This window comes from Leucopleurus acutus (genome assembly GCF_964270905.1).
Source record: "Leucopleurus acutus genome assembly, chromosome: 3".
Classification (NCBI taxonomy): Eukaryota; Metazoa; Chordata; class Mammalia; order Artiodactyla; family Delphinidae; genus Leucopleurus; species Leucopleurus acutus.
In genome coordinates, this window is record NC_139145.1 from 55,637,929 (window position 1) to 56,506,534 (window position 868,606).

Genomic DNA, 868,606 nt, shown 5'->3' on the forward strand with positions numbered 1-868,606 from the left:
CACAGACTTTGGCTCTTTTTTATTTGCTTATTTTCTCTCAGTCTGGAGGCTAGAAGCCTGAGATAAAGGTGTTGGCAGGGTTGGTTTCTTCTGAGGCCTCTCTCCTTGGCTTGTAGACAGCCATCCTCTCCTTGTGTCTTCATGTGGTCTCCCCTCTGTACCTATCTGTGTCTACTTTTCTTCTTTTTATAGGGACACCAGATATATTGGATTGGGGCCCACCCAAATGACCTCATAATTCATGCTTTAAAAATCCTATCTTCAAATACAGTCACATTCTGAGGTACTGGGAGTTAGGGCTTCAACACACGGATTTGAAGGGGATACGATTCCGCCCATAACAAGCACCTAATTTGGATGCAAAGACAAATAAAAAAGGATTATTGCTATCATTGAGCATACAATCTACATAAGACTGCAAAAATAACCATAATACATAGCTAAATAAGTGAAACATACACATTTATTGAGCACACTGCTAGAAGCTGTGGATTTGTCATTTCAGATAAGACACTATGCCTGTGAAATCACTAGTATTAATGGAGATAGTGTACATTTCCGGTCTTTGACGAAGAGGTCACTTCCAGGTAGTGTGGTATTTGCAAACACTTTGAAGAATGGTAGAATTTCAGTAGAGACAGCCAGGGTAGATGTGCCACATTCCCCCACATCACCCAAACAGACTAAGTCACTGTTTACCATCTCTTTCCACCTTCTTTCCCATTTCAGTGCATCACACCATTTTAAGATTTTGTTAAATGCTTTTTTTAAGGGTAACTTTTACTTAATGATTCCTTTGATTAGTTTGTTGTTCCTCATTTGCATTCCATTTCTGTCACTGTCAAAAACTGTAAAAACTCTGAAATGTTTCCCTATGTGCAAGCTAAGAAGTAAACCTGCCAGAGTTTCATGGATGTTGACAGGTGACTTGAGACTGCCGGGTAAGAGATGAAGGACAGCTTTTTACTCATGGCCTTTGTTCGCATCAAGAAGAGGGTCAGTGATACCTGCTCATGCAGTGGGGTGTGTTACAGGAGAAGAACCTTGAGTTTAGGGAAGCCAGATCTTTTATAATATGAGGTAATCATGCATGTTCTTTGCTCTTGAGGGAGACACTATCTCTGTCTTACAAGGCTGTTCACTATACAAATATCCTTCAAAAGACAGCCTGGAACAAAGGGGCAGTGAGGGCCTTGCTTGCAAGATGTGCAGAAACCCAAGAGGCCCACAGGGAATTATCTTCCAATAGTCATAAGCAGCTTTGGCCAAACAAATTTCCTACTGCTTTCATGATAAATAAGTCCCAAGACATCTATGTGTGGAAAGGTTTCACCGGGTCTTGGATTTAGACTCTGGGTTTTCCACTTTTCTGTGGTTTTGATGAGTCTAACCACCCATTCCACAATTCTCTCTCTCACTTATCAGCAAATATGTTATGCTCTCACCTTTAACTTCAGCTATTTGTCACATCTATCTTCAAATTTCTCTAAAATATAGTAACTGATTTTACCATGGGTCAGCAAATCTTGGCCATTGGACCAAAGAATGGTTTTTACATTTTTTAAAGAATTGTAAAAGACAAAATAAAACAAAAGCAGAAGAACATGGACAGACACTGCATGTGATCCATAAAGCCTGAAATATTTACTTGGTGGCCCTTTACAGGAAAGGTGTGGATAACAGCCATGTTCTAAACCTTTGGAAATGCTATAATTGAGCACTGTCGTCTTCCCTCCCTCTATTCCTTAACTATTTAGGTAAAATCATGGAAGGTTTAGGGTTAGCTATTGAGTCAGGCAAAATTTCTCTGATGATATATATATTCATTGCATTTTATTTCCTTCATAATAAATCAGGTTTTATTTTCCCTCTTCTCCCTCACTTATGTCTTACCATCACCTGCCCTGTGCACCAAATGCAACAACCCATTATAACAAGTGGTATTTATTATATGTTTCAGGCAGAGTCCCAAGCACTTTACGTACATGTTCCTACTTAATCCTCATCCTGACCCTTTGAGGTAGTTACTGGTATCTTAATCATACAATAAAAAAAATGAAGGCACAGTTTGGTTAATAACCTATCCAAGATCATGCAGCTTCTACGTGGCAAATTAACAAGTATATTTTACTGCTCTGTCCATCAGTAGTGTCTGCCTTTTGAGGAGCAGTGATCTATTGTGATAGAAGCCTCCGGTGGCCACCAGCAGAGCAGGTGAGATGCTGACAGGATACAGGAGGAAAGATAAGAAGGACTCTTACATGTCAGGACTCCCATTAGGCGCTTTAAAAAAGTCACTTTGTTTAGTGCTTGACAACAAAGGTGAAAAGGCTTTTTCCATTTTTCTACAAGAAGAAAATGGAGCTTAGAGAGCCCCCGAGATTTGCCATATACTAGAGCTAGAATTTGAATGCATATTTGTCTGAGTCAAAATTAATCTGTGAAATTGGTGCTCTGTCATTTGGAGGAGCAGCTACCAAGGGCCAGTAGGCATCTCCTTATATAGTTTGTTGATCATGTAGACTGGGTTTAAGCAAACATTTATAAAGCACCCACTTTATAAGTAAGATGCTGGATGCTAGTGATACAGAGCAAAAACAGGACCCAACTGCTTCCTTTCTACAAGTTCTTGGTTAAGACATTACATGATTTAGGAAAGAAACTAGTATTTTTCAAATGTCGTACCTTGCACTTAAAGCTGGCTTTCTTACATTTTTGAGTCACCTGTTTGTTTTCTGCCAGTCAATGACCTAGAGCTGATTAGAAACAGGATTTCCCACCTTACCTTGGGAGATAAGTGGATTTCTCAGGGGAGTTAATTTTCTTTAGAAGCCATCAGTATTTTACAAATACTTTCTTTAGAAAAACTTTGTATGTCTGTATTTAGCCACATCATCAGGTAGATGCAAGTAAATTCCACCTCAAATATTTGACAGATATTTTATTGTCTCTGTGTGCCAGGTGCTGTTCTAGATGCTGAGGAAACATTAATGATCAAAATACAATTTTTAAAGTGCTTTCATTAACTCTGGTATTCTTCCACAAAATTCATAACTTCAGTTTAATCATGAGAAAATATCTGATAAACCTCAACTGAGGGACATTCTACAAAATATCTTATCAGTATCCTTCAAACCTATTAAGGTCATGAGAAACAAGGAAAGACACAGAAACTGTCACAAACTGGGGGAGATTAAGAACCATTATGACTAAGTGCAATGTGGATTCTGAAACAGAAAAAGGACATTAATGGAAAAACTGGGGAAATCTAAATAAAGTCTGTAGTTTAGTTAATAGTATTATGCTGATGTTAGTTTCTTAGTTTTGATAAATGTACCACGGTTTTGCATAAGATGTTAAGATTAGGGGAAGTTGGGTAAAGGGTATACGTGAATTCTCTATCCTAGCTTAGCAGCTTTTCTATGAATCTAAAATTATTTCAACATAAACATTTTTAGAAAATCCATGCCTTCACAGAGATTAAATTCTCGTGGGAGAAGGAAAACAAAATACAGTGAGTAAATTGTAAGTCAATATCAAGACTGGATGATTTTGAAAACTCTCAGACACTCTAAATGGCAAAAGATACTAAAAGTCAGAAACAGCTGCCCAAACAGCGGTATAGAGAAAAGGCTGAATGTGTGACTGTACCTTTTGTTAAAAACCTCAGAAAGACAAAAAGATCGGAGTATTTAATCATAAAACAGCCCTTTTGCTAGTTTGTTCATCGTGCATTTTTGACATTAAATTTGATTTTTTTTTAATTTGGATTTTTAAGAAAGTATCACATTGAAATATCATTTATCTCTATTACTGAGTTTTGTGGCCCCCCCCATTCCATTTTGCCCAAGGCGAGTGCCTCACTCACCTCGCCCATGTCCTGGCACAGCTCACCACAGCCCTAGTGTTATTATCCCTATTTGACAGGTAAGGGAACTCAAGCATAGACAGGTAATGCAGGGCCAGGCAGCAATGATGTGGTCAAGCCAGAATCCAAAATCTATGTACTAACGCTATACTATACTATACCATCTCTTCCTTATACTGATAATTCTTAAAGACTATTTCAATATGGCCCCAGACAGCAGAATTTGGTGATTCTGTTACCTCTACTCTCACTGGTTTACCTGAATATGCAGCTTTTCACTACCATCATCTCCAGCAGAGCTTCCTGACTGATCACTAGCTGGGTGACCTCCACGGTGAAGCAGATCATCAGACACACTGGACTTTTTGCTGCAGTATCAGTTAGTAACCCAGTTCTGTAACTCCACGACTCTTCTATGACATAAGGGGCCTAGGCTTCCTATTGCCTATTTTTCTCCCAGTCTCTTTTATGTGAGCTGTTTAGTTGGCTATAAATCAGATGGTTAAAGTAACAGTGTAGTGACAAATAATGTTGATTGTGAACCCCTAATCACTCCCAGAGAAAAGTTCAGGTCCAAAAATTGCTTTGGCTTATTATGGCCAGTCATCAAGAACACCAACAGTACATAGCATTTTTCAGTGTACTGTGGAAGGACTGCATTTTTTTAACACAGAAAAAAATAACATAACATTTTCGTTTAGAGTCGAAGAGAAAAAAAAAAATGCCTAGATTGTTGTTAGGGAATCATAGCCATAGCCATTATCCAAGTGGCTCCTACATCCTTCATGGTTAGTGTGACACATGGTCAAAGTATACACAAGCGTACTGGAAAAGATTCTCAACCCAACCCAACCTTCCACCCCGCAAAACATCCACAATTTCTTCCCCACCTATTGACTGCTTTCTGAGACTCTTAGACTATGAAGCCTTTCAGTCTACAATAGGAGTTAAATCTAGAATGCCATACCCCTGGAAGAAGGAGCACACAATTTAAATTCACCTCAAATTCTAAATGGTATCTATTAATCCTTTACAAAGAAAAGGAGAGAAATAGGGAAGTTGGGCTATATGGAGTCCAAATCGTAGGCTAGGTGCTGACTTCCTTCAAATCATTGTCTACTGCTCTTCTTATAAAAGATGATACTGCCTGAGAGCATTGGAGTTGTAACTACATTAGTGAGGTTTGCAAAAGGTTCCGGCAGCATGTTCTTTGCTGAAATAGCACAATAATGTGCAAAAAACTTTTGCAAGGTGTGAGACGTTCACGGGCCCATGTGGAATTAGTCAAGAACCCTAGAGAAGCCTCAGATGATAATACTGCTTTTGTAATTGTTAATCCAGAAGGATCCAAGTTAAGACCTTGCCAACTAGGGCCTGTCACAATTTGGAGGTAAGGATAGAGAAAAGAAAGTTCCCTTAATCAGAATTACTGTGAATTGGGCTTCCCTGGTGGCGCAGTGGTTGAGAGTCCGCCTGCCGATGCAGGGGACACGGGTTTGTGCCCCGGTGCGGGAGATCCCACGTGCCGTGGAGCGGCTGGGCCCGTGAGCCATGGCCGCTGAGCCTGCGCGTCCGGAGCCTGTGCTCTGCAACGCGAGAGGCCACAACATTGAGAGGCCCGAGTACCACAAAAAAAAAAAAAAAAAGAATTACTGTGAATCTTTTACCTCCAATTAGATTGCTCCCATGGATGGCTTCCCTTTGCCACTGAAGGAGGCTGACCTCTCCGTGGCCTATGATGTACCGCTTGACTGGCTGCAGCCGGCCTCTCTAACCTCAGCTCACGTGACTGCCCAGCCCCTCGGTTACTCTTAGTTCTCAAGCACTCGGCTTCTTTCCTGTACTTGGATCAGCCTTTCTACAGTTCTTCCCCTGGGCCACTCCTACTCATCTTTCAGATACCAGCTATCAAATATCACTTCCGGGGCTTCCCTGGTGGCGCAGTGGTTGGGGGGGGTCCGCCTGCCAATGCAGGGGACGCGGGTTCGTGCCCCAGTCCGGGAGGATCCCACGTGCCGTGGAGCGGCTGGGCCCGTGAGCCATGGCCGCTGAGCCTGCGCGTCCGGAGCCTATGCTCTGCAGTGGGAGAGGCCACAGCAGTGAGAGGCCCGCGTACCGAAAAAAAAAAAAAAAAAAAAAAAAAAAAATATATATATATATATATATATATATATATATATATCACTTCCTCTGGGAAGCCTTCCCTGATCTCTGGGACTATTCTAATGCCTTCCAAGTAGATATACTCACACTACCCTGCCCTTCCTCATCACACTTAGTGTAAGCACACTTGAATCATTATTTGCATAATCATTTGTGTTATGCTTACCTCTGCCACCAGACTAAAAGTTCCAATGGAACAAAGATTTAATCTTGTTAACGATTACCTATAAAGACCTAACACAGTGCCTAGCACATAGTAGATACTCAATAAATATTTATTAAGTGGATGAATGAATTAAAGGTAGTTTATTTGATCTGGAAAGATTCTTGGAGAGCCTAGTCCAAAAACCTGATTTATAGAGGAAGAAACTAAAATCTCAGGAAATTTGCTGTCTTGTCCAAAGCCCAACCCCAAAGCAAAATTAGCGCTAGAACGCACATTTCTTCACTTTCTCTGTACTTTTTTTTCCCCCTGTCCTGATGGAAAGTTCATAGTCTAGTGATTCATCACACTGGAGGGAATAGCAATTCCTGGCAAGTTCTTCAGGACCTTAATGAACTCGCAGGTTTGTGTTTTATTTAATATTCACTTTATTTAAAATGAGTCCACAGTCTATGTTTATTTCCCCATTTCTCAGTTAATTGTCAAATGTTAATTGTCATGAAGAAGAGACAATGTGGCAGTTTGGCAAGGTTCTACTGAACTAACGAATGTTTAACAGGATCACAGATGGAGTCATTTGCATACAGGAGATATTTTTTTCCAGGGTTTTGTCCCAATTAAAAGTTACAAGTTCAAACCAGGTTACCAGTTCCAACCAAAAGAAGTTTCCACATTTCAGAGCCTGAAGACATGCTACTCTTTCTTCAATATATTCCCTTTTTCCTTTCCCACATTTGACAAGCTAAGAAATATTTAATAGTGATGGCCTTCTTAAGTAAAACAGGATAGCTACAAAGTTCTTCATGCCTGCCCCCATCGATTGGACAGGCAGCCGATTTTAAGGGTCCAACAAGAAGAAACATTGGTTTAATTTCTTATGCAGCCTATAGTAAGATCTTATTTCAGGTAAACAATTGAGTGCCTTCTTTATGCCAACCACTGTGGTCAGTGCTGGGGTTGCAAAGATGAATAAGGCATGGTCCCTGCCCTTGAGGAGCCCCAGAAAAGTAGGGGAGAGAGACACACAATCCTTTAATTCCCATACAAAGTGCTAAGTACAGGAACAGAGGTGTAAAGAGGATGCTTTTCGAGGCTGGAGGAAAGATTACAGAGATTACTTTTTCTCAGATGAAGCCTTGTGTGATCCAAAATTTAAAGCATGGGCAGGAGTTACCCAAGTAAAGACAGTGGAAAAGGATCTCTAAGCCAGAGTTAGAGTGAGAAGAGGGGCATGGATTGTTTCATGTAAAGGAGACAGGCTGAGCTATCTCAGAAGAGAATATACTGGTAAAATAAAGAGGGTAATAATAATAAGCAAAGCTATTCTGAACTGTCAAGCCCCTGTAATCTTCAAGGTATATTAAATTAGGGCTCCCCCAAACTGATTTGCATTCCATCTTCACAGTTCTCCTTGTAATTGATTGCATGCTGCCATTGCTATTATTAGCTTAAGGTTCTTTTAAATCAACCTATTTTAGCTTCATCCTAAGCAAGATTATCCATTAAATCAGTGATTTTATCTTAGTTATATTTTTCTAATACTTACTAAAAATAAGTACATAACTATTAAAATATAAAAATGTGTTCCTTCTGGAATCATCTTAAATATAACCAGGGGCATACACACATCACCTTGGTTAAAAGATTGGATCTTTTGGTTAAAAGATGTTTTAAGCAATCTTTTTGGTTAAAAGATTGGAGTAAAGAAGAGGCTGGCTAGTCCATGAGTCCAGCTCATTGGATTGATTTGATTAAGGAGGGCAATAGGGAGTTCAGCACAATGCTGAGTTTAAGGCATGATTCCTACCATCCAGGTGCTCAGTGACAGCTTGGTTTAGTTTTCCTGTTCATAAATTAATTACATTGCTATGGTCTGAATGTTTTTGTTCCCTCAAAATTCATGTGCTGAAATCCTAATGCCCAGTGTGATGGTATTAGGATGTGGGACCTTTGGGAGGTGCTTAGGGCATGAGGGTAGAACCCTCATGAAAGGAATTAGTGACCTTATAAAAGAGTTCACCCCTTTCACCATGTGAGGACACAGTAAGAAGTCTGCAACCTGAAGAGGGCCCAAACCAGACCATGCCAGCACCCTCAGACTTCTAGCCTCCAGAACTGTGAGAAATAAATTTCTGTTGTTTATGAGCCACCCAGTCTGTGGTATTTTGTTATAGCAGCCCAAATAGACTAAGACAAACAACAACAACAATAGTAGCAGCTACCATAGGATCAGTCCTTGTGTGTGTCAAGCACTGCACTTGGTACTTTACCTTCCTTTGCTTATGTAATCTTTACAACCCTCTGTGAGATAAGTTTGATTGTTACGCCCATTTTAATAGGCTCACAGAGGCTAAATGTCTTGTGGGAGTTCTGACCTTTTGTTTAAGAGAAAAGATCACAAGAAAGCTGCCCCATGTAGTTGAAAGAAAGCTTTGTCCAGACTCTGGAGGCCAGGGCTTTGGTCTCAACACAGCCCCTGGTTCACTGTGGACTTCAGAAGAGTCTATTAAACTCTCCAGGCTGCAGGTTCCTTCTATGAAGTGTTTACACTCCATGATGTCTAAGATCATTTGTAAGCTGGAGACTCTTTCTAGGTCTGTTTCTTTATCTGTAAAGTAGGGCTAATAATACCAACTTCATAGGATTATTGTGAAGATAAAATGTAGGTAAAGTCCTAGCCAAGGTCTGAGACATGGTAAGAATACAATAGATGGCATCATAAATAAATACACTATTAACCATAATAATCTTGAGAACCACCCTGATGATTTTCAAAGTGGATAATTCATCCACAGATAAGTAAGACTGAATGAATTATACCACTGTATAGAAATGAGTGTGCTATCTGCTTTTCATTTCAGGCGGACAGTTGGGTTTCTCTATGCTTCTGTATCTTTAAGTCAGAGACTAATAACATACTCTTCCCTGGTGTGGTAGTTGGTCTCCAAGATGTTCTCCATGATTCTCCATGCCTTTCGTAGTCCCTCCCATGTTGAAATGGGGTGACTTGTGTAACCACTGAGATATTGTGGAAATGCTGTATGACTTCTGAGGCTAGGTCCTAAAAGACATTGTAGCTTCTGCCATGCGTTCTCTTGGATTCCTCATGAGGACACTCAGGCAGCTCCATGGGGAGGCCCCTGTGATGAAGAACTGAAGTCTCCTGTCAGTCAGTGAGGAACTGAGCTTTTTACCCACCGGCCACGTGAGTGAGCCATGTGGCACGTAGATCCTTCAGCCACAGCCAAGCCTTCAGATGACTGAAGCCCCTGGCAACATCTTGACTGCAACCTCATGAAAGACCCTGAGCCAGAACCGCTCAGCCACGCCACCCCCGAACTCCTGACCCCAAGGCCAAAGAAAGTCTGAGATGATAAATATTTGTTGTTTGAAGGCTCTCTGCCTCAGGGTAGTTTGTAATGCCGCAAGAGATAGCGAATACAAGTGAATCATCGCAAAGATTCGAGAAAATATTTTAATTGAAAGCATATAGCCACATTGGTATAATCTAATTCAAGCCATCAAAGAGCTATGAATGCTCAAAGGGAAGGAATAAAGAAGGGGGAGAGGAGAGGCATGAAAGAGAAGGAGACTGTAGGCTGCAGGACAGAGGTCTCTAAGAGCATCTTCTCCCTAGCAGCAAAGGACAGCAGAAGATTTCACCAGGCATGACTCACCAAGTTTAGGGACTCATTCAGAAGCAGCGTGGATGGTGGCAAGGGAAATGCATCTGCAAACACATCAAATCCACCAAAAGCCTTTTTCGCAGTCACAAAGTCCAAGGCAATAGTTTGGAATGGATCTCATTTGAATAGCCGAAGCTTCATCTCACCAGCTATTTAGTCCTGATTCCTTATGAATAATAAAATGTGTTAGAATCATTTTCCACTTAGCAACAACTATTCATGAATGGCCAGTGTTACTATTCATGCTTCTCTGTTAAAAACAGGCCTATTTTCTTGCTTTCTAAAAGTGAATTGTATACTGTGAGCATGGATTTGGAACACAGCAAAACCTGGTTAATTCTGTACTACTTTATACTGTGCCAGTTTTTAATAATGCCTCTTAGGAAACTGACCTGAAGATATAATGCAAAAGATACTTTGAGGACGGTGGGGAGGGAGGAATTGCAACTTCTTCCTTTTTCTTTCAGCTCCTGTCTCTACTGTGTAATTGAGTGTCCACTGCCTGGTTTGCCCTTGTCTATTTTGTCCTTGTGAATACCATCCCTGGTCTCCTGGTTTGAAAATTACTTTCCCCTAGAATGCTTTTGAGGAAAGCGAGCATGCCTGGTGTCTAGTCCTGGTAGGCTTTCTCTCTATCCCTAGCAACTTTACTCACCCTTTTTTATGGAGGATCTTTTGGCCATAACCTCAAAGCCCCATTACTGTCGAGGCTGTTGTGTATGGCCAACTTGTCGTGTGTGGGGATAATGAAGAAAAATTCTTCTCAATTTAGAAATGTCTCCTATTCTTCATTTAAATTTCAATTTAAATATTACCACCTAAGGCCTTCCAGGACCAATCTGTCAAAAGTGGATTCTTCCCAGTTACTCACCAAAATCCTCTGCATACGCCTTTCCTACCATTCACTATAACCTGTCATTGCCTTTATTTGCAAATCTTAGGGGCAGCCTGCATGAGTTCTAATCCCAACCCCATCATGTGCTGGCTAAGGGGTCTTAATGCAAGTTATGTAACTTTGTTTTCAAAAAAGTTTTGCATCAGTAAAATAAGGAACTCAGAGAATTGCTGTGAGGATTGAAGGAGTTAATACGTGTAAAGTACTGAGCATGGTGCTGGGCACATATTAAGTGCTACATAAACACTAGCTATTGTGATCAGCCCCCTCTCTAGGACATGAAAGGCACAAGAACAGAGGTCTTGTCTCTCTCATTTTCAGAGCCCCACCCCAAGCACGTGGCCTGGCCCACAGGAGATGCTCTGTTACTAGCAGTTAACATGGAAACCCGAACATTGCTTTTCTCAATGATTTCTAAAATCCCCATCATGAGAAATTTTTCAGTGTCATTTTATTTTCTTGGGTCTGCCTCTGCCACTTTATTCAGGCCTTCCCCTCCCCTCCCCTCCCCCACCCCTCTCCCACCCCTCCCCCTCCCCCCCTCCCCCACCCCTCCCCCTCCCCCCCTCCCCTTCTCTTCTTTGTCTCTCTCCACCAGATGCAGGTGCAGACTCACACATCTTATTGTTTACTTATGTAGGACAATTTCAGCTTTCAACTCCACCTTAGACTATGCTCCCAGTCTTTCTTTGCAGATCCAAAAGCAGGCCTTTTGAGGAGATTATCTATATCTATATTATATAACCATTATATTTATATATAATATATAAAACCATGTGTCATATATATATTAGCCATCAAAAGCATTCCTTTCTTCCCTTTGTACATGACTTCTTTTGATTTAAAAAACGTTTATGTTAAAGAAAATTACATGAAAAGACAGAAGATTAGAAATAACAGAAATATATATTAGAAAATATATATCTATATTATGTATTAGAAGATACAGAAAATTAGAAAGAAAAATATAGTTTAAATACACCCACAGACCCACCACATAATGTATATAATCACTGTCAATGTTTTGGTATGTTTCCTCTGTTTACTTCCAGACTTTGCTTCTCTTGACAGCTCCGGCTTCTGTGCATGTGTGTATGTGTGCATGAGAGAGAGACAGAGAGAGACAGAGAGAGAGAGAGAGAGAGAGACAGCAGAGGTATAACCAGCCATATTGCACCATGCCCTTTTCATTCAAAACTGTTTTTTTTTTTTAAACATTTATTTATTTATGGCTGCGTTGGGTCTTCATTGCTTCGTGTAGGCTTTCTCTAGTTGCAGCGAGCAGGGGCTACTCTTTGTTGTGGTGTGCGGGCTTCTCATTGCGGTGGCTTCTCTTGTTGCAGAGCAAGGGCTCTAGGCGCATGGGCTTCAGTAGTTGTGGTGCGTGGGCTCAGTAGTTGTGGCTCACGGGCTCTAGAGCGCCCGCTCAGTAGTCGCGGCGCACAGGCTTCGTTGCTCCGTGACATGTGGGATCTTCCCGGACCAGGGCTTGAACCTGTGTCCCCTGCATTGGCAGGCGGATTCTTAACCACTGCGCCACCAGGGAAGCCCTCAAAACTGTTTTTAAAAGAAGTGTCATATTCATTTATCTGTCCCACAGGTGTAATTGAGTAGCTATTGGGCAGCAGGCACCAGACTGAGGCTGCACTGTGAGTAAGACAAGGCTTATCAGATCCCAAAGTTTGATCTCTTACTACTTACCCACCCAGCCTCCATCTGTTCAGACTACTGATTTGTGAAGCATTTAAAGCAGTACCCCAGGAGCAGTTTACTGTATAAATTCCACACGGGACCTCGCATTAAAACTGCAGACCTATATCTTCCAAATGTACTCCGGTTACTGCAAAACTTCAAGGTTGACATGGAAAGTGTTTTCCCTCCTCCTCGTAATGACTGTGGACTTAGACCTTTTCCTCCTTCCCTCTCCCAGTGATGGGTACCTCCAAATTCCTGCCACTAGAAACAGTATTTCTGTGAAAACACCAAATGAGTCCTTTTGTAGACCTGGGAGAAAAATCCACTGGCATGTATACACTGAGTCACTGGGAGTGCGGTTTGTGTAAAACTAAGTTAACTGAGTTGGGCCAAATTTCTCCCTCAGAAGCTGCAGTGGTCGATACCCCCAAGCAACAATGCACGGAGGTCACTGTTACAACTCAGGAAGTGTGTATCAGATTCCGTTATCTAGGTACTCAAGAGAGGAGCTAAAGCAGAGGATATGGGGGAGGGGCCTGTCCCGGGAAGGCCCCAAAGGGTCCTGCGTTTACAGCATCTCCTGACGCACGGGGATGTTGTAGAATGCTTCTCCAGCTGTCTCTTCAGTGTTGTAGATGTTTAGGGGCCAGGCCTTGGAGGTCAGCCACTCCCAATTCAGACCTTGGCCCTGTCACTTACCAGGTGTGTGACCCAAGGTGACAAGCTTGTTTTCTCTGAGGTGCTGCTGTCTGTACCTCAGAGGCTCTTTGTGAGGGTGAAATAGGATAGGGCGTTTCAAATGTAAGCCCAGAAACTCACACAAAGGGCGGGCTCAGCAAACCCTGGGGAGCGAGTACTGCAGGGCATTTCCTGTGGGTTGGTCCCTGCACAGGCTGAAAGGCCATGGTTTCTGCCCTCTACAAGCTCAGCCACGTGAGGTGAAAAGACTACCAGATAGTCACGTGGTAAGTTGTGTCATCCCCACTGGAAATGCAGGCCTGACTGGGGGCCATAACCCCAACCTGGCCCCTCAGGTCTGCAGCAGGGGCAGCTGGACGCTACTCCTGAGACAGACGCTGCCCATCTGCAGCCAGTCCAGTGTGGACCCAGCCCACAGCCGGGGTGGAAGCAGCTAGTCAGCACCACAGGGACTCTGCTTTCCTGCCACTGACAGAGGAGGTTTGTTGTCTTTTTCTGTAGAAGACCCACTCCTCCCTCATCCCCACAGAGCCTAGACTCTGCTTGGCAGGAAAACCTTCCTACTCACTGCTCAGTCTTAAGCGCCTTACTCTGTATAATTTTCCCCGAGTTAAGATGGATGTTTACCCAGAGCATTATAGGGGAGACGAACTCGTACAACCTGAGGCTTAGAGAGCACCTAGTACCGGATGACAGGGAACAAGTTTTGTTTGATGGAGTCGCCATTTTGACTCCCCCGTAACTTGAGAGCACGTTGCACAGAAGTAAGTCATTTAGCCAATCAGTGAGCCTGTCCAAGCACCCAGCGCCCATGTCTCATCACGTCGTTGTTAGTTCCTGCTCGCTAACAGAATTTCGCATTGACGGTGAGAATGGATACGTTAATTTTTTTCCACTGTAGTTCATGTATTTGAGATGCAGATTTGTATATTTTTGTGGTGGGAAAATATTTGGAACTGCCTGCTGTGTTTTCACTGGTATTTCCTGTGAATCCCTTGACTCTTCCCTAAATTGGGCCACCAAGCTGAGAGATTGCCTCAGGAAGGAGGAGACACAGCAAAGGCTTTTGAGTTTTTAAAACTGTGTGTTTGCATTTCAGATTGTAGGATCTGAGGGGGCGTAGAGAAGTTAGGAGCAAAGCTTCCTAGCCTTCCAGACTAGAAAGTTGCTCCAATTAAGAGCAGGTGAGGAAGAGAGTGAAGTAGGGAAGCTTAGACTCAAGGATATATCTGAAAAAAAAAAAATGGCCCTTTAATCTTTCTTCCCCTTCGACCCCACCCTGCCAACCTATGCCCAGGTGGATGAAATTCTAGGAGTGGCTGACAAAAATCCAGCTTGGTTTGGGAGATCTAAGAGAAGAGAGGAGCTGTGCCCTGCTTCTGGTTTTGCTCCGGGAAAGGATGAGACCCCCGAGAAGAAATAGCTACATGGTACTTGTAGGAAGATGGACCCAGGACAGAAAAGGGCAGGGCTTCTATGCGTGGCTTGAGAAGAGCAGGACATTCCCCACACACCTGGCAGGGCTCAGCAATCAGATAGAGACAACATCAAAGAAGCCCCGGGCCAAGAACAAGCCCACCCAGCAGCCCCTTGGGGCCCGAGGGACTGGGATCAGGTGGGGCTGAGGGTATCAGAGGAGAGGAAAACGGAGCAGGTAAGCCTGTTCCACAAAGCCTGGGTGCTACGCTACCCCTCCCCCAGGAACACAGATACCACTCTCGAAAGGAGGGGTGCACCCGGAATTGACTGATCCTGGGTCTCATGATGGAAAGAGGCTCTTAGGAGGAATCACGTTATGGAAAAATAGTTAAACTTCTTGCTCACTGGAGTTTGTGTACTGAGATTCCTACCTGCTGTACTCAGCGGCATTTATAAATTTAGATAATTACAATAGCTTTGGAATCTCTTCTGTGGATGTCAGGTGTCTGGTATTGCTCTATATTGCATAGCTTAATGTGTGTGGGTTGGTGGGGGAGTACAGCCTTGGATTCTCTTCTTAGAATAATGTTTTTAAATGTATAAAAATACAGGCTTACAAAGGAAATCAAATAGGAAAATAAAGTTAGCAAAATATTTAGAAAACAAATTTCTGATGTAGTAATTATGTGATTCTTTACTCATGCACTAAATAACACGATCTAGCAGTCTAATAAATATAATATCAAAGTGGTGATAAGTATATACAATATTAACAGACGCCTATAGCAAGTAATACGAAAAAGTCTGATTTGTACTGATGACAAGAAACAGGTTGTTTATAGTACTGTGGCTTATTACCTACATGCATAATTAAAGAAAGATTCATTTTAGTTAAAGGTTAATGAAAATAAAGATAATTTTTCCCATCCAAGTTCAAAGATCTCCTGGATTCTACCCATGAACTCTTGAAATCTTCAGACCCCTGTACCATCTAACTTTCTTTATTGACCAAAGATTTCATCTGAACCTTTCAAAAAACCCCACCAGACTCCATGTGAGAGAAAAAGGTCCGGGGGGGGGTGCGTTGCAGAGACAATATCACCTAAAATAATTTCCTCTTAACAAAGTGTCCAAGAGATTTAGGGGTAGGTAGTCAGGTCTCACAAACCCTTCTGCATTCATTATCACCCAAGATCATAAATTGAGGAGATCATAATCCTAGGTGAGTGTTGGGAGTATAGACAAAAATATCCCAGTTGGCCAGGGGCTGAGTTTTAGATAAAAACTAATCCCCTGGCCTTGTAAGCGGGATAAGTTTCTTAAAGATAAGATACTTTGTTCCCCAGTGTCCCTAGGGCAGTAACTAGAAAATGGCAGTAGTTGACGAATGCTGTTTGGATGAATTAATTCACTGATGGATCAGGCAAAAACATTGAATTTCGGTCTGGGCAAAGTGATGAGCACCCAAGTGTCATTTCCTTAGCAGCAACCTTGGCAAAGGGAAAGGGCTTGATTAAAGTCAGCTAGTGTTATTTTTCTTTATAAGGCATTCTTTCTGTATCCTGGTATCTAGCCTTGTAGCCTTAAAAAAACGAATGTAGCTTTCCAAGGGGCTTCTTTATCTCTAGGGTTTGGATAGGGATTAGGTAAAAATAAATGGCACAATGAGCATGAAGCAAATAGCACAGAGGCTGTATAATCCGTAAATGCACAATAGTTGGTATTGTTACTATGATCTGATGTAGTAAATGTAGTTTTATTATTACTGTTAATATTACTGTTAATAATATCAAGGTATTGAGTCCAATTTAGTAATGTATTGGAATCACAAGAAGAACATTTAAAAATACTTCTTCCCCAATATCTCACTGAATCAGCATTTCTGGGGAGGGACCCAGAATCTACCTTTTGAAAAAGCTGGCCAGGGATTTGGAAAGGAAGTAAGGAATAGGAAATTGGAGCCCAGAGGGAAACCAAGTTATTATTGTCAACATATTAAAACATTATTTTAACGCAAACAGTGAGCACTTGTCAAGGTTTCACGTATTCGTGGGAGAATACAAGAATACATTTAATGTATCCATGAGAGCACTACAAGAATGACACAGCAAGTTCCACAGATGATAGGAAAACCTGGGATTTTATAGGGAGTAGAAAAAAATAAGTAAGGCTGAGAATAAGAATGCTCAATTGGTTACAAAACCGGTGATTGTCCTTTAGGATAATAAAGCCATAGATTTCTGGATTATTTTTTTCTACCAGATGGAAGAGAAAAACATTGTACTTGATCATTTTTCTGTAAGTTAACCTCTAACTCAACAGAGTTGTAAAATGACTGGTTCTTAATCAACAGTAAATAGAAACTCAAAAAAAAAAATTGATTCTCAAGTAAAAGGTCATTGTGGGCCCCTTAATTGCATCTGCAAAACGAACACATCCACCCGACTGATTTCCTTCACCTTGAAAGTCTAAAGTACTTACATATACTCAGGTATAAAATACAGGCCACGATTTGTATGTGATGTCATATTTTGGTACTGGGAAATGAAGTGACAATTACTCCTTGTGCCACCCCCTCAGAAATAGTTACTATGGGTGGAGGGCAAAATGGGTAAGGGAGGCCAAGCGTATGGTGACAGATGGAAACAAAACTTTTGGTGGTGAGTACCCTGTAGTGTATACAGAAGTCTAAATACAGTTCACCCTTGGATAAAGCGGGGCCTAGGGGTGCTAACCCACCATGGATCATGTAGTATTGTATTACATGTTTTTTGAAAATTATCCACATACAAGTGGGCCTGCACAGTTCAAACCTGTGTTGTTCAAGGGTCAACTGTATAACGTCCACACGAAACTTATATAATGTTATCTATGTGGAAGTAAGAGAATGGTACAAATGAACTTATTTACAAAACAGAAATAGAGTCACAGATGTAGAGAACAAACTTAATGGTTATGGGGAGGCAGGGAAGGGGAGTGGGGAGGGGTAATTGGGAGACTGGGATGGACATATACACACTGCTATATATAAAATAGATAACTAATAAAGACCTACTGTATGAGCACAGGGAATGCTATTCAACACTCTGTAATGACCTATATGGGAAAAGAATCTAAAACAGAGTGGGTATATGTATGTGTATACCTGATTCACTTTACTGTACACTTGAAACTAGCACAACATTGTAAATCAACTATACTCCAATAAAAATTTAAAAAATAAACCAATATTACCTCAATTTAAAAAATAAAGAGATAAAAATCAAAATGAAAAAAAAGTTACTGTGAAATATTCTCTAGTCGTCCTGCTCTGATGCAATATCTCCTTAGTTTTCCTATCCTGCTGTGATCTGAGGAGTGACTGGAGGGTTCTGCCTTTTGCTCATTCAAATCATCACCACGCCGCTGCCTGCTGATGACACCTGAAATCCTACCATTTGAGATTCATTTCCTAAAGCCCTTACTTTTTGTCTAAAGTCTTTCTTCTTTTTTTCAATGGAAAATACCCTGAAAGGGAATGTTTGTGAGGACTAAGACAGCAGTTGTTTAAATATAGCTCTTCTCTGACCATGATTCCAGCAGAGACTTAGCTTTTCCTCATTTCCTTACAGTGAGCAGTATCTTTTTCCTCCAGAGATTTAGAGAAGGGAGGGGAGAAGAAAGAACCAGCTGGAACTCTCCAAATGTTGTGAATCTGATACCATGAATGAGCTTTAATCACACAGGGGTAAGAAGCTGAGAATTTGGGTACTTCACACAGATGCCTTTGATGTACCTCCTAGCAGACGTGCAGGGTCTGACTTTCCTCGTTTTACTTTGTCAGTGTTTTCTCTCTACTGTATGGAGGATTGAGATGGTAGGGACCATGGCAGAAACATGAAGGAAGAGGTGGTATGTGTATACATTGGCTAGATACATTGTTTTGTCTGCCCCTCATTTCCACATTACATCCCTATACATTGTTCAAAGTATTCCACCTGTCACAGTTGATTTGTCCAGAGGAGACATGTGACTTGCATTAGCCAATCAGAACAGCCTTGGGTATTTTGGACTTGAGTTCTATATAATAAAGTCATTTTCTCCTGGAGGTAAGTGAAGCTCTTAGCCATAGAGCTTGAGGAATATCAACAGCCATGCTTCTACTATGTGAAAAAGCCTGCAGGCAGTAAGACAAGCAAAATATAAAAAGAAAGAACAGAAATGGAAATTGAAGAGAAAACATTCAACGGTGTATGATCCCAGTTCCAGCTGAGACACAGATTCACCCGCTTCTTAGGTTCTACAGTGGCCTTGCAAGGTCACGTGAGTGCCATAAATTATTCCAACCCAAGGCTAAATCAATGGTAAATTCCTTTAGAACAGGAAACATGTCAAGGCTAGTCACATGATTGTCACTTAGGAAAAAAAGAATATTGAAAAGAAGTTTGGAGAGTCTATCAGGTAACAAGAAGACAGCATTTCTAGTTCCTCCTGTGGCCCAGAAGGGACCACAATGAAGAAAGCAAACCAATTTAATGAGTGAGAAGCTAAGCTGAAGATAAACCAACTGTATCTCTCAATGAATCCACCTTACTTTCTGAAGAAGCACATGGGAGGAATATGTGTGATAAGAAGGTGAACCTTGAGTGATGAACTGTGTTAATATTGCCCTTCAATTTGGGAAAAGGTGACTACAGGCTTGCAAGCTCACCGTCATCTAGTTCCTGTTTAGAGGATACAACTCAGGCCAATCAGAGCCTCTTTTCTGGGGATGTGGAATTGGGACAGAGAGCTAGCTTAGGTCTGCCTGGGGTGCTGGATGCATACATGTCAAATCAGGAGTTGGGTACAGCCACATTCTGCCTGCCATGGGACCAGAGGTTCCAAGGAAGCTGATCTGATAAGAAAGAGCCAGGATCCACGGAAGCGACTCACACAGAGAGGTGGAGTTCTGAGGGTTCTGGCTCATAGCTTCAACCCCTACTGACCACCAAGCAACTCAGGCCATCTTGTGCCATCCACAAGACCCTGTTGTAACTGGAAAATAAATCCTCATCTGGAAGGTAAGGCAAGCAGAGTTGATTTCTGTTACTTGCCACCAAAAGAATCCTAATACTGCCGGCAAATGTCTTTCAAGATACTCTCAAGAAAGGCAGTTAAAGTGTACTTGCATTGTTGAAATGCCTAGAAGTTATCTAAATTTCCGTGGGGCAAATGTTGGTGTGTGCATGTACTTCACTCCAATGTAGTACGCTACAACTAAGAGGCTGAGAATTGCCTCATGAGAGGTCCCGCAGTTTTGGAAATGTGCTACCTGCTCTGTTTCAACAACTTGATTTGCATTCAAAATAGAAACCTGGAATTCAGATTAAGAGTGATCTCTTGCCCCTCAGTGTCACTTTATAGAGCCCAAAGTGAAGATACGGGTCTGCTTTTCAACAACAGTAGCATAACAATGACAATAATAATACTAATAATCATTTGTTTTGTGGCTTACGAAATGCTTTCACATACGTTTTCTTGTTCCGTTATTTTCTACTCACCCTCCCAGAAAGAGGTGATGTGAGGCAGTCGTTATTAGCTCCATCTCACGGAGCAGGAAATTGAGTTAGAGAGATGAAGTGACTTGCCCAGGTCAGTGTGGCTGAACAGTACTGCTGGGGCCAAATTCAAACCTTCTGACCTGGGGTCTGGTGTTTTCTCCAAAACCCTGTGTTGCTAGGAAAAATGCTCTTACAGAGCTACACGGGACTATCCACCCAGAGGGAAACAATGTTACAGGAGTGCATCAAATAAGGTAACTTACCTTTCTGCAGAGCAAGGAGAACCTCTTTCCCAGTGCACAGAATGGCACTGTGTCAGAGCACAGGGAGTGACACTCACCCCTCCAGAGCCTGTGGGTCCCCACAAAATCACCTGGGTGCAAAAGAAGTTCACATGACTGCAAAGGACTTAGGACAGTGTTTGGTGTATCATGAGCTACATATTTGGCTGGGTGAATAAATGAGTGAGTGAATGAATGAATGGATGAATAAAATGGGAAAAAATGTATGAGTCTATAATCTAGGAATATATATATGTATATACACACACACACACACACATATATATATATACACACACACATATATATATATGTTTTTTTTTTTTTTTTTTAGCCATGCGGTTTGCGGGATCTTAGTTCCCCAGACGGATTGAACCCAGGCCCTTGACAATGAAAGCACAGAGTCCTAACCACTGGACCACCAGGGAATTCCCAATAATCCAGGAATCTTAACCTAAAAAGACTATGCGTAGGCTTCAGAGGACCCATGAAACACTGAAATTTGAAAAAAATTTCTTGTATTATGTGCATTTTTCTGGAAAGAGGGTCTGGGTTTCATCAGTCTCAAAGAGCTGGCTGAGACAAAAGGTTAAATATGACCGGTATTAATTATAAAGGGAAAAGAAAATGTTGTAGAAGAAAATTCTCCCTTTTGTGACCAAATAGGCACATTGCTAGTATGTTTTGGGATTGAGGAATCAAGCCCAGCCATGTTTGATAAGGGCTGGAATTAAGAAAGATTATTTGGGTCACTTTTTTTGGCATACTGAGGGAAGACCAAATCAATGAGAGAGTTACTTAGGATGGGATTGCACAGAGAATGCCTACAAGTTAGGCCATTTCCACCTTGGTTGCCGAATCCTGAACCGAAGTTTGAAATGAGATAGTAGGATTTTGATTCAAGCTTTGTTTCCTTCTTTTTGGTCCTCATTCTTTTATTCTCAAATGTGGTGAGACGCTGAACTGTCACACAGATGAGTGATGCCTGTTTAACACACTGTCAGCCTAACTCTCAGGGAATTTCCTCCAGGGGAGCATAAGGCAGTCGAGGGTCCTTTGGGAAATCTTTCCTCATTCCAGATGTTAAGTATAAGACAAGATGTGTTCTACTGTGTTATTGAAGGCAAAGACTCTGAAGAGAATGCAAAAATGAAAAATCCTAGCTAAAATCAAAGTTCCTTCATCAGATCAGAGGCATCTGACAGATGTTTAAGTGTCAGAATAAGTGCTGACTTTTTTCTCTTCTGTTACCCTTCAAGCATGTCCACTCTAGACCCCGATTGTCAGATTAGGTGAATAGCTGGAAAGTAACAAGAGGGTTAATTAAAGACGCTTAAAAGAGAACGGAAAGCATTCTCATCATTCTTAATTGCCTTATCACACTTTCCTTGTCGCAAGGGTGTTTTGATTGACACTTCTAGTTTAGGCATATTTGAAGATGTAAACTCGTATTTGTCATATTTGAAATCAAATGTATGTATAGTATTAAATGTATTAGATGATCGTATTATCTTTCCTCTTTGAGTCTCAAATTCTATTTTGAGAATTTAAATTCAAGCTTTCAACATTTTAGAGTTGAGAACAGGAAGTAGAACAGAGGATGTATCAATATGAGGGCATTTTTTTCTTGCAAGTGGTATCCCATAAATTCGGTGACTTAAGCAAAATGAGAATGATTAGTTTATAGATATAAATAATACAAGGGTAAGGCTAGCTTCAGTTATGGTTTCATCCTGGGTTCAAGCAATATCACCAGCCTTTCTTTCTTTCTTTCGTTCATTCTTTCTTTCTTTCTTATAGTGACTCAATTCCCAGGTTTCTCATAGTAGCAATATGGCTGCATCTGCTCCAGCTCCTGCTTATTCTCAAGTCACATCTAGTGAAAAAGAGAAACTGTCTCTGCTCAAGGACTGCCAGCCAACATTTTATTGTATCTCATGGGTCTGTTAGGTTCATGTGCTCATTCCTGAATCAATCACAATGATCATGGGAATAAGAGCCACTGATGGGCTTCAGTTGAAGGAGAAGTGAAGTGCATGTCCTGTGAGGTGGGCGCAAGGGAAATTCCCTAGTTCAAATTAGGGGCTTTATCCAGAATAAGCAGGGATGGATTTGGGGAAGGCAAACAACAGCGGTCTACTCCTTTATTCTAATAATTAGATTACTAACAGGTTTAATAAAAAACAAGAGGCCTAGAATCCAGCACCCAGCACAATGCATAACATATGCTGGTTGGCTCAGTCAGTTTTGGTTGAATGAATGAATGAATCAATGAGTTACTAAAAAATGTGTCCCACCCCAACACATGTTGTACCTCCAAACTCCAGGGGAGGTAACAAGTTCTCTGTGCTGTCCTCTTGGAGTCCCCCTCTTTCACTTGTTGTAAGATGGAGGTCAACTTCCTCCCCAGTTCTTCCACAAATGGCCAAGAGAAGAGGCCCCATGTTCCCTGCAGCAGCAACAAGTTCCCTAAATCTTTTCAACCTCACATCCTTTATACCCTGGAGGGGATGAAGGGCTAACTTTCAGTGGCTGCCCTTGCCAGTCCTGTGGAGTACCTAGTACATAGGGTTTTATTCTTGGCCTTGGGGGGCCCCAACCAGAACCCAGATAGAACATTCTATCAACATGGTGTTACGTATACTTCAACACATTCACACATACAGAAGAAAATGCACACATAGAGAGGAAAAAGAAAGAGAAAACCAAAGAAAAAAAGAAAGAAAAAGTGGCTCCTGCCAGCTAGAGCTCAAAGATGGTACCTGTCAGCTGGGATGAGGCAGAAGGAAAGCATATAGATAGTGCCCACAGGAAAAAAGAAAAGAAAAGAAAATAAAGGTTAAAAAGCGTAACGTTTTTAAAAAAAGACGTTTTTTAAAAAGATGCCTCCACTGCCTAGAGCTTGAAGATGGTGCCTGCCAGCCAGCAGGCCCCTACGTGTGTGCTGAATTAGATTCATGTTCCTCAGACCGACACCTTACGATGAGCAAATGAGCCTCCTTCCCATGAAGTCTGGGCTGCTCTCCATAGGCTGCCTCTTCGCTGAGCCCTAACTGGGTGAGTTTGAGCGTGAGCCCTTTAAGAGCTGTTTTGTTGCAGGAAGCGGAACCCCCTTCCAGGGCCCAGAGTGGGCTCTAGTCTAACACTGAGAAATGAACTGTCCGAGGAGACACATGTGCTGACAAAGCAAGAGACTTTATTGGGAAAAGGCGCGCGGGACGGAAAGAAGCGGGGTCAGGGAACCCAGGAGAACTGCTCTGCCACGTGACTCGCAGTCTCGGGTTTTATGGTAATGAGGGTAGTTTCCGGGTTGTCTCTGGCCAATCATTTCTGACGCAGGATCCTTCCTGGTGGTGCGTGCGTCGCTCAGCTAAGATGGATTCCAGCGAGAAGGATTTTGGGAGGTTGTAGGACATACGGACTGGCGTCTCGTCTCTCCTTTTGACCTTTCCTGAATTCTTTCGGTGGGCGGTAGCTTGTAAGTTCCGCGTTCCTTACCAGGACCTCCTGTTGTAAGGTAACTCCTGCAAGTGGTTACTGTCGGGCCTGGCCAGGGCGGGAGGATTTGGTCAGTGTTTCCCCTAACAGTTTCCCAGATGGGTATAGCCTTGCGGTCTCGTGGACAGAAGCCCTGTTGGTTTTCTAAGCTAGATGTTTTGGGGGACTGTCTCTCAGGATCAGGTCTTGAAAGCTGGGTTGCTCTATGTGGGGTTCAAACTCTGTTCCACATGGAGAAGCTCTGGGTTTTCAGTTCCCTCCTGATTGTGGGTGGCCGTGCCGCGGACGGGGTTTTTGGCGAGATTGTGTCCCAGCCTGTCCTGTTTGATTTGATGTAGCTGCAGATTCGCAGTTTCCATGGGAGGAGGTGAACCCAGGCTCCTCCTGTGTCGCCATCTTGAACCAGAATCTCTCTTTCTTCTCCATCTGGGACTTCCTTCTTCTCCTGCCCTAGGACATCAGAGCTTCTGGTTCTCGGGCCTTGGACTCAGAAAATTACACCAGAGGTCCCTCGATTCTCAGGGTCTGAGACTCAGCCTGGATTATACCACTGGCTCTCCTGGTTGCATGTGGCAGATCGTGGGGCTTCTCAGCCTTCATTCATAACACTTGAACCAATTCCGATAATAAGTCTACTCTTATTTTTTTTTTTGCGGTACGCGGGCCTCTCACTGCCGTGACCTCACCCGTTGCGGAGCACAGGCTCCGGACGCGCAGGCTCAGCAGCCATGGCTCACGGGCCCAGCCGCTCCGCGGCGCGTGGGATCTTCCTGGACCAGGGCACGAACCCGTGTCCCCTGCATCGGCAGGTGAACTCTCAACCACTGCGCCACCAGGGAAGCCCTATAAGTCTCCTCTTGAATACACCTCTATCCTGTTGGTTCTGTTTCTCTGGAGAATCCTGACGAACACACTGCCATTATAAAGTAAGGCAAATCTAGTGAATTGAAACAACACTCATTTATTATTTCAGAGTTCTGTAGGTAAAAAATCCAATGGGTTTGGCTGGTTTCTCTGTTTTGAGTCTCAAAAGGCCAGAACCAGGTGTCAGCAGGGTATGTTCCCTCTTGGAGACTCCAGAGGAGAATCTGTTTCCAGGCTCCTTTGTGCTGTTGAGAGAATTCAGTCCCTCACAGCTGCAGGACTAGGTCCTTGCATTCTTGATGGCTGTCAGCTGGGGCCTCTCTTAGCTCCTAGAGCTCACTCACCAGTACCTGCACGGAACCTGCCATATCTCAGAACCAGCGATGGCGGCAAAGCCTTCTCACACTGTCCGCATCTCTCTGTCTCCTCTTCTGATTTTCAGGGCTCCTGTAATCACATTGGGCCCATCTGATAACACAGAAGAATCTCTCTATGGGAAGGCCAACTTATTAGTAGCCTTAATTCCATTGCAAAGTCCTTTTCGTCATGTTCGGAGCAAAAGCCATGGAGACCAAAGTCCTGCCTACCAGACTTGGTATGTGTTACCTTCTAGGATGTTAGAATGCGTTTATGCTGACGCCAGCATTGTATAAGAATTTCCATTTCCTCATTCTCCTCAAGCATAGGTCGTCTCAGTCCAGCAATGAAAATTGCAAAAAAACTTTACATATGATAGGTGAAAAGCCATCTCAGTGTTGCTTGAATTGTGTTTCATAGACTATTAATGAAGTGGGATTTTAAATCCCACTTCGTGAAATGGTCAATATGCTGTAATGCAGAGATGCAGACAGACAGTGGGGCTGGCAGCTATGCAGTGGGAGTGTAACGCGGTGATTCTCTGCCCCGCAGCTGGGCGTGTAGGAGGTGCAGCTTGGAATGGCAGCGGGCAGCCTGAGCAGATGGGCAGCAGCTGAAGCTATCAAGAAGCCATCGCAATCGATGGTAAGTTCACCAGGACTGCTTTAGCCAAGTGCTGGTGTGTGTTTTGACACAAAGCCCGCAAACCCCTGTCTTTTTGTTTTAGCATCTTGTGCCCAATGTGCCATAACATACTTCACAGACTATTTATTTCTCACTTAAAAAAAAATTGATGCCAGATTCAGGTTGCTTTCCAAACAAAGGATGTGAGGACCAGAGAATTTAAACTGCAGTATGACTGCTGAAGAAAGAAAAGACAAACATACTGAGAAGGCAAAGCAGAGCAGGGCTTTTGATGGTCTGACATAAACTTGGTAAGATAAATACATGCATTGCAGCAAAGTCCTGTATTTTATACATAGAGCTGATTTCATGAAAAAAATGGTGATACTCATTTCAGAGACTAGAAGACTACACATAGATTTGGATTTTATCTACACATGTAGCTAGGGAAGCATTTGGCTCAAATAACCTGGATTAGGTAACAAAAAGACTATGAATTCAAAGCCTTTACCTTGGATTTTCTTGTACGGACAAAGTAAATGGAAAAGTTGGTGGAGGCTGTTATTTTAAACCCTGCTGATACATTGTTTGAAATATCAGACCAAGGTTCCTAGCATGGCGATTATATACATGTACTTTGCCTTTTGGCAATCGTAGTTTGCATTACTATAACTAATTCATGAGCAGCCAGTATTCATTTGATGCATTAATTTGACTTTACTTAGAAAAAAGGTAACAGAAAAATGTCTGCAACTGTGTTAATCTTGTAGGGGTGGGTAATGACTGGAGGGGGGCTCCCAGAAGGCAGATCATATTCTATTTCCAGAACTGAGTATTAGTTTTACATATATGTTCAGTTTGTGAGCCTGTGCACTTATGACATATGCACTTTCCTGAATGCATGCTATAATTAAATAAAATATATTAAAAAAGAAAGGTGCATGGCAAGGGTGGAAGATTCAATTTGGCTACATTTCTGAGTTGTGGCAAAATCTCCAAAATTACAGATGATTGTAGAAAGTAGTTCTGTCAATTCCAGAGATTACAAACTTGTGGTCTGCATGCCAGGTTCAAACCCACAGATGTGTGTGGCCTATGGGCTTAAACAAAAATTAATTGTGAACCATTAAAAATTGAGAGACTTTACATCAAAATGTAGATTGCAGGATTCCTTTGAAAAGTTAGCAGATCTTATAGCACTTGGCTTACATTGTCACATGGCAACAATCTGGGGGAACAAAGTAGAAGCTGCCTCCGGTACACAAGGCCTGTGCTTTCCACTTCGTCACAGTCTTCACCACTCCCTGTGGTCCCTCTGACTAACTATGTGACCTCTATTGCCTGTTAGCCAATCTAGTTGAATGTGCAATTACTGATATTCTGATGGAAAATTACAGTGGGCCTCACAGACCCAGATACCTGGTAGCTTTTTGATGTGGAGTGAGGTTTGGTTTACAAAGGACACAGTGAAGTATGGATCTGGTCATTGTATGATTAACCTCTAGGAAGTTAGTCTGAGTGGAGAATCTGAGTCTCTCGATCGATCTGTCCAATTTGGGCTCTGTAGACACAGACAAAGTCTTCATCACAGCCCACCATCCATATGGTCTGAAGACCACTAAGTGTTGCTTTTGAACTAAAGTCAGAGGAATGAATTCCAAATGAAGCCAGTGCATATGTTTGGAACAACCGCAAAAAATAGATTTTCAGGTTTCAGCTGTGGTCCTTTCATTAATCACATCTCCAATCCCTGGGAGGTAAGGCTCACTTGAAAATGAAGTGAGGCAAGACTTGGAATTGCTGTGGTTTGTGCTGGCGCAGTCCGAGCAGCCTGCCCACACAGATCATATCAGAAGAGGCGAATGGAATCAGGATGACTGTGGAAAGAGAGCCTCAGCAGAGTCAGCTGCAGACCTCAGCCTCCTCCGTCAGAATCAGGGAACCCAGGGACACAACCTGAAAACACAGATCCTGGCCGTGGGTCCCATTAGAAAGGCAATTACAACTCCAGGGTGTGAGGATGATGACCCATGCATTGGTCATCTGTGTTCTTGCAACAACTGTTTCCTGATGTTTTTAGCTAGTGTGTGAACAGGTCCCAGTTAACAGGTCCTAGTCGTTGTCTCCTTTACAAAGACAGTGGGCGTTAGAAACGAGCAGATGCCTGCAGATGTGACTGAAAAATCTCTCAAGTCCTGTAAGTCCCAGGATTTGTCTTCGTTTGTGAGCTATTTTAGAGCTGCTGACATTTTCAAAAGGCCATCCACATGGCATTCGCGTTCCTGTCCTATCTTGGTTTTAGAATAACGTGGATTTTATAGGTATTTTTTAAAAATTTTTTTATGTGGGCCTTGCTAGATTTTTAGTTCTAAGATGGGCCTTCTCTAAATGGTTCTAGGGTTTGGAAAATGGGAGTAGTGTATGGTAGGCCTGAACGGAATTCCATCTTGTCATTTGTGCCTGTTGTCTGAGAGGCCCCACTGAGGGGGACAGAAAAGAGGCACTTTACCTAAATAAAACTCTTGTGACTGGAGGGGTTTAGTAGTGAAGTACTGACATTGACATTCCTTGGGTCATTTAGACACCAGTACACAGAGAATCAAGTCACTTGCCCATGGTCCCAGGACCAGTTAGCAGCAGGAATGACACTAGAACCCCAAACCTTTAGTTAAATCAGGCTCTCTTTTACCAAGTAAAGTGGAGAAGTAAAACAACCATCTAAATACTTTGGCCCAAGGACCATTTGGAGTGTGTCAACAAGATAAATATTTCTGCAGAAAGTGAGGATTTCTATCAAAATACATATGTTTCCAAGTATCTCCATCTTTGGTGTCAAATATATCACAGCAATTCTATTCTTTCTTTCTGTTTTCATGTCGGGGTTAAGTGACTATTCTTTGCATTAATCCAGCACCAAAAACATCCTACCTTCACCCCCCTATAACCGTACTTCTTACCCTGTGTTAAAATAGTCTGTTTATTTGTCTGTGTCCCCCCTAGATGGTAAGCATGGAGGGCCCGCAGCCCAGGGTTGTGCAGAGCTGGTCACGAAAAACAATTGTCAGATTGTCAGGAATTTTGCAAGCCATTTCACAACAAGCTAGCAGCTTGAAATCCTCCATGGGGGAAGTATTTACACCATGCAAATCGGCACATGGTACAAATCAGAGCTTCCTCTACCTCCACAGAGCCAGTTTTCAACATTTTCCACCATCCCTGTGGTCAGAGACCTTATTTGTTTGGTCCATCACCACATCCTCAGTTGTGCCTGGTCCATAGTAGGTACTGAGTAAACGTTTGTTAGAGGAGTGAATGATACTTGAATGAAAGGGTGAGTGAGTGAAGGTGTCTCTCGGTTTCTTTCCCATCCTTATTTCCTATAATTTACTGAAAGCTAGTATGGGCATTGCACGGGACTCCCTTTGCGAAGATTCTAGGTCCTAGGAGAAACTGGAAGTCCTTGGCCCTTGGAGACAAGTGAATCTGGATTTGACTCCCAGCTCTGTCATTAGCAGCTATGAACTATAGGCATGTGATCTTTCTTCTCAAAGCCTCTAGGAATTTTTTTCCTCTTCTATAAAAAAAGCGTAATAATACAACTTGTGGTGTTGTCATGAGGGGTAAAGATAACGTTATATAAGGCACCAGTGCACAGACACATAGCCTCTGTGCAAAGTCACTTTCTTGGACTCATATCACAAATACCAGGCACGTTTTCCTGCAGGCCTCAGATACTGCCCATCACACATTCGGCTTTAATATATTCAAAGCAGTTACAATTATCCAGAATTATTTGTTTACTTATTTATTGTTTGTCTTTTGTCAAGAAAGTAAGTTTCAGAGACCAGGGTCCTTACCTGTCTGCTTTGCTGCTCTGTCTCCAGTGCCTTGAATGGTGCCTGATACACATAGTAACTCTTGATAAATATTCTTTGAATAAGTAAATGAAAAAACAAATAAATAAATGATATTATTATTTATTAGGTGATGGTCTATAGCATTGCTCAGAAACTACATCCCACAGACCAAATCCAGCCTGCCACCTATTTTTTTTTTTATTGGAGTATAGTTGCTTTACAATGTTGTGTTAGTTTCTGCTGTGCAGCAAAGTGGATCAGCTATACATATACATATATCCACTCCTTTTTGGATTTCCTTCCCATTTAGGTCACCACAGAGCACTGAGTAGAGCTCCCTGTGCTATACAGTAGGTTCTCATTAGTTATCTATTTTATACATAATAGCGTTTATATGTCAATCCCAATTTTCCAATTCATCCCCCTGCCCCTTTCCCCCCTTGGTGTCTATACGTTTGTTCTCTATGTCTGTGTCTCTATTTCTGCTCTGCAAATAGGTTCATCTGTACCATTTTTCCAAATTCCACATATATGTGTTAATGTACGATATTTGTTTTTCTCTTTCTGACTTACGACACACTGTATGACAGTCTCTAGGTCCATCCACATCTCTGCAAATGGCACAATTTCATTCCTTCTTATGGCTGAGTAATATTCCACTGTATATATGTGCCACATCTTCTTTATCCATTCTTCTGTTGATGGACATTTAGGTTGCTTCCATGTCCTGGCTATTGTAAATAGTGCTGCCTAATTTTAAAAATAAAATTTTATTGGAACATAGTCATGCCAATTCATTGATGAATTGCTATGGTGGCTTTTACACTGCAGCAGCAAAGTTGAGTAATTACAACAAAGATCATATGGCCTGTAAAGCTGAAAAGATTGACTACCTGGCCTTTTATAGTAAAAGAAAAAGGCAAAACTTTTCCGACCTCTGATCTATAAAATCATCGTGGAAATGTACTAATTTAAAGCTCAGAAAATTGAAGAATTTCTTCAGCATCGCTAAATAAATTGGTGGTGACAGGGAAGAGGAAATGGGTCTCAGGGCACTGAAGTATAACATCCTAAGACCCAAGAAGATGAGGAAGGCACCAACCATCCCCCTCCTCCAGGCAAAACATCTCAACTCTCAAACAGATGAATGTCTGTACCGTTTCAACATATCTCAGTACAAATCTCTTTTCTCTGAGTTTGGATGATGATTATATTTTTCCATAGGTTTTTTTTTTTTTTTTTTTTTTTAAATACTGGCACCAAAGGAAAATATAGTGAGCTTCCAAAGGGGAGGGTGAAGTTTGAGATGGCAACAGCATTGCAAAAACACACCCGGCTGAGCTCCAAACTCTCATCATGACAGCAGTATCTAATTATTGCACTAAACTTTGAGAAACCTGATATTATGCAAATAAACTCCAGCTGCATTTTATGACAGCACATGCAATTTTTATAAAAAATTTAAAATCCTTTTTATATGGAAAAAAATCTTTCTCTTACACTATTTAGAATTCACCAAAGATACAGTCTCATAGAGTCTAATAGCTTAATGCAGTACAAATGTTGGAGTACATTGAAATGCTCCTTTACATAAAGAATTCTGTCTTTCTGGCATATGTAATATTTGCTGCTGCTTGCTGTTTGGAGGCGGTAGGAGGGCTGTAGAACTTGCTATGGTCCTGTGGTGATGGTGGTGGTGGTGGTGAGTGTTCCATGTTTCAAGGCAGCAATATATAACTTGAGAGTTAAGGAATAAGAAGGAGTTAGCTACTTAAAGGAAGGCAGCAGTGTGTTCAGGGCAATGGGGGAAGTCTTTGCTAAGGCTGGAGCACAGGGAGCAAGGGGGAGAGAGACCTGGGAAGATGCTGGGAGACGGGGGAGCTGATATCTATAGAGTGCTTATTAAGTGCCAGGCACTGTTGTAAGTACTGTGCATGTATTAACTCATTTCACCCACACAACATACCTGTGAGGGAAGTGCTATTATTATCCTTATTTTATAGGTGAAGAAATGGTGAAAAAAAACACCTGAAAAAAAAAAAACTTGCCCGGTGTCCTATAGTTAGCAAGTGGCAGAGTTGGAATTTAAACTCAGGAATCAGGCTCAAGAAGTCACACTCTTGGGCTTCCCTGGTGGCGCAGTGATTGAGAGTCCGCCTGCCAGTGCAGGGGACACGGGTTCGTGCCCCGGTCCGGGAGGATCCCACATGCCGTGGAGCGGCTGGGCCCGTGAGCCATGGCCACTGCGCCTGCGCGTCCGGAGCCTGTGCTCCGCAACGGGAGAGGCCGCAACAGTGAGAGGCTCGCGTACCGCAAAAAAAAAAAAAAAAAAAAAAAAAGTCACACTCTTAACCAGTGGAGCTGAGGTTAACTGTCCAGGTTCTTGAGAGCTTCCTTGTATGCGATTCTCAGAAGCATCTAGAGAACTATTAGAATTAATAAGGAAATTGAAAAATGTTACTGGATACAAGCTCAATATACAGAATCAGTCGTATTTCTTTTGAGCAGCAAGAAGGTAAAAGTAAACAAAATACTATTATCGAGTGTTGCACAGCTGCCTCCTGAAGTCCGGGGGAGGGGCAAAGTAGCTAAGAAAAATCCTGTTGAAGTATATTGGGCCTTCACTGAGTCCGTTGCTACTATTCTCCAAAGAATGGAAGCAGGACAGGGGTCAAGAGAGATTCTGAGGTATGTAGAAAGCTGAAACTCTGACTGGAAAGTAAAGAGAACTCCTGAGTGACCCCAAAAGCTGGCAGCCAGGCTGTAAAGCAAAGTGAGATCTCCCCCATGGTTCAGAAAAATGGTGGTTCAGCTCTAAAGTATAAAAGAACCTTTGGTATCTGCTAAGGGTCTGCCCTTAAACCTTGCTGGATGGAAAGTCCTAATCCCTCCCTTACAGCTGTTTAATCAATGGTGAGCAGAATTTAAAGTGGCAATAAACCAGACCCAGTTTACCTACAGATCAATCCCCCTTACTGTCAGCCTCTCAGAAGTGATATGGCCTTTTCTAGGAATTAATAGCATTAACTTCTGTTTCTACTGTCTTTTAACATATAAAAATTTGACACACATAATGGAACAATAAAATGTAATCCATGGTCAAAAGGGAAAAAAGACAATAGAATCAGACCCAGAAATAGTTACGTTATTGGAATTCTCAACTGGAACTTTAAAATAACTGATACATATGTTAAAGGAAAAAAACTATTAAAAAAAGAGGGCTAAGTAGAGTTATACACAGTATTCATAGGTTAGATGACAAAATATTATAAAGATGTCTTTTATAATTGTTCTATATATTCAATGAAAAATTAAAATCCCAGCAAGTTTTTGTTAAAACTTTCCGGGCTGATTTTGAAATTTGTATAGAAATTCAAGGGACCAAAAATATTTCAGACACTTTTAAAGAATAAGACAGTTGGGAGAACTTACTTTATCAGAAATCAAGACTTATTTTTGTTATGTAATTATTACAATGTGGTATGGGCACCAGAATGAACCAATAGTCCAATAGAATAGAGTCCAGAAAAAGACCCACATACATGTGGACATGAGATTTATGACAACGAAATTCTTATACACTCCTAAAGAAGGTGTAATTTAGTTTAGCTTCTTAGTAAAACAGTTTAGCATTATCTAGTGAAGCCAAAGTTACATGTATTCTATAATTTGGCAATTCCCACTCATAGGTTTATACTTAGGGTTGCCAGATTTAGCAAATAAAAATGCAGGATGCCAGTTAAGTTTGGATTTCAGATAAAGAATAAATAAATCTTTAGGTAGACTCCATACATTATTTTGGACATACTTATAGTAAAAAAAAAATGTTTATTGTTTATCTGAAATTAAAATTTAACTAGATGTCCTTCATTTTATCTATCAGTCCTAAATATACTCCTCAGAAATGTGTGCACAGACACACCAGGAAGCAGGACAGGAATGTTCATGACATTATTTGTAATCACCAAAAGCTGGAAACAGCCCAACATCCATCAACAGTAGAATGGAAAAGTAAATTGTGGTATGTTCATACAATGGAACATTATGCAACAATGAAAAGAGATGAACACTAGCTAGACTTGACAACGTAAATAAATCTCAGTAATGTAATGATGTCTAGAAAAAGAAACCAGAGACCACAATCATCCCTACTGTAATTACATTTGTAGTCAGTTCAAAAAAAAATAAAAATGAGAGAGAGAGAGAGAAAAAGACAAACTAAACTGGTGTTTAGGAAGATATGTGTAGGTGGTAAATTATAAAGAGATTTTCGTGAAAGCCAAGATAGTGGTTACCTTTACACAGAAGAAGGAGATCATATCTGAGAGGGGCCTGAAGCTGGTTTCTGTAGTGCTGGCAAAATTCTATTGTTTGATCTGGATGGTGGTTACCCAGGTGTTTGCTTTGTGTGTTACATTTCACTTCAGGCAGATTTTAAAAAGGAGTAAGAATATAATACATTCTCCTACTACCTCTTCTTGTAATAAGTGCTTTGTAATTCTCTTTCTCTTCTATCCTGAAATGAAATTCATAGATAGTATAATTTATTTATACACATAATATTAACAATAGCAAAAAATTAAAATGTCTTAACGACAATATAGAGAAGAAATAAACGTAATTTACTATGAAACACTATGTATTTTAATCTGCCACATGCTCAGTCCTATCTTCACTTGAAGACATAAGGAAGTAGTTGTGTGCTTACCTCTGTATATTGAATCATCATGAATGTGACAGGGAAGTTGTACTGCTGATTCAAATACCATGAGATTTTTCTGAAATGGGTGAACAGCTCTTGGTAATGTTCAGGAGAAAGTAAAAAAGAAAACAAAAGCCCTTCCCTCAATTTGCATTGCTGGAAAATTGCTTTATATCAAAACTGTACCGAAAAACCCGCTTTAAATTTATGTGAAAACAAAGATTCTGTGCTAAGGTAGTTATAAATAGATTTCTCAACTACAGGATTGTCCTTTTAGAAGATGAAAAATCTTGCAAATTTTGGGACAGTTCTCCCTTATGCTGACTTGCCAAAATCAGCAGGATGTCTGGAACCTCCAGCTTCCCTGAATGCAAGCGGTGCCCTCCAATCATTGTGTAACCGAGACACCACTAGAAATTTCCAGAACACCCTTTAAAGAGCTATACCATCTCCGCTTAGAACTACTAGCCCAAATCTTTGACCTTGTGAAACTGTTAGAGTAGCCAGAGTTGCCATAGAACTAGAGTCCTAAATTTTTGTCAGTAGCTTTATTTTATTGCATTTCTTAAAAATTTCATTGAACGGCAGCAAAATACACGCAGATCCATTATGAAGGAAACGGCCATCTGGAGCTTTATCTGGTAGCCTAGAGTTAACTTAGAGAAATTCAACTCTCACTTCGTCTTTCAACTTTCGTGATGCCCAAAAGAGAGGCGAAAGGGAGACATAGATGGTACAGAGCAGCAGGCAAAGTCAAAACCATTGTTTTGGGGAGCTAAGAGAAATGACAGAGCCCATCTAATGCCCTCTCCAACCATCCGCTGCCTGATCGGACTTCCGCTTTTCTGACCTTCTTGTCAGAGACCCAGTTGTTTCTCACTTTTTTTTTTTGGAGGCAGCTGTTTTTGGAGCTAACCAACATCCACCTACGAGTGGACAGGAAGTCCTGCCTCCTTACAGGACTTCTGAGGCTTATAATGGGCAAGGGACTGGTGAAACAGGATGGGTTCTCGTTCTGACCGGTAGCTCCCAGGTAGGACTTTTAACATTTCTCATAAGAAATGTTATCAGTGTCTATCACTGTTTAATCATCTGGGAAGTTTGTTATTTATTTCTCAGGTACGCTGAGTTGGAATTTGCTGTCTCTGCCTACGATAAACGGTAGTTAGAAATATGCTTGATTTGAAGGAGAGTAGGTCCTGGAAAGTTTTGCCATTTGGCGATGGTGGTGTGGAGGAGGGCAGGAGGAATGCAGATAGGAAAGGAAACTGAGTTATTTTCTAGCATGTTAGCTGGTTTATTTTTGAGATCCAAGGTTTCTCTGTTGGCTTATAAATGCTTTGAAGAAATTTTGCTTTTTCTTCCTTTGCAGAGAATGAAGTTCAGGTCTAAGAGGTTCTGTTATGTATTGCTAAATAAAACTAAATGTTACCTTTACCAAATGCTTTCTGAAAGCTCTCAGATCTTATACAGGTTGCAATTATATACCAGATTGTCAGCTCCCTGAGTGCAATGTCTGATTCATCTTTGTAGCACCCTTATTAGCTGAATACAATTTGTTGAATACAGAAACTAATGAACAAATTTACCTCCAGACATTGCAAACATGGGGAGCCCATTAATTTGGCAATTAAAGGACAAAGTACACTTTCTGAAATTGCTAACCAAGGGACAATTTAAGGTGGAACTTTACATTTTATTTTTTTTATTCTTCTTTTCATACCAAGTTGTTTAAAGAGGAATATCATTCTTCCCTTCCATAAATTTTTAATGAACATCTATTAAGTGCCAGGTATTATATTAGGCTTTGAGAATATGAGATGAAAAATGCTGACGAAGTCCCTGTTTTCCTCATGGAGGCTGTAGTCCAGTGAATATTTGGTGTAGGATGTAATAACCTGTCTTTACATTTCCTTTATAACAATGATTCAAAAAATGGATGACCAGTCCCCAGGTCGTGTGGACTTCCACCTATTGTATTGATCTACATGCTGAGTCTTTTGAGGTAACCCTATTAAGAACTGGGAGGAGGTAGGTCTACAACTATTCCCAAGCATGTCTTTTAATCTGGCTCAACCTCAAGTCGAGGTCTCCCCCAGATCTCTCCCCCGCCTCAGTTTTACACTTTCTGACTTGAAAAGTGATATATTTTTACATTATCAGATATTCATCTCTCAGTCTCACTGTCCACCTTTTATTGGCAACCGAAAACCCACCGGGACGAAAAGGATTTGAAGGGGGATGGCTTTAAATCAGAAATAATCCTCAGTGGTGATAACAAACTTCAGGAAAAATGAATACCAGTGTCCTTGTGACCAAACCTTGAAAAGGCAACTTTACCGTTGGAGGGATCTTGAAGGTCATAGGGAGGTCAAGGAGTGGTCTGAGGATCACCTACATCCTGATCATCTGGGAGGCTTGTTAAAGATGCAGGTACAGGCACCCATTCCCAAGAATTGGCACTTTTAAGATGCTCCTGGTCGTTCTTTAGCGCACCTTCACTTTGTGGGTGGGAGTGCTACAGCGAGGTCTAAGGACCCAGCAAGTTAGTTTTAGAGGCTACACCGGAACCAGAGGCTGGATTCCAGCCTAAGTCTTTCTCCTAGTGCTACGTCACGTGGCAGTGAAATGCCGAAGTAAAACAAACCAAGTTCCTCTCCTTCCCCTAAGTCCCCTTTCTCTCTTGTGTCTTGAGGTAGAATAATCAGTGATTATAAAGGATAAGAGGAATTTTATCCTTTCTTCCTAGCATGTGCCAAATATTTTTCCCTGATGAAGCACATATGAAATTTAAATTCCATATATTTCCTTCCTAGACAAGTGGCCGCCCTGTGCTCCAGATCTTTACCAGTCTCTACACTGGAACCTGGAAGGAGATCTGATCTGGCCCTGCTCTAACCCACATAGGAAGCTGCTGGCGATGGGTGGTTGATGGGCCAGGGACTGGCCAGGTTTCTGTGAAATCTATACATATTCTGGGATTGTGAGGACTTCCCATGTAGATTATAGTTTCTCCTGTCTTCTCTTGTTTCTATCCACCCCAGCCCAAACCACGTATTCACAAGCGCATGAATGTGCTTGGAGAGGAAACAGTTGGTGGCCAAAGCTGATGTATTTCCTTCCTCAGGCCCATTTCCATGCCTCATAGACACAGGTACTGGCCAGGAACTGAGCTATTAAGAAACAGAAGCTTATGCCTAAAGGATACAAGAGCTACTGAAGCTTGGGTAATTACAGGCATCCCTTGGTATCAGTGGGGGATTGATTCCAGGACCCCTTTGGGTACCAAACATCCGTGGATGCTCAAGTCCCTTATATAAGATGGCATAGTATTTGTGTATACATCTTCTTGTATGCTTTCAATCATCTCTAGATTACTTATAGTACCTAATACAAAGGAAATGCTATATAAATAGTTGCTGGACTGTGGCACATTCAAGTTTTGCTTTGCTTTTTGCAACTCTGTGATTTTTTTTCCCAAATATTTTCAATCTTCCATTGGTTGACTCCATGGATGCAGAACCCATGGATACACTGTATAAGAATCAACTATATAAGAATCAGCAGAGCTAAGGCACTTCATAAATCAGACAAGGATTGCTATAAAGAGAAAAAATGGTACCCCAGTGGAGAAAGATGGGTCTTGAGATTCAGCTGCCCCAGCTGTCACTGATTCCATGTCTTGTTACTAAGACAGACCCTTCACAACTCTGCCTTTTTGTGAGCCATGTGAGGTATTGACTCTAAGAACCCCCCTGAACAGATTTGAAGTACCTACCGCAGGGCTGGGGCAGCTCAGGGCTTGGAGGAGCTCCATCTACAGGCCCCTTTCTGTGGGCGATCAGTACATGTCCACAGGGACAGGGATGTGATGGAGTCAGGGAAGAAAGGTATTTTTAACTTGCTCCTGGTTTGGGGATTGGTATAGCCTTTGTGTAAAGGCAGTTGTTTTTGTTCCAGGATGGAGCTGAACTCCTATCCTAACACATTTAATGATAAGCCATGCTATGCTAATTGTTTATATTGTAGAAATGCTGGAAATGGATTCATGTTGCTAAGATATCATACTGATTACTGAGGAGTTTCTGTCTGTTCATTTGGTGAAGAACAGTAGCCTTCCCCGTCTTAATTAGATTAACTACAGTTATCATCATCACCATGATAGTAGACATTTATTTAGCACTCCTAGGTATCAGAAGTACTTGACTTTGATTGTCTCATTTGAGCCTCATAACCATCCTATGAGGAAAATGGAATAATTATCCTCATTTTACACAAGAAAAATGTGAGGCACAAAATGGTTAATTTACTTCCAGTAAATTACACATCTAGTAAGTGGAGAAGTTGGGAATCAAACTCAAGCAGAGTCCAGAGCCCATGTTCTTAATCTCCTATACCATACAGCTTCCCTAATTGTACTATTAGTGTATAAGAAATAGTGGTGGCCTTTCTTTCCGTTGTCATTCATTCATTTATTCAGTAAGCATTATTTAAGTATCATCTCAATATGCGATATGAAGCTCTGTCACAGACATGAATAGGACAGTTTTTGCCCTCAATAATCTCACTTTGTGGGAGGAAGACATGCATCTAAAAAAATGATTATGAATGGAGTGTGATAACATAGTAAAAGCGCTTACAATGTGTTTGGTGAGGACACAGAGAGAGTTAGGGAAGGCATCCTGGAGGAAACTGTTTTCCATCCGGGTCCTGAAGGTGAGGAGTTAGGCGCCGAAGATGGAGGAAACAAGCAGCCCAGGCAAGAAGAAGGTCCATTATGCACTGCTGCATGCAGGGTCCTGCACTGGCTTTTGGGAGGGACACAGACCAGTTTCTACTCTCCAAGAGCTAAAGTCGAATGTGAGAGTTGCATTGACAAATAACCAACGAAGAGTGCGTTCATAGCGCAGATCCAGACAAACCTCTGTGGAAGTATACGGGAAGGAGAGCTATTCCTAGCTCTGGGAGACGGAGGGGGAAGCTGGGGGCTTCTCCATGGAGGACCAATGTGAATCGGGCTTGGAAAGATGAGAAGAGTTTTTCAAAATTGAGAAGTAGAGGAGTGAAAGAATGTGGGCTATTTAGGGAACAATCTGTTATGAATGGAAGGGGGCACATGGAGGTGGGTAATGGGAACTCCGAGGGGCATGGTGCCAATGCTTCAAAGGCCTGGAGTGCTACTTGAAGAGTTTTGGACAAGCATTGATGAAAGGTGGATACTTTACCAGCAGAGGTATTGCTAGGAATTAGAGTTTATCCTAGATCAGTCATTTTCAAACTTGCTTTTCTCTACAGGACCTTTCTTTCAAACACAGTCTGAGATAAAACCCTAAATAGTAAACCATTAAGAATGAAGCCACCCCCTTGGCAAGGGGTGGAAAGGGCTCGGGATCCACGCTGCTCAGCCTTCACTGAGGACTCTATGCAACACAACTTAAAATCATCCTACAAATGAGAGGTCTGAGCCTGGAGAACAGGGTGTTTCCAGGCCCATTCCCAGGCCAACTTGTTAGTCCATCATCAGGCACACGGCTTTTGTTTCTGGCAATATGGCAACACCAATGTCAGGTTTGCCCATCAGTGCTGATCTGATATATACATAAAACAAAACAGTGGTTCACAGTTCATCAGTGATGAGCTGAGCTGAGAGTTTATCCACACAGACATCCACATTACTTAAATGAGGCCCTTGAACGAAGCTGTTCACTGCTTAGAGTTCCTGTCTCGAGGATATCTCTTCCTCAGTGGAATCCTGGGGGCTTGAAGGAGTTAACACAACTTCAGAATTACCTCTCCCTTTCCCACAGAAGAACTTGCCCACAGGGAGAATCTGGCTCCATGCTGAGAATTCACTGCCAGAAAGTGAAATGAAAGCCTTCACTGGATCTGTGCACCTGGATACCCCCAGGAGAAAGGAGAGAGGGAAGGGATATTTCATTTCTAGAGTTTCTAGCAACATATCCCAACAGGCCAGGCTGCAAGGAGAAACAATGATCCCTGAAAGCAATAAGCCAGAAAAGGCCCAAGATACGTCAAAGAGAAGACCCCCCAAGAGAGTGAGTCAGATAAAATACAGGACACCCAGTTAAATGAATTTCTGATAAAGCACAAATAACTTTTTAGCATGTCTCGAATGTTGCGTGGGACATACTTATAATTAAAAAAAATTATTTGTAATTCAAATTTAATGGGGTGTTCTTTCTTTTATTTGCTAGATTGGCAAACCTATCCTCAAGCTGCCTCCCTCATGGAGGTGTGCCCCCTTTCTATCTGCCCTTGAATTGAACTTCAGCCCAGTTTTTGGTCCAAGGGCTCACTCCACACCCTTTAAGCATGAACTCAAGCTTCTCCACACCGCAGTGGCAGACAGCCTGTCCAACAAGGGAAAGGGGCTGCACCCTCCAAAGCCCTCATGATTCTCCCAGCATGCTCCTTTTGAAATCCTGGCTGGTTGGTCAGAGGCCAATAGGGGGGTTTGGCAGGGCAGGGGATTAAAGAGGCCTAGTGCCTGATGAATAAATGTTTACAATAACCACATTCCCTCCTTGACTAGCTGGGGAGTTTCCATCAGAGCTGCATTGCCATTAGGCAAGCGGTGTGCTTTTTTGTTAGAAGTAAGTTATTGGTGCCTTGCTGCTGCAAACAAAAAACATCTGTGGAGAGCCCACAAACAGGAAACTCTGGAGGGGAAAGGGGGAGAAATCTCATATTGTCTGCTGACCCTGCTATATGCATTTTTGCAAAGGAAGAACCTAAGTTAAACCAACAACCCTCAAGTATAGGTATAAGCTAGGACCAGAGCATGACAAAGACTGAGTGGCACTGAGCAGGCTTTGTCCTGTGTTTCCCTTTTTATCTAAGCTGGCTGCACTGAAGAGAGGTCTAGCTTCTGCTAGGTCTGGTTCTCCAGGGATGGTGGCAGCTGCCAAAATTATCTTGCTCTGATGCCCCATATGCAAGTACAGCTACAGGACAGGGATGCTGTTGCAAATTACAAGTGGTCTGTTTTCATTGGAGCTTCCAAACATATACCATCCTGAATTGCTGCAACTAGAGGAAAGCCAGCAAAAGAGCAGACCTGACCAGTTTCCCACAGAGGAAGTGTTTGAGCTTCGTGTGTATTGGCTCTGAGAATGACTTTCAGACTTCTGCTTTCCCCTGGGCTAGTAGGTTGAGAAAATATTTAGGAATGAATGTCTAGTAGCCTAGAAACTATGAGGTGCCCCAAATTGAAAGGACGTGGCTAGAGAAGGGAAGCAGGTAAGAAATTTACTCTCCATCTTTTCCCGGAAAGAAAGGAGGATGATGAGGAACAGATGGAGCAGGGAGCGGGGGAGGGAGGGAGGGGTGGAGCCTGGGAGGCAGAGCTGGAGACACACAGCCCTCTTCCTTGGCCCATAGCCAGCTTGCATGCTCCTCACAATTGATGTGCCTACGGGGTTATATAACTCATCCAGAGGACCTGGCCCTCTGTGACTTCTTAATGACCCAGACTAAGGAAAAACTGAATCCAACTGGATGAAATTTCCAGTGGAGTATAAAGGTCAGGGGGAAGAGTAACCCCAAGTCACCACAGGAATGTGTCCTGGTCGTCAGTGAGGATGATATAAAGTTACGATTTATGTTTGGCAGTGGAAGAGTAAGAAAAAAAAAAAACAAACACCTGAAAATGGATCGTTAGCAATTCTTATAGAAAGAAAAAGCATATGAAGGTGAGATTTGGCCAAGGTATATTCCCTATTCCTGCCATATAATTTGATTGATGAATCTGTGGTTCTTAAAAGTCAGAGTACATTAGAATCACCTGGGGAAAAACATTTTAAAAAAGCAAAGAGAACACTGATTCAGGGCTCCATTCTCGGGTTCTGGTTGTGAAGGTAAATCTGGTGCAAGCACCCTTCAAGAAACAATATTTAGAAGGTGTTTGGGTAATTTGCATCCTTGGGTATCAGGTAAGTCACACTTACTGACTCCTAGCTCAAAGGAAAAAGAACCAATAGGTGTTTAAGAGTGGGAGCTTGGGAGTCAAATTTAAGCTCCACTCCTGGAGTCTGTTACTTGCTGATGATGATCTCCAGTAGTTAGTTAACCTCATTGAACCTCAGTTTCCTCATCTATAAATTCAGGATATTATAATATATACTATAGTACATGCCACTTCAGGTGATTCCACAGATAAAATGAGATGATGCATGGAAGGGATTTAGCAGAGTCCTTGGCCAAAGAAATGTGAGTTGCTACTATCATTGTTTCCACTCCATCATCATCACCATGACTATCATCATCAGCAATAATTTGTCCATTTATTGAGAACATGCTGTGTGCCAAGGCAGTAAGCTAGTGGTTATTTTATTTTATTTTTATTTTATTGTCAAAATAAATGTAAGGGACAGATTATTCTTCCCATTTGACATATGAATAAGCAGAGGTTATGTAGCCTGACCCCCATCACCCTGATGAGACTGAGAAGAATCATAACTCGTCTTTTGGTGGGGATGTGAAATGGTGCATTGGCTTTTGGTAGGGATGTGAAATGGTGCAACTGGTGGTTCCACAAAAAATTACAACTAGAACTACCAGAAGTGGGATCACTGGATTATATGGTAGTTCTCATTTTAAGTTTTTTGGGGAACCTCCATACTTGTTGCACAATGGCTTTACCAATTTATATTCCCACCAACAGTGTACAAGGATTGCCTTTTTCCACATCCTCACCAATGCTTGTTATCTCTGGTCTTTTTCATAAGAGTCTTTTTAACAGCTGTGAGTTGATATCTCATGTGTGGTTTTGGTTTGCATTTCCCAGTTGATTAGTAATGTTAAGCACTTTTTCATGTACCTGTTGGCTATCTGTTTGTCTTCTTTGGAAAAGTGTCTATTTAGTTCCTCTGCCCTTTTTTAAATTGGATTGCTTGTTTTATTGCTGTTGAGTTATATGGGCTCATTTTCTCAGTCTCTTGCCAGAACGATGATGGTGAAAAAAAAAAAATCAGTGTTTTAAATTTGCATTTCTATAATTTCTTGTGAGATTCAGCGTCTATTAATGTTTTTATTGGCCTGATGTATTTTTTCTGTGACTTGTCTGTTCATAATCTCTGTCCATTTGTCTACTGTGTTGTCTTTTACTGATTTATGGATACTCTTTATGTATTCTGGATATTAATACTCTGTATATTGTATATGTTGCAAATTATTTCTTCAGGTCTTTCACTTCTTATTAAACTTTTCTTATGACTTATTTTTCATTTAGAGAATTTAAACTATCAGGCCATTCAATAGTTTCTGACGTCTTATATTTTTCTAAACCCTAAATTTTAAAATTACTATACATTTTTCTAATATTTCTCTTGTTCTATATTATATGCTTAGCTCTTGAATCCATAAAGAATTTGTGTATAATGCTTGGTAGAGATTTAATTTTATTTTATTTAAAAAAATCAATAGCTAATTTTCTCAGCACCATTTATTAAACAGAATTTCCTTACCCATGATTTGAAATATTACATTTTAAAAAAACTATTTATTTATTTATTTAATTGGCTGAGTCAGGTGTTAGTTGTGGCACGTGGGATCTTCATCGTAGCATGTGGGATCTTTTGTTGCGGTGCTCGGGCTTCTCTCTAGCTGTGATGCGCGGGCTCCAGAGTGCACAGGCTCAGTAGTTGCGGCACGCAGGCTCTCTAGCTGTGGTGCGGGCTCTAGAGTGCGGGGGCTCAGTAGTTGTAGCGCACAGGCTTAGTTGCCCCGCTGCAAGTGGGATCTTAGTTCCCTGACCAGGGATCAAACCCATGTCCCCTGCATTGGAAGGCAGATTCTTAACCACTGGACCACCAGGGAAGTCCCTGAACTATTACATTTATTTTAATACAAATTCTCTTGCATACATGGATTCTGTTTTATTTATTTTGTCTATTCTCATGCTAGTTCTACACTATTTTAACTTTTAATTTTTAAGTGAATTCTAGCTTTTAAAAATATCAGAAAAAGTGAGACTTCCCTCTCAATATTCTTTTCTTTAAAAAAGTTTTCTTAGATATTCCAATTTTTCTTCTCCAGATAAATTTCAGAAACAACTTGTTAAGGGCTTTTTAATCCTTTTAAGATTATTATTGAGTCTGACTTGAATTTGTAAATTTATTTTGAGAACTTGGTTTCTTTAATCCCACCCAGGAATATAATATGTTAGTCTACTTACTCAGATTTTCTCTTATATACTTCAGTTAGGCTGTATAGTTTTCTTCAGATAGATTCTTGTGTATTTCTTGTTAGGTTTATTGATAGGGGTTCAATAAGGTTTTGTTGCCATTGTGAATGAGAGTTTTAAAAAATCTATTGTATTTTCTAATTGCTATTACTTGGGAAAAGGAACACTACTAAAGTTTACCTATTGCTGTAGTATCTGGTTACCTTTTTGAACTCATCTATTAGTTCTAATAATTGGACAGTTAACACCTTAAGTTTTATTAAAAAAATAATTATTGAGCACCTATTATGTGTTGGAGATATGGCTGGTCTAAGCCCAGAGAGATTGCATTCTAGTGGAGGATTATGAGTCACAAACAGGGAAACAAATATACAAGCACAAGAACTGTAATGCTGTGAAGGAAATAAAAGAGAATGATGTAACAGAGAGGGAGTAGCACACTCTAAGTATTACCAAGGAACGCTTCTCTGAGATGGTGCTGGAGACCGGAGACTCAGCCATGTCAGGAGCTTTCCAGGCAGAGTAAACAGCAAATGCAAAAGCCCTGAAGCTGGAAAGAGCTTGGCAGTCCAAGGAACAGAAAGTAAATCCAAGTGGCTGGAGTGGGAGTGGACAAAGTGGGAGTTGGGAGAGGTAGATAGGAACCCATATAATATGAGGTGTTTTAGGCTGGGACAAGGAGTCCAAATGTAAGTGTAGTTTGGAGCTATTAAAAGGTCAGAATAGTGCAGCCAGCTGATTTATGTTTTAAAACAATTGCTCAGACTATGTGGAGGAAGAGCTTCCAGTGAGCAGGAGTAAAAGTAGGAGGAGGTTGTAAATGGCCCAACCGTTAGTGGGCCACTCAGCCATTGGTCGATGGTGCAGTGGACCCCGCCCCCAAGTGAGCAGCTGTCAATGAGCAGTCATTAGAGGGGCACTGAGCCAGGGGTCGGGTCATCAGGTAGGGAGTGAGGTAAGAGGCAGATCCCGGCCTTCTCCCAGGGCCCTCCAGCTCACCCGCCCTCGGGTGAGGGGGGTGTGAGGGGGGCCCAGGGAACAGGCTGGGGCTGTGTCCTGCAGGGCTCCAGAGCCCTCGCCAAGACCGCCCACTGGCCAGGCCCAGGCCCAGGCCCTAGGGCAGCGGTGACCCTCTCCCCCAGCCCTGCCTGTGCAACCTAATGGCAGCGGCAGCCTGCATGGGACACAGTGTTGGGGCCCTGGCCCCCACTGTTTGGGGGGCCTGAGGAGCCTGAGGGTCCGTTGGGTCCTGGGGACCTGGCTCCCTCAGCGTTGACAGCTGGGCAGGATCTGGGGACCTGGCCCTGAAGGAGCCAACTGAGCTCTGCCTCTTCAGCCAGGCCTGGACACTGGCAGGAGGACCCAGACTGGGTGCTGGATGAACGCTCCGGGGCAGGGTAACTGCCACCACCCCCACCAGCGCCCGCAGGGACCCCCTTCTCTCAGCCAGGCCTGGACCTCGAAGGGTGAAAGTTGTGCCTTGGGACCTTCCCCTGTCTTGTCAGAACAGAGAGTAATATTTGTTTGGTGGAGATTTGCACAACACCGTTACCTGACTTTGACCTGACCTCGAGAACAAAGGATCTGACACCAAGAAGTTTGCAGCAACTAACCACACCCCTCCCTCACCTTACCTATAGAAGGGCTTTGCTGAAAGCTTTCAGGGAGGTTGGGTTGTTTTTATAAGGCAGGAGCACCCACCTTCTTGCATGGCCCTGCACTAGAACCTTTCTCTGTTCCAGTCTCCGGTGTTCTGGTATTGTTTGGCCTCACTGTGCATCGGGCACATGGACTTGTGTTTCGGTAACAAGGTGATGGTGGCTTGACTAGTTTGCCGGCAGTGGATGGAGAGAAATGGTTGCATTCAAGATATACTATGAAGTAGAATGAATCAGACTCACTGGTGCATTTAATGGAGAGGATTATTAGGTTTTTGGCTTGAGTAACTGGGTGGATTGTGGTGCCATTTTCTGAGGTAACGAACACTGGGGAATAGTGTTTTGTCAAGGTAGAGGGAGGATCAAGGATTCTGTTTGGGAAATGTTTACTTTGAAACATGGAGTTGACATCCAAATGAATACGTCAAATAGATGGTTGCATGGATTCGTCTGGAGCTCAAGGGAACAGTCAGTCCTAGAGACATAAACTTGGAATTTGGAAGCATGTAGATAGAATTTAAAGACGTAGGACCAGATGAGATAATGTAGGGAGAGAAGAAAGAAGAACAAGCTTTCAGTCAATGTGGCATTTAGATGTCAGTTACGAGAGGAAGAGACAGCAACCCATAGAAAACTATAGGAGTAGGAGATAGCAAAGGAGCCTGAGAAAGTGAGGAAGGAGGAATTGCAGAAAAGAGTGATGTCACAGAGGCCAAGAGAGGATGGAGTTTTAAGGAGAGAGCTCCAAGAATGCCATCAAGCGCTGCTAAGAAGTTGCGAAAGAAGCAGCAGAGTTGATGACCATAAAAACAACTTCAGGGACTTCCCTGGTGGCACAGTGGTTAAGAATCCACCGGCCAATGCCGGACATGGGTTCAAGCCCTGGTCTGGGAAGATCCCACATGCTGTGGAGCACCTAAGCCTGTGGGCCACAGCTACTGAAGCCCGTTCGCCTAGAGCCCGTGCTCTGCAACAAGAGAAGCCACCGCAATGAGAAGACCGTGCACCGCAACGAAGAGTAGCCCCCGCTCGCCGCAACTAGAGAAAGCCCGCACGCAGCAACCAAGACCCAACGCAGCCAAAAACAAACAAATAAATAAATAAATTTATTCTTAAAAAAAAAAATAAAAAAATAAAAACAACTTCAGTGAAAGCCAGAGGGTAAAAGCCAGGTTGGGGTGAAAGCCGGGTTGGAATGATTTGAATAATAATGGAAGATGAGGAGTGGAGGCAGCTGGAGTGGACAGTTAACTCCTTAAAGAAGTTTTCCTGCAAAAGGAGTGAATAGATGAAGTTGTTGCAGGAAGGGCATAGGGAGGCAAAGAATGGTTTGCTTGTTCAAAAGATTTTAGCTATCAGAGCTTCTTTATCTGCTGAAATGAGTAAGTAATCCAGAAGGAAGGAAAAAAATCAAAGATGCAGGAGAGGGAGGAGGAGAAAAATGCATGAGCAGAGTCTTTGCGAGAAGAGAAGGGAGGAGACCCAGGGCTTGAGTGGAATGGGAGTGATCTTTGATAAGAGGAGAGGCATACCTTCTGTCAGAATTTGCGAGAAAACAGAAAATATGAGTACCTCTACAGATAAGTTTATAGATTTTGCTGTGGTGGAATGGAGATGTTTCTCTCTGAAAAGGGGATTCAGATCAATTGATCATTTCTAGGTAAATGATCAAAAGATCTGGAAATAATTATAGGATCCCCTTTTCTTTTACAAATAAATATCTTATTACATTGGTTACTGACTCCAGTCCAATACCGAATGCAGTGATGATAATAATCGTCCTTATATTTCATTTGCTTTAAAGAACATAATTCTACCACCTGACTACTAAATAAGATACTTACACTTGTAGGTTTCTGGTAGATACGGTACAGCAAATCTTTACATTTACATTTTTATATTTTATTATATTACATTTACATTTCCTAGATTGAATCATACTTGGGATTGTTTATCTTGGTATAAACTCAGCAAGATGGTGCTGTCTTTTTCTTTAAATGCACTTCTTGATATCAGTTGCTAGTAGCTTATTTAGCTTTTTAAAAAATGTATATTCATAAGTGACAAGGGCATAGAATGTTTTTATGTATGTGATATTCATAAATAAATTTTGGTTTCACGGCTATGCTAGTTCCATAAACTGATGTAGAAAGTTTTCCATATTTTTCTAAGCTTCAGAACAATTTTTTCAAGGAAGGAAAATTATCTGTTATGAAAGAAATCTCTTGTAAAACCATTTGAGTTTGGTGAATTTGTTTTAAAAGGAAGTTATCAGAATACATACATACATACATAGTTTCGTCTATGATTTCTTCTGTGATTATTTGTCTATTCAAGTTTTTTACTTCTTTTGTGGCCAATTTGGGTCATTTTCTTTTCCTGGAAAATATTCATTTCATCCCAATTTTTAAATATGTTTTAAAAAGTTTTATATGCGATGATACAATTTTTAAAATCTCTGTATCTGAAATTATGTCCTTTATCTCATTTCCAAAGTGGTTTATTTGTGTCTTTGAATTTTCCTTAACTGGATTTGCCAAAATTTTGATGTCAGATAAGATTTTATTTTATCGAATAATTCTTCTAACTTCGTAAATTCAAGGTTTTAAAAAAATTATTTACTTCTGCCCTTGTAACTTATCTTTTATTTCTTTGAGTCTATGTTCTTTTGCTACTTTCTTGCACTAAATTCTGATTTATTTTCATTCTTCCTCATTTTCTAATAAATGCATAAAAAGCTATAAATTTTCCACTGAATACCACTTAGACCATAGCCCACAAGTTTTAACATGAAGTGTTCTTATTATAAATCATTTCCAAAGAGCTTATAATTTTAATTTAGATTACATCTTTAAGACTTATTTTGAACGTTGGTTTTAATTTTCAAGTGATTATTATTTTTGTCATCCTTTGTTATTAATTTCTAATTTTATTGTGTTATATTCAGGGAAAATATATTTCAGTATTTAAAATTTTTTGAGGTTGTTACTGTGGTTTCATATATTGTACAATCAGTTTTTGAAACGTGTTTCATCTATATTTTAAAATGCTCTACATTCATTTTGAATGGCCCCATTTTAATATATGTACTTTTTAATTAGTTTAAGCTTGGTAGTGTTTAATTCAAATATAAGTTCTTATATTTCTTACAATACATTTTTAAAATTTAATATTAGATCCACTGTAGAAAACACAGAAAATTATAAATAAGAAGAAAAAATCCAAGCCCTATTAACCTAGAGATAAATATTAATATAATTTTGGCATATATTTTCAAAACTTTTAGCCTTCTTACATGGTTAAGATAATGCTGTACATATACAGTTGCATCCTGAATTTTTTCCTTTTTTAGCTTCTGTATTTCTGCATGTCAAATAATTCTTCATAACTACCATTTTAATAGCTAAATATTCCATAATAAGAATCTACTATGATTATAAAGATGTTTTACATACTTTTCTATTATAAATAATTCTGTAGAAAATAACTTTGTAAGTCTTTTCCACATTTAAGATTATTTTCATAGGATGACTTCACAAAGGAGAAATTAAGTCAAAAAGTATGAACATTTTTAAGGCTCTTTGTACTTACAAGCATTTTATATATATATCAAACAAAATCTGTGTTTTTTTATATAAAGTATACAGTCAAACTACTAGAGATCATCAATCTGTCTTCCTCAATCTATCTCTACTGCTGTAACAGTCAGAGAAGAAGTCATAGTTTGTATATCCTTCCAGACCTTTCTACATGTGTTTACATACATGTGTCTACATGTCTGTTTAATGTTTCTGTATACATGTGTAAGAGAATACATGCATGTACAAGTGCATAATATACACTAAGCATTCACATTTTCATATAATTTGGAGCTTGTATGTGTATGTGTGTGTGTGTATATATATATTACATGTTAAGAAAAATATATGCTAGTTCAAGTAAGAAACTTTCACATTGTCAGGTGCCTAATGATTAAAAATAGACCTTCACAGTATGGATTCTCTCATTTCCTCATTAATGTTTTATAAAAGATTTAACAAAATAGTGAATTTCTCTGACTTCCCTTCATTATCTGGTAAATAATTGTCAGTATTCTCTAGTTTCTTTATCAAGTTTGAACACTAGTGTAAAGGCTTGCTACTCTTGCCACTCTTTCCTTAAATGTCTTTTAATTAATTAAGAGACAGGAGAACTTGTCACAGTGGAGGAATATCTTCTCCTTGGACAATCAACTTCAAGAGAGTGGAACTCAGAACACAATAAGTTCTCCTAAGATGCCAAGAAAATGGAAATTAATAGATATTCACTAGATGGTTGGTGGTGGTGTACTAAAATGAGCATAGCATCTTCCTTCTCCCTTTGGGTTGATGTTATTATTTGGGGGGCAACCCCTAAAATAGCTAAATAGTAGTTTGACTATCAGGTGCAGTCAGGCTGCAAGTTACAGAAAACCTCAATTTCAATTGGCTTGAATACTAATGAAGGCATGGTTTCTGCTAACAAGAATTCTCAAGGAGCTTAACTCCAGAGTTCATTAGTCCTGTGGCTCATGACGTCATTAGGAGCCCCTCCTTCTCCTGTTCTTCTTCCTCAGCTTGTCTGATTTGTCCTCTGCTAATTCCTTGCCTGTGGTCTCAGTACGATTGGCACAGTTTCAGCTGTCCCACGCAGACACTGAAAATGTCTAATAATGAACTTGTCCTTATAAAATTTTCAAATAAGAAAGACCATTTCCCAGAAAGTCCCTAACTGACTTCTGCTCTTGGCTCATTGGCCTGCCTCACATGCTGATCTAAATCAACTGCATGAGTAACTTGACCAGTCAGCATCCGTTCTCCCTTGAAGCAGGTGACACTATTAAGGAGGGTGGATATCCAAGCAAAATTAGGGATGCAGTAGGAAGGAAGAAGTTGAGGAAAGGGAAGAAATACCATGTATGCAACTGACTGTGTCTACAAAAATGTGGATAATACTGCCCTATTCACTCTATCTCACCAGTACAATACGTTCTCAGTTAGGAAAACTTTACCACCCCTTTATATGATACTGTTAAATACAAGAATAACTCATTTGTATTCAGTATAATTGATTTTATTTTTCAGTTGGTTACATGGCATAAAACAGACTTGGTCTCTCTTTACGGGGCAATTCTTATGTCTGAAGAATAAATTAATGATACTGTTCTAGTTTCATTTTCTCCCTTGACCAAAGGCCACAGATTACGTCACTTTCCAAGTATTCTCATGATGTAACAATCTATATCCACGAATTCCTCAGAAGCCTGGTACTTGGAACCTTTATTTAGGCATTAATTTACTTTTAATTTATTTTTATCACCACCATTTATATTTGGAGGCTTGTGCCTTGATGGTAATGTCAGCCTCTCCTGCTGCTGTTTATTAAACTCTATGAAATTACAATATGCAGCATTAAATCAGGGCAGGAAATGAAATTGAAAACCACGTTAAGTACTGCTGATGTCTTGTTGGCACAGGCTGAGCCTCGCTACTCTTTCTGTTCTGGTCTGTAATTCACAGGACCCTGGAGGCAATTACTCCTCCCTCACTGAGAAATCAATGAAAAGGATACAGCAAAGAGTGATTAACACACATGTATCTCCATTTGTAAAGCATCCCACAACACCACCACCATAACTACCCCAGTGTATCTTCTGATCACAGATTAAAGAATAAGCCCTCACAATTTTATTTATTGGAGTGTAATTTACACGTGAAATGTTCATATCTTAGGTGTGCTGTCCAATCAGTTTTTTTTTTTTTAAAGAAGATGTTGGGGGTAGGAGTTAATTAATTAATTTATTTTTGCTGTGTTGGGTTTTCGTTTCTGTGCAAGGGCTTTCTCTAGTTGTGGCAAGCGGGGGCCACTCTTCATTGCGGCGCACGGGCCTCTCACTGTTGCGGCCTCTCCCGCTGTGGAGCACAGGCTCCAGACGCGCAGGCTCAGTAGTTGTGGCTCACGGGCCTAGTCGCTCCGCGGCATGTGGGGTCCTCCGAGACCAGGGCTCGAACCCGTGTCCCCTGCATTAGCAGGCAGATTCTCAACCACTGCGCCACCAGGGAAGCCCGTGTCCAATCAGTTTTGATAAACACATACTCTTTTGAAGACTGTGCTCCTATCAAGACACAGAACATTTCCATCAACCCAGAAGTCACATGTGTACCTGCCCAGACAATCCCCCTAACAGAAACAACCACTAATCCTATTACTTATCACTATATGATATTTTTGTATATTCCAAAGTTTCATATAAACTGAATCCTATAGTATGTCATCTTTTGCATCTTGCTTCTTTCTTTAGCATAATATTTTTGAAAATGACTCATGTTATTTCAAGTATCAGTAGCCGATTCCTTTTTATTGCACAGTAAGATTTCATTATAGGAAAATATATAGTTTACTAATCCATTCTATTGATGGACATCTGGGATGTTTCCAGCTTGGGACTGTTATGAAAAAAGATGCTATGAACAGTTTTATTTGGCTTTTGCTGTACATATGTTTTTATTTTTCTTGGATAAATAGGAGTAGAATTGCTGGGTCATAGAGTATATGTATGCTCAACTTTTGAAGAAACTGTGAGGTTTCTGAAATGGTCATTCCATTGAACACTCCCACCAGCAATATATGAGAATTCCAATTGCTCTAGTATTTGATATTGTCAGTATTTTACATTTTAGCCATTCTAGTAGGTGTGTAGTGGTATTTCATTACGGTTTGAATTTGCTTTTCCTGGATGAAGGATGTGAACACTTTTTCATATGCCTGTTGGCCATTTGCATGTCTTCTTTACGCAAAAATGTGAAAACAAATATGTGGATTGTCTCTTGAATCTTCTGTCCATTTTTCAATTGCATTGTTTGTCTTATTATTAAGTTGTGGAAGTTCTTCATATATTCTAGACAGCAGACTTTGGCAGATATACTTGTTGTGAACATTTTCTTCCAGTATGTGACTTGTCTATTTTCTCAAGAGTGTTTTGAGGCCACAAATCCCTCCACTTTTTTTTAATTAACCAAAGTCCACAGTTTATATTAGGGTTCATTCTTTGCATTGTACATGCCATGGATTTTGATAAATGTTTAATAACAGGTATCCATCATGATAGTGTCATACAGAATAGTTTCACTGCTCTAAAAATCTCCTATGTTTCACCTGCTCTTCCCTTTCTCCTCCCAAAACCATTGTAACCACTGATCTTTTACTGTATCCATAGTTTTGCCTTTTCCAGAATGTCATATGGTCGGAATCACACAGTAGGTTGCCTGTTCAGATTCACAGCTCCCTTTTGAAACGTATAATATCTTACAGATTCTAAGCAGAAATTGATTTTTAATGGATTTTTAATTATCTTTTTTTAATAGAAAGTATGTTGATAAAAAAATTATCTATAGGTTTTTTAAAAAAATTGACAGTTTGAAAGTAGAAAGAGTCCAGGAGGAAGAAAAGTAGTTGGCCTTAATTTAACACTTGTCATGTAAACTATCAGCCAAGGAGAAAAACAAATCTTAGAAAAGACTGAAGAGCATTGTTACCAAGAATCCGGCTCTCAGGTCTAACCTGGATTTGAGCCTTGGATCTTCCACTTACGAGATGTGTAACTTGAGCCAGTTATTTAACCTCTCCAGGCCTCAATCTCCTCATTTTATCATGAGGATAATAATAGTATCATAATAATAAGGTTAAATGAGAAAATACATGGAAAGTGCTTAGCAGTCATATAGTTAATGCTTAAGAAATGCTTCCGGTTCTTATAATTACAAACCATTGGAGACACACCTGAAATGAATTCAGGTTAAATACTAAGCCTGTCATTAGAGAGACTGTCTCTGGAGCTCTGGGCAACATCTGACCTTAAGGTGAGATCTTTGAGCTACATTTTCCTGCTTCTGGCCTCCAAAAAGTGTAGAGAAATATCAATATTATAGAATGACAGTGATGTGAAGTTGGTGGCACTCAGGGTGGGAGGGGAGGATCTTGAGGCAGCTCTTAAGGATAGATCAAGCACTACGCTGGTATTGGCATGCTCAGTTGGATATGTCAAATGATGTTTCAAATAAAATTTTTGGAGCAGGGGAAGCAGAGGTGCTGCTGAAGCCTACAAAAGAAAGATGTCTTCTTTGTTAACAGTTTATTCTAGAATCTACAGAAAGAGCATTATTTTTTTGAGAGCCTAGTTTTGAACTTACCCAACACCATGTGCTCTGCTCAAACTTGAATACATGAGCAAGAAGTATTTTGGAATTCATTGCAAGAACCTCTAAGGAACTGTCTTTATTAACCATTTTTGCCTGGACTTCCACTAATATCTAAGGATATTTCAAAGGTCATAAATCCACTGTGTTTTTGAACTGGTCTAAAAGTAGATACACATCCTCATCACAGAAGGTATCATTGTTACAATGGTAGGACTTGGCCTGTAATACATAGTTGACCCTTGAACAATGAGGGAGTTAGGAGCACCACCTCTCTTCTCAGTTGAAAATCCACATGTAAGTTTTTACTCATCCCTCTGTACCTGCAGTTCCACATCTGCAGATTCAACCAACCAGGGATCATGTAGTTTGTATTTACTGAAAGAAATCCACTTGTAAGTGGACCTTGCAGTTCAAATCTGTATTGTTCCAGGGTCAACTGTAAGGCGGTTTTTCTGCTTTAATTGCAGGAAAGAGGCTAAGAGCATGCATATAACTCTTGTCATCTAGATCTTTGGTCTCTAAATTCTTTTGATAACACATCTACCAATTTTTAAAAAATAGGTCATACTCACTATAAATTTATTTACTAATAAATTAAAATTATTTAAGGTACTGTTATAGAATAGTACAGTATATACCTCTAATATATTGGCACTAATATATTATGTATTTAGAAAATGTACACAAAGTACCTATTAAAAAGGACAAGATAAAAAGGAAATAAATACTATTTAATATTAATACAGCAGTGTAAAAGCAGCCATCTTGCTCTTCCTAAACATATCATTAATAATACTTTTAGAGAGAGAAGTGTCATTGACCAAGCTTCATTATTTATTTTATTTTTTAAGATCTCGGTTTAATTATCTGTGATAAAGTGAACCACTAGAGTGATTTTAATTTAATTCTATTTTCTATAGTTCCTATCATAGTTGAAAATGATAGCACCAAAAGATTTGTAGAACCAAATGGAGGAAGGATATTATTGACTGGCATTATTGAACTGTGATACACATTTTTTCATATCTACCCACTAATTATGTAAAAATTTTTATTGAAATCTGACAAATTTCCATCTCCTCTGATGCTAATAATTTATTCTTTTAAATAAAAAAAGGTTTTGTTGAAATCAATTCTTTAGTTGGAAGATTTTTACAACAGGTTAGAAAAACAGGGCAAGAATGAAATAGAATGCTTAGATTAGGAGTAGAGAATTTGGGGAAAGTATTGGGTAGATTTAAATATAGTAGATAAATTCTGTTTAGAGGGCAGGGCAGAACTGGCCATGCACATATCAACAGTAAACAGGTTTAAGTGTACAGATATGAGAATTTTTAAAGGAGACATGTTCACACATATTTTCAGCAAGAAATCACATCATGACAAAAACATTTCCAAATATTTATTTTCAAAATGCTCTTTCCTTAGCATGAGTGTCTTTTGAGAAGCAGTTATTTTCTCACTTGTTATTAAAATATCAAATTGTGCATCGAAAGAACAAATTAAATATGTGGCTCATTAAGAACTCATGCTAGAGACTTCCCTGGTGGCGCAGTGGTTAAGAATCTGCCTGCCAGCGCAGGGGACACGCGTTCGAGCCCTGGTCTGGGAAGATCCCACATGCCGCAGAGCAACTAAGCCCTTGAGCTGCAACTACTGAATCCCATGCTCCTAGAGCCCGTGCTCCACAACAAGAGAAGCCACCGCAATGAGAAGCCCATGCACCACAACAAAGAGTAGCCCCGTGCCGCTCGCCACAACTAGAAAAAGCCCATGTAGGTTGCTTCGCTCGCCACAACTAGAAAAAGCCCATGTAGGTTGCTTCGCAGCAACGAAGACCCAATGCAGCCAAAATAAATAAATAAATAAATTAATTAATTAATTTTTTAAAAAAGAACTCATGCCAGAAGTAGGAGAAATGTCAGTTCTGCCATTAATATACTTGAATTATTGATGTGATCTTCCAAATTCTCTTTACAAAATTGTCATTTGTCCATTTTGTAAAGGTCAGTTTAGTTTAAGTACTTAATAGTAAGCTTCAAAAATTCCCTTAACCAGATCAGTGTCACTGTATGTGAGACATTGGACTGACCAAATGAAGATGCTTATGTCAATCTGTGTTATAAATATCAGTAGGTCTTGATTCCTTTTTATTTTTATATACAAATAAGTGCAAATGGAAGTTCTAATATTTTCTAGAATTTTCTTCTCACACTCTGAGGATCATCATGGCACACCCCCTGGAGCCATTCACTCCCCTGTTTGGAGACCACTAGGGCAGACTGTTACTCTCCTGGGAAAGAGGAAGGCACTTCATTTCTCAAATACAGATTTCCCTGTCCCAGCTTGGCTACACCCCTACTGTTGGCCCCTTCCATTAAGAACATTCCTCTTCACCCTTCGTAAACTTTTGGTTACATGTCAAGATTCTGGTTTTGTAAGATCATGTTTACAATGTAGTCTAATTTCTTTGTTATCCATATCACATGAAAAGCTCAGCAAAGGAGAGAGTTGAGTTCCAGCGTGTCCTGGGAGAGATCAGAGGAGTGAATGAAATTGATGGAGTTTGGCAGATGGATGGATGGATAGTGTGTGTGTGTGTGTGTGTGTGTGTGTGTGTTGTTTGATGAATTTATCTAGTATTTTTTTCGCAGTGAAATTCTGTCTTCTTGCTCCCTAAGCTTAAACATTAAAGGGTTTTTGCATGTTTGTAAACAAAACAAAACACTCTTTATGGCTGAAGGTTTTAGAAGCAATCGATTTCTTCTTTACATAATTATGTAGCTCTTTTTTTCTTAAATCAGGAGAAACATGGAAGGCAAATCCCATATAACCAAATAAACTATCCTTTGCAGTGTAGAATAATAGAGCAACCGTGTAGTTTTATGTTTCACCTATGGTTTATTTGGTCTTCAGAGATGTGCGGACTCTATGTGTACTAGTCTGGGTTCTTTACAAAGAAAATTACTCCATGTAGAAAGTGTCCATGCCTACAGTCTAAGTAAGGAAGTACTGATATAAATAAGACCATTTCTTATCAGTATAAAAGTAGGTGACATACATGTTTATAGTTGAAAGGAACCCTATCTTACAGATGAATAAAATGAGACCCAGAGGGATTAGGTAATTTCCTCAGGATCACAGAGTTTGCTAATAGGAGATGGAACTGGACAATGTCTTTTGACTCCAGGTAGGTGAGCTTTCTACTAGAATGCTCTACTGGTGTTTGTTTTTACAGGGAAGTATAGACATCAACTATATTTGGAGGTAGCATGAACAGGTATTTACTTAGAGTGAAATGGAGTATCTCTGGCAGGGCCAAGACTGGGGCAGCTGTAAACTGCCTTCTTGTTGTACTAGGAAGAGTTTCCATAGCAGTGACCATGACTGGAGAGAGACTACTTCATGTACACGGCACGAGATGACGTCCCAGAAACATGGACAAGGAACCGTAGCATTTTGGTTTCCTGGAACGTCCAGGGTCTGATCTGCTTTGGATTAACGATATTACTGGAGTTAGCTCCAAAGGAACAAGGTGATAGAAAACAGGTGGTCTAGGCCTCACTATGTTCTAGACGTCCCCTTAGGGTTTTCTTCTACTATAAGGATGAAGGAATAGGGTATAGAATGTCTATATACATAATTGTAAATCAATGCCTTTAAACTCTTTTTTTACCTGTTGAGATATAAAATAACCAGGGACTGTTGGAGTTACCACATTACTAGCATTCGTCTTTTACGATCCATCCTACTCTGTCCACCCTGGCTGTACCACGTACTAGGCTGGGTGACAACTCTAGCTGCTCCCTCGTAGCTCAATAGAGCACACCTCCACTGTGTCCTACCCACAGAAGATTCCTTTCCAATTATCATATCAATAATAACTTTTAAAAATGAATGTCCATTCAAAAGACATTTAAACAGTAGCTCCATTGTTTGATTAATTTCTGTATTTAGACTCTCAAGTAAACACTGTTGCCCTGTGATTTCAGTTCTGAATGTAGACCCAGGATATCCAGTAAACTTTTAGCAGCATATAGATAGTGCTCAGCGTTGCAGACTGCCTTTTATTCATTCAAGACATAATTACTAAGTGAGTCTAGACAATTACTTCAAGTAAGGGGATGTCAACTCAAATAAGGCATGGTTGGGTCCTGCTTTCTTTGAGCTTACAGTCTAGTGGGGCAGGCAGACAAGCAACAACCTGGAAAGGGGTATTCTGGGGTCAGTCTGTGCAGATTATCTGTAAGAGAACAGAGAATTTGTCTTCGGGACCATCTGGAGAAGCCCTACCCCAGGTGCTTAAGAAAGACTTTGTTAAACTCTGAAGATCATCTGTCTTTGGAAAACCCTTCGGAGTGTGGTGAGTAGCTGTGTGGATGGTACCAAGATGGCGAGCCCAGGACTGGTGAGCAAAAACAGGGCTATAGATGTGAGGACACTTCAGGTGACTGGATTAAGGAATCAGGGAGAAAACAGTCATGGTCACAGAATTTGTTTAGTTTCTAACTGTTGGCCTGAAGCTCCTACCTAGCTGAGGATAGATGGTTTTTTTTTTTTTTAATTGATGAGTTTTTTTAATTGAAGTATAGTTGATTTACAGTGTTGTGTTAGTTTCAGGTATACAGCAAAGTAATTCAGTTATACATATATAATCTGTTTTTTTATTGAAGTAGAGTTGATTTACAATGTATTGGTTTCAGATGTAGAGCAAAGTGATTCAGTTATATATATATAGTATATATATATTAAATATACTATATATAAAAAAATATATAGTATATATAAATATATATACTATATATAAATATAGTATATATGTATTTATATATAGAGTATATATACTATATATATTTATATATAGTATATATAAATATATATACTATATATAAAAATATATAGTATATATACTCTATATATAAATACATATATATATATATGCATATATATATACACACACACTCTTCTTCAGATTCTTTTCCCTTATAGCTTATTACAAAATATTGAGTATAGCTCCCTGTGCTATACAGTAAGTCCTTAGGTGGGTTTTATTTTTAAAGCAGTGTAAACTTTTTCTAATTGAATGATTTCACATAACAATCCAGATTTCTGACCTTGAAAAATTGGCAGATCTATTAATACTGCTTTAATTTTCCAAAGTGGTAGCAATGGAGTGAGGTGTATAGTGACGGCTCCCTGTGGCTGGAACATCATAGGAGCTGGTTCTCCCTAGGCCTCACTACTTCCTCCTCTCTCACCCTATTTATCACCTAACCCTGAGCCTATGTCATCCCTCACTCCTTAAGATTCCTGTCCCTTTTGTTTAGTTTCAGTAAAACACAATCGAGGTACTGCTGTGAAGGGATTTTTCAGGTGTAAGTGAAGTTCCATGTCACTTGATCTTAAGATACAGAGGTTACCTAGGCTGCCTGATGTAATTGCACAAGCATGGGAAGGACAGGATATGCCCTTGCTGCTTTAAGGATAGAGGGGACAAGTGAAAGGGAATGCAGGTGGTCTCTAGAAGCAAAGATCAGACTCTGGCTGACAGCCAGTGGGAAAACAGGGACCCCAGTGCTACCATCATAAGCAGCTGGTTTCTGCCAACAATCTGAATGATCTTGGAAGTGGATGCCTCCCCAGAGCTCGCAGATAAGAGCCCAGCCAGCCTATACCTTGATTTTGGCCTTGTGATAAATACCTTGAGCACAGCCCAGCCAAACTCACCCAGATTCTTGGCCTATAGAACTGTAAGATCTGTAATCCAAAAATGGATTTGTGTATATCACTAAATTTGTGATAATTTGTTATGCAGCAATAGAAAATGAATGCATGGGCTTTGGGATCAGGCAAATAGGGGTTTTACTCTGGATCTGCCGCTTGCTATCTGTATGACCCAGGGAAAGTTCCTTAAGTTTCTTTCCTCATCAGCAAACTGGGGATACAAATACAACCCACCTCATAAAGTTGTTGTGAGGATTAACTGAGCTAACACAGTGTAGACCTAGCCTGGCACACAATAAGTGTTCAATAAGTATTAGCTCCCTTTAAATAAACCTTTCAATTTCCTGGCATCTTCAGTAAAAACGGAATTTTTGAAAATTCTTATAAAGCAAACAAACCAATTGGAGAAAATAGTAAAGTGCTGGCATGTCGTCACAGAGACCAAAACTGTTGATTGAAATACTTTGTCACTGTTTGCCTATTATGAGATCTTTTGGGCCACAGAGACCCTAAGACCCTGCACTGCCAACTTACTGTAGGATGAAAACTCCATACTTGGAGAAGGGATAAAACTTGGGTTCCTGTTTCCAGTCCTGTAAATAGCCAAAGCATCTTGGGAATACCCTTCCATTTTTCTAGGCTTCGTTTTTCTTATCTATAAAATGAATGCAGGCTTTGTAAAGTCCCCAGGATCCTCCTTACTCTCCCTCTGGAAATGTTCTAAATGAAAGATATAAAAAAGGTGCTGCCTGCTCTAGGGAAACAACTGTGTGTACGCATTTTGAAAGCTGGCAGAGGGGTGAGATCCAGAGTAGAGAATGGAGGCTTCTCTGTTTTCCCAGGTGGTCATTTCCTTCCCATTTTCTCGTACTTCTTAAGGGTTTGGAGAGCTGAAGAAAACCTTGGTGAATGGCAGAGTAATTCATCTATCAAAAAGACTGCTCTTCCAGGATGTGCCAAATATTCATCAAGTTAGCTAGCTTCTTCTTAATCTGTACACAGTAATAATGACTTCCAGAATTAGAAGGGAATTAGGGCAAGATTATTATTAACATCTCCATCTTGTTGCTGGTACGCTCCTTCATATATTATGAAATCTATCTTTTTGCAATTTTCAGCACTCAGGAAGCCTTACCAGGTATCATTTCAGCTAAAGCACAGTGATGAACAATGCCAACCCTAACACTGGGGAAAACACTTCGTAGATGAAAGCATTGGCATTTGGGACCACTTATGCTGCTGTCCAGTTCTGAATGACTGCTGGTGTTCATATTTATTCAGCAAAGATCCTTGGAGACCTGTTTGAAAGGGCACGTGTTCCCTGATTAGGGAAGACAAGCCACTCTGCTCTCTGGAACAAAAAGAAGGGCAAAGAGGAGGTCATCAGTGACCTTAATTATCTGCTACGTGTGACCTACCTGCTGGGAGCTTATTAATGAAGAACTCACAGAGGAGATGGGGAACAGGCTTTGTTTTCAAAACAACTACTGGCTGTGTGCCTTTGAGCAAGGTACTTGACCTCTCTGGGCTTCATCTGTAAAGTGGGTATGAAGTAAAAGAGGAGACTCTTCCACCAATCATTCCTTTCAAAACTTTCCTCCATATTATTAGAATGTGAGGAAGTTCACCTATATTATTTTTCTCAATCTAAATGAATCCCCTTTGTCAGGATTGACAAGAAATCCAATATCAGTTGTTACTGGATAGTGGCATGGGCAGCATTCAGCAGTCCAGCTGAGTTAATGCAGTCCTGAAGCATGGGGAAGGGGCTCTGTTCTTCAGTCCACTGTGGTGCCCATGAGATTTTCATTGTTCACATGGGCCATTCCAAAGTGAACAGCTCCTGTGTTCATGGCATCTATGCCTTCAGTACCTATCCGGGCTCCTGGAACCTTCAACATGGCTCCTGACACCACAGAGCATGAGTTCAGGACCCAGTTAGCCAGACTCTGTTCCCACTCTACCTTTTCTCATGTGTGGTTGCAGATTCCTGTCATTCTTTTTTTTTTTTTTTTAATTTAAATTTATTTATTTATTTATGTCTGCATTGGGCCTTTGTTGCTGTGCGGGCTTTCTCTAGTTGTGACGAGCGAGCGAGCAGGGGCCACTCTTTGTTGCAGTGCACAGGTTTCTCATTGTGATGACTTCTCTTGTTGTGGAGCACAGACTCTAGGTGCGTGGGCTCAGTAGTTGTGGCTCGTGGGCTTTAAAGCGCAGGCTGAGTAGTTGTGGCACACGGGCTGAGTTTTCTAAATTTGCTATAATTAATTTGATTTGTCATTATATTAAAAAAGGCCAATTTAAAAGAAAAGAAAGACACAAGAAAATCTCTAACCATTATTAAGTTCATTTGAGACTCTAGCTCCTCAGTGAAGATATTTCTAGCTTTTCCTCCACCTACTCCGCCCCTCAAATAATAAGGAGCTTTCAACCCTCTGAACTGGGGCCGCACCACCACCTCTGCAGGCACTGAGCCCTCACCAAATGCTGGCTGTCTGTTGAAAGTACCCAGCCTGGGGCCTTAAATTAGTCATGTAATGGTTCCAACTCTTTTCATTCAATTAAATTTAATAACATTTGATTAAATGTCCAAGTGCTATGCTGGGCCATGGCCCTGTGTATATACAAAGTGTAGTTAATGGGCCCAGCAGGAGTGCCTGAAGTACATTAAAGTATGATCCCACCTTCCTCATTTAATCCACCTTGGTGTTCCCAGCTCCTGTCCCACTCCACCCCCATCTACATGATTCCTAACCTCTTTCCAGATCTAGGTCCCTATGCTGTCTGTTGCCTATCCTTTTCAGTAGGTTAATTCTGTCTGTTCTACAGGGGTTATCACTTGTCGTGTTCAAGGAATACTAAGGGAAGAGGATGATTTTTGGCCCACGAAGAAGTTGACTGATGCCCTCTGAATTAGTCAGCACAGGCTTCTATAACGAAATATCATAGAGCGGGTGGCTTACACAACAGGAATTGATTTCTCACAGTTCTGGAGTCTGGAAGTGTGATGTCAGGGTGCCAGCATGGTTGAGTTCTGGTGAAGGCCCCCTTCCTGGCTTGCAGACAGCTGCCTTCTCACTATATCCTCATATAATGGAAAGAGAGAGCTCTGGTAACTCTCCCTCTTCTTAAAGGGACACTAATTCCATCATGGGGCCTCACCTTCATGACCTTATCTAAACCTAATTAGCTCTCAAACGTTCCACCTTCAAATACCATTACATTGGTGGTTAGAGCTTCAACATGTGAAATTTAGGAACACATAAACAATACCCTCAGTGCATTGGCTTTCAGTTTTCACAATTTAGTTTGGTGAATTTGAGATTATATTATCTGGCTCTGTATAGAGTATCCCTCACAAAATAGAATACTGCCTCAGAAAAGTTATCGATATAAAGAATCCCTCTCACAAAGCATATGATCATATGACCATCTCAGTAGATACAGAAAAAGCTTTTGACAAAATTCAACATCCATTTATGATAAAAACTCTCAACAAAGTGGGTATAGAGGAAGCATACCTCAACATATAAAGGCCATATATGACAAACCCACAGCAAGCATCATGCTCAATGGCAAAGAGTTGAAAGCATTTCCTCTAAGATCAGAAACATGACAAGGATGCTAATCCTCATCATTTATTCAACATTGTAGTATAAGACCTAGCCTCAGAAATCAGACAAGAAAAAGAAATAAAAGGAATCCAAACTGGATAGGAAGAAGTAAAACTGTCACTGTTAGCAGATGACATGATACTATACATAGAAAATCCTCAGGATGCTACCAAGAAAACTGCTGGAACTCATCAGTGAATTTGGTAAAGTTGAAAAATTAATATACAGAAATCTGTAGCATTACTATACACTAACACCAGACTATCAGAAAAAAGAAATTAAGAATCCCATTTATAATTGCATCAAAAAAATAAAATGCCTAGAAATAAATCTAACTAAGGATGTAAACAACTCATACTTGGAAAACTACAAGACAGTGATGAAGGAAACTGAAGACAACACAAATGGATGGAAAGATATACTGTGCTCATGGGTTGAAAGAATTAATATTGTAAAAATGACCATACTACCCAAGGCAATATTCAGTGCAATCCCTACCAGAATACTAATGACATTTTTCACAGGACTAGAGCAAATAATTCTAAATTTTGTATGGAGACACAAAAGACCCCAAATAGCCAAAACAATCTTGAGAAAGAAGTACAAAGCTGGAAGTATCATGATCCCTGATTTCAAACTATACTACAAAATAATCAAAACAGTATGATACTGACACAAAAACAGACACATAGATCAATGGAAGAGAACAGAGAGCCCAGAAATGAACCCACACTTAAGTGGGCAATTCATCTATGATATAGGAGGCAAGAATATACAATGGGGAAAAGACAACCTCTTCAATAAATAGTGTTGGGAAAACTGGACAGCTATATGCAAAAGAATCCAACTGGACTAGTTTCTCACACCATGTACAAAAATAAATTTGAAATGGAGGCAAGACTTAATTGTAAGACCTGAAACCATAAAACTTCTAGAAGAAAACATAGGCAATAAGCTCTTTGACATGGTCTTAATAATATTTTTTTTGTATGTTTCCTCAGACAAGAGAAACAAAAGCAAAAATAAGCAAGTGAGACTATGTCAAACTAAAAAGCTTTTTGTACAGCAAAGGAATCTATCAATAAAATGAAAACCCTGCCTACTGAATGAAAGATGATATTTGCAAATTATATGTCTGATAAGGAGTTAATACCCCCAAAATACAAAGAACTCATACAACTCAACATCTAAAGAATAAACATGCAAATTAAAAAATGGACAATGGATCTGCATAGATATGTTCCCCAAGAAGACATACAGATGACCAACAGGCACATGAAAAGAAGCTCAACATCACTAATCATCATGGAAATGCAAATCAAAACCACAGTGAGAGGGACTTCCCTGGCGGTCCAGTGGTTAAGACTTCACCTTCCAATGCAGGGGCTGCGGGTTCGATCCCTGGTCGGGGAGCTAAGATCGCACATGTCTTGCCGCCCAAAAAGCAAAACATAAAACACAAGCAATATTGTAACGAATTCAGTAAAGACTTTAAAAATGGTCCACATCAGAAAAATCTTAAAAAAAAAAACACAATGAGATATCACCTTACACCTGTCAGAATGTCTGTTATCAAAAAGACAACAAATAGTAAGTATTGGCAGGATGTGGAGAAAAGGGAACCCTCGTACCCTGTTGGTGGGAATGTTAGTCGGTGCAGTCACTATGGAAAACAGTATGGAGATTCGTAAAAAAATTAAAAATAAAACTACATGGGACTTCCCTTGCGGATCAGTGGTTAAGACTCTGCATTTACACTGCCGGGAGCACAGGTTCAATCCCTGATCGGGGAACTAAGATCCCACACTCCACGCAGTGCGGCCAAGGAAAAAAAAAATAATAATAAAAATAAAAATAAATAAAACTACCATATGATCCAGCAGTTCCGTTCCTGAATGCTAGACAGTATTTGTCAATTACCCGAAGAAAATGAAAACACTAATTAGAAAAGATATATACACCTCTATGTTCATTGCAGCATTGTTTACAACAGCCAAGATATGGAAGCAACCTAAGTGTCCATAAGAGTCCATAGATAGGTGAATGGATAAAGATGTGGTGTATATATACATAGATGTATATACAGTGGAATATTACTCAGCCATAAAAAGAATGAAATCTTGCCATTTGTGGTAACATGAATGGACTCAGAGGGTATCATATTATAGCAAGTGAAATAAGTCAGACAAAGAAAGACAAATACTCTATGATTTCACTTATATGTGGAATCTAAGAAACAAAACAAATGAACAAACATAACAAAACAGAAACAGAGTTGTGGATACAGAGAACAAACAGGTGGTTGCCATAGGTGAAGTGGGTGGGGGGAGGAAAAGAAGGAGGTGAGGGAGATTAAGAGGTACAAGCTTCCAGTTGCAAAATAAATGAGCCACAGGTATGAAATGTACAGTGTGGGGAATATAGTCAACAGCTATGTAATGTCTTAGTATGGTGATATAATTAGACTATGATCTATCATATTGAAATGTATAGAAATATCAAATCACTATGTTGTGTAACAGGAACTAACATAGTATTGTAGGTCAATTATACTTCAAAAATAAACAAACTCATAAAGAAAGAGATTAGATTTGTGGTTACCAGAGACAGGAGTGGGGGGAGGGGGAATTGGATGAAGGCAGTCAAAAGGTACAAACTTCCAGTTATAAGATAAACAAGTATTAGCGATGCAATGTACAACATGATAAATATAATTGACACTAATATGTGTTATATATGAAAGTTGTTAAGAGAGCAAATCCTAAGAGTTCCCATCACAAGGAAACATTTTTTTCTATTTCTTTTCTTTCTATTTTTTTCTTTTTCTATTTCTTTTTCTTTTGTGGGTATATGAGATGATGGATGTTCAGTGAACTTATTGTGATAATCATTTCATGATTTATACAAATCAAATCATTATGCTGTACACCTTAAACTTGTACAGTGATGTATGTCAATTATATCTCACTAAAACTGGAAGAAAAAAAGAATCCCTTGATTAAAGATATTATGAAAAGTCTAGACAAAAATAAGAAATCTATATCTCTCAATTTCTACTCTTGATCTGAATCCTTTTATAGCCACATTCATTGATGATTGAATGCTATTGATAAAACATCTATAAATATATATTTCACTGACATTAATGGTAATTTTTCCTTAAGTATATTGTCACACAAGTTTTTGGTGTTCTGATATTCTGGTAAACAGTATTTTTCTCAAGTGTTGAAATGTCAGTATTTTGGGGGAGGGGTCCAATATAATTATTTTATATCTAAAATCTGAATTATTTCTGTCCTAAGAAATTCCTGGAGAGTAACAAAGTATATTAAAATTTCAAATCAAATAAAGATACATCTGTTTAGGAAATGTTCTTCAGTACCTTCAAAACCCTCAAGAGGAGGAATAAAAGCAAAGTTTCTATTAAAAGAATCATTCTTTTTCTAGTTCAAAGACTTCCTGAACAAAAGGGAAATAAATTGACAGTACTAAAACTGATACAGGGAACTTAATCTCCATTGGAATCTCAGTCTATATATGATCAAACTAGCAGAAGAGGAATCAGTAGAGCTTTCTTTAAAACAACAAGTATGGTTTACCATCATTTAAAAAATTACAGTTCTTGAAAAAAACGATTAATATGTTCTCAAAATAATAAAACAGTAGAGGGGATAGTTGGAGAGGAAAGAGTCAAAGGAAAACATTTAGAGTTATATCTGTCTTCTCAGTATTTGTCAATTAGAATCATAAAACTTTTCCAGAAGCTGGAACAAATTTGTGCTAACAATTATAACACTTTAGGATTGCCTTCTAAAAAATCAAATATATTCCACTTTCAATGTTCTTAATGTATACTGTATTGGTTTATATTTAATATTTGGGTTAGTTTTGGATAATGCTTTATTTTACCTGTAAATTTTTGTTTGAATAATATATGTTTTTATTTATCTTTTTATAGATTTGCTTTAACTTGTTGCTTTTTAATATATTTATGTTTTTGTTTGCAATATGGTGAATATTTAGCTTTACTGACTTTTTATATTATGAATTTTGAACATGTAAATTAAGAACATATCTAAGTGAATATCCATGCTTTTATAATATACAAAATGTGTACCAAAATGCTTTATTGTCATTTTGATATTTTTGTACTTTGAGGAGTTGGTTAATAAAAGTGTGAAACTGTCACAATTAGGGAGATTTTAAAATACTGGGTATTTTAACTTTGTCTCATCCTTTGAAAGTTTCAAGTTTTTAATGTTTTATAATGAAAGCAATATATTAATAGTCCATTCAGAAAATGTATAAATAGATTCATATATTGAAGGTGGGTGTTCAGTAAGTTTTTACCAATGGGAAGCACAGCGCAAAAAGCTTAGAGACTGTTAACTCTACAAAACGATAACATATTTATGTTGTCTGGGGATTTTTTAAAGAAAAGCTAGCATTCAGCAAGTAAAAACAATGAAAACCATCTGACGATATAAAAACTATTTTGGAAAGATTTCTGGGGCTCCTAAATTTATCACAGTTAGTCCAAGCCATGCTTTCTCCACCTTAAAAACGATCTGCTCCTGCCCCACTACTCCCCATAATACTAGACAGACCCAAGGAAAGTCATTTGATTGCTTCCATTTTCCATGGCATCTTGTAGCATACTTGTCATTACTGGAAGGGGAAAATGAGAAAATATTCCTTGACTTTTGTTCAGGAGATGTTTCAACTGTATGTATCTGAATAGCCTTACCTGAGTGTCTGGTGTATGAGGCCATTTAGCTGAAATCTTCCCTCTGTCACAGGGTGCAAGCAATAAACCTACCAGAGAGCAAATAGAGTCATTCCAAACATGCATTTCTCTGTGTTGCCTTAAACAAAGAAACAGAACGAGCCTGTGTTCCTAAAGAATAGAGGATTTTTTTTGTAAAACATTTTTTTAAATTGAAGTATAGTTGATTTACAATGTTGCATTAGTTTCTGGTGTACAGAAAAGTGATTCAGTTAGATATAGATATATAGATACAAATATAGATATAGATATATAGATTCTTTTTCAGATTCTTTTCCATTATAGTTTATTACAAGGTGTTGAATATAGTTCTCTGTGCTCTACAGTAGGACCTTGTTTTTTATCTTTTTTTTTTTTTTTTTTTTTTTTTTGCGGTACGCAGGCCTCTCACTGTTGTGGCCTCTCCCGTTGTGGAGCACAGGCTCTGGACACGCAGGCTTAGCGTCCATGGCTCATGGGCCCAGCTGCTCTGCAGCATGTGGGATCTTCCCAGACTGGGGCACGAACCCGTGTCCCCTGCATCAGCAGGCGGACTCTCAACCACTACGCCACCAGGGAAGCCCTTTATCTATTTTATATATAGTAGTTTGTATCTGCTAATCCCAGACTCCTAATTTATCCCTCCCCCTCCTGCCTTCGGTAACCGTAAGTTCGTTTTCTATGCCTGTGAGTCTGTTTCTGTTTTGTAAATAACTTCATTAGTATGATTTTTTAGATTCCACAATAAGTGATATCATATGATATTTGTCTTTCTTTGACTTACTTCACTTAGTATGACAATCTCTAGGTCCATCCATGTTGCTGCAAATGGCATTATTTCATTCTTTTTTATGGCTGACTAATTTTCCATTTTATATATATATATATACACACACACACACACATACATGCATGCATACACCATATCTTCTTTATCCATTCTTCTGTCAGTGGACATTTAGGTTGCTTCCATGTCTTGGCTATTGTAAATAATGCTGCTATGAACACTGGAGTGCATTATCTTTTCAAATTCGAGTTTTTGTCTTTTCTGGATATATGCCCAGGAGTAGGATTGCTGGATCATATGGTAACTCTTTGTTTAGTTTTTTAAGGAACCTCCATACTGTTCTCCATAGTGGCTGTACCAATTTACATTCCCACCGATAGTGCAGGAGGGTTCCCTTTTCACCACACCCTTTCCAGTATTTATTATTTGTAGACTTTTTGATGATGGCCATTCAGACTGGTATGAGGTGATACCTCACTGTGGTTTTAATTTGCATTTCTCTAATAATTAGCGATGTTGAGCATCTTTTCATCTATCTTTTGACCATCTGTATGTCTTCTTTGGAAAAATGTCTATTTAGGTCTTCTGCCCATTTTTTGATTGGGTTTGTTGTTGAATTGTAGGAGCTGTTTGTATATTTTGGAACTTAAGCCCTTGTCGGTTGAATCATTTGCAAACTTTTTTGTTTGTAAGTTGTCTTTTCATTTTGTTTATGGTTTTCTTTGCTGTGCAAAAGCTTGTGAGTTTGATTAGGTCCCATTTGTTTATTTTTGCTTTCATTTCTATTGCCTTGGGAGACTGACCTAAGAAAACTTTGCTATGATTTATGTCAGAGAATGTTTTGCCTCTATTCTCTTCTAGGAGTTTTATGGTGTCATGTCTTATATTTAAGTCTTTAAGCCATTTTGAGTTTACGTATGGTGTGAGGGAATGTTCTAACTTCACTGATTTACGTGTAGCTGTCCAGGTTTCCCAACACCACTTGTTAAAGAGACTGTCTTTTCTCCATTGTATATTCTTGCCTCCTTTGTCAAAGATTAATTGATCATAAGTGTGTGGGTTTATTTCTAGGCTCTCTATTCTGTTCCATTGATCCATATATCTGTTTTTTCATGCCATACCATTCTGTTTTGATTACTGTAGCTTTGTAGTATTGTCTGAAATCTGGGAGGGTTAGATGTTCTCTTTGGGAAATATTCATTTGCTGGTGGAAAAGTGGCTGATTGCTCACATCAGTTACAAATGATTTAAAGCCTCAAGTGCCAAGAATTTATCTCATACATGAAGTCCAGCGCCACCGTTATCCACATTAATGTTTGTAACTTTGAAGAGACACTGGGTCACTGCAGGGAAAGAGAATACTTCAACTACATTGGCAGTCCTGGTATTTGTGCTAAATCCCATCCTACTGGGATTGAGCCTGTGGGCAAACATAGGGATGGTGGTCTTGATTTGTCACTTCTAAAGGTATGTCTTTCTATATATATTGATTCACAAACATTGTCTCCATCCTTTCCATGGAAGCCTTCCTCAAATAGGACTCACACTTAGACCACATGTAAATGTGGATAATGATCGCTTAAGTGTTGTCAGATAATTTGGCACAATGCCCTGCAAAATCAATGGAACTGTAGGAGAGACTGCTTTTATCTTCAGCATGGATCAAATCAAGACATGAGAAGGAGCATGCCTTCCAAGAATGCTTTTCTAAAACATTGCTGGGGAGAAATACAATTGAAGGGAAATCTGACATGTGGCTGGAATATGTTAGGTAACTTCTCAACTTCATAATCAAAAGCAGTTGTCATTCGATTGAAGTAGAAAACCGAGGAGGAAGTTGGTTTGTTGTACTACTTGAATCTTTTGAAGTTACAATCACCTATACCTACAAATTCCCAACAAAGACCATATGTTATTAGACGTCTTAATTGTGACTTCATTTTTTAATTTTAAATTTGAGTCTTTTAAAAATAGTGAGAAGGAACAGGAGAGATTAATGGGAAAAAATGAACATCTAAGAAACAGGTAAATAAGATATTTGAAAGTATGCAGTGAATTTGATTCATAAATGTTTTACTGTCCCAATGCTGTTTCTTAAAATTGTAGCTCATGATTCCAGTGGAGGTAGAATCTATACTCAAATAATATTCAATAAATTGAATTGAACGTAAATGAAGCTCAATTTCTCAGGGAATATATATATATATATATATATATATATATGTAACTTTCTATCAGAAGATGAAATGGAAATGAATATAGATAACTAGTAAAAAATAAATGACAACTTATTTACTAATGTATTTTTATTAGCCTTATTTTTCATGTCTTTTTATTCTGTATTTTTGATGCTTTTGCCATCTTGGAGCCTTGCTAACCCTGGAGGGACTGCCTGTCTCAGAGTCAGCTAATTCCTAGAGATAGCAAATAACCTGCCTGTGAATGTGCCTTTCTTATGCAGACCAACCAATACAGAGCTTATACTTCTAACCACCAACTTTACTGAGCTCTTCCTCTCCAAGCCCCTATTTCCCTAACTTAATCATCCCAGGGTCTGACTCCCAAACCACCAGGAATACCCCCTCCACCACAGAGCCTGCTGAATTATTCAAACTAGCCTGTCCTAGTCTCACCAATTACTTCCTGAAGCAACCACAATAAAGGCTCCTGACACAATATTCCCCTCCCTCTCTGCCTCCTGAGCAATCCTGGCACTTCCGCCCTATGGCATGGTGTGCCCCTTCCTCTTGGGATCTGTGAGCATACAAACTATCTTTTCAGTGACCGTAATAAAACTTATATTTTAAAGCACAGCCTGGTGATATAAATGCTTCCTGTGTTATGGCAGACTAGATTTCTTCCAAATCAACCTCCAGGTACAAATCATAAAAACGCTGAATGAAACATAAAAACATACTTTAAAATGCAAAGCTAGTTCACTAGCTAATAAAGAAAAGCCACATTGATGAAAAGTACAGCTCCAGACAGGTAACCAAGTTGATGGCTGGAATGCCTCCTGGGGGTATTCACTAACCTCTGGTGCCTAGAGCTTCAGTTTTAGTTGGCTTTACATGGGAAGCAGAAGGCAAAGCCTAGACATTGCACAAGGTGGGGAGTTACTCTCGTAAAACAGGGACCCCTCAAAAGTGTTGACCTTGGTGGATGAACTAGAAAAGGCTACAGCCCACAAACCGAGATAGTCTTGGTTTGGGGTTGGGAAGGGGAAATGGTTAATGATCTCTCTTGAGGATTCATAGTATTAACACTGACCTCAAAGAAAGGTGGGGCTGGAATTCACAATGTATTTGCATCCCCCCAAAACCTCAGGCCAAGAAGTTTGTTTAAGTGGTCCTAGATTGGAAGAATATCCGGCTGCCTGGAAGAAGCAAATGGAAGTCATATCTAGAGAAACTAACCTCAACCTTGGTCTCCAACACTTCCCACAGATAAAATTCCAAAAACTTTAATGCACATCGGCACATACACAAAAACATTGAAATACATGATAGCATCTAGGTACACTGTCATAGCCAGAAGCACAGTAGCCTACTGAGTACTCCAATAGTAGTGTTTCCTAAGTGAATTTTCAAAATAAAGAGCCTGGGGGCTTCCCTGGTGGCGCAGTGGTTGAGAGTCTGCCTGCCGATGCAGGGGACATGGGTTCATGCCCCGGTCAGCGGAGCGGGCTCGCTGAGCCTATGCTCTGCAATGGGAGAGGCCACAACAGTGAGAGGCCCACGTACTGCAAAAAAAAAAAAAAAAAAAAAAAAAAAAAGAGCCTGGGCTCGATGACCCTTGAGGTCCCTTTGATCTCCGCAGTTCAGACACCTAAAACACTAAACTGTGAAACAGAAAAGAGTTGCTGGAAATGCACAGCCACATGAGAGGGCGAGGTTGAGGTTTTCAGAAGGAAGGTACGGAGTTGCTGACTCAGCCTTGACGTTTTCTGGGCTCTTCGCCTACATAGGCCGAGGAGTGGTGTATGGACATCCTACTCATGTTTGGGACGGTGTTAGTCATGCTGTCTTTTGGATGGGGATGAGGATTTCCTATTTCCTTTCACATTCCCCTCGAAGAATCAAGCATGTTCCTTTACTGCCTGAAGCAGTGTTTTGACCACAGAGAACAGCCAGGAGAGCTCTGTGTCATGGACTGTCTCAGTGCTCTGTGCAAAGTTCCCATGCAGCTGAAGAGAATTGCTCAGATGTACAGAAACGCCACAGGCCCTGATTCTTCCTCCCCCTCCCCCTCACATCGGCCTTCTCATCATGGTGGTTTTGCTGTGATTATCAGTTATTGCTTGGTTAAGCACCACACTGCCGCTTAATGTCTCTGAACCTATGGAGAAGTTATTCACCTCTTTGAGCCTCAGTTGGCATCCTTATTATCCAAGTAGGCATATTGCTAGTACCTACCTTTTAGGGTTGCTGTAAAGATTAAATAAGATAATCTCCCTGAAGCACTCAGCACAGCACCTGGCGTGATGTGTTCCACAATTGGCAGTCAGTGTCACTGCCTTCCCAACTGGGGAAGATAAAATTAAGAATTTGATGAACACATCACCCCTGAGGTATGATGAGAATGATCAGATATCTGAGCTATCTAGAACCTTCTGCACATTATTAGTATGCACTGAAGTTTCAAGCCATGTTTAAGAAAGGGAGTTTTGAGCTGAACCAAATTACATATTTGTTTGTTTATTCCATAGCAACTTCTTATTCTAAAAAGGATTTGAAGCACCCCGAAGAGACTGTATATCATGCAGCAAGATATAAAATGAGATGTGGAAAATAAATTTCAAGAGGAAAATCAAGGTAAGAAAATTGAAATGTATAGTACATGACAGAGAAAAATTTGTAATAGAGTCTTAAACATCTGGTATCTAATGCATTTCAGTTGTTCTTAAACCCAGAGAAACTAAATCTGGAACAGAGAAAGAAGGGCATCAAAGGTTTTGAGTCTGTTTCCCTAACTCAGGAGATTATCCATGACTTATGGCAAAGCCTCCTACAAAAGGTTAATTACATGCTTCTTTAAAGGATGGGCAGATGACACCTTTAAGCGTCTAAGAGGCCTCAGAAGGACCTTTACGATGCCTTTGTTAGCCTGTAGGTCCCCGAGGTGTAGCTGGAGGGTCAGAGTGTTGGGTCTTGCTCAGTAGTGGGCATTTATTTTGTTTTTGTGATTTCTCTGTGCTCTTTGAACACCCATCCTATATTTGTGGACATTTCTGCCTGTAGGGGATGCTCAGGGAGAAGCAGTTGACCCTAACATTTATTCTTTTCCTTGTGCTGTTTTCATAGTCCCTAAATCTGATTCTAAAGAAAAAAAAAAAGCTATATTTTCAGGTCATAGAGCTTAAGCATAATGTAAAGCAGAATAATATAAAAACATAGTCACAATAAATGTTATTATTTTAAGGCTGTGTTTAATGGAGCTTTGTAAATGCATGCAATAATGTTTCCGTTTTTGAAATTAATTCATAAAGAGGAGGCTTTTCTAATATCTATTCTCAAACTATTTTGCTCCTCAAATGTACATAGGTTCCCATAAGGTATTAAATGAACAATGTATAGTTAATTTTCTAGAGTTGCATTTGTATAGTTCTCTAGTCATCTGGGTATTATTAGATGTATTATGAAGAATTTAGTACAATAACTCCATTGTTTTCATCTTGAATTGTTGGAGTTAGCAGTTTAAATGGACCACCTATTTTTCCAAATTAATTTTTCAGATTTTCTGCAGTCTCATATACTCTTTACACTTCACACTTTATCCCTCTTCTACACAGTTATAAAAAAAAAAGGTGTCATTTGATCATCAAAGCATGGAGAAGATTGTCAATTAAAACAGGAAAATCTGGGGCTTCCCTGGTGGCGCAGTGGTTGAGAGTCCGCCTGCCGATGCAGGGGACACGGGTTCGTGCCCTGGTCCGGGAAGATCCCACATGCCGCGGAGCGGCTGGGCCCGTGAGCCATGGCCGCTGAGCCTGTGCGTCTGGAGCCTCTGCTCCGCAACGGTAGAGGCCACAACAGTGAGAGGCCCACGTACAGCAAAAAAACAAAAAAAAAAACCCAGGAAAATCTAAACAATATTCCTTAAATACTTTACTTGCTTTGGATTGCGTTTTCCTTCACTGATTAAAAAGTCATTGCGTTACTGGATTTTAACCATTCTAAAGCACGTATCTTTTTAACAGAGCTGAAATACATACATGTTTCATAATCAGTGGCATGTCATGGTTTATTTGACTGTTTTTTATTATCTGAAAATAGAAAATAATGGCATATGTTATAATTGATATGTCTTAAATCCAGTGAAATATGATGGAGATGTTTATAAAGCACTGTTTTCTGGGTATTCTATACGGTACTAGGTGCTGGAGAAATGCAACAGCCCCTGACTGAAGGCAGCAGCTTCCACATGTGCCCTAGGAGCTCTAGGGCTTCTTGTGAGGAGGGAGCTTGGGCTCACCCTTGCAGAAACTCTGTCCTTTTGTTCTTTCTTTCTTTCCAAACAAATGGGACTTCTCTACAAGCTTTCCTTAGAAGACAGGCTGTGTTGCTACCTAAAACAAAACAGAATTTTGAAAATTAGTAACCAGAGAGATTGACTACCCACAGCAGAGTGAACATAGCTCTTCTTGAGCTCCTGCTGTGGGATGGACCCAGAACTAGATACGGTACATATGGAGCAGGGGATTTTATTGAGGTACTACTTTGTGCTTTGTTGTGTACAATTTTACCGCTCTTCCTCCATATCTAGCCACGTTTCGTTCTCTTTACCCCCGGGAGGTTCGTGGCAGGGCCAGAAACAAGAACACCTCTTCCTGGTTCTTATAAACAGTTCAGTCCTTAAAAGATGATGCTGGCTGTCCTCCAACTCCCCGCCTCCACCCTGGGGAAGGGTGTAGGTATGAGCCCAGCACTGTGGCCCCCTCTGTGAAGGTGGTCTCAGGAGATGGCTTCCAAATACATATAGGAAGGTGGACCCCACTTACAGGACTCTAATTCTCTGTAGTAATCTTGACAAAGACTCTCTCCTGGACCACATTTTAGTCAGGCTCCTCTGAACCCTCTGCTCGACTAGGCCCAAACTTGGGCTACTGTCTCTGTCCTTGTAGAGTCCAGTTTTAGCAAGAATCCTGCTACGGCAGTTTAGCCAGAATCCTCCACTTTTGAAATCTGAGCACCTTCAGTATCTGCCCCAGTTCCTCATCTGCCATCATCCCGCTGGTAACATCTAAGCACCCTGGCTGGCCTTCAGTAAGAATCCAGTTAGGTCAGTTTAGCAAGAATTACCCGTCTGTCTTAGTAACCTTCCATCCACCACCCCCTCTCCCCACTCTGCTGCTTGGCTATAAATCCCCACTTTTCTTTATCATATTTGGAGCTGAGCCCAATCTCTCACCCCTACTGCAAAACCCCATTGCAGTAATTGCTACACCAGTCCCGACAGTCCTGAATGAAGTCTGCCTTACCATCATAACAAACGTCAGAATATTTTGTTTCTTTGACAGTCTGTGCCCCAAGAGTGCCAAGACAGAGCACAGCCACCAGACCTGCAGAGACAGTGAATGTCTTCTTGGCACCCAGGGTGGGCAGATGTCTGGAGGGGTCTTTGGTGCTTTGACAGGTGCAGCATAATGAAAGGAGAGGAGGAAGATCTCTAGAGGTGGCTGTACTTGAATTTCACACCAGCCTGCTAGGTGGACGCTTGGAGAAGATTTAAGTTGATCTAAAAAAAAATACATTTCCTGCACAGCAAAATTTGGTCTTGCAAATTTATATCATGACATATTTTATCCCATTCTGCATCACAGCATCTGAAAGGTTAGTGTTATAGCCATTTTCCCATTGAGATCTTAGAGTCTCAGAAAGAAGAGATTTGCCCAACTTTTCAGAGTAAGGCCATCAATGTAGAACATATGTGTACTAAAAGGCATAACAAGGATACCTTATTTCCTGGCAGAATTATTTAATTCCCTACTTGACAATTACTTGCTTGTCTAGTCATTCTTTAAAGGTATGCTTTCTCATTGCTTTCGTTTTAAGGGTGTTGAGTCATTCAGGAAATGAAGCCAGATTTGAGGAAATATTCTTAATTATCCCCCAAATATCTGGATACAAAGTAAACAAAAAATAAATAAATAAAAGGAAACATTCAGCTTCATCTGGAGGATTAAGAGCCCTGTAGGCAGAGTCAGCATGGGAGAAAGATGAAAGACATTCATTTAAATTGTGGTATAGTGTCCTGCTCTGTGTTTATTCTTTTTCTATTCAAGTGAAATCTAAGATGGAACCTCAATATTTAAAAAGAACAAAAATGAATGGGATCCTCAGGCAGTTTAAATTTTGACAGAGGCTGAAAATATACCATTGTTTATGCAATCTATGAGGCATCTTCCTCGGAGCTCTGAGGGCATCCTAAGCAAAGCTGAAAACTATTTTTGGGAGGAGGACCCTAGTAGAAGGACAGTAGGATAGTGATAATTAGCATGAACTCAGCAAAGTGCTAACAGATGGCAACCCATTTTTTAAAACTGTTCGGGAAGGCTGAACACAGGCTTAGGAGTCTAAATTAGTCTCTTCCACTTAGCAGCTGGTTAACTTATGGCGCATCATTTAACCTCTGAGCATCAGCTTTTTTTTTTTTTTTAACATCTTTACGGGAATATAATTGCTTTACAATGTTGTGTTAGTTTCTGCTGTACAACAAAGTGAATCAGCTATATATGTATACGTATATCCTCATATCCCCTCCCTCCCACCCTCCCTATCCCACCCCTCTAGGTGGTCACAAAGCACCAAGCTGATCTCCCTGTGCTATGTAGCCGCTTCCCACTAGCTATCTATTTTATGTTTGGTAGTGTATATATGTCCATGCCACTCTCTCACTTCGTCCCAGCTTACCCTTCCCCCTCCCTGTGTCCTCAAGTCCATTCTCTACATCTATGTCTTTATTCCTGTCCTGCCCCTAGGTTCAACAGAATGTTTTTTTTTTAGATTCCGTATATACGTATTAGCATACGGTATTTGTTTTTCTCTTTCTAACTTACTTCACTCTGTATGACAGACTCTAGGTCCATCCACCTCACTACAAATAGTTCAATTTCATTACTTTTTATGGCTGAGTAATATTCCATTGTATATATGTGCCACATTTTCTCTATCCATTTATGTCGATGGACACTTCGGTTGCTTCCATATGCTGGCTATTGTAAATAGTGCTGCAACGAACATTGTGATACATGTCTCTTTGTGAATTATCGTTTTCTCAAGGTATATGCCCAGTAGTGGGATTGCTGGGTCATATGGTAATTCTATTTTTAGATTTTTAAGGAACCTCCATTTTGTTCTCCATAGTGGCTGTATCAATTTACATTCCCACCAACAGTGCAAGAGGGTTCCCTTTTCTCCACACCTTCTCCAGCATTTATTGTTTGTAGATTTTTTGATGATGGCCATTCTGACCGGTGTGAGGTGATACCTCATTGTGGTTTTGATTTGCATTTCTCTGATGATTAGTAAGGTTGAGCATCCTTTCATGTGTTTGTTGTCAATCTGTATATCTTCTTTGGAGAAATGTCTATTTAGGTCTTCTGCCCATTTTTGGATTGGGTTGTTTGTTTTGTTGATATTGAGCTGCTTGCATATTTTGGAGATTAATCCTTTGTCAGTTGCTTCGTTGCAAATAATTTCTCCCATTCTGAGGGTTGTCTTTTCGTCTTGTTTATGGTTTCCTTTGCTGTGCAAAAGCTGTTAAGTTTCATTATCTCCCATTTGTTTATTTTTGTTTTTATTTCCATTTCTCTAGGAGGTGGGTCAAAAAGGATCTTGCTGTGATTTATGTCACAGAGTGTTCTGCCTATGTTTTCCTCTAAGAGTTTTATAGTGTCTGGCCTTACATTTAGGTCTTTAATCCATTTTGAGTTTATTTTTGTAGATGGTGTGAGGGAGTGTTCTAATTTCATTCTTTTACATGTAGCTGTCCAGTTATCCCAGCACCACTTATTGAAGAGGCTGTCCTTTCTCCATTGTATATTCTTGCCTCCTTTATCAAAGATAAGGTGACCATATGTGCGTGGGTTTATCTGTGGGCTTTCTATCCTGTTCCATTGATCTATATTTCTGTTTTTGTGCCAGTATATACTATTTTGATTACTGTAGCTTTGTAGTATAGTCTGAAGTCAGAGAGCCTGATTCCTCCAGCTCCGTTTTTCTTTCTCAAGATTGCTTTGGCTGTGTGGGGTCTTTTGTGTTTCCATACAAATTGTGAAATTTTTTGTTCCAGTTCTGTGAAACATGCCATTGATCGTTAGATAGGGATTGCATTGAATCTGTAGATTGCTTTGGGTAGTAGAGTCATTTTCACACTGTTGATTTTTCCAATCCAAGAACATGGTATATCTCTCCATCTGTTTGTATTGTCTTTAATCTCTTTTATCAGTGTCTTATAGTTTTCTGCATATAGGTCTTTTGTCTCCTTAGGTAAGTTTATTCCTAGGTATTTTATTCTTTTTGTTGCAGTGGTAAATGGGAGTATTTCCTTAATTTCTCTTTCAGATTATTTTGTCATTAGTGTACAGGAATGCCAGAGATTTCTGTACAATAATTTTGTATCCTGCTACTTTACCAAATTCATTGATTACCTCTAGTAGTTTTCTGGTAGCATCTTTAGGATTTTCTATGCATAGTATCATGTCATCTGCAAACAGTGACAGTTTTACTTCTTTTCTGATTTGGAATCCTTTTATTTATGTTTCTTCTCTGATTGCTGTGGCAAAAACTTCCAAAACTATGTTGAATAATAGTGGTGAGAGTGGGCAACCTTGTCTTGTTCCTGATCTTAGAGGAAATGGTTTCAGTTTTTCACATTGAGAATAATTTTGGCTGTGCGTTAGTGATATATGGCTTTTATTATGTTGAGGTAGGTTCCCTCTATGCCTACTTTCTGGAGAGTTTTTATCAGAAATGGGTGTTGAATTTTGTGGAAAGTTTTTTCTGCATCTATTGAGTTTATCATATGGTTTTTATCCTTCAATTTGTTAATATGGTGTATCATATTCATTGATTTGCATATATTGCCGAATCCTTGCATTCCTGGGATAAACCCCTCTTGATCATGGTGTATGGTCCTTTTAATGTGCTGTTTGATTTGTTTGCTAGTATTTCGTTGAGGATTTTTTTTTTTTTGCAGTATGCGGGCCTCTCACTGTTGTGGCCTCTCCTGTTGCGGAGCACAGGCTCCGGACGCGCAGGCTCAGCGGCCATGGCTCATGGGCCTAGCCGCTCCGTGGCAGGTTGGATCTTCCTGCACCGGGGCACGAACCCGTGTCCCCAGCATTGGCAGGTGGACTCTCAACCACTTAACCACCAGGGAAGCCCTCGTTGAGGATTTTTCCATCTATGTTCATCAGTGATATTGGCCTGTAGTTTTCTTTTTTCGTGACATCTTTGTCTGGTGTTGGTATCAGGGTGATGGTGGCCTCTGAGAATGAGTTTGGGAGTGTTTCTCCCTCTGCTATATTTTGGAAGAGTTTGAGAAAGATAGGTGTTAGCTCTTCTCTATATGTTTGATAGAATTCGCCTGTGAAGCCATCTGGTCCTGGGCTTTTGTTTGTTGGAAGATTTTAAATCACAGTTTCAATTTCAGTGCTTGTGATTGGTCTGTTTATATTTTCTATTTCTTCCTGGTTCAGTCTCAGAAGGTTGTGCTTTTCTAAGAATTTGTCCATTTCTTCCAGGTTGTCCATTTTATTGGTGTATAGTTGCTTGTAGTAATCTCTCATGATCCTATGTATTTCTTCAGTGTCAGTTGTTACTTCTCCTTTGTAATTTCTAATTGTGTTGAGTTGAGTCTTTTCCCTTTTTTTCTTGAGGAGTCTGGCTAATGGTTTATCAATTTTGTTTTTCTTCTCAAAGAACCAGCTTTTAGTTTTATTGATCTCTGCTATTGTTTCCTTCATTTCTTTTTCATTTATTTCTGATCTGATCTTTATGATTTCTTTCCTTCTGCTAACTTTGGGTTTTTTTTTCTTATTTCTCTAATTGCTTTAGGTGTAAGGTTAGGTTATTTACTTGAGATTTTCCTTGTTTCTTGAGGTAGGATTGTATTGCTATAAACTTCCCTCTTAGAACTGCTTTTGCTGCATCCCTTCGGTTTTGGGTCATTGTGTTTTCATTGTCATTTGGTTCTACGTATTTTTTGATTTCCTCTTTGATTTCTTCAGTGATCTCTTGGCTATTTAGTAGTTTATTGTTTAGACTCCATGTGTTTGTATTTTTTACAAGGTTTTTCTTTTTTTTTTTTTTTACTGTAATTGATATCTAGTCTCATAGTGTTGTGCTCAGAAAAGATACCTGATATGATTTCAACATTCTTAAATTTACCAAGGCTTGATTTGTGACCCAAGATGTGTTCTATCCTGGAGAAAGTTCCATGAGCACTTGAGAAGAAAGTGTATTCTGTTGTTTTTAGATGGAATGTCCTATAAATATCAATTAAGTCCATCCTGTTTAATGTGTCACTTAAAGCTTGTTTTTGTATCCATTCAGCCAGTCTATGTCTTTTTGTTGGAGCATTTAGTCCATTTACATTTAAGGAAATTATCTATATGTATGTTCCTATTATCATTTTCTTAATTGCTTGGGGTTTGTTTTTGTAGGTCTTTTCCTTCTTTTGTTTTTCCTGCCTAGAGAAGTTCCTTTAGCATTTGTTGTAAAGCTGGTTTGGTGATGCTGAATCCTCTTAACTTTTGCTTGTCTGTAAAGGTTTTAATTTATCCTTTGAATCTGAATGAGATCCTTGCTGGGTAGAGTAATCTTGGTTGTAGGTTTTTCCCTTTCATCACTTTATATATGTCCTATCACTCCCTTCTGGCTTGCAGAGTTTCTGCTGAAAGATCAGCTGTTAACCTTTGGGGGATTTCCTTGTATGTTATTGGTTGCTTTTACTTTGTTGCTTTTAATATTTTTTCTTTGTATTTAATTTTTGATAGTTTAATATGTGTCTTGGCATGTTTCTCCTTGGATTTATCCTGTATGGGACTCTCTGTGCTTCCTGGACTTGATCGACTATTTCCTTTACCATGTTAGGGAAGTTTTCAACTATAATCTCTTCAAATATTTTCTCAGACCCTTTCTTTTTCTCTTCTTCTTCTGGGACCCCTATAATTTGAATGTTGGTGCATTTAATGTTGTCCCCGAGTTCTCTGAGACTGTCCTCAATTCTTTTCATTCTTTTTTCTTTATTCTGCTCTGCGGTAGTTATTTCCACTATTTTATCTTCCAGGTCACTTATCCATTCTTCTGCCTCAGTTATTCTGCTGCTGATTCCTTCTGGAGAACTTTTAATTTCATTTACTGTGTTGTTCATCATTGTTTGTTTGCTCTTTAATTCTTCTAAGGCCTTGTAAACGTTTCTTGTATTTTCTCCATTCTATTTCCAAGATTCTGGATCACCTTTACTATCATTTTTCTGAATTCTTTTTCAGGTAGACTGCCTATTTCCTCTTCATTTGTTTGGTCTGATGGGTTTTTACCTTGCTCCTTCATCTGCTGTGTGCTTCTCTGTCTTCTCATTTTGTTTAACTTACTGTGTTTGGTGTCTCCTTTTAGCAGGCTGCAGGTTCATGGATCCTGTTGTTTTTGTTGTCTGCTGCCAGTGGGTGAGGTGGTTCGGTGGCTTTTGTAGGCTTCCTGGTGAAGGGAACTGGTGCCTGTGTTCTGGTGGGTGGGGCTGGATCTTGTCTTTCCAGTGGGCAGGACCACTTCTGGTGGTGTGTTTTGGAGTGTCTGGAAACTTAGTATGATTTTAGGCAGCCTCTCTGCTAATGGATGGGGTTGTGTTCCTGTCCTGCTCATTGACTGGCCTGGGGTGTCTAGCACTGGAGCTTGCTGGCCCTTGGTTGGAGCTGGGTCTTAGTATTGAGAGAGAGAGAGATCTCTGGGAGAGCTACAGCTGAACGATACTGCATGGGGCCAGGGCACCTCTGGTTGTCCAATGTCCTGAACTCGGCTCTCCCACCTCAGAGGCTCAGGCCTGACAGCAGGCCGGAGCACCAAGACCCTGTCAGCCACACGGCTGAGAAGAAAAGGGAGAAAAAAGAAAGAAAAATAATTCTTTTTAATAAATAAATAAAAATTATTAAAATATAAAAAAAAAAGTAAAAAAAGAAGAGAGCAACCAAACCAATAAACAAATCCACCAATGATAACAAGCGCTAAAACTATACTAAGATAAACATAAAAATCGGAAACAAATCATCACAGAGAGCAAACCCCAAGTCTGCAGTTGCTCCCAAAGTCCACCGCCTCAGTTGGGGTGATTGATTGTCTATTCAGATATTCCACAGATGCAGGGTACATCAAGTTGATTGTGGAGCTTTAATCCGCTGCTCCTGAGGCTGCTGGGAGAGATCTCCCATTCTCTGTTCGCACAGCTCCTGGGGTTCAGCTTTGGATTTGGCCCCACCTCTGCGTGTAGGTCGCCCTCAGGCATCTGTTCCTTTTGGGAGGTCTGAGGTCTTCTGCCAGTGTTCAGTAGGCGTTCTGTAGGAGTTGTTCCACATGTAGATGTATTTTTGATATATTTGCGGGGAGGAAGGTGATCTACACATCTTACTCCTCTGCCATCTTGAAGGTCTCCCTCCTGAGCATCTGCTTTATCTTCCAGAAAATAGGTGTCGTAACAGAATATACCTCATGGGTTGATGTGAGGATTAAATGAGATGATGGGTGTAAGCTTTTAGCCTGAGGTTTCCACGTGTTAAGCACACAATAAATGGTTGCCGTTTTAGGAAGAATTATTCCACAACAACTGCTGTTAGTTGCACCCAGGAGTCTACAAGTACTTTGAATTAAGCTCTGGCAGCAACCGTTCTCTCCTCTTCCTCCTCCTCTTCCTTTCTGTCTTTCTTCTTCTGATCTTTTCCCTCCTCCTTCTGCTCCTCCTTCCAACATGATTTGAATTGAGCTAATGTCAAAGGTCTAGAGCCCACATCTTTTCAGCATGAGCATGAAAAATGAGAGTTTCACAGTCTCTGCCTAAATTCATTTAGAGGGAAAGCTTAGATCTGGAGGAGGATGACTCATTATTATTCACAGCTCTGTAAAAACTAGAAGGTAAATATTGGCCTTCTGGATGCAAAGCATTACATTTCCTCTAAAATTTGTGTGAAGTGGTTTCCCGCTAAGAATATAAAATAGATGATTTTGTTTTGAGAGCAGTTATTATTATGCAGATTAGAGATTAAACACCCAAATATCTTATTTGCTAATTCACCATTCATGAGAAAATTAGACATGCTAAAATTTCTCCTTTTTAGAGCAAAGAATCTTCTAAATTCTCAACTCAAAACGAGGGCTGCCATTTGAAACAGATATTTAAATGCATGCAGATCTTTCTCAAAATCTTCAATGCAGATGAAAAGTGTAATTCAGTTTTCAGTGCTGCTGCTTTTTGACAAAGCACTATGATTTCTTTCTTGTTTCTTTTTTTATACGTATATGCAGACAATTGCAGTGAAAGCAGTCATTAATTTGTAAGACAGATGAATTGAAAGTTCAGCATTCTAAAGAGGTATTTCAGTGTCTCAGAGCAATCACAGCATTGTGTTTCCTTCTCTTTCTTAATGGGTCTCAACTTCCTGTGGCCTTTGTTGCTAGGAAACTAGTCTTTACTGAATTGAAAGCCACCTTTTTGTATTGTTGTTGACTCTATGGAGGCTGAAATGAACCAGGCAGATCTCTGCTCTTTCAAGATTATCTGTCAGTGCCTATGGATGATGTGAAAAACCCTGAGTTCAACATTATTTCTGGAGCCATTGCTGAAAACCCCAGGAGCCATCCAGTTCTCTTATAACTTCCCTTTGGAAATTTCCATTAGCCTACCCTGTGTGAAGTCAAGTATCCCAGAAGTAGGTAGATAAAAAGAATCTGTGGTCCATTTCCCTTCATTTCCATATTGCATTCAGGTCCAGGCCACCTTAGGAACACTGACTGATGTTTAGTGAGGTAGAGCTTCAAAGGAATGAGGCACTCCTGGGCAAATTGCATACTTTCAGTTTAGTCCTTCTTGTATTCACAGTACAAATTCAGAATCTGAATGTATGCTGGAGGCTTTTCAGCTTCCTCAGTGGTATTGAAATTACCAAAATGCATTTGCAAGATGAATAACTGTGTTTTAGATGTCTTGGTCAGAGGAAGAAGATAGTGAACACAACTTGTTTCCTCCCTGGTCCAGCTCAGAAATACAGATTCTCTTTAACAGCATTTTGATTCTGATGCAATTTGAAGAGTATATATTCAGAGGCAGAGGTCATGCCTGTAAGAAGCAAATCATCTGATGGTAGAAGTAAAGGTTCAAGGTAGGGCGTTAAAGCAGCCCTGAAGTCCAATATGACCAGAAATGGACCATCAGCCAGTGGGGGAATGGGGTAAGAAGCTCCTAGAAGAGCTCAAAGACTGCCTGACTCTATTCTTTGAAGATTTTCTGTTTTTCTTTTCCCATTCAATTATGCTCCCTCCCTTTTGTTAGTGTGTGTGTGTGTGTGTGTGTGTGTGTGTGTGTGTGTGTGTGTGTGTATGAGAGAGAGAGAGAGAGAGAGAGACTGCACTATATTTCAAGCTTGAATTGAGCTAATGGCAGAATTCTAGAGCTCACATCTTTTCAGCATGAGCATGGAAAATGAGGATTTCCAAATCTTTGCCTAAATTTTCTTGGAGAAAAAGCTCTTCCCACTACACCTTGATCTCCTGTTGCCTTAAGCATATAGATGGTATATAGACGGCATGCACCAACAGTTACTAGATTTACTTCAATGGTCCCTCACAGATGACTCTGAATATATCTAAATTATACCCCAAATTATGCATGTCTGTTGTTAGATGCAATCAGTCAGATCGGTTGAAAGAAAAACCAAATATAGACACAGCCAAATAGCTGATTATACAGCAAGCCATTTTAATATGATTGCATCAGCAGTATTTTCATTTCTGCTGTCATCAGAGCATCCCCTCAGTTTAGGTAGCTGGAAATGGAATAAGAACATGTCATCTTCAGCTGTGACCATGAGGAGAGGTGCTGGCAGCCGGGTGGCAGCTGGCCCAGAGGAAAGCAGTAGGGGAGCTGAGGGGACCTCCAGCCACTCTAGAGGAACATGGTAGCACTGTGTATCTTCTATTCTGGCTTCTGCCACAGGTGCTAGTGCATGCTCATTTCTAGCCTTCAGAATAACCCTTGTTAACCGAGCCACCAGCCTGCTGATAGATGCTGGGCTCAGACGGACCAGGTCAGGATTCCTGCATCTCATGGACCAAGAGCTCTACCAATTTTCCTTTCTCCCAATCCCTTCCCAGGGGACTGGGCAGAGTCTCCTTTTCCATCCTCAAACACAAAAGCTCTGATGCTGCTGCCTTTCCTTGGCAGTGGAGCCGTTTTCCCATCCTCCTGATACACCCAGTTTTTTGAGTTCTGCCCTCAATGACTCAAAGGAAAGTTACTCTCCTAAAGGCGGTAAATGCTTCCAAAGAAACTTTCTGAGATATAGCTTGTGGATAGGAAAACAGAACTCTGGCAGGGCATCAGTCCATACTAAATAAGGATAAAACCATTCTTCCATTTCAGAAGTTACGTCTGCCTTTTCATAGTGGGATATTCACAATAAGGCAGTGTTTCTTAGTGCCATAGAACTTGGACTTTGGAAGAAAGCCATCCGGATTCAAACTGTACCCTACTGGGAGCCAAGGGCAATTACTTTACCTCTCTAAGCCTCAATTTCCTCACTCATGCAAATTATAGCAATTAGAGGAATATTCATCTTACAAGATTATTGTGAGGATTCCATGAGATAATGCATATTCTTAGCAGAGAACCTGGCATAGAATAAAATGTACAATAAGTAGTTTCTATTATTATTATCATCATTATGTCTCACTGTAGTATCCTATGAGCACTTTCCATGCATTACTGGGTACTGGGGAGGGAAGATGAATAAAACAGACATTCTACTCTCAAGGAACTCTCAGTTCAGTGAAGAAAACAGATATGTGAAGAGTAAGTTACAGGACAAAGTGGTGTTTTAACAGAGGAAAAAAATACACTGTCATGAGAGTCTTGAGGAAGTCTAGAGATAGAGATTCCGGAAGTTTTCACAAAGGCGGGACATGTGATCTGGCTATTGAAGGAAGAATAATAAGGGGAGAAGGAAAAAATTTCAGGCAATGGAGAATTTATCTAAAGGTAAAAGACTCTTTCTTGCTGTGTTTGGGCAACTTGAGTCAGCTTGGCACTAACCTTGAGCTTGGTGTGCCTATGGGTAGGGTGTGGTTTGGAAGTGTGACAGCCTAGAAGAGACAGTCTTGGTGTATTTCCTTCCTCCAGTAGGCACTTATGGAACTTTCTGGGCTGTCTTATCTGTACTAAGACTGTCAGCTAAATGGCATAATCCAAATTTAGTAATTCATTAGCCCTAACTAGTAGCAGTTCAACAAGCAAATGGGCAGGCTTTCATTGGGATTGCTTGTATTCTCAGATATTGGTAAAGATAATAAATATTTCAGGCAACTCTCTTAAAAAAACCTACCCGTGGTAAATTAATATAAATCCCCACCTAAAGTTTCTACTACCCAATACAATACATCTGGCTTTCAACAAAAATTACAAGGCAAAACCTACCCAAAACCTACCCTTGCCTCTGTGTTTGGAATATTTCATGTGAAAATTTCTCTAGCTTGAATGATCTGGGATTTTGGTTTTTGTTTTAACTTCATTCTTCATACTTACAGCTTAACATTTTCTTTCTTAAACAAAACAATTGTCATCATAAGTTATTTGAGGGGCATTAATGCCTTTTTAACAAACTCTGTAGTTAGGATGAGAAACTCTTTCTTATGGTTACAGAACTATTGAGTGTCTAAAAAGTGTTGAGGTAGACTAACATTTGAATCCTGCTTCCACTGCCTACTGTCCTTGTGTCCTCAGAAAAGTTAGAGCTCCATGTAAGCTTCATTTATTCATCTTCAAGTTGGGAACACTTCTTCACTTAAAAAAATTAGTAGACTTCTTTAGAGCAGCTCTAGATCCTTAGCAAAATTGAGCAGAAGGTACAGAGACTCCCATATACTAATATGCCCATATATGCAGAGCATACCACACCATCAACTCTTCACTTTCGAGGGATAATTTTGCTGGGCCTAAGATTCTAGGTTGGTGGGTTTTTTTCTTTCACCACTTTAAACAATTCACTCCATTGTCTTCTTCCTTACATAGTTTTTCATGAGAAGTTTGCTGTAATTCTTATCCTTTCTTCTCTCTATATAAGGTGGTCTTCCCATTCCATCCCCCAGCTTTTCCCAAAGTTTTCTCTTTGTCGTTAGTTTTCTGCAGTTTGAGTATGATATGCCAAGGTACTTTTTGTTTTTTATTTTTCCTGCTTGGTGTTCTCTGAGCTTTCTATATATGTTATGTGGTGTCTGCCATTAATTTTGAAAGCTGTCAAACATTATTACTTCAAATTGTTCATGTCTTCTATTCTCCTTCTTGTATTCCAATAATGTGTATGTTGAAACTATCTGTTAGTTCTTGGATGTTCTGTTTTTTTTTTTCTTTCCCCATTCTTTTTCTCTTTGCATTTCTCTTTGGGAAGTTTCTACTGACCTAGCTTAAAGCCCACTGATTCTTTCCTCAGCTGTGTTCGGTCTACTGACGAGCCCATCAAAGGCAGTCTTCATTTATGTTACAGTGGTTTTGATCTCTTAACATTTCCTTTTGATTTTTTCTTAGAGGTTTCATCTCCCTGCCTGCATTACCCATCTGTTTTTGAATGTTGTTTACTTTTTCCATTAGAGCCCTTGACACATTAATCGTAGTTATTTTAAGTAATCCCAACATCTGTGTCACACTAGAGTCTGGTTCTGATGATTGTTTTGTTTTTTTGAAGTGTTCCTACCAATTTATGGTTCCAGTAGTTTCTGCTCCAGGTAAGCAGTTCTGGCAGTGACTCTCTCTGTGTGCCTATCTCTCTGTACTTCAGGGCAGCTGTTTGTCCTTCAACCTTGGTTCTCTGGAAAATGATTGATCTTTAGATTGCCCAGATTTTTGTTGTTGTTCTAAGGACAGGAGTGATAACTTACAAAACTCTTTGCACACTGGAGATGAATCAGAAGTCCAAGTTGGGAATAAAAATAGTTTGTGTGTCAGAGTTCTTTGGGGGAAGATCCAGTGAGATTGTGCATGTAAACTGCTTGGCATAGTTTCAAGCACAGAGTAAATGTTTAGTAAATTTTAGCTTTTATTATCATATCAGAGAAGATTTACAATTGTATTCCTATTAACATGCAACAAAAACTAAGTATTTTACTACAGTACATTTCTTAAAAAAAAAAAATAAAAAAACTTAAAGTAAAAGAAACTATTTTAACCAGACTACACGAATCCAGCCAAGTAGTACAAGATTAAAACTGAACACCATCCAAATTCTAAATTATATCTCCAGTTCCAAAAATACACAACAATTCAGTCTTGTCATGCTTCACTTACCAAAGCATACTTGCCATTGGAAATAAACATCTCAGTTTCTAGGATCCAATGATTTTTATATTCCAGGTGCTATGTGATATAAAATTGATTTTCCCTTTGTGCTTTCTCTGGAACTATTCAATATGTAATGAGAGAAACAGCCAGGTGAACAGCTAATTGTAATACTCTACAGTGAAAGTGTGGTAAAGATATAGGAGGACTGTTATGGAGTGATTAAGGCAAAGCCTCTGAACTCATTCTAACTGCATTCAAATCTCATTTCTGTGATTTCACCTTGCAGTGAGATTTTAGGCAAAGTATTTAGCCTCTCTCTGGGTTCACTCAAATATGAAATGGGACTAATGAAACATGTAGGTTTCAATGCCTGTAGAATGCTTAGCATAGAGCCTGGAGCAAGCGAGGTATTTGGCAAACTTAGCTCCAACAATTAGCTATAACAAAATGTTGTGAAGAAGAGTAACTTAAGATTGATGGCGGGAACAAAGTTTTGTTTCTCAAGCTCTCCCAAATGCCAGGCACGTAGTAAGTTCTCAGTACATCACTCAAGTCAGTGAATGACTGAATGAATGAACGAGTCATTAATTCTGCAGGGTGTACAGAAGGTGTCCCAGGGCTGCGTTTGAAACTGGTTTGTAGGGTAAAGAGGGAATCTCCAAGTGGAGAAAGGAGAAAACAACAATTGTGGGGAAAGATAACCTGTCCTGAAAGAGCAAGCTGGGAATTATCCAGTGTGGCTAGAGCTTTGGGTACAGAGGGCGATATTACCTATTTAGGAAACATGGAGGTTCCAGAAAAACTTTCTTAGAAATTTTGCTTTAAATATGAGAAATAAGCTTTTGAGTCAGTGTCCCCAAAGTCTTATTCACCTTTTCTTAAAATTGCCCTGCCCATTCCTGACCTCAAAGACCTGAAAACTAAACTAAACTAAAAGAACCAGGTAATGGAATCAGCAATTTGGGACTGTATTTAGGTTTTGATTTCCAAGATTTTTAGGAAATGGAGAATTTTTTTTAAAATTATGTGGCCATGTAATTCTACTCCTCTGGTTTTGCTCTCTCAAATTCTACTTCTGTGATTTTTCGATCTCAAGTACACCTAAAGAGCTGCTAAAATTCAGATTCCCAGGATCTCCACCAGACTCACTGAGTCAGGATTTCTGGATACAAGAAACTAAGAATATATATTGTAAACATGTATCTCAGCTGAGATACATGTTCAGAACCTCCACAGATGTGCTGAAGGTGAAAATACAAGACCTGCATACATCCTGCTCTGTTTTCCCTTCTACCTTGTGCTCAGCTGTTCTGGGACACAGAGGACAGGGGGGAGAGGTTGTGGGATGATACTGGAAGGGATAGAGCCTGAACTAAAGTCACAGCAGAAGTAGACAGGAGGAGGGATGGGAGGGATGGGAAACGTTAATGAAATTTCTCTTTCAGTGGAGTGATTATGTGTAAACTTATTATTTATGCCTTCTATATTCTTCCCATTCTTTACAATAATTCAGTAGTACTACTCAGGGACAAAAATTGTAGTAGTTGATATTTACATTATCAGATTTTTAAATCTTATTTTGATTAAATCAACTTTCTCAAATTATTTAGCAAATATTTATCTCTTTGAGGAAACTTCTTAAAGGCAAGGAAAGATATCAACACTCTAGACCATGGGTAACAAGACAAACTAAATCACAAATGAACTCAAGAGCAATGTTATATAGATGACAGAGAAGTATATGACCTTAAGTATACTTTATACAAGAATATAAAAAATTCATGTAAATAATAACTTAGAGGTAATATGTTGTTTTTCAAAAGGATCCAACATAGGTTCCCCTTTATTTAAAATTTACCAATTGATTTTCCTTGAGTGCTAAATAGTATGTCAGTCATTATGCTAATTGTCATATATAATCCTCAAAAACATATCCTATGAGATACATGTTCTATTAGCCACATTTTACAAATGAGAACATTTAGTCTTAAAAAGACCCAAGAGCTAGGAAGTGGCAGTTAGGACATAAACTCATGTCTCTAACAATCCAAAGGCAACACAATACAGAGTGCCATCCCCAGACATTTCGATGAGGATGTCATACTTTAAGTTAAAACATTTCAGTATTCAATAAACTGAGGAGTGACATAGTTTACCTGGAAAAAAATGCTTGGGAAAAAAGTAAATGGGCGTCTCCCCTGGTGGTGCAGTGGTTAAGAATCCGCCTGCCAGTGCAAGGGACAAGGGTTCGAGCCCTGGTCCGGGAAGATCCCACATGTCACGGAGCAACGAAGCCCGGGTGCCACAATACTGAGCCTGCGCTCTACAGCCTGCGAGCCACAACTACTGAGCCCACATGCCACAACTACTGAAGCCTGCGTGCCTAGAACCTGTGCTGCACAACAAGAGAAGCCACCACAATGAGAAGCCCGCACACCGCCACGAAGAGTAGCCCCCGCTCTCCACAACTAGAGAAAGCCTGCGCGCAGCAACGAAGACCCAACGCAGCCAAAAATAAATTTTTAAAAATCAAGAAAGAAAATAAAGTAAATGGGTTCTCTTTGTTAGTTGCTCTGATTCGTTTTCTCACTTCCCTTCAAAAACAGACCTACACTACCCTGTAGATATAGTCAGTGGATAGACAGATGCAGTCTTGATGGTGAGACTCTGAGTGTCCTGGGATTTCTATAGTCTTCACAGCTCATGTCCAAGTCAGCTTTCATTGTCCCTAGGAAGATTCTTGATCAGGACTCAGCGACTGCCCTAACAATTCTAGTTCTAATTCTGTCTTCAAACTGGAGGAGACCAGGTAGGGAAGTACTAGTTTATGGTATCTAAGAGGAATTAATTAGGCAAAGCTAACTCTGCAGAACACTGGAAGTCCCTGCCTTCAACTGAGACAGGTGTCACTGTCTTAGACATCTCAGTCTGAAGAGGGATGATTTCAGGAATCACTAACATTTTCACCTTGTGAGATAGCAGGTTTGCTGACCATGTTTTAGGAAGTGGAGGTTTAAATGTATTTTGGAGTGACAACTGACTTAGAGGCATTAGTATTTTACCATAACACTCTAGGATCAAGTTTTCCTAATAAAGAAGGAAAAACTAGATTCTTGGGCATTGAAGCAGCTAACCTAGACATTGAAATCCTCTCAAATTACCTGAACACACATTTCTCTGAACTCCTACCATGGCCAGTGGATAATTGTAACCTCTCCATGTCCCTGTGGCTGGACTTGCAACACTATAGATTTTCATAGGAAAAGCAGAAAGGCAGGTCAATATTCCAGATGTTTCCAGTGATCCAGATGTCTGGTGTGATGGCAAGGCCTATCCAGATGGTCACTGAATATATAATCCTTTGCCTGGATGTTGGCTGCCATCTGTACACCCAGGCTTAGAACCTAACAGGGCATCAGTCAATACCACGTTGTCTGGTGATTAGAGATTTACTTGGGTACATTTTGTCTACTGGGAGCCTGCTGTTTCAGTAATCTTCCAGCCAGACACATTTACCTGAATATTCATGGTCACTTAGAAGGCACTTGGCACTCACGCGCTGACTAATAGTTTAATTTCTCCCACCTACCCTTCAACGTCTGATCTTTCTGTCTATTCCCTAGGCTTTTATTATTGCCCCTTTCAAATTTTGAAGACCTCTGGAGGGGATGCCGCAAACATGCCGTGGAGGCTGCCTGAATTTGTATTTGACCCATCTGAGCAATTTCTGTTTGCTGGAGAGTGAGGTCACCTGTCACACTGTTGCTCACATGCAATATGGTGGCTTTTCCTGTTATCCACTCTGGTTTGTCTGTCCTCCTCTGGACAGCCAGAGATCTTTTAAATATTCCCCTTAGGAAAAAGCCTGAAATCTTTACCATGGCTTAGAAGTCATCCAAGGTCCTATCCTTGGTCTCTTTTTAAACTTTTGTCACACTTGCTTTCTTTTCTTCTTTCTTTACTTCTAAAGCAGCACTTTTCCTCTGTCATCTAAAGCTTCACACATTCATGGATCCCAGCTTCCCTCTCTCTCTGACTCAGTAAATTTCACTTAGATCTGAGACGAAACCTCCTTTGCTTAGAGAATATGTCCAGAAAACACCAAGCAATGTCAGTGTGCCTTATCTACACCCCTGAAGAATCCTAGTTTCCCTTTATATATCCCACCTTGTCTGTAATTATTTCTTGACACTTTCCTCTGGACTGTATTATCCTAAGGGTCAGCAACTGTGTGTGTTTTTAAGTGCATATCCCAGTATCTGGCACATAGCGGCACTCACAAATATTTGCCAATTAGTGAATGAAAATGAAAGTAGAGGTTTAACTTGGCAAGTTTAGGATCAATGTAATAATATGACAATATTGAATCAATGCTTCAATTGAATCAATGATTCAGTATCAACAAATATTTTCTTGAATATTTCTCCTATTTGCCAGGTACTATGAGAGATACAAAAATAGTAGTATATAGTCTCTTTGGCCAAAGAATGTATCTAGTTAAAATACTTGCTAGAGGATGACCACTATAACAGTATATAACTTTTGCAAATTTAGCCTATAGGCATACAGTAATATTAATGACTGGATGAGTGATTATTTTCCATTCTTTTTTCTCCCTTGTTGGTTTCATCATGACTACGGTTTATATGAAGACTTAGGATGTTGGGTTCTCAGACTTCTCTTTTGGGATCTGTGTTTTCTCTCCATTTTAAGGAGTAATTGGTCCTTACTGGCCTTTATTGCCTCAGCCTAAGATGCTGTCTCATCCAGCTCCACTGTTCTACTCTCTTCTGTGAAGCTATGGGACAGGGAAGAAAAGCTGCTCCTCTTTCATGGTGCCTGGGTTCCACGCCTGCCACTTCCTCCTTGGGTTGAAGATGTTTGGAAGTACGGGAGGCATAGACCGAGATCAGGCTTGAAATTCCTCCTGAAGCCAAGCACCTGCTAGGGAGGGGAGAGGACGGTTTTCCTTTGTGGTCGGACAGGCATGGGGTGTGGTGATAGAGATTTTGGAAGAACTTTGTCCAACCTGTTCCGCTGGCCTGGCACTTGGCTTAAGGTTTTACCTTTCAAGTGTTATTTCTTCAGCTTAAATCCCATGTTAAATTCTGTTTTTCTGGACAGGTTAACACTTAACTCTTCACATGAATTGGTTTTGCAGGTTGATTTCTAACTAAAGACCAGTGTGAGACTCAGAACACACTCAAAATGTTTCACTAGGATAAGGACAGTACAAAGAGAAATAAGTGACAGAGGGCATCTATGGGGTGTCTCTGGTAGAGTGGGGAGGAGAAGAAGGATGGGGTGGGATCAGGGTAGTTACAGGCAGCTGTGGTATCGTAGGAAGAGCACTGGACTTGAAGGCAGACAGACCTGCTTGGTCTTGGCTTTGCTACTGATCAGCTGGGTGACCTTGAGCACGTCCCATCTTTGAGGCTCAACTTCCTCCTTCATTAAATAAGAAGAAGCATCCTACTTGAAAGGATGGCAGTGAGGCTCAAAACACAAAATATGAGAAATGTTTATAGATGGTAGCACATGAAGCTGTCATGAGGCGTTATACTGGCACAGTATTGAGTTGATGGGCTCTAGAGCCAGACTGCCTGGATCTAAATTGTGGCTGGACCACTCAGCAGCCTGACCTTGAGTAAGGCACTCCCTTCCTTTGTCTGTAAAATGAGCATGCTAAGTGTACGTACTTCTTAAGACTGTGAGAATTAAACACGTTCATAGACATAAAGCTCTTAAAACAATCCTGAAAGACTGTAAGTGTTTAGCTCAATAAAATGTAGGTGTGATGATGATGATAATGATGAGGGGGATAATGATGGTGGTGATGGTCAGCAGAAGCAGCAGCAGCAAGAGGCACTGAGTTGTTAAGAGCAAAGACTCGGGCTTCCCTGGTGGCGTAGTGGTTGAGAGTCCGCCTGCCGATGCAGGGGACACGGGTTCGTGCCCCGGTCTGGGAAGATCCCATGTGCCGCGGAGCGGGTAGGCCCGTGAGCCATGGCCGCTGAGCCTGCGCGTCCGGAGCCTGTGCTCCGCAACGGGAGAGGCAACAACAGTGAGAGGCCCGCGTACCGCAAAAAAAAAAAAAAAAAGAGCAAAGACTCAGGAGATATCCAGCTGAGTTCAAATCCTGGTCCACCCCCTGTTAGAGTAAACAAGATGCTCCATGTCTCTGTGATCCATTTCCTCATCTGTAAAACAGGCATCAAATACTGCCTACTGAACAGAAATGTTTAGAAGATTAACATAACTCATCTTTAGCTCACACAGTGCTTGGCCCATGTAAGTATTCAATACATTTTGGCTATTATTATTGAAAGGTCAGTGTTAACAAAGACTCAGAGTTAACAGGGCTGGGGAAAGATGAATATCAAACCATGAAAAATCAAAAGGGCATTAAGATCATTTCCCAGGGATCCCAGCTTTCTCCAGCCTCTGGGGCTTAACCCAGCACAACTCGTGGCTGCTCCTGCTCTTTGCCAGCTCTTCTCTCTCCTTTTTGTCCATTTAGGTGACATATTTTGAGTGTTTACCACATACCAGGCAGGGGGACTCCATACTTTACAAGGACTGTCTCATTTAATCCTCCCCATATCTCTGTATGATGACCACAGTTTATGAATGAGAGGCACAAGGCCACAGAGCTAAGAAAAAATAAAGCCTGGAGTAGAACCCTGTTCCCAGCAACTCCTTGTCATAAGGCCATACTGCCTTCCATTCCACCTTCCTACGGCGCTTGTGACCCTGTTGGGGCCATCAAGCTGGCCTCTCCCAGCCCAAATTTCAGTAGCGGTATTTTCTGCTCATTCCCCAGTGTGGCTGGCAGCCTCTTAGAAGCAGAAAAACAAAATGTCTAAGCCTTGCCGAGAACCAAAGTAGCTGCTTGAGCTGATTAATGACTAAGGCGCTCTGGGGTTATAGAACAATAGTCATTCTATTAGAAGGCAGAAGTGCACAGTTCTCAAAAGAGTTCCAGAAGCAGACAGCCCTGAGATGCCTGTGACACTGCAAAAGTGAAGTATACTGAGCCCCAGCGTCTCAGCTATAGAATGTGGATAATAATACCTATCCTAAGGAGTTGCTGTAGTCATCCAATAGTATAACATGAGTAAAGTGCTTATGCCTAGTGTTACCAGCATTTCTGAGGCACACACTGCAGAACATGGCAAATCAGGGTTAATTTATCTTGCTACCAGATAGTGTACGAGACTGGAAATCCAGAATTTGGCCTGCGTTTGGGTGTTAATATCTCCTCTGAAGGGAGACATTGAAGAACTTGTAGTGTCCACAATTTTGCTGACTAATCTCTGAGCCTCTCTTCTGGTTCAGCGAGAGGACTCCTGCACGTTCCCAGGGATGTTGCCAGAAATGCCAAAAACAGCCCATCTGATGCTGATTCAGTGCGGCTTCCTGTGGGATTCAGGCATGCTTCAGAGCCTTGTGCAAGGTGAGGGGCAGGGGAAGAGGGTCAGCCTGGGAGTCAGGAGCCAGGGCTAACTCCAGCTTGGCTACTACCAGCTCTGTGTCCTTGTGCCCCAGTTTCCCCATCTGTGAAATGGACATCGAGAAAAAACAGACACAACCCTCCCAGAGTGATTGCAAGCAACTAACTCTTAGCAGACATTTGCTGAGCACCGACTGTATGTCCAGGCACCATGTTGGGCTCTAGAAATCCAAACATAAGTGAGGCCTTCTCTGCACAGTAGACAGCAAGCTGCCCTTCGCTGGAGGGGAAGCCACATAGAGCACCATTCTTCCTACCATGCCTATGTGGTCACACCTGAAGCTGTAGCAGTTTGGCAAAATCACTAAGCACACAGCAAAATAAACAGCTTTGTGGTCTTAAACATGGCATTAAGCCTCTCCACCTCTCAGCTAGCTCATCTGTAAATACCACCCCTCCCTTAGAGCTTCTGTGAAAATTTGGGGGATACTGTATGCTTCACAGGAGTTATATTTTTAAATGATTAATAAGTTTTTCCTTTCAGCCTTTCAGAGTGCAAGGTCTTCTCCTTAGTTGCATGGGACATCTATCTTGGGAAGTACTTGTAAGGGGGTGTAGGTGTGAGGAAGAATGTATTAGCATTTGTTTTAGAAAAAGAGAGAAGGGGTGATATTTAACCTCTGACATTCAAAATACGATTTTCCAGAAAGGTTTGACTTGCTTCCTGGATGTTGCCTGAACACTACCTAAGGGACCATTTAAACTATAATTATTAAGCTTGAAATGGAATTGGAACAAGAATTGTTATTTTTTTCTTCTTAAGCAGAGCATTGGGCCTTGGAAGGGACACCAGATAAGTTGGAGACAAATTGAATAAGCTATATTTGCTCTGCACATCTGGTTTGAAAACGGAATTAAATTTGTACCTAGCACAGTTTTGGGAACATAGTCAATAGTTAAAATTATTATGTTTGCTGTCTGAATTTATAATAATTACAATGGAAGTATGCATAGCAAAAAAAAATGATGCACAGTCCAAAAATCATTTATATTTAACTTTTCCTGGTAACACATAAGGAAAGGAAACCACATAAGGCTGAGAGCTCATTGCAGGCAGGAGGTGTACCTTATTCATCTCCATATCTCCATCACCCAGCAGAGTCCTTAGAATAGAGTTAGCATTCAATAAATGAGAGAATTAACAAATTACTCCATATGTGGACATACCATGGTCCAGTTTTGGAGAAGCAAAACTATCAACTTACCCAGCTTACTGGAGATGGTATTTGGCGGTTATAACAAAAAAATCACAATCCCTGGTGGGCAGTCCTAAGTCTCTGAACAAGTTGTGTAACCCTGGCCAAGCTATTTAGCCCCTCTGCACGTCAGCTGCCTCTGTGTGCAGAACGGAACAGATTATCTGCCAGCCTCACAGGTTGATTGTGAGAACTGAATGAGAACATTGTATGGGAAAGCAGAAAAACGCTAGAAATATGAAATGCTGCATTCCCAAGAAACCTTAAGATGAATAGGCCACCTGTGGAACGCTGAGGCTTGGCTGTTGTTTCATACCCAGGAGGACCAAGGCATTTTAAGAGATTATTTCATTTTTCTTCCCTGCCTACGATTTAGATAAGGTACAGTCTTAATGGCACCTGTTTTTATAAAATTGAGCAATTAAAGCGTCCAAAGAATCCATGAAGTCAGCTAGAGAGTGTGATTTGAAATTATTTCTCTTATTTTTAATCAAGACTTTATTCTTATTAACAGTTCCTAAATTTCTGGCCTCGGTTGGCTTCTTTTAAGATCAGAGTGAAATGAATTTTATGACTTCATGACAAAGCCAAGCATTTATTATTATAACTTCAGTCAAAAACAGATGAGGCAATCTGAGCAAATTCCAATGTAGATATTGGCCCAGAACTAACCAAATTGAAACCTCCCCTAACAACCACATAGCATCTGCCTTCTCCACGTCTGTGGCTGAGCTGAGTACAATACCTTTGCCTAGGAACAAGAGTGAGCAATTACAGAATTCAGAAAATTTCACTTTCCTAGTAGAAGCAATAGAAGATCTCTAAAAAGCTATCCTAAAATCAATAGCATCAGTGTTAATGAATAATCGATGTGCACCTACCCTTTCTGCCCAGCTGTGCTATCCATCTCCCTTAAGTCAACTGTCCCTCCCAATCAACATTCCCTCTCCCAACTACAAGGCCTTCTTAAACCAATAGTTCTCAGTGGATCTGTTCTCCGTAATAGTGATTCAAGAATGCCACCAAATTTTGTTGCATGAATTGTTAATATATTTTTGGCTTCCCAGAATCTACTTTTTTCTACTTTGGGGTTTCCTTTGGAGGACCTGCCATGTATTCCTTCTTAGTTCCCATGGTTTGGGTGGGCCTGACCCCAGTCTTAGATGTATAAGTGGGCATGTGACCTAGGCCTGAGCAAACCAGCATTTCTTTCCCTTTGGCTCAGGATTTGGTTCAAGAATGGGCACATGACTCAACTCGGACCAGTAAACATTAGGCCCTTGTTCAAACTGTTGGGGATAGAAGAGAGAAGCATTCCTTTTTTTGCTACATTCAAATCTGGGAGGTTTTCGGCCTGGAGCTTACATGCTACCATGTGGGATTTGAGATTAAAGCCAGCTCATGATTTTCCTTTTAAATGGAGCCAGTTTGCATTGAGTTTCCTATCTATTGTGAGGGACTTCCCTGTTTTGTCATTTAAAGTCCTGCATCCCAGGAAACCTCTCAGTTCTGGGCAAACCGGGATGATGGTTACTCTATACATTGCCCACAAAACAGCCCAAGCTGACGCAAATGTATACGATACAGTTCCTTACAGTTGGGACGACATCACCTTACTGTGCTGTGCACTGACGGGACATTGAACTAATGCCTCGTGTGACACGGGCAGTGTTTGGCACAATTTGACGTAAGAAATAAGGTGGTAGAACAAAGTCAAAGAGGGTAGGACAAAGTCAAGGCATGAAAGAGGGATTCCTCTTCACTGGAACCTCTGAGGACTTTGCCTCTGAGTAGCCAGAAAGGACAGGGTCAGGCAGTAAACCTTTCCGATCAATCAGCAAAAACTGAAGGGTTGACAAGGAATGGTAATGCTCTTCTGTGAATGGGTTCCCGTACACTGGTAGACATATTTTTTCCTGTGCTGTGTCATTGTAATTACCGCTCACTAGTTTTACTTTGAATCTTTTCATCAAGCCATTAAAAATGCTAGTTTTCAAACGTGTGATGTGACAATTAAAGGATATAGAATAATTGCCCTGACGCTTAATGCTTTCTCCCTTTGTGTATAGACCTTACTTCCTCTTCTTAATTTTAAGACTCTTAGGGGCAGACGTAAGTCTTACTTATCTTAGGTTCTCCTTCCACACCAAAGTCAGTTTGAACATGGGTGGCAGTTTAATATTTTTGGAACAAATTGATCTGAACCCTTTTAGGGCATAGTCATTTTACTTATCATTTTACGAATAGAATTTGAAGGAGTTTAAAACTCTTCACTGAATATGGGTTCTTTTCAGACATTAAATTCTCCGGATGTTTTGAGATAGCTGGATCACATTTGGAGGGGTTCGAGTTATCTGCTGGGAACTGGAAAAGGTACAGATGAATTTCCAGTCTTTGATTCTTAGTGTGCAGAGAAGGTTTGTGTCTGCAACAAAGAAGCATTTCAGAAGTGGCAGATTTGTTTGATGCCAGTGGGGGTGAGAAGTGTTAGGTAAAGGAATTATAATAAGATTTCTTTTTTTGGAGAGAGGGAAAATAAAGATGGCTAGAGATCCAGGGAGGAAAAGAGAAATACGTCACTTTATAAAAAGTCAAAGATCTCTCTTTCTATTCTTATCAGCTCAGTAGATGATTCTGAAGCTGAAACTCAGAGACTGTAACCCCATGACTGGAGGGGTATTTTATTTTTTATCTTTACTAGAATTTAAATGTGTCAGATCTTAATACCTTTAAATTTAACCTTATGTGATATTTGGATTCAAGAATTCCCATGGAACTATACACAGCCACACAGCTCACAGCATAAGGCATTTATGCATATAAATTATAAACATATATGCATAGGACTATATATATCTATTCATATAAATGCATTTATCTAAATACATGTATATGTATTCAGAACAACTGCCTACAGATAATTGTATTTAAGAACTTAACAAAATGCAAATTTCATCATTGTGACTCAGTAGTATTGAAACTCTCTGTGATTCTAGCAACTCACTCAATGTCCACAGTGACATAAGAGTCAGATAATTCTGCTTCTTGGGGTTTCAGGTCACATCAGAACTTAACATCTGTTCACATAGACAGAGACTCTGCTTTCTTCAAAGACGTACTCGTTCAAGGTTCTTCTGAATAAGCAAGGCTAGTCATTCCTCCCTGTCTACAGTCCCCTTCTTATTAAACCTGTCTTTGCTTCCTTTCTGAGAGTCAGCATCCTTCCTGATACTGAAACTATGAGTGAAACTATGAGGACCTAGTTCAGGCCATGGGTCTTGTGCTCAAATTTTGGTTCTGCCATTATTATTTCCATGACTTTCATTTCTTCATCCTAATAGGCCCTCATTTTTAAAAAAATATTTATTTATTTGGTTGCACCAGGTCCTTAGTTGCAGCACGTGGGCTCCTTAGTTGAGGCAGGTGGGCTCGTTAGTTGCGGCATGTGGTCTCCTTAGTTGTGGTGTGCGAACTCTTAGTTGTGGCATGCATGTGGGATCTAGTTCCCTGACTAGGGACTGAACCTGGGCCCCTGCACTGGAAGTGTGGAGTCTTATCCACTGCACCACCAGGGAGTCCCTAGGCCCTCATTTTATAAATGAGGTTATTCATAGTGACTGCTTTGGAGTTGGTATGAATTATTAAGTGTTAGTTCTTAGAACAGTACCTGTCTTGCAGTGATGTGTTAGCGTCTGCTAATATGACCCCAACGCCATCCCCTTTAACCACTGATAATTGGACCAGGAGTGGCTACCTCCCTGGGAATATGGAATTCATAGTATTTAAGTCATAATGTCATTTCAGCATTCAGTTTGGTAGTATTTTTTTCCTTTAAAAAAATGTATATTCTGAGTAGTTTCAATGGGTAAAAAAAATGTAATTGTGATTTAATGCTGCACAGGCTTTTGGGTTTTTTTTTTTTTGGTCACTTAGTATAGCAGAGTCAGTTAGCAGAGAGCTCTAGACCTTATAAAAAACAGAATGGGCATCACCATCCTTGAGTCATGAGTACTGATAAACAGAGAAAGCTTAGTTTGAGGGGAGCTTAATAGATACAAAGTGTTGAGCAAAATACTTTATGTGTAGTAACTCATTTAACCCTTACAACACCACGAGGGGTAGGTACTGTTATTATGTACCATTTTACAGAAGAGAACACTGAAGCACAGATTATTTAAGTTTCAAACCCAGGAAGTCTAGTTCCAGAGTCCACACTCTTACCTACTACATATATTGATGTTGTGTACCTGAGCAAGTGAGTGAGAGAGGTGAAGAGAGGGAGGGATAGAGAAAGGGGAAGGGGAAAGCCCATGCCTGGCCCCATGTCTCCTAAGGCCCAGTTCCTACTCGTGGATTCAGTGAGTTACTATTACAACATTTCAAGAAATATTCTGTACAGCAGAAACTAACACAACAGTGTAAATCAACAATACTCCAGCCAAAAAAAAAAAAAAAAAAAAAAAAGCAGTGTTCTGCTCTATCTGGTTTGAATGGCTTATTCTTTTTTTTTTTTTTTTTTTTATTTATTTTTTTTGCGGTACACGGGCCTCTCACTGCTGTGGCCTCTCCCGTTGTGGTGCACAGGCTCTGGACGCGCAGGCTCAGCGGCCATGGCTCACGGGCCTAGCCGCTCCGCGGCATGTGGGATCTTCCCGGACCGGGGCACGAACCCGTGTCCCCTGCATCGGCAGGCGGACTCTCAACCACTGTGCCACCAGGGAAGCCCTGAATGGCTTATTCTTATTTGCTGATTCGTGGCTCTGACTTACTTCTGCTTAGGGACAAATGGAGTCTACACTGACCAAGGGGACACCATACTTACTCATGCAGCAAATTGTTCTTTATGGCCCTGGAGGCACCTGAAGACTGTGAACCAACCCTCCAGCATAGAAGGCTGGAGGAAGAACTCAGATGCCTGGTATCAGTTTAAAGTTAGGTTCAGGATTCCTCCAGCCGCAGAAGGAACGAGAGGCACGGGTTATTGCTGAAAGCAGGATGACATAGTTCCCTCCAGGTTAGAACTAAGGTTTATTGAAGAACAGATGGTGCCAAGAGGCAGTAGCTCCCTCGCAGTGTCACCTCAGATCATTTGCATTCTAGCCTTTTGGCTTCTCAAAAATATTCTCTCAGTGACAGCTTTCACTGTTCAAGTAAATAAATAGTTGAAATTGGACAGAAGATATTTTAAATTAGGAATTCAGGCATCTCCATGGAGATCCAAGTCACCAAAATAGGTCAGAGGCAGCTATGTTTTAAAAAAAAGTTACTGGGAAGTTAGGGGAAAAGGAGAGAGACAGCTGTGATGTCCCAAAAAGAAAGAAAGAAGAAGCAGCCTTTTTCTTTTTCATATGAAAATGAGATTCACTGAAAGCTTTAAAGCATTGAAAATATTACCTCCAGTGACCTGACTGCCTCTCAGTGATGACACATGTCATTTGAAGAAATGCCAGAGAGGAAGAGGAGAAAATTACATTTGACCCATCAAATATAGGTAGCCGTTGAAGGGAAAACACTGACACAAAAGTCTCTGAGTCCACACAGTTTGTTCTGATTGCCCCAATATTTTACTTTTTATCTAAGCTTTACTCAAGTCCTAGATGCACTGAAAAGAGCCGAATTCCTGGCCTGCTGGCAATGAGCTCGGCTTCATTCCTCATGTGTGAACTCAGTTTCAAAATGAATCTCTCCCAGTGGAAAGAAACAGGCAAAGAAACAGTGGAAATTTGTACAGCTCAGTTTGGGTACGGATTAAGGAAAATGGACTCAGTGAATTTGGAATAACAAGATGGATTTTTTTTTCCTCTAGGCAACATAAAAAAGGTGAAATTCGTGACCACAATAAATGTCAAGCTAATTAACTACTACAAAGCACCATTCTTACTATGGGTCTAATCCCTTTTATGAGAAAGCTAATTGGGAGGATTGTAAAGACATCAAAATGTCAGAATCCAGAGATTTTTAAGCTGTGGGTGATTGTTCCCTGCCACAATGTGAGCAAGCGTTTTATTTTCCTACCTGCCAGACTTTGTTTCACCCCCATTCTCTGATTTTTCAAGCTCCAACTCTCTCTGCTCATTATTCTCTCCACTTCAATGTTTTACCTTTCACACATAGGATTAGTGTTGTATTTGGGACAGGAATCAAGAAAGAAAAGTCAGGATGGAGGGAGGATGGGGGTGTGTTAGAAGATGCATCGGAGGGCCTGTAGGCAGAGAAGATGGACCTAAAGGACTAACTTCAAGGGCACGTTACCTATGCGGTGACCAGGGCCCTCTGCTTAGAAGGGACCCACCCTTGGTTTAATGCTCTGCTGTCACCATCTTGAAGTTCTTAATAATTTTGAACAAGGAGCCTCACATTTTCATTTTGCATTGGGCCCCACAAATGATATAGCTGGCTCTGAGGGCTGGTGGGAGAAGAATTCCCAAGGAGATGTCCTGAGGAGTGGCAGGAAGATAGCAAGTAGAAAGGTTTCCCAGAAGATTATGGAGAACTGGGCTGACATGGGAGGTCCCAGTCGTCTACTCAGCGGGACTGAACTCCCACAAGCAAGAAAGTGAAGGCAAGAAACAAGAAAACCAGGAAAGTGCATGTGGTCTGGTTGGTCCTGCCGAGAAAGCTACGATCCTTCTCCTTCTCCTCCATCCAGCATTCCAGCACCCTCAATTCCATGCGTAAAGTTAAATTCATTGGGCTTAAGATTTTGCCTGCTCTGAGAAAAAACACTACATGATGCAATTATTGATAGTAATAGTAGTCATTTACATTTATTCAATCAGAGAAGAAATATTTACTGTGTATTTCCTATAGCAAGCCATTCTTCTAGGTACTATGGATATAGGGGTGAGTAAGGCAGTACAGAAGACTTGCACTCAAGGAGATTACATTCTAGTTGGGAGACAGAAAATAAAACATATAAATAAATACACAAAAATGATAATAGGTGATACTGAAAAATACTACATAAAAGATAAAGTGATAGGTAGAAACGGGCTTTAGAGTGATCTATAGTGGCCTCTCTGAGGAGGTAGCATGTGTTTGACAGCTGAGTAAATAGAAGCCCACTCTGCAAGGATCTGGAGAAAGAATGCTCCAAGAAGAAGAAGCCACACATGTGAAGGCTCTCAGAAGAGAACTAGTTTGGTGTGTTTGAGGGGCAGACAGAAGGCCAGTTTGGCTGAAAGCTAGTAGATGATGGAGAGAATAAAGAAACATGAGATCAAAAAGTCAGTCGAGGTCAGATCACCTTGTAGTCCAGAGGAGGAATTTAGATTTTATGCAAAAATAATGGAAACCATTAGAGAATTTTATTGTAGGGGAGTGGCATGATCCAATTTACATTTTAGAAAGCCTGCTGTGTAGAGGATGGACTATAAGAGGTATACTGGCAAGAACGGGGACAGGAAGATGACTTAGAGCCATGGAACTGACCAAGGGGAGAGATAGGTGGCTGCAAAAAGAGAGGTGGTGTGGAGATGGTAAGAAGAGATGGGATTCAGGATAGATTCTGGAGAAGGACTGGTAGGACTTCCTGATGAACTGGATGTAGAATGTTAGGAGCAAGGAGGAAATCTGGGTGACTCCTACATCGTTGGCTTGAGTAACTGGTGATATTGTGGCCCCATTACTGAACACGGAATGATTGCAAAGAAGAGAGTTTTGCTGTACTGAAGGTGGGAGTGGGGAGCAAGAATTCTCATTTGGTCCTTTTACATTTGAGAAGCTACTAGGCATCTAAGTGGAGATGCTAGATAGGCAGTTAGATATACGAGTGTGGTCATGAGAGAAGAGATCTGGCCCAGAGATATAGGAGAATTATTAATGTTAAAGTGGTTTTTTGTTTGTTCATTTGTTTGTTTTGGCCACGCCACCCAGCATGTGGGATCTTAATTCCCCACCAGAGATTGAACCCACACCCCCTGCACTGGAAGTGCGGAGCCTTAACCACTGGACCACCTGGGAAGTCCCCTTGAAGTGGTTTTTGAAGTCAAGATGGGATGAGAATTATTAATATATTGAGGACTGAATGTAAGCAAAGATGATGAGAGAGCCAAGGACAGAACCATGGGCACTTCAAGATTGGAGGTCTAATGTGATAGCAGGGGATAAAAACAGGAGAAGGGTTGTCACAGAACCAGAGATTAAAACATTTTTAAAAGAGGGGAACAATTGACTTTGTAGACATCCAAAGAGAATTCAAGATAGAACAAAAGATTAGCCATTGACTTTGGCAAGATGAAAATAATCAGTGACCTTGAAAAGGACCATTTATGTATAGTGGAGTTAGAAGTGGGGAAAAAATGCCCAATTAGAATGTATAGCATAGAATGAGAAATGCAAATGGGTGTGCAGACAGCGAGTGTGGACAGCTTTTTTGTGACTTGACAGAGAGAGAGAGAGAGAGAGAGTAGATGGGATGGGAGGGATTGGGAGAGAAGGAGGGAGAACAGAAATAGAGTAGTAGTAGGACACAGGGCCAAGGAAGGGTTCATTTTTTAAATCTCTAAAAAAATATTATTTTAAGTCATATTTGTACAGAATTGCAGCTCATTTAGTAGAGAGAAGGAAACTGATAATGCAAATAAACTAGGTACAATCGAAATTCTCTTAATTAACCTCTACTTCCGACTGGATTAGCTGTCTTTCTCCTTTTTTTTTTTTTTTTTAATAAAGCAATGACCCCCATGGTGGTATTTTACACTCTGAAACCCATGAATAACTGTGTTTTCCAGTTTGATCTATTGTTTATAAAGAAGCAATTGTGTTCACCTTCAAACCTGCTAAACCTAATTTATAGACTGAATGTTGCCCTCCACCCCAATCCATTATGTTGGAGTCCTAACCTCTGATGTGATTTTTAATTTTTATTTTGGGTTCAAATTTTATTTACTGGAAATTATGTGACATTTTCAAAAACACCTGTGTTTGTAGACTAAGACATATTACAGGAACTAAAAGTTATGCTGCTAAGTGACTTTCATATGAAATAGTAAGTCAAAATTATAGAGTATTTACAAAAAATGAGCAATTATATCACTAAATATCAAAATTTATAGAGTTCGGTTACAGTTATACTCAAATGAAATTCATAACCTCAAATATATTTTTATTAAATAAGCAAGAATGAAAATAATTAAACTGGACATTCAAATGGAAAAGTTAGAAAACAAAAAAAAAATGTAAGGAAAATAGAAGGAAGGAAATGACAGAAGAAAAGCAGAAATTAATGAATCAGAAAACAAATAATTTTCTGAATTATTTACTTGAAAAGACCAATGCAAACAGGTTTCATGTATATGTATGGCCTTGTGCTCAAAATAGCTCCGCCTTGGTTTAAAGCTCTGTTGTTGCTGTCTTGAAGTTCTTAGTAATTATACCTTTCAATTTGGGTATTATGAATAAAACACCATGAGACAATGGAGCACATACATGAGCAAAGGAGACTGGTGCAGTATGCATGCTCCCTGCTGTTCCTTACCACATCACGTGCATATAGCATTTGTGGGTGATCCATGAGTATAGAATTTCAGTAGACTCATGATATGTGGCAGTTCAGCAAGACACTGAGTACAAGGTAGGTGTGTTTTATCTGTTAAGTAAGCAAGCAAGGAAGCTGACAGCTCCCAAAGACCAAAACTTAACTCCAAATGCAGAAGAAAGACAATGACATTTAAAAAAACTGGAACAATCAAGGAATCCTACCATATCCTGTCATACTTATGTTATATCCCTAATTAGCCAACTACTTAACATTGAAAATAATTTTTTTCAAAAAAGTAAAGGAAACTAAAATCTCTTTTCTGTTCAGTCCTTCTCACTCAACAGTAAGCCAGAGTATCTATAGCATGTGCACATATCAATAAGTAAAACAAAAAACAGTTTAGTTACTTTTGTGCAGCGTTTTCACAATTGTGGTAATGAAATTCATATGTATGCATGAACTAAAGCAAATTGTATAATTTCTGTGATTTCATATATGATTTAAATGCTCTTATACTTGCATTTAAACCTGGCATTGCACAATACAACAATGAACAGTAAAATTTATATTAGTAGCTTAAGATTTTAACTCTTTTTTTTTTTTACATCTTTATTGGAGTATAATTGCTTTACAATGGTGTGTTAGTTTCTGCTTTATAACAAAGTGAATCAGTTATACATATACATATGTTCCCATATCTCTTCCCTCTTGCATCTCCCTCCCTCCCACCCTCCTTATCCCACCCCTCTAGGTGGTCATAAAACACTGAGCTGATCTCCCTGTGCTATGCGGCTGCTTCCCACTAGCTATCTATTCTACGTTTGGTAGTGTATATATGTCCATGACACTCTTTCACTTTGTCACAGCTTATCCTTCCCCCTCCCCATATCCTCAAGTCCATTCTCTAGTAGGTCTCTGTCTTTATCTCTGTCTTACCCCTAGATTCTTCATGATACTTTTTTTTCTTAGATTCCATATATATGTGTTAGCATACGGTATTTGTCTTTCTCTTTCTGACTTACTTCACTCTGTATGACAGACTCTAGGTCCATCCACCTCACTTCAAATAACTCAATTTCGTTTCTTTTTATGGCTGAGTAATATTCCATTGTATATATGTGCCACATCTTCTTTATCCATTCATCCAAAGATGGACACTTAGGTGGTTTCCATCTCCTGGCTATTGTAAATAGAGCTGCAGTGAACATTTTGGTACATGACTCCTTTTGAATTATGGTTTTCTCAGGGTATATGCCCAGTAGTGGGATTGCTGGGTCATATGGTAGTTCTATTTGTAGTTTTTTAAGGAACCTCCATACTGTTCTCCATAGTGGCTGTACCAGTTCACATTCCCACTGGCAGTGCAAGAGGGTTCCCTTTTCTCCACACCCTCTCCAGCATTTATTATTTCTAGATTTTTTGATGATGGCCATTCTGACTGGTGTGAGATGGTATCTCATTGTAGTTTTGATTTGCATTTCTCTAATGACTAATGATGTTGAGCATTCTTTCATGTGTTTGTTGGCAATCTATATATCTTCTTCGGAGAAATGTCTATTTAGGTCTTCTGCCCATTTTTGGATTGGGTTGTTTGTTTTCTTGTTATTGAGCTGCATGAGCTGCTTGTAAATTTTGGAGATTAATCCTTTGTCAGTTGTTTCATTTGCAAATATTTTCTCCCATTCTAAGGGTTGTCTTTTGGTCTTGTTTATGGTTTCCTTTGCTGTGCAAAAGCTTTGAAGTTTCATTAGGTCCCATTTGTTTATTTTTGTTTTTATTTCCATTTCTCTAGGAGGTGAGTCAAAAAGGATCTTGCTGTGATTTATGTCATAGAGTGTTCTGCCTATGTTTTCCTCTAAGAGTTTGATAGCTTCTGGCCTTACATTTAGGTCTTTAATCCATTTTGAGCTTATTTTTGTGTATGGTGTTAGGGAGTGTTCTAATTGCATACTTTTACATGTACCTGTCCAGTTTTCCCAGCACCACTTACTGAAGAGGCTGTCCTTTCTCCACTGTAACATTCCTGCCTCCTCTATCAAAGATAAGGTGACCATATGTGCATGGGTTTATCTCTGGGCTTTCTATCCTGTTCCATTGATCTATATTTCTGTTTTTGTGCCAGTACCATACTGTCTTGATTACTGTAGCTTTGTAGTATAGTCTGAATTCAGGGAGCCTGATTCCTCCAGCTCCGTTTTTCGTTCTCAAGATTGCTTTGGCTCTTCGGGGACTTTTGTGTTTCCATACAAATTGTGAAAATTTTTGTTCTAGTTCTGTGAAAAATGCCAGTGGTAGTTTGATAGGGATTGCATTGAATCTGTAGATTGCTTTGGGTAGTAGAGTCATTTTCACAATGTTGATTCTTCCAATCCAAGAACATGGTATATCTCTCCATCTATTTGTATCATCTTTAATTTCTTTCGTCAGTGTCTTATAATTTTCTGCATACAGGTCTTTTGTCTCCTTAGGTAGGTTTATTCCTAGATATTTTATTCTTTTTGTTGCAGTGGTAAATAGGAGTGTTTTCTTGATTTCACTTTCAGAGTTTTCATCATTAGTGTATAGGAATGCCAGAGATTTCTGTGCATAAATTTTGTATCCTTCTACTTTACCAAATTCAATGATTAGCTCTAGTATTTTTCTGGTAGCATCTTTAGGATTCTCTATGTATAAATATCATGTCATCTGTAAACAGTGACAGCTTTACTTCTTCTTTTCCCATTAGGATTCCTTTTATTTCCTTTTCTTCTCTGATTGCTGTGGCTAAAACTTCCAAAACTATGTTGAACAAGCATGGTGAGAGTGGGCAACCTTGTCTTGTTCCTGATCTTACTGGAAATGCTTTCAGTTTTTCACCATTGAGGACGATGTTGGCTGTGAGTTTGTCATATATGGCTTTTATTATGTTGAGGAAAGTTCCCTCTATACCTACTTTCTGGAGGGTTTTTATCATAAATGGGTGTTGAATTTTGTCGAAAGCTTTCTCTGCATCTATTGAGATGACCATATGGTTTTTCTCCTTCAATTAGTTAATATGGTGTATCACATTGATTGATTTGCATATATTGAAGAATCCTTGCATTCCTGGAATAAACCTCACTTGATCATGGTGTATGATCCTTTTAATGTGCTGTTGGATTCTGTTTGCTAGTATTTTGTTGAGGATTTTTGCATCTATGTTCATCAGTGATATTGGCCTGTAGTTTTCTTTCTTTATGACATCCTTGTCTGGTTTTGGTATCAGGGTCATGGTGGACTCGTAGAATGAGTTTGGGAGTGTTCCTCCCTCTGCTATATTTTGGAAGAGTTTGAGAAGGATGGGTGTTAGCTCTTCTCTAAATGTTTGATAGAATTTGCCTGTGAAACCATCTGGTCCTGGGCTTTTGTTTGTTGGAAGATTTTAAATCACAGTTTCAATTTCAGTGCTTGTGATTGGTCTGTTCATATTTTCTACTTCTTCCTGATTCAGTCTTGGCAAGTTGTGCATTTCTAAGAATTTGTCCATTTCTTCCAGGTTGTCCATTTTATTGGCATAGAGTTGCTTGTAGTAATCTCTCATGATCCTTTGTATTTCTGCAGTGTAAGTTGTTACTTCCCCTTTTTCATTTCTAATTCTGTTGATTTGATTCTTCTCCCATTTTTTCTTGATGAGTCTGGCTAATGGTTTATCAATTTTATCTTCTCAAAGAACTAGCTTTTCGTTTTATTGATTTTTGCTATCGTTTCCTTCATTTCTTTTTCATTTATTTCTGATTTGATCTTTATGATTTCTTTCCTTCTGCTAAATTTGGGGTTCTTTTGTTCTTCTTTCTCTAATTGCTTTAGGTGCAAGGTTAGGTTGTTTATTCGAGATGTTTCCTGTTTCTTAAGGTAGGATTGTATTGCTATAAACTTCCCTCCTAGAACTGCTTTTGCTGTATCCCATAGGTTTTGGGTCATCGTGTCTCCATTGTCATTTGTTTCTAGGTATTTATTGATTTCCTCCTTGATTTCTTCAGTGATCACTTCGTTATTAAGTAGTGTATTGTTTAGCCTCCATGTGTTTGTATTTTTTACAGATCTTTTCCTGTAATTGATATCTAGTCTCATAGCATTATGGTCAGAAATGATACTTGATACAATTTCAATTTTCTTAAATTTACCAAGGCTTGATTTATGACCCAAGATATGATCTATCCTGGAGAATGTTTCATGAGCACTTGAGAAAAATGTATATTCTGTTGTTTTTGGATGGAATGTCCTATAAATATCAATTAAGTCTATCTTGTTTAATGTATCATTTAAAGCTTGTTTTTCCTTATTTATTTTCATTTTGGATGATCTGTCCATTGGTGAAAGTGGGGTGTTAAAGTCCCCTACTATGAATGTGTTATTGTCGATTTCCTCCTTTATGGCTGTTAGTATTTGCCTTATGTATTGAGGTGCTCCTATGTTGGGTGTATAAATATTTAGAATTGTTATATCTTCTTCTTGGATCGATCCCTTGATCATTATGTAGTGTCCTTATTTGTCTCTTCTAATGGTCTTTATTTTAGAGTCTATTTTTTCTGATATGAGAATTGCTATTTCAGCTTTCTTTTGGTTTCCATTTTCATGGAATATCTTTTTCCATTCCCTCACTTTCAGTCTGTATGTGTTTCTAGGTCTGAAGTGCGTCTCTTGTAGACAGCATATATATGGGTCTTGTTTTTGTATCCATTCAGCCAGTCTGTGTCTTTTGGTGGGTGCATTTAATGCATTTACATTTAAGGTAATTATCGATATGTATGTTCCTATTCCCATTTTCTTAATTGTTTTGGGTTTGTTATTGTAGGTCTTTTCCTTCTCTTGTGTTTCTTGCCTAGAGAAGATCCTTTAGCATTTGTTGTAAAGCTGGTTTGGTGGTGCTGGACTCTCTCAGCTTTTGCTTGCCTGTAAAGGTTTTAATTTCTCCATCAAATCTGAATGAGATCCTTGCTGGGTAGAGTAATGTTGGTTGCAGGTTTTTCTCCTTCATCACTTTAAATATGTCCTGCTAGTCCCTTCTGGCTTGCAGAGTTTCTGCTGAAAGATCAGCTGTTAACCTTATGGGGATTCCCTTGTGTGTGTGTGTGTGTGTGCGTGTGTTTTTTTTTTTTTTTTTTTGCGGTACGTGGGCCTTTCACTGTTGTGGCCTCTCCTGTTGCGGAGCACAGGCTCCAGATGCACAGGCTGAGCAACCATGGCTCATGGCCCAGCTGCTCCGCGGCATGTGGGATCCTCCTGGACTGGGGCACGAACCCGTGTCCCCTGCATCAGCAGGCGGACTCTCAACCACTGTGCCACCAGGGAAGCCCCCTTGTGTGTTATTTGTTGTTTTTCCCTTGCTGCTTTTAATATGTTTTCTTTGTATTTACTTTTTGACTGTTTGATTAATATGTGTCTTGGCATGTTTCTCCTTGGATTTATCCTGTATGGGACTCTCTGTGCTTCCTGGACTTGATTAACTATTTCCTTTCCCATAATAGGGAAGTTTTCAACTATAATCTCTTCAAATATTTTCTCAGTCCCTTTCTTTTTCTCTTCTTCTTCTGGAACCCCTATAATTCGAATGTTGGTGCGTTTAATGTTGTCCCAGAGGTCTCTGAGAGTGTCCTCAGTTCTTTTCATTCTTTTTTCTTTATTCTGCTCTGCAGTAGTTATTTCCACTATTTTATCTTCCAGGTCACTTATCCGTTCTTCTGCCTCAGTTATTCTGCTATTGATCTCTTCTAGAGTATTTTAAATTTCATTTATTGTGTTGTTCATTGTTGCTTGTTTCATCTTTAGTTCTTCTTCGTCCTTGTTAAATGTTTCTTGCATTTTCTCTATTCTATTTCCAAGATTTTGGATCATCTTTACTATCATTATTCTGAATTCTTTTTCAGGTAGACTGCCTATTTCCTCTAAATTTGTTAGGTCTGGTGGGTTTTTACCTTGCGCCTTCCTCTGCTGATGTGTTTTTCTGTCTTCTCATTTTGCTTATCTTGCTGTGTTTGGGGTCTCCTTTTTGCAGGCTGCAGGTTCATAGTTCCCGTTGTTTTTGGTGTCTGTCCCCAGTGGCTAAAGTTGTTTCAGTGGGTTGTGTAGGCTTCCTGCTGGAGGGGACTAGTGCCTGTGTTCTTGGTGGTTGAGGCTGGATCTTGTCTTTCTGCTGGGCAGGTCCACGTCTGGTGGTGTGTTTTGGGGTGTCTGTGGACTTATTATGATTTTAGGCAGCCTTTCTGCTAATGGGTGGGGTTGTGTTCCTGTTCTTGCTAGTTGTTTGGCATAGGGTTACCAGCACTGTAGCTTGCTGGTCGTTGAGTGAAGCTGGGTGTTGGTGTTGAGATGAGATCCCTGGGAGATTTTCCCCCTTTGATATTACATGGAGCTGGGAGGTCTCTTGTGGACCAGGGTCCTGAAGTTGGCTCTCCCACCTCAGAGGCATAGCACTGACTCCTGGCTGCAGCACCAAGAGCCTTTCATCCACATGGCTCAGAATAAAAGGGAGAAAAAGTAGAAAGAAAGAAAAAGAAAGAAAGAAAGAAGGAAAGAAAGAAAGAAAAAAGAAAGAAAGAAAGAAAAAAGAAAGAAAGAAAGGAAGGAAGAAAGGAAGGAAGAAAGAGGTTAAAAGAAAATAAATAAAGATAAAATAAAGTTATTAAAATAAGAAATAATTATTAAGAAAAAAAATTTTTAAAAAGTAAAAAAAAAAAACAACAAAAAACCGGACAGATAGAACCCTAGGACAAATGGTGAAAGCCAAGCTATACAGACAAAATCTCACACAGAAGCATACACACTCACAAAAAGAGGAAAAGGGGAAAAAATAATAAATCTTGCTCTCAAAGTCCACCTCCTCAATTTGGGATGATTGGTTGTCTATTCAGGTATTCCACAGATGCAGGGTACATCAAGTTGATTGTGGAGCTTTAATCCGCTGCTTCTGAGGCTGCTGGGAGAGATTTCCCTTTCTCTTCTTTGTTCGCACAGCTCCCGGGGTTCAGCTTTGGATTTGGCCCCGCCTCTGCGTGTAGGTCGCCAGAGGGCGTCTGTTCTTTGCTCAGACAGGATGGGGTTAAAGGAGCAGCTCCTTCGGGGGCTCTGGCTTACTCAGGCCGGGTGGGAGGGAGGGGCACGGAGTGCAGGGCGAGCCTGCGGAGGCAGAGGCTGGCGTGACCTTGCCCCAGCCTGAGGCGCGCCGTGTGTTCTCCCGGGGAAGTTGTGCCTGGATCCCCGGACCCGGGCAGTGGCGGGCTGCACAGGCTCCCGGGAGGCGAGGTGTGGATAGTGACCTGTGCTCGCACACAGGCTTCTTGGTGGCGGCAGCAGCAGCCTTATCGTCTCATGCCCGTCTTTCGGGTCCGCGCTGTTAGCCGCGGCTCGCGCCCGTCTCTGGAGCCCCTTTAAGCAGCGCTCTTAATCCCCTCTCCAGGTACGTGGGGAGTTTCTTGCCTTTTGGGAGGTCTGAGGTCTTCTGCCAGCGTTCAGTAGGTGTTCTGTAGGAGTTGTTCCACGTGTACATGTATTTCTGATGTATCTGTGGGGAGGAAGGTGATCTCCGGGTCTTACTCTTCTGCCATCTTCCCCCTCTCTCAAGATTTTAACTCTTTACACAGAATGATATTAAACTGCTAGTGTTGGAGGGTCTCCTGCGGAGGTGGGGGGTGGCTGTGGCTCATCATAGGGACAAGGACACTGGCAGCAGAAGTTCTGGGAAGTAATCCTTGGCGTGAGCCCTCCCAGAGTCTGTCCCCCTCTCATGTGATTATATTTGGAGATAGGGCCTTTAAGGATGTTCTAAAATTTTAAATGAGGTCCTAAGGGTGGGGCCCTTCCACTAGGAGTGGTGTTCTTATAAGAAGAGGAAGAGATGCTGGGAGCATGCACACTGAGGGAAAAGACCTTGTGTGAAAACAGCCAGAAGATGGCCATCTGCAAGCCAGAGGACATCATCCCATCCTATCATATGGCCTCAAGGGAAGCCATATCTGTCAATATCTTAATCACGGACTTCTAGCCTCCAGAAGTGTGAGAAATAAATTTGTTTTTTAAGCCACCCGGTCTGTGGTATTTTGGTATGGCAGCCCTAGTCAACCAGTACAGCCTATTGTACTCATTACTGTAATTATGTAATTTAATGAAATACTATATAAAATGAAGAAAGCATGCAAAAAAATTGTATGAAAAATTAGCTGAATGCTTTGGAAAGACTTTTTAGTAAGTTACTAAAAACGTTGTTCTATTGTTATGAGCAACACAGCTGTAAAAGATTGCAGGAAATCGTAACAATCAAGGATATTGACCTTAGATCATCTTTAAGTGTCTTTCTGTTCTCACTGTACTGTAAAGAAACAAAACTAATATTCATAGATGACACAATGTATGCAAAAGCAGAACCAAAACTGCAATTTTTGTCCTGCAAAAGATTGGCAAATAAACGAATAGGTATACGTTAGTTATAATTATTTTAATGATACCCAGTTTTAGTTAGCATTTTTGATTTATGGATCAAGTGTGGTTCCTAGCTGTATCAAATTAGAGGACATTTGCCTCAAAGTACTTGAGGAGGTGAGATAGGATGGGATCCAATGCACAAGGAGAAGTGTTTTCTTTGATAGGAGAAGGGATACTGCTTTCATTTTCACAGGCAGAGATTTAGAACATATGATGTGGGTAAACTGGTAGAATTGATAGTGGGAAGATGAGACTGTTCTGATCTTAATGCATCTTCTTCCTCTTTAAGTCTGAGGCAAAGTTATCAACGGAGAGTAGAGAGAAGGGTGTGGTGGAGATTTGAGGAGAAAAGAAAGTATGAAATAGCTGTTTTGAAGAGTGGGAAAGTTAATCTACTGAAGAAGTGTATAGGATGGTCTTGTAGTATTGAGTGCCCATCTAAGTTTTGTGGTCATAAATTTTAAGTGAGTCCAGTTAGTCCAGTTGCCTAATTTTCTCCAGTAAAATTTATCTGCATAGGAGACCATTTACATTTAAAGTATATTTGAGTGTAATTAGGGTTGGTGTTTGCCAGGCTAGTGTAACAGAAAGAGTGGGGCAAAGAAGTTAAGGTGTTTTAAAGGCAGTTATTTTTGTAAAGCAATTATGGTCCAATAAAGATGTTAAAAAAAAAGAATTTATCATTCATTCAGCTCTGAAGTCCTAACATTCTTAAACATGGAGTGATCCGTAACACAGCATTCACAATGAATTCTGACATGTTGCGATGGATTTGGGTGGGCACACAAGTGTGAAGAAATTATGAAAACTAAAATAGAAAATAATAAAGGCAATTATTTGAGTGGCGCACCATGGGATTTGGGCTGGATAAGGAGGAAAGTTAGGCCATAAAGCAGTGGCAGTTCATAAAAATGATAGTAATGTGATAGAGCACTCAGTGGGGTTAAAGAGCTGTTGGAGACGGAATATTAGCTTGAAATTACTGGAAGGGCGAGCAGCAAGGTCAAGGTTTGAAGTAGAGATTCTCCAAGTGGCACAGTTTCTGATGATTAACAAAAATCTGAGAAGTGACCACATGAATGGGCGGCTGAGGTGAGGCGGAGAAACAATCACTTGAGCTGAGGAACTGAGAAGCCAGCACGGTGGACGGGCCATGGTGTGTATGCTGGGGCCACCAGTCACGACGACAGAAGTAATCCTGAAGGAGAGGCGCGTTAGGTGCCCATCACTGATGAATGGGAAAGAGTTACAAGAAGTTCAGAAGATAACAGAAGGGGCAGGGGGCATCAAGTCTCAAAGTTTTAGTGTGGATGATTTTTCAGTACTGAGAGGAAGTTTCAGTTTGGTCAGTGAAAGGGGAGCTTGAGAAGTTACTTAAAGCGTGTTACTTAAAATTGAGGGCCAAGTCAGAATGCAGGAGGCAGGGGGAGGAGTCGCTGAGGACGAATTTCTCTACATGTGGACCAGCAGACTGGCACAGTTTAATCCTGTGTGTGTGTGCGTGTGTGTGTGTGTATGCACAAAAAGGCACTCTCTGGGGATGGCAGAGCACCTGTGATGGGACCAAATAGTTCACTGGGTAGTGAGAGTCCACTCTTAAATCTCATCCCCAGAACGTCTGCCTCAAAACAATGGTGTAGACATCCTCTGAGATGTTGATTCTAAGAATAGATGGGATGGCCATCCCTAGCTACTGAAAGCTGGGTACTGGAGGGTTTCTGAGTCTGAGCTCAGCTTGTGGTCTTCATCTGCAAAGCCCTTCTTTGCCCTCAGCATCTTCTCATGGTGCCAAGTGGCATCTGTGTCAGCCCACGTTCATAAAATAAGAAGATAACTTGGTGCTCGGAAAGCAACTGTGGTCGCTGACTGGGAGCCTTCAACTAGGAAATTAGAGCCCACAGTAAAAAAATCTTAGGTAAGAAAAGGGACATGGCCTCTGTGTTACATTTAGTGGGAAATGCTACCCAGGGCAAAGGACAACAATTCAGAGAGAAGTGTGTAATTATAAATACAAAGGAAATTTTACGTAGAAGCTTTCTCCAGGCAAGTTAGTCAGTAATTCATTTTGGAGAAATTGCCTAAGGTTCCATTAGGAACAATTTGGGTTATACAGTTTGTATTATTACCAAGCTTGGATCTTTTACCGGTTCTGTTTGAGCTGTTAGATAACCCCTTGTCAGTGAAGGTGACAGTGATTGGCAGAAGTGAAGCACCAGGCAAGCTTTTCTCAGGGAAATGCCCCATGAGATTGTTGTCTACCATATTCTGGAATGGGCGTTTGGGATGAGCTCTTCCAGTACATGAACTACTACTAATGACTGCAGTCCGTTTATCAAGGGTACTCAAACTAGGTGACATGTAGACAAATACAAATAATTTCAGGTTTTGCTGCACATTTGTGGCAGAAAGCAGGCTCAGGATAAGTTCAGCTTTGGATGGATTGGAAATATAACATCAACATACGAGTTCCCAGTGTTGACTTGCCATATATCAGATGAGTGGCTGAGCTAGAAATTCTTTAAAACCCTACACTGCCCCCAGATTCTAGGATTCTGATTCACTGCATCCTCTTCACCCAAATTAGCACATCTTTGCAAATAGGAGGGTTAGGGGCAGACATAGTCTAGTGAGTGTGACTTTCAACTGAGAATGAGGAAAGCATTTGTATTGCCTTAGTGGAATATGAATGGGGTCTTTGAAGTAGGCAGACTCAATCTCATAAGGTTATTGTGGTCATCAAATAAGATATGATATGCAGAAACTGAGGCTGAGAGAGAGTATAGGACTTCTTTTGATAACTAGCAGAACTCAAATCCAAGCAGCTTGCTGGAGCCAACGCAGAATCCATCCTAACTAGTTTAAATAGAAAAGCAATTTATTTAGTTGACTGTTAGGTAACTCACAGGCATGGAGACTACACAGAAGGGGAAAACAGTCTCAATTAAACCCCTGACTGCCCCAGTGGACTCCCCACTGCTGTAGCTGCCAGGCACATTCCTAGCAACCAGTTTTGCCCATGGACCCCTCCTTGACCCTCCTCCTCTGATGTCCCTGGAAGCTGTTCTCCTTTATTATACCAGAAGGAATTCCTCTCAGTGCTGGTTCTTTGTACCCCTAGCTTCCAGTTCAAGTGTTGTGTGGATGCATCTGACTGACAAAGCCTAACGGCAAGAGAACAGACTGAGAAAGTGAATTTCCTGTGTCTACCTTCCAGTGGAGAGGTGCTGACTCAAAAGGTGGGAAATTCTTTAAACAGAGAGAGAAACTTCAAAGTGTGCTGGAATCCCCAAAATAATAACAGACGGCTCCCAAATACAGTGCTTCACATTCGTGAAGCTGACAAATTACAAATACTTTCATGTTACTTTCACTTAATCCTTTGGAAAGGAGTAATACTGAGAAAGAAAGACAGGAGTCCCCATTTTCCTAAAAGGAGAAACCATTTTTGGGGTGTGGAAAGTCTACAAAGGTTAAGGACTAGACATAAATTCCTCTAGTTAATGAGGGCAGAGCCAGTGCGTAAACTAAGCCCTCTGGGTCAATGGTCCTTTATTTATTGTCATTGGTCTTCTACTTACTTAGGATGGGACTTGCTATTGATTTACAAAAAGCAGAAGAATTTAGAAGTAAAACAAAAGTTCACCTGAAATCTCACCACCCAGAGATAACACATATTTTTATCATAAAAATGGGGATCAAGTGTTATGTAGGGTTCCGTTTCTTACTCTTCCTCTTAACATTATATCAGGGACCTTTCTCCACATCATTAAAAGTCTTCCAAAACATAATTTAAATGACCATATAATTTCATTGTACATACCAAACATAATTTACTTAACTATATCTTAGTTGTCAGACACATCACTGCAGTTTTGCTATTATAAATAACACTGGGGGCTTCCCTGGTGGCGCAGTGGTTGAGGGTCTGCCTGCCGATGCAGGGGACACAGGTTCGTGCCCCGGTCCGGGAAGATCCCACATGCCGTGGAGCGGCTGGGCCCGTGAGCCATGACCGCTGAGCCTGCGCGTCCGGGGCCTGTGCTCCGCAAAGGGAGAGGCCACAACAGTGAGAGGCCCACGTACCGCAAAAAATAAATAAATAAATAACACTGATAAATGTCATTTTTACATAAATCTTATATGTAAATATAAATATATAAAAATAGATTTATAGATAGATTATTATAGGTTATAGATATTTGTAGTATCTAAATATATGGAACCAGCAATACTGGGTCAGATGGATTTTTGTTCTTGGTAGATGACTTGCTTTTGTTTGTTTTTGTTTACTTTTGCTTGAGTATTTTTGTCAGATTTTTTTTTCTGTACCTGGGTAACTACCAATGTTTGCCAAGATTTATCTAGACATGGACTTCTCTTCATGATTACAGGGCAGTGGTTAGAAGCCTTGGCTCTAGAAGCAGACCAGGTGGCACTGAGTTCCCTGATTTGCAGTATGCTTATGTGACCGTAGGCAGGATAGCAACCTCTCTGGGAGTCAGCTGCCTTATCTATAAAGTAGAGATCATAATTTTTTATAGTTGTGAGTTAATTAAATTAATATGAATAAAGTCTTTAGACAAATGGTCAAGAAATCTTTATTATTACCAAATTATCCATTATTTTCTATTATGCTAATCCATTCTTCTCTCATCTCTGAAATTTTTTCCTCTACCCCTCATCCTTTCTTACTGTAACATGTAGGCTGCAATTGCTCTAGCTTGCTCCTCTAGAATTCCTCTAATTCTCAGGTATATCTCTCTATTCTTTCTTCCTTCTGCCTACTTACCCCCTTCTTTTCATCTCTTGATCTTTTTATATTTTTCTCCTGTATCCTCAGAAAGCATTTCCAAGTGTGTCCTCCACGTTACTGATTCAGTATTCTGTCCTGACAAGCCTGACTTTACTACCTCCAGTGTGGATTTTGATGATCTTGTTACAATTGAACAGTCTCCTGGCAATTCCTAATGATATTATCCAGCTTCTTTTTTATCTTGGCTCGCTCTCTTTACACTGTACCCTGTTTTCTTCTCAGCTTATTCTCCTAATAACTTTCTTCTCCTGTTTCATTTAGATCATATCTTGTAGTATGATAGAAGTAGTAACCCACTAACAATGTCACGTGATATTTTAAAATTTTCTTCTGAGCTCTGTACAGATCATTTTTAGAAGTCTGTTCTTCCAAAACTTCAGAATGATGTTTTTCTCTCCATTGTTTTCCAGTATGTTTTCATAAGATCCTTGGGTGTGTTTTGTGTCCTCTGTATTCATCTTCAAACAAAGAGAGATCTTTTGGAACTTGGCATTTGTCCATAGACGGATTCTCTGGATCTCCCTTGACCCTATCATCCTCCCCTTGGGTATGCATCAAATTCTTTTCTAAATTCTTCTGGTGGTTGTTTCTAATTTGCATTTCAGTCCCCAGTGTCAAATAGCTGTGTATCTAGTGTGGCTCTGTTGTATGGGACAAAGATTTCCCCCACATACACTGTCTGGTTCTTTGATATTCTGAACTAATACGGTATTTGGAAAACCAAAATTCCTAGCATGCAGTTTTCCTATCTTTATTGGAATCATATTCCAGGATGCAATGTAAAACAAAAGTCCCAACCACTCCTTTCTAGCCCATTATTTTATAGAAGTTGTTTCCGAATGGATACAGAAAAGTGGGAGCAAGGAAGACCTTCAAAAGTTGTAGCCATGCATTCAAAGCTGACCAGTTTTCCATTTGCTAGAGATTCCAGGTCTTTGAACCAGGTAACTGACAGTGGTAGAAGGATAGTTTTTTCTGCCATCTTTCTGTACTTGAAAAGGCTATTTCAAGAGGTAAAATACAGATATAATTCTTCCTGGTTGAGTTTCCTAAGCCAGCTCAATTGATCTTAGGTATAGTGGAAAGTCATCCTAGATTCCAGCCATGGGCTTCCTTTTAGTATTAGTCTTCAATGTGGCTAGTCTTCATCTTTTCTTTTCTTCTTAGGTACCAAAGTGGGAGATCAGGATAAGTTGCATCAGGGACTGCTGGCTGTGCCCTTTTTATAAGTGAAAGTTTCACCTGTTTATCTTTAAAATGTTTAATGTAAATACTTTTTCTAAATGACAACTCCCCTTGATATAGCAGTCTCCTCTAGCTCTTAGTTTTACCTCTTTGCTACCACATGACCACATTTTGCTATATCTCCTGTTTATCTCTATATGTGTGTCATCTTCTTCCCACCAAGCAGTGAACTTCTTGAGGGCAGCAACCTTGCCTGGGTCATCAGTATATATCTGTTGCCCTGCCTTGCAGAGAGTAGTGCTCTGGAAATCTCTGTGTGAGCAAAGACAAGGGAGCACAGGGAGACTCTTCATGGGTGCACTTATGACAACAGAAGGAAAGGTTGGGCATCAGCTCCCCCTAGGGCCACACTACAGGGGTTTTAAAAGTAATTTGAGCTAACACAATTGCAAAAATATGTACTATGCTCCTACTACATGAAAGGTATTTGGGATTCCAAGATGACTAAGCCTCGTCTGCTGCTTTTTCCAGCATGGATAGAAAACAGCCCGTGCCTGAGTAACTCTAATAGAGGGCAAACCATAGTCATGCTTTATTAGAGATTCAAATCAAGCATGGAACTCCACTGAACTAGATTATTTCCACTTGATCACCCAACAAATTTATTGAAGAACAACTTAAAGCAAGGTAATAAGCACGAAACCTTCTCCTAATTCTGAGTAGCAGACTCTGTGAGAAGGCGCCAAAAGACTGTATTTGATTTGCCTGGATAATGGAGAGGAGCACCCATGGCACCCATATTCCCTTGTAGTGACCCGTCGTTGGGAAACCTTTGCCCTGGATCCTCAACTCATAGTTAGGCAAACAACTACAGCTCTGGAATCAGGTGTCGGCCTAAACGTATCTATTGTGTATGATGTTCTCTTCTTGCTTCCCACTCAGTTAAGAAAAGCCTTTTCATTTTTTAGCAGCAGTGCTGTTCATTACAGGAGAAACTAAGGTGCCACTCAGGGTATCGGTATGTGTTACTGGAAATAGCCTGTGCTTTCTTAAGCAGTTCTTAGTTGTAACTAAGTTTTGTTGCTGGAAACAGCTTTGCCTATTTTTCTGATGCCACAATTTGCTACATTTAGCATTTAGCTGATTTCTCCTATTTCCTTCTTCCTAATTAAAAGATGAAAGATTTTTCCAGAGGCCTAATTCTAGCTAATGATGTGAAGGCAAGGAGTGATTGATAGTATCAGGAAAATAAGGCATATGAATAATACAATCGTTTTTAATCACCTTGCATATTTGTAAAGGAAGCAGGAAGTGATACATTGCCCATTTTAAAGATCTGTAAACCAGGGCACAGAGCAGGAAAAGTACAGGTCATGGGTGAGTCAGTAAATTAGAGAAATGAAGCATCATGGTTTCTATTTCACACTTGTTCAACTGCATTATCTGGTTTTCCCTTTATGTTATAGGTACCACACGTTTTCTGAAGGGCAAGGATGCACAACATTCTAATGATGATAGTAATAACCAACTAGACTGACCTCTTATGATATGTCAGGCACTGTGCTAAGTGCTTTTTATACATTATCTCATTTAATCCGTACAACAGTGCTGCAAAGTAGGAATTATGTCCATTTCAGTGGTGAGACAATGAAGGCTCAAAGATGGTAATTGCCCCAGCTAATAGCTAGTACGTGGTAGACTTGAGATTTCTGTCTGACTGCAGAGCCCATGTGCAGCCATGCTGTGCTGTCTTGAGACCATCAAGTCTCAATCGCTCATTTTACTTTTGCCAAATCTGTGGCCCAGAGAAATTATAGCTCACTGAAAGCCTTCCAAAGGGTTGGTGAGAGAGGTGGAATAAAAATGCAGATTTCTTGATTTCCAGAAGGCCTCTTGCTAAGAGTGAAGGGGAGCGTTTCTTTGTTGTAGATAAGTGCTCCAATCAGTACTGTTTTGCTGAATGTCAAAGCAGAAACACACTATTTCTAGCATTTTTACAGATAATATGTGGAATATCTATATTTAGGAAAGTTACTTCCAAACTTTGTCACCTACTTCAAATTAAAAGCGATTAGCAGTTAAAAAGTGTGGTCTGAAGACCACTTGCTACAACCTAAGCTAATGTTCTTGTGTTGAGTCTGATATAAGAAATTTCTGAATATCAGTGGGAATAGCACTACCGATCTCCCGATCAGCACGTACATCCCTGAGAACTCAGTGCAGTGAGAAGGGCTTGGTATTTGGGGTCAGGAGTCTAGCACTAAAGCCCCAGTCTTCTTTTCCTCTCTGTGTTGAGTTTGGTGAGGTGGTCTAACCTCTCTAGCTCTCAGTTTTCTCACTATAGATATAGTTATGTCTTTTATAGATCACTTACTTAAGGAATGGTTAAAATAAGGCATGTGAAAAGAAATTTGCAAATGGGAAAGGGTATACAAATGTTAGTTTCTATTCTTAAGAAGTATCATTTTCATCCTAAGTTTAAAAAAAGTCATACTTGTTTTAACTATGTTTTTTCTACTTACAGTCATTGATTCGTTCATTTTTATATACATCATTTGTTAAGACATCTGCCATGCCTCACAATGGGAGGTTATAAGGAATATATAAATATTAGAAGGCAGAATCTGACTGCTTATTCATCCTCTACTCTGATGCCTAGTAGACTTCTCAACATATTCAAAACTGAACTCCTGACCCCTACCCCAAATCTGCCTCCTTTCACTCTTCTCCATCCCATTTGATAGCAACTTCATCCTTCTCGGTGCCCAGAACAAAAACTTTGGAATCAAATGTGACTTCTCTTTTTCTCACATATCCCACATTCAACCTTTCAGAGGACATTATTAGCTCTGTCTTCAAAATATACTGAGAATCAGAATGCATCTTTCCATATCCACTCCTGCTACCCTGGCCAAAGCTACTAGAGTGGGTTGGGTTATGTCTCCCCAAAAGATACATTTTGGGGAGTCCTAACTCCCAGTACCTGTAACTGTGACCTTACTTGGATAGGATCTTTGCAGAGGTCGTCAAGTTAAGATGAGGTCATTCTGGATTAGGGCAGGCCCTAAACCTCATGACTGATGTCTTTATAAGAGAAAGGAAAGGGAGATTTGGATACAGAGAGACACGCAGGGAGAGGACAGCCATGTGAAGATGGAGGCAGAGATTGGAGTGAAGCAGCCACAAACCACGGAGTGCCTGGATCCACCAGATGCTGGAAGAGGCAAGGAAGGATTCTTCCCTGGAGCCTTCAGAGGGAGCCTGGCCCTGTCCCAAATCTGATTTCATTTCAGAATCGTAGGCTTCAGAACTAGGAAAGAATAAATTTCTATTGTTTTAAGCCACTAAGATTATGGTAATTTGTTATGGCAGCCCTAGGAAACTAAGAGAGCCATTATCACGCTATGCCTGGGTAAATGCCATAGCCTCTTAACTAGACTCTGCTCCCAGCTGCATTTCCTAAATACATTCTCAACACAACAGCCAGAGAATCCTTTCCAAAGCATAAGTAAGATCATGTGCCTCCCCGGTTCAAAACTGACTTCTTATCTCAGGGCAAAACCCAGAGTTCTTCCAGTGGCCTTTGAGGCTCTACAGAATCTGACATTTCCTCCATGCCCCCCTCCTTCTCATCTTTTTTATTCATTCTATCCCAGCACACCTGGCTGCCTGCCTCCTTGTTTCAAACACCCAGGTGCTCTGCCTCAGGTCATTTGCACTTGCTGTGCCAGAGGTGATAGTCTGATATATAACCACCATGCAGGCATGGACCAATCAGAATGAAGGCTGGCCGGAGGGCTGGAGCTTAATCCTAGAAGCCCTCTGCTGTGTGAGGAGTTCACCTTTAGTCTTCTCCTCCCTGGAGAGGTGGCTATACCATATAGTGCAGACATATTTCAGTATTTTAACAACCTGTTTAGTCTTACTAACCTTCCTGGATGAACGTCAGCTTCACCTCTGCTATATTTTCTGCTTTTTTTAGAAACTTACAAGGTTTAATCTCTTACCACCTTCAGGTCTTTGCTAAAATGCTACCTTCTCTGAGAGTCCTATTCCAAGCACGCTATTTTAAATTATACCCCTACACTCCTTAACTAACTCCTCGACTTTCTATTTTTCTATGTAACTTACTGCCATCTGACATATAGATATATTTTTTGCTTATTTATCTTATTATATATAATAGAATATAAATCACACAGGACAGAGGTTTTGTTGTTTTGTTTTGTTTGTTCTGTTTTGCTTTGAATTTTTTGTTCTGTTTAATCATCTGCTGTGATCCCAGCACCTAGAACAGTGCCTGGCATGTCATAAAAACTGAGTGAACATTAGTTAGATGAATGAACAAAGGCTTTCAAACAGCTTACAGAATAGCTGTAAGTACATCTGTGGAAACAGTCAGAGAGGAGTCCTGAGCAGCCCACGTACTACAGGAACTGTCATCTGTATCAGCATCTCATCTGGAATGTTGAAGCCTAGGCCAAGGGAAGATGCTCCCCACTCCGCACTCTCCCGTCTCCCTCCCTCCCCTCTTCCTTCACCAGGGAGAGCCAGTTGAGTGTGATAGGCCCAGATGGGTTCTCTCCAGCAGCCCTCTTCATTTTTATAATTGTGATTAAAATGGCTTTTGTGCACAATCCCAGCATCCTCCTTCATGGCAAAATAGTTTTATTTCTGTTTTGTCAGGTAAAGTATCATTAACAATTTGCCTTGTTTTGACAGCATGGAGCTATAATTAGTTTCTACAGGAAAATGCTCCAATTAACACAGTGTTTACTCCTTGGCTTGAATCTAAATGGAGACTGGAGGAAGCTAACTGAGAAAATTTTAAGAGTATCATTGACATTAGCAAGAAATTCACCTGTGGGTGAATTAAGATGCTGTGTGACAGCTTAGCTACCTCTTTCTTCCAGGAATAATGTCCCCTCTCCCTGTCAACCGCCAAGACATTTTACCAATGGCCATCTCATCTGTGATCGCTCCATTCTCTGAAATCCTATCATATTTATATTATCACTCCTAACACTAGGAAATAGGTACTAGTTTTTAAAAATTTTTCCATATGTTTCCTAGATAAGTTAAAGTTAAAAATAATTTACTATGCAGTAGATGGATGATAGACAGAAATGGACAGCCAGAGACAGATAGATAGTAGGTAGGTAGATAGGAAGAGATCTCTAGGGTAAGTTTAAATGAAAAAATTAGTCTGAAGAACTGTGTATGGTATCTCTTGTGCTATACAAGTGGGAAGAATAAGAATATATATATTTGTTTATCCTTGCATCAAGAAGCACTGGAAGGATGTGTAAGAAACTATTAATGAAAGAGTTATCTGTAGAGGCGAGGGGGAACAGAGAGAATGAGGATGCTATAGGAATAAGGTTCTCAGTGTTATACCTTTTATATCACCTTGATATTTGAAGCAGGTAAATATATTACCTATTCTTTTTTTTTTTTTTTTTTTTGCTTTTTGTTTTGTGAAAGGACTATGGTGTTAGACATACGCAGGACCTAATGCAATGCTGCTGACACCAAATGCTCAGAAGCTGAGGTTGACTGATTGCAAGTAAAGCAATAGGGCAGGTGTGGCTAAGTGCGCTAAACCAGCACGTTACTCTATGTCCATGTGGACATGCTTCCACAAAAACAAGAATTCATTGTGTTCACTGAGATGATCTTTTCTCAGCTCCCTGTCAGGCTGAGCCTCCCTTTCACTCCGTGTCCTATAGAATTACATAAAAGCTAAAACTTTACGCCACATTCTTCCTCTTATAATAATAATTAGCAGGTATGCACTGCTTCACAGTTTACATGGCTCTTTTGTAAAATTGTTCCTTTGGACTGTTACTTGTGGAGCCTATGCCTTTGTTCTCTTAGTCTAAGCAGTCACGTGTCATCGATGTTCTGGGCCAGGCTTGGAAGAAACATGCAGCAGAGCATAATTGGTTAAGTGGATGAATTCTGAATCAGAAAGACTTTGATTGGAATTGTAGATTCATCATGTATTTGCTCTGTGATCGTAGACAAGTTCCTTAAATGTCCTGAACATTTGTGTCTACACCTATAAACTAGGTATAATGATTCCTACCTATTGAGATTTTTGTGATGCTTCTATAAGGTAAGAGAAGTCAAACATATGTCACTATGTCTCATATACGTGAGTACCTAATAAATATTAAGAATGACTTGTTATTATTGCTTTTATTTGTATGTATTCATTTCAAGCACATCTGGAAAGTTTCCTCCCACCACCCTAAGTATCTTTCATGCTCGTTGGCACAATGCTCACTAGGGCATTAAAGATACATTACTTTGGTGTAGGTATATTCTCTACCAAGGTTTTCTCATTAACAATGCAAATTTACTTAACTTAGTTTAACTTCGATATTGTTTTTCTTTCCCCCGGGATGACTAACCAAAAGCAGGTACCAAATTGAATGGAAACTGGGAGTAGTTTTAGAGCATGGGCTTCTCCTCCTTAGGAATAACAGACCATGGAGGCAGAGGTATGGGAGTGAAGGGGATCTGCACAGCCTGGGAGATCAGACAGGCAGGAGACACTCAGAGCAGTGACTAAAGCTGAGAGCAGGACAGGAACAGGGGCTGGAGGGCCTGAGAGAGAGCCCTGCTCCACAGACCTGCCAAGCCACGCCACAGGCACCACATGGTGAAAGGTGTCAGCTCAGATCCTTGGCACCTGCATCTCGGCCTGTCAGAGCGTACCTGGTCATGAGTTTGAGTCTTGCCACTGCATCTGAGCAGGTGTGACTGTGAGACTGTCCACTGTGTACGTAGCTCCCTTTGCCCTTGTAAATCACAAGCTTTGGAGCATGCGAGTCTGGGGCCGTGTTTCTGCATGACCACCAAGTTTACATCCCAATGTTGATTCATTTTTGTCACCATCTTGAGAATTTCCCATAATAATCAGCTTCGTCTTGAAGTTCTTTTATCTTGGTGTTTAGGGTTGATGCCTGTAGCCACCATTTCCCACAATTAATTCAGTCTTATAGTCATTTCAGACGAACAAGTGTCTTTCTTCCTGAGCCAGCAGGTGTCACTATTGATCATTGGAAAGAAACATGGTAGACTCACCTGGTAGGAATAGATCCATCTCTGATTAGGGAAAAGAGAATGAGTTTTTCATTTCAGGTTAAAGAGCTACTACCTCAGATCCACTGGCTTCCTGGTAGATAACTGAGTTCTCAAAAGTGTATATGTTTCTTCAGCACTGACTACCTGCAAGGACAAGGCAAGTAGAGGTCTTCATGGAGAATGGAGTTGAAGAAATGGTGCTCTTGGTTTCACTTACTAGTATCAATGCTCTGAGAGTTACTTATAGCCTTATTTTCTATATTCTTTTTTTCTCTATTTAGTTAAATGTAGCCAATTCCACTAAATGAATCTTCCATGGTACATTTTAGTTCCAGATTCCAGAATTGCTTTCTTCCTTTGGTCTATTCCTCAGTTGTTAGACTTGATTTCAGAGAATTCTATGCCAGAAACAGTCAGGTGTGTAAATCATGGACTGCACTTCAAAATCAAAAGGTAAACTTGGGGAGAGGTATTTTTTGACTATGCGTCATCCAAGGTACTGTTCTCTCCTCCAACACATAACTCAACATAAGACAGTTTGTTAAATGTGTCCATGCCTATCTTTCTCCTCCTGAAATATATACTGAAATATTATATGGTGACTAAACTATGGTGATTCTTCTGTGAAGCCTACCCCAACCTCCTTCCCCTCTAGAGAATTAATTCTCTTACGTAAGAGCCCTCCATTCTTAAATCTTTATTTTCTCTCACTATTTCTCTTGTTTAGTTTGCTGTATGTGTATTTTTCTATGGCTGAACTGTGAGTTCTACATTTTTTAAGAACACCAAAGATGTTAGATATTATCTACCCCAGACCCGCCTCATTTTACATGTGGATTATGACAATAGCTAGCATTACTTGACTCACTTTTGTAATTGAAACTTCTAGAGTAAGCCTTGCATAGAAGAGGTACTCAGTAAATATTTGAATGTCAGGCATTTCAGATGTCAGTGATGTAATGACAAAAGCCCTCCTCTGCTCCCTTAATGAGAAGCTTATAGTCTGGTAGGGGAAATAAAACATTCATATAAATAAGATTTCCTACCTTGTATTAAGTCCTATAGGAATAGTGCACATAAAGTGCATTGGGAACTCAGAGAGAAAATGTTTCTGAGTGGCTGGTCATGGAAAGTTTGTGGGAAAAGTAGTTTTTAATCTAGAAAAAAAAATATATATATATATATATGAGAGAGAAAGACAAGTAAGATGAAAGTATGTGGGATGAAGCAAACAGCTAAGCTGAAGCACAGGGACAGAGAAGCCTAGAAGATATATTATGTATGTTGTTCAGTTAGATGAAACCTTGACTAGGTTTAAAACAAAGAATGAAATATGACAAGAAAAATAATTTAGGCCTTGAATACGTAGCATTTTATGTAGACAGGGAATTATTGAGTTTGAATCAGAAAAATAACATCTAGAGAACGGGGTATATGATATTCCACATTTTTAGAAAATGCAATATTATAATTTAATATTTTAAATGGCACTATATTATCACCTTTGAAATTCTTCTGGTGCCTGCAATAACTTAACTTCTTAGACTAATTCTAGGTAATTGCCTGGGAAAATGAGAACACTTTCTATTTAAACCATGCACTCCCAAAGATTTGGGGGACAAGAATTTCAGATAAAGGGAAGGACAAGTGCAAAGTCCTTAAGTATGCTCGAGAAACAGGGAAAAAACAACTATTGATGGAAAGTTGGAGACCTTTACCTGGAAATGGGAAGGGAGCAGGAAGTACAGGAATGGTCTTCTAACAGGGAATAGCAGTCTGGCCAGGGAAGCACCACTGATTGGCTTTGGGAGGGAGCTCTGTTTGGCTGGGCTCTGGTCACCTGGCCGTCTCCTGGCTGAACCAGAGTAATGAGAGGAAGAATTCATGAGAAAGGGCTTCCAGGGACCTCTTGGTGTTTCTTTTGTTGGTGGCAAGCCTGTGGATTTAGCTTCACCACAGTACCCAATGGAGAAGAGTCAAATCTCCAATGGAAACTGAAGCATTGTTAGGAAGAGGGGGAAGGATTTCTAAGTGGCCTGAAAACAGCAAAAACCTACTTCAAGGGGAGAAACATTGATGCTTGCAACAGAAAGAAAATGGCTAGTGGAAAATGGCTAGTAGAGAGGAGTGGAGTAGAGTGATTTCTTTTTATGAAAGATCATATTACTCAAGAACCATAAAAAAAAAAGAACCATATAAAAGGAATCTTGACTTTCACCTGCTCTTATCCAGACCCTCTCAGTCCCAGTATATTCAGATTTCCATTGAGTGAGACATTACACTATGTGTTCGGAGCTCATGTATATTTGAAGAGTGAGGCTAAAGAGAATTTTTAAGATCAAAGAGGCGTTGAATAACTGGAGTTCGGAGGAAATGCATTAACAGTGACAATAGTGCGAGTATATTATAAAATCGTAAACCTTGAGCAAATTGTGTACAATGCTGACCCAGAAAAGAGCCAGATGGTGCTAAATAAAACCTGAGCACTTTACCACTTCAGCTATTTTCTCTTCCGCTGCTGATTTATGGAATGGGGAGGATTTATAGGCGTGGTGAATGATTACTGACCAAAGATATCCTAGGAGAAACTTCCTCAACTTGAGGGTTCTAACGCTCAATCCAAGTAGACCTCTTATAACATTACCTAACATTCATACCTGCATGTTGTATGATCTTTTACTATCTGTCACATGATTTTCTCCATCTGTCAAAGACCTCATCTTGTCCGAGTGTCAGCCTCCCTGTGATTTATTCTATAATTGATTCCACCGGCTAAAAGCTATTTTTTTCCTCTAAATTTCCGTACAGTTATAAATGCCTTTCTCATAAAGTGCTCACTGTATTTTTGGCGTTTTTCTAGTTAACTTTTTAACCCTCACATTTCCCAAGAGTAAATAATAACTATCTGGAACAGACTAATCACAATCTGTACTTATGAGAAATTTGCACATTTGTTTAACTATGTGAGTATACATTTCTATAGTAGATCCATTTTACCTCAGTAAACAAACGAGTCAGTAGCTCAGTCTAAAACATCTGCATTCAGGTCAGTAATGACCTTATAGTTTTTGTTTTTGTTTTTACAAGAATTGTAAAATTTCACTGGGTTAACTTAAGTACCCAATAAGGTGGCCTCCCCAAAGCAAAGTGAGTTCCATAGTGTGTCCATGTCTGAGTAAGAACTGCTGACAATTTTTAAATGAGGCTTCCTCCACTTTTATCAAGATTACAAGTGTATTCTAGACTGCAGACCCTTAGGGATAGGGACCATGTCTGCATTAGCTCTATACAATGCCTGCCTGTGGTAGCGACTTGCCTCAGAATTGATAAATAAATAGTCCCTAGTGTTTCTGAGGAAGACTCTCTGTTTGTTGTGGAGTAACCAGAACTTTAATCTCTATCTCAGGCTGGGGGTAGGTTCTGGTAGAAGGCCCATTAGAAGCCTGAGGGTATTGGAGAAGTCCCCGTGTAGGGGTAATGGCCCAACCTTCCCTAAGGAGGTTGAATTCTTTCTGGTGTATCTTTCTGGGGGAGCCTTTCAGAACTGCTAGACTCTTTTTTTTTTTTTTTCCGGTACGCGGGCCTCTCACTGCTGTGGCCTCTCCCGTTGCGGAGCACAGGCTCCCGACGCACAGGCTCAGCGGCCATGGCTCACGGGCCCAGCCGCTCCGCGGCATGTGGGATCTTCCCGGACCGGGGCACAAACCCGTGTCCCCTGCACTGGCAGGCCGACTCTCTACCACTGCGCCACCAGGGAAGCCCTGGACTCTTTTTTAAGGAAAGCTCTAGCAGAGAGTGGTGGTTGGCCAGTCTGAATCACCTGTACCCATAGTATTAGTTACCTGGATGGTAGATGGCAGAGGTATAAGAGACTCATGGGGTTATTAACCAAGCTGACTCTGATGAGCTATCGGACTGGAAAAGGGATTTCACGTTGAGAGCCAGAAGAAATTGCCGGGATGCAAAACTATTTCACTGTACCTGGTCCTTCAGGAAGCCCAGTTCTCTCTGAAGGGGGTTTTGGTGGAGACAGTGACATAAAAACCACTAGTCAAAGGCCCCAGGCTCAATTTTCCCTCTGTTTGGTATGAATAACATATATCTAGAACAAATAGGAGAATAACATATTTACAGATAGTTAATTAAAGTTCTGGGGTAAGACTTGGGTTTGAATCCTGCCTCTGCCATCACTTACTTTATAATAAGAATGTTTTTAAGCCTCCGTTGCTTTGTTTATAATATGAGGATGATAATAATAGTATCTTCTTCACTGTGTTGTCATGAAATTAAAAAAAATAAATTATATAAAATGTTTAGCATTGCGCTTAACTGTTGGTGTCGATACCGCTGCTACCGTTCTGTTGCTATTCCATAATCACAGAAAACAACCCACACAGTGCCTTCAGGTGCTCAGATTTTTAAAAATTTATGGCAGCTTTCCTTCAATGGATCCTCTCCTTTTCCTCTTCCTTCCTTCCTCCCTTCCTTTCTTCTGTGTTCATATACTGAGTATCTGGCCAAGATCTGTGCTAGGTGCTAGGGGTGCAATGATAAACTTAGTATCTGTTCCTCAGGAGGTCATAGACAAGTAAAGAAGAGAGATACATAAATAAGTGATTACAGTGCATTGTGACAATTACAGTAGTGGGCACACAGTGTATAGTGTAGCATGATGGAAGCGATGCATAACCTTAATAAGGAGAGAACGTTTAGAGGCCAGGATGAATGATTGTTTGCCAGGATGATTGAGAATGCCATTTCAGCAGAGAAAAAAGCAGGCATAAAAGTGCTTTGGGTATCCTACGTGGTACATTTGGGAAATTATGAGCAGTTCCATGAAGGTAACACAGTGCAGTCAGAGAAATATTGGGACATGAGGCTGGGATACTGGCACAGTATGTGAAGTTTGGAATTTAGGGAAATGACATAGGTTGCTACATGTTAGGATAAACACTCTGGCAGGAATGGGGAGAAGGAACTGTTTAATTCCACGTATTTCTTTTTTTTGTTGTGTTAGTTTCAGGTGTACAGCAAAGTGATTCAGTTATACAGATTAATAACAGATGTCTCCTCATTTGATTGGCCACGATTGCATCACACGCCCATTCCTGAACCAATCACTTGCAAGGGGAATGTGTTATTGGCTTTGCCTAATCAAAATTCACCCAGTGTTTCCTGACGCGCACATGGCTGATCAGTACTTGAACAAAGATGGAATTTTCTCGGCAAGAAAAAAGGAAGGCCAGAAACACCTGTTGAGTAGACAATCAGTATGGTCTGCCACTGAAGTCAAATAGATAGGCCTTAGTGTCCAAGGGCATGTTACAGCTAAGGAGGGAGAGATGACTCCCAGCCTTCTGTCTTAGGCCACTCAAATAAGTCTAATAATTATCTATATAGACATGTTTCAATAGGTTTAGATTCAGAAGAAGGACTGTATTACAGTGCCTTAAGTTCCTAAGGGACAAAGAAAAGCCTTGAAATGTGAGTTTATCTTAACTGCTCTATGGAATTAGTTCTGTTTTGTATGAAAACTGAATATTCGCCAAACTGTTGCCCTAAATTGAGCCCATTTGGGGACAATATGTGCATATCCAGTGGTTGGATCTCATTTGTCAATAAAGTAAACATGACTATGAATGTCAGGATTAATGCAAAATAAATTATTCTGCTTAGAAAGAAATTCTTTTTAAGGCAGAAAAATTGAATTTTCTTTTATATAAGATCCCTAAATAAATATTGCACATATTGTTTCCTCCTTCTATACTCACTAAAAATTCTTAAGCTTGAAAGCTTTTTTTTTTAACCATGAACTAAACATCCAGAATTCTATTTCCAAAGCAGTCAATCTTTGCAGTCATTCTCATCAGAGTCGCTGAAAAAATGATCTTCAATAAGGGCACATTTGGCCTCTCCCTATAGTGGGAGGCCTGTCTATTTTGTTGCTATGTTACAAATGCACCATCCTCGTACTATAGGCAGGAAGACGGCTGTTTGAAATTAGCCTATACAAAGCCAATAATGGGAAAATAATAAATCTGAGACTTCTGAAAGCACCAGGCCTTGTTCATGTTTTTCTTCTCTTCCTTTTCAAACAAATTTAATTTTTCTTCCTTTATCCCTTCCTTCTCTTTCTTTTCTTTTCCCCAGGAAAACATATTCAGTGTTCTTCAGTAACTTAACATAAAGAGAACTAGATGATAGATTAAATTTCAGGTCAAAAGCCTTCCTAACCTGTGAATTTTCTACCACATCTTCCATAAAAGAAACTTAACTTCAGCGCTTTGTAAATAAAAATTATGCCCAGCAACATGCTAATTTCAATTTGTGGCTCAACCAGTACAAGGGACATTCTAAATATTGATTCATGTTGGAGGCAAACTGCAATTAGTGTAAACAGCATGGAGAGATTTGACACTAATTTACAACAAGAGTGTTAAACCTTAGAGGAAACACTGAGCCCTATAAAGTAAACTTTCACAGTGACAGCCTGAAGGATCAGTGATGTGTTCAGCATGATTCTGAAGTAGATGAAACGGGACAGGATTCCACTATGTCTATGGCATGGAGAAAATAAGTTATAATTCTATAGCTTTCTAATTAAATAACATTATAATCTACTTTGTAGAATATCACATAGTCTTCTTAGAACATAGTCAATTTGGGACATTTATGTTTATAGGTGTGAAGGTGCTTCATCCCCTTAACAGACATTTTCTAGCTACCTACTATGCATCTTTTTATCCCAGAAGCTTATAACCCCCTATGTACTGCAGCAACCTCCTGGTTGGCCTTCCTGATCACTTTCTCTCACCCAACCTCGATTCATTTTATGCTTTATTATAGGGCAACATTGACCATATCACTCAGATGCTTTGTCCCTTAGCAATGCCTGTCACCTGCCTCATAAAGTCCATACTCCTCAGCCTGACATCCAAGGTCCTGTGGTATATGGCCCCAATCTCTCAGCCCTATATGCCATTGTTCTTCTGCTTTTGTTATTGGCGTCAAGGCCCTCACTTGAAGAAGGGGTCAATCATGCTAACCAGATGTCTGCTTCTTTGAGGATAACCTATAAATATGGGACCATTTGTTTTCTTTGACTGCACTACATATTCTTCCTGCCTCTGCATATGTTCTTCATTCTGCAAGGGGGAAATCCCCATCTCACTCTACCTCCATCTTTTCTGAGTTTAAAGACTCGTGGAATCTCAGCTTACAGACATAGCAACTCCTACATCTTATTTCCCTAACAGTAAGTATAGTGGTTCCTTACTCATGTTCATCTTTATGGCACGTATATGGCTGGTACTTTGAGCAGAGAATGAGAATTCACTGTCTTGATGGTGAAAATAGCTCAGTGTTATTCTTCTGTTCAGTTGGTAACTGAATGAGAGAAACTGAAGAATTCCAAGCATATAACCAGCTCACTGAACATTTTTAGAGGGCAAATATGAAGCTGAGGTTCAGAGCTTGGTTTCTGAAATCATGCAGACATGAGTCAAAGCTGGCTCTACCACTTACTACCAGTGTGATCTCAGGAAAGTGTTTTTAATGTACTGTAACCTCGATTTTGTCATAGAGGAATGAGAATTGAAATTGTATGATTGTCACAAAATGGGAATGTGATTTATGGACAAATACTAACAAAAACACTTAAAGGATGGAAACTCTATTTATGGAATAAGGGAATAGAAAATTATGGACATATATTACATGAAGCTAGAGATGAGGCAATAGGCTCCCAGTTGGAGATATTGACTCTTTGCAGGTCTTCAGCTCTTGATGACGTTGTAAAAATTGCCAAAGATTTCACCCCCACAGTGAAAAGATTTTGCAAATTATGACACATACTCTTACCATTCTCATGAAGGTTTATGTCTTCCACTTGATTCTTCTGCTTTGATAGTATCCGCCTGCCCGCTAGTTGCAAATCATGGGTGTAAGGCAACCACAGCCTGTTCCTAAGTGTTTATTGTGATATTAGATAGGTCATTTTCCTTTAGATATTCCTGAAGTCTATTCGTGTTCTAATATTTCCTACTTCATTTGATAGAGAAAAGGATTAAATGAGATAATATGTGTAAAGCATTTAGCATGGTACTGGACATAGGATAAGTGCTCATTAAATCATAGCTGGAGTTATTATTTGAGCTTCTGCACGTTACTCTTTTTCCTCCAGTGGGGAAATTAAGTGGAGTGATTTAGAGTAAGCCATCCAAATCTTTTGCAGGTGGAACTGCTTTGGATTTTCCCCAAGTGTTACCATGACCAATGGGGAATAGGAAGTAGAATGGGAGACATGATATTTTTAATATTAGGAAGTAAAGTTGACCCTTGAGCAACATGGGGGGTAGGGGGATCAACCCACACACAGTCAAAAATCCACATGCAACTTTACAGCATGTCCTCTGTATCTGCGTCCTCATTCAAGTAAAGATTCAACTACCCATGGATCACGTAGTACTGTAGTACGTATTTATTGAAAAAAAAATCTGTGTATAAGTGAACCTACACAGTTCAGACTGTGTTGTTCAAGCGTCATCTGTACATATTGTTTAAGAGGAGTGTGGAATCAGTGTCATCCTCACTTACCCCTTAAAAGAACATGCTCTTTGTTAAGGTGGAGCCAGAAAGGGTGGAGAAAGGCAATGAAGGGACAGGCAGCTGTGATAGTGTGATTTGTAGTAAGAAATATATTTTTGATCTTCGTCTCCATTTCTGGCATACAGCTCCAAAAACTTTTGGAATTTCCTGCGGTGAGAGCCATAAGGTGTCTTTTGTTATGTTAATGAGGTGATTTTTGGACCTCACCTAAGGATGGGGGCTGGTTGCCAAGAGAACCAACCATGAGATTAGTGAGATGGAAGCGTTAGTCCCACCCTCTGACCTCTGGGGTGGGGAGAGGGGCTGGAGGTTGAAGCAGTCTCCAGTGGTGAATGATTTAAGCAGTCATGTCTATGTAACGAAGCCTCCATAAAAACTCAAAAGGACTGGGTTCAGAGAGCTTCTTGGGTTGGTGAACGTGAAGAGATCTGGGGAGAGTGGCACACTCAGAGAGAGCACGGAAGCTCTGTGCCCCTTTCCCCATACCTTGCCCTATGCATCTCTTCCATCTGGCTGTTCCTGGTTATGTTGTAAGTTAAATGTTTCTCTGAGTTTTGTGAGCCACTCTGTCAAATTAGTCGAACCTAAGGAGGGCATTGTAGGAACCACTGATGTACATCCAGTCAGAAGTACAGGTAACAACCTCAATTTGTGACTGGTATCTGAAGCCTGGAGAGGAGTTTTTTGAGGCTGAGCCCTTAACCTACGGGATCTGCTGCCGTTCTCCCCGTAGATAGTGTCAGAATTGAGTTGAATTGTGTGACGCCCAGCTAGTGTCTGGGAATTGCTTGGGAAAACCACCCACCACACATACATGTTGAGCTTGGTATTTGAACCCTTTGTCAGTCATTTGAAATCTACAGCTCCTCTGTCTGGCTACTGGAGAACTCATCTCTACTGTAGTAAATTCCCATTAAGCAGCACATAGTACTGGGCACTTGCTGTGTGTTGAGTGTCCTGCTAAATTCTTTGAGGGAATAGAAGGAAAATATTTGGCATGCTGCTTCCTCCTGTTCAATCTGACCTCTTACCAATTGGAACGCTCAGAGCTCAGCTTTTAGTTTTGCTTTTTTTTCTTCTTTATCCACACTCACACCTTTGGTGAGCTCATCTAGTCTCATGTCTTGAAATTCCAACTATATGCCAATGACTTCCAAACTTACATCTCCATCTAAACCTCTCTCCTAAACCGCAGATTCATATGCCCAGATGACTTCTACAGATCTTCATTAAGAGATCTAATAGATTTCTCAAGTCTGACATGGATTTTAGTCATAACTAAATCCCTAATTCCACCCCCCCAACTCAGCCATCCTCATCACCCGCAATAAAATCCTATCCCACGGGCACCTCACCCTCTTAGTTAGCAGTAACTACATCCTTCTAGTTACTAGGACCAATAAGTTTGGAGTTTTTGTTTATTCCACTCTTTCTTCAGATTCCCCAAATAATTTGTCATAAATCCTGTTGGATTTACCTTAAAAATTCATCCAGGGGCTTCCCTGGTGGCGCAGTGGTTGAGAGTCCACCTGCCGATGCAGCGGACACGGGTTCGTGCCCCCGTCCGGGAGGATCCCACATGCCGCGGAGCGGCTGGGCCCGTGAGCCATGGCCGCTGAGCCTGCGCGTCCGGAGCCTGTGCTCCACAACGGGAGAGGCCACAACAGTGAGAGGCCCGCGTACCGCAAAAAAAAAAAAAAAAAAAAAAAAAAAATTCATCCAGAAGCTGACCACTTTTAATTATTTACATTGTTACCACTAAGGTCTGAGCGATTATCATCTGGATTACTGGGTTACAATAGCTACTTAACAGGTCTTCCTGTTTTCAGCCTTGTCCCCAATTTCATGGTCTATTCTCAGTTCATCAGAGTGATGCTCTGAGAACCTAAGTCAGACCATGTCATCCCTCTGTTCAAGATCACGATTATCATTCAGATTAAAAGCCAGAGTCCTTACAATGGCTCATGGGACACTATGCTTACCCTATCATCCTTCCAGTGATTTTCCATCAAAATCACATAAAAGCCCAAAATGCCACATATGATCTGACTCTGATCACATTCTCTTCCACCCTCGCTTACTCTACTCCAGTCATACTGGCCTCTTTATAATTCCCTGAAAATGTTGAGTATGCTCCCATCTCAAGGTCTTTGCACCTGCTGTCTCCTCAGCCTGAAAAGTTCTTCCTCTTGTTCAGCAGCTCAATCTCTCACTTCCTATAGGTTTCCTCCAATCAAATGCCACCTCCTCAGGGAGCTCTTCCCTGACTGTGCTATATAAAACAGCATAGTTAATGCCTATCGGCTCCATGTCCCCCATCCCTCTTACCCTGCTTTCCTTTTCTCCATGTTACTTCTCACCATCTGAGACCTTACATACTAACTGTCTATCCTGGATTTTCTTTTTGCCCCTCCAGATTCACTCTCTTCTCTTCCACACCCATTCTGTTCACTGGGAGGCTCACCAGTATGGACTGCATCACATGGGCATTCTGGCCCACGGCCTTCTAGATTCCAGTTAGGTTCAACCACTGGTGGACACTGGCAGAGACTGCACCATGGGAGGAGGGTGAGGTTGAAGTGTTAGCACCCATCTCCCTTCCCACCATACTGCTTTTTGGAGTGTCTGTTTCTTCTCCCATGGCCACAGCTACTACAGAACAGTGGTCTCCCACAGCTACAGGTCTCGGTTCTTGTGACTGACTGCTCCCTTCTCCTAACCCTTGAGGCCTAGAGGGTTAGCAGCTGTCTACTATTGCTAGCCCCAGGGTACATCACCACGTCTTGTTGGTTTCCCTTGATCCTGTAGCACCTTTACAATCAGTCCCTTCCTTAAACTCTCCCCAATCTAATTACCCTGCTTGACTGAGCCACGTGTTTCCTGTGGACACCTCAATTTCTCAATTTGTTTACTTGTTTGTTGGCTGTGTCTGCCTCTACACACACACACACACACACACACACACACACACACACACACACACACACAAATGTATGATTCCTCAAGAGTAGGGATTTTGTGACTAGAATACCTATCACATAGTAGGCAATTGATAAATTTGTTGATGGATAGATAATGAATGTGTTCTCTTCCTTATTCTCACAAGAAATTCATGAGATAGGAATTATTGTCTCCATTTTGCAAATAAGGAAATCAAGGGTCAAAAAGAAGTAACTTGCCTAAGATCATGCACCTGGTACAAGACAGTACTGATTGGAATGTGCTGTGTTTGCATCGCTACCTTGCATTTTCTTTTCATTAAATTATGTAATATCTTTCATATTGCTATTAAATGAAAAGTTGTTAATTTTATCATGGTTCCATAATATTGGATTATGTCACATAGTTGGTGAATTAGTCAGTTGCCACGGTAGTTAAATATCCACAGAGAAGTACCTTAGCTTTTAGCATACAGTAGAAGGCTTACTGATCCATCAACTAGTAAAGAGAATATATTTTAAATCTAGCAAGTACATTAAATCCAAACCATATGTAAATGGCCTTGACTGATAAGGCTGTTTCTTGAGCGTACTGCTAGAACTGCTCCAGCAAAGTTGTTTTTAAGTCTCCAGTCAGATGAGAGATGGGAGTCTGGGCTAGAGGAAGGCGGATTCAAAGCCAGCTAGCAGGAAGTGCTTTCAACCCTGGAGGAGTTTGCTGATGTAAGGCAGAGAGGGACCCAGTTCCCACAACGGAAAGCAAGGGCTCTAGTCCTTGTTTTGCGCCACACTAGCTAACTCTGAGGGCCATGAACCACGTTCCTCTGAAAATCAAACACTTTACCTTCTTACTCTTCTAAAACCTACCAGAAATACTCTATTCTCCTCTTTCTTTCTCCTCCATGACAGCTAGGCCTCTGGAGACATGGGGTGGTAAGAAAAATATGCTAGCAGGTTAATGTCTTTTGAGGGAAATAGATGAAGAAAATCATTTAGAAAAAAACCCCAGGCAACTACTGTGCATACAATTTCCAAATGAAAATAAGCAAAAGGTCCTCATTGTAAAGGGAACATACTTTTCAGGTTCAAACTGCTCTCGTAGGACTTGAGCTTCTAAACCCATTAAAAAGTGGCTTGTCTTCTCTTGGTTGCCCCGTGGGAAGTGAAGGAGTCATCACCCCAGTGTCTTCTCCAACATAAAAAAAAGCAGACTAGAGGGAGGCTGCTTCCAGTCAGCGAACCACCAAATGCCTGTTGAACATCTGTCATGTTCCCTGTGGAGCACAGGATACAGAGCACGTAGTGCTGAGCTCAACGTTGTGGACCCTGCCCTCATAGGGCTTACATCCTACCAGGGGAAACAGATACGAAATAAATAAAGAGTTACTTTTGAGGACACAAAGGGCTATGGGTGGAGAAGTAAAGAGTCTTGTTAGAGCTTATTAGAGGGGAAGCTTATTTGGTAAACAGAGTCAGGATATCCCTCTGAGAAGGATGAGCCTGGAAAGATGTGGGAGGCTGTGGACCATGCCTAGTGTATTTTTAATTATAAACCCAAAACTAGCACAGGGCCTGGCAGATACTCAGTTTGGGTTATCATGGCTATGTAACAATCCACTCTGAAAGTTAGTAGCCTAAAATGACAACAACTTATTCTTCTTTCATAATTCTATGGGTTGGTGGGACTCCACTGAGGATTATTTTGCTCCACATGCCATTGGCTTGGGCTGCAGTCATCCAGGGGCTCAAATGGGCAGGCATGTGCAAGGTGGCTCACTCTCATGTTGGGTACCTTGGGAGAGATGGCTGGAAGGCTTGAGCTCAGCAGGGATGGCTGGAACCACTGGGCCTCTCTGTCCATGCAGTGCCAGGGGCTCTGCTACTCCATATGGCCTCTCCATGTAATTTTTCCAGCAGGGTCACTGGACTTCTTACATAACAGCTAAGATATCCCCTAAGTACAAAAGTAGAAGCTGCCATGACTTTGTAAAGCTTAGGTGTGACGCTGGAATGGAGCCACTACTGCTGTATCATGATGGTCAGAGTGAGTCCCAGGGCCAGCCCAGACTCAGTGAGGGAGAGGATCACACAGGGTATGACTCTCTGGAGGTGTGGTTCATTGCGGGAGGTCATCTTTAGAGTCTAGGTGTCCCTCTAGGTGCTCAATAATTTTATATTTAGTAAGGAGGGAAGAAATGAGTAGGAATCAATGTGGAGGGAGAGGCATAAGCAGCATCTTTGATGATAGAAAGGCAGGTACAATTACTTTTTGAAGGACCTGGGAGAAGTTCAGCCGGGCTGGAGCACAGCGAGAGAGGAGGAGGGTTATGGATGAGACTGGAGAGTGAGCTGGAGCCTGACTACCCTTGAACTTTTCAGTTATATAGCCAAATAAATTCCCTTCTCCCGGTGCCAGTTTGAGCTGGGTTTCTATCTTTAAATTAAAAGGCCTGACTAATGGTAGGGAGGCAGCAAATCATGCTTCCAAGGAGAGGAAGGCCCTGGGGGTGACCTCAGCCCTGAATGCAGAGCCATTTGGAAACAACCTGTTCTGTACAAATGTGGAGCACTGTGATTATCCCAGATGTGCAGACCAGAGATCGGATAGGATCTGCCCCTGACATCAAAAAGAGAAAGGTCTGTGGGTGGATGTTCCAATGGCTTCAGAAATTCCTTTCCACAAGCATAATTAACATCAACAGCCAACTGCTGCTCAGTATTCCTGCAGTAACTGGTCAAACGCTTTAAGGGCTCTTCTCAGATCCCCACAATGTAAATTTGCTTGTGTCAGTTTCCACAAGCCACAGTTCCAGCTTTCTGAATCCTAGACCCACACTGCCTTGGGGGTTCCTATATTACAATTTATTGAGCAGATTCAATAAGATAATTCATGCAAAATGCTCAGCAGCACGTAGTCAGAATATAATAAAGCCCCAATAAGTGTTAGTTTTTATTTTTGTTGTCTGATTTTATTTCTGGAATCCCAAGTGGTTTGATGAATGTGGTTTAAAAAAATCCCTGGCTTTAGGCCCCCAAAAGATCTAAAAGGATAGGGGGAGCTAAATCAAATGGAAAGAGAGCTTCTCTAGGGCCCCCTCTGTGGGCCAAGCTAAAACCCAGAGGTTACCCATCATCTTAGAGATGAAGTCCCAGAGGGCCGCAGAATAAGGGTATGTATGTGTGTGTATATATATATATATATATATATATATATATATATATATATATATAGAGAGAGAGAGAGAGAGAGAGAGAGAGAGAGAGAGAGAGAGAAAGAGAGAGAGAGAGAGAGAGAGAGTGATGGATATAGGTATGGATATAGATATAGATATATCATCCCTCCCTGACCTCTGTGTTTAATCAAGGCCTATGCAGGGCTGTGGGGACAGTGACCAGGGTTCCTGATGAGGCTTCAAGCCTTCCCAGGTGGCCTGACTCCCTCTTATGGCATACTGTGTGTTCCTTAGATGTGTCATGCTGCCGCCTGCCATGTGGTCTTTGTGCCATTCTCTCTGCGTGGAGTTATCTCACCTCCATCACATTCAGATCTCAGCTCAATTTTACTCCCTCTGCAAAGCCTTCCTAACCCCAGTCAAGGCCTATTTATGATCCTACATGGTATCATATCACTCCGGTCCTTTCCTTCAGAGTTCTGCAACACAATTTATTAATATACTCCTACCACTGTGATTCTTTGATGAATAATGGACCCCCTCACTTGACTATAAGCTTCAGGAGAGCAGGATCCATGGGATTTCACTGGTTTCTTTTCCTTTCTCTTAAGCACCCAATATAGGGTGCTGACACAAAGTACATGCTCAGTAAATTCTGGTTGAGTCAATGGAGCGTGAGAACAGTGGATGCCATCTATTGGGATTATAGACTGAACTCATCAGTTTATTCAATCAAGCCAGGCCATCCCAGAGAAATCACTGAGTTCCCAGAGGGGTGGGAAATCATTAATTCCAGAAATGATCCATTGCTCCTTGTCTAACCCTGAAATCAATTGCTTGTCGTTTGGGGATTGATCTCTTTTTAAGTGTTTCCCTCCTTAAAAGCTGGCTTTTCCTAGAAGAGTACTTCTGGCTTGCAGGAGAGATACATACAGAAGCTAAGACTTTTTCCTCTTGCCAAAATGTGCAAAACAAAGTCCACTGTACACTCCATACAACATGTCCGCCTTTTCTCTGAAGCACTCGAGAAAGACATGATATAAAGATTAATAGACTCTGGTTTAAATATAGCAGTTGTCTACAAGGAGCACTCATTTTCGGCTGTGTTTAGCTGCCTACTTCAGGGTAGAGGCAATAAAGTGTAGTGGTTTAAAGGATGCACTTTTCAAGATCACGTGAGGTCATTCAAACCCAGGATCGGTCTTCCCTGTCTGTGCCACCTTAGGCAAATAAACTTACCCTCAGTTTCCTCACTCATAAAATGGAGATATTTACTTCAAAGAGTTTTTGGATGGATTGAGTGAGGTACTAGCTATGAAGCAATCTGTGCCAGACACATAGTAAGGGCTCAGTTATATCATTATTCTTCTAGAAGGTTCTCTTTTTCATATCATTGACAAAGAGTGGTGATGAGGTTGTGAAGGGGCAAATAGATTCAATTAATTCCCTCCTAGGCTGAAAGAGACTTTTCCCTCCGAAACAAGAAGCACTTCTATGGATAAGCTGGAATTGTTACAACCTAAAGTAACCAATGGTTTTTGCAGTCACCATATCCTGAGCTTTCTAGCATGATCATAGCCATACCTCTCTTGTTTTTCACGTCTAGTAGAAAACTACTACTTAAGGCTTTTACTTAAGGCTTTTACTACTTAAGGCTACTACTTAAGGCTTTTAAGGCTGGCTTAAGGTTTTAAGGCTGGCTATTCACATTATGGCCAAGACTTTGGTGATTCCTCTATGTATTGGAAGCAGCATGTTATTATGGAATTCTCCCAGGTTTGAGTCAGAAAAACCTGAGGTCAAATTCAAAGTCTACCAGTTGGTAGCTGTGTGACCTAGGGCACATTTCTTTGCCTCTCTGAACATTGGTCTCCTTCAAGGGATTGGCAGAGTGAGGTGAAATGATGGAGATAGAGTGGCTGGCATACAATAGCAGATGATTGGGGTAGGGTATTAGTGGGGGCTATCTAATTCCCCTCTTGGGGTACACCTTCCCATAAAAATGCTGCCTAAGGCAGAACAACTTGCATGGAGTCAAAACTTGCCTGCTGGGTCAAAACTTGTCTTGTTCTCCTTTTACCAGGGCTTTGATAGTTGTACGTGACGAAAAATTTCTAAATTCTTTAAGCTTCTGTTGTTACTTGTAGAAAATGAATTATTCTTTGCTTTTTCTTTTCAGTCCTTATTATTTTGTTTATTTGTTCATTGTTTTAGTTTTTTTATAACATCTTTATTGGAGTATAATTGCTTTACAATGTTGTGTTAGTTTCTGCTGTATAACAAAGTAAATCAGTTATGTATGTATACATACATCCTCATATCCCCTCCCTCTTGTGTCTCCCTCCCACCCTCCCTATCCCACCCATTTAGGTAGTCACAAAGCACCGAGCTGATCTCCTTGTGCTATGCAGCTGCTTCCCACTAGCTATCTATTTTACATTTGGTAGTATGTATATGTCATTTGCTGCTGTCTCTTTGTCCCAGCTTACCCTTCCCCCTCCTCATGTCCTCAAGTCCTTTCTCTATGTCTGTGTCTTTATTCCTGTTCTGCCCCTAAGTTCTTCAGAACCTTTTTTTTTTTTTTTTTAGATTCCATATATATGTGTTAGCATACAGTATTTGTTTTTCTCTTTCTGACTTACTTCACTCTGTATGACAGTCTCTAGGTCCATCCACCTCACTACAGATAACTCAGTTTCATTTCCTTTTATGGCTGAGTAATATTCCATTGTATATGTGTGCCATATCTTCTTTATCCATTCATCTGTTGATGGACACTTAGGTGGTTTCCATGTCCTGGCTATTGTAATTAGAGCTGCAATGAACATTGTGGTACATGACTCTTTTTGAATTATGGTTTTCTCAGGGTATATGAGTAGTGGGAGTGCTGGGTCGTATGGTAATTCTATTTTTAGTTTTTTAAGGAACCTCCATCCTGTTCTCCATAGTGGCTGTATCAATTTACATTCCCACCAACAGTGCAAGGGGGTTCCCTTTTCTCCACACCCACTCCAGCATTTACTGTTTGTAGATTTTTTGATGATGGCCATTCTGACTGGTGTGAGGTGATACCTCATTGTGGTTTTGATTTGCATTTCTTTAATGATTAGTGATGTTGAGTATCCTTTCATGTGTTTGTTGTCAATCTGTATATCTTTTTTGGAGAAATGCCTATTTAGGTCTTCTGCCCATTTTTGGAGTGGGTTGTTTGTTTTTTTGTTATTGAGCTGCATGAGCTGCTTGTATGCTTTGGAGATTAATCCTTTGTCCGTTGCTTCATTTGCAAATATTTTCTCCCATTCTGAGGGTTGTCTTTTTGTCTTGTTTATGGTTTCCTTTGCTGTGCAAAAGCTTTTAAATTTCGTTAGGTCCCATTTGTTTATTTTGTTTTTATTTCCATTTCTCTAGGAGGTGGGTCAAAAAGGATCTTGCTGTGATTTATGTCACAGAGTGTTCTGCCTACAGTTTCCTCAAAGAGTTTTATAGTGTCTGCCCTTACATTTAGGTCTTTAATCCATTTTGAGTTTATTTTTGTATATGGTGTTAAGGAGTGTTCTAATTTCATTCTTTTACATGTAGTTGTCCAGTTTTCCCAGCAGCACTTATTGAAGAGGCTGTCTTTTCTCCATTGTATGTTTTTGCCTCCTTTGTCATAAATTAGGTGCCCATATGTGCATGGGTTTATCTCTGGGCATTCTATCCAGTTCCATTAGTCTATATTTCTGTTTTTGTGCCAGTACCATACTGTCTTGATTACTGTAGCTTTGTAGTACAGTCTGAAGTCAGAGAGCCTTATTCCTCCAGCTTCGTTTTTCTTTCTCAAGATTGCTTTGGCTATGTGGGGTCTTTGTGTTTCCATACAAATTGTGAAACTTTTTGTTCTAGTTCTGTGAAAACTGCCATTGGTAGTTTGATAGGGGTTGCATTGACTCTGTAGATTGCTTTGGGTAGTATAGTCATTTTCACAATGTTGATTTTTCCAATCCAAGAACATGGTATATCTCTCCATCTTTTTGTGTTGTCTTTAATTTCTTTCATCAGTGTCAAAATTTTCTGCATACAGATCTTTTGTCTCCTTAGGTAGGTTTATTCCTAGGTATTTTATTCTTTTTGTTACAGTGGTAAATGGGAGTGTTTCCTTAATTTCTCTTTCAGATTTTTCTTTGTTAGTGTACACGAATGCAAGAGATGTCTGTTCATTAATTTTGTATCCTGCTACTTTACCAAATTCACTGATTAGCTCTAGTAGTTTTCTGGTAGCATCTTTAGGATTCTCTATGTAGAGTATCATGTCATCTGCATACAGTGACAGTTTTACTTCTTCTTTTCTAATTTGGATTCCTTTTATTTTTTTTTTCTTCTCTGATTGCTGTGGCTAAAACTTACAAAACTATGTTGAATAAGAGTGGTGAGAGTGGGCAACCTTGTCTTGTTCCTGATCTTAGTGGAAATGGTTTCAGTTGTTCACCATTGAGAACAATGTTAGCTGTGGGTTTGTCTTATATGGATTTTATTATGTTGAGGTAGGTTCCCTCTATGCCCACTTTCTGGAGAGTTTTTTTCATAAACAGGTGTTGAATTTTGTGGAAAGCTTTTTCTGCGTATATTGAGATGATCTTATGATTTTTATCCTTCAGTTTGTTAATATGATATATCACATTGATTGATTTGCATATATTGAAAAATCGTTGCATTCCTGGGATAAATCCCCCTTGATCATGGTGTATGATCCTTTTGATGTGCTTTTGGATTCTGTTTGCTAGTATTTTGTTGAGAATTTTTGCATCTATGTTCATCACTGCTATTGGCCTGTAGTTTTCTTTCTTTGTGACATCTTTGTCTGGTTCTGGTATCAGGGTTCTGGTGGCCTCATAGAATGAGTTTGGCAGTCTTCCTGCATCTGCTATATTTTGGGTAAGTTTGAGAAGGATAGGTATTTCCTCTTCTCTAAATGTTTGATAGAAATCGCCTGTGAAGCCATGTGGTCCTGGGCTTTTGTTGGAAGATTTTTAATTATAGTTTCAGTGCTTGTGATTAGTCTGTTTATATTTTCTGTTTCTTCTTGGTTCCATCTCAGAAGGTTGTGTTTTCTAAGAATTTGTCCATTTCTTCCAAGTTGTCCATTTTATTGGCATAGAGTTGCTTGTAGTAATCTCTCATGATCCTTTGTATTTCTGCAGTGTCAGTTGTTACTTCTCCTCTTACATTTCTAATTGTGTTGATTTGAGTCTTTTCTCATTTTTCCTGATGAGTCTGGCTAATGGTTTATCAATTTTGTTTATCTTCTCAAAGAACCAGCTTTTAGTTTTATTGATCTTTGTTATCATTTCCTTCCTTTCTTTTTTATTATTTCTGATCTGATCTTTATGAATTCTTTCCTTGTGCTAACTTTGGGGGGTTTTTGTTTTTCTTCCTCTAATTGCTTTAGGTTTAAGTTTAGGTTGTTTATTTGAGATCTTTCTTGTTTCTTGAGGTAGGATTGTATTGCTATCAACTTCCCTCTTCGAACTGCATTTGCTGCATCCCATAGGTTTTGAGTCATCATGTTTCCATTGTCATTTGTTTCTAGGTAGTTTTTGATTTCCTCTTTGATTTCTTCGGTGATCTCTTGGTTATTTAGTAGTGTATTGTTTAGCCTCCATGTGTTTGTATTTTTTACAGTTTTTTTCCTGTAATTGATATCTAGTCTCATAGCGTTGTGGTTGGAAAAGATACTTGATATGATTTCAGTGTTCTTATATTTACCAAGGCTTGATTTGTGACCCATGATATGATCTATCCTGGAGAATGTTCCATGAATACTTGACAAGAAAGTGTATTCTGTTGTTTTTGGATGGAATGTCCTTTAAATATCAATTAAGTCCATCTCGTTTAATGTGTCATTTAAAGCTTGTATATCCTTATTTATTTTCTTTTTGGATGATCTGTCCATTGGTGAAAGTGGGCTGTTAAAGTCCCCTACTATGATTGTGTTACTGTTGATTTCCCCTATTATGGCTGTTAGCATTTGCCTTATGTATTGAGGTGCTCCTATGTTGGGTGCATAAATATTTATAGTTGTTATATCTTCTTCTTGGATTGATCCCTTGATCATTATGTACTGTCCTGCTTTGTCTCTTGTAACAGTCTTTATTTTAAAGTCTATTTTATTGGATATGAGAATCGCTACTCCAGCCTTCTTTTGATTTCCATTTGCATGGAATATCTTTTTCCATCCCTTCAGTTTCAGTGTGCATGTGTCCCTAGGTCTGAAGTGGGTCTCTTGTAGACAGCATATATGTGAGTCTTTTTTTGTATCCATTCGGCCAATCTGTGTCTTTTGGTTGGAGCATTTAATCCAGTTACATAATTATCGATATGTATGTTCCTATTACCATTTTCTTAATTGTTTTGGGTATTTTTTTTTTTGGTACACGGGCCTCTCACTGCTGTGGCCTCTCCCATTGCGGAGCACAGGCTCTGGACGCACAGGCTCAGCGGCCATGGCTCACGGGCCCAGCCGCTCCACAGCATGTTGGATCTTCCCAGACTGTGGCACGAACCCGTGCCCCCTGCATCGGCAGGCAGACTCTCAACCACTGCGCCACCAGGGAAGCCCCTGGGTTTGTTTTTGAAGGTATTTTCCTTCTCTTGTGTTTCTTGCCTAGAGAAGTTCCTTTAGCATTTGTTGCAGAGCTGATTTGGTGGTGCTGATTTCTCTTCACACTTGCCTGTCCGTAAAGGTTTTAATTTCTCCGTTGAATCTGAATGAGATTCCTGCTGCATAGAGTAATCTTAGTTGTAGGTTTTTCCCTTTCATCACTTTAAATACGTCCTTCCACTCTCTTCTAGCTTGCAGAGTTTCTGCTGAAAGACCTGCTGTTAACCTTATGGGAATTCCCTTGTATGTTATTTGTTGCTTTTCCCTGCGGCTTTTAATATTTTTTCTTTGTATTTAATTTTTGATAGTTTGATTAATATGTGTCTTGGTGTGTTTCTCCTTGGATTTATCCTGTATGGGACTCTCTGCATTTCCTGGACTTGATTGACTATTTCCTTTCCCATGTTAGGGAAGTTTTCAACTGTAATCTCTTCAGATAGTTTCTCAGACCCTTTCTTTTTCTCTTATTCTTCTGGGGCCCCTATAATTTGAATGTTGGTGCGTTTATTGTTGTCCCCGAGTTCTCTGAGACTGTCCTCAATTCTTTTCATTCTTTTTTCTTTATTCTGCTCTGCGGTAGTTATTTCCAGTATTTTATCTTCCAGGTCACTTATCTGTTCTTCTGCCTCAGTTATTCTGCTGTTGATTCCTTCTAGAAAATTTTTAATTTCATTTATTGTGTTGTTCATCATCGTTTGCTCCTTAGTTCTTCTAGGTCCGTGTTAAACATTTCTTGTATTTTCTCCATTATTTTTCCAAGATTTTGGATCATCTTTACTGTCATTACTCTGAATTCATGTTCAGGTAGACTGCCTATTTCCTCTTCATTTGTTTGGTCTGGTGGGTTTTTACCTTGCTCCTTCATCTGCTGCATATTTCTGTGTCTTCTCTTTTTTTTTAACTTACTGTGTTTGGGGTTTCCTTTTAGCTGGCTGCAGGTTCGTCATTCCTGTTGTTTTTGGTGTCTGCCCCCAGTGGGTGAGGTTGGCTCAGTGGCTTGTGTAGGCTTCCTGGTGGAAGGGACTGGTGCCTGTGCTCTGGTGGGTGGGGCTGAATCTTGTCTTTCTGGTGGGCAGGCCTGCATCCACGGGTGTGTTTTGGAGTGTCTGTAAACTTAGCATGATTTTAGGCAGCCTCTCTGCTCATGGGGTTGTGTTCCTGTCTTCCTAGTTGTTTGGCATGGAGCATCCAGCACTAGAGCTTGCTGGCCGTTGGGTGGAACTGGTTCTTAGCATTGAGACAGAGATCTCTGGGAGAGCTCTTACTGATTGATATTATGTGGGCCCAGGAGGTCTCTGGTGGTCCAATGTCCTGAACTTGGCTCTTCCACCTTGGAGGCTCATGCCTGACACCAGGCCAGGGCACCAAGGCCCTGTCAGCCACACGGCTCAGAAGAAAAGGAGAAAAAAAAAGAAAGAAAGAAAAAAAATAATAAAAATGAAGAAAACAATTTTTAAATTAAAAAATAAATAAATAATAAAAAAAGAAGAGAGCAACCAAACCAATAAACAAATCCACCAATGATAACAAGCGCTAAAAACGATACTAAGATAAACATAAAAATCAGAAACAAATCAGTTGCCGACAGCAAACCCCACGTCTACAGTTTCTCCCAAAGTCCATCACCTCAATTTTGGGATGATTTGTTGTCTCTTCAGGTATTCCACAGATGCAGGGTACATCTAGTTGATTGTGGGGATTTAATCCGCTGCTCCTGAGGCTGCTGGGAGAGATTTCCCTTTCTCTTCTTTGTTTGCACAGCTCCTGGGGTTCAGCTTTGGTTTTGGTCCCACCTCTGCATATAGGTCACCCTCAGGCATCTGTTCCCTGCCCAGACAGGAAGGGGTTAAAGCAGCAGTTGATTAGGGGCCTCTTGCTTACTCAGGCTGGGGGGAGGGAGGGGTACACTGGTCATAACTGGAATGTGGGGTGAGCCTGCAGCAGCAGAGTCCCTTGCAACAGCTGAGGTGCACCATGTGTTCTCCTGGGGAATTTGTCCCTGGATCACGGGACACTGGCAGTGGCATGCTGCACAGACTCCCGGGGTGTGAGTCGGGGGCTATGTGTAGTGATCTGTGCTTGCATACAGGATTCTTGTTGGCAGCAGCAGAAGCGTTAGCATTTCATGCCTGTCTGTGGGGTCCAAGCTGATAGTCACGGCTCGCGCCCATCTCTGGAGCTCATTTAGGCAGTACTCTGCCTTATATGAGCACACAGGGAAGGAATCCCCTCTCCTCGTGCACCCCAAAACAATGGGTTCTTGCCTCTTCAGCATGTCCAGACATTTTCCTGGTCTCTCTCCTGGCTAGCTGTGGTGCACTTACCCCCTTCGGGCTGTCTTCACGCAGCCAACCCCAGTCCTCTCCCTGGGATCTGACCTCCAAAGCCCAAGCCTCAGCTCCCAGCCCCCACCCGCCCCGGCGGGTGAGCAGACAAGCCTCTCGGGCTGGTGAGTGCTAGTCAGCACAATCCTCTGTGTGGGAGTTTTTCTGGTTTGCCCTCTACACCACTGTTGCTGTGCTTTCCTCCACGGCTCCGAAGCTTCCCCCCGCCACCCCCTATCTCCTCCAGTGAAGAGGCTTCCTAGTGTGTGGAAACCTTTCCCCCTTCACAGCTCCCTCCCACTGGTGCAGGTCCTGTCCCTATTCTTTTGTCTCTGTTTTTTCTTTTTTCTTTTACCCTACCCAGGTATGTGGGGAGTTTCTTGCCTTTTGGGGAGTCTGAGGTCTTCTGCCAGCATTCAGTAGGTGTTCTGTAGGAGTTGTTCCACATGTAGATGTATTTTTGATGTATTTGTGGAGAGGAAGGTGATCTCCACGTCTTACTCCTCCATCATCTTGAAGCCAGCGAAAATGAATTATTGTTTGAATAAAGATCTCACTGAGCCTAATTTTTCTCTCATTTCTCATTTGAGGGTAGACAAGGAAATGGAAAAGACACTGGTTACTATAAAGTTTTACAAGGATCTGAATAGTTCTCCCTTACCTAATGTCCAGGTATCAGGATCTGTAAAAATTTCTCTACCTCCTGATGGCCCAACTCCCAGTGCTCACATTCCTTCCAAAAAATTCACTGCCAAGTGCTCATTTAGGACTATGTGCCATACACCCTAGTAGAAATGGGACAGAGAGAGGAACGATATGGTCTAATAGAGAACAGGCAAGGAAAAACAGATGATTGCAACATAGGATTACAACATAGAGTGGTAAAGGCCAAGATGAGTACAGTATGGGATGATAAGGAAGAGATGAGAGTAAGAGGATGAAGGTAGAGGATGTTGGCTCTTGAGCTCAGACTCAAAAAGAAAAGAAAGGGAATGTGCAAAAAGATACTGAGGCAAGACAGACCCCAATAAGTGTATGCCAGAGTAGTAGTTTTGCAAAGCTTGAATGCAAGGTACAATCACCCTTTCTGCAGAATATTCCTGCTATCTGGTAATTGCCACTTTCTAAAATATCCCAGGAAGAATCAGATCTAGAACAAGGGTAAGTGGAGGTTTGTTTTTATCTTGCTAGTTTACTCAGTCAGAAAAAACTGAGCTGGACTATTTAGAAAAGAAAACCCAACTGGTAAATAATAATAATTTGGTTATTCTGTTGATCAAGATACACATTCAGTTACATATTTGGAACACAATGTGACTGAACACCAAAATACTCGAAACTATTTTCTGGGAAGTTTCCCTCAATTGGACATTTTTCTTTAGCTTTAGCATAAGCCTAGAAATATTGTGTGATCAATAATTACTTTGCCACTTGGTTCCTTTCAGTGAGTAGAAGAACAAACAATGTAAAACTCTAGACCATTGCCGTTCTTCCAAACGATGTAAAAAAAAAATAAAGTCCATCTTATTTCCGTATATTCACAACCTAGTTTTAGGGTCCAGGAAACAAAATGTTCTAATGACAGTTCTTGAGAGAGCTCCACGCGGGCTACACATTAAAATGCTTCATTAAGCCATGAAAAGTAAGTAGACCTTTCAGCAGGAAAGAATATCTGGTACAAGGGTTGGAGACTTTGTGATCCCAAAGTCACAAATTATTCAAGAAATACAATTCTGATATTCAATAAAACAAGTTAATATGAATTTTATTCTAATGCCACCATGATGATGTGATAAATACAACTTGCAGAAGATGTTTAATTCTGTTTCTCAGAGTGTGGTCTGTGGTCCTATTTCAACAAATGTAACAGCTATTTATTTAGAACCTTGTAGGCATTGTAATAGGAACATGAGATACATCAACAAGCCAAATAGACAGAACTCCTGTCCTCGTGGAGCTAATACTCTAGTGGGGAGAAATAACTAATAAAGGGTAGAGATAATAAATAAGTAAACAATAGTATTTATTAGAAACGGAGGGCTTCCCTGGTGGCCCAGTGGTTGAGAGTCCGCCTGCCGATGCAGGGGACACGGGTTCGTGCCCCGGTCCGGGAAGATCCCACATGCCGCAGAGCGGCTGGGCCCGTGAGTCATGGCCGCTGAGCCTGCGCATCCAGAGCCTGTGCTCCACAACAGGAGAGGCTACAACAGTGAGAGGCCTGCGTACCGCAAAAAAAAAAAAAAAAAAAAAAAAAAGCAGGAAAAGGGAATGAAGGGTGCCATGGGCACTGGGTGAGGGCTGCATTTTCAATAGGTTAATTGGGATAGGCTTTATGGAGAGGGTGGCCTTTGAACACAGGGAATGACAGAGGTGTAGATGTCTGTAGAAAGAGCATTCCGGGGAGAGGGGACAGTCCTAAGTCAGGAGCAGTGTGGCTGATACAAAGAGAACAAGGTGGGAGTAGGAGGCGATGAGGTCAGTGAGGTAATGGCAGGATGGGGGCAGATCATTTAGGACTTGTAGACTTGCAGGTGGAATGAGGAGCTACTGGTGAGTTTTGAGCAGAGTTGAGAAATCTGATGTTTTTTGGTATATTACTCTGGTTTCTGAGTAGTTGAGAATAGAATATGAAGAGTGAAATGGAATCTGGGAGACAAGTGGAGAGGCTGTTGCAGTGGTCCAGTATTCCAATTTATGACTCAGCTAGGGTGGTGGATGGGTGATTTCAAATGGTTGGACTCTCAGGATATTTTGGAAATCTTATCAATACAATTTGGTGTTGGATTAAATATGGGATATGAGAAAAAAGGGGGAAGAGTCACCAAGGATGATTCCATGGTTTTTGTCCTGAAACAGTAAAACCTAGATGCCTTCAATTGAGATGGGGAAGTTTGTGAGTAGAGAAGATTTTGGGGGCAGAGGAGACATTAGTAGTTTGGTTTTGGACACGTCAAGCTTGAGGTGTTTATATTAGACTTCCAATTGGAAATGTAGAGTAGGCAGTTGGATACGTGAGGCTGGAGTTCAGAAGAGAGGTTTGGCAAAGAGTTTAAATTTGCAGATTTTTGGCATAAAGATGGTGCTTACAATCATTAGATTGGAAGAAATTACAATGAGAATGCAGACCTCTTTTTGATTGGGGGACATTATTCTGCCTACAGTATTGTGGAAGCCTATCAATAATGCAAAATCCTGGGCTTCACCCCAGACTTACTGAGTTAGAGCCTCTAGAGCAGGGTGTCCAAGAATATGTTTTATATACAAGCCCCTTAGGTGATTCTTATGTGCTCCATTGGCTTGCTGATGAAAATAGGTGGTGATGAAAGGGAATGAGTGAGCATCTGGTTCCACTCCTTGCCAAGGCCATGGTCCCTATGTAATATAGTGACCCTGTGTATAATCAGAAATCCCCCCGTGGTCACCATTGCTGGTCATCCATGTTATATGGCAGTATGGGCAATTCTCAACAAAGGACAGGCTACAGTTCAGAACCTTAGTGGTTACAGGACCTTTAGTAAATGTTGACTATTTTTAATGTTACAAACAATGCTCTAGCAAACGCCTTTATACATATTTTTGATACATATGTAATTATTTTTGCAGGATAGATTACTAGAAATGAAACAGCTAATCATACTGAATATGAATTTTAAGTTGCCTTTGGTAACACCAAATTGCCTTTCAAAAATCCTTTCCTAGTTGATACTACTCTCAGGATTCCAGTATCTTTATCAAGAAGGACGTTAGTTAATTGGGGCTATTGAAAAATTTTGGACACCTTTTCTATGCTTTGATAATGTATATATTTGAATCCTTCCTTTCCAAAGAAGTTAAAAACTACATTTCCCAGTTTCTTCTGCAGTTAGGAAACCACCAATTAGAGTCAGTCACATGAAACTTGGATCAGAAAAGAATTACATAAGAGAAGTGGTTAGGCACAGGACATTGTTTTTGCTGGTGCTGGAGGTGGCAGACCTTGTGATTCAAGGTCCAGGATGGCAGCAGCTCCTTCATTAGGACGGTTCTGAAGCCTTGCAGTGAAACCTATTCTGTAACACAGCTTAGAGCCTGTTTCTGCAAGTATGCTAATTTTCTGAGCATCTAATAATTTTTAATGTTTTATTTCTGTTTAAATTAGCTATAGTAGATTCTATTGTGTGCAACTAAGAACTGTGATAGAGTCACAAAAAAAACAACAAATAGCATCTTTCAAATTTTTGCCAATCTTATGGGCAAAGTGAGTTTCATTATTACTCATATATTTAAATAATGACTTTTCACGTCCTTTAGAGGAAGTCAGATCTGGAAGTGATATTATCAGAGCCATGGTTTTGCCTAGGAACAAGATGGCAAAACTACAGTGTCTCCAAACCTTTTATCATTTCTTTAATGGCATTATTGTTATTATGAAAGCATTCTGAGCAACTCATTTAAAGCTGAAGTGCTTCATTATTTATCTGAGATCACTGAGGTATTGTAATTTTCATCTTCATTACATTAAAGAATTTATGTGCAAATATTTCTTCTATCTATGAGATAAGAGGTTTACTCCCACCCTTAGAGTTTTCAGGGAGATTTTTTTAATAAAATCATTTATAAGGAACTCTAACTCTCTTTGTTGTACCTAATGAATGCACTGGCATGGCATCGTATCATCCATTCTTGAAGAACATGGTTGGATAATCCTCCCTCTTTATTACCTGTTTAAATCTTTCTACCATTATTATGCATATTTACCAAGCATGCAGAAAGTCAAAGTATGTTAGCATAAAAATCAGGAAGTGCTGTTTAGTGTTCAATGGGGCATAAATCTGTCATTTTCAATGGTAAAATCAATCTATAACTTCTCATAAAGCATGAAGTAACCCTATAAAATATATGCTGCTTCCCCCTAGTAGTACATGCAAAAATTTTCAGAAAGCCAAGTCAAATCAATATTTACTAATTATAATTAGTATTTTAAATGTAACTTTTAAATAAAATAAATAAGCTAGCATTTTAATCAGCTCAGGCTGCTATAACAAAATACCATGGACTGGGTGGCTTAACACAACAGAAATTTATTTTCTTACATTTCTGGGTGCTGGGAAATTCCAGATCAAGGTGTCAGCAGATTCGTTCCTGGTAAGAGCCCTCTTCTTGGCTTACAGAGGGCTTCCTTCTCACTGTGTCCTCAACTGGCAGAGAGAGAGAGACTCTGGTCTCTCTTCCTGTTCGTATAATGACACTAATCCAATCAAAGAGTCTCCACTTTCATGAGTTCATCTAAACCTTCCCAAAAGCTCCACCTCCAAATACCATCACATGTGAATTAGGGCTTCAACATATGAATTCTGGGGGGACACAAATGTTCAGTATATAGCAGCTAGATTGCAGGCTGTAAATTCCAGCTTTTGACGAAGCTTTTGAATTTATTCCCAGTTGACCAAAGTAATTTAAGTCCCTTAACTTCACTTTGCATTTGTTTTAACAATATATTAAATTAGAACATTGGTAAATGTACTTTAATAACAAATGTCTAATTTTTTATTCAACTATCAGATTTCCAAATGAAATAAATGATCTATTTACATGCATCGCTAGACCATCTGGTTCCATGTGAGGACCCAACACAGAATCAACTAATTGTCACCCATGTTTATTCATCACGCTTAACTCATTTCTTATAAATAATGAAAATCTAGGACCTTTAGTAAACAAAAAATTTTCACCACTAGTTGAAAGATTGACCTCCTTAACTATATAATAGAACAGGACAAAAGAGCCCAGCAAAATATGTACCTAAGAAAATTAATTGCTAGTCAACTTCATTGTGTCATTCCAATTTTACAGAGAGGGAAAAAAGGGGCAGGGGCAGAGTATGGATTTTAAAGGATCTAATGGAATTAGAAGCAGAGGTCAGTATTCCCAAGATTTGAGCTTGTTGTTTAGTCAATTCAATTCAATTTTTCAAGGGCATCTTTGAAATTCTTTCTTCTGGATTATTTCCCTGACCATCTTAGAATCCAGGATCACCCTCAACATTTACATACACCAGGATTGCTGAGCTCACACTTAAGCAACTGGTAGGCTGATGAGGAGGAAAAGGTACAAAAAATCCAGAAGAGCAAATAATTTTTAAAATGTGATCTTTGTTTGAATTAAAATTATATGCAGAAAACCCCCAAAAGCCTAACGTATTACAAAAGCATTATAACTCATCTTTTAGAAGAGATCAGTGTGAAAAATTATGTGGTGATTCTCTTAATTTAATGATTATGTGGCAGGCAGTCTTGAAAGCTACCTCCTACTCCATTTTCACCTTAAACATTACTTTTCCTAATCCCCTGGACTGGGTTAGTTCTCCTTTTTAGACACACCACAACACCTTCCGCTGATTCTTTGTATAATTATTTATAGTCACGTGCTTTGTGATGCTACTGTAAGTGCCAAGAGGAGCAGTGACCTCTGTTGTTTTCTCCGCAGATAAATGGTTCTCAATAGATATTTGTTAAATAAAAGAACAGGACAGACATGGCGCGTCTTTCTGGAACACACGTTGTACTCCATGATTTGGGGTGTTTTTAAATTAAAACAGGCATAATCGTATCATGAAATGAAATTCCAATTCATGTGTTTTTAAGTTAAAACAAGCATAGTTGTATCATGAAATGAAGTGCAAAATTCAAGATAGAATTGAAAACTTCTCCGTGAGAATGTTCGCTTTCCTCTGCCATTAATGCTATTTCAGAGGAAAATTTAACGATGTGGTGAGTTTGACTGTGACGCTCCAACGATCAGGTAATCGAAGCTAACAAAGGTCAGTCATTTCATTAGGAAAGGAGAAGGGACACCTTCCCTTCCATGGAGAAAACAGGAAGAGACAGAGTAATGAAGTGCAGAGTGTGCCTTAAATGAGCTATTTTAATGCCTCAAATTTTCCAACTGTAAAATGAAAATGGCCCATGAATCTCTAAAATTCTGTTGTGCATAAATTCTTGGGTTTTTTTGGCCTACCATCATTCTTATATCCACAAAAAGGAAAAAGGTAGGAAGCAAAAGTCATATTTCTTTTTCCTTCTTAAGCTTCTAAGTGTTGCATTCATCTTTTAAATGACATCTGTAAACACTATGTAGTTGTTTTTGCCCCTTTTTATGAACTTGTAGACCCATTCATAGATCTAAAAGAGAAGGGATAGTAGAACCAGTATCAAACCACAGAAGCATGTTTGTATGGACCAGCCACTCACTGGTTGTCAGCTGAGTTGTTACATATTTCATCATTACAACTAGATGTAATGGAAAATATTAATTTGAAATGCTACATTTAAAGAGGGAAGGTCTATTTTATAGCATCCCTTTCCTATCCCATCCTTTTACCCTCTTTTTCTTTCTGTGGGCTTGACAATTTATCTTTGTGTGAAAAAGTTTCTCCAGACTGTGTACATAGTAACTACTATACCATTAATACAATCCCTCAGGGGTAGTTAGATAAAACAGTTGCTATGCCTCTGTACCAAGCAAAGATGGTCTGAATACAAATAGAAGGGAATAAGTCAATGTCAGTGTGGTGCCAAGTGCTGATAAAAAAATAAGTGGTTGATATTGCAAGCAAAGGAAAGTAATGTAAAACACCAATTATACTTTTCCAAGTCTGTGCGCATTGCCTAGTGATTGCTTGATTCAGTCAAACTCCACAAAAAGAAGTACTTGTTTTGTTCTATTATATGGTGTCATAACCAAATGCATTTAATACATATCGGCTACAAATATGAGTTTAAGACATCAGTGCTGTGCTCTTATGTTGTGCTCTTTGTTAATAATAATGAAAATGCCTGCCAACAGCTGCTATGATATACCCCATACACAACCTAAAGACTGGCAAAGTAAGAAATTAAAATCAGGATTCCTAATTCAAAACTCAGACAATTTGAAGTGTTTGTAAGTCTCTTAGAAATGGGAACTCTAGTGCACTGCTGGTGGGAGTGCACCGCTGGTGGGAGTGTAAAATGGTACAATCACTTGGGAGAGCAATTCGGCAATTACCCAGTAAGGTTGAAAATGCGAACGCCTACAATGCAGCAATTTCACTTCTAGGTGTGTACCCTAGAAAAACACCCGTACATGTACACAAGAAGTCATGTCTGTAATAGAAAAAATAGGGGTGGGGAGCAGTAAACGTCATTGATAAAGCAGTGCATAAACTCTGGTATAGTTAAATGATGGAATACAGTATAGCAGTTAGCATAAATAGATCTTCCTGTACTAAGCTGGACAGATACCACATTAAGTTAAAAAATGAAAGTGATAGAATACACAATGTAAAATAGACCATTTTTGTAAAATTCAAAATCACAAACAATAGTAATATAATATTTGGTTTCTGGCTCCCTAGTAAAATATAAAAACGTGAATTAGAAGGATACCCACAAAGTTTCAAAAAGAAGCTGTTTCTGGAGAGGCAGAGAAGGAAGGAAGGGTGTGGAATCGTGGAAGGATACAACATACTTCAGCTTTCCCTGTATTGCTTTATTTTTCCTTTATTAAAAACAATTTTAGAAGCACATATGGCTAAATGTTACTATTAGTTAATTCTGGTTTGAGGACACAGAGGTGTTTTTATACCATGTGCTTTTCTGTATTAATTGCTTTTCCAATTAAAAAAACAAAACTTCCGTCACTTTTGGTCACTCGGTACAACTGGAATACTGTATTTCTTGAACTTAAGGAACCAAGACTCTATATTTAAATTGTTTAATACACTGTATTTTATTCATTTACAGTGTTTATCCTAGTTCATGAGTAAACTAGGAGCTTTGGGAAGCTTTCTATGGAATTTCAGTTTAATTAATTCTCACTTATATGCGTGGTAGATGTAGGCAAACTAAAGTTTTAAACATCTGTTTATACAAGGTTTACAAACCAGAAAGCATTTTCTTTGGTTTGTCCATGTTTTCGTTTTCCAATGTGAATATTAGCATCAGTTTACAGGTTTTTTCCCACTGAGAGATTCAGAGTTAATGTTGCTATGTAAATGTCACATGAATTCCATTTTGGAACAATTTATGTAGCCACACAAAGTGCGGAAATGAGAGAATTTTAGTCCAGAGGGTCTCATCCAAGTATAAACAATAAGAAAATCACTTTTCATGCTGTGGAGTTTTAACGCTCTCTCTTTCTCATATGTCAGACATGTGTAAATCGTCTTGTCTGAGCCCCAGAACTGATATGGACAGTTACCTAGACCCTGCAAAGAGCTAGAAGAGGACATGGGGAAGGGAAGGAGGAGGAGTAAGCTTTGACCTTAGACAGACTTGGGTTCAAAGTCTGGCTCTGTCACTGTCATTCACTCCTTGTGTGACTTTAAGTGGACTTACTGAAGTCCAGCTGTGCATTGGGATAATAAGAGCGACCCCTCAAGGATTGGGTGAGGACTAACATGAGATCCTGTGCTCACAGTTCATGCAGAGCTGAGACATGGCACACATGACGGGTGGGTGCCGTTATATTTATTGCTGTCATCACCACAATCTAAAGGGCCTAAATCCCTGCTGCCTTTTAGCTGATGCAAAACCATTTCTACTTAGAATAGAATTCAACAAGTTTGTGCTTCTTGGATACGCCTGCTGCTGCCTATAAGGGAAAAAGGCAAGAGAGTTGTAGTCTTTGCAGAGAATATTAGGGATGAGTCTTACCAGGATTGTTATTTTTTCTTTCTCTTTAAAAAATTTTCTTTACTTTGTTTGCCTTTTTTCTTGTACTTTTTAAAAGTTTTTTTTGGGGGTGGGGTTATGTTTTAAGAAGCAAAAAAAGACTATTGTTACCAATTGATTTCCCCTTCATTTCTCTCTGCCCACTCAGTTCATCCTCCTGACTCTCTCCTTCTAATAAATTTATCCCATATTTCAATACAAAAGACCATTTCTTTCATTCACTGCTATTGAAAAGCAGTCTGATAGACTGTTCCCTTTTTAGATGTTTACTGATAATGGCTTAAGCTCATTCTCTTTCCCAGAATAAGGAAAACAATTGTAGTATGTACATAGTATGTAGAAAGTGCAACCTTCCCCCCAATTTTTTTAATAGTGAAAGTTCTCAAAAAGTCTTCATGAATTTCTAATCCTGGATTTTCAGTATTGTGACAAGATGGCAAAGTAGCTACTTTTGTGCCCAAAGCCCTAATAACCCACCATTCAAATGATGCCATGCAGATGCCAAACTCTTCTGTCTGCTTTAAGATTGACCTTGATTCTTGTTTCGACCCAGGATGACATGCAAGTCATCAGCTGTCCTTCTCAAGGCAAAAGCAGACCTCACTAATTGACCACAGTACTCTTTCTGGCAGAACCTGGTTGTGACCAACAACCCTTCCTGACATATCACTCCAGGTAGCAATTAGCAATCTTAGCTGATGAGGAAAATGAAACCTGTTTGCCCTCACTGACATCAAATACATTTGTTGTTTTGTTGTTTTTCCAGTTGTAGGAAAGGGAAATGAAAGGTGGCTCATTTAAAGAAGAATTAGAAAAAAAAAAAAAATAGGGAATTCCTCGGTGGTCCAGTGGTTAGAACTCCGTGCTTTCACTGCCAAGGGCCCGGGTTCGATTCCTGATCAAGAAACTAAGACCCCACAAGCTGCGTGGCATGGCCGATAAGAAATAGAAGGGAAATTATGGGTTTTGCTTTGGTTTTATCCAGTACCCCTGAACATTCAGGATTGCAGAAGGGGCTTAAATGTGAAATGAAATAATGTAATCGTACACAAGTTTATATATATATACACACATACATACATACAGCCACACACATATATATATATAATTTGGGAATGGCTGTTTAATGATTAGGGTACTAAGAAGGATTATCTTTGTTTAAAAAAATAACGGAAAATGCTAAAACCATTTGCCTTTCCCAATAAGCTCCTATTATGTTTTAGGTTTATTTTAAGCTAGAAATAGAAAACTATTCCTAACATGATGCCACGCTGCATTTATTTCTGGCCTCATCAATTGGTCAATCAAGTGACACTCTCTGGATGCCTTCCTGGACAGAATGAAACTGTGGAGTAGGGTTAGAGCCCAGCAAGGCAGATTTACACATGGTTGAATGATATTAAACCTTCATGGTGATTGCATATGTAAGATGAGGACCAAAGAAGGAATCCAAGGTGCTCTTGAAGTTTTGAGTCCGGGTACATTGGGAAAACAGTGGATTCTAATAGACACAGGAAGTCAGGAGGAGAAAATAGCAGTTTTAGGGGACAGAAAAAGAGTTTATATTTAGATTTGTTTGACTTAAGGGACTTCAAATGGAGACCCTCTTGTGAGAATTTGGTGTTACAGGCCTGGCCTTTGAAAACCTAGCGATAAGGATTTTGAAATCATTGTCCTTGAGCAGGTGGGGGGAAGAAATGTTGACCCATTTCAACTTCATTTGTTACCTGAAACATCTTCTGAAGGGTGCCAGAAATTGAGAAAAGGCAGATCTGACCCTGTGCTGAGTCACTGGGATTCTGAAGAAATATGAGAGTGGCTGCTACAGCGTTTCCTTATGAGGAAGGGGAGGCAAGTTACAAATGGGAATCTGGTTGTAAGGTGATGTCATAAGCTTGTGTATATAGAAGTTTACAACAGATTGAAAAAAATAGATGTTTATTTTTAGAGTGGGAGTGGGAAATGATTATGGGAGGGCTCCTAAGGAACTGCCACTTTTGTATGCGTTGATCGGGTAGAAAGGAAGTCCTTTTAAACAAACTACTCAGGCTCCACTAGAATTATAAACATTTCTGTGTAAAAACATAAAATTAACAAGTCACTGAAAGAAATTATCAGAGCATAACGATATTAGATAATATGTAAAATATTCGATAAGAACAGTTCAAAATTTCCTTGAATTTTTCAGTTATGTTGACACTACTCTTAGTTGGGAAATAGAGATGTGTTTATTTTAAAGGAAAGGTGACATACCTTGACCAGTGTTCTTTGGAGACTCTAATATTTACCGAGGACAGTTAGCAAAAATGGCAATGAAGACTCATGTAGGTCTGTTGAGATTCATTCTAAGCCCGGTGAGAACTGTTCTAATCTAAACCAGGTGATCCCAGCACAATGTAAATCACTGACCCTCTTAAGCTATATGGGATTTGAATGTTGAAGAGCTGCTCGTTCAGTGGTGACTCATGCTCAGTGCAGAAGATATTAAATGGACTTTCCTCTTGAACATTTTAGATACCAGCTCCAATTATACCAGTCACAAGGTGATTTCAATTAACTCGACCTATGGTGAAATACATTTTGACTTGTGACCCAGAGTGTGTCCATGCCTGTGCACACCCACACATAAATTGTAACCAAAGTTTTACGAAGCAGTTAACTGCATCATATGTGTTGCACTTTCATATGTTCTATGCTCTTTCCTTTTCTTAAATTTGTCATGATGCTCGAAATTGATTTCATGACCCACAAATAAATCATGACGCAGAGTTTGTAAAACATGGAGCTGCACAGTCATATCTCTTATATATAGTCTTTTTCAATCTCCTTTTTTGTTAATGTCTTATGTACTCTCAGAACTAATAGGTAGTGCTGTTTCTTAGTCTCAGCATGTGAGAAGCTATATTATCCCCACAACTGTAATGATTGATTATACTAAGTAGATGTTAGCTTGACAAGAGTTGTCTTAGATTTATTTGCATTTTTTTCTTTTTATTTAACGTGATATTCTTACCACACTGAAATCAGAGCAAAAAAGGCGAGAAAACGGGGTAAACCTGCTGATCTACAGGTGATTTAGTGATTACTGTGATTTAGTGATTACTAAAACAGAATTAGAATGGTAAATGCACTCTAATCCCATACCCTAATCACCTGCCCTGATTTCATGCCCATGACCCAGACCTGGCGCCGAGCACAATCTACCTCTTTGGTTAGCCATTGGTTCAGAAATAGCCTCTTAGCCCAGTCAAGTTAATTAGACCCCGTTGGGGGACCTTTATTAGAGTCATGAGGAAGGAGAAGTTCTCTTTCCATCTAAGATTGCCTAAACATGAGATAGAAGTCAGGACCTGCTGCAGCCGTTTTTGCCACCAAGAGGGAAAAACCTGCCTAAAGATGGAAGCAGCATAAAAGCAAACAGAGCCAAGAGTTGGAAAACCTCAGGATGAGTCCTAAGTACAGCACTGCAGTCCCCATTTCTGGTTGTACCTGAAGCTTGCAAAGCCTCAGTGAGTGCCATTTATAATCAAGTGTCCTGATTAAGAAGAACAAGAGCACTGAAGGCAAGTTGATATGTATATTTGAGTGGTGGCATTATAGGTGATTTTATACTTTCTGTTTTTTTTAAAATAATGTAGATGTATTGCTTTTCAATAAGAGGGTTAAAATTACAAGGTAGCATTCCTCCAAATGCTTTTTGGAAAGTTGGACAAGTGAGTCAATCTTATTTGGAGATAATATTCAAGATGCACCCAAATTCTGTATTCATAAAATGCTGAAATGATCTAATTTAATCATTTGATCATGCAGATTTTTCCTCCTGAGTTCCATTACCCTCACTGTTTCTATGAACTAAAATCAACAAATATGGGAACTTTTGTCATCCTCCAGCATGCATTTTCCAGAGAACACTTTCCTGAATGTTGTGGAGGAATGCAAATAAAAGCAGTAAGAGGAATTATTAATGTCTTCAGTACACAGAAACTTGGGGGTAAATGTCTTAAGTCAGACTTGATCCCAGGAATAAAGAGGGAGTGCATTCTGCAGTAACACCAGGTTTGCCCCCACTGGAGGAGCATGGGGTAGAGAGGGAGTGGAGGGGAAGGACAACAGTCAGTGTTGGCATAGTCATTTTCATGTGATTGAATCACATATGTTTTTAACTTTTTATTTTGAGATAATTATAGATTCACATGCAAGAAATAATACAGTGATCACCTGTCCCCTTGTGTAGTCTCCCTCAATAGTAACTCTTGCTTAATTACCCAATATCACAACTAGGAAATTAACATCCATCAACCTCATTTTGATTGGCCAGTTTCACATGCATGTGTGTGTGTGTGTGTGTATTTAGTTCTATGTAGTTTCATCACATGTGTAGATGCTTGTGACCACCACTACAATCAAGATACGGAAGTGTTCCATCACCACAAGGATCCTTTTTGTAACCACATCTACCTACCACACATCCCCTGACCCATGGCAACTACTAATCTGTTCTCTTTCTCGATAATTTTGTCATTTGAAGCATATTTTTCGTACCTGTATCTCATATTCTAGAAATATCTAGAATACTTGAATGTGAGGCTTAGGAGGACCCTTACATCCCTGTAGTTCACCCTCTCTTAGAGAAATCTTTTGACAGCCATCTCTTCAGCCTTTATATTAATGGGGAGGTGGTGGGTTTCATAATAGAGAGGAGCATAGTCAGTCATATCGCTGTTCTTCTGTGTTGGAACTGCAGGATTTCTGACCTTCAGCTGCCTTATATGTAAAATGGGGTTAATATTTATACTTATAGAGCGGTTTAAAGTTTAATTGAAACAATGCAGGTCAAATGCAGCATCCAGCTAGTTAAAAAGGGAGAGCCCACTACCACATCACCTCAGACCATTTATCTCACAACCAGACACTCAGAATTTCTTGGAATCCTTCTCTCGCAGACTCTACTCATTGGCCTTAATTTAATTTTTAAGTACTACAGAATAAATTGGGTCCGTGTTCCTACTGACAGCATTTCAGCTCCATGAAGCCAGCTCCTATGCTTGTCTCTTCTCCAGGCTCTACTTTCTTTAACTGATCCCCATATGGTTCCTTGACGACAGAACGGGCTCTGTTTACCATCATGTCTTCATCTCCTAAAACAGCGCCTTGGTCACAGTCCATGCTCAAAAATATTTTAATGGACGGCATGCTTTATATTCATGATTGCTGTGTTCCAGACACACTTCATTTGGCCGATTTCCCTTTTTTTAAAAAAATGGCACCTCAAAATGGCATTTATTAATCTTCCTGAATAGAAAAAAGGTCACACAAAAAATTTCATTTCTGAGCTCCAACAACAAATAGCAATGTATAGTTTTATTTTGAACATAAGAAAAAGAAACAGACTTATATACAAACTTCTGGAACTGAAGTTACTTCATAATAGAGGAAATCCTATATTTCTGGTTAGTTTTCTAATCATGCTTATTAAGTCTCAGCTAGCTTTTTTGGCTGGCTGGTTAGTCAGCTAAACCACTAGACTTTTGCATAGGAGTAGCCAGCATAGCATCAAATGTTTCTTCCATATTGGTTAAAATTAAATCCAATTAATTGGATTAATTGTGTCCTTCTTGCTTTCTCTACTTTTTCAGAAAGAAATTGTCATCAAACCAAGTCCAGGACTATCAGATGATCTACTTCCAAATAAATGAGACTCCCAGCTTAAGCTTGGAAAATTGATTCCATCTCTTATTCCCCATCTCCACTACCATTTCCCTAGTGCAGGTCATTATCATCTCACCTGAAAAATTGGCAACAGCCTCCTCATTTTCTCCAGGTTCCTGTTCTTGCCCAGCTCTTACTGCACCTGGCATGGTCTTACAGAAGCAACAATCCCATCCTGTCCTTTCTTCCTAGCCTGATCTCTCTCATCCTCGTCACCCCTCATTTACCATGCTCCATCATTTAAGCATCTTCTAATGCCTTAATGACTTTGTGTTCTTTATTACTCCTTGATTTTTGAGGCTGTATCCTCTGCCTGGAACAATTTTCATCCGACTATAACTTGTCCCTCACTTAGACGTCTCTGACCCACAAGGTCTTCCCTGACCCCAAGTCAAGGCCAGATAGCTCTTTTCAGGGCCCCTGGACTTCCCCATTACAGCACTCATCACACTGCATTATATTCCCTTATTTCCTCACTGAAGTCAGGGTAAGGCGGAGGGTAGGAAGAAACTATATTTGCACATATGCTATATACCGTAGCATGGGGGTTATAAGAAGGCTTCATCTTTGAAAATTGAAGGAACGAATTGTTAAAATATGCAGGTTGTCATTTTTATATGGTGAGTAAATAAGATGGGGGGTACAGAATGGTGTAATTCTATAATAGTCTAAAAGGAAATGTTCCCATTATGAGTATTTTTCATAAGCATACATTATGCTTCAAATTTTAGTTCCCAAACAAGTTTTAAGAATCCTTTCTGTCACACAAACGTTTTGAATATAGGACAAACAATTTCTGCATTCCCTGTGGGCTTTCCTTTTATGGAGTAAGAGCTATACATTATCTGCCCTCTTTCCACTCCAGTTATAGACTTTCTGCTAGGCAGCTGGATGTTTGAAATCTCTCCTCCTGTGTCACGAAGATCCAAGGAGTCTGAGTTTGTGATTAGCAAGAGGAATTGTGCCTTAAAACATACATCATTCCCAATGGAACTGGAACATTAAATGTTTCATTTATTTTGTAGTAAAACAATATTTTTCAACAAGGAAAAGTTGCCATCCAACTCATTCTGTGTCTCTATTTATATTTTCCTTGAAAAGAAAGCTTTTGTTTTCATTTTGATTAGTTTTCTTTGATGGTGTGCCCAGTACCACAAGGTGAAATTAGAAACTTTAAAGTCTCATTTCAGCTTATATTATAGCAAAATTTCATGTTCTCTTAGAAATGAGTTGAAATGCCTTATCTCCGTATTAGGAATCTTATTTTGTCCTGAGTAAAGAACTTCAATGAAAAGGAGTCCCAACAATTTCTTATTTCTGTTATCTCTGGAAGTTTATGGAGCAAATGATAGGAAATTTACAGATACATGTGCATGCATGTGCAAGTGTGCACACACACAAGAATATTTATTGCAGCATTATTTGAAATGGCAAAGAACTGAAAACCAAATGTCCACTTAAAAATAGTTGAATATATTATAGCACATCTATACTATAGACTATTAATAGTAGCCATTAAAGAAATCAAGTTCGACTCATATCCACAATTCATGATTTATTGTTAAGTGAAAAAATAACTCTTCAGAATCATGTGTATAATACAGTTCCTTCTGAGGGCAGCATGGGAAGTTGGGGGAAATTCTTCTGTGTCTATGGAGAGAGAGAGAGAGAGAGACAGAGAGGGAGAGGGAGAGAGATGTGTATGTAGTTTTGAGGACATTGATAAAAGACTGGAATATCCTAAGCTATTAACATTGGTTATTCAGAAGGTATGATTGGAGGAGGGATATTTATATATGTTTAAACCATTTCATTTCTTACAAATAATATGATTTCTTTTTAAACTAAAAAAATTCCTGACAGAAAATAAATGATCAAAAAAGAAGAGTAAAATGAAGAGAAGCCATAATATATCAGGGCTATCCATCTGTTATTCTGCACTCTATCAGTAGGGGAAAGGAGAGCCTGTGGTGCATGCCAGGGGAAGATACGTAAGACACAGGCAGTGAGAGGGTAGGAAAAGCTGAGGGGAGAGGGAAGATGTGAAAGAGAATGTTAAAGAACAATAAAGATTTCTCCAAGGTTTACTGTCTGCTGAGAATGCCAGCCCTACATTTAATTAACATGTGCTGAGCACATACTTGGTACAAGGCGCTATGGGGTGCTGGGGACAAACACACAGCACCCCTCCCTCCCCCCCAGTCTGTAAATGATAGTGAGGAGATAGGGCTCTGAATGGCATGGGGGCACTGGTCCACATTATCACGGGAGCTAGGAAGCATTCAAGAACAATTTCATTGTGGGCGAAGGAAGAAAAGAAGGAGAAATCTATATTGAGTAAACTGCCAAGACTCTTCCTAGTTTTTACTAGGATTTTTTTATCTGGAAGATTTATTGTCAACCTCCTTTCAGAGCAGATAACATGTTACCCCAAGTCAGACTGTAGGGATGCCACTAGAAGAAAAAGTTGACATAGTCATTACACAATAAGTTTAAGAAACATGCTTTTAAAAAATATATCTAGAAACCTTGATAATTGAAGAAACATAAAATAGGGCCATTTGTTGTCCTGGTAACATTCTGTATTTTAACCAGGGTAGTGAATACATGGGTGCTTCTTGTATTATTATTTCTAAAACTATGCATACACATTGCAAATATTCTTTGTCGCATCATGCATATGAAAAAAGAAACAACAAAAAAGTGAATTATCTTTGAGAAGTTAACCTTTCTGTAACATACCAGTTTACTTTGTGTATCAAACTTTCTTGAAGACATCTGGGTAAGAATGTTAATTTTTTCTCCCTTTTTTCCCCACCAAATATGCTATTTCTACCCACAATAATTCATTTAAGCAAACAAAGCATGATTTTTAATGAAGTCTCCTGGAAATTTTAAACAGAAAGCAAACAGTTAACATTAAAATGAGTTGACACATCATGAATCCTCTGATATTTATGTATTAAATTTTGGTTGAACTTAGGCAATGACAAGATAAATGGTGAATATTCTAACAATGTCAAAATGTTGTGAATATGCAGCAGCTGAACAAGTCCTAAGTGCTTCTGGTTTCTTTTGGAGTGGGGAAGGGGTGTCAAAGAAATTTTCCTGGAATGAGTGACCAACTTCTCCTTGAAGGTGTTGAATGCTGGCCCCACTGAATACACAAAAAACACAACTTGTTGACAAAGCGGAGTTTATTGCTTGGTGCAATGAGAGAAAACACCCCTCAACAGAACTTTAATAGCATCTCAGAGGGAGATGGACCAAGATGAGATATTTACTGAGATTTTCAAGTCTGGGTGAAGGTAGGTGTTCCGAAACAGGGAGGGTTGGGTGAGTATCACGCTTTGGAAGAAACAGCAGGGTGAAAAATTTGAGACAAGGATTTCAAAGAGTCTTTGGGATGTAAATTGTTGTTTGATGCTTTCCATTCAAAAATGGATCAGTCTTTCAATTCTTGGTGTGAACAACAAAGTGTGTTGCAACTTTTTCTTCTGGGAAAGAGTCTTGTGGAATAGTAAAACTATGTTGATGAAGACAGTGGAATAGTAAAGTCAGGCTAATCATTATAGATAGTAAACTGTGTGGATGATTTCCAGTCTTAGTGAGCAGAGAGTCAGAGGCAGCAGGAAAGAGGCACCCATCATTGCACCCACACATCTAAATACTTGACATCATGTAGCCAGGCCTTAGTAGCCTCCTCCTAGAGGAGGTTGAAAGTGATCTGTTATTGGTAGTCATTGGGTGTTTGTGATCTGATTCTTTCTCTGGGGCTTAGTCTGGTCCTTGTTTTGGTCATTCAAGGGCTATGCTAAATCATCTTCTTGGTGCTTTCATTCTCATGAGTATAGACAGGTGGGAGATGGTAGAGGATAAGAGCAAGGAGTCTAGAGTCAGATGATGTTGGTTCAAAGCCCATCTCTACCACTTAGTAGCTGTGGGACCTATGTCAATTGCTTAACTTCCCAATGTCTTCATTCTCTTATTTTAAGAGTAGGCATAAGAATAAAACCAACCCTGCTGAGGTAACTAAAACACATTAACTCATAATAATTGCTCATATGTTTGCAGTGGTGGTTGTTGTCATTGTTACTATTCTCACTTTGTGGGGTCAGAGGTTTCCTTCAAACGTGGACCACTTAAAATATTTTAGGCTAGAGTCAGAGAGTTTTTACTTATATATCAATAATTGATATGGGTTGAACCAGTATGTATTCCTGTATGTTAAGTTCAAACAGAAAAATAACCAAGCATATAACTAAGAACTCCTGGTGTTTAAAGTTATTAAGGTAAACATAATGGGAAAAAAAATTAGGTCATTAGTTTAAATTTTTTAATGATATAAAACAATCATAAAATAATTCTAAGAAAGATTTTCTTAGCCTTTATAACTTAACATGCAGGTGTTCGATTGCTGTGTATTGAAACTGTGTTTATTAACTGGTCTGGTTTTTCTTTCTTTCTGTCATGAAAATAAGGTGGATTCTGTATAATCTTAACCAATCAGATTTAGGACTGTAGAATTTGGTCACTTCACCAAATTCCTTCCTTGTTTTGCACCCACCACTCTTCAAGGTCCAGCTGGCAGTTGCACCTTTGTTTGTTGACTTGTGGCACCCCTGGACCTTTTTTACTTCTCCAGAAGTGGCTGAGAGCAGCATAAGGTACTCGCTGTTGGCTTGGCATTGCAGAAAAGGCATCGTGGCCTGGCTTGCCTTCTGAATGTCAGTCTACACAGGATAGCAGTGGAAAATCAGAATGAGGGTTAAAATTGAAAAGTGAATCACATTTGGAGGGGAATCAGCTCCCTGCACTAGCTAAATTTTGAGAGGTATTTCTACCCACGTGGCATAAGCATCCTAACCCCATGTATTTATGGCTAGGTATAGAGGCTGGATTTCTGTTGTGAATTTGTCAAAGATATATTTTCACCCTTAAGAATGAGAACCAGCTGAAATACAAATCAAGTGTCTTAGTCATGATTCTTTGTGTGTGTGCTCAGGCTTGATTTTCATAGATACATTGAAAAGAAAATTTGAAAGAAAGGTGCAGATATGTTTTCTCATAAACCGTCAAGGTAATTGATGTAAAACTTGTCAGGTAGCTAAATTAGACTATTATAGAATATTGGCACTTATTTAGTTAAATCTTCCATCCAAAACGAAATTATAATAACTAACCAGGATTTATTTGAACTTTTATTTCTACTTTTAATAAACTTTATAAGCTGCCTCTACTCTTATGAACCAGTGTTGAAAATTCTCCCTTATATTAAGACAGAATTTGTAGCTAAATAATTCTGTCTTTACCCCTACCTCTGCTTCTCTGAGCTGTATTAAATATAGATAACCCCTTTCTAACTTGATTTCCCCCCAAAACCCCAATCCACAGATAACTGCTGAATATTTATTTTACGCTAGGATGCATAGGAGAATAAAACAGAGATGGTCCCTGACCTCATGGGGTTTGAGGTCACTACCTTATTTTCACCACACCTCTTCTTTTTCAGGCACACTATCACTGATTGCTTTCATTTCCCCCAGGTAACATTTATCTCTTACCCCCAGGTCAGACACATAAAGCAAGAAACATAACACTGTACACATTTCTCCAGATGTGATTTGACTAATGCAGAGTACTGAGGTACTTATCTTCACATCACTATCATCATTGAAAGCAGGCCTCACAGTTGAATGCTCAATAAATATTTATGAAAGGCTCTGGGTACTCCACTCCTTCTCATGTGGTCTCAATGGTTTTAGTTCTTCTATTAACTTCTCATGGTGGATGTGACCATAGAGTATGCGCATGATTAAAACAAATGCTTGGGGAATAAATAATGAACCACATATGACTTAGAAGTCAGTTTCTTAAAGAAAAAATTAAATCCACCTTACAAATTTCCTAGGAAAATATTTGCATTCAAGTGAGTCTTTGGCCACAGTAAAGTGAGGTTTTTAGTCTAAATGATTCACGTTTTAATCTGAAATGATATCCCTGCATTGGTACATGATTCAGGATAAGTTTTGTCTACCTACTATCTGTTGACTATCACATGGTTGTACTGAACTAAGTTGATCAGGTCAAAAAAATTTTATTGGGAATTCCCTGGCAGTCCAGTGGTTAGGACTCAGCACTTTCACTGCCAAGGGTGCAGGTTCGATCCCTGGTCAGGGAACTAAGTTCCCACAAGCCACGTGGCATGGCCACTTTGAATCTAGGTTTTAGGAAATGCTATGTTAACATACTCTCTCAACCTGTAGAACTCACTCTCTTAGACTTCATACTGACACACACAGAGTATTGGACCTAGAAGTCTTTCCATGTGGTATTTCCCATGCTTAATTATGTCTCAAAGAGTAATCTTCAAAGAGGACAGAGAATTCCAGGCATTTATTTGCAAATGCCTCATTTGATTGTAACTAGCAATTAAAGGTAGACAAGTGTGAAAAGGGTCTTTGCTACGGTAATATGATTCTCTCTCTCTCTTTTTTATTTTTGGCTGTGTTGGGTCTTCGTTGCTACGTGTGGGCTTTCTCTAGTTGCAGCAAGTGGGAGCTACTCTTCGTTGAGGTGCGTGGGCTTCTCATTGCGGTGGCTTCTCTTGTTGCAGAGCATGGGCTCTAGGCACGTGGGCTTCAGTAGTTGTGGCATGTGGGTTCAGCAGTTGTGACTCGTGGGCTCTAGAGTGCAGGCTCAGTAGTTGTGGCACATGGGCTTAGTTGCTACGCAGCATGTGGGATCTTCCTGGACCAGGGCTCGAACCCATGTCCCCTGCATTGGCAGGCGGATTCTTAACCACTGCGCCACCAGGGAAGCCCAATTCTCTTCTATTGGTCTCACCAAAAGACTCTATCTCTCTATTTCCTATCCTGGTACATCAAACATCTTTGTTTAATTCAGTCCTTCTCATATTTCCTAAAAAGTAGTATTTATACTAGTGAATCTTAGCTTTTCCAAACAATAATATTTATGTTTGTGATTCTTATCCACAAGCTTATGAGCTTTAATTTTCTTTCTATGGTGAATCTTATTTGGTTTAAATAGTACTCTCAATCTCTCCAAATCATGTTTTATTTTATTCTCTGACTTCAGTAGTATAGATGACATCTTAACAATACAGTGTCTGTAGGCTTTTTAAACAGATGTCGATTCTTCTCCACAAATCATTTACAATACTGGCAGAATCAGAACCAAGTCACCCACCAGGATCTGCGGAACATCTCTCAGCTGCGTGAATTGGTGGTATATTCTTATCTAGGGCAATTTGCACAAACTCTAACATGGTATAATCAATCCATCCATTATTGAATCTATCAAAGCCTGTGGTCATCAGCAGCTATTAAGATGCTCTCAATTAAGTGGGCTGGTCAACTCAAACTCCACTCATATAGTGCTTATAGACACTGTCTATGCTGAAATGACATAATTTCAAAACCCAGACACAAGTACTAGGAAATGGGGAATAAAATGAGCCTTTGTGTTGGGAGTCTGACCTCTTTGTAGATTAGTCCTTGAGAAATAATTAAGCATGGGGAATACTGCATGGAAGGAGTCCTGGGTCTGATGACAGGACAAAGAGCCTGACCAGCAGTGAACCTCCACCTGTTAGGCACCGATAATCAAAATGATTTTAGGAAATCATTTGTCAAAAATACAAAGTATTTATAATTATTTTGAGTTATAAAAAGATGTTTCAGCGATAAGAAACTGTTTTTTAACACTTCTTTTAAAATTGTTGAATGTTGTTTGTTTCCCCTACTCAAAGCTTGATCATTATGAATGCCAAAGAACTTCTCATTTTGCTTTTGATTTGCTGTACACTCCCTGTTCTTTCCGAGTAATATTTTAAATTAGCTTGTATTACCTCATCTCTAAGATATCAGTTTCATTTGAGAGAGAATACAGAAGAGCTTCTGTTATTTTGCTGTTCTTATTCCTACTTCGATTCTCTTTTTAAATTCACTTCTATTTGCAATTGCTGCTTGTCACAAATGAGCAACGACCCTTATGTGAAAAAGAGGATGAACATAATTTCCGATAAACTTTAATTTAGACAAATATAGTTTGCTTTTGAAGCAGGCTGCCCATGTGACTAAGTACATCAGGCAGAGTCCTACTCACATTGACGTTGGTGCAGACAATAACTGAGGGTGTGCTTGGGTAGGAGGGAAGAGCCAGGAGATTCAGGTTATGTGAACATGTTCACTATCAGCTCTCTGCAGGGATCCAGCCTCACATGAATGGCAGGAAGAGCCTCTTCACAAAAGAAAGGAGCAAGTTCATATTCCTTATTAGTTCTGAAGTGACCTGAGAAGTCAAATGGGTCATCAGTTCATTTTGCTGTCTACAAAACGAAAGCCCAAGGAGGGGGAGTGATTTGTCCAGGTTCCCATAGCTGGTTAGAGACAGGCTGGGACTAAGACCCACTCCTCCACTCTCTCAATCCAACACATCTTCCACTTCACAGTGACCTGGTAAGGACAGTGGCCCTTAGCGTATGACACACTGTGGAGCTTTTCTTTCCTAACCCCCTGGTGCCTATGAAGGCCCATACAATGAGCCAGCAGAACAGAAGATCATCTTTATGATATAACATAAAGTATCAAAACACCTCTACAACAATCACTCCCTGGCCTTTAGCACATCAATCCTATTGAAAACAGTGTTTTCCTGTACCACTGTAGGTGATCTTGTGGAGAATGCCCAAGCAGACGATAAATATACTGCATGTAAGTTTCTTCAAGGCAAGGATCAGGCCTTCCCTTTGGGTTCCACCACAAGGGCCTAGAATCATAAAATGTATAAATTGACACTCATTCCACACTTTGTGAATGCTAAATGTTGACCAGATTTTTCAGCATTTTATGCTTCTTTATAATCAGATATTCTAATCCTAATGCTGGGCTACCTTTAAAGGATACAGAAGGAAAATCTTTGGGTCTAAAGAATGAAGGATAGAACTGAGATATTTTGGCCTCGAAGAGCCAGAGGAATCTTCTCACCTTCTCAGTTCTACTGCAACTAGTGTCAAGCTATTCTGTAGAGCTGGAAGTGGATGAGATAACAAAAGAATTTCAATAAAAACCGCCAGTACCACCTACAACATGGCCACAGTTACCTAGCTCTAAATGACATGTCATGGAAGACAGAATGGCATAGTTTTAAAATCAGACAAGTCTGGATTCAGGCTCAGGTTCACCACCTACCACTGTGACCTTGGGCAAATGACTGAAGTTCCCTAGCCTCAAAATTGACTAATCTGTGAAGTGGGGATGAGAAAGCCTATCTTGTCAAGTTGTCATTAATGGAAATAATGTGCATAGAGCATTCACCTCAGGCTCATACAAAACGTTTGTTAAATGGTAGCTCAGACTGTGACACTGAAGCAATTTATCACACAGTATTGAGGAGCCTGGCCTTGGCAGTCACAACAGACACAGGTGAACCACAGGCCCCTTCTTCAGTAGCTCTGTGACCTTAAACAAATAATGTAGCCTCTTTAAGCCTCATTTCACTCATCTATAGAATGGGGATAATGATACTGTACGGTTTTCATTTTATTTTATGATTGATATAAGTAATAACTGGTGCATAATGAAATATCACCAAATAGCAATAATGTTACTGCTATCTCATAAAGCCTTCACATGTGTCCTATTAAATAGGTATCGTTTTCCCATTTTATACAAGATTTTATAGAAGATTTATAATCTTCTATTTTATAGAAGATTAAAGCTTGGAGAGTGTAAGAAACGTGCCCAGGATCAAGGTTCTTAAGTGGCTGAGCTGAGATTTGATCTGGGACCTAGGTCGCTTCCAAAGTCTATGCCTTTTCCGATATGTCAACCTCTCTCTCCTCAGCACGTCGCCCTCCCTCCCTACATACACCTTCTACTTGTTTCCAGGGAACCTGTCAATCAGCTTCCTCTTCCTTTTATTCCTGTCACTTTTTTTTTCAGGCATAATAGAAACATTTGTGGTAAAATAATAATTTATTAAAATTTTCAATGGAAAATTGAGCTTTTTAGAGCATCATCTAAATTGACATATTTCTCCAGAATTTTTAATTCTCCCCATTTCTTCTACTAACATGATGCATGTTAATGGCTCTCAAAGGCTCTGGGTTTCACTAAGGCTATCTCCAAGTATCTTCTGTTTGTATCATAATGGTTGTGAGAACATGTTAGTCCTTAACTAAGCCAAGTGCGTTTAAATACCTTTTATTTAACCTAAGATGAGTGTACAAACTAAAAAAGATAAAATTTTTAAAATTAAAAAATCATTAAGAAATCCACTGGTATAATAAAAGGAAAAAAATTAAATAATAATATGAGCTGCTGCCTGTAACTGGCCCCACTTTACTAATGAGGAAAACTTCTGGCAGTAATACTACGGAATGATTTGTGGGATTTTTGTTTTGCCTTTCACAGATGCACAGGGCAAAGGTAGTGATTTAGATGCAGACCCTGGACCTAGACCTGAGGCCAAATCCTGACCCTGCCAATTTTTAGCTGTGATCTTAGGCAAATCAATTATTCTTTCTAGTTCTCATTTTGTCTTGGTAAAATTAGTGTAATAAAAGCATATATGTTATAAATTTTATATAAAGATTAAATAAGTTGGATCTTATAAAGTACATAGCACAGTGTCTGTCTTCAGTCCATGGTAGCCACATGACTATTTTTTTATTATGCCACAGACTCCAAACCTTTATTATTATTATTATTATTATTATTATTATTTTTATTATGCCACAGACTCCAAACCTTCCAAAATCTCCTTAGTTACAGAATATGGGATGCAATTCCATGATCCAAGGGCACATTTCAAGGTCACCAAACCAGTCAGTTAATCATTTACCCAGATTTTCCCCTTCTACCCTGTACCATTTGAATCTTGTCTTTAAACAAAGAAAACCCCATGAGTCTTTAAATGTTAGAGAACTTGTGTCAATATAGCACCAAAACAGCTACTCAGATTGGTGAATTGGATCATGCAAATGGTGATTTCACTTCAAAACCAAGTTTGGAACTGAACTTAAACAATAAACTTTGTCTCAGCAGCCCTGAAGTCCTAGACTGAAAAAGACCACACAATATTTTATTTTATCTGATACCTGAAGTAGAAACTCATCTTTTCTGCCTCTGCTTTTTTTTTTCCCAGTCATGATTTTTTTTCATTTTTGCTTATTTATTTCTATTCTTTGTTGACTTGCAAAAAATATTTTTACATAGTTATGATCAAGTTGTACAATCAATTTTATATCCTGTGCATGTGTTTTTTCCATGTAATCTTTTTGTGAGGCACTGTTGTAGACTGTATTCTTCTTCCCAGTACTTCATCACTCCCTACACTGTACCATGTGTAGTTCCTGAGATTACAGCTGGAGTATATTTTCCACCCCCTTGATGTCAGCTTGGCTGTATGACTTTATTTGGCCAATGAAATGTTAGTAGTTGTGATGTGTACAGAGGCTTTACCCATTTCAGTGCTGGGTCTGCTCTCTTGGGCTTCTGCTACCACCTTGTGAAGATGATGTCTTGGGCAGCCCACCAGTCACGGAGGAATGAGAGATGTGAACTCAGCTCATGGCTGGAGCCAAGTTCCACTGATCCCGACAAGATTAGCCAAAATCCAGCTGACCTTCTAGCTGAGGCCAGGGTTGCAGGATTCCAGCCAGACACCCTGACAGAGGTCTGAGACAGTGAGCATTGATGTGGGGAAAAGAAATAAGTCAGAGGAGGTCATCTAATCCTGAGCAGGTCATAACTTCTCTGGTTTGAGTCTTCATCTTTGAACTACAAGATAGCATAATGCCTGGTGCAGACAGAGCCAGGTCTGAGCTTGTGGGTCTCCTCTGTCCAGGGTCTGATTGTTTGTTTGTTTGTGGATTCCAATTTTCTCAGCCCCGGGGACTCATAACCCTTCCCCATTCCATTCTTCCCCTTGGGCCCACACGCAGAGGCTCTGCTTCCCTTCTTAGACTATCATTTCCCCTCTGCCTCTGCTTTTGACAGACCAGTCTGGGTATGTAAAATACGCTGGGTTTATATTCCATTCTCAAATTTTGTGGGATTTATCAATTCTGTGGTCTATAGCAAACCGCCATCAAACTGCATCCATCCCTACATCATGGGTTGTAACCACACTGTGTAATGCATGAACTTATTCCTGCCTCTTGGTTTGGAGTATCTGGGAGGAAGTCGGTTTAATGGCTGGGTCACACACTACATGGACATATAAGTAATAATAACACCAGCTTCTGCATCCCCAAAACTGGTCCAGGGGTTTGGGTACCTTCTTTGCTGGGTGGACCCAAGCACAACGGCCTTCTCCCCTGCCTCCCTCTTAGAGCCAGTGGTTCCTGAGAGCAGCACAGGAACTCTGTCCTAACAGTGGGAGAAGGGAGGGGAAAGCAGTGCTTACTGCTGCCAGCAATCCTACTTTCTAAACCTCTCCCAGGTCTGTGTCCTAAGGCCTCTTCTCTGCATCTCCATCAGCTCCCTGATCCAGACCCCTTCTATCCATTCTCCACACTGCGGCCCATGGGAGCATTTAGAATGCAAATAGTATCCGATCATTTCATGACTTAAAACCCCTCAGGGGCCTCTTATTACGCTAAGGATCGAGTTCAAACTCCCACAAGTGGCCCTCCAGACCCTTCCTCATCTGAGGCCTTCCCCCCTAGAGTCTCCACTCAACCACATGGCACAGGCACACTGCCCATATTTTCGGTCCTCAAACCCCATCAGGGCATTCAACAGTCCATCCCCTCCACTTCCCTGAACCTCAACTTTTTTCTTCGCTGGCTAGCTCCTACAGGCCTCAGTTTGGCCATTTTTACTTCCTTTTAAAGTTTTCATGATTCTCTCAGACCAGATTCAGTGTCCTCCCCCCATCCCCTTTGTAATCTGTACTTCTTCTCTGAAGCTCTTATCACAGGTACCGTTACTGAATGCAAGTTCCTGTGCCCGACGCGCCAACAGACCGAAATGTCAGGGTCTAGAGCAGAGACAGGTTTATTGCAGGGCCATGCAAGGAGACAGGTGGCTCATGGCCAAAAAACCCCCAACACCCGGAAGGGTTTAGCAAAGCATTTTTAAAGGCAAGGTGAGGTAGGGTCATGGTTAGTTGTTGCAAATTTCTTGGTTTTGGAATTCTTTGTTCTTGTAGCTGTCCAGGTAGGTCAGGTCACCATGTTCCTGTAAACCTCCAACAAGACAAGTGTTATTCTCTGTTCTGCAACTTTTTATCTCTATATGATGGACTCTTAAAGGTCAGAGCCCTGTGAATAGGCTATCCTGTATATTTCAGGCTGTAGGTAACGTTCGTTTACAAAAGTGCAGAGCCAGCAGGACTAAGCACAGGCAACAAAGCACAGAAGGTTCAAGTAAAAGGAACAGATCTAATATGGAGTCAGATTTGTTCTTCCTTATCACAGATACAGCTTATGAGTTGTGTGATAGTTGCTAAGTGTCCATTTCCCCCATGAGAATGTAAGTGTCATGACTCTTTCTGGTTCACTGCTCTGTTTTCAGCTCCTCACACAACTCCCATTTGGTTCAACACCCAATGCACTACTTCTCACCATGCCCAACAAGAATTTGCTAAGTGGACATGTGGATTAGTGAAGGGATGGAAGGATGAACAATGCATACTGAGAGGAGCCTCTGTCTGCTCTCCCAGATCAAGACTCAGCAGGTAGGACTCTCTTACATGGACTTGGTTACTGGGCTAAGTTTGCATTGTGATGCAGCAGTTACAGGTGGAGCCTGGAAGCTGGTAATTTCACATTCAGACACCCTCAGAGCTTTTCTCACAGAGCCCATACACGCCCTTGGCTGTGGTCTGATGTGTGTGAGCACCACGAGACCCTCATCTCCCCAAGACCAAGGACCATGAAAGATTCTGATTTTTTAACTCCGTTGCACCTAGCTCAGAGATTTGCACATATCAGATGCTACAGTATGTTTAATGAATATATAAAATGTTTAATGAATATGTAATAAAATACACAGACAGTTGTTTTTCTGTAAAGGCTATAATAGAAATTGACCCTCTTGGCCCTGTGCTATTTATGTTTTTGTGTTCCCATTACTAACCTGTTAACCCTTTTTCCTTTCAAGTCAGGCATTAAACAGACCCACTCCTTTCCTCCTATTGATTCAGCTACAATGTCTCCGAAGCACATGTAGTGCTTGGGAAGAAAGGGACAATATATAAAAACATGATTGTAATGAGTATTAGGATCTTTCTTTCAACTTTCCTCAGATGTAGGTTCTTAGAGCAAATACTGTAAGTAATTAAATATAAATTTCAAAACTTATTACAATTTCAAGACAATTCCTTATTAATTTCTAACCATTCCATCTTGTATTCATCTTTATTTTATAGTTCAGTTAGTGGCATCTTGTTCTCAACTAAGCCACCTAATTACATGAAAGAATCAAAAACTGCTAGAAGCTCTAATATTAAGAAAGAAATTCAGGTTAAAACATATTTATGTCCCAACTATTTAAACACTATAATAACTGTGATGATAGACAGCATTTACTTGGGATTGTATAAATCAAAAGAAATACATGCTGTCTTAACATATCAGTGTGAAAAGTCATGGCTAAAAAAGAAAAAAAAAAACCAGTGCATTTTAGACTCCATTGACTATCTTGTATTTGACATTTAAAAAAGTGTCATAGGACATATGTAATAGGGCATAACTCCTATATGGTCATTTTCCAAAGTGAAGAGTACTAAAATGAACTAAATGTGGAGGGGGAAAAATGCAAAAATAAAATGAAAGTGTAGAAGTGATTCAGTGTGAGTTCACACACACACACACACACACACACACACGCACACACGCACACACACACACACACACACACACACACACACACACACACACACACACACTGCTCTCACCATGGGTAAGATACGATCCCCAACCTCAACACGTCAAATTCACCCAGTGCTGTGCTAATTTCTGTCTGCTTTCTGCCGGAATCCAGGAGAAATTTCGCTCCTTTTCTGTTTTATTCACTTAAGTTATGGCAGACCTCAAAAGGAGCCCAGGAGACTGTGAAACCCTGAACTTGCACTGAAAGAGGCAGAATGAAAAAAACATTTTTTCACAAAGATCAAGGGAACTGAAAGCACCATTTACATAACAGGGTTCAAATTCTGCTTTACCCTCAAGTTCATCCCTGCTATCTAGGCTTGCTTTCAGCATGCAGGCTTTCATCATAGCCACGTTCTCATTACTGTGAGCGGTGCCTGCAGAGGGCCAGGTGTGGACTTTTGACATGCAGGAGACCACTAACCTGCTCAAGATGACACCTTGATGGAAATTCACAGCATGGCACTTAACATCAATTCGTGGTTTGACAAGACATGTATTGCAGCACGCACCTTACAATAATATATGCAGGGATCACAGTGCTTTAATTGGGAAAAGCAAGGTTATCATTATTAGAGAAGTTCTATTATTGGACCTTTAAATAGAGGAATAACATATCTGTCCAGTAGAGTCCACAAGCAGTAAATAATACCCCTTTGGGTGTCTCTGCTGTCTGCATGCCAGAAAATGATAAGCAGGAAAGAAGCAAAAAGAGAAAGGTTATAGAGTGCTAACTAGGCATGAGCTGAGTGCTTGATGAACATTTTCTCATTCAATTCCACCGCTACCCTGTATAGTAGATTTACGGTATCCCTGTTTTACAAATGAGTAAACTGAGGCTCAGTTCAGTAACTTGTCCAAATTTATCCCTAGAACAGTGCCTGGTATATAATAAACACTCAAATATTTGTAGAAGAGAAGAAAAGAGGGAGGGAGGGAGGGAGGGAGGGAGGGAGGAGAAATCTGGTAAGAGCTCTATTTAATCAAAATAACAAGTAACGAAAGTTTAGCCTAGAGCAATAGTGGTGGGATCAAAGAGGAGCAAAGAGATTCATGAGATATTTAGAGAAGTAATATTATAACATTAATAAAACCAAATACTTAACACCTGCTATATGGCAGGCACTATTGTGTTTCACTTATATTAACATGTATTCAATTTTACTTAATTATGTCAGCTGATTTTTACTTATTTGTTACTTACATTAACGTTTAAGCCTTACAACAACCCCATTTTTCAAATCAGGTCAAATGTCTTAGGTCAGGTTCCCTAGAAGCAGAGCCTGAGATGGGTTTTCTTGTGCAAGTGATTTACTGAGGAAGTGATAGAAGCAAGGAATCTTGGGAGAGTCCTAGAGCATGAATAATAAATACCACTGTTTTAACTGATATAAGGCATGGGGCCTTGACATTTATACTCTACATCAGTCAGTCATTGGTTGCAGGCAGGGGTTGGGGTTCAGGCAGTTCTCTGGTAAAAGGGCAGCTATGAGCTGTAGCAGCCAAGAGTCATCATCAGTATCACCAACATCATGCACATCATTCTCATCAACATTAGCGGGGGAATGCTTGCACCTACCTGGGGTAGGGAGTCTGGGTGAGGCATCAACAGGGCCCCCTACATCCAGTGATGTGCCTGAGTCACGCAACTGGTGCCAATGCCCTTAAACTTGATGACCAGGGTATGTCACCTTCCCTAACCTTATCCTCTGATTAAGTCTCAGAACTGTTTCAGAAATTCATTGCTCAGGTTTTGCCCCTTTTGCAGGAGTGGGAGGGGATGCCAGGAATAGATAACAGAGGCAATACATTGAATTGGGGAGGCCAGGGAGGCCATCCTCCAGAAAATTATGACTGAGCCCAGGGCAGGAGGTAGAGTTTTCTTCCTGAAACATAGATCTGATCATGTTAATCCTATTATGGAAAACAGCAGCAGCTCCTCCCTGCTTATAGAATAATAGCTTTACTCCTTAGAATGGTTTCCAAAGGGCACCAATATCTGACTCCAGCCTACTGACTACCTGTCCAGACATACATCCACATACACTAGGTCCTGCCCCATTGAACCACTCATCAGTCCTCTAACATGCCAGGCCTTTACCCACACTGTCCCTTCTGAGCATGATGCCCTTTCTCACTACTACTTCCTTCCACTCTCACCTCCTCGCCACCATTGGAAATTCTACGTACTCTACAATGGCCAGCTGCAATCTACCTCTTCCTTCACTGCAGCTTTCCTCAGCGTCCTCAGTCAGAATTAATCCTCTGAGTTGTATGCCCCCTGCGTGATTTCTGCAGGTCCCTCCCATTCACTTTTCACAGTCTGCCTTTCTCTGTATTGATGCATTTCCTTACTAGACGGCTAAATTCTTAAAGCAGTAAAAGAATCTGGGCTCTTCTGGTTGTAAGTAACAGAAACTCAAACAAGCTTACACTAAAAGATATTTTGTTGTTGTTGTTTGTTTGTTTGTTTTTGCGGTACGCGGGCCTCTCACCGTTGTGGCCTCTCCCGTTGCGGGGCACAGGCTCCGGACGCGCAGGCTCAGCGGCCATGGCTCACGGGCCCAGCCGCACCGCGGCATGTGGGATCTTCCCGGACCGGGGCACGAACCCGTGTCCCCTGCATCGGCAGGCGGACTCTCAACCACGGCGCCACCAGGGAAGCCCTAAAAGATATTTTGTTGGTTCCCAGAACATGGAAGTTGAAGATGAGCAGTTGGCCCCAGACATGGCTGAGTCCAGAACTCAAATGAAGTGAGGTTTCCCTCTTGCAACTTTGACTCTGACCGTAAATATGGTCATAGCAGCTTTGGTTTTACCATTCTCACAGCGAGTTTCCAGTGAAGGAGGTGAGCTGCTTGCCCAGCAAGCACGTGACTCTCCATAGCTAGTGATTCCAAATAGCTTGAAACTCTTTCCCCAGGTCCCTATTGGTCCTGCCTCCATCAGTGCCCACTCCTGGGACTGTTATCGGGTCCAAAGCATGGGTATCCTGATTGGGCCATTTTTCCACTTCCATGTGATTGATAGCTGTACCAAAATCACATGGATGGATCACCAAATGCAACAAAAGAGGTTCTGCTACCAGAGCACAGAGAGGATAGACAAGCAAAATCAAAAGATACCCAGTCCAGCTGTAAGTATTATTACCCCTGAAGAAGAGAGGGTTTGGGAATGCACCAAGAGCAAGGGAGAGGGGAAGCAGGAAGGAAAATGAATAAACAAAGGATGGGGAGAAGAGGCGACAGAAAGGAGCCCAGGGCTAAGTCTGACCAATGGGCAGCCTCGCAGGAAGCTGGAGAATGAAGCCTGAGGTCTGTAGGGCAGTGTCCTTGGGGAGTTCTTGCTCTGCAGAGGAGCAATAAAAAACTCTGTCTTGTGTTAAGACGAGTATTCTTACTTTGCGGGGCTTCAAAATAAGGAAACTCATAAAACTTTATGGATATGGGAAGAAATGTCAGAGGGACTTTGGCTTTAACAAGCAGTTAAAATATATTCTCTTCAATCTTTTAGGAACCTAATAAAAATTACAGGAGCCCAGAAAGGCAAGAGGAGAACATGTTACGTGTTTTCCCCTTCTTATTAAGCTTTGACCAACTTACATTTAAGGAGAAAAAACAAAGAAATCAGTTCATGAAATAGTAGAGTATGATTATTTTGTGTCCAAGGTTTACATTTTCCTTCTTGAGTTTTTCTTTTCTCTTTTTCAAAGACTTCCATTTCCACGACCCCCCCTCCCCCCAATGTTGAAGCAGTTTTGTCTTTGTCTTAATACATCGTTTTCATTTAAACAATGTTCTTAGTCACACTGGGGCATAGTACAGGAAAGGAAAAGCTGAGCCTCGGCACACAAAGAGAACACTGGTGAGTCACCAGCCTCACAAGCAGGATTCTCAGAGCTGTTCTCTGAGGAGCAGAGAAATAGCCAACCCAGCTTCCCAGGATAAAGGGAACTCACTCATGACATAGATCACTAGAGGAGAATGTTATCGTCACAGACATAATTGGTTGTGTGGGGAATCATACTTGCAGTTTGGCCGCTGACACCTTCATTATACAAATATATACATGTCAGCCTTGCATGAGTTAATTCACTTTCTCACTGCCATCATGTGATGCTGGAGAGTCACTGTCTGATTATGTTACTACAGGTAGTATTCCAGGTGGAGAAAATGCTATCCTAAGCCTCCATTATAGCAAAAGTTAAAAAGAGAGAGAGGCTTTAGAAATAAGACTGCTCAAGAGAAAAGAGACTGGATGGAGCAAACATGCTGGCTACTTTGAGGACCAAGACACACTCATTCGCAAGCAGTGACCAGGTCACTTCAAAACATCAGACTGCCAGAGTATTTTTAATAGAATGTACACATTGAATTCGTAACTCTCAGTTCTAATCAGCTAAGACTAGACTGAAGTAGAAAAGAGGGCTAAAGCAGAATTGTTATATCCAAATTCAAATTAAAAGAAGGCATAATACGACACATACTAGGAAGAGACAAATTTTAAATACAAACCAAACAAACAAACCCCCTGAAGCGTTATCAGGAATGTCATTGGCAGTAATGAGGCTTTAATGGAAGTAGTGATCAGTAAATAATGGTAATTATAATGGGCTCAAAAAGTACATGACACTAATTTGAGGTTGTGTGTATCACATTTTGCAATAGTTCACCACTTAATTTTAAACTCTTGAAGATTATTATTTTTCAATAAAGATTTTAACTATTTTCAATAGATGACCTATTATAGTTTACTTTGGCTCTTATTTATAATTACTATGTTTTGAGCTACTGTATGCTAAGCATTTAAGTGCTCATTATTTTAATTAACATTCACAATAATTCTACAAGATAGGTTGTCACCATCTCCATCTTACAAATTATAAAATGAAACTCAAAACTCAGAGCATTTCTATGACCAAAGTGACCTAGTGGTGATAGAGATGTGACTTGAATGTCTCCCAGCTGTGATGTTCTTTCACTATACTACACTCTCAGGGGTGATTAGTGGGTGTCCTTACCTAACTAACAGATGGGGCCATGGACCTCTGCATCACTTCTGGCCTGCCCCACACCATGACACTTCTCCATAGAACCCTTAGTTTTCAGCTCTGTCTCCCTATGATGATTAATTGAAATAGACAGTTGCCCAGTTTATACATGGCTTTAGGCAAATTACATAATCTAATTGTTCAAAGTACTTCTAGTGACCCAAAAGATTTGAGCAATAGGAGGCTTATATCTATGGCCATCACTTTCATATTTCCTCATTTATATTAAAAAGAGAAGTAATAAAAGGGTTTGGACAGGCTTGTTCAATAAGAACAACATTCACGATAATAGTGGTTAATATATATGAAGTACATATGTGCCAGGCCTTGAGCTAAGCACTTTACATACAATATCTTATTTAACTTTCCCAACACTGTGGTAAAGTATTATCTCTACTGTAAAGATAAGTAGATAAAGATTCAAAAGCCTTAAGTGATATGAGCAGAGATTCACAACTTTAAGTGACCAAACGAGAACTGGGCCAGGAAAAAGGGGTTCATGGCTTTGTAAGCAAGGAAGGTAACACAAATGAGTAAAACAAGCCATGAAGGGGTCATGGCAAATGCCAGAGCAAACGCAGGGGTGGCTACTCAGTTCCATTTTGAGGCTGTGCAGAAGTGTGCGCCTTCCGATTTTTTTCAAGTCAGTAATCTGAATATTTTTTATGTGAAATCTCCTAATTTTAAAATGTCAGCATCTATTTATTTCAAATGTGTTTCTTTAAACATTTCAAGTACCCAATAATCATATCTGTGGGCTGAGGGTCGTCGCAGCCTTTCTGATGCCACCTCTGATCTAGAGCACGTGCCCTTAGCCCTCGGCCTATTGCAGTTCCAATGTCTCCTTAGGTCATCTCTGCGAATATCTATTTCCAGGACTATCATTTTTTAGATCTGCATCTTCCTCTTCCTTCAATAAATGGAACATCATTCCCTGAACTCTCTCTTCCCAGGAGCAAACTTCCACTGCTCTGGCCGTAAGACTGATAAATGTTTGCATCTACAAAGTACAAGGGCCAACTTTTTATTAAAAGAAATATATGATGCCCTTGAGGGTTCCTTGCCTTTTGCCTTGGGAGAGATTAAACAGATATACTTTCAGGGGCAGAATTCCTTCAAAGTTTGGAAACTGTGACTGTATGTGTGGTGCCCTCGAATTTTTCGTTTTGCTGAAAACCATCTGCCTCTTGTTATCCTGATGTGCCCAGTCCTGATGGCAGTGCTGTAGCGTAAAAATTGGTTCCATCTAGGTTTCCATCTTGGGATCCAAAAACTTGTTTCAACTGATGGATTCTCCCTTTAGGGTTTTTCCCTAAGACAGCTGGGCTCCCAGTGTGCCTAATCTTCACCTCATCTTCAGCCAAAGCAGAAGAGGAAAGCTCCAAAGGCTTAAAAAGACTGAGCAGCAGCACTTCATGCATTTATTCTCCTTCCCACTCATGTTATTAATATCTGGGCAGAAGTGTGACAATGAGAAGTTTTGATGTGCACAAGGAGGGTGGCTACAGCAAGTGAGCATTTTCAGTTTAATATAGTATCAGCCAATTAGGCTGTGCTGGGAAAAAAGGACCATAGATCCTAAATCTATTTGCAGATAAGGATTTAGGTCCTAAATCTATTTTGCACAAAATGACTAAATGCTGGTTTGAATTAGAAAATAAGCTAAAAAATAATGTAGAAAGCTAAGAGCTGTGATGAAACATTGCTCTAATCTTGGCCTATGGATTTATAAATGCCATTCCTCTCTGGAAGGTAAAAGTTCTTTTGTAGATAGATGTATGCTATTTGAAAAATAGGATTTTAGTGGACTCTTAAAACTACTGTAGAATTGGGAGCAACACTCTAGTTAGGCACGACAGTCAAGTTATGACTGAAAGGATGAAAGTATCTTTCTGTACATGTCCACAGCCTTTCCCCTCCTCTCTGGGTGCAGAACAGTTTGGACTTTGCCTACTCTTCCCCTCCCTCATCCTCCACAGAGGGCTTTTCCACTGGTGATGCTGAATTAGGAGACTAGATGAAGGAAAAAAGCAAAAAAGCTCAGAGGACATCTTATTCTGTAGAGAACCCTAAGCAGTAGGGAAATAATCTACTGGGAGTCCTTTGTGTGGGAAGGCAAAGCATGGAGATGAGGAAGAGTTGTCAGTCAAGAGGGATTACAGAGGCTGAGTGGAGTAGGTGATGAGGGAGATGGCTCTGGAGAGAGGAAGAGATGTTCCAGAGATTTCTGAGTCCATAGGAGAGAACAGAGAATTTTAATACTAGTCCCATTTATGTTGCTTGAAAGATGCACACCTTATTAGGACTCCTATTTGAATGATAGCACTTTGAATTTCAAGTTTCTCATGGACTGAACCACATGGACCATGGCTTTAATAGGGTTACAACTGTAAATAATATTGCCTGTCTACCCCTCCTTTCCTCTCTATCAGGCCCTCTACTTCCAAAGAGACATAGATACTTCACACAGAAGCACAAACACATGCGACTTTTTCTCAGCCGAAGGTCAGGGGACCTTTCAATAAATATAACACTATTCCCAGATTTCAGTGGTGGTGACCTCAAGTAGTTTATTGTGATCTTTTTAGGGAGACAGACACCTTTGTGACTCTTTAAACCTCTTATTCATCCATTTAATCAATAAATATTTACTGACCACTTACCATGGAGCAGGCACATGTTCTTGGTTCTGAGGATATAGTAGTTAATCCCCCTCTCTCACAGAGCCTACATTTCTTTTTTCTTTTTTTTTTCTTAATACAGCAGGTTCTTATTATCTATTTTATACATATTAGTGTATATATATCAATCTCAATGTCCCAATTCATCCCACCCCCCCACCCCCCCCAGCTGTCCCCCCTTGGTGTCCATACATTTGTTCTCTACATCTGTGTCTCTATTTCTGCCTTGCAAACTGGTTCATCTGTACCATTTTTCTAGATTCCACATATATGCGTTAATATATGTTATTTGTTTTTCTCTTTCTGACTTACTTCACTCTGTATGACAGTCTCTAGGTCCATCCACATCTCTACAAATGACCCAATTTCCTTCCTTTTTATGGCTGAGTAATATTCCATTGTATGTATGTACCACATCTTCTTTATCCATTCGTCTGTCAGTGGGCATTTAGGTTGCTTCCATGACCTGGCTATTGTACATAGTGCTGCAATAAACACTGGGGTGCTGCATGTGTCTTTTCGAATTATGGTTTTCTCAGGGTATATGCCCAGTAGTGGAATTCCTGGGTCATATGATAATTCTATTTTTAGTTTTTTAAGGAACCTCCATACTGTTCTCCATAGTGGCTGTATCAATTTACATTCCTCCCAACAGTGCAAGAGGGTTCCCTTTTCTCCACACCCTCTCCAGCATTTGGTGTTTGTAGATTTTCTGATGATGCCCATTCTAACTGGTGGGAGGTGATACCTCATTGTAGTTTTGATTTGCATTTCTCTAATAATTAGTGACATTGAGCAGCTTTTCATATGCCTCTTGGCCCTCTGTATGTCTTCTTTGGAGAAATGTCTATTTAGGTCTTCTGCCCATTTATTATTATTATTATTATTTTTTTAATTTATTATGTCTGTGCTGGGTCTTAGTTTCTGTGCGAGGGCTTTCTCTAGTTGTGGCAATCGGGGGCCACTCTTCATCGCGGTGCGCGGGCCTCTCACTATCGCGGCCACTCTTGTTGTGGAGCACAGGCTCCAGACGCGCAGGCTCAGTAGTTGTGGCTCACGGGTCTAGTTGCTCTGCGGCATGTGGGATCCTCCCAGACCAGGGCTCGAACCTGTGTCCCCTGCATTAGCAGGCAGATTCTCAACCACTGTGCCACCAGGGAAGCCCCTCTGCCCATTTTTTGATTGTGTTTTTTGTTTTTTTAATATTGAGCTGCATGAGCTGTTTATATATTTGGGAGATTAGCCCTTTGTCTGTTGATTCATTTGCAAATATTTTCTCCCATTCTGAGGGTTTTCTTTTCAACGTGTTTATAGTTTCCTTTGCTGTGCAAAAGTTTTTGTTTAACTAGGTCCCATTTGTTTATTTTTGTTTTTATTTCCATTACTCTAGGAGGTGGGTCAAAAAAGATCTTGCTGTGATTTATGTCAAAGAGTGTTCTTCCTATGTTTTCCTCTAAGAGTTTTATAGTGTCCAGTCTTACATTTAGGTCTTTAATCCATTTTGAGTTTATTCTTACGTATGCTGTTAGGAAGTCTTCTAATTTCATTCTTTTACATGTAGCTGTCCAGTTTTCCCAGCACCACTTATTGAAGAGACTGTCTTTTCTCCATTGTATATCCTTGCCTCCTTTGTCATACATTAGTTGATCATAGGTGTGTGGGTTTACCTCTGTGCTTTCTATCCTGTTCCATTGATCTATATTTCTGTTTTTGTGCTACTGCCATACTGTCTTGATTACTGTAGCTTTGTAGTATAGTCTGAAGTCAGGGAGCCTGATTCCTCCAGCTCTGTTTTTTTTTCTCAAGACTGCTTTGGCTATTCCAGGTCTTTTGTGTCTCCATATAAAGTTTAAGATTTTTTTGTTCTAGTCCTTTAAAACAAATGCCATTGGTAATTTTATAGGGATTGCATTGAATCTGTAGATTGCTTCGGGTGGAATAGTCATTTTCACAACATTGATTCTTCCAATCCAACTTTACCAAATTCATTGATTGGCTCTAGTAGTTTTCTGGTGGCATCTTTAGGATTATCTATGTATAGTATCATGTCATCTGCAAACAGTGACAATTATACTTCTTCTTTTCCAATTTGGATTCCTTTTATTTCTTTTTCTTCTCTGATTGCCATAGCTAGGAGTTCCAAAACTATGTTGAATAAGACTGGTGAGAGTGGACATCCTTGTCTTGTTCCTTATCTTAGAGGAAATGGTTTCAGTTTTTCACCATTGAGAATGAAGTCTGCTGTGGGTTTGTTGTATATGGCCTTTATTATGTTGAGGTAGGTTCTCTCTATGCCCACTTTCTGGAGAGTTTTTATCATAAATGGGTGTTGAATTTTGTCGAAAGCTTTTTCAGCATCTATTGAGATGATTATATGGATTTTATTCTTCAATTTGTTAATATGGTATCTCACATTGATTTATTTGCATATATTGAAGAATCCTTGCATCCCTGAGATAAATCCCACTTGATCATGCTGTATGATCTTTTTAATGTGTTCTCGGGTTCTGTTTGCTAGTATTTTGTTGAGGATTCTTGCATCTATGTTCATCAGTGATATTGGTCTGTAATTTTCTTTTTTTGTAGTATCTTTATCTGGTTTTGGTATCAGGGTACTGGTGGCCTTGTAGAATGGGTTTGGGAGTGTTCCTCCCTCTGCAATTTTTGGAAGAGTTTGAGAAGGACGGGTGTTAGCTCTTCCCTAAATGTTTGATAAAATTCACCCGTGAAGCCATCTGGTCCTGGACTTCTGTTTGTTGGAAATTTTTAATCACAGTTTCAATTTCAGTGCCTGTGATTGGTCTGTTCATATTTTCTATTTCTTTCTGGTTCAGTCTTGGAAGGTTATACCTTTCTAAGAATTTGTCCCTTCTTTCCAGGTTGTCCATTTTATTGGCATAGAGTTGCTTGTAGTAGTCACTTATAATGCTTTGTATTTCTGCAGTGTCCATTGTAACTTCTTTTTCATTTCTAATTTTATTGATTTGAGTCCTCTCCCTCTTTTTCTTGATGAGGCTGGCTAAAGGTTTATCAATTTTGTTTATCTTCTCAAAGAACCAGCTTTTAGTGTTATTGATATTTGCTATTGTTTTCTTTATTTCTATTTCATTTATTTGTGCTCTGATCTTCATGATTTCTTTCCTTCTACTAACTTTGGATTTTGTTTGTTCTTCTTTCTCTAGTTCCTTTAGGTGTAAGATTAGATTGTTTATTTGAGATTTTTCTTGTTTCTTGAGGTAGGATTGATTGTATTGCTATAAACTTCCCTCTTAGAACTGCCTTTGCTACATCCCTTAGGTTTTGGATCATCGTGTTTTCATTGTCATTTTTCTCTAGGTATTTTTTGATTTCCTCTTTGATTTCTTCAGGGATCTCTTGGTTATTTAGTAGCATATTGTTTAGCCTCCATGTGTTTGTGTTTTTTACATTTTTTCCCTGTAACTGATTTCTGATCTCATAGCGTTGTGGTTGGAAAAGATGCTTGATACGATCTCAATTTTCTTAAATTTACCAAGGCTTCTGGGAGGAGTCAAGATGGCCATGTGGGAAGACGCAGAGTTTGCATCTCTCCACAACTAGGGTGCCTGCCGGATGCTGGTTGGGGACCCCAATGCCCAAGGAGATGGGAAGAACCCCTAAGTGAACCAGTAGGATGTGGGGGGACTGAGTGGGAGGAGAAGTGGAGGCCAGACAGGACAGGCACCCCTGAGGGGTGGCTGAGAGGGGGGAGGGTTTCCCACACCTGAGGGACCCTCAAGAGCTCAGATCGGGGGGAGTGGGCCCAGCATTTCCCATGCCCAATTAGCCAGGGAATTCTGCCTGGCTCTCGGGCCAGGGGCTGTGCCCTCAGAGGTCCCCTCCAGGATGGATTTGTCCTGGGGGCATAGAAGGGAGGCTGGGAGAGAACAGGAGAGGCCGGCAGAGGGGCCCTTCAGGACCAGAGGAGCTGGAAAGGAGCAGAGGGCATTTCCCCTGCCCACTGGGGCCCAGGGAGCCTGCTGAGCTCCCAGGTGGATCTCCCGCCCTCCATAGCCCACTCCAGGCTGCATGGGTCCTGGGGATATAGGATGGAGACTAGGGAGATCAGGAGAGGCAAGCGGGAGGGGCCCTCTAGGACAGGAGGAGCAGGAGAGGGTTGGAGGGCGTTTGCCCACTCACTTGAGCCAAGGGAAGCCTGCTGGGCTCCCAGGTGGTGTGCCCTGCTCTCTGAGACCAGAGATGGGAGGCATGCCTGGACCCCTTCTGTTCTGTTGAGCCTAAACTCCACCCCCACCCCCCATCCCCTCACCTTTTCCAGCCCTGTGGGTACTAAGCATAAGCCCTGCCCACCGCCCAAACCTTACCCCTGCTTACACCCTGCCATCCACAGCCAAGGCCTTTTCCACGTTTTTGTTTTTTCTCTTCCTTTTTTTTTCTATTGTGGTTCTGTTTTACCTTCCAGTTGTTGTTTCATCTATATTTTTACTTCTATTTTCTTCTAACATAGCTTTTAGTTTCCTAGTCTAATTTTATTTTTTACTTTGTTATTGTACTCCTTTTTTAAATTTTTGCCACCCTGTGTGGCTTGCAGGATCTTGGTTCATGAGCTGGGAGTTGAGCTGAAGCTCCTACAGTGGGAGCTCCAAGTCCAAACCACTGGACTAACAGAGAACCTTAGACCCCAAGGAATATTCATCAGAGTGAGGTCTCCCAGAGGTCCTCATTTCAGCACCAAGACCCAGCTCTACACAACAGCCTACAAACTGCAGTGTTGGAAACCTCTCGCCAAACAACCAGTAAGATAGGTACACAATACCACTCATAAAAAAAAAAGAAAAGAAAATGAGATGGCAAACAAATATGTCACAGTTGAAGGAGCAAGGTAAAAACCTACAAGACCAAATAAATGAAGAGGAAATAGGCAGTCTACCTGAAAAAGAATTCAGAGTAATGATAGTAAAGATGATCCGGAATCTCGGAAATACAGTGGAGGCACGGATTGAGAAAATACAAGTGTTTAACAAAGATCTAGAAGAAGTAGAGAACAGAAAAACAGAGATGAACAACACAACAACTGAAATGAAAAATACACTAGAAGGAATCGATAACATAATAACTGAGGCAGAAGAATGAATAAGTGAGCTGGAAGACAAAATGGTGGAAATATCTGCCGAGGAGCAGAATAAAGAAAAAAGAATGGAAAGAATTGAAGACAATCTCAGAGACCTCTGGGACAACACTAAACACACGAACATTCGAATTATAGGGGTCCCAGAAGAAGAAGAGAAAAAGAAAGGGTCTGAGAAAATATTTGAAGAGTATATAGAGGAAAACTTCCCCAACATAGGAAGGGAAATAGTCACCCAAGTCCAGGAAGCACAGACAGTCCGATACAAGATAAACCCTAAGAGAAACACATCAAGACATATTAATCAAACTAACAAAAATTAAATTCAAAGAAAAAATATTAAAAGCAGCAAGAGAAAAACAAAAAATAACATAAAAAGGAATCCCCATAAGGTTATCACCTGATTTTTCAGCAGAAACCCTGCAGGCCAGAAGTGAGTGGCAGGATATACTTAAAGTGATGAAAGAGAGAAACCTACAACCAAAATTATTCTACCCAGCACGTATCTCATTCAGATTTGATGGAGAAATCTAAAGCTTTTCAGACAAGCAAAAGCTAAGAGAATTCAGCACCACCAAACCAGCTCTACAACAAATTCTAAAGGAACTTCTCTAGGTGGGAAACACAAGAAAAGAAAAAGAACCACAAAAACAAACCCAAAACAATTAAGAAAATGGTATAGGAACATACATATCAATAATAACCTTGAATGTAAATGGATTAAATGCCCCAACCAAAAGACACAGACTGGCTGAATGGATACAAAAGCAAGACCCACATATGTACTGTCTACAAGAGACCCACTTAAGACCTAGTGACACATGCAGACTGAAAATGAAGGGATGGAAAAACATATTCCATGCAGATGGAAATCAAAAGAAAGCTAGAGTAGCAATACTTGTATCAGATAATATAGACTTTAAAATAAAAAATGTTACAAGAGACAAGGAAGGACACTACATAACAATCAAGGATCAATCCAAGAAGAAAATATATCAATTATAAATGTTTATGCATGCAGCATAGGAGCACCTCAATACATAAGGCAAATGCTAACAACCATGAAAGGGGAAATTGACAGTAACACAATAATAGTAAGGAACTTTAACACCCCACTTACACCAATGGACAGATCATCCAAACAGAAAATAAATAAGGAAACACAAGCATTAAATGACACAAAAGACCAGATAGAGATCATTCCACCCCAAACTGGCAAAATACACTTTCTTCTCAAGTTCGCACGGAACATTCTCCAGGATATATCACATCTTGGATCACAAATCAAGTCTCAGAAAATTTAAGAAAATTGAAATCGTATCAAGCATCTTTTCTGACCAAAATGCTATGAGATTGGAAATCAATTACAGGAAAAAAAAACTGTAAAAACCAAAAATACATAGAAGCTAAACAGTGTGCTACTAAATAACCAAGAGATCGCTGAAGAAATCAAAGAAGAAATTAAAAAATACATAGAAACAAATGACAACAGAAACACAACAACCCGAACCCTATGGGACAGAGCAAAAGCAGTTCTAAGAGGGAAGTTTATATCAATTCAATCTCACCTCAAGAAACAAGAAAAATCTCAAATGCACCATCTAACCCTACACTTAAGCAACTAGAGAAAGCAGAACAAACAAAACCCAAAGTCAGTAGAAGAAAAGAAAACATAAAGATCAGAGCAGAAATATATGAAATAGAAATGAAGAAAACAGTAGCACATATCAATAAAACCAAAAGCTGGTTCTTTGAGAAGATAAACAAAATTGATAAACCCTTAGCCACACTCATCAAGAAAAAAAGGGAGAGGATGCAAATCAATAAAATTAGAAATGAAAAAGGAGAAATCACAACTGACACTGCAGAAATACAAAGGATTATAAGAGACTACTACAAACAACTATATGCTAATAAAATGGACAACCACAAAGAAATGGACAAATTCTTGGAAAGGTACAATTTTCCAAGACTGAAGCAGGAAGAATTAGAAAATATAAACAGACCTATCACAAGTAATGAAATTGAAACTGTCATTAAAAATAGTTCAACAAACAAAAGTCCAGGATCAGGTGACTTCACAGGTGAATTCTCTCAAATATTTAGAGAAGAGTTAACACCCATCCTTCTCAAACTCTTCCAAAAAATTGCAGAGGGTATGAAGCCACCATCAGCCTGATACCAAAACCAGAAAAAGATATCATAAAAAAAGGAAAAAAATAGACTAATATCACTGATGAGCAAGATGCAAAACTCCTGAACAAAATACTAGCAAACAGAATCCAACAACATACAAAAAGGATCATACACCATGATCTAGTGGGATTTATCCCAGGGATGCAAGGATTCTTCAATATACGCAAATCAATGTGATACGCCATACCAACAAATTAAGGACTAAAAACCATATGATCATCTCAATAAAGGCAGAAAAAACTTTTCACAAAATTCAACACCAATTTATCATAAAAACTCTACAGAAAATGGGCATAGAGGGAACCTGCCTCAACATAATAAAGGCCATATGTGACGAACTCACAGCAGACCTCATTCTCAGTGGTGAAAAACTGAAAGCGTTTCCCCTAAGATCAGGAAGATGACAAGGATGTCCACTCTCACCACTGTTATTCAACATAGTTTTGGAAGTCCTAGCTACAGCGATCAGAGAAGAAAAAGAAATTAAAGGAATCCAAATCAGAAAAGAAGTAAAACTGTCACTGATTGAAGATGACATGATACTATACATAGAAAATCCTAAGGATGCCACCAGAAAACTACTAGAACTAATCAATGACTTCGGTAGAGTAACAGGATACAAAATTAATGCACAGAAATCTCTTACATTCCTATTCACTAATGGTGAAAAATCTGAAAGAGAAATTAAGGAAACAATCCCATTTACCATTGCAACAAAAAGCATAAAATACCTAGGAATAAACCTACCTAATGGGGCAAAAGACTTGTACTCAGAAAGCTATAAGACACGGAAGAAAGAAATCGAAGATGACATAAACAGAGGGAGAAATATACCATGTTCTTGGATTGGAAGAATCAATATTGTGGAAATGACTATACTACCCAAAGCAATCTGCAGATTCAACACAATCCCTATCAAACTACCCATGGCATTCTTTACAGAATTAGAACAAAAAATTTTACAATTCATATGGAAACACAAAAAACCCCGAATAGCCAAAGCAGTCTTGAGAAAGAAAAACAGAGCTGGAGGAATCAGGCTCCCTGACTTCAAACTATACTACAAAGCTACAGTAATCAAGACAGCATGGTACTGGCACAAAAACAGAAATATAGATCAATGGAACAGGATAGAAAGCCCAGAGATAAATCCACACCCATGTGGTCACCTAATTTACAACAACGGAGGCAAGAACATATAATGGAGAAAAGACAGCCTCTTCAATGAATGGTGCTGGGAAAACTGAAAAGCTACATGTAAAAGAATGAAATTAGAACACTCCCTAACACCATACACAAAAATAAACTCAAAATGGATTAAAGATCTAAATGTAAGACCAGACACTATAAAACCCTTAGAGGAAAACATAGGAAAAACACTCTTTGGCATAAACCACAGCAAGATCTTTTTTGACCCACCTCCTAGAGTAATGGAAATAAAAACAAAAATAAACAAATAGGACCTAATTAAACTTCAAAACTTTTGCACAGCAAATGAAACCATAAACAAGTTGAAAAGACAACCCTCAGAATGGCAGAAAATATTTGCCAATGAAACAACAGACAAAGGATTAATCTCCAAAATATACAAAGAGCTCATGGAGCTCAAATCAAAAAAGAAGACCTAAGTAGACATTTCAACAAAGAAGACATAGAGGCACATGAAAAGATGCTGGACATCACTAATTATTAGAGAAATGCAAATCAAAACTACAATGAGGTATCACCTCACACTGGTCAGAATGGCCATTATCAAAAAGTCTAGAAACAATAAATGCTGGAAAGGGTGTGGTGAAAAAGGAACCCTCCTTCACTGTTGGTGGGAATGTAAATTGATACAGCCACTATGGAGAACAGTATGGAGGTGCCTTAAAGAACTAAAAATAGAACTACCATATGACCCAGGAATCCCACTACTGGGCATATACCCTTAGAAAACCATAATTCAAAAAGACACACGCAGCACCCCAATGTTCATTGCAGCACTATTTACAATAGCCAGGACATGGAAGCAACCTAAATGTCCATCGACAGATGAATGGATAGAGAAGATGTGGCACATATATACAATGGAATATTACTCAGCCATAAAAAGAAATGAAATTGAACTATTTTTAGTGAGGTGGATGGACCTAGGTTCTGTCATACAGAGTGAATTAAGTCAGAAAGAGAAAAACAAATACTGTATGCTAACACATATATATGGAATCTTAAAAAAAAATGATACTGAAGAACCTAGTGGCAGGGCAGGAATAAAGGAGTAGACGTAGAGAATGGACTTGAGGACATGGAGGGGAGGGGATGGGGAGCTGGAGCGAAGTGAGAGTAGCATTGACTCATATACGCTACTGAATGTACAATAGATAGCTAGTGGAAAGCAGCAGCATAGTACAGGGAGATCAGCTCAGTGCTTTGTGATGACCTAGAGTGGTGGGATAGGGAGGGTGGGAGTGAGGCTTAAGAGTGAGGGGATATGGAGATATGTGTATGCTTATGAATGATTAACTTTGTTGTACAACAGAAACTAACACAGTATTGTGAAGCAATTATACTCCAATAAATATCTTTTTAAAAAAAAATTTACCGAGGCTTGATTTGTGACACAAGATGTGATCTATCCTGGAGAATGTTCTGTGTGCACTTGAGAAGAAAGTGTAGTCTGCTGTTTTTGGATGGAATGTCCTATAAATATCAATTAAATCTATTTGGTCTATTGTGTCATTTAAAGCTTGTGTTTCCTTATTAATTTTCTGTCTGGATGATCTGTCCATTGGTGTAAGTGAGGTGTTAAAGTCCCCCACTATTATTGAATTACTGTCAGTTTTCTCTTTTATAGCTATTAGCATTTGCCTTATGTATTGAGGTGCTCCTATGTTGGGTGCATATATATTTATAATTGTTATATCTTCTTCTTGGACTGATCCCTTGATCATTATGTAGTGACCTTCCTTGTCTCTTGTAACAGTTTTTATTTTAAAGTCTATTTTATCTGATATGAGTATTGCTACTCAAGCTTTCTTTTGGTTTCCATTTGCATGGAATATCTTTTTCCATCCCATCACTTTCAGTCTGTACGTGTCCCTAGGTCTGAAGTGGGTCTCTTGTAGACAGCATATATATGGGTCTCGTTTTTGCATCCATTCAGCAAGCCTGTGTCTTTTGGTTGGGGCATTTAATCCATTCACTTTTAAGGTAATTATCGATATGTATGTTCCTATGACCATTTTCTTAATTGTTTTAGGTTTGTTTTTGTAGGTCCTTTTCTTCTCTTGTGTTTCCTACTTAGAGAAGTTCTTAGAATTTGTTGTAGAGCTGGTTTGGTGGTGCTGAATTCTCTTAGCTTTTGCTTGTCTGTAAAGCTTTTGATTTCTTCATCAAATCTGAATGAGAGCCTTGCCAGGTAGAGTAATCTTGGTTGTAGTATCTTTCCTTTCATGACTTTAAGTATATCATGCCACTCTCTTCTGGCTTGTTGAGTTTCTGCTGAGAAATCAGCTGTTAACCTTATGGGAGTTCCCTTGTATGTTATTTGTCATTTTTCCCTTGCTGCTTTCAATAATTTTTCTTTGTCTTTAATTTTGCCAATTTGATTACTATGTGTCTCGGCGTGTTTCTCCTTGGATTTATCCTGTGTGGGACTTGCTGCGCTTTCTGGACTTGGATGGCTATTTCCTTTCCCGTGTTAGGGAAGTTTTTGACTATAATCTCTTCAAATATTTTCTTGGGTCCTTCCTACTCTCTCTTCTTCTGGGACCCCTATAATGTGAATATTGCTGCATTTAATGTTGTCCCAGAGGTCTCAGGCTGTCTTCATTTCTTTTCATTCTTTTTTCTTTATTCTGTTCCGTGGCAGTGAATTCCACCATTCTGTCTTGCAGGTCATTTATCCGTTCTTCTGCCTCAGTTATTCTGCTATTGATTCATTCTAGTGTATTTTTCATTTCAGTTATTATATTGTTCATCTCTGTTTGTTCTTTAATTCTTCTAGGTCTTTGTTACACATTTCTTGCATCTTCTCGATCTTTGCCTCCATTCTCTTTCCGAGGTCCTGGATCATCTTCACTCTCACTATTCTGAATTCTTTTCCTGGAAGATTGTCTATCTCCACTTCATTTAGTTGTTTTTCTGGGGTTTTATCTTTTTCCTTCATCTGGTGCATAGTCCTCTGCCTTTTCATTTTGTCTTATCTTTCCATGAATGTGGTTTTTATTCCACAGGCTGCAGGATTGCAGTTCTTCTTGCTTCTGTTCAAGCCTACATTTCTTTTTACACATATAGTTTTCTCAAGAAGCTATTCCCATTAAGTACACAAAGCAATGTGAGTGGCAAGTTATGAACCTGATATTTAAGTAACTGGGAAAATTAAATCATATTGCAAAATCCTCATGTTACAATTATAGGGAAATAAGGATTATACCAAATATTTCCTTCTTTATCCATTCCAAAATAACTAAACTCAAAGGGAATTAAAAGCATTTACCCTCCACTAAACAGAGCCTGGCATAATTTAAAGAAGCAGAGGGAGACAGGGATGCAAGCTGAGGTCCATTAGGCTACAGTTTGATCGCAGCTGAGTCCCTGTGCTTTGGGCAAGTTGCATAACCTAGGCCTTTAATCATCTATAATATGGGGTTAATAATAGTAACTACCTCATTAGCGTTTTTGTGTGGATTAAATGAGCTAATACATGCAAAGTATTTAGCTCAGTGTCTGCCGGAGTGTGTGCAATCAATTGTTATTATTATCTATTCTTATTCTTTTGTTTCCTTGCCTTTAAAAAATGAGCTGGAGGCATTCAGATCCTCTTAAGGCAAGACTTTTCACAAAAGCAATGAAAAAGAAAATTATGGATGACAAAACTCACTGACAAGTGAAGAGATACACTGAGCAACTCAAATAATGATATGTAAGGGTGGCAGCAGGTCCGTGCAAGATTTAGAACAGATAGAACACCCTCAGAATAAGAGCAGAGGGTTGTGGTTTCCCCACACAGCATGTGCGTTTGTGTCTCTGTGTGTGTCTGTATAACCAGAAAAATTATTTTCTACTAACCACAGCTAACTCTCTGACAATAAATGACAACTTTGACAAGCTTGCATCACCAAAGAGGCAGCAAGACTCCAGCTATACTAGTTCTGGGTCCAAGAGTCTGAGAAATTTCCCCTGATGGAACAAATTATGATCAGATTGACATGGGCAAACAATGCAAGATGCCAGTGTTGAGCCAGCCAAGTGATTTCCTAGGCAGAGGCCTCATTGAGTGAAGAAGCATATGACATCTCTATACTCTAGGGTCTTTCCAATGCTTGGATCAACATCTAGGCTTTCAAGCAAATTTTCTCTAGCTGTGTTTTCTTGATGGGGCAGGGAGGGCATCAGACATTCTAATTCCCAAATTTGTCTGCACCTTCTTTATGGGAATGTTGCCGAAGGATAAATTATCAGGCAAATGGTTATGCTGAGTGATCTCTAAGATTGTCTAATTTTGATATTCTCCAGGAAATTGTAGTTTCATCTTAGGAATCTCAGCAGTGGTCTCTCATTTGGAGACAGAATTTGTCTTCATGCTCTGTGCAATTCTGCTTGTCACCAGGAAGCAGGATGGTGCAGTAAAAGGAGCACAAGGAGGGAAAGCTGATGTGGATTCAAATCCTGGTTCTGCCGTATCCATTTCCTCATATGTAAAATAATATCCATCCAGCAGTGAGGCTCTGAGGATTCAAGATCATCTCTGTACACTCACTGAGTGCTGACGATTGCTATGATTTTTCGCCTAGCCTCTTTTCCCCGTCTCTGCATCAGCTTCTTTCTTATCTCTTCTTGCAAGATTCTTTTTAATGGCAGTATTTATCAAACAGACAGTGTACAGCAGTGGTTGTTACAATGTGCTTTGAAGGGAAACTGCCCGGTTCTACTACTGATTAACATTTTAACTTTGGGCTCATATTTTAACTTCTTGTGCCTCAATTCTCTTATGTAGAAAATAAGGAGAATAACAGAAACTACTTCAAAGGATTGCGACAGGATGAAATGTGTGCTACGTGCAGAGCTTTTATAGTGTGAGCTATTATTATTTTTTATTAGTATTTAGAAATTGTCTAACACTGGATCAGTATAAAGTCATCAACCAGTCAAGTAGGAGGGAGGGATGAGACCTGGGAGACAAAGCATCAGAGAAAGAGAAAAGTGAAAACCTATTTACTCCACATCATGCCCAGCCTGAGTGGCAAGGAGCAGAGGACAGGAAGCCCTCTCTCAGAGCTCATGGAGCTTCAGTTTCCTCAGTGTGATCTCCTTGAGGCAAGCGATCATGCTTTGTTTGTGCGGGTACCCTTACTGACTGGCCCAAAGAAACACTCAAGAAAAATCGTTGGAATAAATAAATGTAAGACAGAATATAGAACTTTGAGTTATTGTGAGGCTGTCAAGCCTTCTGACTTATTTGGCAACCTGGGCAGTTTACAAACTGGTAACACACAAGGTAACCTAAAGCCATTTACAACTTGTCGACAGGGGACCCGGAACTACATCTGCCTGCTCCAGGTGAGTTGTAGTACACTCTTCAGGGCCATTAAAATACCTGGAAAGGCCTGAGCAAACAGGACATCTGATCAACTTTATAAAGCATGTGCTCCTGGGCACAGTTCAACACAAGTAGCCCAGTCCCCTTGCTGCAGCAAGAATTCTTTTAGATCATCTTTCTGGCAGCAGAGTGTCCTCCCCAAAGGTGGGACTGTTACCCATGTGACCTCTCAAAATCCATTTCTCTACTGTGATGCATTCAGTGACCTCCTCCAGTGTGAAAAATGGTATCCTTGTGGCTCAAAAGCGTTCCCCCCCCACCCCCGCTCCCTGTTCAACATGAGTCATCTGTTTCTTCTTGCCAGTAGGACACTTCCCGTGTTCATCCCCAAAACTTCCCTGTAAAGAAGGCAGTAGGGTATAAAAATAAACCCTTCAGAAGCAGAAATGGCTCACTGGGTAGCTTCCTGGCTGCTCTAAAGTCCTGTTCTAATACTAGCCCACCAACCAGCCGTCAAGTAGAGAGCTGTTTAGAATGTCAGCTCTGAAATTAGACTAAGTCCATACCCTTGCTCCAGACTCACCAGCTGTGTTACCCAGGGCAAATTTCTTAACCTCTCAGTGGTTCCATTTTCTCTCTGTAAAATGGGGTTAAGAACAGTACCTATCTCCTAGCATTTCGTGAGGATTTAATACGTTAATTCAAGCAAAGCATTTTGAAGAGTATCTGGTTCATGATAAGAACACAATAAAAATCGCCTAGGGTTTTTATTTCTGAGGCCACTGTGAATTCTCAGCATTGAATGCACATGTAAATGAATGGAGCCAAATTACTTGCAGGGCTGAGAGTGCAAATGTATGAGGGCCGTAGCGCTCAGCCCACTCTTAGTTCCTTCTTTCTGATCTGGTTATTCACTAATGTCAGTAGCCAGTTTTGAGAAGGAAATTCTTCTTTTTTTACACTCAATGAAATATCAGTCCCCAAACGAGTCTGAAGTGAATGAAAATATTCCATTTTCATTCACCTTTAACTCTGAATCACTGTCTGTTTCACCTAACGGGAGAGGTTGATTCTTTTAAGTAGGATTTAGAAAGAGACAGGACGTAAGTACTGTGACAGTTTAATTCTTGTTTTAAAATGTGTCCTTAGATCGTGTGCCCTTGCTTTCTTGCCTTGGCACCCAGGAGTCCACTGGCACGGAGCTGTGCTCTTAGTGGAGAGCGCTGAGCTCTCAGTATGCGAATGCGGCTTGGGCCGCCTTCCCCTCTTGTTTTCAGTTGAAAATGAAGTAAATTTCTGGAAACCACTCACCACGTATTGACATCTGTGAATGGAGACAGGAAAAAAAAAGATAGTATAATCATCTCCCGCCGAGTACAGTAAACTGATCTGAGACTTTTCAGGAGAGAGCTAGGATTACAGTTTATAACTTTGTCTAGGTCCTTCTGATTTTACATTTTTCCTACTCAGAAGAGAACTGGCAGGAGTGTTTGACCATTAATGATGGATTCAAAAGCATTTGGTACCTGCTGTCATTTGTGTTTCGGAAACACGTTGGTGGAAGAAGTGAGCCATTTGCATTTTGCCGAGGTTCTGCTGCCACGTGCACCAAGGGACAAGGATAAGAGGAAGCTGATGGCTGGAACATCTGCTGAAAGTGTCCAACAGCAGTGTTGGATGGAGAGGAGCCTAGAAATTCCTACTAATGTTTTCCGCAGAGACGATCTGATACATTCACTTTGTTCAGGCCATGAGGAGGTGCAGGGGAGATGAATGAGGCTCTTTCTGTGCAGGTCTTTTCCCTGGCAAAGAAGCCCACCATCAAAGAATACAGTGTGGCTGCCTCTACCCGGAGTGGTTTGGCAGACACATTTTGTAACCAGTGATGGTGCCAGCTGTTTGTAGCAGGCTCTGCCACAGCAAATCAACTGTGATATTAAAAAGAAAAACAGCCTGGCAATGTGGAAATTATCCCATCCAGCAGTGTTTCCCCAAACAAGAGGCTTGATTTTGCTGCCCAAGTGAGAGTGACAGAACTGATTAATCCTTTATTCCCCATCTCATTCTCCTCCATCAGATTTTGGTTGTCTATTTGTTAATCTTTTATATAAAAAGGCAACATTGTGACTATTTAAATAGCCCAAGGAAAGTGAGGATTTGGCAAATTGCACAGTAAAATTAAGCCAGCCAAATGAAGAAGCAAAGAAATCGGGTCATGCAAGGTAAAGAAATCTATTGTCCCCTGAACTTTCTGGATTGGCTCTATCTATGATGAAACCACTTTCTTTTCTGCTATAGTAACTCACATAGCCATCTAGATTATTTAATCTGTGCAGACAACTGGTCCATATACTTTTAGACCCAATATAGATTTTTTTTGGCAATCTGAATAATTTACAAGGCTGAAATTAACAGGAAATGTCCAGCTCTTTCTTCATTTTGTGCCAGTTCACCCCAGGGAGCAGCATCAGGAAGAACAGGGACAAGGAAGAGGTTTGCGCCTGTAGCTGTTGAGCAGTTCAGCCAGCCAGGTGCAGAGCAGTGTCAGATGGGACAGCTTCATGTGTCCAGCCCTTGGTGCCCAGATACTGTAGAAGCTCGATAAGCATATGTTTTCTTTCTCCTTTGTCTCCACAGAGCTGTAGAGGTGCAAGCTCTTCATTTACAAAGCCGAGGCCCATGCCTCAGGAACCAGCAAAAGACCAGGAGCTAATGGAATCCAAGAAGAGGCCAGTCCACCCAGTGACCATTGGGCTCTCGATCTCTTCACCAAACTTTGTAAGTAAGAGAGTCACAGCTAGTACCATGCTACTCTATCAAACAACTAACTAATTGTACAGCCTCGGGTACCAACAAGCTGAGAGCTTCTGGGTTGGTGAACCCATCACCCATGCTAGGAGGGTGGCATGCCTGGAGAGGGCCTGGGAGCTCTGCATCCCGCCCCCATCTCTTCCATTTGGTTGATCCTGAGTTCTATCCACCCACCCCATACCTTGCCTTATGCATCTCTTTTCATTTGGCTGTTTCTGAGTTGTATCCTTTATGATAAAAATGGCAAGTGTAAGTTAAATGTTTTTCTGAGTTCTGTGAGCCATTCTAGTGAATTATCAAATCTTAGGGGGGTCATGGGAACCTTCAAATTTGTAGGCAGCCAAGCAGAATGCAGGTAGCCTGGGGACTCTATTTGTGGCCGAAGTCTAAAGGAGTCTTGTGGACTAAGCCCTTAACCTGTGGGGTTTGTGCTAATTCTGAGTAGTGTCAGAATTAAATTGAATTGTAGGACTACAATGTACCTATATAACTAGCTGTAAATGAATAAACATACTCCTCAATATCCTTGCCAGCCAATACCGAGTGAGGTAATTTGCAACTTAACATTTTTCTAAAGTGAAATTTAGGGAAATAGGCTACGTATCTTTTGATCATTGTGCTGAGTGTGAGGAAACACAAGGAGAAATTTCCATTTCAGTTTCCACATCTATAAAATGAGCATCATATTGGTACCTACGTCATGAGGTTGATGTAGCATTAAATACAATACTACAAGTAAGGTGCTCAGTACCGTGTCTGGCGCAAGAAGCACTCAGTAAACAATAATGATAACTACCATTTGTTGAGCACTTACTATATGCCAAACACTCTCGGAACTTTACAAACAGATTGAAGGGCGTATGACAATCTTATGAAGTAGATATTGTTATACCTATTAAACAATAAATGCTAATTAAAGGTTAGATGACCTGATAATTTCTTCTTATACAATCAACAATCAGTTAATAGACAGTTGTTGGGCACAATGCTTATTGGATGTGGGTTCTGGACACCCTGCGATGTAATCTCAGCTTTCCTACTTAGCAGCAGGCGACCTTGGGCAAATAACTTAATGTCACTGAGCCTCAATTGTCTTTTCTGGAAAATGGGGCTAATATTCATAGCTAATAGGGTTGTTGTGAGGCTAATTTGACAATATAAATGAAGCACGTTTGGCCTGTAAGGAGTTGGTAATACCCCAGTTCAAAACATGCTGTTTGTTTTGAATCCCCGGCCACTCCACTTACTAGCTGGGTGACCTTGGGTAAGTCACTTAACCTCTCAGGCCTGGCCATGGTGAAGATTGAAGAGCTTAAAGTACATAAAGTGCTTATTTGGTAAGTGTTCAATACATAAATAAGCGTGTTTATAGACATGAGTTTTTACAATTGACAGGGTCAAGCAGGAAACAGTATCAGACTGAGATCACAGGCAGGAAAGTCTCTAAGGGTTTTAAGGAGGCAGAGGCTGGGTGCTGAGCAAGTCTAAGTTGAGCCTCAAATTCAGTTCAATGCAACATTTAGTATGGCAGGCTCCGTACTGGGTTCCAGGAATTTACACATGAATATGGGCAGTCCCAGCTGTCTGGGGGAGCAGTCTGTCTGGTGGGATAGATGGGTTAGGAAGCATCAAACTATGAAAATGTCCTGGGTATTACACTAGAGAAAGGCAAACGAAAAGGAGAAGCCAAGTAAGAAAGATGGGAGCAGTGGCCTGTGCCTGAGGGAATGACATGAGGCTCAGAGGAAGCAAAGGAGAAAACTGGGTAAAGATGCTGGTTATCGACCTGCCAAGACACCATGCTGTCTTGAAAGAACCCAGAGGCCTGCAGACATGAAAGATGACACTGTGAAAAGTTTGAGGGTTCTTTGGAAGGGGCTTTGATCAGATCACTGATATCATGTTCTTCCCTTTTGTCAACTGTAACTGCAGTGTCCCAGGTATTCCTTGTTTTCTGACATTTAACTGAGCTAGGGTTGTCTGAATTCCAAGCTGAGAACTTCCAGCTCTGTTCTGTACTTCTGTATTAGGTAAGACTTTTTTTGGCAAATGGCAGAACCCTACTCAAACTGCATTAAGCAAAAAAGGGAATTTATTGTCCCACTTAATTGGAAATCCGAGGATGTTTCTTGTTTAAGGGAGATATAGGGCCTCCAACTAGACAACCACATGCTCACCCTCCCTCCTCATTGTTCGGTTCAGCTTTTCTCCCTGTTGGCTTTGTTCTCAAGCAGTCTCCCCTCTGAAGAGAGTTACTTTTTTGCCAGTAGTTCCTGCAGAAGTTGCCAGGGTATTTTCATTGCCTTGGCTTGGGCACATGACCATTGACTGGGGGGGTGGAGTGTTCTGACTGGTCATGTCTGGCCGGGCATAGCCTGAAAGCCATTGGGTAAGATCCATGATACTCAAACTGAATGAACTGAGAGTTGCGAAGAGGTGGTTCCACAAAAAAACGATGAGCCAAGAAAAACTTTTATCCACTACAGTGCTTTCTAAAGGAAGAAGGAAATAGGGAGAAGAAGGTAAGGAGATAGAAGGGGAAAGGGGTTATTTCTGCAAAACCAGTATTTCCAGATCAATCGACTCAGTCGTGGATCTGCAGTCGCTCTCGTTATGGATTGAACTCTTTTGACTTTTAAAGCTATTTCATTCCCCGTTTTTTAGAATTCCAAGCCTTTTATTACATTCTTATATTGCCTCTTGTTCTTGATTTCCATAGACAGTTTTATAGTGATACAATGAAAAAATACTTTGGAGAAAAATATTTTAGGAAGAGGTTTCCTCTGTACCTGGAATAGCAGAGGCTGTGTGTGATTCGGACTCTTCAGTGTACTGCTTTTGGTTCTTAAAGCTGCACCAATTTGGAACTCTTGGGATATTTCTACTGAACGGTAACAGCAGTGGATTATTCAGATGTTGAGCACTGGGGTCTCTGACCTGGACTTTGATCTCTCTCTCTCTCTCTCTCTCTCTCTCTCTCTCTCTCTGTGTCTCTCTGTCTCTCTGTCTCTCTGTCTCTCTGTCTCTCTCTCTGTCTCTCTCTCTGCCACTGAATACAGATGTGACAGTATGTTTACCTAGAAGCAAAGATCGTTCTCTTAACCAGACCCAAAGATCCTGGGACACATGGACTTTTTGTCCAGAATATTTGGACGTGTTTTCAGTTTTTCTCCATGTGCCCAACCTTTTCTCCTTTTCATTTTACTTGTGAACAGTTGACTTTGATTTTTCAACCAGCTCACTTGTTCCAAAGAAGGGTGCTAGGCACCATGGAAAGCCTTAAAAGTAGAACTGTACAGCACAGCTTAACCTTTTTTTTCCCCACTTACCCTTCCATTGTAATTGTTATTTAAAATAGCTTCAACCCCAAGACTGGAACCCCTTAGCTGTCACCATAGCTGCCTCCACTCTCCTTGCATGTTTGATGGTATGAATTTAATGTGCCATCAGTTCCCAAAGCCCTGTTTTCCTGCCCATTCAAGACCTCTCCCCCACTATCCTGAACCTCAAAGAGTTCATATTTAGTAATTGAAGGAGCTAAGAACCTTCCCATGTGAATCTACAAAGGGAGAGATCTACGGCGCCAAAGCCTCAAAGCCATAGGCTTAACCAGTAGGGCTGCCCCCAGAAATCTCACTTGGATGTAAGGTAACCTCTATAAATGATGCAGCTCCTTTCCACTTATAGGGAAGACTTCTGGTGTCTGTCCTGTGGTCACACATGGCCCTGGCTGACTTACGCATGTGAATTCATTTCCTCTGTGAGCACTGTGTTGAATAAGCACTGTAGGCGGTTGTGGCCAAAATGTATTTCTCCTGAATTTCATTACTGCAGTTCTTCACTCAGAAAAGTGGTTGCAGGCAAAGAGAAGCTGAACTGAAGTAACAACTCCAGGACAAACCCCACCAGACAGTGTTTTGACAGCTTAAGAGCTGCCACGGAGTCCGTCATGTGGTCAGGCTTCTCATGGGTTGTCTAGATGCCTGGCCATCCAAGCTGCCATTTTTCACTGATTCATGGTCAATTCTGAAGGTCTTTATTTATAACCCAAAGAAACTTTCACACACACACACACACACACACACACACACACACACACACCCACCCCAGAAAGAAGAGGGAAACCTTTCAAGGAATTTTTATAAATAATGTTCCTTAATGGACATGGCGCTTCCCACAGTTCCCCAGGCTCTGTCTAAATGGATTAATATTTTCACCTGGTCATCAAATTTCCTACATAAAGAGAGGAGAGCTCAAACATCTTATTTGAGAAAGACCCTGCAGCTGTGCAAATACAGTTTGCCTGAACATTAATCCATCTGTCAGGTGAGATTTCCTTCTTCAAATAGCAAGAATTCCAAGTGCGGTGGATTAGTGTCTAAGCTAGAAGAGTTCTCAGCTATGCAAAAGCTGAGTTATCGTGAAATCCATTCAGGATCCTCTGGGTATTCGGATTCTGAGTTTTCATGGGAACCAATGGACATTCCTCTCTGTCACTTGGCCCAAGAGTTTCAGCATCGTATTGAATTCTGACCCACTCCGTGAAGGGTCCCTTAATGATTCTATGCATCTTTCATTTATTCAAAAACATCAGGTGCATGTTGTGTGCCAGCCACAGTGCTGAGAGCTAAGGAAACAAAGATGAAGAATACCTCCCTTCAAGGAACTTGCAGTTTAAATGAAAGACGGGTATTACAACACAGTGTGATAGTGCTTTGCAAGTCAAGATAAAGTAATACCCCAAAATGGGAGTGGGATCAACTTTGAACAGGGAGGTGTGTTTCAGGAAGGCTTCTCAGAAGAGAAGATACCTGAGCCTGGGATTTGAGGAACAAGTAGGAATGGTGAGGGTCAGGAATTCTAGACAGAGGGACCACCATGTGCGAAGTCATTGAGATATAAAAGAAGTGTGAAAAGGGAGCTCCAAGTGGCTGGAGAGGACCTAGTACAGGGAGCACAGGGCAAGCTTGATAGGAGGCAAAACATGTAGGGCCTCTGAATCATTCATTCGTAAGTGTGGAGCCATTAAAGGCTTTCCATCAGAGAGGTGATTTGAGCAGGTCTGTATTTCCGAAAATTTGCTTTTGGCTCTAGCATGACGGATGGCAAGTCACATTATACTTATTTTCTGTGTCAAATAATTAGTAATTTATATAGCTTCTCTTCTTTATTAATTTATCCTAGAGATGGCATGTATACACTACAGTTTCCCCTCTTCCTGAAGCCATGAGAGATATTGCTAATCAGTTTTAATATCTTTCTCGCTAAATTCAGATGCAGACTAAACCTCTTCTCTCAACCCTAATATTCAAGCGTTCATTATCAACTACCTGGAGTTGGCATCAAATTGAGTCTTGTTCTCCACCCCTGGCCTGTTGCTTGCAGGGCCTCATTGCTCTGTATGCCATTTGATATCTGTCTTCCTCTTACACTTGCCCTATCCTCAGCATAAGGCAGCTCATTCCAGAGCAGCCCCTCTCCTCCTTTATCCCTTTCTCTCTCTCTTTATCTCTGTCTCTTTCTCTTTATCTCTATCTCTTTATCCCTTTCTCTCTTTCTCTCTCTTAGCATAACTAGCTGCCTCTAGTTCTTTGCTTTCTCTGGCCTGAGGGTCCTGAGTCCATTCTGTTTCCTAAATCCAGAAGCTATAATTGAGTTGTTAGGTGAGTTTGACTTACGGCTGCTCGCAGTGCCTATAGCTTCCTAAACGCTTCTGAGAGGAGCCTCATTATAGGTAACGTCAGCTCTCTTTCTGTGCCAATTATAATTTATCCCAATCTTTACAGGAGCATGTTTACCCTTTTTGTTCTCAGGATAATAAAGCAAATCAAACTGTCTTCTTTAGTTCTTTCTGTTGGCTTCCCCAGATGAATTCCTATGTAGTATACTATGGCTGCCATCATAAAAGGCCATCTTTCAAGGTTAGGTTTACCTTGCAATTCTGCTGTGACCATGCAGGGGAAAGAAAGAAGAGGAAATAAAAGAAATATACTAGGAAACTGGTAGGTTGCCGACCTTTGTCAAGATCTGAATTTTAAGTCAGCAAGCTATTATTTGAGTTTCAGGCTCTGAAATGACCTTAGATATGTCACTTCTTTCCTCTCTCTGCCTTCGTTCCCTTATCAATAAAATGAAGACATAGGGCTTCCCTGGTGGCGCAGTGGTTGAGAGTCCGCCTGCCGATGCAGGGGACGCGGGTTCGTGCCCCGGTCCGGGAAGATCCCACATGCCGCGGAGCGGCTGGGCCCATGAGCCATGGCCGCTGAGCCTGCGCGTCTGGAGCACAGGCTCTGCAACGGGAAAGGCCACAACAGTGAGAGGCCCGCGTACCGCACAAAAAAAAAAAAAAAAAATGAAGACATAGGACGAATTCTCGTTTTGTCCAAAATTTTCTTTAGTTCCATGCATGGAGTTTCCTGAGAAATGGTATTCCTGTATGGAATAGAACACTAAAATTGATAGGCAGGCAGAGGAATAAGAGCTAGTAACAAATGTTGGGAAGGAATGACCAGGAAGGTAGGAGAGAAATGAGAAAAGTATAAGGTCATGAAAAACAAGAAAAGAGAGGGTCTTGAGAAAGATGAATGAGCCATGTCCAATGTTCTTTAGATGTCAAATAATATAAGGACTGAAAAGAAATGAATATTTGACTTTAGTGACCAATAAGTAGTCTGAAGAGTGATTAGACGTGAGAGTAGAGAAAGGTATAGAGAGAAACACCCCAAAATATTATTATCGGCTCCCTTGGTGGCGGGAAGAGAGTACTAGAAAAGAAGGCAGTAGAGAATATTAAGTTTTTTTAAAAAAATTATTTACTACTTGACCCTATATTAGTTTTGTAATTTTTAAAAGTCCAGATCAAAGAATGAATGAGAAATGAAAAAGTAAAGACAGCAATTATAAGCTCTACTTCCAAGAAGTTTGTCTAGTGAGTATAAACGTTTGACACAAGATTTTTGTGGTCAAACAAAAGGAGCCAAAGTGAAAAAAATCTTTTCATTATTCACATTTGACTCAAATTTTACCATTCCACAACCGTAGCTCTCCTCCAGAAGTCTTTTCACTGACGAAAGAAGAAAGAGCAGGGTGAAAAGAGAAAATAGCACCTGATATATAATAAACTCCTTCCATTGACGAAAGTCATTCTGGAGGCTGCATTTGTACTACTTCCAGATTTCTCCACGCCAAAGTGTCATTGCAGGTGTGGGATTTGGAGCTCTAATCTAAGTTGGTTTTGTATTATCGTGCAGCCCCTACATGTAATCTTAATGAAGGACACCTCCAAAGAGCGTGGTACAGAGGTAAGCCCGGAGCCTCTCCTTAGCCACTCTTTCTAACTGCCCTCTATAGCTTCAAGAAGCTTTAAAGCTTTAACTCTGAATGAGCTGGGATCTCACACTTGGGACCAATATTGGGCATCATCCATAAACCTAACTGGGGAAAGAAGATGTAAAGATAAGCAGAAAGAAACTACTATCTTAAGCCATGTTTTAAAAAGGTTTTTTGCATAGTTAAAAAAAAAACAGTTGGCATTTTGTCAATATCCTAAGACTACTGGGAAAACACGTTTTACTGTATAAGTGTATTTGGAGGAAAAAAAGGAGAAAAAACAAATAGAAAAACCTTTTGAGCTCAGGAATGAAAGACAGTATTGCAAACTTGGCAACTACTGGAGCTTTGAAAAGAATGAGACAAAGACAAAGGTGTGGGGAGGTGGTGGGAGGAAAGCTCAGTCACTTAGCAGTGGAATTTTCTCATATTCTTTTAGTGAAATGCTTGAAAAATTTTTTTCTAAAATTTTATTCTGTATAACATGAGGTAAAATGCCCTTTCTGGTCACAACAGTGCATCACATCATCTAAAATACCTCTTTCCCATAGAAAACTTTCCTCCAATCATCAAGGCCACACATGCTTTGGCTGAAATTTCTAGCTTTCAAAGTGAGGACACATTGAAGCAACAACCGGGGGCTTCCCTGGTGGCGCAGTGGTTAAGAATCCGCCTGCCAGTGCAGGGGACAAGGGTTCGAGTTCACTGAACACACTATTTGCTCAAGTCATCGATGACCCCCTAACTGCCAAATATGATGGACATTTCTCAGTCCTTATTAGTATCTCTATGACCTTAGACTCCAATCATAATTCCCTCTTGAAAGACTGCCCTTCTTTGGATTCTGCACCATCAAAACCCTGTTTTGACTCTTTTCCCTCTGACAGCTCGTAGTTCCTATGTAGACTTCTCTTCTTTCAAGCCCATTGCAGCCCCTTGACTTCTTTCTCTGTGTGCCCTCTCTCTGGCTGGTCTCATCATCCATTCCAATGGCTCCAGACATAGATGTTCCTACCTACTGTTCATATCCACTGGAATGTCTCATAGACTGTTTAGACCCAATATGACCAAACTGAACTCTAATTGAAGAAGCTTCTCTTCCAGAATTGCTTCCATATCTCATTGAATGGCACCGTTGTTCCCCAAGTTCCCCTGTCCAGCAACTTGAAAATCACCCTTGAAAACTTTCGCTTCAACTTCTTCTATCCTAATTCTTCCTTCTTAACAGATAGATGTCCATTCAACCCAGCTGCCTCTACCTGCTAAACAGAACTCCAATCCAATCACTTTTCTCCACCCCTTTTACCACTATCACAGTTCTCTGTTTCCAGTCTTGCTCCTGGCTAATTCATCACACTGCAACCCATAGTGTAACTTTAAAAGCCCTTTAAAATGTTTCACTTTGTCCAAATATCTATTCAACAATCACATGATGTAGTAGTTCTCCCTGTTCTGGGATTCTCTAAGCTCTCTATAGCTTTTCTCTCTACTTTTTTTGCCTATGACTGGTCCTTGGGGTCCCTTTTTTCAGGGCACCTCCTGTTCACTGTAGGAAGTCAAATCAGGGTGGCGAGAGATGTCTCCCTACTCACCTCCACGTGTTCCCTCTGCCATGACTCTCCCACATTTATGGTCATTATTTAATTCTCATCTCCTCTGCTAGAGTATAAGCTCAGAAAGGACAAGAAAACTATTTAACTTGTTTTCCACAGTATCTTCTGGGACGGGAACAGCATTCTGTTCATTGAAGCTGCTCAGTTTGTTTAATACTGGGTAAACGAATGAATAAATGAATGCCCTAAAATCTGTTTGCTAATGCAACAGTGGCTTTTGGTCCTAGTCATTCTGCTACTAAAATAAAATAATAGAAATATTTTCTCATTTTCAGGGAGAACTGAAGTCCAGAATTATCTTAAGCTCAAAAAAACGTGCCATAAGGTTTCCATACCTGCTACTAGTCATGTGTATACCACACTGTACAAAAGCCTTTGAGATCTGAAACAAGTTTGAACGTCCCAGCTTGAGCTACATTTCACACTCTTCTTCTCTGTCCTGAATATCTTATCTCTCTGCTTAGACTCACCCCCACCCCCTAACCCTCACATATATTGGTACATTACTCTGCTCCACACAAAGGCACCCAGCCAGGGGGCCAGTGAGAGGGAAATCGGTCTCAAGCCCAAGGTCTGGCAGAAGGTTGCTGAGAACCCAGAGGAAGGGATGCATTTTTCTAATTTGTGTTCTCAGAAGGAGTACATTTTTGCGGTTTGCACAAAGGCTACCCAAAGTGCTAACAGATGGCAATGTGCCAGCTTGCCCCTAATTTCTTGAACTCCCACTGCAAAGCTCACCTTGATTCATGGAAATAGCCAAAAACAGTGATCTCTGAACTGGCTTTTCTATTCCAGTTTCTAATTCAGATAGTCCAAAATATTGATCTAGTTCACCACTAAGAAGCTCACTGTTTGTGTGTGTGTTTTTTTTAACATCTTTATTGGAGTATAATTGCTTTACAATGGTGTGTTAGTTTCTGCTGTATCACAAAGTGAATCAGTTATACATATACATATATCCCCATATCCCCTCCCTCTTGCATCTCCCTCCCACACTCCCTATCCCACCCCTCTAGGTGGTCACAAAGCACCGAGCTGATCTCCCTGTGCTACGCGGCTGCTTCCCACTAGCTATCTATTTAACATTTGGTAGTGTATATATGTCCATGCCACTCTCTCACTTCGTCCCAGCGTACCCTTCCCCCTCCCCGTGTCCTCAAGTCTATTCTCTACGTCTGCGTCTTTATTCCTGTCCTGCCCCTACGTTCTTCAGAATCACTTTTTTTTTTTAGATTCCATATATATGTGTTAGAATACAGTATTTGTATTTCTCTTTGTGACTTACTTCACTCTGTATGACTTACTCTAGCTCCGTGCACCTCACTACAAATAACTCAGTTTCGTTTCATTTTATGGCCGACTAATATTCCATTGTATATATGTTCCACATCTTCTTTATCCATTCATCTGTCGATGGACACTTAGGTTGCTTCCATGTCCTGGCTATTGTAAATAGTGCTGCAATGAACATTGTGGTACATGACTATTTTTGAATTACGGTTTTTTCGGGGTATATGCCCAGTAGTGGGATTGCTGGGTCATATGGTAGTTCTATTTGTAGTTTTTTAAGGAACCTCTATACTGTTCTCCATAGTGGCTGTATCAATTTACATTCCCACCAACAGTGAGAGGACTCCCTTTTCTGCACACCCATTCCGGCATTTATTGTTTGTAGACTTTTTGATGATGGCCATTCTGACCGATGTGAGGTGGTACCTCATTTTCGTTTTGATTTGCATTTCTCAAGTGATTAGTGATGTTGAGCATCCTTTCATGTGTTTGTTGGCAGTCTGTATATCTTCTTTGGAGAAATGTCTATTTAGGGCTTCTGCCCATTTTTGGATTAGGTTGTTTGTTTTGTTGATACTAAGCTGCATGTGCTGCTTGTAAATTTTGGAGATTATCCTTTGTCAGTTGCTTCATTTGCAAATATTTTCTCCCATTCTGAGGGTTGTCTTTTTGTCTTGTTTATGGTTTCCTTTGCTGTGCAAAAGCTTTGAAGTTTCATTAGGTCCCATTTGTTTATTTTTGTTTTTATTTCCATTTCTCTAGGAGGTGGGTCAAAAAGGATCTTGCTGTGATTTATGTCATAGAGTGTTCTGCCTGTGTTTTCCTCTAAGAGTTTTGTAGCCTCTGGCCTTGCATTTAGCTCTTTAATCCATTTTGAGTTTATTTTTGTGTATGGTGTGAGGGAGTGCTCTAATTTCATTCTTTTACATGTAGCTGTCTAGTTTTCCCAGCACCACTTATTGAAGAGGCTGTCTTTTCTCCATTGTATGGTCTTGCCTCCTTTGTCATAAATTAGGTGCCCATATGTACGTGGGTTTATCTCTGGGCTTTCTATCCTGTTCCATTAATCTAATTTCTGTTTTTGTACCAGTAGCATACTGTCTTGATTACTGTAGCTTTTTACTGTAGTTTGAAGTCAGGGAGCCTGATTCCTCCAGCTCTGTTTTTCTTTCTCAAGATTGCTTTGGCTATTTGGTGTCTTTTGTGTTTCCATGCAAACTGTGAAATTTTTTATTCTAGTGCTGTGAAAAATGCCATTGGTAGTTTGATAGGGATTGCATTGAATCTGTAGATTGCTTTGGTAGTATAGTCATTTTCACAATGTTGATTCTTCCTATCCAAGAACATGATATAACTCTCCTTCTGTTTGTATTGTCTTTCATTTCTTTCATCAGTGTCTTACAATGTTCTGCATACAGGTCTTTTGTCTCCTTAGGTAGGTTTATTCCTAGGTGTTTTATTCTTTTTGGTGCAGTGGTAAATGGGAGTGTTTCCTTAATTTCTCTCTCAGATATTTCATCATTAGTGTATAGGAATGCAAGAGATTTCTGTGCATTAATATTGTGTCCTGCTACTTTACCAAATTCTTTGATTAGCTCTAGTAGTTTTCTGGTAGCATCTTTTGGATTCTCTATGTGTAGTATCATGTCATCTGCATACAGTGACAGTTTTACTTCTTCTTTTCCAATGGGAATCCTTTTATTTCTTTTTCTTTCTGATTGCTGTGGCTAAAACTTCCAAAACTATGTCGAATAATAGTGGTGAGAGTGGGCAACCTTTTCTTGTTCCTGACCTTAGAGGAAATGGTTTCAGTTTTTCACCATTGAGAATGATGTTGGCTGTGGGTTTCTCATATATGGATTTTATTATATTGAGGTAGTTTCCCTCTCTGCCCACTTTCGGGAGAGTTTTTATCATAAATGGGTGTTGAATTTTGTCGAAAGCTTTTTCTGCATCTATTGAGATTATCATATGGTTTTTACCCTTCAATTTGTTAATATGGTGTATCACATTGATTGATTTGCATATATTGAAGAATCCTTACATTCCTGGGATAAATCCCACTTGACCATGGTGTATGATCCTTTTAATGTGCTGTTGGATTCTGTTTGCTAGTATTTTGTTGAGGATTTTTGCATCTGTGTTCATCACTGATATTGGCCTGTAGTTTTCTTTTTTTGTGACATCTTTGTCTGGTTTTGGTATCCAGGTGATGGTGGCCTCATAGAATGAGTTTGGGAGTGTTCCTCCCTCTGCTATATTTTGGAAGAGTTTGAGAAGGATGGGTGTGAGCTCTTCTCTAAATGTTTGGTAGAATTCGCCTGTGAAGCCATCTGCTCACCAACAAACTTTTGTTTGTTGGAAAGTTTTTAAATCACAGTTTCAATTTCAGTGCTTATGATTAATCTGTTTTTATCTTCTATTTCTTCCTGGTTCAGTCTCGGAAGGTTGTGTTTTTTTAAGAATTTGTCCATTTCTTCCAGGTTGTCCATTTTATTGGCATGGAGTTGCTTGTAGTAATCGCTCATGATCCTTTGTATTTCTGCAGTGTCAGTTGTTACTTTTCCTTTTTATTTCTAATTCTATTGATTTGAGTCTTTTCCCTTTTTCTCTTAATGAGTCTGGCTAATGGTTTATCAATTTTGTTTATCTTCTCAAAGAACCAGCTTTTAGGTTTATTGATCTTTGCTATCGTTTTCTTCATTTCTTTTTCATTTGTTTCTGATCTGATCTTTATGATTTCTTTCCTTCTGCTAACTTTGGGGTTTTTTTTTTGTTGTTGTTGTTCTTTCTCTAATTGCTTTAGGTGTAAGGTTATTTGAGATTTTTCTTGAGGTAGGATTGTATTGCTATAAACTTCCCTCTTAGAACTGCTTTTATGCATTCCATTGGTTTTGGGTCATCTTGTTTTCATTGTCATTTGTTTCTAGGTATTTTTTGATTTCCTCTTTGATTTCTGCAGTGATCTCTTGGTTATTTAGTAGTGTATTGTTTAGCCTCCATGTGTTTGTATATTTTACAGTTTTTTTTCCTGTAATTGATATCTAGTCTTATAGCCTGTGGTGGAAAAAGATACTTGATATGATTTCAGTTTTCTTAAATTTACCAAGGCTTGATTTGTGACCCAAGATATGATCTACCCTGGAGAATGTTCCATGAGCACTTGAGAAGAAAGTGTATCCTGTTGTTTTTGGATGGAATGTCCTATAAATATCAGTTAAGTCCATCTTGTTTAATGTGTCATTTAAAGCTTGTGTTTCCTTATTTATTTTCATTTTGGATGATCTGTCCATTGGTGAAAGTGTGGTGTTAAATCCCCTACTATGATTTTGTTACTGTCAATTTCCCCTTTTATGGCTGTTAGCATTTGCCTTATGTATTGAGGTGCTCCTATGTTGGGTGTATAAATATTTACAATTGTTATATCTTCTTCTTGGATTGATCCCTTGATCATTATGTAGTGTCTTTCTTTGTCTCTTGTAATAGTCTTTATTTTAAAGTCTATTCTGTCTTATATGAGAATTGCTACTCCAGTTTTCTTTTGATTTCCACTTGCATAGAATATTTTTCCATCCCCTCACTTTCAGTCTGTACATGTCCTAGGTCTGAATTGGGTCTCTTGTTGACAGCATATATATGGGTCTTTTTTTGTATCCATTCAGCCAGTCTATGTCTTTTGGCTCAAGTATTTAATCCATTTACATTTAAGGTAATTACTGATATGTATGTTCCTATTACCATTTTCTTAATTGTTTTGGGTTTGTCATTGTATGTCTTTTCCTTCTCTTGTGTTTTCTGCCTAGAGAAAAGTTCCTTTAGCATTTGTTGTAAGGCTGGTTTGGTGGTGCTGAGTTCTCTTAGCTTTTGCTTGTCTGTAAAGGTTTTAATTTCTTGGTCGAATCTGAATGAGATCCTTGCTGGGTAGAGTAATCTTGGTTGTAGGTTTTTCCCTTTCATCACTTTAAATATGTCCTGCCAGTTCCTTCTGGCTTGCAAAGGTTCTGCCGAAAGATCAGCTGTTAACATTATGGGGTTCCCTTGTATGTTATTTGTTGCTTTTCCCTTGCTGCTTTTAATATTTTTTCTTTGTGTTTAATTTTTGATTGTTTGATCAATATGTGTCTTGTCATGTTGTTTCTCCTTCGATTTATCCTGTATGGGACTCTGCGCTTCCTGGACTTGACTATTTCCTTTCCCATATTATGGAAGTTTTCAATTATACTCTCTTCAAATATTTTCTCAGTCCCTTTCTTTTTCTCTTCTTCTTCTGGGACCCCTATGATTCGAATGTTATCGTGTTTAATGTTGTCCCAGAGGTCTCTGAGACTCTCCTCAATTCTTTTCATTCTTTTTTCTTTATTCTGCTCTGCAGTAGTTATTTCCACTATTTTATCTTCCAGGTCACTTATCCGTTCTTCTGCCTCAGTTATTCTGCTGCTCATTCCTTCTAGAGAATTTTTAATTTCATTTATTGTGTTGTTCATCAGTGTTTGTTTGCTCTTTAGTTCTTCTAGATCCTTGTTAAAACTTTTTTGTATTTTCTCCATTCTATTTCCAAGGTTTGGGATCATCTTTACTCTAATTATTCTGAATTCTTTTTCAGGTAGACTGCCTATTTCCTCTTCATTTGTTAGGTCTGGTGGGTTTTTACCTTGCTCCTTCATCTTCTGTGTGTTTCTCTGTCTTCTCATTTTGCTTAACTTACTGTGTTTGGGGTCTCCTTTTCACAGCCTGCACATTCATAGTTCCCATTGTTTTTGGTGTATGCCCCCAGTGGGTAAGGTTGGTTCAGTAGGTTGCGTAGGCTTCCTGGTGGAGGAGACTGGTGCCTGTGTTGTGGTTGATGAAGCTGGATCTTGTCTTTCTGGTGGCAGGACCACATATGGTCATGTGTTTTGACATGTCTGTGAACTTAGTATGATTTTAGGCAGCTTCTCTGCTAATGGGTGGGTTTGTGTTCCTGTCTTGCTAGTTGTTTGGCATGGGGTGTCCAGTACTGGAGCTTGCTGGTCATTGAGTGGAGCTAGGTCTTAGCACTGAGATGGAGATCTCTGGGAGAGCTCCCGCTGATTGATATTACGAGGGGCTGGGAGGTCTCTGGTGGACCAATGTCCTAAACTCAGCTCTCCCACCTCGGAGGCTCAGGCCTGACATCTGGCTGGAGTACCAAGACGCTGTCAGCCACAGGGCTGGGTCAACCTGGAGAAGATGGACTGAAGCCAGGAGAAACCTAGAGGATGGGAGACCTGTCAGAAGGCTTGTTTGATGGAATCCAAGGCAAATGATGGTGACATTCTGTATCTAGGCTCCACTTGCAAAGGGGAAAGGGGTGCCTCGGGAAACCAAGTGCTCTCTTCCACGACGATGGCTCATAAGGGCACGGATTCAAATCCTCACTCTTTCAACACATTTAAATCAGTCCCAGTTAAGTGTTTTGTGTAAGGGTTAAAGTGTTATTTTCTCAGCATTGTTTTCCAGTGATAGTTTTACCAAGGAAACCATTTCTGCTTTAGCAAAGGCAGCGAACAATTTGTCTTTTGGTTTGTGGGTTCACCTACATGACCAATTTGTGCCATTCCAGGGGTGGGATGAAGGGAGCAGTAATAACCTCAGCACTAGGGATTTAGCTCAGTGACCCAGCAAGTTGGGAATGTGCCCAGGCTTCTTTAAGGAATCATCCAACCGTGACTGTTTTATTCAATTCTCTAAATGCAGTGCAAATCATGCAGTTATTTTTCTTGATTCTAAAGATCTTTGGTTTTCATCTTTAATTGTTTAAATGCGCTTTCTAAATTGTTCTTTTGGGGATATTAATATGCATTGCTTGGGGTGAAATAGAAGTACATGTTGGATTTGAGAAACGCTAAATCAAACACAGTTGAACAGGTTTCTCTCCAGTAGGATTTATTGAAGATTTTATTTTCAAAAATAAATTATGAATCTCTAGGGATTGGAGTCTGTAATGTGAAATGTTTTCAAACATAATTGGCCAAGAAGCCACCTTCAAAGTGCAACTCTTCAAGGACTGATGTTCCACAGAATCCACTCTGGAAAACGTTGGCCAAAGTGTTGCCTTCCAGAATTGCTTCTGCAACATTCCCTCCAAGTTTGTGGAGAACCAACACACAGGTCATAAGATTTCTTTTCAATCACCATAATGTGGAATCTTACCAAATGACATTTTGAAAGTTTAATTTCTTTAAAATCTAGTAATTAGATCTCCCTATGTGATGGACAGAGACACTTAATTTTGTGGGTTCAGGCATGTTAGAATTTAAAATCTAGCTAGATCTAGGAAGATTATGAGAAAAAACCATTGGATTTGGAGTTAAATTCCAGACTCAGGTAGGACATTTTCTTTTTTTTAATAAATTTATTTATTTATTTTTGGCTGCATTGGGTCTTCATTGCTGCATGCAGGCTTTCTGTAGTTGTGGTGAGCGGGGGCTATTCTTCGCTGTGGTGTGCAGGCTTCTCATTGTGGTGGCTTCTCTTGTTGCGGAGCACGGGCTCTAGGTGCACAGGCTTCAGTATTTTTGGCATGTGGGCTCAGTAGTTGTGGCTCGTGGGCTCTAGAACGCAGGCTCAGTAGTTGTGGCACATGGGCTTAGTTGCTCTGCGGCATGTGGGATCTTCCTGGTCCAGAGTTCGAACCCATGTTCCCTGCATTGGCAGGCGGTTTCTTAACCACTGCACCCCCAGGGAAGTCCCTGTTTGTTTTCAATTCTAGGGTTTTGTTTAGTTTTGCCCTAAAATTCTCTATTTTGACTTTACAAAATTCTCTATAATTGCCTTTCCTTTTCCCTCTCCTAATTTTAGGAAACCTAATTTTAGTATCTCTGTCGGACTTCCAATCCTTGGTTTTCAAACTTTGATATATATTAGAATCACAGGTAGGCATAGAGTGTAGAGGGAGGTGGGGGACAGTAGTTGGGGAGGGTGGTTGAGAGTTTCTGATGCCTAGTCTGATCCCAGGCCAATTACATCGGAACCCCAGGGATTGGGGATTTCAATTTAGTCTATACACACTGTGAGGTTAGTTTTATGTGTCAACTTGTCTGGGCCACGATATTCAGTTTTTGGTCAAACACTAGTGTAGTTGTTGTGAAGGTGGTTTTTAGATGTGAGTAACGTGTAAATCAGTAGACTTTAAGTAAAGCAGCTTACTCACCATAATGTGAGTGGGCCTTATTCAATCAGTTGGAGGCCTTTAAAAAAAAAAGGCTGAGGTCCCTCAAGGAAGAAGGGATTCTGCCTCCAGACTGCAGTGGCAATAGCAGCTCTTCCCTGACTCTCCAACCTGCTGGCCTGCAGAATTCAGACAGCCCCCATAATCGTATGAGCCAATTCCTTAAAACCAAGCTCTTTATATATATAGATAGATAGATAGATATAGATAGAGAGATACATACATATAGACACACCATACACACACACACACACACACACACACACACCTATACTCATATACTCTCTATCTGTACGTATGTATATATATGTACATCCTATCGGTCCTGTTTCTCTGAAGAACCCTAAGTAATACAGTCTCATTATCAAGCTTCTTAACTACTTTTACCAGGACTACAGCCTCCCTAATCTTCAGCTGCATCTGTCTTCCTCGTTATAACTTATGAGTAGAATAACTATTTTTACAAAGTAACATACTGAATTCAAGCAATAGAATCCTTTATATTCAAGCATGGAGAATAATACATCTTTACTTGACCAAATTAGTTTCTTAATTGGCCTTGCTCTTGTAGCTAAATGTATCATGTTAATCTTGAACATTTTTAATAAGTAGATTTATATTAGAGACCAAGTGTTAAAATTGTTTAAACTTGAAAGGCCCAGTTCACAATGAAATGAAACAGATTCTGGTGGATGTCACTGAGCTGCCAATAAGGATTAATTGTAACTCAAATGTTCTTTATTATTCGTTAATTATGTAATTGTTATTCATCCAGGCTTCTTGATTTTCCATGTTAAAGAATCATGCTTCTCTTTCACCCAAGCCTTTCTGTTTAGTTAACTAATTAATTAAGGATGGGGATGTTCTGCATTTATTAGCATCCTAATGGGAGATTGATTCCCTGTAGCCCAAACATCTACATATGTTCAATTTTTGAGCTCAGCTTTCTCTCCTTTTAAGTGATTATCATTTTAATTGCAGATACTAGGAATTAAAAAACATGCCCTTAAACATCCAGTCCAGTCCAGATCATTAAAACTGTCCCTTGTAGACAAATGCAAATGTTGGTACAAGCACTAGAAAGGAATCACACATAACCAGAGCAAGGTATAAATCATCACTAGCGAAGGATACCTGTGGTCTTTTCCATTCCTGTCCTTGAGGTCTGAGGGCCAGCAACTTTGTAGGAGCATCCACTGGCCTAAGGGTCATTCAAATCTAATTCTTTTTCTTTTCCCAACAGGCTTGGAAGCCAAAACCATAAACATTTATTGAGTTGAACTGTATCAAATATTAAAAATTAGGACATTGTCCCAGAGCCAAAGACATATCATCCATGTTTTAAAGAACCTCGGGAACGTGGGCTACAGGGTCTTGCATTATATTCAGTTAACCACAGCATGTCACATACTGGTAAAAGAGGGTTCTCTGGTTCCTGGTTGGGGGAAAACCATTTTAATCAGTTGCGTAGGTGGATAGAAGAATGCTTAGTTGCTAGTTATGCGTTAAAGCCTACCTTTTTTAAAATTTATTGAAGTATAGTTGATTTACAATGGTGTGTAAATTTCTGCTGTTCAGCAAAGTGATTCAGTTTTATATATATATATATACACACACACATATATATATATATATATATATATATATATATATATACACACATTCTTTTTCATATTCTTTTCTAATATGGTTTATCCCAGGATACTGAATATAGTTCCCTATGCTGTACAGTAGGACCTTGTTGTTTATCTATTCTATATATAATAGTTTGCACTTGCTAATCCCAAACTCCTAATCCATCCCTTCCCCACCTACCCCCATCCTTGGCAACCACAAGTCTGTTCTTTATGTCTGTGAGTCTGTTTCTGTTTCGTAGATAAGTTCATTTGTGTCGTATTTTAGATTCCACATATAAGTGATATCATATGGTATTTGTCTTTCTCTTTCTGACTTCAGTTAGTATGATAATCTCTAGGTCCATCCATGTTGCTGCAAATGGCATGATTTCATTCATTTTTATGAAAGCCTACCTTTCATTGTGGGAAAGTGTAGAACCAGCTACAAAACTTGCGGGACCCAGTGCAAAATGAATTGTGGACATGCATATTGCACTTATCTCCTCTGCTCACCATAACACTCCATTGTCTCCTTGACCTTCACTTACAAAACACAAATTCGAAGATTAAGTTATTAAGAATTTCAAAACTGACAGCAGAGTTTTAAACCAAGTGGTTCCTTCTTAGTGTGGGACCCTGTGCAACAGACAAGTCCTGTTGCATGATGTTGGCCCTGAACAAGGATGAAACTGTTCACTCCTTTAGGCGGGGTGGGGGAGGGGGAGCTTTGATGTTAACCTTTTTTGGTACTGAGCTGGGTTTCTTTGCAAATAATCCTTTTCCTTTAAATTCAAAGATGCCAGAAACATTATTTAGATAAACTGGCTCTACATTCTCAGGTGTTAGTAAGTTAACTCTGATGACTTTGGCTTACACATATGACTTTGACTTACCACAAAGGATCATATCCTACAAAGAGGCAAATTTACCACTAGGACTTTAGGGGCCATGGCTGGAAGTGAAGCAGCAGAGTTTAGGAGTTAAGAACGTGAGCTCTAGAACCATACAAAGCTACATTCAAACCAAAACGTTTTCATTTCTTTTTTTTTTTAATTTTTATTTTATATTGGACTATAGTTGATTTACAATGTTTTGTTAGTTTCAGGTGTACAGCAAAGTGATTCAGTTATACATATATCTATTCTTTTTCAAATTCTTTTCCCATTTAGGTTATTACAGACTATTGAGTAGAGTTCCCTATGCTATACAGTAGGTCCTTGCTGGTTATCTGTTTTAAATATAGAGTGTGTATATGTCAATCCCAAACTCCCAATTTATCCCTCCGCCACCCACCTTTCCCCTTTGGTTATCATAAATTTGTTTTCTGTGTCTGTAAGTCTGTTTCTGTTTTGTAAATAAGTTCATTTATACCATTTTTTTTTAGATGCCACGTATAAGTGATATCATATGATATTTGTCTGTCTCTGTCTGACTTACTTCACTTAATATGAAAATCTCCATGTCTATCCATGTTGCTGCAAATGGCATTATTTCATTCCTTTTAATGGTTGAGTAATATTCCATTGTATATACGACCACATCTTCTTTAACCATGCATCTGTTGATGGACATTAGGTTGCTTCCATGTCTTGGCTATTGTAAACAGCACTGCAATGAACATTGAGGTGCATGTATCCTTTCGAACCATGGTTTTCTCTGGGTATATGCCCAGGGGTGGTATTGCTAGATCATATGGTAGCTCTATTTTTAGTTTTTTAAAGAACCTCCATACTATTTTCCATAGTGGCTCTACCAATTCACATTCCCACCAACAGTGTAGGAGGGATCCCTTTTCTCCACACCCTCTCCAGCATTTATTGTTTGTAGACTTTTTGGTGATGGCCATTCTGACTGGTGTGAGGTGATGCCTCATTGTAGTTTTGATTTGCATTTCTCTGATAATTAGTGATGCTGAGCATCTTTGCGTGTGCCTCTTGGCCATCTGCGTGTCTTCTTTGGAGAAATGTCTGTTTAGATCTTCTGCCCATTTTTTGATTGGGTTGTTTGTTTTTTTGATATTGAGTCTCATGAGCTGTTTGTAAATTTTCGGGATTAATCCCTTGTCAGTCCCATCATTTACAAGTATCTTCTCCCATTCTGTGGGTTGTCTTTTCATTTTGTTTCCTTTGCTGTGCAAAAGCTTTTCATTTTCCCGCAGTGCTGACCCCAGCTAGACAATCTAGACATGGAGCTAGACTCCATGCCTGGATTTGCACATGCATGTACACAAAAAGTTCACTAAGACTTTTGTGTGTGTAGCCAAAGTTATGAAGGCAGGAAGTGAACTATGTTGATGTTATAGAACTATAAGCAGTTGCTCTTAAAATATTCTTCATTTTCACCAGTTTGGACTCCAACCTGCCTCCATCTCAGGAGAAAAGACAAATATCCTCCCCTGTGTTTTTCTTACTCAGATTAATCGAGGCTTCCCTTGGTTTCACTCTCTCTTTCCAGTCTACATGCAACCCTGTAGATACACCCACATTTTTCTGAATGGAGACCCCAAGCTCTATGTTGTGCTTATTTTCAAATTTGAGGATTTTCTTTAAACATTCATTATATATCAGTCTCTGTCCTAAGAGCTTGACATAATACTTAATCCTCACAACAACCTTGCTAGGTATTATTATTGCCATTTGACAACGAGTTATCTGAGGCACAACGAGATTAAGTAATTTGCATAGCTAGTAATAGTAGATTTGGATTTCAAGTGTAGATCTATTGGACTTGGGCTTTTAAGAATTGCTAAGTCAATACAGTGCTCATGGGTAACTTCTTGTTTGGGGGTGTGTTCACTCACATCCTCATCCATCATAGCATCCCCTCTCTTCATTGTCCTTCCTGCCTGTATAATTTCACTGCTGCAGTTTTATAACCAGGATACATACCAAAGAGTCATAAAAAAGGGAAGAAACAAAGGGAGAAATGAAACCAAATTAATACTTAAGAATCTTAGTGTATGAGTTAGCAGGAAAATAAATTCAGAATGTGGGATTTTATATATATTTGAGAATGTTTTAGTTTATTTTAGTAAATTTATTTGAAAATCATCTACATATTTAAAGGCCAGTAAAAAGGATAAGAAGGGAAATATGTGAAACCACAGAAGAAGGAGAATGGCTTGATTTCTTTCCTTGGTTTCTGGAGATGTGTAACAGGGAGTGAGACCAAAACCTCAAATCCTGTGTCTCCTGAGCATTTTGATTTCACATAAAATAGCTGTTGTATCTCAAGGAACATTGTTGCTCCATGATTTAATGAGATATGTGCATATACTAAGATATCCTTTGGATTTAGGATATCTTCTCAAAGAGCTTAGACTCAGCATTCTAGAAGAAGCAGATTAACAAGTATAACACTGTTTTAGCTTGCAAATTTCCCCTCCTTGACTTGATTTTCCCCACCATTCATTTATCCATTCAACTGTGCCAGGCACTATTCTAGGCTATGGGGCTACAAGTCAAGTGATATGTTTGTTCTTATTGTGTATATTTTCTACTGCAGGGTGACAGCAATAATACTCAAATTCCCAGTGACACAAGAAATAGTGTTATAAAGAAAATGGAACAAGATTAGGGTTAAAGAGTGCCTGGGGGTTACTTTAAGCTGTGGTCAAAAATGGCCCCTCTGAGGAAAAGACTTTTAAGCAGAGACCTAAAGGATAAGACAGGTCCTGGATCTGGGGTCTTTGGTGGACAGGAAACAGCACGCTCTGAGGGCTGAAGGAGGTAGCACTGATAGTTCTGTTTTTCCTACATATAATTTCTCTCCAGAAACCTCTTGTGATGTCATCAGACCTGGGAGTGCCTCTGAAGTTCGGGGGCCTTGTAAAGTACATGGCTTTACAACTATCCGTCTCTTCCCATTGCTCTCATTAGGTTTTCAAATGGGCCAATGGGCCAAAGATTAAATTATGATAACAATAAAGAAAATGTGGTAATGAATGTTAAAAAGTTATCACAGAACTGACTTTTCCTTCTCCTTCTGTTAATGCTGCGATTAGAAAATTTCTGTGATTAGACAATTTTGAGTGTACCAGCAACAAAGAGAGGCTTCACTTCCCACATGTATATGTGAAACCAGCATGCCAGGTGAATACACACATGCGCACACATGTGCCAAATAATAAGGTTTCCATTCCATTAAAATGTAATGTAAGGTTTGGATGTTTAGCTCTCTTCCCCACTGGCCCTCATTTCTATCTCATTCTTGCCCTGTCTCTTTATAGCATTGTATAAATTAAGGACTAGGGCTCTTGGAAGCAAACAAGGATGAGATTGATGGGTGGGAGAGTAAGTAGGATTGTTTTGGAAAAAAATTGATGAGGGTCAATTATAGTGCATCCAATGACTTCTTTAAAAGAACTGGCAAGATGTTATAATTCCCTGCTCTTTTCTAGATAAAGTCAGTGGAAAGATATTCCTACAAAGAGAATTCATGAATCTGGGGTAGAGAATAAAAAATATATATATATGTATATATATTTCATTTAATACATACAGTACCTGACTATTTCCAATGCCCCTGTAGTTTAATTCTATTCAGTCTTAGTCAGAAAATCCAAATGTTTTGGACCTCAGTCATTAACAGGACAGCCACCAGATAAAGTGTTTGATTTCCTATAGGAAAATATGAATAACTGGTTACTGGTCATCACAATGAACTTCACATAAAGCCATGTGCAACCAGCTCTAGAACACATAGAGTGATGGCACGTTTGAGTCTGAAACATCCTTTGAGAATATCTTTGGACAACTCCTTATTTCACAGACCACAGAGCTAGTCAATGTCCCTAATGTCTATTTGGGTGAAATTGAGAACTTAACAGAGGGAAAATGTACATCAAGCAACCAGCAGAGTTTCATGAGCTGTTTCAAAATCTTGTTTGTTTCAAAAGCTGTTTCAAAATCAAGTTCTTCTGCTTCATTTCTTACTGATAAAGCTACTTTACTGACACATTGAAATATGACTAAGAGTTGAATAACTTTGGTCACCCTAGGAAAAGTTATTTATGACATTATGATGTAATCAGAGTTTATTTCTCCTCTTTCTTTAACCTGAACCATGAAAAAGGTTTCCCTATAGTGATGTCTGTTCTCATCACTTCGCAGGACAGTCTCTACTTTCCCTTCCACATCCCCTTCTACCCTTTCCCCACTCCGTGCCCCCAGAAAAATAAACCCCTGTTCACCGCAGCAGCCGGACTCCCCTGCCCTCCGATGCAATTGGCTAAGACAGTGGGTATTAGCAGAAGATAAAAGAGTTGGAAGACTGAAAAATGCTGGGGTGTTTTGTCCCCTGGTTCCTTCCCTGCATGGACCACAACGCCTGCAGAAAGGAACATCTCTTTCCCTACAGCTACAGCTCTCTCTATGCTCCGGTAACTGCTTCCTCCCCTTGCCCCTTCTGGCTGTTAGGTGATAAGCGCCTGCTTCTGCTCATCCTGTTATTATTCATTCCTGGTTTCCCTTAAACGCCCTCATATCTTTGTAAACAGTCCCTTTGTTAAACGCTCTTCCCTTACCCCATCTGTTTCTTTAGAATCTTAACTGATATACTATTATTTCTCTCCTGCTATTAACTAATTTCTTCCCAGCCTACAGCACGTGTATAGGTCAGTCAGGACAGAAACCCCTCTGGGTATTTCAAACTAGAAGGGATTCAACCTAGTGATTTGCAGAATCTTTAGAAGAACTTGGGAAGGAGGATCAGGAAAGATCCTTGCTAGCTTTCCTAAGGTCAGGGTGCTACAGAAATTTCACAAAACAGCAGCCAAAACCCCCAGCAGCATCTAAGTGGATGAATCACATCAGACTGCCCCAAAGCTGATGCAGACCTCAAGTCAGCCAACAGCCGTCACAAGGAGACAGTAGCTTCCCCTCTTGGTCGCCTTCCAAATCTCATACTGTGCCTCCTTTTAGCAGGATCTTACCTAGAATCCTCCTTTTAAGGGATTTGGGAGAATGTATTATTCCCCTGCTTTTTCCATGGGATACAGGGAGCACAGACAGGAAAGAGAATGATACTGAGCTGGCAGTAAAGAATTCACACAATGGGCGCTCAGTAAATATCGGATTCACCTTTTCAGCACAGATGATACTCTGCACTATCTACAGCATCTGCAGTGTGCTATGAAAATATCTAAACTCTGTGGGCGACAGAGCCATAGGTACTGCTTATACTACTGTAACTTGTCGTCTGCATCTATAATTGAATGGCGTGCTAAACTGCAGGAAGGCAAATGAGAACAAGGTATAATCTTTTTTCTGTCTGCATTCACAGGACTCCAGAATTAGAGAGGCCAATGCTCCCTCCAGAAACAGTGGGACTTCCTTATAGAGCTGGAGTGTGGCACAAAGCCCCCGTCAACCCAGCCTTTCCTTCGGGTGCCCAGGTCCACTTGTCCTCCTAAGGACGTGGAGTGGAAATCAGCCCTCCCTCTTTCTCTACTTCCAACAGTTGTTTTTTTTTTTCCTCCCCACCGAGGGGAGAATCACTTAAAAACCCAGCACCAGCTCATAAAAACCTGTGGGCTGCATCAAGATCATAGGAAAACGTTTGGAGACAAATGTGAATGCGATAGATGTTAAACACTGAGGCAAAGAGTGAAGCAACCAGAGCAGAAGCAGACCCAGGGATTCCCACATGTGGCACTGGTGTGTGGAGATAATGGTAACGGTAGGATCTCATGGGGAATAATAGCCCAGGCTTGAGTGTCAGACACATTTGGGTGTACTTCTGCCTCTGCCACTAACTCTGCCTCGGGGCAGATGACTTCATGTCGCCAAACCTCTGCCCCACCTGCAAAACTAAGATAATCATAGTACCAACCACATGGGGTTACTGTGAGGTAAGCCATACAAAAGGATTTAGCACAGTGATTGATGCAGAAGAAGTTTTCAGTTCATGTGTGTTTTTAGAAGGAGCATTGCTGTGTAAATTCTTCTTTTCTGTGTTGTTGATCAGGTTCTTCTGGCAGAGCCTCAGATGTAGCCTATCACCTGCACAAACATGCTGCGAAATTACCGTCCTGACTCCAGCGAAGGGAATCGAGAGGCAGGCTCACGTTACTTTAAATACGGTGATATTAAAGGAGAGCCCGTGGGTGTCCCTTCCATAAAAGCAGAGTGTCTCACCAAAGTAACGACCCATTGCAATACTTCAGTCGCTGGGCTGAGCTGACTCCATTTTTGCTTTGCAGTAGACCTGTTAAATCCTGTCATAGCTGTCTGCTTTGCAAAGAGTTCGGTCCCCTGCCAAACTCCAAAATAAGATGCTCAGTAGCTTTACCCCAGCTGTTCACTTCAGTTAGCACATGTCAATACAAGTGAGGTCTAATATGGTTCGGTGATTTTCCATCTCTTGTCAGTCAGCACAGCCTTCTGCTTCCTGCTCCCTGTCTGCTCCTGGACTTCTTAAAGAATTTCTTACCATTTTGTTCTGTTTCTGTTTCCCTGATGCCTTCCTTCTCATTTTCCTTTTGAATGTTTTATCAAAAACTGGCAGCAAGTCTGAACACTGGCCAGAAGATGAAAGGCACACAAACTTGGGAACAGAAAAATACACACAGTGCCCATCTGACCCGCTCCCTCACCCCACCCACCGCCAAAATAGAGTCTCGAGCCTAAAACTTTAATCCCTAAGAAACTATTGTTTACTTGCCCAGAATTAATTAAGCTAATAAATCTACCAGCTTCCCAGATAATAATTTGTAGTCCGAAACAAATTCCTAGTTGAGGCAAGATATTTGCCAGGTAAGGCCTGGAATCTACTGACTGGGTGGTATCAAGAGGCATCTGAGAGCTTTTGGCTTATGTGCACAGCAAAGCTTACAGCCCACTTTAAAATGACATGGGTGGGACTTCCCTGGTGGTTCAGTGGTTAAGAATCCGCCTGCCAGTGCAGGGGACACGGGTTCGAGCCCTGGTCTGGGAAGATCCCACATGCTGCAGAGCAACTAAGCCCGTGCGCCACAACTACTGAGCCTGCACTCTAGAGCCCACGAGCCACAACTACTGAGCCCGCGTGCCTAGAGCCCGTGCCCTGCAACAAGAGAAGCCACCGCAATGAGAAGCCCCCACTCGCAGCAACTAGAGAAAGCCCGCGCACAGCAACAAAGACCCAATGCAGCCAAACATAAATAAATAAATTTATTAAAGAAATGACATTGGTGCTTGCTGGGGGAGATAAGGGGCCATATGACAGCACCCCAAATTTGCCAGAGGGTAAAGCTAAGAAAATTTGTGTCACAGAGGAAGCAAGTATGGCCTGGAGGTTTCCAGATTCCCACAGATAACTATACATTTATATAGGATAATTATGTAGGTTTTGACTTGATATTTTTTATTAGTTTCCTTAATGACTTACATAGGTGGAAGTTATTTGAGCTAATTTAGAGCAGAGAGAACTGAAGCTTAGAGAGGTTATGAGCTGTCCAGAGTCACATGCTAAATATGGTGGAGCCATGTCAATTTCTTCTTTGTTAAAATAAATTTTATTTATTTATTTATTTATTTATTTATGGCTGCACTGGGTCTTCGTTGCTGTGTGCGGGCTTTCTCTAGTTGCGGCGAGCAGGGGCTACTTTTCATTGTGGTGCATGGGCTTCTCATTGCAGTGGCTTCTCTTGTTGTAGAGCACAGGCTCTAGGCACGCAGGCTTCAGTAGTTGTGACACATGGGCTCAGTAGTTGTGGCTCACGGGCTTCAGAGCGCAAGCTCAGTGGTTGTGGCGCACGGGCTTAGTTGCTTCGCGGCATGTGGGATCTTCCTGGACCAGGGCTCAAACCCGTGTCCCCTGCATTGGCAGGTGGATTCTTAACCACTGCTCCACCAGGGAAGCCCCCATGTCCATTTCTTTATGATTTATTTACTATAAGGAGAAAGTGAAAATCCTGTTGGATTTAATTTGCCCGGATAGTTGTATAATTCAATTAAACCACTTTCCCAGAGCCCCTGTCTACGGCACTTTGCTTTTTTTTTTTTTTTTTTGGTGACAGAAGGCAGTCCATCAGAACAGGAAAACCTTGAAACTCAGTGTCATTCACACAGCCATTTCCCCAGCAGCAGAGCAGACATTGTGAATTTGGGTTTATTCTTGGAATACCTCTGCCTTTAGTCCTCCAGACAGCTATAATCTATCAGTTCATATTGACCCACATGATATAAACCTAGTTGCTATTTCTAACTAGTCCAGTGCTCTTTCTATTTCAAACCAATGAAACATCTAAATATAAAGGGGAAAAAAACCTTTTGAAAAGGAACTTCTTCAAGTTCTGCATACAATTTTTTGACCATCATTTTCAAGACGGCAGTGGTGCTTAAGGACCAGATATCTGTCCTTCAGACAGTTATCTGAGCTTCACAGATAACTGTTTAAATAACCTGTCTTTCTATCGGCCATGTATTGGATGCCACCATGTTTGTAGAGTCTTGAATGTAAACTAGATGGCCATCCTCTCTCTTTCCCATATGATTTCAGCTTCTCTGCCTATGACACTGTGGGATAAGGCAAGGTGGGAGCTGCGTTAATTGACTGCTTGTTGAATACCCACTAAATGCCAGGCCTCCTTTTAGGAGTTGGGAATGTAGTGGTGAACAAGATGAGATCTCTGTTCTCAGAGAGCTTACATTCCAGAGGATCAAGACAGACAATAAGCAAATAAAACCAGAAATATAGAAGATAACTTCAGTTATTGAAATCTGCTGTAGAAGAAATAAACCACCAGCAGCTGTTTGTTACTCTTCACAGACCATCCCTAGCCATTAGCAGCAAATGGCTTCACCTGACAGACTCCTTAACTTCTGCTAAATTTAGAGTGAGGGTCAGAGCCACCTCCGCTTGAAGAGGATGTTCAAGTTATGCTTCAGGGACCACATTTAACTGTTGGCAAGGGATGGCTTTACCTGACAGGCTCTTTAACTTCTTGTATATTTGAAGTACATTTAGTTAAAGAGTCATCAGCAAACAAATGTGAATTGTCCTTAAGGAAAAAAAAAAGAAGTAAATGTGGGTGGAGGTGATAGAGTGTGCTTTGAAGACCTCTCAGAGGACATATTTGAACTGAGACCTTAGTGGTGAGAAAGGGTCATTATCTGAAGATCTTGGAGCAGAGCATCCCTGGCATGCAGCATCCGCAGAACGGGAGCAGCATCCGCGGACACCAGACAAGCCTGGCATGTTCAAGGACCAGGGAGAAGGCCCCAGTGACTGGAGCTGAGTAAGGAAAGAACAGCGTAAGCGTAAGCCACAGGGGTGGCTGGGCTAGATTATTTTAGTGCCTTGGAGGCCATGGTAAGGAGCTTGAATTTATTTTAAGTTCACTTTTGAAGTCACTGGAGGGCTGTTAGTACAAGAGAGACCTGAAGGGATTTACATGCTTAGGAAGCAAGTAAGAATAAAGCACAGCTGCTGCCCTCAAGGAGCTGACAAACTACAGCACTAGTTATTATGATTCAAGGCAGTAATTGAAGGATGAGTTCCAAATGCTGAGCATAGGCTCCAGGAACCTCTGGGATCCAGCTGGTAAATGGTGTTCCGATCTGTACCGAGTTTATCATCTAATATCAGGAGTTTAGCATGAAAGAGTAAACTTAGCTGGAGTCTCTGCATTCAAGGGGAAATATTCGTCACTTTTATTTTCTTTTTGAAATTCAATCACTAACTTTCATAGAGCACAATAAAATCTTTCAGTTCCTTCAGAAAAGGCTTGTGTGGTGCAAGTTCTGACACCCAATCTTTCATCTCTTTGATCTGTGCAAAAGGGGAAGCATAATCCCCTGACCATTTTGTACTCAAAGCAATCCCTCTTCTTTTGTGTTTCCTGATGGGGGCATTGAAAGAGGAGTGTTTGACAATTTTAAATCTAGTTAATAAAAAGTAAAGTCATTACTGAAGCAATATCCTTCGTCCAAGAGATTGTAAGGTCCACAAGGAACAGAGTTCCATTAGTTAAGATCTCTGAGTTCCTGCAGTTGCTCTGTGGTGTTTTTTTTTTTTGTTTTTTTTTTTTTTTTGCTCTGTGATCTTAAGCAAACATTTTCACTTTGGGGGTTGGCCATGGAACACATGGCCAAAATGAGGGAGTTGACTTAGACCATCCCTGAGTTCTTCAACATCACTTTTACTTCCAATGACCTGCTAACTCCTCTGTATTTGCGTTGATTTTAGTCTGCCATATTGGCAATGATCCTGTACATTGAGAAACAGAATAGAGGGCAACTGAATTTGGGAATTTTGTTATCCTGGGCTTTAGAGGAGGAACTCTGTAATTTCCCCCAGTGGGGCTTTGGGACCTTCATGAAGGGGAGGCAGATAAACTTGCACCAGCTATTTGTAGTCTGCTGAACAATGTTAACTTGCTTTGAGCGTTTGAATACTGAGCGGCTTATAAAGGAATATAAGGTCTGCTTCAGAGGACTCATGATCCATCTTAGAATGTAAGACATAAACATATGAGCGGTGAAATAATACAGTACAAGGTGAAAATGGGATATGCCACAGGGACTTATGTGATTAATTTTTAAATGAAAAATGTATAGAGCAAACTAAATGCAGGAAAAACTGAGCTGATAACTTCTGAGGGATGTATTCATTTATTTATCTAATTTTTTCAATCATCGAACAAGTAGTTATTGTGTGCTCACTTGGTGCCAAGAGCTCCACTGGGTGCTGGAGGGGAAGAGGAGAGCTGACATGGACATGTTGTTGGACAGATAGATCAATAACTGGAATCTCTGGGAGGGACTCAGAGCTGCTGATGTGTCAGATTTCTCCTCTCTTCTGTTTGCCCCCAGGATGATGTGCGTAGATCTAACTGTGAACTTAGGGTATCAGAGTTTCCTGTGAAACCATCTGGTCCTGCACTTTTATTGCTGGGAGTTTTAAAATCACAGTTTCAATTTCAGTACTTGTGACTGGTCTGTTCATATTTTCTATTTCTTCCTGGTTCAGTCTTGGGAGATTGTACCTTTCTAAGAATTTGTCCATTTCTTCCAGGTTGTCCATTTTATTGGCATATAGTTGCCTATAGTAGTATATTATGGTCCTTTGTATTTCTGTGGTGTTGATTGTAACTTCTCCTTTTTCATTTCTAATTTTATTGATTTGAGTCCTCTCCCTTTTTTTTCTTGTTGAGTCCAGCTAAAGGTTTATCAATTTTATCTTTTCAGAGAATCCGCTTTTAGTTTCATTGATCTTTTCTGTTGGTTTTTTTTTTAGTCTCTATTTCATTTATTTCTGCTCTGATCTTTATGATTTCTTTCCTTCTACTAACTTTGGGTTTTGTTTGTTCTTTCTCTAGTTGCTTTAGGTGTAAGATTAGGTTGTCTACTTGAGATTTCTCTAGTTTCCTGGGGTAAGCTTGTATCACTATAAACTTCCCTCTTAGAACTGCTTTCGCTGCATTCCATAGGTTTTGGATGGTCATGTTTTCATTTTCGTTCATTGGGAAGGTGGAGGAGGGATAAATTAGGAGGATGAGATTAACATATACACACTACGATATATAAAACAGATAACCAACAAGAACCTGCTGTATAGCACAGGGAACAATACTCAATATTTTGTAATATCACGTAAGGGAAAAGAATCTGAAAAAGAATATATATTTGACTGAATCACTTTGCTGTACACCTGAAACTTACATGACATTGTAAATCAACTATACTTCAATTTTAAAAATTAATTTAAAAAAAAAGAATTTCCTGTGACTTCTCCCAAGATTTGCAGAATCAGAGACGTAAGCAATCATCAGCTACCTATTACCTTTCTCCAGTGTTCTGTGCAGAGATCACACATCATCGATTAGAATGCCTCTAAGGATAACGAGTTCCTTTCTGAGATGTCCATTTTCACTATTACATGGCTGTAGCAGTTACCCTGTTTCCTTCATACTGAAACAGACTCTGCTCCCTGCCTCTTTTTTTTTTTTTTTTTTTTTTTGCGGTACACGGGCCTCTCACTGTTGTGGCCTCTCCCGTTGTGGAGCACAGGCTCCGGACGCGCAGGCTCAGCAGCCATGGCTCACAGGCCCAGCCGCTCCACAGCATGTGGGATCTTCCCGGACCGGGGCACGAACCCATGTCCCCTGCATTGGCAGGCGGACTCTCAACCACTGCGCCACCAGGGAAGCCCTTTTTTTTTTTTTTTTTTTTTTGGTGGTACCCTGCCTCTTTCATATAGTTGTCTGCCTCTTCATAGGGAAAGCTGTTGGCTCTTGCCCCAGAGGAAGACTCGCAGACCTACTTCTCTGCTGGGACCAAAGAAACAATTTAAAACAGTGCAATATCAAAGAAATAATAGTATTTTAAAGATAAATAACTTAATTAAACTACTCCATTACCTATCAATATCTGCGATTACGTAGTAGGTAAGGTACAGGCAGACTCTTTCAGGCATCCTTTAGCTCTGACTGTTCATTTCGCAAAGACTACTACGTTGTTCATTATGTATCACACACGGGTGTGTTTAATTTAGTAAGTAGGACATATATTCACATTAAAGCCAAATTCCCAGACTTAAAAGAGACTATGAATTTCAGAAGCTATTTTCTGGAAGTTTGTCATAGATTCTGCTTTCATTAGCTCAATTAGGATGACTTGGCAGTCGTTAAAAGTGATTTTCTGCATAATGACTTTACAGTGAGCTGTGTTTCCTAGCTCTCAGTGACCCCTGGGACCTGAAATAGATCTATAAACAAAGAAAATCGTTTGCATATTTTCAGAAATGCTTTATCTTGCACCACTTAGATTTGCATCTTGTAGTGACTTTGTGACAAAGCACTCTTGCATTCATTAACTTAGTGTCTACATGCAGCACCCTGCCATGGACCTGGGATCTAGTGGTTAACAATCCCCATTACTGCAAGAGACAGACACCCAAATCAGTAGGCTCAGGGCCTGATTGGTTCTCATGACATTTATGTCAGGTTGCAGGCACAGCTGCTCATGCAGGGGCCCACACCATGTGCTCAGGACGAGGTCTCTCTTCATCTCTCGGTTGACCTTCCTCTGGGTTGGCTCTGTCCTCGGGCAGGTTTCCTTCATGGAAGCAAGATGATTACCAGCATCTCCAGGCCTACCTGGAGAGATAGTGCCAGAGGAGAGAACCACTACTCCCTAAGTCCGATAATCAAATTCCATTGGCCTAGTTGGGCCATAGGCCCATTTCTGGACCAGTTTCAGATTGTTCCATGCTGATTGGCCAGGACTGAGCCACAAGGTCACTCTGGACCAGGGGTTGGAGGAGAAGTGGGATCATCCCCCTGAACCTAGAAATCACTTAGAATGGGAGAAGGAACAGCGCTGGAAGAAAACTGGGGAGGTGGATGCTTGGCAGGCAAAAACAGTAGATGTCCTCTATAGAAACCTTTTTCTAAAGCAGGGTTGCAAAACTTTTGAATCAGAAGAGAGAGTCTTTTAGGTGGGGAGATAAATGAGCATTGATTTTTGTATTTAGCTAGTTAGTGGCAGAACTTGGGACAGAACCCAGGTCTTCTGACTTCTAGTCCAGTTGACCTTTCATAATGTTTCCCTTTTCAAAGTCAGTCACACAATTTGTGGGGTTCAGTGCAAAAGGAAAATGTGAATCCCTTTGTTCAAACATTTAAGACAGGGCTTCCCTGGGGGCGCAGTGGTTAAGAATCCATCTGCCAGTGCAGGGGACACAGGTTCGATCCCTTGTCCGGGAAGATCCCACATGCCGTGGAGCAACTAAACCCATGCGCAACAACTATGTAGCCTGCACTCTAGAGCCCGCGAGCCACAACTACTGAAGCCTGCGCGCCTAGAGACGGTGCTCTGCAACAAGAGAAGCCACCGCAATGAGAAGCCCGCACACCGCAACGAAGAGTAGCCCCATCACCTCAACTAGAGAAAGCTCGCGCTCAGCAACGAAGACCCAACTCAGCCAAAAGCAAATTAATTAATTAATTAATTTAAAAAAGAAATTTAAGACAGCCACAGCCAGGCATTAAACCAAGTACACAGATCACACTCCCATGAAGCCAGCCAACACCACTCCTTGTATGCAAGTCACAGTGTTTGTCACAATATAGGCATGCAAAGACTTAGAAGACATTATCTTCTATTCCACCCAGCTTTCAATCTTATCTGGAAATGGAAGAGTTACACAGACATCAACAAAGATACAATGGTTTTAAAGAAATGCATAAAGCTGGGCTCTGTTTTATGTGAAAAAATCCACAGATCACAGGAGTGAATGTTATCTTGGCTAAATAAATAGGAGCATAAATTCCAAAAAGAGAGAGGAGATAGTCCCCCTCCATGTTGATCAGGTTCCGTCTCTAGTATTGGATTATGTTCTAACTTCCATATCCCTTAAAGACATTTTTCAAAGATTTGAAACCATGTCATCTGTCCAAAGTAGCAGAGATTTGTTTTATTTTCTGCCGTTTTGTGTAAGCATCTCTTATAGATTGAATGGTGTTTCCCCCCAAATTCAGATGTTGAAGACATAACCCTCAAAGTGACTATATTTTGTGATAGGGCCTTTAAGGAGGTAATTAAAGTTAAATGAAGTCATAAAGACAGGGCCTTAATCCAGAAGAAATGGTGTCCTTATAAGAAGAGGAAGAGACACCAGGAGCATGGACACACAAAGAAAGGCCATGTGAGGGCACGGCAGGAAGGCAGCTATATGCAAGCCACGAAGAGAGGCCTCAGGAGCCACCCCCGCCCCCGCCAGCACCTCGAACTTGGACTTCTCGCCTCCAGGATTGTGAGAATTAATTCTGTTGTTTAAGATACCCAGCCTGTGATATTTTGTTATGGCAACCCTAGTAGACTAATATATCATCTGATAAATATCTATTTAGCGAGTAAGAGGAATACTTAGAGAAACTGAGTATCCCAGAGGAGAGAAGATTTAGAAGAAATATTAGAATTAACTGTGGAAGAAGGAGTGTGTTCTGTGTATCCCTACAGGGGAGACCTAACAGCAGTAATTGGGAGTTATAGGAAAGTAGGCATTGCATCAACATAAGAAAGACTTTCAACAGCCAGACTTTATTATAATTCCTCCAGGGAGGACATTATCACAGGCTCCTAGAGATTAATAACAGCTCAGAGGGAGTCCAGTTGCAGGGAAAATACCTGTGAGGAGAGACCAGTCAGAAGAAACCTCAAAGCATGAGACTTTCTGAGAAAGGAAATGGGGGGCAAGATTTTCTCCTTCCAGGATGGTTACTGCAAGAGGCTCAGGCTCTAGAGAAAGGATACTTCCTGAAATTTAGGGAAGAAAAGTGAAGATTGTATATTTCTTAACAGAATAGCCAGTTTGCAAAGGAAATTATCAGAGATTAGACTGGGCTATTTAAAACTGTGGTTTAATGTATTACAAGGCAAGTTTTTAAAAAAGTATACCTCAGGTACTTGGCAGAATCTTCCTATTGCCTTGTTCTGTATTTGGCACAGTTTAATAGTTAATAAGGAGAACTCACTGTACTGCATTGATGTGGATACATTTCTACAAACACACACATGCAGTTGGGATATTTTCCTGAAGGTACTTAGCTGTTAATCCTAAAATGAAAGTCTAAACTGCTGTGTTATCAGAGGAAATAGTATCAGTTCATCTGGTAATGACAAACAGAGCGGAGGGTAGAGTCCAGAGGGGAAATCAGTTCATTTCTTTAAGACTCTGCTTCAACCATTAAAGATATTAAAATATCACACTAACCACTACTGATGAGTGAGGGAAAAAATAGCTACAAGAGCATGAAGCATAGCAAATTATTTCAGGTAAAGGCCAGGACTTAACCTACAAGTCACTTAGATTAATCCCATTGCTGCTTAGCGCAGAAAATACAACTAAGCAACCTTCCGTTTTTTTTCTAACACTCTTTCAAGTTCTCAAGTTCTCTAGGATAGTGTTATCTGATAGATAATGTGAACCACATGTGTAATTTTAATTAAAAAAAAGAAAAGAAACAGGTGAAATTAATTTTGATAATACATTTTATTTAACCCAGTATATCGAAAATATTATCATTTTAATGTCATTAATATAAAAAAATCAAAGATATTTTAGGTTTTTGTTTTGGTATGAGCCTTAGAAATCTGGCACTAGCCTCATTGCAAGTGCTTAATAGCTGCACGTGGCTAGTGCCTACTGTACTGCACAGCACAGGGGGAAAGCAGTGGCTGCCAAACTTGCTTTAGGATACATGCCCATTAGGAAAAAAGTGAACATGCATCTCAACATGTGCATGTGTATTTCTTTAGAAGTTGTGCACATGGAGTATATTCTAAATACATAAAAAACATCTTTTTTAAAAAAATCTGTATCTCATTTGATTTGTATTTTTGTATGTTTTAGAATGTATATATTTATAATATAACCCATGTGTGCAATTTCTAAAGAAATAAATACGTATATGCTGGGATGTACATTCATTTTTTTCCCTCATAGGCACATCTTAAAATTTTTCACTTACTGTTAATTTCAAAATTTTATCTCACTAATATGACTGTTATTAGTAAATACAATGTGATAAAATAAGCCTCATTATCTTTGAAAATCTCGATTTAACATTTGTAATACTTTTTTTTTTTTTTTTTGCGGTACGCGGGCCTCTCACTGCTGTGGCCTCTTCCGTTGCGGAGCACAGGCTCCGGACGCGCAGGCTCAGCGGCCATGGCTCACGGGCCCAGCTGCTCCACGGCATGTGGGATCTTCCCAGACCAGGGCACGAACCCGTGTCCCCTGCATCGACAGGCGGGCTCTCAACCACTGCGCCACCTGGGAAGCCCATTTGTAATACTTTTAATTCAGCAACCCAAAGATCTGTCACTATGTTCAGTTTATTTTGATTGATTTTAATGGCTGTCAAAGCTGAAAAAAAAAATGATATTCCCAAAGAGAAATAGATCTAAATTAAAGAATTGCATTATTGGTTGTGCTTGAAATCATGATACTAAGTTTTCATCCCATCCACCAATTATGCAGAAGTGTTTGCTGTAATTTAACATGTAAGTTTCCACTTCCCTGATGTCAGTTTCCACTTCCCTGATGTCAGTCAGTGGTTCCTTTAGTTGCATTCTTGCATTTTTAATAAATGGAGTCAAAGCCAACTGAAACTCTGTACTATGAAGATTTGTAAAATCATTGGAAAATTCTGTGTGTCAGGCGCTAAGAAACCTTCATGGTTTCCTCCTCCTGAAGTCCAGGCCTTGGTAGAATCCCCCTTCCTTGAGTATGGGTGTGACATGCGACTGGCTTCCAGCCAATAGAATATGACAATGGTGATTTGATGTCACTCTCATGATTATGTTTGGTTATATTAGATTCTGGCTTAGCAGACTGAAATGAGAGACTCTCCTTGTGGTCTGGAGGAAATGAGTGGACATGCTGGAGAAGCCCACATAGCAAGAAACTGTGGTGACCCTGAGGTCCTGTGCACAGCTTCGAGGACCTACAGGCGGTCTCTAGTTAACAGCCAGCAAAAATCTTGGGTCGTAACAGTCAGAAGGAAATGAATTCTGCCAACAACCTAAATAAACTTGGAAGCAGATTCTTCTGCAGTTGAGCCTCCAGATAAAAACACAGTTCAGCTGCCACCTTAACTGCAGCATGTGAAACCTTAGGCAGTAAACCCTAAACACTGCCCACACTCCTGACCCAGGGAAACTGTGAGATAACAAACGTGTGTGTTGTTTTATGCTGCCAAATTTCTGGCAATTTGTTGTACAACAATGGGAAGCACATCCTGCTTCTAATTTGTCTAAGTGTACAGATAGGAGATTTTTTATAGTTGGCACAGATCGTGTTTACAGAATCAGAAAGCAATGGAAATATATCCAAATATCTATTTTCCAAATGCTCTATCCAAATCAAGAATTTCCTTTGTAAAAGTCTACTCTGACGAAAGTAGGTATAAAGTCTACTGTAATTTAAAAGTCTTGCTTTTTGAAAGTTTTTAATTTTTAAAATTAATCACGTGGGTGTAGCCATGTGTGCTTTTGTGAATTTGACTTTTTGACTGTATTAGCTTACTTATGAATGATATGATGAATGAATTTCAACTTTAGTACTATGTATGTAACGTTTTCCCAGAAACTTCTTAAAAAATTTCTAATCAGAGTGTTGTAGGAAAAAATGGGGCATGAGAGGACGGTCACGTTCCAGTGAGTCCCTGGGATGGGACGCTGCGTGAGGGTCCTTGACTTCACGAAGGAAAGAATTTAAGAGTGAGCCATAGTAGAGTGAAAGCAGGTTTATTTAGAGAGATACACACTGCATAACAGAATGCAGTCCATCTCAAAAGGCGAGAGTAGACCCCAAGTGTGGAGGTGGTTAGTTTTTTACGGGCTGGGTAATTTCACAGGCTAATGAATGGGAGGAGTATTCTAACTGTCTTGGAGAAGGGATGGATATTTCTATGAACTGGGGCACCACGCACTTTTTGCTTTTATGGTGGGCCTCAAAACTGTCATGGCACCTGCGGGTGTGTCATGAAGCATATGCTAATATTCACGATGAGCGTATAATGAGGCTGATGGAAGTCAAATCATCTGCCGTCTTGGGCCTAGTAGGTTCTACTATTTTTTCAGTATCCTGTTTTTCTCAATGATGATGTCATTCTTTTAATGGTTGTGCCCTGCCTCCTTCCTTGCTGTCTCAAGAGAAGCCACTCTATCAGTGAATACACTTAAATATTTCCTCATAAAACATTTTTTTAATTATAGAAGTTATCTGCTCTAGAAAATATATCTTCTCTAGTTACCTTTAATTTAGTGACACACCAAAAATAGGCAATTCTTCATGTTGTTTATTATTGAAACCTAATCTAGCAAATGGCATACATCAAGACATTTAGAAATATCTGTACTTTCATGTTAGCTGTAGGATAAAACTCCTGTCATGTATCATCTGTTCTAGAAGTTATTTCTTCCAATCTTCAGCAGTATATTCTATGTATATTCCAAAAGTGTTTTGCTACTGTGGTGTAATAAAAACATAATACTTGATCTTTGGCCCTGGTTTCTGGCACAGAGCTCCTAAAACCCTTGGAATTTCCTAAGTGGTAGAAGTCCTTTGTTATTCATAACAACCCCCTTTCTGACCATACCTGAATTTATGCTAATGAGGTGACTAAAGGCAGGACCCCTAAATAACTTCAAGTTAGGAGCTGGTCAGCAGAAAGACCAAGCTTGTGATTAAAGGACTGGAACATTCAACCCCACACCTTGACCTCTGGGAAGGAGTGGGGGCTAGAGATTGAGTTCAGTCACCAGTGGCTAATGATTTGATCAGTCTTGCCTATATAAAGAAACTTTGACAAAACTCTTGAATGAAAGGGTTGGTGAGCTTCTAGGTTGGTGAACACATCGACATGCCAGGAGAGGGCATGGAAGCGCTGCACTTTGGCCTCCTCTGTTCCATTTGGGTGATCCTGAGCTGCATCCTCCCTCCCCATATCTTGCCCTATGCATCTCTTCCATCTGGCTGTTTCTGAGCTGTATCCTTTGAAAGCTAAGAGGAGATAGTGTATTCAAAAGGACAGACTGTTATGCTGAATCCTGCCTAAAGAGCCACTAAGATGAGGACATTGCATTGGCAAAATGGAAGTTACTGGGAACCTTGACAAGAGCAGTTTCAGTGGAGTAACTGGGAAGAAGCCAGCTTGTGAATAAATAAGAGTGAGTTGAAGGTTAGAAAGTGGATTCCACATATGTAAACAACTCTTTTGAGAAGTTTCATATAAAAGGGAACAGAGAAATGGGGCTGTGTCTAGAAGAATATGTGGGGTTAAGGGAAAGTTTGGTTTTGTGATTTGTTGATTTTATGATGAGAGATCCTGGAGCATGTTTGTTTGCTGAGAAAAGTGAAACAGTACAGAGGAAAGAGAGAAACAAATGGAAGGGAAGGGGATGAAATCTGGAGCACAGAGGAGGAGCTGGCTTTGAGAGGAAGAAGGTCTTGATTTCAATGTGGTTAGAGAGAAGTAGGAGAGAGTTCAAGATTGTAAGTATAGATTGGTTTGGTCCTTTGTCGAAAGATGAGGAAGTTTTCCCTGGTGACTTCTAATTTCTTGATGCAGCGTGAGGGGAGCTCATCATTAGTGGAGGAAAGAATGTGGGAAATACAAGGAAATAGGAGGAGGCATGAAATAGTCTTCTGAGAAAATAGGGAATCCAACCTACTGGAGAAACAGTAGGATTACTGGAGTGCATTGAGTACCTCATGGAGGTATAACAGGAATTAAAATGAAAATAACTCTGTTTGTGAATTTATCTCATACCATTCATGTGCTCAGCTGTAATCTTAAAGAAGGCAGATGATGTTCATGTGGGCTGAGGTTTTTCCAGCAGAAGCTGGAGAAGGGAATGATGGACAGTCAAGCTAAGTGGATTTGTAAGGGAGTTATTATAATGATGGATGATGGAATCAAGACTAAGTAAGATGGTAAACGAAGCCAGAAGGGGCTTTGGGCAGCGGGTGGGGAAAGGAGCAACATGTTATGTCCTATACATTCTCTCAGATATGAAGGGACTGACATTAATCAGTTGACAAGCCAAAAGCTTGGATCACAAAATGGTAGGTTTGCCTGCTCAGTGTCATGCACCTGGTTTGGATTTTTCTTTTCTCTACAGTGACTGGCTTGAACACTTACTTATCTTCTTACTTAATCCTATGAGTACTTGTTTAACTAAAAATTGGCACTGGTTTTCCCCAGTCACCTCGAGGTGAAGCCTTCATTTTCGTTATATTAGTAATGCCTCTGAAGTAAGATTCCTTTCTTTGCTTTCTTACAAAAAGCATTTAACTCAAGATCATTTCAAAGTCAGTCATTTTCACCTTTTCCACTTAGTGTTTAATGTGCAGAACCAACAGACCAGCCATGTTGCTCTTACACAGCCTCAGTATCATTTAAGATATCTACCTCATTAGTCCATTTACAGTCTCTGTCAGCACATAAAGTGCTTGAGACATGACAATGAAAACACACCTGTGATTAGCATCTAAATTAAATCATCCAATGTCCTATGATTTGCTTCTTAGCATAAATCATGTCTAACCACTAGTATGCTTTCAAGGTCAGCAAGTTTAGACTCTGGTTGTTCTACAGAAGCAGTTGAAAATAAAAATACCTTGGTGATCAATTACTTCTTGAAACTTCTGCTTTTACAATGTCCAAGACTTGAACTTGGACCTCATTCCAAAAAACGGGAGGCCCAACATTTATGGAAATGTATAAATATCTTTTGAGTATGGTCCTGCACCATCACGTTAAGGTCCAAGACCCACTCTTGCACAGTGCTTCCATGATCACAAAAGAGTCATCCTCAAATATCCACATTGACCATGGTCTTCATTCTGACCTGACCCAGCCTGTGCTTTGCTTCCTATATGTCCTCACTTCTCACTTCTCTCTTTTACATAACATCTGGTGCTGTTGACCCGGCTTCATCTTTTTGCTTTTTCCTTCAGCCTCAATGAGACTCTCCCCTGACTATGTCATGTTTTGGACATGCTGTATAATGAGCATCCTCTCTGGCTTGGAGTGGCCTCTGGAAGCTCAGACATTGACATTGGTATTCAGAAACACCACACTCCCTGGGTTTGCCTCGACCGCAGTGTAGACAATATGCGCTAATCAGTATTGTATTCAAGTGCTGAAAGTCTTACATGTCTGCCAAGAGTCAGTCTTCTATGCATAGGCCCGTCTGTCCTGAAGAAGCTCCAAGGATAGTGTTTGCCACACAGATGCCGTTTAATGAACATTTGAATGCATAATAATAATAGCTAATACATGGGCTGTTTACTCTATGGCAATATTACCAAGCGTTGTGTGATTTATATAACTTAACCTTCAAAATAGCCGCATGAGGAAGGTACTGTTATACCTTCAATCATTCTGTTAATACAGTACAGGGGAAGATTTTAACTCAACTTCCTCCTTCACCCCCATTTCTGGTCAGTGAGGAGACTGAGTTTTTGGACAGTTCTAAGTCTCGTGACTATAATCATAGCATCCACTGCAGCGCTCCCATTCCTAGCCTTAAGCAGTGGAGCAAGCGCTAGACCCTGAAGTCAGGCTAAGTGTCAGTGAACCTAAGACCTCACATGGATAACTAGTGTGCATTGAGCATTTTCTACAAGCCAGGCCTTGCGTATTATCCCATTAAATCTTCACTGCCTCCTCTAGGTATTGTGCTTCTTCCAGTTTTAACATGTCAAGTAAGGCTCCAAGAGGTAAGTGATTCATCCAGAGTTACCCAGCTAGTAAAGTGGTGGAGCTGGAACCAAACCCAGTTCAGTCTGGCTCTGAAGCCAGTAGTATTCTTCGCCACTGTACTCTACTAAAGGAGTGAAACTTTATGTTGTAAAGTCATGTTTCAAGACTGCTTCATCTTGAACTTTTACAAAAACTCAGTTGACCAAATGTTTACCTAAGGTGCTGCCTTGTGAAGTCTTACAGTTGGATCAAAGTTGAAGTATTGATTTAGAAATTGCCTCACCAGTTAATAGTTCCCTTTCCTCTCCCAAATATAGTCAATACTAAGAAAAAGGAGGAACAGAGTTTTTCACACACAAGGGAAACCTTCTCTGGAGTGGAAATGGGGCCATTGTTTGACCCTGCTCATTGATTTGTGTGAACTTTTCTTCCACTCTTAATGTGAGTTATAGCTGGGAATTGAGATAACTGAAGCAAATTCTGAAACTTTGGGTTTTTTCCCAGCTATCATTCCTTTTGTTTTTATTGAAGTATAGTTATTTACAATGTTGTGTTAGTTTCAGGTGTATGGCAGAGTGATTCAGTTATTAAATATATATTCTTTTTCAGATTCTTTTCCCTTATAGGTTATTATAAAATATTGAGTATAGTTCCCTGTTCTATACAGTAGGTCCTTGTTGGTTATCTATTTTATATATGATAGTGTGTATATGTTAATCCTGAACTCCTAATTTATCCCCCCTCCTCTTGCCCCTTTGGTAACCATAAGTTTGTTTTCTAGGTCTGTGGGTCTATATCTGTTTTGAAAATAAGTTCATTTGTATCATTTTTTTTAGATTCCATATATAAGTGATATCATATGATATTTATCTTTCTCTGTCTTGCTTACTTCGCTTAGGATGATAATATCTAGGTCCATCCATGTTGCTACAAATGGCATTATTTCATTCTTTTTCATGGCTGAGTAGTATTCCATTGTATATGTGTACCACATCTTCTTTATCCATTCATCTGTTGATGGACATTTAGGTTGCTTCCATGTCTTGACTATTTATTGTAAGTAGAGCTGCAATGAACATTGGGGCACATGTATCTTTTCAAATTATGGTTTTCTCCAGATATATGCCCAAGAGTGGACACTTTGTTAGTAAAAGAAAAACAAAGCTGTCAATTGAGGTCTTGAGTTAGGCAAAAGGGTTTCCTCTGGAATGAGTGGGCTGCCTGACTCCTGTCTCAGTGGATCAGGCTCCTCTGCTGGGGTTTCATGGCCATCAGAACTTTTCTCCTGCCAATCTGTCCAATTCCAGTCCTCATACTTTTTGATGATCCAACAGGCCAGTCCCCACTTCTATACCTGCACTCATGTTGTTGCCTTTTTGTCTCTGTCCTGCTCACTTATTCAAATTTGCCTGCTACTTCGTCTAACAGCAACCGTGATCTCACCTTCTGCACAAATTCTTACCTGTTTTGTGTACTAAGGGTACAAAGTTTGGCGTTCAGAAGACCTGAGTTCAAATCTCAAAGCCTCTACTTACTGTATGCCATTGAGTAAATTGAACTTCTCTAATATTGTGACTGATCAGACCTTCCTCAGGAGTTGTAAGAATTAGATTAAATCACACATGTAGAACACTTAGCTCAGGGTCTGGCATGTAGCAAGTGATTATTAAATGTTATTTACCTCTTATGATTTCCACTAAGAGCCCTTTATTCTAAGCTGTACTCTCAAGGGAAAGGGAAAGACTCATAATATTTATTCGGGCTGATAAGGCGGGAATGGTCTTAGGAGGCAGTCTATGGTAACTTGTCTCCAAGAGGGCTGCCATCCATCCTTTTCTATATTCCTATATTTTTATGCCGCTGTACCATCTAAATGTAAAATCTATTCGTCTCCCAACCCTCTGAACTTAGCTAGCCCTTAGTGATTTATTTGACCCAAAAAATGTAGCAGAAGTGACATTTTCTTACAAGAAGAGGTTCTGTGAAGACTTGCAGCTTCCTCCAGGTCTCCTGAAACAATCCCTCTAGGAGAAGTTGACACCAGGTAATAAATTCATCTATTCCAAAATTAACTGTTGTGAGAGACCCAAGTCACATGGAGAACCCCAGGAAAATAAGAAACAAAATGAAACATGTGAAGAGAGGCAGAGACATCAAGGAGCATGGTGACTCCACTCACGTGAGTAAAGACTCATCTTGGAAGTGGCTCCTCCATACCCAGCTACCCTAACTGATAATCTGTAAGACCTGAGACCTTGAAATTCCTGGGAGAAAACAAGGGAAAGTCTCCTTGACATTGGATTTGGCAGTGATTTTTTTGGATATGACACAAAAAGCACAGACAACAAAAGCAAAAGTAAACAAGTGGGACTACATCAAACTAAAAATTTTCTGTGCAGCAAAAGAAACAACAGAATGACATAGCAACCTATGGAGAAAATATTTGCAGACCACATATCTGATAAGGGGTTAATATCCAAAACATATAAGGAACTCATACAGCTCGACACCAAAAAAAAAAAAAAAATTAAAAATGGGCAAAGGATCTGAATAGATTTTTTTCCCCAAAGAAGACATACAGTTGGCCAACAGATGTATGAAAAGGTGTTCAAAATCACTAATCATCAGGGAAATGCAAATCAAAACCACAATGAGGTATCGCCTCACACCATTAGGATGGCTGTCATCAAAAAGACAAGAGATAAAAAGTGTTGGTGAGGATGTGGAGAGAAGGAAACCCTTGTACATTCTTGTGGGAAAGTAAATTGGTGCGGCCACTATGGAAAACAGTATGAAGGTTCCTTAAAAATATAAGTACCAGGGCTTCCCCAGTGGCGCGGTGGTTGAGAGTCCGCCTGCCGATGCAGGGGACACGGGTTCGTGCCCCGGTCCGGGAAGATCCCTCATGCCATGGAGCAGCTGGGCCTGTGAGCTGTGGCCGCTGAGCCTGCGCGTCCGGAGCCTGTGCTCCGCAATGGGAGAGGCCACAACAGTGGGAGGCCCACACACCGCAAAAAAAAAAAAAAAATATATATATATATATATATATATATATATATATATATATATATATATATAAGTACCATATGATCCAGCAATACCACTTCTGGGTTTATATCCAAAAGAAATGAAATCAGTACTTCAAAGAGATATCTGCACTGCCATATTCACTGCAGCATTATTCACAATAGCCAAGATATGGAGACAACCTAAATGTCTGTCAGTAAATAAATGGATAAAGAAAATTGTGTGTGTGCATATGTATACATACATGCACACACACACCCAAACTCACACATACACAATGGAATATTATGCAGTCATAATAGGGAAATGCTACCATTTGTGACGACTTGAATCAACTTGGAAGACATTATGCTTCCAGGTGACATAAGCCAGACACAGAAAGACAAATACCATTTGATATCACTTATACGTGGTATCTAAAATAGTCGAACTCACAGAAACAGTGCATAGATTTGTGGTTGCTAGCAGCTGGGGGAAATGGGGAGATGTTGGTCAAAGGATACAAACTTTCAGTTATAAGTTGAATAAGTCCTGGGTATCTAATGTACAGTACAGTGATCATAGTTAATGATACTGTATTGTATGTTTGAAGTTGCTTAAGAGAATAAATTTTAAGTGACCTCATTACACAAGAAAAAATACTAACAATGTGAGATAACAGAGGTGTTAGCTTGATTGTGATAATCATTTCACAATGTATACATATATCAAATCATCATGTTTTACTCTTTAAATATATACAATTTTTATTTGTCAATTATACCTCAATAAAGCTGGGGGGGAAATTAAAAATGTATTTAGAAAATAAAAACTTTTTTTAATTTTAAAAAAGAAAGAAACCACCCGAACAAATTCTTCCCAAATTCCTGATCCACAAAGCTATTAGCAAAATAAATTGGTTGTTTTAAGCCACTGTGTTTGGGGGGTAGTTTATTACGTAGTAACAGATGATAGAGCACGGTCTTAGCCTCTTGAGGTTGACATAATGGAGGATGGACAAGGCAGTGTTGCAATGACATCTCCCTTGATGGCTGGTGTGGGAAGCAAAACAGGATTAGGTACCCCCTTGAGACTGTCCCTTTTCTCCTGTTCCTAAAACTGACCTGGGAGTTATCTCTGTTATAAAGAGATTTTAATATACTGTGTGGTAGAATGTAAAATAGTTAAGAACAAAGCTTTGGCGTCCTAAAAATGTAGGTTTACAATGTGACTTTGCCACTTATTAGCTATGTGACCTTAGACAAAGTGCCTAACATTTCAGAGCTTCTATTCCCGCATTTGTAAAATAGGATAATTCTTACCTCTTAAGGTTTTATACAACTTAAGTGAGACAACGAGCATAAAGCACCCAGCAGAGATCCAGGCACAGAGTAAATGTTCAATAGATACTAGCCACGACTACTAATATGCATGTACTGTATTCACTTTGATGATTCACCTTCTCTCCGTGATCCCACAGCAGAAAATTTTGAACTTAATACCATATCTTTAGAAAATCTAATTTGTACCACAACATCCAGCCAATATTTACTTATATTGACAATATTAGTTCTCACGGACAATGATTTTCCCAATCTGAACAAGGGGAGCTGGTAGATAATCCAATTGCTAATGGCTTGAAATCAGAATATTCACTTTATCGAGGTCAAGCTGTCATTTTAAGGGGAATATTGAAGTAAGAAGTTTCCACTTGTTATTCACACTTCCTGCCAGATTTGGACTGCCTTTACTTGCACTCACATAGTGGATTCCTGTGATTATTACATCACAGTGTTAGCCAGTGATCACAAGAATCAAAGGATACACAATGCTACATGGGAGTTCTTCGACTCTTACTGGCTTGTCACACCCTGCAAGCACTAGTCTGCAGCACTTTCCAGTAGTTTACTGCGTTCCCCAAAGTCCACAGCCAGGGCCCAAGAGCCCCACAGGCCAGACGGTTCCCCAGTTCACTCACATTATAGGGCCATTATATGTTCATTTTGGCTTGTAGGTCCTACAAGTTTAAGAAGAAACCTCGTAGGGAGGAAGAAACCTGCTTTTCAAAGACTGAAACAGGGTTATTTCTTAGAACATGGAGAATATAGGTCCCAGAGGTGGTATTTATTCATTCTACAGACATTTGCTAAGGCTCAACTAAGTGCCAGGCATGATGCTAGGTGCTGAGGACATAGCAGTGAACAAGCTTGAGTGTGCACAGACAACCACAAATAATTTTTAAGTAAGACAGACACTTCAGAAAATCACTCAAATAACCTTTAAATAAGTGCTATGAAGGGGAAGTAGAAGGTGCTCTCCATTAACCAGGGAATTAAGACTGAGTGTCCAGGAATGCCTCTCTAGGAAAAGAACATCTAAGTGGTAGCTTAAAGATTGAGTAGGAATTAGCCAAGAGAGGGGAGTAAAGAGCATGTGCTAAGACCAGGCCTGCCCCTTGGCTGGCTCTAGGACAAGAGTGCAAATGGAGGGTCCAGGTCCAAAGTCCACCCTCTTCCTTTCTGCCTCCATTCTGTACTGTGAGGGGATTTATGCTTATATGTGGACACCCAGCCTAAACATTCAGGCTTTTAACTCGTCACAAGGCAAACAGCCACCCAGAGTTATGTACTCTGTGATGTGGTGTGCCTTGAAGGTGGCAAACTCTGGGGAGAGGGCTCTAACATGCTCTAAAAGTTGGGTCCCCAGAGAGTGGCCTAGAAGTGGATACACGACCTGGGCTCCAGGCAAGCACATCATCTTGCTCTGTGGACTCCTTATCCCATTGTGGAAATAAAGCCAGAAAAGAGCCAGAGTGGGTGTTTATAAAGTACAGGCCTGGCAGGGCCCTCATTGTCAGGCCTTTGGACAATACAAGACCAAGCCCTAGGCAGGAACTCATCTGCAGACTCTGTGACTTAGAAGTCTGGACATGCATCAGTGAGTTCTCCTGGAACCTGGTGCAAAACTGTGTCTGAGCCTACACGTGTATGCATGTTTCTGGGAGGTGTTTCACAGTTTCCTTCAGCCTCATGAAGAAATCCCTAACACCCCAAGTGTTAACAATCACTAGAGCTGTTAGACGTTGTCCAGATGACTCTGAGATCTCTTGGAACTCATAGCTTCTGTGATTCCCAGACAACCTCTACTCACAAAGCTGGCTCTCTCACCCGAGCCTGGCTGTAAAGAACCCAGGAGAAAGAGGCTGGATAAGGAAATATTTGAACATTAATTGAAATTCCTTTCAATTGTATGTCCTTCATACTCACATAAGACTTCTAAACATTTTGGAAAAGCCATACGGCCATCCGTTGGAGAACGTAACCAGCCTTCTTCCAAAGCACTAAATTTCTCAGCAGCTAGGAAAGGCTATCACCAAAATTTTATTACTTCTCCCACAGTCTAGAAAGAATGCATTTTCTAGACTGAAAAAAAGAGTGTTGGCAGGGACACATGAAAATGTGGAATCTAATAGCCAGGCATCTATTTCACTTAATTATTTGGCTGACAGAAAAAGTTTTAAAGTATCTCTTTTGAGTTTCTTTTGCTGGTGGTAAAGAGTGTTTACCCCATTTCTTCATTCTTTTACCTAGAGGGACCACTTGGAGTTGTTTTCCTCAGTTTTGTATAAAAGTAAGAGTTAAACTTATTGCACAAAATTATGAGATTGTTCCAAAGAGCTCAAGTGGCTTTGGGGTTTTAGAATTGGATTATCCTACATAGATGATAATACAGTGCAGTCATATCTAAGGATAGTGGGGGAAGTGTTCTCTGACAGTAGCTTTTTCAGCCCAAAGAGAATTCGTTCTCATAACCACGTCTTTGCCCACCACCACTGTTTAGGAAGCAGGATCTCAGGACAGAGTTAATGTTTATTTAGTGTTTATTATGTGTCAACTCTCTATTAAGCCCTTTACACATGTTAACTCTCTATTTCACCGATGAGAAAAACAAAGTTCAAAGAAGTTCGGTAACCTAGATGGTAAGGGGTAGAGTGAGTATTTGAAGCCAGATCTAGTTGACTCCAGAGTCATTGCTCTCCACCTCCGTGAGGATATAAGGAAGAAAGAGGCCCTCTTTTAAAAAGGCAGACTCATGCGAGGAACACTATGTGAGCGTAAATTCATACAGTGCTTGTAGTGTACATGAGCACTCAAGAGACAGGAAATGGGCTGATTAGTACCAGATGGGGCTCGTAAGACAAGTTTCATGTGCAGTCCTGCAGGGGGTGGACGGCAGAGTTTCTGCCTGAATGCACACCCTTGCTTCTTACTGCTCTGCTCTGCTCTGCACTGAGTCTCCTTTGGGAAACATTTGTCCAGAGCAGTTTTTCAGGTAAGGATGGGGTCGGTGTTTTTTTTTTTTTTTTTTTTGCTCAGGCACAACAGGAAGCAATGGCTTATTGTGTTCTCATGAATACACTATGATCTCCAGATGGACCTGACAGACGATCATTCTCAAGAAAGACGAACTGGAAAATATCGGGTTGCAAGAATCCTATTACAATAATATTCAACAACCTTTGACTTCATCAGTCTCAGGAGAAAGGCGGCTTTGGGGTAGTAGCTAATTATTACAATAATGATGATGACTGACATTTGTTGACGATGTCAAGCCTTATGTGCATCCACTCAGAGAATCTGCAAAACAATCCCAGGAGGTGGCTCCTGGCATCCCCGTTTTAGAGATTAGGACACTGAAGCTAAGGAGGTTAAGTGGCTACCAGCCTAAGGTCGGTCAAACACTAGGAAGTGGCAAGGCTAAGATTGGAAACCCAAGCATGCTAATTTGTAGAGCCGCAGGCTTGAGCACAAGCTGCCTTATAATGCCTGGTCCCTGACTATTGGGAAATTAATCATTTATCTTTCCTGATGAAATCACAAGGTGAGGTGATCACTTTGGAAAATGGAAGCATGGGACCACAAGGTGATGCTTATCACTAAGTTTCACCCATTTCCTTTTTAAAGTATTGTCCCCAATATACAGAGAAAATAAATAAGTCCCTAAAAATCTATGTTGTTATCTATGGAGGATGATGCTTGAGGGAATTATTGAATGGAATTGGGAAAATCACAGATATTAAAATGAGCCACTAGGTCTCTTGTTTTACATGTTCATAACATTAAGGGCTATCATTGATGCTAAAGCCACCGTCTAACACCAGCATCCTATGGTCATCCCTCACAGAAGAAAAGAGAGAACCCCAGAAGTGAGGATCTCTCCACCCACCCTTCCCCCACCCTCTGTCATGTCTTTCCACTGGCATTCCTCCAGTATATTTGGAAGAGAAATCTATGGAAATCTATGAAAATTCTCAACCCAGAATCTTGGTATATTCAATATGTCAGTCCATCACTGAAGAAGTATTTCTGTACTGAGCACTTGGCAAGGCACTTTGGGCACACACAAAATAGTATTTACCTACTTTTCATGCTTTTTCCACTTAATACAATTCAATCCTCACTATAGCCTTTTGAGTTACTATTGTGTGACCACCCCCTTTTCCAGAGGAGGAAACTGAGCCTCAGAGAACCTAATTAATGAGTTTAGGGTGACAACCTAGTAAGCAGCAGACCTGAGAATAGAAACTTGGTCTGGGTGCCTTCAGCTATCTGCATGCCTCCCAACTGTACTTTGTGGCTTACTATGTACCCTTCACATACCTGAATGCATTTAGATATCACTGCTCCCTAAGATGTGACTCAATGATAAGGAAACTGAGACTCAGAGAGGTCACCCAGAGACTGGACCCTAACCCCAGATGGGTCTGACCTCAAAGCTTTGCTCATTATGAATGGCTCTGTCTTGGACATTCGTGGGTATCTCTGAGCTGTGCCCTTTGCTATAGCCAACCAGTTTAGGTTTCTCCAGAAAATGTGGAGGGTCCTCAGTCTGCACAGTGGTTCTTCACCTGAAGAGTGTTTGAACAGGAATGGTTCAAATGTAATTTGACTTTAAATCTGAAGATAAATGTGTTCATTCATTCCTACTGCAACTCTAACAGCTACCAAGCTGGGTAGTGGCTTCATCTCAGTTTTATACATGGCAAAAATATCAACCATGTTCAACACTTCAAGTAAACAACTAACCAAAGGCAAACATATTTACTTGAAATTTTGCAACACAGAATCAAAAAAGCATTTGGAAAACTCCAGGGTTGACAGTATAGCATCACTCTCAAGCTCTTTGAGGCAGAACTCACAACATTTTATTAGATGCTCCCAAACAGGAACCATGCCTGGCTTCCGTCATGTGCAAGATCTGACATAGTGTTTGTAACCAAACACTATTTATTATCATCACTATTTTGTGTTTCGCTTGACATCAATGTAATTATGTTTATTCTGAAGGCCTCCAACATCATCTAGAGCTGACTCCAAAGAGACTTGACAGAAGTTGTTACAAAGATACTCTTCAGTATATCTCAGTGAAAACAAAATTTCTGAGACTAAATGAAAGGACCCAAACTTTCCCCCTTCTTTTGGACAATAGTAATTGAATAATGTGCTACAAGAGACATTGCATAAGGGCTACTGGAAAGGGTTGGACTGGATGCCCTCTAAAATTTCGTCCAACTCCTAGGGCCTCTGCTTTGTTTTCCATTTCACCTAAAATTTGTCTTCTATTCATTGTGTCCCACAATGACGATGCTTTGTTGAAATGCCCCATGAACTGATTCCATTTGAGGTCTCAACTTTAAAAATTGGATTTAAAAGTGCGAGTTGCTTATAGCAAATACTGTAATTTTTATATAATTGGAGTTAATTGGAGAAATGATTGAGTTAGTGTGACATGGTATCAGCCTAACAGTGTACTCCAAATCCTAGAAAATACATTAGAAAACTGACCCAATTCTCTTGAGTCCAGCAAAAGCATGTAGATCTACCTAAGTAGATCCCAAATGTTTCTCATTAATATTTCCTAAATATCCACTCTTAAGCTAGGTGATATTTGCATCCTTTTTGTCTAGCAATTATAAGCTCCACTTCTACCATAAGTTAAGCATTGGAGACCAGTGAATGATATTTTAAAAACAAAATAAAAAGAAATATTCATACTACCCATTTGAAATACTCAGGGCTCATGGGTGAAACATTTGCTTATAAGGCATGACTATAATATGTGCACTATCGCACCTATTATACTATGTTGTAATAAGTGCTTAGAGAGCAAGTGTTCTGTTTCACTGGTCCCAGACAGGATTTGCTGTATTAACGATTCCACATCGCACATTCACAGGCAATTAACCAGATTCTTACAATGTCCGCCTATTCTCCAGGAAGCAGGAAAGAACCAAGCACAGTACTAAGCACGGAGTAAACATTCCACAAATACTCTCAGTTTGGTTGCTTAATTGGACTGGAATCTGTTTCCATTCTTTCTGGAAATGAGGGTGCCAACTAGCACAATGGGCCGGTGAATTACTAAATATTACTGATGCCGGAATTCACTTTATATCAATACAAGCTTCCATGAGGGCTTACCTACCTGCTAGAGATGAGCTTAGGCAAAACACAATCTGCCTTAGTCAGTATTAAATTCTAAGTCCTTCGAGTACAGGTTTGGGTGTATTCCTGTTTCTCTCTGTGTGTGTCATCAGCACAAAGTGTCTAATTTTGTGACTTAGAGTCCAGCACACCCAGAATGATTGTGAGGAACCAAGAATGAGGAAGGCGAGAAGAGCTTAGTCGGCTGAATTTGAGAATGTTTGACTCATTTCTAATTCTGTGCCTCTGTATGTACTGCCCATCTGTCCCCACTCTCTTGCCCTTCCTTTGCCAATCTGTACACATTAAAATTGCTAAGATCCACATGAAAACCTTTCACCTCAAGAAGATCTAACATCTAATTAGTGCTTCCTGTGTACCAGGCTTTACATATATTATTCTGTTTGGTCTTCCAAACAACCCTCAGTGGATGTGTACCAGCATCTGTATTATTGATGGGGACATGTGACATAGAGGTGAAGGTGACAGAGGTGGGTGGTAGGGCAGCATTTGAACCCAGATGATTCCAAAGCCTGTACCCCTTGTTGTTGATTGTAAAGCTGCAGAACTTTTCAGGACCTGCCCTGTCCCACCCAACCACACCTTATACTGCATCCCTTTAGAACTACTTTTAAACTACAAACCACAGTTCTGCACACATGACTCTGAAAATACCTTCTATTTGTCTTGTGTTAGTAAATGTTGGCTTCCCAGATCAATGTTAAGGTCTTCTAGAACAGGAACTTGGCGTTCCGCCTTCTCCAGAATACAGTTTGTGTGGTGGGCTGTAGAACAGCTCAAGTTCAAACCTAGATCCACCGCTCACTAGTAGTGTGACCTTGGGCAACTTACTGTGCTGTGTTTCCTCACCTGCAAAATGGGTATCAAAAATATACCTACCTTAAAGTTAGGCTTTTCTCTGGGGTAATGTAAAGAAGATAAATGTCTACAAAACTGGTAGTATTATCCTATAGATCTTCATTAAATATTAGCACCATGCTGCCAAGATTGCTGTGCTCCCAAAAAACTTCCCAAAACACATAATGTCTTTTCAAATTATCTGAATTATGTGAAGTATAACATCCATGATAATGGCAAATTTTATTGGATATGCTGATCCTGAAGATGATGAGAGAAGCCAAATGTTTTGATTTGGTTCACAGGAATGATGTAGATCAGTCAGCTTCCTATGTTTATTGTGAGGTTAGAGGATCAGACGAATAGTCCACAGGGAAGATTTTATCACTGTAAACAGAATTAGTTACATCTTAGAGGCGGCTATTCAGAAAAAAACTGTTTGTCTTAGTCTTTGCAGGAAATTGGTTTCTAAGACCATAGTTGCCCATGTGTAAGGAGTTGGCTTTGCTGGGAAACTGTTTATTTTCAACAGCCAATAGTTTCTTAATTGTTTTGCTGTTAATTAGCTAAGGATGCGGTTTAACTGAGATCAAAGTATTCAAGATGCAAAGCGTATTTAATAGAGGAAAATGTCTAATTAGCTTCCTCTAGTACATAACTCCATTGCTTCCTAGCCAACGGGGACAACACAAGACAGAAATCAGATGTGCTTACTTGTTGCCTAATTCAATCAGAAGGAGGGGCCTGAAGAGCCTCTTTGGGTTATTAAATGACAGTTACAGAAGCTGAGGAACGTATATGTGCAAGCAAGGATGCAGGTAGGGAAGAGTTTGTTTGATGCAGAATGAGAAAGGATTTTTCAATAAGGGGACCTCCTTAAGCTACCTGAAGTTGGACCGGAAAATAATTTTCCCCAGATGGTAAGAGAATCACTGAATATTCTTTTTTTTCTTCCAGTTTTGGTTGAGAGTTAAAGACAATGATAAAAATCATAATCATTAATTACATTAAGGAAGTATGGTTGGTAGGGATGCGTGTGTGTGAGAGAGAGGGAGAATTACTGAATCACTCTGCATATTACATTGAAGTGGGAGGAAATAAAACAGCAGTCACATACTGGAGCTGAAAAAACTCTGAAGGCTACTGTTTCTCCTTGGTCCCCTCAACAGGTCTTCCAGAATTAGCCCTTTCCTCTTTCGTATTTCCCACACACCTGGAGATCACAAGCTAATTGAAAATGAGCACAGATCTACCTTGTCAGAATCCAGACAGGGTTTCTTTTAAAAAATGGATAAAGGTGAGTTTTACTTCTAAAGCAAATGCATAACCCATGTGGAGTAAGGTCTTCACAGTGCCTTAGGTTTGGACACATGGAGTAAATGGTTTGAATGCTTATTCAGATAATTTACTCTTGCAGGCAGGGTCATGTCTTCACTGCTCTCTGCTGTGTCTCCAGCTCCTAGCAAAATGCATGGCTTGCAGTACAAAGGCTACAAATCCTGTCAAATGGTTGAGTATTTTATGGATGAATGAATAAAATAATTTGAAGTTCAAGTAAACTATTCAAATCTATTTTTTAATGATTAAAAATAGTAGTTAAGCCTACCATTTGCTGAACATGGGCCATGTTTTGTGTTCTGTGCTAAGAGCTTTACCTGTATCATCTCCCTGGTGAGCCTGTTAAGCTCTTGGCCTTATTCAACCTGGAACTCCTTGGTAGTAAGATTATAAGCCCCATAGGACAGAACGAACTGATGACAGGGGAAAATCTTAGTTACTAAGATTCATTTTTCAGTTCATTTGACAAAAGAATTGATTCACTGCTTGCCATATACCAGTCCTGGTACTAGGGATTCAGTAGTAAACCAGAACTCAGCTTCTGCGTATATGCCTGTCCTTGCAGAGCTTCTAGTCTGTAGGGGAGATTCACAAACAAAATAACGTTTGTAAGTTGTTCAGTAACAATGAAACCACCACAGTAATCAAGATAGTGTAGTATTAGTAAAGGGACAGGCACATAGATCAGTGGAACAGAAAGGAGAGTCCAGAAATAGGCCCACACAAATACAGCCAATTGATTTTTTAAAATAAACTTTTTATTTTGGAATAATTTTAGATTTATAGAAAAGTTGCAAAGATAATACAGAATTCCCATATACCCCTCTTCCAGTTTCCCTTAATGTTAACAGCTTACATTTCCATGGTACATTTTACAAAACTAAGAAATTGACATTGGTACAATACCATTAACTAAACTCTAGACTGTATTTGATTTCACAAACGTTTTTCTATTAAGATCCTTTCGGTGTCCCAGGATCTAATCCAGGATACAACATTCAAATGGCCAGTTCATTTTTGCCAAAAGTGCAAAAGCACTTAAATGGAAAGAGAATAGTCTTTTCAACAAATGGTGCTTAAACAATTTGCATTTACATATATAAAAGAATAAACCTTACACTGTATATGAAAACTTAAAATGAATCATAGCTCCACTTACATAGATCTACATGTGAAATGTAGACACACAACACTTTTAGAAGAGAACTTTTGAGAAAATCCTCATGAACTGGCATTAGGCCAAAAGATATTAGAAATAACACCAAAAACAGTATCTATAAAAGCAAACATTTGGAGTTCAACAAAATTAGAAATTTTTAGTTGCAAAAGAAACTGTCAAGAGAATGAAAAGACAAGATGCAGACTGGGAAAAATATTTCCAAATAATATATTCAGAAAGGACTTATGTCCAGAACATGTAAAGAAATTTCAAAATTTAACAGTAAGAAAACAATCTACCCAATTAAAGACTGAACAAAAGACTTGATCAGACACTTCAGCAAAGATAATATAGGGATGGCCAATAAGCACAAGAAAAGATGTTGAACATCATTAGCCATTAGGGAAATGCAAATTAGTGCTGCTATGAAATACCACTGAGTGAGTACCCATCAGAATGGCTAAAGTTAAAGACACTGACAATCCCAAGTGTTGGCAAGGTTGTGTAACAGCTAGAACTCTTATACATGCTGATGGTAACGCAAAATAGTACAGCCACTCTGAAACAACAGTGGTGGCATCTTATCACAAAGTTAAAAGTATACCTATAATATGACCCAGGAATCCCACTCCTGGTTATTTATAATAGAGCATGGATTGGCATATTGTGACGAGCATGAAGTCCAGTACTCTGCTTATTTCTGTAAATAAGGTTTTACTGGAATGCAGCCATCCTTATTCCTTTATGTATTGTCTATGGCTGCTTTTACGCTAGTTGTAACAGAGACTACATGGCCCACAAAGTTAAAGTATTTACTCTCTGGCCTTATACAGATAAAGGAGACCATCCCCTGCTCTAGAGAAATGAAAACATATGTCCACCCAAAAACCTGTATACAGTGTTTTTACAGCAGCTCTATTCATAATCACCCAAAACTTGAAACAACCCAAATGCCCTTCAACAGATAGATGGCTAAACAAATTGTGTTATGACCATACAATGGGAATATTTGGAAGGAATTATATTTAAAAGAAGCAAGCTATTAACATAGGCAACAACTTGGAGACTCTGAAAGGCATTATGCTGACTGAAATAAACTAGTTTCAAAATGCTACTTAATGTCTGATTCATTTATATGACTTTCGAAAAGACAAACTTCTAGTAATGGAGAACAGCTCAGTGGTCACCATGGATTATGGATGGTGGAAGGATATGATTACAAAGGGAAAACTTGTAGAAGTTTTATGGGGTGATAGAATTGTTCTACATCTTAATTGCAGTGTTGGCTTCATAAATCTATACACGTGTCAAAATTTGTAGAACCGTACCCCCCAAAATGTCAATTTCACTGTATATTAATTTTAAATAATTTAAAATCAGAACTTAAAGGTGAAGCTGCCTGTCCAAGGCCACACAACTAGCCAGAAGTAGACTTTAAACCCAAGGTACCCAGAAGGGCTAAGTCATTTGCTTGGTATCACATTCTGAACGTTTCATCATGGCTGTGTTGAAACTTAGATGACCCTGTTCCTTTGGGCTTGGGCTTGGGTACTTACTAAGCATTACACCTGTGGCCAAAGCCCCTTGCCTGTTCTCCACAAGGTTACTAACCTTGACTTTTCATTGTCACTGGTGTCCCTTCCCAAATGTATCTTTGAAACAAGTTTTCCTAAAGCATTCAAATCTTGAATTAGAAAGTATGTATTTCTCATTAGGAGGTTGGGATTAACATATACACACTACTATATATAAAATAGATAACCAGCAAGGATCTACTGTATAGCACAGGGAACTATAGTCAATATTCTGTAATAATCTCTAAGGGAAAAGAACCTGAAAAAGAAAATATATATATATATTCAGTTGTGTGTGTGTATATATATATATATATAACTGAATCATTGTGCTGTATACCTGAAATTAACATGATATTGTAAATCAACTATAATTTTAAAAACTTAAAAAAAGAAAGCATGTATTCCTCACATATTGAATAGCAGACATTTAAATGAAAATGTAAAAGGGCTTCCCTGGTGGCACAGTGGTTGAACATCCGCCTGCCGATGCAGGGGACACGGGTTCGTGCCCCGGTCCGGGAAGATCCTACATGCCGCGGAGCAGCTGGGCCCGTGAGCCATGGCTGCTGAGCCTGTGCGTCCCGAGCCTGTGCTCCGCAACAGGAGAGACCACAACAGTGAGAGGCCCGTGTACCGCAAAAAAAAGAAAAAAAGAAGGGGTAAAAATTATTTGGAGGCAAAAAAAAAAAAGAGTATTTGACCATCACCTAAGCCAAAATAAATGCTTTTTTACTCTAAATAGAAGATAAGACCCAGGAAGTAAAACCCTGGCGTCATTACTGGGCTAACGAGGTGGATGAGATAAACAAGTCTAGGAGACTGTCATTAATTCCATTCCTCCCCCTCTCAACTTACCTTCTTTTCACTTTGCATATACCGTAGAGAAGGATGTACAGATCCAAGGGAAATGGTGCAGGGAGAGTAAATTGCGGTCTGCATTTGAGAAAGCAGTTTGCTCTGAAGAGAGGCTGGCACAGTCAAGTGATGTGTGCTTAGTGAGCCAGACTAATTCTGTTATCTCGCTGCTGTCTGTGAAAGTGCTAAATGTCTGCAGCTTCCCCCCCGGCAGGTGATTCAGCACCTTTTACACTGAGGACCAGATCTGACTGAAATATCACTCTTGTGTAACCGTATTATTCTTGCTGACTCAAAAGGAGACATGACGCTGTGTGTACGTATCAATGTGCTTCTGCATATTTCTTTACTGGGATGTTTATGTTTTTAACATGGGCATACTTTCCTACCCAGTCTTCTTTCTTTGGTGGCACATGCTATCGTGTCTAAAGACACTGGCTCATTATTTCTGACTCTTATGACTTTTATTCATATTACTCACCCTTAAGGTCCTGTTTCCAGTCATTGCTGTAGGTGGAACCAGAGAAGGAAAACACACGCAAAATGATTTCTGGTTTTAATTTTAATGGCAACTACAGTCTCTTTCCCCATTCAGTTATTTTTCTTGGATGTAATTCCTGGATGCCTAGTTTCAGGGAGAAACAATCACCAAATAAACATAATATCAAGTTTGTATTAATGTACTGGGATGGCATTTAGTGTAACATCTTGTTACTGTGACTTACAGTGAAGAATAAGAGAAGGAATACAAATTTCACTATCGTAAATTACAGCAAGGCAGAAATGTCATTTGTGTAAATATATAAAATTTGGTCTGTGCGTGTATAAACACGCACACAAGGCCTGCTATGGAGGAAATGAGATCCCTTCTACGTGTTCATTCACTCAGTCAACCAACGTAAGAGCACAGTCTGATTAAGATGGTTTCGTGTTGTTGGACGTGGCGGGGGGAGCAGCTGCAAGTGGTGGAAGGTTAGCCAGTTCCACAAGATCTACAGGGCTGTTTCTCCTCCCAACAAGCACCTTTTGGAGCATCTATGATGTACCAGACATTGAGAATACAGCAGTGGGAACAGCAGTGGGAAGGGGAGACCTCTTCTCAAGGATAGTCATTAAGCAAAGAAAGAACATAATTACAAGTGATTACTGCTGTGAAGGAAATTAATAGGGAAACATGATCAAGCATAATGAGAGTGTGGTGAGGAGAGAGGCTACTTCAGGTCGGCTGGTTATTGCAGGCCCCTCTAAGAGATGAAGGAAGAGGCAGAATCAGTCATAAGAAGAGAAGGAATATTCCACAAAGAGAGAACAGCAAGTACAAAGGCACAGGCTAGCCTTGTTGACGGCAGAGAAGAGGGGTCATGTTGGTTGGAAGGTGGACAACTGAGAAGGAACAGGTATGTGATGAGATTGGAGTCACATAGGGACGCGTAGAACGTGGTGGAGGGTTGGTTTTTTCAAATGCAATGAGACGGGTTTTTTGTTTTGTTTAACATCTTTACTGGAGTATAATTGCTTTACAATGGTGTGTTAGTTTCTGCTGTATAACAAAGTGAATCAGCTGTATGTATGCATATATCCCCATATCTCCTCCCTCTTGCCTCTCCCTCCCTCCCACCCTCCCTATCCCACCCCTCTAGGTGGTCACAAAGCACCGAGCTGATCTCCCTGTGCTATGCGGCTGCTTCCCACTAGCTATCTGTTTTACGTTTGGTAGTGTATATATGTCCATGCTACTTTCAGGACTGATCTGTGATCTGATAGCAGCTCATTCCAGCTGCTAGGAGGAGGGAGAGTTGTGAAAGAGATAGGAGGAGAGAGAAAGCAGAGGGAGTCATAAGGAGAACACTGTAGTCATCCAAACAAAAGAAATAGTGAATGGTGTTACTTAGTAGCAGATGAGGTGGTGCCCAGTGAGCAGATACATGACATGGGAAACACAGAGTCTGCTTGTTTATTGGATGTGAAGCATGAGGGAAAGGGAAGAAATAAAGATGGCTCCTGGGTCTACTATGGTCATTTAGATTAATTTCAGCTGAGGCAATGCTGAAGGACATTCTATTTTATGCTGAGCACCTTGACTTTTCCTTACAGAAGGAAAGTGGTCTGCAGGTGGGCTGTCATTCAGGACCTGAGGCCAGAGTCATCGTTTAGCAGTGTGTGTGATCTTAGGCTAGACACTGCCCCTCTCAGAGCCTCTGAACCACTTCCACTGAGCTCCAAGACCCTATAACTCTTGAAGATACTGACTTTTTCATTGGTGTAGACTGCACATCCTCATAGTAACCTGAGTAGAGATGGGAATATGGCATTAACAGGAACTGAGGCAAATAGAACAGTTGGTGCAGTGCACCCCTCGTCACCACCCTGTAATCTTCAGGGAGTCTCCTTATTGGTGCTCTTTCTATAGTTTATCTTTGGACCTTTCTGTCAGCACAGCACTGAGAAAAGTCCAAAGGCAGGGAAGGGGCAGCCTGAAATACCACCACCAGAGGGCAGCATGGAGCTGTTCACACCCAGAACAGCCCCTGAGGTCATCAGCACCTCCCCTCCCCTCTGCCAGAGCGTGCAGACCAAACTCATCCTAGGAAAGAGTGGTGCTGGGGTGGAATCACTGCTGCTAAAGCAGAACAGGAAAGGAAATGTTCCTTTCAACCAAGGTACCAAGAAGAGCATGAGAGTATCATTGCTGGAAAAAATGACAAACCCTAACTGCAACTGCATCTCACAGAGTCTAAACAACAGATAAAAAATCATTATTATCTTTAGCTACCATGCATGGAATGCTATATAGCCGGCACTAATAAATGGTTATATACACTATCTCATTTAAGTTTTATATAAACCCTGGGACCCATATCCTGGGTTTTGCCCCTGTTTTGCTGATGCAGAAACTGATACGAAGACATGAAAATCAGTGGAAAAAGCAGTTTTGTGTAACTACAAAAGTCTGTTTAACTGTAAAACCTCCCTTCAAGGCTGCTGTGCATCTCCGTACTATGTCCTAGCACTGGGCTGGGTGCTCTAGGGATAGAAATGAAGTGTTATATAGGATTTGGAGGACTCAAAGAGCATACACTTTCAGAGTAGAAAGAATGAATTAAGCAACTAAGGAATGATACAAATACATCTATAATACAGAGTTTGATAGCTTGGTAAAACTATGACTACACAACTCTCAAATGTTTTTCTCTCATACCACATGACTTCTATAAGCAGTCACCTTCAGATATAAAAGGATGAATGAGAGAGTGAGGTACACTCAGTAACCCTAACCCTTCAATCATTCATTTATTCTCCAAATAGTCAGTAAGTATCTCTGATTACGATAGACACTAGATATCACACTGAAACATACCTGGTCCTTGCCTTTGAGGGGATTGTAATCTAGCTGGGGTGGTAAAAAAAAAAAAAAAAATAGACGATAGCAAATAAACCAACCAAAAAATGTGGACTTGCAGTTATATGTACCATAAATAGGGTCCAGTGGCGAGCTATTATCCCTGGTGACCTCAGTGCTCTGTCCAACAATTTCTTGACCTTGATTCTTATGACCTTCTTCTCCACTCCAGCCACCTGGAGCAGGTCTTCTCTGCTGTGATCCTGTTTCCAAATCCTTCTGTGATGGTAGTGTCACGAGCACGTGTCTCTCACACGCCCCTGGATCCTAGTCAGTCTTTGCTGTGCTCTCAGGCTGTATCCCCTTTCTGACGTCTCTTGCCCAATCTGGACTCCATGGAAGGTCAGTTTAGCGATGGCCTTGTTCCTGCTCTAAAATCCTCCTGACCTTCCTCAGAATCTTTCTCTATCTGTGCCCATTTGTCTTTTGCTCTCTAGGCAGAACAGAGAGTCTCTTGCCCCTGTATGCATTCCATGATGAGGGTGAATGGTACTTGAGATGAATTTTGTCAATATCACTCATTCATTCATACCTGCCTGCGTGCTCTACTTTATTCCGCGGCTGTGTATTGACCACTTGCTATTTTTCCAGCATTGCAATTGGCACAGAGACACCACAAAGCAGTCTAGGATCAGGAAGGAGCAGCTCAGGTGCACTGAAGCATTATGAGAGAGACGGGGTGTCTTGCTATTAAGATGAAGGCGGCTGGGCTTCTACCCTGCAGGACCTCGAGGTCATGTTAACATTTTGAACTTAGAGAGAGAGCGAGACAAAGGAAAGATACTGGGAAGAAGTGTAACATGATTTGATTTGCAGTCTCCAAAAGGCCACACTGACTGCTGTGTGGGGAGCGGATTAGAGAGTGCCAGAGTGGGAATGGAAAGAACGGTTGAAAGCTGGTGCAGTAACCTGGGTGAGAGGTGACAGCTTCCTGTGGATAAAAGCTCTTCTAGATGAACACTAAGTTCTCTTCAACCTCTGCGGCCCTTGGACTGTGTGATTCTTCACAAGTGCCTCGAGGCTCTGGTCCCAGTCTCCCTCCCCTAATTTATGTCATGCAGAGAGTCTTGTCCCCCATCCTGTGCACTATGCTGTAGAAGAAATGAGCCACTGTTTTCTGAACATTCTGCCACATTCCCCCCTCCAGGCCTTTACTCAAGCTCTTCTCTCAGCCTGAATCCACCCACCCTGCACCTCGGGTCTGTTCTAGTGATCTGTTCTGATCACCGCACAGAGAACGATGATACTCTTCACAATTTGGGTTTATAACTCTGTTATATCACTAGTGTAATATGAATTGCATTTCACTTACTCCACTCCTGCTCTCTCCTGAGTTGTGAATCTGTGCATGTTTTATTAGTGTTTTTATTTTCCTCTTCAAATCCATACTACCTTGCTCAGTGCAATATGTTTATGGATATTAAATGTTTGTCATAGCAAATCAGAAAGAACACAATTCAGCCTAATCCAATTCAGTTCGATTCAATTCAGTTCAATCCAACGCTTGTATATTAGATACTTCCTTTATAAGGTGTAAGCCCTTTAAGCTCAGACATTTGTATTATGCTTCTGTGTATGTCCTACTTAACTCATACAGTAGGTAATTAATAAATATTTATTGACTGGTTCACTTAAATTTAAAGACACTCATTTCTGTCTATCTTATAGATACTGATAACTTTCTTGTGTCAAATATGACATGTGTAAGCTTGAAAGGTATAATTCCATACAGTTAAATGGTCAGGAAGTGTAATATGGACTTCTGAAGAATTCCAGCACAGGTCTAATAAGATAAAATGAGTTTAGGCAGCTGTGTACGAAGGTGTAACATATTACATTATTATTGGCAGGCTCAGGTTTAGGAGAAAAAACAGCCATTACTGAAGTGGGGAAGGGGATTGTGGTTATGGTGATATACGTAAGAGATATCATGAAGAACCTGCCCCTAAATATCTACTTTACCAAAGGGAACCCTCCTGTGATGCTCACAGCTGAAGGTGACTTTTATCTCATCCTAATTGCTCAAGGATAAGCAATCTGTGACTCCAGGGACCCTATCCAATTCACTGGCATCACATTACTTTACAAGTAGGTCCAGGCTCACTTACCTGAGCTTACCTGAGAACAGGTGGCTCATCTTTAAGGCCACCCACTGCCTATTTCTTATGTAATGGAGGTGTTCCTGTGAAGGACACCATATTTTTTTATTCTGGTAAATACATAACATAAAATTTACCATTTCAACCATTTTTAAGTCTCCAGTTCAGTGGCATTCGCACGTTCGCATTGTCATGCAACCACCAACACCAATCATCTCTAGAACTCTTTGATCATCGTAAACTGAAATTCTATACCCTATCATATTTATTTTTTAATTATAAAGTAATGTCTTCTAATAGTAGGAAATTCAATGATATCAATGTATAGAGTAAAAAGTGTAAGTTCTTTCACCATCCATTACAGGCCCATTTCTTGCTGTTAACAGTTTGTTGTGTACCCTTTGGATCTTTGTGTGTGTGTGTGCATTACATACAGACACACGGTCATAGAAATATACTGTTTTATCAAAATTAAATCATAATATATGTGCTCTTTTGCTTTCTTCATTTAACCTAGTATTATGGACATTTTCCTATTCCTAATATATGGCTGTATGGTATTCCTTTTGCTGGCCACTTAGTATTCCATCATGTGGACATACCATAATTTATTTAACTATTGTCCCAATTATGGGCCCTTAACTTTATTTTTAAGTATTTTTCCTTTTAAAAACAGTGTCACAATAAAAACTCTGATATACTCAAGCAAACATTCCTTAGGACACATTTCTAAAGGTTGTATTCCTAAAAATAAAGGTTGGCACAGGAGAGAAAAAAAGGTGATGTATACTGACTGTCGCATCACTCTACACAAATGCTTTAACTGCTTGTTTCCCAGTAATATGTTAGGAAGAAGGGCTCTGTGCTTACCAACCGTTAGTAACTCCGGCTTAGTGTGGATTTGCTTGAAGTCACTGCCCTTTTTGATAGGATTCTAGATGCTCTCAGAGGAGGAGTTAACAGAAAGGAAAGGAAGCTGCTAGTCCATAGAGCACAGTGGGTTGATCCAGTTTGTAAAAATGAGAGACACACAAGCTCATACGTGGACTTTTCTACAGAGCAAAGGCGATGGGCATGTTTCCTGCTTCCTTGATTTAACCCCCTTCACAATCAGCTCATCACCCTCGTGCATCCACATGAAAATTCTAGGCTTCCAGCTAGACCGCACTAGTGTCAACATTCATAAGTGGGGGAAGACCTGTGCCATAGATACACATAATTTTCAATTTAATCAGTTCAGAGGTATCTAAACATGAAGAGAGACTATGGAAAGAATGGGCCACTTGAGAATTGAGCTTCAAACTTCTGAGCAGTATTTTCTGCTTATTATTAGCAAAACCCCAAAGCAGAGCTGACATCATCTGGGGTAAAGGAGACTTGTGTTAAGGGTTTTTTGGGTTTTGTTTTTGTTTTATACGGTGATAAACTGGGGCCATACTTGGAGCAATGCATGACTCTTCTGTATTTGCATAGCATAAACTTACATCCATTAGAAAAGCATGTTGTTCATTTAATTTTCCACTAAAATCAGTGGTTTTAATTAAGGAGAAAATGATGAAATCTAAAACTTGAAGAGGCCATTGGCTTTGCCAATAACAGACCATGCTAAGTCCTACCAAAAATTTTTTTTCTATAATTAGCTCACCTGTAATTCATTCGTTAGAAAGGCAGCTATGTATACAAGCAGAAAACCAGACTGCTGAGCTGGGGAGTTTCTAATAACTGGACACTGGGAATAACTATTGAATAGCAGAAAAACATGAAGCCAATATTTGTCCTGACATAGTATATTTCATGGCAGCTTTCCATAGCAACTGCGTGAAAGGGGCCTTTTATTTTAGAGCCAAGCCTATCTAAAATGAGATGATTCTTTTAAGAGCAGTTTTTCCATAAGCCCAGGTTTTAAGAGCAAGAATATCCAATCCCACCCTCCTCATGACTAAGTGAAGGAAAGAGATTTGAGAAAATCTGTTCTGTGGTCATGACTCTGGGTATTTAAAAAATCAACACGGAGCTTTGGAAATAGATAAAATCTAAATTCTTAATGTACCCACACTGATACATAGGGTATTGCCATTGTGGCAGTACCTCTCTAAACTATACGTTAAGCTGGAAAATTTCAAACACGATGGGGACTCCTCTCAGATTATCTACCAACCAGTTGCCGGCACATTGTAGTAGATTTTCATGTTGTCTCTGCTCAGCTTACAGGGACCCGCATAACTGTTCTTTTAAGCTTGAATGGTGAGTGCCTGGAAACTAATTTATATTGTGTGTCTCTCCTGGCCCTCTCTGCCACTGGCCAGCCAGCTTCTCTTTCCAAGGAAGTTTGGCATTTAGACTAAAAAATATGATTGAGTCTGGGCTGGTAAATGGGAGAAATCTGTTATGAATTGTGAAATTCCCATCTTCTATTACCGTGTATATAGAGGAGAGAGACAGACAGACAGACAGAGAAGCAGATGAAGAGAGGCGAGCAGAGAAAAGAGATAGGAGAGAGGTCTTCATCGTTTCTGGTTCTGGTGATTTCCTGAAGCCCGGCTGAGTTCTTGACTTTGGGTCTTCATGATAATCCTCTCTATCCTTATAACAGGTACCCCACTTTTACTTACGTTAAGCTGAATAGAATTCCGTTACTTGAAACAAAAGTTCTAACTAATGCTCATGTTAGAGTATATATTTAAGGAGAGATCAGCTAGGTATAGAGGACAGAAGAGGAAAGAAGAAAGAAAAAAATTTATTGAGATCCCTCCATGTGTCAGGCAATTTGCTAGATACCTTAAAAATTATCTTATTACTCCTCGAAGTAACTCTAAAAACATGGATGTTATTTTCCCTCATGTTTTCAGGTAAAGGATCTGCATTTCAGACCTTCATTCTTGAGTTACATGGCTAGTTGGTGGCAGATATGGGATGTGTATTCAGATTTGGGTGGCTTGGGCTGGGCTCTGGTCTAACTTTGATAAATAACAGTTATCTTGATATTTGTGCGATTTTGAGCAGGACACTTTACCCCATTTGTGTCTTTGTTTTCCTTTTTGAACGTGGGGAGCTTGGGTTAATATAATATTCTCTAAGGTCCTTTCCAAATCTATTAGCATAGTATCATTTGAATGATTTATTTAGAACCATGCTTCTCGATCCTGGTGGTTGGTGGGGGTTGGAGGCAAGGGTGAGTGATATCCAAGCCTCCTTGGTGCCCTTTTAAATTATATACATCTTTCATCCCTTTCCCCTCCCCAGAAGCTCTGCTGAGTGTGGGAAAGTTGTAGGTAACAGAGTTGGGATTTGAACCCAGATCTATCTTGTAATTTCATTATGCTGCTGCCCTCTCTTCTACTATACCTATTAGAACATAGAAGAAGCTCAATATTTTTTTCAACTGAATTGCATTAGTATTGACCATAAATGACTAATGTGTTCTATTTTGAGTGCTTTGCACATTTTAGAATTAGCTTGCCAATTTCTAATAAAAGTCTCGCTAGTGTTTTTATTGGAATCGCATTGAATCTATAGATCAGTTTGAGGATATTGCTATCTTAAAAATACTGAGTCTTCTAATCCATAAACATAATATACTTCTCCATTTTTTCAAAGGTCTTCCTGAATTTCTCTTAGCACTGTTTCATAGTTATCAGTGTAGAATTTTTGTATGTCACTTATTAATATATTTCTGGGTATTTGATGTTCCTAGATGCTATTGCAAATAATATTATGTTAAGTTCATTTTCCAATTGTGTGTTACTAGTATACAGAAATATGATTGATTTTTATGTATTAACTTTTTTTTCCTGTGACCTTATTATACTAGAAATTTGTTGATTAATGACATGGGAGACTTTGGACGTGAAAAATCCCACTTTGGGGTTCAATTGACAAAGTATACTTGGTAGGCAGAATAACTCCACTCCCTCAAATATGTCCACGTCATCCTCAGAACCTGTGACTATGTTAGGTTACATGGCAAAGGATGATTAAGTTTGCAGATGGAATTAAGATTGCTAATCCACTGACTTTAACAGAAGGGGATTATTTTGGACTATTTGGGCAGGTCTAATGTAATCAGGAGTCCTTTAAGTGGACTAGGAGAGCTAGAGGGATACATAACCACAGAAGAAAGATTAGGGAGATGAAGTGTTGTTGGCTTTAAAGATGAAGGATGGGGCTATGAGCCAAGAAATGCACGAAACATCTAGAAGCTGAAAAAGGTGAGGAAATGGAGTCTTCTCGAGGCTGTCCAGGAAGAAGAAATGTGGTCCTGCCAACACCTTGGTTTGGGCTCAGTAAGGCCTCTGTTGAACTTTGAACCTCCAGAACTGTAAGATGATAGTGTTGGCTTAAACCTTTAAGTTTGTGCTAATTTGTGATATCAGCCATAGAAAACTAATGCAGTATAGTTCAGAGTCACCCTCTGTTCACGGAACCCGCCCCATCCTGGCATCCTGCAAGTTGCCAGCTTTGGGTCAGGAGGAAACAGTAACAACATTCACATTTTTGCCACCATCTGTGCTGCAAAGCTGAGTGAGCTTCAGGAAGGTTTGAAAGCAGATAACAGACATCAACAACATGGGAGCTAGATCAGGAGAAGAAAACTTGGTAGATGCCACATGGTAATAGCACTAGCCAGAGGGATTTGTAGGAATAGACGAAGCACCACTTGAGAGGATTTCTTTTAGTGAGGGCAGATCCTATTTTGAGAAAGTAAGAGTCTGAAAGACATTGTATGTGACCCTATACGTAGCCTCCTGTAGATGAGACCAAATGACTTGGGTTATACTAATGATTATAGTTAATTACACTAATGTTTGTTAAATGTTTTAAGTGTTCACATGTAATTAGGGAAGCTTGAAAGTTGCCCCTATAATGAGATCATCCTTGCATATTTGTATTCCAATATCTTGAGCAGGGAAAAAGGGGGTAGAATGTGAGGGGTTGGGCTGGGAATTACACTCAGCCCTCAGCCTGCCTGTAAGTCTGAGTGAGCTCCCACCGTGGGGGATTCCTTGGCAGGTGTGGTGATTATAGATTATTGTCATGTGTCTAAGTTGTGATTTCAGTATGCTTACCGCCATTTCCTTTTTGGTCCATGTCTATATTTTTAGTAAATAACAAGGCAAGGATAGATGAGGAAAATATAGTTATTTTTGTCTTCAGTGCATGTCAGTGAGAATGATACTGTCCATGAAGTTTCAGTTAACAATAAAACAGGAGCTACACAGACCAAATCAGAAGTAAAGTGAATTTGCAATAATGTTACTCATAGTAACATGTAAAAATGTGTCAGTATCACGTGTCATATGACATTTGCCTCTAAAATGAGTTGTATCTGTACATATTCTTCAATATTATAATTGGTCATCTTATTTCTATTGCCTGTGGAGCAAAAGTCTGAAATTAAAAAGTTTAAAATGAAAAAGAATACACGTATGTATGTGTATATATATGTATATACACATATTTATACACATACATATATATACACACACATATATACATATATATGTGTATATATATACATATACTTATATTTTTTCTTACAAATTGGCAATTTGGAAATAACAAATGGTCAGTTTTATAACTCACATCCTTATAAAATACTTTCATTAGTTATTCTCCCAAAAGAATCCCATATGCTCTTTAACCTTTCACCGTTGGAAAAAATATGGATGTGCTTATGGGAATGAGCGCATATGAGTTTCTGAGTTAAGGAAGCATAGTTGGAAACAGCTGATTTATAGTGGCCTCAACAAATTCCATTTCCATTCTTTGCTTTTCAGTTTAGTTAAAATGTATTGACTGCTTCCACTATGCCAGGCACTGTGCTAGGTGCCAAGTATACAGAAATGATTAAAACACAGTTCCTTTCCTCAAGAAGTCCAGGCTGTGAAGAAGGAGGCAAACAAGTGCCTCAAACCAAAATGCAAGACTGTGCGGGCGCCAAGGAGGGAGTGATTTATCTTGCCTGGAGAGAGATTAAACCTTCATAGAAAGGGCGACATTTGAAAGGACCTTGAAGGAAAAGGAGAAGGTCAATAATTATACATTTTAAACAATGAAACAGCATAAAAACTCTAAAAGAAGGTTCAGTTTGTATCTTGTAAGCTGCCTGTATCACTGGAACTCAACATTCATCCAGGGTGGGGGTGGCTGTAGGACCAGACAGACGGTTGGAGGAACGAAGTTTCATCTGGCCCCATCAGCCCTGTCTTCCCAGGCCAAGTGTCCTCCATTTGTGGGAAGAGAGAAAGCACAAACACCTCTTGCAAAGTCTGTCCAACACTTCGTGTTTCCTTACAAAAAAAAAAAAAAAGATAGCAGGGCCTTTCTGCCACTTCCTGGCTCTGAGATGGCATCATACAAGTTACTTAAGCCTTAGTTTCTTTATCTGCAAACCCAGGCAACTAATCCCTCCCTCAAGTGTTTTTGTGAGGATGAAAGAGAGAAATGTAAGGAAAGCCTATGCACGTTGTCTTACCCAGAGGAATGGTAGCACGGTGACAGCATTGACTGGTGGTGATGGTGATGGTGTAGAATGGTCTGGTCTCTGGGCTGCCTTGGGAAGACTCTGAACATCCCACGAGGTGGGTAAGAACACCGTGATCCAGCCGAGCCTGGCTCTGACCCAGGGCGACTTCCTACCCATCTGTACTTCCCTTGCCACTGTTCCTGTGGCTCAGATGTGTCAGGCAGCTGCTCCAACTGCTGCCACTGGTGCCCTGACAGCTGCGGTGAGCCAGGCAATGGTCTATTAAACCAAACCCCAACTGGAAACCATCAGCCCTAAATAATCCCAGCAACAGGGTCCCCTCCTCCACTTCACTCCTCTCCCCTGCCTCTTCCCATCCTTTGATTCACCCGCTCCATCACGATCGCCTTCCATCCTGACCCTTTGCTGCCCCTTTCCCTCTCTTTTCTCCCGCTTCCTCACTCCTTCACTTTTCTTGTCCTTATTCCTCCCTGCATGCTTGCTCCTCCTCCAGGTCTGGTTTGGCCAGCATGGTATACAGAAGGAGTGCTGGATGTGAGGTCAGGAGGCTCAGAGACTGGTCATGGTTCTGAGATCGGCTTCACCCTCTTGGGATGTGGTTTTCTCATGTGCAGAAAATAAGGGGTTGGACCAGAATGATCTCCAAGTGTTCTTTCCACTGTAAGCTCCCATTCTGTTACCTTTTGTTCTGTTTGCCTTTGTGCCTGCTTTTCCTGTTTCAGCTGGCTCATCTCTCCACCTGCCTCTCTCATCTGCATCCCCACCACTTTGGTCCAAGCCACCATCACAAGACCCACAGAAGTAGCCTCCTGCTGGTAGAGTGTCCCTGCTTCTGTTCTTATCCCTGCTCGAGATGTTACCCAGGCAGAAGCCAAAACGACCTTTAAAAATGTGGATGCAATTGTTCACTCCTCTACTTAAATTCCTCCAAACTCCTTCACCGTCATTGTCTATCTCATTACCCTGTGTATTCTCTTCAGAGCAATCAGTACTGCCTGAAATGATCTTTATTTACTCATCAATTGCTCTTTGTGTTGGTACTTGTTTATTGTTTTTCTTCCCTACTGGAACGGAGGCTCCGTGAGAGAGGGAACTTGTCAGTTTTATTCGCTCTGTATCCTCATTGCATGTAGTATTCTTTCAAGAAATGCTGAATAAAGAACCTCCCTCTGCCATAAGACCCATCTCCCCTCTTCTTGAGATTATCTTCTAACTACACAATTTTTTACTTAGAAATATCTCTGCTGGCTAGAAATTCTACCTATCCTTCTCCATCAGCTCTGGGATAATTACCCTCATTCATTTTTCTCATCCACCCAGGTCCATGTTCTCATAGGATATGGTAGCAAACAACGGTGACTTTGAAACTAATTCTTCTCTCATTTTCATTTCAGTCAGTGTTGTTGGGTGATTTAGGATAAAAATTACAGAATAACCCTTAGGTTCTAATCTAAATAACTCTTTTATATAATGCCAAAGAAGAAACTTATTTAAGAATATTAAAACCTTCAAGATTCTGTGCTTGGTTCTTGGGGAGATGTTAGGAATGGCCAGGTTCTTAAAAAGAAAAAACCACTTTGAAATTGGTAATGTTAATATGTCCATTTTACAGATAACAAAAATTGGGAATTAGAGAGGTTGTGTAGCTAGATCAAGGTCACGGAGCCAGTGAGACATGAAGCCAGGGTTTGAACCAAGGGAGTGTGATGCCAGAACCAAGCTCCTAGTCACCATGTTATTTCTTTTTGCTCTTTAGAGTATCACCCCACTTTATTTTCATCGGAGCACTCATAAATATCAGATGTTGTCTGATTTGTTGATATTTCCTGACAGTTTTGTGGGTGATTCCTTCCACTGTAACATCAGTTTCATGGGTGTCCTGTCCGGCTTATTACACATTGCTAAGTGCTTACAATAGTGCCTGGTACCTAATGGACCCTCAACAAATATTTGCTAAATGAATGAATTATTTGTATGTTAGAAGATGAGATATAATAGAAAGCCTGATAATTCTGTATATAAAACTCAATCTCTGTCGACAAACTTTCTCAAAATATTTCCAGTGGTGGCATATCTTCATCCTTTGAGAGTACATTTGATTTTTGCAATTAGCCAAAATGTTAAAGAACTTTTTTTGAAGAAGAAGAACATATGGTCATAAATTATTATGGCTGTTTTCTTGCCCTAAGGTTAGACCTGTTTGCAAGGACCTAACTTTCTATGCAATTGGAACCTTTGGCACTGTGGTGAAGCCTTTGCACTCCATCACAGAGAAGAGTTTTTAAGAGCATAAAATAAAATTCATGGGATTACAAAGGAACCAATAATATTGAATGCAGTTATCAAAATATAAAAACTTGTGGTATATTATTTGCTACTTTATTGACACATTAAATAACAAGATCTAAAAAATTGGTCTAATATCTAATTTCTATTGGCAGCAAAGTCATAGGAATTACTAACGCTTTCATAATGAAAAGAAATATTAAATTTCATAAACAGGTTAATAAAAATAAAAATATATGGGCTTCCCTGTTGGCGCAGTGGTTGAGAGTCCACGTGCCGATGCAGGGGATGTGGGTACGTGCCCCGGTCTGGGAGGATCCCACGTGCCGCGGAGTGGCTGGGCCCATGAGCCATGGCCGCTGAGCCTGTGCGTCCGGAGCCTGTGCTCCGCAACAGGAGAGGCCACAACAGTGAGAGGCCTGCGTACTGCAAAAAAAAAAAAAAAAAAAAAAAGATATAATTTTCCCCCATGCAGGTATATAGGTCCCCTGAATTTTATCCGTAGACCCCATGGACCCCAAATTTAAAAATCCTGTTTTAGAGGAATTCAAAATAGACTCAACAATAGCAGCTACATTTAAATGAGTGTATTACCTCAGAAGGAGACAACTAAAGGGGTTATTCTTCATTGGTGCATAAGTTCTGACATACATGGTTATTTTCTAAATTTAGCTCCACATTTTTCATCCCATAGCAACTTTGTAACTATTGATAAAGAGCATATTTATCATAATTTTAATATATTTACTCAGTACTTATCTACATACCTATAAAGTGAAAATCTGAAAACATAATCCTTGGCTCTTATGCACTTATAATTTTTATTGATTGATTACAAATATTAATTTAAAATAGTTAATGTACCCATGTGATTCAGAAATTCAAATGATATAAAAAGGCAGAAAATCTCCTTCTACCTCTGTCCACCAGTCACTGGTTGTCCTCCCAGATGACAACCACTGTTATCCAATCCTTATACATTCTTTCACTGATAGTTGATACATACAAGCAAATATGTTTACGTATTCTTTTGCCTCTTACCATAAAGTGTAGCATGTTATTCACAGTATTTTCCATATTATTACTGTTTTCAATTAAAAATATGTCTAGAAGATAATTCTATATTGGTACATTAAGAACTTCTTTGTTTCTTTTTGTGGTTGCACAGTCCATCTATTGGAAGGATTCACCATAATCACTTAACAAGTTGCTTATGGATGGACATTTAGGTTGTTTCTAAATGATTTACTGTTATGAACAAAAAGAGGAGCAGCAAAAACATATCATTTAATATGGGCATTCTGTCATGGACACCTCCATATGTGGGACTCAGAATCATGAAACCCAAATGTAAGTAGGCAGTAAAAGATTTACATCACATAGAGGCAAATATACTGAGAATCACAATATTATGGACAATTCTCTAACAGGACTGAGGGGAACAATTGGACACCGTCAGCTATTTTCTAGCAGTCTCAGACAAGTTCACTGTTTTTCAGGACTAAAGGAATGGTTACTGTGGATAGAGAGGATGCCCCAGGTTCGAGAGCCTGATTTGGAGAAAGTGTGGAAATAGCAGCCAAGCAAATTTGTTTTGTTTTTGTTTACTGTGGCTTTCAGAAACAGAGGCTCGCTGGCATTAATAATACTCTTTGGGGGACTGCCCTGGTGGCACAGTGGTTAAGAATCCGCCTGCCAATGCAGGGGACACAGGTTCGAGCCCTGGTCTAGGAAGATCCCACATGCCGCGGAGCAACTAAGCCCGTGCGCCACAGCTACTGAGCCTGCGCTCTAGAGCCCGCGAGCCACAACTACTGAAGCCCATGTGCCACAACTACTGAAGCCCACGTGCCTAATAAATAAATAAATAAATAATACTCTTGGTTCATGGCATGGCGTCACCATGGATCCGTGGGAGGCTCCTCTCTTGTTGCACTGATTTATTCTCATTCACTTCCATTTTCCATTTCCACACCCCTCTCCCCAGTCAGTCTAGTTGAATGCATTTAAAGTGTGTAATCTTCTTTAGCTACAAAATGAATATAATGATATTTTGTGTATGTGCTTTAGATTTACATAAATGATGCTGCATTATAACTCATTCCATTTCTTCTTTCTCAGTCACTGCGATTTACGGTCCCTCTGTGTCGCTACATGTACCTCTAGTCCTTTGCCTCTCAAGGCCATGTGGTCTCATCCATCACACTGTACCCACCTGCTTTCTCAACGACGGCCAGCCAGGTTGCCTCCAGCACCTAGCCACCACAGATTATAGTTCACATCCTCCTACATAGCTCCCTAAGGGTCCGTGTGAGAATTTATTTGGTATACACACTTGGAACAGGATTGCTGGGTCATAAAATGTAGTGCCAAAATTACACCCCCAAAACAGCTCCCCCGTCAGCAACAGCAGAACACGTAAGGGTTTCTCAGCTCCACATCCCCGTCAGCTGCTGACATTATCCTGCTGTCTAATCTTTTCCAGTCAAGTGATATATTATTATTATGTCAATTTGCATTTATTTGTTTACAGATGATTTTGAGCATCTTCTCAATGTTTGTGAGTCCTTTTAGTGTACTTTTCTACAGATTGCCTGTTCATATTCATTGTTCATTCTTATAGTGGGGTTTCTTTCTTTTTTTTTTTTTGTGCTACGTGGGCCTCTCACTGTTGTGGCCTCTCCTATTGTGGAGCACAGGCTCCGGACGCGCAGGCTCAGCGGCCATGGCGCACGGGCCCAGCCGCTCCGCGGCATGTGGGATCTTCCCGGACTGGGGCACGAACCCGTGTCCCCTGCATCAGCAGGCGGACTCTCAACTACTGCGCCACCAGGGAAGCCCTAGCGGGGTTTCTTTTGCTTTATGGTATGTAAGAGTTTCTTATACCATGTAAATAAAAATCCCTTGTCAGTTTTAAATGTGACTGGTATATTTTCCAATTTTGTCATCTCCCTATTAACTTTGCCTTTCATTGAACAGAAATTCTTACTTTTGAAGTAATCATATTCACCAGTAATTTGGCTTTATGCTTTTAATGTTTTGTTCAATAAATTATTTTCCCAACCTAGGAAACAAAGGTATTCTTCTACATCTTATTCTCTTACATTTATCATTTTATCTTTTACATTTAAATACATCTGGAGTCCACCTCTAAATATGGTGTTAGAAAGTGATCCAGTTTTATTTTGCTCCAGAGACAGAGAGAGCTTTGACCCAATGTGCCTGAAAGAAACAGAAGATGCAGGGTGGGAGAGATGGAAAAGAGGGAGGGAATAAGATATCTGGGACCCATACAGAAAGGACAGAGAAGCAGAATTCAAAGATTCTGTCCGACCTGCCCTAGGAGGCACCCTGCTCTCTGTTGTGTGTAATCAAATACTGAAAAAGCCAGCATTAAATACTCTTCTCTTACAAATAAAGCCACTTTCAGGAGGAATTCCCCAGCTGCATTGACGTTCCGGTACATGGCTTTAAATATTATATACCCTGTACACAACAGAAGGACTTTCCCAAGTGAGAGGGAGAGTTGGGTGGGTGGGGGGAGAGGAAGCTACAAGAGGGAGAAAAGCCAGCACATTCAGAAGCAGAGAGTTGAGAACTGATTGTGCCCATGATGGCCCGGATGTTAGAAAAGTCAATCATTTCTTGCTCTCAGAGATGAAAATTCACCTGTTTACGAAAGGTAACTAGTTCCTGTCCAGTGTCTGAGTCTTGAGCATTCTTTTATTTCCAGTGTACTGTTGGCTGCCTGTGGTTAATTCAAGTGCCTATCAAACAAAGAAAAACCTGTGGAAGTAATCTAACCAAATTATAGGCAAATGGTTAATATCTTCAGGCTTATGATCTACATATATTGTAAGAAACTCAATGTATTATTCTGAGTTTTCTTCTTTGTAACCCAGTGGTCAGCCTTTCATTCCTCTGCAGTTTTACCCCTACTGAGGCTTTCCATCCTACCTGCTGGGAGGCTGTGAAATTGTCCTAAGACCACAGTTCAAGAAGTATAAGAAAAAAGAAAAAATTGGGGGAAGGAAAAGAGGGCAGGAAAAAAATGTCCATTTTCAAATCTATAAAAGTGGCTCTAAAAGCTGGCATCTTCTTGTCCAGAGAAAAAAAAAAAGAAAAAAAAATTGATTACCCTGTGGGAGGAAAGAGCAGAAAGGAAGTAAAGGTCACAGGGAGTATTTTTTGCTTGTTTGTTGTTCTTTCTGTTTTTGCCCAGAATATTTTTTTTCACTCAAGAGAAAATTCAAATCACTGTCTTTAATCTGTCTCCTGGGCCCTCTCTTACTACCTCCCCAGAGGAAAGACTATTTGAATAGAAGACATACTCAAGCTTCTTCACAAAAGTCACAATTATATGAAATATACCCAACTTGGAAAAACATCAACAAGGTGTAACAAAGCATCATGATTTGTGAATAAAAGTCACATGTGGAGACACATGTCTGGTCAAAAACATTGCTTCTGTACCACAGTGTGAAAAGTTTCTAGAATTCTGGGGTTAGACAGCCTGGGTTCAAATCTTGTCTCTGACTCTTATAAAATATGAGGCCTCCTGTCATTTACTTTGTTTCTCTGAGCCTTGTTTTTTTCACCCATAAAACTGAGGTAGTAATGGTACCTACTTTATGGTATCATTAAAAGATTACATGCTACATACCTATTAAATACCTAAAATTAAAAATACTGACAATGCCAAGGGCTGATGAGGATGTGAAGCAACTAAGACTCTCATATGTGGCTGGTGGGAGTGCAAAATGTTGCAGACTTTCTGGGAAATAGTTTGGTAGTTTCTTATATATAAAGTTACCATATGACCCAACAATCTCATCTTTGGATATATTTACCCAAGTGAAATTAATACTTATTTTCACATAAAAAAATGCATGCAAATGTTTAGAGAAGTTTTATCTATAATCACCAAAAACTAGAAATAACCCAGAAGAGTGGGTGAATGAATAAATAAGCTGTGGTATATCCGTACAATGGAATACTACTCAGCAATAGAAGGGAATGAACTATCGATACATGCAGCCATTTGGAGGAATCTCAAGAGAATTATGTTGGGTGAAAGAAACCAGTCTCAAAGGTTATATATTGTATGATTCCATTTATTTGACATTCTTGAAAAGACAAAACTCTAGTGTCCTAGAACAGACCTGTGGTTACAATGGATCTGCTCGGGGTTAGGGGTAGGGGAAAAGTGTGACTACAGGAGATAGTGGAGAGGTTTATGGGGTGATGGAGCTGTTTTGTGTCATGCTTATGGCATTTCATAAGTTTATGCCTGCATTAAAATTTATAGAACTGGGGCTTCCCTGGTGGCGCAGTGGTTGGGAGTCCGCCTGCCAATGCAGGGGACACGGTTTCGTGCCCTGGTCCGGGAGGATCCTGCATGCCGCGGAGCGGCTGGGCCCGTGGGCCATGGCCGCTGAGCCTGCGCGTCCGGAGCCTGTGCTCCGCAACGGGAGAGGCCACAGGGGTGAGAGGCCCGCGTACCGCAAAAAAAAAAAAAAAAAAAAAAAAAAATTTATAGAACTGTATACCAAAAAGTCAATTTTACTGTATGATTTAAAAAATAAAACTTTACACAAGAGTATATGAAATAATGCATATTTAGTATAGTTCCTGGCACATAGTAGATTTTAGCTATTAGTTGTTTCAAAGACTGTAGTATAGAGTACATCTCCATGTGTCTAATTTAATAGAGTCAACTGATACAGTTCACAGGGTTTGCCCAGGTCAAAGATGAGAGAAAAGAAAATACGATAAATTGTGTAAATAGTGCAGGGGATTCTGTCTGATCACCTCTCTCAATTAGCATATGCTTGGAGAGCAGGAGAGATGGGAAGAATGAATACGATCTTCTCTCACTGGGCTCCAGTTCCCACATGTACCTCTCCTAGCATGGGCATCTCTCTACCCTGTATGTGCTACCAGTGTTTAAAAATAAAGATATTTCCTAACCTACAACCGCCAAACACAAGCCAACTGCTTCATCTGGAAGTAAACCAAAGAAGCAGGAATGGCTTTGGGCAGTGGAGGAAAACTGACTGTTTGGGGCTTACAGGTATCCAGTTTGTTGTCTTCCTAAGGGACTGTCAAGGGTAATTTGGGCTATATATACCTTTTACTATACACACTGAAAATGATTTAAGATCAGCTTTGTCTTTCAGAAATCACAAAACCAACTGATGTTTAATCCAGGCTGTCATATACACCTATTGGATTGGCTATTTGCTTATCGCCCTTATGCCATGTTCCTTGAGCATGTATCAGCCATTATAGTTTTCAGTAGTGGACAGCAGAGATAGTTAGATCCAACAACAAATGTCCACATCTCCCATTGTTTCAATTTAATGGAGGCCAGACAGTCTAATGTGTTACCCTTCCCCAAATAAATGAGTCCTGACCTAAAAGAACTTCTCTTTGGGAGTGGCATTTAGAATCTGGAACACACTCTTTCCATTGTTCTCTATGAGTCTACAAAGTCTTCATCTCTTAAATATGGATTTCATTTCCAGGAAAGCAAATGTCATTTTGAGCTAAATCTTGTGTTTAAGTTAGAAAATCCTGTTGGAAATACCAATTTTGGAAAAATTGGGAAAAAATTGGGAAATTTTTTGGGAAAAAAAGGATGTGGCTACAAAGCAACGAGCTGGTTTTGGGAGGGCTCCCAAACTGGTGAAAGCCCATTATATAGACTGGGAAAATGTTAACAAACTGGGAAATTGTCTTTTAAGTATCCTCAGCCCAGCGTGTTACTCTTTCAAGTTGACTTGCTTAAACGAGGCAATATTAATTTGAAAGTATACATTCCAAATCACTTTTAAGTCTCATGTTTCTCGAGTCCTTGTTTTGTTAAGAGGAGCACAGTCTTCATATAAGTGCCAGAGGTATTTGATTGAAAAAGCCAAACTGCGTATTGCATAAGCTTGAATAGGAAAACAACAATTGCTAATATTTTATTGCACTGTAACCATGTGCAAGGCACGCTCGTTAACATTTGACACGTGTTGTCTTATTTAATCCTCACATTAACTTTGTACGAAAGCTACTACTGCTGTACCCATTTTATAGTAGAGGACTGGGAGCCAGAGGCTAAGTAACTTGCCAGTGGTCTGACAGGTGGTAAAGTGCAGCTCAAAGGCCCCTGATGAGGGCAGCCTGACACCTGAGTGGCTGTTTCCCAACCCCTGTGCTAAGCTGTCTTCCTGGGAGTGCATGGAAAAGGATCAGGATAAAAGCCCAACAATCTAAGACAGGAAATGAGAAGCAAGAGGGACAACAGAATGTGAGAGGGGCTTCAAAGTCATGACTTAGGGAGAAGAGGTGCAAAGTAGCTAACAACCCCTTGCTCTGACTCTCTTCAACACTGGAAAGTTGTCAAGAGTCATCCAGCATTTACAACTTTACCAAAATATTTAAGTTAGTAATCCACTCAACCAGTATCACTGATCCCTGATAATGTGCTAAGCTCCAAATGAGCTGGGCACGCAGAGCTGAACTTAACAAGTCCCTGATTTCAAGGAGTTTTTGGTCTATTATGTGGTCTATAATTTACTTTAAAAACACTTCATCATAGACAATGTATTGTAGATGCATATGCGTTCATCCACATCCTAATCAGAAATGCACACTGCAGGGTGGTCAGCCAGCATCTAACCATTAGGGCCACACCCCAGAAGCTGGGGTGCTACAAGAGTTTCAGCCTTCTTTATCTTTGCTTGTATCTTTGTATCTTTATCTTTGCTTGCTTCTGTATCTTTGTATTGTAGCAAAAGCTACAATAGCTTTTGCTTATTAGCATAATGGATGCTAGAAAGGCATTCATTCGTGAAATTAGGGTGTTCAGGATGTCAGTTGGCTAAAATAGTCTAGAAACATAACACCATCCATGCATGGCAGAATCTGAGCATCTTCTGACCTCAGTGGTCTTTGCATTTTGATTGAATGATGTAAGCTGTGTACAGAAACTTACGGAAGCTCTAGATAATGTTATCTTCCACCAGAAAGTCAAACCTTTCTTCTGCTGGGTGGATAGATTGGGGCTGAAGGAAGTACCTCAAACCTGTGACTGGGCTGGGTCTCTCTTGGGTTTGCTTCTTTGACCGGTATGGGACCCTCCTTTCAAGTGAGAGCCTGCCGTGTTGACCAGGACTCCATTCCCCTGTAAGTCCTTGACTTCTCAGTACTAACAAAATACAGAAAATTCTGCTCTGCTTTTCAGAGGCTTTTGATTTTCAGTCTCCCGCATCTTGAAGCTTTAGAATTCTACACGTTTCTTGAGAGGAAACCAGCTGTGTATTTGAGGCCCCTCAACTCTCCAGTTTTGTCCTTCCAGTCTCACATGAAAGTCAACATTTCTGGTTTCCTATCCCCTCGCAGTGGTCCTCTGCTGGACCGGTCTGGATTCTCAGCTCTGGCCACACCTGGAATCGGCAAATGCTCCCGGACAGGTCAGCTCACCACTGCCTCCGGGGCCCTGTTAACCAGTGTTCCTCCCCTAGCAGGTCTAAGTCTTCTCAAAACCATGAACTTAAGGAAAATTCTACTCTCCTTTTCAGAGATTTTTCAATTTGTTTTCTAAGCCTCATGCTGCACAGCTTCAAAATTCAGGAAATGTTAGTGAATTCCCTGGTGGTCCAGTGGTCAGGACTCTGCACTTTCACTGCTGCGGGTGTGGGTTCGATCCCTGGTGGGGAACTAGGATCACGCAAGCCACTGCCAACAAGAACAACAAAGAATTAAGCAAATGTCTTGCGCTGAACAATAGCTGTGTGTGGAGACCATTCAGATCACCAGTTTTGGTTACCCCAGGGCGGCACAACTGCCACAGTTTGCTGTTTTCTCCCTCCCAGCAGGGGCCTTTGCTGGAGCCCAATTAGGCTGTTCAGCCTCTTGGTCACACCCAGACCTGGCAAATGCCCCCTGGGAGAAAGCTGCTGAAGTTCTTTAGATCCCCCCTCAGGGAGGTTCCCACCTGGAATTTTAGCCCATCTCATCTTCATTGTTTTTGCAGCTCTCTGATGCCTTGAAACAGATTTTATTTTTAATTTTATCTAGCTTTGTTAAGTTACACTCAGATGGGAGTTTTAAGCTGCCACAAACCACTCCATTCTAAGTGGAGGCCCTATCTGTACCTTTTGAGATGACAGCAAATGCTGGGTCCATTAGGTTGCTGATTTGGAGGACTCCATGTGCACAACGCCAGCCAAGAGTCAACTATATCCTGCTCCATACATGAACTATATCATCAGTGTATGTCCAGCGAGACTTTCATGTAAATTGTGATGCTAAAAGGACAGAATTGGGATTAAAGTGATGGGTTCTAGACTGTCTGGTGTCTGCTTTCTAATACATTGTATATGTGTGGAAGGTTCTAGTTTAAGACTTTTAAAAATTTAAACCTAGTAGCACAGTTGTAGAGGAGGAGATCTTTAACTGTAAACTAGCTCTACATTTGTTAAGGGTACCAGTTCTATAAAGAAGCTAATAATTGTGAGTGACCAAATTGATTTGGGTCCGTTCTTAACATGGCTTATATTGTTACTGAATCCAAGCTCAGTCTGTTCACCTCATGACCAGCCAATAATTGGGAGATGAGGTGCTGAGGCAAGGAATAGTGACTTTATTCAGAAAGCAGGGCATCCGAGAAGATGACGGGCTAGTGTCCTAGAGTACCATCTTACTGGGGTCTGGATGCTAGTTTCTTTTATAGAATAGAGAGGGGGAGGAGGTGAGGATGTAAAGTAAAAAGGCCGTAGGTCTTGCAAAATTTCTCCTGGTTTTGGCCAGCCTCTGAGAGGGTATGTGTTAACTTCTTCTTTTCTGCCGCCATTCACAGGTGGGCAGGGTCAGGGTGTTTCCCTGTGAGCTGAACAAAGGCACTTTAACATTCAGGCACAGGGGCAGGGTTCCCTGAGGCAGGTGTTATGTATGCCTGTAGCTTATAGACAGAACAAAAGCAATGGAAAAGCAAAGGTCAAAGTAGAAGAAACAGATCCAGCGTGGAGTCAGATTTTGTTCTTCCCTGTTAAAATATATAGACCAATTTATAGTTTTTCAACTTATATCACTTCTTGGGGAGTAAATGCTATCAATCCACAAAGTGGTATATAAAGCATTATTTCCTATTTCTTTTTCTTCTGAAAATAACTTTCTGTCCACTGAGCAATTTAATTGACCTGGTTCTAGAGGTCCACAACTGTAAATACATTGTTTTTCACCTCTGGGCCCCTTGGTTTTTGAAAACATCAATCCTGGGTCTTCTCAGTCTTGCTCTTTCTTTACTGAGTGCTTACTTTCTCACTTATATATTTACCCAAATCCCTAATTCTGGACCTTATCCAGAAACTTTTCTTCTCAAGCTCTGTATTCCTTTATTCATTCATTCAACAAAGACTTACTAAATATTGCTATATTACATCCACAGCTACAAACTTTTTGTAACAGTGAAGCCGAATCCGGCCTCTGTACCCTAACACTGAATTAAATCTTAGAGACAGAGTTTTGGGTGAAGTAGAAAAGAATAGCTTTATTGCTTTGCCAGGCAAAGGGGGCCACAGTGGGCTAATGCCCTCAAAACTGTGTGTCCCCCGGGGGGGGGCGTGGCCCATAAGGAGTCTTATAGCCTGGGGGTTGGATGTGTTGCTGATTAAGGGTCAGGGTGCGCAGTGCCTGCATTCCTTCCATCCAGAGATCATCTGGTGTCAGGTGAGGATAGGCAACTGTGATCTCTGGAATGAAGAATGCTTCATCGGGTCTTCCACTGGCTGGGGGTTTTAATTCTGCAGAAGAGCAAAAGTTCCCTTGAGGCAGAACCAGGACTCTGCCCTCAAGGCTATACTATTGTTTCTTTGCTGCTCCTCGCTTGTCTCTTCATCTCCTTCCTTCCCTGATTAGCAATTGTTTGAACCTGCTCTTTGGAACTCAGACAAGGGGACACAGAAAGGCTTTTATGCCCAGAAGCCCACAGGGTCCTGCTTGGTATCAATAACCAAATCATGGTTTTGTAGCAGAGGAAAACAATGATATATGATTCCTGAAGATAACTGGTATTTGGTTGTACAATCACCCTCTTCTGTTAAACAGAGAGTCTGATGCAATGTGTACCTTTGTTCATTTTGTCGCCAAACCTTAGCATACTGTCTTGCACATAGTAGGCATTTAATAAACCTGTTACATTAATAAATTAGTCAGTGAATAATGCATTAAATTCATCCAGGGAATAAGTAAAAGGGCACACACAATTTATAATATCTTGCATGATCTACTCCTGAAACTTATCTAAAATAAAAACCTATGTTACAGCGTCAGAGATCTGTTTGGTATTTCAGGACAAAGAAAGCAAGGAGACATCAGAAAAAAAAAAAAAAAAAAAACTTTATCTAAAAAAATCAGTCTTTGCTTTTGAAAGAACAGAATAATGAGGATCCAAGGCTCATCAAAACAGAGAGGCTTGCAAGCCACTCTTGAAAAGAAAAAGGAGTACAGGTGAAGGTTTACATTCAAACCAAGAATGAGAAAGACCTGACAAGACAAGAATATGGAGGTGTTGAAAAGCCCATTTAGGTTAAACAAGACAGGAAGTTGAATTGGCTTTCTAAATAGAAACTACAAAAAAAAGTTATATTGAGGAGTCCTGAAGCAAAATAGAAGGAAGCTCATTTTACTAACTTCTCCTTCAGACTCTAGTGAGACCCTTGGTGAACTACATCACACCATCTGTACATCCTGAGTGTTCTAAACACTGTGCTGGAAGGAGTAGTTGAGAAACAGAGTATGTGAATGCACTTCGATATTTATGAAGATCTTTTGGAGGCCATCAGTATGCTGAAGAAATGATTTCTTTTGCCTGTGGGCTTTTTTCTCTCTCACTTTTTTCCCCTTTTAAACGGGGATAAAAGGAAGAAAGAAATGTTTTCTAGAAACCATTTCTCTAATCAAAGCATTTGTTTCTTACCTCAGCTTCACTCACCTTCCCTGGGGAGAACTTTTGCCCACGTTGATATAATAAATGATCAAGCATGGTGGGAACACATTTAACATAACGGTGATGTGTGCAACACACCTGATGCAGGAAAGTTGATGATGTCGGTGAGTTGCAGATGGTTGCAAATTCATTTGTAGGTAGATGCAGAGGATGAAGGCCAATGCCAAGCACAAAGCAAACATTTGGTAAATACAGTCAAATGAAGGGAACAGTCAATAAACCACAAGTATGTGGAAAAACTGTGTGTATACAGGGAAAACATTATAGAAGGGGTCCAAGCTCTCTGCTAGGTCATAGATTTATTGCATCATCAATAATCTACTGCATCAAGAAACGAAACAGTAAAATGAATCCAGATTTGTACTGAACATCTAAAAAACTGCTTGCAGATAAAGGTGTCTCCGATTGCAAGAAAAGGACCCAGAACCTTTAAGTCATATATATAGACCCTGAATAAAAAACAAAAACACTGTTCCATGCAGTTCATATCGTGAAAAACAAATGAGGTTTGATCTAAGTGTGGACTCTGGCTTCATCTCTACTAACTTTTTATTTAGGATGTTATTTCACTCTTTTGAGCCTGTTTCCCCATCTGTGGAATGACATCATCATACTTACTTGGAAGTATGAGTATTAAATTAGTGTATATATATATATATATATATATATATATATATATATATATACACACACTAAGCTGAGTTCATGAAGGTAAAGGTCTTGTGGGTCCTTCTCATTTGATAGGAATTTTCTATTTAGTTTCTTTCCTCTTGAAACATGTTCACGAATGATCCTTTTTTACAAAATACTGTGCTTAAACTATTTTCCAGGAGAATTGGGAATTTATTAGGTTGATCACAGAAGCACGCAATAGGAGTATAGCAAGTACATTGATGCCAAGGAAAGGTTTCTTCTTATCTGACTACTGTTCTTGTTTTCCTTGGACATTCCATCTCTGCATCCCCATCACATTCACCCTAGATCTGGATATGACAGTCCTCTGGAACATAGATGGAAGGGGCCCAACAGAGGTCTTATCTGGTTGGGTTAGGCCCCTTCTTCCCCCTGGTTGCTGTGTCGTCGGCCTAGAGATTTCTTTCTGGCTGACTGTGTATGGTCTCTGTAGATGTGCTTTTACTGTTCTATTCAAGAATACTGCAATTCTCATGCTCTTGGTGAATCCAGACAACCAAGTGTATCATCTCTTTATTCTCTTGGGGCAAAGAGCCTTAGATGGTTTAAAATAAGGCTAAGAGATCATAAGGCCAAACAGAACAGTCATTGTTCCCTTTTAGCTAGAGCAGTAGTTCCCAAAGTTCAGTCATTTTAATTTAATGAATTTGATTTTTGCTGTATCAGCAAACCAACTCATATTATCCTCATATGTTTTTATCATAGTTGGCTAATATTTACTTACTATTCTTTTAAATCACCTCTCCTTTTTAGTCAAAGTTATTTAAAAGAAAACTTCATATTATTTTAATTATATAAAATCACTGTAAAAAGTAATTTTAAAAATTAAACTGTAACTAGACAGTTGTCTGACTAAGGTTCTGAGCTTGTGACCTCGTTAAGGATGAAAATTATGAAGTGTAAAAGATGTGTTAAAGATTTAACAACTCCAAACTGAGACTTTCTGCTTGATGAGATCAGCACTGGAAAAGAATTTTCAAAGGAATCACTTCCTCACTCTATTGTTCAAGGAGATTTAATGCCTTATCTAAGGACTGTCAGTAACTAGGAAAAGTATGTTCCAATTGGGTGCTAAAAGCAACGCTTTTTCTCTGGTTATAGGGAGCTACCAACTCTCTGGGGCCCAAGGAGAGTACATGTGTCATGGCCAACATACAGAGTGAGAAGACACACTTTTTGGTGAATAAACTGGCAAATAGAAGACATTTAACAAATGTTAGTTCCTTGGAAGCCTTTCCCACCTTCCCTTGCATTCGTGTAAGTTCCATTTCATGTCTCACCTTAATACAAACAACAACAGGTCCTTCCTGAGGGCTCTGTATATACCAAGCAGTTCCAGGTTTCATTTCAAAGCACTTTTATAATTTTTTTACTTGAGGAAACTTTTATAATACATATAAAATATCTATTAATTGAGAAAAATGTTATAATTGAGAATCAGAGAGGTAAAGCAACTTGTCCCAAATCACCCAGGGCATGAATATCTTACAGTTTGGGTATTCCAGATACAATTAGAAATAAGGACATTAGTCAGCTAATTAAGTCAAATAGACAAAACAAATCATAATTAGTCCAATTATCTGAATTTTGGCTTGACGGTATGAAAGTCTGGCTCAGAAATGATACTGTTCGTTTTTCCAGGAACAGTTTTGTTTTGATTTTGGCTTGGGTTATCTGGCTTATTGCCTTGGCTTCTCAGCAGTGACTACCATAGTATTGTTCACAGAAGCATTTCATAAATATAGGTTGAGGGAGGAAGGAAGGGATAAAGGGAGAGAGAGAGGGAAAAGGAGGGTGGGTCTTTGTAAGCAAACCCACTTGAAATACCCAGCAGAGTTGAGGTCCAAGCCGAATGACTGCAGATCAGTCTCACCATTTTCCATCTCTTTCACCACTTTAGAAAGCTCATTCAATTTTTTTTATCCTCTAGCCCCCAAATGGAGCTCACGGTGCTGGCCATATTCTCCTTACAGGGCTGTATGATGATCCAATGAGACATGTTCCCAGAGGTACTTATACACATAAACACATTGCTTCACGTGGGGTTTTGCTCTTTCCTGTAGACCTAACAGAAGCTCTTCCCTCCTGGGAAGCTGCAACTCTGCAGGACTCTTCGGAACTATGGTCATACCTGGCAAGGCTTTAGGGATTGAACTGAACAAGAAACTCAATCCTATGTAAATTCTCCATGCCTTGTATTTGCAACTGTAAAAATCCAGAAACACCATTTCCAGCTTCATGTTGTATTAATAATATTCTTTCAGCCCCCAAACAATTCAGTCACTCTGAATAGATTTAAGATACAATCACTCAAATTCAGACGTGGCCTCCCTGAAACTAAACAAAACAAGACATACTTCCAAAAACCAAAACCATGTTTGAACTCAAGTATCTGATTTGACAGTTCGGAGGGTAATAATTAGGTAGATGAATGTCTTGATTGTCTACTTCATCTTATATATGTGTTTGAGTACCCACACTATAGTTATAAGTATAAACCATGGAGATTTTTCTCCTATATACTGATTTTTTTTTAATCCTGAATTTCTGTAATACTTGCAAACAAGAATGTTTGACCCTTAGCACTTTTCCATTTAGTTTTAAAACCTCAGGAGTAGCTTAATAAATATTAAGTCTATGTTGTTCTCATATGTTTATGGGCAAGTTATCACAATAGGACTTCTAGTTTCTAGTTATGAATAATCTCTTGAAAATGCCCTTTGAACCTTCACTCAGAGCTTATGGAATTAATGACAGTTTGTTTTTAATCTGCAAACTAAAGCACTGAACCAACAAAAGTCATGGGTTTGCTGAATTTAGGTTTTCTCAACTCTGATTTTCGATGTCAGGTAACATCCACCAATTTGCCAAGGGCCTTAGTACTGCTGTCTGCAGGTTAATTATATGCTTCCTAAGCCCTGAAGCCCCTGGGGGAAAGGGTAAGCTGTGACAAAGCGAGAAAGAGGCATGGACATATATACACTACCAAACGTAAAATAGACAGCTAGTGGGAAGCAGCCGCATAGCACAGGGAGATCAGTTCAGTGCTTTGTGACCACCTAGAGGGGTGGGATAGGGAGGTTGGGAGGGAGGGAGACGCAAGAGGGAAGAGATATGGGAACATATGTATAACTGATTCACTTTGTTATAAAGCAGAAACTAACACACCATTGTAAAGCAATTATACTCCAATAAAGATGTAAAAAAAAAAAAAAAAAAGAAAGAAAGAAACAGCGTCTCTCAAACTATCCCCACCGGGAGGACGGATAACTAAGAGTGAACTCCATAAACCTCCAGGACTTGGGGACATAGACTAGAGCAACTCAGGGTGTATACATTTAAAGACTATATTTTATCATATGAATCTATGGGAATTTTGCACATATAGCTGGAGTTGAATACAGAGCTACCATATACACTTGAATCCATCCATTTGTCTCCGTCTCCAGGGCTGCCACTCTAGTCCAAGCCCTCCTCTAGAGGGCAGCAGTGGTCTCCCAATGGGTCTCCTCACACCACCCTGCCCTCCTGCATTCCAAGGTCCACTCAGCAGCCAAAGTGATCTCTGAACTCTCAAATCTAATTATGTCACTTTCCTAGTTTAAGAAAAAATTATTCTCAAAACTCGTAGAAGTAAGGCCAAAGACCTCAGCATCAGCCCTCCCTGCCTCTGGGGTTTCATCACAGAGCGTTCTCCTCTGCTTTCCGTGCGTCAGCGTCCAACTCCTGTGCAACTGTTACTCCTGCTGTCTGGAATGCTTCCCCCTCTTCTTCTCCAACACAGAAAGTGGTAGGGTAGTGGTTAAGAATACTGGTTCTGGGAAATAATAGGTAGGGTTGTATTGAGGAGTCAATGAGTTCCTACATGAAAAATCTTAGAACAAAGCCGGCACATACTAAACACTCCACAAGTGATGGATATTATTTACTGGCCGTTATTCATCCCCAGCTCTCAGCTCACAGAGCACTTCCCCAGGGAGGCCTTCTCCAGTTCCCTCAGAGGATGTCAGAACCACCTGTTATTCATAACTTCCTGCCCTTCCATATTTATAGGACTTGTCTCCATTTGTAGTTATATATGTACATGATTATTTGATTAATTTATGTCTCTTCTCTTCTGCTAGACTGTAAGCTTAATGAGGACAGGAACCATGTCTATTTTGTTGATTACCTATTCCAAATAGGTAACTCAGTGCCTAGAGAATATGGGTGGTCACTATATATTTAGCAAGGGATGTTGAAGGAATGAAAGGATGTATGGATGGATAAATGTATGTAGTAAAGTATGAAACTGATTAAGATAAAGTGCCAAAAAGATGATTAGGGATCTAAATACAAAACAGATCATTTCTCTGTGGAAATAGAGATGAATGTTGGGTGGTAACATATTACCAATTATTTAAAAGAAGGAGAGTTATCTGAGATTTGTTTAACAAATATTTATTTCCTGCAGAAGGTAGCACTCGGGCTGAACCGCATAGGGTGGGTAGGGTTGCAGGAAGAGGATGGTTCTAGCGAGGCCTCACGTGGTAACGCTAAAGGGCATAGACCTGGTTTGAATTCCAGCCCCACCACTCCCTACTAGCTGACAGGGAGCATGCTACTTTATGTCCCTCTCTTCCATTTTTGTTCTGTAAAATAGGGTAACGATCGTGTATCCTCACAAGGATATTTTGAGGCTTATGTGAATTTTGAATGTGAAATGTTCCACTCAGTGCCTGAAGCATAGTGATAGGAAGCTGCCATGCTGGACTCGATCTGAAAATAGCCAAGGGAGGAGCACAGTGTGTGCTCTGTGCTGCAAGGGGCAAGAGGGATTGAAAGTGAATCACGGCCCTGCAGAAAATCTGCTTCTGCTTCTGCGAGATTGGACATAGAGCGGCCATATATTACAGGGACAGGTAGCTCCATCTACCTGGTACCTAATCCTGTTCTCTCCTTTCACCCCCTGTTATGAACTCCAGGTCCTTAGGGTCTCAGCTGATATTTTCACTGTTGACAAAACTGACTTCCTAATTACTTAAATCACTTGAATTACTATAAGTTGATTTCTTTCAAATATGTATACTTCTAGAGACACCACTAATTGTCTCTTAATAAAACAAAATCCTAAAACAATCTCATTGTTCTTTCTTCCCCTAGGCCCTGCCAAAAAGAATGGGGAACATGTACTTTTGAAATCACCTCATGTCTCCTTGATTTCCTCATTCACCAGACAAAATTTAATAATGAGCCCAGCACCATTCACAGGGAAGGGAGAAAATTTCCCATACCAGTCCTCAGGAAAAGAGACAGGAGACTGATCGCAGGGTGAAAATTTAATAGCTGCCTGACGTTGTAAGGAAAAGACGGGCTGAACCATTTGAGCAGTTGTGAGCTTAGGAAATGGGTGATTGTGTTATCCCCGCTGAAAAGGGACCTCAAGCCAGGTTTTTACTCTTGTGTTCAACATGTGTGGGCTGCAAAGACCACACAGATGACAGATGACACAGAAGGGTCTGCTTCTCCATGAAGGCAATAAATAAGTTTTTTGCTTGGTGATAATATAAGTTGAATGATTATGGCTGGTGGACAGAATTAGTTTTAAGCTTGATGGCTGTGGGCAGTGAGACTTCCTTAATATGGAGAGACATTAAATTATACTTGAAATTCTCCCATGAGACTATCCTTACTTGTGAGCATTCAGTTTCCTCCATAAAATTCAGATGATTTCAGATCCTTAGTGATTCTATGCCTGAGAGACTAACATTATTCACGAAACTACTTTTCTCTGGCTAAGAACAGATAATTCCAGTAACTGTGTAGCTTAACTCATTTATGTCATTTAATTTTCCAATAATCCTTTTACTGATGTCACCTCAGTAGGAAGTAGTGGAGACAGGATTCAAACCCAAGTCGTTTGGATGCCTAAACTTCTCCTGCCACAGTATTGTCTTCCCAATTCAGGGCATTTCAAAGAGCACAAAGGCCTTTGATGTCCAGAAGTTTCTACCATTTTCCAAAAGTCCATTTAAAAAATTAAAAAGGCATACCTATGAATGTAATTTATGCCTGGTATTTCCACAGTAAATTTTAGTTTAAAGAATTACCCATTCATTATACTATTTAATCCTCAGAATAACCTGGAAGGTAAATATTATTTTTTCTTATTTTACAGACAGAATACTGAGGCTGGGAGGGGTCAGGGAACCCACCTTGGGTCCCACAGCCAGTAAGTGGTAATCAGGCCCGGATTCAAACCCAGTTTCTGTGTCTCCACAGCCCTCTCTGCCTTGGCCTTATCATGAGTTCTCAGACCTCGAAGGAAGGCTGCTTTATTTTCTCTGCCTTTCCCGTCTTGCCACACAGTCTTTGTGTTCCTTTACGCTTCCTGATGAAAGATCCAAGTGCAAGTAGGCAAGTGCTCGATGCCGCAAGCCTGTGATTCTGGACAATCTGATGCAATCATCTTTCTGACTGTATCCTCAAGGAATAAATCACAGGAGAGAGAGCTGCTGGGGTTTTTTGTTTTGTTTTAAACAATAATAGATATTCAAGTTGCTATCAGTGTTTGAGATTTCTAATCAGCCAGAAGTGTCTACTCTATAATATATGCTGACCTTCTAGGCTGATAAACCTGCATAATTATTGACTTCTGCAGAAGTTGGTATTGGCATATTATTTTGGGGACATAGTTCTGACAGCCTCGGGAACAGCAAGGATGATAAATCATTACAGGGCAGGCTGGCTGTGAGAATGTTACTTTCAATTGTACCAAGCAAATGGCAGATGGGTTTATATCAAGGCTAGAAGTAAATTTAGGTCTTAGCCACATGTTCAATCCCAGTCGAACCAGAAGGGCAATTTTTGTTTCCATCAGTTAGGGGAAGCAGTCTCTAAGGGGTTTGTTTGCCATGTCTGTGACAGCATTTGTGCCAGCTAAAGCTGGCACACCCATTTAAATGAAAATCACCCATTTAAATGAAAGCGTAGGGTCCTGGTTTGATTTAGTGAGACCTGTCATCATACTAGAAAGTTAAAAATCGATCAGCTGTTTCTTTTTTTATGTCATGGCAAACCAGATAGCTCCCCCAGTTTTTTTAGAATTATTTAACCTATAAATGATTGACCATTACTTAGCATGGTGTCTGATATTAGTTCCTTTATTTAAGAATAACTATTGAGTTTTACCTACTATATGGTAAGTACTGTGCTAGCACTCGGTATACAGCTAAGTATAGTAGAGGTGATCCCCCTGCCCTCATAGGGCTTACATTCTAGAGAGGAAGACAGAGAAGTAAATTAGCAAAATAGAACATGTCCTTAAATGCTCAGGGAAGGCCTCTATGAAGAGGCAGTATTTGATCCCGCACTGAAGGATGAAGAGAAGCTGGCTATGTGATGACACGGGGAAGAGCCTGCCAGGCAGAGGATGGAGCAAGTGCCCCAAAGCAGGAGGTGCTGGCTTGTTTGAGGAGCAGAAAGGAGGCTGGAATAGCTGCCAGGCGGTTAGCAAGTGTACAAGGATGGCATGGGGTACAGGTGAGAAAGAATGGGAGGGCTGAGTTCAGGAAGGTAGACAGGCACCAAATCATGTGGAGCCTTGCATGTTTCAACTCAGTCAGGTATGTGTACCTTTATCCACTTCTTCTCCTTCCCCTGAACACTAAGGAGGCACTACTGGCTCCTTCATGTTTCCTTGGGTCTTCTCAGAAATAAGTGGTGTTCTGTAGAGTAAAGCACAGGTAGTTCTAGTGTAGAAGGACTTCAGGACACCAGGAGTAAACTCCATCTTGAATTTTGGAAGGAACCTCAACTCTCGTAGATGGTTTTCTCATGAAGAAAATGACTCTAGAAGTTTTGTTTGTTTTGTTTTCATATCAAATTTGACAGAGAAAGGACCCTTCCTTTTGAGTAATGTAACAGATTAGCATAGAAATAAAACAGTTATAGACACATATTGTTTGACTTGGTGCTACAGTGATGGTAGCCCTTCCAACATGAGAAAAAATTACAAATACGATATATTGGATTTGGCAATATTGAGTTTTATGAAATCTCTATAGTTGAATAAAATGGTAAAAATCCAGAAAACCCTGGGGCAGAGGTGAGCATTCATGGTGAGCCCCTTAACTCTTCTCCTGGACAATTCCTACTCATCCTTCAGATCTTAGCTCAGTCAGCGTTGCTTCTCAGAGAATGGAGAAGGTTACCATGTTGCCAGTGGACAGTGAATATCAGACAACAAAGGACAGTGATCTCTGAGAGAAGGAAACACATGAAGTGAGTCCTGCAATTCTGCCAGCTTACTGTCTAGAGTTTCCAAGCAGCAGTACAGGAAGAGGAACCCAGATAAAGCCCAGGGGTCTCCCTGAATCAAGATGTTGTTGAGAGTCCGGGGAGAACAAGGTGGCTAGAATTCAGAAGAGGAGAGAGCTGCACTGAAGGAGTTCCCCGGAGATATGCAGAGGTTCCCCCTTAAGAAGTACTCAGCACAGGACTGGCCGGCACATGTGTGTGAGGAATCTACCTGAGCATGAAGAAAGAATCACCCAAAAGGATTAGAGGAATAGTATTTGGGACTCACACAGGGCCAAGTATAGTGCCTGTTCCTTTCAGCTAGATTGGAAAACCTCCTGATTCATCATTCATTGGGTAGAGCATTCAGAAGATCTTGCCTTAGAAACGGTGAACCTCTAGACTGATCACTGCTCTCCTGTCATCTAACAAATCCTGAAAGCAAAAACCCAATAGGATCAAACTGTTTCCACATTTGTGATTCAGAACAAAACTCAGCAATATTTATAGGAATACAAAAATATTCAGCACCCAAGTTAAAATTCATAATGTCTTGCAATGAATAAAAAAAATTACTAGACAAGCAAAGAAGCAGGAAAATACTACGTGTGATGATGAGGAAAAAACAATCAGTTACAACCAACCCTGAATTAGCAAACAAGGATTTTAAAACAGTTACTATAACTATATTCCACATTTTCAAAAAAAGTAAGTGGAGTCAAAGAAGATATAAAAAAGACTATACCCTAATTTTTTGAAAATTGAGCTTTTAGAAATGAAAAACACAATGTTTTAGATGAAAAATACCTCATAATAGCAGATTAGACTTTGAATAAAAAAAGGTTCATGAACTTAAAGACACAGCATAGAAACAATACAAAATGAAGCAAAGAGAATTTTCTTTTAATGAAAAGAGCATCTGTGAGCTGTGGAACAACTGCAAGCAGCCTAATATTTGTGTGTTTGGAGTCCATAAAGGAAACAGGGGAGGACAGACAAAAAATATTTAAAGAAATAATGGCCAAAAATTTTCCAAATTTGATAAAACTAAAAATACACAGATCTAAAAAACTCAAAGGAAAATATACTCATTTGACATCATAGTCAAATTGCTAAAAACCAATAATTGAAAAAGAAAATTCTAAGCAGCCAAGAAAAAAAAAAGACATGATACATGGAGAAGAGCCAAAATAGAAATGTCAACAGCTTTCTCGTTGTATACCCTGCAAGCAAGAAGACAATGGAGAACCAGCTTTAAAGTACTGAAGATATTGTTAACCTAGAAACCTATACAAGGGGAAATAATTTTCAAACATAAAGGCAAAAATTGAAAGAATTTATCACCAGCAGACCTGCCCTTCCAGAAATATTATTGGAAGTCCTTCAGGAAGAAAAGAAATACTAGGTGAACTGTGTGCAAAGGAATGAAGAGCATTGGAACTGGAATGATGACCTAAACAAATTGAGAAAGATATGCTGCTCATGGGTTGGAAGACAATATTTTTAAAGAAGTCAGTTCTTCTCAAATAGATCTATGGATTCAATGCATCCAAAAAAAATCCCAGCAGGCCTTTTTATTGAAATTGACAGGCTGATTCTAAAATGTATATGGAAAGGAAAAGAACCTCCAGAATAACCAACATAAGGCTACAGTAATCAAGACAGTGTGGTAGTGGTATAAAGATAGACATACAGATCACTGGAATAGAACAGGGTCCAGAAATAGACCCACATATATATGGACAACGAATTTTTGACACAGGTGTAATGGTGCTTCAGTAGAGAAAGTGTAATCTTTTCAACAATAGTACTGGGTCAATTGGACATCATATGCAAGAAGGAAAGGAAGGAAGGGAGGGAGGGTGAACAGGAGGAAGGAAGGAAAGGAGGGAAACACTTAAATTCATACCTTACACCATAAACAAAAATTAACTCCAAATGGATCATAGACCTAAATATAAAACCTAAAGTTATAAAACTTCTAGGAAAACACATGGAAGAAAATCTTTGTGATTTGACTTAGGCAAAGATTTCTTAGATAAGACACAAAAATTACAATACATAAAAAAAAAAGCAGTTGATAAACTGGACATTGTCAAAGTTAAAACTTTCTCTCTTAAAAAATATTATAACGGGCTTCCCTGGTGGTGCAGTGGTTGAGAGTCCGCCTGCCGATGCAGGGGACACGGGTTCGTGCCCCGGTCCGGGAATATCCCACATGCTGCGGAGCGGCTGGGCCCCTGAGCCATGGCCGCTGAGCCTGCGCGTCCGGAGCCTGTGCTCCGCAACGGGAGAGGCTACAACAGTGAGAGGCCCGTGTACCGCAAAAAAAGGAAAAAAAAAAATACTATAAGGTAATGAGAAGAGAAGTCACAGACTGGGAGAAAATATTTGCAAGTTGTTTATCGAATAAAGTACTTACATCCAGGATAAAGAACTCTGAAAACTCAATAATAAGACAAACAAGCAAATTTTTTAAATTAGCAAAATATTTGAACAGATGTCTCACCAAAGAAGATAACAGATGGCAACTAAAGCATATTAAAATATGTTCAACATCACTAGTCATTAAAGAAATGCAATTTAAAATACAGTACGATATGACTACATACTACCAGAATGGCTAAAATTTAAAAGACTGGCTATAAGAAGTCTTAATGGGGGTATGAGAAAACCAGCACTCTCATACTCTCTGGTATGAATGTAAAATGGTAAAACCACTTTGAAAAATGTTTTGACAGTAACCTTAAACATATACCTGCCATGGGATTAGCGATACCACACCAGGATATTTACTGAAGAGAAAGAAAGCATATGTCTATACAAAAACTTGAACGTCAGTGTTCATAGTAGCTTTATTTGTAATAGCCCAAAACTGGAAACAGGTCAACTGTCCATCAAAGGTGAAGAGATAAACAAACTGTGATATATTCATATAATGGAATACTATGCAGCTATAAAAAGGAATGTACTATTGACACAACAATGTGGCTGAATCTCAAAATAAATATTAAGTGAAAGCAGTCAGAAACAAACAAACAAAAAGAGTGCACACTGTATTATTCCATTTATATAAACCTCTCAAAAGTGCAAACTAATCTCTAGTGACAGAAAGAAGGTCAGTGCTTACCTGGGGGTCAGGTGTGGACAAGAAGATTCGAAGGGAAGGGATCACAGCTGGTCACAAGGAAACTTTTGGGGTGAGGGAAATATTATCTTGACTGTGGTAATGGTCTCATGAGTGTACATGCTTGTCAAATCTTTTCAAATTATACCCTTTAAGTATAAATTTGTTTTATGTCAATTATTTCTCAATAAAGCTGTCAAAAATATTCTGTTGCCTGAGGGCTGTTCTTTCTTTAATATAAGGCAGATTAGCTCGGGTTAGAGTGGTGTTAAAGGCACACCAGCAGATGATACTTTCACCTTGAAGCACAAAGAATGATTAAAAACGAGAATTCAAAAGGGAATCACTTTTGCCTCATGTGATTCATTCAGTGTTATTAAATTCTCTTTCCATGGATCACTTTAAACCATCTCATATATCAGCAGGTGGTAAACATCCACCCTATGCTTTGGGAAACACTGGACCAGGATAAACATTGTAGGAGTATAGAAACTATTATCAGGTGACTTTATTTAATAAACTTTGAACTGAAACTGGAACTCTAGACTTGCTTTTAATCTTGATGCAACAATGACTCTAGACCAACCCTGCTTATGTGAGGAACCAGGATACCCTTCCAGGTTCCCATTAAGCCACTGAGTGATTATGACTTAGAGTTTCTTCATACCCCCAAATTCTGCAGATATTAACAGCCCATTGGTCTCCCCCAAACAAGGTGGATGAAATGCCTGTCTTCAATGTAAGATCTACAGTCAAAAGTAAAATGTGAAAATAAGTTTCCAAGAGCAATGGAGAATGAGTAAGAGAGTCAAGAGAAGGGGATTACTGTGAGCAGTGCTCTAACAAAACTATAATGGCCAAATCTTCTCCCAGTCTGTGGCGTCCTTCAAATATATATGTTGTGCATGGATTCAAAATCAAATCATGATGTCAGCCAGTGGGATTTATTCCAGCTATAAGAAGAAGTGGTCTCCCCAAGCATAGAAAGCTAGCCCTCTTCAAAAGATGACTTGAAAGCAAGAGTCGTAACACTCTTGGGATACCACGGGTCAGCATAAATGAGGAAATTAGCCAAGGTTGAGAGCTGTAAAATGAGGCAAGTACTACAGAAGATTTATTTGAGCTATGCTTGCCTGATAAAGAGAGAAAATTTCATATGTCATTGTATTGGTTTTCTGTTACTGCTGTAACAATTTACCACAAACTTAGTCGCTTAAAACAACAGAAATTTATTATCTCACAATTTTTAAGGTTAGAAATCTAACATGGGTCTCAGTAGGCTAAAATCTGGATGTCAGTAGGGCTGTGTTCCCTTCTGGAGGCTCTAGGGTAGGGCCTCGATTCCAGAAGTTGTCTTTTCTGGCTTCTAAAGATGGCCTGCGTTCCTTGGCCCACAGCCCTCTTCTCTTCAAAGCCAGCAAGGGTAACTTGAGTCCTCGTGTTGTATCACTCTGACCTTCTCTTCTGTTGTCACGTCTCCCTTTGCCTCTCTCTTCTGCCTCCCTCTTCCACTTTTAAGGATCATTTTCAATTTATTTTATTGAAGTATAGTTGATTTATAATGTTGTGTTAGTTTCTGCTGTACAGCAAAGTGATTCAGTTATACATATACACATTCTTTTTCATATTCATTTCCATTATGGTTTATCACAGGATATTGAATATAGTTCACTGTGCTATATAGTTGTTGTTTAGCCACACTATATATAATAGTTTGCATGCGCTATTCCCAATTCCCAATCCATCCCTCCCCCACCCTCCTTAAGGGTCTTTGTGATTACATCGGGCCCACCCGGCTAATCCAGAAAAATGTCCCCATTTCAAGATCCTTAATCACAAGCACAAAGTCCCTTTTGCTGTGTTAGGTAATATATTCCCGTGTTTCTGGGATTAAGAGGTGAATATTTGGGAGGGGGTGCACTTTATCCTACCATAGGCATTGAGTCACTGATATGTGTGGAAACCATTGTCTGTATGGGGACAGGAGCGATTCTAACTCTAGAGAAGGATTCTTGGCGCAGGAACAGAAAGCAGGTCCCTTTGTGGTGTCCTACAAAACAGGGCAAGAATGTCAGACAAGTGGGAGAGCTGATAGGGAGAGCTCAGATTTGAATTATGCAGGAAAATCACGAAAGAAACAAGGGGTGGAACTTAGCAATGAGAAAGAAAAGGAAGAGAAGGCTGCCTTGGCGAGCGTGCTTTTTCAAGATCTTTTATCTCCATGATTTCTAGATGAGGACAGCAAGGTTGCGAGGCTGCCTTACAGCTGATTTAAGGATGGATTCTGGCCAAGTTTGCTCACAGGTCTGTGCTGAAAATCCACCCCTCCCCAGTATCACCACTTTCCCTAATTCATCAGTGAAATATGCACCTTATTCCTTACTCAACATTTAGGCTCTGGGTCTGTGAAAAATGCATGTCCCCTCTGGATGTGGTAGAGCTCTGAGCTGTCATCATTGTTAGAGGAAGGAGGTCTTTCACTCTCCTCTAACTCCCTGTTGAATTTCCACCAGCCCCTGGCTCCAGGGTGGAGGGGTTCCAAATCTCTCCAGATTCCAGAACTTGGGCCACATTTATTAGCTAGTGGGGTCAATATGATTTCAAAAGTTATACACAGATGAATAGCTTTCCTTCTTCTATGCAGAATGTATAAGCTGAGTCGGACACCCTTTAAGGTCTCACTTCCTCAAATGAGCCTAAACACATCTTCACATCAAGTTCCCATGTCAGGACTCCAATAGGAATGGAGTGTGATCCAAAGGTCTGAGTCACATGTTCCGTCTCAGCTTAACCAGGAAACCATTTGTAGTTTCTCACCTGTAACTCTGTGCTTTCCTACCCTCCTCTTTGAAACTCTTCTAGGAAACCAACTCTGAATACACACACACACACACACACACACACACACACACACACACACACACACACACACACACACACACACACAGAGACACACAGCTGAATCCTAAAATACTAAGTATCAGTGAGACCCTGGACAAGGGGCAAGTTCTCAAGCTTTCGATGGTTTAGTTTTCTCACCTATAACATTGAGATACTGTGATGTTTATCTCATGTGATTGTCATGAGAATTAAATTAGTTCATATATGAAAGGTGCTTAGAACAGTCCAAGACACATAGCAAACACTCAATAAACATTTTTTTTTAATATATTAGAGACTCTTCCTTTCTGCTGCCTTAATTCTATTCTCTGTCACTCTGCTGACACATTTTCTGTGTCATTATCTTAGTCATTACCTGCTTAGACATCTCTCCTTCATGAAACTGCAGTTTCCTGAGGACAGGAACTGTGTCATGTCTGTCCTTTTATCCCTAGCATTGAGTACAGTGCCTGACACACAGGCACATAATGAATATGAATGAATAAATACGTCACAAAGTGAGAAATATAAGATCTGAACATACTAAGTATAACCTTTAATGCTATAGGAAAAAAAAAAAACAAAACGAATGAGAGGAAATATACCCCCGATTGTTAAGAGTGCATATCCCTGTAGGGTTGAAATGATAGATAATGTGTTTTCTTCTTTCAACTTCTCTGTTTTTCTTATAATGAGGGCGTAGGTAGGGACAGAGTGGACACACAGCAGTGCATACAAAGGACTGAGCCCTGCTCTAACCAGAGAGGTTCAGGGATTATGTTAGTGAAGATGTCCTAACAGCTAACAGATGAACTTGGAAATTTGGGCATCTTAATAGAACAGAAATGTATTTCTTACACACACGTTGAAGGGGATGTGTATGTGTGTGTGTGCACATGTGTGTACTCCATTCAGGGACCCAGCCCCGTGGAGGTTCTGCCATCAACATATGGTTGCCGGGTTACCCTAGTATCTACGTCTGGCCGGGAGACTGAGGAAGGGAGAGCAGATGGAGGTTCATATCGGAGGCTACACATTGTGTACTTCGGTTCTGCCTACGTTCCCCTGGTCCAAATTCAGTAACAGTGCCCCACCCAGCAGTGGAGGCTGGTAAATGTAGTCTAGTTGTGTGTCCCAGCAAAACGGAAATGGGTCTGGTGAACAGGCAGTGGGTGAGTTAGCTTGCCTCCCCTGCATTCCCTCCAACCCAGCCTGTTGACTCAACTTCCTAACTACTTCCTAACTGGTCTCCCCATCCTCTGTCTCTCCCTTTCAATTTATCTTCTACACTGCTGCCCAAGTGACTTCTCTAAAATAAATATTTGACTTGTCATTTGCCTTACTTAGCTTCCTGTCATCTACTGAATAAAATTCAAATCTCTGTAAGATAAATCTTTCAGTCCATAAACTCAAGTATACAAGTAATATTTCTGTCTATGATTGAATTTAACTTCAGTGTTGAGCTCCCATCCTGCCAGGTAGTAGAAGCTTAACCTTCATTCAGAGTATCCACCCCCCCCCCTTTATCTGCGGTAAAGCCTCTAAGAGTTTAGGGGTATCACAATGCCAAAGCCTTAAGTAGGTATAAGATTCTCAGCGGTTGTCTCGGAGGGGTTTTTTGAAAGAAGCCAAGAGCATCTCCTATCCTTAGAATACTCCAGGAAACCATCTTGAGTATCTCATTAAAATAGTCTTTGAAAGGAAACAAAACAAGTCCAGCAGTACTGAAAACCAAACAAGCAAACAAAGTAACATAGGAAAATTAGAAGTCACTGTCATGGGAGGGGTGGGGAACCATTTAAAAAGTTCATGGCAGAAGGGGAAATCTCTTGTGCACCTATCTTAATAAAAGAATAGAAAAGCAACTGGAGATGAGGAATCTAGTATAGTAGCCAGCTAGCCAGTTTGCAGTGTGAATGAATGGTAGCATGTGTTTTAATGCTTTTAACTGGTATTTTAATTTATCTCTAAGCACCATATTTACATAGTATATATCTCCATTCAAACCTAAAATAAAACTTTCACTTTAATTTTTACTGGCCTGCAAAATAATTTCAATAAACATTATAGAGATATATCTGCTTTACTGACTTATAGTCAAATGTATGAAGGAAGGGGTTGTGTCCAGATAGAGAAATGACAAAACGTTCTATCTGGAAGGAACCTTTATCCTATATATGGACAATCTGGGGTCTGTAGAAGCAATGGGTACCCAAGATCATGCAGCTAATAAGTGACAAGCTGGGGCCCGGATCCAGACACCACACCTGCTTTCAGCTGGAACAGTGTGGATAGTTGAGGAAACTGGAGTGTTCCAGTGAGAGTTGCAGAAGGTAGAAGCCTTCAGAGCTGATGGGAAAGTGGACGTCAAGGCATAAAGCAACAGTCAGCAGCTGAAGGCTTCCTTGTCCTTCACCTTCTTCTAGACAGAATCAGGACTCACTTCCAGGGCTCTAAATCTCCCCAGGGCTAACGTCGCTTCTTGCTCACACTCATGGACCTAGGTTCACCGTGCACATTCCCCCTCCTCTGGTAAGCACCTCTGGCGGCCTTTGCAGAATGACCCCTCCCCAGTGCGTGCAGTCTTGGGGGTGGTCCTTTCTTGGGTCTGACGTTCCTTGGTTGAGGAGAGTCCAAGTGACCCATAGGCCAAACAGAGTCCCTCTCATGGCAATGTGAATCTCAATCAGAATGACACAAAGATGAAGAAACAGTTGGAGCCCGTCATCCAGTGACACACCCTGAAGAGACTGTCCATCCATGCCTGCTGCCAAGACACCCAGTGCATCCCTAGTTCCCGTCTTTCTGAGAACTGGCTATTTAGCTTTTCCTCCAATCTCAGATCCTTCCAGTAAACTCCTTTCTTTGCCTACATTTGTTAGACTTGCCTTTGGTTACTTGCAAATAACCCGAATTGATAAAACATACAGTGGGCAGTCTTACTGATCAACCTCCACCTAACTGACTTTTTATTAACCACATGGATTAACTAGCGTCTCAGCATCCTGATCACTGATCTCTAATACGCCGTACTCCAGGATATCCACATACTGCATTTGAGTTCTATACTTAACAAGCGTCATCCTGTTCATGGCAATTACGCATATTGTTACAGTTTGGTAACATAATTAAATGTACATTAACTAATGAAATGAAAAGGCAAAAATGGTGTTTATTCTTGTGAAAAATGGGTTGAATTCTTTGGAGCCTTGATAAAATTAAGCAACTTTAAAATGCTGTTATAAATTAGGTGTGTGTGAGAAGACAATCAGAAAATGGTACCAAATTTTAAAATTCTAGGAGCTTTTAAGTTGCATTGCTTCTCAGCGATTTTAAGTTCTTGTTCCAATGTAAGCAAATCAAAACTGGAGATCACAGAGAGTTCCTAGTGGGTGATACAATCAGCAGACCGAAAATCAAAGAAAAGGCTTTGGCCCTATGAAAAATGGGGAAATCAATGAACGTTTTTGTGTGCTAAGTTAAAATACTTAAGGGATACAGTCGTCCCTTGGTGTCCTCGGGCGATTGGTTCCAGGCGCCCTCACAGATACAAAATCTGCAGATGCTCAAGTCCCTCCCATAAAATAACGTAGAATGTCGGCCCTCTGGTATCCATGGGTTCCGCATCTGCAACCTCCTCCCCCACAGATACAGAGGGTCTCCTGTATACCATTAATTATGATTTTTTGGTTTAACTATATTTTTTCAATTTAATTAAGTGATCAAATTGAATAGGAGGTCTTTGTATATAGAAACCAAGAGGGAACCACATACTGTAATTTATCAAGTGTTAGTACTCAGTGGTACTGGCCTGTCTTGAATTTAGGGCTCCTTCCCACAAGTCTTTGCCTCTCAAAAGATAAGAGTGGCAAAATATATGAGGGGTCATCTAGTTCACATCTTCTCTTTACTGCTGTGAAAATTGGGGCCCAGAGACGGGAAGTGACTGCTGAATCATCCAGTGGTTGATGGCAAGGTTGAGACTATGACCCAGGTCTCCTTAATGTATGAGCTCATCCTGCATCACAGAAATTTGGTGCAAAGGATTTTATCCATTTATTTATTCCCTTGTAGCTAGAGCTCTAATACAAAAAGGAATTATTATAAGAAGACAATGTGAAATAAATTATCAGGTCGTTTTAGAAATAGTAACCACTCAAAAAGATATGAAGCTCATTATTCAGAAGTGAAGGGAATGGGAATGAATTACTCCGGGAACACTGAATAAATTGCAGTTAACTTACCTGCAAGCTTTTTAACTATCTGAATACTGATGATGGGCCATGCTATCCCTGGTCTGCTTTCTTCTGTGTCACAGAAGTTCCTGCATCCCCATCTCACTTACCTGATGCAATTCTGTAGCAAGAAAGCTACATTTTACAGTCACTGACCAGACCAGCAAGGTCTTTTCCTTAATTATCCCAGAAATAAAGATGTCCTTTTCACTAAACTAGATGTGAGCATGAAGGTTAGTGGTCGGTTAGGTCAAAAAAGTAGGATTGGCTGATCTACTTTTCACCGACTCAACTGACTGCATTTTGGGCAGAATTGACAAGATTGACTGATGGTATGGTGTTGGGTAGTCAAGGACAAAGAAAGTTTATTTCACATCTATTCTAGACACCACGTTGGCCTCCAGTGGGGTCAATACTCTTTTCCAATCTTCCCTCCTCCTCCGCCTCCTATGAAGATAGTTGCCAGATTTTACTTCTCTTCCTTCACAAAGGAAACACAATGCTGCTCAAAGCCCAAGATTCGAGGACAGACTGCCAGAGTGAAGACAGGAAGGAGTCTGCCTCTTTGCTTGGTTTGACTTCCCCGGACTCTCCAGCAATCTAGACCAGACAGGAGTGACAAAGTCAAATACTACAGAGCTAGTCAGTTAATATATGTAGTGAGGTGGACAGACTGGGCTGGGGAACTCCGTATAAACTGGAAAGTCCGTAATTCATCAGAGGGGCAGCCATGGTGTGGCTCCAGCCTCCTGGAGGCATGTGGGCATCCCAGTCAGCTAGATCTGCTAACTTAATTCTTTTATTGGAGTAGAGTTGATTTACAATGTTGTATTAGGTTCAGGTGTACAGCACAGTGATTATATATATATATATATATATATATATATATATATATATATATATATAGAGAGAGAGAGAGAGAGAGAGAGAGAGAGAGAGAGAGAGAGAGAGAAAGAATATATTCTTTTTCAGATTCTTTTCCATTATAGGTTATTACAAGATATTCAATATAGTTCCCTGTGCTATACAGTAGAACCTTGCTTATATATATTTTATGTATAGTAGTGCGTATCTGTTAATGCCAAACTCCTAATTTATCCCTCCCCGTCCCCCTTTCCCCTTTGATGACCATAGGTTTGTTTTCTATGTCTGTGAGTCTGTTTCTGTTTTGTAAGTAAGTTCATTTGTATCATTTTTTAGATTACACATTTAAGTGATATCATATATTTGTCTGTCTGGCTTACCTCACTTACATACTTCATAATCTCTAGGTCCATCCATGTTGCTGCAAATGGCACTATTTCATTCTTTTCAATGGCTGAATAGTATTCCATTCTCTGTCTCTCTGTCTCTCTCTCTGTCTCTCTCTGTCTCTCTGTCTCTGTCTCTGTCTCTCTCTCTCTCTATATATATATATGTATATATACCACAACTTCTTTATCCATTCATCTGCTGATGGACATTTAGAGGGACATTTAGATTTCCATGTCTTAGCTATTATAAATAGCGCTACTATGAACACTGGGGTGCATGTATGTTTTCCAATTAGAGCTTTCATCTTTTCCACATATATGCCCAGGAGTGGGATTGCAGGATCATATGGTAACTCTATTTTTAGTTTTTTAAGGAACCTCCATATTGTTTTCCATAGTGGCTGCACCAACTTACACTCCTACCAACAGTGTAGGAGGGTTCCCTTTTCTCCATATCCTCTCCAGCATTTATTATTTGTAGACTTTTGATGATGGCCATTCTGGGCTGGATCTGCTAACTTTCTAAGAGACCTAGAAGTCTAATTGTTTCATGTAAAAATCTCTTTATATTAAAATTACTTGAAATTTTAAACACTGTTGAAGCTAAATAAAACATATCTTTGAGCCAGCTACAGTCCATGGGCTTCCAGTGGGCAAATCCTTGCTTCCCTAGGTCTCTCTTACTGGTAGGTGTGCTTCAGACCTGCCAGCTCCACATGGAAATGGTAAAATTGAGGAAATAAGGCCTTGAATTTTGGAGAAAAAGGTGAAGCTTCAGCCTGCTGAGTTTTAGACCACTTGAACCAATCTAGGATCAGTGAAAAGAATCCTTCCTTTGACCCAGCCTAGCTGGATTGATCAAGTTCAACGTTAGGATCTGGGCCAAAATGTCAGTATGGTAAAAAGTACCTATTTTCTAGACTAATTTTCTTGTTCTCTATTGATGAATTTCCCCCATGGTCCTCTGGGATACTGGTATGGCAAGAATCCCATGCCCTGGATGTCTTTCTTTCCTTTAATTATTTGCAGGTAATCCTGTTACGCCCCCCAAAGCCTCCTTTGTATGTGTGTGGATGAGGGGAGTAGGCAGAAGATGAGGCTCAGCATATCCTGATAAGCCATGAATCAAACGAACTATACTGTCCATTTCATTGACTCTATATAGACGTATCAAAAATTTTGGAAGGCCCCTCTGTAGCTCACTATTACGGCTGCAGTAATCCTATGTAAGAAAAAAATATTCTATGTATTTTCCACCTCTAGTGTTTCAGGTATCAAGCATTCCTGTAAATAAGTAGAATCCAATAGGACTAATTGTTCATTATAGAAAGATCAAAATACTTTACATAGCCTTTGGTTCCAAAGACTTCTTCAGGTAATTGAAGAATGCCATATTTTGGCATTTGGTCTATCTTATTACCTCAGTACTTGGTTAATAATATTTTAACTGAAAATCATCTCAATGAGTGAAACTACAGTATGTTAGCTGAACCCACCAAATAGTCTGATACTCATCATTAACAGTGTGAGAAGTCACAGGCTCTGTTGTGTTAACCATTGAATACTTACGTGCAACTCTGTATACTAATATGAGTAAGAGACTAATTGATCCACTTCTTTGGAAAGTACTCAACAAACCATCAGGAAAAAATCTTTGGGCAAGATCAGCTACTTTGATAAAGTAAATTCAGTTGTGCTTCCTTTGTTTTCTGGACCTGTTTCCCTTGTGGTGGAAAGGGAGGGTTAGGCAGGTTCTTCTCTAAAAATACTTTTCTCGCCCCTCCCAGCACTGTGAAGTGGGCTGGACTCTGGACTCCAGTGTCTGGGTTTGAGTCCTTGCTCTACCCTTCATTTGCTGAGTGCCATTGGATAAGTCCTTTAGGCATCAATTTTCTCATCTGTTAAATGGGAATAATAATATGACCAATCTCACTGTGTGTGTAAGGATTAAATGTGAGTGTAAGGATAACACCTGTGCTTGGAAACGTGTTTGTTATGTAATAAGCACCCCAAAAATGTTAACTAATAATATCCCAACACTAAAGTAAGCACAGGTCCAAATGAAGAGGCCACTGGCTCATTGAGAAGGAGCCCTGCCTTCTCTTCCTAGCTCACAGTTAGCCAACTCTGATCCTGAGTAAGTCAGTCTTTCAAGGCCCCTGATTCTGCATCTGTAAGTAATGAGTAGGTTGAACTGGTGGTGTTGATTCTCAACAACTACTAACTAACTTATAACTTGCCAGAGGTGAGATTTGAGAGCTCCTGGCAATGCTAAAGAGTGTATTTCTATTTAGATTAACTAACCACACCTCTAGGACGTGGATTAAAATGAATAGATCCATCACATTGTCTAGGATGGAGAATTTAACAGTCAAAAATTACAGACAATATAATACTTTTTGTATTTCAATAGAGGGAAACATTTCCCTAGGCAGGAAAAATGTGGGAGAAACACTTGGGCCATTCGCTCCCTCCCCCTCCCCCTCCCCCTCTCCTACCCTTTCCCTCCTCCTGCCTGAGCAGTTGAGTGAGTGGGGGCCTGGGGCTCAGCATTCTTTCTATAGGGAGCAGCTACGCCTCCACACACATGTGCTGAGGGGACTGTCCGATAAGAGGCCGGCAGCTGTCTGCCTCCACCCTGGCCGGGTGGCAGGGCTTCTTTCATTCAGAGAGAAAAGTGTTAGTGGTTGCAGATCCATGCTCTGTTCCAGCTCAACTTTCAGTACAAGCTGGCATTTTAACCTCGAACTATCTCATTTCCAGTGATATATTTCTCAATGAGATCTGGACCCAGAGAAGGAAGTGAGCTGTTAGTTATGTGGGCCCCAAAGTTCCAATAAATATCTTGGGATCTATTTGAATTACTTAGAAGAAAAATGTTCAAGCTCAATATGCCTTATTTATACGACGATGCAATTCCCTAGCCAGGCCAGACCACAAGGATCCAAAATTTTCAAGGACCTATATACAGACTTTCCTGGTTAAAAGGTGCAAGTCTTAGGACTCCAGCTGCCTGGCCACTGTCTTCTGAGCCAAACCTCCCTGGTTGAGGACTTTTTCCTTGGAATGTGACTGCCTCTCCAGTTCCACCCTGCCTCTAAAAGGTTCTCTGTTCCAGCTCTGAAATCCTGAGGAACTATCCATCTTGCTCTTATTTAAACATTCTAGCCCAGAAATAACTTGCAGAATGAAAGGGAGTCTTATGTCAGCTCTGCTTAGGCAGTAGCACATGGCGACAAGCATTTTCTCTGCTCTCTTTTCCATACTCCCTATACAGCACTAATCAGGAAAAAGTTCTCTCCTTCTTGACTTCACATGCCAGAGTTTGTTTGAATGTCCCAAAGTATTCCAGCAGCTGAAGCAATGGCACACATCATTGCCAGAGTGACTGTATTTTGTATCCTTTCACTTTTTCTGCTGGTCCTTGCAAGTGAGTCGTGATGGATTTAAATTTTCTTATAAGGAATCTATTAAGCGGTCCAGATAATAAAAGTAAAACCAGCATTTGTTTCCCTATGAGACAAATTAATGTCTAGCCTCCCATTGCGTATAATAGCCATACTTAATAACCAGTGGGATGCATTTAACCAGGGATGATGCACTGGGCTGTGGAATTTAGGTTCCATCTGACTCAGGTATCTGAGAGTAATGAAGATATATATCTTTGAACAACAGTTGATGGGCTCTGCCAGGCATCCATTGATTCTACAAATGGTTTCTTTTCCAGATTGTAAAAAACCTGATAAGCCATTTCCTCTAATTACCACAGCTCTTCAGGCAGAGCTGGGATGGCTCCCGTATTGATCCACTCCACTCTCAGCCCTCACTCCAGCCCTAGACAAGACAGAGTTTCCTTTAAAACATTTCAAAACACTCCAAATCATTCTTGTGAAATCCAGAGAAGTGCAATTCTTTCCCCTGGATTTTTTTATTTTTCATAACGCTCAGTCTCTTGCTTTAGCCGTGCAAAAGGAGGATTGTTAGACGTGGAAAGTCAGAGAAATGTGTGTCTACCTCCCATGTCACTGAGTTTTAAAACAGGGAGATCACAATCTACTTTGAGAATTGCACACTCCTGAGAATTCCAGCTAAAGTGGCAGGTGAGACAAATAGGAATAATGTGTGAGTACAGAAATAATCTCGAGTTGTTTTATGTTTAGAGAGTATTCTAACATTTATCCTAAAGTATGAAAAATAATAAATCACCACAGATGGATTGCAATTTTAAAATAGTTTCTTCTGTTGCAGCTGGATTGACACTGTCTTTTAAGGTCTGTGCCACTGAGCAGAATGCTACCAGAAAAGCCATGTCTAGACTGAATCAAGGTCTAACCAAACAGCTTCCAAGGTACAGAGAGGAGAGGGAAGCCCCAGCTCATCTTCCAGGTGCTCTGGTACCCAAAGCCCCTCAAGGGATTCAGTGACAGGATACAAGTACCTGGAGGGTAAACTCTGAAATATTTTTCATGAAAAAAACAACATTTACAGAGGTTAATACAACAAATACTGATGCACCCACCACTCAAAATGAGCGATGTTTTGCCATAGTTAGTTTAAGATTTTTAGTTTAAGATTTTTTTTTTTTTTTTTTTTTTTTTTGCGGTACGGGGGCCTCTCACTGTTGTGGCCTCTCCTGTTGCGGAGCACAGGCTCCGGATGCACAGGCTCAGCCGCTTTGCGGCATGTGGGATCTTCCCGGACCGGGGCACGAACCCGTGTCCCCTGCATCGGCAGGCAGACTCTCAACCACTGTGCCACCAGGGAAGCCCCAAGATCTTTTTTATTTAAGGAAATAAACACACACACATTACAGAGAAAGCTGACACCTACTCTGCAGGTGTCAAATATTTACCTGGTTCCAATCTCAGAAGCAACTCTCATCCTAAATATGGAATTTGTCTAACCCAGCCTTTTTAACTTTTACTGTGTGTCTGTCTACACATATCCAAAAATGCTATACAGCATTACCATGCTCACCATTTTTCATTTAAATAAACAGCATCAAAATGTAACTTGCTTTTTCTCGTTCAGCAGTGTTTTTAAGATCTGTCCATGCTGACATATGAAGACATTCCTCATTTATTTTAGCTGTTGCACAACATTCCATCTTTATCAATATATCACAATTTATTAATCCCCATCCTCTTACAGATGGACATTTGAGTCAATTCCAATTTTTTGTTATTAAAAACATTGCTGCAAAGAACATTCTTTGGCATGTCTCCCTGTTGCACATGTGTAAAAGTTTCACTAGGATATAAACCCAGAAGTGGAATGGAGGGTAATAGGCCATGGGCATTTTCAACTATGCTTAGTATCGCCGAGTCACTTTCCAAAGTAATTATACCAGTTGGCACCCCTACCACTGATTATGAGTTTCCTTTTCCCCACTTACACTTGATGTTAGCAAACTTCTTAAATTCTGCCAATTTTATGATTATGAAATATCATCTGGTTGTTTTAACTCCCTGAATATTAGTAAGATTGGGCATCTCTTCATATGCTTATTGACCATTTGGATTTCTTTTTCTGTGAAATTTCTACTTGTATCTTCTGCCCATTATTCTGTATGGTTGTTTGTCTTTATCTTTTGATTTGTAGGAGTTTCTTACCTAGGCTGCTTACCAATCCTTCTTCTTAAAACATACGTTACATCTAGAAGCTCCGCCATGCCTTGACAATTAATTTAGATTAATTATGGACATTCATTTACTCAGGCCTTTTTCGGAGCACCAAAGGTTAATCTAAAGAATTTGTGCAATAGTTATCATAAGAAGTTTCTTGGTCTGGGCATAAGGTGCTCAGGAGAACCAATAAATGATGGGGAAAAGGGTAGAACCTAGAGGTTTGATGAAAAGGCTTTGGAAGACAGTTGTGTCATCTCAGGGGTACGCAGTTATGACCTAACTAGAAGAGGTTTCTCAGGAAATGATTAGAATTTTAGCATCATCACCACTCCAGACATTTCTAATGCTCTTAGAATTGCTCAAGCTTTGTAACCAGATACTGATATTCTATTTTTAACATTTACATTGGTAACTTCTCCCTTAAAGGCAGAGAGGCTACCCACTGACCTGCCACAGTGACCACTGTAAATGGTATTCCACCTGAAGTTTGCTGCTGTACAATGAGAATGCCAGATTTTCCTAAGCAACGTCATCATTAAAGTTGTTAGACTGAGTATCAGAAGTATCATTTTACAAAAGCTGTATTTCTAGGAATTTTCTATGGTCTTTTTTATTGGTAGGAGGGGTCTTTCTACTTAAAATTGTAGGAAGGCAATTCAACAACAATTAAATTTAACAAATACTTATTAAATAAATAGACAGGACCCTCCCTATACCCCTGAATAGAGGAGGGAGGGTATTGAAGGCTAACGTAGAAAGCAGAAGAATAAGGAACTCGCCATTAGCAACTGCTGCACCACCGTGGATGGAAAGCTTTCCACGCAGCTGTTTGGGGGAAGTTAAGGATAATTAAGACTCCATTAAAGGAAAAACCCAGAGTGGCTGGCATCTCCTGGATGTGACAGAGCTCTTCCAAGACACTGAGCAGCAGTAAAGAGACCAGAAACAGACACCTCAAGTATAGGGAGTGCAAGGTGGGCAAAGTGGTAAAATAGAAAGGTGACTGCTGGTTCCACTTCCTCACCAAAAACAGGGAAGAAATGGTTCAGAGATAAAGTGGTTCCTTTGGATCTACCCACAGCCCTAAATCTTTCCGCGTTCCCAAGGAGCTAGGGGAATCGCTGAACTAATCATGGAAACTTATACCAGTTGGGCCTGCAACTTAAACATTGCAGAGAATATACTTACTTACATGGTTTAGGTGAGGATCCTAAATGATGAGGATCCGCACAGAACCTGCCCACCTGTTTTGGACTTAATACTAGGCCTAAATCAATCTCTTCATGTTCGGGAATGGGTAAACAATACAGAATCTATAAAAAACATTCTGGGGCTTCCCTGGTGGCGCAGTGGTTGAAAGTCCGCCTGCCGATGCAGGGGACACGGGTTCGTGCCCCTGTCCGGGAAGATCCCACGTGCCGCGGAGCGGCTAGGCCCGTGAGCCATGGCCGCTGAGCCTGCGCGTCCCGAGCCTGCGCGTCCGGAGCCTGTGCTCCGCAACGGGAGAGGCCACAGCAGTGAGAGGCCCGCGTACTGCAAAAAAACAAACAAAAAAAAACATTCTGGAAATTCAACATAGATAAGTTGAAATCAAGAAATAGAACACCCATCTGAAAAAAATACTACATCAAAGCAAAAATAAAATTCACATAACACCTGTTTTGTGCTCCACAATAAAATACAATGAAACATCGTCTATGAGGCAAAGAAGAAAGATTAGATGAAAGTCTCAAACTAAGAAAGAAAGGGAACTATGCAGATAGTGAAAAAATATTAAGAAACTATTACCGTAACTAAAATTTTTAACTAAATTATAATCAATAAAGAATAGAATTACTACTGTAGAAAACTGAATTAGTCATGTAAAGGAAAAGATTGAATCACTTTCCCAGATTTAAAAGACAAGTGAAAAGGGGAGAGAAGCACATGAAAATTGAAATAAAAGTTAGACACAATAGAAAAATACTTTCCTGAGCTGAAGATCTGAATTTGCAGGTCAAAGGAATTTATCATGTAGCAAGCAAAATTATTAAAGTGAGTTTGGCACTTACCCATGTCCTGGTTAAATCATTGAATTTCAAAAGTAAAGACTGTTTCCTACAAAGAGAGAGGGTTGGGTTCTACGGAGGGAGAAGGATTACTTGTAAAGGAAAAAAATCAGCTTGCCCTCAGAGGCCTTCTATACAATATTAAAAGTCAAATAATAAGAAAAAATATATTTAAAATAATATATGTAAGATAGTATAATAAATTAAAATAATAATAAAACAAATCCACAAGCTTCTGAAGACAAAAGTCCTAAGGAGCAAAAGACATGAATCAAAACAAAGAACCCAAGAATGACTAAGTTATTTTAAAAATGATTACTAAGGAAGATTAATACTGTTTCAATACAGAACTGTTCATGTAATTGTCTTAAACATTATTACAAAACAGCATGAGAATTTAATAATTCTTAAAGAGGAAAATGTGTAATACTAGAAAAATAATAATTAACAATAATAAATTTTTGTGTCAAAAGTCCAGAATATGCAAAGAATTAAAGAGGGACATTGAGGTAGTTAGAGAAATAAGTAGATTTCTGAATTTTTATGAGGGAATACAATATATAAGATTTCATTCATAATGTTGATAACCATACTTTTTTAAAATTTAAGAATAACAATACAATTGCAGCAACATGGATGAACCTAGAGATTATCATACTAAGTGAAGTAAGTCAGAGAAAGACAAATATCATATGATATTGCTTACACATGGAATGCAAAATATGATACAAATGAACCTATCTATGAAACAGAAACAGACTCAGACATAGAGAACAGACTTGTGGTTGCCAAGGGGGAGGGGGGTGAAGGAGGGATAAATTAGGAGTTTGGGATAACATATATATACTACTATATATGAAATAGATAACTAACAAGGACCTACTGTATAGCACAGGGGATTATACGCAATATATTTTAATAACCTATACAAGAAAAGAATCTGAAAAAATATATGTGTGTATATATATATACATATACGTACATATATATATAACTGAATCACTGTGCCGTACACCTGAAACTAACACAACATTGTAAATCAACTATACTTCAATTAAAAAAAAAGAAAGAATAGGGCTTCCCTGGTGGCGCAGTGCTTGAGAGTCCGCCTGCTGATGTAGGGGACACAGGTTCGTGCCCCGGTCTGGGAGGATCCCACATGCCACGGAGCGGCTGGGTCCGTGAGCCATGGCTGCTGGGCCTGTGTGTCCGGAGCCTCTGCTCCGCAACGGGAGAGGCCACAACAGTGAGAGGCCCGCGTACCGCAAAAAAAAAAAAAAAAAAAAAGAAAGAATAACAACCAGGAAAATTTAAATCAAGATACACGCCATTCAAGTTATCAAAAGGAAAAATGATAAAATACATCATACTTTCTCTCCATCCTTATCATGGGCCAGTCCCAAAGCCTACTGTAACCGAGAGCGTTAAGCCACACTTTACAGTAGTAGTTCGTGGTTAACAACATCTTCATGAGAAGATTTACAACAAATTAATAGCCACGCTAGATACATGCCATAGGAAGTCACTAGCAAGCTATGGTTTGGATTAAGAAAAACACTTTGGTCTTGACAAGCAAACACAGTATAAGTAGCAAACTATTCTAAGTGCTCTTTTCTGAAATGAGATGAATTTAATGCTTACAAATTTCCTTGGCTTGCACTAACGTTTCAATGAGTTTTTATTCCTTCTGTAGTTAACCTGTTGAACTCCTGGCTTTGAATTTTATTTTTCCAGAATTTCTTTACTAATAAAACTACCCCATAAGTCTCATGGGCTTAAATTTCATTTAGATATTCAGAATCATTAATTCCAGAAGGGATAATAAATGAGCACTCAAGTTGAATGAATTTTAACATCCTAGATTAATGAAGACTCACTCTCCATACCCTTGGTTCCATCTCCGTTAATATATATTCAGTGTATTGATACTTTGCTATATATGGAGATGCTGAATGCACCGTTTTATTTTGTTTTTTAAATCAGTGAGTGAAATTTACAGTGTCTTCCAAATATATGTATCTTTGGTATAAGGGGAAAGCAATGTGATAAATAGAGAAAAAATAAATAAAACCCAAAGGAGTGAGTAGACAGAAAGTTAACTTTTGTATCACTGCTGAATTTATAACCTATGTTGGCAGTTCCATATAAGATACTACAAAGATGGAGTTTAAGGAGAGAGAGCTAAACTTGAGAAATATCTAAACAGTATATACTTCTTGTATTGGGGGGGCATGATGACCTCAAACCCCACCTCCTCACCAAAAACCTACATTGTTCAGGCCCAGTGTAGGGCAACAATCTCCTTTTGCCACATAACAACACCATCTTTCTCTCCCCATATAGAACACAAAATATTTTTTTCACATTTAGAGAAATAAGAAACTTACAAGATAAACTCATGTTTTAAAGTCTATTTTTGGTTAATTTGCTCCAGTCATAAGAAATAAAAGAAGGCACACTTGATGATAGTGTAGCTGAAAATGGTAATAAATTTATTTACAATTATATAGAAGGATTGGATTTTAATTTTTGAATAAATTTTTAATGTAATGGTTTGCTCTTTCAACAATGATCATATCTTTGACTTAAGACCTCATTGATTATAATGGTTGTTATTGCCTGCCTAAATGTGCCAGGCACTTGTGACCATTACTGCCCTTTTCTTTCTTACAGCTTATAGTTTTAGGTAATAGCTACCATTAGTAAACATTATTGAAGTTAATGACTATCTTTTACATTATAACTATAACTCTGCTAATAATTAATATATTTGTTAATCATTATTTCTTGGATTTTTAACCCAGTTTGTTAAGGATCTTGACTGTCAAATTAGGGCCATGTTACTTTATTTTTTACGTGGTGTTGAGTGTGAAGATGAGGCAGTAATGAGTTGGAGTCAAGCCCAGTTCCTGACACATAGTAGAAGATAAACACAAGTTGAATGACTAGGATTAGTGTCTATTGAGTATCTACTAGGTGCCAAGCAGTGCTCGGTACTTCACATCATTGTCACATTCTATCCCCCCAGTCCTTGTGTGTATTACGATTCCCATTTTTCCAATAAGGAAGTAAAAGTTTGGATAAATTAACCTACATGTTGGTTGCATTGCTAAAATTTGAATCCCAATTCATTCAACTCTAAGTCGCAGCTCTTTCTACCATGTTCCTCATACCTAAACATATGCATCACTGAAAATTACTCACATGCTATGTAATACATAGGTTTGAAAAAGTTCTAGCAGCCTCAGTTCAATCATGAGCAATAATGCAACTATTTACAGTTCACTCATTTCTTTAAAGTAAAATTATTTCTAGTGAAAAATGATGCAAGTTTATATTACAGTGGAGCTAACACCAATAGCACTTTAAGAAAACGTTTAACAGAATCATAGAAGCTGAGGGTCTGAAGGGACTTCAAATTTCATATAGTCTAATCATAGTTGGAGATTTATGTCTGTTGCTCTATTAGGATGTTAATACATCAAGTTGTAAATTCTCTAGGATTACTCTTTGCTGAAGAAAGAGAAACCATGGGTAGAGTGAGTTGCCAGGGAATCAGTGGTAAGTGCTGAAGACAAATTGAGTGAGAAATGGAGAAGTAAATTCAAGTACTTCAATTTCCATCTCCAAACCTGAAGACCAATAGTAATAAATATTCAACTGATGCTGGGCTGGAAGAAACTTGAGGTCCCTTTATACCATGAACTTCTGTGATGAGACCAAAGGCCTTTTCAGAATGATGGTGATGATGATGTTGATGAAGAATTTTTAAAAACCAACATATAACCTCATGAAGCTGAGAGGGTGGAGGAAGTGATATTTAAACACTCACATTGGTTCTGTGTATTCAGCTGGGAGGGCAGTGACTTGGAAGCATATAGGGTGGATTTGTATGCAGTTGGATTTGGGTGAACATGGTAGGCTGAATAGTGGCCTCCCAAATAGGTCCATGTCCTCTTCCCAGAACCTGGGAATGTTACCTCATATGGCAAAAGGGACTTTGCATGTGTGAGTAAGTTTAGGATTTTGAGATAGGGAGTTATGCTGGATTAGCCTGGTGGGTGCAATGTAAACACAACATCCTTGTCAGAGAGACACTAGAGGAGTCAGAGTCGGAGGAGAAGACGATGTGAGGAAGGAAGAGAGATTGGATCGATGTGCTGAAGATGAAGAAAGAGGGTACAAATGAAGGAAATTAGGTGGCTGCCAGAAGTTGAAAATGTCAAGGAAACAGATTCTCTTCTCAGAACCTCCAGAATGAGCCAGCCCTGAAGACACTTTGACTTGAGCCCAAAGAAACAGATTTTGAACTTCTAACCTCCGGAACTATGAGAATAAAGTGGCATTGTTTTTAGCCACTAGGTTTGTGGTAGTTTGTTATAGCAGCAATAGAAATAGGATATAGCAAGTCACTAGGCAGAACTGAAATCCCCACCTGAGCACTTTTTCTTCAGAAGAACACTTCAAAGAAAAATGAGTTTTAAAAGACAAGTCATAGCGTTAACATGAAACACTTGTATCTGCAGGATTCGTGTTATGAATAAGTCACAGAAATGTCTTTCCTGACACTTTCCAGTAACATGGTTGGCTCCAGGGTGTCTATGGCCTGTTTGTCCACTTGTGTGGACAGTTGGGCTGCTCTTTACACTTGACCTCTCCCCTGACATCTGGACTCACATCTGATTGCCCGCTCAGCATCTCCACTTGGATGTCCTACCATAACCCCGTGTCAACAAACCACTCCAGTCTCATCATCTTCCTAGCAAAGTATACAGTCATGCCCTGTGGTTATTTCTGATCCTATAGAGTCTGCTTAGGAAAGCCATACCTCTGTTCCCCGGTGCGCCTTATTTCCCTTTTGATTAATAACATACCATTGCCCAGACCCAAAATGGTGTTTCACCTTTGGCAACTCCTTCTGAGTTCCTATCTCATGTACTTAATTACCAAGCACTGTAATATCTGTCCCCGACTTTCTACTCCCACCGTTCTGTTCAAGTTAAGATCGCTGCAACCTGATTGCAAAGAGAACGGTCTTCTAATGATTTTGGATTTCACTCTCCAATGCTTGACTCCATCTTCCCAGATAAATATTCCTAAAGAAATGCTCTTTCTAATCATGTCATTCCACTGATTTCCTTTGTCCACCATTGCAAGTTAAAAAGCTCATCAAGGTCTCCTCCCTCTTCCCATTTTGTTTTCCCTCTCTTCTCTTCTTCTTCTGTCCTTCCTCTACCTTCTAATTTAGGATACCTGCAGTTCTCCAACAAACCCTGTTTCTCTATCTGTGTGTCCTTACTCTGTATTTGTTCCCTGCCTAGAAAATTCTCCTTTCTGGAGCCCCATGCCTGTTGGCTGAAATATTGCCCATGTAAGATAAGGTTAGAAGGTATGGTAATTGTAAAATAAGTCCACAAATTCTTTAATAGGTCTCTCTACAAGAGGGGGAGTCTAATTTCCTTCCTCTTGAATGTGGGTTAGACCAAGAGACTTGCTTCTGAAGAATAAAATATGGCAGAAGTGACACAGTGTGACTTTTTATATGTCATGAAAAGCATTGCAGCTTCTCCCCACCCCCTTGCTTCCTGTGAGAAAGCTAACTGCTGTATAGTGAGGACACTCTATGAAGCAATTCTGTGTGAAGACAAGGAACTGATGCTTGCTACCCTGTGAGTACTCCATCTTGGAAATGAATCCTCCAGCTCCAGCAGGCCCTTATATGACCGCAGCCGCAGCTGACACCTTGACTGCAAATTTATGAAAGACCCTGAGCCAGAAGTGTCCAGCTAAGCCATTCCCGAAGTCGTAACCCACAAAAACTGTGAGAAGATAAGTATTTGTTGTTTAAAGCCACTAAGGTTTAGGGTAATGTTTTATGCAGCCCTAGATAATTAATACAATAGTCAATCATTCTTTTTTTTTTTTTTTAATTTCAACAAGAATTTCTTGAATGCCTTCAATGTGTTGGATTTGGACCTAGGGACTGGGGATGCAGGGGTGAACTTACAGATCTGGTCTCTCCTCTTATGCTACTCATAGTCTGTCGGGGAAACACATTAAACAAGTAATTACCCTAATATTTATCTAATTACCATTATGATAAGGTCGATAAGGTCAAAGACAACTGGGCTATAATAGCATTAACGGATCTGCTCTAGCAGAATGGAGAAGGCTTCTAAGCACTAAGGAATTAAGAGTCCCAACTGATGGTCCAGGGCTTTGAAGACGCCTTTGGGCAGCAGTAGAGTCCAAGGTTAGGAAGGTGGGCTTTAGATCCAGCTGCCTTGATTTGAATTGTCTCTGGTTCTTACTAATTGCATGACCTCCAGCAACTTTCTTACCTCTCTGACTCTCAGTGTCCTCACCCAAAGGAAGTCATCATAATAATACCCCCTCACAGAGTTTTTGAATGGAATAAATGAGCTAATACGTATGAAATAGCTATAGTAGTGCCTGGCATATTGTATATGCTCAACAGAAATTAACTACTGATTTCTATTTTGAGTGTCTCTGTCTGGTCCATTATTGTTTTCTAAATCAATGGAATCAGCCCATAACTTAAGCCCTAGCTTTATCTCTCTATGAAGGAGAATTAGGAATCCTGCTTCATTAGCCCTGAGCTGTAAGCAACCACCTTCTCAGAACCTAACTTTAAGCTCACATACCAAATTGACACCTGGGATTGAGGCTTTTAGGGTGGTAGAAACAGAAGGGAACCTGTGAAGTCCTCAGAGAAGTTCTGGTAGCACACGGGCTCGGGTACAAACTACACCAACACCACAAATTATTTACTTCCAGACATACTGTTTGTTCGATTTCTAGTCTTATACAACTTAAACTTCCAATATGGCAGGAGTCTTCCTTTAATATCCAACTAAAGGCTTTTTACTGTCATCACTGAATTCTCCTCTAAATACTTTTTAAAATGCTTGTCATACAGCCCAACGAAATAGGGCGCAGAAGGAAAAGGAACTGGTCACAAACACTTTGGCCTATACAGATGAACTAAGACTTTACAAGGATATATCCAGGTGAGATGAAATCTCAGAAGAGCCTAGATGTAAGATATGAGTCAGCACCACACACATAATATAATGGTGAACTGTGCATTTCCTACCACATGAACCCAAAGTGCCTGCAGAATATTCCGAACTGATAGTGGGTGTATGTGGCTGAGGCACAAAACTGAAACACACACACACACACACACACACACACACACACACACACACACACAGCAATAGATGATGGTGAAAATATCGGTCATCAAATCCTGATGTTGTGCAGATCAAGTGTTTGATTTCAGTTGAGCTTAAAGCTACTTTTCTACGTCTCCCATCATCCCTCAACCATGCTTACCCTACAATTTAGACAAGTATTTATCAGAAAAGCATTGACTGAAGGAAAATAGAAGTCCAGCTAATACTCTGTGTTGCTAATTTGCTGATTTTTTTTCCCCCACTAATATTGTTTGCTGGTTTCTCTTCCCATTACCTCTTTTATTGCCGGATTTTGTGTTGAACAGTAAATCCTGCCTAATACAAGATCTGAAATAATTGTTCTTGATGAGACAGGGGAACACCAGTGTTTTTCTGTTCAAAACAATTCCCAGATGAACATTCATGACTTACACCACTACAGTGTTTACAACAGCCTTTTCTAGGCATTTTTGGCACCACAGAGAGTTGACGATAATGATGCTGAGACTGTTAGATGCACCAAAGTGTTGACTGAAGTGAACCACACCACGAAACCTGGCATGCAAAATGAACATATTTTGTTAGCTCACTCACTTTAGAGGGGGCTGACATGCTCTTTAAGAAATTAGATATTTCCTTTGATCAGCCTTGTAAGGGTGAGGCAGAACTAAAGGTTGTCAATGAAAGGATGCAACTTGCTGAGATCATTCTGCATAGTTTTACATGCATGGTACACTCAAAGAAGCAGTGGGAATAGTTCCAAAATTATGGATGTGTTTCAATAAATCCCAGTAAAGTGTACAGACAGTATCTAGGGTCATGTCAGAATTTATACAAGCAAAACTTTGTATAAAACCCCATTCCCTGAGCTTAGTGCAACATTTAGCGTGGGGTTTTAAGATGCATGGTCATGTGGAGTTTGGTGGTGTGGCAAAAAGTACATCACATTCAAGCAAGATGTTACTTTGCTTCTCTGATTCACTATATTTGTTTTAGGTAAGACTTTTCCCCCAAGTAATAGAGAGTCTAGTTGGCTTAAATAAGAGTGGAGGATTTATATTAAAGGCATGGATGGGGTTGACTTGAAACTCAGGTCAAGATGCAGCCAGTTCTTGAAAGAACCAGAACTAGGAAGACAGGTAGCATTCTCTGTCCTGTCTCAGAGGTGGTGGTGGTGCCTTCCAATAGTAGTAGCTGAATCCAACATGCAGCTGTTTGAACTTAGATAGAACCAGCTTCATTGTGCCCCATCAGTACATCAGCCCCAGCCCAAGCCAGCCAGTACCTCCTCTTCAGAGTCTAACACCAGCCCCATGGGGCTTCCTCTCCTCTGAGCTCAGAGAGGACTGAGGGCTCTGAAACTAGGTCTGGGTTTAAGCTCTAGGGCCCCTCCTTCAAGCTCCTCAGTTTTAATAATTCCATCCTCTTCCTTTTGTTCCTCCAGCCTTGGGAGTGATAGCTGCTTCCTGCAGTTGTTACCTTCAAGTTTATCTTTGTGGTTACAAAGCTGACAACCTTATACCTGGTTAACAATTCTTTGTATTAGATTATTTTTGTTCAAGTAACTGGTGGGTTTTCTGTCTCCTCATTGGACCCTAACTGATATAGGTGTCTGTTATTGAACTACATGGTTTCTGCAGTCCTACCAGCTTTAAAATTTCCTAATACACAAACGCACTTCGGTAAATCACAAATATTACACAAATATAACGCCAGTAGTTGACCATTAATGACAAATGCCTACACACTAAGCACCATGATAAGAGGCTTCCTTTCATTATCTCCCTTCGTCCTCCCAGTAATCCTATCAGGCATGTGATGAGATTATCCTGGTTTTATAGAGGAGGTAACTGAGCTCAGGGAAATTTCATAACCTGTGTAAGGCAGAAGGCTAGTAAGAGACAGAGCCCAAGATGCAAGTCTGGTTCTTCACTTTGCTTCTTTCAATCAGCTGTCATAGCAGTTATGCATGATGTCGTGCAGATATTCATATCTATGGTATTTCCCCTCGGACTGTAAGTACAGAGTGGAGGGTACTATTTAGCTTTATATGTCTAATGTAGTCACTGGTGTAGATCGATACACAATAAATGTTTGTCGAATTGAAACTTGAAGAAAACGATTCAGATGAAAAGACAGGATAACTCATGAAGAGAAGCCAAGTCCTAGAGTTGTTTGGGGCAACCAAATGAAATGGCTTTCATAGCAGATGTGGGACTTGGCATCTAAACAGTATGATTGTGTGCCCAAAAAAGGAGAATTCCGTGCAACATATTCTATATGCAGAATCCAAGTGAGTGCTCAGATACTGGTGTCACCCCAAGAAACATAGACCTAAATTCTGAGAGAAAAGTCATTCTTCTGTGGCCATCAAACTACAAGGGATCTCTGGTTTGAACTAAAAACCAGAGTATTTAATTGGTATTTAACTGGTATTAAATTGAGGACACATAACTTGCCTAATTCAAATGTAATTTTTGTCCTAAGATGTCCTCCTGCTTTAAAACAGGTGGTCCACTTTTACGTGGCCATGCAGGGAACCCCAGTGGCTCTGTCTTTATGGGGAAATAAACCCTAATTTCTGGAAAGTGATAGCATAGAGTTATCCCAACTGTAGTGACATTGGCAGAAACCCTTCTAATTAAGAAGTACCCAGAGACTTAACGCAGTTATGATGCAGCATTTCCTACTGAGAAAAATATAACTATCTTTCTATAATTTGGAAGACTTTACTTTAAGCATGCTGGTGTGTTGGTATGGTAGTCGGAAATTTAAATATTTCAAATTCAAAACACCCAAATGATCTTTAGAATCAATTAACTAGTCCTGCTTTTCGGCAAAAATGTACTATAATTTCAGGCACACCATAATGCTTATTATTGACAAACAGAAAGAAAAAGAACTACTTAAGAAATTTTAGAGCCTTCCATATTGAAGCACTTGGGAGATTATTTTGCCTTTCCTAATGTACCCATTTGTTTGTTATTAACAAATGCTCAGGCACTCAGCTGCTCACATATTTTTTGCAGCTGTTTCCTAAGAGACCTTGAGAATGTTTCAAGGTTCAACTTAGTGTCAAGCTGTTGGAAGTTTCCAAATCCAATTTCTAGGCATAAAAGGTCACAGTCTTTCAAGCCTGGTGTCATGGATTTTTTGGTGATGTTTCAATGCAAGAAATTCACTTTTTGTTTTGTTTTATGCTACAAGTATATTATACTTTATTATCCATTAAACAGTGAGTCTCTAAGAAGGACTAAATGGCCGTGAAAATATGAATTCTTCAATTTGCATTACAGTGAAAACTTTTCCCTATGGAAATATGATTCAATATACTTAAAAAGATTAAGACTGCAGTAAAATATCCAATATCTGGTCCTATCCAAGTAAACTAAAAATCTTAACTAATCTTTCTCAACAATCTGGGCCTTAGTTTACCCATGGATATAGAGCAGGAAACATAAAATAATAAAACAAATTACTGTTTTGAAGTCTGTCTCTCCAAATGCCAAGTGGTAAAGTAATGGTCTTCTTCTGAAGATTGAAAATCTGCACATGAGAATTTATAAACATCTGAGATCCCACCAGCTGGCAAAATTGACTTTAGCCTACACGGCAGTTTTTTTTCTTAATAATTTAACAATTTAGTTTAACATTGTGATATTAGAGTAGGAAATCTCAAGTACTTTATCTAATATTTAGAGCCTGTTAGCTATTAAAAAACACCCCTTTGAGTTTCAGTTGGTTCCAAACAACATCTGTGATCCATATTCCTAAAGTACACAGAAACATAAAATCCACACATTATTTGGTTTCACAACTGAATATTTTGATATTAGGCTATATTAATGAGCCCAATTATTAAAATGATCTTAAATTATTTTCCCAGGGACCAACAATGCAGTGTGTTAGCCATATCTTCCTTTCTCTGCCAACTATCCTGCACTAGTCTGCGCTATAAATTAGTACAGTCCATGATTGCAGCATGGAGTTGTCTGCAAATTTCCTTAAAATAGGTACTTTATAGTAACTATCAATACGCACATTGACAAAAAACACACATTTTGAGGGAATTCCGTTGCCAATTTCAGTCAATTAAAGGTGGAAGCTGTGAAATTGCTGAAGGCAAATGAGGTACTTAAAAAAATGTTTTTTCCCTCTTTTGTTCTTGCCCATTGCAATTAACAGCAAGGGGATATTTTAAGATATCAAAAAGTTGATCCCTAGAGCCATCCAAATTATTAAAATAACGTTGATGTAAAGTATAATAAAGTACATTAGAATATTGTGTGTGAGTGTGTATATTTACAAATAAGAATACCAGTATTAACAAGAGCTGGAAAAATTGACTTCTTGGGATCCTTCCAATTCTAATATTCTATCATGATTCAGTACCTTGCCATTATTGACCAAATTTCCAGTTTGTCCTGAAATTGTCAACTAGAACCGTTACACAATTAGGTAAGCAAATCATTTCCCAATAAGATGCTGGCTCACTAAACCACTGGTTATGAAAAAAAGTCCCAAATTGCCAATTTCATAATTTGATGATCGAGCTTCCCTTTAACAAAGGAACAATTTGGCTCTTCCTTGAGAACAAGCTGCTGCCTGAATGTTTCCGTTCCCCGCCCCCAAGCTCCCCACTACTCACCACACACATCTATACACACACGTCATGGACACTTCCTCCTCACTAGGGGCTAGCCTCTTCTTGGATGATGTTAAGACAAATGTTAACCTGCTGCTGCTTAAAAGAAATGGTTTGGGTTTGGTTCTTATCAGTGCCTGGCTTAAAATATAATTAATACAGAACAATATAAAAGGAGAGGGAGTTTCAGTAACACCGCCAAAAAAAAAAAAAGTTAATGCACCTAATTCTCTCAATTAAGCACACAGACCTCACATATGTAGATTATGCTTGTTCATCTTATCCCTGTCTTCAAGTTTATTGCTCACAGTAGCCCACTCAAAAGTTTAATGTGTGCCTGAAATGGTAGAAGAAAGGAAACTTAACATTTGTTGGGTACCCACTATAAGCTAGGCATTAAGGATGCTTTCACATACATTCTCAATTAATGAGCCCTCCAATAGTCCTTTGAGATTGGAATTATTATAACATCTCCATTTTACTTATAGGGAAACTGAGACTCAGAGAAACTAAATGCCTACTTGATATTGATCATAAGTGGCCTGGATCCGAGTTTCTTTTTTTTTTTTAAAGAAAAACAAAATCTGATTCCTGGGCCAGTAGTCTTCTGGGAAGATACAAAATGGTACCTAAATGGGTAAAGTAGGCAGTGGGTGTTTTGTAGTATCTAGCAGTTGTGCAATTGATAATTATTTGGGTAATTATTTCTTCAGTTATCTGCTTTCCCCTTTCCTTACAAGTTCTGTGAGGAAGATGTTGGTTGTTCTGTCCATCACTGTATTTCCAGTGTTTAGCACGTAGTAGATGTTCAGGAAGTATTTGTTGACTATCTAATGTGCTCTGTCTCTCCTGTTAGCTTTCTCAGAGACATCTTCTAAGGAGGTTTACACAAGGACAGAATAATCATTGATATGCCCACCAACACACTTCTCCATCAGTTTAATCCTGCGCATAACCAATGGTCATTATCCTTTGAAAGCAGACTACAGCCAGCTTTTAGCTAATTGCTTTCAAATCGATTAGAAGTGTTTTCCGAGTAGAATAATAATGTATTTAATGCTTATTGAGCCTGTACTATATGCCAAGTTCTGTACGTGCACCATCTTACTTAATTCCTACAGTAGATATTGTCATTCTCCCTATTTTAAAGATAAAGAAAATGTGGTTACTTTTCCTAGAAGGAAGAATAATGAAGAGTGAGGAGGCAAAAAAGCAACAGAAAGGCAAACAGCTGCTCTGGGGATGGAGAGCCCAGGAACACAGAGACTCACATTTCTCAGACTTGTAACCACAGCACCCTGACCTCCTGCCCCATCTGCCACAGCTGCCTCAGGGAGCCCACACTCATAGGGACAACCCACTCATGATCCTTCACTCTGGCCTGCTCCCCATTTCGGCTGCCTGGAGCATGATACCTCAACTCTTCCTTCTCCGAAGTGGTTCCTCTTCCCACAGAGCAACATTCAGGAGCACTGAAAGCCATAGAACCTTCCAGACACTGCCAAGAATGGCCACATTCCCTCTGGTCCCCGCTGCTCCACAGCCCTGTCCTAGGTCGCACCCAGATGTGAGGACTCAGACCTATGCTGTGAGGCCTTAGACAAAACAGCACCGGGGTTCCTTCCCTTCACCACTGGATTTGCCAGTATCCAAGCACCTGCACGTAAAACTTGTTCTCTCCAACTCTCTCTCTCTCCCCATGAACTAGAAGTCCGGGAGGCACGTACACTGATGCACTGAGTTTCCTGGTTAGGCTTCAACATCCGGCTCCACAATCCACAAAGAAAGATCACTCTTCTTTACGAAAGGGAAGGCAGCGTGTTTTGTTTATTTATTTTGCTGCATAATAAACGCCCCCAATTTAGCGGCTTACAAGAACAACCACCTTATTGCTCGTGATTCCATGGGCTTCCTTGGCTTTATGGCTTTTGTGTCTTTCTTGCTTTGATTCTCTCATGCGCTGTAGTCAGCTTAGAGCTGGGCTAGAACATCCAGGATGGCGTCACTCCCTCCCTCCCTTCTTCCCTTCTCCCTTCATTCCTGGAGGTTCTATGGAACCTCCAGGTCTCAGCAGAAATGCTACTTCCTTCAAGCAGATAGCCCTGACTTCAGGAATGTGTCTCTTCCCTTATAGCTGAACTTCTCCTTCACAATCCTCATCACACTTCGTGCTGTCCTGTCCCATTTGCTGTCTATCTCCCCCATAGGTTATGAGCTTGATGAGGGCAGGACCATGCGCATTTTATTCATCAGTGTTATCTTAGTATTGAGAGTATAGCACCCGCCTAGAGTAAGTGTCCAGTAAATATTTCACTGAATGACTGAATGAATGACCACTAGGAAGCCATTTCTTAATTTTCAGAAGTCATCATTTCTCCTGAATCCCAAGCCTATTCTATTTTTTCTAGGATCTATAAAGTAGGTCCACACATATGAAATGAAAAAGAAAGATGTATTACCTGAATTGTGCCAACAATACAAAGCACCCCATTCTCAATTACTTATAAATTGAAATTGATCTGTGAATATTATAAGATTATCTGGATAATTCCTCCAGTTTCTGTTCATTTGATTATATGTATAAACAGAAAAACAAAAATTCTTACACTTGATAAAGGTTTGTTTTTTGTTTTTTAACATTTATTTCTCCTTGTTAGCAGACAGCGTTTTAGGGGAGTAATAAAATCCATGGTCAAATCTATGTATTTATAAGCTGGGGGAAATGTTTCTCAATTCTTAAAAAATAAGGTTTCCTAGCTCATTGGCTTTTGACAGTTTCCGGCTTTGCCTCCAGAAATACACAGGAAGTGTTTAATTTGACGTCTATTGATACAAATGCTACAATCTGCCTTGGGAAAACCAGCTGATAGGGAAACTTGACTTGTAAAACAATTTTGCTTGGATGATCTCAGCTAATCTACTGATATTTTTTCCAAGAGTTTTATTCAGAAAAAAAAGTAATATAAAAGGTAAAGTCAAGCAGATCAAGAGTTACTCAAAACACATTAGAACCCAGGTTTGTCGAGTTTCTTTGCTTGAGCTATTTCGATAAGCAGGCACCATCTTTAATATTTGTTTATATCAGTACTGGCTTGTTTTCTGTCCTATTGCCTCTTAAAATTAAACTGTGATTATTATTTGGACATTTTTACTGACTTATTTATTCCAACAGGGATTTTCTTTAAACTCTGCCTAGGAAATACAGTTACTAATGCAGCTACAGTGAACCACAGCCTCAACTTCACAAAAGTAGCCATTTCTTTTAACCAATTTTTAATTCATGAAATACAAAGCTGAGAACCAGAGATACATAAATGAAGTCCCAAGACTCTTTCCTAGCTGATCACCTGCTTTTGTATGTGTCTTAATTTCACTATCTTCACTATTATCCTTTTTTCATTGTCTTTTCTTTCCTTCTCTATGCCTTATTTCCTCTTCTTCCCAGGATGGCTACCACTGTTTCTTCTATCCTTTGAGAAGAGGGTAGTCTGTGATTTTAGATTTGGTTCTATAGAATACATATTTTATACTTCTGCTTTGAATATATGTATTAGACATGGCATGAAATGTATTATTGCATATTTGATTTGTACTTACAGGAATTTAGGGGCTTTGTTTCAGTCTCTGCTGTATCCCCAGTTTGTAAAATAGCCCCCAGTACATTACTGGCATGCAGGGCATATTTTTTGCAAGAAGAAAAGAACAGAACACAAGCGAGGGTTCAAATGTGAAAACTCTCTTCTTTAACAACTTTACAAACATGTTGCCAAACAGTTTTGCTCTCAAGGAAATGAGGGAAAACATTCCGTCATCAAGTATTTGTCATTTGTTAACTGAACAGACTGATTTCACAGGTTCTGTTGGCCCAGTGAAATATGCAGTGTTGAACATTCAGCACCTTATATAAACTCTGGGAAGTCTAGGTAAAGGGAATGGAAAGAGGATGATTTTCAGTTGAGGATTCACTTTGAAAGGAGGAGTTTTATAAGGCCCTAAAATTGGTCCTTGAGTATCCATTTACATTTGCTCCAATCCAGTTTAATTTCTAATGCAACTAGCCAAAAACATTAACAAGGGCAGGAAGAGATTTCTGGTTTCCAGAAGTGAGCCCTTGGGCCACAGCCAAAGCTATCACCTCGGATGAAAATAAAATGATTTACCACAGGAGAAGAGTTTCTGTCTCCTTTCATCCAGGGTTAGGAATAGGGGGCCATGTGGGACAAGTTTGTTCAGGATGCTAATAACTGCCGTCAGATTCTAAGTCACAGGATGCAAAGTGATGGTCCAAGGACCGAATCTGGCCCACATGTGTATTTGATTTGATCTATGCTGTTTTTTTCATTGAATTATCTGCCAATATGGAAAGGCAGGAGAATTCACATAAAACTCTGGTTTTCTTTTTTTTCCCCTTGAGAAAAAAGATTAAAAACAAAAGCTATGGCAACACTGGGCCTACAATCCCAAATGTGGCAACAATTAGCTGGTGTTGAAGTACAAATTCCCATTACTGCCTATTTCCCTACCATCGTCCCAGCCTTGCCTATTTTCACACTGAGACCGAAAATAGTTTCAGTTTGCCATTCCTCATCTTGCATTGTTTTCTTTCTTAGAGTCTGCCTATCTCACCTATTTATTTTATCTGTCTGGGCCCTATGTACAACTACCGTCCTAAACTATCCCACAAATGTTGTTAGATTTCCATCCTTCTCGCTGAGAGTGAGTGCGCAAGCATTCTGATTTGTCGCTCTACTTTTGTGGTTCCAAATCAACTGGCTGATTGTAGTAGTTTCTCCAAAACCTCTGTATACATGTGGTCACTGGAGAGGTGGGAGTGGGCTCAGCCAGAGGACTAGCTGAGTGAAAGAATCAGTCATTTCTGTGACTGTAGATATAGACAGGGTTTCCTAGCTGACTGCCTCATAGTAACCCACTAGAATCTATTTAACTTGGGTGGACTTGATATGCCTTTGGCAAAAGAGGAAAAGAAGTAGGGTTGTCAACAGAAGAGGAAGACTAATCTGAATGTATACAATGCCTATCGTTTTTTTCCAGCACACATTATTTATTTACATATACATATATATGAATATGAGCATACACAAAAGCATTTATGCTGTCCCTCAGGGCTATGTAAGGCAGTTTTAAAGTTAATTTTAGCTATGTAATTTTTCCCTTGATTTTCTTAATTTTTTTTTATTGACTTAGATTACTTTTGTTATAAAATATAATCCTAAATATATACCTAAATATTATAAACATAAAATTAGACATTAATAGTAAATGTATATAGCTTCCAATACGTTTAAACCCAAAATACATCGCCAAATAAATAATGCAACCCAAATAACACAAACAACACAAGTCAGATGTCTAACACCAATTTAACATGATTGATGTTGCTTTGCTGAAATAAACACTAACAATATAAAGACACTTACTACATGATACAGGTTCTTTTGATGAAATCATACTGTACAAGTTCATAGTATCTTATCTGAAATCCCTGGGGCAAGATATAATGTATAATTTTGAAATTTCATACTTTAGAAAGAGGCAGTACACAATAATCAAATGCACAACTATTTTATCATGTAATATATGACTATTCATAGTAAATGGGATAATTAAAAACTATAAATAGCCTAATATCAGCGCAGGTCAGTTTTTATCACTCAGTGAGTTTGTCACAAACTTGCTAATAAAATGGCTGGGCCATTTAACAAGTCCCACAACCTTGGGAGAATTATTTAATTTCAATGATCTCACCCACGAAATAATTTAATTAGATTAGAGTAACTAAGCCATGACCTGCATCCAGAAAGAAAACCTGAATATTTATTCATGGCCAGCAAAAGTTGCAGAATAAATACTGTACTTATCAGGTGTCTTCCTTCACTACAGTGAGCCAAACTCTATGTTAAAACAAGGACCCAGAGATAACTGAAGCCGATGGCTGGACTCCAGTAGCTCCTGTCCAGTAGAGGACATGTAAATGAACACATGACAGTTCACCACGGTAAGAGTAACAATACCTGCATGCAGAAAAGGTAGACTAATTTTGTAAGCAGGGAGAGATTAGGGAACACTTTCTTGGCTAGTAATGTAGGTATCTAAGTGGGTTTTGAAGCATGAGTAGGAATTCATAAGACAGTGGGCTATTATTAAAATAGCTCTAACATTTTGGAGATAAACAATACTGTAGAAGGCACTGGAGGGAAAATCGATTCTCCTCTGTTGTTTACCAGCTTAATCATTTATAGTCTCCTCTGTGACACTGTCCAACTCAGTCTCAGTGCTTTCCTACACCAATCATGAAGTCTGAGGGTGCATGGCTTTGTAGAATCTCTCTTCTCTTGATAGGGAAGAGCGTGCAGTTCTCAGGCCCTGCTTTGGTCCTATTTGTGTTCTAATACTGAAAATGCCAAGTGAACAAGATTCTTATCTATTTATTAAGACATTCGCAGTGTTCTCTGAGAATGTGGTTTCTCCTCTCTCTCCCTTCCTTCCCCTCACACCCCTCAACCAGTTCCTGCTGGTGGGAACTTGAAAATCCTAAACCGAATTCTTCCAGGCTCTTCTAACTCAAACTTTTCATTGATTGCCCTCCCTCTAAAGGGATGAGTTAATGAGCGTAGTTCCTTCAGTGGCATGGGAAGCACTGCTTGCACCTGGCTGGCACACTTGTAGGGCACCCCTTATCACAGTCCAGATCCATGATGGCATCGAGACCCATGTGGGTGCCACAGAAGAACTGATCACTAGCGTTCACTTAAATAGCCTTCAAATAGTTGTTCCACATTTACTTATCAGAGAGGTGGAAAACTGCTCAGAGACTGGGCAGGGAAAAAGACCTTGGTGGCAGCACTCAACCTCTCCACTGACATTCTGAGCTATTTAACTCCAGCCCCCAAACTTGCCCTCTCCCTACTGAAAAAGTGAGGCCCTGCAGAGAAATGGGACCGACTTTTTAGAAGGCCATTTGGTGATTATATCATGTGACTGCCCATGTCCCTTTAGAGTCCTACCCGCTCCATCCTCAACTGGCTCATTAGAATATTCATCCAAATATATACAGTGGGCTCCTGACTCTCAGAGAGGAATCCGGGAAAGTATGACTGTCTTCCTATTGTTACACTGCAGTGCCATTTGGGTGACCCCATTAGCTGGCACCACACTGACATTCAGTCTGTAAGGATCAACGCTAATCTCTCCTAGAATCTTATGAAGAGGGCTTCCAAAGAAATAAAGAACACCATATTAACATTTCTATTCTGAATCAAAGTAGGCTGCTTTCCAAAGTCCAGCAAATTCCTTCTGAAAAGGGAATCATATAGCTGACTTGCTGAGTGATTAACCTCTTTCAGGTTGAATACTTTGCTTGGTGCTAGTGTCAGAAAGATGAGGACATCAGCATCCCTGACTCACATTCTAGATTCATCACTGACTGGACATTGTGGTTTGACTGAATTCCTGATGTTAAAAATGACAGTAGTGGTACTTACCTGGCTGTCCAGTGGTTAAGACTTCACCTTCCAATGTAGGGGGTGAGGGTTCGATCCCTGGTCAGGGAGCTAAGATCCCACATGCCTTGGGGCCAAGGAACAAAAACATAAAACAGAAGGAATAGTGTAACAAATTCAATAAAGACTTTAAAAATGGTCCACATCAAAAAATCTTAAAAAAAAAAAAATGACAGTAGTATAACCATTCTTTTCCAGGGTTACTTTAGGAAGTTCAGGAGTGTGATGGGTCAAGTGTCAACTCTGCTCATGCAGCACGGTTTAGGGATTCAAGCGATCAGGAAAGGCATAGGAGGCATGTTCCTTGTGATGCTTTCATGTTATAGCTCACAGAGGGTCTGGAGAGCTGGTGTGGCATCTAGAGCTTAAAGTACGTCTGTTTTTTAGCAACTCGATTGGTACTCACCTCACTGCTCTCTTTACTGTTTGTAGTATGGTTCCCCTCACCACATTCACACCTGTCTGTGCAAAAGGCTTCACGATGCAGAGTGTGGATTAAAATGTGTGCAAACTTCACTCCAGTCCTCAGAGCTTGTCCATTTGTCTTTGATCTCGAAGCCAATCAAGGAGAAAACCCATGTCTGTTTCTAATTCTACCTGGATGTAAGCTGTAGACAGACATATCATTATAGAACAAAGCTCAAGAAAAAAAGGAAGATAAATTTTCTTTCAAGTACTTAGTCTCAAAATTTTCCAGTTTAAGGATGTTTTAGATCAAGGGTGGTGTAAATGAAGGAGGCAAAGGCAGGGTAAAGTAATGAAAAAGCCTGAAGACTTTATTATTTATACAATTGGAGAAAATACAAATACAATTTGACTCTTCGGTGCAGCATTGTTCCATATTTACCCTGAAACAATGTTAATGGGGAGACAGAGTTGTTTCTCGGGGCTCTGTAGAAGTTTGCAGTGGGTCTGATGTGGGGAGAGGTGGTGGAAGAAAAACGGAAGGAGAGGGTTCAGGAAATGTAGCCGGCAAGGACAGGTAACAGCCAGCCTTATGGACTTCAGCCTGGAGTTCAGTTTCGTCCTGAAGGTAGTGGGAAAATATTGAAGGGTTTTCATTAGAAGAGTGACATTTTTTAAAATACAGTTTTTTCCATATATACATACAATGATTATCTTGCTTTTCAACATAACATTATCTCACAAGTGTTTTTCAAGTTTACATTTACAAGTGTAATTTTTTTTTTTTTTTTTTTTTGCGGTACGCGGGCCTCTCACTGTTGTGGCCTCTCCCGTTGTGGAGCACAGGCTCCGGACGCGCAGGCTCAGCGGCCATGGCTCACGGGCCCAGCCGCTCCGCAGCATGTGGATCTTCCCGGACCGGGGCACGAACCTGTGTTCCCTGCATCGGCAGGCGGACTCTCAACCACTGCGCCACCAGGGAAGCCCTACAAGTGTAATTTTAATGCTAGTCCACTAAGAAAACTTTCCTTAATTCGTCAACAGCTGGAAATTCATATTATTTTATCATGTATTTTTAATTATCCATTTACCTCTCTGAATATCCATCCAGACTATGAAGTCAAGGACTGAATTTCCTTTCCACTTAACCTTTGTCATCTGGTGTAGAGCTTGATATAAATAGAAACTAAACCAGGAGTCTTCCCGCCAGTATCTTCCAGAGATTTGGAGGACTCTCTTCCAAATATTTCAACCTTGGGAGGCAGCCTTTCCTCCTTACTTTAGTGAGCTCCTGTGATATCCTCAGCCCCATATATGTTCAAGCAACCAGTTAACCAGTTCAAATCAACTCCAAGAATCGTTCTGACTTGCAGTATGCATTGGCCCAAGTACTTGATATACAGAAATGAGAAGTCACTGTCTCTCCTGCTGCCACACCACACCACACAAACTGGGTGCAGATGTAGATCTTGTATATGTGATTAAATTACAGGCTAACCATCTGGTCACTCAATTCAGGCTTACCTCTCTGAATAAGTCAATCCAGCTTCACGAGGGAAAGACCCACCTTCCGTTTTCCTGTGCCACCTGGGGCTGAAGCAGGGAGTTTAATTGTGTGAAGCTGAGATCAAGTTCCGTCGTCCTAAAAAACAGGAAGTTGCCGTGGCTTCTTCTAGCCTCGCCTTCCTTTTTCTCTGTTTAATTCACAGCCCTTCCTCAATCTGGGCCACCCCCAATATGAAATGGGATAACCCTGTCTGTAAGGATCAACCCTAATCTCTCCCAGAATTCCACAAGGAGGCCTTCCAAAGAAATAAAGATCTCCACATTTCTGTTTCAGTTCTGAATTGAAGCAGACTCAATCCCAGGTATATTCTTTCTGAAAAGGGAAAAGCTACACTAGGAGGATTACAATTTACAGGGAGATGACTATTCAAAAAAAAAACAACAACAACTTTTGGAGGGACAAATGACGCCCATAAATTAATTTTTGCCCTGGCTAAGGAAAGGTGAAGTTAATAGGGGAGAGAGAATCTCAGAAAGGAAAATTAAAGCCAACATGCTTCTGGCTTCTTGAGGATGCCCCCTAAGTTGACTAATTACCTACGAGGAGATTATGAAGTGATTTGTGAACTTCTCTTGCTTTATGGGGGGAAAAATGGAAGAACTACCATGTAACTCTATTGGGTGGGCTAGAAATTGACTTGAGAAAAAATCACCGAGATACTGGGAATGAAAAAGAAACAGAGGGCAAAATCCTACTCAGCAGTAATAAGCAGGGGGACAACTACCTTAGACAGCGGTCTCTCAGCTGGCGAATGGAATCATGATGTGGGTCCAGGACAAGTCTGGGGATTTCTTTCCTCTTCTGCCTTTTCCTTGCTTTCTCCCTTCCTCCCTCTCTCCCTCTCTCTCTCATCCAATGGGTAAACATCTTGTTCTGTGATGGGTACTTCCCAGGCACTAGGAACATAGAATAAGACAGCCCAGTAACAAATGACATAGAATAAGAGGGAGAGGGCTTCCCTGGTGGCGCAGTGGTTGAGAGTCCGCCTGCCGATGCAGGGGACACGGGTTCGTGCCCCTGTCCGGGAAGATCCCACGTGCCGCGGAGCGGCTGGGCCCGTGAGCCATGGCCGCTGAGCCTGCGCGTCCGGAGCCTGTGCTCCGCAACGGGAGAGGCCACAACAGTGAGAGGCCTGCGTACCGCAAAAAAAAAAAAAAAAAAAAAAAAAAAGGAGAAAACTTTTTCACCAAATTTCTCTCAGGAAAGAAACGGTATTAGTTTGTAAAAGCCATTCTTGATGAATGGGTAGAATAGAAAGTGATACCCTGACAAGCCTAGATACGGCTGAGGACTACATATGAATGAGGCAAAGGGAAAAGTGCTTTTGATGCACCAGAGAGGAGGAGGGGAGGTGGAAGGGAGCGACTAATATGGTGAAAAGTCAGGCTTCACAATGTGAACCTTCACCAGAGTCCCAAAGTATTCAATGTAGATTTCTCGTGAAAAATCAGTAAAGGGGCTGAGTTCTATGTATGGGACGTCGCAGAGCACAACAGAAACAGTATGCAAGGGGCCAGCAGAGACCAGAGCGGAACCAGAGAGAAAGGTGAGAGTGACACCATAAGGACTCATAGGAGAAGTTCTGTCCCATCACAGGCCACGTAACTGGAGTCAGGCTGATTTTGACCAGATTTGCAAGATTCAGAGGGCTTATGGGCTTATGGGTTTCACATTCAGTTAGTCCCAGAAGTACATTTGAAAGTCCACACACCCATCATCTGAGAATACAGGAAAAATATGTACTGCAAAGCCCAACTCACTGGATGGTGAATCAATAACATCATACACTTTATATCATATATAATTGTATGGCCCCAAGTGTCCATGTATGCATAGATAGGCTTCAAAGAAATCCATGATCTCCCTGAAATTACATGCAAAATGTAATTATACATACATGAAATAGATATATGAAATATAAATACATATGAAAATAGCTCACAGTAAAAATAACTACCATCTATTGAGTGTTTAATATGTATTTATGAAAAGTTTCATACACAATTATTTCATGTTTACAACCCTGTAACAATAAAAAACAAAGCTGAAAATCGAAGACCATGAGTCACCCTCTCCAGGTCACACCACTAATGCATGGCAAACAAGGACTTGGACTCATGGCACAGTTATTAGCCTACAGCCTTAACTGCCTCCACCGATGTGCCCTCTGAACTTTGCTGAATCCCAGGTCAGACTTTGTGATCATTTCACATGTTGTTTTTGCGCAGAGAAAAAGATTAGAGCATTGGACTTAGGTGCCTTGTGGGGCTCAGATTCTACTTATATTTTCTTTTTTTTTTTTTGTCCTTGAAATATCAGATTTGCCTTTTTATTCCATCAAAATATTTTTTTTACATCTTCATTGGAGTATAATTGCTTTACAATGGTGTGTTAGTTTCTGCTATATAACAAAGTGAATCAGTTATACATATGTTCCCATATCTCTTCGCTCTTACGTCTCCCTCCCTCCCACCCTCCCTATCCCACCCCTCCAGGCGGTCACAAAGCACCGAGCTGATCTCCCTGTGCTATGTGGCTGCTTCCCACTAGCTACCTGCCTTACATTTGATAGTGTATATATGTCCATGCCTCTCTCTCGCTTTGTCACAGCTTACCCTTCCCCCTCCCCATATCCTCAAGTTCATTCTCTAGTAGGTCTGTGTCTTTATTCCTGTCTTACCCCTAGGTTCTTCATGACATTTTTTTCCTTAAATTCCATATATATGTGTTAGCATATGGTATTTGTCTTTCTCTTTCTGACTTACTTCACTCAGTATGACAGACTCTAGGTCTATCCACCTCATTACAAATAGCTCAATTTTGTTTCTTTTTATGGCTGAGTATTATTCCATTGTATACATGTGCCACATTTTCTTTATCCATTCATCCGATGTTGGACACTTAGGTTGTTTCCATCTCCGAGCTATTGTAAATAGAGCTGCAATGAACATTTTGGTACATGACTCTTTTTGAATTATGGTTTTCTCAGGGTATATGCCCAGTAGTGGGATTGCTGGGCCATACGGTAGTTCTATTTGTAGTTTTTTAAGGAAACTCCATACTGTTCTCCACAGTGGCTGTATCAATTTACATTCCCACCAACAGTGCAAGAGGGTTCCCTTTTCTCCACACCCCCTCCAGCATTTACTGTTTCTAGATTTTTTGATGATGGCCATTCTGACTGGTGTGAGATGATATCTCATTGTAGTTTTGATTTGCATTTCTCTAATGATTAATGATGTTCAGCATTCTTTCATGTGTTTGTTGGCAGTTTGTATATCTTCTTTGGAGAAATGTCTGTTTAGGTCTTCTGCCCATTTTTCGATTGGGTTGTTTGGTTTTTTGTTATTGAGCTGCATGAGCTGCTTATAAATTTTGGAGATTTATCCTTTGTCAGTTGCTTCAATTGCAAATATTTTCTCCCATACTGAGGGTTGTCTTTTGGTCTTGTTTATGGTTTCCTTTGCTATGCAAAAGCTTTGAAGTTTCATTAGGTCCCATGTGTTTATTTTTGTTTTTATTTCCATTTCTCTAGGAGGGGGGTCAAAAAGGATCTTGCTGTGATTTATGTCATAGAGTGTTCTGCCTATGTTTTCCTCTAAGAGTTTGATAGTGTCTGGCCTTACATTTACGTCTTTAATCCATTTTGGGCTTATTTTTGTGTATGGTGTTAGGGAGTGATCTAATATCATACTTTTACATGTACCTGTCCAGTTTTCCCAGCACCACTTATTGAAGAGGCTGTCCTTTCTCCACTGTACATTCCTGCCTCCTTTATCAAAGATAAGGTGACCATATGTGCATGGGTTTATCTCTGGGCTTTCTATCCTGTTCCATTGATCTATATTCCTGTTTTTGTGCCACTACCATACTGTCTTGATTACTGCAGCTTTGTAGTATAGTCTGAAGTCAGGGAGTCTGATTCCTCCAGCTCCGTTTTTCGTTCTCAAGATTGCTTTGGGTATTCGGGGTCTTCTGTGTTTCCATACAAATTGTGAAAATTTTTGTTCTAGTTCTGTGAAAAATGCCATTGGTAGTTTGATAGGGTTTGCATTGAATCTGTAGATCGCTTTGGGTAGTACAGTCATTTTCACAGTGTTCACTCTTCCAATCCAAGGACATGGTATATCTCTCCATCTATTTGTATCATCTTTAATTTCTTTCATCAGTGTCTTATAATTTTCTGCATACAGGTATTTTGTCTCCTTAGGTAGGTTTATTCCAAGATAGTTTATTCTTTTTGTTGCAGTGGTAAATGGGAGTGTTTTCTTGATTTCACTTTCAGATTTTTCATCATTAGTGTATAGGAATGCCAGGGATTTCTGTGCATTAATTTTGTATCCTGCTACTTTACCAAGTTCATTGATTAGCTCTAGTAGTTTTCTGGTAGCATGTTTAGGATTCTCTATGTATAGTATCATGTCATCTGCAAAGAGTGACAGCTTTACTTCTTCTTTTCCAATTTGGATTCCTTTTATTTCCTTTTCTTCTCTGATTGCTGTGGCTAAAACTTCTAAAACTACATTGAATAAGAGTGGTGAAAGTGGGCAACCTTGTCTTGTTCCTGATCTTACTGGAAATGCTTTCAGTTTTTCACCATTGAGGATGATGTTGGCTGTGGGTTTGTCATATATGGCCTTTATTATGGTGAGGAAAATTCCCTCTATGCCTACTTTCTGCAGGGTTTTTTTTTATCATAAATGGGTGTTGAATTTTGTTGAAAGCTTTCTCTGCATCTATTGAGATGATCATATGGTTTTTCTCCTTCAGTTTGTTAATATGGTGTATCACGTTGATTGATTTGCATATATTGAAGAATCCTTGCATTCCTGGGATAAATCCCACTTGATCATGGTGTATGATCCATTTAATGTGCTGTTGGATTCTGTTTGTTAGTATTTTGTTGAGGATTTTTGCATCTATGTTCATCAGTGATATTGGCCTGTAGTTTTCTTTCTTTGTGACATCCTTGTCTGGTTTTGGTATCAGGGTGATGGTGGACTCGTGGAATGAGTTTGGGAGTGTTCCTGCCTGTGCTATATTTTGGAAGAGTTTGAGAAGGATAGGTGTTAGCTCTTCTCTAAATGTTTGATAGAATTCCCCTGTGAAGCCATCTGGTCCTGGGCTTTTGTTTGTTGGAAGATTTTTAATCACAGTTTCAACTTTAGTGTTTGTGATTGGTCTGTTCATATTTTCTGTTCCTTCCTGATTCAGTCTTGGCAGGTTGTGCATTTCTAAGAATTTGTCCATTTCTTCCAGGTTGTCCATTTTATTGGCATAGAGTTGCTTGTAGTAATCTCTCATGATCTTTTGTATTTCTGCAGTGTCAGTTGTTACTTTTCCTTTTTCATTTCTAATTCTATTGATTTGAGTCTTCTCCCTTTTTTTCTTGATGAATCTGGCTAATGGTTTATAAATTTTGTTTATCTTCTCAAAGAACCAGCTTTTAGTTTTATTAATGTTTGCTATCATTTCCTTCATTTCTTTTTCATTTATTTCTGATCTGATTTTTATGATTTCTTTCCTTCTGCTAACTTTGGGGTTTTTTGTTCTTCTTTCTCTAATTGCTTTAGGTGCAAGGTTAGGTTGTTTATTCGAGATGTTTCCTGTTTCGTAAAGCAGGATTGTATTGCTATAAACTTCCCTCTTAGAACTGCTTTTGCAGCATCCCATAGATTTTGGGTCGTCGTGTCTCCATTGTCATTTGTTTCTAGGTATTTTTTAATTTCCTCTTTGATTTCTTCAGTGATCACTTCGTTATTAAGTAGTGTATTGTTTAGCCTCCATGTGTTTGTATTTTTTACAGATCTTTTCCTGTAATTGATATCTAGTGTCATAGCGTTGTGGTCGGAAAAGATACTTGATACAATTTCAGTTTTCTTAAATTTACCAAGGCTTGATTTGTGACCCAAGATATGATCTATCCTGGAGAATGTTCCATGAGCACTTGAGAGGAATGTGTATTCTGTTGTTTTTGCATGGAATGTCCTATAAATATAAATTAAGTCCATCTTTTTTAATGTATCATTTAAAGCTTGTGTCTCCTTATTTATTTTCATTTTGGATGATCTGTCCATTGGTGAAAGTGGGGTGTTAAAAGTCCCCTACTATGAATGTGTTACTGTTGATTTCCCCTTTTATGGCTGTTAGTATTTGCCTTATGTGTTGAGGTGCTCCTATGTTGGGTGCATAAATATTTACAGTTGTTATATCTTCTTCTTGGATCGATCCCTTGATCATTATGTAGTGTCCTTCTTTGTCTCTTCTAATAGTCTTTATCTTAAAGTCTATTTTTTCTGATATGAGAATTGCTACTCCAGCTTTCTTTTGGTTTCCATTTGCATGGAATATATTTTTCCATCCCCTTACTTTCTGTCTGTATCTGTCTGTAGGTCTGAAGTGGGTCTCTTGTAGACAGCAAATACATGGGTCTTGTTTTTGTATCCATTCAGCCAATCTGTGTCTTTTAGTGGGAGTATTTAGTCCATTTACATTTAAGGTAATTATCAATATGTATGTTCCTGTTCCCATTTTCTTAATTGTTTTGGGTTCTTTATTGTAGGTCTTTTCCTTCTCCTGTGTTTCGTGCCTAGAGAAGTTCCTTTAGCAGTTGTTGTATAGCTGGTTTGGTGGTGCTGAACTCTCTCAGCTTTTGCTTGTCTGTAAAGGTTTTAATTTCTCCATCAAATCTGAATCAGATTCTTGCTGGGTAGAGTAATCTTGGTTGCAGGTTTTTCTCCTTCATCACTTTAAATATGTCCTTCCAGTCCATTCTGGCTTGCAGAGTTTCTGCTGAAAGATCAGCTGTTAATCTTATGGGGACTCCCTTGTGTGTTATTTGTTTTTCCCTTGCTGCTTTTAATATGTTTTCTTTGTATTTATTTTTTGACAGTTTGATTAATATGTGTCTTGGTGTATTTCTCCTTGGATTTATCCTGTATGGGACTCTCTGTGCTTCCTGGACTTCATTAACTATTTCCTTTCCCATATTAGGGAAGTTTTCAACTATAATCTCTTCAAATATTTTCTCAGTTCCTTTATTTTTCTCTTCTTCTTCTGGAACCCCTATAATTCGAATGTTGGTGCGTTTGACGTTGTCCCAGAGGTCTGTGAGACTCTCCTCAGTTCTTTTCATTCTTTTCTCTTTATTCTGCTCTGCAGTAGTTATTTCCACTATTTTACCTTCCAGGTCAGTTATCCGTTCTTCTGCCTCAGTTATTCTGCTATTGATCCCATCTAGAGCATTTTTAATTTCATTTATTGTGTTGTTCATCATTGCTTGTTTCATCTTTAGTTCTTCTAGGTCCTTGTTAAATGTTTCTTGCATTTTGTCTATTCTATTTCCAAGATTTTGGCTCATCTTTACTATCATTATTCTGCATTCTTTTTCAGGTAGATTTCCTATTTCCTCTTCATTTCTTAGGTCTGGTGGGTTTTTATCTTGCTCCTTCATCTGCTGTGTGTTTTTCTGTCTTCTCCTTTTGCTTATCTTACTATTTTTGGGGTCTCCTTTTTGCAGGCTGCTGGTTCGTAGTTCCCGTTGTTTGGTGTCTGTCCCCAGTGGCTAAGGTTGGTTCAGTGGTTTGTGTAGGCTTCCTGGTGGAAGGGACTAGTGCCTGTGTTCTGGTGGATGACGCTGGATCTTGTCTTTCTGGTGGGCAGGTCCATGTCTGGTGGTGTGTTTTGGGGTGTCTGTGGACTTACTATGATTTTAGGCAGCCTCTCTGCTAATGGGTGGGGTTGTGTTCCTGTCTTGCTAGTTGTTTGGCATAGGGTGTCAGGCACTGTATCTTGCTGGTCGTTGAGTGAAGCTGGGTGCTGGTGTTGAGATGGAGATCTCTGGGAGATTTTCGCCATTTGATATTACGTGGAGCTGGGAGTTCTCTTGTGGACCAGTGTCCTGAAATTGGCTCTCCCTCCTCAGAGGCACAGCACTGACTCCTGGCTGCTGCACCAAGAGCCTTTCATCCACATGGCTCAGAATAAAAGGGAGAAAAAGTAGAAAGAAAGAATTAATAGAAGTAGAAAGAGAGAATGAAAGAAAGGAGGGAGGGAGGAAGGAAGGAGGGAAGGAAGGAGAAAAAGGAGATAAAGTAAAATAAAATAAAGTAAGATAAAATATAATAAAGTTATTAAAATAAAATAATAATTATTAAGAGTAAAAAAAGAAAAAAAATTAGAAAAAAAACAAAAAAACGGACAGATAGAACCCTAGGACAAATGGTGGAAGCAAAGCTATACAGACAAAATCTCACACAGAAGCATACACATACACACTCACAAAAAGAGGAAAAGGGGAAAAAATAATAAATCTTGCTCTCAAAGTCCACCTCCTCAATTTGGGATGATTCGGTGTCTATTCACGTATTCCACAGATGCAGGGTACATCAAGTTGATTGTGGAGCTTTAATCCGCTGCTTCTGAGGCTGCTGGGAGAGATTTCCCTTTCTCTTCTTTGTTCTCACAGCCCCCAGGGGCTCAGCTTTGGATTTGGCCCCGCCTCTGCGTGTAGGTCGCCGGAGGGCGTCTGTTCTTTGCTCAGACAGGACGGGGTTAAAGGAGCCGCTGATTCGGGGGCTCTGTCTCACTAAGGCCGTGGGGAGGGAGGGGCTCGGAGTGCGGGGCGGGCCTGCTTCGGCAGAGGCCGGCGTGTCGTTGCACCAGCCTGAGGCGCGCCGTGCGTTCTCCCGGAGGAGTTGACCCTGGATTCCGGGACCGTGGCAGTGGCGGACTGCACAGGCTCCCCGGAAGTGGGGTGTGGATAGTGACCTGTGCTCACACACAGACTTCTTGGTGGCGGTGGCAGCGGCCTTAGCGTCTCATGCCCGTCTCTGGGGTCCGCGCTTTTAGCCGCGGCTCGCGCCTGTCTCTGGAGCTCCTTTAAGCAGCGCTCTTAATCCCCTCTCCTCAAGCACCAGGAAACAAAGCGGTAAGACAAAGTCTCTTGCCTCTTTGGCAGGTCCAGACTTTTCCCCGGACTCCCTCCCGGCTAGCCGTGATGCACTAACCCCCTACAGGCTGTGTTCACACCACCAACCCCAGTCCTCTCCCTGTGCTCCGACCGAAGCCCGAGCCTCAGCTCCAGCCCCGCCCGCCCCGGCGGGTGAGCAGACAAGCCTCTTGGGCTGGTGAGTGCCGGTCGGTACCGATCCTCTGTGCGGGAATCTCTCCGCTTTGCCCTCCGCACCCCTGTGGCTGCGCTCTCCACCGCAGCTCTGAAGCTTCCCCCTCCGCCACCCGCAGTCTCCGCCCGCGAAGGGGCTTCCTAGTGTGTGGAAACTTTTCTTCCTTCACAGCGCCCTCCCACTGGTGCAGGTCCTGTCCCTTTTCTTTTGTCTCTGTTTATTCTTTTTTCTTTGGCCCTACCCAGCTACGTGGCGAATTTCTTGCCTTTTGGGAGGTCTGAGGTCTTCTGCCAGCGTTCAGTAGGTGTTCTGTAGGAGTTGTTCCACGTGTAGATGTATTTCTGGTGTATCTGTGGGGAGGAAGGTGATCTCCGGGTCTTACTCTTCCGCCATCTTCCCGGAAGCCCTACTTATATTTTCTGAGGGTCTAAACATTCCAAGCACTTGGGGAAAAAAATCCCATTCCATCCTCTCAACCCATTCCATTGAGGGCAGTAGGTAGAAATATCTCTGTTGACAATTGGAAATGCTGACTTCAGAGTGGTCAAGTCACAGTGCTTTGGTCAGTGGCACAGGGGGTCTGGCACCCAGGTCTTGTACTCCACCAGTCATTGCCCAAGTAGGAGCCAGGCTGATAGACGCTTGAGTTGGAGGGGAGTCATCCAGAGGTCCAGCTGAACTGCTGTTATGAGATCCATCAAATCAAACTGCAGTTTGAATGCTACAAAAGAAGGGACCTCAGAGATGTGGCTTTATTGCTGGGGTCAGAGATCTGTACAATGTGCACAAAGCAGCAGGAGAGAACAGACAGAGTCGCTGGAGACGTTTGACTCTGAGCTTGCCAACTTAGGTGTCCCAAGAGAATCGCCATCGCACCCTTTAGAAACTTCACAGGGTCATCCTGCTTGCTTGACCCTGCCTGGTATTCCCTCACCTTGCTGGAGGGATAGCTTAGCAAGCCATACATGCAATTCCTGGGGAAGAACAAAAGGTCCTGCAGACGAAATGTACCCTCCTTACAAAGACGTCTGTGCTCTTGGTTAGGGTGAAGGCCTTGGGGGTGAGTGAACCCCAGAAGTCCCAGGAAGAGAACCACATGGCCATCAACAGAAAGGGAAGGCCTATCCAGACCCGAGTTGGCATTCCATCACCAAACTGAGAGAGGAAGGAGATGCAGGGACTGGATGATTTCCTTAGTACCAGGTGGGACAGAAGTGGTTAGGATGGCATTTCACTGACCATTGCTTACTTAGAATAGAAACACAGTTGAGCATTTTTCAAGCAAGAAATAAAAGAGCAGAAGAATTCTTAGGAAAGACCCACCACAAAGGGACCATTGTTCTTTCTGCTTGAGGGGAGAGGATGACATATTACAACTTCACACCCTCCCAGAAGTAACACCTGAAGTCCCTAAGGACTGGCTTAACAGTGACTTTATTGGCCCCTTGTCATGTACTTATTGGCTGAGCAACAGGGGAAGAAAAAGGAAAGCTTTTCTGAATTATCCTGGGTGAGTAGCTAGGACTGCTGAAGACACACAGCATCAGACTTCTAGAAAAAGACCCCACAGCTGACTCTAGTGCCGTAGTTTTCGAAGTCCACCATCAGCAGCAGCAGCTGGGAGCTTGATAGAAATGCAGATTCTCAGGTCCCACCCCAGACATACTGAATCAGAAATTCGGGGGGTGGGGCCCAACAATCTGTTTTAACAGGCCCTCCGGGGGATTCTAATGTATGCTAAAGTGTGAGACGCTCAGCATAATAGAAAAGACTGACTCAGGGTCCAAAAGACATGGGATAGGGTCCACTTTGGACACTAACTCATGGTAAAACTTTGGGCGAGGTTCTTAAACTCTCTGAGTCATGACTTTATTCTACTCTGTGAGGATAAGAGTCGTAATAACAAGGTGGTGTAAAGGATAATAAACAGGAATAGTTAACACTTGGCCCCTGCCCACTCAGTGAACGGTAGCTTCTATGGGGTCATTCAGAAGACCACAGTTAGATCACTTCACACTAACCAAGGTTCAGGCAGCTGTTCCTCTTAAGCCTGCACCATATCTCAGCATCATTCCTTACTCTTAAAACGCTTCATTTCTCAGAGAATGGACCACCTGCTTCAGAATTACCTGGTGTGTCAGTGTAAAAACACAGACATCAGTGCTCATTTCAGTCCTACTGAAGCAGCATCTTGAGAAGTGTGGTCTGGGTATCTACAAGCTTTAAAATTGTTCCCAGAAGATGCTTCAGCAGACGGAGGTGCAAGAATCATCAATTCAAATGAAGAGATAAGACTCAGCTTGGCTGTGGTTTAAGCATCGCAGTCACTCTCCTACAGACTGAGGCTGAAGGAAGCAGACACATGGTCTCAACATTATGCAAGGAAGTAGAACCAAGAAGTGAACCTGGTCCCTTGTTCACCACCCTTACTTGTGGTGGCCGATGAGCTACTGTCTGGATTTCTCTCAGCTGGCCAACCTGGAACTGAGTCATTTTTAGTGATTTCTGAGGGAAAATGCCCCTGGAGGTGGCAGAAGAGAACTGAGTTCTTGCGAGCCTGTGATTGCAAAAGATGCATTAAGTGGAAAATTCTGGAGTTTGGTTTTCCAGGAAGATGTGGTACCTCTTTAAGGAGGTTGTAATCTGTTAGCCTGGGTACAGCTCGAAAACTGGGTACTATCTCTTTATCTCCTCCTCCAACAAAGATTGCTAGTTAATTAGCTATTCTCCAGAAACCTCTGGTTTCAGAGGAAGGAATGGCCACCTGGGTATGTTCAGGATGTGCTCCTTGTGGGGAACGTAAGGAAGAGGGGCTGGGAGAGAGGGGCTTGGAATTCAAGTGACCCAGCCAAGCCACCAGTTTGCAATTCTGTAAGTCCCCTTACTGACGAATGTATATGTCAAGCAAAACTCAAAGCATAATATCCCAAAATGACAATACTGGCTAACGTTTGTTAGGCCTCCCTGTAAACTAGTAGCTTTACATTTATTATCTCATTGAAACCTCACTACCGTCATAAGCAGTGACTACCAACAGTGTGGTCCATTCGAGGATGACAGAACTGGGCACAGAGAGCTTAAGTAACTTTTCCAGACCCACAGTTAGTCAAGTGCAGAGCTGAGTTTTGAACCCAGGCAGTATGACTCATTGCTATGTCAGAGCCCTAAACCCTTGCTACTCAAAGAGCAGCTCCTGGACCAGCATCCTCCAAGAGCTTAAGAGAAATACAGATTCTCAGACCACACCCCAGATCTACTTAAGCAGACTTTGCATTTTAACAGAGATTTGTGGGTACAGTAAAGTTTGAGGAGTGTTGTAAAGCAAATGGGTTTTCTGCAAGTGTACTCAAGTACCACCGACATCAAAAACACCTGTGGGTGCTGGTGAACTATGCAGATTGCAGGCCCACTAGAAGTCTCTGAAGCTAAGGTCAAAGAGGCTACAGCTGCAACAGTTCCCCAGGTGATTGCTATATATGCTTAATTTTGAGAATCACTGCCTTTGGTTCTTCTGCCTCTGTTCCTGCCTTGCCAGTTAAGAGAACAAGAAGGTCATATTGGAACAGGTGAATGCTCTCTGTGCAATGATGACAAAAAGAACCGGGAGAATAGCTCAGGCAGCCAAAGTAGGAAGAGCCAAGGAGAAACTTTATCTCCCCTGACTTTCATGTTTTCCAACCCAGACTGTGCCATGGACATTTTAAGTCCAATTTCTTTTTTGTTTTGTTTTTAAAGAATGCCTTTGTGAAAACCTATACCTTTTCTGTCTCTGACTCCAAGGCCAGTGCTGAGGTTATTTCTTTACACTGCAGTGATTTACATAATATTTTCCTCCTCCACAAACCTATAAATGGAAAGTGGAGTCTCAACCTGTTTCAAAACACTCCAGAGGAAGGTACCAAGTTGAGGAAGGTACCAAGTTGAGGAAGGGACCAAGTTGAGGAAGGGACCATGTTGATCAGGCCTGTATGGCACACCTGATAGATGGATTGATGACTGATATTTGTGTCCTTAAGGACGACTCAGCAGGATCAGTAAACAGTGCTGGTCAAGTTCTTGTCTAAGTTCTATTGTTGACACCACAGAAACCCCAGAAGTGGGGGGGCGCAGCAAAGCATAAGGAAGTGACCTTGAGCCTTGAGTTGTCATTCTGAGCAAGTGGCACAGGCTACCACGGTGCCTCCTGGGAAGTTGCTTAATTTATTCAAGCCATGGTTTTCCCGTTTGTTCAGGTGTTTCCATTTCAGCCATCTCGTGCGACCAGGCAAGTCATGTAAACGGGCGGTCAGAAGCAAGTCAGCAGGAAGTGCGCTGCGGTGGACAAGCTTCTCCTGAGGGCTTGCCGGTGCGGGTCTCCCCATGCACTGTACCAGCCAAACAGAACGCGGCTACAGCTGAATTTGACTCCAGATAGACTATCTCTCGGGGGCCTTACAGCGCATAGTCACAACGTTTAGAGTTTGTTGACCATTGGGGATCAACATGTCCGCTGCCTGCTGGGAACTAGCCAGAATCAGGAGGAGATGGAAGAGACCCGATAGAAGTTGATGATCTCAGCAGTCCTGTTACTTCAACTGAGGATGACTGGCAAATTGCTGAGCTTCCCAAGGACAAGCTGAGGACACCAGGCCAACGAGGAACTGAGATTTTTCCTGAAGGTAATGCGGCTGAAAAAAGATTCTAAGGAAGATGCATTATTATTCTGGTAAAACTTCCAAGAAATTTGTGATGCTAGGATATGGGAAAGGGTGGTCACTTGTTATTTTTTTGATGCGAGAAAAGAAGGTGAAGATTTTAAATAAATGTATCCCTAGTTTTATTTTCCAGCAAAAAAGGAAGAAAAGAATGTTCATATTTGTATAATTTCATATTTGTATAATTTATTTTACTTACTGTTTAATGTTCATATTTGTATAATTTATTTACTCGATTTTTACTCTCATAAATATGTGTATTTAAAAGGTATTAAATCATTAGTTTCCCTTGTTTTAAAATTTTATATTGTGAACTCTTACAGATTACTGTTAATACTAGCATTTTATTCAAATTTTTATTTTATACAAAATATTTTAAAAGATTTTAAATATTGATATGACAAACACTAACATGAAAGTACAATGGTTTGGGTGACATCTCTGGCTCTTTAAGGGCAAAAATCTACTCTGTATTTCCAGGTATATGGAGGGACTTCAATTAGGTGTTTATCAGTTTAATACTTTAGTTCTCAAAGTGTGGCCCCAGGCCGACAACATCAGTATCACCTAGGAACTTGTTGGAAATGCAAATTCCCAGACTCCACCCCAGATCTCCTAAATCAGAAACTCAGACTGGGTTTTAGTAAACAATCCAGGTGATTCTGATGACCCCCTTAAAGCTTGACTGTCTCTGATTTAAAATTTACTGTTAATTGGAGCCACTAGCTAGGGAATGGGTCTGAGCAGTACTTCAATCCTGACGTTCTTACATTATATTCCTCATGTTTATAGGTATTAAATGAGAGCACTTACAAGTATCACGAGCCCCATGACCAACAACTAGGACTATGGTGATCTAGATGTCACAATCAAGGTGAAGGTACAATCGACTAAAACTGTCACTGAATAAAATCCAGGTACATTCTGCAGGTAAGTGGAGGACGATTCTGGTTTTTTATTTATTCATTCTTTGTTTTGGTGCCTGTAGATGGTATGTTTCATTCTGTAGTAACAGGTTAAATGGTTCAGAAACAGCCTGTTTAAGCAGTGACTTGATGCCGTATGACTTACCTATGATAGTTATCAAGGGAAAAAACAGCACACTCCTAAATAAAAGGGATCTGCGACTTAATTTTTTGGAGCATAGAAGGGGGAATGATTTCATGAGTTTCTTTGGTGTGCAGGAGCAATCCATCTCCACAGAATCCTGGTTTGCTAATGCCTATTATTTGGGGATAATTAACATTTTTTGCGTATTAACCTACAGTTCTCTTATGATCTTAAAAATGTAGCCCATTAGTCATCATTGTTGTCATATTGTGCCTGAATGAATTAAGCACATCTCCAGAGCTCCTATATCGGTGTTCCTTTCTCGCAAGGTAGCAATTCTTAAAATTGGAACACAATGTGGGCCACTGCCTAGCAGCGATTGATTTGTGAGAGCTTATAAAGTGTTGCTAGGCTTTCTGGGTGACATGCAATAAGTCCTTCATGGGAAACTCAAAACAGAATATTTTTTCCCATTTATTCCAAAGTTTCTTGTACCAAGATACTGAATTTATGCTCTGTTTGCTCATGGTAGTGTTTACATGTTCTCTCTTTGGTCTCAGAAAACCACATGAAATCAAATTTTCTTCTGTACATTTACACATGCAAGTAGCTTATAAAATCATAAGTGTGTGTGTATAAACTGATTATTTAGAAGGTTAACAAAAACTGAACAATTTTAAGTGAATTGCTGTAAATTGTCCTTGATTTTTGAAATTCGCAAGCAAATGTTAGAAATTCATCAGCATTCATGGAGTCTAGTGAGTCTCCTTTTGGATTTTAGCAGATTACGTCTTACCTCTAAAGTTAAAGTCTTTGAATTTTATTCTAGGCCCAATTCTTTCCTTATTGTTCATAAGATGCTTACTTCCCATCGGTGGCTAATGTTGACTAGAACTCGACCGTGTATGAGGTACTGTACCGAGCACAGATCTTTGGCAGTGACAGGACTGAGCATGCCTTGCCTTGCTGGCTCTAACCATCTGGTGGGATAATACAAATACTAATTAGCCACTAACGTCTGTTTCCCCTTCTTCCCGGCTGGACATTTAGTAGCTTCCACTGCTGCTGCATGTGACACATGGCTGAGTTCTAGCAATGAGTGGTACCGAGAATGAGCAAAAATGAGGTGTGTCATTCCAGGCCTGGCCCAAAAACCCTGCCATGTACCTAACTCTGCACATAATTTCATGTGCACTTTAAACTTCGTAACGGGTATACTAGGGAAGAAAGTCATTGAAAGAGTTATTGAAAGTGTTTTCAGTGACAGGAAGGTAAACTATTGGACATGACCTTGTATGTGGGGAGCCTTGGTCTCAGGAAAGTCCCCAGAGAAAGATAAGAAAAAAAAATATTTACACTTGGTTTGGTCATTTCTTGTTAAGAGTTACTAGTTTTACCTAAATAAGAGGAGACCCCAAAAGAAGTTCAGCTGGGTATAGTGGAGACAAAACTATCAAATTAAAGGGAAGTGTGAGATTTTATAGACTCTAAGTGGTGTACTTTATTTGTGTTAACACAGAAGGAATAAGCTAGGGCATGAAAGTCCACACAGGTGTCTTCTGCAATCTTAGATCTACATAAGAATAACAGTAATTGCCTGTTGTACAAGTGTGTGGCTCTTTTTCCTATAGTCTTTGAAATCTTTGGCTATTGGTTAAAACGGGTGCTCCAGTAAGGAGGATCTTAAAGAATTGCTTTGTCTTTGAATAGAAGTTGGTCATTTTGGACTTTCTTTGAAGAATGGCGTACAAAGATGGGGTGGGAGCACTCTGCCAAAGGTAACATAGGATAAGGGGGTTCCTTGTCTGTAGAGAATTTTAGAACAATAATAAAACCAACTAAAAACTGGCCTACTTTTCACTATGGCTATGCAACAGTAATTCTAAGCAATGCCAGTAACAAAATACTTTTGCTACCAGAGCAAACTGCCCACACAACCCACTACGTTTATCCCCCAACCCAGTTTGATAAACTGCTAGGCACCTTAAGTATCTTTTTTTTTTTGAATTTTATTTTATCTATTTTTTTATACAGCAGGTTCTTATTAATGATCTATTTTATACATATTAGTGTATATATGTCAATCCCAGTCTAGCACTTCATCCCACCACCACCCCATCACTCCCACTTTCCCCCCTTGGTGTCCATACAATTGTTCTCTACATCTGTGTCTCAATTTCTGCCCTGCAAACCGGTTCATGTCTACCATTTTTCTAGATTCCACATATACGCATTAATATATGATATTTGTTTTTTTATTTCCAACGTACTTCACTCTGTATGACAGTCTCTAGGTCCATTCATGTCTCTACAAATAACCCAATTTCGTTCCTTTTTATGGCGGAGTAATATTCCATTGTATATATGTACCACTTCTTCTTTATCCGTTTGTCTGTCGATGGGCATTTAGGTTGCTTCCATGACCTGGCTATTGTAAATAGTGCTGCAATGAATACTGGGGTGCATGTGTCTTTTTGAATTATGTTTTTTTCAGGGTATAGGCCCAGTAGTGGTATTGCTGGGTCATATGGTAATTTTATTTTTAGTCTTTTAAAACCCTCCATAGTATTCTCCATAGTGGCTGTATCAATTTACATTCCCACCAACAGTTCAAGAGTGTTCCCTTTTCTCCAACCCTCTTCAGCATTTGTTGTTTGCAGATTTTCTGATGATGCCGATTTTAACCAGTGTGAGGTGATAACTCATTGTAGTTTTGTGTTTTTTTAATTAATTAATTTATTTATTTGGGGGTCTTCGTTGCTGCATGCGGGCTTTCTCTAGTTGCAGCAAGCAGGGGCTACTCTTTGCTGCAGTGTGTGGGCTTCTTATTGCAGTGGCTTCTCTTTGTTGCGGAGCACAGGCTCTAGGCACGTGGGCTGCAGTAGTTGTGGCACATGGGCTTAGTTGCTCTGCAGCATGTGGGATTTTCCCGGACCAGGGCTCGAACCTGTGTCCCCTGCATTGGCAGTCGGATTCTTAACCACTGTGCCACCAGGGAAGTCCCTTATTGTAGTTTTGATTTGCATTTCTCTAATAATTAGTGATGTTGAGCATCTTTTCATGTGACTCTTGGCCATCTGTATGTCTTCTTTGGAGAAATGTCTATTTAGGTCTTCTCCCCATTTTTTGATTGGGTTGCTTTTTTTTTTAATATTGAGCTGCATGAGCTGTTTGTATATTTTGGAGATTAATCCTTTGTCTGTTGATTTGTTTGGAAATATTTTCTCCCATTCTGAGGGTTGTCTTTTCATCTTGTTTATGGTTTCCTTTGCTGTGCAAAAGTTTTTCAGTTTCATTAGGTCGCATTTGTTTTTATTTCCATTACTCTAGGAGGTGGGTCAAAAAAGATCTTGCTGTGATTTATGTCAAAGAGTGTTCTTCCTATGTTTTCCTCTAAGAGTTTTTTAGTGTCCAGTCTTACATTTAGGTCTTTAATCCATTTTGAGTTTATTTTTGTGTATGGTGTTAGAGAGTGTTCTAATTTCATTCTTTTACATGTAGCTGTCCAGTTTTCCCAGCACCACTTATTGAAGAGACTGTCTTTGCTCCACTGTATATCCTTGCCTCCTTTGTCATAGATTAGTTGACCATAGGTGCATGGGTTTATCTCTGGGCTTTCAATCCTGTTCTGTTGATCTATATTTCTGTTTTTGTGCCAGTACCATATTGTCTTGATTACTGTAGCTTTGTAGTATAGTGTGACGTCAGGGAGTCTGATTTCTCCAGCTCCGTTTTTTTCCCTCAAGATTGCTTTGGCTATTTGGGGTCTTTTGTGTCTCCATACAAATTTTAAGATTTTTTGTTCTAGTTCTGTAAAAAATGCCATTGGTAATTTGATAGGGATTGCATTGGATCTGTAGATTGCTTTGGGTAGTATAGTCATTTTCACAATATTGATTCTTCCATTCCAAGAACATGATATATCTCTCCCTCTGTGTCATCTTTGATTTCTTTCATCAGCATCTTATAGTTTTCTGAGTACAGGTCTTTTACCTCCTTAGGTAGGTTTATTCCCAGGTATTTTATTCTTTTTGTTGCAATGGTGAATTGGACTGTTTCCTTGATTTCTCTCTCTGATCTTTCATTGTTAGTGTATTGGAATGCAAGAGATTTCTATGCATTAATTTTGTGTCCTGCAACTTTACCAGATTCACTGATTAGCTCTAGTAGTTTTCTAGTGGCATCTTTAGGATTCTCTATGTATAGTATCATGTTATCTACAAACAGTGACAGTTTTACTTCTTCTTTTCCAGCTCGTATTCCTTTTATTTCTTTTTCTTCTCTGATTGCCGTGACTAGGACTTCCAAAACTACGTTCAGTAATAGTGGCAAGAGTGGACATCCTTGTCTTGTTCCTGATCTTAGAGGAAATGCTTTCAGTTTTTCACCATTGGAATGATGTTTGCTGTAGGTTTGTTGTATATGGCCTTTATTATGTTGAGGTAGGTTCCCTCTATACCCACTTTCTGGAGAGTTTTTATCATAAATGGGTGTTGAATTTTGTCGAAAGCTTTATCTGCATCTATTGAGATGATCATATGGTTTTTATTCTTCAATCTGTTAATATGCTGTATCACACTGACTGATTTGCATATATTGAAGAATCCTTGCATCCCTGGGATAAATCCCACTTGATCATGGTGTATGATCCTTTTAATGTGTTGTTGGATTCTGCTTCCTAGTATTTTGTTGAGGACTTTTGCATCTATATTCATCAGTGATATTGGTCTGTAATTTTCTTTGTTTGTAGTATCTTTGTCTGGTTTTGTTATCAGGGTGATGGTGGCCTCGTAAAATGAGTTTGGAAGTGTTCCTTCCTCTGCAGTTTTTTGGAAGAGTTTGGGAAGGATGGGTGTTAGCTCTTCTCTAAGTGTTTGATAGAATTCACCTGTGAAGCCATCTGGTCCTGGACAGTCCTCTGCCTTTTCGTGTTGTCTTTCTTTCTGTGAATGTGGCTTTTGTTCCACAGGCTGCAGGATTGTAGTTCTTCTTGCTTCTGCTGTCTGCCCTCTGGTGGATAACGCTATCTAAGGGGCTTGTGCAAGCTTCCTGATGGGAGGGACTGGTGGTGGGTAGAGTTTGGTGTTGCTCTGGTGGGTAGAGCTCAGTAAAACTTTAATCTGCTTGTCTGCTGATTGGTGGGGCTGAGTTCCCTCCCTGTTGCTTGTTTGGCCTGAGGTGACCCAGCACTGGAGCCTACCAACTTTTTGGTGGGGCTAATGGCGGACTCCGGGTGGGCTCACACCAAGGAATACTTCCCCAAACTTTTGCTGTCAGTGTCCTTGTCCCCTCAGTAAGCCACAGGCACCCCCCACCTCTGCAGGAGACCCTCCAACACTAGCTGGTAGGTCTGGTTCAGTCTCCTATGGGGTCACTGATCCTTCCCCTGGGTCCTGATGTGCACAGTATTTTGTATGTGCCCTGCAAGAGTGGGGTCTCTGTTTCCCCCAGGCCTGTCAAAATCCTGCAATCAAATCCCACTAGCCTTCAAAGTCTGATTCTCTAGGAATTCCTCCTCCCGTTGCTGGACCCACAGGTTGGGAAGCCTGACGTGGGGCTCAGAACCTTCACTCCAGTGGGTGGACTTCTGTGGTATAATTGTTCTCCAGTTTGTGAGTCACCCACCCAGCAGTTACGGGATTTGATTTTATTGTGATTGCGCCCCTCCTACCATCTCACTGTGGCTTTTCCTTTGTCTTTGGATGTGGGATATCTATTTTGGTGAGTTCCTGTCGATGATTGTTCAGCAGTTAGTTGTGATTCTGGTGCTCTTGCAAGAGGGAATGAACACACATCCTTCTACTCTGCCATCTTGAACCAATCTCCCCTGGTTTTCAGCATCTTCCTTAAGTATCTTTTAAGGATAGTTTTCAAGGCTTTTAGTATACCAGGAGATGTGTCCTACTAGGAAATACAATCACAGCATTTCTGACTGAAACATAGGCTATTATTTTTGGACTGAAAAGTGGAGCCAATGATTCCAGGAAAGCTTTATGCAACAGTTTGTTCTTAAGATTTGTAAAAGGACCTGAGCAATACAATATAATTAAGAAGAAAACCATTCCGTGCATTGGATAAAGAAGATGGCAAACCCCCAAACTAAGTAAGTGAACCAAGAATGGGAGATGACCTTAGGTAGAATGTAGTAAACGACAGGGTAGCAGGCATGTTGGGGTAGCAGGCATGAAACTCAGATGACGAGTGTCAAACTTTTCTGTTGTGTTTGGAAGGAAGTTATCAGGTCCCTATGAGTATTCATACCACATGGTCAAAGCAACAATAATAGAAATACCACCACTCAGCTATGAATAAGTAGTGCTGTGGTTTTGGGTAGGGAGAAAATCGGAGGTACCCTCATGATTCATATGGAACACGTGATCAGTAGTATTAAGGTTGTGGGGTTTGTAGGCAATGATTGCAGAGCCCTGCTACTTTCAACAGTAGTTGTTTCATACAGGTGGAATGTGGAGAACCAGTCATGACTTTGTTGACCTGCCAACAGCAGGTCTGAGCCCAGGAATGCTTTCAGGGGTGGCTGTAGGGCTCCAAATGCTAGATTCCAAGTCTCAATCAGTTTGACCTCTACCTTTTACCAGAGCTCCACAAGCTCCTGGTTTTGACCATCTCTTTTCCCATCACTGGACCTCATTCAAATGAAGTGACATTTAAGACTGACACCTCTCTTCTGTGCCAACCCAGATCAAAGCATTAACCCAGAAGCATGTGGGCATTTGAGGGGCGAGTATGACTGCTTGGTTAAGACACACATGAAAAGGATTAGGAGATAAGATGGGATTGAGAAAAATGAGTGTTGAGTACCACTTTAAATAATGGGAACTACTTCAATAGGTAATGAACCCTCATTTGCCATGGCATAAACCATAGTCATCAGATCTCAGCAAGAACAGAAATGATTCTACTTCTCACCCCTGAATACTGTTCATGAGTCCTCCGTGAGCTGTTACTTTGTGCATGCTGCTGTCATGAATAAGCCACTCCATCATTATATTGGCTGATTTCAAAATGGGAGATGTCGATAATGAAAGTGAGCTTGCTTCTGGTGTGGTCCTTGCCCTGCTGCAGATACATGTTGCAGTTCTTTAGAGTCAACGTAGGATGGAAGGAATAGTCATCTAATCCATTGTTACTTTCCTCCACTTGAGGCACAGCATTAGAACTTCGTTGGCAGGGAGCTAAGGAAAACTTGCCCAACAAAAGTTCTGTGCAAATTCCCATCCCTCTGTGCCAACTAAACGACCAATGTCTTTTCTCTTTCTTTTCCTAAGTGTGGCTCCAAAAGCTAAGGCAGAGAGGAGAAACCACCCAGGAGGGACACTTGAGGGAGTGATGAGGGACCGCATTTGTTATTAAGGGAAAGCCCTTAATAAATGGGCCCTACATCTGAGCCAGAATTGCAGTTCTATCAAGGTCTCCACTGGTGGGTCCAAGGCTCCCAGAATTTAAGGACAAAGCTTTGCACACTAAGAAATGACAAAGCCCTCACCACTCCAACTCTCTAGGCAGACAAACTTGCAAGTGGAATGTTAAACAAGTTTTGGCAAGTTTCCAAGACCCTTAAGTTTTAAAAAATCCATTAAATAAAATCCTTTCCGAAGATCAGCATTTCTTTTAGCATTGCTGAAATTTTTTATTTAATGTGCCTCTTAGAGGCATAAACAATCTATGCAACGATTAATTTGGAGGCCTTCCTCTCTGGCAGTGGTGCAAATTGAAAACGAATCATTCAAAAGATGTGAATAGCGTTCCTCATAGTCCAGCCGGAGGCTTTGTTTTGCTGTGAGTTTTAATTTAAGGGAAAAAAATGCAAGGAGTAAGAAAGAACAGAAAATGTCAGTACTGCTTTTTCCATTGACGCTTTGGTCAGCTTTGCCAGTAATGATATTTATATTGGATTTAAATATCTGGGGGCCCTTTTCATTTATTGTAGCCCTATTTCCTTTTGTTTTCTTTTGCGTTATTCTATATATACCTATTACATGTTGGAGGATAGAAGTTTGTGTAAGTCTTCAGTGCTTGGAATGTATTTATATAAGTGCTTTTCTCAATTTCTGAAGCTGTACCGTTGCATTGCAGAGCTGGTAAATTTTTTAAGTTGCTGGTTATCATTCAGGTTTTCTGCCTCCCAGTGAATCAAGTTATGGTCAAGGCTTCTACACTTTCAGTCGATCTAAGACCTAACCTTCCATCCCAACTTGGAGTTTCTCTTTCTGGGTGGTGACTAATAGCCAATGGACAGAAAAAAGGGGGCCTCAACAACATTTTATAGGAGGGTAAGTATATGAAATACTCTCCACAAGCCGGAGTATAGACGTGTATAAAGCATTGAAACTTTAGACTGCTTTCTTGAACATCAATCAGGTCACAGCACCACCTAGTCTTTGGTTTTAAGGAAATGCCTGGTGGAGTCAAAACTAGTATTTTTTTCCCAACAAAAAAATAGGGTTAGAGGGAAGGTCCAGGAACTGCTGCAATTTATAGACCAATGGCCCACTGAAAGCTCAGACCAACAATTAAGAAACATGGAAATTGGTTTCTAAGACATTATTGAACCATGAGGCCTTAAAATTATCACTTATAAAATCACTCTTTATTTTCTAAGTTCAAAACCTCTTCAAATCCTGGGATCTGTGGATGTGTTAAAGAGATGTGTTGGTGGTGGGTCTCCATTCCTTCTCACAGTCATTAGGAGAACTTATTTCTCATTTCAAGGTTGCCAGCTCCGAGCTCTTTGACCTAGCATGAGGTCAAGTCTTTAGTCTTTCTGGCTTCTATGACTCACCATTACAGGTTGAGAAGCCTTCATGGATCTCCTAGTGCAACTTTCTATCCATGAAAGGCAAGTCCTTACAAAATGTAGGTACCACCCACTTGATGTTCCTGCTGCCTTAGGGTGGTAATTTGGTCACTTCAGCTCATTAATGGTGAGAAAGAGATTAGCTCAAATGATTCTCAGTGATGGAAGTAACCTGCAGGGAGTGCCAGGGATCAGGGAGGGGGGAGTTTCTCAGTCTTACCGTCACTCACAGTGAAATAGAGCTCTGGAATATGTAGCCAACGGCCTAGATAGAGGCACCACCTTCTGTGACCGACTCTCTCTTTGTTCAAATAGCATTTGTGTTCCTAAAAGGTAGAGTCTACTGGCATAGGCACCATTCAACACTGGGCACTCCTGTTGGGCAGAGTTAATACCAGATAATTGTAGGGGCAGCTACCTTCCCTAAGCACCTAGTGTGACCATATAAGTTATCATTCAAACCAGGACACTTTAGAGAGGGAAAGGCGGCAGTATTAATATCCAGGAGGGACTTCTCTGGCAGTCCAGTGGTTAAGACTCCATGCTTCCAATGCAGGGGGTACAGGTTCAATCCCTTGTCAGGGAAATAAGATCCCACATGCTGTGCGGTGCAGCCAAAAAAAATTAAGAAAAGAAACAAGAGCAAATAATATCCAGGAACAATAGCCCAGGACTTCCCTGGGAAAACTGAAATGTCTTGCCCTCCTACTTATGACCTACGTATGGGTACCATGTGCCATACATCACTCCCTGTACCAATCAGCTGCAGTCAGTAGCAGGCTGATTTCACTAAAATCTTATTAGTCATGTAAACTTAAGGAGGAAGAAACCTGTTTGGGAAATTCAGTGTAAAGGGGGAAAACTGGATGCTGGCCCTATATCTCCCTTATCCGACCAATTATCAAGCCTTGCTGATTCTATCTTCTGAAGAGTTCTCTCATCCATCCTCATTTCTCTATCCGCATTATTCTCACTTGGGTTGCAGCCACCATCATCCTTCCCCTAGATTATGGCAGCCTCCTAAACGTTCTCCCCACTCCAGCCTTGCCCCCCTCCAATCAATTCTCTAGGTATCAGACAGAACAATTTTCCTAAAACCAAAATCAGGCATCATTCTAAGCACAGGGAATCCAGAAGTAGATTAGCAAGTCAAGGTCATGCTTCCAAGGTACTTACCTTCTAACATTCAAGACAGATGATGAACGAGTAAACTGGTGAATGATGATTTCAGACTTTGATAAGAGCCACGGAGGTGTGCAACAGAATGAGATGATTGGGAGTAAGGGAAGCAGGGAGGAGGCTACTTAAATTAAGGTGGTCAGGGAAATCTCTCTAGGAAGATAATGTTGGGTTAGATTTGAAGGATGAGACGAGACAGCCATGTTGAGCACCAGGGAAATGGCATTCCAAGCAACAGGAAGAGGGACATTAAACACCTGAAAGCAGGATGCACTCAGATGTTCTCAAGAAGCAGAACAGGAGACCGGTGCAACCGGCACACGGTGACCAAGGGACAGAGTAATTTGTAAACAAGTCAAGAGGGTAGACAAGGGCCAGGTCACCTAATCCCTTGTCAGCCAAGGTAAGAAGTTTGCATTGCTCTTAGAATAAAAGTCCAAAGCTGTTCAATCTTAAGCAGAGGAGCTGATGAAACTAATTATCTTTTTTTTAATTTAAGCCTACTCATTTCTACGTGAAGAATAGATTGTAGGTAAAAGGGGTACAGATTAGAAGCCTGTATCCCCGTTCAGATGAACGAGGATGGTGGCTGTGGGAAAGGAATGAAGCTTTTTGATATTTTACCATATTGGTGGCATTTGTGGCTACTTAGAAAAACTTTTACAATGAAACATGTATCTTTCAAATGTGTCCCAGTCTCCTTTTATTATTCTCTTGAATGCATAATTCTTGCCATACTTTTATTTCATTTAGTGTTTGTTACAGCTTTATCCTTTGAAAAGCAGGTTTTTGATTTGTGGTTTTTGTTCATGTAGCTTTGTATACATTTTTATACTAGCAAACTATGAGGTATTTAATTTTAGAGGATGAAAGTTGAAATTCTAGAAATTCCTACAGACATCTAGAAAATGGCTAGAAAATCTATCCCACTGTGTCTAAAACTTGGCTCCTGACTGATTTTTTAATTAGGAAAATCATGAGTATTTAAACCCACTGCTTTCCAGTGTTTAAGTCTACCTCCAATTACAGTTGTAGTGGCTTTCTGATTGCCAACACAATAAATAATTTGTTAAATTTGGGGGTAAATACTCTAGTGTTCCGAAGTGAAGGGACTATAGTCTTCAGTATCTGCAGTATCACTTCAGGTTCAGTGAGTTATACTCATGCCTGGTGGATGGATGTAGATAGGATTAGAGATGCAGAAAATGGGGGTTGATGCAGATATCCATCAGTTCATGCAGATATCCATCAGTTCATCAAATATACAGATCCATGCCATGGAGAGCAGTCTCTTGCTTTTAAAGGCTGTGAAACAATGTAGAGTCCTGCTACCTTCCATTCTTTAAAAAGTTAAGATCTATGTTCTTTGTGTATTTGTTCTCTCTAAGGAGCAAAGGCAGTTAATACTTGGCTGATCGAATCCTAGTTTGATCTTGTTCAAGAATTGGGCATTAGCTTGTTTGCAGAGCAACAGAAATGCTTTCCTTAGTGTCTTGATATGTGTCCTTCTGTGCATGGAAGACACATGCGGTACAGATGCGTCTGGACCATTTTCAGCATGCTCCCTATGGGAAGTCTGCAGGAGGAAATACCTTCTTGATTAAATTCTCGGAGGCTGACATTTTTTGTTGTTCAGCCTGCTGAATGATTTCACATGTATTTTTTGCAGAGTCAGAATTCTTTAGCGATGTACAGAATAGTTATTTTCTTGGCAGTGTGAAGTTCTTTTGGCCACTAGGGTGGGGAAGTCATTTTAATTGTGTGAATAACAGGCAATTTCAGTTAGGCAGAAAGATATGTTACCTCTTGGTCATTTAAAATACATTTTTAGGTCAAATAATTATGACATGAGGGAAAGATTACACCATCATTTAATGAATTTCAGACTTTTACAAGCATTCTACCCACCCCACACCACCACCCCAGCCTCCCACTTTTCTTCCTAAGGAACAGCTCTAAAATAGAGTTTCAAAGGTTTCAACTCTCTTACCCAGTAGGCCCCCGAGATTCTGCCTTTTTGTGGGCACATGGCATTGACCTTATCTGCAGATCATCTCCGTGGATTATGTTTTCACTAGACATGCCCCTGGGGAAAAATATTGTCCAAAAAAAGGTCCTGTTCTGGACCCACCCAGAATGACATAATATTAAGTGTTTTCCATCTTCAACAGTGATAGAACTCACAGCCAGTTTGAATTTAGTTAAGTCCAATGTTTTCTTTCTCTTTTTGGTTCATAATTTCCCAGGGGCCTGCTACCTTCATGCTTAGCTGGAAATGCAGCATTCTCCAGCAGAGAATGCTGTCTGGTATATTTAAAGAAATTAGGGCCTGGGACTTCCCTGGTGGTGCAGTGGTTCAGAATCTGCCTGCCGATGCAGGGGACACGGGTTCGAGCCCTGGTCCGGGAAGATCCCACATGCCGCAGAGCAGCTAAGCCCGTGCGCCCCAGCTACTGAGCCTGCGCTCTAGAGCCCGCGAGCCAGAATTACTGAGCCCGTGTGCCACAACTACTGTAGCCTACGTGCCTAGAGCCCGTGCTCCGCAACAAGAGAAGCCACCGCAATGAGAAGCCCGCGCATAGCAACAAAGAGTAGCCGCTGCTCACCGCAACTAGAGAAAGCCGCGTGCAGCAACGAAGACCCAACGCAGCCAAAAATAAATAAACTAATTTAAAAAAAGAAAAAAAGCAATTAGGGCCCTGAATGAGAAGTTCAGTTATAGACAAAGATAAAAGATCAAATTTTAATTAGCTATGGAAATGTTATTTTGTTAAAGATAATTATAAATTATTATAAAGTTATTTTATAAATTGAAAACAAGAAAAACAAAACCTTTCATTTTATGGGCTCTATCTATATTTTGCCTTTACCTCATCATTTCACTTAATTCTCTCAAACACTGAGTTGAACACTCTTATTCCAGTGTAAGGTATTTGCAATTGTGCTACACATAGGTGACCAGCTAGGGCTGAGGGGTTTCTTGGGATGTGGGACTGGCAGCTAAAAGTGGGCAAGTCCCAGGCAAACTGGGACAAATTGGTCACCCTAGAAACTACCCGTCTATTTAGTAGCCTAAAACAGAACGATCGTTTCTCACAGTTCTGTGGGCTGAATGGGTGGCGGTTCTGCTGTTTTCACCGGAACTCTCCATATGGCTGCTTGGCTCAGGCTGGATGGGATGAGATGTCTGGGGCCTCAGCAGAGATGGCTGGCCCTCTTCCTCCATGGAATCTTTCATCACAGCGTGGGGGCCTCAGGGTTCCACAGGTTAAGTGGGGAAGCTGCAGGGCCTCTTGAAACCATGCTCAGAAGTTAAATATTGCCACTTCGACCACATAGAGTGATGAAGACACAGCGCCAGCCCAATTCAAGGCATGGGAAAATAGACTTCAACTTTCAGAAAATCTTATTGAAAGATTCATTATTGATGAATTGGAAGATTGGGATTGACATATATACACTAATATGTATAAAATGAGTAACTAATAAGAATTTGCTGTATAAAAAAATAAATTTCAAAAATTCAAAAAAAAAGGTAGACTATATACATTATGTATAAGGAGTGAAAAAAGAATATCACTAGAGATCTACATCATTAGAAGGATTAAGAGAATATAATAAACAACTTTGCTAAAAAATTTGATTACTTTCTTGAAATGGGCAAATTCCTTGAAGACAAAAACTCCAAAGCTCACTCAAGAAGATTACTTGAATTAGCTCTATGTGTGTTAAATAAATTGAATTAATTAAAAAAAATCTTATTGAAAGATAGTTGACATACAGTATTATGTTAGTTTCAGGTGTACTACATAGAGATTTGACATGCATACATTATGAAATGATCACACGAGAAATACAGTAACCATCTGTCCACATACAAAGTTATGACAATATTATTGACCATTATTGTGCTTATTTATTTTATAACTGGAGGTTTATACCTCTTAATCCTCTTCAGCTATTTCACCCACCCTCCCCTCTGGCAGCCATCCATTTATTCTCTATATCTATGAGTCTGTTTTCATTTTGTTTAGTTTTTTAGATTCTGCATGTAAGTGAGATCACATATGGTATTTGTCTTTGTCTGACTTATTTAGTATAATGCCCTCTAGATTCATCCATGTTATTGCAAATGGTAAGATTTCTTTTTTATGGCTGAGTAGTATTCCATTGCATTCCACACTTTTGATGGGAGGAGTTGCAGAGAATATGGTCATTTTTAGTCCATCACAATCCCCATCATATACATGAGATTCAGTAAATTTAAGTAACTTCTGCAAGACTACATAGCTCTTACATGGCAATTCTAGCATTTGAACCCAGGTCTGTGTGTTTGAAAAACCCATGAGTTTTTCTGAGTTTGAGTTGCCATGCCCTGGTGGGGTATAACTACAACATTCGATAATCCAGAGAGCAAATGGGTATTTTCCTGCAATGCTGGGGTGGAGTGGTGGAGAATGGAGAAGAGACATAGAAGCAGTGATCTGTGATGTCTGGATTACTGGCATCACAGAAGTTTGTCCAGTCTGTTTGGAGAATATATTTGCCTGATACTTGCCTGATTCTGTAAATATGTTCGGGCTCCTGCTGTTCTCCTGCCCCCTACTTAAGTACAAGCTTATTTCTAAAAGTAAATTCTTCAGTGGGACTCAGACATTCTATATTCTTGGCCTTGATGTTTCTCTTTCCCTCATGCATTGTATCATTCTTTTTCTACATAAGCCTTTGGATCACCTTTTACAGTTTGAGAGTTTGAAAGACAGTTGTCCCAAGTCGGTTGTTTTCAAAGCGTGGGGGTCCCTGAGTCCCTTTCAGGAGTCCATGAGGTCAAAACTATTTTTATAATGCCAAGATATTATTTGCTTTTCTCTACTTTCATTCCGTCTTGGGTGTAAAGTGGAGTTTTCCAGAAGTTATGTGATGTGTGATACTGCAACAGATTTTAGTGGAAGCAGATATGAGAATTCGACTCCTTCCTACTAAGATATTAAAGAGACTTGGAAAAAAAAAACAAACAATAATGAAGTCTTCTCTTTTGTTCCTTTTTTAAAAAAAAGTTACTTTTCATTAAAAATGTATTTTTATGTTAGCATATAAAGAGTTTGCTGTGATTTTTAAATTAATACACAAATATTTTTAAAGTTTCTCATTTGGTTTCTCATAGTAATAAAATAAATTTTAATTTACTTTTAATTAAAAAGTAATAATAGTCACAGAAGCTCTTTGGTGTCCTCAATTTAAGATAGAGTTCTGAAAGCAAAAAGTTTTCATTATTTTATTAGCTGCCATTTGCAAAGCTTGGGCAATTTGCTCTCTTTGAATCCTCCCAGCAAACCTATCAGGAAGGTTCCCCATTAATCTCCTCCCAGAGGCATAAACTAGGGCTCAAAATCATTAGCCACACAGCTTGCATGCTGTGCAGCTAGAATTTGAAGCTAGTTCTGTCTGACCCCAAAATCAAACTTGAAGGAATCAGTAACCTCCTTGCATGCAGTATACCTGTTTGCTTTTCTGGACAGAGAGGTTGAAGCAGAGGTCAAGAAGACTGGATTAATTATTTGAGATGGCTCAGGCAGCTAAAAGCCAAGACCCTCTGCTGTCTGTTCTACTCCTCATAGGGACTTGTCCTTTCAAATGGTAATTCCTTTTGTGAGAAAGGAATGCCTTCAAATTCAACCGATACTATGAACCTGGTGGAGGTCTGTTCCTCTTATAACAGGCATTTCTAATAGCACAGTATGCAGACTCTGCTGGGCACTCAACAAGGAAGAAACGTTTGTCCAGTTGTCACATTCTAAACTGCCAAAATACATGTGCATTGCCTTCAGTTTTTCAATTATGTTACAGATCAGCTCGTGCATTTTATTTGTTCGAGTCTCTTTTGTAAAACAATTACAATGGTAAAAACAAAGAAACTATTGAGTACTTAACTATGTGTCGGTCACAAGAGGAAGACTTGATACCAAGGTCTCTCTGAATCCTCAGAAGAATACTCCCAGGCTGGCAGTGGGGTGTCCCACCTGCTTTACAGATACGGAGATGGGCTTGCGGAGGGGAAGCTACTTACCTGAGGTCACCCAGCTAGTAAGTAGGCGGTGAGTCAAGTATCAAACCCAGGTCCGGGTGGTTCGCAGACTAAGATTCTTAACCAGCATTCATTGCAAGATCCTAAAAGGCAATGTCAATCTGTCTATGGAAAGGAGTTCCCCAAAGTAAACTTGAAGTAGCCCAGGTAAATTAGGAAAGTGTCACAATTTTATGGTCAGAGATTTTAAGGAAAAACCAAGTGATGCAACCTCTTCATGTAATGAGAAAACAGATACAATTCTTTAATTTTGTCCTTAGCTTAACCCTTCACTAACATCCAGCAGCTCGGAGTGTACAGAGAAAGGCAGTAAATTCCTCATCTGTATCCCAGCGTGCCAACTGTTTTGGTTTTAATTGTGTCAGGTGTGTCTTCCTTCTGCCTGGAGGTCCTTCCTTAGGTTTGAAAATATCATGATCACATCAACAGTGTGAGAGGTGGTGGGAGAGCTGAGGTTCCACATGTGTCAACAACAGATGTGCACGTCTCCTGGAGCACTGGAAAAAAGAGTAATAGGAGTTCCCTTAGGGCTGTGCTCCACGTGCCCCAGGAGGGGATAAGGACAAAAGCCTCTCGTAATTGTAATTTATATTGACTGCTGAGCTAACCAGGTGCTTTCAGCAAGCGTTCCAGTTGGAAATTTGGGTTTTTAACAACCTTCCCAACAACCTGTGATTCCCCTTAAAAGTTCAGGTTGCTGCTACTGTCGTAAAAAGCTGAGAATTTTGGCCTAGAAAAGGATCATCTCTAGGCCAGCCTCTTACATAATTTGAATAGCATTTGTAAATTCTTTGAGCAATAATACAGGGAAATTAATATATTGTGAAGACCTATCTGACCAGACATCTTGTTGTTGCTTAGAAACCTAACATTAGAGACACACAACAGACAACTTTTGTCATTCTAAATCCATGCACTTAATTATCTCCACCTTAAATTAGCTCCAGAAACACAACAAGCACCTGTATACAAGTCTAGATAATGCAGGAAGATGACCAGAAGGTAGACAGTTGTGCATGTAAACTCCTTTCTGCGGCCTTCTACCCTCTCTCTGATCTCCTGGCCCAGGAAGGCAATTAATCCATCTGAGCATTCTATTTCCAGTATTGCTCTCTGGCCATAAAACAACAATGCCTGCGCGTATCTCTTTGGCACTCTGTTCATTTGAGCAACTTTATTGAATCCCATAATTCTTGGTAACTTGTGAGACTCAAAACTGCAATCAAAGGCAGGAGAGTGCACTCCTCTTAAATCTTCCACTAGATTATAAGGTCAGAGCTGGGTTCTTGTCTCTCTGTCACCTTAATAATGCCTTCCCCCCAAGGGCCTTGCAAATGGTGAACAAGTAAATAATATTACAAATAATGACAGTAACAGCTCGGGGGCTCTGTGTCTCAGATAGTACCCCAAGAGCTTTATCCAGCTCCCCTAAGAAGTAAATACTAGTCCTATCCCTATGTTTTTCCCCTTTTACAGACTGAGGAGTACAGGGCAAGGCCCAGTCTCCCAGCCAACAGGCATTGGAGCCCACGCATTCAACTGTTGGCACTCTACTGCTTCCAAATGCTTGTTGACTGAATGAGTGTCTTTGTAATTCATATTTTCTTTTCCTCTCTCCTTCATCCTCTCCCCTGGCTATCTCTGTCTCCTCCATGAGTCTCAGCTGTCTGTCTTCCTTTTTCCCTCTGAATTCACTGGCTGGCTTGGAAGAGTACAGGGAAATCATCTTTTTGTTTGCCACTTGAAGTCTTCAGTTACTTTCAGACTTGTCAGTTGTTGTGGAATCATTATTTCATGCCCAGCAATTCATCTGGGTTCTAAGATATGCCTGTCATTTCTGTACCAGCACCATATCCAAGCGCAATGAACCGGGGGACACCTCGGTCCTCTGTTCTTTTTTGTTAGTTTTGCTCCTCTGTGCCTGAAGTCAAGACAAAGTGGCTTTGTTTGTTCACCTTCCTGTACCCCTTCCCAGGTGCAATGAGCCTGGAGGAAACCAGGCTTTTTTTAAGTTTAGCTTTGTTTTTGCTTTGGAGCCATGGGTAACATTTTTCAAATTCTGTTTGCTAAATTCAAGACTAGTTAAATTCTTAAGCACTGACCAGGTAAACATTATTTTGGTCCAAAGGATGGCTTTGGGTAGGGGCTTGGGGACAGTCAGGCCAGGGTGGTGAGGAAGCAGAGGCCTGGAATACTGGAAAGCATGTAATGCGGTGGACACAGAAAACTGTAAACTGCGTTATATTTCAAGGGGGGTGTGGGGCTGAGCTAGCTACTCTCCAAAAACAAAACTTCCATTTGGATCCATGTACCCTGTTTGGTTGCCCCATAGTGCACCCATTTGCAGATACCATGAGCGTAATTCAGGGGGATCTCTCACCCTGGAAACCTCATTTGGGAAGAGTATAGAAAAGCCCCTACTGACAGTGACAGTCACGTGACTTGACCAATAATGTAATCTACCAAACCTCATTTATCTCATCTCTAGAAAGGAAGTAGTGGTAGCTCTACTTCATAAATTTGTTGTGGGGATTAAATTAGAAAAGACATGCAAAGCACTTGGCATGTTATCTGGTCCACAGTACACAACGAAAAATGGGAGCTCTTTCTAACATGAGCCTGCCCTGCTATTTGACATTCCCAGCATTAGAGGACCAATTCAGTGGGTTTAGGCATTTAAAAATGCTCCTCCCAAGGGTATTTATAGAGTACTCCTTTAACACATTACTGCATATTAATTTATCAGCATTAGCCAATGCTCCAGGAGCAGAAAATATTAATAATGACTATCATTGTTTGAGCACACACTGCCTCCTAGGCAAGAAGCTCAACACGCTCTCAACAACCTTATGCTCTTAAAAAGGTTGGACAATTTACCCAAGGTCATTGGACTTGAAGTGGTGGAAATGAAGTGTTAAGCCCGGGCTGTCTGACACCAGGGCCCATGCATGCCCTTGTTACTATGCTCTGTGACCCCCAATATGCTTTAATGAGATAGAAGAGGTCCAGAGAATGCCAAGAAAGGCTGGGCCTCTTCAGAGTGCCAAGGCAAAGGGCATGGAGTCACTTGGCAGAAACAAAATATAAGGGTTCCAGCAATAGAATGGCAGTGAGAAGTACAAAAGAGTCAGTCGGGGAAACTGTTTACAAATTGTACTTCTTCAAACACCCTTGCCTTGGCTTCCAAGCTCTGCCTGTTCTCTCTTTCCCACCTCTCTGAGCCTCTGGCCTGGTCCTACAGCTCACCATATTCCCGTGGGCCTTTGCATATGCTGTTCTTTTTCAAACAGGGACCCTGTCTTCCTTGTATACCATTGATCCCCAACACCAAGCCTCATTCCTTGCAAATAGTAGTTGACCTATAGATTTAAATGGGCAAATGACTAATGAACAAATGAGTAGGAGTTTTTAGAGCTTTATCTTGTGCTGGATCTAACCAGCTTCTGCGTCCAAGCTCCACAACTTGCAATTGCTCTTTTTCTTGTGTCTTATAACCTCATTTAAACACCCACATTCATATGTTTGTGCCATTTAAGCATCTGTTCCTGCCTAGTCAACCAGACAAAGGGAAGATGCCCAAACAGGCTCTGTTGTCATCCCCCTCCCACCAGTGCAACTTGAAGAGGCAGTAAGAACTGGGCCACCTTGTCATGAGGCCTTCTGCTCCTCAGCCCCCTGCTGCCCCCATTCCCCTGGGTGGTATTCGCCACCTAACGAGATATGTAAGGGGTCTTCAGGGATCAGTGGGATTAGATGCTGTGGAATTTGGTGCAGAAAGTACTCTGTAAACAGCAAGTCCAGCCACTTGTGCATTCCGTGCCCTACTTACAGAAAGTGACTCTCTCCATCAGCCCAAGGGCATATTAGATGGCATAAGATAAACCATTTAGATGTTTTACGCTAACATATAATTTAATCCAGGGAAATAAAAAGGCAACAGTAAGGGCATGCTCTCTCTGCCCTGATGGCTTCTGCTATTTTAAAACATAAAATTAATATGTATGTGTCAGGTCAGAAATGTTTCATTCTGATTTTTGACTCAAACTTACATTTTCAGAACTATGCTGTATCATACAAGAATATATTTTTGTTTGGAGAAATTATAAAATTCGACTGATGATCGTTTTTAATCAAAGGGCTTTGAACGGTGGAAAGGCAGGTCACGTACATCCATATTAACACCAATGAATGTGGTATAGACCAGTCTGTTTTCCCATAACCATAGCGTACAGTTGGCTGCCCAAAGTAGTGATACTGGTCCATTCTTTTTTTTCCCCAGAGCTGTGGGTCATTTAATATCTAGAATTAGTTAAGAGTATTAGTTATCTATTGTTGTTTAGCAATACTACCACAAACTTTGCAGCTTGAAACAATACATATTTACTATCTCATGGTTTCTGTGAATACGGGATAAGATAGAAACAAGAGGAAAGGCCAGCGCAAGGAAGCTTTGTCAAGTCGGCACCTGCTATAGACTTTGAGTACTCAAATCCATTAGACCTCTGGAGGACATTTATGAAATGCATTTCCTAAGGAGAAAGGGGAGAAGTATGTATCCATATCCTCCATTGCCCAATGTTCAACAGTGGTTCCACAGGCATTAAGTCCCCTACAGTTTGGGTCTGTGCATTTGTGAGTGCAGAGTGGGTTCCCGTGGACACCCCATGCCACAGCATTAGAAAAGACCTAAGGCTTAAGTGGATCATCTGCAAGGCTGCAGTCAAGGTGTGGACCAGGGCTGGGGTTTCATCAGAGGTTCAACTGGGGAAGGATCCATTTCCAAGCTCGCATGGTTGGTGACAGAACCCAGTTTGCTTACAGACTGTCAGAATGAGGGCCTCAGTTTTCTGCTGACTGTCAGCTGGAGGCTTTCCTCAGTTCCTTGCCAAGTGGCCCTCTCCACAGGCAGCTCACAACATAGAGCAACTTACTTCTTCAAAGCCAGCAAGGGAGAGAGCTCCTTGCAAGACAGACATTATAATCATAAGTATTGTAACCACTTATATACTGAAATCTTTGCCGTATTTTATTGGTTAGAAGTAAGTCAAAGTTTCTGTGTACACTCAGTTGGAAGGGATTACAGCATGACATGAACACTAGGAAACAAGAGTCCTGGGGCCCACATTAGAGTCTGTCTGCCATGGTGGCGAAGGGGGTGCAAAATATGATGTCATCAAATCAGTACACATTTAGTTGTTTTATGAAAAACGTTAGTGACTCACCTAAGCCGACATAAATTCAGTTTTATGCAAGCCTTTACAACTCCAACAAAGCACTCAAGTTTAAAAAAACACACAAAAAACCCTACTATACTATTGTATTATCAAATACCCAAATCTGCTCCTTAACAAAATTTGTGTTTTTTTTTTTTTTTAATCTGAAAATATTCTTTCCCAATGACATTACTTCTAGCATTTAGGCTCCCTAAGGATAAATTAAGTCACTTTTAATTAAGCTCCTCTTCTCCATATAAAATTATTCTGTGGCATTTTCCTTATCACTTCAGTGTTTGGCTATTTAGCATAACTTTAATTAGAGCATTAACAAAATTACACAAATATACTAGTTAGGTCAAATCACTGAAACTTAAAAAAAAAAAACCAAAAACAAAATTTCCTGTCCCTGGTCTTTCCCTTTAATTAGAACGAGGCAAGCCACTGTGTAACATACTTAGTTTTAATAATGTTGTTTCCGGGAGCATGTTTTTTTTTCCTTTGTTATGCTTAACGTGGCACATCTTACAGATGTTGAGAATAGTTCCGAATGTCTTGAAGGGACAATGAAAGGCTGTGGTTTAACAACAAAGCGCTCACAACACTGAGAGGCCTGTCGGTCACAGTTGGCTTGTTGAAGTGTAAGGTCCTTGTTTAGTCTTCAGAAGGAATGTGTTCCTGGTGGGGCAGAGCCACATATGTTTGTATGCACTCCGGTGTCCTTTATGGTTAGTTTCCCCAAAGGCTTATTGTACTTATTACATCATTTGTTTTTATTTGTAAGAGTATTTTGGAAGGTTCAGAGAAGTTGTAGAGTCATTACCGTTTCTAGCTTTCAGTGGTTATGACTGCCTGTGGAAATTGTGTTAAAGGCAAACAAAAGTAAATAAAAGTCCCTCTTCTGTACCTTTCCTCTTTATCTGCATTTCCAACCCCTCAGAGATGGGGACCCAGCTCTGTGGGATAATACAGAGCCGAGCTCCTTCTGCTTTATGACATTTGTCTCCCGAGAAGGGCTACCTGGATTTTTGGATGTAGGTGAACCATCTGCATGAAAAATTAAAGCTGGCATATTTATTTGGAAAAGCAGAATGAAGTTAATGACCCTACAAAATTCCTGACAAATGAATTTATTTTTCCCATCCTTCAAATGAGGTAACAAGGCAACTCTGTATCCAGTCCTGGGGAAGTTGATGCCTCTGACTAAAAGTCCATGACATGGGTAACCTGCCAGGGCACTGGAAAAGCAATCCATCTTAGGAAAATGAAATTAGTTTTAACTTTACTATTAAGTACTATAAATTACCCTCCTGGGCCCAGCCATTTAAGCACCCATTATTTTTCAACATGCTGATGTTTCCTTTTCCAATATCAAATAGAACTCAAAAGAGAGGAGTCTTACTATTCAAAACATATTTTTCATAAGATCCAAAAACCATTAATGGTATCTCCTCGATATACATATGTGTAGTTTTATATGTGTAGCATGGTAAAGCTGTTATTGTTTGTGCTTCTATTCATGTTTCGTGTGGTGTTGTCATTTATTGTTGATTAACCATCTGTTTAGTACAATGTGTTAGAGCAGGCACTGTGAGAAAAGAGAGGAAACCCTTTTTCCTCAGAAAGATTCCAGTCTGACCAAACTCGTGACCTTGACCTTCTTAACTGCTCCAGTGAGTTCCATTGCCTTGGGAGTGAGATTGACCTCCTAGCCAGAGCTCAGATTCTAGATGATCTGGCTACCACCAGCTTCTACATAAGATGCTTCAACAGTTCAACCAGACAGGTGTTACTATTGCCACCGGGTGGATGCAGAAACTGAGGCTCAAAGAGAATAAGTAAGCTTGGAAACTTTTCCCAGGTAGCAGAGGGAGATTCAAGGCCAGAGCTAGTATCCCCTAAGTCCCTGATCTTCTTTCATTCTCCTAATCTGTGATTATGTAATAATACAACCAATCAATTTAGTGAGATGAGGAGCAAATACATATTTTACGAAACTGGGATTGTACAGTAGCCTCTGCGGGAAAATACTGGATTCAAAATGAAAACACTAAGTCCCGCTCCTGGCTATGCCGATAATTAGCTGTGTGATCTTGGATAAATCACTTTACCTCATTTTCTTCTTTTATAAAAAGTGATGAAAGTTGACTAATAATTTCTAGGCAATATTTCCTAAATCTGGTCCAAATAGGGAAGGCTGCACCTTATAGGTCCACACTTGGAGATTCTTTGCCATGTATATTAGCATGTTAAAGGCACCATGGGTTCATGCATGAAGAAACCTGTTAACAGCACTTTTTTAAACTTATCTGACCCCAGAGCACTTAGTCATATCTTACAGAGCTTTGTTCCCTAGAAAATAATTTGGAAAATGGTTTTCCAAATTCTCTTTAGACTCTAAAGTTTGATAGTTGACGTTTTCGCTTGTGAGATGTTCCCTATCTACAACCCATGTGTTCTCTTTTAATTGTGACTTTCCATCCCCTCCTTGGGACTGAACACAGTGGGCAACAAATAAATGCTATTGACGGATTCATTCAGCTCTTCATGTTAATGTATTCTAAAGAGTGCTTATTTTATGTTTGGCAAAATTTAGTCTAACTCAGAACACTTCTGGGATGAGAAGTACTGTGTTCTGAGAACTGGGTGAAAACCACCAACTCTCCCTAGAGCCATCTAGAGAGACGCCAGGTGACATTTCAGTACCATTAGGCTATGGAAGTTTCACTCAAATGCAAAAACAAAAGACAAATTCTCTCGTTAGCAGACTTGTGATCTAGCTGTTCCACCTGAATTTAGTCTGTAGAAAGTCGAAGTATTTGGTGTTGGGTGTCACTGAACAGTCACTCTGATGTGACATTTTTTTTCATCCTCTCTCCAGTAGCTTACAAAATGTGTTGGCTTAGTTAGATTCTCCCAGGGAGAGAACCCTCCTTTTCACCATTCAAGAGTGCCACTTGGTGTCTACTTCAACAGTAAATTACCAAACACCGCCCTCCTGGTTTGAAAGAGCTTATTCAGAATGAAAGTACCAAAGAGTTTCCCAGGAATTAACTTGACGATGTGACATTTCTTATTTGTGTGTGCCCAAGAAAACAAAGTAACCTTAATAGTCGATATAATAAATACACAGAAACAGACTTTTCAAAGGGACAGTTGTTTTTAATAAATTGTCTTAAAATAGCATTGTTTTTCATCTTTGGAAAGCATGTGTGTCCAAGCAATTTAATATGGTAATAAAATGTTTTACAGTCTAAAAAAGCATAAAGACGCATAACACCTTAAGAGCTATATAACTCCACCTGTACCTATTAATAAAAACCTCTTTTATCTTTACGTTTAAAAACCAAACAAGGGCTTCCCTGGTGGCGCAGTGGTTGAGAGTCCACCTGCCGATGCAGGGGACACGGGTTCATGCCCCGGTCCGGGAAGATCCCACATGCCGCGGAGCGGCTGGGCCCGTGAGCCATGGCCGCTGAGCCTGCGCGTCCGGAGCCTGTGCTCCGCAACGGGAGAGGCCACAACAGTGAGAGGCCCGCGTACCGCAAAAAAAAAAAAAAAAAAAAAAGATCCTATGTAGAATAGATGAGAAAATAATTTTAATATTATAGGCTCATAAGTAAGAACACTGAGAAAAATGTTTTGGTTTCTTATATCTTTTACAAGTGCAAATTGTCAAAAAAGGGCCTCTCCTAAGCATGTTATATAGTGTTGCATGTAACACAGTTGTATAGATCTGAAAGCTGCAGCATAGAATAGTGATTAAGCGTAGAGAATCAACTTTGAAGTAGAACCAGAGTGTGGATCATAGTTCTGCCACTTACTAGCTACAAGCTTATTTTTAAAAATCTTTGTGCCTCATTTTCCTCATATGTCAGTGGAAGTATACCTTCTTCACAGGTTGTTTTAAAGATGAAATGCGATAAAGTCTATAGAACAATTACCCAGTGACTGCCACATAAGCAAGTAATAAATAGTTATTGTGTTATGGAGACCTATCAGTTCATTTGACAGGAGGGCCAGAGGTAAGGTTGCTTCATCCGAGGAGCACCATTTCCCTGTGATCCTCTTGGCTGCAACTCTAGTTGGCTTCATCCATAGCAGTTCTGGGCCTCTCATCCATGCACAGTGATTGCATCTGAAAGCTCTTGTCCAGAATCCCCTAGAAAACTTCCTTGTGTATCAGTGGCCCAAGTTGGTCATTCGCCAAGTTGAGGCACATGGACCATGGTATTGAATCACAGTCAGTACTGTGAATTCTAGATAATTCAAACCAGCACATATTCAGTTTAACCTAATGCCCATGTCAGACATTCTGTTAGTCTTTGAAGATAAAATGATTTAAACCAGGGGTTCAGAAAACTTTATTCAAGAGTCAAAAAGTAAAATTTAGGCTTTGCAGGCCAAGAAATAAAATCATGGATATTATGTAGGGACTTACATACCCACATAAAATGTACCCATTTAAAATGTGAAACCGTTCTTAGCTTGCAGGCCATATGAAAACAGATGGCCCATGGGCCATAGTCTGCCTATCCCCAATGTACCCAGCTCTGGTCTCTGTCCTCATGGAGCATGTAGTTTATTCCAAGTGACATGACCTATTGCTGCTTTTTCCAACCTTCCCTCCCAATCCCCTTTGTCATTTGAATGAAGCTGAGCCTATTAGTAAAATTATTTGTGCAGAGTTACCTACCCATCTACCCAAATCTCAGAATCATTGGTCAGGGGGTATGCCACAAAGAGTAGCTGTTGATGATGATGATTTTCAAGTGTTTAGGTGAAGGTCATGGCATGAAAACATAGGAGCACCAGGTCACAGATTCTTAAGAGCTGAGTACGGAAAGAGAAAACATTAACCAGGAAATTGTCCCTTCAAAGACTTACCTTTAAAAGATCATCCTGTGGGGTGTATAATGCATATATAACCAAGTCATCCTACCTACACATAAGTGAGCTCCTGCACATACAAAGCAAACATTGCTTAGCCACAGATGTTTCCCAAGAGGCCATGCCACTTAAAGCCTAGTCCACATCTTGGACCACAACGTAAACTTCTCTCAAACTCTGAATTTCAGTTGAAAATAAAGCTACTCCTCAACAGGTAGAAGGACCAGAAAAAAGATGTGCACACTGAGCCACACAGGAAGTGGGAGTTTGCTCCCAGCACAGGGCTCAGCCATCCGTTTTCCAGTAATGCTGTGATGTCCCCTCAGAGAAGGAGATGAAGCCATGTACTGCCTAACTGTGCCCCACCCCATATCGTTTGCTTTTGCAGCTTGACTTCACCACCTTCAATTTTTTGGTGCCAGATAGCCTTTTCTGTGTTAAGACTGTCATTTGGGGATTGAAATCTGCAAAAGACTCGTTTGCTACTGTGTGTAAAGTCAAAGGGAGGGTGATGGCTGGGCAGGGCTGGTGCTGCAAATCGGATTTAGCAAGTTGTTTCCCTTTTTTGAAGTAACTCATGATCATTAAACCAAATTGTTTTTCTTCTGATATTTTCTGTCCCAAGAACAGTATTCAAAACGCATGAGCTGCTCTTGTTAATTCCCAGCTGACTGATTAAAATCTATCCCAGGGATCTTCACGCTTAAAGACAGGATGAAAAACGAAGCCAGGATCTTGAAGTCATTATCTGCTTGGTCTTGTAGTTGTCTCTTTTTCTGATAGTCAAAAACCTTTCAGATCCATGAGTTCATAGTTGGCGTGTAATTATCTAAGTGGACCAAACAGTATTTATTTGTTTGTGTATATTAGGCTGTACAAGCTCCTAACAAGGGCTACAGAAAGCAAAATAAATAGTTATGTCTTTCTTTACTTAGCTTTCAAGGACTGGAGAAATTTTAAAAAGCCAAAGTGATCTAAGCATCCAAAACCCCCAGTGTCTTCCACAGCATATCCACAGCTACTCCATCAGGAAAGCTCTCTTTTCTGATGTTCTATAGCCCTTAACAACGTGGGTTAAAAAATAGACTGTTCTGTCATTTTTCTAATTGAGTCTTGAGTCAATGAGTCTTGGCATCCCCCTAGAACGTACATTTTTCTCAGGGTAGAGAATTCAGGTTTAGGTAACTCTTGTGTTTGCTAGTATTATGGCTAACTAAATCGTGGTCATTTTTATTTGGGTAATATCAAGCAGGTAAGGTCATGTTTAAGGGCTTTGAGTCAAAGCTCTGAGTCTCAAAGATAATAGCTTTTATCTTGGGCTCAGTTTTCTCATGTATACAGTGGGGATAATAATCACACTTACCCCTGTTCTAAGGACCTTGCTTGTGAATGTACATACTACATTTGACATGCTTGACAGAAGCAAAGCACAAAGCTAACTGCTCAGTTCATGGCTGCTGCTGGTTTTTTTTTTTAAAGCACATTCTCTGCATTCAAAGACCTTATTCCTTTTTAAAAAATTATTTATTTATTTATTTTTGGCTGTGTTGGGTCTTTGTTTCTGTGCGAGGGTTTTCTCTAGTTGTGGCAAGCGGGGGCCACTCTTCATCACGGTGCGCGGACCTCTCACTATTGCGGCCTCTCCTGTAGCGGAGGACAGGCTCCAGACGCGCAGGCTCAGTAATTGTGGCTCACGGGCCTAGTTGCTCCGTGGCATGTGGGATCTTCCCGGACCAGGGCTCGAACCCGTGTCCCCTGCATCAGCAGGCAGATTCTCAACCACTGTGCCACCAGGGGAGCCCCTGCTGCTGGTTTTATTGCTGCTGTTCCTCCCTCACCCGCAAACAAAATACCCTCAAAAATTGAGTAACAGTCTGAGTTTAAGACAACTTGGAATAAACAACACAATAAAACCTGATACCAATCCTAGGAACAAGCCTACAGCCAGCCAACGTTTTCTCATTTTCAGAAAACACGATAGGGGATAATAACCCAGTTTGGCCTCAAGAATAAAAATTAAGGCTAATTGTTCATTTTTCGAAGGAAGTCAGAATATGATCCTTGAAAACAGTTTGCTTTCTGGGTAAAAAGTCTTACACAGAGACTTACTTTCCAGGGACAGGGTCTAGATCGAGCCAACCCTGTGCAAGTCCCTGGATTGCCTTTTCTCTGAATCATCCCCTCCCCTGGAGGGCTGCTGTGAGTATACTCTGATTGATGAGGATAGAAATAGGGACACAAAAGCAAGCCATTGCCAGGCCTCAGGTCCAGGCTTTTAACTGATAACAGAGTATTTGCTAGTGCTTCTCTTGTACTCTCCCCTTGAGCCAAAGTGGTTTTGGACATTCTTCTGCTGTATTCTGCAGGGTTTGGCCGGGCAAGAAGTATAAGCTATGGTAGCTCAACTGTGTGCGTCTTGCCAGTTTCCTTGTGCAAGATGTAAACACTGGTCTTGAGGACATTAGGATTCTGCTGGTTGCAAGAGGCAGAAAACAGAACATAAAGCCAGCTTAAACAAAAAGGTCAACTTATAGGTGCATATAAATGAAAAGTCCAGGGTTTGGGAGGTTTCAGGGATTTAACTAACGTCCCTAGGCCTTGTTTTTCTTCTCTCTCCTAGGCCTTGCATGGGATCTGGGGCATTCTCGGCTGTGCCGTGGTGCTTTCTGCAAGATGTAGGCCTGAATTGAGTTGGTGCCCCTTCCTAAACCAAGGCTGGCAGAAGGGAATTTTCTGGTGGGCTTATGCCTGGGCCAGGCATGTATCCCTAGGGAACTGCTTGCAGTACAGTTAACTCTACTGCAGTACTTGAACTGTGAGTAGAGGAAGAGTTATCCCCTAACAGGAAAAGGTAGTGATACTGTTTCTAAAAGAACACTTAATACCCAAACACTATTGTAAGGAGACTAGTAAAGAGGAGGGACATTATGTCGCCACCTTGGTGATGTCACTGCCGGTAAGAAAAACTGGCTGCCTGCCAGCCACTGAGGGTCTGGAGAGCACAGAAGCATCTGTAGGTTTCTCCCGTCATCCTACTTACCAGTCATTTGCTTCCTTCACATTCATTTCCTAGAACTTCTGCCAGTGCACAGAGCTGTCCACATACTAAAATTAGAGTCCTGTGCCCAAGCAGAGCTTTGGGGGTTGGAAGGGAGGACATTAGGGGTCAGTGTAGCATAGTATATACTCACCTCGATGCTTTTGAAGGTGTTTTCTGTAACTTGAGAAGAAAACTTCTAGGAAAGTTTGGCCATTTAAGAAGGTGGTAGGCAAGAGTCAGGACTTGTCACAGCCTGTACTATCCTATGAAAATACAGAGGCAGCAACTCTCAAATTTTCCATAATTGAATGTTCTGTTCAAACTGCACAAACAAGATGCCACTGATCCGTGATCCAGAAAACAGGTGCAGAGTTGTTTTCACAGCCATGAAGGCAGATGGCTTTGACCCCTGCACTGCAACCAACAGCACACGTTTTTGAGTGTCATCTTCTCTGCAAAATGTGTTCTGGCACTGTGGGTGGTTGCCTTTGTTGTTTCAGTAGCCACAGCAGCTGAAGTAGTGCGGTTGACATTTATTGAGTTTACATGGGCCAGTCATCATGCTAAGAGCTTTACATGTTTCACATCTTTAAGTCTTACAACAATTATTCGCGTTAGATAATACCTCCATTTTGCAAAGCAGAAACCTGAGGGATAGGGAGGGTAATAACTTGCCCAAGGTCATAGAACATTAAGTGATAGCCACTTTTGTGCTTAACCAGCAGGCTTCTGGCAAAGCTGCCCTTCTGCTGACACATAACAATAGCTGACAGTTAACCAAACTCTGAAACATTCACCACGTGCCAACTGTTAATGCTAATAACTTTCGAGCCGACATCTCTTTAGTATTCACAGTAACCATGTGATGCACACCCTAGTAGTACCTCCACTTTACAAATGTGGAAACTGAGGCTTGCGAACTCTCAGTAACTCACTCAAAGTCACACAGTGTGAGTCCAGAATCTGGTGCTCAAGTTCATGCTCTCACGTATGAGCCAGTCCTGCCTGTGCCCTTTACACTTCATCCCGCTGAGCTGGAGTTAACTTGTTTAGATGCCAGCTTTCGCCCACCAGACTGGGAGATCCTTAAGAGCAGGGATACTGCCTTAACCACCACCTGGCTCATAACAGGTGCTTAATAAATGTCTTATCCATTTGTTTTCTCAGTGCCAGATATAGTGCTTAACACATAATAGGTGTTCTTGTTATGAAATAAGTATAAATGAGTGAAAGAAAGAGGGTGTGAGTGATGGCTACTGAGGCCAAAAAGAATAATCTTTCTCCATAGAATAGTAATAAGATAATTAGTCTCTTGAGAGGTTGAACCTATAGCCTGTACTTTGCAAAACTCAGTTTAATCCAAGTGGGTTAGTCTTACAATGGAAATGACTTGGCCTTGGCCAGTCCTCCACAAATATCACAGAACTTCAGTCACTTCCCTGTTGCTGTAATTTCCCCTATTAAAAACAAAATCAAACAAAACCAAGACTCAGATATTATAGAAATTCATCTAATAAAGCACAGCTCAGGGCAGTTCTTTCTGGTCTTGTCTTTGCTGGGTTTCAGCTCTCCTGACCTTTAACATTTTTCTCTACAATAACTTTTCAGCTGTCACAGAAAATGCCATTAACACAGCAACTAATTCAGCCTCCTGAGAATCAGACTTTAAGCTCCCCGAGGGCCAAGTACTAGGCACTCTAAATACATGGGGAATAGACATGAGACTGAAGAAGCGAATGTAGCTTTTCCCAGGAGGGGAGTTTTTCCAAAAAAATAAATAAATAAACCCCGATGTAGACAATTAAAGGAGGCTGTGGTTTCCGGCCAGCTGGAGAGGTGAAGAATGCAAATAACGAGAGATGTGTTTGAGAAGAACCTGTTTGGGAACCAGAGGGAAGCCCAATATGGTATTAAGCCCCTACTTGCAAAACTCAATTGAAACAAGTCCACATTCAAACAATTGTGGTTTCTTTGCGCTCAGAAGACAGCTGTCCAGAAAGATGACTCACCAGAGAGGCTAAATGTATATGTTGCCTTGAGAGCAAGTTTTCCACATGAGAGAATGAATTACTCAACCTGTTGTGGACACAATAGATGATATTTACATTAAATGGAGGAACTGAGCAATCAACCATATTCCACCACTGCTCACCCACCTCCCAATGGGAGGATTTGCTCAGTTTCTGTTTCTCTGCTGATCTCTACCTTTCCCATTCATTCTCTGAATAGACAGGGACACAGGATTGTTTTACGAAGATCCCACCCTGTGGCAGGTACCCTTGGCTGCCCAGCTCTCAGCCTTTCCTGCCTACCTTCCTTACTGGTGGAAGCCTGACCTTGTTTTGGCATTCATTCTCCATGTATGTGTGTAGGCTCCCAGGTGATGAGTGTTAGGTAGCTTAAACCAATCATGGTAAGCCCATTCTCCCTACCGGACACTGGTGTGCACACAGCCTGATCTAGCCGATGAGATATAAGTAGACGATATGAGCGGTGGGTCAGGGAGGATTTTTCTTCCCTAATAAAAAGGCACGTGAAAGGAAATACCCAACCTATTTTGTTGCTAGATAGCTCACATCTTGTCTGCAGTAACTCCTATAGTTAAACCGTCTTTGGCTCATGGTAGCCATCTTGCTACCAGGAGGAGTGAGCTTTCCCACACCTTGAAGGTGGCAGAAAGATGGCGAGCACCTGGATCCTTGAGGACAGTGTCTTCCCACGGAAATCGTCAAACTTGCCTACAGACTTCTTGCAGTGTGAGATAGCTTCTTGCTGTGATGAAACAGACTGTGGCTAGCTAGTTTACTTGTTAAAGTGATACAAGTGAGCCTGATCCCTGTTTCAAGGCAAATTTTTATTTTCTGAAATATTCCTGCTTTAGCAGTTTTATCTAGCGTCTTTTGAGAAAATGAAGCTAACACGGTAGTCAGTTTTGCATAAACCAAATGCAACATCCAATAAAACCATTAAGAATGCAGACTTGAAAGTACAAGTTGGTATACTTTCTCTGTCAAAGGCCAGGTAGCTCATTAAAATTTTTCATCTTTATGGGCCAATCTAGTCTCTGTTGCAACTACGCAACTCTGCCATTTCAGTGCAAAAGCAACCATAGACATTACATAAATGACTGGACATGGCTATGCTTCAGTAAAACTTTATTTTCAAAACATGCAGAGGGCCAGACTTAGCTTACAGGGTGTAGTTTGCCAGCCCTGGTTTAGAGTTCCCAAAAGATGCATTGCGACACCATGAAAAACCACCTGATGGCTTCGTTTTGTGACTGGGGATTGCCTACCTTTCTGACTTTGGTACCGCTCTTCGCCTTGATGCCAGCCACTCTGGTCTTCTTCTTGTTAATCTGCCAAGCTTTCCGCCAACCACCCTCCCAATTTCAGGGCCTTTACATTTGATGTTTTTTTTTCCCAGAATGCTTTTCCCTTGTCATGGCTAGCTTTTATTTTTTTTAATTGGGGTATAGTTGTTTTACAATGTTGTGTTAGTTTCTGCTGTACCACAAAGTGGACTTCCCTGTGCTATATAGCAGGTTCTCATCAGTTATCTATTTTATACATATAAGTGTATATAGGTCAATCCCAATCTCCCAATTCATCCCACCCCTCCTCCCCCCCGCCGGTGTCCGTACGTTTGTTCTCTACATCTGTGTCTCTGTTTCTGCTAGCCTTTTTCTCATCATTCAGGAGTAAACACTGATATCATTTTCTCAAAGAGGATTTTCCTCAGCACTTAATCCAAGAATCCCACTTTCTCCCAGTCACTTCCCTGTCTATTATCTGCTTCATCTTCTTTGACTGTATCAGTGTCCATCTCCCCACCATCAACCCCTGTACCCCTTAGAAGTCAAGTTTCTGAAGGGCAAGGCCTGTGATGATCTTGGTCACCACTCAATTCCACACGTCCAGAAATGAAGTAGAAAGTAAATATTTGTTGATTACTGCATGAATGAAACTCTTGTGGGCTATTGTTGGCTTAAGGAAATGTTTTTGTTTGTTTGTTTTTAAATTTATTTATTTTATTTATTTTTGGCTGTGTTGGGTCTTTGTTTCTGTGCGAGGGCTTTCTCTAGTTGCGGCGAGCGGGGGCTGCTCTTCATCGCGGTGGGCAGGCGTCTCACTGTCGCGGCCTCTCTTGTTGCGGAGCTCAGGCTCCAGACGCGCAGGCTCAGTAGTTGTGGCTCATGGGCCTAGTTGCTCCGCGGCATGTGGGATCTTTCCAGACCAGGGCTCGAACCCGTGTCCCCTGCACTGGCAGGCAGATTCTCAACCACTGCGCCACCAGGGAAGCCCAGGAAATGTTTTTAAACGTTTTCACATATTTAATACAAAACAGTGCTTTCCTAATCTTACAGTATACTGCTTTCTGCAAGATGGCTCACACATGACTCCCTGTAAAGTTTTATCTATCAGTAGCAAAAGTATGTTATCTCTAAACATGTAGCTGGACGACTAATAGAAATGTTAATAATTACTGACCACTTGACACTCTGGGTCAAGAAGTTAAGAAAAGTTGGGAGGAGGGTACTTTCTTATTCCACCTACCAAATAATTCTGGAAACACTAAAATGGCCTGTTTGTCATATTGTGAGCTTATTAGGGCTTGCTTTCCAGGAAGAATCAAAGCAGGTAGCTGTGGCCTAGATCCAGGTTAAGACCTGAGACCACATTATACTCAAAGGTTGAGCTGTGTTTTGGGAACCAGGAAATATCTGCGTCATTGAATAATACAAATAAGGGAGAGGAGAGTCCAAGCTTGTGTGAAGGATCCTTTTGCTTTTTAAAATCTTGCACAATGATTTTCAACCAGGGCTCTGACCATATGAAAGGACTGCCTTACTCCGCTGACCCATAAAGGACTTAGAAAGCCCCAGTACACTTACAGATAGGATGTAACACAGTTGGAAGAGGAAGGGGAAAGTAGGGGTGGAAAGTATATTTGTTCGGGGCTGTTTCCTAATGTGAGTTAAGACTAGATTTTCCAAAGTTTTGGGTCATCTTCTCCACACCCCGCAGAGTGAGTCATCCCCACCCTTAACAATCGCCTTGCCTGGCTGTGGGCCACTTGCCGGCCCTTCTCAGACCAGGAAATCGAGTTAAACTACAAGCCCTGGCACTTGACTAAATTTTTCTAAGCCCTCTCATTAAAATCTGTGACTCTCCCATGAAACTCGCTCCCAAATACTCCTTTTAAAATCCCCCAAGGGATACGATAGAGAAGAAAAATGTCCTCGAGAAAGGGAAAAAAATGAACAGAGCTCTCATTAGTACTTTGCTTTTCATTGATCTCAAACTTATTCACCCACCTGAGGATCACTCCCCAGTGTTTTGAAAGTCAGCTCTCTCAGTTTCCAGTGGAAGCAAGAACCGTCTCTGTTGCTCAGGGAGTAGAGACGGAGCCAACCTATGCATGAGTGCTGGCCGTTTCAGCTGGCCACAGCCAGCTCTCCCGTGTTTATGTGGCAGGCATCGTGAGCCACAGTGGAAAAGGCTGACTGTTTTGGTCCAGCCCGAGCAGCAACAGAGAGAGCAAACAAAAGTGTGTACAAAATAACATAAATACAAGGTGGGTATTGCATGCAGCTGGGACAGCCGCTGCTAATTCCAGCCAAGTATGACCACAGAAGAATGTAGGCCCAAAGTTGCCAGATCTTCTGATATTTTTTTCCCCCAAATCCATAAACTTGGATTATTCTTCCAATTTCTAAATGTTAGAGCAATAAAAAAAAAAGGGGGGCCCCAAGCCAAGTGTGTCCACGAGGCTAGATTGGGCCTATGGGTTGCCTGTCCGTGGCCACGGTGAAGCGGTCTCATAAGTCCATATAGAGACCTATGAGCTGGGATGTCCTCAGAGAGCATCATCCAAACTCCCTGTTGGAAGGGGGGTTTGTAGCATGTTAAGGTATGAGTCCAAAGCTTCTGAGTTGCTACTCCCATCTTGACCATGACCAAGAAACTACTCTCTTTTTTAATTTAAGAAAATGTAAATTAAAGCATAATTTTTAAATTGAAGCCTAATTGACTTACAATATGTTATTAGTTTCAGGGGTACAGCACAGTGATTTGGCATTTTATACCTTACAAACTGATCACTGTGGTAAGTCTAATAACTATCATCATACAAAGTTATTGCAATATCATTGACTATATTCCCTGTGCTGTGCATTACATCCCTGTAACTTATTTTATAACTGGAAGTTTGTACCTCTTAATCCCCTCCACCTATCTTACCCAAACCCATTCCCCTCTTCTCTGGCAACCACCAGTTTGTTCTCTGTATCTCTGAACCTCTTTCTGTTTTGTTTCGTTTGTCTTGTTGTTTAGATTCCACATGTAAGTGAAATTATATGGTGTCTGTCTTTCTCTGACATTTCACTTGGCATAGTGCCCTAGGTCCATCCATGTTGTCACGAGTGGCCAGATTTCATTCTTTTTATGGCCGAGTAATATTCCATTGTATGCATGTTCCACGTCTTCTTTATCCATTCATCTGTCGATGGACACTTAGGTTGTTCCGTATCTTGGTTATTGTAAATAATGCTGCAGTGAACATAAGGGTGTGTATATTTTTTCGGGTTAGTGATTTCATTTTCTTTGGTTAAATACCCAGAAGTGGAATTGCTGGATTCTATGGTAGTTCTATTTTTAATTTTTTGAGGAACCAATCTCCATACTGTTTTCCATAGTGGCTGCACCAATTTATATTCCCAACAGAGCACAAAGGGTCCCTTTTCTCCACATCCTCACCAATGCTTTTTTTATTGATGATGACTATTCTGACAAGTGTGAGGTGATACCTCATTGTGGTTTTGATTTTCGTTTCCCTGATGATTAGTGATGTTGAGTATCGTTTCATGTGTCCATTGGCTGTCTGTACATCTTCTTTGGAAAAAACATCTGTGGTCCTCTGCCTATTTTTAATGGATTTTTTTGTTGTTGTTATTGAGTTGTGTGTGTTATAAGAAGGTTCCCTGCTTTGCTCATTCCCCATCTTTGATGCACATGAGAGCAGCGTATAAAAATGGGGTTAGGGCTTCCCTGGTGGCACAGTGGTTGGGAGTCCGCCTGCCGATGCAGGGGACGCGGGTTCGTGCCCCGGTCCGGGAAGATCCCACATGTCGCGGAGAGGCTGGGCCCGTGAGCCATGCCCTCTGAGCCTGCGTGTCCGGAGCCTGTGCTCCGCAAAGGGGGAGGCCACAGCAGTGAGAAGTCCGTGTACCGCAAAAAAAAAAAAAAAAAAAAAAAAAAAAAAAAATGGGGTTAACTATTTGAGATTTTCAGTCTCTTTTCTATCATGGTTGACACGCTGGGAGTGGGAGGGATAAAAAGCTGATTTTTACGAGTTAAGAATTTTTTTGCCTCTATATAGAAATGTCTAAAGTTTGAAGAAATGTCTAAGTTTGTCTAAACTTAGACTTCAGCTCAAATCCCTTGCATTTTCTTTCCTCAGGCTCTAGCCAAACATGACCCTCAAACTGATGAAAGTTTTATGTTTCCAGTTTTGCCCCTGGTTCCCAGAAAATAAAAATTAAGACACAAGAGTATCTCTTGTTGGCATAACATATACTTTCAGATAGTTAACAGTTTGTGTTTTCATTAATTAAATTTCCTTCAAAAGCCTATGATTTAAGTTAAAGACAAATGAGTTTTGTTAAACTAATGACTTCTAGTTAAACTATTTCTGCGCATGTCATGAAACTAGAAGTGCCACCGAGTTCTTTATCAGTAAACCTCTCCCTCTACCTCGCTTCCCTCTAGCAGCTCTGTGTGCCTCCCTCGGTCTCCTCTTTGTGTTGAGAACGGAATTCCCTCCAGAAAGCAGCATCTGACCCCAAGGACTCCCTGCAGAGGTGGTCCCTGTGCTGTGGTCCCTGCTGGCACGAATTGAGGCCTGGATGTAAGAGGAGTCCCGCTGTGCTCGCTTGACTCTGCTGCCCTTGCTCCAACCCCTAGAGAGTTCTGTCTGTCACACTCTGTGTTTGGGGACTTCCCTCAGATCCTCAGGGTAACCCCTCTCCAATGCACAGTTATTTTGAGCTGGTTAAATGTTGCTTACAGGGATCTAAGTTTGCCTTTGTTTTGAGCCCTGTATCTCCTTCTAGATATACGTTGAGTTCTTCTTTTAAATATTCTTCTCTTTCTTAAAAATGTGGAAAACTATGCAGTGGCAAATGGATTCTCAGGTTCTAATTTATATCCAGATGTAACCACTGTGGCTATATTGGTTTAGTTCCTTAAGACATTAAACATAGATATAATTTTGGTTTTGCTTCAATGACCCCATTTATGGTAAAAACACACCATTGATTTAATTTGTGCTCCTAGAACTTAATGAGGCTGGCTCCTTCTTATCATAGCTCTTCTTAACTCAGATGTTACCACCTCAGATAAGCCTCCTTGATGACCTTTTCTAAAGTAATCATCCCCTCACCTGTTGCCCCCTGTCACATCCCGCTATATTGTTGTATTCTTAAGACAATACTGTGTGAAGTCATCTGTGTCTCTACTCATCTGCATTTATATATTAACAACCCTCACTAGAACATAAACTCAGGAGAGTAGGAAACTTCTCTGTCTTGTTCACTGCTCTGTCCTCAGAGCCTAGAATAGTGCCTCTTCTCTCTTCTCAAACCCTGCTAAAATGACAGTACAAGGATTTTTTAAGAGTTATCGATTGGCAAGGACAGGAAGCAGGAGTGAGGAGAAAAGTGTAGTGGAGGGACTGCCCTGGTGGTCCAGTGGTTAGGACTCTGCACTCTCACTGCTGTGGGCTCAGGTTCAGTCCCTGGTCAGGGAGCTAAGAGCCCACAAGCCACACAGTGCAGCCCAAAAATAAAAAGTAAATATAATAAAGTAATACGCATTTAAAAAAGAAAAAAGAGTGTAGTGGAGGTGAGGGGTGGTGCTAGAAAAAGGAAGTGCTGATGGGTTCCTGTACCAGCCCTCCAGGGTCCTGGTGAACGCACACCTTCCCAGAGTGTGCACTCTAACTCTGATTTAGTATCCTTTCATCTAGCCCGTGCTGATCCTGGATCTGGTCTAAGGATCATGAGCTTAAATATGTTTTTCTGCCAGTAAAAAGATGAAAGAATCAATTCCTTTAGCCCCATCTTTTCAGAGATGCATGTTGTTAACATTTGAGCAAACTTCTAATCTTGTTTCCATACTTTCTGTTTTTACATAATTAACATTGCACTCATCTAAATAGATACTGATGCTGCTGGCAAGCTAATAAGGTAGACTTCACGCTTTCGCCTCTTAAATCCACCAAATAGTGTACTTAAAAGGAAAGTCACGTCAATAATATTAAAAGAGATACAGAAGCCAAACGGGAAACTGGTAGAGAAAAGTTCCTATTAATTTATATCTTTAATATTTCTTATTCTTTGTGTCTTATTACAAATGACATTTATGTGATTAAAAACAGGTTATTTCCTAGTAGCCCTTCTCCTCCTATTACATATTTTTCATCTGAATGTATAACTTTTCAGCTTGTGACACAAAAGTTGGTGACTGTGGAAATGATTATAATGTCATGAAAGATTGTGGCTTTAGAGGGAAAATAACCAGCAGGGACAGAACCTAAGCCACAAAGTTCCAGTGTTGCTGCAAATCTCATTAGAAGAAATCAAAAAGGGCATTGACCCCATAATGTGAACTGACCCCATAAATGTGAACTGGTTTAAACCCTCTTTCATGCACATCTCTGAAACTACAGGCTGGGCATCTGTTGGGAACCAAAAATGAAGGTTCTAACTATTCCACAATCTTCGAAGTGAGTCAGGGATAATTTGGGGAAATGGATCTATAGCCAGATGAATTTCTGAAAACCAAATCCTGTCAAATTAAAATACTTCTGTTATAACTTTGAATATGGTAATTAAGGATGGAGTAAGTCATCTTTAAATGGTTGTGATATTTCTAAGTGAAGAGGGAAAAAATGTTAGTTGATATTCTTTTAAGGGAATGGCTCAGATTTTAAGCAATTCTTAGGTTCATGCTCAGTATCTTTTCAATAGTGGGGCTTCCCAGCTTTCCACATTCATAATGAATTGGTGATATGTCTTCTCCTTCTGGAAATGATGGAATGAGACCTTCTTGGATGACTTCCCTGCAGAAAACCACTTTAAACTTTGATATAACGTAAAAAGCTGGAGATATTGGAGAGTGAACAAGAGACGCTCCAATAGGAAGGACGCACTTACAGGAGGGTAGAAGGGGAGCTGTATAAATTAAGTTCCATGTTCACAGCTTAGGCTAAGGACAGATGACACAGCATACTCAAGGCAGCAGGGGTTCTTGTGAAAAAAACAAAGTCTTTCTGGCCAGGAGAACCAAGATACGCTGAAAAGAGTGGAGGAATAGCCAAAAGGAAAGTTCTGGAGAGAGAGATGTAGGGAATGCCCCAATTCTGTCTACCCATATCTGTGACTGTCTCTTAAGCTATCACGCATGGTGTAGACTCAAGGCAACTAAGCTGAAGACAGAAGAGATGAACAGAGACTGCAGCTGCCACCTAAGAAACAGTTTGGTGTTGAAGTTCATAAGATAATTACCACCCAAAACAAAAGAAATAACACTTGATGGAGGAAAATAACAACATCCAGAATCTCCCCTACTTAATATTCACAATGTTTAGGATACATTCCAAAATTATCCAACATACAAAGAATCAAGAAAATGGGACATGTTCTCAAGTGAAAAGAAGATCAGTTGAGTCTGACCCCAGAATGATCCAGATGTTGGAACTAAATGCCAAGGATTCGAACATGGTTATTATAACCTAAATGATGCATAGGATGAATGAATAGATAAGAAATTTCCTCAGAGAAATAGAAACAATAAAAAAGAATCAAATGGAAAAAAAAGGACCAAACGAAAATCTAGAACTGAAAAATATAATATCCGAAATTAAAAATTAACTGGACAGACTTCAGAGTTGAATAGAGTTGTAGAGTAAAAGAGCAAGTGAATTTGAAGATAGCTTAGTAAAAAATTATCCACTGTGAATAATGGAGAAAAAGACTGAAAAACAACAAAAAATGAGCCGCAGAGACCTGTTAGATAATATCAAATAGTCCAATATATGTGTAAATGGGATGCTATAAAGAGAAGGGGGAGAGAATGAAAGAGTGAAATATTTGAAGAATTCTTGACTAATTACTAAATTTGGTGAAACAAAAATGTAAAGATACACAATCGTCAATGAAAACCAAGCAGAATAACCATAAAGCAGCCCTCACCAAGGCTCATCGTAGTCAGACTAAAGAAATCCCAAGATAAAAAGCAAACCTTTAATGCAGCAAGAGAAAAGTGACACATTACATACAAGGGGAGAGTGCTCTGGTTACTGGATGGTTTCATGGCAGAAACTATGGAGACCAAAAGAGGGCAGAGCATTACCCAGCAATCACCCCGCAAAATAAAGACTAAGTAATGAAATTTTCACATAAAATGAAACTAGAATAAATTATCACCAGCAGACCTGAACTTCAGGATACCCTAAAGGACGTTCTCCAGGATGAAAGGAAATGATATAAGATAGAAACTCAAATCCCCAGAAAAGAATGAAAAGCACTGAAAATGGTAAATGAGTAAACACAGAAGACTTTTAAAACATTTGCCTTTTTCCTCAATTTATTTACAAACCATGTAACAGTTTAAAGCAAAAATTGTAACATTGTCTTGTGAGATTTATAATGTATGTAGATGTAATACAAATAACCCTTTAGCATAACGGAAAGAAGGGTGTAGATATGGACCTATCTGGATACAGCACTTCTACAATTTATCTGAAGTGGTAAAATGTTAACTGCACATAGACAGTAAATAGTTATGGATGTATATTGTAATCCCTAGGGCAGCCACAAAAAATAATAATACAAAGAAATATAGCTAAAAAGCTAATAGATTCAAGGCACATATGTTAGGAAAATATGAGAACTCTATGCTGTTCTTGATGACATTCTCTAGTCATTCCTTGAATTAGACTAATTATTATTATTATTAATGATAATAATGAGTGAAGCCTAACTCATGGAATGACCAAAGGATGGCACCCTCGTTCTGTCATCTTTAATATTTTACATTATAGATGCCACAAGTAAAGGCAACAAAAGCAAAAATAAACAAGTGAGACGACATCAAACTAAAAAGCTTCTGCACAGCAAAGGAAGCCATCAATGAAATGAAAAGGCAAACTACAGAATGACGGAAAATATTTGCGAATCGTATCTAATAAAGGACTAATATCCAAAATATATAAAGAACTCATACAATTCAACAGAGAAAGACAACACAATTAAAAACTGGGCAGAGGATCTGAATAGACATTTCTCCAGAGAAGACATACAGATGGCCAGATACATGAAATGTCCTCAACATCACTAACCATCAGGGAAGTGCAAATCAAAACCGCAATGAGATAATCACCTTACACCTGTTAGAATGCCTATCCTCAAAAAGGAAAAAATAACAAGTGTTGGTGAGGATTTGGAGAAAAGGGGACCCTTGTACACTGTTGGTGGGAATGCAAACTTGTGCAGCCACTATGGCGCACAGTATGAAGTTTCCTCAAAAAATTAAAACTAGGACCCCCATATAATCCAGCGATTCCACTTTTAGGTATTTAACCAAAAGAAATGAAATCACTATCTTGAAAAGATATATGCATCCCCGTGTTCATTGCAGCATTATTTACAATAGCCAAGACATAAAAACAACTTAAGTGACCATTGATGGATGAACAGATAATGTGATATATAGGGAGATATATAGATGTACACAGAAAATTGCATGTGTATATGTGTGTGCGTGTGTGTATATACATGCATATACATAAAAATACACACAAAGGAATATTAGCCATTAAAAAAAAAGGAAATCCTGCCATTTGTGACAATATGGATGGACCTTGAGGGCATTTTGCTAAGTGAAATGAGTCAGACAGAGAAAGACAAGATCTCACTCACATGTGGAGTCTTTAAAAAAACAAAAAAACAAAAAACTGAACTTACAGATACTGAGAGCATATTGGTGGTTGCCAGAGGTTGGGAATGGGTGAAATGGGTGAAGAGGGTCCAAAGGCACAGACTTCCAGTTATCAGATAAGTAAGTCCTGGGGATATCATGTACAGCATGGTGACTATAGTTAGCAAGGCTGTATTCTGTATTTGGTAGTTGCTAAGAGAGGAGATCTTAAGCGTTCTCCTCACAAGAGGAAATTTGTAACTATGTGTGGTGACAGATGTTAACTAGACTTATTGTGATCATTTGCAATATTTGCATATATCAAATCCCTATGTTGTACACCTAAAGTGAAAAGAGTGTTATATGTCATATACGTCAATTATTTGTCAGTTTAAAAAATGTTACAGTATAAAGCATTACGTGGTATACTGTGGTGTGGACTTTCACATACATATGGTAAAGGCAAGGTAAGACCCCCCCCCACCGTTTTAGAAAGGAGAAAACTAACTATGCAGAGAGTAATGAATTGATGATTCCCAAAGAAACATTAGGTCAAAGAATCTTGCCCCAACACCAGTCTGTGGACCTCAGCTGCCTATCTAGAATGGACTAAAAGAATCTCTTCCACTGATGACTACTGAGGAAGACCTAGTTTCAGGGAGAGAATAGATAGGTTATGGGTAGAATGACATCAGAAACAGAGCACATACCTATGGGTCATGTGTTTATGTGGAAGAATGCCATAGACCCCTGACGCTAGTTGATTATGATGAATTTTATTTTCACAGGGCAAAATTCACAACTGTTAGTAACAAAAGAGGAAGTAATCTGTAAGCAGGGCCTCTTTCAGGAAGGAGGTACAATTATCCCTATCAAGACCTCAATCTTGAAAGCCTCTTCTGCCCACATAGTCGAGACTATGAAATACCCATCTCTTTGGGACGGCCTTTGAGTAATCTTAACAGAATTTTACCGTAAATGGTCTCGTATTCATGGCAAAGAATAAATTTCTTTGTTATCTTGAGCTCAAGTACATAGAGAATGGGGGGATGTTCTGTATAGCAGTTTGGCCCTTAATATGCTGAGCACTAAAATTTTTAAAAAGCCATCTTTGAAAATAGATATCATATCTAAGCTGGCCATCCATTCTGTTTTTATGACTCAGCAGTTTGGTTGGGCAGGGGGAGGGAGATGGTTGTGGGGGGGAGAAGCTGATTATAAGTTTCAATAAATTAAACTTCATATGCTTTCATATTTTGCTTTGACTCTTAAGATATTCAGGTCACCAAAATAGAATTAGTTACCATTGATCAAGACAGGAACAATATGGGAACAATATGGGCTTAGAATTTTTCGTTCATCATCTACAGAAGAGGTTTATATAGATAGTCTAATGGAACATTTGACTTGCTGACTAGGTTGCTTTCAATTCTTAGGTCCTAGGACTTACTGAAGAGTTCCCAAGGAAAATGGGATGATGGTGATTTGTGCATTTTGTTTGGTCCCTGTTGTATGCTAGGCATTCTACAGAGGGATTTACACTTGTCATTTCATTTCATCCTCAGATCAGCTCAGCGAGGCAGTTGATATTATGCCCATTATACAGAGGAGGAAATTGAGCTTTTCCAAGTTGGACAGCTAGTAAGTGGTAGAACCAAGGTGTGGACCCAGATCTACCTAACTCTAAAGCCCATCTCTCCTCCCACTCCTCTAAATCAATTTGTTCTCCTTCTCTTTTATAATACATACTCCTTATGGGCCACCAGACACCTAAATTGATTTTGAGGACACCAGCATTGCATTATAACCACCTCAGTGATGTTATAAGAAAGGATCAGGGGTATTTCAGAATTTCAATTCAAAGAAATCATTTGATGCCCTGCGTGTCAAGGTTATGAATGCCAATTTGTTAAATGCTCTCATCTTAATGCAGATTGCCCTCCAAGAGGAGGCAGTCTATGCTTCCAGATGGTCAGGTCCCTGAATTTCTTAATCCACATGATATCTGGCAAAGTGATGTCATCAGGAAGTGTCTCAAATATTGGAATGAAAATGATCTAAGCATAAACAGGATTGTTTGATAGGTGGCTGACTAAATTAAAGTACAATCAAATAGAACACCTTTTTCAGACTATCACATCGCTTAACATAGAAAATCTTCACTCCACTGTTCTTATCTAGTACAGCAGGAAATCTCTTTTGTTTGTCTGAATTGCAGACAGGTGTTGCTTTATGCCAATGATTCTTGTCTCCATCAAACCCAAAGTTCACTTTTCTAACAAAATAACATCTTCTTGACCATCCTATATAGAAATTCATAGATTTGATAACTCATATAAAATTTTAGAAAAGAATACAATACCCTATATATAATGTAAAAAGGGAAATAAAAGTCATAACATTTAATCAGTAAAAATCTCAGGTGTGACAACCATAGAAGAGATTTTTTTAAAAGACACAGTGTATTACCATAGATATTGCTGTTACTAATACTGATAGTATGTAGTACCATGAATGCAACCACAATGCAGCTTGATACAGGTGTGTACACTGGTGACTCAAAAACTACTTAGTGTATTGCTATCTGTGGTGTGAATTTTTTTTTTTTTTTTTTGCTCTTCCCTCCCACCTTCCCAATGATGACAGCCTCTTGGTAAAGTTCCAAGGAAATCAAAAGCCAATCTCCTTCTTTGATTTTTACAGTAGTTGCATTCCTGGAAAATTCAGACTGCATTACAACTGTATAAAAACATTTCGTGATTATGTCTAAAAGAGTTGGTTTTAGGCTCCACGATGTCTGTCGGGACAATGCTTTGTTGTATAAGACAGTCTAATCTAGTCTACCTGGACCCCATTCGCTAAATGCCAGCCACATTACCTCAATCACTGGGGCTAGCAAAAAATGCCCCCACAAATTGCCAAGACATTTCTAGGGAGGTGGTATCCCCCTCCTTGAAAACCACTGCTTTGGGCAGCCCACTGAGTTCCTGAAAAGCTGTGTGTAAATTTAATTTTCTTACCTGGACCTGCATTTTCACATATTAAGCTTTCGAAAAATGAGGTACATTTTTTAAAAAGACAAACCGGTTTCTGTAGCATGAACAAAAATGTCCCTGATTCACTGTAAGTAACGTTCTTGATTCACCCTAGATATGACGTGAGACACTACACACTGATGTCTGCCAAGGGAGAGCTCAGAGTTAACTTACATATGTACAGAAGCTGGTAAACAAAGAGCAGATGGGCCACAAGTACTATAAAGATGCACTGGCACAGGTACAGGCATCTGTATATTCATCTGACTCAAGGGCTAGGCAAAGGCCCCCTGGCTGTCTCACAGGTCCCTGGGGTCAACTCAGGAAAAAGGTGAGCCCAGGGAGAGGTGGATGTCTCCTAGCCCAGAGTCGCTAGGAGACAAAAAGTCTGTGAAGGAAACAGAGGATGTGAGTCAGGGGTAGAGTTTGAATGTGTAAATGTAAACGTAGGGTTAAGGGTAGCAGTGATGTCACTGTCAGCCCAGGTGAAGGTGACCAAGGCTCTGAGATCTACCTGGTAGATATTGCTTCCTGAGTTACATGCTCTTGCATCTGGATCTTGAACTGGACGGAGCTACTGATGGATGACCCAGAAGGATATTTGAGTCCCCATCCTGGAATGGTAGCGGTGCATGGTTTATTAGCTTCTTTCCGTCACTGTTCGCAAGACACCCTCTGCTACCTTTACATCTCAGGAAACCCAACCCACTTCGGCTGTGTGAGGCAGACATCTGTTCACCATATTGCACGGACCAGGGGAGTGTCTGTTTTTCTGTCTCTTTGGGAGAAGGAATGGTGGGCATGACTCCACACAGAAATTCTGGCAAGCCAATAAAGACCACCGTCCACGCTCCTTCAAGCTAACCACACACGGCTCAGTCTTACTGTAGTTTGCATGCCTGCCTTAGATTCCCCTCTTTAAGAAGCCTCCAAAAATCAGGCCCAGACAGACTCCAACACCTATTCATCTGAAGTTAACTAGGCAATGTGCCTGGTGTCATTTGAGAGAGCTGTTTGGCAGCCAGCAATTTTTTTTTTTTTTTTAATGACATGATTGCCCAGGCTTTCAAATCCCATTATGAAACTTTTTATCCTTTACTTGGGGCTTTTTCTTTTTTTAATCTGCCATTTTAGTTTGATGGAAAGAGATGATGAGGAGAAATATTTGCAAAATTGCTCTTTGGTGCCAGGTGATGCAGTGAGGCATGATTGCTGGACACATTTGGGGGATCTGTAGGTGGCCCATTCTTTCCTGTCCTGAAGCTCTTAATGACTGACAGAGTTGGCTATCAGGGAAGCCAGCCCTGGCGTGGATAGGAAGAGGGTAGGACTAATTTCAGGGCAGCTTGGAGATTCATTAGACGAGCTCTAGGGAGCTGCCTTGGGGCTAGCTCCACCCTTGGTCACAGAAAACAAGGAGACCCCTAGCTGTGTCCTGCTATGCATTCAGAACCCTGCATGGAGACAGCCCATCTGTTATTAGAAACGGTCATCGGCCAACGGCAGTGTTATGCCTGCTGCTTCACTATGGTAACACATAACTTCAGGGCTGTAATATGATCCACTTCACATCAAGGGGAATATATGGTACATCATACCTACCCTAAGTCAGAACATGGGCTTCAGAACTGGCTTTAAGAGAAACAGTCATATCTTCTCATGAACATTCTCTTAGGTGTTTCCAGGCATCAGACAGTTCTCTCATATCAGCTTGCCTATACAAAGCTGTAGGTGATGTTACAGCATGGTACTCACATCTTCTCAAGTGTTCATATACATTCGGTTTGCTGGGAGAAGTAGATGCAGGATTCCTGGGGCACTCGGCCTCATAAGAGCCAGAAGGTTATTTATCTTCACAGCTGTGACTGAGCATCTAGCATTGTACCTGACTATGTAGTAGAAATGAATAAACATGGAAGGCAAACAATGGCTGAGTGGACAAGCCATTCTTCCATCCTCCCACCTCCTTCTCTCCCTGACTCCCCCATCCCACTCCACCCCACTCCCATTTCTCTGAAAAGCTGGGTCAAAGTCACTATAAAATCTAGTCATAGAATAGACATAGTCAGTGTTAAGTGGCTTAAAGAAGTGGTGTACATATTGGTTATGAGTTTGGACTTGGGAGTCAGGAAGACCTGCATTTGAGCCTTATCTTCTACCACTTGTTGTTTGGGTGACCTTGGACAAATTGTTTAATACCTCTTAGCCTATTTCCGAATCTAGAAAGTGGAGATAATAAGAGTCCCACCTTATCCATTTGTTATGAGGATTAGAGATAATTCACGTAAAGTGCTTGGCACTGTGCCTGGGATTTTAGTATTCAATTTATTATTTTTCCATAGGCTGTTCATTACCACTATGTGGGTATCAGTCCAGCTAGGTGACCACAGCTAGGCCTGTGCCTCTCCGAGGAAAATAACTATCTCCTTCATCTCTGGAGCAACTGGAATGATTCTTTGTACTGACTTGACCATTGATTTGCTTGGTTGCTATGGTTACGTTACTTAACCTTTGGGACTTCTTTGTTGTAGACAGAGATGGCTGCTCTATCTACAAAGATATTCACACGTGAAAATGATTGGGAAGGGTCCTAAAGAATGAGTTTTTGGTTTATGCTATTGTCTAGATGCCTGACATTTTAGGATTAAGTTAGGGAGTGGGAAGGAACGTAGAAGTCTGGGGGTCCTGTGGAACGTACATTAAAGGCAGTTATCCCAACTTTACTGACTCACGCATCAATGAATTGAAGGATTCGTGATTCATAACAATAAGGCCAACTGCTCTAGCTATGTGTAGACCAGTAAACATGTCCTTTTGGGAAAACTAAATAAGTCTCATGACATCAGTTTTTATTTCAGTGATACTCCATGATGTTAAAAAGAAAATTGTTTTAGCTTTAGACAGTTAAAGAAAAAAAACTCAGGCCATATTATTTTCCACCAGTATACAGTTTTTCACTCATACACAGTAAAACAAAATCACGAGAGTGGAAATGAAATGGCAAAGAAGGTAAAAGAAAATAGTGGATCCAATCATCTTCATTATTATGTGAATGTTATTTGAGCTTACCATGCTAAGCTCTTTGCATATATTATCTCACTTAATTCCAGAATATAGACACCGTTATCTCTGTTTGTATGGGAAGAAGAAATTAAGGCTTATAGATATGAAGTAACTCGGCCAAGTCACAGGCTGTGAATTGCAGAGCATTGCCCTTTTTATGATGTCTGCTTTCCTTGTTTTGTTTTCTCAATGACGGTTGAGGTCATCCCCTCTTGGTGACAGAGCATGAGGTAGAGTGACGTTTATAGCACTGGATGACTCAGATTGCTATTAATCTCCTCCTGAACTGGCAAAAAGTCAAGATGATCTTGTGCCGTTGACACGGGCTATGGTACCCCATACGCTTGCCTCCACAGCCATAGGTCTGCATCACTCTGCAGTGACTGAGGTTCTACCCCGCTTACATACCATCAGTCCCTTAATCCCTACAATGATCTGTTGGGTGGCCTTTTGTCCATTAGTCTACTGTTCACTTTCCTTCCTCATCATTTATGGAGCATGTCTTATAAGTAAAGCCCACCCATACTGGGCATATGGAGTCAGACAAGTGAAAAAGATTGTCCCTGTCCTCCAAGAGCAACTGCTTTAGTGAAATTGCCATAAATGACTAACTAGGTAGGTCAGTAGGTAAGTAAAGAGATGCATAGATAGATGAGACAGTGACAAGTACAAGAATAAAAGCCAGAATAATGTGAGCAGGGATGGAAGGGTGACTAATTCCAGCTGAAGGCTGGAGATCTGAAAATCCCTCTTAGAAGAAGTAGAATTTGATATGGGCTTTGAAAGATGAATGAGGGCTGAATCTGGGAGAAGGATCATGCTACTAGGCAGAGAAGGCTGTCTTAACTGTCAGATCCAGAGATGGCCATCTTATATGGTTTTTCCACTGAGCCCAGGTATAGTATGAATTCCCTTCCCTATACACTAGTCTAAGGGATCACCACCAATTCAACAGAACTGATTGACTTATGGGATGAATCCTCTTGACCGTTCCTGACTTAGCACTTTAGTGACTTCAAAGGCAGGGCTGTTACGCTAAGAAACGGGAATGGTTACATCCCAGTAGACTCAGGTAAATGGCCATTTGGGTTCAGAGAGGGACAAAAATAAAACACACAACACATGTAAGTACCTATTTAGAGATACGTCCTTGGAACCTCTTATCTCCTACCTTTCTCTCATCTATACCTCTCTGGATGCTTTATTTAACAGAGACATTTCTTGTGCATCTATTTTGTGCAGGGCGCTTCGCTAGTTACCATACAAAGAAGTATAAGATATGGCTTCTGTTCTCAAAGAGCCATCAACTAATGGGAGTAACAAGGCCAATGTTCAGAAAACTCTTTTCAAGTCCATATAATCAAAATGTCATCTGCATAAGCGTTTTGAAGTTCTCCATTATCCCATCTACCACAAAGTGAACTGGCATGAGAAAATTCTGTCTCTAAAATGTAGCATCTGGCTTCAAGAGGAAGGGACCCGCACAATAAGAAATGACTTTTTTCTCTCAAGTTTTCTCAGCTTTAGTCCATCTATGTGATTTCACATTCAAATGCAAGTTTTGAGGTATATCCACAATTTCCCTTTGGACTGGGCAGCACTGTAGGCTGTGAATCCCAGTTGATCATCTTACCTGTAATAATGAGCCTGTAGAAGTAGGGAGAAAAAATGACAAGATAGAAATCCCTTTCCAAATTAATGTTGGAGCCAAATGGAATAAACTACGTTTATATCTGACCCTGAATGTGTAGAAGAAGAATACAGAAAGTGTATTTTCAACTAATTTAAATAAAAGATGAAATTGAAACAGAAAGCCAATAGCCAAATTAGTCATCTGGTTACAGAGAAAACATACTCTACTTCATTGTTGTAATAGCAAACATCAGTGGAGTAGAAAATTGACTGGTCTTCTTATACTGGGGTAAAATCTGATGCTTGGTTGCTAGGGAAGCTCTGCTCATATTAGCCTTGACTACATCCTCTGTAATGAATTAGAGCCTTTAACATCTCATCAGCACATCACGAACACAAGTTTTAAGAGCCATATTGAAAAATGTGAGATGTTGCAGTATTGTTAATGTTGTGAGAACAAGTGGTAAGAGGTCAAATTTACAGTTCTGCAACGGTTCTTTTGCATAGTACTTTATACTTCTGTTCTTCTTTATGTATTTTCACCTCGCTTCACATTTTACCATTTCAGTCTTTAATCATCTCTAATCCATTTTTTGTAAATGTTTTTATACAGGGGTATGTTGATTATTCTTGACCGAAGCATTTGCATAAACAAGTTTGAAGCTGTATTACCAATCTGCGTATGGGTCATTCTGTCCACTACAAATGTGGTGATGGAACACAAATAAAATTTGCATTTCTATCCATATTAAAAATTATTTACAGATCTCCTGTCTCTCTTTTACATAGAGAATTCATGGCACTTAGATGTACAGCAAAGTGATTCCGTTATACATACATACATATACTTTTTTAGATTCCTTTCCATTATAGTCCATTACAAGGTATTGAGTATAGTTCCTTGTGCTATACAGTGGGTCCTTGTTGGTTATCTATTTTATATACAGGAGAGTTCTATAATGTTTAAAGTGAACCTATTTTGTTTTGAAGGCTTTTGACAAAGTGAAAGAGCAGAGAGCAATATCCAAGATCAAACAGCAAACTGGAAAGTAAGGGATATAAGGAAAGAGGGAAATGCTTACCATTTGTATCCAAAGCAAGACTTCCCAGATAATTCCCCTGACTGGTCCAGTCGTGGATCAAGTAGCTTGATCCTAGCTTCATCAAATTGGATTACAATTAAGACGCCAACACACAAAATACATATTTTAAAGTTTCTTCATTAACTATCTTTCTTTCCACACAACGTTCTATCACTGTTTTCTCTCATTGTGATTTTCCGATCTTAGAGTGGTGTAAATCAAATATAATAGCAAGAGTAAAGAAAACAAAATCACAACATGGAGAAAGGGAGCAGTCGAGAGTCAGGACATGCATGAGGATAAGCACTCCAGGCACATGCACTCAGATCCTCTCTATTGAGATGGAATGTGCCACCACAGCATTCCAGGACCCCCTTTCCAACCTATAATTAACGTGTGTCTCCTCTGTGGCATGAAACTACAAATGTTCTCAGAGGTGAGCGGGCATTTCAGAGCATGGCACAGGGCTGGGAGGAGAGCAACGTGGGTAGATGACCACACAGCATCATTTCCTTTTCTGATCTCACCAGAATGTCATCAGCAGAGCCACAGCCCAACAGGCGGGTAGTAGAAGGTATGGAGATGCATTTTAGACAGAAAAAGGCACTCTATGCATATACAAGTATGGTAGATGTTGAGTCCCATGTGTTACTGTCTTTTCTCCTAATTTGTTTCAGTCCTTGAATGTTTTATTATAATTGATGTGTTCATTTTCTGTACTTATGCCCAGGAGTGTTGCAGTGAACATAATTTTAAAATTCAAGAAATCCATTAAACAGATGGTTTATGTTGATAAAATAGATTAATTCAAATGATTGAAAACACATAGTACCAGCTCTGAATGAAACAATTCTTTAAGAAAAAAAAAATCACATTATCAAAACTCTAGCCCCAGATTGCCACTTGATTAGTCTAAAAATACAAGGTTGGCGTGAAGCCCAGAATGTTGGCAAGTGGAGCTTTGATTGACCTAGACAGACAAGGGATTCCAGAGCCGAGGGCCCCTTGTTAAACAAGGCCTGGCTGCAGTTGCCCAGGGTCTAAATTGGGGATCCATTAGCAGAGATCCACAGTGGACTTCAACTGTCACGATTTGTGTATACAGAGAGAACTTCTCTTTAGTCAGGATGGTGACTACCTGAGGCTTTCAGTAGGTTGGAATTTTAGGTAGAGTTCATGTTGAGGGGAGAAATCAAAATTTAATTTGGTTGGGGGTGGGTAGAATGTGTGTGAGAGTAATACAGACATAACTAGAGTTGTTGGTCACTTTCTTTCATGCTAAATGTTTGAGGAATTGATTTCTCATAGATCTCTGTGTCATGTGTAGAATGTTGAAAGATACATGTCATTTATCTATCTATAACCAAGTGAGCCTGACTTGTACCAGCTAGCTAATCATGGATGACTATAATAGCAGTGAACACTTGGTCTTCATAGCTAAGTATGCCTTCTATACACTTTGCCCTATACACTTTGTGACTTTAATTGGGCAATGAGAGTCCATTGTGATCTGAGCCCCTCCTGATCCTATGGTTTTTGTTTCTTCGTTTCTTTCTTTTGCCTGTCCCAAAGACTCTTTTCATGAAGGCTGATTTGTCAGCCACAAAAAAAGTGAGATTTTGTATGATAATATTTGTGAAATTGTGTGTGCAAGTGCACCATAAACGTTTATTGTTTATGCAGATCAAAATTGGTATATTAATCTAAAAGTACAAAGAGTGTGTTTTACTGTTTGTCTTATAGATTCAAACTGGTACTTGGAGTTTATAGTATCGACTAATTTCATATTTTGCATATTCAAATTCTGATGACTGCAGTTAAATTTAATTCGTTTCAAAGGAAAAAGAAGCATCCTTTTTATCTTCTTCCACTGACTTGCTTTACCCTTGTTTATTTTTCTGGGTTGAATTGAAGATAGACTAGTTTAAAAAAACAACAACCCTCTAGAATCTCTTGACCATTTTTTCCATAACCCCAGTTGCTGCAGAGAGGATCTTTTTATTTGATTTATCATATAATCTCAGACTCCGACACTGTTTTCTTATCCATAAACTGGGATAAAAATACCCTTCCTGCCTTCTTTTCCCAAGTAATGTGAGAGTGTCCCTTATTGGTACTGAAAATTTTTTTCAAATATGCTGAGTGATACATAAATGTATCTTTTTTTTTAATGCCTTCAGTGTGTTCAGGAGTTTTACTAAATGTCATGTCATATTTTCTGAATGATTTTGTTTCAGTAAAAAAGCACCAGATTTAAATGTAATTGAGTCAATTAAAATCTGGGTTTTGTTTGTTTAGTAGGATTTATCTGAATTACATCTATCTATGCTTATTCTCTGTTCCTATTCTCTCTTCCTTCTTCTTTATGTCCTTTGGACTTAACAAACAAAAGGATGGAGATGATAAAAAGAGGCCGTAGTCCAGTTGTCTGCTTTGGGGGTTGGAGGGGTGATTGGGAGGAAACAAATCCCTGAGATCTTCAGTCCTGTGTCTCACTTTTGCCTGTAAACAGTTGGGGAAATGGGAAACCCTATTCTCTAAGGAACAGAATTGATTGAGCTTCTGGCCTCTCCACACACGGAGGAGACCACGCAAGGGAGGTGAAAGGGGAGTAGCATCAGGTCTGGCTGCCTTGTCTTAGTGGGGCTTGTTTTCTTTCTATGTTGTCAAGTACGGGCGTCATAAAACAATCATCTTTACTGAACACTTGAAGAGCAGTTGGTCTGAACACAGAAGGAGGAATTGGAATTTAAACCCTACAGAGCCATTTCTAAGCACAGCCCTTTCCTGACAGTGCCTTTCTTCATAGAGCTTCGTGGAGTTCATAGAGTCAGCTTCAAAAGGGCCCCCGACAGAGAAATGGGTGGCCACTGTTACAAAGCCCACTGAGAATTTGAGATGTCCAAGTGAAGTGGCTTTATAAAAGATCCTTGTTTTTGCTTAGGTTCTAAGTTACCTGCAGGAGGAAGGAAAAGTTACAATATAAAGCCAGAAACTTGACTGCCCTCTTTTTGCATGGGAAGGGAATGGCAGAATCTCCCTCAGAAGAGAGAGCTTTTCATTCTGGAAAATACCTTGCTAGGATTCCTTGAGTATGATATGGGAACCCCTGCCCCCTTTCTCAGGGGTCATATTTCCAAAGAAATAAAAGAGGAGCTAAAGCATCACACCTGACATAACAGGAGTGAAATCTATTTATTTATTTACTTACTTACTTATTTTTGGCTGTGTTGGGTCTTCGTTGCTGCGCGCGGGCTTTCTCTAGTTGTGGCGAGTGAGGGCTATTCTTCAACCCGGTGCGTGGGCTTCTCATTGCGGTGGATTCTCTTGTTGTGGAGCACAGGCTCTAGGCACACAGGCTTCAGTAGTTGTGGCACATGGGCTCAGTAGTTGTGGCACACGGGCTCTAGAGCGCAGGCTCTGTAGTGTGGCGCACGGGCCCAGTTCCTCCGCGGCATGTAGGATCTTCCCGGACCAGGGATCAAACCTGTGTCCCCTGCATTGGCAGATGGATTCCTAACCACTGCACCACCAGGGAAGTCCCAGGAGTGAAATTTAAAAATGAGGACCCTGGCAAAGCCAGAGGGAGATGAGGAGAAAGCCCAGGAAAGTAACAGGAGACAGAGATGTGGGAGAAACAATGGCAAGTGGTGGAAGGACCACTGGCTGCGTGTTGCCTCTGTCCTTTCATCATTCACAACAGCCTTAGGGGCAGTAGAGGGAATCCAGGGACAGGTCTGAGGAAAGAAAGCATGCCCTTTCCATGTCACCCTTCTGTTCCTATAGGAAAAGAGAAAAAGTGCTATGGGAACAACAAGAACCAACTGACCAGCCCTCACTTTGGGAGTCTGGACCTTACCAACAAGGGGAAGGATGAGTGGGTGCTTACCACTTGTTCAGGAACTGCAGGCAGGGCATTCCTTAGAGGGAACAGGGTATGCAAAGACTTGGGGGTCTGAAAGGACCTGAGCAGCTTGGAGGAAAGCTCTTTAAATTGTGATGGCCCTTTTCAGGCATGCTAAGACATTTTTTCTTCACTGTTAAAAACTGGGGAACTCAAGAAGGAATTTAGACAGGAGAAAGACAATCAGATTTGTGTCTTCAAAAAAGAGCTCTGGTGCATGCCTTCCAACCATTTATTTATTCAACAAATATTCATTGGGCTCTGATGTGCCAGAACCATACTAGGCGCTGGGAATACAGTGATGAATTAACTAGTTCTTGCTGTTATGGCACTCACAGCTTGGTTAGGAGATAGATGTGTTCAAATTAGTCACAGAAATTAAAGTTTAATTATAAGTAGTGGAAAACTATAGAAGAGGGTGAAGAAATGCTTTGAGAATTAGAAGGGAGAACGAATTTTGTTTGGAGGTTGAGTGGGAATTGGGTGACATGAGGCCACCCAGCTGGAACTTGACAGATAGGCAGCCATTGGCCAAGCTAAGAGAGAGGTAATGTCTATGTAGACTTTGGGGGAGCGAGAGGCTTAACAGTTAGGAAGCTGTTCTAATGGTCCAGGCAAGTTCCTGTTGCCTCACCTACAAAAATTCAGGGATTGGTCTCTGTTGGTCTCCAAAGCCACCTACAGCTCTGAGTTCTGTAGAATTAAGAGTCTGCTATGTGTTTGACATTGTGCTAGGTGCTGATTAGGAAGAAAATAAAAGATATATAGATATGAATCCCCAACAGAGTGACCGTCCAACAAATTGGACATTTGGTGCAGGTTCAGAGAGTTTAGCTCTAGGTTTGTGTTATGTTTTATAGAAACTTAACAGAATTCTTAAAACACTTTTAATTATTTCTTGTTGAAATGACAGATCCATCTACCACTCCCCAGGGCCCAGCTTCTGTTTCTTAAGCTTTTTCTCTTGAATTGCCTCCAGTCATGATGGATGGATGGATGGATGGATGGATGGATAGATAGATAGATACATAGATAGATACATAGATAGATACATAGATGAAGAGATACAGAGATACAGATATATTTGAAACGTAGAATGTCTAATACAGTACTGAACACCTGTAGGACTATACTGCTCATCTTTACAGTAGAGATAAAGGTGTTATTAACCATCTGAAGAACTGCCATGTAATTGGTGACTAACTTACAGAAACAGTGCCTTGCACATAAAAGGCACTCGAAAACATTTGGATGAATGAATGAAATATTCATCTGCCTCAGTGTGTTCATTTGAGAAACAGAATCAGATGTCCGCCACAGACTCCCTAGGGCTGCGGTCACATCAGTGTGATTATGGCGCTCTTCTTAAGTGCTGCATGTGATGGATAAATTGTGTTCCCACTCTTCCCCAGCCCACTCTAAAGGAGTCTTGTTCTGCCCACTCATTTTCTCTCCATCCTTGATAAACTTCAAAGAGCTTCCCTCCCTGATTTTTAGGGCTTTTGTATTCAGAAGTGGAAGAAAGTTGAAAAGATGCTCAGGCTAGGATTGAGGAATGAGTGGTATTATTTTTGTTTTATTTTTTCTTACTCACGGGCCACCCTTTCAGTAATTCTTACACTTGTGCATAAGTAGGATCACATCATAATTTCTAATTATGGACACCATTTTAAATAAACTTTTACTTTGCTTATTTGTTGATATACGCACTTTAGCACCCCCAAGAAGAGTTCATTTGTCTGTCTGTTTATCTTTCTGTCTTCTTTTTGGAAGAGCAAGTTACCAAAGCAGCAGTGATGGGCAAGGGAGGAGGATAGAGGAAAGGAAGAATTTTAAGCAACATTTCTTTAATGCCTGAATCCGAGATGAGCTATTGGGAAATTCTGTCTTGACTGCTGGACTGTTTGAATAATCAGGACACAGCTTCGGAAAGGGCTCAGGTAGGGACTGACTGCTCCCTTCCTGAAGGTAGTCTTTCCTCATGACTGCCCTTCCCCTTAGCAAGGACAGATTCGAATTTCATTAATGTAGACACTGGAGCTGAGACAGATACAGGACTTGGCTAATGGGTATGAGTTATAGGGAGGCATGTTTAAGCTCAATACATTTTTCTAACAGGTAGAAATAATTCATGAAGGAGTGGGTACCCTATCAAAGTGTTGACAGAATTAATGAAATAGACCTCATCCTGGGTAGATGGTTAGGGTAATTAACATGGAAGGTCCTCCCCTTCAGGGAAATGCCTCTAATTTAGATACAAAATGCAGGTTGAGTGGAGAAATACACAACTCTTATGTAAACCCAAGATAGAATCCTCCCCCCCCCCCCCCCCCCCCGCAACCGGCTCACAACTCTAAACCCAGGGTAAGCTGGCTGGTGTTCAAGCTAGTTTCTCAACAGTTCTGATGGGTAGAATGTACTCTCCAAGGTTCCATTTCCCCCCCACTTGCCAAAAAGGCTCTTCTAACTTGTTGGCCTACAACTACCACCAAGCTCAGTGTCAAGGTTTACTTTACTTTTTAAATTTAAATTTTATTTTATATTGGAGTATAGTTGATTTCCAATGTTGTGTTGGTTTCAGGTGTACAGCAAAGTGCTTCAGTTATACATATACATATATCCATTCTCTTTCAGATTCTTTTTCCCATATAGGTTATTACAGAATACTGAGTACAGCTCCATGTGCCATGCGACTATTTTATATGTAGTAGCGTGTATATGCTAATCCCAAACTCATAATTTAAGGTTTACTTTAAGTTTTAAAAAAAAGAAAAAGATTTTTTCAAGTATAGTGTAAGTGAACTTGGTTATGGGATGGTTTAAAGTGTTTGGGAAGGCCTTCCTTTATATCCCAGAGAGGCAGGAGGTCTGGCAGTGACTACATACTGGGCACCTACTGGTCTCCAAAGTTTGGAGCATGGCAGAAAAAGGCTAAAATGCAAGATTAGATTGAGAATAATACAGTCTGATGTGAATAGCCAAATTTAATTAACCACTTATGGTATGTCATGCATTGTGCTAATGTGCACTGTCTCGTGTAAGTCTCGTGGTGACCCTCCAGTGCAGGCACTGTTATTTTCCCCTCACAGATGAGTGAACAGGAGGGGGTGGGGGAGGGGAGAGAGAAAGAGCTCATCAAACGTTTCTCAGTGAGTATATAGTAGTGCAATAATCAAACCTAAGTTTTCAGCTGCTAAGCTTAAGGAAAGAGACGCAAAAAGAATGATATTTAACAATGGATGGAATAGACCCAGAAGTAAGGAGATCCATCAGAACCAGCTGGAATAAATCTCAGAAGCGTTCTTGGATGAGGTACAATTTCACCCATTTCAGAGGGTATGTGGGTTCCAAATCGGCAAGAGTGGGTATTAGGGGACAAGGAATAAGAGTAACTCTTTCTGCTCACAGAGAGGACTGGCCTCTCTCAGAGCGTGAATTTGGCTGGGAGGCAGTGGAGAGATGTGAACTCCCTGGGCCTGTTCAGTCTGGAAGAGACCTGAGACTTTGCACCCTGGAAACATGGCCCAGGAGGTATGCATTGTGTGTTGTCCCCAGTGCTTATTATGTTGCTATTTGGCTCGCTTGACAGGTCTGTAGTTTACACCAGTAGCATGAGCAGTAGATCCAGTTTCCACTTAAACTACAATACAATCCACTTTGCTATACGGTATAAACTAACACAGTGTTATAAAGCAACTATACTCCAATAAAAATTTTAAAAAAGAAAAAAAACGACAATACAATCATCATGCATTAAAGCAGGAAGTGTTCTGAGTATTCTAAGAATGCATGTACTCATTTATTGGAAACCATGATTAAAATAAATTTTAGTTTTATTCCTCTCTTCTAAGGCCCTTTTCGACAATTTAGCTAACGGCCATCCTCAGAGACAGTGTTTCCTGTCTTTGAGGATTTGGAGGCTAGGTTAACCTCCAAATCTCAGTGACGAGACAAAGCCAAGATTTATTTCCCCCTCCCTTAAAGTTTGCTGCAGGTTTGATGGTTTTCCCCAATGCTCTTTTCCACGTAGTGACCCAGGATCCAGTCTGCTGATATTTTCTGGTTCTATTATCTCAACAAAAGGGCATGGAGAATCCATACCACTCTACTACACTTTGGTTTGGTAGCCCATTGCCATGACTAGTACAGGGACCCACGCTGCTGCAAGGTACTGGGACATACAAGGAAACACAAGTCCATAGAGTGGGCAGTAAATGTCTCTGGCACTTTCCATCCTTTGCCCCTTTTTCCTACACAGAGAACATACTGAATCCCTCCCTAAGAAAGACAACCCAAAGTCCCATCCAGTAGAGGCACCGAGCTCAAAATCTAGGATTTCTGGGTGGTGGCAATAGTCATTACCTGGTTCAGATGTGACTCCTTTTGGGCTAGAGAACTATGAATTGAAAAGGCAAGTTATCTGCCACTCTCCAACAGGTAACCCCAATGGAGAATGATGGAACAGGGACCTGGTAAATGCAATTGATACTCCCATTTGGAAAAGGGAGATGCACCACAGTCACTGGTTTGTTGCACTCTGAGATGTCCCTGGACAATGGCTATGGTGGCTACCTACCCAAATGTGGGGGGAGGTTCCTCAATGAGACCCTGATTCTGTTCTCTGGGAGGAGAGGGCAAGTCCCCGGTCTGTTACTTTCTGCAGCACCTGGCTCCACCATCTGGGAAGTTCTTAATCTCCCCTGATTTTCCTTTGCTCCATATAAAATGGATATTGTGGCATATGCCCTCCTTAAGGGCTTTCTAATCAAGGGAGTTTGAGAGCTAAGGGTCATTTTAAGTCTCTTGATTTTTAGACAAATACAGCTTTCTCAAAGATTCAGAAGACTTCCAGTACATTTGCTTGCAATCAGTTCCATGTGCCAGGAACCCCATCCACATCTTGTTTGAGACATGGCTTTCAAAACTGCCTCATTTCTTTGTTGGTTCCTTCCAACTGAACAGCCACACATGAAATCTGATCTTTGCCCTGAGTCATTTGGATCATGTGTGTTTCTGGACATTTGTTATTCACAGCCTTTTTATATCTTATTTCCCACAGTTCATGGTCCAGTTGCAGTGGGTTTTCCAATCTTTAAAGGCATCACATTTCTGGGCTCTGTTGCCTTTCATTTCTGCTAATTCTTTCTAGAGCATGCCTTTCTTTTTTCTTTCTCTTCTTTATAGCATGTGCTGACTGCAGCCAGTGGTGGCCAATATACACTATTGATGTTCTGTTTTCTAAAACTCTTCCCCCTACAGCCTCCAGCTCAGCACTCACGTGGTCTCCCTCCCAAGTTATCACAGATGACAGTTTTAACAAAATTTCCTCGTCACTGAATAACAGTCTCCACATTTCTAATCTTTGTTATCAGTTTCTTCACTGCCTGTCACCTGACTGCTGAGTGAATGCTGTACATTTTAGGGCTTGCTAAAGCAGCACTCCACCTTTGGTGTCAAGTTCTGCGTTTGTCTTAAGTTAGTTTATGCTGCAGAAACACACCCACCTCCAAATACCTGTCACACAACATATAAAAGTTTATTTTTTACTCAGAGTCTACCATGGGTCTAGTGACTCCCTTCCAAGCAATGATTCAGGGCTCCAGGCTGTTTCCATCTTGGAGGTGTACCACTGGAACACATGGCTTGCAGGGTCATCTGGAAAAGGGAAAAGGGCACTTAGATGGTCATGCACCAGCTCTGAAACGCTTTGGCAAATGCATGTCACTTCTGCTCTTGGCCTTGCCAAACAGCCCTTGCCTCTTCAGTGAACAGGAAGTGTCTCTGGCACAGCTACTTGATCAAACCCTGAAGGTAGAGCCTGGAATCTGTATTCTAACACATATTCGGTGTTCAAGAACATTTGTTCTAGGATAAGTGGTCCTATGTTATTCATAATAAGACTGAAGCCTGGAGATGGTGCCATTTATGCAGGGTCACACAAATTTAGTGACAGAGCTGCTTGTGCTTCTTAGTTCAGGTCAGCTCCAAATCTCTGATGTATAAAAACCCCATCGTAATGCAAGTCATGCTCTTTATTCAAGATCATACTGAGAAGCCATCTTTTCTATTCTTCTTCTTTTCCTGGGGCCCTAAGAGTTGAAAGAACTGTGTAGGAAAACAGACGAAAGCAGCATGCTTGCAAATTCGAACAAAAACCAAAAAGACAGAAAGAGAAGAGGGAAAACAATTTTCCCAGAAAAGAGGAAGCCACTTGATCAAGCCTAAATTTGCTAATGGTTCAGACCCATAAGCTTAAAAAAGTGAAAACCCCTGACTAGATATTTTCAGTCCTTCGCTGGACCAAACGACAGGGTCAGAAAGCTGTGTGTGTACCCAGGTATCCACACGGTAATGGTGAGGATTTGGGGGATCCTTTGCACTTCTGTAGAGCCGGCTTCACCTGTGAGCTCATTCCCAAACAAAATCTGCTTCTGTACATCTGTTATAAATGTTCACATTTGCTGGGAGTGAAAATATTATCCTGTCAAGGTGAAAGGGATACGCTTCAGAATTGAGGGAATTGGCTTTGGAACTTGCAGATTTTATCCTTGGATCATACCCGCAAAGAAAAAGATAAATTGTGGGGTGAGGAAGAGGGAAACTCTTCCTTGCTAAGAGGACAGAAATAACTTGAGCTAATTATATTAACCTTAAAAAGTATGTGAAAATTAATAACAAATAAGAAAAATGTTAACTCTGAAAATAGCCTCTCCTCTGCACTATTGAAATCCTATACCCTTTGGTGGAATAAGCTTAGGTCAGGAGCTAACCTGCCAAAATGAAATTCTAGAAATAGGGAATGCTTCAGGCGTCCTGAGTCCAGCTGAGTATCTTGCAGTGTTTTCCCAAACTTTTGCGTTCAGTAAAATATGATTTAAATTTTGCCTCGAGCCTTTACTTTTGGAAAACCATATGTATTTTTTAACAAATTTAATTTGGATGTTTCTTATTTTCTTGCCCTTTAGCTCATTAAAACATTATGTTGTAGGACTCATTTGTTTGGGAAGCAATCTGATTCTTTTGGAAAATCTCTGGAAGCCTTTGTTGTTGGGATGAGAAGCAAAATTGTGCCTGATCTTGGGTGTATACATTCAAAGTGAACTGGAACATTATAGAAATTTCTGAATCAGGGGTTCTCAAAGTGGGGGCCCCAGACCAGCACCATCATTATCACCTGGGCAGGGCCCCTCTCACTAAGAAGGGCCTCATACTTGGTTTGATGCTGTTGCCATCTTGAAATTCTTAACTTTGTTTTGTAAGTAAAGTCCAGTGGGAAAAGAGGACAGCAGAGTGCTGGTATGAGCAGATTTCCCCATTCACAGACAGCATTCACAGCGTCCCATGAGCACAGAATTCCAGGGTACTGCATATGTGTGAGAGTTCCTGAGATTCAAAGCAAGTATAAGGTAAGCATGTTAGGTCTGCAACTGAATCAACTAGGGGAAGTTAGGGAGATGAGGGGGCACTGACAGCCCACAGAGGTCACACTTTCTATTTGACTCAGAACTTTCTTTGAACCCAGAAAAAAAGCAATGGCATTCTAAGAACAACAGTCCACCAAGAAACCCTATCATATCTTCTCTAACTTGTGAACTAGCCAACTACTTACACGCAAAGAAGGAGAGAGGGCAACACATGGTTCCTTATCTTTTCAGAACTTCCTTACCCATCAGTAATTCAAAAGTAGCAAAAGTTGGTAGAATGCATATATATCAAGAAATGCAATTTAAAACAGTAGACTCAGTTTTGTGCAGCAGTTCCACTCTTCTGGTTAGAAAGGAATATATGTGTGTATATGTATGTATGCATATGTATATATGTATATATATGAGCTACAAAAGATGAGTTGTATAATTTCGGTGATTCCACAGAGGAGTTCAATACTCTTTATAACTGGCATTGTGCAACTTACAGATGAACAGTAAACTTCATGCTAATAATTTTAATTTCTCTTTAGAACATTAAATGGCAAATAAAAAACACCATGACTAGTTGAAAGGGACCATGGAAGAAAGGAAACAGTTTTATCTTTTAGTACTCTAATTAATGGCACTGTTTTTTCCTGCTTTTTGGATAAGGAGTCCTGTCTCTTCACTTTGCTCTGGGTCTTGCAAATTAAACAGCCCTTCCTGGGAACTTATTAGAAATGCAGATTCTCAGGACCCATGCCAGACCAACAGAATCAGAAACTCACCAGGAGGGAGAAGGGAGGGGGACAGCGGCACGTATTTTAACAAGCCTCCAGGTGATTCTGAACCATGGGCAAGTTTGAGAACCACTGGTCTGAATCATTTAAGCTCGAGAAGCCTACAGCTGTATTTACCCAGAAGTTTCAGGCCTGTCTGACTGCCTTATTTTAACTAATCCAAGAGGCAGTTGAAAGCACAACCACCTTCATAACTAGCCTCTGAATGTCCATCACATGGTGCTTGTGAGCCTCTGCTGTGGAGCCAGACACATCTGTGTTCACCTTAATGCAGCCATGCAGCTTTGGGCAGGGTTCGCCACCTCTCTGATTCTCAGTTTTCTCAGCTATGAAATGGGGATATTAATGCCAGCCTCATAGTGTGATAGAATATTTAAATGAGTGTCTGGTACATGGTAAGCCCTCAAGGAAAAGGCGTTGCATCTATATTATTATTAATAACAATTAGTATTATCTGTGTTGTATATTGCTGGTGCTATTAGCCTCACCCTGGACCAGTCTCTGAGGCATCACCCTCGCTTAACTCTCTCCACGTTGCCCCCTGTGTATCAGGTTGAGATGTAAAACAAAAGAAACACAGGAGAGGGTAGAACTTTTCCTTTTACTAGTAAAGGGGAGGGAATGAGAAACAGAACAGGATGTTTCTTATTCTTGATTAGGCATTTTCTCTTCTAAAAGTTCTGCCTTCATATATAATTTTACCTTACAATTCTAAAGTAGATGAGGAAGTGCCTAGTCCCCTTGCCTGGATGATGTACAGAAAAGATTCCATGATAGCTAAGAGCCTGAGCTTTAGACCTGGACACATCTGGGCCCATCTTGCCCTGGTGATCACAAGCCACTTGCAGATGGGCTAGAAGTCTCTTTCTTTAAATACAGAAAAGTACCAATGTATAGTACCGACATACCTCAAAGATATTGTTGATTCCAGACCACCACAGTAAAGAAAATATCACAGTAAACCGAGTCACAATTTTTTGGCTTTCCCAGTACATATAAAAGTTACGTTTACACTATACTGTAGTCTATTAAGCATGCGGTAGCAGTATGTCTACAAAAAGCACATACCTTAATTAAAATATAAGTCTCTGCTAAAAAATTCGAACCATCATCTGAGCCTTCAGTGAGTCATAGTAGTAACATCAAAGATCACCATAACAAATGTAATAACAGTGAAAAAGTTTGCAATATTGCGAGAATTACCAAAATGAGACAGAGACATGAAGTGAGCAGTGTCTGTTGGAAAAGTGACACCAACAGACTTGCTCGAAGTAGGGTTGCCCCAAACCTTCAATTTGTAAAAAAAACATGAGATGGAGGGCAATAAAGTGAAGTGCAATCAAATGAGGTCTGCCTCTCCCGTGGAGGCAATGAAAAGAAAGAGGCCACAGCTCAGTGACGGGCTCCGGGGGGTCCATACCTGTGTGTAGCTCTAGCCCATCATCAGTCCATCATATGTATTGGCAGATAACTTCCCTGAGCCCCTTTCCTCACTGTACAACTGGCATAGTAATAACAATCCCTCCTGCCCACCTCTAAGTTTGAGCCCAAAGAACTGTCCCAAAGCACTTCATAAATTGTTGAAGCTTCAAAAAGCATGAGGAAGTTTTGTTACTGATATTGCTGTCTTCAGAATGAAGGTGGTAAGAACCTGAGAAGGGTATGTTGTTAACTCATCTCTGCTCTTCCTGGGAATCCAAAGATGTTGTGGGGACCAAGTCCTATTTACTTCTGTGTGTTTATTGCAACAAGGGAAAGTGTGTTTGAGCACTAAGCTAAAAAGCAATCTATAGAAAGCCTGATGTCGAGTGTTAAATGGTCTCCTGCTTTTGCAGAGATCTTTAGAAGGAGGAAGTGTTCAGAGCAGATGCACAGTGAGCATCATGAGAACTCGGATTCGAATCCAGGACTGCCTGAGGTTTCCTCAGTGCCAAGTGTGGTACCTGAACTGCAATGAGCGTGGCTGTCAGATGAGCGATGGGAGGAATCACCTGCCTTCTGCTATGCTCACATCTCGATCCTACCGTGGATTCTGTGTTCCCTGAGGATAGATGTTGCCTTCTTAAGTGAGTTATTCCTTGCAACAGTCCTTCTCACACATGAAGGTACATGTAAATCACTGAGGAATCATCTTAAAATATGGATTCTGATTCAATAGGTCTGCTTGGGGCTGGAGATTCTGCATTTTTATTGATTTGAGCCTTCTCCCTTTTTTTCTTGATGAGTCTGGCTAAAGTTTTATCAATTTTGTTTATCTTTTCAAAGAACCAGCTTTTCGTTTCATCGATCTTTTCTATTGTCGTCTTCATCTCTATTTCATTTATTTCTGCCTCTGATCTTTATGATTTCTTTCCTTTTACTAACTTTTGGGTTTCATTTGTTCTTATTTCTCCAGCTGCTTTCAGTGTAAGGTTAGGTTGTTTATTTGGGATTTTTCTTGTTTCCTGAGGTATGCTTGTATTGCTATAAACTTCCCTCTTAGATCTGCTTTTTCTGCGTCCCATAGGTTTTGGACCATGATGCTTTCATTTACATTTGTCTCTAGGTATTTTGTTATTTCCTCTTGATTTCTTCAGTGATCCATTGGTTGTTTAGTAGCATATGGTTTAGCCTCCACATCTTTGTGTTTTTTACAGTTGTTTTCTTGAGTTGATTTCTAATCTCATAGCATTGCGTTCAGAAAGATACTTGATGTGTTTCAATTTTCTTAAATTTACTGATGCTTACTTTGTGGACCAGCATATGATCAATCCTGGAGAATGTTCCATGTGCACTTGAAAGAATATGTATTCTGCCGCCTTTGGATGGAATTCTCTATAAATATCAATTAAGTCCATCCGTTCCAATGTGTCACTTAAGGCCTGTGTTTCCTTATTGATTTTCTGTATGAGTGATCTGTCCATTGATGAAAGTGGGTGTTAAAGTCACCCACTATTATTGTGTTACTGTTGATTTCTCCTTTTATGGCTGTTAGCCTTTGCCTCATATATTGACGAGATCGGGTGCATTCAGGGTGGAATGGTATGGCCATAGAGCATTTATTTGCCTTATGCATTGAGGTGCTCCTATGTTGGGTGCATATATATTTACGAAACAGACTTTAAAATAAAGACTGTTACAAGAGACAAAGAAGGACACTACATAATGATCAAGGGATCAATCCAAGATGAAGATATAACAGTTGGAGATGCTGCATTTTTTGTTGTTGTTGTTAGATTGTGCATTTTAAACAAGCTCCCAGGTAATGCCAATGCTGCTGGTCCACAGACACTTCGTGCAGTAAAGTTTACAATTGAAATCCCATTGGGAGTTTACAGAGCCCACAGGTGAGGGCTCTGCATTGAAGGAAGAGCCCTGAGCAAGATGAAACTTGGAGGCAGGTGCATGGCTGGGCGGTGCCTATGACCAGCTGGGGACGAGAGCTTTGGTGAGGAGGTGTTGAGGGACTATAAGCAACATAGCGTTAGAGGTGCCAGCTTGGACCCATGGTCTTAAAGAATGAAGACATGACTTCCAATCAGACCCCCTAAACTGGACACCAGAGGGGCTTCAGGTAGGGATCTCAAGATAATATTTTGCCTGGAAAAACATTCCAGCAAATAGCACACTATGAAACTGTTATAATGATTCCATTACTGCTTAGCACACTTCACAACACTCGGCATATGCCCTTAGCCTGACTCCGCCTGCTCTTTTCAAGGCTAGATTTCTAGAACCTAGTAATACTATGACAGCAGTAGTTAGAACACTGGTAGGAGTAATGGTCAAGGCAGCAGTTAATATTTGAGAACTTACGGTGCAAAAGATCCTTGTATTTGTCTCATTTAATCCTCACAACAACCCTACAAGGTAATTACTGTTATTATCCTCATTTTCCAAGTAAAGAAAATAAAACACAGGAAGCATTTTAAGTGACAGGGTCACACAACTAATTAGTGGATGCCCCCACTCTTCCCCACCCCGTCCTCTCCCTTCCACCTTCCCTTTGGCCCTCAGGCTGTATGTGGTCATTAAAGGAATCACTGTACTCCAAGGGTTGCAGTAAATACCCAAGTAGTGACAGGGACATGGAAAACACAGCTGTTTCCTTCCTAAGCATGGGGAGACGAAGTCGTGAGCAAAGTAGAAAACCTTCACTGTTGTGGTAGCAAGCACAGTCCGATCTAAATTGATCACCAGATCGTCCCCATGAGGGGAAAACACTTAAACAAAATCAGTGAGGGCTTCCCTATGAAAACAATACAAGAACATTTACCATGAAGCTTCCATGAAACCTTGTATCTGCTACTCATCTACCCTGCTGGATAGGGTCCAGAAAGAGCTTTCTGCCTCCTTATTCCAATATTCAGGGCCCAGGATTCCTCTCTAGACAGCACGCTCCTTCTTTTCTGTATCTCAGCCCTGCAACAGAGCCTGGCCCATGGGATATGTTCAACACATACCATTAATAGATTAATTAACCCGTCTACTAGTAATGGGCTCACTGTACTCAGAAAAACTCATGGAAGTTGTTTTGGAGTTCCTTCCTCTAAATAGAGGAATACAGTTGAGGGCAACAGGGAGAGATGTAACGGATTTATTCCCCAAACAGTGCCAAGTACCGCCCTCAGGGCCTGGGTGATGATGACCACATGGGTGCCTGCTGACGGCTGGAGGCAGACAGACCTAGATTTGAATCCCATATTTACAAGCTGCTACTCATATAACTCTCAGAGAAGTTCTCAACATCTCTGTGCCTCAGTCGCTTCATCTGTAAAATGGAAATGATATAGCAGTTCCGTCTTAGGGTTGTTGGATCAAGGAAGGTAAAGCATCGTGCTCAGCATATGGTAACAGGACATGTCAGCTACATGACTGTGACATGATGGTCCCTGCCCACAGAGCAGTTGGTGGCAACAGTTACTTTTTCAGTAAAAGGCTGGGTAATAAATATCTTATGCTTTGTGGGCTACATATGGTCTCTGTCCCAACATATGGTCTCTGTCAGTTCTGCCATTGTAACATGGAAGTAACCACAGATAGTACAAATTGACTCTCGTTATCATTTTAACATGTCATGAAATATTCTCCTTATGATTTTCTTTCCATCACTTGGCCATGTATTAATAAAAGCCATTCTCAATTTACAGACTGTACAGAAACAGGCAACAGGTCAGGTTTGGCCCATGCATCATAGTTTGCTGACCCCTGGTCTAGTGGGGAAAAAGACAAAGACAAAGCTGTTGCAATACAACATGTCACAGTGCTGAGAAGGCAGGTATCTATTCTGCCTGGCAGTGAGAAGAGAAAGATTAGAAACAGCTCCAGAGAGAAGGAAACACGGGAGCTGGGCTTTTCAGAGTGAGTAGGAGTTCACCAGACGGGACAGATAAGAGAAGGAAAGAACAATTATTAAAGAATAAGCAAATAGGAAAAACATGTCTTTCTAGAGAATTGACCAAAGTTCATTGCTACAAAGAGAAAGGACTCTTGTAGTTTTGCTGATTTTCTCATGAATTTGATTACCTTCTGTGGTTGTTTCTTTCTTTTTTATACAGCAGGTTCTTATTAGTCATCCATTTTATACACTTCAGTGTATACATGTCAATCCCAATCTCCCAATTCATCACAGCACCACCTTCCCCCCCGCTGCTTTCCCCCCTTGGTGTCCATACGTTTTTTTCTTTACTTCTGTGCCTCAATTTCTGCTCTGCAAACAAGTTCATCTGTACAATTTTCTAGGTTACACATATATACATTAATATATGATATTTGTTTTTCTCTTTCTGACTTACTTCACTCTGTATGACAGTCTCTAGATGCATCCACGTCTCTACAAATGACCCAATTTCATTCCTTTTTATGGCTGAGTAATATTCCATTGTATATATGTACCACTTCTTCTTTATCCATTCATCTGTCAATGGGCATTTAGGCTGCTTCCATGACCTGGCTACTATAAATAGTGCTGCAATGAACATTGGGGTACATGTGTCTTTTTGAATTGTGGTTTTCTCTCGGTATATGCCCAGTAGTGGGATTGCTGGATCATATGGTAATTCTATTTTTAGTTTTTTAAGGAACCTCCATACTGTTCTCCATAGTGGCTGTATCAATTTACATTCCCACCAACAGTGCAAGAGGGTTCCCTTTTCTCCACATCCTCTCCAGCATTTGTTGTTTGTAGATTTTCTGATGATGCCCATTCTAACTGGTATGAGGTGATACCTCATTGTAGTTTTGATTTGCATCTCTCTAATAATTAGTGATGTTCAGCAGCTTTTCATGTGCTTCTTGGGCATCTGTAAGTCTTCTTTGGAGAAATGTCTGTTTAGGTCTTCTGCCCATTTTTTGATTGGGTTGTTTGGTTTTTTAATATTGAGCTGCATGAGCTGTTTATATATTTTGAAGATTAATCCTTTGTCCAATGATTCGTTTGCAAATATTTTGTCCCATTCTGAGGGTTCCCTTTCCGTCTTGTTTATGGTTACCTTTGCTATGCAAAAGCTTTGAAGTTTCATTAGGTCCCATTTGTTTATTTTTGTTTTTATTTCCATTACTCTAGGAGATGGATCAAAAACTATCTTGCTGTGATTTATGTCAAAGAGTGTTCTTCCTATGTTTTCCTATAAGAGTTTTATAGTGCCTGGTCTTACATTTAGTTCTGTAATCCATTTTGAGTTTATTTTTGTGTCTGCTGCTAGGGAGTGTTCTAATTTCATTCTTTTACATGTAGCTGTCCAGTTTTCCCAGCACCACTTATTGAAGAGGCTGTCTTTTCTCCATTGTATATCCTTGCCCCCTTTGTCATAGATTAGTTGACCATAGGTGCATGGGTTTATCTCCGGGCTTTCTATCCTGTTCCATTGATCTATATTTCTGTTTTTGTGCCAGTACTATATTTTCTTGATTACTGTAGCTTTGTAGTATAGTCTGAAGTCAGGGAGTCTGATTCCTCCAGCTCCATTTTTTTCCCTCAAGACTGCTTTGGCTATTCGGGGTCTTTTGTGTCTCCATACAAATTTTAAGATTTTTTGTTTTAGTTCTGTAAAAAATGCCATTGGTAATTTGATAGGGATTGCATTGGATCTGTAGATTGCTTTGGGTAGTATAGTCATTTTCACAATATTGATTCTTCCAATCCAGGAACATGGTATATCTCTCCATCTATTGGTATCATCTTTAATTTCTTTCCTCAGTGTCTTATAGTTTTCTGCATACAGGTCTTTTGTCTCCATAGGTAGGTTTATTCCTAGGTATTTTATTCTTTTTGTTGTAATAGTAAATGGGAGTGTTTCCTTAATTTCTCTTTCAGATTTTTCATCATCAGTGTGTAGGAATGCAAGAGATTTCTGTGCATTAATTTTGTATCCTGCAACTTTACCAAATTCATTGGTTAGCTCTAGTAGTTTTCTGGTTGCATCTTTAGGATTCTCTATGTATAATATCATGTTATCTGCAGACAGTGACAGTTTTACTTCTCCTTTTCCAATTTGTATTCCTTTTATTTCTTTTTCTTCTCTGATTGCCGTGGCTAGGACTTCCAAAACTATGTTGAATAATAGTGGTGAGAGTGGACATCCTTGTCTTGTTCCTGATCTTAGAGGAAACGCTTTCAGTTTTTCACCATTGAGAGTGATGTTTGCTGTGGGTTTGTCGTATATGGCCTTTATTGTGTTAAAGTAGGTTCCCTCTATGCCCACTTTCTGGAGAGTTTTTATCAAAAATGGGTGTTGAATTTTGTCAAAAGCTTTTTCTGCATCTATTGAGTTGATCATATGGTTTTTATTCTTCAATTTGTTAATATGGTGTATCACATTGATTGATTTGCATATATTGAAGAATCCTTATGTCTCTGGGATAAATCCCACTTGATTGTGGTGTATGATCCTTTTATTGTGTTGTTGGATTCTGTTTTCTAGTATTTTGTTGAGGATTTTTGCATCTATATTCATGAGTGATATTGGTCTGTAATTTTCTTTTTTTTGTAGTATCTTTGTCTGGTTTTGGTATCAGGGTGATGGTGGCCTCAGAATGAGCTTGGGAGTGTTTCTTCCTCTGCAACTTTTTGGAAGAGTTTGGGAAGGATGGGTGTTAGCTCTTCTCTAAATGTTTGATAGAATTCTCTTGTGAAGCCATCTGGTCATGGGCTTTGGTTTGCTGGAAGATTTTTAATCACAGTTTCAATTTCATTACTTGTGATTGGTCTGTTCATATTTTCTATTTCTTCCTGGTTCAATATTGGAAGGTTATACCTTTCTAAGAATTTGTCCATTTCTTCCAGGTTGTCCATTTTATTGGCATAGAGTTGCTTGTAGTAGTCTCTTAGGATGCTTTGTATTTCTGTGGTGTCTGCTGTAAGTTCTCCTTTTTCATTTCTAATTTTAATGATTTGAATCCTCTCCCTCTTTTTCTTGATGAGTCTGGCTAATGGTTTATCAATTTTGTTTATCTTCTCAAAGAACCAACTTTTAGTTTTATTGATATTTGCTATTGCTTTCTTTGTTTCTATTTCATTTATTTCTGCTCTGATCTTCATGATTTCTTTCCTTCTGCTAACTTTGGGTTTTGTTTGTTCTTCTTTCTCTAGTTCCTTTAGGTGTAAGTTTAGATTGTTTATTTGAGATTTTTCTTGTTTTTTGAGGTAGGCTTGTATAGCTATAAACTTCCCTCTTAGAACTGCTTTTGCTGCATCCCATAGGTTTTGGATCATACTGTTTTCACTGTCATTTGTCTCTAGGTATTTTTTGATTTCCTGTTTGACTTTTTCAGTCATCTCTTGATTATTTAGTAACGTATTGTTTAACCTCCATGTGTTTGTGTTTTTTACGTTTTTTTCCCCCATAATTCATTTCTAATCTCATAGCGTTGTGGTTAGAAACGATGCTTGATATGATTTCACTTTTCTTAAATTTACTGAGGCTTGATTTGTGACCCAAGATGTGATCTATCTTGGGGAATGTTCCGTGCACACTTGAGAAGAAAGTGTAATCTGCTGTTTTTGGATGGAATGTTCTATAAATATCAGTTAAATCTATCTGGTCTATTTTGTCATTTAAAGCTTGTGTTTCCTTATTAATTTTCTGTTTGCATGATCTGTCCATTGGTGTAAATGAGGTGTTAAAGTCCCCCACTATTATTGTGTTACTGTCCACTTCCTCTTTTACAGCTGTTAGCAGTTGCCTTATATATTGAGGTGCTCCTATGTTGGGAGCATATTTATTTATAATTGTTCTATCTTCTTCTTGGATTGATCCCTTGATCGTTATGTTGTGTCCTGTCCTTCCTTGTCTCTTGTAACATTCTTTATTTTAAAGTCTATTTTATTTGATATGAGTATTGCTACTCCAGCTTTCTTTAGATTTCCATTTGCATGGAATATCTTTTTCCATCCCCTCATTTCACTCTGTATGTGTCCCTAGGTCTGAAGTGGGTCTCTTGTAGACAGCATATATATGGGTCTCGTTTATGTATCCATTCAGCAAGCCTGTGTCTTTTGGTTGGAGCATTTAATCCATTCACATTTAAGGTTAATTATCGATATGTATGTTCCTATTACCATTTTCTTAATTGTTTTGGGTTTGTTTTTGTAGGTCCTTTTCTTCTCTTGTGTTTCCCATTTAAAGAAGTTCCTTTAGTATTTGTTGTAGAGCTGGTTTGGTGGTGCTGAATTCTGTTAGCTTTTGCTTGTCTGTAAAGCTTTTGATTTCCCCATCGAATCTGAATGAGATCCTTGCCAGGTAGAGTAATCTTGGTTTTAGGGTCTCCCCTTTCATCACTTTAAGTATATCATGCACTCCCTTCTGGCTTGTAGAATTTCTGCTGAGAAATCAGCTGTTAACCTTATGGGAGTTCCCTTGTATGTTATTTGTTGTTTTTCCCTTGCTGCTTTAAATAATTTTTCTTTGTCTTTAATTTTTGCCAATTTGATTACTATGTGTCTCGGCATGTTTCTCCTTGGGTTTATCCTGTCTGGGACTCTCTGCACTTCCCGGACTTCGGTGACTATTTCCTTTCCCGTGTTAGGGAAGTTTTCGACTGTAATCTCTTCAAATATTTTCTCAGGTCCTTTCTCTCTCTCTTCTCCTGCTGGGACCCCTATAATGCGAATGTTGTTGCATTTAATGTTGTCCCAGAGGTCTCTTAGGCTGTCTTCATTTCTTTTCACTCTTTTTTCTTTATTCTGTTTTGCAGCAGTTAATTCCACCATTCCGTCTTCCAGGTCACTTAATCCGTTCTTCTGCCTCAGTTATTCTGCTATTGATTCCTTCCAGTGTATTTTCCATTTCAGTTATTGTATTGTTCATCTCTGTTTGTTCTTTAATTCTTCCAGATCTTTGTTAAACATTTCTTGCATCTTCTTGATCTTTGTCTCCATTCTTTTTCCGTGGTCCTGGATCATCTTCACTATCATCATTCTGAATTCTTTTTCTGGAAGGTTGCCTATCTCCATTTCATTTAGTTGTTTTTCTGGGGTTTATCTTGTTCCTTCATCCGGTCCATAGCCCTCTGCCTTTTCATCTTGTCTGTCTTTCTGTGAATGCGGTTTTTGTTCCACAGGCTGCCGGATTGTAGTTCTTCTTGCTTCTGCTGTCTGCCCTCTGGTGGATGAGGCTATCTAAGAGGCTTGTGGAAGTTTCCTGACGGGAGGGACTGGTGGTGGGTAGAGCTGTGTGGTTGTTTCTTGATTTGGGATGATATTACAAAGACCCCCCCCCCCCCCAGAGTAGACCTTGCATTTGTCTTCAGTTGTCATGTTTTTACCCCCAATCCCAGCCACCATCACTGACTCAAAACACCCTCCTAAAAGTTCTACCTGAAAATCTCTAAAGAAGCATCTGTTGACAGAGAACACAACCTTTCCTTTTGGACAGTTTTGTCTTTCAAGTCTAACGACATGTGTACATCTTGAAGTAATATCACTCTCCTACTCTTTAGTAAGTTAATTAGTTGCTTCTCTGTTAAATGTTTACTGAAAATACATTTTTAAAGACGTAATTGATGTATAACATGTTAGTTTCAGGTGTACAACATAATGATTCCATATTTGTATGTATTGTGAAATGATCACCCCAGTAAGTCTAGTTAACATCCATCACCATTCATAGTTACAAACTGTTTTTTTCTTGTGATCAAAACGTTTTAAGATCTATTCTTGTAGCAACTTTCAAATGTACAATACAGTATTATTAAGTATAGTTTTAAAATGTATTTTAAGTAGATTTTTTAAAATTCTGGTTTTTATATCTATGGGAATCTCACTATGAAAAATTAGCGAAGTCTTTTGTTTACAAAATTATGTCTCTGAATTTTTTTTAAGTCAGATCAAGAATGGATTGGCTTAAAGAAAATGGAGATTATTTGGAATTGTTTTTAAATCCAGCTGCCTGAAATCTACAAAATTTTTAAAAGTATTTTTAATACTTAGGATTTGTCCAATAATACTGTATTGAACAGCTGTAAAAGTTCGTGAACTTTTTTTTTAGTTTCATTTTAAAACAAGTCTGATTTTTCAACCCTTTCAGCATCTGAGGCTCAGAAGATTATAGAAAATAAGTTATTTGAGCTTGATTCTTTTATTCAACACATATGTATTGAGTGTGCCTACCATGCACCAGGCCCTTTGCAGGACACTGAGGATACACAAAGACTGAGGCACACTCTCTGCCCCCACAATGAGATAAAGGAACACCTAGCAGTGTATTGAAGCAGGTCCAAGGCAGAAATTATACAAAAGAGAAGATATTCTACCAAAGTCATTAGTAGATCCTTATGGGAAACTCATTTTCAGCCAGAGGCAATTCTTCTATACTCTTTATTCAATCCAAAAGAATAGTGGCAACTTGTAGTGGTAACAAAAATGATTATTGAATGTCTATTACACGCCAGACTTTGAGCTGCTTCACTACACTATGATATCGAATCCCCATAAGATTTCTGTGAGGTATGTGCTATTAATATATCCCCATTTTTACTCCTGAGATCACACAGTTAGTGTGTACTGGAACCCTGACCCAACCTGGTTCAACCTGCTTCCAAAGCCCATGCTGTTCCCACCTCACTCTACTGATGATGTTTTCTCTGATATGTGCATCAGCGGTTGAATCATTTTTTTTTTAATAGGAACACCTCCAATTAATTTTACCCATGGGAGGGCATTAACAAGTAGCTGACTGCTTTATGTGTACATGTCTCGAAGCACCCATCAGCTGTAGAAATGAAGGCAGTGCTAAGTTGTGCACAAATGCAGTTATATGTACAGCCACATAAAAATGACCAAAGGAGGGGGGAAAGTAGGGCAAAGGGTGAGCTGTTTCAGACCATTTCAGTGATGATCCTCCAGTGTGGCTTCCAAATCCATTCCAAGGCAATTAGGATTGTTAAGTAGCAAGAAATCCTTCCCTGATCATACCTGCAAGTTTAAAGACGTTGCTCACTCATCACTGATAATTGGTTTCCTTAAATTAAATAACCATCCAAGACAAGTCGAGGCTAGCACAGTGTTGGAGATCCATACCTCAAGGCAAGAGAAAGGCAGCTAGGGAAGGAGGGGTTCTCCAATCAGGAACTGCAAAAGTAGAAGGCATGTAGGTTGTCTGTGCTTTCAAGTACATGAGTTCAAGAACAAGAGTTCCTACGGAGAGAACACTTCCCTGAGCCAGTTGTCTGGGGAAACAGACCGAGTATTGGGTCTCCATTGCCTGTTCTCCAAATCAAGCCAGTATTAGCACTGAAAGGAAGAATGTGAACTGAGAGTTGTTTTTCTCTGTGGAACATGTCCTATCTCATGCCTTTCACTTAGGGTATTTGTGGCTGTCCCAACAAGCCACTCAAGAATTGCCCTTACCGGTGGCAGAGGGACCACAACACGACAATTAACTTCTATGATTAAATTTCTTTGCCAGTGAGTCAGCTGAGTGAGTTTCCATAAAGGGAAAAGAGAACATTCATTCTTTTTTCATATATATTATCTCTGAAAAGTTTTATTACCAAGAATAAATTGGTAGTATTTCCTGAACAGGCAATACTAAATGAAAATAATAATCAAATCTAAAGCAGACCTATTTGTCATAGTAACATATCTAATCTCAAGGTCTGGTCCAGAAGAAAAATTATTCATAGAAAGGAAGGCCATTAGGCTTGGAGATCTTAAGAACCTGCATTACATGTAAGAAGCATTTTTACTTTCTTCCTTTGAATTTCTACTGGTGGAAATTATTCAATGATATAATTTTCTTTTGGAAGAAATTTTAGGAGAAGAGAATGAATATTAATTACAACTTTCAGATCCATCTTTACTGCTACTGCCCTCACCCAAGTCACCATTATCTCCACCCAGACTATAGTAACGGCCTCCTGTTTTCCCACTGCCCCTCCCTCCCCCTCAAATACCACCAGTTTCCTCCCATGGCTGGCTCAATCTCAACTGTCAGGTCTCAGATTAAATGCTTAATCAGACTAAATTTCCTCAGAGAGAATTTTGCTAACTACAATGCCCACCATTTACTGTCTATCTCATTTAATTTATTTCCCAATTGCTTTTATAGCGCATTCATCATCTTCTTCATCTGGCTTCCCTGCTGGAGCACCATGGCTGCCTCATTTGCTGCTGTGTCTCCACCTAGCACAGGGTCTGGCATATAACGATACTCAGTGTTTGATGAATAAATAAATGGATGATAGAATGGGCCAAGCACTGGGCTTAATAATTTACAAACATTTTCTTGTTTAAACTTATGAAAATCCTCTGAAGGAGCTACTTTCCTCACTTGGTGAACGAGGAAATTAAGGCATAGATACAGTCTTACAGCTTGTAGGTAGAGAGTGGGGATTTCCACTTTAGATCTATCTGACTCCAAAGTCACTTTTATTTCTACCCAATTGTTTTGCCTTCCAGTAGGAAATTTTTCTCACAAAAGAGAGGTTTTTGAACTTTTTTAATATCCAAAGACATCCAACTCCAGCCTACAGAGAGCTTTGTGATCTTAGACCAAAGTTCTTAGGTCTTAACCTTTGAACTAAAAAAAAAAAAAAAAAAAAAAAGGTAAAGAATGAGCTTTCCATTGCTTATTAAATAGATTTGACATTCTTAACCCCTCTGTCCACACACATGCCAACCCAAAACCGTCAGGAGGGATCTTCCGGCTAGTTAATGAATGTGCAGTGTTCAGCCAGATAATGGCTATGATTGACATTCTGCTTACAGTGCTTCTGAATTGGCTTCTTGTGCATAAATCAGGACTGTAGCCTATACACAAGCATCACTACAGGACCATTTTAGTTTGGGCATACGTAATCCTCAGGAGGCCCATGCACAGCATAAGCATGCCCAGTAAAAATGGAATGATACATATATTGAGATACATGTGTAGGGGTGTGTGTGTGTATATATATATGTATGTATATATGTATACACATACATATACACACCCACAAATATGCATACACATATTTTTTGCATAGCTACATATAAAATAACTCTATCTCACCAGAAAACTGAACATGGTCAAAATTTGTTGGCAAGAAATACAATTTCCCGTTTATTCATTAAGTTTCTATTTATATCTCTGTTTTCTAATCTAGTTGTTTGAACTAAGCTTTTCTTTCAAGCTTTCATGCCTCATGTCAGTAGTGTGTTTGCCAAAGTATAAGTGAGCTTTTACTCGATTTCAGTTTTATAACAAGAGACCCGTGATCCATAATAGATTCACCTATTTGAAGCCACACTGGATGACATTAAACAAAGGTTTGCCTAGAATAGGGTACCCACACCACGAACGGTACACAAGATGACTTAGGTGGTATGCTCCATGGGGTAGTGAGAGACGAGGAGAGGAATCAGTCTGCTCCATCAGAGTGAGAGCCAGTCTCCAGCTGCAGAGGCCAAAATTTCATTGTATTTATTTATATGGTTACCTTCTATTCATGGCAAATTATATTCATTTTCCACTTATGTCAGCGATATTTCATTTCCTTTTTGGGTAAATACACTTAAGGAAAAAAACGTCAAGTTTAAAATATTATGTAAATAATTGTACAAAAGGTATGTGAGGCGGCAAAGATCATGCAAGTCATATGCAAATGACTGATGGAAAAAACTAGCGGGGGCAACAGAGGTCTGGGAGTCAGAGTTCACCACTTAATAACTGAGTAAACTTGAGTAAGTTACCGAACCTCACTTAAGAATAGCTGCAGTAACCTCAGAGCTTTCATCTGTTCAAATGGAAAATATATCAAGTGGAAAACAGCAGATGCCAGCAAATGATCTTTGTAATGATAACGTCTGCTTTTATTACTATTAACTATCATTAATGCAACGGTGTATGTGGAGTAGCTAATACAGAGCCTCGTGTACAGTACGTGCTTAGCAAATATGGGCTGACATTCCCTCATCAGCAGCTTTCTTCACAGTAGGCCTGTAAATAGATGATGATTCATGACCCGGTTTTAGCTGATACCAGTCTAGTGTGTGAATGTTGTGTGGCCTATTTTGAGATGTGCACTTGAAGGCTACGTTGTATATGATCAACATGGCATACCGAATTCTAAAAAAAATAAATCGTGAACAATCTTTCTATGTCAGCCATGCCTACGAGGAGTGAAGAAGTTCTGTGAACAGAAAGCAGCCTTCTATAATGTAGAACACATTCTCCTTCTGTTTTTACTGGTATGAAATGAGTTAAATATTAATCATCTGTTTGTTTGAGGTTCTAAATGTAAAGGTTGAAACGGTATCTTGAATTCCTGAAGTTCTTTCCTAGAAAGAAGTATATATCAGGAAATTCAACCACAAATCCAACACAAATTGAAAAGTTTCTCAGGAAGAAAAATAAAGGGCAACCTGAGATGATTGAGAAAATAGACACAGGGTTTTATGTTATCTAAGAGCACAGGAAACTCGTTATATTTACAAGGTCCCATCTCAAGAGCCCTGTGAAGACAACAAGAGGAGACAAGTGGAATTAGACATGTGCTGACTTCAGAGAAAACTGGGAAATCAACAAAATGGAAATTTAACAAGACAGCGACCAGGGCCCTGAGAAAAAGTGAGAAACTACTAGGAGCAAGTGAAGCCTGGCTGAATATAGATATGTGTACAGTAGCAAATATTTCTCTGGAAGTGTGTACGTTTATTTATTTATTTATCTACCCTTGGCTGTGTCGGGTCCTTGTTTCCGCGCAAGAGCCTTCTCCAGTTGCGGCGAGCGGGGGGCCACTCTTCATCGCAGTGCGCGGGCCTCTTACCGCCGCGGCCTCTCTTACTGTGGAGCACAGGCTGCAGACGCGACGGGCCCAGCTGCTCCGCGGCATGTGGGATCCTCCCAGACCAGGTCCCGAACCCGTGTCCCCTGCGTCGGCAGGCAGGTTCTCAACCACTGCGCCACCAGGGAAGCCCCTGGAAGTGTGTACTTTTTTTTAAATGTTTTATTATGGAAATTGTTCAGTATACACAAAAAAGCGAGAGTGAGTTTACAATCTTCGTAGACCCACCCGCCAACCTTCAACAATAATCAACTTTATGCCAGTCTTGTTTCATCTCGCCTCATAGGACTTGGGTGAGGAACGGGGCTAGAGCATTTAAGGCCAGTTTTAGACATGGTGTCAACCATAATGACACAAATACTTCAGTATGCATTTTTAAATGTTAAGGAATATTTTATATAGTTACTATGCTATTATCACTCATAAAAAATTGACAGATTCCTTAAAAACACGTAATACCTAATTTCCCAAGTTGTTTCAAAGATGTCTCTGTAAAAGTTTGGTCTAAATCAGCATTAAAACATGACCACAAGATGCATTTGGTTTTTTTTTTTTTTGTCTCCTAGATCTCTTTCATCACAGCCCCCCTTTTTTTATACCATTGATTTGTTGGAGAAATTGAGTCAGCCATCCTATGTCCTGTTACATATTCAGGATTTGTCTGATGGCTTCACTGTGGTATTATTTAACTTGTTCTTCTGTCATCCATATTTCTTATAATTGGTGGCTAGATTTAGAGGCATCATTAGATTCTAGTTCATATTTTAGGCAAGAATGTTTCACAGGTGGCACTGTATACTTTCTATTATATTGTGTTCTGAGGCATATAATGTCTGTTTGCCCCACTTTTGGGGAGTGAGGGGTGGGTTTATATGCTTTCAGCTTGATCCCTCCTTTATCAACTTTGCCCAACAACATTTCACATAATTTTAGCATTGCCTGCATCCATGATTTTATTAAGGTTGCAAAATGGTGATTATTTCTGTCTGTCCTTCCTAATTAGCTGGAATTCTTCTATGAAGAAATTTACCTCATCAACCATTTGGTTGCCCTGAGATATAAGAAAGGCAAGAGAAATTCTTTATTCTTTTCCTTTATTTATCAGTTTTCAGAGCAATAAGGTGTGCCCCGGAAACAGTGTTGTTGTTGTTTTAATATTATTGTTAGATGGGTTTCAATCTGTTATAATTATTCTTTTTGATATTCAAGTTGCCCTGTATTTAGTACAGTGGAAACACCTTATGGTTGGGCTCTGTGTCTTTTGGCATTTTCCCTATTAGTCTTTAATGGCTTCCTTGCTTACTAGCCCAGGCTTAAGCCAATTTCCCAGGCTCATCTCGTTCATTTCCTGTTCCAGACCTACACTCAGCCTTTTCTAAGAACTCTGGTTCCTTTTAGAGAGACATAGCATTTAGAGACCACAATCTGGGTGCTAGAATTGCTCATCACTCCTGGATGATCATTGTTTCTATGTATTTTCAGTAGGCAAAGCCAGGACATAAAAATGAAGTGGAAAAGAAAATCATGATTTCCTACTGATATTTTCAAATAATATGTTTTTTTGGTTGATTTTATACTTGCATGTATTTCCTTTTATGCTGAAATTCTAGGTCCTTAACATTAAGATAATTATTTGTTTTATAATATACCTATAATAACTAAAAAATAAGATTACAATATTACCACTGATGACTCCTGAATACAAAAATTGGTTTGTTTGTTTGTTTGTTTTAAGAGAGAAAAGGCAGTATTAGTAACATACATGGATTAGTTTGAAAAGCTATTCATGTGTACTAGACTGAATTTGCCATGTCACGTTAACGTGAATTGTATCAGTCTCAGAGTTTGGATACTTGGCATACTGGTTTTTAGAAGACTTTACCAAAGTATTTGAAACTGTAATTCAATGAACAATCTAATTTATTTTAACTGCTTGTGTCTCACTCCACTTCCCTCTCACCCCATCTAATAACACTACTACATACACTCCACAAGGGTAGGGAGGTGTCTTTTATTCACCAGTATATTTTGTAGCAACTAGCACAGTGCTTATAGTACTCACACATGTATGAGTCAATCATCCTACATGTTTTAGGAGAAGTCACTGATCCAGATGTACTGATATAGTCATAGGTGACAACACAGTGTCCACCTATTTCTTCAGATTCTCTACCATTGTTTTCCAGGCAAAAGTCACAAGTGTTATTTATGGATCAAGAGCTAAAAGGGCTCTTAGAAGCCTAATTCAATCCCTTCCTTTCTCAGATGAGAAATTGAGTGAGCCAGAGATTCAGTCGTTTCCTCCAAATCACCCAGCTCACTCCTGGCAGAGCCAGAATTGGGACCCAGAGCCCTTCTTTCCTGGTCTGGGATGCTTTCTACTCAGTTATACGGTGGGCTGCTTTCTCACCCAAACCTACATCCTCTCTGGACTAGCACTGATAAACAAAGCAGGCAAAAGTTAAACAGTTAATTTATTCCCTTTCAGAAGGTTTGAATACATTCTCTCTCGTTAGGCCTAGATTATTGATGAATTCAACTCGACATGCTATTGTTTCTTGTTCTAACTGAAGACATTAAGAGTGATTGAACAGGGCTTCCCTGGTGGAGCAGTGGTTGAGAGTCCGCCTGCTGATGCAGGGGACACGGGTTCGTGCCCCCGTCCGGGAAGATCCCACGTGCCGCGGAGCGGCTGGGCCCGTGAGCCATGGCCGCAGAGCCTGCGCGTCTGGAGCCTGTGCTCCGCAACGGGAGAGGCCACAACAGTGAGAGGCCCGTGTACTGCCAAAAAAAAAAAAAAAAAAAAGAACGAAAAGAGTGATTGAACAAGTTGTCACAGACCTAGTTTTGTTCATCTCTAACTTCAATTTGTATTAGAGTGCAAAGTCCAATACTGCTAGAAGCAGTAATAAATGATTACTCTGTCTAACCCAGGAAAAATTCAGTGAATTAAAAAAACATTTGACCAACATCTACAGATTTCATACTTGACTTCCTAATTTTATACTTTAGATAAAAACTGAAGTTCGCTTATTAATCTTTGTTCTTGATTACCAATTGTCATCTGACTTTACAGCATAATAGAGGACTGGCTGTTCTCCCTCTTCATTCATTAAGTCCAAGTTGAAACATCTGATCATTATTAGGTCTTATAGGCATAATGACTCCGTTGAGGTTCCATGCCGGGAAATAAAGCTCAAAAATCCTCCTAAATCATGAGATATCGAGCAATGTGGTGACTGCATTTTGGTGCTATACTTATTTTGCATTTAAACTTTTAAATTGCTTTGCTAGGATTTTAAGTACAGAAAAAATACTAAAATTTCAAGCCATTTTTAAACAAAGATTACAGAGTAATTACATGCTAATTAGGTAATGCTTTCATTTGAATGGTAATGAAAGTGGCTAGGGTGTACAAAAAGATATGGACTATTTAAATTAAATTCCATCTGTGATATGTCATATTCAGGTGCTTGTTTTTATTTCAGTTTCCTATAAATTCTTAACATCTTAACCTCTTCCAGGTAATATTCCATAATGGAAATTTTATCAGCTTCAGCTTATCACAGCAACACCATCTTTATTATTTGTAGATCTTTACTGGGTTTTTTTAATTATAAAATATACTTTTAAAACATACACATCTATACAGGTATGTCAGTCATATTGCTTGGAGAATTATCATTTGTCATGGGGGAAAATCTGTATTTCAGAATGTATCCAGTTGTAAGTTTTGGAAGTGAATGCTTTTGAAGAGAGATTACTTCAGTCTTTAAAAACCAGCTTGCCACTTAAATATATTTCACGAAGATTGGAGTTTGTTTCATTCAGATAACTGAGAGTTTAGATGGCACATTCAACGTTTTTAGCAAGTTCAGCCTTTATCCAAAACAATACTACTACCTGTGTAATCCTTGTTTAAAAACACAGTGCAGCAAAGTAGGAAAGTCTTTTTATAAGAAAGCAATAAGTATGCATGGCAAAGAAAAAGGTTAAATAATATTTAAAGATATAAAGTAAAAAGTAAAATGCTACTTTCCATAACTCCCAATTCCCAGCCCCTTAATCAGTGATAACTGTAGTTAACAGTTTCTTATATGTTTTTATAGTAATAGTGAATGCATATACAAGCATAAATTTGGTAGCGTAATTTTTAATAAATAGAACAGTACTGCTTCTTAAACTTAATAATATACCTCGGGCATCTTTCTGTGTTAATACATCTAAAGTTTAGCTATATTTATTATCTCCTACTGATGCCTGTTTAGGTTGTTTCTGTTTAGGTCGGAATGTTGAAGTGAAGTATAGGTATTAGATAGACAGATTTTACTTTGCTGGGTCAAGGAATTTGTACATTTAAAATTTGACACCTATTTCCAAGCTGCTTTCTGAAGAGTTAGTACCTACTTTTAGCTCTACCAACAGGTTATAAGATAACCTGTTTCTCCACACTCTTGACCGCATTGTATATTATCAAATATTATCATCTTTGCCAATCTGATAAGTGAGAAATGGTATCTTATTCTTTTGTCTTATCTTTGAGTAAGTTGAATATCTTTCCATGTTTACAAGCCGTTTATGTTTCTTTTTTTATAAACTGAAAGTTCATCTTTCCCCAGTCCCATTTGCCTTTGCGTGATTGATTCATCTTCTTGATTTATATGAGCTCTTTTAACATTTAAAAATAGCTACTTTTTATTATATGTATTGGAGACATTTTTTCCCCAGTTCTCGTTTCTGCCATGTGAAAGTTTTGTTTTGTTTTGTTTTTCTTTAAATGGATTTAAATTTATCATTTATTTCCTGTCTGGCTTTTGTGTTCAATATCTTGCTTAGGAAAAACTTCACCGTTTTGGACTTTTTTCTGTTTTTCTAGTACTTTATCAGTTTCACTGTTTCAATACATATGTTTAAATCTTTGAGCTGTCCAATGGAAGGAGTAATACAGCCTTAATATTTTCTTAATATGGTTAGTCAGTTTTTTCAAAACCATTTGAATAATGTGTGTTTTCCTCTCTAGTTTGAAAAATCTTTATCATATGCACATATGAGACTACATGTATATTTAAGCTTATTTCTAGGCTCTTGATATTTATTGTTTTGTCTGTCTATGCGAGAATAAAACTGTTTAATTGCTAATTGTTTTTATGTTTAATCCCTATATAAGGTAGTCTAGTCACTGAATCTCCTATTTTTCAGATTTTCATAGTTTACCCTTTTAAATTTAATTTTTATCTGATTTTGTTTACTTTTCCTTATGTATTTTCAAACCAGCTAGTCAAGTTCTGGAAGAAAAAAAAAGAGCACAAGCAAGCAAGAAAGAGACAGAGACAGAGAGGAGCCTTACTATTGTGATGAATATCACTTAAAAAAAAAAAATCACTTTTTTTTTTTTTTTTTGCGGTACGCGGGCCTCTCACTGTTGTGGCCTCTCCCGTTGCGGACCACAGGCTCTGGACGCGCAGGCTCAGCGGCCATGGCTCATGGGCCTAGCCGCTCCGCGGCATGTGGGATCTTCCCGGACCGGGGCACGAACCCGTGTCCCCTGCATCGGCAGGTGGACTCTCAACCACTGCGCCACCAGGGAAGCCCAAAAAATCACTTTTAATTGATCAATTTAGGGGGAATTAATATCTCTAAGATATTAAATATTTCTACCCAAGATAATGGTATGGTTTCTATTTATTCAAGTTTTCTTTTTGAGAGTAGTGTTTTAAAGTTTTCTTTATATATCTTATACATTTTTTGCTACATTTATTTCAAATATTTTATATTTTTATTATTTTTATAAATGGGATATGTCTGAACCTTTTATATTTATCAGACTATAAATGGCTTTTCTTGTGGCAGGTTATATCTACTATCTATTAACGTTTTTACTGGATACTGAAGTCTGTCACATGGATTTTTGGCACCTATGATGATCAAATGACTTTTCTCCTTTGATCTGTTACTATGGTTAGTGATATTAATAGATTGACTGTTGTTGAGCTATCCTTGTATTACTCGAATATATCCTATTCTCTTAGGATATATTATGCTGTAAATGTTCTGCTTGGTCCTATTTGCTAATGTTTTAGTTGAGGGCCATCTCAAGTTTTCAGAACAAGCAAGAGCCATATCTGTTTCATTTACTGCTTTATACCCAGCACATAATACCTAGCCCTGTGTCTGAAGCAGAGGAAATTCTCAGTAAATATTTGTGAAAAGTAGGGTGGTTCCATGAGTCATTTGATGTGATTCTCTCTTAACTCTTCTGATCTATTCTAGAAAGAGAATCCATGATTAAGAGTAGCCTAAAGGTCAGCGAGTTGGTCACGTGAGGATCCATCCAGGTCCTTTGAAAACTTCTTTGTGTGTTCACCTGATCTTTTGATTACTCATAGCCTTTTTAGGTCCTTTCACCCGTTTGGACTAGACATGTTTTTCTCCTTGTGCAATCTTCCAGACATCAGCAAAGACATCTCTGACACGGGCAAGACTAAGTTTTCAGAACAAGCTGTTTTGTATTAGCATGAGGCACTTCTAGGGTGTCTGATCTGGACCAAACCCATGTGGAGCTAAGAGAAGAGCTTGAGCCTGACCTGGCAGATGCTGGTGTTGGCTCAGTGGCCACAATTTAATTGTCAGAGCTATTACCTGGCCAGGGTTCCAGGCAGCCTCCCAGGAGCCCCACCAGTATAATTCCTGTAGGCGCCTTTTTTTTTACTCTTCTCATTAGCTTTCAGCAACGGCAAATGAAATCCTGTCCTTTAGTGGCTCCACGAGCATCTCCATTTATCTCAGAAGAGTTCTGTGGCCTGGGTGTGGGGGCCAGTTCTCTAAGTAAAGTCACATGTGGAAACAAGCAGGGTAGAAGAAAGATATGGCCAACAGCTACTTTGTGTCAAAACAGCTGCGATGAGGGATGCTGCAAATGAGCAGTGACTAATTGTGACCAATCTGCTCACCTGTGGTTACTCTGGTACTCCCTTGGTTTCTTGTATACTGTTGCATTTTCCCCCACCCTTTCCCCATAGCTTCTTTCTTAGAGTCACAAAATTGATTCAAAATCTCAAAAATTCCCACATATCTCCTTTTTTCCTTTTCAGTGTTCCATATTTCTATCTAATTAGCCTCTTTTGGTGTTTCCCGTAGCCAGTTGTATCTATTTGATTTCAGGCTATACCCTTGGGGGTCTTGTACCCAAACATATAATACTTAAACTACACTGACTGTCCAGTTGAAAATTCTGTTTCCAATTAAATATAACCTATTGTTTGTTATTCCTGAATTAATAAATAAGAGCATGCTTAAGGAAATCAGATCAAAATACTAGGTTATTGACTTTCACATCATCAACTCACTTAAAGCTAGTGTAGAGGCAATTCATACTGATGAATAAATGGATAGGTTATCTGATAGCCTAGTGCAATGCTTATTTCCTTCCTAGGTAGAAAACCACATAAATTCTAGGGCAAGTACCTTTATTTTTTTTGATATTTATTTGTTTTCGTTATTTTTTTTGGCTGCGTCGGGTCTTAGTCGCGGCACACGGGATCTTTGTTGAGGCATGCAGGATCTTTTCATTACAGCACACAGTCTGCTCAGGTTTCTCCCTAGTTGCGGCATGCGGGCTTCTCTCTAGCTGTGGCATGCAGGTTTTCTCTCTCTAGTTGTGGCGCACGGGCTTCAGGGCGCACGGGCTCTGTAATTTGCGGCACATTGGCTCTCTCATTGAGGCGCACGAGCTCAATAGTTGTGGCGCACGGGCTTAATTGCCCTGTGATATGTGGGATCTTAGTTCGCCAACCAGGGATCGAACCTGCGTCCCCTGCATTGGAAGGCAGATTCTTTACCACTGGACCATCAGGGAAGTCCCTAGGGCAAGTACCTTTATAATCTAGAATATTCTGAAGTGTAACTGTGTTGACATCTGTTTGGGAACTTCAGAGGCTAAGCCTTTCTCTATAAGGTCAAAGTGAGATGCATTATTGAGTTGGATATTGGGATAATTAAAGCTACAAATAATGACCCTTACAAGGAATATCCTGATAAACTGGTGATTTCAGAGCCAAACAGTTACTCATTCTTTAAAACTATACTTTTGGGGCTTCCCTGGTGGCGCAATGGTTGAGAGTCCGCCTGCCGATGCAGGGGACATGGGTTCGTGCCCTGGTCCGGGAAGATCCCACATGCCACGGAGCGGCTGGGCCCGTGAGCAGTGGCTGCTGAGCCTGCGCGTCCGGAGCCTGTGCTCCGCAACGGGAGAGGCCACAACAGTGAGAGGCACTTGTACCGCAAAAAAAAACAAAAAACAAACTATACTTTTGAACAAGAATTACCTGCTTTGTTGATGTGGATCACATTAGCTGAAAATTCCCAAATTTTTGCTTCACTTTGTGGGGCAGACTTGGCATGGGACTACATAGTATGTTTCTTCTAAGATCTTCAATTTAAGCAGGAACCACAACCAGCTGATGATCCCTATTGAGTCACTCCTGCTTCAGAAATGAAGCCTTGCTGCACAGCGCCAACTCTCACTTTTTCCACATTACATAATCCTCTCTGTTCCCCAGCATTTCAATGCAGCCATCATATAAGTGGAACCAGGAGTGTGGTTTGGTTAATGCTTCATGTTGATATTGATGGACTACAGAACAGCGGGTCCCTTGTTGCCTAGCAACCAAACAAAGTGCCTTATCCTACTGACCTCAGTATGGGTACCGCTGGCACAAATGCTGCTCCATCCTTGAATGGATTGTTGTTTCCTTGTTCCTGGTGATCCCCAGCCATGGGGATCAGCCTACCCTGATAAGGCTTCTGATTGAATGTAATGATTCCTAAATTACTCAGTTAATAAGCATTCAAATGGAGATTTCAGTCCAGGATTGTCCAACTCCAAAGATAGTCTTTGGGTTTTTTGGCTTTATACATCAAAAAAGAAAACAGAAACCACTGGCAAAACAATTTGACATTGTTCAAAGAAGGAACATTCTTAACACTTTTGAGTTACCTATATAGCTACTAATAGTCATAACAATTATAGTAGTAATAACCATGCAGGTTAACATTTCTGGGATAACCAGGAATTCTGGGGGTTGACTCACTGCTAAGCACTTTGCATATATTATCTTACTGGAGACTCACAGCCATGCTGGGCTGTAAGGTACTGATCCTATACCCATTTTCTAGCCGGGGAAAACTAAATTGCCCCAGAGCACAGGGTAGTACATGGGGAGCTGGGATTAGCATCCCGGTCAATCAAGCCCAAACCCCAATTTTCAACCTTGGCATTCACTGCTGCTGGGTACCAGAAGATGCACAGGGTCCCTTAAGTCTCCCTAAGGAAGTGTGGGAGGACTTTTGGCTCTTTCTGCTATTGAAAAGCCGGTTCTCTCTTAAGAATACTTCCGTCCATGTGGATCTGCCTTGGCATCGGGCACAATATTGGAAGAGAGAGAAAGTACCTCTATGGGTAGGATGCAGCCCACTCTTTTTTTTTTTTTTAATTCAAGTATAGTTGATTTATGATGTGTTAATTTCTGCTGAACAGAAAAGTGATTCAGTTATACATATATATACATTCTTTTTCATATTCTTTTCCATTATGGTTTACCATAGGAGACTGAATATAGTTCCCTGTGCTCTACAGTAGGACTTTCTTTTTTATCCATCCTATATATAACAGTTTGCATCTGCTAATTCCAGACTCCCACTCTCTCCCTCCCCCAGTCCCCCTCCCCCTTGGCAACCACAAGTCTGTTCTCTATGTCTGTGAGTCTGTTTTGTAGGTAAGTTTGTGGAGAGATAGCCCACTCTTGTTTGCATTAACCAAGGTGGGGGCAGGTTCACATTGGGCCATACCTTCCCTGAAGCAGAGATGAGTGAGACTGGGAGCGATGACAAAGAGAGATGAGGGGAGGGATTTACACACTGTGCTCTCTACCCCACCCATCTACAAATCACAAGTTGGCAGGCACTCCCCTGATCCAGTTTAGTGGTGCCAAGCACAATATCCAAACTGTGTGGCCACAATGACTGAGCATACTCATTGCTCTTACAAACCATTAAAGTTTAAAGTGGAATGAAAATTATCCCAGGAACACCGGCTCTGTTACTGTGAAATCATTTGTGCTTGACTCATTGAAGGAGGCCTCAAGGTCCCAGAGCTGTATAACTAAGATCTGTGTTCCAGTCTTTCTGCCCCCGCTGGCTGGAGGTGAGAGAGTAGGGCAGCAAAAGGTGACACGAGCTCCCAAGGGCCAGGGAATGCCCTTGGTTACTTTGTTGGCTGGGATGGGGGAGCCAGATAACCAAGCTTATTAAAATTACTTGATACAAAACCAAAAATGGTTTCTGGGTGAGATCGAAGCAACTCCCTTTTTAGTCACATGTACAAAATTCACTGCCTGAACTTAGTGACCTCTGTTTCGTTGCTTAAAGAATTTTGCGCTTCTTTCTGGATTCTCCTTACTGGTTTGAGACCAGGGGATTCATATATGCTCCCCAGTTCATAGAAGCTTTCGAGAGATGCTTAAAGGGTTTCGGGGGGGTGGGGGTCAGGGTTGCAGGGATGGGGTGCACCATCCTGGGTGCCTCCAGGCAGGCCCCTGCTACAACCAATGCATCCAGCAGGTTCTCCTTTCTGTGTTTTATGAAATGGGTTTCTGCTGGAGAAGGCTTTTATTTCTCCACCTTTTTTGGGTAAGAGTACCCTGATTGTCTTCTAGAAATCCACCACTCTCTGTCCTCTGCCAAACTCAGAAATGAGTGTGTATGAGACTCAGGCCTCATCAGCGAGGGTCTCTGATCCATCTCACCCCAAAGGCAATCCTGAAAAGGGCACTCGACCCACTTGGGCCAGTGAGCACTGGGCTGCCCAGGCCCCAGTCTAGGCCCATCCCTTTCTAGCTCTCTGATATGGTATCTCTAGAGCCTCAGTTTCTTCATCCAGAAATAGGGATAATGTGGGCTTCCCTGGTGGCGCAGTGGTTGAGAGTCCGCCTGCTGATGCAGGGGACACGGGTTCGTGCCCCGGTCCGGGAGGATCCCACGTGCTGCGGAGCGGCTGGGCCCGTGAGCCGTGGCCGCTGAGCCTGCGCGTCCGGAGCCTGCGTGTCCGGAGCCTGTGCTCCGCAATGGGAGAGGCCACAATAGTGAGAGGCCCGCGTAACACAAAAAAATAAATAAATAAATAAATAAATAAATAAATAAGGATAATGCTATTTATACTTAAGGTAGCACCTGTCAAGTAGTATACATTTTACAAAATAGGAACTATTATTTATGAACCTGTGAGGGTAATTTATTGCTGAGCTCTACTAGATCCTTCCTAATTTTTCCATTTATCTATTACCCAAAATGTCTTTTATAACATCCCCTCCCTTCCAAATAAAAGTAACGGCATCTCCTCATTTTACTCTCTCTCCACCAACCAAATCCCTAGCCAATTTGCTTTTATTTCTCTTCCAATCCTTCTCATTCCTGCTCTGGATGCTGCGTGCAGGAGGGGCGTGGAAGAAGTTTACCTTCTGCTGACATTTCATGCTTACAATACCACACCGCCCACTGTGACGATTTCTCCATCTTTTCACGCGCCTCCACCCTCAGGACGAAATATTCCCTTTGTATTATAGCATCATTTTGCAGGTGTAACCATGGTTAGGTACAATGCTCGCTTCCCTGACTGAAATGTTTTTGTTTTTGTTTTACTGAAGTAGAGTTGATGTACAATATTATATTAGTTTTAGGTGTACAACATAGTGATTCAATTTTTTTATAGATTATACTCCATTTATAGTTATTATAAAAGACTGGCTCTATTCCCTGAGCTGTGCAATATATCCTTGTAGCTTATTTATTTCATATGTAGTGGTTTGGACCTCTTGATCCCCTACCCCTCTATTGCCCCTCCCTCCTTCCCTCTCCCCACTGATAACCACTAGTTTGTTCTCTATGCCTGTGAGTCTGTTTCTTTTTTGTTATATTTGTTCCTTCATTTCATTTTTTTTTTTAGATTCCACATATAAGAGATAACATACAGTATTTGTCTTTCTCTGTGAACTATTACTGAGGGGTAATACCCTCTAGGTCCATCCATGTTGTTGCAGATGGCAAAATTTCTTTCTTTTTTATGGCTGAATAATATTCCATTTTGTGTGTGTGTGTGTGTGTGTGTGTGTGTGTGTGTGTGTGTATGTGTGTGTCTGTGGCCACATCTTCTTAGATATATCCAGCATTACTTTGAATCTACTTCAGTTTACTTCAGTTTTGCCCTGTGCACGTTTTCCAAAGCCCCTCCTCCCACCTTTTTATGCAACTTGCTGGGCTTTTGCTATTTCCTTGCCTCAGAGAGATTTCCAGGGCAGAAAAAACAGAAGGCTTTTGAAGACAAGGGCTCGTCCTATCTGAGGAGATGGTGCTAAATACCCTCAGAAAGGAGGAGGAGGCAGACAGAGGAACGCCCTCAGGAGTGAGGCGAGAGTAAGGACGCAAGTCTCTGTGCCTGGGAAGGGAAAAGCCAGACAGCTATTGAAGAGCCAGATGTCAGTGCCGCTCATAATCCCCACCCCAAGGAGGGGGCAGGACTCGGAAGGGGAAGGCCGCCTGGTACACCTGACGGGGCTGAGCCTGGGCAGGTGTTCTCCAGCCTTGGCAAAGTTACCGTCCATGAGTGAGACACAGAAATAGACTGCAGGGCTTGAAGAGAACTCGAGGGTGAGGATGTCAGCAGCAACCGTGACAAACTGAAGACTGGGCGTGATCTTAGCCTCCTGTGCTACCCAGGAAGGGGATGGCTCCTGCCATGACTGAGTTTAGCCTTCCTGCCGTGCTGGCTGGTAGGACGGGCACTGAGATTCGACTTCTGTTGAAATAAAGCACAGTAAAGACCTGAGGCCTACACACAGCTGTGCACTGAAGTGTACCCTGACATTGATAACCACACGCCAGCATCCACAGCTGGTCCCCGTACGTGTGAACATTTCAGTGAGAGGCTGTATCAGAGAAGGCCCCAACCAGGAAGGGGGAAAAACAGTACCTCCCAAAGGCAAAACATCTTCATCTGAGGTCCTGGGGTCGGCCTTCAATGTGGTCAGTAGTGCCGAGAGCCAAAATACATCCTTTAAAAAAAAAAAAATCACTTCCTTACCCCCAGGAAATTTATGCATCTGGAATTTTATGAAGCCAAACCCACTAGTCAATGTCAGAGCTGGAATGAGAGGAAACTTTCTGTAGAAACACCCTCCCATCCTCTCGTGTCATAGGTGAAAAATGGTCGGCTTTGTTTTCTTTGCTTGTGAAGGGAAGAAAAAAATATCACGATGCTTAGTCTCAAGTATCCTCATTGCCAGGTGCCTTTATAGTTCCCAAGTTGTCCCATCAAACTGAGTTACAACTCCATTAAAATGCCACACTCAATATTTTTTGTCTCATCCCCTAATACTCCAATCCCTGGCTGTCAGCAGACACATCAGGAAACTCCCCTATCCGGAGGATTTGGTTTAAGGTTTATCTTGGCCTGGGAAAGAGAGGAGAAGTTAGGAAAAGAGGAAGGACTCAGAGAGAACCCAAGCGGCTGGCAGTGGGGAATGACAAGGCTTATTCATTCAGGCAAGTCAGGCCCTTCGGGTCTCAGCAGTAGGGGCAGGCAGACGGGTAGGGACCCTGTGAAGTACCATTTTAAAGGAGAGATGCGGCCAGGCTGAAGGAGCGCCCATCAGCCCCCAAGTGGAGGAAGTGAAAGCGGTTCCCCAGTCAGCAGCTCCTCACCAGAAAAGGGGGGAAAGTGGCCCCAGGTTGACTCAACCCAGCAGATCCTGTCCAAGGACAGTTATGGAATGCAAATATTTAGAAATCCTGTGGTTGTTTAGCGCTCTTCAGAGCACTAAACACACACGGTGTGTCACCAAACCAAGATGAATGAGCCCTGCTTCTGAAGTTCCCTGACCTGCAAGGATAAAAGGAAACAAACTGTCAGACAAGGGTTATCTTCCCCCCATTTTGTGCTTGTAAATCTCTGTCAAACATGCATTGTTTTCTGGTCCTAAGTGTCCTCTTCATGGAGGCAGGTGACTTTGGATATGCAGAGTTACTCTTCCAGTGACTCTCCCCGTGGCTTTCCATGAGAAGGGATTGGAGGAGGAACAAGAAGAGGAAGGGAAAGGGATTCGAAATGAGAACTGGATGTTCTTCACTGCGTAACTGTCTAAGAGCAGAGGATGTGCTTCAGCCCCTTTGCAGCTCGACAATAGGGCCTGGCCCTCTGCCTGATAGATGTGAGTCAGGTGGGGACGGGCACCTGGTGGGGTTGGAAGAGAGGCCAGGTGGCCGTGCTCTGTGGGAAAGGACAGCTGGCCTCCTGGAGGTCACTGGCTTTTCCTCTGAGCACCACCGTGATTTTTTGAAAGGAAATAGAGAATATTAAAAGTCTGAATAATTAAGCCTTTACTGAAGGGACAAATAAGATCCTAATCTATGGCCCAAAACTACAGGGATTGCTAACACAGCTAGCTGGTACTTTGGAGTTAGTGGGAGATTCCTTTTCTGGGCGAAGAGAAGTGGGGAAGGAATTGAAAACTCACCAGGGAGCCTTGAGTAGAAATCTCGAACATGCACCAGGCGCTCAGCTGCTGTGTACCTGAGCAGGAAGGAGACGACGTGAAAGTGGGGGAAATACCTATTTAGGACACCTGGGCACACAAACCGGGAGAAGGTGACAAACTTGTGACTAGAGGAACAGCAGCTCCTTCCACGAGTTAGAAATACTACAATTTTACATGCTGAAAGCAAATGAAATCGTTTCACGAACTCACTGACGGGGTTCAGAATGGGTGATCGTCCTGTGCAGTAGTTGTCATCATGGCTTATGGCTATTACACCTCCATATCCTGCTCACTCCATCTCCCCTAAGGTCTCTGACGGCAAGTCTCTCTCTCTAGCCTGATCTCGCACTTGGCGTGCCTGGTTATGCGCTGTCTGAGATCTAGCATCGTGAACCACGTCATCATAAAATACGAGAGGTTGGGATAATTGAGAATTGGGGTACAAGAAAAGCTATGTGACTGGGGCACACTGCTTTAAAAGAAAAGAATCTTGAGATTGACAGTCAAGCCGTTAGACGGCTTGGTGGGATGCAAGTGCGAGGTTGGACGAAAGCAGTGGTCCCCCGAGTGTGGTCCTAGAACAGCAGCATCGGCGTCACCGGGGCGTTTATTAGAAATGCAAATTATCAAGTCCCACCACCAAGCCCGGCTGCATTAGAAACCCTGAGGGCAGGACCCAGCTACCTGAGCTTCACAAAACCCCTCAGGCGGGTCCAACGCAGACCGAAGTTTGAGAACCAACGGACTAAGAAATGAAGCTGATGATCTAAGGAAGACAGCACAATGTCCCATATCAGGACCATGGTCTTCTGGCTTCCCATGAGCACTTGCTCCAGCCATATTTCATTCTTTAGGCAGATGAACCCTTCTCTTTGGAAAGTACCTTCAGAGACTAGGATCAGAGTGCATCTTGTGTGTCTGTTTCCTTATTTGGATGGTTTTTACAAAAAGCCACATCACGCAGCTAGATTACCAGGCCGATCTCTAAATGTCTCTTGTCAGGTTCTCAAACTCAAATTCAGCCTCAGAGGACCAAGGTTTCCGTGTTGAGGGTGTTCAAAAAGAATGTGCTTCAGGCGATGACCTCAGACATGTTTATCATGCCTTTGAGCTGCTGTGCCCGTGTCCTTTCTCGGTATTCGTAAATAGAGCACCCATCTCGGACAGTCTGAGAATGTGGCTCTTCTAGGTGGGGTGGGGCCCAACTACAGGATAACAAAGGATAATCTCCTAGACTCCGGGAGACACCAGATTGTGGGTCAGAGGCCAGATGTACCAAGAAATAGACACATAACTTTTCCAGGACTAATCAGCTTGCGTGATTTCGATCCTGAGGGTAGTTTTGACAGTCATGGGCCATGAAGCAGCTGCCAGCTTCCGACAAAGATAGAGCCATGCAATGGGGGCAAAATACCACCCAGAATTTATGGGGTAGCGTGGGGAGCAAGATGCCACACAGGCTGATGCCGCAGAATCCCGCTACATTTATTATGGCTATCAGCACCGTGTTTTTCTCTTTGGCCATCACAGTGTTTCCCAGTGAAATGTAGCCTGTGCTTAACTGACATAGGAGAGAGATTGAGAGGCGGTAATGACCCAAAGTGTCCCCGTGCCATGGGAGTAGAGCAGGGCGGCTGGATATAAACGTAAGTCAGAGACAGATGTTTTCACAAGCTCCTGTGAAAGCAATCATCATTGCCATATTTTTTAAAAGTCCTCTTGTGCGTGCCCCCTCCCATTTTTGTGACAGTCAAGGTATCAAGGAGAACAGGGGAAGAGGTTTCTGTTCCAGTATTGACCAGAGACCTTAACTAACTTCTCGGATAGACCAAGATGTATGTTTTCACCAAAATTTCAAGTCATGTAAATTTTAGCTGCCCCGTGTCCCTGTTTCCCACTGGGGAAATATTGCGAGTCAATGTTATTCTAAATCGATTATTTAGGGAAATAGTTTTTTTCTTTTAAAGGGAACAACAAAAAGCCACTGCTCTAACACCTGATTCTATTCCACCTTGAGAACATTCAGCAAGGACCAGTAAAGAGAGCAGATTCAATTTTCCCTCTCAGAATGATTAGACGGTGTACTAGTCAGAAATGCATTCAGCTCGATTAATAGCTAACTGACTGAAGTCATTTAAACACATAAAGGTGCATTCTCCTCTCACATAAGGAGCCTACAGAGAAGCAGTTTGGGGTCAGAAGGATGCCCTCAAGAATCCAGACTTCTCTGTCTTCTTGGTCTACCATCCTTGGCTTGAGCTGTTTGGTCTCATGGCAGCAACAGAGCTGTACCTCCAATGTTGTATCCGTGTTTCAGGCAAAAGAAGAGAAAGCAAACTTCTACTTATATCTCATTAGCAGCCCTGTTGTATGGCCATATTTGGCTGTAAGGGAAGCTAGAAAATCAGGATTTTAGCTTTTAAACCTCTGAAGGGGAGAAGAAATTGGGTCAGCTAATCTAGAGTGTATTATTACAGATGTCATAATAAATAGCAGACCTCTGCATTAATTAGTCTTGGCGTGTTTCGGGAAACATCATCAAGGACCTTCTCCTGTTACAGGTTCATATAAGCAACAAATCATGATTCAGTGCTATAAATACTAAATGCCAAGTGTATTTGGCATAAATACTTCCCTGTATTTGGCAGGGAAGACTAGGCCATTGCTTCTCAAGCTTTACTGGGATATCGTTGAAATGCAAATACTGATTCAGTGGATCTGGGATAGGGTCTGAAATTCTGCATTTACAACCGGCTCCAAGGAGAGGCCAGTGCTGCTGGTCCATGAATAGTAAGGGTCTAGGTACCAATTAAACAGGGCCTAAAACAGGAGTAGGAATTCACCAAGTGGAGAGAAGAGAAGAGTGCCCCCAAGGCTGGGGGAATGGCACGCCCAAGTGCACGTGCGTATCCCCGTTCATGCAGTCCTTTGCAACACTCTTTCTAAAGAATTTTCTTCAAAAATATATATATATACACATGCATGGATGGATGGACAGACAGGTAGGTAGATAGACACATACAATAAGCAGATATTATATATTCAGTCAACTGTGCTATAAACTTGTGACCAGTGTAATTCTCAGCCAGTGAACACCTTACCACACTCTTCTCATTTGGTGTGTTGGGTTTTCTCTTCTGTGACCTTTCCTTCTGCCATTGATGTTGTATTCTAGGAAACAGGTTTTACCCATAACGATTGGTGAAAGACTTGCCAGTATCAGTCCTGGATTATGAGTCCCACGAAGACAAAGGAAGAGTACCGTGTTCAGTGTTTAAAAAAAGAAAAAAAGTGAGCTTTGCTTCTTGAGTCACTTCATGAAGTAGTCAACGGCACAAACAATAAAGATCGTCCATCCCTTCAATGGCATGAGGCCAATCATAGTATAGCTGCAGCTTGGAATGATTGACTGACAGTTGTGTGACCCGTGACCTAGAAGAAGCTATGACCAGAAAGCTGTCATGACTTTAGAGGATTTGAGAAAATCTGAAGAGCCATTGCCAGTGTATGCTGCCAGACATACCTGTCTGGGGAGACCATGCTGAAATGTATGTGCTGAAACATACAGTTGGTTCAGGCATTTCCATTTCCAGGAGTTCATACCCCACCTACATGAGGGATGCTCTATGGGGCATATTTAGAGACTAGCACATAGTCTGATATTTTGGAGTGGAGGACAAGAGGGGAGGAATGGGAAAAGATGAGGCTGCTCTCATCTCAAAATTAGGTTGGTTTAGCCACGCTGAGGTTCACCTTACCCCATGGGTAGTGGGAAACTATCAAAGTTCATAAGCAGTGGGATAACACGGTCACATTTGGACTTTAAAGGGATGACTTTGTTGACAATGCAGTGGAAAGATGCAGGGAGAGTAGAGCAGCTAAACTGGCGTCAGGGAGGTCAGGTAGGACGAGAGAGAAGATGAGACACTGAACCAGAGCAGTGACTCTAGGAAGAGAGAAAAGTAACAAGACGTAATTGTCATGTTAAAGGTAGGCTCACTTGGGCAGAGTAAACTTTAAGATGTATGGCTGAGGGAGAAAGGAGAAGTTGAGGATGACTCTAAGACCAGGCTAGCAGTTCAGACTCGCATGTGGTTTTTAATTTATATTTGATGGCCTGCAGTTGTTCAAAGGCTCTCTATACGCATTTGCCTTATTTTGTCCACTTCATGTATCTTTGACACCTGCCTGAGGCTGAAAGCTTTTGAGACCGAGCACAAGGGGGTTTGGCTTGGCCAGCAGGATGAATGATAGTGCCTCTAACTGAGGGAGCTAACCCAGGAGAGGAGCAAATCTTCAGGAGGAAGATGATTCAGGATAGAGCTTTACCAATAAAGAGAAAAGAGTAGTTTGGCGCTCATGGGTCTAGGACTAGCTTGAACCTTGATTTACTTTCTCTGTGACCTTCAGTCAGTTACCTTGGCCTTCCAGTAGCTATAAAGCAGAAGAAAACATGCACCGCCCTTGTGAATAGCTCCCCAGAGCCACTAGGCTCATAGCATTGATTCTGGCCAGTACACATTAATCAGTGTCATCCCTTCCTCTTTATAGGCATCTTTACGAGCCCTCATTTCCTTGCACACCCAGCTCTCTAGACTCAGAAAATATGTGTTGATGACCCGGACTCCCACTGTTTCCCCCAAGCAGTGCCGCCCTGTGCAGTCAAAACCGACAGAGGAGAAAAGACAAGTCTGGTGTATCAGGTTTCCCTGGGATCCACCATCCAATTCTCAATATGCAAGAATTTTTAGAAAAAGTTCAGTGTTTATTTTCATGGTTACACTAAAGACCTCTGGAAATACCATAGATAACCACAGCACCAATAACTATTTAATTTATTACATTTGTACATACAGATGGAAAGAAGCCAGTCTTGGCATAAAGACAACTATAAACAAATGTAAATTACAAATCAGACAGTCAGATTGGAAATTGAAATAGAAAACATTCAAAATCCACCTAAAGTTTCCCATTCCCGTGTAGCATTAAGGTATTAAGTCCTTTTACTTTTCTTTTTTTTTTTTTTCCCCACTAATCTGAAGTCCCTCTGCAGTTAATGAGGTCTTCTTTCTTCTCCTTATGCATTCAGTTTAAAAAAGCAGGCACTGGGGATGCAAAGATCAAATAAGACCCTGCCCCTGGTCAAATCATGGTTTAATCCTGTGCCTTGTGCAAAGTTTAGGTGTAAAAAAAATTTTTTTTAATGAACGAGTAAATGGATTAATTTAATCTGTTAACTGTCTTAAAACCCTTTTTTGGGGGGTGTGTGGGGAGTATTACTCTTTTCAATGAAGAATTGTGAATAAACTACAGCTGAAGGTAGAAAGAAATCAAGTTCTAAACCTGTACCTTTGTGATCACGTATTTTGGTCCCCGATTATCTCAAATATCTATTTCTTTCCTCAAGCTAAAGAATCTTGATTAGGTCAAATGTTCAAGTTTAAATATCTGAACTAGAAGCAAACAGGTGATATTTTTCTTCCAAGTGGTGCAGCTATCGTTTCCCTCCACCTGCTAACGAGTAGCCTCAGTAGGTTTAGCTAAACTCATTGGTTTCTCTTTGAAGTCAGAGCAGTGAAACTAATTTGTTTTCAGTGTCCAGAGACCCTAAGCCTGGTCCATGTTACTATCTACTCTCACTAAGCCCAATGTAATAACCGTGTAATCGGTGTCTTTACGTCCTCTCTCGCCCGCTCCATCCTATTATCCACACTATAAGCAAAGTGGTCTATTGAAAGCACAAACTAATTACATTAGCTTGGTGCTTTAAAACCCTCCCATTGCTCTTGGGATAAATACCAGAATCCCTAATGTGGTCTTACACCCAACAAGATAGCTCTGTCCCCACGTCTCCACACTGGGCTTAGACCATGCCTCTCGTTCCCCTATTTTCTCTCATTGCCCCGTACATCTCTCTTTGTAGCAGTAATCACAGGAGCAATTTTTGTTCTTTTTAAATTGCTTGATGACTGTCTCCCTCACTTGAAAATAAACAGCAAGAGAGCGGTGACCACCTCTCTTTGGGCTCATTGCTAGATCCCTAGTAGCTAGCTTAAAGCTTCACATGCAAAAGTCATTTCATATATGTTCATTGCATGAATGAAGCAATCCACAAATAAATGATCGATTGTTCTCTCAATCACCAGATGCTGTTTTTAGTAGTAAGAAAACTTATTTCAGGGATGAAAACTTGCCCATTTTGCCTACTTCTCCAGTAAATATTACCTTCTAAATATTTCAAGGCCTTGATGGTAAGCTGTGAAAGGATTTGTATTTCTACCATTCCAGAAGAATGGAGGAAGAGGGGAAGCATAGTTATGATCTACTGTCTCTGAAATTCTCTGTGATTGTCTGCATTTATCTGGTGTTGAATGAATCCTTATCTCTCTAGTAAAGTACTGCGTATTTTGTCTGTAGAAATCAAAGATTTGGGTATATAGTCAAATCAATTCACAAATGTTGTAGGAAATGTTCTTCCTTGCTTCAGTTTTATTTGTGCACTGGCCTGCCTTTTGTAGTTCAGCTAATTGTGATTCTAGACATTGGACCACAAAGATGAGTAAGATACATGCACTGTTCTTGAAGAGATCTAAGCCCAGCAAGGAGTGTGAACTCTTAAACAATACAAGACAATAAGAACTCTTAAACAATACAAAACAATAAGAATTATAAATGTGTACAAGTCCTAAATGAGAAGAAATTGATATGATTGGAGAGTATAGACTTTTTTTAAGTTTATATAATCAGGAAATCAAAAAAGTTTATCACAGTTGGCCAGGCACTATGGATACCAAGTAAAAAAGAATGTCCTGGGCTTCCCTGGTGGCGCAGTGGTTGAGAGTCAGCCTGCCGGTGCAGGGGACGCGGGTTCGTGCCCCAGTCCGGGAAGATCCCACATGCTGCAGAGCGGCTGGGCCTGTGAGCCATGGCCGCTGAGCCTGCGCGTCTGGAGCCTGTGCTCCGCGACGGGAGAGGCCACAGCAGTGAGAGGCCCGCGTACCGCAAAAAAAAAAAAAAAAAGAATGTCCTTTATTTTGTGTGTTTAATTAAACCTTGTATCCAGTTAAATTTTGCCCTGAACAAGAGCTTGCTTTTTCATTGCTTTCTATGTAAGTTCCATTGCCCTAAATGGCTTCTTCATCTCTGACCCTTAATTCTTGCTACCAGCTCTGTCTATGGCATTTTTCCTTCAAGTGACCTCTCAGTAATCAACCTTGACTCCTCTGATACTTCTGTCTACTGGAACATGGACAGAACCAAAGAATGAACTTGGTAGTCCTGTAATTCACCCATCCGTCCAAATTAGGTATGACTTGTACATGCTTGTCATCTAGGTAGGGAAACAGATATGAACAGAAACTACAGCACCAGCAAAAGCAAGGAACTTGGGATGAAAGCCACAACAGCATGTACTCAAAAGCATGGACTCTAGAAAAAGAAGACTAAGTTCAAATCTTGCTGCCATCTCTTATTAGCTGGATGAAATGAAGCAAGTTACTTAACCTCATCAGTAAATTGGAATGATAATACTCATCTCATGAGGCTCCAGCAAGTGTTAAATTAAGGAATTTATGTAATATGTTTAACCTAGTACCCAGTACAGAGCGTGCACACGATAAGTGATAGACGTGACGATGATGAACAAAAGGATCATAAAAACATATATAAGATGCTCCAGGAAGCGGGTGATTCTGCTTAAGAAGTGGCTCGCTGAAGAAGAGACGTTTGAGCTAAACCTTGAAGGGTAGAAGGAAGCCAGGAAGGGGATTGGGAAGATGACATTTCAGAGAAAGGAAAAATGGTAAACTAAAATAAAAGGTAGATTTAAGGCTAAAGAGTCTACAGAAGAACTAAATGATGTTAGCTTGAATCAGGGGCTCAGCTATGGATAACAGAAAAGAAGAATCTGAACCAAATCTGGGATATATTCCCTAGACTAGGTTTCAGAGTGGTGACATAAATTATATTAAAGTATGTTGCGTGTAAAGTATATGCAGTTAACAACTTGAACTTCATGAGATGGAGCTGTTATCAAAGGTCGCCGTCTTCTTCACCAGCATTTATGTGGAGCCCTCTAAGTGTTTTACAATCAGGTTTAAAAGCTATTTCTGTTGTTGAAAACTCTTCTTACCTCTTCTTAAATCATAGTGCGCATTTTCAGGGTCACACTAAACATTCAAAGATATAGACCACGATTTCCTTCTTTACTCAGAGGCTACATTGTTCAGCTGGGCCTAGGAAGGGAAGTTCTTCCAAACTTTTTCAAAACCTACGTGGGGGCATTACATTCAAATAGGGCATGCTCCTAAAATCTTACCATTTTGTGTCAGTGTCTCTGTCTCCCCACATCCCCCATTCTGGCCCTTCTTCTTTGTCAGCTCAAGCTCTTTGATAATTGACACCCTCACTTTTGAGACTTTGAGCAATTTGGTATTTTGCTTATGTTTGCTTTTTAGCCTCATATACTCCATAAATCACCCAATAACTTCTATTCCATAACTACAGAGCTGACACTTGAGAAACACAGTTTGCTATTTTATTCTCCTCTCCCATTATCCATTCAGCCCCTCCATATGTATTTTTCTTACACACAAACCCAGTACTAAAAATACACATATGTTGAGGGTTCTGCCAAAATACCTAGTGAGTAATCTAACTTGCCTGAGACCAAAAGAAGTATGAGGGTCCTGAAATAAATCCCTTTGAAATGAATGAACCAATTTGTTTGGAACCTGATGTATTAAGACTCCGTAAGTGAATGACTGTGGGATATAAATTCACTGGGCCAAATCTATACACCTCACGTCAGCCTTTAGGATTGACATCCTTCCCCCAGATGTCACAGGTTCAGCCATTGTTTTCATGCACAGTGCAAGCATATCGTAGCCCCTGTTTTCTTTCTCTAATTTCTTCAAAGCTCTAATATTTACCTAAAAGTACCATGTTTATTTGTTTACTTATTTGTTGTCTGTATCTTCTCTCTGGATTGTCACTCTGTGAAGGAAAAGGGGACTTTCGTGTGCTATTTCCCACCATATTCCCCACACTAAATCATGCTAAGTGCTCAAATTTGTTGAAGCGATTTTTCAAACCCAAAGCCCCATAAGGCTAAATTAGTAACTTTACTTGCTTGTATTTCTCCTAAAAATAAAATAATAATGATGGCTATAACTTATGAGTACCTGCTACCTGGCTAGTACCGTGCTAGCATTGTGACATAGACCTGTGTAATCCCCACAGCTACCATGCACAATCTATACTTGTATTTTATTGCCTTTGCAAATGAGACTGTCAAATCTCAGAGAGGTTGACTAACTCACCCAAGGTCACAGAGCAGGGAAGCAGAGGCTTTAGGGATTCAACGTAGATTACCATCAAGTACAATGCAGCCTCTTGAAGTTATTAGATGCAGCCCTTTTGTATTGATTCTGGATTGAGGCTATAAAAAGGTATTGTCAGTTTCAGTGGCTTGCTTCGCTTTTTCTTAGATGTTGTGGTTGTAGGGATGATTACTCATTCTCCTGCTTCTCATCCTTCTGTCAAGTTCAGTTTTCTGCATCCTTTGCGAAGAGCAAACTAAAACGGATCCCTTTTCCAAAACTCATCAGTCTCTCCCAGTTACATTTCTAAGCAAATCTGAAGGGCCCCAAGCCTTACAGTAAAGTCCCGCCATCGAACGAGTCCGACAGCTCTCCCTGATCCTGTTGGATTTTATGGTTTATCTGAAGTGTCTGACCAGCTGTGTCAGAGTGGCAGACTTTCCATACAAAAGCAAAGCAAGAGGGGAAGTATGCCCTTCGCCTGCCAACTGGCATAGTTTCTTCTGAATTCCATTCCAAGTTTTGCCTGAGACTTTTCGAGAGCTCTGGGTCTATTCCCTTACTCCAGTGAGCCAAGTCAGGGCCACCATCCATCCAAATTAGGCAGACTGCTCCTTTTATTTATTTATTTGCCTTTTGAAAAAGGTCCCTTGAGTTCTTGTACATATTTTAAACACGTCTTATCCCATTAGGTCACCGTTGTGTTTGTCTTGCCTTTATAGGAAGAAATAAATTCTAAAGAATTTGGGGGACTTCAAAATTCATGGAGTTTCCCCTGCACTGATATTCTACTCTAATATTTGAATGAGTTGTATGTGTTAAATATGTGCAGATCATTATAAATATATGCAGATTATTATACTTCAACATTTCCTCGAAGTTGTTAGGAAAAAAGGCCATATCTTGCAGGGCTGGGGGTCATTGGCACAAAGTTTAAACTCTAAATACAGTGGGAGGCTACTAATGGGTTCTAAACAAAGGAAAAGCATGATTCGATTAAATATTTAGTGTGACAGAAGCACCTGAACCATGTTTGTTTAACAATCTTATGAGATATATCCTCACACATCTCAAAATCTCCCCATATAAGGCAGTCATACCACACTCAGCTAATACTCGCTTACATTAATTGTTAATACTTTGGATTGGTCAGAGTATTTTTCCCTCCTAAATGGATAGGAAGGTCAAAGCTGAACTGGAAGACCACATTGATTTGAGTGTCCGTTGAGTTGGCAGTGAAACAGAAAATGTTGAACCAAACAACCCTCTTTCCATGATAATAACTGAAGAGACAGAGCACATCCACTAGGGACTTCCATCATCAGGTCCACAATGGAGCACTTGTTCCAACAGCTCCTTGAAAAGAGTTGAGGAACCCAGGAGACTTGAAGAAGCAAATACATGTTCCAGTCCTTGCATAGTGGATGAGAGGAGCCAGAAAAGAGTGGACCAGAAAGCTGGACTTTGACAGCAAGTGAGATCACAAGAGATGGATGAGGGATGAGATCATAGCCCATGTGGTCCAGGCTTGCCGTTACCATATGAGAGGGCACAGCCTATCTGAGAGCCTCAATGGCCATTTTCTTAGGAGATGAAGCATGAAAAGAAAGGCCTGAACATCAAAGATAATCTGAAACTGAGATTTAAAAACTCATAAAATCTGAAATCACCATCTGAAAGCTAATGGAGTGTTTAGGTCTTGAGTTTAACTGTTAAGGGCTAAGGATTAAGAAGAAAGGAGAGACTGACTCTTGGTCAATGGCAGCGTGTTTCTAAGGCATGCTAAAGCCCTTGAAGAAACCCTTTTGAACCATCTTAAACTTACTGACTTCTCACTGACAGAGTCTGTTTCCAACACCTGACAGCTAGGATCCTGCTCTGGTTGAGGTAGAAATGTTACACACTGTTTTATCGCTCACTTCGGCAGGGCACCGTATAAGCAGTCTGACCAAACCAAATCTGTTGTCAATGCTGGGAAATGCCTCTTGCCTCCTGCTCTGACAGGAAGTCACCACGGTTGGTTTAGCTAATAGAATTTCTTAAAAGTTCCTTTGGCACGCAGCACTGAAAGTCATGCTGTGCTCTCCTCTGCTTTTAAAGAGTGAGACTCACTTTGTAAATGGTCCCATTCAGGCACATTTACGAAGTGCCTGCCGTGTGCTGGATGAGGAGTATATGCAGGTGCGTGCTTTCTGGCTAGAGGAGGAAGGGTACATGTGGCACCTGGAGTACCTACTTGTGGGCGACAGTTGATTAACAGCAGAATCGGTGGGACTGCATTCCCATCCACGCCTGAACAATAAAGGCAGAAGAGATACCTCAAAGTGGAGCCTAGCTTTAAGTCAAATGAAAAACTGATGGAGAGAGTGAGCTTTTCTAGGACCTCCTCCAAGCAAAAGAAATAAAAATGAAAACATAGCTGCTCCTGAAGCGTTCAGACCTAGGAATCGCAACTTTATGGTAGAGCTGCCTCTCTGAGACTATAAACATGAAGAGAGGTATCCAAGTTGTTCTCTGTTCAGTGCCCAAAAGACATTTTATTCCCGGGAAAACAAAGACATAGACCCAATGGCAGAAAAAACAATCAAAGACTGCCCTTTAGCTGGTTACTTAAAGTCCTTCCTAGCTCTTCTCTCCCTCACTGAAAGAAGATTTAGGTGCAAGAAAAGTTAATTAAGATAGATTTTCTCTGGCTTCTGTATAAATACAGCCGGAAAATGGGAAACTGAGTTGTGGGAGTCTGGGTCATTCTCTAGTTTGAAATCATTAATTTGAATCGACACTGTTTTTTGTTTTTTTTTACATGAAGAGATTTGGCTCTCCTTTGATCCCTTCCAAATAGAGACTTGTTTTTACTATGCTATAAGACATATAGAATAATTAAAATTATCTGTCAGATCTATATCTCCATCTTGTCTCCTTCCCTGTTGCCTGTCCCTTGCTCTCCGTGGCTGCCTCCTGTTCCCAGTCTGCCCAGCATTGAGGTCCAGCCACAGATCCCCCAAGTAACCGCACAAGTTGAATGTACCCTTCGACACACAGCTTCTGCGGCCCCACTGTGACTCACAGCCAGTGTGTCCACCTAACAGCTGCCCCAGAGAGGAAGGGAAAGGAAAGCTGTCAGTGTGCAGAGCAAGGGACACTCAAGCGAGCCACAGAGGGATGCCACCTGCCCCCAGGTTGAGAAGTGACTTGTCCCCAAGTTAATCTTTGTTTCTCATTGGAACAGTTAGACAGCCCCACGAAATCAGAGACCCTTCCGCTTTCAGCCCCGAAAGGAATTAAGAGGTAACATCACCTGCCACTTGAGTACGTCTTGTGAACTAGATACTTTCTAAACACTTTATGTGGGTTAATCCGTTCAATCCTCACAACAACCCTCTGCGGTAGGTATTATTATTACCCCTGTTTTACAGATGAGGAAACTGAGGCTCAGAGACATTGAGTAGCCTGCCCAAGATCACCGAATAGTAAGCTGAGGCCCTGTGAGACTAAGTAACGAGCCCACAGTGGAAAATAATCCCTCTATGGAGTCTCTTCCGGTGCCGTCCACCCGTGTTCCCCACCCAGACCCCCAGTCTAGTCAAACTGGCAACTCTGTGCTTCTGCTGTTCCCTACACACAGCTCTTTCCTCGCATCCATCCCACCTTACTGCTCTTACCTGTCTGTATTGGGTCTCTCCCTGACGGTCCTTGGGGGCGGGGGTCCTGTCATCCTGATCGCTGTGTTCCCAGTGCCTAGCATAACCCAGGTGCTTATCCCACTGCAAATGTTTTTCTTCTCCTGTATTAATTCTGATCAATTGGCAGTGCTTCTGAGGAAGTCTCTGTCATCGTTGGGGACAGGGTGGTAAGGGTGATAAGCTGTGGCTGTTGTGGGAAAGGAGAGTGACGATACATCCACCACCCCATCCCCTGTCCCTGATTCCAGGGGCTGGAAGAGTGCACACTAAGTACATTTGGTTATGTTGTGACTGTGTATTCTGTTTGTTCCAGTGTCCTATAGACCCAAGAATGTTTCACCCATTAACCCAAGTTCTTCCAGAAGTACAGCTGGCCTGTGCGATTCTGAGAAAAAAATCACCATTCTTACAAATCCTTTTGATTACAAGACCTGGGAATCTCAGTCTCTGGAAATCCTACCCAACCATAGCAAATCAGAAAAACCAAGGCTTTGAACAGAAGTTTGAGAGTCTCCGGGCATGGGAGGGTTTAGATGCCAGGGTTAGAGATGAGTGCAGAGAAGGAGACAGATCCCTGGGGCGAGTGTCAGGCAGACAGGTAGGAAGAAGTCTAGGAGGGTCGTGGCAGGAAAGTCAAGGGGATGAGAGAGCTTTAAGACAAGGTTTATTATGTACCGTGGGAGTTTGGGTAAGTGCCAGGGCTACACCGTCTGTGAAATGGTGAGATTTGAAAGGCAGTATGCCCCCATGGCTGTGACATGTATTAGCTGTGAGTCTTGGGCCAGTTATGTAATGTCTGTGGGATTCATTTATAAGAGGAAAAATAAAGGTATTCCGCTGTTGTGACAACTAAGGGAGAATAGGGCTTAGAACAGTGCCTAGGTGCAAAGGACATGCTTAAATAACAGTTGTGAAGACACCTTGGAGTTATTTCAGTGCTTTCAGCATGTTAAAGGTAAAGGAATGAGTGGGCAGCAGGGATTCAGGTCCCAGCAGATCCAGGTGCACTTACTGGACATTTGGTCCTGAATGAACAGAGATGCTACAGAAGATGAAGGTGTAGGAAAGGAAACAGACATAGTGGATCCCATCACACTTCCCTCCCAAGCTCCAGGCTATTCTAGGGTGGTCTCCCCCATAGCCCCTTCAATCTCTATCTATCCCACCGCTCTTCTTTATTTTTTACTTAGTGCTTGACATTATCAAACATTGTCCTGTCCATCTATTTGTCTATTGTCTTCCCCACCATCACCCCTTTCCACCCTAGAATGTAAATTCCCTGAGAACAGCATCTTGGTTGTCTTGTCCAAGACAGTCTGTATCTGCAAAGCCTAGAATTGTCCCTGACTGTTGTTCAATATATATTTGTTAAATTAGTTAATTGTTGAATGAATGCCTTATGTCCTCAATCCCACCTAAGGGTGACCTGAGCTCATTTGTCAGCAGAGAGAAAGAGTCCAGGGGTGGGGGAAATCTTGACAAAGAGGAGAGCAAGAATTATTAGGAGCCCAGGATCAAAAGCACAGGTGGAGGGATGAGAGTGGAAAGGATGGAGACTATTTCTTGACCTGGATATCGGGTTTCATCAAGAGCTAACAGCCCTCTCACTTTCACTCGCAGACAGCTGGGCTCTGATACTCGTGTGACTAGGCAGTGCTGTAATAATCATCTTTATAAAATAGATCAGAGGATTATATCCAGCAAGTAGCCATCTGACCTCCTTATGGTCCTCACAGCCTTTCCTTTACGTGGTGGTCTACTCCCTAAACTAAGCTGACCTTGTCTTATTAAGAGCAACTCTAAAAGATGCTCAAGGGCTTCCCTGGTGGCTCAGTGGTTGAGAGTCCGCCTGCCGATGCAGGCGAAGCGGGTTCGTGCCCTGGTCCGGGAAGATCCCACGTGCCGTGGAGCGGCTGGGTCCGTGAGCCATGGCCGCTGAGCCTGCGCGTCCGGAGCCTGTGCTCCACAACGGGAGAGGCCACAACAGTGAGAGGCCCGTGTACCGCAAAAAAGAAAAAAAAAAAAAAAAAAAAAGATGCTCGAGTGGTTAATGTGAACCCTGTTTAGAAAGCTCCATGCACACATGGGAAGAAGTCTTGGCTGAGATAAAACAGCTCATCTAAATGTAGTTAGCAAGTGAGTACTCAAATCGCTAGACAGTATTTAATAGAAAGGAAAATCTCCACCTATGAGTAAGAAAGTACAGCTAGGAAGACTAGCAGAAAGGAGAGAATTTCCCTGACTTCTAAGCTTTAACACCAATAAAGATACACAATGAAGTATAGCTTTGTGCCTGAAATAAAGGCTACACAGTTTGCTCTGTGTTTTAATATATGCACATAGGGATAATACCTTTCTTGTGACATTTGTCCTTAATATAGTAGTTTGTCTTTGGAAAGGAATCTCATTGGAACAATTGGCAAAAATAAAATTTAGTTCTATGACCATTGGTGCAGAAATGCATAAAATTCTGGAGTCCACAGCAAACTGCATGATAAACGGTAAAGCTAAAACTACAAAAATGATCAAAAGATATTTCTCCAGACTTTGGCAGTGGTAAAGAATATAAGTTGAATTTGGTTTTCAGGGTAATTTTCATTAATAGTAAAATCAGGTCATTTGAGAAGCAAAGGTATCACGAGTGTTTTCTCAAAAGTTAGGAGAAAAGGACATCTGATTGAGATAAAAAAAAAAAAAATAGATCCTCTAAAGACAGCCCAACATCATTAGGAGTGTTATTGAGTCATATTTAATGAAGAGGACCCCATTTGCCTTTTTTGCACTGTAATATTATATTTCTTATATTTTAAAAACCGGCATGACCATATATATGAAACTCAACAACAGATAATTTCCACTGTCTGCATTTCTTTATTTCCCATAAATTTTTGTTAAACTAATTATTGCTTTGAATTAATGCTAGGCTTCCTCAGTCCCATTTAATGAGCCCATTTGTCAGCAGGGAGACTCTGGGAGTCTAAGGGTGAACAATACTGGAAACCAAGAATCCTAGAGAACCCTCATTCCCAATGTTTACACTTGTTCATTCAACCAACGTTTGTCAAGGTCCTATCCTGTGTTAGGCATTTTTATAGACAGTGAAGACAGGGGTGAACATGATGAAGACTCTCCCCTCCTGGATAAGCTCATCTAGAGAGAAGACAGATAAAGAAGAGAGGAAAGCTGAGGCCAGAGCTATGGAGCACATTTAGAATCTGACAGTAGTAAAACAAGGCAAAGAGACTCAGGAGTCCGTTGTAGGATAGAAGGGAAAAAAAAAGGAGCTTGGCAGCATAAAGCTTTAAAGGTTTCATCAGGAAGGAAAGCATGATCAGCCTGAGCCATGGCTATAGCAAGAGACCCAGTACGATGAAGACAAAGAATTGCCCACTGGATTTGGTAAGATTTCAGTCAGTAAAGACATTGAAAGAGCCAATTCAGTGGAGTGGATGGGGACAAAAGCCATCTAAAGAAGGGTGAGGAGGGAACTGGGAGGTGAGGAGGGAACTGGGAGGTGAGAAAGCAGAAACACTGTGTCTAAACAACTCTTTTAAGGAGTTTTGATACAAAGGGAAATTTAAAAATAAAGCTAGTCTGGGAACTAAAGGAGTCCACTTCAGAAGACAGTAAGTCACAAAGACAGTGGTGAAACTGGAGACCCAGCACACCTTTGCTCAGCTCAGCTTCAGTTGTACAGAAATTGAAGCCCAGAGTGTCAGATCTCCAACTTTTCAAGAAAATCTTGAAGGCTGTATTTTTTAAAATCTCCCAGTTGTACATGTTGACTCAACAAATCACATCTGTAGGCCAGATGGTTCAACAGATGAAAACCCCTGATTTTAGTGATTAGACCAGGGAGGGAAAGAGAAAGGTTGCCTGTCTTCTGCTCTCAGTTCTACCTCTGTTCTCTTTCTGAGCAATATCCACCTCACAGACTTGCTCTTCCATATTCTGTTCTAAAGTGGAAAAAAATTTAACCATTTCATTTTTGTCTGTCATACCAAATAACTAGTTTTACCTTTTCTCAATTAAATTGATGAGTTGTTTTGCTTCATTATTTATTTCATTTATATTATTATTTACTAAACCAACAAGAAGAAGTAGAAAAGAGAACTTAAAAAGCAATAATGTTTACCTTCTTTGTCCTTTTCTGTGGTGAGAACAACCAAGATCTACCCTCTTAGCAAATTTCAAGTACACAAGACAATATCATCAACTGGGGTCACTTTGCTGCACACCAGTTCTCCAGAACTTACTCATCTTGCATAGCTGGAACTCTGTACACCCTGACCAATGTCTCCCCAATTCTCTCTTTCCCCAGGTCCTGACAGTCACCTTTCTACTCTCCATTGCTATGAGTCTGACTATTTTAGAGTCCTCACCTAAGTGAGACTATATAGTATTTGACCTTCCGTTACTGGCTTATTTCACTTAGCATAATGTCCTCCAGGTTCATTCATTCCTGTTGTCACAAATGGCAGGATTTCCTTTATTAAGGCTGTATAATATTCCATTGTGTATGTGTATGTGTGTATCTCACATTTTCTTTATCCATTCATCTGTAGATGAGCACTTAGATTGTTTTCATATCTCGGCTATTGTAAACATGTTGTGAGTATGTCACAAATGTATACGTATATCAGGTTGTCAGGTCATCTATCCTAAATATATATAATTTTTAATTGTCAATTGTACCCCAGTAAAGCTGGGGAAAATAGAGAGAAATCACCTGTAGCATACATATACACTCCACGTGGATGAAGGGACAAAAGAAACTGTGTACCTGGGGAGCTGCCAGGCGTTCCAATAAATTAAAGATGGTCTACTGCTATATGGTATGCCCTGCACCATTCTATTAAGCTAAATACAATAAATATAGTCTTAGATTAAAACAAACAGTAATAACATTTACAATAGCAGCAAATAAAACATCAAATACCTAAGTATAAGTGTAACAAAAGATAGGCAAAACCCTACACAAAATCACCTACAAAACATTATTAGGAGAAAGTAAAGATGATGTTAAATAAATGAAAATATATTTCATGTTCAGTGATTGGAAGATACAGTATATAAATGTATAAATATTATCAGTTGATTTATTGATTAAATAGCTGGCTTTGAGGTAGGCAATTCCAACCAAAATTCCAGAAGGTTTTTCTCATAGAAATTGACAAGGAGATTCTAAAACATAAATGAAAATGCGAAGGTCAAGAATGCCGAGGTATCATTGAAGATGAATAAAGTTGGATATCAGAGTTCATTGTAAAACTACAATAATTAAAACACTATGGTATTGGCACTATAATAAACAGTGGAACAGAATAGAGAGTACAATTACTTGAATTATAACAAAAGATGGCCTTTTCATGGTGCTGGGACAACTAGATATTGAATTTTGACCTCACCATTCACAAGAATCAATCCAATCATATTTTTAGATCTAAGTGTGAAAGGCAAAACAATAAAATACCTATAAGAAAACATAGGAGAATATATCTTCGTGACTTTGAGGTAGTCAAAGATTTTTAAACAAGATACAAAAAGCATTAAAGTGCCCTAAAAATTGATTAATTGGATCACATTAAAGTAAGAAGTTTTATTTATCAAAAACTACCATTAAGAGAGTGAAAAGGCAAGCCACAGGTTGGGAGAATATATTTGTGATAACCTATATCTGAACAGAGGATGTATATATTATATCCAAAATATATATGGAACTCCTTCAAAGAGGAAAAGAACCAATAACTCAATTAAAAGAAAAAATGGGCAAAATATTTAAAGGGCACTTCACAAGAGGATATTCATATTACCACAAATATATGAATAGGTGATCAGCATTATTAGTTATCAGAGAAATGCACATTAAAGCCACAATGAAATACCACTACAGAACCACCAGAATGGCTACAATTTAAAAGACTGATCATTCCAAGTTGCTGGCAAGCATGAGGAGCAACTCAAGCTCACATACTTGTGAGAGGAATGTAAATTGGTAAACTTTGAAAACTTTGGTGGGAACAAATGTTGAACGCACGCATTGGAGATTTACTCACAACCCAACAATTCCATTTCTAAGAATATTCCCAACAGAAATTTTTACACCAAAAGACATAATCAAGAACATTAATAAGAACATTATTCTTAAGAGCCCCAAACCCAAATATCCATTAACAGAAAAATGAATAAATTGTGGTCTATCCATATAATGCAATGCTATTTAGCAAGAGAATGAACAGATTTAATAGATGCAAGGATACAGATGAACCTCTCAAGCATAATATTGAGCAAAAGAAGCCAGAGGCAAATGAATGCATACTGTGTAATGCTATTTTTGGATTTTCTAAAGTCCAAAATCTGGCAAAACTCATCTATGGTGATTGAAGTCAGGATGGTGTTTACCCTTTTAGGGGTAGTGACTGGGAGGTGGCTTGAGGGTCTTCTGGGTTGCCACTAATATTTGCTGATCTTGGTGGTTGTGTTCACGTCATGAAAATTCATCAAGCTGTGCACTTATGATCTGTGCACTTTCCTCTATGTACATTTCCATTCAATAAACAGCTTTCTTTTAGACATAGCTACTGAGCACCTATGATGCACCAGGCATGATGAAGGTGTAGGGAACATGGTGGTAAACAAGAGGAACATGGGCTCTGACCTCATGGGACTCAGTCCAGTGAATGATTAAATGAGCTAGCTGTTTTTTCCTTTGTGTAGAAAGGACAGGTCATCTTGAAGCTCCGAGATGGATGTACAGAAAACCAAAATTGTAGTGACTGTTTCTTCATTTGGGTGTGTTTAAGAGATTTTAAACCTTCACTTTCCCTAAAACTGAATTCACCATTTCCTCCTCACCCATTCTCAAAGGTAGAGGGATTCATACCCTGTACAAGACTCATCCCTCCACCTCTCCTCTGAACTCTAACTTCCTACCCATATCCATATCTTTTAACATAGTACATTATTTTTTATTTGCATGAATGTTTCCCCCACTGGACTGGATCTCTTGAGAGCAGCTATTACCACCCTTTAATCCTGATGCCTAGCAAGTGCTTGACCTATAGTAGGTACTCCATAAATATTAGCTAGATGGATAGATGGATATGAATATACAACTTCTATGTAGGATACTTTTATTCTTTCATTTTACTTTTGGTGTATCTTAAAAATATATTTGAACAACAATCCTTCAGTCAGTTCTTGGTATGTCAGTTGATTAAAGGCTGAGAAGACAGAATATTTTCTGGTGATATAAAGTGTTCATTCTCATAATTTTGACACTGCCCAATATGATAGTTGAGTTGTCTCAGACACCAAGTGACTCCAGCCTGTGTGAATTGGTTAGCTACTAGCAAAGTCAAGCTACTAAATATCAATGTATCTAAAGTGAGTACATTATAGCACTAAAAATAACCAGTATTTCTGTACTACAAGTTCCTCAATGTGAACTTTCCTAGCAAAATAAATCAGTGGCACAACAAAAAAGAGTGAATTAGCGTCTTGGCAAGTAAAACTAGCATCATCTGTAACGTAGCAGCCCAGTCTTTCAAGCTTGCCAAAAGCATCTAATAAATAGTCTTGTTGGAGATACCTTTTGGAGCGCCTTCCCACGATGACTTTCCTTACCCTCAGCCTGAATGGGTCCTCAGCAATCATTTGTTACTACACGACCCAATCCACTGGCCACTGTTGACTGGACAAGGGCCGGACACTGGGCACAAGCTGAGCTAATCAAAGACTCTAAATTAGGATCATGGGAAAGAAACTTAGCCTCTCCTTAGTCTCTCCATTTGACTAGTCTTCTTTTTTTGTTTGTTTGGTTTTGTTTTAAGATCATCTTCTCTTTTTAATTTTAATTTTATTGAAGTATAATTGATTTACAATGTTTTGTTAGTTTCAGGTGTACAGGAAAGTGATTCAGTTATACATATACATATATTCATTCTTTTTAGATTATTTTCTCATATAGGTTATCCCAGAATATTGAGTATAGCTCCCCGTGTTATACAGTAGGTCCTTGTTGATTATGTAGCTTACATATAGCAGTGTGTGTATGTTCATCCCAAGCTCCTTATTTATCCCTCCCCCCACCCCTACTTTTCCCCTTTGGCAACCATAAGTTTGTTTTCAATATGTAAGTCTGATTCTGTTTTGTAAATAAGTTCACTTGTTTCATTTTCATTTTTTTTAAATTAGATTCTACATATGAGTGATATCATATGATATTTGTCTTTCTCTGTCTGACTTACTTCACTTGGTATGCGTAGTCCAATATTTGGGTTTGAGAACCATGGCCCTCCAGGTTCTGCCATGAGAACTGGGGATCAGCAGAAGCAGGTGTCAGAGGGTAAGAATGAGATAGAAATACAGAGAGAAGCAGAGGCAAGAACTAGGGAGAGGTTGTGGCCTGACTTCACAATGGTTTTCTACTCCAGGTGTTTCTGAGGCCTGGCTGTGCTCCCTGACATAAGATAAGACTCTCTTATGAAAAGGTACTCCTTTATGTGTAGCTTGAGTTGGTTTTTTGTAACTTGAAACCAGGATGTCCTAAGCAATATGTTTTCATTCTGTTGTCTTGGAAGGGGCATTAATGGCTTCCAAAACCTTCCATTAGGCTAATATAGCTTTAACTGAATTTGATTTATATATGGTAAAAATTAATCCATGGTTATGGCATAGGCATACGAAATGAAAAGTAAAAATTGTCCTCTATCTTCAGTCCCTAAATCAGTACCCCTAATAGTACCTTATCTATCTCCTAAGAAAGTGATTATAAATATAGAGGCAGATATAGTTATATCTTATTTACATAAATGGAATCATTTTATAAATGCTCTGCATCTTGTTTTTTATAGAGTGGTATACCTAGGATACATTCCAAAGTACACCTAGGATATGTTCCAAAGTCCAAAAATGTAGATCTATCTTCTTATTTATAAGAAGGATAAATATCTTCTATAAATATCTATCTATATCTATAGGATATCTCATTGTATGGAAATTCTGTAATTTATTTAATAAATCCCCTAGGATTTAGGTTGTTTTTAGTTCTCTAGTACTATAACTAATGCAGCAATATCTTACCCATGTATCTTTAAGTAATTTTGTGAGTCTATTTGCAGTATAAATTCTTAAATTATAATTGCTGGGGCCCATGATTTAGGCATTCTACAGGTCAATAAATATTATTTAATTGCCTCCCATTCCATGAGTCTAACTTTGAAGAAAGGGGCATTAAAACCTCCTATAAGTGGGGCCAGAGAGGGTGTGGAGTAGTCAGTCAGAAGAAGCACAAAACACTGAAGTGTGAAAGGGAATATGGTTTTGTGTGTGACAGAGGCTAAAAGATGTTCGATTCTTCCTCATTTGCTATAACGAAGGTCACTGAGCTCTTAATTGACCATGTTGAGTCACCACGATATATATTCATATTCACCCATATCCTGCCTGTTAGATTGAGATGTGAAACTAAAGGCCAGGCCCTCTGTGGTTGAGAATTCATGAACTCAGCAGATCCTTGGGGATGGGAATTCTCCCTCTAACCCTCCACTCCCTTCCAAAAAATCCTTCTGAACAAAAGGGGAAATAGTAAGGCTTTTCCCACTATCTCAAGGTTTATGTGGCACTTAGTGATTTAGAAAGCACAGTTCAGTCCTTCTAGGACTCTGGAGTAGCTATGACAGTAACACACACTTTATAGACAATGAAACAATAGACCAAAAATATTTGGTGACCTCCCCACAGTAATAGAACTGGTAAGTTTTAGAGTCTGAAACCAAACCAAGGGCTTATGGTTACAAAACAGGCTACCTTTAAGCGGAGCCACTTAACTGGAATAGCTGATTTTGACCCCCCAAAACAAACGATTTATTTGTAGCTAGTTCAAGCAGTTTGTTAAGCAGTAATTAGCTTTTCAATTGGGTATTCGGGAGCCATGGAAACACAGCTCCAGGGAATCAGCAGGGACCTGTTAGGGTTTGAATCTCAAGGTTTTGCTCTCAGGTTATTGGGTCAAGACCTAACACGTGATAGAAAAGAACAAAATCCGTTCAGCTGAGGGTTTGTGGAGGATGAGTTCTTAGGAAAGAGATGAGTAAATACTTCTGACCATTAGTCAAAAAGTCCTAAATTAGCAAAGTTTTCTGAGAAATTTTGACATGTTAGGAAACACTTAGAACTATAGAAATGGTTTTCTGCAACCACTCCATCTCCCTACACAGACACACACACACACACACACACACACACACACACACACACAAAAGCTACCAAGGGTCATTCTTAAATTTCCTTGCGGTTTGAGTTCTGTTGCCAAATCAGCAGCAGTAAATGTTGGCACACAAGGGCACACCACTCCCTGTGTCTGGTTTCTGTGGGTCCCTCTTGGGAAACACAGTTCCCTCAAGCGCCTAGGGCTTGGCCTTGCAATCATGAGTGTTAAAAATAGATGTGTACAAGCAAGAGGAACAACCATGGGAAGTGGGTTTGGGCATTTCCTTTGGTCATATGTGCATCTGTTACCGCCAACTGATTTATAGAATGTGATTACGGATAGCTTACAGTAACAGTTTCTCTACCAAATACCTCACTAATAAAAACATATGACTCTTCAGAGGCAAACTATGGTGCCAAACTGAAGAAACTCTCAGGCTGATTCCTAAAATAAAATAAATCAGCATAGCTGATAGGCTTAAATATTCAAGGTGTTGACCTTCCCCTCCTTATTCATGATCTCAGTACTTTGCATCAGTGGTCTTATTCAGAACCATGGAGTTGAGCACCATCACACACTGATAACTCCATGGCTCCTCCAGGACTAGACCTCTCCACTGAGCTCGAAGCTTGTGTACTAGTCACTTGCCCCTTGACATCTCCAAATGATCATCTCATTAGGGCCTCAAACTTAAACAAAACAGAACTTTGTGGAAGTTTTTCCCCAAGAACCTACTTCTTGCCTGTTTTTCCCCAAATGAGTAAATAGTACCATCGCTCACCCAGTTGCTCAAACCCACCCTTAGGAATCATCGATTCCACTTTTTCCCTTGAATCAGGTCCATCAGCAGGTGATTTACATCTTCCGCTGTCTACGACTGCTCTTCTAAGTCCACGCCTTCTCTCTTTCCCCCCTGGACTGCTAAAACATGCCTGATTTTGCTGCCGATTCCTGACAACCCACTTTCGCCTGGTAAAACCCCCTAAGGTCTTCCCATCACACTTAGGATAAAGTACGGATGCTTTATCTTACAGGATCCAGGTCCTCCTTACCTGTCTGACTGATCTCATTCTACTCCACAGAGACTCAATGTGCTCCCATGTCATTCTTTCTGCTCCTCAAACATACCAAGCCTATCCCCTACCTTAGGGCCTTTGCCTCTTCCTGGAATAGTCTCCACCCAGATCTTCATAGGGTTGGTTCCCTTTGTCATTTGGGTCTCAGTTCAACCACCACCTCCTCAGGCCTTCCCTGAGCACCCAAATCTCTATGATTCCTCCCATCCCTCAGCCATCTTTTATTTTCAACATGGTTCCCATCACTACCGGAAATTATCTTTTCTACTTTTTAATTTTTGGTCTCTTCCATTAGAAGGTGAATTCTTTGAGGACCAGGGACCTCGTCTTTCTGTCTTCTCACTGAATTCCCAAGGCCTGGCCCAAGTTGAATGAATGCTTGCCTGACTTGGTTGATATGGTCAAAGCCAGTGTGTGAGTGTTAACCCAGATGGAGTGAGGCTGCATTACTCCCAGTAAGAAGTGTCACTGTGGGCTTGGCCTCCACCTCATGTAGGAATTTCTTCTGGAGGAGAAATGAAGGTTCCAGCCAGGGCTACCTGATCAGTTCAGGCAGTTTTGTCACAAACTTCATCCTGTTTCATGTTCTCTGATACAAATAGAACCAGGAAGGTCGTGACAGATTCACGTTTTCATTTACTCTGCAAATATTTGCTGAGAGCATACTATATGGAAAGACAGGGGTAGCGAGAGTTCAGTGGTGAAGGAGACAGAAATAGTCTCTGATTTCTTAGAGCTCATAGTCTGGTGGGGGAGACAAGGTTAACAATTAACTACACAAATAAACATTTAGTTATTTTGTGATGGGGGCTAGGAAAAAAGCACAGGAGGTTATGACAGGGAGACCTATGCCCCCTGGATGTTTGGAAAAGGACTCTCTGAGAAACCATCATGCTAGGTTGACAGTGAGGCAAGAAAGAACCACCATCACCAGGCCAATCCTGCCTCATTTCCCTTCTCTTTCCCTCCATAGTCATTCCATCTATTAGAAAGGAGGACATTTTCTCTGCAAAGGCCCCCCAAGGCTGCGTGACCCTACTGCCTCTAACAATTGGCTTCGGAGAACTTGCCTGGGGCAGTAAGGGGAAAAGCAGACGGCCACTCGAGCCAGCTTATCTGGGATATGCTCACCCTTGATCCTTCCATATACTCACTAACCAGCACCACCATGACTACTAGAGAGCTGCATGTATACCCCCTAGCCTCCTAAGCACTTCCTCTCCGACTGCCTTCCGTCTTCACCACTATTGTGGTAGCTACCACCATTCATTCCCTTTACAGGTGAGAAAACTGATACACAGAGAATTGTGGTCACTTGCTCAAGGTCAAAGGAGAAAGTGACAAACCCGGAATTGGAGCCCAGGTCTATCAGCCCCACTCTTAGCCACCACACTATGCCACTTCTCTGTGGTAGAAATCAACAACTGGAAACTTCTCCAGAGCAACCTGACTTGGTCAAGAATCAGTACGACTAGGGTCCTCCAGTCCCTGAGATAATTTGGGATGGAAGGAGACGCCTTCTCTTCAAGACTTTGTGTTACTTAATTTTACCGGATGTGAACCCCTCCACGGAAATCTGTTTACTAGTCACTTCTGTACTTTCAAGGCACGGTGTACTTTGAAGATAAGAACTCATTCATTCTCAAAAAATTTATCTGAGTCGGAAACAATTGTGAGCACTTTGCAGATAAGGCAACTGAGGTAGAGGACCGACAAACCAATATGGCCCACATCTCCTAAGCTGTATCAGAAGTGGATGACAAAATGCAGGTCCCATCTCTCGTGCTTCCCTCTGGTCAGCCAGCATCTCCAAGCTTCAGCTTCCTCTTCCAAAGCATGAGGGAACTAGGCAAGGGCTTCTCTGGGAACCGCCCTTTTCCCTAAATCGCATTACCCAGTGTTGGGTGTGGTGGTCACCAGTTAGCTCTGCCTGCCCAGCCAACGGGCTCTTTTCTTTTGGTGCCTGCTTGTCAATGTTCCTGTGGGGACCTGTGCTCCCTTGGGAGCCCAAGTGCAAGTCCCCAGGAAGAGGAGGGAAGGGCATGTGGATAGATACAACCCGTGCATCCCAATGGAGGGGAGTGTTTTCCCAAAGGAAAATGAAGTTGTCATTAAGCAAAACCCACCCACATCCACCACAAGGGACTGGAGAACTTAAGGTTCTTCCAAACCTGGATGCAAGGGGCCCCAGCCCTAGGTTCGGCCAGAAGAGAGATCCCTTGAAACAGTAAGGCAAGAAGGGCATTGCCGGGGAACAAAGGATCGACATGGGGTTCAGGTAAAGCTCTAAGGAGGGAAAGCAGACTACCTGGCTCTTATTCCAAAGTTTCTTCTAACCTGCTCCTTTGCTCCAGAGTCTGCGCCAGGCGGCTCTGTTGTCCCATCGTAAAAGGAAGATCTGTGGTTGTTTTAATTTTTAAATTCCAAACAACATTTATTTATATATATATTTTTAAATCCCTATTGTTTCCTCCTCCATAAGGAATGAAGAAAAAAAACCTGGCCTAATTTAAGGCTATTTAGATGAGAGGATGGAAAGATACGAAACAAACGTGACAAAAACCCAAGAACGAACTAGAGAGATTGTGGAAGAAAATAGCTCTAACCAGAATTTGCAGACGTGGCTCCAGGGCTGATTCAGGCCCTCAGCCATGTTTTCTTCAGCCAGGACAGTGAGGTCTTTTAAATTGAATTAATTGCCAACATTTAAAAATCAGAGTATTTCCTATAAAAAGATTTTGCCTGGCAGCATTAGGGTAGAATCGAAGAGCACCTGTTCGCTCTGGACACCGCCTAAATTCTTGTCTACCACATCTGTGGAAACCTACTCATCATTGACGTTAACTGCTAGCCCTCCGGAGACATCTGTATTTTGCAGCCTCTGCTTTAGATAGTTCAGCAGCTATGGCCACCAGAGCCAATGCAGACACTTCTCTGAGCTTCCCTACTCACCCCGGAAACTGAGCTGCTCCTAAGAATGTGAACCTGTGCTGTTTATCTTGTCACGCTCTGTCAGCCATCCCTTGGAAGAAAAGAACCTAAATCAATACCCAGACTAGTTGGAGAAAATAAGATCCATTTGAGATGGGATTTCCATTTCACTTGGGCTTCTGCTACCGGAACCAGTCGTTTACTGTGAATGGCCCTGAGGAAGGGGAGCCAGTGAGGATGGGAGGGAATGAAATTAAGAACGACACACAGCTGAGGATCTGCCAGGCAGGGGAGCCAGCCAGCTTCCAGAAACTGTCAAAGCCTGGATGGGGCAAAGTGGGGGAAAGGGTGCAAGTTGAAACAGCCCCGCAAAGGAACTAGGGGAGTCATACAGAAAAATAAGGTGTCTGAAATGTTTGTATCCAGACAAGTGAGGATTTAGCAGTACTATTTATTAGTGCACTTAAGCAATTTAAGATCATTCATAGGTACATTTTAGGTCGCAGAATTAATTTTAGTTTTATTCAATAAATTAGTTCTTTCTTCATCCATGCATTCATTCAACATTTATCGAACACCTTCTGTGTGTCAGGCACTGTCCTAGATTTTGGAAAGGCTGAGCATGGGAGATGAGCAGAAGTTCAGTTTTAATTTGTTGTTTTTATTTGTTTTCATTTATTGGTGTAAATTTTGACCTAAGTTTTCCCTAAATCTCAATAAAAATCCTAGAATAATAATTCAGGGGTTGAGCCAGAGTAGCCTTTGACACAGACAGCAGATTCACAGCATGGGAGGAAAAGCCACCCAATCAGTAAAAAGCTTTTTAGCACCACCCATATTTGTATATGTGTTTGCTTGTAAATTATATATACATATATATATGTATACACACATATGTGTGTATATGAACATATGTATATATATATTTATGTATTTACATTTTGTACATTATAAAATATATAAAGAAATGGATAATTTGAAAAGAATGAGATGTTTAATTTTTGTATTTGCTATTTTTTAAAATAGAAATCCTAATATTTCCCTGCCACCCTATAGTGCATTGTCTCCTGCACGTTTTACGGTGTGTCACATCGTGGTGGAGACCACTGGATTAAGCCACCATCCCCTAAAGTCGTAGTGGGCTCAGTGGTAAGAGTAGCAGATGCTGGCATCAACAGGACTTGATGGTCTTCATTGATCCAATCAAGTGATGGTGGGTCGTGGGCTTAGCACCTCCCCAAAGCTGCTAAGGTCCCCAAGTGATCTTCTAGCCCACTGAGCTCACAGAGCACATGATGATCTTTCCCAAAAGTAAACCTGCTTGCAGAACTCCATGGCTTGCAGCCCTTCAGAGGCAGTCCTTGCACGTGACAGCAAAGCACAGAACCCTGAACCAGCCTGCCCTGCCAGCCACACCTCTCACCCGCCCCCACTGCCTCTCTCCACCAGGGGATCGTTTCAGGCCCTGCAGCAGCTGCATGGGCTCTTCTGCCCCAGGCTCCTCACACAGTCCTTCCCTCTGCCCCGAAGGCCCTTCATCCATTCTTCACCTTGAATGTCACTTCCTCAGGGACCCTTCCTTGACCCTGCCATTCTAAATCCAGTCACCCGTTGATATTCTCTCAGCACGTTTTTAATTTTTTCTTTATAACAATAATAATTTGGAATCACAAATATATTTGTGTGCTTTCTGTTGAACATCTGTCTTCCCACTGGCGCATTTGTACCTTCCAAGTGGCCTGGCCAAGTGGATGGCATTTAGCATATGCTCAATAAAGATTTATTATAGGAAAGAAAAGAAATGAAAGAAGGACAAAACTGATTCCTTTTTAAATATGTAGGCACCTACGTATATAGTTTCTGAGTACTGACAAAGAGACATTTCCAAGGAAATAGTTTCTGGCAGAAATGTTGGTGAGGTTCGCTAAGGTGAGGTTCATTGCCAGTGAGACAGACTATTAAATGTGTCTGTAATTACGGGAAAAAGAAAAAAAAAATGTCAACTAAGGAAGGCCAGCAATTTTTTTTAATGTGCTCAAAAGAAGTAATTCAAATGTTCTTATGTTCTTGGCTCATGAGAAATACTAAAAAAAAAAAAAATTGTTGAAAGAATGAATGAATGAGCCAGTGACTGAACAAGGTGTAAGAGGCCAAAAAATATGAAATACTGAAATAATAAAAATAATGTTCAGCGATGATAAACTAGCTTAATAAAGATGGTAGGAAAATAGACACGATACCGTAGCACATTAGGAGTAGAATAGTAGTTAATATTTATATAACAGTTAATTTGTGCCAGCCACCACTTCAGAAATTATGCATATGTTAACTTATTTAATTCTCACAACCATCCTTATTAAGATAGGTTCTTTTATTGTCCCCATTTTATAGACAGGGCAACTGAGGCACAGTGCGTTCATAACATGCCCACTGTCTTGCAAATGGTAAGTGACAGCCCAGGGCATCTGGCTTATATCTGTGAGTTCTTAACCACTGCACTGATCCAGCCACTTTCAATTAAATGAAAATACACACACATACTGTGACATCTGTTGTTTCAAAGAGCAAATTCATCCTTACCCATGGCCCATGAGGAGTTTTATTCCAATTTTTTTAATGATATTAAAGAAAGGGCTATTCATCTTTGAGGTTAAAAATATGTCTTGAAAAGGGTTGAATGTCCTGACTTTCTAGGGTTGTGTGGATGAATGCCTCCCAAACATCATACATCTCCCGAGAAGGGAACTCATTGACTCGGCAAATTTTTATTTTATATCTGCTAAGTTTGAGTCACTGCCAGGACTGGTGATTCAGCAGGACCCATAGTCCCTGCCCTCAAGAAACATAACTGGGGAGAGAAGCTAAACAAATGATACTTTTTCATGACTGTTGCGAGAGCTGTTAGGGAAAAAAATTACATCAGGGTGCTACAAGTAAGGAGAAGCAAGCCATGGTGAGCAGTTCAGAATGAAGGGAGCTCTGGAGCCTTTGTCTCAGCCCTCTACGTGTGTGTGCCCCATGGCCAGAGAAGGTGCTTCTCTGATCAAATCCTGCCCCACCCCTGCTCCCACCAGATGCGTGACCTTGGGTAGGTCTTGGCGTCTCTCTAGTGTCTCCATTTTCACACCTGTCAAGTGTGAATAATATGAATGCTCATCTCATGAATGTATTGTGAGTAGTAAATGAGAAAATAATTGCATAGCACTCAGAACTGTGCTTACAACTACAAGAGGGTGGTCAGCAGTAAACAAGAATTAGCAGCTATGATTACTAGGAGTAGTAGTGTAGTATTCTATCAAAACCAGAAATCTGCATCTAATAAAATTGGAAAGATATTGAAGGCAGTATCAATATGAGGGAATACTTTAAGCTCATAACCAAGATGAATTTTCATGTCATATCACTAAGGGGTTTGCTGAAGCACCTAGAAGACCTGCCAGAATGACTCTCCTGCAAGTGTTCCTGTATCTCTCCATGCTCCTCTTGAGTCAGAATTCCCAGAGTCAGAGAAAGAAGAGTCTGTTTTGGCTTTTCCCTGAAACTTAATTGAGTGTAGCTGGTGTCTAGATACTGCATCCTGATATTTCAGAGTTTAATATAGTTATTTGGGGTTTTGTAGGAGGAGTCTTGAATTCCCCTCCACCTTTTACCAATTTTTGATGTATTATTATGAAGTGATGGGAACCATAATTATTCTTTATCCTTTCAAGTAAATTTAACTTTTTTTTAACTTTAGTATTAATCACTACTTTAAAACACAACAAAACCGTTTCAGTTTCATTGTGCCTAGATAACATGTTGCCTTGAATTTTATTTTGCATTTGCCAAGTTTCTAGGTCTTCAGTATCAGAAAATTAATTGGAGGTTCATGTTTTCTATATTAAATAGAAAAAGTCATAATGGAGAGAAACTTCCTGTGAGTGCCCCCCTTCCCGCCAGCGTGGTGTCCCAGTAAGCTCTTAGGCACATCACAGAGGGGAAAGATGGGGAATTACCCACCTCAGGACTCACAAGGAGGTAAGGGTGGGAGAGCAGAGGGAGTTGATGGCAAGGCCTGAACAAAGGAAGAGAAATATTTCCACCTCCCATGAGTCAAGTCTCTCCAGCAGGCTCATGGGGCCTCCTGAACTTTGCAGCTTGGCTTTAGCCCAGACATGAAATATGGAAAGGCACTCGTGATGCAACGCTTTCATCACCACCGCTGTTTTGCCTCTCTTTCATCTTGGTCAAGAGATACAAGACAGGTTCTTTTTTTTTTTTCACAAGACAGGTTCTTGTAACTGCTCCCCGTGATTGCCATGCTAACAAAGTTGTTTACATGGAAATTCAGAAGATTTCGGAATCAAAGGGCATGTGGACATTGTAATCAAGAAACTGCCTTTAGGTCCGCGGAGACTGTTCCCATATGGGAATGATTCGATCTAGCTGCTAATTCTCATTCAGTCTTTTCATGATATGTTTAATAGTGCTCAGGGTCATTGTCTGTTTGGTGACTAATAGAATTAGACCTGCATTTGGGGAATTCCCTGGTGGTCCAGTGGTTAGGACTCGGCACTTTCACTGCTGTTCTATCCCGGGTCAGGGAACTAAGACCCCACAAGCTGCACAGCACGGTGAAAAAAACCAAATAAATAAAATAATAGACCTCCGTTTATATGAGGCTATATTATTAGTTGTATGAGTGACCAGAAAGATTGTTCATAAGGATTACAGAAAGTGCACGTGGGCACACGTGTGAGCGCACAAACGCCTATCAGATAAGTCTTCAAAAAATCACTTAAGTTCCCGATGAAGAGACAGCCAGTTCCAAACCAGTAATCCCAAACTCACCACATGGGTAGGTGTCACTTTAGCAGCTGGGCTCCGGCCAACTCTGTCCCAGAGAAAGGGGCTAAAATCCCACAGAAAGCAGAAGATTTGGGAACACCAGCCCGGGGAACTGCAGTCTGTCCTCCCAAGGTTCTTTCCCCTTTAAGCAAATCCTCCCCACGCAAGAAAGACGTTTATTTGTATTTTCAGTTAAGTTGACTATTTATTCACATTTCCTGCTGATGAGTCATTTATGCAGTTTACTGAAAAAAACAATAAATTGAGAATCAAAGCACTGCAAAATTAAGGATCAAAGACGCAAAACTGACGTAAGCCCCAAATAGGCACGGGTTAAGAACTTAATCAGCACACACATCAGTCAGCACACCGGGAAGGTGTGGAAGGTGCCAGGGAGGCGGGGTTTTTGGATTCTTTTCCTGGGGTCAACACAGGCCTGCCTCCATGGGGCACCTCTCCTGGTTTTGCTCGCCAGATACTTGTAAACAAATCAAGGAACGAAACCACATTTGTCTGGAGTCCACGTGAGGAAAGATCTAGGGCTTGCTCCACATGGTGCCTGTATGAAAAGTATATGTGTTTGTCTCTGTAAGTAAGAGGCCTGAGTTGAGGGAAGACCACAGGAAAATGGCCCCGGGTTTACAAGGTGTTAAGGCAGAGAGAGGCACCAGTCCTCAGCACGAGATTGCTGGGGGAGCAGGCTTGAGATCCCTGCCCACACCCTCAGTGGCTCGGTCTGCATTCCACACGCAGACTCCTTTGTCCTTTTCTTCTCCAGGACTCATCTGGCCGCAAAGCTGGAGGATGAGTGTTATTTTCATCTCTTGCTCTGCGCACGTGTGACCTAACATTTTAAAAGATCAGAGAGGCAGAGATGCATATACACGCAGTAGCTTCGTTAAAATATCGAGTGATGAAAAATATCACCAGGAAGCTTAGAAATGGATACAAATAACATGTGTTTAGTGAGCACGTACTGTGCGCCACGTGCATTATCTGTGTTAATTCATCCTCAAAACAGTCCTATGAAAGGGCTGCCGTTGTTACTTTGTTTTCATAGATGAAACAGCTTGAGCCACTGTCCGCAGAAAGTAAAAGGCAGTCCATCTTGACTCCAAGTTCAAGTTCTTAGCCCACTACTGTGCTGTCTCCCTTTGAAGATGAATCAATCTGTCTGCACCTGACTATATTATCATATCAATCCTTTCTATTTTGCAAGGAACCAGTTCTCCAAATTAAAAGCCTCTTAATGCCACCCTAAATCCACAGTCTGTAAAGCACACCTTTGAATTGTCGACTACATTTTCCTTACAGCAAATAAAGAGAAAACTTTGAACTTTTCATTCAACCCGTTGAAACACTGACCTTCACATGTTGCCTAACATAACAGGTGAAGTTACACAATCATTTTATAGCCCAGTCCTATCTCTGCTGTTATTACCTCCAGCCTTTAAAGGACAGACCTGATCTAAAGCCCACAAGGGTCTCTGGAGCCCAGGGAGTTCTGCCTTCACTTTACTTTATGTAGCTAGTAAGCTACATACTCACCAGTCTCAGGTGTCCCAGGTGTCTTAGCTTCCCTGAAGGGAACAGACATTCCTGCTCTGTTCTTTTTCTCCTTTAACAAAAATTACTTTCAACTACTCCCCTGCCCACCTGCTTCTATAACCTCCTCCTCCTCAGTTTTGCATGCTTCGACAAGTACAATACTGTTGAACTGCGGTGAAAACTCCACAGTTCTCCAAGGTCAGGTAGTACCTACGACTTTACCAAGGGCTGAAGAAAAGGATCAGCTTTAAAAGTCAGTCTCTCTGTTCTGTTGCCTTCTCTCTCGTCTGCTTGGGCATCCCCTGTTCTCCCACTGTCTGTAGATGCTGACTAGTCCTGAAAGTGAGATAGTAGAGTGACCCACATTAGCCTTTATCTTCTAGAGCTCAGCTTAGAATATCTGGAGTGGAATCCTTTACATGTGAAGGTCCAGTTTGTAATCCAGTAACCCGCTCTTCTTAAATGTTTATTCATCCAAAAGCACCCCTCCTCAGCAGAGCATGTTTCGAACTCACTCATGAGATCACTTCTACTCACTGGGACCCAGTTTGCCATGCACAAAAGTAAAGTGGGTTAAACCGTTTCTGAGGTCACTTCCAGCTCTAAGGCTCTTTGATTGTGACTTAGGTTTCCATTTTCCTACATGAGAATTTCCTTCCATCCATCCATTTATGTATTCATTCATTGGGGAAAAATGTGTATGCATGGAGTACCTCCTATGCCCTAGGTATTGTTCTAGGCAGAGGGATTAAGTAATAAGCAGGATGGATAACATCTCTCCCCGGTGGGGTACATAACCTTCTGTCTGTCCTCTCCCCCAAATGATTCGCAAGCATAAAACAAACCCGTGGTAGAGTTGTTCCAACAATGTTGCATATGGAGTGAAACTTGAGTTCAAAACCGCTTACTACATGTGTAACCTCTTGTAGGTCACTTAAGCTCTCTGAGTCTTTCTTCATATAGAAAAATAGAGCCCAAAACCTATGTCATGAACTTGTATAGAGTAGAGATGTGTGCAGAGTGCCTAAAGCATGGTAAGCTCTCAGTCATGGTCAATGATGTTGCTGTTACTGTGGGCAGCAAGAGCTAAGACTGTACCCAGAATGTTCGCCTTAGGCCATTCTCTTTGCCTTTGCTTAACTGATGGGATTTTTGCCTCAAAGGGCATCTCCTCTCATTTAATCAGGACTTCCTTGCCCACCTCCCTTGTTGAAGTACTTGGGTTTGCCATACGATGACCCAGTGGGTTGTGCCCTGTCTTAGCTCTCTGTTGCTGCTATAACAAATTATTGCAAACTAAGTGGCTTAACACAACATCAATTTATTATCTTACAGTTCTGGAGCTCAGAAGTTTGAAATGGGCCTCATTGGGCTAAAATCAAGGTGTCAGCAGAGCTACATTCCTTTTAGAGGCTTCAGGGGAGAATCTGTTACCTCGATCTTTCCAGCTTCTAGAGGCTCCTTCTTCCGTCTTCAAAGCCAGCTGTGTAGCATCTTCAGATCTCTCTCTGGCTCCCCTTCTGCCTCCTTCCTTCATTCTGAAGGACCCTTGTGATTCCATTGGGCCCACCTAGATAATCCAAGATTTTTATCTCCCTATTATAATGCTAGGTGATTAGCACCCTTCATTCCATCTGCAACCTTAATCCCCTTTGCCATGTAACCTAACACGTTCATCAACTCCAGAAATTAGTCCAGGGACATCTTTGGGAAGTCACTGTACTCGCTACCACACCTCTCCTTAAGTTTCTCTCGTCCATCTCCATCTTTGCATTCCTGCTATTACTTCCCTAACGTTGCCTCTAGTCCCCAACCTGTGGAAGCAATACCAGTATGGAGGGCCCCATAGGAGTTCTCCAGGGGACAGATCTGGGTCCCAGACCATAAGCCGAGGGGCCTGAGGCCCAGGGGAGTCCTTGGGTATAAGGACCAATCTGCCCTGATCCCACCCTCCTGTTGTCCTTCCCTACTCAAAACTCCTCCTTGCCTCCCCCTGCTTTCTGACTACAGTATGAGCACCTCATCATGGCCTGAAAGGCGCTGCCTCCACGATTGGCCCTCCTGGACACCTTGTCTGCAGCACTTGTCCCTTATTGCAATTGTGAGTTTAAATGGCTGGTATCCTGAAAACCCATCACCAAAGTCTAAAAGAAGGTCTCTGACATCAGACAGCTTGGATTCAAATCTCGGTTCCACAACTCATTATGATCTCGGAAATGTTATTTAACCTCCTTGAACTTTTATGTTCCATCTGTAAAATGGGGGTGATACCTTTCTCAAAGAACTGCTGTGAGGATCTTCAGTCCTAGTCCAGTAACTGAGGCATCGTAAGTATTTAATTAATGGAAGCTATATAGCAAGGGTCAGCAAACTTTTTCTATAAAAAGCCAGATAGTGAATATTTTAGGCTTGTTGGGCCAGAGAGTCTCTGTCACAAACATTCAACTCTTCAACTACTCATTATAGTGTGAAAGCAGCCACAGTCAAAAGCTAAATAAATGGGCATAGCTGTGTTCTAATAAAACTTTATATACAAAAGCAAGCAGAGGGCTCTATTCGGTCTGCAGACCAGTTTGTTGACTCCTGCTATATAGGCATATGTCAGAGGTGCTCAATTCATGTTCATTGGTTTGCTGTTGCCAAAGCGATTAAACAAATACTGAAGAGTCTCCCAAACTCTTCAGTAATCTGCACCTGGCTTTGAAATCAGGGTCGGAGGTCCTACCCACACTTGACTGACCTTGGAGACCTGTAAAATATCACATATTAATTTCTCTCCACGTGGTAGGCTGACAATGACCTACATCCTTTCTTCTTCCTCCTGTTGAGAGAAGGAATCTAATTCCTTTTATCTTGAACCTGGGTTGGCCTTAGTGATTTGCTTGACCAATAGACGGTGGCAGGAGTGACATTCTGAGACATCCGAGGCTAGATCATAAGAAGACCTGAAGCATAAATCAGGATCATTTACAAAAAGGAGAACAAAGGAAAAGAACCCTTGAAGCTTCTTCCCAGGCCTCTTGGAATGCTCACTCTGTAAAGCCCAAGCCTTACGGGCAGGCCAGTGGGCATTCCCTGCAGAGCTCCCAGCCATCAGCCAGCATCACTCACTCTCCACCCCAGACAGAACCCAGTCACGTGAGTGAGGAAGCCCCAGTGATGCCACGTGGAGATGAACCAGCCTGCAAAGCCTTTCCTGATTTCCTGGCACACAGAATTGTGAGTCAGATAAAACGGTGGTTTTAAGCCACTGCGTTTTTAGGTGGTTGGTTACATCGCCATAGATAATCAGAACAACTGGGAATTTAACTCTGTAAGCGTAGCAGTCTGAGTCTGATTTGGTCACTAGTGTTTCCTAATATTCTAGTATAGCGCCTGACAGTAGGAGGTATTCAGTAAATAATTGTTGAATAAATGAATGAATGATGAATCTGTTCCACCCTGATTGCCTGGCAAACTTCTCTGCAGACTTCAAACCTCAGCTTAAATATCGTTTTCTCTGACCGTCCACCATCCACCCCATTATGTCAGATTCCTTCATTCTTTGCCTTTTCCTTCATTACGCTAATTCCTATTACAGTGCATATAATGATTCTTTTAAGTACATGTTTCATGCCCATCCCCCTTCTAGAACATGAGCTCCCTGAGGGCAAGGATGGGGTCTATCATGTTCCCTGCTCTACCTGGCACCCAGCAAGCACCCAGCATCAATTAGGCACATAGTAAATATTGTTAAATAACTAACAGAGGTTGCTATACAAAAAAGATTTTACCTAGAAAATTCTGTTTGTCTAAGTCCATTCCAGAAAGCAGCATACATCATCACTGTGCATAAAACACCAAAAAGTCCTTAAAATCTCCTGCAGGGCCTTTTCTTCCTGTCCTTTTCATTTTTTTCGCTTAACTGCCTGACAGGGGTTTCTGCTTTCCCCACGCCCTGAGCGTCCACACAGCTGCACCATGAGCACAGACTGATCCAGAGGGGCAGCTTCCTGTCACGTGGGGGCCTCTGGAATTAGTTTTCTGTCACAGCCAAACGGTCTAGAAGGGCCGGAGGCCACCTCTGCTGATCCTCAGGCAGAAGCCAAGGTCCAGACTCTCAAACCCGCCTGCCTCTGAGGGTTCAGTCCTGGCTGCCAAGTTGCCCTCTCCCCTGTGTGAAGGAGACAGGCTGGTTCTTCACAGGCATCTGCTGAGAATGGGGTGAAGGGGAAGGCTGCTGACAGGGGCTGTAACAGGGCTTACTACTGCCTGGGAACCTGGGAGAGAGGTTAGGGCACCAGTCAGGAGCCTGAGCAGAGAAATAAAGAGCTCACCCCTGGGTTTTACTTCAGTGCTTTGAATTTCCAGGGCACGTCCCTCACCATCTGCTAATGCCCAGCTTCCCACCTCCACACAGGCATGGGTAACTGTAGCATTGGCACACGTCGAGTCAGAGGGCCCTAGCTCTGCCACTTACTGACTCACTCATCTGAGTAGGTCACTGAAAAGCTCTGAGCCTCAGTTTCCTCACCGTGAAATGGCCATCCTGACTATCTGATGGAGCTGTTGTAGGCCTCCAGGATTCAGAAATAACAATAAACACCGTAAATAACAACATGTGAGCACTTACTGTGTGCAGACCTTGTGCAATAAACTCTAGATGTATTACATCACTGAATCCATACACCTGGCTTCTGAGAGAGAGAGCTTCTTCTTATTCCCATTCTTACTGATGGGGAAACTGAGGCTGCAGAAAGGTTTAACCACTTGCTCAAAGTCACCGGCTGGTCGGTCCACGGTGACAGGGTCCATGGGACTTTCCATCACCCCAGAGGTTCAGAGCTCAGACTTGGGGGCCAAACAGCAAAGATGAAAATCCAAGCTCCTCAGTGGACCCGCGGGGCGATCTTCCTCTGACCCCCTCACCCGTTCCGCAGCCTTTGCCAAGCAGCTCCGTGAGATGACTTTCCTGCTCGAACTGATGGTGGCCCCAGCCACGTGACCAGGTGCTAAGTGATAGGGAGCTCAGCTCAGCGGGAATGCAGCCACGTTCGTAAAGCGTTCATTTCCCCCCTCTGGACTTACAAAGGCAGTGTTCTCAACTGGGCTTTTAATACAGTCCGCTGTTCCCCATACTTCAGGTCGGTCTGCTTCCAGACACAAGAAGCTGAATGTACTTTTTATACCTGCCCCTGTTATTCTGGCCTTCTGAAGAGGACCAAGAGATGGGTGGGGCTCGCTGCAGCCCACAGAGCGGCCAGACCTCTAACCCCCAAAGGATTCTCGCTGCAGCCGCAGGAGAGCTGAGAGGGCTCAAAAGTAAAATTGTCCCCAGTGGTAAAAATCAGACCAAATAGTTTAGTGCCTACCTGGGTGTCTTCTTGGTAAACAGTCTGAAATCCTCTTTCCCCTGGAATTACCGGCTCGGTGAAATTTGCTTTCAGTATTTACCAGATATTTTGAAGACACGGGCAAGCTGCAGGAAACAGACTCCCACTAGGGTGCCCCCAGACTGCACTGAACCCTCCCCACCTGAACACCAAACTTCCTTGAACCTGAAGTCCAAGACATTTCTCCAGCCAGAAAAGAGGCCTTTGCTGCATTGAAAAAGGCAAACGAGAAGGAAAACTGTGGACCAGATGATAATTTCAAGGATATTCTGCTTGGAAAACAAACGCAAATGTTTTTCAATATGCTTACAATAACACAGGGATGACGCGGCTGGTGCGTTGCTAAGGTGCATTTAATCCTTAGAGCAAGCAACTGAATGGCAGAATGTGCTGCTCATTTGCAGATGAGGAAAGTAAGGCCCAGAGAGGTAGAGGAACTTGCCCACAGTCACAGAGCCTGCGAGGGCAGCGAGGGTGCAGCTCTAGATCTGTCAGACTCCAAAGCCAGTCTTTCTCTGCGCCTCCCTGCCCACCTGCAAGCTGGATTGCTTTCGTCTCATGCGCTGAGAACTCCTTGGGCCCCCTCCACACGCCTGCCAAGAAGCAGCTTCAAAGATTGTCTGAACAAAGGAGAACCTGACTACTAAGGTTAATAGCCGGAGAGCACCGTGCACATTTTTGTTTATGTCTGTGCAAGAAGGGACCGCTGCTGGTGGGAAAGGGAACGTTTCTGTGTAATAACTGGGCTTATTGTCTGCATGACAACAAGTATAACTGGTTTGACTGATGCTGTCAATGAGCCCTACTGGGGAGGGACGGGCCCGGTTTTGCAGTTGAAGCAACTAGTTAAATTGACTGAACTTTCCACTTTTCCGATTGTCCCTGTGGCACCATATGGACAGGACCAGAAGCTCAGCTCAGAGGTTTCACACATTCATAGAAGCTTGGCTGACTCTTCAGAGTCCTAGGTTTGACAGTGAAAGAGCAAGTCTGAGGCCTTCTCCCTTTCGGGCATGTTCAGAATGTCAGAGGCCACTTCTGTGCAGCTGAAATTTGCCAACCATTCACCACTTCACTAGAGATTCTGTTCCTGCCTCATGCCCCGAGTGGTATTTTGGATGCCATTGGAATTTGAAATGTCATTTTTATGTTTTAGTAAGAGTAACACACAAATGCACGCTGAGTGTAAAACAAGAAATTCAAATGACATAGCAATAGATAAAAGAAAAGTGAATATGCGTTCCACCCACCCTCATCCCTACTTTCAACCTTATTCCCTTCCCTAGAAATAGCTATTAACTCGTGGACATCTTTCCATGCTTCTTTCTAGGTAGATATATAGATAAATAGATAGAATGTATGTGTATGTGTGTAGGGTTTTTAAAAATCATAATTGGTATTAGACTATATAAATTATTCTGCAACATGCTTTTTGTACTCAACAATCTCTTTCCATTTAGATCTCTACATTATCCTTTAAAGTGCTGCAGAGCATTTCATAATTTATTTAACCATTCCTCTATAATTAGACATTTAGGTCATTTATAAGTTTTCACTATTACAAACAATGTTTCAGTGAGCTTACTTATACATTTATCCTGTTACGTTCTTCAGAATGTATCTGAGGGCAGATTCCTAGGAATAGAATTGCAGGGTCAAAGACGTGTATTTTTGTTTGTTTGTTTGTTTTTGTTTTTTTGCGGTACGCGGGCCTCTCACTGTTGTGGCCTCTGCCGTTGCGGAGCACAGGCTCCGGACGCGCAGGCTCAGCGGCCATGGCTCACGGGCCCAGCCGCTCCGCGGCATGTGGGATCTTCCCGGACCGGGGCACGAACCCGTGTCCCCTGCATCGGCAGGCGGGCTCCCAACCACTGCGCCACCAGGGAAGCCCAAAGATGTGTATTTTTATGTCCATTTTTATTTTGATAGAAAAACTGCCAGATTACTTCTCTCCTCGAAAAAAATGAATGAACAAATAAAAAACAATGCCAGTTTCCTCTCCAACCAAGAGTCTATGAAAGGAAAAGTGACAGTTTTGTAACACCAACTCCTCAAACCTCTGCCTGAGAGTATTTCTCTGCCAGCTAAAATGTTATTCTTGGTGTCAGAACTTCTTGGTGGCTAATGCTCTCTTGGGAGCCCGGTTCTGTGGAGGTATTTGGTGAGCTGCCCCCTACCCTACCTTAGCTAGAAACGCACCCCACTGCCAGCTCGGGCTCCCACTGTTGGGTGTTCTCTGTAACAGTCTTTTTTCTATATTGTAACTTATCTAGTCCTATTTTGGCTCTTCAGCTGGAGAATAACCTCCTCTGGCACAGAAACCATGCCTAGTCGCTTTTGTATGCCCAGCACCTATCATACTGTCTGGTAGTGATCAGTGGTCTCTGAGCTGTTGTCTTAATGAATGGTAGGAAGGAGGGAGGGAGGGAGGAAGGGAGGGCAAAGAAAGTAGTCAGTTCCCTGAGGGTCCCAAACCCAGGGAGGTTTAGTAAAACTCTGTGTGAAGTGGAGAGACTCAGGGTTACTAGATTTCTGCTGTACCCGAGAAATCTGAGCACTTGGAAGCAAAGAGAAAATGTCTTTTGTTTCTAAAACATTACCCAGCCATGTATGTGGATTGAGTGACGCTGCCCATCTGTAATCTAAGAACTGCAAGGTAAAGTACAGGATTTGTGAGACAGAAAAGCCACGTATGTTTTGTTCTTTTGAGTTTTCCAAACACGCTTCGCTCTTTTCTTTTCCTGCGGCTCCCTTTAAATGCCAACGAAGTTGTGTTTGGAACAGTGAAAATCAGGGGAGTTTCTGGTTTGAGTCCAGTCGTAACCCGTCCTCTTGGTGCTCAGAGGCCTTCCCACGACCGTGACCACGACCACACTGGGTTCTCTCCCACTTCATTTTCCAGACTTCATCCAAGCTTCCTGCCTACTCCATCCTGCCTTAGCTGTCTGCCCTATGCAAAGGAACTCTCTGAAGGGAATCCTCTTCTTATGATTTCAACAGCTGGAAAATTGCTTTGTCTTTTCGCTGCCCACATGTTGTACACAGGACTTACAGGATATGTTTTATCATCGATTCTTGAGCTGACTTAGGCGATTTCCAGGAAATATTAAAAATTTCCCGAATGCAGTCAAGTTCAAGAAACTGCCTAGAGCCACTCAGACTGAACGTGCACAAATATGTAAGGCCCCAGCGTGTAATGATCTCAAGTATCAGAGGAGAAGCTCTACTTAAAGGCAAGCAAGCACACACGAGGAAAAGGAAGGAAAAAATAAAAGGGGAGCTGAGAGGGAGAGAGGGGAAGAGATCTTAAAAGAAGGACGTGAACACTGTCGTTAAAGGACGTGGCCAAAGGTGGCACGTCTCATTGAACCAACTAAAATGATGGATCCTCAGGTGTCCTCAGGTACTGTGTTCTCTGGAGGACCCTCTAACACGCTAGTTTAAATACACTCCATTTGTGCAAACTAGCTGCTTGTGTGTCTGGGACACTTGTTTCTCTGTTAATGACCAAATATTTACCCATTAACACCCCAGTGGCATGAATACCCCGCGCCTCCGAGACGGTTGTAATATGTCAGCCACATTGAGCCTTAGCTTTGCTGGTTAGTCCAGTAATGCTTTAGTGTTTCCTGTCTGGACCTGCCGCCCGCTCTCCACAGGGGCTTTCTCTTCGTCCAGCAACGCCTCTCCCATTACTGTTCCTGAATTTAGAGCTGCATGATGGGAAGACCTCTCTGGTAACCCTATATATTTTAGAGCCAATGAAGAATTATAAGTATTTCCTCCTCTGCAGTTTTCATTTTCATCCTCTGTCTTGTGTCTCTCATGCTGCATATCACAACTGCTATTACCACCTCCATCCCAGGACATCTTTCTAAATGCTATTGTTTGCTTTTGGATTTTACATATCTATATATAATATATACTTACATATGACATGTTATAACCTCTGTAACATATATAATATTACAATAATAGTTATTATTATGAGCATATAATTGTTTTATTTGTCAAACTAGTAACATATTTGAACTTACTCTAGACCAGACGTTCTTGGCTACAGCGTTGAGAGACTTGTTGCGTGTAGCAGTGCTTTTGGTGGCAAGTTGCCAACACCCAATTCAGACTGGGTTAAACAATAAAAGGAATGTATTAGCTCCTATAACTAAAATACAGAAATAAATAGATATGTGTACACGCACACACACATAGATGCGTTATAGAGACTTTTGGCTTGTCTGTGTCTGGCTCTAGCTCCTTTGAGCTGCAATGCTCTCAGCTCTGCTGGCTTCCTCTCCAGCTGACATCACTCATGGAGGCAAAATGACAGCAGCAGTTCTAGGTCCCACGTCCACACTGCACCGCAGGTAGGAGGGAGAGCTTGCCTTCCTCACCCTACCCCCCTACCCCAACCAGTACCCCACAGTCCTGGCTTTCTCTCCAGGAAAAGAGAGCTCACACTCCTTCTCCTGAACCAAACAGAATGATGAAGGGTTTGCTTCAGTCCTAGAGCTGGGGATGGGGCAGTATCACCCTAACCCCATGAGTATTATGCACTAGGAGAGGTGAGAGGTAGGGACGGGAGGGCTGGCAGCAATGAACACACAGAGGGCAGTGGAGAAAAGGGAAGATGTGTGGCTACTGAGCCCAGAACTCTACATCTTTTGCAGAGTATCTTATCACAGTCCAGAAGTGCCCTAACTGGTAATGTGAGTGGGCGTGGCATGTGAAATACTATCTAATAGATATGACTCAGGATATTGAGAACCTCTGTTCTAACCCATCGGCTGCCCAGGGCAGGAAGTGTGGGTTATTCCTCTTTGTGGCTATAGCATGTGACAAGTGGGAACTGAATTTACTCCTGTTCTCCCTTACTGCCCGACTGCCCCTCTCTGTTTTCTCTCTTGTTAATATCCTGGTGTTTACCCTCCTCTTCCATAAACTTGCCTCCCATCTCTTCAAAAGGTCCACCACTAGGGAGGGACAGGTCCACCATCCGCCCTTTCCACTTCTTCTCTGGAGAATAGAATTTGGGAAAAAGGAACATAAATGCTTGACTATTTGATCATGTGAAGTAACCTCACTGCGAAAGTCAACTAGAGAATGATGTGTCTCCTCTGCACTGTAAGAAAAGGCACCCATCCATAACGTCAGTGCCTTTTGGCTGTGGAGCAATGTGGGGCAGACCTGGAGCTGCCTACGGCTTTGATGTGATTGGATTTCATAAAATAAAATCTTTATTTAGACTAACCATGTGCCATTTGTCACATGTAGACATGGTACTCTGGCCCACTGTTTTAGGATGTGCATTTCCAATTATTCTTCACTTAAGAGGTGGTAAGTTAAAGCCGAGCTGCAGATGTCCCTTTGGGACATGCACTTGTAAAAGATCTGTTTGTATAGTCTGGGTTATAGTCTCTGACCGTAGATCAGGACTTCCTCTACTCAGAGGGACATGGTTTAAACAGGGCTGGATCGTAATATTTAGAAACCATAAGCACTGACAAATTATGGTGCCCTCTGAGGTTGAAAACAAAGCAGTCCTTAACTGTAAAATACAAGATTTACATGCACTCAGGGATCAGAATAACTTCATTTTGGCTTCAGAGATGGCAAAATTCTGTCGGGAAAAGGCAATTAATCTGAATTCTTCTCTCCTCTGCCCTCTTTCATCTCTCTTTTAGTGCCCTTCATTTGCTGGTGGGACATTAAGTACACGCGTGTTCTGTCTTTTGAATAATCCAGTCCTGGGTCCAGAAAGGAGTCAGGTAGCTACCTTTGCCCAGTTAAGTTTTGCTATACTAACCTGCTAAGTGAACTTACCCTGGCAAAACAAAAGCAAAAAACTAAACAGGTAGAAAGCCTTAAGGCAGCTTGGTTCTAGCAAAAGGAATATTGAGGTCACCAAAAGAATCTAGCCTCCCAGATCCTGAACGTTCCAATTGCTGGCGTGGTGACCTCATGGGGAGAGAAGTACCCTCTTTGACCAGGAAATACAAAAGCCATTCAAGAGTTTAGTTCCCTCAGCCCCAGTGATGAACATTCTTATGCTGTCCTCCTATCTTAAGCCAGTCTTCCTTTTCTATGCCCTTGACCTAGTCCCCTCTGGCCAATCAAAGACAATACTTCAGCAATTCTTCCCTCCCTTTCTTTGTTGAATCATTCCCATCAGCCAACAAACATGCCATTATTTCTCGTATCTTTAATAATAATATTAATAACCTCCAAGTCCCCCAAGGCTATACCCCATTTCTTTATTCTCCTTGACAATAAAATTCCTCAAAACCGTTGTCTTTACTTAGAGACTCTAAGTCCTCCCCTCCCATGAAGTCTTAGGCCCTGTGCAGCCTAGTTTCCCCAACTCCCCCACCCCATGGAAAGAGCTCTCTTCAACGTCACCAGCGACCACTGGTCACTAAATCCAATGGTCAGTATTAAGCTCTGACATCAGTTCACATTATGCCACTTGGTTTTCCTCCTGCCTTCCCAGGCTCTGCTCGTTGGTCTCCTTTGCTTGTTCCTCCCCTTCTTCTCTACCAAGTTGGGGTGCCCCAGGGACCCCATCAACTCTCATTTTACTCCCTTGGTGATCTCATTCACCTTGTGACTTTAGTCTTCTGTTGGCAACTCCAAGAATTCTATCTCCAGCCCAGAACTCTCTCCTGGACCTCAGACTCATAACCAATAGCCAACCCAACTTGAATGTCTAATAAGCATTTTTTAACTCAACATGTCCAAGATGAACTCTCATTTTTCCCTTCCAGTCACTCCCATCCCTACCAAACCTGTTCTGCCCTCAGTCTTCCCCACCTCAGTTGATGGGAGCCCACAGTTCTCTTTTGCTCAAGACTCTGACCAATCTAGCAGCATATTATTATCTTGAAAACAGATCCAGAGTCCAGACTCTCCAGTTATGACTACCTGGTCTAGACCTGCCAGGTTTACTAGCCACCCTGCTTCTACTTTGCCCCCTGTAGTCTACTCTCAACACAGCAGCCACACCAATCCACGTGGAGCAAATCAGATAATAGTCCGCCAGTGGCTTACTTGGGGTCAAAGCCATGGTCCCACATAATTTGGCCCCTCTACTTCCTGACTCTTCTCCTATTACGTTCCCCGTCTTAATTCCACTGCAGACACCCTGACCTTCTTGCTCTTCCTCAAGCACACCAGGCATGCTTCTGCCTCAGGATCTTTGCACTGGAGATCGCTTTTGCTTGAAATGTTCTTCCCCCTAATATCTGCATGACAAATCTTTCGCCTGCTGCAAGTCCTTGCTGCAGTATCACTCTCTTGATGAATCCTATCCGAGCACCCCACTTAAAACTGAAACCTGGGCTTCCCTGGTGGCGCAGTGGTTGAGAGTCCGCCTGCCGATGCAGGGGACGCGGGTTCGTGCCCCGGTCCGGGAAGATCCCACATGCCGCGGAGCGGCTGGGCCCGTGAGCCATGGCCGCTGAGCCTGCGCGTCCGGAGCCTGTGCTCCGCAACGGGAGAGGCCACAACAGTGAGAGGCCCACGTACAGCAAAAAAAAAAAAAAAAAAAAAAAAAAAACTGAAACCTGCCCACCTCCCACCACTCCTGGTCTTCCTCACCTTGTTCTGTTTTTTTCCAAAGCACTTATCACTTTCTAACATACTATATTATATATCTATTAGATATAATTTATATATATATATATATATTATTTTCAATGCTATTATTTATTGTCAGTCTCCCAGCAGCCCATAGAATGTAAGTCCCTGTAGGATGGGGTGGGAAGCTTATCTGTTTTATTCACTTTATATCCAGGTGCCTAGTGCAGTGCCTGGCATTTCCCAGGTGCTCCATAAATAGTCATTGATTCCTAGTCCATTATCAACTATTTTCACTTTTTACATTGTGAGCATTTTCTATGATTAACACTTTTATAGTTGATTCTATGTCCAGTCCTACGTGTATAAGTGACATATTTAAGACCCTAATTCCGTGACTCTGTCACTATCGTGTGAGTAAAAGCATTCAGATTTTCTCTGTAAATGGAAAGCACTTTCAAGCCCCATCTCTCCAGGCCTCATCCTGAGGCATCATTTCTGTTTCGGAGTACTGCAAGGAAACTAGCAAGGCATAATGAAAATCAGAGCTAAAACAGCAATCTGTTATTTCTACACATTCCAAAATTTTTACGTCAAGCCCTTTTGCAGTGGCATAGTGGTTAAGGGCACAGGCTTTGGAGTCAGACTGCCTGATTTCTTATCATGGCACCAGGATTTACTGGGCCTATATTTTGTCATCTATAACACTGGCATTACTATTTTCATCGTTGTTGTTGTTTTTGGTCCCATAATAGTTGAATGGGAGATACGGAGGACAGCATAGTGGTTCTCCAGAGATGTCCACATCCTAATCCCCAAACCTGTGAATATGTTACTTCATATGGCAAAAAGGGACTTTGCAGCTATGATTAAGGTTACAGACCTTGAGGCGGAAAAATTATCCTCAATTATCTGGGTGGGCCCAACGTAATCACGTGGGCCCTTAGAAGGAGAGGAGGTGGAAGAATCAATCAGAAGAGGCAGGAAAGACACGAAGCATGAGAGGGACTCACCCCACTGTTGCTGGCCTTGAAAATGAAGGGGCAATGAGCCAAGGACTGTGGGAGGCCTCTAAGAGCTGAGAACAACCCTGGCCGGAAAACCAGCAAGGAAACGGGCCCTTAGTCCTATAACCGCCTGGAGTTGAACTCTGCCGACAAACTGAATGAGCCCGGACGTGCATTCTTCCCTAGACCCCAGGGAGACCAACACCTTGATTCTGACCTTGTGTGACCCACGGCCAAGCCCACTGTACTTCTGATTGATAGAACTGTGAGGTAGTAAATTGATGTGCCAGTGACTCGGAACATGGAGGACAGCCAGCTAGCTACTATGCAAATACGCCATATTACTGCTGCAGAAAGGCTTTCAAGTGGGATTATATGACTGGGATATGTAACACTGTAACAACATGCTTGCCTTGTGTTACACACCATGCTAGGATCTTTACATACATCATCTCATTTAAAACAGAGACTGGGGGCTTCCCTGGTGGCGCAGTGGTTGAGAGTCTGCCTGCCGATGCAGGGGACGCCGGTTCGTGCCCCGGTCCGGGAAGATGCCACATGCCGCGGAGCGGCTGGGCCCGTGAGCCATGGCCGCTGAGCCTGCGCGTCCGGAGCCTGTGCTCCGCAACGGGAGAGGCCACAACAGTGAGAGGCCCGCATACCGCAAAAAATAAAAATAAAAAATAAAACAGAGACTGGGTCATATACATTGCAAGACCTCTACAACGAGGGCAGAAGGTCAAGAGTTGGACCGTGAAAGGAAAAGAAAATTGTTCCAGAAATCATGGCTGGGGTTACTCGATTCCATAATTGTAGTAGTTTTCATTGAAATGTAGTATTTTTATTATAAAAAATTCAGAGATACAGAACAGAGACTCTGACAAATATCATTCTACCCGTCATCCAGATTTCACTAATGTAAGCCCTTTTGCCATATTTTACTCAGATCTTTTCTTTTTATGATAAAAAAAAAAGTCCCAGATATGCTGTAGTCCCCCTGTGCCTGGCCAGCTCTCATCCCCTCCTATTCCTTAGAGGTAGCCACTCTTCCTAAGTGGTGGGAATCCTCTATGTCCACATTTCTATACTTATTCTACACGTGCATCTACCCATGTAACAGTGTGTTGTCAGTGTCAGCCTTACTCAGGTGGCAGTGTACTGTACCTTTCATCCTGCAGTGTGCCTTTTCCATTCTATATTATGTCTGCAGTGTTTATGTTCATATGTGTAGATCTAAGTTATTTGTTGTAACTGCTGAATAGCATTCTACTGAATGAATAAACTACAGTTTATTTACACATGGATAGACACTGAGCGTGTTTCCAAATTTTAGCTACTACGAAAACCTCTATAATGAGCTCTCCTGTGCATGTATTTTTGCACGTGGAGACTTTGTGTATAAATAACTTACATCTAGGAGAGAACTCATGCCGTCTAAGCTATGCACATCTGTGCAGCGTCATCTTCTCCTGACATTGCCAAAGGGCTCACACCGATTTACACACCCACCAGCAGCACAGAATTTCCCCAGGAATTTCAGACTTTCCCCAGGAATAATGACTGTCAAACTTTTAAAACATTTCCCTATCTGATATGTGTGAAACTGTCCTTTTAATTATAATGTCCTAATTACCAGCCAGTTTCTGCCTTCTAGAAATTACTTATTTATAACTTTTGTCCATTTTTTTAATTGGAAGGTTCATCTCTTTCTGGTTCATTTGCAATTCATTATATAATCCAGAAACACGTTTGCTCATTATAAGAATTGCAAATATCTTCTCCCAGTTGACTGCTTACTTATGTAACTTCATTTGGGGTGCCTTTTCCAAAAAGTGCAGAAACTGATTAAACACAGTCAAGTGTGTGGATCTTTTCTTTTGTGGTGTGTGCTTTCTGAGTTGCGTTTGAGAAGCCCTCTCTACCCTGAGAGGATTCTTCGAGGTGACTTAGAGGCAACCCAGGAAGGAGAGAGGTGAGAAGAGGCCATATTTGTGGGCGTTTCTGTCTCTGCTCCACTCAGAATAGTGCCTCATATGTCTGTTTTATAGTTGGACTCCTATAGCTTTGCATTGAAGGAGTTGCCTTGCTGTTTAAAAAAATTATACTTTGAATATTGTTGTATTTGCTCTGAGACTCCTGTCCACTGAGACAAAAAGAGAAAGATAATGAGTGGCATTACTTGTAAAAGAAAATAAAGAATAAAAGTAATGTGTTAGCTTTTGTTTTGCTGGGAAAAGAGGACTACCAATTAGCCTGGAAAGGGAAACTCTTAGCACTAAGTCTTAGGTGCAGTGTATCGCATGGACCCTGTCAAGGAAGGACCCAGTGAGCAATAGAATAAATAGTAGGTTTCAGAAGGTTGAGAAAGATTCTCATACGCCCTTGCTTATAGAACTAGATGGAGACAAGGGATTCATGTGGGAATGCAGGGTCCTTTCAGAGCTCTATCGAAACAGGGAAGTGTGTGTGTTCTGGCTGTGTCCCAAGTCACAGATCAGCTTTGAGCTCCACTTAAGAGCTCTGGTACCGTAGCATCTGGTGAATCACAGGGTCTGGGGGAGGGAGCAATTCTCCCCTCATCAGGTGTTCATTCTAGTTTTCAGCCTCTCCTCTTTGTCCTCTCTCTAGTGGGCATTAGAGGGCTGATTATTTAATGAACTCATATCCTTTCTGTTTTGAAGGATACGTGTATTCAGCAGCCTGCAGAGGTGAAATTAACATACACAGAACACTGCTACCTTCCAGTTTATAAAACCTTCCCACGCACAGCTCCATGTTTGTGAATGTAGTGCCTTTCACCAGTTGGGGAAATCTAGCTCATTCTTTATTGCGGTGATGGCTAGATAGCTCAGATTAGCTATCTTATTTTGAAATATTATTTTGAATATCTTATTTTGAAACACACGTATTTTCAGAGATACCCCTATCCCTAGCAAAAGTACAAAGGCAAAAGAATAGAACATTTTACTCAATTATTAACCTGGCTTTTTCTTAAACTCCTCCCCAATATATCTTCCCCTTTTTGTCGTTTTCTTATCTTAGTTTGTATTATGGTCTCATTTTACATTCTCCCAGCTAGGGCTCCTTGGTTATGCCTCACTTTGTTTTTCTGTGTAACCTGGTTAAGTTTAAAATGATCTGTTTTCTTAAACAGGGTTAGCACGCATGATAATATGTTTCCTGGCATTCTGCCACTGTCCTGTCAGCCAGCTCTCTGGATTTAAAGCTTGTTTCTTCAGGAATGTGCAGAACGGTTCTGAATAAAGATAAAGAGAGGAATTCAAAACTCTTGTCCCAAGAAAGGCATGCAGAGTGATTTTTCATACCTATACAGTAAAGCAGATGACTCAAGCTTTTCCTTTGAACAGTAAGAATGTAAAATTAACTAATACTCAGCCAGATTTTTCTTCCCCCCTCCCTGGAGTATGTATCAGTGGAATTTCCACTGTGTGTCAATCCGTGGACATTTCTTCAAGAAATCTTCATTTCACACAGGTCTGGGAATTGAACCAAGTAAAAAGAACACATGGATTGCTTCCCAGATTGTGAAAGATCTCTAGGTCCGGTTCTAAACCACTGCATGGCTCACACATACGCCATCTCAAGTGTTTACTGAGAAAGCATCATGTATCTCAACTTACATGCCTTTCAAAGTACAAAGGAACTAGATCCACTCAATGCTGTCAAAGTCCTGGCAGATAGAAAACAGAATTCCTCTCACAGGCTTTAATTGAAGAGACTTTAATAAAGGCATTATTTGTAGGGTAAATGGACCAACAAAGAAGGTTGAAGCTTCAGGGACCAACAAGAGGAAATGACTTCATTTCCACCCCTGAAGCTAAAAAAAAAAAAAAAGAAAGGGTGTCGTGGGAGCCCAGTAGAGCTGGGGCTGGCAGGGGAGGGCCGCCTAGCAGGTGCTGGGGCCACAGAGGAGCGTGGCCAGAAGACAGTGAGGGGAAAATAAGGAGCAGGGACAAAATATGCCAGCCTCTCTTGCTTCCTGCCCCTCGTCTCCTGCTTCCAGGGACCAAACCCCAGCAGACAAGCCAGCAGGCAACGGAGCCCTGATGGAGTGGTCCATGCACCAGCCTCCTGAGGCACAGAGAAGGAAGGAGGAGCAGATGTCAGAGGAGAGGTGGCTGTGGTGGGCAAGCAGAAAATAACCAGCACTGGGGTTAAGAGCGAGCGGGTTTGGGTTTCCCTGGTGGCGCAGTGGTTGAGAGTCCGCCTGCCGATGCAGGGGACACGGGTTCGTGCCCCGGTCCGGGAGGATCCCACATGCCGCGGAGCAACTAAGCCTGTGCACCACAGCTACTGAGCCTGCGCGTCCGGAGCCTGTGCTCCGCAACAAGAGAGGCCGCGACAGTGAGAGGCCTGTGCACCGCGATGAAGAGTGGCCCCTGCTTGCCACAACTAGAGAAAGCCCTCGCACAGAAACGAAGACCCAACACAGCAAAAATTAATTAATTTAAAAGAAAGAAAAAGTCCATCTCACATGCCTGGTCAGTGCTTGTCACCCAACTTCACAGGCAGACCAGAGAATTTAAAAAAAAAAAAAGAGTGAGTGGGTTTGAAGTTTGCTCAAGACTGTCTTTTTAAGGGTAATCTGATTCAGTTCATGAGACTTGGGGTCTGGGGGTGTTGGTAAACGTCTTAATTTGTTGTGAAGAAGGACTCTGGTCTTCTGAGTAAGCTGGCCTTGTTAAGATACATGAGCTGAGAACCATTGATTTGACCTCTACTGACTTGATAGAGTGACAGAACGTTTGAGCTGGAGGGATCTTTTAGAGAGTATCTAACCCAACCACTGCTCTTTAGAGACAGGAAAAATGAAGCTTCTAATGTTCCTTCCTTCCTTCCTTCCTTCATAATAAGACAAATATTTATTTGAATGCCTACTGTGTACACACTCTTCAACAGTGAACAAAACAAAATCCTATTCTCGTGGAGACTGTGTTCTACTGGGGGAGAGAAGCAGTAAACGACAGCAACATAGTATATGATATGTCCGAAGGGGATATGTGCTGTAAAGAAAAATAAGGCAACATAAAGAGTGAGAGAGTAAAGGAGGACAAGGGATGGGGTTTCTCCTTTATAGGGTAGATGTAGAAGACCTCTTTGATTGACACCATTTAAGCAGGGACTGGAAGCGGGTAAGGGACAAGGCATGTGGATATCTGGGACAAGAGCGTTCCAGGAAGAAGGAACAGACAGTATGGAGCCCTGAGTGGGAGTGTGCTCGGTGCAGAGTTCAATGAGAAGGGGTAGGGTGATGGGAGATGAGGCTGTGAGCCAGGGCTCACGGGAACTTTGCAGGCTGCATGGAACTTTGTTTCATTCTCAGGGTGATGGGAAGCCATTGGAAAGCATTGAGCAGGGCAGTGACGTGACCCGACTTGGGTCTTAATAAGATCCCCCCGGCTGCTGTGTGAAAGTAGAATGCAGGAGGGCAAGGGCAGAAGCAAGGGGACCAGTGAGGATGCTGTTGCAATAACCCAGGGGAGGTAGGATGGTGGCTGGGACCGGAGTGGATGTGGCGGAGATGAAGAAGTAATCAAATTCTAGGTTTGAATGTAGAGTCCACAGAATTTTCTGATGTAGGAGACAAGTGGCAGTGAGAGAGAGGAATCAAGGATGACTCCAAGCTTTTTGGCTTAAGCACCAAGAAAGGTGGGGCTGATATTACTGAGCTGGGAGAAGGTTTGGTGGAGTAGGGCTGTAATCGAGAATTAGGTGAAGGTCTTGCAGAGTTTTAAAGGTCTATTGGTCTATGCAAAGTATATATATATATATATATATATATATATATATATGTATATATATATATATGTGTGTATATATATATATGTATACACACACGTATATACACATACACACACATATATACAAATATATACACATATACACATATGCATACATCTGTGTGTGTGTGATGAGGGTGAAGCTCAGGAGAGGGCTGAGACTTGAGGTATAAATTTGGAGATAGTATTTAAAGTCAAGAGAGGATGATGTCATCTGCAGAGTGAGTGGAGCTGTAAAGGAGAACAGAACTTAGCACTGAGCCCTGGAACATACTAATAAGACTAGTTACTCATTTTAATTCTTATTCTTCTAGCTATCACTCCTTCAGCTCTAACTGTGTGCCAGGTACAATGCTAAGCACTTCACGTGCATCATCCTGTTTAATTCTCTTAACGACACTGTGCGAGATTGACTAGTGTCCTTCTTGTACAGAAGACAAAACAGAGGCTCAGAGGAATTCACCAGCCTGCCAAAGTCACACAGCTAGCCTGTGGCAAAGCTGGGAATCAAGCCCAGACAGTCTGACTCCAGCCGAAGCAGCCAGCCCAAGCTGACATAGCAAGTTTGTGGCCAAAGATGTCTGATAAGCTGCTCGCTCGGCTACGCCGCGTCTGCTGATCAAGTTTTTTTGCTTCCACGCCGTCCCTCGAAGTGCAGAATCACACTTGAACACAGAGCATCCTGATAGGAAGCACACCCCCGGGCCAGCCCCAGCTGACACATCTGACCTCATCTCCTCCCCCAGCAGCGGCCACGGTTCTGAATCCTGTGTCTTGAGTGTCTCTCTGGTGCTCAGCGTAGGACCTGGGCTGCAGAGGCTGCTCTGTTGCTGTGGACTGACCAACTGCAAGTCCACTGCGACCTCATTAGCTTATCTTGATGATGAGTCAGAGGTGAGAATGGAGGTCATATCCTCATGGCTGAGGTTATCAATTAGGGCTGAGAAGAAACCCACCTTTTGGAAGTCACACAAGACAGAGGACTTCCTAGTTAGATCTGTGATACCATGCCTTGTCCAGGAGAATTAATCACAACAGAGGACGTGAGCTGAAAGGTGGCCAGCGTCCATTCTAGAGGCTGTGTTTGGTATTGACCTCCCCTGGGATGTAGCTATCCCAGCCCCAACTGGGGCTCCTCTCAAAGAACGGCATTTTGCTGTGTGTTGTACCTAGGCAGGCGCAGATAGTGTCGAGCCGGATCTCCACCACTAGTCTTCAGAGATGCGGCGGAACCATAATTGGAACCTTTCAGAGAGCAATTTGGATAAACAGACAGTCAGTCCTCAGTTATAAATAAACTGCTATCAGCCATCTGAAAAAGACAAAATGATCTCAATGTACCAAAATGCACAGGGACACGCACCTCAGAATGCCGAGGGAGGCAAGACCAGTTGCGTGACCTGTAGCTTCCACCACCTCCATTTCCCAAATTGATCAGGAGCTGGGTGTAAGGAAGACAGCTCAGGTTTGGGAGTCAGGTGGGCCTGGGTCTGAATCTTGTCCTGATGTTCTGTAGAGGTGACCTTGAGCTAGATGTTTAGTTCCTTAGCACCCAGTCATCCTCATTCATAAAGTGGAGAGAGAGGAGGAATAATTCCCAGTTAGTAAGGTTGCTGTGAGACTGCAAACCAAATAGATATGGAAAGCACCAATATGGGCGATGGGACATGATGTACGTGGTAAATAATAGCTCTAGAGATGATGATGACGATGGTGGCAGTTACGGTGGTAATGATGAAGATGACAGTTATGATGGAGGTGATGATGCTGACTGTAGTAATAGTAGTGACAGTTATGCTGGTGGAGGTGATGATGTTGATAGTGATAACGGTAGTGATTGTGACAGTTACAATGATAATGATGGTGACAGTTATGATGGTGGAGGTGATGATGTTGACAGTGGTAATAGTAGTGATGGTGATGGTGACAGTTATGATGGTGGAGGTGATGATGATGAAGTGATAGTGATGATGATGATGATGGTAGTAGTAGTAAACATCATCATCCAGCATTTGAGGACCCGGGCTGGGCCCATGACTCTGAAGGATATAAACTAGAAGCTGGAGAGAGAATTGCTGCTTCAAAGAAGAATGTTTGATTAGATTAAGTTTAAAATGCTTGGAAAAACTAACTACTCAACAGCTTGTTGATAGAATATTTAACATTTATTCAGTGTTGATAGAATATTTAACATTTATTCAGTGTTGATAGAATATTTAACATTTATTCAGTGTTGATAGAATATTTAACATTTATTCAGTGTTGATAGAATATTTAACATTTATTCAGTGTTCACTGATGTGCCAGGCATGGCACCAGGTAGTTTATATATATTTCATTTAATCCTGACAATACCCCTTTGGAGAACAAAGTATAATTAGCTCCGTGTCAGATTAGAAACCCAAGGCTCAGAAAGGTTAAGTGTCTAATCTGAGGTCACACAGCCGGAAAGAGATAAAGCAGGAATTCAAGCCCAGGGCTGTCCAGTTCCAGAGTCCAAGCTCATAACCGCTGCACCATAGTGCTCGTGTCCCAACCAGATGTACAGTGGCTTTTCTAAGAGGGAAGAGGTGAGCATGCTCTGAGGTAGTAGGGGGTACATAAAGCGTATGCTGCTGGTTCTTATGAGACGTTCATACAAATAATTAAAAGCGTGTTTGTGATACGTATGAGGGTTTAAGCTAGAGACAGCAAACAGGCAAATCAGAGAGATATCTTCTTGGCCCTACACAGTATTTCTAACATTGAAAATCAGTAGATCTCACCTTTGAAATCCAGACTTCTTGCTTTTCTTTATGAGTTGGATGATCTAGAAAAACTGGATCATATTCCAGACTGGCTTCATTTAACTGGAGCAGCTGCTACTTTTAGCTCAGGTATTTGTTCTTGAGCTTGCCCGGTGCCTAAAACTCCCTCTTTCCTTTGCCTGCAAACTTTCCTTGTTTGCACACCTGGCCTGGCCCTGTGGATGTACAAAGAGTGCCCTGCTGTTGAGGCTCACACACAGGACCAGGGAGCAGCTCAGGTAGCAGTTAGCAAAGCAGAGGTCCTTGCCTGGTAAATGCCAAAGCTGAAGAAAGAGAGGAGGACCTGCCCTCTGATGGACCAGCTGTCTCCACCCAGGGAAGATGGGTCTGTTGCTGTAGCAACCGGAGTTTGCTCTGATCATCTCCACCATCAACCAAGAGCCCCTGATCACCCATCGCCTGTCCTTCCTGCCCTCCTTGCTGGCTACTGACCATTAGGTCCTTTCTCTCCCTTTCACAACAGTATTCTTTCTCACCTCTCTTACAACCCATCATTTTTACTGTGGTCTTTCCCTTAAAAAATAACCTTTCAGAAGGTTATTTTTCTCTTGTTTTCATCTTTCCACAAGTAGTTCCCCAAGTTCATGAGAGAGAAGGACCCTAGCAAGCCAACAAAATAATATAAGACCTCCTTTTAAGCCTTTCATTGAAAAGAGGCAGGTGTGAATAAAAATAGAGATAAGCAAACACCTTGTTTGTATCGCAGACACGGCTACTATCTTGTTTGATCTTCAAAGCAGCCCGTGAGGTGGGCAGAGTGGGAAATACACGTTCATTTTTGGGAGACTTTAGCTCAGAAGTGAGGTCATCTCAAAGGGTCAGTGGTCAGTAGGCAAGAGAACATGGATTAGTGCTCAGGCCTGGCCTGGAGTGAGTCAGCACAGACATAACTCAGCTCCCACCTCGCCAGTTAGTTTACCCTTATCGTGGACCTTTGCTCTCAGAGAACTGAAACCAAAAGGCCAAGACCAAGGATCTGCGAGTTATAGTGCCCTTCCTCCCTTCTTTCCTTCTTTCCACGAATGTGCCAGGCTCTGTGCTGACCCCAGGCCACACAGTAAAGTCCATGTGAATAATGCCAAGAGAGGATGGCTCAAATGCTACAAGAGCATTGAGCATCTGAGCCATCCTCTTGTATGGCTTTTTATGATTTCTGAAGTCATTTTGTAGCAATCCCGTATGCCGAGTGTATACCCATTTTACAGATGGAATTAAGGCTCTGAAAAGCTCAGTAACATACAGCTAGTAAGCTGTAGAGCTGGAACTCAAAACCAGGTCTTAACACTTTGGGATCAGTGCTCTTTCCACTACAGATACCTCTAGCACCTAACAGTGCCTAGCACACACCAGGTGCTCAACAAATTCTCGCCCAACATAAATTAACATCACATCCCCTCTCAAAGTGACTCAAAACGTCTAGCATCAACATTTCTCTTTTATGGCCAAGAAAACAAGGCCTCTCAGGAATCTTGCAAACCTACGGTTCAGATAAAGTCAACAGCGCCTGAAATTAATCTCTATAATTTTCACCTAAAGCAATATATGAAGCTAGAGAGATATAAAAACAAACACCTCTGCTGAGGCAGATAATGGCAGATAAAGCTTTTGCTTAGGTTTGTTGACATTCTTCTTTGCCCAAGGACAATCTGTTAAGAAGAAAATATTTTTCTTCAAACCACATTCCAGACTCAAAGTCCAATATTGAATAGTAAGTAGTAGAGCGAATTGTTTAACCTCCTCCTGTTCTTCCCCCGCTCCACCCACCCAGGTGAGTTTCCACGTCTTCCGGTTGGGTGGGCGGGGGGGGGGGAAGCCTCCTCCTTGGTTTTTGTTCTTTTTTGCAATTTGGTGGGAGACACATGGAGAGCAGTTTGATAGGAAAACTTTGGCTTAGTTTGGCTCATGTATCAGTACAGAAGCATGTGTGAGCAATTCAAGAGCCAGTTCTGTGCTTTGAGCCTTCGGTGTTGGAGGCCTGGCTGGTCCAAGAAGATCTGCTGCCTGATAGCATTGTCTGATCTGGTCCAGCCCTCCTTGCAGAAGGCCAGGCCAAAGCCAGTTCTCTCTCTCTGGAAAGGGCAGCCTGGACCCTGGCACATACCAGAGCTCCTGTCTAATTCACCAAGTTCATGGCCTCCTCTTCCTTCTCTCCTAATTGGCCCTCCTTGCCTTTGTCCTGTTCAGTCACCTCTCCACCACTCTCAGAACTGATAGGCATGTGGACTGGTGATAGAAGTGAATAGACAACAAGAGTATGGATCCAGTGAGACAAAGCAGAGAGTGCTGCAAGAGAATAAAACTTTTTAATTTAATTTTTATTTTATATTGAAATATAGTTGATTTACAATGTTCTGTCAGTTTCAGGTGTACAGCAAAATGATTCAGTTATACATATACATGTACCCATTTTTTTCATGTTCTCTTCCCATATAGGTGATTACAGACTTTTGAGTAGAGTTCCCTGTGCTATACAGTAGGCCCTTGTATATTATCTATTTTATATGTAATAGTGTGTATATGTTAATCCCAAACTTCTAATGTATCCCTCCCGTGACCCACCTTTTCCCTTTGGTAACCATAAGTTTGTTTTTGAAGTCTTGTGAGTCTGTTTCTGTTTTGTAAATAAGTTCACTTGTATCATTTTTTTTAGATTCCACGTATAAGTGATATCATATGATATTTGTCTTTCTCTGTCTGACTTACTTCACTTAGTATGACAATCTCTAGGTCCATCCATGTTGCTGCAAATGGCATTATTTCATTCTTTTTACGGCTAACATTCCATTGTATATATGTACCACATCTTCTTTATCCATTCCTCTGTTGATGGACATTTAGGGTTGCTAAATGTCTTGGCTAAATGTCATGGTTGCTTCCATGTCTTGGCCATTATAAATAGTGCTGCAGTGAACATTGGGGTACATGTATCTTTTTGAATTATGGTTTTTCTCTGGATATATGCCCAGGAGTGGGATTGCTGGATCATATGGTCGTTCTATGTTTAGTTTTTTAAGGAACTTCCATACCGTTCTCCATAGTGATTGTACCAATTTACATTCCCACCAAGAGTATAGAAGGGTTCCCTTTTCTCCACATCTTCTCCAGCATTTATTGTTTGTAGACTTTTTGATGATGGCCATTCTGACTGGTCTGAAGTGATGCCTCATTGTAAATTTGATTTGCATTTCTCTAGTAATTAGTGATGTTGAGCATCTTTTCATGTGCCTCTTGGCCGTCTGTATGTTGTTTTTGGAGAAATGGCTGTTTAGATCTTCTGCCCATTTTTTGATTGGGTTGTTTGTTTTTTTGATATTGAGCTGCATGAGCGGTTTGTATATTTTGGAGATTAATCCCTTGTCAGTCGCTTTTCTCCCAGTCCTATGTTGTCTTTTCATTTTGTTTATGGTTCCGTTTACTATGCAAAAGCTTTTAAGTTTCATCAGGTCCCATATGTTTATTTTTGTTTTTATTTTCATTATTCTAGGAGGTGGATCCAAAAAGATATTGCTGTGATTTATGTCAAAGAGTGTTCTATGTTTTTCTCTGAGAGTTGTATAGTATCCAGTCTTACATTTAGGTCTTTAATCCATTTTGAGTTTATTTTTTTGTGTGGTATTAGAGAATGTTCTAATTTCATTCTTTTACATGTAGCTGTCCAGTTTTCCCAGCACCACTTGTTGAAGAGACTGTCTTTTCTCCATTGTATAGTCTTGCCTTCTTTGTCATAGATTAATTGACCATAGGTGCATGAGTTTATTTCTGGGTTTTCTCTCCTATTCCATTGACCTATATTTCTATTTTTGTGCCAGTACCATACTGTTTTGATTACTGTAGCTTTGTAGTATAGTCTGAAGTCAGGGCGCCTGATTCTTCCAGCTCCGTTTGTTTGTTTTCCTCAGTATTGCTTTTACTATTCAGGGCCTTTTGTGTTTCCATACACATTTTTAAATTTTTTGTTCTAGTTTTATGAAAAATGCCGTTGGTAATTTGGTAGGGATTGCATTGAATCTGTAGATTGCCTTGGGTAGTAATTAACCCTCTGGCCCAGTGTTTTTCCATTCTTTTAACCTTTTCTCTCATTTTTTAAATCACCCAATGCTTCTCAAAGTGTAATTTCTGGACCATCAGCATCAGTTCTACCTATGAATTTATCAGAAATGCAGATTCTCAGGTCCCACTCCAGACCCACTAACTCTCTCTGGGTAGGGCCCAGCAATTTATAGTTTAGCCAGCCCTCCAGGTGAATCTGATGCACACTCAAGTCTGAGAGCCACTGGTTTAAATAATTTCCTTCCTCCCACTCGGTATCATTCTCCTGGATCTGCTCACAGCTCTCTGTCTTCTAATCCTGATATAAGTGACAAAGATTTTGTGATCACACTAACTGCTACAGAGTCTGCAAACCATCATCTTTGAGATGAGGTCAGAAGGAATGTCAACCTCCGAAAATTCAGCTAAAATTAGTCAGTAAGGTGTGATGGAGAGAACATGGACTCTGATATCAGATGGCTCCAGGTTCAAGTCCACCAGATGTTCAAATCCACCACCTGCTAGCTGTGGGGGTCTTAGTCTAGTTATTTACATCTTCTGTACACTGTCCATAAAACGTGGATAAAAGACCAAAGTTATAGGGTTATTATAAAGACTAACTGAGACAGAGCATGTGAAGTGATTATAACACACATCAACCACTCAGGAAACATTTCCTTCTTCCTCTTCACCCCATCACCAATAAAATCACAATCAAAATAGGTACGTCTGCGCCTGGCTGTTCCTCCTGGCCTCTCCCAAGGCTTTGTCAAGGAGGTCAAAGTATCTTCTTGGGCTGTCAAAAGACTAAAGTATCTCTCAGTCTGTCATCTAATCAAGATGCCTGGCTTCTATCCTCGGGGTTAGAATGTGACCAACATAAATGTTATGTTGTAGTTCTTTTATTTGCTCTAATCTTATGATGACTATCATCAGAAGAGGATAGTAGTGGGCATGAAATCTAGAGCATGGAGATTCGGTGTTTAAGAATTGTTAGTAGTCAGCCAGAACTATCCAACAAAAAGAAAGTGACAGGTACTTTATCAGAGGAAGCTAATGATTTTGGCCCCTAAAAAGGAGAAGAAGGGGGCAGTTCAAAGCTTTTCTATAGCCCGGGCAAAACAGCTCTTAAAAGTATTCTATTCCTTTTGTGTTGAGTCTGTACTAATAATTTATCATTTACTGACTTCTTACTATGTGCCTGGTCCTAAACTATTAAATGATGCATATGCATTGGTGCATTGAATCCTCAGAAGTAATTACTATTACCCTCCCCACCGCGACCCTCAATATACAGATGAGACAACTGAGATTTAGAAGCTAAAGGCAACTTGCCTGAGATCACCAAGACCTAGATTGAAATGCAGGATTCCACTCCAGAGCCTTGGCTCTTAATCACTAACCTTCAAATTCCTAATTCAGTTTCCCAAGTAGCTCAATATGAGGGAGTGAAACCAGTATTCTTCCCATTGAAAAGTTTTATGTTCCCACTATGTATCACTCTGTTGGCTTTCTGATTTATAAATCTGTCTCCATTTAGTTTCCTTATGAGTCAGTGCCTGGGAGCTTGATAAACTCAGAGACAGCTGATTGAATAAAGTGTCTAAAGCTACAAAGGTGAGGGCTAAGTCTTGTCCTGAGATTACGTTACCAAGGAACTGCCTACCTGAGCAGGCCTGCTGGAGGCAGCTAGCCAGCCAGCGAGTTATCTTCTTTCATAACACCTTAAATACAGTATAATTCAATCACAACTATACAGTATTAGAGAACTCAGAGAAAAATTTAGGATGATTATGTTGGAAAGAGCAAGTTTCAAGGATACAGTGGAGTTAAGTGCTGCCAGAAATTCTACATTAAAGGTGGAAAATAGGTTTCATTTTACCTGACAATTCCAATCAACTGATGGGAGTGATTCCCTGGGATCCTGCATTAAGAAGGATTCTGAGGCCACTTCTGGGCTAAATAGTAGAGAATGTCATGATTGATTAGCTATGTCTGCCATAATCATAGGATGTGGGCATGGGTGCCCATGTGTCTTATATTTACCATCCCTTCCCTAGGTCCTCCAATTTCAGTGGATATTGACAATTACTTTGAATGTAGTATCCAATTACATTTAGGTAGAAAATAACATATTTTGAAAACTATATACCAACGATAAATTGTATACATTTTATACAACACATTTGTATGAAATCATATGGGGGGAATACTTGCTGGTATATGTGCAAGTTTATATTTACTTTTTAGGACTTCTGTCCCCAGAAATTAGTTTCCACCTTAGCATGGTAAAATGTAAGAGAAAAATTGTTTCAGAAATTTGGGAATTCATTTGAGTGCTGAACTTTCTTGTGAACAGAAGTAGATGTTATTTTGGGGACATGGGTCTATTTATTCAACATAATTATGAAATCATAAGTTAAACCTTTTAAGAGGGTAAAAAGCACTTTGGTTTTTATTTTAAATGCTGTGATGGGAGATGTGTCTGTTCTGTAAATTGGAAAGTAATTTAAGTCCCCCAAACTTCATTTGAACTGTCATTATTTGTAGATGATATGAGTGTGTACACATAATTTTTTAAATTAACAGATAGGCTACTAAAATTAATAATCGAATTTAGAAAGATTGGTGCATATAGTGTCAGTACACAAAATATCTATGGTATTTCTATACACCAGCAACAATTAGAAGTGAAAAATTTTAAATACCATATATAATAGCATCAAATGAACATGAAATAAGTAGGATAAATCTAGTGAAAGATGTATAAGACTTCTACAATGAAAACTACAAGACATTACTGAAATAAATTAAAGAATACCTAAATAGGGCTTCCCTGGTGGCGCAGTGGTTGGGAGTCTGCCTGCCGATGCAGGGGACACGGGTTCGTGCCCCGGTCCGGGAAGATACCACATGCCGTGGAGCGCCTAGGCCCATGAACCATGGCCGCTGGGCCTGTGCGTCCAGAGCCTGTGCTCCGCAACGGGAGAGGCCACAGTGGTGAGGGGCCCGCGTACCGCAAAAAAAAAAAGAATACCTAAATAAACAAAGGGCTTTACCATGTTCATTGACTAAAAGACTCAACCTTTTTCTGTCCAAATTGGTCTATAGATTCAATGAAGTCTGAATCAGAAAAACAGTAGATTTGTGTGCGTGTGTGTGTGTGTGTGTGTGTGTGTGTACACACACACAAAAAAAATTTGGCAAGTTGTTAGTGAAGATAACCTTAAAGAAGAAACCTAGAAGATTTGCATTACCAAATCTTAAAATTTATTATAAAACTACAGTAATTAAAAAGGTGCGGTAATAGCATAAGAACAGACAAAAAAACCAATGGAATAAAATCCAGAGAAGACTCCCTCATATATAGTCATGATATTTTTGACAGTGTTGTCATTGCTCTGTAATGAGGAAAAGATGACCTTTACAAAAAATAATGCTGAGTCAATTAAATTATCATATAGGGGCAAAATTAATCATGACCTCTACCACACACCACTTACAAAAATCAATTTCAGATGTGAAAGGATAAACAAAAATCTTCTGGAAGATAACATGGGAAAATACTTCCAACACTTTGGGATGAGCAATGATTTCTTAAGCAGGACATGATAGGGTGGCTGATAGGGTGGCTGAATGCATAAAAAACAAGACCCTTTTATATGCTGCCTATAAGAGACTCACATCAAACCGAAAGACACAGATAGACTGAAAGTAAAAGGATGGAAAAAGGTATTCCATGCAAATGGAAACAAAAAGAAAGCTGGGGTAGCAACACTTATTTCAGACAAAATAGACTTTAAAACCAAGTCTGTAATAAAAGACAAAGAAGGGCATTATATAATGATAAATGGGTCAATCTAAAAAGAGGATATAGCATTCCTAAATATTTATGCATCCAACATAGAAGCACCTAAATATATAAAGCAAGTATTAATAGACATAAAGGGAGAAATAGACAGTAATACAATAATAATAGAGGACTTTAATACTCCATGATATCAGTAGATAGTTCAGTAGATAGTTCATCCAGACAGACGATCAATAAGGAAACACTGGCCTTAAATGACACATTAGACCAGATGAACTTAATAGATACGTACAGAACATTTCATCCAAAAACAACAGAATACACGTTCTTTCCAAATGCACATGGAACATTCTCCAAGATAGATCACATGGTAGGCCACAAAACCATAAATTTTAAAAAACTAAAATCATATCAAACATCTTTTCTAACTACGATGGTTTGATACTACCAATTACAATACTACCAATTACAATAAGAAAAATGGAAAAAATACAAACATGCGGAGGCTAAACAACGTGCTAGTAAACAACCAGTGGTCAATGAAGAAATCAAAGAGAAAATAAAAAGTTGCATTGAGACAAATGAAAATGGAAAGACAACACACCAAAATCTGTGGGATTGAGCAAAAGCAGTTTTAAGAGGAAAGTTTATAGTGACACAGGCCTATCTCAAGAAACAAGGAAAATCTCAGATGAACAATCTAAATTATACCTCAAGGAACTAGAAAAAGAAGAACAAACAAAGCCCAAAGTTAGTGGAAGGAAAGAAATAATAAAGATCATAACAGAAATCAATAAAATAGAGACTAAAAACACAGTAGAAAAGATCATTGCAACTAAGAGCTGGTTCTTTGAAAAGATAAACCAAATTAATAAACCATTAGCCAGACTCACTAAGAAAAAAAGAGAGAGGGTCCAAATAAATAAAGAAATAAAAGAGAAGAAGATACAACCAACACCACAGAAATACAGAGGATCATAAGAGATTACAATAAACAATTTTATGCCAACAAATTGGACAACCTAGAAGAAATGAGTAAATTCCTAGAGACACACAATCTCCCAAGACTGAATTGAGAAGAAATAGAAAATCTGAATAGACTGATTGCTGGCATTGAAATTGAATTGGTAATTTTAAAACTCCCAACAAAAAGTCCAGCATCAGATGGCTTCACAGGGAAATTCTACCAAGCATTTAAAGAAGAGTTAGTACCTATCCTCTTCAAACTACTCCAAAAAAATTGAATAGGAAGGAACACTCCCAGATTTGTTCTACAAGGTCAGCATTACCCTGATTCCAAGACCAGACAAAGACACTACAAAAAAAAAGAAAATTACAGGCCAATATCCCTAATGAACACAGATGCAGATATCCTCAAAAAATACTAGCAAACTGAATACAACAATACATTAAAAGAACTATATCAAGTGGTTGAACTTGACTTGAACTATGACCAAGTGGGATTTATCCCAGAATGCAAGGATGATCCAACATTTGTAAATCAATCACATTAAGAAGACAAAAGATAAAAATCATATCATCTCAATTGATTCAGAAAAATCATTTGACAAAATCCAACATCTATTTATGATTTAAAAAAACTCTTAATGAAAAGTGGGTGGAAAAAAGTGAGGGAACATACCTCACCATAATAAGGCCATATATGACAAACCCACAGCTAACATCACGCTAAGATCAGGAGCAAGACAGGGATGCCCATTCTCACCACTTTTATTCAACATAGCACTAGAAGTCCTAGCCACAGCAGTCAGACAAAAATAATGGAGATAAGTGTATTCAAAATGGAAAGGAAAAAGTAAAACTGTCACTGTTTGCAGATGACATGATACTGTGTATAGAAAACCCAAAATATTCCACCAAAAAACTATCGGAACTAACAAATGAATTCAGTAAAGTTGCAGGATACAGAATCAGTCAGTTGCAGGATACAAAATCTCCTGCATTTCTATAAACTAAACAAATTAAGAAAACAATCCCATTTACAATTGCATCAAAAAGAATAAAATACCTAGGAATAAATTTAACCAAGGAGGTGAAAGACCTGTACTCTTAACACTATAAGACATTAATGAAAGAAATTGGAAGATGACACAAATAAATGAAAAGTTATTCCATGTCATGGCTTGAAAGAATTAATATCGTTGAAATGTTCATACTACCCAAAGCAATCTACAGATTCGATGTAATCCCTGTGAAAATACCAATGGCATTTTTCACAACACTGGAGCAAATAATTCTAAAATTTATGTGGAACCATAAAAGACCCTGAAAAGCCAAAACAACCTCAAGAAAGAAAGGCAAAGCTGGAGGTGTCATGCTTCCTTGATTTTAAACTATACTACAAAGCTGTAGTAATCTAAACCCTATGGTACTGATACAAAAAGAAAAAAAATAAAAAACAGACACATAGATCAATGGAACAGAATAGAGAGCCCAGAAATAAACCCACACTTATATAAAGCAACTAATTCACAACAAAGGAGCCTAGACTATACAGTGGGAACAAGATAGTCTCTATAGTAAATTGTTTGGAAAAACTGGACGGCTACCTGCAAAAGACTAAACCTGGGCCACTTTCTTACACCATATACAAAAATAAACTCAAAATGGATTAATGGCTTAAATGTAAGACCCCAAACCACCAAACTCCTAAAAGAAAACATAGGCCATATGTTCTTCAGCATTGGTCTTAGCAATATCTTTCTGCAGCTTTCTCCACAGGCAAGGGCAACGAAAACAAAAATAAAAGAGACTACATCAAATGAAAAAGCTTTGCACAGTGAAGGAAACCATCAACAAAATGAGAAAGCAACCTGCTGAATGAGAAAAGATATTTTCAAATAATGTCTGATAAGGGGTTAGTATCCAAAATATATAAAGAAATCACACATCTTGGTATTTTTTTTAATCTTATTTTTAAATGGGCAGAGAACCTAAACAGACATTTTCCCAAGGAAGACGTACAGATGTCCAACAGACACATGAAAAGATGCTCAACATCACTAATCAGGGAAATGCGGATCAAAACTACAATGAGATAACACCTCACACCTGTCAAAAAAGATGACAAATAAGTGTCAATAAGGATGTGGACAAAAGGGAACCCTCATGCATTGTTGTTGGGAATGTAAATCAATGCAGTCACTACGGAAAACAGTATGGAGATTCCTCAAAAAATTAAAAAGAGAACTGTTATACAACCCAGGAATTCCACTTCTGGAATAGTTTTCCAAGGGAAATGAAAGCATTAATTGGAAAAGATACCTGCATCCCTGCGCTCATAGCGGCTTTATTTACAATAGCCAAGGTATGGAAGCAACCCACATGTCCATTGACAGATGAATGGATAAAGCAGATGTGGTGTATGTATACAATGGAATATCCTCAGCTGCGTTATTTGTAATAGAAAAAAACTGGGAACAATACAAATACTCATCAACCATAAAATGGACAAATATTGTAGAATATTCATTCAGTGCAACACTGTACAGCAATGAGAAGAAGTGAATGCCTGCTCCATGCTACAACATGGATAAGTCTCTCAAGTAAGCATATGGCTGAGTAAAAGAAGCCAGACATCCAAGAGCACATACTGCACAATCTGTATAATTCCATTTATATAAATTCAGGGAAAAAATTTATTGTAATAGAAGTCAAAAGAGAAATTCTCTTTGGGTAGAGTGGGGATCCATCTGGGTGGCTGAAAACGTTCTATGTTTTTATTTGGGTGGTGGTTAGGACAATGATTTTGCTTTTAAAAATGCTAATCTAGGGCTTCCCTGGTGGCGCAGTGGTTGGGGGTCCGCCTGCCGATGCAGGGGGCACGGGTTCGTGCCCCGGTCCGGGGGGATCCCGCGTGCCGCGGAGCAGCTGGGCCCATGAGCCATGGCCGCTGAGCCTGCGCGTCCGGGGCCTGTGCTCCGCAGCAGGAGAGGCCACGGCAGTGAGAGGCCTGCGTACCGAAAAAAAAAAAAATCTAATCTATAGCAATAGAAGTCAGAATAGTGAATATAATGAGTTTGAAGGGGTACAGAAAGCTTCTGGGAGCTGGTGATGTTACATACCTTGATCTAGATGGGGGCCATTCACTTTGTAAACATTCATCAAACTAGTCACTTATGGTTTTTGGTCCTTCGAGTGTAGATTTTTTAACTCAGTAAAACTTTACTTTAAAATAATTTCTGTATTTGAGAGAGAGAAGGCAGTAAAAGCCCTAAATAATATGGTCTGACCATCCTCATTGGTGATAACAGTAAAAGAAAACATTTATTGAGCGTGTAATGCATGCCAGGCACTGTGCTACATACTTTATTCATTTAATTCTCACATGTGTCATGAAGATTGGTCCTATTATTAGCCCCAGCTTACAGATGAAGAAACAGGCTTAGCAAGGTCAAGGGACTTGCCCAAGTTCTCACCATTAGAAACAGCAGACCTGGGGTGCCAGCCCTGGTAGTCTGTCAGATAGTAAAACGGAATTCAAATAATGTTTCTTTAGAAAGAGAAAAAGACAGGAGTGTGTGTCCCCAGTACCTGGTCATTTATGCCCTCAGAAAGCTGCCCACTGTCTGCCCGCCCGCCCGCCCGCCCGCCCAGCGGATTTGCTCTCAGCCTCTCAGGCTCAACAGCAGGATGCTGTGAATTGGCTTTTTCTCTGCACGTCGTCAGCCTCCAGGACTGAGGAGGGGCGGCTGTGTTTGCTTTGGATCACAGGGAATTGCTGTGGCTGGCACTCACTGAATTTCCTGTAACTGTAAAAGAGTGATGTCATGGTATTGGACCAGGGTGGCAAACAGGCCTCACTGTGAGCAGTGTGAAATGCCCCCTCTGTCCTGCCAGGCCCCAGACAGGCCCTCACCGCTCCACCGTGCATCTCTGCCACATGCACCTCGTCACACTCGCTCTCCAAGCCCTCCCTGAAACCAGGCCCTTCTAAGAGCCCGATGACTGAAAGGACGAATGCTGGGGCCATTCCCAGGCACTGCCTTTCCTCAAGAGCTCAGAGAGGCTCCTCAGCTGCAATGGCTTCCCTGGTCTGAGTTGGAAGGATAGATGGGGGCACTCTGCTTGGAGAAATTCTGCAGCGGTTTTCTGGAGGCTTCATGGCAAGGGACTAGATGTCTGCATTCCTTCAAGACAGTAAATACAACCCAGTAGCAGGAGGTGCCTTGAGTCCGGGGAGGGTTCCAGCATTTGCAGGTCAGGAGCCTCCTTCTGAGCATGTGGAGAAGCAGAAGCCACACTCAGGAGCGGAGACCTTCAGCTCCCCTCAGGAAGGTGGGCATGACATTTGAGCAGCCGGAGGAAATGTGGTAACAAATGAGGAGACCCCCATCAGCCTCAGTCACCTGCCTTCCTCCCTCCGCCTTCTAGAGTGATTCCATGCGATCCTATTCTTCCCAAGAAGGCCTCAAGTGCCTAATGTAAGTTTTACCAATATTTCTAGAAAAATCACCAGCACCCAAAGATTCCCTTCATCCAGTAATTTTCCTCTGGGTTCCTCTGGGTTCTGCATTTATACTCCATTGACCCATTCTCATGATTGATCCACTCTTATACTTCTTATTAATCCATTCATTGCCTCACTCTCTCATTTAACAAACATTTATCAACCACCTACTGTGTGCTCTGGGGACTCAGCTGTGAGCAAGAGACATTCTTCTTCTCTTTCCCGAGACACACACTTAAGTATTCCTAACTCAGTTTTTATACATTACCTTATATCTAGATAGCATTTATTGAGTACCTACTATGTGCTAGGTACTGTTCTAACCATTTTACATGTATTATCTAATTAATCCTCACAATACTCCAGGAGAAATTTCAACTTTATAGATGAGGAAGCTGAGACAGAAGAATGAAAAATAATGTCCTTTAGGCCTCCTCACTAATAAGTGACACACCTGGGTTCTAAGCCAGGAGGTCTTATTCCACCACCTTATTCTTACCAACTTAATATATCTATGTAGATGACTAGAAAAATATCTGGAAGTCTGTAACCAAACGTCAATCAAAGTTACACTGTTGTTTAGCAACCTAAATGTCTATCAGTAGATGAATGGATAAAGAAGATGTGGTACATATATGCAATGGAATATTACTCTGCCATAAAAGATAATGAAATAATGCCATTTGCAGTAACATGGATGGACTTAGAGATTATCATACTAAGTGAACTATGTCAGAAAGAGAAAAACAAATACCATATGATATCACTTATATGTGGAATCTAAAATATGACACAAGTGAACTTATCTACGAAACAGAAACAGACTCACATAGAGAACAGACTTGTGGTTGCCAGGGGTCGGGGAGGGAGGGATTGGGAGTTTGGGATTAGCAGATGTAAACTATTATATAAAGAATGGATAAACAACAAGGTCCTACTCTATAGCACAGGGAACTATATTCAATATCCTGTAATAAACCACAATGGAAAAGAATATGAAAAGGAACCTATGTATAACTGAATCACTTTGCTATACAGTAGAAATTAAGAGAATATTGTAAATCAACTATACTTCAATAAAATAAATTTTTTTAAAGGTTATATTGTTGTTTGGAGATAGAGAGAGGGTAGAACGACTAGTAATCTGTACTTTATTCTTGCCATGTATTTTGTATTCTCATTTGTTATCTCCCTCTCCCTCCCTCCCTCCCTCCCTCCCTCCCTCTCTCTCTCTCTCTCTTTTCCCCTCCCCCCCACCCATCTCTCTCTGTTTCTGTTTTACTTGTATGATGAGAAAAAATGGATAGCATTATAAAAACATTGGAAGAGCAGGTTTGTAAGAGCAAAGTAGTAGAGGTGGTGACAGGGAGGTGGGGCAGGAGCGTGCGTTTGGGTTGAGGTCTGACGGGTGAAGACGTCTTTCCCTCAGAAAGTACCGCACACGAAGCAGATGCATCTTGACCTCAGGATTCTTTCAGCTCCTCTGCCCAGCCTGTAAGCCTTTTTGGTGACATTGACTGATATTTGCAAATAGGAAGATTCTAAAGTAGGTAGGATTTTTAGTGACCATGCCAGCCACATGAGAACAGTGTGTGCTCTGGGAACAAACATGTTGCATAATCACAAGCCCAGAGAAGGTTAACTGCACAAAAATACCTGCTTCAGAGTAAGGCTTGGTGTCAACTCAGTCTCTCAGAGAAGTTACCAGTGACCTGGACTGCAGATGCCTCCTTGCTCCAGCCATTACCCCGCTGCGAAGTAAACGATTACTAAACGGTTACTAGTATTTCAGTGACTTCTCAAGGATGCGTGCTGTTTCATTTGCTCAGAGGAAAGGATACATAACTCGACATTCCTGTTGCGGCAGCTGTTTTGCCCTTTAGATCATTTGATCCTCAAAGCAAAGGCATGAAGTAAAATACGACCATCCCCATTTTACAGATGAGGAAGCTGAACCTTGGAAAGGTTCATAAATAACTCATTATATAGCGGTTTTCTAGGAGATGATCTGATAATCAAAAAAAAAAAAAAGACCAATCTTTTAAAAAATAGATAAACGTAAGAAAAGTGATGGTACAAAACAAAAGGCATCACCGGCTCATCCATGTAGATACTGAAAATGAAGGGGTTGGGGAGGACACCCATTCTTTTGAGCATTCATTTGCTTTTCATAAAGTAGAACTGAAACCCTGTCTGTCCACCTTATGGTATATTAAGACCAAAGTACCATCTTCTGGGGCTCAACACAGTAAGGTTATGCTGGGGAGTGGTGTTTTATTCTAAGTACAACGGGAAGCCATTGAAAGCTCTTGGGTGGGCGCTTGACCTGAGCTGGTTTGTGTTCCCGGCTCATGCTGTATGCTGAGGGAATCATGGATTGAATGTCTGTCTTCCTCCCTGGACAGCAGGCACTATTCTTTATGCTGTTTGTTCGCTTATCCCTGTCTGTGCCCGTCAGGTGTCAGCTCTCTGGAAGTAGGGACCTTGTCTCTTCTCACTCCTCTGTCACTAGTGGCTGGAACAGTATTTCGCCCAGAGTAGGCTCCTGATAAATATTGGTGGAGTGAATAAATGAATGAATGAATACAAGAACAAGTGAATGAATGAAGTCTGACACAAATAAACATAAAGGGCGGTGGGTGCTGTGAGAGAAGAGCGTAGAGGGCCATGAAAGCATGGAGGACACTGTGATTGGGGTGGGGAGGGTGATAATGGTTGTAGCTTGGAGGCAGAAGAGAAGAGAAGTGGGTTCAAGGCATACTGATGACATAAGATGAAGGGACTCGCTGAGGTACTTGATATGGAGGCTGAGGGAGGGCACAGGTTGGAACGTGAGCTTCATCTCCTCAGCCCTCCAACCTAGACATCCTATTCAATTCAGTTCAATTCAAGAGGAATGAGTGACTGTTTTCCGAGTTGTTTTATGAGCTATTTGTAGAGAAAAGCTGCAGAACAGCAAGCATGATTTTCTAAATAGTGAGATTCACCGACAATAGGGAGATAAGAGTGGTTATTTTTGTAGCATCTACAGGAATCAGTTGGTAGCAGTCTCTGTGATGCTTTCTTCATTGCTCCCTCCCTTAATCTCCTGATATTTCTATAAGGTTTCCATGGCTGGTTTCCATGACACCATAACAGTTTTACCCATTCTATCAAAAAAAAAAAAAAAAACTGATCAGAAAAAAAAAAAAAAGCCTTTCCTGTACCTGAATGAATGTACCTACTCTCCACCCCCAAGACATACACACACACACCCACCCACCCACACACACACACACACACACACGCACGCACACACGTGCATGCGCACACACCATCGCTCCTATCAGAGAACTAGGTACACAGATATTTAAACAACTATCGATTGATTTGCCTACTTGGGTTAAAATAGCTTTCATATCTCATAGACTTTTGTGGACCATCTGCTTAATGTTTGTAACGAGCAATTTCCAAGTTAAGTGTTCTTCCACTCTGGACTCTGAAAGTGATTCCCTGGAGATTGGTTGCGGAAGGCAGACACTGTTGTTTTACAAATTACGAATAAAAGTCCCCTCATCTTACTGTCCTCCAAGACCTGCTATTATTTTATTACCTTGGTTTCAAAGCTGGTAGAAGAGATGATTTTCATACATATATATGAAGCATAGATCTTCCTCTTCCCCTGACCTCCTTGTTCAGAATTTTTTGGCTAGACAGTCCTCCTGAGCTTTGCCCAGTGATGGGTTTTAGTTGCTATTTCTATTTCTTTGACATGAATGTTCTGGATGAGCTCACAGAGGGTTTATTCACAAGTTTCAGGAGGTCTTCATTCTCTAGATCCAAGCTGTGTCCTTCTGCAACACAGGGGGCTATTGAATCCCCGCCATTGTGACTGATGGATGCATATCTCTGTTGATATTTCCAAGTCATAAAGCTATAGGATAACTAAATAAACAGCATGTGGAGTCCACCACTTCAGCCTTCCTCTTTTGACTGTAGCATGTTGACTTTTCTTGGGTGTGTACACCTCTAGATTGTGGGCAATTCTTATGAAAACAATTGAGAGACTGTGGTATCTTCTCAGGCCTAACGGTTCTACAAGGAGGCAGCCACATAAAACACATCTTAATCATCAAAACTCTTTGGGAGTAAAATAATAGAATGAGCACAGAGTGGGCTCTCTGACACCAAAGATGTTGGTTTGGGGTCTCAGAAATGCCCACACTCATTGCCATTGTTCTAAATCAGTTTGCAACACATCCGATTTCTATTGATTTTCTCATTTGTCTCCATAAAGGTGAGATTCCACTAGCTCTAGAAACACAACAAAAGCCCCAAACAGGCACTTAACTAGCCTTATGGGTCCAGCTGGGAATTGCGTACCTTCTTGATGTCTGCAGGGTGATCATATACATTTATGTTCTCAGTTGCATAAAGGAACTCTGTGATGGACAGATCACAACAATAGATGAAAGTTTCATTTATAAAAAAAAAAAAATCTCTTTGGGAATTGTTCTGCCATGGTTGTGCACAGAACCCTGAATAAGAATATGAGCCAGTTTTAATGGGATGGTGTCTAAAATATAACATAGTACCCAGTGGCTTTTGGACACATATGTTCTTTTCGTTTATCTTGTGTGTAATGTGTATTAGGGATGGGGGAAGGGAAGCATTTTTTATCATGCTTAGAGCTCTTCAAAGTTTTCCCATTGCACCTGTTTCTTGCCACAGCTTACAGTGCCATGCATGGTCTAAACCCTGCTTTTTCTCATTTCATGCTCAGTCACCTGACCCAGTTTTTCTGTGGTCCAGCCACCTGTCATTTTTTTTCAATTCTTTGACACCATCATCTTCCCTCCCATCCCAGAGCCTTTGTCCATAGTTCCCAGTGCTGGACAACTCACACCACATACACATGGACACACACACGTACACTTACCAACCACATACACTCATCAATCACTAATCCTCTTCTACCTAGTTAACTCTTTGTCATTCTTCATATCTTAATTCAAGCTCCATTTCTGTAGGAAAGCCTACCTGACCCTCCCATGTTAGATTAGGTTCTTATCTTATACATTCTTAGAGAACCTATTTTTTTCCTTCAGAGTACTTAACTCAGTTGCTAATTATATAACAATTCGGGTAATTCTTTATCAGTGGCAGTCTCCACCCCAGAATTTGTAAGCCCTGTGAGAACAGAGACTGGATCTATTTTTGCTCAGAATTGGCTTGTCAACCTCATACAATAGAGCCTGGCACATTGTTGGCTTGCAATTCCTATTAGATGGATGGGATGGATGGATGGATGGATACACATGAGTGTGTGTGTGTGTCTGTCTGTCAAGGAACGGGGATATTGCTCATGTAACTTGCAAAGTATATTTTTGGTTTCTTTAATATAGGCTATTCTGATCAACAAAAAGTAGAAATGATAGTGCTCTTCATATGAATCGACTTCTTTGCTAATTCTGCTTGCGGAATCAGCATTCATTCAGTCACATAAACACCATGAATGATTCATGTGCCTCTAGTTAGCATTCAAGGAAGAAAAATCTATTTATATGACTCACAAATATCATATAAATACCACGTCTTGTTAACTATGCGCCTGTGTTCATTTCCACTTAATCACAAAAACAGCAATTACTCCTCTCTAACACCATTAACAACCTCCTAACATGCCAGAGATAAATTACTCACTAAACAAACGTTTAAATACATTAGCAGCGCCCAATTGAGTGTTACGTTACACACCCTGCACATTCAGCAGCGGTCACTTCCCTTCGTTTCCCCCTTCCCTCCCCACCTCCCCACAGTGGAGCAGCCTGTGGAATTTGGGAGAGCTCCAAATAGATAGAATGAAGAGTCCAAATACGTATGCTGAAGCTTAAAGAGAAATGATATGGGAAGGCCCCGTCACCCTCTACTGACTGGTACAGTACAGCTGGGAATGCATTTTTGATTGTGTACCGGATAATTTAAATAGTTGTAGAATGGAGAAAGGTTGAGAAAAAGCACGTGAGGAATCAGAGAGCTTAAAATAGTCAAGATTGCATACCAAGGCCAGGTTTGAATTTTAGCTACTAAAGCTTTGTGCACATCCAAAAGCTGGCTTAGGGAGAAATGGTCGTAGTATAATTCTGCTGGTAAAATTACTTTAAATATAGAAACTGAGGCCTTTTAGAATATCTGATGGAAAACCCCCAAAAGAACTTTTTGGCCAACCCAATACTTTGGTTTCCAAATATGTAATCTAGTCATGCCTGAAGGGTCCAACATCCATGGAATTGTGGAAAATAGGTTTTGTGTTTCATGAAAAATGCCCTCTTCCAGGACATATTTTATGAGAAATGTTGTGGTGAGTTCTGGGGCAACAGACACAAATGCCTATAATACAATTCTGAATTGTAGCTTCCATTGTCTTTTAAAATTTGGCAACCTTAGAATAACTAAGTTCTTAAAGCTTGAATTAATTTGCATGGATTTGAATCATAGAAATCATTCTCCTAAGTTTATTGTTTTGGGTGTTTTTAAAAGCAATATACGCTCATTGAAATATTTATCTATATACAGATATATAGGTATCTGTATAGATAAATAGTATAGATATCTACCTTAAATAGCACAGATATTTATCAATTAAAAACTAAAAGTTCATTTTCTTCTTCTGCTGCTGCCTATCATATCTCATTCCCCAGAGATATCCAGTGCTAACAATTTGATCTATTCCCTTTATTTTTACTTAAATAGAATCCTACCATATATACCATTCTGCAACCTACTTTGTCTTTAAAACCTATTTTAAATGTACCATTGGGGGAGGCTGGGTGAAGGGTACATGGGACTTACTGCCCTATTTTTGCAACTTCTCTTGAGCCCATAAGTATTTCAGAATAAAATGTTTTCTAAAAAGCAATAAACTTTTCACTTTAAAAACTTGTATCCTAGTTATAGTGCCACTTCAGTACATTATAATTACCTCATTCTGTTGAATGCTTTACTAGTATTTTATTACTAGGGTATAGGGTACTGATTTTAACTAGTCTCCTGTTGCCAGACATTTAGGTTGTTTTCCAGTTTTTCAATATTACAGCAATGATGCCATGAACAGCCTTGTACCTGGGATACATTTTGACAGGCTAAGTGCTTCACCTATTTTGGTTGTTCTTCTGTATGAGACATATGTTCAAACTTTACAGTCTCTGGTGTAGCTCCCCTGAACCTTACAGTTCCCCTGAAGTTGCCTCTGCTTTTAGGCTGTGGTTTCTCCTGGAGGGAGCACATGATCACCAGGTCCTTCTCATGTGTTTGGAGGAGAGTCTTTAGGACGCCTGCATGACTGAGCAGCCTTCAACCTTGGCACAATCAAACAAACAAAACCACCTGCAAGTTCAACAAAGAGGAAAGATGGAGTTTCAAAATTCTCAAAGTTGGTTGAGAATATAAGCAACATAGATTTCTGAAAAAAATTGCTTAAAACTGTGCCTTTGCCAGGACTTCTAAAACTTAGCACCTCTTCCTACTTGACAACCAATGATAGGCTTCATCAAAATCAATACTTCATCCCCAGGATAAAGCCAGACTCACTTTGAAAGTGGATGTTTGCCATCATAACGCATATCCATTTTGATATGTATTTTTGCAACAAATTTAGGAGCCTCTGCTGTGTACAAGGCATTGTGACATAGGTATTGGAATACAAAGATAAATAAGGCACCCTCTCCACATCCCTTCCCCGCGATCACTCTATCTAGACCAGTAGTTCTTAACCTCTTTTTCAGCCATGGACCCCTTTGAGAGTCTGATGAAAACTGTAGAACTAGTAAAATGTGCATGTGAATATATATGCAAAACTTTACAAGTGATCTTAGCAAGTATCCCAAACTTGGGAGCCAATGATTAATCAGTGGACCTAGGTTAAGATCCCTTTGTCTACTGGATAAGCAAGATGGGCAACTGGAAAAATTAGAGATCATACTGCTAAAAGGTTGTTTAAGAAGACTGTAGTCATACCTTATAGTACTTCTCATTTGCAAAGTGCTTTCTCCTGTCAACATCCTCCTGTAGAAAGCTAACTCCATTTTTGTCAAATGAGGCAATATGCTCAGAGAGGTGATGTGACTAGCCCAAGGCCACTCAGCCATAAGCTGGAAGAACTCTGGCCGTAATCCAGGTCTATGACATGCACTCTCTTTAACCAAATGGAGTAGATTACTCATATGAAATGCCACAAGCCAGGTTTTAAAAAATCCTCATGTCCCTGAAGAGATGAATAGTTCTGACCCATCATCAGGATTACCCTTGTATATAGATACATTTTTTAAAAATTTTTATTGGAGTATAGTTGATTTACAATGTTGTGTTTCAGATGTACAGCAAAGTGAATCAGTCATACATACACATATATCCACTCTTTTTTTGGTTTCTTTCCACATATAGGTCATTACAGAGTATTGATTAGAGTTCCCTGTGCTACACAGTACGTCCTTATTAGTTATCTATTTTATATACAGTAGTGTGTATATGTCAATCCCAATCTCCCAATTTATCCCTTGCCCCCACTTACCTTCTGGTAACCATAAGGTTTTTTTGTATATTTTTTAATTTTAAAAAATCTGTCTCTGTCTCTTTTTTTCATTTAGTACATATTTGTGAATATGATTAGTCCCCTCTATTAAATTATGTATTCCTTGAAGACAGGGACTATAGCTGGTTTATTTCCATTTCCTGGGTGCCTAGCAAAGTGCCTGGCATAGTCAGCGCTCATTGTCTGTTGAGTGAATGAAAGTTCATTGTACAAAGAAAGAGATTAGAGAGATTAGCTTCTACCAAATGTGTTCCTCAGTTCACGTTCTACCTTCAAAGATTATCTTTAGGACATGAAAAAGATCATCAGCTCATTGACATATTTATTCTTTGTTTCTCCTCCATTTTTTTGTTTTCATTCCTCCTTTCCCATTCTCCTCATTTATTTAACTATCTGTGATATGGGATAAGTGGAACCAAGCTGAGTTGAGTCTAGTTTAAACATTCAACACTAAGTGGTCTTTCACTTTACATAATCAAAAATTTTCCATGTTACAAAAGATCAGAAAAAGAAATTCAAGACACAATCCCATTTACCATTGCATCATAGAGAATAAAATACCTAGGAATAAACCTACCTAAGGAGACAAAAGACCTGTACTCTGAAAGCTATAAGATGCTGATGAAAGAAATTGAAGAAGACACTAACAGATGGAAAGATATACCATGTTTGTGGATTGGAAGAATCAATATTGTCAAAATGACTATAATACCCAAGGCAATCTACAGATTCACTGCAATCCCTATCAAATTACCAATGGCATTTTTCACAGAACTAGAACAAAAAATCTTAAGATTTGTACGGAGACACAAAAGACCCCGAATCACCAAAGCAATCTTGAGAAAGAAAAATGGAGCTGAGGGAATCAGGCTCCCTGACTTCAGACTATACTACAAAGGTATAGTCATAAAAATAGTATGGTACTGACACAAAAATATAGAAATATAGATCAGTGGAACAGGATAGAAAGTCCAGAAATAAACCCACGCACCTATGGTCAATTAATCTACAATAAAGGAGGCAAGACTACACAATGGTAGAACGACAGTCTCTTCAATAAATGGTGCTGGGGAAACTGGACAGCTACATGTAAAAAAAAAAAAAAGAAATTAGATCATTCTTTAACACAAAATAAGCTCAGAATGGATTAAAGACCTAGTTGTGAGACTGGACACTATAAAACTCCTAGAGGAAAACATAGGCAGAATACTCTCTGACATAAATCACAGCAATATCTTTTTCAACCTGTCTCCCATAATAACGGAAATAAAAACAAAAATAAACAAATGGGTCCTAATTAAACTCAAAAGCTTTTGCACAGCAACGAAAACCATAAACAAAATGAAAAGACAACCCACAGACTGGGAGAAAATATTTGCAAATGATGTGACCAACAAGGGATTAGTCTCCAAAATTTACAAACAGCTCACGAGGCTTAATATCATCAAAACAAACAACCCAGTCAAAAAATGGGCAGAAGACCTAAATAGACGTTCTCCAAAGAAGACACACAGATGGCCAAGAGGCACACGAAAAGATGCTCAACATCGCTAACTATTAGAGAAATGCAAATCAAAACTACAATGAGATATCACCTCACACCAGTCAGAATGGCCATCATCAAAAAATCCACAAACAATAAATGCTGGCGAGGGTGTGGAGAGAAGGGATCCCTCCTACAATGTTGGTGGGAAAGTAAATTGGTACAGCCACTATTGAGAACAGTACGGAAGTTCCTTAAAAAACTAAAAATAGAGCTACCATATGACCCTGCAATCCCACTCCTGGGCATATATCTGGAGAAAAACATGGTCCGAAAGGATACATGCACCCCAGTGTTCATTGCAGCACTGTTTACAATAGCCAAGACAGGGAAGCCACCTAAATGTTCATTGACAGAGGAATGGATAAAGAAGATGTGGTATATATATATACAATGGAATATTACCCAGCGATTAAAAAGAATGAAATAATGCCATTTGCAGCAACATAGATGGACCTAGAGATTGTCATACTGAGTGAAGTAAGTCAGACAGAGAAAGAGAAATATCGTATGATACCCCTTATGTGCAGAATCTAAAAAGAAATGATACAAATGAACTTACTTACAAAACAGAAACAGACTCACAGACCTAGAGAATGAACTTACGGTTACCTGGGGGGAAGAATGGGGAGAAAGGGATAGACAGGGAGTTTCGGATTGACACGTACACACTGCTGTATTTAAATGGATAAACCAACAAGGTCCTACTGTATAGCACAGGGAGCTCTGCTCAGTGTTATATGGCAGCCTGGTTGGGTGTGGAGTTTGGGGGAGAATGGATACATGTATATACATGGCTGAGTCCCTTTGCTGTGCACCTGAAACTATCACAATATTGTTGATCGACTATACTCCAATATAAAATAAAAAGTTAAAAAGAAATCCATGTTATATGTCAAAATAGAAGAGACCTTAAGCAATAATTTAATTTTTAAATTAGCTGCAGGGTTTGGATATTTTTTAGCTGAAAGCTTATAAAAAAAAAAATACAAAAAAACCCAACTGTAACTTACCATCCAACTCAAGCCAAGTAACAACTTGCCATGTGGTTGCTAAAACAATAAATAAATGAATGGTTTAACCCCTCTTGGGTCTTGGGAACTATACCCACCCTTGCCAAGAAGGAGTGAAGGAATAAGTCCATATATTATTTAACCACAGTGAACTCCTTGAGGGCAGGGTTATTCCTGTTCCATCTTTGTATTCTAGAAAATTGTCTGGCACACAGTGAGTGCTCAGTAAAATTTTACTAAATTAAGTTGGATTCCTGCAAAATTTATACATATCTATAATATATGTTTAGATACATGTACATATTATATAAATATCCTGTGTGGGTGGATATCCTAAAAGGGCAGGCTATGCCCTGGATCTTCCCACATAAAAACTATAAAAAGCCCATAGTACTCATCTGTGTGTGACCACAGCTAAAGTCAGTTATGTTGTAGAATCCCAGCTACGATATGCATTCTCTGGTTAAAGCCACGCTGCCATAGTACCAATTCTTTTTAATAAAATCTCTGGAACGTTTTCCTAAATGAAAAGGTAAAATGATCTATTACAGTATATACTTAATGTACACTTCTTTTTAACATCTTTATTGGAGTATAATTGCTTTACAATGGTGTGTTAGTTTCTGCTTTATAACAAAGTGAATAAGTTATACATATGTTCCCATATCTCTTCCCTCTTGCGTCTCCCTCCCTCCCACCTTCCCTATCCCACCCCTCTATGTGGTCACAAACCACCGAGCTGATCTCCCCGTGCTATGTGGCTGCTTCCCGCTAGCTATCTATTTTACATTTGGTAGTGTATATATGTCCATGCCACTCTCTCACTTTGTCACAGCTTACCCTTCCCCCTCCCCATATCCTGAAGTCCATTCTCTAGTAGGTCTGTGTCTTTATTCCCGTCTTACCCCTAGGTTCTTCATGACCTTTTTTTTTTTTTTCTTAGATTCCATATATATGTGTTAGCATACAGTATTTGTTTTTCTCTTTCTGACAAGAATATACAGTGGAGAAAAGACAGCCTCTTCAATAAGTGGTGCTGGGAAAACTGGACAGCTACATGTAAAAGAATGAAATTAGAACACTCCCTAACACCGTACACAAAAATAAACTCAAAATGGATTTAAAGACCTAAATGTAAGGCCAGACACCATCAAACTCTTAGAGGAAAACATAGACAGAACACCCTATGACATAAATCACAGCAAGATCCTTTTTGACCCACCTCCTAGAGAAATGGAAATAAAAACAAAAATAAACAAATGGGACCTAATGAAAGTTAAAAGCTTTTGCACAGCAAAGGAAACCATAAACAAGATGAAAAGACAACCCTCAGAATGGGAGAAAATATTTGCAAATGAAGCAACTGACAAAGGATTAATCTCCAAGATTTACAAGCAGCTCATGCAGCTCAATAACAAAAAAACAAACAACCCAATCCAAAAATGTACACTTTTAGACTCAAGCCAGGACTGGAGACAGTTCTCCCCCACTTCAGCCATTAAATTTCACTGCCCCACATAGCCCACCCTCTCAGCCTAGGGGGCCCCCACTGCACCATCTTGAGCTGAGTGTGGTCCAACAAGGTGGGTTATTTCCGCATACGAATGGCCTCCTCCTGCCGTTCATTTCAGCCTTGGTGGACAGTTCTGACTCACAGTGGCTGATGAAGGTCGTCAGGTAATGGAGCTGGACTCACCGGGAAGAAGTTAAGGCGGGTAGAACATGATGCTAAAATGCCAGTTTATGAAGGCTCAATGTGTTTTTAAGGAAATGGTTGACAAAACAGAGAGCTAAGTTCAGCAGGTAATTGGGGATTTGCGGAAGTTATGCAACAATATCAAGAATGTAGGAAATGTCACTGTCGCCTGGGAGGATGACCTGCAGCTGGAAGCAACTAGGATCCATGGTAAGTCAGGACTCAGAGGATTTAAAGGAACCAGGAGAGCCCATGTTAAAGCACAGTCCCAGGAACATAATGTAGCAGCTCCTTATTGAGCATATTCAGATAGAATTCCCATTTTCAGGAATACATAGCAAGCTTATACCATGAAATTCTTAAGTTTCCTACTACTAAGAAGCACCCAGTCATTCCAAGAACAACAAGGTGGCCCAGAAGAAAGTCCCAACCTACCTTCTTGTCTAAATTACTTTTGCAACAAGGGAAACTGAATTGGGAAATGCTTGGGGCCACGGTAACATTCAACACACAATAATTCCACTTTCTTTAAAACTACCTCTCCCCATCTGGGGAGTGAATCCTGAGGACTCTGAGGTAGCGGGCCAGGCCAACTCCACAACTCTCTTCCTTGTGTTCTCTAGACCCACACTAGCTGGACTGAAATGTGGTCACTCTCCACCATTACCTAATTTAGCACCCTGGCACTTAATAAATATGTAACACTATCAAATGTACTTGCAGGAAACAGCTTGGAAATGAATTGCCTTGTCTTTAAGCAGCTGCTTGGAAATTGTGCATTTTGCAAGAACCAAACGGACCTGTTTAAAAAAAATGTTATTCCATGTGTTACATGATATTCTTTTAGTGTTAGTTTCAAAGCCACATGCCCCAGAATATAGCTCCCTTTCTAAAAGAGAATGACTCAATTTTTTATTAAAATGATAGTGATATTCATCTGTTGATTCAGCAAATATTTGAGTACCTATTTGTGTGCAGTACTGTTCTAGGCACTGGGAAGTCAGTGGTGAACAACACAGACACACTTTCATAGTGATTACATTCAAAAAAGCAAAAGCAAATGCACAAATAAGTAGATGTATAATGGCGTGTACTGTGAAGAAAAAGAATGTAGAGAAAGGGGATAAAGAATGATGAGTGATAAGAGACGCAGAAGTAGAAGGCATCTCAGAAGAGGTGTAATTAGATAAGAGACCAAAATGGAATGAGAATGCAAGGCGTATGAATATCTAGAGAGAGTTCCGGGTGGATGGGAGAACAAGGGCAAAGGCCCTGTGGCAGGAGCATCCTTGGCCATACTCAAGGACCAGTAAGGAAGCCAGTATGTTTGAATGAGTGAGGAGGAAGTGAGAGAATATGAGGTTGGAGGAGCAGCAAGAAGTTGGATTTTGCCAAGCCTCACAGACCATGGTGAGGACTTTGGATACCATTCTAAATATGCTGGAAAGTCACTGGAGGCCTTTGAGTAAGGCATGATCAGGTGGAACTCTGGATTAAACACCCCCAAACAACTTTAAAACCATCCAACTGAAACCTTCCATTTCTAGTCAAAGGTGACCTAGATATGTAGGGAACCCCTTCCTGTAACAGGACATCTAAAGGTGGTGGACACACACACAGCCACAAATGTATGTTGAGCTGGCGTAAATGTAAAAGAATTCCTTGAAGGCTAAAAATATAAGCCTGGAAGACAAAGTAAGCACTGGAGTGGCATTTGCCATGGGATTATCTGCCAATCCTGGCAAATTCAAATTTGGATTTTAAAAGGACTTGAATCTAGAAGATAGAGGCAAATTCCGAGACATAAGCAGAGTAGGACCCTAGCTCATGAGACTCATAGATGATGCTTCATTATTTAAAAAAAGAAAAGAATCTCCAGAATCCAGAAGGAAATTGTGGAGTTAGGGCCAATTTGGGTTAAAGCCTTAGGTGGCATATGAAAAAATAGAGTCCCTCTGAGAATTCCTAAATATAGTACTGCAGTCCCACAGATTTGGAACCATAATTCATAAAACCTTTGTGGCAAAAAAAAAAAGGAGAAAATTTAAAGTGGTATGGGGTCCGGGGTTTCCCCAGAAGCCAGCTTCTGCCAACAGAAATCTTCTTGGAAATAATACATTTTCAAAACAGATCTTGAAAATATCTCACAGGTAAAGTTTGCAAAAAAAAAAAAAAATGAGCCCCATCAAAAGTTTATAAATACATGGGAGGTAAGCCACCATTAGTGAAAGACAGTAAAACTACAAACTACAGAATCAGACAAATCAAAAAGTCTACTTACAATCAATGTATCAGCTACAGAACATAAAGATATTTGAATAAATATCTAAACAGGGCTTCCCTGGTGGCGCAGTGGTTGAGAGCCCGCCTGCCAATGCGGGGGACACGGGTTCGTGCCGCAGTCCGGGAAGATCCCACATGCCGCAGAGCGGCTGGGCCCGTGAGCCATAGCCACTGAGCCTGCGCGTCTGGAGCCTGTGCTCCACAACGGGAGAGGCCACAACAGTGAGAGGCCCGCGTACCACACAAAAAAAATCTAAGTAAAAATACTACTGAAGTTATAACAAAGAAATAATAAACTATCAAATTTGATTAGGCAGATACAAAAAAGGAACCAAACATATTTTCTATAAATGAAAATATAAAAATTAAAATTAGAAATTCAGTGGAGGGATTAAAAGGCAGATTAGACATAACTAAAGAGACAGCTAATGAACTGGAAGATGGAACAGAAGAATAATTCCAGAAAGAAGCACAAAGAGAAAGGGCTATATAAAGAGGATAAGAGACAAAGGAAACAGTGGTAAAATCTATATATACATTTCATTGGCGTTACAGAAGGAGATCATAGACATAATGGAAATATTTGATGAGGAAAATGGCTTAGAATTTTCCAGAATCGATGAAACACTCAACTTCAAAAAGTTAAGCACGATTTAGAGGGAGAAAGATGAAGGAGGAGGAAAAAGAACAAATGAAAAGAAATAATGCATGCTTAGACATATAGTGGACACTGCAAAACTGAAAGCAAAGAGAAATTGTCTAATTTGCAGAGTTTTTAAGTCAGGATGGAATTAAAATCTTTTACAGCAATAATATATGTGCTGCTACTGCTAAAGTAGCAATCAAAGGGAAATGTAATGCTTAGATTAGAAAAATTTAAAGGTTGTAAATGATCTAGCTAAGTATCTACTTTGATTGTAAGGAAAATTTTGAAAAGTATAGTAGAAGGAAGGAAATAATAACGATATGAGTAGAAATCAATGAAGTAAAAAACATGCAATAGAGAAGATCAGCAAGACCAAAAGTTAGCTCTGTTTTGTTTTTTTTTTTTTGGCAGTATGCGGGCCTCTCGTTGTGGCCTCTCCCGTTGCGGAGCACAGGCTCCGGACGCGCAGGCTCAGCAGCCATGGCTCACGGGCCCAGCCGGGGCATGAACCCGCATCCCCTGCATCGGCAGGCAGACTCTCTCAACCACTACGCCACCAGGGAAGCCCCAAAAGTTAGCTCTTTGAAAGGACTAATAAAATTTACAATACAATAAATAATTGGCAAGCTTGATCAAGGTAAAAATGAAAGAAGGCATATATAAATAATATTAGAAATGCAAAAAAACATATGGTGCAGGTATTAAAAAGATAATAGAGTCTGGCAAAAGATTTGATCTGAAACATATATAAAGGACTCTTAAATTGAATAACAAGAAAACAAACAACCTAATAAAAATTTAAATGGGCACATGCATAAATAATAGGAACATCATTTGAACAAGACTTGCAAAAGAAGATATATGAACAAGTATAGGTAATTATACTCAATATCATTGGTCATCAAAACCACAATGAGATGTGCCTACACATATACTAGGGTGGCTAAAATTCTTTAGGTTTGTTAAAAAAAACAAAACTAAACTGATGATACCTAGTGTTGAGAAGTATGTGGAGCAACTGGAACTCTGATATATTACTAATGCAAATACAAAATGGCACAGATACTTTGAAGAACACTTTGAAAGTTTCTGAAAAAAATTAAGCATATACTTTCTATATGACTGAGGAACTCCACTGCTCAGTATCTACCTAAAAGAAATGAAATCGTATGTTCACACAAAGATTTCTACACAATGTTCATAGCAGTCATTATACATAACAGCCAAAAAGTGGAAGCAACCCAAATGCCTGTCAATTGGAGAATGGATTTAACAAAATGTTGTATGTTCATACAATGGAATACTACTTAACAGTAAAGAGAGATAAACTACTGACACAATAACATGGATGAATCTCAAACACATCATGTTAATTGAAGGAAGTAATGTACAAAAGACTAAATATCATATGATTCCATTTATATTAAATTCTGAAAAGGGTAAAACTATAGAGGCAGAAGAGATATATGGTTGCATAGGGGCAGGGATTGAACACTGTAGGGTATGAGAATTTTTTTGAGGTGATGAAAGTATTCTAGAGCGTACTGTAGCGTCGTTTGCATGATTGAACATATTTACCAAAACTTGTTGAACTGGGCTTCCCTGGTGGTGCAGTGGTTGAGAGTCCGCCTGCTGATGCAGGGGACATGGGTTTGTGCCCTGGTCCGGGAAGATCCCACATGCCGCGGAGTGGCTGGGCCTGTGAGCCATGGCCACTGAGCCTGCGCGTCCGGAGCCTGTGCTCCACAACGGGAGAGGCCACAACAGTGAGAGGCCCGCGTACCGCAAAACAAAACAAAAAAAAACTTGTTGAACTTTTACACTTAAAATGGATGAATTTATTGCATTTAAATTATGTAACAAACCTGTAAAGATGCTCAAAATAAACAAGGTGAGAAAATATCATAAACTGCATTATGTCAGCAAATTTGAAAATGTATATAAAATGGACTATGAAAATTGCCCAAACCAGTCCTAGAAAAAGTAGAAAACTTGAATGGTGCTATCACTATCAATCGAAATCAATCAGTAGTTACAAAACTTCCTTGAAGATTACGTAAGATCCAGACAGTTTTACAGATAAGTTCTATCAAACATTCAAGGAACGGATCATCTCAACCATAAACAAACTATTCAGAAAGTAGGGGGGAAGAAAATGATGGAAGGGGAGACACTCTCCAATTCATTTTAGAGGCTCATGTAACCTTGGTAGGGAAAACTGACAATAAAAAATAGAAGGGAAAATTACCTTCCAATCTCATTCATGAACATAGATACAAAAAATCCTAAGCAATATATTAGGATACCAAATTAAGCAATGTATAAAAAGACATAACTCATAACTTGGGTTTTGGGCTTTTTTCCCAAAATGCAAATTTAGTTCCAATATACAAAAATCTATGAATGTAGCTCACCACCACCATCCAGTGAAAGGAGGAAAAACGTGATTATTGCAATAGATTAAAAAAAAATTTAAGAAAATTCAACAACCATACATGATAAACTCTCTTAGCAAACTAGGAATGGGAAGGAGCAATCTTAACCTGATAAATGGTATCTATAGAAAACTTAGAGCCACCATCATATTCAGTTGAGAAACACAGCACACATTCCTATTAATATCAGAATCAAGACAAGATGCCCTCCATCGCCATTTGTGTTCAACAACACATTGGAGATCCTAGCCAGAAGAGCAAGAAGAGAAAAAGAGAACATATGAGCACTGAAAATAAGAAATAAAACTCACTACCGATATAATTATCTACATAGACAGCCCAAAAACATCTACAGAGAAATTCTTGAAATTAATGGAGAGTTTAGCAGTATTACTGGATATAAGATCAATATACCAAAGTCAATTGCAAATCTAGTTACCAGCTATAAGCAGGTAGAAAATTTATATTTTTAAAAAGATACCACTATAATAGGTTCTAAAATATAAGGTATTGAGGAACAAATCCTACAATGGACGTGTAAAGCTTTATGTAGAAAATTAGCAATCTATTTAAGGATATTTTATTAAGTGCTTACAGTGTGCTAGGCACTCTGCTGGGAAATAAAAAGGCTAATAAGACATGATGCTCCTACTCTGCCAACAGGCTGGTGGAAGAAACTGATACCCAAGCAAACGGATGTCATACTGCGGGACAAGTGCAGTGGAGGGGTGTTTAGATACAGTGACAAGGATGCATCATGTTTGGAAGGATCAGAAAAGGGCGCATTCAAAGTGGGAGACACCTGTGCTTACTCTTGAGGATGAATAGGGATTTTCCAGGATAGCAAGGAGGGAGAGGGAATAAGCCATGTTTGCAAAGCAGGGGGACCCAAGTGGGAATAGGAAAAGGTATGTGACATTCAAAGGACCGTACTATCCACAGTGATACCAGCTCAACAGGGCTTTGCTGAAAACGCCTTCAGGTGCCCCACCTCTGACCTCTTGGGCTGTCATACCATCCCATCCTGCCTCTTCCCTCCATCTCTGCCTATTAACAGTTTTCTGGACCTGAAATTCCAATTCAAATTGCTTTCCCTACTCTCCCATGCCCCTCATTGTGATCCATTTCTGCCCTCTGTTTAGATAGTACTTTGTACCTCCAATTTTAGTGGAAGCCCAGCTGCATTCTTCTGTTTACCAAATGGCAATTGAAGTATTTCTACTACCTTTGTAAAATATCAAACTGGTAATTGAACAGATACTCAACATAAGTGTCTTAAATAGACTGTCACTGCTCAGCATAAGGGCTTCTGTAAAGCTGCTCCTTGCAGTAGATCTGAAGGAACTCTGCATTGTTTTGAGGTTTGTTTTATTGCATGACATCACAGTGAATGACCTTTGTCTAACCCCAGGGGGACCACAAGACAAAAATCTGTTAACACTTGGCCTCTCAGATAAACTCCATCCTGTGTGCTTCAGAACAGTATAGAATTCCCACCCTCTCCCACCTCACTCTCCTCTCCAACCAAAATCCACTGTGTGAGAGTACAGACAGGTTATTAACTACTGGACTGCATTCTGTTGGTTAAAATGCTTGTTTGCACGTGAGCTTGCTAAACCTATGTACTACAAAGCAGGCTCATCTAAATAAGCACTGAAATCAGTTCTGATATTTCCTGCCACTGTACATCCTGTACATCATTTTTTTAAGTTAATTAGTTTGTACAATTCAGCATAAGTAATGCCATTCCCTTTCACGTTCAGAGGAAGTATGCAAGTATGGAGTAGTAGGAAGAACACTGAACTTGGAGTTCCCAGGAAGATACTGCTGTGAAATTGGGGAAATCTCTTAAATCTTAAGAGCCTCAGTTTCCTCATTTTTAAGGAGGTGATAATGTCACTTCTCTGACCACTGTCATTTGGCTGTTGTGAGGATCAAATGGGTCAGTGGCTGTGCTAGCAGTTTAAGAAGTGTAAAGCTCTGTTCCAACGCCATGTGCTATCATTATTACGAAGAGTAACCAGCACAAGCTGTTAAACATTTCCCTTCTCATGAGCTTATATCCTTTGAAGCTATTGTTATCTTCTTGAGTAGAATCAGCTCTTGTGAGGCACGCCCAGAAAATTCATTGTGGACATCGTTGTTTTTAGACTGCTAAGATTAATCCACATTAGTGAAATTTATCATCTTCCTTCAGTATCTTTCAGCATCATCCAAAAGTCTATCTTATTTTTAAATTGACATATGACACTGTGTAATATAGAAATATAAAATCAGTATGCACATTTGGAGTTTATTTTTGTGTATGTTGTTAAAGAATGTTCTAGTTTCATTCTTTTACATGTAGCTGTCCAGTTTTCCCAGCACCACTTATTGAAGAGGCTGTCTTTTCTCCATTGTATGTTCTTGCCTCCTTTGTCATAAATTAGGTGCCCATATGTGCATGGGTTTATCTCTGGGCATTCTGTCCTGTACCATTGATCTATATTTCTGTTTTTATGCCAGTACCATACTGTCTTGATTACTGTAGCTTTGTGGTATAGTTTGAAGTCAGGGAGCCTGATTACTCCAACTCTGTTTTTCTTTCTCAAGATTGCTTTGGCTGTTCAGGGTCTTTTGTGTTTCCATACGAACTGTAAAATTTTTTGTAATAATTCTGTGAAGAATGCCATTGGTAGTTTGATAGGGATTGCACTGAATCCGTAGATTGCTTTGGGTGGTATAGTCATTTTCATAATATTGATTCTTCCAGTCCAAGAACATGGTATATTTCTCAGACACTATAAAACTCTTAGAGGAAAACAGAAAAAACACTCTTTGACATAAACCACAGCAAGATCTTTTTTGACCCACCTCCTAGAGTAACGGAAATAAAAACAAAAATAAACAACTGGGACTTAATTAAACTTAAAAGCTTTTGCACAGCAAAGGAAACCATAAACAAGACAAAAAGACAACCCTCAGAATGGGAGAAAATATTTGCAAATGAAACAACAGACAAATGATTAATCTCCGAAAGATACAAACAGCTCATGGAGCTCAATATCAAGAAAACAAACAAGCCAAGTGTAGTAGTAATTCAAATTTCCTCTTCTGTACATTGCCTTTTTGAATCCTTTACTTACTTTTCTACTGGGGTCGATGCCTTTCTTTTGTTAATTTGTAGAAGTTACTTGTGTTATTCATGTAGTGGGGTGTAGACATTTTGAGTATTTTTCTCATATTGCCTTCTGTGTAATAAATGTGTCCATGGTGTCTTCTTTGAACAGAAAGCCTTAATGTAAACGAACTCAAAGTCATCAGTACTTTGCCTTATGATTTGTGCTTTTGAAAAAATTTTTTGAAAAGCTTTTCCCTGCCCTTAGGTCACCAAGATATTCTTCTACATTATGCTCCACTAACTTTATAGTTGTACCTTTTTCTCTTAGATCTTTAATCCATGTGGAGTCCACATTTGTATGATATATGAGGCAAAGATCCAGTTTTATTTCTGTCTTTACAGTGAGCCAGTTTTCCCAATGTAAGTTTCTAGGTACTGACTTGTGATATCCTTTTCATCACATTTAGTTTTCCACATATACATAATATCAGTATCTGAACTCTCTGTCCTATTTTATAGGCCTATTTATCTGTTTTTTGTTTGTTTGTTTGTTTTACCAGTGCACCACTGTTTCTGTGGCTTTTTTTGTGTATTTCTATATCTAGTAGGGCAAGCTCCCTTTCTATTCATGTTCTTCAGGCTTGACTTAGCTATTCATAAACTCTTATTCCTCCAAATAAATTTTAAAGTAAGTCGTTATGTTCCTCAAAAAAATCTAAGTAGAATTTCTTTGGAGTTGTATTGAATTTATCAATTAAATGGGAGAATTGATGTCATTATAGTATAATATTAAGTTGTCTCATCCAAAAGCATAGGATTTTCTTCATTTATTCAGATCATCTTTTACATACTTCATTAATATTTTGAAGTTTTCTGTTTTCTCTGTATATACCTTGTACATTATTTCATTAATATAATTAAGTCTTAGATGTTTAATAGATTTCTTGATAGTGGGAATGATATATTATTATTTATTATATTTTCTGATTGGTTGTTGTTAGTGCTAAAAATTGATCTCGTAGCCACTGATCTTACTTAATTCTCTTACTGGTTCTAATAGTCTGTCTTCTGAATCTGTTGGTTTTTCTGGATAAATGATCGTATCATATGCAAATGAAGATAATTCTATCTCTTACATTCTCTGTTAATCAGCTCTCACTAAGTTATGCTATGATAACAAACAATCCCAAATCTCAATGACTTATAACAGCAAAAATGTATTTCTCACTTCTATAGCTGTTGGCTACAGCTCTGCCCTAATCAGCAACATGCCATTCTTATAGCAGAGGAAAAGCACGGGGCAGCCAGTTAATCCACTTTATGACTGTTGAAGCGTCCGCTTAGAACTGGCATAGTGCCAAATCCATTCATATTCATTGGCAAAAATAAATCCCATGGTCAAGCCTGATGACAACAGGGTTTAAAGTTTCCTCCTCCAGAGGAAGGCTCTGCAAACTATATGGCTGAGAAGAGGATAGTAAATAATTGTGAACAAGAATATAATCTACCACCCTTTCTAACCCTCATTCTTATTATTTCTTTGTCTTTAGCTTCTTTTTCTTTAGCCAAGACTTCTAATGATAATAGTAAGCGTCCTTATCTTACTTTTTCTTTAAAGAGAATAAATCTTAACTTCCTACATTTACTATAATACTTACTATAGGTTCTTAGTATAAATAACCTTTATCAAGTCAAGGAAATCCTCTGCTATTCCTAGTGCTAAGAGTTTTAATCATAAATTTGAATAGTATCTTATCAAATGTATTTTTATCTTGATTTATATCGTCATACAATTTTTTCTCCATTAATATGTTACTACACTAACACATATTAATAAATTTTCTCTGTTGAACCATCTGGTATATCTGAGATAAACTCTACTTGATCTTAATGTATTATTTTTAAACTACAGTTATGTTAGCTAATATTTTATTTAGGGTTTTTTAATCCATGTCAATAAGTAAAATTGGCCTATTATTTTCTTTTATGTGTTGTCCTTATCTAATTTTGGAATAAGGCTAGGCTAGCCTTGTAAGGTGATCTGCATAGATTTTTCCCTTTTTCTATTTTCTAAAGACTTGTATGAGATAGAAATTAATATTCCTTAAAACTTTTGTAGAACTTTCCATTAAAACCATCTGGGCCTGAACAGGGAAGACTCTGGACTCGAGACAATAGACCTGGCTTCAAGTCTTGACTGTGCTACCATGTACCCGTGTGTCTCACTTAACACCTCTGTGTCAGTTCTCTTGTCTACAAAATGAGGGAATTGGATTAGAAGATTGCAAAGGTCAGACCCCTTTTCACTGGGATAGTGTGTGATTGATAGTGCATTGAAAATTGTTATAAAGTAATTTACATAGATTTTTGTCTCTGCCAATGCTCTAAGTAGTTAGAAGTGTAACTCACAGAAAATTTTTTCAAAAGCTATACTTTATTAATTAAAATGGGAAGGAAGAAAATAGCCTAATATTTATTCTATGTCTATCATGTATCAGGTATTGTCTGGAGTGTTTCTTCTTTTGTGATTTCAATCTAATCCCTCTAAAAGCCCAGGAAAATTCCTGTTCCAGTCAGAAGATCCTGGAAAATTCTCATTCCAGATAAGAAAGCAGACTCAGAGGTAAAAGAGTTTGCATAAGTTTACAGAGCTAGTAAATAACAGGAGTAGGGTTCAAGTTCAGGTTTTGTGATTCTAAATCCAGTGCTGTTGATAGCTGAAATTCTGTTATAATCCTGCACATGGAAGTCCCTTCCCTGTAAATTAACCGGCCGGTCCACTTCAGTGGACAGTGACTGCGGATAACAGCACATGCGAGCAGAGCTGCTATGTGCCCTTCGTTTCATGCTTTTCTTCAGGGTCCTCCATAAGGCTTACATTAGCAACTCAGTCTGAATTACCAAATGAATGTCTCTGTCTCCTTTCTGCTCTCACTAGCTCTTTTTTCTTGAAGAGGAAAAATAAAAATAAAGTATAGCGAAGTATCAAGGAAAAAAAAAAACCATCTGGGCCTGAAGTTTTTTGAGAAAGACAAGTCTTTGTTTATTGTTTCAAATTATTCAGTACACACTGATGTAGTCAAATTCTATAGTTCTTCTCTATACCGGTTTTGGCAGTTCATCATTTATATAGGAATTTATCCATTTTAACTAGGTCATCAAAATTATTAGACTATAACTGATAATAAAACATACTATGATGATGGATAGAAATATAGCAAAATGTGAGAAATTATCTCCAAGAGTAGGATTAAAGATAGTTTCTATGTTTTAATTTGTTCCATGTTCTTTTCATTATAGTCTGAATGTTTTACATGGATAGGATATTTCTTTTATATAATCAGAAAAAACTTAGGCTATTTCTGCTTTGCACTGAAATTAATCCATAAAACTTACCTAATTTCAGAAAATATTGATATTTTCAAACACCCATGCCCCACTGTTGAATCCTCAGGCAGACTTGCTTTCTCAGGCACTAAGTTCATCTGTAAACAAGTAGAACACTTCCAGGGGGAGACCATAACCTCTACATGGCCCTGAGAATCCCTGTGCACTTCCAATATTTTATAAATAATGACAATTAATAGGCACTATTTCACCTTCTTGGGTTTAAACCAGTTTATTTTATATAAAAGGACATTTTAACATAGCCAACATGGGTACCTTATTTTTAAATTTGCAGTTGAACTCTTGGAACAACAACTGTTGATTCTGTTTGTCTTTTTACTGCCTTTACTCTCCACTCAATTATGGAGTGGAGGGTAAAGGCTTTTATTAAGCAGTGTATATTTCACTTAAGGCCTCAAAAATATACTTTTTGAGGAAAAACCTTTGATAGTATTTTGGGGTGAGTGGTACCTTATTTATATTTGGTTTTTAATGTGTGTTGTGTGTGGGTCCTGAGGATTCAGGGAAGCTACTTTCTTTTGAAGAGCTGTCAGGACTTCCCTGGTGGTACAGTGGTTAAGAATCTGCCTGCCAATGCAGGGGACACGGGTTCGAGCCCTGCTCCAGGAAGATCCCACATGCCATGGAGCAACTAAGCCTGTGCGCCACAACTACTGAGCCTGTGCTCTAGAGCTCGCAAGCCACAACTACTGAGCCTGTGCTCTAGAGCCCACGAGCCACAACTACTGAGCCCACATGCCACAACTACTGAAGTCCTCGTACCTAGAGCCCGCGCTCTGCAACAAAAGAAGCCACCACAATGAGAAGCCCACGCGCTGCAACGAAGAGTATCCCTCACTCACCACAACTAGAGAAAGCCCACAAGCAGCAATGAAGACCCAATGCTGCCAAATTAATTAATTAATTATTTTAAAAAAGAAAAACTGTCGGACAACACAAATTAAATCTAGTAATTGAATAGACACAGCCAAACAGGTTCATCTAGTTCACATACATTTTAAAATAAACGAAAGAGAGAGGTAGAGAGAATATGTGTAGGGAGGGATTTTGACCATCCTCCCCTTTCAATTAAATGTCTTCAGTTCTCTAGGGAAATGTGTAAAGATTAAATACATATAATATGTATGTGTATATATACATGTATGTATGTCTATATAGGTATATATACACATGCATACATATGTGTGTGTGTGTGTGATACCTCCTGTACCCCCATCTTTGTCTTTCATTCATACTGAAATAATTCTGGGTGCTTCAGTACTTTTTCTTGAGATTGACAAAGGAGACTAAATGATCTTGAAGTGAATTAATTTGGGAGGGGCTAGAAACCACAAAAAATGATTTCCATTCACAGAACTCTCTGCCCTCATCTTCAAACAGAGAGCATGGTTTGGGAACATGGCACATGGCAGATGTGCCCTTGTCACCATTAGATGGATATACAGGAATGTTAATGGAGAAAGAGTCTGAAGGCATAGGCTCAGTCAACTTTTAGCTCGGTGACCTTAGGCAAGATCTTCAGTCTCTCTAGCTTAGGTTTCCTAATCTACAAAATGGGGGTGATAACAGCGCCTCATGTGGTTGCCATAGGGATTGACTGAGACCACCTATTAAGGCACCACATTTTATACAGTTAATTTTTGTTGTCTTCTTCCCCACTAAACAGTTAGCTTCATCAGGGCAAGGAACTTTGTTGGTTTTGTTTACTATTACATCTCCAGCAACTAAAATAGTGCCAAGGATATAGTAGGCCTTCAACAAGGGCAACATTAGTTGAAAGAATGCTGAATCAAAAGAAAGAGCATTTACTTAGAAACTGGAATGTACCAATAAGTGCCCAGTGAATAGTACAGGATGACAGTGATGACAGGCAGTAGAAATGGCGGTGGCGGTGGTCACGGCTGAGGCGGCAATGGCGGTGATGTGGACGGAGGTGGGGATGGGAAAAGACTGGTAGTGAAGTGTGGTGGTTCAGGGCAAAGGCTTTGGGAACAGGCTGCATGCCTGGGAACACCCGCTCTGGACTACAACCAGGATCTCACTTTCCTCAGCTGTAAGATGGGTGTAATAATAGCATCTACTTTTGTAAGGTTGTTGTGAGGATTAAATTGTTAATATTTTAAGCATACTCAGAATAATGCTAGCAGATATTATCACAACTACTACCACATCTATTTCTTACATAACTGGTCAGTAAATACTATTGTGGATTATAATTTTAAAGGAAGGCATTCAGAGAAATCACCTCATCAGTATGGTACTATGTGAAGGAAAGACTGACACAATAGAAAAATCAGTAAAAGAATGGGAGATACAATCATAAATGTCCAGGAAATATAAGAATTTGTCTTCCTAACAAGTTGTTAAAGAATGGGAGTTAAAACAATGAAGAAACACATTTAGAACTATTAGAAGGGCAAAAATGAAAACAGTAATAACACCCTATATTACCAAGAGGTTAGAGCAACAGGCACTTTTGTATATACCTGTTAGGAGTGTAAATTAGGACATTTCTGAAGGCCAGCTTAGCAATATATATCAATATCCTTAAAAGTCCCTTGGCCTGGAAACACCAGTTTTAATAATTTAGCCTGAAGAAATCATCAGACTGGTGTTTTGTAATACATGTATATAAATTACAATCATATCTTGGACGTAAGTAATGTTAGAATTTGCATATGTATGGGAACTAGTTAAAACACTTCGTCTGTACAATGGAATAACCTTGCAGTCATTGTAAATGATCAGTATTTGTTGACATGGAAAGATGTCTGTGTTGTGTTATGTGAAAAAAATCATGTTAGAGGACAATTGATAGCATGGTCACATTTTTATTTTAAAAGTATATGTGCGCATTGATAAAAGCCTAGAAACCTATATCTTAAGTATTGAGTTGATGTTAGTGTGGTTACCTCTGTGTTATAAAATTACAGGTGACTTTCCTTTTCTTCTTTATAGTTACTTGTATTTTTCCGAAATTTTAAAAGTAAGCATCTATTACTTTCATAATAGGAGACAGAACGCAGTCAAAAGGCCATTTCCACGTTGTAAGAAAGGGAGATTAATCAAGTGATAAAGTGTCTAGTTAATTTGACCACTGAGGTCAACCAAATTAAAAAATTCAAACTCCAGAGTCAATTCTATGACCTGAAACAGCAGCAGCTAACAACCGGTCACCACTAGTTAGTGGTTATTAGTTTTTTGGGTTTTTTGTTTTTGGGGGGTTTTTTGGACACGCTGGGTTTTCGTTGTGGCATGCGGGCTTCTCTAATTGTGGCATTACGGCTTAGTTGCCCTGCTGTGTGTGGGATCTTAGTTCCCCGACCAGGGATCGAACCTTCATACCCTGGAAGGTGGAAGGTGGATTCTTAACCACTGGACCACCAGGGAAGTCCCAGTGACTATTAGTGTTGACTCTGCCCCAGAAGGGGGGTGAAGGGAATGTTGTGAAATCTCCCGGTGCATTTGGTGCAATGACCCATCTAAAATAATGGCAGAACCATTTGAGACCATGCATGGTCAAAGGCGAGACTTGGCCAAAATGATTTGAACGCCTTCAGAGATGACCAAAGAATGAATTACATTCTGCCAAGTGGATAAACTAGCAAGGAGGAGCCCTCTGTCTTTTCTGCAAGCGCCACCTTCATTAATACCTCCTCTGCCTTGGAATGGTATGCTGGTTCATTTGTTTGTTTAACCCAGTGGTTTACAAATTTTGGTGCATCAAAATCACCTAGGAGACTTGTGAAAACACAGATTGCTGGGCCCCTCCCCTGAGGTTTCTGATAGCTCTGGAGTGAGCCCGGAGAATTTGCATTTCTCGCAAGTTTCCGATTGATGCTGATGCTGCTGGTCCAGAGACCACACTTTGAGAACAGGAATGACCAGCCTACATACCATGTATATAACCATATGGATTATTCCCTTTAAAAATTACTCTATTGCTAGGGCTTCCCTGGTGGCGCAGTGGTTGAGAGTCCGCCTGCCGATGCAGGGGACGCGGGTTCATGCCCCCGTCCGGGAAGATCCCACATGCCGCGGAGCGGCTGGGCCCGTGAGCCATGGCTGCTGAGCCTGCACGTCCGGAGCCTGTGCTCCGCCGCAACGGGAGAGGCCACATCAGTGAGAGGCCCGCGTACTGCAAAAAAAAAAAAAAAAAATTACTCTATTGCTAGAACAAAACTGAAACAATCAATGAAATCCAAAGTTTCAATCGCCATATAGCCTGATTTCCTATCAAATCGAAGTTTTCATTTGTTTATGTTCCCTTCTGAACTTTGTCCATGTGAACATACATTTTTTTCATATTTGCAGTAATCATAGATAAAAGTAGGAAAAAATCATAAAGTTTTCCCATATTATTGGGTAATATGTTCTCCTTATCTCCTCCAGTTAACCGCGGATGGCCTGGTCCTGATATAAATCCTTCCATAGCCTTTTCTTTGCATATATGAGAAACAGTACAGGAAGAGGTCAAGAGCTCTGGCTGCCATCCAGATTAAAATTCTGGCTCCGCTCTTAGCAACTCTATGTCCACAGACATCTCTAGGCCTTAGAATCTTTCTTCTGTAGAATCAGAGTAATAATAGTACTTGTATGAGACGGTTGTGAGATTTAAATTAGTTAACACATGAGAAGCACTGAGCATGGTCCCTGGCATGCAATAGATACTAAATGTAAACCATCATTATTTGTGCATATACAGAGGTTGTTTTTACATACACTTCTCTGGGCCATGTGTTCCCTGCAGCACTGACATTCCTCAGGGTAAAGAGATAGAGCTGTCACTAACTCTAAGAGCTAGATAATATTCTACAATAGCAGGGATGCATCCCTCCTTGGTGAGCCACTCCCCTACTGACAAGCATTCTGATTGGGTCCAGATTTTTACTACTACAAATGCTACAGCAGCATCCTTGACCCCCTCCGTCCTTCAGGGCAGCTGGTTCTGCCCTTCCCCTTTTGCACATTAGCTGCCCCTTGCCCCAGACCCCTCCTCAGACAGGAGTTACCTCCACAGGCCACCTCCACTTTGCTGCCCTCTTCCTCAATCCCTCCCCTGTCAGGCTGGCCAGGCTGGAGTAGAAGCCCCTCTGAGCCCCGAGGAAGACCAGCTGGCAGCAGATATGCTGTAGGCAGAGCCCCTGAGACACCGTCATCCTGAAGTTATGCTGCTGCCATGATGCCTGGAGTGGGAATGAAGGCAAGACCAGCGGAAACGTGCCAGGAAGGCATTTTGACTGTGATGAGGGAAGCAAAAAATACCCAGGCAATCAGTTTGTGGATGTAGCCCAGATGTTTTCATCCATGACCTGGAGAACAACTCTGGCAGGGACCCCAGTCCCAGATTTAGCCTGTTTTAGGAATGAGCCGCTAATAATAATACCTTGTATGGGCAGAGGACTTACGTGTTCTCAGAAGAGTTTCTGTTGTGTCCTTATGGGTTTTTCTGCTGGGTTAAGGGACACCCACAGCTCGGATCAACTGAGTTATGATTTAGTTGTGTCATTGGCATTGCTGAAATACTAGATCCAGCCACCTGTGAGCCATGTGTTTGTGTTGTAAGGCAGTTTAAAATGCTCCCTTAAAATTCCCATGAGCTCATCCAGGTCCCCCTGGAAATGGGAACTAACAGTGATGGAAAGTGGATGTGCCTGGTGCCGTTCAAATGTTATCTGACTCTTAATCCTCCCTGAAACCCAGAAGCGTTATCCCCATTTTGCAGATAAGGCCACTGAGGCTGAGAGCAGTGAAGCCAATTGCCTGAGGTCACGTACCTGCTTAGGAGCAGAGCTGGAATTCAAGCCTGAGTTCATGTGAATAAAAAAATGTGTCCTCCCCACCACATACCCAACTAAACCACCAAACCATAACGTTTAAAAAAAAAAAAAAAAACTATTTCTGGAACATATTAAGGAAAAAGCTGCTTTCCCATAGGTGACTAGGATTAGATAGGTTTGGAACACCTATTTAATGGTTCTGTCAGACTAGAAACCAAACATTATGGTTTGTACTCCTGTCCAAGCATCTACTTGTGAATATGGTGACGTGCTTGGTGATGATGATGATGTTGGTGGTGACAGTGGCAATGATATCTTTCATTTACTGAGCACGCACTGTGTACCAAGTACTTGGATTCTCACACTGACCCTTTTCATTTTTACAACAAGCCAGGGGTTTTGTGTTGTAAGGCACAAAAATCGCACAAAATTGCACATACGCACAAAAATCCTGCCCAAGTATCCAGGCGTGCACAGCTAGGACACAGCAGGCCTGGGATATGGCCTCAGGCCCCTGACTCCAGAGCCTCTGCTTAGAACCACATCTCTGCACTTCATCTAACATAGAGTACCCGTAAAAGAAAACAGACATTGGAAATCCTCCACAAGCTTCCACTGCCCTGATGGCCATTCTGGGATTTACGTATTTTATTCTGCAGGGTTCATACGTATTTAGACACTTTAAGTTAATCACGGCCTGTCACACTTTATCTGGGCTGTTCATTGTCAGCAAGCACATGTAGATTTCAAGACCCAGTCCTCCTCTGCTTTGCATCACCGTTTTTGATTATACAACCATCCTGTTAATAGATGAGCTCTACTGCGAGCAGAAGGCCATTTTTATGGAGTTGAAGATAATATAGGTGCTCGGCCTAAATTAATGGGGTAATTTCCTCAGTCTTTTTGGTCATTTGTCACCATGGACTTCCGTACAGCTCAGACAGACCAGTCATGGCTAAGATGACACTGTGTCCTCCAAGAAATGGAGAAAGAGCAGAAACTGAATTCTGCTCAAAGCCTACAAAACTCCCGAACCTGAATTTTAGATCTACCCTTGAATCGCTCCCCCGAGTGGGGCAGAGCTGCTCACTTGTTTGCGCGCCTCTTCACCTCACTGTCAGAGGCCATGAGTACAGTGATGCCCGCCCGCCATGTGCCAGCCACATTGGCAGCAGCTATGCATACCAAAGGCATGGCGTTTCTGCTGGCCTCGACAGCAGGCTTTTATACAAGGAGAATTGTAAGTTCTTACTCGCACAGTGGCACACGGTCTCAACTCTTCCCTCGCTAGAATCAGTGTGAGAGCCAGCCACTGAGTCCAGGAAGCGTCACTTTTTGGTTGGCCATTTGGGAACTTTACTTTCACTGAGATGAGGCCGTTCTTCCTGATTCTGCCTTTTCCCAACCTGTGTTCCAGAGGCGCTCCCCGCTGCAGGGCTAGGCAAGGAACCAGGAGAGAAAAGGTCAAAAGCAGGTGGAAACCCACTACATTTGCTCCTCCCCCCTTGGAGAGTCATGATAGGAGTTGATCTATCAAAAGCTCTGAGGAGGGCTTCCCTGATGGCGCAGTGGTTGAGAGTCTGCCTGCCGATGCAGGGCACACGGGTTCGTGCCCCAGTCCGGGAAGATCCCATGTGCCGTGGAGCGGCTGGGCCCGTGAGCCATGGCCACTGTGCCTGCGCGTCCGGAGCCTGTGCTCCGCAATGGGAGAGGCCACAACATTGAGAGGCCCGCGTACCACAAAAAAAAAAAAAAAAAAAAAAAAAAAAGCTCTGAGGAGTCCTGCAGTATAGACACATATTAACTTCGCTTTACCCAGTGTTGCCCAACGCTTTTTGAGGATGGGAGTTCGTGTGGCTCTAAAGCCACGTTCTCCCAAGTGGCCATGGCCCCCCCTGGATTCTGGGGTCATGAAAATGAAAAATACAGCATGCAAAGGCCAATGGAATCAGGGAATCAAGCAACTGCATTGACTTCATGGTGCCCCACCTCCTTCTTGAGAGTCCCGGAACATCCTGACCCAGAAAGGTTTTCACAACGATCCAAAATGAAAACAACTGCCCACAATCTCCTCCAGCAGTTCCAAACCACTCCTTGCCGACGCTGTCGTGATGATGTGATTTCCTACGTCATGATGAAGTTGGGGAAGAGGAGACAGAGCTTACCAAGAGAGACAGCAGCCCCTGTCCTGTTAGGTCTCACCCTTTCTTTGAATATTGCACACAGGCCACGGCAAGGCTGATCTGAACCTTTACTAGGTTTCAGAAACCTCAATTTATAGGTAGATGGCAACATGCATTTTTTTACCTCCCTCACCCTTATTTACAGAGGCCTGAAGTTAAGTCCTTACCTCTAAAGAGGTATTTGTTTAACAGAAATATTCTAATGCAGCTAAAAGAAAGGGAAGCTGCTGGAGCCCGTCAGGACCATCCTGGCAGGGATTAAAGATGGGAGGAAAGTTTGAGAGTTTTCTGCTCCCTCTGAGTTCACGGCTAATTCTGTTTCGGTCTCTGACCTCTGTTGGATTAATAACATTAAATCCCAATAGAAACCTACTGACCCCGACAGAGCACAGATGTTCCCTAGAACCCAGTTTGGGGAACGTTATCTTACCTTATCCAGGCCTTGTTTAAAGGCAGAATGTTAAGAATTCTTTAAATATTTAAACTTATTTTTAGTTCCCCAAGTAATACACATGACTCAATCCTCCTTTTAAAAGTGAGAGCGTTGCAAATAAAGCTGAGGTCCCCTTTGACCAATATCCTCACATTCTGTCCCATCCCCCACGTCTCAGAGGTAATGAGAGTGTTTTGCCTCCTACTTCTGCATATACAGCATACCCGTGCACATGTGTGCACACACATATTCATAATTTTTCTAAAATATATGGTTTTGGGTGTTCTTTTTTTTTGACAGTAATGGTATCATACTGCTTGCAACTTCCTTTCTCCGGTGCAAAATGTGTTTGGGAGATCTATCATAATGATACCTATCCAGTCATTTCTTTCCAGTGCCGTGTGGCATCTCCTCTTACGATTTCGCCGTAGTTTCTCTGTTTCCTTTCTGTTGGACCTAGAGGTTGTTTCCACTGTGGGACTATTCTAAGCCATCCAGCGCTGAACATCCTTATCTGTGGGACCCTGGGCACAATCAAGGGATTACTAGGGTAGATACCTAGAGATGTTACTGCTGGGTCACGGGGCACATTTTTATTTTTAAATGATGCTGCCAAGCTGGAGCAAAGAGCTCTCATTTGCAAGAGGGCCAAGGGAAGGGATCTCTACAGGAACTCAAGAAAGTCAGAAAGGAGATGAAGAAGGTGGGTGATTAGCTGCTTTGAAAAAGCCTCCAAGGGCTTCCCTGGTGGCGCAGTGGTTGAGAGTCCGCCTGCCGATGCAGGCGACACGGATTCGTGCCCTGGTCCTGGAGGATCCCACATGCCGCGGAGCGGCTGGGCCCGTGAGCCGTGGTCGCAGAGCCTGCGCGTCCGGAGCCTGTGCTCTGCAATGGGAGAGGCCACAACAGTGAGAGGCCCGCGTACCGCAAAAAAAAAAAACCTCCAAGATTTATTTTCATGCCAACAGCCCCCCAAACCCATTCACTGTCAAGGTTAAAGTTAGGGTGATCTTTTCTCAATCCAAAGACTGCCTTCTGCCTTTCTGGGCCTTCTATTCTCCTTCCAGACTCTGCTGGGTATTCTGCTTAAGTTGGTATCCTGGTCTATCCTACCTGCTGTAGACTGTGTGTGCACACAAGTGGGTGAATCAGACAGGCGTATATTATCATTGAATGTTTACTATTGGCTTGAAACGTGACTTTGAATTATATTTAAGAGGGAAACTAAAGAACTCTTATTTAGTGAGAAAGAAGTGACAGCCAGTTCACATACTGTTAAACCAAGTAAAAGGAAAAAAAGAATATACGTGTCACAATGATGAATTTTCACAGAAGATGACAGACTTGCACTGAAGAGCAATAGGGTATTTATCAGCAAGAAATTAGCGACCCATTTGTAATCAACTAGGTTTTCTAAACTCAAGAACATTTAAAACCCCAGACATTTTAAATCTAGATATAACAATTGTAAGCACACTACTCGTGATACTTGCTTCCTGCAAAATCTAGGCACAGAGGTCTTATGATGATGTGTCATATCAGGGAACTTTTAAAAACGGGAAAACAAAAGATAGACATCTACAGGTGTTAAAGGCCCAAGGAGACCAAGGAAGACTACTGTCGTCTCTTACATAATACAGTTCTTCCCGTCCCCCCACCCATATCACCCCTTATACTCCCAACACCTCCACAGTGATTCTAAATTAAAATGAAGGAGTCGAATAGTGACGTAAGCATCTGCCACTGAAATTAGAGCAGGGTACTTTTGCAATTATACCCTGGAGTATAATTTCCTCAAGGATGGAAACTTTTAAGACTTGGTAATAGGAGTCAAAGAGGTAGGAACAATGGTTTATGACTTTTTTACTTTCAACTCAGAGTACTGTTTGTGGTCTATGCTTTGGCACACCCAGCCAGCAAGAATGGCAAACGATATAATTTAAGGGGCACCAAAGGGCCTAAAATATGACAATATATCAGTGCCTGAAATCCCCGCCATTAACGTCACAACCTAAGGGCCTGGTAGAGACATGCTCATGATGTTTTTAGTATTAGTCTTTACTTTTAAATTAATATCTATGTACAAGATTATAAAGAAAATTTTTTTAACATTACAGAGGCTATACGATGAGAGCTAAAATTCTCTCTCCACTTTCTTCAGCCTAGAGTTGTATACTTCAAAAGCTACTAAGCTACTATTAACATTTCATAAGCCATATATCCTTCCAGAAATCGGGTAGTGTACGATAGATAGATAGATAGATAGAAAGGTAGACAGACATATATGTATAAATGTCAGTGCATAAAAGCCCTTTAAACAAATAACATCCTCTTATTCCTACTGTCTTTACCTCACTTTTTCACTTAATACATCTTGGACATCTTTCTAAGTCAATATTTTTTTTATCTTCCACATTCTTCTAAATAGCTGCATGGTATTCCAGAGGTCCATACACCATAATTTATAAATCTGGTCCCCTAGTTATAAGCATCTGAATAATTTTAATTATTTTGCTATTATAAATAATACAGAAATCAACATCCTCAAATATATATATAATTGCATATAGAAGTATGTTCATAAAATTGTTTTCAAACTGTGGAATTGCTAGGGCAAAGAAAATATGCGTTTTAAACTGATAAATATTACCAAGTTTCCATGGAAAAAGTTTATACCAGTGGTGTACAAAAGTGCCAAGATTCCCCTGCATCCTCGCCAATACTGAGTTTTATCAAGCAGAGTAATTATTGTCGAGTTAGTAAAAAGATTTTGTTTGATACTGTTTTGTCAATCTAGTGAAGTGTGTTGCTTTACTTTGTGTTTCTTTCATTGTGATGAGGTTGAACATCTTTTCATGATTATTGGTCACTTTTTTTTTTCTGTGAGCCTCTTCTTTGTAATCTTTGCTCATTTTAAAATTTTTCTATTTTGTGCAGTGAATGGTACAAGCTATCTCTATATAAAGATGGGCTTTGTCATGTGTGCAGCAAATATTTTTTTTCTTTTTTTTTAGTACACAGCTATTTATTTGAGGATATTTTCACATGTTAACATTGTTTAAATCAGGACAGTCTTAACTGATGTAGTTGTCATTGAACTATCTTAACCATTTTGTTTTAGTACAATTTTACTATCTATGGATTCACAAAAGTCGTATGTCAAAAACCAAAGTTTGAAAAATCTGTTTTTAAGGAGTATATAAGTTGTTTTGAACTGAAAAGGGAAAAAAGGCATTCAAGAAAAATATATTTTCCTAGTTTATTATTTATCTTTTTACTTTCTCTATGTCATTTTTTACAATACAGAATTATTTCATTTCTGTGGTTTTCCTTTATAACTGCTGGAATATATTCATTTTAGTTCGACATTTGATGATTTCTTTTTTTTGTGACTTCTGATTCTTGAATCAGAATGTTGTGATTCTTGAATCAGAATCAAGAATTCATAATTCTTGAATCGCATGATTCTGAGCACATATTTGATACTTAACTTTTACTGACTCATATTTTAGTTACCATCTGTGTATGTGCGTTGCCCATATTAATCTCTCCAACTAAATTAGAAGCAACTTGAAAGGCTGAAGGAATAAAATGCTCTTCTTTACGATTCCCCACTCCACAATGTCCAGTATCTAGAAAGGGGAAAAATTTAGAGCTGGGAGAATTTCAAATGAGAGCACTGCTAGGAAGAGTACTGTGAGAATCTAAAGAGTTATAGGTCTAAATCGACACTGACCCAAAGAAGGCATGAATGAGTTCCAAGACAAACCCAGTCTTCTTTCTCCTTTTGCCTGGAGTAGATAGAAGTACTTCTTAGTTTTTCATGATCTTGTCCTACCTACCTTCCCAACTTATCTTGTACCACTCTTCCCCTTGTTCTTTTTATCCTACCACACTGGGCTTCCAGCTGTGATTCAAATATATGCCAAGTTAGCTTTCGCTTAGGCCCTCTGCCTGGAGTGTGCTTCCCCTTGATTTTCACGTTCCTAACTCCTTCTTTTCATTCAGACCTGTGGCAGATGAGATTTTCCAAAGATGGCCACACCCTATATTATCCCGCGATGTGAGGTTGATACTCCTCCAAGAGGTGGGGTCTCTGTTGCTCCCTGTGGAAAGTCGGTGGATCTGTGTCATCATCATAACCAACAGAGCACAGCAGAAGTGACTTCCAAGGCTGGGTCACGAGAAATAATAGTGCTTCCACCTGGCTCACTCACTCTCTCTCTCAGGACACTGACCTTTGGAACCCGGCCACCACATTGTGAGGAGACCGGGACACATGGAGAGGCCCTGTGGAGGTGTGCTGGCCAGCAGTCCCACTTAAGCACTCAGCCGGCAGCCGGTATCAACCACCAGACATGTGATTGAGCAAACCCTGAAATGGTTCCAAGCCCCAGACTTTGAGCCCTTCAGCTTGGCCCCAGATATTATGAGGCAGAGACAGGCTGTCTCCACTATGCCTTCTGAGAATCCCTGATCCAGAGAATCCGTGAACATTATAAGCTGTTGTTTTAAAGCCACCAAGGTCCTGGGTACTTCAGTACGCAGCCACAGTAGCAGAAATAAGACCTCAGCTTGAACACCTCAGAGAGGTTTTCCCTGACCGCCCAATCTAAAGTGGTGACCCAATTATCTCATCACCTTCTTTAATAAAATTCAATGATGCATGGCACTCTGCTGGTTTCCTTAGTTGTTTGGTTGGCTTGCTTGCTGTGTGCCTCCCTCAGCTAGAAAGTAAACTTCATGTGCACAAAGACCCTCTCTGTCTCATCCACCGCGAAGTCCTCAACACCCACAACAGTGTCTGCTACGTGGTACATTTGCTAAATTAATAAACAAATGAACGAAGGAATGAAGCATTCCTAGGCAATTAGATTCTTGCATTAGACCTTATTTTTTGGCTACTTGATATAACAGACTTTTACTGAGAACTTCCTCTGTTCTCAGGGAATGTGTTATAATTTCCTATTCTGTGGCTGTAAGTGTGCTTCAAAGAGTGATTTAATGCTAATAGAAGTCAAAATAAGTAATAAACAGGAGATTCACATGATGAGATTTTTTTTAACTGGGCTTAGAAATGACAGAAGTAGGGAAAAATAAAAGAACGGGAAGTAAGACAAACTCTTTGAACATTAAAAAAGAACAAAAAACAAGCCTGCCAAGGAGAGTGATAGTTTTTGGTCACTGCAAAATGGAATTCTACCATTGTGATATGATTTGCAGTTTCCTAAAAACAGTATAGTCCTTTTTATTTATTCAAAGAATACCACCATGTTGGTCAGAGAATTCATTAGATGATACGGGAAAAGCCAGCTCCCTGAAATCCAATTCTCTATGGCTAGGTAGAATGGTAAACCAAAGCCTTCCCCTCTCCCTTACTTACTTAACACTCTTTGCCCAAAAGAGGTTGGAATCAATGACCAAACCAATGGAAGAATGAGAGAATCTATAATGTGTAAATAGAACTCAGGCTTTTTTAAAAGTTTGAGTCTAAATTGTTCTTAGAAATTGTTCATGCAGTAAGTCTGGTTTAGCCAGCTATCTGGGAAGTTTCTTCCTAAGACAGTGAGTTTTCTTCCCTTGGACAAGTATATTTACATTTTTGTTTTCAAAATCAAAACCACCCTGGCTGTTTTATAAAGTGTTGGAGCCAATTTAACAGTTCCACTGGCCTTAGAGAAAATATTGGAATCTCACAAAGGAGCGCAGAACTAGAATATTATGAAGAGTTGCTAGGGTAAATATGTATTTATTATGACAGCCTTGGCAAAACGAACACCTAGCAGCCATAAACCTGCAACTTGTTTGTGTCTGTTATAACTTACAACTTGCAGTAATGACTTCTTGTCACTAAAAATGTTCGAAGTTCCTTGGCTGGAAAAAGCATAGGACATGAGGCATGGCCTGTTTGAAGTTAACTGTTCCTATAGAATAATCATACAGTGCGTAGCAAATAATACTTTCCAGAGGATGCTAGAATTAAAATGAGAGACGCTAAATCCTGTTGATTCCTTACCATCCAACAATTACCTATTATTCCATGGCCTTTCATTATGTACTCACCGAAATACCCAAGTTGATGTTACAGTTGACCCTTGAACAACTTGAGGGGTAGGAGTACTGACCCTCTGCACTGTAGAAAATCTGTGTATAGTTCAGAATAGGCCCTCAGTATTCGAGGTCCCTCCGTATCCACGGTTCAGCATCCACAGATTCGACCAACTGCAGATCGTACAGTCCTTTAGTATTTACTGTTGAAAAATTCTGCTTGTAAGTGGAGCCACCCAGTTTAAATCTGTGTTGTTCAAGTCAACTGTACTTACAACCACCTATACCTTTCCTTCTGATTTGGTATCTATTCTCTAACCTTTATCATGAATCTCAGTTTAGGTAAAATTCTTCATGGCCTTCTCTTCAAATATCAGTTGAGAAAAGTGAATTCAAAGACTACAAAGTGAGATTGCTTACCGCTCTCAATTGTCATCTGTTAAGTCAGAAGGCAGCTGGGGCTCTGACCTGAGAACAGGCCTCTGACCAATCATTAGACCAAGTCTTAATGAGACCAAAATTGTGGATTCAAGTCTACACATGGGTTACTTTTACTTACTTTTCAAGACACCAGAGACTATTCCTCTAGTCTTTTTTCACGTCTTTGATGAAAAGACAATTAGATGAGGAGAATGTGAAAATTCATCAAAAAACCGCAAATGTCCACTAAACAGCCATTGGAAGCTTGTGCTCCAATCTGCATTTACTATCTTAGCTTAAGCCAGGTCCCCAGTCCCTCTTGTGAGGTGCATGTCAACCAGATGGCCCCTGCATAGGCATTAACAACCCAACTGTTAACTTCCCAACCTTGGAACTTGCCTTCCTGCAAGGAGGCTAAGTGAAAGCTGATTAGATACCTTTTACTTAGGAAGTCAATTCACAGACTAGATTTTCTGCCTTTAAACTTAATGTCCTTTAGGTGTGCCATTGCTTTTAGCCCGACTATCCCTGTTTTCTAATTTTCCCTTCCAGTTCTTATGCTTGTTCTATTTTTACAGCATAATTATTAGGAAAAAATTTGTTCCAGGAACAATCACAAAACAATCCAAACCCAATCAGTTGAATAACCACAGTCATCATCATTATCATCATTATTCTTATAAGAAGGTGGCAAGGTTAACCTGGTATAAAAAACAACAACAACAACAAAACAGATTCCAGCAAGCTTAAAATTCTTGAATGTTCTCTCTGTGTTAAATTCAAACTGAGGCAGTGTGCCAGAGAGGTGGGGCCTGTGGGACAAGATGGAGTTGATACAGGTCCTGAAGCTCCGGCTGCAGCAGGTCAGTGGCCACAGCGGCCTCTGCGGCTATCTACAGGTTTTTCTCAGGGCAAATGATGTGAGGGTGGGCGCATTAGTGGGGAAACACAAATATGGAAACAAATGCTGCGAAGACAACAAGCAGTTTTTTGGCCGTCACCGATGGGTTATATATACTACTGAAATGAATGGAAAAAACACATTCTGGGGGACTTCCCTGGTGGCACAGTGGTTAAGAATCTGCCTGCCAATGCAGGGGACGTGGGTTCAATCCCTGGTCCCGGAAGATCCCACATGCCGTGGAGCAACGAAGCCTGTGCGCCACAACTATTGAGCCTGCGCTCTAGACCCCACGAGCCACAACTACTGAGCCCACACGCCACAACTACTGAAGCCCATGCACCTAGAGCCCGTGCTCTGCAACAAGAGAAGCCACCGCAGTGAGACGCCTGCGCACCGCAACCAAGAGTAGCCCCCGCTCGCTGCAACTAGAGAAAGCCCGTGCAGCAACAAAGATCCAACGCAGCCAAAACTAAATAAATATGTTAATTAATGAATGAATTTTGAAAAACACATTCTGGGGTGTGGATGGAAGCATGGCGCCCCCCTGAACGGCATCGTTGGCTTCACTCTATGACTGATGATCCTCCAACAACAAAACCACCTACTGCTAGTAAATTCATGTGGACAAACCATAAATTCAACGTGAGTGGCACTCCACAACAATATGTACCTTATTCTACCACTAGAAAGGAGATTCAGGAGTGGGTCCCACCTTCAACACCTTACAGGTAAAGGCAATGAAAAACAATTTACATGGAAAATATGGGGCTTTTCCTGTAATAGTATTTTTACTGCTTACTGTTAACTTGATTAAAGTTATTTGATAAATAAGTAAATTCAAACTGAGAAAGTTACATTCTCTTTATTCCTTTTACCAAACTCCATATCCTCGTTCAAGAAAATAAGCTTTCGGGAGTGGTTTGTGTTTTTTTTGGAACAACTTAAATGGCAAGTCCAAAATCAATTGGTTCTGACACAACAGTGATTTTGATGAGTTAACTGCCAATGAATATACCATATGGATGAAATTTTTCCTGAAATGCATGTGGGTATGTTTAAGGGTAGAGCACTCGGGGCAAAACATATTCCAAGCTTTTCAAAAACCCATGTATTTGCAAAAATCATTTGATGCACTTTTTTTTTTTTACTGATTCAAAATCTAGCCTATTTCAAGGACAAAGAATTCCTGATCTTTTCTAGGCACCTTTACTCTTTGTTTCTATATGAGCACTTTCCTTACCATCTTCAGAGAGGGAAAATGTCCAGCTCCAGAAACTAGGAGCTTATCCACACCCTCAAGTCTACAAGCAAAGCAGCAGGCTGGGAAAAAGAGACACTGAAATTCATTTCCAGTGGAGTGGCTGATGTTGGGCTACTCTGTTCAACTCTAGCAGCCCACAATTGCTCTGGTACTTTTCTTTAGCCACACCATCCTATTGATTCATATGGAGTTTAGGGTCAAGTCTTTTCTCCCGAACTGCTATCAAGCCAAGTTTCCCCAATCCCACAATGGAAACCATCACTGAATTTTGAATTTAAATACAGGAACATATAGTTATCCTCATTAGCCTTTATCTTGTTGGTTTTGATTCACTGCTTTAGTATATTAAAGTTATTCTGAATCCTAACTCAGTCAGACATTCAGGAGGAGTTACAGTATACAAGCACATCTGAATCTAATGTCAGTGCATTTAGTGTTTAGTCTGTTATCAGTGGTATTCTAGATAAGATTCAGAATCCTTCTCAAACAGTGTTTCAATCCCTGCTACCAATTATTCTGGGTTGACATTTGAGATCACATTTATTCACTGTGCCTGATTTAGATATTCCCTTTTCTCTTCATTGGAATTATTCACAAATAGGCAGTCAAAATTACCATCTTTAGTACCTACATCTCTTGATCTAGATCTCTTTTAGAATTTCTGCCATAATAATCGTGCTCAGGTCATTTGAAAGCTATCTCCAAAACCTGGGACACACAGCTGAGTGCCTAGAATCGCCTAGCTTTAATGGCAGGGTCACCTTCTCCCAGGTCCTCATCCTTTCCACATCATTAATCAGTGGACTTTTACCCGAAGCAACCTCTTGTGGGTTTGTGTGTGTGTGTGTGTGTGTGTGGAATCAGAACCCAAATTACTTTTATTTTTTTATTTTTTACATCTTTATTGGAGTATAATTGCTTTACAATAGTGTGTTAGTTTCTGATTTATAACAAAGTGAATCAGTTATACATATACATATGTTCCCATAGCTCTTCCCTCTTGCATCTCCCTCCCTCCCACCCTCCCTATCCCACCCCTCTAGGTGGTCACAAAGCACGAAGCTGATCTCCCTGTGCTATGCGGCTGCTTCCCACTAGCTAGCTATTTTACGTTTGGTAGTGTATATATGACCATGCCACTCTCTCGATTTGTCAAGCACTGGTCACATTCTATAGAAAAAATAACAAGCAATAGACATTAACTATGATTTCTATTGATACCAAGCTAGGTAAAAAAATATGGAAAATACTTTCCTAATAAAAGATTATATAGACCAAAGGCAAGAGAGTACTACTTCCTCCATTTTCTATTCCATCCAAGAGTCTCATCCGTTGTGTTAACAATACCTGTGAGATGGTTCTTGTTTTCTATGTTCCATTGTCAAATTAATCTTGTTCATCACCTCTTAAGTATTTGTATGCAGACGATAAATTTAGCGAAGGTGGGAGTTTTGACTTGCCTCCACAAGCCCCGTGCTGAATGTGGTACCTAGTATATGTTAGAAGGCCAATAAGTGTTTAACGAATGATGAATGTGAGATTTAAACACTATTTCTTATTGTTTTTTCCAAGAAGTATTAAGTTCTTCCACTGTCATAGTTTGTATATAAAAGCAGTTTGAATAAGAACGAACAATTTGCTATGTGTATCAAATTTAATTTTCTGAATTTGGTGAATCAGAAGAATTTTCTTTGAAATCAAAGGTGGGAGTTACTGATTTTCAACCTCTCTCATCTCTCCCCATCTCTCTTCATCTTGAGACACACACGCGAATACACACACACAAACAACGGAGGAAGTTTAGTGAGCGTATTATTTTGTTCAGTAACAGAAAGGGATTTGCACACAGAGCTATCCAGACTGTCCCTTCGTTCCCTCTCATGTACAAGAATATTTTTTGCTAAACGGGTGGTATGGGTTATGCCAGAGCTCTGGAATCAAAGAGGAGCAAAGGGCCTCCCATAAAAACAATCATCAGATTCATCTTACTTAGCCAGGTAACCAGCTAACCAGGTAACCATTGACAATCCTATAACCTTCTGCATTCACCCAAAACAAACAAAACAGTGCCTGGTTCCAAAAGGAAGTAGAGGAGAAAATGAAATATTTCTGTCCCATTTACTTTTCAAACAAAAGACAAAATGTAAGGTAGGATGTAATACGAAAAGCCCAGGTTCAGTAAGATCACAGTAGCTAAGTCACTGTGGGTACAAAGTGTATATTTTTGAGTGTACCTGGTGCTTTCAAATCAGGACATTATAATAACTGAAAATTATAGGTCAGTGATGGAAACTCATGGTTAAGAGCACAGCCTTTGAGGTTATGCAGACCTGAGTTTGAGTTCCTGTTTTGTCACTTTCTTCCTGTGTGCCTTGAACTAATTATTTCATCTCTCTGTGCCTCAATTTCCTCAGCTGTAAAGGGGATATTTACAGTTTCTATTTAACAAGGTGGTTGTAAAAATTAAATGAAAGAACACAGGTGAAGCCCTTGCAAAGTGCCTGGCACAAAGAAACACTTAATAAATGTTTATTATTATAGCCATGGGTCTTACATTAATCCAAGAGGAATTAATTTGGCAGGAAGGTTGATAGATTGAATAGAAATAGCACAGAAGTGTCTTATCACCGAGAACATAGCCTTTCTGAGAAATCAGCCTCCCAGCAAGGCCAATAGCTAATTACAATTCATTTGGAATGAAAGGGGGGCAAATATGCCATTGTAAGAATCAGCATGGAGAATGGCTAATGAGGACTGAGACAGTGATTTGAGGAAGAAAGAACACCAGTCAGTCTAGTGTGCTGTGGACAGAACCTCTAGCCAGTGGTCCCGAACAAGAGCATCTATCTGAAAATCTTCACGGCTCCATCCAAGAGCTGAATTAGAGTCCTGAGAAGCTAAGTCAGTCTTGGCACTTTGGAAGCCAACCAGTGGTGCCTTGGGAGCTGACTAACACCCTTTCTAAGACACACTGTGTGGGCGGGTCATGACGTACATTGCGCCGGGGGTCTCCAGGGTGACTGAGATTGGAGGTCCAGAGTAGCAGTCCTGCCGGTGGAAGCTGACTCCACGTACAGGTCTATGTTTCATTAACTCCTTTCACTTGAGATCCCCCAGAGACCTCCATCTGGCCTCATGGAGCTCACAGCTCAGGGAGAGTGGGACCAGATTGGAGTGACAGTACGGGGTGATGGGTGCCCTGGCAGAGATACATGCAGGGTATTTGTGGAGCTCAAGGAAGACACATGTAACCAGTTTTCTTGGAGAAAACACCTTGGATGGGACATGAAGAATGAATAGGGTTAGAATGACAGTAGGAGCAGAGTGGGGGAGGAGAAGAGAGGAAAGAGCATGGGCAAAGGGCCAGATGTGGAGCAACAGCGTGGCATATTTGAGGGATTAAAAAATGGTCTGTGCAGCTGCAGCAGGGAGTAGGGAGTGCGTTCATTTTGGTGACGGATGGCCAGTATTAATTTGTACTTATTCTGTGCCAGGCCTTTGACAAGCAGACCCATTATGAGTATTAGCTCACTAAACCTGCACAGCAACCCTCTGAGGTAGGGACCGTCGTTCGCCTCGTGTTACTGAAGGGGAAACTGTGAATCAGGAAGGTTAGGATTCGTGATATTAAACCTGAACCAAAGGTGTCACCTCCTGGAAGTGAACTGAGATTTCTACCCAGGCTGTCTGGCGTGCACGCTCACACTCTTAGCCATTGTGCCTCCCCACAGGCACGGGGTCCTGCCACTGCAGGCACCTCGCCACAAGGGTTTTAAGACACAGGGGATTGGAAAGTGCTTTTGTGTAGAAGTTTATGTCTTTGGCTTGCCTAAAGTTAAATCGAAATTGTATGTTCCCCCCCGCCCCCCAAAAAACACCTCTCCAATTTTTACACAAGTTTTACCTCTGCAGACTCCCAATTCCTGCAAAGTCTTGATTGAGACTATTTTGAAATCCTTTGGGGGGAAAACAAAAAATAAAAAACTGCCGTATCTGAGAGGGCTGTTCCGTCTGGGACTCAGGCAAATTTCCTGAGTGTGCCTGAGGCTGGAATTCTCCTTCTTCCAGAGGAAGGAGCTTCCAGGTAGCCATGTGAGAAAGAAGAAAAGTCACTCTGTATATGTAACTCTTCCACACCATACAATAGCCAACTAGGATACTGGCCACTCTTCGGGTCTTACAGCACCTAGATGTGCTACGTAGGAGATGATCAAAGAAATATTGGGAATGGATAGACAAGAGCATGAGTAAATAAATGAAAGAGGTTTCTGTTGCTTATTTGTTTCTTGGCTTTCTCCTTTACGTGGTATATGATAGTGTAAAAGAGAAACATCTCTGACTAGGTTCAGAAGTTATAAGGACAGGTACAACTTCTATGACCACAAAAGTAATACCATCTTGAAGAGATTTTGCACAGCCACGTTCACAGCAGCATTATTCACAGTAGCCAAAAGGTGGAAGCAACCCAAGTATCCACTGATGGATGAATGGATAAACAAAATGTGGTATAGGCATGCAGTGGACTATTGTTTAGCCTTAAAAAAGAAGGAAACTCTGATACGTGCTACAACATGGGTGAACCTTGAAGACCTTATGCTAAGTGACATAAGCCAGCCACAAAAAACAAATGCTGTATGATTCCACTTATGTGAGGTACCTGAAGTAGACCAATTCATAGAGACAGGAAGCAGGATGGTGGTTGCCAGGCACCAAGGAGCAGGGGATAATGTGGACTTATTGCCTAATGGGTACAGAGTTTCAGTTTTGCAAGATGTAAACAGTCCTGGAGATGGATGGATGGATGATTGCATAGCATTGTGAACGTACTCCATACCACTGAACTCTACACTTAAAAATGGCTCATATGGTAAACTTTACGTCATGTGTATTTTACCACAGTTTAACATTTTTTAAATGAAGGCAAAATAAAGATATTCCCAGACATAAATAATGCAAACTATTACCGTTTAATTATAAGTATTAACATATGATATTATTATATTATAATATATACTTGGTGTAATATACAACTCTGCTATAATTATTGTCATAGCTAACATCTACTTTATACACTATATTATAATGTAATGATAATCTAACAATAATAATAACTGCTATTATAGCTAACATCTATTGAGCACTTACCATGGGCCAAATTCTGTACTGATTACTCTTTGCTTTATATGCATAGAATAATACTGTGTGTCAGCTACTATTATTTTTCCTATTTACAGATCAGGAAAGTGAGGTACACAGATGTTAAATAACTCTCAAAGGCATACAGCTAATAAATGCAGCTGTGATTATTCTAAAGGAATAGCTGAAGAGTGGTACCTGCATTGACATCTTAGGGCTAGACAAGCATGTTCGATGCACCTGACCAGTAGTTTGGAGTAACCAGCTCAGACGTCCCAGGAGTTTACAACCTCACACCAAAATTCCCCAGCTACAACTGATCGATAGTAACAGTAAGAGTAAAAGGGGCTCCCAGAGGCCTGGTACCAGAGTGAGGAGTTTGGATGCATTAACTTGTCCAAACTTCCCAGCAACCATAGGAGGTAGGTGCCACTATTTGCCCCATTTTACAGATGAGGAAACTGTGGCATGGCGAGGTTAAGAAGCTTGCCCAAGGTCATACAACTAATAAGTAGTGGAGCCAGGATGTAAACCCAGGCAGTCTGATGCTGAACTTTGTGTGCTAACCACAAGGCCAGTTTCTTAAATTGTGACCGAGATTTAACTTCCTAGTATTTTTCATAATAATTATAACAGTTAAAACTAATTGAGCACTCACCATATATTGGGCTAAATGCTTCCAATATGTTACCTCCTGAATACCCCAAAAGGACCCTGTGAGGGAGGTGCTGTAATTGCCCCACTTTACAAGAAAAGAGAATGTCCCAGGGCCTCCCCACTAGCAAGAGGTGGAAGCAGGATTCAAATCCAGGTGGTCTGATGCCAGTTGTACTCTTCGAGATGCCCCCCTGCCTACTCAGAGTGGCGACCTTGCATCATCATCTAGGAGAGAGTTAGAAATGCAGGCTCTTGGACCCTCCTCCAGACTGAATGAATGAGAATCTGCATTTTCACAAGCTCACAGGTGATTCGTGTGCAGATTGAAGGTTGGGAGATGCTGGACTGCATTTCCCTCCCTTCCTGGAAGCCAGGCCATAAGGATACAGCAGTAAACAACATAGACAAGGTCCTGTCTTCCAACAGCTTCCACACTGGTGAAGGGAGGCAAAAGGGGCCACAGATAACGAAAGGATTTCAAAAGTGGTAAACCTGGGGTTCTTCTCAAGATGCAGTTTCCTGGTCTTCCCCCAAGACGTACTGAGTCTGAGTCTTGGGGGGTGGAATCTTGGAAATATGCTTTTCACAAGAGAATTTAGATGCTCGCTGAAGTTAAGGACCACTGTCCCCCCTGGTAAGGCACAGGGGAAGAATCAGAGAAGGAGAACACCAGCATCTTTCCTGCTTTTCTTATGGGCCCAGCCCTTAGGACAAGAGAGAAACATCTCCAGTAGGCTAGTAGGCTAAACAACTGACAATCCGAAGATGAAGAATTGAACTTGGCCCTCTCTATGCATTAATTTAAAACACTGAACTTCAGAGATCCACTGATGCTACTTAACATGGTGCACGAGGCTGTAGGCACTCACAATTGACCCTGAGGGTATTGACCCGTTCCTATGGAAACAGGTGTTGCTCGTGAGCCTGCCCTTGCCCGTCTGCTGCACAGCCCCTGCACCCTTGGGACAGGTTGAACATGACAGTGGCAGCCAGGCCCTAAGCAGCCACTGACCGTGCCCTGAGCATATCCCAGCTCGTATGAGGCACTGGCTCGATGCACGGCTCCTACGGCATCTCGTACACAAATCTTTACTAGCAGCTCTGACTCTCTCATATTACTGACAGCCACTAGCAGGCCTCAAGGGAAAGAACTAGGGGAAGAAATACAGGCAAATTGTTCCCAAGACTTGGAGTTTGAAAAGACAAAACAGAAGAACCAAGAGGAAAGGAATAAGGTAGGTAACTTGCCTTTTTTCAAACGGTGATCAGAACCGTGATCAAAATGTAGAAGGGCTTACTACACGCCAGGCCCTGCTTTAGGAACCAACAAGCCTCGTTTAATTCTACAACAGTCCTGTGAAGTCATCATTATTTTAATTGTCCCCATTTGACATGAAGATGCAACGCTGTCACTTTGCGTTGCATCTTTATGTCAGATGGGGATAATTAAAATAATAACGAGATGCCATTATCTCATTATTAGGGAGAGAGAGAAAGGAAAGAAAAGGAGGGGGTGGGAACAGACGAAGGAAAGAAGGACAGAAGGACGGAAGAAAGGGAGGGAGGAAAAAAGGGGCAGAGCTCTCAGCTTTCTTCAGGGATAGAAGGAAAAATGACTGTGGGAGACCTAAAGCAAAAGAAGTTTCCCTGAAGAACAGGAATAATATGAGTGGATACTGACATTTTACCTTAATTTGGAACAATGGAAATACTCAAGAGATTAACTTGTTTCATGTTCTATAAACTCAGACAAAAATAAGTTGGCTGAATTTTAACCACCACCAAATACACACACACACACACACACACACACACACACACACACACACACATATCTTGGGAATGAATGGAAAATTTGGCAATCCGATTAACTGTAGCTTACAATAAAATAGCACTAAATGGGTGTTTTATATGCCCTTTGTTTCCCATTCTCCTTGGAAGATTGTCAAGGATTTAATGAAGCTAATACTTGGAGATTTAAATCTCTCATAACAAGAAACCAGAGCCTCTCCAACACTAACAACTGGAAGGAACTCAAGTTCTCTGAGCCCGTGGAATGTGCCAGGCACTGAGCTAAGTGCTATGTGTACACTGTCCCACCGAATCTGCTCAACAAACCCACAGTGAAGATATGATGCGTGATTCCATTTTACAGAGGAGGTAACTGAGGCTCGATAAGAGTGTGTAACTTGCCTAGATGTTGAGTCGAGGAGCTGGAATGGGTACCCATGCAATGGGACTCCAGAGCTTCCCCTCTTAAGCACTAGGTTAAACACTAAGATATAATAATGTTGACATAAAAATTCTTTCTTTAAATTAGCCAAATTGGTTGCCTGGAATTCTGTGGAAATAAGAATGTATATAGTTTGGCTAATTGTTTTTAATGGCTTTATAGACAATGCTTCAGAAAGCCATCATCCCCCCCCCTCCCTTAGAGTGGTTTGACCTCCACCCAGGATGCTGAGGGAATACCTGTGATTCCAGGATGTTGTTAAGGAGTCTTGGGCCGCTCTGTCATTCAGCATTCTCTGCCCAGCCACCATGGGAAGTGCACATTCCCACACAGGTCCATTGGGCGTGGCAGATGCCCCACAGGGCTGATGCATTCATTCATTCAGTATATCTTAACCAACTGACAGCCACATGCCAAGCACCAACCTGGGCATTTTACGTGCTATTATTCTTTAATTCTCAAAAAAGCCCTGAGAGGCAGGAGCCGCTATTATCCCCATTTTATAGATGGGAAAAGAGAAATCCATAGCTGTTAACTATAGCTGGGAGTCTCAGCAGGTCTGTCTGTTGACTCTGGAGTGTGCTCTCTTACGTACTATGGAATAGTGTGCATGAAAAGATAGACATGATACCCACCCCGTAGAATCTATCACAACAACAGAGGAGATGTACAGTCAGCCTCTAATTACCCCATTAATTACTTCCTAACATTATGGAAAGTACTATTAACACGGTTGAAGTAGAGGACCCTGTGCATGTGTTGAACGGGAGGAATTGACCTGGAAGATTAGGAAATGTTCCCTGAGAAAGTGATGGTTCAGTTGAGAGCTGACGTGAGGAGTTAACCAGGAGAGGAGAAAAGGGAAAAGCATTTCAGAGAGAGGGGAACAGTATAGTTGAAGACCCTGACATATTAAGAAATAGTGGTGTGTTGGAGGGGAAGAGGACAGAAGATGCAAGAATGTACTGTCCTCATCCCTTCTCTTATACCTTCATGTGTCGTTTTCTCTACCAAGAGAGGGAATAGCCTCAAGTTAAATCCACCCACTGTCACATTCTCCACTGTGTGCCCACTGTTGCCAAGTACACATTCAGCACATCACTGATAAATGAATGAAACAAATGGACGAGTGCATGAAAACTGTTTGCTCCAAAGTCAAACAGTTGTGCTAGGGAGGAAAAAAATCCATAAAATCAGTTTTTCATATCACACACATATATGTTTTGTAGCTGATTTTTCTGATATTTAGCTATAAATTTTAAAAGTACAGCAGACCCTTGAACAACATGGGTTTGAACTGTGCAGGTCCACCTACATGCAGATTTTTTTCAGTAAATAGATACTACAGTACTGCATGATCTGTGGTTGGTTGAATCTGCAGATACAGAACTATGGATACAGAGAGTTGACTGTAAAGTTATATGAGAATTTTCGACTGAGCAGAGGGTCGGTGCCCCTAACCGCCCCCCGCATTGTTCAAGGGTCAACTATATATGAACTAATGAGGAAAGAATAGTCTTTTCAACTAATGATGGTGGGAAAACTGGATATCCACATGCAAAAGAATAAAGTCAGACCCCTCCTTTGCCTTATACACAAAATTAACTCAAAATGGATCATAGATTTAAATGTAAGAGCTAAAACCATGAAACTTTTAGAATAAAACATAAATCTTTTTGACATTAGAATAAGCAACAGTTTCTTACATATGGCACCTAAAGCACAAGCAATCCAAAAAAACACAAATTGAATTTCATCAAAATTTAAAATGGTGATGCCTCAAAGGACCCTCTCAAGAAGTTGGAAAAACAGCCCTGAGAATAGAAGAAAATGTTTGCAAATCATATATATCTGACAAGGGACTTGTATCCAGAATATATAAAGAACTTTTACAACTCAATGATTAAAAATCAAATAGCCCAATTTTAAAATGGGCAAAGGATTTAAATAGACATTTCTCCAAAGAAGATATACAAGTGGCCAAAAGCACATGAAAAGATGCTCAACATCATTAGTCACTAGGGACTAGAAAAACAAAACCTCGGTGAGATGCCACTTCATATTCATAAGGATGGCCAAAATAAAAAAGACATAACAGATGTTGGGCAAAGATGTGGACATTGGAACGTACATTGCTGGTGGGAATATAAAATGGTGCAGCCACTTTGGAAAACAATTTGGCAGTTCCTTAAAATGGTAAGCTTAGGGCTACCATGTGACTCAGCAATTCAACTGTAGTGAAGAGAAATGAAAACATATGTCTACATAAAAACTTGTATACAGATATTCATAGAAGAATTATTATAAATGTTTTAATTTAATTTATTTTTATACAACAGGTTCTTATTAGTTATCTATTTTATACATATTAGTGTATATATGTCAATCCCAATCTCCCAGTTCATCCCACCACCACCACCCCGCCCCCACCCCCACTTTCCCCCCTTGGTTCTGACTTACTTCACTCTGTATGACACTCTAGGTCCATCCATGTCTCTACAAATGACCCAATTTCGTTCCTTTTTATGGCTGAGTAATATTCCATTGTATGTATGTACCACATCTTCTTTACCCATTTGTCTGAAGATGGGCATTTAGGTTGCTTCCATGACGTGGCTATTGTAAATAGTGCTGCAATGAACAGTGGGGTGCATGTGTCTCTTTGAATTATGGTTTTCTCTGGGTATATGCCCAGTAGTGGGATTGCTGGGTCATATGGTAGTTCTATTTTTACTTTTTTAAGGAACATCCATACTGTTTTCCATCGTGGCCGTATCAATTTACATTCCCACCAACAGTGCAGGAGGGTTCCCTTTTCTCCACACCCTCTTCATCATTTGTTGTTTGTAGGTTTTCTGATGATGCGCATTCTAACCAGTGTGAGGTGATACCTCATTGTGGTTTACATTTGCATTTCTCTAATAATTAGTGATGTTGAGCATCTTTTCATATGCCTCTTGGCCATCCATATGTCTTTTTTGGAGAAATGTCTATTTAGGTCTTCTGCCCATATTTTGATTGGGTTGTTGTTTTTTTTTTAAATATTGAGCTGTATGAGCTGTTTATATATTTTGGAGATTAATCCTTTGTCCATTGATTCATTTGCAAATATTTTCTCCCATTCTGAGTATTGTCTTTTTGTCTTCTTTATGGTTTCCTTTGCTGTGGCAAAGCTTTTAAGTTTCATTAGGTCCCATTTGTTTGTTTTTATTTCCATTTCTCTAGGAGGTGGGTCTAAAAGGATCTTGCTGTGATTTATGTCATAGAGTGTTCTGCCTATGGTTTCCTCTGAGAGTTTTATAGTCAAGTGTTACATTTAGGTCTTTAATCCATTTTGAGTTTATTTTTGTGTATGGTGTGAGGGAGTGTTCTAATTTCATTCTTTTACATGTAGCTGTCCAGTTTTCCCAGCACCACTTATTGAAGAGACTGTCTTTTCTCCATTGTATATCCTTGCCTCCTTTGTCATGGATTAGTTGACCATACGTGCTGTGCGTGAGTTTATCTCTGGGCTTTCTGTCTTGTTCCATTGGTCTATATTTCTGTTTTTGTGCCAGTACCATATTGTCTTGCTTACTGTAGCTTTGTAGTATAGTCTGAAGTCAGGGAGTCTGATTCCTCCAGCTCGGTTTTTTTCCCTCAAGATTGCTTTGGCTATTCAGGGTCTTTGGTGTCTCCATACAAATTTTAAGATTTTTTGTTCTACTTCCGTAAAAAATGCCATTGGTAATTTGATAGGGATTGCATTGAATCTGTAGATTGCTTTGGGTAGTATAGTCATTTTCACAATATTGATTCTTCCAGTCTAAGGACAGGGTATATCTCTCCATCTGTTTGTGTCATCTTTGATTTCTTTCATCAGTGTCTTATAGTTTTCTGCATACAGGTCTTTTATCTCCTTATGTAGATTTATTCCTAGGTGTTTCATTCTTATTGTTGCAGTGGTGAATGGGATTGTTTCCTTGATTTCTCTTTCTGCTCTTTCATTGTTAGTGTATAGGAATGCAAGAGATTTCTGTGCAATTTATTTTGTATCCTGCAACTTTACCAAATTCACTGATTAGCTCTAGTAGTTTTCTGGTGGCATCGTTAGGATTTTCTATGTGGAGTATCATATCATCTGCAAACAGTGACAATTTTACTTCTTTTTTTCCAGTTTGGACTCATTTTATTTATTTTGCTTCTCTTATTGCTGTGGCTAGGACTTCCAAAACTATGTTGAGTAATAGTGACAAGAGTGGACATCCTTGTCTTGTTCCTGATCTTAGAGGAAATGCTTTCAGTTTTTCACCATTGAGAATGATGAAACCACAGCAAACTGTGGGTTTGTCATATATGACCTTTATTATGTTGAGGTAGGTTCCCTCTATTCCTACTTTCTGGAGAGTTTTTATCATAACTGGGGGTTGAAATTTGTCAAAAGCTTTTTCTGCATCTATTGAGATGATCATATGGTTTTTCTTCTTCAATTTGTTAATATGGTGTTTCACATTGATTGATTTGCGTATATTGAAGAATCCTTGCATCTCTGGGATATATCCCACTTGATCATGGTGTATGATCCTTTTAATGTGTTGTTGGATTCTGTTTGCTAGTATTTTGTTGATTCCATTTGTGTGAACTTTCCAGAGTAGGCAAATTCACAGAGATAGAAAGTAGATTAGTGGTTGCCCGAGGTTGGGACAGGGATGGGGAGTAGCTGCTAATAGGTATGGGGTTTCCTTCTGGGGTAATGAAAATGTTCTAAGATTGTGGTGGCAGTTGCAGAACTCTAAATAATTTGGGTTGGCCAAAAAGTTCGTTAGGGTTTTTTCATAACATCTTATACTAAAAACCATTGAGTTGTACATTCTAAATGGGTGAATTTTATGGTATGTAAACTATACTTCCATAAAGGTGTTTTTAAAAACTTATAAGAACTAGAAGTACTGTCACAATCTTCAAATTTACTAGAACTGCTTTTTTTGAAGTATAGTTGATTTACAGTGTTGTGTTAATTTCTGCTGTACAGCAAAGTGATTCATTCTTTTTTTAATATTATTTTCCATTATGGTTTATCACAGGATACTGAATACGGTTCCCTGTGCTATACAGTAGGACCTTGTTGTTTATCTATTCCATATATAATAGCTTACATCTGCTACCCCCAACCTCCCACTCCATCCCTCCCACAACCCCCTCCCACTGGTAACCACAAGTCCATTCTCTCTGTCTGTGAGTCTGTTTCTGTTTTGTAGATAGGTTCATTTGTGTCATATTTTAGATTCCACACATAAGTGATATCATATGGTAGTAGTCTTTCTCTTTCTGACTTACTTTACTTAATATGATAATCTCTAGTTGCATCCACGTTGCTGCAGATGGCACTATTTTATTTTTTTTATGGCTGAGTAGTACTCCATTGTGTATATGTACTGCATCTTCTTTATCCATTCTTCTGTCAATGGAGACTTAGGTTGTTTCCATGTCTTGGCTACTGTGAATAGTGCTGCTATGAACGTTGGGTTGCATGTATCTTTTTGGATTAGAGTTTTGTCTGGATATATGCCCAGGAGTGGGATTGCTGGTTTATACAGTAATTCTATTTTTAGTTTTCTGAGGAACCTCCATACTGTTTTCCATAGTGGCTGTACCAACTTACATTCCCACCAACAGTGTAGGAGGGTAGAACTGCATTTTTTTTTTTTTAATTTTTCACCCTTAACTCATGAGAAAAGGCTCTGATATTGAGTGTCTTTCCACCCCTCCGTCTCCCATAAAAAAACGCCACTTCCAAGACTGAGGTGGAAGAAATGAAAATTAGGTCAGGTCTTCTAAACTTTCTACATCTGCTCTCCTGCCCAGTCATAATCATCTTCCTCCTACTGAGCCCTGAAACCCTAGAGAGTCCTGAATTATTCAAAGAAAATTAAAATATTTTCTCTCTAATGTTTTCTAAGCCTCCCCTCAAGCCCCAAAAGTCTGTGAACAGAAAGATTGAAATACATTTTCTTCTTAGTCCAAGCTAAGCAGAACAACTAAAACAGCAACAATAAAACCAACCCATTCCCTAAGAATTCTAGCTATGTGGGGGTTTTTTTCTATTGTTGCAGCAGCATCTTTTAGGCAGACGTTGGCTGCAGCGTGAGGAATTTAGGTTACACAAAAGTCGTTTTCTTAGGAACATTGTTGAACAATGGGCTATTGAGCAAACATGTAAGTTTTCCGTCTATGGACATCTTTTTGTTTGTTTGTTTGTTTCTTTTCTTTCTTTTTTTTTTAAAACATCTTTATTGGAGTATAATTGCTTTACAGTGGTGTGTTAGTTTCTGCTTTATAACAAAGTGAATCAGTTATACATACACATATGTCCCCATATCTCTTCCCTCTTGCGTCTCCCTCCCACCTTCCCTATCCCACCCTCTAGGTGGTCACAAAGCACCGAGCTGATCTCCTTGTGCTATGCGGCTGCTTCCCACTAGCTATCTATTTTACGTTTGGTAGTGTATATATTTCCATGCCACTTTCTCACTTCGTCCCAGCTTACCCTTCCCCCTCCCCGTGTCCTCAAGTCCATTCTGTAGCAGGTCTGTGTCTTTGTTCCCATCTTGTTTCTTTAAAGATTTTTATCTGTGAACTCCAAACTGCAGTGGGTTTCGTCTTCTCATAAAGTAAGAAGGCAAACACATTTTCTTATAATCCCCCTTCATTCCTATTACCTATAATATTTAATGGTTTCCCTTCAACTCTCTCAGGCCTTGGGATCTCTCCTCTGTTTTACTGTTGTTCATTTTTAAGCTTAATAACCACCTCATTCTATGCATCATCTCTCTGAAAATTTCAGAGAACAGCCATGTAAGAGAAATGCGCTCTGAATTTAGAACAGTACATTATGTGTATACTTTTATATTACTTTCCATTTGTGCTCTCCAATGGCATTGGCCAAACTCAATGGCAAACAAATGACAGTGATGTTTTCCATTTGGAAAGGATGGCTTATTTAGCAGATATATAATAGCATTTATTTTCTTTACCATTGAACATAGTTTGGTGTCTGCCTCCCAAACCAGTTCTAGGCATCAGCCCACCAAGTTTAAGTTATTTGTCATGGCCAAGAAGATTATAACCTCAGTGCTTTTGTTTTTTTGTTTTGTTTTAAGCCTTTTCTTAACCCTGAAGAACTGATAACCTATCAGAAAAGCTGTCTTTAAGATTCACAAGACTATTTTTAGTACCAATTACAGTCCCTAGCAGAGAGTGATAATAACAGCCAATAATTATTGAACTTTTACAATGGCCCAGCCACTCTTTAAATATATAGAGATAGAGAGACAGAGATATAAATAATTAATTTACCAACAACAACCCTATGAGATAGGTACTGTTATTATCCCTATGTTACGGATGAGGACATTGAGATACAGAGAGATTAAACAACTTGCCCGAGGTCACACGACTGGTAAGTGGCAGAACTGGGATTTAAACCCAAGCCTCTAGCACCCAAGCCACTAGACTATGTTGCCTGGTAGCAGGAGCTTAATAAACCTCTTTGAGTAAACAAGGAGAGAATATAGAGCAACAAAAGAAATCTACGACAGCAAAATTCCATCTGTTCACCTCCACCCATCTTTTCCAGGCATATGCCCTCCAGGAAGCCTCCCCAGATTACTAGAACAGAAAGGACATTGTTCTGTTGTCCCTCCTCCCAGCTCTTTTACCTGCTTCCTAGTCGTGGAAAGACCTTTACAGGGGATATGTTTATAGAGAAAAATGTGTGCTTTGCAAAGCAAGCCAGTTCCCAGGAACCCAGATATCAGTGAGCAAATGCACAAAGTAAATCTATTCTTTGACCCATTATCACTGTAAGAATAAAACAGGATTCTGGTACAGCAGAATATGGAGAGCGAAAATTCTGCAGAAACCCAGAGTTGTGACACTGGGTTTTAACCTTATCTGTCCCCAGCATTGACAAGAGACCAAGATGGCATGGTTAAAATTGGATTTTATTGACCCATTTGGAGCCCTCTCTTTGGTTCCCTGCTAATGAATCAGACAAATTAACCAGGCTGCTCTTTCTCAGTTTCCAAACCAGAAGTCAAGATTTCCGGTCAGAAGCCCCTGGCGCATCTAAAACTGTAGTGGTGGCAACACTCTTTGTGCGCTGAACACATTGTAGCTGCCTTGGTCATATATTCAGAAGTGGCAGTTAGACATATGACAGCTGAAGGTCCTGACAGAATGGCCTGACCAACACTTTCAAAAAGTGAAGAGGGGGACTTCCCTGGCGGCCCAGTGGTTAAGACTTCATGCTTCCACTGCAGGGTACGTGGGTTCAATCCCCCCAGTTGGGGAATTAAGATCCCACATGCCATGCAGAGCGGCCAAAACAATAAATAACTAAAAATAAAAAATAAGAGACGTGAGACAGATGAGATCTCTCTCTCCAAACCTGGGGATGTAGTAAGAAGTTGTTCATCTACAAACCAGGAAGAGGTCCCTCACCAGGAACCAGATCACTCAGCACCTGGATCATAGACTTTCCAGCCTCCAGAACTGTGAGAAATAAGTTCGTAAAAAATAAATAAATAAATAGGAGTTAAGCTGAGGTAACTGAGATCACGTGGGATGAACAAAAGCCCAACAACCTTGCCTCACCCGTTGGGAAATTTCAACTAAGGCTGGTTTTCAGTCACGTCCTGAAGGGGATGAGTATGCTGCGTTACGTACATTAGCTCGTTTAGTCCTCCCAACAGTCCTACATGATTATATTATTATCCTCAGTAAGGAGAAGGAGAGTAGAGCAAGGTTTGAACCCAAGTCTTTCAAGCTCTAAAACCCTTCCTGTAACCATTACAAGTCTCGTAACTCAACGTATATCTAAGCGTGAAGAAATAACCTTTGCGGTAAATACCTTTCTGGAACCAATTTGACTCATTTCAGTAACCTTCCCGGTAGGATTTTATGGGCAGTGGGCAGTGGAAACCCATTGACCTAAACATATTTCTCTCAAGAGCCTGATTTTCCCTTAGTCTGCCCTTTGGGGGTGAGGTATTATCTCTAGAACACCCCAGTTAAATAGAGATAGGAGATAATACGTTATAGATAATGATAAATTTAAATATAGGTGATGATAAATTATTAATATTCTTGTGGTCTTGTTATTTTATTACAATTCTTCTGTCATATTACACTTGGGTAATAAAATTTGGTTGTTGGTGTTCCAATGTTGTATAATACAGCAGGTTTCAAAATCTTTTCAGCAGCATTACTTCATCTGATCATTTTGTGAGGTAGGCAGATAGGAGACTATTATTCCAGTTTTACAGAATGAAAACTGAGGCTTTGTATTTGGATGTGGCACAATGGGTAAGCAGTTGAGTGGGCACTGGAACCCACCCATGTTTAACTCCCAAATCAGCGCTCTACAGTTATCATTATTCCACACAGCTTCTCATAAAATCCACTGATACACACTTTCACACAAACATTAATTGGGTTGTCCAGTTAATCTGTCTCTCATATAGCTTTCAGAGACCCAGTCCATGTCAGTTCTAATGGGCAAATAATGAAAAGATCCAGTATATTGGATACCACAGCGCTATCCGAACAAAGAAAAACATTGCAAGTAAGGATACTCATGGCAATGTGTTCAAGGAAAAATTTAGAAAATAATCCATCAACAAGGAAACAGATGAATAGTGAGGTAGTCATACAATGGAATACTACACAGCAGTGAAATAAATAACGACTAGCTAAATTCAACAGCGTGATTGAATCACAAAAACCAAAAGATGCCAGTTGCAGAAGAATACCTATAACACATATAAACTATAAAAACAGAATAATACCATAAGTTTGCATATGTGTGTAGTGAAAGTATTAAGAAATGTGTGGAAATAGTAACCAAATTGAGACTACTAGCTGCCTCTCAAGAGCAGAATGCGATCAGGGAGTGGTAAGCAGGGATGTAAGCTTGCATATGTAATGGATACCTGGGGGTTGTGATGTTTTTCTTTACACGTTTGTGTATATCTTAAATATTTTATACCTTTTTCAAAAAGAAAAGTGAAGAAGGCAATCATTCATTCTGCAAACATTGACTGAGGGCAGGTACCATGTCAGGCATGGTTCTGGGTACTGGAGTACGTGGCGACAAGGTAGACGCTGTACCTACTGTCGCAGACCCTCTCATCTAGCAGAGAAGATAGAAGAAGCAGGTGTCGTGCTAGGAAGCACAGGGGGCTATGGAAGTTTGTGACACAGAGACCAAATATAATTCAGTTGACCTAGGAAAGCTTCCAAGAGAAAATGAAACTTAAGCCAAGACTGAAGAATGAAAAGATTTAGTTATTAGGAAAGGGAAGAACAGCCCAGATTCATTGTATTCCAAATGTCCATGTCTAAAACTAACGTTGGAGCGAGCAAGGGAGAAAGAAGCATGAGATAAGGCTGGACGATGAGGAAGAAGTCAGACCATGCAGGACCTCCCATTCATTCCTTGCTGCCATTTCAACTTTTTTTTTTTTTAGTTGAAGTATAGTTGATTTACAATGTTGTGTTAGTTCAGGTATACAGCAAAGTGATTCAGCTCTCTCTATATATTCTTTTTCAGACTCTTTTCCCTTATAGAGTATTACAAAACATTGAGTAGAGTTCCCTGTGCTATACAGTAGGTTCTTGTTAGTTATCTATTTTATATATAGTAGTGTGTATATGTTAATGCCAAACTCCTAATTTTTCCCTACCCCCCCCCCGTTTCCCTTGGGTAATCATAAGTTTGTTTTCTATGTTTGTGAGTCTGTTTCTGTTTTGTAAATAAGTTCATTTGTATCATTTTTTTAGATTCCACATATAAGTGATAGCATAGAATATTTGTCTTTCTCTTTCTGACTTACTTCACTTAGTATGATAATCTCTAGGTCCATCCATGTTGCTGCAAATGGCATTATTTCGTTCTTTTTTATGGCTGAGGAGTACTCCATTGCATATATGTACCACATCTTCTTTATCCATTCATCTGTCGATAGATACTTAGGTTGCTTCCATGTCTTGGCTATTATGAACAGTGCTGCTATGAACATAGGAGTGCATGCATCTTTTGAATTATGGTTTTCTCTGGATATATGCCCAGGAGTGGAATTGCAAGATCATATGGTAGCTCTATTTTTAGTTTCTTAAGGAATATCCATACTGTTCTCCACAGTGCTGCCATTTCAACTTGATGGAGCCTGGTATGGGGCTACATGCTGACAAGTACAGAAAAGGGAGGGGAGGGTGGAGAGGGAAGCAGAATATCGTAAACGCTTCAGTGACTTTACTCTCTTGCTAGATCCAGACTTGTTCCCATATTCTCTCCTAATACAGAAGCAATTTCAGCAATTAAGGCAGGGCGCAAAAGACAGGGAGACAGAAAATGTATGTACGCCAGCTAAGGCTTTCCCTCCCCTTCCTACGAAAGAATGGCTCTGGCACATTTCCACATTGAAAGGTGTTTTACCATTTGTCATAGGCAAGTTACACAACTCAGTTAGTGATTAAATTACCAACAAAGTTGCTATTTGAGGAGGAAAGGTTCAAGGTTGTTTCTTCCTCCTGTGCTTTGGTTTAAAGGGAATTGAATTAATTCTTTCTTAATCTCCTTGGTTAGAAGAAAGGAACATAAAAAGTCATGTCCGGTCTCCCGTTGGTGGTGTAAAAAGCACCATTCAAGCTCATTCATCAACTGCTAGGGTCCCTGTGTCTAACCTTGGTCCCATGTTTAGATTTATAAACTGTGAGATCATTGTCAGTTTCATTTATCTCTGTTATTAATTTCACTGGGCCTCCTTCAAATGACATTATATCTTCTTATCTAATTCAAACAAACGTCTTACTCATGGCTAGAATGTAGATGGTGAAATCTCATGGTTCACTCAATAATTGAGATAATCTCATTGTTTTGTTTTCCTAATAGAATCTTGCATGCATTTCTCATGCTTGGGACTCCACACAGTTGCACCAAACTTTTCTTAAAACTGCTGCTCTTGAGCATTCTCTGTGTCTCAATGTTTCCATGAGGATGGAACATTCTTGCCCTGTTCTTCAACTAGCATTTATCTTGGTCTATTTATCTTATACCGAATAGTAACTCAATTTGGCATTTGTGTTTGTTTACATTTATTGCAATTAAATATACTGATGTTGTATTAGCTAAAGGAACAGGCTTTAGGGTAAGTCCTACATTTGAATCCCAGCTCTGTGACTCCATGGTCACTCAACCTCAGTTTCCTCATCTGTAAAATGGGAACAATAATAGCTAATTCATAAGGGTGTGGTGGAAATTACATGAGATTATGTTCAGTGCTTTGCCTGGGCTGAAACCATTCAGATTTTAGCAAAAATAGATTAAGATACTGTACTCTGTATTTAGCTTGACTAGAAATACAGTTTATCATTTAAAGATTTGAACCTTTGAATTGTGACTTGTGAAAGGGATTTTCTCTGCTTTGTACCATCCCATACTTAGGGCATTTGTATCTGAATCATTAGTGTTTCCTGGATCGTGTAAACCAGCCAGGCTTTAAGGTCACTTTGTTTGATTTGGTTCCATTTTCCTGGTGACTTTCCTAGCTGTCAGAGGTGGACCTCTTGGTCTGGGGGAAGCAGTAGACTGCCCTTTAACACTTTCTTCAGGTGACTGTCCCAAAACAGAGCATTCCAGATTCCCAATCACAGCAGCCAGTGCTGCCTGGTAACCAGGAACAACAGCTTGCAGTCAACGGGATTATCATCCACAATCAGCCTGCAACAATCATCGCTGCCACCCCAGGCCCCATGCACTTTGTTACATTTGGGGCTTTATACCTCCTCTAATCTCTGCCTGGAACGATCTGCCCTACACTCCTCCTTTATCAGATTAATTTCTATTCATTTATCAAGTCTCAGCTTGTATGTCACCTTCTCCAAGAAACCTCTGCCTCCACAGGCTGGGAATCTCTATTACGCACCCGCCATGACATTCTCTAGTTACCCCTATTATGTGTGAGCAGTCCTCGTTTTGCGTAGTTCTGGTATGCACGAACTTCAATTACCGCGATTTAGTTATATAACATCAGTCCTCCAACAACACAGTTCAGACTTCAGTTACCACGGTGTATGAACTGTGAGTAATTGTATAAACTTCACTGCTGGCTTTTCAGTCCACAAATCACTTCGTGAAGAACAGATTCACATCGTGATCACTAACAAATTATGTCACTTTTTCAAAATTCTGTTGGTGAGTGGTCACTGCACTTTTGTTATTCATTTCACACAAAGGCAGCAAAGGTAGTAGTTGTGTTGCCTCCTTGTCTCCCAGTGATAAACCCATGTGACATTTTATAAATATGGATAATCGAAAGAGGGAATTAGCCAGGAGAGATTGAAGTGCAGCAAAGAAATGCAGAGTGATTATCTTGGAAGTCAAACTTAAATGTACATGGAGTTATAGAAGAAAGAGCTGACCATGGAATGTTGACATCTTTCCCATTGGACATGATCTAGATATGCAGCCAGAGGAACTTGGTGAAGGCAAATTTATTGACATAAATGAGCAAAGTGGTCATGACAAAAAGGATGATTGATGTCCCAGAAGAAGTGATCCTGGCAAACCATTTCACATTGAAGGAACTCTCCGAGATACTTCACATTGACGTACAAAGAGCAAAGGGTAAAATGTTAGAAGCTGATCCAGATTTAAAAAGGAGTATGATCATTTCCCAAGACATAGAAAGTACGTTTGTTCCGTGCTGTTATATGCTGAAAAGAGAAGGGAAGCACTGTTCAAATGACTCTGGATACGTTTTTTATACTAATTCTCAATGTTTCTAATGTTTTAAATTACAGAGTACTAAATAAATAATGGTCTTACTATTTTTTTCATTTCCCTGTACATTTATAACCAACAATAAGAGAGTTTTTAAAGGTCATGGAAAAATCATACTTCTCCCCTTGATTACGATCGATGATCACTTTGCAAGTTTCAGTTTGCAGGGTAATTTTTATGGTCCTGTGCTATTGTGCAAAGTGAGAACTGCTGCATTGTACTTAGTTGCTACATACACTCACACAGATATAATTTTGAGTCGGGATGAGTGAGGGAATGAATCAATGAATGAACGAATGAACGCTACGTGGGCCTCCCGTATATAAATACTAGGAATGAAAGAGGATATTCCCTTCCTCCCTCGCCAGTGTGATTTGACATTTCCTCTCCATCTGAATGCATGACCCATATTCCAAGGAGTAGATCTGCTTTGTGCTCAACTTAATTCTGCAGCCCTAATAATGGCCCTGAAGCTGGGGTAGGTGCCTCAACCCGCAGGTCAGTGCAGCCACTTGTGAGGCTCCACCAGGCCCAGGTCCAGCCCCAGCCGGTGACGGTCACAGCCATCACTGTCTCAATCTAGAGCCCCGTTTGTGATTCAGATACTCCCAATCTTAGACCACGGTCATGGGGCCTAGGGATATCTAAATACATGAAATGTTCTGTTCTGATATAAACTTCAGTCTGGCCAATAGCACTTACACCCTCTCCTCCCACATCTTTACTAAAATTGTTAATGAATATCTAGATTTCATGTTCATTTTTTCGTGCTGAGGAGTAGTAAAGTGGCCAATATGACAACATTGGCATGACAGCCCTTCAAATCCATGAATGTGATCCCAGGATAGTGGAAAACCTAACTCTTCTGGTATTTTCTAGAACTTTTATCATGATAACTGTGTTGGAAATGAGACTGGGAAGAGAAGGACTCGGAAAGGGGCAACATTCCCACAGGTTTTGGATGTCAGATAGGTCTGTCATTAAGACAGTTTCAGAAAATACCACAAACAAACTTATGTGTCTTTTCCTCCTGGGATTCTTCTCTGGGGATGTTTGAAAAATTGAATAAGCTCTTTCCAAAGGCCCTTAATAATTCCTTACTCCATGGCTGTATTGAAATTTTCTTCCAAACATGTTGTGGGTGTTTGGGAACTTCACTCCTCCCTCTATTTATTTGGCAAACATTTATTGAACACACACTCTGTCCCCAGCTCTGCACTCAGCACTGGAATCAACGCTGAGCCGTCAGACATGCCCTTCTGGGACTTACAGACTGATGGCAGAAACAGACACCGAACAGACGAACAAATAAAAAGATTTGGAATTAGACTCCACGCCACGTGCCATGAAGGGAGCAAACAGGGTGAAGGGAGGACAGCAGGAAAGACCTTACAGAGAAGATGGTCAGGGAAGAGCTCTGAGAAGGCGAGACCTGAAATAAGAGGAGCTGAGCAAAGACATTTCCTCACAGAGGGGGCAGCAAGCGTGGGAAGTGCTCAAGGAAATGTAAGCGAGGAAACTGAAAATCATGTGCGTAATGGAAGCCGTTTAAGGCCAGAGTAGCTGGTGTGGCCCTCCGGAGCTGCCTTTGGCCATGGTGAAGCTGGCACGCCCTCCGCAGCCTGATCCTCTCGGGCCGAAGGCGGGTCCATCAAGGAGACTTCCGTGGGGAGCCTGGACTTCCCCCCCATCTGTTTCCTATTTGCAGCAGGCCTGTCCTAAGACTGTGGCTCGGAGACACCCTCCAAGCGTGCTTCTCTGAAACTTGACCTTGACTTGGGAACCACACTAAAGGTTCTTAGTTCCAGGTTAATCTTTCCCCAAGTGCTTTCTCTTTGAACAACTTAAAGGACAGCTGTTTTCGTCATCATCCCCCGCTGCCTACGAGCAGGAAGCTGAATGGTCTTGCCAGCACGAACACCAGGGAGGCAAGGGGACCCTCCTGAAGGGGTCTTCTTGAGGTTGTGGGAGGGGACAGTGGCCCTGGGCCAACTACCCACAGGAGGGAACCTTGCTGGGTTAGGGGCACAGAGAGTCAGCTAGTCTGTTTCCCTGTCCTTTTTGCTTCAGGATTTCAAAAGCAGCACAGCCTACGTGGCTGAAGCTCATGATAGCACATAATTGAGAAAGTCTGTGATTTGAACTAAGCCAGGAAACTGCTTGCCACAGGTCACCATGTCATACAATAAAAACTATAACTATATGTACAACAATTTTTAGATAACCCGTTATAGGACTCTTTTGGCTGTTTCATTCCAGCTATTTACAGGGACTTCATAACACATATATCTGTTATGGCAAGGTTTGGGGGAAATGGGATGACAGAGAAGCCGATATATCTTCTCTCTGAGATCCTCAACTTCTTTATTAATTAAGAAGGAACAGATACCACTGCTGACCTCACAGAATTGTCGAGAGGACCAAATAAGCTGATGTGTGTCAGGTACATGGCCCAGGCCGAGTCATAAGGGTCCTAAACAGTCACTATTATCATCATATTATGATGCAACACTATTTCTCTTTAAAAAAAAAATCTGTAACTCAGACTTTCTACCCCTAGGACAAACGCTTCCATCAGTGAGAGCCAAGCAAGGGTTTATTCTGTGTGCAGGGGGATTATTTTTAGAATTTTCTTCGTTTTCTTAAGAATTTAGAAATTGTAGTTGGAACCTTATTCTGTGGACGGCACAGCTGAGTCCCACAGAGGACAATTCTGAAGCCACATGGAGTCCAGCAAGTTGCTGGTAAAAATAGTAAATCCGTAACTGGCGTCTTGGCTTCATTAGAACTAGTGACATATGGTCTACGCTATATTTATTCTGCTTCCTGGGCAAGAGACACTTTGATACTCATTACAATATAAAATAGTTACAATCTATATATAAAGGGCCTAATCTTAATCATCGTGATTTTTGATACCAGTAAAAAAAAAAGTAGAAGAAATCTGTATATTATGGTTCTTAATGTATTTCTCAAGTGCTAACCATGTACCAGCCACTGCTCAGTGTTCTGTATGCTCAGTGTTCTGTATGAATTGCCTTATGTACTGCCCGACCTATAAGTTAGATACCATGCCTATGCCCATTGTACAGATGAGAACACAGAGGATTGCAGCTGTAAGGTATGTGGCCCAATGTTACCCACCTGGACAAACGCTCATCTATGTCATCTTCACCATGCTCTCTATGGGACAAACTTGTACCTCCTCCCCAGGCTAACTGTGATGGGCAAGAGCAGAGACTCCTGGGCAAGTCACATCACCTCGTTGTGCCTCAGTTTCCTCCTTGGCCACACAGGGACAATAATCCCATTTGCCTCGGTCAGCTTCTGTGAGAATTAAATGAGATGATGGCATGTAAAGGACTTAACCTGGAACAACCAGTCTCACCCTTTAGGAACCCGACCTACCCCTTCTGGAATATCACACTTTACTTGATCGGAAAGAATTTCCCCGGATTGTCTGGCCTGACAGTCCGTTGTTCCCAGCCAAGTTCATGTTATGTAACTAGCTCCACGCCCCTGTTTTGATTTCCTCAGATGGAAGGTTAATTTTTTATAGTCATTACAACTTCCTTAATCAGTGCCATTTAATTCCCAGTCTAAGAAATATACATAGTCCTGTGATTCTGTTGATTTCTGGACTAAAAGATTTAACAGATCTCTGGTGTCACATGCTTCTCTGTTCCCAGCTTTCCTCTTCATAGAAATGAAATCTTAAGGATATCCATCAGGACAGCTCTGAATATATATGTATTCTTTTTTTTTAACATATTTATTGGAGTTTAACTGCTTTACAGTGGTGTGTTAGTTTCTGCTTTATAACAAAGTGAATCAGCTATACATATACATATATCCCCATATCTCCTCCCTCTTGTGTTTCCCTCCCACCCTACCTATCTCACCCCTCTAGGTGGTCACAAAGCACCGAGCTGATCTCCCTGTGCTATGCGGCTGCTTCCCACTAGCTATCTATTTTACATCTGGTAGTGTATATATATCCATGGCACTCTCTCACTTCATCCCAGCTTAGTCTTCCCCCTCCCTATGTCCTCAAGTCCATTCTCTATGTCTGCGTCTGTATTCCTGTCCTACCCGTAGGTTCATCATAACCATTTTTTTCTTAGATTCCATATATATGTGTTAGCATATGGTATTTGTTTTTCTCTTTCTGACTTACTTCACCCTATGTGACAGACTCTAGGTCCATCCACCTCACTACAAATAACTCATTACGTTTCTTTTTATGGCTGAGTAATATTCCATTGTATATATGTGCCACATCTTCTTTATCCATTCATCTGTCAAAGGACACTTAGGTTGCTTACATCCTGGCTATTGTAAATAGAGCTGCAATGAACATTGTGGTACATGACTCTTCTTGAATTATGGTTTTCTCAGGGTATATGCCCAGTAGTGGAATTGCTGGGTCATATGGTAGTTCTATTTTTAGTTTTTTAAGGAACCTCCATACTGTTCTCCATAGTGGCTGTATCAATTTACATTCCCACCAACAGTGCAAGAGGGTTCCCTTTTCTCCACACCCTCTCCAGCATTTATTGTTTGTAGATTTTTTGATGGCCATTCTGACTGCTGTGAGGTGATACCTCATTGTAGTTTTGATCTGCATTTCTCTGATGATTAGTGATGTTGAGCATCCTTTCATGTGTTTGTTGGCAATCTGTATATCTTCCTTGGAGAAATGTCTGTTTAGGTCTTCTGCCCATTTTTGGATTGGGTTGTTTGTTTCTTTGATATTGAACTGCATGAGCTGCTTGTATATTTTGGAGATTAATCCTTTGTCAGTTGCTTCGTTTGCAAATACTTTCTCACATTCTGAAGTTTGTCCTTTTGTCTTGTTTATGGTTTCCTTTGCTGTGCAAAAGCTTTGAAGTTTCATTAAGTCCCATTTGTTTATTTTTGTGTTTATTTCCATTTCTCTAGGAGGTGGGTCAAAAAGGACCTTGCTGTGATTTATGTCAAAAACTGTTCTGCCTGTGTTTTCCTCTAAGAATTTTATAGTGTCTGGCCTTACATTTAGGTCTTTAATCCATTTTGAGTTTATTTTTGTGTATGGTATGAGGGAGTGTTCTAATTTCATTCTTTTACATGTAGCTGTCCAGTTTTCCCAGCACCACTTATTGAAGAAACTGTCTTTTCTCCATTGTATATTCTTGCCTCCTTTATCAAAAATAAGGTGACCACATGTGTGTGGGTTTATCTCTGGGCTTTCTATCCTGTTGCATTGATCTATATTTCTATTTTGGTGCCAGTACCATACTGTCTTGATTACTGTAGCTTTGTAGTAGAGTCTGAAGTCCAGGAGCCTGATTCTCAAGATTCCTTTGGCTATTTGGGGTCTTTTGTGTTTCCATACAAATTGTGAAATTTTTTGTTCCAGTTCAGTTTTTTCAGTTCAGTGAAAAATGTCATTGATAGTTTGATAGGGATTGCATTACATCTTGATTGCGTTGAATCTTGGAATGTTGATTCTTCCAATACAAGAACATGGTATATCTCTCCATCTGTTTGTATCATCTTTAATTTCTTTCATCAGTGTCTTATAGTTTTCTGCATACACATCTTTTGTCTCCTTAGGTAGATTTATTCCTAGGTATTTTATTCTTTTTGTTGCAGTGGTAAATAGGGGTGTTTCCTTAATTTCTCTCTTAGATTTTTCATCATTAATGTATAGGAGTGCGAGAGATTTCTGTGCATTAATTTTGTACAAATTGACTTTTTAAGTATTGTTGGGGAAATATTCATAGACTAGATGAGAGAGAATTGGGACTTGTGTATTCTCTCCCTCTCATTCTCTTCCTCTCTCTTCTTTTTTGAATTTATTTTAATTTATTTATTTTATTGACGTATAGTTGATTTACAGTGTCACATTAGTTTCAGGCGTACAGCACAGTGATTCTAGTTGTGTGTGTGTTTATATATATATATATATATATATATATATATATATATACACACATATATATATATATATACACATGTATTTTCTTTTCCTTTATATATAGGTTATTACAAAATATCAAGTATAGTTCCCTGTGCTATACAGTGGGTCCTTGTTGTTAATTTTATATATAGTAGTATGTATGTGTTAACCCCAACCTCCTAATTTATCCTTCCCCTGCTTTTCCCTTTGGTATCTTCCTCTTTCTTGACAGCTGTCCAACTCAAAGTACCAAAGTGCCACTCACATCAGGGTCCACTAGATCTACCTACCACACGGAAAACAAATACCTGGATAGTCAGGCAAAGATTTAGGCTTTTTTTTTTTTAATTAAAAAAAAAAGGTTGTGCTGTTTAACACAGCTCACTGAGCACTTCCCTTTGCATGTGTAGACACAACCCTTTTTAAATCTGTATTAAAAAATAGAACTGGCAATGGCTTTTGCTCCCATTCAAGCTTGCCAAAAGGGTTGGAAGTGAGCATGCTTCTTCCTGCCTCTCTTGGCTGTGTTCTCTCTTAAAAGTTGGTGGAGACAGAAGCCTTCTCTTCCATAACTTTCCCTTGAGCAATAAGTGGACTAAGGGGTGGGGTCCAGGAGAAGGGCCCCCTCCTTTCATAATCAAGGAGATGGTGACGTAGAAATATCAGGTGCTGGCAACAAAATTTTGGAACTTCTGATCAAGTGCCCATGCTGTTGTTTAATCCTTAATCATCCCTCTTGGCATACTTCCCATTGCTACTGCTTGCTTAAAATTGGAAGGGACTAATTGCCTCAATCTGTATTTTCTGTAAAGCTATGCTCAATGCAAACCCCACAGGGACTCCTTGCATGATCATCTTGACCTAATAGGCTGTTTTATTTGCTTCCAAACAGTCTCTTCTATCTTCCCCTTACATTCTAAAATTTTCTTAGTCCCAAGTGACAGTCAGCGGTATGGGAGATATTGAAATGTTTCCTGCAGAGAAAAAAGATGTTAGCTGAATTCCATACCCATCTCTCTGAATGGGTTTAACTATCAATGGAGTTTGCTGCCATGCACAGGGGTCTTTATGGAAATTACCTTAACTATTTTGTTTTTCCTCAAGACTGTTTCAGAGACAAAGAATAATCATTATTCTTCAAATCTTCTACACCAAAAAAAAATGTCAGATTGTTTCAGCTAATTAAAATTGAAATTTGAGGGCTCTTGTAATCCAAAACATGTCATTCAAATGTAGGCTTTCTCAGGAGAAAAAGTTCATTGTACTCCTCAGGAATGAAAGTCCAAGATCCACCCAAGTTATTGCATAAACTTTTGGTTTATACTCACAGCTAATCCCATGCACAAGCCGAGAAGGCCGGCCCCTAGGTGCTGTCCCTGTTTTGCCAGAGAGGCCCTAAAATCTCTCTCCCTCTAATGCGTGAATTCTGCCTTTTGTTAAAACTGCCTTAAAATCCCTAATAACCACAGAAGGAAACATGTGATCAATCCCTAATAACTTGCAGTCAATTTGTTAAATCTTTCCCTACCTTGGAATTAAAAGTGTTTTCTTCCCATTGCTCTCTTTTTGTAGATATGCCTATAGGTAGATACAGAGGCAGAATGAGTGTATATTACTTAGGGAAAAAAATGTTAATTTCTTACTCCATGGTAAGAGATGTGGTAGCACACAGTTGCTTCAAGTGAGGAAGGAAGAAGAATGTTAGGTTGAATGTGGAGAGACAAAAATAGGAGACAGGGATAAAGGCATGAGGTACCTAAACCACAGTGGTGTTGGACCAGGCTGGACATGCTCACCAGGGCTGGGTCAGGTAAGGTGTGAGCACAGAATAAGAGAGGCACACCAACTTCTGCAGATGGCATTTTCCATTCCCATCTCTTATTACCTGTGCATACCAGCTCTATAAGATTAACATGTCCCTAAAATAATATTTGGTCTCTGAGTCTCACTTCATATTTTATTGCAGTGAATTCTAAACAATCAGAGCCAGTTTCCAACGCTGAAAGCATTCCACAGAAATAATGTAAATAGTCCAGCTTCAATCAGGTATCCATCCCTGAGCCAAACAACTAGGACCAAGAATGCAAGCATGGGTGCATGGACCCGATCCGAGCAGGCTGAAGAGATGCTCTCAGAGGAAAGAAGGGTTAAAGGAATTCTGTGACTTGTGTGACCTCAGGGAAAGTAATTTCACCTCTGTGAGCCTCTGTTTATCAGTAAAATAGATTATACCTCCTACTGTAAGGATCACTACTCTGTAAACCTTAAATGGCTAGTCAAGGATTTGGGGACCTGAGTTGACTGTAAGTTTAAGATGAATCACGAGTCTTATGAGGCTGCCAAAAAAACAAGCATGATCTTGGATCATAATAGTATAAGTATATGCATTAAAATGAGAGCGAGGACAACCTTCCGCTATTGGATAGAAATCTGAGTCCTGTGGAGTAGAGTCTTGAGTTTGAGGCACCTCACTAAAAGAGAGATTGGCAAACTGAGACAGGATATGGCAGAATTTAATAATATCAATACTTCTTTACAGCATACCTTCATATAAGTTAGAAAAGCTTTAAAAAACTCCAATCCACAGGGTCGTAAACAGTTAGAAATGTATTTATTTTTACATAGGAAAGTGTCTACAGAAGATTGTTTCTGGCGTCAGGTCATTGGTCCAATGATGTTAAGGTTAGCATCTCTGTTGATGTGATTGACCTTTCCTCATGGTTGCAAGATGGCTGTCAGCGCTCCAGACATCTCATCCATGTTCAAAGCAGGAAAAAGTGGAGAAAGAGGGCTATTAACTTGATCTGTCCACAGTACCAGAAAAGCAAAAGCTTTCTCTGAGAAAACTCAAAGAAGACATTTTCTTATATCTCGTTCATTCAAACTGTGTCTCATGGTCACCTTTAATGCAAGAGAGGCTGCGGAGGTATTTGCTAGAAGGTGACAAGGAAAAATGAGATCTACAATAGCTATATTTCAGCCAAACACTACTATCTGCCACGATTGCCATTATTTCCTTTCCTTTTTTAAAAAAAGAAACATTTCGGGTATATATAAAAGAGAGAATCTGATTGGTCTAGCTTAGTCAGGTATCCACCCTGACCCATCAGCTATGGCTAAGATACAGACACAAGTGCAAAAGTTTCATTACTATAAAAAGTGTTCGTAATGTGCACCCAAACAAGAATACTCAGCTAAAAAAAAATATCACAAATCCAATTGAAGCCTCCTGTACACTTCTCAGTTGCATATCCTTACCCTGATCCCATAACCAACCACTATCCTGAATTTGGGATCTATTATTCCCACACGTATTTTCACTATATATGGTTATTCTCATAATCTCACTTGGGCTGTTTTAAAATTTGTGCAAATACTGTAACTTAGCCCTCTTCAATTTCCTTTCTTAGCTAATTATAATTTTTGAGAATGATTCATGTTTATACATATGGTCTAGTTCATTCAGTTTCACTGCTGTATAAAAAGCATTTGTTGAAAATAGTACAGTTTGTTTATGCATTCCTTCATTGATAGACATTTAGTTTATTTATAATTCTTTGCTACTGTAAGAATGCTGCAGTGAATTTCTAGTACGTGCCTCTTTCTGCATACATGAAATTATTTCTCTGAGGCATATACCCAGAGGTGGAATTGCTGGGTCAAAAGTTCTCTGAACTTTTAATTTTACAAAATATTGCCAAATGGCTCTCCAAACTGATCTATCAGTTAACCATCCAACACAGGGTATTATTGTTCTAATTGCTCCACGTTTTCACCAACAGTTGGTATTGTCAGGCTTCTCAGATTATGCCAATCTCATGAGTGTGAAATGGTGTCTTGTCTCTTTTAATTTCCCTGGTTACTAGCGAGATTGAGCATTATGTCAGATTTTTATTGGCCGTTCGGCTTTCCCCTTCCTTTAATTTCCTGTTGATCTCATTCACCCATTTTCCCATGAATTTGTTTTCTTTTCTATGTCTCATTCCCACCGCCAGACCATGAGCATCTCTAGTTGAGTCATGGCTTCCACCATTCATTCAATTAATATCCACTAGTGTATATGCCAGACACTGTGAAAGCATTGGAGATACAGATCCTTGCCCTGGAGATATTATTATGTCTTTACAGTTCTTAAAGTCTGTCTGGCACATAAATAGATTTGTTGAATGAATGAACAACCAATAAACACAATTCTAAGGTATCTGGGAGCTGTCCTCTGTGGTCTTTGTGTGGACAAGTCCTCAAACTTACTCTGTATTGCTCTAAAGGGAAGACTAATTTTAGACAGGTAAAAGCTACATGGAAAGACTTGGGCTCAGACGTAACAAAAATCTTTCTAATAATCAGATATGTTCAAAGATAGGGTAGTGGATACCCCATCACTGGAGGTATTCAAGAACAGCCTGATTAACTACCGAGCAAACCCATTGTATAAGGAATAAAACATTAGCTAAGGAGTTGGACTAGTAAGGTCTTTCTCTATTCCCTGAAATTTTATAAAATGCAGTGTGTCATTTTAGTTCACTCAAGATCCCACTTTTTATTATTATTATTACTATTTTAATTTATTCTTGGCTTCGTTGGGTCTTCGTTGCTGCACGCAGGCTTTCTCTAGTTGCGGCGAGCGGGGGCTACTCTTCATTGTGGTGCACGGGCTTCTCATTGCAGTGGCTTCTCTTGTTGCAGAGCATGGGCTCTAGGCATGCAGGCTTCAGTAGTTGCAGCACCCAGGCTCAGTAGTTGCAGCATGCAGGCCCTGGAGTGCACAGGCTTCAGTAGTTGTGGCACGTGGGTTCCGTAGTTGTGGTTCGCAGGTTCTAGGGTGCGTGGGCTTCAGTAGTTGTGGCATGTGGGCTCAAGAGCACAGGCTCAGTAGTTGTGGCACATGGGCTTAGTTGCTCCAGGGCAAGTGGGATCTTCCCAGAGCAGGGATCAAACCCTAGTCCCCTGCATCGGCAGGGAGATTCTTAACCACTGCGCCACCAGGGAAGTCCCAAGATGCCACTTTTTAAAAAAATCCCTCACAATTATGTGTAAAATTCGTATCTGTCCATCTGATGATTTTCATATTCAAATGCCTGCGATTGCTCACCAAATGCCATAAATCTGACCCTTTCTTATGCCTGTGGTTAGTTTCATAAATCATTTCCCTTACGGCCTTTTCAATTTACATAACCCTTCACATTATGACAGAAAGGATTCAACCTTTTTTTCATGCAGATGACCTAATGTGTTACACCATAACGCTTGAGAAAACTTGAAGAAAGATTTGCTTCCTATCCCAGCACTACTCTTTGAGGAACAAAATTACTGCTCTGAATCCAGCCCTTCTATTACCATACATGCATCTGAAAACTTAGAAGTAAAGCTTGGAATTAGGATCTCCATTGGTTTAAAAACACACACATTCTCCTAGATTCACAGATTTTAAAGCAGGAAGAGACCGTAAAATCCTTTATGTTTACTCAAGTCGGGCCTCTGGTATCGGGCGGCACTAAAGAATGAAAGAGCACTCCTCTTTCACCCTCTGAATATCTACCTTGTTTGCACATCGTAGATTGGTATATGGCCACTTAAGCGGTCAGTAAACATCTACTCGAGTGCCTGCTGGGAATGCGACAGTGTGCTGGAGTTAGGACTGGCAGGATGTATGAGAGATAGAGTCTCTACTCTCCAGTAACCTGTAGTCTTAGTGGAGAGAGAGGTCACATGTGTACAGAGAACAAAGACAATATGACAGACACGAATGGACGCCAGAGTCTGGTCCATAGTCAGCATCAGTAGGTGTGTCTGTAACAAGAGGGCCCAGGAGGGACCCCAGCGCTCTGGCTTCTGTGCCTGGACGGATGGTAAAGCCATTCGCTGAGAGACGAAACACTGGAAAGGTCAAGACTGACAGCAGAGGAAGCAGGGAGCAGGGGAACAATCATGAATTTGTCTTAGCCACACTGGGGATGAGGTATGGCTGAGGGTCCGAGAGCTGGATGCAAGAGTTTAGAGCTCGGAGGAAATATCTAGGATAGGATACAAGTCTGTGAGTCATTTGTACACAGGTGAGAAATGAGAAGAGAGAGCCTAGGGCCATACTTAGAGAAACGCTGGATAGAAAAAGATGTATCCACAGAGGAGACAGAGGAAGGTGGTGGTGGTCGGGGGAGGGTATCACAAAGAAGAGGGAGCAAGAGAGGTCAGAGGAGTTGAATGCTGCCGAGATGCCAAGTAAATGAGGGCATGGAAGGAGTTACTGGCTTTAGTTTGAGGTGGTGAAGTCAGGGCTTGGGCTGATCCCGAGAAGCAGCGTGGGGATAGTACCCAGACATGCAGAGGACGAGGACAAGCATTCTGGGCCGGGGAACAGCGCTGCCTAAAACCCAAACAGCAAAGTAGCCGTTGGGGTACGATGTGTGTCACAGTGGAACTTTCCTGTTTAGTCAGCTTCTGGAAGGGGACCCTGGAGAGGAAGCCTGGGCCAGGAGGGCCTTGGATGTCTGGCGAAGAACTGGAATCTTCCTCTCCAACAAAAAAGACCCATCGTTGGTTTCTGAGCCCAGAAGTGACTATGTAAAGCCGTGACAGATGCTTGGTAGCTGTGCGAGAGACGGTCCTTCTCAGTAACTGGGCGGGGGGCACACTTCCGAAACACAAAATCAAGCTGAGATTCAGCAACAAAGGACAAAAACACTCTTCTGAGTGGGCAGATTTGTTGCACCGTTCTGTGAGCTCGCGGATGGGAAACTCTCCACCCTCAAAGGGAGGCCCGATTTAGAGGTGTTGTTATTATAGTAATAGCCACTGCCTCTCCCTCCAAGGAGAAGAGCAGAAAACCAGAGCTCCCGGCAGAAAGGAAAACAGTAACTACTGTCCTTTTATAATTCCTGACTTGGTGAGTTACATAAGCATGGGCTGTACCACGGCCAAGGTTCCCACAGCAGAGCTTTCATCTCCTCTGCCTCCAGGACCTTGGCTAATTTGACTAGTAGGAGGTCTCTGCTTGCTCTGGTGGACTCAAGGCCCTTAGGGCAGTTGGGAGCAGGGATTCACATCTGTGTGTTTTAGAAACAAAATGCTATGGTCCTGACCCTTCTCCCTCCTGCCTCCCGTTTCTAGCAGGGAAATAGAGGAGGGAAGCCAGATAAAGGGGTTTGGAGTCCTTGCTGGGGGGTTGCATCGGGAGAGGGGTTGCTAGAAGAGTCAACAGAGTTGGTGGCAGGGAAAGAGAGGTGAGAAGAGAGAGAGGGACAGCCATGAAGCGGATTCCTCTGTGCGTGCCTCCTTCCTCTCCTCCCACCCAGGTGGCAGTAATGACAGCATTATGCCTTCCTTCATTGACTTATTGAGAACTTACTACGTGCTCAACACTGACCTGGGCGCTAAGGATTACCCAGTGAACAGCTCAGGCAGTATCCCTACCCTCATGGAATTTGATTCAAGCAAGCAATCACATCAGCTGAGGTGCGTTTGCAAATATGATGAGTGCAGACTAACTTCTAAGCATGAGGAGGTAAGGGCAGACCACAAGGGCAGATGGGGCCATGATGCCAGGGAGGTCCCCAGACCAGACTACCCAGCGGCCCCCTCCATTGATCAGGATGTAGGTAGTTATCTTAAAAGCACTGAGCAACCAAGGAGCATTTTTAAGCAGGGGGTGGGTGGAGAGATCAGATTTATATTTGAATCCTCGTCAACACCAACAATAACGCGAATGTTACTGCGACTAGCACTGCATACGTGTTTGGAGTTAGTAAGATGCTTCCTCCTCTTCCTGTCCACAGGGTTTATCCCTGACCCTGGCCCTGCACTTCTTCTGGGGTCACTTGGCTGCAGCAGAGGGAGAAAGAGGCAGCAGGCAGATGTTCCCCTGGAAGAGTGGCCAAGAGAAACTGCTTTCAGGCAGCTGGCGCACACTTAGAAACGTGGGAGTCAGATAAGGGCATCTTGGAACTATTCGGAGGTTAAACTAGCCGCTTAAGAATGCCATGCATATGAGGAAAATGCCGAAGCTACACTGTGCAGTGGGAAAAGCCAGGGACAAAGCACCAGAGGCAGCATCCAACACCCTGGGTGTCTCTGTGTGCTCGTGCACTTATAAGTATGCGTGAATATGTTTGCATAGAAAAGAAGTCAGTACACAAAAACTCTTAACAGCAGGTAGATCTGCACAGTGGGACTCGGGCTTACTGGGTTTTTATTCTTCTTTATGCCTTACTGGGTATTCCAAACTCCTCTGCTTCTTAGAGTCCCAAACTGCACTTCAGAGGGACCAAGGACAGGGCTCATTCGGTGATCTCTTCAATCAACCAGTCATCATTGAGTGGCTCCCTCAGTGCCAGGAGCTGTGATTCCGATAAGAAGAGAGAAATGGGTCACCACCCACAGAAGGAGACCAAGCCACTGAGCTCCCCTGAGCCTCACCCTTGGAGGTTTTACCACCTATTCTACCTGCCAAGCAAGCCAGTAATTTTGTAGGGCTAATGGTTTAATAAGTTTATATAGCTGTAGTCAGCTGGATCTGGAGATCAGGGCTGGCTTTCAGGACTGGCCAAAGTAGAAAACAGTTGACCATTAGATGTAAGTCCCCAAATATCCTTGTCCACACCCGTGCGACGGTACTTGGACTCTCCATGTGGGGTCTATCCTAAAACAGTGCCTGAGATATAGAAAGCATTTGGAAATGTTTCTGGACATATTTGCTAGGAACCTTCCAATAGCTGATGAAACCGAAGCCAGAAGAGGGATTCACATTACTGGAAAGTCTAGGGTAGTACTGAGTCCTATTGTCCTGGCCTGGTCACATGTCCAGCACTGACCCAGTCACTTTCCTAGGAAGACAGAATATATTGATTAGCTAGATCTGGGTCAGGTACCAATCTCTGGAGCCTGGGGGAGTGGTCAGCCTCCCGTGGAAGCTCAGATTGAGTTTGGGATGGGAATGGTTCCCCCAAAAGGAAATCGAAATGTTGTTACCATAAGATAAAGGAATGGGTGCCCGTCAGGCAAAACTAGCAGATGCCCAGAAAACCAAGGGAATCACTTAAGGCTTTCTGGAGGCATTTGCTTCCAGCTGAGTGCATGGAGGCCACATGGTGTAGTAGGCGGAACACTGGGCTCTGAAGGAAGAGACCAGCGTTCTAGACTCACTGTTTCTCCTGCCTCTTGTCTATCCCCAGATCCATCTCCACGGTGTTGCCATGCTGATCCAGCTAAAACGCAAATCTAACCATGCCTTAGCATGAAATCCTTCACTGCCACCCACCCCACCCCTATCTCCCAACCCCAGCCCCACTGCCTGCAGGATCAAGTCCAGAGCCCCTCAGTAGCAGGCAAGACCCTCTGCCTGCTTTTCTACCTCATCCCCTTGGCCTCACACTGTCATCCCAGCAACCTGAGTTCCCTGTAGCTCACACCCACACACACACACCCCGAGCTGAATCTATTCATGACTTTGCTCACGCCTTGCCCTGCAGTGCCCTTCACCTTTCCTCACCCAACTTCTACATTGCCAACTCCATCTCATCCTTGATAACCTGGCCTAGACATCATCTCCAAGAAGCCCTCCGCTCCGCGCTTCCATGAGCACCATCATACCGTAAAGATACCTCTCCCTTAACACTTGAAGTATTCTAATTACCTTCTTGTGATTCTAATCCAACAAAATAATTGTGGTAGAAATCTCACCTTACTTATATATACCACCCCAGGTGCTGGCATGCTCACTGGCCCCAAAGAGATGCTTATTAAATATTTACTGAACTGAACATTTCAGAACTCCATTCCCCCTTATCTAAAATGAGAACATTGGACTGTATAAGCTATGAGATTCCTTCCAGCTCTGAAAGGTCACGGATCAGTCTAGCTCTTGTCACTGGAGAGAAAAATCAGGAGAGAATGAGACGCAGAGAAAGTAAGTTTTGATTTGCAGGCAAAGATTCAGAATAAGTCCTAACCAAGAGGCAATACCCCAGCCCAAACTGGGGAGCACATGAATTCTGTCTACTTAAGAGGGAATAAGGTCAGTGTGCATCCAAAACAAAGTGATGAAAAATAGAACTGCTTTATCTCCAGATGTGAGCTCACCACGTAAAGCACGTGGCCACTCACAGACACAGCATGTAGCACGCCCTGGTCACAGAGTAAGCACTCAACAATTTTGTTGAATGGAATGCCAAAACCCAACTTTTTCTGCTTCTTCACCCAGAGGATGGACTGGCATTTAGCTCGCAAGGGGAGAGTGCAGGAAACATCATACAAACAATATAAAAACAGCCACAGACTATCCTGACAGATTCCCAAAAGGCCTGCAGTTCAGCCCGGAAAAGCTCTGAAAAAGCTTTTGCCAACCAAGAGGGAAGGACAAAAACTTAAAGAATAAAAACTAAAGCTCCATAAAATGCTGAAAGCTTAATAGCAATAAGATAGTCCCACCAGACTGTGAACGACTCAAACATTTGCAGGGAAGGCTCATCTAAGTGTTATCGCCCACTTCTTCAGATTCCTTTGCTATTCTTTTGACATCTGGTAGAGATTGAATGAGAGGCAGATTGAATTTATGGTTGGTGGAAAACCTAATCTGAAAGGAGGACAAAAGAGTCACTATTTCGTCATTGTGAGGCAGAATGACTTGCCCAAGAGCTTCCCCATTTTTCAAAAATTATATGTCAGTCACTTGAGGAGGGGGAACCATAAGTTAAACTTTTAGGAAAATCACATATTCTAGGATGAAGTATAATCAAAGCGTTAAGGAGACATTTGCATCAAAATAAAATTCTGTTTGATTGATCTAGCACTGATTTTCTAACACTCAAGGGAGAGTTTATTTTGGAGGACATTACCTCATCATCTTTGTTGCTGGTTAGTGTTTTTATATCCCTATGAGTTTGTGCCAGAAGATTTATTTTGTCTCATGGCCAGAGTTCTGGTAATATAAATGTACTCTGCTTCATTTAATTTCTTCATTTAATTTCTTCTTGGGTGATAGTTGTCTGTCTTTTCCCCTCTTCTAGCTCAGACTTCCTGAAAATTTTATGTAGAAAATTAGTCCTATTCTTTCTGAACCTGAATTGATTTTGCCCAGGTCTTGTTTCAGAAATAATAGCAAAGAAAAATAATAGACTCCAAGACCTTGAATTTCACAGATTCCTTCTTTGCAGTCTGGCTTAAAGCCATCATATGAAGTCAGAGCTTTTTTTCCTCTCTCTCTCTCCTCTTTATCGCCCACATTTAAAGAGTAATCACTTGACTCGTGTCACTGGTTTATATGACTTTATTGTTACTGCTGAAGATATATCAGTTTAAGAGCTGGTAATTAAATCACCTGCTTACATTTTTTTCCCTTTAAAAATCACTCAGAACCAGAACCGTTTTCCCCCCTAGTTCTGAGAAGCAATGTCAAACAGATCTTAAGACTCTTGGGCGTTTGACATTGAAGGGAACCCTCAAGGTTGTGAAGTCCAACAAAATGGGGTGGGTGGAAGAGGCAGCCATCTGGCTGTCATTCATCCCCAGTCTTCACATGACAGTCTTATTTGACCTCGTTTATCCAAATATTTGCCCTTGTTCTTTCTTTTACTTTCTTTGTGTACACCTCTCTCCCTTTTTATTTTTTTTCCCTCCATAATGTAGAGCAAAGTAACTGTTGCTTGGTAAATTGACCAAGATCAAAACAAGCACATCTGAAAAAGGAAGCCAATATCCACCTCCACCCACAAAATAAAATTCATGTGAACAATTTATTTGTTTGCTCTCATAGATGAGGTTAGCCAGATGATGTCTAGGTTTCCACTTTATGATATGTAGAAGCAGTCGATTTTTAACGCAATTTTTAAAGGTTACTTTTATTTAGTTATTATAAAATATTGGCTATATTCCCTGTGTTGTACAGTACATCTTTTGAGCCTATCTTACACCCCATAATTTGTGTTTCCCACTTCCCCACCTGTATATTGCCCCTCCCCCCCCACTGGTAACCACTAGTTTGTTCTCTATATCTGTGAGTCTGCTTCTCTTTTGTTATATTCACTAGTTTGCTGTAATTTTTAGATTCCACATATAAGTGATATCATATGATATTTGTCTGTCTGGCTTACTTCACTTAGTATGATGATCTCTAAGTCCACGTGCGCGCACGCGTGTATTGGGTTGGCCAAAAGGTTTGTTCCTTTTTTTGGTAAGATGGCACTAGTAGTGCTTAGTTGTCTTTAACTTTATTCAGAACAATTTTGTTAGATTGTATCGTGACAACTGTCATATCAGCGTGCATTTAAAACAAAAAAATTTATCTAAAGTGAATTTTTGTAACCATTTTAATATTGAAGATGGAAGAAAAAAGCAACATATTTGGCATATTGTGCTTTATTATTTCAAGAAGGGTAAAAATGCAACTGAAACACAAAAAAGGATTTGGGCAGCATATGGAGAAGGTGCTGTGACTGATCGAATGTGTCAAAAGTGGTTTGCAAAGTCTCGTGCTGGAGATTTCTTGCTGGACGTTGCTCCACGGTCGGGTAGACCAGTTGAAGTTGACAGCAATCAAATCATGACATTTATTGAGAACGGTCAACATTATACCATGCGGGATATAGCCAATATACTTTAGATATCCAAATCAAGCATTGAAAGTCATTTGCACCAGCTTGGTCATGTTCATCGTTTTGATGTTTGGGTTCCACATAAGAGAAAAAAACCTTCTTGCCCGTATTTCCGCAAGAGATGCTCTACTTAAACGTAGTGAAAATGTTCCGTTTTTTTTTTTTTTTTTTTGCGGTACTTGGGCCTCTCACTGTCGTGGCCTCTCCCGTTGCGGAGCACAGGCTGCGGACAAGCAGGCCCAGCGGCCATGGCCCACGGGCCCAGCCGCTCCGTGGTACGTGGGATATTCCCGGACCGGGTCACGAACCCGTGTCCCCTGCATCGGCAGGCGGACTCCCAACCACTGCGCCACCGGGGAAGCCCAAAGTGTTCCGTTTTTAAAACAAATTATGATGGGCGATGAAAAGTGGATACTGTACAATAATGTGGAACAGAAGAGATCGTGGGGCAAGCGAAATGAACCACCACCAACCACACCAAAGGCTGGTCTTCATCCAAAGAAGGTGATGTTGCGTATATGGTGGGAATGAAAGGGAGTCCTCTATTATGAGCTCCTTCTGGAAAACCAACGATTAATTCTAACAAGTACTGCTCCCAGTGAGACCAACTGAAATCAGCACTCGATGAAAAGTGTCCAGAATTAGTCAAGAGAAAACGCATAATATTCCATCAGGATAACGTAAGACCGCATGTTTCTTTGATGAGCAGGCAAAAACTGTTACAGCCTGGCTGGGAAGTTCTGATTCATCCGCAGTATTCACCAGACACTGCACCTTCAGTTTTCCATTTATTTAGATCTTTACAAAATTCTCTTAATGGAAAAAATTTCAATTCCCTGGAAGACTGTAAAGGGTACCTGGAACAGTTCTTTGCTCCAAAAGATTAAAAGTTTGGGGAAGATGAAATTATGATGTTGCCTGGAAAATGTCAGAAGGTAGTAGAACAAAAGGGTGAATATGTTCAATAAAGTTCGTGGTGAAAATGAAAACTGTGTCTTTTATTTTTACTTAAAAACTGAAGGCACTTTTTGGCCAACCCAACACACACACACACACACACACACACACACACACACACACACACACACGTGTGTGTGTGTGTGTATATATATATATACACGTGCACCACATCTTCTTTGTCCATTCATCTGATGATGGACATTTAGGTTGCTTTCTATACCTTGGCTATTGTAAATAATGCTGCTATGAACTGCAGTCTTAAAATTAGCTCCATATTCCTTCAATAATGGTTCATTTTTAATGTCATGTTGCCTCATGATATAGGGCCAAGGTGTCTAGGATAACGATTTACGAGAACTGAGTTTTAGACCCAGCATTGTCTCCACCCAGCTGTTGGATAAAGCCCCTTAAATTCTGTGACTCTCAGTGTCCAAACATGTAAACTTGAACTCAAAGTCTCTTCCAGCTCTAACATTCTGGAGTCTTTGATCTGTTCTAAATATCTTCTCTGAAAACCAACAATCTGTTTGTAGTCCTCTTATGATCTCCAAATTTAAATTCTTAAAACAAAAGCTGCATGAAAAGAATGTTTTTCACTTTGATCACACAATTTTTCTCTCTAACATCCATAGGAAATATGTAACAATATTGATAGGCTCTGTCAATTGCCAATCTAAAAACATTCCCACTTTGTCGAGGACGGTTCTTTCTGCCCTAGGACGTGCTCTATAGGAGCCAGCGTGACAGTGGGCTTTCTCTAGTCCCACCCCAATTAGGACCCCTCCCCACCACAGAAGGGGCTTGGCCACCAAAGGAAGAGAAGTGTTTCTGAGCCCATCCCTCAGGTTCACCTGTGCAACTTGAGGTAACATCAAGATGCAAGCTGTCCAACAGACCAGCTGCTATCCCCACGTGGGGATAGTACACTCTTGAACACTTGAAATGTGTGAATTAAGATGTGTTATTAATATAAAAATGCACACTAGATTTCGAAGACTTCTATGAAAATATAGATGTAAAATATCTCGTGACTAATTTTTCACTTTGATTCCATCTTGAAATGATAATATTTTGCATACATCTGGTTAAGTAAAATCTATGATTAAAATTAATTTCCCCTGTCCCTTTTTAGGGATGTGTGCTAATGCGGATACTAGAAAATTTTCTATATGTGACTCACGTTCAAACAAAAAAAGAGGCAGAGGTTTCTGCTTTTCCTGCCTCACTCCTCCATTGGGCATATCTGACTCACCAAGAAAGGGGGCTGTGATCAATTAGAAAAATCTACTGTGAGTGAAGGGTCAGGAGGAACGTGCAAGGCCTATTCTGAGAGCAACTCAGATGAGCACATTTCTTCACACCAGGCAGAGAGGAGAGGCCCAATACCCCCCAAAAAGAGAACATGGCTCTCAAAGCCAAGTTACATAACTTCTGATGTTTTTTAATTTCTTTGTTAAAAGTTCGACAAATTCACACTGATTTCAGCACCAAGAAAGCTGCCAGTTTGGCAATCCCATGCTGAATTTTCTCTCTGATCTGAGGTACAAAGTTACTGGACTGTGTAAGTTTTCTTTCCTGCTATAGTACTTCTGACCTGCTTGGAGAGGTTACAGTCAAAACTGTAAAACTACAGCAATGAGATTGCATTATGATGTAGGACAAAGTTTGTACAAGTGGAAACAAAAACAACATCCAAAGAGCCTGACGCTAATGCAAAGAGAGAGAAGAAAATCAATTGACTTTCACAACCTTGTTTCTCTCTAAGAGGTCTTTTAAACAACTTGCGAAACTCTACAATCATTTGTATGCTGTAGGATCCTCTTTACTTCCTACATCTTACACCTGACCAGTTCCTCTCTGGCTACCCTCCCTACTAATCTCCCCAGACACAAGCTATGCTGAGCCTTGCTAAGCCACTCACAGTTTCTCAAGTTACCCCCAATCCCCTCCCTCCACCTAAGAAATAAAGATACATATTCTGAGGCCTCCCTAAACGTCAGATCAACACCCTGCACAAGCTTCAGGTCCCACACACTTAACACCTGAATTGAACGCTGTGCTTATGTGTTTTCCTCCATCTCCAGTTTGCAAGATGCTTCAAGCTATGGACCAAATACTATTCGGGTTTCTGTCGGCAGTGCCTGCATAGTTTCTGGCCCATTACAGGCAGGTAAAAAGTGCTTGTAGAAAAAATAAGTGAGTGAATGAATGAACAAATGAATAGTGTGTTCTATTGTTTCAGTATAAAAGACTGGAATTATTTTATTAGGCAAACTAAAATGTTACCTTCTCCAACGCTAAATTGGATTGCCTTCACTTTTGAACTTTGAAGCCTCTGTTTAAATCCAAAAGACATAGAGAGATGATCTATTTCTCCATGATATAATTTAGGCTGAATTCTGTTTATTAGCAAGTGTTCAGGAGGCATCATGAAGAGGCAGTCTGGGCATTTGATGATAGATAAGCCATCTGGCTGCATTATCAGTCAGACCATACGACACATATTTTGACTTCTGGGTCTAGGTATCAATGTGAGGACAGATTCATCCATCTACATTCTGTTATGCAGGCCCCCTGTGATCAATAAAATGAATTTTGCAAGAGGTTTGGTAGGTGAGAGATTTATTTCTAATAACCATGGAAAACCCGAGTGAAATCAGCTAGCCCAAACCAAAATGGAGGCCATTCCATCCTTACCAAGGTCCAAAACAAAAATATTTATTCATTCTCTTATTTATTTTATTTAGGGCAAATCATAATATGTGTCAGTAAAGAAAATTGAAAAAATTATTCTTCTGTTTTTACACCTTCTGTGGTAGACTATAATCTTCATGAGGGCAAGGATCTTCTTTATTTTGTTCACTAAGCAGTGACTACCTCCACAGGGAGTACTCCTTAAATATTGTTGACCAGTTAGATGAAAGAATGATACTTACACGTGACATAGAAAAAGATATGCTATAAAATTTTCTCATAACCGCTTGGTGTTAAGAACGGCACATTTTTGGTAAATATGTTCTCTTCTATGAAAAGAACTATGATGCGATGCTACTGTAAGACTATAGCTTTCTCCCCTCACCACTCTTGAATGTAAAATTAAGAGAAACATGCTTTAGGTCAAGAGGAAGCCAAAGGAAACGATTTTCATTCCAGAAACATCAATAACCGAGCATGGAAAAACATTTTTCTGCAAAGTGACCACATTGGTGGATTCTTCAAAGAGTCCATTAGTTAGGGAAGGAGATGCTGGTACTGAGAGGAAGATAACAATCCATGGGTGCTTGATGCATGACTGCTTCAGTCTCTCTTCCCATTGAGTCAACATAGGCTGGGAAAAGGTTGCACTAAGTTTCTGGGTTTCTAAGTTACCTGAACATTTCAAAGAATGTTGAAATCAGAACTTGGGAATAAACTTTTTCACAGAATGGAAGGTTACAACCTTAAGGGGACTTGGTGCCAGAGTTAAGACTGGTTAAAAAAGTGGTTTGCAAAGGACAGTATTTTTTTGTCAAAATTAAGTCTACCATTACTGATGTTACTCTAAAGGTGGCCTAGTATGGAAGAAAAATAGCAAGAGAAACACATTTTACTCAAGTATGAGTCCCGAGACTAAATTTTTTTCCAGTTCACTAAAATAGCTTTGAAATTTTGAAAAGATTGTTCCAAAAGATAAGAAGGGACACTGCATAATAAATAAAGGATCAATCCAAGAAGAAGATATAACAATTATAAATGTTTATGCACCCAACATAGGAGCACCTCAGTACATAAGGAAAATGCTAACAACCATGAAAGGAGAAATCGACAGTAACACAATAATAGTAGGGGACTTTAACACTTCACTTACACCAATGGACAGATCATCCAAACAGAAAATAAATAAGGAAACACAAGCTTTAAATGACACAATAGACCAGATAGATCTAATTTATATTTATAGAACATTCCATCCAAAAGTAGCAGAATACACTTTCTTCTCAAGTGCACATGGAACATTCTCCAGGATAGATCACATCTTGGGTCACAAATCAAGCCTTGGAAAGTTTAAGAAAATTGAAATCATATCAAGCATCTTTTCTGACCACAACGCTATGAGATTGGAAATCAATTACAGTACAAAAACTGTAAAAAAAACCAAATAGATGGAGGCTAAACAGTGCACTACTAAATAATCAGGAGTTCACTGAAGAAATCAAAGAAGAAATTTTAAAAAATACATAGAAACAAATGACAAGGAAAACACGACAACCCAAAACCTATGGGATGCAGGAGAAGCAGTTCTAAGAGGGAAGTTTATAGCAATTCATTCTCACCTCAAGAAACAAGAAAAGTCTCAAATAAACAATCTAACTCTACACTTAAAACAACTAGTGAAAGAAGAACAAAGAAAACCCAAAGTCAGTAGAAGGAAAGAAATCATAAAGATAGAGCAGAAATAAATGAAATAGAAACGAAGAAAACAATAGCAAAGATAAATAAAACTAAAAGCTGGTTCTCTGAGAAGATAAACAAAATGGATAAACCCTTAGCCAGACTAATCAAGAAAAAAAGGGAGAGGACACAAAATAAAATTAGAAATGAAAAGGGGAAATCACAACTGACACTGCAGAATAAAAAGGATTATAAAAGACTACTACAAACAAGTATAATGCCAGTAAAATGGACAGCCATGAGGAAATGGACAGATTCTTGGAAATGTACAATTTTCCAAGACTGAACCAGGAAGAATTAGAAAACATAGACCTATCACAAGTAATGAAATTGAAACCATAATTTAACATCTTCCAACAAACAAAAGTCCAGGACTCGACGGCTTCACAGGCAAATTCTATCAAACATTTAGAGAAGAGCTAACACCGATCCTTCTCAAACTCTTCCAAAAAATTGCAGAGGGAGAAACACTCCCAAATTTATTCTATGAAGCAACCATCACGCTGATATCAAAACCAGAAAAAGCTATTACAGAAAAAGAAAATTATAGACCAATATCACTGATGAACATAGATGCAAAAATCCTGAACAAAATATGAGCAAACAGAATCCAACAACACATTAAAAGGATCATACATCATGATCAAGTGGGATTTATCCCAAGGATTCAAGGATTCTTCAATATACACAAATCAATCAATGTCATACACCACATAAACAAATTGATGAATAAATACCATATGATCATCTCAATAGATGCAGAAAAAGCTTTTGACAAAATTCAACACCCATTTATGATTAAAAAAACTCTCCAGAAAATGGGCATAGAGGGAACCTACATCAACATAATAAACACATATATGACAAACCCACAGCAAACATCATACTCAATGGTGAAAAACTGAAAGCATTTCCTCTAAGATCAGGAACAAGACGAGGATGTCCACTTCACCACTCATATTCAACATAGTTTTAGAAGTCCTAGCCATGGCAATCAGAGAAGAAAAAGAAATAAAAGAAATACAAATTGGAAAAGAAGAAGCAAAACTGTCAGTTTGCGGATGACATGATACTATACATAGAAAATCCTAAATATGCCACCAGAAAACTACTAGAACTAATCAATGAATTTGAAGCTTGCCGGATACAAAATTAAGGCATAGAAATCTCTGGCATTCCTGTACAGCAACAACAAAAAATCAGAAACAGAAATTAAGGAAACAATCCCATTTACCACTGCAACAAAAAGAATAAAATACCTCAGAATAAACCTGCCTAAGGAGGCAAAAGACTCGTACTCAGAAAACAATAAAACACTGATGAAATAAATCAAAGATGACACAAACAGATGGAGAAATATACCACGTTCTTGGGTTGGGGGAATCAATATTGTGAAAATGACTATACTGTCCAAAGCAATCTATAGATTCAGTGCAATCCCTATCAAACTACCAATGGCATTCTTCACAGAATTAGCACAAAAAATTTTACAATTTGTATGGAACCATAAAAGGCCCCGAATAGCCAAAGCAATCTTGAGAAAGAAAAATGGAGTTGGAGTAATCAGGCTCCCCAACTTCAGATTATACCACAAAGCTACAGTAATCAAGACAGTATGTACTGGCACAAAAACAGAAATATAGATCAATGGTACAGGATAGAATGCCCAGAGATAAACCCATGCACGTATGGTCATCTAATTTATGACAAGGGAGGCAAGAACATACAGTGGAGAAAGGACAGCCTCTTCAATAAGTGGTGCTGGGAAAACTGGAAAGCTACATGTAAAAGAATGAAATTAGAACACCACCTAACACCATACACAAAAATAAAGTCAAAATGGATTAAAGACCAGACACCATAAAACTCTTAGAGGAAGACATAGGAAAAACACTCTTTGACATAAACCACTGCAAGATCTTTCTTGATCCACATCCTAGAGTAACAGAAATAAAAACAAAAATAAACAAATGGGACTTAATTAAACTTAAAAGCTTTTGCACAGCAATGGAAACCATAAACAAGACAAAAAGACAACCCTCAGAATGGGAGAAAATATTTGCAAATGCAGCAACAGACAAATGATTAATCTCCAAAATATACAAACAGCTCATGGAGCTCAATATCAAAAGAACAAACAATCCAATTAAAACATGGGTGGAAGGGCTTCCCTGGTGGCGCAGTGGTTGAGAGTCCACCTGCCGATGCAGGGGGCACGGGTTCATGCCCCGGTCCGGGAAGATCCCACATGCCACGGAGTGGCTAGGCCTGTGAGCCAAGGCCGCTGAGTCTGCGTGTCCAGAGCCTGTGCTCTGCAATGGGAGAGGCCACAGCAGTGAGAGGCCTGCGTACCGCAAAAAAAAAAAAAAAAAAAAGGGTGGAAGACCTAAATAGACATTTCACCAAGGAAGACATACAGATGGCCAAGAGGCACATGAAAAGATGCTCAACATCACTATTAGAGAAATGCAAATCAGAACTACAATGAGGTATCATCTCTAGCGAGTCAGAATAGCTATTATCAAAAAATCTACAGACAATAAATGCTGGAAAGTGTGTGGTGAAAAGGAAACCCTCCTGCACTGTTGGTGGCAATGTAAATTGATACAACCACTAAGGAAAACAGTATAGAGGTTTCTTAGAAAGCTAAAAATAGAACTACCGTATGACCCAGCAGTCCCACTACTGGGCATATACTGTGAGAAAACCATAATTCAAAAAGAGACATGTACCACAGTATTCATTGCAGCACTATTTACAATAGCCAGGACATGGAACCAACCTAAATGTCCATTGACAGATGAATGGATAAAGAAGATGTGGCACATGTATACAATGGAATATTATTCAGCCATAAAAAGAAACAAAATTGAGTTATTTGTAGTGAGGTGGATGGACCTAGAGTCTGTCATACAGAGTGAAGTCAGAAAGAGAAAAACAAATACCGTATGCTAACACATATATATGGAATCTAAAAAAAAAAATGGCTGATGAACCTAGTTGCAGGGCAGGAATAAAGAGGTAGACATAGAGAATGGACTTGAGGACTTGGGGTGGGAGGGGGAAGCTGAGGCAAAGTGAGAGTAGCATCAACATATATACAGTACCAAATGTAAAATAGTTCGCTGGTGGGAAGCAGCAGCATAGCACAGGGAGATCGGCTTGGTGCTTTGCGATGACCTAGAGGGGTGGAATAGGGAGAATGGGAGGGAGGCTCAAGAGGGAAGGGACATGGGGACATATGTTTTCATATGGCTGATTCACTTTGGTGTACAACTGAAACTAACAGTATTGTGAAGCAATTATACTCCAATAAAGATCTGTTAAAAAAATTGAAGTTAAAAAAAATCTTGAGACAAATGAAAATGGAAATACAACATACCAAAACTTATGGGATATAAAACAAAACAAATAAAGCAGTTCTGAGAGGGAAGTTCATAGTGATAAATGCCTACATTAAGGGAAAAAAGTCTCAAGTAAACAACACAACTTTATACCTCAAGGAAGTAGAAAAAGAGCAAACTAAGTTAGTAGAAGGAAGGAAATAAGAAAGATCAGACCACATGCATGCCACAACTAAGAATTCACATGCCACGACTAAGAGTCTGCATGCTGCAACTGAGAAGCCTGCATGCTGCAACGAAGATCCTGTGTGCCACAGCTAAGACCCGGCACAGCCATAATAAATAAAAAAATATTTTTTTAAAAAACAACTTACCAAATCCTGAAAATTCTAAAAAGAAAACAAAACAGAAATAAATGAAATAAAGACTAAGAACACAGTTTAAAAGATCTATGAAGCTAAGAGCTGTTTTTTTAAAGCTAAACAAAATAGACAAACCATTAGCTAGATTTACCAAGAAAAAAAGAGAGAGGACTCAAGTAAATAAAATTAGAATTGAAAGAAAAGACATTACAAGTGATGCCACAGAAATACAAAGGATCATAAGAGACTACTATGAACAATTATATGACAACAAATTGAAGAAATAATTAAGTCCCTATAAACATACAACCTACCAAGACTAAGTCATAAAGAAAATTTGAATAGCCCAATAATGATTATAGAGACTGAATCAGTAATCAAAAATCTCTCAATAAAGAAAAGCCCAGGACTAGATAGCTTCACAGGTGAATTCTACCAAACATTTAAATAATTAATACCAATCCTTTTTAAACTCTTCTAAAACATTGAAGAAGAGTGACAACTTCCAGAACCAGGTTAGCATTACCCTGGTACCAAAGCCTGACAAGAACACTACAAGAAAAAAAAATTACAGTCTAATATCCATAACGAACATTGATACTAAAATACTCAACAAAATACTAGCAAACTGATTTCAAGAACACATTAGAAGGATAATACACCATGACCAAGTGAGATTTATCACTGCGATTCCAGGACAGTTCAACACATGCAAGCGAATAAATATGATACACAACATTAACAGAATGAAAGATGAAAATCATATGATCATCTCAATGATGGAGAAAAAGCATCTGACAGAATTTAACATCCTTCCATGATAAAAACTCAACAAATTAGGTATAGAAGGAATGTACCTCAACATAATAAAAGTCACATATGACAGGCCCACAGTGAACATCATACTCAGTGGTGAAAGCTGAAAGCTTTTTCTCTAAGATCAGGAACAAGAAAGAATGCCCATTCTCACCACTTCTATTCCACATAGTATTAGAAGCCTTAGCCAGAGCAATTAGGCAGGAAAAAATAAATAAAAGGCATCCAAACCAGAAAAAACAGTAAATTTGTCCCTGTTTGCAGACGACATGATCTTGTATATAGAAAATCCTGGAGACTCTATCAAAAAACTGTTAGAACTAGTAAATGAATTCAGCAAGTTTTCAGGATGCAAAATCAACATACAAGTCAGTTGCATTGTGTGTGTGTGTGTGTGTGTGTGTGTGTGTGTGTGTGTTCCAGTAAAATTTTACTTACAAAAAAAAAACACATAGAATTTGGCCCACAGACATGGTTTCTCAACTCCTGGTGGTGAAGCATTAAAAAACACCTGTCTATAAGGTTTGTAAGAAATCAGGCTAAATGTTGCCCATGCTTTGGTTGGAAGATTTGCTTTTATTTGAGAAATGCTTTCCTCTTGCATTATCAAGTACCAAGGGGATATGTGAGTCTCAAAGATGCCTCTTCAGGCATACCTATCATCACACCAGATCAACTTCTTCAATTTAATTTTTTCTTTTTTTTTAACTGAGATGTAATTGACATAAAATTTTATTAATTTCAGGTGTACAACAGAATGATTTGATATATGTACATATTACAAAAATGACCACCACAGTTAAGTCTAGTTAACATCTATTACCACACATCATTACATATTTTTTTCTTGTGATGAGAACTTTTAAGATCTACTCTCTTAGCAACTTTTAAATATACAATACAGTATTATTAACTATAGTCACCATTGCTATACATTACATCCCCAGGATTTATTTTATTTTATAACTGGAAGTTTGTACCTTTTGACCACCTTCACCTGTTTCACCCACTCCCTAAGCCCCACCTCTGGCAACACTAATCTGTTCTCTGTATCTATGAGTTCAGGCTTCAGCCTTTCTTGAGTTCATTGTTGTTTTCATTTTTGTTTATTCCACATATGAATGAGATCACATGGTATTTGTCTTTCTCTATCTGATTTATTTCACTTAGCATAATGCCCTCAAGGTCCATTCATGTTGTTGCAAATGGCAAGATTTCCTTCCTTTTATGGCCGGATAATATTCCATTGTGGATATATATATCACATTTTTTATCCATTCATCTATTGATGGAGACTTAGGTTGTTTCCATGTCTTGACTATCGTAAATAACTCTGCAATGATCCCTGAGGCACAGGTATTTTATTGACTTGGTGTTTTTTTATTCAAATAAATACCCACAAGTGGAATTGCTGGATCATATGGTAGTTCTACTTTTAATCTGTTGAGGATCTGCCATGCTGTTGTCCACAGTGACTATACCAATTTATGTTCCTGTCTACAGTGCACAAGCGTTCCCTTTTCTCCACATCCTGGACTTGTCATCTCTTGTTTTTTTGATGATAGCTGTTCCAACAGGTGTGAGGTGGTATCTCATTGTGGCTTTGAATTGCATTTCCCTGATTATTAGTGATGTTGAGCACATTTTCATGTACCTTGTGGCCATCTGTATGTCTTCTTTGGAAAAATGTCTATTCAGATACTCTGCCCGTTTTTTAATCAGATTGGGGGTTTTTTTGCTATTGAGTTGAATGAGTTCTTTATATTTTTTTTATATTAACCCTTTATCAGATATATGATTTGCAAATATGTTCTCCTATTCAGTACGTGGCCTTTTCATTTTGTTGATGGTTTCCTAGCTTTTTAGTGTGATGTAATCCCACTTATTTTTTTATTTTGTTGCCTTTGCTTTTGCTGTCAAGCCCCAGAAATCATCACCAAGACCAAACAAGGAGCCTTCTGTTTGTTTTCCCCAGGGTGCTACCTAGACATGCCTAAGTGTGTGTGCCTTCTCCCAATACCACAGCCAGCTTTCAGGGTTTGCTTGTGAGCTGTCTGCAAAAACTCGCACTCACCTAGTGGTGGGGGAGCACCCAGGAACCAGCTATGGTTGGGGGGAGGCACCAGAAAATTGGGGGTGCCTCTGGGCCATTTGGGGAGTCCAGAAGCAAGGCCGACCTCCTGATGGAGTCTGTAAAGCCATTAATAGGACCCACAGCCCTCTTTGTTGAGTTCTGAATCCTGGTGGCTATGAGTCCCCACTTCTCTTCCCTGCTCCCAGTCTCTCCCAACCATTTAGCCGTGCTGATCCCCTCAGTATTTTGGGTGAGGGAGAAACAAGTGTGCCTCTTGGTTTACATTCCATACAGCTGGAAAGCTGGGCTCTTACTGGCTACACTCTCACTTGCCCCTGTGGGAGAAATGGGGGCTGAGGAGGTCTTTCTTGGCATCAGGCTGTGCCACCTTGGGAGCGGGGTGATGCAGATAAAGTGAAACTCTTCTTCTTACCCTCTTCATCGTGTGTATTCATGGATTATTTTTTTCTCCAGTCATGTGCTGGAACTTCTCTGCTGGATTTTCAGACTCCCATAATGGTACTTTCATCCATGGAAGTTGTCAAAATTGATGTTCTGTGGGTGGGATGACAGCTGAAAACTCTGATTCCACCATGTTGCTGATGTCACTCTTCAGTGAAAGCTTGAGAAGACTTTAAAAATTTTGTGTATATAAATTTTTTTCTATCAACATTGTTGTCATCTTCATATCAATGTGTACAGCCCTAGCTCCTGGATGAGTCATTGGGATGCTCTAGCGTAATGGTCCAAAGTGGGGTCTGTTGTGCTATAGAGTCAAGCTAAGTCTTCCATTTATTAGCAGTTTGACTTTAGGTGGGTTATTTAATAACCTCTCAGAGAATGGGAATAATAATAATATCTATCCACTTCATAGGGTCAGTATGAAGGTTGGATAAAACAATGCGTGTAAAGTGCCTGGCACAAGGCAAGCACTCAGAATCATTGACTTTTTATTATTATCCTCATAATCATCATCATCACAAAGATTAGTAAAATGTGTGGTCATTTGGGACCAGACTGAAGTGTTTACCTTTAACGGACTCTGAAACAAATTCATCCTGTTAAGAAAAATCATAAAATGAGCAAGGTTGTGAGAGGAAGAGTATACTTCTATAATTAAAAAAATGTTAAGACATCAGCGACATTAATTTTTACAAAAAACTATTTCCCAGAAATGGTGCATTCCAACTAGTTACAAGTGTGCTCGTCTATAATGCTTAGCTTTGAAAAATCTCATTGTATCAACATTTCTGTCAATGTTTCCAGCTTCATCTGTGTCACGAAATATAGTGGAAAGCTATAAACTATAATTCTTTTAAAAATATTATAAAACTCAGGTTTTACCCTATTCTGAATTCAAACAAATGAGTTTTGTGAGTGTAGAAGGAGGGAAGGAGGAAAGGGAAAGGAGGAAAGAAAAGTCTTTTCTAAATTTACTTGTAAAGAAGATATTTGCTAGAAAACAGGTTTACTGTAAAACCAGCTTTGCTTGTGGAAGACGAGTAAGGCCGCATCCCTAAGCAACTGTGGAACAGCTGTAAGGACTGACAGATTTTACCCTGTTAACTCAGTCCTTTGTTCCCAGCAGAATATTTCTCAAAACCACAGCACAGGATGAGGGAGCTTCAAATAAATCATGACCATTGAGACTAGATGGACTGCCCAGTTATCAAACTCTGAACTGTCCCTTTCAAATTTGATTTGGCCCAGTTTAACCTTGTAAAGAGAATTTTAAGGTTCTAATACTGAAGTCTTCAACAGGCTCCTCTGAGGCTGATATATTTTACTTCCCCTGTATGTCTACCATGGGAGGAGATGTAGGTTCCAGCAGCAGTTTTTTTAACTGTTCAAATATTACAGATTGGATCGGAGAGGCTGTATTTCACAGACGTTCCAAAATTATTAGGTTGCAGACAGCCTGCTTTGGCTTCACTGGCTTGCTTTCTTCGGGGGAGGGTGTTGAATACAGTTCTCCAGTCCCCATTCCAGACATTCGGAAACCACATTTCTGGAGTGGAGGTTGGGGGAAGGACTCGGTATACTAACAGCTCCCAGGTGATTCTTATGTGTAGTCATGTTTAGGAATAGCTGCTATAGGACTCAGACCGAGAAAACCTTACCTGGATGACCTACAAGGACGCTATGGCCCTGTCTTCCACATATGATGCCATAAATCTTAACTAAATGGAAGAATTCTTAGTGGGAAGTGGGGAGGGCAGAGGTCAGGGGACTTCAGGCATCCTGCAAGGCGTCCTCTTCACACCTCTGCCTATTCTTTATTTTCAAATCGTATCTGTGTTTGTAAACACAGTTCATTCAGTGTTTATTGAGCACCTACTAGGTATGCTAGATGAGCAACACAGAGCAGCTGATCAGGCGGGCGTTAACTAATTCGAACATATGCTGATGCTATGAACAAGTGCAGTCGGAGAGGGCGTTTCAGAGGAGGAAACTCACAAGGTGCACCCCAGAAGCTACTTCACTGCACAGAAAAGTGAGGCAGAGGTGTTCAAAGGTGGTGAGACTGTAGGATGTTTTTTGGTGTTTTCAAGAAATAATGAAAATATTCTGGACCCTTACTGTTCTCCAACAGAAAATAGGGGTGATAGCTACCTTAGCTGAGAAGGCCTGGGAGCAACTACCTCCCAATGCCTAGATCTCGGTTTCTAATACCATCCTCCAATGAAGGGAACCAGGGCTGCTTGGAGAAATGACAAACCCTAGATCTGGGGCAGGAAATTTACAAGATGAGCCTGTCAAAGGAGCATAGGAGCCACTGAAAGAGCTCCCAGTGGCCCCAGGTGGCGCAATTTGAGGAAGAAATAAAGTAGTATTGAATTAGAACCCAAAGTAAAAAATAAATACTCATAAGTCCACACTGATATAAATGATGGATGGAATAAATAAATGGGGGCAAAGAACTAATCTGCCATGCAGAAGAATTCCAAATAAGTAAATATTCTCAAGAAGGAGGGCATCAGTCCCCACCACCAGGTGGGCTGTGCATAGCGACTTCCCTCCAAACAGTGCAGTGTGGAAAAGGAAGGAAAAAGCGTCACTTCACAGGGGAGAAATCTGACAAACACTGACTGAGCTAGGTGACCAAAGCTCGCATCTAAAGTGATAAGTCATCTTTTTGTTTAGTAAAGTATAGTCGATTTACAATATTGTGTTCATTTCAGGTGTACAGCAAAGTGATTCAGTTTTATATTTTTTTCAGATTATTTTCCATTATAGGTTATTACAAGATATTGAATACAGTTCCCTGCGCTATATAGTAAATCCTTGTTGCTTATCTATTTTATATATAGTAGTGTGTATCTGTTAATCCCATACTCCTAATTTATCCCTCATCTCTCCCTTTCCCCTATCATAACCACAAGTTTGTTTTCTAATGTGTCTATGAGTCTGTTTCTGTTTTGTAAATAGATTCATCTGGATTAGTTTTTTAGATTGCACATATAAGTGATATCATGGAATATTTGTCTGTTAGACTTACATCACTTGGTATGCAATCTCTAGGTCCATCCATGTTGCTGCAAATGGCAAAATTTCATTCCTTTTTAAAGCTGAGTAATATTCCATTGTATATATTACCACGTCTTGAACGTATGCACCCTTAGTACGATGGGATGAGAAAAGTGCTTCTTCTCTGGGGTCTTCCTCCTAAAAATGTATCACCTCAGAATAATCATGAGAAAAAAATTAGAAAAATCCCAACTGAGGGACATTGTACAAAACACCTGATCAGTACTCCTCAAACTGTAAAGGTCATAAAAAACAAGGAAAGTCAGAAAAACTGTCACAGCCAAGAGAAGCCTAAGACATAAGAACTAAATGTAATATAGTTTCCTGGATGGGATCCTGGACCACAAGAAGGACAGTGAGGAAAAAGTAAGGAAATCTGGAGAAAGTATGGACTTCAGCTAATAGTCATGGATCAATACTGGTTCATAAATGTGTCAAATGTACCACGTTAATGCAAAATATAAATAATAGTGGAAACTGGTTGTGAGGTATTAGGAAGTTTCTGCACTGTCTTTAAACTTTTCTGTAAATCTAAATCTATTATAAAATGAAAAGTTTATTTTAAAAAATAGGGATGCTCACCTGCCTGCCTGCCTGGTATTGTTGTTATGAACATCAAACGGCTTAATGTATGTGAGTGTACTTTCTAAACTCTGCTGCACACCACAGAGATGAAAGGGATTTAAGTATGATTTTATTTCAATAAAATTATTTTTATTTAAAAATTTTTTAATTTAAATTATTAACTTACTTTTAAATATCTAAAATTATCCTTGGTGTGAGGCTGCATAGAGACTGATGAGGCAGGCTGCGAGAAGACCGTGAAGAGCCCCAGAAGATACGTTAAAGAGTTTGGATTTGATCCTGAAAATAATGGATCATTAAAGGTTTCTTAGCAGAAGAGGAGTGCGATTGGATCTGAATTTCAGGACTGGCAAAGGAAGGAGGCTGGAGTCATGGAGAACACAGAAGTCTGGGCAGAGATGCTCAAAACAGGGCAGAGGTGGTACAGGGAGGAACCAAGTGGCATTGGCATACCTCTGTTGGGCATGATTTCCCCCTCTGTACCCCAAACCAGGAACCCTCCAGCCCAGACTTTCCAAGGACAGTGTTCATTTGATATCATTTTAATATTTCAATAGAAATGATTCATTATTGAATAAGTGTATGTGAATTTTTATACATTGGTTAAAATTCTTATAAATACATAAATCACGCGGAGATATTTTGTTGTTCCAAAATATATGGGTCTGATTGGGGTTTGAGAAGGTTTATCCTAATCGTGGCGGCCTAGCACATGTTAGTGGGTCATTACTCAGCCTCAATTTCCTTCTCTTTAATATGGGCATCATTATAGTACCTGCCTCATAGGTTGTCGTGAGGAATAAACAAGATAACCAGTGCAAAAGCACGTAGTTCACTTCCTGGCACGTAGCAAGCCCATGGCAAATGGTAGCTATTATTAATGGTGGTGGTAGAAGAAGTAATGGGCCTCCTTGACATTGCTCAGGAGAATTAATAAATGTAGTAAAATAAATGAATTCCTGCTGCTACTCATCCTGAAGCACTGTATATATTTGCCCTGGGGAGAGCAACTAGACCATTGCTAATAAGTGCTGACAGTTGCGAGCATCTGCTGTCAGTGACTTTCCTCTTCAGGCTCCTATATAAAGCCATTGTTTTGGTAATCTGTCTGCTTCATCTTAACACAAAGTAAGCACTCAACAAACGTTAGTTCTTCTTAATAGTATTATTATGCCACGCCATACTTCTCCCAATTGTTGGTCTCACAGACTTGTTCTATCCAGTTTCAGGTGCCCTGGAGGATAATTGCCCATCTATTTGAAATGCCCTCCTTGGCATCCAGAGTTAATTCTTGTCTACTCCATAGAGCCTACGTTTTATGTCAGACTCTCCCAAACGTACCCTCCAGGTATCATGAAAGTCTATCCAGCTGTTTCCTGGGATGTGATGACAGGCAAACTGACAAACTTAATTTTATGAGCATAGTGGTGAAGGTTCTCTGTGCCCTGTGCCCTGCTGTTCTCTGTGGCTAAGCTTTCATCAGCAGCTTGAGGGCGGGGTCCTGTACCACCCATCCACACACAGGGCTTAGCCTGCAGTGGGTCTTCATTAAAGCTGGTAATAGACACTGCGGGGAAAAACTTCTAGGAAGCGCCACCTCTCTTCCTAAAAGTTCCTGGACAGAGAGGCACAGCACTACCAAAGCAAACTTCCTGCTGCACACAGTTTTACCTGGGTGAACTCTCCTTGTGAAACTCCAGTGCATGAGCCACTTCTAACAGTCCCATTTACTTTTTAAAGAAATGAGGCTATTTTCTTCTCTATTCCACCATTCCAGAAAACTATCTGTAGATTTTTTTTTAAGGCAAGAACAATCTAATAATGAGTAATTTCACTGGTCTATATTTAGTAGCAAGGAAGATTTTTTTTTTTTAGGTCACTGCAGGGAAGTTCTCAGAAACTGTAAGTTGGGAAGGGCTGACAGAAGGTAGATGTCATAGTTTCTTTTTTCCTTCTAGAGCAGAGGGATTTGCCATCAGGAACCAGGTCTCAGAGAGTAGGGACTCAGTTTCCTCATCAACAAAATGGGTGTTATAGTACTTACCCTATGGGGCTTTGGTGAGGATTAAACAAGATAGCAACTGTAAAACGCTTAGTTCAGTTCTTGGACACTCTTGGTCCATCTCCACCTGTCCAACTGTCGGCCACCACCTCCATTACCCCCCCTTCGCTGGATAGCCTCATGGCTGGTTCCATACTTTAGGCTCCTCCCTCTAATCTCCCAGTTTGCCCTTGTCCTTCCTAAAGCCTAGCTCTGAGGTGCCTCTCTCTGCCTTGCTATCTTTCTAGACTTCCTTAGGCCTTGGGCTGGTATTCTTGGCCTCCATCACTACACTACATCCCGTAGTTCTAGACCTGCCTCCCACTACCTGCCTGCACAGTCACTTAGAGTTTCCCAGTCATGCTGTGTGCCGTCCAATAGATAGCTAATACTTTGATTAAATGAGATGATTTATGTAAAGTCATTACATGAATGCCTAGAACATGATAAATAGTATTGTATTGATAACTATTGGCATTGGCATTTTGAAATATTTTGAGCATACAGAAAAGTTTAGCATAGAAAGTAACAAATACTCATGCCCCAGCCACTCAACTTTATCAAATCATAATATTATGCCATATTTTTTCATATCTTTTTTAAGAAGCAAAACATTCCAGGTGTTACTGAGTTGAAGCCCCCTCTGTACTCTTCCCACCTCCCATTCCCATCCCTCCCTTCATAGCAGTGGCTACGGTCCCAAATTTTGTATTAATCATGCTTTTATATTTTTATCTTGTGTTCTAAAATTTTATTTAAGTGGTATAGTGTGGTCCATAGCCTTTTTCAAATTACATTTTTGGTCAACATTATGTTTTTAAGATTTATCTGTGTTGGAATATGTAATTTTAGTTAATTCATTTTCATTACTGTGTTGTATTTCATTATAGGAGCATTTTATAATTTATTCCTTCCACTTTTGAGAGACATTTATACTGCTTCCAAAGTAGAGATAGAATAAATATCAGAGATCATTGTGCAGATGAGAAAATGGAGCTAGAGAAGGGAAGTAATTTGGCTAAAGTCGTAGAGAAGCTAGTGGGCGCAGGACTTTAAAGGAAATTATAGTACCCTGCAGTGGCCAGTTTTTGTTTGCCCAACAGACTTTCCCATTTGCTTTCTTCGGATTCCTTAGAAGAACTCATTCCTCATTCCACAAGACCCTGTTGGGAGTATCAGTCATTCCCTGGCCAATGAGCACGAAAGCCCATGACTCAGTGGTGGTCAATCACAATACCAAGTTCCTTGGTGAACAGTGATGGGGTCAGAATAGGCCATGTGACTTAAGCAGAGCCAATCAAAATCTGTAACTCTGGGGCTTCCCTGGTGGCGCAGTGGTTGAGAGTCCGCCTGCTGATGCAGGGGACACGGGTTCGTGCCTCAGTCCAGGAAGATCCCTCATGCCGTGGAGCGGCTGGGCCCGTGAGCCATGGCCGCTGAGCCTGCGCGTCCGGAGCCTGTGCTCCGCAACGGGAGAGGCCACAACAGTGAGAGCCCCGGGTACCGCAAAAAAAAAAAATCTGTAACTCTGACAAGCTGAAAAAATACATGCCTGGGGTTTCCAGAAAATATTTTTCTGCCACGTTAGGGAGAGTCTACCTCCAGCCAACAAACAAAGAGAAGCAGAGACAGAGGGGAGAGAGAAAAGAGAGAAAGACACAGAGAGGCTTAATGACATTGTTTGAGCCTTTGGAGAAAGCATTCCTAAACTTCTCATTTATGAAAGCTGATCAATACCTGTCCTTCTCCTTTGTTTTTAGCTTAACCAGTTTGACATGGGTTTCTTTAACTTGCAAAACAAGAGTCCTGACTCTGTTTCCTCCTCTTTCTGTTCTGTCACCACTGCACCCCCTAGATATTCAGTAAGCAGCTAATTGAAAATGATGATCGCGGTGAAGTCATACGAATACCACTAACCTTGGACTTAGGAAACACAGCAAGACTAACTGTGGTCAAAGTTATAATGAGACATTTCTCTTCTCTTGTATATTTTACTCTGACCTGTCATCAATTCATTCAATACATATTTATCATGTTCCTACTGTGTGACAGATGGAAGATGCAAAACAAGAATAGCACAGAGGACATAGAGGTAATAAAATACTTTTCTAAGTATTTTGTAGGAAGCGGTACAATATTAATTCTAAATAGACTGCCATTAGGAGATAATGCCTATTCAAATACTTAGAGAAAAAACTAAAAAGCCAAGAAAGGAATTAAATGGTATATTTAAAAATACCTGATTAGCCTAACAAGAAATAGGAAAGAACAAATAGAAGAATGAAGAGGAATTCCGGACAGATAGAAGACAAATAATAAGGCAGTAGTCTTAAACCCAACATTATCAATAATTACATTAAGAATAAATAGCTTAAGCTACCAATTAAGAGGCAGAGACTTTTAAACGAGAAACAAAAGCAAGACCTATTTGTTGTCTGTAAGATACACACTTTAAATATCAAGTAAGGTTAAAAGCAAAAAGATGGAAAAATGTATCATGCAAACTGTGAGGAAAGCTAATGTGGCTACATAATATCAAACAAAGATGACTTAGGAGTAACATCAGAGAAAAGGACAAACATTTCATAATGATAGAAGGGTCATTTCATCAGGAAGACATAGCAATTATAAATGTCTATTAACTTAGAAACAGAGGTTCAAAATACATGAAGCAAAAGCTGACAGAACTAAAGGCAGAATTAAGATAAAGTTACAATTATAGTTGGAGATCTTAACCTCCCTCTTTCAGTAATTGGTAAAACAAGTAGACAAGTAGACAGTAACTGATAGAGCAAGTGTTGTATATAGAATATCCAAATGCTATTAATCACCTTGACCTAAATGATATTTATAGACCATATGAAATCACTGCAGAATATACATTATTTCCAAGTGCATGTGGAATACTCACCAGAATACCCCATATCCTAAAATATAAAATAAGTCTCAATAACTTTTAAAAGATTAAGATAAAAGCATAGTCTCTGACCACAACGACATTAAGTTAGAACTTAATGCCAATAAAATATCTTAAAACTCTCCAAATATTTTAGAACTAAACAATGCATTTTTAAATGACACATGGACCACAGAAGAAATTAGAAAATATTTCAAAATGAATGCTAAAGACAATACAGCATATCAAAATGTGCGGGATATTGGTTAACCAGCATTTAGAAGGAAATTTGTAAATTTAAATGCTTATTTAGAAAAGAAGAAGAAGGGCAAAAATCAGTGATTTATGTTTACACCTTAAGAAATTAGAAAGAAAAGAGCAAATCAATACCAAAGTAAATAGAAAGAAAGAAATAATAAATATAAGGGCAAAATTCAATGAGATGAAATGAAAGACAAACAATAGAAAAATTTAACAAAACAAAAAGGCTATTTTTTGAAAATATTAATAAAATTGATAAACCCGTAGTGAGACTGATTAATGAAGAAAGGATGAGAATACAGATTACAAATGTCAGTAATGAAAGAAGGTGTGTCGTTACATGTCCTACAGACATTAAAGGGTAATAAGAAAATAGTATAAACAGCTTTATACCAATAAAACTTGACAACTTAGATTAATTGGACAGATTCCTTGAAAAATAACTTGTCTTTCCTTGAAAGACATTCAAAGCAATCCCAATAAAAGTCAAGTTGGCTTTTTGAGGAAAGTGATATGATGATTCTAAAATGTATATGGAAATGAAAAGAACCTGAAACAGCCAAAACAAGTTTGACCCAGAAAAATAAATTTGGAGGGCCTCACACTACCTTATTTTAAGACTTTCTATGAAACTACAGGAAGCATGACAGTGTGGCATTGGTATAAGGGTAAACAAATAAATCAATGAATCTGAATACAGAGTCCAGAAGTAGACCTACACGTATTTTTCAGTTGATTTTCAACAAAGAACCCATGGCAATTTACTGGAGAAAATAAAATCTTTTCAATGATTTGTCCTGGAAAAATTAGATAAGTATGCAGGAAAGAAGGAAGAGAGGGAGGGAGGGAGGGAGGGAAGGAAGGCGGAAGAAAGGAAGGAAGGAAGGAAGGACTTTATACCATATACAGAAATTAATTCTACATGGATCGTAGAGCTAAACATAAAAGCTTGAACTTTAGACCTAAACATGAAGACTTCTAGGAAAAAAAACAAAAAAACTTAGGATAGGGCTTCCCTGGTCGCGCAGTGGTTGAGAGTCCGCCTGCCGATGCAGGGGACATGGGTTCGTGCCCCGGTCCGGGAAGATCCCACATGCTGCAGAGCGGCTGGGCCCGTGAGCCATGGCCGTTGAGCCTGCGCGTCCGGAGCCTGTGCTCCGCAACGAGAGAGGCCACAACAGTGAGAGGCCCGCGTACCGCAAAAAAAAAAAAACTAAAAACTTAGGATAGTATCTTCATGAGCTTGGGATAAATGAAGATTTCTTAGACGATACAAAAAGCACTAATCATAAATGATAAATTAGACTTCATAAAAATTTAAAACTTCTCATTAAAAGATAGGGATAAAATATTTATAATGTATAGATTATGCACAAAGGGTTTGTATCCAAATATATAAAGAACTATTGCAAATTAATTTAAAAAAAAAGTAAAGATGGGCAAAAAAACTTGGATACCTCACAAAGAAGATGTATGAGAGGCCAGTAACACATGAAAGTGCTGAATACCTTTAATTAAAACCATGAGATACAATTTCATATCCACTAGAGTAGCTAAAATCAAAAAAGCAATACCAAATTTTGGTAAGCATGTAGAGCAGCTGGCATTCTCGAATGTTTTTGGTGGGATTGCAAAATGGGATAGCCACTTTGTAAACCTGTTTGGCAATTCCTTATAAGGTTAAAGATACTCTTATTCTATAACCCAGCAATTCTACTCTGAGGTGTTTATTGAAGAGAAATGAAAACATATGTCTACACAAACCCTATACAAGAATATCCATACCAACTTTATTTAACATCCAGAACCTGTCAGCAAATGTCCATCAGCAAGAGAATGGATAAACAAACTGTGGTATGTCCATATAATGGAATAGTACTCAGCAATAAAAATGAACACAGTACTGATATGTCCAACAACACAGACAAAACTATTGTGATAGAAATCAGAGCAATGGTTTTCTGCAGTAGATTAGGATTGATTGGAAGGAGGCACGAGAGAGCTTTCTAAGGTAATAATAAGGTAATGAAATAATAATGAAGTAATGAAAGCATTCTGTGTCCTGATTGGAGTATTGGTTACAAAAGTCTATATGTTTGTCAAAGCTCACCAAATTGAACAAACATTTGGAATCTTTGCATTTCACCATGTGTAAAATTTACCTCAGTAGAAACAATGATCTCTTTTCTATTAAAGGGGAGACAGGGTGCTACTGAAGGAAGATGTACCTATGAATCCTGGCTTGACCGCTTACTAGCTAAGTGACCTTGAGCAAGTTACTTACCCTTCCATAACTTACATTCCTCATCTAAAAATGGAGATGATGATAATACCAATCTCATTATGTTTGTTGGGAAGATTAAAGAATGTAGCCCCTGAAACCGGCTTAGCACAATTCCTGACCTGATCTCCTGCCTTCCCAAGTAGGCTCAGTCTTGAAGACCTAGTTAGTCCTTGTGTCTTTCCTATGAACTCACCCTCTTAAACTCTAGCCCTCACCACTTTGTTCTTGATCCTTCTCTCGCTCAGTACTTTGTTTCTTCACCTCACATTTTGATAGAGCCCTCTAGCACTCTCCTCCTTTTCCCTGTGTTTAAATGTGATCCCCACAGTAGACTGCAAGCTCCTTAGACCAGGACTCTCTCTGCTATCTTCACACCCCGGGAGTACGGGAGGTACCCAGGTGGTATTCCACAGTCGCTTCTCCGTGTTATTATTTAATTTGTGAATAGGTGATACAAAATTTTAAGGCGGAATATTCAGTGATGAATCTCACATTGTTCAGGAATTTTAAATAATAAAAAATATTCAATGAAGAGTCTCTTTCCAATCTCTCTTCTCTCTGGTTCGCATGCCCCCAATACCACCAAAAAAAAGAAAACTCCTGTTATTCCACATATTTCTCTGTGAAAATATGATACGTATTCTTATTTTTCCCTCTTAGTTACATAAAAGGTAGCTACCATAACACTTGTGCATTTTGTTTTGTTTCAAATGACAATGTATTTTGAACCTCTTTGCAAATCACTCATAGAAATCAATCATAAAATATCCTATTGGTTAATGTGCTATAGGTTATTTCTAATCTTTTGCTGTTACAAAAATGCTATAGGGAAAAACTTTTTATACAGACCTTTCACACATGTACCAGTACAGCTGTAGTATAAATTCTTAAAAGTGAAATTTCTGGGGTAAAGAATCTATGCATTATTAATTGATACTGTCAAATTGTCCTCCCTAGGAGCTTACCAATTTATATATCCACAAACGATGACTGACACTGCTTGTTTCCCAAAAGCCTCGCCAATAAATGAGTGATCAAACACTGGGATTTCTACCAAAATCATAAGTAGAAAATGGCGTCTCAATGTAGTTTCTCTCATAGGAACCTGAGACTCTCGTTATATGTTTATATACCATTTGTTTTGTCTTCTTTGTGAATTGTCTATACCTATCCCTTGCCCATTTTTCTTTACAATTGTTGGCCTTTTTCTTTTCAGTTTCAAGTCATTCCTTATATATTGGAGAGATGGATACTTTTCAGTACGAATTGCAATTTCTCGGTGTGTCCTTTGAATTTATTCTCCGCTCTTGTGGTTTCGAATGCTAGGCCAAGTGGTTTTAATTTTTACATACTTTAATTTATTCTTTTATTTTATGGCTTCTAGATTTTGAGTCATAGTTATTAAGGCCTTCATGTATTTTTTTTTTAATTTGGCTGTTTCATTGTACAACAGATAACCATCCAAAAAGATGGAAGATTTCACTGTAAAAATGGAAACCTCAGGAGTATTAAAAGAAAAGACAGATGCTCCTTGACTTGAGCTGAGTCCAATTTAATGGACACATTTTGCACGTTTGGGGACCCACTTAACTCCACATTAGACACAGAGAAGGAATCTTGCTAATCTTGCCTGGGGACATTTTACTTTGATTATCCCGTTGGCTGAAACATTGATGGCAGCTCTAACTGGGAACTCATGTTTCTCACTCTGGCTGTGGTCCAGACACTTTTTCTAAGTTGCCGCTTTTGTTTCTTTTGTTGCATTTCTTTGTTTTGCTTTGTTTTCTCATGAGCAGGAAAACAAGCAGTTGTCAGCCACAGTGACTCAGAGACCCTTATCATTGCCTTTTTCTGCCTATCACCGTGGGCCAAAACAAGGGAATTAAATCATTCACGCATTCACTCATCCAACAAATGAATGTATTAAGCATCTATTAAATGTAAGGCAGCCTGCTCAGTGCTAAGCAGACATGATGGAAGAAAGCAGGCAAAGCCACTACCTGCCTGAAGCTTATATTCTAGCATGAAAGGTTGATCTTAAACACGTCATAAGAGCTAAGTGCCAGGAAAAGTTACAGGGTGTTGTCAGAGTTTGTAACAGGAACCCCTGCCCTAGTCTGACGGATCAGGGATGAATTCCCTGAGGAAGTCTCTTTGGAACTGAGTATTGATGGAGTAGGAACTAATCAGGCAAAAGGCAGACAGAGACTTCCAGACAGAGGGGGAAAACCAGAAGAGAAATGGCCCCAAGGCCAGAAGGAGCATGGTGCCGTATAGGAAGCAAAGAAGGGTGAAGTGATTGGCTTGGAGAAGGGAAATGGCATACAGGCTACACAGGGGCTGTTGTCAGTTGGGTTCCCTGGCTCTTGGGATCACCAACTAGGAGGAGAAGAGGAAAGAGTAAGATTACGTGGACGGAGAAGTTGGGCTATGGTGCAGTCACAAGAAGACTTCAGCTGACTCTGCAGGGAGCTCAGAACTGGGATGCCCTTCAGTGTTGGGACAAGGGGGACAGCCTTCCTGTCCCAATGTTGAATAGTCAGTAGGCCTGGGCTGCTCTCTGCCAGCTAGTGCTGATAGGACTGTCAGATGGCAGCACTGCCAACAGCTGGGAGGAGAAGTCCTTTGTCCTGGAAGGGAATCTGGGCAGCAAAACACAGTAGGAGCAAATCCCTATGAGCCTTTCAGGTCATGGTAAAGAATTTTAATTTTATTCCAAGTGAAGGAGGATGCCAAAGGAGAGTTTTACGCAGTAAGAAAAATCATCTGATTGACCTTTAAGGGTAGTCTGGCTGCTTTATGTACATATTTTAAGTGGATGAATGTGGAAGAAGAGAACGCACTTAAGAGGCAATTGCGGGCTTCCCTGGTGGCGCAGTGGTTGGGAGTCCGCCTGCCGATGCAGGGGACACGGGTTCGTGCCCCGGTCCAGGAAGATCCCACATGCCGCGGAGCGGCTGGGCCCGTGAGCCATGGCCGCTGAGCCTGCGCGTCTGGAGCCTGTGCTCCGCAACGGGAGAGGCCACAACACTGAGAGGCCCGCGTACCGCAAAAAAAAAAAAAAAAAAAAAGAGGCAATTGCAGTGGTGGCATGGACTTGAGTGGTAGCGGAGGAGAGAAGTGGGAGGTGGGAAGGAGTTTGACTGGGTTTGGCCGCAGTGTCAACAAGATTTACTGATGGATTGAATGTGGGTTGGTGGGGAAAAAATAGAAGAATCATAGATGATGGCTTTGGATTGAGGGTTTGGATTGGGCAGTTCCTAGACGGTGGTGCCACTTGATAAGATGAGGAAGACGGGAAGGAGCCCTGTTCTAGGCCATCTCATCACATATCCCAGGAAATCAACTTTGTAATACAGTTGTCAGCTATTTTCTATCTTTGTGCTATTCCAAACACACAAGGACACGTTACCCATTCTCTGGGCCATAGTTTTCACTTGAAACACAGGTCAAAAGCCTCTCATCCTTCAATGTCCAGGTCCAGTGCTACTTCCTCTGTAAAACCTTCCTTTTTCATAAAAACATTGGTGTGTGTATAGATCCTGATATTTTATATTTGGGGAAACTAGAAATAAGGGAAATTAACTGACTTGCCCAAGACTGTACTGGATACCAACAGAGCTGTGACTAGACATCAAGTCTCCTAATTCAGTTGCTGAAAACTGCATTAAATCAAGGGAGAATGGAAAGTCAACAAGGAGGGGCAGAGTGAAGGCCAGATCAGTTAGGAGTTGATTTTGGAGGTCCAGGCAAGAGATGATGGTAGCCTAGACTAGGGCACGAGTAGGGAGAAGAAGTGAGCATATCTAAGAGGCTTCTAGGAAGTAGAATGGCCAGGACTTGGTGTTGGTTTTGGACAGAGGATGTGAGGGAGAGGCAAGTGTCAAGAGTAACTCTTTGGATAACCTGTCATTCCCCAAGCTTGGAAGCACCAAAAGAAGACTTGGTTGGTGAGGAAAGATCATGAGTTTGGTTTTAATTTCATTGTTCAGACCTGAACTCATACCCCTGGGGTTAGGGGCTTGGCACTGGGGCCTCCCAGTGGGATCATTAGGTGACTAGCACTTGAACCTCTGTGGGAAAACTGCAGGGCTGGTGCTCAGACCTCGAATGGATGTTTGTCCCTGGTACTTGGAACACCGAGAAACAGTGGACTAGAGCTTCACGCTGCGCCCTCTCCCTGCCTGTCTCCTGCCTTCCAAATTTCCATCCCTGCTTCCCACCGGCAGAACCTAACTTGGAAACTCAGGTGTCTGGGAAATGCAGTATCACAGAGCAGAACATGGGGCAGTGAGCTTGGGGCTGAAAGACCTTAGATAATAACCAGAACAACAGGTTTAGGGAATGAGCCCTGGGTTAGGAATCAAAACACTGGGTTTTCTTTCTAGCTCTGCCATCAGCCAGGTGTGACCTTGAACATGTCACTTCCCATCTCTGAGTCTCTTTTCCCTTCCTTCAGATGTGTAAACATCTCTTTGATGTTGCATATACTTAGGTGTCTGTCCTTAAAGAAGCCTTCTCTGACCCCCATCACTTAGGGATTTGGTGCCTCCTGTTTCTCCTATAAACACGCCTCTCTTAACCTCCTTTTTAAAAATTTACCTTACTTTTTAACTGAGAAATACGTAACACACAATTAAAAGCACAGATCTTAAATGCTCAGTTGGGTGAGTTTTTGACAATTGTATACACCCATGTAATCACCAGTAAACTTTGCCATTTTAAAAAAATTTTATTTATTTTTTATTGAAGTATAGTTGATTTACAATGTTCTAATTTCTGCTGTACAGCAAAGTGACTCAGTTATACACAAATATATATATTCTTTTTTAATATAAAATTTGCCATTTTAACCATCACTTAGTATACAATTCCATGGCATTAATCATATTCACAGTGTGTGCAACCATTACTACTACCTACCTCTTAGTATCACATTGCATTTTACTTGCCTATTGATAAGTATGAATCCCCTAATAGAGAGTAAACCCTCAAGGGCTAGAATCATGTCTTATCCCAGTGATTGGCGTTTAGTAAATACTGGTATTTGTTGGTTGGTTGAACAAGTGAGTGAAGGAACGAATGTCTAAAGTCTCACTGAATGTGTCTTTTTATCTAGTAACTATAGTAGAGTCATCTAACTTCTCCTTTAATTCTCCTCCCTTTCTCAAATGTTTATTAAGTATCAACAGGTTGTCTGTGCTAAGCTCTAGAAATCAAAAGACAACCTGGGCAGAATTCCTGCCCACAAATCCACAGCCAGGTGAGGGGGTTCAGACAAGTAAATAAAGTGTAATAAAACAATTAATTCTTAGGCGGAAGATGAACAGGGTGGGAGTTACGGTTGCAGAAATGAGGTTATGCCTTATACTGACTTGGAAAATCAAGGACAGCTTCACAGAGATTAAGAAAACAGGCTTAGTGGTGTTGAGTGGCAGGGTGGGGTGCAGAGTCTAGAGGAACTGCAAGGAATTCTTTAGGGCCAGAGTCAGGGTCCTTTCTCCTCCTGGAGTCCCACTTTCTGCCTCAATGCCTGAGACTGTTTTTGGCAGAGAAGTAAAATAGTGTCATTAATTTTTTTAAGCATAATGGGTTTTGCTTACCCCCTTCCCACCCCACTTCCTCTTCACTAAGGTTCTTCCTTGTTTCTCAACGTTTGCCTTGAGTTAGTTTCTCCTCTTTGTGCATGCTTTCTTTAAACGGGTGGCTTTCATTATTTGTGGCTTCTCATATAAGGTCTTTGTTCAAGACCTTGCGGTTTTCCCAGAGAAAGCCATGTAAATCTCTAAAATAGTTTTACATATTTATTGGTCTCATTCCAAAGTAGCTGATAAGGGAATCTGTACGTCCTTGCTACTATGAGTACTCATATTCACACACACACACACACACACACACACACACACACACACACACACTCACACTCTCATGTCCCCCACTCTACCTCACTCTCCCACTGTATGTATCTTAAGGACTCAAACCACTAAGAAGTAGTTGTCTGTGGTCAAAATGGTGTTATCAGACTTTAAATAACTTAGGGACCAAGATGGTCCCTAAGGGCTGGGTGATTAGATGGATGAATGGATGGATGGATGGATGGATGGACGGACGGAAAGGTGAATGACCGAGACAGTCAAGCTTCTGCAATCATGCCGAGGTCACCCTTGGTAACAACCCTTAGTAGGCAACTCAGAATGGGTGTTGGCAATGATGATGACAATAGTAATAATACTGATGATTGTGTAATATAAGTGCTACAACAGAAGAATGAGAAAATGTTCTGGGAAAGGATGTCAATGAGATTCCAAAGAGTTAGTCAGGGCTAAGACTTCATGCTCTCCCTCTTTTGTTCATTGAACTGAATATTTATGGGGCAGTCTTCTTAGGCATCACCTTTTGTTCAGCCCCTACTATGCATTGTCGTGAATACAAAAGAAGTAACAGATGGCATCCTTGTGTGTTTTAGGGTAATTCGTGACCTGACGTAAGAGATCCCCTTCTCCTTGTCCTAAATTAAGTAATTGGGTGAAAGATTGTGAACTCTCAAGCATGGGAATCACCCAAAAGCGTTTTTCAATAAAGACTTTATTTTCTACTCAAGATGATATTAAGTAATAATAAGATATTATCCACGCTTTTTCTCAGGTTCTAACTATGAGGCATCTTACTTAGATAGTTTGAGAAATCCAACCAAGATCATACCCTATTTTCAGAAGCACAGATAGAGAGGTCCATCTATAGCCAAGCTCAGTGGAGATGTAGGGGGAGGACATGCCTCTCTCTCTTTTGTGCCCAAAATGGTTTATTCAGAGAAAGATATAAAGATGTAGAAGAGTATCTCATGCTCTCCTTTCCACCTCTCATTGTCACAAGGGAAATTACACATGACATTGGATTAGCCCAAGTGTCACATTGCCATGCAGTCCAAAACTCCCTCTTTGCCCATATGAAAGAGGGATTGTCGTGTGGCCAGGAAGATTTCCAGAGGATGCAAAGCAAGGTTATCTGAAGACCCTGGCTTCTGCCCAAGAAGAAATTTGACTCCAGTTGCAGAAATAGAAATAACTCAGAAGTCCTACAAGCCAAGGGTGAAAAGATGAACCAACCTCACCAGCTCCTCTTATGAAATGAAGGCGGAAGTATTTGACAGTAAGGCTATAAGCAGAAGTAGCAGCAGCTAAAAAGGCAGGAAGACCTGTGTGCAAGGTGAATTTACATTCGAGCCAGAAGTGTCAGCAAGCACAAACTGTGAGGGGGCGCGTTGTGCTTGGCACACGTTTTCCGCACACAGCTCATTAATCTGACGGATTCCAGTTTAATCGTCACCTCCCTGAAGAAACCTCCCTAGTCAACCCTATCGCCACCCCCTTACCCCACTCCTGCCCCCAGATATGGAGACTTGATCAGGGTCCCCTGTATATGCCCTCATCAAATCCTATGTTATTTAGCCCATCACATTAATCACATTTGTGAATAGTCATTTACGAGATTATCAGTTGCCTCTCTCTCTCCCTGACTGGGCTATCAGCTCCCTCAAGGCAGGGGTCACGTCTGTCATTTTCTTGCTGTACATCCTCAGTGTTCGCACAGTGCCTGGTTTGCATCAAAAAATAAATAGTTTTTTGAAATATTTAATGAGAAGAAGCATTTACTCTGCAGAGGACGCAGCCTTGAGAAGATTGAAATGAGGAGCCTGGCTTCGGAAGACAGGTTGTTGCAGCAATTTACTTTCCTGCCAACAGGGTACGAGGGTTCCCTTTTCTCCACATCCCACCCGTCACTTGCTACTTGTGGTCTTTTTGATGATAGCCATTCTGACAGGTGTGAGGTGATATCTTGTGGTTTTGATTTGCATCTCCCTGACGATTAGCCATGTTGACAAACTAGTGATTACCAGTGGAGAGGCGTATGGGATTAAAAGATGCAAACTACTATGTATAAAATAGATAAGCAAGAAGAATACTACATTGCAAGGCACAGGGAATGTAGCCATTATTTTGTAATAACTTTAAAGGGAGTATGATCTATTAAAGTATTGAATTACTGTGTTGTACCTCTGAAGGTAATATAAGATTATAAAGTATACTTCAATTTTTAAAAAAAAAGAAGAAGAAGAAGAAAACAGGTTGCTGTTGCTGTCCCTGGAGAGATACCACCCAGCCTCTGGGTTTGAAGCCCTGGGCCCCTAGCAACGGCACCTCTGGGGTCCCAGTTCCTGCCGCAGGATGCTTAAGGATGAATACTTGGTTACCCACATATGTCCCCAAAACAAATAGCAGAGGGAACAAAGCACAGACTACGTGCCACATAAGCAGAATTATTGCTAAAATTAATGCTTCTCAAAGCCTCAGAAAGGAGTCAGTGAATTAAAGGTTTATATTAACCTCATTTCACTTTTCTTTTCATTTACAGGAAATTGTTTTAATTTTCCATGTGCATCTGTTTGATGTTTACGTCACTGACTATATTAAAAAAAATAGCTGCAACATTCTGTTTTGTTCTAAGTTATTTAAATAGAAAAAGGACCCCAATCGATATCTTATTAGTTGCTGTATAATAATTTGTTTTCAAAGTACTGGATTCTTTTAACATTTAGGATACTATACATGTCTTTCCTGTTGGGGAGTGAGAGAAATATTTTTTAAGAACATCATGTTCAAATAAATAAGGAAAACATCTCCCTTCTCTTCAGTGGTCCTATGCATTGTATTTTATATGATTAACTTAGATATCCAGGCCGTTGAACTGTCTGGGTTTTCTATACGTTTTGAAAGAATAAGGCTTTTTATGGGATAGGTAGAACATTACTTTGAAGCAGGGTTTTTGGACCTGACAGTTCTTTGTTTTGGGGGCTGTTCTGTACATTGTAGGATGTTTCGCCTCTCCTACCTGATTCCAGTGGCATACACCCAGCTAGAGTTATAACAATCAAGAATGTTTCCCGGCATTGCCACGTGTTCCAGGGAGCAAAATCACCACTGTTGAGAACCGTTGGTTTAGAGGGTGGGAGAGGCTAGCAGGCAGAGACTGTTTCTTCATCCTTCAAGAAAGGCAGACCTAGATGAGGCAAGACCCATCATTGGCCTTTTTGGTCATATATTTTTCCAATCGCCAATTTGGTCTCCTTAAACCACTTAGGACTGGATGCCGAAATGCTTCATAGAGTCCCATCCCTTGGTGAAAACATGGGACAGAAAATGTCTTTCTGAAATGCCTGGAGGCTTCCCTCCCTATACAGTGGAGAGAATACTGTACAGGCATCTAGTCAGACCAGCAGTCTACTACTTGTTCCCCATGTGACTCTGGGGACTCCCAAGTCCCTCAACTATACAAAGTACTGGTACAATACTTGGTCCCCATATCAAAGAATGGTTGGAAGAATGAAATCAAAAGGTACCCAATTTTGTTTTTCACAAGTGACAGAGTCAGACCAAGTAATGCCTGTCAATGTAATGCCCTTTCCTGAGAAAATTACTTTATCAGTGGGAGGTAGAACAGAGCGTGGTTATGGGTCTGGTCTTTGAAATCTGAGCAGCCAGGGCTGAAAGCAGCTACCTCATTTTACCAGTTGTGTAGCTGGTATACCGACTAGGACACATAACATCTCTTAGCCTCTCTTTCCTCATCAATAAAATGATCGTAACATCTATTATAAAGGGGAGACTGTGAGAATTATAGAATATATGCAAGGCACATTGTACAAGTGTCCAACATAGGAGAGGCACCCACAAGTATGTTTGCCATGGCTGTTACCATTGTTAATAAATGCAGAAAGTATTATGTGCTGTCTGGCTCATGGGAGAGACATTTGGGAGCAGAGTTTCCCTTAGGATCCCTAAACCAGAGCTTTAACGGGAATGTCCACTTAAATTGCTTTGCTTAAGTCCAACAGCGCAGGAAGTCATGTTGGGAAGATTAGTCCTTTGTCAGGCTTTGATGGCAAGAACTGTGTCTTATTCATATCTATATTCAAAGCACCTAGCACAATGCATGGCCAGAGTAGATGCATTCAATCCTCTACTTGACAGGTTAAATTTCTAAGCATCTGCTGGGTACCAAAAACAGTTCTAGGGTCTGGAAGAAGGAACAAAGATGAGCAAACACAGGTGCAGTCATGGCCCTCATGAAGACAAGAGTCCTACTGCAAAGACTGCAAATCAAAAACTCACAGGGAACAGGCAGATGTCAGAAAAGCCACACAATCTTTTTGGTCTCTTTAATTTTCCCACTTATGGTAGACACATAGTTATAGAGAAATCATTCTCAACTTAAAAAAAACCCAGCATTATAAAAATGCTAGTAAATGGCAGACACTATAGTCTCAGTTTTAGAGACAATAGTGCGTGGTAAGAAGTGTGGTTCGCAGGAGAGGAGAATGCTACTACTGAACAGTAAAGGTGGCACAGTCTCCGAATGGTTTTGAGATTTCTGGCTCAGATCAGTCTGAAGAGAACTGATTTTCGATAGTGGGGTGCTTGTAATGGACAGAGGGTGGCAGGCAGTTGTGAGGGCCATGGGTAAGATACAGTATGATCTCCAGAAGACTGGGTTATAGGAGCCATATTCCCTGAGTCCCTGAGCCCACAGGGCTCAGCCACGTACCTGACAGTATAGGCAATGTTGCACAACTAGGACGATAATGACTGGCCTACCTCTTTATAAAGGTCTTTTTTAACATTCACCCAAATTATAGAGATGGGGAAGGAAAAAAAAAAACTTTTCATTCAATCGTCTTGAGAAGACTGTCAGAAAATTCCTCTCCAGGTGATTTTAAATATCTTGTTCCTGTGGGAAGAAGCCAATAGAATTAAGCGTCCCTCTGCTAGATTAAATCTTAGTGCTTTTAGTATGGTTAATGTCTACAGGGCTTGTTAAATGACTGGGGTTGGTCTTCATCTCCTGGATGCCTACGATTAGAGTCTTGACGGAGTCACATGGGATGCTCCAAGAGAGATTAGGACCACCCAACTTTTTTTTAATTTTTCTTTTTCTAAAATTTTGGTCTTTAGGCTGAAGCGTCACAGGACTCTGGATAAGGAACAGAATGAAAGTAGGATTATAGGGAAAGGCAAAAGGAGCTAAAGGACATTGAAAGAGGAGATTTCAAAAGAGTTTGGGGTCATCATAGTTTTAAAATAAATGTGGAGCAAAATTCCAAACTGTGCATTATTTCCTTCTAAATAGGACATTAGCTGGGTCATTTTTAATTAAGAGGTCTGCAACATTCTACATATAAGAAATTGTGCTGTTTTGTGGTCTTTGTCATACAGGTTTCAGACTTGTCTGGTTTTCTCTTGGCACACTTATAAAAGCAAGTATAAACTGAATGCTATTTTAATAACCTTTATGGTACAGTATTATATATTAGATGCAATTCATTGTTTCTCACCCCATATTTATTTCCCACAGCATATCACTGCTTTTACATTAGATGTTTACCCTACAGGGAGAAAAATGGGTCTGAAATATAAAGCTAGCCCTTTCTTTTTACAGACATCCTGTAATTAGCCCAAGTTTTCATCTCTTCACAGCAAGATCCCGCTGCACAAAAGTTCTCTTTTCTCAACATATTTTTGCCAGATGTTTCCACCAAAAAAAAAGTGTAAGGCAAAGTATTTTGTGTGCATTGGTGCATATGACTTCATCCTTAATAACTGCCTCAAAATGCTCCACCTCCTTAATTAAGTGAATTAGTTCTCCTTCAGTTCCTGTGTAGAGAACATCTATTGTCTCCATCTTCACAAACTCTCAGCATTTCAGCCATGTGTGACTGTCCCGTGCGCCCTCAGGAGGGGTCAAACAGCTTCACTCACACTCATCCTATATTTTTAAAACCCAGAGTAAACACTTTAGCTTTCTGACCTATGAGGACTCAATCACTGCAAATTAACATGTGAAATTGCTGTTCTCTCTCCAGTTAACCTTACAGTTTTGTCTGATTAAAGGATGATTCTACACTCTGTGTTGAAATATTATAAGTTTGCATCTGTATTAGCAGTCAGGCTCTATTTTGTTTCAGATAGCAAGGTTTTCAGCTTTGCTAGAGAATACTTCTATGTATTCTAAAATATTTTCCAGAAGATCAGCATCCCTGAGGCCAGGGAGATCAGGGGAGGCAGGAGGGAGGGACTCTCTGGGAAGAGCAGGAGAGGAGCAGAGGGCGATCGCCTGGCCCACTCGGGCAGGGGAGGCTGCTGAGCTCCCAAGCTGCTTCCTTCCCTATCTAAAGCCCCACCTAGGCCGCGTGGGTCCTGGGGGCATAGGAAGGGGGCCGGGGAGATCAGGAGTGACAGGCTGGAGGGGCCATCCAGGAGGAGCGGGAGAGGAACGGAGGGCAACTGCCCCACCCACTTGGGCCAGGGGAGCCTGCTGAGCTCCCAGGCCGATCCCCTGCCCTCCAGGCCACATGGGTCCTTGGGGGCATAGGAGGGAGGCTAGGGAGATCAGGGGAGGCAGGTGGGAGGGGCCCTCTCAGACCCCAGACTGGAGGAGCAGAAGAGGAGAGGAGGGCGTTTGCCCTGTTCTCTTGAGCCCAGGAAGCCTGCTAGTGCCCAGGTGAGGTCCCCTGCCCTCTGAGACCAGGCTGGGTGGCAGGCCTGGGCCCCTTCTGTTCCTTGAGCCTAAGCCCCATCCCCCACAGCCCCCAGCACCATTGCCAAGTTAGAGAACTTTCCAAGTTAGAGAAGCATTGGACCCGCCCACCACCCAAACCTCACCCTTGCTTAGGCCTCGCCCTCCACAGCCAAGGCCTTTCCCCCCCACACACTTTTTTTTTCTTTTCCCTCATCCTCTTGTTTACTATTGTGGTACTGAGGTACCTTCCAGTTGTTGATTCATTTATATTTTTATTTTTACATTATTTCTAACATATCTGTTAGTTTCTTGGTCTAATTTTATTTTTTACTTTGTTATTGTTCTCTTTTTTTTTTTTTTGCCACCCCACATGGCTTGTGAGACCTTGATTTGAAAGCCCAGGGTTGGGGGGAAGCTCCTGTGGTGGGAGCTCCGAGTCCGAACCACTTGACTAACAGAGAACCTCAGACCCCAGGGAATATTCATCATAGTGAGGTCTCACAGACTGCCTCATCTCAGCACCAAGACCCAACTATTCCCAACAGCCTACAAACCCCAGTGTTGGAAGCCTCAGGCCAAACAACCAGTAAAACAGGAACACAATCCCACTCATAAAAAAACAACAAAAAAATGAGATGGCCAAAAAATATGTCACAGATGAAGGAGCCAGGTAAAAACCTACAAGACCAAATAAATGAAGAGGAAATAGGCAACCCACCTGAAAAAGAATTCAGAGAAATGATAGTAAAGATGATTCAAAATCTTGAAAGTAGAATGGAAGCACGGATTGAGAAAATACAAGAAATGTTTAACAAACATCTAGAAGAACTAAAGAACAAACAAACAGAGATGAACAACACAATAACTGAAATGAAAAATACACTAGAAGAAATCAATAACAGAATAACTGAGACAGAAGAACAAATAAGTGAGCTGGAAGACAAAATGGGGGAAATAACTGGCAAAGAAGAGAAGAAAGAAAAAGAATGAAAATAATTGAAGACAATCTCAGAGACCTCTGGGACAACACTAAATGCACCAACATTCGAATTATAGGGGTCCTAGAAGAGGAAGCAAAAAAGAAAGGGTCTGAGAAAATATTTGAAGAGATGATAGTGGAAAACTTCCCTAACATGGGAAAGGAAATAGTCACCCAAGTCCAGGAAGCACAGAGACGCCCATCCAGGATAAACCCTAGGAAAAAGACACCAAGACACATATTAATCAAAGTAACAAAAATTAAATTGAAAGAAAAATATTAAAATCAGCAAGGGAAAAACAAAAAATAACATAGAAAGGAATCCCCATAAGGTTACTAGCTGATATTTCAGTGGAAACTCTGCAGGCCGGAAGGGAGTGGCAGGATATACTTAAAGCGATGAAAGAGAAAAACCTACAACCAAGATTACTCTATCCAGCAAGGATCTCATTCAGATTCGATGGAGAAGTGAAAAGCTTTTCAGACAAGCAAAAGCTAACAGAATTCAGCACCACCAAACCAGCTTTACAACAAATGCTAAAGAAACTTCTCTAAGCAGGAAGCACAAGAGAAGAAAAAGACCCACAAAAATAAACCCAAAACAATTAAGAAAATGGTAATAGGAACATACATGTTGATAATAATCTTGAATGTAAATGGATTAAATGCTCAACCGAAAAACACAGACTGGCTGAATGGTTACAAAAACAAGACCCGTATATATGCTGTCTACAAGAGATCACTTCAGACCTAGGGACAACATACAGACTGAAAGTGAGGGGAAGGAAAAAGATATTCCATGCAAATGGAAATCAAAAGAAAGCTGGAGTAGCAATACTCGTATATGATAAAATAGACTTTAAAATAAAGACTGTTACAAAAGATAAGGAGGGACACTACGTTATGATCAAAGGATCAATCTAAGAAAAAGATATAACAATTATAAATGTTTATGCACCCAACATAGGAGCACCTCAATACATATGGAAAATGCTAACAACCATGAAAGGAGAAATGGACAGTAACACAATAATAGTAGGGGATTTTAACACCCCACTTACACCAATGGACAGATCATCCAAACAGAAAATAAATAAGGAAACACAACCTTTAAATGACACAATAGGCCAGATAGATCTAATTGATATTTAGAACATTCCACCCCAAAGTGGTAGAATACACTTTCTTCTCAAGTGCACACAGAAGATTCTCCAGGATAGATCACATCTTGGGTCACATCAAGCCTTGGAAAATTTAAGAAAATTGAAATCGTATAAGGCATCTTTTCTGACCACAACACTATGAGATTGGAAATCAATTACAGGGAAAAAACTGTAAAAGACACAAATACACGGAGGCTAAACAGTGCACTACTAAATAACCAAGAGTTCACTGAAGAAATCAAAGAAGAAATCAAAAATACCTAGAAACAAATGACAATGAAAACACGAAGACCCAAAACCTATGGGACACAGCAAAAGCAGTTCTAAGAGGAAAGTTTATAGCAATTCATTCTCACCTCAAGAAACAAGAAAAATCTCAAATAAACAATCTAACCCTACACTTAAAACAACTAGAGAAAGAAGAACAATGAAAACCCAAAGTAAGTAGAAGGAAAGAAATCATAAAGATCAGAGCAGAAATAAATGAAATAGAAATAAAGAAAACAATAGCAAAGATCAATAAAACTAAAAGCTGGTTCTTTGAGAAGATAAACAAAATGGATAAACCCTTAGCCAGTCTAATCAAGATAAAAAGGGAGAGAATGCAAATCAATAAAATTAGAAATGAAAAAGGAGAAATCACAACTGACACTGCAGAAATACAAAGGATTATAAGAGACTACTACAAACAAGTATATGCCAGTAAAATGGACAACCATGAAGAAATGGACAAATTCTTGGAAAGATACAATTTTCCAAGACTGAACCAGGAAGAATTAGAAAATATAAACAGACCTATCACAAGTAATGTAATTGAAACCGTAATTAAAAATCTTCCAACAAACAAGAGTCCAGGACCGGATTGCTTCACAGACTAATTCTATCAAACGTTTAGAGAAGAGCTAACACCGATACTTCTCAAACTCTTCCAAAAACTTGTGGAGGGAGAAACACTCCCAAATTCATTCTACGAAGCCACCATCACCCTGATACCAAAACCAGACAAAGATGTCACAAAAAAAGAAAACTACAGGCCAATATCACTGATGAACATAGATGCAAAAATCCTCAACAAAATACTAGCAAACAGAATCCAGCAGCACATTAAAAGGATCATACACCATGATCAAGTGGGGTTTATCCCAGGAATGGAAGGATTCTTCAATATACACAAATCAATGTGATACACCATATTAACAAAGTGAAGGATAAAAACCATATGATAATCTCAATAGATGCAGAAAAAGCTTTTGACAAAATTCAACACCTCTTTATGATAAAAACTCTCCAGAAAATGGGCATAGAGGGAAGCTACCTCACCATAATAAAGGGCATATATGACAAACCCACAGCAAGCATCATACTCAATGGTGAAAAACTGAAAGCATTTCCTCTAAGATCAGGAACAAGACAAGGATGTCCACTCTCACCACTCTTATTCAACATAGTTTTGGAAGTCCTAGCCACAGCAATCAGAGAAGAAAAAGAAATAAAAAGAATACAAATTGGAAAAGAAGAAGTAAGATTGTCACTATTTGCCGATGACATGATACTATACATGGAAAATCCTTAATATGCCACCAGAAAACTACTAGAACTAATCAATGAATTTGGTAAGGTTGCAGAATACAAAATTAATGCACAGAAATCTCTGGCATTCCTATAGAGCAACAATGAAAAATCAGAAAGAGAAATCAGGGAAACAGTCCCATTTACCATTGCAACAAAAAGAATAAAATACCTAGGAATAAACCTGCCTAAGGAGGCAAAAGATTTGTACTCAGAAAACTATAAAACACTGATGAAAGAAATCAAAAATGACATAAACAGATGGAGAAATATACCATGTTCTTGGATTGGAAGAATCAATATTATGAAAATGACTATACCACCCAAAGCAATCTACAGATTCAGTGCAATCCCTATCAAACTACCAATGGCATTCTTCACAGAATTAGAACAAAATAATCTTTCAATTCGTATGGAAACATAAAAGACCTCGAATAGCCGAAGCAATCTTGAGAAAGAAAAATGGAGTTGGAGGAATCAGTCTCCCTGACTTCAAACTATACCACAAAGCTCCAGTAATCAAGACAGTATGGTACTGGCACAAAAACAGAAATATAGATCAATGGTACAGGATAGAATGCCCAGAGATAAATCCACACATATATGGGCACCTAATTTACAACAAAGGAAGCAAGATCATACAATGGAGAAAAGACAGCCTCTTCAGTAAGTGGTGCTGGGAAAACTGGACAGCTACATGTAAAAGAATGAAATTAGAACACTACCTAACACCATACACAAAAATAAACTCCAAATGGATTAAAGACTTAAATGTAAGACCAGACACTATAAAACTTTTAGAGGAAAACATAGGAAAAACACTCTTTGACATAAACTACAGCAAGATCTTTTTGGACCCACCTCCTAGAATAACAGAAATAAAAACAAAAATATGCCAACACATTTATATGGAATCTAAAAAAATAAAGTTGTTCTGAAGAACCTAGGGGCAGGACAGCAATAAAGACGCAGATGTAGAGAATTGGCTTGAGGACACAGGGAAGGGGAAGGGTAACCTGGGACGAAGTGAGAGAGTGGCATGGACATATATACACTACCAAATGTAAAATAGATAGCTAGTGGGAAGCAGCCACATAGCACAGGGAGATCAGCTTGGTGCTTTGTGACCACCTAGAGGGGTGGGATAGGGAGGGTGGGAGGGAGACGTAAGAGGGAGGAGATATGGGAACATATGTAGAGCTGATTCACTTTGTTATACAGCAGAAACCAATACCATTGTAAGGCAATTATACTCCAATAAAGATGTTAAAAAAAGTTATTATAACAAAATTAGAAAAGAAGATGTGGCACATATATACAATGGAATATTACTCAGCCATATAAAGAAATGCAATTGAGTTATTTGTAGTGAGGTGGATGGACCTAGAGTTTGTCGTACAGAGTGAAGTAAGTCAAAAAGAAACAAATACCGTATGCTAACCCATATATATGGGATCTAAAAATAAAGTTGACTGATGAACCTAGTTGCAGCGCAGGAATAAAGAGGTAGACATAGAGAATGGACTTGATGACATGGTGTGGGAGAGCAAAGCTGGGGCGAAGTGAGAGTAGCATGGACATATATACACTACCAAATGTAAAATAGTTGGCTGGTGGGAAGCAGCAGCATAGCACAGGGAGATCTGCTCGGTGCTTTGTGATGACCTAGAGGGGTGGGATAGGGAGGGTGGGCGGGAGGCTCATGAGGGAGGGGATATGGGGTCTAGTGTATGCATATGGCTGATTCACTCTTTTTGCAACAGAAACTAACAGGGTATTGTGAAGCAATTATACTCCAATAAAGATCTATTTAAAAAATAAAAATTAAAAATAAAATTAAAAAAAATAATAAAATATTTTCCACCGTTATGATCTTACCTATCTCTGCCATTGACACTGAATTTTGTAAGGTCAATAGTGGAGGTGACCTTAGGAAATCTGATTCAGCCCCCTTTTTTTGGTAGCTGGCAAAACAGAGGGAGTTGCCCCAGTCATACATCTAATTGGTAAAGACATCTTGACCCTCATTCTCTATTCCACATCTGCTAATAACAGATGGCACTGAATTTTCATGTGGAAAACCAAAAGAAAACAACAACAACAAAATCCCATCACCTTTTATCAATGACATAGGCTTAGTATCACTGATGATGATGCTACAGATACTTCCTACCAGTGGCATGTCAATATTTCTCTCCAACTATTTATTTCATGGGTTGGGCTGATGTAGCCACGCTCTCGTTTAATAAACTTGGAATACAGCACGATTGTAAGCTCCCAGAAGGATGGGTGGCATAGGGTTAAAGAGGAGGAAAAAAGTCTTTCTAGTTAGATATGAGTCCAAATCTCAACTTTACCCTTTATAGAAATGACCTGGGCAAGTTATTCAATTTCTCTAAGCCTCAGTTTTCTCATTTAAAAACTGAATTTTTAAAAATTGGGATATAGTTGATTTATAATGGTGTGTTAGTTTCTGCTGTACAACAAAGTGAATCAGCTATAGATATCCCCTCCCTCTTGGACCTCCCTCCCATCCCACCCATAGGAACTTCTTCAGAGGGCTGTTGTGAGGCATGAATAAATGCATTGATGAGCATAAGCATGGATAGTGTAATACCTGGCACGCAGCAAGCATCTGACATACAGCTTTTGCTATATTTGGTTAAAATCCCAAAGCTTGGGTGGATAGACCTAGAGTCTGTCATACAGAGTGAAGTAAGTCAGAAAGAGAAAGACAAATACCGTATGCTAACACATATATATGGAATTTAAGAAAAAAAAAATGTCACGAAGAACCTAGGGGTAAGACAGGAATAAAGACACAGACCTACTAGAGAATGGACTTGAGGACACAGGGAGGGGGAAGGGTAAGCTGTAACAAATTGAGAGAGGCATGGACATATATACACTACCGAATGTATAATGGATAGCTAGTGGGAAGCAGCCGCATAGCACAGGGAGATCAGCTCTGTGCTTTGTGACCACCTAGAGGGGTGGGATAGGGAGGGTGGGAGGGAGGGAGACGCAAGAGGGAAGAGATATGGGGACATATGTATATGTATAACTGATTCACTTTGTTATAAAGGAGAAACTAGAACACCATTGTAAAGCAATTATACTCCAATAAAGATGTAAAAAAATCCCAAAGCTTGGCAACTGCCTGGAATAGAGAGGCAGGGAGAAAAGGAGCCGAAGGCAGCATCACAGATGAGGGTGAGGTTTCAAGCCCAGGTTACTAGACATTCCTAGTCCTCTCCAGTATCCACCTTCTCTCTCCCTCCCAAACATGAGAGACCCTGCATTTCCCAGCCTCCTATCAGTTAGGTGGGGGCCATGACTGGGACTAAGGTGAGACTAGTAAGTTGCCTAAAGTAAAAAATATAAGGAACCACTGGCTTTTGGGGTCACACCAGTGCCAGTCCTGTGTTTGCATGACCCAGAGAGCCCGTGCCTCCTTAGATGTCACACTAAGGGCTTCACTCCTCTCAGCCTCGTCCCACCCCTGAGTAAAGCCATGTGATGAGGGCTGGCCAGTGAGCTGCACCTGGAAGTGACCCTCAAGAGTCAGTACTGGACAATCCTCCATGCCCTCTGCCTCTGCCTCTGCAACTGAGGAGGCTGCCGGTTCTAGATGGTGGAGCTCCGTGGCTCCATGTCATAGAGTCCCTTGCCAGCCTACACGGACATGTAGCATGATGGAGAGAGGAAATTGTGTCGAGCCACTGAGGTGTGAAGAAGCTTTTTTTTTTTGCTGCTGTAGCTGCTGCGACAAACCTAGCCTGTTTTTATTCTCATTATTAGCATTATCCCAATCAAAATAAATCACTTCATTTTTGTCACTCTTCTGAGAATCGAGCCCAGGCAGAGTGAAGTTGAAATGTTAGCCTTGGCCCTTTCTGGTTGCATTTTCTCTGAACTTCAGTTACCTTGGTCGATAAAATTGCACTAATAAGCCATGACTTGCAGGGTTCCTGGGTGAGGTTGAAGTGCGGGGCTGCATTCTAGCTGGCTGTAGGTGGGAATGTCCTTCTTGAGAAGCTTCTCGTGGCAAGGGAATGTCTCTATGTCCCCAAGACCTAGCACAGTGTCTTGGCATGTTACAAACGTTTAATAGATATTTGTTGATTAAGTTAAAAAAGACTGCTTTACGAGTTATAACAAATTTTCTACAGAGTAAAAGCTATGAGCCATCAGTCAACCAAGAAAATGGCCCAGATTTTCTCCTGGGTCTCCCTGTGAATCTCTTATTCTTTCAGTGCCTGCATCAGCTGAGTTGTCAAGGTTACCTGCATCATCTTTGAAATATTATTAGATGTTGACCCATATTGTGTCAAAATTATACATAGACCTGAATGTGTGTTTGCCTCCCCTACTGTTCTGACTACTCTCACTCGTTTTTCTCATCTGTTTCCCTCATTCTACTGTATTTAAATTGATGAAAGAGTTTAAAGCCTGGCTCTTTACCAGAATGAGATATTCTGTATTATACTGACTCAGTGAGATTTCAAGGGACTTAGATTCAAACCTTGAATAAGTTGCAAAGTTCTTTTCTTAGCATTTAGGTGACATCCCATCTGTTCCTTCTAAATTAAGTAGATACGACCTGGAGTTCCCCTCATAGTTCTGATCAGTTCTCTTACATTCTTAAGCTTTTGTCATTACCACCATCATCCCCACCCCCGTCATCTCAAGCTTTCGTCATTACCACCATCATCCCCACCCCCGTCATCTCAAGCTTTCGTCATTACCACCATCATCCCCACCCCCGTCATCTCAAGCTTTCGTCATTACCACCATCATTGTTTCAGCAGTGTATTTATCTGGTCCTCTGTTACTCTGTTTACTCTAAGTGCTCCACATGCCTTGTATCACATGCATGTAGTGAAACACATGCCAGTATTAGTCCTGTTCTACAGATGAGAAAGTTGAGGTTCAAGAGAATAAGAAACTTAGATATCAGATATAGGTAACTAAATACCAGAGCAAAGATTAAACTCAGGTTCGGTTTGACTCCAAATCCTGTGACCTTACCTTGCTGTTGTACTGACTAAGCAAGAGAAACATGAAAGGGATCTCAAAGGTGACCCAATTCCTTCCTGTTTCATTAAGTTTTAAAACATATATTTGAAAAATGGCAGCGATACCTAATATTCTGAGTATTTCAGTAGGGATGGGAAATGGGGAAGAATAATTGGCAGTCCAGTCTGAAGAATTGGGCTTAAGTGAAACATTACCTAGAAAAACATACCTCATTTCTTTATAACCTACATTTTTAAGAGAACAGGAAGGGGAGACAATTTGGCAAAATTGTTGATTGAGAGACTTTTTTTTTTTTTTTTTTTTTTTTTTTTTTGCCGTACGCGGGCCTCTCACTGTTGTGGCCTCTCCCGTTGCGGAGCACAGGCTCCGGACGCGCAGGCTCAGCGGCTATGGCTCACGGGCCTAGCTGCTCCACGGAATGTGAGATCTTCCCAGACCAGGGCACGAACCCGTGTCCCCTGCATCGGCAGGCAGACTCTCAACCACTGCGCCACCAGGGAAGCCCCTTGAGAGACAATACTTTTTAAAAGTCACATTTAAAGGTGTGCATGGCTAGGGACTTCCCTGGTAGCGCAGTGGTTAAGAATCCGCCTGCCAATGCAGGGGACATGAGTTCGAGCCCTGGTCCGGGAAGATCTCACATGCCGCGGAGCAACTAAGCCCGTGAGCCACAACTACTGAAGTCCATGTGCCACAACTACTGAAGCCCACACACCTAGAGCCCGTTCTCCGCAACAAGAGAAGCCACCGCAGTGAGAAGCGCGCACACCGCAACGAAGAGTAGTCCCCACTCGCCGCAACTAAAGAAAGCCTGTGCACAGCAACGAAGACCCAACGCAACCAAAAATATACATAAATAAATGTATAAAAAAAAAAAGTGTGCATGGCAAGATTAAAAAAGTTAAGGAAAAATAGCTCCCCAGCTCCCTCCCCCTCAGATGTGGCTGGAGCTTGAGGTGTGCAGGGCCGGAGACGCGGCAGACCTGGGACCCAGAGCGGCTCGGAGGCGGTGAATAATAGCTCTTCAAGTCTGCATTAAAAAATGGCCTCCAATAAAACTACGTTGCAAAAAATGGAAAAGAAACAGAATGGAAAGAGTAAAAAAGTCGAAGAGGCAGAACCTGAAGAATTTGTGGTAGAAAAAGTACTGGACCATCGTGTAGTGAATGGGAAGGTGGAGTATTTCCTGAAGTGGAAGGGATTTACAGATGCAGACAATACCTGGGAACCCGAAGAAAATTTAGATTGTCCAGAGCTAATTGAAGCATTTCTTAATTCTCAAAAAGCTGGTCAAGAAAAAGATGGAACAAAAAGAAAATCTTTATCTGACAGTGAATCTGATGATAGCAAATCAGAGAAGGAAAGAGATGCTGCTGACAAGACAAGAGGTTTAGCCAGAGGTCTCGACCCAGAGCGATAACTGGTGCCACAGACAGCAGTGGAGAATTCATGTTTCTCACGAAATGGAAAGATTCAGATGAGGCGGACTTGGTGCTGGCAAAAGAGGCAAATATGAAGTGTCCTCAAATTGTAATTGCTTTTTATGAAGAGAGACTAACTTAGCATTCTTGTCCAGAAGATGAAGCTCAATAATTGTTTGCATTGCTTTTTATATATATATATATATTTTTTTGATTTATTAGTGTGAAGAAATAACTACATTCTAATGAAAATCAAGTTTGATACGTTCGTTTTGAAGTAGTATTGGGGAAGTTGTGGGGTTTTTGGGGGGTTTTGTTTTTGTTTTTTTTGCATCTGTAGCACTGGTTACTTCGAACAAATAAAAGCTTTCTGTAGTTGCTTCCTTTAGCAGAAAAGAACATTTGATACCACGGTATATTATTTACTCTGCATTAGAGAACAGCTTTTCTAAATGTTGGGGAAAATCTCCATAGTCATTACTTAATCAGAATTTAGAATTTGCATTTAACTCATATATGCCTAAGGACCATTCTGGGTTTTCTGTATGTGTATACATAAAATACATATGTAAATGGTTTGGGGTTTTTTTTTTGGTTATTGTTTAAATACATTTACCAAAACAAAACCAGCCTTTCACAACCATGGATAAGCCCATGTTTCTGGGATTCTGTCATTTTGAGCAATATAAGAAATCACTTCAACTTAAATTGAAAATTTAAGTCTTAACCTTTCAAATTAAATAATTTTGTAATTAATTAGACAAATTAATGTAAACAATTTAAATTGGATATTTTTTTAAAGCAGCCCTATCAGAATCTGCATCCATATCTACCATCATATAAAGGCAGTTTTATATGTAAAACCCCTGAAAGGAAAATTTTATCTCTGTCAACCCAAATGAAAAAACTAGAAAACTTCTGGTATGTTTTAATTAGCCAAGCAAGACTTAGTTAAATGGATATTTAAAGCTTCCTTTTGGCAAACCATTCTTTTATAAGAAGTTGAAATCCCCGTGCTGTGTTTACTGAAAGACTGTGATACATGGAATGTCTCAGCCTTGTTCATGGAAACCTCATCAGATGGTTAGAGATGTTGGCAATTTAGGATCTGCAGGAATAAATGAGGGAACAAACTTTTCTAATCTAAACTTGATCTTCATGTTTTTTCAAACTTTACCCCAACCCATTCCTTACATGTAGGCTCAATTGTCTCAGTATTTTGGGTTACTGGTGCAGCAGAAGCCAGGAAGAACAATAACTTTGTAGTAATCAGAATATTACTCAACTACATATTGTTTACTGTATTTTAAATACTGGTGAACAGTGGTCAGTAAATAGTTTTATATTCCTTTAAAAAAAAGTTGATAAAATGTATACTAAGATTATTCTTCAGGCTAATTTAAAGCATTACACTCTGTTAAAAATAATAAATTTTCTTTCGAAAAAATGACCTTTCAAACTGAATTTCTTTAACTCTTGAGGTTGAGTGTCCTATGTCTGTTGGCCATTTTTATTTCCTTCTGTGTGAATTATCCATAAAATTTGCCATTTTCTATTGAAACGTGTGTATATATAAATAATTTGCAAGAACATTTTATATATTATGGAAATTAGACCTTTTGACTGTCATTACACTGTACTTCCCAAGTTTGTCATTTATACTTTCTTTGTTTATGGCATTTTCTGTAAAAATTTATTTTTTCACTGTTATGTTTAAAAAGGTAGCTTTGATACTTCCTATAACAGAGAAAGAATTTGGATGTTAAGCCTAGTTTCACAAATCTATTTCGTGCCAATAACAAGAAGGCAGGGAACCACTGTATAATTTGTGAGGCAATTTGCAGAAGACTTCCTGTTAGACTCTGGCTTCATCAAACGATAGCCGTGTGCTGGTCTGGCTACTTTCCATGCGAGGCCTGAGCCACCCTATCAGCATTCACATCAGTTTGCAATGCCTGGTTGATCAGAATAGGTGTTAGCACCAGCCCATAAAACTACCGCTAATTTACGGATTTGTTGAAATGTTGAGTGATTTGCTGCTGAGAGAAAGAATTTAAGAAAGAGAAGGATGAAAGAAAGCTGGAAAGGAGGGACAGGGAAAATAAACAAAGAGAAAAGGAAAGGACAGAATAAAAGAAAAGGAAAGAAATAGGAAAAGAAAAAGACAAAGAAAGAAGTAGAAAAGAAAGTTATTGAAAGAAATGGAAAGGTAAAAAAGGGAGAAAGAATAGAAGGAAAGGGGCTTCCCTGGTGGCGCAGCGGTTGGGGGTCGGCCTGCCGATGCAGGGGACACAGGTTCGTGCCCCGGTCCGGGAAGATCCCACATGCCGCGGGGCAGCTGGGCCCGTGAGCCGTGGCCGCTGGGCCTGCGCATCCGGAGCCTGTGCTCCATGGCGGGAGAGGCCGCGGCGGTGAGGGGCCCACGTACTGCAAACAAAAACAAAAACAAAAAAGAATAGAAGGAAAGAAAGAAGAGAATCAAAATATAAGTAAAGATGGAGGATGGATGGATGGATGGGTAAATGGATGGATAAATGGGAGGGAAAAGAAGGAAGTGAGGGAGGCAGGGAGGAAAGAGAAATCAAAATATAAAACTTCAGGCTAAATTCATTTCAATTATACAAAGAATCATAAATCCTAGGGATGAAAGGGAATACAAAGTTCCTTTAAATCTAAAGCTCTCCTTTTGCAGGAAGAAAAACTGAAGCCCAGTAAGGATGAGTAAATTCCCTCAAGCTCACACAGCATGTTCATAACCGAACGAGAGTCAGATTCCAGCCCAGTCTCCTGACTTCCAGTCTAATATACCTTCTCTCACATTTTGTTTCACTGGAAATTTGCTATTGGTTTGAGTTGACTTCCAACAACTTCCAACATAAATAATATTATAGCCCAAAGTGGGCCTTTTGCTAGACCAGAAAATCTTACCCATGTGATTTTATTAAATTGTAACACATTGTCGTAACAGAATTTAACCTATGATGTGTAAACACCAAAAAAGCAAATGAGCTAGCAGTTCCTTCCTACTTTTTTAAAAAAAAAATTAAAAGGGAAAGCTGTTTGCAACCTATAATAGAAAAATGTATTTCAAAGGAAATAACTTAGGAAAAGGCCAAAGTCTTCATTACTATTTGGTAGAATTTTGATTTTGTGCCATAGGTACCTGAGAAACATTGTGCTTTTGTCTGTTGCTGTTTAGGAACAGATAGTTAAAGAGAAAGAGAAGCGGGAGGTGGATGTAATTGCAGTTGGCTTTTCATTTCAGTGAGTGTGATTTAAGTTCGAGATATGACTTTCCTAAGAAGGGGAGTGGATGGTGAATGGTTGAACATCAAAAAGAAAAATTATGAACGACTGGAAAACCATAGTATTTCTCCAAATGCCCTTAAACACAGAAAAGATCCCCTTTCACTTGATGTAAATGTGCCCCTCATTCTTGTTGTCAGGAGGCAGGACTGAGTGAGACCTCAGATTTCTTTCACTCCTAGGATTCTCTATGATCCTCTAACAGTATAAAAAAAAAAATCCCTTTGCCCTAAATAACCAGTTATTTTTTCTGTAAGCCCATTTTTATTATTTTTTGAATTTTATTTTTTTAATACAGCAGGTTTTATTAGTTATCTGTTTTATACATATTAGTGTATATATGTCAATCCCAATCTCCCAATTCATTCCACCACAACCCCGCCTCCTCCTGCCCCCTGCTTTCCCCCCTTGGTGTCCATACATTTGTTCTCTACATCCGTGTCTATTTCTGCCTTGCAAACCGGTTCATCTACCATTTTTCTAGATTCCACATATATGCGTTAATATATGATATTTGTTTTTCTCTTTCTGACTTACTTCACTCTGTATGACGGTGTCTAGGTCCATCCATGTCTCTACAAATGACCCAGTCATTGCTTTGACTTTCTATTTTACTTTGGCAACGGGGAACTTGCTTCATTCTATTAATTTATTTTGGATGACACTCTGCTATATTATCTTAGCTGTTTAGAATTGGTGCCAATGCTCTCAGAGTATTTAGTTTCATCCATTCATTCAACAAATATGTATTGAGCTAAGTACCCACTGGGTACTGTTTTAGGTGTTGGGCATACAGCATAAACATGACAGATTAAACACTCTGCCCTCACAGAATCGGCACTCGGGTGGGAGGGTGGGCAGAGATAGACCATAAATAAATTGGTATGATCGCATATGGTGTGTTAGGAAGTAATAAGTGCTACTGTGAAAATGAAACAAGGGGCTAGAAAGGGCAGGGGTAGTAAAGGAGCCTTAATTTTCAGTAAGATGAGATGGAACTAAGGCAGGTGGACTCTCTGATGAGAAAACACTTGAGCAAAGACCTGAAAGAGGTAAGGAGTGAGACACAGGTATATGGTCCCTTGGTTCTAGTATCCCCGGTGGACACCAAAATCCATGGATGCCCAAGTCCCTTATGTAAAGCGATCGAATTGCCATTGGCAGTTGGTTGAATCCACAGATGTGGAACCTGCGGGTACTGAGGGCTGACTTTATCTGAGGCATCTTTCAGGAAAAGGGAACAAACCTGAGGAGAGACCTTTGGGCTGAGTGGCAGAGGCACTGTGAGTGAGGGGAAGAGCTCAGAGAGGTTGGTGCCCAGAGCTTGTAGGGCTGAGTAGCCATTGGAAGGACTTTGGCTCTAACTGTGAGTGAGGTGAAAAGACAAGACACTGGGGATGCTTGAGCAGAGGGCCGTGACCCACATTTTCACACTATCACAGTGGCTGCTGGGTCGAGAACAGCAAGAAGGGCAAGGGCAGGGGCAGACCCACCAAAAGGGACAATGCCAATCTAGGCAGGAGGTGATGATTTGTGTCATGATAGTACTGGGGAAGGAGGTATGTGGCAGATTCTGATATACTGAGGCTAGAAATAGAATTTGTTAACGGACTGCATGTGAGGTATGAAAGAAAGGGAGGAGTCAGGATGATTTCAATATGGTCTCATTACCTTCATTCCATTATATAGTCACATAAATCTTCAAAATCCACTGCAACCCTCTTCTTCTCTACCTCCACCCACCCCAGGTCCAGTTATATTTACAGCCAATATGTTAATACAAGTTGTCTGCCATTAGGCCTTACAGAATCTATTCTGATTTTCCCTTCATATGAGCTTACAGAGTCCAGACTGAGTTTGACTGTCATTGTAAGTAGATTTTTGTTATACATGTTTCTTCTTCCTTTCCTATGGTTTCTAGAATTTTATTTATGTTTTCATGGCCTGATTGTATATGAGCTTCTGTGGTTATTTTTAAACTGGGGAAGCATACTTGGGAGGGAGGGAGAGATGAAGGAAAGGAGAAGGGAATGGATGGATGGATAGATGGATGGATGGATGGATGGATGGATGAATGGATGGGGAAAGAGATAAAGGGATGGTACAGCCACTGTGGAGAAAAGAATGGAGGTTCCTTAAAAAACTAGAAATAGAACTACCATATGACCATAATTCGAAAAGATACATGCACCCCCATGTTCATTGCAGCACTGTTTACAATAGCCAGGACAAGGAAGCAAACTAAATGTCCACCAACAAAGGAATAGATCAAGAAGATGTGGTACATATATACAATGGAATATTACTCAGCCATAAAAAGAATGAAATAATGCCATTTACAGCAACATGGATGGACCTAGAGATTATCATACTAAGTGAAGTAAGCCAGACAGAGAAAGACAAATGTCATATGATATTGCTTATATGTGGAATCTAAAAAAAAAAAAAAAGATACAAATAAACTTATATACAAAACAGAAATAGACCCACAGACATAGAAAACAAACTTATGATTATGGGGAACGGGGGGAGGGATAAATTAGGAGTTTGGGATTAATATATACACACTACTATATACAAAATAGATAACAAACAAGGACGTATTGTATAGCACAGGGAACTCTACTCAATATTTTGTAATAACCTATAAGTGGAAAGAATCTGAAAAAGAATATATATATAACTGAATCACTTTGGTGTACACCTGAAACTAAAACAACATTGTAACTCAACTATACTTCATTTTTAAAAAAAGAGAGCTAAAGGGAAAAAACTAGGCAAAGGTTGGGGTGGGGGGGTTGTTGAGAGAGAGGGAGAGAGAGAGGGAGAGAGAGAGAATATGAAATGGCCAAATAATAAATAGGTAAGTTGAGTTGGAAAGTAAAGAAGTAAATGCAAGGAGACAGAGAGAGTAAATGAATGTGATGGCTCAGGATAGATTCATCACCCCTCTTGGAACAATTAAAAAAAATAAGTGTAGCCGGTGTAGCAGCAGTATGTCCCCAAGCTGATGACTAATAGAACTTAAGGTAATAGTTCACATTAATTTATTTTGAGGCAAAGGGTAAAAAAAGAGAGAACAAAATTTAAAAGACTAAGAGGAAAACCTAAGTTCAGTATATGCTAATTCAGAAAAATGTTTTTATAACTTCAAGAAGGAGGACAGCATTCTAAATTTATTGTTCTAAAAAGATAGCAAGATAGGATAAATAGTAGCACCAGGATGATGACTTGGATGTGTTAAATTTGTCACCTTGAGACCAGATTTATTTATATATTCATGCTCCATATCCTTGTATGATAGCTTTTAAGAATATATATAATAGAAAAGCAGAAAAGAAACAAGTGAAGGAAACAGAGTGAAAAGGAAATATTGATAAGAAAATAAAGTGAATGATAAAATTAATACACAACCACTCACCTCCCTCAGAAAAAGAAAGAAAAACAAATGCAAACATGAAGTTCTGCAGAGTCATTAGAGATAGTCTATAAGTTTGGTTTTGAGCTCCTTACCAACCAAAGCAAAGAAGAAAATATGATAATGTATAAAAACCTACAGTTTCTATAAGGTTAAAATAAACCAGCACTATTGTGGAAGCTAAGACTAAAATCTAAAGAAGCTATGTTCTGTGGGGCCACAATATGGATAAAGACCTTGACAATATTCTTTCAACAAATACAATAACACGTTTCTTAGAACCAGTTTCTTCTTAGGCTCTTAATGAATTTTTCATCTTTTCCCCTTCTTGAGCAAAACATCACCTCTTAATTCTGGTCACTTTTATTTCATATTCATTGTTTTAGAACAATTACAAATGTACCATAAAATGATCGTTGCCACCATGGTAACCATTTGACCTGGCTGTTACTTTGTATATGCCAGTTAACGGGATAAAAGGGCAACAGTTTCTAGGTGTAATTTCTGCAGATATTTTATGTAAAACAATGACATTTTTGCAACTTCTGCCATTTGACCTGTGTCAAGCAAGCTTTCTGGAAACAAATCCATTTGACAGATTCCACTATGATTAGGACTGAATGAAAACCTTCTGATTGGGACTGAAGCCATGATTGTTGGTTGCACTGTGGGTGTTCTCAGGCTGGGACAGTTCTCTGGACGTCGCCATCATTAGTATCAATATGGCCACATAATTGGTCCCTCACTTTCGCAACCGTTACAAATGTGCTTGAAATGGAGCTCATTTACAATCTAAATGCGTGTACGGGATGGCAGTCAGGGCACTGTGCTAATTTAGGTATTGTGTTTTTAGGGGCAACAAAAGATATGCTAATATTTTCTTCATCTTCAAATTAACTATAAATTGTGCACCCTTGTATACCTCCTCCTCAGGCAAATGAGGAAGTCCCAGTTGTTAAAATGAACGTATAAAAATCAAAATGAAGGTTTTTATCCTGGCACCTGCTGGATGACAGAGAATTATCAACAATGGCAATATTGCGCTGGAACACAGGATTTCATTTCTTTCCACTGGGTAGTCAGAACGTGTGTGGGGATTTGCTCTCAGCCCCTCCAAAAGTCCCCTCTTCCTCTTGTCTTAACCCCTCTCCCCCTCATTCTTGTGCCTGTGCAGACATCTGAGTCGCCCGTTAATCACTTTCACTTCTGCTGGGGAAACTACAACACGCTTCTTTAGAACGTGGAGAAAAGGAAAAAACTTAGATCTTCTGATACCAAATCACTGGGCTTTGGAAGGTCAGTCATCTGTCAAGACCAACAAAACCATAAAATGCCCACGTGTCTCAGAGGAGCACTGGGGCGTAAATGGGGAAGGAATAAAAAAGAGTCAGAAAGGGAAGAGAAGAAGAAAGAAAGGCAAAGAGGTGAAGATAGAAACAGTGTGGTGTGAATATCCACGCACTCATCTATAAACGCTTGTTGAGCATGGGGAAGTGCCTGGCACCAGACGTCACATGTTAGTTTCCACTAAGGTCTGACTCTGGGAATATCTGCTGAATCAGTAGCTCTGAGCTGAACAAGGAAATTCACCCAAATTAAGAGAATCATGGTATTAATCAGGGTCACTCCAAAAAAAAAAGTTATAGCCGAGAGGAAGAATCCTCTGATCTGAATTTTTCTCATCTTGTGAAATTCCCTGCTCCACGTTCAAAGCAAACAACACATCCATGGTCACCATTTGTCCATCAAGGGCTGTGCAGTTGGCTTCCTCTGGAAAAAGGAATCTGCGTCACTACTAAGCTAGATTTCGTTCTTCTGCTATTTCTGAGTGTTAGCCCAGAAAGGGGCCAGCTTCTGGGAGCAGGGCTGCAGAAGCAGGTGCAATTTATGTCCCACAGATACTAACTTTGATAAGCACTTAATGGAGGCCTACTTTGTGTAAGAATGGAGAGAAACAAAGTACAGCTCCTACCCTCTTGGGGCTTTTAACTGTAACTTCATGGGGAGAATTTTCTTGTGTGTGGCTCCTTCCCTCAAAGAACAAAGAAGGCGTGTCAGAGGCTGCTTCAGTCAAGTGTCAGGGAAGGGAGATAGGTGGTATTTTCATTCCCATTCTACAGCTGGGTAAAGTGAGCTCTAACAAAGTCATGTTACTTGCTAAAGGCCACCCAGAGGTCAGAGCTTCAGAAAAAAAAAAAAAAAAATTGATCACAGGGCTGATGTCGTGTAGCTGGGTAGTTTAAAATGAAAAGGAAGAAAACATTCTTATCTAAAAAGAAATGTGTCGCTCTGAGTTTCTCGGTTTCATTTACTCAGCAAGTAGGTGCCACGCACTATTCTAGCAATGAGGATATAACGAAACTCATATGGTGCTAGATAAGAGAGCCAGACAAGGCATTTTTTAAAATATATATGGTGCATCAGGTGGAAAGTGCTATGAAGAAAAGGAAAACATAGGGGATAAAGCATGCTGGGTGGGGGCTGTTTTAGATCGAGTGGGTGGGAGGCTTCTCTGAGGAGATGACGTTTGAACAGATGTCTGAATAAAGGGAAGGAGCTCGTTATGTGGTTATCTGGGGGACTCGGGGCAGGGGAACAGCAATTAGAAAGGAAGGCGCTTGGCAAATTTGAGCAACAGCATGGCCGGAGCACACAGAACCTGGGGTGGTGGGGAGACGCGGCCAGCAAGGCCGCCAGGGGCCAGGGGATCACCTCTGGCTTTGACACTGAGTGAGACAGGGAGCAATGAAGGGTTTTAAGCCAAGGACTTGCCATGACCTGACAGTTTGAACAAGATCCCTCTGGCTGGTGTGTGCACAGACTGGAGCGAGGTGAGGGGAAGCGGGGAGGCAGTCAGGAAGCCGTTGCTGAAAATTATCCTGTAAATGAGAGACGGTGAATCCTCGTGTGGAGGTGGAACAGAGGGCCTGGTGAAGGTGGTCGTTTCCACGCAGGTTCTCAAGCGTGAAGTCTGCAGGATTGGCTGAAGGATGGGGATGGGGTATGAGAGAAAGAGAGGCTTGCAGATCAGAAAACTTAGCTGTGCTGTCAATCCCGTACAACCTCATATTCCAGGATACCCATCGGGCCAAGGAATACCCACCCTTCTCCCGGACACCCGGCCTTTCAGCCTAACGAGATGACTCTCTGTTTAGTCCTGGTTCCACCCATTGCTAGGTGAGAGCCTAGGGCACGTGAGGGGCCCTCTCAGGTCCTCAGTATGTTGACTGAGAACTAGGGGTGGTCATTTCCTCTCTACTCACTTCAAAAGGAGGTGTTGAACAAAACTCTAGAATTTAGGCATCTCAGGCTTAGGGATTATGATGATTAGTTAACGTCATAAGCACCTTCAGAGTTAACTTTATGAGTCAGCTGAGTTGACTTTGGGGTATTATTAATAGATTCCAGGAAGCTCCCCTGCCCAAAAGTCTCCCTCTAATGGCCTCTCATGATGAAAGGGTTTCACAGTTAGTCTGATTCTTCCCTGTTCAGGCATCGTGGACCCCAGACATACTCCTTTAAAACAGAAACTCTGACTCGAGCTACTGTCGGTCATTTGCCATTTTAGGTGAATTTACATATCAGGTTGCCTTTCTGCCATTATAGCTGACTTAAGTTTGAATGGGAGGAAGGAAAGAATGAATATGGGGCAGAGGATGCGACAGCTGGGGAGTTGCTGAGTATGTTGTGGACAGATTGAGAAGATCCCTTGCAGGGAGAACCTCCAAAAATACATTCTGTCTATTGTGAAATATTATCCAGATTTGCCTCACGTCATAGTGTCTCTCTCATCTAATAATAATGCAGTCCTAGAAGGGCACCTCCTTGAAATAATTGCAACAAGTAGCTACGGAAACCAAACTGTTTCAGAAAAATGTTGAATTCATGGAGAACAGCATGCCTTAATAGCCCCTTTGGCTTGCTTTGTTTAAACAAACTCCCCCCAAGCATCTCACGCTTCGCTAGTTATGAGTGTCCCTACATTACCTCAGCCTTTTACAGAGTTCTTTTCCCCTAAATATTTCTGGAAATGCCCAGGGATACTGACATGTGATCAGAAATAATTTGGCTGACTGTCCCCACCATGGCGGGAATCCATGGACTGAGACTCTGACGCTTCCCCAAAGATGCTTCTCGGGGCTAGAAATCTGTCCCCATCCCCGTGGCTGTTACAGTGACCATCACCTGCAATCCTGGTGAATTTGGAATACCTGCCAGTTCCCTAAACGGGAAGCTCTTATCACGTCCCTGCTCAGCAAAGCAAGAGGAGGACGCTCGGGGTGACATTCAGCCAAAAGTCCCACGGCACATTTGCTCAACCTCAGAGGTCACAGTGGCTCGTGGTAGGGCTTCCCCACAGGAGGTGTGAGAGCCAAGCAGGGCACTGTCAGCCCCCACCCTGACAGTTCTCCCCGAGCACTGCGTCTCCAAGGTTGAAACTCTGCTGCTGTCACCCTTGCAGCTGCTCTCATCTCCTCGGGGAGAGTCGTCTCTGTGCCCAAGCCAGGATAACTGGGATTCAAAGTCAGAGGATGTCGTTGCTGTAGTACACTCAGCTAGGGGGCCCGCTGCAAAGTTGCTTGAGTGCCAATGTGTTTCTACCATTATAGGGTTATCATTCTCCCAAGTCACACCCACTGTGCCTTTCTCCAAGGTTGCAAACATGCCCCAGGCTGCCCGGATCTGGAGAAGTTCTGGGATCAGTTGAGAGACTACCTGTAATTCCCACTCTCCGCTACTGTCAGCCTTTACTCCTGGAATTGCAGTGCCAGTTTCGTTCTTCCTTGGAGGCTCCTGTTCCTCTACAATATGTCCTCCACCTGGGAGCACCTCGTTTTGCAGATGTTGGTTTGCAGTGCATTGGTGGGCAGGATTCCAGTCTTTTCTGGGGAGGTTCCAAAGCCCTTCTATTGAAAATCAGTAGAGACAAATGAATACATTGGGAAAGGGAGTGGACTAGTTCCCTCCTAGAAGCTCCGGAGCCACAGTCTACGCCAGGTCCTGGACTCTGTTGTCCTAAACCACGTCTGAACCTTTTCCCTCTTCTCCCCTGAAAGGACAACCAACCGTCCATCCCATGAAGCCACAAAGACTAAAACCTCCTCTCTTCTCCCCACATCTCTCTGTTCAAGCAACATTGTAGATGATTGAATTCAGGACTTGTTTAGCTGGTACTAATGGTTAACTGTGAGTTCCTAAGTGGAAGTCAGAATTATCTGCAAGTTCAGAATGGGAATGTGTTTTTAGTGTTTGCATGTAAATGCTCAACACTCCCAAACAGGGTGGGACCTGGTTGAGGAGATAGGCTGTGAAATATAGGCTACCAACATCTTTCCTTAAAATAACATGCATTGTGAAACTTTTCTCCTCATAAAAGTAATATATCTTTATTGGAGGAAGTAGAAAATTACAGAAAAATATGCTGAAGGAAATAATAATCAACTGTCATCCACTTCTGAGAGATAACCAGGGTTAATATTTTAATGCGTTTCCTTTGAAATTATTTAGCATAAATTAATATATTTTAGAAAACATAATCTAATATAAAGGCATGAAATACATTAAGATTTTTTAAAATTCATTTGTTTTATTTATTTTTATTTTTGGCTGCATTGGGTCTTCGTTGCTGCACTCGGGCTTTCTCTAGTTGTGGTGAGCAGGGGCTACTCTTCCTTGATGTGCAGAGGCTTCTCATTGCGGTGGCTTCTCTTGTTGCGGAGCACGGGCTCTAGGAGCGTGGGCTTCAGTAGTTGTGGCATGCGGGTTCTAGGGCGCGCGGGCTTCAGTAGTTGTGGCTCGCAGGCTCTAGAGCGCAGGCTCAGTAGTTGTGGCGCACAGACTTAGTTGCTCTGCGGCATGTGGGATCTTCCTGGACCAGGGCTCGAATTTGTGTCCCCTGCATTGGCAGGCAGATTCTTTTTTTTTTTTTTTTTTTTTTTTTTGGCGGTACGCGGGTCTCTCACTATTGTGGCCTCTCCCGTTGCGGAGCAGAGGCTCCGGACACGCAGGCTCAGCGGCCATGGCTCACGGGTCCAGCCGCTCCGCGGCATGTGGGATCTTCCCAGACTGGGGCACGAACTCATGTCCCCTGCATCAGCAGGCGGACTCTTAACCACTGCGCCACCAGGGAAGCCCTGCAGGCAGATTCTTAACCACTGCGCCACCAGGGAAGCCCCAGTAAAGATATATTTTTAAAAGACAGTATTATATGTGTTTTATACACACACAATTTATACATACCGATATATATGTATATATAAATATGTATTACTAGTAAGTATAATACAATAAGTATACCTATACTTATTATTTTATTGTAAGCATTTTCCCAGGTAATTAGGAAATCATGGGGGTTTTTTAGAGAGGTTTGTTTATTAAATAACAATAGACCACAATGTTTCAGGTATCGCATATTCTTTGTATTAAATAGATACAGAGTTAACCAAAACCTGCATGTTCACATGCAAAAATCCTCTTTGACCCTTTGTTAGTTCTCATTACCTGTCCTAGCTTGAGAAGAAAAAATGTCATTTTCCTTTAAGGGGAAATCATGATTTATGATGGCAGCATTCCATCTTATGGATGCAACATAATTTATTTAACCATTCTCCCACTGGTTGAGATTAGGGTGCTTTTTAGTTTTTTATTAGCACACAGTGCCTCTCTTATTCTTAGTGAGGTAGGACATATACTTAGGAGCAGAACTTCTTTCTCAAGGGATAGATATTTGGCATTTGTGGGTATAATGTCATGCGAACAGCCGGTTGTGATATGGTACCAGGTTCTAGGTGGGTGACTGGGCTGGAGAACAGGCAGCAGCACATGGTTCAACTTCAGCTTTTGTTTCTGGTGGGAGGAATCCAGACACCCAGTTCCTAACGTTCTTCTATCTTAAAGTGGGTACATTACCTTGTCAAATCACTTAACTTACCTGCCTCAGTTTCCTTATCTAGAAAATAAGGATAACCTCATCGGTTTTGTAAACGGTAAACTCCTACACAAGATGAGGCATTCGTTTAACCATATAATGTGCTTATAGAGCTAAGTGAATTCATCAGTGCTCTGCCTCAGACGGCTGATTTTGATTTCTGGATCCATCGTTCATTACTTATTATTATGTAACTTAGCCAAGTTACTTAACTTCTCTTTTCCTCCATTTCCTCATCTATCAAATGGGTAATAAAAGCACCTCATAGGTGAGGATTAGGTAAGATCATGCTTTTAAAGCATGTAGCATGCATTAGTTACTATTAGTGTCATTGTAACTTACTATTAAGCAGTGGGTTTAGACTCAGGGTGAAGCTGTTTGGAAGTCACTGGCTTCCCGTTGAACGTTCTTAAAGCACTGGTGGTGTATGTCTATATCATGCAGTTACAAATGTTACCAGAATACCGAGGTAACTTTATTCAAAAGGCCCAAGCAAATTAGTAAAGTCAGTGTTTTTCAAAATGTGCACCTGGAAGTTGTCGTTTCTGCAGTGTGCCCCAGGGACCTGGTAGGGAATGGCGTGCTAAATTGAATGCTAAGGGCAATGGGAATTTCAAGACCCGCCCCCCCCCCCACACACACACCAAGAGCATAGCTTTGTTTTCATGGCAAAAATTGTTAGCTGATGAACAAAACCATTTCTCCTTGGACCCACAAGTGGACCCCGTGTCCCAGGTCCCCTGCAGTTAGGTGTTACCATGTGACATCGTGGGCCTTGTAGTCTCAGTCTCAGCTGCCCATCTCTGCCACTGCTGCATGAAAGCAGCCCTAGGCAGTATGCAGACAAATGCGTGTGCTATATCCCAGTGCAACCTTAGGAAACTTTGCTGTAGTTTGCCAGCCCCTGGACTGGAGCACAGCAAGCAAGGAAGAGTTGTACCACGTGGCTGGAAAGGCAGAAATTGCCCCATAGGAAAGACCTTGTGGACCCCAGCATGAAGTTTTCCTTTTACCCGAAGAGCAGAAGGGAAGCCTTCATAGGGTTTTGGAAAGAGTATGATCTGGTATGAATAAGCCCTCAGTCGACCAGTATTTCAGTTTTCAATCACCATGTGAACCACTGGTCGCCCTTGATTACTTCCTCTGTAGTGCCTCCTCCTATGGAAACTCAGAGCAAGCTTCTGACTGAGATGGTATCAACAGCCAGACCCCAAGGCGCCTCATGTGGCAGCATTTATAACCTTGGTGAATTTGCCGCAGCTTTAGCGTTAATCCAAGGCAGTATCGGAACCCCGAATCTGTCGGCCCACATCTCTTTCTTCCTGTCAGACTTACACTAAGTTCAAATGATAAACGTGTTAAGTCAGAAGCCCAGCTTAGTGACTGTCAATGAAAACCGTAGTTGCCACCAGTGAGCTGTCCCCACCGACATACCTACATTGGAATAACATAACAATAATCCTAATGGTTGCCGTCTACCAACATGTGCTGAGTACGGTATGAAGCACTCAGCCTGATTACCTTGTGTAATCTTCACCACAAGCCTAGCAGGTAGGAACCGTGGTTAAGCCCCCTTTACAGAGAAAGCCAGAGGTTATGTAACTTGTAAGATGACAAAGCTAGTGGGCGGTAGAGCCAGGAACTGAACCACATGGTACAAACTAGAGTCGGGGCTCTTAACTGCTACAACATGGTGTCCCAAAGAAGGCAAATATGCTCAGAAGGTTGCTAGGGGACGTTAAATCCATGAGGGAAAGGAAGACAGAAAATCCAGTTTTAAGGTGCAGCCATTTCACAGAAGAGTGATATTGCCGGCCGGTCCTCACCTCACAAAGTCCTTTGGTTACAACCTTGCACCCACTTCCACCCTGGCCATGGCCTTCCTGCTAAAACAGGAATTCCCAAATCCTGTTATCTCCTAGATGGGGCCTAAGAAAGCAGTTCTGAGTTTTGTTTTGCCAACGCTCTTTTCCCTCTGCATCTGGTCTTATCTGCCATTCTCTCCCTTTAGTGACTTTGCATCTATTTTAAGTGAATTTCATAGTCAAACTATGAGGGTAATTCCTTCCACCTCACCCTACCATCAGGGCAGTCCCCAAACATGATTAATCATCCTTACCTAATAATATGCAAAGTGCTTCAGAATCCTTATTTATATCCTCCTGTTAAAAAAAAAAAAAGGAAAGAAGGAAAGAAAGCAGCCATATCTGAAGTGGGATGTTTAAGAAGAACACAGTTTGTCCCACTAAATAATGAAAATCCTTGTCTCTAACAGTGTGGACCAGGGCTCTTACTCAAGGGTTAGAAATGTTCACAGGGGAGAGCATCCAACTTTTGAACTCCTTCAAAGAAAGCAGCAATGGAGGAAAAGGTCTGCTTCGGTAAACAAAACGGGGTCCATACGATTTATGAATTACATCCCCATGAACAAGTCAAATCCTCCACCTACTAACATGGATACACCACCCAGAGAACAAGCGAGGTACTTCACTGTGAAACATGTTGGGGGAGCCAGTAATCACGGGGCCCCATGGGCTAGCCCCAGATACACAGCTGTTCAGTGCCCTCCAGAGCCTGCACATCTCTCAAAAGGACGAACTTGTGACTTTGGGACAGTGTTTGACCCACGAATTAGTGCAACATAAAGTTGTAATAAACTCTGTTTTTTCAAAGTGCTGCTTTAATGAGCAGATGAATTATCATGTGGGAGTTTAAAAATTAGTCAACAGACTCTTAACAATCAGGTCCTTTAAACTTGGCCCTCCCTTGCCCTCTAAACTACTCTTGATCATAATCTAAATGAACCTTAACTTCTCACCTAGAATGGAACACATGTATTCTTATAAAACAAATATTAATGGAATAACTCTTGTGCTTTATTCTTTTAGCTGATCTGTATCAATGTAGCAACATTCCAAAGAAAATAGAAAGCGTATGTTTTTGGTTTTTAATAACATTTTTCTTTTTTGTTATTACCATGGACATAATTCACATAACGTAAACTTAACCACTTTTTAAAGTGCAATTCAGTGGTATTTAGTAGAGTCTTAATTTTGTACAACCATCCCCACTATCTAATGCCAGAGCATTTGTATCACCCCGACAATAAAACCTGCACCTGTTAGCAGTCTCTCCCAATTCCCTTCTTCTGAAACCCCCTGGCAACCACTAATCAACTTTCTGTCTCTGTGGACCTGCCTATTCTGGACATTTAACATAAATGGAATCATATAATATATGGCCTTTTGTGTCTGTCTTGTTTCACTTAACATAATGTGTTAAAGGCTCATCCATGTTATAGTATATATCAATTGGTACTTATTCCCTCTTATGGCTGAATAAAATTCTGTTGAAAGGATGCACCACATTTTGTTTATCCATTCATCAGTTGATGGACATTTAGGTTGTTTCCACTTTTTGGCTCTTATGAAAAATGCTGTTATGAACTGCCATGTATAAGTTTTTGTGTGACTATATGTCTTTATTTCTCCTAGGTAGATACCTAGGAGTAGAATTGCTGGGTCATATGGCAGCTCTATGTTTAACTTTTTAAGGAACTGCCACAGTGGCTGCACCATTTTATAATCCCATCAGCGATGTTTGGGAGTTCCAGTTTCTCCATGTCCTTACCAGCACTTATTATTTTCCTTTTTAATTTTTTAATTCTAAAATTTAAAAATTTTAATAAAATTTTTAAATTCCTTTTTAATTTTAATTTTTTAATTTAATTTTTTAATTTTAATTTTTTAATTCTAATTAAATTTTTTTAATTTAATTTAATTTTTTCTAATTAATAATTTAATTCCTAGTGGGTTTGAAGTGATACGTCATGTGTTTTTTATTTGCATTTCCCTAATGACTAATGATGCAGAGCCTCTTTTCACGTGTTTATAGACCATTTGTATGTCTTCTTTAGAGAACTGTCTATTCAAGTCGTTTGGCCATTTTTTAAAACATAAAGTTGTCTTTTTATTATTGAGTTGTAAAAGTTATTAATATATTCTGCATCTAGACTCTTATCAGGTACATGATTTTCAAATATGTCTTCCATTTTGTGGGTTGTTTTTCATGTTTTTCGTTGTGTTCTTCAAAGCAGAAAAGTTTTTTATTTTGATGTGGTCCAGGTTATCAGTTTTTTTCCTTGTTTGCTTGTGCTTTTGGTATCATATCCAAGAAACCATTGCTTAATCCGAGGTTATGGAGATTTACACCTGTGTTTTCTCTAAGTGTTTTGTAGTTTTAGCTCTTACATTTAATTCTTCGTTCCATTTGGGGTTAATTTTTATATATGATATGAGGTAAGGATCCAACTTCATTCTTTTGCATATGGCTATCCAGTTGTCCCAGCACCATTTGTTGAAAAGATTATTCTTTCTTCATTGAATAGTCTTGACATTCTCAGCAAAAATCAGTTGTCCATGGACATAAAGGTTCCTGGACTCTCAGTTCTATTCCATTGATCTAAATGTCTATCCTTATGCCATTCCACACTATCTTGATTACTATGACCTTGTAGGAAGTTTTGAGGTCAGGAATTATGAGTCCTCCAACTTTACTCTCCTCTTAAAAGATTATTTTGCTCTTCTGGGTTAATAACTTTTTAAAACATCAAGTTAAAAATGAAGCTGCAACTCACTAAAGAAAGACAGTTTCAAGCAGGCACTGTGACCTGTGCTTGGTATATGCTACTTTTGAAATGTTTATTGCATAGACTGGATTGGTTTAATCTCTAATCTAATTCTGAATGCCAAAGTCACTTCTTCTTTTGAGCCTTTCCTCAACCCTTTCTCCTTTCTAAGAAAACCAGTAACTTCTTCATTCATACACTGTACATACATCTATCAGCACCTGGAACATTTTATTATATTTATTTGTTTATGTGTCTATTTCCCCCCATTAGACTATAACCCCATAGAGGACTAGAATCATGTCTAATTTGTCTCTGGATCCCCAAAGTCATGTCCTGAGTAGAGGGCCAATATGTGTTTGTTGGAAAGAGAGAAGACAATAATGAAAGAAGGGAGGATACTTGAGAAGGGAAGCAAAGTAAAAGAGAAAGAGAAAAGAAATAGCTAACACTTACTAAATGTTTATAATGTTCCAGGCATTGTTTTAAGAGGCGTTATCTCATGCATTCTCACAGCAACCCTATGAGATAAGTACTCTTATACTCCCCATTTTACAGATGAGAACCTAAGTGACGGGGCTTCCCTGGTGGCACAGTGGTTAAGAATCCGCCTGCCAATGCAGGGGACACAGGATTGAGCCCTGGTCTGGGAAGATCCCACAGGTCGCGGAGCAACTAAGCCCGTGTGCCACAACTACTGAGCCTACGCTCTAGAGCCGTGAGCCACAACTACTGAGCCAGCACCCACAACTACTGAAGCCCATGCACCTAGAGCCTGTGCTCCGCAACAAGAGAAGCCACTGCAATGAGAAGCCTGTGCACTGCAACGAAGAGTGGCTGCCGCTCGCTGCAACTAGAGAAAGCCCGTGCAGCAATAGAGACTCAATGCAGCCAAAAATTAATTAATTAATTTTAAAAAAGAACGTGAGTGACAGAGTTCAACAAAGTCACACAGCTAGCAAGTAGCCTAGGCAGTCTGGCTCCTTGGTCATGTTCTTCAATACTATGCCAGGCTGCCTCTCAAATAAAGACTAAAATAAAGATCCTTGGGCTCCCTTTAGAGACTGGTTCAGTAGGTTTGAGGTGGTGCCCAGATATCTGTACTTTAAACAAATTCCCAAATGATTTGGTGGAGCGCTCAGTTGGAAACCGATGCTGTAAGGAATGGCCAAATAAAACACAATGGAGGGTCAAAGCAAGGAGGATTTTGCTGTGATGTCACGCTTGGGAGGAAATGCCAGGAAAAGCAAGAGAAAACTGGGTACTAGTAAAGACGAGGGGGAAAGAAAAACACAAGCTACTGGTGGTCTAAACAAGAAGTAGAGCTGACCAAGCAATGAACACGTCAGCCACCCCCTACTTTGGCCCCCGGCTGGCCCTGGCTGTGACTGTATGGCATATCCTGCAATGACATGTACCTTCTACCAAGTCCTCATCATACCTAAAATAATAGGATTTCAGAGCATCCTACGAGCAAATAAATGAACCATAAGGGCAAATAAGAACGAACAGTAAGAGAAAGAACTAACATTTATTTACTTCTTCTTATATGCCAGGCTATGTTCTAGATGCTTTATGTATAAGAACTTACTTAATTCTCATAACAATCCTATGGGGCAGGTACTATTGTCTTCCCTCGTTTTACAGGTAAGGAATCTGAGGTACGCAGAGGTTAAGAAGCTTGCCAAGGTCACATGGTAACAAATGGCAGAGCCAGATTCAAACCCAGGAAATTTTGCACAAGAGCTCACACTCTCAGGCTGCTTCTAGACGAAAGATAAGAAGGAATGAAGGATGAGGCCATTAATGGTGCGATTTAGAAAAGCTACTTGGAGGGACTTCCCTGGAGGCCCAGTGGTTAAGACTCTGCACTCTCAATTCCAGGGGCACAGGTTCCATCCCTGGCTGGGGAACTAAGATCCCACGTGGTGCACGGTGTGGCCAAAAAAAAAAAAAAAAAAAAGTGACTTAGTTGCAAATTTTCATTTGAGAGAGGTGAACACACAAACCCTTCTGAGGCCCCCTGTTGCTGACCCACCTCTGGTAGGAATGTTAGAAAGACCATGGGAGCCCAAAGGGCACTTAGCTCCCTCCTCCCAGAGACTACAGGGGGCACCATGGGTGGCTGGTCATTTGGACTCCTGTGGCGGTGGAGACAAGCCAAGACTGTTGCAAGTGTCTAAGACTCCCAAATTAGGGTTAATTGAGTCTCTTTTTGGTAAATTTCATTAAAGGAACCATCCAAAAAAAAAAAAAAAAGAATGTATTTGTCCTGAGTTATCTAGGTAGGGGAAAATGACTTCTTTAAATGACCACTATTTTGGTAGCAAGAAAAGTTTGAACGATGCTACCAGGAGCTCTGAAGGAGCCCCCTTTATCTCTGGAGATGTTAAAACATGTAAAATGTCTGGAAGATATACTTTTGCATCTGACCTTAGGATCTTTAGAAACATTGCTTTGCTGTGTTTCCTGATGGTGACTGAAAGCCAGCAATGAGTGGGTTACATCTAGGGCAGGGATTGCCAAGCTCCACACTACTGGCATTTTAGGCTGGATAATTCTTTGTCGTGGTGACTGTCCTGTGCATTGTGGGATGTTTGGTAGCATCCCTGGCATCTACCCATCAGATGCCAGTGAGATTCCCCCCCTTCCAGCTGTGATAAACAGGCATTGCCAGCTGTTCACTGGGCAAAAATTACCCCCAGTTGACAACTACTGATCTAGGGGAAACCATTGTAATTAATGGCTCCTCTATGATCTCTTCATGCTTTGCATGAAATGTTCACATTTCAAGCACAGTGCTTCAAATACTCAGGTGTTATCCCTAAAAATATTTATAAACAATATACATTTAATAGCAGGATATGAATATGTTTGTGTCCTTGGAAGAGGGACACATATGTTCTTGGTGATAGTAAATTGGTAATACTACTATTATTATTACTATTAACTATTACTACTACTGTTATTAGTGTCAAGTACTGTGCTAAAATTAGCATAAATAATCTCATTGAATCCTCACAACAGCCCTAAGAGAGAATCCAATCATTATGCCCATTTAATAGACTGGGAAACTGAGGTAACTAAGTCAAGATCACATATCAGATCAGAAGCATCAGAGCCTGTGTCCTTTCTGGTTCTGCCCTAGTCCAAGCCAGTTTCTTTCTCACATCATGAGCTTTGTCATCTCTCAAGAGGCTCACACTATATCTATCTGCCCCTACTCGACACCAACTCTTGTTCATCCTTTAAGTCTCAATATGCCTCCTCCAGAACCTTCCCTGATCCCTGACCTCCTTTGTTCCTGTCACACCCTGTACACATCTTCATTACTGCATTTACTGTGTCTCATCATCTGTTTGTGTTTCTGACCCCTCTTCACTGGGAGAGCTTTGAGGGTCAGAAGCTTCCCTTGTTTATCTCTATCTGCAGTGCCTTACATATAGGCATACAGGAGAAGCCCAATGAATATGGGCTGTCCAGTAAAAACTCTGCAGCTAGGAACAGGATTACTTCTGCATGGGTTGAAAGAGATAGGGAGGAGAAGTCCAGGGACCAGAGCGGAAAAAGACAGTTGAAAAGAGGAAAAGAAACGTTCCCAAGATCATGTAGTTGAGGGTGAGGCAAGAAGCAGTCCCCAAAGCCAAAACTGAAACCCAGTCCCTGTCCCCCTGCTCAGTGCTTTGTCCACTGTATTGTACAAACATTGATGGTCAAGTGAGTTTGTTTATTTTTGGCTGCATTGGGTCTTCATTACTGCGCGGGCTTTCTCTAGCTGTGGCGAGCGGGGGCTACTCTTCGTTGCGGTGCCCGGGCTTCTCATTGCAGTGGCTTCTCTTGTTGCAGAGCACGGGCTCTAGGCGCGGGCTTCAGTAGTTGTGACACACGGGCTCTAGAGCTCAGGCTCAGTAGTTGTGGCACATGGGCTTAGTTGCTCCGCGGCATGTGGGATCTTCCCGGACCAGGGCTCGAACCCGTGTCCCCTGCATTGGCAGGCGGATTCTTAACCACTGCGCCACCAGGGAAACCCCTGAAAGAGGTTTTGATGGCACTGATATAAGTAAACAAATGAATTTGTGGGTTGACACATGGCCAACAATAAATTCATAAAAGGTAAATATTGACATCTGAAGATAATATGTCACTATGTTTACTGTGTAGAGAACTGGACCAGGAATTAGGAAGGCTTGCATGTTCATTTTGGTTCCTTGGCAAATCAGTGAAGACTCCAGTCAAATCATTCCATTTCTCTGTGATTTCTTTCTTTTGGCTGTGGAATTTTCCTGGTTAAAGAGCATGTAATCAACTTCTGTGCTTTTCAATGTCTTTCTCTATTTGAGCATGCTCAGCTGGATTGGGAAAATCTGTGGTTCTCTTGGGTTTTAGAAGGATAAAATCCCACAGTGATCTGTAACTTGTGTGGTTTATACAATTATAGAACCCCAAAGCTTTGGGGAGCCTGATAAATCATACAGTGAAATTTTCCAGCTGAATTTCTTTTACAGAATCCCCAGCAGGTGCTCAACAAGTCTCACTTCACATTCCATGATGTAAGGAGGAAAGTGGTTCAATTTGAAGGAAGCTAGTGCAGTGCGCGCGCGCGTGTGTGTGTGTCCTTTCTGATCGGTGTATGCCTATGTGTCCATCTCACGTTCTGTAGGGCTTATGATTTGTTGGTTTCCTTACATTGCCAGTCATTAGCACAGGGCTTAGTGACAACAATAATCATGTAACATAACAGTACTTATGAAACGTCAGAGACTGTGCTAAATGCTTAACATAGAATAGCTTGTTTAAGCTGTGTAAGAAACTTATGAAGCAAATACTATTATTACCTTTATTTTTCAGATAAGGAAACTAAGACTCAGAGAGGTTAGCTAACTTGCCTAAAGACGCATGTCTACTAAGAGGTACAGTCTCAAGTTTATTTCAGAGAGAGCTGGAGCTATTAATAACTCAATAAATGTTTACTGAATCCAATTAATGATATCCCTATCTACCACCACCTCTCATTCCCCTGCTACAGATGAGAGAAAAGTATAAAGTTTGCATATGGAAAACGATAGCAATATTTGTATAAGTATTGTGGATTTAATTCAACTGAAGATTGGTTTTTCATATTATTGGAGGTTTTCCTTCAGCTATCAAGTTAGAGTTTCAAAAACACAAATTAGAAGAAGATATAAAAATATTTTAATATATACTTCACTAAGCTGTATTTACAGATACTGTGTTTAAGTTAATATATTATCAAGTCTACTATAAACAAATCAGTATGGAAAGCAGAGTAATAATTTAGGCTTCCCTAAAGAGAAACTAGATAAGACATTTCTTTTGGAATATTACCAGGCTTTATTTTTTTCTTTTAAAGCACAACCTAAAATAGAGAAGCAATTTCTATATTAATAAAAAAAAAAAAGGAAATCTGAGGCAGATGTAGCCAGCATGAGTGAATTAACTGCAGGTTGATGTTCTCATTTATAGACATGTGTTTTAAATAAAGAAGGAGATTGACCATCCCACCTAGTTAATCATTAACTGGAAACTCTAGCCAAACTCATGAAGCAGGTAAAGTTTATTTTCAGGCGTTCAACTGGCTTCTCTCTCTGGCTGCTCTTTTGGGGTCACCCTAGATGCCTAGTAACCTTAGCCTGCCTCTCTCTTCCAGAAGGAGCAGCACCCTGTGTTTGAGACCTTTACTTCTTATGTCAGGATCCTTTCAGATGCAAGTTTTAAAGAGCTAACACCAACTGGCAGAAGGGGAAAAAAAAAAAAAGAATTTATCGGAGTGTGTAATTGTCAAGTCTAGGGGTAGCCCTAGCCTGAGGATCTAGACATTCATATTATGTAATTGAGAATCTATCTAACTCCAGATCCCTTTCCTTTTCCTTATTTTTTTGTAAACCTCTTTCTGACAGAGGTTCTAAGTAGTAGAATACAGCTGCTCCAAGCTGGAATCTTATCAGCTTAGCTTCTCCTGTTGCAAAAGGGCAAGTCCCTGAAGGTCTTAGAATGAAGGCTCATTTGTGCCTGTCTCATGCCCATCTCTGACCTAAGGCCAGTCCTAGCCCATCTATAGAGTTTGGGATGGGGTTAATCCCATCACAAACACATGGACTCAAGTTGGGAAGAGGATAGTTTTCCAAAGGAAAATTGAGGTCCTAGTACTACCATATGTGGAGAGTGAATGTGTGGCAGGCGTGAACAGTATCTACCCCATCTGGTTATCGTAGGAGACATACCAGGTACCCTCATAGGATGGAGATGGACTGTCAGAAGCCTTGTGGTGCCCCTAAATGATCCCATGCAGGTGACTCTTCTTAGTTCATATGTAAACCAATCCTCTTGGATTTATAATAAGTTAACATAAGGATGCATCCAGCAAAACTGGATCCATAAGCAAGATGTGAAGGATCTTCAGGTGGTAGCTTGTTTTGCGTAGCCATCCATGACTAGCGCTCTAACTGAATTCTTCTAGAATGCCTAGAGGAAGATGAAAGTAGAAATTGAGCTGGTAATAGGCAGTTTTTTAATAAGCCCATTAGTGTGGCACATTTGGGTGCTTAATGGTTGTCATGAATCACATTGGCCTGAGTAATTCCAATTCTGTACTACAGAAATACTTTCACAATGGTGCATAAAGATATAGATACAAAGATATTCATTGCAGCATGGCTGAAAATCGTGAAAAATTGGGAACAACTTAAATATCTGTCAATAAGGGAAAGGTTAAATAAATGATAGCCAAACAGTGGAAAGCTGTGCTGGTATTACCTGAAAATGTTTTATGGAAAGATGTCCAGAAATATCTTATTTGATGAATAAGGTTGAAAAAATGTATAGTAAAATCCCATTTTTGTTTTCTTAAGAAACTGTGTGCACATGCATAGACAAGAAGGGTCTGAAAGAATGCACACCAACTCGTTAAAACTGTTACACCTGCAAGATGGGATCATATGGGGGAGAGTTTTTACTTTTTAATTTATGCATTTCTGTCTTCTGTATGTTTGGATTTTTAAAAATAAGGATTTTTTAGCATGTATATTTTAAAGTTCTTTTTAAGACAAAAGTAATATCTAAAATTATGTTTTGAGCTTCCCTGGTGGTGCAGTGGTTAAGAATCCACCTGCCAATGCAGGGGACATGGGTTCGAGCCCTAGTCTGGGAAGATCCCACATGCCATGGAACAACTAGTCCGTGTGCTACAACTCCCGAGCCTGTGCTCTAGAGCCTGCGTTCTAGAGCCAGTGCTCCGCAACAAGAGAAGCCACCGCAATGAGAAGCCAGTGCACCACAACGAAGAGTAGCCCCTACTCGCCGCAACTAGAGAAAGCCCGGGTGCAGCAACAAAGACCCAGTGCAGCCAAAAATAAAATAAATTAAAATTATGTTTTATTCTTCTAATGCCATCCATACGCAGATAGTCATTTCTTCTTGGGAGCCCCCAATGTTCCCTCTGTAAAATCTTTCTCCACTTACCATTTTCATAACTCATACCCTCACTCCTCACTGCTCCCCATTTGCTCTACAGAATGGCCCAGTCAAGACTTACAGCATTATTAGGCATTATTTCTAATAAAAAAAGATGGACTTCTAAGGCATATGTGGAATGTACTAACAGAATAGCCATTCAATAACCTTTTATTTTTTCCCCCCTCACAATTTATCCCCTCACTAATATCAGGGATTACTTGAACTCTTTATAATAAAACTAAATTTAGATAGATGGATAGATGGATCGATGGATGGATGGATGGATGGATGGATAGATAGATAGATATCTCATATGTGGAATGAAATTGAGCAATTCGAAACAGATTTGTTGATCTGATGAACAGAAACACATGCGAAATCACAGGGAGGTAAAATAGGAAATGAAAATCAGGACCAAGGAAAGAGGAATAAAAATATGCTGGACATAATTCAATAACTATTTGCTGATGGTAATTATAGGGATGGAAAACCCATCAGGCCTATGGAGCTAAAATTAATCAGCAAGTATTCATGGAGTGTGCCTCCTGCTTCTATTACTGGTTCTGGCTTCCTGCCTGCCCAGTGCCCAGGCTGGAGACATTTGCACGACAGTCAGCTTGTCAAGACAGAAGGAGCAAAATAAGCAGGCAGAGGCTCACAGCAGCCTTCTAATACCCCATCATGTTCACTGGAATCACAAGCAAGTGAGATAATTTCCTTCTGTGAAAGGCTATAAAACTAGCTTAAAAGTTGTAAACATCACTACGTCAACTTAAAAGAGCCGATTACTAGAGGTATTATTTCTGCAAAGCAATAGTCAATTCATTTGTACACTCTGACATTTTTAAAGTACAAATCCTTATTCTTCTATTAAAGTTGGGAAGAGGAATCAGTAGGACTTGTAACAGCTATACTTAATTTTCAGGGTTCTTTGCTGACAAACATTTTAGGTCATGACTAATTCCCCTAAAATGTAAAATATGATATTTGTGTCACTGTTAGTATTTTGATAAATAGTTGTTGTAGTGGACATCTGTTGTTTTCTGCATGGCCTTTTCTCCTACTTTAATTTAAAAGCCCAGTTACTGGGAGGAGCATCTCTCCTCTCTCTCTCTGTCCTTCTCTCCTTCTCACTCACTCTCTCCCATTTGTACCCTACTTTTTTTTTTTTTTTTTTTTTTTTTGCGGTACGCGGACCTCTTACCGCTGTGGGCTCTCCCATTGCAGAGCACAGGCTCCGGACGCGCAGGCTCAGCGGCCATGGCTCACAGGCCCAGCCGCTCCGCGGCATGTGGGATCTTCCCGGACTGGGGCACGAACCCGTGTCCCCTGCATTGGCAGGCGGACTCTCAACCACTGCGCCACCAGGGAAACCCTATACCCTACTCTTAAATGTCAGTGGTGGGCACTTGACCTAGGCTTTGGCAAGCAGAGTATACATCCCTTACATCTCTTGGTCATAATCATTGCTTCAGGGATGAGCCCATGACCCAGCTAGACCTATGAAGCTCCTCCCAAGGACATCCACTAAAATTTTTGGAAGAGAACTTTCCACTGAAGTTACTAAGCTGGTAGAGTGTTTTAAATCCAGGTGCTGCGGGCCACCAGGTGGAGATAACTTTCCCAGGAATAAAGCCAAAACAGAGGAAAGTAAAGCTAAGAGAGAGAGTTCAAGTCCTTTTGATATCATTTGAGCCCCTGCATCCAACCATGCCTAAAACTAAACTTCCTTTTGACTTTTAAGTAAATCAGAAAACTTTCTTTTTGCTTTAACAGTTGGGTTTCTTTTAAATCCATCACAAAAATGTCCTGATAAAATACTAATGGCAAATTTTCTTTGTGTTATTTCCATAAAAAATAACCAAATAAACTGGAGAAGACCTTTCATAATTCAAACGAGTCATGCTCACCTCCTAGAAGCCCTCCTGACCACCATCACTATGCCCACACCTTCCTCCTTACCTTTAAACACCCAGGTGACTTGATGCATATGTAGTGTAGTTGCAGCTATCACCACATTTCTACCAGTCTGCCTTATTTGATAATGACTTGTTACTGTGTCTGTCTCCGTGTCCTCCAGCACACAGATTGTATCTTCATAATTTTTATATCCCTGCAGCCTTACACTGGGGCCTAACATATAATAGCTGCTATTTTGTTGAAGAAATTGTATTTTGCTGAAGAAATGAATGAATGGGAGAGAAAAATAGTCGGAAAAGTCCCTTCTGTTAATAAAGATTCCATGATTAATGGGAACTGTGGATAAAATAACTAGTATCAGAAGACCAAAGTATACCAAACTGAATCCTCAAACTGTCAGTCATTGGTGGCTGTTTAGTTGAGAAATTGTCTTTTCTCTGGTCATTAGGATTGAGAAGCTGGGTGAATGGGAAGGAGGTGGTTGTTGTTTTTGTTTGCTTGTTTGTTTTGCAAAACATTGGCTATATTTTAAATTCCATAAAATTTAATAACCTCTCGCAAAATGCTAAGACTGAAACATACAACCTGTAACATAGAGTATAGGTTGTAGGTTGTAAGGGTGGAAGCAGGGAGAGCAGTGGTAGCCAGAAGCTTGCTGGTAACTAGAAGGCAATCCAGTAGGGTGGCTTACAGTAGGGGCCTTCTGTGACAAAGCAAAGAATAACAAGATACTGAGAAGTGTAAAAAGAGGCAGCACTATCTGTGTAGCACAGGGTGATCAAGTGAGAGCAAGTTTTACAATTAATATGGGCGAACTCTAGGAAAAAAATCTACTGCAGGGCTTCCCTGGTGGCACAGTGGTTGAGGGTCTGCCTGCCGATGCAGGGGACGCGGGTTCGTGCCCCGGTCCGGGAGGATCCCGCATGCCGCGGAGCGGCTGGGCCCGTGAGCCATGGCTGCTGAGCCTGTGCGTCCGGAGCCTGGGCTCCGCAACGGGAGAGGCCACAACAGTGAGAGGTCCGTGTACCGCAAAGAAAAAAAAAACAAACAAAACCCCACAAAAACAAAAAAATCTACAGATTGGGATAGGATCAAGGCATTGGGATGAAAAAATAATCCCTCTATGTGGGCAAATATCTATTTTTAATTAATTTTTATTGGAGTATAGTTGCTTTACAATGTTGTGTTAGCTTCTGCTGTACAGCAAAGTGAATCAGTTATACATACACATATATCCACTCTTTTTTTAGATTCTATTCCCATATAAGTCATTACAGAGTATTGAGTAGAGTTCCCTGTCTATACAGTAGGCCCTTATTAGTCATCTATTTTATATATAGTAGTGTGTATATGTCAATCCCAATCGCCCAATTTATCCCTCCCCCACCCTTTTCCCCTTGGTAACCCTAAGTTTGTTTTCTACATCTATAACTCTATTTCTGTTTTGTAGATAAGTTCACTCGTACCCTTTTCTTTAGATTCCACATATAAACAATGACATAGGATATTTGCCTTTCTCTGTCTGACTTACTTCACCTAGTATGATAATCTCTAGGTCCATCCATGTTGCTGCAAATGGCATTATTTCGTTCTTTTTTATGGCTGAGTAATATTCCATTGTATATGTGTACCACACCATCTTTATCCATTCCTCTGTTGATGGACATCTGGGTTGCTTCCATGTCCTGGCTATTGTAAATAGTGCTGCAGTGAACACTGTGGGGCATGTGTCTTTTCGAATTATGATTTCCTCCAGATATATGGGCAAAAATCTTAATAAAATTTCGAGATGAGTAAGAAAACTTCTGAGTACTTGACTTCCAGTTATGACATGTTACTGGTATTTGGGGTTTCCCCTCCCCTTTCCCACTGCAGAGCAATCAAGCCTAACTTTCTTCATGTGCTTCAAAGATCTGGACTTGAGCTCTAGCACTGCCTCTGTTTCCTTCCCTCCTTCCGCATGCTCCTCCCGACTCCTCTCAGGGGCAGCTTTCTATGCACTCACTTCCTCCAACCACTGGGCCTTCTCAGTCTTGGCCAGACAGTCTGCCTTCAGCAAGGGCAGTTTCTGAAAGTCCATCTCTTCCATGGAGCTGCTAAATGACTGGTTCGCCTTCCTTTGGCCTCCAGAATGCTTCCCCTGTCCAACCATATCTTCCCACCTCTGCCGCCACCACCCCAGTACAAACCTGTGTCTTACCCTGGACCAATGCACCTGTCTCCTCGCTGCTCCGCCTGCTTCCTGTCTTAGCTTCTGCACCCCAGGCTCCACGTTACAGGCGGAATAAGCTTTCAAGTAGTAAATTAGATTACATCCATAATCAGTGTGCTGATAAATGTTTAACAGCTGCTGGGAGAGAGTATCTATGTATCTATTATACATTTAACTGATATAAAGAATGCGTATCACACAATTTACCAAAAAGTAATAAAATATACAACACTTTTTCACAGTAAATTCTATCCATATATAACCCACTGATTTTCACAGAACGGTTTCAGTGATTTTTGCCAAACTCTTGTATCCATAGTCAACCTACAGCTGCAATTCAATTATGTTTGGCAAAAGCAGATCATGTTTGGTTAATATTCAATGCAGCAAAGAAGGTGCTCATGCCACTGAAGTTCAAACATGAATGTTGGTGATTTCTTTACGTTAATGGGCGAGATGAAAGTGAAACAACAAAGATGTACGTTTGGACTACACTTTGTCTACAATATGAGTGCTTCTTTGCTGATCAGATAATAGTTTTCAAGTACTGGAAAAATATTTCCTCAATTTTTTGTGTTATTCATAAAGGAACACACTTTGAAGTTCAATCTTTACTGTTAAAATTTTCTCCTATCACTTTCTTGGGTTTAGACAATCAACACAATAAATCAAGCTCTGATTTGCAGTGTTTTCCAATTTCCATAGTGTAAATACTACACCATGATTGATTTCAAACTACTGAAATAACATTTCTGAATGCAAAGTTGGGAAGAGATGCTGTATCACACCAATTATATAGGCTATCCATTATGCAGGATGGACAGAAGTAACTTTAAAGCATAGATAATAGTAAAATAATTAAGAAATGACGTTTTGAGCATTTATTACCGTTCTTTTTAAAGTATTTTATTTAATTGTAAGTTTCTAAATAATTTCGTTTTTAATCTTGGCCATGATGAGCAACTGACTGACAGAATTCCTGAAAATTTAGCAATCAGCTCCCCAAGCTGGTACAGCTGGCTCCAGCATTCTTCTGAATTGTCACTCCTCTGCTCAAACTTTCAGGCCACCCATTGCACTGATTATCTGGGCAATGAGTAAAGAGAGGCAATGACAATTCTCAATAAAATTAATAAGTCCTTTTGTTGTGATGAATTAACAATGAAAAAATTCTACACATCCCTCCCTGTTTTCCCAAGCTTGGTGTTTAAAAACTCCTTTGTATGCATCACCCTGTTTGACTTACAGATTCCTGTGAGGTAGCAGGGGTAGATATCATTATCCTTCTTTTACAAATAGAAAAGCAAGACTGAGAAGTGAATGACTGGCCCCAGCTGATTGAGTTAAGCCAGTGACAGAACCGGATTTCAAATTCAGGTCTCATATTGACAAACAAGAGGCTACAGAAAATTTGATTAATACTGACATCAAATTTAAAAGTTGTAACCAATGTCCTTTTTAACACTTCGGAGTCTGATATAAAGTACATTCATATCCTGTTAAGGGACACCCCCCCCCCATGCCAAGGATGTTTTGATCTTTTAACGCCACTATTTCTAACTTAGCTTAAAACAAACCAAAAGCCCAGGGTGACCTAATAAATAAATAAGGTGTAAGCACTAAAATGAAAATGCAGGTTTTCAGAAATGAGCTGAGGTCCCACCTAGAAATGGAGCCAATTGAGACAATCTCTACCAAAGGAACACGGGATATAAAAGGAGATTAAATCAGAAGAGGAAGAAAGCTAATGACATAATGGCCAGCCACAAATGCCACGGATGAAAAACAAAGTACATAATACTTGTTACAGTGATTCAGTGTGCTTGCTCTAATATCTCCAAACACTAAAAACATTACTTTCCTGCTCACTGCAACATTTATCTCATTTATCTGCTGATATTTACTTCAACGTTGAATCAGGTACTGCTTAGACTAAGCTCTGCCAGCATAAAGAATGTAGACTTAACAGGACACTCAGAAGCATGTCATGCATACGAGTACAAATTGTGATATTTTAGGTAGCTTATGATGAAATCATTGCAAGCATCCTGAGAAGCAGCAAAACACCAGGGATGCTGATAACAATTTAACATTTCCCAGTTCATGTGAGAATGTTAATTCCAATTACAAAAAGAAGTACCAAAGTGGAATTCATTATGATTAAGAACTTGCTGTTCTAAGTGTGAATTGCTTATAAAAGGCAGGTCTGGTGTAAAATGCAAATATTGAAGCACAGAGAGATGGGGCATTCGAAGCTCAGCTGGATTCCCTTGAACCTCTTACCTCTAAAGTTAAACAAAAACAGCAGTGTTTCCCAAAGACAAGATACTATTTTAAAGAGACATCTAATAGCTATGATAGCTGTAGGAACACTTTTGTGTTTTTTTTTTAACATCTTTATTGGTGTATAATTGCTTTACAATGGTGTGTTAGTTTCTGCATTATAACAAAGTGAATCACCTCTACAAAAACATATATCCCCATATCTCCTCCCTCTTGCGGCTCCCTCCCACCCTCCCTATCCTACTCCTCTAGGTGGTCACAAAGCACCGAGCTGATCTCCCTGTGCTATGTGGCTGCTTCCCACTAGCTGTTTTACATTTGATAGTATGTATAAATCCATGCCACTCTCTCACTTCGTCCCAGCTTATCCTTCCCCTTCCCCGTGTCCTTAAGTTCATTCTCTATATCTGCGACTTTACTCTTGTCCTGCCCCTAGGTCCTGCAGAAACTTCTTTTTTTTTTCCAGATTCCATATATATGTGTTAGCATACGGTATTTATTTTTCTCTTTCTGACTTACTTCACTCTGTATGACAGACTCTAGGTCCATCCACCTCAAGACAAAAAACTCAATTTCGTTTTGTTTTATGGCTGAATACTCTTCCATAGTATATATGTGCCACGTCTTCTTTATCCATTCATCTGTCGATGGACACTTAGGTTGCTTCCATGTCCTGGCTATTGTAAATAGAGCTGCAATGAACATTTTGGTACATGACTCTTCTTGAATTATGGTTTTCTCAGAGTATATGCCCAGTAGTGGGATTGCTGGGTCAAATAGTAGTTGTATTTTTAATTTTTTAAGGAACCTCCATACTGTTCTCCATAGTGGCTGTATCAATTTACATTCCCACCAACAGTGAAAGAGGGTCCTCTTTTCTCCACACCCTCTCCAGCATTTATTGTTTTTAGCTTTTTTGATAATGGCCATTCTGACCCGTGTGAGGTGATAACTCATTGTAGTTTTCATTTGCATTTCTCTAATGATTAGTGATGTTGAGCATTCTTTGATGTGTTCGTTGGCAATCTGTATATCTTCCTTGGAGAAATGTCTATTTATGTCTTCTGCCCATTTTTGGATTGGGTTGTTTTGATATTCAGCTGCATGAGATGCTTGCAAATTTTGGAGAGTAATCCTTTGTTAGTTGCTTCATTTGCAAATATTTTCTCCCATTCTGAAGTTTGTCCTTTTGTCTTGTTTATGGTTTCCTTTGCTGTGCAAAAGCTTTTAAGTTTCATTATGTCTCATTTGTTTATTTTTGTTTTTATTTCCATTTCTCTAGGAGGTGGGTCAAAAAGGATCTTGCTGTGATTTATGGCAGAGTGTTCTGCCTGTGTTTTCCTCTAAGAGTTTTAAAGTGTCTGGCCTTACATTTAGGTCTTTAATCCATTTGGAGTTTATTTTTGTGTATGGTGGTAGGGAGTGTTCTAATTTCATTCTTTTACATGTAGCTGTCCAGTTTTCCCAGCACCACTTATTGAAGAGGCTGTCTTTTCTCCATTGTATATTCTTGCCTCCTTTATCAAAAATAAGGTAACCATATGTCTGTGGTTTTATCTCTAGGCTTTCTATCCTGTTCCACTGATCTATATTTCTGTTTTTGTGCCAGTACCGTACTGTCTTAATTGCTGTAGCTTTGTAGTATAGTCTGAAGTCCAGAAGCCTGATTCCTGCAGCTCCGTGTTTCTTTCTCAAGATTTCTTTGGCTATTCGGGGTCTTCTGTGTTTCCATACAAATTGTGAAATTTTTGTTCTGGTTCTGTGAAAAATGCCAGTGGTAGTTGGATAGGGATTGCATTGAATCTGTAGATTGCTCTGGGTAGTAGAGTCATTTTTATAGTGTTGATTCTTCCAATCAAGAACATGGTATATCTCTCCATCTGCTTGTATCATCTTTAATTTCTTTCATCAATGTCTTAGAGTTTTCTGCATACAGGTCTTTTGTCTCCTTAGGTAGGTTAATTCCTAGGTATTTTATTCTTTTTGTTGCAATGGTAAATGGCAGTGTTTCCTTAATTTCTCTTTCAGATTTTTCATCATTAGTGTATAGGAATGCAAGCAATTTCTGTGCATTAATTTTGTATCCTGCTATTTTACCAAATTCATTGATTAGCTCTAGTAGTTTTCTGGTAGCATCTTTAGGATTCTCTATGTATAGTGTCATGTCATCTGCAAACAGTGACAGCTTTACTTCTTTTCCAATTTGTATTCCTTTTATTTCTTTTTCTTCTCTTGTTGCTGTGGCTAAAACTTCCAAAGGTATGTTGAGTAATAATGGTGAGAGTGGACAACTTTGTCTTGTTCCTGATCTTAGTGGAAATGGTTTCATTTTTTTACCATTGAGAATGATGTTGGCTGTGGGTTTGTCATATATGGCCTTTTTTATGTTGAAGTAGATTCCCTCTATGCCTACTTTCTGGAGAGTTTTATCATAAATTGGTGTTGAATTTTGTCAAAGATTTTTCTACGTCTATTGAGATGATCATATGGCTTTTACCCTTCAGTTTGTTAATATGGTGTATCACATTGATTGATTTGCATATATTGAAGAATCCTTGCATTCCTGGGATAAACCCCACTTGATCACGGTGTATGATCCTTTTAATGTGCTGTTGGACTCTATTTGCTAATATTTTGCTGAGGATTCTTGCATTCATGTTCCTCAGTGATATTGGCCTGTAGTTTTCTTTTATTGTGACGGCTTTGTCTGGTTTTGGCATCAGGCTGATGGTGGCCTCTTAGAATAAGTTTGGAGTGTTCCTCCCTCTGCTATATTTTGGAAGAGTTTGAGAAAGATAAGTCTTAGCTCTTCTCTAAATGTTTGATAGAATTCACCTGTGAAGCCATCTGGTGCTGGGCTTTTGTTTGTTGGAAGACTTTAATCACAGTTTCAGTTTCAGTGCTTGTGATTGGTCTGTTTATATTTTCTATTTCTTCCTGGTTCAGTCTCGGAAGGTTGTACTTTTCTAAGAATTTGTCCATTTCTTCATGGTTGTCCATTTTATTGGCATATAGTTGCTTGTAGTAATCTCTCATGATCCTTTGTATTTCTGCAGTGTCAGTTGTTACTTCTCCTTTTTCATTTCTACTTCTATTGATTTGAGTCTTCTCCCTTTTTCTCTTGATGAGTCTGGCTAATGGTTTATCAATTTTGTTTATCTTCTCAAAGAACCAGCTTTTAGTTTTATTGATCTTTGCTATTGTTTCCTTCATTTCTTTTTCATTTATTTCTGACCTGATCTTTATGATTTTTTTTCCTTCTGCTAACCTTGGGGTTATTTTGTTCTTCTTTCTCTAATTGCTTTAGGTGTAAGGTTAGGTTGTTTATTTGAGATGTTTCTTGTTTCTTGAGGCAGGATTGTATTGCTATAAACTTCCCTCTTAGAACTGCTTTTGCTGCATTCCATAGGGTTTGGTTCATTGTGTTTTCCTTGTCATTTGTTTCTAGGTATTTTTTGATTTCCTCTTTGATTTCTTCAGTGATCTCTTGGTTATTTAGTCATGTATTGTTTAGCCTCCATGTGTTTCTATTTTTTACAAATTTTTTTCCTGTAATTGATATCTACTCTTATAGCCTTGTGGTCGGAAAAGACACTTGATACGATTTCAGTTTTTTTATATTTACCAGGGCTTGCTTTGTGACCCAAGATATGATCTATCCTGGAGAATGTTCCATGAGCACTTGAGAAAAAGTGTATTCTGTTGTTTTTGGATGGAATGTCCTATAAATATCAATTAAGTCTATCTTGTTTAGTGTATCATTTAAAGTTTGTGTTTCTTTATTTATTTTCATTTTGGATGATCTGTCCATTGATGAAAGTGGGGTGTTAAAGTCCCCTACTATGATTGTGTAACTGTCTATTTCCCCTTTTATGGCTGTTAGCATTTGCCTTATGTATTGAGGTGCTCCTATGTTGGGTGCATAAATATTTACAATTGTTATATCTTCTTCTAGGATTGATCCCTTGATCATTATGTAGTGTCCTTCCTTGTCTCTTGTAATAATCTTTATTTTAAAGTCTATTTTGTCTGATATGAGAATTGCTAGTCCAGCTTTCTTTTGATTTCCATTTGCATGGAATATCGTTTTCCATCCCCTCACTGTCAGTCTCTATGTGTCCCTAGGTCTGAAGTGGGTCTCTAGTAGACAGCATATATACAGGTGTTTGTTTTTTTTGTCCATTCAGCCAGTCTTTGTCTTTTGGTGGGAGCATTTCATCCATTTACATTTAAGGTAATTATCCATATGTATGTTCCTCTTACCATTTTCTTGTTTGGGGTTTGTTATTATAGGTCTTTTCCTTCTCTTGTGTTTCTTGCCTAGAGAAGTTCCTTTAGCATTTGTTGTAAAGCTGGTTTGGTGGTGCTGAAATCTCTTAGCTTTTGCTTGTCTGTTAAGGTTTTAATTTCTCTGTTGAATCTGAATGAGATCCTTGCTGGGTAATCTTGGTTGTAGGTTTTTCCCTTTCATCACTTTAAATATGTCCTGCTACTCCCTTCTGGCTTGCAGAGTTTCTGCTAAAAGATCAGCTGTTAACCTTATGGGGATTCCCTTGTATGTTATTTGTTTTTTTTCCCTTGCTGCCTTTAATATTTTCTCTTTGTATTTAATTTTTGATAGTTTGATTAATATGTTTCTTGGTGTGTTTCTCCTTGGATTTATCCTGTATGGGACTCTCTGTGCTTCCTGGGCTCAACTGTTTCCTTTCCTATATTGGGGAAGTTTTCAACTATAATATCTTCAAATGTTTTCTCAGTCCCTTTCTTTTTCTCTTCTTCTTCTGGAACCCCTATAATTCAAATGTTGGTGCGTTTAATGTTGTCCCAGAGGTCTCTCAGATTGTCCTCATTTCTTATCATTCTTTTTTCTTTATTCTGCTCAGTTATTTCCACTGTTTTATCTTCCAGGTCACTTATGTGTTCTTCTGCCTCAGTTATTCTGCTATTGATTCCATCTACAGAATTTTTAATATCATTTATTGTGTTATTCATCATTGTTTGTTTTCTCATTAGTTCTTCTAGGTCCTTGTTAAACTTTTCTTGTATTTTCTCCATTCTATTTCCAAGATTTTGGATTATCTTTACTATCATTATTCTGAATTAATGTTCAGGTAGAGTGCCTATTTCCTCTTCATTTGTTTGGTCTGATGGGTTTTTACCTTTCTCCTTCATCTGCTGTGTGTTTCTCTGTCCTCTCATTTTGCTTAACTTACTGTGTTTGGGGTCTCCTTTTCACAGGCTGCAGGTTCGTAGTTCCCATTGTTTTTGGTGTCTGCCCCCAGTGGCTAAGGTTGGTTCAGTGTGTTGTGTAGGCTTCCTGGTGGAGGGGACTAGTGCCTGTGTTCTGGTGGATGAGCCTGGATCTTGTCTTTTTGCTGGGAGGGACTATGTATGGTGGTGTGTTTTGGGGTGTCTGTGAACTTAGTATAATTTTAGGCAGCCTCTCTGCTAATGGGTAGGGTTGTGTTCCTGTCTTGCTAGTTGTTTGGCATAGGGTGTCCAGCACTGTAGTTCGCTGGTCGTTGAGTGGAGCTAGGTCTTAGCGTTGAGATGGAAGCTTTTGCCGTTTGATATTACGTGGAGCTGGGAGGTCTCTGGTGGACCAATGTCCTGAACTTGGCTCTTCCACCTCAGAGGCACAGGCCTGACACCCGGCTGTAGCACCAAGACCCTGTCAGCCACATGGCAATAAGATGTCGTTGTCAAATGGGGTCCTAGCTGATTCTGAACAGAACCATGAGACACACAGAGACATTCCAGGGACAGTTTTTTTAAAGTAAGTTCTGACAACCCACATAAGATGCACGTGTTGGCTTAATATAAAATTAGCATATTCAATGGACTATCATATTCAAAATTATTAATACATACAAAAATGATAAAAATTTATTTGATTCCAATTTTCATTTGATATCATAGATCTAAAGTGGGGTGGAGGGATAGGATGATAGAATCAATGGAAACTACAGCCACGACAAGGAATCATGGGCTATAGGAAAATAAGTTACAAGGTCTCCTTATGTCAAAGGAAACATGTGTGATAAACAACAGAAAAGGTGGGAATGAATGTGGTATACGCTGTGCTCTTTCTTCATCAGGCTGTCTCTTAACTGAAACTACTGAATGCATTCATCTCAAGTAATCCAGGTTTTCCGTTCTCCCTGGAAAACATACTGATTGATGCAGGGCAGGCTGAACACTGGGGCCGAGATTACTTCCTGTACTCCATACATTGCTGTTCCCACCAGTTATGCTCTGTGCTTACCAACACTTCCTGGTGTTTTGGGAGTTTTTTCCCCCCAAAAATATGTTTATTCCATTTGTGTCGTTCTTGTAATTACTCGATTTAATTAAATATTAAGTAAAATGATGAAATATGAGTAATAGAAGAAATAGTTGTTGTTCTATAAAATCTAAATGGAAAAACGCCCTATAAATAACTGCTGTCAAACTAGGTGGATGTAAGACTACTTTAAAAGATTGTGGCAAGGGCAGGGGGGATGAACCATAAAAATTTAGAAATCTATACTCATTTTGTAAGTATTTTAATTTGTTGCTCTTTAAAGAAAACTGGGGAAATTGTAATACTACATATTAATAATAATTGCTAATGATGATTGAACACTTAATATACCCCAGGAATTAGTCTAAGCACTTCACATATATCGAACTTGTTTACTGTTTATAATAACTTGAATTAATACTATTATCATCCCCATTTTATAGATGATGGAAACTGAGGCACAGAGAGTTAGGTTGCCCAAGGTTACATTCTTCATAGAGGTGGTGGAGGCCAGCCAGCCAGTCTGGCTCTTAAACAGCTATGCTGTACTGATGCCATGTGGGTACAGTTTATACATGAATGAAAACATGGAACGCCAGTCAGTGGGCTCCCCAAAGCTTTAGACCTTCATCAGAGGATTAGAAAATAAATGTTCAATCACAGGTTGTAGGTTTTAAAGCTTAAAATTTCCAAGTATAATTTTTTTTTGCGATTCCCTTGCTTTAACTTTTTTTTTTTTTCCGGTACGCGGGCCTCTCACCGATGTGGCCTCTCCTGTTGCGGAGCACAGGCTCCGGACGCACAGGGTCAGCGGCCATGGATCACGGGCCCAGCCGCTCCGCGGCATGTGGGATCTTCCTGGACCGGGACACGAACCCGTGTCCCCTGCATCGGCAGGCAGACTCTCAAGCACTGCGCCAACAGGGGAAGCCCAACTTTTTATTTTTTAACTGACTTTTTAATTGAATTACATACCAGTCCAGTCCCATCAGTGAGAAGGTTTTGCCCTCTACGAAGGGGCAAGTGAAAACGGTGGTCTTAAGTACATACCAGAATGGGAGTTGAGATCTGTGTACACTGGCATAGGGATTTACTGTAGATACTTGAGCAGGAACATGACAGGATTCCATTGATTTGGAGGAGTAATCTGGCAGTGAGGCCTGGATTATTTTAATAGAAATGATACAAGAGATGAACAAAATGGGAGAACTCACTTGGATAATATATCAACTGCTATATAAATGTAAAAAGTGGTTTGGTTACTATTCAGGTTTAAGGTTTTATTGACCTTAGGACACAGTCTCAGACCCTTTCCATTCCTTCCTTCCTTCCTTCCTTCACTCATTCATTTAACAGATATCCACTGGGCACCTACTATGCGCTAGTGATATAGCTATGAAAAAGACAGACACAGGCTCTGCCACCACAGGGCTTTTATATTCTAGTGGAGGACACAGAAATTTAACAAATGAATCCAGAAATAACAAACTATCACTGTAATGTGCTACCAAAGTAAAGTACAGGACAGTATAGGAACAAACAGTAATAGGTCTTTGTTTGTTTGTTTTAGGAAGGAGTACTCGGGTGTTTAAACGTAAGACAGTTAAAATGAGGATCTTGAGTACTACCTGTACACATTTCATTAACTCATTTGGCCTCCACAACAATTCAGTAAAAGTGATATTATGACTAGTTGACTGAATGTTTTATTATAACTACGTACTGGTCTCTGTTGTAGGAGTGGGACATATAGCAATGAACAAGACAGAAAAGGTTCTTGCCTTGATTGAGTTTGGATATATCACCTTCATTCTCACCTTTGCTTCTGAGACAATCAAATATATTCCCCCTCAGACGGGGATTCATCCTATTTCTTCTCCTGTAGTAATTATAACTTCCCAGGGTTACAGATTAGTAATTTTCATATCTACAGATTTAAGATAGTATATATAAAACACTTTCAATGGTGCCTGGCAGATAGTAGAAGTTCAATAAATATTAACTACTGTTAGAATTGCTGTTGTTATTACAATGCTTAATCTCATGTCTTTTCTGGTACACTGGATTTCATTTCTTGAACTAAATTCCATACACACTTATTGCAAGCCTATCATGGAATTTACATACTCTTTCATGGAAGTTACAAGATCAGTGAAGAAAAATCTCGTTAATATTGTCTATTTCTGTCCTCCATGCTTAGCTGTGTGGTCTTGGATACACCTCAAGCTCTGTAAGCCTCAGTTTCCTCATGTTGAAAAATTAGAGTAATACCTATCCATTCAGCTATTGTCAGCAGAAGTGGGCAGCAGACGTGTGTGTATGTGTCTGTTGGGTTAATCAATAAATGTTAGCCATAAAGCACAATTCTAACTCTGAAAAGCAAACACTGGGCTAATCTACAGTTTGTGCATGCTTTCAAATGAGCATGCAAGACTAAAGAATGAGAGTTTTTTTCTATCAAATTAAAAAATTAACAGGCATATTTAGACCACTGAAAAGAAAAAATCAGGAAAATTCCACACTTTTGCTCCACTGAAAGTGTTTTCAAGGGTGATTTTTAATTTGAAATGATGTGTCCTCTCCCATTTTAAAGTTATCCACTGGACCTGCAGGAAAAAATGAGTGGGGAGAAAGTTAACTGGGAACTCTTATAAAAGCAGATGTTGTTTAAAAGCAGGGTATCCACCACCTACAATGTGAACAGGTAAGAGAGATGAGGTGGATTTTTTTTAGAGCACAGATTCAACTATGCAACAGGTTTATGGTATGGGAAGAGGTACTTGATTAGGTATCTGTTATGGTCCCTTTACATATATATGTACAAATTATTATATATAATATACTACATATATAAATAGTTCCTACTATTCTAAGCAGATGTACAAGGATGATCATTTCAGTACGTTATTTAACTCATTTTTAAAACATGCGTTAACATATTATGTATTGTAGGTTTGAGTCTTGATTTCTTTTTCATGAAGCTGTTGGTTGTTTGGGGACCCAATGCAGCAAAGACATCTGATTCTAGTATTTGAGACTCAGAAGGCAGGACACCTGGCAAGTAGGCTAAGTAGCGTTCTCGAGTCAATTCTCATTTACTATCCACTATGAGCACCCAAGACAGGGGCCTCCCTCCAGTTGACTTGAACCAAGGGAAAGAAAAGAGGAGTCATCTCGTCTGTATCCAGACGGGTTTTGTTAACAACTGGGTTGCTCGGCTTTCTTCCTAAAAATTCTCCTGGCTGAGGGTTCTAGCAGCCAGGGTTGGCTGAGGGTTGGCAAAGGTCTTGGTTCCCTTCTCTCTTCCGAGGCTGTGAGCGTATCTTCCTTTGCCAAGATGGCGGCCCTGGCATCATCTGGAGGCGGCCCGCGCAGATCGCCTCCGGGCGGGCGGCTCGCTAATAGCCTAGTTCTCTCCCGTCATCTCGAACGACACACGGGGCAGCGCCTACACTCCCAGAACCGAGAGAGGGCAACCTAGGCTGCCCGCTAGAGAGAACCTTGGCCAAGATGGTGGACGCGCGGCCGGGCGGTGTCAGCTGCCTTTACCAAGATGGCGGCAGGCGGCTTCCGGCACGCACTCCCCCCAAATCCTCTGCAAGATGTCAGGGCAGAGCAGCCGCCGCCAGTCTGAGCGCGGCCGGGCGCCCGGGCAGGGCTAGGTGGAGCTGCGGCAGCCTCCGCCCCCGGCTGCAGCTGGCAAGCGCTGTCACCTGTGGGGTCGCAAAAGTTACCACCCCAACCCCTAAAGCAACACAGCACAACCTTTCTCCGAGTCACACAAATCATAATATGTGCCGCCCAAGGTAGGCGGCTCGATCCCGGCGTCGCCCAAGCCCTCCAGACGCGGCGAGCTGGGGAAGGGGGCTGGGGCGGGGGCCACAGGCGCGGACTCCTCTCGCCCCACTCCCCTTTCGTTGGGGACAGGCCACGTGTTTCCCTCGGACAGAGGGGGAGGCGCGTAACGGGAAGAGCTGGAAGGAGTTTAATGCTGACATTTTAAAGCCGCGTGTGTTCTGTTTTATTTGGAGGGATGGGGGTCCCACGAACACGAAAGGGTGGGCGACGCATTGAGGCGAGTGCAGCAAATGTCAAGATTCGGGGGAGGGGCCTCCGCGGGAAACTTGGACGTGGGCCCCGAAGGGGGTGGAAGGAGAGGTCAGGAGTTGAGGTGGGGGAAGGAGGGCGTACTGTGCAAGAAACTTACTGTTTCGCTTGCAACTTGCTTTTAAGCCTGCCACCTCCCGCTTTCCTTAAAAATAATAATTTAAAAATGCAAAGAAATCCAGTTCGCTGGAGGTTTTGCATTTGGCGTGCAACTTCCTTCAAGTGTGAGCGCGCTAGGAGGGAGGGAGAGATGGGGGTTGAACTTGGCAGGCGGTGCCTCCTTCTGCCGCCGCCGCCGCCGCCGCCGCCTCGCAGGCTCGGAGAAGAGGGTGGGGGACAGTCGGGGCGCAGGGGAGGGTGGGTTCTGCTTTGCAACTTCTCTCCCGGTGCGAGCACGCGGCGGCGGCTGCAGACAGGGCCGCCCAGACGATGCGGGGGTGGGGGACCGCCGGCACGCGACTCCCCCCCGGCCCAGAGTATGTATGCGCCGACCCCCTTCCCTGCCCTCCCCTCCCTGAAGCCTCCCCAGAGGGCGTGTCTGGCCGTCCGGCCCTACGAGGGGCCGAGACGCCGCTGCACCGTTTCCGTGCAACCCTGTAGCCTCGTGCGAAGTGACACACTTCGCTCAACTCGGCCCGGGGGCGGCGGCGCGGACCACCCTCGCGGCTCTGCTGCGGGCCGCGCCCCGGCTCCCCCAGCCAGCCCGCTGTCACCCGCAGGGGCGCTGACGGTTGCTGCCGAGGGACCGGGCGAGCTCCGGAGTGGGTCGGGAGTCGCAGAGCTGGGCTGGGGCGGGAAGGAGCAGCGAGAAGAGAAACTAGAGAAACTCGGCTTCCCTCCGAAGCCCGCCCCAGAAAGACCAGGTCGGCCCCCGCCGCCGCCTCCTCTCCTTTTTCCTGGGGGGTGAGGGGTGGGGGTCGAGGAGAAGCCTCGGGCGCCCAGGAAGCAGCCTCGGCGGGGGCCGTGCCGGGGGGCCGCGGGCGGGCAGGCGCCGTCGCGGCCGGGGTGGCGGGGCCCGCGCGGAGGGCGTGGGGGCGGGGGCCGCGGCCGCCCCTGCAGTTGCCTAGCGTCGCCAACAGGTTGCACCGTTCCCCGCGCCGCCGCGCGGCCCCTCGGGCGGGGAGCGGCCGGGGGTGGGGTGGGAGCGCGTGTGTGTGCGAATGTGTGCGCGCCGCGGCGCCGCCTCCGCCCGCCCCCCGCTCGGTCCCGCTCGTCTGCAGCGGCCGGGCGGCCCTTTCGCTTGTCCGCGCTGCCTCCCCTCCTCCTCCTCCTCCTCCTCCTCCATTTTGCGAGCTCGAGTCTGTGACGGGAGCCTCAGTCACCGCCCGCCCGTCGGGGACGAATTCTAGTGGGTGGAAAGAGACGCAGCAGCCGGAGCGGCGGGAGCGGCGGGGCGCCGGCACGGAGGACGCGCGCCCGAGATCCCCGGCCCGCGAAGACGGGCGCGGGGCGGGGAGCTGGCTTGTCAGCCGGGAAATGGGAGACTTTCTCAAATAGGGGCTCTCCCCTCCCCCCATGGAGAAGGGGGCGGCTGTTTACTTCCTTTTTTTAGAGAGAAAAAAAATCTCTCGCTCCCGCTCCTCCTGCTTTCACACGCTAACTTGTTTATCTCGGCTGCGGTGGGAGCGGCGGACGGTGTGGGGTGAGTGGCGCCGCCGGCAGAGGGGAGGGGAGGGGAGGGCCGGGGGCTGGGCCCCCACGGGCGCTCGCTCCCCGAGGTGCGGGCCGGGGCCGGGAGGCCGGCTCGGCGGCGCCGCGGGAGCCTGCAAAGTTTTATTAGCTTCGGGTAGTGGGGGTGGGGGCTGGCGAGGGCCGGGGGACGGTGACGACAGGGCAGCGCGCGGGTGACAGCGCTGGCCTCTTCCTCTCCCTGGACCGCCGTCCCCTGGCCGAGGGGGAGGAACCCGAGCTCTCTGCGAGTGGAGCCTCGTCGAGCCGTCCGGGTTTCCAGGCTCTCGTTCGCTGGTGAGGAATCCTGGTCTCTCTCTCTCTCTCTTTTTTTTTTTCCTTCTTCCCCAAGTCCCTTTTCTTTTCCCTCCCAGGGGGCCTCCCAGACACCCATTTTTTTGGTGAACGCTGAGCCGCGTCTGAATCCTGCTCGCCCGACTCTGTCCGCTCCACCCTAGAGCGCCCGAGCGCGAGCAGGGTTTGTGTCGAGGCTCCAGTGCGTCTCCTTTCTGGCGGGCGCGCAGGGGTGTGTGTGCGCGCGTGTACACACGCAGGGGGCTGACAGCCTGCTACTCGGAGACTTCGGCCAGGGCTGGTGTTACCTGGTAGAAGTGGGCGTGTCGGAGAAAGAACTCAACAGGTCTGGACATATTTCTTTTTTAACCTCGCGCTTTTCTCTACCCCCCTCCCCCCCGCCCCGCGAGGGTTTGTTCTTTAGCGCTTGGCATCTTCGCTCCTGACGTTTTGAAGTGGCCCCTTTTAGAAGAAGACCCTCCCGGACCATAATAGTTTCGTGGTGCGATTTTTGACAAGCGCTAGTCGGACGTTTTGAGGTTGCAGACTTGGTAATTGCAGCCTTGTAATGCTGCTTAAGACCCCTTGGCATGGTTCATTAAGGCCAATTACTGTGACAGGGTTATTTGCAATTTAAACGGGGGGATAAAATCGTTTGAGGGATCGTTTCGTTTTATGAAGTATTGTTTTGGTTTCGAGTTTGAAGGCAGCTGTCAAAGTGGCGTGGAAATTCATTAGGCTCCATTTGATACCTTGTGTTTAGAGATCGTTATCAGCTAAACACGGAGGAGGGGCGGGGAGATAAGCAGTTTACCCTCAACCTCAAGATTTGTAGTGGCACGTCCCCACCTCTCTGTCTACCTTCATCACGCTCCACTTTTAGTGAGGGCCAGTGAAGTTTATGCTTCTTAAAGTCTCTGTACGGGAAAACTTTCCTTTCATTGGACAGGATTTGACTATACTGTCGCAAATATGCTTATCAAAGTCTCTGCCCGCCTCTTAAAACATCTTGATTGTCAACAATCTTCTAGCAACCTAACCCTCTTGAGAGTAGGCTCAGAATTAGGATAGGTGAAGGTTTAGAATGCAGGGAGAATTATTCTCAGCATTGTATTATTTTACTTGGATTTATATGAATGTGATTTTACAGTTCTGGGGTGGTTATTTTTTCCCTTTGTTTTTCAATACTTCGATATATGGAAAGGAAAATCTTAATTTAGAGACATAATAGTATTTCATACTGAGGGTCTTAAGCAGTTTTAAAAGAAAATGTAGCTTCATCTAGATTTTATTGTGTTGTAAGGGTTTGAGAGAGCTATATTTCTTATACCGTATTAAAAATATTGTAATGAGAAGCTACTACACATTCCTTTTTAAATCTAAATTTTAGTTAGCTTGTATACAGTGTGTTTCATTTCATATGTCCAAAATTTGAAAGCAGGCACTATTAGGCACATTCAGTAAGAAATATCGGTTAAAAATAGGAGCCTTTTCCTACCCTATTGGAAGATGAGCAGACCATCATTGTTTATCTTCCAAGTAAAATGCATGGTTCACCAGTAGGTTGTACTGAAAGGTTTGGATGTGTGACCAGCCGGTAGGAGAGGAATTGGGAGTAATTAGAGATAGAGAATTCTAGCATAGTGTTTATCAGATTTTATGTTTATTAGTTCTCAGAAAAGCCAACAGCCTTGACTGGTTGAAAAGAGGTAGGAATTTCAATGATCATACTTCCTTTTTTTTAATTAAATACTTTGATACCAACTTGAACCTTCAGAATAAACAGATGTAATGAATTATAATGTCCGTGATTAACAAAGTTACCAATTTGTGAGTGGCAGGATGAATAGCCAAGCTTAGTTTGATACAGTTTTGTTCTCAGCTGTGCAAATGGACTGCATTGTACTTTTAAATGTGGCACACTGAATGCGAGCAGGAGACACGGCTTTTATTTTACGGAAGTCAGAATCTACTCTTCTGATAACAAGGAATTAGATTCAGAATTAACTAAAAGGTTCATTTAACAGGCTCTTACTAATCGGATCACAGAGATAATGTGATTTTATAGCTTCTTATGTCCCCCTCTCTTTTTTTTGTAGCTGATATTCACTGATGGACCCCAAGGAATCATTAAGCCCCCCCAGTAGAGAAGAAATCCCCAGCAGTGTGCTTAGTCGAGAGAGGGGAAATGTGATGGACTTCTATAAAACCCTAAGGGGAGGAGCTACTGTGAAGGTTTCTGCATCTTCACCGTCACTGGCTGCTGCTTCTCAGGCAGACTCCAAGCAGCAAAGACTTTTGGTTGATTTTCCAAAAGGCTCCGGAAGCAATGCGCAGCAGCCAGATCTGTCCAAGGCAGTTTCACTCTCAATGGGACTGTATATGGGAGAGACAGAGACAAAAGTAATGGGAAATGACCTGGGATTCCCACAGCAGGGCCAAATGAGCCTTTCCTCTGGGGAAACAGACTTTCGGCTTCTGGAAGAAAGCATCGCAAACCTCAATAGGTCAACCAGTGTTCCAGAGAACCCCAAGAATTCAGCATCAGCTGCTGCCCCCACAGAGAAGGAGTTTCCAAAAACTCACTCTGATGTATCTTCAGAACAGCAAAATTTGAAGGGCCAGACTGGCACTAATGGGGGTAATGTGAAGTTGTATACCACAGACCAAAGCACCTTTGACATATGGAGGAAAAAACTCCAGGATTTGGAGTTTTCTTCTGGGTCCCCAGGTAAAGAGACAAGTGAGAGCCCTTGGAGCTCAGACCTCTTGATAGATGAAAACTGTTTGCTTTCTCCTTTGGCAGGAGAGGATGATCCATTCCTTCTGGAAGGAAACTCAAAAGAGGACTGTAAGCCTCTTGTCTTACCGGACACTAAACCTAAAATTAAGGATAATGGAGATCTGATCTTATCAAGCCCTAACAGTGTGCCACTGCCCCAAGTGAAAACAGAAAAAGAAGATTTTATTGAACTCTGCACCCCTGGAGTAATTAAGCAGGAGAAACTGGGCCCAGTTTATTGTCAGGCCAGCTTTTCTGGAGCAAATATAATTGGTAATAAAATGTCTGCCATTTCTGTTCATGGTGTGAGTACCTCTGGGGGACAGATGTACCACTATGACATGAATACAGCATCCCTTTCTCAACAGCAGGATCAGAAACCTATTTTTAATGTCATTCCACCAATTCCTGTTGGTTCAGAAAATTGGAATAGATGCCAGGGATCTGGAGATGATAACTTGACTTCCTTAGGGACTTTGAACTTCTCCGGTCGATCGGTTTTTTCTAATGGCTATTCAAGGTAAGATTAATGCTTTCTGTTTCTTGAGAATGGTACATTTAAGATCAATTGATAGATTTAAGTATTCATTTATTTGAATGTGTTCGACAACAATTCAAGTGCTTTTTCATGTGAATAAGTTTAAGCGGGCTCTTGAAAGTAGGCATGGTAGAAAACCTAAGTGATTGGTCTGTACAAAACCCTTCCCAGTATTTTTTTTCCCCCCCCTGAAATAATGGTATTTAGTATCCCATTGGCCAGTAATTGAAATTTTTATGTAAAAATTTTAAAGAATACTGCTCATTTACAGGTGTCTTTAGTAAAAAATATGTAAATTCAAGGGGGTATAGTGTTTAGAAATATATATTTATTGTGCATATTTTTAAAGCTGTTTTAGAATATGCTCTTACACTACGATGAAAAACACCCGTAATACTTCACGTAATCAAACGTTGTGCTGTATTTGTACATTTGTGAAGTGTTAGCCTGAGCAGATTAAAGGGTTAAAAATTAGAAGTACTAACAATGAACCCTTTTCTTCAAACTGAACCTTGAAGAATCTGAGTTCTGAGATTGCTAAAGCAATGCAGTCAGTGCGCAGTGTACCTGACGAGAGTGTTAGACGTGGGACTTGCCCACAGCGTTCCTGACCTAAAGCAGATAAGTTGTGTCTGCTGATTGGTCTCTTTAAGAAAGGAATTGGTGGCAACACGGTGCTTGATTTTACTTTCAAATGTTCTTACAAGCTCTCAAGTAGATAGCTGATGGCCAACATTGTTGAGCTTCAGTCTCAGCTATGTTTGATCTGTTTCTCTGTCTCCTTTTTTCTGCATCATTTTTAAGTATATTGACATTTCCATTTGACCTCAAAAAGGTCTGTTAAAATGTAATTACCAGGAGAAAGTTCTAAATGTAGGTGTATCTTCCTAGGAGTTAAGTTCTCTATCCTGCACCCCCACCCCCAGTTCAGATAAATGTATATCACATTTTAGGTGTGAAAGAAAATATAAAAATGTAATTGTAGAGACACAAGATTGATTGATTAATCAGTGGGTTTTTTTGAGGGAGGAGGAAGGGCATAGTAGACACAGTGATTTCTTTGTATGTAAGTACTGTAAGTTCGTAAATATTCGTGTTCACATTAACTAGTCATTGAAGATTTTATTTAAAACTCTCTTTAAAAATGCTTTTTCTGTTAAAGGTATATTCTAATACTGAGGTGTCTCTTTTCTTTCCTCTTTAAGTAGGAAGCTTTGCTTGTTGGGGAAAAAATTTAGACTTAGATTTAGGCTATGTTCTGTTCCTTTAAAAGGCTTAGATGTTTCTTATCAAAAGAAAAAAAAATCCTTGGTTCTTGTGTGTCTTAACGTAAACTACCTACTAATCTATTATTAAAATAATAATTATCTTTTACTTAGAAGAACACTTCAGCTTTTTATTGCTATCATTCTGAATTGAAGGTTTAAAATGTTTTCAGTAAGGAGATTTGAGATGTTATCGCATAAGCTGTTGTGTTTAAACGTTAAAAGACATGCTGTGTTTTAAATTTTTCAATCTCAAATTTTTGGCAGTGGAATTGATGATTGAATGTGCTTGTTTGTCTTGAAAGAGTAAGTACAGTTAGTTTGACTAAGCTTTCTGTAGGAAACTTACATTGATTTATAAAACATGGAATCATACAAAGAAAAATCATATATCTTAGGAAAAGCTTGGTGATTATTAATGCTTTTTGTTCTGATAATCAGCATGGTAATGTTATCATTTTCCTTACTACAAAAAAGGCATGGAAGAAGAACTTATCATTTTCCATTCACAATGAACTTTCATTAAGCCCTATAGAATCTAGGATCTGGAGAGTAAGTCTTAGATGAATATAGTTATCCTTAAATCATTAAAGATCATTTTAGTACTTTTTCTAGTAGTTTATAACATTTAAAGTGTGTCAGCCTCATAACAGCCATATGATAGTAGACAAAGCAATGATGATGTGGCTCTTTCAAGATTCTTTAATATCCAGTGAAATGATTATTTTATGCCAATGTGTGATTTGGAATTATAATCAGTAGTTTGTGTCCTAATGAAAAGGTATAATATCTTTACAGGATAGTTTGAGAAAGTTTGAAAATTTTGTACCTTATGGGATTAACATTGGGAACTGTGATTACCCAGAACAAAGCTTCTTCCAAATAAATTGAAACAATGTTTCTTTTTTACCATCATTGAATTAGCCTGTTGTTTCCAAACAATAGCCTTGATATAACTAAAATTGGTTGCTTTCTCTTCTCTATATGTTACTTTGGTTCCAGCCAAACATTAAGGCCAGTGACCCTGAGTAATCAGCAGGTATATCAACATGTTGAGACAACTATACTGAATACTGACTTTCTGAATTTAGATATAGAAATATTAAATCCACTAATAACTTGCCTTCTATTTAAGTTTTTTAAAGCAAAAATTGTAATTTGACTTTTTAAGATGTCACCTAAAATTGCTTTTTCTTAGTATGCTTGAAAAAAGTCACTTTACACTCTGTTTTGGGAGGGAAGGCAATTCCTTCTGATGTGTCAACATAGCACAACATCCAGTTATTATGTTAAATTGTAAAATTATGAGTGTCATGATTGAGCATAGTAAAGTTTTTTTTTTTAAGGTTTAAGTTCGTTGATAGTAAAACAAGAGAAACCTCATTGATACTCAAATACATTCTTTAAGTAAAACGAACTAGCCATTCTACCTTAATATGCTTTTTAAATTCTGAAATTCAGTAAATTTAGCATAAACGTGTAACATTGATGAAGGCAGATTTCTGCATGATTTGATTTTCAGCATTGTTTTACTTGAGCATTAATGGTGAAACTGCTGAAAAGAGGCAAAGAAGTAAATGGTTTCAGGTGGAATTAGAGCTTTTATTGGGATTATGTTGAAACTTTAGTGTTAAAAAGTTGATCGTTTTCTGAAGGGTATGATTATTGGAGAGAAAGAATGATGCAAGATGAATTTGTAAATTCAGTCTTAGGTGGAGTTTAGGGCTCTGTTGGTTGCCATTTAATGAAGCTATGAAAATTTATGTAGATTTTAACATCTCATTATTAATTGCACCTGTGTCTAATTTTATTAAGCTAATGCAAATGAAGACCTGTACAAGCACAGGATGAGTGAAGCAAATTCTGTCCCTTTTTCATTTTTCTTATTAACATCATGTTGAATGTTTTCTCAGAGAAGGGAGGCATAAAGAAGAGATTTTTATTGATTTTCCCCCTTTTTAATGGATACTTTCTTTACTTCCTTTTTCCTCTCCTTCCAGAGGTTCTGGCAGTGAGTATTTCAATCAGTGTCTTTTTTAACCTTAATGTTTCTGATATTCACTCATAAAACGATTTCTGAATGTTACAGGAGATTTGCTTTTGGCTCTTTGTGTATTTTTAGCTTTATGATAATCTCTTCCTTTTCTTAAAACCCTCTACTTCTTTATGGCTATATTATTAGTAAAAGAAAAAAAAAAACACACAAGGTAAAACACATTGTGTATTCAGGTGTGTCAATTTAGTGTGGAATGACTCCAGTATAGAAATGTGTGATTAGCGTGTGGTCAGATTTTATTGAAATTACTTCTTGTGATGTTTCTTTGGCTATTCCATTATATTTTTATAACTGATAAAATAATTTGTATTATAATGCTGTTTTGGTTTTATCTATTGATGTTACAGATATTTTAGTTAATCTGACCACTTTCAACATTATGTTGACTGTTTATAAATTTTATGAAAGACCTGTTCTGAAACATACCTTCCATAAATGTAGCTTAAATGCAAATTGTAATAGTAGTAAAATTCATATGTGTGTAGAGATCACTTTAGGGGCTTTTTGAGATTTTAGTGAAGGAGAGATTGACTCAAAAGGGTTTATTTTAGTATGAGTGACTAATGTGAAAGAACATCTGTATTAATTGGTTGATTATAAGTCTTAATCCACACTGGCCTGCAGGTGATTGAAATAGGCTAGTTGTTAGGAAATCTTAATTTACGTTGGGTTTAAAATAAGCCTGGGACATATTTCTTAAAACCCACTTTTTCTTACTTTTAAGATCACACCTAATTTTACTGAGCAATAAGTTCTCATTATGTACTGCTGTTTATCTGAGCAAATTAAATAGACAAAATAGGTTTGTGCCTAATAGCATTTACCTTCTGAGGATATCCTGGTAATTGTGTAATGCCGTTTTTACAGGTATTTGCCAAAGTAATGGGCACTTGCTTCCATATTCCTGAGTCAAGGAAAATGTATATTGGTAAATCGTATTGCAAAAGAATTTTCAAGAAATATTTTGTTGAATTAAACTATAACTGAAAAAAATCAACTACTTACTGACCTCTATAGAAGTGTTTCGAAGCCCATGCTCTCTTTACTTCTGTAACTTCAGAGAGCCAGCTGCTCTCATTTCCTTCTGGCTTGTTCTACTCGTGTTTTGTATTTTCAAGTAAATAAAAATATTCTTATGGGGAACTTCCATTTAGGGGGGAAAAAAAAAGAGAAAAGATCTGTTAAGTGTTCCTCTCTCTTTGAATTGTGCATGATCATTTTTATGTTAGCCTGGATTAGAGTGTGAGTTTTAATGGTAATTTTTGTATTGATTTTACCCAGTAAGTTATAGTTTAGAAAGTAAGCAATTTTATAGTGGTTCAAAAATTAGTTGTAGAGAGTGATTTCAACCCCCAGACACCTAATTTTGACAGGTTGCCTTTTTATTCCTCACTACCGTCACAAATGTCCCTTGAATACGGGTTTCCAGTGGAGTTTGTGAATTAAAGGGTATTGGGGGAAGGCAGGCAAGAGAGGGAGGGGCGGTGGAGATGTGGAAAGGTGGAAGATAAGTTTAGAAACATCAAGAGCAATTCCGAAAACCAACAATTTGGATCAGCTGTCATGAAGTCAGAGGACTAAAAAAAGAAAAATTTAGGGCTGTGTTTCAGGATTACAATTTAGTTTCTTTTATCTGAGGTAAAAATCTAAAGCTAATTGTGGCAATATAACCCTGATGTTTATAGGATTACATTGTTGTCTTTTGCTATACTTTATTACCAAAAAAAAAAAAAGATGGAATGGAGATTTTAATTCCTTTTAGATTATTTCAGCTAAGATCAAGTTCATATTTTCCCCATTTTTATAGGCTGCTATTTAATCAATAACAATCTAATTACTGGCATGTAGTTGAAACAAGGATGATGTGTTATGTTGATAAAACCACTTTATATTTCCTAGTGCACTTTGACATACACTGTCATCTGACTATGGAGTACAACCCTCTTCTCTAGTCATATATTTCCATGGGTTGCATATTTTTCTGCTGGAATGTTAAAGAAATAAGTTCTTATTTATGTTACATATATATAATAAATTATGGGATTCTGCAGTTGTCAGATGGTCATTTAAACTATTTATATTGCAATATGGTCCTTAAAGTCAATTATTTTGAATGGAAATGTGTCATCACCTAATTTTATCTCTGGGCCAGTTTAAATATTAATGAATTATCTTAGTAGAGCTGCATGCTTAAACATACTTTTCCAGAGTAACTCAAATTTTAATTTTGAGTGCTTTAAAACTTTTTTTCTTTTGAGCAAGTTTCAGCGAGATTAAAACTATCTATAATATAACAAATTTAGTGAAAACCTCTTATTTTAGAATTTTTTTCTTTCATGCTGTTAGCGCTCCAAAAATATCTGTGGGGAGAGAAAGGTTTAATGATATGATTAGTTGTAAATGTTTAGCACGTTATCTTACATGGAATTTTAATTTTTTTAACAATTTGAGAGTTCAACTTAAGCATGCAGTGTTTAGGACATACAGTTTGTTGCAATAAATGTTAACTTTTCTTTTTACAATAAAATTAACCTTTATTCTAGTTGATTTCATAATTATTCTTAATATTTAGCTGTGGCTATTATGAAAGTATATTTGATAGCCAATTTTTTAAAGCTATTGTGAAATGACATCTAACTTAGTACATGCTTTATTATTTCATGCTGGTTGGGGCAATGCAGTGACTTATGACCTTATGATTGTCACATGTTGAACTGTAAAGCTCTACCGGTTCGCTATGGACACTTTTCCTTTGTTGTTGTTTTACTGTTTTTGTGCTTTTGTAATTATTGGGGATAAGGGTTTTCTTAATTTTAAGATGATATAAATTGCAAGTTTGGTGGGTATTTTTCCTAATCTTCAAATCCCTTCCAAACAATTTAATTTAGTTATTCAATAGTAGAAATAGTAGAAGGAAGTAGACCAAAAATTAGAAGACTTGAGTTCTAAGGCTGAGCTGAACCAATCTATGACCTTGAGTAATTAGGTGTTTTAGAGTCAAAATATTTTCTTTACAATTATATATGAATTATTTTCAAAACGTGTGTGTACTTCTGTTTCTAAAATTCTACAATCTTCTTAACCTATTGTTTTAGTGAAGGAGGCAACTGGGGTAGGGAATGATATACTAAAACTGGGTCTTTGTACATTATCAAGAAGTACAAGACAAGAATGAACCCAGATTTGGTATTTTTATGAAATAATAATTTAAAATAACGTAGTTGGTGGTACATAGAAAATAATATGTAAACACTGTTGTTGGTAGAGCCAGAGAGGTGGGGCTCTTGGGTTCTCAAAGCTTGCTTTCTATGTTTGGTACAATGATTTTAGATTAGAGCTTAAAGGGAGTTGAGAGCTCATCTACTCCCCACACTCTCATTTCTGAGATGAGGAAATGAGACCTATAGAAAGTGTCTAGAGAAAGATCACAGAATTAGTTAGTGGTATCACACTTTGAATACCTAATTCTCAATAGTCTAAACTCCTCAGCAGGCTTCTCTCAACATCTAGTCTCTAGTTGTAGAGATCTGAAACATAATACAGATGAGGCAGGTATTCTATGAAAGTTACTTTGAAGTTAACTATATTGTCCATATTCTTTCCTATATATTTTTAACCTTAAAAATCTTAGGAAAAAAGATTATTAAAAATCTTTAATTTTGTGGCACCACTATGCTAAGGACTTTGTATGCATTCATCTCATTTAAACCTCTTAACAATGCTATGAAGATTTTTAATTCTAGTTTCTATATTGTTACTGATTCTGTCCTTAACTTTGCGGTATTGAAGGCAGCTGTTATTTACCTTAATTTTATAGGTGGGGAAATCTGAGACATTTAAAGAAAAAAAGAAAAACATAGGAATACTTAATAGTGATCTGAAGGGAAATATTTGATATTGTGTTAGAAATCCCTCTTGGATCTTCAGTAATTTTTATTTGTCATCAGTGAATTTGTAAACAAAATATAAAGGAGAAATGGGATCATGCCTCTCTGCTGTCTTGCATACATTTGTGTAGTCACTTACGGCTCCCTGTCACAGTTTCAGCTTCTGGAAAATAGGGAGAGCACCCAGCATTCTTGCTTGCGAGTCTTATGCATGGTGGTTTACTTTGAAAATTAAAAAGTACTATAAAAATTCAACGTGGAATTCTTAAAGCTCTGCAACGTCTACTGAGCTCAAACCAGCATGACCCTCACTGGCTTAAGTACATTGGGACATCTGTGCCTATGGAGGTATTTCCTATTTATCAAGCACTAAGACTTTTTCAGTGTCTACTATGTATAATCCCTGAAGGGTCATGGATCCCAGTTTTATAAGGACTAATATATTTAAAACTTTCTAGTGCCAAGATCGCTTTTTTACATTGATATATTTTTCAGTTTGGGGTTTTTGTTAGCTTTTCAATGCCATCTGAACTTAACAGCCATACTGATAACTTCAATCACATTGTTATCTTTTTCTAAATAAACGCCAGAATACCCCCCTTTCTGTTTTACTGTCTGGTATTCTTGTAAAATCAAGTATGCAAAGATCCTTTGTCATTAAGAAACTTTAATTTGAAAAGCTGTGAGAAAAAGAGCTTCTGACTATAATGAATCCCAAAATTTATCCTAAGTTCATAAACTTGGGAGAATTATGAAGCTCACTTGACTTTATTTACTGACTTTTTTCTTTTTGATAAAAAAGTGGTTGAAAAAAACTGCAGAAAAATTTAGTGGATTAAACCAAAGATATAAATCTCTTTAGATAACAAAGAACCGAGTACAGAAACACGTTAAGTGGCAGTTTCTTATCACTAGACACGTACAGTGGGCTGGTGTCGGTGCAGTCAGTGGGTACTAGGTTTTGAATATAATCTAAGAAGAAATGTTTCTAAAGGAAAGGTAAGAAAAATAGGTGAAATAATCTCTAATTCAATATATTAGGGATGAGTGATCCTTTAATTGATAATAATCATTTAACAAGATAATAATCACTTAACAAGACTGTGCGGTGCTTTTGGGGGTACCAAAGACACTATTTGAAAGAGAAAACAGAGAAGCCGGAAGAAAAAGTTAGAACTAAGAAATCCATGGAAGAAGAAAATGGAAGTTCTAAATGCCAGTTCCAGTGTCTGGTTGAATTTGATTTTTCGAATGCCTAAGTGCTTCTGTATGAATACTGGGAAATATATAAGCAGCCTAGTTACACTGTGTTAATAGGTGGACGAGCCACAAAGGCCTGTCCTAGGAAGGGAATTCTTGAGATGGGTGGAGTGGGAGGTTAACTACAACATCTCAAAGGTCCTTCCAACTGCCCTGGCAGCAGCAAACACTTACTGAGCTAGGCATTGGGCATCCAGAGATAAAGAAGAGAGATATCCCCAACCGCGACTTCACAGATCTTCTCGAGGTCTTCATACTTGTTCCACCCTGCCTCCCACTGCACCCCACCCCACAACTTTCCACATCCATTTTGCTTTTTGAAATGTCCACTTACCCCAGAAGGCATAACTGAAACTTCATAGAGGAGGAGAGTGTGTGGATGCATGGGAAACAGGAGTTGATTCAGTTATTTGGGATAAAAAGGCGGTAACAAGGAGTCTGAGACAGACGGAAAGAATGAGCTGATTAGATGAGGAATGAGTAGTTGGGAATGAGCCAGCAGGAGACTTCGTCACCTGTGGAGGACACTGATATGTACAGTGTTGTCATCCTGTATATTACATGATATAAGACAAGGAGAGAACATGATTTGCGTGCTTAGTGCAGAACCTCAGGTTATACCCCCTTGGTGTAAGACTTTCTTTTTCTTCTAGTCACTTAGGAATATCTCCTAACTCTCTAGAAGAAGCATAATCCTCTTTTTAGGTCCCCTGATGCATTTTATGCCTGGGAACATTCTCTTCCCGGATATCTACATGGCTCTTTCTCTCTATTCAGGTCTCCACTTAAACATCAGCTCCTAAGAGAGGCCTCTCTGACTGCTTTATCTGAAATAGTAGCATCTTTCACACACTCTTCCCTTCCCCTCAACATTATATACCTAATTGTTTGTGTCTTATCTGCTCACCTGCTGAAACCTGAGTTCCATAAGAGCAGTGATATTGTCTGCCTTGCTTATTCCTATATCCCAGCAAGTCGAAGAGTGTCTAGCACATAGTAAGACCTCAATAAATACACGTTGAATGTATGAATAAACAAACTTGACATATAAACTAAGATGTATAAGGATGGATTGCGCTCCTGTCTTTCCAGAGAAAGGATATGTCAGCAGATAGTATCACTGTGAGAGATGGTAGCCCAGGTTATCTTCTCCAGATAGGAAACAAGTTTTAAGATGGGTAAGCGCTTATGTATCCAGAGACAAAGTGTACATAAAGAATTTTATTTTTAATGGTTGTCAGCCTTTAAGTTGGCTCTAAGACTTTGAAATGAATTGCTCTTTCACAGTGTCTCACAACAACTCTGGTACATTTACCATTGAACAAATTAGGGTAACCAAAGCTTTGAAATGAAGAGTTTGAGGTTTGGCTTTTTAAAATTTATCCTGCTTAAGCTAGTAACCTTTTGTAGCTTTCATCTTTATGTTTTTCACTTGTTTAAGAATTGAGGTTATGCTTGCAGACATCTAATGTGTACATTTGTGTTGATTTATCTAGACAAGTCAGGCAAGAAATCAATTTGCCCATTTTTCAGATAACTGTGTGTATAATGACTGAATACTCCAAGAGAGGAGGTATCTTATTTTTGCTTGAACTTCCAGATTATTGTTCTTCAGCTTATTTAGATTTGACTTACTCTACCTATAGTTTTGACTTCTTCTATCTATGGTATATAGCAGCAATTCAAAGTTAGTAAGATAAGTTATCTCTTCCACTAAGAGTGGTAGGAGAGTTCAACCTAATATGGTAAAGACAGTCACAGAAAAGAGAAAATGTAAGGTAAGTAGGTATTAGCTAAAGCCAGAAAATCAGATGTGGTCATTTAAGAATGAACTGCTTTAGTATTCAGGAAAAAAAGAGGGGAGGACCAAGGACAGTGCTCTGGAAGGCATCCAAAGAGAGCAGCCACAAAAGATAATGAATAGCTGGAGAATTAGGAGACAACAATTTTAAATTGGGGCGGGAGAGAGTGGTATATGCTGTCAAGTCAACTAGGATAGAAGAGAGAGAACAGAATATCATAAATACGAGAGACTGTTGTTGAAGCCAGTCTTTAAAATGTATAAACGTCCTCAGAAGTCTCAAAGTGAAATCCTAAACGGAACAACAACACAACTAGATTTAATTTAGTTATTTAAATTCAGAAAGAAAGGAAGAAACCCTGAGTTTGAGATCTTAATCAGTCTTTCAAATTTAGTTGAAAATATTGAAGTGGATAATAAGAAACATGCTTGTGAGACCACTAAGACCCTGACACTGGGTGAGGAGTAAGAGACAAAGGCAGGAAACCAGGGGGGAATTAAGTTTCTGTTCCCGGAGAAGCCAGCACAACAGAAAAAAAAAACTGGCCATACCCTCGTTCTAATTGACTGCAACACTGCTTTCACTGTTATTCCCCTAATCAAAAAATGTCTGTGATTCTGTTACTTACAGCATTGTGGTTCTCCATCTTCCTTCCACCACAACCCATACGCCAAATAGCAGCCACGTGGATACTCCAGAACCCTTGGAGAACGTGGGTTATGCACAATTCATGCAGCTGTATCCTGATCTGTCATATCCAGGAAAGCACATCTGAGTGTAACTGAGATCATAGGATAGTCTGTGAATTGGCTCTTCTAAAGATGGTTTTTGTTTATTACTATTTTCACAAATGCCTTTTCAAAACTTACAAAAATGATGTGTTCATTCCCTTCAGCAAAATTATACCAAGAAAATGTAATAAACTTTTCCTCATTGTCTCTCCTTTCCTCTTTCTTCCTTCCTTTCCTTTCCTGTCTCCCCTTCCACATTTCTGTATAATCATATAAGCATACACACGCACATATAAAGCGTTCTGGGTTGTTTGTTTTTAAATAACAATAGGATCATCATATACCAGTTTCTCTGCAGCCTGCTTTTCTAACAGTACATGCTGAACATCCTTCCAGATAAACAGATGTAGATCCCATTCTTTTTAATTAGTTGTACAATGTTCCATTCAGGTTGTTTCATGATTTTTGCCACTACAAACAAGGCTGCAATAAACACCCTTTTCTGTGTATCCTTACAAATAGCAACTTTGTTTCTAAACATAGATTCCCCCAAAGTAGGGTTGCTGAATCAAGGGTACATACACTTACATTTTTGACAGATATTTCCAAATTACTTTTCACAAGGGTTACAGCAAATCATTCTAAGCTGGCAGTGTTTTTACTTTATAATGAAAATACGTAAATCATTATTCATAACAGATTCCCTGCCACAAATCCTAAAATTGATCACAACATACCAGCGTGCCATATGATGTAGCTGAGGACTACTGCAGTCTGGAATTCAGCCTCATCCTCTCTGCTTTTAACATCCTCTCTGCTTGTAACCTTCTAGACCAGTTTCATGCCCGCTCAACTTCGTACACTTTCTTTTATGTAGCCCAGCCCATAGCAGCCTCTTCCTTCATCTGATGGTATCCAATGGCAACTACTAACCATACAGGTTTTTATACCTAAGTCAGTGATACAGCACATAGTAGGTGCCCAATAACTATTTGTTGGATTAATACTGTTTTCTTTATTTATTTATCTCTTCAACTAGATCCATTCTTTTAAGACAAGCAAAGCTAATGCTACAGCACTTAGCACTTAAGATACTCAATTTAGGTTGGCTTTTTAAACAAAGAACCACAGAGAAGAAGAGCAAATAATGTGGTTTTACCTTTAGTCATATATTTTACCCCTTTCAGGGCAAATTTGGAACTGTAAGAATCCAGTACCAGCAATAACAGTAACAACATTTGTGTTCAGCAGTTACTATATGCAACGCACAAGTCAAGTTGCAAAGGATACAGCAGCGAGCAAGGCCAGTGTTGTTTCTGTCTTTGTGAAGCTTATGGTCTTATGGATGTTACATTTAAAATATTTGTAGGAAATGTTAAAACAATGGTGTCCAATTTCAGGCTCTTTCCAGCAGAGGCTGTGGAATATTTATCTATTCATTCAGCATTTAGTGCCAATTCTGCCAGGCACTGAAGAGAAAGCCCAAAGGCAGCCAGACCTTTGCTGGGAGGGCGACTGCTTGTTGGTGATAGACCTGTTTCCCAAACTAGCTTCACCGTTTCTGTATCTGTGTGTAGCAGCAAAGGAATAGAGAGAGTAGTTGATGTTGGCATGTACGCCAAGGGCATTCCTTGTTCAGGAAGGGTCCCAGTCCCCATCACTACCTAAAACACAAACCACCAAGGAGTGTGCTCCTGTCATTCACTTCAGCGGAAGCCAGTCTTTCTGTCCAGTCCTCACTTTTCATATGAGGAAACTAAGGCCAAGTACAGTTAGGACAGTACTGTGGGTGAGAATTAGGACTCTGCAGTCAAATTCTCTGGGTATGACTGTTTAACAGTTGTGTGACCTTGAGCAAGTTTGTAACCCTGTAAGCCCTCAGTTCCCTCACCTTTAAAATGGGCACAATGAGATAATGGGTATAAACCCCATGGCACAGTGTCTGGCAGTTGTAAAGCACTTGTGAACTGTTAGCTAATTTTAGTGACATGGCTAAGATTAGACAGCTCCTTAAATGCCAAAGGTTCCTGCTTGAGGACTGTGTCCATTATGCCATACGGTGCTATTCATAAGCTGTTTTTAATTAAGGTAATTCTTAAACTAGCTTCATTGTGATCTTAACTTTCATACTAAGTAATTATAGTTACATAATGGAGCCTTTCACCTCTGGTACCATTATCAGATTTTTTGGCCGTAAGTTTGAAGAGGAACTGAAAATGCATATGTGATGGATGTTTTGTTAAAATGAGTGCAGAGTGCTTCCCTTCTGGCTCTTCTCCACTCCATCCTCCCTCCCCACCACACTCCTCTACTCTGAGTCACTCTTCCACTACTTGAACCTCTTAGGAACTCCGTTAAGGTAAATCGGGATAATTGTCTGAAGAAGAGCAATCCTCTCACGTCTTGACAAACTTTTGCGGTTTTATAAGTAAGTTCATTGCTTCTGTCATCTGATCTCTTTATGTATCTTTAGCTTCTTCTTAAAGAGAATATTAACTCTCTAAAAGTCATATTACAGTATAAAGTTTCTACTTCTTCAAAGAGGGACTTTAAGAAAATAGTTTTTTAATGATTCAAAATGAATTAAATCTCACAATTAAAAGGACTTGACTTTCTGGATGTAGATTTTCAAATACCTAATTGTTCCTGTTGATATCTAAATTTACTCTATGTCAACAAGCTTTTCCGTGTTGGAGCCATCTTTCAGGAGCAACTTTGTTTCACTTTCTCAGCTTTCTCAAAGTGAATTTGTTTGATAGCTGTATCAGGTAGTCCTTGCTCTATAACAAACCGTCCCCAAATTTAATGCCTTTAAAATAATACCCATTTTTTTTTCCTCATGAGTCTTCAGGTCAGCTGGGCAGTTCTGCTGCTCTGGCCAGGCTCAGCTGATTCCGGCTGGGCTCACTCAGTGTGTCTGCGGCAGCTGGCTGGTTGACTGTAGTGATGAAGGCTAACAGCCCTGTCTCATTATCCAGCAGGCTCTCCAGAGCTTATTCAGAGTGTACCAGCAGAAGCATGCAAAGCTCTTAAAGCCTAGACTTATTTCTACCTATTATCAAAGGTTCTATTGGTCAAAGCAAGTTATAAGTCCAGGTCAAGATTCAGGCAGGAGGTGCAGGAGCGGCAAAGTTACACTGCAAAGGGCATGACTAGAGGGAGGGGTCCTCTTTTGTGTTGTGTCCCAATAGTTATGGGAATTGGGTGGATTTGAAATTGTGATCCTTCGGTTGGTGATATTCTAATTGCTTATGAAACTTGCCCAGGGTGGAAAGGCAGAGTCATTGTGACCAAAAGGATAAAAGCCTGGAATTCAGAGACTGAGGTTCAGATTCCAGCTCTATCACTTATTTCTGCGGTCCTGCACAACTTAACCTTCCTGGTAGGCACTCAGCAATGGTTAATTCACCTGTGTAATTTATTATAAAGAAAGGGTTAGGTTAGGTATGTGCTAAGTACTTACATAATTGCTTTTATTCATGGCTCCCATACTCTACTCAAGGTGTAAGACTCAGTTACTTCTTTAGAATAAAAAGAAAGGAAAGCGTGTTAGGGAAGGGAAGCGGAATATTTGGCTAATTGTGGCCTCAAAATGAAGTGACCATTCACTGGGGAATTTCCCTATAAGAAAAGAATGGCTGAGACCCATAGTTAAGAGAGAAAAATCCATAGGTCTCTTTGGGTAGGATTCACTGTGATTCGTGGGGTGAGAGTTGTAACATTAGACACAATCCAAATCTACATTTTAAAAAAAGAATTCTGGCCCCTCTTAGACACACTGGGTGCCTTAACATCAGATTGGGGAGCTGTCATACCTAAATCAGGTGTTACATGAGATAGGGAAAAGAACAGTATGATCCCACATTAACAGTTCTAAGTAGACTGCTTTGACGCACAGGACCAGCGGCCATGGCTCACGGGCCCAGCCGCTCCGCGGCATATGGGATCCTCCCGGACCGGGGCACGAACCCATGTCCCCTGAATCGGCAGGCGGACTCTCAACCACTGCGCCACCAGGGAAGCCCTAAGTAGACTGCTTTTAAAAAATTAAAGGAGCCACCTAGAAATAAAATCACATGAATTCTTTTCCTTGTGCTGAAAACAGTTGTCATATTGGGTAGCAACTAGACACAAATCTCTCTATCCTACTAGTAGGAAATAGAAAAGGTCACACACACACAAACACACATATATATGGTAAAATTAAATTAGCTCAACTCACACAAAGAGCCAGGTATTTCAGAATCCAGACAATCAGAAACGTTAGCTGGAGTTCTTATTGCCTCTTCTAGGAGGGTACCAGGTACATGATCTCAAAAACTGAAAACTGAGACGGAACCACCTCTGGCATTAGCTAAGGGTGTGAACACAAGTCAGGTGACTTGTCTGTACCTCAGCCACCTTTCATGCTTAATAATTACACAGTATTCTAAGAAAAGAACATTTGGGTATATAGTTGACCCTTGAACAATACAGGTTTGAATCTTGAGGGTCCACTTCTATTACTGAAAAAAAATCTGAGTATGCACTAACTACTATACTACACAGTCCACTGTTGGTTGGATCCACAGATGCAGAACCAAGGACACAGGGGATATGGAGCGCCAGTGGTAAAGTTATACTCAGATTTTCACTGCGTGATGGGGGTTGGCAGCCAACCCCTATGTTATTCAAGGGTCAACTGTACTTATTTGATTAATGATAAATAAAATATTTTAGTGTGGACAACGAAAGTGTTTAGTTTAGAAGCCCTTCGTATTTTTTAACGCTAAGCTACTGGTATTTATGGATTTCAGTCTTTGCGTTTTTTTTTTTTTTTTTGGATCATTTCCCAATTTCATTCTTTACAAAGACAATTTTCAACCATAAACCAAGGGAAACCAGCTTCCCCAATTTCATGTCAGTACATGTTTGCCAAAGCAACAAAAATAGACTGTGCTAAGGAAAGAACCTTAGTTTGGAAGGACAGTTACTTGGAAAGAAGAAAATTTCGTCAGGCTTGTGAAGTTCAGTACTCAGAAGTGGATGGTCCTAAAGAGATGGCAGTAGAAGAGTGTTTCTCCCCACTAGTACCTGCTGATCATGTGGGCCCCTAAGTGTATGACTGAGGACCTTCCACCTGTTCAGTGTTGCACTTGTGCTTCAGGGAAGGTGGAGAAGTCATGTTCTTCCTGATCTCAAAGGAGCCTCCATCTAGCTGGGGAGACAGGATGTAGATCCATAAAGTAATTAAGAAACAATGAACTGTAGCAGGTGCTGCAGAGTGTTCCAGGGCAAGACAGAGAAGGTGAGATAGAAAGAATCCTGTAGAAGAGGAGGCTCCCTTAATGTCATAGATCTGTAGGGCCTTCAAGTCCTTATCGGAGAACTTATCTAAGGTTCCTTACCACTCTTAGCAATCGAATTGCTATTGCATTTGTGAGACGTAGAAAGGCTGTGCTTAACCCTTCCAATTTTTCAGTTTATTTCTCCCACTTCTCTTGTGCGTCAAGTATGAGAACGTTTTCAGCTTCCTGTAATCATCTAAGTTTACTCTCTTTTTCCTCTACACCTTTCAGCTTTCTACTGGGTAATGACTTTTCCTATTTTGCTTAGAAAAATTCTAATTGGCACAGACCTAATTTCAGGAAGCCTCACTTGAAAGCTGAGGGTTTCCAAAACTGTGGTAGAGCACTGTGCCTCCTTTAAAAGGGGAAAAAGAGCGAAAAGTTGCAAAATACCAAACCCTGCCCTGTTTTTGCATCTCTCAAATATTCATCCAGAGACCATGAAGAAATTAACACGAATTTTTTTGAAATAAGGATTTTTTCTTAGTTTTTTAAAAAAGCACTTTACCCTTAACTCTTTTATTCCTCTTTCATTAATCAATTGGGCGAGTAATGCAAACTGATAGTCTCAGAGAAGTACATTGACAGAAATTAGGTGGTGGTGTGCTATTATGATAGATGCTGATCTTTTGATTACTTTTGATATTTTGTGTGCTTTCCAGAAGTTGACAATTTGCTTGTAAATGGAAGTACATTATCTTCAATTCTTTAAAACATGTAAAAAATTTGAGTAACATTCTAATTTGTAAAATGTGTGTATATATAAAAATTTTATCTCTTAAAAATGTATCACAGACATCTTCTATGTCAAACAAATCTTTCTTTTTTCTTAATTTTTATTGGAGTGTAGTTGATTTACAGTGTTGTGTTAGTTTCAGGTGTACAGCAAAGTGAATCAGTTATATATATACACATATATATATATGTATGTGTGTATATATATATATATATATATATACACACACACACACCCACTCTTTTTTACATTCTTTCCCCATATAGGCCATTACAGAGTATTGAGTAGAGTCCCCTGTGCTACGCAGTAGGTCCTTATTAGTTATCTATTTTATATATAGTGGTATATATATGTCAGTACCAATATTCCAATTTATCCCTCCACCCCACCCTTACCTCCTGGTAAGTTTGTTTTCTACATCTGTAACTATTTCTGTTTTGTAGATAAGTTCATTTGTACCCTTTTTTAATTCCACATATAAGTGATATCATATGATGCTTGTCTTTCTTTGTCTGACTTCACTCAGTATGACAATCTCTAGGTCCATCCATGTTGCTGCAAATGGCATTATTTCGTTCTTTTTTATGGCTGAGTAATATTCCATTGTATATGTGTACCACACCGTCTTTATCCATTCCTCTGTTGATGGACATCTAGGTTGCTTCCATGTCCTGGCTATTGTAAATAGTGCTGCGGTGAACATTGGGGTGCATGTATCTTTTCAGATTATGGTTTTCTCTGGATATATGCCCAGGAGTGGGATTGCTGGATCATATGGTAGATCTGCTTCTTTATTTCTAACATCTAAATGGATATACTATATTTAACCAGATCTCCACTGAAGGGAATTTAGATTAACTCATTTGTTCCTATGTCAGTGTTGCATGGTTCATCTCTGTGTTTGTTTATATATGTATATTTTCACCCTCACTCTTTCAAGTGTTTCTGTAGGTTTAAGTCTTAGAAAGGAAAAGTTCTGAAACTGCCTTAAGTAACATAAGAAACATTAAATAGTTTTCTTGTATTTTTCTTTAAAAATTATGTGTCCTCTAATGATTAGCTTTCACTGACATGTTCTGCAGAAAATTCCTAGAATCTTTGGTTTAAGAATAGGTGGGGGCTTCCCTGGTGGTGCAGTGGTTAAGAATCCGCCTGCCAGTGCAGGGGACACGGGTTCAAGCTCTGGTCCGGGAAGATCCCACATGCCGCGGAGCAACTAAGCCCATGCACCACAACTCCTGAAGCCCGCGTGCGTAGAGCCCATGCTCTGCAACAAGAGAAGCCACCGCAATGAGAAGCCCGAGCACCGCAACGAAGAGTAGCCCCCACTCACCGCAACTAGAGAAAGCCCACGCACAGCAACAAAGACCCAACTCAGCCAAAAATAAATAAATTAAATTAAAAAAAAAAGAAAAAAGAATAGGTGGGATGACTAGACTTTCTTAGCTGAAAGAGTGAGGGCCTGAGAAGGATTTTGGATAAGTTCAAATATAGCTGCTGACCTGATGTCAGCCTGAAGTCTGGCAAGGTTCTGTGTTGAATCTAGCATCTCCCTGCATGCCAACATCCCATTACTGAGATTTGTGGTTTTCATCACTCCATGATAACTATCCCAAGTTATAAGATGGGGCCTCTGAAAACAGGCAGAATGTGAAGGCCTAAGGAGCTTAGGAAAAGTAGCATAATCTAGATACTAAATGAAAACGTGACTTGAGAATTCAGGTCCTTTCTTCTTGATTCACCATGAGTTTTTAATCCCACTGCTCTGTAAAACACTCCCCAGGCTGATAGGAGGCTGAGGCAAGTTATTAATGATTTAGAATATTGGAAAGTTAAACAACATAAATATTGAAGAGTGAACAAACGTCGGGAAAAGACAATAAAGGCAGTGGCATATTTTATATATTTAATAGAGTGGCTTAAATAAGACAGTTGTAGAAGCTGAGAGACAGGAAAGAAAAAAATGAATCTATGTGATATCTTGAAAACACATTTTTCTGTTTTACCACAGGTATCTTTTTTTTTTCCCTCAAGGTAACAGTAGTGTGTGTTTTTTCTTTAAATTGCGCATGTCTGTAAACCTAATAAATAGGTTTTTTCTATTTTTTTTATACAGCAGGTTCTTATTAGTCATCAGTTTTATACACATCAGTGTATACATGTCAATCCCAATCGCCCAGTTCAGCACACCACCATCCCCACCCCACCGCGGTTTTCCCCCCTTGGTGTCCATAGGTTTGTTCTCTACATCTGTGTCTCAACTTCTGCCCTGCAGACCGGTTCAGCTGTACTGTTTCTCTAGGTTCCACATAGATGCATTAATATACGATATTTGTTTTTCTCTTTCTGACTTACTTCACTCTGTATGACAGTCTCTAGATCCATCCACGTCTCAAATGACCCAGTTTTCTTCCTTTTTATGGCTGAGTAATATTCCATTGTATATATGTGCCACATCTTCTTTATCCATTCGTCTGTCAGTGGGTATTTAGGTTGCTTCCATGACCTGGCTATTGTAAATAGTGCTGCAATGAACATTGGGGTGCATGTGTCTTTTTTTTTTTTTTTTTTGCGGTACGCGGGCCTCTCACTGTTGCGGCCTCTCCCATTGTGGAGCACAGGCTCCGGACGCGCAGTCTTAGCGGCCATGGCTCATGGGCCCAGCCGCTCCACGGCATCTGGGATCTTCCCGGACCAGGGCACGAACCCGCGTCCCCTGCATCGGCAGGCGGACTCTCAACCACTGCGCCACCACGGAGGCCCGCATGTGTCTTTTTGAATTGTGGTTTTCTCTGAGTATACGCCCAGTAGTGGGATTGCTGGGTCATATGGTAGTTCTATTTTTAGTTTTTTAAGGAACCTCCGTACTGTTCTCCATAGTGTCTGTACCGATTCACATTCCCACCAGCAGTGCAAGAGCGTTCCCTTTTCTCCACTCTCTCTCCAGCATTTGTTATCTGTAGATTTTTCTGATGAAGCCCATTCTAACTGGTGTGAGGTGATACCTCATTATAGTTTTGATTTGCATTTCTCTAATAATTAGTGATGTTGACCAGCTTTTCATGTGCTTCTTGGCCATCTGTATGTCTTCTTTGGAGAAATGTCTATTTAGGTCTTCTGCCCATTTTTGGATTTGGTTGTTTGTTTTTTTAATATTGAGCTGCATGAGCTGATGATATATTCTGGAAATTAATCCTTTGTCCGTTGATTCGTTTGCAAATATTTTCTCCCATTCTGAGGGTTGTCTTTTGGTCTTGTTTATGGTTTCCTTTGCAGTGCAAAAGCTTTGAAGTTTCATTAGGTCCCATTTGTTTATTTTTGTTTTTATTTCCATTACTCTAGGAGATGGATCAAAAAAGATCTTGGTGTGATTTATGTCAAATAGTGTTCTTTCTTTGTTTTCCGCTAAGAGTTTTATAGTGTCTGGTCTTACGTTTTGGTCTCTAATCCATTTTTTTTTCCATATAATTATAGAGTCTATTTATTTATGGAATAAAGGACCAGCTAACAGTATAATCTACACTAAAGCCATGATAATTCTTCATGAACTTAGTTGGGAGTTATCCAAAGTTCTTCTGGGAGTTATTCTGAAAAGCAACTCCATTATCTTCTGACAGATCAATAATGTGAACCATCATAAAGGATGTTTCAAGAGTCTGGCTAGTGAACTTCATTTCCATTTTGCTCTGGATCAGTGGTTCTCAAACTTCAGTTGCGTCAGAATTACTTGGAGAGTTTGTTAAAACACAGGTGCTGGGACTCATCCCCAGAGTTTCTGCTTCAGGAGTCATGGGGTGGGGCCTAAGAATCTCCAGTTCTATTAAGTTACCAGATGTTGTTGCTGCTGTTGGTTGAGGTCCACACTTTGAGCAACATTGTTCTAGTACACAGTTAACATGCATGGAAGATACCTAGTCTACATTTCTAAGTTGGCCAGCATCCAGGGAATTTCAGGGGTCTTCCAAATGCCATCAACTCTACTGAAGCTCTCTAGAGATCCCATGAAGCTCCAGACATCTCACAAACCCTTTGGACTTCTAGATAAAGATGTAAACATATGAAAAACCCCGAGGTAGGGGGGATTACAGTTCTTAAATTTCTAGGAAAGCTTCAGGCCCTTGGAGGCTCTGCTGACTTTGGAGTCCAGATCATAGGGTTATCCTGCAGCCTACCTAATTATATACTAGGTCCAGTTGATTTTGTTTTGACTTAATTCTCCCCAGCAGACCAGACCCTGTGATACTTTTAGCATCTCGCCCCTGCCCAATTATGCCTTTCTAATATTACAGGCCTATTACATATACTCCTAAATTCACAGCCATTTCAGTGAGTTTTATGATGATTATAATTTGCTTTCCGGTCCCTTCCCTCCCCCCCGCCGACACACACACTGTATTTTATTTTTACAAGAGATAAATAAACTGACACCAAGCATTGTAAACGGATGACCACAACAAAAGCAACAATGATTGCAATTAACCAAACACGAAACACACTCATACCATGCCATAATATTGACATTCAGTCCAGTAATCGTCCACTGTAACAGCTCCTTTACTTTGCTGTGAAAATTGATTTGTATATTTTTTGCCTCTGAGTCCTTATGGGATTTTTTTTTAATTCAAACAGAAAGTCACAAAAATTATAATCATCCTCATTAGTTCACTCAGTCCCATGTAATTAATTTTTTTTTATCTTGATCTTTTGTTAGCACTTTTATGAAGTCATCAGTTTTCCATTAGAGGTCTGAAAATGCTTATTCATTCAGTTCAGCAGTATAGTCAGTTACCAGAAACCTGTACATGTCAGTCTTTTCCATGCATTCCCTGAAGATGAAACCCTTTTATAGGAACATTTTTGAAAAAGTATCAGAGTACACCCAGAACGGTCTGTAAATGACAAAAGACTTAAAAATGACCATGGTTAAAGATTTGATGAAAGTTCATAATGATGCAGTTGACATGGAAATTTAGTTATTTCTGAGATATACATTTTAAAGTAATAACTAGCATTATGACGTATTATACCAGAACATATAAGATTTTTAGAAATTTCATGTAATGTCTGAAACATTTACATTAACATATTTCCGTACAAATAACCCAAAGTACAGTATTAGTTGTTTTTCTTGTTTGTTTTTTTATACTGCAGTTTCTTTTTTTTTTTTTTTACATCTTTATTGGAGTATAATTGCTTTACAATGGTGTGTTAGTTTCTGCTTTATAACAAAGTGAATCAGTTATACATATACATATGTTCCCATATCTCTTCCCTCTTGTGTCTCCCTCCCTCCCACCCTCCCTATGCCACCCCTCCAGGCGGTCACAAAGCACCAAGCTGATCTCCCTGTGCTATGCGGCTGCTTCCCACTAGCTATCTACCTTACGTTTGGTAGTGTATATATGTCCATGCCTCTCTCTCGCTTTGTCACAGCTTACCCTTCCCCCTCCCCATATCCTCAAGTCCATTCTCTAGTAGGTCTGTGTCTTTATTCCTGTCTTACCCCTAGGTTCTTCATGACATTTTTTTTCCTTAAATTCCATATATATGTGTTAACATACAATATTTGTCTTTCTCTTTCTGACTGACTTCACTCTGTATGACAGACTCTAGGTCTATCCACCTCATTACAAAAGGCTCAATTTTGTTTCTTTTTATGGCTGAGTAATATTCCATTGTATATATGTGCCACATCTTCTTTATCCATTCATCTGATGATGGACACTTAGGTTGTTTCCATCTGCGGGCTATTGTAAATAGAGCCGCAGTGAACATTTTGGTACATGACTCTTTTTAAATTATGGTTTTCTCAGGGTATGTGCCCAGTAGTGGGATTGCTGGGTCATATGGTAGTTCTATTTTTAGTTTTTTAAGGAACCTCCATACTGTTCTCCATAGTGTCTGTACCAATTCACATTCCCACCAGCAGTGCAAGAGTGTTCCCTTTTCTCCACACCCTCTCCAGCATTTGTTGTTTCTAGATTTTTTGATGATGGCCATTCTGACTGGTGTGAGATGGTATCTCATTGTAGTTTTGATTTGCATTTCTCTATTGATTAATGATGTTGAGCACTCATTCACGTGTTTGTTGGCAGTCTCTATATCTTCTTTGGAGAAATGTTTTTTTAGGTCTTCTGCCCATTTTTGGATTCGGTTGTTTGTTTTTTTGTTACTGAGCTGCATGAGCTGCTTATAAATTTTGGAGGTTAATCCTTTGTCAGTTGCTTCATTTGCAAATATTTTCTCCCATTCTGAGGGTTGTCTTTTGGTGGTGTTTATGGTTTCCTTTGCTGTGCAAAAGCTTTGAAGTTTCATTAGGTCCCATTTTTTATTTTTGTTTTTATTTCCATTTCCCTAGGAGGTGGGTCAAAAAGGATCTTGCTGTGATTTATGTCATAGAGTGTTCTGCCTATGTTTTCCTCTGAGAATTTGATAGTTTCTGGCCTTACATTGAGATCTTTAATCCGTTTTGAGCTTATTTTTGTGTATGGTGTTAGGAAGTGATCTAATCTCATACTTTTACTTATACCTGTCCAGTTTTCCCAGCACCACTTATTGAAGAGGCTGTCCTTTCTCCACTGTACATTCCTGCCTCCTTTATCAAAGATAAAGACCATATGTGCGTGGGTTTATCTCTGGGCTTTCTGTCCTGTTCCATTGATCTATCTTTCTGTTTTTGTGCCAGTACCATACTGTCTTAATTACTGTAGCTTTGTAGTATAGTCTGAAATCAGGGAGCCTGATTCCTCCAGCTCCGTTTTTCATTCTCAAGATTGCTTTGGCTATTTTAGGTCTTTTGTGTTTCCATACAAATTGTGAAATTTTTTGTTCTAATTCTGTGAAAAATGCCACTGGTAGTTTGATAGGGATTGCATTGAATCTGTAGATTGCTTTGGGTAGTAGAGTCATTTTCACAATGTTGATTCTTCCAATCCAAGAACATGGTATATCTCTCCGTCTATTTGTATCATCTTTAATTTCTTTCATCAGTGTCTTATAATTTTCTGCATACAGGTCTTTTGTCTCCTTAGGTAGGTTTATTCCTAGATATTTTATTCTTTTTGTTGCAGTGATCAATGGGAGTGTTTTCTTGATTTCACTTTCATATTTTTCGTCACTAGTGTATAGGAATGCCAGAGATTTCTGTGCATTAATTTTGTATCCTGCTACTTTACCAAATTCATTGATTAGCTCTAGTAGTTCTCTGGTAGCATCTTTAGGATTCTCTATGTATAGTATCATGTCATCTGCAAACAGTGACAGCTTTACTTCTTCTTTTCCAGTTTGGATTCCTTTTATTTCCTTTTTTTCTCTGATTGCTGTGGCTAAAACTTCCAAAACTGTGTTGAATAATAGTGGTGACAGTGGGCATCCTTGTCTTGTTCCTGATCTTAGTGGAAATGCTTTCAGTTTTTCACCACTGAGGACAATGTTGGCTGTGGGTTTGTGATATATGGTCTTTATTATGTTGAGGAAAGTTCCCTCTATGCCTACATTCTGCAGGGTTTTTATCATAAATGGGTGTTAAATTTTGTCGAAACATTTCTCTGCATCTATTGAGATGATCATATGGTTTTTCCCCTTCGATTTGTTAATATGGTTTATCACATTGATTTGCGTATATTGAAGAATCCTTGCATTCCTAGAATAAACCCCACTTGCTCATGGTGTATGATCCTTTTAATGTGCTGTTGGATTCTGTTTGCTAGTATTTTGTTGAGGATTCTTGCATTTATGTTCATCAGTGATATTGGCCTGTAGTTTTCTTTCTTTGTGACATCCTTGTCTGGTTTTGGTATCAAGGTGATGGTGGCCTCGTAGAATGAGTTTGGGAGTGTTCCTCCCTCTGCTGTATTTTGGAAGAGATTGAGAAGGATAGGTGTTAGCTCTTCTCTAAATGTTTGATAGAATTCGCCTGTGAAGCCATCGGGTCCTGGGCTTTTGTTTGTTGGAAGATTTTTAATCACAGTCTCAATTTCAGTGCTTCTGATTGGTCTGTTCATATTTTCTGTTTCTTCCTGATTCAGTCTTGGCAGGTTGTGCATTTCTAAGAATTTGTCCATTTCTTCCAGGTTGTCCACTTCATTGGCACAGAGTTGCTTGTAGTAATTTCTCATGATCTTTTGCATTTCTGCACTGTCAGTTGTTACTTCTCCGCTTTCATTTCTAATTCTATTGATTTGAGTCTTCTCCCTTTTTTTCTTGATGAGTCTGGCTAATGGTTTATCAATTTTGTTTATCTTCTCAAAGAACCAGCTTTTAGTTTTATTGATCTTTGCTATCGTTTCCTTCATTTCTTTTTCATTTATTTATGATCTGACTTTTATGATTTCTTTCCTTCTGCTACCTTTGGGGTTTTTTTGTTCTTCTTTCTCTAATTGCTTTAGGTGCAAGGTTCGTTTGTTTATTCGAGATGTTTCCTGTTTCTTAAGGTAGGATTGTATTGCTATAAACTTCCCTCTTAGAACTGCTTTTGCTGCATCCCATAGGTTTTGGGTCGTCGTGTCTCCATTGTCATTTGTTTCTAGGTATTTTTTGATTTCCTCTTTGATTTCTTCAGTGATCATTTCCTTATTAAGTAGTGTATTGTTTAGCCTCCATGTGTTTGTATTTTTGACAGATCTTATCCTGTAATTGATATCTAGTCTCATGGCATTGTGGTCGGAAAAGATACTTGATACAATTTCAGTTTTCTTAAATTTACCAACGCTTGATTTGTGACCCAAGATATGATCTATCCTGGAGAATGTTCCATGAGCACTTGAGAGGAATGTGTATTCTGTTGTTTTTGGATGGAATGTCCTATAAATATCAATTAAGTCCATCTTGTTTAGTGTATCATTTAAAGTTTGTGTCTCCTTACTGATTTTCATTTTGGATGATCTGTCCATTGGGGAAAGTGGGGTGTTAAAGTCCCCTACTATGAATGTGTTACTGTCGATTTCCCCTTTTATGGCTGTTAGTATTTGTCTTATGTATTGAGGTGCTCCTATGTTGGGTGCATAAATATTTACAATTGTTATATCTTCTTCTTGGATCGATCCCTTGATCATTATGTAGTGTCCTTCTTTGTCTCTTCTAATAGTCCTTACTTTAAAGTCTATTTTGTCTGATATGAGAATTGCTACTCCAGCTTTCTTTTGGTTTCCATTTGCATGGAATATCTTTTTCCATCCCCTTACTTTCTGTCTGTATCTGTCTCTAGGTCTGAAGTGGGTCTCTTGTAGACAGCATGTATATGGGCCTTGTTTTTGTATCCATTCAGCCAATCTGTGTCTTTTGGTGGGAGCGTCTAGTCCATTTACATTTAAGGTAATTATCAACATGTATGTTCCTATTCCCATTTTCTTAATTGTTTTGGGTTCGTTATTGTAGGTATTTTCCTTCTCTTGTGTTTCTTGCCTAGAGAAGTTCCTTTAGCATTGTTGTAAAGCTGGTTTGGTGGTGCTGAACTCTCTCAGCTTTTGCTTGTCTGTAAAGGTTTTCATTTCTCCATCAAATCTGAATGAGATCCTTGCTGGGTAGTGTAATCTTGGTTGCAGGTTTTTCTCCTTCATCACTTTAAATACGTCCTGCCAGTCCCTTCTGGCTTGCAGAGTTTCTGCTGAAAGATCAGCTGTTAACCTTATGGGAATTCCCTTGTGTGTTATTTGTTGTTTTTCCCTTGCTGCTTTTAATATGTTTTCTTTGTAGTTAATTTTTGACAGTTTGATTAATATGTGTCTTGGCGTATTTCTCCTTGGATTTATCCTGTATGGGACTCTTCTGTGCTTCCTGGACTTGATTAACTATTTCCTTTCCCATATTAGGGAAGTTTTCAACTATAATCTCCTCAAATATTTTCTCAGTCCCTTTCTTTTTCTCTTCTTCTGGAACCCCTATAGTTCGAATAATGGTGCGTTTAATGTTGTCCCAGAGGTCTCTGAGACTGGCCTCAGTTCTTTTCATTCTTTTTTCTTTATTCTGTTCTGCAGTAGTTACTTCCACTATTTTATCTTCCAGGTCACTATCCGTTCTTCTGCCTCAGTTATTCTGCTATTGATCCCTTCTAAAGTGTTTTTAATTTCACTTATTGTATTGCTCATCGTTGTTTGTTTCATCTTTAGTTCTTCTAGGTCCTTGTTAAATGTTTCTTGCATTTTGTCTATTCTATTTCCAAGATTTCGGCTCACCTTTACTATCATTATTCTGAATTCTTTTTCAGGTAGACTGCCTATTTCCTCTTCATTTGTTAGATCTGGTGCATTTTTATCTTGCTCCTTCATCTGCTGTGTGTTTTTCTGTCTTTTCATTTTGCTTATCTTAGTGTGTTTGGGGTCTCCTTTTTGCAGGCTGCAGGTTCGTAGTTCCCGTTGCTTTTGGTGTCTGTCCCCAGTGGCTAAGGTTGGTTCAGTGGGTTGTGCGGGCTTCCTGGTGGAGGGGACTAGTGCCTGTGTTCCGGTGGATGAGGCTGGATCTTGTCTTTATGGTGGGCAGGTCCACGTATGGTGGTGTGTTTTGGGGTGTCTGTGGACTTACTATGATTTTAGGCAGCCTCACTGCTAATTGGTGGGGTTGTGTTCTTGTCTTGCTAGTTGCTTGGTATAGGGTGTCCAGCACTGTAGCTTGCTGGTCGTTGAGTGAAGCTGGGTGCTGGTGTTGAGTTGGAGATCTCTGGGAGATTTTCACCGTTTGATATTCTGTGGAGCTGGGAGGTCTCTTGTGGACCAGTGTCCTGAAGTTGGCTCTCCCACCTCAGAGGCACAGCACTGACTCCTGGCTGCAGCACCAAGAGCCTTTCATCCACACGGCTCAGAATAAAAGGGAGAAAAGTAGAAAGAAAGAATTAGTAGAAGAAAGCAAGGAAGGAAGGGAGGGAGGGAGGGAGGAAGGAAGGAAGGAAGGAGGGAAGGAAGGGGAAAAAGAAAGAAGATAAAGTAAACTAAAAGTAAGATAAAATATAATGAAGTTATTAAAATAAAAAATAATTATTAAGAAAAATCTTAAAAACAAAAAAAGACGGATGGTTAGAACCCTTGGACAAATGGTGCAAGCAAAGCTATACAGACAAAAGCTCACACAGAAGCATACACATACACACTCACAGTAAGAGGAAAAGGAAAAAATCATAAATCTTGCTCTCAAAGTCCATCTCCTCAATTTGGGATGATTCGTTATACATTCAGATATTCCAGAGATGCAGGGTACAAGTTGATTGTGGAGCTTTAATCCGCTGCTCCTGAGGCTGCTGGGAGAGATTTCCCTTTCTCTTCTTTGTTTGCACAACTCCCGGGGTTCAGCTTTGGATTTGTCCCCGCCTCTGCATGTAGGTCGCTGGAGGGCGTCTGTTCTTCGCTCAGACAGGACGGGGTTAAAGTAGCTGCTGATTTGGGGGCTCTGGCTCACTCAGGCCGTGGGGAGAGATGGGCACGGAGTGCGGCCGGCATGATGTTGCACCAGCCTGAGGCACGCTGTGCGTTCTCCCCAGGAAGTTGTCCCTGGATCCCGGGACCCTGGCAGTGGCGGGCTGCACAGGCTCCCCAGAAGGGAGGTGTGGATAGTGACCTGTGCTAGCACACAGGCTTCTTGGTGGCGGCAGCAGCAGCCGTAGCGTCTCATGCCCGTCTCTGGGATGCCCACTTTCAGCCGCGGCTCACGCCCGTCTCTGGAGCTCCTTTAAGCAGCGCTCTTAATTCCCTCTCCTCTTGCGCCAGGAAACAAAGAGGGAAGAAAAAGTCTCTTGCGTCTTCGGCGGGTCCAGACTTTTCCCCGGACTCCCTCCCGCCTAGCCATGGTGCACTAAACCCCTGCAGGCTGTGTTCACGCCGCCAACCCCAGTCCTCTCCCTGTGCTCCGACCGAAGCCCAAGCCTCAACTCCCAGCCCTGCCCGCCCCGGTGGGTGAGCAGACAAGCCTCTCGGGCTGGTGAGTGCTGGTCGGCACCAATCCTCTGTGCGGGAATCTCTCTGCTTTGCCCTCCGCACCCCTGTTGCTGTGCTCTCCTCTGAGGCTCTGAAGCTTTCCTCCTCCGCCACCCGCAGTCTCCACCCGCGAAGGGGCTTCCTAGTGTGTGGAAACCTTTCCTCCTTCACAGCTCCCTCCCACTGGTGCAGGTCCCGTCCCTATCCTTCTGTCTCTGTTTTTTCTTTTTTCTTTTGCCCTACCCAGGTACATGGGGAGTTTCTTGCCTTTTGGGAGGTCTGAGGTCTTCTGCCAGTGTTCAGTAGGTGTTCTGTAGGAGTTGTTCCACGTGTAGATGTATTTCTGGCGTATCTGTGGGGAAGAAGGTGATCTCCGCGTCTTACTCTTCCGCCATCTTTCCCTCGTCTCCTGTTTTTTTTATACTGCAGGTTCTTACTAGTCATCAGTTTTATACACATCAGTGTATACATGTCAATCCCAATTGCCCAATTCAGCACACCACCATCCCCACCCCACCGCGGTTTTCCCCCCTTGGTGTCCATAGGTTTTTTCTCTACATCTGTGTCTCAGCTTCTGCCCTGCAAACCGGTTCATCTGTAACATTTTTCTCGGTTCCACGTATATGCGTTAATATACGATATTGGTTTTTCTCTGACTTACTTCACTCTGTATGACAGTCTCTAGATGCATCCATGTCTCAACAGATGACTCAATTTCGTTCCTTTTTATGGCTGAGTAATATTCCACTGTATATATGTACCACAGTTTCTTTATCCATTCGTCTGTCAATGAGCATGTAGGTTGCTTCCATGACCTGGTTATTGTAAATAGTGCTGCAATGAACGTTGGTGTGCATGTGTCTTTTTGAATTGTGGTTTTCTCTGGGTATATGCCCAGTAGTGGGATTGCTGGGTCATATGGTAATTCTATCTTTAGTTTTTTAAGGAACCTCCATACTGTTCTCCATAGTGGTTGTATCAATTTACATTCCCACCAACAGTGCAAGAGCGTTCCCTTTTCTCCACACCCTCTTCAGCATTTGTTGTTCGTAGATTTTCTGATGACTCCCATTCTAACTGGTGTGAGGTGATACCTCATTGTAGTTTTGATTTGCATTTCTCTAATAATTAGTGATGTTGAGCTTTTCATATGCTTCTCGGCCATCTGTATGCCTTCTTTGGAGAAATGTCTATTTAGGTCTTCTGCCCATTTTTGGATTTGATTGTTTGCTTCTTTAATATTGAGCTGCATGAGCTGTTTATATATTTTGGAGATTAATCCTTCGTCCGTTGATTCGTTTGCAAATATTTACTCCCATTCTCAGGGTTGTCTTTTGGTCTTGTTTATGGTTTCCTTTGCTGTGCAAAAGCTTTGAACTTTCATTACGTCCCATTTGTTTATTTTTGTTTTTATTTCCATTACTCTAGGAGATGGATCAAAAAAGATCTTGCTGTGATTTATGTCATAGAGTGTTCTTCCTATGTTTTCCTCTGAGAGTTTGATAGTGTCCGGTCTTACATTTAGGTCTCGAATCCATCTGAGTTTATTTTTGTGTATGGTGTTAGGCAGTGTTCTAATTTCATTCTTCTACATGTAGTTGTCCAGTTTTCCCAGCACCACTTATTGAAGAGACTGTCTTTTCTCCATTGTATATCTTTGCCTCTTTGGTCATAGATTAGTTGACCGTAGGTGCGTGGGTTTATCTCTGGGCTTTCTGTCTCGTTACATTGATCTATATTTCTGTTTTTGTGCCAGTACCATATTGTCTTGATTACTGTAGCTTTGTAGCGTAGTGTGAAGTCAGGGAGTCTGATTCCTCCAGCTCCGTTTTTTTCCCTCAAGACTGCTTTGGCTATTTGGGGTCTTTTGTGTCTCCATACAAATTTTAAGTTGATTTGTTCTAGTTACGTAAAAAATGCCATTGGTAATTTGATAGGGATTGCATTGAGTCTGTAGATTGCTTTGGGTAGTATAGTCATTTTCACAATACTGATTCTTCCAATCCAAGGACATGGTATATCTCTCCATCTATTGGTATCATCCTTAATTTCTTTCATCAGTGTCTTATAATTTTCTGCATACAGGTCTTTTGTCTCCCTAGGTAGGTTTATTCCTAGGTATTTTATTCTTTTTGTTGGGAGTGTTTCCTTAATTTCTCTTTCAGATTTTTCATCATTAGTGTATAGGAATGCAACAGATTTCTGTGCATTATTTTTGTATCCTGCACCTTTACCAAGTTAATTGATTAGCTCTAGTAGTTTCCTTGTGGCATCTTTAGGATTCTAAGTATGTAGTATCATGTCATCTGTAAACAGTGACAGTTTTACTTCTTCTTTTCCAATTTGTATTCCTTTTATTTCTTTTTTTTCTCTGATTGCCAAGGCTAGGAGTTCCAAAACTGTGTTGAATAATAGCAGTGAGCATGGACATCCTTGTCTTTTTCCTCATCTTATAGCAAATCCTTTCAGTTTTTCACCATTGAGAATGATGTTTGCTGTGGGTTTGTCATATATGGCCTTTATTATGTTGAGGTAGGTTCCCTTTATGCCCACTTTCCGGAGAGTTTTTATCATAAATGGGTGTTGAATTTTGTCAAAAGCTTTTTCTGCATCCATTGAGATGATCATATGGTTTTTATTCTTCAACTTGTTAATACGGTGTATCACATTGATTGATTTGCATATATTGAAGAATCCTTGCATCCCTGGGATAAATCCCTCTTGATCATGGTGTGTGATCCTTTAATGTGCTGCTGGATTCTGTTTGCTAGTATTTTGTTGAGGATTTTTGCATCTGTATTCATCAGTGATATTGGTTTGTAATTTTCTTTGTAGTATCTTTGTCTGCTTTTGGTATCAGGGTGATGGTGGCCTCATACAACGAGTTTGGGAGTGTTCCTTCCTCTGCAGTTTTTTGGAAGAGTTTGAGAAGGGTGGGTATTAGCTCTTCTCTAAATGTTTGATAGAATTCACGTGTGAAGCCATCTGGTCCTGGACTTTTGTTTGCTGGAAGATTTTAATCAGTTTCAATTTCATTACTTGTGATTGGTCTGTTCATATTTTCTATATCTTCCTGGTTCAGTCTTGGAAGGTTATACCTTTCTAAGAATTTGTCCATTTCTTTCAGGTTTTCCATTTTATTGGTATAGACTTCCTTGTAGTAGTCGCAGGATGCTTTGTGTTTCTGTGGTGTCTGTTGTAACTTCTCCTTTTTCATTTCTAATTTTATTGATTTGAGTCTTCTCCCTCTTTTCCTTGATGAGTCTGGCTAATGGCTTATCAATTTTGTTTATCTTCTCAAAGAACTAGCTTTTAGTTTTATTGATCTTTGCTGTTGTTTTCTTTGTTTCTATTTCATTTAGTTCTGCTCTGATCTTTATGATTTCTTTCATTCTGCTAATTTTGGGTTTTGTTTGTTCTTCTCTCTCTAGATCCTTTAGGTGTAAGGTTAGATTATTTACTTGAGATTTTTCTTGTTTCTTGAGGTAGGCTTGTATAGCTATAAACTTCCCTCTTAGAACTGCTTTTGCTGCATCCCATAGGTTTTGGGTCTTCGTGTTTTCATTGTCATTTTTCTCTAGATATTTTTTTATTTCCTCTTTGATTTCTTCAGAGATCTCTTGGTTATTTAGTAACGTAGTGTTTAGCCTCCATGTGTTTGTGTTTTTTACCTTTTTTCTCCTGTAATTCATTTCTAATCTCATAGTGTTGTGGTTAGAAAAGATGCTTGATATGATTTCAATTTTCTTAAATTTCCTGAGGCTTGGTTTGTGACCCAAGATGTGATCTATCCTGGAGAATGTTCTGTGTGCACTTGAGAAGGAAGTGTAATCTGCTGTTGTTTGATGGAATGTCCTATAAATATCAATTAAATCTATCTGGTCTATTGTGTCATTTAAAGCTTCTGTTTCCTTATTTATTTTCATTTCAGATGATCTGTCCATTGGTGTAAGTGAGGTGTTAAAGTCCCCCGCTATTATTGTGTTACTGTCGATTTCCTCTTTTACAGCTGTTAGTAGTTGCCTTATATGTTGAGGTGCTCCTATGTTGGGTGCATATATATTTATAATTGTTCTATCTTCTTTTTGGATTGATCCCTTGATCGTTATGTAGTGTCCTGTCCTTCCTTGTCTCTTGTAACATTCTTTATTTTAAAGTCTATTTTACCTGATATGAGTATTGCTACTCCAGCTTTCTTTAGATTTCCATTTGCATGGAATATCTTTTTCCATCCCCTCACTTTCAGTCTGTATGTGTCCCTAGGTCTGAAGTGGGTCTCTTGTAGACAGCATATAGATGGGTCTTGTTTTTGTATCCATTCAGCAAGCCTGTGTCTTTTGGTTGGAGCATTTAATCCATTCACATGTAAGGTAATTATTGGTATGTATGTTCCTATGACCATTTTCTTAATTGTCTTGGGTTTGTTTTTGTAGGTCCTTTTCTTCTCTTGTGTTTCTCACTTAGAGAAGTTCCTTTAGCATTTGTTGTAGAGCTGGTTTGGTGGTGCTGAATTCTCTTAGCTTTTGCTTGTCTGTAAAGCTTTTGATTTCTCCATGGAACCTGAATGAGATCCTTGAACGGTACAGTAATCTTGGTTGTAGGTTCTTCCCTTTCATCACTTTAAGTATATCATGCCACTCCCTTCTGGCTTGTAGAGCTTCTGCTGAGAAATCAGCTGTTAACCTTATGGGAGTTCCCTTGTATGTTATTTGTCATTTTTCTCTTGCTTTCAATAATTTTTGTCTTTAATTTTTACCAATTTGATTACTATGTGTCTCGGCATGTTTCTCCTTGGGTTTATCCTGTATGGAACTCTCTGCGCTTCCTGGACCTGGGTGGTTATTTCCTTTCCCGTGTTAGGGAAGTTTCCAACTTTAATCTCTTCAAATATTTTCTCAGGTCCTTTCTCTCTCTCTTCTCCTTCTGGGACCTCTATAATGCGAATGTTGTGCATTTAATGTTGTCCCTGAGGTCTCTTATGCTGTCTTAATTTCTTTTCATTCTTTTTTCTTTATTCTGTTCCGCAGCAGTGAATTCCACCATTCTGTCTTCCAGGTCACTTATCCGTTCTTCTGCCTCAGTTATTCTGCTGTTGATTCCTTCTAGTGTAGTTTTCATTTCAGTTATTGTTTTGTTCATCTCTGTTTGCTTGTTCTTTAATTCTTCTAGGTCTTTGTTAAACATTTCTTGCTTCTTCTGGATCTTTGCCTCCATTCTTTTTCTGAGGTCCTGGATCATCTTCACTATCATTATTCTGAATTCTTTTTCTGGAAGGTTGCCTATCTCCACTTCATTTAGTTGTTTTTCTGGGATTTTATCTTGTTCCTTCATTTGGTACATAGCCCTCTGCCTTTTCATCTTGTCTATCTTTCTGTGAATGTGGCTTTTGTTCCACAGGCTGCAGGACTGTAGTTCTTCTTGCTTCTGCTGTCTGCCCTCTGGTGGATGAGGCTACCTAAGAGGCTTGTGCAAGTTTCCTGATGGGAGGGACTGGTGGTGGGTAGAGCTGACTGTTGCTTTGGTGGGCAGAGCTCAGTAAAACTTTAATCGGCTTGACTGCTGATGGGTGGGGCGGGGTTCCCTCCCTGTTGGTTGTTTGGCCTGAGGCAACCCAACACTGGAGCCTACCTGGGCTCTTTGCTGGGTCTAATGCAGACTCTGGGAGGGCTCGCACCAAGGAGTACTTCCCAGAACTTCTGCTGCCAGTGTCCTTGTCCCCACAGTGAAACAGAGCCACCCCCTGCCTCTGGAGGAGACCCTCCAACACTAGCAGGTAGGTCTGGTTCAGTCTCCCCTGGGTTCACTGATCCTTCCCCTGGGTCCTGTTGTGCACACTACTTTGTGTGTGCCCTCCAAGAGTGGAGTCTCTGTTTCCCCCAGTCCTGTCTAAGTCCTGCAATCAGTTAAATCCCACTAGCCTTCAAAGTCTGATTCTCTAGGAATTCCTCCTCCCGTTGCCGGACCCCCAGGTTGGGAAGCCTGACGTGGGGCTCAGTACCTTCACTCCAGTGGGTGGACTTCTGTGGTATAAGTGTTCTCCAGTCTATGAGTCACCCACCCAGTAGTTACAGGATTTGATTTTATTGGGATTGCGCCCCTCCTACCGTCTCATTGTGGCTTCTCCTTTGTCTTTGGATGTGGGGTATCTTTTCTGGTGAGTTCCAGTGTCTTCCTGTCGATGACTGTCCAGCAGCTAGTTGTGATTCTGGTGTTCTCACAAGAGGGAGTGAGAGCATGTCCTTCTACTCCGCCATCTTGGTTCAGGCTCCCATAGGTACCTTTTTAAATGAATTATTTCATACATATCAAAAGAAGTATATAACATATGTATGATTTACAGAATAATAAAGCAAACACTTCTTTGTACTCACCTCCCTAACATAAGGAAGAGATCATTACGATTACCTTTGAAGCTCACTGCATGCCCCTTCCCAGTCATATCACCCTCCTACCCAACCTTTGGTAACTATAATACTGAATTTTGTGTTTTTGCTTTCTTTTGCTTTATGATTTTATTACCTATTTATGTATCCCCAAATGATACATTATTTTGTTTTAGATGCTTTTTAACCTCATGTAATGGACTCAGGTTGAATGTAGTCTTTACAACATATTTTGTTGTTGTTGTTGTTTTGTTTTGTTTTGTCGCGGTACACGGGCCTCTCACTGTTGTGGCCTCTCCCGTCGCGGAGCACAGGCTCTGGACGCCCAGGCTCAGCGGCCGTGGCTCACAGGCCTAGCCGCTCCGTGGCATGTGGGATCTTCCCGGACCGGGGCACGAACCTGTGTCCTCTGCATCGGCAGGCGGACTCTCAACCACTGCGCCACCAGGGAAGCCCTACAACGTATTTTTTTTTAATTCAATATTGTAAGGTTCATCTGTATAATCTGAAGTATATTAATACAGATGTATGTTATGCCTTTGAATAAATATAGTACGTTTATCTGTTCTCCAGTTAATGAACATTTGGGTTCATTTCCAGTTTTCTGCTGTTTTGAACAATGCTGCTGTGAAAATGTCTCTTAGTGTACCTACTGTAAGAGTGTTTTCCTAGGGAATTATATCTAGAAGTGGAACAACTCAGTGAGAAGGTGTACACATCCACAACTTATAGATAATTCCAGATTGTTTCCAAGCAGTGTTGTAAGTGTTCTTTTTGCCCCACATGCTCACCAACATGTGGTAGTGCTGGTCTTCTGTGCCAGTTTGGTGTATGTGAAATATTTACATTTTTGTTCTTCATGGTACCATATAAGTAGATTTTTAAAAAATATTTAGAAATCAAGGCAGGTTTTTTTTGTTTGTTTTCTTTTAATGCAGAAATTGAGATTAGGACTTAGAATAAACATTGTTTACAAAAGTGCCTAAAAGGAAATCTTTTTGGTATTCTGGAGCTACTCTGCCTCATTGAATAAAACTAGTATGTTAAATTACACATGTATGGTTTAGAAGTCAGAGCAATAATTGTGCTTATGGAACAGAACGATAGTAAGCTGTTTCTGAGTGACTGTACTAAGGACACTTGCTGTGAGTCCTTTTCAGCCTCCCCAACTTATAGTTGCTAAAAGTTCCAACAAGCTTTAAAGACTCATGTTAGATGAGAATGATGGTGACCAGCTGTGTTAGAACATAGGAGCCTACTGCAGAAAATTTTGAAACTTACTACAAGTGTTAAATGAAGGCTAAGGAAGAGAGGTGGGAAAAAAGGCTGGAGAGAATCACTTGAGCAGTTTGTGGGTAGACAAAACAATTCTTTGGGAAAGGAAAGAAAAATGTGATTAGTATTTTACCCTAGCAACAGCGGCATAGGTAATTGTAAGTTATAGTAACGCAGAATTCTTAACAATATACAGAACATTCCCATTTTTGATCCCATTTAATGATAATGCTAGGAGAAATGTATCATTTACCACTGCTTTATTGATAAAGAGACAAAAGGTAAGAGAGGTGAAACAAGTTGACACCCATCTGGTAAGTGACAGAGATGTGGTGCATCCTCAGGGCTCTTCTTTTCAAGCTCACAGTTCTTTTGCTTCATACTTTTCTTACTCCTGAGCATCACAGCTGCAGTTTCTGCTGAGGGTAATGTCTGTCAACAAGCACTGCTTCTCTGTCTTCTGAGCACTCTGATGTCCTGGTAAGGACTAAGAAGAAAAAGCTGAATTCCTGCTCAGGAACTTACAGTCTTATGGAATGATGGAAAAGACTGATACGTAACAAGAAGAGATCAAAATGGTTTCTAATTAAATGCTAGACTGTGCAGTACAAATCTGCTCTAGTTGTAAATCAGAAATCAAAGGCACTTTCCAGAATGGAATAAAAGTGCGAAAATTGAAAGTTAAAGTTATTTTCAAAATTCTAATTGAGTTTTCTTTTAAGAAAAGCACTTTCATTCTGGTATTTAAGGTATTACTAATTTGTCTGGTAACTTCAAGTAGCCACGTAATGTAACATGGATGTACATATAATGAAAACACAAAAACATTTTTAAAGACTACTACCCAAATGTAAAATACAGTTTTTTCCTTTTCTGGTCTTTGGTCAATTAAGGACTCATTTAGTTATGAGTAAGACTCATGGAAAACATTTAGTTTCCTATATTTCTATACTTTTATTAATAGCCCTCCATACTTTTCATTTGATTTTTCATTTGGCTGTGGTGTAAAGAATTCATGGACATTTACAAAACAAATTTTAACAGTTTTTCTGAATTGATACATCGTTAGTGTCAGATTGCCTTCACAATCTCAGATACTAAGCTTCTAACTACTTACAGTTCCTGATAATTTGCTTTTATATAGAGCTAATTCATTGTATTTGAACTTGAGTTTTCTTCAGGCCATTTTATGGATTTCTTGGGAGTCATTAAAAACTTCTAAGTGAGAACTTCTGGGGCTTCTGCATCTGTCATGAAATTGTTCAGGCGAGTAGGTGTTTGAGTAGGGGTACAACCGATAATAGCCTGAAGCCAGACCAATATAACCTCAGCTAAAGGCCAGTCATTGCTAAAGCCTGGGAAGACCAGTGTGTTGTAATACACACATCTGTAGCCAGTGTCCTTAATACACTGGCTTCATGTCTCAAGACTCCCTTCTGTAAATATGCAGCTTCAGAAATTCATTATCATTCTGCCCCAGAAGAGAGAATCTCAAAATTAACTTATTCCCTCATTTTAAGTAAAGTTGGCTAAATAATAATGGCATATTTATAATTAGTGGCTTTTTGAGAAGGATGATGATAACGCACATTATACTTCAGAGTTACCATTTTGTAGGTCTTTTAAAAACAAAAAGTCAATAGGCTTCCTCTGCCTGGAGACTGTGCAAGTGGTATCATTTTGTCATTGGCTCCTAGCTGCCAGCCCAAGATGACATAAATTCAGCCAAAGAGAGCAAACTTAAGTTGATAGCATCTGCAACGTGTTTCAGAGCTATTATTTTTGAATAGATATCAGAAAACATCTTTTTTGAGGGTTAGGGGAAAAGGGTTTGGAGGGACTACTATTATGAAGATCCACTGAGCTGCTTTAGCGTTGTACTAGTATCTTAAACCAAAGAGCAAGATTCCATTTTAATCTCCTTTTCCATGAATTTTTAACTTTGTCCATTAAAAAAAAACCCTCTCCACTGAAATACATTCTTTATTATCCAAGTGAGTATTTATTATAACACCTTTCACAAATTGTATTATTGTTTGATCCACATAATCTGGTGAGGTACTTAGAGCAAATATAAAATTATCCCTGTTCTTTTGAATAAGAAAACAGGTTCAGAGAGATTAAGTGACTTGGATGTTAGTTCAGCAGAGCCACGATTTGAAACTAGGTCATTACTTCTTAGTCTGTGCCTTTTCCCACTATACTTGAGTGCTTTCTGCTTCACAGAATTATAAACATGAATATTTACTTCTCATATTTTTCATTCAAAAGTGCATTGATTTTGTAAATTAAGGCATTTCTGCCCATTTTCATGGTTTTCAAACACTTTCATCCATAAGGAGCTCCCTTTGAAAGCTTTTGTGAACATCTTTTATCTCATCTTTCAAAGAAGAATAAATGACTAGTGATTGGTCAGATTCCAGTTCCAGGGAAACTGATTAGAAAAGATGCACAGGTTACCAGTGTGCTCACAGCTTTCTTACAGTTACACGCATTATTGTGTAGAGCCTCTTCAGCACGATGCCCAGATGACCTGATCACCAAACCAAATGTGAAGTCCTGGATCCCAACCTCAAAACCCATAATCTCATCTTCTCCAATGAGTAGAGGTAAATGTACAATAAGTAGGAGATTTCTACAGATGAAACATCCTTAAAACAAGTTCTAAAAACACTGTGATGGCTTTCAAATTTCCCAGAATCCTTATATCCAATATGGTTGAACTCTTCTCAGAAAAAGAAACTTATTTGAATTGCAAAATCTTAAAGATGTCTTAAAATAGGTGACGTTTAAGGTACACTCTAAACTTGAAACTGATACTTGAACACACCTTCACCATCTGATTTGATATTGTCAAAATGTATGAGGAATTAGAGCTCTAGTAAGTTTGGAGTAGTTGTCTCAGAATAATATAATTCTACATGATGGATTATTTTTTCCTATTTAATTAAACTTCACATTAGAACAGGATTTTTCAGCCTCAGCACTACTGACATTTTGAACTGGGTAATTCTTTATTGTTGGGGGACGTTCTGTTCATTGTAGGCTGTTTAGCAACATCCTTGGCGATCAATCATTAATCTTTTTGTCTCTATGCATTTGCCTATTCTGGAAATTTCACATCAGTGGTATGCAATAAGTGGCCTTTTGTGTCTGCCTTCCTGCAATTAGAATGTTTTCAAGGTTCATCTGTGTTGTCACATTTTAACAGTACTCCATTCCTTTTTATGACTAAATAATATTCCATTATATGACTATACCACATTTTGTTTATCCACTCATCAGCTGATAGACATTTAGGCTGTTTCCACTTTCTGCCTATTGTGAATAATGTTGTTATGAACATTCGTGTATAAGTTTTTGTGTGGACATGTTTTTTATTTCTCTTTCATAGATACCTAGGAGGGGCATTAATAAGATACCTATGTTTAACCTTTTGAGGAACTGCCAAACTTTTGCACAGTGGCTATACCATTTTCCAGTTCCACAAACAACATATTAGAATTCTAATTTCTCCACATCCTTGCCCATACTTGTTATTCTCTTGTCTTTTTTGTAAGGGCCATCTGAGTGGGTGTGTGTATCTCATTGGGGCTTTGATTTGCATTTGTCAAATGACAAATGAAATTGAACATATTTTCAAGTGCTTCTTGGCCATTTGTATATCTTTGGAGAAATGTCTGTTCAAATCCTTTGCCTGTTTTTTAATTGGGTTGTCTTTTTTTTTTTTGCGGTACGCGGGCCTCTCACTGCTGTGGTGTCTCCCGTTGCGGAGCACAGGCTCCAGACGCGCAGCCCCAGCGGCCGTGGCTCACGGGCCCAGCCACTCCACGGCATGTGGGATCCTCCTGGACCGGGGCATGAACCCGTGTCCCCTGCATCGGCAGGCGGACTCTCAACCACTGCGCTACCAGGGAAGCCCTGGGTTGTCTTTTTATTGTTGTTTGTAAGAGTTGTTTATATGTTCGGAATACTAGACCCTTATCAGATACATGATATGCAGATATTTTCTACCATTCTGAGGGTTGTCCTTTCATTTCCTTGATCGTGCTATTTGAGTCACAGATGTTTTTCATTTTAATGAAGTCCAGTTCATTTTTTCTTTGCTTGTGCTTTTGTTGTCATATCTTTGAAAACAAGTTGCCTAATCCACGGTCACAGATTTTTCACCTGTGTTGCCTTCTAAGAATTTTATAGCTTCAGCACTTATATTTAACTCTTTGATCTGTTTTAAGTTGATTTTTGTATATAGTATGAGGTAGGGATCAAACTTTATTCTTTTACATATGGATACCCAGTTGTCCCACCACTATTCGTTGAAAAGACTAATCTCTCCATTGAATGATTTCAATACCCTGGTTGAAATCAACTGACCAACCATAAATGTATGGGTTTATTTCTGGACAGTCAATTCTATTCCATAAGTCTACATGCCTGATTTTATGCCAGTACTACACTGTTTTTATTAACTATTTTTTCATACTAAGTTTTGAAATTGGGGATATGAGCCCTCCAACTTTGTTCTTTTTTCAAAATTATTTTGGCTGTTCTGTGTTTCTTGCAAATTCACATGAATTTTAGGATCAGCTTGTCCATTTCTGAAAAATGGCAGTTGGAATTTTGATAGAGATTGCATTGAACCTGTAGATCACTTTGGGGTATATTGCCATCTTGACAGTGTTAAAGTCTTCCAGTTCATGAACACATGATGTCTTTCCATTTGTGTAGATCTTTAATTTCTTTACAGTGTTTTGTAGTTTTCAGTATAGAACTCTTGTGCTTCTTTGGTTAAATTTATTCCTAAGTATTTTATTCTTTTTGAAGCTGTTGTAAATTTGTTTTTTGTGTTTGTTTTTAGTTTCATTTTCAGATTGTTCATTGCTGCAGTATAGTTATGCAACTGATATGTTGTGTTATTTTGTATCCTGCAACTGCTGAATTTATTTATTAGCTCTAGTAAGTTTTTTGGGTAGATTCTTTAAGATTTGCTATACATAAGATCCTGTCATTTCCAAGTAGAAATAGTTTTGTTTCTTCCTTTCCAATCTCGATGACTTTCACTTCTGTTTCCTGCCTAACTGCCCTAGCTAGAACCTCCAGTGTAATGCTCAATAGCAGTGGTGAAAGTGGGCATGTTGTATTGGTCCTGAACTCAGAGGGAAAACTTTCAGCTTCAGTATGTTGTTAACTGTGGGTTTTTCATAGATATCCTGTAACAGATTGAAAAAGTTCCCTTTTTTCCTAGTTTGTTAAGTATTTTTATCATGAAAGGGTGTTGGATTTTGTCAAACACTTTTTCTGCATCTATTGAGAAGATTATGTGGTTTTGCTTTCAGCCTCTTGTATAGTTTATTATATTAATTGATTTCATACACTGAACGAACCTTGTGTTCCTGGGATTACACTCACTTGGTTATGGTTTATAACAGTTTTTGTATGCATCTAGATTTAGTTTGCCAGTATTTTGTTGAGGATTTTGCCCTTACCTTTATAAGGGATATTGTTCTGTAGTTTCATTGTAATATATCTGTCTGGCTGTGATATCATGATACTGGCCTCAGACCAAGTTAGGAAGTGTTCCCTCCTCTCCTGTTCTTAATTCTTCTTTAAACAGTTGGTTAACTTCACCAGCTAAGCCATCTGGGCTTTGTTGGAATTTTTTTGATTACTAACTTAATGTCTTTACTTATTATAGGTCTATGATATTTTCTGTTACTTTTTGAGACAGTTTTGGTAGTTTCTAGAAATGTGTCCATTTCATCCAGGTTATCTAATTGGTTGGTATACAGTTGTTCATTGTATTCCTTTATAATCCTTTTTATTTTTCTAAGGTCAGTAGTAATGTTCACACTTTCATTTCTGATTCTAGTCATTTAAGTCTTCTCTTTTTTTTTTTTTTTTTTTTTTGGTCAATCTAGCTAAAGTTTTTATTGATTTTTCACTGAAGCAACTTTGGGTTTTGTTGATCTTTTCTATTGTTTTTCTACTCTCTACTTCATTTATTTCCACTCTAGTCTTTATTATTCCTTTATTTATGCTTCTTCGTTTTCTAGTTTCTTAAGGTGGGAGATAAAGCTATTGATTTCAGTTCTTTCTTCTTTATAAGGTAAACATTTACAGCTATAAATTTCCCTCTTAGCACTGCTTTTGCTGCATCCCATAAATTTTGGTATATTTTATATTTTGTTTTCGTTTATCTCAAGGTATTTTCTCATTTCCCTTGTGATTTTTTTTCTTTCTTTAATTATTTGGAATGTTTAATTTATATATATCTGTGAATTTTCCAAATTTTCTTCTGTTAATTTCTAACTTCATTCTGTTGTGATCAGAGAACATAATTTGTATGATTTCAGTCTTTTAAATTTTATTTGACTTGTTTTATGGTCTAATGTATAATCTGTCCTAGAGAATGTTCCATGTGCACTTGACAAGAATTAATATTATTCTTTTGTAGTGTTTTTCTTTTGGAGTGTTTTACAGATGTCTCTTAGATTTATTTGTTATAGGGTGGTGTTCAAGTGTCTATTTCTTTCTAGTTCTGTTATTGAAAGTGGGGGCATTAAAATTTCTAACTAGTATTACTGGGTTATTTCTCTTTTGTTAGGTTTTGCTTCATCTTGTTGTTTGGTGCATATATGTTTATATTTGTTACTCACTTTTATCATTATACACTGTCCATCTTTGTCTCTGGAGACAATTTTGGTGTTGTCTGCTTTATCTGATATTAGTATAGCCACTCTTGTGTGTGCTGTTTGAATGGAATGTCTTTTTCCATCTTTTTATTTTCAGTTTACTTCTGTCTTTAAGTCTGAGTCTCTGTAGACAGCATATAGTTGGATCATTTTCTTAAATCCATTCTGCCATCCTCTGCCTTTTAATTTGAGAGTTTAATCTGTTATTTAATATAATTATTGGCAAGGAGGACTCTTTTGTTCCTTAGTTCCTCCATTACTATCTTCTTTTGTATTAAAGTTTTCTAGTGTGATAATTTTAATTCGCTTGTCATTTCTTTTACTCTGTTTTTTGAGTTATTTTCTTACCGGTTGCCCTGGAGATTACATAGTCTCTATATATCTCTATATTAGATTGTTATTGTTACAGATTTCATCTTTATATATTTTGTGCCTGTCCACCTAGATTTATAATTACTGTTGGTGCAGTTGTCTTTTCAATAAGGAAGGGAAAAGGAGTTATAAACAAAAGATACATTTACACTGTCTTGTGCATTTACTTATGTAGTTACCTTTCCTTGTGTACTTTATTTCTTCATGTGTATTTGAGTTACTGTGTAGTGTCTTTTCATTTCAGCCTGAAGAACTCCCATTAGCATTTGCTGGAGGGCAGGTTTGCTAATGATGAACTGCTTCAGTTTTTGTTATTTGGGAATGTATTAATTTCTCCTTCATTTTTGAAGGATTGTGTTGCCAGACATAGAATTCTTGACTAACTCTGAATTCTTGTAGCACTTTGAATAAGTCATCCTACTGTCTTCTGGCCTGCCCCTGGATAGTTTCTGATGAGAAATCACTTGTTAGTCTTATTAAGAATCGCTTGAACATGATGAGTTGCATCTTTCTTGCTGCTTTCAAGATTCTGTCTTTAGCTTCTGATAGTTTATGATGTGCCTATGTGTGGACCTTTTTGCGTCTATTCTTTTGGAGTTTGTTGGGCTTCTTGGATATTTTTCATAAAATTTGGCATATTTTTGGCCACTATTTGTTTAAATATTCTTGCCGCCCCCTTCTCTCCTCCTTATGTGACTCCCATTATGCATATGTTGGTGTATTTCATGGTGTCCCACAGGTCTCTGAGCCTCTGTTTGGTGTTTTTGTTTGTTTGTTTTTTTCCATTTCAAGTTTACTGATTCTTCTGCCTGCTCACATCTGCTTTTGAGGCCCAATAGTGAATTTTTCATTTCAGTTATTATACTTTTCTGCTCCAAAATTTCCATTTGGTTCAGTTTCATAATATCTCTTTATTAATCTACTCAATTTAATGACACATTTTTGTTTTTACTTTCCTTTAAGTTCTTTAGACATAGTTTATGTCATGGAGCACAGTTAAAACAGCTTTGTCTAGAAAGATCAACATCTAGGCTTCCTCAGTCAGCTTCTGTTCTTTTGTGCACTTGCCATACTTTCTTATTTCTTTGCATACCTTGTAATTTTTTTTGAAAACTGGATATTTCAAATATTACAGTATGGCACTTCTTCCCCCTTTGCAGTGTTGGTTGTTTTCGATGTGTATTGTAGATGTTGTGTGTTTAGTGACTGTTTGAACTAATTTGTAAAGGTTGTATTCTTTGTCCATTGTGGACCCTGAAGTCTCTGTTCCATTTGCTTAGTGTCAATTAATGATTGAACAGTGGTTTTATTAAATATCTGGAAACAATAAAATTTTCCAACCTTTGCCAAGGGGCTCAGTGTGTGTGTTAGGGTGAGCCTTTAACTTTTAACTCCTGGAGTTTACAATTCTGCCTTAGCCTTTACTTCCAGCTTCCATAGAGATTCAAGGTCAATAGGAGGTGAAATCCTAGGGCCTTCTTAGATCTTTCCTGAAGCCATGCATTTGGCCTATCTAGATTTCCAGAATATGTCAGACCTTTTCAAAGCTCCAGACTTTCCTTCTAAGCTTTCTGGTTAGTTTATTGTTTGCCCCCAACTGTTATCCATCACCTCAAGCAACAGCAAACTAAGACATTAGCATGAACATTGCCAACAAATCCCTCACCCCCAGCCACACATTGCAACCATGCCCCCTACCGCTGAAATATAGCACTTGAGCACTGAGCCAGGTCTGAGTTAGGCAAAATAAAGACACTCTTTTTGAGGTGGTCTTCTAGGGAGGGAGCCACCAGAATGGTCAGAACAAATAATTAGAATTCTTTGCAAATAAGGTTCATTTTACTACCTCTGGTACTAGGAATGTGGGCTGTTATTTTCATGACTACTGCTAAGCTGGAGAGTAGGGGATAGGACTGGGTAAGTTAAAAACACCACAAAGTTTGCTATTCTTAACCAAGAATCAGTGGCGGGGCTGGGGGTGGGGTGGGTGTTGGAATAAGCATTGTCTGGGTTGCTGCAAGCCTTTGAGGGTTCCGGAAACATTGGTTCTGACCGTTTGTGCCTTCTTATTCTTTGCTCCTAGAGGGGGTGGAATCTGGAGTTCCTTACTCCACCATTTTTGCTAATTTCACTCTTTTTTAAAATTTTTATTGGAGTGTAGTTGATTTACAATGTTGTGTTAGTATCTGCTGTACAGCAAAGTGAATCAGTTATACATATATCCACTCTTTTTTAGATTCTTTTTCTGTATAGGTCATTACAGAGCACTAATTTCACTCTCTTATATTAAAAGTGCTTTTTGTAAAACCCAAATGTTTTTTCTCTGAAGTCTCTCCAGTTCTGAAAAATGGAAAATACTATCATGGCCCTTTGGTTTGGAAAATGAATTCATATTCGCCAAAAGCCAGCATTAGAGCTCTTGCAAACTGTTTTACTGTTGGTCTTAACTTTACAATCTATCGTCTTGTGTATTGGCTACTACACAAGTGGTCCTGAACTGTCACAAGTTCAACTTTGGAACAAATGAGCTTTTTTGTAAAGAAGTTGCAGTTGTTTGAAAAGTACATATTTATGCCTTTTCCACCAAACTGCTTTTCTTGGGAAACCTAGAAAATTCTTACAGCAGCTGACAAACATTTCAAGCCACTCTATGGTGGTACTGCCCACCATCCAAAAGTTTCAGCAGTAGTGTCATCTTTATCTGTATGGTGGTATTTGAGCAACTGATTGATTTAGTAGTGTTTCTCAGACTGCTCTGAAGAACTGTCACGAACTATAGTGGTAACTCCAGGAGATGGGGTCTAACACAGAGAAATCTACCCAGGTTTTATTACATACCTTATTTCCAGTGAAGCTTTTCTTTGAAGAAAGAGTTCTAGGGTTTTAAAATTTATTTCAAATGCCATTTGTTATATTATATTTTTATGTAATTTTAGTGAAATTAATTGAAAATAGAAAAAATTATGGTGCTGATTTAGGGATTGTAAAACGTGTCTTTTCACTTATCACAAATGATTTTTAAAAATCTAAACATCTTTCAAAACCAAATCATATAATACACTAGAAGTAGTTTTACTAAGTTTGCAACTAGTGGCAGAGATTAGAACTCATGCATTTAGTATATTTCAAAAAAAAATTTTTATATTCCAAAATTTTGATCAAATATTGTGCTATAAAAAATGCCTTGGATAATTATTCTTTAATCACGTATGTGAAAAATGTGGCTTTTCTCTGCAACCTAGTAAGCTTTTCACAGTATCACTGTGGCTTTTAAATTTTTACTCAACGGAGTAAGCTTGAAACCACACATACCACTTAAATTAAACTATGCATTCATGTATGCTTTTTCCTATAAAATATATGAAACTCAAATCTGTAATTTTGAAATTCAAAAGTGGTTTTATTTTCTTTAGTAGAAATAAAAGCTTGATTTTTAAAAATCCAAACCGAGGAAACAATTGTGTCTTTGGTACATTTCTCTATTAATATTGATTATATACCATGTGGCCCATTAATTAATAAAGGCAATCACTTCAGAATTCATGAGTGGCAGAAGTCACTGAGTACTTTGGGAAATAAGAGGAGAAAGCTTTTGTTGAGGATCATTGAGGAAGATTCTAAGGCAAAAAGGGGCAGAATAAGCAAAAATCTAGAGGTTCATTATAGGCACTCAGAACATACACGTTAAGTAAATGAATGAAGGAATTTAAGTTGGCGTATTGAGGGACACTGAGAAAACATACTGACTAGAAGACAGTTCCTGCAAGAAATTGGTGAGAGAGATGCTACAGTCCAGATTTTGGTGGGCCTTGTTAAAGTTCTGGCTTAATTTTTATAAGGAAAAGAAGGTTTGATAGAGGTTTGGAAATGAGGCTTGGGGCTGATAGTGGAGACAATGTGAAGTTTTAGGGCAGTGCTTTCCAAACTCTGTTTAAGTACAAATACAAGTTTGATGGCAAGCCTGGCATTCCAATTTCAGTTTTACTGGTTTCAGCAAAACAGCTTCACTGATCTGATTGCTTCCCATATAGATTAGTATTATGACTTTGTATAAAATATGCTTTATCAGTATGGTATCACTTCTACCTGCTTTATGTGTTGGGGGTTCTGCATAAGGGTTACTTTTTAAAACGAAGCATTTTGCAGCTAAGGGCTTGAAAACTCTTGTTTTAGGAAAATGGATTAAAGCAGGTAAAACTACAGACAAAGAGCAGAGTTATGAGGTTCTTGTGTTCAGACTTCTTTGGTAACATGTACACAGTAGCATTCCTTTCAGAAATATTTAATGGTAGCAGATATTAGACAGTTGTAATGGCTAAAGTGTTCAGAGGATGCTACAATATTCATGACTCATAATCAAAATGACATTAAGCCTATCCCTCTTCAAAATTACATCATTTACTTGTGTGGAATACTTGCTGTTAATGCAGGTGTCCCAGAGCCTTTCTTCCTTTCTCATGTCCTCTTGTGACCTGTCCACTGCTGAACTAACATGGGTCTCACTGAATATGATTAAGAAAAAACATCTCTGATGGAGAAGTCTCTGTATACTGAATGTTAAATAATAATGTCTTTTGGAAAATGGCAGCAAAATATTTGAAAGGATGACTAAAGAAGTAAAAAGAACAAAACTTAACAATTCTATAAATGTTTTGTTTATTGGGGTGCGGAATGGGAAGAGCTGCTGGTAAGAGAGGATACGAAGAGAAGAGATGTCTACTTTCATTTCCTTGTAGCCCAGCCCCATTCAGCCAAATCCTGACATACTTTACTGAAAATAAATTTCCTATTCAGCAGCACATAATAACCTAAAGATCAAGGCATCTTAACTGGGCTGTTTTCAGATGAAAGAACTGTTCATTTGGCTTGAAAAGATATTCAAGAAAATATCTACTAAAGTTTTTTCTTGTTTACCTCAGGTTTTCTGGTTACCTATTAACCAAAATTTCAGAACTACTTTAGTTCTGGATGTCTAACCAACTCTCTAAGGGAAGGTGAGGCTTGGGGGAAGATGAGATGATACTTAGGAATACATACCACCTTAATATAAGAGACAATTAAATTACAATTATGAAGGTATGTATTTTTCAGTGAGGACAACTAATATATTACCACAGTATTTTCTTTTTTATCGAGTGTTAAAAATGCTAATTTGAAGGTACTACTCTGAAAAACTTACATAAAAGATAGTGGGGGAGGTGAAGAAAAGGAGGAAAGCAAGCCCATGGCATTACCCTATTTGTAGTTCATTACCCTATTTGTAGTGCCTACATTGCCCTTCTTTCGTTCAGCTCTAAAATGAGGATTACAGAATTCATTTAAATTTTTTTAATTATAGAATTATTTTTCACTTAGTAGGTAAAATGTACATCTTTTGATTTCCTTCAGTTTCAGCTTTCTCGTGCTTTGATGCTCAATTTTATGCAGAATAGGGTTGTTTTGTTAAACAAAACTTTTATGTTTTTTTCATTGGTTAAAATTGAAAGGGAAAGTTAGATATTTATCTGAAAAATGGAACTATTTATAGAAGAATTATATTTAACTATCAACCTATTAAATTTGAATTTTGTCAATACTATGCACAACCTTATTACCAGGCTATTTATCATTGTGTTGACAAACCAACTTGCTGTCCTGTAGAAAATGTACTAGGAAATACATTACCCATATAAAATAAAACTTTCAACCTATTTAATGAATAGTTGATGATTGTTAGCCCTTTGGGTTTAGAAGTGACTGAGAAAGTGAGGAAGTACCACTTTTGCCTCATCATTATTTTGAAATCCTGTTTATAAGCTATATAATTCCCAAGGCCATGAGTCTAGCACCTTTCCAGGTATTAACTGTTGTAACAAAGACAGAATTTGATTTTATTTACCTAGTGAAGTCTAATTTAAACCTCACACCCTAGTGAGATCTTAGAAATAACATGTACTCTGACCTGTAACTAGTCCCAGTACTCTGTGTATGTTCTCTCTCTTTCGGGTCTCCTAAAAGAGAAATTTAACGTAAGTATGATGATCATTAATACTAAACCCCCCACCCCTAATTTTTTTTAGAAAGTAGTATAGGATAATTTAGTAAGTTAGTTGATAGAATTTGCACATGATTTTTTTAAAGAAATGGAAATTGAGAAACACAAAAAAGTTAAAGACGTGGCAGAAGAATTATTATCATAGGACCAAAGGTTGCAGGAACTAACGTTCCGAACTTACTGGGCATAACGGACTTAGAACATGGAGAAACAAACAGACAAAAAACCACCCATACTAGCTCCAAGGGCCTAAATAATCCTACACTTAATAAAATGATTCACTCTGCCATTTGGGCTTGGAAATTAGGTAAAATTACTGAGATAACTAGAAAATGTCTGTCATGAAATGATTTGTTTAGGGTCCTCTAATAGTAAAAGGTGTAATTCTCTAGAACCTACTGAAAAATTGACTCAAGAAGCATGTAAGAAGAAGCCAGAGAAACCAAGTCGTGCATAATAGTTCTTTCTGTTTTATAGTAGTTAGCTTTGGATGTTTCTGTGGTCTTACTAGCTTCGCCCTCTTTCCACAGAGGCTGTTGAAGGTATCTATCATTTCTGTGTTTGGTCATCTTTTTGCTCCAGATATGCACCTTTAAAAGTACTTTTGGTTCCTAGGGCCCTTTGAGCTGGGGTTTGTTCAAAATGGTTGGTGACTTGATTCTAGGATTATTTGATGAGACATGCCCTTTTTATGTCTGTCACTCATTTTAACATTCATTGAACACACTGAGTGAAAGATAGGTTCTGAACTTTTCAATGGCAGCTGATAACAATGACAGCAGATAATCTTGGGGAGACATTTAGGGAATAGTGATAGTAGACAAGTTTGGTCCAAAAGAAAAAGGTTTATTACTACCTGGTTTTCCCTAAACTAGCCAGTGTGGGTGGGAAGAGGCTCTCCCAAGCGCCAAGTAGCAAACATGATTTCTGAGGGCAGACCAGGAATCACTTGTTTGAATCATCATGCTATTCTTACCCACGTCTCTCTTGTTAATGAGAGTTCATTTTTTCTGTTTTACTCCTCCTCTGGACATTCTGTTTATTTTACTATTCTCAATCTGCACACTAAACACTGCGTATTTAAAGGTTTCAGTCTAATTAAGTTCAAATCCATTTTAAGATAGATATTGTAGCCTTTAAAAGTTATACTTAAAAGGTACTTAAAATGATTAGAGGACACCACTCATTCCACTGATAAACTATTATTTTAAGATTGTCTATTGAGGGGCAATTATTTGACTTTAAAACGCTGAGGTTATGGAAACTGGATTATAATATTTTAGAGCAGTATTAAAAGTAATACCTCTAAGAATTTAATAAAGCTTATAAACCTCTCTATTGCTCTGTCTTGAAAAGACAGTCTGACTCTGTCTGTAGGCATTCATTCTTTGTGGCGTGATTGGTCGACAAGGAGTAAACAACTTACTGTAAATGGGCACCACGCCAGCTGGCTTCAAGCAGCCTCAAGCTTGTGATTTGCAGTCAGGGTTAGGAAAATGCCTTTTAACTTATTCATTTCCGCTTCTTTTAAACAGGGAAAAAAGGCACAACTATACTGATTTAAGTACCTCACAAGATCTTTAGGAATCCCACGGAACTTATCAGTACTATTTCACTGGGTCTGAATACCTCTCACGTAACAATGATAAGTTTTAAAAGGCAGTTTTAAATATTAAAAGAAATTTTTCTAATTGGCTTGCCCTCACCTTGTCTATTTGGGATTCTGTTTGGGAGCTTCTCTGACCTAGTTTCAAAGAATTTAATTTACTGGCCAACACTATTTTGGGAAAAAAATGTTGTACAAAAAACTGAGTTTGGGCTTCCCTGGTGGTGCAGTGGTTGAGAGTCCGCCTGCCGACGCAGGGGACGCAGGTTCATGCCTCAGTCCGCGAGGATCCCACATGCCGCGGAGCGGCTGGGCCCGTGAGCCATGGCCGCTGAGCCTGCGCGTCCGGAGCCTGTGCTCCGCAATGGGAGAGGCCACAACAGTGAGAGGCCCGCGTACCGCAAAAAAAAAAAAAAAAAGAAACTGAGTTTTTTTTTTCACTTTATTTTTTTACTTACGTAAGATAAACCCAAAACATATCCTGGAAAAGAGGGAAAGAACTTACCTTTCCTCTAAAGATGTATTATGCCCAAAGCAATTGTTTGGAGCTGGTGAATCATTTAACCACCTAAGCCAACTGAGGGTCATCCCTGCATGAAAAGTGGAGGCTCCTGAATTTTGTACAATTTTTTATTGAAAAACTAGTCAAGGCCTAATGGTCTTCTTGAATATTCTATTATACTGTATCCACAATTCAAGAAATGCTTGTGGGGCTTCCCTGGTGGCGCAGTGGTTGAGAGCCCGCCTGCCGATGCAGGGGACACGGGTTCGTGCCCCGGTCTGGGAAGATCCCACGTGCCGCGGAGCGGCTGGGCCCGTGAGCCATGGCCGCTGAGCCTGCACGTCCGGAGCCTGTGCTCTGCAACGGGAGAGGCCACAACAGTGAGAGGCTCGCATACTGCAAAAAAAAAAAAAAAAAAGAAAGAAATGCTTGTGGTTAGTTTTTTTTTTTTTTAATTAAGGTTAGAGCAGTTTTGTGGAACCAAATTATTAATTTGAAGGTTTCTAAAAGATTTTTGTAGATTTTTATTTACTTGGAAATTGGATGAAGGACATTTTGTCTAAATTAAAATTTACTTTAAAAATTAAAGCATTAGGGGGGACCTTCAAGATGGCAGAGGAGCAGGACGTGGAGATCACCTTCTTCCCCACAAATACATCAAAAATACATCTACATGAGGAACAACTCCTACAGAACGCCTACTGAACACTGGCAGAAGACCTCAGACTCCCCAAAAGGCAAGAAACTCCCCACGTACCTGGGTAGGGCAAAAGAAGAAAGAAAAAACAGAGACAAAAGAATAGGGACGGGACCTGCACCTCTGGAGGGAGCTGTGAAGGACGAAAGGTTTCCACACACTAGGAAGCCCCTTCATGGGCGGAGACTGCGGGTGGTGGAGGGGGGAAGCTTCGGAGCCATGGAGGAGAGCATAGCAACAGGGGTGCAGAGGGCAAAGCAGAGAGATTCCTGCACAGAGGATCAGTGCTGACCTCACCAGCCCGAGAGGCTTGTCTGCTCACCCGCTGGGGCGCACAGTGGCTGGGAGCTGAGGCTCAGGCTTCGGAGGTCAGATCCCAGGGAAAGAACTGGGGTTGGCTGCATGAACACAGCCTGAAGAGGGCTAGTGCACCACAGCTAGCCAGGAGGGAGTCCAGGAAAAACTCCGAACCTGCCTAAGAGGCAAGAGACCATTGTGTCGGGGTGCGCGAGGAGAGGGGATTCCTTCCCTGTCTGCCCACAGAAGGCAGAGCACTGCCTAAACAAGCTACAGAAACAGGTATGAGCCGTGGCTGTCACCTCGGACCCCAGAGATGGGCATGAACCGCTATTGCTGCTGCTGCAGCCATCAAGAAGCCTGTGTGCGAGCACAGGTCACTCTCCACACACCCGCCCCCGGAGCCTGTGCAGCCCGCCACTGCCAGGGTTGTGTGATCCAGGGACAGCTTCTCTGGGAGAACACATGGCGCGCCTCAGGCTGTTGTGATTTCATGTTGGCCTCTGCTGCCGCAGGCTCGCCCCGCATTCCAATTATAACTACCGTACCCCTCCCTCCCCCGGCATGAGTGAGCCAGAGCCTCCTAATCAGCCACTGCTTTAACGCCCTCCTGTCTGGGTGGGAACCTACACGCAGAAGTGGGGCCAAAACCAAAATTTAACCCCAGGAGCTGTGCAAACACAGAAGAGAAAGGGAAATCTCTCCATGCAGCCTCAGGAGCAGTGGGTTAAATCCCCACAATCAACTTGAGGTACGCGGCATCTGTGCAATACCTGAACAGACAATGAATCAACCCAAAATTGAGGCAGTGGACTTTGGGAGCAACTGTAGACTTGGGGTTTGCTTTCTGCATCTGATTTGTTTCTGATTTTTATGTTTATTGTAGTATAGTTTTTAGCACTTCGTATCATTAGTGGATTTCTTTATTGGTTTGGTTGCTCTTTTTTTTATTATTTTTTTATTTTAATAATTTTAAATTTTAATTATTTTATTTATTAAAAAAATATTTTTTTCCTTTCTTTTTTACTCCCTTTTCTTCTGAGCCATGTGGCTGACAGTGTCTTGGTGCTCTGGCCTGGTGTCAGGCTTGTGCCTCTGAGGTGGGAGGGCAAGTTGAGGACATTGGACCACCAGAGACCTCTCAGCCTCATGTAACATTAGTTGGCGAGAGCTCTCCCAGAGATCTCCATCTCAACACTAAGGCCCAGCTCCACCCAGCAGCCAGCAAGCTCCAGTGCTAGACACCCTATGCCAAACAACTAGCAAGACAGGAACACAACCCCACCCATTAGCAGAGAGGCTGCCTAAAATCATACTGAGTTTGCAGGCACCCCCAAAACACATCACCGGACACGGCCCTGCCCACCAGAAAGACAAGGTCCAGGCCCACCCACCAGAACACAGGCACCAGTCCCCTCCACCAGGAAGCCTACATAAGCCACTGAACCAACCTCACCCACTGGGGGCAGACACCAGTAACAATGGGAACTACGAACCTGCAGCCTGTGAAAAGGAAACCCCAAAGACAGTAAGTTAAACAAAATGGGAAGACAGAGAAACACACAGCAGATGAAGGAGCAAGGTGAAAACCCACCAGATGAAACAAATGAAGAGGAAACAGGCATTCTATCTGAAAATGAATTCAGAGTAATGACAGTAAAGATGATACAAAATCTTGGAAATAGAATGGAGGAAATACAAGAAATGTTTAATAAGCAACGTTTAACAAGCACCTAGAAGAACTAAAGAGCAAACAAACAATGATGAACAACACAAAAAATGAAAAATTCTCTAGAAGGAATCAATAACAGTATAAGTGAGGCAGAAGAACGGATAAGTGACCTGGAAGATAAAATAGTGGAAATAACTACTGCAGAGCAGAATAAACAAAAAAGAATGAAATGAATTGAGGACAGTCTCAGAGACCTTGGGGACAACATTAAACGCACCAACATTCGAATTATAGGGGTCCCAGAAGAAGAAGAGAGAAAGGGTCTGAGAAAATACTTGAAGAGATTATAGTTGAATATTTGCCTAACATGGGAAAGGAAATAGTCAATCAAGTCCAGGAAATGCAGAGAGTCCCATACAGGAGAAATTGAAAGAGAAACATGCCAAGACACGTATTAATCGAACTGTCAAAAATTAAATACAAAGAAAAAATATTAAAAGCAGCAAGGGAAAAGCAACAAATAGCATACAAGGTAATCCCCATAAGGTTACAGCTGATCTTTCAGCAGGAACTCTGCAAGCCAGAAGGGACTGGCAGGACATATTAAAGTGATGAAAGGGAAAAAACCTACAACCAAGATCACTCTACCCAGCAAGGATCTCATTCATATTCCACAGAGAAAATTAAAACCTTTACAGACAAGCAAAAGTTAAGAGCATTCAGCATCACCAAACCAGCTTTACAGCAAATGCTAAAGGAACTTCTCTAGGTGGGAAACACAAGCGAAGGAAAAGACCTAGAAAACAAACCCAAAACAATTAAGAAAATGGTAATAGGAACATACCTATCAGTAATTACCTTAAATGTAAATGGATTAAACGCTCCAACCAAAAGACATAAACTGGCTGAATGGTTACGAAAACAAGACCCGTATATATGCTGTCTACAAGACACCCACTTCAGACCTAGGGACACATACAGACTGAAAGTGAGAGCATGGAAAAAGATATTCCATGCAAACGGAAATTAAAAGAAAGCTGGAGCAGCCATACTTATATCAGATAAAATAGACTTTAAAATAAAGACTATTACAAGAGACAAAGAAGGACACTACATAATGATCAAGGGATCAATCCAAGAAGAAGTTACAACAATTGTAAATATTTATGCACCCAACATAGGGGCACCTCAATACATAAGGCAAATGCTAACAGCCATAAAAGGGGAAATCGACAGTGACCCAATAATAGTAGGGGACTTTAACACCCCACTTCACCAAGGAATAGATCATCCAAGGTGAAAATACATAAGGAAACACAAGCTTTACATGACACATTAAACAAGATGGACTTAATTGATATTTATAGGACATTCCATCCAAAAACAACAGAATACACTTTCTTCTCAAGTGCTCATGGAACATTCTCCAGGATAGATCATATCTTCAGCCACAGATCAAATCTTTGTAAATTTAAGAAAACTGAAATCGTATCAAGTATGTTTTCCAACCATAACACTATGAGAGTAGATATCAATTATAGGAAAAAAAACTAGAAAATACAAAAATAGGGAGGCAAACAATACACTACTAAATAACCAAGAGATCACTGAAGAAATCAAAGAGGAAATCAGAAAATACCTAGAGACAAATGACAATGAAAACACAACAACCCAAAACCTATGGGATGCAGCAAAAGCAGTTCTTAGAGGAAAGTTTATAGCAATGCAGTTCTACCTCAAGAGACAAGAAAAATCTCAAATAAACAACCTAACCTTACACCTAAAGCAAAAAATCCCCAAGGTTAGCAGAAGGAAAGAAATCAGATCAGAAATAAATGAAAAAGAAATGAAGGAAACAATAGCAAAGATCAATAAAACTAAAAGCTGGTTCTTTGAGAAGATAAACAAAATTGATAAACCATTAGCCAGATTCATCAAGAGAAAAAGGGAGAAGACTCAAATCAAGAGAATTAGAAATGAAAAAGGAGACGTAACAACTGACACTGCAGAAATACAAAGGATCATGAGAGATTACTACAAGCAACTGTATGCCAATGAAATGGACAACCATGAAGAAATGGACAAATTCTTAGAAAAGTACAACCTTCCGAGACTGAACCAGGAAGAAATAGAAAATATAAACAGACCAATCACAAGCACTGAAACTGAAACTGTGATTAAAAGTCTTCCAACAAACAAAAGCCCAGCACCAGATGGCTTCACAGGTGAATTCTATCAAACATTTAGAGAAGAGCTAAGCCTTATCCTTCTCAAACTCTTCCAAAACATAGCAGAGGTAGGAACACTCCCAAACTCATTCTATGAGGCCACCATCACCGTGATACCAAAACCAGAGAAGGATGTCACAGGGAAAGAAAACTACAGGCCAATATCACTGATGAACATAGATGCAAAAGTCTTCAACAAAATACTAGCAAACAGAATCCAGCAGCACATTAAAAGGATCATACACCATGATAAAGTGGGGTTTGTCCCAGGAATGCAAGGATTCTTCAATACATGCAAATCAATCAACACCATATTAACAAATTGAACGATAAAAACCATATGATCATCTCAACAGATGCAGAAAAAGCTTTTGAAAAAATACAACACCCTTTTATGAAAAAAAATCTCCAGAAAGTAGGCATAGGGGGAACTTTCCTCAACATAATAAAGGCCATATATGACAAACCCACAGCCAACATCGTTTTCAGTGGTGAAAAGCTGAAACCATTTCCTCTAAGATCAGGAAGATGACAAGGATGTCCACTCTCACTACTATTATTCAACATAGTTTTGGAAGTTTTAGTCGCAGCAATCAGAGAAGAAAAAGAAATAAAAGGAATCCAAATCGGAAAAGAAGAAGTAAAGCTGTCACTCTTTGCAGATGACATGATGCTATACATAGAGAATCCTAAATATGCTACCAGAAAACTACTAGAGCTAATCAATGAATTTGGTAAAGTAGCAGGATACAAAATTAATGCACAGGAATCTCTGGCATTCCTATACACTAATGATGAAAAAACCTGAAAGACAAATTAAGGAAACACTCCCATTTATCATTGCAACAAAAAGAATAACATACCTAGGAATAAACCTACCTAAGGAGACAAAAGACCTGTATGCAGAAAATTATAAGACACTGATGAAAGAAATTAAAGATGATAGAAACAGAGAGATTTACTATGTTATTGGATTGTAAGAATCAACATTGTGAAAATGACCATACTACCCAAAGCAATCTACAGATTCAGTGCAATCCCTATCAAACTACAAATGGCATTTTTCACAGACCTAGAACAAAAAATTTCACAATTTGTATGGAAACACAAAAGACCCCGAGTAGCCAAAGCAATCTTGAGAAACGAAAACGGGGCTGGAGGAATCAGGCTCACTGACTTCAGACTATACTACATAGCTACAATAATCAAGACAGTATGGTACTGGCACAAAAACAGAAATATAGATCAGTGGAACAGGATAGAGAGCCCAGAGATAAACCCGTGCACATATGTTCACCGTATCTTTGGTAAAGGAGGCAAGAATATACAGTGGAGAAAAGACAGCCTCTTCAGTAAGTGGTGTTGGGAAAACCGGACAGCTACATGTAAAAGAATGAAATTAGAACACTCCCTACCACCAAACACAAAAATAAACTCAAAATGGATTAAAGACCTAAATGTAAGGCCAGACACCATAGAACTCTTTGAAGAAAACATTCGCAGAACACTCTTTGACATAAATCACAGCAAGATCCTTTTTAACCCACCTCCTAGAGAAATGGAAATAAAAAGAACAATAAAGAAATGGGACTTAATGAAACTTCAAAGCTTTTACACAGCAAAGGAAACCATAAAAAATATCAAAAGACAACCCTGAGAAGGGGAGAAAATATCTGCAAACGAAGCAACTGACAAAGGATTAATCTCCAAAATATGCAAGCAGCTCATGGAGCTCAATATCAAAAAAGCAAAAACCCAATCCAAAAATGGGCAGAAGATCTAAATAGACATTTCTCCCAAGAATATGTACAGATTTTCACAAACACATAAAAGGATGCTCAACATCACTAATCATTAGAGAAATGCAAATCAAAACTATAATGAGGGGCTTCCCTGGTGGCGCAGTGGTTGAGAGTCTGCCTGCCAATGCAGGGGACATCGGTTCGTGCCCCGGTCCAGGAGGATCCCACATGGTGCGGAGCGGCTGGGCCCGTTAGCCATGGCCGCTGAGCCTGTGCATCCGGAGCCTGTGCACCGCAACGGGAGAGACCACAACGGTGAGAGGCCCGCGTACCGCAAAAAAAAAAAGGGCTTCCCTGCTGGCACAGTGGTTGAGAGTCCACCTGCCGATGCAGGGGACACGGGTTCGTGCCCCAGTCCGGGAAGATCCCACATGCTGTGGAGCCGTTAGGCCCGTGAGCCATGGCCACTGAGCCTGCGCGTCCGGAGCCTGTGCTCCACAACGGGAAAGGCCACAACAGTGAGAAGCCCATATACCGCCAAAAAAAACCTATAATGAGGTACCACCTCACACCAGTCAAGATGGCCATCATCAAAAAGTCTACAAACAGTAAATGCTGGAGACGGTGTGGAGAAAAGGGAACCCTCTTGCACTGTTGTTCGGAATGTAAATTGATACAGCCACTGTAAACACTATGGGGGTTCCTTAAAAAACTAGAAATAGAACTACCATATGACCCAGCAATCCCACTACTGGTCATATACCCTGAGAAAACCATAATTCCAAAAGAGTCACGTACCACAGTGTTCATTGCAGCACTGTTTACAATAGCCAGGACATGGAAGCAACCTAGGTGTCCGTTGACAGATGAATGGATAAAAAAGATGTGGCACATATATACAATGGAATATTACTCAGCCATAAAAAGAAATGAAACTGAGTTATATGTAGTGAGGTGGATGGACCTAGAGTCTGTCATGCGTAGTGAAGTAAGTCAGAGAAACAAATACCATATGCTAACACATATATATGGAATCTAAAAAAAAAAAAAGGTTCTGATGAACCTAGGGGCAGGACAGGAATAAAGACGCAGACCTAGAGAATGGACTTGAGGACATGCGCAGGGGTACGGGTAAGCTGGGACGAAGTGGGAGAGTAGCACTGACATATATATACTACCAGGTGCAAAATAGATAGCTTGTGGGAAGCAGCTGCATTGCACAGGGAGATCAGCTCAGTGCTTTGTGACCACCTAGAGGGGTGGGATAGGGAGCGTGGGAGGGAGATGCAAGAGGGAGGAGATATGGGGATATATGTATACATATAGCTGATTCACTTTGTTATATTGCAGAAACTAACACAACATTGTAAAGCAATTATATTCCAGTAAAGATGTTAAGGAAAAAATTAGAGCATTATATCTAAGAAAAATATGTGTCTTTTGACAGTAAAATCTTACATTATCACTTAAGAATAAAGTAGTACATTAGTTTGTATCTTTCACCCTTAAATACTTTAAAACCTCTTTCATACCTGAAAGTCCTTCAGGTAGGATTTAACTGCATGGCATAATACCTGATTATTAAAACAAGTCAGTTAGTTTTCTTTGGTGAAGAGACATTTATTGAGGTGGCATATGTTTCCCTTTCTAAGATCACTTAAATTCCTGTCTGTTCTTTCAATGCATTTAAAACTAATATAACTGCACGCTGTAAACAGAAGGACATTTGATTTTAGATAGCATGTCCTTCTTTCATTGTTAAAATATGAAAATAATTTTTTTAGAGCATACTGTGCTTTAGTGAACGTTTCAATTCTCCCTGAATCAGTATTTTTAAGTTTTCTTGGGCCATAAACCCTCTTGAGAATCTGATGAAAGTAACTGACCTGCTCCCAAAGAAAAACTTCACGAGACACAGATAAATACAGTAGTTTATCATTGTACCAATGAGGAAATTCTTGGAACTAGCTAAAGCTCATTCATGAAACTCGAGTTAATAAATAAGCCCTATGGTTCTGTCAACATTTCAGAAAGAATAAAATCTAGAAGGGTTAGGCTTGAACATCTCTGTTGTTACCAAAGTTTACGGAACTCAAATAATGTGAAACTCCTTTCCTCTTGAAAAATAAAAAAAGCAGGTCAGAACTGGGATTAGCATTTGCCATTTCATACAATAATGCTTTACTTATTTTGAATTGTAATAATGGGCTAAAAATTAGGATATTTGATGATGTAAACAATACTAAGAAATTGGCCGTTATCTCTAAAAAGTATCCATGGCAGTTTACCAAAAAAACGTGAAGTCGGGACATTTATCTTAATTTGAATTAAACTAGAATTTAGTAATGACAGAGGCACCAAACAAATTATTTTGATTGTGTGCCCCAAGAATGTAACATATAAATTATATGTTCTGTCACTTCTAACTGGTGCAAAGACTGTGATGAGTAAAAAGTAGCTAATCACCAAATTAGAATCCCCTGGGAAATTCTCGGCTGTCGAGAAAATAGCAGATTTAATAAATTTGAATTTGGGGGCTCAGGATTGGTTATATACTGATAAAGCCTTCTAAATGCTTCAAATATTTCTTCTGAGAATTGCTGGTAACATGATAGCTGTGGCCATTATAGGAGTATTCTGTCATATTTAGATATTAACAATATTTTGTGACTGAAAAATTAACCCGGCACGTAAAAAAGGACACGTTATAGAAGATGTTGAGATTTTCAGCAATATGAATGAAAATGTTTTTCCTCTAATTGAGAACATGATAAATTACAATTACAGAAGGGGAGCAGACTTCATGGCATTCCTCTATAAACCAAGAAGATATGTCCATGATAATCAATTCATGCTATTAAGTGAAATTTTAAGTTCACAATAATAAATTTTTGCTGTACCAATCTCAGTAAGAAAAAGTTTTTCATAAATATTATTTGTTTGGGATATAGGATTTATAAAGTGCACAGTAATCTTCTGATTGATCCTAGTCTAGGATCATTTCACTTATATATCTATATATATGTGAACATATATATGCATTTTATTTGTATATCATTTATTTCATTCACCACGTAATGTAGTACCAAGGCAAGCAGCATAAATTATAAAAGGGCAACATTTTGCTAAGCATTTTTATCATCACTGCACTGCATCAAGTGTGTGTTTACCCATGTGTGTCATTGTGCAAAATCTTAGAAAGCCACAAAAAAAAAAACCCAAAATTAAGGGAATGGGAATGTCGTGAGGGATTCAGCTGTGCCTAAAATTACATAACAAAACCCACTTGACCTGTTAGGTCATCTTTAATACCTCTTTTAGATGTGTCCCAGGCCTCTCTGATCTGTTTGGAGTAAAATTGGTCTGAAAGTCTTAAATGGTTTTTGACCCATATTATTATTTCCTAATAAGCATGTGGTATAACTGGAAAGTTATGAAGCTATGACACTTGCTGGTCTAATGCAGTATGTACAAACTACTGTCTTCCAATTACAAACCATTGGACAGCTTCTGCAAGATTGTAGGGGGAAAACCTTTAAAAAGAAAGCCATTATTTCTTGTCATTTTACTTAGCTGAGAATGTAGTAGAACGAGTGAACTGATAAGAGGATGGAAATATTTTCTACAAACAGTTTAGTATTTATAAAATTCATTTCTAAGTGTTTAGAACACCATTTCCAAAAAATAAAATAATAAAAAAAATAAAACACCATTTCCCCTCTTTAAGCGATATGTTTCATGCCATAACACAACAGGGAGTATCAGAGTTATATGACGATTCTGCTCTGTCAGATGTTTTTGTTCATGGTGGTGGGGTAAATACAGCCCCGGACCCATCCATCCCCCTTTTTTTTAATAAAAGAAAAAATTACTCTCACCTACGTGTTTATAATGAAAATCTTGACTTTTTAAAAATGTTTTAAAAAATTTTAAGATCATTTTTTACAAAGTCAAGTGTGTGGAGTGTGGGCTGTTAAGAGTGTGGGCAAAATGACTGGACACAGATTGGTACAAAATAATGAAAGCCTCTCAGTGTCACTCTAAGGAGTTCGGATTTTATTCTGAGGGCGGTAGAGAACCATTATGTTTTTGACCCAGGATTGATTTGCTCTAAGCTGTATCTTAAAAAAATTACTCTGGCAGTCACCTGTAGGATTAGTTATATATTTATTGCTTTGTTTTATTTGAGGAAGGGAGAGCTGCAGAAGAGAGACCATATAGAAAGGTGGTTATATGAGCCATTAACAAAGATCAGGCAAGCAGGAGTAGAAGCATGAACTGGAGTGGTGGCAGTGGAGAAGGAAATGCACGGACAGACGTGAGTCACTTGGAAGATATGATGAGGCAACCGATTGACCTTGGAGAATCACTGGTTTTTGTCTACACTATTGACATCTTTCCAAAGTTACCAATTACCTTCTTGTTCTTAAATCCAGTGGACACTTTGCAGGAACCTACTGTGTGCCAGCCCTGTGCTAGATACCAGGATCCTATCTGTAAAGGCTTCTCCCTATGGTTTTTGTAACATAGTACTCTTTCTAGTTTTCCTCCGTCTACCTCTCTGGCCTCCTCTTTGCAAGTTCCTCTTCCTTTGAGAGTTGTTCAGAGCTCTGAACTAGGCCTTCTTCTCACTTTCTCCCTCTTCCTGAATAATCTTATCTCTTCTGTTGCTTTGGCTACAAGCTGTCCATATGCGGTGGACACCTGTATTTTCTGTGTCTCCAGCTCAGATGCATTCTCTCGACCTCCTGACACTTACTTCCAACTACCTACTGACTGTCTTCTCTTGGATGAGTTATAGCCCCCTCAAGCTCAACATGTCCAAAATAATTCATCAACTTATTCCAAGCCATGCTTCCTTTTGCTTCCTTCTTTGATCTTATACTCTGTCCTGCAGCTAGAGCATTCAAACATACAGATAATGATCAGATCACTCCCCTGTTTCTAATGCCTTACGGTCTTCATTGCTTCAGGACAGTCTGACAGTTCACCGTGATTTCATGGATTTTTAGGATCTGGCAATAAGCTTTTTATTGTGTAACCTTTCCAAACTGCTATTATTTCCCTCTTTCTTGCCTCTGTGCCTTTGCATAATGCTGTTGTGTATATATCACCCCACCTCTAACCCCATATCCTTTCCACCTGGCTAGCCAGCTCCTCCTCGTGGGTAGCCAAAAGCCAGCTAAAACTCACATCCTCAAGCAAGCCCGTTCCTGATCCCCCACATCTGGGTGAGATGTCCCTCCTTAGTACCAGGCATTTTCTCTATCCTAGCATTTATCCCATTGTATTACAGCTACCTGTTTACTTATCTCTGTCTCCCATTAGTCTAAGAGTTCTGTGAGAGTAGAGGACTGTGTCTGTCTTTTTCACGGTGATATACCCAGTGCCTGGTACATGATGGGTGCTCAATAAATATTAAATAAATATTCAAAATATCTATGCAAAAAATAAATGTGAAAAAGTGAGCAGGAAGAGAGAGGAAGTTGGAAGGCAAGGAAACAAGACTATGAAAGATGTAGGAAAGGAGCAGGATAAGAGGTAGAAGAGTTGAATTTGTTTTAGGAAATACTGTGTTTTAGACCACTGTAACTGAAGCAAAAAACTGAGGCCTGGGTGTGGGCAGAATCATCAAACGATGGGTAGTGGTAGGTGACAGAATGGAAAGATATCCAAGCTCCAAAGTAGACCTAGAAGAAGGAGTAAAGTCCTCTAAAATGATAAATACTAGCAAGGAGGATTAGGGGATGGAAAGATAAGCCTATTCCACGTACAGCTCTCGCACATAAGGGAGTCATAGTAAAGAGAGTAACAGCAGTGGTAGAGGGAAGGAAGAGATTTCTAATTCCTCTTCTTGGCCTTTAATCTCCGATTGAAGCTGTGAGAGGAGGAGTAGCCATCGTCAGACAGTGTCGTAAGGAAAATGGTGTCAGCGGGAAAGCTTGGGTGTTTTGTAAAGCAGTGCAGCTAAGGAAAATTGTGCTAACATTTTTTAACCAGCACCACCAAAAAAAAGACAGTATGATCATCTTTGACTCTCCATCCTTCCTCAGGGACTTGGGAGGGATAAGAAGAGAGGAATTCTTCTGAGTGTAAGAAGCTTCTACCCTCCACCCATTCCTTATTTCAGTTTTTACCACACGTTACTCAGCAATAATTAGGAATTTGTATAAAATTTCACTAGGATGGCATGCATGGAGAGAAAAGTAATTATTTGGATGTTTTCCTCTGCCAATCCAAGGAGTATTTGTGGAAAAATATTTACAGTATAGTAAAACCCATTCTCCTTCTATATTCATATAGAGACTTTAAATTGAGCCCTTAAATTTTTTTAAAAAGGAAAAGCAATTAATATTCTGACAAAAAAGTATATTCATATAATACTGTGTTGAATGAAGGAGTGATTCAGTGGATAAATGCATGAACATATTTATGGATAGATGGATGGATATGCATAATGATGAGGATAATGGATGGGTATGGATAATGCATCTAGATCGACATCAGGGCTTGGCAGGCGTACAGCCCACAAGCCAAACCTGGCCCTTCAAAAGCCATGAGCCAAGAATGGTTTCTACATATTTAAAGGATTGTAAAAGCAAACAAGTAAACAAAGAGTACGTGCCACATGGTCCGCAGAGCGTATAATATTTACTGTCTAGCCCTTTACAGAAAAAAATTGCTGACCCTTCATCTAATCATTCTTTTCAGTGGGTGTATGATATTCATCATATGGATATATATAGGCTGTTCTTATTATTCTCTCTAGTTATGTTCCAGAGTACTCTCGGTGAACATCGAATTAGCAAATACTGAGAGCCAGATACTACCAGGACAAATACAGGGTTAGGTTTCTATGATCCTTTGTTCACAGTATTTTTGCCAACCTATCAATATGTAACCTTGTTTCATGTGTGTTCCTATTTAAAGCTGCCTTATTTAGTAAGTATCACTGATTCATTTACATTGAACTCATGGCCAATAGCACTGTAAATCAGGCCTGATCAAAGCTTTTCTGATACTTATATCACTCCTCTTAAGGTACATCACAACCTTCTTGTGCTTAGGAATACTAAACAGTTCATTTTAAACAGGGAAGTCACCAGCAAAAAACACAAAAATGCAAAAACATGGCATTAAATATACCACAAAAAAGACACTTCTTTACAGTATGAGATCTGAAACATAGTGTTTCATAGTGTCATTTTGTTTGACATCAGCTGGGAACATGTGCATTAAGCAACTCAAATTTGTCACCATTCTGTGCTTATCCACAAAAGGCCAGGAAAGCACTGTGAGCAATTGATTTTGGAGTTAAAAATAAATTTCAGCAAGTAGGTGAACTTGCAAATACGGAAGCTGCAAATACTGAGAATCACCTATACCAGTTTATCTGATCATTAAATCAGTTTTGAAAAGTAGTTTTACAGTACCTTAGAACCTGCCCTGATTTTTGGTCCATGTTGTAGCTATAGTTTCAGTGGGCATTTTCAGTGGTTTCATCAGAAGTCACGTCTCGTATCTTACAATTGGAGTCCCAAGTACGCTATGCGAAAGGTGAGTTGAGGGTGTGAGGCAAAACCAACAGACATCCATCATCGTAACTTTGAGCTGGAAAAACTTTAAACCTTCGTGGAGGTCCTGAGATTTGAGATGAATACTAAAGAACCGTGTGCAGGGCAACTCTATCAGGCTACCTGTATTTTGAGGGTCTGGGCCTCAGACCAAAAAGACACAAATGGACAGGAATTCAGATAATGTGGTCAGAGGACAGAGTTTGAAAACTGACACTGGAGTGTGTACTTAAAGGAGCAAGAACTCAACCTGGAAAGGCAGACTGGGCACAGGCAGTGGAGAGCTGTATTTGCCAACTGAACAAACTTGGCCTCTACCTTCTACAAAGCAAAGCTATTGTCTTTTGAGGGATTGCATAAAAGCTGCATTTTTTTTAAATAAATTTATTTATTTTTGGCTGCGTTGGGTCTTCGTTGCTGCACGCGGGCTTTCTCTAGTTGCGGCGAGCGGGGGCTACTCTTTGTTGCGGTGCACAGCCTTCTCATTGCGGTGGCTTCTCTTTGTTGCAGAGCATGGGCTCTAGGCGCGTGGGCTTCAATAGTTGTGGCTTGTGGGCTCAGTTGTTGTGGCTTGTGGGCTCTAGAGCGCAGGCTCAGTAGTTGTGGCGCACGGGCTTCATTGCTCCACAGCATGTGGGATCTTCCCGGACCGGGGCTGGAACCCATGTGCCCTGCCTTGGCAGGCAGATTCTTAACCACTGTGTCACCAGGGAAGCCCGAAAAGCGGCATTTTAGTGACATATAGTTGATAGAGCTTTTACCTGCCTGAAGGTATCGATGTCATTTCACCAAATGATATTCCTCCGTGTACAGTTTGGTCTAAGTTTCTACCATGGGAGTGCGATTGCACATTCTTGACTAGGGGGAGGTGGTGGCTTTTTTGAGCTGAAGTTCGTGGGTACCAAAAGTTCCTACCTAATTAAGCTCTTGGCAATCTCCATTTCTATGCATAGTAAAACAGGTTTCCCAAAAAGTCATTGTGTATGTCCTCTCGTGTCTATGACAGATATCAGAAATGTCATGTAATTTAAGTGGAATTTACAAGAGAAGAAGGTGGCCTTTAATTCTTTAACAGTGTGATAACCCTGTAAAAATAATTAACATAAGATTTGGGGCACAGAGCTAGTGGCACTGGCTTAAGTTACAAGTTTTCGTGTGCAGGTTTTTTTCTCTATGTTTTTTTTGGGGGGTTGGGGGGCGGTTCGCGGGCCTCTCACTGTTGTGGCCTCTCCCGTTGCGGAGCACAGGCTCCGGACGCGCAGGCTCAGCAGCCATGGCTCACGGGCCCAGCCGCTCCACGGCATGTGGGATCTTCCCTGTCCGGGGCACAAACCCGCGTCCCCTGCATCGGCAGGCGGACTCTCAACCACTGCGCCACCAGGGAAGCCCTTCTCTTTGTTTTTTAATAGAAGTAAGGGGGAAATGCCAGTACTAATTCCAGTTTCATTTCTTACAAATGGTAGTGACTGCAATTTATAAAAATGTTACAGGTTTTACTCCCTTTTGTAACAGATGAGAATATTTTGAATTTTAGTCTCTACTTTCTTACCACTTTAATAAAAGACAATTAGAATAAATTGCAGTTAAAGATAATTGCAAAAGATTTTTATATTTATGGATATGTGTATATTTGGCATTTTCTGTATCAAATACACATTTTATATACTGTTACATCTAAGCATCAGGAAAAGATTGAGGGGGGACCTCTTATTAAGAGGAGCTTCTCCTCTGAAAAGGGATGTCTTTTACAGTGCTACTTACTGAAGCCTGTATTGTAAATCATAAGACACTGAGCACATACAAGGTCACCCACTTATTGCTGCTTTGGTAACATCAGAAACCAGTTTTCAGTAACCTTTGTAACATGTACTGTGTTTCTGCCAAGCAACCTTTAATTATAAAAGAATCTTACTTGATTTTCTGATTCTAATTTTTTCTCCCTAAATTTAAAAACTGCTTGCTACGTTTTTAGTTTTTAAAAGTATAATTAAGTTTTGAAGTTTCTGGCCATTTCAGTTTTGCTGCTATACTTTATTAACATCTTTTAAGAATGCTTCATTTTGACCACTCCTGGGATCTGAAAGTTATTTTGGTGGCAGTCTTTTCCTTGTAATCCTGAGAGTATCCAAATTTGGGAAATTTAAATTTTCTAGATCTATAATTTTATTATAGAAACACAAAAATCCAGTTTCCTATATACTGTTCAAGGCCCTAGGCCTTTTGTCAAATTATTTTAATGTATTGATGGCACAGTAAATGGAAAAATCATAAACTGATGCTGACTTTCTAAGTAGCTGGATAGAGACCTATTTTCCTCTTCCATCCTGTCTCATCTTTTCTTCGGGAGACCACTCTGTATGGATTGAAGATTTGAGGTCTGTGGGTGGGACCTAGGTGGGAACAAATTAGGAGACTGTGCCATACTTCAGATGGCAAATGCCGGAAATTTTAAGTTTGTTGTGAGGAAGGGGGAAAAAAGGAAACAGTGAAACAGTGACCCTGACATAGCCCCTTGGCTGACCACAGCCACTGCTCATTTAACCAAGTGGATATCAGCTCAATCGCTTGCCAGTTGTCTCTAGCTTTTCAGTAACTTACTTTGATAACCTAGATTTAGGATTCTGACAGCATGCAATGTATGCCTCTCAATAATCTGCCCTTTATTAACGGTATAACATTGTATGTTCAGCATAGTGGTTAAGAGAGTGGCATCTGGAGTGGTCTACCTCATCTGGGATCCAGATACAGATATTTTCTAGTTGTGTCGCTTTCTTTGGGAAAATTACCTAACCTTTCTGAGCCTAAATTTCTTCATCCGTAACATGGGGCTAATAATAATGCATGTGCAAGATGAGAAATTTGACGCCACTAGTTGCTAGTTATATGACCTTGGGCAGGTAACTTCTCTGAGTGCATTTTCCCTGGCTGTTTGGGGATAATAATAGTATCTACCTCATATGGTTGTAGTGAGGATTGGATAAGGTTTTTCTAAGGGTTAGAAAGAGCTAATATTTATAAAATACTTAGGCCAGTGTTTAGTACATAGTAATTACTCAATTGTATCACTGCTGTTATTTTGCTATGGCTCTGTTTGGTTGACTTGTGTGCTAACAGGATACAATGAAATAGAGTTTAAGAAGTGACTTCATGTTAGAGAAAAGCAAACTTTTATACAATGATGATAAGTAGTGGAAGACTATTGGGAGTCTGTTTTTCTCTCTTTCGTGTCTAATTTATCCTAGTCCTTTTAAAGTCTGGATTCCCCAAACTAGATACAGTAATAATATAATATTTAAATGCTAAGTACTATATCACAGTAAAGTAACTTAAAGACTGCTCCATGTTATACCTTACGGAAACATAATTAATAAAACTGTAATTCAGAAAAAATGCTAGCCTAAAATTGATTTATAAAAGTAAATACTTTTTATTAACTGTTCTTTTATAAATTAATTAACCACAGTTGAGTGAGAACATATGCAGTTTATCTCTCTATAATGTTGGCTTTTTAAATCTATATTACTTGCTGTATTTGGAAGAGCACAGAAATGGAGATCATAAAACCTGGACTTTAGTCCTAGTGCCATCACTAAATCCCTCAGGACCTTGCAGAGCTTCAGCTACCTCATCTCTAAATAGGGATAAGAATACTGTTTACCGTCCAAGAATATTATGAAAATAAGACAAATTGCTAATGTGAAAATACTTTGAAAAGGTTATGTATTATCAATATACACAGGATGACAGTACTGGGACTATTGCTACTAACAGTGCATAAAAGAGAGGCAGCAAAGAGCACGTGCTGCTAGTTAAGGGCATGGACTCTGTGTAGCCGGAATGCCTAGAAGAGAAACCTGGCTCCACTAATTGCTAGTTACATGACCTTGGACAGGTAACTTCTCTGAGTTTGCATTTTCCTTGTCTGTTTGGGGATAGTAATAGTACCTACCTCATGTGGCAGCGGTGAAGATTGATTAAGGTAAGGAATGTCAAGTTCACTCACATTGCTTGGTCCTTAATACACACCTGCTATTACTGGTTCTCACTAAGATAGTGTTAATTGTTGTTGTTCATCTCTGGTTGTTTGCCATTATATGTCTGAGTTAGAGAATCATGGATATTAGAACTGAAAGAATCCTGAGAAAAGTATCAGGTGCAGCTCCTGCCACCTGCAAGGTAAGTGGCTTTATCTGTGAGTCCCAGAAGAGGGAGCTTGGAATTCCAGGGAAGCTAAATGAGTTATCGATGGTCACTCAGTGAGTTGGTGGTAAGACATCTGGAATTTCTCTGGTTGCCCGTTTCTGGGAATGGGGGGACAGGGATCTGCTTTGCACTAAAATGCTGTGCCTTTCTAAATATGAAAATGCCCTATGACCATTTGTTACTAAAATTTCTGTCTTACCACCTTTCCCTAGATGCTATCTAACGTTTGCACTTCATGGCTTCCAGATCTCTTGGGACCTTGATTAGACAGTATTTTCTACTGTTCTTTAGTATCTTTCTTGGTCCTGTTCTGTTGTCTTTACTTTGAAGTTCCCAGAAGAGCCATACTCTATATCAAAAGACCTCTGCACACGCTACCTTTTCTCCCTTGACCTCACTGCCTCTTCTCCTTACCTTTCCAGCTTTTAGCATTGATGTCATCTCCTCCAGGAACACTTCCCCGACACCTCTCTCTACCTAAAGGTCCTTCCATATTCTCCCATGGCAGCATGAACCACAGAATATTATAACTGCCCATCTCCTTGCATGTCTCTTATAGTGGGCTATGGAAGCTTCATGAAAACAGAATCTGTGTCTATCTAACTTCTCGTTGTGACCCTAAGTACATAGCACCTTTCCTATCTCCTATAGCTCCTGGTTAAGAATTCGGTCAGCCTTCCTTCCTTGCTCAGGACTTTCTGGATCCATCTCAGAACATTTAGGGGCATCTCCTTCTCTTGGTTTTGCTAACATTTTTCTCTTACTGCCTTTTTTTTTTACATATTTATTGGAGTATAATTGCTTTAAAATGGTGTGTTAGTTTCTGCTTTATAACAAAGTGAATCAGTTATACATATACATATGTTCCCATATCTCTTCCCTCTTGCGTCTCCCTCCCTATCCCACCCCTCCAGATGGTCACAAAGCACCGAGCTGATCTCCCTGTGCTATGCGGCTGCTTCCCACTAGCTATCTACCTTACGTTTGGTAGTGTATGTATGTCCATGCCTCTCTCTCGCTTTGTCACAGCTTTTCCAACTTCTCCTAAAAATTGATTCTTCAAATGTGTATGCAGAGTAAATGTTATTGATCTGTCATCAAAATGCAGAGGGGCACAGAACTCAGTAAAGAAGCTCCTCAGCAAGAGGTCTGAGAATCTAGATTCCAGTTCTCAAAGAGCTACCACCTTGGTGGCCTTGGACAATTGACCCTCTGAGCCTGTTTCTTTATTCTTTTTTTCTTTTTTTGGCTGTGGTGGGTCTGGTTGCTGCGTGCGGGTTTTTTCTCTAGTTGCAGCAAGTGGGGGCTACTCTTTGTTGCGGTGCGAGGGCTTCTCATGTGGTCGCTTCCCTTGTTGCAGAGCACGGGCTCTAGGTGTGCAGGCTGCAGTAGTTGTGGCACGTGGGCTCAGTAGTTGTGGCTTGCGGGCTCTAGAGCACAGGCTCAGTAGTTGTGGCGCACGGGCTTAGTTGCTCCATGGCACGTGGGATCTTCGTGGACCAGGGCTTGAACCCATGTCCCCTGCATTGGCAGGAGGATTCTTAACCACTGCGCCACCAGGGAAGCCCTGTTTCTTTATTCTTAAAGTGGGGATAGTAGTAGAGCTCATTCTGAAAGATGTCACCAAGATGAAAATAATCAAGATAATTCCTGTGCTGCATTTGGCACAGTGCCTGACACATATTAAGTGAAAATTAACAATAATTAATTGTAGATTAAATTAGCAAATTAACAGATTAAATGAGGTAACCAAAAGGAAAGAAATTCTGTTAGAACATGTTTCAGAGCCTTTTTTTCTGTGAAACACCTGCAAGGCACCTCTTTGTTATTCATACTGTTTTTGACTGTGGCTGTCCTGGATTCCTGTGGAAGGTCTGAGAGACCAATTTGTCATTTTGAACGTGGCGTCAGTAGAAGAGCTTATGACTCATCAATCACGTCATCCTGGACAAGCATCAAATGGGTGTGAGCCAGGACATGATGTGCTGAAAGACATTCATTTCTCCTCTTTTCCTTCTCTGTGTTTTCTTTGCCACAAAACTCTAGTCATGTCAAGCCCAAACGTTCCATAGTAAGAACATTTCAGCTCAGTTCATAATAAAAATTGAGGGTGTTTGTATATTATCTGTTGTAAATTGAATAATGCTATATTCAGTCATAATTTATTTCAAATAGGTCTTTTCTTTCCCAAGGATTCTACTTTAATAATGAAAGAATAATAATTCTCTAAGAATATTTAAGAGCAGGTTTATATTAAGCATTTAATGTCCTTTCACTTTCAACTTTCTGGTTGTAAAGCAAAATAACTATATTAATACTAAAGGATATGAAGCATATGTCCTGTTAAAAGAGTTTTGGCAGTTAGAAGACTTGTCTTCTGGCGTTGAAAAGGCATGTTCCTTAGGGCAGCTATGAACAGTATATACAGATGTCCCTGAAAAGACCAATGGTGGATGTAGTTCTTTGTACTTTTGTACAGATTGGCATTCTGGTTGCTGCGTGATTGACCTCTGTTTTCAATTCTTCTGTTCAAACTCACTATTGTTCTAATGACTTTGCTTAAGTAGAGCACCTCCTTTTACTATAAGCCATCAGAGCACTTACCTTTAATTTTTTAAAGTACTCAAATGAGAACCTCATAAATTAAAGAACAACTATAATTCGGAGTCAACACATCCAACCAAGCCTTTGGCAAAAGGAACTTTCCTTTGATTTGCTTTCCTTTAACATTCTACTGTCAATTTTTGCTGATTTTTTTCTTTGGAGCAATGACTTGTTTAATGTATTTCAGGCTTTTGACTAAACCAAGTAATATAGGTTAATATTTTGAAACTATAAGAGCTTAGAAAACATCTGAAAGAAGAGTTTTGCATACGCCCACAGATTGAAAAGTTGTTTCATTTTTAATAGATGAGCTGCCTTCATTATGTATACTTAATGGCTGGCACTCAAAAATATTTGGTAAATGAATGATACCATCTTTCAAAATATTTAACCCTCCCAGAAGGCAGAACCAAGGTTTGGATCTTCTAAATTTTTGCATTTCCATGTAAATTTTGAGAGTCGGCTTGTCAGTTTCTACACACACACAAAAAGCCTGCTGAGATTATGATTGGTATTGCATTCAATTTATAAATCAATATGGTGAGAACACACATAACTAACATTTTATATCCTTCCATTTAGTTAGATCTTCTTTAGTTTCTTTCAACAATGTTTTCTAATTTTCCCTTAGAGCTCTTACCTTTTTTTCCCATTTATTCCTATGTTTTGTGTGTATATGTATGTATTTGTTTTGCCGTACTCATAAGTGACATTAATTTTAAATTTCATTTTTGAATTGTTTGTTGCAATATATAGAAAGAGGGTTGATGTTTGTATATTGTGCTCTGTCACCATACTAAATGTATTGATTTATTCCAGTTTCTTTTTAGCCAGTATTTCTTTGAATATCTTTCTGCTTCGTTCTCACTGTCTTCCACTTCTGAGACTTCATTTACATGTGTGTTAGGCCATCTGATATCGTCTCTCAGGTCCCTTAAGTACTATTAATTTTTCATCAAGTCTTTTTTACCTCTCTGTTCTTCAGACCATATGAAAATTCCATGGATATTGCGTATGTAACAGTTCACTTAATCCTCCTGTTTTTTGTAAGGTACCTCTGCCCTCAGCTCTGTCTGGAATCCTTCATTCCAGAGCCCTTTTATTTTGCTCTTTACAGAGAAAGGCCTTCAATCTTCTGTCTAGGAGGGGATAGATAGGGTGAAAGGAAGGATGATAACTTCTAGTTTCAAAAACTGGGATCAAAATAACAGAGGAATCCACCTTGGAGGAAACAGAAAATATGCAGAGAGAAGGGACTTTCCAAAAACCTATCATCTATATGCTCAGAGATAAGAAAAATATTGCATTCATCAAATAAGAGTAAGGGGCTTTAAAAAAGGGAAGACGTTTTGGAGAATAAAAGCAAACTCTTGGAAATTAAAAAGGTGACAGTATAGATGCAAAGCTCAGTAGAAGGATAGGGATATTAACCCAGAAATAAGAGCAAAGAGACAAAGAAATGGAAAATAGGAGAGAAAATGAGAGGACCAAAGAGTTCCAGAAAGAGAAAATAGAGACAACAAAAGGAAAGAAATCATCAGGGATTGGAATAGGAGATGTAATATAGGGATTAAGTTATTTGTGCCTTTCCCTATTTATTTTACTTAGAGTTTAAAAAAAAATTTACTATAGAACAAAGCATACATAAGAATAAACAAAACACACGTATATACAATTTATTGAATAATTATAAAGCTAGCACTTGTGTCAGTATCATGCAGGAAAAGAAAAAGAATATTGCCAGTACCCTGGAAGCCTGCAGTGTGACCTTCCCAGATTACAGTCCCTTTTTGCTCTCCCTCCCTAGAGGTAACCACTATCCTGACACTTATAATTATTTTCTTGCTTTCCTTACTACCTATACATACACCCTTAAACAATATCTTAGTCTGCATCTTTTTGAACTTTAATGAATAGAATAATATTACATGTATTATTTTGTGTCTAGTTTCTTTCTCTCTACATTACATAATTCATCCATGTTACTATATTTAACTGTAGTTCACTGCTGTTTAGAATTGTACCACTGTTTATATATCCATTCCATTATTATGAACATTTGAGTAGTTTCTAGTTTTGGTTTATTAACAAAAAATGCTGCTGTCAGCATTGGTATACATTTTACTGTATATGCACATTAATGTCTTGATGAATATTAATTTCTTGGTGTATGTCAGGTGGTGCAGTTGCTGGATCATAGGATATTCTTGTCTTCATCTTTACTGGGTAATGCCAAACTTCCTTTAAAAGTGATGGACCATTTAAACTCAGTTCCTTCTTATTGTTAAATGTTTAATTTTTGGCAATCTGGTGTGTATGTATAATGGTATTTTATAGTGGTTCTAATTTACATTTCCCTGATTACTAACAAGGCTGATAAAATTTTGGAATTCCTATCTTATAAAGTATCTGTGTAAGTTTTTGTCCATTTTTTCTAGCAGGTTTTCTGTCCTTTTATTTGAAATGTAAATTTGTAAATATTCTCAGAGGACAAGTGGCTAGGGTGCTTTTCCTTAGATTTTAGCCTAAATCCTGTATCATTTTGTCAGCTCACGAGTGCTTTTAAGGTGATTTTTCAAAAAATTTTTTATCCAGCATTTTGTTTTTGTCAGGCAAGTTGGCCGCATAACCTGGCCTCCCATTTCTAACAAAGAAAGCTGTAAATGCGCAACAGACTTGGAACCAACCTTCCTGATTTTGACCCGACCTTTAACCCAAGTTTCTGAGCTTTTTGGAAGTTCTGTCATACTAATTAGGTTGCTTCTTAGCTTTCCCCACTGGTAACTTAACAGACCCCAGGACACTCAATCCAATATAAAATATTGCTGGTATTATCTCTTCTCTTTTTCCCCCTCAGCGCTATTGTGGTATAATTGACAAAAAATCACTTCCCTTATCTTTATTCTTAGAGGTTTATGCCTTTTAAAACAAATGTCATTACTCTCATTTTACTGGGCTCCAGAGGGAGCTGAAATAAAAGCTTGCGTTAAAAATATCATCTTTAACCAGAACTATAGATGGCTGGTCATTTTATTTTCAAGCTCACAGACACTTCAAACAATAATATGGCTAAAAGAAGTATTAAGCGAGCAACAAACAGTACAGGCTCTGATCACCATAGACGGTACCATCAGACTTGAAATATTTTTAAATTGATTTGAAGTTAGGGCTTTATAGATACATCCTCAGTGGACTAAGTGTTGAAATAATGTCTGAAACATTCTTATAAATCAAGAGAAGACAAATACCCCAGTAGAGAACTAGGCAGTGATCATCGCTTGACAGCTGACCAGATTTGTTTTCTATTTGGAGTGGATGCAGGGACACGCATGTGCCTGCTTTCCTGGAACCAAGGGGAGGGTAGGCAGTTTAACACCGTGTGTGAAAAGCCCTAAATTATCCATTGGCTTTCCTTGACCTTCTAGGTATTTAACTTAAGTATGTAATCAAAGATGTTTGGAAAGGCTTATGCAGTGGTATTTATAATAGTGAAAAAACAAAAACAAAGAATGACCAATAATGAGGGACTGGCGAAGTTAAAACTTTGCCACCATCAGAGAATCATGTAGTAAAAGGTTATCTATTGACATATAGGACGTTTTCTCAAAATGCTAAGTAACGAACAACAAATGAACCATGTCTCACATATAAAACGCTGAGCCATCTATAGTATTATCCCCAAAATAAATAAGATGAAGGATTTGTATAGAAGTGTTTGCTGGGTTTTCTCTGACAAAAGTAAGATGGCATTTTTTTTCTAATTTAAACGTTTTGGTGTTTTCCAAATTTCTTAACTAAATATTATTTTTATAATTTTAAAAAGTATCTTCCAGTTTAGCTTTATTTGGCAAATTACTTTTTTAATGTATCTACTTGTATATTTCTAAATGAATGTAAAGCAATAATCTTGGAGTAGATTATGGATTAGATACAAAGAAATAAACTAGGAAAAAATAGTTTGGGCTTTTTATGGACATAGTAACAAGTTTTCCTCAGTGTGGGGATCATAGTTGTATTGAGTTTATTCAGTTTTCCTTTCCCACATGAATGAAAAATGGGGCAAGTCCACACCTAAAACCGCCTTAGCAAGTAACACTCTACTGCACATGATGCTTGCAGGGAGAAAAGCAATTTTCTATTCCAAGTGAGACCTTCAAGCCCACAAATAGAGTCAACGAGTCATTTCAGCTACCCACTGCAGTGGCAAGAAAAGTGTGAGTCTTTCATGTTCTCTACCGTAAAACTGTTTCTCATTCTTTTCAGGCTTACACTACATTTCAGAAATAAAATTTTTCCTTTATATTACTCTTTTTGGGGACTATGAGAAAAATTGAAATTTCAAACAGGGATGTCAGATCTGCACTGGTATTCAGCACGTTCTGTTTCCTGCATACAGAACTAACTGCTTACATAAGAACTCAATTTTAAAACGCTCTCTAATGGCTGACTGTTCACGTTCTTATTCTTTTAAGGAAGGGATGTGGTTTAGTTAAAAACAATTTTTGTAATACTTTTGACAAAGTGTTTAAGATAAGTTTGTGAGAATACAGCGTTGATTTTGTTTTTAAATCTTATGCAAATTATTTTAGAAAAAGAATTACTATTATTTGATCATAATTGCATATCAAATTCAGAGCTTGTAGATTGCAAGTTTCCCACTGCAACAGTAGCTCCCATTTATCTGTTCTCAAAAAAGTGCTGCTCGTGCCCTTGAAATTTTTATACTCCTAGGAATATCCCCAAAACTTTTTAAAGCAAAAATCATGTCAGCACTTGCTTTCAGAGTTTCTTTCCCCATTCCCATATGGTTTCTGAAATGTTAGTAGACACCATTTTAGAAGAAACAAGTTACTTGTCTCATATTCTAAATTGAACTGCAGTAATCTACAGAAAAATTAAAGCTTGCTTGTTCTTTATTAAGTTCAGCAAAGTGAAACTATATGATAGCTTATGTTGCTTATCACTGTTATTTATGAAATTTTATTGAGAAAATCTGTACATAGATAAACATATTGAAGTCATAGTATATTATATTTTCAGTATGTTTTGACTGATAGTTAATTATATAATTTAGCAAAGGAATTTTAGAACAATTGACATTTGTTTTCAAAATGTAGTCACCCTTTTTTATCTATGTCTGGAGAATGCACGGTAAATAGATAATAAATGAGTATTGGTGAAAAGTAGTAATTCTAGATCTATGGTAACTGTTACTTTGGGTATCACTTGACCTTAGTTTCTCTGAAATAGGAGCTCTTAACATCCTATTATCACTATAATGTTGTACTAATTTAATCTACCATATAGTTAGCCAGAAGTCTGTTATTACTGTATGTGCTAAAAATTTAAAAAGCAGTAGACTTTTCAAATAAACTGAAAATACATCTAAATAATTTTTTTAATTTGAATTTTGATTCAGATTTAGACTTTGCCTCTCAGTATTATTTTTTATTTTATATTGGAGTATAGTTGATTAACAATGTGTCAGTTTTGGGTGTACAGCAAAGTGATTCAGTTATATATATATATATATACATGTATCTGTTCTTTTTCAAACTCTTTTCCCATTTGGGTTATTACAGAGTATTCAGCAGAGTTCCCTGTGCTATACAGTAGGTCCTTGTTAATCTGTTTTAAATATAGCAGTGTGCACGTCAATCCCAAACTCCTAATCTGTCCCTGCTGCCCCCAACCATAAGTTCGTTCTCTAAGTATGTGAGTCTGTTTTGTAAATAAGTTCATTTATATCTTTTTTTTTTTTTAGATTCCACATATAAGTGATGTCATAAGATATTTGTCTTTCTCTGACTTACTTCACTTAGTATGATAATCTCTAGGTCCGTCCATGTTGCTGCACATGGCATTGTTTCATTCTTTTTATTAGTGGAATAATATGACATTGTATATATGTTCCACATCTTCTTTATCCATTCCTCTGTCAATGGACATTTAGGTGGCTTCCATGTCTTGGCTATTGTAAATAGTGCTGCAATGAACATTAGGGTGCCTGTATACTTTTGAACCATGGTTTTCTCTGGGTATATGCCCAGTAGTGGGATTGCAGGGTCATATGGTAGCTCTATTTTTAGTTTTTTAAGGAACTTCCACACTGTTCTCCATAGTGGCTGCACCAGTTTACTTTCCCACCAACGTTGTAGGAGGGATCCCTTCTCTCCACACCCTCTGCAGCATTTATTGTTTGTGGACTTTTTGGTGATGGCCATTCTGACTGGTGTGAGGTGATGCCTCGTTGTAGTTTTGATTTGCATTTCCCTAATGATTAGTGATGCTGAGCATCTTTGCGTGTGCCTCTTGGCCATCTGTGTGTCTTCTTTGGAGAAATGTCTGTTTAGGTCTCTGCCCACCTTTCGATTGGAATGTTTGGTTTTTTGATATTGAGCCTCATGAGCTGTTTGTAAATTTTGGAAATTAATCCCGTGTCGGTCACATCGTTTTCAAATATTTTCTCTCATTCTGTGGGTTGTCTTTTCATTTTGTTTATGGCTGTGCAAAAGCTTTTGATTTTAATTAGGGCCCATTTGTTTGTTTTTGTTATTTCCATTACTCTAGGAAATGGATCGAAAAACATCTTGGTGCAATTTATGTCAAAGACTGTTCTGCCTATGTTTCCCTCTAAGAGTTTTACAGTATCCAGTCTTACATTTAGGTCTTTAATCCATTTTGAGTTTATTTTTGCATATGGTGTGAAAGAGTGTTCTAGTTTCAATCTTTTACATGTAGCTGTCCAGTTTTCCCAGCACCGCTTATTGAAGAGACTGTCTTTTCTCCATTGTATAGTCTTGCCTCCTTTGTCGTAGATCGATTGACCATAGGTGCATGGGTTTATTTCTGGGCTTTCTATCTTGTACCATTGATCTATATTTCTGTTTTTGTGCCAGTACCATACTGTTTTGGTGACTGTCGCTTTGTAGTATAGTCTGAAGTCAGGGTGCCTGATTCCGCCAGCTCTGTTTTTCTTTCTCTAGATTGCTTTGGCTATTCAGGGTCTTTCGTGTCTCCACACAAATTTTTAAGGTTTTTTTGTTCTAGTTCTGTGAAAAATGCCATTGGTAATTTGATAGGGATTGTACTGAATCTGTAGATTGCCTTGGGTAGTATAGTCATTTTGACAATATTAATTCGTCCAGGTTAAGACCATGGTGTATCTCCGTCTGTGTCATCTTTCATTTCTTTCATCAGTGTATTATGGTTTTCCAAGTATGGGGCTTTTGCCTTCTTAGGTAGGTTTTATTCCGAGGTATTTTATTCTTTTCGATGTGATGGTAAATGGGATAGTTTCTTGAATTTCTCTTTCTGATCTTTCATTGTTAGTGTATAGAAATGCAACAGATTTCTGTGTATTGATTTTGTACAAAGGGTCCTGGGACTAGTTCTCTAACTAGTTGAGCTTTAATTTCTAAGTTCTGAGTTTCAATTTATGCTTCTATACAATGGGATTATTAACATCTGCTTCCAGGATATTAATGAGGATTACAGAGTATATCAGGTGCCTAAGACGTAAGAAGTGCTAAATGGTAGCTGTTATTATATAGTCTAGTTGAATATATAATTCTACTACCCTAGCACCTTTTTTAAATTAAATAACTACAGTGTTGTTTTTTTTTTTTTTTTTTTTGGCTCTATCAGTCTTCTTGACATCAGTGGACATGTTAATTTATGTCCATGATTTTCTTCTAGTCAATAGATGTAAATCTTCCATCTATAAAACTGGTAGTGTGGCTAGACAGCTCCTTTCTAGTTAAGGCTGTATCCTATTAAGTGTTATGAATTTTTCAAACTAATACAGAAATTATTCACATCATTGTATATCCCCAGCTGGATACTTTGGTGGAGCAGTATATTTCATAAAAATTAAATGCATTTCAAAAAATTCTAAGGTCTAATATGGTAGTCAGGCATAACTGCTTCAAAGCTCCTCTAAGGGCAAAAATGGTGTTTTGAATATGCAAAACACTTCTATTTCTATTTTTGTATTTTTGATAACGAGGTCTCCGTGTTATTAACTCATAATTTAATGGCTCGTGTGACATTGTCTTAATAATGTAGAATGTGAATATGCTAATTTAAGACTTAAGTCAGTATAACAAGAATCTAAAGGAAAAATGGAAGTGACTAGGATACTTTTGTATCTTTTTAATTATAGATAATTTCTACTTCATTGTGATGACAAGGATAGTCAGAAGAAGGAAAAACAAATTATTTTTGATGTTTACCTTTACCTCTGGACTATCTACTTGATGACTCACACACTCTTTTAAAAACTCTGTCAAGCTGAACAGATATTACCCTGCGGGTCCCTGCCAGATAACACAGTGATGAGGGTAAGGAGCCTGGATTTTGGAATCAGACAGTGCTGAATTCAAATCCAGATTGTGCTAATGCGACTTTGGCCAAACACCTGGCTTAATTTCTGTATTCTCATTTGTAAAATGGACTAGTGGTAAGGATTATTTGAGATAATACATTTATTAAAGTACTTAGCCATAGATCTTGGTTTGTAGAACTAAAAGTCAACCAGTTGGTGTCCAATACGATTATTACTATGATGGGAGTGTTTTGTTCCACCTACCTGAAAACCTTCCCAGTCTTAAATTTTTCATCTAACTGCCTGCATTGCAGATGTCCCTAGAAGAGGAAGGAAGAAAGGAATAAGTAACCTTTACATCATTCCAGAGACTAATTTCTTATTCCTTTCTTCCTTCCTCTTCTAGGGACAAGTTCACCAATGTTCTCACTGTATATAAATACTTTAAATTATTCCTTTAAATTGTTTCAGTGGATATCTAAGAATCAGGGTGTGAAGTGAGAGCATCATCATCAAAACCTGAGGGAAATGCATATCAGTAAGGAAGTTCTCATACTAATTTAAGAATCTAATTTAGAATCAAGTCTCGGCTTTTGACTGAAGGTGGGAGTATGTGGCTTTAGACCAAGTTCAGGTTGGTTTTGAGGGTTTTGTTCTTTCCTTTATACTAAAATAAAAATGAATGTAGACACAGCTGTTCTGCATTTTGTTTGATTTTATAAACATCTTAGTAGGAATTGTGCTAATTGTACAGTATGAGATATACATTAGTTTGACTAAATTTTCAAATGATACACAGACTGTCGCACAATTATAAGGCAATTGTTTTTACCTATTTGACCTGCTCTGGCAATCCTTATTTGGCCAAAAATCTTTTGCAGATCATGTTTGGAAGCAGGCACAGGGAATTTGCTTCCTTTTGCTGTATATCACTGAGACATCAAACCACAGCCCTCAAAGTGGAAGGCAATTCATCCCTCAATTTGAAGACCTAGATCTACCTCATCTTCTCAGTTTTGCCACTTCATTGTAGGGAGGGAGGTGGAATACTGGTTAAGAACGCTGATTTTGGTGTCAGAAAGCTAGGCATTTGAATCCTGACTTTGCTAGTTACTGTGTCACTGTAGGCAAGTCAGCTTCTCTAAATCTGCTTCCTCATCTGTAAAACACTGAAAACAGTACCCACCTCGTACGTTTGTGGAGAGTATTAAAGGGGATAATGTATATAAAGAAAGAAAGAGCTTGCAGAGTGGCTCCTAGTAGTAGTGAGGTGATAGATGTTTATGAGATTGTACCCATAATACAGTTAACATGTTAGCTGCCTCAAATTCTTCTGCAGAATATAAAAAGATGTAACATATAAGTAAGCTAAATAAAATAACATATACTGGACACTGTAACAAGATGCTGGTGATATAAGAGGCCTAAGACATGGACCCTACCTAAAAGGAATTATTGATGGAAATATAAATCAAAAGATACCATGTGTAAAGTGCTACATGGCAGTGTTTAAGGGAGTCTAGAGGTTGTCTTGGATCAGAAAGGCCACGGCAGACACTCCAGGCTGGAAGAAGAGATCTCAGGACAAACTTCGAGGGAAATGAGGCACATAGTAGTCCCTTCATAAATACTTGTAGAGGGAGTTCCCTGGTGGTCCAGTGGATGGGACTCTGCGCTCCCAATGCAGGGGCCCTGGGTTTGATCTGTGGTCAGGGAACTAGATCCCTCATGCCGCAACTAAAAAAGATCCCGCACATGATGAGGAGGATCCCATGTGCCACAACTAAGACCCGGCGCAGCCAAATAAATAAATAAAATAAATATTAAATAAAAAATAAATATTTGTGGAATATAGGATCCCTGAGGTGATAAAGAAACCAAATGGTTCGTGTAGAGGAGTGGGAAGACATACAATTGGAGAAAGAAAGAGGAACCAGATTGTGGACCATGTTGGGCTTGTACTGCTTATTACACGGAAGAGCCTCGGAGATTTTTAATTATGATGAGAAAAATGAGTTTTAGCGTTGTAGGGGACATAATGGAAAGAGAAGCAGCCAGAGCCAGGAGGACTACTTAGTATAAACCACTGCAGTGGTTAAGGCAGGAGGTGAGGGAAGACATGCATTAAGATGGAGGCAGAGTGGACAGAAAGGGAAAGGTACATCATAGGGGATAATAAATAGGATGTGGAAAAGGGTTGGAATTGGCAACTAAGTACTAAGGGTTACTAAGTATAGTGAGAGGAAGTCAGGTCTCTCTGAGAACAGAGTAAGATACTTAGAAATATGTGGTGGTTGTAGTTGAGGTGGAAATGCACAGCGTTTTTTTCTTGTCAAGCATTTCACAGCAGTTATATTACAAATTACAGTAAATGATCAAAATTCCAGAATCCAAAAATTAAATAATTTCCTTCAAACTAATGTGAAATGAAATAAAATACAAACCATCAACTTAACACTGTTCTAAATTAAAGTACAAACCCAAAACAGACCACAGTTGGTGAAATCTACAAAGTAGACACACATGACTAAAACCAAAGAGGACTCCCGAAGTCCAAATAACTGAATGTACAAAATACAAAAGATGCAGGTACAAGCCCCAATTAAAGCTTATAATGGAATTACAAATAATTATAATAACCACAGCATTCAGCTATGGGACTTGACTCCTAAGTTACCTACTGAGTAGCACTGTAGGAAGACAAGGTATTACCACCCCACTCCCTAAAAATAAAACCCAAGTAAAACTACAAATACATTGGTATATGAGGAAAAACAAGTCATGAAAGGACATTCTTAAAAATTAATCACAAGTGAGATTCAAGCTCAAAAATTTTGTTCTTGCCTTATTTGAAGATGTCACATTCATAATTCTGCATGTACTAAATCATAGTTATTCTTGTGTGCTCTTAAGAAGCAAGAAAGCATCAGATAGAACAAAATCAGGTCTTCGTTCTAGAAATAACCATGTAATGAAAACAAGTTTTTTCCTCACTGTGCTTGCTACTTACTCTTGGTCTTAGTGTTCTGTTACTAGAACATCATTACTCCTCCTTTCATTGAAACTCATGTCCCTCAGTACAGGTCTGAGCAAATGGAACTGAAAACATGAAACAAGATTTCATCTCTTAGGAACTAAGTTACCCAGCACAGTCACTAGACTGAGGACTGATCCTTCCAGAGAGAAAGAAACACAGAGGAAAACACGTTAGATTAGACTTTAAGAAAGGAGCATATAGATACGGTGACCATATTCTCTCTTCATATAAATAAAAATACAGGTCCAAAGAAGTCTTTCACAGACCCAAGTATATTCTTGCCTACTTCCTACCCCTACCTTGGGAAATAGTAACAGCTTCTTTGGAGTTTATTGATTCAACTCCTTCATTTTACAGACAGGGAAACTAAGTGCAGAGATGTTAAATGACAGGCCATTGGTGTCTCAGAGATCTAAAAAAAGACATCTCCTCCAACAGTCATCCTTTACTGAAAATGTTCCTGGACACTACAGTACAGCTTTACAGTACAGGCTTTGTTGCTCTAACCTCCTCCCTAAGATGAGTGAGTATAAATGATGCATAGTTTGAGGAAACTGTCTTAGTAGGCACCTAAAGTTAAAACCAATAGAAACCTCTCTCAACAAATGCAAAGCAAAGAGATTAAGCAGTCTTCTTTTTTTTTTTTTTGGCTTGCTAAATAAGATAAAATGCACTCTGCTAAAACCATTTAACAGAAATATTGTGAAAGCCTTCCCCCAGAGTATTTTTCTATTTGATTTGAAAACTATTCCATAGCTTATTATCAAACAAATCAGTAATCCTTTAGCTAATGCAGGGATAAATGGGCAGTCAGAAAATATAATCACCTGGTGTGTGCAGCTGAGTATTTACATTTTTCCTAATGAACAAAGATAAGAAAAGTGCAGGTGACTTTAATGTGTAAAAATCACCTCTTAGTGCTAGTGCTAGAGGGAAAAATAAAAGCAAATTACTAACTCAAACTAATCACTAAACTTGTATAGTCCCTGGCCTCAGCTCTGTTCTGAATCTCTTTTTGGACTTGTCTTGAATCAAAGAATATTTACAGCTACCTCAGTAGGGCAGTTGCTCCATTTTAAAAGATAGTTTAGAAGGTTTTACAATAAGTTTCTGGTCCTTGTTGAATTTTCTTTTTTTTTTTCCCTCACTTTATGTTGCTTAAAGATTTATAGCAAGGATTTCTTAACCTCAGCACTGTTGACATTGAAGCTGGATAATTATTTGTTGTGGAAGACTGTCTGCTGTGCATTGTGGGAGGCTTAGCAGCACCCTAGCCTCTTCTCACTAGATACCAGTGGCATTTCCCGAGTTGTGACAACCAAAAATGTCTCCAGAGGTAGCCAGATGTCCCCTGGGGAGTAAAACTGCTCCTGATTGAGAACCACTGCTTTATGGTGTTAGGACAAAAACTGGTAAGCCAGTGAGAATATACCTATTCCATTTGTAGTTGGTAAAAATTAATCGAGTTGTAGCAGCTTTATTTGCTGTCTGAGATAATATCAGTTTTGCTTTTTTCCAAAATGAATTTCTTGCATTTCATTGAAAAATTGTTGATTAAATTCACTTCAATTGAAGGCTAAGCCAACCACACCATTTGGGTTTATCGTAGTTTATCGTCTCTCTTCCTTCCTCCATGGGGGAAAGCCTCTCACTTAGTAAGCAATACTGTATCATTTTGCCAAGTACATTACAGTCCCCATTTAGAAATAAGGCAATTGAGATTTAGAGACATTAAAAGGTCACGAAGCTACGACACTGCAGTTAGGTTATGAATTCTAGCATGTCTGACTTAAAGTCCTCACTATCCTCTTTAACAGCAGTTCTCAACATGTGATCTATGGACCCCTGGGAGTCCCCATTCCGTTCAAAACTATTTTCATAATACATAGTCTTTATTTGCATTTTTCACTCTGTTGACATTTGCACTGATGGTACCAAAACCAATGATGAGTAAAACTGCTGGTGTCTTAGGGTACAGTAGTCATTGTATTTAACTGCAGTATACTCACAGTTAAAGAAGAAAGCAAGCCAGTTCCACTTAAAGATACCTTTGAGGAAGCAATATACTAATTCACTTAAATCTCCACCCTTTAATATATGTGTCTTCTTAATATCCATTTTGTGTAAAGCACTTATGCTGCATATAGTATTTGATGGTTGTCTCAAACAGTCTTACATGTGCTTTTCTTTAAGTTGAGAGTTGAACAAACTACTTTTTTCATGGTATAGAATGGATAAACTACGGGTTTTCAGCCTTGGGAATTTGGCAAATGTTTTCTCAGAAATGACTGAAGTGAGCTTATCACTTCAAGGAAGACAAGTGACAGTACTTGTTGCCAATCAATAAAAATTAGAGTTTCCCAAACAAAATGCAGAATTTTGGAAACCTTGTATCTGCCACTGTGAGCTTGACAAATACAACTCTTACATTGTATAATGAACTGTGTCAACATTTGGAAGATCTGCATAACTTAGTGAGCCAGTATTTTCCAAATGACTAATGCATGATAGTTCAAAATCATGCATGGGTAAAAGATCCATTCAAAGAAGTACAAGACAGACCAGTGGATTTTAATGTAACACAGGTACAAAAAAGTGCACTGATAGGGTTTTAGATTCCTCGTTGCAACACTAACGTTTACGAAACTAAACTGTCGATTTTGGGTGCAGAATCAAGAAAGAATATCTACAATTACCTGAACTTAAGTTTCTGGAGGACCATTAACCTTCCCCTGTCTCACAGAGAACGTTCTTCAAAGCACTTCTCATTCCTTGGGATCCTCCAGAAAGGAAGGAGAAGTTGGGGGAAGGGAGAAAAAAGGAGTTAATGCCTGAGGGTTAAGGAGAAACATACTGTTTGATGATCGCCAAGCGTGTGCCACTACTTTATGTAACTCAAATATATAATCTACACAGAAGGTCCTAAAATGGTACTAATAAGGAAAAAGAGTCAAGGGTTTATCAGCTAGCCACTGTCACACAGCTGTTAAAGCACTGGAGCTAGGATGTAAGTCCAGATTTGTCTATATATATAGCTGAATCACTTCCTAGTACTACCATGACACTGAAGCAGCCAAAAATATTCTGCTACTCCTACCTAGATCAAAGTTTCTAGGTCCACTGTCATTTCAGTAACACATTTTCATGTATGATATGACCTCTGTATCCTCACAGTGCCTGGCATACAGATACCAGGAATCATGTGCTGAAAGGGTGTAATTTACCTGCACGTTTTACATGTTTCTTAAGGTGTGTGTAACTTCCATCCATCCGTGATCCTCCTTTCATCAACTGCCTTTCTTGCAAGAAAATTAAATAGAAAAACCTGCTTTATACGTATCTTTTCCCTCTCTAATGTAAACTCAGTAGCCTCAGGAATAACTTGATGTGCAGCACTCTTTCCATTTTGAGTGGGAGACAGCATTCAAGTATTCACCTGAAACAACACATTTTGTTATTTCCACTCTTCACTTAAAAGAAAGTTCTCTGGATACAGTCAGTTCATAATAGAACCTCTTAGCATCTCCAGAATGTTTGTTTGACACAGCTGTAAACACACACTGAGCAAAAGACCGGGACAATTCAGCTTTTCTGTTCAAAAGCGGGTGTAGGGCTTCCCTGGTGGCGCAATGGTTGAGAGTCCGCCTGCCGATGCAGGGGACACGGGTTCGTGCCCCGGTCCGGGAAGATCCCACGTGCCGCGGGGCGGCTGGGCCCGTGAGCCATGGCCGCTGAGCCTGCGCGTCCAGAGCCTGTGCCCCGCAACGGGAGAGGCCACAACAGTGAGAGGCCCGTGTACCGCCAAAAAAAAAAGCGGGGGGGGGGGGGGCGTGTAATATGCAGTCTTATTATGGTGTGCTTTTTCTTTCTTGTTGTCACGTGTCCTTATTAAAAGATGATGATTCTGTATGGTTTTCCTTTGAGTTCTAACCATTTTGTTGAACCAACCCCGCCTTTTTAGCAGTATCATAGGGTCACAGTTGCAATTGAATAACATTTTGTGTTCTTTCATTTCTCCCAATGGGGTTCACTGTAGGCCATCATGGTGCTCATATTTGTGTGACAAAAACTGATTTTTTTTCATTGATGTCAGTGGTACACTTAGCAGCTTTCCATGTATTTAGTTTTTATCTGATGTAGCCTAGAATGACTGCCAGAAGGGATGCCGAAGGCCTGACTTAAGTTCCAGATTCTTAGTTGCAGTTTGATCAGTCCATTTGTTCATGTAGTTTTTTTTTTCTTTTTTTTTATGTCTGCGTTGGGTCTTCATTGCTGCGTGCAGGCTCTCTCTAGTTGCGGCGAGCAGGGGCTACTTTCCATTGCAGTGTACAGGCTTCTCATTGCGGTGGCTTCTCTTGTTGCAGAGCATGGGCTCTAGGTGCATGGGCTTCAGTAGTTGTGGCTCACGGGCTCTAGAGTGCAGGCTCAGCAGTTGTGGCGCGTGGGCTTAGTTGCTCCGCGGCTTGTGAGATCTTCTCGGACCAGGGCTCAAACCTGTGTCCCCTGCATTGGCAGGAGGACTCAACCACTGTGCCACCAGGGAAGCCCTGTTCATTTAGTTTTAACTTTCTCTTTTGTTTGCCATCTCTAGCTCACAGTTGAGTGGCCTGAACGTGTTTTGCATGTGCTCTAATTATAACTGAGAATTTGGGAATACTGTCCTAGATTTTAGACTTAATACTACTTACATAATACTTATATCAGGCTTTCTCATAAAATCTTGTTTTCCTGAAAGAGAAAAGAATGAACATTTATCAGGTGCCTGCTGGAGGGAGGGAGGAACTATGTGCTGGACTTCCTGTGTGTTCTCTTGTTTTCACAACACACACACAGGTGATGTCCTTCGAGTTTACTTGTGAGAAAACAGAGGTTCAAAGTAGTAGATACCTATCCAAGGTCACATAAGCTTTGAAATGGTAGAACTGGGATCTGAAACATGGCAATTTGACCACAAACAGGCTCCCTGATCAACCTCCAGCAACTGCGTGACCTCATCTAGAGGTGATGGCATCCTTTTCACAGGGTTGTTGAGAGGACAGATGAGATTCTATTCATGAAAGTGTTTTAATACTATAAAATACTACCAAAGTACTGTTTAAACATTTTTAATATGTATTTCTGTGTGAGTGTGTGTGTGTGTGTATATATATATATATATATATAAAATTAGTTGAGGAAACATTGTAGAGTTAACCTTTCAAATCAATAAATATTGCACTTATTTTCCATAAACTAAATATACAAACAACTGGATGGTCCCTAAAAATAGATGTCAGATGACAGAGATTGGCTGAGCAGGAACAGGAGCATCTTCAGAACAGAAGCCAAGGAATTTTTTGCTTCCCTAACACATTGCTCTGTTCACTCACTCCAAGACCTTCCTACTTCTCTGTAAAACTCTGGCCCAGAGCAGCTCTGCTACATTAGTCACAAGTTTCCATTGATCAAGGATGGTTCGTGCCAGACCTACAGCAGAGTCATTTCAGGTTATTCTCTTCCATTGTAGGCTTTCAATATGCACTCAGTACACTCTCCCAAATCTAGCAGGGGATCAATGCCTTGTGATACAGAAGCATCCAGAAATTCTCCTTGACAGTGTTCAGAGAACAATATGAAACCCTGGGGCCTATTCCCAGAACTGGAGTGGTGGGAATGCTGTCAGTCGCTAAGCCTCTAGATAAACATAGGGTTGGCTAGCTTCGTTTGAGGGCAGAATTCAGGGGGAGCTTTGGAGTTTATCGACCTAATTATTTAAAGTGACATTTACAAAACAAATTGTCATTCTACAATTAACTTTAACTTTTTAAATATTTATTTATTTAAAATGTTTGGCTGCGTTGGGTCTTCGTTGCTGGGCGGGGGCTATTCTTCGTTGCGGTGCACGGGCTTCTCATTGCGGTGGCTTCTCGTTGCAGAGCACGGGCTCTAGGCGCGCAGGCTTCAGTAGTTGTGGTTCACGGGCTCTAGAGCACAGGCTCAGTAGTTGTGGCGCACGGGCTTAGTTGCTTCATGGCATGTGGGATCTTCCTGGACCAGGGCTCAAACCCATGTCCCCTGCATTGGCAGGCAGATGCTTAACCACTATGCCAGCAGGGAAGTCCAACTTTTAACTTTTATTCCAAAAATAGAATAACAAAAAAAGGTTACTTAATAAATATAATTTCTAACCATGTTAATTACCCAAACAATTTCTTAAGTCAGTTTGCTCTGTGATTTAGTTTAAGCATATTTGTAATTGAGATTTAATAATAATTTATTATTTATGAATAATTTATCCCTAAATGCCATCTCTTTTAGAGAATAGGCAGATAAAGAAAATCTCAGGGAGAGATTTCTTATATAGGTGATGAACAATACACTTTTAATGTGTAAAGTTCCAAAATCAACAGATTGCTGCCATCCGTATGTTTGAAGAACACATGACCAGAGAAGGAATTAGCAGTCTCTAGAAACTATTTTCAGGGACTCTTTTTTTTTGTTTGTTTTGTTTTTGTTTTGTTTTTTTGTTTTTACGGTACGTGGGCCCCTCACTGTTGTGGCCTCTCCCGTTGCGGAGCACAGGCTCCGGACGCGCAGGCTCAGCGGCCATGGCTCACGGGCCCAGCCGCTCTGCAGCATGTGGGATCTTCCCGGACCGGGGCACGAACCCGTGTCCCCTGCATCGGCAGGCAGACTCTCAACCACTGCACCACCAGGGAAGCCCCCAGGGACTCTTTTTAGTTACACAAGGTTAGAAAGGTTAGGAACTCTTTTGAGTTATACAGTACACAATACAGTTTGGGTTCCAAAGTTAGCATGTAAGATGAACATTCCTTAGAAATATACAACATTGGAAACCACTGTATCATCTATAATGAAGGTTTTATAGTTAACCTTTCCTCTAGCATTAAAGGGATCACTGTTTCGTTGGTTTATAAAAATATATCTTTATAAGCAAATGTGGCAAAATGTTGAGAATTGGTGAGTATAAGTAAAGACTATACATCCATTGCACAATACTTTCAACTTTTGAGTGTTTGAAAATTCTCAAAACAACAAGTTAGAAAAGGAATATTTATCTTTTGTGGTGAGAAATCTACGAAATGAAAACAAGACCTAGCAGGAGAAGCAGATTCCCATTTTCCATCTTTTTCTCCAGGGCATATGTACACAGAGTGGGGAGGGCAGCATAGTCCTTACTGTTGAAAGCCCAGTGCTGGAAAAAAGTCTTACTTGCTGCAAGCCAGACTAGAAAGTTGTAGGAGGTAATGTTTCTGCACCATTCTCTTCTAAGTCATAAAAAACTGTCATTTCAGCTAGGATGACATTGGGAATGAGAGATGCTGGACCAAACTTTAATACAGTCATACCTCAGAGATACTGCTGGTTTGGTTCCAGACCACAGCAAGAAAGAAAATGTTGCAATAAAGCAAGTCACTTTCCAGTGCATACAAAAGTTATGTTTACACTATACTATAGTCTGTTAAGTGTGCAGTGTGTCTGAAAAACAATGTATATACCTTAATTTTAAAATACTTTGTTGGGCATATACCCAGAGAAAACCATAATTCAGAAAGACACATGCACCCCAGTGTTCACTGCAGCACCATTTACAATAGCCAGGTCACGGAAGCAACCTAAATGCCCATCGACAGACGAATGGATAAAGAAGATGTGGTACATGTATACAATGGAATATTACTCAGCCATAAAAAGGAACAAAATTGGGTCATTTGTAGAGATGTGGATGGATCTAGAGACTGTCATACAGAGTGAACTAAGTCAGAAAGAGAAAAATATCGTATATTAATGCATATATGTGGAACCTAGAAAAATGGTACAGATGAACCGGTTTGCAGGGCTGAAATAGAGACACAGATGTAGAGAACAAACCTGTGGGCACCAAGGGGGGAAAGTGGTGGGGGTGGTGGTGTGATGAACTGGAAGATTGGGATTGACATGTATACACTAATATGGATAAAATAGATAACTAATAAGAACGTACTGTATAAAAAATAAAATAAAATTCAAAAAAAAATACTTTGTTGCTAATAAATACTAACCATCTGACAATTTTGCAGCATCTGTTAAGTGCAATAAAGTGAAGCACAATAGAACAAATTATGTGTATATTGTAAGAAAGTTTAACTCAAGCAGAGGAATGGGTAGAATTGTAATGAGACTTGAATGAAATTAGAAAGATCCCTGTACAATATCTTAAAATTAGAGGGAAAAAAATGATGTCCTAAGGAATCTTCGGCGGTTGATGGAATATATACTGTATCTCTTGATCATGGTGGTAGTTACACAATTATCCATGTAACAAAACTCATCAATTGTACACTTATAAATGGTTAATGTTATTGTATGTAAATGATACTTTAGTAAAGGTGATTATAAACAACTCCCAAGCAACTAAAAATTATAATATCTAAGTCCATTCGTTTTAAGGGATACGTTTCTTTTTTTTTTTTTTTTTGCCACGCCCCATGGCTTCTGGGATTTCAGTTCCCCAACCAAAGATTGAACCTGGACTACGGCAGTGAAAGTACCAAATCCTAACCACCAGACCCCAGGGAGCTCCCAGGGAATACTTAAAAAGAAATTACCTCACTCTTAATTTTGTATAGAAGAATAAAACGTTATTTGACTATATCTAGGTAGGATATTTTAATGCTTGCTAGTACTTGAAGCCAGAGTTCAGTGTGAACATGCTCACTGTGGAGTGAGAAGGTAAGAGAACTGTATTTTGATACTTCTGTGACAGTCATGACAGTTAAATCGTCACACTGCTTTCTTCCTTTTTTAGCCCTGGAATGAGACCAGATGTAAGCTCTCCTCCATCCAGCTCCTCAGCAGCAACGGGACCACCTCCCAAACTCTGCCTAGTGTGCTCTGATGAAGCTTCGGGATGTCATTATGGGGTCTTAACTTGTGGAAGCTGTAAAGTATTCTTCAAAAGAGCAGTGGAAGGTAGTGTGTGTTTTGAAGAGTTTTATTATTTCTCTGGTTCCTATTTCTCAGAGTGGATTCTGAAATTTCTATTATATGCAAAGCCCCATTAAGGCTAGAAGTCAGTAAAAGCAGGGGGAGGAGGGTAGCTCCTAAGTGCTCTAGTGGGGAAGAGATACTTTAAAAAACAAACTAGAATAAAATAGAAAACTATAAACTGAAGGGAGGGAGTATGGTCAGAGAACAGAAGATAACTAAGAAAGTGCTATCATGTGAAATGATGGTGTTAGGTTTCAGCAGTAACTAGTGCTCATTGTGTTAGTATTATGGGCTTTAATTCCCATGAATTAGCTGGTTTTAAAGCCACCAACTATTCCAGTCTGGCAAAAATGAGTGATAATGAGAACTGTGAGGGGGAAAAGTGTTTTGTTTTGTTTTCCAATAAGCCAGGCCTGTGCTTTGTGATATAAATGTGGTGTAAGACCTGATCCCTGCTCTCTGGGAGGTCACAGTGTACTTGGAAGTGAAAGATGACTTAACAGTTACAAGGTACAGAGATTATAATACAGAGGAGCAAGTGACAAACTGCCTGAGGAGGTCAGGAAAGAAGGTGTTTTAGAGGAGGTGACTTCACTTGACAAGTATTACATTCATGTAAATTTTACCCTTGTTACAGATTCAGCCTGCACATCAGCTCCTTACAGAAGGAAAAATTCATTCCATAAGCAAATTATTGGAAGTCACACTAAAATTTTCTAATATGACCAGTGAATCCTCTTAGAAAAAACTGTTTTGTAATTTGGTTATTTGTAAAGCATTTGGAAGGCAGTGTGGCCTGAATGGATTACCTAAAGCTCTGATAAGATAATTAGATTTTTTAAAAATTAACGTATTCATTCACAGTACGAGAAAGATTATTATCTGGCTTCAGTTGAGTTTGCATGTCCTTAAGAGTTAGATGAGTCATTTTCTTTTGTTTGGATTGCTTTTCATATATTAACAAACTATAAAATTACTTGTGTTATCCCGCAGAGAGCACAGGGATGCAGGCTTTAACCAGTTTGGTATCATCCAACTACTGAGTAGAGTCATTAAGTAAAGCCCACCCCTAATTAATGCAATGTCTCTAACAAAGTAGATGTTATTTACCACAGACAGAAGCTTCTTCTTGTCCTTACTTTATTCAGCACTTTCTTCACTGATTGGTTCTTTCCATGGTATATATAAATGCAGTGATAACAGTATTACAGTATTTCTGTACATCAAAATAATATTGACAAATTTTAATTCTGAAAGTGAAATTCAGAATGAGACAATGGAGCCTTAAGAGAAATACAGGAATTAAAAAAAATTTTTTTTTCATTTGTCCTCATTTTAACTAAAATCATTCCTTAAAACAGGGCTACAAATTCCAATTCCAATGCCTACAGGGACTGAGTGTGGGTCATTCTGGCCAAATATAATACAACTGGGCAAGGAAAGGCAGTTATTTATGTTAGAGAGTGCAAGCATGCCCTACCTAAAAGCATCCAAATGCAATTTAAAAAAGAAAAAAAAAAGCTAAACATACTACAAATAAGACATCACTGCAGGCCATATGCCCTCTGGCCTTAATCTCTGCTTTAGAATTAAATTCTTATACTTGTTTTAAGGTAAAATTTCATTGAATATTAGCTATACTATTTCAAAATGTATTTCAGTTAAATATGATAGCTAGATTACATGATTAATAAGAAAAGGTTAAAATGTGAACTGTGTTAAGTAAATCCTTTATTTGGACTTAAATTTTCTCCAGGGTCACTTCCAGCTCTAAAATTCTGTAATCATTTGCTAAACTAACTTCATGGCAGTTCTACTTTTCCTTTCTAGACATGATAGAAATCTGTTTTTAAGTCCAGATACATATTTTGGAGCACTTTCTTGAACACTTACAAAGATGAAGCTTGTATGATTTCCATTACACTACATTCATTCCATTTTTAACACCTGCTAGATATTATAGGTTGTCCACCAAACTGGCAAAGTATTGTAAATACCCAAACATTTAAATATTTTTAGGAAATTTGCAAAAGTTTTACTTATTTATTATCCATACAACCCAGATCGAGGATTGATATTTTGAATTTTTTCATTCATTATTCTAGGAGTTGCTTTTTTGCATACAGAGAAGAATTTGGGTAGCTCCATTTCTTGAGATGTATACTAGCTGAATGATCTTTTTTTTCGCTGAGTCCCTTTTTCTTATGTTCCCTTTGCACAAATTGCATATAATCTTTGTTGGTAGGTCATAATGGAGATGGATATCAGCTACCCTTCCTTTATGACGTACCAAGCACTATGTTTTATATGTCATACCACTTAATTAACAGCTCTGTGGGATCTTAGATGCTATTATGATCCATATTTGATAGACTAGGAAACTGAAGCTCACACAGTTTGACAGAGCTAGGATTCAAACATAGCTGTCTCCAAACAGGCTCTTAATCTCAATGCTACACTGACTTCCTGAAAGGATAAAAATCGCATCTCCTGGCAGTTTATAATCTAGTTAAATACTGAGATGAAAGCAATAACAAGGGAATTATTTACTACCTAGTGTTTATTGAGTGCTTACAATGTGCTAGGCACTATTTTAAGAACCTTCTACACAACTGCCTTTAACCCTTGCAGAAGCACAGCAAGGTAGGTGCTAATTTTCCAACTTTACAGATGGAGAAACAGGGGGTTCGGGAAGGTTAATAAACATTACTAAGATCACACAGCTAGGCAGTAGAGCTGCAAATCAGACCAAGGGCTTCCTGGCCCTTTGCCAAGTGCACTTTGCGCTATACCACACTGTTTTTGAGAGCAGTAAAGAAAGATGCTCAAGCTGACAGTCACAGTTCACATTTGAAACTTGGATACTTCCAGTAGGGTACACAAACTACAGAAAACCCTAGGACATGCCCTTTGCTGTGCTGCCCATTTCCTATACCACTTTCATTATCTTGATCATGTCCAAGCATCACTGTTCTATTTACTACCTAATATTTTTCTTGGATCACTCTTGTTTATAACTTTATTTTAAAACAACTTTACTATCTCTACTGTATTAGTTATCTATTGATGTGTAACAAATTACCCCCAAAATGAGTAGCTTAAAACAAGAGATGTTTATTGTATCACGCAGCTTCTGAGAGTCAGGGATTTGGGAGCAGCTTATTAGCTGGGTAGTCCTGGGACTCTCATGAAGTTACATTCAGACTGTTGGTGGACGCTGCAGTCATCTGAAGGCTTGCGTGGGGCTAGAGGATCCACTTCCCAGCCCATTAACATTGCTTTTCGCAGGAAGCTTCAGTTCCTCATTATGTGGGCCTCGTCTAGTGCTGCTCTCAACATAGCAGCTGGCCTCCCCTGGAACAAATGATCCACAAGAGAGAGGCTGTGACAAATATGGGAACATAATATCTTTATAACTTAATCTCAGATGTGATATACTTGTCACTTGTGCTGTATTTTATTGGTCACACAGACCAGTGCTGGTATAGTTTGGGAAGGGACTATCTAAGAGTGTGAATACCAGGAGACAGAGACCACTGGGGGCCATCTGGGAGGCTGGCTACCACATCTACCAGAAATAGAAATAGAATCAATTGCCAAAAATAGATTTTTACCATAAAAATATAAATACAATGCAAACAAAACAATGTTGAGAAATTCCAGCTGGCCCGAAGGCTCTTCTCCTGACATCTGCTCTCTCTTTTTAGTTAGAAAGGGAATTTACCAAGTGGTAAAGGACACAGGAATTCCAAACTAAGATGTCTTATTGTCTTATCAAAATGATTGACAGGGAGTGACTATTAGTGGTACACGTCCATGCCTCGTAAATAGTGACCACTATTCTTTTTATAGATAACACACCCAAAGGCTTGTCCAACTTCATACTAATAACCAGAAAGAGCTGATTTGAACTTACGAAGGTACAATGCCCCCTGATCGTGTAGCTCAGATTCTTAATTGTGCTCGAGACATGCCTGGGATAAAGAAATCATTATTAGCATAACATGCACATTCTCATCTTTTGGTTAGATATAAATAACGCACTGAAACTTTTTCTGTGTTTAGCAATGAGTAATTTTTTCAATTAACTACAGGACAGTGATTCAGGGATATTCTTATGGGGTAGAACTTCTGTGTATTATAACTGCTTCAGTTATGATGGCATCTGTTGTTCCTACTTAAACTGTATAGAGGATAGAATTATTGCATTAGTGCTTCCATTTCATGTCCAAGTAAGGAAGCTAGCAAACTTCCACAATACAGAAAGGAATTGAAACAGCTCGTACAGACATTTGGCATTGGAGAACAACTCTGGAACAAAGCTGAATTGTAGACCATTAGTCAATTCTGTGGCCTATTTCTCACAAAGAATTGAACCTGATACAGTTAACCATCTACCCCGAACTAATGCTTAACAAGCAGTGTGATTTAACATGTTAGGAAGAAATGAATATAGTTTATTTTCATCCAAGTCAAGTAGATTATTCTAGGCATAAAGTATCTTTTCCCAGAAGTTAGACTAGGTATATTCAACCTAATGAATTGATGATTATGATTTTTTCTCTTTTCTTTGAATATGATTTATTTTTGAGAAGACAAATGTCCTGTAGTCTTCTGAAGACCATCCCCTCTAGTGTAAAGACACAGACTCTTAATTATCTAGTGTATCTATTTAGATATGCTGGTCTTGTGTAGGAGGATCCTTTCAGTTTTTGCCAGGCTAGCAAATCTTCAGATAGTTTTCTTCAACAAAAGAGGGTACAATTGAGGGGAGGGAGAGGGTAGGAAGACTTTCTGTCTGTCCCTTTTTTTGTTGTTCTTTTTAATTAATTTATTTATTTTTGGCTGCATTGGGTCTTCGTTGCTGTGCGCGGGTTGTGGTGAGCGGGGGCTACTCTTCGTTGCGGTGCGCGGGCTTCTCATCGTGGTGGCTTCTCTTGCTGCAGAGCACGGGCTCTAGGCGCGCAGGCTCAGTAGCTATGGCCCGAAGGCTTAGTCGCTCCACGGCATGTGGGATCTTCCCGGACCAGGGCTCGAACCTGTGTCCCCTGCTTTGGCAGGCGGATCCTTAACCACTGCACCACCAGGGAAGTCCCTTTTAAATTTTCCTTGAAAATTTTTGACAGGTGAAAACTGCATTTCTGCCTCTTAGCACATTTAATACTGGGTGGCAGAAGATTTTAAACAGTAACGATCTTTAGTATTTGGAGTCAAAAAGCATGTGAAATAATGAACAAATCTCCCTAAGTCCTATATACAGTAGCTTAGTTTGCCAAGTCTGTGATACACCTAACTGATTGCTGGCAACCTTAACATAATTTAAGTGTTTACCTATCACTTTATTTAAAAATTTGGAAGGGGAGCACGCTTTATTTGCATACGGTGGTGCAATGCTGAATTAAAGTCATTTTCCTTTTGTGACTCTCACAGTATTTTTAAACCAGTTTCCTCTTTCTCTAGTCCTCCTTAGCATTAAGTTAGAAGTCATAGTAAAATAATGAGATCTTCTATAAATAGAATAAATAAAATACAGAGATCTTCTGTAATTGTTAGAAGAAACGACTGTTTAAAGCACAATTTAAAGAACAGCTTATCAAGAAAGAGGTTACCCCTGGTAGGTAGGGACTGGAAGGGGGCAACAAGAGGGTTTGTGGGGGAACTGTTCTGCTTCTTGATATGAGAGCTGATTACACGGAAGTGTTTGGCTTATGAAAATTTATTTAGGTTAGGTGGTACACTTAGGATTTGTGAGCTTTTCTATATGTATACTGCAGTAAAGTTTTTTTTAATGAACTATGTTTGTCAAACAGAATATGAAAGGCTTTTTATTTTAAGTTGACCTCTCAACTTTGTAATGAATGTAAGAAAATACACTATATGTTTCTTAATCAATGCCTTTGGTCCTTGGCTATGTTCCACCCAAAACAACAACAACAGCAAAGAGCCTCTCCATAAAAATATCCTTTAAGGCCTGTGAAATTTTAACAGTGCCTTTATTTTCCATATAGGACAGCACAATTATCTTTGTGCTGGAAGAAATGATTGCATCATTGATAAAATTCGAAGAAAAAACTGCCCAGCATGCCGCTATAGAAAATGTCTTCAAGCCGGAATGAACCTGGAAGGTAATGTAAAAATATCTAAAGTGAACTGTCTCTGCATCATATAAAAATGTATTGTTTTACTTTTTAAAATATACATAAGCAGATGTAATAATTAAAAGTAGGATTTTTTAATGAGTATTTCATATTCTGCTTAAGTTTATTCACCAACTTTTACTGTACACAGTGAATTCAGTGTAGCCAGACTATATGCTAAGAAAGAAAATTATGTAATAATGAAACTTATAAGACTTGAAGAAACATGACTTTGATCTTTCTTATTTCTTTTTTCAACCTCAAAACTATTTGCTACGGTTAGAAATGTTTTTATGCTAGATATAGTTACATGTCCATTATTCTGTTATTTACCTTTTACTTGGCTCATATGTGTATATATAAATCTTTTGTTACAAATCTACAGGGGGGGAAAAAACTCCTCAAGGAGGCATTGGATGGGTTTTGTTTGTTTTTCAAGCAAAGAAGAAATCTGAAACTAGTTATAAGTTTCATATCCTGGTTTATATAACAAGCTGTATAATTAAAATTGATCTCATCATTTAAAATCTTTCCTCTGGAAAAAACGTTTGGAATTTTGCCTTAGTTGAAACTGCAAGTTCCATGAAGGTGGTAGTGGTGATCTGGTAACCCCTGTGCACTTTGATTCAACAAGTACTCACCAAGGCAAGCACTAGACATAAAACAGTGTCTGCATTCAACATCAGTAAAATAGTGCCTGTATTCAAGTACTTTACTGTCTAGTTAGGTTGCAGAGTCAATCACAAAATGGTACAGCACACTACAGAAGGAATAGAGAGCTACAGGAGCAAAAGGAAGGTCACCTAATTCTGTCCTAAAAGGCAGGGAAAGCTTCCTAGAAGAAGCAACACTGAATTTTAAATCTAGAGAAGTTGAGTAGGAGTAGGTGGAAAATAAGGGCAGAGGCATGATCAGACTTGTATTTTGGAAAGACTAATCTTGTCGAATATGGTGATATTAGAGGGAGCATGGAAACCATGTGGTTCTTTTGACAGAAGAGAGACTGTTGGTGCTATCTAGTACACACTGTGTGTATATGTTTTTAAATATAAAGTAGACTTATGGGTGTGACTGTAGTCTAATTCCCCAAACCAGACACACAACATTATCTTCTCAGTTCTTCATATTACTTCAATAGCAAAAAAGACAGATTAAATTAGTCTTTTCTTCACCATGTTTTACAGACCTTCATGACACACCAATCACTTTATTACAGAGTGTCAACATGTTAAACATTGCTTTAAAGAAAATGATAGCTAGGACTTCCCTGGTGTTCCAGTGGTTCTCTGCGCTCCCAATGCAGGGGGTATGGGTTCAATTCCTGGTTGAGGAACTAAGATCCTGCATGCTGCACGGTGCGGCCAAAAACACAAAACCCCAAAAATCTTTTTTAAAAAAAAGAAAAAAGAAAATGATAAATGCCCATCTTCTTGTAGGTGTTACAAAAGCTACAGAGATTGATTACACATTCATGTAGAAGTTCACTTTCAGTACCACAAGGATAATTTCTTCTTGTTACAAAAAAACCCAGATAGTTATTCCTAACTTTCTTACATATCACATCTCTGTGCATATTCTAGTTTCATTTTTCTGTTCTCTCACCATTTAAATAAATATGTATTAGCCCATGTCAGGTTTTAGTGCTTGGTTTATATATTTTTTTCTCCAGCCCCAGTTTTTCTACTTTCCTTTAATCCCCATGTTTTCATCTCAGCTATTTTATATTTAGAAATAAGTTTACTCAAAGGACAAGCTCAAATAAAATTCTGTCATATCACTAATATAGTGTGGTTGCTTACCCAGTAACATTTTAGATGCTTTCCCAAATACACATCAAGCTTTACTTTGATCTTTGGAGCTTTAAGCATATAATGCTCTTTTGAGCAATTCCTCCCCTATCCCAAGTATAAGGGAATTTTTTTATTCAGAAGAACTAAGATATATCACCTATAAAATAATGATTCTGATGGACCAGGTTAGTAAGTTTGTCCCATTTCTCCTCCTTCTTACAATTTAGTAACAGCTGTAGTGCCCTTTGCCTTTACCTCACCGGAAGACCAAGGCAGCGAGTGACATCTCATTTTCTCTGTATTATCAAATATACCATCACTGCCATTTCTAATCAGGTCTTCCATTGAAAAGTCAACTTTTTTGAATGAATAAAATTTAAACGTACAATTTAAACTAAGCTGCAATTTCTCAAAACACTGAAATAAAAAACCACACTGCATGCTTCTATAAGTTGTCATATAAAACATCAGAATACTGGGGAAACTAGCCTTTGTCAAGAGCTACTACATGCTAGTCTTTGATACACATTCTTCTACTCAAAGAGGTTATTTTGGACCCTCATATTAAAACCACCTTCAAGTAGGACCAAGATTATTAACCTTATGTCCACTTACACTACACAGTTCTAGTTTGTTATTTAATCATATATTAGCTATTAGGTAGCACATATCGTGCAGTTGATAATGTAACTCTACTTGTAGAAAAATTTAAAGAAAGGCTTTAAAAAATCTAATAGAGTTTTTGTGTATATGTGGTTTTAGTGTGAAAGCCTCACTTTTGTTTTTAATTATTCCAGTATATATAAAACTTCTATTTGGAGTAGGTATGTGTGTGTCCCAGAAGTATTTGGTGGGCAATAATACTTATTACTACTTAGTACTTAAGGATGAAACACATGGCTGAACTACATTGTTCTTCTTTGTTTTTCTTTAAACAATCTTTAAAAATGTTCTCTTGTTCATCGGAGTGTTTCCCCTAAGCAGTTTCATGATAGCCCTCTCAGAGTAATTTTGCAGAAGCAGTCACCTCTCTCACAGCCCAGTGCTCTCCATAAATGTAACTTAGAACTGCAAGTGCTGTATTTTGACACTGTTGCTCCATACCAAGTGACTCTCAAGATTTATTTTAAGGCAACCTTCTTCAGTGCTTAAAGTGCCTGGCCTTTGAGTACAGTAAGTTTTTTAATGGTGATCCTAAATGTTTTTTCATTTTAAGGTGTATTGTAATTATTCCTAATTATAGTTTTATTTTTGTCATGAGGGTCAAGTGGAACTTATAGGCAAGGAGGCTTATGGTATCAGATTTCATAACTAACATTTTTAAGCTAAGTTTTAAGCTAAATAAGATTTCTTTACTTTTCTTAAGAATGAAATGGAGCTATCACAGACTCGTGAACACTTCTGTAGCGATCATATATTGACTGCTAATCTCCTGTATGCTCCAAGGGGTCAGGAACTTAGAGAAAAAGCTTATTAACTAAATTGTGATTAAAAATAGTGATTGCTTAACTAATTCAATTAACGACTCCTTGCCACAGTTATGTGAAAATAGTACAGAGTCAGCACAACACAGTTGGGCTCAATAGGCCTTTCTGAGCTTGAAGCATCAGTTCTTAGATAAGCAGTAAGAAATTAAACTGATTATATATTGAGTACAGAAGATGATTTTTTTACCTTTGATATTTTTTTACGTTTTTATTTTTTATTGAAGTATAGTTGAATTACAGTGTTGTGGTAATTACTGCTATACAGCAGAGTGACTCAGTTATACATATATATGCATTCTTTTCATATTCTTTTCCATCATACTTTATCACAGGATATTGAATATAGTTCCCTGCGCTATAAATTAGGGCCTTGTTATTTATCCATTCTGTATGTCCCAGTTCGCATCTGCTAATCCCAAACTCCCAATCCAGCCCTCCCCCACCACACTGTCCCTTGGCAGCCACCAGTCTGTTCTCTGTGTCTGTGAGTCTGTTTCTGTTTTGTAGATAGGTTCATTTGTGTCCTATTTCAGATCCCACATGTAAGTGTTATCATATGGTATTTGTCTTTCTCTTTCTGACTTAGTATGCTGATCTCTAGTTGCATCCATGTTGCTGCAAATGGCATTATTTTGGGGTTTTTTCATGTCTGAGTAGTACTCCACTGTGTACATGTACCATATCTTCTTTATCCATTCATCTGTCAATGGAGACTTAGGTTGTTATTGTGAACAGTGCTTCTGTGAACATAGGGATGCATGTATCTTTTTGAATTATAGTTTTGTGTGGATATATGCCCAGGAGTGGGATTGCTGGATCATATGGTAACTCTGTTTTTAGTTTTCTGAGGAACCTCCATGCTGTTTTCCACAGTGGTTATACCAACTTAAATTCCCACCAACAGTGCAGGAGAGTTCCCTTTTCTCCACACCCTCTCCAGCACTTCTTATTTGTAGACTTCTTAATGATGGCCATTCTGACTGGCATGAGGTGGTACCTCATTGTAGTTTTAATTTGCATTTCTCTGATAATTAGCAACGTTGAGCATCTTTTCATGTGCCTATTGGCCATCTGTATTTCTTTGGAGAAATGTCTATTTAGGTCTTCTGCCTATTTTTCAAATGGGTTGTTTCTTGTTGTCGAGTTTTATGAGCTGTTTGTATATTTTGGAAATTAAGCCCTTGTCAGTCACGTCATTTACAAATATTTTCTCCCAGTCTGTAGATTTGTCTTTTCGGTTTTTTTTTAATGGTTTCCTTTGCTGTGCAAAAGCTTGTAAGTTTGATTAGGTCTCATTTGTTTATTTTGGTTTTCATTTCTATTGCCTTGGGAGACAGACTTAAGAAAACATTGGTACGATTTATATCAGAATGTTTTGCCTATGTTCTCTTCTAGGAGTTTTTACGGTGAGAAGACTTTAAAATCCTCCAGTTCGTCGTTGTCCTTTCTTCTTTGTTTTAATGTGGAGTGTAGGAACACATATTCTAGACAAATTTAAAGTTATGGTTAATTGAAGTTTTTACCGTACTGTTTCAGTGTATTGACTGGGGATATGCATGTTCTTGTTTACTTTGTCTACAGCCAAGTACATTCCACGATTTGGAGATCTGGGTGTCAGTGAGATACCTTTGGTTGTTTAAAGGGTTTCCTTACGTGTAGGAGCTCTTCCTTTTTTAAAACTTCATCACTCCTCTGTAGACTTGGACTATGTGAATTCAAAATATTCTACAACTGTATTTTACCACCAGTTGTGGCAATGATCATTCTTATACAGCGCTTAACATGTGCCAAGAACTGTTTTACGCATTTTATATATTTTAACTGACTTAGTTATCAACGGACCCTATGAGGTAGGTACTAATATTATCCTCATTTTACGGAAGAGGAAGCTAAGGTCCAGGGAATAACTTGCACAGATACCCAACTACTCAGTGGCAGAGCCAGGATTTTATATTCAAACATGCTGGTTTCATATTTATGCTCTCTCTACTACTACAGCATAGTGTATCTTCAATAGAGCGTGGTAAAATAAATTAGAACAGATCTATCGTGATCCTGTTTCTCTGTTTTGAAATGTTAACTAAAAATTCTTAAATGTCTCAGCACAGAGCACAATAAGAAATGGGACCATTCTATTCAGTGTAAACAGCAGGGTTTTTTTCCTTTCTAACACTGTACATTGAGATACATAGTTCTTGCCACCACATCTGTCCTCCACAAACTAGGTACTTTGGCATTTTAGGGACAGAGGATCTAATAATTATTTTAAATGTGATTAGCATTTACTTTTTCTTCTTTCATACAAATTACATTCCTTGCCCTTCCTTGGAGTTCTGAGTGCTTTCTCTTTAGGAATACTAAAATTCTTTTCTTGCCTAATATTTTTATTTGTCACTAGAACAAGTAAATTCAAGAGTGAATACTAAAAAATCTATAGAATCCATGCTGTAATTTGACTGTACTGTTCCAGACTAAGTCAAAAATAAAAGATGGTTTTAGTTACTTTATATATTACATGAAAATGGATACTTTAGGCTTATAGAGTCATGAATATAAATCTCTCAAAAAAGGGAAATTATCCACTGGTAATTTATGTAAAGAAATTTAAAGTTTTTCTCTTCATCTCCACAAAGGTTTTTAAGTCCCATACAGTATCCATCATATAAAGGTAAAAAGTGGATTCTTCTGCTGTTAGAACTAATACTGTTTGTTTTTAGTGTGTGATCTCCTATGTCATCATACTGTCTTGATAAGAAGGGGACTTTGTGCAAGCGTATAAACGGTATCACTGTCTTCATTACATACACCCATAATTAGATTAACCGTCAGCCACAGTTACTAGTCTGGGATTACAAACTGAGATTCTTTCTTTCAGTTGATAATAAAAGTAATTTGCCTTGCATAACTAATGACAGTTTTTACTTTGGAGAGAAACTGAAACAGAAATTACTTTATGGAAGAATCTAGGTGAGTGATTTGTTTATATTGTTTTAACATAGTGTTGTAAGACACTTAATTTGATATAAAGTATAACTATAATGAAGAATGGCTTATCTGTAGAGGAAATTAATAAATGAACGGGTTCCTCTTGATCCTTTGCTTTCAGGCAAAAATGTGTTTTTCTCTTATCATAATTGCTAAATAAAAGATTTCTCCTCTTTCAAATTAAATAGTTGCAGAAATTAAAATACCTCTTTAATGAACTGTGCTGCCCAGATTTCCCATTACAGCTGATTTCTGTGTATTTTTTTTTAACATACCCACAGCTCGTAAAACAAAGAAAAAGATAAAAGGAATTCAGCAGGCCACTACAGGAGTCTCACAAGAAACTTCTGAAAATTCTGCTAACAAAACAATAGTCCCCGCCACGTTACCGCAACTCACCCCTACCCTGGTGTCACTGCTGGAGGTCATTGAGCCGGAGGTGATATATGCGGGCTACGACAGCTCCATTCCAGATACAACTTGGCGGATCATGACTACACTCAACATGTTAGGTGGGCGGCAGGTGATCGCAGCGGTGAAATGGGCGAAGGCGATACCAGGTAAGATGCAAAGATAATGCAACTAAGGCACAAGTCTTAGAATCTTTTAAATAAAACATTCGGGCTTTCTATCGCCCTGGTCCCATGGCCTCCTGCCATCCCCACTCCATCAAGGGGGGAAAGGGTATAAATATCAGGGGAAATTTTTTTTTACCTTAAATTCACTGAATGAGTATCATCCCAGGACAGGACTCTTGGCTTTCTGTTTTACTATTTAGTATAGCATTTTACTATTTAGTCCGTATTTATTTACTCACATAGGCAAAAGGTGACAAAAATTGGCAACTCTTAAGTTTTCTTACATTGAATGCTTTTAAAAAGTACTGAGGGCAAAGGAAAACCTGTGCCCACTTTGTGCTTCCTTTCCTCTGTCTGTTAAGAGTCCTCCAAAACTGTCTTTGGCAGTTCCCAGAGAGATGATCTTCTCTTTGGCAACTAGAATGTTTCCTCATACCTTTATTCCTCTTAATTCAGGATTCAGGAACTTACATCTGGATGACCAAATGACCCTACTGCAATATTCATGGATGTTCCTCATGTCATTCGCCCTGGGGTGGAGATCATACAGACAATCAAGTTCAAACTTGCTGTGTTTTGCTCCTGATCTGATTATTAATGAGTAAGTCATTTCTGAGTCATTTTCCTTCAGGACTGGATCAATCCTACCAGGTATCTTGGAACTGGGCAAACTTGAAATAGAGTTTATCAGTGCTTAAGGCAGGCCAAGTGTAATGCAGAGCAAATTACACGTGGCATTATTACTGTAATTTAAGGATATTTTTTTAAATAGTGAGCATCGCTTTGGGTCAGTAAAGTCTACAGCCAAGTGAAAAGGAATCTTACTGTGGCCTTGTTTTAATTATGTAACCCTGTTTCAGAAAGGAAACAGATGCAGTGTTTGCATTGCATGATGCAATTCATACTGATCTTGCTTTCAGCAGGGACAATTACAGATGGGGATGACAGGTATGGACCCAGAGACAAGAGGTATCTCTTTGCATGGCAAGGCTCACTCAATGTCTGTGACTTGGAAAGAACATGGGAACAAGATCTTATTTTTAAATTTGGGAGAGAACCAACCACACTTTAAGATTTGATCAATCAGCTCTTCTCTAGTCCTCTAGGCCTGTGAAATACTTCAGCTATCCATTCCCCCGTACGCATTGCAGTTGTTTTCTAACTAGTTTTCCGCCTCCAGTTTATCCTCCATCATGCTAAGTTTTTCTTCCTAATGCAGTTTGATCATATAATGGATCACCCCGACACACAGGTGTCTTCAGTGAGCACTCAGGGCATACTCAGCATGGTTTCTGGCTTTCCAGAATCCAGCCTCACTTTAGCTCTCGTTGTTCTCCTTCACATACTCTTTGTTCCCACTCAGCGTGATCTGTTCTTCAAACATACCCCTAGCTCATGATGTTCATACCACCATGTAAAACCTCTCTGCTGTACATCCCTAGCTCTTATCCCTTTCTACCTTTTTGTACTCACAGCTTATTTCCTTTATTAGAATGCAAACAGGAGAGTCACACACTCACATATACCTACCCATTGGTCTGGGCACAGTGAAAACTGAAGGAGATTTGTGTTCATGTGAAAAAAGACAGAGATGTTAGAATTGTGAGCTCTGGGTGCTCCTGACTAAGAATTCCAAAAAAATTAATGAAATCTTAAACCACATTATCAGAATAATAGCCTTGTTGTACTCTATGTGAGTTAAACCCATCATTAGTAGTTTGTGTTCAGGATGCCATATTAAAAGTAACAGTGACTGTAAATATGTCCAGAGTGGCAAGGAGTTTGGAAATTAACATCAGCTGGTGAACAGAGGATGAATGGAGGAAGGGGAAAAGGACACTTGAGAACGCTGAGGACAGCCTAAAAAGACATCCTGTGAAGATAAAGCAAACATTGTTTTATCTGTTGGGTATGCCAGGCACAAAAAGAACAGGTAGAAGTTATAGAAGAGCATCTATCTGAGCTGAGCTGAGTGTGAAATGGGAGGGGGCTTGCCTGATGTAGTAAGCTTGAATTATTGTATCTATTTTAGTAGAGACTGGATGATGCTAGCTCTAAATATTTTAAAAGAGGCTGAATTATTGAGTTAGACTTGGTGTGGTTGCTCTATTGGTAATACTTATTTTCCAGCACAGTATTCATTGAATCATATTTGAGTACTTACCAAGTGCCAGACACTATTTGAGAGCTTGAGCTATAAGAGATGAGGCCCCTGCTCACATACTGATGAGGAAAATCAAATAAATGACCAAAATTATTTCAGAGAGCCATGACAGAATAGTGTGGGGGGAGGGGAGGGGAGAGGGGTATAGGCTACTTTAGATTTGGGGACCACAGAAGGCCTCTCTAAAGAGCTGAGTGCTAAATAGTACAAAGAACAGCTTATAGGAAAGGTAGGGCATCTCAGGCAGAAAAGATGAGTACAAAGGCTGGAAACAACCTTGGCATGTGTAAGGAACTGAGAGAAAGCCACTGAGGATGTTCTATGAGTTTAGAGAAGTGGACAGGGACCGAGTCAAGCAGCATCTTGTAGGCCATGAAATAGAGTTTAGATTTTATTCTCGGAGCATGAAGAAGCCAGTGCGCGGGAGAGGGGGGGTTTCAAACAGGGGAACATCAAATACTTACCACACTCCTAATTTGTGCCTGGTACAGTATTAGCGGAGAACTACAGCAGAGAACAAGACAAACAAAGTTCCTGACCTTTATGGCTTACACTCTAGTTGAGGAGACACAGATAAGCATCAAATAAAGAATCTCAGACTGTGATGGAGTTTTTACTAGAGAGAGAGAGGCCTTTTTCAGATAGGGTGGCTAGTATTTGAGCTGAGTGAGACCTGCAGGAGAAGACCAGTCTTCATAGTGAGAAGAAACATGACAAGGGGCGTGTGAAATACGTACTATAATCACACTCTTTGTATTCCAAGAAGGGGCCACATCTCTGCCGTCAGTTGGTAGGCACTGCCATGTGGTTCACCAGACCAGATCTCCACACATACTCTTAGGTATCTACTTTAAAGAAAGAAGTCACCTTGACTATCTGTTGCCAGAAAAAACCACTGCATCACAATTTGACAAGATTTTAAGTTGTTTGATCAAATTTAACTGATAAAAATATGTAGCTTATATGTATATTCAAAGACATTTGAAATTTCTTAGTCCTTGCTCCTCATTTCAGAATCTGACCATGCTTGCTTAAAAAGTTAAAAACATGTTGACTGGGCTTCCCTGGCGATCCAGTGGTTAAGACTTCGCCTTCCAATGCAGGGGGTGTAGGTTCGATCCCTGGTTGGGGAGCTAAGATCCCACATGCCTCGCAGCCAAAAATCCAAAACATGATCAATGTTGTAACAAATTCAAATAAAGAGTTTAAGAATGGTCCACGTCAGACAAAAAAATCTTTAAACCAAAACAACATGTTTGACTATATTTACTCTTCTTAGTCACTTGCAGTTTGAAGTCATTTAATTGGGATTAAAACTGTGAACAGGTTTATATGAAACACCAGCATATCCTCTTTTATAAAATTAATCTAATTCAGAGTTTTTATTTGGGGGGGGGCACTCAAATTTAGACTTAAACAGTTATAGCATAACCTTATAGCATAACCTGGTATTTCTTACATAAAGTAGAAGTTAACAGAAATTTTTTCTCAGTGTTCAACTTTATTGGAGGATGAATGGCTTACAGAAACAATAGCTTTTAAGTGGGCATTCTTATTTCCATTCTTGTGTCCTTATGCTGTTGTGATAATAATCATCTTTTTTTTTTTTCTGTTAAGTCCAAGCTCACTTTCTGTCAGAAAATTAAAAAAAGAAAAAAACAGCTCTTGTAGTATTTTTAAAAGCATGAATGAGGCTCAGTTTCAGACTCTTAGTGTCATTTAAAAAGTTTGAGACTCTATTTGAAAATCATAGATGTGATACTAACTAACTGTTGAGAATCCTAATTGAGAATTCATGTGGGGTACCTTTAGTTGTTGGAAGAATATTCAGTTTCATAATGTCAGTCAGAGGCAGATTTTGGGTATCAGAGTCAAGTTCTAATTCTGACTCTACATAACTGTAAACAGTATCACATACAGTTGTCTTTAGAATGGAATGCTGTGAAAGAAAATACCGTTTGACTTTCAAATGGGTAGGATTTAAAACTGTGTTGTCTAACTGGACATATTCAAATACTACCATAAAACCTTTATTTAAATGAATAACTGGTAATAAATTCTGTAGAAATAAATAAATTATAAAATACTTAAATAAAACAAATGTAGAAAAATAATTTCTCCACTATATTAAGGAAAGTTTTCCAAAATTCTAATCCAGAGAGAATTAGCATTAATTGCAATAGTTAGGTGAGTTCATGGCTTTGCAAAATAGAACAAAAAAGTACTTTTTTGGGGAACAAGAATTATTTCTTCCTAACTCAAACACTGATATTTGTCTTTCACAGGCAGAGGATGGCTTTACCCTGCATGTATGACCAATGTAAACATATGCTATATGTTTCCTCTGAGTTAAACAGACTTCAGGTATCTTATGAAGAGTATCTCTGTATGAAAACCTTACTGCTTCTCTCTTCAGGTTGGTAGAACACCTACTCTCTTCTAATATTCACCTGAATATTCAAAAGCATAAAATATAGACATCTAGAAACAAAGGTTTATTTGTATGTATACAAAGCACTAATAATTATACCAAGTCTACTATTTCCTGCTAGTCAGGTACCTTAGATTTTCATAAATGTAAATTTTAGAAAGGTACAGCCAGTGGTACCAAGATTCATAAGATAGATAGGTATCATGGAGAACTGGAGGGGTATATGAATCACATGGCAAGGAGGAGGCGGTCTCTACTGACCTGTAATATCTACAGCCTTCTTCCTTCCTGCAACCTTTGACAATGCCACTACAGAAGACACAGAGAAGGAATGCCAACAAGAATGAGTTTTGTTTCTCTACTACACTGTTATTTAAGAAATTACGGATGAGACCTAATAAAACTTAAAAGCTTCTGCACAGCAAAGGAAGCCATAAACAAAACGAAAAGACAACCCACAGAATGGGAGAAAATATTTGCAAACAAAGTGACCAACAAGGGATTAATCTCTAAAATACACAAACAGTTAATGCAGCTCAATATCAAAAAAACAACCCAATCAAAAATGGGCAGAAGATCTAAATAGACATTTCTCCAAAGAAATACTGACAATGAAATGGCCAAGAGTCACATGAAAAGCTGCTCAACATCACTGATCATTAGAGAGATGCAAATCAAAACTACAATGAGGTGTCACCTCACACCAGTCAGAATGGGCATCATCAGAAAATCTACAAACAACAAATGCTGGAGAGGGTGTGGAGAAAAGGGAACCCTCTTGCACTGTTGGTGGGAATGTAAATTGATACACCCACTATGGAGGACAGTATAAAAAGTTTCTTGAAAAACTAAAAATAGAGCTACCATATGATCCAGCAATCCCGCTCCAGGACACATATCTGGAGAAAACCATAATCCGAAAAGATACACGCACCCCAGTGTTCACTGCAGCACTGTTTACAATAGCCAGGACATGGAAGCAACCTAAATACCCATCAACAGAGGAATGGATAAAGAAGATGTGGTAATACACAATAGAGTATTAGCCATAAAAAAGAACAAAATGATGTCATTTGCAGCAACATGGATGGACCTAGAGATTGTCATACTGAGTGAAGTCAGTCAGACAGAGAAAGACAAATATCATGATACTGCTTATATGTGAAATCTTAACAAAAATGATACAAATGAACTTATTTACAAAACAGAAATAGAGTCACAGATGTAGAAAAACTTATGGTTGCCAAGGGGGAAGCAGGGGGAGGGATAAATTGGGAGATTGGAATTGACATATACACACTACTATATATAAAATAGAAAACTAATAAGAACCTACCATATAGCACAGGGAACTCTACTCAATACTCTGTAATGGCCTATAGAGGACAAGAATCTAAAAAGAGTGGGTATATGTATATATACAATATAACCGATTCACTTTGCTGTACAGCAGAAACTAACACAACATTGTCAATCAACTATACTCCAATAAAAATTAATTTAAAAAAAGAAATATGGGAGAAACAGATATAACCTACAAAAGGTGTGCTTGATTACTATTAGAAGGTTGGTTAATGCAGCACTGGAGCTGGACTGCTGGACAGAGGTATTCTATCTAGAGTTTATAGAACAATCTTGAAAGTTTAGATGAAGTTCTTGGTATATGAACTTCAGTGAGACTACTTTCAGCTAGCAAAGGCGTACTAGAAAACTTTTGAAAAATAGAGTATCTTGTCTAAGTAAAAATACGGCATTTTCAACAAAAAGAAGCCTTCATTCCATTAGTAACTGTGGTTTCAAAGTTGCTGAATAACTGTAAGCTGTGGATGCTCACATGACTATATCTGTTTAAGCTTTTCCAAAGCACACATCAACATTAATGCCTTCGTACTATCTTCATTTTACAAAACGTTGTTTATTTAATGTCACTAGATTTGAGGAATATTAATATTTCAAAGTAAGAAAAATACTAATTTTTAAGGTTACCTGTAGCAGTACTCTTGTTAAAGAAGTGACCTTGATGTTGTTTGAGGAAACAGTTAAATTTCTGATCATGAATCATTTTGATTGGTAATATCCAGGTACAGGTCAGTGCTAAGATACTAACCTTACTGGTAAAAAATGATGCTTTGTAAGTTTTATACATTCCAGACTCACTGAGCTATATGTTTTTGTTTTTGTTTTCATTGTAGATGATAAGAAAAAGTAAATTGAACCAGTATATATCACTGGTTCTTTAAAAAAAAATAAAATCAGAAGAATGAAAATACATACCTTAAGATATAATTAGACTTCTACTCTGATAGAACACTGATAGGTATCCTTACCTCCTGCTAAAAAAAATGCTGGACTAAAACTTTGTGCAGGCAGGTACTGAGAGGGGTAAGCTGCACTCTGAAGCTAGCTTTCTCTTAGAGGATATTTGCAAAGCCTGGTAAATTAGTATACTTAGTAAGTTTAAAGACAAGTGCAACTGTAAAAACAAAACAAAACAAAAAAACAATGATGGCTCTAAAGGCAGATTAGACACATCTGAAGAGACTTTAATCTGAAATACATATCTGAAGAAATTAGCCAGAATACAATTTTTAAGATGCATATATATGTGTGTATACATGTATTCATATTTATATATGTGTGTGTTATGTATGTATGTAAGTGAACAATGATAAGAGGCATGATTGAGCGAGGAGGTCTAAAACAGTGCTTCACAACTCTTTTCGTGTCAATGCTATAAAAAATAGCATTCATACATAGCACAATGAGGTAAATGAATAAGGCTACTTGCAGCCAGTGGCAGCCAGCATAACAGACATTATCAACACATTTGTAACCCATTCATAGCACACCAGTTGAAAAAAGCTCTGGTCTTATTATAATCATCAGAGATCCAAAATGAAAGGTGAAAAGATAGAATGGCTGAAAACTTTCCAGAACAGCAGCAATTGAAGAAAGTGGAGTAAGTTTTTTCAGAAAGCTAAGGGGAAAAAAACTGAAAAATGAGGGTGGCTTTCCAGTTTCAGCTCTCACAGTTAAACAGCTTGGCAGTTATCACTCCCATCCTCACAAATAACTAAAAGCTGAGCAAACTGATAGTCAATGACTTTTTTTTAGATCCATCAGTGAAGTAAGGTCCCAGGGCAAACCACTACCCGAAAATCTGGAGAAACAGGCAAATACAGAGAAGCCCAGCCAAGATCAGCTTTCTGGAAGCAGAAGCTACTGGAGCCAGTAACATAGGAACACTTACAGCATTTTTTATGAATTTCTGGAGACCAAGTGAGGAATAGCTGGCATGTTAATAAAAACTCTGGGGACCCAGTCTTAGGGGGTTGTCCCCCACAGTTTTCTGGGGTTTACCTCCAGAAGCCCCAGCAGGTTTTCAAGGTGAAGATCAGAGAAAGATTCCCTCATGTTTCTGACCTGGAGAAAAGGGGCAAATAGATAATTCCAGCCCCCTTTACCTTCGTGTCTCATGTAAGGGAGGAGAAGGAGGAGGGAAAAAAAGGTTCAGAAGCACGTCTAAAGGTCAGAGCCTACGGACTCAGGCCTACTATAATTAATTAAGAAAAAAGAAAAACCTGAGCTTTAACCATAAAAGTATAAAACACTCCACATCCCCAACACCTTACAACCATATGAACAGAGTTCCAGTATAATCCAGAATTACAGCTGGGAGAGCTCCAGAACACAGCTATTTAAAGAAGGTGTTCTTAGGGAAACTCCAAGACAACAGGGGAAAAAAATAAGAACAAGGAAATTAATTAGAGGAAACTGAAACCTCTTAACACCTATAGCTCCAGAAAGCCTTAAACACAACCTGCTCCTAGCCAGATTAAAAGCCTAATTAATTACCTCAGTTCTGATATGTCATATCCAGCTTTCAATTTAAAACTAGAGTCTGGAGAGAAAAGCATCAAAACCAGACTCAGACATGACACACATGTTATAATTATCAGATAGGGAATTTAAAATAACAACAATTAATATATTAAGGGCTCTAATGGAAAAAGTAAACATATAAGAATATACGGGTTTTGTAAGCAGAGAGGTAGAAACTCTAAGAAAGAATCAAAACGAAATGCTAGAAATTAAAAATACTGTAATGAAAATGAGGAGTGCTGGGCTCATCAGTAGATTTGACACAGCCAAGGAAAAGAATCACTGAGCTTGAAGATACCTCAGTAGAAACTTCCCAGACTCAAATGCAAAGAGAAAAAGGAATGAAAAAAATGCAACAAAACATTCAAGAACTGTGAGGACAATTACAAAAGGTGTAACATACAAGTAATGGGAATATCAGAAGTAAAAGAAAGGAAGGAACAGAAGAAATATTTGAAGCAATAAAGGCTGATAAATTTCCAAAATTAATGACAGACGCCAGAGCACAGATCCAGGAAGCTCGGAAAATACCCAGAAAGATAAATAAATAGCAAAAAATCTACACCTAGGCATATTTTACTCAAATGATAGAAAACCAAAGACAATAAGGAAATCTTGAAAGAGGCCAGAGGAAAAAACAGCTTACTTGTTCCTTATAAAGGAACAAAGATAAAAATTACATTAGAATTCTCATTAGAAACCATGCAAGCAAGAAGGTAGTGAACTATTTAGTGTTGAAAGAAAGAAAAAGATCACCCATGTAAGATTTGGTGTCCAGTGAAAGTACCCTTCATAAGTGAAGGCAAAAGGAAGACTTTCTCAGACAAGAATCTGGGAGACTTAGTCGCCAGAAGACCTGCCTTGCATAAAATGTTAAAATAAGTTCTGCTGAGGAAAGGAGATTAATTTAGTTCAGAAACATAAAATTTCATTTTTCTTCTTAATTGATCTAATAACTGTTTAAAGTAATAATAGCAACAGTGTATGGGATAATTATAACATACGGATAAGTGAAATGAATGTTAGCAATGTTAAAAGGATGGGGGTGAAGAATTGGGAATACTGTTTTAAGGTTACCTGCACTTCCTATAAAATAGTACAGTGCTATTTGAAAAGAGATGTAGATTAGTTGTAAATGTACATTGCAAACTCTAGGGCAGCCACTAAACACAATTTTAAAAAGAAGTAATAATTGATATACTGAGAGGAGAGAAAAACAGAATCATATGAAACACAATAAAAACTAGAAAAGGCAGAAAAAAGGAAATAAGAACAGTGAGTAGAAAGCAGTCACAAACATGTAGATATTAATCCAGATATCTCAACCACTTTAAATTTTTGAAAGGCCTAAGTATACCAATAGTCCTTTTTTTTTTTAAATGAAGGTCAAAAGAAAATGTGCCACCACAGATCCTCAGTAAAGTAATATTGAAGGATATACTTAGGCTAAGGAAAGTAATCCCATCTTTAAAGAGGGAAAAAAGAACAGAGAAAGTGGTAAATATTTAGATACATTCAAACTGACACTGTATAACAGTAATAGTGTCTTTGGGGAGTTAAAAAATAGAACTAAAGCACACAATAATTACATACATGCAAGAAGGCGGGCTTCCCTGGTGGCTCAGTGGTTAAGAATCCGCCTGCCAACGCAGGGGACACGGGTGTGAGCCCTGGTCCGGGAAGATCCCACATGCCGTGGAGCAGCTAAGCCTGTGCACCACAACTACTGAGCCTGCGCTCAGTAGGCTGCGAGCCAGAACTAATAAGCCCACGTGCCACAACTACCGAGGCCCACGCACCTAGAGCCCCTGCTCCGCAACAGGAGAAGCCCACGCACCGCAACAGAGTAGCCCCCACTCGCCCCAACTAGAGAAAGCCTGCGCGCAGCAACAAAGAGCCACTGCAGCCAAAGATAAATAAATAAATAAAATACATTTATTTTTTTTAAAAGGGAAGTTTGATAAGTTAAAAATGAGTTTAAATTTCAAGGATGACAACAAGAAATAGAGTGTACAGAGTATACAAAGTACATACCAAACCATGAGTGGTTGGGGGGAGAACATGGTAAGAAAAACCAATCCAAAAGGATAAAAGAAACGAGAGGCGGTGAGTGGGGAAGCATGAACAAAGGCATGATAAGAGGAAGTAACAAATAGATGGTACAAATAAATTCAAATATATCAGCAATTTCATTAAATATAGATGGACTAAATGCTCCAAGGCTCCAAGATGAAAAGATATAGAAAGTGCAAGACTGGATTAAGAAAACAGTCCAACTTTGTGCTATTTATAAGAGATATACCTAATAAAGATGTTGAGTGGCTGATATACTATGCATAGTGTAACCCAGTGGTGGCAAACTTTCTGTAAAAGGGCAGATGGTAAATGTTTTCAGCTTTGCATACAGTCTCTGTCAGTAGTACTCAAACGCTGCTCTTTGTGACGTGACCACAGTCATCAACAATACTTAAGGAGAACAGGCATGGCTGTGTTTCAGTAAAACCGTATTTACAAGAACAGGCTGCAGGTAGTGGGTCACTGCTGACCACTGCTTTACCCAAAAGAAAGCTGAAGCAGCTACATTATTATCAAAATAGACTCTAAGGCCCCCCCCCAAAACAGTTCTATATTTTAAGATACTCATTAGATAAAGCATTCTACTCACCAGGAAAATAATTCTGAATATATGGCCCTGAACTACATAAAGCAAAAATCCCAAGGATTATTGGGGGTAATTTGGAATGGATGAAATTCTTTTAAATATAAATACTGAATAGGATTTCTCCCCTAATTATTTTTAGAATGAGGACAACCAGCAGGGAAAAAAATTTATAAATAAGCAGTCATTATTTTAAAAATTAGCAATAACTAGATTATCTGTAATATAATAATGTGTAAAAATTAACCCACTTTTAATAATGTGTAAAAATTAACCCACTTTAAACATGGCAGTGATAAGAGTATCACTCCTGATTAAGTGGCCTTCATTTTCACACTAACACTGACATCTCAGAAGTGTCGACTTTGCTTTATGGAATCAGGACGTTTTCATATGTATTCTTTGGTCTAATCCTAACCAAAATCCTATGAGTGATATACCACCTTAAAAAATGAAGGATAAAAACATATGATCATCTCAATAAATGTAGAAAAAACATTTGACAAAATTCAACATCCATGGGAGGGAGATGCAAGAGGGAAGAGATATGGGGATATATGTATAGCTGATTCACTTTGTTACACAGCAGAAACTAACACACCATTGTAAAGCAATTATACTCCAATAGAGATGTTAAAAAGAAAAATTCAACATCCATTTACGATAAAAACTCTCAACAAACCCAGTATAGAGATAGGGTACCCGAACGTAATAAAGGCCATATATGACAAGCCCACAGCTAATGTCATACTCAGTGGTGAAAAGCTGAAAGCTTTTCCTCTGAAATAAGGAACGAGAGACAAGGATGCCCACTCTAGCCACTTCCAGTCAACCTAGTACTGGAAGTTCTAGCCAGAGCAGTTAGGCAAGAAAAAGAAATAAAAGGCATCCAAATCAGAAAGGAAGAAGTAAAACTCTAACTGGGGTCTGCACATCCTGGGTGGTCTAATTATTACTGCCTGTTTAATTGTAATCAATAAAGCTATTTGAAAAAAAAAATTTTAAGAGTTGTAAAACCCTCACTATTTGCAGATTATCTAATTTTATATATAGAAAACCCTAAAGATGCCATAAAAAAACTGTTTGAACTAATAAATTCAGTGAGGTTGCAGGATACAAATTCATTTTACAAAACATTAAGAAAATAATTCCATTTACAGTTGCATCAAAAAGAATAAAAAACATAGGAATAAATTTAACCACAGAGGTAAAAGACTTGTACGCTGACAACTGAGACGTTTCAGTGAAAGAAACTGAAGGAAATAAAAATTAAATGGACATTCTGTGCTTATGTATTTGAAGAATTAACATTGTTAAAATGTCCATACTGTTCATAGCAATCAACAGATTCAATGCAATCCCTATCAAAATTCCTATGGCATTTGTCACAGAAACAGAACAAACAATCCTAAAATTTGTATGGAAGCATAAAAGACCCAGAATAGCCAAAGCAATCTTGAGAAAGAAGAACAAAGCTGAACACACGCCCTGGTTTCACACTATATTATAAAGCTGTAGTCACTAAACAATATGGTACTGGCATAAAACCATTCACATAGATCAATGGAACATAACTGAGAGCCAAGCAATACAGCCGTGCGTATACTGACAAAGGAGCCAACAGTATACAATGGGGAAACGACAGTCTCTTCAGTAAAGATGTTGGGAAAACTGGACAGCTACATGCAAAAGAACGAAACTGGACCACTATCTTACACCATACACAAAAAGTAACTCAAAATACATCAGACTTGAACATTAAGTCCTGAAATCATAAAAGTTCTAGAAGAAAACATAGGCCGTAAGCTCCTTGATGTCCGTCTTGGGGTTGATTTTTCGGATTGGACACCATAAGCCAAGGCAACAAAAGCAAAATAAACAAATGAGACTATATCAAACTAAAGAGCTTCTACACAGCAAAGGGAACCATCAACAGAATGAAGAAGCAGCCTACCAAATGAGAGGAAATATTTGCAAATCATATATCTGATTAGGGTTAATATCCACAACATATAAAGAACTCATACTACTCAGTAGCAAAAAAACAAATACCCTGGTTTTTAAAATGGGCGAAGGACCTGAACAGACATCTCACAAAGACATACAAACAGTCAACAAGTACCTAAGAAGGTGCTTAACATCACTAGTCATCAGGGAAATGCATGCAAATCAAAACCACACCTTACATCTATTAGAATGACTATTATCAAAAAGCCCAAAGATAACAAGTGTTGGCGAGGGTGTGGAGAAAAAGGGGACCTTTGTGCACTCTTCAGGTAATGTAAATTGGTGCAGCCACTATAGAAAACAGTGTGGAGGTTTTTCAGCAAATTAAAAATAAAACTACTGTATGATCCAGCAATTCCACTTTGGGGTATTTAACCATAGGAAACAAAATAAGATATGGAAAAGAGAAGTGCACCCACACGGTCACTGCAGAATAATTTATGATAGCCAAGATATGAAAACAGCCTAAGTGTCTGCTGATGGATGACTGCGTAAAGAAAATGTGGTATATATATTCGCTGGAATATTACTCAGCCATAAGAATGAATGAAATCTCATCATTTGCAACAATGTGGATGGACCTTGAGGGCATTATGCTAAGTGAAATAAGTCAGAGAAGACAAATACCATATAATCTTACTTGTATGTGGAATCTAAAAACAAAAGCTCATGGACACAGAGTACAAACTGGTGGATACCAGAGTTGTGTGTGTGTTGGGGGGGTGGGTGTTGAGGGATGGGAGAAATGGGTGAAGGGTTTAGAGAGTACAGACTTCTAGCTATAAAATAAATAATTCATGGAGATGTACAGCAGGGTGCCTACAGTTAATAATATGATACTGTATATTTGAAAATTGCTAAGGGTAAAATCTTAAGAAGTTGATCACAAGAAAAGTTTTGTAACATTTATGGTGATGGATGTTAACTAGACTTACTGTGGTGATCATTTTGCAATATATACAAATATTGAATCATTGTGTTATACACCTGAAATTAATGTAATGTTATATACTAATTATATCTAAATTTTTTTAAATAAAAAAAATTTTTTTTAATTCACTGAGAAAGAGTAGGAAACGGGCTCAGGGAGGTTATACTCAAGTCCACAGGGCAAGTAAGAATGAAAAAGACTTCCTTCTCCTGAACCCACTGCTTTTCCTCTATTCCAGCATTTTCTAAGATGTCAGCAGCAATGAAGTTTTAAGTTTGGGAAACAATGTGTTCCCCTCCCTGGAGAGTGCATCATTATAGCTCTGAGAAGTCCTGAAATCCAGAAATCTGCCTAACTTTGTATTACACACTTAGTTTTGTTAAATTCTGACCATCAAATCCTTTTTTTCCTAATCATCATTAACAAAGAACCAGAGTTCCTAGGAGCACACCTTAAGAAATGTTAGCATGCACAAAAGTCATAATCTCTGCAAGACTAAGTGAAACCATGGTTAACAGTCTGTTCACAGTCCCTCTTACTGGTATCATTTTTTGAAGAGTAGTGTAAAAAACTGATTTTATACCAACTTCATGATCCATGAGGTATTTTCTATATTTCTGTACATAAGGAAAGGCAGATATTTGCTCCCCAGTAAGGCATATATATAAGCCACATAAAAAATCAAGTTTCTTTTTAGATTGGAATTGTACCAACTCAGTATGTTAACACATTGATTAATAAAATGTATTTCATGCTGATTTTAAGGTCCTAATTGACTGGTGATATCACAGATATTCCAAGATGTAATTGGAAGAATAAACACTGTTTTGTTGAAACTGTCTATGTCTGTACTAGAACTAAACTCAAGGGCAGAATGACAGTCAGTGTATTATTCATTTGGTCTTCAAACTAGCTTTGTGAACTAGGGGGGAAGGTGTTTACCAGCTCCATTCATAGATGAGAAACAAAGTGATAAACCCAAAGTTAAGTCTTCCAATTTTCTATTATCCCATATTCTCTCATGGCTGTATTTTCATAATCCTTTGAAAATGCTTATGTTTTAATGGAGTGCATTAAGAACAGACAGACTGTGTAAACCATGAAATGTGCTACTACTAATAAATGCCCTACTTGCATAAATGAAAAGTTATCACAAGAAAATTCTTTAATTGCTTACATCTTAACCTTTTAGTTCCTAAGGAAGGTTTGAAGAGTCAAGAGCTATTTGATGAAATTAGAATGACCTACATCAAAGAGCTAGGAAAAGCCATTGTCAAGAGGGAAGGAAACTCCAGTCAGAACTGGCAGCGGTTTTACCAACTGACAAAACTCTTGGACTCCATGCATGATGTAAGTGTCAAACAAAAATCCAAATATCAAGAGACATAAAGTATGTCCTGATTAGTGTATATAATTGTATACCACTAGTTGTTGGGGTTTTCTTTTTTTTTCCCCCCCATTTATCGATTTTCGTGATGGTTTGATTTCAACCTATAAAGTTCAGTTTGGCACACATTTCTCCTAAGGCCAATTATGAAATACTGTTTCATCTAATTATGTGCATCTAACATCATGATGCTAGTACAGAATTTAACAGCACTATTTTTTTTAAAGGTAGAATTCCTTATTTTTGTATGAATTTATCCAGTAAGTTCGAATGTGTCCTTCATATACTATGGTACTGCAATTCTTCACGAAATACTTAATTCCATATAATTCTATATACAATTAAAGAAATTCAAAGATTTTTGGTACCTGAGTGCTCATTTTATTTAAGTAAACTTCTTTTTCACCTGGGGAATTCCAGCAGAGATTGGTATATTCTAAGTCAGAAAAAAAAAAAAAAAAAAAGAGGCCAACAACAAGCATGAGATATCCCTACTGCTAATTTTTTAAGACTGTTCATTACTATATATTCTCTTGCAGGTGGTTGAAAATCTCCTTAACTATTGCTTCCAAACATTTTTGGATAAGACCATGAGTATTGAATTCCCAGAGATGTTAGCTGAAATCATCACCAATCAGATACCAAAATATTCAAGTGGAAATATCAAAAAACTTCTGTTTCATCAAAAGTGACTGCCTTAATAAGAAAGGTTGCCTTAAAGAAAGTTGAATTTATAGCTTTTATTGTACACACTGTCAATCTGTCCTGTAGCAGTTTTTTGTTTTTGTCTGGTTTTGGTTTTTGTTTTGTTTTAAATACGCACTACATGTGGTTTATAGAGGGCCAAGACTTGGCAACAGAAGCAGTTGAGCCATCACTTTTCAGTGATGGGAAAAGTAGAAAGTGATAGTTGGTGGATCCCAGAAATTAGAAACAATAACATGGGGGTAAGCTCCACTTTCAGAGAAGGGTGGCACCTAAACCACCAGTGCCTGAAGTCTGCGTGATGAACTTTCTGCTCATACTTTTCACAGTTGGCTGGACAAAATTTTCTAGACTTTTTGTTGGTGTACTTTCCCCTGTATAGTTAGGATAGCACTTTTTGATTTATGCATGGAAACCTGAAAACAGTTTACAAGTGTATATCAGAAAAGGGAAGTTGTGCCTTTTATAGCTATTACTGTCTGGTTTTAACAATTTCCTTTATATTCAGTGAACTATGCTTGCTCATTTTTCTTACATAATTTTTGTATTCAAGTTATTGTACAGCTGTTTAAGATGGGCAGCTAGTTCATAGCTTTCCTAAATAAACTCTAAACATTGATCTTCTGTGTGAAAATGGGTTGGTGCTTCTAACCTGATGGCACTTAGCTATCAGAAGACCACAAAAATTGACTCAAATCTCCAGTTTTCTTGTCAAAAAAGCTCATATTTTGTACATATCTGCTTCAGTGGAGAATTATATAGATTGTGCAAATTAACCGTCCTAACTGGTGTAGAGCACCTAGTCCAGTGACCTGCTGGGTAAACCATGGATTACAAAAGACTAATTAAAAAAAATTTAAAAATAAAAAAAATAAAACTACCAAGAGGCCCTGTTTGTACCTAACGCCCTATCTCTGGCAGCGGTTAGATGGCAAGAAAGTTGGTAAACTGTCTTTCAGGACCTTTTGTTGTAGTTCGTATAACTTCTTAAAAGATGATTCCAGATAACCGGCTGAAACACAGCTGAGAAGATTTTAATCTGTCCAAGTAATTCCTCCCACTAAACTTTACGCCCCCCCCGCCCCAAAATCTGTAATATGGCAAAAGTGGCTAGACACCCATTTTCACATTCCCATTTGTCACCAATTGGTCTTTCTTTCCTGGGGGTACAGGAAAGCTCAGCTACTGATTTTTCTGATTTAGGACTATATGTCAGACTTCCGTGTTCGTAAAACTATACATCCCTTACATCCTTATGTGTGCCATGGAGTTCAACAAAAGTCATGTGAATTTCTCCTCCTCACTGTTGAGAATAATTATCATTTTAAACAAGATAGAAGCTGTAGTAGCCCTTTCTGTGTGCACCTTACCAACTTTCTGTAAACTCAAAACTTGTATTTACTAAGCCACAAGAAATTTGATTTCTATTCAAGGTGGCCAAATTATTTGTGTAATAGAAAACTGAAAATCTAATATTAAAAATATGAAACTTCTAATATATTTTTATATTTAGTTATAGTTTCAGATATATATCATATTGGTATTCACTAATCTGGGAAGGGAAGGGCTACTGCAGCTTTACATGCAATTTATTAAAATGATTGTAAAATAGCTTGTATAGTGTAAAATAAGGATGATTTTTAGATGAGATTGTTTTATCATGACATGTTATATATTTTTTGTAGGGGTCAAAGAAATGTTGACGGATAAACCTCTATGATTTATAATGTGTGCGAGCATTCATACAGGCAGCAGTGGGCTCAGAAACCAAACAGGTCTGCTCTAGAGGAAGAGGGAAATGGAGACTGGCCCTGTGTGCTGTGAAGGTTCGCGAGGCTCCGTCCCATTGAGGTCAGAGAGGAAGTAACCCTCTGCCTCCCAGAATGGCCACCCTTCTCATTCCAACAGTGAGTCTGTCCGCGCAGGTTTAGTTTACTGAACCTCCCCTTGCGCTAAAGTGTGTAATCAGGGGACAGAAAGGCGGTGCTTACACACCTACAGGCACCATCACGTACAGCCTCTCCAACAGTTTAATAAAAACAGAGGCTTTAGAAGTTTGGCAATAATACGCATAGAGGTACCAGCAATATGTAAATAGTGCAGAATCTCATAGGTTGCCAATAATACACTAATTCCTTTCTTTCCTTACAAGAGTTCATTTCCAAATGAGGACATGTTTATGTTTTCTTTGAATGCTTTTTGAATGTTCTTATTTTTCGGTATTTTAGAGAAATTATTTAATAAAAAATGTAATCATTTGCTTTTTGAATGCTCTCTAAAAGGGGCTATTCCTTTGTAATTGTTTAAATTGATCTCAAAGTATTTTTAAAATGGTTTGTAACCCAGCTGGATGTGAAATTTTTGGTGCCTAAGAAATACCGCTTGAATATTATCATCAGCGACAGTGTTACGTTTCAGAAAGAGCTTCTGAAAGATAAATTATTATTCATTTATAGAACGCTGCAGAAAGCACATCACACGGGAATCTGGACTTTAGCCCCAACGACCTTGGCTCCCCCAAAATAGAGCTCAGTGAATAAAAGATATGTGCACTTTGTGGTTAAAAGGAAATGGACTGACACTCATAAAACTATAGGAGGCTGTACATTAAATGGAAAAAGAAGCTGTGACAATTTAGGATATGTGGGAAAGAAGAAATTTACCTGAATTATGTGTGAGTATAATTATGGATTTAAGTGAAGAAAGCTATGGTGCTATTTGAAAGCAGCTTCATCTTCTATGTATGTGGTATCTTGCCATCCCAAGCTGTTGACGTTTGTAGTAATTTCAGCGAGAGGTGACGTGCCTAGGTGACTCACAACAAATCTTGAAAAGTATTTTTAATTACTGGTGGAAAAAAGTGACCCTCTCTGTATTTTTAGGCCTTGCTATGGGATACTATACAAGTGCTTTGGGATATGTATACCCAACTGTCTAAAACTATGAGGGAACCCTAAAAGACCACCTTCCTTCTCCTGGAAAAAAAAAAAAAAAGACACCCCAAAAGGAAAACTAGCATGATTAGTGTTTATGAAGAGCTTAATATTTAGCATAGGATGAGCTCTGGATATGCATATAAAGGAAAGCCAGCCTCACTTCAGAACTGGGGGATGGGAGAATGAGCAATTCCAATTTCACTTATCTATCTACACAACCTATTATCGTTAAGTCTTATCATTTTAGTTCTCTGTTAAATATCCTAAAAGTACATCACAATGAGATAAACAATATTATTATACTTTGATCTGATAGAAGTCAAGAACTGTGGCAGCCCTCAGTGAGATTTTGATCTTGGTGGATCACCCAAAAGACTGTAGCTGTAGAAGAAAGTGTTTTTCTGTACCTGGTTTGAGAATTGGAAGAGAAAATAAGAGTGTAAGGAGGACATGTTAACCACTTGGAATGGAAGTTCATCGTTTTCAGTCAGCCTGGTCCACCAAGGATTAGTTACCAGGTTTTTGGGAAAGGATTACCTCCTCTCTAGAAAATGCCTGAAAGAAGGATTTTATTTTCTGATGAAAGGCTGTATGAAAATACCCTCCTCGAATAACTTGCTTAACTACACATAGATTCAAGTGTGTCAATATTCTATTTTGTATATTAAACAAATGCTATATAATGGGGACAAATCTATATTATACTGTGTATGGCATTATTAAGAAGCTTTTTCATTATTTTTTATCACAGTAATTTTAAAATGTGTAAAAATTAAAACCAGTGACTCCTGTTTAAAAATAAAAGTTGTAGTTTTTTATTCATGCTGAATAATAATCTGTAGTTTAAAAAAAAAAAAGTGTCTTTTTACCTACGCAGTGAAATGTCAGATTGTAAAATCTTGTGTGGAAATGTTTAACTTTTATTTTTCATTTAAATTTGCTGTTCTGGTATTACCAAACCACACATTTGTACTGAATTGGCAGTCAATGTTAGTTAGCCATTTACAGCAATGCCAAATATGGAGAAACATAATAAAAAAAAAATCTGCTTTTTCATTATATGACTCCAACATGCTTTTGTAGAACTCATGCAGTTCCAATTTTCCTGCTTTTTTCCTCCCTCTTCTACTGAAGGTGGAGTTACCACTTCAGGAAGCTTAAGATGCTAAAGTGGACATTTAAATGTCAATGTGGCAATGGTTACACGCTAATATGGCAGAAATTCAAAATGAGCTTAACCCTGGCTTCAAAGACCCGAAGGCTGTCCCTTCTATGCCTCAAATGGCCATGTACCAACTACTGCAAAGGCTGTTAAGGGAAGGAAGAACTCACTCACTCCTAAGCCTTCAACTATAACAGTCTTTCTTTATCATGAAAACTGATATTTTATGTAAATAAATGTATTATCTAGTCAAAATTCTTATCTTAATTTCAAATCAGCTCTTTCTTCAGAAAAGGACATAAACATTTAGTAAATATAGCAATCTATATAGTATTTCCAAAAGCATATTGTGTTCAGGTCATATCCATGAACTGGATGATCTAACAAACTTTCCTATCAATACTCTTCTCTCCACAAGTGACCTCCATCCCTAAGGAAAGGGTATTATGATTTTAAAACCAAGTTTGCCTTACCCGTCATATGTGCACCAAGTATTTGCTACGTACCCACTATATGATAAATACTGAAGCTAGAACATGAACAAGAGAAATACTATTGCTACCCTCAGTCACTTGCAAAAGTGTAAACAAACCTCCTTTCCCAGTGTCTTAAGGTACAACGCAGAAGTGCCAGATGATATGGCACCAGTATGTATACACATTATTGCTTTACCATTCACTTCAAGTATTAGCCTTACATTTGTAGAACACTTTCACATACATTATACTAGTTAATCCTCGCATACCCAATAAATGAATGAAATAAAAACAAATTCTGAGGAAGACATTAACTCTGTTTTATAAAAAAGGGGGAAAGCTCAGAGTTTAAACTGATTCATACCTGCTAACTCCCATCTTATTGAAGTTTGAATGAAAAATCTTTGTAATGAGGCCACATTTATCACACGTCAGAGAACATGCCTCTAGTCTACAAGCTCCCAGGGAACTGGTGTTGCTTTTCTGTTGTTAAACTAAGCTAGTGTTTCACATTTACTGAGCACTTACTTTGTGCCAGGCATCATGTTTCAATATATTATCTCATTTAAACTTAGCAACCCTATAAAGTGCTACTATAAAGTAGTACTATTAACCTCATTGTATTTATATGAGGAGACTGTGGCTTAAACAACTAACTTGCCTAGGTCACAAAGCTTGGAAGTGGTTAAGTACGACTTTTTTTTTTTTTTTTTAAACACTGGGCATCTGGCTCAAAAGTCCATGTTCTTAAGCACTACTGAGAAATTATTAATACAAAGCTCCTAACTAGATTAAATGAACCTATATTGACCATTCTATATCAGCCTTTTGACATGATCTCATTTAATCTAATCATTTTTACTACCATATCAATTTGGACTTACACATTTAACAATGATAATTCCTTCTCTTAAAAACGTGTCCTGGGTTTCCCTGGTGGCACAGTGGTTAAGACTCCGCCTGCCAATGCAGGGGACACAGGTTTGAGCCCTGGTCTGGGAAGATCCCACATATCGTGGGGCAACTAAGCCTGTGCGCCACAACTACTGAGCCTGCGCTCTAGACCCCGCGAGCCACAACTACTGAAGCCTGCGCGCCTAGACCCCATGCCCCGCAACAAAGAGAAGCCACCGCAGTGAGAAGCCCGTGCACAGCAACAAAGGAGCGCCCGCTCACCGCAACTAGAGAAAGCCCATGTGCAGCAACGAAGACCCAACGCAGTTATAAATAAATAAGTTTATTTTTAAATAAACGTGTCCTATCCCTTGGGGATGTTGATGGTAAAAACAGCTGCTCAGAGATGACAATACCCTTTGGTTTGTCAAATATACAAGGAACCTGTCTCACTAGCACCTAAAGGAAAACCAACAAACTTATTTCTTTGAGCTATATAGGGCACATAGGCTACACTCAAAGTGAGGAAGACAGTTGTTTATAAATGAAAATTGATGCAAAATTTATTCTTAGTTTGGCAAGTAAGAGCCTGATTTGGGGTGTTGAAAATACAGAGGCATTTACACTAGTTGAATATGTTTCTAGACCTTCAGCTAATCTCTATTAACTGGCAGTAAGTGGCTCTTAAGAGCATTAGTAACTAAAGGGGTCTCCTTTATTTTTTTTTTTTAATCAAGCTTCTGTTTCCCAGTTAAAATGAAAAAAAAGCATTTTGCTAGGGAAACATTTTTTACTTTATTCGGTTACAGACATGCTAATCTCACAACAGTTCATACAGACCAGGGATCCCCAACCCCCAGGCCATGGACTGATAGTCCACGTTAGGAACCAGACAGCAGGAGTTAGCGACAGCAGGCAAGGTGAGCGACAGCGGGCGAAAAAGCGAAGCTTCTTCTGCTGCTCCTCATTGCTCCCCATCACTCGCACTACCTCCTGAACCTAACCCCCCTCCCAGGTCTGTGGAAAAATGGTCTTCCACAAAACCGGTCCCTGGTGCCAAAAAGGTTGGGGACCACTGATATAGACCACATCAGAAACCCAAAAAACTTTCCTAACTCTATCCAGCCCACTTGAATAAAAAGTTTATACTGTTCACCTTCTATACCCTCACCATAAATAGTCAATAGAATAATATGTGTACACAATGTAAATAAGCCATAGCTTTTCTATTAATGTGACATGGTCTTGGAAAGTACTGCCTTTGAGTATACATGGGATTATACTGGAAATAAGAATCTAGGTCATCCAAAGCCATTAGGGTTGTTTGCTAGCATTACAAGGAACGGAGATAAAAATAAAACTCTTGGCAGAGGGGAAGATGGTGGAAGAGTAAGGCGCAGAGATCACCTTCCTCCCCACAGATACACCAGAAATACATCTACACGTGGAACAACTCCTACAGAACACCTACTGAACGCTGGCAGAGACCTCAGACCTCCCAAAAGGAGAGGGGATTAAGAGCGCTGCTTAAAAGAGCTCCAGAGATGGGTGCGAGCCGTGGCTAACAGCGCAGACCCCAGAGACGGGCATGAGACACTAAGGCTGCTGCTGCCACCACCACCAAGAAGCCTGTGTGCAAGCACAGGTCACTATCCACACCCCACTTCCGGGGAGCCTGTGCAGCCCGCCGCTGCCAGGGTCCCAGGATCCACGGACAACTTCCGCGGGAGAACGCATGGCGCACCTCAGGCTGGTGCAACATCACGCCGGCCTCTGCCACCGCAAGCTCGCCCCGCACTCCGTGCCCCTCCATCCCACCCGGCCTGAGTGAGCCAGAGTCCCCGAAGCAGCTGCTCCTTTAACCCCGTCCTGTCTGAGCGAAGAACAGACACCCTCCTGCAACCTACATGCAGAGGCGGGGCCAAATCCAAAGCTGAACCCTGGGAGCTGTGCGAACAAAGAAGAGAAAGGGAAATCCCTCCCAGCAGCCTCAGAAGCAGCGGATTAAAGCTCCACAATCAACTTGATGTACCCTGCATCTGTGGAATACCTGAATAGACAATGAATCATCCCAAATTGAGGAGGTGGACTTTGAGAGCAAGATTTATGATTTTTTCCCCTTTTCCTCTTTTTGTGAGTGTGTATGTGTATGCTTCTGTGTGAGATTTTGTCTGTATAGCCTTGCTTTCACAATTTGTCCTAGGGTTCCATCTGTCCATTTTTTGTTTTTTTTTTTACTTTAAAAAATTTTTTTTCTTAAAAAATTTTTATTTTAATGACTTTATTTTATCTTACTTTATTTTAATTTTACCGTCTTTCTTTCTACCTACTTTTTCTTCCTTTTATTCTGAGCCATGTGGATGAAAGGCTCCTGGTGCTGCAGCCAGGAGTCAGTGCTGTGCCTCTGAGGTGGGAGAGCCAACTTCAGGACACTGCTCAACAAGAGACCTCCCAGCTCCACATAATATCAAATGGCGAAAATCTCCCAGAGATCTCCATCTCAACAACAGCACCCAGCTTCACTCAACGACCAGCAAGCTACAGTGCTGGACACCCTATGCCAAACAACTAGCAAGACAGGAACACAACCCCACCCATTAGCAGAGAGGCTGCCTAAAATCATAGTAAGTCCACAGACACCCCAAAACACACCACTAGACATGGACCTGCCCACCAAAAAGACAAGATCCAGCCTCAACCACCAAGAACGCAGCACTACTCCCCTCCACCAGGAAGCATACACAACCCACTGAACCAACTTTAGCCACTGGGGACAGACACCAAAAACAACGGGAACTACGAACCTGCAGCCTGCAAAAAGGAGACCCCAAACACACTAAGATAAGCAAAATGAGAAGACAGAAAAACACACAGCAGAAGACAGAGCAAGATAAAAATCCACCAGACCTAACAAATGAAGAGGAAATAGGCAGTCTACCTGAAAAAGAATTCAGAATAATGATAGTAAAGATGACCCAAAATCTTGGAAATAGAATAGAGAAAATGCAAGAAACATTTAACAAGAACCTAGAATAACTAAAGATGAAACAAGCAACAATGAACAACACAATAAATGAAATTTAGAATACTCTAGATGGGATCAATAGCACAATAACTGAGGCAGAAGAACGGATAAGTGACCTGGAAGATAAAATAGTGGAAATAACTACTGCAGAGCAGAATAAAGAGAAAAGAATGAAACGAACTGATGACAGTCTCCGAGACCTCTGGGACAAACGCACCAACATTCGAATTATAGGGGTCCCAGAAGAAGAAGAGAAAAAGAAAGGGACTGAGAAAATATTTGAAGAGATTATAGTTAAAAACTTCCCTAATATAGGAAAGGAAATAGTTAATCAAGTCCAAGAAGCACAGAGAGTCCCATACAGGATAAATCCAAGGAGAAATACGCCAAGACACATATTAATTAAACTGTCAAAAATTAAATACAAAGAAAACACATTAAAAGCAGCAAGGGAAAAACAACAAATAACACACAAGGGAATCCCCATAAGGTTAACAGCTGATCTTTCAGCAGAAACTCTGCAAGCCAGAAGGGACTGGCAGGACATATTTAAAGTGGTGAAGGAAAAAAACCTACAACCAAGATTACTCTAACCAGCAAGGATCTCATTCAGATTTGATGGAGAAATTAAAACCTTTACAGACAAAAGCTGAGAGAGTTCAGCACCACCAAACCAGCTTTACAACAATGCTAAAGGAACTTCTTTAGGCAAGAAACACAAGAGAAGGAAAATACCTACAATAACGAACCCAAAACAATTAAGAAAATAGGAATAGGAACATACATATCGATAATTACCTTAAATGTAAATGGATTAAATGCTCCCACCAAAAGACACAGATTAGCTGAATGGATACAAAAACAAGACCCATATATATGCTGTCTACAAGAGACCCACTTCAGACCTAGAGACACATACAGACTGAAAGGGGATGGAAAAAGATATTCCATGCAAATGGAAACCAAAAGAAAGCTGGAGTAGCAATTCTCATATCAGACAAAATAGACTTTAAAGTAAGGACTATTAGAAGAGACAAAGAAGGACACTACATAATGATCAAGGGATCAATCCTAGAAGAAGATATAACAATTATAAATATTTATGCACCCAACATAGGAGCACCTCAATACATAAGGCAAATACTAACAGCCATAAAAGGGGAAATCGACAGTAACACATTCATAGTAGGGGACTTTAACACCCCACTTTCCCCAATGGACAGATCATCCAAAATGAAAATAAATAAGGAAACACAAGCTTTAAATGATACATTAAACAAGATGGACTTAATTGATATTTATAGGACATTCCATCCAAAAACAACAGAATACACATTTTTCTCAAGTGCTCATGGAACATTCTCCAGGATAGATCATATCTTGGGTCACAAATCAAGCCTTGGTAAATTTAAGAAAACTGAAATTGTATCAAGTATCTTTTCCAAACACAACACTATGAGACTACGTATCAATTACAGGAAAAGATCTGTAAAAAATACAAACATATGGAGGCTAAACAATACACTACTTAATAACGAAGTGATCACTGAAGAAATCAAAGAGGAAATCAAAAAGTACCTAGACAAATGACAATGGAGACACGACGACCCAAAATCTATGGGATGCTACAAAAGCAGTTCTAAGAGGGAAGTTTATAGCAATACAATCCTACCTTAAGAAACAGGAAACATCTCGAATAAACAACCTAAACTTGCACCTAAAGCAATTAGAGAAAGAAGAACAAAAAAACCCCAAAGTTAGCAGAAGGAAACAAATCATAAAAATCAGATCAGAAATAAATGAAAAAGAAATGAAGGAAACGATAGCAAAGATCAATAAAACTAAAAGCTGGTTCTTTGAGAAGATAAACAAAATTGATAAACCATTAGCCAAACTCATCAAGAAAAAAAAGGAGAAGACTCAAATCAATAGAATTAGAAATGAAAAAGGAGAAGTAACAACTGACACTGCAGAAATACAGAAAATCATGAGAGATTACTACCGGCAACTGTATGCCAATAAAATGGACAACCTGGAAGAAATGGACAAATTCTTAGAAATGCACAACCTGCCAAGACTGAATCAGGAAGAAGTAGAAAATAAGAACAGACCAATCACAAGCACTGAAATTGAAACTGTGATTAAAAATCTTCCAACAAACAAAAGCCCAGGACCAGATGGCTTCACAGGCGAATTCTGTCAAACATTTAGAGAAGAGCTAACACCTATCCTTCTCAAACTCTTCCAAAATATAGCAGAGGGAGGAACACTCCCAAACTCATTCTACGAGGCCACCATCACCCTGATACCAAAACCAGACAAGGATGTCACAAAACAAGAAAACTACAGGCCAATATCACTGATGAACATAGATGCAAATATCCTCAACAAAATACTAGCAAACAGAATCCAACAGCACATTGAAAGGATCATATACCATGATGAAGTGCGGTTGATTCCAGGAATGCAAGGGTTCTTCAATATACGCAAATAAATCAACGTGATACACCATATTAACAGATTGAAGGAAAAAAACCATATGATCATCTCAATAGATGCAGAGAAAGCTTTCGACAAAATTCAACACCGATTTATGGTAAAACAGTAGGCATAGAGGGAAATTTCCTCAACATAATAAAGGCCATATATGACAAGCCCACAGCCAACATCACCCTCAGTGGTGAAAAACTGAAAGCATTTCCACTAAGATCAGGCTGCCCAGTCTGACCAGTCTTATTCAACATAGTTTTGGAAGTTTTAGCCACAGCAATCAGAGAAGCAAAGGAAATAAAAGGAATCCAAATCGGAAAAGAAGTAAAGCTGTCACTGTTTGCAGATGACATGATACTATACATAGAGAATCCTAAAGATGCTACCAGAGAACTACTAGAGCTAATCAATGAATTTGGTAAAGTAGGATACAAAATTAATGCACAGAAATCTCTGGCATTCCTATACACTATGATGAAAAATCTGAAAGTGTAATTAAGAAAACACTCCCATTTACCACTGCAACAAAAAGAATAAAATATCTAGGAATAAACCTACCTAAGCAGACAAAAAGACCTGAATGCAGAAAATTATAAGACACTGATGAAAGAAATTAAAGATGATACAAATAGATGGAGAGATATACCATGTCCTTGGATTGGAAGACTGAACACTGTGAAAATGACTGGACTACCCAAAGCGATCTACAGAATCAATGCAGTCCCTATCAAACTACCACTGGCATTTTTCACAGAATTAGAACAAAAAATTTCACAATTTGTATGGAAACACAAAAGACCCTGAATAGCCAAAGCAATCTTGAGAACAAAAAACGGAGCTGGAGGAATCAGGCTTCCTGACTTCAGGCTATACTACAAAGCTACCAATAATCAAGACAGTATGGTACTGGCACAGAAACAGAAAGATAGATCAATGGAACAGGATAGAAAGCCCAGAGATAAACCCACACACATATGGTCACCTTATCTTTGATAAAGGAGGCAGGAATGTACAGTGGAGAAAGGACAGCCTCTTCAATAAGTGATGCTGGGAAAACTGGACAGGTATATGTAAAAGTATGAGATTAGAACACTCCCTAACACCATACACAAAAATAAGCTCAAAATTGATTAAAGACCTAAATGTAAGGCCAGAAACTCTCAAACTCTTAGAGGAAATCACAGGCAGAACACTCTATGACATAAATCACAGCAAGATCCTTTTTGACCCACCTCGTAGAGAAATGGAAATAAAAACAAAAATAAACAAATGGGACCTAATGAAACTTCAAAGCTTTTGCACGGCAAAGGAAACCATAAACAAGACCAAAAGACAACCCTCAGAATGGGAGAAAATATTTGCAAATGAAGCAACTGACAAAGGATTAATCTGCAAAATTTACAAGCAGCTCATGCAGCTCAATAACAAAAAACAAACAACCCAATCCAAAAATGGGCAGAAGACCTAAATAGCCATTTCTCCAAAGAAGATATACAGATTACCAACAAACACATGAAAGAATGCTCAACATCATTAATCATTAGAGAAATGGAAATCAAAACTACAATGAGATATCATCTCACACCGGTCAGAATGGCCATCATCAACAAATTTAGAAACAATAAATGCTGGAGAGGGTGTGGAGAAAAGGGAACACTCTTGCACTGCTGGTGGGAATGTGAATTGTTACAGCCACTATGGAGAACAGTATGGAGGTTCCTTAAAAAACTACAAATAGAACTACCATTTGACCCAGCAATCCCACTACTGGGCATATACCCTGAGAAAACCATAATTCAAAAAGAGTCATGTACCAAAATGTTCATTGCAGCTCTACTTACAATAGCCAGGAGATGGAAACAACCAAAGTGTCCATCATCGGATGAATGGATAAAGAAGATGTGGCACATATATACAATGGAATATTACTCAGCCATAAAAAGAAACGAAATTGAGTTATTTGTAGTGAGGTGGATGGATCTAGAGTCTGTCATACAGAGTGAAGTAAGTCAGAAAGAGAAAGACAAATACTATATATGTGCTAACACATATAGATAGAATCTAAGAAAAAAAAAGTTGCCATGTAGAACCTGGGGGTAAGACAGGAATAAAGACACAAACCTACTACAGAATGGACTTGAAGATATGGGGAGGGGCAGGGTAAGCTGTGACAAAGTGAGAGAGTGGCATGGACATATATACACTACCAAACGTAAAATGGATAGCTAGTGGGAAGCAGCTGCATAGCACGGGGAGATCAGCTCGGTGCTTTGTGACCACCTGGAGGGGTGGGATAGGGAGGGTGGGAGGGAGGGAGATGCAAGAGGGAGGAGCTATGGGAACATATGTATAACTGATTCACTTTGTTATAAAGCAGAAAGTAACACACCATTGTAAAGCAATTATACTCCAATAAAGATGTAATAAAAATAAAAAAATAAAACTCTTTCCAAGTGGTGGTAATAGGGGATAGTGTGCATAAAAACCAAACAAAGATTCAGAGAACATGAAACTATATCATAAATACCTCTTGATCAGTTTCACTACCAAGTATGTGGCAAGTGTGCTAGAGGAGTCAATTAAAAGACCACTAAGCCAATACTAAAACTTCAGCGTGATGTTCCTGCCCTCAAGGAATCGAAGATGAGACACGTGGCTCATCAGTTCCATTGCTCTGTGTCTATTCAAAAGGAAAAAAACATGGGCACACGACGCATTGCATGCAGATATTCACAGCACCATTATTCATAATAGCCAAGAGGGGGAACGAACTCAAATGTCCATCAACATAAACACAACATTAATGAATGAACACATACACAAAATGCAGCAGAGCCATACAATAAAATACTACACAGCAATAAAAAAAGATAATGATGCATGCTATAATATGGATGAATCTCAAAAACATTATGCTAAGTAAAGGAAGTCATACCAAAAAGACCACATATTGCTTGATTTCACTTATATGAGATGTCTAGAGAAGGCAAAGCTATAGAGTCAGAAAGCAGATCAATGGCTTCCTATGGCTGGGGATGGCATCAGGGCCTAAGTGAAAATAGGTATGAGGGAACTGTATGGGAAGATGGAAATGTTCTAAAATTGCATTATAATGATGGTTTTGCAACTCAGTAAACTTAATAAAAATCATTAACATGTACATTTAAAGCGAGTAAATTTTATGGTATGTAAATTTATGGTATGTAAATATATATATAGATATATATAAAATATCTAAGAGTGGACAAGCAAAGTATAATTGCCATTCACTGTATCAGAGGCTGGTACAAAGTACTTTGAATACATAGTGCAGCTGTTTTTCAGGAAAGCCTATGAAAAGGTGTTTTCGTTGTGCCGGGTGCTAAAGGAAGAGTTGAAGTTCAGCACAGACAAGGACTTACTCATTTAATATTAATAGATTTCTCTCCCAATCTTTTATATGTTGTACTCACCCTGAGATAGCAACCATGCACAAACAGACTGCCAATGTGACAGATAAAAAAAACTCATAGCATACACGACTGCTCATTTTAAATACAAAAGAATGTGTGGCACAAATACTGTTAATAATTTTAGACCTTAGTAGTTACAACTTCATAATGAGACAAATGTGGGTTCAAGCCTTACTTTTGTCCTTCACTAAGTCTGCGACCTTGGGAAAGTTCTACAGCCACTTTAAGCCTACTTCCACAACTGAAAAATGGAAGTAATACCAACATCTTAAAGGAATGAGAATTAAATGAGATACGACATATTTAAGCTGCTTTAGTTCAGTTACTACCATACAGCAAGTGCTCAAGACATGTTAGATTTCAAGGAAATATAAGAGAAAAATCTAAGACATCTAAGGAAATCTAAAAGAAGAGGGGAATTTTGTTTTTAATGCTCTCCCAAAAAACATACATAAAGGGTCAAGGTGAATCAGATGAAGAGTGATGTGAACACCAGAACTGCATACAAATTTCCAACCTCACATATCCTAATTAATAAAAGTCACACTGTTTTGTTACTGGCCTGCATTTTCATTATCCTGTACATTCCCAACTACCAGACCTTGGCAGGGGTCATCCAGAGGCACTCAACATTCCTTCAGAGAGGGTCTTCCATTTCCAACTCATATCTGAAAGCATGAGAAGAGCAGTGCCAAGGCAATAAGATCAAAGGAGAAGTGGGAAGTTATAGATTTGATCTAAGTCTTCTGTGCAGAATTTTTCTTGGTCAATGAGAAGTCTGGCAAAGAAAGGGAACCAGCCTGTTTACCCCACATGGAGAGTTTCCCAAAGCTATCACTGTAACTGATACATATAAATATGAACTAAATTTCATTAACTGTTATTAGTGAGAGGGAGGACAATCTGAGCTAAAAATCAAGATTGTAAATTTTACATAGCCAAGGGAATAGAAAACATATCCACACACAAAACTTCTATACAACTATTCACAGCACCATTATTCATAATGCCCAAAAAGTGGAAACAATCTAAATGTCCATCAACTGATAAATGGATAAATAACATGGTATATTCATACAATGAAATATTATTTAGCAATGAAAAGAAATGAAATACTGATACATACATTTTTTGGATGAACTTTGCAAATACTATGCTAAGTAAAAGAAGCCAGTCACAAAAGATCACATATTTTATAAACCCATTTACATTAAATGTCCAGAATAAACAAATCTGGAATTTAATGTAAATGTATTATGGACAGAAAGTAGATTTGAGATTCCCAGGGGCTGGGGGAGGAGGAGGGGCTATTAAAGCGTGACTGCTTAATGGGTACCAACCTTCTTTTTAAGGTAACGAAAATGTTCTAGAAGAAACTTGTATTGATGATTGCACAACTCTGAGCATACAAAAAGCCTTTGAATTGTACATTTTAACTGTACGTTTTTTGGTATCTGAATTGTACGTTTTTTGGTATCTGAATTATAGTTCAAAAAAAGATGTTTAAAAAAAAGGAAAAAGGGACTCCCCTGGTGGCACAGTGGTTAAGAATCCGCCTGCCAATGCAGGGGACACAGGTTCGAGCCCTGGTCCGGGAAGATCCCACATGCCCCAAAGCAACTAAGCCCGTGCACCACAACTACTGAGCCCGCACGCCTAGAGCCCGTGCTCCAGAACAAGAGAAGCCACCGCAATGAGAAGCCCATGCACCACAACAAAGAGTAGTCCCCACTCAGCCCCCGCTCACTGCAGCTAGAGAAAGCCCACACACAGCAATGAAGACCCAATGCAGCCAAAAATAAATAAATAAATTTATTAAAAAATAAGAAAGGAAAGAACTAGATAACCTAATTAGCCCTATATCTATTGAATTGAATTTGCAGTTAAAAACCTTTCCATAAAGAAAACTCTAGGCCCACATGGTTTCACTGGTGATTTCTACCAAACACTTAAGGAAGAAATAATACCAATTCTACAGAATCTCCTCCCAAAACAAAACTGCACAGGAGGGAATACTTCTCAATCCATTCTAATCCATTATGCTGATACCAAAATTAGACAAAAATTACAAGAAAAGAAAACTACAGACTAATATCCCCTGTGAACATAAATGGAAAAATTCTACACAAAACTTTACCAAATAGTATTTAACAATCAATTACAAGGATGACACATCATGATCAAAGGGTTACACAAGGAATGCAAGATTGGATTCACATTTCAAAATCAACTGATGCAATTCACAACAGTGAAAAACTGAAAATGAAAAATCCATATGATTATCCAAATAGATACAGACAAAGCATTTGACAAAACCCAACACACATTCCTAATTTAAAACAAACTCTTAGCAAACTAGGAATAGAAGGAAACTTCCTCAACTTTATAAAGGGTATTTACAAAACATCTTCTGCTAGTATCATACTTAATGGGAAAACACTGAATATTTTCCTCCTAATTTCAGGAAAAAAAAAATAAACAGGGATGTATATACTCTTACAACTTCCATTTACCACTGTACTGGAGGCTTTAGCCAATACAATTAGGCAAGAAAGGAATAAGATGCAATGAGATTAGCAGGAACAAGTAAAACTATCTTTACTCATAGACAACATGATCATCTATCTAGGGAATCTACAAAAAAGGTACTAGACTTCAAAAAGTTAAACACAGGGGCTTCCCTGGTGGCGCAGTGGTTGCAAGTCTGCCTGCTGATGCAGGGGACACGGGTTCGTGCCCCGGTCCGGGAAGATCCCCCATGCCGCGGAGCGGCTGGGCCTGTGAGCCATGGCTGCGCATCTGGAGCCTGTGCTCCGCAATGGGAGAGGCCACAACAGTGAGAGGGCCACGTACCGCAAAAAAAAAAACCAAAAAACAAAACAAAACACAGAATTACCACATGACCCTGTAATTCCACTCCTAGGTATAAACCCAAAAGAATGGAAAACAGGTACTCAAGCAAATACATTTACACATGTTCATAATAGCAGCACTATCCACCACAGCCAAAAGAGGGAAACAGCACACATGACCATCAATGGGTGAATGGTTAAATAAATTGTAGTATGTATAAACAATGGAATAGTACTCGGCCATAAAAAGAAATGAAGTACGAATTCATGCTACCATGTGGATGAACCTCCAATTAAGTGAAAAACGCTGACACAAAGGGTGATATATTGTATAATTTCATTCACATGAAATACCTAGGATAGACAAATCTACTGATATAGAAAGAAGGCTGTTGGCTGGCAGGCTCTGGGGGAAGAGAATAATGGGGAGAAATTACTTTATGAGTAAAGGTTTTACATTGGGGTTATTAAAATATTTTGGAACTAGACAGAGATGGTGGTTGCACAACACTGAGAATATACTAAATGCCACTGAATTAAATGGTTAATTTTATGTTTTATTAATTTCATCTCAAAAATTACTAGTTTTAAAAAAGCTACTAGAACTAATGAGTTTAGCAAAAAAAGAAAATTATAGACCAATATCACTGATGAGTATAGATGCAAAAATCCTCAACAAAATACTAGCAAAAAGAATCCAACAACACATTAAAAGGATCATACACCATGATCAAGTGGGATTTATCCCAGGGATGCAAGGATTCTTCAATATACACAAGTCAATCAATGTGTACACCATATTAACAAATTGAAGAAAAACCATATGATCATCTGAATAGATGCAGTAAAAGCTTTTGACAAAATTCAACACCCATTTATGATAAAAACTCTCCAGATAGTGGGCATAGAGGGAACATACCTCAACACAATAAAGTCCATATACAACAAACTTACAGCTAACATCATACTCAACAGTGAAAAGCTGAAAGCATATCCTCTAAGATCAGGAACAAGGCAAGGATGTCCACTCTCACCACTTTTATTCAACATAGTTTTTGGAAGTCCTAGCTTCCAAATCAGAGAAGAAAAAGAAAAGAAAACAAATTGGAAAAGAAGAAGTAAAACTGGCACTGTTTGCAGATGACATGATACCATACATAGAAAATCCTAAACATGCCACCAGAAAACTACTAGAACTAATCAATGAATTTGGTAAGGTTGCATAAATAAGAACACACAGAAATCTCCTGCGTTCCCTATACACTAACAACAAAAGATCAGGAAGAGAAATTAAGGAAACAATCCCATTCATCACTGCAACAAAAAGAATAAAATACCTAGGAATAAACTTACCTAAGCAGGTAAAAGACCTGTACTCAGAAAACTATAAGACACTAGTGAAAGAAATCAAAGAAGACACAAAGAGATGGAAAGATATACCGTGTTCATGGATTGGAAGAATCAATATTGTTAAAATGATTATACTACCCAAGGCATTCTACAAATCCAAATGCAATCCCTATCAATTTACCAATGACATTTTTCACAGAAAAATGAATTTTACAAAATCTTAAAATCTGTATGGAGACACAGAAGACCCCCAATAGCAAAAGCAATCTTGAGAAAGAAAAATAGAGCTGGAGGAATAAGGCTCCCTGACTTCAGATTATACTACAAAGCCACAGTCATCAAAACAGTATGGTACTGGCACAAAAATAAATATAGATCAATGGAACAGGAGAGAAAGCCCAGAAATAAACCCACACACCTATGGTCAATTAATCTACGACAAAGGAGGCAACAGTACACAATGGTGGAGAGACAGTCTCTTCAACAAACAATGCTGGGGAAACTGGAGAGCTACATGTAGAAAAATGAAATTAGACGATTTCTTAACACCATACACACAAAAACAAACTCAAAGTGGATTAAAGACCTAAATGTAAGACCGGACACTATAAAACTCTCAGAGGAAAACACAGGAAGAACATTCTCTAACATAAATCACAGCAAGATCTTTTTTGACTCACCTCCTAGAGTAATGGAAATAAAAACAACAATAAACAAATGGGACCTAATAAAACTTCAAAGCTTTTGCACAGCAAAGGAAACCATAAACAAGATGAAAACACAACCCTCAGAATGGGAGAAAATATTTGCAAATGAATAAATGGTCAAAGATTAATCTCCAAAATATACAAACAGCTCATGCAGCTCAATATGAAAAAAACAAACAACCCAATCCAGAAATGGGCAGAAGAGTTAATAGACATTTCTCCAAAGAAGACATACAGATGGCCAACAAATACATGAAAAGATGCTCAACATCACTAATTATTAAAGAAATGCAAATCAGAACTACAATTAGGTATGACCTCACACTGGTTAGAATGGTCATCATTAGACAATCTACAAACAATAAATGCTGCAGAGGGTGTGGAGAGAAGGGAACCCTCTTGCATTGTTTTGGTAGGAATGTTAATTTAATTTATACAGCCACTATGGAGAACAGTATGGAGGTTCCTTAAAAAACTAAAAATAGAATTACCATATGACCCAGCAATCCCACTACTGGGCATATACCCAGAGAAAACCATAATTCCAAAAGACACATGCACCCCAATGTTCACTGCAGCACTATTTACAATAGCCAGGTCACAGGAGCAACCTAAATGTCCATCGACAGACGAATGGATAAAGAAGATGTGGTACATATATACAATGGAATATTACTCAGCCATAAAAAGGAACGAAATTGGGTCATTTGCAGAGACGTGGATGGACCTAGAGACTGTCATACAGAGTGAAGTAAGTCAGAAAGAGAAAAACAAATATTGTATATTAATGCATATTTGTGGAATCTAAAAAAATGGTAGAGATGAACGGGTTTTCAAGGCAGAAATAGAGACATAGATGTAGAGAACAAACGTATGGACACCAAGCAGGTAAAGGGGTGGTGGGATGAAATGGGAGATTGGGATTAATATATACACTAATATGTATAAACCAGATAGCTAATGAGAATCTGCTCTATAGCACAGGAAACTCCACTTTGCTGTGCAGTAGAAACTAACACAACATTGTAAAACAACTATACCCCAATTAAAAAAAAAAAATGGGCTGAAGACTTAAATAGGCATTTCTCCAAAGAAGATGCACAAATGGCCCACATGAATATGAAAAGATGGCTCAGCTTCACTCATCATTAGGGAAACACAAATTAAGACCACAAAGCTTCTACCTGTTAGGATGGCTATTACCAAAAAGTCAAAATACAACAAGTGTTGGTGAGGATGTGGGTAAACAGGAACCCTTGTATACTGTTGGTAGGAATGCAAAATGGTGGAGTTGCTATGGAAAACAGCATGGAGCCTCCTCAAAAAATTCAAAATTTAAGTACCATATGATCCAGCAATCTCACTTCTGGGTATATATCCAAAAGAATGGAAATCGGGATCTTGAAGAGATATCTGCACCCCCAAGTTCACAGCAGCCACTATTCACAACAGCCAGGATGTGGAAACAATGTAAATGTCCATCAGGGGATGAAGAGGTAAAGAAAATGTGGTATACATATACAATGGAATGTTATTTAGGCATTAAAGAGAAGAAAATTCTGCAATATGCAACAACATAGATGAACCCAGAGGACATTATGCTAAGGGAAGTAAGCCAGTCATAGAATAATAAATAATGCACGATACCACTTACATGAGACATCTAAAATAGTCAAACTCATAGAATCTCAGAGTGGAATGTTGCTTGCCAGGGGCTGGGGGGAGGAGGTTAAGGTCAGGAAGTTGCTAATCGATAGGCATAAAATTTCAGTTATGCAAGATGAAGATCTGCTGAACAACACTGTGCCTAGTTAACCATATTGTATTGTACACTTAAAAATTTGTTACGAGGGTAGGAAAAATTTACTATTTTTCTGGCTCACAGAGCCCTCCTTGAAGAAAGAGCTTAATGTACAATGTCAATAAATAATTTGGAAATACCTTCAAAGTCAACGGCAAGGGTGACTTATAAAGCAAAGAAGAAAGTTTTGTTACTGCATGTGTTTAGTAATGCCTTTGAAAATCTGTGTTTAGCAGTTGTTTCAGTAACATTATATAACAGTCTGAAGCATTAAAAACGGACTGGGGCAGGGGAATGTAGTCAAAAGACTAAAAATAATTTTTAAGTTTTATCTAAATTATGAGCTTTTTCAAGCATAGCTGGTACTTTCAATAAAGTCCACAAGAGAGCTGCAAAATCTCAAGCTATAATTAAGAATTTTCAAAGATTAATCTGTACATGAAAGCAAATAACACAACAGTAGAATTATTCAAATTGCAGGCTTCAGGAGGTCAAAAATAAGACAAAGATTTAGATTAAAATGCTGATTTTGTAGTGAACAGACCTCTAATCCTAAAAATGTGAAAATATACTTTCTACCATGGAAATACAGTGTGTCAGCATCCTCCAGGATTGTTACAATTAAAAAGACAGACAATAAAAAGTGTTGACAAGGATGTGGAAAAACTGGTATCCCTATACATTGCTGTTGGAAATGTAAAATGGTGCACCCACTGTGTAAAACCCAGTGCACTTCCTCACATAGTTAAACCTAGAATTACTGTATGTCCCCGATATTCCACTCCTAGGTATATATTCAAGAGAATACTTTTTCTTACAAAATAGTTTTTCTTACACAAAAACTTGTACATGAATGTTCACAGCAGCATTATTCACAATAGCCAAAAGGTGTAAATACCCAAATGTCCATCAACTGATGAGTGGATAAATAAAATGTAATATATGCATACAATGTAGCATTATTCAACCATTAAAAAAAGAACGAAGTACTGTTACATGCTACAACATGGACAAACCTTAAATTCATGTGAAGTAAAAGAAACCAGTCACATAAGACCACATATTGTATGATTCCATTTATAAGAGATATCCAGAGTAGGCAATCCATAGAGACAGAGAGTAGATGAGCTGTTGCCAGAGCAAGGGAAGCAGGGAGAGAGGAAATAACTGCTAATGGCCATAACGTTTCTTTTTCAGGTGATAACAATGTTCTGGAATTAGTGCTAATGATTGCAGAACTTTGTGAATATACTAAAAATCACTGAATTGTACACTTTGAACGATACAGTGCATCAGAGCAGGGTGATACATCTGATTAAACAAGGCATAATCTCTGTGACCTGGGGGCCATGAACAGTTCAGCTGTTTCCCACTTAAATATATCACAAATTACATACCTTCTTGTGGCCAAGTATCAAAGACAGACACTGTCAAATCACAAACATGAACCAGAAAGCTGATATGACACCACCTCTCATGTACAAAGCTGCCAGAGATTCAGCTGAAAGACTGGATTTTGCTGAAACCTCTTATGGTTGATGTGTTCCAAGAATTCATTAATAAATACACATTTAAGTACAGAGCTGAGAAAATATTTCTCCCAAGCACTTCTTGCTCTAACCAGATCCATCTTTTGGTCTTCAGAACCACAGGAAGAAAGTCTCAGCATTATTTTTACCTTGAATACGAATGTTTCCAGAATATACTAAATTCCTAAGTGTTTTATAAGAAACTGTGTTTTGTGTGTACAACATGGGAATAAGGCACTGTAATAAACATGATCCTAAAAGGACCCATTTCCCCTACCAGTTATGGGTAGATGGGAAGAAATTTGTCCCAAGCATAGTAATTAATATCATCAATGATATTCAATAATCTGGAAAAGAGCTGTTGACTACAGCAGAGGTTGACCTTCAATTATAATGAGGGTCAATAAAGGGCCAATTACCCAGAACATTAAAATTCACGGACAACAGCTTTAGCACTTCATTTTTAAAGAAAAAGGATTATGCCTTTAGTGTTTACACTCCAAATCCAAAATTGTAGGATGTTATCAGGGGCTCTTATAGTCAACACAGACACTCAAACCAAGCTTGTAGTACCACAGATTACATGTGCTTCAGAGCAAAGGCCTACGTTTGTGTTGATCACCTACCCCCAGAGCTTAGCACAGTGATTAGCATTTTATTAGTAACATTTCTTAAACTAATATTTGATGAAATCCAATCTAAAATAATGACCTTAAGCCACTGTAAAATGGGAATTTAAAAAAATATAACATATCCCTCTTATATCTCTACTTACGAAAGCAGTAGAGGAAGAGAACTTTTAGAGGGATTTTTCAAGTTCCCATTTTTTTTTTTTTTTTTTTTTCTTTGCGGTACGCGGGCCTCTCACTGTTGTGGCCTCTTCCGTTGCGGAGCACAGGCTCCGGACGCGCAGGCTCAGCGGCCATGGCTCACGGGCCCAGCCTCTCCGCGGCACGTGGAATCTTCCCAGACCGGGGCACGAACCCGCGTCCCCTGCATCGGCAGGCGGACTCTCAAACACTGCGCCACCAGGGAAGCCCTCAAGTTCCCTTTTAAAGCACAAACTGACTATAGTCACTCTTCCAAGAGCAAATTAAATAAGTACAAAGAAATACTGTACAATAGACGTCTACCATCATTTTTGCATCTGGGGCAAAGGATGAGCTGGGATAAGTTAAATACTTTATTAGCCAGGCTGCCCACAGGAAGGGACTGATTATTCTCTTTTGACCCCATGATAAAGGATTAAAATGAAGTCATTTGTTCTCAGGTTCTAGGGACAAGCTGGCCACACGTGTTTACAATGGACCTCCCGTACCAACACAAAAAGAGGGAGAGCAGAGGGCAAATCCTAGGTGTTTCGTTAATAGATTATACCTGTAGTGAAAAGGGTTTCCTCTGGTTTGGGGCCACCACCCACTTTCCGATAATGAAGCCTCTATAGGCTGCACTACAGTATCCTGTGATAACTGTGTAGCGTGAACAGACAGCAGGCTCGAACCTCCACCACCTACAAATTACGTGAGCTTAAAACTCGTCTAGGCTTTAGGCTCTTCATCGATAAAACACGTAATCATCACCGCAGCTGACTCGGGATTTGCTCAAGGAAGAAATTAGCTTCTGTATATGTAAAGCAGCTGCAACAGAGAGCAGATACTCGAAAACATAAATCCCCTCCCTGAACCTGTCACTGGTATCAGAGGTAAACCCAGACACACAGACACACACACACACACACACTCCACAAACGTTTTCCACGGCAGTTTTCCAGCACGTGCATCCAGGGTGCCAAAAAGAATTCGGGTGTCCTTGCCCTCGGGGAAGGTCCAGTCGGGCTCAGGAGATGAGCAGCTTGAGTGGCTATACAGACTTATCACTAGGCAGGCCCGGCTGCGGCTGAACGCCTGCCTAGCCAGTGTGAGGCAGACACCCTACACACCTGGGCAGGTACTTAAAAAGCTGGGCCGCAAGTGCTAAAAACTCGACTCAAACCAGCTTAAGCAATACTACAATAAAAAAAAGCCGTACCTCAGAGAGTGCGATGTTGAAGCTCAAAATCGGCTTCTGGCAGCACTCACCTCTGCACACGTCCGCCTCAGGCCGAGATGGGTTTCTCCCTCGGTCTGCAACATGGCGCCGGCCACCCGTTTGCCTGCGGCAGAGACGCAGGGCTTCCTTCCGGACGGCCTTAAGAGCCCATACTCACTTCTCATTGGCCCAAACTGGCTTGGGCCTGCCTACCCTTCAACCAATCAGTAGCAAGAGAGAGCTGACTAATCATGACTGTCTTAAAGCCTAATCAATGGGTGGAAGGGACGCTTCAGGGTCAATTGCCCTGTCTATTACAAAGCACCCAGTAAATGAATATTTGGTGAAGGAATGGATAGAGTAATGAATGGCTGAATCTATAATATAATGGAATATGTGCTCTTTTTGAAGGATTTTTTTTTCCGGGGAAGGACGGGGGGGGAGGGGTGCTGCTTTTGATTTGAGTTCCATATAATTACAGTCACCTGAGCATACCCGAAATGACTTCATTGGAAAGCTATCAGCAATTAGGCAGACCACCATTAATATTACCAATCAAGTAGTACGAGTCAGGCAGTATGTAGAGTGTAACTTGGGCTTAAGAGCACAGGATTTGGAGACAGGCCTGGGTTCAAATCCTGTCTCTACCATTTACTAGGTATGTCATCTTGGACAAGTTGCTTAACCTCTGGACGTCTGTTTCCTTATCTGCCAAATGGAGAAACCACAGTTCCTACCTCACAATGTTTTTGTGAAGATTCAATAATAAAACATAGGTGAATGGTCAGTATACTGAATATTTAATGGATGCTAGCCGTTATTACCATTCACAATAAATCCATCCCAAATCAGCTTTACTTTCATGTAAACTGTACGTGAAACTAGGAGAGGAAAGGCACCTGTTCTCTGGCTGATAAAGCATTAAAATAGTCCTCTTATTAGCTGGAAGAATTGGGAGAAGGCAGGCTGCTCTCATATAAGGTAGACTGGTCCTGTTCTACGATAATGCCATCCTGGATGCCCTGCCACTAAGAAGGCAAGCCACAGATAATATTTTTGTTTCTTCTCTATTTTTCTAAAATAGACACGTGTTACTTTTACAATGAACAACAAATAAACAGTTGATCTTAGTTACGTATCAGAGTGACAGGCATGCACAATAATTCTTTGGAGTTGACAGGAAGATGGGCTACTGTGAGCTGGAAGACCTCACTGGAGTAGGAGGTGGAATCTTCAGCTCTGGGAGGAAGACAGGGAAGGAAGTGGGTGGGGGAGGGGGGATATGCCAGAGGAATAATATGAGCCCAACTTTGGGGACAGGAACATATGATGGACAGTTACTGCTTTGGTGCTGAACATCTGTCTACCGTTCTTCTAGTACCACTCCCTCCATATTCTTTGGGAGAAAGGACCCTCTATCATTCTCAGTTCATGTGCTGACCTTGCCCCTGAGCTTGACTAGGCAGATGATGAGTCAGCATATTCCATCCAAGTAGATTAGAGGTGGTCATGGGAACCAAGTTGGTCCAGGGTAAAACCTAGAAGTTTTGCTGAAATTTTGGGGACAGAGGGACTCTCTGAGGTACTTTAGCTGATAGAATGCCCACCTGGAGCTATGCCCACCTGGTGGCTATGTTGGTACTGTGAGAAAGCCTGCCTGAAAATGAAATAAAGCTGAGGGAAGAGACAGAGGGGGCAGCTCTCTGATGACGTCATTGTGCATCTGGATACAACCATTTCTGAATGCAATTGCATCTCCTGGTCTCTTCACTTCTGTGGGCCAACAAAATCCTTTCTTATTTAAGCCATTCTGAGTTTGGTTTCTATCACTACCAACCGAAAGAGTCTCATTCAGGGACTTCCCTGGCAGTCCAGTGGTTAAGGGTTCACCTTCCAATTCACGGGGTGAGGGTTTGATCCCTAGTCAGGGAGCTAAGATCCCACATGACTCTTGGCCAAAAAAAAAAACAACCAAAAACATAAAACAGAAGCAATATTGTAACAAATTCAATAAAGACTTTAAAAATGGTTCACATCAAAAAAAATCTTTTTTTAAATTAGTTATCTATTTTATACACATCAGTGTACACATGTCAATCCCAATCTCCCAATTCATCACACCACCACCACCCCCGCCCCCCGCTTTCCCCCCTTGGTGTCCATATGTTTGTTCTCTACATCTGTGTCTCTATTTCTGCCTTGAAAAACGGTTCATCTTAAAAAAAAAAAAAAGTCTCATTCAGTGGCATACCAAAAGGAGGCATACCAACAGAACACCTTGCAGGGAGGAATATTTTATCATGACCTGGTTTAGAATTGCCAGCTCAGTAAAAAAGCACACCAGCTCTTAGCTGTTTGACTTCTCTATAGACAACGTATCTCCTTATTGGTGGCCCCAGGCACACTGCTCCTACCGTCCCCTCCCACCCCATCCCCACTCCCCATCTCTGCCCTGGTCCCATACAGTCAATGAAGAGGAATCATAGATTTTGAAATGCGTATGATCTCAGAAAGGCTCTAATTCAATCACTCCATTTATCAATAAGGAACTAAGACCTGGAGAGCGAATAAATTTGGCCAAGGTCTGACTTGCGTTGGTTCAGAGAAGCGTTAAGAAGAGGCAGCAGAGTACCCGAGTAACCCATGAAACAGATGAGCAACATAAAATAAAAATCCTCCGTGGGCCTGGGGCATTTCTGTTCCCGTGCCCTCTGCTATCCACCGGGTGTGGGTATGAGTGGGGAGGTTTTTTTCAGTCTACTGCTTTCATGCTCAAGGATTCAGCCACAGCCATCAGCTCGAAAGACTAGTCTATTTTTATCCAGGCAGAGATTCTGGCACTTGGACCACGTCTTTGTTTCAAACACAGCTGAAGAGCTGGGTTGGAAGAGCAGAGATCTCACCAAATCCCTTGTACCTCCTCACACTGGCACACACCATCTTAAGATCGGGAGTTCTCGGAAGGGCTTTTGTGGATGAAAAGCTAGGAAACTGTCCCTAAAACAGTTTACGGACATCTCCGGATTAGGGGTCCACCAGCAGTTATAGTTTCACATATGTTGATGAGGGATAAGATTGAGACCCTAGACCCGCCCCTCCCTGATCAAAGTTAGATGACTGTTCTGGAAACAACAAAATCCCCACTGCATTTCCCATCCCCCCACCCCCACCCCAAACATCTTTCCCTTTAGTCACTCTTACCCTGGGTTAGTTGTAAAACAAACAGAAAGGCTGCTCTCTCCATTTCTGCCTACACCCTTAATTTGGTCCTGCTGGGCAGTGAAACAAGTACCTTGATGAGAAAGAAGGGGTCGAGAAGGACAAAACTACTGTGTTATTAGATTGATTTTCTGTTGGGCATTTGGCCCTAGACGACTGTTTATAAGGAAGGTCAGGTGTCTGAAGATCTGGGTTCAAACACCAGCTCCAGCAGTTACAGGCTTTGTGAACTTGGACGAATCATTCTGTGCCTCAGTCTTCTCATCTGTAAAACGGAGCCCATCGTACCAGCTTCACAGGGTGCTAAAGTGAAAGGGAGTCAAGTAAGTTCTCCCTTTAGTGTTCATGGATGACAGTTACCAGGTCAGATTACTGCCTGCCAAGTTCCTTTCCCCCATCTCCACACTCACACAATCTAGCAACAGAGGCCCGTGGGGCACTCGCTGGGTCGTTGACCTGGGCAGCGGTCCTGCTCGAGCTCAACTCCAGACATCCTGGGTCTCAGACCTGTACTAATGTCTTTAATGGCTCCGAGCTACACTCATATTTACCAGAAATACATAAATTAGGTAATTATGGCTGGCACAAAACAAAACTGGGCCCAAGGAAGGTCAGGCTGACAGAGCACAGAGAAAAACTCCCCTCCGGCGCTGTTCCCGCCCTGGCCCAGGGTGGAGGCCAGCAGGCCCTCATCTGTCAGGTGGGAAGCATCAGCTGGGCCTGAAGAGTTAGCAGCTGTTTTGCCTGGCTGTGGCCTCCCACCTCCAAACAAACCTGGTTGCTTTCTTTTTTAACAATAAGGTAGAGGCAAGGTACTCTAAGTCCCTTCCCAGAAGGGAGGCATGAGCGCTCCATCCTGCAGCAAACAATCCTTTATTCATCCTGAAAGAATCTTCCAAACTCTTCCTAGGCCAGCAAATTCCCTATAGAAGGCTTCTGCAGTGGAAGCAGCCAACTGTCTTCAGAGGGAATTTTCTCCTTTATGGTTGAAGTCTGCAGTGGCCTGTGAGAGGAATGGTTTCTGTCCTACTTTGTTGGTCCCGACAGGATGACCATGGGACAAGGCCCTTTCAGCAGCTCTGTTCTTCACAGATGGAGCCTTCTTTGAGTCACAGCTTAAATGTTGCCTCCTGCTTGGAGCTGTCCCTGACCCCATACACCCTTCTGGCACCAGGAATGTCTCCTTCACAACTCTCACATCTTTCATTTTTGTTCATTTCTTTATTTGTGCACATTTGACTAATGCAAATCATTTGTTCGTGGCTGTCTTCTCTACAGGGCTGTGAGGAGAGGAGGGGTCAAGTCTGTCTTAATCGTACCTGCAACCCCAGGATTTAGCATTGCGCCTGGGCCCCAGTGGGTGGGTGTTGAATGGGTCTCACCCATGTCACTCCTTTGGGCTTCAGCTTCTCCAACAACAAAGGACAAGCTTCTGGATTACCTGACAATACTGAAAACCCTGTGATTCTGTGAGGAGAGGGCTACAAAGAGCCCAAACAAGTTCACCTCCATGAGTCAGGCTCCCACATATAAGCAAAAACTGAGGGAGGGCTTACAAGTTTCCAGCTAGCAGTTATGTTGAAAAGCTGGGCCATGCCGTTGTCGGATGACTCACTGCAGATGCCCTCACACCCTCAGCAAGGTTAGAGACCTCATCGGAATGGGGATTCCTGGCCAAAATGCAACTGGAGGTTTAGCATGCCACAGCAGCTGAACAGGAAGGGTACCAGGGAGAAAGAATAAAGGCGATTGGACCACACTAGGCCTGGTCTTCAGCTGAAGCATCTTCTTCTGTGTTTGGGGCTCTACCCTCCACCCTCCAGTCCCCCAAGCCTCTCACCCCTCCCCCCAGAGCCCTGGACTGAAAGCTCAGGCAGGCAGGAGTCCCTGGACCCAGCTCCAGTCTCTGGGCTCAGAGGGAGGAGATAGTCTTACCGCAGACTCAGAAGTGCCTGTCCATGGCACAGACTAAGGATGTCATTTCCAGTTGGGGGTTCACAAGTGCCAGTTTTAGAAAGGTCCTCCTCCCCCCTTCTGTGGGCTCTTTCTAGTCCTGTATTTTAACCCCGAAAGGGATCCATTGTGGCAATTAGCTAATCAAATAAACCCCTCTTCTCTGCCTTTTCTCTTGGCAATTAAGAGCAGTTTACACGCATATTGAAATCAAAGTGCACTTACCCTTTGAATTGTCTAAGAATTTCTATTACAGCTACATTTGCATTCAAAGTGTGAAAGGACATGTTCAAGGACATTCAGGGAAAACTTGTTGTAATAGCAAAAGATTGAAAGGAGCTTAATGTCCATCACTAAGAGATGTTGAATAAATAAATAACTACATCCCCAAGTGATGCAGCCCTACGTAGCCATTAAAAAGGACGGTCTCTATGTATTGATACAGAAATATTCCCAAGAATATTAAAGAAAGCAAGATGCAGAAGAGTGTTTACAGCATGCTGTCATTTACTTAAAAATCTGCGTATACCTAAATGCGTGTTACATGTGTTGAATTATGTCATCCCCAAATTCTTAACGTTGAGGACCTAACGCCCAGTACCTCCAAATATGATCTTACTTGGAAGATAAGGTCTTTACAGAGGTAGTTAATTAAAATATGGCCATGAGATTGGACCCTAATTCAATATGACTGGTATCCCTATAAAAAGGTGATATTTGGATACACATGCACAGAGTGAGAATGCCACGTGAACACAAAGGCAGAGATTGGGTGATGCACTTACAGGCCAAGGAATGTCAAGGATTGCCAGCAAGACACCAGAAGCTAGGAAACAGGCATGGGACATACCCTCTCTCACAGCCTTCAGAAGGAACCAACCCTACCAATACCTTGTTCTTAGACTTCTAGCCTGCAGCAGCCTTGGTAAGCTAATACAGCCTCTGTGTGTGTGTGTGTGTGTGTGTGTGTGTGTGTGTGTGTGTGTGTGTGTACAAAAACACACACAAAAAGCCCAATGATATGGATTGCCTCCACGGAGGGAAACAGAGGTGGGAAAGAAAAATTTCACTTTTCTTTTATACCTTTTGAATTTTGGACTCAGTGTGTGTATGTATTACCTTCTGAGTTCCTCCAAGCTCCCCACCCCAACCCCCAATAAATCATTATATATACAAGCAAATAAAAGTAGCCTTCAGGAGACTACCCTCCTCACCCAGAAAATAACCACGTCTTCCCAATCTAACCTTCAGGTATCAATATGCTTTCATCTCTGGTGCCAAGTCCGACCGATTGTGAGGGTTTGTTTCCGGGCTCGGAGGAGGAGAGTTCATCAATCAGTTAGCATGTCTGCCAGGTGTAGGGAGGGACCAAGGGGCGGGAGCTACAACATCGGCCAGCCCTGACCTATCCCATTACTGGCCCAGGCTGGGAATTCCAGGTTGGTTTGGGAGTGTAGAGGGTAGTACACAAGTAATACTCATCTTCATGTAATGGGAAGCCTTATTATTATGGAGATCTACTACAGTGTATGGGTCAGACAGGTGGCTCCCGAATATGTGACAGGATGACTCAGCTCATGTCTGAATCTGGGCCAACTGCGTGTGAAGAAATCCTTCTTCCTTTCTGGAGTAAATGGGCAGATGGATAGTCATTGTGTGAATCACAAAGCCCAAGGCCCCAAATGTTTGTACAGATGGAGAAAAATGAGATCCCGTGCAGGAGGCGCCCATCTCCTCAGACTATGGGGTCTGCCCCCTGCATGTACTGCATCTGTCAGAATGCATGCACTCCAAGAGGCAGACCAAGCCCCCGGGGTGGAGGGGCGCAGAGCCTTGGCGTGACCACAGGTACTGCCTGGACCTTGGCCACCTCCCGAAGTAGAAATGACCAGAAAGTTGGAACAAAACTCATTGTGGAAGAAATTAGAACAAAGGCTGTTAAGTGAATGCCAGGGTCAGTCTAACCCTGCTTCTAAATATCATAGGAAAACATGACCATGTGTGCAAATGGACACCTCACATGTCAGCATTTTATGCTGTTTACATATTATTCTATCTCTGGGGGATAATAGCTAAAGCCTTTTAACAAGATCAGCTTTTTCTCTGATCTCATAGAAAGTAAATTACCCCAGCCAGCAAATCCAGGATACATTTTTTTTTTTTTTTAATGGCCAGAGACATCCCCTCAGAGATCTGCTGAGAAGGCAGGAGATCAGGGAGACAGGTAAAGAAAGAATACAAGTTCACCTGGAAGAAGGTTGAGATAAAGGTGAATTTGGAGCCTTGGACTCTACCTTGCATAAGAACCAACATTCTAGTATTTAGGCAAGATTATAAAGCTACAGCAAAAGGGCAATGCTTCTAGGGCACAGTGGTGCTCTGTGGTACTCTAGGCACGTTATACATGTCTTTTCCCCAAGACAGGCAAGTTCAGCGCTGGGAGTACGTAAGTCAACAGCACAGAATCCTTGATCATGAAGAGGATGCAGTATAAACATAGAAACAACCAATGACGAGGCAGACTCGCGGGTTATACTAACAAAGGCGTGGAAAACATGCTCTGGGAGCAGAGAAGAGGGAGACAAGGAGACTTCCTTTCCAGAGAAGGTGACTTTTGAACTCAGTTTGAAAGGTAAGTAGGGATCTTCTGGGTTAAAAAATGGAGGAGAAAGGAGAGTCCAAACAGAAGGAAGACCTCGTTCAAAGCTCACTAGTGAATGAATAAGGAGGATTCAGGGAACCAGCAAGCAGTCTCGTATGCTGGCGGGTGGGGATTTGGGGAAAGATGAAGCTGGAGAGATGGGCTGAGCCTTGCATGCCCACTCGAGAGTCCACACTCCATCCTTGAGTCACTGGGGGAGCCAGCACATGCTTCACCATGGTGGGAGAATCATCACATTTCCTACTCCGGAGGTAACTTTGCCCTTAATGTGAAGAGTGGACCAGACTTGTGGGACCTGGTAGAAGGGAAACTAGGTAGGAGGCTGCTGAAATAGTCCAAGGGAGAGAGAGATCATAAAGACCTGAAAGTCAACATGTGACATGAAGAGGGAGAATCAGGTCTGGGCCGTTTGGGATTCGGAATGGACAGGACCTTCCTAAAGGAACAGCTCAGGGGAGGATGATTTTGAGATTTCCAACTTGGCTTGTGACATCACCCAAAACAGAGGGCATAGGAGAAAGGGGGGCGAGGTGTCATTTTGGACATGCCGAGGCTGAGGTGCCTGCGGGTCATCTAGCGATGTCCAGCAAGCAGGCAGAAATATGGGTGTGGAGCCCGGGAGAGAGGAGTCTGGAGGAATATCTTTCTTATGACACATTCCTGTCAAGCCTCCATTCCTGGGGTTTGGCTAAGGCCACTGTGGACAGATTGGTGGCGGGGAGTGCTATTCTGAGATCCTGAGTGTAGAGTCTCCCAGTCCTAAGAGCGAGGCAGGTTTCTTCCTCTGCCTCTGTGTGGGGACCAGAATTTGCACAGGCTCGTGTGCCTGGCAGAGAGTGGAAGTGAAAACATATTCCACTGTTCCGGGGGCCTAGCACTGAAGTTCCATCTTCAGCCACATGTTTTCCAGGTAAACTTCTCACACAAGATGAACTTCTTGCAGAATCACAGAAGTCTCCAGAACCCCAGGGCTCAGTTAGCGAACTGGAACCTTGAGATGGGAGAGAAAGAGGCAGGAAGAAGTTCTCTCCCCACGCCCCTGCCCGCCATCCCCAGGACCCCAGTAGGAACTGAAGTCAGAAGAAAATCAACACTAAAAGCAGTTGGTGATTGGTGTTATCAGAAGATGGGCTGGCCAGGGCAGGTAAAGGAGAAGGAAAGAAGTTCCAGCATATTTTAATGGAATGGCTCTGACTCTAGATAATTTCAGAATGACATCATAATAACATTAGTTTATACCTGAAGATACGTCAGGATGCATGAGCATAAAAGCTATATCATTTGCATTATCTCACTTACTGAACACATCCCTCTGTATTAAAGTTATTACCCCCATTTTGTGGACGAGGAAAATTGGAGGCATAGAGGTTTCATGACCTACCCCAAATTGTCTATCTGATGAGTGGCGTATCTGAGTTTTGGAAGCAGTCTATCTGACTCCAGAGGTGCCCTCTTAACCACAAAGCCCCAGGCTCCCCAGCATATGTGTGCAACTTTGTGCTGCTAAAAGTACTGCCACATATTTATGTCCTCCAGATGGACAGCGACAGGGCCAGGACTAAACTTTTAACCTGAAATGGCTTTCTATGGAGTTCACTGGGGCTGGAAGGGAGACCCAGGATTTGGTGCACTGCTGTCCCTTCCAGGCATATGAGCCCGAGACATAGCATCAGTCAACCCCACTGGCCTCCACCTTATGCAGGATGCACTTCATAAAACCTGCATTTCCTATAAGACCACACAGGGACCCCAATCCTTGGACCACAGCTGCCAAGAGGAACTGAAACAAAGTGAGTCACAGAAGGCAGATGGAGAGTCACATTTTGTACTGCAAACCCAAAACGCACTCTTTAGCAAATCCTCATGTTGGTTTTGTACTCATTTTCCTCTTGGCTTCTAAACTCTTTAGACTACACCCAGGGTTTCATTACTGTTGTTAATTGATTAACAACAGAAACTGCTGTCAGTTACTTTGTGCGCTGGACATTAAACAAAAACAACCCACATAATTTCAGACTTACAAAGTGTAGCTAAAATAGTGAAGAATTCCTGGACACCCTTTCCCCCCCACACCTCAAATGTTAGCATTTGCTCTATTTACTTTATCTATCAATCATTTTTTTCTTTTAACATTTAAGATGTTGTAGATCCGATGCCCTTTATCCCTCAGTACTTGTGTATATTTCCAAAAAGTCTGCCTACAAATCCTGCCTCTCAAAACCACAATGCAATCACCTAAATCATATTAACACTGATGCAATACGTTAGTTACCTAATCAGTAAACCTTACTCAGATGTTGCCAAGTGTCCCTGTAATGTTCTTTTCAGCCCAAGAAAATCCACGATTAGGTGTTACATTCCCTTTGTCACGTGTCTTGACATCTGGAACAATTCCTGAATCCTTCTATTTCATGACATTGACATTTTTGAAAGGAACACACCTCCGTTTGGGTTGTCTTCCTCATGGTGAGATTCAGGTTATGTACTGTTTTTAGGACTTCCACTGAGGACATGATGAGTTCTTCTCAATGCCGCACAGAAGAGACATGCTGTCAATTAGTCCTAGTAAAAGGTAGTGTCCACTGGTTTTCTCCACTGTAAAGTCACTCTTTTTTTTTTTTTGGTGGGGGGTGCCTCTCACCGTGTGGCCTCTCCCGTTGTGGAGCACAGGTTCCAGACGCGTAGGCTCAGCGGCCATGGCTCACAGGCCCAGCTGCTCCGCGGCATATGGGATCCTCCCGGACCGGGGCACGAACCCGTGTCCCCTGCATCGGCAGGCTGACTCTCAACCACTGCGCCACCAGGGAAGCCCTGTAAAGGCACTCTTCTATCCTTGTGATCAATGGGTCTCTTGTGAGGAGATACTCTGAGACTTGGCAAATATCCTGTGATGAATCATCCATTGATGATTCTCGACTGACTCAAATACTGTTATGGTTGCCAAATGGTGGCATTTTAATTCAGTCATTCCTTCTACCATCATGAGTTGGCTCTCAACTGTAAGGAGGAGCTTTCTTGTTCACCTTATTTATTTATATTGGCATGGACTCGCGAATTCTTACTTTATTCAGTTTGTTATAATTCTTTACTACCATCTTTTATTTTGACACTCAGATTGTCCCAGATGTCTGCCAGGTACTTTATGTAAGATATTTCATATCATTCTCAAAGCAACTTTATGTAGTGGGGATTATGATGATCCCTATTTTGCAGACAAAGAAGTTGAAACTCAGATTAACTTTTGTAATGTTTAATTGGTGGAGTTTCCAAATTTTGATGCCAAACGCTTGATATATATGTACATATACGGGTATATGAATTCCCCCCTCCCAATCCTCCTGATGTCCCTGCCATATAGGAATTATCCCCTCCCCTCCTATTTTAAGATGGGAAAATAGGCTCAGAGAGGTTAAGTAATCAGTCACGAAAGCTGTGATGAGAATTCGGAGGCCTAGTTGAAATCCTATGTTGTTCTTCAGCAGACCATGTTGCCCCTTTAAGCTGTTTTTCCTTTTGCAGATGGGGTCCATAAGCATCTAGTCTTATTTAATTCTACTCAGGACAGAGGAGGTAAAGCTGTGGCTTTTTTACTCATTGCCTGCATTTGTAACTATTTTTGCTTTGGCTAAAAGCTACCCTGATTCTAATCAGCACCAAAGCTAGGAAGTTGTGGTGATTTAGATCTTGCCAGAATCCTTGGCGCTCTTGGAAGTTCATGGCAATTGAGTTACTAAAAAATTTAATCTCTCAAGGTGAATGTGTTCATTCCAGCTTTTAAGGAAGACTTTGGCGAGGTCGTTCATCATATAGTCACCCTTGGATTTATTGTCTATGTAAGTATGGATTTTTCCATTACTATGCTTGTGTTAATCACAGCACAGTGAAGAAACTTCTCATTCATGAATCTGTAGGCCAAGGAGAGTTGCTAATAGCTACCTAAGGAGAACCCAGACATTTTTGATATTTAATTGAAAAGGAAATGCGTGTATTAAAGCATCAATCATGTCCAGCTTTGACCCCAGGTGACCTCAAAATGAGGTTTGAGGACCACCAGACTTACAATCACCCCAGATGCCCATTACAAACACAGAGTCTGTTACTCTAGGAGGTGGATCGAAAAAGATCTTGCTGCAATTTATGTCAAAGGGTGCTCTGCCTATGTTCTCCTCTAAGAGTTTTATAGTGTCCAGCCTTACACTTAGGTCTTTGATCCATTTTGAGTTTATTTCTGTGTATGGTGTTAGAGGATATTCTAATTTCATTCTTTTACATGTAGCTGACCAGTTTTCCCAGTGCCATTTGTTGAAGAGACTGTCTTTTCTTCATTGTATATTCTTACCTCCCTTGTCATAGATTAATTGACCATAGGTACGTGGGTTTATTTCTGGGCATTCTATCCTGCTCCATTGATCTATATTTCTGTTTTTGTGCCAGTACTATACTGTTTTGATTACTGTAGCTTTGTAGTGTAGTCTGAGGTCAGGGAGCCTGATTCTTCCAGCTGTTTTCAAATGGGACCTAATTAAACGTAAAAGCTTTTGCACAGCAAAGGAAACCATAAAGCCCACAGAATAGGAAAAAATATTTGCAAACAAAGCGACTGACAAGAGATTAATCTCCAAAATATATAAACAGCTCATGTAGCTGTATGTCAAAAACACAAACACCCCAATCAAAAAATGGGCAGAAGATCTAAATAGACATTTCTCCAAAGAAGACAAACAGATGGCCAAAAAGCACATGAAAAGATGCTCACTATCACTAATTATCACAGAAATGCAAATCAAAACTACCATGAGGTATTATCACCTCACACCAGTCACAATGGCCATCATCAAAACGTCTACAAACAATAAATGCTCAAGAGGGTGTGGAGAAAAGGGAACCCTCCTACACTGTTAATGGAAATGTAAATTGGTACAGCCTCTGTGGAGAACAGTATGGAGGTTCCTTAAAAAACTAAAAATAGAACTACCATATGATCCAGCAATCCCACTCCTGGGCATATATCTGGAGGAAACCATAACCCGAAAAGATACATGCACCCCAATGTTCATTGCAGCATTATTTACAATAGCCAAGACATGGAAGGAACCTAAACATCCACCGACAGAGGAATGGATAAAGAAGATGTGGTACATATATACAATGGAATATTAATCAGTCATAAAGAAGAATGAAATAATGCCATTTGCAGCAACACGGATGGACCTAGAGATTACCATGCCAAGAGAAGTAAGTCAGACAGAGAAAGACAAATATCATATGATATCACTCATATGTGGAATCTAATTAAAAATGATATAAATGAACTTATTTACAGAACAGAAACAGACTTACAGATTTTGAAAACAAACTTATGGTTACCAAAGGGGAAACGTGGGGGGAAGGGATAAATTAGGAGCTTGGGATTGACATACACACAGTGCTATATGTAAGATAGATAACCAACAAGGACTACTGTATAGCACAGGAAACTCTACCCAATATTCTGTAATAACCTATATGGGAAAAGAATCTGAAAAAAGAATGAATATATGTGTAACTGAATCACGTTGCCGTATACCTGAAACTAACACAACATTGTAAACCAGCTATACTCCAATAAAATTATAAAAACAACAACAACAACAATACAAACACAGAATCTGGGGCCTTGTCCCAGACCCACTGAATCAAAATTCTTCAGTTTTAGCAAGCTTCCCAGAGACCCCTGATGCTCACTAAAGTGGAAACGGATGCTAGGGCCTCTGACCCAGCGTTGTTCCTGCCTACTCACAATGATGCTGGCTTTGTACCAGCAAAGTCAGCCTTTAGGCTACTTGACCTCTGCCTTGCCTCTTGCCCACAGCAGTTATCAAGGGAAGGTAATCCGCCAGTTTCACTGCCCTTGGGGAATGAGCCTGGGGTGGGCTCCCCTCTCCTCCCTCCTGCAGAAAGCAGGCAGCAGAGGGAATGCACCGTCCCTCAAGTACTCCGATCAACATCAACAGTTCTCACCTTCTAAGGGCAACTTCCCTTGGACATCAAATTTACAGGAGTGAAAAATCGAATTGACCTACATCATGTGTTTAAGCCAAGCCATGTGAGTCACAGGACACTGCATTCTGACAAGTTATGGTTTTGGTGTCTGCCCAGGTGTGTTCATTTTGGCCATGACTGGAGACGAAAGTGGGGAGAAACACATGATATGCAGGGCTGTCCTTTACGGGGGCAATGGGCAGAGCCCACACAGCCCTAGGTGCTTCCCAAGACTGGTAGACTGGACACACTAATGAATATGAAACAATGCAACAAACATCTAGAAACTGCCAACTTTTTCCAAGGTATTGAAGAAATCCACATTGTAATACTATATTATTGATTTTGGAGGATGGCCAATTTTATCAAGTACATTAGTAAGTGTCATTTCATTTCATGGAAACAACCTTAGAAGCATTCTTAGGTCCATTTTACAGATGAGGACACTGATACTCAGAGAACATAAGTGATTACCTCAAGGTCCAGTTGTTTGGAAATGGCAGAACCAGACTTCAGGTCAGGTTTTCTGACTCCAAATCCAGTGCTCTTTCCTCCTGGGAAAGGATCAGACAATCAAGGGGGAGAAAGGACTGCACAGAAACCACTCTGAAGCTTTGTCTAGAGCTCAGGACTTCAGCTGTAAGTGAAAGAATTCAGTTCCAACTTTGGAGCAAAATAAGAGTTTATTGGCTTATGTAACAGAAGAGCTCAGGTACGTCTGGACGCGACACGGAGTGCTGGTATTCTTTTTTATTTTATTTTATTTTAATTTTTTGATTGAAGGATAGTTGATTTACAGTGTTGTGCTAATTTCTGCTGTACAGCAAAGTGATTCAGTTATACATATATATACACATTCTTTCTGTTTTTAATATTCTTTTCCATCATGGTTAATCATAGGTTATTGACTATAGTTCCCTGTGCTATACAGTAGGACCTTGTTGTTTACCCATTCTATATATAATAGCTTACATCTGCTAACCCCAAACTCCCACTCCATCCCTCTCCCAACCCCCCTCCCCTTTGGCAACCACAAGTCTGTTCTCTATGCCTGTGAGTCTGTTTCTGTTTCATAGACAGGTTCATTTGTGTCATATTTCAGATCCCACATATAAGTGATATCATATGGTATTTGTCTTCCTCTTTCTGACTCCACTTAGTATGATAATCTCTAGTTGCATCCATGTTGCTGCAAATGGCATTAGTTCATTCTTTTTTATGGCTGAGTAGTATTCCACTGTATACATGTACCACATCTTTATCCATTCATCTGTCATGGAGCTTTAGGTTGTCTCCATGTCTTGGCTACTGTGAACAGGGAGCGCTGGTATCGTCTCTCTTAGCACCGCTTCGAGGCTTTCCAATTCGTAGGCAGACTTCCCCAACAAGGAGACAAGAGGGCCGCCAGCAGTCCTCACAGCTTCAAATCCAGAAAGAGAAAGTCTCTCATCACCACAGTCTAAGAAATCCAGGAGTTGGTTCTCAGACTTCATTAGGTCCTGGGCCCATTCCTGGATCAACCCATTACTTTGGCTGAGTGGATCTGATGATCTCATAGGACTGGCTAGGGTCACAGGTTCACCACTGGATCCAGGGCAGGTTGGTGTCAGTCTACCCAAAATCCTGGGACCTGAGAGTAAGGGAGGGGTGGCTCCCCAGAGAAAAACTGAGGTGCTGTTAGCAGAAGAAGGGGTACTGGCTGCCAAACAGGCAAAAAACAGCTATTCCCCTTGGGGTGGAAAAGATGAAGAGCATTTGAGCCTGGGAGAACCCCGGGGGGCACAAGTGGGAGACAGCACCTTGCACTTGGGTGTGGACAGAGTAGGTGCCCAATAAACATTGATAAATGAATGAATGAATGAATGTTGCTTCAGACTGTTGTAGAATAATGAAGAGTGGGGGCCTCTGGGGCATAGGATACATAAAGGAACATTGGAGAAAAGATGCTGGGGCCATACTGAGAAGCACCCTGTGTGCCATGCTGCTGTTTTTCAGGCCATGAGAGCTTCTGAAGGGTTTCTGATCAGGGCTGTGCCATGGTCAAAATTGGAGGAAATAAACCTTGAAAATTTTGAAGTGCTGTACTAAGTGAGAGCATTATCTTCTGTGGGCCAGGAGTGCCCTGCTTGCCTGTGAAGGTTTTCTTGTGAGCTGTGGAATCCCTTTATCTCAAAGTCCTTGAGACAAGAAAACTGTGAGCACGTCATGGGGAAGGGTCGCAGCAGGCTATCCGAGCCTGACTAGATACACCCGCACCCTTTCAGGGCCTCCAAGTATGTAGTCCCACCCAGATGAAGGTGAAGGTCTGAACTCCAAGACACTGGAGTTTCTCAGACTCACATTTGCGGGATGGTCGAACAGGTCTGGGTGTGGCCCTCAGGGTGTGTGAACATCTTTCTTAACCAAGGAGCACTTGACGCCATGCAATCCCATGTCGTGATTAGGCGTGATTTATGGGGATTCTCTATCACAACTGACTGGGGGTCCTTGACGAGAATTCCAGGATGAAACGTCTCAACACTAATGTACCCCCGGGATGAGCCAAATCGTCAAGAGACGACTTGTATCAACTGGGGTTGGAAGCGTATGGGCAGAGGGCTCCGAACGACACGATTCCTCCCTATTCTTATGAGCAGTCATGGCTGCTTCTGGTCCAGAATGGAGAACAAATGTCAGAATTATTAAAAAAAAAAAAAAATGCTGTGCTTGGTGAGTTCAGGCTTCAAGGCTCCTCTTTTGCTGAACTCATTCCAGGAGTGATCACACTGGAGCAGTGCTTGCCCATTTTATATTGCAGAGAATATGTCAGATCTTCTGCCTGCTTTCTGAAGCAACTTTTCTAAGAGGTGCACTACTAAAATCTCAACAAATAAATACTCAACATAAAGTATGAGGTCTCTCAAATAAAGAGAAGTAGCAGACAGAGTTCATGCTAAGAAGTCATTTGAGGATGGGGGGGAGGGGACGGCACTTACCACGCTTCCCTGATATGACAAATTCACCTGCTGTGACCTGGATACCTTGTGCCAGGATGAAGCCCTGGCACTGTGGATTTCACTAGGTCCCGGGCCTGTTCCTGAACCAATCAATCACTTTGGTTGGGTGGATGTGATGATCTCATAGCCCCAACCAGGGTCACAGGTTCACCACTGAATCAAGGATGGATGCCAGCCCACCCAACCCCATGGAACCTGAGGGTGGGGCTAACCAAAGAAAAACTGAGGTGCTGTTAGCAGAAGAAGGGGTACTGGCTGCCAAACAGGCAAAAACAACAAGGATTCCCTCCTCCCACCAAAGGGTGAGGGAAGTGAAGGACATTTGAGGGCTGGAGCTCCAGAAACCTTCCCCAGAGTTGGGACAGTGTGGGAGTTAAGAGCATCTGCCCACTGGGGTTGAATTTCTGCTCTGTTACTCATTAGCTCAGTGACTTTGAACAGGTTACCCAACCTAATATTTGGCTTCCTCCTCTCCAGGATAGGGTACCAACAGAACCTATTTCATAGGATTGATCTGAGGATTAAATGAGACGATGCACGTAAGGCAATTAATATAACGGAAGTGCTCCATAAATGAAACTGACTAGGTCACTGTCATCTTGACATGCAACAGTTCAACCCCACTCCCCGGGGGAGACCTGGGTGAGAGCCTCACTCTGTAAGCAGACCGTAGTGGAAGTCAGATGTTTTCTGTGTCCTAAAAGCACCCACCCACCGTCTGCTTTGAGTTCTCATGCTCTTTCCTCAAGCTCTGAATTTTTAAGAGCTCATGAAGTTCAAGAGGGGGGTTAAAATGCCAAAATTCTCTATTTTGGAGCATTAATAGATCACGCTAGAAACACTGGCTCTCCCACAAGAAGACACATGCTTGTGGGATTTCTCTGGCAGTCCCATAACAGCCTGAAGGTCTGTCGTCGGCAGCTGGATAGGGGTGGGGAAAGGGACCGTTTTCAAATTGTTACATTTTTAAAAATTTGGACATCATACATTGCCAGCCAGAAAAACATGGCTGAGCCCTCTGCAGGGACTGCCTCCTTGCTGTGTCCTCAAGGATGCTGGGACTGGCCAAAGATTGCAGCTGGAGTCCCTGGGGCTGCCCAGAGAACCAGGAGTGTCTGCACAGAGCTCCAGAAGCGGGGAGCTTTTCTCCCAAGATGAGGGAGCAAAGGGCTCCTTGGAGAAAAGAAAGTTTTTAATCAAAAAACTGCCTGCTCTTACTCCAGCCACTGTAAAACCAAGCTGTTTGTCAGAAATTGTACTTTCTGAAGGGCTCACTACTGCAAAGGCCGTAAGGAGGTGGTTGATATAGTTCCAAGGAGGGAGGAGGCTGATGTGGGGGACTGAAGAACCAAGTCAAAAATGGAAGGAAAAACTTCCATCCAATTAAAAAAGTTTACACATTTATGTAAAATCACGTGTGCGTATCTATAAAGAAACTTTAAAAAGAAACCGTAAGAGCGTATGGGCTCTAGAAGCAGACAGACCTATGTTGGAATTTCAGTTTCACCACTTCTTAGCTTGTGTGACCTCCCTGATCCTCAGTTTCCTCATCTATGAAATTATAGTATTCCCTTCACATGTTTTGAGGATTCAGTGAGTTAAGGCATGTATAGTAGTGTCTGGTACCCAGTAAGATAGTGATAAATGTTAGCTGATATTGTCATTTATTGAGAGAAGACAGAAGGCTAAAGACTAAGGGAGTAGGGGTACCATTCTCAGAAAGACCTTATCTGCTCATGTTCCAATCATAGTGAACTCACCTCTCTTTCTTTCTTTCTCTTTCTCTCTTTCCCCTTCATGCCTCAGTCCTTGCTGTCCTTGTGCTTTCTCTCCATTTTTCAAGATCTCCAATGTCACTTCTTTGTGAAGCTTTCTCTGGTACCTGCCTCCCAAAGAGAAAGGATCAATCTTCCCTGGAGCCCGGGACTACCCACCACACACAGAAAGTGTAGCAAATTGCACATGGTAAACTCTGGTTCTTGTAGACCTGCCATCACCGAGGCCAACTGTGAGTTCCCTGGGGACAGAGATCATGTCACATACTTCCTGGTTTAAACAGCTCCTGGCACACAAGAGGTCATCACGAAGTGTTTGCTGAATGGAAGCATGAAAATAGAGGGTGACTGCTCTAAAAAGATGGTTCCACTCTAAGGAAAAACAGAAAGGAAGTCGACGGAAGCTGCATCCTGGGAAACTTCAGTTAGACACAAAGAATTCCCTTGGTGAGAGTGTTAGATACCAGACCAAGTTCCCATGGGACAGTGTGGAATTTCCTATAAGGGTCTTGAAAAAGGAATACTTCTTGTGGGTGATTCTGATGTGGGTTTGCTTGAAGGCAGGTCTCCAGCCTGGTTTGAAGTTCATAAAACCACCCATAAGTAATTTAGATGACAGAGAAGGGTCTGGGCTCTTGGTCAGCTAGCTGGCCATCCAGATGGTTTCTTGCACCAAGTGCTAGCAAGGAGGCTGGGTAAGAATGTGGCTGTGTGTGTCTGAACAGAGGCTGGGAAGTCTCTCCCACAAGCCTGAATCCCGGGACGCAAGTGAAGAGAGTAGCTTGCCAAGGACCACAACATTGTCACCGTGTGTTCAAGCACCCCCGTCTAATGATCCCATTTCTTTCTTTCAACCGGAAGTGCAGAGGAAGACAGGAAGGAAGGACTGGAGTCCAGAGCAGTGGGCTCCCACCTCCTGTCACATGGTCAGCCCCCCAGGGGCCATCTGGCCCCTGCCACATGCCAGGCCCTGTCCTGATGGAGGTATTAAGAGGGTGACATAAAATGTCAAACATTTGATGACAAATAATGAGTTAATTATAGGTAGAAAGTACTATGAAAGGGCAAAATGGTATGATCAGGAGAAAAGGTGGAAAAAGAAAGATGGTTCCCCTTCACTGTCATTCCTCCATCTAACACAGGCAAGGCAAGCATTACTCTCCCACATCTCTTTCACAGATAAAGGTTCAGAAAAGGCAGAGAATCATTTAATAATTAAAAAAAAAGTCTTTCCAATAATCCACACCCCCAAATGCAAAAAGGACATACAGCCACTGTGTCAAGAGGAACCTTTCAGTTTTAGGGTACACACAAGACCAAGAAGTCACCAAATGTGATCTGGTGCCTAGAGAAAGGACCTGTGAATTCAAGTCTTGACTAAATTTGCTGGTTGGTCTTGGGAAGGCATATCGGCTACCTGGGTTTTAGCAAACAGAGCCTGGGGCAGGCCTCCTGGGGTCAATGTCACAATACACAGTGTGACAGGAGTTGCCAAGTGCTGTGGGGATACAGTGAGTCAAGGCTTTGATCATTTCAGCCGAAAACCATCCTGCTCTGGTCCCCACGGGCTGATACCGGCCAGGTAACGCAGGGTGGTGGTTGTGAAGGATGCAGCCTGGCTGGGTACCGCTGCAGTCTCTCCCATGCGCTGAGCCTCACCGACCCCGAGCAGGAACCACGTTGGTTAGAGGCTCCCTTGGCTGCTGTGCAGGCTGAACTCAGGCAATCCTGACTAGCCCAGCACAGTTAATTAGCTGCAGCTTAGCACAGTGCTATTAAAAGCAGGGCGAGCCAAAGACACTGTCACATCTGGGTAAGAGAGACATGTGGTATCCGAGCAGAGGTTGAGAAAGAATTGAGAAAAGAAGGAATGAAAACCCTGATTTAATTCCCCAAAGAGCAAATGTGTTTGAGGTCTGAGAAAATCTTTCATTTACGTGATTTCAAGTATCAATCAAGTCCACGTCTAACCAAGGTGCTCTTAGGACCAATCATGCGGCCGGAGCTAATAAGCGAAAAACACCAAACCAACCACATGATGTGACACAATTTGAGCTCTGCTCTGGCTGCTAAAAGCAACAAGAAAATGAAAACCTTTCCCATTAGAAAAACCGTAAGAGTAGAAGTGATGGGGGAGTGATGGGAGTCTGGTGGAAAGGGCAAGGACATAGACAAGATACAAATCCGTACATACATTTCATTCTCTACATGACGGGCATCAGTTATACATGTGCGCCACTCAGGAGGGCTCACCTAGGTACCATATGACCCCACACATCTATGATGCTTCAGATGCTGGGACAATTTTCCAGCACAGGGTGTAAGCTCGGTGAAGGCAGAGGTGCTGTGAATCCGTGCTGTTCACAGGGGTAAACAGCCCTTATTAAGTGGCAAATGAGGACAGTATGAACAGTTCACATGTGACCCACATATTCAAATAGTCATCCCTCAGAACGAGGCACCAGGGGATACTCACTCGCCTTCTGCTTGCCCAGGGCAAGCTTCTGGAGCCAGAAGCCTTGCCCTCCATCCCCAGAGTCCAGGCTCCCCTGCCCTCTCCTTCTGGCTCCTCTGTTCTCACAGCAGAAGCTGGGAGTGAATTGTAAACCTGGGTCCCAGGCTGCAACTCAGGATGTACCTGGAGGGGATATGATGAATGAGACAACTCAATAACATGAGCTGGCCTGGGACAGCATGTTACAAGTGACTGATTTACAACCCTGGGGGACACGCCCAGCTGTGTGGTGGGACTGTCTGTATTTTGGCTCTTTATTCCATCCTGTGGTAATGAAGTTCCAGAAAACGGTTGATTTGACGATCAAATTTAGGGAGAATAAAATATGTATTGTAGGAGATAAAGGCAGAAACATTCATTGGAATGTGACTCTTTGGGGCTTAACTGTTTAACATGCATGACAGCTTCCCCTCAAGTTCACGAGCAGTTGACCTCTCCCTAAAGGAAATCAGAGCTCCCCAGAGCACATCAGAAATCAGCACTGTGGTTGTCACCAGTGACCTCAGGAGCCCAGACTTGTGATCTTTGATCACGGTCTTTGCTTATTAGAAAAAAATATTAAAATATGCATCCTGTCAAAACTTTATCAGAAACTCAAGAAACAAACATACCACCAAATGGAAAAGTCATTTAATTCAAAAATCATACTTCCACTAGTTTCACAGGGATTGTCACATAAACCAACCGAAAGTAAGAAAGCCAAGTTTCAGAGGCCACCCAACAGAAACTGTATTTTCTTTACAGATATGCTTAGTGACACAAAAGCACATTTTTTTTTTTCTTTTCAAGCCTGAACATGGCAACACTGTTTTATGAATAACAGGGAAAAAGTTCTATTCTAGTCACAAGTTACTTTTTAATTACGAAATAGGATTCTACACACACCAGTCGATATTCAATACTGAATCGAAGTTTAAAACAGTGCATTTATGTTTTTCAAAAAAAAACCTTAAAGTGCCATTTTTAAGTAGTTTATTGATATTACATCACACAGCACTTTATAATACACTCAAAGGCAGCCTAAGTTGTGAATTAAACATGCAAATATTTTCTTCTCCAAAATATGGACAAAATGTCTTTTAGAGTGCTTGTGAACACTAGCCTACTATGAACCCCTAATTGTTTATGAGTTTGATCTTTTTTTCAACATGACTCTTAATAAGTTAATAAGGAATAGAGCTATAGATAGTAATCATCTGATAAATACGAACAGAGTTTTCAAATGGCACTTAAGTTACATCTTTGCTCATTCTGATACGACAATAGCTTCTCTTGGTTCTCTGATTCTCCAACTTCAAATCTTAAAGGCTGTCAAGGCTCAGCAACCGCCAGCTTAGGCGGGTTTTTCTAGAAGACAGTCTGTATCTTTACATATGTAAATGTGAGCTGTACACATACATACACAAACACACACTAATACGTATACACTTAAGAATCATCAGATGAACCTCTTTTCACAGGTTCAAGGTTGACCCTGGCATCTGGATACCCAAGGAAGCTGCGTGTAGGGTCTGTTTGGACAATCTGGTAGAAATGGTAGATGTAGAAATGATTGATGTCAAATGTCTTGGCCTCTCCAGGTAATTCTGACACTTTATCACTACTCTTGGTTCTCGCTGACTACACTAAATGGAATTTTGATGTAATAGTAATTCCTATACTTACACGGGTCCAGGACTGTGCTAAGCCTTTGCTCTCTAAGGCATTCTGCCTTGAAACATGTTTTCATCTTGTAGTGTCCTGTAAAACTTCTGTAAAAAAATTAGCTGTGAACTTTTTATGTGATAGATTTCCCCCCCTATTAAGAACTATATTTATCCCTCTTTTAAAAAATCCAAAGTTCTTCAGGATGGTTTGCCTTTCTCTTTCTGCTCTTAGCATTACTTTATACCCAATCCTTTTTCTCCTAAGAATACAAGTGCTTCCATTAGGAGATCACATTTTAGCCAGGGCTGGCTCTGAATGACGTCTGAATTCTCTATATGGCCTCTCCCTGTGCTTTGGGAAGCTCTTTAGTTAGACAAGTACTGTAGGTGGTGGAAGGAAACAAGCTAATTATGACTTGGTGGAGTCTGGTCTCAGGCATGCTGTAGGTTTGTGCAAGGTCCATTATTCTATGGCTGTTGTCATCTGGAGGTTACATTTAAAGAAAAGTGGTTCAGCACCCAGCACACCAGCCTGGCTGCCAAACACATCTGAGCATGATAAGATACATTTTTTAAACGCCGACACAGGGTGTGTGAGAGGACACCCAGTTGACTTGAAAGAGATGTGGGGCAGGGCTGTCTAGGTAAATGATTACTGTCAAGTTTGCCAGTCATGACAGATTAACTCCCTAGACAGTATAGCCAGGACATTCCTTTTAAAGTCAGGTAGCTAAGTGGCTGTTTAGTTTCTTCAGGGCTGGCTACCTACTTGGGTAACACGGTTGCTCATAAAACATTCGATGCTAGGGCGAACTGTGAGTGCCATGATGGCCAGTGCTGTACCTGGGAGTCCTGGGTCTATAAAAATGGATGGTCCAGACTTGCTTCTTCTGGAAACAGAAGCCAGAGGATGAAAGGTGCCAGTAGACAGTCATGAGTAGCTGATCATGTTATGTTCAGTCGATTATTTCTGTCTCCCCACTCCACAATCATGGATGTTTTTAGAGTCTATACAGTCAAGACAGAGCTTTTGGTGTGACAGGGGTTGCTGTTTTCAAGAGACACAAACTCTGATGGTAGAAGGACTTCCCTGTGAGCTACAGGTATGACACACATAACTGCAGAGTCCTGGCAAACAGTGAAATCACCTTGTCACTAGCATGACTCTGTGTTGCTAATGCCGGTTGGCCAATACCTGATTGTTCATTTATTCTCCCTCTCTTTGCCTTTCTATCCAAAAAGCACTCAGCAAGAGGACATGAACTGGAATTATGCTGAAGAAACAAACAAACAAACCCCAGTTTGGTGTGACAGAAGAAAACACACATTGGCTGTAGAAATACTAAAACACTAAGCTAAAAACTGGCTCCAGTCCTAGGATACAAAGGCCAGCAGTGCTATACAGGGTCCATCCCTCTATGTTCAGATTTGAAAACAGAAGAGAATATCATCAGTCTTGAGCAAGTCAGGACTTTACTTGCCTGGGCGGTGGGGGAAGAATGTGAAACTAGTTGTCTTCTCAACGCATGGCATTCTGTAACTACAGAACTCTGCTGAGTACCTGGAGGAGGTGGGAGAGACTGATCTTGATGCCCCCAAAAGACTCAGGCTATGTCTGCCTACCTGATCCCAGGGCCTTCCAAAAGCAACACGAGGCTCCTGGGAAAGCTCAGGGATTTTGCCCAATAGTATTCCACTCTGATACCCTAATGTGCCCTAAGAGTCCCTATTCCAGAAGACAGAGTTAGAGGTGGGGAGCAAAGACAGTGGAGGGTAAAACCTATTTTCAGCCTTCAAGTTCCTTCTTATTTGTCGGCTCATATCCTGAACAGTGTCTCCAGTTCTGTAGATGATGGGAAGGAGGGGAGCCTGGCCAGGGCAAGGAAGCAGAGCAGCCATCTGTCAGGGCCCAGCACGGCCCAGAGAAGCTGGGAAGGGGTCTACCTAAAATTCCCATTGGCAGTAGCTCCATTTCCCCCGGCTTTGGATCAGAGGCGAATAAGGAGGGAGGCACATGCTTCCAAGTGGTCAAGCTGGGGCCAAGTGTCGGCAGGTAAGCTTCAGAGGAACTTCCAAATCCAGGGCCTGGGACTTGCGGCCGTCCCCACGTTAGCTCTAG

The 868,606-nt window shown here is 40.3% G+C and overlaps 1 protein-coding gene and 2 pseudogenes across 10 annotated transcripts; all 3 read left to right on the top strand.

Moving 5' to 3' along the window:
* Nucleotides 1-210,284: 210,284 nt before the first annotated feature.
* On the top strand, nt 210,285-819,613 carry NR3C1 (nuclear receptor subfamily 3 group C member 1). Of its 8 annotated transcripts, none has more exons than XM_082835987.1 (11): nt 210,285-210,388; nt 355,484-355,909; nt 356,738-356,875; nt 695,457-696,659; nt 789,674-789,840; nt 795,864-795,980; nt 802,536-802,814; nt 803,289-803,433; nt 807,282-807,412; nt 818,099-818,256; nt 818,833-819,613. In XM_082835987.1, exons 4-11 carry the CDS (start codon nt 695,470-695,472, stop codon nt 818,983-818,985), a joined length of 2,340 nt encoding a protein of 779 aa, XP_082692113.1. In that variant the 5' UTR covers nt 210,285-210,388; nt 355,484-355,909; nt 356,738-356,875; nt 695,457-695,469; the 3' UTR covers nt 818,986-819,613. The 8 variants fall into 8 exon arrangements, with proteins under 8 accessions (XP_082692113.1, XP_082692120.1, XP_082692114.1 ...); XM_082835994.1 differs by having other exon boundaries at nt 789,674-789,837; XM_082835988.1 differs by lacking the exon at nt 210,285-210,388 and adding an exon at nt 306,978-307,051.
* Nucleotides 560,729-561,609, top strand: LOC309958899 (NADH dehydrogenase [ubiquinone] 1 alpha subcomplex subunit 12-like; annotated as a pseudogene). Its single transcript has 2 exons — nt 560,729-561,034; nt 561,410-561,609. The product of its transcript is annotated as an NADH dehydrogenase [ubiquinone] 1 alpha subcomplex subunit 12-like (transcript).
* On the top strand, nt 648,078-649,394 carry LOC309959642 (chromobox protein homolog 3-like; annotated as a pseudogene). The gene has a single exon. The product of its transcript is annotated as a chromobox protein homolog 3-like (transcript).
* Nucleotides 819,614-868,606: the final 48,993 nt, after the last annotated feature.

Coding starts and splice junctions, on each gene's coding strand:
- NR3C1 (XM_082835987.1), top strand. CDS start 695,470: ATGGACCCCAAGGAATCATTAAGCCCCCCCAGTAGAGAAGAAATCCCC. Junction 696,660..789,673: donor TTTTCTAATGGCTATTCAAG/GTAAGATTAATG, acceptor TTCCTTTTTTAG/CCCTGGAATGAGACCAGATG. Junction 818,257..818,832: donor TCTTGGACTCCATGCATGAT/GTAAGTGTCAAA, acceptor ATTCTCTTGCAG/GTGGTTGAAAATCTCCTTAA.